This window comes from Malaya genurostris, chromosome 3 (assembly GCF_030247185.1).
Source record: "Malaya genurostris strain Urasoe2022 chromosome 3, Malgen_1.1, whole genome shotgun sequence".
Classification (NCBI taxonomy): Eukaryota; Metazoa; Arthropoda; class Insecta; order Diptera; family Culicidae; genus Malaya; species Malaya genurostris.
This window is the reverse complement of record NC_080572.1, coordinates 274,488,232-275,641,664: the sequence shown is the minus strand read 5'-3', so window position 1 is coordinate 275,641,664 and position 1,153,433 is coordinate 274,488,232. Positions and strand designations below refer to the sequence as shown.

At 37.5% G+C, this 1,153,433-nt stretch overlaps 33 protein-coding genes and 2 long non-coding RNA genes across 85 annotated transcripts; 14 read left to right on the top strand and 21 right to left on the bottom strand.

The window, feature by feature from the left end:
• Positions 1–171,539: 171,539 nt before the first annotated feature.
• On the bottom strand, positions 171,540–172,715 carry LOC131437472 (uncharacterized). The gene is made up of 2 exons (XM_058606844.1): positions 172,589–172,715; positions 171,540–172,528 (listed from the first exon to the last, which is right to left on the bottom strand). The coding sequence occupies exons 1-2, from the start codon at positions 172,605–172,607 to the stop codon at positions 171,621–171,623; spliced, it is 927 nt and encodes a 308-aa protein (XP_058462827.1). The 5' UTR covers positions 172,608–172,715; the 3' UTR covers positions 171,540–171,620.
• Positions 172,716–172,861: 146 nt separating this feature from the next.
• Positions 172,862–175,136, top strand: LOC131437470 (conserved oligomeric Golgi complex subunit 6). Its single transcript, XM_058606843.1, has 4 exons — positions 172,862–173,236; positions 173,294–174,187; positions 174,249–174,800; positions 174,861–175,136. The coding sequence occupies exons 1-4, from the start codon at positions 173,048–173,050 to the stop codon at positions 175,089–175,091; spliced, it is 1,866 nt and encodes a 621-aa protein (XP_058462826.1). The 5' UTR covers positions 172,862–173,047; the 3' UTR covers positions 175,092–175,136.
• Positions 175,137–183,755: 8,619 nt separating this feature from the next.
• Positions 183,756–441,913, top strand: LOC131435671 (serine/threonine-protein kinase N). 14 transcript variants are annotated; one of them, XM_058603806.1, is made up of 13 exons: positions 183,756–184,336; positions 184,543–184,782; positions 297,864–298,185; positions 317,296–317,735; positions 408,747–409,731; positions 409,806–410,026; positions 421,510–422,055; positions 438,908–439,495; positions 439,563–439,752; positions 439,820–440,001; positions 440,074–440,181; positions 440,259–440,399; positions 440,471–441,913. In XM_058603806.1, exons 2-13 carry the CDS (start codon positions 184,762–184,764, stop codon positions 440,612–440,614), a joined length of 3,888 nt encoding a protein of 1,295 aa, XP_058459789.1. In that variant the 5' UTR covers positions 183,756–184,336; positions 184,543–184,761; the 3' UTR covers positions 440,615–441,913. The 14 variants fall into 14 exon arrangements, with proteins under 14 accessions (XP_058459789.1, XP_058459788.1, XP_058459787.1 ...); XM_058603805.1 differs by having other exon boundaries at positions 184,473–184,782; XM_058603802.1 differs by lacking the exons at positions 183,756–184,336; positions 184,543–184,782 and adding exons at positions 250,175–250,524; positions 260,525–261,227.
• Positions 317,769–319,458, bottom strand: LOC131435676 (UDP-glucosyltransferase 2-like). Its single transcript, XM_058603819.1, has 2 exons — positions 319,285–319,458; positions 317,769–319,224 (listed from the first exon to the last, which is right to left on the bottom strand). The coding sequence occupies exons 1-2, from the start codon at positions 319,456–319,458 to the stop codon at positions 317,842–317,844; spliced, it is 1,557 nt and encodes a 518-aa protein (XP_058459802.1). The 3' UTR covers positions 317,769–317,841.
• LOC131435680 (UDP-glucosyltransferase 2-like) lies at positions 325,328–327,294 on the bottom strand. The gene is made up of 2 exons (XM_058603822.1): positions 327,034–327,294; positions 325,328–326,972 (listed from the first exon to the last, which is right to left on the bottom strand). Exons 1-2 carry the CDS (start codon positions 327,193–327,195, stop codon positions 325,587–325,589), a joined length of 1,548 nt encoding a protein of 515 aa, XP_058459805.1. The 5' UTR covers positions 327,196–327,294; the 3' UTR covers positions 325,328–325,586.
• Positions 328,332–335,546, bottom strand: LOC131435677 (UDP-glycosyltransferase UGT5-like). Its single transcript, XM_058603820.1, has 2 exons — positions 334,627–335,546; positions 328,332–334,569 (listed from the first exon to the last, which is right to left on the bottom strand). The coding sequence occupies exons 1-2, from the start codon at positions 334,792–334,794 to the stop codon at positions 333,184–333,186; spliced, it is 1,554 nt and encodes a 517-aa protein (XP_058459803.1). The 5' UTR covers positions 334,795–335,546; the 3' UTR covers positions 328,332–333,183.
• Positions 346,041–347,901, bottom strand: LOC131435679 (UDP-glucosyltransferase 2-like). Its single transcript, XM_058603821.1, has 2 exons — positions 347,588–347,901; positions 346,041–347,529 (listed from the first exon to the last, which is right to left on the bottom strand). The coding sequence occupies exons 1-2, from the start codon at positions 347,750–347,752 to the stop codon at positions 346,144–346,146; spliced, it is 1,551 nt and encodes a 516-aa protein (XP_058459804.1). The 5' UTR covers positions 347,753–347,901; the 3' UTR covers positions 346,041–346,143.
• LOC131435681 (UDP-glucosyltransferase 2-like) lies at positions 348,041–350,109 on the bottom strand. Its single transcript, XM_058603823.1, has 2 exons — positions 349,740–350,109; positions 348,041–349,674 (listed from the first exon to the last, which is right to left on the bottom strand). The coding sequence occupies exons 1-2, from the start codon at positions 349,893–349,895 to the stop codon at positions 348,289–348,291; spliced, it is 1,542 nt and encodes a 513-aa protein (XP_058459806.1). The 5' UTR covers positions 349,896–350,109; the 3' UTR covers positions 348,041–348,288.
• LOC131435674 (UDP-glucosyltransferase 2-like) lies at positions 357,375–359,605 on the bottom strand. The gene is made up of 2 exons (XM_058603817.1): positions 359,266–359,605; positions 357,375–359,203 (listed from the first exon to the last, which is right to left on the bottom strand). The coding sequence occupies exons 1-2, from the start codon at positions 359,446–359,448 to the stop codon at positions 357,815–357,817; spliced, it is 1,572 nt and encodes a 523-aa protein (XP_058459800.1). The 5' UTR covers positions 359,449–359,605; the 3' UTR covers positions 357,375–357,814.
• LOC131435675 (UDP-glucosyltransferase 2-like) lies at positions 366,033–367,931 on the bottom strand. The gene is made up of 3 exons (XM_058603818.1): positions 367,687–367,931; positions 367,132–367,625; positions 366,033–367,067 (listed from the first exon to the last, which is right to left on the bottom strand). Exons 1-3 carry the CDS (start codon positions 367,852–367,854, stop codon positions 366,164–366,166), a joined length of 1,566 nt encoding a protein of 521 aa, XP_058459801.1. The 5' UTR covers positions 367,855–367,931; the 3' UTR covers positions 366,033–366,163.
• On the top strand, positions 384,308–403,633 carry LOC131435673 (uncharacterized). Of its 5 annotated transcripts, none has more exons than XM_058603814.1 (6): positions 384,308–384,825; positions 392,330–392,836; positions 401,014–401,244; positions 401,304–401,471; positions 401,542–401,896; positions 401,963–403,633. In XM_058603814.1, the coding sequence occupies exons 2-6, from the start codon at positions 392,420–392,422 to the stop codon at positions 402,925–402,927; spliced, it is 2,136 nt and encodes a 711-aa protein (XP_058459797.1). In that variant the 5' UTR covers positions 384,308–384,825; positions 392,330–392,419; the 3' UTR covers positions 402,928–403,633. The 5 variants fall into 5 exon arrangements, with proteins under 5 accessions (XP_058459797.1, XP_058459799.1, XP_058459798.1 ...); XM_058603816.1 differs by having other exon boundaries at positions 392,208–392,836; XM_058603815.1 differs by having other exon boundaries at positions 384,308–385,622.
• On the bottom strand, positions 441,906–443,685 carry LOC131435682 (uncharacterized). The gene is made up of 2 exons (XR_009230525.1): positions 443,321–443,685; positions 441,906–442,136 (listed from the first exon to the last, which is right to left on the bottom strand). It is a non-coding gene; the product is annotated as an uncharacterized LOC131435682 (long non-coding RNA).
• A 2,859-nt stretch (positions 443,686–446,544) lies between these two features.
• Positions 446,545–447,769, top strand: LOC131438305 (uncharacterized). Its single transcript, XM_058608211.1, has 3 exons — positions 446,545–446,681; positions 446,852–446,933; positions 447,047–447,769. Exons 1-3 carry the CDS (start codon positions 446,652–446,654, stop codon positions 447,385–447,387), a joined length of 453 nt encoding a protein of 150 aa, XP_058464194.1. The 5' UTR covers positions 446,545–446,651; the 3' UTR covers positions 447,388–447,769.
• Positions 447,770–452,270: 4,501 nt separating this feature from the next.
• On the bottom strand, positions 452,271–538,098 carry LOC131439024 (kinesin-like protein KIF13B). Of its 4 annotated transcripts, none has more exons than XM_058609505.1 (15): positions 537,814–538,097; positions 537,225–537,359; positions 525,491–525,578; positions 498,451–498,883; positions 471,946–475,333; positions 464,717–464,862; positions 464,019–464,066; positions 463,557–463,644; positions 463,376–463,465; positions 462,945–463,007; positions 462,366–462,806; positions 461,873–462,304; positions 461,675–461,808; positions 461,429–461,609; positions 452,271–456,055 (listed from the first exon to the last, which is right to left on the bottom strand). In XM_058609505.1, the coding sequence occupies exons 2-15, from the start codon at positions 537,274–537,276 to the stop codon at positions 455,997–455,999; spliced, it is 5,643 nt and encodes a 1,880-aa protein (XP_058465488.1). In that variant the 5' UTR covers positions 537,277–537,359; positions 537,814–538,097; the 3' UTR covers positions 452,271–455,996. The 4 variants fall into 4 exon arrangements, with proteins under 4 accessions (XP_058465488.1, XP_058465487.1, XP_058465491.1 ...); XM_058609504.1 differs by having other exon boundaries at positions 537,827–538,097; XM_058609508.1 differs by lacking the exon at positions 462,945–463,007 and having other exon boundaries at positions 537,225–538,098.
• A 6,099-nt stretch (positions 538,099–544,197) lies between these two features.
• Positions 544,198–580,760, bottom strand: LOC131439397 (glycerol-3-phosphate dehydrogenase [NAD(+)], cytoplasmic). 2 transcript variants are annotated; one of them, XM_058610347.1, is made up of 6 exons: positions 580,328–580,760; positions 570,514–570,691; positions 551,795–552,374; positions 551,560–551,713; positions 551,400–551,492; positions 544,198–544,668 (listed from the first exon to the last, which is right to left on the bottom strand). In XM_058610347.1, exons 1-6 carry the CDS (start codon positions 580,369–580,371, stop codon positions 544,653–544,655), a joined length of 1,065 nt encoding a protein of 354 aa, XP_058466330.1. In that variant the 5' UTR covers positions 580,372–580,760; the 3' UTR covers positions 544,198–544,652. The 2 variants fall into 2 exon arrangements, with proteins under 2 accessions (XP_058466330.1, XP_058466329.1); XM_058610346.1 differs by lacking the exon at positions 544,198–544,668 and adding an exon at positions 545,053–545,538.
• Positions 580,761–584,223: 3,463 nt separating this feature from the next.
• On the top strand, positions 584,224–587,514 carry LOC131437729 (uncharacterized). 2 transcript variants are annotated; one of them, XM_058607259.1, is made up of 6 exons: positions 584,224–584,399; positions 585,778–585,943; positions 586,009–586,805; positions 586,869–586,970; positions 587,025–587,227; positions 587,295–587,514. In XM_058607259.1, the coding sequence occupies exons 2-6, from the start codon at positions 585,794–585,796 to the stop codon at positions 587,429–587,431; spliced, it is 1,389 nt and encodes a 462-aa protein (XP_058463242.1). In that variant the 5' UTR covers positions 584,224–584,399; positions 585,778–585,793; the 3' UTR covers positions 587,432–587,514. The 2 variants fall into 2 exon arrangements, with proteins under 2 accessions (XP_058463242.1, XP_058463241.1); XM_058607258.1 differs by lacking the exon at positions 584,224–584,399 and having other exon boundaries at positions 585,573–585,943.
• On the bottom strand, positions 584,455–585,479 carry LOC131437730 (uncharacterized). The gene is made up of 4 exons (XM_058607260.1): positions 585,198–585,479; positions 585,019–585,131; positions 584,875–584,968; positions 584,455–584,816 (listed from the first exon to the last, which is right to left on the bottom strand). Exons 1-4 carry the CDS (start codon positions 585,477–585,479, stop codon positions 584,697–584,699), a joined length of 609 nt encoding a protein of 202 aa, XP_058463243.1. The 3' UTR covers positions 584,455–584,696.
• On the bottom strand, positions 587,471–602,454 carry LOC131437732 (uncharacterized). 4 transcript variants are annotated; one of them, XM_058607262.1, is made up of 4 exons: positions 602,196–602,454; positions 601,999–602,047; positions 587,692–587,832; positions 587,471–587,633 (listed from the first exon to the last, which is right to left on the bottom strand). In XM_058607262.1, the coding sequence occupies exons 1-4, from the start codon at positions 602,256–602,258 to the stop codon at positions 587,560–587,562; spliced, it is 327 nt and encodes a 108-aa protein (XP_058463245.1). In that variant the 5' UTR covers positions 602,259–602,454; the 3' UTR covers positions 587,471–587,559. The 4 variants fall into 4 exon arrangements, with proteins under 4 accessions (XP_058463245.1, XP_058463244.1, XP_058463246.1 ...); XM_058607261.1 differs by lacking the exons at positions 601,999–602,047; positions 602,196–602,454 and adding exons at positions 594,466–594,514; positions 594,729–594,884; XM_058607263.1 differs by lacking the exons at positions 601,999–602,047; positions 602,196–602,454 and adding exons at positions 594,466–594,499; positions 594,729–594,884.
• Positions 602,455–602,550: 96 nt separating this feature from the next.
• On the bottom strand, positions 602,551–679,206 carry LOC131437728 (septin-7). Of its 5 annotated transcripts, XR_009230817.1 has the most exons (13): positions 679,045–679,205; positions 647,306–647,772; positions 637,822–637,932; positions 637,078–637,516; positions 636,797–637,007; positions 636,454–636,706; positions 629,047–629,239; positions 628,815–628,977; positions 628,544–628,591; positions 628,132–628,297; positions 627,934–628,067; positions 608,656–609,582; positions 602,551–608,560 (listed from the first exon to the last, which is right to left on the bottom strand). XR_009230817.1 is itself a non-coding variant. In XM_058607257.1 (12 exons), exons 2-12 carry the CDS (start codon positions 647,639–647,641, stop codon positions 609,534–609,536), a joined length of 2,103 nt encoding a protein of 700 aa, XP_058463240.1. In that variant the 5' UTR covers positions 647,642–647,772; positions 679,045–679,205; the 3' UTR covers positions 602,551–609,533. The 5 variants fall into 5 exon arrangements, 4 of the variants coding, with proteins under 4 accessions (XP_058463240.1, XP_058463237.1, XP_058463239.1 ...); XM_058607257.1 differs by having other exon boundaries at positions 602,551–609,582; XM_058607254.1 differs by lacking the exons at positions 602,551–608,560; positions 608,656–609,582 and adding an exon at positions 621,003–621,344 and having other exon boundaries at positions 679,045–679,206.
• A 55,832-nt stretch (positions 679,207–735,038) lies between these two features.
• On the top strand, positions 735,039–736,280 carry LOC131437866 (uncharacterized). The gene is made up of 3 exons (XM_058607498.1): positions 735,039–735,394; positions 735,464–735,817; positions 735,887–736,280. Exons 1-3 carry the CDS (start codon positions 735,336–735,338, stop codon positions 736,050–736,052), a joined length of 579 nt encoding a protein of 192 aa, XP_058463481.1. The 5' UTR covers positions 735,039–735,335; the 3' UTR covers positions 736,053–736,280.
• Positions 736,281–743,794: 7,514 nt separating this feature from the next.
• Positions 743,795–745,679, top strand: LOC131435335 (uncharacterized). Of its 2 annotated transcripts, none has more exons than XM_058603102.1 (4): positions 743,795–743,964; positions 744,043–744,194; positions 744,258–744,489; positions 744,554–745,679. In XM_058603102.1, coding segments are annotated over exons 1-4 (1,308 nt in total). In that variant the 5' UTR covers positions 743,795–743,962; the 3' UTR covers positions 745,476–745,679. The 2 variants fall into 2 exon arrangements, with proteins under 2 accessions (XP_058459085.1, XP_058459084.1); XM_058603101.1 differs by having other exon boundaries at positions 744,020–744,194.
• Positions 745,680–745,711: 32 nt separating this feature from the next.
• LOC131435337 (tafazzin) lies at positions 745,712–771,817 on the bottom strand. Of its 4 annotated transcripts, none has more exons than XR_009230478.1 (7): positions 771,068–771,361; positions 757,887–758,015; positions 757,784–757,798; positions 757,462–757,705; positions 757,142–757,394; positions 746,401–746,501; positions 745,712–745,977 (listed from the first exon to the last, which is right to left on the bottom strand). XR_009230478.1 is itself a non-coding variant. In XM_058603105.1 (7 exons), the coding sequence occupies exons 1-7, from the start codon at positions 771,388–771,390 to the stop codon at positions 746,451–746,453; spliced, it is 861 nt and encodes a 286-aa protein (XP_058459088.1). In that variant the 5' UTR covers positions 771,391–771,817; the 3' UTR covers positions 745,712–746,450. The 4 variants fall into 4 exon arrangements, 3 of the variants coding, with proteins under 3 accessions (XP_058459088.1, XP_058459086.1, XP_058459087.1); XM_058603105.1 differs by adding an exon at positions 771,379–771,817 and having other exon boundaries at positions 745,712–746,501; positions 771,068–771,224; XM_058603103.1 differs by having other exon boundaries at positions 745,712–746,501; positions 771,068–771,360.
• A 6,891-nt stretch (positions 771,818–778,708) lies between these two features.
• On the bottom strand, positions 778,709–792,712 carry LOC131435380 (ubiquitin carboxyl-terminal hydrolase 31). 2 transcript variants are annotated; one of them, XM_058603200.1, is made up of 6 exons: positions 792,032–792,712; positions 790,650–790,868; positions 790,438–790,572; positions 790,237–790,371; positions 779,783–782,182; positions 778,709–779,688 (listed from the first exon to the last, which is right to left on the bottom strand). In XM_058603200.1, exons 1-6 carry the CDS (start codon positions 792,710–792,712, stop codon positions 779,638–779,640), a joined length of 3,621 nt encoding a protein of 1,206 aa, XP_058459183.1. In that variant the 3' UTR covers positions 778,709–779,637. The 2 variants fall into 2 exon arrangements, with proteins under 2 accessions (XP_058459183.1, XP_058459184.1); XM_058603201.1 differs by having other exon boundaries at positions 790,650–790,835; positions 792,032–792,711.
• A 12,395-nt stretch (positions 792,713–805,107) lies between these two features.
• LOC131434338 (monocarboxylate transporter 12) lies at positions 805,108–806,725 on the top strand. Its single transcript, XM_058601005.1, has 5 exons — positions 805,108–805,258; positions 805,314–805,440; positions 805,500–805,846; positions 805,898–806,158; positions 806,222–806,725. The coding sequence occupies exons 1-5, from the start codon at positions 805,187–805,189 to the stop codon at positions 806,723–806,725; spliced, it is 1,311 nt and encodes a 436-aa protein (XP_058456988.1). The 5' UTR covers positions 805,108–805,186.
• A 3,605-nt stretch (positions 806,726–810,330) lies between these two features.
• Positions 810,331–811,894, top strand: LOC131438264 (otefin). The gene is made up of 2 exons (XM_058608142.1): positions 810,331–810,463; positions 810,527–811,894. The coding sequence occupies exon 2, from the start codon at positions 810,528–810,530 to the stop codon at positions 811,758–811,760; it is 1,233 nt and encodes a 410-aa protein (XP_058464125.1). The 5' UTR covers positions 810,331–810,463; position 810,527; the 3' UTR covers positions 811,761–811,894.
• Positions 811,895–812,916: 1,022 nt separating this feature from the next.
• Positions 812,917–813,836, bottom strand: LOC131438409 (uncharacterized). Its single transcript, XR_009230933.1, has 3 exons — positions 813,797–813,836; positions 813,343–813,741; positions 812,917–813,287 (listed from the first exon to the last, which is right to left on the bottom strand). It is a non-coding gene; the product is annotated as an uncharacterized LOC131438409 (long non-coding RNA).
• A 72-nt stretch (positions 813,837–813,908) lies between these two features.
• LOC131438408 (uncharacterized) lies at positions 813,909–816,552 on the top strand. The gene is made up of 6 exons (XM_058608422.1): positions 813,909–814,049; positions 814,185–814,249; positions 814,313–814,891; positions 814,950–815,195; positions 815,260–815,449; positions 815,592–816,552. Exons 2-6 carry the CDS (start codon positions 814,223–814,225, stop codon positions 815,717–815,719), a joined length of 1,170 nt encoding a protein of 389 aa, XP_058464405.1. The 5' UTR covers positions 813,909–814,049; positions 814,185–814,222; the 3' UTR covers positions 815,720–816,552.
• Positions 816,553–821,247: 4,695 nt separating this feature from the next.
• LOC131434441 (protein dopey-1 homolog) lies at positions 821,248–843,614 on the bottom strand. 3 transcript variants are annotated; one of them, XM_058601157.1, is made up of 11 exons: positions 842,604–842,745; positions 840,052–841,690; positions 828,315–833,070; positions 823,643–823,828; positions 823,407–823,554; positions 823,187–823,339; positions 822,925–823,120; positions 822,621–822,632; positions 822,335–822,502; positions 822,127–822,268; positions 821,248–822,066 (listed from the first exon to the last, which is right to left on the bottom strand). In XM_058601157.1, the coding sequence occupies exons 2-11, from the start codon at positions 841,620–841,622 to the stop codon at positions 821,851–821,853; spliced, it is 7,548 nt and encodes a 2,515-aa protein (XP_058457140.1). In that variant the 5' UTR covers positions 841,623–841,690; positions 842,604–842,745; the 3' UTR covers positions 821,248–821,850. The 3 variants fall into 3 exon arrangements, with proteins under 3 accessions (XP_058457140.1, XP_058457141.1, XP_058457139.1); XM_058601156.1 differs by lacking the exon at positions 842,604–842,745 and adding an exon at positions 843,063–843,614 and having other exon boundaries at positions 821,249–822,066; XM_058601158.1 differs by lacking the exons at positions 822,621–822,632; positions 842,604–842,745 and adding an exon at positions 843,063–843,614.
• A 3,079-nt stretch (positions 843,615–846,693) lies between these two features.
• On the top strand, positions 846,694–852,510 carry LOC131434337 (uncharacterized). Its single transcript, XM_058601004.1, has one exon. It carries the CDS (start codon positions 846,694–846,696, stop codon positions 852,508–852,510), a length of 5,817 nt encoding a protein of 1,938 aa, XP_058456987.1.
• A 5,763-nt stretch (positions 852,511–858,273) lies between these two features.
• Positions 858,274–861,545, top strand: LOC131436940 (xyloside xylosyltransferase 1). The gene is made up of 2 exons (XM_058605942.1): positions 858,274–859,703; positions 859,777–861,545. The coding sequence occupies exons 1-2, from the start codon at positions 859,133–859,135 to the stop codon at positions 860,433–860,435; spliced, it is 1,230 nt and encodes a 409-aa protein (XP_058461925.1). The 5' UTR covers positions 858,274–859,132; the 3' UTR covers positions 860,436–861,545.
• Positions 861,546–873,270: 11,725 nt separating this feature from the next.
• Positions 873,271–875,237, bottom strand: LOC131437665 (peptidyl-alpha-hydroxyglycine alpha-amidating lyase 1). 2 transcript variants are annotated; one of them, XM_058607160.1, is made up of 5 exons: positions 875,133–875,237; positions 874,900–875,020; positions 874,788–874,845; positions 874,471–874,711; positions 873,271–874,408 (listed from the first exon to the last, which is right to left on the bottom strand). In XM_058607160.1, exons 2-5 carry the CDS (start codon positions 874,981–874,983, stop codon positions 873,376–873,378), a joined length of 1,416 nt encoding a protein of 471 aa, XP_058463143.1. In that variant the 5' UTR covers positions 874,984–875,020; positions 875,133–875,237; the 3' UTR covers positions 873,271–873,375. The 2 variants fall into 2 exon arrangements, with proteins under 2 accessions (XP_058463143.1, XP_058463142.1); XM_058607159.1 differs by having other exon boundaries at positions 874,900–875,231.
• Positions 875,238–892,542: 17,305 nt separating this feature from the next.
• On the bottom strand, positions 892,543–894,213 carry LOC131438282 (methyltransferase-like protein 25B). Its single transcript, XM_058608170.1, is given in 3 exon segments — positions 892,543–892,729; positions 892,784–893,972; positions 894,029–894,213. Coding segments are annotated over 3 exon segments (1,368 nt in total). The 5' UTR covers positions 894,131–894,213; the 3' UTR covers positions 892,543–892,652.
• Positions 894,214–899,101: 4,888 nt separating this feature from the next.
• LOC131436757 (myocyte-specific enhancer factor 2) lies at positions 899,102–1,085,876 on the top strand. 13 transcript variants are annotated; one of them, XM_058605656.1, is made up of 10 exons: positions 899,102–900,145; positions 976,129–976,165; positions 1,062,828–1,063,410; positions 1,071,086–1,071,289; positions 1,071,742–1,072,057; positions 1,072,194–1,072,334; positions 1,073,086–1,073,210; positions 1,073,269–1,073,468; positions 1,073,563–1,073,930; positions 1,085,586–1,085,876. In XM_058605656.1, the coding sequence occupies exons 3-10, from the start codon at positions 1,063,357–1,063,359 to the stop codon at positions 1,085,726–1,085,728; spliced, it is 1,551 nt and encodes a 516-aa protein (XP_058461639.1). In that variant the 5' UTR covers positions 899,102–900,145; positions 976,129–976,165; positions 1,062,828–1,063,356; the 3' UTR covers positions 1,085,729–1,085,876. The 13 variants fall into 13 exon arrangements, with proteins under 13 accessions (XP_058461639.1, XP_058461640.1, XP_058461638.1 ...); XM_058605657.1 differs by having other exon boundaries at positions 899,103–900,145; positions 1,072,194–1,072,286; positions 1,073,074–1,073,210; positions 1,085,568–1,085,876; XM_058605655.1 differs by having other exon boundaries at positions 899,104–900,145; positions 1,071,760–1,072,057; positions 1,085,568–1,085,876.
• Positions 951,962–953,736, bottom strand: LOC131436759 (uncharacterized). The gene is made up of 2 exons (XM_058605661.1): positions 952,573–953,736; positions 951,962–952,501 (listed from the first exon to the last, which is right to left on the bottom strand). Exons 1-2 carry the CDS (start codon positions 953,351–953,353, stop codon positions 952,128–952,130), a joined length of 1,155 nt encoding a protein of 384 aa, XP_058461644.1. The 5' UTR covers positions 953,354–953,736; the 3' UTR covers positions 951,962–952,127.
• A 51,679-nt stretch (positions 1,085,877–1,137,555) lies between the features above and the next one.
• Positions 1,137,556–1,140,438, top strand: LOC131437084 (uncharacterized). 2 transcript variants are annotated; one of them, XR_009230699.1, is made up of 5 exons: positions 1,137,556–1,137,819; positions 1,138,259–1,138,454; positions 1,138,521–1,138,665; positions 1,138,867–1,139,499; positions 1,140,122–1,140,438. XR_009230699.1 is itself a non-coding variant. In XM_058606178.1 (4 exons), exons 2-4 carry the CDS (start codon positions 1,138,349–1,138,351, stop codon positions 1,139,099–1,139,101), a joined length of 486 nt encoding a protein of 161 aa, XP_058462161.1. In that variant the 5' UTR covers positions 1,137,556–1,137,819; positions 1,138,259–1,138,348; the 3' UTR covers positions 1,139,102–1,139,803. The 2 variants fall into 2 exon arrangements, 1 of the variants encoding a protein (XP_058462161.1); XM_058606178.1 differs by lacking the exon at positions 1,140,122–1,140,438 and having other exon boundaries at positions 1,138,867–1,139,803.
• Positions 1,140,439–1,153,433: the final 12,995 nt, after the last annotated feature.

The following is a 1,153,433-nucleotide window of genomic DNA, read 5'->3' as shown; positions in this document are numbered from 1 at the left end:
TTCCTTCCAAGACGGGGGGTGAAGCAAACACGCCATCCGAATTCCGTTTGCCCGGACGGCATCCGATGATCCCACATCATCAATCGTTCACTCGAAAAACTTGCCATCAATATCATTTTCAGTTATCCACTTTTTCACTTTTGCCACATCCCCTGGCTTCCCGGACGCTAAACCATTTCAGAGAGCATTCTTTTTTTTTCACTTTTCTCCACCAACCGACCCTCGGGGGTCTTCTTCCTCTTCGAAACGTGCCTCTTTATCCTTGAGGACTCTTCACAATCAACGAAAGGCCAAATAAAAGGCGTAATCCTATTTATTCTTTATTCTTCAATTTGCTATCGAATTCGATCACCGTCGATTTCCGTCACTGCGGCATTCCATGCTCGTATTCCAGGTCACCTTTTCCGAAGCAAACACACCATCAACTGGCGGCTCCACCTTTTCCATACGGACCGCGACGGGTTAGTTTCCTTCTTAGCATGTACGTCCGAAAGAAAATTTCCACTCGTTGCCGGAATTAATGGTCTCGCACAACTGCAGCTACTCGTCGGAACAAGACACAAGCAACCTTACGCATCACCGGAGAACCGAACGAACCGTACAATGGCAGACTAATGATCCCGGTTCTGGTGCTGGCTGCTCGTTGCAACCCAACTGCGTCAAGCTGGCCAAACACTCACCTTGCACTCCTTGCTTACTTCCGTTCTTCCCCGCTTCGGTGACAAACGAATGTCTTCGTGATGCCTGAAACAGCAGGATTTCCCGCAGTGATAAAACCACTGGAGAAGATGGCACTCATGCGTGGTCGCTCTTTCTCTCCTGTGAGATCCGCTGTGTTCACGGAGGATGCTGGCAATGAGTTTACGGTTGGTGTTTTCTTGACCTAGGGGAGATGGACCTAAAAGCAAACATTTTTGAATCCGTACAATATTAGTCTTAACGAACTTGTTAACTCATTTTCAGTAAGCGCCAAGTTAGGTGGATTTTTCAACAGGTTGAATTTGTGTCCATCTAGCCCCGGGGCTTTATTGTTACACGACAAAAGCGTAAGTCATACCCTGTCCCTCGCAATCGACAGAATAAACCGTTTACTACTGGGATGACAGAAACAAACTACAATATAGTTTGTGAACAATAAAGCGATCGGAATGAGTGAATCTAATGAACCAATAATACAGAAGCAAAATAATAATATAATTTAACACCGAACTGTTTCAATTCGTAGGTTATGTTGGTTACTGGCCAAACGAACCGATTTCGCCTATACTAATCCCCAGTAACCGATTCCGGAAGTACCGAAAAGAGTGGTCAAAAACTCCAAAACGGAACTCCCTTCATTTAAGGGTTAGCCAAATTTTGTGCTAGGACACATAACCGTTTTCAATATTTTTACGTTTCATCTTCAGTAGGCTAGCAGCACTAGATAATTCAATTTGAACTGCTCTGCACTGATGAGTCGAAGAGGAGACGTAAAAAATATTAAAAACGGGTATGAGCCCTAACACAAACTTTTACTAACCCCTACCTAAATGACCAAACTTGTATCGGCCACAAAAAAAAAGTTGAAAAAACGCGTTTTTGTTCGACACGTCAGTAAAGACATTCCTTTCCACTGCAGAATAAAAAGTGTTCTGAAAAAAGTTTAGCATTAGGCAGTTTAATTGGAACTGCTCTGCGCTGATAAGTTAAAGACGAAACGTGAAAAATATGGAACTTACTTGATTTTCTCAGAGATAACTGAAACGATATTCACCACAAACTTAGGTTGCAAATGATAGGTTTTTATTGCATGTTATCTGTATTCCACTTCCGGTTCCGGTACTATAGGTTGAAGTGTTTTAAAAATGTCAAACCATCATTTAGAACGAGAATGCACACGCTTCTGAATATGGCTCATAACTGTTTACAAATTGATAAATTAATGCTACTACATGCCCAAATGAACTTTAATGATTTTGTTCAATTTCAATGAAAATAATAAAACTTATAATTAAGTTGCATCATCGAACGTAGAATCCAAAAGTTGAATAAATTAAATGGTAAACGCATTTTGCAGTTTTTCAATTGTTTCCCTCTTCGAAATACTCGTAGCAGCAAGTGTAACTTTTAACTGATAAATGAATAATGGAAGAAAAGTATGCTATTTTTTAAGAAAAAATGTTCTTTCCAATGTAATACTAATGTGCCGTATTTCGAGATTTTAGTTTCTTGTTTTGATTTGTTCGAGATTGGATTATTTTTTTTAGTTTCCTAAGTTACTTTAGTTTTTTAGTTTCTAGGTTCTTCATTTTCTTTGTTTAAATTTTCTTCAGTTTTTTGAAGATCTGCAATTTATTTAGTTTCTTATAATTCTTCAGTTTCTTTGATTTCTTTAGATTCTTTAATTTCGTGAGTTTTTCCCAGCTTCAATAAATTCTTGAGATTCTTTAGTTACATTGGATTCTACAGTTTCTTAAATTTCTTTAGCCTTTTTTGCTTCTTATTTTTTTTGTTTGTTTTTTTGAGTTACTTTAGTTTCTTTAGTCTCTTTAGTTTTATAATTTTTTTGTTCAATTATGTAATATAATTTTAGGCACACTGCTTAAGCTCTAAGATGGCAAGGGTATTTTCTAATCTTAATTACCGACTAACTTGAAACTAGAATAGTATCATTAGACTATGTCATCTCGGGTTCTCGTAAATCCAGCTTTCAGCAGGCGATCGGCAGTGGTCGATGTATTGAGTGTTGCATGAGTCTTCCAGATGGCGTTGGTCCGTGTGGCTCCGCGGGAAACACCCCCAGGCTACGAAGGCCCGGCGGGTGGCCCGCATGCTGGTTTTCGACTGGAGCGGTCTTCCGTGGGCGGTGATGATGATATTGCCGAAGAGAATGAAAGAGAAGTAAATATTTTGGAAAACATGGTAAAAAGGGGATGTGGGAACAAAATGCCTGAAAACGATAGAGATCTAATTAGTTGCCATCGAGATGGTGAAGAGACAGGGAAAGGGGAACAAAAAGTTAGTGACAAAAAAAAAGATCTTGTTAGTTCCAATGAAGATGGTGGACAGGGACGAGAATCGAGAGTAGTTTTTTATTATCTTTAGTTTATTCAGTTGCTTGAATTTCTTTATTCTATGTAGTTTCTTTAGCTTCTTTAATATCGTCAGTTTATTTAGTATTTGTAGCTTCGTTACGTTTCTTAGTGTTTTTGATATCTTTTGAATTTATCATATGTTTAGTTTCTTAAGTTCTTTTCAGTTTCTCCTAGTTGCTTCCAGTTTCATTATTTTCGTTAGTTTATTTAATTGCTTTAGTCGCTTAGACTTCGTCAGTTTTTTTTTTTTGTTTCTTATGTATCTTTAGTTTCTTTTTTTCGGTTTCTTCAAATGCTTGAGATTCTTTAGTTACTTAAGCTTCTTCAGTTTCTTTAATGTATTTAGTTTCTTAGCCTATTTAGTTTGTTCGGATTTTTTTAGCTTTTTATTTAGTTTCTTTAGTCTCTTTAGTTTTTTATTATCTCTAGTTTATTCAGTTGCTTTTATTTCTTTATATTATTAAGTTTCTTCAGTTTCGTCAGTTTATTTAATATATAATAGTTTCAAAAGTTTTCTCAGTGTTTTTGATTTCTTCAGTTTATTTAGAAATGCTAAATAAACCAAAGTAACCAAAAACACTGAAAAAACTTACGAATCTAAAGATACTAAATAATAGGTTTAGTTCGTTAAGTTTCTTTACCTTCTTCAGTTTCTTCCAGTTTTTTTTCAGTTTCTGTATATTTGTTAGTTCATTTATTTGCTTTGGCTTCGTCAATTTTTCTAATTTCTTAAATTTCTTTAATATTCTATTTTAGTTTTTCAGTTTATTTAGTTTCCTAAATTTATTTAGATTCTTTAGTTTATTCAGTTTCTTGAATTTCTTTAATATATTTAGTTTCGTTTGTCTAGTTAATATCTTTAGATTTGATATTTACTTTAGTTTGATAAGTTTCTTAACATTCTTCAGTTTCATTAGTTTCTATAACTTTTCCAGTTTCTCTAGTTTAATTAGTTTCGTTAGTTTTTTTTTCTAGCTTCTTTAGTTTTCTTTCAGTTATTATTGTTAATGTTATTTTATTTCAACCCACCATTCACCATTAATGGTCAATCTCCGGAAAAATTCCTTCTTTACTTTATTTACTTTCTTTATTTTCTACAGAATATTTAGTTTTTCAGTATGTTCCATTGTTTCCTTTAGTATATTAACTTTTTTTAGCTTCTTTAATTTCTAGTTTATTTAGTTTTTTTTTTGTATTTACTTAGTTTCTTAATTTTCCGTATATTCTTTATAATCTATATTATCTTCTTCAACTTCTATAGTTTCCTTATTTTTTACAGTTTCCTTAGTTTCATTAGTTTGATTAGATTCTTTAGCTTGGTTGGTTTCTTAAGCTGTTTTGGTTTTAAGTTCTTCCATTGCTTTATATTTTAGTTTCCTCAATTGCTTTAATTTATTCACTTTTTTAAAATTATTTGTCTCTTCGGTTTTTTATATTTAGTTTCTAATTAAGTTTAGTTTTTCTAATTACTTTAGTTTCTTTCTATTCTTTAGTTAGTTTGGTTTCACTAGTCTGTTTCGTTTCTTTTTCGTTTCTTTAGTTTTCTAAGTTTCTTTATTTTCTTTATATTCTTTATTGACATTTGTTTTTTCAATATTAATAGTATCTTTATATTCTATAGTCTTAGAGACTCTTCAGTTTCTTTAAATTCTTTAGATCCTTAATTTCTTCAGGCTATTTCATTAGTCTTCTCAGTTTTACTAATTACCTTATTTTCTGTAGTTATTCTCATAATTTAAGTTTAGTTTAGTTTAGTTTTTTTAACTTCTTTAGTTTCTTCAGTTTCATGTTTTTTTTAGTTCCTTTAGTTTCTTTATTTTCTTTAGTTTCTTTAGTTTTTTTTTAGTTTCTTTAGTTTCTTTAGTTTCTTTAGTTTCTTTAGTTCTTTAGTTTCTTTAGTTTCTTTAGTTTCTTTAGTTTCTTTAGTTTCTTTAGTTTCTTTAGTTTCTTTAGTTTCTTTAGTTTCTTTGGTTTCTTTAGTTTTTTTTAGTTTCTTTAGTTTTTTTAGTTTCTTTAGTTTCTCTAGTTTCGTCAGTTTATTTAGTATCTTTAGCTACGTTAGTTTTTTTCAGTGATGTTGATTTCTTTTGTTTATTTAGTATCTTTAATATGTATAGTTCCTTAAGTTTCTTATGTTTCTTTAGCTTCTCTTAGTTCCTTCCAGTTTTTTTCAATTTTTTTCGTTAGTTTATTTAGTTGCTTTAGTCCGTTTCTCAAGTTTCATTATATTCTTTGGTCCCTAAGTATCTATAGTTTCTTTAGTTTCTTAAGTTTCTTTAGTTTCTTTAGTTTCTTTAGTTCCTTTAGTTTCTTTAGTTTTTCTAGTTTCTTTAGTTTCTTTAGTTTCTATAATTCCTTCAGTTTCTTTAGTTTCTATGTTTTCTTTAGTTGCTTAAGTTCTATTAGTTTTTGGTGTCTTTAGTTTCTTTAACTTCTTTAGCTTCTTTATTTTCTTTAGTTTCGTTAGTTTATTTAGTATTTATAGTTTAATTGGTATCTGTAGTTTCTTTGGTTCCTGCAGTTTCTTCAGTTTGGTTTCAGATTATTTAGTTTTCTTAGTTCCTTCCATTTATTTAGTTTCCAGATTTTTCAGTTTTTTTATATCTCTACTTTCATTAGTTTCAATAGATCCTTTGATATGATTAGTTTCTTTAGTCTCTTTAGTTTTTTTCGGTTTCTTTTGCACCTTTACTTGCCATAGCTTCTTCAGTTTCTTTGGTTCTATTTTGATTCTTAAGTACCATTTGCTTTGTTTATTGTCATTTCTCTTTTTAAGTTTCTTTACGTCCATCTGTTTTTTTGACTCCTCTAGTACCTTTAGTTTCTTTAAATTCCTTAGTTTCTTCAATTTCGTTGGATTTTCAGCTTCCTTTAATTTTTTAAAATTTTAGTACCTTTACTCACTCAAGTTTCTTTTGTTACTTTAGTTTTTTTTGGTTTCTTCAGTTTCTTCAATACCATTAAATTTCTTTAGTTTTTAGTTGGTTTGGTTTCTAAAGTTTTCGTGGTTTCTATAGATTATTTAGTTTATTTTATATATTTCGTTTCTAGTTTTTTAATTTCATTTGCTTCCTTAGTTCCAATAGATTATTTAGTATCATTTAGCCTCTTTAGTGTTTGGTTTTAGTTTCTAGTTTCTGGTGTCTAGTGTTTAGTTTCTAGTTTCTAATCTCATGATTTGAGATTTGAGTTTAGTGTTTCGAATTTCGAGTTTCAGATTTAGAGTAAAGAGCTTAGGGTTTGGAAATTGGAGTTTAAAGTTTAGAGTGTAAAATTTAGAGTATAGAGTTAACAGTTAAAAATTGAAAGTTTAGAGTTTGGAGATGAGAGTTTAGAGTTTGGAACTTGGAGTTCAGAGTTCAGAGTTTGGGGGTTTAGAGTTTAGAATTCAGAGTTTAGAGTTTAAAATTGAAAGTTTAGAGCTTAAAATTTTAAGTATAAAGTTAAGAATTAAAAGTTAAAAGTTTAGAGTTTCGAGTTTAGACATGAAAGTTTAGTGATTAATGTTAAGAGTTTGGAGTTTGGAAATTGGAGTTTGAAGTTTAGAGTTTAAAATTTAGAGTATAAAGTTAAGAGTTAAAAATTTAGAGTTTAGAGTTTGAAGATGAAAGTTTTGGGCTTAGAGTTTGGAACTTGGAGTTCAGAGTTTAAGATTTAGAGTTTGCAATTTGGAGTTGAGAGTAAGAGTTTAAAGTTAAGAGTTCAGAATTAAGTTTAGAGTTTTGTGTGCAAAAGATTTAGTTTTTATCAACCCATTCATAGTATGCAATGCATGGCTAATTCATTTATTTTATTATTTATTTATTTATTTTTAATCAATATGCTGCAATCCTATTGACACTTTCAGGTCGGAGTCAAACAAACGACAACACCTAATCTAAAACGATACAATGGATTGAAAAAAGGGGACAATCTTTCAATATTTTTCCATTAAAATTAGGACTTTCTAAGACAAAATTTCAAAAACAAAAAACGAAGCTGTTTTTCAATATACCCATTTTTGGGTTTCGACCAATATTTCCATGTTACTATTAGCCTATGTCTTCATTTGTATGATGATCTGTAACATGACCACACCAGTGGTTGATGCAAGGGAGCATGTACATATTGAAAAAACAAATGCAAGGTCGTTTCTTCAATCACTCCACCATCAACGAACACCGCCCTCCACAAGACGAAACACTGTGAAGAAAAGTACATTCTCCGAACCTCCATCTACGGTGCAATGTGAAAAGCAGTACGGAAATTGCTGTCTTCTGCACTTATCTCTCTGAGAAATTGGCTCAAGTGACACGTTCCCCTGGTTAGATGGAGATTGGTACCTTGACGGTATACACGAAAAAAAACACTTCCAGCGAAATAAACTCCCAACGACGTTATCTGATTTTATAAACTGATTCATTTAATAAATTTATGCATTTTAGTGCGAAACCGAAATTTTCGAGTTTTTTTAATTGTCAGCGATTGATTGATGTTGTTGAAGTTGTCAAGAGCAAACCATGTTATCTGAAAAAAAAAAGTCTGTCATAAACTACAAGAGGCATCATAGTATAAAAACACAAATATTGATCGAATGAGATGAAATTTTGTTTAGACTACTCAGTTTGAATATAATCGCATTTCCACTTCCAGCATATGAAGCACGTTGCATATTTATCAATATACAAATCATTTCGAAACTTCAATAACTGCAACATTAATCTAATTAGTATATTATTTCAAAATCGTATCGCTTAACGAATTTTCAGAGAGGTCTGTTACAAACTATTGTGCGTTGAACGGACCTGAGACGGACGGTCAATCGCTTTTCAACTAAATGCCAAAAAAAGAAATTCAAAAATCTAATTCAGCGTGAGCACTTGCCGAAACTTACCAGACCGAAGGGTGAGCTTGAATCATACCACCCACCCATGACCTACGAAGAACGTTCCGACTGGATCTCTTTCTCTCTCGTACTCTCGGTAGCACATTGTAAACAAAGAGGTTGTTGCTTTCGAGCCGTTTCCCCGTTTTTTCGCGTCCTTGATGAGTGACTGCAGTCACGTGCTTCTGATCAGTATCTCTGCTATCATCTGCTGTGCACGATAGGATGTGCCAAAAAGTCCCTGTTTTTTTGAGCATAAAATTATGCAGGTTTGCTTCAGGAGTTTGTTATTTTCTTCCATATTTTCAAAGCTAAATAAATCAATTTTAAATTATTAGAAAATTTTTATTCTTATCTAAAAAATATTCTACATATCCAAAAACAGATGTTAGTGTCTCGCCGTGAATAAATTATAAAGTTTCAAATCCGGATCTCGTTCATTCGTTTGGAGCTCACAAGTATCTATTGCCACCGGGTTCAAAGTGATAACAGCAGCCATAAAGCAGTCCATAAAAAAGCTCACGGGCCTTAGATAATGTCTCCTCACTGATGACTAGCAACGCTACCGCGTGGCGGGTAGCGAAGCTCAACTCGGTAGCATTCCCTTTCCACAGCCATTTGATGCATCGATGAAAACGAAAGTTGCACACGATTGTAGATTCACGACTTGTCACAATATCGTTCAGGTTGTTGTCTCGAACGGAACAAATTTTACTTCTGCCCGGTGGTTCAAGTTGAACTGCTAAGTGGCACTGGCAGTTCAAATTGAACTGCTATACGTTGATATTTCGATGACGAAAAAAAATTACCAGCCGCACCAGTGAAAATGACAGCTTGATAGTAATTTGTATACCCACAATAACACATATTTCAAAACAATTTTTTACTGTAACTTGAGTAAGCTCGAAAGGACAAAACCCGAAGTACTGGAGGCGGTATTTCGCTTCGCAATACCGCGATACCGGTGCTCAAGTGAATAGCAATTTTCAACACAGTTTTCGTAATTAACGAAGGGGTTCCTATTTTGTTTAGCTGTTTTGTGTTGTACCAGACCGACCCAATTATTACGCTATATGGGTCGCCACCATGGGGTCGAGGTTCAAGATCCCTCCCTCGTTACGGTAGTCAAAAGTGTACCGAGACGTCGCGTTCGAGGTAGAATTTTTTTTTTACTTCATTATACGATGGTTCCATTCCGCTGGAGACATAGGACCGGTAAGGTCAGTGAACAACGCGTCGTGATTTTCAAGTTCCTGAAATTTATCACACTTTAATGGGAAGTAGCACAATGTTTGACAACATTTCGTTCGTAACGCGTGCCACGTTTTATTGTTAGAAGTAATCAAAAGTTGAAGAAAACGGTTGGAATTTGAATACCATACGAAATAATCTTTTTTTACATACTCGTTAGTCCCTCTTTATTAACTATAAACGTGTAATGACGCAAATATTTAAAGGTAGTCATTTCATTCCTTCAAAAAGGTGTTGTATGAGTGGTTTTAACAGAATTAGTCAAGTTTTTGAATAAAAATATTGAAGAAAAAATCCTGATCAACTCCTACACTGAAAAAGAACAGCTCTGAAAATGTGCAGTCGATTTGCAAAAAACAAAACATTTTCGATTTGGATGAAATTTTGTTACACGATAGATGATTCTGTTCCCTAGAAACAGTCAAGTAGGGCACTTTCAAGAGAGAGCAGTTATTTGAAAAAAACTTTTTCTTATCCAAACTGATTTTATTGAAATCTGAACCAACGAAAAACATAATTATCTCAGAATTCAATAAATTTCAGTTTTAACTTTCAAAATCGATTTTTTTTAGTGTAGGAGTCGTTCAGGATTTTTTCCGTGCTTTCATTCTAAAACTTGACTAGTTTTGTAAAAATCACTCATGCAACAATTTTTGTAGGATTTGTCTACAGCCATTTGGAACAAAATTATGAAAAAATTGTGGCCCTTTTCAAAAGACAGTCTGGATCACTATTATTACTATTATTATTACTATTACTATTACTATTACTATTACTATTACTATTACTATTACTATTACTATTACTATTACTATTACTATTACTATTACTATTACTATTACTATTACTATTACTATTACTATTACTATTACTATTACTATTACTATTACTATTACTATTACTATTACTATTACTATTACTATTACTATTACTATCAATCACTATTACTATAGAAAACAATCACTTGAAATATTGATAAATCAGCCTGAACGGATGGGCACAATCCAACCCGTGGAAGTATGCCTCACCCCATCCATGCCTCATAGTATTGGATCCTGGATAGATAAAAATGTAAACAATAAAGTACTTCCTGAAAGATAGCACTCAAACTCAAGCTGTGAGATTTAATAAAATCTCTGCTGTGAGCTGTAGTGTGAGCTAATTTACACGGAAAGTAGACAACATGTACTTCTTTGTATAATATAATTAATTTGATTTTTTCTATCTCAAGTTTCTTTGTTTCTTGCCCCTGACAGCAGAAGAAAAAACGAAAAAACGTACAAAAGAACTTTTTCCTTTTTTTCAATGTACACTGGACTACTCTCAGTGTGCCATGTTTCTGAAAAAGTGATATAAATATATAATACGAAAAGTGACGCTTGAAGTACGCTTGCTTTGATCACGAAATTTTCTCAACTATCTACTGAACAATACCAATTCTATATAACAAATTTATACACCTTGAATTTCCAATCTGAATAATAACTAGACTTAGACCTTTCGAGAACAAAAATCATTTGCATTCGATCTTGTTAATGGTATATTAAAAATATCCTAAATTCACTGGTGACGTTAGTGCACATCTTACGTAATTCATAAAAAAGTAATTCGAAGATGGACTTAAGTCTGTGAAAAAGGTGCCTAGGATATTTTACTCATATACTAATGAATAATAAATAAAAAAAGCAGCTTAATTCTGTTTGAAAATAAAATTTTATCAGTCGTTTGATTCCCGCGCTTCTGTCTTGAAAAAAGAGCTACTAACTGTTTTTCAAGCCTGTTTAGTCTGGAAAGAATGCTAAGTCTGTGAAGTCGCAAGTCTGTACAATTTCTAAAGGGTGGCATTTTTCTGTAAATTGTGTTGAGTCTGTCTAGTCTAAAATTTGTGCAGTCTTTAAAGTTGGTCATGTCTATGAAGTCAGTAAAATATTTTAATTCTAACAAGTCGGTCCACTCGGTCTACTCGGTCTACTCGGTCTACTCGGTCTACTCGGTCTACTCGGTCTACTCGGTCTACTCGGTCTACTCGGTCTACTCGGTCTACTCGGTCTACTCGGTCTACTCGGTCTACTCGGTCTACTCGGCCTACTCGGTCTACTCGGTCTACTCGGTCTACTCGGTCTACTCGGTCTACTCGGTCTACTCGGTCTACTCGGTCTACTCGGTCTACTCGGTCTACTCGGTCTACTCGGTCTACTCGGTCTACTCGGTCTACTCGGTCTATTCGGTCTATTCGGTCTACTCGGTCTACTCGGTCTACTCGGTCTACTCGGTCTACTCGGTCTACTCGGTCTACTCGGTCTACTCGGTCTACTCGGTCTACTCGGTCTACTCGGTCTACTCGGTCTACTCGGTCTACTCGGTCTACTCGGTCTACTCGGTCTACTCGGTCTACTCGGTCTACTCGGTCTACTCGGTCTACTCGGTCTACTCGGTCTACTCGGTCTACTCGGTCTACTCGGTCTACTCGGTCTACTCGGTCTACTCGGTCTACTCGGTCTACTCGGTCTACTCGGTCTACTCGGTCTACTCGGTCTACTCGGTCTACTCGGTCTACTCGGTCTACTCGGTCTACTCGGTCTACTCGGTCTACTCGGTCTACTCGGTCTACTCGGTCTACTCGGTCTACTCGGTCTACTCGGTCTACTCGGTCTACTCGGTCTACTCGGTCTACTCGGTCTACTCGGTCTACTCGGTCTACTCGGTCTACTCGGTCTACTCGGTCTACTCGGTCTACTCGGTCTACTCGGTCTACTCGGTCTACTCGGTCTACTCGGTCTACTCGGTCTACTCGGTCTACTCGGTCTACTCGGTCTACTCGGTCTACTCGGTCTACTCGGTCTACTCGGTCTACTCGGTCTACTCGGTCTACTCGGTCTACTCGGTCTACTCGGTCTACTCGGTCTACTCGGTCTACTCGGTCTACTCGGTCTACTCGGTCTACTCGGTCTACTCGGTCTACTCGGTCTACTCGGTCTACTCGGTCTACTCGGTCTACTCGGTCTACTCGGTCTACTCGGTCTACTCGGTCTACTCGGTCTACTCGGTCTACTCGGTCTACTCGGTCTACTCGGTCTACTCGGTCTACTCGGTCTACTCGGTCTACTCGGTCTACTCGGTCTACTCGGTCTACTCGGTCTACTCGGTCTACTCGGTCTACTCGGTCTACTCGGTCTACTCGGTCTACTCGGTCTACTCGGTCTACTCGGTCTACTCGGTCTACTCGGTCTACTCGGTCTACTCGGTCTACTTTAAAAAAAATTGTTAAATTTGTCAATATTTGTTAAATTTGTCAAAATTTGTTAAATTTGTCAAAATTTGTCAAAATTTGTCAAAATTTGTCAAAATTTGTCAAAATTTGTCAAAATTTGTCAAAATTTGTCAAAATTTGTCAAAATTTGTCAAAATTTGTCAAAATTTGTCAAAATTTGTCAAAATTTGTCAAAATTTGTCAAAATTTGTCAAAATTTGTCAAAATTTGTCAAAATTTGTCAAAATTTGTCAAAATTTGTCAAAATTTGTCAAAATTTGTCAAAATTTATCAAAATTTGTCAAAATTTGATAAATTTGTCAAAATTTGATAAATTTGTCAAAATTTGATAAATTTGTCAAAATTTGATAAATTTGTCAAAATTTGTTAAATTTGTCAACATTTGTTAAATTTGTCAAGATTTGTTGAATTTGTTAAATTTGCCAAAATTTGTTAAATTCGTCAAAATTTGTTAAATTTGTTAAATTTGTTAAATTTGTTAAATTTGTTAAATTTGTTAAATTTGTTAAATTTGTTAAATTTGTTAAATTTGTTAAATTTGTTAAATTTGTTAAATTTGTTAAATTTGTTAAATTTGTTAAATTTGTTAAATTTGTTAAATTTGTTAAATTTGTTAAATTTGTTAAATTTGTTAAATTTGTTAAATTTGTTAAATTTGTTAAATTTGTTAAATTTGTTAAATTTGTTAAATTTGTTAAATTTGTTAAATTTGTTAAATTTGTTAAATTTGTTAAATTTGTTAAATTTGTTAAATTTGTTAAATTTGTTAAATTTGTTAAATTTGTTAAATTTGTTAAATTTGTTAAATTTGTTAAATTTGTTAAATTTGTTAAATTTGTTAAATTTGTTAAATTTGTTAAATTTGTTAAATTTGTTAAATTTGTTAAATTTGTTAAATTTGTTAAATTTGTTAAATTTGTTAAATTTGTTAAATTTGTTAAATTTGTTAAATTTGTTAAATTTGTTAAATTTGTTAAATTTGTTAAATTTGTTAAATTTGTTAAATTTGTTAAATTTGTTAAATTTGTTAAATTTGTTAAATTTGTTAAATTTGTTAAATTTGTTAAATTTGTTAAATTTGTTAAATTTGTTAAATTTGTTAAATTTGTTAAATTTGTTAAATTTGTTAAATTTGTTAAATTTGTTAAATTTGTTAAATTTGTCAAAATTTGTTAAATTTGTTAAATTTGTTAAATTTGTTAAATTTGTCAAAATTTGTCAAAGTTTGTTAAATTTGTCAAAATTTTAAGTAATGAAAATATACAACTCAGAAGGCAACCCTTTTGAACATAACTTCGCACATGTTTAGACTGTGCACGACCGAGTTTGTTAAAATTGTTACCTAGAATTGTTTCATCATTTTCATCTTTATTGCCGGTTCCTCATACTTGTTTTTTTTTATCAACTAAATAAACTTAGCTGAAGGGCTTTGACACCTGTGTGTCGGTACAATACGAAAGCAAAACAAAGCCTCATTATTTTCATTATTCACTCGGATTTCTTTGTTCAACGCGTGTATTTAGCAAATAACAATCCGAAGAAAATCGGACCAGACCTTGGCATCAAATCAGACGGAATATAAGATTGACATACACTCTCGATACACGACCGATCGACCCACTTTCCACCAGACCACCAACCGCCGAGAAGGTCAAGCGCACGGAACAGACTGTGCGCGACGCGTGCTAATTTCCATCGATACACTTTTCCAACGACTCGGAAATTTGGTCCATGTAACGAAATGGAATACGGAATTAGGGAGTCTCTCCGGGATCTGGACCAGACGAAGAATGCCCGGTTCGGTTGGTTTTAATTATGTTCGTGTTTGTAATTAATCGCTACTCATGGTTTTATCGCACCTGAAACACCGTGTTTGAAGATATCGCTCCAATGGAAACGAAAGACGACACGAATGCCGTCACGTTTCTTCAGTTGAGGAAAATTATATCGTTTTTAGCCGTGTCAAATCGTGTTCATTAGTTGAGACGAATTTTTGTTCGAATAACCAAACGAGAATTTTGTATTTTGATTTAAGTTGCTTTTTCTGTGGCAATTTATGACAATTTTGCAACAACTGTGACAGTTTGTGATAGTTTTGTAACAATTTTGTTACAAATTCGTAACACATGAATGACAATGTTCAGACAATCTCGTGATTATCTTGTAACTAGGCTGTGTCAACTTTGTTTGGTGACAATTTTGCGACCATTTTATTGGATAATTTCGTGATCATTCTGTGGCAATTCATGACTTTTCATGACCGTTTAATGACAGTTTTATAATAATTTTCGTATAATTATGCAACAATTTTGCGACAGCTTTTTAACAATTTTGTTGCAATTTAAAAATAATTTTGCGGCAATTAATTTTTTTTTGGGTCAGCTCTGTATCAGTTTTGTGTCAACTTTACCACAATTCTGTTGAAACGTTGTGACAATTATGAGACAATTTTTAAACACTGTTGAAGCAGTTTTGTAGCATGTTTCAGACAACTGGTGAAAAGTCTATGTTAAATTTGTTGCAATTTTGTGACAAATTAATAATAATTTTAAGACAAATTTACGACAGTTTAGTAACAATTTTTTGACCATTTTTGTTAAAAATTTTTGTCAATATTTTTGAAATCGGAAGACAAATAAAGGACCAATTCGTGACAGTTCAATCACAATTTAAATTTTTTTTGACATTTAATCGAAAATCCTAGTAACACTAACAATCTAGTAACAATTTTGTGACTATTTATGTGACAATTTTGTGTCAATATAGTTGAAATTTGGACCATTCAAGGACCATTTCGTGACAATTCTTTTACAATTTAATTACAATGTTGTGGCAATTTATGACAATTTTGTAACGGTTTTATCGAAATTGTAGGGTAATTCATGATATTTTGTGACATTTTTATTACAAATTTGTTACAACTTTAGCACAGCTGTGAGATTTTTGTGTCAGCTTTTCAACAATTTTTTATAAATTTTGCGACAAATTATGTGACAATTAGTGAAATTGTTTGCCTTTTTCGGGCAATTTTGTGACATTGATGATTATTTATGACAATTTTGCGATTATTTTAAAACCATTTCTTGTGACCGTGCCCACTGCAATTTGTGATACTTTTGAAACAATTTTAAGACAATTCTGTAACAACTTTGAGGCAGTTCTGTCACATTTTTGTAAGAATTTTGTGACAGTTTTGCAATATTTGACTAGCAATGACAATTTTCAGACAATTTTGTGATAACGTCGTGACTTCTATTAATTTGTTGCAATTATGCAACAATTTTGTGACAATTTTGCGGTAATGTTTGACAATTTTATGACAAAATTATGTGACTTTTGTGAAACAATTTTGAATAAATTTTCTGACAATTTGTAACCATTCCGTGATTGATTTGTTGCAATTTTGTGACCATTTTGTAACAACTTAAGGCCAATTTTGTGACAATTTTGTAACTTTCTTATGACCAATTTTGTGACAATTTGTTTAAAATTATTATTTATGACAATTTTGCGATTATTTTAAAACCCAATTTGTGAGAGTGCAGTTGCAATTCATGACAATTTTGCAACAACTTTAAGGCAGTTCTGTCACATTTTTATGACAATTTTGTGACAGTTTTGCAATAATTGTGTAGCAACTACTGACAATTTTTAGACAATTTTGTGATGTAAAAATTTAGTGACAATTTTGCGGTAATAAATTGCGGAAATTTAATGTGATATTTGTGAGACAATGTTGAAATAAATTTGAATAAATTTTCTGAAAATTTGTGACCATTCCGTGTGAAATTTGTTGCAATTTTGTGACCATTTTGTAACAACTTATGACCAATTTTGTGACAATTTTGTAACAACTTATGACCAATTATTGGACAATTTTATGACAATTTTGTGACAATTTTTTTACATTTTTTAGAGCGTTTTTGTGACAATTTCATGAAAGATTTGTAACAAATTGGCGACAATTATGTCACATTTGTTTGGCAATTTGGTTACAGTTGTATGGAAATTTGATGATTATTTATGACAATTTTGCGATTATTTTAAAACCAATCTTGTGACAGTGCAGTGGCAATTCATGACAATTTTGAGACAATTCTCTAACAACTTTGATTTTTATGAAAGATTTGTAACAAATTTGTGACAATTATGTCACATTTGTATGGCAATTTGGTCACAGTTTTATGTAAATTAGATGATTATTTATGACAATTTTGCGATTATTTTAAAATCATTTTTTGTGACCGTGCAGTGGCAATTCATGACAATTTTGAAACAATTTTGAGACAATTCTGTGACAACTTTGAGGCAGTTCTGTCACTTTTTTGTGACAGTTTTGCAATAATTGAGCAGCAATTTACTTACAATTTTTAGACAATTTTGTAATAATGTCGCGACTTCTATCAACTTTCTTGCAATTATGTAACAATTTTCTGACAATTTGTGACCATTCCGTGTTAAATTTGTTGCAATATTGTGACAATTTTGTAACCAGTTTTGTGATAATTTTATGATTATTTTGTGACAATTTGTTTACAATTTCGGGGCAGTTGTGTTACAAATTGGCTTTTTTAGGAAAATTTTGTGATAACTTTGTTGTCATTGTGTGCCTTTTTTGGACAATTTTATTACAAGTTTGTTACAATCCTTTGTCAATTTTGTAGCACTTTTATGACAACTTTTAAAAAAAGTTTTGTAACAAATTTGCGACAATTATGCAACAATTGTATGACACTTGAGCGATTATTTTAAAACCAATTTTGTGACAGTGTTGTGACATTTCATGACAATTGTGAAACAATTTTGAGACAACTCTGTTACAATTTTGAGGCAGTTCTGTCACGTTTTTTGGCCATTTTGTATGAATTTCGTGACAGTTTTGCAATGATTGAGTAGCATTTTACTGACAATTTTCAGACAATTTTGTAATAATGTCGTGACTTCTGTCAATTTTGTTACAATTATGTAACAATTTTGTGACAATTTTGCAAAAATTTTGTGACAAAATTATGTAACATTTGGGAAACAATGTTGAAATAATTTTGAATAAATTTTCTGACAATTTGTTACCATCTCGTGCTAAATTTGTTTCAATTTTGTGACAATTTTGTAACAACTTATGACCAATTTTGTGACAATGGTATGACAATTTTGTGAAAATTTGTTTACACTTTTTGTGGGAACTTATGACAATTTTGTAACGGTTTTATGGCAATTTTATGGTAATTTATTACAATTTTATGATATTTTTGTAACATTTTTATTATAAATTTTTTACAACCTTGGCACAATTCTGCATTAAGTTTCGTGAGATTTTTGTGTCAGTTTTCAACAATTTTATTTAAAAAATTGTTTCAAAAGTATCTGACAATTAGTGAAACTGTGTGCCTATTTTGGACAATTCTGTGACAATTTTATAACAAATTTGTCAATTTTGTTGAATTTTTGTGACAGTTTTATGAATGTTCTGTAACAATTTTGTGACAATTATGCCACAATTGTATGACAATTTGGTCACAGTTGTATGGAACTTTGATCATTATTTATGACAATTTATGACAATTTTGCGATTATTTTGAAACCATTTTTGTGACCTTGCAGTGGCAATTCATGACAATTTTGAAACAATTTCGTAACAACTTTGAGGCAGTTGTGTCACATTTTAGTGACAATTTTGTAAGATTTGTTGACAGTTTTGCAATAATTGAGTAGCAATTTACTGACAATTCTGTGATAGTATCGTGACTTCTATCAATTTTGTTGCAAATTTGTGACAATTTGTCGGTAATGTATGATAATTTTGCAAAAATGTTGTGAGAAAATAATGTTACATTTGTAAAACAATGTTGCAACAATTTTGATTAAATTATCTGACAATTTGTGATCAATCCGTGTTTGTTACAGTGCTGTCTCAATTCATGACAATTTTGAAACAATTTTGAGACAATTCTGTAACAACTTTGAAGCAGTTCTGTTACATTTTTGTGACAAGTTTGTAAAAATTTGTTGACAGTTTTGCAATAATCGAGTATCAATTTACTAACAATTTTGTGATAATGCCGTGTCAATTTTGTTGCAATTTTGTGACAATTTGTCGGTAATGTATGACAATTTTGCACAAATGTTGTGAGAAAATTATGTGACATTTGTGAAACAATTTTGAAATAATGTTGTATGAATTTCCTGACATTTTATGATCATTTCGTGTTTAATTTGTTGCAATTTTAAGACTATTTTGTAACAACTTATGACAATTTTTTTGACAATTTTGCAACAACTTATGACACACTTTGTTTACACTTTTTGTGGTAATAGTTTTATGGAAGTTATGTAACAAATTTGCGACCATTATGGCACAATTGTATGACAATTTAGTCACAGTTGTATGGAAATTTCATGGTTATATGACAGTATTGCGATTATTCTAAAACCATTTTTGTGACCGTATAGTGGCAATTCACGACAATTTTGAAACAATTTTATTGAGGAAGTTCTATCACAAATATGTAACAATTTTGTAAGTATTTTGTGACAGTTTTGCAATAATTGAGTAGCAAACAATTTCATGGTAATCTCGTGACACATTCTTATCAATGTTGTTGCAATTTTGTAACAATTGTGTGAAAATTTAAGAAACAATGTTGAAACAAATATGTAACGATTTTGTGACAATTTTGCGGTAATGTATGCCAAATTTGCAAAAAAAATTTGACATAATTATGTGACATTTGTGAAACAATGTTGAAATAATTTTGAATAAATTTTATAACAACTTATGACCAATTTGTGGCAGTTTTGTGACCAACAGTTTTATGAAAGTTTCGTGAGAAATTTGCGTCAATTTTGCCACAATTGTATGCCGATTTGGTAACTATTTTATGTCAGGAGTATTCCTGCCTCTTTCGAATCTAGTCGAACCAAAATAGCACACTTATAATTTAAGAGCAACCAAATGGAAATATTCCCCTTCCATTGGCGCATTGAGAGTGAATAGAAGAACAGCAAAACGGTGCAAAAGATTTTATCTGCCAACTCGAGTGGAAGACGTCGGATTATGTCGGAGTCGGAGAAAAGCCGACCTTCCTGTGTAATGAACAAATCCGAAATCAAGAACTTAACTCAAAGTTTCTTACCGAAATTGTTCAACTTGAAGTAGAAAAAAAAGAAAAACTGAAGAAGTTGGTTTGCCGGAGTAAATTTCCTCTTCTCGTAGGCCTTGAATGTTTGCCAGGTGCGCTACTTGTAAACACTCATTTTCTCTCGGTAAACCACTTTCTGATGCTGAGCACCCTCAGCCTATCGACAGAAGACCGGGAATTAAATTAATCACTAATCACTTAATGAGAAAATCTTTTGTTGAATTGTGTTTTGTTCTGACGCAGCTTTTATCCTTGATATTTCCGAGTCAAATTCCACGTTCGTGGAAAAGAAATATTCCAGACACGTTACGAAACGTAACTTGCCCAGCAAAACACAATGCCAAATTGACTTGTTACAAACCGCCACAACCCCCTTCCAGGTATCGTTCGATCTAAAGTAAACTCACGAACATATATTCCTGGCTCGTTTCACATGAGACGACATGAGCGTTCGTCCCTTTTTTTTTGTTTGTTTGCTGAGTAAAATGTGCTACTTTCATCTGATTTATAGCAAAAATTAACAAAACATTCACCGCACGCAAACAGCACAGCACTTTTGCCGTTCCAATTCTGCTTCGTTCGACGAAAATTCCAAGCACGTCCCGTCAATTTAACACCAAAATGAAGATAGAAATGCCTTCTGTCCTGGCATCAGCACCCAACCCCCTTAACGTTACCAGAAAAAAAACGAAGAAAACGAGTGGATTCTTCGGGTGCTCGGATTTGTAATCGCTTATTTTAACAACTCTTCTTCGCATTTTCACCTATTCGTCGCCCCATCCGAAAAGGTTCCGGAAGAACACATTTCCCTTGTCGTTCTACAATTAAGAATGATGACTTATACCGACAACAGCAACAACAAGTGGATTGGATTAGCCAACGCGTTGTGTGATAGTGAAAGTAGTCCAAACAAATGTCGGCGAGTTACGGGTCGAAAGTGGAAGCACGTGACTTCGTGCCAAACAGGGCACAGGCAAACAGACCGGGTAGAGGCAATCTTGACACGAACATTTCACCGACTAACCGGACTTGACATATGGTGAGCGATCAAACCCAGGACCGGTGGTTCCGGTGGGAAATAAAAGTACCGGAATTGGCGAACATTTCTGTTTTGACATAATGAATGAATGAATGAATGAGTGCGATTGTTGGGTTGCGGTGTTTGCCGGTGGAACCCTCACAACCCTCGTGAATCATTCCGGGGACGGGCTAAATCCGTCCAGACGATTCCGGATCAGACAGGATTTAATTTGGTCCGACGTTCCTCCACATTGCGTTGAAAAATTCACGTAAATTCAATTTTTGCTCAGGGCCGTCCTAAGACTATTCTGGGTCTGCGTTGGAATAAGCTTTGCAAAAGGACCGAGTCATGCACATAAACGTCTAACGAAGATGGATTCAGGGTACCGTTGTTGAGTCAGTGGATTTAACGTAGTTACGTGTAGGAAAATAAAGTGTTATTACATTGAAAAGTAAACGAAATCTAATCAAGAGTGAATTTTTGACATTCCATTTTTGACTACCATTCGAAGCAATTCGTCGGGATAACACATCTGTAACTTCGGAAAGTTCAAATGAAAGGTAGATACGTCTTACTTTGCTATTGGGCACCTTCTCAACATTTATCCTCTGGAAGAGTGATGAGTTTTTAATCGTGAATATCTCTAGTAGTATCAAGCGTATCAGCATAATTCTTGCTACCGACCATCGGAAATATCAACAGCAATTTATGACAACATTTTCAGTTGTATGACATAACTAGAAATAATTCGAAGTTGAAGTCTTCTTAAATGTATGGTGGTGTTTGCCTCACTCATATCCGTAACGATGGTAGTAACCTCCATTTACCAACTAAACGAGGGTTCGTAAAGAAACTTCACGTAGGACTTCATTTCAGATGTGTTTAGATATTAACTGAATTGATACCGTTTAACCGTTTAAGATTATGTAATACTGAAAAAGATCATTCGGTTTCGAAAAATTGCGTTTGTATTCTAGGAGTTTAAGACAGTTTTCTAAATAAGTTCTTTTGCGTTACTTTCAAGGTCCTGAAAAGAACTATTTTGTTGAGGAGTCTTACGTTTGTATTCCAGAAAGAAGGGTGCCAGTCAAAGTCATTTGTAAGTTTGACCTGGAAGAAATCATTACATCAATATGATCGTAACACAAGTCGTACAATCGCTCATGTATTTCAATATTTCATGCATATCAATATTTGAGTGAAAGAAATTATCAAAATGGTGCACGACATTCATTTCCGGTTTTCAGATAATCGATAAGATATGTCATCGTGGATTCGTTGTAGGATCGATTCTAATAATACCTTATTCTTTACATTTCCAGTAGATAAGTGCAAATAAGTGACTGTTAAATATGTTGAAATTGAGATGCCAAACACTTATAACGGTTTTGTAACACCTATAACTAACTAAAAGTAACACATATAACTCTTCGTAACACACCAAACTTACAAAAGAGTAACATCTCGTAACGTTTTCGCTTTCTAAAGATTACACACTTACAAAAAAAGTTACGCATGCAATGTCTATAACATTCAAAGGAGTAACACATGTAATGCTTCGTAACGCCAAAAACTTATAAAGCGTAACACATGTCACGTTCCGTAACGCCTGTAACATACAAAAGATAACATTTCGTAACTTCTAAAACTGACTATACAGTAACGCATCGTAACACGTCGTAACACTTATAACTTAAACAAAAAGTAAGGCATGTAATGCTTCGTAACGCATTTATCTTACAAAAAAGACACCCTTCTCAACGCTTATAATTTACTAAAAAGTAACACATACTTTACCGTTGTAATTTACAAAAAACAACGTATGTAACGCTTTGTAATGGCTTTAACTGACAAAAACTAACGCGTGTAGCACTTCGTAACGCTTTTAATAAACAAAAAAGTAACGCCTGTAACTTATTAAAAAGTAACGCATGTACCGCTTAGTAACGCCTATAGCTCACGCAAAAGTAACGTATGTAACGCTTTGTAGCGGCTTTTCCTTACAAAAAAATAACGCACATAGCGCTTCGTAACGTCTTTAACTAACACAAACTAACGCGTGTAGCACTTCGTAACGCTTTTAACCAACAAAAAAGTAACGCATGTAAGGCTTCGTAACGCCTGTAACTTAACAGATCGGCTGAAAAGTTCGTATCGTTTATATGAGAGGGCGCCACTAGAATTAAATCCATATCATTTTCAGTTAGTACCAACCTTCAAAAGATACGTGTATAAATTTGACAGCTGTCTGATTATTAGTATGTGAGGTATTGCATTTTGAGTGAAGCTACTTTTGTTATTGTAAAAAAAATGGAAAAAAAGGAATTTCATGTGTTGATGAAACACTACTTTTTGATGAAAAAAAGTGCCGCCGATACCAAAAAATGGCTTGATGAGTGTTATCCAGACTCTGCACCGGGCGAAGCAACAATTCGTAAGTGGTATGCAGAATTTCGTACTGGTCATATGAGCACCGAAGACGATGAACGCAGTGGACGTCGAAAAAAGGCTGTTACCGATGAAAACGTGAAAAAATCCACAAAATGATTTTCAATGACCGTAAAGTAAAGTTGACCGATATAGCTGACACCCTAAAGATATCAAAGAAACGTGTTGGACATATTATTCACGAATATTTGGATATGAGAAAGCTTTGTGCAAAATGGGTGCCGCGTGAGCTCACGATCGATCAAAAACAACTACGAAAAACCATGCTGAAATTGAACGAATTGGGCTTCGAATTGCTCCCTCATCCACCGTATTCTCCAGATTTGACCCCCAGTGACTTTTTCTTGTTCTCAGACCTCAAAAGAATGCTCGCTGGTAAAAAAATTAAAAGCAATGAAGAGGTAATCGCTGAAACTGAGGCCTATTTTGAGGCAAAGGACAAATCGTACTACAAAAATGGTATCGAAAAGTTGGAAGATCGCTATAATCGCTGTATCGCCTCTGATGGCAATTATGTTGAATAATAAAAACGAATTTTGGCAAAAAAATTTGTGTTTCTATTAAACGATACGAACATTTCAGCCGAACTGTTATAAAACAGTAACGCATGTACCGCTTAGTAACGCCTATAGCTCACGCAAAAGTAACGTATGTAACGCTTTGTAGCGGCTTTAACTTACAAAAAAATAACGCACTTAGCGCTTCGTAACGTCTTTAACTAACAAAAAAAATAATGCATGTAACGCATATAACCCTTCGCAACGTCTACAAATCACGAAATAGTAGCGTATGTAACGCTTCGTAACACCTATAACCTTACAAAAAATAACGCATGTGATGCTTCGTAACACATTTATCTTACAAAAATGTCACGCTTCGTAACGCTTTTAATTTACAAAATATAACACATGTAACGCTTCGTAACGCCTATAACTCACAGGAAAGTAACGTACGTTACGCCCCGTAACGCCTATAACTCACAAAAAAATAACACATGTAATGCTTAATACCGCCTGTAACTTATAAAAAAGTAACACATGTAACGCTTCGTAACACCTTTGATTTACTAAAAAGTAATGCACGTAAGGCTTCGTAACGCCTGTAACTTACTCAAAAGTAACGCATGTACCTCTTAATAACGGCTTCAATTTACAAAAAAGTAACGCATGTAGCGTTTCGTAACGCCTTTAACTAACAAAAAAGTAACCGCTTCGTAACACTTGCAACTTACTAAAAAGTAACGCATGTAACTCTTCGTAACACCTATAACTTCACAAAAAGTAACACATGTAACGCTTCATAACGCCTATGATTTACAAAATATAACGATTTTTTACAATCAATTTTCTTCGATTCGTTTGGTATTTACTATTGAGTCATTGATCAAATTCGAATATCAAATGGCTGATCCAAGTGGTAATAAAGACTGTTCCTGAAAGTATGGACGCACTTTGATTTCGGAAGTGTTAAATATTCAAATTTTATTCGATATACTGACAATATTAGACTACAACAAAAGAATATTATTCTCAACATTTGCTACTTATCCATTGTAGACTAGCTGGCGCACCTTCTTGCGAACGTTCCTCATTAAATTCCGTACAGACTTCTTGGCGATAAGTTTTGACACTTTTTTCCATTTTTTTTTCGAACTGTTGAATGGTTTCGGCTGCCTAGACATGCTTCCTAAGATGTGCCTTCGTAAATGCCCAACATTCCTCAATTGGTCGAAGTTGTGGGCAACTTGGTGGATTCATGTCTTTTGGGACGAAAGTGACATTTTTGGTAGTATATCATTCTACCGTTGATTTCGAGTAGTGGCAAGAAGCAAGATCTCGCCAGAAGACAACAGGATCCTTGTGGCTTCGAATCATGGGTAGAAGTCGTTTTTGTAAACATTCCTTGATGTATATTTCGCTGTTCATTGAAGCAGTGGTGATGGAGGGTTTCGAAATCTTACCGCAGCCACAAATTGCTTGCCAGACCATAGCTTTCTTACGAAGTTTTTCGACTTCGATCGATGTCTCGGACTGGTTTAACACTTGCCCTACTCGCACCGTATAATATTGTGGTTCCGACAAGAATTTGTAATCGAGTTTCACGTAGGTTTCGTCGTCCATGATTAAGCAGTTCAAATTTCCAGCAAGAATCGTATTGTACAGCTTTCGAACCCTCGGTCTGATCGATGCTTCTTGTTTCGGATTACGTTTTGGTTGTTCTGCTTCTTATAGGTTCGAAGATTCAAACATTCTTCAGCACGAAGAACATTTGACTTCGAAGTGCCCATTTTTTTGGCCACACCCCGAACTGAAACCTCCTTCTTTTGCTCGAACGCCTTCAGTATACGTTTATCCAACTGAGGGTTAGCAGGACCTTTTTTCGACCCGTTTTCGGTTTATCCTGATTGCATTTCGCACGGCTTTTTCACTTACTCCTTCCATTTTTGCTATCTTTCTCAGTGACAGTCCGCGTTCTGTTCACCATTTGTACACAATTTTTCGACGTTGTTCTGCTGAAAGTCCACGCATTTCGAAAAAAGCCCTAAAATTGACAGATTCTGAACCATTGCGAAATGGCAGCGGTTTTTGGTTGCGTCCATACTTTCTGGGACAGTCCTTACAGACATCACGTAAAATATTAAAAATGAATAATACATTGCAGTTACGTGAATAATTCCATAAAACTGAAGTGACTTACTTTTTTAGTGTAGCCCAGAATCGGGGCTACCACGTTTGGCATAAAGTGGTTTGGCATAATACCGTTTGGTATAACGCCGTTTGGCATAATAGTTATTTGGCATAACAGATCAACATGGTGCTTAATAGAATTTGTTCTAATTTACTGCGATTTTTAAAGGTCTAATGCGGCTACGCCTCATCGTTTTTAGTGACCTGCTGTCCGACCTCGCTGCCCCTAGCTTTGGGTAATCCGGGCGAACGCGCCCGGCGAAAAATTATAGCCAATTTAGAGATTATATTTGAATTTAAATAAAGGTAGCTGAATGATTTTATATCCGTTATCATGTTTGATTATTTTTTATTAAGCTCGTTATTCTCAGAACCCTCTTTTGTAGACTAATAAAGCTTGAAATAAGCATAATTGCCTGGAAAATTACAGTTAATAGGCATTTCCAACATTTTCTGGTAATTAGTTCGTTCTGGAACATTATTTTCGTGGGAATGGTTCATTCTAGTAGATGATTTTCTGGTAAGAGATCTGTTCCGGTTAACGTTAGTCTGGGGAATGTTATATATGGGAAATGAATTCTAGGAAATGATTTTCTGGAAAATAGTATACTACCGTTTTGAGTCCAATTTAGAAGATTTTTTTCCTACATTGGAACGTCGCTCTGTAGGACGGCTCCACATTTCAAACTCGCATCACACTGTAATTCCGCAACCCGAAGTTACATCGAGACAAAATTCAAGAATTTCGTAGAGGGGAGCGGGTCATTTCGCCGAAAGCCACTTCGCCGAAAGTCGTTTCGTCGAATGGGTCATGTCGCCGAAAGAGCCATTTCACCAAAAGGGCCATTTCACCTAAAGGGCCATTTCGCCAAAAGAATCATTTTTTACGAAAGGGTAATTTTGAATACTAACATAATTATTTAATTTAATTGAATTGATGTGGCACAGCCATATAACCGAGGCCAAAATGGTTCGGTGGCACAAAGCCGTCGAAGCAACGCCAGCTGAGTTGGCCGCCGACCCGCCGTCGGAAGCGGTGGCCTCTTGCATACAAACCTGCAACAGCCGCGTTTGCCCGGTCTGCTCAAAACTCGGTTTTTTTTGCTTCAGTTAGGTCCTAACAAGCGGTAGCAAGGTGGGATAGCATGCGAACAAAATGATGTGGCGAAGCCGCATTAGATATTTTTTATCTGCACTCAGTTATCGGAAAATACCGCAAACAATTGCCTGATAGGTACACTAATAAAGTCAACAAGTTTTTTTTTTGGGAATTCCGTTCTGAGGATCATGAATAAACCTACAAAAATTATTCAAGTGTTTGGATCATTTCAGAAGTACGATTGTAGGTCAACAAAACGGGAGCCAACATAATCATTTTTTGTTTGCCTTTTTTATCAAATCCAATCACGAAATTAAGACTAATGAAAAATTCGGCAAAATTACCCTATCGGAGAAATGACCCTTTCGGCGGAACGGCATTGAATCTAAATTCGAGATTATGTCAATGATAATATTTGGTCAATATATCGACCTCGACTGAGTGCTAACGCCTTCTGCGTTAGTAGCAAAATGAGAGGGTGCAAATTGGTTTGTTGTAATGTCATATCCTGATCATCGGAATCATAGCAAAATTATATCAAAAATTGTTTGCTTTTGTAAACTTGATATTGCGTGACGATCAGGATCCTGTCGAAAATGAAGGTATTAGGTTCTGTTCTCAGAAATAATGCAGAGGAATATTCATTATATCGTTATTATCTTGGTCTCCATCGCAAATGTAATGGATTTAGTATTAGTATTCCTTTGAAATTTGTTAAACCATTGACCTTGTAGTTGATTTTCTGCAAGAATTCTTGTTTGCATTATTCAAAGTTTCAGCAAATATTTTCCTTTTTACATCCTTGAAAAATATCACAAAGTACGTTATAAGAGTGAAACTACCTGAATGTCGTCAATCGAAATACTTTCCTGTTCAATAAACAAAATCACTTTAAATGACATGATTTCACTACCATCTCCCGTTCAGTGACAGTTGTTGACAAAATTACAATAATTCTTGATTTTCGTCTGCTTTGAGGTGAAACCTATCGGGGAAGTAAACTGTGGGAAAGGCTTACTCACGCTGATGATTTCCCATTTATCAATCGAATCACAGTAAGCTGTGCGGTTTCCCACCAGGTGCGCTATTCGTCCTGATGGTAAAGAGAGAGAGATTCAACTCCAGCTGTTGTGATTCAGCAACTGCCCCAGGCGATCGTTTCGTCGAAATTCCACCAGACCCCGAATGCCAAGTTTCACAACGGAAAGTAGTACGTACCAACTTGGCATAAACTTTTCCCATTTGTTATTCAAAACCGCAAAAGAAAATATGAAAACTTTCTAGAACTGCCGAAATCAAAGGCTAAAGTTCAGTTCACGTAGCGGGGACGCGATTTCTGCTGATTGATTCCGAGAGCGTGGGGTAAATCCACCAACACAATAAAAAAGAAACGTAATCCTACGTCAATGCTTCTGATGATTGCAAATGAAATCAATTATTGTTCCATTCAAAGCAAATTTTAAACCGAACAGACGGTCGGAGGTTTTTCGGAATAGGCTGATGAAGTTCACGAGCACGCACAAATTGACGACGGCTGTGCTGTGTTCGAGTGGGAGTGCTTTTCCTTGTTTCGACTGTGTCTATTTCGGGCAATAAGCGGCCCTTTTGCTGCCGCACGTAAATCTGGTGTTAACCGTTTGCCGCCAGCAGCAAGCGAACATCGCCGAAAACAGATGTCCGTATTTTACGTGAGATTCGGTACGGGAATCGGTTAGAATTCCGGCGCTTTTCGGTGAAGAACGGTACGGCAGGTGATTGGGGTTAAGCCGATTGGGGATGATGGTGGAATATTGCGGTTGGGTTGTTGTTATATAATTGTGACAGTCTTGATTAATTTCTACCTTAATTGGAAATAAAAGGTACAAAAGGTAGGCATCGTCTTTCACTACAGCTTTTCCGCTTAAAATGTACCGATTTGTATCGTTCAGACGGATCATTTTCTTTCAATAGTAAAACAGCAAAATTTCATACCTTAATCAGACGCAACATGATTCGAGTATCTTACCTGGAAATAGAAAATGGAAAATGAATCCATGATTAGAACAAAACGAGCAATGAATATTCGTTAACTGTTAAAAAAATATGATGTTCGCTTAGTGGTTTATGGTCAGTATAAACTGCTAATGCACTGATGAGTCGAAGACGAAACGAAACAATAACAAAATAGTTATCTCCACTTATTACAAAAAGGGGGAGCAAAAACTAAACAAACATTTGTAAAATTAGTTTTTGATCTATCATCTAAAAGTCAAATGAACGCCCAAATCCTACACCAAAAGATGAGAAATCAAAAAATGGTAATTCGTATTCAATCTACGTTTGAGTGAGCGAAACTCATCATCACAGTAAAAACTGGTAAGATTGCACCAGTTTACAAAATTTTATTATAACTTACAATTTTATACAATGTTGAAAAGCCGCGAGATTACCCGTTTAAGATTTTGTAGCCCTGAAAAGGACCATTCGGTTTCGAAAGATATCGTTTATATTCTAGGAATTAGAGCGGCAGTTTAAGACAGTTTTCTAAATTAGTTGTTTAAGTTACTTTTGAGCTTCGGAAAAGGACCATTAGTGGCTTTGGAGTTTTGGAAATTACTGTTTTTTAAGGATAATTACGTTTGTATTCTAGGAAGAAAGGTAAATTTAAAAAAAAATCTAAAAGAAATTATTGCATAAATATAATCGTAACACAAGTCGTACAATCACTCATGTATTTCAATATTTCATACATCTCAATATTTGAGTTGTAGAAACTTTCAAAATGCTGCACGGGATTCATTTCCGGCATACAGAAGGGCCAAATCCTGGAATTCTCTAACACTTTTCGAACATTGTTTCTCGAACATGAAGCAGCCAAATGCTAGCTTTATTTGCGCTTGTTTGGTGCGAATTTCGCACTATTCTAGATTTGCACTAAACTGATGATTTTTACCTTCGATTTGCAAAGAAAGTAATCTTAATAGGTCATTAGATAGCAGTCAGAGCCATTAAAAAGGCTGATTTTGTATAATGTTCCCCCAATCGTTGTCCACTTTTCGTTTTCTTTTTCTCCAATGCAAATGACCAGCAGCTGGATGGCGCAATCGCTCTTGTTTGAAGCGAAACTCACACTACGAACGTCCAACAGCAGATATGATCACAGAAGAACTAGTTGTTGTTTTTCTGAGCTTAGCGTTGAGAAACGGAACCACATATTCTCCATTGACTGAAGCACCAGTTGAATGATACAGGATATAGTTCCATTGTTTTGACGTAGATGACGATCTATGCACTCGAGGTGTCTACGTTCATGGATTGTCATAAACTGAACCTAGCAAACGTGACCCTATGTCTATTTAGAGATTCGGTTGATTTGGATGTTTCGTGTTTGGATCTATTTTTTCACTATTTAAAGAATGTTTACGTAATAAACATGATATTAACAACAATCTTACGCTTTCTTCAATTCGTTTCGTGAAAAAATAAGAGAAAATACTTAAACAGGTAAAAAGTTATTAGAAATTATATCGTATTGTGAAATTTGGAAAATACAGCCACGTGAGAATAGTAAAGAAAGACGTAGTCCTACGTTAAAACATTTGTCTGGCACTATTTGAATTTTCCAGCGACGTACCAGTATTCGTATTTTAAAATCAGTGTTTTATTAATTTTTTTTTTGAAATCACTCAACCGATTACCTTGATTTCTGAACAAATGAAAAATTGTTTTTGGTCTGTGCAGAGCTTTCAAAGTAATTACATTTATTGCCGATTTGTGTCCGTTTATCATCAATTCCCTTTTTTATCCTATCCTAAATAATCAATTGGCGTATGCAGTCCCTGCCCATGATCCTGTCCCTGTCTAGAGTGATGTAGTCTTCTGGTCCAGTCGTTTGGTCTAGTCTTCCAGGCTAGTTTTCTGAACAAGTTTTCTTGTCTAATTTTCTGGTCTAGTCTTCTGTTTCAATTTTATGGTCTAGGCTTCTGTTCTAGTTCGCTAGTCTAGTTCTCTGGTTTAGTTTTCTGGTCTAGTCTTTTGGTGTAATCTTCTGGCCTAGTCTTCTGATCTAGTCTTCCGATCTAGTCTTCTAATCTAGTCTTCCGTTCTCGTTTTCTGTTCTAGCCTTCCAGGTTAGTTTTCTGGTTTTAATCTTCTGGATCAGTCCTTTGATATAGTCTTATGGTCTAGTCTTCCGACCTAGTTCTGCAGTCTAGTCCTCTGGTCTGATCTTCTGGTCTAGTCTTCTAGTTCTGCTTTTCTTCTGGTGTAGTGTCTAGTGTTTAGTCTTTTGATCCTGTCTTTCAGTTAAATTTTCTGCTCTAGTTTTCTAGTCTAGGTTTATGGTCTAGTCTTCTGTTCTAGTTTTCTCTAGTCTTCTAGTTTAGTTTTCTGATCTAGTTTTCTGGTCTATTCTTCTGACCTAGTCTTCCGACATAGTTTTGTGGCCTAGTCTTCTGGTGTGGAATTGTGGTCGAGTCTTCCAGATAAGTTTTCTGCTCTAGTCATCTGTTCTAGTTTTCTCTAGTCTTCTGGTCTAGCCTTCTGATCTAGTCTTCTGGTCTAGTCTTCCCGGTTAGCATCTGGACTAGTCTTATGTTCTAGTCTTTTGGTCTAGTCTTCTAATCTAGTTTTCTGGTCTTTTTTCCGACATCCGACCTAGTTTTGTGGTCTGGTCTTCTGGTCCAGTCTTTCGGTTCAGTTTCCTGGTCTAAGTGTAGTCTTCTGGTGTAATCTCTCGGTTTAGTCTTCTGATCTAATCTTCTAGCCTAATCTTCTGGTTTAGTCTTCAGATTTAGTCTTCTAGTTTAGTCTTCTGGTCTAGGCTTTTGGTTTAGTTTTCTAGTCTAGTATTCTGGTTTAGTCTTCTGGTCTATTCTTCTGGTTTTGTCTTCTGGTCTAGTCTTCTGATATAGTCTTCTGATTCTGCTTTTCTTCTGGTCTAGTATCTAGTCAAGTCTTCTGGTTTAGTCTTTTGATCTTGTCTTTCGGTTAAATTTTCTGGTCTAGGTTTCTGGTCCAATCTTCTGTTCTAGTTTTCTCTAGTCTTCTGGTTTAGTTTTCTGATCTAGTTTTCTGGTCTAGTCTTCTTATCTAGTCTTCCGACATAGTTTTGTAGCCTAGTCTTCTGGTGTGGAATTCTGATCCAGACTTTCGGTTAAGTTTTATTTCTAATCTTCTGGTCTAATTTTCTGGTCTAGTCATCTACTCTAATCTTTTGGACTAGTTTTCTGATCTAGTCTTCTGGTCTAGTCTTCCGACCTAGTTTAGTGGTCTAGTCTTCTGGTCTGGACTTCTGGTCGAGTTTTCTGATCTAGTTTTCTGGTCTAGTCTTCTTATCTAGTCTTCCGACATAGTTTTGTAGCCTAGTCTTCTGGTGTGGAATTCTGATCCAGACTTTCGGTTAAGTTTTATTTCTAATCTTCTGGTCTAATTTTCTGGTCTAGTCATCTACTCTAATCTTTTGGACTAGTTTTCTGGTCTAGTCTTCTGTTCTAGTTTTATCTAGTCTTCTGGTCAAGTCTTCTGATCTAGTCTTATGGTCTAGTCTTTTGGTCTAGTTTTCTGGTCTAGTTTTCTGTTCTAGTTTCCAACCTAGTTTTGTGGTCTGGTCTTCTGGTCTAGTCTTCTGGTCTAGTTTTCTGACCTAGTCTAGTGCCTATAGGTTTTATAATTGGGAAGTCTTCTGATTTAGTTTCATGGTCTAGTTTTCTGTTCAATACGTCCGACCTTGTTTTGTGATCTGGTCTTCTGGTCCAGTCTTTCGGTTCCGTTTCCTGGACTAGTTTTCAGTGTAGTCTTCTGGTATAGGCTTCTGGTGTAATCTCTCGGTTTAGTCTTCTGATCTAATCTTATAGTCTAATCTTCTGGTTTAGTCTTCTTTTTCTAGTCTAATCTCGGTTTAGTCATCTGGTCTAGTTTTCAGTCTAATCTTCTGGTTTAGTCTTCTCGTCTAATCTTCTGGTTTAGTTTTCTATTCTGATCTTCTGATCTAGTCTTCTGGTCTAGTTTTCTGGTTTAGGCTTCCGGTCTAGTCTTATGGACTAGTCTTTTGGACTAGTCTTATGGTCTAGTCTTTGGTCTAGTATTCTGGTCTTAACTTCTAGTCCAGTCCTTTGATCCAGTCTTCTGGTCTAGTTTTCTGATCTAGTCATCTAGTTTAGTCTTCAAATTTAGTCTTCTTGTATAGTCTTCTGATCTAATCTTCTGGTCTATTCTTCTGGTCTATTCTGCTGGTCTATTCTTCTGGTTCAGTCTTCTGGTCTGGTCTTCTGATCGAGTCTTCCGGATAAGTTTTCTGGTCTAGCCTTCTGTTCTAGTTTTCACTTGTCTTCTGGTTTAGTCTGCTGATCTACTTTTCTGTTCTAGTCTTCTCATTTAGTTTTCTGGTCTAGTTCTCTGTTCTAGTGTTTTGGTCTAGTCTTCTGGTCTAGTTTTCAGTCTAGACTTCTGGTATATTCTTCTGATCTAATCTCTTGGTTTAGTCTTCTGGTCTAGTCTTCTGGTCTTCTGGTCCAGTCTTCCGAGTTAGCTTCTGGACTAGTCTTTTGGTCTAGTCGTGTGATCCAGTTTTTTTATCTAGTCTTCGGGTCTAGTTTTCTGGCCTAGTCTAGTGTCTATAGGTTTTATAATTGGGAAGTCTTCTGATCTAGTCTTCCGACCTAGTTTTGTGGTCTAGTCTTCTGGTCTGGACTTCTGGTCGAGTCTTACAGATAAGTTTTGTGGTCTAGTTTTCTGCACTAGTTTTCTGGTTTATTTTTCTGGTCTTGTTATCTGGTCTAAGGAGTGTATCGAAAATAAGCTATCCACAAATTTTTCTTTCAATGTATGATAAAAAAACGATATTTTATTCAAACTAAAAATTGATCCTTTATTGTACGAGGTTAATCTTGAGCATAAAGAAAACCGGATGAAATTTAAGTTATTCCTTCACGAGTTTTAGAACTTTTGATCGAACGCTCTTCATCAAGTTCCAGACAAGTGTTGCATCGCATTTTTTGGACGTTTGAGACCAAATTTTTTTGAACTCCTGCATGTTCTCAGCTGCCTAACCAGTCTTCTTGAAGACCCTCTTCACGATTGCCCAGTAACGTTCGATGGGTCGAAGCCGAGGGCAATTTGGTGGATTGATATTTTTCTCAACGAAATTTATACCCTTTTCCGCAAGCCAATTGAGAGTGGTTTTGGCATAGTGAGCCGACGCTAAATTCGACCAAAACAGTGGAGGTGTACTATGCTTCTTATATAAAGGCTGCAATCTCTTCTGGAGACACTCAGATTGATAGATTTCGGCATTTATAGTTCTGGTAGTGTAAAGAATGGTTGACTTCAAACCACAGGAACATATTGCTTGCCATACCAGTACCTTTCGACCGAGTTTCTCCACTTGAATCGACCTGTCCGCATCGCTCACATCCTCCCCAACGACGACAGTAAAGTATTGTGGACCTGGAAGGGTTTTTGAGTCCTCTTTTACATAAGTCTCATCGTCCATCAAAACGCATGTATCCGGACCCTGCAAAAGACGCGAATGCAATTTCCGGGCCCTTGTTGCTGTTTGCTTCTACTGTTTTACACTTTGTTCCAAGATTTTCTGCATCTTGTAGGTCTTTAGGTGATTTCGCCTCTTGATACGCTGGACCATTTCGACACCGATTCCTGCTATTTTGGCAAAATCACGTATTGACATTGATTCGTTCTTCATGATTAGAGATAAAACTTTCTGGTCCAGTTTCGGGTTGGAAGAACCGGGTGATCTGCCTCTTCCCGCTAGCTCATCCAAAGAGTAGTTTTTCCCAAACTTATTAATTATGGTTTTAACACTGGCATGATGAATTCCAAACCGCTTCGCCAATTTTCGCATAGTAATACCCTTCTCACTTAGCCATGTGTCCAGAACTTTAATTTCCACCTTACGTGACATTTTGAAAACGCAGAATTTCAACCGCACAAACAAATAAAGAATCGAAAGCTGACAGCCAAACGCAAAGCATGCTACGATCTTAGCATAAAAAACCATCACAAATACATGCTTACAATACAAATGTATGTGGATAGGTTATTTTCGATACACTTCTTAGTCTTCAGATTTAGTCTTATGGTTTAGTCTTCTGGTCTAGGTTTTGTTTTAGTTTTCTAGTTTAGTATTTTGGTTTAGTCTAGTCTAGTCGTGTCATAAGAGAAAATATAAAAAAAAACATATCATTTCCTTGCTGGATGGAATGTGTTTTATAATTTTGTCCAAAAAGTGCAGGCAATTTAAAACAGCAATTAAACAACGCTCTATCTTCCAGTATCGTTCTGAGATAAACTTTGGTTTTAGATGAATTGACTCAGTTTAAATTTTTTTTGCCCAATGTTTTCGAAATAGCTTCATACGGAGTAATGATTTGAGCATAATATTTCGAAGCATTCTTTTCTACTAGTTTGAAATCATTTCGCAATATTCTTCTAAAAAATCACTCTTCGGAATTGAGTATATTCCAAACACATTTGACGAGATATTGCCAGAAGATGAATTTTGTGTTTATTCTGAAATACAAGATGATGATTCCCGGGGTTTCAGAAAGAATTCATTCGATGAAATGACCTGTTTGATGAAACGATGCTCGATAGAATAACTCGTCGCTCTTGATATTAGAATGAATTGTGAAGACTCGAAACAAGTTTTCTTTGATATCTTTTTTCTTTCTACAGTATTTCGTAATTTAAGACCAAATTGGTGAAACTATCCGTTTGGCGGAATAACTTTTTTAGTGACATTGGCGAATCGACTAAATCTTTTTATTAGAACCAATTACAATGAAAACTTTTGACTAGAGAATGAAAAATTAACTAAATGGTCTCTACCGGCTTTTCATCAGTAATTTTCATTTCTGCTACGCATTCGTCAGTCTCAATTTGGACTGATAAATTTTCACTAATTGAATTGAGAGGATTGTTTTAGGTACCAATACTCTGAATGTAATTAAAACACAACTCAGAAAGCAATCCAACTCCATACATGTTCACACTTTGCACGGTCGGTGTATGGTTCTATTTTCAGTTTCGCTCCTGGGTCATCATCCCACGAAAGAACACTTCACACACGCAATGATCCATTTGATCTACCTATACTGACATTCACAATTTGTTTCAATTATAGAGGTTTTGATCTTAAAGTCATTTGCCTCTTTGGACCAGAAAAACTTTCTAACCCTCTGCGCGGGGTTCGGAATCGAACCCAGGTGGGATGCGTGAAAGGTATCGACTAACCCATCACTATATACCCATCCCCCAAGAGTACATCTTTATTTTCTTTTGATTATAAAAATTTTATCTTTGCGGGTATTTGCTTTTCAAAACAGAAAAATTGTCTGTGGAGTGATGACCTAATCCATCACGTTATGCTCTGTCTCATTACTCATGATGACATGAATACAGTCCTTACAACAAGGATGACTTCATTCCATCGGTGTCAGGCGTTTCGAGAGTTAGCCTAAAACCGCCCACTACTAAAGCTATTCCAGTTGCCGGAGCGTAGCTTGATTCTGCTATTGAAATTTTTTCAATGGAACTCAATCAGGTTGGAGCGAGTTGGAAAAAGAAAAAGCTGAATGAAATCGAAAAAAAAATCAGCATCGAAGCTAGATTCGGGAAATTGATTATGCACTTTATTTGCATTCGCAAATGAAATATTCTCTCTCGATAGGAAAAGATAAAAAACATGGGTTTACAACAAAGGACAATTTTTTTCGCAATAATACGTCATAATTCGAGACTGAACTTGTTAGTAAAATTTGAAACAGTCATGCTCGTGAATCATTGTTGCAACTATAAAAAGAGTGAGGATAGTTGTTCGTTTGAAAAAAAAAACTGTCTTTCGGTCAAAAATTATTGCCAACATTTTCAATTTGAATTTTTCCTCACATTATGGATGAGATGTCGTCACACTCCTTACAGTCACTGTATAGAAAAAAATAACTGACTTTTCTCAGCCCATTTTCTGATAGTCTCATCGCAATTACGTCCATGAAGCATCAAAGAGAGCCACAACCAACTCGTTTCGTAATCGTCACTAATATCATTCCTGTTCAAACACCCAATGCCTGACTGACTGGGACAAAATTAACCACGCTAACATGGGTAAGTACTCCCGCAAAGTACCTCTTTCAATTAAATTCTGCTGACACATTTCGCTGCCAATCGCCTAAGCCTTTACTTCAAAGTTCCTAGCCGCATCAGTTGGGGGAGGCTGTGTTGAATTTTTCATCACCATTCCTCCACCGGTTTTCACGGTAGTTGATTTTGGTAACACCCAGAAGAAAGTAGCAAACTCTTTGCAGCTTGGTGTGCGTAGCCGCGGAAAATTTTATATCTCAATTACTCTTCACTGCATAGCTGCCGAGTTCACAGTATTACACAGTTGTGAATAGTCCCTTTGCGGTGAAAATTCTCACACGAAACTGTTGGCAACTGGGTTGATGAAATGAGAAGAAAAAAGTGTTCTATATACATACCACAGTACACGAATGCTGTTACTTACTCGGAGCTACATGCACGATCTCAGTTAGTCGAGTCCAAACACTACAACATACATCACTGATACAATCAGGGTACAACCGCAGAACGGGTTTGAATTCTGCCAGATGGGAAGAACATAAAAATATATGGCATACCCCTTTGAAAGTGCTAAACAACTGCCCTGTTTCTAGTTTATTACGAACAACTATGGTCAAAAGATGAGGTAAACAAGTACGCCCAAGTTCCTATCTCTTGTCTCCCCGCGTGTGACATTTGATCAATAGAAAAGAAACCTGATCGGCTGGGTCTGTATAAGTAGCAGAATAAGAAGACGCCTATTGGTTTGTAAGATGCTATAACCCATTGCGAAAATAATTGTAACTGAAAAAGGTAAAGTACGGCTTGCCATCACATTACTAAATCACATAATTCAACCAATACCGTTCCGCAACCACCATATTCGCCTGATTTAGCTCCGTGTGACTTCTGGCTATTCAGGGAACTAAAACAACCGCTCCGGACAAAACCCGTTTTGAGTCAATTGAAGACATCAAACGAGATTCGCTAGACGCATTGAAGCGTTGGCACAGGTGTATTGGGGCCGATACTTTTGAGGGGGACTAAATAAATCAAACAAAGTATTACCATTTTTTGACCACAGGAGTAACGCTATATTTTACGCTCGGTACGCTTATGTACTCGGTTTTTTGTGCGAATTACCGAAGTTACGAAGTTTTACACTGGTATCCGAAGTTACGCAGTTTTTTCATGCGTATTTCAGAAGTAACGCGCTTTTATGGAACGCAGATTTCAAGTTACATTGTTTCTATATACGAATTTTTGAAGCTACACGAATTTGTCACGCGTATTTACGAAGTAACGCATATTTAATAGCATATATTTCTGAAATCACGCTGTTTTTATGTGGATTACCGAGATTTTCAAAGTTACGCAATTTTGCTTACGATTTTCCTAAGTTACGAAGATTTCCGAAATTTTTTTCTGTGGGAATTTCCGAGGATAAACGATTTTCCGAAGTTTCGTGGCTTTCATTGTATAATCTCGCAGTTACATTCTGTTTTCCGTGGATTTTCGAAGTGAAGCGCTTTTTTACACGGACTTCCACAGTTACGCGTATTTCTTTGCGAATTTCTGAAGTAATTTCGATATTTTTACACGGATTTCCGAAGCTAAGTGGTTTTTATTTTTTTCCTTGGATTTCCGTTGTTATCCGAATTTTTATCGTGAATACGACTTACTTTACTATGGGGTGCCTTTTCAAAATTTACCCTCTGAGAGAGTGATAAGTTTTTGATCGTGAATATCTCTTGTTGTATCTAACGAATAAACATAATTTTTGCTACACCCCATCGGAAATATGATCACAATTTTATGATAAAATTTTCAGTTGTGTGACATAATCTCAAATAATTCAAAATTAAACTTTTCTGAAATGTTTAGTATAAACGAGTATCAAAGGGGATAATCGATAAGGCGTGTTTGCCTTTCTCGTATTTTCAAAGCTCATAGCTCAGTGATCTGTGAAAGTGAGTGAAAGTGTAGTGAGTTCCTCAATTTGGTCCTTCTGAATGCTAGAAACGAATCCCTACAGCATAATAATAGTTTCTTTCAATGATATATGCAAATCCGAAACGAAATAATCGACATTAAAATTCTGTATGCGGCTATTTTTATAGCTGTTAGGACCGCCCAATAGTGAAAAAGCTACAAACGAAATCAGGTAAACACAAGCCTCTCAACAAAAATTGGATCAGTTTGGATTCTATCGCCACTGCGAGCAGATGTATTTTGTGTCGTTTGCAAAACTAGTTTCGCTTCCGACAAGAGCGATTACGTCACAGCTCATTTGCATTGATGAAAAAACAACAGTGGAGAGCATTATACAAAATCAGCCGTTCTAATGGCTCAAAAGTTTTCTAAAGAACTATTAGGATTTGTTGTTCGCAAATCAAAGGTAATTATCCCCAGCTTAGTGCAAATCTAGAACAGTTTGGTTAGATTTGTGCACTTTTCGCTGTGTGAAATTCACAGTAATCTAGATCAAGTGAAGCCTTCTTTGTTTTTGCGAAAAATGTTCCAGAGTTTAATGTCGTAGAGAATAACGCAATTTGACCCTCCTGAATGCTAGAAACGAATTTCTATTGCATATTGATAGTTTCGTTCAATAAATTAGGCCTATTGTATCATTGATCAACCCAGCGAATTGATGTTTTCTTTATTGGAAGATTATAATCGTCTGTAAACGCTACACCTACTACAGATGGTCGGGTATAGAAATTCCTATACCCGAACCCGACCCGTACCCGAGTGATGAGCAAAAAAATTTACCCGTACCCGATCCGTACCCGATTGAAAATTAAAAAAATTACCCGTACCCGACCCGTACCCGATCAATAATAAATAAAAATTACCCGTACCCGACCCGTACCCGAAAAAAAATAAAAAATTTTACCCGTACCCGATTAAAAATTACCTGTACCCGTACCCGACCCGACAATCCTTCCGGGTAATTGTGGAATATAATTTCATTCAAATGGCTGCCTCGGCTGGCCTTGCAGTACGTCATACGGTCGGTCCAGCTTTTTAATACATTTTCGATTGTATGCAGCTTTATTTCAGCTATGGATGCAGGAATGTTATCCTTCAAGGCTTGAATTGTCTCTGGCTTGTCCACATAACACTTATCTTTGACAGCCGCTCAAAGATAATAGTCTAACGGTGTCAAATCACAGCTCCGAGGCGGCCAAACGACATCCGAATTTCGACTGATAATTCGATCTTCGAAGACTGTGCACAGATGATCGATCGTAGCGTTGGCTGTGTGGCACGGAGCGCCGTCTTGTTGGAATCAAAAGGTGTCCAAGTCTTCCTCTTCAAGTAACGGGAAGAACCAATCGCTAATGATGACGCAGTACCGCTCGCCATTGACCGTGGCGGCGGCTCCTGCCTCATTCTCTAAGAAAAAAGGCCCAATGATGCCGCCAGACAAAAATCCGCACCAAACCGTCACTCTCTGAGATCGGCTTCTCCATGATGACGTGCGGGTTTTCCGTCCCCAGATGCGACAATTTTGCTTATTAACATACCCGCCGAGATGAAAATGTGCCTCATCCGAGAAGATGACTTTTTGCACACATTCCGCAACATTACCATGATTTTGAAAGTAAAACTGCACTATTTCCACGCGGTCCTCAAGCGTATACACAACCATTTTCGTTCAGCGGAAGGATACAACTAAGTTTCTGTCAAATCAGAAGTGACATTTAGGTTACCAATGTCGAAATAACCGCTAGTTCAAAAATAAATGTTAGATGGCGGACCCTGTAGATTTCCAATGTCTTTGGTACTTTATTTTCATTTACAAATGTCAACAAAAGCGAATAATATCTACTCAAATTTTTCGAGAAGCATATTTACCCAATATGTCGTAATACCCGTTGTACTCAATTTTGGGTAGGTATGGTTTTTACGAAACAGTGCGACTTTTGATCCAATTATTTAGAACTATAAGTAAGCGTGCTCATTATCTTGACACACAAATAAAAATTCACATTCGAATCACTTGAAAAATCACGTAAAATAGTTCCAAATGTCGAATTGAATATTATACGTGACGAAAATGAACGTTATGCGAACATCCCCTAAAATGAATAGTGTGTTATCAGTTCGTTTACGTGAATTGACCAAAGAATCAAACAATGTACGTGTATTCCCGGTGTGAAAAATTCAATGTTGAACATGGTGAACAGTGAGTCCTTCAAGTGTAAGTAGTTTGAACATTCGTAGGAAATTTTTTTGGTTACAATTTTTTACTACAAAGCAAAATTAATTATGATTTTGATTTAAATTAATCTGTCAACTATGCCCGTTTTGTAAGCCTCACAAACCCACACTCACGATGTTATCGGTATCTGGTGGTTTTTACAGCCATTGAACCGGTGAAACCCTCAACGAGTGAACACGGTGAAAATTTTAGTATTTCGCGAGAAAAGATTTTCACCCGCACTTTTGCAACTCCACGTTGTCACGCATCGAGATTTTCACTTGTAGTCCAGTGAAAAGAAACGAAAATTAACTAGCAATATAGTCCAACTTGCTGTGCCATCAATCGGTGTCATTTAAAGTGAGGTGACACCACCCAGAAGTGCAGAATAATAAGAACTTCTATGCAGACTTTCTGAAATAAATGTTCATGTTTTTATGGTAAAAATCCCAATGATTTTTATGAAAATTTTGAAAATCTCTAACCAATATTTAAAATAACAGTTTTCTGGTATCAGAATGTGATATGAGTACTACACTACATTTTATATACTGCCCATACTTGCATATCAGTCCCATATGGGAAATCAGCATGTTGAGAAAAAGACGATCAAAAGTTTATTTCCGAAATTTTTTTATTTATTGTGCTCCCTAATGCTGGTTCCGGGTTGGCGGTTCAATGCATAGGACGCTGGTCTTACAAGCCAGCTGTCGTATGTTCGAGCCCCGACCTGGAAGGATTCTTAGTGTCAGTAGGATTCATAGTACTAGCCAAGCAATGATTCTGTACGCTAAGAATCGGCTGCGAAGTCTGTTGAAACAGAAAGGCCAAATTCCACGAAAGGAATGTAATGCCAAGACTTTGCTTTGCTCCCTAATGCTAAATCTTGGTATTATTACATGAAATATCGGTAATACACCTTTGCTGTTCCAATATTGCAACAAATGAAATTATTGAAATTTTGCACTGAATGGGACTGATATGCGGGTACTTTAGCATATGGGACACAGAAATGAGTTGATATTTTTTTATATTTTACTGAACAAACCCTCAACTTTCATTGCAATTTCTGAGAGTATATTGAGGAAAGACTCCATTCCTCAAGCTAACTCAAAATTGGCGAAAATCGATATGAGACTGATATGCGAGTATGGGCAGTATATGAATCAAATAATTTTTACTGGATTGTGCATTAAACAGCTTTAAAATGACAGTCCATTAAAACCTACGTGAAAAGTAGATACCGACCGCAACATCATAGAGCTAAGGCAGTGTGTCTTATTAAATATGTTATAAACAAAGTAGGGCGGGAAATATTCACATAACTTTTCATGAAGAAACAAATGTTTTTTTCTGGAAAAAGATGCCAGTTGACAGGTCTGGTCCTAGGCGCGAATGTCAAAACCCCCAGAATCAAATTGATTATTTTTCGGAAGAACTGTTTTGCAATGAAAAAATCTCGTCAACGTGTAAACATATTTATGTGAAGTACAAATGGTCGGGTAATCGATCCGAAAAAAAAATTTACCCGTACCCGACCCGTACCCGAGTGAGCGGTAAATTTTTTTACCCGTACCCGACCCGTACCCGAGTGAGCAGTAAAATTTTTTACCCGTACCCGACCCGTACCCGATTGAAAATTAAAATTTTTACCCGTACCCGACCAAAAACCCGTCGGGTACGGGTACGGGTCGGGTTTCGGGTAAAATACCCGATACCCGACCATCTCTAACACCTACGCCAACCATATCAGTATCGCACCCACGTACAACAGTTCAGCCTGGAATTAGATGACGGAAGTCAGCGACATCCATCGGAATTCTAATTCAACTCATCACTCTCCATCACAAACGCTTTCATAAAAGGTTCTTTTCAGAGCCACCATTATTTTATTATAAAAAAACTATACTGGTTATTTCATAATATTTGTGTTTCAGAATGTTAAATGTAACTAATCTGTACTTTAGTTTAGGTGCATCGTTTCAAATTCTACATACAATTTCATACAATTGATCAACTAAATGATATTCGGAAGTGTTAAGGAACATGTCAGTTCTTTTCGTATTCACGACATCAAGTTATGTCTCTGACATTACCCAACCGCCTTTTTTATGCGAGTTTCCGAAGTAACGCGATTTTTTTCAACACCGATTTCGCAGTTTTTGAATTCGAATTTCGAAAATTACTCGATTCTTTTTACACGGATTTCCCAAGTAAAGTGGATTTACAAAATTATCCAGGATTTTTGTTGCTATTATTATATACGGATTTTCGAAGTCCTGGGGTTTTTTAACGCAGATTTCCGGAGTTACGCGTTTTTTTACACGAATATCTGAAACTACGCAGTTTTTTTCCATGGGTTGTCGAGGTCACGAGTTTTTTTTTCTACCGGGATCTCCGAAGTAATGCGATTCTTTCACGCGGATTTCAGAAATCACGCGATTTTCACGCAGATTTTTCTACCCGAATTCCCGAAGATACGTTTTCCGATGTTACGTGGTTTTCAATGCGAATTCTTTTTACGATGGATTTCTAGGTAGAACGATTTTTCTACGCGGATTTCCAAAGTAACACGATTTTGTTAACACTGATTTCTTAGTTACGCGGATCGAGGATTTCCAAATTTTACGCGGATTATAAATGCGAATATCCTAATATACTCGATTCTTTTCACACAGGTTTTCCAAGTAATCGGTTTTAATTTTTCACGTGAATTTACGAAGTTATCAAGGATTTTTTTTTTGGCGAAGTTACGCGATTATTTTACACGGATTTTCGAAGTAACGTGATTTTTTACGCACATTTTGTATGCCAATTTTCGAATTTACACGATTTATTACACGGATTTCCGAAACAACGCAAATTGTATTGTGCGGTTTTCTGAAGTTACGCGGTTGTTATGCGGATTACGGAGCCTTTTCTGTAACTTTCCGAAGTTACACGGATTTGCAATCCAGATTCTCAAAGTTTCACATTCTTTTTATGTGGATTTTCGAAGCAAAGCGGTTTTTACGCGGATTTCGGAAGTAACACAAATTTTTCACGCGGTTTTCAATGCGAATTTTTAAAGATACATTCTTTTAGGCGGATTTTCTAAGTAGAGCGATTTTTCTACGCAGATTACCGAATTAACGTGAATTTGTTTACACGGTTTTTAAAGTTAGGCGGTTTTTATGCCGATTACCAAAGTTATGCGTTTCTGTTCACCGATTTCTGAGATTTCCAAAATAACACCATTTTTTTACGCGAACTTCCGAAGTTATGTGGTTTTCAATGCGAATTCTCGATGTTACATTCGCTTTAGGTGAAATTGGGAAGTAAAGCGCTCTTTGCACGGATTTCCGATGTTCCGCGGAATTCGATGACAATTTTCGAACCAACATTATTTTTACGTGGATTTTCTAAGTAAAGCTATTTTCAAAATAACATGATTTTGTTTACGTGGATTGCCGAGGTTACGCGTTATTTATAGCGAATTTCTGCAATCATTCCGATTTTTTTACACGGATTTCCAAAGTTACGTGGTTTTTTATGCTGATTTTAATGCGAATTTCGGAATTGACTTGATTCTTTTTATTCTTATTTTTTATCGGTTTTTATTTTTTGGTACATTTTCGAAGTTATGCAGAATTTTTATGGCAATTTCCGAAGTTACACGATTTTTTACGCGGATTTCCGTGTTTTCTATGTGGATTATCGAAGTTACGCGTTTTTGTTCATGAATTTTCAAAACTACGCAATTCTGTTCTCGGATTTCCGAAGTTACGAGGATTTCCGAAATAACACAAATTCGTTTACACGAATTAAAAGTTAAGGTTACGCGGTTTTTCGAAGTTACGCGATTTTCAATGCGAGTTTCCGAAGTTATACTTATTTTACCTGTATTTTCTCAGTACAGCGATTCTTCTACGCAGATTTTCGAAGTGACATGGTTTTGTTTACACGGATTTCCGACGTTACGCGTAGTTTTTATTCGAAATTCCGAAGCAACACGATGTTTTACAAGGATTTCCGTTACTGATTTTTACGCGGATTATCGAGGTAACGCGGTTTTTCAACGCCGATTTCTAATTTTACGTGGTTTTGCGAATTTAAGAAATTACTCAATTTTTTCTACATTTCCAAAAATATCCCGAGTTTTTCGACAAAATTACGCGATTATTTTACACGGATTCCCGAAGTAACGATTTTACATGCGGATTTCGAAAGTTACGCGGTTTTCAATGTGGTATTCCGAAGTTCCATTATTTCTTTCAAGCGGATTTCCAAATTTACTAGGATTTGCAGTTTTTTATACAAATTTTAACCGATATTTTTCACGGATATTTTAATGCGGATTACCGAAGTTATGCGGATTACTGAAGATATGATGCTTTTTGTAGGGGGATTTTTGAAATTCAGCGGTTTTATGGGAATTGTCGAAGTTTTTAACGCGTATTGCCGTTTTAACACGTGTACTTCCGCAGTCACGGGATTTCTCAACACAGATTTTTAAAGTTACTTGGATTTCCGAAGTTAAGCGTTACACAACTTTTTCCACGCGGTTTTTTAAAGTTACGCGATGTTGTCACGCGAAATTGTCGATGCAACGCATTTTTTTACGCGAACTTCCAAAAATATTTTTTTTTTCTATGCGAGTGATCAAAGTAACGCAAGTTTTTTACGCGGATTTCTGAAACTATAAAGCTTTGTACGTGGATTTTCACAGTTACACATTTTTTTCCACGCGGATCTCCGAAGTAACGCATTTTTTTTCACAGATTTCCAAAGTTTTCCACGGTTTTCTAAGTAACGCGATTTTTTTACGCGGATTTCCAAAGTTACGCGATTTTTGCACACGGATTTTCGAAGTGACGCATTTTCTTAGGCGACATTATCAGTGTCACGCGAATGATAGAGGGGGAAAATAAAGGGGCATTATTCGTTCTAGGCACACACACACACACACACACACACACACACACACACACACACACACACACACACACACACACACACACACACACACACACACACACACACACACACACACACACACACACACACACACACACACAGAGAGAGAGAGAGAGAGAGAGAGAGAGAGAGAGAGAGAGAGAGAGAGAGAGAGAGAGAGAGAGGAGAGAGAGAGAGAGAGAGAGAGAGAGAGAGAGAGAGAGAGAGAGAGAGAGAGAGAGATGAGAGAGAGAGAGAGAGAGAGTAGAGAGAGAGAGAGAGAGAGAGAGAGAGAGAGAGAGAGAGAGAGAGAGAGAGAGAGAGAGAGAGAGAGAGAGAGAGAGAGAGAGAGAGAGAGAGAGAGAGAGAGAGAGAGAGAGAGAGAGAGAGAGAGAGGGAGAGAGAGAGAGAGAGAGAGAGAGAGAGAGAGAGAGAGAGAGAGAGAGAGAGAGAGAGAGAGAGAGAGAGAGAGATGAGAGAGAGAGAGAGAGAGAGAGAGAGAGAGAGAGAGAGAGAGAGAGAGAGGGAGAGACGAACATCCAAACAGAAATCTCGTCCTCATTAAATTCCGTACAGACTTCTTGGCGATAAGTTTTGACACTTTTCCAATCTTTTTCGAACTGTTGAATGGTTTCGGCTTGCCGAGACATGTTTCCTAAGATGTGCCTTCGTTAATGCCCAAAATTCCTCAATGGTCGAAGTTGTGGGCAATTGGGTGGATTCATGTCTTTTGGGACGAAAGTGACATTTTTGGTAGTATACCATTTTACCGTTGATTTCGAGTAGTGGCAAGAAGCAAGATCTGGCCAGAACAAACAACAGGATCCTTGCGGCTTCAAATCATGGGTAGAAGTCGTTTTTGTAAACATTCCTTGATGTATATTTCGCTGTTCATTGAAGCAGTGGTGATGGAGGGTTTCGAAATCTTACCGCAGCTACAAATTGCTTGCCAGACCATAGCTTTCTTACCAAATTTTTCGACTTTAATCGATGTCTCGGACTGGTTTAACACTTGCCCTTCTCGCACCGTATAATATTGTGGTCCCGGCAAGGATTTGTAATTGTTCATGATTATGCAGTTCAAATTTCCAGCAAGAATCGTATTGTACAGCTTTCGAACCATCGGCCTGATCGACGCTTCTTGTCTCGGACTACGTTTTGGTTGTTTCGAAGATTCAAACGCACTTTAACACGAAGAACATTTGACTTCGAAGTGCCCACTTTCTTGGCCACATCCCGAACTGAAACCTCCTTCTTTTGCTCGAACGCCTTCAGTATACGTTTATCCAACTGAGGGTTAGCAGGACCTTTTTTCCGACCCGTTTTCGGTTTATCCTCAAAGGTGTTATCCTCACCGAACTTCCTGATTGCATTTCGCACGGCTTTTCACTTACTCCTTCCATCTTTGCTATCTTTCTCAGTGACAGTCCGCGTTCTGTGCACCATTTGTACACAATTTTTCGACGTTGTTCTGGTGAAAGTCCACGCATTTCGAAACAAACTAATGCAAACGAATAAACAACTGCACAAGTGGTTAGAGAAAAGTGTAAACAACAGGACGCAGCCATAAAAATTGACAGATTATGAACCATTGCGAAATGGCAGCGGTTTTTGGTGGCGTCCATACTTTCTGGAACAGTCTTTACAACATGAATTCAGTCTCATAATATAATTCCTAAATTCATTTCAAGAATATATTTTCAGAATTCAGGTTCAAAATTCAGAACCAGCTTGCAGGAATTGAATCCGCAGTTTGGGTTCTGGGACTGCATTCAGCTGCTTAATTCAGGTTCGGAAATTTAACTTCAGAATTCAATACAATAATTAAATTCGGAATCTGATTTTTGAAAATGATATCTGTTCTGAGATTCTAGAATTAAATTCGTGAACTGAATTCTCGATCTGGATTCCGAACCTGAATTTCGCAACGGAATACGAAGCCTGTCCCAGGTTCTGAATTCAGTTGTTTTATTCGGGAACTGGAGAATGTCCAGAATTCATATTCTGGTGTAGATAAATAAATGGTGGCAGCTCAACACTTGCAAACAAAGGATTACTTTCTTCAAATCGGCTCTTTTTAGAACTATTGAAATGTTCCCAAAGGACTGTGTGAGTTTTATTTCCACTGAGTATGTAAATCTATAAAAAGAGCTGTAAAAAATGGTTGTTGTATTGCTTCACTCTCATTTGGTCAGTGTTATTCGTGTGCAATACTTTAGTATAACATGAACCGTAACAGTTCTGGAAGCAAAGCAGTAAAAGTTGCAAAATTCGCACAATCAATGTACAAATACGGAAGATTATTGATATTCGGAACTGTGAAAGAAGAATGTCAGTTTTATTCGTATTCACGACATCCAGTTATGTCCCTGATATTACCCACCCACATTTTTTTAGCTTCTTTTTTTTTGTCGTGAATACGACTTACTTTACTATGGGGCGCCTTTTCAAAATTAGCCATATGGAAGAATGGGCAGAACTTAATCGTGAATATCTCGACTTGTAATAATGGCAGCAACATAATTCTTTTTTTATTTCAACAAAAATATGATCAGGAATTTGAATAATATTTTGAACAGTGTGAGATGACCACAAACAACTCAAAAATTAAGTTTTATGAAAATTATAAAACAACGCGGAAAACTCTTTACTTTCGCTTGGGTTTTTCGCGCAAGGACGACGATTTTGAGGTAGTCAGACACATATCTTCAACTGAACGTTATAAAAGGGGAACCGTGGTCGAAAATCGATCATTTCTTCTTGTGCATTGGATGGAAGAAGAGGTCAGGGTGAGAAGACGTATTCAAACAGCGGCATCGAAGAGCGCACCTTATGCGTGGTTAATAACCTCAAACGCTCAGGTCGTAGTTCTCATTTGCCTTTCGGTCGTCAAGGTGAGAAGACACATTAAACCAGTTTCGCATCATTTGGCACTGCGAGTGGATGTGTCGGTTTGTTCGCAAAGCTAGTTTCAATTCAAGCAAGAACGATTGCATCAGCTGCTGGTCGTTTGCATTGGAAAGAAAACAAGAAACGAAAAGTGGACAATATTATATTAAATCAGCCGTTCTAATGGCTCTAAATGTTATCTAAAGAACTATTAAGATTACTTTTTTGCAAATCGAAGGTAGAAATCATCAGTTTAGTGAAAATCCAAAATAAGTTGATTTGCTTCGAGCACTTTTCGCTGTGCGAAAATCGTTCGAGATAAATGTTCCGAACTGTGCTAAATATTGTAGAGAATTCCATAATTTGGGCCTTCTAAAAGGCAGAAATGAATCCTGTACAGCATCTTGATAGTTTCTTTCAAAAAAAATATGCAAATCCGAAATGAGATAATCGACGTCAAAAATCTTTGAAAATGTTAGTAGTGAAAAGGGGGAAAGTTTCGCAATTCACACAATCGATCAACTATCAATTCGAATTCGAAAGTGTAAAGAAATCGTGTCAGTTTTATTCGTATTCACGACATCCAGTTGTGTCTCTGACATTACACACCCGTACTTTTTTACGTTTCGTCTTTGACTCATCAGTTGCAGAGCAGTTCAAATTGAACTGGTTAGTGCTAAACTCGGCAGTTCAATTTGAACCGCTAAGCAGACGTAAAGTTTCTGCTATTTACAGAACACTTTTTGTTTTGCAACAGAGTGCAATGTCTTTTCTGACGTGCCGAACGAAAACATGTTTTCGACTATTTCTGGCCAATGCAGGTTTGGTCATTTAGGGGTTAGCCAAAATATTTAACTGATTCTCAAAATGTTCAATATGAAAACATTAGTAAATTATTACAACGAGCAACATTTGAAAACCCTTAAACCGTCCGACCGTGAGGGCGTTGCTTGTTATCAACCTACCAAGTGTTTATAAGTTTTCAATAGACGTGACACGGTTCCATTCGTAAGCCGCTTTTCGCGGTCCCGCAATATTTCTTTTTTGTTTTCTTCTCTACTCGAAAAGAGTGACACCAGGTTCGCGAATGAGATCCGCTTTCACAACGCGCCTTTTTTTTCATAATCCGGTAAGACAGAGAACAAAAACCTCCTTCACTCGGTTGAATGCCACCATCATCTCATAAAGTAGGACTTTTTACTGCCATCCGTAATTTGTTTGGGTTTCACTCCGTTCTTTCCGTTCGTATGAACAAACCCGGGTCGGAATTTGACACCGAGGGGGGGCAGCAGCAGCAGCAGCAGCAAGCGGGCCCAAATGAAAGCAGCAAAAGCAAATATTGATCGTCCCGGAGGTTGCTGAAGGCTGCCATGGAATTTCATTTCATTGCTTGTCCTGTTTGTCCTCGTCGTCCTGCCACCACCAGAAATTCTTCTTCAGGGATGATGTAGTGCGGATTGTGCGGAAATTCCTTCCCAACAGGTGGCGGCAGTGGCACGGGTTTTCTTTTCGGAACTGTGTATCGATTTTTACCATGGAGAGCCAGGTAACACAATGAAGTAAAAAAAATCTGTTTACAATAGCGAGAGACAAATCTGTGCTTCAACTTTAATTCTAAAATTCTTTACTCGGTGCTTTACCGCGGCCTGTTCCATGGTTGTGATTAAATATCACCACACCGTCTGAGTTCTCGGCATTCGTCGTTTTTTTTGCTTTTGCTTTACTCGTAGTCGCAGCAGCCGCCCCGGAGAATGCAAATTGGGCTGCATAAAACTATGGAAACATGATGCCGTAGGACTTCACCACGTCGTCGCTGGGCCTGGTTTTTTTTTTGTTCTCATGATATTGCCACGAGCCTGGGTCCTACCGGCAGGAACATTACGAGTTACTAATACGACTTTTTCCGTCGTCTCGTGGACGGGTTCCTACGTTCGAACGGTGGCCACGCGCCGTCCTTGCAACGTTGCTAATCTGCCACGTTTGATCCGGACACGGTGTTTTTGTGCGGACTCGGGAAAGCGGGGAAGCAATAAATTTGTTGGTGCGTGTTCTACGACGGAGCAGTGTGATGAAATTTAGAAGGACAGAAAACCGAGACTCGCCCCGGGAAGGGGAGTGGGATTTTACAACTTAATTTGAAAGTCTATTGGCTACGGTTGATGGAGGCTTGTCGTTTCGAGTTCGCAAACTGTTGCTCTTTTGTGTTGCTGTGGTCATACACCTGATCTGATGAGGCCTTGTTCTATGTAAGTTCTTAGTAGTGCTTGGATCCGGAACAAACATTGTTCGACGCGAGGAACCAAGGTTATAAAATCAGTTGAGGCACAGTTTCGTAGTGAAATATTTTTTCTTGTTTAATAATACCGTACGGAATAACTAACCAAACCAAGCCGGTTCCGGAATGTTAGTCCAGAACAATTGATATCCCGAAAAAATAGCTATTCTTTTTACGATCACTTTCTAAGCAGTCAAGTCAAGTGAGGCAGCAAATTGCCAATGAATAAATAACCAGACAATTCTCGTACGAATCGATTCGTTTTGTGAAGTAGCAGAATTTTGTTTTCCCTGTCTCTTTTGCGTACATCGTGCGAATTTTGGGAGTCGCAGAAAATCAATACAACTAAATTATATATCACCGAAGGTGGTGGCATTTTCTGTGCTTGACATACATGGATTGATGAAACGAGAGAAAAGTTCCGTCACATAATTATGATAGCTACGTTGGCAATCGAGTGTTAATCGATCTCAAAACCAGATTGTTTTCAATCGATTGATCGATGTTGGACATTCCTACAGCGATTTTTATGGACAGTGTCGTGCCACCTTAAAAGAATCACAGTGCAACATTTGAGTCCATTTAGTTCAATCGGAATCGACTGCAGAATAGATATTGCTGGGGGCACATGAAACCGACACTCAGTCGTTAGGTGAATTCGAAAAGAATTTGGTTCTTTTTCGCTATATTCTGTTTCTGAAAGAATATCGTATCTGTTGTCAAATGTTTCTAACGGGATAAGTGTCTTTTCGTATTCCTTTTTGTTTTCACCCGTTTTTAAGGCCTATAAGCCATATAAATTAAGGGGTTGCATACAAGGTTGGGACTTGAAAAATAATTTAAAAAAAACGTATTATGCATTCTAAAAGTACATACTTTTCAAAATATCTCTGCAAAATTTCATCCTGGTTGGAGCACTAGATTTGAAATGAAAACCGTTCACAGTGCACTGGCGGTTATCTTGGAATAGACTTTTTGAAGAATAACGATTCTATAATATTTTACTTATCACATAAAGAAAAGCTCTGTGCAAACTGAGTGTGTGTGTGTGTGTGTGTGTGTGTGTGTGTGTGTGTGTGTGTGTGTGTGTGTGTGTGTGTTCGCTCTATTTCCTCGGTGTTGACTCAATCGATTTTCACAAATTTAGATTAAAACGAAAGGTCTTGTCATGTGAAATTTCTTAATTTTATCTCGATCCGACTTCCGGTTCCGCAGTTACAGGGTGATATAAGCCTTAAAAATGAAAAAAAATGCCTTCACCCTTTCCTTGGAGACGCCGGGACCGATTTTCACAAGCTTAGATTCTAATGAAACACAGAAAAAACTAATGAATTTTACAGGTGACAGAATTCTACAAACGATACAATTCACAACTACTTAATTACTACTTAGTTTTAGGAGACTTTAACTCACATGGTGTGGGATGGGGTTGTCTTCTTGATGACAATAGATCAACTATGATCCATGATATCTGCGACAACTTCAATATGACAATTTTGAATACGGGAGAAATGACACGGATTCCTGCACCACCAGCAAGGCCAAGTGCGCTGGATTTATCCCTTTGCTCGACTTCGCTACGATTAGATTGCAAGTGGAATGTGATCAATGATCCTCACGGTAGCGATCACCTGCCTATCGTAATTTCAATCAACAGCGGTTTAAGACCATCGGAGACAATCAATGTTTCGTATGACCTCATACGAAACATTGATTGGAAAAGCTACGCGTCCTCGATATCCGAGAAGATCGAATCTACTCAAGAGCTTCCTCCGAACGATGAATACACGTTTTTGGCTGGCTTAATGCTCGAAACCGCGATTCAAGCTCAGACGAAACGTGTACCTGGCGCAAAAACTAACATTCGTACTCCAAACCCATGGTGGGACAAAGAGTGCTCAGAACTTAACGCAGAAAAGTTTTCAGCGTATAAAAATTTTAGGAAATATGGAACACCGGATAATTATCGCGAATACGCGGCGCTAGAAATTAAAATGAAAAGTTTGATTAAAGCTAAAAAACGTGGTTACTGGCGTCGATTCGTGGATGGACTAACAAAAGAAACATCAATGAGCACTCTTTGGAACACCGCCCGACGAATGCGCAATCGAAATAATACGAATGAATGTAAGGAATATTCAAATCGCTGGATATTCGACTTCGCAAAAAAGGTATGCCCCGACTCTGTTCCGGAAGAGAAGATCACCCGCGTCGCGACATCGAACATAAACGAAACACCGTTTACGATGATGGAATTCTCACTTGCACTCTTGTCGTGTAACAATAAAGCCCCAGGGCTAGACAGAATTAAATTCAACTTGTTGAAAAATTTGCCTGACCCTGCCAAAAGGCGTTTATTGAATTTATTCAACAAGTTTCTAGAGGGTAATATTGTGCCACATGACTGGAGACAAGTGAGAGTTATCGCCATCCAAAAACCAGGGAAACCAGTCTCTAACCACAATTCGTATCGGCCCATTTGCTATGCTTTCCTGTATCCGGAAATTGTTCGAAAAAATGATTCTCTTTCGTTTAGATACTTGGGTCGAGACTAATGGCTTACTTTCAGATACACAATTTGGTTTCCGCAGGGGCAAAGGAACGAACGATTGTCTTGCGTTGCTCTCAACAGAAATTCAAATGGCATTTGCTCGTAAAGAACAAATGGCATCAGTTTTCCTTGACATCAAGGGGGCTTTCGATTCAGTTTCTATAAAAATTCTATCTGAGAAGTTGCATCAGCATGGTCTTTCACCAGTTTTGAATAACATTTTATATAATCTATTGTTCGAGAAACACATGCATTTTGAACAGGGTGATTTGTCGACAATACGATTCAGTTACATGGGTCTTCCTCAGGGCTCATGTTTAAGCCCCCTATTATACAATTTTTACGTAAACGACATCGACAAATGTATCAACACATCTTGCACGCTGAGAATACTTTCCGACGACAGCGTTGTGTCCATTATAGGACCCAAAGCTGGCGATCTGCAAGGGCCGTTACAAGATACTCTTGCCAACTTATCCGCATGGGCTATTCAAATGGGTATTGAATTCTCTACGGAGAAAACTGAGCTGGTTGTATTTTCGAGGAAGCAAGAGCCAGCCCAATTATAGCTTCAACTAAGGGGTGAAACCATAGCTCAGGTCTTCACATTTAAATATCTCGGGGTCTGGTTCGACTCCAAAGGCACCTGGGGATGTCATATTAGGTATCTGAAATAAAAATGCCAACAGAGAATCAATTTTCTTCGTACAATAACCGGAACTTGGTGGGGTGCCCACCCAGGAGCTTTGGCTTTACCAAACAACGATATTGTCCGGAATATGGATGCTTTTGCTTCCGATCCGCCGCGAACACCCATTTCATTAAACTGGAAAGAATACAGTATCGTTGTTTGCGTATTGCCTTGGGTTGCATGCAATCGACTCATACGATGAGCCTCTAGGTGCTCGCGGGCGTCTTACCTTAGCATTAGCATTAGCATTAGAGACCGCCCGTGTGTTGCTACTCCGTTATTGATCTGGACCAATTGAGATTGCAAAATGATTTTTTGAAGTAACATGTTTGGGAATAACACATTGCTTCACACTGTGCAAACTGTATTGAACCATGCATGCTGATCAATACCGACGCCGGCCACGTCCGAATGCAGATCTACTTGGGAGGGAAAGGATTGTTAGTTCGATGCATGTTGCTACTAAGAACCGAGGAATCCTCTGCATTCCCACATGCATCACAGGAGAGGATACTTTGTTAGTAAATGTTTTAATAATGTTATCATGTGTTTATTGCTCTGGGTAGCCGGCTACCAAGAATGTTTTTAAGTATTATCGTTTTATGTGTTACTTTGTGCTGGCAATATAATGCACGAGACAGTCAATCTCCGAAATTGACAAAACTCCGGACAGCCGGCTGTCGAGTATGCAGTCACTCGTTTATGCATCTACCTTTCGCGTTTTTTTTAGTCATGCAAAAAAACACATGCGGATTGATAAAAAAAAAAGGTATCATCTCACTGCTAGGTGGATTAAGTACGTTTTTATAAATGTAACTACGTGATACAAAATAAACGAGCGAATAGGATTTAAACAAAAAAGTTGATTCATTGCATTGAAATATTCTAAACAGTTATTATAAAATCATTTTAAATCACCAAACAAAGGTCAACAGATTTCACACGCGTCTTGATTCTTTATTATTTCCGCTTTATTTTAATTATTTATTAAAATTATTAATTGGTTATATTAGTTGATCTGGGCAGCCGGCTACCGAGAAAAATATTAATTTACTGTTTGAAATATTAATATCAAGTGTTTTTTACTATGTATTCAAAATACCGATATATGTTATCTCTGTTATTAACTTTGTAATATAAACGGATTTGCGCAATGGTTGATTTTTATCATTCATTTTATAATCCTGAATGACAATCGATAACATGGAAGAAGAAATCATTCCTAATAAAACTTTTCTCCGAAGCTAGACGGAAATTGATAGGTTGAATAAAGAGATGATTTAGTAAAATAGAGTAATCAGAAGTAAAACATTGAAAATATCTGATAACTGAAAGGAAAAAGAAACTCCTGCAATTGTCGCCTTTTACGACATGGAAGCAGGAACCCAGTGGATCTATTCTTGGTTCATTTTTTTCCGCCGGATTCCACACGGCATCTAGGCTGGTACAGTCCGGAGAGAGCTAATAGGTACTATCAATCTCCTAGTGGACCCCAGCCCCTCTAGGTGCTCGCGGGCGTCTTACCGTTGAAAAATCGATTCTGGGATCTATCATATCGATTGATAATCCGATGCGATATCTTGAATCCGATGGTGATTGAAAACTTCGAAAGACTTGTCGAGCTCAATTCTCAGACCCGTTTTATGTCCTTGTATTTTGATTACATGGCTCAGAATATTAATCCTTCTTCGTTTGTTTGTTCGTTGTTCTCTGCGCTTGTGGTAACGGTTATCAGGACATCGAGCATATCGTGTGGACGTGCGTGGAGTATACCCAAGTAACAATTTTAATATTAATAAATACTTGTAGCTATCTGCAATGCTACATAATAAATCTTGCGTTAAAACTTTAAACTCCACGAAAGCCTACTGAAAACCTCTATAAGAGCATGTTCCTGCCAAGTGGACCATTCTTCATAAGGTTTATAAAGCAAACTGAAGAATTAGCATAAAGCTGCGTTGAAACTTCAAATTCAAGAAAATTTTGAAACCAGCTTTACGATCAACATTAAATTTATTTGGATGGAATGAATTCCGCTCTAAATAAACTGTTGTTTTGGTAATATTTTTCTTGACTATATGTGTCATTTCTGCGTTAAATACAATCAGTAAGAATTCATTGAATTTTATTTACAAGTTTGAGGCTTTAACCGAACGTAAAAACTTCATGCGCTTTTATTTTTATCGTGAATGTATGGATAAAAATAAGAATTATAACCATTCGCCTTGAAATAAATATGGTTTTCGAAAAAGTCTCCATGATTTATGAAAATTATTTTCTGTGATTCATCGTCTTTTTTGTATAAAACTATTTCGTGGCGGTAAAACTTGTGCATACGTTCTGAACATGAATTATAAAAGTCCATCATACTTCCTCGTTTTTGCATTTCGAAGTTTATTTGATGTCAATAAAGGCTACGGCAAAGAACATCATAATGGCGGTCATGAAATTTTCTTTAATGCAAATTACACTTAATCTAAGAAACAATGAATCAAATAGCCCACAACAAGAGTGTCATAAATGTACTTTAGAACCCTCAAATTTGCTCTGAGTGGAACTGTCATTAAATGAACACGCACACACACAAAACTAGATTTATGAAAGAATTCAACTGACAATAATGTTTTAAAGAAAAATTTTTAAAGCAATATTAAGAGTGTTTGCATGGTTTCATTCTAGTACAAATTGATTTATTTTTAGTCCAGTTGTTAGTCTAGGTAAAAGGTTTTATAGAAGCTTTAAAAACTATGATATTACTTGTCAAAAGCGACACTTATTATAGTTGTTTTAAAACAAGTAGTGATTGAACAAGCAATTACAAAACTCCTATAAATTATAATCAAAACCATAAGGCATTCGAATTGTTACTTTGGTACTGACGCCAGGTCTTTATTGAAGGACTCCCTCAGGGCCCGAGGTAGACCACCTGATGTACCTGTTCGAGATGTGTTGGCAAATCGGGATATTTCATATATGATGCTCATATACAAGTACCTTAAACACATAAATATACAAGTATGATCCGTTGCATCTGGCATAGAAAGTTCTCCTTTCCTTGGCGAGGTTAAGAATAATCTTCACCTACAGGTTCGGCACTAACATCCGCCCGATTCTCCCGATCCCCTGCCTGTCTACCATCTCTATCGAAACTAACAAGATCTTCTTGCTGTCACTAACTTTTCGCTCCCCTTCCCCCAGTCTCTTCACCATCTCGATGTAAACTAATTAGATCTTTGTCGTTTTTAGTCATTCGTTCCCATATCCTTTTTTCCACTCCGTTTTCCACACCATTTACTTCTCCATGTTTTTTTTCCATTCTCTTCGGCAACATCATTATCATCGCCCACGGAAAGCTGCCCCAGTCAACATGCGGGCCACCCGCCGGGTTCTCGTAACCCGGGGGTGTTTCCCGCGGACCCACAAAAGAATGCGGCAACCTTTGAAATGTTTCCATGTCACGAGAATTATTCCCATGTTTTCATCACCACCGCCACGAAGAATCACTCCCATCGATGAGGGACACACGCCGGATCTTCAAAGACTCAAGAGTGTGTCCTGAGGACCCACAGGGACAAGCCCTTGGCATCATAAACTTTAACAGATTGTGCCTTAATAAAATATATCTTTGAAAAAAAAAATGACGCAATATTCCACTCGCACAGAAATTTACCAGCTCCGAATGTAATTTGCACTCGGCTACCAAGTGCCGCTGTATGGATTTATATTGATCAATTATTGAATGAACAGATATAAGCTCTGCAGTCCAGTCGAGTAACCGATGTGCTTGTGATCTAATGTTTCTCGGTTCAAGTCGCGCTGCTGCTTATGTTTATTATTTCATTCGAATTCAAGCCATGCAATTTTCGAATCAAACAATTTTACATATTCTTGAATATAAATTTGTATGAAATACGACGCACCATTTATGTGCATCTTATAAGATGTAAAATCACAAGATTTTTTCGAACTGTGAAGTGATAAGGATCCAAAATCAAAATATTCAAATTATCATTTTATCCGGATTTGACTGCCGGTTCCTGAATTATAGTGTGAAATGGATTCTGAGAACAACACAAAGAAGCTTTTGATCTCGTTCTCTTTTGTTTCATATACATGAATTACATTTTTTAATCTTTCCGTTTCTCCAGCATCCAATACATTGACGCCGTTTTCTACGCGTCGAATACTTACTACAATAAAATATGCGTAAAAACCCGCGTTATTTCAAAAATCCGCGTAAAAAACTTTGTAACTTTGGAAATCCACGGAAAAACATTGCGTTGCTTCGAAGATCCGCGTGAAAAAAAACACTCAAATTCGAAAATTTCCTTTGAAACATGCTAACCTGGGGTAATACGCGTAAAATGAATCGAGTAACATCTGAATTTTGCATTAAAAACTTCGTGAAATCGGGAATCCACGTAAAAAACCGTGTAACTTCGGACTTTGAGAATCCGCGTAAAAGTACGCTTTACATCGACAATTTCGCATAACAAATTGCGCAACTTTGGGGATCCGCGTGGAGCTTCGAAAAAAAACGCTCAACATCTAAGATCCGTGAAATTTTGGAAAGTCGCATCTTCGGAAATCCGCGTAGAAGTTCGCGTGACTTCGGTAATTCGCGCAAAACTCGAGTAAAATCAGAAATTTTCGTAAAAAACCGCGTAACTTCGATAATCTGTGTAAAATAAAACCGCGAAAATCCGTAACTTTGAAAATTCGCGTGAAAAAAAAACGCGTAACTTCGGAAATCCACGTATAAAATTACAAAGCTTCAGAAATCCGCGTGAAAATCTCGCGTTACTTCGATAATTCGCATAGAAAACTTGCGTAAATTCGGAAATCCACGTTTAAAAATCGTGTTACTTCAAAAATCCGTGTAAAAAATGCGTAACTTCTTGAAAGTGCATGAAAAAACGCTTAACTTCAAAAAGCCATACAAAGCAAACGCGTAGCTTCGGAAATTCACGTAAAAACTGCGTCACTTACGAAATCGGCTTGAAAACACCGCGTAACTTTTTAACTTTCCGCGTATGTAACTACGTGTTACTACGAGAATTCGCCTAAAAAACCGCACAACTTTGGAAATCTCCGTGAAAAAAGCAGCACATATTCAGTAATCCGCTTCGGTATGCCACGAAAAAAATCTGAAATCCGCGCAGAAACCTTGTAATTTCGGATTTCTGCTTACGGAAAACCGTGTAAACTTGAATTCATCCGATTTTCAGAATCCAGGTTCCGAATGTAATTTTAGCATTGAATTCTGAGCTAGAATTCGGAACCTGAAATAAGGAACTGAGTTCAGCCCCAAAATCTAGTTCAAGGGCTCAAGTTACGAATTCAATTCCTACTAGCAGGTCCCGAATTCTCAACCTGAATTCTGGAAATGAATTCTGAAAATGAATTTACGAACTGAATTGTGAGACTGAATTCAGAAATTGGAGTATGGATCGGAAGTCAGTTCCAAAATACTGGGTCGAAGTTCAGATATAAACTTTTATTCCAGAACCCAGATCTAGAATTCATATCTTGAATTTTGTTCCAGAACTCCGATTTTCCCAAACTCAGATTCAAATGACTTTATCCGACTTCCGGTTCCGGAGTTGCAAGACAATATGTTCAAAACTATGAGAAAATGCGTACTCAATTTGCTCGGAAATTCCTTAACCGATGTTTACAAACTAAGATAAAAGGTCTTGAAATTCTTTAAAAAATCCTCGATTTCCGGGTATTACAGTGCGATTAGTGAAAATTTTCAATTTCATGAGTTCACAACCGTTGGCGAGACGAGATGCACATTTTTTTTAAATTAGTTGGCAGATCTCGTTCGTTAGTGAATATATAAAACTACTTTGGGATTACTAGTCTCCGGTTTTCGCTTCCGAAAGCACCGATAATAAAGAAGAAAATTTCCAAAAACGGAACTCACTTCGATTTCTCAGCAACGGTTAAACCGATTTTCATGATTTTTGAAAATCGGTTTGATTCAAATTAAACCTCTTATTGTCTTCAAAGATGCGGTGCTTTTTTATGTTAGTCACTAGTCAATTTTTTTTTCAAGTGATTGCAGAAAATTTCTATATGAAAAAGGTAATAAGTGCACGTTATCATGGTTTTGTGATAATATTAATGAGTAGGTACCAGTTGAATAATAGATTCACCTGAAAAATATAGATTTAAATGTGGCAACCATTCACGCTTTACGAAATTGAATGTTAACATACGTTGCGAACGGATCAAATCCGGTGATGACTTCTTCTTCCGTACCAGCATATGCTGATGCGTACCAGTTTAGCATCGTAATTTTGAATGACGATTTGAATGTTCTGACACTCATCGCCTTATAACTTCGGAACTGGAAGTCGGATCTGGATAAAATTACACAGTGTATTTAAAGACAATGAGAGCTTTAATTCGAATCATAATTCGTGAAAATCGGCTTAACCGTTGCTGATAAATCGAAGTGAGTTCCGTTTCAGGATATTTTCTTCACTATTATCGGTGCATTGAGAAGCGGAAACCGAGGTCTAGTAGTCCCAAAGCAGTTTAAATATTCACTAACTAACAAGATCTACCAATTAGACAGTTCGGTTTCACATCTCATCCAAGTCAGTCGATGAAACAAAACCGCTTACGTTCGGGACAAAAGAAACCAAGTACAGTATTGTGTAGTGAACAATAGAACGACCTCGAAATGGGTGAACCAAACGAACAAAAGCTACCGCCGACACGAAAGAATACAATTGTTGTTGACTTCGGGCAGTGCAAAATTCGACCTTCGATACGAGAACTTGAAGGTTTGCTTAAGGAGCAAAGGCATCTTGACATTAAAGATGTGCATTTACTTCAATGTAATAAGTCGAATAATGTTTTTTACATCCAGTTTTATAAAGAGTTGGATGCAATTCAATTCGCAAAAGACAATAATAATGTGCACTATGTGGAACACGAGAACATTAAGTACAACATTCCAGTATATATGGAAGATAGTGCTATAGAAGTGCGTGTGCATGATCTTCTCTCAAGCGTCACCGATTCTTATATTCGCAAAACTATGTCCCAAAACGGAGAGATTCTCTCTATCGAAAAAGAAAAGTGGAAGAATTTTTCCACGGTATTCTAAATGGCGTACGTTTATCACAAATACACTTGAAGAGGCCTATACCTTCTTATGTGACTTTCGGTCAAGATACAAGAATTCCGTGCAAATCACTTGTTACCTATGACAATCAGATGGCCACATGTCAATATTGCCAAAAAGCTGTTCACTACGGTAAGCCATGTGATAAACTGGACAAGGAGACAACTACACCAAAGGACAACGGTGCTTCCTTCACACCAACCCCAAGCTACCTGTGACAGCAAAAAAAAATTCTTAACAGAATCTCCCAGTGAAAGTTTTAAAAATATAAGTAATATGAGAAAGGTATCATTACACCACTAGGTTGATTAAGACAGGTTTTTTTGTAAGTAATCACAGTGGCAGCAGTTCTAAATTTTCATCCATTATAAAAATCGCCACACGATAATTTTTCAACTTCTTTGTATAGACGCCAAACAAAAACTAATCGTACGATATGCGTCAAAATTTGACAGAATGTGTATAAAAGTGTTACCAACGTTGAGAGAATAAAAGTTTACCGAATGGACAAGCGCGGGAATTTCAAAATGAAAAATTCCAGTTCTTTTTTTATCATAAGGTATACTGTATATACTATTTCTATTCTAATAGATTCTAACTACTTCCATCTTCACTATTCGTCGATCGTTAGTCCTAAGCTGAAACGGTGGCCTTTAGTACCGTTCTTGCATTCTGTTTCATTCAAAATAAACTGGATGAACATCGTTTGGCAGCTATCAGTGGTTTGCCCCTCATGTTTAGCCTATACTATTTCATTGTTTTCCACCAATAAACGTCAAAGATGAGCTTGATTTACCGTTCATCTGTAGTCATCATGCGAAAACCCAATTGGGATACATTCACTTCACTTAATTTCAATAAAAAAGAACTTTGGGAATTTGAAACCGCGTAACTTCGGAAATTCGCGTAGAAAACAACCGCAAAGTTGAAGAAATTATTTTGATGCCAAATGTCTTAGAAACGCATGAAACGTCGAGATTGAGAAAAAAATCAATACCTCAGTGTACACCTCAAATCGCCGGTCCCAGATATACGTTTTCATAACACTTAACTTTCTTTTGACACAAAGTGGGGTTTGGTAAAATTTGAACATATGTTTGAACACCAGGGCCGGTGAAACATGTTAAGCCCAGGTGGGTAATTTTTCGTACGGGGGGAACGACCCATCATTTCGAAAAATTAATATATAAGTAGAAATGAGAAAGATCAATTTTTTAACAAAATTTTGTTTCTGGAATAACTTTGCATGAGACGCGTGAATTCGAAATCTAAAGTATTTTCGGTATGTTGTTTTGAAACAAAATTGCGCATTTAAACAGTGAATACAACATAAAACTATTAACAAGTTTTGAAATCACTGATAGAAGCTGCTGGACTCGTTCACCCAGTTCTCTATAATCGGAAACCAATGCCTTGGTATTGCATTCCGTTTGGAGAACTATTTGAGGTTCTTTTTCAAAAGACTTCATAAGCGTACAGAACCATTGCATGACTGGTGTGCTACGATCCTACTGACTCTAAGAATCCTTCCAGATCGGGACTCGAACATACGACAACTGGCTCATAAGACCAGCCCCCTGTGCATTGAACCGCCAACTCATGATCGAGGTCATTAAGAATCTTCTCGAATACGAAGAAACAGCTGATTTTCGATCCAAATGTGTATCGCACGGGTATCGAACGGCGCACGAAACCAATCCATAAACAATTCAGCCGCTGAAGTGCGTAACACATTGTTCAAAAAGTTCCGGGAATGACCCAAAGATGACGTTTGTGATGTCAAACAAACCTTATTTTTCGAAAGTACCAACCTTCAGATGAAATGTGTTAAATTTTCATCGTGTTTGTGGTACACACTAAAACTACCGACATATAAGTGATGTTACTTATTAATTTACGAAAAAAAAAATTCCTTGTATTAATGAAACACTGCTTCTTAAAAGGAACGCCGCGCTAGCCCAGCACTCAGCAATTGGTCGAGACATGTTACTCACAGTCGGATCCATTAAAAACAAAGATTTCTGGTATTTCGTCATCCAGACGGAAAAAAAACAGGCAAGTTTTTGGCACTGTTTAGTCGCAATAAAATGGATTTCTTGCGTTGTGTTGCGTTGGTATGAAACAATGGACGAAACATGGATCCAAAATTTTTCTCCAAGGTTATATCCGCATTCAGACGATGAAAGCCATCCAAGAACGCAACAGGTAGTCGGAACAATCATAGCGTCAGTTTTTAGATGGTCGAGGATAATTAACATCGACTATTTTAGAATGTAAAGTACCATAAAATGTGATCATTTAATTGAATTATTGATGCGTTCAAAGAGCGAAATCGAATAAACAGTCTCATACGAGGAAAAAACCATTATCTTTATCCAAGACAATGAACCGTACCACAAGTCACTGAAAGCAATGTCCAAATTGACCGAATTGGGCTCCGATTTGTTTCTTCATCCACCATATTCTCAATAACCTAGTCCCAGCGACTACTTGTCCTTTGCTGATCTCAAAAAGATACTCCAAAGAAAAATAATTGGCTCGAATGAGAGAGTCATCGTCGCAACTGAAGCCTATTTTGAGGCCTTAGATAATTAATTCAATAAGTAAGAAAAGTTGTTTTCCTTCTCTACATCGAACGAATGTAAGTCGACGGTTGAGTACTGTTTTATTTGCATTGATGAGATACTTAAGCTCAACTTCTCTACTAGAAGGCGAATGTTGAGTTACTAAAAGACTCCTGTTTGCTTATGTTTTCTTGCCTTACTGTTATATATCTTCACATCCTTACTCTACCTTGAGTACTCGTATTTTATAATTTTGATTTTATTTATTATTCCGTGTTACAATAAAAATATTCTTATTGGTATAAATAATACTCTTATTACCATTGCTTTTCGCTGGTAACTTCAGGTGGGTAATTACCCACCTTTGGAATTTTCGGGTGGGTAGCACTACCTCTTTCACCGGCTCTGTTGAACACCATACATCTTTTGGATCGAACATTCTCCAATCCATTTAGAAATGATGTACAATCAGAAAATAATTGTTGAGCAGCTAAAAATTTTACCCTGTACATCAGTCTACTATCGAAATGAAACACGTTTTTCATTGCACTGAAGAGAGATAGCAATCAAAAAGGAATGTAATGAAATCACTGTTCATTTCAAGCGATGGTGATTTCCGGTGAATAGCTTTACGTGGTTTTTGCTATGATTAAAAGTGATTAAAAGATTTATGACTATAGCGAATTTGGAGAAATGCAGAAAATGCAGACAAAAAAAATCTTTGATTGTCAGAGCATGCAAATCAATTCGAAAGCATGCTTCGAGATTGCACACTGCAACACACCAACAACAACAAAAAAGCACATCTTTCCAACTAAACGCAAAAGAAACAAGTGCAAGTGCAATCACTCTCAGCTTCATCAGTTCTGATTGCACCATTTAATATAGTTGATTGGTATCTTAGTGGAGGAATTTATTTTCTAGAAGTAATTTCATTGTTGGTATATGCTTGCGGCAGTAAAAAACCCACCTACCGCCTGACCGCCCGCCCGCCACCAGGACGCATCACAAAAGAGAAAAGAAAATTGAAAAGCACTTTACTCCGGCGGCGATGGCGGCAACCGGCGTGAGATAGTTCAGATGACGCTATGTTCTAGTGTCAGAAACGTTTCCTCCACGGGCGGCACGGCACATCCGTGGGAGAGTGGGCGTTGTAGGGGTTTTTTTTTGCATTTGTTGCAACCAGCAAAATTGTCGTCTGTAAAACTGCAGTTTGTTTAGTAGTATTTTGATCGTCGTTCTACGGGCTGAAGGAGAAAACTTTGTCCTTGGTCGGGCCCTTGATGCCGGGCCAGACGCTGTAATATTGTTGAACTTGTTAGGCACTTTGATTTGACGGGAAAGTGCTTTACCAAGTTTACACTAGTCGGAATACCCGGTCGGAACCGTCGCAGCATCGTCAGAAACAAGGTTTCAATTTCCGCATTGCCGCAAAACTAAATGAACAGAGATATCGAATACCGTCATGAAACCTGTAATTAAATTAATGCTTGCTTATTCATACTCCTACTGCTGGAAAAAGTTGTGATGTGAACGACATTTAAATGCTTTTTCGTTATGAATTGTTTCCGAGAGAACTCCTATCAATGACCGAGTTGAACCAGAACCCGACTTGTTTACGTGTAAATCCAAGTAAATATCTAAATGTACATTACATACCTGTCGCTATCGCAACAAACTGTTTCTCCTGTTGGGTGGGGTTTATTCCTAAAATTCCACACCGAAAGAAGCTTCATTGAATTGTTGTGAAACTTGTTGAACAAATTGAAAACAAAACACACACTTTGATTTTCGCGTTTGAACACCTCCGTAGTAGATTTGTATTGCTCTCAAAACAAAATGTCTTATCGCGTGAGAAATATGCGAGTCAGAAGACAGAAGAACCTCGACAACCAGTCAACTATCGAATGACGGCACTAGCGGTTGCATTTGTCCTCCTTACCAGTAGTAACCGTTTCGGAACTAGTTCAATGCTTATCACCAGTCAGGGCGGCTTTGATAACTCTAGTCATAGGCACTTTATTAATTTACGAGGTGACAAATTAGCGAGTCTATGCGAAAATCAGTGCAACGAATCTAACTGCAATACAATACAGTACTAAGTATGGAGTGATGTTCGAAGGGTTAAGGTGGCACCTGCGAATTAACAACTCAAGAGCAAGTCAAATTTTCACAAACATTTTCCTACTCGTGGCTTTAATCACCACAGATATCTAAAGCTGTTCGACCCCCCTTCGTTCAAAGCAGACACGATTCTACAGGACTCCCTCCTCAACGGTCAGCTATTCGAGCACTTAGCAGTGACATCACTCAAACAAAACAAACCCCATTCTAGTCGTCAAGCAGATAAACGCCAACTTCATCACCGTTCGATCGTTTAGAATTGCCGAAATTCGATTCAGCCACCGAACGAACGTGACACATTTCGGTGTATCTCCCCCGAAGGCAAACAATGCGAAACCGATTTAGCGTCTCTCTTTTCGTGACAAAACAGCAAATCCTAAAACCAACATGCCACACAAAGCGTGAGTGCGGTGGATATAGTACTAATAAAAAAAGGAGTTGAGATTGATGACACTGGTGGGATAAATCGCTCGGTTCATAACAAAGCAAGCGTCAAACACGGTGGGATGGGGCAACTTGATTCGAACACGAAATATGCCAGTTTACAGGCTTTGTGGGTGTGTGTATGACTCTAAAAATTCTAAAACTTCTGAAGCTTCTGAAACGTCTAAAAATTCTAAAAATTCTAAAAATTCTAAAAATTTTAAAAATTCTAAAAATTCTAAAAATTCTAAAAATTCTAAAAATTCTAAAAATTCTAAAAATTCTAAAAATTCTAAAAATTCTAAAAATTCTAAAAATTCTAAAAATTCTAAAAATTCTAAAAATTCTAAAAATTCTAAAAATTCTAAAAATTCTAAAAATTCTAAAAATTCTAAAAATTCTAAAAATTCTAAAAATTCTAAAAATTCTAAAAATTCTAAAAATTCTAAAAATTCTAAAAATTCTAAAAATTCTAAAAATTCTAAAAATTCTAAAGATTCTAAAAATTCTAAAAATTCTAAAAATTCTAAAAATTCTAAAAATTCTAAAAATTCTAAAAATTCTAAAAATTCTAAAAATTCTAAAAATTCTAAAAATTCTAAAAATTCTAAAAATTCTAAAAATTCTAAAAATTCTAAAAATTCTAAAAATTCTAAAAATTCTAAAAATTCTAAAAATTCTAAAAATTCTAAAAATTCTAAAAATTCTAAAAATTCTAAAAATTCTAAAAATTCTAAAAATTCTAAAAAATCTAAAAATTCTAAACATTCTAAAAATTCTAATAATTCTAAAAAATTTACAAATTTAATCATAAAATTCAATAAATTCATAAAATTCATAAAATTCATTAAATTCATTAAATTCATTAAATTCATTAAATTCATTAAATTCATTAAATTCATTAAATTCATTAAATTCATTAAATTCATTAAATTCATTAAATTCATTAAATTCATTAAATTCATTAAATTCATTAAATTCATTAAATTCATTAAATTCATTAAATTCATTAAATTCATTAAATTCATTAAATTCATTAAATTCATTAAATTCATTAAATTCATTAAATTCATTAAATTCATTAAATTATTTAAATTCATTAAATCCATTCAATTCATTAAATTCATTAAATTCATTAAATTCATTAAATTCATTAAATTCATTAAATTCATTAAATTCATTAAATTCATTAAATTCATTAAATTCATTAAATTCATTAAATTCATTAAATTCATTAAATTCATTAAATTCATTAAATTCATTAAATTCATTAAATTCATTAAATTCATTAAATTCATTAAATTCATTAAATTCATTAAATTCATTAAATTCATTAAATTCATTAAATTCATTAAATTCATTAAATTCATTAAATTCATTAAATTCATTAAATTCATTAAATTCATTAAATTCATTAAATTCATTAAATTCATTAAATTCATTAAATTCATTAAATTCATTAAATTCATTAAATTCATTAAATTCTATTTCAGTTGTACTTCCACAATTCTACACCTAGATTCCGGTAATCTAAAGTCTAAATCTGGATTATAGAATTAAATTCGTGAACTGGATAAGAATTTAGAAACTGAATGGTCAGATCGTGAGTTTCCGGTTCCAGAATTCAGATCCACAATCAAGTTCCAGAATTCAGATTTAGTTTAAGAATTCGTTCGGAATTCTTGACCTTGTAGGTCCGCTGCATGCGGAACTTGGAATCAGGCCTGAATCTGAATCTTATTTCCAGAATTTAGTGTCTAAATTTAACTCAAAAAATTAGCTCCACAATTTAAATCCAACATTCAGTTTCGGAATTTATTACTAGGAAATGGCTTCTAGAACATGGTTCTGAATTCTGGAACTGAATTCTGTAACTTGATGATGGAACTAAATTCGGGACCTGGAACTTCGTTTTGGTTGTGGAATCTGGAACTGAATTTGGCAACAGAAGCTTTAGGTCTAGATTAAGGAACTAGCTTTCTGGATCGGGGTTTCTAAAACTGGGTTCGGGAAATGAGTTCTACAACTGATTTCTGTGCGTCGATTCTGGACCTAAGTTCTAGACTTGGAACCTTGAATTTGAACCAGGATTCCAGAACTGAAACCTGAAACTAAATTCTGAACATGAATTCAGATTCTGTATTTCGGAACCGAGTTTGGGAAACTCGACTCTGAACGTGAATTCCGGAACTGATTTCTGTATATGGACTCTGGGAATGCACTCTGAAGCCGAATCCAAGATCTAGATTCTGAAATCTATAATTTCTATAATTAATGAAAAGTATCAAATTTTCACCTTTTATACCTACCTAGTAGGTAGAGAGCGTTACCTCAAAACCGTCGTCGCCGGTATGAGAAAGGCAAACACGCTTCACGAGTTTTCCTCTTTGACACTCGTTGGTACCAACAATTTTAGTGAACTCAAATTTTCACTTATTTTCGGTTATCTCAAACTACTGAAAATTTTACTCTAAGTTGCTGACCACATTTCCGATGGCATGCAGCAAGAAAATATGTTGTTACATTGAGTACAGCAATAGATATTTATGATTAAAATCTGATCACTCTCCTACAGCGCCTATTTTGAAAAGGCACCCCATAGTGAAGTAAGACATATTCACGTCAAAAATCGTATGCAAAAATTTCGATGCCATACTGAATTTTACTTGTCCAAGAAAAAAACACATTCCTTTGTAGGATTGTCCAGATTTGTGTTCTGGTAAAGTAAAAGTTCCCAATTGGGTTCCTACTACCGAAGGAACAAAGACTTTCGGTCGTTCAGCTCGATTACACTCGACTCACACACAAACACATACACAATAACTACACAACATCAATGAAGACGGGGCGTAAAGAAAAGACACAAACACACACATGGCTATCACTAGTATCAATCAGGACGACTCAGGAAGAAGAAGTCCTTTGTCGACTTTGAGGACTTTTGTTGCTTGAGGAAACGGATGATGACTCGTTTTTCTCACCAGAAAGGGTTGGTTGGTGATAGAACCCTGAACGGAACAAAGAAAGGAATGTGTGCATATTTTTACGGTTTTCTGTCCAAGTCCAATAAAACTCGTCCCCGGTCGAAGGACGTCCGACCAACAACCTGAAGGCACTTTCTCTATTTGATCGTATGTATATTGAAGTAAAATGGAAATATGAAATGTATAATAACTAACATGGGGGAGATTAGGCTCTTCTTGGAATTGAACTTGGATTGAGTAAAGCTAGAGATATATATTGATTGCAGTTCATTGGGATTATTAAAACTCGAAAAGCGTCCGGAAAAAAAGTTTTAATTCAAAGCTAAATTCGTTTGATTTTTACTGCAAAACAAAAATTAAAAGCGGTCATTGAATGCAACATTTTAATTAGTAACCCGGCATCGAATGTCGAATTAATTAATTTTAAACGTATTTATTTTGCAATATTTGATTGATTTCTGAACAATCCCATTCGGATACCTGCGGTATTAATTAAAATGTTCATCCGTGTTTTTTTTTTGTCAATTTATATTTACACACTTTGGTAAGTAACCATTATTCAATCAATCGACGGATTTTATTACCATTTTGAAGCAAATAAGAGTCGAAAAAAAGAGCAAAAAATCGACTCAATTTTAATGATTTTGACGACCAGCTGGGGTTTCGTACGAAAGAGTAAAAAATTTTCACTGGAGAACGAAAACTAATAGATTATTAAAATTGCTTTTCAACATGCACTCCACCAGAGCACAACGTTTCGCTGAATACTGAAAAAAGCTGATTATGGTTACCGTCGGAGACGTCGTAGAACCGCTTACCACTCGCTCTTGAAACCACGCCACTTTAATCCCTCAGAGCAATCCAATTAGTAGACTTCCGGTGCACTTCTCGGGAATCGACAATCAAAGCGAAGTCAACAAACGTCTAAACCAATCATTCAATCAGTCAATCAATCAATGAACATCATAGATCCATTCGGTAAATCTTACACATACTAATGAGCAGCGATGGAAATCGGTTTCACCGCAAAAAAAAAAAAACAAAAAACCGCCGAACCGGAACCTGAGTGCACTTTCACCGTGAATCGGATCGGCGGGCTTGTTGGATTGGAGCAAAACTAACCCGGTTTATTTTATTTCTTCACCGAAGCATTTGAACTGAAAATTTGAGGTTGATTTTGAGCCAATTGATTTGGATTGTAAAAAATACGACATACGGCAATCAATTCAGAGCATTTGAAAATTAATTCCTCAGGCGAAAATCTCAGCTTTGAAAAGGATAAGCCACTCATGAAAGACTCAAATGAATTCGAAAATATGAGGTATTGACTTCAATCATTAAAAAGTTCCGTCTTTTCAGTACCTTAAATCTTCAGTTTTTTTTTTGTCTTCTCAGTCCAATTCTTCTGTATCACGTCTTTTTTCTTTCTTTTCTTTTAGTCTTCTAACTACTTTCGGCCAATTTTGCCTTCCGTTTATCAGTTTTCTACAGCTTCTCTATCTGCTCTGGCTTCACTGACTTCTTCAGCTTCTATGGTTTCTTTGTCACGCAAATTATTTGGATTATCTCTGTCTTCTCTGTCACCGCTACCTTCTCAGACGTAACTGTTTTCTCTAGCTTCTCTGGTTTTTGCTGGATTTTCTGGCTTCTAAGACTTGTCTGGCTTCTCTGGCTCCACCGGTTTCTCTGGTTTATTTAACTATTCCAGCTTCACTGGATTATGACATCCCTTGCTTCTCTAGCATCTATGACTTCTTTATCTTCTCTGGCTTCTTAGGCTTCTCTGGCTGCTTCTTTGAATTCTCCGTCTTCTCTAATTTCTCTGGCTTCTCGGACTTTTCTAGTTTCTCTATCTTCTCTGGATTCTCTGGCTTCTTTGGCTTCTTCAGCTTCTGTGGTTTATTTGTCTTCACTGAGAACTAGGTCCTTTGGATTATCTCTGTTTTCTCTGGCATCACTATCTTTTCTGCCTTAACTGTTTTCTCTAGTTTCTCTGGCTTCTCTGGGTCCACTGGCTTTTTTGTTTTTTTTTTTTTTGGATTCTCTAGCTTCTCTGGATTATCAGACATCGCTGGCTTTTCTGAATTCTCTAGCACCTTGGTCTTCTTTGTCTTCTCCGGCTTCTCTTACTTTTCTGACTTGTATATCTTCTTTGGTTTCTCTGACTTCTTTGACTTCTTCAGCTCCTACGGTTTCTTGGTCTTCGCTGAAAACTTGGTCCTTTGAATTATCTCTGAATTCTGTGGCATCACTATCTTCTCTATCTTAACTGATTTCTCTGTCTCCTCTAAATTCACTGGCTTATCTGACTTCTCTGTCTTCACCGGCTTCTCTGGTTTATTTGGATTCTCAAGCTTCACTGGATTATCTGATATCACTCACTTCTCTGAATTCTCTAGCATCTTTCACTTCTTTGTCTTGTCTGGTTCCTCAGGCTTCTCTGGTTACTCTGACTTCTTCGGTTTCTCTTACTTCTCTGAATTCTCTGTCTTCTCTGACTTTTCTGGTTTCTCTGTCTTCTCTGGATTCTCTGTCTCCTCTGACTTTTCTGGTTTCCCTGTCTTCTCTGGATCCTATGGCTTCCCAGTCTCCTCTATCTACTTTGACTTCTTTGTTACATTTGAGTTCTCTAGCTTCTCTGATATCTCTGTTTTCGTCAATTAATTCACTTTCTCCTTTGACTTCTTCCGCTTCTCTGACATCTCTAACTTTGGTTTATCTGTCTACTCAGTCTTCTCTGGCTTCCCTGGATTCTCGGGATCCTCTTTCTACACTGACTTCCTTATCTTATCTAAGTTCTCTGATTTCTCTAGCTATTCTGGTTTATCTATCAGGTGTACAACTTTGCTTCCGCCGTTTTCCGATAGGTGGCTGTGTGTACAGTGCCTAACGAATTGTCATCGCCGTTTCAGTGACGGTTGTTCTTGTTTTCGTATTATTCACGCTCGAAAATGTCTGTTCATGTGCGGTGATGCTGCTCTGAGTAAAAGAACGTGTCGGGAGTGATTTCAACATTTTAAAAATGGTGATTTCGATGTCGAAGACAAACATGGTGGTGGAAGAGAAAAAAACCTTCATAGATGAACAACTAGAAGCAATGCTTGATGAAGATTAGTGCCAAACCCAAGAAGAGATTGCCGAATCGTTGGGAATGAATCAGCAAGCCATTTTAAAACGTCTCAAGGCCCTGGGCATGATTCAGAAAGTAGGAAACTGAGTGCCGTACGAGTTGAAACCGAGGGACATCGAGCGCCGTCTATTTGTATGTGAGCAACTGCTTTAAATACAAATCGTAAGGGGTTTTTACATCGAATCGTAACCAGTGATGAAAAGTGGGTTCGATACGATAATCCTGAACGCAGAAAATCATGGGGAAAGCCCCGGCATGCTACTTCGTCGAAGGCAAAACCGAATATTCACGGCGCCAAGGTTATGATTTGTATTTGGTGGGATCAGCTCGGTGTGATTTACTACGAGCTCTTAAAACCGGGTGAAACCATCACAGGAGATCGCTACCGAACGCAACTGATGCGCCTTAGTCGCGCGCTAAAAGAAAAACGGCCACAATATCAAGAGCGACGTGACAAAGGCATCCTCCAACACGACAATGCTCGGCCTCACGTCGCAAAAGTGGTCAAAAAGTACCTGGAAACGCTGAAATGGGAAGTCTTGCCCCACCCGCCGTATTCCCCAGATGTCGCCCCTTCTGACTTCCACCTATTCCGTTCGATGGCACACGGCCTGGCAGATCAACATTTTCAATCCTTCGAAGGGTTGGAAAAATGGATTGCTTCATGGATAGCGTCAAAAGTGGACTCCTTTTTTCGAGCCGGAATCCGAAAATTGCCGGAAAGATGGGAGAAAGTTGTCGCTAGCGACGGACAATATTTTGAATAACACATCTGTAAGCACTTTTTCGAAATAAAGCTTTTAATTTTGGAAAAAAAATCGGCGGAAGCAAAATAGTACACCTGATATTTTCGCCGATTACTCGATCTTTTAGATCTTCACTTTCCTCTTTGGATTCTCCGACTTCTCTGGTTCCTTAGTTATTTTTTGTCTTCTCTGACTTCCGTACTACCTCGTGTATCTCTGGATTCTTTGTCTTTGTTGGTTTCTATGGCATCACTAGCTTCACTACCTCCACCGTATTCTCTGGTTCCTCTAATTTCTTTGTTTTCTCTGGCTTTCCTGTCTCGTCTATCTACTTATTGGTCTTATTTGAATTCTCAGGCTTCTCTGTTTTCGATCTTCACTTTCTTCTTTGACTTTTCCGAGTTCTCTGGCATCTTTAACTTTTCAGGCGTGTCTCATTTTTCTGGATGCTCTGACTTCGCTGGCTTCTCTGGATTTTCGAGCATCTTTGGCTTCTATGACTATGGCCTCTCGCATACAAACTTGTAACCGCCTCGTTTGCCCGGTCTTCTCAAAGCTAGGTTTCATTGCTTTAGTTAGGTCCGAGCGAGGTTGGACAGCACACGAACCAAAACGATTAGACATTAGATTTTTTTTTCATTTTCACTCAGTAAACGGAAAATACCAAAAACATTTGCCTGGTAGATATACCAATAGGTAGGTTCATGAATCAATCTAGATTCAAGAAGAACAATTAGTCAACAATAAGTCAACAAAACGGGCGTTGACGCAATCATCTTGCAATTGTTTTTATTTTAAATCAATTCCAACTACGATATTAAAAAAATTCGGCGAAATAGCCCTTTCGGTGAAATGGCTTTCTGCAAAATGACATACGGCGAAGTGGCTCATTCGGTGAAATGTTATGCGGCGAAATGACCGTTTCGCCGAAAGGGTTATCGGCGAAATGACCCTGACTCGTTTTCTCTGGTTTCGCTGACTTTTCTAGCTTCTCTGGCTTTTCTGGCTAACGCCTTCTGATTCCTTTTTTGATTTCTTTTTACTGTTACTGCCCTTATTCTTATCTTTTTTGATATTTTTTTCCCGAGACCGACTTTCAATTCCAGTGTTTTGGATCGTTGAGTGAGGTCAGCTTAGGAAATTCCCAAGTCGGCACACAAAATCAACACATCCATATTCAGTCTTCTTTTTGTGGTCTTGTTCATTCTCTATCGTGTATATTTTGTCTTATCCATTTTGTTTGATTGCGCTTAAGTTTTCTGACGCTAGTCTTCTGTCTAATGGCCTTTTTTTCGTTTTGTGCCTTTTGCCTTCTGTCTAATGAACTTTTTTCGCTTTGTATCTTTTCTATAAAATCCACTGTTTTCCTTATTTGTACTTTATTTTCTATCTACTCTTTCTGTTTTTTATCTTTTCTCGTCCATTTTCTAATTGTTTCCTATTTGAACTTATCATATTCTGTCTTCTCTATCAGGTCTCCTCAGTTCTTTCTATCTTCTTTTGTCATCTCATTTTCGCATCATGTTTTCTCGTCTCTATTTCCAGTCTCCCCTATGATGTCTTTATTCCATGTTTATTTTACTTTTCATCTTCGACACAGTGTCAGTGTTACGTTCGGCACTTCATCAGAAAAGACACTGTACCTTGGTGCAACTTAAGTGAAGCAGATATAACTCCACTTTATACTATGCTTAGCGGTTTATGTTGAGCTGCTGAGTGGCGGGTTGAGTTCAATATGAACTGCCATGCACTGATGAGTCGAAGACGAAACGTAAAACAAATAACAAAAATAGTCATGTGCGCTTCAGCACAAACCGACTACTACTACTTTCTTCCATTTACTGTTTTCATTTTTCCATGTTTTGTGTCTTTAGTCATCTGTATTTTCTATTATAACTTTTAGTTTTAATAATTTGTCTTTTTTCTTCCGTACTCTCTTTTCTGGTTACTGTGCTCTCTTTTCACTACTTACGTCTTCTATCTTCATACTTCCATGTATTATCTTTTCTAATTGTCTTCCTTATCCAGTCTATAGTCATTTGAATTTTCTCTTATACCTTCTATATTACATCATTTGTCCTGTGCTATTTTTCTCCGTTCTCTGTTTTCCTTTTTCTGGTTATTATGGTCGTACATTCGACTTCTGTCTTCATACTTTCGTCTACTATTTTCTCTTAATTCCATCGTCTTCCTTATCCAGTGTATAGTCATCTGTATTCTTTCTTCTGCCTTATATTATTCATTATTCGTCTTCTGATTCATGTCTTCTCATTTTCATCTTCCCATTTTCTCTCTTTTAGTCTTCTCCCTCTCGTTTTTTGCCTTTGCTTTTCCTTTCCATCTTTTCATCTTACCCATTCGTTTCCATCTCATGTCCTCTCTCTATTTCGTTTTCTATCTTCCGTCATCTGATTCTGCCGTCTCATTCTCGTATTGTATCTTCCGTTTCAATCCCCTCTCTCTCTCTCTTGTTATCTGTTTTTGATCTTTCGTTTTTGTGTCTTTTTCTTTCCAGCTTCTGTCTTCTCTTTCTTTTCTTCACTCAGCCTTTTCAATCGTCTCTCTACCATTTTATCTCGTTCCCTTCTTCTGTTCTCAACCTCTGATCGAAGTCAAAAGTTTTTTCTATTGTGGAGATTTAGGTTGGGTGTTCAGTCACAAATGGTGACTTTTGAGAACTATTACATACAGGATTTGTTTATTACCATCATTAGTCATTTGGTTATTACCAGTTATTAGTCATCATTTGCTTCCACAATTTTTTTTTTGTAGGGAAAATTGTAAACCTAGTTGTAATATATAATGAAGGAAAGGAACCTGTATAGTAACTTACTAACTAATGAAAGAGCGAATCTATTCAATTCACGATTGCCTCGAATTATGACTGACGTCTTACTATTTTCTTCCGACTACTGTCTTCTGATTTGTAAAGTTTTCTTTCGTTTTCGTTCTCTTGCTTTCTTCACTTTTTTGTCTTCAGTCTTTACTTTAATTTTTTCGTTTTCATGTCATAATATTTCCTCTTCCTTTTCTGATTTTTTATTACCTTCTATTTTTACTCCCGATCTCCGTCTTTCAACTATTCGTTTTCGTCTAATGTTTCTTTCTGCTCCATCGTTTGTCTTATGTCCTCCACCTTTTCTTCTCCTTCGTCAGTCAACAGTTTCTTTGTTCTTTCACCTTCTGTCTTTTCTTTATCTGGTTTGTTTTCAAGTTGTCTTCCATCAGCTCTCATTTGTCCTTATAGTCTCCGCCGAGCAATGATTTCTCAAAGGCCGTAGCTAACTGCTGGAAAAGTGTCTCTCTATTATGCTGAAAAAGAGGCGTATTTTGTAACATATTTAAGTCTTTTTGAGGATTAGATGTTGTCTTGCGATTTGTTTGCTTTTGTTTTCCGTTCTATGCTGTTTTCCCATCCACCCATCAATTCGTTCACAAGAGAACGTTACAAATGAGCCAAATTATTCTGATTCCATTCGTCTTCTTTTTTATCTCATCCATTTTCGGTATTTTCTATTCTGTCTACTGTCTTTATTCTTTCGTCTTATATCTTCTGACTTCTCTCTTTAGTATATTCTTCTCAGCGTTCACTTTTCATACTTCTTTCATTCCTTTTCTATTTGGATTTTCAATCTAGTTTGTTTTTTTTATCTGAGAGACTTTCAGGCGAAAGCTGGTTTGCTTCTAGTACGTGTATTTTCTAGGCATTTTTTGATTCTCTTTTGTATTCTATCTATTTTTTTCCTTTTCGTTGTTTTTTTTTTTTCTAATTCTTATATTTTCTTTTCCATCTTCTATATTGGTTCTTCCATCTTTGCTGTCCGACTTTTATTTTTACCCTTTCACCATTGACGAATTAATCACATCCTTGGTTACATTTAAAAAAGGCATATATCTTGAATATTCTTTCTATTTCGATAAATACTTTTGTAATTTAGTAGTATTTTCGACTGCTACAAATACAGCTTCAAATTTTACATTGGTCCTTTCACAAGGTATATCCGTTCCCTTTAATAGAATAAATACGAGCCGTTGTCATCCCAGGATCGAAAGTTAATTAAAAAGTAAACACTCAACCGTAAGGATTGTAAATATTTTACCTACACTTTTGCCTCACCGGATGAACCGGTAGAAAAAGCGAACCAAAATCACCATTAGAAGAAAAGCTCGCAGCGCAATCTTGTCGTCCTGTAACGAGTGTCCCTTTTTTGAGCACAGACTGAATAGAAGTAGCACCTGACTGTGCGTTTACTACGGTGACATATTGGTACCGATTCCAGGGTCATTCCCTACTGATAGACTGGAGTCTCTTCAATCTGTGACGAATGACGGAAGAAAGTAATTTCGAAGAATTATCCAACCCATCAGGGATCATTTGAGCTCTATGAGATGTAGCTTGAACGAGTAAATCCGTTGGATCAAACGACAGCAGCAGCAGTAGTACGGTGAAACCATACTTTTAATATTGGAAAAGTGAAGAGGGTGCGTCTTCAATTCGAAACTGTCATTGAACGGACAGTGGGGTAAAAGTGGCATGTATTTTAACGAATTGGTTTCACGTGTAGAAATTTCAAAATCTGCAACGAATTACAAGAGCCTCTTCTTTAACGGTTCGTTCGGCAGCAGGAACACAGTCCAGCCGGAACCGTTTCACACCCTTTCACTCTGAAGCTTTCATAAAAAAAAGCTCCGACAAAGTATTTAATTGCTTTTGTCCGACCTGATAAAGGATAATGTTCAGCTGAATGCACACGTAATGCATTACTACGGCGGAATCCCGGCGGAACTTATTTTTACAGATGAAGGAGTTGTCAGAAACATTACTCAGTACGTCGAAAGCGATTTCGTATTAGAATTTTTTTACAGGATCAAACAAAACCAATAAAAATGAGATTGAATTTTCCATTACCAACCATGCTCAGTCTCGGAACATTATTTTCTTCAATTTCAACTTAAATAGAAAGTGTTTTTTTTTATTTCCGCAGCTCTTTTCACGATTGGTACGTCAGAAGATTGTTATTTATTATTTTTTTTTTTGCAAAGTAAGTAACGAACCTATTTCGTAAAAACATATTTTTCCATAATCGCTACCGCTCGTTCGGACTTAACTAAGAGATAGCTCCTAGCTTTGGGTAATCCGGGCAAACGCCCGCAACTAGACAGAGGTGATTTCTGAGGGGGCTCTGCCCCCCCCCGCAGTGGCCGGCGCTCCCGACGGCGGGTCGCCGGCGCTCCCGACGGCGGGTCGCCGGCGCACTCGCGGCCTTCGGCCGTCTCGACCTGAATCATCTATGACGAACAGAATATTGTGCTAGCACTAAGTGAGTTGCTTGTATAAAATGATAGTGTGCTATTTACTACAGAATTCTAAACATAAAAAATATGTAATTATGCTATTTCACCTAATATTATCGAAATATTTGGACCGAATATAAAATTCACATATTTCGTTCGAGTTTTCCTTGCACAACATTACTCGAACGAAACGCAAACGAAATTTTACAAATCCAATCATTATTATGACAAATGGCATTATGCCAAACGGGCCGCCCCCGCTCTTGTTTTGTATAAATAGTACTTTCACTAGTATAATAAAGTTAATTGCAGCTTCCAAGTTATTTAAGTTGACCGTTATGAATCATTCCATCATCACTTCTCCGTCTTTTGCTATTACCTCTGGCGTACCACAAGGGAATCGACTTGGACCTCTTCTGTTTCCAATTCACATGTATGTATGTATGTGTCCATTACCAAGGAGCTCCGTATGTGCAAGCTCTTTGGTGCAGAGGAGCGTGTAGAGGCCTTTAAACATTTGTTGCCGACAAGTTCGGTCACCAAATTTAAGATTGTCCAGATTCTCAATAACTAAACATTTTACCGAGACAATTACCGAGCAATCGGCTGTGCAGATCTCGGCAATTTTGTAGCTGAGATTCAGCAATAAAATAAAATACCATTTTGGATTTTGAAACGACCTCAAAACATCGTTTTAGGCCATCTACTTGTCAAACCCGCTCCAGAGTATATATAATCAAATGATTCACATAATTGGATATTTTCGAAACGGATTCATTAGACAAAACATTATTCTGCGAAACAAATTCAAAATAACCTAAACTTTTCAAAACACTTTAAAACTACCCCTTTCAGGAAATCGGAACGAGTCAACTACAAATTTCCCCTTACACCGTACAGAATTTCCTGGACCTCTATCAACTATAGCTCGGAAAGCGTGAAATTTATAAATAAACGAGTCAGTTTCAGAGTTGATAACATCTAACGTATGCCACTCATCAGCACGTTTCGTTTGATTCATGAAAGTAAATTTATTTTGTGCAAAGCAGCTTTCCAATTTTCCGTAAAACCGACGAAAGCAAAGTAAACCTGAATGCTGAATTGGCAATTGCAGAAAAAGGGCAGTGGAATAGTTACTCACTTCGGACTGCATTGGAATGCTCGTGGTTGTTCCCGAGAGCTCGCTTTATCTGTCGCCTTTGGCAAAGGCAAAGTGCCGTCACTCTACTGTTAATCAGATTACGAACTGGAAAAATGCAGCTTGACTACCGGACACAATCACAAATCTGTCTCTTTCACAAAGGATGCACTTCTCTCATCTTCCAAGTAAAGCCGGTAAATCAGACGTTCGTAGAATTGCCAGCCAGTCCGAATGGTCAATTTGAATTCACGGTGATTCCCGTCCAGAAGATCACGATCCGATGTTGAACCTGGCCCGGACCAGCTTTTCCATCCATCCAGTTTCACCGGAGCAGAAAAGGGGGGAAAATTGAAATTATGGTTCGATTTGGCTCGGTTCCAAACCAACGATTTCGCTTGCCGTTTATCGGTGGAAGGGAGGGGGGATACGGGGATGAGACAGTATTCAATTCGGACCAAACCGATTGTTATCGATTGACAGGGAGAATACTTCTTGTTTAGCATTTCCAATGCGGATACGGAAGAAGAAGAAGAAGAATCCGACTCCGGGACTTCACCTTCATGAATTTCAATCGATTTTGATGGGATTGACTGACGTGTTGCCACATTTGCATCCGCGTTTGGGGAATTTAAAGAGATTTTTCGTGTGCGTTTTTCTAGCGAAATCAAATAAATATCTCTTTTTCGATTCGATGACAACGGTTGAGTGCTGAAAATCGATGCGACGTCATGCACGAGGGTGGATTTAAGTTTTTATTTTGTTTGGGATATTTGTTGGGCAAAATTTATTGAATATTAATGTAACAGCGATTGCATAATTAAGGTAATCCCCGGAATAATACGCTTCGTAAAAGCAATTTCAATTAACACAATATACGATGCAGTTTCGAAGAGCACGCATGAAAATTTAATCAGATGTAACATGTTTTAAAAGCATATTTAGTTTCCTACCAATCAATTTCTCTCGTCCATTGATGGCACCAGATTCTAAACTCATCTGCATATAAGTTTACCACCAGTACCCGTCGTATTCAAGTACAATTGCATAGATCATAGTCATTGGTTTGCATACTGAGCCTTCGAGCTTCTCTCTTCGCCATGAACATGTACTTGTCTTTTTTTTCAGAACACAACACCATCACTCATTACAATAGCTCTAGAAAACTAGACACAACTCCATTACATCGCGAACTTCACAGCTGAAGAAAGCAACGAATGCCACGAACATTGTTTACTGTACGCACCGATAGGCAAATGATTACTGAATCGAAACAGCAGCAGACAGACACCAGCTATACGAGTAGTGTGCGAATTGATAAGCACCAGCATAAACGTGTTACGACTTATCGATTTAAAAAAAAAAGTAGCCGATTCTTACTTTTCGAACATGCCTCGTAATACTTTTGATCATGAGGCCTAAAACCCAAAATACTGCCGTTGATGAACGGATCTGTATAGAGGCACTCATGTAACCAATAGTAAGTTTCTAAAAGAACACTCGGATCTTCAACCGTACTTTCAAGTTGCCAAAAGTTCCACGCGTACTTTTAAGCTGTGAGAAACTTCACGCGGAACTTGTCCTGTACTTTTGGGCTTACGGAAACGTCCCACCACACTACAACTAAACTTTTCGTGAAATCAAAATTTATGTTTTACATTACTGTGAAATCTTTTTCCAAAAATTAAGACATAAATGAAAAACTCTCATTTAACTTCATTGATATTACTAAGGGATTCTTCAAAAAATATTTCTTTGAATCTTAAATAAAATAAAAAAAGTTAGTTTGGGCATACACTAGCATAACCATTTTAATTTTTTATCTGTTTTTACCCAAGTTTATAGGATTCCTTCGTGGGAAACGTAAAAAATAAGAAACTAGTCATATGAATGGTTAAAATCTGTTGGCATAATCCGCTAATGCACTGATGAGTTGAATTCGAAACGTAGAAAAAGTTTTTTTGCATTTTCGCTCTAAACGATGGGTATAAAATTTTAAACACATCTCACCCCTGTTGTTCCGGAATTGGAAATTAGATTAGAACAAAAGTCAAAAGAAGCTTAACCTTCTTATTTGAGTCTAAATTTGGGAAAAACGACTCAGCTGTTTCTGAGAAAATGTAAAGAGTTCTGTTTTTGACCACTATTTCCGGTACTTCCGGAACCGGGAGCTGGGAACCGGTACAGCTGAAATTGGTTCATTTGACTAGCAACTAGCATAACCTATAAATTGAAACAATTTTGGAGCAAATTTAGAAGAATTTTCAAGTTTTGCCTTTCTCATATAGAAAGGTTATGCAATCACTGTGAAAACCGACTTTTGAACCGAGACCCGGAGGGCCGAGTGTCATATATCATTCGACTCAGTTCGTCGAATACGCAAAATGTCTGTGAATGTGTGTGTGTGTGTGTGTATGTAACGTTTTTTGCACTAACTTTTCTCGGAGATGGCTGAACCGATTTTCACAAACTTAGATTCAAATGAAAGGCCTTGTAGTCCCATACAAAATTCCTGAATATTATTTGGATCCGACTTCAAGTTCCGGATTTATGGGGTAAAATGTGCAAAAAATTGTGAAAATAAGTGCACTAACTTTTCTCGGGGATGGCTGAATCGATTTTCACAAACTTAGATTCAAATGAAAGGTCTTGTGGTCCCATACAAAATTCCTGCATATTATTCGGATCCGACTTCCGGTTCGGGAGTTATGGGCTAAAATGTGCAAAAAAATGAAAATATGTGTTCTAACTTTTCTCATAGATGGCGCGACCGATTTTCACAAACTTAGGTTCAAATGAAAGGTCCTGTGGTCCCATACGTAATTCCTGAATTTCATCAAGATCCGACCTCCGGATCCGGAAATATAGGGTAAAGTGTGTTAAAAATTTTATACCATCACTGAAAAGAACGAAAAACCGTAAAAAGTTTTCTAAATCGACCTCAAATCTTTTCCAATTGATAGTGTTTATCAGTAGACGGTCAAACAAATCTATTTCGGTTATTCTTTTAAGAATCGAAGAAAATTATTTCGAAGAATGGCACAGTATTATATATGATAGTATGATTGATATGAGAAAGGCATCATTACACCACTAGGTGGATTAAAACAGGTTTTTTTGTATAATCGCTCTATATAACAGGTTGCTATTTAGTACACACTACCCTGTGTTTCCGGAACAGGAAACCGGATCTGAATAAAATTGTGCATCAATTTATAGGAACATAATACTTTCCATATAAATCTGAGTTCGCGAAGATCGGTCCAGCCGTTTCTGAGAAGTTGGAGTAATTTCCGATTCGGAGCACACGAGCACTTCTCCGGTACTTCCGGAACCAGAAATGATGATCCGGTATATCCAAAATCAACCCTGACCGATTTTTCAACAAGCTCTTGAAAATGAGATTTTGATAAGGAGTTATTTTTTTGCCGGTATCTTTTTGGCAACACTGTTTTTGACAGATCACACATGGATAATTTTTTTAAGTCATTGTCAAGCTTGTTCACATTGGTCTATAATTCAATCATGAATCGACATACAACGTCTAACATTTGGTGAATGGGCGCTGGCAAAGTTGGAGGAAGATCCACTTTTTCATCGAAAAATTGTGTTCTGCAATGAAGCTCATTTCTGATTGAATGGATACATCAACAAGCCAAACAGCCGCATCTGGAGTGAAGACCAGCCAGAAGCATTGCAAGAGCCACCAGTGCATCCAAAAAAATAGACACTGTTTGGTGTGGATTATGAGCCACGAAAGTGATGATAACGCGTAACGTTAGTGTGAATGGCGAGCGCTACCGATTTTTTGCCCAAAATGAAAGAATTAAGCGTGCCTTACGTGTGGTTTCAATAAGACGGTGCAACATCCCACACGGCACGCGAAACAATGACCAAATTGAGTGCCACATTGGGTGAACAGTTTATCCCACGATTTAGGCCCGTCAATTGGCAGCCTAGATCGTGTGATTTAACGCCTTTGGACTATTTCTTGTGGGGTCATGTTAACGCTCATGTCTACAAGGATGACGCAGTGGAAGCCAATATTGAAGCATTTATTCGTGAAATATGGGTCATCTTAAGCGGAGCTGCAGCCAACAGTTGCATCGAATCATCTTCAAACATTAAATTATATTGATCATTCTATCGATTCTAAAAAAGATTTTATCAATTTTCTCGAATTGTTTTATGTTATGCCTTTCTCTTTAGAAAGGTATAAGAATGAAAAAACTGAAAAAACGACTATCGAACGAAGCCTAGCAGACCCATAGTGTTATATACCATTCGACTAAGTTCGTATGTGTGTCTGTGTGTGTATGTGTGTGTGCACTCTTCACTCAATTTTCTCAGAGATGGCTTAACAAACTCAAGCTCGTTTGAAAGCTACTGTTGGCCCATAGATCAAATGGCTGTGACTTTTGGTTCCGGAGATATGATTGTATAAGTGACGTAACCGACAAAACGCGTTGTATTTTTACGCGATCAATTGTCTCAGAGATGGCAGAAACGATTTTTACAAACTTATGCTCGTTTGGAAGGTATTGATCAAGTTCGAAGACCTAATGGCTGTGACTTTTGGTTCCGGAGATATAATGGTATAAGTGACGTAACCGACAAAAAACATTGTTTTTTACCGCTCTTATGTATATAAGGGTGCCTATATTTCGGGATCACCTCTAATTTCGTAAAGCGCTATTGTTCAGAAGTTTAAGCATCTCGAAAAATTCCTCATGCAAAATTTGAGCTAAATCGGATATGGGTAAGGGATGCTGCCCAGCGGTTAAAGTTTGAAAATTTTCGATCTTGAAAAAGCAACATAGGGGGGAATACATGAAATTTCCGAAATCGAAATTTTTTTTTTGATTCCAAAAATTTTAAAATTGCATGAAACGTCGAGATTTAGTGTTATCTCAAAAAAAATTTTTTTTTAAAAAATGGACTTACTTGGGACTTTGATTGATTGACAAATTTTGATATTTTTGAAGTCCCAATAAAGTCGATATTTTCAAAAAAATTTTTTTCGAGATGACACTATATCTCGACGTTTCATGCAATTCTAAGACTTTTGGCATCAACATTTTTTCTTCTATTTCGAAAATTTCATGTCATACATCTATTGGATGATCTCAGCTAATATGTGATAGCAGCAGTGACGATTGTGATCTCAAACGCAATACCTTATGATCAAAAAAGAACCGGAATTTTCATATTAAAATTTCCGCGTTTGTCCAATCGGTAAACTTTTATTCTCTCAACATTGGTAACACTTTTATACACATTCTGTCAAATTTTGACGCATATCGTACGATTAGTTTTTGTTTGGCTGTCTATACAAAGAAGTTGAAAAATTTTCGTGTGGCGATTTTTATAATGGATGAAAATTATAAGTTGCCAACGTTACCGATTGGACAAGCGCGGGAGTTTTAAAATGAAAATTCCGGTTCTTTTTTTATCATAAGGTATATTGAAGATAAACCAAACCTTCGATTGACTTTCAACGATTTATGTTGTAGTCTTGTTAAGACCCGATCAGTATCTACTATTATATTACTGATAGCCCTTAGAACTGTCGATTGTACAGGGTGATTTTTTAAGAGCTTGAGAACTTTTTTAAACAATAAAACGCATAAAATTTGCAAAATCTCATCGGTTCTTTATTTTAAACGTTAGATTGGTACATGACATTTACTTTTTGAAGATAATTTCATTTAAATGTTGACCGCGGCTGCGTCTTAGGTGGTCCATTCGGAAAGTCCAATTTTGGGCAACTTTTTCGAGCATTTCGGCCGGAATAGCCCGAATTTCTTCGGAAATGTTGTCTTCCAAAGCTGGAATAGTTACTGGCTTATTTCTGTAGACTTTAGACTTGACGTAGCCCCACAAAAAATAGTCTAAAGGCGTCAAATCGCATGATCTTGGTGGCCAACTTACCGGTCCATTTCTTGAGATGAATTGTTCTCCGAAGTTTTCCCTCAAAATGGCCATAGAATCGCGAGCTGTGTGGCATGTAGCGCCATCTTATTGAAACCACATGTCAACCAAGTTCAGTTCTTCCATTTTTGGCAACAAAAAGTTTGTTAGCATCGAACGATAGCGATCGCCATTCACTGTAACGTTGCGTCCAACAGCATCTTTGAAAAAATACGGTCCAATGATTCCACCAGCGTACAAACCACACCAAACAGTGCATTTTTCGGGATGCATGGGCAGTTCTTGAACGGCTTCTGGTTGCTCTTCACTCCAAATGCGGCAATTTTGCTTATTTACGTAGCCATTCAACCAGAAATGAGCCTCATCGCTGAACAAAATTTGTCGATAAAAAAGCGGATTTTCTGCCAACTTTTCTAGGGCCCATTCACTGATTTGCAAGCGTTGCTCGTTAGTAAGTCTATTCATGATGAAATGTCAGAGCATACTGAGCAAATAATAATGCATGAAAATCATAACCTCAAAAAATCTGAGCAAATACTAATGCATGAAAATCCTAACCTCAAAAAAATCACCTTTTAGATCATAGTATAGGCTTCACTGTTTCCGTGCGTCCTGCAGCAGAACTGCACACAGTGCGGATCAATTCAATACTGAAGCAATTTTTGTGAAGAGTTTTCTTTTTACGTGATTTCTTTCGCACATTTTTCCAAAACAGCAATTCTAACGGCTACAAAAAAAAACAACATATAGAATTTTGAGGTCGATTACTTCACTTTGGATTTTTATTTATCATTTACATATAGAACTTTGATGTCGATTATTTCATTTCGGATTTGCATATTTCAGTGAAAGAAACGATCAATATGTTGTACGGGATTCTCTACGATATTAAACACTGTTCGGAACATTTTTCTCGAACACGATGCAGCCAAATGCTACTTTTATTTACACTTGTTTGGACGAATTTCATATTGCAAAAAGTGCACAATGCTAATCAAAGTGTTCTAGGTTTGCCCTAAACTGATGATTTTACCTTCGGTTATCGTATATTTGGTCTTATGCGTATTTCGTCTGACACTTCAGTGCCTACATGTAGCAGATGAAATACGTATCTGTCCAGCAAACGAAGACAAAATGGCAGAATTGACAAACAGACTTTCTCAGCTTTCTGCTTCATAAAGTATTCAACCGAAACGCTCAGCCGTAGGATTTATGAATGAAAAGTTTATCATTTCCAGAAGCCTCTAATACCAGAGTTCTTAACACAAATTCCGATCTCAAACGGTGAAACCTGACTTTTATTGCTTTTCAAAATTCGCTGATCAATGCCAGAACACTTTATTGAAATCTAGAGCATCGATTTCAATCTCCCACTCGAATTGGATTTGTGTAGAACCTTGGGTTGAAATTTGAAACTAAGCACCTACCGTCCAAAAGCACATTCGACATCATCTATTTTGACTAGACAAACACAATCCGGACGGCTGACGGAAGCGGGATGGAACACATGAAATCGGAAACTGACAGAAGCGGGAGATGTTCTTCTGATTCATCACCCCATCATCTGGTTCATTTTTCGACGGACGATCAGCTGAAGCGTTATGAAACTTGATGTAGTACCCGGGTTTGTGATCCAACCAGTCGGCAACAATGCGAATTTGAATAGAATGTGGTGCCTTCGGAGTTTGAATGAAACAGCGGAGCCTCCTCACTCCCCCTAGGATTTGTATAATATTGAAATGCGGCTGACTCTTGACTTGGTTGCGTTGTTGCAAAAAAAAACAGGATACAGTGGAAGGTGCATGAAACGGACGGACAAACAGACTAGACCGAGTAAACGAACATTATCATGGTGTTTTCAGTCGTTTGGCAAACATTAGCAGCTGCCAACCGGAGTGTTTTTTTTTTTTTGTATATCGAGCTGCAGAGTCCTTATTTGAAAGCGGGTCCAAAGGAGAAAAGTGGGGATATCTAACTGCTCCAAGCGGTGTACTACTTTTGTGCATCATGCTGGAAAATGCAACGTAAGCTGGAATGTGAGTGGTTTTTTCTCACTTTACTTGATAGTAAAAAACATGGCAGCTACAAGTGAGCAAAGCTGCGTGACAAGATGGGGCTCTGGTTTCTATTGTGGGCAGTGTATTCAACTATGTGGTCGGTCACGTCTAGAATTGGTACTTGTGCGAATCAAGCCTGACTTTTTCGCGACAAAATCTGGACAGATTGAATTTTGAATAAAATAAAAAAAAATAATATAAAATCACATACTTTTGTTGAAGGTTATACAACATTTAACTTTTTTTACCTAGGATAAAATCTTGCCCCGAAGCGAAATATGCAACTTAATGCTGCTGACTTTGGTAATACTCATTGGAACAGATATTCCTCAAAGTCGCACGATCAACATCTCGTCTTCAAAATCATGTTACTTCGCGATAACTCAACTGATTTACACGTTTAAACATGGAATCGCTTCGTAAAGGTATGTACTTTTACAATTGTTTTTTTTTTTTCATATATTGGTTCTTCTAGCTTATTTTTGTTCCAATTGTATAGGTTTTAACGTTCAGGTCACTCGCCTCTTCGGACCAGAATAACTTTCCAACCCTATGTGCGCGGTTTGGAATCGAGCCCAGGCGGGCTGCGTGAAAGGCATCGACTTACCCATCACGCTATACCCGTCCCCAGTTTTTTTGTACTGTTCATTGTCAAAAAGTAAATACAATGAAAGTCGCAACAATTTGCTGAGGTCGCGCGTTCAAGCATGAGCTTGTAATAAGTAAATTGTTATCAAAATAAAGTGAATATATCTCAAAAAACCTGTTTTAATCCACCTAGTGGTGTAATGATGCCTATCTCATATTACTCATAACATCATAAATATTACTGTGGAATTCACTAAAACAACTGTTCATTGAATAGAAATAGGAAAATTTGTTCGAACCTAATCTAACAAACTCTACAAATCCTGTTCACCCTGTAGTTCCGGAACTGGAAGTAGTATTTACAACAAATTTAGGAATTCCGTATGAAACTGTAAGACTTTTTCTTTGAACCTATAAGTTTGTGAAAATCGTTTGCCAGTAACATATATGACCTAAAAATTGAAACAGTTTTGAACGTAGTTAAACCTAGACTTACTATCTCATACCCTATTTCGAATAAACCGATTAAACGAAATTTAACAAACGAAACGAACCTGCGTTTCTGTTTCTTCTGAAAATGTAAGTCAAGCTAAACAACATGAATCAGCAGCATAAAACATATAGTGGGATTATTACTTTTATTATTATTATTGACATCACAACACCATTGGCACGGTATTACTGCACTATTGGCTGTGAAAATTGCATATTTTTTCAAATAAATTTGAATTCAATGACATTCGTTTATTCTTTCAATCGCACTTATCGTAGAATAGCTAAAATTTGTATCAACCGCAGCACCGTACTTTACCAATATCACACACCATTAGCAGACATCCGTAACCGTTTCGATTCCTTCATAGCGTGTATGGAGAGGAACAAAGCACGCATCGTTCGTTTTGGGTTTTCTTTTTCTTTCGGTGTTGTACATATTGTCAATCTACCTTATGATAAAAAAGAACCAGAATTTTCATTTTAAAATTCCCGCGCTCGTCCAATCGGTAAACTTTTATTCTCTCAACGTTGGCAACACTTTTATACACATTCTGTCAAATTTTGACGCATATCGTACGATTAGTTTTTGTTCGGCGTCTATACAAAGAAGTTGGAAAATTTTCGTGTGGCGATTTTTATAATGGATGGTTTCGGCTCGCCTTCGAAGCGCCATTCGGTCAATTGTTGTGCGGTTTCGACGTCATATTAATAGATCCACACTTCATCACCAGTTATGATGCATTCGATGAATGTGGGGTAACTATCTGCGTTGGAAATCATCTCTTTGGCCACATCAACACGACGCTGTTTTTGAATGAAATTCAGCTTTTTTGATACCAGCCGAGAAGCGACGCGTTTCAAACCCAAAACATCAGTCAAAATGTATATGGCGATTTGAAAACTTTGACACTCATCGCCCTGTAACTGCGGAACCGAAAGTCGGATCCGGATGAAATTTCGCAGTATTTTTAAAGATAATATGAGCTTCAACTCAAATCATGATTTGTGAAAATCGGGTAAAGCATCGCAGAGAAATCGAAGTGAGTTCTATTTTTGGAGTTTTTCTTCAACCACTTTCGGTGCTTCCGGAAACGGAAAAGGGGGGACCAGTAGTGCCGAATTGAGTTTTTATGCCTACAAACAAACAATCTCTGCAAACTAGAATAATTTAGAATCTTCACTTCACTATTTTATTGGGGAAGACTTTTTTCCCAACCTGTGGTCACTGAGTAAATCGTTTATTCGGCGGAAACAGAATTACACACAAAAACTAAACAAAATGGACGACACAGCTTGTATATAGAAAGACCGTACAATTTAAATTTTTTTTTACTCTATATATTTTTAGCGCACGACAAAAAAAACATAAAGACAAAATGGTTCACTTTTTACTTGCACTTTTTATTTTGTCGAAAAACTTAACTTCGACGCTCCGTTGCGGCCGTGATGATCGTTGGTCGACTTGGTGGACTCTGCTGACGACGACGGACGGGGTGGCACAGACTTCGGGGCGGTGGAACAGAACCTCGTCTCCAGATGAAGCAGCAACTCGGCCTGTGTGTAGCGTAGGCCTGTATTTCCCTACGAAGGAGAACCCGGGGAGTGGTACCGTGCACAAATCGCTATACGCGAGTGTCTAACTTTATATCGAGTAGGGCTTATAACTTTTTCGGTCACCTCGGCAAATATCTTCCGCCGGTTCAACACTGTGGCGTCCTCAACGCCCACAAAATGTCACACTATGCCGTTTGCAGACCGCGTCGTGCTAGCACTGTTTAGTTTGATATACCGGGGAAATTAAAAACCGATCATACCGCACTTGCCCCACTCGATTACCGTGATCGAAACAAACGTTCGTGCGGATCTTCGACACGGATTACCACAGAGATCCCTTTGGATCTTTTCTAAAACTTTATAACGAAAACGATTGAAACGCAATCACTTTGGGCGGGTGATACGCTGCTGCTGTCTTCACTCCTCCGGGTCAGAAAATTATTAGTCCCCCGCGAAGGTTTTCCCGCGGATTTTATCTGCTTGGGGTCCGTTTTCCATCTCATACCCACCGCCACCCTCAAAGCATGCCACCCCGCATATTATGTTGCGATGATGACGATGATGACGACGATGACAGTGTGCAGACAGATGACGGTTACAATTATGGTTGGTGTAATGAACTGTGTATTTGAATTTTAGTACTTTTATACGTGTATTTGCTATTTAGTTTCCTTTTGCCGAAATAATCATAATTTATTAAATAAATTTGTATGAAGAAATATATGAACTTACGAATGTAAATAAATGAATAATATAAATAAATAAATAGTGTAAATAAATGATTGTAAATACATAAATAAGCAATAAATAAATGTAAATAAATAAATAATAAATAGAATAAATAAATAATAAATAGGATAAATAACTAATAAATAAATAAATGGAAATAAATAAATAAATCAACAAAACCCTACTTTTGACACCAACCTTTGCTATTGAGCAGAACTTAAACGTGACTCAAACATGTAAACACGGAGTATGAACGCGATTGACGTTTGAATTCTACTCAGACATTTACTGAGAATGAAATAAACAAAAATATACAATATTTGAAAAATATATACAAGCTGGACTCAGTGACCAAAGGAACTACATTGTGACCAGAGAATAACAGGTCACAACCTTTCATTTGAATCTTAGTTTGTAAAAATCGGTTGAGCCGTTGAAGAGAAAAATGAGTGCACACTTTTTCTATAATTTTCACATATCACCAAGTAACTCCGGAACCGGAAGTCGGATCCAAAAAAAATTCAATAGCAGGCTATGGGGCTGTTAGTCCTTTTATTTGAATCTTAGTTTATGAAAATCGGTTCAGCCGTCTCCGAGAAAAGTGAGTGCATATTTTATTACACACACACACACACACATTTGCTCAGTTCGTCGAGCTGAGTCGAATGGTATATGGCATTCGGCCCTCCGGGTCGCGGTTAAAAAGTCGGTTTTCACAGTGATTGCATAGCCTTTCTATATGAGAAAGACAAAACATATTTTTTACATAATTTTTAAATCAGGAAAAAATACCTGAAATGTTTGTTTCTTCAAAACGAAATAGAGAAAAATATGTTTGTTAAACAACCAATTTTTATTTTCATTTCAAATTGGTTCTACCCCCTTAATAAAAATTAAGGTGCCACTTTCAATAGATGTGTATTATAGTCTTGTAAAACTTCTTCGAACACGTTAGCTCTTGAAAATCACTGTGGAAACCGACTTTTTACTGAAGCCCGTGTGTCATATACCATTCGAATCAGGTCGTTGAGATCACAAAATGTCTGTATGCATGTGTGTGTATGCGCGTGTATGTATGTATGTCTGTGTGTATGTGACAAATAATGTCATTCAATTTTCTCAGAGATGGCTGAACCGATTTTCACAAAAAAAATGAAATGTCTTATAGTCCCATAGGTTGTTATTAAATTTTATCTATATCCGACTTCCGATTCCGGAGCTATAGGGTAATATGTGATAATCTATTAGAAAACGCGCTTTCAACTCTCGCGGAAACATTTCAACTGATTTTCACAAACTAAGATACAAATTAAAGGTCTTGAAATTTTTTAAAAAGTCAACGAAAAATTTATCTAGATACGACTTTGGGTTCCGGTATTACAGCACAATAAGTGGATTTTTTTTTCTTTCCGAGAGTATTTTTTACAAGTGATGGCGAAGAGAGGTGCAAATTTTTAGAAAATTTACTGGTAAATTCATCTAGTTGGCTGATCTTGTTAGTTAGTGCAAATATAAACCTTCTTTGGGACTATTAGTCCCCTGTTTGCGCTTCCGAAAGCACCCATAAAAGCGAAAAAATGTTCCAAAAACGGAACTCACTCCGATTTGTCAGCCATGGGTAAACCGATTTTCTCAAATCTTTTTTTTTTATAACAATTTTTATTCAGGCCAATTTGCGTATAACACATGGATCAATGAGTCCCGAGACTAAAGCAGAGATGGCGCTCGTACTAAACCAGTAACCACGTTTTTCTGGAGTACTAACCTTTGCTTGAAACGGGTCAAAATTTCAAGTCGATCCGACCTGAAACAGCTGAGTTATCCAGGTTGGAGTAAAGTCGTTTTGTAGTTTGTTTATAAAATAAAAAAAAACCGAGTTTCGTGTTTCGATAAAACATTGTTTTTTAATGGGTAAAAACACCGTGCAAGCGAATCAATGGTTTGAAAAATGTTATCCGGACTCTTGTCCATCAAAAGCAACGATTTGTCGGTGGTTCGCCGAGTTTAAACGTGGTCGTACCGACACAAATGACGCGGAACGCTCGGGTAGACCTGTGGAAGCCGTTACACCGGAAAATGTGAGTGAAGTGACTGAGATGACACAGATATCATATGGAAGTGTATTTACTATCCTTCATGAAAAATTGAGCATGAAAAAGGTTTTTTCCAAGTGGGTGCCGCAATTGCTTTTTCATCAAGACAATGCACCCTGCCACAAGTCGATGAAAACAATGGCGAAATTGAACGAATTGGGCTTTGATCTGCTTCCCCACACCCCATACTCACCAGATTTAGCCCCCAGTGACTACTATCTCTTTGCTGATCTTAAAAAAATGTTCCAGGGAAAAAGATTTGGCTCAAATAAGAAGGTCATCGCTGAAACTGAAGCTTATTTTGAAGCGAAAGATAATTTTTTTTATAAACATGGTATTGAAAAATTGGAAAAACGTTGGAATCACCCCGCCCCCCCCCCCCTGTATCACCCTAAAAGGTGATTATGTTGATGAATAAAAAAATATTTTGCAAAAAAAATGTTGTTTCCATTGTTAGTCTCGGGACTTATTGATCCATGTGTTACATAAGCTTTACGTGGCCGATTTACCATGTTTCTGTTACACAATATTATTTTTTTATTGTTGGATCTCGTTGTCACCCTTCTTCTAGGGGGAGAGAAGCTTCCATTTCCTTCTAGCGAAGATTGGAGGTCATTTTGTCCGTCGCTCATATCATCCATTGCTACATCGTAGGAGTTGTGAGTGGTTTCCGTTTCCTTGCTTTCATTGTTGATCGCAGTCTTGGGTTCATTGGTAGTTGCTGTGGATGCGCTTTGTACATTGATTGCAATTGATAGTTGGTTAGATGGTGAAGGTGTTTTTGAAACAGGAGCACCGCATTCACTAGTTTCCGTTCTTGAGCGGTTGTCCTTGTTTTTGTTTGTGTTTGCAGTTTCACTGCAAGGTTTGCCGTAGTGTGCAGGTTGTTCACAAAACTGACATATAACCAATTGATTTTCATACGTAATCAACGTTTTACACGGATGTATCCCGTCTTGATCACAAATGATGTAAGATGGAATTGCTTTACGTAGTTGCATACGTACCACTCGCACGCCATTCCGGATACCCGGGAAAAAATTCCTCCATACTTTCCTTTCGATGGAAAGAACTTCACCGTACTGCGACATACTTTCCCGAACATACCCATCGCTGGTCTGCGGGGGAAGGTCATGCACGCGTACTTCTATGGCATTGTCCACCAAGTACACAGAGATTTTATATTTAACATTATCATGATCAACACTGTGCACCCCGTTGTTAACCGAAGCAAATGCAATTGCCTCTCTTTCACGTTTGAACATAATGTACACACAGTTAGACGCCTTGTTGAATTGAATCTCACTTACATCATTAACGTTTAGATGCTTTCGTTCCTTAAGCAAAATTTCAATTTCGGTTGCTGCTGGTCTAACTTTGCAGCGCTTGAAATCAATACAAATTGAATTTGGTCTTGTAGGCCAAGTTTCAGGCTTTGTTAAATCGTATTTGCTCATTTCGTACACTCTATTGTTCACTGCACTGTATTGTCTTTGTTTCTATCGTCTCGACCGTAAGAAATTTTTGACTGTGTCGGATGAGATGCGAGCACGAACTGATTTAGATATTAAATTCAAAGTAGTTAGAATTTTCCACCCTTTTTAAGAGTTAGTGTTGAGTCGCGTTGACCTCTTCGTTCGAGCAACATAATCATTGTTGTCATACTGAAAGTTTGTTGACTATTTCAACCAGCTCAAAGTATATGACGTTACTACATGGAATGAGAAGTCTCGGGCCTAACAAAGAAAAAAACGATTTTTATCGCGAAAACGTTTTTATTCTTCAGTATAATCTCCATCTAGAGCGATACACTTGACCCATCGGTACTCCTGTCACGGCTTCCATTTCTGCAATGACCTCAGCAATCGACGAAAATTTCTTTTCTTGGACAAATCTTTTCAGATTTGGAAATAGATAATAGTCACTGGGGGCCAAGTCTGGAGAATACGGGGGATGATTGACCAATCCGTAAAGCAAATGATTCAATTTTACCGTTGATTTTACGCATGAATGCGCTGTTGAGTCTATTTCAATAGCTTGATGAAAACTAGAATTCGTCTGACACGATCAGCTGTTATTCAACCACTAGTAGATAGATAGTCATGAAATTTGATATTGGGGTTCGAAACTATTCACGTCTTTTCTGTGAGAGATCCGGGACTTTTCATTCCGCGTAGCATGTTGTTTGCTATAGGAATTGCTTAACAACATAATTTTAGCCTAAACGCGTATTCAACTTAACGTATATGAAAAGAAAATTTCTCGAATTTCCGTCATTTACACCGGTTGCTATATAAACAATATTAGTTTTTCAAACACCCAAGCGGATTACCCCACACAACGGCTTAATTAAAAACTTTTCGTCTACTCTAGCTCTAGCATTAGCAACTCTGAAATGGTTAACCCTTGAATGATGGTATTGATAGAAATTATGTGCCAAATAATTGATTTAGATCTGAGTTTTTGTGCAAACTCCAAATGCATTCACCGATCGTGAAATGTAGGATTATCATTTTCTCGAAAACGAAACAAAAAACAATATTTTCTCTATCTTCCTCCGGAGCGGGTTAATCGAAATCAGTCGGTTCGCTAGTTTTCGAAACTTTAATAATTAGTTTATGCACCTGTGCACGTTCCGAGGTCCCATTCGCAGCATTCGGGGAATGGTTGTACGGGTTTGCTTTGTTTCCGCCGCTGCCGATAAAGTTGGATTATTCAATTTGGCAGCACTCCGTTTGTCGGCACCGGGAATTCCTTCCCATACCGGACCCCTTCGGGAGTTTTGCAGTGAGAGAAATTGCCTTGTCATTTTCCGATATTATCAGATAGACACGAACAGGCGAAGTCAAGTTCCCAAATAAACATTATTATATCATAACGAGGTGTTTGCTGATGCCACGGAAGATTGTTTGTATTTCGTTTGAGAACGAGCAAGTTTTCCCGGAGCAGAAAGTGGGTATTTTTTGCGGTAAGCCGGAATAATGTATACATTTTCTGCGACTATACGAACATGGAAATTTGGTTTTTGAACAGATGTGGGGAGATAGAGTGATAAGAAGATATTAGAAAAGTCGTCTTCAATTTCGAAAAACATAATCTGCGAAGTTCCGGTGCTTTCAATTTTGCCGGAAAATGCTCTTCCTGGAAACGTGCAATAATGAAGCTTCATTTCTAACATTTCTGTATAAAATGTTCAAAACGACGTATGTTACAATGAGAGATTCTCTTTGTTTTACGATTGGCTGTAATCGACAGTGATTTCAAGGCAGTTTCATTCAAGATTCGAGAAAACAAGTTCAATTTTTGGAGGACGGGTTTAGCGTAGTGGGTTAGTCGATGTCTTTCCTGCAACCTACCTGGGTTCGATTCCCAACTCCGCACATAGGGTCAGAAGATTTTTTTTGCACTTAGAAGCGAATAACCTTAAGTTCAAAGCTTCTATAATCGAAACAAAAAAAAATAGTTAATAGTGTCAAACCTATGACTCGTAGATTACGTAGATAATCACGGCTGTAAAGAAAATCGAAATTGATATTTATTAATTACTAGCTGCCCCGGAAAACTTTAACAATTTTTGATTTTTTTGAATTTTTTTTAAATAACACCAGATCACAACTTTTCATGCATTTCTAAGAAATTCGGCATAATTTTTTTTCAATTTTTCTACGCGGATTTCTGAAGTTACGCGGATTTCTGAAGTTACGCGGTTTTTCGGGCGGCCATTCCTATGCCATTGCACCGAACGGATCATTTCACCGAATGGGTCACTTCGCCAAATGGGTAATTTCGCCGAAAGAGTAATTTCACCGGAAAAAATTTTCAACTGGAAATATCATACAGAGCTTCAATATCGCCTAAATTGTATATGTGGTAGAACGACCGTAATTGCTATGTAGTATTGCATCTGACTCTAGCGGTTTTTAAAATACAAACGGCTTTTTTACTGCCAGACGACTGCTGATTTTGTTTTCAGCAGAATGTTAAACGTTAACTTTGTGTTTTAAATAGTATAGGGGAATCGATGTTATTAGTCAGTGAATCAAAAACAAATCCCCTGAAGAAATACTTGTCTATTTTGCAGAGTTTGTATTCCGGATACTGCGTACTAGTGCAATGTAAACAATATAGATACAATATACATAGTTAAAGTCGTCTGATGATTCCAAAAACTGCTTAGGCTTTTGCCTTAACAAAAACAAACTAGATTCCTTTTCGATCCTTTCCATTGTCCATTTGTAGAGCATTCCGCTCCATTTCGCCACCTTGGGTCGCTTAGGAATCATTCTGTTCTCTAGCGAATAATAATGAATCCAAATTTCTTTAACAGTAACCAACCGACACTAAAAGTCCAACCGTGCCTGCGTTAGCCTACTCAAACATGCTTCCGAAGTGTGCTCACGTTCGTCATTTTAGTCCTCAGTCCTGCATGTGCGGCACCCAGCAGCACGATAGCACTTTTTTGTGTTATTCATCGCGATAGGGGACCTCGCGATGAATAACACAAAAAAGGCGGGTGGGTAATGTCAGAGACATAACTGGATGTCGTGAATACGAAAAAAAACTGACACGCTCGTATCACTTTCCCGAATATCAGTTAGTTGATTGATTGTATGAATTGTGCAAGCTTTCCCCTTTTTCACTAATATAGTTTGAAGTGATGCACCTACATTAAAATACAGATTAGTTACACTAAACAGCTACTATTCTACAACCATATTTTCCAAACTTGAAACAATTCCTTCTTAATTTGCTAATATAGGAGGCTAGGCACGACAAATTTGTAGTTTATTTTTATTGAAGCTATGAAGTTCGAAGATATCTGATTCTTCTCGAAATTTCAGTACGAGACAATTGTAATGGCCTGCTATTTACTATCTGCCGGTTCGGATAGTAAATGGTAAAAGACACTACTTTCCGACATACCAGAGACTTGGGCGATTCGCATTGTTCAGATGCCTAAGCCCGACTCCTCTGGTAGAAGGTAAAAGTTAAGTTACTAAAAGATTTCTGCTTGCTTAAATGACCCTCTGTCACGTCTCTCCTTTTCCGTTATATATATTCACATCCTTGCTCTCTCTAGAGTACTACCATTCTATAATTTTCATTTTCTGTTTCTACAAAAATGGTCTCTGGTTAGGTGAATATCGCATAAAAAGGGTGTGTTCAACATCATCACTTCCACTTTCAACTAGTTCTTTCTTTCTTTTCTTCTGATCTTTAGCACTGAAAAGTGCTTTGAATGGGCCTTGCTGGACTTTTTGGTTGCCTTTCTACTGGTTTTCGGTGCCATCGTGCTGACGGTGTCTCGTGTGTTCAGAGTAGCTGCCTTAACTTAAATGCCGCTATTTCTCACATCACATTTCATTTTATACCTGCTACTGGCAGCGATGTACGGACAACCCCTTTGCAAAAATTCCTTTTCCTGTTCGCAGAACTAGAAACAGTGAGACTACAGGTCCTCGATGTTGCTCTCGTGTGTCTTGTTTCGGGAACAGTTGCTCAGCAAATGGTAGGAAAAATGAACCACTCAACTTTTATATGGATGCTCTTGTACAGAAGCAGACATCTCGCGTTCTGATTGGCTGGTGCTGTCATGGGTTAAATAAAACAGGTTTTTCTATAGTGTACTGAGCTATGAAGTTTCAAAATACGAGAAAGGCATACGCGCCTTATGAATTATCCTCTTGAATACTCGTTTATACCCAACATTTCAGAAAAGTTTAATTTTGAAATATTTAAGATTATGTCACACAACTGAAAATTTTTTCATAAAATTGTGATCCTATTTCCGATGGCATGTATCAAGAATTATGTTGATTCATTAGATACAACAGGAGATATTCACGATCAAAAATTTATCACTCTCTCAGAGGGTTAATTTTGAAAACGCGCCCCATAGTAAAGTATTCACGACAAAAAAGAATTGTGTAAATCCGTGCAGCCATTCTTGATTGATGCCCGTACATACATTTTTTAGTTTGGCAGGCATTTTGTAAGTGTGGAATGCTTTCAAATCCATGGTGTAACAACCGGTACCGATTCGGGCAAAAAGCTCTTCGTTTGCATAAAAAGTACGAGGGTTGTTACTTATGTATTTGGACTAAAAATGAAAACAGTATTATATTTGATCGGAAATGGTTTTTTTTTTTTCAAAATATTCCCCAAGATGATCAATTCACTTTTGCACACACTTGAACCAATTTTCATAACATTTTTTCCACTTTTCTTAAGGTACCCCCAAAACATGGTTTTTGAACGCTGCAATAGCTTCTTCAGAAGTATTGAGTAGCTCTTCACGCAGTTTATACTTCAAGAAAGGGAAGTAATAAAAATCTTTAGGTGTCAAGTCAGGACTATACGGCGGGTGGCTCAACAATTCGACGTTTTGGGTGCTCAAATATTCGATTGCTTTGGGTGCTCAAATATTGAGTTGTGAGAGCTCGTGATGAAGAAATATTTTACATCTTGCATTTGTTTTACTTATTCCATGCAAAAACTACTGGCAAATAAATGGTGGTATATTAATCAGAATTGATGGTCTTACGATCTTCTAAAGCAACGGTAGCGGTATGTCCATTTATATCGAAAAAAACAAGACACCATTGTCCTTGCAGTGCTTCGAGCGCGAAAAACTTTTGTTGGATTTGGTTCTTCTTGGATCACCCATACAGTCGACTGCTGTTTAGTTTTGGGCTCATATGAGTAAATCCTTGTTTCGTCACCTGTGTTGATGTTACACACCAAATTTGAATCACCAAGATTGATTTTTTTTCAACATTTCTTTGCATCAATTAATACGAGTCTTTTACCTTTTTTTATATTTTTTTGAGCGATTGTCAAACTATGAGGGGTCCAAGTTGAACAAATTATTTTCACGTCACATGGCGATCTACCATAATCAGATTTTTCACAGCATCGATCTTTTCTATCGAAAAAAAAACTGATTTTGGACGACCTTCTTCGAAATCATCTGCAAGCGAACTACGACCACGATTGAATTCGTTATACCAGTTTTTTACAGTCGCACAGAACGGTGCTACACTGCCAAAAGTCGAACTAAGTTGATTGAAGAACTCTTGTCTTGATAGTCCACGACAAAAATCGTAATAAATCATTGCACGAAAATGTTCACGATTCAATTCCATTTTTATTTTTGCAGTGGTCAAATTTTCAACTCACTGTAAATAAAACAAATAACACTCAAATGACAAATTGTTCTGAAAATGGTAATGGATAAAACTTTATGATGGAAAAAATGCCAAGTACTTTGTAACTAGATTGGTTTGATCTGCATTTTTTGTAACCTTCTGAAAAAAAAATGAATACGTAATGTGACCATTTTTATTATAAAACTTAACATAACTTTTTCCAAAAATAGCCAAGAAAGAGAGAGCATTCAAATGTTCTATAATTTTACTTATTTTCACTAAATCTAATTCTCTGTAGAATAAACCTTTTCTCAAGGATAAACGTGAAAAAGTTTGAATGGCAAAACTGATTTTTGGAACCCTTTTAGTAGGGTTGCTACCTGCGACACTGCCTCGCCCGGCAATGTCGGGCCCAGAAGATGCTGCCGGCCTGTCGAACTTTGAAAAAAATAAAGATGATTGGTTTTGAGTTAATTTATTAATATGAAGTCCAACATACTTGGTTCTTATTGGGGTTATTCCTTCTTTCTCGGATGGATTGGAATATTCGGTCCATGTTACTGTGAGTGACCGATACAAAACTACCGATCTGATGAGAAATCAGAACTCATAATTCGAGAACTAAATGTCTCCACTAACTGTCCAGACCTGTTACCCATCAGATGAAAAATTGTTACCGAGACCATAATGAGCCCACTCAGACAAAATCATGCGGATCTCCTAAGCATCGTCACATTCAAGTACGTCTCCAGCATCAGCTTATACATCACAACGATTTTATGATATTTGCGGAATAACAAGAAAAGTTGAGTAAAGGAACTATCTTCAACTGAAGAATCTTTTTTCTGCAAAATTACTAACCGGCCAAGGGATGCATTCCAGGTGGTAACCCTACCTTTTAGTAACACTACCGCATAATAAATAAAAGGCTATCGATGGCGAATTAATGTTTACAGCAAAATTACTAGAAATTTCATTGTCTACAATAAAGCTATGTCCATTTAGAATCCGACATAATAAAATCATTTGTAACTCGGTAACGAATTGACGTACAAATACGGGTAATACATCAAAACAAAAGTAATTCACTGTACATTAAGGAAAAATATCAATACAAATCATTTCGAAAATTTGCACTTTCCTTTTGATTCCTCCCATCAAACGCTGCACACCTCCGGAGTCAACTTCAAAACTTTGCAAATATCCCAAAACTATTCGAACAGAGCTGACGTTGAAGGAAATTTGAGTAAATCCAACAGAAACACTGAGAAATTCAATTGAAACGAAATTTGATGGGTGGTGTAAAAAGGCAGGAAAGACGAGTATTCGGGATGGGATAAAAAACAGAATAAAACAAGAATCATAAATCATAACTGCATTCCATGAAAATTTCAAGTTCGCTTCCAAACTAGTTGAAAATAACTCATAAAACCTAAACGAACCAGATTTTCAATTTGTAACTGCTACAAAGTTATTGGGACGAAACTTTCCAGCAAGGCCTGCTGCAATTGCAAAAATTATCTCAAAAATTTTTCCAACCACTGCAACGTCACCCCGCGTCAGCTTTTTGAGATTTAATTTTCTGCATCAACTCTTCGAAGAAAGTTTATCCACCGCCTCCTCTCTCTTTCTGTTTGAAAAGCTTCAGAGAAAACGGCAAAGTTTCCTCAGCGGTGATCAACTCGAAAACATCACAGTAATAAAGGATTTATGGTACATAAGAGGGTAAGAGCGACCGGGCGCGTGAGGGTAAATGACATTAGAGATGCGATATTTGCGAATGCTGTGATGCTACTGCGGCTACTATTTCTGTTCATGATGATGATGATGAAGATGGATTTACTTTTCAAACCGCAACAACGACAACTGACCTTGACAGCTGATGACAGCGGGGTCTCAGTCAAGAGTAAAGCTCGTAACGGAACGAAAATCCTGGTACATTGCAACATCGTTACGAGCACGAAGATTACACGACCTAATTATGGCTAATGACTAATTCAATTGACCTAAGCTGTGTCAGTCAGTCGTTCAGTTTCAGTTATGATCGATCGATTTCTCCCCTCACCTCGACGGGAGGTGGAAAAATAACGTCGAATGGTTTGGTTGTACAAATCAATGTCCGGTTGACAGGATGGTAGTTTAAAAAATAAATTGGCAAGGATATTTTCGGCTAATGGTTGATAGTTGACTGAGTGCCCTTTCCTCTCTTTTTTTCTGCTAATGTTAAGTGCAAAACTCTGATGAGAAACAGTAAAAGTAAGGAACCACTTTATGATGAAAACACTTCCAAAACAAGTACTTATGCAGTAGTTACAGCGAAGAGAGAGAGAAAGAGAGAGTTTTTATGCCTTGCTTGATGAGGCGCCAATTCCACACATATTCGTGAAAGACTCATCCCACGATACACATATTTTGGTTGCGGGGGATAATGAGGCCTATTTGGGTAACACCCAACCCACCCGAAGGGTGGTTCGGTATCCGTAATAGAGTGCTCTTAAGCTTTTTTCTCCGGGCATAAATATGAACCATTAAATTTGGCAATGGGATGGGGAAAGAGTAAAGCGTAAGTACTTCAGTTGAGTTCAAATTGTTACAGTGTTGTGAAACAGTAGACCAACCACCATATTCAGACGCAGATATTACTCCGAGGACATGTTTAATTCTACATTCTCGTTTTTGCTTTCAGGATGATGAGTGTTGCTTGAAAAAAAAATAACCAGTTCACGTTATCAAACTTGGCCCGAGTGGATTGGGTTGACACGGAAACTTTAACGGTCGTTTTGTTGATATCTTGGAAAGCATTTCGGTGTTACACTCGGGTTATTTTTTTTTTGCGGTGAGGTTAGGTTTTCCTTCGAGGAAATACTATCCTCAACGTTTTGATCATGACATTCGAAGGACATGAAGTGATTCCGGGTGCTATTCCGAGCACAGAACTAACGGAAGTATATTTCTATTGTTAATTCCGTGTGTTGTCCGAAACCGCAATCACGTGAAATGCCTCATACATGTACAGGGTGTGCCACGAAAAATGTTCCTAAAATTTAACTTTGTTAAATTAGGGTGATTCTGCTGATTTTCGTTTCATTTAAACTTTTCAAAATCCTGTTTAGCAAAAAAAAAATCAGGTATATTTCAGGCATTATGGAAACCTTGCTGATTTTTTTGCAAAATTTTTCCAAATGTATTTCCTGTAAAACAAAATGTTCAAAATTTTCGAACGGTTTTTATTCGCACTTACAATGTTGGTACCACTCTAAATTTTACATCAAAAATAAATCATTTATAGGTACATTACGCTGTATTTTTTCAGATTTTTGAAAAACTATGGACAGGTGTAATGTCTGACTTATAAAAAATAAATAAACCGAAATACCATGCGTCTCCATCAAATTATCATCAGATGGAGACGCATGGTATTTAGTTCTGAAATCATACACCACTCGCCTACAGAACTAAATACCATGCGTTTCCATCTACAACCTGAGTTCAGGACTTGAGTATTAACGTAATTAATAATGATAAAAGAATTTCATTCCTAATATTATATACAAACGCTCGTACGTCGTTCATTCCTAATATTATATACAAATGCTCGTACGTCAGTGTCGATTTAGCTAACAATAATTTGGGGAATGTACTAGTCAATATGTGCGACCAGTGAGGAAACATGGTTCAGAACTAATGAATTGACAAATATTTAGTTACATAATACGCGGTTTATAGATTTCATTTATGAACTGATAAGTAATTTTTCTTACATTTATTGTATTCAAATCAAAGTAAATGCACTGTAGTTATACTTTAATCACTTATTTCTGCAACATTTAGTAAAATCTCCAAAGCATATTGATAATATAGTTGTTTTGCAGAAAAATGTATTCATCAGACATTTTGAAAAATTACAAACGATGGAGAACAGAAAAGTTCGTGTGTTGATCAAACGCTGTTTTTCGATGAAAGACCCTGTTTTAATCAATCCAGTGATGTCTTTTTGCCTTTCTTATATTATTTATTATCCAGCTGGCAAGCTATTCCTAAAATATCGACTAAGGCATGTTCCAGAGGACTGGATACGAGTAGGGACTTCATTCGTGTGATGTCCAGAATTATGTCCAATCACTACACGTTAGATGCACATCTCCTTCGAATTGGACTTTCCGAAACTAATCATTGTGCTTGTGACGAAGGTTATCGCGATATTGATCATGTCGTTTGGACATGCGTGAAGTATCGTGATCTCAACTAATAAATTCCTTGCGTACCCAAGGTAGACTATGTCCCAGTTCGCGACGTTCTTGCTTGTCGTGACCTTACATACATGAAACTTCTTTATCATCTCATAAAGAAATTGAAGTTTCGATTTAATAATTGACCCTTTTGAGGGTTAGTTCTGACTCCTACTGCGTCCATTAGTTCATCCAATAGCAAAATTTCATTAAAAATGATGTGCTGATAAAAACAAACTCAAAATAGGTTACGAAACCAACAACAAAATGAATAAAAATTTCAGCTCATTTTATAATTTATAGCAGTTAATCGTTTGGTTCAATTAATGTTCTTAAGTATATTTAATAATAAATAACGAAATACCTAATATGATATTTAAAAAATAAGAGCAATATGTTTTGTTAAACTCAAATCGTTGTGACTATATGAGTATTATATTAGAATAAGAATTCTATGTAAAAGTGATGCTACGGCGAAGAAAAACTTATGTAAATTGCCTTAAGAAATAAACGTATTTATGGAAAAAAAAATGATGGCATAGCGAACCTAACACGATATCGTCATTGCCAGGGCTTCGGCCATGGTACAACAAATTTTCATATGGACATACGCTGTTTAAATTGTAGTAATTCGTTTGCAAGCACGTCTATTCAATGAGCGATACCCTTAAGATTAATTGTTATGCTCTGATGGTGATGGAAACTATAAAACCAATTAATAACAATGTCCTATCCGACAACAAAATTAAAATTCTTATTTAATAAAATTCAATTGTACTCTTCGCTGGTTTTTAACCAGTTTTATTTCCAAATAGCCCAGGTTAATTTATCTTCTATGAGAAATCCTTCTACAATTGACCTGATACTAGCAGATGATGAGGTCATCGCTGAGATTGCATTGCAGTAAAGACTGTCCCAGAAAGTATGGACGCAATCAAAAACCGCTGCCATTTCGCAATAGTTCAGAATCTGTCAATTTTTATGGCTGCGTCCTGTTGTTTACACTTTTCTTCAACCACTTGTGCAATTGTTTATTCGTTTTCATTAGTTTATTTCGAAATGTGTGGACTTTCAGCAGAACAACGTCGAAAAATTGTGTAGAAATGGTGCACAGAACGCGGACTGTCACTGAGAAAGATAGCAAAAATGGAAGTGGTAAGTGAAAAAGCCGTGCGAAATACAATCAGGAAGTGAGGATAACACCTTTGAGGATAAACCGAAAACGGGTCGAAAAAAAGGTCCTGCTAACCCTCGTAGGATGAACGTATACTGAAGGCGTTCGAGCAAAAGAAGGAGGTTTCTTGTTCGGGATGTGGCCAAAAAAGTGCCCACTTCGAAGTCAAATGTTCTTCGTGCTAAAGAACGTTTGAATCTTCGAATCTATAAGAAGCAGAAACAACCAAAACGTAGTCCGAAACAAGAAGCATCGATCAGGCCGAGGGTTCGAAAGCTGTACAATACGATTCTTGCTGAACTGCTTCATTGAACAGCGAAATATACATCAAGGAATGTTTACAAAAACGACTTCTACCCATGATTCGAAGCCACAAGGATCCTGTTGTCTTCTGGTCAGATCTTGCTTCTTGCCACTACTCAAAATCAACGGTAGAATGGTATACTACCAAATGCGACATGAATCCACCAAATTGCCCACAACTTCGACCAATTGAGGAATTTTGGGCATTAACGAAGGCACATCTTAGGAATAATGTCTCGGCGGCCGAAACCATTCAACAGTTCGAAAAAGATTGGAAAAAGTGTCAAAACTTGTTGCCAAGAAGTTTGTACGGAATTTAATGAGGAACATTCGCAAGAAGGTGCGCCAGCTAGTCTACAATGGCTAAGTAGCAAATGTTGAGAATATATTCTGTTGTTGTTGTCTAATATTATCAGTATATCGAAAAAAATTTGAATATCTTACACTTGTGAATTATTTACAGCGAAATCAAAGTGCGTCTATACTTTCTGGGACAGTCTTTAAGGAGAAATCGTGATAAGAAAGTGATGTAGAAATGTTTGAATTGATCTTAATTGCTAAATAAAATCGATATTCGTTGAAAAAGAATTGTTTTCTTTGTCAGAGATGGGACTCCATGACCAACGTGCTAGTTCTTGCATCGCGGAGGTTACTAGAGGAAGAAATTTATAGAAAGGATGGTGTGTTTAATAAATGACAAACATATATTGCAAGCCTGGAGGGGACCTACAAAAGTATTTTCATTATCCATGTAAAGGAAAGTGCACACATACTGTCTGTCTATCGGTGCCTTTAAAACTTCATTTCAATTGAATATTATTGGATGAAAACTAAATTTATGACCGTTGACTGTCAGCATATCCTCTCTCATCTATTTTACTTTTGTTATCGAAGCTCCCAGAATTCATCCTCATTTGAATAACCGTACCCAGTCACTTGAAGTTTTACTTGCTCAGTTTGTAGTGCCAAGTAGTCTACCTGTCACCTGTTCATTGTCTTACTTGTCTTCACTGTGGGTAGTGAGCAAGTGCGAATGAATAGGCATTAACATCAACTCGATAACACAAAACTCTGTCCGACCATAAAGATAAATTATCACAAGCAAGTTAAAATCGATAGTTTCGATTGTTTGAAATGAAAAAACTGAAAGAGTGAACAATTAATTCATGTTTATTTTGTAATTGCTATTTCAGCTGCCAAAACTGGTTTACCTTTCATCCATTATCATGAACCAATTCGAATGTTTACATGAACCTCACTTGAAGGCCGTTCTCTCATTCAATTGTGAAAGATATTTTGTTACTTGTGGTTAAACTGAGCTTCGGTAGAAAGAGAAACGAATGAAGGCCGGGATGTTGCCCATTCGGTGCGACAGCGAAAGTTATGTGTTAATCTGTGAAGTTTACTGCAGTAGAGTGAATTCAATTGAATTTAATGAAGTTTTACAGCACTGCTGTCTATGTTTGCATGTTTTCAATTTCCAGTCTTACCTGCACGGAACTTTTCCGAGCAAAGCCAAGTAATTCAGGTAGTGTTTTGATAAAACAGAATGTTCTTGTTTTCCGATAAAAAATATTTCCATTGTGTGGCAAAGAGCTATGATGAGGCTGAAGTTTTGGAGTGATCTAAAAATTGATGAATAGATTCAAGCTCAGCAGAAACACATTCACCGATTCTGATTTTACGAAAATGCATGTTAAGTTTGCGACCCACTTTAGCAAGGAAGGATCAACACCGACACGTGAGACAACACGTTATTAGCAAACATGTTGCCTCGAAAAAGCATCCTCGGTTCTGATCAATAACCGAGTAGTTGCAACACAGACCATAGTTTCCTTTTACGACCCCAGTGCACGTATGATTCCAGTGATGCATGATGAAAATGCACATAGTCTGACTAGTTGGAAGTTGTTATTAAGAGGATACAAACTTGTATATTACTATATCATCAAATCTAATCCGATAGACTCTGGTGTTTCTCTGAAGCGTTCGGTACTTGATTAGTGCCAGACGGTCGGTTTTCCGACTCACTAAGGTAACTGTCGCCGTATTAATCCCAGCTCGTATGGAATAGAAGTTTGCAGTAGCAAACCATCTGTCAAGGACAAATTACGTACTGAAACATCCGCGGAAAGCCGAGGAACAGAAACCATCTCCCTATCGAACAAAACCCCGACTGTTTCCGGAAACTCAACACAACACACCACTGCTGCTCTCATCATTCCGTTATATCAATCCCTGGCTTGAGTTTTGCAATCCGCGGAAACTCCGAAGATAACTGGTAGCTGACGGCTGATGATTTGAATATGACGGCTCCGGCAGTAACCCCGAGAACTGATTCGTTTCCGACCGTACGAGAAAACACAAAAGTCAACCACCGTCGACACTTCAACACTCCTCTAACAACACCGGGGGAAATCCGATACAGGGGGGTGGAATGTGCCGCCTCCATTTCAGGTGAAAACCGACCAAGGACGTGCGCTGGATAGAATCCGACAGTCTCTCTTATCGGAAGATTCTGCTTCGATTAATTTTTAATCGGAATTGAGACGCGTAAAACCATCGAGGAGGGAAGAAACGCAATTTCGGTTGGATCTGCTTCGATTTGACGTAAGCATTAGGAGCAGCGAACGATGAGGGAGCTAAACGAAATTGACGGAAATCGAGGGAATTTCAGCTGTGAATATTTTATGAAATTATTTTGAGAAGCGGTTGAAAAATTTGCTATGGAAAAAAACATTAACCAAATTGTTGAGGCTTTTCCGGCTACGGTGCAAATGGGAATCTTCGAGAAAATCTTGCTTGTTACTGCCATTATTTAGCTTCGAATGGTTTTATTAAACTCGTTTATAAGGAATAACATTCAATCTTTTTTAAATTGTTTTACCTTTTGTGATTATAAACAACTTTTTCAAAGTATTGGATTTATAACCTGTTGTATTACCCCTTTCTAAAGTTCCTATTATTAGTGTTAAATTTCTTTCATTCACTTTTATTTTGTTCTTAATTTTATGATCGACCAATTATCGATTTTATAATTCTTACAATTCTACAGTTATTTCGTTGTAGCTATTCTAAGTTTAGAGCTATTTTCAGTATGTATTGTTTTAAGGTTGATTTATGAAGTGTTTTTATTTTATTCAACTCTTTTAGTTTCGTTTAGTGTTGAGTCTCGTTTTATTTCTCTAAACTGTTACAATCACTTAGAAGTTTGGTTTCAAATACCATTTCAGTATTTTTAGTTTAATTGTATGTCAAAACTCTTCTCTTATCAAACTAAAAACTTTTTAGTTTCTATTTTTTAAGTCTTCTTTATCGTATTTGTCCCTTCTGTTGCTTAAATAGTCTTAAAGTTTTTCATCTATTCCTATATCTTTAATTTTAATCAATTACACTTTCCAATCTTTTCATACATCTTGACTGTTTATTCCATTGGACATTGACATTCGGAGTTCTGATAGTATTAAAGTAGGTTATCAAAAGATAATATAACTAAGTGTTCATAACATTCTATTTAAAGTCTTTTCATCACCTTATGCGTTAGTAGCCGAATAAGAAAGTGCAAAAAGGGTTTGTGTATTATATCCCTTCTGAAATTGCGAAGTTATTTGTAAATCCTTCAAACAGCTCTAATAGTTCGGTTTATCGTCGAGACACTGAAGTAAATTTGATAGCTGAGACTATTGTTCTAAATTTACCTAGTCTATTTGCCAAATTTTTCGATTTGTTTTCACCAACTTGTTCGGTAAATTTTTAGAATCTTTCCCTGTTGACGACTGTTTACCTTTTCAATTTTGTCATTATTTCAAATCTGTAGAGATTTCTTAATACATCCAGTTTTTTCTTATCATTTTAGTGTTTCCACACTATATTGTTACTTTTATTTCTACTAATTCTCTTAAAAGCATTCTATATTTAAATCTATTAAGTCTTCTGATTCGTTAAAATTGTTAAAGTATTCGAGCACATTTAGCCACTTCAATATTTCAGTTCTCTTCAGTTTTTCAGTAGAACACTAAAACTTCTCAGTCACCAGAACTTCTTAGTGCGTTCAGTCTAGTTTATAGCTTTTTTAGTCTTTTGAGTCTTTCCATTAATTCCTTTCAGTCTGTTAGTTCTCGTCTCTTTTCCGTGATTAGTATTTCAGTCTTCCTAAGCTATTTTGAAATGCTAATAAATTTAGTTAATTGGTATAGACTGAAAAACTAAAAATATCATACAGTGAAAATAGACAAAGACAAAAGAGAGTGAAAGGAGAGGAGTAAAAAGATTTAAAATGAGGAGTGAAAAGACTAAAAACACTATAAAGACTATAAAGACTATAAAGACTATAAAGACTATAAAGACTATAAAGACTATAAAGACTATAAAGACTATAAAGACTATAAAGACTATAAAGACTATAAAGACTATAAAGACTATAAAGACTATAAAGACTATAAAAACTATAAAGACTATAAAGACTATAAAGACTATAAAGACTATAAAGACTATAAAGACTATAAAGACTATAAAGACTATAAAGACTATAAAGACTATAAAGACTATAAAGACTATAAAGACTATAAAGACTATAAAGACTATAAAGACTATAAAGACTATAAAGACTATAAAGACTAAAAAGACTATGAAGACTATAAAGACTATAAAGACTATAAAGACTAACTATAAAAACTATAAAGACTATAAAGACTATAAAGACTATAAAGACTAACTATAAAAACTATAAAGACTATAAAGACTATAAAGACTATAAAGACTATAAAGACTATAAAGACTATAAAGACTATAAAGACTATAAAGACTACAAAGACTATAAAGACTATAAAGACTATAAAGACTATAAAGACTATAAAGACTATAAAGACTATAAAGACTATAAAGACTATAAAGACTATAAAGACTATAAAGACTATAAAGACTATAAAGACTATAAAGACTATAAAGACTATAAAGACTATAAAAACTATAAAGACTATAAAGACTTTAAAGACTATGAAGACTATAAAGACTATAAAGACTATAAAGACTATAAAGACTATAAAGACTATAAAGACTATAAAGACTATAAAGACTATAAAGACTATAAAGACTATAAAGACTATAAAGACTATAAAGACTATAAAGACTATAAAGACTATAAAGACTATAAAGACTATAAAGACTATAAAGACTATAAAGACTATAAAGACTATAAAGACTATAAAGACTATAAAGACTATAAAGACTATAAAGACTATAATGACTATAAAGACTATAAAGACTATAAAGACTATAAAGACTATAAAGACTAACTATAAAAACTATAAAGACTATAAAGACTATAAAGACTATAAAGACTAACTATAAAAACTATAAAGACTATAAAGACTATAAAGACTATAAAGACTATAAAGACTATAAAGACTATAAAGACTATAAAGACTATAAAGACTATAAAGACTATAAAGACTATAAAGACTATAAAGACTATAAAGACTATAAAGACTATAAAGACTATAAAGACTATAAAGACTATAAAGACTATAAAGACTATAAAGACTATAAAGACTATAAAGACTATAAAGACTTTAAAGACTATGAAGACTATAAAGACTATAAAGACTATAAAGACTATAAAGACTATAAAGACTATAAAGACTATAAAGACTATAAAGACTATAAAGACTATAAAGACTATAAAGACTATAAAGACTATAAAGACTATAAAGACTATAAAGACTATAAAGACTATAAAGACTATAAAGACTATAAAGACTATAAAGACTATAAAGACTATAAAGACTATAAAGACTATAAAGACTATAAAGACTTTAAAGACTATGAAGACTATAAAGACTATAAAGACTATAAAGACTATAAAGACTATAAAGACTATAAAGACTATAAAGACTATAAAGACTATAAAGACTATAAAGACTATAAAGACTATAAAGACTATAAAGACTATAAAGACTATAAAGACTATAAAGACTATAAAGACTATAAAGACTATAAAGACTATAAAGACTATAAAGACTATAAAGACTATAAAGACTATAAAGACTATAAAGACTATAAAGACTATAAAGACTATAAAGACTATAAAGACTATAAAGACTATAAAGACTATAATGACTATAAAGACTATAAAGACTATAAAGACTATAAAGACTATAAAGACAATAAAGACTATAAAGACTATAAAGACTATAAAGACTATAAAGACTATAAAGACTATAAAGACTATAAAGACTATAAAGACTATAAAGACTATAAAGACTATAAAGACTATAAAGACTATAAAGACTATAAAGACTATAAAGACTATAAAGACTATAAAGACTATAAAGACTATAAAGACTATAAAGACTATAAAGACTATAAAGACTATAAAGACTATAAAGACTATAAAGACTATAAAGACTATAAAGACTATAAAGACTATAAAGACTATAAAGACTATAAAGACTATAAAGACTAACTATAAAAACTATAGACAATAAAGACTATAAAGACTATAAAGACTATAAAGACTATAAAGACTATAAAGACTATAAAGACTATAAAGACTATAAAGACTATAAAGACTATAAAGACTATAAAGACTATAAAGACTATAAAGACTATAAAGACTATAAAGACTATAAAGACTATAAAGACTATAAAGACTATAAAGACTATAAAGACTATAAAGACTATAAAGACTATAAAGATTATAAAGACTATAAAGACTATAAAGACTATAAAGACTATAAAGACTATAAAGACTATAAAGACTATAAAGACTATAAAGACTATAAAGACTATAAAGACTATAAAGACTATAAAGACTATAAAGACTATAAAGACTATAAAGACTATAAAGACTATAAAGACTTAAACGACTGAAAAGACATATGGTTCAAAAGACTGAAAGGATGATAAAGACTAAAAGGACTAAAATACTAAAAAGACCAATATGTCCAACTAAACAGACAAAAAGACTAACATTTCAATTTGTATAGTTTTTTTAGGTCTCTAAATCTTTTCAGTAGTTTAAGATTCTCCAGTCTTTGCACATTTTTTATTCTTTCCAGTTTAGTCGTTTAATCTTTTCAATCATTTCTTCGGTTTCAGTCTGCTTACTGTTTTCTGACTTTTCAATATGTTTTTTCAACTGAATAGTTAAGGTTATCCAAAACTTAGAGTAATTTCACGATTGTCCAATTTTAAATTAATTTAGTTACCTTTATCTATTTTTGTTCTTTTTGTTTCGTCTTCAATTCATCTACGTAGTAACAGAAAAAAAGACTAGCTCCTGTTTAAATTCATTAAGTTTTCTAGTGAGAGGCTAAGAATTCGTAGTCATTTCAGTATATTTAGTTTTTATGATCTTAGTCCACTTTTCAGGTTAATACGTTCAGACAAATTTCGCTTCTCATAAAGCTTTTTCCAGATACTTCAGTTTATTCAATATTGTTGGTCTTTTAAAGATTTTTTTATTCTTTTTGTTTAAATTGTGCAAAAATTTTCGTTTTTCTCAGTTACTTTTCCGATATTTCAATCTTCTTCGTCTTTTTTATTGTTTTTTAAGTCTGAATAAACCTTTCAATTTAGTTTTTCTAGGAGTTGTTGCATTTCAGAAATGTTTATCTTTTCGGCGGTTATGGGTAATTCATTAGTTGAAATGTATACTGTATACATTTGGAATTATGATGTACTTAAGCTGTTTAAACTTTTTGATAATTTTATTACATCCAGTCTATTTATTTTTTCAGTACTACTAGGTATGAGAGATGTTTTGTTATTTCCATACGTTGATGCTTTTAGTCTTTTTAGATTTTTCAGTTTTCAGTTTTGTCTATTTAGTCTTTTAATTTTTTATTCAATTTTTTTCAATCGCTTTTGTCTTTTTAGTCATTTTAGTATTTAGTCTTTTCAATATTTTTAGTCGTTCTAGTCTATTCAGTCGATTTAGTCTATTTATGATAGTCTATTTAGTCAACTTATTATTTTCAGTCTATGTTGTCTTTTTAGCTTTTTTAGTCTTTTAGGCATTTTAGTCGTTTTAATCTGCCTGATCTTCTCAGACCTTTGAAACGTTTTAGTAGTTTTAATCTTTCTAGTTGTTTTGGTCTCTAAAGCGTTTTTAGATTGACAAACTCATTTTTGTGGTTTTAATATATTTATGGTAGTTTATTTAGTCTATTAGGCTTCTTAGTCATTATAGTCTTTTCAGTCATTTTTGTCATTTGTTAGTCATTTAAGTCTTTTTAGTCCTTTTAGTCTTCTTGGTCATCTTAGCCCCTTTAGTTTTTTCATTATTTTAATCTTCTCAGTCTTTTTAACCGTTTTAATCGTTTTAGCCTTTTTTATAGTTTTATTCTTCTTGGTCTATTTTGTTATATAGTCTTTCGAGTCTTTTTACTATGTTTAAATTTATTTATTCATTTTGATCTTTCTAATCATCTATTTTGTCTGTTCAGTCTTTTCAGTTCTCGTAGTCCCTTTAGACTATTTATTATATTCAATCTATTTAGTCTATTTAGTCTATTTAGTTTATTTAGCCTATTTAGTCTATTTAGTCTATTTAGTTTATTTAGTTTATTTAGTCTATTTAGTCTATTTAGTCTATTTAGTCTATTTAGTCTATTTAGTGTATTTAGTCTATTTAGTCTATTTAGTCTATTTAGTCTATTTAGTCTATTTAGTGTATTTAGTCTATTTAGTCTATTTAGTCTATTTAGTCTATTTAGTCTATTTAGTCTATTTAGTCTATTTAGTCTATTTAGTCTATTTAGTCTATTTAGTCTATTTAGTCTATTTAGTCTATTTAGTCTATTTAGTCTATTTAGTCTATTTAGTCTATTTAGTCTATTTAGTCTATTTAGTCTATTTAGTCTATTTAGTCTATTTAGTCTATTTAGTCTATTTAGTCTATTTAGTCTATTTAGTCTATTTAGTCTATTTAGTCTATTTAGTCTATTTAGTCTATTTAGTCTATTTAGTCTATTTAGTCTATTTAGTCTATTTAGTCTATTTAGTCTATTTAGTCTATTTAGTCTATTTAGTCTATTTAGTCTATTTAGTCTATTTAGTCTATTTAGTCTATTTAGTCTATTTAGTCTATTTAGTCTATTTAGTCTATTTAGTCTATTTAGTCTATTTAGTCTATTTAGTCTATTTAGTCTATTTAGTCTATTTAGTCTATTTAGTCTATTTAGTCTATTTAGTCTATTTAGTCTATTTAGTCTATTTAGTCTATTTAGTCTATTTAGTCTATTTAGTCTATTTAGTCTATTTAGTCTATTTAGTCTATTTAGTCTATTTAGTCTATTTAGTCTATTTAGTCTATTTAGTCTATTTAGTCTATTTAGTCTATTTAGTCTATTTAGTCTATTTAGTCTATTTAGTCTATTTAGTCTATTTAGTCTATTTAGTCTATTTAGTCTATTTAGTCTATTTAGTCTATTTAGTCTATTTAGCCTATTTAGTCTATTTAGTCTATTTAGTCTATTTAGTCTATTTATGGACTTCAAAGGGTCAATTTAATCTTTTTAAATTTGTTAGTCTTTCTAGTCTTTCTAATCGTTTCAGGTTTTTCAGAGTATCTGATCTATTTAGTAAATTTAGTCATTTGGTTATATTTAGTAAATTTAGTATATTTCGCCTATTTAACGTATTTATTGATTCTATTTGGTCATTTGAGTCCTCCGGGTTGTTTTAGTCTTGTTTAGTTTTTTTCAGTATTTTTTTACTTTTAGTCGATTCAGTTAAGTTTATTTATGGTCTAGTAGGTTTATTTAGTCTACATAATCTTTTTAATCTGTGTAGGTATTTTAACTTTTTTACCCTTTTTAATCGTTTTCCGTCGCTTTAGTCTTCATAGCCATTGAGGTCTACAATTTATTCAGTCATCTTAATATTTTTAGTATTTTTATTCCTTTTAGTGTTTTTTGCATTTTAAGTCTTTGAAGTCTTGTTGGTCTTTTAAGTATTTTTAGTCGTTTTAGTATTTTCAGTCTTTTTAGTTTTTTAGTCTATTTAGTCTTACAATTTTCTTTTCTCTTTTCAGCCTTCTAAGTCTTTTTGAAACTTTAGTCTCTGTAGTTTTTCTTTTTTCTATATCATTTATTTTATCCCTGCTTTTGTCGTTCACCTGGGACATGTAGTTTTTCTAGTTTTTTTTAATCTTTTTGTTTCTTTTAGTCTGTTCAGTCAATTTAGTCGATTTAATCTGTTCAGTCATTTAGGTTTTTTTAGCCTTAATTATAAACTTTTTTAAATTTTAGGCTGTTTGGACATTTAAGTCATTTAAGACATTTATCTTTTTTAATTTCTTAGCCTTTTCAGTTACTTCAGTCTGTTTGGTTTTTGAATGATTTAGTGTTTTCAGTCCTTTCAATAACGTCAGTTTCCCAGTCGTTTTTAATTATTTAGTACATTTAGTCTTTTATAGCCGGTATAGTCTTTTTAGTTCTTCAACTTCTTTTAGTCTTTTTCGTATTTTTGTCTTTTGGAAGATAGGCTAGTGATTATTTGCTGTCATAAACCCGACATTAATATGTGCTTACTGGTTACCTGGGATGGTCTAATGATTCTATACAAAACTTCTGAATGTCATCTGGATCCGACTTCCAGTTTCGGAATCATAGGGTAAAGTGTGTTAAAAATTTTATGCCATCACTTTTAAAGGGGCGAAATAAAACATAAATTCTAAATCGACTTCAAAACTGCTCCTATCGGTAGCCAGTGTTCCCTCAAGAATCGAAAAAAATTATTTTGAAGAATACCACAGTATTATTTATGATAGTATGATTGACATGAGAAAGGCATCATTACACCACTAAGTTTTTTTTTCATTGATTTTTACATGTTCAACTTGTTCAATCTTCTTGCTAAATTGTTTCTTCTGGATCCGATTCGCATGGAACTCCTGGTCTACATTTTGTTAGTTTATTTAATTATTTCAGTTAATTACATTCTAAATTCGTTCGACATGTTAGTAAGGACATTGCAATTCGTTTCAAATTAAACAGGTGTTCTGTAAATTGCGTAAATTTACGTCTGCTTGGCTTTTTTTATTGAACTGCTAGGTGGTATAACAGTTCAAAATAAACTGTTGTGCACTGGCTAGTCTAAGACGAAACGTGACGAATATTGACTTCTTATTGCTTCTTCGTATATTATTGAAATGCCTTGTCACATCACCCATTGTTGCCTACCCAATCCAAAATGACACATGTGTATTTTTATAAGGCCGAAAAGGAATTAAAAAAATACTTTTGAGAGATATTTCTTCCAGCAAAAGACAGTCACCTATCAATGGCTTAAATTTCAAAACATCACACTGGCATTTTACATTTTCGACTCCATCGCTAATATCGTATAAAAATATACAAATATAACATGAAAGCTACACTATTGCATATCGCTTGCCAAATCACAAATTTTTTTTTCGTTTTTTTATGAAACCTCTACTCCTTAATTATCCGGTGTTAAGAAAAAACTAAAGGAACCTACGACACCACCAAAGGGACGTGACGACATGTTTCGGGTTCATGATTTGAAATTCGATGGGGAAAGATAAATTTAACTGGAAACTGAATATCATCACACATTGAGGCATTCGTTTAGGCATGATGCACGACTGCATCCAACACTCACTAGAAAATATGCAAATGCAAATGTAAATGTTGAAGAGGGTGAAACATACGCCCTACTATCAAACACATTAACATTCATTTACATTAGACATAATCCACCGGTGAATAGCAAACAGAACCATCCCAAACCATCTGGGTCTGCAGGAATGGGATCCGCTTAGCATAGCGAAATGGAATTCAACGGAGATATCGCTATGGTATAGATATATGTGCAGCATCAAATGGTCAGATTGGATTCCCGCCAAACAACGCCAAGGCCAACCTCCTGTCAGCCGAGGAGTCTACTACTAGTAGCGGGGTGGAAATTGAATTTAGTCGGTGTAAAGGAATGTAAATCCGTACGTTGTACGTTTTCCATCCCTTCGTAGAATGGTTGTCCGTAAGAAGGGCCGGGTTGGGATGGTTTGTAGTGAGATATTATTATTTTATGCTATAAAACATGGCTTTTGATGAGATCCATCAGAGTTGGAAAAAAAGAACTGAATTTCTGTTATTTGTAAGCGTAACATTCGTCTGAACTCACCTTTCGCCATCGTCGTTGAACGCGAAATCTCCCAGCAGCAAATCCCGGAAGCGGTACCGTGGCGGAAGAGCCATTCTCGCCTGCAAACTGTTCCGATCCACCACTTCGATGACGGTAGCGTCATCCATAATAGAACAACTACGGGACGACTCGTACCCGCCGCCAGCCGTTTCCTCCTCGCCGGATGCTTCCTCGGAGGCAGCGACGGCGTCACCGTCGCCGGTAGCGGTTGTGAAAATCGGTTCCGTCGAGATCACGTATCCACCCGCGGCCCTCCTCGGCCGGGGGGATCGAATCCGTTGCCACACTTTGACGCCCCCGGGTAACCGGGCACTACGGGCACTAGATTCCGAACAACCCGCAAAATAGGCTTACCCTTCGTTAATAACCCCAATCTACACAATTATTTTACTCGGCCGTTTTGTTCTGATATCGATTGACAACTTCCGCTAGCCGCTTCCACAAATGCAACACTTCTGAATAAACCACTCATTAACACATTCTGCGGAGTCCATCTGTTGGACTGTTGGGCCCAATTATCGACCTGCCCATCAGCTATTAATTTTCATTTCGTCGTTTTGTCATCACCATCCGACCGTGAACTGGTGGTCCAATTAGTAAACTTTTGTTTCCCTAAATAGGTTCAGTAAGCACCAGGAACACTCATCAAACCTAACCTTAAAACTACTTTTTTTCTTCCTCTACTGCTATTACTCCCACTATTATTAACCGGACACCGGACACCGTAATTGAAAATCAATTTTTCCACCTTTAACTCTTCGTTTATTCACAACGAACAATCGGCCGCCGTTGTGAAATGAAAAAAGAAGTTGCCTGCTGTCCGACATCCGTTTATGAATATTACACAAACAGTCACGATTCGGTTGATGTCCTTTTTTTTCACGTCGATTGTCGCGATCCAAAGCACAGGTCCACGGAGACTACGAGCTGTCACTTTTGCAAAGTGGTTAGGCAGGCCGGGAGGAAAGGGCTATAAATAAACAGGAAAAGAGAAAAAAAAAACGAGAATATAAATTGTAACTGACTACTGTGTGTTTGCACGAGGTACGATTCGTTACTGAATGAGCTGGAAATGGATAGGATCAATAATTTAAAAAAAACGTGTAGAGCCTTACATTTTAACGGAAACTTCACTAATGAAAACGCATTCAACTTAAATACTAATATTTTTTCGGAGACATTTCCTGCACAGTTTGCACTTCAAAACTATACGTTCGACTACGAAAACGGAAAGCCAAAATGTATGCATCAGAGGCTGAACTCGAACAAGCACATTTTGAGACGTGACCAGACACTAGAGTGCAAACAAAATTATACCATCTCTAGTTCTCTTGAGCAATAGAGCAACAAAGATTTAACAACTCGAAACTGCCTCGGCCAAGCAGCGGTCCGAAGTTTGTTGAAAAACTCCGGAATCGTTCCGTGTTTATGCCAAATAACACGAACCCCGGTCGGGTAGAGAGAACAGCACTTTATTTCTCCAAATTTTAAATTTTATGATTCAATGTTTCAAGATGGTTTCATGCAAATGTTGGCCGCGGCTCCGCTTTAGATGACACAAGATCCAATTTTGGCACACTTTCTCCAATATATCGGTCGGTATTACACGAATCAATTCTTCAATATTGGCGTTCCAGTGCGTCAATCGTCGCTGGTTTACCCTCGTAGACATGACCCTTAACATGGCTTTACAAGAAATAGTCTAGAGGCATTAAATCACACGATCTAGACGGCCAATCGACGGGCCAAAACGTGAGATAAACTGTTTACCAAAGTGGCTCTCAATTTGGTCATTGTTTCGCGTGCCGTGTGGGATGTGGCACCGTAACTTTTTTAGGATGCATTGGAAGCTCTTGCTGGTCTTCACTCCAAAGCAGACAATTTCGATTGTTGACGTAAATAAAAATGTTCAGTGACTAAGAACACAATTTTTCGATAGAAAAGTGAATCTCTTAATCTCTTAACCGAACATTTTGATAGTTTGCAAGCGTTGTTCGTTCGTAAGTCGACTCATGATTGAATTATAGACCAAACCGAACAAGTTTGACCATGACACATGGCGCGATTCACGCGAGATCTGTCAAAAACAGTGTTGCCAAAATGATATTAGCAACAAAATCACCCTTCATATACTACAAGGAATGAGAAGTCCCGGGCCTAACAAAGCAAAAGTCGATTTTTTATCATGTACAGCTTTTTATTCTTCAGTTTAATCTCCATCTCGAAGGATATACTTGACCCATCGGTCCTCCAACATTTTGAAGCTCTTTGAAAAAAAAGATTTGTCAATACCTTCAAAATAGGCTTCCGCTTCTGCAATGACCTCAGCATTCGACGAAAATTTCTTTTCCTGGAAAAACTTCAGGTTTGGAAATAGATAATAGTGGCAGAGGGCCAGCTATCCACAAATTTTTCTTTCAAATTACAATAAAAAACGATATTTTATTCAAACTAAAAATTGATCCTTTATTGTACGAGGTTAAACTTGAGCATAATGAGAACCAGATGAAATTTAAGTTATTCCTTCACGAATTTTCGAACTTTTGATCGAACACTCTTCATCAAGTTCCGGATAAGAGTTGCAGCGCATTTTTTGGACGTTTGAGCCCAAATTTTTTGAACTCCTGCATGTTCTCAGCTGCCTTAACAGTCTTCTTGAAGACCCTCTTCACAATTGCCCAGTAACGTTCAATGGGTCGAAGCTGAAGGCAATTTGGTGGTTTGATATTTTTCTCGACGAATTTTATACCCTTTTCCGCAAGCCAATTGAGAGTGGTTTTGGCATAGTGAGCCGACGCTAAATCCGGCCAAAAAAGTGGAGGTGTACTATGCTTCTAATATAAAGGCAGCAATCTCTTCTGGAGACACTCAGATCAATAGATTTCTGCATTTTTAGTTTCGGTAGTGTGTAGTGACAGTTGACCATAGGAACATATTGCTTGCCATACCAGTACCTTTCGACCGAATTTCTCCATCTGAATCAACCTGTCCGCATCGCTCACATCCTCCCCAACGACGACAGTAAAGTATTGTGGACCTGGAAGGGTTTTTTAGTTCTCCTTTACATAAGTTTCATCATCCATTAAAACGCATGCAAAAGACGCGAATACAATTTCCGGGCCCTTGTTGCTGCTAGATTTATCTGTTCTACACTTTGTTTCGAGATTTTCTGTTTCTTGTAGGTCTTCAGGTGATTTCGCCTCTTGATACGCTGGATCATTCCGACACTCGGTCCTGTTTTTTTTTGGCCAAATCACGTAGTGACATTGATTTGTTCTTCATGATTAGGGATACCACGTTCTGGTCCAGTTTTGGGTTGGAAGAACCGGGTTTTCTGTCTCTTCCTGGTAGCTCATCCAAAGAATAGTGTTCCCCAAACTTATTAATGATGGTTTTAACACTGGAATGATGAATTACAAAACGCTTCGCCAATTTTCGCATAGTAATACCCTTCTCACTTAGCGATGTGTCCAGAACCTTAATTTTCACTTCCTTTTCAATACGCGACATTTTTAAAACGCAGAATTTCAACTGCACAAACAAGTAAACAAACGAAAGCTGACAGCCAAACGCACAGCATGCTGTGCTGTGAGCATAAAAAACCATCACAAATACATGCGTACAACACAAATGTATGTGGATAGCTTATTTTCGATACACTCCTAAGAAGCTGCAGTTAACAACTTACCCTCCAACCAACCAGCAATTGCACCCAATGTACAACAAGGTGCATCTACAGCAACTAACAACGAAAAGAAGGCGGAAATCGACAACTTAACCATCGATGCGGCAATGGATGACGAGACGAACCACAAACGATGTGCCCCTCAATCCTCGCAGGAGGGAAATGGAAGCTCCTCTCCCCCTAGAAAAAGGGTGACATTAAATTTTTTTTTTTAAATCGGCTCAATCGGCCACGTAAAGTTTGTACGCAAATAGGCCTGAATAAAAATATCTTTTAAATAAAAAAAAAGTATCGCTGATACAAAAAATCACTCGTGATCTTCGAGGTTTAGAGTTTTGTGGACGCTTGTTTCATGCGATGAAAATTTCGGAATTCATTTTTTCAGTCACTAAGTTTTTTTTAGAAAATTTCCTATAACGCATTTTTCCAAGAGTGGAGATTGTTTTCACTCAAGACTTATTTTGGAAAAAAGGCGTATGTGTTATTGGCCACATTATTTTCAAACAATTATAACTAGAAATCTAGAGCTTCTACAAAAAATATGTCGAAGAAGAAGTTGTAGGGAATCAATTGAACTCAAAATATACACTAAAAAAATGTTCCGATTTTTCGTTAAATCGAAAAAAAAATTTGCGCAAATTTTTTAAATTTTATATCACAAAAAACGTCAAGTTACTAGGAAACTAATGAATGTTTTAGAAAGTTGAAGAGATGATAAATAATAAAGTTTCCTGAGGAATAACTTTTTAACAATTTTCGAAAAACGATGTTTTTACAGGAATAAATATAACTGAGCAATGAAACATTATTCTCCAAGCTACGTTCAATGAAAGAGCTTAAACGAAGCTACTTCCTAAAATTTTCGAGATATAAGGAGTGTATCGAAACAACAACATTGATTATTGAATAAAAAAGTGAAAAAAAAACATATTTTGACATCAGTTTTCCATATATTGTAGAAAATTTACATTTTTATGCATTCCACTGATTATATTGAAGAAAATCCTAGTTTCTGTGAAACGCTCGCACTTTGGACTTGACATTCTTCATAAAATTCTGCACAGTAACTTTTGTGACTTTCCTGGTGGCAGCTGTCCAGTTTTTTTGAACTCCTGCATGTTTTGGGACACTTTCCCTTCCGAAAGTGCCGCTTGACAATTGCCCAATACCTTTCAATTGGCCGAAGATCCGGGCAGTACGGTGGGTTGATGTCCTTTTCCACGAATTGTACATTATTTTTTGACAACCACTGTAGAACGGAGTTGGTGTAGTGGGCTGAAGCCAAATCCGGCCAGAAGAGAGGAGGAGCCTTATGCTTTCTGTACAGTGGCAGCATTCTCTTCTTCAAACATTCTTCCTCGTACACCTTGGCGTTAATTGTGCCCTTCGAGAACAAAATCGACGACCGCAAACCACAGATACAAATTGCTTGCCAGACCAACACCTTCTGCCTAAACTTTTCCATCGCCACCGTGGTGTCAGCGTCGTCCAGGTCCTGGTACACCGATTTCGTATAATTTTGCGGTCCGGGCAGCGCTCGAGAGTCTTCCTTGACGTAGGTTTCGTCGTCGATCAGGATGCATCCGTCTTTACTCTGTAGAATCCGGTTATACAGTTTTCGCGCTCTCGTTTTGGCCTGAACTTGCTGTACCAGGAACTTTTTCGGCACCTTCTGTTTCTTGTACGTTTTCAGGGAGTTCCGAACTTTGATCCGTTGAATCATCCCGATATTGGTGTTGAGCTGCTTGGCCAAATCCCGCGTCGACGCCGATGGGTTTGTCCTTATATACTCAACCACTTTTAAGTCCCGGCCGGGCTGGCTGGGACCCGATTTCCTACCGGATCGGGGCAAATCCTTCATGGAAAGGGTCTTCCCGAACTCGATAATCTTTTGACACTGGTGTGGTGAACTTTCACCCGTTTTGCAATTTCTGAGCACCAAGTGTGCAGAATTTTCTTTCGCGTTTCCGGATCAATTCGACTCATCATTGAAACGATAAACCATATCGAAACCAATCGATAGCGCAGCTGTTATTGACATGTAAACAAACATGTCACCGCAAAACACGCTGCAAAAAATTAGGCCATTTCAGAGTAATAACTGTTTGAATGTTGCTAACTACTTATCGATACACTCTTTATGAGGAACTAAATCAAGAAAATGGATATTTCATGAGAATGCGCCCGTTTTTTTTATTAGTCTGGGTTTTCCAACTTCAATTTATTATTTTTGCAATCCTCATGAAATTTTGAATAAATTTTTCTTTGACATAAAGTTTCGAGATATTTTGAAAACAAAATCGAAGATAAATCACTGGTTTATAAAAATCACAAGGGAGTAACCGCCACATTGTACAAAATACCTACTTTTAGGTATAAAAGTTTACTTATGATATAAAGGATCACCTACACCCAACTATAAATACACTTTTTAGAAATACAAAGCGTCAGTGTGCAAACTAGCATCAGCAAACTATAGTATTCCGTCATCTTAACACAGTGATCTAGTGGATGATTTGAGGAATCAAAATATTGAAGCTTTAATAAAAGTATTTCTGGAATTAATGTATCTCCTATAGCAGTTAGAAAGCTCAGGTCTGACAACTATCTTCAAGAGAAGTGTTCCAAAATCGTTGAAGGCATCAGGAAACAACTATTTGACCATCCACCACAAAATGAATCCGAAGAAGTTCAAAAAGTGATAGCTAAGGCTGCAACATTCGACGAAATCATTAATAAATTGAAGGCGAAATTTACCGAACCAGATTGCTCAAGAAATGAAAAAATACGGATACTCTCTCATTGCAAACTTCCAAAACTTCAAAAAGTGTACAATTCATGAAAATGTTGACTTTAATGCTTCACAGCCTCAAAAAATATTCCTTTCTAATTAATTGTAAAGCACCTTTGGAAAAATTACTGTGTAATTCACCGGTAAGAACAAAGGATTGTTATCTCCGCGAATGCCCCACTTCTTCAATTCTTAAGGAAAGCTTGTTAGAGGAACTTGAGCAGACGATTGTAGATGAGATCGCTTTTGAATAATGGATAACTACTGGATAGATGCAATCTAGAAATTCTAACAAAACCAGTTGATGATTTTGAAACATATTTAACAGAAAAACTTGTAACTGATGACTATATAAAATAAAACATAATAAAAGTAAATAAAAAAATAAAAATAACACATTAGTCAAGAACATTCCAAACTTTATATAGTTTCGTCTTTCAGAAAATCCTAAAAAATAAAATTTACTCCTAGCACGAATAAACTTGAATAATAAATTACTTTTAAAACTAATACTACTTTCTGAGAGTTTGGCTACAAGTGGTAACAACAAACAAATTAGAGAGAGGCTAATGTCTGCGATATGCTTGGGAGATATAAATCCGAATTGAACGCTCACATTTCCATCATACTTCTGAAAATCGATAAGTTGTTTGATTAAGCGAATTGTTCAGGCTTGCCTTCATTCGCTTTCAGAATTTGAAAGCAAGTACCTACACTAAAGAAAATTTTTATTTTATTCCAACATATTCTAACACACAGTGAAATAATAGGAAAGAATAAAGATAACTTTTCATGATAATGAGTATTGGAGAATGACGAGTTAAACGCGCTTTTCGGCGGAAGACACTGACTTTTGTCATATATTTCCGCCGAATACAATATTCAGTATCACCATGTTGTCCGTGGATGCGGCACAGATTGTGGATATTGAAAGGCAAAGTTTTACCAAAAAAAAACGCCGCACAAAGCAAAATTTTCAAACTTATTCCCACATTGGTATCTGACGCACGCAAGACAAAAAAATGTCCGAACCCGGAACTGTACACGGTTAAATTTAACTGAATAAAACAGTTCTTCTTAAATATGTGTGTTATTCATTACACGTCAACAGACAATAAAGCGGGACTAACGAATCCAATAATACTGCTAACTAAATCGCATACAGTGTTGGAAATTCCGCTCAAATCTGTTCAACATCGATTGGGGCTTATTTACCGTTTGAGTTTTGAGCTCCATTCGCTCCGAGAGATTTACCACACTCTCAAAACTCAAACGGTAAATAAGCCCCAACCGATGTTGAACAGATTTGAGCGCATTTTACTCTCATGATGGAAAGAACCAGTCGAATAATGCTGGATATAGTTTTTATTCATTCAACATGGATGGTTTCTTCTATCTATTGAGTTGGCGCTTCAATGCATGGGGCACTGGTCTTTTGTCGTATGTTCGTATGTATGTCTTGACCTGAAACTTTCATGATAGAAAATCTTGAAACCAAAAATTTACATAATCGCCGCAAAAATAAGATTATAATTTTTTTTTTAGTAATCAAACATGAAATTTGGATGGAGATCACAAAAAAATAATCACGTTACTTACAATAAAAAATTCAAATAAATCTCTTCAATACTTTTCTACAGAACACCAGTAACCCAAGGCTGCCGACTCAGTCAAATTTAAACTAAAATTAAAACAACTAGTTGGAATAGCGAAATTAAAACTAAGATATGTATCAGCGGAATTTCTCATTCCGAACCGTTTGTAAGTAATTGAAAAAACTTTTGTGAAGCTAGAAAAAAACGAACCTCGCCAGATGTCTGAAATGCAACACACATTTGATTGCGGTTTCAAATTTGTATACTCAGCTAACGATGAAATCGTATCCGGCTTTGATGATGGTGGTCATTCCTTGCGAAAACTATGACCGCTTCGGTTATCATCCCATAAAGCTGAATATAATTTCACAGTTTTCCTCCAACGCACGCGGCGACTGGTCGTTATTTGCTGTTGCATTTGTGGTGGAATGCCAGCATGTCGGGTATTGCTTAAGTTTGGATGCCGTAATCATCAGCATCATCATCATCATCATCATCGTCATTCGTTTTCATCAAACCAAACGCAAAAGTTTATTCGCTGTGCGGTAGAATTTTCACATTAAAATATTTACCGAAAGACGTCATCAACGAGCGGTTCGCAAAATGGGGAAGTAAACCTTACCATTGTGGGGCACTTTTCAGGTTGAGTGGCAATGTCATTTTCAATAAAAAAAAATTACCTTGAGAATTGGTTAGTAGCAATTTTCAAGTGTCCAAGTGCCATCTTATCAAACCCACCTTCAGTGAAGACTGAAAATGAGGTTAAAACATGAAACTAAACTCAAATCCATAATTTTTCATCATGACAACGCTCGGCCACATGCTTCCGCATCATGCGCTAAATAACTCTTTTCTTGAGAAGTCTGATGCAATTCAACTACGATTGACCTCAACGGTTAAGTTGAATAGTTGAACGCAAAAAAACGTAGACCCAATAAATTATAAAATAATAAATTTTTTTCCATAAATACGTTTATTTCTTAAGGCAGTTTACATAAGTTTTTCTTCGCCGTAGCATCACTTTTACATAATATTCTTATCCTAATTTAATTCTAACATAGTCACAACGTTTTGAATTTATTAAAACATATTCTCTTATAGCTTAAATATCATCTAAGGTAACTCGTCATTAATTATGAAATCTACTCGGAAATATTATTTGAACCAAACGATTAACTTCTATAAATTATAAAATAAGCTGTTATTTTCAGACATTTTGTTGATAATTTCATAAACTGTTTCGAGTTTGTTTGTATCATTACATAATTTTTATTCTAATTTAGCTATTGGTTGAACTCATGGACGCAGCTGGGATCAGAACTAAGTCTTAAAAGGGGCCTTTATTAAATTGAAACTCCAATTTTCTTTATGAAATGATAAATAAGTTTCATGTATGAAAGGTCACGACAAGCAAGAATGTCTCGAACTGGGATATTGGATAGTCTACCTTGGGTACGCAAAGAATTTATTAGTTGAAATCTGACATCACGATACTCCACGCATGTCCAAACGACATGATCAATATCCCGATAACCTTCTCCGCAAGCACAATGATTAGTCTCGGAGAGCCCAATTCGAAGGAGATGTGCATCTAACGTGTAGTGATTGGACATGAGTCTGGACATCACACGAATGAAATCCCTACTCACATCCAGTCCCCTGAACCATGCCTTTGTCGATATTTTCGGAATAATTGAGTGCATCCACCGACCCAGATCATCTCTATCCCAAGATGCTTGCCAGCTGGCAAGTGTTCTTTGGCGAGACGAGCTATAGAATTCGTTGAAAGCAATCGGTCGCTCATAAATTTCACCCTCAATAGCACCACGTTTGGCTAAAATATCGGCTCTTTCATTGCCAGGAATGGAGCAATGAGCCGGGACCCAGACTATAGTGATTAGATAATTATTATTCAATATGTCGTTCAGACACTGTTTTATTTTACCCAAGAAAAACGGTTCATTTTTGCCAGCAGCGATTGAGCGAATGGCTTCAATTGCACACAGACTATCTGTGAAGAGGAAATAATGGTTTGGAGATAATGTGACGATTACACTCAAACTATAATGAACTGCTGCTAGCTCTGCTATATAAACAGATGCAGGTACTTGAAGCCTAAATGAGGCCGAAACATTATTGTTGAACATACCAAACCCTGTCGCTTCTTCAATTCGCGATCCGTCCGTATAAAACATTTTCTCAGAGTCAATATGCCTGAACTTACTTGAAAATATTTTTGGGATTTCCGTCGAGCGTAGATGATCCGAGATTCCACGCACTTCACGCTGCATGGATGTATCGAAAAATAAAGTTGAGTCAGGGGCACTTAGGATGCTGACACGGATAGGAATATATCTTGAAGGGTTGATTTCCTGTGACATATGGTTAAAATATACTGTCATAAATTTTGTTTGAGATCGAAGCTCGACTAGTCGTTCGAAATTATTAATTACCATGGGATTCAGCACCTCACATCTTATTAGCAGGCGTGATGAAAGCTCCCAAAATCGATCTTTTAATGGAAGAACTCCCGCCAGAACTTCAAGACTCATTGTATGTGTCGAATGCATGCAGCCTAAGGCAATTCGCAAACAACGGTACTGAATTCGCTCAAGTTTGATAATATGAGAGTTTGCAGCGGAACGAAAACAAACGCATCCATATTCCATCACTGAAAGTATCGTTGTTTGATACAATTTTATTAGATCTTGCGGATGAGCACCCCACCAAGATCCTGTTATTGTTCGAAGAAAATTTACTCTTTGTTGGCATTTCGTTATCAGATACCTAATGTGTCCTCCCCACGTGCATTTGGAATCGAACCACACCCCGAGGTATTTAAAAGTTAAAACCTGTTGGATCATTCTTCCCATCATATGGAGCTGAAGCTGCGCGGGATCATGCTTTCTTGAAAAGACGACTAACTCTGTTTTCTCCGCAGAGAATTCGATACCAAGATGAACAGCCCAAACGGACAAGTTATCTAAGGTATCTTGCAATGGTTTATGCAGATCAATAGCTTTGGGTCCAGTAATTGAAACCACGCCATCATCTGCCAATTGTCTTAGTGTACATGGGGTTACTAGACAGCTGTCAATGTCATTTACGTAAAAATTATAGAGGAGCGGACTGAGGCATGAGCCTTGCGGGAGACCCATGTAGCTAATTCTGAATGTTGCCAAATCGCCATGTGAAAAATACATGCCCTTCTCTGACAAAAGGTTGTGCAAATAATTTATTATAACCGCTGGAAGTCCATGTTGGTGGAGCTTGTCTGAAAGAACATCAATGGAAACTGAATCAAATGCTCCTTTAATGTCTAAAAATACAGATGCCATTTGTTGCTTTTGAGCGAAGGCAATTTGGATGTCAGACGAAAGTAATGCAAGGCAATCATTCGTCCCTTTATTTCTACGGAAGCCAAACTGAGTATCTGACAACAAACCGTTCGTCTCGACCCAAGTGTCGAGACGTCGTAGAATAATTTTTTCGAACAATTTTCTGATGCAGGACAACATCGCAATGGGACTATATGAGTTGTGATTGGAAGCTGGTTTCCCCGGCTTTTGAATGGCGATAACTTTCACTTGTCTCCAGTCAGGTGGAACAATATTTTGCTCAAGAAACTTGTTGAACAATTCCAACAAACGTCTTTTTGCGAGGTCGGGCAGATTCTTCACCAAGTTGAATTTAATTCTGTCCAACCCAGGGGCGTTATTGTTACAAGACAAGAGTGCTATAGAAAATTCCATCATTGAAAATGGGTTATTAATAAAACCATTATTTGGAGGAGATTCCCGTATAATGCTCTGCGTAGGAACAGAATCTGGGCAAACTTTCCTAGCAAAGTCAAATATCCATCGGTTCGAGTATTCATCACTCTCATTGCCCACGTTACGATTCCTCATTCGTCTGGCCGTATTCCAAAGAGTGCTCATTGAGGTTTCTCTTGACAAACCTTCGACAAAATGTCTCCAATATCTACATTTTTTGGCTCGAAGTATGCTCTTGTACTTGGTTTCTAAAACCATAAGTTTTTCAAAATTCTGAGGAGTTCCTCCTCCCCGTTTTAGAAACGTCTTGCAAGCATTTTGTTTTGCGAGTTTAGCCTCTGAGCACTCTTTGTCCCACCAGGGGTTGGGAGGCCTTCTGTTAGTCGTTGGCCCAGGAAAGCGTTTAGTTTGGGATTGCTCTGCGGCCTCCAGAATCGAACAAACGAGGAAGTCATATTCTTCAAGTGGAGGGAGCTCTTCCATTGAATTCAAAATACTAGAGATTCTACTTTGGTATTTAATCCAGTCGATATTTTTTGTCAAATCATATGGAATACTAGCTGAATTAGCAATACATTTGTTACAGCTAATTGAGATGATGATTGGTAAATGATCGCTACCGTGTAAATCAGGCAATATTTTCCAGGTGCAATCTAGTCGAATTGATGTTGAGCAAAGAGATAGATCTAATGCACTTGGGCGTGCAGGAGGTCTTGGGATCCGTGTCATGCTACCCATATTTAATACCGTCATGCTAAAATTGTCACAAATGTTTTGTATTAAAGATGATCTGCTATCATTGTAAACGGAACCCCACATCATTCCGTGCGAATTTAAATCCCCCAGAATCAATCGTGGAGCAGGAAGGGCTTCAACCATTTCATTAAGCTGTCGCTGTCCAACTTGTGCTTTTGGAGGAATATAAACCGAAGCTATGCAAATATCTTTGCCTTTAATGTTTATTTGGCAAGCAACAACTTCTATACTAGAAGTTGAAGGAATGTTTAATCTATAAAAGGAACAGCATTTCTTAATTCCCAAAAGCACTCCACCATACGGAGAGTCTCTATCGAGACGTATAATGTTAAAATCATTAAAATTTAAAGCTATGTTTGAAGTAAGCCATGTTTCGCATAAAGCAAATACATCACATTTTTGACTATGCAATAATATTTTAAATGAATCAAGTTTTGGCATGATGCTTCGACAATTCCACTGCAGGACAGTGATTGTATCATTTGCGGCGGGTGATAAATTATCCATCAAAAGATACAAAACCTGAGACAATTGGCCATTGAGCTGATAACTGCTTCAAAAAATTTCTAGCTATTGGAAGGAATGCCATTATGAGGGTCTTTAAGGGTTCAGATATATTGAATGCTGAGAAAATCCATTCAACAATTTCCGAAAACTTCAGTAATCCTGTTGGTGGCTGTGAAATGGAGCCCACAGGATTATTACCTTTTTCTGTGCTAGATCCTGGATTGGTTTGTGATTTTGACAAACCAGGAGGCACAGTCTTTGGTTTTGACTTTTTTTGTTCAACACGGGGATCTTTTTTTGAAGATGAAACTTTAGGTGTCTTTTTTGGTAATTTGGAAGAAGACTTCTTTCTTTTAACTGACCCTTGGGTAGTGATAAACGAATTACCTTCACTATTTTCGTCAGAGTCAGAGTCCTCTGTTTCCTCTAGATTTGAAAACCCGTTTTCGGTTTCCAAAGGGGGGACATCAATGACCGTTTTAAGCATTTCTGCATATGTGCGCTTAGACCGTGCTTTTAAAGAAAGCTTAATTTTGTCTTTGTGCACTTTAAATGCAGTGCATACTGAAATATCCTCATGAGGACTTTCCCCACAATAAATACATTGTTCAATTTCCTTGTTGCAATCATTATCTTTATGAGGTCCTTCACACTTAATACATTTTGGTTTATTGCTACAGTAAGTAGCTGTGTGTCCGAATTTTTTGCAGTTCGTACAATTCATTACATTTGGAACAAAAAGCCGAACAGGGAGGCGAATTTTATCGACATAGACGTGGGACGGCAACGCAGATCCGGCAAATGTCCCTCGAAACGAGTCTGATGGGCGATAAACTTTTTTTCCCTCTTCATAAACTACTGAGTACAGTTGTTTGCACTCCAGTATTTTCACACCCTCAAGCATAGAGTTCTTGAAACGACCAACACCATGCTTGAGTAAATCATCTACCGAAAGACTCGCTTCGGTAACAACACCGTCAATTTCGACATCTTTGGAGGGTATGTAAACTTTATACTCTTTATTGAAATGTTCCGAAGAGACAATATCATTCGCGTGTTTCAAATTATTTACCACAACACGAATTTTATCGTTATTTACTTTTATGATCTCTTTGATTGAAGAGAATCGTGATGTCAAACCTTTAGAAATTTGGTAAATGTTTAATGGCTTTGATATACGTCTAAAAAAGACTATCCAAGGCCCAGAAGAGCTCTCCTGATATTTTTTCGTTCGTGGGGGTATCGGATTCATGCTAGGATTTACGTCCATGGATTCATCCATCACATTAAAATTTTTAATCAAACTTTAAAGTAAAAAATGAAACCAACACTACACAGTACTCAATCAAAAGGAAAAGAAAAAACTTCTACCTTGAAATTGTTGTCTATCTCCGTTGCACTGCCGTGTAGATCCTCGTTGCTCTAGATGTTCTTGTTGGATGCTGATTGTTGGATGTGATGCTACTGCTACCTGACATCCAGCACCACTCGATTTCCGATTTACTTTTGTCTTCGCCAGCTGCAACCAGCGCAGGTCACCGGTGTATACCTGCGTGTTGTATGGCAGTGGAAAGACCGAGTTGTCTTGTCTCCTTCTTCCTTGTGCTCCGCACCGATATGCTTCTGCACCGAAGTGCCTTCGCACCGGTGTGCTTTTGCACTCTCCTGCTTCTGTGTGCCTTTGCACTCTTCTTCTTCAATGTGCCTTTGCACTCTCCTGCTCAGCACTTGTGGCTGTATATTGTGGCCTGGGTAGAGCTTGGGAAACGCCCTTTGTTGTTTCCTTCACCAGCTTGGCCCAGCACTAGGGCTCTCTTATGCAGCACGATTTTACGTTTTAACGGCTACTGCCAACAGGTCTCTACCTGTAGTTCAACCGTTGTCGTATTTAACGCGTGTAAACTAACCAGCGTTATTAAACTGTACGCTTCTATACACAACCTTCTCGGTTGAACGGCTATTACTGAATGAAAAAAAATAATAAATGTTCAATACGTTTAATATTCTTTCAGGCCGATTCATTATCGCAGCAAAGCGTTTTTTTTTTTTCATTTCGCTCTGCACAAACAAGCTATGTACGATAATCATTTGTTTACAGTAGCTTGTTTTCATTACGTTCGTCCTAATCAATTGTCAAGGAAACATCCACTTATTTGGAGAAACTGATCAGAAAACAAAAACTGTCAATTTTCAACATTGTTTTTTTTTGGCTAGCACCGAATCTGGCATCAGAATGTACCTAATTTGTTGTACATACTTGACTAATCAAAGCAAGAAGAACAAGACTCGTCCTCTTGGAACCGATTCGGTCTACTGAATCGATGAAGGTCAATCGGGGAATCGGGCGCCTACAGGATTTTCGTTTTCGAATGGTGTGGGTGGAAGCTTCTGAAAATTAGTCCACCCGGCAAAACCGTCCGTATCTTATTCGGTGTCTAAAATTAAACAATAAGCTAATTACGCGGAGCTTTCATTGTACCACCACCATCTATCTAACCGTTCAATTGTGTCTTCGTTGGCCGGAAATGAAATCAGCTTTGGGTAGGTGAAAAATTTCCCACCCAATAAAACCTTTCTGCGCCTGCTGCGTTTTGTTTAATCAGTCCAAGGAACCGCGGTTTGCGAATTGCAGGGAACCGAAATTGTGTGGCTAATTATCGATTTTCGTTTGGTTTGGTTTCACTTTATCGGTCGAATCCGACGGGACAGGTTATTTGCATAAGAAATAGAAACATAGGAAATATTAGATGACCACTCGCAGATTGTACAAACCGTCGATCGTGGTGATGTTGTCTTTGTTGAATTCACCAATCAAACACGAATTATTATTTAGAAGCTTATTAAAACAAGAAAAAAAAATGTTGCAAAATTTATAGTTGAGTGCGGTACATGCTGACTTCGAACCAAAAATACGGACGCGAGTGCACTTCGAAAGCGTGTTTGGCCACGCTGATGTGGAATCCTGCAGCCTAGGATTGTGGCCCAAAATCACATGCGAAGCGGCCTTGCGGAAGACGAGGAAAAATTGTATTACACCACAATGCGTCGGCGTTTAAGGGTACGATACTCATGGCTAAAATTGACAATTTAGAGATCAAATGGTTTCCGGATCCACCTTACCTAACGCATCAAATTTATTTGCCGGTATTAATCGAAAGAAAAAAGATTATTTCTATTGTTATGGGTGCCATTTCGATCGAATCGAATATTCAGATCGAAATCAGAATCGAATTCTGATACACTTTTCTATGCACATTTTACCCGATTTTTTCGGAACCGGAAGTCGGAGTTCGAGATAAAATTTCACAGCAGGCTATGAATGGCTTATGAAAATTGGCCCAGGGGCCAGCGTTTGTGGGCACCTTTATTTATTTTTCATTACACATTTCACTACATTACTCTGGAAACGAAAATCGGATCTGATCATATTTAAATACACCGAAGCTTTCATTTACGAACTAAACGGGAGTTCGTAAATCGAGGTAGTTCGTGAAAAATTACGTTATTTGGGATTTACATCGTAAAAATGGTTTTTTGTAATGAATGTGTAAATCCCTAATCATACGACTAGTTTCGGAACGTATGTTATAAGTAGAAGCTAGAAAATGATGTTTTGGGTCGTTCCAAAATTCAAGATGGCGACTTCCGGCTTATTGATATTCCTTAAAAACCCTTAAGATTTGGGTATTTCCGAAACGGATTTGATGAAAAGATGCCGGAAAACAATGTCTGAAGTGGCTCTGAATTCCAAGATGGCGACTTCCGGCTTATTGATATTCCTTAAAAACCCTTATGGTTTGGGTATTTTCGGAACGGATTTGATGAGAAGATGTCGGAAAACGATGTCTGATGTGGTTCTGAATTCCAAAATGGCGACTTCCGGCTTATTGATATTTCTTAAAAACCCTTACGATTTGGGTATTTTCGGAATGGATTTGATGAGAAGATGTCGGAAAACGATGTATGAAGTGGCTCTGAATTCCAAGATGGCGACTTCCGGTTTATTGATATTTTTTTAAAACCCTTACGATTTGGGTTTTTTTCAGAACAAGTTTGATGGGATGTCGCAAAAAGGGATTTTGAAATAGTTTTGAAATCCAAGATGGCGACTTCAGGTTTATTTATAATCCTTGAATTCCATTACAATATTGGTATTTTTTGAACGGATTTGATGAGAAGATATCGGAAAACAAAGTCTGAAGTGGCTCTGAATTCCAAGATAGCGACTTCCGGCTTATTGATATTTCTTAAAAACCCTTACAATATGCGAATTTTCAGAACGGGTTTAATGAGGAGATGTCGGAAAACGATGTCTGATGTGAATTCCTGATGTGTGTTCTGAATTCCAAAATGGCGACTTCCGGCTTATTGATATTTCTTAAAAACCCTTACGATTTGGGTATTTTCGGAATGGATTTGATGAGAAGATGTCGGAAAACGATGTATGAAGTGGCTCTGAATTCCAAGATGGCGACTTCCGGTTTATTGATATTTTTTAAAAACCCTTACGATTTGGATTTTTTTTTCAGAACAAGTTTGATGGGATGTCGCAAAAAGGGATTTTGAATTAGTTTTGAAATCCAAGATGGCGACTTCAGGTTTATTTATAATCCTTGAATTCCATTACAATATTGGTATTTTTTGAACGGATTTGATGAATACATGCCGAAAAACAATTTTGTTGAAATCCAAGATGGATATTATGGGAACAGATTTTATGTGTCGCTAGGTAACAAACACCGATGTGTGACGTTGCTCCAAAATCCGAAAGGGTAACTTCCGGTTTATTGATTTTTCTAGAAATCCCCTACAATTTGGGTATTTTTAAAACGGATTACGTACCGGAAAACAATGTTAAGAGTTGTTCCAAAAAATATCCATATTGTAAATGTTTTCAACAAATATCAATAAACCGGAAGTCGCCATCATGGATTTCTCAAACATCCTTTTTTTTCGTACCTACACATCAATTCCGTTCCGAAAATACTCATATAGTAGGGGTTTTCAAGGAATATCAATAAACCGGAAGCCGCCATCTTGGATTTTCAAAATACCTCAAACATCATTTTCCGGAATGGGTAAGTCAATGCCTTTCACGCAGCCCACCTGGGTTCGATTCCAAACCCCGCACATAGAGTCAGAAAGTTTTTCTGACCCGAACATGGCGAACGATCTTAAGGTTAAAGCCTCTATAATCGAAACAAAGAAAAAAATCCGGAATCTACTCTTTAAATTCGTTCCAAAAAAAACTGCCAACATTGTAGTAGTTTCCATGGAATATGAATGAAACCGTTTTCATTGTATTTAAAAACCCCTGTTAACGTTATTTAGGATTTGATTCGTAAAAAAGAGTTTACGTAAAAAAAGTGTTTGTAAACGGAGGTTTGGCTGTAGTAGGCAGTGAGACTCTGAAAAATTTCATTAATAGCTAATAGATTATTTGTAATCTGCTAAGCGAACTTTGAAAAAATCGAATCATTTATTTTCATAGCTTTGCACATTTTACCCCGCAACTCCGGAACCGGAAGTCAAATTCGGATAAGATTTGTGGATTCACAATTTAGGGGTACAACAATGTTTGCGACCTAGCCTAATGCTTTAGAGTTGCGGTGCCTTCAGGCCGAATGATCAGTGTCAAAATAGCCTTCTGGGACAATATTAGGGTGGCTAAACTGAACCGAAAACTATTTTCCGAACGTGTTGAGATAGAGGTTTGCTCTCTTCGGCTAAAACTGAAGAACAACTTATACCAAACAGCTTTGCTGGAGATGCCACTGTGGTATCTCTAGCGATTTTAAAAGTACAGCTATTTTAATCAAGCAACTTAGGGTGGTCCTAGAAAAATCAACTTTTTTTTGTTGTAATTTCCACTTCTCGTATTTGATGTTTTTAAACATTTTTAGGAGTTAAATAAAACATTTTTATTAGTTACAGGTGCATTCAGATAGTACTTTTGGAGTTGAAGTTATTGGCAAAAGTAATTCAAAAACAGGTCATTTTTAAAATGTTATATTTAAGTTTGAGACAAACGAAAAAATCTTTTTTTCTTGCATTTTATAGAAAAAATGTATTCATGAATGCTTAATTAAAAAACTGGCAGAGGATAAATTTTTTTAAACTTTTTAAGCTGGGTTCTAACATTGTGTTTCTTTCTATTCTATTTTGTTATACAAATAATTTTCACAAAACTAGGCGAATTTCGAAAATTTAGAAAAAATTCTAATTGAGTCCTACACTGAAAAAAAAAAGATTTTAAAAATTCAAAGTTAATTCACGAGAAAATACCATTTTTTGATTCAAATGAAATTTTGTCCCAAAGTAGGTAATCAGGCGCGTACCCACAACATTTTGTCGGGGGGGTGTTTCATAACATGTTGGTCAGGTTGCATTCAAATGAAAATATTTATCTAATTACTTGAAATTTTTTTATCGTTCAAAGTCGTTTCTTCAGAATTATTCATTTTATAATTGACTTAAATATTTAAATAGAAGTTGTAATATAAAAAAAATGTGAGATTCGGAGGAGGTTTGGGCCTCTAAAACACCCCACTGTAAACGCGCCTGTAGGTAAATATGTTTCGTACCGAACCATCCATACATTGCAAGAGGGCAAAAGTTTTTCTTGCAAAAACATTTTCAGTATAGAACTTAACTGGGATTTATTTTTCAATACTTTTATTTGAAAATTCGACTAGTTTTGTGAAAACTATACATACAACACTTTTTTGAAAGATGCCATTTTTTGACTACAGCCATTAAAAAAAAACACAATGTTAGAACACAATTCAAAAAGTTGAAAAATATCTCCTCTGTCTCTGATTTTTTTAGGAACACCCTAAGTAGCTTGATTGAAGCAGTTGTACTTTGGAACCACTTGGCATATTCAACAAAGCTGTTTGATATAAGTTATTGTTCAATTTTAGCGAAAAAAGTAAACCTCTATATAAACAGACACGGAAAATAATGTTCGGGTCACCCCAATGATAACAGCCGCCCTAATACCGTCCACCTACCGTTTTTGAGTGAGAATTCATTTTTGCTTCATATTATCCTCCGATACTAGACTACTACCGAAGCACCTGCTTCTTGATCGCCCAGCACTTCTCTAGTGGCCTTAGTTCGGGTGATTGAACTCCTCCTTGATATAAAAAAAACCTTGTACCACTCCGAAACATCTTTCGAGTGATGGCACCAAGCTAAATCCGGCCAGAAAAGTGACCAGTATGGTTGTTACATTAAAAATGGAAGTAGACGCTTTCGGAGGCATTCCTTTATGTATAGCCGCCCGTTTATCGTTCCGATTGTCACAAATGTAGTGCTCCGCTTTCCACAGGAACATATTGCTTGCCAAATCATGTATTTTTTGACATCTTGTGCATTGTAACGTTTTCTGGGACACAATATTTATGATGAGCAGCTAAAAAACAGGAGTACGGAAGTAGGCTTTCATTCATGTCTCGTCATGCATAATGTGGTTTTGTCATCATCTGGGTGTGGAACTTTCGTGCACGTGAAGATGGTAATATTCGGCCGTTCATTACGATTCGGTGCCTTTTGAACTTTGAACGTTTTTTTTTCGTGTTCTGCACAAAAGTTTTACTCAAATGCAGTGTTTTCTCCACATTTCTTCAAGAACTGTTCAGATTCCTTTTGAAACCTTGAACTAACCGTTTGTGATTCTCCTCACTATACGGAAATCCATTCAGGCCACTTTTTTCCTTCCGATAAACAGTTAAAGGTTCGTTGTACCACGATTATAAACACGCGATAGCGTAGATCGTGAAACTCCCAGTTTCCGGATAATGACACGATGAGAGATATCCGGACTTTCAAGGTGCGTGTGCAAAATTATTTCACCCCGCTGCTGTTACACATTGAATTAGTTCCACCCAAAATTGAGTAAAAAGTTACAGCCATATGACAGTTATGCCTTTTTGAGTCCGTACACCCTTTATTAGTGATATTTTCATAAACATTACTAAGTTATTCTTAAAAAAACTTCCTCGAACTTTGAATAAAAACAAAAATGTTAATTTGAGTATAAACTAGCCTGTTATTTTCAAATTGTGAATAGTTTTAAGCGAAATTTAAATGGAATTTTCCGTTTTCTGAATCGTCGCTTTAAATAATGGTTTAAAGTTTTAAACACTTTGCACCCCCTAGTTCCAGAACCGGAAGTCGGATTTTAGCAAAATTCAATGGCAGTTTACGGGACCATAACCACCTTTCATTTGATTCTAAGTTTCGGAATATGTCGGATTTTCCATCTCTGAACAAATGAAGTAAGTTCCGGGTTTAGGGTTTTTAACCACTGTTTCCGCTACTTTCGGAACCGGTATAGCCGAAATCGGTTCGTTTGGCCAGCAACTAAAATAACAACTTAAAACTGGTTGGACCCAAATTTAGTGAATTTTTTTCCGTTTTTTTTATCATTGCTCTGAATGACAGTTTGCAATTTTGAAAAGTTTTTTCTAGTAATTTTTTTCGAAAATTCGATCGATTTGTTGAAAATTACTTGCATACAACTTTTTTATGGGATTTGTCACTTTTCGAATACGCGTTAAAAACCCACACAAAAAAACGCGTAACTTCAGAAATTCGCGTAAAAAAATCGAACTAAAGATTTTTTTTATGCCAAATATCTCAGAAATGCATGAAATGTTTTTGCCTTTCTCATATAGAAAGGTTATGCAATCACTGTGAAAACCGACTCTTGAACCGTGGCCCGGAGGGCCGAGTGTCATATACCATTCGACTCGGTTCGTCGAGTACGCAAATGTCTATGTGTGTGTATGTGTGTGTGTATGTGCGTATGTGTGTATGTAAGGTTTTTTTGCACTAACTTTTCTCGGGGATGGCTGAACCGATTTTAACAAACTTAGATTCAAATGAAAGGTCTTGAGGTCCCATAGAAAAATCCTGAATATTATTTGGATCTGACTTCCGGTTCAGGAGTTATGGGGTAAAATGTGCAAAAAAAAAGAAAATATGTGTTCTAACTTTTCTCATAGATGGCGCGACCGATTTTCACAAACTTAGGTTCAAATGAAAGGTCCTGTGGTCCCATGCGTAATTCCTGAATTTCATGCGGATGCGACTTCCGGTTCCGGAAATATAGGGTAAAGTGGGTTAAAAATTGTATACCATCACTGAAAATGGGGAAAAACCTTAAAAAAATTTCTAAATCGACCTCAAATCTTTTCCAATTTGAAAGTTTTTATCAGTAGACGGTCAAACAAACCGATTTCGGTTATTCTTTTAAGAATCGAAGAAAAAAAATTTTTTTCGGTATTATATATGATAGTATGATTGATATGAGAAAGGCATCATTTCACCACTAGGTGGATTAAAACAGGTTTTTTTTTAAATCGAGAATTGTTTTTTGATGCCAAATGTCTTAGAAACCCTAGAAACGTTGAAACATGATGTAATCTAAAAATTGTTTTAAAAAAATCGGCTTTGGGACTTTAGGAATTTGAGACCGCGTAACTTCGGAATCCGCAAAATTGAAGAAAATTCTTGTTTGATGTCAAATGTCTTAGAAATTTATGAAACGTCGAGATCTGGTGTAATCTGATTTTTTATTTTTTTATTTTGAAAGAAATCGAAATTTTTCTAAGTATCGAAAAGTTGACTTAAATAAAATTTAGGGATAAAACCTTAGTGTACAGCTATTTAAAAAAAAAAATAGCTGAAAACCCTTTCCAAAAAACAATCTGGTTCAATTTTGGGGAAAACCAAACATGAAAGTTTTTTGTGACAAATTCTACATGTGCAGAAAGTGGTCGTCAAATGGTGAGATAACTAAGTCCTCACAAGTCCCTATCTCATGCCTCCCCGAGCGTCTATGATGACATTTGGTCAATAGAACGGCGTCGACTGGGTGCTATCGCCTTCTGCATTAGTAGCAGAATGAGAGGGTGCGAAATGGCTTGTAGGTTGAAGCCCATCCTAAAGTGCAATGTTTATCATAGTATATTACAACATATAATTCTGTTTTTTATTACATTACATTACATTACATACATGTATTATTATTATTATTATTATTAGAAGAGCGTAACTTACACTGCGACATTAACTGTTATATTGTATCATAGCATATTATTTCATATATTATCGTCTTACATTATTTTATGTTATTATATAATATGTTGCATGGTATTATACTGCATTGCATTAACAGAACGGCTGAAAAGTTCGTATCGTTTCTATGAGAGGGCGCCCCTAGAATTAAATCCATACCATTTTCAGTTAGTACCAACCTTCAAAAGATACGTGTATAAATTTGACAGCTGTCTGATTATTAGTTTGTGAGATATTGCATTTTGAGTGAAGCTACTTTTGTTATTGTGAAAAAAAAATGGAAAAAAAGGAATTTCGTGTGTTGATGAAACACTACTTTTTGATGAAAAAAAGTGTCGCCGATACCAGAAAATGGCTTGATGAGTGTTATCCAGACTCTGCACCGGGCGAAGCAACAATTCGCAAGTGGTTTGCAAAATTTCGTACTGGTCATATGAGCACCGAAGACGGTGAACGCAGTGGACGTCCAAAAGAGGCTGTTACCGATGAAAACGTGAAAAAAATCCACAAAATGATTTTCAATTACCGTAAAGTGAAGTTGATCGAAATAGCTGACACCCTAAAGATATCAGAGGAACGTGTTGGACATATTATTCACGAATATTTGGATATGAGAAAGCTTTGTGCAAAATGGGTGCCGCGTGAGCTCACAATCGATCAAAAACAACAACGAATTGATGATTCTGAGCAGTGTTTGGAGCTGTTATATCGAAATAAAACCGATTTTTTTCGTCGATATATAACAATGGACGAAAGATGGCTCCATCACTTCACTCCGGAGTCCAATCGACAGTCAGCTGAGTGGACTGCACGCGATGAACCGAACCCAAAGTGTGGAAAGACTCAACAATCGGCCGGTAAGGTTATGGCGTCTGTATTTTGGGATTCGCATGGTATAATTTTCATCGACTACCTTGAAAAGGGAAAAACCATCAACAGTGACTATTATATAGCGTTATTAGAGCGTTTGAAGGACGAAATTTCGAAAAAACGGCCTCATTTGAAGAAGAAAAAAGTTTTGTTTTTTTTTTTTTTTTTTAAATAACTATTCATTGGAATATGAGTTAAAATTAAATTATTAAGATTTGAATTGGGTGTTCAGCCACAAGTGGTGACTTTTCAGCCCTGTTATATATATATATATATGATTTGGTTATTACCATGAAGACATTATTTGCTTCCGCAATTCTGAGATTTTTGTGTAGGGAAAATTCTAAACCTACTTGTATTGTGTAATGGGGAAAAGGAACTTATATACTAACTTACTAACTAATACAGAGAGCGAATCGATTCAATTGAAGATTGCATCGATTTTTGTCGGAATTTGCTTATAATATTATGTGACATTACATCTAATGGTTCTATATTTGTGAGTCTGTGTAACTCATTTGTGCTAAACCAGGGAGGACGCTTCAAAATCATTTTCAGAATTTTATTCTGAATCCTTTGAAGCGTTTTCTTCCTGGTGGAACAACAACTTGACCAAATTGGTACCGCATAAAGCATGGCTGGTCTGAAAATTTGTTTATAAATTAACAGTTTGTTTTTTAGACAGAGCTTAGAATTTCTGTTTATAAGAGGATATAAACATTTAATATATTTATTACACTTTGCCTGGATTCCTTCAATGTGATCCTTGAAAGTGCTTGATCAGACCATGTCAATTCCAAGCCATTCAATTTAAGAATGTGATTATTGTTTGGTTTAAGAAAAGAAGCTCTTGGCTTGTGAGGAAAGATAATTAATTGCGTTTTTGCTGCATTTGGTTTAATTTTCCATTTTGACAGATAATCACTGAAAATATTTAAACTTCTTTGTAGGCGACTGCAGATCACTCTTAGATTTCTACCTGTGGCTAACAGACTTGTGTCGTCACAGAATAGTGATTTCTGACAACCAACGGGTAGATTTGGAAGATCAGAAGTGAAAATAAAAAAAAAAAAAGTTTTGTTTCATCAAGACAATGCACCGTGTCACAAGTCGATGAAAACTGCTGAAATTGAACGAATTGGGCTTCGAATTGCTCCCTCATCCACCGTATTCTCCAGATTTGGCCCCCAGTGACTTTTTCCTGTTCTCAGACCTCAAGAGAATGCTCGCTGGTAAAAAAAATTCAGAAGCAATGAAGAGGTAATCGCTGAAACTGAGGCCTATTTTGAGGCAAAGGACAAATCGTACTACAAAAATGGTATCGAAAAGTTGGAAGATCGCTATAATCGCTGTATCGCCTCTGATGGCAATTATGTTGAATAATGAAAACGAATTTCGGCAAAAAAAATGAGTGTTTCTATTAAACGATACGAACTTTTCAGCCGAACTGTTATATCATATTATATTGTATTATATGATATTGTATTATATTATATTATATTTTATTATATCATATTATATTATATTATAGGGTTTATTATGAGTAGTACTACGTACCGCTGCGCAAAATATAAATTTGTTTTCCTTATAAGTTATCATTTTTTAAGTAATCTTTTAACTAAATATCAAGGTCGTCACAAGGTGAGCTTGGTCCTCACTGGTTCCTGTTTCATGCTTACACGTGTGTCTGTGGTGACAATTGGTCGATGGAATGCGTTGATGGCAGAATGAGAGGATGAGAAATGACATATAAATTCAAGTAATATAATATCATAGCATATCGCAACATATAATTTTATTCATTCTATATTCATTCTATATTATTATTTTCATTATTATATTTATTGTTATTATTATTAATTTGTCATCAATAATAATAACATATATTATTTTTATATATGTGGATATTATTATTGTTATTAGAAGAAAAATATTTTACTTCCTTCAATATTGCGAAGATAGAAGAGCATAACTGACACTCTACATTAACTGTTATTTTATATATTGTTTTATAATATATTATATTATATTTGTTGACATTGTATTATATTATATTAAATTATATTATATTATATTATATTATGTTATATTATATTATTTTATGTTATATTAATTTCATTACACTATGTTTCATAGTATTTATCAATATAAAACATTTTGCACGGGGGCGTAAAGGGGAGAGAGCATCAGGGCATCGGACGAATTGATGACTGGACGAGGGATTGTGGATAGCCAGCCCAAGTCACTTGAAGGAAACTTGTTTCTTTCTGAAGGTTTGATATGAGTCTGACGCGCCCTTCTCAAACAAACCATCAGGCGGGTTCAAGCATGTATAGCGATATGCTTCATCCATGCACTGGATATTATGGTTGGAAGAGCATCTTTTATTCCCGCGGAATACGAGTAAGTGACTCCACTTACATATCCGCCCAACCCTTTTTGTTCGCTTTTCGGTAACAGCTATAGTAAGAAGGTGAATGGATGAGTAATATCGGGGCTACTGTGAGTCTACCCGCATCCACTGGCAAGTCTTTGAACTGATGGTGACTTCACTACATGGGCAGAAAGTTCAAATCTATGATAATAACTAGTGAAGAAACGAAAAATTCCTTTAAATTCTTCTAAAATGTTTCATGTCGTTAATAGTTTTCCTCTAAAGCTCACCAAATTCCCTGAAACTACTTTCTATGGTACGGCAAATAACACTCAACAAACGGTTTCTTAGTATAATGTCAGAAGCGTTCGTTCAAGAAAAGGTTTTTTCGACTTGAAACTAAGAGTCCGTTCAAGTGAGACTTTCCTTGGCAAAAGTAATTATTCAGTAATACGAGAACAAAAGAAATTAGCAAAACTAAAATTTGGGATACAAAGACGCAATCTCAAATCAGTGTCGGACGGCAAAGCATTGAGAGTGAAGATATACTTGCGATACGAGGTGTACTGATCGCTGGGTTGCCATAGAGATATGACTGGCGCCCGAACACAGCGAAGCATGCTCGGTTCGTCCAGGTTTTTCATAAGTTTTCACAGGCAGGGTAGTTTAATTGGTAAAACAATTTCCCCGGATAGGAACTAGCTACGAGTTCGAGCCCCGTATTTGCGCTATCTCATTGGACTTTAGAGCGCAAAGATTGTAGTCCAACGGTTAAAAAATCGGAATAATACTATTCAAATATTGAACAATTTTTAAACACTTTTGTTGGATTTGATATGACATATGATACAAAGTCTACCGGCTTACGGTAAACAGAAACAAAACATACCCCCACCAGCAGCCGGCCCGCCCCCCGGTTGTGAAGCTAACGAAACATTGAATATTCAGCACTGGACCAATTTGTTCAGCACGGACGGGAAATTCGTGACTGGGATAAGCCAGTTTAGTCCGGTTTATGGTTTAAATGCATATTCAAATCGTGTTCGAGTACAAAACAGATTCCGTGTTTTCCCGTGTGGAATAATAGGTTTATACTTTTTGTTACGATTTCCGCAGCCATTAATCCGGCTGCCCGGAGCGATGATGAGCGACCTCATCGAAGGTTTTTCCCTGTTGTGATTTAATGAACACAAATAGTTTGAGAATGACGGAAAACTTGAAAACAGTGCTACAAGAGAAGACGGACCATGTTCGGGTATAGAAAATACACCCCAACCCAACCCGGTCAGGAAAAAAAATATGTCGGTTTCCGGTCGAGTATGGTAATACAAAATTTTTCACTAACAGCTTCACAGTATTTAGCGAAGCCACCGGCATTAATTTAAAATGTTTTTTAAACTCACGAATAGTTGTAACATATGGCTGATTCTTCATAAACGAGTTATAAATAGAATCGCGGTGAGCGACACTCCAGTGCTCCATGATGGAAAACTACTAGACGAAAATAAACTTTCAGTCTCCTACTTTCCGTTGCCGTGTTCGGTTTCTTCATCCCTTGGTTCCAGTTAGAGATGGTCGAATAAGCATTTCTTCAAGAACCCGACCCATACCCGATCGAAAATTTAAAAACCCTTCTTAATCCACCTGTGATAATGCCTTTCTCATCTTTTATAACAGTCTCATGAAAATATATTTCATACTTTTATAATATAATTTCAGATACTAGTTTTGACACCAATTGATTCAGATTGATTCAAGTAGTTCACAAAAGCATGCTTCAGTGTTTATGTTACACAGTCAGCATCAGTTTTACAAACTATTGCTTGACATTTGCGTTGCCTGTTTGTATGAGAAGAGTGATGCTAATCTAAAAACCCCTTCTCAATCCACCTAGTGGTGTGATAATACCTTTCTTTTCTTTCATAACAGTCTCATGAAAATATGTTTCATACTTTTATTAAATAATTTTGGATACTAATTTTGTCACCAATTGATTCAGATTGATTCGAATAGTTCACAAAAGCATGCTTCAGTGTTTATGTCACACAGTCAGCATCATTTTTACAAACTATTGCATGACAAACTATTGCAAGTCCAATTTTTTAACTTTAATTAATTCGACGCCCGTACCCGGCCCGAACAAACCCATATTACCTACTCGTCAGGTTCGGATTTGGTTTCGGATACAAATACCCAAAACGCGACCATATCTAGGTCCAGTGTAACCGGAGAATCAAATGTGTCAGGTTCCTTTGCGCAACCCTGTATAATCGGTGACTATGCCCGTAAGAAGATTATCAAAGCACGTTTTTTAGCCGTTTCTGTCACATCAATCTAAGACACGGTGATCAATGGCACGAAGTTTTGAGATTATCTGCCTACATTACTTCTAATTTGACAGCAATTAACTGTAAAGATCTTTCACAAATAACACGACAAGAAGTGGGCTGAGATGGCTTCCTTGGGATACGCCTGATGTAACTTTGAAAGAGCCTGGACTCGTACAAAGGCATTTCGATCCGGCAGGTACGACAGAATCCATTGGTTAACCAATCAGGGAATCCATTTCGCCTCAACTTTTCCACAGTAAGACAATAAGGAAAAGATTTTCTAGAATTCTAGACCGGGAATCTAGGCCTTGATTTTGGACACGGATTCTGGATCAGGATTTTGAACTTAGACCTTGATACGGAAACTACCTGGACCTGGACCAAGATTGCAGGCCTGCAATCTTAACCTGAATTCTAGGTCAGGTTTTTGGAACTGGACTCTACATTTGAACCTTGAATTTTGACCTGAATTAAATTTTCTGCCTTCATTTTCGATTCAGCCCTTTTCTTGGAACTAAATTGGAACATGAAAAAGTATTGAAGACTTGAATTCTGGACCAGGTTTTTGGAGCTTGATTCTGAGCGTAAACATTGATTTTGAACCTAGACTTGGATACTGCACTCCAATTTTTAACCTGGGCCTGGATTCGGGACCCGGGCCTGCAAGATTGGAGCTCTGAATTTTGAGTCTAAGTTCCGGACCTGGAATCTAGATCTGACATTAGGACCAGGATTTTGAATTTAGGCCTTGAACCAAACCTGGACCTTGATTTTAATCCTGGACTAGAGCTAAAGATGTGGAACAGAATTGAAGACCAGAATTCTGACCCTAGGTTTTGGAGTTGGATTCTATACCTGGGCCTGAATTCTAGACCAGGATCTGAAACCATAATCTAAACTTGTATTTCTGACCTAGATTCTGGACCAGGATTTTGGATTTAGACTTTGATTTTGAATCTAACTTTTCGATTTTAATCCAGGACTTGAGTTTCAAACCTGGAACAAGATTAAGATCAGGATTTTGGATTCGGACTTTGATTTTGAATCTAAACTTGGATCTTGATTTAAAAAATCTGAATTGTGGGCCTGAATTTTGGACCTGAATTCTGCACCAGGATTTTGGATTCAGACCTCGATTTTGGACTAAAGTCTGGACCTTAATTTTGAATTTTGAGCCTGCGCCTGAACTCGTGACCTGAACCAGGATCGAATACTTGAGTTCTGGACCAGGATTCTAAACCTGGATATTGGAGTCTGATTTTGTATCTGGGTCTGAATTCTGGATCTGCACCAGGATCGGAGTCCTGAATTTTGAATCTGAATTCTGAATCTGGAATTTAAACTTGGACAAGGATTTTGAACTTAGGCCTAAATTTGGAGCTCGCTTTTAACCCTGGACTTTGAACCAGAAATTTTAGCACTAGAATAGAATTGAAGGCCAGAATTCTAATGCCGGATTCTGGAGTAGGATTTTGGAAGATATTTTAGATTTTAGATGTGAACTGTTAGACTAGCGGATTTTGAATTTTTGATTTATACTTTGAATATTGATCTAAACTTAGGCCTTAATTTCAAACCTGGACCTGAGTTCTGGATTTTTTTTTGAGCTGGACATGAACTTTGAACTTGGAACTGGACTTGAATGCTGAACTCCGATTTTGAACCGGGTTTGGATTTTGGATTTAGACCTAGATTTTGGAACAAAATTTGGATCTTGATTTTAATCATGGACTTGAGTTCTAGATTGTTAATAAATTTGAAATCTGAATCTGGATTTTGTATCTAAACTTGGATCTGAACTTAAAATTTGGAGTTGAATTTTGGACCGGAACTTTGAATTTTGAACTGAACCCTTGGGTCTGAACCAGGATCAAAAACCTAAATTGTTTGGAATTTAGGCCTAGTTTTGAACTGTGATTCTGGACCAGGATTTGGGACTCAGACCTTAATTTCGAAACTAAATCTTAACCTTGATTTAAATCCTGGATTTGAATTCTAGACCTGAAACAGGAGCGTAAATCTGAATTTTGAATCTGAATTCTTGACCCGGATTTTGAAGCCGGATTCTGGACCAGAATTTTGGATTCAGGCCTTGAATTTGGAGCTGAACCTGGACCAAGATTTTAAACCTGAATGTCGGACCTGAAATCTGAGCCTTAGTTTTGGACCAGAATGTTGGACCTTGGTTTTGGATTTGAACCTGGATTTTAAGCTTTAGCCTGAATTCCGGAGCTGGATCTGATTTGCGGACCTGCACAATGAACCTATAACGAAGGCTTCAATTCTGGAACAAGACTCAGGATCCGGACAAAGGCACAAATCTCCAAATATCAAGGGGCCATTTGAGCCAATTTGTTCTGTTCTGATACAGGATCCGGACATTGAATTTGTACCTCAACCTACACTCTAGACCCTAATTTTGAACGTGGACTTCGGACCGGAATTGCGAGATGGCATTCTGAACCTGAACCAGAAATTTGGACCGACTCAAAGCTCGTATCAGAACTAATTGGCTCAAGTGGCACGTACTGGGTTACATGATTAGCAAAGCCTTGGTATTACATTCCTGTAGTGGAATTTGACCTTCTTTTTCAACAGACTTCGCAGCCGATTCAGAGTATACAGAACCATTGCATGGCTAGTGCTACGGTTCTACTGACACTACGAATCCTTCCAGGTCGGGTTACATGTTTAGAAGTTGCAAAATGCCCCAAGCAGAATTGTACAGCACTATATCACTGCAAAAACCCCCGCCTGTATAGTTTCCACGAGGTTTCGGAGGATGTGCAAAGAAGTTCGTTATCTAGCAGGCAATTTGCGCATTAGGTGAAATAAAAGTTCACTTTTTTATTTTCGAAACGATCAATGGGACAATTTACACGGAAGAGTAAACCTCAGGAAGCTTCTCTAGCCTTTCATAAGAAAGCACACAGGAACAACTCTGTGTTGACCTGATCTAGCATCCTGCCTCTACGCTGGAGTGATACCCGATCAGATGTGATTATAAAAATTGTATCAAATTTTGATATAAACAACACATAACCTATCTCAATTTGATCTAAATTAACTATGGATAGTTGTTAAAATATCAAACATTTGTATCGGTAGTATTTAATTATACCTAAGATTTTTTCTATGCAAAATATTTTTTTTGTATCATAATTAGTTTAAAATTTTGTATCGTAAATTGTAGGTCAGAATCAGAATCAGAACAAATTGGCTCAAATGGCACGTTCCCCTTGATATTTGGAGATTTGTGCCTTGCCATCAATTTGTTTTTAGCATCATTTTCCCGATATATAAGAGGGAAGGATTGAAAGGAAATGGTAAGGGTTGGACTAGGAGGATGGGAAAAATTGACGACACAAAAACACATAAAAGCAGAAGTAAGGGAACATTTTCAGGGAACATTTTTTTGACATTTTCAGATTTAAATCTGGTAGAAATGCTTTTGTCTGAGCGCAAGTTTGCAAGCTGCGCCAGTAGCTGGCATGTTTGGATGCAGCCCAAGAACGAATCTTGTGCTTTATCCAACTAGTTGAAAGTGGTAAAGCTGGTTCAGGACCAACGAAATCATTCGTTGCACCAGCTCTAGCCAACTCATCAGCCCATTCATTTCCAGTAATACCAGAATGGCCGGGTACCCATAAGAAGTAAACAGCATTTGAAATGCTGAGGTCTTCAATTTGAGTTCGACATGCGATCACTAGATTCGACCGTGAGTCATTCGAACTGAGTGCTTTTAAGGCTGCCTGACTGTCGGAACAAAAATAAATTCGTTTACCACAGATCCTCTGCCGAAGTGCCGATTGTACTCCACACAGAATCGCGTAGATTTCTGCTTGGAACACAGTACAGTATCTTCCAAGTGAATGAGACTGCTCCAAGAATTGATTTGGAACTAAATCGGGATTAGGTACAGAATTGAAGACCAGATATTTGGAGCTGAATTCTGGGCGTGAGCTTCGAATTTGGACCTAAACTTAGATACAGGACTTGACGAATCTGAACCAGGATTTTAGATTTTGGCCTTGGAAATAAATCTGGACCTTGATTTTAATGCTGGACTTGAGTTCTAGACCTGTGAAAAAGCCTGGGTTTTGGAACTGGATTTTATACCGGGACTTAGAATTTGGACCAGGACCTGAATATCGGACTCTGATTTTAAACCTGGACCAGAGAACATAATCAGGGATCTAAACTAGGATTTCTGACCTAGATTCTGGATCATGATTTTAGATTTAGACCTTGATTTTCAAACTAAATCTAGACCACGATTTTAATCCAGGACTTGAATTTCAACTTGAATTCTGGACCTGGATTCCGGACCAAGATTTCGGACACGGATTCTGCATCAGGGTTTTGAACTTAGACCTTGATTTGGAAGCTAAATTTGGACCTTGATTTTAAGCCTGGACTTGGACAAAGATTGCAGACCTGAATTCTTAACCTTAGTTCTGGGCTAGGTTTTTGGAGCTGGATTCTGTGTCTGAATTTTTAATTTTGACCTGAATTCTGGATCAGGTTTTTGGAGCTGAATTCTGGGCGTAAGATTCCAATTTGGACCTAGACTTGGATACTGGACTCCAATTTTGAACCTAAGCCTGAATTCGGGACCTGGGCCAGCATTGGAGTTCTGAATTCCGGAGCTGGAATCTAGGCCTATACTCTGGAGCAGAATGCCGATTTTTGGCTTTGGAACTAAAACTGGATTTTGATTTTAAACCTGGACTTGAGTTCTAGACCTATGCAAGAATTGAAGAACTGTATTCTGGCCCTAGGTTTTGGAGCTGCATTCTATACCTGGACTTCGAATTCGGACCTGCACTTGAATACCGGACTCTGATTTTGAACCTGGGCCTGAATTCTGGACCAGGATCAGAGCCCTGGCTTTTTTTGTTTTTTGACTCTTTGCCTTTTTAACTGTTTTGACTTTTTGATTTCTTGACTTCTTGACTTTTTGACTTTTTTATTTTTTGTCTTTTTGACTTTTTTACTTTTTGACTTTTTGTCTTTTTGACTGTTTTGACTTTTTAACTGTTCTGACTTTTCGAATTTATAACTGTTTTGACTTGTTGACTTCTTGACTTTTAGACTTTTAGACTTTTCAGACTTTTCAGACTTTTCAGACTTTTCAAACTTTTCAGACTTTTCAGACTTTTCAGACTTTTCAGACTTTTCAGACTTTTCAGACTTTTCAAACTTTTCAGACTTTTCAGACTTTCCAGACTTTTCAGACTTTTCAGACTTTTCAGACTTTTCAGACTTTTCAGACTTTTCAGCCTTTTTTCAGACTTTTTGACTTTTTGACTTTTTGACTTTTTGACTTTTTGACTTTTTGACTTTTTGACTTTTTGACTATTTTGACTACTTTGACTGTTTTGACTTTTCGACTGTTTTGACTGTTTTGACTGTTTTGACTGTTTTGACTTTTTGACTGCTTTGACTATTTTGGCTGTTTTGACTGTTTTGACTATTTTGGCTGTTTTGATTGTTTTGATTGTTTTAGTTGTTTTGGCTGTTTTGACTGTTTTTACTATTTTGACTGTTTTGACTCTTCGACTTTTCGACTTTTTGACTGTTTTGAATTTTCGACTTTTTGACTGTTTGGATTGTTTTGATTGTTTTGACTTTTCGACTTTTCGACTTTTCGGCTTTTCGACTTTTTGACTGTTTTGACTTTCCGACTTTTCGACTTTTTATTTTGACTGTTTTGACATTTCGACTTTTCGACTTTTTGACTGTTTTGACTGTTTTGACTGTTTTGACTTTTTGACTTTTTTGACTGTTTTGACTTTTCGAGTTTTCGAGTAAACTCTAGAGCTGGAATTTAAACTTGGACAAGGATTTTGAATTTAGACCTCAATCTGCACTTGATGCTGGACTTTAGACCAGAAATTTTAGACGTTGAACAGGATTAAAGACCAGGATTTTGGATTCTGGACCAGGATTTTTGTAGTTGACTTCGATTTTGCATCTATGATTCTGGATTAGTAATCTAAACGTTGATTTAGGAGCTGGATTTTGGATCACTGTTTTTGATTTAGACTTTGAATCTGGGTCGCATTTGATTTTAAACCTGGACCTGTTTTTCTCGGAGATGGATACTACATTTGAATTATGGATTCTAGACCTGGAGTCAAGACCTGGATTTTGTACCGGGATTCTGGATCAGGTTTTTGGATTTAAACCTTGATTTTAGATCTAAACTTCGATCTTGATTTTAAATTCTATCAATTGAATTCTGAACCTAGATTTTAGATCTACATTCTGAGCCTAAATTCAGTGTCAGGTACTTGGAGCCGGATTTGAACTTTGAATTTGAACCTGCGCCTAAATTCTGGATCTGAACCAGGATCGAAGATCTGAATTCTAAAACCGCATTTTGGACTTAGAATCTGGGACCTGGATTTTGAACCTGAATTCTGGACCAAGACTTTGGGCCTAGACTTCGATTTTCAAACTAAGTGAATTCTAGACCTGGAACAGAATTGTAATCCTAGTTTCTGAGCTTGAATTCTGGACCAGGATTCTAAACCTGGAAAAATTCTAGACCAGGATTTTGGATTTAGACATCGATTTTGGACCCGAACTTGGACCTAGATTTTAAACTTGAACATGAATTCTAGACCTGGACCTGGCCAGAAGACCTGAATCCTCAACTTGAATTCAGGAGCAGCTTTCTGAAGTTGGAATCTGGACCACAGCTTTAAATTTATACCTTGATTTTGAACCTGCGATTAAATTCTGAACTTGAACCAGGATCGAAGACCTGAATCCTGGGCCTGGTGTCTATACCTGGAATCTAGCCTTGAAATCTAGACATGGATTTTGAACATAGATTCTGGAATGGAATTTTGGATTCAGAGCTTGCCTTTGGGCCAGGATTTTGAACCTATGCCTAGACCTTGGTTTTGAACCTTGATTTTGAGCTCGAATCCTGAACCAGGATTCTTAACTTGGATTTTGAACATAGATTTTGGACCATAATTTTGAACTTAGACCTTGATTTTGAAGCGAAATTGGACTTTGATTTTGAAACTGGGCTTCAATTTTATAGCTGTATCTGGATTTCGGACCTAAACTCTGCAATCTGAACCTAAAATGTAGATCTTTGTAGTTCTGGACCAAGATTCAGGGTCTGGACTTTGAATTTGTACCTTAACCGGGATTCCGGACCTTGATTTCGAACGTGGATGGATAACGAAACTTACGTCAAGGCTAACTTCCATTAGCCTCCTGGGATAGTATGTTTCGTTTTCAAATCTAAGCTCGATGTTCCGGAGCATGTTCGAAAGAAATAAATATCGAGACAGAGAAGCTCATTATATTTGTGGATTAGGTGAATAGAGAGCTTTCTTCATCACTTCTGGAACGATCAAAGGTGCAATTTACACGAAAGGCCAATTCCATTTCTTGAAATTATGTTGTCGTTGAAATGTTCTTTCAATAAGTAGATTGTTCCGGCCGCAGTATGACAAGTGGAACCATCCAACCAAATTTCGTCCACATCTATATCTTGAAGATTAGGCAACTAAATTTCATTTATCATGGCTCTGTATCGATTTTCATTCACGGTAACGCGTCGTTCTTCCTCATTTTTAAAAGGAATAAGGACCGATGATTCCACCAGCCCATCGACCGCACCAAATAGGTTATTTATCGGGATGCATCGGTAATGGATTATCTTTACTCCGAATACGCGAAATTTTGCTTGTTGACGTCGCCATTCAATCAAAAATGCGCCTCATCACTGAAGAGTATGTTGCACTATAAACAGTTTTAATTGAACACTGATTTTGAAAATAAATTTCCACGATTTGGAAGCGTTGTTAACCTATTCATGACGATTTGCCAAACAATACTGAGTAGAGACGTCACTTTACACTGTCAAAACAACTTTCAGTCAGTAGAGTAATCCCTATTGAAAAAATAAACCTCCTAAAAACACCCGTTATATTCACGTGAGCGTGACCGTAAACTACTAATGTCGTTTTCGTTTTTAAATTGCACTACACCGGTGTAGCGAAAGCTGCACCTAAACCGTTCGTTTTTACCAATTGCACTACACCAGTGCTACACTTTTTCTGCACCGATACCACTGGTGTAGCACTCATCAAAAGTTTGGTGTAGCTCTGTGTAATGGAATCGTTTATTGTAGTCAATGGTTACTGTTTATGTTTTCGTCATTTTTGTTCGTTTATTCATGCCTCAGTGTAGCACTGCACCGGTGTAGTGCAGATTAAAAACGAAAACGCCATAAGATATTCGCCCTTATTCTGAATAACGACGTATTGATTTTTCGATCGAATGTGGTTCGATCGAATCATAGCTACCTTTGATTTTGCTAGCGTTATGGGGAATACTAGAGTGACTATAATCAGAGTGGCGACAGCTGTTCGTTTGGAATGACAGCTCCCAGTTCCAAACGAGCAAACGACCTGTCAATTCAATGCAATGTTGCTCGAATATCAAAAATACAACGAATGTCAATGATCATCGCTCGCTTTCCTTCGCCTTTGTTCGATAATCGTTCTGGTATTCGGACTTGTCCGTATATTCGGGCGCGAACGAAGCCGACGCTGCTTCGTTACTCGCACGAATATCTATTCCTTGCAGTTGTTTTTCGCATTCGACATACCCCCAAATGACTTAACGCGAATATGGAACGAATATTTATACACGCTCGTTCAATGTTACTCTAAAGTGAGTACAATTTCACTCACTTTCGTTAAAAGTGGAACTACTCTATAGTGAGCAAAGCTTGTTTACTCACTTTTGAGTAAATATGGTATTTGTCAAATTCTGAGTAACATTTACTCAGTGCTACAAATGGTAAAATTAGCTCGAGTGAGTAAATATTACTCAATATCAAGCGAATTGAATAAGGGATTCGAATAAGGAATGCTTTGCTGACTTACTTCCAACGAATGAAGGAAGCCGTTACCTGTTCATCGCTCATTGGAAAGGATCCGTCTGCCTTCCTCCGTTCCACCTCCGACAGAGGGAAAAGTTCCGCCTTCCGACAAAGGGAAAAGTTCAGTGCACGTAAATTTTCACACAACGTTTTCAAAGCTCTGTGAGTAAAACTTGTTGTCAATTTAGAAACTGAGTCGAAGTTACTCATTCTTATAAATCAATATTACTCACTTTTTGACATTTGAACCAAATAAGCAAAAGTGAGTACAAATGACTCACTTGAGAGTAACATTGAATGAGCGTGTACAGCGATCATCGCCAAACCTAATTCGCGATGATCGTTCGTGCTGTCTTTGAAACAAGCAAATTAAGATGTTTCCCCCCGCACTATTACCATAGTCTTATGTGTATGTGATGAATTATATTCCAGCACTCTCCCATTGCTGCTACCCAACGAGATATGATGAATTTATTAGATGGAGAATGCTTCGCGAAGAATGGAAACCAACGGTCTTCGCCGTGACGCTATTCGATCCAACTCGAAGAATAAAATAAATGAACGAATGACGAACGAATGCATAAAACGAACATGCACGATGTATACCAGCAGCGAAGAATGTATTAGTATATTCGGGTTCTCTACGATTATTGCTTATTCCTTTTGCACCCTTCTCTCTTTCGTGCAGTGAATAGTTCAACGTTGTTCGAGACTGGCATATTCGAAGGCAGTAAATCACAGCGAGGATGCGTGAATGAATTAGTTACACGAAGAATATTTGCAACATTGATTCAATGTAAAGCTAATGGAATGTTTTGAATTGTTGCCAAAATTACGGATGAGATGTCGTCACTCTGGTTATAGGCACTCTAGGGAATACAAATGAAATACGAGGGAAAAAACGATGCGACGTTATTAAGAATAAGGGTGATTGATTGCAAGTAGATAGTGAATAGTGGATAAATACAGATTTTTTGACAGGGTAATACAGATTTTCTATGAAAGTATCCAGTACCTCTGCTGTTTACATCATATTATAAAGCGAATTGGTGCAACATTGGGCAAAAATGAAGAAAAATCCGTGTGAACAGTCCTACTGAACTGTCAACAACGAACATAAGATTAATTGCAGGGATGCCAGTTCGGCAGATATGTCTGTAAATCTGTAGATTTCTAAAAATATTCTGCAGACTTTTGAAAATCAAGTTTTTCACTGACATTTGTCAAAATCTTTGCTCGTCAAACTGGAGAAGAGAACTTAAAGCTCGTCGACTTTTTTTCGAATTTACAAACTTTTTCAACGCTGCCTGAATATGTTTGAAGTTCTCCTCTAGCATCTGTGTTTATTTTGTGTCATCGCGATAAAAACGCGATAAAAATTCTTTGCAACCTGCACACCGAACAATCCTCAATCGAACTATGGACGGAAAGAGGATTAAATTTTTCATTCAACTAACTCGTGAAGCAAAGGATTAAAATTAGAATTATTACTATGGCGGAAGCGAAACAAACAACAACCTGACCTTCGCAACTCCTCCACAATGGGGGTAACTGACTGACGCTCAAACCGACTGATTGTGACCTGACTACGGCACCAGACAAGCATCCTGGTGGGCATCTGCTCTAAGCCGTTAAAACAGAACCGAAATTAAACAAAACAAGAATAAAAACACAAACGTCGGTGGTTTATGTTTCTCCCCCTCGAGGGTCGTAAAACAATCGGGATCAATATTATTTCGCCGAAAAGTTTGCCAGATAAATCACACAATCAGAACTAACATCTGTTCTTCGACGACGATGATGATGATGATGCCGGAATCGATGCCGATGATTGTGATGACAACCGGCGAACTGCGATTACAAAGAATGTCAGCCAGTCTCTGTGTGTGTATCAATCAAAAACAAACATTTCGAGCAAATCGATTTGCTTGCCTTTTGATTTCCATCGTAGGGAAAAAAGTCATGAAACGGCACTCGCACTTTGTTCCTGCAGCTCGTCCGTACTCCGCTTTCGGTGGCAGCAACATTTTTCACACTAAATGGATTCGATTTTTCACACTAATAAATTACATCGGCTTTAATTAGAGTCGCCCTCCGATCCGGCGGTGCACTTCGATGGTGCGGCGAAACGAACACGGTGAGTAAATTTTTACTTCCATTCTTCTTTTCTCTATGCGTGATCGACGCGCGGCGGGACACTGGCCGCTTGGCAGCACTTGTTCCCCAGCATTGCAGCTCTGGGAGACACTTGATCCAGGAAGAAAACTCCACAATTGCCAACGAACACTAGCGACACTTCAACAAAACCACCTCTTCCTGCAGTGGTTGTTCCACTCGTAGCGCCATCGCCTCTAGATGTGTCCTTCAGAAAGCGACACTTGTTTTAGCATTTTTTTTCTTCTGGTTTTGTTTTAATTTTACCCTTCCTGCTAGCTACAGTAAACGACCGTCGCCAGACAAACAATGGAACACAAAAGTTATTATCATTAGTGGTGTTAGGCAAACCCGACGACAATCGAAAACAATGCTGCAATCAGTGACAGAACGGAATCCTGGGCCCCCCTGAAGTCTACACAGCCTACTCAGCACAAATGAATGTAGCGCGCGCCAAACGGGAAGATCGACTTCGTTGTAGAAAAAACCGCGAACCGCGCGCGAATAAAGACCGGGAAGCTTCCCGTACTAACCTGACAACTTCTAATTTACGGCAACAAACGCCACAACTACGTCAAAGCTCGCGAACGTCCATCACAAAACTAAAGCACATTTATTTCGGGAACGCGCTTTCCCGAATTCACCGAGATCTCCAGCCAGATACCGTTTCGCACACACAAACAGCTGATTCCCGCGTTCGGATGTAGTCTGCTCTGTTTTGCTCACCATCTCAGTACAAAGTGTATGTATGCAATTTGACTAACGTGTGTACTGACGGAGCACAGTTTCCCCGAAAGCTTCCACTCAGAACCCGGCTACAGGCTCTCTCTCACTCTCTCTTTCTCACTGAATTCTATTTAACGATTACACGAAAGCTCGCTCTTTCGTAGGTCAGTTTGCAGGAGGTTGCATCTTGATAAGCTCTTCCCACGGAGCCCCGGGCTTTTCTCACGATCTTGGACCGGATGCACGCGGTTTCAATGTGCAACAGGTTTACGAATCTAACATTTCGTTTTTCGAAACATCCTTCAATATAAAAATCGCTCTATTTTTAGTAACAGTCTGATGATTATGAGAAAATATACACTCAAAAAAAGCAAAATAAACTGAATTAGGGTGACGGCTCCCTATTTCATCTGAGCTCCTATTTCCATCTCATCCCTTCATCTCATTACTTTGAGTATGAATAATATCTTACAACGTACCTGAACCAAACTGTAGAATGTTTTTAAATGATTATTCAAGCTATTGTCACACTTTCTCATTGGAAGAAATGGTTTCAAATTCTTCGGTGATCGTTTTTTTCTTTCATTTAAAACAAACTCACTTTTCATTTTAGGACACATTTTCATCTCAAGGTTTACAGTTCGTCATGTTTCTGAATATCCACCAATCGATTCGTCTCAAAACATGATCACTATTTCGCACAATTACACTACTATTGAATGCTGGATGACTTCATAATTAGTCTTGTTCACTTGCCACTTGTTTAATTAACGATTAAGAACTACAAAAATTACCCGAATAGCAATAAAAGTCTTCAAGAATATGAGATGAAAGTTTTTGACTTAGTTCACTTGATTGCGCTTTAGTTTCATCTCATTTGGTTTCGCAAAGTTGCCAAGTTTTCTCATTATGTTTTAAAAAAAATTGTTGTCCTTCTTCAAATTATCATCAACAAGTTTTTTTTGGTATCCGTGATATTAGTTTAATCACAAACGAATTTCCAGATACGACAGTCACGAACTTTTTTGGCGCACATCTACGGTCCTCCATGAAACTGGCAACAATGGTGATAAACTGATTGCACTGTTGAGTTCCCATCATCACATTTATAACACAAATGTCAAACCGTTAGAACCTTTCGATTCGTTAGCTCATTTGTTTATATTGAGATTTTATGGTACACTTAATATTTTGTTTGTTTTGATGTAATCAGCTAACACCATGATCTCTCGTATATTTAAATTAATAGCGAGAGGACAGTTTACAGCAGATATGAATCATAGCAGTTAAATGGGAGTTACATTGTATACTTTTCGCGTTGGAAGTGAGGTAGCTCGGAATTCCAAGTGCTAACACAGTAGATTTCCGACGTTTCATTATGTACTACGAAAAAGTCAGAGTAGATGGCAGAAATGTTGAAAAATCAAAATCTATGGTTCACGAGTATATGGAAAAAATGAGCATGATGACCTGGTAAACCCTACGGACTTCCTGGAGTAACTTGTTTCCTTGAATTTTATAGACAAAAACCTTTAAACGCATTTTTCTCGAAAGCAGGTTTTGAAAGTCCGTGTCCATCGTCATTCAAAAACTACTGCACCAATTTTTTTCAAATTTTGCACACACTTTCTACATATAAAAAACCAGACCCCAACGTTTTTCTTTTCGTTGTTTGTTACTTCGGGGAGGTTTAACCGCTACAAAATGGCGGATTTTTTCGTAAAAAATCGTAGTTTTCACTTTGAACAACCACCAAAAATTTAGAAAAAAATTAAAAAATCAAACAGAAACGTTGGGGTCTAGAAAAACTTCTTCTCTAACTATGCTGCGTTCATTTGTTCACTTCAGATTAGTCTGCGCTGAGATACAGTGGACACCGCAAATCATGATTTTTAAGAGGCTTCCTCAAAAATATCTCTTCACCGACTTATTTCTCAATACTTTTCCATGTTACAAAATGTTGTTCGAATGATGCTTTTTATCATGCAAAACATTTGAATTTATTTTATTGAACGATAATTCTGGAAAAAATTCGCAAAAATGATGATTTTTTCATCGTTTAGACCCTACTCTCCCTTAAATGTGTGTGTTTCTTCGGCTGTGCACAGAGATGCCAAATATTTTCATAGAAAATATGTATCTGCTCTATCTGTTTACACTAATAAAATGAATCAGTTCAAATTGGTTTAAAATTTTAATTTAATTGTTTATCAGTGTTCATCATCAAATATTTGCACATATTTCCATTTTAACATGTGATTTGACCGTTGATCAATAAACTTTTAAAGAAATACTGCAATCAAATACTAACAGATACTCAGAGAGAAAAGTCTAACTTTTTACTTCACACTTTTTATGAACCTTTACAAATCTGTATTAAATTTAGAAAATCTGTATAAAATCTGTAATTCGGATTTATCGGATCAGTATGCGAACTCAAAAATCTATACAATACAGATGTAATGTATAAATGGCATCTCTGGTTCTGCATTTTGTTTTTAGAAGGGCTAATGCCTAAATAGTAACAATTCTTTTGTTTTGTTTTTTTTTTTTCAAGTTTTCAAATTAACTGCACAGCAAAATTTTAAATTTAAAACGAAAGGTAATTAAAAACGATCCAAAAAATTTTAAACGTCGAAATGATTCCAAACTGTTTTTAAAAATATCGTGTGTTGTCTCATAGTTTTTTTTTAATAAAATTTTTATTCTGGCCTTTTTGCGTGAAAGCTTTACGTGGCCGATTGGCTTACATTTTTATCACTTGAAATTTTTTTTTTACTATTAGATCTCGTTGTCACCCTTTTTCTAGGGGGAGATGAGTTTCCATTTCCATCCAACGAAGATCGGGGGTCACTTCGTCCGCGGCTTATCTCATCATCCATTGCTTCATCGTCGGTGTTGTGTGTGATTTCCGTTTTTTTTTTCGTTTTCCTGGTTGATCGTAGTCTTGGGCTCGTTGATAGTTGCTGTAGATGCGCCTTGTTGTACATTGGTTGCTGTTGCTGGTTGGTTGGAGGGTAAGTTATTAACTGCAGCTGGAAATGCTGATGGTTTCGTTGAAGGTGATACTTCACTGTTGTTGGTGACTGTCACAGGAGTACTGGGGTTGCTTGGGGTTGGTGTGAAGGAAGCACCGTTGTCCTTTGGTGTAGTTGTCTCCTTGTCCAGTTTAGCACATGGATTACCGTAGTGAACAGCTTTTTGGCTGTTGGATTTATGAAAACATACAATACTATTATCAAACTTAATCTAAATTGAATAATTTTCCCAGAAGAATTCGCAGGAAATTATTTTTTTTAATAAGCTAATCGCGCAAAAAAATTTCACCGATTCCATCATGTTTAGTGCGCCCCTGGATGGTGGCGCCCGAGGCGATCTCCTCATTCGTCTCACCCTCACTACGCCACTGCGGTTTGACGTCGCCAGAATGGCCTACATTAGCAGCAGATTCTATACTAATGGACGAGTTTGGTTAGGGTTTGGGTCAATCTGCTACAAATCCTGTCAGAAACTCTAAATGCTAAACGTTTTGATTGTATTTAATTCATAACGTATTGGTCCATCCCAATGAATGTTTTCGAGAACAATCGCGATTAACAAAAAATAAATGCAAGGTTATATTGGAAACCGATATGCTATTTTGTAATGTTTTGAATACCCTTTCCAATGGTACCACATTTTTGAAAATCGGAAATTACGGCGCATTTTAGCCACACACCAAATTTTATTTACGGATGTCGGTAAAATTTTACTGACTTTCAAACATCTGAACATTCAGTAATCAGTTCAGTAAAAGTTCTACTTGTTGACCGATCGATGGGGTTGCCCTGAACATATTCCTGTCACAATTATAATGACTTGTTCATCATTCATCATTCAAATAAAGAAACGTCGTGATTTTTACTGTTTTTCGGTAAATTTTACTGAAACCCGTGAAATTTAGGGAACACATAAATTAAAAAAAATGTTTATGCAATATTCTTGGTACAACAAGTTGACTGATTCATGATTACTGGATTAAATACTTACACACTAAAAACTGATTCTCGAGCTCGGCATTTTGTAATGCCAAAGTAGATCGGCAACACAACATTTTGTCTGATTGTTCAGTAATCCACATGCTCTTTTCTGAAATTCGTTAAAGTAATATGCTGATTTATCAGTAAAGCGCGTAATTTTGCCGATGTTTGGCAAAATATTATGCTGAACTTGTCAGTAAATAACAAATATACCGAAATCAGCAAATCTGTTTGCCGAGATTTCGAACTGTCGAGTTAGCTTTTACTGAAACTCGGCTAGGCACTTTCCACCTAAAGCCATTGCTCGTGGAATTGGAAAACATATGAATTGGAAGATGGAAAACAGATTATTTAATTTTTCGTGACAAGATAAGTGAAATAAGAAAACGTTCTGCTTCGCAAATATAATTATTTATATCTGCTTATTTCCAGGTAGAGGCGTCGGGGAGCACTAGAGAATATTGACTTTAGGCGTGATGTTTTCTTTTTTGTAGGCTACACACTTAAATTTTTTAGCTGAGTCTCGGCAAAAAAATGCCGAGATTCGCACAACCGAGTAATCAGCAATCATCTCGGCAAAAATGAAATAACTGAGCGTCTCGGCACCCTCAAATTTGACAAACGTCAAATATTGCCGAAATCGCCAGCATAAGATTTACTGTTTGCTCAGTGAAACGTTCGCTGAATATACGGCAATCCAATAAAACGAAAAAATGAAAAAAAAAAAAACAAATTACCGAATCATCAGTAATTAAAAATCTAGTCAATTAATTTTGTTTGTAATTTCTAAATATTATAAACACACCATTCAGGATCAAAAATTCATTTTATTAACACTTAAAGGAGGCTTACAAATTTGTTGCCAGTAGTGCTTAAAGCCTCTACCTTAAAACATGTAGTATAATAAAAAGCGGCGTTTCCGGATGCGGCCACCTTGAGTCGAGCTGGAAATATGAAAATAAAAATAAATATACAAAAATTTTCAATATTTAATGATGCATATACGGTATTGTTCAAAAAATAAACTTACTTTGATCTATTGAATTTGTCCATGCATTGGGTTATTTTTTCGCATATCCTGCAAAGTTTTGTCTCGAGGACTATTTGAGCCCCGTGTTGGGTGTTTTCCCTTATAATGTGATCTGATAAAGTCGCTTTTTATAAAGCGAAACATGTCACTATATTTATTCAATATTTTTACTTGCAAGTGGTTCCACGTTTCTTCGAAGATTATCCATTTTTTCACTCGAGAATTTCATCAGAAAATAATCGCGCAATGCGAAGCGAAAATGTAACGCGGCAATAAATGACAGCTGTCGTGCTGAATCTCGGTAACAGCTAGCGCATATTCCGAAATCTCGGCAAACGTCTCTACTGATGTCGGTATATCTGTTGTTTACTGATAAATTCAGCAAGCAATTATGCCAAATTTCGGCAAAGTGAAGCATTTTACCGAAATATCAGTGAATGCATTTAACGAAGTTCAGAAACATGCGTATTGATTACTGAGCAATCAGCAAATTTAGGTGTTGCTGATCAGTTTCGGCATTTTATTATGCCGAGCTCAAGAAATGGTTTTAAGTGTGTAGATTCAAATGAATATAATAAAACACCCTCTTTCTCCAGGCTTTGCTTTTGTGACTTCTTTTTTCATACAATAATAAAGAAAAATCCATTTCACGTTCGGTTGCTGATGACGCGGCAAATCATGATTTAATCCTGATCGCTTTTGCCGAACTAACAGTAAAATTTCTGCTGACAATTTCGGCAATAATTGACAGTTGATAAATTTAAGATTGTCGAGATTCTTCTTAAAAATACATTTTGTCGAAACGATTATCGAGCACTCGGCTGTGCAAATCTCGGCATTTTTTGCCGAGATTCAGCAATAAAATTTAAGTGTGTACTCTTCAATAATGATTTCAGCTGTTTTTCAAAGATGGATGAATCTTACAAAAGTAAACTAATCGAGTGTCTCTCTCCTACCAATAAATGCTTCTAAACCCTACAATTTTGCCCAATACAGTAATACAAAGAACTATAAAGGGCGAAACTGTCATTTGTTTCACCCTCCGTGTTCCATGCCAACAAACAGGGCGATACTTCAATTGCTAGTAAGGAAAGGCGAAACTAATTTTTATCTTTATTTTAGATGGTTTCCGAACCTTTTACCACAGACTAACAGACATGACAGTATGAGTAAATTCTTATAAAAATAATTTTTCGTGATGCACTAGTTCCACCTATATTGTACTGCGCGAACTATTTACTATCGGTACACCCCTTGTGTTACGTAAAAGTTTTTTTACTAGTTGGTTTCCCCTCGTTTGTCAACACCGATCAGCTGCTTACAGGGATGCCTGATTTCATCAAAATTTTTGAAAATGAATCGTCACAATAAATTATTGGATTAGGTTGATAATATATTTAACTTTTTCGCGATGTTGGAAGGTAACCATTTATTTGACTCAACGTTGTTCATCTAGACTATTTTTTATTGTGTTGGTAGTTTTCACCCGAAATTAAGTGGCGGCAGACCAGAAGCAAGTAAATATTGTAACAAAACGGGTTCGATTTTGTATTGGGTTGGAGGATGAGAAGTAGGCATAATTCTGTATATAGTTTTGGCAATATGTATTAAATCTGTATCCTGCATGAAATTCGCATGGACGTATACAAATCAATACATTACAGGTAATTCTGCATGAATGGCAACTCTGTTGGTAAATGAAAAAAATAAACACAGTATAGATGACAGACAGGCTGTTTTTGATAGGGTAACGTGGCGCCATCATGACACATGTGAGTACTGTCCCAAATAAAGGAATATTCGAAATGACCGTTAAAATGATTGAAGAATCTAATTTGAGTGTCCTGTCTGTTAGTCTGTGCTTTTACTACTAGAAAGAGTAAAGGAGAAAATAAAATTACTCGCAGATTTGTCTTAGTCGCGAAAACCAGCCAATTTCATGAAAGATGCACAAGAGAGTATCTTTATAATTCACACAGGAAGCATAAAAGTAAACAAATCGAAAAAGGGCGAAACTCCTTTTATGTTTATTTATTCAGTGGATATAGAAGGAAAGTGGTGAAATTTTCATGCTTTTTGAAGATAAACTAACAATTCATCGACTAATCATAATTGATTCGAGAATATACGATAATTTCTAAATACGATTTGAAACCAAAGTCGAAACATTCATCGATGTTTTTCTCCATTTGCTGTTAATGTTAGATTCACCTTTCCTTGAAAAACAGCTGATTTATGCTAAATAATTACAATACAATATAATGTATGTGATCGCTGGCCATTTTGATAAAAAAAATAAAAATATTAACTTTAGGCAGCCGTAAAAAAAGATACACTGAAAAACTTGCTAAGGAAATTACAACGAATTTAGCATTTCATGAACAATTTCCTCAATGTAAGACTAAGTTTTTCTTTTAAAGTTTTTTAAAATTTGACAGATATGTTTCACACCGAAAGAATCAGTAATGTTTACTGAAGTTATTTATTATTAACATTTTTTTACGTTTCGTCTTTGACTCATCAGTGTAAAGCAGTTCAAATTGAACTACTGAATGCTAAACTCGACCGTTCAATTTGAAACACTGAGAGCAAATTCAGCAGCTGGAAGTTCTATATGGAAGATCTAAAATAGAACAGAAACTGGAACAAACGTATCCCCAGCAAGCCGTTCTAGTTTTAATTATTCGACCAGTTCTTCTGTCAAATTTAAAACTGGTCTACGATGCCGTTCTATTTTTTGTGTATTTGAAACACGAGTAAAACACTGCTGGGGCTGCCAGTTTTTCTTGTTATAAATTCCAGATTTAAATTTTGTAACTGGCATAAATTATGCATCTAGAACTAAAACACTACTGAATATGCCCTAAGCAGACGTAAAGTTTCTGCTATTTGCAGAACACATTTTATTTTGCAACGGAGTGAAATGTGCCAAATTTATTATTATAAATTAATTCACTGAAAATTGGCAAATTTTGTACTGAATTGGGTAAAAGCAATGACACTTCAATGTTAACAGACCATTTCAGTACAACAAAGGTTAATGTTCCGTAATATTGCTAAAGGATTTACAGAAATTCGTTTTTTTACAGATGACTGTGAATTAGATTGATTTTACAGATCATCTAGTAAAAATAATGTTTTACAATACATAATCGTTAAATAGGTCTACTGAACATCGAAAAAGAAATTTTATGTGTGCAAGGAAGAGATGCCAGATATTTTCATAGACAATCTGTATTGCTCTGTATAAAATATCTGTACTTATCCCACTTGTACGCGGCGGGCAGATTCCCCCCAGGCGGCTGGCTATGTCTGCCAGCCATTTTTGCCGGAATTCTACCAGAAATCCGGCCAAAGTCTGGCAACAATGCCACAACCGTTTCCGACAGAGAATTTCGCCTAGCGGTTATTAACGGTTCTTTTCTGTCGGATTCTTGCCATACAAGATTAGCAGAACCGCTTTGAATCGGTTCTACATTTTAAGCGTCTTGGTTTTATTTTTTAACTAAAAGTACTAATCATGGAAAATGTTATTAGAAATAACATTGCTTTCTCACTACCAAACATACCCATATTTCAATCTCATTTACCTCGTATCAAGATTTGTTTTTTACAAAAAAAGAAAGAGGAGGGAAATAAACAAGACACGTACGGCGAGATAATGACGCAATTTCGCCTGGACAATTTTGACAGCAGCCGGAATGCAGCCAGCCTTCTGACGGTTGCCAGAATTCCTCACAAGCGGGATTGTGCATGCAGAAACAAATCTGAAGCGAAGTCTCTCGTTCACTGTGCACCAATGGTATGTAGACTGTCATGCGATGTATTGATCACTCATAATTGTACGAAAATTCACTCCCTTATAATGTTCAGTGTCAAACCCATTGATTCCTAATCATACATTATCAACTTAAAGCGCATACAGAAAGTGATATTCCATCGTTATGTGGAGGCAAGACAATGTATACATTTCTCGGTTGATTTTTCATTAGGGCGTATAAGCAAGTGACAGTTTCTTTTTGTTTACTTTCTCGTTTATTAATTACCCAGCGGTTTTCACGTTTATCACTCAACTCTTTGCATAAAATGATACCCGAAACTTTCGACTTTCAAACGGAGAAGTGAAATCAAAGAAAATCTTTTTGATCACATCACAATAATCGAAAAAGGGAGTGATTAAAGAGAAACTGTCACTTGCTTATACGCCCTAATGAAAAATCAAAGGAGATTTATGTTGAAGCACGTGGTTCATAAGCAAGACAACAAAATATATGTAAAGTAACATGATTCTATCAGTTGATGTATAGGAAATGGCAGTTCAACTGACGTCGCTCGGCAACGTCGCTGCGCTGGACTGTCCAGCGAATTGCAAATTAGTGCTGCAGCGACAATATCTATTGGCTTTCAAACGCAAAACTCAAATAAACTCCGCGCCTTCTATGTTTTACTTTTTGGACCAAGAAAACGATGATTTTAGCAAAATATCACATAGAGTAATATAAGAATCAAGTATAGTAATTTTTCCTCAAACAAACCTACGGCACAGACTAACAGACAGGACACTCAAATTAGATTCTTCAATCATTTTAACGGTCATTTCGAATATTCCTTTGTTTGGGACAGTACTCACATGTGTCATGATGGCGCCACGTTACCCTATCAAAAACATCTTGTCTGTCATCTAGACTGTTTATTTTTTTCATTTACCAACAGAGTTGCCATTCATACAGAATTACCTGTAATGTATTGATTTGTATACGTCCATGCGAATTTCATGCAGGATACAGATTTAATACATATTGCCAAAACTATATATACAATATTTACTTGCTTCTGGTCTGCCGCCACTTAATTTCGGGTGATATATACCAACACAATAAAAAATAGTCTAGATGAACAACGTTGAGTCAAATAGATGGTTACCTTCCAACATCGCGAAAAAGTTAAATATATTATCAACGTAATCCAATAATTTATTGTGACGATTCATTTTCAAATATTGTGATGAAATCAGGCATCCCTGCAAGCAGCTGATCGGTGTTGACAAACGAGGGGAAACCAACTAGTAAAAAAACTTTTACATAACACAAGGGGTGTACAGATAGTAAATAGTTCGCGCAGTACAATATAGGTGGAACTAGTGTATCACGAAAAATTATTTTTATAAGAATTTACTCATACTGTCATGTCTGTTAGTCTGTGATAAACGGTCAGACCAATTATTTCAGAGCGGTGTCAACAAGTAAAGTCTATATTATCAATCTGTAGGTCATTCTGAAGGCAAAAACCTTAGATTTATTCTCTAGCCGAATATTACAAATATTGGTTGAAAATCTAATTGATAGAAATTAATGTTTTATCCCTATTCACAACAGAATATTCTTTGATTATTCGAATTTCAGCTACAAATAAATAAAAATTCCTATGTATTTTGACAGCTTCATTCGAAAACATCATCGTTTGTACAAAAGCTCCATCTACATGTCGTTAGAAGACCAATATGTATGTATATGAAATTTCTGCAGTGAAATTATGTTAGAAAATATCCCAACAGATTATAATTATAGAAATTATAGGATGATTCAATGAGCATTCATTTCTCATATCTTCGTAGATCAAAACAATATACAAAGACGAAATTTAATATAAATTTTTTGAACAATAATTAAATTTCAATTCCATATACTTATCTAGGTCCAATTGATCTTCTGTTTCAACAGACTTCGCAACCGATTCATAGCAGTCAGAACCCTTGCATGGCTAAGAATCCTCTTGATTTACTGTAAGCGCATTACTAACTTTGGCCAAGCTCGGCTCAGTTCCCTCCAATCTCACTCTGTCTGCGGCCGAAGCACAGACTAACAGACATGACAGTATGAGTAAATTCTTATAAAAAATAATTTTTCGTGATGCACTAGCTCCACCTATATTGTACTGCGCGAACTATTTACTATCTGTACACCCCTTGTGTTATGTAAAAGTTTTTTTACTAGTTGGTTTCCCCTCGTTTGTCAACACTGATCAGCTGCTTGCAGGGATGCCTGATTTCATCAAAATATTTGAAAATGAATCGTCACAATAAATTATTGGATTACGTTGATAATATATTTAACTTTTTCGCGATGTTGGAAGGTAACCATTTATTTGACTCAACGTTGTTCATCTAGACTATTTTTTATTGTGTCGGTAGTTTTCACCAAAAATTAAGTGGCGGCAGACCAGAAGCAAGTAAATATTGTAACAAAACGGGTTCGATTTTGTCTTGCGTTGGAGGATGAGAAATAGGCACAATTATGTATATAGTTTTGGCCATATGTATTAAATCTGTATCCTGCATGAAATTCGCATGGACGTAAACAAATCAATACATTACAGGTAATTCTGTATGAATGGCAACTCTGTTGGTAAATGAAAAAAATAAACACAGTCTAGATGACAGACAGGATGTTTTCGATAGGGTAACGTGGCGCCATCATGACACACGTGAGTACTGTCCCAAATAAAGGAATATTCGAAAAGACCGTTAAAATGATTGAAGAATCTAATTTGAGTGTCCTGTCTGTTAGTCTGTGGCCGAAGTCTGACAATAAAATTTCGTGATGCTATGACTTGCTTGAATATTTGAAATGATAGCTTCATATTTTAATATAAATGAATTCCAGTGTTGATCATCAAATATCGGCACAAAGATTTCCATTTTAATTTGTGAGCTGTCTGTTGATGAATAAACTTTTATCTCATCACTGCAATCAAATATTTCTTGGTTTTCCAAACAAAAAAAATGACAACCGAAAAATCTCGCCACCTGTCCATTTGCCATCGTGACCATACCTCACATCGAACATGTTTCCTTTCCTGTCGTTTACCGGGTAAGGAAATTTAAAATTTATCGCGTCTCTTAACCTGCTGGGAAAAAACTAGAGCAGATTACAATATTGGGACATTTTCATAACATAAAACAGATAACACGATATTAATTTAAAGAGGAACCAAAGTACATCGGCTTGTTTCTCAAATGTTTTAGAAATTTGAAGTTTTTCAAATTACTTTTACCATGCAGAAATATTTTATCGCACTGTCTTGAATATCGAAGTACGTATATTCAAATTAATATTTGGAAACAGTGGATTTTGGATTGCTAACGTGCCTGTGGATTTTAGCTCCCAATGCGTCAGTAGAAATAGATGTTTAATGTAAACACTATGGAAGGATCGTAGACTGGAAATTAAACAGCGCAAAGTCCTGGACTATTGGGCTTTGGCGTGGTTGATCTGTTATAACAACCGAGCGCAAATAAAACATGGTCAGAAGGTGACGATGAACAACCGACACAATTTCGGGATAATTAAAGGCCTCGGACTTCTATAATATACTCACTTCATTTAAACAATAAAATACACTTTATTTAAAGGGAACAGAACAAAACGTATAAAACAAGTTCTCACTGCGTGTAATATGTAATCAAATGAATTCAAAGTAGAGAATAAAATAACTTTTCCGGAACAAATTAAAAGTTTTTCGATATTTAAAGCTTACGAATCCGCCGGTGCTGACACCAACCGCCGCAGAAGTTGGTGCTGCTTTCGAGGTCTAGTGCTCGCGATAGCGGGAGTCATCAGCAGGGACCGCTTACTGGGCGAAAGACCCAATCCCGAATCATCGAAAGATCTCCACCGTTTCGTTGCACTTTTCTTGCCGGAAGACACGGGCACCACTTGATCAACGTCGGTCGGTTTCTCGGTTTCGAATTGTCGACTCTGTAGCGTGTGTGCCTGCATTCCCGGTTTCAGAAGATGCTTCAAAGATATTCCAGCTTTGGTAAGAACCATTGTGCGCTCACGAAGCTCCGTAAGCCCCAGGACCGGTTTCTCAATAGCTTCTTCTTTAGTCCATACGATTTCACTTAGCAACCGAGCAAATTGCTTGGCCAGCTCATCCTCTCTGGATGATGGTCGCGGTCGGCTCGAAGCAGAAACCAACTCCAAATTTAGCGGAACCATCGGCAGCTGATGACTGGTGACGATCGGTGCCGAAACGTAATTGACCATTTCTTCAAAAGCAAGTCCACCACCGGCGACGCTCTGTGGAACGTTCAACAGGAAATCTTCGCCTTCTGCTAAATCACCGAATTCCAGCACGCCCCGTTGATACTGGTTGAAGATCGGATTAAGATACTGTACCACCTCGTAGGCCAGATCGTCGTAGTGTTCCAAGTCATTGAGCACTTCCTCGAAAAACATTGCCCGTAGTTCACGAGCTTGCATTTCGACGTCCGGATTGCTGGAGCGAAAATCTTCCCAAAAGTTTAACTGACGGGCAGCGACTATTCCGGCAGTGCTGTAGACGTGCAGTAGCATTCGCTGAGCTAGACTGCGTTCGATGTCGGAGATCGTTTCAGTTCCATGGAAATCCTCCGGTTCGGTTCCGGAAGTCACTGATTCTGAATGGAAAATTGAAAATTTAAATTACCTAAAACGGTTGAAAGCGGTTGAATTCTTACCCAAATCGGATGTGTTCATTTTTTAAATGGATTGATGATGGAGAAGGTTTCGACGTACCAGCTGTCCCTGACCAAAGATAAAACCTAAATGACTTGGCTATCGACACCAACTGCCAAGTGCTGCTGCTCCATTTTTTTCCAGAGAGAACAAAAAATTTTCTCATATTTTCACAATTCCGGCGCCAAAAAGCAGCCCTACAATTTCACTGCACGTGGACCCCTTGGTTTTGTTTTTCCTGTGGTGTGACGTTCGTACTATGCAGAATCCATCTCCACAGCTGATCAGATTTTGAAAGGAAAATAAATATTGATGAGCTGGATATTAATGGCATATATCTATTCAATAGATACTAGCCTTTTCCGTATTGCAGCAGCGTTGCAAACAGATAAAAATATTATAATATTGTAGGATATTGGTTTATAATTTGTAATTGCTTCGAGTGCGAAAAAATATAGACAATGGAAGAATCGGACAAAGATGACTACATCCAAAAACGACTAAACAAGATTTTGGAAACGCGAATCGAATCGGACCGGGAGACACTGGATGCCCTGACGGATTTGTCAGAGTTTTATACGGAAAATACGTTGCAATCACGCCGCAACCTTCGCAGTCAAATCGAACGGCGCAGTTTGGCCATCAATGAGGTAAGTATTCACAAATTCATTGTGTTGTAGATACTGACTTTATGTATTTTTCATTAGAATTTTCTGGAGCAATTTCGTCAGGTCAAGGAAGCTCTGGACAGCATTTGTTCGGATATCGATAGCATCAGTGCGTCAGTCGAAAGTATGAAAACCCAACTAAACAATACCGAGGAGCACCAGAAGGATCTTATCCGGGAGGCCAATTCTTTGCAAGCCGAAAATAGCAAACTGTTACTGCAGCAACGGATTGCCACTGGGTTTCTGGCTCGCTTTCAGTTGTCGGTAAGCGAACATCAGACCCTGTACGGTGTTAATCGAGACGATCCGATTACTGCCGACTTTTTCCAAGTGCTCGATCATGTGCACCAGATTCATACGGACTGCAAGACCTTGCTGCAGAGTGGCTATCAGACGGCGGCTTTGGATATCATGGAGGAAATGACCCTACACCAGGAGGCCGCCCTCGAGCGTCTCTACCGGTGGACCCAAAGTCACTGTAGAAATTTGGATACCAATGAGATTGGCCAGCTGGTAACGCAGGCGATGGCCCGATTGCAGGATAGACCGGTTCTATTTAAATACGTCATCGATGAGTATTCCACCGCCCGGAGATCGTTCGTGGTTAGAAGTTTCATCGATGCTTTGACGGTGGGAGGACCGAGTGTAAAACCGATTGAGATGTTGGCTCACGATGCGAAGCGTTACATTGGCGATATGTTTGCGTATATTCATCAAATTTTACCCGTCGAAAAGGAAAACCTTATGATGCTAGTGAAAATGTGCGACAAAGACATTACCGAACAGATTCAGCTAGCTATGACCAATATTTCCGATGGAGTTTGCCACACACTGCGAGTTCGAGTGGAAATGATTCTTAACGGCGAGAAAGACACGATTGTTTTGTATTCTATTTCCAATTTGATTCGTTTCTATCAAAATATTATTAACAGTGTAAGTTTCCGTAAATTTAGGAGTCTCAATCAAACGAATTCATTTTCCTTGTCATCAACAGGTCGTGAAAGGAGGTCAGCTTGAACAATGTATTGCAGATCTGCAGGCGCATTCGGAAACCTGTTACTTAAGTTCTTTGACCTACCAAGTAAAACAGTTTCTCCACGGTCCCAGTGAACACAAACTTGGCCTCGAGCCTCCGCAAACCGATTTGGTACCCTCGCGAAGTGTTGGAAAACTTTTGAATCTACTGAAAGAAATCCTATCCGTTGCCAGCATGGTCGAAGGAAGCAAATCGGACATCATTAAGATCGTATCCTGCGTGATTGATCCTTTGCTGCAATCCATTCAGGAGTCCGCATCGCATCTCCCGACCACGGACATGGCAGTCTATCTGTTGAATTCACTGTATCAAATTGAAAGTGCGCTCACAAGCTACGAGTACATGGAAGAACGGTTGGAACGGTTGCACGCCCAATCCGATGCCCAGCTTGACACCCTGACTTCGGAGCAAGCTTCCTCGTTGGTGGCGAACCTTAACTTGGGTCCGATCTATACGGTTTTGCAGAGCAGTAACTCGCAAATCGAACAACGCCATATGCAGATTTTTATGGTAAATCAAAATTTCGTTCAGAAAACAAAACTTTAATACTAAACATTGATTCCCTTTCAGTCGAAATTGGATAGCTTCCTGGAAATGCCGGATATTTTGCTTCTTCCGCAGGTCAATCTCCTACTGAGCGGCAATCATCGGACAACGGTGCAGAAGCGTTCCTTCAACGTGATTGTCGCCATCTACAAGCAAATCTACGAACGTATTCACGATCCGGCCAGCGGATACGGAGAACCGGAAGGGGTCTTTTCCAAGAGTCCAGAACAGGTGGCCGAAATGCTGTGTGGCTGAAAAGACGCGTTGATTCTAGAAATACATTATTCATTACACACACAATTGTCCATTGTTTTCTTGACTTTCCGTCTCCGACTTGTCAGTGCACGTGGCAGTCAATATTGAAACGCCATGCCACTTAACAGTTCAACATAAACCTCTAAGCAATCGTAGAGCAAGACTTTTCTTTGACCTATGTGGTATCATTGTAATCATTGTTACCATTGCAACGTTAACAATTTTGCTGGATTTTGATTCTATCCGACTCCCTATCCGTTCTCACCGCTCTTAATACTGGAAAATCTCGTCATCCATTTATCCAGGCCATCGAAAACCAGTGTGATAATGATACTACTCTCTGTTGGATCCCCGGACACAGCGGGATTAGTGGTAATGAAGATGCCGATCGTTTAGCCAATTTGGGTCGGATTTCTCATAGTACCCTATATAAGAAAATTCCCTCTGTAGATCTAGTCCGCCATCTTTCATCAAGAATTAACGACCACTTCACGCATACATGGAGGAACCAAATAGGCCACACACAAAAAATAAAAGGATCCCTTGCGAAATGGACTGATCGTGACAAACGTGTAGAACAGCGCGTACTATCTCGCTTGCGCACCGGACATACACGAGTATCGCACTCTCACCTTTTTTCAAAATCTCCGCCATTATACTGTTCAACATGCAAAGTCAGGTACACGGTTGAACACCTTCTTATCGATTGCATCGAACTTCAAGATTTACGTCAATACTACCAACTTCCGTCATCCATCAGGGACGTACTGTCCAACGATCCAGTTGCAGAGAATACTCTATTCAGTTTTCTTAAAGACGCCAACAAGTTTCACGAAATTTAATATCGACCGTTTCCTTTGCTTCAAGTCCACGGCTCAACTGACGGGGATATTTTCCACGTCCTATTGTCAACAAGTACTGCTACAAGAATCACCAGCTCAGTAACATCAAAATCTAATGGGAATTTCATAAATCATAAATAATTGAATATCGACCAATATGAAATGTAATTTCAATTACCCCCCGGTGAATGACCGATAGGTTAAAACCGGGCTAAAATAAACAACTAACTAACTAACTAATTTTGCTGGTGGCCTAAACTGACATAGTAATAATATAAACACTAGAATATTGATAACGCTAACGCTCGTTTTTTTGCCGAAAAATAGCGCGTAAAAATGAAAAACAATATAACACATCGACTTTGAAAAAACAGTACGCATCAAAGCTACTTTATTTCCCTTTCTTAAGGCGTTTTTAGGTCAAAAACAAACTAAAACAAATGGACGAATTTGCTCATTTTGTTTTTTTTTTTGAGAATTGGATATTTTTGACGATGATTTTGGTTTAGTGTAGTCTTTATTTTTGATGGAGACAATTTTCTTTTGTTTTAAATCAACAACATTTATCAAAATTGTTTTGAAGCGCATGATTAAAAAAAACCATGATGAAAATTAGGGAAAAAGGCAAATCTATTTCTTTTTTCCATAAGTACGTTTATTTCTTAAGGCAGCATACATAAGTTTTTCTTCGCCGTAGCTTCACTTTTACGTAAAATTCTTATCCTAATATAATTCTAATATAGTCACAACGATTCGAACTTAGTAAAACAAGCTGTTGTTTTTATACATTTTGTTGATAATTTCATGAACTATTTCGATTTTTTCGTATCAGTACATCATTTCTACACATTTAAAACAGATTCTTGAGCTCGGCATAATGAAATACCGAATTAGATCGGCAACACGACATTTTACTGATTGTTCAGTAATCCATATTCTCTTTCCGAAATTCGTTATTGTAATATTCTGATATCTCGGTAAAGCGCATTCTTTTGCCGAAGTTTGGAAAAACATTATGCTGAGCTTGTCAGTAAACAACCAATATACCGAAATCAGCCAATCCGTTTGCCGAGAACAGTGTGTTATCTTTCACTGAAACTCGATGAAACACTTGTCATTCAATGTCTCTTGTCGAATGTGCAAAACATCACGTAGCCATTGCTGGTGGAGCGGGAAAATATATATTGGATGAAGGTGAGAGACTCTTATATTTCTTGAAAAGATAAATGAAACAATAAACTCTGCTGTTCATATATTCTTACACAAGTCTTCTTATTTCCAGATGTTGAGATGTTGAGGACCCCTGGAAATAATTGTTTTTATCCGTTTTCTTTTCAGGGTTGTTTTGCTTTTTTGTATACTGCATTAAAATAGACATCAATGAAACACCATTTTTCCCCAATCTTAGCTTTTGTGACATTTATTTCATATAATAATAAAAAAAATCCTTTCTACGTTCGATTACTGATGACTCGGCAATTCATTATTCGATCATAATTTGGTATTGCCGAGATTCTCAGAAATTATCATTTTGCCGAGTTGATTACCGATCTCTCGACTGTGCAAATCTCGGCATTTTTTTACCGAGATTCAGCAATAAAATTTAAGTGTGTATTCAAATTTAGCTGTTATACCCACTTGTAAGGAATTCTGACAACCGTCAGAAGGCTGGCTGCATTATGTCTGCTGGCAAAATTGTCCAGGCGAAATTGCGTCATTATCTCGCTGTACGTGTCTTGTTTATTTCCCTCCTCTTTCTTTTTTCAATTTTTTATTCGACTTCATTTGATATTCGTCAATCCCGCATGTACGTACAAATTGAAATAAGATATGTTTGGTAGTGAGAAAGCAATGTTATTGGCAATAACATTTAGTATATATGAAGGGCAATAACAAATTGCCTTTCATATGTACTTTTTAATGAACAAATAAAAAAAAGACGCTAAAAATGTAGAACCGATTCAAAACGGTTCTGCCAATCTTGTATGGCAAGAATCCGACAGAAACAGAACCGATAATAACCGCTAGGCGAAATTCTCTGCCGGAAACGGTTGTTGCATTGTTGCCAGACTTTTGCCGGAATTCTGGCAGAATTCCGGCAAAAATTGCTGGCAGACATAGTCAGCCGTCTTCGGGGGAATCTGCCCGCCGCGTACAAGTGGATAATTGAACTAATGGACCCCACATTATCGAAATGACGGAATGAGCAATGAAATCTTACTCGACTGCATGATTTTTTAGTGCTCGATCGGTTCAGTGCTAGAATTTTCGCCTGAGTTGACTGCTCGATCAACCTGATTGACAGTGACATTTTAAATGTCATTTAATATTCGCTCATTTTATGAATGTGTTAGTGTGAAATTTATGCGACTTGAGCCATTTCACTACACTCCAGCTAGAGGAATGGATGATGCTGACTAAGGTAGGCCGTTTTGTTAATTTCCAGCGAATTTCAATAGTTTTTGTTGGGATTCTAAGAAGAACTGGTTATTTACTAGTTCTGTATATCCGAAAAACATGAAGATTTAAACTTGTATATTCAGTTATATAATGTTTTCGTTTAAAAATAAACTGAAAATCAGCACGAAAACGTGCAAAATCAGGAAAGAAGAAGAAGAAGACGAATTGACAATTCAGTCCGCATCTTCTCACTCAATTCCGAATGATTTCCGAATCAACCGGTTGTAGGCGAACCGGTTCATTCGGAATCGGTTGTTGCGCTGGAGTTGGAATTGATTCGGAATCCATTATGATTTCCACATGAAATTCCGAATGAAAATTTCTCGCCGATTCGGAATTGATTCAGAATCCATTCGGATCTGATAACGTGGGACGCAGTTGGAGTCAGAACTATGTCTTAAAAGGGTCAATTATTAAATTGAAACTCCAATTGTCTTTATGAAATGATAAAGAAGTTTCATGTAAGGAAGATCACGACAAGCAAGAATGTCATGAAAAAAATATATTTCTTGTTTTCATATATTTATATCCGCTAAGTTTTGTCAGTGTTTTAGATTCTTTATTTATTTTCTGATATGAAAAATACAATACATTTCTATTGGAAAAACAGTACAAATTAACTGAGGATATTTTTTGAGGATGAAAAACAGTACACATTTAGGCCGACGACACGACCAGACACTCCGAAGAAAAATCGGAATGAAAAGTGTTCGTGAGCGATTTACCAGCAGTTACCATAAATATAGCGACCCCTTGAAAATGACAAAAACTAACTATTCGAGCAACACTGTTTAGGTTGCTATGAACTAGTTACCAAGGAGCACCAGAATAAATAAACAAACCGTTTGAAATAGTTATGGAATAATTCCACATTTCATTATTAAAACATTTTACAAAAAATTGCTGATGACGTGTCTGGATCGATAGCTTCCGTTCGAAAAGTTGTTTCTACACTAGAACGAGCAACGACACAGATCCGCGACGTCGTTTGATAAAGCAATCAAAAAAGATTATTTGACATCGGTAGAACGAATCTTCAAAATTTCTCCTTTACTTGGTATGCACGATCAGGGAACACATCTGGTGGTGGATCGGTTGATAAACTGAATGCGAAAGACATTGATGCCCTCATTGCTGGAATAACAATCTGGTTACCGGTTACATAGATCTAGCCCAATCGGCACTTGAACAGGCACGTTCAAAATTTTTGACAACATTAAACAATGCTGATATGTCCACCAAGTTTATAGAAACACTGTGGTCGCCTGAAGCGAGTTATCAAAAAGTCTACATTCAATCGGCTTGGTTGACTAGTTTTAAACCAGGAAGCTCGAGCAAAACTTTAAACGAGGAATGTAATTCTGGGAACATTATGAAAGTGATAAATGCTTAGTTAGATGAATATATTCCCTCTGAAGATAAAACACGATAAAACAAGTTTTTTATTGCCTTAAACAACCGAAATCAAATTTTTGGTAGTGAATAATTTGCGTTGCCGGTACGGTACGAATTACATATTCGTTATGAGCCAAGTAATCCAGAAGTGACGAGAATACAACGCGCCATTGACTTCAAAGCGGCATACGACACAATCGCTATGGCAGATTATGCACGAATGCGGATTTCCGTATAATTTGACGTGATTGGTCGAAGCAACGATGGATAGAGTAATGTGCTACGTCCAAGTATCTGAGACGCTCTCCAGTCGTTTCAAGTCTCAGAGAGGGCTACGGCAAGGTTTTGGATTCTTTTGTCTCTTGTTAAATATTGCTTCGAAGAGCGCGGATCAACACGATCTTCCGAAAATACGTACAGCAATTTGGCTTCGCTGACGATGTTGATATTGTGACACGTAACTTTGAGAAGATTATGGAAAGGAACATCGAGCTGATAGCCGAAGCTAGAGGTATCTGACTGGCTATAAAAAGATACAAATTTAAAAAAAAATGAGCAAAAATGACTCAAAACTCTCTGAAAGAATAAATTTAATACCTGCCAGCGGACCAACTACACTCAGTGGTTTCGTTTCAAGTGAGAATATCTTGTTTTTGTTTACATTCCATATGTAGTTACCAAGGCTACTGTTAACTGTTTTTCAAAATCAATAACTTACCAACTTGTGTTGCCAGTTCCAACATTTTTTAAAGCAAATCCGTTTTGACATTACGAGTTACTGAGGGGCCTCGCCCACTTGTACGCGGCTGGCAGATTTCCCCGCAGACGGCTGGCTATGTCTGCCAGACATTTTTGCCGGAATTCTGCCAGAATTCTGGCAAAAGTCTGGCAACTATGCAACAACCGTTTCTGGCAGAAAATTTCGCCTAGCGGTTATTAACGGTTCTGTCGGATTTTTGCCATACTAGATTGGCAGAACCGGTTTGAATCGGTTTTACATTTTTAGCGTCTTGGTTTTATTTTTTCAATAAAAAGTACAAATGAAGGCAATAAGTTATTGCTTTTCATATATACTAATTATGGAAAATGTTAACATTACTTTCTCACTACCAAATATATTTCAATCTCATTTACCTCGTCTCAAGATTTGTTTTTTTTTTTGTATGTACATGCGGGATTGTCGAATATCAAATGAAGTCGAATAAACAAATAAATAAAGAAGGAAGAGAGAAATAAACAAGACACATACGGCGAGATAATGACGCAATTTCGCCTGGACAATTTTACCAGCCTTCTGACGGTTGCCAGAATTCCTCACAAGCCTGCGAGTAGGGTTAAAATTAACCGCGAAATGGTTCATAGCCCTAAACCCATTTTTCGGGCTCGGTAAAGTAAAATGCCGACACAGAAAATCATTTCTACCTATTTTTTAGGAGAAATTACTCATTGTCGAGCTCTTCTCTAAGCTACCCAAAATTAGGTCGTTATCTACTCAAACTTTGAGTTGATCGGTAAAAATGGGTAGCGTTCTTTGTTATGGCATAACCACAGACTAACAGACATGACAGCATGAGTAAATTCTTATAAATATAATTTTTCGTGATGCACTAGTTCCACCTATATTGTACTGCGCGAACTATTTACTATCTGAACACCCCTTGTGTTATGTAAAAGTTTTTTTACTAGTTGGTTTCCCCTTGTTTGTCAACACCGATCAGCTGCTTGCAGGGATGCCTGATTTCATCAAAATATTCGAAAATGAATCGTCACAATAAATTATTGGATTACGTTGATAATATATATTTAACTTTTTCGCGATGTTGGAAGGTAACCATTTATTTGACTCAACGTTGTTCATCTACACTATTTTTTATTGTGTTGGTAGTTTTCACCCGAAATTAAGTGGCGGCAGACCAGAAGCAAGTAAATATTGTAACAAATCGGGTTCAATTTTGTATTGCGTTGGAGGATGAGAAGTAGGCACAATTATGTATATAGTTTTGGCAATATGTATTAAATCTGTATCCTGCATGAAATTCGCATGGACGTATACAAATCAATACGTTACAGGTAATTCTGTAGGAATGGCAACTCTGTTGGTGAATAAAAAAAAAACACAGTCTAGATGACAGACAGGATGTTTTTGATAGGGTAACGTGGCGCCATCATGACACATGTGAGTACTGTCCCAAATAAAGAAATATTCGAAATGACCGTTAAAATGATTGAAAAATGTAATTTGAGTGTCCTGTCTGTTAGTCTGTGGCATAACACTTGTCCTAAACTTAAATTTACCTAAATTTTGAGGTCATAACACGTTACCCAAAATTGGGGGAGATGCACACTAGTTAATTTTGGGTAGGTTTTGACCCAAAATTAGGTTGCGACTGGTAAGCGTGAAGACAGATAGGCAGCACACAATTTTGACGATTGCTGAAGAATCAATATTATGTTTTCCGAGATTTGTTGACTATGTTTACTGATTTTTCTGCAAAGGGCATCTTTTTGCCGAGGTTTGGCAAAATCTTGTGGTGAACTTTTCGGCAATTAACCCGAATTATCCCGAAATCAGCCATTGTGTTTGTACAAATTTCGAAATATGTGTTAGTTTTCGCCGTACTTCGGCTAGACAACTGCCATTTACGTTATATATTTTTGCTTGGAACTACGCAGTTTTTGTGTGACGAAATAATTCGGAGAAAATTTCCGGAATTTATCCACAAGGAATACGTGTGAATCTACGATCTATCCAACCAGTATGATAACTACAAAATTTTTTTGATCATTTATAGAAACTTCCAACTTTTGATCCTAATCGAAGAACTTCAATGACATGTCAATCAATATATTCGACAACAGCCTGAATTGCATATTTTACAATTGTACGTCCTCGAAACATAATCAATAATGTCTATATTTTTTTGTATGTTTATAAGGAAATAAAATGAAATCCTAATACCCAACTGAGTGTTTACAATTAAAAACACGAATTCTGATTTCACCAAAATATTTGAAAATGAATCGTCACAATAAATTATTGGATTACGTTGATAATATATTTAACTTTTTCGCGATGTTGGATGGTAACCATTTATTTAACTCAACGTTGTTCATCTAGACTATTTTTATTGTGTTGGTAGTTTTCACCCGCAATTAAGTGGCGGCAGACCAGAAGCAAGTAAATATTGTAACAAAACGGGTTCGATTTTGTATTGCGTTGGAGGATGAGAAGTAGGAAAAATTATGTATATAGTTTTGGGAATATGTATTAAATCTGTATCCTGCATGAAATTCGCATGGACGTATACAAATCGATACATTACCGGTAATTCATTCTGAACTATCTGTAATGTACTAATTTTTATACGTCCCTGCGGATTTTATGCAGGATACAGATTTATTACATATTACCAAAACTAAATACAGATTTCTGCCTATTTTATGTTTATAAGATTTCTGCCTATTTCTCATCCTCCAACGCAATACAAAATCGAACCCATGTTCATCACATCACATCCAAATGAAAAACACATCAAAGCTAAGTGAAAAATAATCTAACCTTGCATCTTAGTTTATTTGCGCATGAAATCAGAAAACAAATCACTTCGGTTATGTATTTAAATAAAAAAAGCACTTTAAATTGAAGTGCTGTTTACATGTGAATCGATCGTGCAAATTTTTATCAGTGTAAAGAAATACACAATGTGTATGTTCACGTCATGATTTTTTTCCCAAAAACCGTAAGGTTTTCACTCCAAGAACTATTGTGTGCAATCCCCTCGAACAAGTACTGAAATCCATCTCCAGAATCCAATTGGTACTGTGTGACGTTCGCATATAATATGTCACCCGATGACAGCTCCATTTCGACAGCACTCAGTGTCAAAATCGTCAAAATGCTCGGCATCATAGTTTTGTTTTTGTTTATTTACAACGGTGTATGCGTTGCAACACGATACGCACGGTAGCTATCGAACGCACACTACATACCTATACGGATAGGATTCCGACAGTTTTAGTTAGTTCTTTATTGTACAACCAACCAACGAACGAACGGAATGTGAGTCAAACAACTTGCCCCGGAGAATCAGTTTTTCTACTCATCATCGGTGGTGTGGAAGCGAATGAACGGTGCGCTTTGGTGTGGCTACATTAATTCACGGTGTGATAGCAGAAACGATTCCAGAAGTTAGAAATCCGGTTTTCGTTGATAGTTCCGTTTCCGGTGTGACAATAATTGGGCGATATTTCGGGGATCAAAGTTTGTTTCGCGAGTGAAATTGAATAATAAAAAAAAAGAACGGGTAACGACGATCAGGTTTCTCTTTGGGCTGCGCTACGGATGCTGCTAGTGTGTGTGTTTTGTGGTGCCAATTTGCGGAGGCTGGTGGTAGTGAATAGTTGCTGACACGTTTACTAGATCGAAAGGGGTGTGAGCCGAGCGGGTGTGGAAGCAGGCAAAACGAAGGAAGTTCAAGAAATTCCGTTCCATGTCCGCGATCTTCAACAGTTCGACACGAAGCAAACAGAAATTGGACCAAGGAAAAGGTCGGTAGATTTACTGCGTGAACAGGACGGATTGTGAGTTGTTTTTTTTTTGCGGCGGCGACGAAGGACTCGTAAAACTGCGTGCGCGTAGGCGATCATGTCCAAACAATTTTCAGCAGGTTTTTCGTTTTTTTAGTGCCGACGTTGTGTTGTGTGTATTATTTTTTTCCTTTGGTGTGGTCTGCTAAGATTGTGTGATTTTCTAGGCAAAAACAGCCAGCTGCAGTAGTGACAACATCGGTGATCTTGAATAGAAAAGTGTTGATCCTTTCTTCCGGCGGCAGTTCGAAGAGTGCGAAGAAATCTACTGTTCCTTCAGTGTGTTCCACTGTGAGTAAGTGATAGAGGAATTTGCAAGTCCAAGCAACAACAGCGCTCGATCCAGTGCGGTGCCGAGAGGAACGGAGCGGAACTACAAACTCAAAATGGCGGACTCGTATTATCAGGTACGATCGCACGGTTGTTTACGTAGATATACGCGACACCTAATCGGGGTGCCCCGCGGGACCGGACTGTGTAATTGTAATTGCGCAGGGACCCCGTTGATTAGAATCAAGTAGCTGTCTCAAATCGTGACGCAGATCGTTTGTCCTTCACGAATTCATAATCGAAGCATTGCCAGTCAGCGGCTTGCCTTGGTTCTTGGTTGTGGGTCTCGAGGTTAGGAAAAATGATGATGATTCTCAAGCGCAATAGGGTATTTTGCATTGCAATGAATAAGCACCAACAGGCAATGAAAAAAAAAACAGCACGACCTTTGTTCGTCGAGCAATTGGACCTCACACAAGCGAAGGGAAGGGAACTTGAGATTGATTTTTTTTTCGTCGTCGTCACGGTTGTGTGACGATCGTCTCCGGTTGGTTGCTAAATTGCTCCGGAAGATAGGGTGCCCGTTGAGGCGAGAAGATTTTTTTTGTTCGTGGAACAGGTGTTCGTTTCCATTCCGGAACAGGGTGCACCGCGGGAACGTCGGTGTCTTGAAAATAGCTTTGCGAGTGCTTGCGAAGGAAATTCATTACAAAAAGAAGTCATTTTACCCTTGGATTTGGGACTGGCGATGAAAAGTGAATTGTTTTTGAGAATTCTAAACGCCAACAACCTAATCGATTCGGCAGGAAGACAGTACTTTGGGTGACGTTTGGTGAAACCATCCATGAACTGCTGAAACCGTCAATATTCGACGCTACAAACAACACATGATTGATTTGAACCGAGCAATTCAGCAAAAACAACCAAAATATGTCATACTAGACAGAGAAAAGTGGTACTGCTTCTTTTTATACTTCGAAATTGATTCGGTAGCAAATAAAGATGTCCGAAATGGGAAGAGCTATCACATGCAGCCTACTCACCAGATCTAGCCCTTTGCGATTACCACCAAGGTGCCAAAACTCTGAATGAAAATGTTTACTTTCCTTTTCTCAAATAAGCGTTTGTTAATTTATATTTTCATGTTTACACATCTGACGTTATACGGCAAATGGAAAAGAAGTGGGTGGTAGAGATTTTTTTAACACAGGCTGTCCCAAATTCGCAATAGAAAAAGTATCTGATCTGGCAGGCCATCAGTTTCGGTGGCTTGCAGAGTGACATATACACGGCGACCGGCGACCATCTAACAACAAAATTTAGAGTGCAGTAGAGCTTGGCAAAATGATAAAATGAGATTTTTTTTACCTTTTTGTTGTTTTCAGACAACACAATTGTTCCGTTCTGTTTTGGCTGGATTTGGCATTTTGCCATCACGGAAAAGTGATCATTAATTGGTACATCGCCATCAACAATCGTCTAAAAAATAGAAAAGATGAACAGCTAATTAGTTATGGTTGTTTTGAATGTGTTGCTCAGTTAATTATTTTATGAATTATGTTGCAACTAATTTTCATTATGTTTTATGCTATTTTGCAACAAACTATTCACTGGAGATCGATTCATTTCCAAGCTTATTTAGATGGGGTGCTTCGTTGAGTTCATATGAAATTAGCGAAGCACTCGAAAAAATGAAAAAAAAATTGAGCGACGAGTTAAAAACTATTGTAACCAAACAGCAACTAATACGAAACATTTTTTTACAGGGTTTCGACTGATTTTCAAGCTTATTTAGGAAGAGTGCTTTGATAACTTCATATGAACTTAACGAACTTGAGCAACAAATTCAAAACCGCTGTAACTAATTAGTAACTAATTAGCAACAAATTATTCACTTAGTTTCGAGTTTTTTTTCAATCTTATTAAGGAGTGCTGCTCGTTAACTTCATATGAACTGAGTAAAGCACTCGAAAAAATGAAAAATAAATTGAGCAACCAACTCAAAACCACTTTAACTATTTAGCAACTAATAAGCAACAAATTATTCTCTTAGTTTCGAATTCTTTTCAAGCTTATTTAGGTGGGGTGATTCGTTAACTTTATCTAAACTTGACGAAATACCCAGAAAAAATAGCAAAATTTTCAAAACTACCGTAACTAATTAGCAACTAATTGGCAACTAATTGTGCACTGAATTTCAATTTATGTTCAAGTTTATTTAGAAGGAATATCTCGTTAACTTCATATGAACTTAGTGAATCGAAAAAATAAAAAAAAATATTGAGCAACAAATTCAGTGTAACTAATTAGCAACTAATAAGCAATAAATTATTCACTGGATTTCAACTTTTTTTTCAATCTTATTTACGAGGGGTGCTTCTTCAACATTATATAAACTTAGCGAAGTACTCGAAAAAACAAAAAATAAATTGAGCAACATTTTCAAAACTATTGTAACTAATTAGTAACTCATAAGCAACAAATTATTCTCTAGATTTCAACTTGGTTTCAAGCTTTTTTAGAAGGGTTGCTTTCTTAGCTTCATATGAATTTAGTGAATCGAAAAAATAAAAAAAAAAACAAATTGAGCAACGAATGCAAAACCACTGTTACTAATTAGCAACTAATTAGTAAAAAATTATGCACAAAGCTTTGACTTGTTTACAAATTGATTTAGGAAGGGTACATCGTTAACTTCATATAAACTTGGTGAAACACTCGAAAAAATAAAAAAAAGCCTTGAACCAGCAAATTCAAAATTACGGCAACTAATTAGCAACAAATTATTCACTGGATTTCAGTTGTTTTCAAGCTTATTTAGGAGAAGAGCTTTGTAACTTTATATGAACTTAGCGAAGTACGCGAATAAATAGAAAATAAATTGAGCAACAAATTCAAAACCACGTTAACTATTTAGCAACAAATTATTCACTGAGTTTTGTATTCTTCTCAAGCTTATTTAGAAGAGGTGTGTCGTTAACTTCATATGAACTTAGCGAATCGGAAAAATAAACAAAAAACAAATTGAGCAACAAATTCAAAACCACTTTAACTATTTAGCAACTAATTAGAAACAAATTAATCACCGGGTTTCGACTTGTTTTTTAGCTTATTTAGGAGAAGTACATCGTTAACTTCATATGAACTTAGCGAAGCACTCGTCGAAATAAAAAATAAATCGAGCAACAAATTCAAAACCACTGTTACTAATTAGCAACAAATTATTCACTGAGTTTTGAGTTCTCCTCGAGCTTATTTAGGAGAGGTATTTCGTTGACTTCATATGAACTTAGCGAATTGGTAAAATAGAAAAAAACAAATTGAGCAATAAATTCAAAACCACTGTAACTAATAAGCAACTAATTAGTAAAAAATTCTACACAAGGTTTTGACTTATTTACAAGCTTATTTAGGAAAGATGCATCGTTAACTTCATATAAACTTTGCAAAGCACTCGTAAAAATAGAAAATAAATTGAACAGCAAATTCCAAACCACTGTTACTAATTAACAACTAATAAGCAACAAATTATTCACAAGGTTTTTACTTGTTTGCAAGCTTATTTAGAAAAGATACTTCGTCAACTTCATATAAACTTAGCGAAGCACTTGAAAAAATAAAAAAAGCATCAAGCAACAATTTCTAAGTTATTGTAACTAATTAGCAACTAATTAAGAACAAATTATTCACTGGATTTAAACTTGTTTTGTAGCTTATTTTAAAGAGTTGCTTCATTGACTTGATATGAATTTAGCGAAGTACTGGTATAAACAAAAAATAAATTGAATAACAAATTCAAAACCACTGTTACTAATTAGCAACTAATAAGCAACAATTTATTCATTGGGTTTCGACCTGTTTTGAAGTGTATTTAGGAGGGGTGCTTCGTTTATTTCATACAAACTTAGCGAAGCATTCGTAAAAATAGAAAATAAATTGAGCAACAAATTCAAAACCACTGTAACTAATCAACAACAATTTATTCACAGGACTGCAACTTGTTTTCAAGTTTATATTTAGGAAGGATGCTTCGTTAACTTCATATAAACTTAGCGAAGCAGTCGTCAAAATAGAAAATAAATTAAGAAAAAAATTCAAAACCACTGTTACTAATTAGCTACTAATTAGTAACAATTTACTCACTGGGATTTGATTTGTTTTGAAACCTATTCATAAAAGGTACATCGTTAACTTCACATGAATTTAGCGAAGCACTCGAAAAATCTGAAAAATAAATTGAGCAACAAACCCAAAACCACGTTAACTATTTAGCAACAAATTATTCACAGAGTTCTTTTGAAGCTTATTTAGAAGAGGTGTGTCGTTATCTTCATACGAACAGCGAATCGTAAAAATAAAAAAAAAAAGAATTGAGCAATAAATTCAAAACCACTGTTACTAATTAGCAACAAATTAGTCACTAAGTTTCGAGATCTTTTCTAGCTTATTTGGGAGAGGTGCTTCGTTAATTTCGTATAAACTTAGCGAAGCACTCGAAAAAGTAAAAAAGCATTGAGCAACAAATTCAAAATTAGCAACTAATTAGGAACAAATTATTCACTGAATTTAATCTTTTTTCAAGCTTATTTTAAAGAGGTGCTTCATTAACTTGATATTAACTTAGCGAAGTGCTGGTAAAAAACAAAAAATAAATTGAGCAACAAATTCTAAACCACTTTAACTATCTAGCAACTAATAAGCAACAAATTATTCATTGGATTTCGATTTGTTTGGAAGTTTATTTAGCAGGGGTGCTTCGTTAACCTCATATAAACTTAGCGAATCACTCGTAAAAATAGAAAATAAATTGAGCTACAAATGGTGGTGGTGGTTTAGCACTGTTACTAGTTAGCAACTATTTAGCTTGTTTAGGAAAGGTACTTCATTTACTTTATATGAACTTAGAGAAGTACTCGACAAAATAGAAAATGAAATTGAGCAACTAATTCAAAACCGCTGTAACTAATTAGCAACAAATTATTCGCTAAGTTTCGAGTTCTTTTCAAGCTGCTTCGTTGACTTCGTATTAACTAAGTGAATCGAAAAAGAAATTTAATAAAAAAACCAAGGTTGCTAAAACCATTTCTAAACTACTTCAACTATTTAGCAACTAATAAGCAACAAATTATTCACTCGGTTTTGACTTTTTTTCAAGTTTATGAAGCACTCGAAAAAAAAACAAAAATAAATTGAGCAACAAATTCAAAACCACTGTAACTAATTAGCAACAAATTATTCACTGGACTGCAACTTAATTTCAAGTTTATATTTAGGAAGGGTGTTTCGTTAACTTCATATGAACTTAGAGAAGTACTCGATAAAAAATAAAATAAAATTAGCAACAAATTCAAAACCACTGTTACTAATTAGGAACAAAATATTCACTGAGTTATAGCTTATTTTCAAGCTTGTTTAGAAGGAATGCGTCCTCAACTTGATTTTGGCTTGTTTTCTAGCTGATTTAGCAAAGGTGCTTCGTTTATTTCGTATAAATTTGGCAACAAATTATTCACTGGATTTCAACTAGTTCTCAAGTTTATTTAGGAGGGGTGCCTCTTTGACTTCATATAAAAATCTAATTGAGCAACAAATTCAAAACCACTTTAACTATTGAGCAACTAAATAGCAATAAATTATTTTCTGATTTTTTAACAATTCTCAAGCTTATTTAGAAGAGGTTCTTCGTTAACTTCATATAAATTTAGCGAAGCACTCGTTAAAATAAGAATAAAATTGAGCAACAAATTCTAAATCACTTTAACTATTTAGCAATTAATAAGCAACAAATTATTCATTTGGTTTCGACTTGTTTTGAAGTTCATTTAGGAGGAATGCATCCTCAACTTCATATAAATTTAGAGAAGTACTCGATAAAATAGAAAATAAAATTAGCAACAAACTCAAAACCACTGTAACTAATTAATAACTAATTAGTAACAAATAATTCACTTGGGATTTGGGTGTTTTGCTAAGTTCATGTGCATGTTCAGAAAGGATATAGAATTGATCAAAATTATCGACTTTCGAACGGAGGCATGTAGCCTAGCCTATTGTTTCTATATACCATTCGACTCAGTTCGACGAAATTGGAAAATGAGATTTCTTCTACAGTTCAATTTTCTCGTAGATGGCAGAACCGGTTTCAACAAGCTTAGGCTCATTTGAAAGCTCCTATTGAGTCAATACTCAAGTTCGAAATGTATGTCACTGATGGTTCCGGAGATATGATGATATAAGTGACGTAACCGACCAATCGCAATGTTCCTTCTCCGCTCCACAAAAATGGCTGATCCGATTTTCGAACATTCCTAGGCTCGTTTGAAAGCTACTATCGGGGTATTGATCAAGTTTGAACATCGAATTACATATACTTCCAGTTTCGGAAATATAATCGTATAAATGACGTAACCGACAAATCGCTTTTTTCCAGAAAGTGACCAATGATCAAGGTCAAATGTATTATTACTGTTATTTTTGGTTTCGAGAATGTTGTCGGATATGCGGATATGCGTAGGCGTTGTAGTCCGCCTTTGTAAACTAACCTAATCTTTTTGGATGAGTAAAAATCAACTCAAATTTGTGTCAGAAATTGTTCGAATGAAAATATGTCTTTTCAAATGTTTGTCATTTCTGATATGATGGTATAAGTGACGTAACCGACTAATAGCACTTTTTTCTTCGACTCAAACTTGAAGTTGACTTAACGAATTTCAACAAACTCGACTACAATGTGGTTATTGCTCAAAATTGGAAAGGTTATGGTGAACATACCCGGTTTTCGGCAGATGTAATCGTATATGTGACGTAACCGACAAATCCCAGTATTTTCAAAGCATCAAAATTTCTCGGAGATGAAAGAATCGATTTCGAGAGTTTTAGACGCATTTGAAAGCTACTATTAGATTATTTGATACTAATGGCTGAGGATAGAATCTTACAATTGTTTTATTGAGACTACATCAATGACAAGAGAAAGAAAATTGTTACACCACTAGGTGGATTAAGAAGGGCTTTTATTTCTCATTTCAGTTGAAGTTTGTATAGAACTTGCTCTGAAATAATATCTAGTTTTCTATACATATATAAATAATCAGATCAGCTTAGTCTGGTGTCCTCGAGCCTTGAGTGTCAATGAAAAAACAAAACAACTGCCAAATCGAGAACCAAAAACCATTTTCTTCTTCCGAGATCCTCCTACCATTGAAAAATTGTACTAAACTCTACCGAAACGTACTCCAACCATCGTTATCATCGGCCGTTTCGGAACACCCGCCGCCGTTCTTTCATTAAATGAGTCTAACTTTGTTCCACCCGCGGCAACGTCCAAAAAAAAAAAGACATAATCTCCGATGACCGACAAGAAGGCCGTCCCGAAAAGTACTACCCCCACGAAACGAAATGATGATTATTTGATGATGATAATGACGCTGTTGGAAGTTTGGAACAACGGTTATTGTGCACGAGTAGAGGTTATTGGTGCACGAGTAGAGGTAGAAAAAAACTAGCCGGCAAAACGGTTTTGTCTCTGTTTAATAACTTTTCCGGAGCCACGGTCCAGTTCGGCGCCGTGTCGCTTCATGCTGTCCAGCTTGATTATTTTTGGTGTTTTTTTTTAAGCTTGAACATTGCTAAGCAAACCGACAATCCAATTCAAAACGTAACATTTTTAATTTTATTTGCGATGGATTTCACAATCAATTCTCACAGTCATTGCACAGGACTATTTTCGATGTAACATTTGGAAAGGTTCCAAGGGCAAATGACAGTTTTCTGACAGTCCTTCCAATACACTAATTCTGGTTGCGTGGAATGGTTTTATTTAAATATCAACATCACTGTGTGCATTCACGCAAAAAAGGCGGGGCTAATGTGTACACAATTGTAGCGATCACAAAACCGAACTCTTTCTTATTGTTTTGGTGGTTTTGTGATTTCAATGAAAGACCATATCTAAGTAGTAAACTTTTTTGGAATAAATTTACTGGTGCTTAGTAGAACCAATCAATTAAAGTTCTTTGATGTTTAACCATGTTGAAGTTATTTTTCTCGATATTCTCAGCTATTTTGCTTTGCACAATAGTATTTTTAATGTGTTTTTCTTACGCAGACGCTTCTGAGTGCAAGTAAAAGCGTTTTACAGAAACAAAGTTCTCGGGATGATCTATTTTCGATTCGAAGTCAGTAGTTCAAAGCAATATCATATTTAAGATACAAACCTGACAAGGCATCTGAACCTCGGCAAAAGAGTTTTTCCGCTTAAGCATCAGACGATTGGGCTTCGGAGCTCGGTCTTCCGCATGCCACCATCATAATGAACACGCGCTACTAAACAATTTAATCTAAGCTTCCTCCATAATTTCGTACTTAATATTCCATCAAACCACGATCTGGGAAACCGAGCGAGCGAAAAAAAAATGCACACATTTTCACAACACGCCTAACCTCTTCGGCTCTCTTCTGGCTGACCGGAGATGATTAAAAAGTCAGTGGATAGCGAAAGTTTTTTTCCTTCTCGTGTGCTATTTCCTCAACTGTTTTAATGTTTTAGTTAACATCCACTTGTTTCCAAGCTTACACTTTACGTGCCTCCTGCTGCTGTCCCCGACGTCGTCGTCGTCGTCGTTGGCTTCTTCGATGTCCATTTCCACACGGTACCGCCAATATTAACTAGGACGGACAGCCGGACCCAGTGGCAATAACATAACCTGATTGATAACAGCCGGCATCGATAAACACACTAACATACGCCCGTCCTGTAACCACGAAGCGTCCGAGGTTCCGAGAGATGACGGAATCGATGATTTCATCAAATTAAATTTAAAATGACTATTATCTCTCTGTTGATTTCAGTATCTTTCCGTTTCTGTCTGGCTTGATGAGCGCACACAAACAGCTTCCGCCGGCGAATGTTGCCGCAATGGCGCGAAAGATAGTGCGAATCCGTCGATTTCCTACGGAAGGGTCTATGACCCATAGCATAGTTGGTAGTTGGTTCAGTGTGGGTTGGATAATCCTGGATATAAGACCGACCAAAAAGCCGTAAATTTCTCCCGTAAACCCTGCTCTCAAACCCACCTTGTGGTGTGATGATGCCCTTGGATCCGACTTCCGGTTCCGGAATTGCAGGATGATATGTAACAAAAACAGAGAATGTAATGTCAGTACACCGAGGTCTCTTTTTACGCGGGGGATACGTACCGCACAGAAACAAAACCGCGTAACCTCGGAAATTCACGTAAAAAAACCTCAAAACTAATGAAAAAAAAATTGTGATACCAAATATCTTAGAAATGCATGGAACGCCCAGATCTGGTGTAATCTTGAATTTTTTTTTGTTATAATCGACTTTAGGACTTATAAAAGAGACATATTTTTCATCACATCTCAAGTCTGTACCAGAACTGATGGTTTAAAGTTGGATTGGCGTTGATCTTATGCATATACGATGTTTGAAAGTGTGATTTATTTCGAACGTAAACGGTAAAACGAATTTGACATATTTTCGAACGTACCAAAGATTTTGTTGAAACGAACCCGGGCAAAATCCGGTTTTTCCAAATATAAACGTTCAAACGCTACGTATTCTGGATTTGCTAGCTAAATCCTGCGCTCCTGTTACTCACATGTCAGCGACATGACAAAGTCATCCTCCAACACGACAATGCTCGGCCTCACGTCGCAAAAGTGATCAAAAAGTACCTGGAAACGCTGTAATGGGAAGTCTTGCCCCACCCGCCATATTCCCCAGATGTCGCCCCCTCTGACTTCCACCTATTCCGTTCGATGGCACACGGCCTGGCAGATCAACATTTTCAATCCTTAGAAGAGTTGGAAAAATGGATTGCTTCATGGATAGCTTCAAAAAAGGACTCCTGTTTTCGTGCCGGGTTCCGAAATTTTCCGGAAAGATGGGAGAAAATTGTCGTTAGCGACGGACAATACTTTGAATAATACATCTGTAAGCACTTTTTCGCAATGAAGCTTTTAACTTTGGAAAAAATGTACACCTTGTACACCTGATAAAATAAAGCCTTGCAAAGTCGCGGTGTTCTTCAAGTGTTTGTATATTGATGAAATGCTATCCAGTTTAATTTACGAAGTGCTTATAAAAGAAACTGTTTTTGGATTGTAGAATAGAATAAAATAATACAGACTGTACAAATGAGCAAACCACTGATAGCTGTCAAACGATGTTCATCCAATTCAATTTGTGAGGTTGTGTCGTTTTCATGTGAGATCTGATCGGTGCGATGATAACACATGGATCAATAAGTCCCGAGACTAAAGCAGAGATGGCGCTCGAAGTAAACCAGTAACCACGTCTTTCTAGAGTACTAACCTTTGCTTGAAACGAGTCAAAATTTCAAGTCGATCCGACCAGAAACAGCTGAGTTATCGAGGTTGGAGTAAAGTCGTTTTATAGTTTGTTTAAAAAATGGAAAAAACCGAGTTTCGTGTTTTGATAAAACATTGTTTTTTAATGGATAAAAACACCGTGCAAGCGAAACAATGGATTGAAAAATGTTATCCGGACTCTTGTCCATCAAAAGCAACGATTTGTCGGTGGTTCGCCGAGTTTAAACGTGGTCGTAAAGACACAAATGACGCGGAACGCTCGGGTAGACCTGTGGAAGCCGTTACACTGGAAAATGTGAGTGAAGTGATAAAAATTATAATGAAAGATCGTAAAGTGAAGCTCGAGTCGATGATTCAGAAAGCATTTTATCGCTATTTACTCGCAACAAAAAAGATTTCTTGCGTCGTTACGTGACCATGGACGAAACATGGATACATCACTACACTCCAGAGTCGAAGCGGCAGTCATCTGAGTGGCGCACAGCTGGCGAAAGCCGTCCGAAGCGTCCGAAAACGCAGCAGTCAGCTGGCAAAGTCATGGCGTCAGTTTTTTGGGATACGCATGGCGTGATTTTCATTGACTACCTCGGAAAAGGTAAATTGATCAACAGTGATTATTATATTGACTTACTGGTGCGTTTGAAGGAGAAAATCCCAAAAAAAAACAACCGCACATGCAGAGAAAAAAATCTTTTTTCATCAAGACAATGCACCCTGCCACAAGTCGATGAAAACAATGGCGAAATTGAACGAATTGGGCTTTGATCTGCTTCCCCACCCCCCACTCGCCAGATTTAGCCCCCAGTGACTACTGGCTCTTTGCTGATCTTAAAAAAATGCTCCAGGGAAAAAGATTTGGCTCAAATGAGGAGGTCATCGCTGAAACTGAAGCTTATTTTGAAGCGAAAGATATTTTTTTTTATAAACATGGTATTGAAAAATTGGAAAAACGTTGGAACCATTGTATCATCCTAAAAGGTGATTATGTTGATGAATAAAAAAAATTTTTGCAAAAAAAATGTTGTTTCCATTGTTAGTCTCGGGACTTATTGATCCATGTGTTATGTGTGTGAGTATGTTTGCGTGCATATGTAGATGTATATGTATGTGTAAATTGCATGTGTAAATAATTACTAACTCAACATTTCTATTTCATATGAAATTTATTCACACTGAGAAAAGTGGAAAATCGAACTAAGAGAAGCTCTTAAACTTGGATAAGAAGGAAAAAAGAAGAAAGAATAAAAGAAAAAGAATGTTACAGAATACCAGAAATATAAAAAAAAGTAACGAACAAATAACGCAAGAGTATACATGAGTATGTAGAAAAAAACATCAGGTACCCAACAGCTAAACCCATTTAGAAGATTATTATTATTGTTATTCTATTACCATTATTACATTATTACATTACAAAAACAACAACTAAACTATAAAACACAACCACACATTATAAAGACAATTTTATACAATCTATTTGAATCAGCACAAAAAAAAAACAGTGACCAAGTGGGCACCATAGCCTAGGAACATCTGTGTGTTGATTTAAAATAGAAGCTCATAGAAGCAAATCTTATCAAGGGTCCAGTGTAGAACCGAAGCAAGGGACTGCTGCCACTGTGACTACTTACAAAAAAAGAGAATACTATGTTTAACAGATCGGCTGAAAAGTTCGTATCGTTTCTATGACAGGGCGCCACTAGAATTAAATCCATACCATTTTCAGTTAGTACCAACCTTCAAAAGATACGTGTATAAATTTGACAGCTGTCTGATTATTAGTTTGTGAGATATTGCATTTTGAGTGAAGCTACTTTTGTTATTGTGAAAAAAATGGAAAAAAAGGAATTTCGTGTGTTGATGAAACACTACTTTTTGATGAAAAAAAGTGCCGCCAATACCAAAAAATGGCTGATGAGTGTTATGCAGACTCTGCACCGGGCGAAGCAACAATTCGTAAGTGGTTTGCAAAATTTCGTACTGGTCATATGAGCACCGAAGACGATGAACGCAGTGGACGTCCAAAAGAGGCTGTTACCGATGAAAACGTGAAAAAATCCACAAAATGATTTTCAATGACCGTAAAGTAAAGTTGATCGAGATAGCTGACACCCTAAAGATATCAAAGGAACGTGTTGGACATGTTATTCACGAATATTTGGATATGAGAAAGCTTTGTGCAAAATGGGTGCCGCGTGAGCTCACAATCGATCAAAAACAACAACGAATTGATGATTCTGAACAGTGTTTGGAGCTGTTATATCGAGATAAAACCGATTTTTTTCGTCGATATATAACAATGGACGAAACATGGCTCCATCACTTCTCTCCGGAGTCCAATCGACAGTCATCTGAGTGGACTGCACGCCATGAACCGAACCCAAAGCGTGGAAAGACTCAACAATCGGCCGGTAAGGTTATGGCGTCTGTATTTTGGGATTCGCATGGTATAATTTTCATCGACTACCTTGAAAAGGAAAAAACCATCAACAGTGACTATTATATAGCGTTATTAGAGCGTTTGAAAGACGAAATTTCAAAAAAACGGCCTCATTTGAAGAAGAAAAAAGTTTTGTTTCATCAAGACAATGCAACGTGTCACAAGTCGATGAAAACCATGCTGAAATTGAACGAATTGCTTCGAATTGCTCCCTCATCCACCGTATTCTCCAGATTTGGCCTCCATTGACTTTTTCCTGTTCTCAGACCTCAAGAGAATGCTCGCTGGTAAAAAATTTAGAAGCAATGAAGAGGTAATCGCTGAAACTGAGGCCTATTTTGAGGCAAAGGACAAATCGTACTACAAAAATGGTATCGAAAAGTTGGAAGATCGCTATAATCGCTGTATCGCCTCTGATGGCAATTATGTTGAATAATAAAAACGAATTTTGGCAAAAAAAGTGTGTTTCTATTAAACGATACGAACTTTTCAGCCGAACTGTTAAGTGTAATGCAACATTTGGATGATTGTAATCTGTTAATGCAAAAGACGAGGAGGTTTTATGCCTGTTGGAGAGCAAGTTTGACAGAAACTAACTCCACCGGGCTTTTCCCTACTTCAAATAAACAAATTATGCTTTGGTATATATTAGTTCATCCGTAAATGAATATATTACTATAATTTAGTAAATAGTACGATGTATTTTTACTTTTACTCACACTCACTCGAAAAGTGTGGCTATTCCTTACTGACCACTTTTCTCGTTCTATCTTTTTACGGCAGATATTCTAGTGGTAGTCGACTGTTGAATTGACATTACTTGTGCACTGAGAAAACAGTATAAGCGCAGCAAATTGTTCGTTTCCACGATAAAATTGGCGACAATTATTTTTCGGCAATTCATGATCGATAAGGAAAAAATGAAACTTTCCTTATTTTTCCTGCACGACTTGCTTACGATAAATTCTCGTAAAGTTGGCATTACCAGGGCAATTAAAAAACAGTAAAAGTGTGACAAATTTGCGAGTAATTTTCGACAATTTTTGCAAATATTACAAGTCGTCAGACGGGCATCAAGAAAGGGTGCGATCGCTACATTTGTGCACACGTTAGCCGCACCTTTTGTTGTGAATGTGCACAGTGATGCTGATATTTAAATCAAGTTCAACATACCAATGCAACAAGGGGGAGCTTACTGTTCCGAGAGTCAATTCAGCGAACATGAAAATGAAATCCCAGACAATATCTCCGTTCCTTCACACTTCAAACCGTTCACGAAACCCGACCCCCCCTCCCCTTCCGCGCAAATGGTAGCGCATGCAAATTTACTAATTGATTTTAATTGCGGCGTCGTCGTCGTCGTCGTTCAGTGACATTTCGGTCCTCGATGAAAACTGCTTACGTTTGTTTTTTTTTTTCATCTGCTGCCTGTACTCTGGACGCGCATTCCGTCCCTACAGACGCTGGGCTGGCTGATGGGGTGGGGGGCGCATTAGCAAGTGTTCTCATTTTGGCGCCGGTGACCATCGGAATTGTGACGACAATTGAGTCTTATTGAGTGAGGCGTGAGCTGTGTCATAAAATTCACACAATTTTCTGCGAATGATTTCAATACCTTACAAATCTGGCGGCGGCAATCGACCGATATACGGTTTGGGGGTATGTTTGCATTCCACAGATTTAGAAAGGTAATTTGATTCGAGACGAATTTTACGCGTGCCGCCGCCACCCGAATCCAACCGCTTCGAAGCAAGGGGAATTTTAATGTTGTTTACTGTGAAGTGAAGGCACGGTTTAGCAACTTTCCGACGGATGTTCGCTGGATTCGGCGGCAAATTTCGCATATGGAAATGTTGTGTGACACGAGTGAGTCTGTGGGAATTCCAATAATTATTTGCTAGTTTTTTTTTGTTTGTTCGCGGAATATGCCTTCCATACCGGCTACTTGTATTTCTTCTGTGGTGTAGTCAAATCAACGCTGGTCAGATTCCACTTTCTCATCCATTTATCTATTCACTGTCTTGGCTCGCTTTCGACAGCCAAGGACCGACCTGGTAAACAAACAAGTAGTAGCGGCCCCGATAGAACAGGCCGTTTGAATTTTGCAAACAAGAAACAGTTGCCCGGCCATGTTTCGAAAAACCCACGCCCTGGCGTGGACTGCTTGCTGGTGAACAGCGAAGATGGAAACTCGTAACACTTGTTCGCCGGGCCTAGCTTATTTAGTTCCAATCAGTTGGACAAATTTATTCGTCTCGATCGGTGTAAAAATAGACCCGCTCGAATTGCGCGATTCACCTACGCGAATTTTTACCCTTTTCGTGTTTGTTCGGTCGATCGGCTGGAGTTCGTTCCCTCAAGGTTCTTATCTCGAAGCGACAAACCGCTCGCCGGTTGATAAGAACAACACAGGGATTAATGATAAGGCGGTGCCAATGTCAAAACAGGCAACAGGCTGCCGGCCGCACCAAATATTACCTACCAAATTCAAACCCTAGCTAGTCGTTAGTGGTGGCGAATTTCTTCAGTTCTAGTGAAAATTTAGTTACTTCGGATTCATGACATCATCATCATCGCCATCGAGTCGGACGGGTTTTTTTTCTGTGTCCACTTCCAAGAAGAATGTTGATTAAACAAATTTTTGGAGTCTGTCCTCAGTTCGGATTAGTAATCGGATGATTTCTGAAAAAAAATAAAGGAAAAATATCCTAAAAGTCCCCAGCGGAAGAGTCTGTGCTTGGGTCAAACAAAATTTCCCCAGGCGACTCAGCAAAAGCCGCAAAAGTATCTTCCTTATCTGTCATCTGTTGCGGGTTTTATTCATCTTATTTTCCTGTGCAAACATTGGACGTAATTTTTTGGCAACGGAACCCTGAATGAATTGGTTGGCGGCGCACAAAAAAGAGTCTAGTTTCTCAGGATCTGCAGAAATGCGGTATTATTTAGATTGCGCGATTAAACGTCTGAAGCAGATTCATATAATTAGCTAAACCTTTATAATCAGGAATCATGTTCATTCGTTTATTTGTTTGAAGATCTAAGCAGATTTTAAACATACACTGAAGTCTTTTTTATGCGAGTTTACGTACCGCATAAAAAAAAACGCATAACTCTGAAAATTCGCATAAAAAAATCGCATAACTCTGAAAATTCACATAAAAGAAAACCGCATAACTCTGAAAATTCGCATAAAAAAACCGCATAACTCTGGAAATTCGCATAAAAAAACCGCATAACTCTGAAAATTCGCATAAAAACCGCATAACTCTGAAACTTCTCATAAAAATAACTGTATAACTCTGAAACTTTGCATTAAAAAGTCACATAAAAAAACGCATAACTCTGAAACTTCGCATTAAAAAAACCGCATAACTCTGAAAATTCGCATAAAAAACCGAATATTTCTGAAACTTCGCATTAAAAAAACCGCATAACTCTGAAAATTCGCATAACTCTGAAACTTCGCATAAAAAACCTCATAAAAGAAAATCGCATAACTGTGAAAATTCGCATAAAAAACCGCATAACTCAGAAACTTCGCATTAAAAAAACCGCATAACTCTGAAAATTCGCATAAAAATCGCATAACTCTGAAACTTCGCATAAAAATAACTGTATAACTCTGAAACTTTGCATTAAAAAGTCACATAAAAAATCGCATAACTCTGAAAATTCGCATAAAAAACCGCCTTACTCTGAAAATTCGCATAAAAAACCGCATAAAAAAAGACCTTTGTGTACATATCAATCATTTTCTATGCACCTTTTCTCATTCGGTTTTTATGCGAATTTTCGAAGTTAGAAAAAAGACTTCAGTACAAAATCAATTACAACCTCACCAAACCTTCAAAAAAGCAACTAAACTTTCACAGAAGTAAAACTAACATTACGATACTTAAAATTTCAAGCATCTCTTGTCGCTGTGTTAGTGTCTTTCTCGCATGAGTTACTGCACAGATTCAAGAAGAGCCGTAATAACTAAACTAAGCGCTGAGATTTGAGATGTTCTCTCTGTCAGAACTCGTATGCACACTTTCAGTAGAGGCTTCAGTGGCTTATGCTTATAGCAGTTGAAAATAAATTGCTGTCTCAGTTGCAACGTCGAAGCGGTTTCGTTGATGAAATTATTGACAAATTTGTTCTACGTGCAGATTCTTCTATTGTATCGATGATACGAAAGAAGTTTAGTAAAAAAAATCCCATCCAAAAGTATATCGTTATTTCATTGTACACTGAAGTCTATGCGAGTTTACGTAACGCATAAAAAACCGCAAATCTGGTGAATACGGTGTATGTGGCAGCAATTCGAAGTTCAATTCATGTAGTTTTGCTGTTGTTTAGATTGACTTGTGCGCTGTCTTGATAAAATAATTTTTTTTTCTTTGCCATATGCAGTCGTTTTTTTTGCAATTTCTGCCTTCAAACGCTTTAATAACGCTATATAATATTCACTGTTAATGGTGTTTCCTTTCTCAAGATATCGCCAAATATTACATCACGCACAACCCAAAATACCGAGGCCATAACCTTTCTGGTCGATTGTTGTGCTTTCGGGCGCTTTGGACGAGGTTCTTTAGTTACTCAGTCCATTCAGATGACGATCGGAATGAAGTAATGAATCCATGTTTTATCCATTGTTACATATCAACGCAAAAAATCCGGTTTGTTACGTTTAAACATGGCCAAACACTGCTCAGAATCATCACCCACTTTGAACAGAGCTTTCTCATAGTCAAATACTCATGCAATATAAAGCCAACAAGTTCTTTCGATATCTTCACGATGTTAGCTAACTTACGCAACTTCACTTTTCGGTCATTTAAAACGATTTTGTGATTTTTTTTATGTTTTCTGGTGTTATAGCCTCATTTGGACGTCCACTGCGTTCTGCATCATCGATGTCTCAACGACCACGTTTGAGGTCAGAAAACTAAAATATTGTTTTCGATGGAGCGGAGTCTCCATAACACTTTTGAAGCCATTACTTCGCTTGAACGGTATTTTCCCTTCAAGAAACAGTGTAAAATTAAAACACGATATTGGTTTTGATCCATTGTTCTGAAAATAAGCATCACTCTTAGCACAATAATTCACAAAATAATGTATAGTAATTGATGAAATTTTAACAGATGTCTTTTGAAAGTTAGTATTAACTGAAAAAAGGTGACTACAATAAAACTAGCGACATCTATATGTCAGGACCGGAACTTTTTCGCCCATATGTTATAAGTCTGAGACCAAAAGTGATGGCTATTTGATCTTTGAACTTGACTCACTACCAAATAGTAGTATTCAAATGAGCCTTAGATTGTAGAAATAGGTTCAGTCATATTCGAGAAAATAGAGCGGAAAGAAAAAATACGTTTTGTCAGTTACGTCACTTATACCAGTATATCCCCGGAACCGGAAGGGACAGCCACTTGATCTTCGAACTTGATACATGGCCTTGTTGAAATCGGATCATTTATCTCCGAGAAAATTTAGCGGTAATCTTTGAAAGGTGCAGTGGGATTTACAAGTTGTTTGAAGAGACATTCAAAAGTGACTTCAAGACGATTTGGTCACAATGTCCCATTCCGGTGAATCCGGATTATGGTCCCGGAGAACTATCTCCAAATAAGTTTTGAATGACTTAAAACAATTTGTGAAGCCCAGTAGATGTTTTTCGACGCGATCTGTAATAACTCCGGTGTTTTGCCTTTCTCATATATGTTTTCGGATACAACAAACATTTAAATCGTAATTTAGATTGCGTACTAGAAGAGTTTGTGTGTCATGTTAGTTGGTGGTCGGTTCTTTGGTTTGTGGAAATGTGGATGACTCACGCAATCAAAGCATTGTTTTATTCTGTATGTTATACTAGTTAATGCACAAGCAATCTCTTGGTTTGTTTCAAAAATCGAAGAGATAAATTTTGAATGGAATACCACAATATTATATGTAAACTGAGGTCTTTTTTATGCGATCTTTTTTTATGCGGTTTTTTTACGCGACTTTTTTTATGCGAATTTTCAGAGTTATGCGGTTTTTTTATGCGAAGTTTCAGAGTTATGCGGTTTTTTTTAATGCAAATTTTCAGAGTTATGCGGTTTACCCTTCTGCGGTCTTTTTTTATGCGAAGTTTCAGAGTTATGCGGTTTTTTTATGCGAAGTTTCAGAGTTATGCGGTTTTTTTATGCAAATTTTCAGAGTTATGCGTTTTTTTTTATGCGGTACGTAAATTCGCATAAAAAAGACTTCAGTGTACATGAGAAAGGCATCATTACACCACTAGGTGGATTAAAACAGGTTTTTGAACCATATCAACACCAATAAATACAGAATAAAATTCATTAAAAATCTCAACCCGAGCGTTTGAGTGTCAAAGAAGGCTATACTTTCTTATGTGACTCACGGTCAGGATACAATAATCCCATGTAAACCACTTGTCATCTACGATTATCAGTTTGTCAATATTGTCAGAAAGCGTCTCACTACGGTAAACCTTGCTGTAAACCAGACAAGATATCATCTAAACTCAAGGTTAACAGTGCTTCCTCTAGACTGGTCCCAAACAACCCCTGTATTCTTTAAATAGACATCAACAATGACATAAAATACTTCCATCAACGAAACCATCAACTACAACCAATGCACAGTGGTCTGAAACGGGAAATTAGCGAGACAAAAATATTGCCACCAATAAATATTAGTTAGTGTATTCACAAAAGTTGTTTATAATCAAATGCATCTTTTGATGGCCAAATTGATAAGGGTGCTCCATGTTTGAATTGAAATCTGAATCTAACTTTCTTATTTGAACTCAAAGGGTATTACACTTCACTGCAAAGTTGAAGAAAATTTTATTTTAGGTAACTGTCGAAAAAACCACCTTCCTAGCTCTTCATTTGATCGAGTTACATGCAGATAGGGTTTTTTGGTTTCACCTAATGACTGCCAAAGTGAGACTTGTGAACTCTGAAGAGTTCACAATTCACGTAGACCACATTATCCAACAACCACACCTAGTAACTTCTATGCATGATCCATGTAATTCTTGTTTCAGACTGCACTGTAAAATTACGGATTGTAGAATATTTTGTACTTTCTCATTCATCAATAACATCGAAGTCTCCGATATGCTCATAACGGGTGTTTTAAAGAGGTTTGTTTATTCAATAGATATAACTCTATTGTCTGAAAGTTGTTTCGACAGTGTACAGATTCCTACAGAGTTACTAGTGTTCATTTGGGCACCATAGCCTAGTCCGTCTGGTATGGCACGTGTGTAGAACCTGCAAACCCTCACCCTCGGCCAGAGTTTCCTATGAAGGGGAGAAAAATATTCAGAGAACGAATACATTCAGGTTGAAAATCGGAAAATTCATTGCTTGTAATATGTAGAATCACATTCTAGTTTTTAAATCTCTTTTTTTTTCATCAGAAACTTTGTATTCTCTCGCTGAGCAAACATACACACAGAAACTTTATCATCTCGCAGTTAGAATATTCATGCAAAGAAGATTTTACTGTGCTTTTGGTGGGTTCAACTGGGCGTCATTTATTATAAGCCGGAACCGGGTAAAACCATCATTTGTAACGTATAAAAGATGTACGGAATCAAGCTGCATCACTTTCAAATGGTTGTAATTATTTACCCGATAGTTATTTTCAATCAAAATTTTTGGTGAAACTGGATAGTCCATGTGTAATATTTTCATTGTGTAAGTGACAGTAGTAGTTTTGCAATCGAATCTCATGCTTTCAAGACAAATCCAAACAGTTCCGTAAGAGATGTGTCAAAAAAAAAACTCCTGTTAGGTGAAACTTTTGCAAACTCTTGCAACGTAAAAAATCGTGGAAAACTACACACGTACCGAATGGCAGAATACGGTAGGAAAGTCCCGGGCACAGAAGCTCTACACCTAGACTTTGGCAATTGTCTCATTATGGATGACAAGACAGTTTTCCACTGGTCATCATAAGTTTGATGTTCCAGACGACGTTAGAATACAGAAAGTGTTAGTTTTTCGTGAAAAAAACATGATTTGGCAAGCGATTTACTCATGTAGTATGCGGAGTAATCCATTTGTGACAACCGAGACGATCAACGGGCTGATATCGCGGGCAAAACTCCGATACTAGAAATGAGCAAAACGAGTCATGATTTGGGGAAAATAATATATTTTCATGTTATGATAATACACCATGATTAAAAGTTCTCGGATCATGATCCAGGCGTGTTTCTGCAACGATGGTAATTTTTGCACCATAAATGCAGGAGTCATGTTTTAAAACATGAAGATTTCAAATATGAATTAAATGGAATGGTGTGATGAACGTATTTTTTACACGATTTCAACTTATGTCTCAAATGATGTACATTTGAATAGTAAAAACAGTGAAAAGCACGATGAACTTCTTCTAATCAGAATCATTAACGATTATAATATTATCTTTTTTGAATAACGACGACGCCTAAAATAACGTATTTACTTGCGTTCATTGCTCCAGTTTTGATTTTGTGTTTAGAATTTAAACACTTAAGCGAATTGCATGAAAAAACACGTGTGAATCAAACCTCTTAAAAAGAAAATCGGATCAAAACATCGTTTGCAGAACCGTCTTATATAAAATATTTATGTGAATCAATACAGCTTGTGTTGTAATTACTATGAAACAAATTATTCAAAGTGGTTGAACAAATTTTGTTTCTTATTTTCGCTAGATGGTGTTCCAAACTCACTCTCGGCTCTCGAAATATTAATCTAGCAACAACGGTCACATCAAATATGTAAGAATACATTCAAACAAAATGTAACATAGATGTTTGTCAAATGAAAAGCGTAGCCGTGCTTAGTATCTTATGATGTCAATTTTCGGTTCATTATCTTCATGTTGTCGATTCTCTTTCAGCCGGTGCGTAAAACAAAATGATTATTAAAAAAATATGCTTCAATATCAAGTGAACATTTTCAGAAGTTCTTGCTTTTCAATGTCTGCTTTTTGCCTTACCATAAATTTATTAAGCAATCTATCACATCACTTGAGGCAGAGGGTTCAAAGTGATATACGGGTAGAAAATTGAAGTTACGAGCTTTGAACGAAATACATTCCTCAAGTAACGCATTTTCGAACCATGATTCATGAGAAGTTGAAATGATTGGTTTCGTGATTTTCTAATCATGACAGCAGTAACGGATTTCTTTCCGTGTTACATAAAAGAAATGTCCCCGACAGCGTCTACTTCCACTTTGATGGTCATAAAGTGGTCATTCGCTTTTCCGGTTGGATTTAGCCTCGTACCATCACTCGGAAGGTGTTTTTGGAGTGGTACACGGATAATGAGATCAACTTCGCGCAGAAGAACCGAATGCCCCGAAAATACGGCTAATTGAGAAATACTGAGCAGGCGCTTCGGGAACATCCTATGGAAGTCAAATCGAAGAAAGATATGAAGAAACAATGTTGGTCCGAAACGTTATACAAGACCGAATGAGTAGTTGTAAAGGAAAGGTTCGTGTATTTGGATATGGTATTTGAAATTGAATAATTAGAACATGAAAAAAGACAACAATATCTTTGACTTAATTTGATTCCCATAGGACAATTTGGGAATGTTTTTTTTTCAAATAGACGAATTCCTCAAAACTGTTTCCTTGTGATGCAGCCTGATTGTGTACACCCTTTACAGACGACAATTGTGGCACCCTTTACAGACAACATATATTGCAGGAAAGACGGCCGTTAGTTAAACATCGTCACGACAAAATATATATTTTTTTACTTTTTAATTTTATTCTATGACTTCTGGTCAGTCAGTATTTTAATGTTTTGGTTTTTGTCGTGAATACGACTTACTTTACTATGGGGCGCCTTTTCAAAATTAGCCATATGGAAGAATGGGCAGAACTTAATCGTGAATATCTCGACTTGTATTAATGGTAGCAACATAATTCTTTCACCATTTCATCAAAAATATGATCAGGAATTCAGGATAATATTTTGAACAGTGTGCGATAACCACAAACAACTCAAAAATTAAGTTTTCTTAAAATTTGAAAACAACGCGGAAAACTCTTTACTTTCGCTTGGGTTTTTCGCGCAAGGACGACGATTTTGAGGCAGTCAGGCACATATCTTCAACTTAATGCGTATAAAAGGGGAACCGTGGTCGAAAATCGATCATTTCTTTTCGTGCGTTCGATGGAAGCAGACGTCGTGGGAGTGGAATCATCAACCAGCAGCGACGGAGAATGCACCTTCTGCGTGGTCGCAGGTCGCATCTCTCATTCGCTTGCTGGCCATCGAGGCGAGAGGACCTTAACCAGCAGCAGCAGCGGGAGTTAACTAGCGGCGACGGAGAATGCACCTTCTGCGTGGTTAAAAACCTCAAACGCTCAGGTCGCATCTCTCATTCGCTTGCTGGCCATCAAGGCGAGTACCAGCAGCGACTGAAACTGGATTCTGAGTCTGTTATTGGATCTAAATTTAGGTCTTGAACTCAGGGTCCAGTTCTCTATGCCAGACTTCTATTCGGTTCTTCTTAAAACCATAATAATACTCCTAAAGAATTATGCGGAATTTACTTTACTGTACCTCTACACAACCCATTTTTGTCGTGAATACGACTTACTTTACTATGGGGTGCCTTTTCAAAATTTACCCTCTGAGAGAGTGATAAGTTTCTGATCGTGAATATTGTTGTATCTAATGAATCAACATAATACTTGCGACATGCCGACATGGAAATATGATCACAATTTTAAGATAAAATTTTCAGTTTTGTGACATAGTCTCAAATAATTCAAAATTAAACTTTTCTGAAATGTTTGGTATAAACGAGTATCAAAGAGGATAATTCATAAGGCGCGTTTGCCTTTCTCGTATTTTTAAAGCTCATAGCTCAGTGATCTGTGAAAGGATTTATATAATCTAACTACCAATAGAATCGAAATTTTTCAATTTAAACGTGTATAGCAAAAGCATTGAAGTATTTCAATAGTACACTATTGAAAAACCTGTCTCATTTGCTCCATGTCAACACCAGCCAATCAGAACGCGTTCTAAGGAAGAGAACAAAATATCTGCTGCTGTACAACAAATCGTCCGGGAAAAATGTTCCGAAAAGTGGTGAATATCGCAGTGAGTTCCTCAATTTGGTCCTTGTGAATGCTAGAAACGAATCCCTACAGCATATTGATAGTTTCTTTCAATAAATTATGCAAATCCGAAATGAAATAATCGACAATAAAATTCTGTATGCGGCTATTTTTATAGCCGTTCGGACCGCCCATTAGTGAAAAAGCTACAAACGAAATCACATAAAAGGAAATCTCTTAACAAAAATTCAATCAGTTTGGATTCAATCGCCACTGCGAGCAGATGTGTTTTGTGTCGTCTGCACGCTTTCGACAAGAGCGATTACGTCACAGCTGCCAGTCATTAGCATTGGGAAAAAACAACGGTGGAGAGCATTGCACAATATCAGCCGTTCTAATGGCTCTAAAAGTTTTCTAAAGAACTATTAGGATTTGTTGTTCGAAAATCGTAGGGAAATATCCTCAGTTTACGGCAAATCAAGAACAGTTTGCTTAGATTTGTGCACTTTTCGCTGTGTGAAACTCACAGTAATCGAGATCAAGTGAAGCCTTCTTTGTTTTTGCGAAAAATGTTCCAGAGTTCAATGTCGTAGAGAATTACGCAATTTGACCTTTCTGAATGCTAGAAACGAGTCCCTCCAGCATATTGATAGTTTCTTTCAATAAATTATGCAAATCCGAAATGAAATAATCGACATTAAAATTCTATATGCGGCTATTTTTATAGCCGTTAGGACCGCCCATTAGTGAGAAAGCTACAAAAGAAATCACATAAAAGGAAATCTCTTAACAAAAATTCAATCAGTTTGGATTCTATCGCCACTGCGAGCAGATGTGTTTTGTGTCGTCTGCACGCTTTCGACAAGAGCGATTACGTCACAGCTGCCAGTCATTAGCATTAGGAAAAAAACAACGGTGGAGAGCATTGCACAATATCAGCCGTTCTAATGGCTCTAAAAGTTTTCTAAAGAACTATTAGGATTTGTTGTTCGAAAATCGTAGGGAAATATCCTCAGTTTACGGCAAATCAAGAACAGTTTGCTTAGATTTGTGCACTTTTCGCTGTGTGAAATTCACAGTAATCGAGATCAAGTGAAGCCTTTTTTGCAAAAAATGTTTTAGAGTTTAATGTCGTAGAGAATTACGCAATTTGACTCTTCTGAATGCTGGAAACGAATCCCTACAGTATATTGATAGTTTCTTTCAATAAATTATGCAAATCCGAAATGAAATAATCGACAATAAAATTCTGTATGCGGCTATTTTTATAGCCGTTAGGACCGCCCATTAGTGAAAAAGCTACAAACGAAATCACATAAAAGGAAATCTCTTAACAAAAATTCAATCAGTTTGGATTCCATCGCCCCTGCGAGCAGATGTGTTTTGTGTCGTCTGCACAGCTAGTTTCGCTTTCGACAAGAGCGATTACGTCACAGCTGTCAGTCATTAGCATTGGGAAAAAAACAACGGTGGAGAGCATTGTACAATATCAGCCGTTCTAATGGCTCTAAAAGTTTTCTAAAGAACTATTAGGATTTGTTGTTCGAAAATCGTAGGGAAATATCCTCAGTTTACGGCAAATCAAGAACAGTTTGCTTAGATTTGTGCACTTTTCGCTGTGTGAAACTCACAGTAATCGAGATCAAGTGAAGCCTTCTTTGTTTTTGCGAAAAATGTTCCAGAGTTCAATGTCGTAGAGAATTACGCAATTTGACCTTTCTGAATGCTAGAAACGAGTCCCTCCAGCATATTGATAGTTTCTTTCAATAAATTATGCAAATCCGAAATGAAATAATCGACATTAAAATTCTATATGCGGCTATTTTTATAGCCGTTAGGACCGCCCATTAGTGAGAAAGCTACAAAAGAAATCACATAAAAGGAAATCTCTTAACAAAAATTCAATCAGTTTGGATTCTATCGCCACTGCGAGCAGATGTGTTTTGTGTCGTCTGCACGCTTTCGACAAGAGCGATTACGTCACAGCTGCCAGTCATTAGCATTAGGAAAAAAACAACGGTGGAGAGCATTGCACAATATCAGCCGTTCTAATGGCTCTAAAAGTTTTCTAAAGAACTATTAGGATTTGTTGTTCGAAAATCGTAGGGAAATATCCTCAGTTTACGGCAAATCAAGAACAGTTTGCTTAGATTTGTGCACTTTTCGCTGTGTGAAATTCACAGTAATCGAGATCAAGTGAAGCCTTTTTTGCAAAAAATGTTTTAGAGTTTAATGTCGTAGAGAATTACGCAATTTGACTCTTCTGAATGCTGGAAACGAATCCCTACAGTATATTGATAGTTTCTTTCAATAAATTATGCAAATCCGAAATGAAATAATCGACAATAAAATTCTGTATGCGGCTATTTTTATAGCCGTTAGGACCGCCCATTAGTGAAAAAGCTACAAACGAAATCACATAAAAGGAAATCTCTTAACAAAAATTCAATCAGTTTGGATTCTATCGCCCCTGCGAGCAGATGTGTTTTGTGTCGTCTGCACAGCTAGTTTCGCTTTCGACAAGAGCGATTACGTCACAGCTGCCAGTCATTAGCATTGGGAAAAAAACAACGGTGGAGAGCATTGCACAATATCAGCTGTTCTAATGGCTCTAAAAGTTTTCTAAAGAACTATTAGGATTTGTTGTTTGCAAATCGTAGGGAAATATCCTCAGTTTACTGCAAATCAAGAACAGTTTGCTTAGATTTGTGCACTTTTCGCTGTGTGAAATTCACAGTAATCGAGATCAAGTGAAGCGTTCTTTGTTTTTGCGAAAAATGTGAAAAAGGGGAATGCGTACATAATTCATACAATTGATATTCGGAAGTGTTAAGGAACACGTCAGTTGTTTCCGTATTCACGACATCCAGTTATGTCTCTGACATTACCCACCCGCCTTTTTTTAACGATTTCATACTAACTTCTCGTAACTTTACTTTTACCGGTTCGGATAGTAGATGGTAAACGATCTTTACCTTTACTTTCCGAGACTCGGATGATTCGCATCGCTGTTGCCTAAGTTCGACTCCTCTGGTAGAAGGTAAAAGTTCAGATGCGCAGATAAGCCTTCTGCTTACTTAAATGACTCTTGTCACGTCTCACTTTTCCGCACTTTATGTTCACATCCTTGCTCTCCCTTGAGTACTATGGCTCTACAGTTTTCATATTCTTTCTCCTCTCACAATCTCTAATTAGTTTGATATCGTTATAAAAATAAACCGCTATATAAAATTTTTTTTCTTGACGATGCAAAACGCCGTGTTCCAAAAGTCGTTAAAATTTATTTGGTAGAGCTGAAATGGCCAGTTCTGTCCCATCCGCTACATACACCGGACATCGCTCCGTCCGATTAATTCGGATTCATGGCACATAGCTTGTCAGAGCAACGTGCTTCGAAAATTACGAATGGACCAAAAACGAGACTTTCGAGCTTTATCAACAAAATGACAAAAAGTAGTGCATAACGAAGGGTAACAATTTAAATTACTGATACTGTAAGAATAAATCACGAAACTTTACTAAAAAATCGCTATAAATAAATTCCAATTCCAGAACCTCTTGAAAACTCAGCTCCCATTGACGAACGAGAAAGTCTTGACACTTCACCACTAGGTGAACCACACCAGAGGAGCAGGAGGAGCAATCCGAAGAGTCAAAAGTAAATATTTTGTTTTGCTAATCCGTGGTGCGGTGACCACAACACGCACAAAACAACAAATCCGGTCCGGTGCCGAAGCGGAGAGGAAGCCGAAACTGCACACGGACTGAAAATTCCCAAGCCACCGTCGTCTCCTCAGGTGCGGGACCGGAGTAGCTAAGGCGGCCGTGATTGACGACGACGACGACGAAAAAACATGACCGCAAATAATGGGCGCCGATTGGTGGTGGCAGCTCCGGGTCTAATTTGCTCATATTTATACGGCCATTAACCGCGGGCAGATTCGGCAGTCAAGACCGGATTTACATAAGTCAACATCGTTTATGGTATGGCGAAAGCGTGGCGCAGTTTGCAGACTCCACGGAAGATCTTTGGATGAATCTTTGCAGAGCTGCTTGAGCTACTACCGCGGTGGTTTAGTTTGTTTTTGTCTTAAATTTAAACTTTTGTTTGCGGAAAGCATTATTGATACACGTCTGGTTCACTGGTTGTTGCACAAGCAGATAATCTGTCGGAAGATTAGACGATCAAACATCCACAGCTGAGTTCCACACTTCCTGGAACTGCGACTGTGCTTACTTCGGCTGCTGCAAAGTGTGCCGGAAGTATATCAACTTGATGCGAGCAGATCTTTTCGTTTATAATTTTTCTCCTCATAATTGCATTCAGCCCGCTGGAGGGCGGGCGGGCCCACGGAAGATGCTCACCGAATCCCATGTACTATCGAAGGCAGGGCTGCTGCCTCCGCTGATGATTTTTGCTATCAAAAGAGAAGGGCAAAAAAAAAACCGACGCGATCGCGCGGATCACGAAATGTTTGAATGCAATCAAACGGCGTGGAATGAACCGGCTGTATGAAGTTCCTCATTCACCGCACCGGAGTTACAGAACTAGTCGCCGGATTGCGAAGATGAACCGATCAAAGTGATGAAGGAAATGAAAGTGCATTTCAAATGATGATGGCAGTCGCTTTGATGTCCTGCTGAAAGCTGGATTAATTTATTAATTTCAGAATGCTGATTGGTCCTTCTATTGCTTATTTGCCTAGCAGACTTCACCGTTGACGACATTCGATCCGCACTGCGACAGTCGGTGTCGGTGTTGTGGGTGGCATGTCGAGTCATGTTTACATAAATTGATACATGATACCTGATAGACTGACTGACTGACTGACTGACCCTCTGGCGATGTGACGTTCGTGTTTACCTCATCGTGGTGGTTTCTCAGAGCGGGTCTGCAACAAAGTTGTTGTGTCTGTCGGAGAAAGAAACTCACGTCGCCAGCGATAGGGCGCCTTGGGCTATTTGTTTTATTCGAAATATGAAGTCGTCAGAGACTGAAGCGCTACCAGTGAGTGACATAGTGACTATCGGAAGGGCAACTTTGAATTTAATAGGGTGGCTTATTTCAGTGGCATAACCGGACTGGCGTGACGTGACGATTTCAGTTGATAAATAAAGTATTTGAATACTAACTCTTGTCAATAGATGTTATAAGTAATCTCATGATATTGACATTTTTTGCCTTTTTAATTAAGATTATTTATGACGCGAATTTGGGCTCATTTCTTCAGTGCTTACGCCACACATTCGGCAACATTGAACACTTTGGCAGTGTATTCAGTAACGATAACCTTGACTACGAAGCAATCGAAAACGCTGCTAATAACGTACCTTATTATCCATCGGTGAGTTTTCCAGCCAGAGTTTCATTTGACGATGTTATTGAAGCGTGTAAAAATCTCAAATACTCTTCGAATCCAGGCCCTGACGGTATTCCATCAATAGTGCTAGAAAATGTGTTTATAGCATTGCAGCTCCACTAGCCTATGTGTTTAATTGTTCGCCGTTCTCTGGCGAATTCCCTGACATTTGGAAAAAGTCAATATTATTTCCTGTGCACAAGAAAGGCAACAAACTTACTCACTTACTCCTTCCATTTTTGCTATCTTTCTCAGTGACCGTCCGCGTTCTGTGCACCATTTGTACACAATTTTTCGACGTTGTTCTGCTGAAAGTCTACGCATTTCGAAACAAACTAATGAAAACGAATAAACAACTGCACAAGTGGTTGGAGAAAAGTGTAAAAAACAGGACGCAGCCATAAAAATTGACAGATTCTGAACCATTGAGAAATGGCAGCGGTTTTGGTTGCGTCCATACTTTCTGGGACAGTCTTTACATCTCTGCCGATCAACATGGATTTTTTCCTGAGCGCTCATCGAATACAAATTTAGTACGTTATACATCATTTATCATTCGTGAAATGGAAAAAGGGCATCAAATAGATGCTATTTACACTGATTTATCAGCTGCATTTGACAAGATTAATCATGGCATTGCACTAGCAAAACTTGAGCGTTTCGGTTTCAAGGGAAGGTTCCTTGACTGGATAAAGTCGTACCTTATTGGCCGCGAAATGTCGGTAAAAATCGGAGACATCACTTCTCAATCCTTTGCTATTACTTCCGGCGTACCACAAGGAAGTCACCTAGGACCTCTTCTGTTTCTAATTTACATTAATGACGTCAATCTCTCGTTGAAGTGCTCTAAGCTCTCATACGCAGACGACTTCAAATCATTCTTCAACGTGTGCTGCCAAAACGATGCTAAGTTCCTTCAGGAACAACTTGATATTTTCGGAAACTGGTGTCAGGTCAACAGAATGGTACTGAACGCATCAAAATGTTCCATAATAAGCTTCAATCGTAAACGAAATTCAATAATGTTTAACTATTCGCTTCTCCGTGTCGAGATACAGTAGAGTAAGCTGCATCAAAGATCTTGGTGTCATACTTGATAGCGAATTAACTTTTTGTGAGCACATATCGCACATCTTCTCAAAGGCAACCAAGCAACTCGGTTTCATCTTCCGAATGACGAAGTCATTCGAAAACATCCACTGCTTAAAAGCATTATATATTGCCCTTGTTCGCTCTGTACTCGAGTTCTCGGGACCTTATTACCGTAATGAAGTACAACGCATCGAAGCTGTGCAGCATAAACTTGTCCGATTTGCTCTACGTCAGCTGCCTTGGAGAGGCCCTTATAATCTTTCTAGATATGAACACAGATGTAACCTAATTAGACTTGAGCTACTTAGCGATCGACGCAACGTCTCTAACGCAATGTGTATTTCCGATTTGATACTTCGTCATATAGACTGTCCAGTTTTCTAGAACAAATTACGCGAAGAATGAACCCCTGTCTAGTATGGCTCGCATATTTAATCGGTGTTATACAATATTCGATTTTAATCTATCTCGTGTCACTCACAAACGTTTATTTATTGCTTTTTTATTAAACTTGACCTATTATTGAATGTATTTTAGAACCTTCGTATGTAATTTAATGTTGCTTAAGTGTAATGTAGTTAATATTTGTATGTAAAGTATAGCTCGTATTAGTTTTAAGTAAAAGTTTATCGTTTGTATTTTGTATTATCTGTTGGTACTAAAAGATGAGGAGGTTTTGCGCCCTTATGAGTAAGTACTTATAGTTGGTCAACTCAAGAGGGTTTTTCCCTGCTCCAATAAACAATAAACATTCCTCTAGCCACATGTATCAGCAATGACACATTTGTACTTGATCATGGGTAACGTTTTAAAATAATAAATTTACGGGTAACAAAAATGATTTGTCGGTTACGTCACTTGTACAATTATTTCGCCGAAATTTGAATTGTCTGCCATATGATCTTCGAACTCGATCTCAATCAATTGGTTCCGAACGAGCCCAAAATTATTGAAATCGGTTTATCCATATCCGAGAGAATTGGGCAGTAATGAATTTTGTCGTTTAGGTCACTTATACCATTATATCACCGGAACCGTAAGTGACAGCGATTTGAACTTCAAACCTATTTAATGAACCAATCGCAGCTTCTAAACGAGCCTAAGCTTGTTGAAATCGGTTAGCCATCTCTGACAAAGTTATGCCACTTATACCATTATTACATGGAATGAAAAGTCCCGGGCCTTCTACAGCAAAGACGTGAAAAGTTTCGAACCGTGTATAGTTTTGTTGAGCACATGCCTCTAGATGGCTTAATATCGAATATCATGACAATCTATCCACTACTGTTTGAATAACAGCTGATCGTGTCAGACGAGTTCTAGTTTTCATCAAGCTGTTGGAAAAAGACGAGTTTTGCATTAATGCATACAAGAAACGGTAAAATTGCATCCCCCGTATTCTCTAGATCTGGCCCCAGTGACTATTATGTATTTCCAAACCTGAAAAGGTTTCTCCAGGGAAAGAAATTTTCGTCTAATGCTGAAGTCATTGCAGAAACGGAAGCCTATTTTGAAGTCCTTAACAAATCTTTTTTTCTTGTCAAAGAGCATCAAAATGTTGGAGAACCGATGGGTCAAGTGTATCGCTCTAGATGGAGATTATACTGAAGAATGAAAAAATTTTCACGGTAAAAATCGACTTTTTCTTTGTTAGGCCCGGGACTTCCATGTAGTATATTGCCGGAACCAAACTCTAACTTATAATCCATCGGGTAAAATTAATTGAAATTTTGCACAGACATCAGTCAATAAAGACTGTCCCAGAAAGTATGGACGCACTTTGAATTCGCTGTAAATAATTCACAAGTGTTAGATATTCAAATTTTATTCGATATACTGATAATATTAGACTACAACATCAGAAAATTATTCTCAACATTTGCTACTTAGCCATTGTAGACTAGCTGGCGCACCTTCTTGCGAACGTTCCTCATTAAATTCCGTACAGACTTCTTGGGGTCAAGTTTTGACAGCAAGATCTGGCCAGAAGACAACGGGATCCTTGTGGCTTCGAATCATAGGTAGAAGTCATTTTTGTAAACATTCCTTCCTGTATATTTCGCTGTTCATTGAAGCAGTGGTGATGAAGGGTTTCGAAATCTTACCGCAGCTACAAATTGCTTGCCAGACCATAGCTTTCTTACCAAATTTTTCGACTTCAATCGATGTCCCGAACTGGTTTAACACTTGCCCTTCTCGCACCGTATAATATTGTGTTCCCGGCAAGGATTTGTAATCGAGTTTCACGTAGGTTTCGTCGTCCATGATTATGCAGTTCAAATTTCCAGCAAGAATCGTATTGAACAGCTTTCGAACTTTCGGTCTGATCGATGCTTCTGGTTTCGGACTACGTTTTGGTTGTTTCTGCTTCTTATAGGTTCGAAGATTCAAACGGTCTTTAGCACGAAGAACATTTGACTTCGAAGTGCCCACTTTTTTGAGCACATCCCGAACTGAAACCTCCTTCTTTTGCTCGAACGCCTACAGTATACGTTTATCCAACTGAGGGTTAGCAGGACCTTTTTTTCGATTTATCCTCAAAGGTGTTATCCTCACCGAACTTCCTGATTGCATTTCGCACGGCTTTTTCACTTACTCCTTCCATTTTTGCTATCTTTCCCAGTGACGGCCCGCGTTCTGTGCACCATTTGTACACAATTTTTCGACGTTGTTCTGCTGAAAGTCCACGCATTTCGAAACAATCTAATGAAAACGAATAAACAACTGCACAAGTGGTTAGAGAAGAGTGTAAACAATAGGATGCCGCCATAAAAATTGACAGACTCTGAACCATTGCGAAATGGCAGCGGTTTTTGGTTGCGTCCATATATTCTGGAACAGTTTTTATGTAGTGTAGTGGCGACGAAAGAACAGAGTACTTTGATAATAAGGATCTGTCGTATCGTGCCACCGGAAAAAAAATGTTTGGAAATTCGGCGGAAGATCGTAACTTAGTTGAAGCCGGGTATAAATAAATCAAAATTAAGAATAATAAAAAATGTTTGGAATCGCGAGTTCCACGAAAACGATCACAAATGCGTAGTTCTTTAAACAGAAACCAAGCACCTCAACTGCGAGCAAGACTTTCGTGCGGAATATCAAAACTCAAGCTAGAATACGTAAGTTTAGAATTAGAAGTTCCCAAACCGTGACGGAAATCTGAATACGGTCACTAAAACCATGCCCAGAAGTTGTATGACCGAAAGGTAACGAAATCTCACTAGTTTGGCAAGCGATCTGTACTTACAAAACTTTCACTACCCCAAGCAACAGGTATATTAAAGAAAGTGCCTCCAAATGCCGATTCTTCCTCTCATGAAGGCTCAGGCTCAGACGGCTGGATTTGGTATCATGCCACCGTACGAAACACGTGATAGAGCGGTATAAGGCGAATGATGTTGATTTCGCGCCTTCGCGCCGAAAAATCTAAACTCCGTAAAAATGTATAGTGATAATAGTAAACAATCTAGACGCGCGTGAAGTCTGTTGACTTTTTTTGTGATTTCAAATATTTTTTATATAATTTACAGAATAATTAATTCATTGGTTAATTCACTCGTTCGATTACCGGTACCGATCAATGAATTCTGTGGTGCCCAGAAGATGTACATTAAATGATAATTTACCAGTCCCAGGTCTGATCATCTAGAAATTCTCTGTACAATTTTAGTTATTCCCGATCAGTAACGGAGTAGCAACCTGTAGGAAAAATTGTAAACCTACTTGTGTTCGGGAAAATAAAACAAACTTATTAATTTTATAAATAGTGAATCGATTCAATCGAAGATTGCATACATTTTTATCGAATTTTGCTTATAATACTATCAAAGGTAAATAAAGGATAGTTTTCACTATCAAAGATAAATAAAAAGAAGATAGTGTTTTAGCAACATTTAATTAAAAATAAGTGTCTATGATTATCTTCATAGCTTTGAACAGAATCGATTTGCAAGCCACCGTTTCGCTGAGTAAATTGAGATTCCAGTTCGGACATGATGATCACGTCGACAAATCAATGCATTTTAAGCGTACAATATTGAAGTACACTGGGGTCTCTTTTTACGCAGTTTGTTTTTAATACTGTTTCTTTTTACGCGGCTTTTTCTTACGTGGATTTCCGAAGTTGTGCGGTTTTTTTATGCGGATTTCCGAAGTTACGCGGTTTTCTTTACGCGGATTTCCGAAGTTACGCGGTTTTTTTACGCGGATTTCCAAAGTTACGCGGTTTTTTTCGGCATCAAGAAAAAAATGTTTCGATTGTTTTCGATCTCGAAATGTTCGAGATTCTGAAAACTTTTCTATGTCCTAAAGTCGATTTTCACAGAAAAATTTTTTTTTTGAGATTACACCAGATCTGGACGTTTCCTACATTTCTAAGATTTTTGGAATCAAAAAATTTTTTTTTCTTCAGTTTGAAGGTTTTCTTTTACGCGCATTTCAGAAATTACGTGTTTTTTTTACGCGAATTTCCGAAGTTTCGCGATTTTTTCACGCGGTTCTTATCCCCCGCGTAAAAAGGGACCTCTGTGTAATGCTTTCGAATGAAGGTTAAATGTTAAAAACGCTTAAAATTCGCTCCGAAAGATCTATCGCCAACAGTTCCAAATTGGCCTGCTAGTTACCGGAAATCAACATCAAACAGATAATTGGCATTCAATATACTCAAGCGAACACAGCGGTGAGCAGCAGACGGAAAATGTCATCCAGTGCAAAAGTGACCATCCACCGAACCAATGGATGTAACTTTTAGTTCTGTCATCCACTCGCTCCACATTTAAGTGTTCACTGAGCTAAGTATGTGTCGGCGCATATATTTATCGATTCTGTTTTGTGCGATAGTTCCTTCTGTCCAGAACGGTCGGGGATGACATCATTATGGCAAGCTGTGATTGGCTGGTGAAAACAATTCAAACCGATTTCTCAACGGTATACTATTGAAATACTTAAACGACGTTACCTCATATGTTTAAGTTAAATGTTTCTGAATCGATTGTTTGTTGCGTCGGTGTTGTATGAATCCATCAACAAATGACTGAGTTAGAAACGTTCAAAATTCTGACAAAAAAATGTTACGCGGTTAGTTTTGCATTTTTTTTTCTTCTAATTAACACCCAGCAATGTGAATAAGGAATGTATCGAAAATAAGCTATCCACAAATTTTTCTTTCAAATTATGATAAAAAACGATATTTTATTCAAACTAAAAATTGATCCTTTATTGTACGAGTTTAAACATGAGCATAATGGAAACCGGATGAAATTTAAGTTATACCTTCACGAATTTTCGAACTTTTGATCGAACGCTCTTCATTAAGTTCCGGACAAGTGTTGCATCGCATTTTTTGGAAGCTTGAGCCCAAATTTTTTTGAACTCCTGCATGTTCCCAGCTGCCTTACCAGCCTTCTTGAAGACCCTCTTCACGATTGCCCAGTAACGTTCGATCGGTCGAAGCCGAGGGCAATTTGGTGGATTGATATTTTTCTCAACGAAATTTATACCTTTTTCCGAAAGCCAATTAAGAGTGGTTTTGGCATAGTGAGCCGACGCTAAATCCGGCCAAAACAGCGGAGGTGTACTATGCTTCTTATGTAAAGGCAGCAATCTCTTCTGGAGACACTCAGATCGATAGATTTCTCCCTTTATAGTTCCGGTAGTGAAAAAATGGTTGACTTCAAACCACAGGAACATATTGCTTGCCATACCAGTACCTTTCGACCGAATTTCTCCACTTGAATCGACCTGCCCGCACAGCTTACATCCTCCCCAACGACGACAGTAAAGTATGGTTGACCTGGAATGGGTTTTTGAGTCCTTCTTTACATAAGTCTCATTGTCCATCAAATTGCACGCATCCGGATACTGCAAATGACGGGAATACAATTTCCGGGCTCTTATTGCTTCTCGCTTCTTCTGTTCGACACTTTATTTCTTGATTTTCTGTTTCTTGTAGGTCTCCAGGTGATTTCGCCTCTTGATACGCTAGATCATTGCGACACTCGTTCCTGCTTTTTTGGCCAAATCATGTATTGACATTGATTTGTTCTTCATGATTAGAGATAGCACTTTCTGGTTCAGTTTCGGGTTGGAGAAATCGGGGTTTCTGCCTCTTCCTGGTAGCTAATCAAAAGAATAGTGTTCCCCAAACTTATTAATGATGGTTTTAACACTGGCATGATGAATTCCAAATCGCTTCGTCAATTTTCGCATAGTAATACCCTTCTCACTTTGCCTTGTGTCCAGAACTTTAAGTTTCACTTTCTTTTCAATACGCGACATTATGAAAACGCAGAATTTAAACCGCACAAACAAGTAAAAAAACGAAAGCTGACAGCCAAACGCACAGCATGCTGTGATCTGATCATAAAAAACCATCACAAATACATGCGTACAACACAAATGTATGTGGATAGCTTATTTTCGATACACTCCTTAGTAAGGCATTTTAATGCCAAATAAGTTTTCGTAACCTTACAAGCTACTGTTTAATTGTAGGCCTCGCTTCCGGAATTATAGAATTGTATGGAAGTTTGGCTCAAAACTGTATCGTTTTTTTTTTAGATATCACCCTGTAATTCAAGAACCGGAAGTCCGATTCAAATAAAATTCAGGATTTTTTGCATGCAACCAAAAAAAACTTTTTTTCTGAATCTAAGTTCGGAAAATTGGTCCAGCCATCTCCGAGAAATTTTAATGCACAGACATAGTACGCACACAAACATTTTTCAATTTTGACGAACTGATTCGAATGGTATATGACACTCGGCCGCCCGGGTCCCCGTTCAAAAGTCGGTTTCACAGTGAAAATAAACCCTAAAACGAATAATCCTAGCCAAATGTGATTTCTCTTGGGTTATTCTTTGAGCACCTGGTGAATTTTTAAATTTTCAGTTAACTAAACATTTTTTTTTTTGCTTTTTTTAAACCCAGTCGTCAGATTTCGTCTGATTTATCGTTAAAGTTGATCTATTTCCAAAAAGGGGGTTTTTAATACGTTGCTAGGCATCTGCCTTACAGCTACTACTGTCCGAGGTGTGTCATTTTTCTAAACCCCAGGAGAGGTGCTGTTTGAGCAAGACATCAAACGGGCAAACAAGCCCGAAAGTCAACCACACGGACCCATGCCACAATGAGAGGTAGGAAATCAGTATCAGTAGCTAAAAAAACAGCACGCAATAGTAGAAAGGGGGTTGTCTCACGTTCTCGTTTCGTCAGCTCTCTTCTCTGAGGCACTGAGTCAGTCAGGTGGCTTTGGGGTCTTGTTGTTTTCGGTTTCGACTGAGCATCAGATGAAGCCTCCATTTTTTCCCTCGACCTGTCCCGTCTACTCTTGGGTGTAATAACCGAGGGAAAACATTCGAAGCGCGCCATTATATAGGTAATATACAGTGCATAAAAGTGCAATAACATGTTCAAACGCTTCTCTTCTCGAACAGCCCATCGCCGCAGCACAATTAGAGTGTTTGTTCAGGATCGGTGAGGTGGTTTGCGGCGACGATGAGGAAATCCGTGGCGTGGCGCGATTGAAGAAATAAAAAAAAATACTACGCAGCAATTCGAGTGCAGTTCACAACAGAGCCGTGTTTCCTAAGTAGACTGGAAGACGCGACGCTTTGGATAGCCGTAGTAAATTGTTGTTGATTATGTAAGCCGGACGGCTTAGTTTAGTTGGTTGGCATAAATTATCGTGTGCCTCACCCCCCAAACGACGATTGTTAATTAACCTGCGCAGTTGACCCCCCCCCTCCCCATTTTGAAAGCTTCATTATTTTCAAATGGTCAGCCTGACCCGTTTTCGACCCGTTCCAGTTGACCGGTTTTCCAAGTCCCCCCAAGTTCGAGAGTTTTCTCCCTCCCTCGGTTGGTTAGTTAGAGCTATGTATTATATCCGATTCGACGTCCGGAACTGCTTCGGGCTCCATGATAATAATGATTCCACTTATCTACTAACAACACACGGACTGCTGGCTGTCAATTAGACAAGATAAAACTGGGGTAAACGTCGGGCTGTGGGTTCCCGATTAACGACGACAGCAGCGAAGACAGCTCGCGCCATAATGGCAGGCTTGTAGAACGAGCTGATAATGACACAGAAGTATCGATTAGAACACGCTTCCCCGCCAATCGTAACCGGATTCCACTGGTCGAAAGGGACCCAGCTGACAGGCAAATGTCGGTTTTTTGCAGAGGAGATTTTTTTTATTATTATTTTTATTCCTGCACCGATAGCCGCATTGCGTAACACGCAGCCTGGACAAAAGGGGTGGGGACAAGCTGCTAAGGAGCAGGGAAATATCGGCTTAACGGTCTAATAAATGTTCACGCCTGGACGCGTGATACAAAAGAAAGATTTACGGGTGGGATATTTCGCTCTTGCTGACTTCCATCGATGCGATGCGTTCCGTGGATCTTCGGATCGAAACTGCGACTGTCGGCAAAACACTTTATTCCCATTCAATTAATTTTTTAATTGAATTAGAGAAATAAAACGTTGTTTTCAACCAACATAAATGATTGATTTGGTTTCTGCAATTTGCAGCTATATGGCGCTCTGTCACCGAAAAAACGTTAACACGGTAATTACTAGTAGCCACTAGATGGCACACTACTACCGAAAAAAATTTCAGTCACGGTTGTCTTTTCTATATTGGCAGGTATAAATACGATGTTGTATTGGAGAAAAAGAAATTTTTTCTTCTAAATTTTGAAATTTTTTCTTCTAAATCGCTGTTTTCTTCTTCGCGAAATCGACTCTCTCACTGAAAACTTTGAGCACTCGGAAAACAAAAACCGAATATAATTAGTACACCGGTCGGCGTAGCCCGGAAGGTTGGAAGATACAAAAAAAAACATCATTTGACATTTACAATTAGAGTGCAACATTCGAAACTCACTTCACTGTTCCGCGTAAAAACATTATTACAATCGCTTCAAATGCGCACAAATTCTGAATAAATACATTTTCCACTAAGAGTTTACGTCTTTTTTACGGATCAGGGTCATTTCGCCGAAAGGGTCATTACGCCGAATCCTGAAACCGCTTAAAAATCGTAATCAGAATTGATTTAAAATAAAGACAAATGAAAGATGATAGCGTTAACGCTCGCTTTGTTGATCTACAATCGTACTTCTTGAATAAAGATTGATTCTTGTACTCTTGAATAAAGATTGATTCATGAACCTCAGAACGGACCATTTGTTGATTATTAGCTACTAAGCATCAAAGCAATTGCATAGGTGTATCTACCAGGCAAATGTATGTGGTATTTTCCGTTTATTAAGTGATAATGAAAAAAAAATCTAATGCGGCCACGCCACATCGTTTTGGTTCATCTGCTGTCCGACCTCGCTACCGCTCGTTCGGACCTAACTAAAGCAAAGAAACCGGGCAAACGAGGCGGTTACAGGTTTGTTTGCAAGAGCCCGCCGCTTCCGACTTGTGCCGCCGAGCCATCTTGGTTTTGGTTATGTGGCTGCGCCACATCAGTTATACAGGAGACATGACCCTTTCGGCGAAATAACTCTTTCGGTGAAATGATCTTTTCGACGAAATGACCATTTCGGCGAAACGACTTTCGGCGAAATGGCATGGCATTCGGCGAAACGACTTTCGGCGAAATGGCATTCGGCGAAATGACCCGCTCCCCTGTTTTACATATCGGTTTAGAAATTTAGATTCTGAACACATGCGAAAAACATCAAATCAATTTGCAATCAGTTTCAACAAGACTGTCCTTTTTAGCTTTTTAATGGATTGTTTTTGTTTTGACTTTTCTCATGAGTTTTTTTTTTGCTAATAAACTTTTTAATAAAACCAATTTCATTTTTGTTTTCTTTGTGCTGTCCTTCAGCAATGATGGTGATAGATAAATAGAAATAAATTTTCTGATTCTCATAACAAAATAAGTTGTCAATGAGAATTTCGTGTTGGATTGAAATATTGCTGGTTTGTGTTCAAGACATTCTAAAAATAAGGAATTTTTTTCAGCAAAGTAAATTCTCAATTTTAACTAATTTCAAAGTTATTTTGGAAATTTTGTTGTTAAAATAAACTAATTCAAAAACAGTAATACGAATTAGGCGCAGAGCTAATTTCGGTCGTTCCGTACTGATGTGTCAGAAAGTAAAGGTAAAGGTTGGTTAACATTTTCTATCCGAACCGGCAAAAATAAAGTTGCGAGAAATTGTCACATTCGTGCTCCTCACACAATCTCTAGTTAGTTTGATGTCGTTGGAAAAACCGAATAATGTCTAAATACTTAATACCATATTATGTCATTCTGTCCGGAATAGCAAACCAGTTTCATTTGGTATTGGTGAGGTTGAAACACGAGCCAAACACACAAAATGTTCCTTTTACGCACTGAGTTTTAACTATTTTCATCTGTCGTTCGTTCAGTTTGCGAGGAACCCATTTACCAACCTTTTGAATTTTTCCCATGGCCGGCATGTTTAAATTTCTTCGATAGATTTCAGCGTTTTCACTTTGTTTCATATACATATCTAAAAATAGATATAGAATTCGCTCAAACTTTGGAAAATCTTTCCAAGGCCCTGAGGTGTCATGTACCAATCAATGATGAACTCGATGAACTAAGCAAATGTCTGTTTGTGTGTATGGCTGTGTGTGTTCAGAACAAAGAGGTGTAAATCTCAGAGATGGCTGAACCGATTTTGATTGGACTAGTTGCAAACGAAAGGTCAGATCGTTTTTGTTCTTTGATACTTTGTATACTTTTCGAAGTTTCATGTCCAAGTTTTTTGACAATTTCTGTCATAATTGACCTTGTAAACAAAATATGTTTTGAGACTTAGATTCCACTCGGTAATAGCAATACAGCAAGCCATAGATTGTTAAAATTCGTTAATTTTTATCGGAGATATCGATATTTTTGTGTAAACGATTTTCTCCCCTATTTCAGTAGGAGTTTTAAGCACTGTATGGTAAAGCGATGTTTGGGAGTAAAGTGAAACACGATTTTTAATACTGTTGTATGCAGTGGCGTCTCGTGACAAAATTTACGGGTTGTGCACTGAACATGTTGTATGATATCAGATGTAATAGTTCGTTGTAAGTGAAGACTAAATATTGGCGAATGAATATTCACTTGTGTTTTTCACTTCACACTACTTTTGGATGGGATTTTTTTATTAAACTTATTTTGTATCATCAGTACAATAGAAGAATTTAATGCTTAGCACGTCAAGTAAATCTGTCAATAAAACCGCTTTGACGTTGCAACTAAGATAGCAATTTGTTTTCAACTACCATAAGCATAAGCCACAGAAGCCTCTCTAGAAGGTCCGGTATCATCGGTACCATCCGACCCGATTTCATCGAATAATAAATAGAGAATCTGAAAAAATTGAATTGGATTTGGATGCAGTTGATTCCTTCAATTTGACTGGTTGTGCAGTGCACGAGGTGCACATATGGATGAGACGCCACTGGTTGTATGCAATTGTTTCCAAGCACCTAAGAGACTATGAATAGTTTTTTTTCATGACGTTTCGATTTTAGCATTGTTCTTTTTTGGCAACATAATCGTTTGAATATGACATATGCATTGCAAAGATGGCAGTATTTTCGAATTCCAAACAATTTCACAATTACACTGAAATCTTTTTTATGCTAGTTTACGTACCGCATAAAAAAAACCGCATAACTCTGAAATTTCGCATAAAAAAGACCGCATCACTCTGAAACTTCGCATTAAAAAAAACCGCATCACTCTGAAAATTCATAAGTCGTATAAACATAAAAAAGTCGCATAAAAAAAATCGCATAAAAAACCGCATAAAAAAGACCTTAGTGTATGTTGACCTAAACTACTAACGGCAATAATTGCTGGAAGAACGTAACTTCTTACACCTATATACCATTCGAATCAGTTCGTCGAGTTCAGCAAATGTGTGTGATAAATAATGATACTCAACTTTCTCGGAAATGGTTCAACCGATTTTTACAAACTTAGACTCATATGAAAAATTATATTCTCCCATACAAGGTTTCTGAATTTCATTTGGATCCGACTTCTGGTTCCGGAACTACAGGATGATGTACATAACGAAATTGAAATAATGTCACTCATTAAATGATTAATGTCACATTAAATGATATTAACCGATTTCGTTCATCTAAGATTAAAATGAAACGTCTTAGGGTCCCATAAAAACTTCTTGTTTTTTAATCAGATCCGACTTCCGGTTCAGGAGATACAGGGTGATTATAGTAAAAACTTCACATAAATTAATAGGATTTAGCGGGTTTGCAGATTTTAATAGTCGATGACCAAAGATAACCAAAAATTTTACTTGGAACGCACTACGATTTCCGTGAGTAACAACGAAAAACTCTGAAGTGGAACTCACTTCGACATCTCATGGAATGCTTAATCGATTGTCACACGTTTAGTTTCACAGGAATAGTTCTATGGTTTCAAATAATTTCTCTCTTCGATTCAAAATTACAAGGTGATAAATGATTGAAATTTCAAACTGTCATTCAAAAAAATTTAAAAAATTACAAGAAAACTAAAAACACTGAAGAATATGCATGCAAAAAACACATGCCTATTGATAAAAAAAAAGGTATCACTCAATGCTACGTAAATCAAGCAAATTTTTGTTAATAGCATTGAAATCTCCTATTTTGAAATGTTGGAATTAGTGTTCACAAGTTACGACAATTGGAGAACGATCGTCATAAATCGCAACAAGAGTGGGATAACTTAGTATTCTTATCCTTACACTTCCTTTTCGACTCATCACTGCGTTAGCTAGCAGTTTGTGTTGAACTGCTCATGCCACATAACGATTCAGCATAAACTGCTAAGCAGGGGTAAAGTTAACGTATCTCATATAGTCACAACAATTTCGTAATTTTTTTTTTGTTTTATTGATTCTTTTCGGTTAAAAGATTCAATAGAACAACAAAATTTATTGCTATTTACATTTACACTTTCTGCACTACGGTCCCATACCTTTGCTGGAAGGCCGTAAGAAAAGAAAGACAAGTGAACATGTAAATTGCATTAACTCGACGGCTGCTTAGCGGTTTATGTTGAACCGTTAAGTGGCGCTAACAGTTCAACATAAACTGCGAACACACATGTCACCAATGATTTTTATTAGGATCGAAATTCGGCGTTTTTTGTCACAAAATGAGAGTTTGTTTCTAGCTCAAAACCAAGTAAACAAATACGTCGTACATATGATCAGTATCTAGTGGAGTAAACAGATTGGAAAATTGACATACCAATGCAATTATGTAATAAAAACCACGAAAATGTTACCGCAGAGATGGGAATCGAACTCGTAGTTAAGTCCTAACCGGGGAAATTGTTTTACCAATTAAACTACCCTGCAGATGAAAACACATGAAGAGATAGCCCAATTGATTAGAAGAACCACGGCATCCACTTTATAGTCCTATATCTACGGAAACAAATTCAACAGAACACATACACTGATTACAAGTTTATTTTTTCTACTTTACCGCCGACACTGATTCGAGATTTTATTTTGGTCGGTTTTACTAACTGTCGGGGTCTACGCCAGCATAATATATCTACGTGACGATCTCAACCAATATGTGTAGCAATCCAGTAGCAATCCAGTAGGGACCAAGTAAAGCGAAGCACACTTGGTTCATCTAATCGCATCTGATAAAGATCAAAAATTTCTTTTCGTTCCCTACCTGAAAAAAATTCTTACCCCAAACCCGACCGGAGCTCGCCGAGTTCGGACTGAAATATCCACAAACCCGATCATCGACTATGAACATAAAAAGATGTTTAACAATTTAAATTAAACGTACATTTCAATTAACTATCTGTCAATTTTAACTTACGTCTAGTATGAAATCCATCTTTATGGTTATTACAGATGGTCGGGTAAGCAATTTTTTAAACCCAAGTCCGACCAGTACCCGAACGAAAATTAAAAATAAAACCTTTTCTCGTACTCAATCCGAACCTGAGAATATTTTTTCCCAAAAGCCCGAACCCGACCCGTATCCGATAAAAAATAAAAATCATAGCCCATACTCGAAAAAAAAAATTTACGCTTTTTTTACGCGAACCTATCAGGTTTATTTTTATCGAGCTGGGTATCGGGTTTGAATACCCGAAATCCGACCAAATTTTTTATTCAGAAACCGACCCGTAACCGATTTGAATGAAAATGTCGTCACCCGTCGGATTCCCGACCATCGATTTCGATTTTTTACTTTACCGTTACTATTGATTATATCTCTGTTCAGAGGAGACTTGGCATCACTGGGAGTGCGATGCGGTGTCCTGGTGCTGCTCTCAAAAAAAGTATAATTTCAATGTGTTGTTTGATACGTATAGTTAAAAATTAGGTGTGTGTTTAGCAGTGAGAGTGCTATTTATTGAATAATATTGATCCGCGAAACTAAAGATGCTCAAGTGGCGGATACTGTGAATTTGCCGCCCCAAAATTCAACGATGTTAACCTGTTAACAGATCGAAGCGCCGTCTGCATGTCATTGTCGGTGTTGTCGGATTTCTATGGAATGTGTGAAAGTTTACAAGTCGATCGTGTCATTCAGACTGAAGGTCCATGGTTGGTCTGCAGTGAACCAATTCGCGCGTTTTTTTTATATTTTATTCTTTTAGTGGTCGTGTTTCATCTTGCGTTGCTGACAGCAGAGCGAGCAGGAGAAAAGGGATACTGGTGAGATTGTTCCTTGGAGATATTTTATATTTTTCTTACTTATAATATTTCTCCTGAGTATCGAAAATCAGGTTTTGTTGAGATCATGTTGTTTACCAAAACATATCCGGATCTCTTTCCCTCCCTACTAACAAATCTCTTATCCCGTGATGCTCGTGGATATACAGTGGTACCCGCGGTCTCTAGAAACAACGAGTATCGGACTAACACTCCTTCCTTTCCCTCAGTAGCACAGCCTTTGGTCATATCCAGCGTCGTTATTGATCATGTAATAAAAAGTTAGGAGTGAGTGGGTATGTACAGAGAAAATGATTTGCTTCTCCCAAGCTTCATTTTCTTGGTTCATTGTACATTTCCACTCATTCGGTCAATCACGAAGTGCATCTACGGGCGATCTACTTCAGCTCAGCTATTGATTATATCTCTTCAGTTCAGTAATTCAAGTATTTATTCGCTATTCAACAGAAAGTGTGGTATTTGAGGTATTTGTACTCGAAACACGGCCCGAACCCGATTGGTATTGGTCGGGTTCAGGTTCAGAATATAATATGTTTATCGGGTTCGGGTCGGGTACGGGTAACGACTTTTTCATTTTTAACAGGTTTTGGTTCAAAAATTTGATCGGTTTTCGGGTATTCCAATCCGAATACTAGATTTTTTTCGGGTTCGGGTTCGGGTCGGGTAAGGGTAAAGATTTTTATTTATCATCGGGTACGGGTCGGGTTCGGGTTTGAAGAAAAATTAATGACGGTTTCGGGTCGGATACGGGTAAAACTATTTTTCTCACTTCCGATCGGGCGCGGGTCGGGTTCGGGTAGAAGAAATTGCTTACCCGACCATCTCTAGTGTGTAGTAAAGATGGTCGGGTATTCAAATTCTTAAAGCCAAATCTGATCAAAATTGAAAATTATCACCCGTATCCAAACCACCGTTCGAATCGTTTTTTTTTTGCTTGAATACGAGCCCGACCCGTCGGGTTCGTTTTCGAGTAGGGTTTTTGGTAACTGAAGACGAATCTCTGTAAGCAAATTCTTAAACTCGATCCCGATCTGTATTCGTATGAAAATTGAAAATTATTACCCGCAAACGAATTATTTTCCTTTCCACACTAACGCGAACCGGTTAAAATATCTGAAACCCGACCATCTCTAGAGTGTAACTGTAAATTCATTAATTTATAAAACTATTTAAACTCAATAGAATTAACGCAATAATTCAACAGCCTAACACGTCTGGCTTTCAGTGGCAACCGTACGATTTGTTTTAGTACTCGATCACTGTTTAAATAAGGTAACAAAACTTTCAACTAAGAAAACTAATTTTACTTCTATTCTAGAGTAAATTATAATGATATTCTTGTTGATTTCTAAGTTTACAGACATGACTTTCCTTTTTTTTGTTCAATCTTCTTCATGCATTGCATCTTCTGTTCAAACTCCTGTCAACCATCAAACTATGGCGGTTAACCCAAAACTAGATTTTTTATAATTTAAAAATTGTTTTAAACAATACATCAGAAACACGACATTTTTCAGGAGGTCTGATTCAGTTATTTGTAAATTATGTAAAATAGTCTCAAATTTTACGTTATTAGCTCTACTACATGAAAAGCTATCATGTCTATTTTAGACCAAGGTTATTTTTATACTAAATTGTACCACAAAACCAGATCAAAAGCAGATGACTGGACACAGTTCTCCTTAGTTTAGAAACTCCAAACAATGGCGAAAGCCAATTTTTAACTATTCCATTGAACTCAAATATTAACTACAAATCGGAAACAACATGAATCTAACAAAAAATAAATGGGTTTGAAAAATAAAACCAGCAAACATTTCCTGTCTCGTCTGAGCAATTCCAAAACCGGCAGCTCCCGCCGATTCTCGAATCAAGATGTTAGAACCAGCAATTATCGGTATGCAGTCAAGTCACAGCCCGTGGTAAAAATCCCGAATTGCTACAGGCGCAACGTGTAATGAGAATGATGAAGATAAAGACACCAAATCATTTCCAGCAGTCCCCAGCTGGATTTAAGTCAATTAAGTAACAGCAGTAACCGTGTGTGTATTATCCAGCCAGCGAGGGGAAAAGCTGAATCTTGCTGCATGGCCCAAGGGGCGAGTAGTCAGCCTTCACAGCATTCGATTCCACCATCATCATCACCACCAGTTTCCCGCTAATTAACGTGCCATTGCGTGTTAATGCTACGGTTCCCGGGACCCGTTCCACTCGATTGATTGCCGATCTTACCGCACCGAAAATTCCCGCGCTCTGACATATTCTGTTCCATCATCATCTGCTGGAAACACGCAAACAATGGTTCTGATGATGAAACTTCCGTGTCTTCGCGTTTGTTCTTACCACATGGCTGATAATTACCCGGCAAAGAGTCGCAGATGCGACCTATTTGAGGTAAAGCGTTATTTCACCTTTACTTAAAACTAATTAAAAATTCCTCATGTAATAAAGTGATTGTCATAAGATTACTCATAACATATTTGTATACCAATTATATACAAACTAGAACAGCAGTCTTGGAAACAATACATGAAAATCCTGGAATAAGCTCCGAAATCACTCGATTAGTTGAAAAACAATCGACGAGAGTGCTTAGAACGGACAATTAGTCATTAGGTGTTTTCTAGTTCGCATATTTTCCAAGAAGTAGCTCTTACCAGGGATAGGAATGAACTGCCTTTTTGAAATTTTTCGATGTGGTTCGGATGAGTTCAAACCAATTCTATTCGATTCCGTTGAACGAAAGAAAGAGTAAAATATGTTCTCCAAAAAAAAAATCGCTAATCTGCCTAGTGATGTCTTTGTCTTGTTATTAAAACAGTTCGATTAGAACTCTTTCCTATTGGGCTTATTTTCGAACACAAATTTCCCTAGATGTAATAGTTTATTTCCGAAATCGAAGTATTCGCGAAAATTCATTAGAACTTGATCATTGAACTCAGATCGATTAAGCCATCTCTGGCAAATAATAGAAAGAAAATAGAAAAAAATGCGGTTTGTCGGTTATGTCACTTAAACGATTATATCTCAGGAACCGGAAGTGTTCGCCAAGAGCCAAACCAAACCAAAATCAATGCCCTGTTAATGACTTTCGAACTAGGATTGTCCGAGTCGGTTAAATGATTTTCGTCAAAATTAAGCGGAAAGTGCGATTTGGCGGATACGACACTTATACGTTTAATCAATCGCCAATCGTAATATTGAAGCGAACCTAAAATTGTCGAAAATCGGTTCGGGCCTCTCCGATAAAATTAAGCGAAAAGAAAAAAAAACTGACTCTTTTTGTTCGGTTACGCCACTTCTACGATCTCTGGAACCAGACGTATTTGCCATTTAATTACACTACGAACTTGATGAATGACCCAAGATTATCGTAAGTGGGCCAATCATCTTCGAGAAAATTCAACGGATAGAAACAGCGTAGAAAAAGCATATATATACATACTAACACACATTCCCGACCACTTCCAGCTGATTTGAATGGAACTGGCTGCGATTTCTTTTTTCGTAATCGTCGTCTTTCGTTATTAACCCGGGTTGGCGGTTCAATGCACAGGGTGCTGGTCTTAGAAACCAGCGGTCATAGGTTCGAGCCTAGACCTGAAAGGACTTTTAGTGTCAGTAGGATCTTATCAACAGTCAAGCAATGGATCTGTATGCTATGAATTTACTCCGAAGTCTTTTGAAACAGAAGGTCAAATTCTACAAAAGGATTGCCTAGGATTTCATTTCGTCTTTTGTTAACCTGGCTTCTAGTTGAGAGTTCTCCAAATATACAAGAATATGTTTAATCGTTTATTTAATTCACAATCGGTGACGATATCGAAAGAGTAGGAAACGACTAATGAATGCTGGTAGATATTGTTCCACACCTCTTATTGTCAATATCAACAAAGTGAACGGCCATTTTCAGGGCCACCATCATTCTCAAAGAACTGTTATCAAAGCTGTATTCCGGACATGGAAACATGCTACTTAAAACATGGAAATATGCTACTTAAAGATTTGAATTAAATCGATTTTCATTGTTACTCAAACGATAAGAAGTACACTCAGGTCTCTTGACGCGGTATTTTACGCAGATTTCCGAAGTTACGTGATTTTTTCTCGCAGATCTTCGAAGTTACGCGATTTTTTAAGTGGATCTCCGAAGTCACGTGAAATTTCTGGAGAAACGAACTTTCGAAAGGAGCCTCGATGACACATAGTGTTATATACAATTCAACTCAGCTCGATGAAATCGGAAAATGTCTGTGTGCACTTTTCAAAGATTTTTTTACCGCTCAATTTCCTATGAGATATCGGAACCGATGTCAACAAGCTTAGGCTCTTATGAAAGCTAGTTTAATAAAGTTTGAAGATCAAATGGCTGTCACTGCCGGTTCGGGAGATGTAATAATAAAAGTGACGTAACCAACAAAACGCGTAGTTCTTTTTTACTGTTAAGTTTTCTCAGAGATATCTGTCGATTTTAACACGCTTGTGCACATTTGAAAGCTACTATTGAATTGTGACTTTAGTTTGAAAGTCAAATAGCTGTCGTTTCCGATGCCGAAGACATAATGGTATAAGTGACGTAAGTGACCAAACGCGTTGTTTTATGACCGTTCAATTTTCTCAAAGGTGACTGAGACGGTTTCAACAAATTCAGGCTTGTTTGAAAGCTGCTATTGAATTGTGATTCAAATTCAAAAATCGAATGGTTGTCATATCCTGTTCCGGTGGTATAATAGTATAAGTGACGTTACCGACTAATCGCACATTTTGCATCAGTTGAATTCTCTCGAAGATGACTCAACGAACTTCGATGCACTTAAGCTTATTGGAAAGCTAACAAAGTCAATTAAGTTCGGAAAGGTTATGGAGAAAACTATCGGTTCGATAGATGTAATCTTATATGTGACGTAACCGACAAATCCCTGTGATTTGAATGCACCAACATTTCTCGGAGATGAATTAGGTTATTTGATAAACTCACAATACTAATGACCAAGGATAGAATCGTATAAATATGTTAGTTATTTCGACTATTTAAATGGCACGAAAAAGGCATTATCACACCACTAGATCGACTAAAAAAAGTATATTTGCGAGTTTTCATAGTTACGTCGTGTTCGTGTTTCGTCTTAGAAATGCACGGAACGTTGCGATCTAGTGTAATCTCGAAAAAAAAAAGGAATTTTAAGTCGACTCTCTGGAACTTAAAAATATTTTTTCCTGAAACTTTTTTTTTCGACCTCTCAACGTTAATTTCTGAAACATTTGGCTTAAAAAAATCGATAATGGAAATCTCTAAATTTTTATAAGCCTCGAAGTCGATATTTTTCAATTTCTTTTTGCTAGATCACACCAGATCTTCATGTTTCATTATTTTGTAAGATATCTGTCAACAAAAAATTTTTCTTCTTAGTCAGTGTTGAGATTTTTTTGAATAGCTCGTCTTATATTTTGAGTTAATCATCCTTCGCATTTATAATTGCGTAGTGTATATAGCGTTAAAGATTTGTTTGAAAAGAAAAATACGCATTGGAAATAATCTGGACAAAAACTTGTGTTTTCTTTTCAAATTAGTATGAAGGTGCAGCTGTACTAGAGAGTGTTCCTGTGAAAAAGACCCATTCGATCATTTAATCAAAAAGGCGGGGCTGACGCAACGAAAATCGCCCGACCACAGAACTGTGTATTAGAGTTCCAAATATGGTCTCCAATAATTAAGAAATTCCAGAAACAGCAGACAATATCGACTAATTTAACATTGATTACTCGACTGAACCTCCTAACCATCATAACTGAGCTCATATCTGTTCAATGAATAAATTCTGTGTGAGTGAAATATTGCGTAATTTAAAAAATTAAGTAGTTGTGAATTGTATCGTTTGTATCGTAATTTTGTCACCTTTAAAATTCATAAATTTTGTCTGTGTAGTATTGACTCAATTGAGATGACCGATTTCGTATACAGAGCAAATCGTGCTCCGAGGTCACCGTTCCATCGACCGGCCCCGCCTAAATGAAATATTTGCATCGAATGGACTAAAACATTACAGAAAGACTATCGATCCCTTGCAATTATTGGCAAGCAATCAACTCGTATTTAGTTTGCGTTCTTCGGTTTTGTATGAATAATTAACATTTTCTAATCTTACCAATACTCGAGTTTGCATTCAATGTTTCATTTATTACCGTATCGAAACATTCCAAACCTTCAGTCTTGGAACATAGCATGATGGAACACTAATAATAAGAATAGAAATAATATTTAAACACAAAAAGTTATTCTTACTTTTAAAACGTATTTTGCTTAATGCGTTCAATTATATAAGGGTGATATGCGAAATGTTAATTTATGAATTGCAAGGAATGCTACAGACGGTTTTCATGAAAACAAGTAGACAATTTAAAGTCACATTAAGGATATCAAGGGCTGAGGCCAGTAGATCGCGTATAAGTTTTGAATCAACCACGTGTCTCGCTCTGCGTATTACATTCCTCTCCATGCTCTCTCGCATATGTGCAAAATGACCCTCGATGGGCCGGGTGGCCAGAAAAGTTTCGATAGTTTCGGTTACAAGTTTGACTACATCAATCGGTCAAATGCGATTGACATATATAAGCATAAAATGTGTCTTCATCCAGTAAAGCTACCGATTGTTTGGCAGCCTTGCTAAGCCTATTTTTCACAACTGGAGCAGAAAAAATGGCGTGTGCATAGAAATCGACTTACCTTCACAAAAATAACATTCACTTCATTTTTATCCCGACAACACCTATGTTTTTATGCACTAATCGAATCTAAATTTAATTATCCAGACACTGTAAGAATAGATTCTTGATGCATGCCTTTGAAGGCGAGATATTCAATGAGAATAAGTTAAAAGACAACGTTTTCAGCTATGCAATTCTTCCTTCAGAAAAAAAGACTTTCCCGACCGCTTAAGTCAATGGATCATTCTGAATAATCTAAACTAATTTTCAAAGAGATTGTCAGTTGGGTTTTTATATATTCGTCACCGTTGCTAAGAAAATTTCTGAAATCTTGTAAAAGTAAAGATATTACACGGAAAAATGGGAATAATAAGACCAATAATGTTTTTGAGCGTTTTTTAAATTTTATTCTATAGAAACGTATATTGAAATTACAAAAAGATTTTGTGATTTTGTCATTGTAGTATTTATGCAAACAAAGCATATGTATTGAATCAGTTCGTGCTCGCATCTCACCCAACACAGTCGAAAATCGTTTGCGGTCGAAGCAAAAGAAACAAAGACAATACAGTGCAGTGAACAATAGAGTGTACGGAATGGTCAAATACGATTTAACAAAGCCAGAAACTTGGCCTGCAAGACCGAATTCAATTTGTATAGATTTCAAGCGTTGCGAAGTTAGACCAGCAGCAAATGAAATTGAAATCTTACTCAAAGAACGAATGCATCTAGACGCTAATAATGTAAGTGAGATTCAATTCAAAAAGGCGTCTAACTGTGTGTACATTATGTTTAAACGTGAAAGCGATGCAATTGCATTTGCTTCGGTTAACAACGAGGTGCACAGCGTTGAGTGTGACAACATTAAATACAAAATTCCTGTGCACATGGTGGACAATGCCATACAAGTACGCGTGCATGACCTACCCCCGCAGGCCAACGATCAGTCCGTTTGGGAAACCATGCCGCAGTACGGTGAAGTTCTTTCCATCGAAAGAGAAGTATGGCGGAATTTTTCTCCGGCATCCGGAATGGCGTGCGAGTGGTACGTATGCAACTACGTAAGGCAATTCCATCTTACATCATTTGTGGTCAAGGTGGGACACATCCGTGTAATACGCTGATTACCTATGAAAATCAGCTGGTTACATGTCAGTTTTGTGAACAACCTGCACACTACGGTAAACCTTGCACTGAAACTGGTGAAAAGAACATCTTCAACCAGAGACAAGGTCAACCGTTCAACAACGAAAACTAGTAAGCGTAGTGTTTTACCATCAAACCAACCAACAACTGCAACCAATGTACAACAAGGCGCTTCTACAGCAACTAGCAACGAGCTCAAGACTGCGAACAACAAGGAAAACAAAAAGAAGACGGAAATCAACAACAAAACCACCGATTCGGCAATGGATGACGAGACGAGCCACGAACAAAGTGCCCCTTAACCCTCGTAGGAGGGAAATGGAAGCTTATCTCCTACTAGAAAAAGAGTGACAACGAGATCCACTTAAAAAAATTCTTTATTTAAAAATTCGGGTAATTCGGCCACGTAAAGCTTGTTCGCAAATAGGCCTGAATAAAAAATATCTTTTAAATAATATGTATTGAATCTTTGAATGCTGTTGGCAAACTATATATGAACAATTTGAAGCAATGAAAACGAGTTTTTCGATGAATTTTTTCTGCTTCATGTAAACATATCTTGCAGTCTCTCTTGCATATAAGTGTTTCGGTACCAATACTTGTACGATTAGCCACAACAGTCAATAGAATGTTGATCGGTTTACCGAAAAAAGTTTTAATAGACGAATGAACGACAAAATGTTTGATTATATGAACATTATTCATTCGGTTTTCAAAGTTCGGCAAAATTAGAGTTCTAGACAAAGAATGGAGAAAAGTGCGTCTTGCATTATTTTTGTTACAAAGTCGAGCAATACAATAAGCCGCCAGAGCCATCACATCCAACATGTGTTGTGTACGAGATTCGACCGATCATGATGACATGTTATGTTTGATATCTGTTATTAAGTAACGTTGAATAATGGCTCGTGACCGTGTATTGTATAAAAACTGGACTTCATCACTGATTCATTTATATGAAAAAGTATCAATGTGAACAATCAAAAAAATAGGAGCATAAATAATATGTTTACTGGTACTTGTTTCCTATGCGTTCTACTTTCATTCGTAAACTGAGACGCAGATATGATGAATCTAGCAGCCAATACTAACAGAACACTCACAAAATATATATACAGACCTATATGTGTTTCCGTACCATTTCCTCAGGTCAAGTGTTCGTTTACACACTATGTTCAAACAATAAAGACAAACTTATGCTTGTATGTTTATGAATGAACACTTTTATATGTACAATGTGAACTTAAATGAAGGTTAGAATGGAGAAATACAACAAAAACAATGAAAAAAATCATAAACATATATTATATCATATGTCTTTCTATACCAATTGTATGGGGTCCAGCGAGGGTAATGTTTCAAACCAGCCGTTTTTCGTCCTTTTCGAGGACACTGACTATAATGCAAATTGCATAGATCGATAACCAATAAAATTTTAGGAAGCTACCTGAAACCTCAAGTCGATAGATAAATTCTAAATATGTAAAATTGATTGTACAAAACGAAAAAGGTCTGGCTGGACCCATTAGTCATACGGAGGGTTAATACAGATTTTTTTTGTATGCGCGCACTTTTTTCAGAGATGGCATATTGTTTTTTAACAAACTCAGGCTACTATTACATTATTGATCAAGTTCGATGATCACACGACTAACTCTTTCGGTTCTGTAGATATAATCGTATAAGTGACGCAATCGACAAACCCCACTTTTTTCTATCTGTTCAATTGTATAAGATTCCACCAGGGATCAAGTAAAAATGTATATCAATAGGTTTTTTTGAGGCGAAATTTGATGGTAACCAATTTTACATTTATAACTTTTTGGCACCCCAACGTACACGAATTGAATCAGTGCACAGTCAAAAAGGCGGGGCTCACGAAACGAAGCGATTTAGTGAACAATGTCGTTGAAGTTTTTCAGATGCAGAAATCAATTTACTTATTTAGATGTTTTGAATTAGTTAATGTTGCTTCCAAAAATGTTTATTCAAAAACTAATAATTCTTAACACTGTCGCGAACCTACGTGAAAGCTCTGTTTCGAAGCTGCAAACAAACACCGACAATAACTTCGTGATATTTGCATCAAACATACAGCAGTTCATTACAAACCATTAGAGTGCATTCGCCACAACAAACCCCGATAAAGTTAATCTGATGACATACATCCGACACATCCCGGACCATGTGCGCTGATCAAGTCTACAGTAGCTGCTCTGTCCGCACGAATCTGCACCGTCGAGTGTGCCGGAGTAGACTCTGATTAGCGCCGCTGTCGGTCATTGGCATTGCAAGGGATTCCGCCCCGCAACTACGATCATCAGTACCTTTTGAGGGAGAGGAAGGAATGTGATTAACCTGATTCTGCATTTCCTTTCTTTCTCTCTCTGGGACTATGTATTCATCCGTTCGGTCGTTCTTTTCCTTCGATACAAAGTCTCATCAAGTGCTGCTACATTATGAACTATTATTTTTTTCCCTATCTATCTAAAAGTTTGTAATTTGCTCTTCTCTTTTCAGGTTAGTATCGGTTTCGTCATATCCAATCAACGTAGGAAGAACCACGAAGCCGGAGCCGGAGTGAAGTGATCGGTTCTATTTCAACATAATTTCCATCAGAATCAGAAGCACAGAAACGCTTAACTTTCCGTGCCGAGAGTGGCTACTTGTACATGTTTTGCCACTTTACCGGCAGACAGACAATTGGTTCTCGTCCGTAACCGTTGCCCCGATGGGAATGGCGATCGCAGTTCGATGATGGATGTTTTTTTGGTAAGTTTTGGGAAGAGTGGCGTCAAATTCCCAGGCCACTAATCGGTGTGAAATGGTCTTGCCCGTGGCTTTGATGACTCCATAACGTGTCAGGTCCGGAGTTTTTTTTTCGTCTGACCATTCATCATCGATGAACCGGCTAGATGTTGTTGGTTAGCATCGTCATGCCACACAGGCCATGGACTGGCTGCCACCGCCGCCGCCACAGAGCGCAAAATATTTTATTGTTCCTGTTGTAATAACAAGAAAATCCGTTTCTTTTTACGAGCAACGAGTTTTGTTTACTCGCGGACATAAATTTTCGTTGAGCAGCATCATCATTTTGCCGCTTCGGCTACTGCTACCATTGGAAATATGCAAACACCACCCCCGGAATCCATCCTCCGTTTCCGCCGACGGACTGACCTCCTATTGTTTTGGACAGAAGAACTGAACTTGACTTTTGTGATCGTTTTCGGAGACGGGGATGGAGGGGGGGTCAAAATATGTATGCCGTTTCTCTTCACTGAACTGCTCCAGATTCGTGGGGCTGCCGCCGTTTTGCTGGAATTCATTCGTTCTGCAGCAGCTGTGGGGCAGGTTGTCTAAACACATTGCCTGCCGCCCTTGCCTCTCGCTTCATCTCATTACAAAGAGCAACAGAGCAATAACAACAATGAAAAAAAAACAGCACACATACTCGAGTAATAAGAATGTGGCTCACGAAGCTGTGTGTGCTGCTGCAACTGTTGTTTGTTCGAGACCGTTTCTCATTTCACTTAAAAGCATTGTATTTATATTTCATTCCCATTTCTTTGGCGCGCTGTTTTGCTGCGATGACCAACCGCCGCCGCCGCCAGCAACCAGCCAGCCAACCAACCAACTTAGCCTGCCTCTCTTTCTCTCTCTGCTGCTGCTGCACAGAACTCGAGTCGTGTAATGGGTCTATCAGCAGGAATTAAACAAGTTGTGTGCGCTTTTACGTTTATTACTTTTTGATTACACCAGCTCTCGTGGTGCAGCTGTACTTTTAGCTAGCGCTCGTGTGTTTCAGTGTTGTCAGTCCAGAGCACACTATTTCATCGAAGTTTATGAAGTTTAGTCCAATTGCGTCAACATTGCGGGGAAATAGTTATCGATAAACCATACCGGGTTTGCAAACTTTGCCAACTGGCTTTGTGTGCTGGCGCTTAGTTTCCTGAATCATTCGAAACTTCAGAGTCTAACACGCTTTGAATTGGCAAATGAAATTTCGATTTAAAACGAAAAATTAACGGAAATTACGCCCCGTCTTTGATTTTACAAAGCACAGCATCCGGAACCGTATGTGAACGACGGAGAATTTAACTCAACTTAAGTGACGCTATTCATATCTTAAACCTGCGATTACTGTGATACTTCGATGTATGTGTATACTGTAAATGTCGTTTGCGATGTGAAATTACACAGCAGACTAAGGCTTCCCAACCGTACACAGTGTACCTGTACGGTGCGCTGTATGTCAGTTAACGATGTTTGAGGCCGTTCCTCACTTCCGGTGAAACTCTCAACGGGTGAGCACGTTGTATCGTGTTAGTCCGGAGGAAATTCGAGTGTTTCGCAAGAAAGAAAGGATTTTTATCCGTACTTTGACGACTCGACGTAGTCACACCGCGAGATTTTCGCTTGTAGTCCAGTGAAAAGAAAGTCCATTGGACTATAAACGAAAATTAACTGGAAATATAGCCAAAGTTGATGTGCCATCAAATTGGCGTCATCTCAAGTGAGGTGACACCAAACAGAAGAAAGAAGAAGAAGAACAAAAAGAAGAGATCGTTCCTAAATCCAAGATGGCAACTTCTGGTGTAATAATATTACTCAAAAACCCTTACAATATGGGTATTTTCGGAACGGAGTTGACGGTTATATGTCAGGAAACGATGTTTGAGGTCGTTGCGTAATCCAAGAAGGCGACTTCTGGTTCATTGTTATTGCTTAAATCACTACAAATTTGGTATTTTCGGAACATATTTGATGATTAGATACCGAAAAACAAAGCCGTCAGTCGGTGTTGAAAAGTCGTTCGCACCGCACGCGTATAACTCTTGGCTCCCGGAAATTTTTTCTGGCTACCTAGAGTTTCCTTGATTCAAGGCTACCTGAATCACTAACAGTCTTTTTAAAGACTAACAATTAGTCAGCCTTTCTCAAGGCTATACAAAGAGTGATATTCTAATATAATCAGTCTTTTTCAAGACTAAGAAATTAATCAGCCTTTTTTAAGGCTAGCTATTCAAAGAACTATTCTTCGAACTAATCAGTTTTGTAGTATTAAGACTACCACAAAATCAGTCTTTATCAAGACTTTTCCAAATTAGGAGTCTAATCGAAGACTAATTTAGCCTAGTTAATTTAATTTCAAATTTCATCCATTTCAATACAATCGATGCCACCAGTGACGGTGATGATATCCGACTTTAAAGCATTCCGTACTGAGCTTTCTACATTTCCCCCGGAAGTAAAAGTCTCATTGGACGAAGCGGAGAATGTCGAGGTTGATGGATTTGAAGATTATGAACGTCTTATCCGATATTTGTCCGAGAAACTTCATAAATTTTATTCATGTGATATAAAATCAGACAGACCCTTCAAGGCTGTCTTGAAAGGCTTATCAAATGATCAAAGTACTTATTAAAATTAAAATGAACTAAAAGAATTGCTTGGTTTTGCCCCTTCCCAAGTAATAATTATGAAAAAAAGAGCGAATGGTACTTCTAAATCACGCTCTGGAATTTCCCATGAACTTTACCTAATACACTTCAATCGAAGTGATGTAAACAATTTGAAAACTTAAGAAAAAGTACGTTTCATTTCCCACATTAAAATTCATTGGAAACATTATAAACGGCATAATCGTATTGCAAACTTAACTCAATGTCGTCGTTGCCAAGGCTTCGGTCATGGAACCAAAAATTGTCATATGGATATACGGTGTTTGAATTGTGGTAAATCGCATTCGAAAGACGTTTGTCCAATGAATGAAACCACTGATAAATTTTCATGTTCAAATTGCGATGGAAATCATAAATCCAATTATTTGAAATGTCCTGTCAGGGAAAAATTTTAAACGCTCGTTCGTTTAGACAACAAGTCAAATCAACGACCTCAAATTTACAGCACATTCCTGAAAATAAAAAAACCGTTACAAATGCCACGCCTAATTCTTCTAAGGCACTTATTTCTTCGAATTTAAAACAAAAAACAGGTACGACTTCCAATTTGTTTTCTAACAAAAACAATTTATAGATAGGTAGACGACCTCGTCATCATCTTCTTCTAATGTCAGTTACGCTAGTGTAACAGGTAGAAATCTACCACTTAATTCTTCTAATGTAAATAATCTAAACACAGGAACGCCTTGCAGTTCATCTTCTAATTAACACAATTTATTAATAGGTAGATCGGCCAAATCATCTTCTTCTAATGGCAGTTACACTAATCTACCTTCCAATATTCCTTCAATGCCATTCGCTTCTTTAAATGAAGTCGATTTAGGCGATATAACTGTTATAGTGATGTTAAATAATTATTTGAATGTTTTAAATTGGAATGCTCGATATTTAAAATCGAGTGAAGATGAATTTTATAATTGTCTCAAAGTTCACAAAATTCATATTGCCATTGTGACAGAAATTTTTCTTAAACCAAATGTCAAATTGAAAAGTAATCCACATTATGTGGTTCATCGATTTGACAGGTTTACTGGAATGGGTGGTGGAGTTGCCATTTTTGTCCAACGACAAATTAAACATCGAATTTTACCTTCTTTCAATACCAAAGTTATTGAAAGCTTGGGAATCAAAGTTGAAACCATTCATGGAATTTATTTCATCGCTGGAGCATATTTGCCATTCTAATGCACCGGTGAACAATTAATTTCTTTAAAGGCGATTTGCAAAAACTCACAAGATATCGATCGAAATTTTTCGTAATAGGGGACTTAAATGCTAAGCATGTCCAGTGGAATTGTAGGCAAAATAACAATAATGATACTTCATAACCAACTCTTTGTTGGTTACTTCACAGTTCTTCATCCCATTAATCCAACTTGTTTCTCTTCCGTGAAAAACCCGGCTACAATTGATCTGGCTCTAACAGATCAAAGTCACATTTGTAGTGAACCGATTATACATGCTGACTTTGACTCAGATCATCTTCCTGTAACATTCAGACTTTCCAACGAAGCTTTAATTAATCCAATTAGTTCTATATTCAACTATCATAGAGCTAATTGGTTGGATTACAGATCTCACATTGAAAATCATGTGGATCATGAAACTATTTTAGAAAATTCTGCGGACATCGACACAGCAATTGATAATTTGAATCATTACATTATCGAAGCTAGAAATCTTTCAGTTCCCAAAGCTCAAACTAAATTAAATTCTTCTATCATCGATGACAATCTTCAACTGCTCATTCGGTTGTAGAATGTTCGTCGACGACAATATCAACGTTCTCGTGATCCTGCTATGAAAAACATAGTTCAGGATGAACAAAACAGAAATTAAACATAGATTTACTCTTTTGCGAAATGAAAATTTCGCTAAAGAAGTTGAACAAATTAAACCATATTCTCTAAACCTTTCTGGAAACTTTCTAAGGTCCTTGGGAAACCTCAGAAACCAATTCCTACGCTCAAGGAAGGAAATCAAATACTTCTTACTAATGGTGAAATAGCTCAAAAACTTGCTCATCAGTTCGAGAGTGTCCACAATTATGATTTGAACGTTGTGAGTCCTATTGAAAATGAAGTCTCACTGAAATATGAGCATATTTCAACTCAAGTGTTATCACACGATGACATTATTGAAACGAATTTTGATGAAATTAAATCAATTATTAGGAAACTTAAAAACATGAAGGCTCCTGGTAATGATGGAACCATTAATATTCGTATTAAAAATCTTCCCGATGTTGCTTGAGACTCCTGGTTAAAAATTTCAACAAGTGTTTTTCATTAGCTTACTTCTCAAAAAGATGGAAAAACGCTAAAGTAATTCCTATCCTCAAACCTGATAAAAACCCGCTATGGGACACTTTTCTCAGAGATGGCTGAACCGATTTTCACAATCTCGGATTCAAATGAAAGGGCTTATTGTCCCATAGCCTTCTATTGAATTTGATTCCGATTCGATTTCGGGTGCCGGAGATATAGGATGAAATGTTGCAAAAAAATGGAAAAAATATGCACTCACTTTTTTCAGAGAAGGCTAAACGATTTTCACAAACTAAGATTCAAATGCAAAGGTCTCATGGTCCCATAGCTTGCTAGTGAATTTCATTTGAATCCAACTTCCAGTTCCGGAGTTACATGGTAAAATGTGAAAATTAGAAAAAAAAAGTGTACACTCAATTTTCTCTGAAAAGGCTCAACCGATTTTCACAAACTAAGAATCAAATGAAAGGCCTTACAGTTTCCTAAAAATTTGTTGAACATTTTATTAGGATCCGACTTCCGGCTCTGGAACTAAAGCGTGATAAGTGGAAAAGTACCAATTTCAATTTAGAATTCACTTCGATTTCTCCACGATGCTAGAACCGATTTTCACAAATCTTGATTTGAATTAAAGCTCATATTATCTTTAAAGCTACTGTGAAATTTCATCCGGATCCGACCACTGGTTCCGCAGTTACATACATTGTCAAAGTTTTCAAATCGCCATATACAATGACAATATGTACAACACCGGCACGTGGGTGTACGGTGGAAGAAGAAGACACAAAAACGAACGATGCGTGCTTTGTTCTATTTCGTACACGCTATAATGAAAACGAAAGGGTTACGGATGTCTGCTACTAGTGTGTGATATTGGTTAATGACGGTGCAGCGGTTGATAAGATTTTTAGTTATTTTATGATAAGTGCGACCGCAATTTAGTGCAATTTACACAGCCGGTAGTGCAGTAATACCGTGACGGTGGTGTAGTGATGTCAATAGCAATAATAACAATAGTTCTACTACATGTTTTATGCTGCTGATTCATGCTGTTTAGCTTGACTTACATATGCAGAAGTAACAGAAACGCAGGCTGGCTTCGTTTGTTAGATTTTGTTTAAGTAGTTCAATCGAAATAGAGCATGAGATAGTAAGTCTAGGTTTAACTAGACTCAAAACTGATCCAATTTGGAGGTCATTTTTGTTATTGGCAAATGAACCAACTTCGGCTTTTCCGGTCATCTGAATCCGGTTTCGGAAGAAGAGGAATGGTGATTAAAAACTGCAAAAAGGATCTCATTCACTTTTCTTCAAGATAGCCAAATCGATATTCACAAACTTATAGGTTCAAAGGAAAAGTTTTACAGTTTCATACGGAATTCCTAAATTTGTTGTGGATACTACTTCCGATTCCGAAACTACAGGCTCAATTCAATGAACAGTTGTTTTTGCGAATTCCACAGTAATATTTATGATGTTATGAGTAATATAAGAAAGGCATCATTACACCACTAAGTGGATTAAAACAGGTTTTAAATAGTCAATAAGGTATGCGCACAGCAAAAGTTAGTTATGGTGTTTTTATGTGTTGTTGTGAGTGTGTGAGCCACACGGTTTGCGAACACAAAAATAGCATTGCCTAGAAAATGTAATAAAAATTTTTTTTTTTGAAAAACTTCTGCACAATTCTGTTTAATATCGAACGTGCTTAACCCACTTAGCTGTGAGATAATACCATATTTTATCAATCCGCATGTGTTTTTTGCATGAATATTCTTCGGTGTCTTAGCTCTCATGACATTATTTTAATGACCGTCGTTTTAAGCGGCAATTTGAGGTTTTAATTACTCATTATTCTGTAATGTCGAAACTGCAAATCGGAACTCATCACCTTGGAATTCCAGAATCGGAAGTCAGAATCGGATAAAATTCATCATTTTGTATGGAACCATTTGAATTTTTCTTTCTGGAATTCGATTCGATCTTGGAACCGAAATTCGAAAATCGGAGTAGCCGAAGTCAGTCAGACTTTTCATATAAATCTGAGTTTGTAGAAAACAGTTGAGTAATCTCCGAGAAAAATGAGTGAAATTATTTCTCACGCACGCATTTGCTGATCTCGACGAACTGATTCGAATGGTATATGGGTGTTTTGTTCTTCCAGCATTTATTGCTGTGAGTAGTATAAATCAATATAATTATGAAATTGCTTTCAACTGGAAAATGTTGTCATCATCATATTCGAACGATTATGTTGCCAAAAACGAACCATGCTAAAATCGGTCCGAGGCAAAACAGTATAAATAATCGTATCTCACGATGCTCCCAAGCATTGCTTTTTCATACAGCGCTCAAAACTCCTACTACTGGAATAAGGCGAAAAGTTGCTTACACAAAAATATCGATATCTCTGTTAAAAATGGACGGTTTTTAACAATCTATGGCTTGTTAGATAGCTATTACATATTTTGTTTTCAAGGTCAAGGTTTTTTTGACAGATATTGTCAAAAAACTGGAAATTTTGACATAAAACTTCGTGTAACTCAAAAAGTAAACATACTATCTCAAAACCATTCAATAGCGTTCCGGGTGACGGGAAGACCTTCCATTTGCGACTAGTTTGATCAAAATCGGTCCAGCCATCTCTGAGATCTCGACCTCTCTGTTGACAACACACACACGGACATTTGCTCAGTTCGTCGAGCTGAATCGATTGGTATATGACACTCGGCCCGGGTTAATTTCATCCTGGTCTGACTTCCGGTTCCAGATCTATAGGGTAAACTGTGTTTAATAATTTAGTGTGACGATGTAAAATAAAGAAAAATTCTTATATTATTTTTTTAATGACAAAGTGGAAACATAACACATGGATCAATAAGTCCCGAGACTAAAGCAGAGATGGCGCTCGTAGTAAACCAGTAACCACGTCTTTCTAGAGTACTAACCTTTGCTTGAAACGGGTCAAAATTTTAAGTCGATCCGACCAGAAACAGCTGAGTTATCGAGGTTGGAGTAAAGTCGTTTTGTAGTTTGTTTAAAAAATGGAAAAAACCGAGTTTCGTGTTTTGATAAAACATTGTTTTTTAATGGGTAAAAACACCGTGCAAGCGAAACAATGCATTGAAAAATGTTATCCGGACTCTTGTCCATCAAAAGCAACGATTTGTCGGTGGTTCGCCGAGTTTAAACGTGGTCGTACCGACACAAATGACGCGGAACGCTCGGGTAGACCTGTGGAAGCCGTTACACCGGAAAATGTGAGTGAAGTGACAAAAATTATAATGAAAGATCGTAAAGTGAAGCTCCGCGAGATTGCTGAGATGACACAGATATCATATTGAAGTGTATTTACTATCCTTCATGAAAAATTGAGCATGAAAAAGGTTTTTTCCAAGTGGGTACCGCGATCGCTTTTTCATCAAGACAATGCACCCTGCCACAAGTCGATGAAAACAATGGCGAAATTGAACGAATTGGGCTTTGATCTGCTTCCCCACCCCCCATACTCGCCAGATTTCGCCCCCAGTGACTACTGGCTCTTTGCTGATTTTAAAAATTGCTCCAGGGAAAAAAATTTGGCTCAAATGAGGAGGTCATCGCTGAAACTAAAGCTAATTTTGAAGCGAAAGATAAATTTTTTTATAAACATGGTATTGAAAAATTGGAAAAACGTTGGAATCATCGATCACCCTAAAAGGTGATTATGTTGATGAATAAAAAAAAATTTGCAAAGAAAATGTTGTTTCCATTGTTAGTCTCGGGACTTGTTGATCCATGTGTTATATGGGAAAAGCCAAATGAATAAAAAACTTAACAGAAAAGATGATTTTTTGGAAAAAGATACGCTCAGAGACAGCGACTCGAACCTGCATTCTTATGCATTCCGTGCATACGCGCTATCGCTTCGCCACCCCAAGCATTGTGATAGACACAGCTCTAAAACACGGTTAGACATGATAGAACGAACATTGAACATGGTCCATATCCTGGCCGTCTCCGACCGGTACCATACATCCAAACATCTTCTTTGTTCATCAAACACTAGTCTTCTCGCTCTATAGCTATTTTCCGCTCAAGCACTGAGTAGGAGAGTGTATTTATAATCGTTTGTCACCTTCTCTACTGGTGCCAGTCGCTGTCTGGACATCCTCAGCGACAGACCCTATGAAGGTTGTATTGATAGTATGTGATTGAAAAAAAATTCTTTGCAGAATCTTCTAGTGATATTTTTGAAAATATAAGTAATATTAGAAAGGCATCATTACACCACTAGGTGAATTAAAAAAGGTTTTGTTTTCTTCGTTAGTACTACCAACAAATTGACTTTCGCTTTTTGAAACAAAATTTGTAGAAAACTCTAGAAAAATTTAGCAAACTTAACTCACTTTTTCCTCTAAATTTTGCATGCAAATCCCTTAAAATTGCTTAGTGTTTTACAGCAATGTTGCTTTAACTCTTTTAAAAACTTGCGCGATTCAGTATTAGTTTATAAACCAATAAACTTTGTTAGTATACATTCTATTATTTCTAATCATACCAATACAAAAAAAAATAAATAAACTTGATCTACAATCATCACACGTTACTCGACCAAATTATTTTTAAAAAAAACCGTACATCTTAAGTGGAGAATGGTGGATCCCTCGCCTTCGGTTCTTCCCCCGTGAACTACGACGATTCGAACTGTCTGCCGATCGTCGATCGTCGTCTTGAGCTCGAGCTTAGCTTGATTTGGAGAAGTGAGTGAACCGAGTGGGATGCCCGAATGCGAACAACAGCAACCCAGCCACAACAGCAACCGAACGCGTCCCGAAGCCTGCACTGCAGCGAGCTCTCTATGATTCGCGAACCACTTGTTTGCCGTTTGGCTGATGTGATGTTGAATTGTAGAGTAGGAGCATAACCAAAGTGAAGGAACGCGAACGCGAGAGTAGGCTCGAACACGACGACGACGACGACTACGACCGGCGGTGGCTTGGCTGCTTGGCTGGAATCGACGACCGACCCGGGCCGAAGCCAAACAGTGCCAAACTGAAAAAAATAACAACGGCTGGTCTGTTAGTAGCAAATTGGCTTTTGCATCGAGCGTTTCGTCGTCGTCGTCGTCGTAGTTGCGCTTTTCGGGTGGAATTTCCATCGTGCTGCTGCCTGGGTATCGAACGGTGCACCGATCGATCAGTCGCTGGTCGAGATCGTCTTCGAAGGTTCTCGCGTCCGTCTTTCGGGGTTCATTGTTCGGAAAAGGCGTTTGAGTGCGTGTTATTCTTTTTTGTTTTTTTTGTCTGTCAGGGAGTTACCGAGTGTTCAGTCAGACAAAGGTGATGACCTGCAAGAGGCTGTGGATGGTGATTTTGGGTAGTGTTTTGGAAAGATCGATCGCTTACGTTTAGGACTCCAGGAAACCGGAAGCCGGTGAACGTGACAAGAAGAGAAAAAAATCGATAATTTTGCTGTTGCGTTCGTGATTTACCGATCTGGATCGATCGTTCGATCGGTCATTGATTGATAGATTTTTGCCTCGTTTTACGAGTATTACCTCATGTCCGTTTGTGTGAGGATATGTGGAACACGCGAAAAACTTGGCAATTTCAAACGAAACTCTACCGGCTTTCGGAGGAACTATCGGTGGAAAATAATGTGTTATGTCAGTCAACCGATGGAAACACATTAGCAGCGATAAAAGGAAAACATGCCGACAGAAGAAGAAAAAGAAGAAAACAGAAACGCGATGCAAACACAATCATTCAACCTTCACTTTCGTAGATTGCCAACGTGGTGGTGGAAATGGCGAAAAATAAAATAATAAAAAAAAACACTAAAGTGTAATGTGAGTGTTCGGAGTGATTTTGTTTTACTACGAGCTGTCGTCTCCTAGGGAATACCTTGAATGATTGGTGGTTGCCAGGCAGCAGATAGTGGAATCCTTGTTGGTATTCGGTTTTTGTTTTCTTGCCGTTCAAGGATATTCGGAAGAGAACGTCTACCTTGGCCATGGAATTTATAGATCCGGAATTTTCACCGATAAGTGTTCAAACGTCCACACCGAACATGGAGTAGACAGGGGTCACCGAGGGGGGAAACGAAGATGGACAGATTTAGTACAGTGAGCTGTCCGAACAATAGCGGAATTGTTTAGTGAATGGAGTAATAAATAAGAGTGTTTCCACTGGCGGCGAGTGTGTGTGCAGTGGCCGGCATGCGAGAGGGGTGGCGCCGAAGTAAATTATGAATTGGAAGAAGAAGGCAGGAGGAAATATCACATGTCATCCATGTCGCGACAAGTGGCTCCGATAGGCAGACCCGGCAACTGGATCTGCTGGACGAACGACAAATGAGAAACGCGCAATTTTTGTCGACCGGGATCGAGTAACAGGCTAGATTTCAGAACGACTCAAATTGATGTAAATTGCAGTGAATTATGTCGCTTTGTCTAAAATGAATAGCAAACAACCAACAACCTGTCCCTCCGTGAAATGATTTCTCAATCAATCTTGTCCGCGATCGTCAGACTGCCGTTGCGTAAATAACCATTCCCGTTTTGACTTTTTGATGTTTTTTTTCGTTCATGAATTTTTTTCAAAAGGTTGCCAAAAACAGGATGGGATGATATTTGAAAGGGAACTTCCTCGCTTCAGAATAGATTGTTTCGAATAATATAGAACGGGAACTCTGGGATGACGGTTTCATACTTCACTTTTGGGTGCCTTTTAAAAATTCGCCCTGTGAAGAATTTGGGTAGAACTTAATCGTGAATATATCGAGTTGTACTAAATGCAACAGGACAATTCATTCACCATGCCATCGGAAATATAATCAACAATTTGTGATTAAATGTTTACTCCCGAGGTGCCAAAAGGCAACTCCCGAGAGGATTTAGAGATTTCACAAACGCGACACCATTCTACATTCCCGGAAGAATGCAGAACGATTCGCAACATGTGCGAACAGAAGTAAACTCGGCACCCCATAAGGGATACCAAACAATCTGCTAAAATCTATTTAAGGTCAATGCAGAAAGGATTCATTCAATCCAGGGAGAACGATAAACCCTTTCTGACTATAGCTCCTCACCACATTGGGTGAGAAACGATAGAAGTTCCTTTGATTTTAGCTCCGCATATACAGACTCAACCATGTATGGAGAACCAAAAACCCGGATACGTAGTTGCGTCAATGTGGGACAGTTACATATCAGATGATATGAACTATCGTAATCGCATTGACACAAATCATACGAATAATACTCAGCACACTGAATAGTAGCCAAGTGATAATTAAGTTTTCAATGTCTAGTCAGAGCTCTGACCAGAATACTGCAATTATGAATACAGATTTAACAGCTAAAACTAAGACATTATTCTAGATTCTGGAACTAGATTTTTGAAACTGATTTCTGGACAAGATTTTGAAACTGAACCTAGTGTCTTGATTTATGTTCGGAACTCGTATCCAGAATTCTGATTCAGTAATTCAACTTCAGAATTCGAGAACGATATTCAAAAAATGAATTCTAGCTCCTGATACTGGAACAAAGTTTTAGAACTCTCAATCATAATTTTGAAACTGAATTCTGAATTCATTAGTTTAATTCCAGAATTCAATTTGAACTTTTTTCTTAAATTCAGTTTCAGAATTGTTTTCCTACAGGGTCCGCCATGCAACTTTTTTTTTTTTAATGCAATAAAACACAAACGGTTCATCCGATTTCAAAATTTATTTTTTCATATTAAAGTACAATTCTTCCGGTTAATTGTGGAATATAATTTCATTCAAATGGCTGCCTCGGCTGGCCTTGCAGTACCCCATACGGTCGGTCCAGTTTTTTTTAGTACATTTTCGATTGTATGCAGCTTTTTGTCAGCTATGGCTGCACGAATGTTGTCCTTCAAGGCTTGAATTGTCTCTGGCTTGTCCACATAACACTTATCTTTGACAGCCCCCCAAAGATAATAGTCAAACGGCGTCAAATCACAGCTCCGAGGCTGCCAAACGACATCCGAATTTCGACTGATAATTCGATCTTCGAAGACTGTGCGCAGAAGATCGATCGTAGCGTTGGCTGTGTGGCACGAAGCGCCGTCTTGTTGGAACCAAATGGTGTCCAAGTCTTCCTCTTCAAGTAACGGAAAGAACTAATCGCTAATCATGGCGCGGTAGCGCTCGCCATTGACCGTGGCGGCGGCTCCTGCCTCATTTTCGAAGAAAAATGGCCCAATGATGCCGCCAAAATCCGCACCAAACCGTCACTCTCTGAGGATGCATCGGCTTCTCCATGATAACGTGCGGGTTTTCCGTCCCCCAGATGCTACATTTTTACTTATGCTGCCAAAATGAAAATGTGCCTCATCCGAGAAGATGATTTTTTGGCAAAAATCGGCGGTCTCTTCAAGATAGATGGCGGACCCTGTATAATCGGAACCTGCATGTTGGAATTGATTTCTGATCTTGGGTTCTGCAACTAGATTTCGAAAGTGAACTCAATTCCTTTATCGAGCTTCGGAATTCAAGTTCAGAATTCAGCTCTAGAACTAAACTCGGAACCTGGATCCTGAAATTCAGTTCAGTACCAGAATGTTAGAATTGAATTCTTGATCTGGATTCCGAACCTGAATTTTGCGACTGAATTCGGAACCAGTGTCAGGGTTCGAATTTACTTCTGTAGGTCAGCTCCAGTTTCTGAATGCCCAGAATTAAGGTTCTGATGTAGAAAACTAAACGGTGGCAAAAAGTAAACATCGGATAAATTTCACAAAACGGTTCTTTTAGACCCATTCGAACATTAAAAAAAACTTCTTGTTTTCCTCCACTGAGTATGTAAATCTACAAAACTTTAACAACTGATACATCGTTTCTTGTATCGTTTTACTCTCATTTATTCAAGGTTAATTGTGTTGTAGAATATGTTTTGTCTTAAATAAGTAAAACTTTAGTATAGATACACCGTCACAATTCTAGAAACGACGTAGTAAAAGTTGCAGAACTCACAAAATCAATTGAAATAATATGAACGATTATAACAAATCGGAAGTGTGGAAGAAGCATTTCAATTGTCTTCGTATTCACGTTCTACAGTTATGTCTCAGACATTACCCACCCTCCTTTTTTGTAGAAGGGTTGAATAATTGGTAATCTTACTAACTTGGTCAAGTTTCCACAATCGTTCGAATGTACAAAATTACGGAACCTTACTGCTAACTTAATTTGGAAACATCTGAAAACTGCAAAACTTTGATATATTATATTACCTGAAAATACACTTGAGATTAAGAAAAGTTTTGTTCTTTAGTGTCTGACATTTATTCATTAGTTTCATATTCTATTTCTGATCAAACACATTTTTTTTTTTAATTTTGTGAACAACTCGCCGACAGTTTGTACTACATAGAATGAGAAGTCCCGGGCCTAACAATGAAAAAGTCGATATTTTACGGTGAAAACTTTTTTATTCTTCAGTACAATCACTACACTTGATCCATCGGTCCTTCAACATTTTGATGTTGCCCTTTGAAAAAAAAAAAGATTTGTCAAGTCCTTCAAAATAGGCATCCGTTTCTGCAATGACCTCAGCGTTCGATGAAAATTTCCTTCCCTAGAGAAACTTTTTCAGGTTTGGAAATAGGTAATAGTCGCTGGGGGCCAGATCTGGAGAATACGGGGGATAGGTGACCAATCCGTACCGAAAATCATTCAACTTCACTTCACATAATTTTATCAGGGCACGAAACTCGTCTTTTTCCATGGCATGATGAAAACTAGAACTCGTCTGACACGATCAGCTGTTATTCAAATACTAGTGGATAGATTCTAATGAAATTTTGTATTGGGCCATCTAGAGGCTTGTTTTCAACAAAAATATACACGTTTCGAAACTATTCACGTATTTTCTGTGAGAGGCCGGGGACTTTTTATTCCATGTAATATGAGTACTATGAGAAATGTATCATCTTTCCACTAGGAGGATTAAAATAGGATTTTTGGGATGAGTTATTTGAGTCTCAATGTTGCAAGTATTACTTAAATTTTCTTCACGTTTCGCCTTCGGCTCATCAGTGCTTAAAGCTTTTCGGATATCACACCGAGGTGTGGGAGTGTTACATAAATAGTGTAAACTTTAAATCTGCTTAGCGGTTTGAATTGTACTGCTAGGCGGAGATGACAGTTTAATTTGAACCGGCTTAAGCAATGATGATCCGAAAGCGAAACGTGAAGAAAATTAAAATAAAACTCTGAATCTGCTTACTTAACCCAATCGCATAATTTGAACATGAATTGTACCTTTTTCACTGTATAAGGCTGTAAGTCATTCAAAAATTCAGTTTGAAGTAGTACCACATTTATTTATGTTCGATAAATTTATGGTTCAAGATAACATAGGATGATAATGAGAGTGGGTTTTTTCCGAAAAAACCGTTTCACCGACTGGGTCATTTCAGCGAAAACCAATACATCGATTTTTGTTAATGTGTTGAAAACATCTTACATAGAATACATTTTATTCTATCTGTGATCTGAACCCACAAACTAGAGCTTTCTGAATTCACATAGTTCATTTACGGTTCCTTGTAGACGACCGAATACAACGTGAGTCGCTTACGAGAGAGGTGGGATGACTTGCACCGTTGAAATCACATCTGTTTTGGTTTCCTCGTTTTCGGCTTAAAACAAGGTTAAACGAGCAAAAGAGAGTTTTTGAGGTGCAACAATTCAGTCGGTTGATACATAAAAAAAAGTTAGAAAAAAATAATTTTTCAGAATGCTTTTCGGCAAAATGACAAAATAGCCTTCGGCAAAATTACCTTCGACAATAACTATAACTATACAGTATATTCTTCTGGACGGAGAAGTATTAGAATCGCGAACGGTCGAAACCGATTTCCACGGATGAAGCAACTTCATTATCGTGGGTTCGAATAAAGCGTATCTGGTTAGGAAACAAAACTGATTTCGTTCGGCGTACTGTCAAGTATCCGTTAAGGGGAGTTTCTACTCTGAACGGAATTTTTCTATCCTTCATTTAGAGAGTGGATAAAAAATCAACTATGGGTATCCTACGGTTTTTATGCGAATTTTTAAAGTTATGCGGTTTTTTATGCGAATTTTAGCGTTTTTATTGTTTTTGCATTTTTAAAACCGACTTTTTTTGCACTAGCTTTTCTCGGAGAAAACTGGACCGATTTTTACAAACTTAGATTCAAATGAAAATTGTTGTGGTCCCATACCAAATCCCTGAATATTGTTTGGATCCGACTTCCGGTTCCGGAATTATGGGATAAAATGTACATTGTTCTTCAAAAACATTTTCTTCGATTCTTGAAGGCATAACCAGATCCGGATTGTTAGACCGTCTACTGATAATGACTCTACCGATTGGAGTAATTTTGAGGCCGATTTTTAAACATTTTTTTGTTTTTTAAGAGATGGTATATAATTTTCAACACATACTTATTATAGAGTAATAATTCAGGAACCGAATGTTGAATCCAGATGAAATTCCAAAATTTTGTAAAGGACCGTAAGACCATTCATTTAAATCTAAGTTTATAGAAATGGGTCACGCCATCTCTGTGAAAAATTAGTACACATATTTTTCTTTTTTGCACAATAGTGCCCCTGTGTTAACTCAGGAACCGGAAGTTATATCCAAATAATATTCTGGTATTTGGTATGGGACTATAAGAGCTTTCACTTGAATCTAAGTTTGTGAAAATCGGTTTTGTCATCTTCGAGAAAAGTTAGTGCAAAAAAAACGTAATACACGTATGTGTGTATATTATTATTATTACATACTCGCACAGAAAGGCATAACATTAAGTCGACTATCTGGAACAAAAAAATTGTTCTCAAAAACAATTTTTTCGAGGTAATACTAGGTAGATAATCATGACATTTCATGCATTTCTGAAGCGTTTGGAATATATGAAATTGTTTTTAGAGTGTACACCAAATCTCGAATGATAAATTTTCATGAATTTTAAGAGACGTCTGGCCATTTTTTCTTTAGTTTTGCTGTTTTTTTCTGTGAATTATCAATGTTATGCGTTTTATTTGTTATGAAAAAAATAGACGAATATTTGCATTTGTATTTTTGTTTTTTGTTTTTTTTTTGTTCTTTTTTTAAATTAATAAAAAAAACTACAAAAATAGGCATTTTTGCCTTTCTTATATAGAAAGGCTATGCAATCGCTATGAACACCGACTTTACAACCGAGGCCCGGAGAGTCGAGTGTCATATATGTGACAAATAATGTCACTCAATTTTCTCAGAGATGGCTGAACCAATTTACACAAACGATTTCCGGTTCCGGAATTACAAGGAAATATGTTCAAATTTATTAAAAAATGCGCAATCAATTTTCTCGTAAATTTCTTAACCGATTCTCACAAACTAAGATGCAAATGAGTCTTACAATTCTTTAAAAAGTAACCGAAATGTTGATCCAGATCCGACTTCCGGTTCCGGTATTACAGTGCGATTAGTGAAAATTTTCAATTTCATTAATATTTTTTCACAAACGATGGCGAAACGAGGTGCACATTTTTATAAAAAATATTTTCTTCACGATTTTCTCAACGGTGTTCAATTCAAAATTTAATACGTTTCAATCCGACATACAATTTTTCTCAACTCGTTCAAGCTGTTCTTTAGTTATCGTGCAAACCAGTTTGACAGTTTTGTCCCACTTTGAGTAATCATATCTCAGCAACAATTCGATGTTTTTACATAAAATTTTGCGCTGTTGTAGTCTCTAATAAAGAATAATAACTATATAAAATTGAAGATGAGGCAACCCATAGTTTTATTTAATACACGCTTGAAGTGAAGGAACAAAAAATCCCGTTTACAAGAGGAGCTTCCCATTAAAAGTGAACTCAGCAAATGTCTGTATGTCTGTATGTGTGCTGTCAACAAAGAGGTCGAGATCTCAGAGATGGCTGGACATTTTGATCAAACTAGTCGCAAATGAAAGGTCTTCCCGTCACATTGAACGCTATTGAATGACTTTGCGATCTGTTAACTACCCTGTTTGAGTCATATCAAGTTTTATGTCAAAATGTTCAGTTTTTTTACAATATCACAATTGACCTTGAAAACATATTTTTGCGTTAGCGACTTTTCGCCTTATTCTAGTAGTAGGAGTTTTTAGCGCTTGATGATAAAGCGATGTTTCGGAGCAATGTGAAACACGATTTTCAATACTGTTTTATGTCTTAGCACCCTTTTTCATGACGTTTCGATTTTAGCACGGTTCGTTTTTGGCAACATAATCGTTCGGATATGACATATGTATTAGAAATGTAACGGTACATATAACCATACCAATTCCATTCTTATATTGATTTATACTGCTTGCAACAATAATCGTTTGAGGAACACAACTTTTTACTGTCTTATACCATTCGAAGAAATTCGTCGAGTTAAGCAAATTTGTGTGTGAAAAATAATTTCAATTTTTTTTCCGGGGATGGCTTAACTGATTTCTACAAACTTAGAGTCTAGGTATCTGAATTTCATTTGGATCCGACTTCCGGTTCCGGAACAACAGGATAATGTATGTAATGGAATTAAAATAATGCCACTTATTTTGCTAGTAGAAGGCTGACCCGATTTCGTCCATCTAACATTCAAATAAAAGGTATTAAGGTCCTATAAAAACTGTTTACGATATCGGAAGACATCTATAATTTTTATGAGGAACGCACTACTCGTGGAAGCTAAGCACAACGAAGAATATTCACGCCAGAAAAACACATGCTAATTGATAAAAAAAGGTATCATCTCACTGCTAGGTGGATTTCAAGTTAAGTTGAAATGCACAAAATTTACTGATTATCGAAATATTGATGCATCAAATGTACAGACTTTTTTTAAGATCGATTCTTGCGATTGTATCAACACACAACTGAAATGAAGCAATGCACTGTCACGTACATTTTCCAGCATACACACTAAAAAAAAGTTCAATCATTTTTTAGTAATATCATGTCAAAAGTTTTCGATACACTCCTCACCTAATTCAGCTGTAAAAATTCCTAAATGAACGTTCACGGATGATCAGCAATATTAGGCCACTTAGCACCGTCAAATGCAAAAGTAGTTATGTAACAAAATATTGGAAACACGTTTGATTCTACTCATTGAACTGCTTTGGTGGGCTCGAGCTGCCATTCGAAAATTTAAGATTTTGAATAGTATTCTAATCGAATAACCAAACATTTTCTTTGCTAGTTCAATGATGTAAAGTTATCAAAAAATATTCAAGTAGAAGATATTTCAGAAATAACTAACACGAGTAGTTTTAGATTGCATATTAACACCCAAACCCCAACAGTGGATGTCGGACATTTTAGATGCCAAAACGATTGATTTCTGATGTTGAAATAACTGCTTGGTCCATTGCATAATCCTACTGGCACTAAACAAAAAATAGTGTTTGATTTTTAATGACAAAATCAAGCCCATAGAAAATTAAACGTTGCCATATTGGCCCCCCAGTCCTACAGTCGCCAAGACAATTAATAGTGCCTTTGTGTTTTCCAGAAAAATTACACAACCGACCGCCAATTAAAAGCGGGTTTCGCCTCCAAGCCAGTGGCGAATCAACCGGCAACTTCGTTGAGTCCTCTCCGCTAATTGAACGATTTTGATGTTACTGTTCAACAACTCATTGTGTCTCATTGTGTAATCGTTGTGATAGTGTTTTGTTTTTTTTTTTGTGTTTTTGGCACGCAAACCCCATTCATTATCAGTTTGTGGATGCGTGTGTCGCACTGAAAACGCGCTTACGACGAAGGTGTAAGCGAAGGCAACAACCACATTTCGCATTCGGGTTCTCCTCCATTAGCGAAACCTCCATTTAATGGCATCTTATAACTCTGCCTGTGAAATACCGTCCGGTCGGTTCGGATGAATCGGGGAGTCCTCCTAATGGAACTTTGTGCCAAATTTGTCATCTTCGTTGTATTCTCCGCCGTCTTCTTCTTCTTCTTCTTCTACTTCGATTGATCGTCATCGCGATGATCGCGGTACACAATTGCAATACTAGGCCAGGTCAAACTGTTACAGTCCGTTTGTGTGATTCGTTTCCTCGGCGAGCCTGCGATCTATCGTGAGCGATCAATCGACCGATTAACCACCATCAGTGACACAAACGAGTAAAAAATCAAACTGTAATTACGTAGCATTTTACTGCATCGAAAACACTACTCCATCCGACAGGTTCGATAATTATACACATTTTTTTTCTTCTGAAGCCTCTCCCGAGATATACCGCGTAGATTGGCTGGCGTAGCGAAAAAAAAAACAAGTTGCAGTGCAGTTGATTGTTTTTATCCCCCTTCTTCCGCGCAATCGATTCCGGTGGAAGGAAAAGGAGGGCGGAACAGTGCGGAAGTGCCTCGTGTCGACTTCGGTGCAGTGCCGAGAGTTAAAGCCAATCGAGTGCCACAGAGAAGTCAGGCGGATTCCATTTGCCAGAAATATTCCTTAAGTGAAACATAAAAAAAACGAAAAGTAGAAGGAAATAAATGGTGCTTACGGTTGGTGATGTGTGAATAATTGCCCGTTCCGCTCGACCAGGCCGGTAAAATCGTGGCCGCGAAAGAGTTCTTAATGTGGTGAAAATAAGCATAATTGTATGAAGATGTTACATACTGTGGTTTAATAGTGTGGGCGAAAAAATTTCCAGCCACCGACCGGCGGGTGGAATGTGATGAGGTTTTCTCGTTACCGAGAAGGTGCCGTGCGGAAATTCTGTACAAGACACAGTTCAAGGTAGATGATCGGGTTAATTGGTTGAATTGTTTCGGTGGCCGACATCTGCTGGCGACGATCGACGCGCGTCCTATCTGTGTGTACACCATGAGCGTCAATGAGCCTCACGATTGCAGTTACAAGTCAAGCAAAATGGTGCTGCTGAAGGATTTGACGGCCAAACTGAAAGGATATCTGTTCACTGTAAGTGTTTGCTTCTGGGGGCGAGCGGGGTTCGTGCTTAATGTACACAAGTTTATCGAACACATCCGGCCCGTTTGGCAGACGAAACGTTGCTTTCCGGTGCTTTTTTCGTTTGTTTCTAAATTAATCAAAAACACCTAAATGTCATTGCCAAAATTAATCATAAAACACAAGTTTCACTTACGAAAATACAGTACTCGAAGGATAAACACATCGGCGTGTTCAGTTTCGAATCTATGAGAATGATGAGGCTGTAGTTGAAGAAATACATTAGTACATAACATTGTTGTAATTACCGAAACTTAAACAGGTAGAAAAAGTGTGAGTTGTATAGTAAAAATGAAATTAACTTTCTCATAGGCATAGGATTTTCGTTTTGAACCGTAAAAAAGTTTTGAGTTCGTGAAAATTTATCGATACCAATTCCATTTTGGATTTATTTAACATAACAAAATTTTCTTAACATGAAAGAAACATTCATTAATAATGCTTTTTATCAAAAAATTTCTGTGTGCGATACAGTTTGAAACATAGCAAATTTCAAAAAGGGATTGAGCGTTATATGAACGGATGATAAGTGCAATCTATTGTTGAAAACCCTTTTAAGTCATTTTTAATACGAAAACCGAAATAATATTCTATGTATGCCAAAACCGGACTTGAACTTTCCTGAATAGAAATCGTTTAAAGTCATTTTGTGTGCCGAATCTGGGCAACAAATTTTGAATGAGATAATTCAAGGTCGTTTGCCGTATTAGCTTGCAACTCACAATTCAACCTACAACTTTATTAAGACCTAAAAAAAATTGGAAAACTGGATATTTATGACGAATTAAGCTCGATAATCAAAGTGTAAAAAATTACTGCAATTATCTTTATTATTTGAAAGCATTTTAATAACATTAAAACTACTAACGGGATTACTATATTTAATTGTATATCATATTTGAATGGTTTTTATGTATGACCATGCAAACAAATTCAAATGAATTTTAAGGTGGTGTTGATTTCCCCATTTTTGGAAAGTAATTAAACAAGTCTCAGAAAACAGAACTGCCAAGCATGTAGTGTTCAATATTCTTACAAAATTGTATAAATGTTATATTGTTATCGGGGACTTATCGGAGAGTTAAGTCACTTGAACCTCGTTCTTGGCTAAATGCGCTGAGACCGTACGAAACATTGTACATTCATGTCTGCCGTGGTACGCAAATGCGCGAACGAGTTTTTGAGAGAGCAGCTAAAGTTCTTCGCTTGCACTTGGTTATCTTCTTAGAAGGAGAACAAATTTGTCTAAGCGCCGCTTCTACTCCGTGTAATATACAGTTTCCATAATTTAGAAAATAATTTCAATTTTAGTTCTTTCGCCCAATTTCTTAATTCACGGTGTTCGGTTTTTTGATTCACAATCGGAAATCTTGATTCACATTTTCGTGCGCAAAATGGACTTATATCCACCTCTGCTTCAAACCTGTTTAATGAACCAATAGTAGTTTCCAAACTCATCTAAGTTTGTCGAGATCGATTCAGCCATTTTCGAGAAATAAACATCGCGTTTCGTCGGTTACGTCACTTATACCATTATATCTCCTGAACCAAAACGTACGTTTTTCTTAACGTTTCGTCTTAGACTCGTCAGTACAGTGCTCAGCGCAGGATCAAGTTGAGCTGTTGAAGTTTGCACTAAGCAGTTGAATTTGAACTGCTCTGCACTGACCCACAGTCCAAGACGAAACGTAAAGAAAAGTAAAAACGGTTATGTGCCATAAGCACAAATTTACACGGAAAGACCGAAATCAGCATTTTGGCGAAAAAATTAGTTAATTTTCTGATTTTAGTTAATTATTTTTTGAGACAACTAAAAAATCTTACTTTTGCTAATTTAGATTTTTTAATTTTCATTTGATAATAATAAAATATATGTTGAAATGGCTATTTTTTTAATAAATATCACCAATTAAACGTGCTGTCATTTCTTAGCTAAGGCACACTTCATTTCCATTCAACTAATTTAATTCAACACCGTAATGGCTACTAGCCACTAGATGGCACACTACTACCGAAAAAAATTTCAGTCGCGGTTGTCTTTTCTATATTAGCAGGTATAAATACGATGTTGTATTGGAGAAAAAGACATAAACGAAACAGAAACTTCTTTTTGGAAATTGATCTTCTAAATCGCTGTTTTCAGTAAAAATGGTGATAGATAAATAGAGGCAAATTTTCTGATTTTATTAACAAAATTAATTGTCAATAAGAATTTCGTTTTGGATTGAAATATTGATGGTTTGTGTCCAGGATATTCACCAACTAAACATATTCTCTATAAATTAGAGTTTTTTTCAGCAAAGTGAATTCTCAACTAATTTCATAGTTATTTTGAAAATTTTGTTGTTAAAATCAACTAATTCAAAAACAGTAATACGTATTAGGCAGAGCTGATTTCGGTCGTTCCGTGTAGGATGAAATGACAAAAGTCACAGCCATTTGATCTTCGAACTTGATAAATGACCCAAAGCTTTCAAACGAGCATAAGTTTTTTGGAATCGGTTCAGTTATCTTCGAGAAAATTGAGCTCGTAAAAACATTCGTTGAAAGGTGAAACATTTTCCGATCTCGTCGATCTAAGTCGAATGGTATGTAACACTATGGGTCTCCGAGGCTCCGTTTGAAAGTCCGTTTTCTATTACCTTTCTATAGAGAAAGACAAAAAGGGTATTCGTAGATTGTCAGAAAGATGGGGGAAAGCAGTGGTTAGTTACAAATTCAAAGAAATTGGACGAACTTATTTACACCTGTAATATTTGCAAAGCGATTACTATCTGAATCGAAATTTTAATGAAATGAGTTTGACAGTTTTTACGTTCGCAACCGAATGGTATGCAAAAGTGTTCACTCATCTAAGTATAGAATGTAGTTTTTAGTAACCCGGGGAAAATCAGGAAACCTAGACAGATGTGGTTGTTGCGGCATGAATTTATTTCTTAACAAATTCGATCTTGTTTTAAAGAAACACAATTATTCTAAATATATTCGATTCTTCTTTACCACATGAAAAAAAAAATGATTTTAGTTTCATAAACGACTGATCATGAAACTGGAAACAACCACATTGTAGCACTAATTCACTCTCCACAATGAATGTATCAAATCAACATAGCTCTAGTGATTGTTCGCAAACTCTCACTTTCGGTCACGTCAGTTTTTCTAATCTATAGCAGCATACACACACATACGTACTGACAATGCAAGCCAAACCAATCATAATAAAAAATATTACCTGCCGTTCGTTGTGCTGCTGTTCCCGTGCAAAAGTAGAGTGCTTCTATAGCCTCACCCATAAGAAACCGAGCTCGCAATCGATACTTTAATAATATGTAGACAGCCAGCGAAACCAGCAAGCGACTGCTCTCTAGCTAAATATAAATATATGTGGAGCGACTGTGGACAATCGATAGTAATAACAATAATTGATACCTAGTCGCATATGAAAATTACCTCTAGATCATATGTCGGGAAGAAACGACTTTCACCTCGGGAAAATTTCCGCTCCCAATGCGCTGTGTGTGTGCGGTGTTTTGTTCGGGCGGCTGCGTGAACTAATTTTTTTTTTCGTTTTAACGAATTTACTTCCTGACTCTTTCATTTCTGTTTTTTTTCTTGCACTGCAAAGAAGTTTAACTTTTCCACTCCGGGACGCTTCATCAACGCCCCAGGTCACGTACTTCGTCGTCGTCGGCTGGATAGCTGACTGTGTGTGGGGGAACGTGCTGGAATGAATAAAATAACTTTTGATCGAAAGAAAGCGAAATTCTATGCCAGCTGAGGATAACCCAACGAATGGGACCCACCCAGCACCCAGAGTCGTACGACGGTACGGTTATTATCTACTTCTGGGCGGCGTCGACCACGACGACGACGACGTGCTTCCTGAAAATTTCATCCAATTCTTGTTGGAACTTGGTATTCTGATTAAAAGGGGAAAAAGTCGAATCGAATTATGAGTTTTCCCAGAGACGGAGACTCAAAGTGCCTGTTGATAGATAGATTATCCCCAAAGGAAGCGAAATAAATCCCTTGTGTTAACGATCCGTTCGGTGGCCGTGAGTGGCATAACAACTTTCCCACAACCCCGTATCTGCATTATAGCATTCGGTTCTTATATAAATTGCATAAACAGTAGTCGTTGCTGCTGCTGCTACTGTCGCTGTAATTGTTTTGCATTGCAATTTTTCTTATGGTTTTCCCGCATGCCAATTGCACGCTACCACCACCGTTTGGCACCATGCGTCATACATAATTTTATATTTTGAATTGCCACCACTCGGCACTTTTCGGTCGGCACAGTCGATTTCATTCATCAGTCCCCGGTGATGGCAGGTAGGTGGGCAGGTAGGTGCAGGAAGCTCCCGCAGTTACGTGGACATACCATCGGCTTACACTTTTCCACGATGCCACCACCCAACTCCCCCAGTTTCTGCTGTAAAGCTGTTGCCCTTCCATGTTTCAAGTTTGCAAGTGCTACTTTGTTATGCAGTTCATGACCACCGTATTTTGCACTTTCACATACACTCAAACACACACACAGCCGAAGTCAGTATGCTGATATAAATTATAAAGCCATTAGTCATAATCGATTACCACTTAATACTAGCGTAGCCCGTTTCGATTATGATTAGTCGCTTGTGGCAAACAACGACCCCGATATTGGCACCACATCCTCCCAACTTACGGGGGAACGCGGCGGGGGGGTGGTGCACTACGATACAAAACATACGACACGAGTCCATACCCTGACCCAATGAAGGTTTCGCCTGAAATTTGAACAAAACAAACATAGCAAAACAGCCAACTGCTACGAGGAAAAGCAATTTCGTCGAATGTTTTATCGATTATCAGTCCGGCGATCAGTTTCGGTGTGGCCACCTCAGCAAATAGGAAGAAAAGGGGGGGAAGGAAAACTGTTACAAGTTGCAACCTGTGCACCCGGGGGTTTCGGGCCCGTTCGTTCAATCGACCGATTAGATATGCCCTCCCCCCCCTCCTTCATTTCCCCGTGGTGGTCTTCTTCGTGCGGGCCGAGTAGGCCAGGTTTGCAATCGCAGCTTCTAACGGGTTCAAGCCGTTGAAGAGTCCGTCAGCAACATTCAACAGTCGGCCCCGTCAGTGGGCAAGCAGGCAGACAGAGCAGACGGTCGAAGAATGATACCAAAAAAAAAACAATAACCGAACCGTGGTCGATTGAATTCGGTTGTTGCTTCAATTTTTTTATACTATTTGAAAAAAAAATGTTCCCAGCAGTTAAGCATCAATACAGCCCGGTTGAACATAAGTAAAACTACAGTTATTCCTCGTTTGTGCGATTTTAAATGCTTTCAAAATGGATTAATTTGGGGAGAAATTGAACAGAGCGATTAAGCGGATCGCAGATGCCGTCGTTATTTAGACTGACAAAGACAAAATGCTAAACCTAAAGCAAGTGGTGCACTTTTCTTGTGCCAGTTTCTAAATGTTCGAAAAATGCTCCAATTTTTACTATTTCATGTTTGATTAAATGTGCTCTAAAATGAGAAAGTCTCAAGATATATTTTGACGTAGGACTACGTCTTTGTTTTCTAAGTCGTACCGTATAAACAATTGTCAGGATTTTACGGCGACCAATTTTAAACAGAATTGACGAATTTTGCGTCAAATTGTGCGGATATTAAAAGTTTTTTTTTTCATAAATACGTTTATCTCTTAAGGCAGTTTACATAGGTTTTTCTTCACCGTAGCATCACTTTTACATAAAATTCTTATCCTAATATAATTCTAAAATAGTCACAACTTTTAAATTTATTAAAACATATTCCTCTTATTACTTAAATATCATCTTAGGTAACTCGTCTTTAATTATGAAATCTACTCGGAAATATTATTTGAACCAAACGATTAACTTCTATAAATTATAAAATAAGCTGTTATTTTCAGACATTTTGTTGATAATTTCATAAACTATTTCGAGTTTGTTTGTATCGTTACATAATTTCTATTCTAATTTAGCTGTTGGTTGAACTCATGGACGCAGCTGGAATCAGAACTAAGTCTTAAAAGGGGCCTTTACTAAATTGAAACTCCAATTTTCTTTATGAAATGATAAAGAAGTTTCATGTATAGAAGGTCACGACAAGCAAGAATGTCTCGAACTGGGACATTGGATAGTCTACGTTTGGTACGCAAAAAAAATATTAGTTGAGATCTGACATCACGATACTCCACACATGTCCAAACGACATGATCAATGATGATTAGTCTCGGAGAGTCCAATTCGAAGGAGATGTGCGTCTAACGTGTAGTGATTGGAAATGGGTCTGGACATCACACGAATGAAATCCCTACTCACATCCAGTCCCCTGAACCATGCCTTTGTCGATATTTTCGGAATAATTGAGTGCATCTACCGACCCAGATCATCTTTATCCCAAGAAGCTTGCCAGCTGGAGGATATTAAAAGTTGTCAGCACCCTCTAAGATTTTAGTGAAACATGCAGACTTTGTCATGAAAAGCCACTTTCCATTTTGTTCTCCAAAATTTATCTAGACTGTCTCTTGAAAAGTGCCAAATTTGTTTTATCATTTTGCTTTTTCAAACGGCTATAGTCGAAAAATGACAACTCCTACAAAAATGTGTTGTACTGGCGATTTTCTCAAAATCAGTCAGATTACTGAATAACAATATTGAATGGAAAAATTTTCATAATTTCTTATATAACCTTATCCGACCCTAATAATCATATGTCTTTCTGCGTTTGTTAAAGTCACAATGTGTGGCCGATCGTTGTCGTGCTGAATAATGACGGTCTCGCGTGGTCCTTGTGGACATGACATGTAATTGAAATATATGCGACAAGACTAGTTCAGAACTATGACAGTAGGTGAAATAGTTTTTGCTCACCGCTTTCTAAAATCGAAATATTATTTGTTGTTATTGTTTGCTTGCTACATTGGAAACTTGGTCCCATACCATGATCCATTGTCCCATTAGCTCAGTTTTGAACTTTCTAGAAGCATAGGAAAACTGAGAACAAAATATTTGAACAATTTTGAAAAATTTAGTCGTATTTATGAGACTGTAACTTTTTGATTCATTTTATCATGGTGACATCTTGAGCTATAGTGCGCAAAATTTCATCAGTTGTCAACTAAAAACTGTCCCAGAAAGTATGGACGCACTTTGATTTCGCTGTAAATAATTCACAAATGTTAGATATTCAAATTTTATTCGATATACTGATAATATTAGACTACAACAACAGAATATTATTCTCAACATTTGCTACTTAGCCATTGTAGACTAGCTGGCGCACCTTCTTGCGAACGTTCCTCATTAAATTCCGTACAGACTTCTTGGCGACGAGTTATGACACTTTTTTCCAATCTTTTTCGAACCGTTGAATGGTTTCGGCTGCCGAGACATGTTTCCTAAGATGTGCCTTCGTTAATGCCCAAAATTCCTCAATTAGTCGAAGTTGTGGGCAATTTGGTGGATTAATGTCTTTTAGGACGAAATTGACATTTTTGGTAGTATACCATTCTACCGTTGATTTCGAGTAGTGGCAAGAAGCAAAATCTGACCAGAAGACAACAGGATCCTTGTGGTTTCTTTTTTTTTTTTTTTTTTTTGTTTCAATTATAGAGGTTTTAACATTAATGTCATTCGCCTCTTCGGGCCAGAAAAACTTTCTGACCCTATGTGCGGGGTTGGGAATCGAACCCAGGCGGGCTGCGTGAAAGGCATCGACTTACCCATCACGCTATACCCGTCCCCCCCTTGTGGTTTCTAATCATGGGTCGTTTTTGTAAAAATTCCTTGATGTATATTTCGCTGTTCATTAGGTAGTGGTGATGAAAAGTTGCGAAATCTTACCGCAGCTACAAATTGCTTGCCAGACCATAGCTTTCTTACAAAATTTTTCGACTTCAATCGATATCTCGGACTGGTTTAACACTTGCCCTTCTCGCACCGTATAATGTTGTGGTCCCGTCAAGGATTTGTAATCGAGTTTCGCGTAGGTTCCGTCGTCCATGATTATGCGGTTCAAATTTCCAGCAGGAATCGTATTGTACAGCTTTCGAACCCTCGGCCTGATCGATGCTTCTTGTTTCGGACTACGTTTTGGTTGTTTCTGCTTCTTATGGGTTCGAAGATTCAAACGTTCTTTAGCACGAAGAACATTTGACTTCGAAGTGCCCACTTTTTTGGCCACTACCGGAACTGAAACCTCCTTCTTTTGCTCGAACGCCTTCAGTATACGTTTATCCATCTGAGGCTTAGCAGGAACTTTTTTCAACCCGTTTTCGTTTTATCTTTGAAGGCGTTATCCTCACCGAACTTCCTGATTGCATTTCGCACGGCTTTTTCACTTACTCCCTCCAATTTTGCTATCTTTCTCAGTGACAGTTCGCGTTCTGTGCACCATTTGTAAACAATTTTTCGACGTTGTTCTGCTGAAAGTCCACGGATTTCGAAACAAACTAATGAAAACGAATAAACAACTGCACAAGTGGTTAGAGAAGAGTGTAAACAACAGGACGCAGCCATGAAAATTGACAGATTCTGAACCATTGCGAAATGGCAGCGGTTTTTGGTTGCGTCCATACTTTCTAGGACAGTCTTTACAAAATGTCAAACACTTTAAAAAAAATGAAAAATACAAGATTTTTTTCACATTGTGAATTTTCTCCATATAGTTTCAATAGTTACCTAAATCGTTGTCCAAAACACCAAATCAATCTAATAATAATATAAGATATAGGTTTCTGAAAAATTTGAAGAAAATTTTGCTTAGGCCCTTTTCGAAAGTAACTAAAGGTGCGAATTGTCCTTTTTGATCATGAAGAATACTAATGAAAAATTTGGTGAACATGAACTTAGCGAAGTAGCTATCACCGATGCTAACGCAAATTGGTTAATTAGTTTCTACTTAGTTACGGTAATTTTGAATTTGTTGCTCAATTGTTTTTTTTTAGTACTTCGCTAAGTTCATATGAAATTAACAAAGCACCCTTCCCAAATAAGCTTGAAAACAAATCGAAACTCAGTGGATAATTTGTTGCTAATAAGTTGCGGTAATTTTGAATTTCTCGTTCAAATTGTTTTTCGAATACTACGCTAAGTTCATATTAAGCTAACGATGCGCCTCTCCTAAATAAGTTTTAAAACAAATCGAAATCCAGTGGATAATATGTTGCATTTTAGTTGCTAATAAGTTACCGGAGTTTTCAATTTGTTGCTCAATTTATTTTATATTTGTTTGAGTACTTCGCTAAGTTCATATAAAGTTAATGAAACACTCCTTCTTTAAAAGCTTGAAAACAAATCGGAACGCAGTGCGAACTTTGGTGAAGTATTCGAAAAAACTTAAAAAATTGAGCAACAAATTCAAAGTAACCGTAACTAATTAGCAACTGATTGGTAACAAACTATCCACTAGGTTTCGATTTGTTTTCAAGCTTATTTGGGAGGGGTGCTTCGTTAACGTCGTATGAACTTAGCAAAGTACTCAAAAAAATTGAGCAACAAACTCACAATTACCGTAACCAATTAGCAACTAACTAGCAACAAATTATTAACCTATTTGCGTTATCAAAAGGCGAAAGGTGCTTCGCTAAGTTCATCTTCATAAATATTTATCAATAAATACCAAGCAGTAAAAATTTAAAAAAACTATTTGAAACGAAATTGATTTCTACATTTGACGCAATACATTTACTTAGCGTTTTCATGAGCAGTGACCTAAGGGTGCCTTTTGCCCTGTGGCCTAGTCCCGAGACTAAAGCAGAGATGGCGCTCGTAGTAAACCAGCAACCACGTCTTTCTAGAGTACTAACCTTTGCTTGAAACGGGTCAAAATTTTAAGTCGATCCGACCAGAAACAGCTGAGTTATCGAGGTTGGAGTAAAGTCGTTTTGTAGTTTGTTTAAAAAATGGAAAAAACCGAGTTGTTGATAAAACATTGTTTTTTTAATGGGTAAAAACACCGTGCAAGCGAAACAATGGATTGACAAAATGTTATCCGGACTCTTGTCCTTCAAAAGCAACGATTTGTCGGTGGTTCGCCGAGTTTAAACGTGATCGTACCGACACAAATGACGCGGAACGCTCGGGTAGACCTGTGGAAGCCGTTACACCGGAAAATGTGAGTGAAGTGACAAAAATTATAATGTAAGATCGTAGAGTGAAGCTCCGTGAGATTGCTGAGATGACACAGATATCATATGGAAGTGTATTTACTATCCTTCATGAAAAATTGAGCATGAAAAAGGTTTTTTCCAAGTGGTTGCCGCGACTGCTTTCGATAGAACAAAATGCACCCTGCCACAAGTCGATGAAAACAATGGCGAAATTGAACGAATTGGGCTTTGATATGCTTCCTTACCCCCCATACTCGCCAGATTTAGCCCCCAGTGACTACTTCCTCTTTGCTGATCTTAAAAAAAATGCTCCAGGGAAAAAGATTTGGCTCAAATGAGGAGGTCATCGCTGAAACTGAAGCTTATTTTGAAGCGAAAGATAAATTTTTTTATGAACATGGTTTTGAAAAATTGGAAAAACGTTGGAACCATTGTATCACCCTAAAAGGTGATTATGTTGATGAATAAAAAAAAAATTTGCAAACAAAAAGTTGTTTCCAATGATAGTCTCGGAACTTATTGATCCATGTGTTATAATCTCCATCTAGAGCGATACCATTGACCCATGGTCCTCCAACATTTTAATGCCCTTTGAAGAAAAAGATTTGTCAAGACCTTCAAAATAGGCTTCCGTTTCTGCAATGACCTCAGCATTCGACGAAATTTTCTTTCCCTGGAGAAACCGTTTTCAGGTTTGGAAATAGATAATAGTCGCTGGGGGCCAGGTCTGGAGAATACGGTGCGTCGCTGACACGATCAACTGTTATTCAAATAACAGTGGATAGATTGTCATGAAATTTGGTATTGGCCCTCTAGAGGCTTGTTTTAAACAAAAATATACAAGGCTCGAAACTATTCACGTCTTTCCTGTGATAGACTCAGTACTTTTCATTCCATGTAGTAAATAGTTAACACGCGCATTTATACGTTTCACGATTGTTCATATACTGTAGCTATAATTCCAGGTTTAAAGATAGTCAATAGTTTCCCGTCGCATCCTGATGTATTTCACCCATGACCCCCATCGACAGTACAACAACGTTTTCAAGACTAGCAACCGTAAACTGATTAGCAGTTTTGAACTTGACGGGGAACTCACAGGAGGTAACAACACTGTGTTAGTTGTAAGTAAAGCAGTGCTCAAGACCACTAAGTGCACCTGGATTCGATTTCCGATTACAAAGGATCAACTCAGTGTTATTGATACAACAGTAAAGTTTTATCACTGCTAATAAAAACCCCTTATTCAGCGTGGAGCATCGTCTCGACTCGACTGCACCGGGAGGGGATCGCAACCAAATGAAGGGTTCAGTTTGAGTAAAAAATAACAATAATAAAAAAGCGTCTCCATATTGTTTCCACCCATCGATGGAGACGCCTAACTTGCCACCACCATTCGGTTCCGAACAGGATAATTTTATGTTTCATTCCAAGGGTACACACTTACACTGCGTAGTAAAAACTGCGTAATTTTTGAACATCACCTTCGCTGATCCCGCTGATCGCTCCCCCTTGCCTCTGGCCCGATGGACACCTCTGTCTGTCAGTGCCAGTGTGACGTCGGTACAATATGCGAGACCAGTGCTGTTTGCCTATCGATAAAATATACCCGGCCATAATTGGATTTTGCGTTCCATGTTGTGTAGAGCACTGTCTCTGTATCTCTCTCTCTCTCTCTCTCTCTCTTTCTCTATAAGCTGTCTCCGCGTCTCGTGGGTGATACATTGGTATGTGCAGCAGTAGCAGTTCTAATGCCTGGGTGCACACCAACACACACAGACACACTGTTCCGCAATCAGTCCACGCGGGACAACGCCGTAAGCTGAGGATTTCAGTGCCCCTTGGTGACCCGGTTGAATCGGATAGGTTACCGTTACCTAGGGCTAGACGGACGCAGGATTGCGCATATCGCGTTGCGGCTGATTCCTTTCGGACGTCGTCACCACACATCGCCATCCGACGACGGACAGAATCGTGCGCGTAGTTGTGGCGTCGTTTCGTTTATTTTTCGCGCTTAAATTTCGAACCCAGTGCTTCTGGTTTCCACTGGACTGGACGTTTGTTGACGTATTTCTTTCAAGTGTGTTCTCGTCGTGTTTAGTTTAATTTGAACAAGCAGTGAACAGTGGTTTTTTCTTTGATACAACGGGGATAATCGTTGCGGCACGTAGTTGTGATTACTGAACGACTGGACTAGCAATGCACTTGGCAGTTCAAAATTTGAAGAATTTCGTGACAATCGTGTGGCCGAGCTGTTTTGTTGCTGTCGTCTTATGGCTAATTTTGAAAAATGTAGTTTTTTTGTTCTATAACATTGGAAGTTATTATCAATAAATTTTTGTTCTGAACGGAACCGATGCAAATCGTGAGTCACCTACGAAAACCAGTTTGCCCGATGTCGTATTGTTAGACTCTCGCCAAATTGCAATCAAATTTTTTTTTGTTTGAGCTTTCGAAACACATACTCAAATTAAACTTATTCCAAATCAAAAAAAACGTTTATCTGGCAAACATTTAGCCTACACACTAATCACAATCTAAAGACGTGCCAAAGTTAGCCTTTGAACTTAACTACCGATGCTACAAAAACCATTGACCGGCAGTGAGTAACGAATAGAATAACGATTGGTTGATTCCTGAACCTGACAGCAAAATGTATACGTGCTAGCAGGTGCTTGTTCGTAAACAAATTCTATCATGAATACTACTCCAGACTAAACACCACACCGGGATCTATTGAGACATGGTAATTACTATTTTTTCGATTTAGCCAAATTCTGGTCGGTCGTCAGATCCCTATACTGCACGCGAACCAGTTATGAGAATTGGAACAACTTGTAGGATATCTTGTTTGCCTTTCCAATCTAGATAAGATAAAACTTGGCTCGGCTCGCGAAGGTTACTTTCGATCGAAACTCAGTGGACGATCTGCTTCGGAGCAAACTGCACCTGTTTGACGACGACGACGACGACGACGACGACGGAATTGCACGTCGTATGGCCGCCATCCTTAATGAGCCGAGGTCAGTGTGACCTCAAACTCATTGACTAAAGTTGGCGTTGGAAACCCCCGTTTAGAACGCCGAACGGACACACGGTGGTTGGTGGTGTTCATGAAAAGTAGAAACAGAAGAAGAGTAGCAATGACGAAACGAAAAAAAAAAACAAAACAAAACACGAGCAATTATCAGCCGGTATTGATGACACGTTGCTCCACTCTCTTTCTATTTCCACCGTACGTGTAGGCATGCGAAACACGCGACTCCCACGCCTGTGGGGTGGGTGATCCGTTGTCCGCTGGTGGTCACGCCGTTGTGGTCGTCGCATTTTGAGCTGGAGGGGAAATTTATGATTAAATTGGACAAATATTTTGTTGGGTACTAATGAGATTTATCTTGCTACTGATATTTCGAAACCTCACCTGAAATCACGATTTTTTTTTCGTAAATTTTATTTTCGTATTTTTTTATTTAGCTCAAAGTTGAGTTAACGAACTCAATCGCTTGTCACTTATTTGTGGTACTGAATGTATACAACATTAACAGTTTCATTCAGTTGAAGTTAATTGCACTTGTTTGATTAAATTGGACAAATATTTTGTTGATTACTAATGAGATTTGTTTTGTTTCTGATATTTCGAAGCCTCACCGGAAATCATGTTTTTTTTCGTAAACTTCATTTTCGTAATTTTTTATTTAGCTCAAAGTTTAGTTAACGAACTCAATCGCTTGTCACTTATTTGTGGTACTGAATGTATACAACATTAACAGTTTCGTTCAGTTGAAGCAAATGCACTTGTATGAGATCTAAATTCATTTGCTCCCAAAGCAATACATCAAATTCGTGTATCGAAGGTCGATTTTTATACTGCTTGAATTCAACAGTGATATATTCCATTCGACTCAGTTCGTCGAGTACGTGAAATGTCTGTACTCGATTTTCTCGAAGATAGCTAGACCGACTTTCACAAACTTAGATTCAAATAAAACTTCTCTTGACCCCACAGCCTGTATAATTGAATTTTATCCGGATCGAATTTCCGGTTCCAGAGTAACAGGGTAAAATGTACAAAAAAATGCGCTCGATTTTCTCATAGACCGCTGGATCTATTTTCACAAGCGTGGGTTTAAATGAAAAGTATTGTAATTAAAAAAAAAAACCTTTTGAATTTGATCCGGATACGATTCCTGGTTCCGGTATTTTAGATTATTGAGCAAAAAAATTAAATATCGTGTTTACAATTCTTCAAACAGGTCTACCTATTTGATGACCAAATACTTTGTTTTTGGCTTAAGCAAAAATTCCTTGAAAACTTTATTTCAGATCTGAAATTCAGTTCTTTATTTAAATTTGATTTAGGAACATTTTGTAAATTAATTGCTATAATTCGTGTTTTTATTATCTTTTAAACTCATAATATCAGGTGTACAACTTTGCTTCCGCCGTTTTCCGATAGGTGGCTGTACCGGCTGAGGCTGGTTAAAATACATAGATGATAATGCCTTTAAAGTGAGTGTTTACAGTGCCTAACGAATTGTCATCGCCGTTTCAGTGACAGTTGTTCTTGTTTTGTATTATTCACGCTCGAAAATGTCTGTTTATGTGCCCGATTCTCGCCATTTGCGGGAAGTTTTACTTTTCTGTTAGAAATCGAAAAAAAAAAATGCAGCTGAAGCGCATCGAATGCTCTCAGAAACTTACGGTGATGCTGCTCTGAGTAAAAGAACGTGTCGGGAGTGGTTTCAACGTTTTAAAAATGGTGATTTCGATGTCGAAGACAAACATGGTGTTGGAAGAGAAAAAACCTTCAAAGATGAACAACTAGAAGCATTGCTTGATGAAGATTCGTGCCAAACCCAAGAAGAGCTTGCCGAATCGTTGGAAGTGAGTCAGCAAGCCATTTCAAAACGTCTCAAGGCCCTGGGCATGATTCAGAAAGAAGGAAACTGGGTGCCGTACGAGTTGAAACCGAGGGACATCGAGCGCCGTCTATTTGTACGTGAGCAACTGCTTCAAAGACAAAATCCTAAGGGGTTTTTACATCGAATCGTAACTGGTGATAAAAAGTGGATTCGATACGATAATCTTAAACGCAGAAAATCATGGGGAAAGCCCGGGCATGCTACTTCGTCGAAGGCAAAACCGAATATTCACGGCGCCAAGGTTATGATTTGTATTTGGTGGAATCAGCTCGGTGTGATTTACTACGAGCTCTTAAAACCAGGTGAAACCATCACAGGAGATCGCTACCGAACGCAACTGATGCGCCTTAGTCGCGCGCGCTTAAAAAAAGCGGCCACAATATCAAGAGTGACATGACAAAGTCGACATCCTCCAACACGACAATGCTCGGCCTCGCGTCGCAAAAGTGGTCAAAAAGTACCTGGAAACGCTGAAATGGGAAGTCTTGCCCCACACGCCGTATTCTCCAGATGTCGGCCCTTCTGACTTCCACCTATTCTGTTCGATGTCATACGGCCTGGCAGATCAACATTTTCAATCCTTTGAAAAGTTAGAAAAATGGATTGCTTCATGGATAGCGTCAAAAGAGGACTCCGTTTTTCGAACCGGGATCCGAAAATTGCTGGAAAGATGGGAGAAAGTTGTCGCTAGCGACGGACCATACTTTGAATAATACATCTGTAAGCACTTTTTCGCAATAAAGCTTTTAATTTTGGAAAAAACGGTGGAAGCAAAGTTGTACATCTGATAATATTCACGTTTGATGGTATTTCCTTTCTTAAGATAGTCGATAAATATTAAACCACGCACATCCCAAAATACCGAAGCCATAACATTTCCGGTCGATTCTTGTGCTTTCGGGTGCTTTGGACGAGGTTCACCCGTTGCTGTCCACTCAGATGACGATCGTTTTGATTCCGGAGTGAAGTGATGGATCCATGGTTCATCCATTGTCACATACCGATGCGCAATTTCCGGTTTGCTACGTTCAAACATGGCCAAACACTCAAAATAACACACGCACCTTCACTTTCAGATTATTCAAAACGATTTCGTGATTTTTTTAATGTTTTACTGGTGTCTCATTTGGACGTCCACTGTGTTCTGCATCATCGGTGTCACTAGGACCAGGTTTGAAGTCAGCAACGTTTTACTGTCGTTTCTGATGGAACGGAGTCAGTCTCCATAACACTTTCCAAGCCATTGCTTCGCTTGAACGGTATTTTTTCCCCATCAAGAAGCAGTGTAAAATTAAACCACGAAATTGTTTTTGATCCATTGTTCTGAAAATAACAAAAGTAGCGTCACTCTTAGCACAGCAACTCACAAACTAATGAATAGAATACCATGAAATTTCAACAGCTGTCTTTTAAAGGTTGCAAAAAAGTTGACTGAAATAAAACTGACGTCTATGTGTTGGGCCCGGGACTTTTCATTCGGAATTAGAGAATGATGTGTGTTCAAAATTTTCAAACCGTTATTTAAAGCGAAGATGAAAAAACCGAAAAATTGTCTTAAATTGTTATGTTAGTTTATTCTAGAGACGGGCAAAAAGTTCTTTTCAGAAAACAGGTTTTTTTAGAGACAGCTTTGCGTGATGAGCATGAACTTAGCGAGGCACCTCTCGACGATGCTAACATAAACAGGTGAATAATTTGTTGCTAATTAGTTACGGTAATTTTGAATTTGTTGCTCAATTTTTTTAATTTTTTTTTGAGTATTTCGCTAAGTTCATATGAAGTTAGCGAAGTACTCAAAAAAATTTAAAGAAAATTGAGCAACAAATTCAAATTTACCGTAACTAATTAGCAACAAATTATTCACTAGGCTTCGATTTGTTTTGAAGCATATTTGAAAAGGAGGCTTCGCTAACTTTATATGAACTTAGCGAAATACTCAAAAAAATTTAAAGAAAATTGAGCAACAAATTCAAAGTTACCGTAACTAATTAGCAACAAATTAGCAACAAATTATTCACTAGGCTTCGATTTGTTTTGAAGCACATTTGGAAGGGAGGCTTCGCTAACTTCATATGAACTTAGCGAAGTACTCAAAAAAATAAAAAAAAAACTGAGCAACAAATTCAAAATTACCGTAACTAATTAGCAACAAATTATTTACTAGGCTTCGATTTGTTTTGAAGCATATTTGGAAGGGAGGCTTCGCTAACTTCATATGAACTTAGCGAAGTACTCAAAAAAATTTAGAAAAAATTGAGCAACAAATTCAAAGTTACCGTAACTAATTAGCAACAAATTAATCACCTATTTGCGTTATCATCGGTGAGGGGTGCCTCGCTAAGTTCATGCTCATCTTTGCGTGAAGCTGTCTCATCGATAATGTTTTCGCAAATTTTCATTTCTGCTATTGCTTTCGTTAGTTCTTTTCCAGTCTGTGCTTTTTTTCGTAAGGTTCTGTTAAAGTAGCGTAGAACTTAGTTCTACTAAGCCCTAACATACAAAATGAGAATTGGAAAACGGCGGTAACTCTGATTAGAATTTATGAATAGATTTAGTTTTTTTCAAAAATCACCAATAAATCTAAAATCATTCAATCATGAAGCAATGATATGCAGCATTCCCCTATGTGGTAAACCGAATTCACCTTCCGAGACAGTTACTCGATTCCAATACGGAGAAAATTGCCCATTGATAATGGAACGGAAATAATCTGCGCGTACACGCCGGACGCTGGCACGAGATAACACTCATTTGCTAGTGTTGATGATTAATGTGCGATCGTTATCGATTCGGTTCGGTGCCTATCGAGTATTGTTTGAGGGGGAGGGGGGGTAAAAAAGCAGGCCGAAGCGCCGAGCGGTTTAGTGTTTGTATAGAAGCATGACCGCAACGCAACCAGCCAGCCGCCCATCTTAGCCAAAGACCGGGGGGTTGTCGACACGTCAAATTAGCACTGCCGGCAAACCGTACCGTACGCTCTTCTGTCAGTGATTCATTGCCGTGAATCAATCTCTTTGACAGTGGTGATTCTAACCGGTGTGTGTGTGTGTGTGTGGTTCGTTTGCCGTAGTTTTACCCCGGTGGAAGTTCGGAAAAATGTCCTGAAGAAGTTTGAAGTGAAAGTGAAAAAAAAGAACTGTGTTTATCTACTTGAAATATGAAATATGAAAGACTGGACCTACCTACGCCCTAGTCCATTTCGTGATAGATCTCTCGCAGCAGGTTGCCAACAACCACCGCCGGTTCCACCGAGCACCCAACGTCAACGAATTCCTTCCCTTTCCTCCTAACACAAATTCATTCATCAATCGAAATGTTGCGCTCGAATCCAGCTGTCACCGGGAAATGTCCGGCCGAGATGGAATGGAATCTTCCGTGGAATTTGCCATACTCAGACACGTCTCCCTTAGCGTCCGCGCAGCCACTAACCCGTCGTCGGATAGGGAGGGACTTTGAAAGCCTGTCTGTCTGCCTTATGAGAACATGAAACATTTACCGGCCCGGGGTTTGTCTCGACCACGATCTTGCTGTAGCCCCCAACGCGCGATGTCTGCCGAGTCAGGCTTTGACTTATGGGATCTGACTGCACGTAACCGTGTGTGTGTGTGTGTGTTCAGAAATTATCCGGTGGGTGGGTTTTCGGTTGGTGTCGAAGCAGGACGAGAAGCAGCAGATGACTGATGCCGGATGGTTGATTGGGTCGTGTGTTATTTGCTTCCCCCTCGCAAAACCTGAGTCCCTAATGGTTTTGCGACCGGGGCGAGAAGCGACTTAAAAGCTTCTCCGAAAACTTTCACTTCATTCCTTCCTTCGAAGTTGCAATTTTACCACGGTGCTGCTGCTGATCGGTGTTATTTCTGCACTCCGTTGAACATTTAGCAGATTTTTTTTTTGGTCCAGCCATCCACGTGAATCCACGTCGGTTGCTGTCACGGACTACCTGTGTACGTGATAAGCGGCGGACAGCGATTAGCGATTTCTTTAATGAGCTGCTCTATTAGTTAATTAGCAGGCCCGGGAAGGGTGCAATCAATTAACGATTTTTATGAGACCATGAATTCTGGTGAAACTTGGTGAATGGTTGAGAAAGAGAGAGAGAAAAAAAAACAAACTGTGGTTGTTATCCAGGTGTACGACCTCAAATGGCAATGAACGGATTTTGCAGATGTTTTTTTTTCGCTGATTGCAAAAGACACCGTAGCTAGAATAATTAGAATCAACTCTATTCCTGTTGATCACTTTTAATATACTTTAAGAGACATTTCAGATGCCCAGAAATGTCCAGGGTTTCAACTTCAATAAACCGTATGTTTCACCGCTACGGTGAACGATGTGAATTCCACAGAATATATTTGAGAAGCATTCGTTTCACTCTGAGTGATAGCCAAACCTGAAAGCTTCCATTAGAGTTTGTGAAAATCGATCGAATCATCTCAGGGAAAATTGAGTGAGTTTCGTTTTAGAGTTTTTAACGAGGTTAGAGAAAATCGGTTTTATGTTCTCTGAAAAAAAGAATAGACCTTCGTTTTGGAGCTTTGGACATCTATTTCCGGTACTTTTGGAACCGGGAACTAGGAACCGGTATACCTAACGTTCGTATCCGTACTGTATTTTACAGTATTGTATTGTATTTTCGAGCCAAATACTGCGTACTGTTTTTTCCCTCAAATGTACTGTATTTTAATTTGTACTGTATTTTTACACTGAAATGTACTGTATTTTCCACACTAAAAATTAATACAAAATTTTAAATCTTTGACGCATCGAATTTCAATATGTAGCAGCACGAAACGTCAGAAAGAACAGTGACAACACGTAGCGAACGTGAATGAGAACACAACAACACGCACAACAATTTTTGCATTAATAATTCTTGTTCAGAGCGCGTCACAACAATTTAGCGAAATTTTGATGATTAAAGATAAGAAAAAAAAAATATACTCTAAACCAAAATCATTATCAAAAATATTCGCTTCTCAAAAAATGGATGATGAATAATTTGTGCATTTTTTTTAGTTTTTGCCAAACTTCAAAATGCCCTTAAAAGAAAAAAATTGAAATTATGAAAATAAATCATTTGATAATTACTTGCTTTGAACGATTCGTTTAGTCTTGTTAAGACGTTGAGCCGTATTGAGTAAGTTTTACATATGATCAGTATCTAACGAGGAAAACAGAGTTAAAAAATGATATGCGAATACAACTGTGTTATGGAAACCGCAAAAAACGCTATCGCAGAGACGAGACTCGAACCCGTAGCTAGCTGCTATCTGGGGAAATCGTTTTGCCAATTGAGCTACCCTGTATATGAAACACACGCAAAAACCCGATCAACACCATCGTATCTAAATTATTTCTCTTTTTGATACTTGTTAGAAAATTTTGATACTTCAACTACTAACGAGACCAGACTTGTATCATCACTTGCTTTTTGTTATAAACTTGTTACGGCTTGTTGATCGGGAACAGACTAATTGAGGGGCGAAACAACTGGCGGAGAGGTTGATATAGAGAAATGACTACAAATGAACGCCGTGGTACCCGAGCACAGCTAAACATGCTCGGTTCTTTTGTTCAGTTAGACTGTTTCTTCGTGTGTTTCACATACAGGATAGTTTAATTGGCAAAACGATTTACCCGGATAGCAGCTAGCTACGTGTTCGAGTCCCAACTCTGCGGTGGCTTTTTCGCGATTTCCATTACATAGTTGTATTCGCATGTCATTGTTCAATCTGTTTTCCTCGTAAAATACTGACAAAATTTATTTGTTTTTGTTTTTTATTCACTATTTTTAGAAAAATGCGTACTGTAAAATGTACTGTATTTTTAAAGTCGATGTACTGTATTTTCTTGATTTTAATGACAAATGTACTGTTTTTCGTAAAAAGAAATATACGAGCGTTAGGTATACCCGAAATCATTTCGTGTGGCCAGCATCTCACTTAACCTACAAATTAACACAGTCTTAAGCCAAACTTAGATAACTTTCACCTTTTTACTTTTCTATATAGAACAGTAATAGAATTGCTGGAACAAGCGACTTTTTATGTAAACCCCGGAGACTCTTATATCAATTGACTCAGTTCGACGAGATCGCAGTTTTTATATGTGTATGTGCGTGTACTTCATTCAAAGATTTTTCGCTACGTTCAATTGCATCGGAAGTGACTGAACCGGATTTCGCTAGATTAATCTGATTTAAAAGTTATTTTTGAACTATGAATCAAGCGTAAATATACAATTAGCTTTTACTTCCGATTCTGAAGATATAATGGTATAAGTGACATAAACGCAAAACGCTAAATTTTCTTAGAGATAACTGAACCGATTTCTACAAATTCAGGCTTGTTTGGAAGCTTACCACACACACACACACACACACACACAGAGAGAGAGAGAGAGAGAGAGAGAGAGAGATTTTGTGAATTAAATTCGAATACTTAACTATTTCCGGTACTTCCGGAACCGGAAACTGGGGATCGGTATAGCCGAAGCCGGTTCGTTTAGTAAGTAGCTAACGTAGCCCACAAATTAAGTCAGTTTTGAGCCAAATCTAGAAGATCTAGAATCAGTTTTAAGCCAAATCTTTACCCTAGAATTCCGAAACCAGAAGTCGGATCCCCATGAAATTCAACAGCAATCTATGGGACTATGAGACCTTTTATTTGAGTTTGTGAAAATCGGCCAAGCCTCTCTGAGAAAAATGAGTGACATTATTTGACACATACATACATGCACACACATTGACATAGACATTGTTCAGCTCGATGAACTGTGTCGAATGATAATATAAGATAGTGAAAAGAAATGATTGCTAATTACATTACAATAAACGCTACCCCTAAACAAAAAAGTGGCTGTCATTTTCAGATTCGATTTATTAACTTTGCCATTTCGTTGCGATTCCATTTCTTATCATTTTCGTACACAGATTTTCAATACAGAATTTCGATTCTCCGATACAGATTTAAAGATTTTCCTCCTGAACAGTAAAGATTTAAATGTGGTAACGCTGCACGCTACATGAAATCGAGCAAAGCACGCTGCGAACGTAGCAAAGGCGGTGATGTTTTCTTCTTCCGTGCCAGCACGTACCGATGCGTACCGGTTTTGCATCGTCATATTGTATGACGGTTGGAATGTTTTGACACTCTTCGTCATACAATTTCGGAACCGAAAGTCGGATTTGGATGCAATTTCAAAACAATTAGAAAGGCTTTGAAATCACTGTGAAACCTATTTTTTAACGTAGGTCCGAAGGTCCCATTGTCTCACAAGATACTGTGCAATTTCATCCAGATCTGACTTCCGGTTCCGGACTTAACCAAACCGTTATACAAAATAACGATTCAAAACCGGTACGCGTCGATATGTGCTCGTACAGGAGAAGAAAAAACCACCGCTTTTGCTCCGTTCGTAGCGAGCTTTGTTCTATTTCGAATAGCGTGCGCTGTTTCCACAATTGCATGTATATTTTTCAAGGGAAAATTTTTTAAATCTGTATCGGGGGATTAAAATTTTGTATATGAAAATGATAAGAAATTAAAACGCAACAGTATAAATTTTTTTTAAATTGAATCCGAAAATGACAGTATTGTAATGGAATTGGCAACTATTTCTTCTTACTATTTTACATTATGACCACTCAAAATATTCAAAATACTCAAAACACTCGAAATACTCGAAATATTCTAAATATTGTAAATACTCTAAATACTCTAAATACTCCAATACTCCAAATATTCAAAATACTTAAAATATTCGAAATACTCAAAATACTCAAAATATTCAAAATACCTAAAATACTCAAAGTACTCAAAGTACTCAAAATACTCAAAATACTCGAAATACTCAAAATACTCCAAATACTCAAAAACACTAAAAATACTCAAAATATTCAAAATACTCACAATACTTAAAGTACTCAAAATACTCGAAATAATCAAACTACTCAAAATATTTAAAATACTCTAAATACTCTAGATACTCTGAATACTTTGAATACTCCAAATACTCAAAATACTCCAAGTCTTCAAAATATTCTAAATATTCAAAATACTCAAAGTACTCAAAATATTCCAAATACTCAAAATATTCAAAATACTCAAAGTACTCAAAATACTCAAAGTACTCAAAAATATTCAAAATACTCAAAATACTCAAAGTACTCAAAATACTCGAAATACTCAAAATATTCAAAATACTCCAAATATTCAAAATACTCTAAATATTCAAAATACTCAAAGTACTCAAAATATTCAAAATACTCAAAATACTCAGAACACTCGAAATACTCGAAATGTTCTAAATACTCTAAATACACTAAAAACTCTAAATACTCTGAATATTCTAAATACTCCAAATACTCAAAATACTCAAAATATTCAAAATACTCAAAATACTCAAAATACTCAAAATACTCAAAGTACTCAAAGTACTCAAAGTATTCAAAGTACTCAAAGTACTTCAAGTACTCCAAGTACTTCAAATACTCCAAGTACTCGAAATACTCAAAATACTCAAAATTCTCAAAATACTCGAAATACTCAAAATACTCAAAATACTCAAAATGCTCAAAATACTCAAAATACTCAAAATACTCAAAATACTCAAAATACTCAAAATGCTCAAAATACTCAAAGTACTCAAAAATATTCAAAATACTCAAAATACTCGAAATACTCAAAATATTCAAAATACTCTCAATACTCTAAATATTCTGAATACTTGAAATACTCTAAATACTCAAAATACTCTAAATATTCAAAATACTCTAAATATTCAAAATACTCAAAGTACTCAAAATACTCAAAATACTCAAAATACTCAAAATACTCAAAATACTCAAAGTACTCAAAAATATTCAAAATACTCGAAATACTCAAAATATTCAAAATACTCTCAATACTCTAAATATTCTGAATACTTTAAATACTCTAAATACTCAAAATACTCTAAATATTCAAAATACTCTAAATATTCAAAATACTCGAAGTACTCAAAATACTCAACATACTCAAAATACTCAAAATTCTCAAAGTACTCAAAAATATTCAAAATACTCGAAATACTCAAAATATTCAAAATACTCTCAATACTCTAAATATTCTGAATACTTTAAATACTCTAAATACTCAAAATACTCTAAATATTCAAAATACTCTAAATATTCAAAATACTCAAAGTACTCAAAATACTCAAAATACTCAAAATACTTAAAGTACTCAAAATACTCAAAATACTCGAAATACTCAAAATATTCAAAATACTCTCAATACTCTAAATATTCTGAATATTTTAAATACTCTAAATACTCAAAATACTCTAAATATTCAAAATACTCTAAATATTCAAAATACTCAAAGTACTCAAAATACTCATAATACTCAAAATACTTAAAGTACTCAAAATACTCGATATGTTCAAAATACTCAAAATATTGAAAATACTCAAAATACTCAAAATATTCAAAATACTCAAAATACTCAAAATACTCAAAATACTCAGAACACTCGAAATACTCGAAATATTCTAAATACTCTAAATACACTAAAAACTCTAAATACTCTGAATATTCTAAATACTCCAAATACTCAAAATACTCAAAGGACTCAAAATACTCAAAATACTCAAAATACTCAAAATATTCAAAATATTCAAAATACTCAAAATACTCAAAATACTCAAAATACTCAAAATACTCAAAATGCTCAAAGTACTCACAATACTCGAAATGCTAAAAATACTCAAAATAATCGAAATATTCAAAATACTCAAAATACTCAAAATACTCAAAATGCTCAAAATACTCAAAGTACTCAAAAACATTCAAAATACTCAAAATACTCGAAATACTCAAAATATTCAAAATACTCTCAATACTCTAAATATTCTGAATACTTTAAATACTCTAAATACTCAAAATACTCTAAATATTCAAAATACTCTAAATATTCAAAATACTCAAAGTACTCAAAATACTCATAATACTCAAAATACTTAAAGTACTCAAAATACTCGATATGTTCAAAATACTCAAAATATTCAAAATACTCAAAATACTCAAAATATTCAAAATACTCAAAATACTCAAAATACTCAAAATACTCAAAATACTCAAAATACTCAAAATACTCAAAATACTCAAAATACTCAAAGTATTCAAAGTACTCAAAGTACTTCAAGTACTCCAAGTACTTCAAATACTCCAAGTACTCGAAATACTCGAAATACTCAAAATACTCAAAATTCTCAAAATACTTGAAATACTCAAAATACTCAAAATACTCAAAATGCTCAAAATACTCAAAATACTCAAAATACTCAAAATACTCAAAATACTCAAAATGCTCAAAATACTCAAAGTACTCAAAAATATTCAAAATACTCAAAATACTCGAAATACTCAAAATATTCAAAATACTCTCAATACTCTAAATATTCTGAATACTTGAAATACTCTAAATACTCAAAATACTCTAAATATTCAAAATACTCTAAATATTCAAAATACTCAAAGTACTCAAAATACTCAACATACTCAAAGTACTCAAAATTCTCAAAGTACGCAAAAATATTCAAAATACTCGAAATACTCAAAGTATTCAAAATACTCTCAATACTCAAAGTATTCAAAATACTCTCAATACTCTAAATATTCTGAATACTTTAAATACTCTAAATACTCAAAATACTCTAAATATTCAAAATACTCTAAATATTCAAAATACTCGAAGTACTCAAAATACTCAAAATACTCAAAATAGTCAAAATGCTCAAAATACTCAAAGTACTCAAAAATATTCAAAATACTCGAAATACTCAAAATATTCAAAATACTCTCAATACTCTAAATATTCTGAATACTTTAAATACTCTAAATACTCAAAATACTCTAAATATTCAAAATACTCTAAATATTCAAAATACTCAAAGTACTCAAAATACTCAACATACTCAAAATACTCAAAATTCTCAAAGTACTCAAAAATATTCCAAATACTCGAAATACTCAAAATATTCAAAATACTCTCAATACTCTAAATATTCTGAATACTTTAAATACTCTAAATACTCAAAATACTCTAAATATTCAAAATACTCAAAGTACTCAAAATACTCAAAATACTCAAAATACTCAAAATACTCAAAATACTTAAAGTACTCAAAATACTCGAAATGTTCAAAATACTCAAAATACTCAAAATATTCAAAATACTCAAAATACTCAATATACTCAAAATACTCAAAATGCTCAAAATACTCAAAATACTCAAAATACTCGAAATACTCGAAATACTCAAAATACTCCAAATACTGAAAATATTCGAAATACTCAAAATATTCAAACTACCTAAAATACTCAAAGTACTCAAAGTACTCAAAATGCTCAAAATACTCGAAATACTCAAATTACTCAAAATACTCAAGTACTCAAAGTATTCAAAGTACTCAAAGTACTTCAAATACTCCAAGTACTCGAAATACTCGAAATACTCAAAATACTCAAAATACTCAAAATATTCAAAATACTTAAAATACTCAATAAACTCAAAATACTCAAAATACTCAAAGTATTCAAAGTACTCAAAATACTCCAAGTACTTCAAATACTCCAAGTATTCGAAATACTCGAAATACTCAAAATATTCAAAATTCTCAAAATATTCAAAGTACTCAAAATATTCAAAATACTCAAAATACTCAAACTACTCGAAATACCTAAAATACTTAAAATACTCAAAATACTTGATACTCTTTTGTACGAAAATTAACTCCGATTATTGACCTCCGAGCACTCTAAATACACTGAGGTTTTTTTTAGTTAGTTTAGTGTATTTTGAGTTCTTCTGATTTTGTTTTCTAAAATTTAAATTGAATTCCTTGGAACTACGAGATTGTTTTTTTAAGATTTGTTTTTTTTACGAGTTTTTTTTAAGATTCACTCAAACGAAGATTAATTATGTGGGTTTTTTTAATACCCTCCTTACCATTGTTCATCGGTTTGAATATGCTTCGATCCGAAATCGACCCTGGATCGGAACATTATATCAATGTTAAACATTTTAATGTGACTATTAATCTTCTACTAATTTTCAATTTCTGACTAATTCATCTACAAAATAACACTCACCTATTTTCAAATCCTCACTCGAACCCCAATCGGGTGCGCAAAAGATCGGCTGGCATAAACTTCGGTCACGCGAAAATTTTTTCTCTATCAACACAACCGATTGTCACGAAAGTTCCTACTCCGAACCACCGAGTGTTCGAACACTAGGGAGACCACCAATGAATCTTAATTTTAATTTGATTGGCCTGTAATTAGCTTCCGTCGTTTCGTGCAACGAGAGCGGTGCGCACTCCCCGGAGGGATGATTAAGAGCATGACACCAATCGAAAAGCCGGAGATAAATTCAGGCCATTTACAGTTTGCGTAGCGTAGTGTATAGGTTAGGCAGTGATATAGTGTAGTCTAGACCTTTGCAATATTATCATTACCACTACCACGACAGTCATTACTACCTGGGCCAATCTCAAAGTTAACATGGCAGTCCAGAACACAACACGACAACGTGCGCTGGTGGTGGCGTGCGTGGTACGAAAGTGAAAACCGAGAGAGCTGGAATCGATAAATTACCTTTCGCGAGTTTTTTTTATCCCCTTTTCTTCCTTTCGTACGGACTCGTGCGTAGGTTTGCACGTGTGTGCAACTGGCTGATGCAAACGCAGAGAAGATTTGTGTCCCTGCAGCTAAAAAGTAAAGTGCGGTAGCTGATTGAACGAAACCGGGAAGCGCCGCAGATAGCTTTTTTTAGTGAGTGCACAGCAGAAGCCCGAACCGAGACGGTGGCAAAAACAATCCTTGATGATGATGATGATGATGATGGTGGTGCTGCCGGTATTTTGTTAAATTGACGCTTCCAGCGCAATTCCAATTCCCGTGCTTAACTAACTAACTAACTGGTTTGGTCTGCCAGGAGGAAGAAATCAGCGCAAAACATTTAACCACGGCATGGAGCTGCAGATTGCCGAGTACCGATCCCGTAAGAGACGCAGCCGAGTGTTCAGCACTTGCATCAGCAGCGGCACCGGAGATAAGGTATTCGGGTTGACTCGTCACGGTAACGGAATCGTGCGTAAGATTAGCTGTTTGTGTGTCTTTGTGTCGTTTTGCTTGCTTTTGGTTGCTTGCACGGAACCACCCGCGATCCCATTTCAACCAAAATATTAGTTGATTTTTTGAATTCGATTGGTTAAAATTTGGTACAACTAATCGATTGTTGTTTTAACTAAACTGTCATTTTTGTTTTTCGATTAGCAGAAACGATGGTTGAAACAACTAATTTAACTGTTTGAAAAAAATGCTGTAAATAAGTGAGAACACATACCTTTCAATTTCAACAAATATTTTAGTTGAAATAACTCGTGTTGTTATTGAAACAAAATTCTGTTAGTTGAAAAGTAAATCGGTTTTATTTGTCTTAGACATTGCAAATTAGCAAAATTGTTAAATTTACCTAAAATGAGTATTGAAGGATGATGCCTTCAAACGGTTGAACGTCGTCGATTGAACTAAAGTTATGCACTGATAATTTTAGTCAATTTATATGAGCTTGGGTGCATCAACCGCTGGGAATTGGAATTTTGCGATGGCAATTCAAACGCGCCATTCAATCGCAGCGCGTTCTGTGTGTTTGAAATCCTTCGCTCCTGTTACTTTTATAAATTGAATTCATGTCAAAAAGCGTTTTATTGCTAATGCATGAACATCATCATCGGTATCAAACAGCTGGAAGTAAAACAGTCTGCTGGAAGTAAATCAATGATCGAATTTGAAGCATAAAATTTTTGCGCATACCTGAAACATTACGAGATGATCATTTTCTAATTTGTCACCAAATCTTTTTCATCTTAAACAAGGTTAACTTTATCACAACACCGCTGTTAGATAAACACTTGTTATGGAATCATAAATTTCTCAAATCGAATGGACACAATTTCACCAAACGCTTTAATCATCGATGTTGTTTTCATTGACATTTTGAAGCGACGCGAACAGATTTCAACTAAAAAAGTTGTTGATTTGGCATTGCGATTATTGTTTTGCTTTCAACTGTCTCCGGCATTTGACAGCATTCAAAACAACATATTTTTCAACTACTTGAATATATACAAATCAAAAACCATATTGGTTGAATCAAAAAGAAATTAGTTAAATCAACTATCGCAAAAATCAAAAACTGCGATATCGCAATTTTATGATCGAAGGGTTCTCCGTGTGGTATTTGGAATGTATGATAGATCCCATATGATTCATTCGCAGTATTTGTTTCATCCTTAAATTCCGTAATTCGGATTTCAAAAAATTTTATATTTACTCGTCAAGTCAAATAACCGGCTTCTGAGTTCTCTTTATCACGCACCTAATGGAAAAGCCAAGTAAAATTTGATTCTAGATTTTGGTGATTTCAGATTGTCGCCAAGAAATACCTATGTTGTATGATCTTGTGTCTTACTGTCAAGATCGGATTCGATAGCTGTTTTTAACTGATAAAGTAGGCGTACATTTATTTTATTATTTTATAACGAATCATTTTAAATCACCAAACAAAGATCAACTGATTTCATGCGGCGTCTTTATTGTTTATTATTTCCACTATATTATTTATCAAGAAAAATTAGGTTATATTGGTTGCTCTGGGCAGCCGGCTACCGAGAAAAGATTATTAGTTTATTTACTTTAAATCTATCTAGTATTTTCCTACTTGTAATATTAAAGGATCTTCGAGAGAGTTGATTTTTACCATTCAATTAATAATCTTGAAAAACAAACAATGGAAGAAGAATGAACTTGTTTTAATCCACCTAGTTGTGTTATGATGCCTTTCTCATATCAATCATACTATCATATATAATACTGTGATATTCTTCAAAATAATTTTCATCGATTCTTAAAAGAATAACCGAAATCGGTTCGTTTGACCGTCTACTGATACAGACTATCAATTGGAGAAGGTTTGAGGTCGATTTAGAAATTATTTTTACGTATTTTGTTTCTCCATTTTAAGTGATGGTATAAAATTTTAAACACACTTTACCCTAACAGGACCTTCCATCTGAGTCCAAGTTTGTGGAAATCGGTCAAACCATCGCTGAGAAAAGTGTGTGAGATCCATTTGGGAAAATATGAGCTCTATTTCCGGAGCCTCCGAAATCGGAAACCGAGATAGCCGGAATCAGTTTTTTTTGCTGTCTACAGACAATGACTATCAAATAGAATAGTTTTGAAGCCAGTTTTGAAAATTTTTCAAGTGTTCTTTTCGCTCATTTAATAAGTGATGGTATAAAATTTTTAACACACTTTACCCTATAATGCCGAAACCGGAAGTGGGGTCCTGATAAAATTCAGAAATTCTATATATAATCATAAGACCTTTAATTTGAATCTAGGTTTGTAAAAATCGGTCACGCCATCTTTGAGAAAAAATAGTACACATATTTTCATTTCTCGTACTTTTCGCCCCATAACTCCGAAACCGGAAGTCCTATCCATTTCATCCATTTCAGTTCAAACATTTTGTATGGGATCATAAGACCTTTCGTTTATGAAAACCGGTTCAGCCGTTTCTAAGAAATTGGAGTGATTTTCGGTTCGGGGTACATGCTCACTTTTTTTTCGATACTTCCAGAATCAGGAACGAAGATCCGGTATACCCAAAATCAATGTATTTGGTCATCAACTACCCAAATCTGTCCAATTCAAGAATTATACGGCTATTTGAATGTATTTGATTAAATTTTCGGTGTCACGTATAAAAACACGTCGTTGAAAATGCAATTTTTATACCTATTATTCTGTAATTTCAGAACCGGAAGTCGTACCAAGATGAAATTTGATAGGATTATATGGGGCTATAAGACCGTTCATTTGAACCTATGCTTGTAAAAATTGGATGAGCGGTCTTTGAGAAAATCGATTGCTCGTTTTTAGTTCATTTTGCACATTTTACCCCGTAACTCCCGAACCGGAAGTCGGATCCAGATGAAATTCAATAGCAACCTATGAGACTACAAGACCTTTAATTTAAATTTTTAGTTGAAGAAAATCGGTTGAGTAGCCTCTGAGAACATCGAGTGCACTTTTTATTCATTTTTTTTATAATTTACCCCGTTACTCCCGAACTGGAAGTCCGATCCGGGTAAAATTCAATAGCACCATATGGGACGAAGAGGCCTTTCATTTGAGTCCAAGCTTGTGAAAATCGGTACCCGAGAAAATCGAGTGCACCTTTTTAGTTACACACACACACACACACACATACACACACGGACATTTGTTCAGTTCGTCGAGCTGAATCGATTGGTATATGACACTCGGCCCTCCGGGCCTCGGAAAATTTATCTAAAGTTTGAACGAATTCTACACCTATATTTTATATTTATAAAAGAAGGTAAAACCGGGAAAAAACGGAAAATTGAAATCGGCTATTCACTTACCACCCTGTAATTACTTACTAAACGATAAGGGTTCCAAGTTCCCGGTTCCAGAAGTACCGGAAATAGTGGTCAAAAAGTTTAAAACGAAACTCACTCAATTTTCTCAGAGATGGTTTAATCGATTTCCACAAACAGGCTCAAATAAAAGTTCCTATAGTCTCATAGGTTGCTGTTTAATTTCGTCCGAATCCGACTTCCGGTTCCAGAACTATAGGGTAAAGTGCGTTTAATCATTTAGTGCGACGATGCAAAATTAAGGAAAAATTTCTATTAACTTGACATAACGGTTTACAAATTGAAAAGTTTATGTTAATTATTACCCAAAAAAAGTTTCTTATTTTATTCATGATTGAAAAAAAATTCTTGACAGAATCTTCTAGTGATATTTTTGAAAATTTAAGTAATATGAGAAAGGCATCATTACACCACTAGGTGCATTAAAAAAAAGGTTTTTAGCGATTCAAATTTACTACTGGTCGTTAAATCAATTTTTAGCCACCATAATACACCATACTTTTTGGCAACCTTTTTGATGACGTTGTTAAAGTTAAAGTGAGATTTACCATCAATGCACAGTGGGAAAAACCTATGAAAACCCGCAAAGAATTCTGTAACTCATGAACTAATTGAGATAGGTCAACAAACTAAAGCGTTTCTTATGTAAAAATGTCCAATAAATTCAATGTAATGGTTTACAATGGCCGCAATTCTTCGCGATCTTGCTCGTTTTACCCCAAATGTACAGCAGTTTTGGGGTTTCCTATAACATTCGCTCTGTCACTTGAAAAGAAGTCGAGTGCGGTATTCTGGAGTAGCCTATTTTCATGTAAAAAGTCTGTAGAATCGATTAGAAGAACCCACACTGGCCGTACGAAACGTTTTGGTGGCTATTTTACCCCAATTCCTCCATTTCATGACATCCATACTGTGAATCGTCCCTAAATCTTGGTAAAACTTCTTGCAAGTTTGCTAAATCTAGCTTATATTATGTAAAAAAAATCTGGAGAATCGAATGGAAGAACCTACACTGGCCGCACGAAATGTTCTGGTGACTATTTTACCCCATTTATCCATTTCATGATATCTTATTATAAATCGTCCTTAAATCTCGGTAAAACTTTTTGGAAGTATACTAAATCTAGCTCATCTTAACAGATCGGCTGAAAATTTCGTATCGTTTTTATGAGAGGGCGCCACTAGAATTAAATCCATACAATTTTCAGTTAGTACCAACCTTCAAAAGATACGTGTATAATTTGACAGCTGTCTGATTATTAGTTTGTGAGATATTGCATTTTGAGTGAAGCTACTTTTGTTATTGGGAAAAAAATGGAAAAAAAGGAATTTCGTGTGTTGATGAAACACTACTTTTTGATGAAAAAAAGTGCCGCCGATACCAAAAAATGGCTTGATGAGTGTTATCCAGACTCTGCACCGGGCGAAGCAACAATTCGTAAGTGGTTTGCAAAATTTCGTACTGGTCATATGAGCACCGAAGACGATGAACGCAGTGGACGTCCAAAAGAGGCTGTTACCGATGAAAATGTGAAAAAAATCCACAAAATGATTTTCAATGACCGTAAAGTGAAGTTGATCGAGATAGCTGACACCCTAAAGATATCAAAGGAACGTGTTGGACATATTATTCATGAATATTTGGATATGAGAAAGCTTTGTGCAAAATGGGTGCCGCGTGAGCTCACAATCGATCAAAAACAACAACGAATTGATGATTCTGAGCAGTGTTTGGAGCTGTTATATCGAAATAAAACCGATTTTTTTCGTCGATATATAACAATGGACGAAACATGGCTCCATCACTTCACTCCGGAGTCCAGTCAAAAGTCAGCTGAGTGGACTGCACGCGATGAACCGTACCCAAAGCGTGGAAAGACTCAACAATCGGCCGGTAAGGTTATGGCGTCTGTATTTTGGGATTCGCATGGTATAATTTTCATCGACTACCTTGAAAAGGGAAAAACCATCAACAGTGACTATTATATAGCGTTATTAGAGCGTTTGAAGGACGAAATTTCAAAAAAACGGCCTCATTTGAAGAAGAAAAAAGTTTTGTTTCATCAAGACAATGCACCGTGTCACAAGTCGATGAAAACCATGCTGAACCATTGAACGAATTGGGCTTCGAATTGCTCCCTCACCCACCGTATTCTCCAGATTTGGCCCCCAGTGACTTTTTCCTGTTCTCAGACCTCAAGAGAATGCTCGCTGGTAAAAAATTTAGAAGCAATGAAGAGGTAATTGCTGAAACTGAGGCCTATTTTGAGGCAAAGGACAAATCGTACTACAAAAATGGTATAAAAAGGTTGGAAGATCGCTATAATCGCTGTCAGGCCTCTGATGGCAATTATGTTGAATAATAAAAACGAATTTTGGCAAAAAAATGTGTGTTTCTATTAAACGATACCAACTTTTCAGCCGAACTATTATATAAAAAGCTGTAGAACCGAATGGAAGAACCTACACTGGCCGCACGAAACGTTTTGATGACTATTTTACCGAGATTCAAGGACGATTTACAATAAGATATCATGAAATGGAGAAATGGGGTAAAATAGTCATCAAAACGTTTCTTGCGGCCAGTGTAGGTTCTTCCATTCGATTCTCCAGACTTTTTTACATGATATAAGATAGTTTTCGTATGATTTCAACGTGGTTAGCTTAAGACATAAGGGTGATTTAGATGAAAATTTCACATATTGGAGGAATTGGGGTAAAGTAATCACCAAAACGTTTCGTGCGGCCAGTATAAGTTCTGGCATTCGATTCTACAGACATTTTTACATAAGATGAGCTAGATTTAGTAAACTTTCAATATGTTTTACAGAGATTTAAGGACGATTTACAATAAGATATCATGAAATGGAGAAATGGGGTTAAATAGTCACCAGAACGTTTCGTGCGGTCAGTGTACACTCTTCCTTTCGATTCTCCTGATATTTTGACATAAAATAAAGCTATTTCAGTAGACCGCACCCGATTTCTTTTCAAGATACAGAGCAAATACTACAGAAAACCCTATAACTGTTGGGCATTTGGGGTCAAACGAGCAGGATGGCGATTCGTGCGGCCATTAGAAATCATTCCATTGAATTTCTTGGATTTTTTACATAAGAAACACTCTTGTTTCATTTGGGGGTTAGCCAAATTTTGTGCTAGGGCACATAGCCGTTTTTATTATTTTTACGTTTTGTCTTTGACTCATCAGTGCAGAGCGGTTCAAATTGAACTGCCGAGTTTAGCACTAAGCAGTTCAATTTGAACTGTTCTGCACTGATGAGTCAAAGACGAAACGTAAAAACACTCTTGTTTGTTTCCTTTTTCCATGGTTCCTGATTTCTTTGCGGGTTTCCTGATCTTATTTTCCCACTGTGCAATGCTTCCCAAAAAAGACACTGTTTGCTGTGGATTATGGACCGGTGGTATCATCGGGCCGTACATCTTCAAAAGCGACAATAGGCAGAACGTTACTGTGGCTGGCGAGAGCTACCGTGCGATGATTGCCCAAAAAGGGAAGAATTGGACATGCCAGACATGTGGTTTCAACAAAACGGTACCACATGCCACACGGCACGCGAAACAATGACCGAATTAAGAGCCGACTTTCACGTTTTGGGCCCGTGCCAAAATTGGACCTTGTGCATAAGCCGCGGTCTACATTTGCATGTGAAATCATATTAATCGTTCCATAGATTTCAGCAATATTTTTGATTTTTTTGAAGATCAAATTCTATACCTGTTAAAAAATCACCCTTTATTTTGAAACGTTTATTCAAATAGAACCCAAAAAAAGAATAAGTATCTGAACTGAAGTTTCGAAAGTACATCCTAAATTTCATTTCCCAAACAGAAATAGTAAAAGTTTTTAACTGTTGAAGCCAGTTCATCCAACCGTCTCTGGAGAACTGGCGAACCACTTGTCGACACCCTCTTTTGACGAACTTCCAACCGATGTCGAGAAGCGAAAATAAAATAAAAGCGTGCAGATGCTGAAGCAGTATGGTAATTTTATGCAAATTGTGTTTTTCCCATGGACATCGAGAGCATCCTCCAGAGAGCCCAATGTTGCTGCTGCTGCTGCTGTAGAGTTTCAATACATCAAAAATGCAAACCAACGACGACGAGGACCGCGACGGACGAGAACCGACAGATCATCAGACTCATTGAAATTCAACGTGTTTGCTTCGGCAGGCGGTCCCGGCAGCAAACAGTCAGTGAAGTGTTGTTCGGGAAAGTATGTGTATGCATTCTCGATGTAAGTAACGGTTACACCATGTTCCTGCTTACCCACCAACCTGGTTTCCATCGGGTTGGGCCGGTCCTTCTCACCGCGCGCGCCTTCAGACAGATTACATCAGTTTGCAGTGGTGTGAGATTTATTTACATCTGATTTGTAATTCAATTGGGGGCTTGGGCGAGCGTTGTAGCTAAATTGAAGCAACAGCGCGGACAATGACCTAGAAATATGCAGGATTTTTTTTTGTTTTTTGTTTTTAATCGGTAAACGTGGGTGACGGATGTTCGTTCCTCTTCTTGAGGTAATACCTTCAGCAGCAATTATCGTTTTCTCTTTCGTGAGTTTCATCAGCCTGCTTCGTGTGCCACCGGTGCTAACCGGTGTGCTTTGCGAAAGGGAAGTCATTTGTCTGCCGGTAGAAGACCGCGACCCCACAGTGCCATATAATTTGCATATGGGTTCGTCCCGAAAAAAAAAAGAAATGCTTTCTACCCAAGTACTTTCTTCGTTTCGATCGCAAAACGTCTGTCGCAGGTGACCGACTTTCGCATTTCGCTCATCACTCACATATTCGACTAGAAAATGGCTACTTACGGTGCGCGTTCCACTCATCAATCGCGAAAAAAAATTGGTACCGCACCGCACACCGTTTTGGAAAGTTTCGATCTTAACAGAAGTTCAAGTTCAAGTAATTGGTGTCAGGCCCCCCCCATCCCCTTTCACACAACCAAATAAAGCATTGATCTTACATTACCGTTTTTTTCTCTCTCTCTTTCTTCGCTACAGGGCGATTACATCAAACACCCGGTGCTGTACGAGCTCAGCCACAAGTATGGACTGGCGGACAACCTGCCGGAGAGCCTGCTGCCGAACCGGCTGGAGGAAATCAAAGAGGCCATCAGGCGCGAAATTAGGAAAGAACTGAAAATCAAGGAAGGCGCCGAGAAACTTCGCGAGGTGGCCACCGATCGGCGTTCGCTGTCCGACGTAGCCTCGATAGTCAAGAAGAGCAACAACAAACTGGCGGAACTGAAATCGGAACTGCACGAACTGGAGAGCCAAATAATTCTGACACAGGGCAACAGTGTCAGTAGCAGTAATGGACAAGGTAAGCGAAAAGCAATGGACAATGGCTTGTTGTTAGAGTTTCAACAGCAGCAAATACAACAATAAAATCGTTTGCCACACTCTCGTCGTCGCCGTCGTGTTGATTATTATTGGATTACGAGCAGAACTTCGACTTCGAGACTGTGTGGTGTGTTGTTGACCTGCTTCACACCGTTCGCTTCGGTCGCAGAACACATGCTCAACAGCTCAACAGCTCGCAGTGCGCGGCAGCGGGAACGACGAGAAACACGAGATAATCTAATCTAATTAGTGTTTATTTCACAGCTATTTTGTTTCTCTCTGTTGTAATAGTACAGAGTGATTCAATGAAAGCGAGGCAACAATTAACAGTAATAATTTGGTAATTTTTGCACTGCGGTGTGTGTACATGTGTGTGTATGTTTTCCGCAAGTCTCAAGTTGAAGTTGCAAGGAGCGATTATATACCGAAAAAGTGGGCACCTTTCAACGTTGTTATACATTTCAAAAAAAGAAAATTAAACCGTACGGAAAAGTGGCCCCAGATTCCATGCTGATTGCCAGTTTTTTTTCTTTGTTTGGATTACCTATTTTTCCATCAACATGACCGATGGTTTTGATTTTATTCATCCTCGATTTTGACCTCCCTATTAGTAATCCTTTTTGTTGCTACAGTTTATTTGCTATGGCAAAATTACAAATTTGCCAATGGCAAAATTCTGGCAGAACCCCCTTTCGAATCGCAAGAAATGTGTGATCGGTATTTCAGATAAAGTATTTTCACTGGTTTCGAGTTTTTTAACACTCCAAATACCAATCCTGAAAAAAAGTTGGAACGGTAACTTCGAGCTGTCGTAGCTCAGCTGTTTTTCAACGAATCTCAATAAATTTTACACCATCGAATTTTGTGAAGTTCGTAGATTGATACAAAAACTTTGTAGCAGACGATTGGTAAAGAGAAACCCATGAAAATTAGTTTTTTCTCGTTCCAGTTTCTTTCCTTTGGCATCAACGTCGCATATAACAGATCGACTGAAAAGTTCGTATCGTTTCTATGAGAGGGCGCCACTAGAATTTAATCCATACCATTTTCAGTTAGTACCAACCTTCAAAAGATACGTGTATAAATTTGACAGCTGTCTGATTATTAGTTTGTGAGATATTGCATTTTGAGTGAAGCTACTTTTGTTATTGTGAAAAAAATGGAAAAAACAGGAATTTCGTGTGTTGATGAAACACTACTTTTTGATGAAAAAAAGTGCCGCCGATACCAAAAAATGGCTTTATGATGACTCTGCACCGGGCGAAGCAACAATTCGTAAGTGGTTTGCAAAATTTCGTACTGGTCATATGAGCACCGAAGACGATGAACGCAGTAGACGTCTAAAAGAGGCTGTTACAGATGAAAACGTGAAAAAAATCCACAAAATGATTTTCAATGACCGTAAAGTGAAGTTGATCGAGATAGCTAACACCCTAAAGATATCAAAAGAACGTGTTGGACATATTATTCACGAATATTTGGATATGAGAAAGCTTTGTGCAAAATGGGTGCCGCGAGAAGTCACAATCGATCAAAAACAACAACGAATTGATGATTCTGAGCAGTGTTTGGAGCTGTTATATCGAAATAAAACCGATTTTTTTCGTCGATATATAACAATGGACGAAACATGGCTCCATCACTTCACTCCGGAGTCCAATCGACAGTCAGCTGAGTGGACTGCACGCGATGAACCGAACCCAAAGTGTTGAAAGACTCAACAATCGGCCGGTAAGGTTATGGCGTCTGTATTTTGGGACTCGCATGGTATAATTTTCATCGACTACCTTGAAAAGGGAATAACTATCAACAGTGACTATTATATAGCGTTATTAGAGCGTTTGAAGGACGAAATTTAAAAAAAAACGGCCTCATTTGAAGAAGAAAAAAGTTTTGTTTCATCAAGACAATGCACCGTGTCACAAGTCGATGAAAACCATGCTGAAATTGAACGAATTGGGCTTCGAATTGCTCCCTCATCCACCGTATTCTCCAGATTTGGCCCCCAGTGACTTTTTCCTGTTCTCAGACCTCAAGAGAATGCTCGCTGGTAAAAAATTTAGAAGCAATGAAGAGGTAATCGCTGAAACTGAGGCCTATTTTGAGGCAAAGGACAAATCGTACTACAAAAATGGTATCGAAAAGTTGGAAGGTATCGCCTCTGATGGCAATTATGTTGAATAATAAAAACGAATTTTGGCAAAAAAATGTGTGTTTCTATTAAACGATACGAACTTTTCAGCCAAAGTTAAAATACTGAAAATTTCAACTTTACCGAGTCATAACTTTGTTGTTATTCAATCGATTTACAAAATTTTCAGGAATAAAATGCACTGAAACAAACGAAAAATAGGGTTGTCTACCCAACGTTATAATGAAAACTGTAGAAAAGATGTCCTCAGAAAAGGTGAGACTTTCTACAATGATCGTAAATATCTCGAAATTCAACTACCATTCTTGCACTATCAAAAGAAAACCTTTAAAAAATCGATGAATTTATAAATATACACGGAACGACCGCAATTAACTCTGCACCTAATTCGTTTTACTGTTTTTGAATTTGTTGATTTTAACAACAAAATTTCCAAAATAACTATGAAATTAGTTAAAATTGAGAATTTACTTTTCTGAAAAAAAAACTCTTAAGGAGTGTATCGAAAAGTAGTTAGCAACATTGATTATTGAATAAAAAAGCGAAAAAAAAACATGTTTTGACATCAGTTTTCGATATATTGTAGAAATATTACATTTTTATGCATTTCACTGATTATATTGAAGAAAATCTCAGTTTCTGTGGAACGCTCGCATTTTTGACTTGACATTCTTCATTAAATTCTGCACAGTTACAGTTGTGTTTTGGGACAGTGTACCTTCCTTCCGAAAGTGCCGCTTGACAGTTGCCCAAAATGGGTTGATGTCCTTTTCCACGAATTGTACATTATTTTTTGACAACCACTGTAGAACGGAGTTGGCGTAGTGGGCTGAAGCAAAATCCGGCCAGAAGAGAGGAGGAGCCTTATGCTTTCTGTACAGTGGCAGCATTCTCTTCTTCAAACGTTCTTCCTCGTACACCTTGGCGTTAATTGTGCCCTTCGTGAAGAAAATCGACAACCGCAAACCACAGGTACAAATTGCTTACCAGACCAACACCTTCTGCCCAAACTTTTCCATCGCCACTGTGGTGTCAGCGTCGTCCAGGTCCTGGTACACCGATTTCGTATAATATTGCGGGTGGGTAGCGCTCGAGAGTCTTCCTTGGCGTAGGTTTCGTCGTCGATCAGGATGCATTCGTCTTTATTCTGTAGAATCCGGTTATACAGTTTTCGCGCTCTTGTTTTGGCCTGAACTTGCTGTACCAGGGACTTTTTCGGCACCTTCTGTTTCTTGTAAGTTTTCAGGGAGTTCCGAACTTTGATCCGTTGAATCATCCCGATGCTGGTGTTGAACTGCTTGGCCAAATCCCGCGTCGACGCCGATGGGTTTTTCCTGATGTACTCAACCACTTTTAAGTCCTGGCCGGGCTGGCTGGGACCCGTTTTTCTACCGGATCGGGGCAAATCCTTCATGGAAAGGGTCTTACCGAACTTCTCGATAGTATTTTTGACACTGGTGTTGTGCACTTCCACCCGTTTTGCAATTTCGTTGTACTTGGCACCACTTTCTGAGCACCAAGTGTGCAGAATTTCCTTTCGCGTTTCCGGATCAATTCGACTCATCATTGAAACGATAAACCATACCGAAACCAATCAATTGCGCAGCTGTTATTGACATGTAAACAAACATGTCATCGCAAAACACGCGGCAAAAAATTAGGCCATTTCAGAGTAATAACTGTTTGAATGTTGCTAACTACTGATCGATACACTCCTTATTTTTAAAGAATGTGTTTAGTTGGCGAATATCTTGGACACAAACCCGCAATATTTCAATCCAACACGAAATTCTCATTGACTACAAACGTTGTTATTAAAATCAGAAAATTTGTTTCTATTTATCTATCACCATCATTGCTGGAGGACAGCACAAAGAAAACAAAAATGAAATTGGTTTTATTAACAAGTTTATTAGCCAAAAACTCATCAGAAGCGTCAAAGCAAAACAATCCATTAAAGAGCTAGAAAGGAGAGTCTTGTTGAAACTGCTTGCAAATTGTTTTGCTGTTTCTCGCATATGTTACGATTAATCCATATATAAATGTCTAAACTGATATGTAAAAATAACATAAACTCTTAGTGGAAAGTATATTTATTCAGAATTTGTGCGCATTGGAAGCGATTTCGGGCTACGCCGTCCGGTGTACTACCTGTATTCGGTTTTTGTTTTCCGAGTGCTCACAGTTTTCAGTGAGAGAGTCGATTTCGAAAACAGCGGTTCTGAAGAAAAATTTTCAAAACAAAGTTTATGTTTCGTTTATGTCTTTTTCTCCAATACAACATCGTATTTATACCTGCCAATATAGAAAAGGCAACCGCGACAGAAATTTTGTTCGGTAGTAGTGTGCCATCTAGTGGCTAGTAGTCATTACGGTGTTAACGTTATGCTGTCAATCGCTGTCAATCGCAGAAGCCAATCCAACCATTTATGTTGGTTGTGAATAACGATTTATTTCTCTAATTCAACTAAAAAATTTGTTAAATGGAAATGAAGTGTGCCTTAACTAAGAAATGACAGCACGTTCAATTGGTGAATTCAACTAAAAAAATAGCCATTTCAACAAATATTTTATTATTACTAAGGGAATGAGAATTAAAAAAAATAAATTAGCAAAAGTAAGATTTTTTTAGTTGTCTCAAAAAAGAACTAACTAAAATCAGAAAATCAACTAATTTTTTCGCCAAAATGCTGATTTCGGTCTTTCCGTGAATATGAACTTTTCATTTTTTTTTCACATGTTTGTATATAACTCAAAAATTAAAGCGATGCCATGTACATTTTTCTACTCCAAAATATTGGAATCATTACCAGAAACAATGCATTCATGAACAAAATTATATATCCGTTCAAAGAATCTCAAGAAATTTGGTACAAATTTAGAGAATTTCTATTATTGGGAAAGTTTTGCCAAACAAAATCTTTAAATTATATGACATATGTTTTTTTATTATTTTAGTTGGAAATATATGTTATGAACAAAATTTACAAAAAAAAACTGAAACTTGAATTTCACTGGCAATCTTAAAAATTCTGGTAGATATACCTAAACTCTAAAAATAATTATATTTTTGTATTGCACAAAAGATGCACAACCCAAACGCAATTGATAACTACTAAAATTCTGATTTTGTTTTAGGTTTTCCGTAGAATCAAAAAAACAAAATCGGTAGAAGATTGGAAATTTCAAAATTTTAAAATTGCCATCCGTGTTGATTTAATCTATTTCATAGAGACGTAGAATTTTAATTCTTCTAATAAAATAAGTTTTGTGATAATACAAAAACTTTAAACAATTTCAATGGTTTTATACAATAAGGAATAGAACGTAAAAATATAAGAATTATATACACTAACCCATGGCAAAAAAAAACAACTACAATTTAAAATTTAAACATTTCTTGATTTTTGTTTTAGAAGCAATTAAGAACAAAATCATATTTCTTAAATTTTTCGCTATCCTAAACGACATCAATTATAATAGACAAAATATTAAAAATTTATATCTCACAAACTTAGAATTATTTCGGAATGTACAGAATGCGAAAATTATTTGAATTTTCTATTAGTACATTAGTAAATTTCGCCTTTATTTTTTTAATGATTTCGTCGAATGCTACAGCCTTAGCTTTCACAGTCTAAACTTCTTCAGATTCATTTTGTGGTGGATGCTCGAATAGTTATTTCCTGAAGCTCGCTAACTGATATAGGAGATACATTAATTCCAGAAAAACCTTTATTAAATAAATGCCTCAATATTTTGATTCCTCAAATCATCCGCAAGATCCCTGTGCTGGGAGGAAGCTGAGACGAGTGCAGCCGCTGACGGTATTTCTTCTAAATCATATCTCGATGTAGCCAGCGGTATTACTTCTAAATTATTTCCTGTTGTTGCTGGTGAAGCTGTCATATAATCTGGCATCTCGTTGTCGCTGGGAGCTAGTTGCTAGATGATATTTTCCCATCATTAAATCACACTCACTGAATACAATAGTTTTTTTTCTTATGGTAGTGTTCACACTGACACTTTGTATTTCAAAAATGCCCTTTTATATTTGAGTGTAAGTAATCTTTTATACCGTATAAAATCTTTTATACCAGTGGGAAACCAGAAAACTGCGGTAACCTAATTTTTGATACTTGTACCGGTTACCTAAAAGCTGGTATTTTTTCAATACGGCGGTTGCTTCCTTGTTGAACCTGTGATTTTTAAAAAACAGTGATTTTTCTTCGATTTTTTTTTCAAAATATCTTGAAAACAATTGCTCGCGTCGTCTTTATGTCAAAGAAGAATTTATTCAAAATGTCATAAGGATTCCAAAAAATAACAAATATTTTCGGATGGAGAACCCTGACTAATTTATAAAAAAGGCGTATTCTTATAAAATATCGATTTCTTTTCAATTTTGGTTCCCATATATCTCGAAAATGACTGCATTTAGAAAGTAGCACTGTAAAGATTTTGTCATTGAGTGTAGCTTGAAGAATAATATTTCACTGCTCAAACACATTCACCTCTACTAAAACATCGTTTTTCGAAAATCGTGAAAAAGTTTGTCTTCGGGAAATTTTTCTAATCGATCATCTTTCCAGCTTTTTTAAACAGTCGTTAGTTTTCTTGTAACATGACGATTTTTGTGGTATAAAATAAGAAACATTGTGCGGTGGAATAACTGAGAATTGCAAAAAATGTACTTTATTTTTGTTTTTATAAAAAACTAGCTGAATGACCCGGCTTTGCTCGGAAATGTTTTGGGAAGAAAAGGCCGAACAAAATTCCCGAAGTTGTCCTAAGCAAATTCCTGGCATTACATTCCTTTTGTGGAATTTGGCCTTTCTGTTTCAACAGACTTCGCAGCCGATTCATAGTGTACAGAATCATTGCATGGCTAGTACTATGGATCCTACTGACACTAAAAATCCTTCCAGGTCGGGGCTCGAACATACGACAACTGGCTTGTAAGACCAGCGCCCTATGCATTGAACCACCAACCCGGGCCAAAGTTGTCCTACTTAGTGTAATACTCTGAGCAGTTTTATGTTGCTATTCAATAAATTTTACCTTACACTTCCCACCTTTGGGGCACTTGCTGCACTCTCTCTCCCTTAAAATAACCTTTTAATCTACATTGATTTAAAAGTAGTATCTGTATTTGTCAAGATGCATCGTGTCTCGTAGAATAAACTTTATATTGAACTCCCCTTTTATTAGTGAACTTACTACAGCTCTCCTCCATAATAACCCTTATGACCACCTCTTCAGGAATCAGAACAAATTGGCTCAAATGGCGCGTTCCCCTTGATATTTGGAGATTTGTGCCTTCACCTCTTAGTATTGCTTTCACCTCTTATGACCACCTCTTATGACCACCTCTTAGTAGTTAGAAGTATCTGTGCTCTTCAAAAAGTCTCGATTAATTCATTAAAATTAACAATAGCAGTACTACTTAATTCAAATTAACGATAGAAATACTATCTAGCACAATCTTGACATTCTTGCTACTCTCTTATTTATAAAAAATTCAAGATGAAAATTGATTTTCAAGATCCCCTTCTCCTAGTCTGAATCCGCCCCCCCTATCTTGTTTGACGACGAATAAGAAAATGTTACAATAAACCTTTGTCATGAATATCTAAGCTTGTCGTGACCATCTCTGAATAGTAAAAAGTACCTGTGTCAAGTTTGGCGATAATTTACTGAGTTATTATGGAACTCTATGGTTTTAAAAAGTATCAATTCTCTTTAAACAAGATAAATTGCGACATGGCCTCGTCAAATTAAGAACGCTTGCTACACACTCTCTCCCCTGAGAATGTCCTAATGATCATCTTTGAAGAGCAAAAAGTACCTATGCCAAGTTTGATTGCAATACGTTCAGTAGTTAGTTATGCCGTTAAAACATTACACCCCCCTTTTTAAAGGTACATCCAACGCCCATATACCTACGGAATGCAAAATGTTTCTATGGTTTTCAAAAAGTATCGATTCTCGTCAAATTAGACACATTTTTTCATGACCGCCTGCCCCCCCCCCCCCCCCCCTCCCCTGTTGAGGACACTTGCTACGCTCCCTCTCCCACAAAAATACCCTTATGACCATCTCTTAAGAGCAATAAGTATCTGTACCAAGTTTGATAGCAATCCGTTAATTAGTTCCGGAGTTATTACATTACAAACATTACACCCCCCTTTTTAAAGGCATTTGCTACATCCACCACCCATATAATCATATCAAATATATGCAAACTGTTTCTATGGTCTACAAAAAGTATCGATTCTCGTCAAATTAGACAATTTTTTTCATAACCCCCCCTGTTAAGGACACTTACTACGGTCCCTCCCCCATCAAAATACCCTAATGATCTTCTCAGAAGAGCAAAAAGTAACTGTGCAAAGTTTGGTGGCAATCCGTTCAATAGTTTCGGAATTGTGCCGTTTCAAACATTACACCCCCATTTTTAAAGCCACTTGCTACATCCACCCCCCGTAAAGTCATTTCTAATGTATGCAAAATGTTTCTATGGTCTTCAAAACGTATCGATTCTCGTCAAGTTATATGGATTTTTTCATGACCCCCTCCTGTTAATTACACTTGATACGCTCCCTCCCCTAGAAAAATGCTTCCTAAACCATCTCTGAAATGCGAGTAGTACCTGTGCCAAGTTTGGTGGTAATCCGTTTAGTAGTTCCGAAGTTATGGCGTTACAAACATACAAACTTACATCCATTTATATATATATATATATATATATATATATATATATATATATATATATATATATATATATATATATATATATATATATATATATATATATATATATATATATATATATATATATATATATATATATATATTGTATATATATATATATATATATATATATATATATATATATATATATATATATATATATATATATATATATATATATATATATATATATATATATATATATATATATATATATATATATATATATATATATATATATATATATATATATATATATATATATATATATATATATATATATATAGATTTGAAGATTTGTTTTTTCAGTGTATTTTTTTATATTACCCGCAACTTGTTAGAAGTAATTTCCATAGAAGCTATAGATTTCGAGTTGTAATTGTTTAAAAAAATGTGGCAAATACTCTTTTTGCTATACCGAACACACATGCAAAGTTTTATGCTAATTAAAGGGGTCGTGCCGCATGACGCAAATACTACAGTATTATGTATAAGAATATGAGTGATATGAAAAAGGCATCATTACATCACTGGGCGGATTAAAACAGGGCCCATTTAATAATCAATTAGCACTAATATTGGCAGTAAAGTAGACTCTTTTGCCCTAAATCAGCAATATGAAAGCTTATCGGCAGTAAATCGATCAGTATTACGAATTCTAAGACTGTGAACCATTTCGCAGTAAATTTTAACTTTTGGTTGAAATCTGACGCTCGAGCGGTTGTTTTGATGTTGTCAAAAATGACCCTGCTCGAAAACATGGTTCTTTTGACAGATCGATGGTTATTTTCCGTCACTGAAAAAAATCTTGCAAAAAAATTCTAATATCAATTCTCTAGTTAAAATTATTTCCAGTGCAAAATAAACCCAAATAACTTTCCATCCTTCAAACTTTGAAATGGGCCGCAGCTTTAGTTTAATTTAACTACTTGACACAAAATAACCGTTAAATGCACACTAGCCATAAATAAGCATAATCAATAACTAGTCGTTTGTTTTTCCAAAGTTGGCATTTAGGCAGTCTTAAGAGTGAATATAATGCCAATTAACGATTTGTGACGATAATGTGACATTAGTCCCTATCAATTGGTTACCAGGGTATGAATCTTTAACTCTTAAATGCGCAATGTTATTTTGAAACAACAAACCGGAAACGCCTTAAGCTTCGTATTTACGCGTTTCATGCAAAGTTATATCGAAACAAGAAATAAAACAAATCGATATTACGCATCTGAGAGCTAAGCTGCCAACTAGCTTTCAGCCGATAACTAACAATAGTTCTCTGTAGCATTTAAACCATACAACAATACCATTTGAGAAACAGACCGCATACATTCGAGTACAGATTTATGTTTCCACATTCACTTACATTTTCGCTATAATAAAATAATTAAAACAATGACGCCACTGCCTGTAGAAATTCCCAGCTTCGCAAGTGGCAAAGGCACTGGCACTGGCAATTCGAACATTCTCTGGATTGTCTGTAAAACAATGGTACCAGCGATTGCATAACACTTTTCACACTCGGGGGAGCTATGCAGAAAGTTTGCCTGCCAGTTTGCGAATAGGAACAGCATAGAATAAATGCTGCAAGGACTGGACGGTGGTGGTGTGCGGCGGGTGTGTGTAGGTAATGTAGTGAATCTACCATCATGCTACCTTCAATGTACAAATGAAACATTCCACCTCCGCACTAGTCACTACTGACCCGGTAGCAACAAAAGCACCATTTTGGTACTAGTAACTTCCATTCATGTATCTGGTAAAACTTTATGAATGTAGATTGCGCCTCCCCCGGGGCCGGGGGTTTGTAACAAGACAACGAAAGAAATATAGAAGAATATCTTTCCCGGTAATCTTGCACTGTGAGTAGTATGGCGTGTATTTCTGTGTGTGATGTGTTAAATATGTCACATCAAGTGGTACAATTGTTGTTCATATTCACTACAGTTGAATGAAGGCTGCTTCCTTTACATGAATACCGATGGACCGAGTTTCAATCCGTGTGAGCTAGGGAAATGAACGCTTCTCGAGTCCTGAGTGATAAACGGTGGAAAAATGTAGAACAGATTCGAATGTATGTGATGATTGATGGTTGAAGTACGCATATTTTAGTAGTATCACAATCCATAGCAGTGCTTACATAAGAACTCGGGCATCATCCCTCCACCCAAATCAATATTTTATGAAACGATAAAGTAGTGTGTGGTAACAGCATTTTATTTTATTATTACCAATATATAGAAAAATCCTTTCGAAAAATCAACAAAACATTTAAAAATAGTACACTTTCAGTTCTACTCTCCCCATCCAAATCGGTGTAGTTCAAAGCTGTAAAGGTCTTCTCCAAAGCTCAAAATTTCAAAAATATGTTCCTCTAATCCAACGCTTATGTTATTCTATTTTAAATAACATTTTGTATCCCCGTATATCCAGATAGGAGATAACTGTAACGTAACTGGTTACACTTGTTCTAAAGAATCGCCTGAATTTATTGTAATTCATGCGGCGTTCGAATTATAAAACAGCATCCTTGTTAAATATTTTTCTCTTTAGAATTATCAATTTCCCAATGGACCTAAAGCCAAACAGACCCTAATTTCGAAGTAGAAAAACTTAACTAAAGAGATGATAGGAGCAGTGGCGTCTCGTGACAAAATTGACTAGTTGTGCACTGCTTATGTGGTATGATAGCAGATGTAACAGTTCGTTGTAAGTGAAAACTAAAGATTGAGGAATGGAAATTCGCTTGTGTTCTCAGAGCTGAGCTGAGTAATTCTTTCTCTTCTTGAATCTGTGCAGTAACTCATGTGCACGGAAGAGACACTAATACAGCGACAACAGATACTTGAAATTTTATGTCTGATGTATATGAGATGCGTGTAAATACACGCAATTTCGATGCGATCCAACCTTCTTCCATCGAACAAATAAAGATTCCAAAAAAATAGTTGAATTTGGATGGGGTTTGGGGTAATTCCTTGAATTTGACCGGTTGTGCAGTGCACGAGGTGCACATGAGGACGAGACGCCACTGGATAGGAACGAACTGGATTGAAATAGGTTCCAAAAAAATGTTCTTTATAAAAATTCATGCATTCTCTTTTACGGTTCCAGTCACTTTAGGAAATTATTCCGCGTTTGCGTATTACTATACTTCGTAAAAATATCTCAATAAATTCGATCGCTCATAATAATATAACTTGTGTATATTAAAAAAAACGATCTAAAATTCACAGTGAACATTTTTTTTATTTAAAAGACATTGCTTTACGTGGCCGATTGAGCCGATTTTTTAAACAAAAAAATTTTGTATTCGATCTCGTTGTCACCCTTTTTCTAGGGGGAGAGAAGCTTCCATTTCCCTCCTGCGAGGATTGAGGGGCACTTTGTTCGTGTCTCGTCTCGTCATCCATTGACGCATCGGTGGTATTGTTGATTCCCGTCTTCTTTTCGTTTTCCTTGTTATTCGCAGTCTTGATCTCGTTGCTAAGGAGTGTATCGATAAGTAGTTAGCAACATTCCAACAGTTATTACTCTTAAATTGGTTAATTTTTTGCAGCGTGTTTTGCGGTGACATGTTTGTTTACATGTCAATAACAGCTGCGCAATTGATTGATTTCGGTACGGTTTATCGTTTCAATGATGAGTCGAATTGATCCGGAAACGCGAAAGAAAATTCTGCACACTTGGTGCTCAGAAAGTGGTGTCACGTACAACGAAATTGCAAAACGGGTGAAAGTGCACCACACCAGTGTCAAAAATATTATCGAGAAGTTCGGTAAGACCCTTTCCATTAAGGATTTGCCCCGGTCCGGCAGGAAAACGGGTCCCAGCCTGCCCGACCGGGACTTAAAAGTGGTTGAGTACATCAGGAAAAAACCATCAGCGTCGACGCGAGATTTGGCCAAACAGTTCAACACCAGCATCGGGATGATTCAACGGATCAAAGTTCGAAACTCCCTGAAAACGTGCAAGAAACAGAAGGTGCCGAAAAAATCCATGGTACAGTAAGTTCAGGCCAAAACAAGAGCGCGAAAACTGTATAACCGGATTCTACAGAATAAAGACGGATGCATCCTGATCGACGACGAAACCTACGCCAAGGAAGACTCTCGAGCGCTGCCCGGACCGCAATATTATACGAAATCGGTGTACCAGGACCTGGACGGCGCTGACACCACGGTGGCGATGGAAAAGTTTGGGCAGAAGGTGTTGGTCTGGCAAGCAATTTGTACCTGTGGTTTGCGGTCGTCGATTTTCTTCACGAAGGGCACAATTAACGCCAAGGGGTACGAGGAAGAATGTTTGAAGAAGAGAATGCTGCCACTGTACAGAAAGCATAAGGCTCCTCCTCTCTTCTGGCCGGATTTGGCTTCAGCCCACTACACCAACTCCGTTCTACAGTGGTTGTCAAAAAATAATGTACGATTCGTGGAAAAAGAACATCAACCCACCGAACTGCCCGGATCGTCGGCCAATTGAAAGGTATTGGGCAATTGTCAAGTGGCACTTTCGGAAGGAAGGCACAGTGTCCCAAAACATGCAGGAATTAAAAAAAACTGGACAGCTGCCACCAGGAAAGTCACAAAAGTAACTATGAAGAATTTAATGAAGAATGTCAAGTCCAAAGTGCGAGCGTCTCACAGAAACTAGGATTTTCTTCAATATAATCAGTGAAATGCATAAAAATGTAATTTTTCTACAATATATCGAAAACTGATGTCAAAATATGTTTTTTTTTTCGCTTTTTTATTCAATAATCAATGTTGCTAACTACTTTTCGATACACTCCTTAGTTACCTTGTTGTACATTGGTTGCAATTGATAGTTGGTTAGATGGTGAAGGTGTTTTTGAAACAGGAGCACCGCATTCACTAGTTTCCGTTCTTGAGCGGTTGTCCTTGTTTTTGTTTGTGTTTGCAGTTTCACTGCAAGGTTTGCCGTAGTGTGCAGGTTGTTCACAAAACTGACATATAACCAATTGATTTTCATACGTAATCAACGTTTTACACGGATGTATCCCGTCTTGATCACAAATGATGTAAGATGGAATTGCTTTACGTAGTTGCATACGTACCACTCGCACGCCATTCCGGATACCCGGGAAAAAATTCCTCCATACTTTCCTTTCGATGGAAAGAACTTCACCGTACTGCGACATACTTTCCCGAACATACCCATCGCTGGTCTGCGGGGGAAGGTCATGCACGCGTACTTCTATGGCATTGTCCACCAAGTACACAGAGATTTTATATTTAACATTATCATGATCAACACTGTGCACCCCGTTGTTAACCGAAGCAAATGCAATTGCCTCTCTTTCACGTTTGAACATAATGTACACACAGTTAGACGCCTTGTAGAATTGAATCTCACTTACATCATTAACGTTTAGATGCATTCGTTCCTTAAGTAAGATTTCAATTTCGGTTGCTGCTGGTCTAACTTTGCAGCGCTTGAAATCAATACAAACTGAATTTGGCCTTGTAGGCCAAGTTTCTGGCTTTGTTAAATTGTATTTGGCATTTCGTGCACTCTATTGTTCACTACACTGTATTGTCTTTGTTTCTGATGTCTCGACCGTAAACGATTTGTGACTGTGTCGGATGAGATGCGAGTACGAACTGCAGTGAACATATTTGTTTATATTGTACCAATAATCCGATTTCAAACGCTTGATTTTCATAATTAAGCGCTCAGCGATTTGAAACGCTCACCAACACTTATTTTGAATGAGAGAACAAAAAAAAGTTGTTCAAAGTGTTGACCTTTCTACACATTTTGACCACCTGTCAATTTATGGATACCACGCCAATAGAAATGTTCGTGTTTTGAACTTCGACTTCTTCGTAGGAATCGAAATGCTAATCAGCTAATGCGTGGTCCATCGATGAAAACATATGATAGTCGTGAGGGGTCAAGTCTGGTGAATACGGCGGGTGGGGTAGCAGCTCCCAGCCAGGCGCTTTGATTGTATTCTGATCCAGATTTGCTTTGTGTGCAGGAGCATTGTTGTGTAAGCAAATTACTTTTCCATGTTTTCTGGTCGTTTTTCGATTCAAATTTTATTTGACAAAAATTTATTTTATTCATCAATGTAATCTGCTTCAAAAGTAATACTATCATTTCAACGCTTCTCTAACATCTCGATGCCGTGCTTGTAGAAGAATTTGTCCTTTTCCTTAAAATAGGCTTCACATTCAGCAATTGCTTTATCATCATTTCCAGAGCCATGCACTGGTTCTGTACACTCTGAATCGGCTGCGAAGTCTGTTGAAACAGAAGGTCAAATTCCACTACAGGAATTTAATACCAAGGCTTAGCATTTTATCATCATTTCTTACCGGCGGGCATTCTTTCTAGATCACCGATTAACTAGTAGTCACTGGGGGCCAGATTCATTCAATGTAACCATCGTTGTTATCGATCACTGTTAATCGGTACACTGTCTTGGTGAAACAGTGGTTCAAATGTTTGGGGTTTGAGCGGTTAGTGGAATGAAACTAAACCATTTTGCCTTTCTCTATATTTTTATCTATTTTTTCAAAAAAAAATTTTTTTGATTACACCAAATCTCGACATGTGTGTGTGTGTGCACTTTTCGAAGATTTTTCTACACGCTCAATTTTATCAGAGATGGCTGAACCGATTTTAACAAACTTATACTCGTTTGAAAGCTACTGTCGGGTCATTGATCAAGTTCGAAGATAAAATAGCTTTGGTTCCGGAGATATAATGGTATAAGTGACGTCTAATGTATACCTATAAGGGTGTCAATATTATGGGATCACCTCTAATTACGTTAATCGCTACTGTTCAAAAGTTTAAGCACCTCGAAAAAAGTCTCCATGCAAAATTTGAGCTAAATCGGACATTGGTAAGAGGTGCTACCCGGCGGTTAAGGTTTGAAAATTTTTGATCTTGAAAAATTACCATAGGGGAGTACATGAGATTTCCGAAATTAAATTTTTTTTTTGATGTCAAACGTCTTGAATTTGCATGAAACGTCGAGATTTAGTGTCATCTAAAATAAATTGTTTTTGAAAAAATAGACAGAAAATATTTTTTTTGAACAAATCAAAGTCCCAGAAAGTCGATTTTTTGAAAAAATTGGTGATTTTTCAACATCTATGGAAATTCTAAAAACGCAAATGCCTAAAGCTTGATTGGAAAAACGATGCCGAGTATGTGACAAGAAACACTGAAGCATGCTTTTGTGAACTACTCGAATCAATCTGAATTAGTTGGTGTCAAAAATGAGCCAAAATTAGTGTCTGAAATTATTTTATAAAATGATAAAAAAAAATCATGAGACTGTTTTGAAGAAAGGGAAAGGCATTATCACACCACTAGGTGGATTAAAAAGGGTTTCGAAAAAAGTTTTAGGTTCCCTCAAATTCCACTATGAAGAATTTTGACTATTTTGTTATAATACTAACGTAATAGTGGCAGACAGATACTAGTATTTCGAATGCTATTTGCACTAATCATCAGTGTATCAGTTTAGAAGTCTGTCCAAAAACGGACTCAGTAGTTTTTTCTTCTGATTTTTTGCATTCAAACGATCTAACAACGCTATGTAGTATTTGCTATCGATTGTTTTTCCTTTCTCACGAAAATCGATAAAGACTATAGCTTGTGCATCACAGAATACTGAATCTATTATCATCCCAGCTGACTGTGCTTTTGGACGCTTCGGACGTGGTTCACCGAATTCAGTACACTCGGATAATGATTGTTTTAATTACAAAGTGAAGTGATAGATCCATGTTTCATCCATTGTCACATATCGACTGGCCAAGCTCTGCTCTGTTCCATCAACACGTTGATGTTTCGACTGTGAGTAAACGCGGTACCTACTTCGAAAAGAGTTTTCTCATTCTCAAATGTTCATGCATAACTGTAAACACACTGCCTTCTGATATCTTAACGGATTCAGCTGTCTCACGCAATTTAACGATTAGATATAAACAATTTCTGGATCTTAACGTGAATACGTTTTACTTTACTATGGGATACCTATACAAAATTAACTTAATTGTGAATATCTCGAGATGTACTGAACGCAACAACACAATTCCTTTTCCATGCCATCAGTGTGAGAGTTAGATAACCATAAATAGCTCAACAATTATTTTAGCATCCAGAGCTCTGGTTCAGGAATACAACTTAAGAATTCTTTAACAAAATTCAAGATTTGAATTTTAAATCTGAACTACGAACAAGAAGTTTGGAACTAATTTCTAACCTAAAATTTAATTTAGTTTTAGGATTTACTTCCTGTTTTTAGCTTAGGAACTTAAGTTCAGAATTCATTTCCAGAATTGTACTGGCTGAGGCTGTTAAAATACATAGATGATAATGCCTTTAAAGTGAGTGTGTACAGTGCCTAACGAATTGTCATCGCCGTTTCAGTGACAGTTGTTCTTGTTTTCGTATTATTCACGCTCGAAAATGTCTGTTTATGTGCCCAATTCTCGCCATTTGCGGGAAGTTTTAATTTTCTGTTACAATTCGAAAAAAATGCAACTGTAGCGCATCGAATGCTTTCAGAAACTTACAGTGATGCTGCTCTGAGGAAAAGAACGTGTCGGGAGTGGTTTCAACGTTTTAAAAATGGTGATTTCGATGTCGAAGACAAACATGATGGTGGAAGAGAAAAATCCTTCAAAGATGAATAACAATTTACTACGAGCTCTTAAAACCGGGTGAAACCATCACAGGAGATCGCTACCGAAAGGAACTGATGCGCCATAGTCGCGCGCTAAAAGAAAAGCGGCCACAGTATCAAGAGCGACATGGCAAAGTCATCCTCCAACACGACAATGCTCGGCCTCACGTCGCAAAAGTGGTCAAAAAGTACCTGGAAACGCTGAAATGGGAAGTCTTGCCCCACCCGCCATATTCCCCAGATGTCGCCCCTTCTGACTTCCACCTATTCCGTTCGATGGCACACGGCCTGGCAGATCAACATTTTCAATCCTTCGAAGAGTTTGAAAAATGGATTGCTTCATGGATAGCGTCAAAAAGGTCTCCTTTTTTCGAGCCGGGATCCGAAAATTTCCGGAAAGACGGGAGAAAGTTGTCGCTAGCGACGGACAATACTTTGAATAATACATCTGTAAGCACTTTTTCGCAATAAAGCTTTAAATTTTGAAAAAAAAACGGCGGAAGCAAAGTTGTACACCTAATAGATTTTGAAACTGAATTCAGTTCCTCAATTCAAGTTTAGAATTCAAGTTTAGAATTCAAGTTCAGCATTCAGTTCTAGAACAAAATTCGGAACCGGGACTCTGAAAATGAGTTCAGTTCCAGAATTCTAGAACTAAATTCATGAAGCTGAATTCCTAACCTGAATTTTGCAACTGGTGTTCCAAATTTAGTTCTTCAGTTTAGTTTCAGTTCCTGAATATCCAGAAATTCAGGTTCTGATGTAGATGAATGATGGCAAAAAGTACTCAACAGTTGTAAACGTAGAATAAATTTCGCAATAACTAGTATTTTAATGGTTCTTTTTGGAACCATTAAAATATCCCCAAAGACCTATGCGAAGTATTCCTCCACTGAGTATGTAAATCTCCAAATTAGAAACAACTATAAAATTGTTGTATTGTTTTATTCACATTCGGGACTATATCAGTGAAGACTTCGGTACAAATGAAGTGGCTCAAGTAGAGTTTACTTCACGGCTGCTTAGCGATTTGTGTTGAACTTCTGAGTGATGTGACAGTTCAACATGAACTGATATGCACTGGTGATTCGAAGACGAAACGTAAAATAAACAAATAAAAACAATCATATGCGCTAAATACAAACCGGTTATTTGTAACCAAATGCCTAGATGATTACTCTCGATGAATTTCATTAGCTGAAGATAATTTGGGACACACATTGTGTACTGTACGCACAGATAGGCAAATGACTACTGCATCAAAAGATTACCTGAAACAGGTGCACGAGTCGTGGCGAACGGCTCTGATTTTTCGAAAATGTCAACGTATTATTGTGACAAAATGCGAGTGTAATACATTTATCCGAGTCTTAAATCCATTACTCATCCAATATATGAAGTGTTTAATCGAAAATCGTTTGAACTGTCACCAATCTAAGTACAGGATTCTAAGTTTACATCCAATCCAACGTATAGCTACGTCATTCACTCTTTTCATTTCCCTTTTGCAGACATGATCCCCTCGCCGGTGACTCCGAGCGGCCCGGAACTGACACCAAACGACAAGTTGCTCATCTCGCTGGAAAAGCAGCTGAGCATAGAGACCAAGGTGAAGAATGGAGCCGAAAATATGATCCAATCCATTTCCAGTGGTCACCACGGGCGGGACAAAAAGTTACTGGCCGAAGCCCATCAGATGCTGGCCGATTCCAAGGCCAAAATCGAGTTCCTTCGGTTGCGGATACTGAAGGTGCGCCAGAACAAGCTCAACAACAAAGTGTCCGAGGAGAATGGCGAAAACAAGCAACGCGAACTCGAAAACTCACTGGAAGATCGGATCGACGAGCTGCGGCACCGGCTTCGGATCGAGGCCGCGGTGGTGGACGGTGCGAAAAACGTGATCCGGACGCTGCAGAGTACAAAGACTATCGACAAAAAAGCATTGCAGGAGGTGAGTGAAAAACTTTTTTTTTTTAAATCCAGTTTTTTGTCTCATTTTATTGTGGAACATTTTCGTTAATGATTATCGGATGAATTATCTCATCAGTTGCTGAAGGCTAGTATAACTTTTGTTTCGTTGATTTTCTACCCGACAGTTTGATGATTGTTTTTATCGAAATTTTGATTACGTGAAATACTAGAAAGCCGGCGAGTAACAATACCACCGCCACATCTAGCATGTATAATTGGAAAAAGTTAAGATCCGCTCCCTGGTAATGCATGTGAGGTGCTCCCTTGTGGCGAATCACGTACTCGATCCAATAGCAGGCCGTTTCCATGGCAGTCTGAGGACGATCCCGATAAAGAGCAGATAATTTCTGGGCCCTCTGACGATACGACAAATTCGTCAGAACCTCATTCAGTAGGGCACTGAATGTCACTTCGTTGAGAGTTTCGTAATTCACTTCCAAACCCCATCCTTCCCGGACTACGGTAGCTACGTTTCCGGATTGTTCGGCGAAAATCGGAATACCCAATATCGGCACTCCATGATAGCGAGCTTCGGCTAATCCACCTAAGCCTCCATGGGCAACAAAGAGTACAACATTTTTATGAGCCAAAATATCATCCTGCGGAAGCCATTTCTTTGTCAACACGTTGCCCGGCTGATTCGGGAAACTATCCGTTTCCCACTTCCACACAATCCGTTGCTTCAGACTACCTAAGCTTTTCACGAAAGCTTCCATTTTGTGTGATGGGAGATCGGTGGATTTTAGATTAGACCCCAGGCAAAAATAGATCGCTCCATGTTCAGCACCATCCAACCAATCCTGGATGTCCTTCGGTAGTGGATCCGGCTGGGGTTTAATCTGTAATCCTCCTACCTCGACTGCGTTCTGAAGATAAGGTCGGGGGCCACCATGCGTGAAGTGACTGTTTAGCAAAAGCAAAGAGACATTTCGCCGTACGTCTTCGTAGCTTGGATAGCGATCCGATGGAAAGTTCCAATCGTAGTACGGCTTTTGATTATATAACGCATATGTTACCATAAGACTCTCCACACAAGCGAAAAGAAAGTTTTTCAATCGTGCCGTAAACTGCGTAACATCTTGCTTTCCCAGAACCATGTTTTGGCTGGCAGCAATCTCTCTAGGATTTCCGACCAAATCAGCCGTGAGCTTAGAAATGCCACCTGCCCAAAGCACAATCGTCGGAGCGTCGAAATGGGGACCGAAACCGAGAACAAAATCCGCTATGAAATATCCCACAATCACCAAATCAAACTTTTCCTGTTTGAGTGGGAGAAATTCGGCATAATTAATGGTATCATTAGCGACGGACAGCATTTTCTTGATCAGCTTCGGAAACTCGATCAACATGTTGGGCCGGTTTTCGAGGAACTTTTTCATCTGCCTGTGGACGTAATCATCAGACGGAACAACGATCTCCCGGATGTTTGCCACGGGTCGCGACAGCTTGAATGGACTAACCATTGTAATCTGCAATTCGAGTAAATGATAAGCCATTCAAGCGAGATTTTTGCGATAATGATTTCTCACCTCATGTCCACGATCAGCCAATCCTTTCATCAGATTTTGAGCAATGAGTACATGTGACTTTCCGGGAATCGGATCGATGCATAGTATGCGACTGGACTCCACCGACTGAACCGCAGCAAACAGCACTAGAGAACAGAAAGTGCTCGTCACCTTGATGAATACTGATAGCTGCATCCCAACGCCGATGACTGTCTCGGTTTGCAATCTGTGCGAAACTGATTAGATTACACAATGACCAAGGTATTTTATTCAACGCAGGACATTCAAAGCGGTGCTCCAAGTAGATGATGTTTCAATATGTTGTTGGACGCTTTTAATCTTGTCGAATTATAAATTGTTATTTGAAAAATGATTTTCAGGCTGCTCCGTGTTCAGAACACCATTTCGATAAGCTTTCCTTGAATTGAAATACTAAAATTATCCTGGCCTCAAAAAAAGAAAAGATTTTCATTATTTGGATACACAAATACTGATTCATCTCGAAACCACGTTATTGAAATAATGTTGAATACTCCAGAAGAAAAACATTTATTGCACTTTGAAAACAAATCACGGAAAAAAGACGGGTTGGTAATGTCAGAGTCATAACCGGTCTGACATCAATAAGAATAATTTCCTCTAATTCAATGCAGATGTAATGACACCACTTGCGTATCCTGAAGTCACCAAAAAACGCATACAAATAAATGCTGTTACACATCATCCGGCGCTGCATATCGTGTTTAAATTAAAAAATATAACGTACTGCGACGTTTCGGACACCCAGCCGGGACTTAAAAGTGGTTGAGTACATCAGGAAAAACCCATCGGCGTCGACGCGGGATTTTGCCAAGCAGTTCAACACCAGCATCGGGATGATTCAACGGATCAAAGTTCGGAACTCCCTGAAAACGTACAAGAAACAGAAGGTGCCGAAAAAGTTCCTGGTACAGCAAGTTCAGGTCAAAACAAGAGCGCGAAAACTGTATGGCCGGATTCTACAGAATAAAGACGGATGCATCCTGATCGACGACGAAACCTACGTCAATGAAGACTCTCGAGCGCTGCCCGGACCGCAATATTATACGAAATCGGTGTACCAGGACCTGGACGACGCTGACACCACAGTGGCGATGGAAAAGTTTGGGCAGAAGGTGTTGGTCTGGCAAGCAATTTGTACCTGTGGTTTGCGGTCGTCGATTTTCTTCACGAAGGGCACAATTAACGCCAAGGTGTACGAGGAAGAATGTTTGAAGAAGAGAATGCAGCCACTGTACAGAAAGCATAAGGCTCCTCCTCTGTTCTGGCCGGGTTTGGCTTCAGCCCACTACGCAAACTCCGTTCTACAGTGGTTGTCAAAAAATAATGTACAATTCGTGGAAAAGGACATCAACCCACCGAACTGCCCGGATCTTCGGCCAATTGAAAGGTATTGGGCAATTGTCAAGCGGCACTTTCGGAAGGAAGGTACAGTGTCCCAAAACATGCAGGAGTTAAAAAAACTGGACGGCTGCCACCAGGAAAGTCACAAAAGTAACTGTGCAGAATTTAATGAAGAATGTCAAGTCCAACGTGCGAGCGTCTCACAGAAACTAGGATTTTCTTCAATATAATCAGTGAAATGCATAAAAATGTAATTTTTCTACAATATATCGAAAACTGATGTCAAAATATGTTTTTTTTTTCGCTTTTTATTCAATAATCAATGTTGCTAACTACTTTTCGATACACTCCTTAGTGGATTAAAACGAATATTTTTTGTTTTAACACCCAACGTTTCAACGCTTCTGATACGCGTCTTCTTCAGGAGAACTGTATTTAAAAGTTAGATGTTACAACATAAACATAAATTTCTAGTTACAAAGGACTTACAAAAACAGATTATCTTTCCTCGTCAAAAACACTCATATATGTGTAGATAATCAAGCGGTGGAGATTAAGTTTCTGACACAAAAACTACGAAAAATAATACAATTATAGAAAAACTATTTTGTAACGAAAATTAAATGCAGATTACCAAACCGTACAAGAGGACCGTGAAGAGTTGCCATGGTAATTACTTACGGAACGTACAACGTAAACTAAAATCGGATCCAATAAAAATCTGGAGCTATCTCAACGAACAAAGGAAAGAATCTGAGCTACCAGAGCCAAATCATCAGAAATTTCCATCGTTTTTCGCACTTCGGAGTATTTTACTCCAATGCAAACGACCAGAAGCTGAACGCTGATGTAATTGCCCTTGTTCGAAGCGAAACTTACACTGCAAAATAAATCCTATCAGCAGAATGTCGATTTGCTAATACCAAAGTAAGAAAATATTGTAGTATTTATTTGCAAAAAATGGTGCAGGGCTCTGAAAAGAGCCGATTAATTAAGGCACTTAGATGCTCCACAATTTTGAAGTTGTTTCCCTTGAATGTCCTACGCAGGAAGAGCGGAATAATCTTGCCCCATCAAACTAGATTCCTTATCTGGATCTGAATTCTTATTTTTTTCTTATAGTAAAACATTTCAAGAATATTTTGTGAAATTTTCAAGCCTATTGGAACGAAATTCTGGAAATTATGGTTCTTTATCTATGCTTATCTCATTCAGTGAAGAAGCAAGAGTGATATTTTTCATTCGTTTTCATGTTAGACATTTTTCATGTTTATAAGTAATTAATCAGATTTTTTACATTGATATGTGACAATGGATGAAGCATGGATCCATTACTTTACTCCGAAGCCAAAATGCTCATCAGTGAACATAAGCCGGAGAACCACGTCCGAAGCGTCCAAAGGTACAACAGTCAGCTCTGGGAAGGTGGCTTCTGTACTTTGTGATGCACGTGGGATAATCTTTGTCGATTATCGTTAGAAAAGAAGGGGGGGGGGGGGGGGTGCGAATTTTGTTACAGCTGTCATTCAAAAAATTTAATGATTGTAGTTAAAAAAATCAGATGTTTTGCAAAATACAAAGCATCATTCGATCAACATTTTGTAATTTTTTGATAAGTCGGAGAAAAAGCATTTTCGAGGACGTTTTTTAGAAATCATATTTTATAATGTCCACTGCTATATCAGCACAAAATTATCAGAAATAAAAAAAAGATGGTGGCTAATGTCAGAGACATAACGGGATGTCGTGAATACGAATAAAAATAAAGCGCTTCCTTCACACTTCCGAATATCTGTTAGTTGATCGACTGTGTGAACTCTTCAAGCATTCCCCTTCTTCACTACCAGAATTTGAAACGATGCACCTACAGTTAAGTACGGATAAGTTAAATCAAACATTCTGACACACAAATAAATATTACGAAACCAACCAGAATAGCTCTCTATAATAAAGTAATGGTGGTTCTTAACCCTTTCACGACCATAAGATGTGTTGGACGAAACATGTCAGTACAAGACAATATTTTAGCTATTGGTGGTGTAAATTAAGAGAATATCACCAGAAAAACATAGCACGGTACATAAGTTTCCTATAATTTCATGGAAAATATTTTTCCCTATGATTCTTAGAAATAAATAAAAGAAGAGCTGGGTTTATTATATCGTAATTTAATTTATTGCTTTAATTGCTTTGATTATCAAAATAGTAAAATAAATAGTTAGTTATGGCATTCTACGAAACGATCTGATGTACTTGTGAACGTGGCACATAACACATTTATTATGTGTTCTATTTTCTATACGTCATTTTGCACAATCTTTTTTAGTGCAATAAAGATTGATAGTTTTTTTTTATAATATTTTTTTTTATTCTGGCCTTTTTGCGTGAAAGCTTTACGAGGCCGATTGGCTTACATTTTTGTTACTTAAATTTTTTTTTTGCTTTTGGACTCGTTGAGAGTTGCTGTAGATGCGCCTTGTTGTACATTGGTTGCAGTTGCTGGTTGGTTGGAGGGTAAGTTGTTAACTGCAACTGGTGTACTTTGTTCTATAGGGGATACTGATGGTTTCGTTAAAGGGGATGCTTCATTGTTGTTGGTGGCTGTCACAGATGTACTGGTGTTGCTTGGGGTTGGTGTGAAGGTTGTCTCCTTGTCCAGTTTATCACATGGCTTACCGTAGTGAACAGCTTTTTGGAAATATTAACATGTGGCCATCTGATTGTCATAGGTAACAAGTGATTTGCACGGAATTCTTGTATCTTGATCGAAAATCATATAAGAATGTATAGGCCTCTGCAAGTGCGCATGCGTGATAAACGTACGCCATTTAGAATACCGGGGAAAAATTCTTCCACTTTTCTTTTTCGATAGAGAGAATCTCTCCGCATTGGGACATAGTTTTGCGAATATATAAATCGGTGACGCTTGAGGGAAGATCATGCACACGCACTTCTATAGCACTATCTTGCATGTATACTGGAACTATCTTCCATGTATTCTCGTATCGAAGGTCGAATTTTGCACTACCTGAAGTCAACAACAATTGTATTCTTTCGTGTCGGCGGTAGCTTTTGTTCGTATGTTTCACTCATTTTGATGTCGTCCTATTATTCACTACACAATACTGTACTTGGTTTCTTCTGTCCCGAACGTAAACGGTTTTGTTTTATCGACTGACTTGGATGGGATGTGAAAGCGAACTGAAAGATTGATAGTTCTTTTTATTTATTCGTTCTGAAACACATTTGTCGCCTTGGAAATCAGTTTTCTTTAACATTCAGTAAAAACATCTATTTAATAGTAATTGAAGAATCTATAACGATTTGTATAGAAGGGAAACATATTTCCCTTGAGCGTTAAGGGGTTATTTCCGGAACCGGAAATCGCATCCAGATTTAATGTTCTAAAAAATCAAGAAACTTTAGGACCTTTTATTTGAATCTTAGTTTGTGAAAATCGGTTAACCCGTTACAGAGAAAATTGAGTGTACACTTTTACTCTAATTTTCACATATTACCTTGTAACTCCGGAACCCGAAGTCGGATCCAAATGAAATTCAATTTTAATCTTAGTTTGCATATTTTTCAATTTTTTTTGTTCATATCAGTACCCTGTATCTCCGGAACCGAAAGTCCGGTCGAGATGAAATTCAATAGTAGGCTATGGGACCATGAGACCTTTTAATTGAATCTAAGTTTGTTAAAATCGGTTCAGCCATCTCTGAGAAAAGTACACACACGCACGGACACACAGACACTTACTCAGTTCGTCGAGCTGAGTCGAATGGTACATAACATTCGGTGCTCCGATAACATTTCTATATAAGAAAGGCAAAAAGTGGATCTTCCTTCAACTTTGCCAGCGCCCATTCAACAAATTTTAGACGTTGTGTGTCGATTCATGATTAAATTATAGACCAAACTGAACAACAAAGTTTGACAATGACTCAAGACACGATTCACATACTGATTTTTTTTTCACTTATCAATTAAGGAACTATATATTATAGTACCACAATCGGTTTAGCCATATCATAGAAAATTGAGTGCACAATAATGTTACACACATACATGCACACATACAAACACGCAGACATTTGCTGATTTCGACGAACTGATTCAAATGGTGTATGACAATCGGCCCCCCGGGTTAAATAATTAGTTTTCGCAATGCTTGCGCAATCTTTCTACTGGGACTATAGACAATTAAAAATACGGAACAAATGAGAGTAAAAAACTCATATGATTGGGCCATCCTCGTTTTTTAGGAACAATGATGTCGTGGATTCTGCCGTGAATTCAAAAGTGGTATTGAAATGTTAGAGCGGCGTTGCTCTTGATGGAGATTACGTTGATGAATAAAGTTTAAATTTTGAACCAAAAAAAATCGTGTTCTCTTGGTTAGGCCCGGGACTTTTCATCCCATGCGTTAGTTTAGGCATGAGACGATAGCTTAAGATCCAGAAAAGTGTAATCCAACCGAAACTTATCCATCACTCGGCGAATGGTACGTTCAGTCCACGAACGTCAGAAACATCGCACAATTTTCTGTTTTTTTAGCATTGTCCTGATGAATTGTCAAAGATTACTGAACAAAACATCAGAAGTGGCTTTGACAGTTGAATGATCAGAGTGACAGTTACCTCTATCGAAAGATGTGACACACAGAAACAAAACACACTTTATAGTGGAATTAAATGGAATTTATTTTCTTTTAAAGCGATATCTGGTAGTACATTTGAGAAAATGATTGTAGTGGAAAATGTTTTTGACAGCTTTATTGTAAACAAAAAAAAAAACAAATAGCTTTCGGAAAAATTAGCATACGGCGAAATAACCCACTTTCAAAAGTCAGATTTAAGTCGAATATTTCATCTACTAACTCATAGGCACAAGTGTTCGTAGTTAGAATTTGATCAATTAATCCTAATGATTGGAGGTTACTGAAGCTTCTGTTTTTTAATTTTTCCACAGCAAAGATTCACAATACTGCTGAAAGTGATTTTAATTATCTTAATCACTAGATAGACCGCAACCAAAACCACTGCTAGCACATCCAACAGGTACAGTTGGAAAAAGTTTAAATCCGCTCCCTGGTAGTGCATGTGAGCGGCTCCCTTGTGACGAATCACGTACTCGATCCAGTAGCAGGCCGTTTCCATTGCAGTCCGGGGACGATCCCGATAAAGAGCGGATATTTGTTTTGCATTCTGACGATACGACGAATTCGTCAGAACCTCATTCAGCAGGGCACTAAATGTCGCTTCTTCGAGGGTCTCGTAGTTCACCTCCAAACCCCATGCTTCTCGGACTACGGCTGCCACGTTTCCGGATTGCTCGGCAAAAATCGGAATACCCAGAATCGGTACTCCGTGATAGCGAGCCTCAGCTATTCCTCCCAAGCCTCCATGGGCAATGAACAAAACTACATTCGTATGTCCCAAAACATCATCCTGCGGGAGCCATTTCTTTACCATCACATTGGCCGGTTGATTCGGGAAGCTATCCGCTTCCCATTTCCACAGAACCCGTTGCTTTAGTTTTCCTAAACTTTTCACGAAAGCTTCCATTTTGTGTGCCGGCAAGTCGGCCGACTTTAGGTTGGATCCTAAGCAAAAATAAATCGCTCCATGTTCCGCACCATCCAACCAATCTTGGATGTCCTTCGGCAGGGGAGCCGGTTTTGTTTTGATTTGTAGCCCTCCAACTTCAACGGCATTCTGCAGGTAAGGCCGAGGACCTCCGTGTGTAAAATGACTGTTTAGCAAGAGCAGGGACACATTTTTCCTTACATCACCGTAGCTCGGGTAGCGATCGGATGGAAAATTCCAATCGTAATACGGTTTTTGACTGTAAAATATGTACAACCCCAGCACATTCTCCGCGCAAGCAAACAGGAAATTTTTTAATCTTGACGAAAATTTCGTGAAATCCTGTTGTCCTACAATGACATTTTGGCTCGCCGCGATCTCCCTTGGATTTCCCACCAAATCAGCCGTCAGTTTGGATATTCCACCGGTCCAAAGCACGACCGTCGGAGCCTGGAAGTGGGGTCCATAGCCAAGAACAAAATCCGCCACAAACAGACCCACAAGCACCAGATCGAATTTCTCATTTTTCAGTGCTAAAAATTCCGGATAGTTTATGGTGTCATTCGCTATCGCCACCATCTTCCGTACCATCTCCGGGAAGGTTCTAAGCATATTTTTCGGTGGTTCGTTGAGATACGATTTCATCTGCCGAATCAAAAAATCATCAACCGGCACCACAATCTCCCGGAAGTTTTTCACGGGTTTCGACAGCTTGAAAGGGCTCACCATTGTAATCTAAAATGCAGTGAGCAAGTTAATCAAGCACTTGACAACCGACTGACGTGAACACACTTACCTCATGGCCACGCTCGGCCAGCCCTTTGAGCAGCACCTGGGCCACAATTACGTGTGATTTGCCTGGACTGGGATCGATGCAAAGTATTCGACTGGATTCCACGGCGCCAAAAAGCACCATCAGAGGGCAAAACACTGCCAAAATGATAAATGATGCCTTCATGCCTGCTTCGCCGACGACGACCGTCCTTGTATAGAATCTACGCAAAACTGGTTCGGTAGTGGAACCACTTGTTACTTTTATTCTACACTAGCAATTCCCGCTACGGTGGAGCCAAGTCGAGGATGCTATGCGATGGAACGATTTTATTATTCTGTGTATTTGTGAGCGATCCGCTGTGGTGATATCATGGCAAGGTGTTTATCGGAGGAATCCATCGTCCAGTATTTGCGAGATATGACAAAACAAATGGTCGTAATAACAGTCAACAGGCGCTAGAGTTTCGATTATTTACAGAAGTGTGTGTGTGCGATCGCTTAAACCAATACCAATAGTATCGAACGATAAGAGGGGTATGTTATGACCATTTTGAGAAACAATGACTTTGCGTAGACTTCACGTAGTACTTTAGATGACTCGACGATTTTCTTTTTGCCAATCTTGATGTAATAATCGTTATTTCAAAGAAATTCTCTGAAGATACTTCGCAGTGTATGCGGAAGAATTCAAGGTTGCCATGTTACAACGCAGAGTTCAGATAGCGTCTTCATTTTTTGTTGGGATTATCTATCTTCTACTCAAAAACAGATCAAAACTACAATATGAAAGGTTTTGCATTGAAAAATAATATGAATAAAACGCTGGTCAGATTCCATTTGAATGGAGGATTTTTTAAATTTTAATTAAAGAAAGTTTAACCTCATAGTTATTCGCCTCGAACCGGATTGGATATCGACCCTATTCTAGCTATATGCCGCCCGGCCCATCATCAATGGCGGTCAACGCGGGCAAAGTTTGGTCCTCCCAGTAAGTGAATCGCATTCATGGTTAAGGGAGGGGTAGAGTCTAACGGATTAACATTTAACAAAATCATATTTTTTCTTTTGTATTTTGTAAAATAAAACATTTCAAGAATTTTTTGTCAAGTAAAGTCAATCGAAGTAAAAATCTTGGGCATGTGCGCCGAGCTCTTGTTTCTTCGCAGAATATGATAGGCCCGTAACTTCCAGAGTTTCGTTCCAATATGCTTGAAAATTGGACAGAATATTCTTGAAATGTTCTACTATAAGAAAATGTCTGGGGACGGGTGTAGCGTAATGGATAATTCGATGCCTTTCACGCAGCCAACCTGGGTTCGATTCCCAACCCCGCACATAAAGTCAGAAAGTTCTTCTGGCCCGAAGAGGCGAATGACCTTAAGGTTAAAACTTCTATAATCGAAACAAAAAAAAAAGAAAATGTAAAGAAAATAATAAAGGTTTTTTTTTCAAAAATGTTAGACCCTACCCGCCCCTTAACAATTATTTTTCATGAACAACAGACGCAAGATTAAAGGGCAAAAATAAGATTTTCTGAAAGCCCTTTCTCCCTGAAACGGATTACCATTACCGAAAATTGGCTAATGGGAGATCCGAATTTATTCAAATGTGCAAGTGTGTAGATATCTGTACTACTATTCACTGCACTGATATTGCACGTTTTGACATAGGACTACTCTTTAAATGTGGTCAGATCGCATCGATTCCAATAGATAAAACAATATATTTGAGATAGTTGGTGGTGTGAGAAATGCACGGGTGGACTCGGTGGCATTATATCGTGAGCAAAAATTACATATAAAATAATGACGCGAATTTATACAGCATTGGATTTTGTGTTAAAATGAAAACGAGTTGAATACTATAAAATGGGCATTGTAAGAAATCGTTTATTTTCTAAGTAACTGTCATTTATATCGCTAATAATGTCCAATTCTGTTGAGTTCAATGCATTGATGTTGCTGAAGCAATAAAGCTTGGCTGTGTAATATCGTATAACAGGTATTATTTTAGATTGTACCGTATTGGGAGAATACTGAATCCTCACCAGGAAAATGTCTGGGTATGGAAGGCTTCGAATTACATTCCTTTTGAGAAATTTGGCCTTTCTGTTTCAGCAGACTTCGCAGCCGACTCATAGCATAGCTTCGATTACATGGCTAGTGCTACGATTCTATTGACACAACAGAAATAATACTTTCTACTTATTCGAAGATGATAATAAAAGTTAATTAGAATGGAATATATTGGCATTGAATGTATTCGATAAGTAAATTCGACCGCGCTCTATCATGCGAGTCAAGTAAATACTTCTACGTAAATTCTATCTCATCGGCGGGAAGGGCCTGATGAACGACTGGCAAAGATATCGAAAATACTTGAATGTTATCTCGTCTTCAATCGTTCTTTTGAAGGTGAATCCATGCTTGCTACAAAACTCAGGCATATACATGGTTAGCAAGTTAGTCAATACATATACATATAGCCTCATGTTAGTCATTCATAATTACTCATGATTTATAGCTCTAGTGTAAGAGTGATCACTAACAATAACGATTGAATTAGCATATGTTCAAAGTGTGAAGGATTCAAAAATCCATTTCGTCCAGTCTTTTTTACAAGCCAATGTAACGAGAGGTAAACCCACTGCGCTCAATCATTGAAAAAAGTTCTTGTTTCGATGTGTCCGTTTTTCTTGGTATGCTTTGTGCGACGGTTCGTTTAACTGAAGCGGATAAAATTTTGCGCGTATTATATGACGCTACATTTCACCTTAAATGTCGAGATAACACCGGCAGTGTTGGTGATTGCCGATAATTTGACAGAAGCTGTTCGATAGTTTTCTATATTGTATACAACATTTTCAATCCGGTAGAAGATGCTACAAGAACTCGTGTCTCTCAATGCATGAACCGTGAGAGAATTTTTCTACATTTCTTCGCTCCACTTCATACTCTGAGTATTTCACTTCCCTTATACACAGTCTGGTAATGATCGGTGCTGCGTGAAATTTACCAAGAGAGAATCGCAAGTTGACATTTATCGCAGAAAATCGAATCGATGATTCGACTCGATGATTCTCATACTAGGTTGCAATATTTCAGAATCCTCGTGTGGAGCATTCACATACATTTTCATAGACACAACTTATACGAAGTAAAACGGTTCTATCGAAATTATCAACTGCCCATACAGCATCTGATCGAAACGAGAATAAGCGACCATTTGTTGCTTCAGAGAGAGCGCCACAGTAGCGTGCTAGCCCGTGATGCTCAGACAGGCCATCGAGAGAAATTCGTTCTCGCACTGGTGTCCATTCGATGTTAAATGAACCATGTCGGTTTTTTGTTGCTGCGATGATATTCGTCTTTCTTTGATGGCACTGATTGAATCGTGTGAAGAGCTGCGTTCTTCGATACAAGAAAAGCCATCCTTGAACACCGGATCTTGGTCATTCTGAGACATTTGGCATCAAAACAATTTTTTTATTCCATATTATAAGTTTAAAGGCACATTGCTTAAGTAGTAAGATGCCGAGGAAAAAAAACCTTTTTCAATTTTTTTTTCTTAGATGACACCAGATCTCATGCAATTCTAAAACATTTGCCATAGAAAAATATTTCGATTTTGGAAATCTCGAAAATTTTCCAAGCCCCATTGTCAATTAGTTTTAATTATTCTCGTGATGACACTAGATCTCGATGTTTCATGCATTTCTATTACATTTGACATCAATGTATATTTTTCGATTTCGGGAATCTCAAAATTTTCTAAGTTTTACAGTCAAGTGAATTTTTTTTTTGAAATTTTAGATCTCGAATAAGAAATTTTTTTTTTATTTTGGATTTATTTAAACTCTAAGATATTTGGCATCGAAAAAAAATCTTCGATTTCGAAAATTTCATGCACCCACTCCTACAGTTTCATGACAGCTATAATCAACTCTTTTTTGCCTTTCTCATGTAGAAAGGTTATGCAATCACTGTGAAAACCGACTTTTGAACCGACTTCCGGTTCCGGAATTATGGGGTGAAATGTGCAAAAATAAGTGCACTAACTTTTTTCGGAGATGGCTGAACCGATTTTCACAAACTTTGATTCAAATTAGACGAATTCCTGAATTCCATCCAGATCCGAAAATATAGGGTAAAGTGTTTGTTGAAAATATAATACCATCACTGAAAAAGGCATAAAACCGTAAAAAACGCCATTTTCGTCTTTTATTTTTGAGTTCGCCTCGGGCGCCAGAAATACTCATTACGGCTCTGAGGTAGGCAATTGGGTACCGTATGAATTAAAGTCAAAGGACGTGAAAACTCTGTTTTAACTTTAGATGCGAACAACTTTTTTTTAGAATGAATTTGAAATGAACAAAAAAAATGATCACCTTAACGACAAAATGCAAAAATGTGAGTCCGATATATTTAGGCAGGAAACAATTGTACGATGAGCATCATCTTGATTTTTGACCGAATTTGACGTTTTTTTTTCTACGATCTCGCGACCCTCACTGAATGCTTTAATCAGAGATGGCATTTCACTAGAGTGATACACCAGGGCGTTGGTTTCAATTGAACACAGCGGATACATTTGTCCCGCTTCACACAAAGAGGAAAGCGCACTTCTTTTCAGTGTCCAGACAGACAGTCTTTGAGTGCGTGCTTGTGTTGAAAGAAGCTGGTGCGAGAGAATAGCATTCTCTTCGCACGAATAACTCTCACGTGCTCTCGCCTAAATACACCCAAGTGATCACTGGCGCGTGATGGTGAGCGAACACTTCTGTGAACTTTAATTAATAGAGAGCAGATCTGGTCTTGCTATGAAAAATTTGCAATGAAAACTGAAAATTTAACGATAAATTGTTTTATTTTGCTGATTTTGCTTGCCCCACGCTTCTTCTACGCAAACCATACACCAGAGTGCTCACCGGCGTGTACACCTTTGTGAAAGTATCTGCATCCACCTCAGAGAATTTAATGCTCTAGTACTTTGGTGCGAATCAGTGGAAGAGGTACACTTTATACAACAATGGTGTATATATGTGAAAGAGAAGAGCTCTCGTTGAAGTTGTCAGTGCGTGGAGAGAAATTTTGCTTGCTCTTCGTCACACAGAGGAGATGGACATCTCTGGCTTTAATGCCACTCAAATACTTGCGTTCTCAATAGAGTAGACTCCCCAAAACACTTCTGCAATATTTTCAATCATTCCGTAGCCGAAATTTCATTTGAAATACAAAGTTTCAAGCAAACTCGTTGTTCAATATTTTTCCATAGTAAAAATAGCCAGACCAATTTTTCGTGTCGTAAACAAACAGCTGCCAAACACACACTAATTGACATATCCCGCTCAAACTTAACAGGAATATCGAAAAAGTTTGTACCAACCTAAAAAAACAATCCGATCGGTTTCACGCGCGCGGTTTAAATAGACCAGTTCGGGTGAATTTTGATCAGAAGGTATACTACGTTGATCAAAAAGTTCCCGGAATCACCACCGTGTGATGCTCTCAGTCATTCGATTGGATTTTTTTAAGTTGACACATCTGTCATTGATATTCTATCAAATTTCCAGCTCGATACCTGGACGTTTGTAAAAGTTACGCTGCATTGAGTACATCTGCGATTGTGCGTGTGTGATTGTGTTAAAAACGGTTTCAATAGTGCGACGAAATTGCAAATGTTAGAAGAGTGTTTGGGCAACGATACTCTGTAGAAAACAGTCGTTTATCAGTGGCACGAATATTCCAGAAGTGGCCGTGAGTCTGTGAGTCGTTTTCTGTCGAAAAAGAATGCCACCGTTATCCGTTAACATTTGGCTAAAAACGAAATGAATAACATTCAGCAACCACCGAATTCACCTGATTGGACTCCATGCAACTTTTTCCTATTCGGTCGACTCAAGATCGACATGAACTTAATAGGTAAATTTTCATCAGATCGCAACCGAACACATTCTGTGAAAAAAAAAACTGGTAACAAATTTCTGAAAAATTGCAGACGAGAATTACTCCATCCAGTTTGTTGTTGGGAACTGATAAAAAAGGTACAGCTTATTACTGAATATTACCGTAAAACTATAACTATTTGTTGGAATGTTCTAGACTGATGCTTTTTTAGCTGAACACGAGACCATTTTACAAATACTGTTCGTAATCAACATACCGATTAAAATCTAGTGAAGTTTTCGTTTTGTCTGCTTTTTACCAACTAGTTTCACGATTCCGGCGTAAACTATCTTAAAAATTTTAATTGCTAAATAAAAAACACATAAAATCACGGCTATGACATCCAACATATACAACTGGAAAAAGTTAAGATCCGCTCCCTGGTAGTGCATGTGGGGAGCTCCCTTGTGGCGAATCACGTACTCGACCCAATAGCAAGCCGTTTCCATTGCAGTCTTAGGTCGATCCCGATAAAGGGTGGAAATTTCTTTAGCTTTCTGACGATACGACGAATTGGTCAGGACCTCGTTTACCAATTTACTTAATGTCGCCTCACTAAGCGTTTCGTATTTCACCTCCAGTCCCCATCCTTCTCGGATCACGGTTGCTACGTTTCCGGATTGCTCAGCGAAAATCGGAATACCCAATATTGGGACTCCATGAAACCGGGCTTCTGCTATACCACCTAGACCTCCGTGAGTTATGAAGAGCACTACATTTTTATGTGCTAAAACATCATCCTGTGGAAGCCAACTTTTCGTCATAACATTAGTCGGTTGGTTCGGCAAACTTCCCGCTTCCCACTTCCACAGAATCCGTTGCTTCAGTTTGCCCAAACTTTTGACAAAAATCTCCATTTTGTGTGCAGGCAGATCAGTCGATTTGAGATTGGATCCCAAGCAAAAATAAATAGCCCCATGCTCTGCACCGTCCAACCAATCCTGGATGTCCTTCGGTAGTGGATCCGGCTTTTGCTTAATCTGTAATCCTCCTACCTCGACGGCATTTTGAAGATACGGCCTTGGTCCGCTATGCGTAAAATGACTATTCAGTAAGAGCAGAGATACATTTTTCCTCACGTCTTCGTAGCTCGGATAGCGATCCGAAGGGAAATTCCAATCGTAGTAGAATCTTTGGTTGTGCATCGCAAAGGTTATCAACACATTTTCCACGCCGGCAAGTAGAAATTTTTTGAATCGTGTCGAAAACTTCGTAGAATCTTGGTGACCAAGAAACGGATTTTGGCTAGCAGCGATCTCCATTGGATTTCCTACCAAATCGGCCATCATTTTGGATAATCCACCGGTCCAGAGGACTACCGTCGGAGCGCCAAAGTGCGGACCGAACCCGAGAACAAAGTCCGCTATAAAATATCCTACGATGACGAGATCGAATTTTTCCTTTTTCAGTGCCACAACTTCCGGATTGTTCACAGTTTCGTTGACCACAACAAGAATTCGTGTAATAAAACTAGGAAATTCTAGCAACATGTTCGGTGGTTTTTCGAGAAAACCTTTCATCTGTTTGCTAGTGAAATCGTTTTTCAGAGGGATCAATATTTCTCTGAAATTTGCCACCGGTTTCGACATTTTAAATGAACTAACCATCGTAATCTGGAAAATTGACTTAGTTTAAGCAATTCACATTTAGTTCCACTTACAACACTTTACCTCATGACCGCGTTCGGCTAACCCTCGCAGTAAGGTTTGTGAAACAAGTGCGTGTGATTTTCCGAGACTGGGATCGATGCAAAGTATCCGACTGGATTCGGCGACGCCAATGAACAGAACAGGACAAACAAGACCAACAATCACCGTAGAAATTGTTAACGCCATCATTGCGCCCAGTATTGAACGTCTTCGTCCGAGTACTACCGAGAAACTGACTGGAAGTGTTTCACCATCGAATCTTTTATGTCACGCATCACCTTCGGATTACCATCTGTTATCTTCAGAGCGAGACGTCCAGCAAACAGAACAAAGTAGTTCAAGAGACAAGTTCTCCTGATTATTTGAAGACTTGGCCATTGATTTGATGTTTCTACGATTGTCGTTGTTTAACGGTGGAAATTGTCTACTCTAGGACAATTTAAACTGAAATATTCTTCGTCGACACGCCCAAATGATAGCGCAAATGCTCGGGAATTTCCTACTCTGCACCTGCGAGAAGTCTAGGTTAGACGATACAGAAAGAAAATTCATGCCAGCCGGAGAAGCACAAGGATCACGATTGGTCAAAAGAGATTTTCTGCGATGAATAAACTTATAGCGCAGGTGAAACGTGCCTGGTTGAGAAACAGTACCCATTTCTTTCAGTGCACTGAAAGAAAAAGGGTACTGTTTCTCAACTAGGAACGCAAAACTTACGCTATAACTTCTATCGTAGGAAATCGCTTTTGACCAATCGTGATTCTTTTGCTTGTCCATCCAGCCTAGACGTTTTCTCATATGCGTTCCGCTAAGCAGAGATTTCGAACAAAACTGACAGTATACTGTCAAACATCCAGTAAAGGTGAATATTTAGAAGTGCTACCCAGTGTAGGAATTTTATTGGTTCGAAAATTTGTAGGCAATATAAATAAACGATTACATAATGCCCTTCAAAAGCACAGTGATCCTAAGTAGTGAAGTCACGACTTTTCCGCATGGGTGAAGAAAAATGATAACGCCACCTTGGACTGACCTTTCCAATTTCCCGACGCAAACCCAACTACTGAAAATATCTAGGCCAACATGAAAACGCAAACTTGCAGGAAAGTCTGTTCACAATTTGAAGGAGCCTTTTCGAAAAATTCAAACGATTTGGTATCTTGAAGAAATCTCTTTAAATAATCGTAGACCAAGGTGACACAGAAAGCACCACATTCTACTTCTACTTCAGACGAAGATATGAATAGTAACAGCTCTGATTATGGTATGCTACCTAACACCATCAGTCCCGTCGTAATCAAACTACCATTAAATCCTTTCCTTATCAGTTCGACGGTAAAATTTTACGAGTCACAGAAAAAAATGCCATAGAAACGCGTTTCCTTGGATAAAATTGGATGAATGATCTCGTCACAATCGAAACACTGATTGATGGCATTCCGATTGAAGTAATTCCCTGTTCCTCCTTCATTTTTTTTTTTCTTTCAAGGAATGGCATACGATGTTACTATGAAAAATATTGATAGTGAAACAATGCATGCCAGCTTTTAAAACCAGATAAAGATTGAAGCGCAGAGAATCACGAGACGATCTGGCGATGTAGTAAGCAATACTTATGACAGATATGTGTCACTGGAATCACGGAATCAGACTCGTATCGTTGTGGATTGCTAGCTGGTCTTGAAACCCAGCAAGAAGTAGGACGAGAACGGTCGCGTGTTTCATTGGAAGCAAATGTATTTAACGATAAAATCGGCAGTTCCACTTTGCCACATGAGGTTAATATTAATATTCCGTCTCGTCCCAGGACCTGACAAAGAAAAAGTCACTTTTTCATTCTCCATCTCCATCTAAAGCGATACACTCGACCCATCGCTCCTCTAAAATGTTGATGTCCTTTGTAAAAAAAACAGATTTGCCTTCAAAATAGGCTTCCGTTTCTGCCATGGTCTCAGCATTCAACGAAAATTTCTTTCCCTGGAGAAACCTTTTTCAGGTTTGGAAATAGATAAAAATCGCTGGGGGCCAGGTCTGGAGAATGCGGGGGATGGTGAACCAATCCGTAACGTAAATAAATTGATTTCACCGTTGCATTAGCATGTACTGTTGCGTCTTTTTCCATAACTTGGAACTCGTCTGACACTATCAGCTGTTATTCAAACACTAGTGTCATGAAATTTGGTATTGGGCCATCTAGACGCTTGTTCTCCACAAAAATATACTCAGTTCGAAACTATTCACGTCTTTTTTGTGAGATGCCCGAAACTTTTCCTTCCATGCAGTATTCGTGACAACGCCTTTCTTCGACTACGACCTCTATGCTGCATGAACCATGGGTTCGTACCCAATTTCCAAGTAGTACAATAGAAGTCAATTTTTTACTTAGTATTGCGAAAAGAAAACCGTTGTCGTTTTTTTTTTGGTTAACAAATCATGAAATCATTTTACCTTCTCGTGAAATCATGACAATTGATCATGATTTTATTATCAAAACGGTTCCAATCATGAGCAATAACTCTTCTCCCAAGAGATTTCATCATGATCGAAATATGCACTACTTACCGAAAGTATTTCATTCGAAACTCGTCTAACTTCAATTTCCTTCGCGGAATTTGATTTTTTTTTATTTATTTATTTATTTATTTATTTGTCGTCAAACTATAGTAGACCATTACATTGTATTGATTACATTTTAACACGTGTGATATTTTCTAAAATAAACATTAATGTGCATTATGTTCTAGGACCTAGGTCGTATTGAATTAAAATATTGTTTGAGCTGGGCTGTCGTCATTGTAAAGTCAATTGCTCCGCAATGCTTATTATAAGTTGACATCATTTGATTTAATGGGCCAAATTTAGCATAGTTGGTACGATAATGACTTATATAGAATATAGCTCGGTTTCGTAATTGTCGGGAAGGTATATAAAAATTAAGTTTAGACAGAAGTACAGATGAATCAACCCGATGTGTAACGATGTTATGTATGAATGAAACCATTAATTGTTCTCGACGCTCTTCTAGTGTGTGGATGTCAATGAGCATGCAACGAGCTTTGTATGATGGTAGAGGAAATCTTGCCCAACCTAACTTACGGAGTGCAAATAATAGGAATTGCTTTTGAACTGATTCTATACGTTCCTTGTGAGTGATTGAGAATGGGGACCAAACAATGCTACAATATTCAAGTATAGACCTTACGTAGGCAATATATAATGTTTTAATCGTGTAAGGATCGCAAAAATTATAGCTGAAGCGTTTTATAAATGCAAGCATGTTATTAGCTTTGCCTATTATCGTATTATAGTGATCGATGAAAGTCAACTTTTTATCTAAAATTACTCCTAGATCTCTAATTCTAATATATCTTTCTACTGTTTGATCGCCTAGTTTAATTGTGATATCTGGTGTGTTTTGTTTCCTACTGAAAGCTATTACTTTACATTTATTGACATTTAGTTTCAAAAGGCTTTTGTTACACCAGACATGGAACGTTTGCACTTCATCTTGAAATACCACCTTGTCTACATCACTTTTTATTTCTAGGAAGAGTTTCATGTCATCGGCATAAATCAACACTTTTATGTGTTTTAAAATAAGAGATATATCGTTTACAAATAAAATGAATAAGAGAGGGCCTAGATGAGAACCTTGTGGAACTCCTGACGTTACTAGGACATGGTTGGATATCCTCCCTTTAAATCGAACCATTTGCTGACGATCAGTCAGATACGACTCAAGCCATTTGAGTAGTTCAGGACCAGTTCCTATTTTTTGTAGTTTGAATAATAACATAGGTATATCAATGCGATCAAATGCTTTGCTGAAGTCAGTATAGAGAGCTTCTATGTAATTACCCTTATCCATAGCAGCCAGTGAGTAATTGACAAATTCGAGTAAATTTGTATTAGTTGAGCGACCCTTAAAAAATCCATGCTGCATATTAGTGATTCTATTTTTAACTTGATAAAACATCTTTTCATTGATTATCGCTTCAAAAAGTTTAGGAATGCAGGAGATAATTGCAATTCCTCGATAATTACACACATCTGATTTTTTTCCACTTTTGTAAATCGGTACCAAATAGGAGTCCTTCCATATTTTAGGTACTCCGCACGACTTTACCGGCGAGTATTTTTTTTTATTGTTGCTGGGGGCAGATCTGTACTATACGGTGGATGAGGACGCAATTCGAAGTGTTATTCGTTCAATTTAACCATCGTTGCCCAATAGACTTTGTGAAATAGTGTTTTTTTTTTCTTCGACATGTCAGGTCGTTTTTCTTTGATTTTTGCTATCAAACTGCTGAACAACGCTATGCATTATACGATTTTGATTGTTTTTCCTTTCTCAAAATAGTCGAAATACGGATGCCATAACCTTCCCAGCTGATTGCCTTTGCCTTTGGACGCTTCGGACGCTGTTCACTCAGATGATGATCGTTTTGATTCCGGAGTGAAGTGATGGATCAATTTTTCATCCATTGTCACATATCGACGCAAAAAAAAACTGATTTATTACTTGTAGACATCGTCTGAGAGTGAACGCGGCACCCACTTTGAAAAGAGTCAAATATGGATACATCTTTGTAAACACACTGCCTTCTGATATCTTTTCGGCCTATCAGCTATCTCACGCAATTTCAACTAACGATTGAGTAAAACCATTTTTTCTGTTGTTTTCTGGAGTAATCGCTTCAATTAGATGCTCACCGGTTTCTGTACGACCCGTTCAAATTCAGTAAACTAATAACAAAAGTTTGTTTTCGATGAAGCAAAGTCCTGATAATACTTTTGAAGCCATTGCTGAGTTTTCACAGTTTTTTTTTGTTTTTTTTTTATCAAGAAGCAATGATAAATTAACACACGAAATTGTTTTAAAAATGACAAAAGTAGCATCACCTAAATGGCTGTCACTTTTTTCTGACTAATCGAAATGTAGTGAAATTTCACAAGTAGTCTTGACAATTGGTACTCCGCACGACTTGTTGAGTGATGTGTTGAGGGGGAGATTTTGTGTTTTTTTTCAGAACTAAACAAAATTAACTCAAACGTTTTGCATAATACAAATCATCATTTAAACAACATTTTGTAATTTTTTCGTGGCAAATAAGTCGGTGAAGAGGTATTTCTGGGAATGCTTCTTAAAAATCATGATTTGCGGTGTCCACTGTATCTCCGCACAGAACGATCAGAAGTCAACAAATCAACCAGCATAGATAGAGTAGATGTTTTCTAGATTCCAACATTTCTGCTTGATTTTTTATTATTTTTTTTAAATTTTTGATGATTTTTAAAGTCAAAACTACGATTTTTTACGAAAAAATCCGGTATTTTGTAGCTGTAAAACCTCCCCAAAGTAACGAACAACGAAAAGATAAATGTTGGGGTCCGGTATTTTACATGTAGAAAATGTGTGCAAAGTTTGAAAAAATGGAACAGTAGTTTTTGAATGATAATGAACACGGACTTTCAAAAACCTGCTTTCGCGAAAAAAAACGCGAAGGAAACAATGTATTACTCTACGGAGCCCTAGGGTCTAACATTTTCAAAAAATCATATTTTTTCCTTTGTATTTTGTAATAATGAAACATTTCAAGAATGTTTTGTCAAGTTTTTAAGTCAATCGAAGCAGAAATCGTAGGCCTGTGCGTCGAGCTTTTACTTCTTCGCAATATGAGATAAGCAAAGATAAAAGCCCATAACTTGCTGAGTTTTGTTCCGATAGGCTTGAAAATTTGACAGAATATTCTTGAAAAGTTTTACTATAAGAAAATACAAAGAAAAAAAGTAATGATTTTTCAAAAGTGTTTGATCCTACCCTAAGGGGTGAATAATAAATTGCTAATTAATTAGAGTGGTTGTGCTTTTGAATTTCGAAAAAAAAAAATTAAAATTGAGCAACAAATTTTGAATTACCGTAACTAATAAGCGACTTATTAGAAACAAATTATCTACTGGGCTTCGATCTGTTTTCAAGCTCGCTTAGAAGGGGTGTTCTTCGTTAACTTCATATCAACTTAGCGAAGCACTCGAAAAAAATAAAATAAAAATTTCACAACAAATTGTAAATCATTGTAACTAAGAAGCAACTAATCAGCAACAAATTATTCACTGGGTTTGGATTTGTTCTCAAGTTCACTTAGAAGGGGTGCTTCGTTAAATTCATATGAACTTAACGAAGCAGTCTTTAAAATAATGAATGGATTTAGCAACAAATTCAAAACCACTGTAACTAAGAAGCAACTAATTTGCAACAAATTTATCACTGGCTTTACGCGATTTGTTTTCAGGTTTATTTGGAAGTGGTGCTTCGTTAACTTCATATGAACTTAACGAAACACTCGTTAAAGTAATAAATGAATTGCGCAACAAATTCAACACCACTGTTACAAATAAATAACTAATTAGCAACAAATTATTCACCTAATTATCATCGAAGATAGGTGCTTCGCTAAGTTCGTATTTTATCTGAATACTTCGTCGTCAAAGTAATATTTTGTATAAATACTTCTGATATAAATATAAATATTCAGTGTAAAATCGTCCAAATCGAGTCCTACACTGAAAAAAATTGATTTTAAAAATTTAAAATCGATTTACAAAAGAAAAGCACTATTGATTTTCATAAAATTTCGTCCCAAAATAGGTGATTAAGTTCCCTACCAACCGATCATACATTGCTAGATGGATACATTCAAGGAGAAAATTGTTTTTTTAAACAAACCTCTTTCTTGTTCAATCTGAATTTTTTTCAGTGTCTTTTATTTAAAACTAAACTGAAAGTAATAATCATCCAAGATTCCAATGAATCTAGCTTTGTGAGAAAATTTCACTCAATACCCTGTTGCTAGTTGCCCAATATTTTCAGAAAGTACCAGTGCTTGATAAGAAAAAGTTTTTGTTAGAAAATCTTTTTGCCTTTCTCTATAGAAAGGTATTAGAATTGCTGGAAAAACTGACTTTTGAACGGAGCCTCGGAGACCCATAGTGTTATATACCATTCGACTCAGTTCGACGAGATCGGAAAATGTCTGTGTGTATGTGTGTGCACTTTTCGAAGATATTTATACACGCTCAATTTTCTCAGAGATGGCTGAACCGATTTGAACAAACTTATGCTCGTTTGAAAGCTACTGTCGGGCCATCGATCAAGTTCAAAGATCAAATGGCTGTGACTTTTGGTTCCGGAGATATGACGGTATAAATGACGTAACCGACAAAACACGTTGATTTTTACGGCTCTTATCTATATAAGGGTGCCAATATTTTGGGATCACTTCTAATTTCGTAAAGCGCTAGCGCTCAAAAGTTTAAGCACCTCGAAAAATGTCCTCATGCAAAATTTGAGCTAAATCGGACATGCGTAAGAAGTGCTGCCCGGCGGTTAAGGTTTGAAAATTTTCGATCTTGAAAAAGCATTATAGGGGGGAGTACATGAAATTTCCAAATTCAATTTTTTTTGATGCCGAAACTTTTTTTTTTTTAAATATCCACTTTCTGGGATTTTTTTTATGCCGAAACTTTTTTTTTGAAAATATCTGGGAAGTCCCAAAAATCCGATTTTTTCAAAAACAAATTTTTTCGAGATGACACTAAATCTCGACGTTTTCTTGCAATTCTAAGCCTTTTGACATCAAAATTATTTTTTCGATTTCGAAAATTTCATGAAATTTTCTTGTAGGATTTGTCATTTTTCTACTTTAATTATTTGCAAAAAAATTGTTTAAAATGTCTAGTCCTTTTCAAAAGATAGTCTAGATCAATTTTGGACAAATAAAGTGAGCAAAGTGGCTTTTTGTGATAAAGTCTGCTGCCAACTCCGAATACGATTTTGTGCGAAATTAAAGTTAATTTTTCAAAAGAAACACCATTTTCGAATTCAACGAAATTGTGTCTCAAGGTAGGTTATTATGTTCCCTTCCATCCCCCATTCTCCTATCCCTGTATTGTAAGGCGGGCAATTTTAGGAAAAAAAAGTCTTTCTAACTAGAACTATTTCTTGTCCATTACTAATACTTTTTGCAAATATCGGGTAGCTGATATTCTGTGAAATCTCCTCTCGAATTGAGATTCATTAAATTCTTGGATGATGATGACTTTCAGTTTGGTTTAGTTTTCGATAAAAAGACACTGTAAAATATTTTTTGTAAGTTGATTTTAAATTTTTAAAGTCAATTTGTTTCAGTGTTGGACTCAAAATATGGAAGTTTGTCAGTATTTTTGTTGGAAAATTTGACTGATTTTGTAAAAATCAATGGTAAACTATTTTTTGTAGGTTTGTTTTTTCAGTTTTCGTCAACTATTTGTAAAAAAGTTATTCACAAAGTTTAACCCTTTCTAAACTGGCAGAATACTAGTCTAGATCAATTTTGGAAAAACAAAGTATGCGATGTGAAATTTTAGGACAAAGTCTAAACATTCAGAGAGTTTCATTCAAATCTGTGAAAATTCTGCCAACTGAGAAATTGATTTAACGCGAAATTCGTCATATTTATGTCAATTAAAAATTGAATAATTTTCAACGAACGACTTTACCAAAAAAATCCAAAAAATTTCCATGCGTATAGAAATTAATCATCATATTCTGACCCCCCCCCCCCCTCTTCGAAAAAAATTCTGCATACGCGCCTGCTCTGCTGCTTCACACTCTAACACACACAACGTTCGCTGACGTACCGAAAGAGCTACATTCAGTTCTTCATTCGTTTCTCGTTCAATCGAAGCTCAGTTTAACCATCGTCAGTTGATCTCTTGAAATTAAAAAAAAAATCTCTTTCGATTGAATGCGAGAGCGCCCTTCAAATGAGGTTCATGTAAATATTCAAATTGGTTCAAGGTGATAGATGGAAGGTAAATCTGTTAGGATAGCCTAAATACCGTAAATTAATTGTTTCCTCCTTCGGTTTTCATATTTAATACTTTGAAACACATCTCTACGCATTTCAATCAATTGATTTAAACTGGCTGGTGATAAACCAAAACTCAAATGAGGACCACCTCCCTCTGTTTATTATGCTGGCCGGAGAGAATTTCTGACATTGAGTTGATGCTCTTGCTTATTCGTTCGAACTTGCTCACTACCAACAGCAAAGACAATGAAGCGGGTAGCATCTATTTTTTTATGTCGTTTATTTATACCCGGCTTTAGCCAAGTTGCGGTCGTTCGCCGGAGGTAGCATCTACTTGGCACTTGAAACTGAACAAGCAAAACTTCAAAGGACAAGAGGTACGACTATTCAACTGACGACGACAACTTTTGGCTGCTTCATTAACGTGCATTAACTTCATGTTAACGATCATAAATTTCATTTTCATAAAATAATTTTCGCTTGAAGTTTAAATTTTATCGCACTATTACAAATACCCCAAAAAAAATTCTAACCTTTTATAATTGTTTTACGTTTTGTCTTCGACTCATCAGTGCATTAACCGTTTATGTTGAACTGCTGACGCCGCCTTACAGTGAACAGATAAACCGCTAAGCAGACGTAAAGTTAATGCTTTTTGCAAAACACTTTTTGCACCGAAATGCCATGTCTTTAGTGAAGTGCCGAAAGAACGAAACTTAGTAGAAGTGATTTCTGTTCGTTAAACAATAGTAGTTATTTAGGGGGTTTTGCTACCGGTTTGTACTGAGAGCACATAGCTATTTGTTAGTTTTTACATTTCGTTTTCGACTCTTCAGTGCATTAGCAAGTTTAGGTGGTATCACCAGTTCAACATAAACTGCTAATGCACTTATGAGTCGAATACGTAACGTAAAAATAACAAATAGTTACGTGCACCTAGAACAAATCGCCTAAATAACAACTTTTGAAGACGAAACGTGACGAAATTAAACCTTTTTCTGTTTCTGAACAATAAAAAAAGTGACGCTTTTTAATTCTTTTTGTTTTTCTCATATAGAAAGTTTATGTCACTGTGAAAACTGATCTTTGGATTCAGTTCGTCGAGTATGCAAAATGGATTCAGTTTGTCGAGTATGCAAAATGCCTCTGTGTGCGTATGCGTGTGTGTAGATTTCCACAAATCTAGATTCAAATGAGAAAAGGGGACGATCACTTTTGTTGATTTAATTGAAAGAGCTGACTTTTTTTGGTCACTTGTTGCTTTTGAAATGTTTATTTCGCGTTAACGGCCAACGTTCGAAGGTTCATTACTTCATCTTCAAGGCAACTATAAATTTACATACAAAAATGAGTCACAAATTATTTTCTCTAGTTACAATAAACAGAATTTTACACTCGACTACTAATATTTCTCGTTAAATATATTGCAAAATTGAAAAAAATAAACGCTGAAACGACTAATCTGCACTGAAATGCACAAAACTAGATATACGAACACAGTTTTTAATGTTATTTTAATTTTAATTTAACAATTAAGTCAAAACTTACACTTTCGTACACTTCACGCGCACATCGACTCAGATTGGGCATTGAAATATTGCAAGTTGTATGGCAGACAGTAGAGCAAAAATTAGAGGGAGACAGATGAAAAGCAACAAGTGACGAAAAAAAGTTTCCAAAGTTAGGGGGATGATGGCTAAATCGATGTTCACAAAATCAAATTCAAATGAAAGTTCTAATGGTTATGAATTCATCTTTATCAGACTTCCGGCTCCGGGTTTACAAGGTGATTACTGTAAAAATTTCAAATTACTCACTTTTCTCAGAGATGGCGTGACTGATTTTTACAAACTTTGATCAAATGAATGGTCCTATGGTCTTTTGCATTTCACGTGAATCCGAAATTTCGGTTCCGGAATTACAGGGTCAAGTGTGTTAAAAATTTTATACCATCACTCAAAGGGGTGAAACAAAAAATGTAAAATTTTTTTCTAAACTGGCCTGAAAACTATTCCAATGGTTAATCATTGTCAGTCAGACGGCGAAATAAACCAATTCCGGTTATTTTTTCAAAAATCGAAGAAAATATTTCTGAATTATTTCCTAGGTTGATTAAAACATGTTTTTTTATCATTTTCTTACTCTCGAAAAAAAAGTATTCAACTTTTTTTTCGATTTCCTACAACTTCTTCTTGGACATCACTTCTGTACAGTTACCAATTTCCGAGTAGAAATGAATTGAATTACATGTCATCAAAATACATCCTTCCGTTTTAAAAACCAGATAAGCACAGATTTTTTTTAATTGAGTACACTGAAGTTTTTTTTTATGCGAGTTTACGTACCGCATAACTCTGAAAATTCGCATAAAAAACCGCATAATTCTGAAACTTTGCATAAAAAAACCGCATAATAGAAAACCGCATAACTCTGAAAATTCGCTTAAAATACGCATAATAACTTGTTTAAAGTAAATAGGATTGTTTATTGTTTATTATTATTGAATTTATTTCCTAATTGGTAAATATATCTGATACATTTAATTGCATTTAATTTAAGTACAATTTATTATTATTTATCATCATTGAATAAAATAATAGATGCGAATGATCCTGTTGGATTCTTTTTAAGGGAACACGATTACATGTTATCAATACTGTTCACCCTGAAGAATATCAAATAAAATCTAGTGAAGTTTTCGTTTTGTCTGCTTTTTACCAACTAGTTTCACGATTCCGGCGTAAACTATCTTAAAAATTTTAATTGCTGAATAAAAAGCACATAAAATCACGGCTATGACATCCAACATATACAACTGGAAAAAGTTAAGATCCGCTCCCTGGTAGTGCATGTGGGGAGCTCCCTTGTGGCGAATCACGTACTCGACCCAATAGCAAGCCGTTTCCATTGCAGTCTGAGGTCGATCCCGATAAAGGGTGGAAATTTCTTTAGCTTTCTGACGATACGACGAATTGGTCAGGACCTCGTTTACCAATTTACTCAATGTCGCCTCACTAAGCGTTTCGTATTTCACCTCCAGTCCCCACCCTTCACGGACCACGGTTGCTACGTTTCCGGATTGCTCGGCGAAAATCGGAATACCCAATATTGGGACTCCATGAAACCGGGCTTCTGCTATACCACCTAGACCTCCGTGAGTTATGAAGAGCACTACATTTTTATGTGCTAAAACATCATCCTGTGGAAGCCAACTTTTCGTCATAACATTAGTCGGTTGGTTCGGCAAACTTTCCGCTTCCCACTTCCACAGAATCCGTTGCTTCAGTTTGCCCAAACTTTTGACGAAAATCTCCATTTTGTGTGCAGGCAGATCAGTCGATTTGAGATTGGATCCCAAGCAAAAATAAATAGCTCCATGGTCTGCGCCGTCCAACCAATCCTGGATGTCCTTCGGTAGTGGATCCGGCTTTTGTTTAATCTGTAATCCTCCCACTTCAACAGCGTTCTGAAGATACGGCCTTGGACCGGCATGTGTGAAATGACTATTCAGTAAGAGCAGAGACACATTTTTCCTCACATCTTCGTAGCTCGGATAGCGATCCGAAGGGAAATTCCAATCGTAATACGGTTTTTGTTTGTACATCGCAAAGGTTACCATAACATTCTCCACACCGGCAATCAGGAAATTTTTGAATCGTGACGAAAATTTCGTACTATCCAACTGACCTAGGAACGGGGTTTGGCCGGCAGCAATCTCCCTCGGATTTCCTACCAAATCGGCCGACATTTTGGATATTGCACCGGTCCAGAGGACTACCGTCGGAGCGCCAAAGTGCGGACCGAAACCGAGAACGAAGTCCGCTATAAACAATCCCACGATGACGAGATCAAATTTCTCCTCCTTCAGTGCTACAACTTCCGGGTAGTTTACGGTTTCGTTGGCTAAAACAAGAACTCGTTTCATAAAGTTAGGAAATTCCACCAGCATGTTCGGTGGTTTCTCGAGAAATTTCTTCATCTGCTTGCTGGAAAAATCATCCTTCATAGGGACCACTATTTCTCGGAAATTTGCCACCGGCTTCGACATTTTAAAAGAACTGACCAACGTAATCTGTAATATTAATTAAATAACAAAAATTTCAATTGTTCCACCCAAAACACTTTTTTACCTCATGGCCACGTTCGGCTAACCCTCGCAGCAGGGTTTGTGTGACAAGTACGTGCGATTTACCGATACTGGGATCGATGCAAAGTATTCGACTGGACTCGGCTACTCCAGCGAGAATCACGGGACAAACAAGGCCAACAACAACCGTAAAAAATGATAACGCCATTATTGCGCAGCAATGACGAACGTTTTGGTCCGAATTCAAAGAGCAACTGGTTGAGAGAATTCTGCCATCGAATCTTCTGTTTCATCCAGCAGAGCTTTGTGGACGGTGAAATACGAAAAACCTGTGCAACATATACAAAGTTTCATCGAAAGATATGCGGCTTTCTCAGTCAAATTTGAACAAGCGAAATTATTTGTTTGTAAAATTGGCCAGTTTCATGAACAAGTCGTTTTTTTTCAATTTGACTGATCCTATTAATTAACTAGCTAATTTTGCAATACAACAAAATTTAAATTGAAGAAGTGGGGTGTAGGATATATACATAAAATACATATTTGTACATTCGTTATTGTATCTTTTAGCTGCTTTCGTCTTATCACCATATATGTGTTGATGTGCTATCTGTCGTTGATAGGTTTGAGAATGTGTTCGTTCACTTCTTTACATGCTTAACCTACAGAATCCTATCACCTTATCTGTCACCATATGAACTTTATGATAACGGATTAATTGTTTTGTACCTCTTCAATTTTGACTCAGTGAAGCTTTTGCTTTTTTTTTCTGCCACAGCAAAGTCCCACCATTCCCATGATAAAAACTTTTAGTATTTTAACAGTCAAATAAACTCCCAAAATTATTACCCCCAGCACATCCAACATGTTCGACTGGAAAAAATTCAAATCCGCTCCCTGATAGTGCATGTGGGGGGCTCCTTTGTGACGAATCACGTACTCGATCCAGTAGCAGGCAGTTTCCAATGCCGTCTGAGGTCGATCCCGATAGACAACGGATAGTTCCCGAGCCTTCTGGCGGTAGGCCGGATTCGTCAGTATCTCGTTCAGCAGTCCACTGAATGTCGCCTCGTTCAGTGTCTCATAGTTCACCTCCAAACCCCATCCTTCTCGGGCTACCGTTGCTACATTTCCGGACTGTTCGGCAAACATCGGTATGCCCAATACCGGAATCCCGTGATAGCGAGCCTCGGCTATTCCTCCCAAACCGCCATGGGCAATGAACAACACTACATTGCTATGGGCCAGAACATCATCCTGTGGAAGCCACTCTTTCGTCATTACATTTGCCGGTTGATTAGGAAAGCTATCCGTTTCCCATTTCCACAGAATTCGTTGTTTCAGTTTGCCCAAACTTTTCACCAGAACATCCATTTTGTGCGCTGGCAAATAAGCCGATTTCATGTTGGATCCCAAACAGAAGTAAATGGCCCCATGTTCCGCTCCGTCCAACCAATCCTGAATATCTTTTGGCAAAGGATTTGGTTTGGTTTTGATCTGTAGCCCTCCCACCTCGACTATATTCTGCAGATAGGGTCTGGCACCTCCTTGCGAAAAGTGACTGTTCAATAAAACCAGTGAGACATTTTTCCGCACGGCTTCGTAACTTGGATAGCGATCTGCGGGAAAGTTCCAATCGTAGTATGGTTTTTGCTTGTAAAAATTATAGACTCCAATAGCGTTCTCAATACAAGCAACCAGAAAATTTTTCAGTCTTGACGAAAATTTCGTAAAATCTTGCGGGCCAAGAATCATGTTTTGCGTCGTAACGATCTCTCTGGGATTTCCGACATAATCTGCCGTGTGTTTGGTTGCACCGGCCGTCCACAGTATTACCGTTGGGGCCTCGAAGTGCGGACCGTAGCCTAAAATGAAGTCGGCCAAAAACATTCCCACAATCACCAGATCGAATTTCTCCTCTCGAAGCTTCAGAAATTCCGGATAATTTATTGTATTATTCGCCCATATCAGCATCTCTTGCATCATTTCCGGATAGTAGCTCAACAGGCTCTTCGGTGGTTTGTTAACAAAATCTCTCATCTTCTTGGCAACGAAATCATTCATCGGAACAACGATCTCCCGGATGTTCTGCACAGGTTTCGATAGCTTAAACGGACTGATCATGGTGACCTGGAACGAGAACGATGCTTCAACAATCTAATGCAGAGCCAATCAAGCAAATCTTATCTTCTTACCTCGTGACCGCGCTCGGCTAAACCTTTCAGTAACACTTGGGCAACTAATACTTGTGACTTTCCGGGACACGGATTGATGCAAAGTATTCGGCTGGACTCCGCGGTACCGAATAGCACCAACCAGCCAATCAACGAAATCAGTCCGGTCATCTGCATCTCGTTCAGCGGTCGACCGTCTCCGTTCGATTCCTAGGGACAACTGGTTTTGGAAGACACAACACCTGAAGCTCTGTGTGCGTCACCACTTGTGTTCGACGGTGCGCTAGATGAAAGATGTTTAACTGAAAAAACGTGTATTTGTTTTTGTTTCCGGGGGAAATTTTGAAGGGAAATCTGGTTACAAACTAAACACGGTTTTTGCTTTTTTTTGTGCATGGTGATTTCAGTCTTTTTCCCCGAACAACATTTAGAAGATTTCACGAAAAGTGAAAATAGTTAATCTTGATTTGACAATACAAATGCGCAAGTCGCCACAGCAACATGATTTATTTACGTTTTATTTTTACGTTTCGCGTTCGACTCATCAACTGCTAAGTTCAATGCGTAGTAGTTAGCATTGAACTTAGCAGTTTAACATAAACCTCTACAATAAGAACAGCTTTACGCCGATGAGTCGATGAGGGAAACGTAAGAATATATGCCAAACATGTCCTGTACACCTAGCTCCAACTGGTTATCTGTAAGCAAATCCTCAGTCCAAAAAAAACAAAAGATGGTGCGGCAACTGCTAAGTTTCAATTGTAGTTCAGCGTTCATAGCTGTGCGCTGATGAGTAGAAGACGTGACGTGAAAGCCAGTTAGAAACAGTCAGTCAGTCAGCACGAACCGGCTATATGTAAACCAAACTTAAAACTTTTGTTTGAATTGATGATAACTAAAATTTTTAGCGTTTTCTTTTGGCAGTAGGCCTTATTAGTAGATTATAGTCTTTTAAATCAACGGAACAGTCGTTACACCGTTAGCCAACTTTACTTCAACAAACAATAGTATTCAAAACAATCTGTTTCTGAAAAAAATAAAAAATAAACCTTTATCCATTTTCATTTCGATTATAATTTATTTGAGTTCAATGAGATATATTACAGCTATTTGTTGATAAGGCGTAAATGGTCACACGGAAAGAAATTCGTTACTGCTGTCATGTTTAGAAAATCATGAAACCAATCATTTTAACTTCTCATAAAACCATGAGCAAAAAGTCAAAATGCGTTACTTGAGGAATGTATTTCTTTTAAAGCTCGTAACTCCAATTTTCTATCCTGATTTCACTTTGAACCCTCTGCCTCAAGTGATGTGATGGATTGTTTCATAGATTAATGATAAGACAAAAAGCAGACACTGAAAAGCATGAACTATTGAAAATTTTTACTTGATCCTGAGGCATATTCATTTTATAATTGTGTTGGTTTACCCACCGGCTGACAGAGAATTGACAACATAAAGATAATGAACCGAAAATTGACATTATAAGTTTTACATTTTATATGAATATATTTGAATGTATTCTTGCATATTCGATGTGACTGTTGTTGTTAAGAAAATATTCCGAGAGATAACGTAAACCAAAAATAATTTCGACTGTAAATTAGGAGCACCATCTAACGAAAATTAGATTTTTTTTTATTCAACCAGTTTGATTAATTTGTTTCATAGACATAAGAACACAAGCTGTATTGATTCACCTAAATATTTCAAATAAGACGATTTTGCAAACGATGTTTTGAAAACAAAAAAGGAAAAATCGATCCGCGTTATTTGCAAGAATTCAACATAGAGATTTAATTCACACGTGTATTTTCATGCAGTTCGTTTATGTTTTCCAAATTCTGAAACAAAAAATCAAATCTGGAGCAATGAACGCAAGTAAAGACTTTATTTTAGGTGTCGTGGTTGTTCAAAAACATTTTTAAATTGTTGATGCTTCAGATTAAAAGAAATTCGTTGTGCTTTTCACTGTTTTGCTATTCAAATGTACGTTGTTTGAGACATTAGTTGAAATCGTATAAACAATACGCCACACACTTTCACACCATTCCATTTAATTCATATTCAAAATCCTCATATTTTAAAACATAACGCCTGAACTTATGTTGCAAAGATTACCATCGTAGCAGAAACACGCCTGAAGTTATACCTAACAACGTCAAATGCGTTACGCTAAATTTAAACGAAATCAGTCCCAATGGATCATGATCCGAGAACTTTTAATCATGGTGTATTATCATAACATGAAAATGTACTATTTTTCCCAAATCATGACTTGTTTTGCTCATTTCTTGAATCGGAATTTTGCCCGTGCACCTTTGACCTTGTATCGGTCGATATGGCGGCGATTTCATGTCGTATGTTTTCTTTGAGTTAAGCAAGGTTCTTGGCGGCTTATAAACGTATACTTTGGATTTCAAATAGTCCCACAAAAAATCCAGTTGCGTTAAATTGGTTAATCTCGGAAGGGGGAGAGGAGCTTCCATTTTCCTCCTGCGAGGATTGAGGGGCAGTTTGTTCGTGGTTCGTCTCGTCATCCATTGCCGTGGTATTGTTGTTGATTTCGGTGCTAGTTGATGTAGATGCGCCTTTTTGTACATTGTTTGCAGTTGCTGGTTGGTTAGATGGTAAGCTGTTAACTGCAGCTGGTGTACTTTGTTCTATAGGGGTTACGTTGGATGGTTTCGTTGAAGGGGATACTTCCCTGTTGTTGGTGACTGTCACAGGTGTACTGGGGTTGCTTGGGGTTGATGTGAGGGAAGCACCGTTGTCCTTTGGTATAGTTGTCTCCTTGTCCGGTTTATCACATGGCTTACCGTAGTGAACAGCTTTTTGGCAATATTGACATGTGGCCATCTGATTGTCATAGGTAACAAGTGATTTACACGGTATTCTTGTATCCTGACCGAATGTCACATAAGAAGGTATAGCCCTCCTCAAGCGCATCCGTAACAAACGTACGCCATTTAGAATACCGGGGAAAAAATTCTTCCACTTTTCTTTTTCGATAGAGAGAATCTCTCCGTATTGGGACATAGTTGCACGAATATAAGAATCGTTGACGCTTGAGGGAAGATCATGCACACGCACTTCTATAGCACTATCTTCCATATATACTGGAATGTTGTACTTAATGTTCTCGTGCTCCACATAGTGCACATTGTTATTGTCTTTTGCGTATTGAATTACATCCAACTCTTTGTAAAACTGGATGTAAATAACACTATTAGTCTTATTGCATTGAAGTAAATGGACACGTTTAATGTCAAGATGCATGTCGAAGGTCGAATTTTGCACTGTCTGAAGTCAACAATAATTGTATTCTTTCGTACCGGCGGTAGCTTTTGTTCGTTTGGTTCACTCATTTTTGAGGTCTATTGTTCACTACTTGGTTTCTTCTGTCCCCAACGTAAGCGGTTTTGTTTTATCGACTGACTGTAAACCCGAACTGGGGGGAAATTGTCTTGGTATGACGCTTCCAAAGCGGTATATCATCAGTCGATCTGACATTTCGGCCAAAAGTTATTGTATGACCCACCCTGTATATAGTAGATAGCTACAAATTATAGTTTCTAATTAGACTACAAAAATTTAAATTTGTTTTTCGTTATTTTTGCCAAAAATGATACCGTGCATTTCGTGTGGTTGCAGAATTTACAACCAAATCCGATGATCTGGCAAGGAATTAGCAACTGCGTATTCAAGAGTCAGTCTAGTCAAAATAAAAAAAATAAATGATGTGCTCGATGAAAGAAAAGTCCTGAGAAAAATAGAGTATTCGGTGAAATCTCCTCACAATTTGAGTTTCATCGGTTTTTTGGATGAGTATGACTTTCACCTGCACTCTAATCTATTTTTATGCGGATGTTATGTGACTTTTTGAATTTTATGCTTTTTTGCCTTTCTCATATAGAAAGGTTAAGCAATCACTGTGAAAACCGACTTTTGAACCAAAGCCCGGAGGGCCGAGTGTCATATACCATTCGACTCAGTTCGTCGAGTACGCAAAATGTATGTGTGTGCCTATGTGTGTATGTTACGCTTTTTTTGCACTAACTTTTCTCGGAGATGGCTCGATCGACTTTCACAAACTTAGATACAAATGAAAGGTCTTGTTGTCACTGAATTTTGTTTGGATCTGACTTATGGTTTCGGAGTTATGGGGTAAAATGTGCATAAAAATCAAAACATGTCTAGGCGAGACCGGGGCTAGTTGGCCAAGTTTCGCATTCGGACATTTTGATAAACGCTTTGCTCTGTCATGAAGATACACCTTTTGAGCACATGTGTGAATTTTTTTAATTTCTGTATGAAAATCAGGAAAATAGTTATTAACAATCAAATGCAGAGAAAATAATCGGCCAACTAACCCAAGCGCCGGGGTAGGTTGGTGAGGTTTTAAAAAATATGTGAAACATATCAATTGTATCGATAAACGTTTTCATTAGTCAAAAAAAAGTCTGTATGCATCATTTATTATGTAAGTACGTGAAAAAACTTCCCTTCTCGGTTTTTAGTCTTTTTAACTTTTCTGGAATTAATTTCGGCAGCATTAGTGAACTTTTTCAGTTTCCCTTCTACCTTTTCCTCCACCAGCGTTCGCGCTTACGCTTGGTTTCATTTTTTACTCCTTCAATGCTGATTTTCTTAGATACTTGTTAACATTAATTTTCATTACTTATTTCTCATGTATATTAATTACAACTCGGCCAACCTGCCCCAAGGAATGTTTTCTAGAACAATCACGATTAACAAAAATAAAAGTAAGGTTAAATAAGGTTAACAAATATGGCATTTTGCAAAGTTTTTGAATAATTTTCCAATGGCACCCCGTTTTTGGAAGTCAAATATAAATTGATCCACGTTACACGTAAAGCTTGCTTCAGATAGAACTGGAACAAAGTCAATTGCCTGTATTTCAGTTATTTATTATTGAATTCAAGATCTTTTTTTATACAAATGTAGCGTTTTCTTTATACTTTTAAGAAAAAATACGGATAAAATTATTCGTCACGGTTTCGACGGAATTCTCGAATTTTTCCTGTAACACGGCTCATTACGCGGCGCACACCTTCTTCGTCCATCGTTTTAGCTATCTTATTCAACCAGGTCGTCATCTGATTGATGTCTTTGACAACCTTTTCCTTTGCCTTGAGTCTCCTCTTCATGATTGCCCAGTATTTCCTAATAGGACGGAACTGGGGGCAGTTGGGTGGGTTAAGGTTTTTCGGAACAAACTGGACCCCATACCATTCTTGAGCGACTTTGCTGTAATGACAGCTTGCCAAATCTGGCCAAAACATTACGGGATGGTCGTGGGATCGAATGAACGGCAAAATTCGTTTTTGGAGACCCTCTTTTTGGTATAGCTCCGATGTCATTGTCTTATTTGTAACGAAAACTTTCGTTTTTTGCCACAGCTGCAAAATGCCAAATCATAAATATTCTTGCAAATTTGTCGCCAAAAACAAATTTAAATTTAGCTGGAACATCCCCCCGAGCCGTTGCCAAGTAAAATTTTTGACCTGGGATTTGCCCGAAGTCAGCCTTGACATAGGTTTCATCGTCCATCATAAGACACCGGTGGAACTTGGGCAGCACCTGGTCATATAGTTTCCGAGCACGAATTTTGACCACACTATTCTGTTTTATGGTCCGATTTGGCTGTTTGCCAGCTCGATACGACTTGATTCTTTCCCGGAGTCGAGTTCTCCTCACGGTATTATGGGCCACCGAAATTTCTAGCCAAATCACGGTCCGATAGATAAGAATTCCTCATAATCGTCTTCAAAATCTTACCACGCTGTTTCCGGTCGACAGTTCCACTCCGACGATTGGCTTGAGGCTTCCGAATCGTCGACAATGTTTCCTTATACCGTTAGATAACACGTCATACGGTATTTCTGGGCAATTTCAGCTGTTTAGCTAGCCTAGATGCAGACCACAATGGATTTTCCAAATAACTGTGCACAATTTTTTCCCTTCTTTCGGCTTCCATGTTGATTGTTTACAAGCAAAGCAAAGTCCTGGCATTACGTTCCTTTTGTGGATTTTGGCCTTTCTGTTTCAACAGACTTCGCAGCCGATTCTTAGCGTACAGAATCATTGCATGGCTAGTACTATGGATCCTACTGACACTAAGAATCCTTCCAGGTCGGGGCTCGAACATACGACAACTGGCTTGTAAGATCAGCGTCTTATGCATTGAACCGCCAACCCGGGACGCTGATTGTTTACAAAGTACAGTCGATTTGCGGAATGTCAAAAATCATACGTGAAACTGACAAAATTCCTGACACGTGGGCGCCAAGAACTTCCAAATCCGTCCACCAGGAGCGCCACAATATGAGCAAAAGTTTATTCCAATTCTAAATGATGCAAGCTTTACTACTTTACAAAAACAGAAATTTACGCCAATGCGCATAATAGCCTTTTCAGAAAAGCTACTCAGCCAACTAGCCCTGGTCTCCCATACTAATTTTTCTCAGTGATAGCGTGACCGATTTTCACAAACTAAGATTCAAATAAATGGTCTCATGATCCTCACGAAACTTCTGAATTTCATCTGTATCCGATTTCCGGTTGCAGAATTATAAGGTGATTAGTATAAATGTTCCGATTTAAAATTACTTACTCGCTTTTCTCAGAGATGGCGTGACCGATTTAAACAAACAATTTCCGGAATTATAGGGTAAAGCGTGTAACACTATCCATGCGATCACTTAGAGGGGCGAAACAATAAACGAAAAAAAGTTCTAAACTGACCCCAAAACTACTCCATTCGATAATCATTATCAGTAGACGGCCAAGCAAACTCATTGGTATTTGAGCCAAATAAAAAAATTCAAATTCAGTAGTTCCAAATCGACAACGATTGACGTTAGTCGTGTTCTGATGCACTACTTTTTACTGTTCTTTATTTCCGTACGATCTGGTACGTGGTTTATAACTATATCGAACAACGTACAAAAAGGAACTGAAATATGGTTTTGACGTAATGGTGTCAAATTATCGTTTTGCGAGATAACCTCCGACAAAATGACTTCGGACGAGATTTCACAAAGTCTCAAAACCCGGTAATTATTTCAAATTAATGTACACAGCAAAAATTTTTGAATTTTACAGGTGACATACAGTTTTCGTTTATTGATCAAAGCAGCCCGAGAGCTGACCCAGAGTCGCCAAAACAACTTTTGATGAGTTTGTTTTAGCAACCTGGGGTCCCTCTAGATCGGACTTCAATCGCGTAGTTTCGCTCTGAAAATTTTCTCGGGTCGCACCTCGCATCCATGCGAGTTTGTTTATTTTTTCTTTTTTATATGAGCTGTTGTTTAGGGTGCGTACCACCCAGCGGATCTAATTCATAAAGACCTAATTTGTCGAAGGACGGGAAATGTAATTTGTAAATTTGTAATGACTTAATGTTGTGTTAGCATAAATTTTACTGCTTTCGACTGTAAGCTGCATTTGGTCAGCGGGTGAAAACTGTAAAAATTTCAATGCACCTTTTACCAGCCAAGCAGATGTGCGCTTTTGTGGCTCAGTCGATTAACGGACGTGCTTTGTTAGCCAATGATTCTCGGTTCAAGTCACTGCGGTCGCTATCATTACTTTTTTTTTTGTTTTTTATTTCAATGAATTTCATATCATGGAATTTTAGACACAATATTGAATGTTCTTGCACGTAAATTTGCGCGAACTGAGATGCTTCATTCATGTGCATCTGCAGATGTAAAATCACAGGATTTTTTCGAAATGTGTTTATTATTTAGAGGAAATTCTACAATATTTTTTATTCTCATTTAGTTCACGATTTGCTACACCGCACGGCTCACACGCATACACTGTCATTCGAATACCGATCAATTTCTCACTTTTTCTCGTGAAACGGAATGAGCCGGTCTCGATTGATGATAAGAAGAATACTAAAACAAACGACGCGCAGCACACCATCATTAACGGTTGGTGGTAGTTACGAGAACGCCTCTAAACATGAGTGTGTGGATGGTGTTTCATTTTTCTCATTTCGTAAACGCCTCTGGACTGTTCTCATTGAATAGATTGAGTTTTATTATTTCTGCGTTTTTAATTCAATTTGTTTTCTGCTTCTCAACCCGACGACCAAAAAGCATCCGTTTAAGTTGTCCCGTTGTCCAGGAAATAATTTTCACCACTAAATATGTCACCGCCGCGATAAAAACAATCACATCGACGGAATTTTTCTGCCAAATGTTCAAATCAGCCGCCGGATAGTGCAGCTGGGGCGCTCCCCTGTACCGGATCACGTACTCCACCCAGTAGCAGGCCAGCTCCAGTGCCGTCTGGGGTCGATCTCGGTACACTTGCGAGATTTGCCGGATCTTCGTTCGGAACTGCGGTTCGTTCAGTAGTCGATCGACGGTTTGGGTAAACATCGCCCGGGTCATCGTGTGGTAGTCCACTTCCAGAGCCCATCCTTCGACGACGGCAGCACGAACATTGCCGGCCTGTTCGGCATAAATGGGAATCCCCAGAACGGGTACTCCATTGTACCTGGCTTCGGCCATTCCACCTAAGCCACCGTGTGAAATAAACAACACTACGTTCCTATGGCCCAACACATCGCTCTGCGGCAGCCAATTTTTCGTCATCACATTCGCCGGCTGATCCGGAAGTCCACTTCCCTCCCACTTCCACAGAACTCGTTGCTTCAGTTGGGCTAACGTTTTAACGAAAATCTTCAACTTTTCCATCGGTATGTCGGTGGATTTCAAACTGCTTCCCAAGCAAAAATAAATCACCCCGTGTTCCGCCCCATCCAACCACTGCCGAATGTCCTCGGGAAGTGGATCCGGTTCTGGTTTAATCTGAAGGCCTCCCACTTCAATCACATTCTGAAGGTAAGGGCGCGGTGTATGAGCCGAGAAGTGCGTATTCAGTAAAACCAATGAAACATTTTTCCTCACATCATCGTAGCTGGGATACCGACCGGAGGGAAAGTTCCACTCGTAATACTTTCGCTGATAATACGACGCAACCGGACCACTCAGCTTCTCCATTAAATAGATCAAAAAATTTCGTAACCGATTGCGGAAGTCCATTTGCGACACCTTGCCCATTATCATGTGCGGTACAACGGCCACGCCCAGCGGATTTCCCACCAAGTCGGCGGTTATCGACGAAAGTCCGGCTGAAAAAAGTGCCACCGTCGGAGCTCCGAAGTGGGCTCCCAAACCGAGCATAAAATCCGGCATAAACAGTCCCACGATCACCACATCGAACTGTTCCGATTTGAGTGCCAAAAACTGCGGATCGTTCAGGGTACTGTTGGCGGCACTCATCGTTCCGAAGAACAGTTCTGGCATCAGTTTCCACTGATTGGTTGGTTTCACCAGGAAACCCTTCACCAGTTTGCTGATTCGGTCTTCGGCTGGAATTACCACTTCCCGGTACTTCGCCGGTAACGGTGAACTCACTTTGTAAGAACTGACCATGGTGACCTAGGTGGTGATTTGTTTGGAGGATTAGTATAGGAAATTTGGGGCAACAAAAGTAACATTACCTCATGACCCCGTTCGGCTAATCCTCTCATGAGAGCCTGACCGATCATGACATGCGACCGAACGGGACTCGCATGAAAACACAGAATTTTGGAACCCGCGACATAAATCGGCAACGCGAGTGCGCAGAGCACTGCGAATATAATCGGAACGAACTGCATAACTGACTGACTGCAAGGTTTCATTCGCTACCGCAGGGAAGTGTGATCCACGGACACCGGCTTCAAGCAGTGCACTAACACCAATAGTCGCCACATCTGTAGTTTCCACAAGTTATCGGGACTGTGTGGGCGTGTGTGCGTGTGATGTCGCCTATGATCAATTATCTTGCAGTTTCAGTACTTTGTCATTCAGGCTTGTTTGTATAATTGCTATTGCAGGCGATTATATAATTGAGGAAAAAACAAAATACTTTACAGATAAAACTTTGTTCAGTTATTTTTGCAATTCAGAAAGTGGTTGCGAAATTTGAAGGTTCATTCGGTTTGACATGACTTGATCGAATCATCAGTATACACTTTTGAAAAATCATTTACATGTTTCTTTATATTTTCTTACAGTAAAACATTTCAAGAATCTTTTGTCAAATTTTCAAGCCTATCGTAACGAAACTCTGGAAGTAATGGGCCTTTATCTATGCTTATCTCATTCTGCGAGAAGAAGCAGAAGCTCGGTGCACAGGCCCAAGAGTTGTACTTCGATTGACTTAGAAACTTGACGAAACATTCCTGAAATGTTTTATTATAACAAAATACAAAAGAGAAAATATGATTTTTTGAAAAGGTTTTTCTCGAAAGCAGGTTTTGAAAGTCCGTGTCCATCGTCATTCGAAAACTACTTCACCAATTATTTTCATATTTTGCACACACTTTCTACATGTAAAGTACTAGACCCCAACGTTTTTCTTCTCGTTTTTTCGTTACTTTGGGATAACTTTACAGCTACACAATGACGAATTTTTATGTGAAAAATGGTAAAAAAATTAAAAAAAAAACTGTTTTAATCCACCTAGCCTTTCTCATATCAAACATACTATCATATATAGTACTGTGGCATTCTTCAAAATAAAATTCTTCGATTCTTGAAAGATTAACCGGAATCGGTTTAGTTGACCGTTTACCGATAATGACTACCAATTGGAGTAGTTTTTTCGCCGATTCAGAATTTTTTCACGTTTTCCGTTTCGCCTGCGTGAAGTATAAAATTTTAACACACTTTACCCTATACTTCCGGAACCAGATTTCGGATCCGGATAAAATTCAGGAAGAATTCCGTACCTGTGGTCTCTTCCATTAAAACCTAAGTTTGTGAAGATTAGTCAAACCATTACTGAGAAAAGTAAGTTAGATCCATTTGAGAAAATATGACCACTATTTTCTGAGCCTCCAAAATCGGAAACTGGGAACCAGGATAGCCGAAATCAGTTTGTTTGACCGTCTACTGATAATGACTATCGAATGGAGTAGTTTTTTTTCTTCGTTTTTTTTTTTCGATGGTTTAAAAATTTTTACAAACTTTACTCTATAATTCCGGTTCGGGAAGTCGGATCCAAATGAAATTCAGAATTTTTGCGTGGGATCATAAGACCATTCATTCGAATCAAATTTTGTTGAAATCGGTCACGCCATCTCTGGGAAAAGCGAGTAAGTAATTTTAAATTGAAATTTTTACACTAATCACCTTATAATTCCCGAACCGGAAGTCGGATACAAATGAAATTCGGAAGTTTTGTGAAGAACCATGAGACCATTTATTTGAATCTAAGTTTTTGAAAATCGGCCACGCCAACTCTGAGAAAAATTAGTACACATATTTGAATGATGCTTTTTACTATGCAAAATTGATTTTTTGGAACGATAGCTCTAAAAAAAATTCACAAAAAAAGTGTTATTTTTTGTCTGTTTAATTTTACCTGTCTGGAAATAGAAACTAAGATACAGCTCGACAAAACAAATAGTTCAAAAGTAGCATTACCTCATGACCCCGTTCATGAGGTAATGTTACTTTTGTACTAAGGAGTGTATCGATAAGTAGTTAGCAACATTCAAACAGTTATTACTCTGAAATGGCTTAATTTTTTGCAGCGTGTTTTGCGGTGACATGTCTGTTTACATGTCACTAACAGCTGCGCAATCGATTGGTTTCGGTACGGTTTATCGTTTCAATGAACTGGTCGAATTGATCCGGAAACGCGAAAGAAAATTCTGCACACTTGGTGCTCAGAAAGTGGTGTCACGTACAACGAAATTGCAAAACGGGTGAAAGTGCACCACACCAGTGTCAAAAATATTATCGAGAAGTGGCGATGGAAAAGTTTGGGCTATTTGTACCTGTGGTTTGCGATCGTCGATTTTCTTCACGTAGGGCACAATTAACCCATTGATTTGTACCTGTGGTTTGGGCTATTTGTACCGCTCACTCTCGTTTGAAGAAGAGAATGCAGAATGTACAGAAAGCATAAGGCTCCTCTTCTCTTCTGGCCGGATTTGGCTTCAGCCCACTACGCAAACTCCGTTCTACAGTGGTTGTCAAAAAATAATGTACAATTCGTGGAAAAGGACATCAACCCACCGTACTACCCGGATCTTCGGCCAATTGAAAGGTATTGGGCAATTGTCAAGCGGTACTTTCGGAAGGAAGGTACAGTGTCCCAAAACATGCAGGAGTTAAAAAATAACTGGACAGCTGCCACCAGGAAAGTCACAAAAGTAACTGTGCAGAATTTAATGAAGAATGTCAAGTCCAAAGTGCGAGCGTTTCACAGAAACTAGGATTTTCTTCAATATAATCAGTGAAATGCATAAAAATGTAATTTTTCTACAATATATCGAAAACTGATGTCAAAATATGTTTTTTTCGCTTTTTTATTCAATAATCAATGTTGCTAACTACTTTTCGATACACTCCTTATTTGCGTTGCAAATATAGATTCAATTAGTCTTTCAGAGCGATGCGAATTCTCTCTCTCTCTCTCTCTCTCGATGCATCAACTCTCTCTCTCTCTCTCCCTCCAGAATCTAGAAAGACATTTATTGAAAAATGTTTGTCTCAATTAGAAGAGATTCTTCCCATCGAGAGTGAGCGGCGAAAATTTTCTTCTCGGTTTTCTAAATGGTGTGCATGACGTACTCATGCGTTTTAGAAAATCAATCTCCTCTTTTGTGACTTTCGTTCAAGAAAGAAAGTGATCATGTTTAGATCTCCGGTTACCTACGCAAATCAGCAAGCAAGCTGACCGTTTATATTGTCAGCAAACAATTCACTATGGGACCGTTTAAAAATCACTGCGCCCTACAATGAGAAAATACGTAGTTTAACTTTTTGAGCAATATTCAAAAGGTAGATCGCAAAAAAACACCCAGCAGCCTGTCCACAACGCCCAAATGAAATGTTTCGGTTAGTATTTTGACGATCGATATAATTGAATTTAGGAGCACTACGTGTTACCGGTAATACTTGAGAAGTGGGTGCATAAAATTTGGTATCCCAACAAAATCAGTCTGCACACCATTTGTGTTGTAGTTTTGTCGAAACGGTATTGTTGAACAGGAGATTTTTCTATTTATTGAGAATTCAGAATAAGTTTTAAATCCATTGATTCAATTCAGACCATTATTATGTCGTGTCTAGTCTCAAGGTGAAAAAATATGTTTATTATCATTTCAGAACTGTTTTTTAACTCTTGATTTAATCTAATTAAGGTTGTTCAACGAGAGTTTATGAAAATCCCTTTATTTTGTAAATGTCCCATAGATTCTTATTTATTCAAGATTCACATTGGAGATGGTCGAGAAGCATTTTTTCAAACCCAAACCCAACTCGTAATCGATGGAAAACAAAAAAACTTTTACTGGTATCCGACCCGAACCCGACATAAATTTTTCTTCCAAACTCGAACCCGACCCGTACCCGATTAAAAAATAAAAATCTTTACCCGTAGCCGAACCGAACCTGAAACTCGAGACCCGACCAAATTTATTAACCCATACCCATTGAAAATTAAAACATCGGCACCCGTACCCGACCCGACTCGACCAAACATATATTTTTCTGTACCCGAACCCGACCAATACTTGTCGGTATTCCGGATCGGGTCTCTAATACACATGCCGAAAAGGGATACAAAATTTCTCCAATGTCTTTACCGAATGCACAAATGGTTCATTTAAGCTAAGCCGATGGTGGTTTCACGTTGGAGATGGTCGGGTAAGTAATTTTTCAAAAATCGAAATCGATCGAAAATATAAAAAACTTACCTTTGCCCGACCCGAACCCGGGATAAATTTTTCTTCCACCAGGGACTCGTATCGATAAAAAAATTAAATTCTTCACCCGGGTCAACCGAAAAAAGTTCACAAACTCGAAAAAACCCCGAAACCCGACAAAATTTTTCAACCCGAACACGACCCGTGCTCGAACCCGACTAACATAACTTTTTTTCTGCCTCCGAACCCGACAAATACCCGGCGGGTACGGGTTCGGGTCGGGTTTTCGAGTACGAATACCAGAAACCCAATTAAACCATAACAAAAAAAACGCTCGAGATTCGTCTAATAGAGTCGTACACTGAACAAAAAATCGACTTTCAAAATTTAAACTCGATTTACAAATAAACACTAATCAATTTGAATGAATCCAAAGTAACACATGGGCTGAAAACTCCCGGGCCTAATAAAAAGAGAACACGATTTTGCTGGTTCAAAATAACTTTGTTCATCAACGTAATCTCCATCAAGAGCAACGCAATCATTCCAGTGCTGCATTTCAATACCACTTTTGTAGAACGTTTTATCTTTTGCCTCAAAATAGGTCTCAGTTTCAGCGATAACCTCTTCCATCGTGCGAAAGTTCTTATCGGCGAGCATTTTATTCTGATCTGCGAACAGTTGGTAGTCACTTGGAGCCAAATCAGGCGAATACGGTGGATATGGGAGCACTTCGAGGTTCAATTCTTGTAGTTTTGTTATTGTTTTGATTGACTTGTGATACGGTGCGTTGTCTTGATGAAACAATTTTTTTCTTTGCCATATGCGGTCGTTTCATTGCAATTTCAGCATTCAAACGCTTCAGTATATAATATTCACTGTTGATGATATTTCCTTTCTCAAGATACTCGATAAATATTACTCCACGCACATCCCAAAATACCGAGACCATAACCTTTCCAGCCGATTGTTGTGCTTTCGGGCGCTTTGAACGAGGTTCACCAGTTGCTCAGTCTACTCAAATGACGATCGTTTTGATTCCAGAGTGAAGTGATGAATTCATGTTTCATCCATTGTCATATGTCATATGTGATGCAAAAAATCCGGTTTGGTTCATTTAAACATGGCCAAACTTTACTCAGAATCATCGACACGTTCTTGTTTTTGGTCAACAGTGAGCAAACGCGGCACCCACTTTGAGCAGAGCTTTCTCATAGTCAAATGCTCACGCAATATAAGGCCAACAGGTTCTCTTGATATCTTGACGATGTCAGCTAACTCACGCAACTTCACTTTTCAATCATTCAATTATTCGATTTTGTAGATTTTTTTTGTTTTCTGATGCTACCGCCTCATTTGGACGTCCACTGCGTTCTTTATCATCGGTATCTCTACGACCACGTTTGAAGTCAGCAGACCAACGTTTTATTGTTGTTTTTGATAGAGCGGAGTCTCCATAACACTTTTCAAGCCATTGCTTCGCTTGAAGGATATTTTTCCCATCAAAAAGCAATGTACAATTAAAACACGAAATTATGTTTGATCCATTGTTCTGAAAATAACAAAAGTAGTGTCACTTTTAGCACAATAACTCACAAACTAATAAAATTTCAGCAGCTGTCTTCTAAAGGTTAGTATTAAATGAAAAAAGGTGACTGCAATAAAACTAGCGCCATCTATGTGTTAGCCCCGGGACTTTTCGGCCCATGTGTTATTTAACATGAAGATTGAAACATGGAACAATAAGTTGAAGCAGAGATGTCTATCTCCTCTGTGTGACGAAGAGCAAGCAAAATTTCTCCCCTCGCACTGACAATTTCAACGAGAGCTCTTCTCTTTCACATTTATACACCACTGTTGTGTAAGTGTGCACGCATCATGAGTGCGTTTGTTTATTTCCTTTTACCTCTTCCACTGAATCGCACCAAAGTGCTAGAGCATTAGCTAATAAATTCTCTGAGGTGGATGCAGATACTTTCACAGAGGTGTACACGCCGGTGAGCACTCTGCTGTATGGTTTTCGTAGATGAAGCGTGGACACGCAAAATCAGCAAAATAAAACAATTTATCGTAAAATTTTCGGTTTTCCTTGCAAATTTTTCATAGCAAGGCCAGATCTACTCTCTATTAATAGAAATTCACAGAAGTGTTCGCTCACCATCACGCGCCAGTGGTCACTTGGGTGTATTTAGACGAGAGCGCGTGTGAGCGATTCATGCGAAGAGAATGTGTTTCACTCGCGCCAGCTGCTTTAACCACAAGCACACACTCAAATGCTGTCTATTCGACACTGAGAAGAAGTGCGCTTTCCTCTTTGTGCGGTGCTTCGTTTTTTTCATCCTCGGTGTGGCAAAAATCTGACTCTAGCGAGCATCACTCTGGTGAAATGCCATCTCTGAGTGTGAGTGTGTAATTTATTTCAATTGAATGGTATGCCAATTTCCTGCACTGCATGCGTAATTCCATTGGTTATCTTCCCGTGGATTCCCGAATCCTAAAGTTATCATCAATCCGAGCCAATAATTAAACGTAGGCTTTTCAGGAAAGTGATTAAAATCACTCTATTAATACTAGGTGATAATTTCATTTTATTATCGTATCGTCTTCGACTTATCAATTGAGAACAGATTCAATTGAAAAATGGACTAGCTAAAATTAAATTTCGACTATATTACATCTAATATAAGTAATACTTCTACGCCTTTTTACTCTTTGGCTGCTCCTTTTTACCGCATATAAGTACTAAAATGCCGCGCAGAAAAAAACCTATCAGTTTGAAGACTGCATACAAAATCACTCCCAAAAACGCCAGCACATCGAGCAGGTTTTTCTGCAGAAAATTCAGATCCGCCCCCTGATAGTGAAGATGTGCGGCTCCCTTATGCCGCAGCACATACTCCACCCAGAAGGTGGCCAGTTCCAGTGCACTCTGAGGTCGATCCTTGAAGCGAGCGGAAATATCGCGAATTTTGTTGGCATATTCCGGATTGCTCAGAACCCGATTGATGGCAGCGGTAAGGCTAGCCTCTCCTAACTCCTCGAACGAAACCGACACACCCCAACCCTCAGCGATCACATCGGCCACGTTTCGGTCCTGATCGCCGAACATGGGAATCCCAACTATCGGAACGCCGTGATACATCGCTTCGGTGATACTACCCAAACCACCGTGCGTGATGAACAGCTTCACATTCCGATGGGCCAGGATGTCGTCCTGGGGAAACCACTGGCCAATCATCACATTCGCCGGTTTACCGGGCATGTGCACTGTGTCCCACTTCCACAGTACCCGTTGCTTCAGTCGGCCGAGGGTTCGAATGATCGCTTCCAGTTTGTCACGTCGAAGGTTGGAACTTTTCAGATTCGAACCGAAACTTAGATAAATGGCACCGAACTGGTCGGCACCGTCCAGCCATGTCTGCACATCCGTCGGCAGTGGATCCGGTTGAGATTTGATCTGTAGTCCACCAACTTCCACTGTGTTCGGTAGTAAAGGACGCGGTGCCGTTTGGGTGAAGTACCAATTGAACATCTGCAAAGGAATTCTCCGTTTGGCCTCCTCGTACGATGGATATCCCTTTTCCGAGGGGAAATTGTAGCTGGGGAAGGGAAACAATCTCGATTAGAATATACCAGATTTGATGGTGCCCCTAATTCACTCACTAGTAGTAAGGTTTCGTTTTGCTGTGAACATAACCCAGTACTCCGACTTCCACCAGACTGACCAACGTGTTTTTTACTCGATCGAAAAAAGTCATCGGATTTCTGTTCCCCAAAAGGATATGCGAAACGGAAGCGATCTCCTGGGGATTTCCAACTACGTTATTGATTTGACTCATGCCGGCCGAGAAGTACACTACGGTTGGACACTTGAGCAAGGCACCCAATCCAAAGATGAAATCATTCAAAAAATAGCCCAAAATGGCCACATCGAAACGCTCCTTTGCAATCAGCTGCTGAAATTCCGGTGAGTTTAGTGTAAAGTTGGTATAGTCCAAAGATGCCGACAGAACTTTCGGCATGATTGTCGCGATACTTCGACTACCGCCCTGCATGAAGTCAGCCATCATTGCACTGAAGGAATCCTCAATCGGTATGTAGATATCTCGATAATTTGGCACTGGTTTTGACAGGGGAAACGCGCTGACCATGGTGACCTTGAATCCAATGTGACACAATTTAGTAACACTTCGTCTAGCTACTGATGAATCCGCTTACCTCATGATTGCGACGCGCCAAATTTTTCAACAGCTGCTGGGCGCCCAAAACGTGCGACTTACTGGCAGTAGGAAAAAAACACAGAATTTTCGCCGTATCAGTTCCTTCCGGTAGCGCGAGTACGAACAATGCAATGACTATTAACGAACCAATGTTCGTTCGATTCATATTGACGAAGAATTTTCACTCGTTGATTTCGTTCCTACTGCCAAGGCGAACATCCACTTGATGAATGTTGTTCGAATGTGACACGTACTTAGGTTTTGTACAGTGACGCCTGTGACGTATGCCGTGTTGTGATGCCGACGGCGGATCGTTGCAGTATATTCGTTGTAGGTTGTAGTTATGCAAGGAACCAATGTCAGTAACGACAATTACTCTAATATGCTGATGCCGCATGACAATCACAATTTCCAACTATAGAATTGATGATATTATTAATATGGACGGTTGTAACTACTAACTACTATTGTGAGATGAAACTGTAAACGGTTTCTTATCGAGCAAACAGTGTAACATGGTCAGTGAAGCACTTTTAGCCGAAGCCATTCTAGACCACTAGCGGCTGAGGTTCGATTTAACTGAACAGGTTTTTCTGAATATCAGGTCTGAATGCTTATCTGGTGAAGTAAACACCAACCAACAATATCACTACCACTCTTCAATAATTCTGTGCATGATAATAGTATTTGTATCACAAGAACACTACATAATCTGCATTTTGTGTATGATTTTGTTTATACCTACACGAAACCAAAAAAGCAATCAATTATGTCTTACTTTCAACTTACTTGTAGGTGAAAGTATTCTAACATCTTTTCATTGTTGTCAATAAACAAAGAGCTCAACCAACACAACAGCTGAAGTTTAATGCTACACGATAAAATTAGACAAGCCGTCTTAAGTTTAGTGAATTACACTTAACCGGTGAATAAATATAACTTGCCACTCAGTAGCAGAGTACAGAGTGAATACTTCCCTGTGCACTATCGAACTGTTTGACAGAACATTAATACAGTTCTGATATGGAAAAATCTTGATGTTTTCTTGAACTTTGTTTTGAAGATTTATGCCCAAGAAAATAGAATGTGTTTACCACGGTGAACTGTTTTCTAGAGTCATGCCGTTGTAAGTATACAGCACTAGATGTAAGGCTAAAGTCTGCCCCAGAAAACATGGACGCCTATCCCGTACCCAAGATTTCGTTTCGGTTGGGGGTCTCACAGATAACAAATCTAACTGATGATTCTTTATGTATCTAATTCTAGGTGTGCCTTCAATACATTGTTGTTGTTTCTTGGAAGCATGAGTGCAGGTTCTAAATTACAAATCAATTAAAATTAATTGCCGGTTTTAAAATTTCTCTCATCATACTGCCCCACAGTCCGGATTCAATTTCCTGTTCTGGAATTACGGAGTGACGTGTATTAAATTCTTAAATTTCAATAGAGTTTATCATCTGTTTGATTTTACTATGAACAAAGACACATTTAAATCGAAAATATTGTTAAGTTAATGTTTTTAGACTAGATAGATAATAATAAGTCTGTGCGATAGTTTTTACTCTAATCGAAGACAAATAAATAAATAAAATAAATAAAATGACGATGCAAAACACGTTTAAACTATTCAATAAGCTCTTCCGGGTTTGGAAATACAGGGTGACAAGTATCGTAAAATTCAATTCGTCACCAGAAGTGACCGTATTCAAGAACCCAAGAAAACTGTGCGCAAACATGGACTGAAAAGTCCTGAGCCTCATAAAGAGAACACAATTGTTTTTGGTTCAAAACTAACTCCAGTCATCAACGTAATCTCCATCAAGAGCAACGCAATCATTCCCTAGCCGGTCTAACATTTCAATACCACTTTTGTAGAACGATTTATCTTTAGCCTCAAAATAGGCCTCAGTTTCAGCGATAACCTCTCAATTTCTTACCGGCGAGCATTTTTTCCAGGTCAGCGTACAGCCAGTAGTCGTTGGGAGCCGAATCTGGCGAATACAGTGAATATGGGAGCAATTCAAAATTTAATTCATGTAGTTTTGCATTGTTTTAATTGACTTGTGACATGGTGCGTTGTCTTGATAAAACAAATTTTTTTTCTTCCATATACGGTCGTTAATGGTATTTTCTTTCTCAAGATAGTTGATAAATATTACACCACGCGCATCCCAAAATACCGAGGCCATAACATTTCCTGTCGATTGTTGTGCTTTCGGGTGCTTTGGACGAGGTTCACCAGTTTGCTGTGCACTCAGATGACGGTCGTTTTGATTCCGGAGTGAAGTGATGAATCCATGTTTCATCCATTGTCACATATCGACGCAAAAGTTCCGATTTGTTACGTCTAAACATGGCCGAAGAATCATCAACACGTTCTCGTTTTTGGTCAACAGTGAGCAAACGCGTTACTCGCTTTGAACAGAGCATTCGCATAAGGAGTTTATCGAAAAGTAGTTAGCAACATTGATTATTGAATAAAAAAGCGAAAAAAAACATATTTTGACATCAGTTTTCGATATATTGTAGAAAAATTACATTTTTATGCATTTCACTGATTATATTGAAGAAAATCCTAGTTTCTGTGAAACGCTCGCACTTTGGACTTGACATTCTTCATTAAATTCTGCGTAGTTACTTTTGTGACTTTCCTGGTGGCAGCTGTCCAGTTATTTTTTAACTCCTGCATGTTTCGGGACACTGCACCTTCCTTCCGAAAGTGCCGCTTGACAATTGCCCAATATCTTTCAATTGGGCGAAGATCCATGCAGTTCGGTGGGTTGAAGTCCTTTTCCACGAATTGTACATTATTTTTTGACAACCACTGTAGAACGGAATTGGCGTAGTGGGCTGAAGCCAAATCCGGCCAGAACAGAGGAGGAGCCTTATGCTTTCTGTACAGTGGCAGTATTCTCTTCTTCAAACATTCTTCCTCGTACACTTTGGCGTTAATTGTGCCCTTCGTGAAGAAAATCGACGACCGCAAACCACAGGTACAAATTGCTTGCCAGACCAACACCTTCTGCCCAAACTTTTCCATCGCCACCGTGGTGTCAGCGTCGTCCAGGTCCTGGTACACCGATTTCGTATAATATTGCGGGCCGGGCAGCGCTCGATAGTCTTTCTTGGTGTAGGTTTCGTCGTCGATTAGGATGCATCCGTCTTTATTCTGTAGAATCTGGTTATACAGTTTTCGCGCTCTTGTTTTGGCCTGATATTGCTGTACCGGGGACTTTTTCGGCACCTTCTGTTTCTTGTACGTTTTCAGGGAGTTCCGAACTTTGATCCGTTGAATCATCCCGATGCAGGTGTTGAACTGTTTGGACAAATCCCGCGTCAACGCCGATGGGTTTTTCCTGATGTACTCAACCACTTTTAAGTCCCGGCTGGGCTGGCTGGGACCCGTTTTCCTACCGGATCGGGGCAAATCCTTCATGGAAAGGGTCTTACCGAACTTCTCGATAATATTTTTGACACTGGTGTGGTGCACTTTCATCCGTTTTGCAATTTCGTTGTACGTGACTTTCTGAGCACCAAGTGTGCAGAATTTTCTTTCGCGTTTCCGGATCAATTCGACTCATCATTGAAACGATAAACCGTACCGAAACCAATCGATTGCGCAGCGGTTATTAACATGTGAACAAACCTGTCACCGCAAAACACGCTGCAAAAAATTAAGCCATTCTAGAGTAATAACTGTTTGAACGTTGCTAACTACTTATCGATACACTCCTTAGTCAACTGATCATGCAATATACAGCCAACACGTTCTTTTGATAACTTGACGAGCTAACTCACGCAACTTCACTTTTCGATCACTCAAAACGATTTTATGAATGGTTTTATGTTTTGTAGTGTTACCGCCTCATTTGGACGTCCATTGCGTTCTGCATCATCGTTGTTGTGTCTGATGGAGCGGAGTCTTTTTTCTGCCATCAAGAAGCAGTGTAAAATTACACGAAATTGGTTTTGATTCATTGGTCTGGAAATAACAAAAGTTGCGTCACTCTTAGCACAATAACTCACAAACTAATGAACAGAATATTATGAATTTCTAACAACTATCTGTTGAAGGTTAGTATTAACTGAAAAAAGGTGACTGCCATAAAACTAGCGCCATCTATGTGTTAGGCCCGGGACTTTTCAGTTCATGTGTTAAGCATTCTAGAGACGATACAAATCCTAGAAGTTTTGAGTGCTTCGTTGGATTAGTCCTTAAACTACATTGGCTTTCGCAGTAAAAAAAACAAAGTGGGTGCCGTTGTGATCACATATAAGTATAATACCCTTTCATTTTTCATTTATAATACACCATCATCCACAAGGCTTGCGATATATTTTTGATATTCTTTGCATACGACAATTCGAATGACGACAATTCAAATGACGACAATTCATTGAATAGATCATTAACGAATAGCATGAGAAGCAGTGGTCCGAGGTGGTTCCCTTGTTTTTTATTCATGAAGAACAGTAAAAGTCTTCTCAAATCGTAATCGCATCAAAACTATTCCAATTTATAGGTCATCTAAGTTGATGATCATACATACTTACTTTGGTGGTTTACGGTTTCCGGTTCCGGAAGTAGTGGTCAGAACTCTAAAATGTAACTCCTCTTATGCATTGGTCATCGTTTCGAAAACACGATTTTTTCGGTTTTCAATCGCTTTCAATACTTGCTGTACATGGTGTTGGAATGAGCACTATTCCTAAAATACGCATCAGACTTTTGCCTACAAAAATGTTTTTTGAAGAACGAAAATCTGTTTGTTTGTCTAATATAGGATAGGTTATTAAATCACTACAAAAACTGACTCTAGAACCGTGGTTAGAAGGGCCGAGTGTCATATAAATTTCAAACTATCATAAGAGGTGACGATGCAAACTATGTGAAAACTCTGTGGAACTGTGCTAAAGATTGTTCTAAACTTGTTAGTTTAAGATCTTAATCATTCACTGTGCTATTCCGATATCGGCAATAGTAGTCAAAATTTCTGAAACCAAACTTGCATAAATTGCTTATATTAGTAGAAAAACAGGATAGTTTCAGACACAAATTTGGGCTGATTTTTAAAACAAATTTATTCAGATTTTTCTGGGCGTAATTTAACGCGTTGTTTCAGCAATAATAAATTTGAACTTGTTCATTGGTTACTTTCTGAAAAAGGGCGGATAGAAAAACAAAACGTGTTTTCTCGTATACGTCACTTTTACCATTATATCTACGGAACAGGAAGTGACAGGCAATTGAGCTTCGAGCTTGGTTCATAACCCAATAGTAGCTTTCAAGCGAGCCTAACCTTGTAGAAATCGGTTTAACCATATCCGATAAAGTTGAGCGTACAGATGAAAAATGCGGCTTGTCGTTTACGTCACTTCTTCAATCATATCACCGGAACCGGAAGTGTTAGCCATATGAAAACCCCCACAACCCTAATCTTGAATAAATATTTCTAATTATTGCTTGATCTAGGTATTGTGAGAAGCAAACAGAGAAACGTGTCAACATTTTGCTCGTGCATCGCGATTTTCCGAACAACTCGCACAGCAATTTGGCGAAATTGTTGAGTGTGGTCAAAGCCACTGTCTCCAGCGTATGAAAGGTTTGTCGATGCCCTATAAGTAACGCTCGTATCCGTACTGTATTTTACAGTGTTGTACTGTATTTTACAATTAAAATGTACTGAAATGTTCACATTGAAACATAATTACAGAATTTTAAATCCTTGACGCGTCAAATATCGATTCAACCCAATATAAAATGTCAGAAAGAACTGTGAAAATAGGTATCGAATGATGCTTAATTGATCCGTGCATTTTGCTAGTTTTTATTGAACTAAAAAATGCCTAGAAAAGGGAAAGAATGTTTTTGTTTTTGTTTTTGTTTTTGTTTTTGTTTTTGTTTTTGTTTTTGTTTTTGTTTTTGTTTTTGTTTTTGTTTTTGTTTTTGTTTTTGTTTTTGTTTTTGTTTTTGTTTTTGTTTTTGTTTTTGTTTTTGTTTTTGTTTTTGTTTTTGTTTTTGTTTTTGTTTTTGTTTTTGTTTTTGTTTTTGTTTTTGTTTTTGTTTTTGTTTTTGTTTTTGTTTTTGTTTTTGTTTTTGTTTTTGTTTTTGTTTTTGTTTTTGTTTTTGTTTTTGTTTTTGTTTTTGTTTTTGTTTTTGTTTTTGTTTTTGTTTTTGTTTTTGTTTTTGTTTTTGTTTTTGTTTTTGTTTTTGTTTTTGTTTTTGTTTTTGTTTTTGTTTTTGTTTTTGTTTTTGTTTTTGTTTTTGTTTTTGGTTTTGGTTTTGGTTTTGGTTTTGGTTTTGGTTTTGGTTTTGTTTTTGTTTTTGTTTTTGTTTTTGTTTTTGTTTTTGTTTTTGTTTTTATCGATCTTGAAACCATGACCTTCACATCGGTGGACATCCAAGAATTCTCTGGAAAAAATCAGTATTTAAACGCGTGTCTTGCTTTTGAGTACGCTATGTTCTCGTGGTACTCTATTACGCAAATTGAAATACTGTGGTAATGTCTGTGGAAGTTCTTGTCCATCCAAAACCTCCTTGGAATATGGGCTTTGAGGTCTACCAACGAAACCGTTGACAGTAGTGAGTTTCTATTTTGCGGTCCACACTCGTGGTATCACATTCAATTTATTGGATAATTGTGTTGAGTTATCTGGAAATGCTTGTTCATCCAAAAACTACTTGGAGTATAGGCCTTAAGATCTACCAGCGTAACCAAGTGAACTATCAAGATCCTTGTACACGGTTCATGTTCGTGATACCACATGCAAATGAATATTCAAGGTTATCCAAAAATTATCTGCAGTTCAGACCTTAAGATCTAGCAGCATAACAAGCTGCATTAACGAACTTATTGACTGCGGGCTATTCTCGTGATTCCACTTACAATGAAGAGGTTTATTTTAGATGCTCGGAGCCACCCAAAAACTACCTGGACGTCAGACTTTGAGACATTTTTGCACAAGAAGACGACTACGAACAGCGTTGAAAATTTATTCATTTATTTTATTTTTATTTACAAGAAATTTTATTTACGCACCCCGGACTTTGCGTACTCCAATGTATCATCATATTTTATGAACGTATATTTCAAGTAATTACAGACTCATAGAAACTGGCTCCAAATTATCTTTTTTGCCTATTAGTTTGTGTTCATAGATGAAGCGGCTTTGACCAACTAATTAGTACGCATCATTTCAGTGAAATATGCGCAAGGAATGAACGTCAAGTTCAGTTGGGTTGCGCTGGATTGTGGGTTTTTTGACTTTTTGTTTTTCACTGCTTTTAGATGTTCGGGGTTTCATTGATTTAAAATATTTTTTCGAAGCTTAACAATAATTTAAAGATGTAAATAAAATGCTATATGAAAACTACTAACATTGGCTAGTGCTTGTGTTTTACAATAAACCTACAGTTTTGGCCAGAATATTTCCCAGTGTTCACGATTCCACTTCTATTCACAACCGTCTCTGCCAAATGCCACCCTTCAAAACAATTTGCCTTGAATTGACGTCTTTGATTTTGTGATTTTGTCCAAACCGCCTCAGGTCTAGTGAGGAAGTTAGCTCACCCGTTGCTGTCCCCGGCCTTTCTTTCTTTTTTTTTGTTTATCATCTGATTTTCAAAATTTATTTTTGGTTTTTGTTCAGGCGAAGATAAAACGCGAGAAATGACGATTCTCATTACCGTGAAACAGTTTGCAAGTTCATCCTCCCGTTCTAAGTAAAGCATTTGCGCGCGCAAAAAAACATACTCAATCTCATCAAAACTGTCTTTTCGCTCAAGTTTCGCCCTCGAGTTCTCACCGTGTAAGGATCGATCTCTCGTGATGTGTACGCGTCGTGTGTACTTCCAAAATTCGCAAGTGACATTCGCGATCGGTCGATAAAGTCGTTAAATTCGGCAGCGTCCTGAGCGGATCAGTGACGGGCCGAGTGCGTTCGGTTGAGACAAAGAACCGAAGGTGTTTCTGATATCCCCAGCCTTTTTCGAAACCGACAGCCAGCATGAATTGGTTTCGCAACCGTTCCAAGAAGACTTCCGCTAAACGCCACCACCACCAGCAAGAAGAGGTTAGTGATCGGGTTCCGAAATTGTTTAGTTGGTTGACATCTAAGAGCACAATTCACAGGGTGTGTTGTTTATTATTTTTCCTTTCATTTTCCACCCAATCTTTCCACCGTGGTTCGGCCGGATTTTCAAAAATAACCACCATCGGTTGATGTACTACTCACAGTAGAAATGAAAGAAAAAAAATACTGACCAGTTGTGGGAGACGTTGGAATGTGTGTTGTGCAGAGTGTGATGATTACATGATTTTTCGCTGTATGTTTTACTTTGAGAACCAAATTATCTAACACTTGTCATTTGACTTCATCATTTTACAAGGAAACTCACGGTCATCCGGATCCGGTGATAATCGAATCGTTTGAAGATAGAATTTTTTTTTTGGTGCAGTATGGACTCGCTTCGATGGAATTAGACAGTTTTTTCCAGTGTGCTCATAACATCTGCCGAAAGAAAGCAACCAAATCGTTACATATGAAAATTGGTATTTTCCTGTCACACGTGCGGCTTCTACCGTCTGCCATAGATGCTTTTTCCGCTAGAATAATATTTACTCTTTTAACATTCAAAATGCTAACCGGGGCGCTTTTTCTGTTTGGTCTCAATTATTATTTCTATTTAGTTTGAAAAGTGGTCTCACTTTCACATTAGCTAAAATGATCGGAAATGTATTTCTGTGTTTTTTTTTCATTTTGATGAATGTAGGAATTGAAATACTCCAAGAGTAACGAAAATTTAGTCATTAACAAATTCATTCTTTGTTAAAATGAATAGCGAGGAATGCTTTATTCTGAATCATATCTAATAATTGGCCAAATCTCACCAGGTTGAACTGATAATTTATTGAAAAATTTGCCCAAATCATACAATTCTTTATGAGCTGATTTAAAGCTACAGAATAAGGCAATTTATCGTAGGTATAGTAAGATTCATAAATTGTTATATTTCAAATAAATGATACCTCTTACCTAAACCCGTAATGAACATCAAGTTCCGGAAGTACCGGAAATAGTGATTAAAACTCAAAAAATTGAACTTATGTCAGATTTGCAGAAACGACTTAGCCTATTTTTTCACAAATAATGGTTCAAATGGAAAGTTCTAAGGTCACATATAGTTGGGTATATTTGAAATATTGTTGGATATATTTCCGGTCTACATCAACCGATATAAATATTTTCGAAATAGAAGTAGATTGCCTTAGGTACAATTGAACAAAGAGAGAAAAAAAGTAATTTATTATTTTAGCTCAGATCTCATGATTTTTTCTCAATTCGATCTGGAGAACCAAAGAATTCTGCTTTCAGACATCAATCGATACCCTGGTTAAACCCATTTAAGAAGGGTTTAATTTCTACATTAGCTCATTCGATGAGTCTGTAGAAGACAGAAACAAGAAAATTAAGCAATATTTTCAAAATCATAAACAGATTATCCACACCCACCCTTGTAGGGTCGTTGCATGCCCCCTATCAATCATATCGTTTGTGAAGGTATTGAGTCAAAACATTGAGTCATTGGTGTTCGACTTCAGATCTTCTATTGTTCGAAAAGTTCCTAATGCAGTGTATAAATATACGCTGTAAAAACAACTTTTTTGATTTATTTCAACAGATGCAATGATCAAAAAATTATAACACTTTCACACTGATTTGAAAGATTTTTCTTGTAGCAACTTTATGGTCACTATCGTCGGTGCCTCCAGAACTGGAAATTGAGGAACAAAGCAACTGGAAGAAATGTGTTTCGCATTCAACTAAAATCATCTATAAAATTGATTAGTTTTGCGACAAACTTTAATGATTTTGTGCGTTCATGTTATTGTCACTTATGTAGTTCGACGGTTTTTCGTTTGAATTTATGTTTGTAAAAATCGATTTAACCATTTCTGAGAAACCGATGTTAGTTTTATTTCTGAACAATTCCAGAAATAGGTAGCAAGTCTTTCGATTTCGCATACTCTAGTTCGGAACAAAATTTGACACATGTCTCCGGTATGGAGAACTGTTGATTTAAAACCAAGTTTACTTGAATCCGATTCTTGAAAAGAAGCTTTAGTAAAAATTCTTCGTAAAATTTCCAGCACAAGTATCGCAAAATCACAAATTCCCGAAATATCATGGGGAGCGTACCATTCGAGCCAATTTATTCTGATACTTGATCCCAAAAATAGTTGACCCGATTTATTCCGTGTCTTCGGCAATGTTTATTACAGTGGTTATGTGGAGAAGATATACACTTAAAAAGCTGTTGAATTTTTATTTTATTTCGAAAATAAAACTAAAATTTCGATTATCTAAAAAAAATTAAAATTTTTAATTTGATATGCTGTAGCTGACAATTGAAGAAGATGATGAAATAATGGCCTAAAAGTTATAGTCTTTAAAAACAGATGCAATTTTGGAAATTGATTGGTTATGAGCAATTTCAGATAATAACCGCAGAAAAGGTGGTAAAATCAGGATCGACTTTCTTGGCACACGATTTCAGAATAGCAAACCATTTGTTTCGCACGGATGCAGAGACCAATTCGACTAGATATTGATTTTTGAAAAGGGCGTATATATTTCTGCATGCACTCTATTCAAACCGTGGTAACTCGGAAACTGTAAATTGTGCACAAATGATGTCGAGCAACAGTAGTAGGAAATCAAATGGACAATGTAAACAAATGTACAATAAAAAAAAAGTTCAATCTTTTTTCAACAACTCGAAAATCAGCCTAAAAAAACAACGATTCAATAATATTTTTATATAATTTTTCTTTAAAACCTAACTTAAAGTCAACGTTCGATGCAAATATGATAAGTGTGAATTAAAATATGAAGAAGTTACAGCTAAAACAATTACCCAATATTTACAGAACTTCTAGTTGATGGAAAATAGTGAAAAATAATAACTTAATTACATAATGCTACAGAGAAAATTTTGCTTATAACGACCTTTCTCCTAGAAGTAGCCGTTCTTAAGATATTTAGACATGAAGGTTCAAGATCTCTTTACTTCTGTATTCCAGGATGCTGTCCAAAGCTACTTTTGTAGCAATGATCAGACAACAATTCGTCCGTTTGAGATTAATTATAGAGATTATATTTATTTATCATCAAAAGAGCTAAAACATTTTTAAAAGACAAAATTCAAAACCAGAGGAAGCAGTCTTCGGCTTTGGCGGTCTGTTAAATAAGAACAGCTGTTTTATACTGCCCGACGTTTCGACCACTGGTTATGGTGTTTTTCAAGGGAAATATCTTATCTTCAGACAAGGAAGGATAAGATATTTCCTTTTGCGATTTTGACGAACTGAGTCGATTTGTATATGACACTCTGTTTGAAAGTCTGTTTTCACAGTGGCAAAAAGCAAAGTTAGGATACTACATTATCAACCTATGAGCTCTAAAAATCAGTGCATGTGTTATTTTCGTAGGAAATTTAACGAGGAAGAAAACTTTCAAATACCGCAAAACAATCCGACGTTTGTAGAAAAAGTTATTAAAGGAAAACCGGCACAAGGTCCGAACAAAGGCTCATTGCTTAATATATCTAGCATCACTGCTGCTAGTTAAAGTAATATGATCTGACGTCCTTTTAATGTGCTATAACGGTTAATCTGAGTTACTTGAAGTCTTCATGCTAGTTACTCAGCAGAGTATAAAGATTATTTTTAAGTGACAAACCATGCTCCAAACCTTACTGTAAAGACACAAAAAGTCGTGTAAATTGTGTTTTGGTTGCATGAAATAGTACCATCTATATCTTCTAAACTATGAGAGATAGAGAGTTTATATATTCGGCAAAGTTATTGGATTTGAGTTCATCTAAAATATTGTAGAAGATTCTTAACACCTATTTCTTCAAATTAAAAAGTTAGACTTTTTTGTGTCTTTACAGTGAGTTTTGGAACATGGCTTGTCACTTAAAAATAATCCTCATACTCAGCTGAGAAACTTTTGCTAAGAAATCGAACAACTCAAATCAACCGTTTTAGCATAAAATAAGAAAGCACAATCATATTACCACCACTAGCAGCAGTGGTGCTAGATATATTAAGGAATGAGCCATTGTTCGGACCTTGAGTCGGTTTTCCTTTAATAACTTTTTCTACAAATGTCGGATTGTTTTGCTGTCTTCTAAAGTTTTCCTCCTCGATAAATTTCATATGCACTGATTTTTAGAGTTCATAGGATCTCCAGCCGATTTTTCTGTTAAAAGTGAATTCCTCCATACTAAATCCCATACAAACATTAAAGCGTGGGCGCGAAAACATAGTTTTTCCGATCGAGCTAAAATTCTGCATGATGTTTCTGGGACCCAAAAGGAACACGAAAAGTGTGGTGGAGCTGATATCAATATTTTGTCGCACCCTAGTGTTCAACCATTCCAAAGGAGAAAAACACAGTTGAGTGTTAAAAATTTTTAAATTGCGATGATTCGACCAGGTGATAATTTTTTGACCACGGGACTCGAAAAATAATCGATAGTCAAAAACCTAAAACAGAATTAGTTTTGACTGACAAATTAGTTGAATACCAAAACAAGACTTTGCTGACAGCTTGTAAACCTGTAAAATTACTCGTCGCTGGTATACTTCCAATTTAAAATATCAATTGTAAAACGGTTTCAATCATAGAAATAAGTTTCCGGTGCTCTACAAAAGATGGCGCCACTACTAGATTGTCATATGGTCTATACTGTGTTCAGGGTGACAAGTGGATTATCGACATTAGTTTCCTGTTTTTCCGATTTTTTTCTGATTTTAGAGATGAAAATTAACAGTTTCTAGAATAGGCCCAAATCGCCTCTGTTTAAATTGTGGTAATTCGTTTTCAAACACGTTTGTTCAACGAACGAAACCCTCAGGTTTATTTCAATTATTGATAATGCAATGTCCGTAAAAAAATTTAAATCACCTCCAATAAAATCCAATTTTAAATCATCATTTATTTATTTATTTACATGTAATCAACAGCCAATGTGTAATTCCAATGGTTAAAAATTATATTCCTATTTCTAAGTATTTTTTAAAAAAGTTCGAACTGTTTGGAATAACTTGAGATCATCAGCGAAAGATAAACGTGGATATTCCAAAGAAAGATTCACGTCATTGAAGTACAGAGAGAAGAACAGAGGTAGAAGATGACTGCCTTATGGAAGCCCAGATAAAGATGATAGTCGTAGAACATTTGAGTATAAACTCATGTTGTATTTCTGCAATAAATCACTTGCATTGGGGTTCCCAATATTTTTTATCCGGATAGTCATCGAACTCACGGAAGAAAATTGTTTGTGACCAGATTGATGGGTCCAAAGCGATATTTTTTTTAAAAGCTGGATCCAAACCGACTTTGAAGGAGATGGAAGTCATGTTGATGAAAACAGTTCCTTCAGCCAACAATTTAACCACCTCGGGGTTATATGACAATTCAAGATTTTTACGAACCATTTCAGATATATCGTCATTAGTCACATTAGGTCTTAGAATTTGCATGCCGGTCACAAACAATTTTCCTTCCTGATTGTTTCTATCCCAATAAGCATTCTGAATTACCAAAAAAATGATTAGAAAGTACAGGTTCTTTATAATAAAACCTTTCGCTAATTTCTAACCAGTTTATTTTCAAATAGCCCCACTAGTTTATCTTCCGCGATAAATTTTTCTACAATTGATCTGGTCATTTGGACTTGCAAAAAGCAATGCTTATTTAAATTAGTTCTATATTCTATCACCTTACAACTATTCGTCCGAAACAATATGAGCCCTGAAATTGTTTTGGGAAATCCGACTGACATCGATACAGTAATAGATTGTTTAAATGTGTGTGTGAGTGAAGTTACGAGTCTATCAGTTCCAAAAGATCAAACTAAATCTAATTCGCCTATCGTCAACTGCCTCTTTATCGTCGACATCAATATCAACATTCTTGTGATCCTACTAAGGAAACCATAGTTGAGGACCTTCAAAAGATTTTTTTTTGTTAAAAGTGAATTTTTCTATACTAAATCCCATACAAAGTTTGAACCGTGGGCGCGAAAATATAGTTTCTCCGATCAAGCTAAAATTTTGCATGATGCTTATGGGACCCAAAAGAAACACGAAAAGTTTGGTGGAGCTGATATCAATATTTTGTCCCACCCTAGTGTACACCTCTGTGAAAGTATCTGCATCCACCTCAGAGAATTTGATAACTCTGCTCTGCGCACTTTGGTTCGATTCAGTGCTAGAGGTGTAAGAAAATAAACACGCGCACTCATAATGCGTGCACACTTTATACAACAGTGGTGTATATTTGTAAAAGAGAAGAGCTCTCGTTGGATTTGGCAGTGCGAAATAGAAATTTCGCTTGCTTTCCGTCACACAGAGGAGACGGACATCTCTGTTATTCGTTGTTACTGCAATGTCTTAAATACACTATTAACAGAGCGATTTTTTATACGAAAGCACAATGTATTTTATTGGTGATCAATCCTTCAAACTGGGTTCTCGACCACTGTACGATTTTTTTTTTCGCTTAGGCAGCCAGACCAATTTGATGAATTTCAAATGAGTTTTGATTTCGTATTTGAAAACTAGAATTGGAAGCTAGAAATTTAATTGAGAACGTGATTTACATATTGCTTCTGTTCGCAGCAAGCGAAGCGTCAACTTCTCATTCGTAACAGCGAAGCGTCAACCTTTCATTCAATTCACTCACACACCAACACATCAATGAGGAACGTTCGAGAATGATCCATTCAGTGGAGGGAAATGCCGCGTCTCTCGCCCGTCAACTACGCAAAGCAACAAATAGCAATACCATCACTCCCGCTCATTCTCCCACTGCAGCCAATGGGAAGCCAGGATACATCAGACAATACAGCCGATTCAGCTATAAATACACATTTTCAATAGATGTAAAATCAGTATTTTTTGAACCTTCGAATAGAAAACATTAAAAGCAAAAGCAAGTGAACTAATCATTTATCCGAACAATTCTTCTGGTGCTTTCGAATGGTCTACAGCCAGGACACAAGTGACTGCCGGTGGAAACGCTCTCGGCCAGAGCGGGTTTGTCTTCCGCTTGCTTTCGATTTCTTCCAGTGACCTTTCTCCGATTGATATTGTTTTAATGCGTCAGTACAGTCGTTGCATCCCCTGCAAAGAGTTATTCGATATTCAGATGCACCTTACTGAAAGTCATTAAACAAACCGTTCGCCGTCCTCCCTGTGGTGCTCCAAGAGATGAAAGTATTCAAGTAGGTATCAGTTGAGCACTTGCTTTCATCAAACGTTGGCACAAGCCAACAGCTTCCGAAGGCGGAAAAGCAATGTTGGTTCGAAGAGCTATTCCGGCTTACGAGTCTGTTCCTAATATGAGCTTTACTGATGCCGTTGTTCATTGAGAAACACTGGTGGCGTGGATTGCTCTGGTTTTGCACTTTCGAGCAGAAATGGCAATGAAACACCGTCAAAATATTGCATTTCTGCTCGAAAGTGCAAAATCAGAGCAATCCACGCCACCAGTGTTTTTCGATGAAAAACGCCATGAAAATAACAACGAAAATTTACTGCGAAGATCCATTTACTGCTAAGATCACATTTTGTTCACTTGTAATGCAGGTGTATTTTGGCCACAGAAGATATTTATGACGGTAAGTTCTAGTTGGTTTCATCTTTCGGATAAAATGTTTTTGGCATATGTCAAGCAATATGAATTTTATGATAATCAAAAATTACTTATAATGATTTTGATCTATATTGAACACAATCATTTCTTTCACATTTCTTTCGTTGAATTAAATGTTTTGGTTAATTTTGTTTGCTCGTGTGGTTCAACGTTTGACGGTTCGTTTTTTTTTTCTTCGCGCGCCTCTCAGTATAATAATGACTCTAGATAAATATAACAAAAAAAATCTAAAAGTGGCATCACTGGCAACAACCTACGTTAACTGTCTGTTTGGTTAGGTGCGATCTGGTGATGATTGAAATTGGAAAGATATTCTTTTTTACCAAGTCCATATGTCATCTGTCCAGTGCTTTGCCAAAACACCCTGTTTGCCATACATACTTCCGATGTCTGTGACGACCAAAATTCGTTGCTGTCGAACCTGTCCGTTGACTGCGTTGTTGTTTATAATGCCGATCGGAGTTTATGGCACCGTTGTTTTTTATGATGTCCGATGATTGAAACACGTCCGTGGCGTTGCGTGATTTCGCTAACTGAGCGTATTCACTGCGGGATATTAATGCATTCACCTTTACCGTTTCGTTTCTCAGCTGGGATTTATTTAGAGGTTAGTAAAACTGAACGATTTTGCCGATTTGTTTATTTGCTGGAATCGGTCAGGACGTTTTCGAGTAACTAACGGGGAACAGTTTGTCATGTGAAAATGTGTGTTTTCATTAGCGACACGTGTTTTTCGTAATGTTGATACATGCACTCGGAAGAATTATCAGAAGTTCGGAACATGTGGAGTATGCGACATATGCGAGAATAAAAAGATGCTTCTAAGTTTGTTTGCACTGTGATAGTTTAGTTGATATATTTTCAATAGAGTGACTCTCTTACATTGTGTCCCAGACATTCCTTAACCATCGTTCTGTCGTAAGCGTCGGGGGCGTCGTCATCTCTGCGAGGAATCTCAATGTTTTGCTCTGATTTATGACACCCACGCACACATTCTTAATCCCATCTCGTGCTCGCTCTTCCACCCGTATGGAAACGGAACACGCTAAGTCGATGAATATTTTAATGAACATCACAAGAAGAACTCTTGTCTGTCTGTCTGTCCGTCATTGAGAAGCTGCCAAAATCCACTTCAATTCGGATGGATTTATTCAACGGACGAAGGACAACGGGGAAAGGATTTCGGTTGGCGGTGGCGTCCGCAGCTTTCATCATCGGTTTCGGCTGCTACTACGACGTCAACAATTTTCATTTTGCCGCCCCTTGACACACCCTTGACGGTGACGTGGACCCGGTACCTGACGGACGTGGTGATTTGTTGGTTCAGAAAATTCAGTACAAAACGGATTACCGACCCGAACGAACGATCCAAACCGATCGACTGTGATTGATGCTCCTTTCATCGAATGTAGGCAAAACAAGCTTCTCGAATGCTTCTAAACGCCACAAAATTAACTACATTGGTTGAACGATGGCAGCAAATCAATCGAACCCGAAAGCGCCAGTCAGCTACCTACGATGGAAAACCGTGCCGAACTCGGGATAAACACTTCGAACTCGAGACAATGTGAATTCGTTCACGAAACTGGTACCGACGCCAACCGTGCGTGATCATCTGCCTCTCTTCGAACTTACACAAACCAACAATCGTTTCCATAGAGAACAAAAATCGAGTGTTTTGTCTGTCGTTGGTGCGCCCGATCTCTCGCATTTTCGCGTGTTGAGCCACGATCAGTTGAACTGTTCCGTCCACCATCGACGCATCCGATCCGATCCGATGTCGACGAACAAAAAAGTCTGACCGCCGTACGTGAGCCGCCTTCTGTCGGGGATCGTGACCCCGTTCACCTCCCTCACCTCTTAGAATCGCGAATCGGTTCGATCCAGACGGGATCGATGCAAGTGGCCGCAAAATGTGCAATTCTATTTTAGTGTCAGTGAAAGTGTGAAAGTCCTTCGTTTCCCGCCGATTCCCAGCAGTTGTGCGTCAGGCGACGCAGCGTCGCCCGAACGTTACGTTACGTTGCCCTGTGTTGTAAAAAGGAAAAACGAAAAAAATGAAATTACTGATTGTTACCACATCCTTTGTCGGGAGCAGTTATAAATGGTGCCACCCGTTCGACATCGAACGGGATGTCACCAGTGAAAATCAGTGCTACGCGTCCGAATCGTCGCTGTCGGTTACACCATGGTGATGAACATATGGTTGGCAGATTTTGGGGATCGATTTATAGTCGGTACAAATGGTTGACAAGAGCTATGAGCCGATGGTTCGTTCTACTGAAGAAAAAAAAAACGGAAAAGTGCTTCAAAACTTGACTCAAAACTAGTTACAAATTCTATTTTATTTATTTGCTGGTCTATCGAAATATATCGGATATATCGGTTCCTAATCCTTCTTCCCGGAAATATGGCAAATAGTGGGTTAAAACTTCGAAAACTCAACTAATAGAATACAGAACTAATTGAATTAAGCATTGCTTTATTTGAAATGCTGAATATTATTGGTCGATGATCTGAATCAAAGTCTGTTTGAATAATCAATTCACTACAAATGTTACACTAATCTGCTAGAATTCAATTGTAGAATGATTTCTCATAGAAGGTAAACTAGTTGGGCTATTTGGAAATAAAACTGGTTAGAAATCAGTGAAGAGTTCATTATAAAGAACTCGTACTTTTTGTTCATTTTTTTACTATTCCACGAGAGATGCTAAGCATTTAGAACCCCATTAAGAAAAAACAAGATCGATATATTATGCGTTTCGCGAACAAGCGACTACCACGACGTATACTTGTGACGTATGCGGTTTACAAACTGACGTTATCTACACAGACCTTTCCACTGCCTTTGACAAAAGGAACCTCGCCATTACAGTCGCTAGTTTGGTCAGATTGGGCTTTGGTTCTAACATGCTGTTTAGGATTCGTTCATACCTCAATAATTATATTCAAAAAGTTTATCGCTCCATCTGGGATTCCTACAAGGCAACGGCTTGGACCTCTGATCTTCCTCCTGTACTTCAACGATGTGAATCTTTATTTGTAATGTCCAAACTTATTTTCCACTGATGATCTCAAGGTATTTCAAATAGTTCGAAGCAACGAGGATGCCGTTTTTTTAACACTAATTTTCAATTTTTTTCAAAGTGGTGTAAGATAAATCGAATGACTTTGGCATTGTAAAAAAGAGCCATTTTTGGATACTCGAATATGTCGGTCTAAAAAGACGTAAATTCACATAATTTTTCCAAATGTGATAAATTGGTATAAAATGAACTGCTAGGTGGAGATGGCACTTTGAGCACTGGAAAGCCGAAGGTGAAACGTGAAGAAATCATATAGTGTTCGAAGAACTATTGTTCATCAAGATCTATTCATATTATAGTAAAAACCCCTGTTTTAATCCACATAGTGGGGTAATGATGCCTTTATTTGGTCATATTATTTATTATCTATTACATCAAGAATAATTGGGGTATTCTCATGATATATGAAGACCTATCAGTTGAATGTAAGATGGTAAAAATCGGTTGAGCCATCTTCGAAAGAATTTGTCATTCCTGGAACTGCAAGTCGGATCCTAGTGAAATCTAGAAACTCTATGTGATACCGTAAAACCTTTCATTCGAATCTAAGTTTATGCAAGTCGGTTCAGCCAGCTCTGAGAAAATTGAGTGACAATATTTGTCACACACACAAATAGTTGCTCAGTTCGTCGAGCTGAATCGAATGGTATAACATTCGGCCCTCCGGGCTACGGTTGAAAAGTCGGGTTTCATTTCTATATGATAAGGACAAAAACTAGTGATGCTCTTTTCTCACGTGCAGTGCTACTCAGACTAAATAATGCATACACTGAAGTCTTTTTTTATGCGAATTTACGTACCGCATAAAAAAAACGCATAACTCCGAAAATTTGCATAAAAAACCGCATAACTCTGAAAATTCGCATAAAAAAGTCGTGTAAAAAAACCGCATAAAAAACGACCGCATAAAAAAGACCTCAGTGTATTTTCCCGCATAATCAAATACTTTTGATTTTCTCATATCGATACACAGCAAAAAATTATGAAATTTACAGGTGACGCAAATCTACATATGATACAATAAAACGTATTCTGTTAAACGACTTCATTTTACAAGAATGTTTTGATGCTCATAAATGTTGGTCTCAGAAGACGTAAACTTACACGATTTTTTTCTAGGTGTGTACGATATACAACCGTTGTGAAAACCGACCGAGTGTCACATACCACTCGAATCAGTTAATCGAGAACGTAAAATGTCGCCTTGTGTGTATGTAAAATCTCTGTTTTCACTTCCTTTTTTCGGAGATGGATTGGCTGATTTCATTGAACATATAGTCCAATGGAAAGTTTTGTGGCTCCATACAAAGTTAGTCAATTTTATCCGGATCCGACTTGCGGTTCCGGAATTACACAGTAAAGTGTATTTAAAATTTCAAATGTTCCTTTGGTTGAAGAAAATAATTGTTTTTAGTCAATGAAAACTATATTTAAGAGTCTCACAGTAATATTGAGCAATTCTATAAAAAACGATATATAATCTTTCAGAATTTCATAATATTTGGTAGAATCGTTCTCCATCCAAAAATTTACCCATTTATTTTGTCACTCATTATACCGTGGATCAAAAATCGTCTTTTTTCGATTTTCTTCAAAAAATACTTTTTTTTTATAACTTTTGAACCATTTTGATGATTTCATTGATTTTTGGATATGTTATCAAGAAATGTCAATAGTATTAAGGAAAAATATGTGAATGTATTTCACAGGTAGCAAAAGAGAGAGAAAATAAAATTTCAAATCAGTGTCTGACGGCAAAGCAGAAAGTGAAGATATACTTGCGATGTGGTGAGTGTGTGTTGGTTTCTGTTAGATAGGTTTCCATAGAGATAGAACTATAATTGAATGCTGTGGCAACCATATAAAGTGAATCATGCTTGGTTCCTCTAGTCAATTAAGCTGTCTTTTCATGTGTGCAGGGTAGTTCAATTGGCAAAACAATTTCTCCGGCTAGAAGCCAGCTACGGGTTCGAGTCCCATATCCGTGGTAGAATTTACCCGGTTTTCATTACATAGTCGCATTCGCATGTCATTTTTCCAGTCTGTTTTCCTCGTTAGACACTGATCATATGTGCAAAAAGATGATAAAATTTGAGTTTTTGTATTCGAAAACGTCAATAGAATATCTTTTGTGATTTTACTTCTTTTTTTTCTAAAAACTGAAACATTTTTACAAACATATAAAAAATAAGCGTTATTTTTCGTTTTCGAGTTATGTTTTTTTGAAAATTTCAAGATAAATGCACTTTGACAACCATGTCCAGTTTTGAAAAAGTATAGCTTTCGAAGCACTGGAAAGAACTTTTACATTGCGAGTGTCATTGACATTTTACATGTTATTTTTTTCATCGGCACCTTTGTATCATTTTAGAAAATAAAAAAAATCCGAAATAATCAGCAATGCGGTATTACATACAAACCAACTCGCACCCTCTCATTCTGCTACTAACGCAGAAGGTGATTGCACCCCGTCGACGTCGTTGACCAAGTGTCGTCATAGACACGCTGGGTGGCATGAGATAGGAACTTGTGAGCACTTAGCTATCTCACATTTTGAATGACGATGACAAGATGAAAAAAAAAAACGGGACTAAAATTTTTGGATAGAGAACGATTCTAGTGAATATTACGAAATTCTGAAAGATCATATATCGTTTTGTCATAAAATTTCTGTATTAATTATATGAGAAAAGCGTTATTACACCACTAGGTGGATGAAAACAGTTTTTTTGTATCATTATGATGATGTTATTGCAAGCTCTTATTGCGTTTGCCGGATTTTATCTTATGCAGCAGAGCCTCCACATCGTTGTATTTAATAAATTTCGACTTTGCATAGGACTCCTTTGTCTTTAGCATCAAAACTGTCACTGAGTAATGACTAAATGTCAAATGTTTAAAATAGAATTTCATACCAATACCTTTCGAACGTAATCGTGAGAACGGCTCAGTATTCAAACAAAAAGCAAACCTGGGAAAAATATTACTAGTTCTAATATGAGTAACAATTTTCAGCGTCATGATTTTTCATTTATATTCAGATATCATATTAAATTTTTAGGAGCCCTCATTTTGTCCATGATTGCCCTAATTTTTTCACAATTTGTCGCAGTAACATCATCTGAGGACTGAGTAGAAAGTAAAATTTATCGCGGAAGATAAACTAGTGGGGCTATTTGGAAATAAAACTAGTTAGAAATCAGCGAAAGATTTCATTATAAAGAACCTGTACTTTCTAATCATTTTTCTGGTAATTCAGAATGTTTGTTGGGATAGAAACAATCAGGTAGAAAAATTGTTTGTGACCGGCATCAAATTCTAAGACCTGATGTGACTATTGACTATATATCTAAAATGTTTCGTGAAAATCTTGATTTATCATATGACCCCGAGGTGGTTGAGTTGTTGGCTAAAGAAACTGATGTCAGCAACATGATTTTAATCTCCTTCAAAGTCGGTTTGGACCCAGCTTGAAAAAAAAATATCGCTTTGGACCCATCAATCTGGTCACAAAGAATTTGCTTCCTTGAGTTCGAGGACTATCCGGATAAAAAAATTTGGGAACCGTATATTCAACCATTGCAAGTGGCTTATGTTGAAACAGTCTACGATCTCTTGTCTCATTCACGACGTTTGTGACGGATGCTATGTACTGCGGCTTATAAACTAACGTTATCTAGACGGAACTTTCTGCTGCCAGTGACCAAATTAACCACACCATTACAATCGCTAAGTTCGACATATTGGGCTTTGGTTCTAACAAGCTACGTTAGTTTCACTTATTCCTCAATAATCACCGACTAGTAATCAAGATAAATGGATCACTCCAAAGATTTTATCGCTTCATCTGGGATTCCATAAGGCAGTCATCTTGTACCTCTGATCTTCGCCCTGTACTTCAACGACGTGAATCTTTCTTTGCAATGTCCACGCTCATCTCGCTGCCGCTCGTTCGGACTTAACTAAGGGATAGCTCCTAGTCTTGGGTAACGCCCGCAACTAGACAGAGGTGATTTCTGCGGGGGCGCTGCCCCCGCAGTTGTCGGCGCTTCCGACGGCGGGTGGCCGGCGCACTCGCGGCCTTCGGCCGTCTCGGCCTGAATCATCTATGACGAACAGAATATTGTGCTAGCACTAAGTGAGTTGCTTGTATAAAATTATAGTGTGCTATTTACTACAGAATTTTAAATATAAAAAATACATAATAATGCTATTTCACCTAATATTATCGAAATATTTGGACCGAATATAAAATTCACATATTTCGTTCGAGTTTTCCTTGCACAACATAACTCGATCGAAACGCAAACGAAAATTTACAAATCCAATTATTATTATGACAAATGGCATTATGCCAAATGACCATTATGCCAAAAGACCATTATGCCAAATAACCGTTATGCCAAATAGCGTTATGCCAAATGACCTTATGCCAAACTGGCCGCCCCCCTAATTGTGGATACAACGGTGCTATTGTTGGTCTATAACGAACTTTCAATAGAACATCTGTCGGGCTCGACTTTCACATTACGCGTAGCATAATCCAAACGATTTTTTTAAAGAATATTTAGGAATATGAATAATTGGGATTACACATTGGATGTTGATTACATGTAAATAAATAGATAAACAGATAAATGATGATTTTAAATTGAATTTTATTGGATGAGATTTAAAAATTTGTTGTCGGAAATGACATTATCAATCATTGAAATCAATCTGAGGGTTTCGTACATTGAACAAACGTGTTCGAAAACGAATTACCACAATTACAAACAGAGGCGATTTGGGCCAATTCTAAAAACCGGGAAACTTTTATCTCTCAAACCGAAAAAAGCAGGAAACTAAAACTTGTCCACAATCTATCAGTGGCGCCATCTTTTGTGGAACACCGGAAACTCATTTCTCTGATTGAAACCGTTTTACATTTATTATTGGAAATTTCAAACATATCAGCGACGAGTAATTCCTTGGTTTGGATTCAACAAATTTGTCAGTGAAAAAAAATTATCAAATCAAATCTAATTCTGTTTTAGGTTTTTGACTATCGATTATTTTTCGAGTCCCGTGGTCAAAGGTTATGATCGAATCATCGTATTTGTTTCAAGGCTTACCAGCTAAAATTATTTTTTATTTATGCTATTAGGCTATCATTTTTAACACTCAATTGTGCTTCTCCTTTAAAATGGTTGAACACTCCGTTGAAAGGAAACGCATGGTCAACTGTCGGCTCAAAGCTCTGTCGCAGCCGTTGAAGCAGCAACATTCAATTGATTCTTGGCTATACTCCCCCCCCCCCCCTATGTATATATAGAACCGAGCGCGATGATCTTTACCGTCTCTATTTTAAAAGCATAACAACGAGAAGAATCGCAGAATTGAATAGCAAACAAAAAAAAAGCACCTGCGTTGTGTGCGTCCCGAGTGCCGAGATTCGGCACGGTCGAAAGGAAAAAGGCCATTAGCCTGTTTTGTCTCGTCACGAATGAGTGATTTTTCGGTGCCGACGGCGGCTTTAATTACTTTGACGACAACATCAGGAAGTGGCCGCTCGGGGAGACGAACATCATTAATCCGAAGGTCCTGACCCATCCGAGCTGAACATGAATCCCACCAGTGACCTGAACTGTGATGTCATCCATCGGTGGGTGGTGTAGTGCACTTTTCATTCATCTTCGCTCTTTTTGGATGGGCGATGCAGTCGGTGTGTGACCTATTTCGTGGGGAACCTTGAGAAGTATTCTATTTGTGTGTGTGTGTATGAAATATGTAAACGACCGTTTATTCTCTCATCATCTCGTACCAAATCTACGTACCATTCAGTGATGAAAATTCGTATGATGATGTTTCACAGTGAAGTGCATTTATAAGCAAAACCGCTGAAATTGTAGTGAAAGTGTTGAAGAAGCAAACATGGCGAGCTGCTCTGCTGGGGCAGGATCGAAACCGGTGGGCCCGGAAATCACCGCCGAGTGGACAGTGCATGCGCAGCTGACCCTTTCGCATCAAGGCGCCAGTGGTGCATCTGCTGAACTTTGCTCCCCCAAGGATCCGAGCTCGAAGCTAGTCGAAAGTGCAGGAAAAGTGGATGACTCAGTGCCTGCATCCAGCAACAACAGTCAACAGAAGCAGCAGCAGCCGCCACCGCCAGTGAAGGTGGTATATAAATTTAGCACCGCAGATTCATCTCTCGGCAACCTCGGCGGAATCGTTACAACCGGTAGTAATAATTTAGCCACCCCTGCTGGTGTTCCAATCGGCGGCCGCAGCGTGGAATTCAAACAGAAGGGTGATACTATTTTTAACAGCAACGATTCAACATCTGGCCAGGTAGGGGCGGTTTCGTTTTTTTTTATTATTGGAGTCTGTTTCGTTATGGAACACAGAGGATCGTTGCCACCAGGATCGTGGGCAGTGTCTAGTGAAATGACAGACGCAGACATTTCTCGCCTTTCATTTGAATTGTAGTGGGTGAACGACGGTTTGCGATAAATGCCACGAAAACGATTGGTGTTGTGGTACTCGGGTTTTGACATGGTATTTCTGATACTTATTTAAGAAAAATATCCATACAGGCAAATTATCCTGATTTAGTACATTAGAATCATAAAACTTTGACATACTTATGTCGTTTTCGCTTGAGAAAACTGCGACTGACCCAGGGAAATTCAGATTCACTTTCTTTGATTGCTAATAATTCATCCTGAATTGAAACGTAGTACGGATAATAATTCGCCTAAAAAAATCAATATTTTTATTTTTTGTTCGAGTGTTGATAATTTGGTTCTATTTGATTATTAAAATGGCTTTCTGAAAAAAAAGTTGAAACAAAATTCATTGCAGTGATATATTCTATAAATTACATCAAATTTTTTCAAATCACTAAACAAAAGTCGACAGGCTTCCCGCGCCTCTTGATTGTTTATTATTTCCACTTTATTATTTATCGCGAAAAATAATTATCTTGTTATATTGTTTTATCTGGGCAGCCGGCTGCCGAGAAAAAATTATTAATTTATCAAACAAATAAGCATGTTCCTACTATTTACTCAATACACCGATCTGTGTTATCTCCGTTATAAACATTGTAATATTAATCGATCTTCGCAATAGTTGATTTCTATCATTCAATTTATAATCTTGAAAGACAAACAATAACATGGAAGAAGAAAGCATACCAAGCTCCTCAGAAGCTAACCGGAAATTGATAAGTTGAATAAAGAGATAGTTTAATAAAATAAAGTAATCAGGTGTAAAACGTTGAAAAAATCCGACAACTGAAGGGAAGAAGATTACTCCTGCGATTGTCGCCCTTTTACGACATGGAAGCAGGGACCCAGTGGATCTATTCTTGGTTCATTTTTTTCCGCCGGATTCCACACGGCATCTAGGTACTATCAATCTCCTAGTGGACCACAGCCCCTAATACAAAAAACTTATACTTATTGTATAAAAATTGCAAAAACAAAATTTGATTTTTTGAATTTTTTGGACTAAAAAAATCGAGAAAAATATATCAATCGAAAAATCTAAATCAGTTGGAAAATTTGAGAGCCAGCAATCAATCAATTGTTTTCAAAAATTGTAAAGAAAAGATATGAAAAAATGAGTATAGGTAAATGATATAATAATAATCAAATATGAAAAAAAAAATGTATTTTCATACAATAAGTATAAGTTTATTATATTTTAATATCTACGATCCGTGGAAGTATTATTCAAACATATTTATTTTCAAAAGAATGACATGATTTTATTAAAAAATTTACAAAAAAAAATCATTTTACTATCATTTTCAGAAAAAAAAACAGCTTTTCTTCAGAAAGTCATTTTAATTATCAAATAGAACAAAATTATCAACACTTGAACAAAAAATAAAAAATATTTTTTTTTTTTGGCGATTTTACGAATTCTGACTCTGGTTTTACAATGATAGTCACGAAAATTCGACGGTTTAAGTTATTTTTTGGCAAGGGACACTACAAAATAAGTAGTACCCACCTAAAAAAAACCGAAAATGATTTTGCATTCACATCGAAATCGATTGGAAGAAGCTTTTAACAGTTTGGTGGATTCACCAACTTCAAACAAACTTAACGGTCCTTTTCAGGGCATTTTTAATTTTTCAATAATTGTTTTTGAAAGTATATTTAGCATAGATTCACGAATGTGTATTGACAAATTTCGCACCAACTCAAACAGATGTTGGCAGGTGTCTCTCACATTTTCATGAATCTTTCCGGACATGTAGATTTTGTTAAAAAAAAAACTTGGAGTAGGAAAATTTTGTAGTGCTGAAAAGGACCATTAGGTTTCAAAAGATTGCATTTGTATACTAGGAAGTAGGGCGATGATTTAAGAGGGTTTTCTAAATAAGTTCTTTACGTTACTTTTGACAGTCTTCAGTGGTTTTGGAGTCTTGGAAATGACTACTTGGATACGGATAGTTACGTTTGTATTCCAGGAAGTAGGGCGCCATTCCAAGTCATTTCTAAGTTTGAACCTTGACTTAGAAGAAATCGCTACACAAATACAATCGTAACACAAGTCGTACAATCGCTCATATATTTCAATATTTCATATATCTCAATATTTGAGTGAAAGAAACAACTATCAAAATACCGTACGGAAATCATTTCCGTCTTTCAGAAGGGCAAAATTGTGGAATTCTCTACGATATTGAATACTGTTCGGAAAATATTTCTCGAATGCGATGCAGCCAAATGCTAGCTTTATTTGCGCTCGTTTGGTACGGATTATGTATAGCGAAAAGAGCACAAAGCTAATCAAATTATTCTAGATTTGCTATAAACTGATGATGTTTACGTTCGATTTGTAAAGAAGTAATCTTAATAGCCATTCGAAAGGTTAATTTTGTGTAAAGTCCCCCATCGTTGCCTGGTTTTCGTTTTCTTTTTCTCCAATGCAAACGACCAGCAGCGGGACGACGCAATCGCTCTTGTTTGTAGCGAAACTCACACCGCAAACGCCCAACAGCAGATATGCTCACAGAAGAATTTTGTTAATGGTTTTCTGTGTTTGGGCTTGAGAAACGGAACCTCAAATTCGCCATTGACTGAAGCATCAGCTGAATATTGCTGGGTGTAGTTCCATTGTCTTGACGTAGATGGAGGCCTGTGCACTCGACGTGTATCCGTTCCTGGATTATCTTAGACTGAAGCTAGCAAACAGGGTCTATTTGGAGATTCGGTTGATTTTGATGCCTCGTGTTTCGACCTATTTTGTTCACTATTTGAACAATGTTTTCGTAATAAACCGGGTATTAACAACAATCTTACACCTTCTTCCATTCGTTTCGTGAATTAATTAGAGAAAATACTCAAACTGGGTAAAAGTTATTAGGAAATCAAATCTGGAGTAATTCGTGCTGTGATATTTTGGATATGCACCCAGGTTAGCATAGTAAAGAAAGGCGTTGCATAACTTGGTTTTCCAAAATTAATCTTGACTGCCTTTTATGAAGTGTCAAACCTTTTTAGCCATTTTTATCAAATAGTTTTGCACGCTAAAAAAAATTGAATAATACAGGTGACTTAATTCCTCATACGATGTAATTCATAAAGACCTAATCTGTCAAATGACGGAAAATTTCATTTGTAATGACTTAATGTTAGATTGGCTTGAATTTTACTGGTTTCGACTGTAACTTGCATTCTGGTAGCAGGTGTGACTGTATGCATTTGAATGCTCCTTTTAACAACCATGCAGATGTGTGCTTCTGTGGCTCAGTCGATTAACAGACGTACTTGCGATCCAATGATTCTCGGTTCAAGTCGCGGCGATTGCTATCAGTGTTCTTTTTATATTTCAACGAATTTCATGTCATGGAGTTTTAGAAACAATAATAGATGTTCTTCCACGTGAATTTGCGTCAACTGCGACGCTCCATTTATGTGCATCTAATGAATGTAAAATCACAGGGATTTTTTTAAGTGTGTAGTCTAAAAATGACAAATCCTGTAAAAATGTGTTTTACTAGTGATTTTCCAAAAATCACTCAAATTTTTGAAGAAAAATATCCAGTTGGAGTCCTATACAAAAAAGTCGATGATATAAATTTAAAATCGATTTATTAAAAAAAAACGTCATTTTATGTAATCTTGTCCCACGACAGTGTCTCAAAATACGTTTTAGCGTCATTTTTGATGATTTGTTTTAGTCTTTAGTTAAGACGTAAATTTGATCAGTAGCGAATGCAACTATGTGATGAAAACCACGAAAATGTTACCGCAGAGACGGAACTCGAACCCTTGGCCGAGGAAATTGGTTTACCAATTAAACTACCCTGCATATGAAAACACATAAAGAGGTGGCCCAATTGATTAGAAGAACCAAACATGCTTCGCTTTACTTGGCCGCCACAGCATTCAATGATAGTCCTATTCCTATGGAAATATATCGAATAGTAAATCAAATTTTTTGTCGTGAATACGATTTACTTTACTATGGGGCGCCTTTTCAAAATTAGCCATATCGAAGAAAGGGCAGAACTTAATCGTGAATATCTCGACTTGTAATAATGGCAGCAACATAATTCTTTCACTATTTCATCAAAAATATGATCAGGAATTTAGGATAATATTTTGAACAGTGTAAGATAAAAACAAACAACTCAAAAATTAAGTTTTCTCAAAATTTGACAACAACGCGGAAAACTCTTTACTTTCGCTTGGGTTTTTCGCGCAAGGACGACGATTTTGAGGTAGTCAGGCACATATCTTCAATTGAACGTTATAAAAGGGGAACCGTGATCGAAAATCGATCATTTCTTCTTGTGCGTTGGATGGAAGCAGACGTCGGGGCGAGAAGGCGCATTCAAACAGCGGCATCGGAGAACGCACCTTCTGCGTGGTTAAAAACCTCAAACGCTCAGGTCGTATTTCTCATTTGCCTTCCGGTCGTCAAGGCAAGAAGACGCATTAAACCAGCATCATTTGGCACTGCGAGCGGATGTATTGCGATTTGTACGCAAAGCTAGTTTCAACTCAAACAAGAGCGATTGAATCATGCAACAGAGCTGCTGGTCGTTTGCATTGGAGAGAAAGAAAACGAAAAGTGGACAACATTGTATAAAATCAGCCGTCCTAATAGCTCTAAATGTTATCTAATGCAAATCGAAGGTGAAAATCATCAGTTTAGTGCAAATCCAAAATAATTTAATTTGCTTCGTGCACTTTTCGCTTCGAGAAATATGTTCCGAACTGTGCTAAATATCGTAGAGAATTCCACAATTTGGTCCTTCTAAAAGGCAGAAATGAATCTTGATAGTTTCTTTCAATGACATATGCAAATCCGAAATAAGATAATCAACGTCAAAAATCGTTTAAAATTCTAGTAGTGGAAAGGGGGAAAGTTTCACAATTCATACAATCGATCAACTATCAATTCGAATTCGAATGTATAAAGGAATCGTGTCAGTTTTATTCGTATTCACGATATCCAGTTATGTCTCTGACATTACACACCCTCGTTTTTTTGTCAATGCGGTTTTGTTGTGCGTTTTTTGCGCGGATTTTTTTTTGTACGCGTATTTCCGAAGTTACGCAGTTTTTTCCAATGCGGTTTTGTTGTGCAAAGTACACGGATTTCTGAAGTTACGCGGTTTTTTACCCGGATTTCAAAAGTTGAGTGAATTTTTTTTCACGCGGATATTCGGAGTTACGCGTTATTCACGCGGATTTTTTGCGGAGTTCTGAAGTTACGGTTTTTTTTGTCGAGGATTTCCGAAGTTAAGCGATTTTTTATACGGATTATCGAAGTTACACGGTGGAAGTTACGCGAAGTTCTGAAAACACGCGTTTTTTTTTCAAACGGATTTCCGAAGTTACGCGGATTTTCAAAATTACGCGTTTTTACGCGGATTATTTTTCACGCAGATTTCCGAAGTTACGAGGTTTTTGTGCGAAGTTACGGAAATTTTTTCTTTCGCGGATTTTTTTTCTGTTCGGATGTCCGAAGTTATTCGTTTTTTTTTTCGCGGTTTTGTTGTGCGAAGTTACGTTTATTTCCGAAGTTTCCCCTTTTTTATCAATGCTGTTTTTACGCGGACTTCCGAAGTTTCCTCTTTTTTATCAATGCTGTTTTGTTGTGTGAAGTTCAGAAATTAAGGAGTGTATGGAAAATAAGTTATCCACAAATTTTTCTTTCAATTTATGATAAAAAACGATATTTTATTCAAACTAAAATTGATCCTCTGTTGTACGAGGTTAAACTTGAGCATAATGAAAACCGGATGAAATTTAAGTTATTCCTTCAAGAATTTTAGAACTTTTGATCGAACGATCTTCATCGAGTTCCGGACAAGTGTTGCATCGCATTTTTTGGACGCTTGAGCCCAGATTTTTTTTAACTCCTGCATGTTCCCAGCTGCCTTACCAGTTTACTTGAAAACCCTCTTCACGATTGCCCAGTAACGTTCGATGGGTCGAAGCTGAGGGCAATTTTGTGGATTGATATATTTCTTAACGAAATTCATACCCTTTTCCGCAAGCCAATTGAGAGTGGTTCTGCCATAGTGAACCGACGCCAAATCCGGCCAAAACAGTGGAGGTGTACTATGCTTCTTATATAAATGTAGCAATATCTTCTGTAGACACTCAGATTGATAGATTTCTGCGTTTATAGTTACGGTTGTGTAAAAAAATGGTTGACTTCAAACCTCAGGAACATATTGCTTACCATACCAGTACCTTTCGACCGAATTTCTCCACTTGAATCGACCTGTCCAAATCGCTCACATCCTCCCCAACGACGACAGTAAAGTATTGTGGACCTGGAAGGGTTTTCTGAGTCCTCCTTTACATAAGTATCATCGTCCATCAAAACACATGCTGCTGCTAGCTTCTTCTGTTTTATACTTTGTTTCGAAATTTTCTGCTTCTTGTAGGTCTTCAGGTGATTTCGCCTCTTAATACGCTGGATCATTCCGACAATCGTTCCTGATTTTTTGGCAAAATCACGTATTGACATTGATTTGTTCTTCATGATTAGAGATACCACTTTCTGGTCCAGTTTCGGGTGATAAAGAACCGGGGTTTCTGCCTCTTCCCGGTAGCTACATTTTTAAAACGCATAATTTCAACCGCACAAAGAAGTAAACAAACGAAAGCAGAGAGCCAAACGCACAGCATGCTGTGATCTGATCATAAAAAAAACCATCACAAATACATGAGTACAACGCAAATGTATGTGGATAGCTTATTTTCGATACACTCCTTAGTTTCAATGCGGGTTGGTTTTGCGAAGTTACGCGGATTGCCAAAGTTACGCGGTGCGAAGTTAAGTGAACTTTTTTTCTCGCGGATATTCGGAGTTACGCGGTTTTTGTGCGAAGTCACACATTTTCTCACAGGGATTTCCGATGTTATAGTATGTTCACATTAGCGCTGATATCAAGTGATATACGGATATACTTGATATCCGATGATATCATGTGCGATATCACTTGATATCCCATACAATTTGATGTCAACGCGTATCACCATTTTGGCATGATATACGGGATATCATGTACGATATCATCTCGAGTTGTCAAAAATCGCAACTAGCAACACGGATAATGGCATTGAACGCACTTATTTATGATCGTCACTTTGAGAGTGACAATAAACAATCATTATAATTTCCAATTTTCAACGAATACTGGCGTTCGGAGACCATTAAATGCATAACTTAAATTATTGATTGAATTGTAGGAGAGAAAAGCAATATTATTGATCTTACTCCTAATGGGAACATTCAATATGACAACTTCATTGTCAAACGATATCATTTCGATCATATGTGAACACTTCCACGTGATATGCGAATCATCTCGGTATATTAAGTAATATAAGCGCTAATGTGAACATGGTATTACACGATGTTTTTTACGCGGATTTCTTAATCGGATTCCCGAAGCAACGCAGCTTTTACCCCAGCTTTTTTTTTTGGTGCAAAGTTGTGTGGATTTCCGAAGTTACGCGTTTTTCTTTGAATACGATTTGAAACCGATCAAGTCTTCAAAAATGGAATTAACGTGCTACTTACAACGAGGGTCGTCTAAATTGCATTGCACAAGCAAACAAAATATAGAATTTTTATATATTGAAACATATTTTGCCTTTCAATCTCTAGACAGTCGAAATATGAAGTTATTTTAAATGGCGACCATTTAACAATAAGCTACCGTTCGTTTGATTATCGACAATAAGAGAATTGGACGAATTTTTATGCCTGTTTAAATTCGTGTTTGTGCGAAATTTTTCGTACAAACAACTATCGGTCTAGTTAAGTGGTCTTCGAATTCAACAAGATTCAAGACAAGTTTGTTCTGCCCAAACATTCTACTAAATAAACGCCCAAACATTTCAACTGGACCAAGAACTCTTCTACAGACTTCGTCATTCAAATGGGATCAAATGTGTCATTGCCTATCCGCACACCCACGATCCTACCTGGTGTCTGTGGACATGATGCTATATCTAACCTTAACCCCCTCTCATCAGCCGATCAATTCAAGCTGCGAGGAAAAACCTGATTCGAAACCTGGCTTCGAAGATTCCAATCTGTCGGCGATCATCGCGGCCCAAGCATTTCCCAAATGCACCAGTACCTGTAGCATAGTACTAACGGCGGATCTTCTACCGGTTTTGTCTGGTGGAGGAGAAGCTCTCGTAAGTGTAGGCAAATGTAGCGGCCTTAGTACAGTCGATAAGTATACTTGTTTCCCGGAAAAGGTAAGTGGCCTCCGGTCGCATCCCGGCCGGACTCATACCAAACGTTTTGTCACTTCCAGTCGATGCCTACCGATGCCAGGGACGTCAGCTGCCAGACGAGTGACATCGAGATGTCCCTGCAGAAAGCGGTACAAACCAGTCAACAAGATCTACGGAGTCAGCAGAAAAAGGCAGCGGAAGCTCTGCTGTCGCCGATAATGTCCCGCCGAGATGATAAATACGGTTCAGTTAGTATTCCCCTCCAGCATCAGTCCCAAGCAAGCATTGATCCATAATCTATCCAACAAAAAAAAACAGATACGCCCAAAATCTCCGATTTCACCGACGGCCGTGTCCCCGACCAACACACTTCAATCGCAGCATTCGAGTGTAAAAGACGACAAAAAGAAGAAACCTCGGACGGTACACATCGACGTGTACTGCACCGGATCCGACGCGGAATCGTCCAGTTCGGATGAATCATCGGTTCGGTCAGGGTCCGGGTCTAGTTCGTCAAGTGGCAGCCGATTCGATACCAGCCATCGGACGGAACTGAAGTCTTCGGCAAACGTAACTCACCCGACGATTTACGAATCGGAGGAAATGAAACTTCGTCACAAAAGAGCTGCCAAACATGAAGTTCCCCGAAGACTAATGCAACACAACACCGTGGGTTCGTAGCTAGTCGGTTGGTTTTTGTTGTCGGAATCTGTTAATAAACTAGTTACGGGTTTTACAGATCAGAGTACACTGTCTACCGTAGGAAGCTTGAAGCGAGCTGAATCTCATAGCCGTAAGCCTGTCAAAAGAAGTAACACAAAGGAGGAAATTCACGAATCCAAGCAGATGTTGTTGAACAAAATTCTCGGCGATCAGAACGAAACTGATCGTTTTCCCAGTCTCGAGTACCTCCGGCGTGCAACCAGCGACGATAACATAAGTTCAAATTATGCATTTTCAATGCTTTCCACTAGACGAGATATTACCGGCAGTAGTCTGTCCAGCGCCCTGGCAGAGCTTGACGAATCGGCTATCAAACCCACGACAAGTGGAACGATCGTAGCTCATTCGGATAGCTTCGAGTACGAAAACAGCGAGGATCGCTACCGAATTCATCAGATGGAACGTTTGTGGGGTAAAAAAACGTGGAAGTCACCTTCGGCTGAACGCAAATTGCTTGAGATTCACAACCCGAAACGCCGCCAGATCAGTGAATCCGATAACAACCTGTCCGAATCGGATCACAGCTTCGTGTTCGACGGTTCCGGACCGCGGCCCGTTGAATCCATCCACTCGCTGAACGAGTTCAGCGATTCCAGTCCATCGACGGTGAAGAGTTGCTCCAATCGGGCTCCATCCAATGCGGCGGACAGTTCGAAGCGAATTCTACATAAAGCCCTGCTAAATGTCAGCAATTCGGCTACGTTCCCACTGCGGTCGTGGTCTCCGATCGATGGCTACAGTAGCGAGTATCAGGCGCTGGCCAGACGGTTCGGTAGCTTGATAACCGGGAAGCGAAAACCGGGTGTCCACATGGGCCCAGTTAGGAATCCCGAGTGTCAGTGCGAACACTGCCGCCGGTGGATGCTCGAACGGGATGGCGGAGGTCCGCGGGATAGGGCCCTCTCGGTTGCCGTCGAGTTTCCGGCCAACATTATCGACATGCGGAAACAGTATCATCTGAGGAATCGGAAGATTTCCTGATTTTCCGGACTACGTTGTATATAAATGCTTTTAGCGTTGCATTTTTATCTTTCGATGTTCATTCGTTCATTTTTTTTTGCATTTTCTTTTTTATTTCGTGTAATTGTCAATAATTTAAGCGATATAAGATAGATTTGCAGATGACACAATGTTTCTAGCTGGTAAATATCACAGCCTTGCTTGTAAAGATCCCTTCTTCATGTAATATGAAAAAATCCATTTTTAGCGAATTGAAGGTCTCTAAAATAAAAAGGTAATGTATTTTTGGTATAGAATAATTTGAAAATGTTCCACAAATTAATAATTATTTATAGAAACCATGTGCAAAATATATATTTTACAGTCACCAATGGGCCAATGTCATCTCACCGAATGTCATTTCGTCCGAATCATACAAATGTCTTAATATCATATTGGAATTTATACAAAATAAAGAAATATGACAGATGGTATGTGTTTTATGGGCCAAAAATCAAACATATGAAATATTATCTATTTAAAATGACGGACCAGGCAAACGAGCTGGTTTCAGGTTTGTTTGCGAGAGGCCACCACTTTCGAAGGTTTAAATTAATACGTTTGGGGCTGCCCTAAAACTTTGTGCTCTAACAGAGTTATAACCCCTACTAACACACAAACTACTAATGCTAAACTTCCAACTAAGTTCAAATAACGAGCAAAAAACAAACATTACTAATTATCATATTATATTGTATTCCAAATTTAAAATATACTGCACTTATCTGCCAAAAAGTGTAATATAAAATTGAAATAAATAATAATATTTCAAATCAATATATTTTTTCGTGTAATATTTTAAAAATCGAACCGTCTTAAACATTAAACTGTTACATCTTACAATTAACTCTAAATTCAATTATCGAGATTGCAATTTTTTTCGAGAAGAACTCTACAAAATATTAAACTGAAGTATTTTTTATGCCGGGAATAGAAGTATAGGGGAATAATAATGCATAGCCTCGGAAATCCACGTGAAAAAAAAGCAAGAACTTCGAAGATTTGCAATAAAAAACCGTAAAACTTCTGAAATCAGCTCTGAAAAAAAACCTCACCACTTCGAGAATCCACATGAAAAAGCATAACTTTGGAAATTCGCTGTAAACCACATAACTTCGGAAATCCTAAAAAAAACGCATAACCTCGGACATCCGTTTAAAAAAAAACATAAAACTCTGGAGATCCACTTTGAAATAAAACTCGCATCTTCGAAAATCCTCATTTCAAAAACGCATAACTTCGGAAACTTGTACAAAAAGATTCGCATAACTTCGGAAATTCGCTTAAAAATCGCATAACTTCGGAAATCCGCTTAAAAAACCACAAGAACTTCGGAGATCCGCTTAAAAAAACGGATAACTTCGGAAATCCACACCAAAAACACATAAACTTCGGAAATAAAAAAACGCATAACTTCGGAAATCCGTATTGAAAACCTGTAAAACTTTGAAATCTGCTTTGAAACAAACCTCTCAACTTCGGCAATACGCATTTAAAAAACGCATAATTCCGAAATTCCGCATAAAAAACACGTAACTCCTAAAATCCGCTTAAAAACCACATAACTTCGGAAATCTACATTGAAAAAAACCTCACAATTTCGGAGATCCGCACTAAAAAAATGCATAGCTTCGGGAACCCGCATAAAAACGGATAACTTCGGGAATGTGTTTTACAAGATTCACATAACGTCGAAAATCCGCTTAAAAATCACATAACTTCGGAAACCTGCATTGAAAAAACCGTAAAACTTCGGAAATACGCTTAAAAACCTTCGAAAATTTGTACTAAAAGATTCGCATAACTTCGCGCATAGAAACAGATAACTTCGGAAATTTGTACTAAAAGATTCGCATAACTTCGGAAATCCGTTTAAAAAACCACATAACTTCGGAAATCCACACTAAAAAAACGCATAACTTCGGAAATCCGCATAAATTCCATATAACTTCGGAAACCCGCATGAAACGCGGAAATCAGCATTGAAAAAACCGTAAAACTTCGGAAATCCACTTTGAGAAAAACCTCACAACTTCGGAGATCCGCACTAAAAAAACGCATAGCTTCGGGAACCCGCATAAAAACGGATAACTTCGGGAATGTGTTTTAAAGGATTCACATAACGTCGAAAACCCGCTTAAAATCACATAACTTCGGATATCTGCATTGAAAAAACAGTAAAACTTCGGAAATACGCTTAAAAACCGCATACCTTCGAAAATTTGTACTAAAAGATTCGCATAACTTCGCGCATAGAAACGGATAACTAAAAGATTCGCATAACTTCGGAAATTCACACTAAAAAGCCTCAGAACTTCGGAAATCCGCATAAAATCCATATAACTTTGGAAACCCGCATAAAACGCATAACTTCGGAAATGTGTACTAAAAGTTTCGCATAACTTCGGAAATCTGCCTAATAAATTAAATCCGGATAATAAATAAATGAACTCCTAAAATCCGCTTAAAAAACCACATCTCTTCGGAAATCTGCATTTAAAAAAAAACCTCCTAACTTCGGAAATCCACACTAATGTTTGTTGATGTTTTTCATTGATTCCACTCGCTCGGTGCCAGTGTTTTGCCCTGACAGTCGATCAATGAAACGGTTTTGTAAAGTTTGGCTTGCACGCATGCTGCTCGGAAAAGAAAACGGGTGCAAAACAGTGTTTTGATTGCCCGACTGCACGAAAAGTACACGAATCGAGCAAAACACTCCATGAGTGTTCTCAATGAAAAACGACATAAAAAACGCATAACTTCGGGAATCCGCATAAATTCCATATAACTTCGGAAACCCGCATGAAACGCATAAATTCGGAAATTTGTGCTAAAAGATCCGTATAACTTCGGAAATTAGCTTTAAAAACCGCATAACTTCGAAAATTCACACTAAAAAGCCGTATAACTTCGGAAACCCGCATAAAACGCATAACTTCGGAAATGTGTACTAAAAGTTTCGCAAAACTTCGGAAATTCGCAAAAAACATGCATAACTTCGGAAATTTGTGCTAAAAGATTCGCATAACTTCGGAAATTCATGTAACTTCGGAAACCCGCATAAAACGCATAACTTTGGAAATGTGTACTAAAAGTTTTGCATAACTTCGGAAATCCGCATAAAAAACGGAAATCCGCATTGAAAAAATGTAAAACTTCGGAAATCCGCAAAAAACACGCATAACTTTGGGAATTTGTACTAAAAGATCCGCATAACTTCGGATATTCAGACTAAAAAGGCGCAGGATTTCGGAAATCCGCATAAAATCCATATAACTTCGGAAACCCGCATAAAACGCATAACTTCGGAAATGCGTACTAAAAGTTTCGCAAAACTTCGGAAATCCGCATTGAAAAAACCATAAAACTTCAGAAACCCTAAAAAAACACGAATAACTTCAGGAATTTGTACTAAAAGATCCGCATAACTTCGAAAATTCACTTTAAAAACCGCATAACTTCGGAAATTCACACTGAAAAGCCGCATAACTTCGGAAATCCGAATAAAACAGACCTCAGTGTACACTATTATCTCTAAGGTAACGCAAATTTTTGATCAATAAAATTGGATCGATGGTTCATATATTGATGATTAATAATTAAATTTTAATACCACCTCAGTAAAACTATATTTTATGAAACCATAAAATTTAAAATTCTTCTTATTTATGAACTTTGAAAATAGAAGGGTCTCTCAGTAAAAGTCTAGGGTCTTACAGTATAACTTTTCAATGAAACAAAATTGTATTAAATTATTAAAAAGGCATAAATATATATATATATATTATTCAACCATTCATACAAGCCTTCAATTAAAAGACTATTGATTATGCTACCTTTGCTCAGTCAAAATACTGCGGCCTTTTGAAATTTATTCAGTGGGCAGGTTGTACTTAAATTTGAATTCAAAAAGACATGGAACAGGTTAAAACTATAATTTACCGAGTTGTTTATTTGAACCTTTTAGTATATTATTTTAATTTTATGTGCTGATTGTATCCTTAAGAAATAAATAATAAATAATTTGATTTATAATAAATAATATTTAAAAAAATATATAAATTTATATATGGTAGCTACTTTTTAACTTATATTTTTATAAATTAAAAAATATGATATTTTCTTATAAATTTACATAAACCATTTTAAGGCTAAAATCTTGAAATATAATTTAATAAAATTTAAAAAAAGAAAATTAAAATATTATTTTATATATTACTTTTTAAGAACAAGATCTATTATAAAACGATTAATATTATATTTCTATTTGTATATTTGAAATATTTATGCTACAAAAACTTTTATATACAATCAATCTTTTTTTTTTAATTCTAGAAAAAATGATAATAATAATTATAAATAATTATTGTAATAATCAATTACACTCTCGTCTTTTTTATGCGAGAGGTACGTATCGCATAAAAAACGCATAGCTTCGAAAATTTGCATAAAAAACCGCATGTTTTTTTTGTCCGATGTCTTAAAAATTCAAGTAACATGGTGTTATCTACAAAAATCGAATGGAGAATCGTCTTCTTTTTATTACCGAATAAAAAAGATTTGAGTGTAATTAATAATCCCTGATAACCAAGATACAACGAATTAAATCCTCTTCTACAATTATAATTAAAACCCTAATTAGAATTATTTTTTATTTAATCAAAGGTTAAAATACTTTAACTTAAAACTTTGGAATTATTTATCGTTTTTTTTAACAAAATAAAAATTTTAATACACTTACAATTAAATAAATTTCATTAAATATTTCTAATTTAAAATGAATTACACACCATATTTTTCAAGGTAAATAAAATAGTTTATTTTTTAAGCTTGAAATTGTCATTCTAGATACTACTTATTTTGAAACGATGGGCGATATTTTAGAGCTAAAAACATATAAATAAACTTTTCCATAATACAACCCTCCTTCATTTTTTTTTCTTTCAAAGAATTATCAATTTAAATATATTTATTGTAATCCATTTCTACTTAAATAGAAACTGCACCCTGATCTGAAGTTTTATTTTTAAATTTAATACTACCAAAAATTTTCTTATAATATATTCTGATGACGACGATATACAAATTTAACAAATTTAAGTAAGGTGCAATATGTATTATCATTATTTATTATTATTTCATTTTTTTTACTAGGATGTCTAATCCTATTTTATAATAATTTTTTAGTTTCTATTAAAATTATTAAATTTGAATTTTAAAATAAAATATTTTTACAATTTAACTGTTACTTAAAAACTTTTACTTGTATTATTTGTATAATTGTGGTAGCTGGCATAAATTTTACCAACATTTTATTTATTATACCTAAAATAATTTTTTTATTTAGTTTAACATTAATTATTGCGATAAATTACATTCAAAAAATTTATGTAAAAGTAATTATATTAAAAAAAATTAACATAAAATAACATTTGAATAAAAATATTACCAATAATAATATAATATAATAATAATTTATAATAAATAATTTATTATTCGGTAATAAATAATTATTACATCAAATTTTTAAATATTTCATTCATGATTTGTCATATTCAAAATTTAAACGATATTTATACTCTGTACGATATTTCTAATTGAAAAATTCTTTTGATGAAATTACTCTTTTGGCGAAATGACCCATTCGGCGAAACGACTTTCGGTCAAATGACTCGCTTCCATTTTGCTATAAAATAAATCGAAAATGTTCCACAAATCACAAGTTAAAAAGATAAAATGACGTGTTTAAACATCAAAATTTCTAATCCTCAATCTGTTTCTTCTTCCATTCCTCATCACAGGCACAAACCCGTCTCTCGGAATCGTCCCGTAAGTTGGATCTACTGCGGAAGGCACTGGAGTTGCGACGGCTGGAGTTACCACAGGATTCGCAAGCGGCAATACAGCTCAAAGCCGAACTGCAGAATGTGCAGGCATCCAGTCCGGTTCCGGTGCAGTACACTTCACTGCATCCGTTCCGCGGTACAACCCAGGGCAAACCGGCGCACAGTTTGTCGTTTAGCCGATGTGCTGCCGTAACCGGTAAACTGGAAGTCCGGTTGATGGGCTGTCAGGATTTGCTGGAAGATGTACCCGGACGATCACGGCGCGACAAGGACTCCAGCTCCAGTCCCGGAGATTTGAAGAGTTTTGTCAAAGGCGTCACCAGTCGAAGTTCGTCGAAGAGTTATAGCGTTAAGGATGAAACGTCGTCGGAGATTATGGCTGTTATTAAGTTAGACAACATTACGGTTGGTCAGACCTCGTGGAGGCCCTGCTCGCAGCAGGCATGGGATCAGCGCTTCTCGATAGACCTAGACCGATCGCGGGAGCTCGAGATCGGCATCTACTGGCGCGACTGGCGATCACTGTGCGCTGTCAAGTTTCTTCGGCTCGAGGAATTCATCGATGATATTCGGCACGGAATGGCACTGCAGCTGGAACCGCAGGGTCTACTTTTCGCCGAGATCAAATTCCTCAACCCGATGATATCACGTAAGCCAAAGTTGCAACGGCAGAGGATGATATTCAACAAGCAACAGGTGAAGAACATCCCACGTGCCAAACAGATGAACATCAACGTAGCAACGTGGGGTCGTTTGCTGAAACGTAACACCCATACGCCGACGGCTGGAACCGTCGGTGCACAGCCTATGATCACTACACCTTCCACACCCAGCACGGCGTCGGTTACCTTTGATCCGGTGGCCGAACATGACCCAGTTGAAACGTTGGGAGAATCGGCTGATTTTAATACCGTCGGTCTGGGTGGTGGACGGCCACTTGGTATGTATTCTATGTTTTATAAAGACTAAAATCCCATTCTAAGCGGAAAAAAATTCATGTCGCTTCTTTTTTAGGTATTCATGGTGTCGCCGTACTTCCGGAAAGTCCTTCATCACATTCACTGCATAACCAGCTGATTACTTCGGGGACCCCGGCCGGAATGCGACCGCCACCGCAACCGCAATCAATCAGCACACCGTCGAGCTTCCGCCAAAAGAAACCTCCAATGCCATCACCTCCATCACAACCCGTCACGTCCCCGGTAGCAGTCGGATCCAGCAAAATCGATCAGGAGGTATGTAGTGCATTGATTTCTATTTCCATCTCAGTTTCCCCATCAGTTCCGGGTTTCGACATAAACCCCACTCCGTCCAACGGTAACCAAACCGGGAATCATCATAATCATCATCATCATCACCTACGTAATCATCGCCAGCTAAATCCTTTAATCGACTTGCGACTCGCTTATCTTTCACGTTAGCTGTTAGCTGGAATCGTTTTTTTTTTGTTTTTGTAATTTTATCTTCCGCCATTGCCCGTTGGTCGTGGGAGACTCGTATCAGTTTTTTACATTTTAGTTCGGAATTTTCTTGGCGTGGTGCAAGCCAGGTTCCAAATCGGGGAAAGCTTTTCACGCAGTAGTTATTTTTGTCGTGTTCGGTTTCATTTGTTTTCTTTTGTTTCTTGTTTTTCACCGTTGGAAAACTAACCGTTTTGGTCACTTACCTGGTTACTTCCGTTTATTTCATAGGTAATTGGTGGATGGTACAAAATTACTGCAGCAGATAGAATTCGTATGCTTTTGGTTGTGTTGTTTTTTTTCCTGCTTATCGACATGAATTCAAACAGAATTGACAAAATCTGGCGTGGAGAATGTGTGTTTTTGTCAATAGAGATTTTGTAAATTTATCGGATTATTATAATTGAACGAAAATTATACTTTTCGTTCTAGAAAGTTTTTGACGTCTTTGTTTTCTACATAGGGGTGCGAATTCGAAATACGGAAACTAAAATCATTTTCATTGACTCATCAAGGACGAAACACAAATGTCACTCTCAGATCCTTTTGTAAATTTTAAGAAATCCATGTCCAGTCAACAGCAAAAACGAAATAGTCAGTTTCAAAATTGTGTTCTTTTTTTCTTTAGTTTTTCAGTCCTTTTCGGTTCTCAGTGAAAATTGTATATTGTGCAGTGTCGATATTCAACCGAGAAACGATAATGACGGGAAACGATACACAATGATTTACCTGTTGGTGCTCGTATCCACAGCAGTTTTGGTTTCCAAAGAGGTTCCAAAGTATAATAACATAGATTTATCATGTTACAGACTCGCTTGATAGTTAAGCTTCACAGATTTTCAATATATTGAAGATGGAATGAGAATTTAAATTAGACTGAATTTTCATACCAATGATATTTTAGTTTGGTCTTGTCATAGGGAAACGAGTGGCATTGGCATTGATACTCTCTTTTGTTGAAGTGAGAGACGAAAATGCTTTCCCTCCCTTTGTTTGTTTTGAATGTTTGATCATTTACGTTCGACGTTTGACGAATGAAACAGTAAAAACGTAACGTCAACCTTGAACAATAATTGTGTTGAAATTGTATTATACCACTGTGAGATGTCGTTTTCAATAGGAGTCACAACCATCAAACTAAATATGTGGACACTCACAAACTTCTATCGCGATAACCTACGGCTTCGTTATTTTAAAATTATTCCTAATGTCACTAGTGATGATTTAAAATAAAAAAACCGTAGGTTATCGCGACAGATTTTAAGTTTCTCAATAATGCATTACGATGCATATGACTTTTTACAGTACTTGTTTCGTCCTACTTGTCCAAATCGGTTCAGTATCAACGAAGATACAGCCATTTGAAAATGTCTCTCAAATTCCAGAAAGATTAAGAATATGGCTTAGTTTGTTCTGCTCTGCTTCTTTAGCCGTCAGTGGCATCTGGGATTTTTATAAGGTTTATTTCATTTGAATCGAAGATTGTGAAAATCGGCGAATCCAATCACAATTCTGCGTTCCCGGAAGAATGCAGAACGATTCGCAATATGTATGAGCAGAAGTAAATTCGGCACCCCATAAGGGATTACAAACAATCTGCTAAAACTTTTAAGGATGCATTCACTCCAGGAGGAACGATGAACCTTTTGACTATAGCTCTTTACCACATTGGGTGAGAAAAGATAGAATATCTTTCAATTTAAGCTCCCCATACACAGATTCAACCATGTATGGTGAACCAAAAACCCGGATACGTAGTTGCGCCAATGCGGGACAGTTACATATCAGATGATATGAAGTACCGTAATCGCATTTACACAAATCACACGAATTGAGTTTGCAATGTCCAGTCGGAGCTCTGACCAGAATACTGCAAATTATGCTTGGAAAAAGGCAGTAGACACTCTGACATTTTCATGACATGACAAGTAACCGGGAAAATAAGGAAAATGTCGAGTATTTCAGTGCAAATTCGGGAAAAAATTACTAACCCTAATCTAATGGAGTTTTTCATTGAAAACACTGGTGGCGTGGATTGCTCTGGAATTTTTTGGCGGTATTTTATTATCGCTTTTCAGCAATCATGATTTGCCTGATACAACAAATGAAAAGTTGGAGGCCATACACAATTTTGTGTTTGAACGAGAAGTTCAGTACATGTTTTGAAACATCTTATTGTCCCACAAAATTCTTAGGATCCTTCATATTTTTAAGTACTAGCCAATGATGCCCCTTATTTCATCCAAATTTGTCTCAGCAAAATCAAATTGTGACAATACTTGTGTTTCATTTCAATTTCAATAGGATTCACAAAGTCTACAAAGCTGTCGACTTTCACCTTTATCCACCGTTTGCAATGAGTATTGGATTTCCTTCTTTGAGAGCTGAAATTGGTTTCTGAGAGTTTGTGAAAAAGGTTTAGAAGATGGTTTGATGTGTTCAGTGAATGTTTAATTTTTAATTCATATTACCTATGGATTTCATAGTAGAATCACAAGAATGCGGGTGTTGATTTCAACGAAGAATCAAACTTGGATCGTCTCAGTCACTAGAGGCATAGAGTTGTTGTTTTTCCAGAGCAACAAGAGTCGATTTTAAGAATTTTAGAAGGATTTTGTTCTGTTCCCGTTCACGAACAGTTCAACGAAATATTTCTCCTCGAAGAGTGAGTGAATTTGAATTATTTATTTAAGAATGATAGTTCTCTATACAGAAATGAAAAAAAAAACGAATTCTTTGAGGATGTATACAAGTTAGTTGCGTTTTTCGGAATGTTTGCTGGTTTGAGGAATCTGGTAGAAGTTACACACATTCGTTACCTTTGATAACGTATAAAAAGAGAATGATTGTAGAAATGCATGCAAAAACAACTCACTATTATTGAATCTGTAATCTGTCCCTTTCATATAATTTTCGAAGAAACGTACAAAGTTTCGGAACTACGAAACCAAAAAGGTTATAACCGGGATAAAATAAATGATATAACGAAAGAACGGTTGAATAGAACTAATTCTTTCGGTAGAACTATTAAGTTTTGAGCGATTCTTTGTAATGAACGGTTTTGCCCATCTCTAGAATACACTCCTAGTTTGAATCCTAAGAGCAAAGATGGCTTTTATTGTATCAAAAAAACACTCACTAGCAACTCTTCACACGATTCAATCAGTGCCATTAAAGAGAGACGGATATCATCGCAGCAACAAAAAACCGACGTGGTTCATTTAACATAGAATAGACACCAGTGCGAGAGTGAATTTCTCGCAATGACCTGTCTGAGAATCAAATGTTAGCTCGCTGCTTTGGGGATTCCCTCTGAAGCAACAAACGGTCGCTTATTCTCGTTTCGCGATCCGATTCTGTATGGGCAGTGGATAATTGCGATAGAATCATTTTACTATTGCCGCTTATTCCAACTATGTGCATATAACCTTTGTATAAGTTGTGTCTATGAAAATGTATGTGAATGCTCCACACAAGGGTTTTGAAATATTGCAATCTAGTATGAGAATCATCAAGTCGAATCATCGATTCGATTTTCTGCGATAATTGTCCATTTGCGATTCTCTCTTGATAAATTCCACACAGCACCAATCATTATCGAACTGTAATTTTTTTTTAAGAAAAACCGTAGAATACTTAGAGTATGCGGTGGAGCGAAGAAATGTAGAAAAATTCTCTCGCGGTTCATGCATTGAGGGACTCGAGTTCTTGTAGCCAATGTTGGAAATATTCTTCGTGTAACTAATTCATTCACGTATCCTCGCTGTGATTATACTGCCTTCGAATATGCCAATCTCGAACAACGTTGAACTATTCACTGCACGAAAGAGAGAAGGGTGAAAAAGAATAGGCAATAATCGTAGAGAACCCGAATATACTAATACATTCTTCGCTGCTGGTATACATCGTGCATGTTCGTTTTATACATTCGTTTGTCATTCGTTCATTTATTTTATTCTTCGAGTTGAATCGAATAGCGTCACGGCGAAAATCGTTGGTTTCTATTCTTCGTGAAGCATTCTTCATCTAATAAATTCATCATATCTCGTTGGGTAGCAGCAATGGGAGAATGCTGGAATATGGTTCATCACATACACATAAGACTATGGTAATAGTGCGGGGGGAAACATCTTAATTTGCATGTTTCAAAGACAGCACGAACGATCATCGCGAATTAGGTTTGGCGATGATCGCTGTATGAATATTCGTTCCATATTCGCGTTAAGTCATTCGGGGGTATGTCCAATGCGAATAACAACTGCAAGGAATAAATAATCGTGCGAGTAACGAAGCAGCGTCGGCTTCGTTCGCGCTCGAAGTCCGAATACCAGAACGATTATCGAACAAAGGCGAAGGGAAGCGAGCGATGATCATTGACATTCGTTGTATTTTTGATTTTCGAGCAACATTGCTTATAGCATCTTCTACCGGATTGAAAATGTTGTATACAATATTGATAAATATCGAGCAGCTTCTGTCAAATTTTCGGCAATCACCAACACTGCAAAAGGGTATGATTATTGGTAAAACACTTGAAAAACGCAACCACTATTATTGGATAAGTTTACTACCAAATATAATTTGTAGCTTTCATATTATTTTCGAAGAAACATACAAAGTTTCAGAAAAACGACAGGATGGGTCAATTGAACTAATTTTTCGGTACAACTACTCAGTTTTCAACGGTTTTTTTAAATTAACGGTTTTGCCCATCTCTAGAATACACTCCTAATTTGAATAAGTTCAAAAAAGGACTGATTTTCCAGATAGCTTTAAAAAGGCTGATTCAGTGGTCTCAAAAGAATAGCTCGAAAAATAATTATTTTAATTTTAATTGTAAGGCTTAAAATTTAATTTTTCATTATTAGGCTTTAAAATGCCTAATGATATTTCTGGCAACCTACAAAACACCACCAATAATCGATTTGATGTGAAAGCTGCGCTTAAGAGCATTATTGGACACAGCATGAAGTCCTAATAAAATGTGTTGATGCTTCATTCCTTCGTTCCTTAATCCTATTGTTACATCGAAGTAACAGACAAAATAGAGATGGATTACATTGAGCTGGTTGGTAATGTCAGTTCAGAACATGAACGTTTGGACAAAATGTGAATGAGATTTTTAAACGTCGTTTCAAGGAGATACCCAGAAAATACTTCAATTCTCAACTTTCGATGTTCTTTTGGACATGGGATTTCTACTTAAAGCTCGAATGAGAGAAATATTTTAGGAAAAACTGAACATAGGCTATTTTGTGACAGTTCTAAAAATCGGGAATTTTTATCTCGCGCACCGGGAAAACCTGAAAAAACGGGAAATTGAAATCGCTAATTTTTACTTGCCATCCTTGAAGTTTGCAAGCTGCGCCAGTAGCTGGCATGTTTGGATGCAGCCCAAGAACGAATCTTGTGCTTTATCCAACTAGTTGAAAGTGGTCAAGCTGGTTCAGGACCAACGAAATCATTCGTTGCACCAGCTCTAGCCAACTCATCAGCACATTCATTTCCAGTAATACCAGAATGGTCGGGTACCCATAAGAAGTAAACAGCATTTGAAATGCTGACCCACACGCTTAAAAATAGTTACTCAAAAATGAGTAAGATCCCACTCATCTACAGAAAAAGTGGAACAACTCTAATTTAGAGTTAATCCCTCATTACTCAAATTTGAGTTCTTCCACTGAAAACGATGTTTGGGTAAAATCTACTCATTTACTGAGTAATGCTTTATTTGTACATGTGCCAAAAATAGAGTAATTAGTACTCAAATTTTGAGTATAATTTTATTTCAAATTGATTAAATTTAATTTAATTAATTGGAGCATTTACGCTAAATGTAAGTTCAGTATGAATAACTCAAGACGAATCGCAAATTGTGTTATTGCTACTAATAATTTACTTTTTTATCTTTGTGAGCTTTTATTACTTCTACCTCTGGAAGTGAGACATCCCTCCGTAAATTTGCGGGAATTCACTTATTTTTTTATTGATTCCTGCCAAGGATAGTTCTTATTTAAAAAACATTGGATTTGTTATTCTCGATAAGTAATGATCTTCATGAATGTTTTCCGGAATTGGTTCTTCATTATAATCAACCATCAACCAACCAATTGGTTCGTGACTTGTATCATTCACGAATAATCGATGGGCATTTCCTATATGAAGTTTCAGGCTTTTAAATCTTTAGTATCGTGAACCACACTCGGAGAACATGAAAGGTTGGTCTGATTTCCAGCTGGTATTCAAATTATGGCTCTTTGAATTCTTTCGCGTATCCATGAATTATCATGCCATAACCTTTTTAATATGGCTCGAATACCCTAAAAACGTACTTCTTATTCTAGATTTCAAAATTATTTCTAAATCTTTACCTCGCATTTTCCCCGCCGTTTTAGCGTCAATTTCATTAAAGATTTTCTGCATTGTATTATTGCAGCCATAGAAATTTCCACAAAATTGCCAACGAAATTAACCACAGATAAGTAATTTGAGCAATAGAAAATAGAAAATGATATGCAATTTTCTCTCATGCACGTATGTATTAAATGCTCAAATTGCTTATGATTATCTCTCTTCATAAATTTACACGTTACAACGTTATGGACAGTTATTGTGAGAAAATCAAGCTTATTTACTAGTTTTCTTACTGACACATTCGGATTTTGATTGCGATCACAATTGCTTTTCGCACTTGCTCTTCTTTCGTCACCATTTTCGATCTAAAAGCTTGTAGAGTTACAGAGGTATTTTGGCCCACCTAACAAACTTTATGGATTTAACCGATGTTAAATAACCCTTGTTGCATTAATTTGAAGCTAATCACATTAAGTCGTCGATTGCGGATGGGTTTTTCGAAGATATTACAACATTTGGTGGATAATTTTACAAAGTGTGTCAAATTAAAATAAATCCTAAAGTAGGCTAAAATACCTCTGTTACCCTAGTATCACCGAAAAATTGATTATGCACAATGAACAGACATGCCTACGTTCATCAGTCTGCGAAACATTTCACTCGTTGCTCAAGTATTTACAGAGATATACGCATTTAGATTGCCCTGATTCAAATCTTCCTGTGGCTTTTACATACAGGGTGGGCCATTTAAAGTGGAAGCATCGGGCAACGCAATAACTTTTGACAGAATTGTCAGATTGACTAATGACATACCGCGTTGGAAGCGTCATTCTATGACAATTTTTCCCTGGAACAGTACACAGCAAAACAATGAACTGAAATTGTTTAGCTTATGCCACTGAAAAACCCTCAACTAATTGGGGAACAGCCTATATACAACCAACAAGTTACAGTTTGGTGTGGTGTTTGTGCGGATATGGTAATGGGTCCCTATTTTTTCGAAGATGGTGGAGCAATTAAACCTGTTAATGGCGATCGTAATCGAGCCATGATAAATGATTTTTTGATACCCATTGTTCATGAAAATGGTTTGAATGGCTACTGGCTTCAACAGGACGGTGCAACATGCCGTACAACTCGACTAACAATCGATTTGTTGCGACTTTTGTTCCCCGGACGAGTTATATCGAAAAACGGTGATTTTTGACTGGCCTCCGATTTGACACTATTAGACTTCTTTTGTGGGGCAATTTGAAATTTGAAATCGCCGCCATACCGACCGATTACCCAAAACGATGGAAAATGCAAAAAAAAAACATTTTGTTCTCAAGGCCAAAGATGAAAAATAGCAAAAAAATAATAGCTGTAAAATATCTCCTTCAGCCAAAATAAATTATAATCGAATTGAAAATAAATAAAAAGGTTTATTTTACATATATTTGGTTCAGGAACAAATGCCTCCACTTTAAATGGCCCACTCTGTACTATTGAATCTCAATGATTATTATTTTTAAAATATATTTATTAAGGCACAATGCGTTAGCTCTATGATGCCAAAGGCATTTTGTAATAATAAGAATTGTGTAGGTGCTGGCCTCTCATGTTTTACTGGTGACGTTGCTACTCAATGGTAGTGGCCGTATGCTTGTCCGTATGGGTCCACGGAAGACACCCCCGAGTCAAAGACCCGGCCAGTGGCCCGCGTGCTAGTTATCGACAGGAGTGGTCCTCCGTTCTTGGAATCAGCCAGGTGACGTGAAAATGTATCAAAAATTACTGCATCCTTCAATGGGTCCGCGGAAAACACCCCCAGACTGCAAAGACCTGGCGGGTGGCCCGCATGTGAATCATCGACTGGAGCGGCTTTCCGTGGCAATGATGGTGATGTTGCCGAATGGTATGAAGAAGAAAAAATAGAGAAGTAATTGTTGTGGAAAACGGATTGTTAAAGGGGGGTATGGGAACGAAATAACTAATAACTACAAATATTTAGTTAGTTGACATCGAGATGGTGAAGAGACTGGGGAAAGGGGAGCGAAAAGTTAGTAACAGCAAAAAGATCTTGTTAGTATTGATAAAGATGGTAGACAGAGGGGGGATTGGGAGAATCGGGCGGATGTTAGTGTCGAACCTATAGGTGAAGAGTATTCTTAGTTTTGAAAAGAGTAAGGAAAACTTTCTATGCCAAATACAAGGGATCACACTTGTATATTAATGTGTTTAAGGTATTGGTAAATGAGAAGCATATAGGAACTATCCCGACACGCCAACACATCCCGAACCGGAACCTCAGGCGGTCTACCTCGGGCCCTAAGGGATTCCAGAAGCTCCGACCTGGCGTCAAGATACTCTACGCACGACCACACGACATGCTCGATGTCCTGATAACCGTCGCCACAGGTGCAGAGACTGCTCTCCACGAGCCCAATACGCCGGAGATGTGAGTTGAATGTATAATGATTTGACATGAGCCGTGACATAACGCGAATGAAATCACGACTCACGTTCATCCCCTTGAACCAAGGTTTCGTCGATACCTTAGGGATAATGGAGTCCCAGTTCGTCCCAGTTCGTCATTCGTCCATGAAGTTTGCCAACTTTCGAAAGTTTTCTGACGAGAAATACTGAAAAATTCATTGAAGCAGATTGGTCTTTCATAAATATCACCTTTCAATGCGCCCACTTTAGCCAATGAGTCTGCCTTTTCATTGCCCGGAATGGAACAATGCGAAGGGACCTAGACTAACGATATTAAATAAGACCGTTCAGATAAAGTTCTCAAATGTTCCCGTATTTTCCCCAAGAAATATGGGGGATACTTTCCTGGCTTCATTGCTCGGAGAGCTTCTATTGAGCTTAGACTGTCCGTGACAATGAAGTAATGGTCTTTGGGCAAGGTTTCAATGATCTCGAGGGTGTACTGAATAGCAGCTAATTCTGCGACGTAAACTGAAGCCGGATCACTGAGTTTGTAAGAAGCGGTGATGTTCTGATTGAAGATGCCGAAGCCTGTGGACTCGTTGATGTTTGATCCGTCAGTGTAAAACAGCTTAATGATTATTTATGTACGAAGTAAACTGATGTAACAGTGATCTTACACTAAAAATAATAGAAATCATGAAATTGTTTCAATGAATTCAATTGATACTCTACACAGCGAAAAATCATAAAATTTAGCTGTGACGCATGACACAATTTATAAAACCGTAATTCGTCAAATGACTGAATTTTACAAGAATAACCTAAATCTAAGTTAAACATACTAAGCCTTTCCCACAGGTCCGTTAAATTACATGTTTCAATACAATAATAGGTCATAGTACATGAATCTCGTATTAACTGTACATATGGCATTCATTCTTTATACTCGAATTTGTCGGTATCAGAAGCAGTAACTTAACATTTTTTTTTCTAAGTGGGAATTGATGAAACATTTAAATCATCTGGTGTAATCCTTATAGGGGAACACAGATATATTATTTCTTATGCTTAGGAATAATATTTCCTTAGTGTAGCATACAGGGCTGAGAAAATAAAGATCAAAACCTCATGAAATCGAGATCACTGCCGAAGAAGATCGTTTGTAATCTTTCCCAATAAAGATCACTTCTGATCTAATCTTTTCAAGATCAGTTGATCAGTGATCTTTAAATCACATCGATCAAAATCGGTAGTGATCTTTCGTCACACAAAATCGGTAATCGGTAATTATTGATAATCACAGCATATATGTTAATGTTATTTGCTGTTTTTTTTATATTACTCTGCCAACATGGTATTGCTGAAAGAATTTTAAATACATCGAGAAGCATTAAAAACAAACTTTTTGAAATTCTTTCATTCTTCGTGTGGTTTATATTCGACATCTGCTTACTACCTATCATTAGATTTTCGAAAGATAAAAAATCAATAATTCAAAGTGATTGGTGCACCCAAACTCATAGACATTGATTAAAATTGTCAGTGCATAACTTATGTTAAACCGTTTCAAGGCATCTTTTTTTTTACTCATATTAGGAAAATTTTTATTAATTTCGCTAATTTACTCGTCTCTCCGTGCACTTTTGCTGATCACAACAGAAATGATCTCCTGCTTCATTCATTTCCGAATTTACAAGGAGAAGCTTTTACATCAACAAAGACACGTTTTCCTATAGAATGTAAACGTTTATTGTGGAGATTTTTCAGGAAATAGAGCAAAGCAGTAATATAATTAGGTATTTCAAAAATGCGCTCATTGAAAATATTGGACGTCACATTCCAACAACCCTCTCCCCTTCCCCTGTCACAAAAGGTCACGTTTTGTAAAACACCCCCCTCTCCCTTGCGGCGTGACGTCTTTTATGGACAGCCCCTTAACTGCACGAATACATTCGATGCTAAGTCAATCAAGTTCGAATGGTTGATTTCGATTCATCGAGCGTCGCTCGAATCAGTCTAATCAGGTTTTTCGAAAGGTTATATTCGTAGCAGTCCAATATGCAAACAGATGACATTCCCCTATTTTGTGTTAAGATTAATCCTGAACTCATTTCGTTTATGGTTTTTGCATTTTTCGTAGACGTTTTTGTTATTTTCACAATAGATATTGCGCACTCAATCAAGAGCTATGAATTCTATCTGCACTTAAAACATTAACCTTTGAATCTGTACATCTGATCTTCAAATTGGCTGATGGAATTGACGGTTATAGAAGACTAATAAGAACAATATCACACACACGCACACACACAAACACATACTGCAGAGTCTTTCCCAAAGTACTTCCCAGAGCACTTCTGCACCAAACGCATGTTGTCGAACCTTTTAATACCCTGATATCCCTCACTAAATTTTACTGCTACTCTATTTGTACTATAATATCCTATGTCACACTCCAACACGTAAAATGCCGCCCGGTACAGTTACAGAATGCCTTAAAGGAGTTCGATTTCCTGCACCAGCACGAAAGTACAAACGAGAGCCTTCTGCTTGCTAGCCGCCAACAGCCGATCGTGACGGGAGAATACCACGAGATGGCTCCCCAGTTCGCTAGTCAGCTTTCGCACCGTCTGGCACAGCCAACAGACGAGCACGAGGGAGGAGAGGAGAAACGGGAGAACCAAGAGGACGATTACGACGTACCACCGCCGCCACTTCCGGAGTCGCCTCCGCCGGCACTACAGAAAAGCCTCTCGGGAGACCTGCTGCGACCGGTTCTCTCGATGCCTCCGGTTGTGCTCATGGGAGGTGATGGTAGAGGTGGTGTTGGTTTGAGCAATCGGGACAGTTACATCTCCTACACGGGCACGCCGATCATCGAAGAACCTCCGTCGCCGGCACCGATCGTGGACTGTCCCTTCGAAGACTATGCGGCGTACTCCGTCACCACTGGATGCTGTATCGTCGATGGTGGTAGTGGTGGAGGCGACGGCGCCGACGGTGGTGGGTCGTACGACGAAATTATCGAGGTCAGAACCATGCGCATTCACAGATCCTAAATGCGACTTACTACTATAATGCATCCTTACTTGCTAAATATTGCGTTGTTTGATCTAGTATTCGTTTTTAGTTTGCTTTGTTTTATAACACACCCTCCATGGTTCATTTAGTATGAATCAGAACTTCTGTTCTCGTAGATTTTAGTTTAGTTTTTCTTTAGTTCGGAAGCTACCGCCAAAAGGATGTAACTAATCAGTCGAAAAATCCTTACTAATTCGCACTAGAACGATATCACAATAAATCATTTCTATACAGACTCGTATTAAAATTTAATTGTATTTCACCTATGCATGATTATACCTAACAATACTAACTGCATGTTCAACAGTAACTTTGAATAAGTTTTCATTAAAAAAATGTCAATTTAGTAGTTCACTGAACTGCCGTGCTACGCACAACTGTCCCATATCCTATGGGATTTCCTGTATAAGTATATGGGACAATTATACTTGGAATGGCAGTGAATCCATTTGTACACAGCATCTGATCCAATGTGGATCATAATTTTGAAAATTTCTCTCACATTTGTCATAACCATCGCAAAGAATACCTACTGAAGAAGTATTTCTCTAGAGAGCACAACTCGAACTTGAAAACTTTTTTCGAATCCGTGACACCGTTCTGCCACCAAACTACTTTAAATATGAAGGAACTGCTAAAAAGGATTTCTGGCTTGTGGGATCGAAATCGTGTAATTTCTTGTAACATTTTGGGCCCGTCAGCTCTATTTGCTATCTATCACGTTGGGTCGACATATTTCTCAAAAAATGCACATTGATTGTCAATTCAGTTCAATGTTACCTCCCTTTGCTAAGAATATTTATTCCTCCTCCCTCTTGTTAATATATTTGTAACCCTCACTCAGTTGCTAGAAATATGCTGTACTCGTAAAGAAGTACCATTTTTTCGTGAAATCCGATCAATTTTTCCTTACATTTTCCATGTTCAGGGCACTTGCTACACTCCCTCACCGTCAAAATAACCATATAATCTATTTTTAAGGGTGAAAGTAGTATCAGTATTAGTCAAGAAGTATCGTTTCTTATCGGGTTCAATTTTACATTGAACTTCCCTTACTGAGTAAACTTACTACAGCTCTCCTCCATGATTACCCTCGGAGTAGTGTAGAAAGTATTTGTGCTCATCAAAAAGTATCGATCCACAGCTTCGGTACATATGCCAAACTTGGTGGCGATTCGTTTAGTTGTTTCGTTGTTATGCTGGAACTTACATTCACTCTCGTTTATGGGCAGTCAAAGAATATTTCCCCTTAGTTCTTTGAATTCCTCGCAAAATATAACCGGATCTTTTAAAATTGTTCAAAAAATTTTGCCTTGCATTCATATTAACAATAGCAATACTGTTTAACACGATCTGGAAATTCTTGTCTCTCTTTTGTTTAACAAAAAATAGGAGATGAAAAATTAATATCTCTTCGACCATCTTTTAGTTGGTAAGTTAGTAAAAAATTCTGTGCCTGCCGAAAAACGTTATTTTGCCCAAATAATTCTACCCAAATTAGCAAACACTTACTACACCCCCCCCCCCTCATATTCGATCATATAAATTATTTGATCTTTGCACTCTCCCTCGTTGAGACAAAACTCCCCTTCCTCCTTCCACCAAGAATACCATTATAATCATATCTTATTTGTGCAAAAATATGTATGGTTTACGAAAAGTATTAACGTAAAGTCAAATTAGATAAATTTTTGGACACTTGCAACGCCCACTCCCCTATAAAAATGCAAAAAGCACATGTGCAAAGTTTGGCAATTCGTTTAGTAGCTCCGAATTTATGGCGTTACAAACATCACACCCCTTTTTTATTAGCCCCTTACTACATGCACTCCCCACAAATACCCTCAAGACCATATATCAGTTTTGCAAAAGTATGACTATCTCTGAAGAGCAGAAGACTTGCTACACAGTCTCCTCCCTCAAATGTTTTCATGGCCAACTCTGAAGATCAAACACCCTTAAGACCATATTTGAGTTTGTCATGACCCCCTCTGTTAAGGACACTTGTTACATACTATCCCCCTGAAAATGTCCTTATGACCTTCTCTGAAGAGTAAGTTTGATAGTACACTGGGGTCTCTTTTTTATGCAGTTTTTTACGCGGCTGTTTTTACGCGGATTTCCGAAGTTACGCGAATTTTTCGGCATCAAAAAAAATTTTTCGTTTTTGCAAAATTTTTCTATGTCCCAAAGTCGACCATATCTGGACGGTTTTTTTTTTCTTTAGTTTTGAGGGTTTTTTACGCGGATTCACAAAGTTGCGGGTTTTTTTCACGCAGTACGTATCCCCCGCGTAAAAAGAGACCTCAGTTTAATCCGCTCTGTAGATTCGGAGTTATGCCGTTACAAACATTACTTTTTAGAGGCACCTATTAAACCTACCCCCCACGAATACCCTAATAATCATATCTAAGTTGTACAAAAAGAGTCTATGGATGACTCCCCCCCCCCCCCCCCCAGTTTTTTCAACAGTTCGTGGCATATTTAAGCCAAAAACGAGATCTTACGCCAAATTTTCCGCCAATTTTGAGGTGAAAAACTACCATAATATGAAATTGAAAAATTTTCAAAAACGTTGGAGGAGGGAGGCATTTTATACCAAGAAAATATGTTCCAAGTATGAAAACAATCGGTTCAGTAGATTTTGCAGGATCGACTTTCACAGACTTCGAAAAATTGGTTTTCAGAAAAACGCACACACAAAACCATCATACCCGACCGGGCCCGATGCGAGTTCATGTCCAAGTCCATGTTAAACTACAAGAAAATGTAAAAAAACGATTTTCCGAAACTGTTTATACCTTAAGTTCTCCCCCCCCCCCCCCCCTTTTTGTACCCAACTACAGAAAAAATATGTTTGTCGGGTACGGGTGAATTTTTTTATTTATGTGTTTAGTCGGGTTTCGGGTATTTGAACCCGAATTGTTTCGGTTTCCGATCGGGTACTAGTAAAGGTTTTTATTTTCTATCGGGTACGGGTCGGGTTCGAGTTTAAAGAAAAGCTTTCTCGATCATCTCTTATGTATACAAAAAAAACTTCAGCCCAATCTAAATGAGCTGATTTACCGAATCGATACACTTTGGCGAGTTGCTCGGTTCGGATCTGCTTACCAATATGAGCAGTTTCGCACACCAGGGCTTGCAAATTGAAGCAACGAATATGAACGAAAGGGTTTCACCATCTGTGCTATTCACACACATTCGTATGTCAGGTAGAATTCACAGCGCAACCCAAGCCAGGAGAGCTGCTTCGTTCGTTCATTAGTTCATGAATATGCCCGCTTGCTGAGACCTATGCTTAATGAGGTTAGCATTTGATGAATGGTTCTCATATTGTAGATGCCTATGAGGAAACTAGTTTCATAACTTTTGGTTCCGATGAATATTAATTTAAAGAACATTGCTTTTAGTGTTTCTAGGATATATACACAGTGTAAACTGCCAAGAAACAAATTGATCGTTTTGGAAATGGGCTCAAATGTAAAACTTCTGCTATAAAATGTTTAAAGTATGTTCGAAATGTGATCAAATTTGGTCTTGGAATGCGAACATTATGTTAAAAATAATTTCTGTAAACCTACTTTTTAAAAATAAACCGTAAACATTGCCTATATGACTTTGCTTCGCATCTTGTAGCACACCGTGAGGCAAAGTCTTCTTTCTCGTACAATACTAACCAGAGCGAACCCTTCATTTCATTACATTGTCATGGATTGCTTAGTTCATGTGTTAACTGAGACTGAGAGCACAGACAATTTACTTGGCAAGGGGAATTAATCTGCTTAGTAGCATATACTCTCACGCATCCAGTTTCTCTCTAATATAGGTCTCTCATTCAGCTATGTCAAGCAAAGTGTTCACAGCAGATATTTTTTGTTGCTTCGTTCGTTTGAGGATTCACAATACAAGCCCTGTCGCACACCTCTACATTGCTATCATCTTTCTTTTATGTTACAGAGCTAATGTTATAGAAGATTCAAATGGTACTCAACGATTTGTTTTAGTCTTGTTAAGACGTAAAGCCGTCTTGAGCTAGTTTTAAATTTGATCAGAGTCTAACGGGGAAAACAGATTGCCAAAAATGACATGAAGCTATGTGATGAAAGCCGCGAAAATGTTTCCGCAGAGACGGGATTCGAACCCGTCCCGAGACCCAACTGACTAGAACATTCAAGCATGCTTTACCATTACTTGGCCGCCACAGCATTCAACTATAGACATCCAATAGAAAAACAACACACGGGGTAGGGTCTTACACTTTTGAAAAATCATTTATTATTTTCTTTATATTTTCTTATAGTAAAACATTTGAAGAATTTTCGGCGAAATTTTCAAGCCTATTGGAACGAAACTCTGGAAGTTATCTATGGCTATCTCATTCTACGAAGAAGCAAGAGCTCGGTGCACAGGCCCAAGATTTCTACTTCAATTCACTTCAAAACTTGACAAAACATTCTTGAAATGTTTCGTTATGATAAATTATAAAAGAAAAAATATGATTTTTTTGAAAATGTTAGACCCTACGGGCTCCCTGGAGCAATTAATTGTTTCCATTGATTTTATAGACAAAAACCTTTAAACGCGTTTTCCTCGAAAGCAGGTTTTGAAAGTCCGTGTCCATCGTCATTCAAAAACTACTGCACCATTTTTTTTTTTCAAATTTTGCACACGATTTCTACATATAAAAAACTAGACCCCAACGTTTTCCTTTTCGTTGTTTGTTACTTTGGGGAGGTTTAACAGCTTTAAATGGCGGATTTTTTCGTGACAAATCGTAGTTTTCACTTTGAACAACCACAAAAAAATAAAAAATAAATTAAACATAAACGTTGGGGTCTAGAAAAACTTCTACTCTAACTATGCTGCGATCGGTTGTTCACTTCTGATTAGTCTGCGCTGACATATAGTTTTATCATGATTTTTAAGAAGGGTTCTCGAAAATACCTCTTCACCGACTTATTTCTCAATGTTTTTCCACGAAAAAATTACAAAATGTTGTTCGAATGATGCTTTTTATCATGCAAAACATTTGAATTTATTTTGTTGAATTCGGTAGAGTCGAAAAAAATAGTACTGAAACGATCAGCAGTTTATCAGTTTTTACCGGATCGTTCGGTAAATATTAACGAATCCACTGGCGTACTGACAGCCATATTGGTTTTTAGTTGAATTTGAAGTTAGTAAAATGGAGTCAATTTCAAACAAAATTCAATGTCTAGATGTTTTGTTAAAAAATTTAAATTTGGCTGTTGTCCAGCCAAATTTAATTTTGTTTTTGCCGACCAATTTGCAAGAAAATTTATGAATTGGCAGGGCATTTGCAGCTGTGGCAAAAATCGAGTTTTCGTTACAAATAAGACAATGACATCGGAACTATACCAAAAAAGAGTGTCTCCAAAAGCGAATTTTGCCGTTCATTCGATCCCACGACCATCCTGTAATGTTTTGGCCAGATTTGGCAAGCTGTCATTACAGCAAAGTCGTTCAAGAATGGTATGCAGAGAAATAGGTCCAGTTTGTTCCGAAAAACCTTAACCCACCCAACTGCCCCCAGTTCCGCCCTATTGAGAAATACTGGACAATCATGAAGAGGAGACTCGAGGCAAAGGGAAAGGTCGTCAAAGACATCATTCAGATGACGACCTGGTGGAAAAAGATAGCTAAAACGATGGACGAAGAAGGTGTGCGCCGCCTAATATAAATAACTGAAATACAGGCAATTGTCTTTGTTCCAGTTCTATCTTAAGCAAACTTTAAATAGTAAAATGCATTCGAAGGTCAATTATTTTGTTTTTGATTTTCTGAAATTTCAAACAATAAACTAAATTAAATTCAAAATTTATATCATATTGTACTGCACTGTAGAAATTACTGAACTAGTCGGTTGTTTTAGAATCTTCCCGTGCTGGCCAAACAGTATAATATTTACCCAATCCTCATCACGAATAACTGATCAGTCGTCAATACATAAATTACTGAACTAATGGCGGGACGTTCATCTGTGTTAAAGTCGGTAAAAATATTACTGAGTTCGGTAAAGGAAATTAGGTGTGTACAAATTAATTCGGTAAGCATATTTTTACCGAAATCATTACCGAACGTTCGGCTGTTGAAATTTCGGTAAAAAAAAAGTACCGAGTTCTTTAACCCGGTCCCAACGTGACCATATGGTAACGCAAAAGGCAGGTCGACTTTTTAATGTTTATCTACTCACGAACGCAACCAAATGTGACAAATAAGGTATTTTAAGGTTGGCAACACTTGTATCTTTTCATTGATATATAACAAACGTCATTGTGTGTTCAACTGTAAGCCAGACAAGACGTTGATTTTTTTTTATTTTTTTTGAAAGTGAAAAAAATCGATTTTTTCCAACATGTCCAAGTAAGTTATGATATTTTTTGTATATTTATGATCAGAATTTGATAAATTATATACCAAACGATAGATATTGAAATATACTTTAAGTATAAAACATGTTTGGTGTAAATCTAAAATACTTTCGAAACGATATATTCTGTTAAAGTAATGCGTTACCATATGGTAACGTTGGGGCCTCTAGGGTCCGTGTTGAAGCGAACAAAAAAAAAAACATTTTACGTGCACTTTTTCGTACAAATGCTTGTATGTTCTTGTATTTGTTTACATTTCAAACAGAAAATTGTCATTGAAGAATGCTGTCGACTATTTAGAACAACTAATCGAAGAAGACGAAGATGAAGATTTTATGCGAGATATTGATTGTATTTACATTGAACCTCCCGAAAATGACGGCAATATTAGTGGTGAAGACGAAGCCAATGAAAATGAAGGAGGTACAATCGATGCATTGTCACACAATCAGTTGAATGCCTGTTGTGAGTTAGTTTTACGAAACGGTGTACACACTAAAACACTCAATATTGAAGAGCCACTAGAAAACGAAAGTGAAATTGTTGAATATGTTCTCGTTGATGTTATGAATGAATCAGCATACAATTTATCAAATGATCAACCATGTCAAATGATTGAGCATGTAATAATGGACGTTTCAAGTGAAGAAGATGAGCAAGAAATAGTAGTGGAAACTGTCCAATTGCCTGACATTGAGCCCTGGGTCAAACGATTGAGAAAAACTTCTTCCATTCCATCGAACGTTCCGTTGCCCCCCTCAAACAAAGACACAACTTTCACGTGGCGAAAACAAGGCGAAAGCGCTGCCATTCCAGTGTTTTCCTGAACCGAACTTCGACGATTGCCGTGATGTACAATCTCATGAGCTATTTGAACGATTTTTTGACGATGATTTGCTACAACATATTTGTGATTGCTCAGAACGATATTCCGTGCTGCATTTTCAGAAACCAGTCTCCATTACGGTTCCAGAGTTGCGTGCTTTCATCGGCATTCTATTGGTGACAGGATATAATACAGTTTCGAACATCAAAGCATACTGGAATAGCTCAGCTGATCTCCGCAATGAAATAATATTTCAGACGATGCGACGCAACAGATTCCAAGAAATACTTCGTGTGCTACATTTTGAGCCGGATTTGAATGCACCAAGAAATAACAAGGATAAATTTTGGAAGCTGCGTCCGATTATGGATCATTTAAAAGCGAACTTTCTGAAGAATTTGACGAAAGCATGATCGCTTATTACGGTAAACATGGCTGCAAACAATTCATAAAGGGCAAACCCATTCGTTTCGGTTATAAAGTTTGGTCTCTGTGCACACCGTCTGGTTATTTGGTAAATTTCGAAATTTATCAAGGATCAAACCCACGATCAAATCCGAAGTATGAAGAGAGATTTGGCAAAGCAACGGCACCACTTTTGTCCATGATTGACGATTCTTCGATAATTTGTTTACTGGTTTTCCATTGCTTGCTTATCTGAAAGCCAATGGCTACAATGCACAGTGGTTTGAATCGACAAAAACGTGAACTTAATTCTCTAGCTGCTAAACCGTTGATCCGATATACATAGTTTCTTTGGAGAACTCATTCACAAAAATATACCTCGTGATTTGATCACAATAAAAGATGTGCAAAGCCTACTACGATAAAAGTTCATTTCAACAACTTTATTCCCCTAAGAGATAGAAAAATTATGTCTTCTACAAAGTTTTAGAACTTCTAACGAGAAAAAACTTTGCCGAAGAAGCTAAAGGTCTAACGCATATAGTTTCGGATATATGAAGCATTTTCTTTTGAAACCACTTAAAATCAATTTTTTGTACATAACTTTTTTCGCAATTACTTTCAGTATCTACTATGTTCGAGACAATTGCTAAAAACGTAAAATTACACATTTTTGTTGAAGACTGTGCACGGTTTGGCTTTTTCCCTAAAAAGTTATTTAACATTTAAACTTTTATATACACTAACTTTAATTACTAATAGGAAGCAGGGTCGCAGACCAAAAGGCACATACATATACTTTTTGGAAAGCTTAAATCAAGTAAAATATAGTTACGAAGTGTGTAGCGTGGCCTTTTTAAATTGTGTGAATGAGACAACAAAATATAGAATGCTTTTTTGACCATTTTCTTAGGAAAAACGTACATTAAAAAAATTGTTTATCTTCATATCACGCGTTATTTGTGATATCGACCGAGTTACCTTTAGGCAAAAACTTTTGCAAGAAATTGCAGTCCAGGTATAAAAAATAGAGCCTTCGTTTTAACACTTTTTTTTACTAAAACGACTATTTTTGGTTTATTAAAAAGAGCTTTGCATGAAATGTTAAAACATTGGAATATAACGTATGTAACGTTGAACCACTCACGCATTTTATTGTAATATTATCATCGACCAAATGCTCCAGCATTTGTATTATCAACCAACTCTTTTGTGTTCTTAAAAATAATATGCAGCGTTGCTCTCACCAACACCAACAGTGCATATTTGGAGCAGAAATTTAATATAAAGTTACTTCACTGTGCTTCATTTTTCAATATACATTAAAAGTAATACTAAACGTCAATATAAATAAACGGTCACATTAATTGAAATTAATGTATTCCAATTTAGTTTTACATCGAGGATGGTTTTGAATCGAATTTTTTATTCAACTGATGTCCATTTCGTAGTACTAATTTAAACTATAGAAATCGTGTGAATTTCATTATTTTTTTCAGTGTATGGTTTAATTAATAAGAACGTATGTTTTTAGGCGTACTGGTAATGGTGTAAGATATCATCCATGAAATGAATTGGATTGGAATTAAAAGAACGGATAAGGAATATTCTATTAAAAGAATAAGTAAAACTTGTCGAAATTTAATGAGCACGTTAACATGCTTCTTTAGTTTGATCAATTGCACACAAGAATGCATCATGAAATTATATTCAATCATTACACCATTGCACCAAAGCTACAATAACGACCGATTCCAATGTTTTAACATTTCCTGCAGAGCTATTTTTAAATAACTAAAAATAGTCGTTTTCGTAAAAAAAAAAAGTGTTAAAACGAATGCTCTATTTTTTATACCTGGACTGCAATTTCTTGCAAAAGTTTTTGCCTAAAGGTAACTCGGTCGATATCACAAATAACGCGTGATATGAAGATAAACAATTTTTTTAATGTACGTTTTTCCTAAGAAAATGGTCAAAAAAGCACTCTATATTTTGTTCTCTCATTCACTCAATTTAAAAAGGCCACGCTACACACTTCGTATCTTTAGATTACTTCACTAAATTTTTGTTTGAGCTGTTAGTAGAATGTTGTCACTAATAGTACTGTTGTTGTACCGTTGAATTCCACTATGTTGTTTAACATAGTGGAATTCAACGGTACAACAACAGTACTATTAGTTTAGATTACTTGATTTAAACTTTCCAAAAAGTATATGTATGTGCCATTTGGTCTGCGACCCTGCTTCGTATTAGTAATTAAAGTTAGTGTATATAAAAGTTTAAATGTTAAATAACTTTTTAGGGAAAAAGCCAAACCGTGCACAGTCTTCAACAAAAATGTGTAATTTTACGTTTTTAGTAATTGTCTCGAACATAGTAGACACTGAAAGTAATTGCGAAAAAAGCTATGTACAAAAAATTGATTTTAAGTGGTTTCAAAAGAAAATGCTTCATATATCCGAAACTATATGCGTTAGACCTTTAGCTTCTTCGGCAAAGTTTTTTCTCGTTAGAAGTTCTAAAACTTTGTAGAAGACATCATTTTTCTATCTCTTAGGGGAACAAAGTTGTTGAAATGAACTTTTATCGTAGTAGGCTTTGCACATCTTTTATTGTGATCAAATCACGAGGTATATTTTTGTGAATGAGTTCTCCAAAGGAACTATGTATATCGGATCAACGGTTTAGCAGCTAGAGAATTAAGTTCACTTTTTTGTCGATTCAAACCACTGTGCAATGGCACAGGAACAATGCGAGGAAATCGGATCGTCGCAAGTTGCCCAGTCACAAGGAAAAAGGTATTAAAAAAACAACAACGTGGCACCATTGAAGCTGTCAGAATGCAGGAAACTGGCATTAAAGTGACACAATGGGTCGACAATTCCGTTGTCTCCGTTGGTTCGACGTGTTATGGATCTTTGCCTTCATCAAGCGCAATACGATATTCCAAACAAGTTGGAAGCAAAGTAAATATTATTCGACCATGCTCCGTAACGGAATATAACAAATACATGGCTGGTGTTGATCGTATGGTTAAAAATGTGAACAGCCATCGCATTGGTTATCATGGAAAAAAGTGGTGGGCTTCAATTTTCACTTGGTTAATCGATGTAGCTGTGAACAACGCTTGGCAATTGCAACGCGGCACTAAAAATTTAACACAGCTCGAATTCAAACGTGAAATCGCAATATTCTATTGCAAACATTATGGTTCACCTCCGATTCAAACTGGTCCACGAAAACAGCGACGTGAGGAAGACATCACCCGGAACCTTCGATTCGATGAGAAAAATCATTTCATCGGCCCAATCCTGACAAGACGACGATGCGCTGAAGACTTTTGCAAATCTTCTGTTCGCACAATTTGCAAGAAATGCAATGTTGGCCTTTGTGTGCCATGTTTCGCAGAATACCATACTCGTAGCACAGCGTTTGATCGGTCCCGTAGTGCCACACCACACGCTGGATAATTTGTTCCTTATTTTTTTTGTTTTTTTCCTATAAATACTTTAAAAATCATTTTTATGTAATTATGGCGGCGTCATATACATTCACAACATTGTATTGTACGCACCTCGAGGATAAAACACCTTGACGTCAGTCAAGTAGAAAACGTTACGCTCGCCGGATAGCAAGAAATCGCTCGAATAAAATTATTGATTTTATTGACTGTGAATATATTCGTTTTATTCTCTCCGTATCCGTGGCTCCCACATTGGTGACCCCAACGCGATTTTTTTTAATTCGTGAACCGGAATTACGTTTTTTGCAAAAAAACTGGTATTCCGTATAGAAAAATTCACGGTACGCCATTTTGTAAAAAATAAACATGGCTCAAGTTTCGGGATCCGGAGATCCCTTGGACGGATTGGACGTACCTTTTCCATCGTCACGAGATGCACACATTACCGCAGCAGTTTCCGTCAAATTACCGGAGTTCTGGAAAACGGATCCGCTCATGTGGTTTGCCCAGGTTGAGGCTCAATTTTCGCTTGCTGGGATTCAGAGCAACCTAACCAAATTTCACCACATAATAGCTAAGGTGGATCAGACAGTCTTGCGGCATATTTCCGATATAGTCGCAAATCCTCCTGCACAGGATAAGTATGTAACTGTAAAAAACCGTCTAATCTCCCGATTCGAGTTGTCGGCACAGGAAAAATTCGAAAAGCTACTTAATTCCTGTGATCTTGGTGATATGCGTCCGACTCACCTGCTAGCTAAAATGCAGGAGCTGGCTACAAATCTAAACGTAAACGACGAGTTAATGAAAATGTTGTTTATGCAACGGATGCCAACGAGCATACGTGCAGTTTTAGCGATTTGTGAGAATAAACTTGATCAGCTAGCGGAAATGGCTGATAAGATGGTCGACTCCTCTGGTCATCAGATAGCCATCGCATCTCTTCCTGCTGCTACTACGAATATACAAGATCTGGAAATCCAAATTGCTGCACTGTCCAGCGAAGTGCGACGATTGAGAACGGTGGAAAATGGAAATCGGTCCCGTTCTTCATCACGTCGCCGTAACGACCCACAGTCTTCGCAGGACATTTGTTGGTATCATCGTAAATTTCGAGAGGCCGCACAACAATGTCGATCTCCGTGCCGGTATTCGAAACCAAAAAACTAAAATCCTTCTCATCCCAAACGGCGGGGGTGGGAGCTAAAACGAACAGCAGCCGTCTAACTATTTTCGATCGGACAGCAAACAAACGATTTTTAATAGATACCGGATCAGATCTCTCAATAATTCCAGCTACAATGAAGGATAAAAAGGGAAATCGAAGTCAATGGGAACTGCACGCTGCAAACGGAACAATTATAAAAACGTTCGGACAGCGTTTCGTTACAACAGATATGGGTCTACGTCGTAGATTCTCATGGAATTTCATAGTCGCTGATGTAATTACACCTATAATAGGCGCGGATTTCCTGGCCCATTTTGGGATTGTTGTGGATCTGAAACGTCGCCGGCTCATCGACTCAATTACGAAATTGCACTCAATCGGCGGATTAGCAACTCCTACACTGTGCAATATAACAACCGTGGTAGGAAATCACCCATATAGAAATTTGTTGGAAGAGTTCCGTGAGGTTACACTACCGTCTACCCTGCGTTCCGAAGTTCAACATGACGTAACCCATCATATCCTTACAAAAGGGCCACCGTTGTCTTGTAAAAGTCGTCGACTTCCTCCAGATAAATTGAAAGCCGCTAAACAAGAATTCGAGACGATGTTAGAGCTTGGGATATGTCGTCATTCCAGCAGTTCCTGGGCAAGCGCACTGCACTGTGTGCCCAAAAAGAATGGTTGTTGGAGATTCGTTGGCGATTACAGACGTCTAAATGCTGTTACCGTACCGGACCGATACCCGGTACCGCATATCCATGACCTTCTTAACGCACTTCATGGTAAGTCTATTTTCACAACACTCGATTTGGAACGGGCCTACCATCAGATTCCTGTGGAGGAAATCGATATACCAAAAACCGCCGTGATTACACCATTCGGACTTTTCGAATTTACAAGAATGCAGTTCGGACTATGTAATGCATCGCAGACTTTCCAACGCTTCATGCATAAGATCCTCGGCGATCTCGATTTCGTCATTATTTTTGTGGACGACATTTGTATCGCCTCCGCTAACGAAGAACAGCACCGTTATCACATTCGGTGCGTGCTAGAGCGCCTTCACAAGCATGGATTGGTTATAAACCTCTCGAAGAGTCGATTTGCACAGCGCGAAGTGGAATTTCTCGGCTATCTCGTGAATCACGACGGAATTCGACCACTACCGGATAGAATACAAGCGCTCCAAAACTATAAGTTACCAACTACAGTCAAGGAGCTTCGCCGGTTTTTAGCTCTAATAAATGGTTATAAACGTTTTCTCCCGCACGCTACGGACCAACAAGCCCCCCTTCGCAATCTTATACAAGGAAACCGAAAAAATGACTCAAGAAAATTAGACTGGTGCGACAACGCTGAAAAGGCTTTCGTAAACTGCAAGCAAAGCATTGCGAATGCAACTCTTTTGCATTATCCTGATCCAACCAAACGTTTAAGTTTGATGGTAGATGCGTCGAATACTTCGGCCGGAGCAGTACTTCAGCAGTATAACGGCAGTCACTGGCATCCGCTGGGTTTTTTCTCACAGAAATTCTCCGAGGCTCAAACAAAATACTCAACGTTCGGGAGAGAATTAACCGCCATAAAATTAGCAGTACAATACTTTCGACACTTGCTGGAAGCTAGGAAATTCACAATTTTTACTGATCATCGACCACTGACCTACGCTTTGAGATCAGCAAAAAACGATTATTTACCGCACGAGGAGCGGTACCTCGGTTATATTTCTCAATTCACATCAGATATCCAGCATATTAGTGGTAGTAAAAACGAGATAGCAGACGCTCTATCTCGCGTAGCGACGATTTCCTTTCCGCAATCGCTGAATTTTGAGGAGTTAGCGACTGAACAAATCCATGATGCGGAATTAAAAAGATTATTGGCCTCTGACAGACCAACATCGATTAAGCTGGTTTTGAAAGCATTGCCAAGCACACAGACAGGGATTTATTGTGATGTATCGCTTAATGATCGGATTCGTCCGTACGTACCAGAAAAACTTCGCTTCAAGATCATGGAGATTTTACACACAGTCTCACATCCAGGCATTCGGGCTACCAGAAAGTTGATAAAAGAACGATTCGTCTGGCCATCTATTAACAAAGACATCAAGACGTATGTTCAGTCATGCGATAGGTGTCAACGATCAAAAATCAATCGACATACTTCATCACCTCTACAAGCCTTCAATATTCCTAAGACCAGATTTCAACATGTACATCTCGACCTTGTTGGTCCATTGACCTCATCGAACGGTAGGCGTTACGTCCTAACAATGATTGACAGATTTACCAGATGGCCTGAAGCGGTGCCATTGTGCGACATGACAGCGGAATCAGTTGCTCAAGCCCTTCTTAGCAGTTGGATTTCTCGGTTCGGCATTCCTGAAACTATTACGACGGATCAAGGACGACAGTTCGAGTCAGAGCTTTTTCGGGAGCTCAGCAATTTGCTAGGCATTAAACGAATCCGTACGACAGCTTATCATCCTCAAGCAAATGGAATGGTCGAGCGGTTCCATAGAACAATGAAAACAGCAATTATTTGTGTAGATTCAAAGCACTGGAGCACTAAACTTCCGTTGATTTTACTAGGACTCCGAACAGCGATCCGAGAGGATATGCAGTGTTCGTCTGCTGAAATGGTCTACGGTCAACCGCTGAAATTACCAGGAGAGTTCTTCGAAACGCAATCTGGAGAAGGAGTGGACCGCTCCGACTTCATTCGCTCTCTTAGGGAATCGATTCAACAACTAACACCGGTTGCCGGTAGCAACCATTCCAAGCCAAGAGTATTCATTCCGAAAGATCTAGCTACTTGTGAACATGTTTTTGTTCGCGTGGACTATGTCAAACGACCGCTCCAACCACCATACGATGGACCGTACCAGGTGGTAAATCGACACGGTAAATACTTCGACATTCTTGTTGGTGGAAAGGAGAAACGAATTTCGATCGACAGAATAAAGCCTGCATTCACATCAAGGGAGCATTCAGGAAGCCAGGTGAACGACGAGGCTCACACTAAAGTTACACCTTCGGGTCATCGGGTCCGATTTCTCGTGTAACTGAAGGGGACTATATGGCGGCGTCATATACATTCACAACATTGTATTGTACGCACCTCGAGGATAAAACACCTTGACGTCAGTCAAGTAGAAAACGTTACGCTCGCCGGATAGCAAGAAATCGCTCGAATAAAATTATTGATTTTATTGACTGTGAATATATTCGTTTTATTCTCTCCGTATCCGTGGCTCCCACATAATTAAAAAAATGCATTTTGATACTTTTCCCTTGATATACTTTATGATTTTTAATTGAGAAAAAAAAATTTGTTTACCTTGACACGGTCCCTAGAGGTCCCAACGTTACCGTATGGTAACGGTCGGAAAATTGCAGTAACTAGTTTTCCCGGACCGAAAAATTTGAACCAAACATTTTTTCGGAATCTACATCCTAAAATCTACAATCCCTGAAATTTTCATCGAAAAATTCGAAAAAAATAGTTCTGGGACCTACCGGGTTAATATATTTTAAGTGTGATGTCTATAAGTAAAAGATAGCTTTGAGGAGTTCTAATGTTTTGAAAACATGTGCACCTCAAACCATTCGATGAACCCCTCAAGATTTTTTTTTTCATTCGGTTAATCAAAATACACTTACTGAAAATTTTATTAATTGTTTGACTGATAGTTTTCACGACAATCAGTATTTACAGAAGTTCGGTAAATGAAAGACAATTTTACTATACGGACAGTATTATTTTTACTATAATCGGCGGCGATTATTCAGATTTATTTATTATTTGTTATTATTTGCATAATTTTTGTAAAACGAAATTCATGTACCGAAACATCGGTTATTTCTAACGATTACCGTAAGTTCTAGTTCTTTCGGTAGAACTATCCAGTTCTGAATGGTTCTTTGAAACGAACTGTTTTATCCCATCTCAAATCATTTGTTTATGAAGTAGGCTGGTAAGGTTTGAATTATTCCCACCTCATGCCTTCACTGTTTCAAATTGAATTGTCAATTTCGATTGGAGGACTGGTTTGATTCTGCATTTGTGAAATGACATTGAAATTTTGTTCTGATGTTCGAAAGTCTTCTTCACGCACGGCTCTGCTGTTATTTGAAAATAGAAAAACGTGTTCTGGTTAAGTTTTGGGGAAACTAATCAATTCGAGTAGAACTACATTCGCTTTAGTTCGAGTAGAAATAGGTAATTATAAACTTTCCACGGAAATCTAATTTGGATCGAACGTTTCATCCCAGAATTCGTTCCAAATATTTGTATTCTGCACGAAGTGCACGTATTTTTCTTTTGTTTATTTAAACTCAGACAAATTATTTGAGTATTCGTTTTATTGCTGCCTGAATCATTTGCTTGCATCAAAATCTATCGTTTTTAATTTTTCGTCCAGCTTCATTACGGTGTAACGCTCAATTATATGTGCCTAGGTAACATTACAACTGCCATTCCAAATCACCGAAACCACAGTCCACCAGAGTGCTAAAATTCTCCGATCATAAAATTCCAGATCATCCAACCGTTCGAACAACTGGCGGTATCGGGCAATGTCGTACCACTGCAACCACATCACCTCTCGCAAGGCCAACCGTCGGCGGCGATCGCCGCAGCAGCCCTTCAACAACAACAGCAGTACTACCAACAACAACTTTTACTGCAGCAGCAACACCAACAGCAACAGCAACAACAACAACAATCACATCACCATCCAACTCCTCCGCTGCCGCCGCCCCATCCGCATGATATGGCCGTTGCCGGACCAGCCGTGGTACCGAGCCGGCGGCAAGGACCGGCCCGGGCACTCCAGTATCGGGACAGTGCGTACGAAAGCCGCCGGCAATCACAGACCGGAACCCCGGGAATGCACATCGAAAGCTTCCAGCTGCTCAGTGTGCTTGGCCGGGGTCACTTCGGTAAGGTCATCCTGGCGCAGTACAAAAACACCGGCGAATACTTTGCTATCAAGGCCCTGAAGAAGGGTGACATCATCGCCCGGGACGAGGTGGAATCGTTGCTCAGCGAGAAGCGCATCTTCGAGGTGGCCAACACGATGCGGCACCCGTTCCTGGTGAATCTGTTCGCCTGCTTCCAGACTGAGGTGAGTGTTTTTTTTGCTAGTTTGTTTGTTTGTTTGTCAGCCGACTTACTTATTTTTTTTCCTGCAGCAACATGTCTGCTTCGTCATGGAATATGCCGCCGGTGGAGACCTGATGATGCACATCCATACGGACGTATTTTCCGAACCTCGGGCAGTGTTCTACGCCGCTTGTGTGGTGTTGGGTTTGCAGTATCTGCACGAGAGCAAGATCATCTATCGCGATCTGAAGCTCGACAATCTGCTGCTGGACACGGAAGGTAACGGATTTGTGCTTTTTGTTTTAGTTTTTTGCACCACTGTCAAGAATGTTTCTTCTTCATTTAGGCTACGTGAAAATTGCTGATTTTGGCTTGTGTAAGGAAGGTATGGGTTTCGGTGATCGAACCGGTACCTTCTGCGGTACGCCCGAGTTCTTAGCTCCCGAGGTGCTCACCGAGACTTCCTACACCCGCGCCGTCGATTGGTGGGGCTTAGGGGTGCTGATATTCGAGATGCTTGTAGGAGAAGTAAGTTCGACCGGAAACTGTTAGCTTCCGTTTAACGATAATATTTTTTTTTTCGTTTTCTACTAATTCCAGTCACCATTCCCCGGTGATGACGAGGAAGAAGTGTTCGACTCGATCGTCAATGATGAGGTCCGGTATCCGAGGTTCCTATCGCTGGAAGCGATAGCCATCATGAGAAGGGTAAGCAAGCTAACAAAACTATAGTATACTGAACTGCGGGCCATTTCTGATTCTCGACCGAAACCTTTTTCGAACAGCTACTTCGCAAGAATCCAGAACGACGCCTGGGATCTTCGGAACGGGACGCCGAGGACGTCAAACGACAAGCATTCTTCCGGAACATTGTCTGGGACGATCTATTGCTCAGGAAAGTGAAACCTCCGTTTGTGCCAACGATTGTGAGTCAATTGAACTAATAATAATGAATGGTGGTTCTCCTAATCATTAATTTCGTTCCATACATTCGTAGCGCTCACCGGAGGACGTGTCCAATTTTGACGAGGAATTCACGTCGGAGAAGCCACAGTTGACGCCACCAAAAGACCCCCGGGTCCTGACCGAGAACGAACAGACTTACTTCAAGGATTTTACCTACACGGCCGACTGGTGTTGACAGTGAATAGTGCTGTAGAAATGGTCTTCTTCCCTTCGTTCTTGGAGCGTTCTTTCCACATCCTCTCTAAACCAACCAATCGCTGTTTAAATTATTCACATTTTGGAACCGTGCGTATTTTGGGTAGAATTGCTTTATAAGGTTTTCCTTAGTTTTGACTAGTAGAGAAAAGAAAAAAAAGAAGCATGCAAGTATGCAACTGTTATAAAATTGTTAATATTACCTAGTTATCGAGGCAGGTTTGCTACAAAAAATTTTACAATTCTGTGTGATCTTTTCTTACATACGAAGAGAGAATTGATAAAAGCGCGTACGGTAATCGAAAAGTCTTCCGAGAGTTAATAAAGTTAAGACAAAAACACCTGAAAAATCACCGAAATCATGCATCATCATTCATAGTGTTGTAAATGTGCATTTTTTTTCATTATCTTTTTTTTTGTTGTAAGCGAATTCAATCTTAGCGATTATTATCACTAAAAAAACACACACATACGCATGCGGCCCAGCAAAAATGCTTACTAGCAACCGAAAAGTAATAATAAGGTGCCTTTTTTTTAAAAAACAAAAACTTGTTGACAATGTGCAGGAAACCGAGGCGAGAATAGGAACCACTGTAGCGACACGTAGTAGTACATTAGACATACTGAAATTAGTTGATAATGTTTTTCCCTTCCTACCGGATACTTTTTTTTGTGTATTATAGTTAAAACATGTTGACTTAATCAAACACACAAATACATTTTACGTTAGCCTTCCAGCAGGAATTAAAAAATATATCAATCACTCAGAGACAGCTATCGAAACGAAAGGAGTATCCCTGGAGAGTTCGTTTTACGCATTTTAGTTCTATCTTTATTTATACGAATAGGCAAACCAACCTTCCTCTGCTGGTACCATTCATCAGGTAAAACATGTTTTGTTCTCCAATCAATTTTTAGTAGACACTTACCGCTGTTTAGATTAATCGTCTTAGTTAAACACGTATATATTATAATTATTCCTAGCTTAGAAATCGCTACAGAATTTAGCGTTGTTAATTTCCAATGTTATATTTTACACCAACTACACACACACAAACAAACACATGCACCCACACAACCACGTGATTTTAACATATATGATCGGTTGAATGAAAAAAGAAAGGAAAAATATGGAGTATTAAAGATTGATGCGCAAGAAAAGCAACAACACCTGAATGCAAGTAGTAAATGTACTAATGATTGTTTATTGATTTAAAAAAACCAATTTATGCATTTTCGAGAATAACAAACAAATACACCAGAATCAGTACTAAAGTTACATTTTGTGTTTTATTTAAATCTATTCGCTCTTGTTAACACATAATATTATTGATGAACGCTGATGACACGATTAAATTCTATCCCTCCGGTGCGACGCCATTCCTTTTTCTTATCCCTCGGCTATGGATTTTCGAAAAACGGATGAAACAGAAAGGACTGCATTAGGGCAAAAAAAGACATACGAATTGCCACCTGCTAACCGAAAGCGATCGACGATTGTCCTGTGAAATAAAGAGAAAATAATACTTCTTTAATAGTTTCTGAATAATCAATCTTCACGAAGAATTACTGACAGTGACAAAAAAAAAAGGATTTTGGAGCAATGCCACTTAATGGCAAACTCAACTTTCCCTCGTAAGTTTGAAGCCATTTTGGAGCCTCAGAAGAAAACGACAGTAGACAATGTAACCTTTGGTGAAATTCATTCCGAATCGCCATTCGCTTTCTTTCTCAGAGTTAATTTTTTTTCACCAAGCGTGTTTGTCCGTATTCTAACGTTATTTAGAACGCGTCTTTCCTCAAGTACGAAATAATTTAGGTTTGCTTTCAATCGAAAATGTCATAGAATTTACTGTCGTCATTGAAACGTACTAAACAAGCACATGCATAAGATATGCTAATTAAATTTGAAAACATAACTGAATCAGTTCGTTACGTGATTGAATTCATTTTTTCCTAACAAATTGATCTGAACTAATGATATTATTTTATGAAATGGGATATTTGAAACTGACTATACTGCCCATAGTCGCATATGAGTTATGTGGATTTTCGTCATTTTTAAGTTAGCATGACTAATAAAGTCTATTCGTGCTATACTTCCAGGAATTGCAATAGTTGTGGGTTTGAGTAGTATGTGAAAAAAAAAAATCAACGCTTGTTTGTCCCAATATGCAAAGTACATGCGGAAAACAATATTGTAAAATTCCGGATAATTCTAATGAGTTTGCTCTCGATATAGTAATAATTCTGGTTTTATTCCACGGATTTTTTTTAAATAACCAACGTTTGTTTGGAAATTTCCTGCAAGGATTCGTAGTGTCAGTAGAATCATAGCACCAGCCATGCACTGGTACTGTACATTCTGAATCGGCTGCGAAGTCTGTTGAAACAGAAGGTCAAATTCCACTACAGGAATGTAATACCAGCTTTGCTTTGCTTTTTGTTTGGAGCAACCATATTCTAGTTTAAAACAAGAATATTTTGTTTGAATCTTCGATATCTCGGCTCGGAAGCAATGGGCAACAAAAATCGTTTTGTAAAATTGATATATACTACACTTTTTAAATGAGTTTTAAGTGAAGCTTTGTTCCATCGAAAATGGTCTTGAAAAAATACGATTTTCCATTTCACACCTCTCGAGCAAAATCAATTAACGCGAAAAAAAAACTTTGAAGAAACTTACCTCGGAATAACGCTGTGGTTTATTCACTATTTTACCGGAAAGACAACTCAGGCTCAACCATCAGCAATGGCGTCGTGAAGAAAAGTAAATGACGTTTTCTTACTTTCTGCTGTAACGTACAGAGATGCCAGGTAGAAATTTCAAATATCTTCAGACATGGTTGCAGAAGTCTTTGAATCTAAAAAATGTCTGCGGATTTTCGTTCCTTTATAAAATATGATACAGAGAACTGCAACAAAAATGTCTTCAGCACTCCAACACTCATATATCTGTCATCATTGATGACCAAATTATGGATGATGACAAATGGTATATTGATTGTCATATAAAAACGCGATATATTTTTGTGAGTTCTGCTTTTTCAAATCCAGTCCAAATCGCTATATCTGGCATCCATACCATTGAATGTATACTTGCGTTACAAGCGTTACCTACACGAAACCAGAAAATCACAGCCCGGTAGCAAGGATACGGCACTCAAGCAAAAGCTATCGTAGCCAGAGATGCCATTTATACAGATTTATCTGTATTACACAGATTTTTAAATACGCATACAGATTTAATACAGAGTACAGATATTATACAGATTTTCTAAATTTTATACAGATTTCACAAAAAGAGAGAAAGAAAAAATTAACCTGAGCTATCTATTAGTTTCTATTTATTCGCGTTTCGTCTTCGGCTTGTCAGTGCTTAAAGCAGTTCAAACTGAACTGCCATCTCGCGCCTGGCAGATCAATCTATACTTAGCTAAGCATACGTAAAGTTGGCACTATTTATGCAATCCTCAAATGATATTGTACAAAGGCTATATTATTTCTGACGTCTCAGGCGTAAACGAGTGACGGCTTAATACTGGCCGTCGCAAAATGTTAACATTTAGGGATTTTGTTGGTTTGTGCAAAAAGCACATATTTTGTTTCTATTTTCTCGCGTCAGTGCTTAAGGCAGTTCACAGTTTCTGCACAAACCAACAAAAACTCCTAAATGTATCTATTAGTATTTGATTGCAGTGATGAGATAAAAATTTATCAATCAACGGACTACATGTATAATTTGAAATCAATTTGAACTGATATTAAAGGAAGTCATGGCATCATGAAACTTTGTCAGACTGAGAGTTGTATGACCTGAACTTATGAAATCAACATTTTCAAATTATTAAATTTCGTCGATGAATTGTAAGCTCGGCAATGACTTACGAAGACGTGAAGAATGAATGCTCTTTAAATCTTTTATTCTTCAATTATAGCCTATTGGAATAACATCTTCTAGCATTATTTTATTGTAGAAAATTCATTTTATTAGTGAATACAGATAAATACAGATTATTCCGCAAAGCAATACAGATTTTTTAAGAAAATATCTGGCATCTCTGATCATAGCCAACATCTGCGGCATTTGGTGGGCAATCAGAGCGCTCAGAGTATGGTAAACAAACATTCGAGCATTTCAAATAGAGTAAAATCTTAGTTTCCTTACCGTAGGAATGATATTCTGATCGATAATTTGATGGGGAAGTGCGATAAAGGGTACTGAATAAACAAGTAGTTTCTAATATCCAATTTTTTAGCCATTCTTCTTCATTGTTTTGGTTTTTGCAGAATGGTCCTGGCCACAGTTACATGACGTCATAGCAGGAGGCTGGAAAATCATCAAACCCCAGTCGAGCCGCATTGGCTCGATCATCAGCCCGATTATCGGACCGACTGAGCATGATATAGGCCCGATTGTAGCGCTGCCAACCTGAAAAAGCATTACGCTTACATTATGTATTGCTAGCGCAAAAGAATTAAGAAATACCAAACAAGGCATTATCGAGCCGACGTCACCCCGATAATGTGACGTAAGGTCATGCGCCTCTCCGGGCCAGAAAACCCCGAAGCTGGGAATTAAACCCCGTGCAATACCCGTTCCCGTCGTCGTGCTTTTCGCTTTGATATCTAGTAACTCATTTGCACTACACACGTAAAAAAAACCCTGTGATTTTACATCTTATTAGATGCACATAAATGGAGTGTCACAGTTCACGCAAATTTACGTGGAAAAACATTTAATATGGGGCCGCATGAATAAAATGTAGTAAAGTCTGTATCTTCTCAAAAACAAAGTCCACAGAGTATAACGCAGTTTGGTATGAATAAAAAAAAAACAAGTGCGAACATGTAGTTAATGCTACTTTCGGATTTGAACATTTACTGCATGTCAGCGAATCACAATGTAATCGTAATTCTTGTTCGAAACGCAATCAAAAGCTTCCGTGCATGATCCGTCCGATATTCAAATTTACTGGAACAGTATGTACTCCCCTCTAAGAAATCAACGTCAAACGGAAGTCCTCCATACCACTATTGAACTATTTTCAATATGAGGAGCTGAAGACGCGTTGGACTAGTTTTACTGAAGAATTTTGGAAGTTTCTATCTATTATGCTAAATAAACACTATTTAGCAGTAATATAATACTGCTTCGAGTAGAAAAACAACTCATTTTTTTAGAAGAAGAAAACACTAAATTGTCACGTTACGTCGTTATTCAGTATGCCATTGAAAAAACGCGTAACCTCCAACAAAATCTAATCGCTTTCTCATCAAGCATTTTTCCAGTACACTGAATACAAAGCAATTAGGAGCACAGAGAACAGATATCCAAGTAGAGATTTCAATGCGTGTTAAAAATTGAACGTTGTTTGGCAAAGTGATTATCAACTAACAATTCGCCTCTGTGTTAAGAGTTTCATAAGACTAAGGCATATCAATCAATTAAAATCAATTCCATTAAAAGGTAGAGAATTCCAGAAACAGTCTTTTGATCTTCTTAATTGCTATCTATGAATGGTTTAATTATTCGCTTTCGCACCGAAGCCCAATGTCTTTTCTGAAGTCCCGTAGGAAACGAATAGCCGAATGAATTGGTTCAAATTGAACTGTATAAATTTTTGCATTAGGCAGTTAAATTTGAACTCCTCTGCACTGACGAGTCGAAGGCGAAACGAAAAGGATTAAGGAATTTGTCAAGAAAAATCACGTGAATTGATAAAATAAAAGGTATCATCACACTACTTTGTGGATAGAGCTTCTTTTCATATAAAACCATAATGTTGTTCCTCCATTTTTTGGTTTGATAAATAACCAATGATTTTGTTTTTGAGAAACTGATTTTTTCACGTGTTGAGTAGTTAAAAGTTGTATACAACCTATTATGCAATATATGTTGTAACGCATGTAACACCACGTGGATGTCAAAATATCTAAACTAGAGCTCTTAATGCTACATAAAACCAACTACACATGTTTTATACAATCAAATTGTTTTGGATACGGCACAAATAATGGATTCCTCTGTAGCAACCTTCCAAATCGTAAGTGATCACTAAATTTGAATAAAATTGAAAAATAAACAAACCCGTCGCCACCGAAACCCAGGGCATGTAACGGCTTGTGATAGTAGATTTGTAAGGTCGTGGTATTGAGAACTCGTGTTGCAACGGAAAGATTCGAAATGCAATTTTGCTATAATCTTTATTTGCAGTTAGCCGATATACGTCAACTCGGATGCAACAACGAAAGCCTGTGTGCAGCGGCCTATCGGCTTTATCTATACTTATGTGAAGGTATTCGATTCATTTATCAATTTTAATAATAAAATTCAGAACGTGGATTTACGAAGGCATCCAAGATTCATTTTTAATAACGTCGAATGATAATCGCTTTCTCTATTCCTCAGAACGCTATCTGTGGGACGTTCAGTACCATTACTCAAAACAGCTGGACGTAATCTATCTGACAGCACGTAGACACAAGGACTACCCTAAAACGGATGTCTACATTCCGGTGCCTTCTTTTTCGGCCCTTTCTATGATTGACATAGAGAGATATCAAGCGGAGTTGGCAATTCCAGGTACGGACAACCACCGATGCATTGTACTGGCCTTCTGCGATCCCAGTTCATCGGTGTTACTGTATCGGATGACCGATACCATGATGTCCCTAGCCGATAAACCAATGTCCAAGAATAAGTTGATCAAACAAAAAGAAGAGGCACAATGTAGTAGTAAACCTGATTGAAAATGAACAAAAAGCTTTTCATTTCGTTGTAAATTATCACCTCGATGCTGTATTTCGACCGAAGCGAAATATTTCGATCGAATGTGGAATTTCCATTCTTTATGTCGATCGAGTGAGGTTTTTGTATACAAATTTAGATTGAAATATAGAATACAAGTTTATTATCCGATCGAACCTCAAAATATCGGTATTAAGATAAATGAAGATAAGTTAAATGTACTGAAAGATTATCAAATTATTTTTATTAGGTTTTGCACAGTAACTGGTTTCGTTATTACATTTTCTGGTCGACTGAAATATTATTCACGAAAGCATGAGCAAAATCAGAAAGGCATTCATTTGAGGGAACTAATGGCAGAACGCAAAAAAATTCGATACTCTTCCCAACCGATCTCCATATTTAAAACTTGAAATTGTACGAGATAGCTTGCCATTGAGAAGAATCTTCTAAAAGAAAAAAAACCTTTGTGTATCTTGTAAAATAGAAATTCTAGTTATTTTGAACAAACTAAACCTTAAAAAAGATGTTTTCGAACATTTACTTGAAGATAGTTACAAAGTTTCTCACTTGATTAGAAAATTTCATATGCTTATCCTGTGCTATTAGAGATGATAATATCATTTCTGCAGACAACAGAATTCGAAGAAACTTCTGAGGTGAGTCGAGAGCGTTATATAAAATTAATAATTATATGAATATAGCAATCATACGAATCTACCCTTATCGTCCTCTTGGATTTGTTTGTGAAATAATTATTTATGAACAAGACAGAAACATTAGTAGATAAAAAACAGTTTACGTAGCCGTACAATTTTTGAATTGTACAAAATAAATTTACTGCTTCAAAAGGGGATTTTACGAAATAATAATAAGATTTGTGTGGCGTATTCCATGTTCAACTGGTTCAGTAATCCACGAAATTCAGGGTTTTCGAAATCAGTGATGCTTTTATTTTTTCGAGTATATAAATTCGAAGGGCATTTCAGGAAAAAAGCGCAAAATAGTAGTAAACTTCTGCAAATAATTTCCTCTTTCAACCCGATTTAGTACACCGAATGATCAAATAATGAAATTCGGTGGCATCGAAAGCATTTGAAATAACGAGTGTTTTTAGGAGGTTTGTTTTTTCAATAGAATTGTCTGAAAGTTGTTTTGACAGTGTAATGTGATGTCACTACTCAGTATTGTTTTGAAAATCATCATGAATAGGTTAACTCCAGAACAATGCATTCAAATCGTGAAAATTCATTTTCAAAAACAGTGTTCAATTAAAACTGTTTATAGCGCAAAATTCTCTTCAGTGTTGAGGCGCATTTTTGGTTGAATGGATACGTCGTCAAGCAAAATTGCCGTATTTGGAACAAAGATAATCAACACGCCGTTTAAAACATCTTTTCAAATGAGGAAGAACGACGCGTGAATGGAAACCGATACAGAACCATGATCAATGAATTTTTGTTGTCACATATTCAAGATATATATGTGTACACACTTAAATTTTATTGCTGAATCTTGGAAAAAATGCCGAAAATCGCAAAGAGTGCTCGGGAATCATCTCGGCAAAATGTATAATTACTGAGAATCTCCGCAATCCTAAATTTGTTAACTGTCAATTATTGCCGAGTTTGTCAGCAACATTTTTGCTGTAAGCGCGGAAAAGGCGATCAGGGCTGAATCATGAATTGCCGAGTCATCAGTAATAGAACATACATAGGATTTTTCTTTATTGTTAAATGAAATGAATATCAGAAAAGCTTAAGATGGGGAGAGCGGATGAATTATTAATGTTTATCTTAATTCAGCATACACAAAACATGACGGCTAAAGACCATTATTTCTAATGCTTTACCGAGATATCAGAATTTCGGGAAAGAACATGTGTGCTTCTGAAAAATCAGTAAAATGTCATATTGCCGATGTATTTCGGCATTTCAATATGCCGAGCTCGAGAATCTGTTTTAAGCACAGACTAACAGACAGGACACTCAAATTAGATTCTTTAACCATATAAACGGTCATTTAGAATATTCCTTTATTTGGGACAGTACTCACATGTGTCATGATGGCACCACGTTACCCTATCAAAAACATTCTGTCTGTCATCTAGGCTGTGTTTATTTTTTTCATTTATCAACCGAGTTGCCACTCATACAGAATTACTTGTAATGTATTGATTTGTATACCTCCATGCGAATTTCATGCAGGATACAGATTAATTACATATTGCCAAAACTATATACAGAATTGTGCCTACTTCTCATCCTACAACGCAATACAAAATCGAACCCGTTTTGTTACAATATTTACTTGCTTCTGGTCTGCCGTCACTTAATTTCGGGTGAAAATTACCAACACAATCAAAAATAGTCTAGATGAACAACGTTGAGTAAAATAAATGTTTACCTTCCAACATCGCTGAAAAAGTTAAATATATTATCAACGTAATCCAAAAATTTATTGTGACGATTCATTTTCAAACCGCAACCCTGCAAGCAGCTGATCGGTGTTGACAAACGAGGGGAAACCAACTAGAAAAAAAAACTTTTACGTAACACAAGGGGTGTACAGATAGTAAATAGTTCGCGCAGTACAATATAGGTGGAACTAGTGCATAACGAAAAATTATTTTTATAAGAATTTACTCATACTGTAATGTCTGTTAGTCTGTGTTTTAAGTGTGTATGAAATGAGGTTTCAACAGGACGATGGCACTTGTCATACTGCGTCCGATTCGATCGACTCAGATTGAAATTAAACGACAAAGAAAAGCTGAGATGTACTACTGTGGGCAAAAAAAAATAGTAAGACTTTGTTAATAATTCCAAAGTAATCCCACCTGGCCCCAATATACTTGTGTCAACGTTTTTTCCCAATCCTCGAAACAATTTTTACGATCAATTTCCGGAATCCAAGCGCGTAGCGATTCACATTTGATGTCTTCAATTGACTCAAAACGGTTTCTTCGGAACGGTCGTTTGACTTTGCTGAATAACTAGAACTCACGCGGAGCTAAATCAGGCGAATACGGTGGTTGCAAAACGATAATGGTTGAATTTTTTGCGAAAAAATGACGAAGATTCGTCAGTCCATAATTTCGAACTTTTTTTACGAATAGCTTCGGGCAAATGACGCCCAACACTCCAATAGTATTTCTTGTTGACAGTTTGGCCGGTCGGAAGGAATTCGGAGTGCATCACATCTCGATAATCAAAGAAAACTGTCAGCATTACCGTTCTGGACGTGGTTCGTCTTCAACGCGTTCTCGACCTTCTTTGCAAATCTTGTCCCATTAAAAAACACTTGCGCGCGACATACAATTATCATCGAATATCTTTTTCAACATTCTGAACGTTTCGGTATAAGGAATTTGATCCCGCACACAAAATTTCATGGAACTTCTTTGTTAAATAATTTCAATCATTGTAAAAATCGCCGATTGCACTTTTAAAACTTCAGAAAGACTGACGTACACTAATATATATTTTGACGTGATACTTGGCACTGGTGTCACTGACAGTCATACCAATCTAGAAAAAAAATTTCGACGAATAAGGTTTCCGCGCAAAATATAATTCAAAAGTCTTACCTTTTGTCGTGAATACGACTTACTTTACTATGGGGCGTCTTTTCAAAATTTACCCTTTGAGAGAGTGATAAGTTTTTGATCGTGAATATCTCTTGTTGTATCTAACGAATCAACATAATTTTTGCTACATGCCATCGGAAATATGATCACAATTCTATGATCAAATTTTCAGTTGTGTGACATAATCTCAAATAATTCAAAATTAAACTTTTCTTAAATGTTTGGTATAAACGAGTATCAAAGAGGACAATTCATAAGGCGCATTTGCCTTTCTCGTATTTTGAAAGCTCATAGCTCAGTGATCTGTGAAAAGATTTATTTAATCTAACTACCAATAGAATCGAAATTTTTCAACTTAAACGTGTATAGCAACAGCATTGAAGCCAATCAGAACGCGATCTGAGGAAGAGAAAAAAATATCTGCTGCTGTACAACAAATCGTACGAGGAAAATGTTCCGAACAGTGCTTAATATCGTAGTGAGTTCCACAATTCGGTCCTTCTGAAAGGCAGGAATGAATCCCGTGCAGCATCCGGACAGTTTCTTTCAATGAAATGCAAATTCAAAATGAAATAATCGACATTAAAATTCTATATGCTGCTATTTTTATAGCCGTTATAACCGCCAATTAGTGGAGAAGCTACAAACGAAATCACGTAAAAAGAAACATCTTAACAAAAATTGGATCAGTTTGGATTCTATCGCCACTGCGAGCAGATGTATTGTGTGTCGTTTGCAAAGCTAGTTACGCTTCCGACAAGAGCGATTACATCACAGCTGCCAGTTGTTTGCATTGGTGAAAAAACAACGAAAAGAGAACGTTCTAATGGCTCTAAAAGTTTTCTAAAGAACTATTAGGATTTCTTGCTCGAAAATCTAAGGTAAATATTCTCAGTTTAGTGCAAGTCCAGAACAGTTTGATTCGATTTGTGCACTTTTCGCTGTGTGAAATTCATAGTAATCGAGATAAAGTGAAGCCTTATTCGTTTTTGCGAAAAATGTGAAAAAGGGGAATGCTTGCATAATTCATACAATTGATCAACTAATTGATATTCGGAAGTGTTAAGGAACATGTCAGTTGTTTTCGTATTCACGACATCTAGTTATGTCTCTTTCTTGGATTTAAATTTTAGAAAGGCCTTTAACCCCTGTTGCGTATGGCTTTATCGCTGTCAAAAAGCCTTTGAGATCACTGGACAGTATCCAATGAGCCTAACCGCGCACGACTACACTGGAAAAGGACAGCCCGTGGTTTTCGGTGTCTGTTTTAGTACGAACGTATGGGATCCGTTATGATTTTGTTTAATTACAGAATAAGCAGTATTAATATATTTTATCTTTCTCTGATTCTGTATAATGATTTATAGCGCTCCATCATGTTGTTAATATGCCTGCGGTTGACTTCAAGTTCTATAGCGTTTGTTTTTTTTTTATTATTCCGCTCTCGATCCTTCTTCAGTAACAGGTTCAACTTTCTTGCTTCCGTTTTTTTTGACTAGAATTTTTTTAACCTCTTTTGATATCCTGTTGTTTTTTTTTTCTAGCGTGCGTACCATTTGCTTGTGTTCTTTCTTTTGCATATTATCTAGACTCAACTAAGGTAGCGTTTTGCCAATAGATGATACAATACATTTGCATGTTTCTCCGTTTTTTTGCATACGTTTATAAAGTGTGGATAATTTACATAATGCGCAGAATAATGACACTTGCTAGAAGTGCTACTGGGCTGTATTTTTTTACATGTTTTTTTAATGGTAGTGTGAAGCAATCGCGCAGTTCTGTTTGGTTTAAATTTTAGAGTAAAAGAACAATAATCTTGTCGTTTGTGTTTTATACGATAGCGAAACGAAGCACCAAAACGTATAAAGAAAGATGATTGGTGATTGATGAATCTTCAACTTGTTTTTTTTTGTTGTTGTTGCTTTCTCTAGATTAATATTGTGCTATTGATTGGCCGGAGCGGCCAAATCTTTAATTTTTTTTGTTCGAAACAGCTTATTCACTTTCGAAAAAGCTGATAATGCTGAAAGCTCTTTAATTTGCTTGCTACTATGCATGATAATGAACAATGATATACATAAAACTAAATCACATATTTCACACGCAGACAAACGAATAAAAACGAATGATATTACTTCAACAAAGTCTTTTTTCGTCGTTTTAATTTTTTTTGCAACTTAAACCTATTTTTGATTTACAATGATATCACGTGTTGCGGGGATATGAAACAAGATGGATCAACTGAAACAACCCATCGATTAAAGAGACAAAAAAATCTAAACTGAGGCTCGCTATACAGTGCAAAACTAAACAGTTGCGAAAAAACAAAAACCACAGTCGCTGTTCTATTGCACTTTCCCCTTCGCACACCTCACGGATGTTCTGCTCGGTCCAGATGGACTGACTGACCTTGGAGAAAGGGTAAATGAAGGCCTATTTAACTCACCGACAGGGCACAGATATCGAGCAAAATGTTGCTTTCTACACTAAGTTGGATATCGCAGTTTCCTTTTTTTTGCAATGAAATCCTTTTCCACCTAACGATTATTTATTTCTCCGTTGCCGGAACTAGCCTCTTCCTCTATTAACATCCAATGAGACTCAACTCTACACAAAAAACACGGCTCAAAATCTGCTTTGTTTGTTCTCTGTACCGAGCTAGCTTAGTCATAGTCACATACCTACAAGCATTTAGAGATCATTTAGTACTAGAGTCCATTGTGGGAATTATTACAAATGCTATTGCTCGAAATTACGTTTTCGTTTACGGTGTTGAAGCGCAGTGTGACGCGAAAATGTGACGCCGGACGTCGGATGGACCAGGCAGCACATCTCTCAGGCGGCGACGATTGCAAAACCTTGGAGCTACTCTACTTGTGGCAACGCGCCTCTCGTGAAGCGTATCCAAGTAGGCTTTTTTCGTGATGTTCGAGCGGTACGCGAATGTGCAATTTTTTTTTCGATTCGATTCGCGCTAACAATGACTACGCAGCGGGGCGTAGCCATCAAAGCATGCTTTGATACATATGTCAGGAGGTGCGACGATGTGCACCAGAGGTACAATCCAACATCACATTTTCGCTTCGGGAATGCCGCTATTTTATTTAAACCAAAAACAAAAACAGGCAACATTTGCCGATCCGATTAATCAATCATATCTCTAGTCAAAATGTGGAATGAATTTAGCCCAATACTTTTTTTTTGTTTTGTTTGGAGTAGAGTCTTTTTCTTCGTCTATTCTACACAACCATCGTCAGTATCTGAAACTCTACTGCCAACACTATCTTATTTACTATACTACACACATCGTGTTTTGCTCTATTCGATGCTCAACAGTTTTTAGCTCAGCCCAAACGGGCGGCTCTAGCACACTTTCTCTCTTTCTAAATAGTTTCCATTTGGTTTTGATATTTTATTGCCTATAACACACTGAGAAAATTTGAAGAATATTTACTGATTTTTTTTGTTTTTTGTTGTTGTTGCTTTATTCTCTCGATCTTTCGGATGATTCCAAAGGGGAAAAAATGGACGTGCTTGTTTTTTTTATGCTGTTACGTAAATTTTTCATTTTTCGTAGGCTGCTGCTTATCATATGGTTGCTTGTTTTGTCTCACTCGAATCTCTACTAGATGATCACCATTCCTTTTGTCAGGAGTAATAAAAAAACAACACCTCGAAAACTTGAGAACATTGACTACCGAAAAATGGAGGGGACAACGAATTTACAGTTCCTACCAACTAATGATATTTTCCGTGTAACGCACTAGGTTAGACGTGTTTAAACACTAATTTTGCTCGCGTACAAAACAATAATTTTGGTGTCGAGAACAACTGGAGGGAAACAGTGAACTTCCGTCTTTATTTATTTTTTTTTTGCTTAGCCTTGATAGTGCGTGTGGACGCAACGTACTACAGTTTTGGGGGCTGTGGGCGGGTGGCATACAATCTCCGACATTCCGATGAGCTTACCTATAATTTCTTGGTTTTTTTAAACTTTTAACTAGCTTTTATTACTCTAGGATTTGGATTCTTATCGGCGTAGCGTAGCGCCTACTGTCACACTACAGCTTCCGGTTTCACATCATCTGAGGGGCTCTTCTATTTGGACTACTGTTTAGCCAAGTTATCCTAGATGTACAGAAGATAAAGATTGAAAATTGTTGGTAGCAAAGGATTAGAATAAAAGTCTCCTATAACATACTTGTTTTGTTTTTTTTTTTAAATATGAGTGTATAAATATAAATACGCATAATGCTTATCTCAACTGTCTTTAGCTTTCGTTTTCTTAACTTCTGCCTTTCCGTCTAGTTTTGGCTACAAATGTTGTTGGTTGCTTGATTCTCCTAGCAGTTATATACGTTTAATAAATTTCCCCGTTGAAAATCCTTGACTGTGGTATTCCATGTATACAGTAGATGTTGGTAGTTATTATATTCAAGAGTTTTGTATTTTGTTCACATTGTTTTTTTTTCTGGACAGAACTGGTTGATTTGTTTAATTTTATTTTTCATTTGCATTTTAACATTTGCTGTCGCGACTGTCTATCTAGAATGCACTTGCAAACGCTTGCTCGATTGTTGTTGTTTCCACTACAATATTTGCTTTGCGTTGAGAAATAAAGCCAGTGTTTTTTTTTCTTTTTCAATAACTTTTGACACACAGTAAAAAAGGTATAAGTAATACAAATTATCTGATACATAATTATTATCGTTTCCATTGCTCAGAAATAGGGTAGGTAAGATAACTTACCGCGTTGAGTGTGTTTCGTTTTCCCATTCCTATGTAAGTTAGTTAGTTATCACTTTGTAAACATAATCACAACATAAAACAAGGTACTGTCGAGAATGATGGATCGAATCTCCTCCGTGGTTTGACCGTGTCAAATCACTTGCTGCGCCCGAACGCTGCTACCGAGGCTGACTTTGGAACGAACCGTTTTCTTTGAGCAGGTCTCGCCACAGCAGCAGCCGAACAGGAACCACTGGACGTCATTGCCGTGCTGAGACCCCGGTTAAATCCGTATCATTTGCGTGGCCCATTCTGACTGATCGGCTTTGCTGTCTTTTGGCCGGCTAGTTCCGCTGTGGATTGAAGGGAGATTTTAATTATCTGGAGATTAATATTTGAATATCAAAAAATATTGCAATATATGTATAACAGAACCTAATGAGGAGAATGTCTATTGAATTTAACATTCGGAAGACTTTTTACTCTTAACTAATCCTCGATTAACGTAATATTTTGACTAAAAAAATCAGTTCTATCTCTAGATTTGTATGATGAAGTAAAATAGTTGTGCAGTCACAGTAAAGGTCTTTTCTTGCTGCATTATCTTGGAATTAGGTTTTTTACCGTCACTTCTAACCTCAATCGGATGAACACATTTTGACAGTTCAGCGGTACTATTTGTAAACAGACTTTTTTTATGTTTGTCTATTGACAAACAGATGAGATCGTTTACGATCCGTATCGCCTAAATAGAGTTGCAAAACATTTGTTAACTATTCGATACGGTCCGTTTCAGATTTATTTAAAAAAAAAGTGGCTAGTTGTGAAGTGTTAAGATGATTGTTTGAGATGTGTTCCTCGATTTTTTTAAGGTTGTTTGTAAACAGTACCGCTGAACTGTCAAAGATGAATGCTTGTTCATTTGTGACGTCACGATAAAAAATCTAATATCTCACTTAATTTGTTGAACACACTTTTCGTCAACTGAGGCTTTCCGAGTCATGGGGAAGGTTACCAGATATACGGATATTCAGTATTCTACTGATTTTCAAGTACATAGGAAAATATTTTGAATTTCAAACGGATTTGGTAAAAAATACTGATTTTATATAGAAATCTGTATGAAAATTGAATTATCAGTATTCCGAGAGAGCATATCTGTATTCCTGTATCGAGTCCAAAAATCGGTTTAAATACCGATAAATCGGTATAGTTGGCAGCGCTGCATGGAGAAACAAATAATTTTCACTGTGCATGCCCACTCACTAAAAACTTTTCATTACATGTTTAATAACGACAGTCACGTACCCAGAGGGGGGCCCGAATCATAAACATATAATTATTTAGAATGTCTCAGACATGTGTTACAGAAATTACAAGACAGTAAACGTAATGTAATGTAATACAATATCAGTTCCAGTGGAAAAGTTTAAAGTGTATGTTAAAAACAGCAGTAAAAAGCACACCGAGAATTAGGTACATAAGCAATCTTCAGTAACATTATTTTTTAATTTTTGGGCCCCTCCCGCAATGAAATCCTGGGTACGGGCCTGAATAACGATGCTTTTGGGAACGGGTATAGCGTGATGCCTTTCACGAAGCCTACCTGATTTCGGTTCACCACGCACATAGGGTCAGAAGGTTTTTCTAGCCCGAAGAGGTGAATGACTTTAAGGTTAAACCCTCTATAATCGAAACAAAAAAAAACATGACAAAAGGGAAGGAATGTTTGTCAGATACTCGAAGTTTCTAGAGAGCGCGAGTACCACTGCATCTCCACGAGTATTACAGCATAGCATATGTATTAGTAGGGATGGAAGAAGATCTTGGATATGTCTTGATAAATAAAACGAACTTCTAGAACTCGTAAATCTACAGACAGCCGGCTGTCAGGAGATCTGGCACATCATTCATTTGTTAAATTTTTCACTTTTGCCTTTACGATGACTAAGTTCAAGAGATTCATAATATATCGATCGAATGAATTATTATAGAACAAAAAATGAACGAGATGAAAAATTATTTTGAAACCTGCTCTCAAACCAATATATTCAAGTAAGTTCATCAGGGAAGCTGGTTGCCGCCAAAAATCATTGGTTTTTCTCGTAGTAGTTTGTAGTGTGACGTGTAATCCAACTAAAGATCTACTGTTGGTTATCAAGGAAGATGATTAATCATATCAAATATTTACCTTTTATTCATTCAACATATCACAAAAGTACTGAGGGAAATTTATTTACTTTATTAATAGTAATTTTAATGTATTTTCGCATGAGATGATTTTTATCAATCAAGTTGTAGTCCTAAAGATTAGAAATAATATTAAAAAATAAAACGATCTTAGTCCGATAGAAAGTCAAAAGTCAAAGTCAAAGTCTTGGCATTACATCACTTTTGTGGAATTTGGCCTTTCTGTTTCAACAGACTTCGCAGTCGATTCTTAGCGTACAGAATCATTGCATGGCTAGTACTATGAATCATACTGACACTAAGAATCCTTCCAGGGGGCTCGAACAGACGACAACTGGCTTGTAAGACCAGCGTCCTATGCTGGTTCGATAGAACAATTCTTAAGTACTAAAAAAAATATAAGAAAGAGTTAAAAAAATTAAGAAAAAATATTTTTTAATACCTATGTTGAACGAAGCGATAGTTTAGTAAAAAAAAACAATAAAAGATAAAACACCAAATAACTCCGGTAATCGAAATTGTGAATCTCGTGCAATTGTGACAATACGAAGTACGAAGCTGCGTTAAATTTTTTCACCTATTTCTTTAAATCTCAAGTTCATTCAAGCGAAATCCCTTTTTAATAATTGAAATATGAATGTCATTTATTTCAGTTACAAACCAGAGAATCCATATCCTGCTCAAACTAACTAATTCGTTCTCCCTTTTCACATTGGCACCACCAGTGAAAGAATCACTGGTTGGTCACCTGTTGGTCATAAAAACACTAAGCCGGGTTCCAAAACAGCCTGTTAAGGAAGAAAAAGTGTGGGCTCGATTGGTGTCAGCCGGTGGATGGGTATTTGCAATAAGATATGAACTTATGGAAAACGATAGCATTGCTGACGTATCGCTACTTGAAAAAAAACAAGGGACACGGACAAAATGAGTTCATCATCTTTGCGCAAGTTGAAATTATTAACTGTTGAACTTTCTGAACGTACCAATGCCGCTTTTACGTATTAAAGGGCCTGGGGGCAAGATTTTTTGGTCCTGTCCGGGCCCCCTAAGGTCGTGCCAGTGCCCCCACTGCCCCTATGTGAAAGCGGCCCTGGAACGCATCTAAAGTTTGCAGTACATGTAAAATTCTTCATTCTTCTTATTCAATACACTCATGCGACTTACTTGCCATCAGTTGTTCTCTTCTCTCTTGTAGATTCTATATATTGAACATATAATGCACACTGAAAACTGTGTAAGACTTTTCTACGAACAATGAGGAAAATTACACAAAAATTTAATTCATAATTCATCATTAAAATTGATGATACTTTATTTTTCGACCGGGATGTTTTCTCCTGCATGTATTAGGTACTTCAATGAGTGCAATGAAGATAGGACAGAGGCAACTCTTTATGACGATTTTGCGACATCCTGCTTTGAATTTCCTTGCGATCTGGATTTTACTTTTATTCATTAGTAACAATTAATTTGGTTGCATTCATCAATTCCGACAACTTTGCAAGCGAGTAGTATGGATTTTCGCGATACACAAGCAAAATTTTGACGGGTCATTACTCTTGCTAAAATGCCATTTCTACAATCAATCAAAAATATCAAAATCAAACAGTAGCCTTGATGCATTGCGAAGTCGAATGTATTGGGGCATAGCGTATTAAACAAATTTGTGCTCTAATTTCACTAAAGTCAGCCTGCAATTGAGCTGCTGAAGTTTGAATGCAATACGAGACGCCGGAGGTTTACACATTCTACGTATCTCGTCCAAAGACAGGCTAAAGATGGTGATTTGCAGGAATACTGCCCTCATTTGGAATTTCCTCCGATGGACTTTATTTTGATATTTTAAATTAGACTAAGGTAATCAATCCCAATCTTTATGCTGTCCTATGAAATAGTGTTGGTTATAAAACTGAGAAATCGCCTCATTGAGTCTCAAAGTCTACTGTCTTCTTCCAAGCATCATTGCAGTATTCTGATCAGAGTGTATTGAATATTATTCGTGTGACTTGCATGAATGCGATTACGGTACTTCAAAACATCGAATATAAAACTGTACCACATTGACGCAACTACGTATCCGGGTTTTTGGTTCTCCATAGATGGTTCAAACTATGTATGGAGATCTTAAAATGAAGGATCATATTGTATCGTTTCTCGCACAATGACGCAAATCCACATATGACACAATTCATAAGAACGTAATCCGTGGAACGACTAAATTTTACAACAATGATATAAACATACATTAAACATACCCCACTTTTCAAACAAACGTGTAAATTTACATGTTTTATCACTTAAATATATGTCAAAATGCATCAAATATAATTTAGAATTACTGTAAAATTGAGTCATTTTTGACGCTCATATATGTCGGTATAGCCACGGCAAGATATGAATATCCAAATAACAAGGGGAACGTGCCACTTGAGCCAATTAATTTTGATTCTTGATTTGGAAAACATGATGGAATTGGTGAAAATTTGTTACACAATTAGATTTCAGCCATTTAGAATACAGAACTCTTAAATTCTTAGAGAGCTAACCTGCGAACCACTTAAAGAGCATTCAGTGGCGTATCTAGAGGGGGCGAAGGGGGCGCTCGTCCCGGGAGCAACGTTTCTAGGGGGGCGGCAAACCAATCCTTGGGACCTTTTTTTTTGCTCGTCCAAATCATCTCTCCGGAGGTAGACATCAGTTTGTTTTTGCTCACTAAACCAAACGATGGGGACAGCAATTCTTATTTTGACGCCCGCATATTCCCTCGATACGCCACTGAGAGCATTTACCAATTGAATTTTCTAAAATTAAAAAAAATTGTGATTGAAAGGCTTATTGAGAAGGCTTCCCTTTCCGAAAAAAAATGCTCTGTGAGAGGGATTCCCGAAATTCCAAATTTATTAAAATGTGCTCAGCTGCAAATGGACCTTCTGTGGATTTTTATGCGCCGTTCGAGAGGCAATATTTTTTTCTGATTTTTCGCATTCGAGGTGCTAAGCGACCTCGATCATCAAGCGCAGGAAATTTTGATAAAGGGTCACATTTTATGTTTCATTTTCAGAACGCCCGCACAATTTTTGACGCAACGAAGCTGAAATAGAAATGATTGCGCTACTTGCAAAAGTGTGCATGATTTATTAAAAAACATTTTTTTTTCCTTTTATACCAAAATAACGATGAACCACAAAACATTTTTTTTCATAAATCATGCAAAGTTGTTGTAAACAGGACTGACACGATGGCCTGCTGGCGAGACAGGAGGTTGGTGCAGGCCTAACAAACCGCCCGCAAACCAACAATTACAAACGATCAAGATAGAGGAGACGCATGATTGATACAGCAAAAGACACCTCAGGACTATAGCTGCTAGGTAAGGTAAGTAACCGTACATCGACATTTTGTCAGTCTGTTTTTCAGCGAGTACTGATAAAAGTTGAAGCGATAAACTATTCAAAATACAACTAAAGAATTAACCATCATCATAACCCGAATTGATTATTTATGAGTAGCCGAATCAACTAACTAACGGCAATTACCTTTCATTTTCTCTGCTTTTTTCAACTCGCGTATCGCCCGGCCCCGCTTGTCAAGAATCAGTTTATCCACCCGGACGAAGATTCCGTGCTTTGGTTTACAGCTGAAATATTGTATTCCCTGCACCGTGCCATCGTTCTTGCCAGTGGGAGTGTCCAGCTCCACTCCGATCCAGGTTCCACCCTGTGAGAAATAAAACAAATTATGTCCAGTATTACACTTCTGAGAAGGGGAGGATCATATCTTACCTGAAAATGTGTTCCCCCGATGAAAGCAATCACACCACATGTATTGTATGGTCGAATTTGCACTGACTCGCCAACAACAACCCAATCGGGAATGTTTTCATGTTTGTTTGACGTGGAAAAACTATTCTCCATAACTGCAAAGAAAATAATTGGCGCGATTAGGTCAACATTTTCATCAGAAAAAAAATCTCAACATACTATCCGAATCCTGAAGCATCGTTGAAGCATTGTTTTCTTCATCCACTGCATCGTCTTGATTAACATCATCTACTGCACTAACCATCTGATCCGATGGTCCTACGTCCTGATCACCGAACTCCCGCTGGCGTTCATCGTCCATCTTGTTATCCAGACCTTCATCTTCTTCATCGATCATGGCCGTACTGTGGGAGAGGATGGCAGGTTCGCTTGCTCGCTTCTGATTGTTATTGAACATCAGCTCCTCGTGATCCAACAAGCCTCGATTGCCATTCATCTCATCGAAGCTTTCCATATCCTTCAGGAAGGGATTCACCCGTTTCGGGAACTCGGTACTGATTCCGCTGGTGTTGAAACTTTCCATCGGTGTGTAATATTCGGACGATTTGACAGCATTGTGCTCATGACGCATGTTGGACGGTGACATGGTTTCTGCATGGATCGAGAATGGAATTAGTACTTAGAACGAATGGTATTAGCATTTTTTTCTCACCAGGAGTCTCTCCGACGCTCAGCGAACGGATGGAATATGTGTCGTCATTGGTAAGATTGCTACAGGACACCGCTTGGGAACCGTAACCACTGGAAGTAGACGAGCTCATGCTCGGTGTTCCGGCGGCAGCACTGTGACCTTTTCCGATACCACCACCACTGCCCGAGGACACCGGTTTTCCCGTTTTGGCCATCGGTACACTGTATTTAACACCGAGATCCGCCGGCGGGCGCTTGTCGATGTCCATGAAAGAACCCACCGTGTGGGAGGACTTCAGTTTGGGCAGAGTAGTGTTTTTGGATGGTTCGTAGAACTCGTCATCGGAATACTCCGGCTCACTGAACCGGTCCTCGCCTTCCTCTTCGTAACAGATTTGTCTGATCAGTGGTTCCTCGTGCAGTGTGGTCATTCTTGGGGCCAGTTTGCTAGCCGCTGGCGATGCTGTTTAGGGGTGAAGAATGAAAAACGCTACACTACGCTGTGGGCTACGATTTGACATAAGAACGAAACTACTAACTAAACATGGCATCAATCTAGGAACCGAGGACAAAAAAGATGAAACACAGTGTTGCTACGTACGCTTGGTTGGCTGTAATCGCAGGGAGTTCAAATTTATGTTAAGATTTAGGAATGTGGGACGAGCTGCATTCCATGAAAGTGTGAGTGGTTTTGGAAGAGAGAGAGAGAGAGAAAAAAGAAAGAATACAAGACAATGGACGTAATTAGTCACAAGGGTTCATGTTTCTTTGTTTTATCCGTTATGATCTTCCTGACTCGTGATGGATTGACAGGTGTTGTTTATGAGTGCACGAGTATTACGTATCAGACAAAGTAGACGAGGTACTCTCATTTCATTTCACTGACTGACTGTGACTGTTGCGGGAGGACACATTTGACTTTTTTTTTTGTTGTGGTTAGGACTGGTAGTTGTTTTCGAAAGCATCTAGACACAGAGACACAGCTACCTTTTGTAGAAAAAAAAACATTCCCAGGGATGGAAAAATACTCACTTAAACCATAGGATGCACTGGTTGAGTCCTCGCTGCTATTCTGACTCTTCTGTTTTTGTCGAGTCGTTGTGGTTTCTTTGCTGGTTTGAACTGAAAACAAAAAACGATCAGTAATTTGACAAGGAATCAGGCGATTCCATCACTATAAAGGTGCAGTGGAAACGCACGGTCCTTCACTTACCACCACTCAGTCCGACTTTCAAATCAGCATATGATTCCGACCGACCGATTCCCAGCAAAGATTCCAGTGAAGCATCGAAGAATCTCATCTGAAAATGTACGATTAGCGGAAAAGCGTTTCGGTGATTAGATTTGCGTTACTCGCATGATGCCAACAGATTAAATGTATCAATGAACGAACTTATCGAACAAATGTTTTTTTTTTTCATTTCCTAAAGCTAAGCAACGAATCGACAAATGTATACACAATATTCGGGTCTGTTCCGCAGATAATGAGAAGACAAAAACAGGGAAAGAAAAAGAAAACAGAAACGAACAAGAGTCGCAGAACACGAGTCCAGTTTGAAGAAGGATCGTAAAACCTACAAATTAACGCAAGAGAAACACAAGTTGAAGTACAGAATCGAAGTAAGAGGAACAACAATACATCAGTGAATGTTAAAGCAACATCTACTATACTTACTGTCATCGAGGTGGTGAGGCCACTGTGCTCCCGGGTATCTTTTACGACCTATTTGGTTTTCGTGATTGAACGTGATTGGTTTGATAGTATCGACAGGGTGGTTTTGAATTGTTGTTTGTTTTGTTTTTTTTTATTATTTGGTTTTTGGCAATGGTTTTTAGCAGCGTGCAGATAATTCATAAATAGAAAGATAAATGTCCAAAGAGTTAAAGCATATGCACAAAACAATCGAGAAAGAGGGCGGCATCGATTGGGCTGTTGACAGATAGGTTGGTTGGGTGGGTTGGGTCGAAAACCGGAAATTTTTGGTGAATGGGAAAAGTTTCATTTATTATCGAGAAAGAAAAAACACAGCGGTGCTGTTGTTCGGAAAAAAAAAACTAACTGTTGATATTGCAGAAAATCAGAATGTGCCGAAGGCAGAAACGGAAAAATTCAGTGTTTAAAGCATGATAAAAAAAGTACAGTCAGAAGTAATACATAATAGAAGGTGTATATAAAAATGGAAAGAACAAAACAAGTTGGTGATAACACAAAAAAAAACTTTGACAATTCGAAGCACATTTTGTTTCTGTCGACGATGACGACGACGACGACGACGATGACGGCGAGGATGAGAACGCTGACGGCGATTTAAGCGAACAGAAGACAGTAACGGGATGCGATGTGGGTGTGGGCTCGGGTTCATTATACTGTACCTGGGAGAAGTTCGGCACACTGGCTGTTTTCCGCATCGATAGCGTTGGACCTCGCACCTGTTCCAGCTCCTTTATAGCTACGCTTTGCCGCAAACGGTCCAGTGTCAAAATGCTTTCCACGGCTGAAACACCTTTGGTATATTTTTCTAGAAAAAAAATGAGACTTGTTAGAATAATCGGATGTAAGGAAGAGCCCAAGGGCCATTACTCGAAACAAAGCAGTACTGAGTGAGCATTAATAATTTGAATGCATCTCGACAAAACCATTCTTAATTGCGTCACGACTAAATTTGCAATAGGAAATTTTTGAAGCACCTTTGGTGGCTAAGAGTACATACGTGTCAGTTCATAATAATTGATTTTATTCACAATAGAATTAAAGTGTTTGATTTCCCTTTATTACTTCTGGATGGAATAGTACAACTATTCGAGAGCTCTATCACCTCAAATTCAACGAGTAACACTGAAGAATTCACACGTCTAGTATACAAAACGGAAGGAAATCAAATAAATACAAAACGCATATGATTGTATGGTTAAATAAAATTGTCAAGTGGGTAATGTCAGAGACTTAAATACGAATACGAATAAAACTGATTAAGTACGGCTTATGCACGTCAAACATATTTTAACAGACAAATAAGACTTGATCACGACAAAATCTGGACATCCCTAATTACGTATATTTCTGGAAATACTTCATCAACGCTTGAAATATTTCGTAAACTGATGAAAGTATGTCTGTTCATTGTGTAAAATCAATTTTAGATTTCTAGATCGACGGTGGCGTCGAAAGAAGCGCAAGTGCGAAAAGCAATGAAAATTTGTATCTGTTGGTCAGAAATCTTGTGAAAAAGCTTCAAACACTGTAGCGTTCTTAAATCTTTCGGTACACGTTTGACAACGGCCAGGAAGGCTGGGAGCAGAACAAAAACGAATCTCTGGAACCACCAGAACGACGCGAAGGTGTAGTAAATATTGCAAAGATTTTGCGGTACGTACTAGAAAAATAAAAATGTCTACAACTTTCGCATACTTCCAAGTACCGGCAAAACTGTATCGAACCGTAAGAAGAAACAGAATGTGATGGCTGAAACACGGGCTCGCAAGTTGTATCGCGTATATTTGACGAAGTTTTCCTGCTTGATAATGAACGATGAAACTTATGTGCTGGAAGATTTCAGGACGAAGAAAAAGGCCAAGTTTTCCGAAAAATATTTTGTTTGGCAGGCAATATGCAGCTGTGGTCAGCAAGCCTAGATTATAAAAATTACCGGAACGGTAAACAAGGAAATATATGCCTAAAAAGCGATTTTTACCATTCATACGCTCACTATTTGGGCCTGATTTGCACTTCCACTTTCACTTCACTCACATATCACTTCACTTGATTTTACCTGTTACCAGTATCACGCATAGTGAAGTGATCACTGTAGTGGAGAAACTATTTTTTTCAACAAAATATTGGTGGCGTTCATAATGACATCAAGTTCATCCAAGTAATTTCTTTTTTCATTGAAGCGACTACCGTAATAAGAACCTACATTCGCTTCACTCGATTTTCACCGTGAATTGATTTCGATAATAAGGATCACAATCACATCACTTGGTTTTCACCGTGTAGTGATACTAGTAATAAGGGCCACCTTGTCACTACTACAAAGATATTTTGGAATGGTGTAAAGTGAATGGAGTACATGTTGTGACCTATCGAGCGGTATTGAGCTCTCGTAAAGTTAGAACTCTCTCAAAATTATCAACAAGCCAGAATTTGTCGCGAACGATCCTAAAATAAGACGGGGAAAAACGATGTCGTGAATACGAAAACAACTGACATGTTCCTTAACACTTCCGAATATCAATTAGTTGATCAACTGTATGAATTATGCAAGCATTCCCCTTTTTCACATTTTTCGCAAAAACAAAGAAGGCTTCACTTGATCTCGATTACTGTGAATTTCACACAGCGAAAAGTGCACAAATCTAACCAAACTGTTCTAGAGTAACTGAGGATATTTCCCTTCGATTTGCGAACAAGTTCTTTAGAAAACTTTTAGAGCCATTAGAACGGCTGATTTTGTGTAATGCTCTCCACCGTTGCTTTTTCACCAATTGAAATGACTGACAGCTGTGACGTAATCGCTCTTGTCGGAAGCGAAACTAGCTTTGCAAACGACACAAAATACATCTGCTCGCAGTGGCGATAGAATCCAAACTGATCCAATTTTTGTTCATAGGTTTGTTTTTACCGGATTCCGTTTGAAGCTTTTTCACTAATGGGCGGTCCTAACGCCTATAAAAATAGCAGCATATAAAATTTTAACTTCGATTATTTCATTTCGGATTTGCATTTCATTGAAAGAAACTATCCGGATGCTGTACGGGATTCATTCCTACCTTTCAGAAGGACCAAATTGTGGAACTCACTACGATATTGAACACTGTTCGGAAAATTTTCACGAACGATTTGTTGTACAGCAGCAGATATTTTGTTCTCTTCCTCAGAACGCGTTCTGATTGGCTGGTGTTGACATGGGCCAAATGAGACAGGTTTTTCAATAGTGTACTATTGAAATACTTCAATGCTTTTTCTATACACGTTTAAGTTGAAAAATTTCGATTCGATTGGTAGTTAGATTATATGAATCCTTTCACAGATCACTGAGCTATGAGCTTTCAAAATACGAGAAAGGTAAACGCGCCTTATGAATTATCCTCTTTGATACTCGTTTATACCAAACATTTCAGAAAAGTTTAATTTGAACTTATCACTCTCTCAGAGGGTAAATTTTGAAAAGGCACCCCATAGTAAAGTAAGTCGTATTCACGACAAAATTCACGGACGCAGAACTGCATACGGTGCGAATTAAAAAAATACTGACAAATTTTAATGGACATAATATAAAACATTTTTTTTAATCAATTTTTACTTCCTCAAAAAAAAAATCAAAATAAAAGCTTCTAAATATTGCTAAAAATAGCTTGCACTTTTTTACGAACTGGTATCTGGTCTAAGTAGTAATCAGTAACTTGTTCTAATACGACTAACTCCAAACTTTGTTGCAACAATAGTGCGAACATGTTTTGTATGTTTACACTGATAAAAATCTGCACGATCGATTCATGTGTAAATATCAATTCAATTTAATATGCTTTTTCATTTCAATCCAAAACCAAAGCGATTTGTTTTAAGATTTCATTTGCAAATTTACTAAGATGCAAGATTAGTTTCTTTTTCACTTAGCTTTGATCAGTTTTTCCTTTGAATGTTATATGTTTTGCTATTGAATCGAACTACATGTGTTAAACACTTCATTTTCTAGTGGAAATAAGTACAGCACAAAAGTATGTGCAAAACACTTGATTCGGTCAACCGTGTTTCAATTGAAATTTCTATGGAAAACAATGTGACATTCATATGAAATTCATATAGAATCTAAAGGTAACGATATATCTTATTATTTTCATGTGCATTTCAGATAAACGTAACATAATTTCCACTGAATATAAACAGATTTTACACTCATTTTATGAGTTAAGTGTATGTTTTTATGAATTTCATGTGTTCTATAAGTAGTGATAGTTGAAATGCTTTGCGCATGATGCATGAAAATTATGTTCAGTGTAGTTACCGTACATAGTTATTATGATAGGGTCACCATTTAGCTCGCAGGGTCGTCGAGAGAAAATTCGGGCCCGGGGGAATGCAATGTTATGAGAGGTTTCCTAAAATGTTATGGGCATGGGAATATTTTCGAATAAAGAAAACAAAATTTAAATCTTCAATTTCTTTTCCCTCTGTAAAAATACGGGCCCGGAGAAATTTCGCCTTTCCCCCTCTCTATCGGCGGCCCTAATTCCTCGCTCGGCAGCAATTTTACACACTGAGGTATTTTATTACGCGGTTTTTTTAAGGGAATTTCCGAAGTTACGCGCTTTATTTAACGCAGATTTCCGAAATTACGCGGTACGTATCCCCCCGTGAAAAGAGACCTCAGTGTATAAGGAAAAAGATCCGGCATTTATAGCGAGTTGTTCGATTAAAGATATAACACAAAAAGGAGAAAATCTGAAATTTGGTAAAGATCAAACCGAAATGACATTGATTACTTTCAAGCTATACGTACGTCAATCGAGAATAATCAACTCTTTTGTAGATGTAGAACCAAAAATAACTTTTGTGTAAGGAATATTGAAGCCACCTTCTCCTAGGTGAAAACCTTCAGTTTCTGTGGCATTTTAAGGCACTGTGCATTAACGGGCACTCGAAACCAGGGTTGACAATATGCATCCCGAATCGAATTTCTCGAAACGATCATTCTTGAAGTCTATTCAACTAAACAGTGACATTACGTATCGTTTTTGACCACGTGATTGAGATACCAACAATGAAGTACTAGATTTCGATTTGCGCGGTTCGTAATGTCAAATAAAAATAACATGATCACGTTTCTGTTATGCAAATCAACTAAGGGTGTTCGCAACGCTGATATCTAGTTCTATTTTTATTTTTCATTTGAAACAGATTCATAACTAACGAATTTGTTCCAAATTAGTGAAAATTTGAAACACGAATAGAACACTGTTTTTAAATTTCTCGCGTGAGTGTGTGTCACGAGATATGACAGACGAAATGTCAAAGTGTCGAATGACATATGAGAAATTGTCAATATAAGCAGGGAATGTTTTGCACTAAATAATACAGTATCATTTAAAAGCGAATAGCCTGAGAAGCAGATCCATTTCCACAACACGTGCCAACAAACCAATCAAATCATGATTCATCAATCTCTAAATCAATCCTCAAAAACTAAGCATTTTACAGACTTGTAAACTTTATCCAATTTCACTCTTTCGAATTTGATATTTCATTTCACGATTTCTCCATTATTATAAGTTAAATTAAAGTTATACAGCGAAAAATCACTAATATATTAATGATTGAGTTTTTATCCAATTTTTATATGTGTTGGTATTTGGTGTTTGATTCATGAAAAACTAGCAATGAGAAAAAATATGAAATAATTCTAAGCTTGGCGCTTTGGCTGCGCAGAAATCACAGAAGAGATGACTGGATTTGTCAATTGCTTGATAAAGATTATCAAACACTTCAGTGCCACAATACTTAAGCACAAGTAAGTAGTTGAAAGGTAGTAGTGAAAACCGATGTCAAATAAACGAATAATAATAATTCGTTTGTTTAATCTTTTACATTATCCACAGTGTTCTTCTAAATTTGAATTTAATTAAATTAAGTCTAAATTAAATAAATGCACTAACATTGAACCAATAAACTTTTTTTACAATCTTCAACTCTCCGGATAAGTGAATCGTTTTTGATATCTCATACGTTACGTCGCATATTCTCACGAGTCGTTCGAGTAACGATTTTTGTGTGTTGGTTTTAAAAATTTACTACGACCTACAGTTACTGGATATTTATTTCCTTATTTAGTTTCGGCCCACCATTGTTATATTACAATAATACCATACTGGTTTCAACAAATATGATTTTACACACCCCGACTCTAACATAATATGCCAAACGCATGAAATATACAGTGATATATAAAATAATGCATTAAAATAAATATACTAAATATATGTTAACCATAATCAGTGATTCTATTCATAACGACCATTAAATAAAGGGTGATTTTTTTGCTGGTATCTTTTTGGCAACATTGGTTTTGACAGATCACACGTAAATTGTGTCTTGTGTCATTGTCAAACTTGTTCAGATTGGTCTATAATTGAATCACGAAACGACTTACGAATGAATAACGCTTGCAAATTATTGAATTTTACTATCAAAATTCATGCGCGATTAAGAGAGCGTTTATCGAGAAATTATGTTCAGCGACCAATCTCATTTCTGTTTGAGTGGATACGTCAACCAGCAAAATTGCCGCATCTGAAGTGAAGACCAGCCAAAAGCATAGCAATAGCTAGCAAAGCATCCCAAAAAAAGTCACTGCTTGGTGTGGATTATAGGCCGCTGGCATCATCGGGCCGTAGCAGAACGTTACTGTGAATGGCGAGCGCTACCGTGTGATGATTCACGATTTTTCTATTGCCCAAAATGATAAACTGAACATACCATGTACCAGTGTGGTTTCAACAAGACGGTGCCACATCCCACACGGCACGCGAAACAATGATCAAATTGAGAGCCGACTTCGGTGAACAGTTTATTTCACGTTCTGGGCCCGTAAACTGGCCGATTTAACTCCTTTAGACTATTGCTTGTGGAGCCTTGTTAATAGCTCATGTCTTCAAGGATAAACCAGCAACGATTGACGCACTGGAAGCTAATATTGAAGCATTTATTCGTGAAATACCGGCCGATATGTTGATGAGAGTGTGCCAAAATTGGACCTTTTATTTGAAAATCAAATCCTTTACCTCTTAGAAAATCAGAAAATCTTGAAATAAAAACGCTTTCGAAAATTTAAAATCGATAGCTACGTAGCATCGGACCATTTCTAATCGAGATTAGCCGTTTACGAGCACGATTGTTTTGGTTTCATAATGTCACAACTTCTCGATAATCTAACAATCTCTTTCGAGTGAAGTTCGACTTCAAGCTCGATGATAGAGTTCGAATCAAGATTCATAATACGAAACACGGTCGTATCGATAAGATTTTAGTCGAACCGAGATACATAATGTCACCACAGAGGCTTCCGTTCGACACCCTCACCTTTCTCCAGAAAGGAGATGATAAACCTGTCGGAATGACTCTATTGGACAGACTCAAAGTGGCTCACTATGTTCAACCTGGTTATAATAATTTCTTATTTTACAAATGATTTGCAGCTGCGGATAAGAATCGTTTTTTTTTTGTAACGAACGAGTCAGTGAATTCGAAGCTAGCTCAGTAAGGTCGAGTTCCATAAAAAAGCGTTTTACCGTTTATCAAGGCACACAAAAGCTCTGTAAATTTTCTGGTGAGATTTGGCTAGCTTCCACTATAGTCAAGAAATATTTTAGTCTACAGAAATAATTAGTGCCCGGGTCAAGGAATGATTCATTGGGTCAATAAGTTCAATATTAATGATAACCCAACTATGATTTGATTGATCGGGTTTTATAAAAGTCCTTTTGGGAAGTGAATCGTAACTCAATATTATGTTAATTTCATCGAGTAATGATTTTCAAAAAAGCTGTGTGGAGTATCAGACGAATTGAAAATAACAAAATTGAAACATTAACTCCCGAAAACTTACCGATATAGGTCTCGCCATCGCTCGCCGAGACATCCTCGCCGGTGGCAGCGATCTGAGCCAGTGATTCGCGATCCTCCAGTTCCTCCGAAGCTTTAGGAATGTTTGACACGACTTCATACGTGACACCGGATTGCAGCGAGCCGGCTTCCATCCGACCGAGCCGCAGTTTCTTCAACCGATCGGTGAAACTCTGCCGTTTGTAAATGTTCAGTGCTAACCGTTTCCGCAGCACCAGATCCATCGGAGCCGGATGCGATAGCCGTACGGTTGTCTTCAGAATCAGGTATACTCTTTCGTTGGCCTCCGTCATACGGTTCAGTGACGGACTGTCGTGGATTGACGAGTCCCAGCTGCAAATGGCGCATATGTCCTTATCCAGATGTTGAATCATTTGGAGATTGTAGAACTTATTTCCGTGTTCCTTTGGCAAAATAGAATTGAGACCGGCAATCGGAACTTCGTCGTTCACACTTTGCGTTGTCAGATCGTCGGCATTCAAATCCAGAAAGAGTACAGGTACATGCGGTTCCATTCCGAGAGGAGGTTCCCAGGACGCCGGAGCACCAGGTATGCCAGAACCAGGAGCAGGCACGAGCACAGCGTTCCGTTCCTCGGTCAGCGAAACCCACTGGTTGACGAGACTTTGTTCTCGTTCTTTCTCCTGTTCGGTTTTGTCATCTTTGTTGATTAGTTTTTGAATTTGCTGATCCAGGTACTGACGACGACGACCAAGTGCTTCACTCCACTTATCTCGCAGCACGGTAAGATCTTCTTCCTGGTAGGAATCCATTTGTTTTTGCAACTTTGAGCGAACAGTGACGCAACCCACTGAGACATTGATGATCGATTGACAGATGATGGGCAGAGTTCCGGAGTTCTGGACTGGTTTAACACGAACCATTATACGACGTTGGAAACCCTGTCGTAGCTGATACAATCCACCGGTCAGCATGTCCTTCGAACACTGAACATCAACCGGGGCCCAGTCACCATTATCGTTCAGCTCGTGAATTTCAACCCACAGTTCAATTTTACGGGACAACTCAGCCCATCGATCGGCTAACGAGCGTGCCTTTGCTTGCTGTTGTTCCACTTCCCAATCTTTGGCTCGAGAAAAACCAACCGAACGGTGACCCCAAACCTCTATCGAAAGAGCTCCGTCGGTACAGTGTTCCAGAAATTCTTCATTCACAGTCACCACATAATCGGCCTCATGATCAAATTTGAACGTGCTGTTCTGATTGTGCGCTGCTACCTCCTGATTGGTTGCCGGGACCACCGACACGTCATGGTTCCAGAATGAATATTGACAAAACACAAAGTTAGACAAGTACAGTGGCAATCCGGAAGCTTGCTTGATGCTGATGCGGCAGGTGACTTGATTGCTGGATGAGTCACACAAATCTTCATCTTCGTGACTGTCGTGCGAGCTCTCCGAGGCCGATTCGTTGATGCGATCCTGTGGAAATTGACCAGCAACACGGCTAATTTCCAGTTGCAGTCGGCCGGCAACCTCTCCCTGTTGACTAATGATCGGAGTGTGGTAGTCGAGCTTTACATCGTGCAGCAGCACCTCCAGAAAGATGTTGGCCACACCGATCAGATTGTGATTCTCTTGCGACTCGTAGAACGGATCCGATTTGTTCTTGTTTTCATCCATGACAGTGAAATTGTTATCCTTGTATTCCTGGTACATATCGCGCATATCGATCAGTTTGTTTTCCAACTTTTCCATGCTCCAAATTTGGCTGCCGGAGTTCATTCGACGTACCAGAATAGCTGGCTCACTGACGAATGCCCCACGTTTTCTGTTGGGACTCAGGTTGGCCGGAGGAATTTGCAAAGTGACACTGAATTTGGTTTGTTTGTTCATTTCCTCGGCGAGCACATTCGCCTCCTGTACCAGAGCGTTAGCTCGGACAATATCAGTTTTCAACTGACCCAATGACCGTTTAAACATTTCATCCCGTTCCTGTGCCCACTTTTCAACACGAAGCTGAGCATTTGGCGTATTTGGAGGAAGTTTTCCAAGACGGAAGGGATCATACGGAGCGTAGGGGGCGTACGGGGTCGTCGGTGACAGTATATTCCGCAGCTGCTGGAACTGTTTTTCGTACTCCATGCGTTGCTTTTCCAGTGCAACCTGTTTGTCTTCTTCGTGTTGTTTTTCTAACCGGGAAATAGCTGCCTGAATGGGATTATTGCTGAATTCATTCTGCATCAGTTCCTCTTGAGCGTAGTAGTAGTCCATATGTTGAGCAGGAGTTTGAGGTTCTGAGGGCATATTGTTGTTGCTATTGCTGGACTTTGGACAGTTCACTCGAAAGAAGTGATGATTTCCCCACAGGATGCGATCGCCGTGGTTCAGCGAGGTCTTCTCGGTTACCACCGAACCGTTCACGCAGCAACGAGCATTCTCGATCGGTTCCATAAACAACTCACCGTCTTCAATTGTGATCGAACAGTGTTCCGGTTGAATGCCCAAGCCGAGCAGTTGGATATCCGGTTGCTTGTTACTATCATTGCTTCGACCACCGATCAAGGTAAGATCCTTCAAATAATACACCAGAAGCTCATTCAATGATGGATCAGCGTTCAAATTAACAAGATAGTACTTGTTCTTCTCCACCTTGATACCACTGTCCTGTACGCTGATGCCCATTTTTTCCAGTGCCTGCTGCCGTTCACTTTGAATCTGTTCCGTCTTCTCCAATTTCTCCTCCCATGTTTGCGAAATCTGCTTCATTAGGTTCTCACTTTCTGCCAACTTATCGTGAATATCGACTCTTTTCATGTCCCCAATACTGGCACCGGTAGCATGCTTCAACATTTCCCTCAACGTCTCCACTTCCTTTCTCAGCTCACGAATTATCCTGGCATTCGGATCCTCATTGACAACTGCATGATTAACGATTCGCTTGGCACGATCGGCGTACCTCAGCGTGGACAGTGTCTCCTCGTAGTTATCAGCCGCCGGCGAAAGCGTCGCCAACATCACCGTCTTTGAGTTACCACCCAGGTTATCCTTCAACAGCCACGTCAGCACCGAATCTCGATACGGAACGAACTTGTCTTTGTTCTTACTGCCGCTGGTTTGGTCGGCTAGTTTCGATATTACCAAACCGAGCGTCGTCAAGCTCTTGTTGATGTTCGAACCTTCCTTGAGACGTTCCCCGACGGCACCGGTTTTCACGGCACGCTCACTACCGGCCAAATCTACCAGCGAAACGCGGGACACCTTTTCGCCGGTCACCCCGGACAGCGTGTCGATGAGGGTCTGCGTGAGCACCACAGTGAAGACCGCATGCGAACGGGATGATTCCGAGTTCATGTTGGTGGCGGCCACCGTTCGGGATTTGTTTCCTTCCGCCATCAGGTTGTCGATGTCCTGTGAGAAAGAGAGGGAACATAAATAAACAGATGTGAGTAGTGGTGAAACTTATTGGTACTGTTGGCTGAAAAAATAGGGTGACATACGTCCCCCTTAAAAAAATTTTGAGACATTTCAAAATGTATTAATATTTTTTTTTCGAGAATCACGTTGTTCTCGATAAAATCTGGACACCCCTAAATTACGTAAACTGATGAAGGTATGTCTGTTCATTGTGTAAAATCAATATTTAGTGATACTACAAGCTTCTAGATCGAAGATGGCGTCGGAAAAAGAGCAAGTGCGAACAGCAATTGTGTGCGGTTAACAATGAAAATCCGGATGTGTCAATAATCAAACTTGCAAAAAAAATTAGTTAGATTTTATTTCGATACACGCTTGACAACAGCATGGATGGCTGGGAGTGGAGCAAAAATGGAGCCACCAGAAGTACGTATAGTATGGTATAAGTGTCGTAACCGACACAACGCACTTTATTTCTTACCACTGAATTTTCTCGGCGAAGGCTGAACCGATTTCAACAAACTTTGGCTTTTGGAAGCTACTTTTGGGGAATTCGTGAAATTGAAAAATTAAATCACTGTCACTTCTGGCTACGGAGATATAATGGTATAAGTGACGTAACCGACAAAACGTGTTGTTTTTGAACTGCTAAATTTTCTCGGGTGTGGCTGAACCGATTTTAATAAATTTAAGCTTTCTTGAAAATTACGACCACTTTTGATTCCCGGGATAATAATGATATAGTGGTATAAGTGACGTAAACGACAAAACGCTTGTTTTCGACCTTTGTTTCTCCGCTCATTTTTTTTGTAGATGCCTGAACCGATTCAATTAGTTAACTTAAGGAAACTTTTGTTGGTTCATTAAACTTAAATTTGAAGTTCAGATGACTGTCACTGGCAGTACCGGTGATATAATGCTAGAAGTGACGTAAACGACCAATCGAAATTCATATGGTTGACAGTTCAAATTTCGTATATATAATTGTACAGGTGACGTTATCGACAAATCAATTTCGTATTCCCATGATTATTGTTTACTTTTTGAGTTGTTGTTTTATATCAAAATTTTCAGTTTTTTGACCATATTAACAATTGACCTTGAGAATAAAATATGTGTTTAGACTTAGATTCCGCACGGTAATAGTTATCCAACAAGCTTTAGATTCATTTTTAACAGAGATAAGGGTAGATGGGGTAAAACGCACCCCCTAAGGAAATGTAGGTATATCTTAACTATAGAGAATAACACGGAAGAGTTTTACTAGTCTATGTCTCTTTCATTCTCTACCGTAACATAACCATGAACCCCAATGGAAGACCGCTCCAATCGATGACCAGCATGCGGGCCACCCGCCGGGTCTTCGTAGCCTGGGGGTGTTTCTTGCGGACCCATACGGACCAAAGGATGCGGCCAGCATAAATATTTACCAACGTCATCTGGAAGACTCACTCTATATTCAGTTCATCGACCGCTGCGGATTGTGTAGGCTGAATTCTCGAGAATCGACAATTTTAACACCAATACAATATTACAGTTTTATGTTAGTCGTTAACTAAAATTAGAAAAAGCCAGCATCTTAGAGCTTAAGCAGTGTGCCTGAACAATTATATTATATTATTGAATAAAAAAAACACGGAAGAGTTTCATGCATGACTATCTTCTGTAATCATTATTTCTCAAATTTACGTACAAATACTCGCTGGATGCATTGAAAAATACATGAAATATCTTATTTTCCGAAACCCATTAGATATTGTCTATTGAAATATATGCGGGGTATGACGCCCGATCGTAGAAAACATGAAAAATATACAATTTAAATTACGCGAAGTGCGATTATCTGAACATAGAGGCAGGATGATCTTAAACAACGGGTAAACATCCATCAAAACAACGGATTAAAGCCACAACCACGGGGCAACATGCACCCTCATAAAGCATCTTCTTCTTATTTAAAGAAAGCTTTAGATTTCTCGTTGACGAAATATTTGCCAGGTGGAAGATTGTTCACTATTATTCATTAAATTGATAACTTATGGATAATTTTGGTAAGCGAATTCTTGAGCATTTTGCCTCACACAATTCGGGTCGTTTTGCCCCCAAAAATATGAGACGATATATTTGACGATTTTTCTATAAAATTGCAAATACATCTTCTGTATTAGAAATAATTTTAAAAACCCGAATGATTGGCAAAGAAGTTCACTGGTTACATTATTAAAATCGTCTTCCTCACCCTAGAAAATTACTATGGAACGAACATAAAAACTTACCTATAACAGAGACATAATTGGTTTTTTGAAATTTTTCCAGATATGATTGAACCATCGCTACCAAAAATTTATAGTAAACTGTTGTTGTGGCGGACTTTCAGTTTCTTTAAAATTTCAGTGAAAAAAATTGGTAACTTGTGAGAAAAGCAAAAGGTGCATTATGCTTTGGGGGTCCCCTATTTCAGTGTATAGTGGTCCCAATTAGTCCAAAATGCGTTTTCTGTTCGCGCTTTTGAAGTTGAGTTTGGAGCGCAAAATGCTTTCAAATATTGACATTTTGTGGAAACCCGCAAAACGAAACACGATTTTTCATACGCACTTGAAGAACTGTGTACAGTACTTAAAGACTATATACAGCATTCTTTTTCATGGCATTTTGTGCAGTGAGATCGAACCTGTTGCCTTCTAATATAAAAAAAATTATGCAATCACTGAGAAAATTAACTTTCGAATCGATCGTCATATACCATTCGAAACAGTTCTTCAAGATTACCATATGTCAGTTTGTAGGTGTGTGTGTATGTGTGCATGCAACATGAAGTCACTTTTCTCGTAGTTGGCTGGACGAGTTTTCACAAACTTAGATTTAAGTGAAAGATCTCTTTGTCCTACGATTTCTTAAAGATGGCTAGACTGATTTTCAAAAATTTCGAAACAAAAGAGAGCACTGACGAGCCGAAGGCGAAACGCGAAGAAATGGAAACAAAATATGCGCTTTTTGCACAAACCAACAAAACCCCTAAATGTTCACAAAAGAGATGGTTTACAATCCCTTAGGTGAATTAAACTGTCTTCGGCTAATGGCGGAAATAGAGGAGCTCAATCGTTTTCTCGAAGGCCAAAACCTAATTTCATAAACAAAAATTCAAATTAAAAGACTCGTGGTCCCATACAAAATTGGTGGATTTTATCCGCTTCCAACTTCCAATTCTGGAGTTTTTGAAATTCAAACCATCGTTGAAGATGACAATATCAAATAAAAAGTTGGGCTCAAAACTATTCCAATTTATTCGTCTTACTATTTCTTGGACAAACGAATCATTTTGGGTAATGCTGGTTCCCGAATATCGGTTTTAATCGATTGTCGTTTCATACAATTTCTTTTTTCAATCCAACTTGCTGTTTCGAAATTACAGTGCAATGAGTGATCGAAATTTCAAACTGGCGATTTAAATTACGGTCAGCAAAATAATTTCATAAAAATTAAAAACATGCGGACTGATAAAAAAGGTATCATTTCACTGCTAGGTAGATTAAGCACGTTTTTCAACTTACTATTTACTCATACATTTTTTACCTATTCTTTTTTACATATTATTACCGGCGAAACGACAAAAACAAATCAGAGAAGAGTTAGATAAATATCGCAAGCAATGCTGGCAATCATCATTTTTGTACTTCATCATCACTGATTTCAGTTCACCTGCTGTTCGTTTTCAGTGGCATCCATCACTGAGCGAGTTGAGATAGAGAGCGTCAAGCAATCAGCAGATGAGCGCTGAGCGCACGTCAAATATTAGAACCCACTGAGAGACGATTTGTGAGTTGTGATTTGATGTGTTCGTACATCAACACATTGCATCAGATTCGTATGACACTGCTCGTATTCCCATCCACAATACATGCCATGGGCGGCCAATGTTCGAATAGATGTCATTTCAATCCAACTCTCAGCACATGTACTCGTATGCTGCATACCGTGTTCGGTTCAGTAGCCAGTTGTGTCTAGCTCGAGACATGATATTCAATCGTGTACCGTATACATTTCGCTACGGTTCAGATTTTATTTTTGTACATCAAAGTTCGTGCTCGTTCCGAGCAGCAGCAAAGAAAACCGAAAATATTCGTTGTGTTGGCACCTCTGTAGTGTAAACATACATTCACCAGAGTAGCTCAGTACGGTGAATGGTAGCAATCGCTTCTTTAGACGTTCTTCACGGTATATTTCCTTGTGTACCGTCTCCGGTAGTGTTGCAGCTTTGGCTTGCTCGACCACAGCTGCATATTGCCTGCCAAACCAAATATTTTTTTCTGAAAATTTCTCAGAGATGGCTGAACCGATTTTAACAAACTTAGGCTCGTTTGAAAGCTACTGTTGGGCCATTGATTAAGTTCGAAGATCAAATGGCTGTGACATTTAGTTCCGGAGATATGATGGTATAAATGACGTAACCGACAAAACGTGTTGTTTTTTTACCGCGCAAATTTCTCGGAGATTTTCTAACGTCCCAAGAAAATTGACGAAAAATAGGATTAATTTCTCGGAGATGGCTGAACCGATTTCAACAAGCCTAGGCCCGTTTGAAAGCTATTGTTAGGCCATAGATCAAATTCGAAGATCAAATGGCTGTGACTTTTGGTTTCGGAGATATGATGGTATATGTGACGTAACCGATAAAACGCACTGTTTTTTTTTTTTAATTTCTTGGAGATGGCTGAACCGATTTCAACAAGCTTAGGCTCGTTTGAAAGCTACTATTAGGCCATTGATCAAGTTCGAAGATCAAATGATTGGACTTTGGGTTCCGAAGATATGATGGTATAAGTGACGTAACCGACAAAGCGCGTTGATTTTTTACCGCGCAAGTTTCTCGGAGGTGGCTTAACCGATTTTAACAAGCTTAGACTCGTTTAAAAGCTACAATTGGGCCATTGATCAAGTTCTACTATGAAATGGCTGTGACTTTTGGTTCCGGAGATATAATGGAACAAATGACGTAACCGACAAAACACGTTGTTTTGTATCGCTCTGATGTATATAAGGGTGCCAATATTTTGGTATCACCTCTAATTTTGTTAAGCGCTATTTTTCAAAAGTTTAAGCACCTCGAAAAAAGTCCCCATACAAAATTTGAGGTGAATCGGACATAGGTAAGGGGTGCTAACCAGCGGTTAAGGTTTGAAAATTTTCGATCTTGAAAAATTACCATAGGGGAAAGTACATGAGATTTCCGAAATATAATTTTTTTTTGGTTCAAACGTCTTGAAATTGCATGAAACGTCGTGATTTAGTGTCATCTAAAAAAAAAAATTTTTTAAATCAACTTTCTGGGACCAACTTTTCCAAAAATTGATGATTTTTCAAGATCTATGAAAATTCCACTAAGTGGACTAAGAGGGTTTTTTAGATTAGCATCACTTTTCTCAAAGTGAAATATCAAAATCAAAAATGAGCACAAATTAGTGTCAGAAATTATTTTATAAAAAGATTAAAAAAAACATGAGACTGTTTTGAAGAAAGAGAAAGGCATCATCACTAGGTGGATTAAGAAGGGTTTTTAAAATAAAAGTTGAGATTACACCACACCTCAACTTTTCATGCATTCCTGCATGGCTGTTTTCAAACGTGTATTGAAAAATTTGAGGACGTTATGGGCAGTGCTTGCAGAAAAATCAAGCTGTTTTGCAAGTTTGTTTACTGACAGATCCGGATTTTTATTGCGACCGCATACATTTGCTTCTCGCACTTCGAAGCCATCTTCGATCTAAAAGCGTGTAGTATCGCAAAAAATTAATTTTACTCAATGTACAGACATACGTTCATCAGTCTGTGAAATATTTCACTAGTATTAGTAGGCATAGTTCTGATAGATATCTTGCTGTTGGCTGCAAGAAGAGATTTTGCAGCACATAAAAGACAAACGCGAGCACACTTCGGAAGCATGAGAAAATTTGCATAGTAGAAATATCCTACGAAAATATAGTGTTAGTGATAATAATTTTGTTCAAAAAAATATTGAATACTTAAAAAAGAAGAGGAGCGTACTACTTTCGCCTAGATTTCACTAAATCTGCTCGGATTTTCCCGAGGGAAACCAATCACAAGCCGTCGCATAATAGCTGGTCAAAGTATGAGTTGAACTAACCAGTAACCAAGAATTTCTGTTTGGTGCGAGTTTTCCGGTACACGTGTCGCGGCAAGCTGAACAAACAACGAGGTCTAGAACAATGAATGAAGTGACAATCTCCTGAGGGTCGTTGGTTTTTGTTGTTGTTTTTTTTATTGCCACTACTGACAGAAATAGGCAACGTTTGCGGTTTTAGTGCTTTTATATACCTACCTATCTACCTACCTAGCTACTGGTACTGGTAGCAATTCGCACACACGCAAGCTCCATCATTACTATAGTGAACAGTAGTGGAACATCATCATCCCTGAATGAAGGGGAAATAATATGCGGAAGACTAGCTTCACCCAGTCACAGTGTTGTTATGTTTGATTGATGAAGAGTTATTTCCGAGCGACCGTTATTCGTTGGTACCTCTTCTACTTGCCGCGTCGGCCATGGTCCATTGTGTGTGTGTGTGTGTGTGTGTGTTTTTTTTTTGGTACAGTAAAGACAATAAATTACATTATCGAGATTCACGACTTGGCACCAGGACTAACTAGGTCGGCTTTACCCAAAAGAAACTTGGCAAGAAACTGTCGTTTGGGGTTCTCCTATTCAGTCCTGGACAGTGAATTGTTATGCAGAAGAAAACTTGTTTGCCATCCAGGATGGATTTTTGATAGTAATTGATTGCGATAGATGCTGGCTCGGAAAAAGGCGTCTCTGTAGTAGTTCTGGGAGTCGGATGAATATTCTGAAGTTTTAAGTTATTCCTTCTACTGGAGGAAAAACAGGCTTCAACTTTAACTTTTCAACTAAGTTGTCACAGGATTCTTTTTAGATACACTTTGGTGTGATTTTATCAAAGTTACTAAGCCTAAAAAAATTGCATTTCCATAACACGAGTTGTGTATCTTAGCGGTGGATCAATATAATAATTTATTTCAACGTTGATGACGAAAGCACCTAGAGCAAAAGTTGCTCTCTCTCTCAGAGTATTCATAGTACGTGCAGCACTTCATCCCTTTAGTAGGCACAAATATACATAAAATACAGCACAGGCACGACGACGTCGGTAACCGCCGGTAAAACGATACGATGGGGACCACTGCATCCACCTACATATTCCGCAACCTCCATTTGCTTCATTATGTATGCATTATGCTCTAAACTACCTTCACCGGGAGCGAACGCCAACGAAAGCCAAAGTACTAACATCGTTTTCTTACGACCGCTTCGTTTCTGATACCACAAGGAACAGATGCTTGTACAAATAGCAACTCTAACGATCTAATCCTTCGAGAAAGTTCAAGGCTCTTTCCATTGATTTACTCCTTTACTGCGGCATACTTCAACACTGCGAAACTAAAATTCCAAAGAAACGCTCGAGGCATGAAACTTTGCATGAAAGTTAAGAAAGGCTTTGATGCTATAATTAAACGATGGAATTTTACCCTTTTTTTGAGCGGACACATTTCACAGCCGGCTCAGGAACAGTGCAAAATAATTCGAGGGAGAATGAGACAATTTTTTTGGATGTGGACTCGAATATACCTTAGGGGAAGGAGGGCAAAGTGGGGACTTTTTGGTTTAATGATTTTTTTTTCACTTTTTAAATGAGATATTTATTGCGTATAAACATTTGCATTGTCTTTAGTAACTAATAAACCGACCAAAAACTATTTTTATCTTGAACATTCGTTACGTTAAGTAATTGTTTAGGACGATCTAAAAAATTTGTTCAGCTCCGATGGGCTCCACGTAAAGGCAATTGATTCAATTGATGGTTAGAAAATTTTATTGCTTTATGGTGCCAGAAGAGATATCAAGAAAACCTCGCTTTGCCCTTCTTTCCCCTATATATAATTTTAAGATATATTTTTTCGTTGGACAAATTCCTCCCACGAAAAAATGTTGTACTAGTGATTTTCATTCAATCATAAATTTTTGAATTAAAATAATTCTAATCGAGTTCAACACTGAGAACAATCGATTTTAACAAATTAGAGAACAATTTGCAAAAAAACACCATTTTGAATTCTGATGTTTTGTCCCGAGATAGGTGATTATGTTTCCTACCAACCGTACTTAGATTGCAAGATGGGCACCATTAAGTAGGAAAAGGTTTTCAAACAAAAAAGTTTTTCTTTCTCTTGATAAAAAAAATTTAGCCCTTTTTCTAGATCAAAATAAAGTATGCAAAATGGGTTTTAGTGACCAATTCTACATGCCCAGAAAATTTTATTCCGATTCGAGAAGGTGTTTCCAACTCGTTTTGTCACGAAATCCGCCTAATAGAATTCTGCACTGAAAAATATAAAATTTAAAGTCGATTTGAATGAAATTTTTATGTATGTACCGTTTCAACCGGCAAAAGATAAGCATTTTTAGGAAAAAGAAACGAATAAACAAATAAACAAATAAACAAATAAACAAATAAACAAATAAACAAATAAACAAATAAACAAATAAACAAATAAACAAATAAACAAATAAACAAATAAACAAATAAACAAATAAACAAATAAACAAATAAACAAATAAACAAATAAACAAATAAACAAATAAACAAATAAACAAATAAACAAATAAACAAATAAACAAATAAACAAATAAACAAATAAACAAATAAACAAATAAACAAATAAACAAATAAACAAATAAACAAATAAACAAACAAACAAATAAATAAATAAACAAATAAACAAATAAACAAATAAACAAATAAACAAATAAACAAATAAACAAATAAACAAATAAACAAATAAACAAATAAACAAATAAACAAATAAACAAATAAACAAATAAACAAATAAACAAATAAACAAATAAACAAATAAACAAATAAACAAATAAACAAATAAACAAATAAACAAATAAACAAATAAACAAATAAACAAATAAACAAATAAACAAATAAACAAATAAACAAATAAACAAATAAACAAATAAACAAATAAACAAATAAACAAATAAACAAATAAACAAATAAACAAATAAACAAATAAACAAATAAACAAATAAACAAATAAACAAATAAACAAATAAACAAATAAACAAATAAACAAATAAACAAATAAACAAATAAACAAATAAACAAATAAACAAATAAACAAATAAACAAATAAACAAATAAATAAATAAACAAATAAACAAATAAACAAATAAACAAATAAACAAATAAACAAATAAACAAATAAACAAATAAACAAATAAACAAATAAACAAATAAATAAATAAATAAATAAACAAATAAACAAATAAATAAATGAATAAATAAAATAAAACAAATAAAAAACTAACGTTGCAAAATATTGTGTGCTTCATTTAGTACTTCCAAATCGTCCAAATACAACGAAATCGATTATATGAAATTCGGTGATTTTCCATGGAAAGCGTGAAAAGCTATTCCAAAAATTCATTTTTCAGAGTTATTCATTTTTCAGAGCTATTTTTGACAACACTCGGAGAATCCTTGGAATTTCCCAGCCATTTTTACCCTGCAGATAGATAAAAGTTTTTCAAATGTCTGAATGTTTTTGGTTTTGGCAAATTTTTCAAATTTCCCATCGAAAATTTCCTAAAACCACTTGCGCGCCTGGTCCTTGAACCATGGCCTTAAGGGCTGAGGCCAGTAGGTCGCGTATAACCACGTGGCTCGCTCTGCGTATTACATTTCTCTCCATGCTCTCTCTCGCATATGTGCAAAATGACTCTCGATGGACCAGGTAGTCAAGAAAGTTTTTATATTTTCGGTTACAAGTTTAACTACATCACATAAAATCCAATAAAGCTACCGCTTGTTTGGCAGCCTTTCTGAGCCGATTTTATTTCTCTCTCGTGTTTCGTTACGGTACCAGGAAACTGGAGCAGAAAAAATGGCTCCACCATAGAAATGGACTTACCTTCACAAAAATAACATTCACTTAATTTTTATCGCGACAACATATATGTTTTTATGCACTAATCGCATCGAAATTTAATTATCTAGACATTGTTAGGATAGATTTTTGATCCATGCTTTTGAAGGCGAGATATTCAATGAGAACAAGTTAAAAGACAGCGTTTTCAGCTATGCAACGCTAAAGTCAATGAATCATTCTGAAATTTTCACAGAATAATCTAAACCAATTTGTAAGAGATTGTCAGTTTGGTTTTTCGATATTCGAAAAAATCAGATTTGAGGCGTGAAAATAACCCTCTAAAACGCCCTAAAACATACTGGCCTTCTCCCTTGAATGAAAATTGTTCAATTTCATGAGTATTTTTTCAAAACTGGTAGCGAAACGAGATGTAAATTTTTATAAAACTTCATGGTGAATTCATATGGCCGGCCTTGTTAGTTAGGGAATATACAAATCTACTTTTGGACTACTAGTCCTCGGTTTCCACTCCCGAACGCACCGGTAATAGTGAAGAAAAGCCTAAAAAAACGGAACTCACTTCGATTTCTCAGCAACGGTTAAAACGATTTTCACAAATCATGATTCAACATAAAACACCTATTTTCTTAAAAAATACTGTGCAATTTCATTCAGATCCGACTTCTGGTTCCGAAATGATAGGACGATAAGTATCAAACTGTCATACAAAATGATGCAAAACCGGTACGCATCGGTACGTGTTGGTACGGAAGAGGAAAACACCACCGCCTAGCACACAGCGTGCTCAGAACTGCAAATTGTCAGTCATGTCAAATGACCTTGACAGACTGACTACAATCATCGTCAACTGTAATCGGTACGGTCAAAGTGTCTGTCAAATGAGATACTCGATAGTTCAATGACCAAGTAGAAGTATACTCAGTCAAATACAGGTGACGCATTTTGTTCTCTCTCTCATTCTCCTATTCCCTGTTGAAGTAAAAAAATCCATGAGAGTACTTACATAAACATAAATTGATAAAGTTAATTGTTCTTTGTAAAAAGTCATCGGATTTCGGAGTTTATTGGTGTACATGAGTTTAATTCAATGTTTATGCCGCTTGATTAATATTTAGTCACATTGTAATCAAGCAGTGACAGGAGAAATGAAGATAATACCAATCGCATCGGCAATCAATGAGCGTCCTGGTGAGTATAATATCAAGAGAATTTAAGTTATGACAGATCGACTCTCAGACACTCAATATATGACGATTGGTAGAGCCTGGTTGGCAGCAGTCCAGTGACATAAACTTTCCAATCTTCGTCGTGCAAAGTTGCTCGTTGATAGTGACATCTAGCAGCTCTGAGCGTGCTTTGTTCAATTTTGTATAGCGTGCAAGGTTACCACATTTGAATCTATATTAACTTGACATAACTGTTTACAAATTGAAAAGGTGATGGTTGTTTAAACATAAAGAAAGTTTTTGATTTTATTCAAGTTTGAAAGAAAATATAGTAATATGAAAAAGGCATAATTACACCACTAAAGCTTGCTTCAGATAGAATTGGAGCAAAGACAATTGCCTGTATTTCAGTTATTTATTACTGAATTCAAGAATGTAGCGTTTTCTTCATACTTTTAAGAATAAATGCGGATAAAATTATTCATTACGGTTTCGAAGGAATTCTCGATTTTTTCCTGTAACACGGCTCATTAGGCGGCGCACACCTTCTTCGTCCATCGTTTTAGCTATCTTATTCCACCAGGTAGTCATCTGATTGATGTCTTTGACAACCTTTCCCTTTGCCTTGAGTCTCCTCTTCAACCTTTCTCTGCATACCATTCTTGAACGACTTTGCTCTAATGACAGCTTGCCAAATCTCGCCAAAACATAACGGGATGGTCGCGGGATCCAAGAAAGGCAAAATTCGTTTTTGGAGACACTCTTTTTGGTATAGTTTCGATGTCATTGTCCTATTTAATACGAAAACTTTCGTTTTTTTGCCACAGCTCCAAATTCCCTTCCAAATCATAAATTTTCTTGCAAATTTGTCGATTTGCGGAATGTCAAAAATCATACGTGAAACTGACAAAATTCCTGATACGTGGGCGCCAAGAACTTCCAAATCCGTCCACCAGGAGCATTACAATATGAGCAAAAGTTTGTTCCAATTCTAAATGAAGCAAGCTTTATGTGGATTAAAAAGGGTTTTTTCATCGTTTTCTGTATCAATATTCGTAAAACTATCTAACAATTTCATTAAAATATACAGGAAACTTTCAATAAATATACGAATTTTCTTGAATATATTTGGGTAATATGAAAATTTCTTTTTTTCGGTGATTGTTGTTGAAGACAGTTACAATCGATTTAGTAATGAAAATGTTTTATAGAAATGGTTATAAATTTGAATTCGAAGATAATGCATAATTTCCAATATAAGGTTTAACACGTCACAGTCGAACAATTGTGTTGCCAAAATGGAACCGTGCTAAAAACAAGTCGAGCCAAAATACTACGCTAAAGAGTAGTGCATTCAATTTTTCAATCACTTAGAAGCGATTGTATTGAAGATTGGGTCTAATTTTGATCCCAAGCGTCATTTCATCGTGCTTCGTTCAAATCCTCTTCTATTGGGATATGACGAAAAAGTCGATATCTCCGTGAATAGCTGACGGATTCTTGCAATATATGCCTTGTTTGATTGGTATTACGAAAAGGTATATAAATTTGAAATTATATTTTATTTTCAAGGTCAATTGTGGCAATCGTATTGTCAAAAAACAAATTTTGACACAAAAGTTTGTATAACTGGGAAAGTAACCATCAGATCCAAGAAGAAAAACAATAGCGGACAAACTTCTAGGAAGATCTTATATTTGCACTACTAGTTTGGTCAAAATCGGTCCCACCATCTCTGAGATTCACGCTTTTTCAATATTTTCGTCGATTTGAATTTGAAAGTTTGAGCGAATTCTGTACCTTTATTTTATATTGATAAAAAAGGTAAAATGAAGCACGTCAGTTTTATTCGTATTCACGTCAGTCCAGTTTTACCACTGACATCACCCAGCCGCTTTAATTTTTGTCCTGAGAGAAAGACCCAAATTTTAAAATATCCCCAATTGACTTAATTTCTTCAAGATTGCCGAATTGATTTTCATTTAGGTAGGTCCATCATGAAATTTCTTTCGATATAGAGTATCGATTCAATGATACAGGGTTCGGTTTTAACACCCGGAATCTATACTGAAACTTTTGAACGAACATGTAAGCAAACTACAACAGAATAATAAACCACAAGCAACGCGATGTTGCTTCTTGGTGGAATTTAAATTATTAGACAGGTCGAACAAGCTAACGAATCACCTTTGGCACGTGTTATCATTCCGTCGATATTAAACCTATTTTAGAAGACGCCCATTCCCATTTCGTAGAAAAACTCTTAACTCTTACAGAAAAGAAGCGCGACCGCATGATTAGGGGGGCGGCAATTTAGGTAAGAGTTTTTTCCCGGTCCCGCTTATAGTAAACCGCCCTCATCATATCGTGTCAGTAAGCAAGCCACACCACACCACATTATTAGGTTGTTGTAAACTTGGAGAAGACTGCCTCTACTACTCATCACCAAGCTCGTTTCAGAGAAGAGTCATCCACCCACTCACCTCGAGGGCTGCTTTCTTTTGCGCCCATCGACATCACACCACAAGCCTTCAACCACCACAAAAGTGTGTGTGTGTGCAAGAGACAAATGTTGAAAACGGTTCGTTGGTGAGCTTTCGGTTCTCCCAGCAGCAACATGTGCATTTGTTCCTAATGATGAAAGTGATGTGTGTGTGTGTGGAAATTACCATCTGGAGTCAACTAAACTGCTGAACTGGCGCATGGTGTGGGCGGTGAATTTAGCAGTGCGGTCAATAAATCAAAAACAATAATGCATTTCACTTGGTACTACGAAACTAGCGTTGCAAAAAATGTAGGCCAGCCGTCGCTTCAAGTGTGGTAGGCGCTTTATGACGATATATCATAGAGGTAACAGTAGGTTCGAACAAGTGATGCGAAATTCAAATTTTCAGGATTAAAAATAGTCAATTCAGGGGTCTGCTTATTGGACTGACGAAGTTGGAATTGAAAATGACGTCGCATTGGAAACAAATCACAAATAAATATACCCATCCATGAAGAGTAAAGATATCGAGACATAGCGAATTAACAACAAGGTGTTACATTTTATTTTGTTTTTTGCTAGCTCAAAATACTAGAGTGAGCATTAGGTGTTCGATGACATTGATCATTGAAGGTCTAGTTGGTCTTATTTCATGTTAAGTAACTCAAATTGATTAATACAAAAAAAAAACATATAAATTCCTGAAACTTGCATTTGTTTGTTCTGCAAAATATATCATTTCCTAAAGAATTGCATTCAAAACTTCGTGTCTATAAAATAATACCTGGCGAAAAAGCTACTATCTGTTGACGGCCAGAAAGTCGTCACTGAATTTCGTTCTTAAGGCACTTCGGTGCAAAAAGTGATTTGCAAATAGCAGTCTTTCCATCCGCTTAGCGGTTTAAGATGAACCGTAAGGTGACGATAGCAATTCAACATAAACTGCTAATGCACTGATGAGTTAAAGACGAAACGTTAAAATAAACTGATAATAGTGAAAGAAATCATTTTATTTTCGGAATAGTGTAGGAGAAAGTGGAGGATTTCGAGCCATGGGGTATTTCGAACCACTAGTCTTATCTGTCATTCTGCGACATGGATCTATACTAAACTTCTGTCATCGTAGGAAAACAGATTGAAAAAATGACAAGCGAACGCAGCTATGTAATGCAAAACGTTAAAATCGTTAAATCGCAGAAACGGGAATCGAACCCGTAACTTTCTGTACGATGTTAGGTGGTTAGATTCAAGGTTTTTAAAAATGCGTTACACTGCAAACTTCGACTTCGTCTCTTTATTTCTACAATTTTAAAAAATTACGTATTTCGCATGAGTCAGAATAAAAATGTGGTTCGAAATATCCCACTTTATCCTATTTTAACACAATTCACTATTCTGATTCATTGAAATCTCTGTTCTAGCTTTTCATATTTCACTTCACACTATTTCTATGAGTGAAATTTTTCAGCTTGTTACGAGTGTTTTTTTCTAGAAGGTTTGTTTTTCATGTGGATTACTCTATTGTCTGGAAGATTTTTTGACAGTGTAAAGTCATGTTTCTACTCAGTATTGTTTGTCAAATCATAATGAATAGAATAATTCCAGCACAACGATTCCATATCGTGGAAATTTATTTATTTTCAAAATCAGTGTTTATAGAACTGTGCATAGCCGTCCGTCTGAGGCTACCAAAAAACTTAATTACCAAACATTCACTCTTTTGAATGCCATGCCATCGACAAGAATGAGAAGAGTGCGGTCTATGGGCTGATGGAATCATCGGTCCTTACTTCTTTAAAAATGAAGAAGGACCACGTTTTTACAGTTGCCAAATCTTCAAGATGATGAATGTGGACGAAATGTGGTTTCAACAGGATGGTGCCACTTGTCATACTGCGGCCGAAGCAATCGACTTATTGAAACAACATTTCAAAGACAATGTTATTTCGAGAAATGAACCGGTGATTTGACGTCACTCGATTATTTTTTTGTGCGGATACGTGAAGTTATTGGTTCATGTGGATAAACCAGCAACGATTGCTGCCTTGGAAACCAATATTCAACGTGTCATTGCTGAAATATACCCCCTATAATTCTTGAAAAAATAATCGAAGATTTGACCTCCAGAATGACTTTTGTGAAAAATAGTCGTGGCGACCATATGCCGGATCTCATATTTAAATGTAAAATGACATCTTCCAATAATTATCTACCAATTTTAAAAAAATTGGCTATTTCATAATTTGTCATGTGTGTAGAGCTTAAAATTGAAACACACTCTCCATGAAAGAATCCAATCCATCAGCCTCATAATCCTCTTCTTTACCGTCTCATTCTCAATGATCGCCTCCAAAACAAACGACAAAAGAGAGTATCAATGCCAACGTCACTTGTTCCCCTATGACAAGACGAAACCAAAATAACGTCAGGAATATTAGCAGAATTTCAATTCTCATCATTTCATCGATATAATGAAAATCTGTGACGTTTGGCTATAAAAAGTGTCTAAAATATGATAAATGGAAGTAATTTTCTCGAATTCTCGATTCTCGAAACTTCGGTTGAATATCGATACTGTACTAGAGACGAGCAAAACAGTTCATCTCAAAGAATCGTTCAGTACTTCAGAGTTCTATTGGTAGAACTAGTTCTCCAGAGCCGTTCGTTCGTTAGTATTAATTAGGAAAAAAGACCTGTCCCGGCAGTTGCTTTTAATATGCTTTGATGTATTGATTAAACGTCTATGATGCAGCACCAGTATTTCGTCAGGTTTTATTTTTGGTTTTGACATGATGATGGAAACATACATCGGACTGAAAGACTGAACATTTTGCTTGATCAGACCATGTCAATTCCAAGCCATTCAATTTTATAACGTGAGTATTTTTTAGTTTAAGAAAAGAAACTTTAGACTAATGAGGGGGGGGGGGGGCATACACTAGATATTTGGAATCTAAGAGAACGAGGAATTAACACTCCTAATATCAAGCCTCAAAAAGTTACGCGAAGCACCAAGCCTAAAAAAAGTTGGAACGGTAACTTTGAGCTGTCATAGCTCAGCTGTTTTTCAACGGATCTCAATAAATTTTACACGCTGAATTTTGTACAGTTCGTAGATTATTTAAAGTATGTCATTATTGACAATCGGTTAGGAAAAATCAATAAAAATGTGTTTTTTTTTCACGCACAAAATATGCCCTATCTGCATTTATGCGGCACCAGCATGGTGAATAGAATTTTGAGAACTTCAACTTTCTCGCGTCATAACTTTGTTGTTAGTCAACCGATCTTTGAAATTTGTTTAACCATTGGAATGGTACTAGTTTCAGAAATAAAATGCACTAAAACATACGTAAAATAGAGTTGTCTACCTAAAGTTATAGAGAAAACTGTAAACAGAAGATCACAAAAAAGATGGGATTTTTTACAATGGTCGTAAATATCTCTGAATTCAAAGCGATGACCTATATGTTTTTATACATTATTCGATTGCTAGTCAACCCAGCTACAATTTATGCTAAGCTGACGTTTTTGTACCATCAAAAACAACCTGAAAATATACAGTGTAAATGTAAATATTGACAAATATTACAAAAAAATTATTTTTAACATATAAATAAAAAATGAAAGCGATGAATTGTACATTTTTTGCTCTAAATTGTTAGAATCATTATCATCAAGATTGTTTTGATGAATAAAATTATATATTCTCTCAAAACAACTAAAAAAATCGGTAGAAATACATTCAGTTTCTATCAGCGGAAATATATTGCCTAAAAATTTCAAGCCAGAACAGTTACGTTATTGACTAATATAATTTATAATTTTCTATATTTTGAAATCAATTTATTTACAATTTACTCACAAATGGAGGCTTCGATTTTTTTTCGATTTTTGTGCTGTACTAAAGAATGAACACATAGATCCAAATAATTTTTATGTACATATAAAACAACCTCAATTGATATCTACTACAATTGTGAATTTGTTCAACATGTCCGTAGAATCTAAAAAATCGGTGCAGGATCGGAAATTTTAAAATTTCTGTTATGCCTACAACGTTTCAGTATACACTCTAACCTCAATTTACGCACAAAGTCGTTGGTGCGTAAATTAAATTTCGCGTAAATTGAGATTTTAGAACCTGGAACGGGAAAAATCACATTTTCATTGATTTTTCCTAACCGATTGTCAATAATGATATACTTGAAATAATCTACGAACTGTACAAAATTCGAGGGTGTAAAATTTATTGAGATCCGTTGAAAAAGAGCTGAACTATGAGAGCTCAAAGTTACCGTTCCAACTTTTTTTCGGGCTTGGTATTTGGAGTGTTAAGAGAGATAGAGTGTCTAAGACAGAGCATCCTGTAATTCTACGAAGATTATCCACAAGTTTCGTGTGGGACACTAGGTAGCGCGATCGCCACAAACAAAGTTTTAAATTTAGTATTTTTTAGTTTTTAGTGACGCGGATTTCCGAAGTTATTTGTTTTGTCTTAGAAAGTTTTCTTGTTTTGTCTTAGAAATTCATGAAACGTTGAGATCTGGTGTTATCTCGAAATTGTTTTTTTAATTACTCTCTGACACTCAGAAAATTTTCGATCTGAAATTTTTTTTTTTGAACGTTTCATACAGTTCTAAAACATTTGTCATAAAACAAATCAATTTTTGATATCTCAACTTCCAAAGTCGACTTTTTTCAAAAACAAAAATTTTTTTTTTCAGATTACACCAGATCTGGACGTTTCTTAATATCTAAGACAGATTTGCAAAGTTACGCGATTTTTCGAAAGTTTTCGGTTTTCTTGTTTTGTCTTAGAAATGCATGAAACGTTAAGAACTGAATTTCGGAGCTGAGTTGTGGATCTGAAATTGAAAATTGAATCCTGGACCGGAATTCTGTAACTAAAGTTTCAGTTGCAGATTATAATTCGGGTCCAGAGGTCAGTGCCATGATTCAAGTACAAAATGCAGTGCCGAACTAGAACCCTGGTCTCGAATTCAGTTTCAAAATTCAAATTCTATAATATCAAAAAAACTGAACCATCCATTTTATTCGATATTATATATTTTTTTCCATTCACGTCGTCCGATTATGTTTCTTACATTACTTTTTCTTAATAGGGTTCTAAATGCTAAGCATATCCCGTATTTCTGGACATTTCAGAAAGTGCGAGCTCTTCATAATAAACTCTCCGCTGGTTTCTAGCCAGTTTTATTTCCAAATAGCCCAACTAGTTTATCTTCCAAGGAAATCCTTCTAGAATTGGTCTGGTTCTAGCAAATCAATTTGACATTTGAAGTGCTTATATTCAGACTAATCATGTTTGTTCCGGATTTTTCACTGAAATTCCCAACCTTTCCCGGTTTTCCCAGTGAAACCAAATTCCCGACTTTTTCCCGGATTTACCGATTTTTCTGGTCACTATAGAAAGGTATTGTAATTGCTGGAAAACAGACTTTCGAACAGTGCCTCGGAGACCCATAGTGTTATATACCATTCGACTCAGTTTGACGAGATCGGAAAATGTCTGTGTGTGTGTGCCCTTTTCGCAAGTTTCTCGGAAATGGCTGAACCGATTTTAACAAGCTTAGGCTAGTTTGTGAGCTACTAAGGAATGTATCGAAAATAAGATATCCACATACATTTGTGTTGTACGCATGTATTTGTGGTGGTTTTTTATGCTCAGATCACAGAATGCTGTGCGTTGGGCTGTCAGCTTTCGTTTGTTTAGTTGTTTGTGCGGTTGAAATTCTGCGTTTTCAAAATGACACATGGCTAAGTGAGAAGGGCATTACTATGCGAAAATTGGCGAAGCGGTTTGGAATTCATCATGCCAGTGTAAAAACCATCATTAATAAGTTTGGGCAACACTATTCAGAATCCGCAGAAATCCGGTTCTTCCAACCCGAAACTGGACCAGAAAGTGGTATCTCTAATCATGAAAAACAAATCAATGTCCAATACGTGGTTTGGCCAAAAAAACATGAACGAGTGTCGGAATGATCCAGCGTATCAAGAGGCGAAATCATCTGAAGACCTACAAGAAGCAGAAAATCTCGGAACAAAGTGTAGAACAGAAGAAGCGAGCAGCAACAAGGGCCCGGAAATTGTACTCGTGTCTTTTGCAGTGTCCGGATGTATGCGTTTAAATGGACAATGAGACTTATGTAAAGGAGGACTCCCCAATACTTTACCGTCGTCGTTAAGGAGGGTTTGAGCAATGCGGACAGGTCGATTCAAGTGAAGAAATTCGGTTGAAAGGTACTGGTATGGCAAGCAATATGTTCCTGTGGTTTGAAGTCAACCATTTTTTACACTACCGGAACTATAAATGCAGAATTCTATCGATCCGAGTGTCTCCAGAAGAGATTGCTGCCATTATGTAAGAAGCATAGTACACCTTCACTGTTTTGGCCGGATTTAGCGTCGGCTCTCTATGCCAAAACCACTCTCAGTTGGCCATTGCGGAAAAGGGTATAAATTTCATTGAGAAAAATGTCAATCCACCAAATTGCCCTCAGCTTCGACCCATCGAACGTTACTGGGCAATCGTGAAGAGGGTCTTCAAGAGAACTGGTAAGGCAGCGGAAACATGCAGGAGTTCAAAAAAATTCGTGAAAAATCATGAAGGAATAACTTAAATTTCATCCGGTTTCCATTATGCTCAAGTACAATAAAGGATCAATTTATGGTTTAAATATAAAATCGTTTTTACCTTTTTATATAAAAATAGGAATAGAATTCGCTCAAACTTTAGAAAAAAATTCCGAAGCCCGGAGGGCCGAATGTCATAACAGATCGGCTGAAAAGTTCGTATCGTTTCTATGAGAGGGCGCCACTAGAATTAAATCCATACCATTTTCAGTTAGTACCAACCTTCAAAAGATACGTGTATAAATTTGACAGCTGTCTGATTATTAGTTTGTGAGATATTGCATTTTGAAAGAAGCTACTTTTGTTATTGTGAAAAAAAAAATGGAAAAAAAGGAATTTCGTGTGTTGATGAAACACTACTTTTTGATGAAAAAAGTGCCGCCGATACCAAAAAATGGCTTGATGAGTGTTATCCAGACTCTGCACCGGGCGAAGCAACAATTCGTAAGTGGTTTGCATAATTTCGTACTGGTCATATGAGCACCGAAGACGATGAACGCAGTGGACGTCCAAAAGAGGCTTTTATCGATGAAAACGTGAAAAAAATCCACAAAATGATTTCCAATGACCGTAAAGTGAAGTTGATCGAGATAGCTGACACCCTAAAGATATCAAAGGAACGTGTTGGACATATTATTCACGAATATTTGGATATGAGAAAGCTTTGTGCAAAATGGGTGCCGCGTGAGCTCACAATCGATCGAAAACAACAACGAATTGATGATTCTGAGCAGTGTTTGGAGCTGTTATATCGAAATAAAATCGATTTTTTCGTCGATATATAACAATGGACGAAACATGGCTCCATCACTTCACTCCGGAGTCCAATCGACAGTCAGCTGAGTGGACTGCACGCGATGAACCGAACCCAAAGCGTGGAAAGACTCAACAATCGGCCGGTAAGGTTATGGCGTCTGTATTTTGGGATTCGCATGGTATAATTTTCATCGACTACCTTGAAAAGGGAAAAACCATCAACAGTGACTATTATATAGCGTTATTAGAGCGTTTGAAGAACGAAATTTCAAAAAAACGGCCTCATTTGAAGAAGAAAAAAGTTTTGTTTCATCAAGACAATGCACCGTGTCACAAGTCGATGAAAACCATGCTGAAATTGAACGAATTGGGCTTCGAATTGCTCCCTCATCCACCGTATTCTCCAGATTTGGCCCCCAGTGACTTTTTCCTGTTCTCAGACCTCAAGAGAATGCTCGCTGGTAAAAAATGAAGCAATGAAGAGGTAATCGCTGAAACTGAGGCCTATTTTGAGGCAAAGGACAAATCGTACTACAAAAATGGTATCGAAAAGTTGGAAGATCGCTATAATCGCTGTTTCGCCTCTGATGGCAATTATGTTGAACAATGGTCTCCCCGTCACCCAGAACGCTAATGAATGGTTTTAAGATCGGATGTTTACTTTTTGAGTTATACGAAGTTTTATGTCAAATTTTTTTTTAACAGTATCTGTCACACGTGACCTTGAAAACAGGATATATTTTTAGACTTAGATTCCGCATAGTAATACCTATCCAACAAGCCATAGATTGTTAAAATCCGTCCATTTTCAACGGAGATATCGATATTTTCGTATAAGCGACTTTTCCCTCTATTCCAGCAGTAAGAGTTTTGAGCGCTGTATGATAAAGCAATGCTTGGGATCAACGTGAAACATGATTTTTATACTGTTACATACAATTGTTTCTAAGTACCAAAAAGACAAAGTGAACTGAACTTTTTTAGATTATCATCACTCTTCTTATATAAATAGGCAACGCAATTGCCAAGCGCTTGATTGGAAAAACGATACCGACAAGAAATCTGAATTAGTTGCTGTCAAAAATGAGCCAAAATTAGTGTCAGAAATTATTTTAAAGAATGATAAAAAAAGTCATAAGACATAGTGAAATTAAACGATACAACAACAGTACTATTAGTCATGAGACTGTTTTGAAGAAAGAGAAAGGCATTAGGTGGATTAAGAAGGGTTTTTTTTATTTAATAAAATAAGTTCAAAGGCACACTGCTTGAAGTGCAGAGAATTACCTTTGTTTTGATGTGTCAACCATATTCGTACGTCAATTCGTTACCGAGATATAGATTAGATGACTAAATGGACATCGGCTTTAGATTGACTCTAAGGGTAAGATGAAATTAGATGCATTCGCTTTGGGGTTTCACGTCGTTATAACATCAGTATTGCACAATTTTCGAACTATTTTGTGGGGTACTTTTTCTAAGAGCCGAAACCAAGATACAAAATTCAATTTTATTACAACTCGTTGTTTAAAAGTCGAGTAATCGGCAAAATAATATTGCGATTCTACTAATGAGGTGACTATTTATTACAATAACTCACAATACTTCTCTGTTTAGATTCTTGTACCAGAATTTTATCATTTGGCACTCGTTTCAGAAAAAAACTATTGGATTCTATGTGTGGGGTTGGGAATTGAACCCAGGTAGACTGCGTGAAATATTAGTTTTAGAAGATTTACAATAGCAAAGACATAAATTTGTCTATACCCATACAGACCCACCCTTCAACCAGTGAAAAGCTATGTTCGTCGGATAAGTCAATTTGAAAATGGGTTCCGTTTCTATCACTCGCCGGTCGGTAGCATTTTGGTTAACTCATTCAGTTGTTTCCACGAAAAACACACGAAAGTAGATAAGTAGGGGATTACAATGTGTTTCGTTGTTTTGCATCGCCCCAGTCACACTAGAAACTCTGTATCATTTCATTTTTATTACTTAAAAAAAACAACAACAATCCCACATGACCATATTTCAGCGGTGAAGCCGTTACTCACCATAAACGAGGTTACCGCCAGCTGGGACAATCCGTCCACGTACGGTCCCAGTACGTTATGCTCCCGCACCTTCAGCGACTGTTTGCTGGTTTTCGGGTCTAGCAGGTCATGCACTTTCTCGTTGTAGATCTCCATGTAGGACACCTCGACCTTGTAGGTCAGTTCGTCGGTCTGTTTGGCCGCAATGGAGGCAAACAGTTCGTCACACAGCCGCGGGATGATTCCCTTGCTCTCCTGGCTGCCCATCATCGTGTAGGACTTGCCGGATCCGGTCTGACCGTAGGCGAAGATGCATGCGTTGTAGCCCTGGAATGCATTGTCCAGGATGTCCCGGCCCATGTTGTCGAAGACCACCTGCTGGGAGGCGAAATGTTCGGCCTCCGGATCGGTCGAGTAGAAGCAGTGATCGAATGCGAACAGTTTTGGCGGTTTTCTGAAAAAAAAACATACAAGAGAAAAATGTGTTAAAAAATGGATAAATCAACTGAGCCGTATGCATTTTCGAAAGGGAACGAAAGTAGAAAGAAGGTGAAATGTTCGCAGCTCGAAAAGTTGGGCAACATTCGTAAATATTTCTGCGTTTGTTACGGTACTTGCATCAATTGCAGAAACGTAGTTATTATAAATGGGCCGGCCAGGTGGTGCAGCAGCGATTTTTTTTCTGTTTCATGCAGTTTCACTTGTTACTGAATTTTTAAATATAGCTATTAAATGCATTAGCCTTCGTATTGGAAATCGTCTCTGCTCTGACTTTGGGTTGTTCAGAGCTTTGCGGTTTCGTCGTGAGCCACACACTACTGGGCAGGACCGTTGATGGTTCTCTTGATGAACAATGATTTCATAACGCACACTTTGCAGTCGAACGACTGAAGCGGTGTTCAGAAGAAGAACGAACGAACGAACGAACACAAAACTAATAACTTGGAGTCGGCTTGTATTTGGAGGTCACTACAAACAACTACTACTACCGCAATAGAATGATGATTTTAACCTGTTGATTGTTCGAAGCCGCTTCTTGCTACGAGAAAACATAGGAGAGCATAGAGTTGTTTGTTTGTTTACTTGCACTTGTTTAGCACAGTACAGAGTTGCAGTTTTATTTGCTAAATTACGGCCACTTGCACAATTGATGGGCGTTTGCGAAAATTACACCCACCGGAAGTTGGTTTCCCATTGAGTTCTGTGTTGTTGGCCCGAGTGACACTCGGTTAGAAAACCAAAACGGTAGGCCAAACCGCGTCAGCTGTTTTTGAACCGTTCGAAGGGAAACTTACACTTTCGGGTTAACCGAATGGCACATGATTAATGCTGCAGTTTTCAAGGTTTACCGTACTAGGAGGGTTGTAGCTGACAGAATTGACATGCAACCAACGAAAAGCAGATTATGAAAGAATGGCAGTGGCAGAATTTGCTCTGAAACGAAAATTATTAAGCAAATTTTCATTTCTACTTGTGGTAAGTGACTTTTACTCAGAGACGGATTTTTTTCGCATATTTTCATTTCTGCTATTTCATTCTCAGTCTTTGTTTAGACTACTTTTCGTTTGATATCTAAATCTTTTTGAAAAAACGTATCGCGAGCGATTTAAACAATTCGGGAGTTGTGATTCAGACATCGAAGATCACACTTTCGGTGAAAACGAAAGAGTTTCCAAAAACGTCGAATTAGAACCTCGACCAAACCCTCTAAACCATTGTAAATGACTCAGTACGACGCCGTGTCAAAGTCATGGTAATGATTCAGAAGTAAAAAGATTGGACTCCGTTCGACTTGAGACTCGTTTCTTTACTTGTAAACAGCAGTTCCATAGACAAAAAATGAAATCCCATTACAATCATCTTGAACGCAGAAAGCCATAAAGTCTGGATAGTGGGCAAGCCTTCCGTCAACAGCAAAACTATTTACACCACAATTATGCTCCATAGTTGGTGATACATAAGGAGAAGACAAGTGAGACCCTTACAGGGTTTCCATGTCGAACGTAAATGATGCGTAAAAACTGTCACAATACTAGGAAATACACGAAAGAATCCTCCACCTTCATGAAAATTCTCGACACACAGTGAACAATCTGGAATTAGAAAAAAATTTGGATCGAATGACACGTTCCCCTAATTCCCCTAGGTTACCACTGAATTTCTAAATTGGTTGAGGGCGTGAAAAAATCGAAATTGATTTTTGCGGTTCTCTATAGAAAGGTAATAGAATTTCTGGGAAAATCAACTTTTGATCGAGGCTCCGGGGACCCCTAATGTTATATACAGGGTCCGGCACTCGAAGTGTAACCAATTAAAAAGGCCATAAATTCAGTTTGGAAAATTACTTTTACTTAATTCAAAGTACAAAATGTGTAAAAATAATACAAAATTCAGAATCAATTCACTTTTGCTCGATATGACCACCTTTTGCCTTGACTTGATGACTTGAGAGAGCGAAGGAGTTGCTTCGTTTGGCCGAATGTGACTTGCAGGTATTTTGGCCCACTCGCGGACAATAACTTTTTTCAGCGCCTCGAGACTGGTGTATCTTTTAGTTCAAACTTTGCTCTCCAAAATGGCCCAAAGAGAATAATCCATTGGATTCGCATCTGGTGAATTCGAGAGCCATTGTGTGGATGTGATGAAGTTCGGAACGTTGTTTTTCAGCCATTCTTGGTTCACTCGAGCTTTGTGAGACGGTGCCGAGTCCTGCTGAAACGTCCATGGTCTGCCACCGAAATGTTTGTCTGCCCACGGCTTCAAAGCAACCTCCAGAATACTTTCCCGATAATATGTCGCATTTACCTTGACGCCAGGCTCGATGAAAACGATTGGAGAGCGCCCATCGGCGGTTACAGCGACCCAAACCATTATCTGTTGCGGGTGCTGCCTCCTGGTGGCCAATCGATGACTCAAATTCTCGTATGAACTATCGGTCAAGTAAACCCTATCGTTTTGAGAGTTTACGAATTGCTCAATTGGAAAAATTTTCTCGTCAGAAAATACAATGTTCGGAAATTGACCGCTTTCGGCCAAACGAAGCAACTCCTTCGCTCTCTCAAGTCATCAAGTCCAGGCAAAAGGTGGTCATATCGAGCAAAAGTGAATTGATTCTGAATTTTGTATTATTTTTACACATTTTGTACTTTGAATTAAGTAAAAGTAATTTTCCAAACTGAATTTATGGCCTTTTTAATTGGTTACACTTCGAGTGCCGGACCCTGTAGTATTCGACTCAGCTCAGCGAGATCGGAAAATGTCTGTGTTTGTATTCGAGAGGGTCGGTTTTTGTACCCGGAACCCGACTTAAATCACAATCAGAAAAAAATATATTTTTCACGGGTTCGGGTCGGGTACGGGTGCCGATTTTTTCAGCTTCAACGGGTACGGGTCTGGTTCGGATGAAAAATTTGAGTTTTGTTTTCGGGTTTCGGAACTTATTTTGGGTTCGGGTAATGATTTTTGTTTTTTTATCGGGTACGGGTCGGGTTCGGGTTTAGAAGAAAAAATAATCTTAAGTTCCGGTCGGGTACAGGTCGGGTTCGGGTTTGAAAAAAAGCTTACCCGATCATCCCGAGTGCACACACGTCTTTCTAGGATTTTTTCTCCGCTCATTTTTCTCGGTGATCACCAAACTCATGCTCGATTGAAAGCTACTTTTAGGTTGTGGATTGAGCTCGAAGATCACTCTTGGGTTGTGAATCAAGTTCAAAGACCATTTCGCTGTCATTTTCGATTTCGTAAATATAATGACATAAGTGACGTAACCGACATTTTCATCTCCCCGCTCAATTTTCTTGAAAAAGGCCCAACCGCAGGCTTATGCTTGTTTAAAAGCAACACTTGTACTGTGAATCAAGTTCGAAGATCAAATGACTGTCACTTTTGGTTTCGGAGATATAATGATATAAGTGACGTAACCGACAGAACGCATTCTTTTCTCGTTCGTTCATTCAATTCTCGTTTGGAAGCTAGTATTGAATTTCCACGATTTCAGATACTCCCGGTTCCAAAGATATAATCGTTAAAGTGACGTAACCCACAAATCGCGTTTTTCTTGATATTCGCACATTTTTTCAAACTGATATTTTTTATTTCTTTCGCGTTTCGTCTTCGACTCATCAGTGCTGTTCACTTCATTTAAGTGACAACTTTTAGACTATTGCGCCAAATGTCTTGAACGTAAACGTGAACTGCTACAGCACTGATGAGTCGAAGACGAATCACTAACGAAATCGAAACTAAATATGTGCATTTCGCACAAACCAGTTACGTAACTAAAACAACAAAATGTGATATTTTTGGTTTCGAGAATGTTGTGGGATATGCGGCGTGAGTGCTGTAGCCCGCTCTTGCAAACGACCCAAATCAATCTGATTGAATCTGTGTCAAAAATCGGTCCAAATTCGTGTCCGTGATTATCCTAATTAAACAATTTCAATGATACTATTCGAGTGACGAGGAACGATCGCAGTGGGTATGTGCGTAGGACGTGAAAAATTTCCGCTCCCGTCAATTTTTTTTCCATCGACAAAAAAAATTCAAAGAAACAAATCTCTTAGAATAGGGATATTTCTAAGTTCTAAGTGTGGAATAAAAAAACATCAAATACCACGGGTCGAGATCATCCAAGAGGGAATACAAAACTCACTCAACGATAGCCTAACCGATTTTTACAAACTTAGGTTCGAATGAATGATTTCATACAATGTGATGAGTGTCAAAAAAAATTTCAAACAGTTTATAAAGCGCACCGATATGTATATGCACATGGTACGGAAGATAAAAAAAACAACACCGCCTCTACGAACGAAGAACGCTGTGTGGCATATACGCGACAAAGAAACCGAAAACCAACACCGAAGCTCGATTCATTAGATTGAAAACACAAGCGATTGTCAACCGTTTGAAGAATTCCGAATCACGGTATAGGCACGAATGTCTGTTACCGGTTTGTGATATTTGTTAAATACGGTACTGAGGTAGAGACAAATCATGGCCACCTTACGAGATGTGTGCCCGAAAGAAAGAAAAAAAAATTTTGAAAGATTTATTTTTACCGGTAGCACAGTAATATAGTACTGATAGTGATCGTAGTGATGTCAATAAAAACTGCAAATAATATTTACATACATGCTGTGACCAAAGATGATTAAAAATCCAATCACAAAACATGTTTTCTACAGCTGATTCGAAAATAATACCTTGTTTAGCTACAATTTTATGTACAAAAGCGACAGAAGTGCAGGATTTCGCTTGGATCGTTTGTTTTGGAATAATTGAAATAGAATATGAGAGGCAATCCAAACAACTGGAATTTAAAACAAAGACTTTATTAAAGACAATTCAGAATGCCATTCCTTTTTTTTTAATTTATTGTTGATGGGTATTGAGAATGGAACAAATTCCTTGAAAATAACCAGTAAATTCTCAGGACTAACAGCCAAGTCTTATTAGCTTATAGTCAAACAAACTACTCCTGACTAAACCGGTCGACCGTTGATTCAAATAAATGTCTTATTATTCTATTGAATGAAGGGTGAATTTTATCCGGAGATAATGAAAGATGAAAATGACTATCTTTTATATAATTGATGAAACAAAGAAGTGTTTAAATTTCGAAGCAGATGGTGCAATTTTTAAAATTTGTAGACCTAGCTATTTAATGGTCCCAAAAACTTACTGCAACTGCTATAAGCTTCCGATTTCGAAAATGTTAATGAGAAAGGCACCATTATTAAAAAAAAAGCATTCAAACGGAAAGGTTATGTTTCGTTATTACTGGCTCCTGAGTTAACAGCTGCTACCGAGACGAACACAACTGTAAGCTGCAGGTAGATAACCTGTGCTATTCGCAAAGGCTGCTGCAAAGCCAACATTCGGGGTGTTTCCTGTCTGAAAAGCAGGCAACGCCATCCCGTTCATACGCACAGAGGTGCAGAGACACAAAGTTGAAGGGCCCCATAAGGATAATCTTTGCGATAAAGATCATTAATTCAATATTACTGAACACCTTAAAACCCTCATAACGGCAATCCTTCCAATAACTAAAACCTCAGCTCATTTGATGGATAATTTATTATCCGCCGCAAATGATGCAATCACTGTCCTACAGTGGAATTATCGGAGCATCATGCCACAACTTGATTCATTTAAAGTTCTATTGCATAGTCCAAAATGTGAAACAAAATGCTTGCAAGACTTTAAAACTTTTGCAAGTTTTTAAAACGAGGAAGAGAACTACCCAGAATTTTGAAAATTTTTTGGTTTTAGAATCCAAGCATAAAAGTATACTTCGGGCTAAGAAATGTAGCTATTGGAGACATTGGGCCGTATGAATAAAACGTAGCATGCTTGAATTTCGGTAGTAACAGCTACATGTGGATCACGTTCCTGTCAAAAGCAGAGACTTTACTACACAACAACGTTCGAACATGTCGTATTTACTACAATTCTTCGGTAGGTAGCTTCAGAGGTTGCTACTCGTGTGTTTGCTGATAAAGTGAAGTAGAAAAATTAAAACCAAACCAAACATGTTTTACTCTGTGGACTATGTTCTTGAGAAGATACTACAAGCAAGAGACTTTACTACATTTAATTCATACGGCCCATTTTGTCGACGGTTTGTCAAGAGAACCCTCAATAAGCACTCTTTGGGACACGGCCTGACGAATGTGGGATCGTAACGTGGGCAATGAGAGTGAGGAATACTGGAACCGATAGATATTTGACTTTGCTAGGAAAGTTTGCCCAGATTCTGTTCCTACGCAGAGCATTATTTGGGAGTCTCCTCCAAATTATGGTTCCATTGATAGTCCCTGTTCAATGATGAAATGTTCTTTAGCACTCTTGTCTTGTAACAATAATGCTCCTGGGCTGGACAGAATTAAATTCTACTTGGTGGAGAATCTGCCCGACCTCGCAAAAAAAAACGTTTGTTGGAATTGTTCAACAAGTTTCTTGAGCAAAATATTATTTCACCTGACTAAAGGCAAGTGAAAGTTATCGCCATTCAAAAGTTGGCAAAACCAGCTTTCAATTATAACTCATATAGACCCATTGCAATGGAAATTGCTCAAAAAAATTATTCCTCGACGTCTCGGCACTTGGGTCGAGACGAACGGTTTGTTATCAGATACTCAGTTTGGCTTTGCTCGCTTTGTTTGACATAACTCTCGCTCCCAAGAGTGTCAGTTTTATAATGATTGCTTAGCTTCCAAAAACAAATAGTTCTCCATTAAATGACCGGACCTTAAATACATCTCAGTAAAAATTAAAATTCTGATCATTAAACACCCGAAGAAGAACTGACTCTGACTGACTGACCGAGTAAAAACAAGTTAAACAAAATTTCCAGCACAGTCAAGTCAGCGCCAGACCTGTCACTCTCATCTGTTGTTGAATGGCTCCGAGCGTTAATCGAAAGGAACAACTGCTGTCACTATCATACTATTACCGGACTCCGACAAGTCTTCTGCCCCCTAACTTAGTACAGTCACAAACAGGCCATAAACTGTAACAAATATTTATTGCGTAGCCGTAAGTTCGGTCCACTGCACTTTTTCGATTGCATAACCGTTGAATTATGTATTCTAATTTTAAACGAATTATGAATTATCAACAGACTGTGCAGTGCAGGCCATCGGTGGTGCTGCTTCAAATTGCCAAATTTCGCTGAGTATTCAAATATTTGCAATATCAATTAGCCACCGCCCGCTAGACGTGGTATGCTAATTCATAGCAGCGCTTCCTTCTGTTACCAATTTATGAACGTAATATGGAGCTCGATTCACTTAACCCGCAATCTGTTCTTCAATATTTGTAACGAAAACATTCTTAAGTATTTAATTTGATTCATGCCATCAGAATTAACTGAATGCATAGTAAAGCTCCGAGTAGAAAGATTTACGGGTTCTAATCCCGTCCCTCTGGTAATTTTTCCGCAAATTTTCCCTTCTACGAATGCATTTAACTCACTATATTCTTTCTGTCTGTTTTTTTTCTTGTTAGGTACAGATGATAGTTAGCATGAGGATAAATAAACCGCATGAAAAAACAGTTCAACTTCTATTGCCAATTTAAGGAAAAAACACTCGAGAGAAATGACCCAAGATATAGAATGAGTATAAAAATTGGCATTAAAAAATTCCCATGAGCACAAAAAATTATTCTAGCTCCATAACAGTACTCTGAAAGCTTATCTGTTGCGAATTGATCAGCATTTCGATTTTTAACTGCACTCAAGCCACAAATAAACATGATCATTGAAAGGCCGCATATTTTGCGTATAATCTGGATTTAAGTGGTCTCACGAGCGTTCCAAATGTCAATTAGAGATCATGCATCCTGTCATAATGTAGCATTAGCACAGACTAACAGACAGGACACTCAAATTAGATTCTTCAATCATTTTAACGGTCATTTCGAATATTCCTTTATTTGGGACAGTACTCACATGTGTCATGATGGCGCCACGTTACCCTATCAAAAACATCCTGTCTGTCATCTATACTGTGTTTATTTTTTCATTTACCAACAGAGTTGCCATTCATGCAGAATTACCTGTAATGTATTGATTTGTATACCTCCATGCGAATTTCATGCAGGATACAAATTTAATACATATTGCCAAAACTATATACAGAATTATGCCTACTTCTCATCCTCCAACGCAATACGCAAATCGAACCCGTTTTGTTACAATATTTACTTGCTTCTGGTCTGCCGCCTCTTCATTTCGGGTAAAAACTACCAACACAATAAAAAATAGTCTAGATGAACAACGTTGAGTCAAATAAATGGTTACCTTCCAACATCGCGGAAAAGTTAAATATAAACGTGATCCAAAAATTTATTGTGACGATTCATTTTCAAAAATTTTGATGAAATCAGGCAACCCTGCAATCAGCTGATCGGTGTTGACAAACGAGAGGAAACCAACTAGTAAAAAGACTTTTACGTAACACAAGGGGTGTACCGATAGTAAATAGTTCGCGCAGTACAATATAGGTGGAACTAGTGCATCACGGAAAATTATTTTTATAAGAATTTACTCATACTGTCATGTCTGTTAGTCTGTGGCATTAGTCCGTGTGGATCCTACTAAAAAATTGAATTGGCAATACGTTTAACATTAATCGGTGTGCCACGAACGCTTCAGGTAGGCAAGGATCAACCATCGAACAATCGGACAGGGTCGAAATGTTGAACGGTAAAACATTAATACGTTTTTCGTGCTCACGTACTCAGACAGCGGGACGTGATGCACTCCGGGAGCTGCAATTCGTTACGGGACGGTTGATCCGGTTGGTGTCGAATGATCGATACGGTAGAAGTGAGAAAATGAATGAAAACTCAGGCACGTCAGGCTGCAGTTTTCAACGCATGCCCGGCGGCCTGGTGGTGATATTTCTGTCGTGACATGGGATTCTAGGCGATAAAAATGGGTACAACTTTCAACGCTTCCCTCAACCGCAAGCGACTCCCGTGGCTGCTGGCCTTGACCAAAATAACAATTATTTAGTAGAATTGGCAAGTCAATCACTTTCATGTGAAAATAGAAACCGGAAGGTACAGCGAATAGGGTCAGACCCGGTACCACCGGCCTGACAATATGATCGGTCTATTTCCCTTATCTATGCTAGAGTGCCCGGAAACGTGGTAACGTTACTGTTTGAAATAGTCCTGCTTAGGAGAGAGAGAGAGAGAGAAAAGCCCCCATGCAATTGTTAGGTAATAGAAGTACAATCGGACAGAAAACCGATAAAACGGTGGCACCGAACCAACGGATAGCACGGATTTCCGATGCCATCCAGTCTGGCCGAGGCTGCCAATTCGCCTGGGCTGACTAGACTACTGCAGCAGCACTGGTTTTGCTTCGATAGGCTCATAAAGTCACTCATGTAACTCTACTTCTGAGAGGTTATATCGATTCGATCCGTTTTTTTTTTGCGTTCGCTTTCAGTTAGTCTATCGTCATCATCATTATCATTTCTGATGAACGACACTACTAAGCTGAGGTTATTTTTTTCTCATTGTAGGATTGCTCAACCTAACCAACCTAACTAACCTTTTGTGTAACGGAATTGGGATGTTGATAGTAAAACGTGATCGAAATGAAATGTTTTCCAAACCGGACAGTATTTATAAAAGGATCATATTTCTACGCATTTATTGGTCATACGTAAGACGGCGAAAAAATCGTACCAAATCGTACCGACCGGTGATTCCAAAAAAAATGAATGTTCGGTTCAATGAATTCGTTTTAACGATTGAAAGCAGTGCAAGCCGCGAAAACAGAAATAAATCCGTGTGTATGTGTGTGTGTTTGTAAGTTTTGTTTTACTTTCTGCTATTCCAAACTGATAGCAGCAGGTCAACCGTCAGCCTGAATTTCACCGGAATGGAAACATCATACCGTCCATCCAGTCGGTTATGTGTACCATCCGGACGGACGGTGGTGGCCACAAGGTGGTGTTACGGAACCGGAGGAGGGATCCGGATCGCACATGCGGAACGGGGTTAGTTCGGATGAGAAACGTAAACATATATATATGTACATATCTAGGTTCCACGTTGAAGCTCCGTTAGAGTTTCGGCGAATGGTCGAAAGGGGGAGATTTCGGGGAAGAAATCGGTCTACAAACAAAGTGTAAGGTGTGCCGAACTGTTATCAGTCACATAGCGCGACCCACATATAGCCACGCCGCTGGGAATCATTATTGTACGACGGCCAAACGGTGCACCGAGATAGATATGCTGCAATGGATATTTTCGTGTTTTCGTTTTCGTTTTTGTTTTTTTCGAACGAGGAACAAAACGACCAGCACCTCGCTCTGCAAACGAGGTGGAGAAATATATAATAGCTGGAAACAGTGGAACGACTCCGGAATCCGAACTACGATTTTTATCGCTGTCACTAAATTCTGAAGTGAAGACTATTATTCATGGACTCTGGAATCGTACGAGCAGCATGATTCACTCCTTGTCTTCCAATGCATCGGTCGTAAGGTAGGAAACGACAACAAAATCGGTTGGGCATTTTGGTCTTCTCATATAGAAAGGCTATGCAATCACTGTGAAAACCATTTCCACTCAGTTCATCGAGTACGCAAAATGACTGAGTGTTTATGTATGTACGATTTTTTCGGAGGTGATCGAACCTATTTTTTTCGGGAGTAATATGGCAAAATGAGCAAAAAAATGGAAAAACTACATTCAATTTTCTCAGAGACCGCTCGACCGATTTTCACAAGCTTAGGATCAAATGAAAGGTCTTACAATCCCACAGGACCTAATCGAATTTTATCCAGATACGACTTCCGCTTGATGATAACCAAATCATGGTCCGGAAATGCGTTACTCGAGGAACGTATTTCTTTTAAAACTCGTAACTCCAGTTTTCTGCCCGGATATCACTTTGAACCCCATGCCTCAAGTGATGTGATGGATTCTATTAAGCAATACCATTAGATAAAGCAAAAAGCAGACATTGAGAAGTAAGAACTACTGAAAATGTTTACTTGGTCCTGAGGTATATTTATTTCATAATTTTGTTGTTTTACCCAACGGCCGACAGAGAATTGACAACATAAGAGACTAACCACGGCTACATTTTTTATGAATATTTCTGAATGTATTTCCACATATTTGATGTAACTAACGAAAGTCAGAACCACTTTGATTAATTTGGTGCATAGATATCAGGTGTACAACTTTGCTTCCGCCGTTTTTTCCAAAATTAAAAGCTTTATTGCGAAAAAGTGCTTACAGATATATTATTCAAAGTATTGTCCGTCGCTAGTGACAACTTTCTCCCTTCTTTCCGGCAATTTTCTGATCCCGCTCGAAAAAGGAGTCTTCTTTTGACGCTATCCATGAAGCAATCCATTTTTCCAACTCTTCGAAGAATTGAAAATGTTGATCTGCCAGGCCGTGTGCCATCGAACGGAATAGGTGGAAGTCAGAAGGGGCGACATCTGGGGAATACGGCGGGTGGGGCAAGACTTCCCATTTCAGCGTTTCCAGGTACTATTTGATCACTTTTGCGAAGTGAGGCCGAGCATTGTCGTGTTGGAGGATGACTTTGTCATGTCGCTCTTGATATTGTAGCCGCATTTTTTTAGCGCTCGACTAAGGCACATCAGTTGCGTTCGGTAGCGATCTCCGGTGATGGTTTCACCCGGTTTTAAGAGCTCGTAGTAAATCACACCGAGCTGATCACACCAAATACAAATCATAACCTTGGCGCCGTGAATATTCCTTTTTGCCTTCGACGAAGTAGCATGGCCGTGATTTCCCATGATTTTCTGCGTTTAGGATTATCGTATCGAACCCACTTTTTATCATCGGTTACGATTCGATGTAAAAACCCATTACGATTTTGTCTTTGAAGCAGTTGCTCACATACAAATAGACAGCGCTAGATGTCCCTCGGTTTCAACTCGTACGGCATTCAGTTTCCTTCTTTCTGAATCATGCCCAGGGCCTTTAGACGTTTTGAAATGGCTTGCTGACTCACTCCCAACGATTCGGCAAGCTCTTCTTGGGTTTGGCACATCAAGCATTGCTTCTAGTTGTTCATCTTTGAAGTTTTTTTCTCTTCCACCACCATGTTTGTCTTCGACATCGAAATCACCATTTTTCGAACGTTGAAACCACTCCCGACACGTTCTTTTACTCAGAGCAGCATCACCGTAAGTTTCTGAAAGCATTCGATGCGCTTCTGTTGCATTTTTTTTCGAATTGTAACAGAAAAGTAAAACTTCTCGCAAATGGCGAGAATTGGGCACATAAACAGACATTTTCGAGCGTGAATAATACAACTGTCACTGAAACGACGATGACAATTCGTTAGGCACTGTACACACTCACTTTAAGGGCATTATCATCTATGTATTTTGACCAGCCTCAGCCGGTACAGCCACCTATCGGAAAACGGCGGAAGCAAAGTTGTACACCTGATATAACAACACAAGCTGTATTAATCCACCTAAATATTTTATATAAGACGGTTTTGCAAACGACGTTTAGAAAATATAAAAGGAAAAATCAATCCGCGGTATTTGCAAGAATTCGATATAGAGTTTTTTTAAGAGATTTGGTTCACACGTGTTATTTTATGCAATTCAACACACAAAATCAAAACTGGAACAATGAACGCAAGTAAACAAGTTATTCCAGGCGTCGTCATTAGTAAAAAAAAACATAATATTTTAATTGTTATTGATTCATATTAGAAGAAATCGTCATGCTTTTCAACGTTTTGCTTTTCAAATTATGAGACATTTGGTAAAATCGCACGTTTATGACACCATTCCATTTAATTCACATTTGAAAACATAACGCTTGAATTTTGTTGCATAGATTAGCATCGTAGCAGACATACACCTGAAGTTATACCCAAAAACGTCAAGTACGTCACGCTTCAATTTCAGCGAAATCAGTCTAAATGGATTATGATCTTTTAACCATGGTGTATTATCATAACATTTCCCCCAAATCATGACACGTTTTTCTCATTTCTAGAATCGAAATTTTGCCCATTGATTTTGATTATACCGGATCTCAGCTCCCGGTTCCGGAAGTACTGGAAAAATTGATAGCGTAATCCATCCGGACATACCTTCGATTTCGACACATGAAGTTTTGTATAAGTCAGATTTTTTTCAATTTAACAGTAGGATCTTTAGTAGATCCTAGTAAAATTTTCAATAGGTCTACTTTTTTTCCCTTTATGGGCTACTCTGGCCGAAGGTGTAGGTCATAAGGATCCACACTTTCCATACCGGACTAACTAGGCTATGGTGCCCAAATGAACACTAGTAACGAAGGAGGAAATGCGTCAGCATGTAACCCAAGCGACAGATTCCTTTACGGTAACCATACGAGTATCTTCTATTGCAAATTCGCCAGAGAATTTGTCACTGGAGCAGAAAATGTGCTTCACCCGATAACCAGTCACTTCTGTATGTTTAATGTCTTCGTTGATGAGACTTCGGAGAATTTCGTATTGTATCCGCTTCGGTCTTGGCCCTGCTTTCCTATATGGACTTTTATGTCTAAAGTAGGACATACGATTATTTCTTCAATTATTTAGAAATTATATGATTGGTCTACTAACACTAAACTTTCTAATCTGCCCTGATTGTTTCTATTTTTATCGATTTTTTTTAAATTTTTTTGCAAGCCCATAGTGGGATATGAATGATGATTGATGAGTGAGTGTAGCATTAGTGAAGAACTGAGTAAAAGTAACGAATGTCAGAGAAAGTAGCAAGCATTCTGCGATGCAATCTAAGAGAGAGCTACATTTAACATGCATTCAAACTACTAGGTGTGCAGATTTTGGACGACGTTGTCCACGCTGTTTGCCGAGCCAGAGGTAACAAAGAGGACCTGATTCCATTTCCTTTTCTGAACCAAAGGACAGAAATTTTGAGTTAATACAGATTGCAATCTATGCACACACAATACAACGATACAGACAGACGCGGAACAGACAGAACTCGGTTTTTCGGAGGAAACATCGCGACCAGGAAGACCAAGATCGCAAAGCGATGGAACAGCTGTTCCGCGCAAATGACACACGGAAATTCTATGAGAAGGTGAGCCGCTTACGTAGAGGCCACACGCCGAAGGCCGAAAAGTGCTGAGACACCAGTGATATCCTTCTCACGAAAGAATTTGCAGTGATCAACAGGTGGAAGCAGTACTACGACTAGCATCTGAATGGCGAAGTGCAAGATACAGAGAACGACACAGGAATGCTCAGGGGTGCACACTCAGCAAACACAATTTGCCAGCACATGATCTGTTGGAACTAAAGTGAGGAGATCGGTAAGCTGAGGAACAACAAAGTCCCCGGACAACGACCAATTTTTAGGCGATCTGGTCAAACATGGAGGAGAGGCACTGGCTAGAGCGCTGCACTGAATCATTTCTTAGATTTGGGAGTTGAAGTCTCCTACAACACAGGGAACGTGAATTAGGAATCCGGCGAAAAGGTATCCCAGATCATTTGTTTTTTCGACTATTTGGGACAATGAACGATTATCTCGCTTCTGACCACAGATAGAACCAGAATGTTTTCAGTAAATTTTTAGTTCTTGTGTAGACTTATAATTTACGATCATTTGATGCAGAATTAGTCCTGTGACTAAAAATTATGAAGATTTAGTTAGACGGTTTCTTTAGAAAAGTGTATTAAAGTTCCAAGATCTATTAGATGATTGATAAAATACTTATCTAGCGTTAGTGAGCATATGCAGTTCTAAGCATTTATAACTAGGAATGAGAATTGTTTTGAAGAGTGTTTTCGACACAGTTTGATGACTACTTAGGAATATACGAATTAAATATATATTTTCTTGGTGGCTCCTCTAAGCCACTATTATTAAGAATTAGCTCTAGGTTCTGAAATCTGAGACATTCAATGTTCGAACTTCGTAAACAATGAATTTTTCCATACTGTTGGATATAAAGTTATGGATATTCTTAGAACGGGTTTGGCGAGTATATTATTCTCGCCATCCAGGTCCCCGATTTCAGGATGCACTGAAAATAATGGTCTAAAAATTTTGGAGTGAACTTCGCGACGTCGTATGATTACAAATATCGAAACTTTTTTTTTAAACTAAACGCAAAAATTGTTACAGGATCGGATACTTAACGTATCTAGAAGGAAATAAATGACGTCAAATATATTTCTCATATCAAATTCTGAAATAAGCTCCTTCTACGGCAGACGATCAGCCAGATGGGAATGCCAAAGCCACTATTCAGATTGATCTGCTTCAGACAAACGTGGTACCGATGATCGCCAATTTATATAATGCCTCCCAGACGTGTGGTTTGATACGAATATTCTCGTGGTTAAAAAGAAGGAGCATTATTTGCGTAAAAGTTTAAAAAATGTTGAAAAAAATCGTTTCTTCGCGGTTATGGTTGCGGTCAACTGCAGGATGTCAAAGCATTTTTGTAAAAGGCAACATTGAAGGAATATTTTTTCCATTGAAACTTAACTTTGTATTTTTGTGTTGCCATTTGAAATTTGCTCAATTTCAATGGATTCACTAAGTTGTTGATTTTTTTGAGTTTCACAAAACTTTTGCCTTTAAACAGCAAAATGATAACATAATGTGATATTAATTGCAAATTTGATGAGTCGATATCATATTAGGATTTAAATCTGATGTTGCTATCATAATCAGATTTAAATTTGTTCTCATTTTGATGTTAGACTTTACTCGGGTACTCTCCCAAATCCTTTGCCGTCGTCTATCACCAAAAGTTGAGGAATTCGTAGAGTGAGTGATGTGCTACGTCCGAGTGCCTGGGAGATCTTCCGAAGGTCCGTACATTTTTTTGGCTTCGCTGATGATGTTGATATTATAAAACGTAACCTTGGGAAGATGATTGAAACATACATCGGACTGAATGCTCAAGCTAGGCGTATCGGACTGGCTATAATTGCGTCGGCTACCTGCTGATGGGAATCTACCTACTTTCGTTTCATATAAAAGTAACAGCATTCTTTCAATATCCTTAAAACCTGATACACTGATAAAGACGTTTATTATACATGTTTAAAGTGTTGTGAGCAGAGCTTAAAATTGTCACGCATTCTCAATGAAAGAAACCATTCCAGCAGTCTCATTTTCAATGTTTTACTGTCTCATTCCTAAATAACCGACACCAGAACAAACGAAGAGAGACGAAGCCTTTTCGTTTCTCATTGAAAAAATGAGAGAGCATAATTGCCAACGTCTTCAGGTAGAAACAGCAGGATTTCAATTCTCATTCTTTCATCGATGTATTAAAAATCTGGGACGCTTGGCTATAAAAAGTGAGTAAAATATGGCAAATCGAAGTAAGTACATCCCAGAATTTCTTTGGAAACCAAAACTACTACAACTACTACTGGTAAGTGCTAATATAAAATGTCCAAGCTTAAGTGATTTTATGCTGTGAACGTATAACATCAGATCAGAGACAAAACAAGATAATCGCGTAACGTTGAAAATTCGCATAAAAAAACGCGTAACTTTGGAAATCTAACTTCTCCAAACCTAGAATCCAGTATACTGTTATTATAGTACCGATATATTGTTTAGGTTCTATTTTGGAAAATTGAAGTTCAGCTTGCCTGACGAAAACATCACATGAACGTGAGAAACAAACATTTCAAAATGGGAATAATTTCTTCACAGTGTAGCTTTTAGGGGGAGTGAGTCGTTTCGCCGAAAGCCACCTCTTGCATACAAACCTGTAACCGCCTCGTTTGCCCGGTCTACTCAAAGCTAGGTTTTCGAACGAGCGGTAGCGAGGTCGGACAACACATGTACCATAACGATGTGGCATAGCCGCATTAGATATTTCATTTGTCTTTATTTTAAATCAATTCGAATTACGATTTCAGGATTCGGCGAAATGATTCTTTCGGCGAAATGACTCTTTCGGCGAAATGACTCTTTCGGCGAAATGACCCATTCGGCGAAATGTCATTCGGCGAAATAACCCTTTCGGCCAAATGGCTTTCGGTGAAATGGCTTTCGGCGAAATGACCCTGATCCCTTTTAGTTATTAAGCATCGAGGAAGAAATTGCTCTCATTGTACCTTAGAATATAATGGATTGGAGAAAAGTAATCACTTTATGAAACAAAACTCAACCGAATTTCTGAAATGAAAGTTTGACAACGATGTTTTTATTTCTCGTGTTAATCCAGCTAATTCTACTCCAAGAACAGCTCATTGCAAATTTTCTCAACAAAATCATTATGAGATTTAAATTGAAAATTAAGTTAGTTATTTATCACAATACAGACGGTTATATTTCTCACTTTTTAGTCTTTATTTTGCTGTTTTGTTGATGATAAAGAAAATAAAATAGCGAATGTTTTATTTTGATAACAAACCTCTTATGTTCAACAGCATAAGCAAAGCTATTTTCGGTTTTTCTGTTTTCACATTTGCATATTGTGTTCTATAGTAACTATCCCTGCATTATTACAGCTGAAATTTTCGCCTTTTGTGGTTTTATATCAGCTCTACAGTAGCATGCAAAACTTATTAGTTTTTAGGGGGCGAGTAGGGTCTAACACTTTTGAACAATCATATTTTGCCTTTCTCATATAGAAAGGTTATGCAATCATTTGAAAAACCGACTAGTGAAAATTGGCCCGGAGGGCCAAGTGTCATATACCATTCGACTCAGTTCATCGAGCTGAGCAATGTCTGTGTGTGTGTGTGTGTGTGTGTGTGTGTGTGTGTGTGTGTGTGTGTGTGTGTGTGTGTGTGTGTGTGTGTGTGTGTGTGTGTGTGTATGTATGTATGTGTGTGTGTGTGTGTATGTGTCAAATAATCTCACTAGGTTTTCTCGGAGATGGCTGAACCGATTTTGACAAACTAGGATTTTTCATATCTTATAGTAAACCATATCAAGACTATTGTGTCAAATTTTTCAAGCCTATCGGAACAAAACTATGGAAGTTATGGGCCTTTATCTTTTCTTATCTCATACTGCGAAGAGGCAAGAGCTCGGCGCACAGCCCCAAGAGTTCTGTTTCGATTGACTTGTAAATTTGACAAAACATTCTTAAAATGACGTAACACACATGTGCACACAATCTAGCCTGAAATTTTCAGCATACCTTGGCGTTAGTTTCTTTGCCGTGCACGTGACTTACTGCACCAGTTCAAAATAAGAGGGAATTACTCAGCTCTGGTCGTCGGCTCAGCTCTGTGATTTGTTATTCTCTCTGGCACGTTTGGCTCTCTGAGAACTTATAGGCATACTTGCATACAATCCAAGGATGTCACGCTTAAATCTATATTTTTCAGGGGAAAATGGGAAATCTGTATCGAAGGATTAAAAATCGGAATTGAAAATTTATACATGAAAATAATAAGAAATTGAGGCACAACGATATGAAAATGTAATTGGAACCCGAATCCTTGTTTGTCTTTGTTTTAATGCAATATCGTTATTGCATTGTATAAAAAAATACAAACGAATATCCACTCCTCAATCTCGTTTCTACTTGCAATGAACTGTTACATCAGGTATCATGCGACACATGAAAATGTTCATGATATAAATCATTTAGCTCATGAAATCATGAATAATAGGCTTGATTTTATGAGAGGACATGTTTCGTGATTTCATGATTTCATGTCTAGTGTAATAACACCTTGATCATAAACGGATATACACTGAGATCTTTTTTTATGCGGTTTTCTATGCGACTTTTTTATGCGAATTTTCAGAGTTTTGCGATTTTTTTTTATGCGAAGTTTCAGAGTTATGCGGTTTTTTATGCGAATTTTCAGAGTTATGCGTTTTTTTTAATGCGGTACGTAAACTCGCATAAAAAAAGACTTCAGTGTATTACTTTCGGATTCATCAGCTCGCATTGTATGAAACACAAATAATCTATACACTATTGAAACATTGAATTTAACGGTAGGTTGGTATCATCGACTCATTAAATTCCTAGAAATCGGTCTGAGTTCTATTTCGTTACTTTTTGGCTGGAGCTTTCAAAACCGATTCCCCGGTAAACCATCAGCAAGAGACCAATGTGATGAATTTAATCACACTCGATTACACTCTTTAATTAATAGTTCCGGAATTGAATATCCAGATCCGCATAGACTTCCATAGCGACTACAGGACTGAAAAATTCCAGATGTATGAGAATTTGACGTAAATGTTAATTTCGTCACCAAATTATCATAATCTGAAAATCATCATCATCATCATAATCATTTTACATATTTTCCAATGTTTTCTAATCTAAGGCATTTAAAAATCTGTACTTCCGACTGCCGAAGATGGAACCGGACGAGTAGTGTGAAAAGGCGGCATCCAATAAAGTCTGAAGTTTGTGGACCTAAGTTTCGAACCCGTACAAATTGGAATACGCTGAACTAATTTCTATAAGGTTTATTTTTTATCTATACTGTTGTTTATGCGGATTATCGAAATTGTTTTCGTTAGATGTTTTAGAAATGCGTGAATCGTTACGTTATGCGTTAGAGAATTAAAAACAAATGAGCTCAAAAGTTGAATACAGACTGCTGGGGATAAGTTTTATATGGATACAGCTCAAAATGATATCCCGAAACGGATTCACTGTTCGATATGAGAGTGTTGATTTGGCAAGCGATTTCCAAAAAAATACGCTTTCGTTACAAAGTAGTCTATAAACTCGAAACACACGGAAGAAGTTGAAACAAGTTAACAAGTCATAAAAACGCATTTTGCCTTTTATCAGAGCCCCTTTAGTAAAATTAAAGTTCTGCTTAGATAATACCACTAATCGGCCGTCGAGAGGCTTTTCAATATCGTGATACTGCGACAGTTGAGAGGAGTTTATCCAATAGAACCACAACCCACGCAATTGACCCTAGTTTCGCCAGGTCGATAAATGTAAGGCATTTGTTAAGCAAAACCTGACTCCATTCTGCCAACAGCAGATGCATTAGAATGAAGGTTTACTTAACTATTAATAAAATTTTAAATGCTAATCATTCACTTTTATAACTGACCATGAACCATATATCAGTGGAACATAAAATTTTATTTGTCGTTCTGGTTATCGGATAACAATTCCCAGCAGTACGAAAACCAACGAATTGCCTGGTACCTGTGTGTTCAGAATACAAACAGCTATTTTTAGACAAAGCCACGCACATCCATTCGGAACGGTAACAAACAACAATGATTGGGTTTATTCGTACGTCTTGTCCAACCATAAGCAAACCAAACCAAACCCACCCTTCGGAGGCTTCGCGGTGCGTCGTTACGTACTAGTAAATTCGTGACGCAACCCGGAACGCGCAGCGCCAGTCATGGCAAGAATAATCGAAGGTCGAACACTAAACACCGGAAGGCAAGTTAACAAGTTACGGTTTGCTGCTCCTTTGTAACATAAATATTCTTCTAGATATCGAATGTATATAAGTCATAAAAGCTCCTAACACAATTCATTGCTCAGAACAGTCTTTACCATGGACTAATCGTAGTAGAGAGAGACAGAGGTTTTGTCAGTAGTATTTTGCATTTGTTATATATTTCAAACATTCACGTAGAACTACTACGTGAATGTTATATATTTCAAACATTAAACAATTGTTTACGGAGCTTTTGAAAATAAATAAAAAAAATTAATTCATACTCAATTCTGACCATACCACCTTGAGGCTTGTTAAGTCGACAAAAGATCTATTATTGCTTCTTTTCCTATAAGGACTTCGTTTGTAGTGCCTCAAACAAAATAGAATCCCACGATAATTTTTGCTTTGATCTAGTTTCGATTCCTTTTCCGTCACTTTTCAAGTCAATCGATAAAACAGAGGCGCGTAGCCACGTTCGGGACGGCAGAAACAAGGTACAATATTGCGTAGTGAACAATAGAACGATTACGAAATGAGCCTACTAAACAAACAAATACTACCGGCACTGCAAACATCACGACAGAGCACAATTCGACGTGAACATTTCATAAGGTCATATAAACCAATGAGAGTTTCTCTTTGTTTACTTTGTTAACTATGTCTCAGTGCGGAAAGATTCTTTTCAAAGAAAAAGAAATGTTGAACACCTTTTTCTCAGGTATTCAGAATGGCGTACGTTTGTTATGCAAGCGTTTAACAAAGGTTTTACCCTCATATTTGACTCCCGGTCAGGACACAAACACTCAGAGAAGATCACTTGTTACCTACGACAATCAGATGACGGTTTCGAGCTACGGTTACTGTAGATAAATCTTTAGTTTGCTTTATTTAGCTTTGATGTAGTGGTATTTTTGTAATTGGAAAATAGCACAAAACAAAAAGAAATAATTCGTTCTGCATCCACGAAAGGATGCTGAACAATCTGCAGGTGCCAAAATGCATAGTTAATAAAACCTCCAACCCCCCAGAGGATTTAAAGATGTTACAAGAGCGACATCTAACAGCGAGAGTTCTTGTACCGCGAACGAAATTCCCCGTCGAGACAACCACGGAAGTTAAACACACCATTCGACCTACTCTCCTATGAACTGGCAGCCGAGATGAGTAAACAGAAATAAGAGAAAAGAAGATAAACATATAAGAAAAAGTACACGTTCTTAAGTCTGGAAAAAATGCTTAAAAATTTATTGATTATTCTAACTAAAGCTACATAGATTCGCTATTTAGAATAACTTTATATTGGTAAGAATTAATTATACAACTGTGCAGTGAATTATATCTAAAATTAATACTATTTAGGATTCGCAACTAAAAATAGCCTTATTCTAATCGCGTGAATTAAAACTTAAAGGTTAAGGTAAAATTTGTAAAGTTGATCAATCTAATGCTAAAAAAGTAAAATAGTTCTTTCTGAAGGTTCAAGTATCGAGTTCCAGACAGTTTCTTTGATAAATTGTTGGTCGGTAGCGAAAAGACACTGCAATAAGTCACCTTTATTATAAAAAATGAACCCACTTTAAATTATTCTCACTCTTTTAGAAATTTGTAAATCTACCATTAAAGTTTTCACAAAGCAGAAACACCATTTTTTCTTTATCGCCAACAGACACCATTCTGCTTTTCTGGAAGAATGCAGAACGATTCGCAATATGTATGAACAGAAGTAAATTCGGCACCCCATTAGGGATGCCAAACAATCTGCTGAAACCTTTTAGTATAGAAAGAATGAATAGATAGAAGGGATTCATTCACTCCAGGAAGAACGATGAATTCCTCTGACTTTGACTCTTTACCATATTGGGTGAGAAACGATAGAATATCCTTAAATTTTAGCTCACCATAGACAGATTCAACCATGTATGGATAACCAAAAACCCGGATACGCAGTTGCGTCAATGTGAAACATTTACATCGGATGCTATGAAATACGCAATCGCACTTACACAAATCACAAAAAATACGCAGCACTCTGAATAATAGCCATGTGATAGTTGAGTTTGCAATGTCCAGTCAAAGCTCTGACCAGAATACTGCAATAATGCTTGGAAAATGCAGTAGACACTGACATTTTCAGATTTAAATCAGGAGACAATGCTTTTGTCTGATCGCAAGTTTGCAAGCTGCACCAGTAGCTGGCTTGTTTGAATGCAGCCCAAGAACGAATCTTGTGCTTTATTCAATTAATTGACAGTGCCCCGGTAACCAATAAGCACATACTAATGCCGCATTATGACAGCAATGGCATTTCAATCACACTTGAGACTGAATTAAGGCCGCCTTCTGCAAAATATACGGCTATTCATAGATAATGCTTGTTTTTGGTTGATGTGCATTCTGAAAGCTGAATTCTGATTAATTTACAACAGATTAGCTTCCAGATTGCAGATATTGAGCTAGAAGAATTTGTGATGCCCATAAAAGGCTATTTTAATGCCATTATTAGTGCATACTGGTTACCTGGGTGATAGGGCTACATATTTTATGGGTGATTCCAGCTCTAACCAGCTCGTCTAGGTCTGAGTTGATGACTGACAATTTCCAGCATCCGAATTTTCAACGGCTGGTAAAATCCCAACTGCATCATCCATCTTATGAGGTCCTGTCTCGTTGGATGAAGATGCAGTAGTTGCAACATCCCGCATTTGAAACTTGAGTGAATTACGTAGCAATCTCAACAAGCCTAACCAAAAGTTTTATTGCTTTGCAGAACCAACAAACGACCCAGAATCGTCAGTGTTCAAGAGAGATAAGAAAGATTATTTAGGATATCATATTTCGTTTGGCAGCGTCCACTGTAATTGTTATAATATGAAATACATAATGTCATTGGTAGGCGAAGACTGGTTATACGGCAAATATGCCGATAAAAAGACAGCTTTTCTGTCTATGCCTTCAATTAGTCAGTCTAACTGTGACACGGAGTTTTGAGCTGCGCAAGGGCAAAGCCCACAAGTGTTCCGTTTACATTTTTTAGACTTCTGCAGTCATTCAGTTATCGGCACGGAAATACACCTTGACTTGCGAGCTCCCGTTTTAGTGGCCTTTTACGACATGGAACAGGAAACCAATGGATCTATTCTTGGTTGAAATAATTCTGCCGGATATAACACGGCTTACCTGTTTGATGGACTTATACCATCGGGACAGGTGGACCGTAGTGTTATTCTTAGCCAGTAAAAAATCGATTTTCGAATACACCCTAACATGAAAATGGTTTCCTTAATGACAAAATGAAAAAAATACGGGTCTAATATTTTTCGACGGCGAATGATTGTACCAAATATAACGGCCAATGGGCACTTCAGCTTTCAGGAAAATATATAAAATGACATTTTTTTTTTTCTGAAAGCTGAAACATTTTTACATAACATATCCAAAAATTGGTGATGTATGATGTTATTTTGTTTTTTAATAATATTTTTTTGAAAATTGCAAGTTTTCGTAGTTTCCGTGTTTTTTTCGATTTTTTAATTTAAATTTTGGTTTTCAGAAAAAAAAATTAAAGATGACATCTTGAAAACCGTTGAAAAGTTATACAATTGAATTTTTTAAACACAAAATTTCAACTTTACATTATCCCCATATTATGATTTTTGAAAAGATGTATTTTTTTAACAAAATCGAAAATAATCGATTTTTTAATCCACCCTAACAAGGAAATTGTCACCCTTATGACAAAATAAAAAAAACCTGTTTCAATCCACCTAGTGGTTTAATGATGCCTTTCTCATATCATACATACTATCATATATAAAACTGTGGTATTCTTCAAAATAGAATTCGTCGATTCTCGAAAGATTAACCGGAATTGATTTAGTTACCCGTTTACTGATAATGACTATCGATTGAAGCAGTTTTTTGGCCGATTTAGAATTTTTTCACGATTTTCGGTTTCGCCCTTTTAAGTGATGGTATAAAATTTTGTAACACACTTCGTCCTTTAATTCCGGAACAAGATGTCGGATCCGGATGAAATTCAGGAATTCGGTACAAGATCACAGAAACTTTCATTAAAACCTAAGTTTGAGAAAATTGGTCAAACAATCGCTGAGAAAATTTAGTGAGATCCATTTGAGAAAATATGACAACTATTTCCTGTGCCTCCGGAATCGAAAAATGGGAACCAGGATAGCCAAAAGCAGTCTACTGATAATGATTATCGAATGGAGTAGTTTTGGGGTCAGTTTAGATCTTTTTTCGTTTTTTGTTTCGCCCCTCTAAGTGATGGTATGAAAATTTGTACACACTTTACCCTATAAGTTTTGTATGGGACCGTAAATCCATTCATTTGAATCAAAGTTTGTTAAAATCGGTCACGCCATTTCTGAGAAAATAAAAGTAATTTTAAATTTGAATTTTTACACTAATCACCTTATAATTCCGGAACCGGAAATCGGATACAGATGAAATTCAGAAGTTATGTGAAGGATCATGAGACCATTTATTTGAATCTGAATTTGTGAAAATCGGTCACGCCATCTCTGATAAAAATTAGTACACATACATTGAATGTTATGCACATTTTACCCCATAACTCCGAAACCGGAAGTCAGATCCAAACAAAATTCAGGAACTTTGTATTAGACTATAAGAGTTTTCAGATGAATTTAAGTTTAAGAAAATCGGTTCAGCCATCTTCGATTAAAGTTGGTGCATTTATTTTGAGAATTTTTTGCACATTTTACCCCATAATACCGGATGCGGAAGTCGTATCCAAATAATATTCAGGATCTTTCATTTGAATCTAATTAGTCTCGGCTAATTGTGGTCATTCGTCGGGGTGCGATGAGGGTAAGTTGATTCCTTTCATGCAGCCTACCTGGATTTGATTCCCAACTCCGCACATAGAGTCAGACAGTTTTTCTGACCCAAAAGGTGAATGACCTTAAAGTCAAAACCTCTTCAATTGAAACAAAAAACAATATTCCAGAAGTACTTTTCTGAGTCAATTTTATTTGAAGAAATGTTTATTGAATACCCTTACGACATATTAGCTGGGAAGCTAGAAAATTTAGTTGGAAATAAACTAACATAACCTTTTTAACTTGTGAACAATTAAGAAGAATTTTACCGTTTTATGCATCTTTGCCCTAAGTAGTGGTTTGAAATTTAAAATACAGATCGCTGTCTAGTTCCGTAACCGGAAGTCGAATTTGGAAAAAATATCAATATAACCGGCCAGCAAACTAACATAACCTACAAATGGAAATAATTTCGAACCAAATTTGGAAGAATGTTTCCCCATTTTTGCATCGTCGCTTTAAAAAACGGTTTTCAATTTTGAAAACACCTCACCCTGTAGCTCTGGAATCGTAAGTTGGATCCGGATAAAATTCAGTAGCAGACCATGCTACCTTTTCATTTGAATCGCAGTTTGTGGAAATCAATGCGATATGAGAAAAAATAGTAATATAGTCTTAAACATACAACACTCAGTAATTGCACTACTCGACGAACTGAGCCAAATGGTATGTGACACTTGGCTCTCCGGTCCAATTTTAACTAGACGCTTTTTCAAGTAAAACCTTTTAGTTGAGAAAGGTAAAAAAGGAGAGGGCAGATTTGCAGTAAAGTTTGCTAACAAAATGAATTCATAGTTTTTTTTTTCACTTGGGTTGTAAAAACTTATAATAAAACAATTCGAAACACGCTAAACTAATATTTCAGTACAAGTTTCAACTGGGAATTAACCCATCCGTGGAGAGAGAGAAAATACAACGCCACTCCATTCGTACGTTTCGATGACGGTCATAAAATGAAGTACTGAATAGAAATGGAAATTTCCTTCTCGGTATTCTTTCGCACGCCCCAACCACCATTCGGCACACTAGGCACTAGCAGGCGAATTGTTGCGGCATACGTTGAATAAGTAGAGTGAGGTGAGTGCCGAGTGCTTGAAAAGGACGAGGGTCCTTCAGAGAGGATGGAATTTTGGCGTGAGGAACCGACTCTCACCATCTCCACCTACTCATCCACTTCGAAACAACCTCGGGACGACGGGAGGGGGATCACCGTCTTGCTTCTTTCTCTGCCAATTGCCCCCCGTGGCCTCTCTATTTTTCTCTCTTTCTCTAGTGTTGTTTGCGAACAGGTGACACTTACCTTTCCATCTTATCTAATGTGGCAGGGTATTTCAAAATCGTCTGTGAGCCATTCATTTCTATCACATTCTCGGTGGCAAGCTCGAGCTCTGAAAGTAGAGAGAAAAAAAAAAGAACGAACGGGAAAAGCGTTTTAGTGGAAATCATAGTTGGGGAACTGTTTATTAACGTAAGAGAAAAGGATGTATGTCATGCACTTGACTACGGACCGACCGGCTATCTTTGTTTGAGCACAGACTTCATAAGTCAAGTCGCACGAGCAAGGCAACGGAAGAGTTGGCAAATATGTTGAATTTATACGAAACGAACAGAAATGGACATTTTTTTGTTAAACAATTGTGCACGGAGCCTAAATGATTGTTTTGAATACTCAAAATCGTACATTATCTTGACTGTAACTGACTTTCAAGTGTTGCGATTCAGAACTCACATTCCGCAAACAAAAAACACAGAAGCATCACATTGCGTTGAACAATCTAATTAGGAAATATAGTGAACGTTACAACTGAACGGCACGAATGGGGTCTAATCTAGCATGAGACACTTGAAAAGTTGTACATTGATGCTTTAAAAACTCGCAGACAGATAAATGTGGCTGCCACGAAAATGTTTAAATGTATCGCATCGAATGATAAATTCAATATATTACATAAGTAACAATGAGGCAAAGCATATGTAGTAGGTTATCGAACGTCACCTACTTCGATCAAAATTAAAATGAAAGCACACGTCATCAATATGACAAATCATTTATTTTTCACGAATGAAGCATAAGTCGGGGGGAATGACAGTAATTCATTTTGTTATAACTGACAAAATATTTATTCCACTTTGCAATACTTGAAACGCATACGTCTAATTTATCTATATATACCAAAACTATGAGAAGTAAGCTTCGCTTTTCCAATCACTTTGGGATTATTATTCATTTATCTAGAATTTTCATCAATAGTTTGTCAATTTATCGCTTGGTTTCCATGATTACTGCTATGACAACTCATATAACAATATCGTTGTTGTGACGGACAAGGTAATTCCATGTTCATGTTCGAAAATATCTTGAAGCTGCTTGCTGGTTGGATTAATTTATAGTGAGAAAAATGATTAATTAATCAACTTATACTTGATTTTTCTCATATATTTTGTAGGAGTTGATTTATTGATTCAACTGTACAGTTACCAAAGTCATAAGTTCGGCTAATGCGACCATATATTAATATATTAGTAATTCCTGAAGTTTTTGGTGTGCAGTAACTGCATGAGCATTTGGAATTTTATGAAGAACAAACATGGACGCTCACTCTCTGATTAGAATACGTTTGATATAATGAAATTTAGTCCCATTCTGCTAAAAGGACTGTCGTTAATTTGGACAAAATTAAATTAGATCACATTATGATCGCTTTCATGCATCAGCATACCTCTCAAAGAACATTTGCTCAAAACTTGGTAAACTGTTAATACAATATAACAATGCAATTTTTTTATTTGAAAACACTTCCTTTGTAGGATTGTTAGTTGAAACATGTAAAATTTTATTGTTACCATGTTTGACAATACAGGACACAGTGTTGCAACTGTTATTACAATATACAATAAAAAAAATGCGCATGTGATCATCATACACGTCTTGAATTACCATAATTGTAATATTCCGTTATAAATTAATTATCTGGTTAAATAAAATGAATACATTAACGGAAATGCCTGCTGTCTGATAATTTCGAATAACTTGTTCTTGAAAACATGAAGACTACAAGGTCCCGTATTTACCAAATTGTACAGAAATTTAGAAACATTACATTAAACTACGATTTCATTCATTGTAGTCAAAATCATATGCTTCTGCAAAATGGTCTCTCTACACTTTGAAGTGCCAATCCGAATTTGTTCCTACTATGTAACTATGCAATATAAATATTTTAAAACTTATAAATCTGTCATTTTTGTTTTGATTAAAATTTCTAGAAATCTCAAGACGCACCCGATCAAGATTAAAAGAGTCACGTATCATCTGTAAAAATTATTCGGCGTTTAAATCATTCCATCATAAACGAGCAATCGACTTAATCACATATTTATAAACATCCTCATTAGTTAGAATTTTAATTGCGAATTATGAAACAGAGAAAAAAATCTCTTATGAAAACTTCACAGATACCAATTTGTTGCTAAGCTGTCAAACATTTCTCTTGATAAAGATGTGTGCCGTAAATATAGAGATGCGTGTGGATGTACCATCTTTCGTTTGCATTAACGAAGAATAATATGCATTTTCAAGAATTATTACTTGTTTCAATTCATTGAAGTGAATTTTGCGTCTCAAAATTAGCTTCTTACTCGAAACCAGAATTATTTCAATACTGTCATCCCCCTTGGCATAAGTATAATATTTTTTTGTTTTTTGGAGATACTTTTTATTAAAACACTGTAATTATTAATGGTGTCGAAAGTGAAAAAGTACTAGGAAATCGATAGAGCACTATAAAAAATGTACACTGAAGAAAAAGTTTCGAAAATTAAAAAACTAACCGAAAAAATCATTAACAATGTTAAAATTTTTAAAATATTTTTCTTATGATTTTTCTATAAGTCTATATATTAAGGCGGGTCAAATTGTAGGGAGCCGAAAAAAGTATGAGCATGAACTTAGCGAGGCACATCTCGCCGATGATAACGCAAATAGGTGAAAAATTTGTTGCTAATTAGTTACGGTAATTTTGAATTTATTGCTCAATCTTTTATTTATTTTTTGAACACTTCGCTAAGTTTATATGAAGTTAGCGAAGCCCCCTTCCAAATATGCTTCAAAACAAATCGAAGCCCAGTGAGTAATTTGTTGCTAATTAGTTACGGTAATTTTGAATTTGTTTTGCTCAATATATTTTTATCATATGAAGTACTTAGCGAAGTACTCAAACAAATAGAAAAAAATTTAGCAAAACAAATTCAAAATTACCGTAACTAATTAGCAACAAATTATTCATCTATTTGCGTTATCATCGGCGAGAGGTGCCTCGCTAGGAATCAGAATCAAATTTTACATTATTTTTGATGAGTTTCGGTTAGTTTTTTAATTCTTGGCACATCACGATTCTGGTTCTTTAGGTCCTTTCAAGAAACTTCGCCAAATAGAACCATATAGCGACATTCTGAATATTTGGAGGGGTATTTGGAGTCGAGAAATCCATTTCTGACAATATATTTTACAAACTATTACCACCCCGTGAATACGACTTAGTTTACAATGAGGCACCTTTTTAAAATTTACCATCTGAGAGAGTTTTTGATCGTGAATATCTCTTGTTGTGTCAAACGTATCAACACAATTTTTGCTACATGCCATCGGAAATATGATCATCAATATATGATAATATTTGCAGTTGTATGACATAATCACAAATAATTTAAAAACAAAGTTTTCTGAAATGTTGAGTATCAACGAGCATCGTGCCTGGAGGGATGAAAGGTTATCACTTGATATATTTCGTTCATTCTAGCCTGCGCAGTTGATTGAGCAGGAAGTAAAGCAAGTCCACCATTCCGGTTGGTTCAGTTCTAGAGCTCAATCCTAGTTCCAGTATCAAGAATTCAGTGCAGTATTGAATTAATTGCGGGACCTTCGCAGAGCCAGTCTCTCTTCAAAGAAGATCGATTGGTTCGTCCTGCTGCTGGTCGTTTGCATTGGAGCAAAATACAACGAAAAGCGCACAACGGTGGGGAATATTATGCACAATCAGTCCTTCTAATAGACAACGATGGGAACATTGTGCAGAATCTGCTCTTCTAATGGCTTCTAATTCTAGTCTAAAGAACTATAAAAATTGATATCAGTTTAGTGCAAACCTAGAATAATTTGATTCCATTTTCGCAAAAATTCGCACCAAACGAGTTCGAATAAAGCCAGCATTTGACTGCTTTGCGTTCGAGAAAAATGCTCCGATCAGTGTTTAAAATAGTGAAGAATTTTCCAATTCGGCCCTTCTGAAAGCCAGAAGTGAGTCCCGCACAGCATTTTGATAGTTTCTTCCGCTGAAATATGCAAATCCGAAAGGAAATAAACTGCATTAAAATTCTGTATGTTGCTATTTTTTTGCACTCTCGTTTGTTCCGCGTTATTTAAGTGTGTGGTAGAAAATATTTGTCGCCAACTAGTCAATCTTTAGTATTCTCATTTTTATTCGTACTTACGTCCTTCAGTTATGTCTGTGACAGCAACTACTCCCCTCAAATTTTCATTAAGCCAAATTTTCGTCGATTTTAGCAAAAATTTCACATTCATTTTACTCAAAAGGAGACGGAAAAAATCTAATAAATGGAGAAATGCTGGCATTAATTTGTTAAAATAATTGACAGAAATGGATTTTTCGAATCCAAAGTCCTCAGAAGTCTAGACAAAAAATAATATTTTTTGTTTTGAATACAATATTTAAGTTGATATTTTAATATTAAAAAAACAATATTGAAAATGTCGCTGGCACGAAACTCATTTTTGAGCTATGGTTTCTTTGGCAAAGGTTCTTGAGAAGACCCAAAGAACCAGAATCGTGATACACCCTAATGCAAAAAAAACTTGACCGCCCTGCTATACATACTAGAACTTATCGTAAGTAAATTTATCGCTTTTTATTGTTTAAATCACTATTTTTCACCCGAAATTTTAAGCTGGAAAAATGCATTAAACTTACTTCAGCTGTAACAACTTTTCAATTCATACTAATTAAATGAACATCAAATGTGGATTGTCTAAAAAAATTAAAAAGATCTTATTTTTCTAATGGTGGTGGATAGCTCTTGTAGTTCAAACAAGCGTTGTTATCGCATATCCGACAACATTATCGAAACCAAAAGTATCAGTAGTAATACGTTTGAGCTTGATCATTGGTCACTTTCTGAAAAATGGTGCGGATTGAAAGAGAGAAAACGCGATTTGTCTGTTACGTCACTAATAAGAGTATATCTTCAGAGCTGAAATATTTCCGATTTGATCATCGAAGATGATCGATGATCAGTTAGTACATTTCAAACAAACCTAGGATTGTTAAAATCGGTTCAGTTATCGCTGAGAAAATTGAGCGGAGGCAAAAATAGCGGTTTGTTGGATACGTCACTTATGTCATTACATCCCCGGAACCAAAGGTGGCAGCCATTGGATCTTGAAACTAAATTGATACCTCAAGATTAGCTTTCAAACGGGCCTAAGCTTGTGAAATTCAGTGAATTCATCTCGATCAAATTGATCGGAGAAAAAACAAAGTTTTGTCGGTTACGCCCCTTACATCGTTACATCTCTGGAACCGGAAATGAGAGTTGTTTGATCTTCGAATTTGATTCACACCCCAAAAACTTTTTCTCCTTAGACACCATTTTTATACAAATGACATAAACTGCTGACGCACTGATGAGCCGGAGGCGAAACGTAAAAAGTAAAAATAGTTATGTGCACTTAGCACAAAGCCGGTACCCATGCGGGACTAAATCCGGTACCAAAACCTAAATAACAAATGACAGTTTTAGAGTTACAACACTAAAAAGCAAAGGATTTATTTCTTGTCTGAGTATTTTAAAAACGGATACTTCTATTTGTTGCTTTAACAGGTGATCATTTCCTAGTGATTTTTTGCCATCTTTTACCAAACACTTTAATTCTTAAATGAAATTAATTATTCGGATAAACACGAATTGAAACTAAATCCAGATATTAAATGACTCAAACTTACTTCATTAGTTTGCAATAATTTTATAAAAGAAAAAGTCTTAAATCAAACCTGCTTAAATTACCATAAAATATCTTAATTCTCTTCTTTTCCTCAACACTTCCTCGAAAACAGCACCTATTGTGCGGAGCCAAGTGTTGTTAGGCTCTACTTAATGTGACATAATTTTTCATATCACGCCTGTCTTTATGTGCGGTAATTGCTCTCTTCATTCCATCATGAGTGCTTCTGTCCACTGGGGGAAAAATATCTTTCTCCGGACAGAAATGGGACTGAGGATTCCAATGTGGCATCTGACAAAAAAACAAAAGCCAGGAAAAAATCATTGGATTCTTGCTTCGAAATTGCAGAAGGCGACAGCAATGAAGAAGCCTCGTTCGTTACTTCCATGTGTTAAATTATTTCAATAACCTGCATAGTTTTGCCTTATTTCCATCATATGTTTGTTTGTCGATAAGTATTCTTGAAAATTAGTTTTTCGTGATTTTATAACTTCAAATATTTTAACAATTTGTTTCACTATGTGAAATTTTTTACACATCAAATGATGCCTGAGCGTGCGAAAAGTATTTAAACTGGACATAGACTTAGCTACAAGGTTTGTTAAATTGCATCTCTAGTACAACCTTGACGTTGGGGTTCGATTGTTCCTTCAGTAAGATTTCAATTTAATTTTCTGTGGGTCCATTTTTACAGTGTTTGAAATCAGATGTAGATTGAATTTGGTAGCACAGACAAGTACTACAGCTTTTGCTTATCAGATTTGCTCACCTTCGGTAGTGCCCATTAACCCCTTAACACTCAAGGGAATTATTTTGCCCTTCTATAAAAATCGTTATCGATTCATCAATTAACATTAAATAAATGTTTTCTACTTAATGTTAAAAAAACTTATTTCCAAGGCGACAAATGTGTTTCTGAACGAATGAAAAAAAAAAAGAACTGTCAATCTTTATTGCACTAAAAAAGTTTGTGCAAAACAACGCAAAGAAAACAGAACACATAATAAATGTGTTATGTGCAACGTCCACTTGTGCTAAACAAGAACCAGAATCGTTTGGCAGAATACCAAAACTAACTGTTTATTCTACTATTCTGAAAATTAAAGCATAAATTAAATTACGATACAATAAACCCAACTCTTCGTTTATTTATTTATGAGGATCATAGGGAAAATAGGGAATACCTGTTCCTGTCCAGTAAAAGGCCACATTTGCAGGTCTAGGAACTTTCAGTTGCCAGAATTCTTTTTGACTAAACTGTTAAAAATGTTTTTATTTATTCTTAATTTTTCCTCGAGCTTTCAAGAGTAGTCCAATCTGGTAAAATTATTTTACTTCTTTCATGTTATTTCTCGTACTCGAACACTACAGGTTGCGATAAGATCAAATCATACGCGTTTCTCATCGCTTATTCTTATGTGATGATTCGTTAGCAGTAATTTTCTTAAAAGTGCTCCGCTCAGTTATTGTTCGTAGTTTTCATTATTTTATACGTTTCTTTTACTTATTTAAATTATATTATGAATTTAGTTTCCGAATGCATATTCTAATGCCGCATGCCCGCATCGCTGGTCTCTATTTCGATTATGGGTTTTCGCCAGTATTAAAATTTTTATACTAGAATTATGTGCATATCTTCTTACTGAATAAGCTGTTTTAATGGTTTGTTTAGTGTTTGTATAACCAACTAGGAATCTGTTCCGGAAGAAAAACTCGGAGCCTTCGGATGCCCAAGATATTTTCAGTTAAAACAGTTTAAATGTCTGGGTTTCACAAGTAGGAAAATGGAACATGTAGTGATTCTTTTTTAGTTATACATAAAATATATAAGATAAATCGACTCTGCTTGGCCTTAAGGATCTTCAGCCATGTCAACTAGATGAATGAATACAAAAAGGAATGTCAACTCCTTACAATATGTGTATTAGGGTGCCAAAAGCGTTAGTGCTCAGAAGTTTGAACACCTCTAAGAAAGTCCCTATGCAAAAGTTGAGCTGAATCGGATATGGATTAGGGGTGCCACCCGGCGGGTAAAGGCTGAAAATTTTCGATCTTCAAAAATGACCATAAGGGATTTAATTTTAATTCATATCGGGTTATTATATCCGACCATAATTCATCAAATTTCCGAAAACGAAACTATTTTGTACTGCTAAATGTCATGATATGAAACATCTAGTGTCATCTCGAAAAAAAATTTTTAATGGACTCTCTGGGATTTTCCAAATCAAAATTTTGTATGCCAAATGTCTTAAAACTGCATGAAACGTCGAGATCTGGTGTTATCTCGACGTTCCAGGCAATTTTAAGATATTTGGCATCCAACATATTTTTTCGATTTAGGAAATCTCGAAATTCCTGAGTCGATTTTTTCAAAAAATTTGTTTTCGAGTCAACACTAATTCTTGACGTTCCAGACAATTCTAAGACATTTGGCATAAAAAAATCATTCACTCTAGTTTTTAATCTTGAGGTTGTTAAATGTTACACCGGTCTCTAAAAGCTTTTAAGTAACTATAAAATCCTACATTTTGTATTTCAATAGGAGAATTTTCAACTCTTCAAAAACCTTAAAATATATTCTATAAAAAATATTTTTCACTTTAGCCATTAGGGTCTGTGCAGACTTTTCTGCAACCGATTTTGCAGCTTTTGTCCAAGATTTCGATTTTTTCTATTATTGTATCTTGTTGTTTATATAGAGAGAGTTCTCTCTTCCCATGAGCCCAATACCGCTCGATAGGTCACAACTCCGTACCTCTTTCGGTACAACATGGATTCCATTCACTTTATACCATTCCGAAACATCTTAGGTGTAGTGACAAGATGCCAAATCTAGCCAGAATAGCGAGCGAGCTTCATGGTTACGTATGAATGGTGAAGATCGATTCTTTAGGTATATTTCCATGTTTATCGTTCCAGTAGCGATGAAGCTTTGGTTTGCTCGACCACTACTTCATATTGCCTGCCATATGACGACTTTTCAAAACATTTTTTTAATTGCGTGAAAAATAATTCCAATGTTTATTACAAAAGTATTTGCAATGTTTCGATATACAGGGTTCCCCACAAAAAAAAATGAATTTAAAAATGCAATAACAGAAAAACGATTTGATAGATTTCAATGAATATACATTTATTTGAAAGGTTAATTTTTAATGAAAATTATTTTCGTTCGAATGACCCCCACGGCTGGTTTGGCAGTAGCCAATCTGATCCACCCAATTTTTGGGTACATTTTCAATTATTTCTGGTCTTATGTCATCAATAGCAACTTGAATTTCATGCTTGAGATCTTAAATTGATTCTAGATGGCTGGCGTAACATTTATCTTTAATCGATCCCCAAAGAAAATAATCCAGCGGCGTCAAATTGCAGCTTCTCGCAGGCTAATTTGCATCACCATTTCTGCTGATTATTTGATTTTCAAAGATTGTTCGACGAACATCGATTGTTTCATTGGCTGTGTGGCACGTAGCGCCGTCCTGTAAATAAATGTATAATCATTGAAATCTTTCGAACCGTTTTTTTCTATTATTGCATTTTTAAATACGAATTTTTTGTGGAAAACCCTTCAATAAGGAACAATGTTTAACTGGAAGAATTTTGGATTGGATTCTGGAACTGAGTTCTCAAACCGGAATTCGGAACTAAATTCAGAACTGGGATTATGATCCGTCTGAATTCAGAACTTTTTTTTTGCTTTAGAATTTAGTTTCAGAATTCAAAACCATGAATCTGGAACTGAATCCTATTTCTGGATTTGGAAACAGTTACATAAGTTCAATTCTATAATTCTAGAACTAAATTTATGAATTGAATTCTAAGCTTGTCCCGGATATCAAATTTGGTTTTTGATTTCAGGTTTAGTTCCTGAATCCTGATCGATTATTAATATTCGGAAGTGAAAAAGAAGCATGTCAGTTTTATTCGTATTCACGTCATGTATTCACTCTAACAAAGAGAAAGAATACACTAAATCACATCATGAAAAATATCCGTATCTAAAAAAAACAATGTGGACTTTAGTGCAAAAAAATGTTTGATGATTAATTTATGATTTTTTTAGTTTTAATTGACCTAAAAAAGAATATAATCGATTGAGATTATGAAAATGAATCATCTTATAATTTTTTGCTTTTGTTTTCTATTCACTATTGTTAAATAAAATGCGTACTGCAATATGTACTATTTTTTCAAAGTCGATGTAATTTCTTGATTTTCACGAGATATGTACTGTTTTTTTTTTCAAAACAAAAACTATACGATCATAATGTATCACGTTAACATGAACATATACTCTTACCCTAAAATCATGATTCGTTTTGCTCATTTCTAGCACAGAAATCAGATATACTGGCTCCATGTGAACTGTGTGTAAAATAGTACTCGTATGGAAATCGTGTGAGAAGTGTTCAAATTGTTCTAGTTGGAATATTTCTATAATAGGCAGGAGAACTTTGTTATCGTTCTGGAACGTAGTGGAACGTTTTGAAAGATCGTGGCGAATAGGACTGGGCTTCTTGTTTTTAACGTATAGCAAATTTCAAATTTATACAGATCTTTGAAGAATTTTGTTCTAGCCTGTACATATACTATCTGTATTCCTAGTATCGGAATTCTTCCGGTGTATGATTTCTGAGGGAACCTAAAAATTTGCTTCGTATTGATATCGTTACGATCAATCGTATCTAGTATAGAAATCTGTATTTTTTATGCTAGTTATTTATAGATCAAACCTCTAAAACAATTGAAGAATTATTGAGCCTAATTGAAGAACTATACGGCTTTTTAAATGTATTTGATATGATTTTTCCATGTGATGTATAAAAACACGCTCTATAAAATGAAACTTTTATACTTATCAGCCGCTAATTCCGGAACCGGAAGTCGGATCCAGATGAAATTTAATAGCACGCAATGGAACTACAAGGCCTTCAATCTGAATCTGAGTTGAAGAAAATCGGTTTAGCGATCTCTGAGAAAATCAAGTGCCCTTCTTTTCATTTGTTTGCACATTTTACTTCGTTACTCCCGAACCGAAAGTTCGATCCGGGTAAAATTCAATAACAACCTATGGGACCAAGAGACCGAGACAGTGATTGCATAGTATTTCTATATGAGAAAAGCAAAACGCTTCAAAACCGTGTAATTTCGGAAATTAGCGCAAAAAAAATCGGAAGTCAGCGTAGACAAAAAAAATTAACTTCGGAAATCCGCGTAAATTCCGAATAGCATCGAAAATCCGCGTGAAAAAAAAACGCTTACAGAAGAGGGTAGTGGGATAATTTTTATGTTTTCATTTCGAACTTATCACTACATGAAAGACCCCGTCATCTACTGATTCAAAGTCGGAAAACCATCGAAGACATCAATCCAAAAAAAGGCTCAGCCCATGCATCAATTTACAATCCTTTCAGCAGTTTTCAATAATGCACAGATTTCAACGTATTTTCCGGACCGTTTGTCACAAGCGTATATCGATACACTAGTTCCAATACTACAACCGAGTTGCTATCTGCGAACAAGCACGGACTCTTTTTTCGTCCACAAACTAGACGAAGCACATAAGCAGGCGTTTCGTTTTCTCGTTCGATACATCGTCGAATTTCATTGTTTCGGTCGTTGTTTGCCATTGCATTTGGGTGAATTTATAATTGCGCTCCATGGGCTAAAATGGATGCCCTAAAATGGATTCAAAGCATAAAGATGAGCCCATTGAATTGATGAATACCACAAAAGAAGTAGCAGTTTCGAGTTTCTGTCCGACTACTGCTTAAACGCTCGGAAGCTTTGAAGGTCAAAGTCTGATTTCGAAAAATCTCTCTTTCCTTTATGGCACATGAAGGCTTCGGGAATCGATCGGAAAAAGGGGTCAAAATATTGAACGATCATGACAAAGCAACGATGACTAATCTTTCCGTAGCTGACGACAGTACTCACTAGACTGTACGGGATCGAAAACTCCATATGAATGAATGAATGAATGGGGAAATAAATGAATGAGGAAACTTACCTCGACGATTGAAAGGTCGAACTCGCACCGCGACTTTTATTTTATCAGACATTTTCGATGACTCGTTGTTTTATCCTTGTTCTCGAACAATCACACGTAAATTGATTGGAACATTAAACTAATTATTATAGATAACTAAATAAGGAATAAAGAGTAAAACACACACTGAAATCTAGGCATTGAATGAAGGTTGAAACTTTTTCCAATCAAAAATCCTTCACGGGCAGCAAAGTTAACACTTTTGAAGGGGTTTACACCTTCATGCACTTGTTTTTCTTCTCACTGACTCACACCACAATGTGTTACGGAATAACAACAATAAAAAGCCCTCGCTCACTACGTAGTAAAAACACAGCCCAACTCGATTTTGCTGCCCATATCGAGTGGTGGTTCAGCCGTTCAGCTAAATTAAATGACACAACACTCCACGGAGCACACAGCAAAAAAAAAATAGGAGGCGAAAAGAGGATCTCTTTTCCCTTCTCTCACTCTAGCGAGGGCTGCTCGCCATCTTGATTTTTGGGGCTGATTTTTTCCTTCCTGCGCCACTGAACACACTCGGTCGAACCCCAAGGACCAAGGATTTTACCTTTTGCACTCACCACCAAACGCCAGGAACTGTACACTAATTTGCAAGTTTCACGTGATTACCGAAGCGTTTCGTTCCGGAAAACGTTCGCCAAATTCCGATACACAACCGAACAGAAGGTGGGCTACAGAAAATTTTGCTGATTCGATCGTTCTTGCTTCATATCGTTAAAACTTGTTCTGTATCTCCAGCACTAATCGTTGTCAATCGACAAGGAAAAAAAACACTTTCGAAGCACCACCTCCTATCGTCGCGAGAGCAGAATTAACACAAAATCCCTTTCTGTGCTTGTGCGCTGCTGGTGCACTGCTACGCGAGCAAAACGTCAAAGTCGCATGAATGACAGCTCCAGCCACGATAAAATGGTAACATTCACATTCAGGTACTATGAATGAAGATGCCAGGGGCTATGTATTGGTGAGCATGAATGATTTTGCGGTTTGGATCGTTTCGATAGACGGCCTATCGGAGAATAACGGCAGTGCGAGTGAGAACGGGGCTCTTTGTTTACGATAATCCTGTTGGTGTGTATGTGTGTATTTCTATGAGCAGAGCATAAATGTTAACGGACCTTACCAACGACGTGGGTGACGGCAAGATTATTTTCAGTGGGTGGTGAACCCTTTGGAAATGTATCCGCAATAGAAAACACGAATCCGCACAGTGAAAAAATCTAGGCAGAACCAGGCAAGTAGCGGAATTTCGTCTAGGTTCCACTTTTTGAATTTGACCTGTATCTTTTGTTATATTGGAATATTCTCAATTTTTATGTCTTATTTAAAAGTTTGGACCGTCATAAGAAACTTCTAATTAGGGTGAGTTTCTGCGCATTTTATATATTTTATAATTTCAAATGATCAAATATGGAAATATTTATTGTAATTTTAATGGAACATCGATCAGTTTTAATAGACTATAAATAAGAATTTAAAGCTCACTGAAGAATAAGGAAACTGCGATTGTGTGTGTCCTCGATTTTCTACAATTTTCGAAATGGAACTGAATTTATAACAACGAGTTTGCATTAAATTCTGCGATAAAAACGTCGTTTATCAGTGGCACGAACGTTTCAGAATTGGCCAAGAGTCAGTGAACGATGATGAGAAAAGCGGTAGGCCATCGACTTCGAAAACCGATGATAACATCAATAAAATCAAAGAATGGATGATCGTAAACCGCAAATTGGCTATTAGGAGTATTATTTGGGCGTTATGAGACGTTTGCGCGAAGTAGTTTGCCAAAAAAGACCAGATTTGTGGGCAAACGACTCGCTCCATTAGAGCGGATTCGTTTTCCAACACTACAGACTTCATAGCCCAAGAAACATCGTTCACATGAAATTTACCCTTTTCAGATGAACCGTTATTCTAAAAACAATTGAAAAACGGTCTCAAGACAAACGAAAACGATCTCAAGGAACTAAGCGAAAAAAATTATGTGACTCAGCCCTGACTACATGAGCGGCCCAACCTAAACAACAAAATTATTTTTATAATCGCGAAACACAACATGCGAACAGGTTAAAGAAATAATCACCCCGATTCTGCAATCCGACGGATTTGTGATACAAACGAATCTACACTTTCGTTCGAGTTCGAATTTTGCATTATTTATTCCGTTCGACTTGTATGATTCGATCGACTCTCGTTCGGGAACACTTGAAATTTCGAACACTAACCATCAAATCTGTCAACACTACTTACACGTTCTATATTATTTATATTATTCATTCCTTAGTAAAGGAAACCGTCACATTTGTATAAACAAATTAGAACGATTCTAATCCGAACAGAAGTAATACGTACGAAAGTCGATCGAGTAATGTTCGAAAATTTAACAACTGGAACGAATGATATTCGAGTTCATACCCAACTGGTATGAAGTGCACAATGGGAATTGCGCATTCGATCGGCGTATTTCAAATCGATCGACGTACAGAATAGGGGTGAATATTTTCTCTTGAAAAACTTGTTAATGATTAACCACATAATGTCATCATTTTTGTCCAAGCTAGGAGCTGTTTTTTGTGTTGTCCTGGGGACGGCTAAGACCGATCACGATCCATCTTGCCTATGAGCTGTTTTTCACGGTTATTCCGAAACTTTTAGGACTACCAAAAACAAGACAAATGCACAAAACTTTCACAAAACATTCTTCGTAACAAACAATGCACTGAAAAGTTTGCTATCATTGAGAATAATACTTCCATGATATAACACCGATGGCACCACGTGTCATATAAAAGAAAAAGCAATGGCCCAACCCTGACGACATTCCCCTATTTATCAATTAGCTACTGGTAAATTGAAGAGAAAAAAAAATTGTCCGAGACGTCAGTTTAGACATTACACAAGTACACTAAGGTCTTTTTTATGCGGTTTTTTATGCGAAGTTTCAGAGTTAAGAGGTTTTTTATGCGAATTTTCAGAGTTATGCGGTTTTTTATGCGGTTTTTTATGCGACTTTTTTATGCGAAGTTTCAGAGTTATGCGGTTTTTTTATGCGATACATAAACTCGCATAAAAAAGACTTCAGTGTTTTTTGCAAGCAGCATTAACTTTACGTCTGCCTAGCGGTTCATGTTGAGCCATCAGGTCGCGCTACTAGTTCAATATAAACTGTTACGCACTGATGAGTCAAAGACGATACGTAAAATCAAAGTCAATGAGCTACTGTTTTACCTAATTTTGAATTAATTAATAATTTCATTCATTCGTTATTTCCGTTGTTTTCAGAGAACAAGTGTCGCAACAGCGAGAGATTTTTTGAAAAAGTTGATATTAATAACATTTTCGTTTGATGCCGAATCTAACCCCAGCTTACGCCCTAACCGCTGTTCAAAAACAATTGAGCTCCAGTTCGGCCACGATATGAACTTAATTCTTATACTTTGCTTGACCGATTACCCCTGTTTGCCACTCCGTTACTGATTGGCATATTGTCGCAAAACTGAAATGTAGAGGCGCTGCTTGTTTAGAGATGATACTTCCAGCAAGAGCTGTCAAATCGGTAGGAACATTTCTAATCACTCCACCTTTTCAACGATTTCTTATAAAAACGAGAAAATACATTTGAAAAATCATAGTAGAAGTTGAAGAAAAAGTGTTTACTCTGAGGTGGTAATGTTGATCTTAGTTCATTGTGCGAAATCTACCGTTTATTCAGAATAGAGCATTAAACTTGGTTTGATACCATTTTTCAAATGCCTGGAAATAACAAATGAAGTATCCAAAATAAATGGTACTCGATCGCAATGCATTCTAGTACTCGAGAAATCAACATTACACTGGTTTCTGTTTAAAAATGTCGATCCGAAAGATCCTAACCTTACCCAATCTCACACATTTCTGAAGATTTTCAATGTTTAATCGTAGTTTACACAAAAAAAGTAATAGTAATCACTTTGAAATCGATTTTCTTCTACTCCGAGTGTACTTTTATTGCTGATATCTATTTGTACTATTGAATAAACGATAAGAATGTTGCAAATCACTACTGCCGATATGAAATTTTTCGAAAGAATCCTCCTTTTCTTGGTTCCATTTTTCAGTGGCAGGTGTCACTACCGATAATTCTGTTCCGTGTCAATGTGCCAATCGAAATCAGCTGAAATTGTACAGTGAATTTCTAGATGATCAGTCCTGATATAGACGTCCCAAGAATAGGATAATCAATACTGGCACCAGCCACCGGCGGCTAGGGCCAGAATGAAGATCGGGTACACTGCTAAAAATCAACACTTCTTTAATATGTGTTTCTATAGATACGTTTCATGTATCTAGGTGCACTAAGAAATTAATTACGCTTCATTTGTGTTATGAAATTTAACGCATAAATTTAAAGTGTGTCGTCATATGACAAGAGCCAGTGTCATTAGATTTCAATCTTATGTGTGAACATGTTGATATCGAATGATTCGAACATAAGACTAAAGTGTGTAACGTTTTTATTCTAATTTGCATGATTCAAATAATGTTTGTGTTTTCAGGTAATGGAATTGTGGAAGACCATACAAAATCAGGAGATTTATGTCGGACAACGGTGGTAAAAGTCTACTTTTTACAATATATAGAATATAAAATTCAATACAATAAACTATGTTTAGCATATTATTTTAACCTTAATATTCAAATGATGACATTTTATTACCAAGTTCTCATTCAGGTAAAATTTATTTATTTCAGTCAGTTTGTTTGCACTTGTCTGACAATTCAACTGTAATTGTCAAGCCAACTGAATGTTAAGTGTTTTACAATTAGAATCAATCTGCTGATTTGTAGATGGAATGGAAGTGTATTATCTATATGCTTCAATGTGATTGAATTGAACATTTGAATAAGATTTGAAGTGATTTTTATTTTCAATTTAAGTGTAAAACACTTTCGCCCAGCGTGTCGATTTTTATCAGTGTAGGGAATAGGAAGGGTATTCAGCAGTGCAGTAAAACTTCATTCAATTCAATTGAAACTGAATGTGGGACACATTGACGATCTCTCCACTGCAGTAAATTTCACTCTCTGACACACACAATGTTTGCTGACGGCCCGAACGGGCAGCATTCAGTTCATCACTCGTTTTCTTCAATCGAGGCTCAGTTTAACCACCGTCAGTTGATCTCTTGAAGTAACAAAATATCTCTTTCAATAGTGTGAGAGCGGCCTTCAAATGAGGTTTATGTAAACATTCGAATTGGTTTAAGATAATAGATGAAAGACTAATCAGATAGCTGAAATATCAATCGCAGAATACACATAAATTAATTGTTTCCTCCTTCAGTTTTCATTTTTAATACTTTACTTCATTTATAATTCTATTCTTTCGAATCTGCTTACTACCAAGAGCGAAGACAATGAAGCAGCTAGACTACTTGCCACTTGAAACTGAGCAAGCAAAACTTCAAATGACTAGGTACGATTATTCAACTGACGATGGATTCTGGGAGCTTCACTTGAAAATGGCAGCAAAAGTCAAATGAATTAGTAGGGATACGCTGACGGACAGCGGCCATAAATTTCATTTTCATCTCATATTATTCGATTGAAAATTAAATTTTACCGCACTGGTATTCAGTCCAACACCGAATCATCAGTAACCGAGAGTAGAAAGATTTTTACTGTATTATTCAATTGAATAATGATCACAAAAGCTAAGATTAGGTAAATGGAGTGTTTTATTTCAATACTCAGTTTTATTTTGTGCACAAAAAAGAAAAGCAAACCTCAAAAGTAAACATTACGACTAAAAGCATTTCTTTCTAATGCTCATAAATGCTGCTACCTGGAGATAAGCTGATAAAACGTGTTGTTTTTTACGCTCAAATTTCACAGATTTCTGCACCGACTGGATTGGATTGGATTATCAAAGTCACTCTACTTACGGGACCCCTAGCACAGACTATCAGACGTGACACTATAAGCAAATTTTTCTAAAAAAAATTTGTTTGTGGGGCTATAGTTCCATCTACATTGAACTGCGCGAATTATTTACTATCGGCACACCCCCTATGTTATGTAACAGTTGTAACTATCGGTACACCCCCTATGTTATGTAACAGTTTTTCACTAGTTGGTTCTCCCCCCGTTTGTCAACACAGATCAGCTGTTTACAGGGATGCCTGATTTCATCAGGATTTGTATATTTGAAAATGACTCGTCGCAATAAATTATGGAATGACGTGAATAATATGATTTTAAGCGACTGTTTGACTTCAACAATTTATTTTCCCCAACGTTGTTCAGAAAAATGACTTATCAGCTACGTGAAACCGATTATTGATTTGTGGTATATACATACCTGTAATATTTATTATTTTTAGTTAGTTTCTCGCACGGAATGTTTGAAAAGTTCATTATCGGGCCCGATGTAAAATGAGCTTGTAGTCATCTAGACGAATTTCGATTGTGTTGGTAATTTTCACTTGAAATTCAGTGGCGGCAGGCCAGAAGCAAGTAAATATCTTAACAAAACATGGTTTCGAATTTGTATTGCGTTGGATGATGAAAAGTACACACAATTCTGTATTTAGTGTTGGCAATATGTATTAAATCTGTATCCTGCATGAAATCCACTTGGACGGTACATTACAGGCAATTCTGTATAAATGACAACTCGGTTGGTAAATGAAAAAATAATCACAGTCTAGATGACAGACTGGATGTTTTTGAAACGTGGCGCCATCATGACATATGCGAGTACTATCCCAACTAAAGGAATATTCGAAATGACCTTTAAAATGATTACAGTAGGTTGAACATCTACCAATAAATGCTGGAATGATAGTGGAACAGTTGAGAATTAAAATCCTTTCCCACTACTCATAGTATCTAAATTCAGTGATCAGGATTTTCGGATAGTTATGTACGAAATTGTGAACACCTAAAAAAGTTCGATATTCCATCACCGTTTAATATACTCTGTATCCAGTATCCTAAAACAACAACAAAAATATTCGCTCTCTTGGTCTTCGAATCGCGTCCGCGTGGTCGCTATGTACAACTTAAGTAATGCTCGCTCTAAATAAATTCCACTACCTATTTCAACACGGGGAGGGGTTAGTTAAAAATTATCACCTCGTTCATTTGTACACCGTATTCGGGAAGATATTTCAATTCAGTCAAGTGACTTGTTGGTGGTAGGTAAACATCCGAGAGTTAGACTTTTTTTTCAAATATAGTTTCTCTGAGGCTAGGTACATCGTATTGTTGGGTAGGCAAAGGTTCTCAACTGTTTTTTTTTCGCTATGGAAAGCTTTATAACCACTTTAAAGTTACTAACGTTCGACGTTCACGTACAAAACACCCATATTCTACACGACATGATAGTGTAACAGTGTTCTAAGCTTAGGGGAAAGATTGCCTGTAAAAAAATAAAAGAAGCAGAAAAATCAAAATTTAAATTGTTGGAATCATAATGACGTGAAACAAGGATATTTACGAAATTGAACTACTAGTGACTATTTACTGTACTTACCTTGAAAAAAAATCAACAAAAAAACAAATACTTCACAACTAACATGATCACATATAACGAAAACCCGTGTTTATGCTAAATAGAACAGTGTAGTGCAACTTAATTTAAACTGAGCAAATAAGGACAAAACGCACTACATCTACCAGAATCTATGAAATATCGGAACATATGATAAACAAACCAAAATCGTGTGGAACCGTTGACAGAGTAGTGTTAGTCGAATAATAGTAAAACCAAATTTCGAACTTTTCTCTGTAGAAAGAAAACCAATTATAGTCCAATTAATTTTTATTTTCATCTTATACCATAATTTCCATCCGCTTTTTTTCTGTTGTTGTAGTTGTTGGTTTTCACTAGTTAAAGCACAATATGTCGGAACACAACAAATGGAACGAATGTTAATAAATGCAACGGTTTCTTCACTCAGTACATTCGGTTAAATGTAAGTCCTATAACGTTCAAAGAGAAGAGAAAGGAACGAATTGACCTAAAGCTGCTATAGGATTTCTTAGTTCGCTAGTTTCTTTTTTTGATTACGGTAGATACCGAACAGAATCGGGAACCAGTCTGCATGGTGCACTTTCTGCAAGTCTTCTACATGCGATCTTACGTTTTGCTATGTTCGAGGAGAATAAGTGCATGGGACAATATATAGGTCATGAAAAGCGCACACACGCGTAGTACGTCTAGTGGTGTCTGTGATTTTTGTGTGGTACTAGAATGTGTTTTGGAATTTAAAGTTTTGCTCGTTGGTTCCTAAAAATGTATGAAAAAAGAAACATATGAAACAAAGAATCTTTGATGGAATGCTTTTCCTTTGGTTGGGATTTATTTTAGATACAAAAAAAAATAAAAGAAATTCGGAATGCAGCTAGAATAACATGCACTTGATGACAAGCTAGAAGCGGAAGCAATCGAAATGTCATGCGAGTTAGCTTCAAATCAGGAGCAAATTTTTGGCTTCAAGACTGGAAAACGGTGAAAAACATTAATTAGTAAACCAATTATCGTTCAGAATGTAGTGTTAGTGGTAGTACAGATAGAACGTTTCGTGCTTTATATCGAACCAAATTGTCAAGGAATCACGAGCAAAATCGCTTTCTTTTCAGACCATCAATTAGCATGTCATGATTTGGTCACATGCTTGAAAATCGTATTCAGAGTTGGCAGACCCCATACAGATTTTAGTTAAACTATTTTGACGTGTAGGCTTTGGCACCATAAGCCACTTGGCATACTTTGTTTTTTTTTCTAAAACTGATCTATACTTGTACCACCCATACCCTAAATTATCTAAAATGCTTCTCCGCCTTTTTTGGTTACGAGTGATGACCTCAATAGTTAGGTAAATGTAATTTGATTCCATGTTTTAAGCGATATAACACGTTTTACTTTTGCGTTATTTCATATTCAGAAACGTCACATTAAAACATGTTTTCCCTAAATAACATGATATAATTGTCAATAAAGCACAACCCTGCTAGCATTTTCCGTCACTTTTCGTCTATGTCATGCCCCGTTTACACTTCTGCTGGCTGCCAGCATGCTGGTGTCAGTGTACTGCCCTCTTAGGAAAAAACGTTCAACTGTGGTCCAATGATCCGAAGTATTAGACCAACGAAGGACCACCGTTGAACGTTTTTTTCCTAAGAGGGCAGTACACTGACACCAGCATGTTGGCAGCCAGCAGAAGTGTAAACGGTGCATCAAGCTGTTCAACAATAGCAGTTTTCCATCAAAGTAGCCATGCAATCATAATAATAATGCAAAACTGGAAACTGGTACAACCATTTTTGTTTTTTTTTGTATTACGAGATGATTTTTTTGGTTATTTGCAGCTCAAAAATATTTATTTCTCTTAAATGGCCAACGTTTTGAAGCAATAAACCATCGAAACGTAGGCAATAAGCGTGAAATCGTAACTTATTTCTTATTTTCAGGATGTTATCAACGTACTTTTTTCTTTCCTACCTGCGACGTAGGCATGTTTGGAGTTTGTTTCTAAACAAACTCAATAACAAGTATGTATGTCATGCGTATAACATAATCCTAGTGTGAACAGTGCGGTTTTAACTTCATTATACTATCGTTAAAACATGTTATTTTCTGTAGGTGTGAACATAGTATAGGGTGATTTTTTAAGAGCTTGAGAACTTTTTTAAACAATAAAACGCATAAAATTTGCAAAATCTCATCGGTTCTTTATTTTAAACGTTAGATTGGTACATGACATTTACTTTTTGAAGATAATTTCATTTAAATGTTGACCGCGGCTGCGTCTTAGGTGGTCCATTCGGAAAGTCCAATTTTGGGCAACTTTTTCGAGCATTTCGGCCGGAATAGCCCGAATTTCTTCGGAAATGTTGTCTTCCAAAGCTGGAATAGTTACTGGCTTATTTCTGTAGACTTTAGACTTGACGTAGCCCCACAAAAAATAGTCTAAAGGCGTCAAATCGCATGATCTTGGTGGCCAACTTACCGGTCCATTTCTTGAGATGAATTGTTCTCCGAAGTTTTCCCTCAAAATGGCCATAGAATCGCGAGCTGTGTGGCATGTAGCGCCATCTTGTTGAAACCACATGTCAACCAAGTTCAGTTCTTCCATTTTTGGCAACAAAAAGTTTGTTAGCATCGAACGATAGCGATCGCCATTCACTGTAACGTTGCGTCCAACAGCATCTTTGAAAAAATACGGTCCAATGATTCCACCAGCGTACAAACCACACCAAACAGTGCATTTTTCGGGATGCATGGGCAGTTCTTGAACGGCTTCTGGTTGCTCTTCACTCCAAATGCGGCAATTTTGCTTATTTACGTAGCCATTCAACCAGAAATGAGCCTCATCGCTGAACAAAATTTGTCGATAAAAAAGCGGATTTTCCGAATGGATCACCTAAGACGCAGCCGCGGTCAACATTTAAATGAAATTATCTTCAAAAAGTAAATGTCATGTACCAATCTAACGTTTAAAATAAAGAACCGATGAGATTTTGCAAATTTTATGCGTTTTATTGTTTAAAAAAGTTCTCAAGCTCTTAAAAAATCACCCTGTATAATGTCGTTTTCGCTTGAGAAAACTGAAACTGACCAAGGGTAGTTTCATCAAACAAACACTTCTTACGAAACTGTGTTGATTTCGCACTTAGCAACGGGGGTTTGAGCAAACCTGATATAAAAACCGAAAAAACTCGAAACTGACTCGATTTTCAGTTCAACAACGTTGAAACTAGGAAACTTCAAACAAACGGTTTGACAGAAGTTAGAGTGGAAACTGGGTTAGGTTTGGCATCAAGCGAATACGACATAAGATTGCCCAAAGTGTTGTCATGACAACTTTGACATATGTTCTCTACCTTAGATTTACGATCAGCTTTAGGTTTGAGTAGATAACGACCTAATTTTTAGTAGTTCATAGAAGAGATTGACAATGAGCGATTTTTTCTGAAAAACTAAGTAAACGCGATTTTTAGTGTAGAACTTAATCGTGATTATCTCGAATTGAACTAAACGCAACACTATAATTCTATTTCCATGCCATCAGAAATATGATCAGAAATTTATGATAGAATTTCTAACTTAATTTACTTAAAAATGAGGTTTCGTCAAACTTTTGAAAACAATGAGGAAAACAAACTCATAACTGTGCCTCACCTTTTCTTGCTCTCGGACGAATTAAGAATTTAGTTTTAGAATTGGGTTTTAGCATTTCGTTCCAGATTACAGGTTTGGAAACTAAACCTTGGATTTTGGAACATGAATCAATTCCAGATTCTGAAACCGGTTTCTTGACAAGATTTTGAAGTTGAATTTAGTTCCTTAAATTTATGTCCAGAATTTTGAATTAGGATTCCAACTTCAGAATTCAGGAACAAAATTCAGTATAAAAATATTTAATCTGGGAACTGGATCTAAACTTCCTGAATTTTGAAACTGACTTCTGAACAAAAATCTAATTCCTGAATCCAGTTTCATAATTTAATTCCTGAATTCAGTTCCAGAATTTAATTTTTAAATTCACTTTGGGAACTCATTTTCAAAACCTGCTTGCTTGAACTACATTGGGAACTTGGATTCCGTTCTTTTACTGGATCAGGGTCATTTCGCCGAAAGCCGTTTCACCAAAAGCCATTTCGCCGAAAGCCATTTCGTCGAAAGGATCATTTCGCCGAATGTCATTTCGCCGGAACGGTAATTTCGCTAATATCTTTAATTGTCTTTATATCGTAATTGAAAGATGACGCCCTTTTTGTTAATCTAAAATCGCACTTCTGAAATATATCATAATGAAAATAACGAATAAATTCATTTCCCTGTGTTTAGCCGGTTCAATGCATACGGTGCTGATCTTACAAGCCAGTTGTCATATGTTCGAGCCCCGACCTGGAAGGATTCATAGTGTCAGTAGGACCGTAGTACTAACCATGCAATGATTCTGTACGCTAAGAATCGGCTGCGAAGTCTGTTGAAACAAAAAGGCCAGGCTGAGTTCTGAACTTGAATTCCGAATCTGACTTCAATTACAAAATCTAGTACCAAATTCAAGTTCCGAATTTCATTCCAGTATATAGGTTTTGAATTCTGAACCTGGAATCTGGAGGTAAATTCAGAAACTGAATTGAGAGATTAATTTATGATTTAGAAGCCACATTCAAAATACTGGTATGGGAATCAGATTTTAAATTTTGTTCCAGAACACAGATCTAGAATTCACATCTTGAATGTTGCTTTAGAGTTCTGAAGTTGAATTCTTGAATCAGAAATCTGGATACTAATTTATTCAGTTCCAAAATCTAGTCAAGAAACTAGTTTCAAAACTCTAGTTCAAGAATCTAGAATTTAGGATTTAGTTCCAACTATTGAACCAATATTCTGGAACTAAATTCTGAATTTTAAAACTAGATTCCAAACTTTAAATTATGTTCAGAATTCAAATAGATCAGGATCTGATTTCAGATTCCAAATGCGGCTTCAAACTACGAGGAATATCAGTGTTTGCTGCCGCTAGTTGAGGCGACTGCTCGCCACGACGTCCGAAAAGAGAATGCGAGCAGGTTTTATACCAGGTCTGCATGTGGTCTGTTGTTACTGTTTGTGGAAGGTCCTAACCAAGACGTCCAGTTCCGTCCAGATGACCTAGAAGATATGATCGATTTTCGATCACGGTTTACCATTTTTACTCGTCCAGTTGATCATTGGGACTCAAAACCGTCGTCGCGGGAACGAGAAAGGCAAACCAGCGTAATGAATTTTCCTCATTGTTTTCAAAAGTTTGAGAAAACCTAATTTTTGAGTTAAACTGTTGAAAATTCAAGCATAAACTGCTGATCATATTCCCGATGGCATGGAGAAATAATTATGCTGTTGGGTTTAGTTCAACTCTAGATATTCACGATTAAGTTCTACCCATTCTTCCACATGGCGAATTTTTAAAAGGCTCCCCATAGTAAAGTAAGACATCAAAAAGTTTGGTCCTTTTGAAAAATAAAACAAGTATGCAAAGTTGTTTTTTGTAACAAAAAGTTTCAGCGAAATCTGACAGGGTGCTGCCAACATTTGTTCGAGTTACTTCGAAGCTCTTCTTGTGAACTTGCGCGATTTTTTTTTTCACTTAAAAATGGTTTTGTTATGAAAACAGAAAATCTTGCGTACTATTTGAGATATGAATCAAACTGGTCGAACATTTTGATCAAGACAAGATTACTCATCCCAGAAAGTGATGTTAATGTGTAATGAAAAACAGAGTGCAATGAGAATGAAACTTGTTATGAATAGAAGGACATGACTATGATCTGCCAGGAATTACCGGTATAAAATCTAAACGCAGAAAGCTAGATGTGGAAAGAACCCGGCTTGGTTTTCAAAAAAAAAAACACAACAGAAAACTATCCATGGTTTGAAGTGATCGTATCTACAAGCGTAATCGTTTTAGGTCGAATGGCTGGAACTGGAACAATGGACTTGCATCAATGTTTGAACACTTGGGTGATATTAAAACACTTATTCTGAACGTTGTAACACTTTCCGGTTTTTTTATAATCAACAGTATGTATTATGCCTAACTTTATACGGACAAAAAAAACGAATAACATTTCATTAATAAGAGATACACATAAATAAAAAAAACTGATATTTTAGTAACTATTACAATCTAAGGGCTCCCTCCTACTGAAATTAGCAAATGACGCAACAAGAAAACATAATGTACAAGTGTAAAATATTGCACGTCAAGCACTATAATCTAGGTGACGAGTGAAATGTGTTTTAGGTGAGTGTTTTGAACTGTTGCCGAGGTATGCTCAATTTGATTTGACTTGCTAAACTTTAAAAACAAATTTACGATTTACCGATATCCGATTCACGATATAACGAGCCTCTTTCTGTTTTTTTTTTGTTTTTGGTTTTTGGCACACAGCTATAAACAATTCGATATGCTTGTCTCCATGAAACAGCTATTTGTTTGAGTTTGACTTTTAGTTTCGATTTGTACTCGTGTGTTGGGTGAAGCGTCGTGGAATTTGCCGACAAGTTATTATAATTTTGGAAAAAAAAAAACAAAAATTAAGGAGCCAAAATGAAGGAAAATGTTGTTTCCGATTAAATTCTTGCTAGCGACTTACATGTGCTCCGGGTGGCTACGCAGACAGTCCAGGAAACCTTGCGGCTTGACCTGCCCGGTGCAGATCTTGTGGATTGCCGTGAACAATGGAAATCTGAAAAGAGGTATAGGTTTTTTCAGTGTCGAAGTTTCAACAAACTTTACCATTCTTTCGAACTAACTTATCCTCCATTTTTTTGCTCTTAAGCATGAAGTTTACTTCTTCAGCAGTGATCGGTCCCTGCAGTTTCTGTCCGTTTAGCATTTCGTCTTCAAGCTGCTTTATTGTCTTGCCAGTTTTAACGAAGGCTTCCGAAACTTTACGGTTTCTGCCACCTGAAAACGAAAGAAAAAAAAACTTGTTGACATAAGTATACTTCTCAGTCATCCATTATTTCGATGAAAAAAAAACAGTACCATAGCAAGTAGTAATTAAATCCGCCACACCACAACTCTCGAAGAACGTCGACAGCTTGCTGCCCGGGTAGAACACATCGACAAACTTAATCATCTCCATCAGCCCTAACCGGATGACGGCTGCCTTGGTGTTATCGCCCAGTCCCATACCGTCCACGAAGCCCGCACCGCAGGCCACGATGTTCTTCAGGGCACCGCAAATTTCCACCGCATCCACATCGTCCACCACAACCACCCGGAAGTTTGGCGTCTGGAACAGATCCCGCAGTGTTTGAGCGATTTTCATGTCCCGGCAGCCGATGGTGGTTTCGCAGAATTTCTCCTCCGCAACCTCACCGGCCAAGTTGGCGCCCATCAGCACCGAGCAGGGAATGTTCAGGTGCTTCGTGATGACGTGCGAAATTAGCTCCATGCCGCCACCTTCGGCCACATCGAAGCCCTTGATCAGCGACAGACCGACGGCCGTCGGTTTGATCTTGCCCAACAGCTGACCACCGAGTCCACGGATGAACTGATGCGGTACGACGAAGATCAGTATGTCCGCATCCTTGGCCGCGTCGACAACATTCGGGACGGCTACCTGAACAAAATAAACAAAGAAAAAACTTAGAGAAAAAGCAAATTAACGTGTCGTGATTGGCTAAAACGAGTGATTTTGACGTAGAAGATTAGCTGCACTGCGAAAGGTCGGAAATGCTTCAATGAGCAATCTGCATCCGAAAATATTGGTGTTTTTTTAATCCGAAATTAATCAAATCGAAAATCAAATGGTTGTCATGTCATGTCTGATTGCGGAAATTTAATGATATAAGTGACGTAAACGACAAACGAACTTTTTCCTCTGCGTTCAATTTTCTCAAAGATGGTTGAGTCGATTTCACCGCACTTAGGTTCGTTTTGAAGTTACTGTTAGTTCATCGATCTCATTCGAAGATCAAATGGCAGTCATTTTCGGTGTCGGCTTTGAAGATTTGATGGTAATCGACAAAATGCATTTTTCCTTCTCCGCTCGAATTTCTCGGAGAAGGTTAAACCGATTAAAGCTCGTTTGAAAGCTACTGTTGGGTCAATAATCAAGTTCTAAGATCGAATGGCTGTCACTTTCGGTTCCGGAAATTTGATAGTAAAAGTGGCGTAACTGACAAGTCGCACTTGTTTCTATCGTCTCAATTTTCTCGTAGAAGCATCCACGATTCTCGATAAACTTTGAGTTATTTAAAAGCTGCTCTATCAAGTTCGAAAGTGTTTTGGCAAGCATCTGTGGCTAGGGAGATATAAAGTTATAGATGACGTAACCGACAAATCACAGTGTTTTCCAAACGCGCTAAAAATTTGCGAAGTTGCCTGAACCGGCTTCGGAAACCTTAGTTACTGCAAAGATACAACCGTATAAATATTTTAATAAGACTATTTACATGACACAATCGAATGGTATTTTCGCACCACTAGGTGGATTATTAAGAGATTTATTTTAATAAGTTGTCCGCTGGTGACGAAGAGTGATTTTACATGATGATTCTGAACGCAAAAATACCCGACTAATTTGTTTAAAGAGGATATTGAATCAAAAAATTATCCAAATTCGAAAGCATACCCGAGTCCGTCGAATTTCATCACGTCAACGTGTGGCCATGTGGCTGCTTCAGTCACAAACTATCAGGTAAGGCTCGTTTGCGACAAAATCTGGACACCGCTAAATACGTATATCTCTGGAAATACTTCATCAACGCGTGAAATATTTCACAGTCTGTTCATAGAGTAAAGTCAATTTTTGGGGATACTACAAGCTTTTAGATCGAAGATGGCGTCGAAAAAAGAGCAAATGTGAAAAGCAAGTGTGTGCTGTCGCAATGAAAATCCGGATCTGTCAGAAAGAAACTTGCAAAAAAGCTTGTTTTCGGTAAGCACTGTCCATATCGTTCTAAAGACATTCGATACACGTTTGACAACAGCCAGGAAAGCTGGGAGCGGGACAACAACGGATCTCGGGAACCACCAGAAGACCGCTAAGGTAAAACTATTATTGCAGAAGCGACCAGATCTTTAGGTACATACTGTGGCTTGAAAATCAAAAATTTCAAGCATCGGCAAGGTATGAAGTTGTTGAAACTGTACCGAACGGTAATGATAAACAGAATAAGACGGCAAAAGCCCAGGCTCGCAAATTTTGTCGCGAATATTTGACAAAGTTTACCTGTGTAATAATGGACGATGAAACTTATGTACTGGAAGACTTTAATCTGCTTCCTAGAATTTCTTTTTATACTACCATGCAACGGAACGGCATAGAGAAGCATTTCAAGACGAAGAAAAAGACCAAGTTTCAGAAAAAAAATTTGGTTTGGCAGCCAATATGCAGCTGTGGACGAGCAAGCCAAAGGTTTATAACTACCGAAACGGTAAGCAAGGAAATATACCTTGCAGAATGACTAAAAAAGCGATTGTTACGATTCATAGGCAGCCTCGAAGCTTACTGGCTATTCTGGCCCAATGTGGCTTCTTGTCACTACACCAAAGATACTTTGGAAAGCGAATGAGATCCATGTTGTACCGAAAGAAGCGAATCCACCGAACTGCTTCGAGTTGTAATCTTTCGAGCGATGTTGGGCTTTCGCGAAGAGAGAACTCTCTAAATATAAACAAAAAGTTGTCACCACGGTTACAGTCTGTACAGACCCTAATGGCTGGAGTAAACTTAAAAGCTCGTTGTTTCTTCATGCAGCCTAGTTGAGTAACTGTAACTAGTTTCAAGATGACTAATAATGGACAATTAAGGGGGGTAGGGTCTAAATGATGAAAATAATCATCATTTTTGCGATTTTTTTTTCAATATTATCGTTCAACAAAATAAATTCAAATGTTTTGCACCATTCGAACAACATTTTGTGATTTTTTCGTGGAAAAATATTGAGAAATAAGTCGGTGAAGAGGTATTTTTGAGGACACTTATTAAAAATCATGATTTGCGGTGTCCACTCCACTGTATCTCAGCCCAGACTAATCAGAAATGAACAAATAAATGCAGCAAAGTTAGAGTAGAAGTTTTTCTAGACCCCAACGTTTCTGTTTGATATTTTTCAATTTTTTTTTGATGTTCTGTGGTTGTTCAAAGTGAAAACTACGTTTTTTCACGAAAAATTCCGCCCTGGCCCCTCCCGAAATCAGAAACAGAAACAAAACAAAAATTTTGATACGAAGTGAACAGTGCAGTGTCAAAACTAAATAAAATTAAAATTAAACACCTGGAAAAATAAATGACAATAATGGCCCTTATTACCGTTCTCACTTCCACTTTCACATTCACTTCACTTACATGTCACTTCACTTGATTTTCCCTATTACCAGTATCACGCATAGTAAAGTGATCACTGTAGTGGAAAAAACTAATTTTTTCAACGAAATGGCGTGATGTTCAGAATAACATCAAGTGCATCCAAATAATTACTTTTGTCTTTGAAGCGACTTCCATAGTAAGGACCTAAATTCACTTCACTCGATTTTCACCGTGAAGTGATACCGGTAATAAGGGTCACAATCACTTCACTTGGTTCACTTGGTAATAAGGGCCAATAATAAGACACTTAATTGTTCTGGATGACTGGAAAGAGAAAGTGCGCGAGCTTACCATAGTTGAGCAAGATTCTGCAAATTAGAAAGATATCCTGCAGCTGGATCTCGCACATACTTATTTAGGACGTAAAATACGAGCGCAAGTGCATTTCGAGTACATGTTTGGCTGGATCAATTATTATACGCCAGAGATATAAATGATTACCCGACAATGGACTGAAGTCGTTGTGAGTACCTGAAAGAGAGACTCAATGGGTCGGAAAGATCATGATGCCAGTTTTCTGGGATTGTCATAGTATAGTTTTGATGTACTAAATTGATTAAAGACCGAAATCGATGTGAAAGGGTCTTACATGAAGCACATGAGCATCGCTACCATAGTTAAAATTACGGGTTAATGCTCCAATTACTTGCCCATCCACCTTGTTCAACTGATTTGGCCTCCTCGAACTGTCATTTATTCCCAAACCTTAAGTCATCTCTGAGAAATCGATGTGAGCTTTGTCTTGGAATTTTAGACCGCTACTTTCGGAACCTGTTACCGAAACCTGTATAGCTAAAGAAAGTTTGTGAGGCCATCAACTAATATGACCTACAAATTAAGAAGATGCTTTCCGTTCTCCATGAATCGAAGTAAGGGATATATCTCGGACCACTTCTCAAAATCCATCACAAGTCTTGTGGATTTTTGTGCTCTAGAAATGGACATTTAGAAGGTGTGGGATTGAAAAGGCATGACAGTAAACGTTAGAAATGTAATACAATAACCTTCTCTCGGTCATAGTCACACATTTTGCATAAATATCTAATAATGATAGTTCCAGTGTAAAAGTTTAAGGTTGTCTGTTAACAACGCCGGTTAATGGCGCACCGGAAATTATCTAGTTAAGCAATCTTCAGTAACATTATTTTTTCATTCTGGGCCCCTCCCGAAACCAAATCCTGGGTACGGGCCTGTGTTTTACTATAAGTAAATACAAAGAAAAAAATAAGTGTTTTTTTTTTTCAAAAGTGTTTAGCCCTGCCCGCCCCTTTAATGAATTAAAATTGCATCTTGGATTGAACTAACAACAAATTTATTTAATTCCAACTTTAATATGTTCAGTTTTTGCTTTTCTCATATAGAAAGGCTATGCAATCACTGTGAAAATCGACTTTTCAATCGAGGCCCGAAGGGCCGAGCGTCATATTCCATTCTACTTAGCTCGACGAACTGAGCAAATGACTGTGTCTGTATCTATGTGTGTAAGTAACAAAAATGTACAGTCGATTTTTTCCGAGATGGCTGGACAAATATTCACAAACTTAGATTAAAATGAAAGGTGTCTTGGTCCCATATGTTGCTATTGAATTTTACCCGGATCGGACTTCCGGTTCGGGAGTAAATAAAGAAAAATTGCTCTCGATTTCCTTTAACTTAAAGTTTCTTCAACTAATATTCCAATTAAAGACCTTCTAGTACCATAGCGTGCCATTGCATTTCATCTAGACCCGACTCCCGATTCGGGAGTTACGGAGTAAAATGTGCAAAATGAACTAAAAACGTGCAATCGAATTTTTCAGAGACCGCTCATCCAATTTTCACACGCGAAGGTTCAAATGAAAGGTCTTACAAACCCATTAGCCTACTAAAATTCATCCGGGTACATCTTCTGGTTTCGGAATTACAAGCTGATAAGTATAAAAATTCCATTTTCAGAAGGGTATTTTCTTAAATGACAAATAAATCAAGCCAAATACATTCAAATAGCAGAATAATTCTTCAATTAGGCAGGTATGGTTGGTATGATACCAATGTTAATTTAATCTCGAAGCGATTGGTGCATAAAAACATAGGTGTTGTCGCGATAAAAATGAAGAGAATGTTATTTTTGTGAAGGTAAGTCGATTTCTATGCACGCGTCATTTTTTTTGCTCTAGTTTCCTGGTAACGTCACGAAACATGAAAAAGAAATAAAATCGGCTCAGCAAGACTGTCAAACAAGCGGTAGCTTTATTTGATTTCATGTGATGTAGTCAAACTTGTAACCGAAAATATCAAAACTTTCTTTGCCACTCGGCCACATCGTGTCATTTTGCACATTTACGAGAGAGCATGGAGAAAAATATAATACGCAGAGCGAGCCACGTGGTTATATGCAACCTACTGGCCTCAGCCCTTAATAAACTAGCTATCAAACGGGTCTAAGACCAGAACTCTAAGACTCAGAACTCTTTGATAAATTTGAAAAATTGAGCCGAATACTTTCAATTAGCCGTATCCTTCTTCAATTGAACTGGTCCGGTTAGTAAATGACCAAATACATTGATTTTGGGTATATCGGATCTTCGTTCCCCGTTCCGGAAGTATCGAAAAAATGATCATGTGCTCCAAACCGGAAATCGCTACAAATTCTTAGACCGTTTTCCACAAACTTAGATCCAAATGAAAAGCATTATGTTCGCATAAGTTGGTGTAGAATTTTGTTCAGATCCGGCTTAAGCGTTTTTTTTTAATTTCGCCGAAAATAGTTCAAATTTATTGGTTATGCTATTTGTTATCCAAACGAACCAAGCTCAGGCTATGCCGGTTCACAGTTCTCGGTTCCGGAAGTACCGGAAATAGTGCTAAAAAACAGAACTCTCTCTTTATTTTCTCAAAAACGACTGATCAGGTTTTCACCGACTAAGACTCAAATGAAAGGTTTTACGTTTTACCTGAACGCTATTGACTCCGACGGATCCGACTTCCGGTTCCGGAACAACAGGGTGAAGCGGGCTTAAATTTTTAAACGGTCATGTAGAGCAAAGATGCAAAATAAACGAAAAATTCTTAGAAACTTGTCTGTTTATAAATTAAAAAAGTTATGCTAGTGAATAATTTTTTTTTATGAATTCCACATTTATATTTATGATGGTATAAGTATTATAAAAAAGGCATCATGGGTGAACACCCTAGGTGAATTAAAACAGGTTTTTATAAAAAGTTAAACATCAACGAGAAAACGAGTCATGTACGACATGAGAAAAAACACAAGATAAATCGTTCCCCCTTTCTTCACATTTGCTTTAGTAGTTCAAATTGAACTGCCATGTCCACTTAGGAGTTCAATTAATATCTTAAAAGTTGACACTTTCAGGATATTACATTGAGGACGTAAAATAAATCAGATTCGTAGATGTTTTTTTGCGATATACGGCCACCTTTGTGAGACTAAAAATAACGTCACACCGACCATTCGAAGTCTCCTTCTCCATTTCCAAAGTAGTTCAATTGCTAGAGCAGTTTCATACATTGAAGAAAGTTAGCTGATTAAAACTTGCCTTTGGAATATACAAGGTCTTATTTCCCAATTTATTTATCTACCTTTTCCCAATCTGCCGTTTATGAGGTACCGATAAAATCTATTCGTTGTTCGCCATAACTAATCACTACATTAAACACTCAAGCGTCAAACTTAAACCAGATAATATCATCACGACAAAGAACAGTGGTGAACGATTGATGATACAAATTAGTCGTTGGAAACTCCGAATCGAAATAATTATTAAGCTCCTTCATAAATTCCAGTGACTCGTAAAACATATCGGCGTACACAGATATTAACGTACGTCAATCGAGTACTGATACCGGATCCAAATATAAAAGCGTTCCGCGTGTCGAATCTCAACTTGAAACTTTTTGAACAAGAAGGGTAAACTGGCAAGCAACAAAAAAAACCAACCGACGGAAGCAGCTATGTGCTATTATAAAATGAACCAATTAGGATGACTTGATTAATTCACCGGATTTTATTTACTTCTCGTTCAACCGTAAATAACTGATCGGTTGCTTTTAGAAGGACTTATTATGCAAGCAGCGACGTATTGAAGTCGACGGTAATCAAAAGAGCCAATGTCAAGGTGTTTGGCATGTTGTCAGCCGGTACAATAAATATCAGATAAAATTTTGCAATCGAAAGAAAAAAGAAAAACGTTTCCCGTGCTGTTTCTCACTGGCATGGAAACAGAGCGAAAATGTTCAAGAATTGATACCACTCCAGACAGATTTTGTAGGTTATTTTAGGTGCAAGGAAGAAAATCGCTGCATGTGAGGATGGAAAAATGCAAATGTCTAAATTTATTAACAGTGACTCTCTAGTATAGTTAATTTAATGTGACATTAATGAATCTGTATTATTTCTTTATATGTGACAACAGTTGTGACTAGAGTCTTTGTCAACAGTGCGAATATTTACGAATCGGGGTGCTGGATCAGATAGGCAAATTACAGTAAAGCTAGAACTTTCACAATAAAAACATAATTCCATCCATGCGCCGCGACAAAAGCAGTTGCAAGTTGGTGCTGTTGTTGGACAACATTCTTTATTTGCAAAACTGTATTTGCACATTACACAGTCGAGTGGCACGTGCTAATCTTCGATCGATCGGCTATCATCAATCTACATTCTTTGTCCAATGAATTTGCTGAGCAGAGTCACAATCTGACATCAGACTGCTTCAATTCATAAGTTGTATTTCATCAAAATGATTACGAACCTGTTGTTGTTGTTACATAGTAGTTGAGGGTACACGTTTGAATGAAAGCACGTGTAAAAAAAAATTCTGATGGAAAAGCAAATGTATTTGAATGAGTTTTAATTCTCAAACAAATCTTTGCAAATTCGTTAATTAGTTCCGATAATTAGATATATGAGGATAATTTGAGTCACTACAATCAAGACGAAAGCGGATTCCTTCTATGAAATAAGTGACGATAGATAGTGAACAGTAAAGGTTTTTTTTCGCTTTACTTCAGAGACAACAGGAAAAAGTAATCTAAAAGTGATAATTATGTATAGCACACTTTTAATCTGCTTAGAATTTAAAGCTGTACTATTAGGTGGCGCAGTTGCAGTTAAAGTTGAACTGCAAACGCAATGATGAATCGAAGACGAAACGTGACGAAATTTCAATAGAGTGATTGTACCAGTAGTCATATTGTAAGCCGCGCCATGGGCGTTTTTTAATAGCTTACTTATTTGAAATTAAAATTATTTTTTTGGCATTTCACATTTAAACATGATTTCGGGCAAATTCGTGGCAACCATATTTTTAGCAAAGGTCATTCTGGAGGCCCAATTTTGAACTACTTTTTCAAGCATTTGAGGGCGTAATTCAGCAATGACACGTTGAATATTGATTTCCAAAGCATCAATCGTTGTTGATAACTTCACGTATCCCCACAAAATAGCGTCAAATTACACGAACGCGGATGTCAATTCACCGATCCATTTCTCGAAATAATGGTTGCCGTTGAAATGTACTTTCAATAGGTCGATTGTTCCGAATGCAGTATGACAAGTGGCACCTTCCTGTTCAGATCACATTTCGTCCACATCCATATAAGGAAGATTTAACAAAAAAAAAATTCATTGATCATGGTTCCGACAAAGATAAACTCAAGATGGAGTGATCTGAGATTTCTTATGTATCATTTGAATAAAACCCCTCGATGAAATCAGTTCACCATCAGTTTAAGTTCAATTATTATTTGAAACAAAACAACAAGCATCGTAACTATGACAATGTTTGTTTATGTAGAATTAAGCTCAAGTTATAATATGAAGAAAATTGTGATATTTTGCTGCATATCCAGTGATACCGGAAGCGAAAATCAATTGGGATTATTACTAACAATCTAATTTATTCTATTTAAATCATTCTTATTACAGCGAATAGAAGTAACAAAATATTTTGTACAGTATGTTTACATATATTTAGTTCCTTGAAAACTTATACTGTTGTCAAGGTATTTCACCGTCGTTTATCGACGCTTATTAACAAAGGGTCAATAAAATTACACTATTACTAAGTTCACTGGTTCACGAATACTGGCCCAACATATTTCTCTGAATCGTATGGAACATTGTAATCTTGAGTTTATCTTTGGTTCTGTTTCGATTTTCATTCCTCATTTTCAAAGAAATCCCAATTTAGCTTGATCATTATATGCCGAAGTAACAGGAGTGCAGGTTACGCCAATTGAAATGCAGCGCCTGCTGTTTGTTCGAGACATGCAAAATCTTGCGCTCCTGTTATTTCTTAAGGGTGTTTTTTTAAAAATCCGCTGATAGTCAATGATTGTTAACAAAAGTAATTCTGGAGGTCCAATTTGCGACCACTTTTTCAAGCATTTTGGGGCGTATTTTAGCAATTACACGTTTAATATTGGTTTCCAAAACATCAAACGTTGCTGGCTTATCCAAATAAACCAATGACTTCATGTATCTCCACAAAAAATAATCGAGTGGCGTCAAATCATACGCACGCGGAGGCAAACTCTTTCAATAAGTCGATTGTTTCGGCCGCAGTATGACAAGTGGTCCATCCTGTTGAAACCACATTTCGTCCACATCCATATCTTGAAGACTTTGCTACAAACATTCATTGATAAAAAAATGAAAAACAACTTTCGGACAATAGAGTAATCCGTATTTAAAAAACAAATCACCTAAAAAAAACATCCGTTAGCTGAGGTGGTTTACGGTGCTTTCACATTAAATTATATGCGTTTTGCACAAAACGGTTACTTTTTAACCGAAAACCTCAAAATGTTCAGTCTTCAAGACTACCTATGAGAAAAAATAACTTTTTGTATCAGTTATGCAACCCTACAATTAAATCAGTTTTTACTTAAGCTAACTAAAAATATGTTCTTATTTGTGTAAGGAGTTTTTTTCCAAGACGAATTCATTTTGATTAAGAGTAAAACTAAAAGAATACAGAAGGATTCTCCTTCCGGAAACCAAATTCCTTATATTTACTGAGAATCAAATTGTAGCGAGAACATTTCTTCTAAAATCATTAGTTTGAACGTTAGTGCCCCTAGGCTTTGGATAATGAACCTACAAACAAAAAAGTTTAGTAAACAAGTCATGCTTTCTGGATCTTTCGCGGATTTCACTCGACTTGAAGTAGACAGTTAGTCATTAGGTGGTTTCAAGCTAACCAATTTATGCCTGGAATTGATTACCAGTTCGAATTAAGACTAGTTCGCGACAAAATCATGCAAAAATACATACGACCTTCTGAAAAATCAGTCTTGAGACGAATCGGTATCTCTATCCGTGCAAAACTAATGGTTTACCATTATAAAACCGTGTGCCAAAATTCGATCTGATTGAAAAAAGTCGATTCTGGTGTTCATTTGGGTGACGTAGCCTAGTTCGTTATGCAATGTTGGAGCTTGGTAGCCCCCACCCTTGATCAGAGTAGCCTAGAACGGAAAAATGACATTTGTGGAGAAATTCAATTGTGTGTCCTAATTTTTGGTTTTCCATACTTGTATGTCCAACACGCAGAAAAATTCGGGTTGTTTAAAACAACAAAACGATTAGTTGTTCATCAAACCAAAGAAAAGTTTTTTTTTTCAAACCAAGATAGCGCAGATTTAAATAAAATATGCTTGGTTTAAATCAGAATATGGTTGTTTAAAAGAAATTTTGGTTGTTTAAACAAAACATTACTTGTCTTCAAGCAATGAGCTCGAAGCCGTAGCGGAGGGATTTTTGAGTTCTTCGGAAAGTCAGAATCATCCCTTCGAAGTCGTAGCGGAGGGATTTTTGAGTTCTTCGGAAATTCAGAATCATCCCTGTTATCTGATTGCGCTGTGCAGTAGTCAAAATTTCTAAGCTAGCGACTGAAATTTTTCGCAAGTGACTTTCAGCCAAAATAATCATCATCGATCAAAAAAATTCACTGATCAAAATATAAAAAATCACTGATAACTGAAACTGACAAGGTAAAGAAAACAAGTTGTGAAAAGTTCACTAGCGAACACCTCCTCGATGACATTTAAGAAAAAAGTTCGAACTTTTTTTTTATCAAACAGAAGATTTTTAGGAAATGAATTTTCATAGCTTTGTCTCACCGTTTTGCAGAATACATGATGAATAAATTCGCTGATGACCAAAAACTGAACTTTCCTGAAAATGTTCAGTACGCGTAGAGTTGTTTTTAGCTCTTGTGAATTGATACTCTGTTGATAAGTGGATTAATAGTGGTGATGTATTCGAAATTTTCTTCAGCAATATCGTGATAGTGGAGTAATATTATCTATGAAAGCTGCAAGTGTTGTGATTAATAATAGTCATGATGATAATAAATCACTAATAGAACGTCAATCACAAAGCATGTTATGCAGCTGATTTAAAAATATTACCAAATTTAGCTTAGTAACAGGTGCGCAGGTTATCGCAACGCTAATTCAACCGCTGTGCCTGCTGTGTGATCGGGACATGCAAAATGCTGCGCTCTTGTTGCTTCTATAAATCCGATTTCATGTTAAATAGCGTTTTATTGGATTTAAACTAAACAGTGCACGAGTGGAAATCAACCAGCTGGACTAAAAACAGCCTCTTGTCACCATTATCACGATTTGGAATATGGAAAAAATATTTCTGTTCATATTGATTACCCTACGTACATCGAAAATAATGACTTAGCGATTCAGTTGCGAATTTCTTCAGTAGATATTTTTATTGATGATCGAACTGATGAATCGTAGTGGAAATTCAGCTTCGAAATATCATCGAGACTCTTCTCGTTTTCGATTATCTCTTTAGCGATATTTCGGTGGGTGAAAATTCGTTATCAAATTGCGCTGACACAAAAAATCACATGTGAACTTCGAGGTTCAGAGTTTTGTGGATGCTTATTTTATGAATGCAAATTTCAGAAGTGATTTTTTTCTAAACATTGAGGTATTTAAGATAATCTATTCAACTGAGTTTAGTTACCAAACATCCTGCTGTTCGAAACATCACTCTTAATTATCTGATAAAGGTTTACTATTTAATGCATTCCTTTGCTTTTTGAAACTAGCAGATTTATTAGAAATTTATCCTTTAATTCATTTTTGAACATTTTTTTTGAAAAAGTTGCAAAGTCCACTTTATAGGTTTCATTACCCACCTATTGACCATTTGAATTCCTCTTCCTATCAAAAACGAGCTAACGCCCAGTGGTGTTTGAAAATCACTGCAATAGAGCTGTATTTTACTGATATTATCAATTCAGATATCTATGAAACCAAGATTCCGATCCAAATGAGATCCAATAACAGACTTTGAAAGACATTGTTCAACCATTTCAACAAAAACCTAAAAGGATCAGCCCCATGGGGTTTGTTCGAGCTATTGATGTGGAACAAGGCAACCAAAATTTCTAATAATCGATATTTTCAACCAAACAGCTCAATCAATCGTCACACTTTTGAATGCGCAGTTGTACGAGAGTCTACTTAGATTGATCTATACTGGGAAGCAACATCGAACACGCGAATCCAAAACATAGACTCTGTTTGCCTTGATTTGTATTTGTCTTGTATCCGACGAAATTATATCAATAGCCCAAATATATGCAATGATCACACCAATTCTGCAATCCGACGGATTTGTGATACGAACGAATCTACACTTTCGTTCGAGTTCGAATTTTGTATTCTTTATTCCGTCCGACTTGTGTGATTCGATCGACTCTCGTTCGGGAACACTTGAAATTTCGAACACTAACCATCAAAGCTGTCAACACTACTTACACGTTCTTTTTATTTTTATATTATTCATTTCTTAGTAAACGAAACCGTCACACTTGTATAAACACATTAGAACGATTTTAAACCGAACAGAAGTAATACGTACGGAAGTCGATCAAGCAATGTTAAAAAATTTAACAACTCGAACGAATGATATTAGTGTTCATACCCAACTCGAACGGAATTGCACATTCGATCGGAATATTTCGAATCGATCGACGTACGGAATAGGGGTGTATATTTATGTGCTTCCTATAGCTTGCTTTATTTAGAATTGGAACAAACTTTTGCTTATATTGTGGCGCTCCTGGTGGACGGATTCGAAAGTTCTTGGCGCCCACGTGTCGAAAATTTTGTCAGCTTCACGTATGATTTTTGACATTCCGCAAATCGACTGTACTTTGTAAACAATCAACATGAAAGCCGAAAGAAGGGAAAAAATTGTGCACAGTTATTTGGAATATCCATTGTGGTCTGCATCTAGTCTAGCTAAACAGCTGAAATTGCCCAGAAATACCGTATGGTGCGTTATCAAACGGTATAAGGAAATATTGACGACGATTCGGAAGCCTCAAGCCAATCGTCGGAGTGGAACTGTCGACCGGAAACTGCGTGGTAATATTTTGAAGACGATTAAGGAAGGAATCAAGTCGTATCGAGCTAGCAAACAGCCAAATCGGACCATAAAACAGAATAGTGTGGTCAAAATTCGTGCTCGGAAACTATATGACCAGGTGCTGACCAAGTTCGACGGATGTCTTCTGATGGATGATGAAACCTATGTCAAGGCTGACTTCGGGCAAATCCCAGGTCAAAAATTTTTCTTGGCAACGGCTCGTGGGGATGTTCCAGCCAAATTTAAATTTGTTTTTGCCGACAAATTTGCAAAATTTATGATTTGGCAGGACATTTGCAGCTGTGGCAAAAAAACGAAAGTTTTCGTTACAAATAAGACAATGACATCGGAACTATACCAAAAAGAGTTTCTCCAAAAACGAATCTTTCCATTCATTCGATCCCACGACCATCCCGTAATGTTTTGGCCAGATTTGGCAAGCTGTCATTACAGCAAAGTGGTTCAAGAATGGTATGCAGAGAAAGGGGCCCAGTTTGTTCCGAAAAACCTTAACCCACCCAACTGCCTCCAGTTCCGCCCTATTGAGAAATACTAGGCAATCATGAAGAGGAGACTCAAGGCAAAAGGAGAGGTTGCCAAAGACATCAATCAGATGGCGACCTGGTGGAATAAGATAGCTAAAACGATGGACGAAGAAGGTGTACGCCGCCTAATGAGTCGTGTTACAGGAAAAAATCGAGAATTCCTTCGAAACCGTGACGAATAATTTTATCCGTATTTTTTTCTTAAAAGTATGAAGAAAACGCTACATTTGTATAAAAAATATCTTGAATTCAATAATAAATAACTGAAATACAGGCAATTGTCTTCGTTCCAATTTTATCTGAAGCAAGCTTTAGTGCCACGGCTTTCGATATTTAAGGCCTGAGGACAGTGGGTCGCGTATAGATTTCGAATTTTCCTCCCTGACTTCCTAAATTCCCTTTGCGTCTGTGTGTTTAGGAACCTTGTTGGGTAGATTTGATTTCTCTCCTCTCCTCTTCTTTTCCCGAACACCACCAGAAAACTAATAAAATGGCGGATGCATTGAAACTGACTTTGTTTTATAGAAAAATACAAGACTTTATTCATATCGCGATAACATATATGTTTTGATGCACTAATCGCATCTAAACTAAATTATCTAGACTTTGTCATGGTGGATTGATGTCTTTAAAGCCGAGATATTGAAAGAACAATTAGAGGTATGCAATTCCGAGTGTTCCAATTTTCAGCAGTTCTTCAGTCAGAAAAAAATACAACACGAGCGGTAAACTCATTGAATCATTCTGAGATTGTCAGGTGGGTTTTTAATTTGAAACGGGAAAGTAGCAAAAAACAAATTACGTCTTTAGCGTACTGTCCTTAGTAGCCCTTAAGATTTTCTTCATCAAGCTTATGTTGAATTCTTACATACATGCAGTTAATTGTATAGCGTTAAGTTTCTCTTGTGAATGTGTAGCATAGCGATTTGTGGTCGCTATTTGGTACTTCCATTCTGCGATTTCGGTTGAAGCGATCAAATTTTTCTCATTATTAATCGAGTTCATCTTGTTTAAATTAACAATTACTTTTAATCACGCAAGATAGCTGCAGATTAATTTTAATCACGCAGGGGTAGCTGCCGATTTCTCAGACGAAAACGACATAACAGCATTTCATCTAAACTCGCATGACACTTAAGATCGAAGCAAACCAGTTAAAGCTTCAAATCGTTTTATAGCACTTTCTGTGACACTTGATGTCTAGCAGCAACCTTTCTCTGACATATTTTATATGAGACTGAAGCTAGAGATTCAGTTCCTGAACTGTTCCAATGAATCGAATCATAAAAGTGAACTGACAGCTCACAGCTCTTTTTGAAAGAACCGCAGCTCATCAGTTCACTCATTTGCTACCCAGTTCGCCGCATTGTGAAGAGGGGAATAAGCTACAAGCTGAACGAATGTTCTGCTCTTGATGAGCGAGTTCTAACCGAGAAAAAATGTTTGCACCAAGTTCCGTTATTTCTAACATGCATGCATCTATCCTTTTTTAACGGTTTGGACGAGACATTATCAGTAAGAAATCTTACCTCTCACGGCGCAAGAAAAGCGGGTCACAAAATTAACTATCAGTTCAATCTAAATGAGCTGATGAGCTGATACATCGAATCGATTCATTTTGGTGAGCTGCTCACCAACATAAGCTGTTTCGCACACCTCTAACTGAAGCTATAAAAATAATTTCGATTATATTTATAGATTCGCGTGCTTCCACAGTTTCGGCTTTGCATTGACTGACCAATCAAAGCGATGCTTCCCAGCTGATACATCGCTTACTCCTTCAAAACCATTGTCTCCGTTAGGGAAATCAAGTAGGCCAGTATTGTGTCTAAGATTTTTAGCAGACAAAATAGGACACAGCTCGCCATTAATCAAAATTACCATCATATAGAATTGAAAATACATGGCTTGATACAGTCGAATCGAAACTTAGAAATATTTGCAATGGGCAGATATTAATAATTGATAAAAAATTGAATGAGGTGTAAGTGTTCAAAACCTGACCACATTTAAATATTTGTATATTTTTGGATTTCTAATTTATATAGAAAACAAAGATGTATTCCACATCAAAATATTTGGTCATTGATACTACACGAGACAATATTATGGTCATTCTTCATTACACCATCAATATTAATGTCAAAAATTCAAGCACCAACAAAAAATGGACTCGTACAGAAGCCGCTAATGACATTTCATGAGACAGCTGGTGTCATTTCAAACCACAGATCCTTGTGTGAAACAAAAAAAAACGTGTTGCATAGTGAACTGACAATACCAACTAAATATGTTCAGATAAAAAAAAAGACAACGATCCGATTATATCAGGCGGGCGACTTTCATCGTTGCATTAGAAATATGACTAATATAAGCTGTCGATTATTTCAATATGATTGCTGCCGGATATCTTTTGTTCAAATTTTAAACTACGTCAGACTGTAGAGTGCCGTTAAAATATACAACCGAGTGCAAGAAATGCGAGACAATAAAACTTTGCTAACAACCAGTGCAAAATAAACGAACTCGTAAAAGCAACATTTAGCATGCATTGCAAAGCTGTCTGGATACATAAATTAGAATAACTTATCGACGACAATTGTTGTGAGTCCACAACGTTGGACTCTGTCGACAGGAGGAGGTCGACGAACAAAACGATTCGATTTTTGCTTTGATGCAACATTTGTTTTGTGGCTAATAGTTTAATCGGGTTAGAAAATAAATGATTTTATCGCTTGTATCTGGCAATCGAATGAAGCCATTCCAGAAGGCGAGTAAACAAATGATACGAGATATCTGCCATTCTCTTACTCATTGTCGCTCGTAGGACGGCGATAACAACGCAATTACGCAGTGCTCAAGGATGAGTGGGTGCAACAGCAAATTAGTTCGTAATCAATGAGTTAATTATACTGCTTCATTTACCATCGCAACCAACGAATGCAAGTGGCACTGTGCTGTTCCGTCGGATTTTCTTTTTCACGGTAAGGAATCAGGGCAGCGGAAGTAGTTTCCCCGTTACAAAGCAACACCACCATCAAATCGATTGTTAGGCATGAATCGCATTGGAAATAAATTAAATTTAATATTTCATTTATCACATTTTGATTCGACATGAGCTGCAATACCAAGTACCCAGGTAACGCGATTGGCAATGCTTTTCCGTCCATTATCAGATAAGAACTTGTGTTTACCTTCCCTTCTGATGGACGCCGTTTCCCGCACCGACCGACCACCACTTTAACGGGGTACTATCTGGACATCGATTGCTCGCATCGATGCACCGTGTGATGTAACTGATGCAAGTCGAGTGCAGCCAACACATCCATAAGTCAACACTACCCGCGTCAATTATTCACTATCGCTGTCTTGCTCGACAGCCGTTCCGGCCTGGTCTTGTTAGACACAACTTGAGTCGTTTGCCGCTTAGCTACTTACATATGTACGTACTATATGCAACGGAGCGCAAGCTGGTGGCATTCATAAGCTATTCTCGGCCTCGATCAATGTCAATGTCTGTTGATGCACTCGGTATGTATTTATATGATATTGAAAATGTTCGCTGCACGGAAAGATTCCACCGGAAAACCGGTTGGAAAGCGAATTGTTCGAGCAGTCAAAAAATTAACACTGTTATCACTGTCTTATTTTGGAACTTGGACCAGGTCCAAAGGTCGGCAAATTTTCAAATGAAGCAAATGTCGTTTGCTCAATCAACGGGCGGTGACGGGGCCAAAGTTTACCAATTCCTAAACCTCGCGCTATCATGAATTATACAATCAACAAACAAGCTGAGACCGAAAAGATTGTTCGCTCGTGTCTAAGAGTCTGTCTCCGCTGACAGCTTATTGATAAGATAATTTAGTAATCAGCGTCCCGTAGGTGTTTTGGCAACTATGGACTGCCGTACAAAGATTTACTAATCATGAAACTGCATAATCGAGGCCCACACTGATGGTCTATCATCGAAGACGAACATGTTCCGCCAATTGCCGAGCTTATCTCAGCTCACAATTCGTTTTGATATCGGGAAATAACCCATTGCAATGTGTTTGTGAAACCATTATCTCGTTTTTGTTTTTCGCTTCTCGAGCAAACATTTTTTTTACGAGCTTCTCGACCGATTAAATAAAACAAAAACAAAATTGCGAACAGTGATTTACTTCGGCACGCATCGCCAGCTGATCTCTCGCAGTTTTCCGCAGTGGGCGGAAAGGACGTGCCCTCACCGGTTTGGCCGTTTTCCTTCAAGGTCTAACCGACCGCATTATTTGATGCGGCATTGATCTTGGCCACCGATCAAAACGTTTTGTGACCGGTAAAAATAGCACTAGAAAACGCGGTTGGCACCCATGGAAACCCCACGGACGGTCTACGATCGGATGCAGTTTCGATGGTGGCCGGTGTCATCGCGGCGGCCGATTGTACTTACGACATTCTCTGGCAGCTTATGTCCAGGTAGGTATTTGACGTTCTCGTGTGTGGTGTTGATGATTTCCGTCAGCTTCTTGCCGTTGATGTCCTCCTCGTACACGTACATTGTGACACGGTCCTCGAAGTTCGGTAACCGCTTGGCATTTACACCGACGATCTTGGCGATCGCCGAACCCCTAGAGAGAAGAAAGATAGAGAAGAATCTGTGAGAAATTCGGTGGAAAAAAGTAGTTTTCTATGTATTTAATTACGAAAAAATGAGGTGAACACTGTAGTTCTATGCATAATTGTCTCAAATCCTATGGGATTTTCTAGAGGTATAGGACAATTATAATTGGAACGGCAGGAACACAGGATCTAACAGATTCAATCTTGAAAATAAAGAATTTTTTTTAACTAACTTCCCATTTCAAAGCTAATAAAGAATAATTCTAATTGTGATTTAGACCAGGGTTCTATTCAGCGAGTATAAGTTTATTTAGGAAACACACCTTAGAATGAAATTTCATAGCCATACAGTAGGTTGCATGACAATCTTATTTATGCTTTGTACGTGCATAACCTTTGCATTTTAAATACTGAACAAAAGTCACCGATTTTTCATGGCATCAATCATAGTAAGGCGCCGTTTTTTTTTCTAACCGGATTTGGCGTCGGCTCACTACTCGAAGCGATTGTTGGAGGAGATGGAGCGGCTGAATATCGATTTGGTACCCAAGTCGGCAAACTCGCTAAACGTCCCTCAGTTGCGTTTCACCAAGAATTTCTGGCCCACTCTGAACTCCACCAATTTTGTCGCAAAAACTAAGGAGGAATTAATGAATAAAACTCAAGAAGGAACTTAAAAGCGTGTCTTCGCGCTTTTTTTCGTTCCGGTTACACGGAAAACCCTCCAATAAAATAATTACGATCTCGCAATTTTTGATTTTTGCTGTCGTTGTTTTAACTAATAATTAGTTGATTCAACCAATTTGCTATTTGATTTGCACATATTGAAGTAGTTGAAAAATATGTTATTTTTAGTACTATCTAATGTCAAAAACAGCACAAAGCAAAACAAAAATCGCAATGGAAAATCAACCATTACTTTAGTTGAAATTCAAGCGCGTTTCTTAAACATTTTCATGCAAACGAAATTCGGTTATTATACGTTTGTAAAACTCGTGAAGAGTAACTTTTGAATGATAGTAAATTAATGTTTATCATAACACTAGTTGTCAGAATATTAATGTGATGATAAATTATCTACATCTTTACTGCTCTGGTGTTACAAGAAGAAACGATTGATATATAGTAGTGCTATGCACAGAACTGATAGCCGTTAGAGATATTGCAATTAACAAAACGTGTTTAACCAAAACTAGAACCCAGTGAATTGTATGCGCTTGAATTTTGGTCTTAAAATCAACTTGTTTCTCCATCGTGAAATGCATGTTAATGAATGAGCATCATGTTATCTTCAAGTCATGTACAAAGATTGTATGAACAAAGTGATTAAATTGAAAATGTTTAATATTCATTCATATCATCTGTTGAAACTGTAAGTTGCAATGACTCAAAAAATAAAAATCAGTTCATTCGGTTCGACTTTTTGTTCGTACACACTTAAATTTTTTAGCTGAGTCTCGGCAAAAAAAAATGCCGAGATTCGCACAGCTGAGGAATCAGTAATCATCTTGGCAAAAATTAAAATTACTGAACTTCTCGGCACCCTCAAATTTGACAAACGTCAAATATTGCCGAAATCGTCAGCAGAAGTTTTACTGTTTGTTCAGTTAAACTTTCGCTGAGTATTCAGTAACGCAATGAAAAAAAAAGAAAAACGATAAAATAAATTACTGAATCATCAGTAATTAAAAAGTTAACCGATTAATTTAATTCGTGATTTGTCAACATTATAAACAGGCCGTTTGGGATCAAAAATTTATTTTATTTACACTTAAAGGAGACTTACAATTTTTTTGCCGGTAGTGCAAAGAGGCCTTTTATTCTACCTGAAAACAAATGGCAAAAAATAATTTAAAAAAAATTGTCGGAAGGCTCGCATTCAATACCGAATACTGTATAAGCCATGCAAAGATCATTGAATGTTGACAGTATTCCCGGTCCCGCGGGAATTACTACATCTTTCCAAATTAGAGAGCAGTCTCCTTCGCCTAATTCCTCAGACATCACTACTAATAGCGACGCTTCCGGACGCGGCCACTTTGAGTCGAGCTGGAAATATGAAAATAAAAATAGGTTTTTATATATTGAGTTAACTTCCAAAAATTCCATGATAACTTTACGACAATAGAAATAAGCAATAGAAGTTGCTTTCTATATTAAAAAGAATGTGTTGCAATCGTACTTACTGAATAGATCGTAGATTCTTACGTCTTCCTTACTAACAGTTTCTCAAATATTCATTTTTTCACTAGAAAATTTCACCAGAAAATAACCGCGCAATGCGAAGCAAAAATGTAACGCGGCAAGAAATGACAGCTGGCGTTCTGAATTTCGGAAAAAGCTAGCGCATATTCCGAAATCTCGGCAAACGTAACTGCTGATGTCGGCATATCTGTTGTTTTTTGATAAATTCAGCAAACAATTATGCCAAATTTCGGCAAAATGAAGAATTTTACCGAAGTATCAGTGAATGCATTTAACGAAGCTCAGAAACATGCGTACTGATTACTGAGTAATCAGCAAAGTTAGGTGTTGCTGATCAGTTTCGGCATTTTATTATGCCGAGCTCTAGAAATGGTTTTAAGTGTGTTAGTAATATAGTGGTCACAATAAGAAAGTTTCGTTGAGACCATCACTTCTAGAAGACAGTATATTAAAAACAAAAATAAAAATGGTTTCAATGAATAATTCCTTTCATATAAAGCAAGGGCAGAGAAAGGTTTTATCATACCGATAGATGGAAGGTAATATCTTAACACACCGAATTTTCTTTTAAAAAATCACAACGTATATTAATAAGTAATATTTTATTGTCATTCAAAATCAATAATTTCGCTTAAGTTGAAATAACTAATCATAATATCTAAAACAACTAAAACCGAGTTGTTCTTCAACTCACATAACTGTTAAATCAAAAACAAGGTCGGTTGTTGTAACTAAAATCCTTATTGAAATTTAAAGGTGTGTGTCTTAACTAACTGACAGCATCTTTTTTAACCAAAATTTTTGTTATTTCAACCATCGTTTCTGTTGATCGAAAAACAAAAATGACAGTTTAGAAAAAACAACAATCGATTAGTTGTACCAAATTTTAACCAATTAAATTCAAAAAAACAACTAATATTTTGGTTGCTTCACGATCGCATAGCTGCCGGAAGGCCGCTCGCAAGAGGGTAGAATTTTTTGCAAGTAAGCTTGAATAATTACCTTTCATTGGGAATTTATCAAATTTGTCTTATATTTGTCTTAGCTTTTTTATCGCCATCCCAAACAAGCTAATTCAGAGCAAAATTAAATCTAGATCATATAGGCATGTAAAGCGAATGACCCATTAACTAGTGAAACCATCATTTTCAAATCTGTTAAATATGAGAATGGAAGCTACGTTGTTGATAAAAATTCTAAATGAATTAACTTATTTATTAGCTAACTAATGTAGAATTTTAGAGGCGTTGAAAATATTTTTAATAAAGAAAAAAAACCTTTTTTAATCCACCTAGTGGTGTAATGATGCTTTTCTCATATTACTTATGTTCCCAAAAACATTACTAGAAGAATCTGTCAAGTTTTTTTTTTCAAACTTGAATAAAATCAAATACTTTCTTTGGTATAAATTACCACCACCTTTTCAATTTGTAAAGAATTATGTCAAGTTAACATAGATTTAAATGTGGCAACCCTGCACGCTGTACAAAATTGAACAGAGCACGCTGTGTGTTGGGCGGTGGTGTTTTCAGATTCTGAACCTGCACGTATTGATGCGTACCGGTTTTGCATCATTTTGTTCGACAGTTTGAAAGTTTTTATACTCATTGCCCTATAATTTCAGAGCCGGAAGTCGGATCTGGATGAAATTGCACAGTATCTTTAAAGACACTGAGAGTTTTAATTTGAATCATGATTTGTGGATATCGGTTTAACCGTTGCTGAGAAATCGAAGTGAGTGTCGTTTTTGGAGCTTTCCTTCACTATTACCGGTGCGACAGGAAGCGGAAACCTGGCACTAGTAGTCCCAAAGTAGATTTATATATCCACCAGCCAACAAGGTTTGCAACTTGTTTCGCCAAATTCACATGAAATTGAAAATTTTCACTAATCGCACTGTAATTCCAGAACAGGAAGTCGGATTTGGATCAACTTTTCGGGGATTTTTTAAAGAATTCTAAGACATCTTAGTTTGTGAAAATCGAGTCATAAATTTCCGAGAAAATTGATTGCGCATTTTCTCATAGATTTACACATATTGCCTCTTAATTCCGGAACAGGAAGTCGGATACAGATAAAATTCAATAGCAATCTATGGGACAGTAAGACTTTTCATTTGAAACTGAATGTGAAAATCGGTTCAGTCATCTCCGAGAAAATCGAGTGACATTATTTGTCACATACACACATACATACATACATACATACACATACACACGCAGACATTTGCTCAGTTCGTCAAGCTGAGTCGAATGGTATATGATATTCGGCCTCGGTTTAAAAGTCGGTTTTTACTGCGATTGCATAACCTTTCTATATGAAAAAGGCAAAAATACAGTGTTGTGTACGAGACACGACCGATCATAATAACATTAAAAATGCAATTTTGAAACTCTTTCATCAACAGATTTAAATTTTAAATAATTGTGAAACACTAACTTTACTCATTATTTTTACGTTTCGTCTTTGACTCATCAGTGCAGAGCAGTTCAAATTGAACTGCTTAGTGCTAAACTCGGCAGAAAGCGAACTGCTCTGCACTGATTTGAACTGCTCTGCACTGATGAGTCAAAGACGAAACGTAAAAATAATGAAAACGGTTATGTGCCCTAGCACAAAATTTGGCTAACCCCTAAATGACCATACCTGCATCGGCCAGAAATAGTCGAAAACACGTTTTCGTTCGGCACGTCAGAAAAGACATTGCACTCCGTTGCAAAACAAAAAGTGTTCTGTAAGTAGCAGAAACTTTACGTCTGCTTAGCGGTTCAAATTGAACTGCCGAGTTTAGCACTAAGCAGTTCAATTTGAACTGCTCTGCACTGATGAGTCCAAGACGAAACGTAAAAATAATGAAAACGGTTATGTGCCCTAGTACAAAATTTGGCTAACCCCTAAATGACTAACTTTACTCATATATCATCGTCAACTGCGTTCAAGAGCGTTTTCTGCAACCCATAGCTGCCGGATCACACGCATATTTTTAAAACAATAATTTTACTATTGGCAATCCAAAAAATATATTGTAATTCAATTCGATTTTCTGTGTTAAGCATTAAGACGTTTCTATTGACAATCCACCCCCATAATTTTTTGCTGGCCGGGCGAGAGAAGCTAACATTGTGGTAACCCTAGCAACCCAATCGCTCACCGGTGAAGCGAATTGCAATGCAGTGAACACTCACACAAACGAACACATATTTGGCATACAGCGCCACACTGTACACATGTTGAATGTGGCAAATCCATCAACAAATTACCGAGATACAAGCGTTTCAAATTAGGTTCCGAAAATCTATCGCCAAAAGTTCTGAACTGACTGGCTAGTTCCCGTAGAATCAACAGATTCAATATACTTAAGCGAACACGGTGTGCACACCACAAAAAGCAAGCATCTAGCGAGCAACAAGCTACCTGTTTCATAAGCGGCTGGCGACCGATTGAAGTTAAAATTTGAAGATGGCATATATTTATAGATTCCCTTTTGTGCGAACGTTCATGCGATGCAGAAGGGAACGATACTTTTTCTTGCATGACGTGAATACTTCCTATACCGAACGAAACAGATCTGCTACTATATGAAATTCTAGGTGCAGACCAATGATCGAAACCGTCGGCTGCGCACGAAAAATCAATAGGATGACATCATATGCCCTGCTGTGATTGGTCAGTGAAAACATAGGTCGATTCTAACCAATTTTTCAATAGTATGCAATTGAAATACTGAAACGATGTTGCGAATCACTTGGTTGTTTAAAATAATATCAAGCCATCAATAAATGACTGTGTTATTAACGTTCAAAATTATGACAGAAGAAGGTTGCGCGGCTACTTTTCTAATTTTTAATTTCCGGCTCCGTATAGTGAAGAGTAAGGCATTTTTAATGCCTAAAACAGGTTTTCGTACTTGTATTTGCTCGTAAGCCTCACAGTTAGCTCCATCATATCAATTAATTGGATTCTCATTGAATTTTGAGATCTAATAAAATTTTTATTCTGGAAACTCTTTGTTTTATGAGTTTCCAGAAAACGCGGTAAAATTTCCAAACAGGTCAGCAAGTTGTATTTTACATGCGTTCGGGCGTTGATTTAAATGCGCACGATAAAAGCCAAACACAAGATGAGGCGAACAGTGCAGGGCTTAAAAATTGAAGCAACAAATGTTAACAAAAGAGTTTCATCCTCTGTGCCATTCACACATATTCGTATGTCGGGTAAAATTCACATCACAACCCAAGCCAGGAGAACTGCTTCGTTCGTTCATTAGTTCATGAATATGTTCGCCAGGTGATGACTTGGCTTCATGAGGTTAACATTTGATGAATGGTTTTCATATTGAAGATGCTTATGAGAAAACTAGATTCAACACTTTTAGTTCCGATGAATATTAATTTGAAGAAGATTGCTTGTGTTTCTAGGATATATACACAGTGTAAACTCCAAAGAAACAATCTGATCATTTTTGAAATGGGCTCGAATGCAAAATTTATGCTAAACAATGTTTAAAATATTTTTGAAATGTGATCAGAATTGGTTTAGGAGTGCAAACATTATGTTCAAAAATGATTTCGGTAAACCTACACTGAAAAAACACCATAAAAATTGCCTATATGACCTTGCTTCGCGTCTTGGAGCACACCGTGAAGCAAACGTCTTCATTCTCGTACAGTTTAAAGGGAGCGAGCCCTTCATTCCACTGCATTGCCATGGATTGCTTAGTGCATGTGTTAACTGAGAATGAGAGCACAAGCTATTTACCAAGCAAGGGAACAGGTCTGCTCAGTTGCATATACTCAATCTCACGTATCCAGTTTCTCTCTAATATAGATTCGTTCGTTTGAGGATTCACAATACAAGCCCTTGAACAGTGTTTATGGTCGTGATTCGCGTGTATGATGTTCTTAAAAATATTTACACATGAGCTAAGGGCATTGTACTGTGAATAAGGATTATCAAAAGTTGTACTCGTACAGTTGCTCAGTAATGATGTATGTATTGTAATATTTAATAGAGAAAATTTATTGAACTGTCAATAGCTCGAGTAGCATTTTTGAATCTAAACTAATCAGTGTTGCAAAACAAAATGAGGCTTTAGAATATATTACATTTTTCTACCAAGTATTTGTCTTCCGTACGTTCCGGGTGAATGAGGCTTCTAATTGTCTATATAAGAATGGGATCGTTTCATTTCGTCGGAAGCCATTTAGCCAAAGGACATTACGCCGAAATCTGTTGTGCAGGAAGAGTAGTTTCACCGAATTACTACATTGTATTGAAAATTTCTACAAAAAATAAATATCATCTAATTTTTAAATATGACAAAACGGCCGTAAAAGTAATGTAGTATCGAATCCGAGTCTAGCGGTCTGTCAAATAAGAACGGCTATTTATTGTCCGACGTTTCGATTATGATGATTTTGTTTTCATGATTTTCGGAGTTGTTATTACGTGTTATTATTATTACGTATTTGAACTGTTTTTGTTCTTATTTATGAGACCGCTTGAGCCGAATACATCACATTATTAATAAAAATAAACCATTCCTAATCCAGTTGGTGGTGTGACGATGCCTTTCTCTTGCTATTTAAATAGTCTCAATAAAATATTTGCAATATTTTAACCTCGGTCATTAGTATTGTGAGCTTATCAAATAACCTAAAAGCAGGTTTCAAACGAGTCTAAGTCTTTCGAAATTGATTCTTTCATCTCCGAGAAAGTTTGTTTCGAGATTCGTTGAGTCATTTGTAAGTAAATTCAGCCGAAGAACAATGTGCGGCTAGTCGGTTACGTCACTTATACTATTATATCTTCAGAACCAGTAGTCACAACCATTTGATTTTCGAACTTTATACACAATTCAATAGAAGCTTTCAAACGAACCTAAGCTTGATAAAATTGGTTGAGCCATCTCTGAGAAAATTCTAATACCTTTCTATAGAGAAACGCAAAAATCAATTTCTGGCTCTTCATAAAAAAAAATAATTTTGTCTCCTAGATAAATGATGTGGCGCAAGCTGGCTGGGCGTGACTTAGTTAGGTCTCTGAACAAGCGATAGCAAGATCGGACGGCAAAACTAAAAAGCAAAGGAAAAATACTGCAAATATTTGTCTGGAAGATACACCGCAGTAAATAATAACCAGGGGAACGTTCCACTTGAGCCAATTTTTTCTGTTCCCCGATAATAAAGTAAACTAGCTTGCCTGTAAAATTCATTCCTAGGATCATGAGTCACCTTGAAAATCCAATCAAATAAGTATTCTTTCTAAATTACACACGGGGAAAATAATTTTTCCGTTATTTTTGAAATAGAAAATATTTCAGATGAACGTTTTTAGGTCAATAAAACCGGCGTGAGATCATAATTTTTAATTTTGCTCCGTTACAAAAGAAATCGACGTAATGACCCTTTTTGATGAAATGCCCTTTTCGGCGAGACGGTTCTCAGTGAAATGTCACGCACCTATAAAATAGAAACGATATTTGTAAAATTGAACCTTTTTTCACACAGAGCTCATAAATTTGAAGGAAATTAATCCGACAATTGATTGTCCTGCGTTAAAAATCCTATCCGAATGCTTTGCGAGAAGTAAACGACAATTCTATTCATTTTTCTGTTCACTTTCTCTGATAGTTTTCAGCTAACTCTTTTTAACTTGATGAAACTTGAACTACTCTAGACACCGTTTATTGGAAGTATATAAAAATATTCAAAGACGTAATAACACTGTCACTTTATTATAGAGGAAGGTCAAAATATCTTCCAAGCTTACGTTCTTGACTACTATTTCATTTCATCCAAAAAATCAAAATATTTCAAAGGAGAAACTCAGTATAGTGTAAAAATTCATTTCTATCCTGGCTACTTCCTTCGATAACATGTGTATGAATTCTTCTATACGATGATTTTAACAGACTCAACGTAAAGCGAAGTCACTGTATCCATCAAGGACAAAAAAGGGGTATCTGGCGACTGAAACCATCTTATTTTGTGAAAGACATACATTGGATAGGACACCTTCATATTCATGAGTGATGAACAAGGACGTGAAAAACAAATTCTTTTCGCTACACATTTTACTGCACTTCCCACTCTTTCGTTCTGGCAGCGTAAACAACTTTTTCGAGCAAATCACTTTTGGTTTCTTCTTCTGCTGTCAGGATAAAAACGTAGTAAGAAAATTAAACCAAAATCTATTGTAATCCTCAACAAACGAACAAAAAATCCAACACAATCAAGTATTGTGTGTTCAACAATAGAATATTACACATGGTTATTTCTATAGCCCTCTTATCAGCCCTTTACTATTCTGTGACCAAGTTTACGTAACCTTGCCCTGCAAGACAGTGCCTCATTACCAGTTTGGTTCGGTGGCAAGCTGTCCACCTCCGTTAGCAGCTGTAGCAAATGATTAAGTAATGAAAGACCACCACTACTTACCAGTTTCCGGATCCGACAATACAGACGCGAACCTTATCTGCCATGATTATTGCTAGTGAACGAAACAATCTCGGGAACGCGATAATCTAGTAGACTGTAGCCAAACAACTCCCGATGGCAACTGTCGCGGTTATGGCAACTGTAGCAAAACAAAAAGCACCTTAACTATTGAAAATCGCGAAATGATCAAGGCTACGAAAACCGAAACGAAATCCCTTATATAACGTCAACGAGACACGATTATTTTGCTCTCCTAGCGCGCGAGATGTTACTTTTTTTTTGTTTTTGTGCAACTTTAACACATCACACCACCATCGATGAAGGTGAGGCCAGGAAGGATTTTGATGACAAACAATATCGACCACTTGAGAAAAACCTTAATTTTGTACTGGCACAGATGAAGAACCACAGCCGACTGATGAAAACAGCGAACGGTGAAGTGCTATAGTTCACAACACCATTCAACTCAACAACATTCGCGTCATCATAAACAAGCACTGGTGAGAGAGTGTCGTGAGAGTGATAACAACAGATGAGCGAGCAAATCTGACAACGTAAATATAGCTGAATTTTAGAGATGTGAAGCGTTTCCAGCAATAGGGAAGGAAGCCTAATTTTTTTCATTCTAATCGCACTTATTTTTATCCTCTAATATTCTTAGAGATAACACAAGCGGTTCAGACTTGTTATTGTGACTCAAGGCACTGAATTAAGGGAGTACAATAATAACGTTGGAAAATTCTTATACTGAGTGCCAATATGTTTATTCTATATTGGACTAAAAAAACAGAAGCTTTTATGTTCCATAGGAGAAAGAGAAACCTTGAAATTTCTACTAATCTCGGAAGTCAATCCTTTGTAACCTCAAGCCGTCTGTTTTGTAACCTTGATAACTGACCAAAGTTCTCCGAATTGGCGAAATTTCGGGTGGTTGGTTGAGTGTTTTTTTTTCGATGTAATCCACCTTGTTACCATGATACGACTGTCGTCAGTACTACTTTAAAACTTTCCGATTGGTAGCTGTGGTCAGAACTCCACAGTTCATTAATAAAAATCGTATTATTTCAAACATTTGCTCTTTTTAATCATAAAACTCTTATTTCGGCTGAATCGCCGATGGCACAATAGACAATACAGTATATCATTTCGATTTGAGCAAATATGAAACCGTTTGTTAGCAGTAAATTATTCATCAACATTGATTTTGAAGCGGAATCGCAGACGAACGAACCTATCGAACGGTAATTTTAACACCAACAGAAAGAGAAAGTTTTTCGTTTTGCTTTTCTTCAGAGCTAGGCATTAGAATTGCTGGAAAAACCGACTATCGACTCAGCTCGACGAGATCGGAAAATGTCTTAGGCTCGTTTGAAAACTAGTATTGTGGCATTGATTAAGTTCGAAGTTTTTAACAAGCCTAGGCTCGTTTGAAAGCTATTGTTAGGTCATTGATCAAGTTCGAGGATTTGCTATGTTTGATGCATGTTATTGGGTAACATTGAATAATTGTCAGAAAAGTTCTTAGAACTTAGAAAACTCTTAGAAAAGTTCTTAGAACTTAATAACAGTTATTGGCAGCATTGTAATTGAAATAAAGGAATGTGATTTAAAACCTCAGTTTTAATTCCTGACAACACAGAAAGTTACCATTTTGGATTTGAAAATAACCCAAAACGTTACTTTCGGACATCAATTCAACGGGCATGAACCGTTCCACAAATGAAAATATTGTAACAATTTGCTTTGATAAATTGGAAATCTCAAGTGACTTCCACTAGTGACGTGAAAAATCAATGTTTGAAACCTTCTCGTTGAACCCACTCCAAAATACCCATATGTAGAGATTTGAAATAGTATCGACAACAATGATCATTCGCATCCGCTTATCAAGCTGGTTGACGTGCTCTCATTGAATTATTAGGAAATATACCTGTATTTTTCGATAATTTTTTCAGAGCTGATAAAAAGATCAACTAGCACTTAGCACCTAATGTAATGTTCATCCAAAAAAATATAAAACATCTCCTAGTTATAAGTGTTAAAAATTAAGCTTATTCTGAGCCTACTTTGTTAATACAGCGTTGTCTGCGCTAGTAATCTAAATTAATAGCGAATTGCAGTGCAGTTAACATCCACACACCGCACTGTCGCAGTCTATCGACTATCCAGTAAACGAACTTTTAGTTTTGTCTTCAACTCGCTACTACCAGCATACAGCGCAGCCAAAGGTTCAATGAGGAAAAATTCATAGATTCCTCTTTGTGCGAAAGTTCATGCTTCCTAGAACGATGCTTTATTTTCTTCTGCATAACGTGAAGGCTCCCTATACCTATCGAAGCAGATTTGCACCTTAATACAATTCGAGGTGTAAGCAACGATCGAAACCATCGGCTATGCGAGAGAAATCAAACGCATGACATCATGATGGCATGCAGTGATTGGTTCGTGAAAACGTAGATTAAATCATAATGAAAATGAGTCACCAGAATAGTACTCAAGATATTCTCATTGGAAAATAAATTGGATTAGGAATATATTTTCCTACAAGTATTGTAAAAGTTAGCTGCATTAAGTTGCATATTTCGCTCCGGCACAAGGTTTCCCAGGTAAAAAAAGGCAAAATGATGTATAACTAATTATTCCAAATAAATATGCATAAAAAAATAACTCGAAACAAGTTATGATTAGAAAACTAGTAGCCATACAAGGTTGCCATAATTCAATAACTAAAACCAACTTTGAAAAGGCCTAAAAAGGTTCCATCGAGTTCCACTTAGATTATTTTATAGCATTAGGCATATCTTTTCCTATATATTTTGAAAAAATCAGCTGCATAAAGTTGCATATTTCGCTTCGATGCAAGGTTTTATTTTAGGTAAAAAAGGGTAAAATGTATATCTTTGCCAGGAAAGAACAAACATTCAAAATCGCATGACACAAGATCAGAGCATACCAATTAAGCTTCAAATCGCTATCGCTTACTCCTGCAAAACCGTCGTCTACGTTGGGGAAATCCGGTAAACCGGAGATTTTTAGCAGGCAAAATAGGACACTGCTAGCTATTAATAAACATGTCAATGATATACAATTGAAAACACTTGGTTTTGAACATTCAAATCAATACGTCGAAATAGGGTGACAGAGGTATTTTGGCCACTTCATATATTTTGGTCCACTTAACAAATTTTTTGGATTTGATCGATGTTAAGTAACCCATGTTGCATCATAATCACATTAAATTAGCTATTGCGGAACGATTTTTTTCAAATATATCACAACATTATGGTGGATATTTTTACAAAGTGGGCCAAAATAAAATTAATCCTAAAGTGGGCCGAAATACCTCTGTTACCCTATTTCCAATCAACTGGTGAAATAATATTTCTGATTGAAATTAAACTGACTGAGCTGTAAGTGTTTCAAAGCTGACCAAATTTGTACGCGTATTTACCCTTGAATTTCTAATTTGCACTCCTATATCTCGGTTGATTTTCCAGAAGGCCGTAACAGCAAGTGACAGTTTCTCTTTGTACTCTCTCTCTCTCGATTATTGTGATGTGATCTAAAAAGATTTTCTTGGATTTCACAGTTCTGTTTGGAAGTCGAACGTTTCGAGCATCATTCTATGCAAAGAGTTAAGAGATAAACGTGTAAACCGCTTGGTAATTAATAGAAGAGAAAGTAAACAAAGTGAAACTGTCACTTGCTGTTACGGCTTTCTGGAAAATCAACCGAGATATAGAAAACAAAGATTTGTGGAGATGCACTTTGATTTTGGGTAGGTTTCAACCCAAAATTAGATAAAGGCTGGTAGGGGTGTATATACGGGATGCGAGCCGATTATTAGCAGAAACGAATAAAAATTAAAAAATAGTGTCAAGTTGACAATCCATTGTTTCAATAATCAGCTATTGCGCCATCCGAGATTTTGCTACCTTCTTGTTATTTTAAGTGAAACGCAAGTTACTGTTTGTGATATTCCATACAAAATAAGTTTTATCACATTGTAGACTTCAATATACATATATGTTGTTATATGTGCACGAGTTTACTGGAAATCCAATTTTCAAAGGTTAGTGCAGACTGCTTCGTATTGTATAAAAAAATAGCCAAAAAAGCAGGCGATGTGCACACATTACTGTTTATTGAAGCTAAATATAACTATTTCTGCCAACAGATAGAAACTATGTAACTCAAATCTAGGATACATTGACAAAAGAAAGTAATTGCAGTTCGTATCTTTTCGTTCCTTTGTTGACATCCAAAACCACCCACCACTTGCTCGGAAATGGACAATCCAGACAGGAAGCAATTATTGAAGAGTTCTGCAGTTATGTTCTTTTGCACTTGTGGTTGACACTTCTTAAAATTACAAGTTTTCCAATTCCTTGATTTCACTCTCAATATTCGCTCGGGCAGTTGATTCATATTTTTCACTAAACTCCTTACTGGCATAAATGAATGGAATTCGATTGAAAGATCGTAGTATCTGTAAGATAATTGATTAAAGTACTTTTTCAGTTGTATTTATGTTTATGGTGATGTACTTTTAATCTCATTTTGTTGTATGATTGCTCGTCCATCGTCGAATACTCCTGTCGCAGCTGTACGGTGTATTGTTTATAGTTTTCTGGGGAATACCTTTTGGAAAACTATTAGTTACCTATTAACTAACGATTTATTTAGCTTACCCTAGCATCAGCAAATCCAAGTCTTGAAAGTATAGTAACTCATCTTCCGGTAGATCAAAGCTGTCCACATTAACATCTCCCAAAAGTTGTAGAATGTTGTTTTCCAGTGGTTTCTGTTGATAAGCATATGAATAATCTCACGGTTGGGCATTTAGTCACGATCATTTCGATCCACTTACGTTGTCCAATTTGGCATCGATTAAAAATTCCTTCAGAACGTCACAGTTCTCGCTCACGCAGTCCTTTTCCGGGTCGAAATGATAGTACTGAAACAAGGACGCTAGCTGGATGCAAACACTCGCCCCGGAAAGGTACTCTGCTTTTCTGTGAATCATCTGACTCTCACTGTGGTAGTGTCTGCCTGGCAGTGAATATTGGCCCTTCAACTTGGCCAACCACTTGTCGGCCACTTCCGGGGGAACTTCCAGTGCTGTGGTAATATTTTGCCAAATCGGGTCCATTTTGTGTGGGGGATAATTTTTGTTTTAACTTAACACCAATTGAATCACTCACTACGGACTGCTTGCAACAGAGGGAGCAGTCGAGGGAATGATATGACTTCAACAAAAGAAATTATATGATTACAATAGAAAATGGGCATTTGAAGGGTGTCAAGGACACATGCGCAGAACAGCTGAACACGTGCGGTTGGGCACGGGATGCTTCCATTCATATGGTTGAAAACACATTTTGACGTTTCATAGGGATTCTCCAGAAACCATGATTCCGGAACAACATACTGAAATGGTTTGTTTACAGATAAATACCGAAGAAGATGGCACGTAATAAGAAAATTCGGCGGAGCGTTGGATTACGCAAGACACCCAGAAAATCAGTTGGGCGAGTCTCCAAGGGCAAAAAACCTAGACTACCGGAGTACAAAAAAGTTAACCGTCATAAGGACACATCACGCGAGCAGTTTATGGTGAGTCCGTTTCCTACATTTTCCCTTGATAGTTGTTTTCAAGTTAGGTGCGATTTATTTTCTAGGTCAAACGACAAAAACGGTTACGCAGAGCTCTCATGAACGAGCAGCGAGAAAAGGAAAACAATCATCGGTCACCGCAACGGCCAAAGATTCTGCATCCTCCGAATCCCCCGCCATCCGGTGGACCATCAGGCTCTTCGTTGTCTGCGCGGAGATCTGCACGCCATAAACGAGCTGGAAGCTTGAAGAAACAAACAATTACCGATACCGATACTATAGTGATCGATTCGGAAGATGACAGCCGTACACAATCGCCCGTGCCGCTATTCTACGTTGATACCAAGGGAGGATTCAACGATAGGGAAGTTCCTAAGTATTGTGTGAATGAGGAAGATGATGGTCAGAGTGTTTCACTGCTTGAAAGTGTGCTGGAAGACGGTGAGATCAGGGATGATTCCTGTGTGCTCAGTCTTCTGAATGAAAGAATCAATGAAGAAGAAATACCCATCTCCGACGACGACGACGACGATGACGACGACGACGACGATGATGATGACGATGATGACCTCATCCACGGTAACAAGGTTCAGAAGCCCAAACAGATTGATCCCGGAGATAGTTCGGTTATTTTCTGTTCCGAGGTGATTGATCTGGATCGAGAAGATGACCGAAAGGAACCGGCGTTGGATTTTATTCCGATTGGGTTTGATGTTGGAGGCTGGGAACGTCAGAGACGACCGCAGAAGAAAGAAGGTCAAAAACCAGCCAAAGAGAATAAACCGAGTTCGAAGTCAACCGGAACAAACAAAGCTGGCGTCAAACGAATGGTTATCATCGATGGAAACAATGTAGCGTTTGCGTAAGTTGGAAATTTCGGTCGACTTGAAGAACACGTTCGGTAATTATTTCATTAACTTATTAGGCATACTTGTGGGCAGGCGTTCTCTGTTAAGGGTTTGGAAATTTGCATCCGATATTTCAAGAAACTGGGCCACGAAGTGAGCGCAGTTGTGCCACAGTTCAGGTAATTGTTATTCAGCTAATTTTACAGTCATTTTTAACGGAAGTGCAATTTCAGACTGAAAAAAGATAAAAGCACCGATCAGAAGTTGCTGGAGGAGTTGTACAAAAACGGGGATGTCCTGCTAGCACCGAGCAAGAATCTTCCCGGTCAACGGTCCTCGTCGTATGACGACCGACTAATTATTTCGGTGGCGGAGAAATTCGATGGCGTTATCATTTCCAACGATAACTTCCGGGACCTGCTGACTGAGAATGATTGTACGTATCGACCTTCTGACGGTTGTTTTGATGGTTGTTCATATCGATTTTTCAAACCCATTTACAGCCTGGAAAAAGATTATCGAGACACGGGTAGTCGGGTACACGTGGGCGAAGGATGCCTTTTTCTTACCGGATGACCCGTACGGCCGTCACGGTCCTAAACTGAAGGATTTATTGGAGCAAGCAGCCACGACAAAATGATTTTGAGTTGTTTTTTTTTCTTCTAAAAATTACGTTTTATTTACAACAAAAATACAAAAAATAAAATGAAATCGAAAAGCTTACTTCTAATAAGAGTTGATCATTGCGATTATCACAGCTTTCTGCAGTTACGCTGTCGAAGTAGTCGTTGTTGTTGGTGTGGTTGCCGTTTTGGTAACATCTTCATACGACGGGGGTAGATCTGTGAAAAGGTGAATTAGAATTAGTTTGCCAATCGAAATCAATCCTTTATCAATTACCAATGATAGTTGGCCGCAAATTGTAGGTAGATGTCCGATTGGGAAATAGAATAGCACTGCCAGCTTCCGAACGCTGCGCTGGATGTCCTTGCTGGTTCGTCGGGATCGTGTATATTATTGTTGAACTGTCCGTGTTGGGTGCTAAATTATTAATAAAATTAATGAATTTAATGTTTATATCTGCATATCTATATATCTATCACAACAAGAATCGATGATAAAATGAAATCTGAGTTCGAAACTCGACTTTTGACTGTAGTCAAGACATTCAGGGCCATTAATGCAAGACTTACTGTAGGTGAAACCCTGGAAAATATCTTCCTCTTCAAGCGTTGAACAAACCTTACGCCTCGGAGCGCGCCTCAAAATATAAATATTCGCCTTTTATACATGATTAGGGTCTATTCACACCTTTTCGTTCCGGTTCAATGAAAGTGCCTTTAGTGCGGCGTTTTTTTTTCGGAACCCTTCCGTGCCGTTTCCGTTTCGGCACAACAAAGGCGCTGACAAACCGGCTTCAGTGAAAATAAAAAAAATATCGGTGACGATGAATTCGCTGGACGAACGCTACACTGACAGGTCTGCCGATTTCTTATAAAGTGCTGCAGAGTTTTGAAATTCGAGTTTTTCGCAAACCTACGTGAAAATTTACAGAGTTTTGAAATGGCCGCACTGTTTTTTTTGCCGTTAAAGCAGTTTTGTGTATCATATACTTTATAGAGAAATGAAGACCCTGTCTGAAGATATTTGAAATTTTTACCTGGCATCTATGAGCTACACTGAAACGACACTGTGCCGGATAGGTGTGAACAAATGAAATAATATCGGTGTCCGTGCACGGTGCCATGCCGACACTGAACCGGATTGGAAGGGTGTGAATAGTCCTTTACAGTTGTCCGACTCAGTACCGACACGAAACGGTACACTGCTTCACTGAGGACACTACACGTTCAAAAATCGTACGAATGTACTTTGATTTTTCGTCACAAGTTTTTCTATTGAATATTATAGTTTTGAACTATGAATGGAAACGTTTCCATCAATGAGCAAAGTATGAATACCAACCTGCAAACCTACGAATTTCATAAAGATTCACGTATGGGAATTTCCAATGACATATAATAATCATACTCTCTTAAAACAAAATCTCGGGCTAGGTAAAGTAAAATACAGATCGGCCACACACAGTTTTGCTTATTGTTCAGTAAGCAATATTATGTTTTCCGAGATTCGTTTAGTAGATTTACTGATTTTTCGGCAAAGTGCATCTTTTCGCTGAGATTTGCAAAATCTTTTGCTAAACTTATCGGTGACTAACAATTATCCCGATATCAGCAAATGCGTTTGCCGAAATTTCGAAACATGTGTTAGCTTTTGCCGAAATGCGGCAAGACAAATGTCATTTGCCTTTTGTCTGTCATTTTCGGACAAAATATTTCGAAGATAATTCTCGGATTATTCCAAAAGGAAGGCGTGAGAGCCTACGATCTATCCAGTGAGTATAATAACTACAAATTATTGTTGATTATTTATAGAACGCACTTTCCAGATCCTGCTTTCACTGTCGGAAAGTCGTTGAAGAATGTATCGAAGAACTTCAACGAATTATTTACCAAAAACAGTCTGAATTGCATATTTTACAGTTGTACGTCCCCGAAACATAAATGTAATGTTTTTCTTTGTACGTTTATATGGAAATAAAATGAAATTTTGATCTCCAATTGAATGTTATCAATCAAAGAAACAAATTCCTTGTTTCATTTTAATTGCTGAAGGCTCAGTAGTTCCAGACCCTGTCAGCTTGGAGCCCACATAAATCTTCAGTTCAGCAACGCCATCGCACGACATTACATTCAACATATCATGTCAATTGAATGGCGTGGCGCACATAATTTTGACATTTCTACTCCTCTATGTACGAGATTCGATGCGGACTCACCTGAGGGCGCCATGTTCGCAAAAAAAAGGAAATTCGGGAAATGTGATAGCTGGATAATTTGTTAATATGATGTCTTTGCATAACTTAACTTATTCGCGGATTGCTTCACAGCCTAAACACTATTGGAATTCGTTGGTCCTGTTGTAGTCGATGACAAAATACAGGGTCCGCCATGTAACACGAACGGTTCATCCGATTTCAAAAATTTCAATTTGTGGTTAATTGTGGAATATAATTTCATTCAAATGGCTGCCTCGGCTGGCCTTGCAGTACGCCATACGGTCGGTCCAGCTTTTTAGTACATTTTCGATTGTATGCAGCTCTATTTCAGCTATGGCTGCACGCATGTTGTCCTTCAAGGCTTGAATTGTCTCTGGCTTGTCCACATAACACTTATCTTTGACAGCCCCCTAAAGATAATAGTCTAACGGCGTCAAATCACAGCTCCGAGGCGGCCAAACGACATCCGAATTTCGACTGATAATTCGATCTTCGAAGACTGTGCGCAGAAGATCGATCGTAGCGTTGGCTGTGTGGCATAGAGATGGGCAATTCGCTCCTGAGCTGTTCCAGTGAATCGAATCATTGAAGTGAGCTGACAGCTCACAGCTCTTTTCAAAAGAACCGCAGCTCACCAGCTCACTCTTTTGCTACCCAGTTCACTGCATTATGACGCAGGGAACACGCTACGAGCTGATCGGATCTTCGGCTCTCTAAGAGATTCAATTTAGTCGACATCAATTAAAGATAAATTATTTCGCATGGCATTCATTGCATCATTGCAAATCAATGATTCAATTTCGATCATGCATTTGAAAAAAATCGGTGCATAAGAAAAACGGCGCACAAAATGAACCTTTAGTTCAAAATAAAAGAGCTGATGAGCTGATACATCGAATCGATTCACTTTGGTGAGCTGATCGGTTCGGAGCTGTTCACCAAAATGAGCTGTTTTGCACGCCTCTAGTGTGGCATGGAGCGCCGTCTTGTTGGAACCAAATGGTGTCCAAGTCTTCCTCTTCAAGTAACGGGAAGAACCAATCGCTAATCATGGCGCGGTAGCGCTCGCCATTGACCGTGGCGGCGGCTCCTGCCTCATTTTCGAAGAAAAATGGCCCAATGATGCCACAAAACCGTAACTCCATGAGGAATGCATAGGCTTCTCCATGATAACGTGCGGGTTTTCCGTCCCCCATATGCGATAATTTTGCTTATTAAAATACCCGCCGAGATGAAAATGTGCCTCATCAGAGAAGATGTTTTTTTTTGCAAAAATCGGCGTCTTCTTCATCTGATTTTCAAAGTAAAACTGCACTATTTTCACGCGTTCCTCAAGCGTATACACAACCATTTTCGTTCAGCAGAAGGATAAAACTAAGTTTCTGTCAAATCAGAAATGACATTTAGGTTACCAATGTCGAAATAACCGATAGTTAAAAAAAAGTTAGATGACGGACCCTGATTAATCCTCACACACCGGGAGAAATATCCTCGCAACACTAATCTACCGCATGAAATTAATTGGACTCCGGTATGATATATTTCTTGAAATATTCAATGTTTTATTAGGCCATTACTTTCGTTGTAGCCGGAATCTGATTTTCTGCGGAAAATCGATTTGTTTCCCCTACTGTAAATACCATGGAAGTGCATTCATTCTAGGGTGTATGTGTTTGACAGTATTTTCTTCATGTGATATATTGTTTCTTGTCTTATATTTCCGAGCCTATTAGTTCCACACCGAACATAATGTTGAAATGAACAAATTTTTGATAACGAATTTCAACTGGAATGTTTATTTTATATTTAAAATTTTACTTTAACTGATTGATTAAAATCTCGGCATTAACTCAAATGCATGAATACCAATAATTTCGGTAATTTGTTTCCAAAAGCGACGAAGATCTCGGTAATTTAAAGTCTTCTCTAAACCGAAAATCTCGGTAATCTGAAATGATTGCCGAGCACTTGGCTGTTCAAATCTCGGCAAAGTTTTGCCGAGATTCGAGAAAAAAATTATGGATGGCAACGACTGACAGAGAACTTCTCTCACGAAGGAAGTGAGATCCGAGGTGAAGTTCATTTCACAAACCAAGTTCCCCAAGAAGGTATTGCTGTGGCTGACAAACAGCGAGAATGAAATGTCAAAGACGATCTTCTTCAGCTCCGGATTGGTCGTGAACGGAGAAATTTATAGTACAAAATCCGTGCAGGAAGTTTCGTCATTCATCAAGCAATACCACAAGGGCGAAGACGCGGTGTTCTGGTCGGATCTGGCGTCGGCCCACTACTCGAAGTCGCTGGAGGGGATGGAGCGACTGAACTGTGGTACCCAAGTCGGTGAATACGTCCAACGTCCCCCAACTGCGTCCCATCGAGAATTTCTGAGCTAACCTGAAGAGTATGATCTTCTTCAACATTTTTTTCGCTAAAACTGAGAAGGAATTGATAAATAAAACGAAGAAAGAACTCAAAAACATGCCTTCGCGCATGTTTTCGTCCGCCATAGCAATTGTTCCGGTTAACTGTCGGAAGGCCGCTTGCAAGTGTATAGAATTCTTTTGCAAAAAAAAGTTCAGGCATTACATTCATTTTGTGGAATTTGGCCTTTCTGTTTTAACAGACTTCGCTGCCGATTCTTAACGTACAGAATCATTGCATGGCTAGTACTACAATCCTATTGACAATAAGAATCCTGCCAGGTCGGGACTCGAACATACGACATATGGCTTGTAAGACCGGCGCCCTATGCAATGAACCGCCAACCCGGGTCCAAAATTCTTTTGTAAGTAAGCTTAAATAATTCCCTTCCATGGGACAAGACAACTGGCTTCTTTTTCCAGAAAAATATGGCATCCCTCGCGAGCACTGTTGCCAAAAGAGATTGTTTATTGTTCTGAAAATCTTCTCCCCTTTTAACATGCGGTTATATATCAATTCAAATATTTAGACAATTGTTATATCAGCCGAACGTATAGCGCTGAATCCATTTTGATCAGATGTTTGTTTTAAAAAAATCGTTCAGTTCAAAAAGTTTATTACCATTAAAAAATACTAACAAAGAGAAGTATCTAAAGATTTTATGGTGTTATTGAGTACAACCAACATAATCCATATCCATATCGCACTTTGTGATTTCAAGCTTTCTCTTTGTATCATCCAGTAGTTCATTTAGGGGTTAGCCAAATTTTGTGCTCGGGCACATAACCGTTTTTATTATTTTTACGTTTCGTCTTTGACTCATCAGTGCAGAGCAGTTCAAATTGAACTGCTTAGTGCTAAACTCGGCAGTTCAATTTGAACCGCTAAGCAGACGTAAAGTTTCTGCTACTTACAGAACACTTTTTGTTTTGCAACGGAGTGCAATGTCTTTTCTGACGTGCCGAACGAAAACGTGTTTTCGACTATTTCTGGCCGATGCAGGTATGGTCATTTAGGGGTTAGCCAAATTTTGCACTCCGTTGCAAAACAAAAAGTGTTCTGTAAGTAGCAGAAACTTTACGTCTGCTTAGCGGTTCAAATTGAACTGCCGAGTTTAGCACTAAGCAGTTCAATTTGAACTGCTCTGCACTGATGAGTCAAAGACGAAACGTAAAAATAATAAATCCAGTAGTTGTTAAAGCAGATTAAACTCAAATCCAATTGAAATTAATAATTTGAAAAAGATTATGTATCAGAAAAGCAAAATATTCAATATCAAACTACATTATTACCGACGATACTGACAACACTGTTTATGTAAGTAGCAGAAACGTTATGCCTGCCTAGCGGTTTATGTTGAACTGCTAGGTTACATAACAGTTCAACATAGAAACATAAAGAAGACGAGTAGAAGACGAAACAAAAAGTGTAGAAATTGGTTTTGTGTCCTATGCACAGAATAGGATAACCCCTGAATGACCAACATATTGTATATTGTTTTGAATATACGTTTTCGTTTCAGGCTAAACTTAACCCAGCTTCTATCTCAACTAGTATTGGAACGCTAGCAAGCCGAAACTCGTTTACGTCTGAGACGTCAGTTTTGTTATTACATTTAGGTGTAATACCAAAAAAGTGTTTTGCTAATAACATTGACTTTCCGTCTGCCTAGCGGTTTATGGTGAACTGTCATGTCGGAGGTAGTAACATAGTTCAACATAAACTGCTACGCACTGATAAGTCTAAGACGAACGTAAATTTAAGTAGTATTGGAACGTTTGAACTTATATATATATTTTTATATCATTTATTTATACCCGGATTTAACCTAGTTGCGGTCGTTCACCGGTTTGAACTTATAGATTCATCTCCATTGCACGAAAAAACATGTTCGTTTCGAACTTCGTTTATGTACCAGGGTTGTTCACATCAACACTGTTCAGAGCGAACTGAACTCAGATCCACCCAAATTTAAGAAGTTCTTTCAAACTAGTCTGTCAAATGTATTGATATGAATGAGAGAAATAGAAAATTGATAGTATACAAAATTTTTTATTAATAGTAAGTAAACTCATTGAAAGAGTTGCCATGTTATTTTGTGGAATGCTCGACTTTCAATCATCGAATTGTGATAAAATCGAATACGATATCTTCGCTTTGACTCAAAGAAACAATACAGCAGAATGAATAATTCGACAATTGTGCAATACTGCCGCGATAGCAACTCGAAGCGAATGCATCTATTTTCACCTTACCCTCAATTAGATCGAACAGAGACAGCTGATCTCACTCTAACTTATGGTTTTAGTATATGAGATGAATAGTGGAGCTGCTAATGACCCATGAAAGTGCAGCTCCGTAATTCCTTTGATTGTTTAATCAAAAACTTCATGTGTATGTTGAACTTTACTTACCTCGCGTTTGCAGTTTCAATAATCTCCTATAGCGCTTGATTAAAGAATACTAGAAATGAGTTTTCAATTTTAGGAAAGTTACGATTGAACAAATTTAAATTGTTGGAACAGTATCATGTCTTGAACGTTTTCACTCTCGGCGATTTCATGGTTAAATTTTTCTGCTTCAGTCAAATGAAAATTATGATAAGAAAAACTCTTGCACTTTAGTGTTCGAAGCTACTATGGTCGTAGACATGAGCCTGTTCCTGTCTCGCACCCACCGACGAGGCTAATGTCAACGATAGTATTAACATTATAAGCAAAATGAGAAATAATTCTCCCATTTCGAAAGTAGCTACTAAGTTTTCAGATACTCGGAAAACTATACCACACCTAGTAATGTATGAACTGTTCTGTGGTCGTAGAATAACTGCGAAATCAGTCGATATCGATGGTTGTTAACATATTTATCAGTGATTGAGATTAGTGGCTAGGTTTCCGATAACAATATGCTTGGCATATTGTTGACTCAATGCTCGAATGGTATGGAGTATTAAATCGGAACTGATGATTAAATATGAGCAATTTTGACCTACTTGTAAAGGAAAGCTAAGTCTTGGTATTCCTAGTGTGGTATCAGAAATCAGACTTTGCAACCGATTCAGAATTTTATTGACATTAAGGACCCTTCTACGTGATAATTTAGTTTATTTTTTATAATCAATTAACATCAACTAAACAATTTACTGATCGTATTCAGATTTGGCAACACACACTAAGGCTTGAATGTAGCTTTCTGAACTTTGTGCTGGTTAACGGTAACCCCATTCAACTCAGCTCCAGCATTCATCCTATAAACTGTAATCATAAGATAGAGTGAGATCTTCTGTCTCTGATCGATTCATTGACTGTAAGAGTAAGATGAAAAATGGTTGCAGTCGCTTCGAGTGTTCGCGTTACTTTAACAGCAATATTGTACAATACAACCAAACCTTCGTTTACGAACACTTTTCTTATGTTACCTCTTTTTACGAACCAATTCATAAATAACGTAATCTTTTTTAACGAAACAAATCCCAAATGGACATTTTTGAAACGGGTTTAAGGTTCTACTTACAATCTCAGGAAAACAACCATTGTTGAAAAACGTAAAAGAAGTTTCCTCCATTACTGCTTGATGAATCTTCAAGAAAAAAATCATCAGTTTGTTTAGAAAACTGTATGATATTTGTCTTTTGGATTTCCGTTTAACCACAGCGAAGAAAACTGCTATTGCATTTTGCTACAATGCACAGTGGTTCAAAAGCGCAATTTCACGCTCTTAATTGATAACTCATAGGATCGTGGTTTTTGAGGTACAGTATCTTCAGCAAAGTTGCTCAGAATGATAGACGCCATCTTTTGGCAAATTTTATTTATGTGATTAATCCCCCTAAAAGTGAGATAAACATTTTATTTTAGCTCAGGGCCAACATAGGGGCTAAGTTACTTCGACAAAGTTGTGCAAAAAGTTATTTCAAACAAATTTGCTGAAGGTACTATTCCCGTAACTTGAGTGTAATTCAAAATATAATGTATTTTCTGAAAAGGGTGTCCAAAAACCAGTTTTTGTAAGAAAACATATATATTTTCAATATATATGAGTTTTTCATGTTATACAAAGTTTTTCATCTTTAAAAACTACACAACTTTCTCAAACATACTATGCTGCTATCATTTCAGTTTAATGAAATAGAGCAATTTTTCATGTTTTTTAAAATAAAATTTCAACTTGTTTATTATCCAAAGGCGCAGGAAGGTGCAGATGAGACTACTTACATATTAAAGTACTTCAAAAGAGCTTTCATACCGTGGTTGAATTACTCGTCTGCGATCGTCTGCAGGCTAGATATGTTCTTTTCAAATATCATTGTCCTTGACATTTTCAATGATAAGGTTCATTGTATTTCAGATCAGATTTCAGTATATATTCGTTACCATGGAAACTCTTACAATAAAAGGTTTTGTGGACATCGAAGTTCACAAATAGAAAAGTTTAGTAATAATTACAGACGGTTTTTTGAAAGTAACTGTCCGACGTTATGAGGCATCATTACACCACTAGGTGGATTAAAACAGGTTTTTTATATAGAAAAGCTTTGTGGATAAATATCTTCTATTCATCAATTAAAGTGGAAATCGATAAACGCTTGCTGTATTGTACTGTTCATAATGATTAAGAAGTTTCTTTTATACAGATGTCGGGAGTATTATACACACGAGCAATCCAGATGACTTACGAATCGGGATCCCATGAATTGGTAATTAGTTTCATTGGATCCTTTGGTTACAAATATTCGTGAATGGCCAAAACAGTCCAAGAAGAATATGTCGAACGATGCTAAGGGTCTTTTAGCTGGTTAAGAACATTGCCAGCTATCATAAAATAAATACAAATAACTAAAAAATGAGTTTTGATCATACTTTTCTCTACCAGAAGATGACATTACTTAATTCGATTTGATGATGACTTTTTTGAAAGTCGTGACAAAACAGTTACTAAACTATTCAATTTATAGACTTCAATGTGCACAAAAAAAATAATATTTTGTGGCAAGTACCATAGTAATGAATATACACTGAAATCTGCTCTGAAATACAATGAACCTTATCATTGAAAATGTCAAGGACAATGATATTTGAAAAGAACATATTTCGCCTGCAGACGATCGCAGACGAGTAATTCAACCACGGTATGAAAGCTCTTTTGAAGTACTTTAATATGTAAGTAGTCTCATCTGCACCTTCCTGCGCCTTTGGATAATAAACAAGTTGAAATTTTATTTTAAAAAACATGAAAAATTGCTCTATTTCATTAAACTGAAATGATAGCAGCATAGTATGTTTGAGAAAGTTGTGTAGTTTTTAAAGATGAAAAACTTTGTATAACATGAAAAACTCATATATATTGAAAATATATATGTTTTCTTACAAAAACTGGTTTTTGGACACCCTTTTCAGAAAATACATTATATTTTGAATTACACTCAAGTTACGGGAATAGTACCTTCAGCAAATTTGTTTGAAATAACTTTCTGCACAACTTTGTCGAAGTAACTTAGCCCCTATGTTGGCCCTGAGCTAAAATAAAATGTTTATCTCACTTTTAGGGGGATTAATCACATGAATAAAATTTGCCAAAAGATGGCGTCTATCATTCTGAGCAACTTTTCTGAAGATACTGTACCTCAAAAACCACGATCCTATGAGTTATCAATTAAGAGCGTGAAATTGCGCATTTGAACCACTGTGCAATGGCCGTTTTCGTAAGATTGTAAATTACCCCTTAAGGAGTAGACTGCGGAGGTATTTTGTAAATCCAAGATGGCGACTTCCGGTTTATTGATATTCCTTGAATATGGGTATTTCCGGAACAGACATGATGAATGGACATCAGAAAAAGATATATTAGTTCCTTCCGAAATCCAATATGCTGACCTTCGATTTATAGAAATTCCTTGAAAACCCTTACTATATGGGTATTCTCGGAACTGATTTATAAATATAAACCGGAAGCCGCCATCTTGGATTTTGAAACGACTTCAAGCATCATTTTCTTGCATCTACTCTTCACATCCGTTTCGAAAATAGTCATATGACTGGGGTTTCCACTCTCATTGCACCAATCTTTTTTTACGAAGTAAATGCAAAATGACGTTAACTTTTTGAAACGAACTACCTCGATTTACGAACTCCCGTTTAGTTCGTAAATGGAAGCTTCGGTGTAGTCGAACTATTTTATCTGCTGAATTGCTGTTTTGGTGCCGAAGTCAGGATAATGTACTCTATTTCATCACAATTCATCACATCATCATCATCACAAGTAATCCGCAAAATAATATGACGAATCGACTACACTGAAAATAATTGGCACGCTAGTATCACGTGCAACGCATTTGAACTATCACTACATGTAGAACACATGAAATTCATAAAAATATACACTTAAATCATAAAATGAGTGTAAAAACTGTTGATATTCAGTGGAAACCATGCTACATCTGAAATCCCGATTAACCTGCAGACCTCTAGATTCTATATGAATTTAATATGAATGCGACATTGTTTTCCGTATAGATTTCAATTGAATCACGGTTGACCGAATCAAGTGTTTTGCACATACATTTGTGCTGTACTTATTCCCACTAGAAAATGAAGTGTTTAACACATGTAGTTCGATTCAATAGAAAAACACATCACATCCGAAGAAAAAACACATCGAAGCTAAGTGAAAAATAATCCAATCTCGCATCTTAGTGAATTTGCACATTAAATCTTGAAACAAAACGCTTTAGTTATGTATTGAAATAAAAAAAAAAAAAAGCATATTAAATTGAAGTGGTGTTAACATATTTTAGCTGTCCGTTCGATAGGTGGTTCTCCTAGCAGCTGTTGCAATTCGTGATTCATACGCCGTCTCCACGTTCCGTCTTTCATCTGCACTCCGCCATAGATGGTCCTCAGTACCTTTCTTTCGAAAACACTGAGGGCGCGTTGGTCCTCTGCCAACATAGTCCAGGGGTGGAATCATGTAAGGTGATAAGTGACTATCACCTCCTGGTGATAAAGAGGTGATCACCAGAATGTCACGGCCATCTAATTCTACTGAAAATGTTAGCATAGATTTTTTATGTTGTTACGTTATGTGCAACAGGAGATGTCTACATTCATAACCTGATATTCCTTCAAATAGTAATTACAACAAACATGAATTGCTTTAATTGATAAATACTACCGTTCATTCTATGAATTCTTTAAACTATATAAACAAAGTTACTTTTCATTTTTGGTATTTAATTTTAACACAATATCTGTACGAATTTTATTAAAAAATTATCCTCTCCGACCAACATTGGTAGGTTATGTTTATATCAGAGGCCTAAAATTCACCTAACGGACAATAATTTATAAAGCCACTTCTCAAAAAATCAAAGCACTACTGGAAATGATAACTAAATTGCTATCACCTCCATTTTGACATGAAGGTGATTTAATCGTGGTGACTATCACCTTACGTAATGCCAACGTTTGATAGTGATGTTAGCCTTTCAGCAGTGGTGACAGAACTTGGTGTTTATCACTTTACATGATTCCAAATTTTCAAAAGTGATAATCACCTTACATGATTCCACCCCAGGTCTCGTGGCCATAGAAAAAACAACCGGTCTAATAAGCGTTTTGTAGATGGTCAATTTCGTGCGGTGGAATCGGACGTCTACGATGGGCTGGGCATGTCATAAGGATGTCGGACGACAGCCCAGTGAAAATGGTTCTTGAAGTTCTTAAGTCATGTTACCTTCTGTGATAATTTGTAGAAGTTCGCATGGAAGCTTGTCTCCAACCACCTATAGGAGTAATAGAGATGTTCTCACGTTTTCGTATAAATAAAAAAAATATTTCAGAAAACCCAAACTTGTCACATATAAGTGCTATGGCGTGTTTATGATCAAGTAATAGGGAATTCAAACAGTAGTTTACAGTTTACAGTAGTTTAGTTTACGAAAATTTTCTAAGTGCCAGAAAGTTGACTTGAAAAAAAATTCAGGATAACACCAGATCTCGACGTTTCATACATTTCTAAGACAGAATTCGCGTAAAAAAAACGCGTAACGTCGGGAATCCGCGTAAAAAACGGTAACTATATGGGTGATGCACTTTTGGTTGGAGTTCCGGTGATCCCTAGTGTTAGATATCATTCGACTCAGTTCGACGAGTTCGGAACATGTATGTGCATAGCAAAAAATAATTAAATTTACCGGTGACGAAAATCCGCATATGACTCAAATCATAAGAACGTAATTCGTAGAATGATTGAATTTTACAAGAATGATTTACATAAGTGTCGAACATACACTACTTTTACAGCAGACGAGTAAATTTACATCATTCAACATTTTGAAATATGCCAGAATGCACTAAATATGTGTTGGATCTACTGTGAAAATGAATCATTTTTGACGCTCATATATGTCGGTCTTAGAAGATGTAAATTTACACGATATTTTCTAGGTGTGTGTGTATTTGTATGTTTGTCTGTAGGTGATCTTTCTACGCTAAATGGTGGTTGTGAGCTCACTTCGTCCGCGTCGTAAACTTTAATGCAAATGAGTATGTGCACCTTGCATAAATTTGCCGGTAGAAATATTTTTTCCTCTTTAAAATTACCAAAATCCAGTTTAATTGCAAATTAAATCACCCCGATTCTGTATTTCGTTCGAATCGGATTGTTTCGATCGAATGTGAATTTGGCATTTCCATACAAAAGCATCACTCGATCGAATAAGAGAATGCAAATTTTTACATTCGTTCGACAACAGAATGGGGGTGAATATCTTATTTCATCCAACCATCGATTAGGGTATGTTATAAAGACAGTCTTCACTAATTTGCGAGTTACATTAATATTTTAAAATTTACAAAAAAAAAATTTAAAATTTGTATATTTTGTTAAAAGATAAGTAAAATCGAAAACTATCTAATTTGCATATATATTTATATCCGCTTATTTACAGATAAAGGTGTGAGGGGCACTAGAAACAATTCTCTTTAGCCGTGATGTTTTTTTTTGTGTTTGCGCTTTTTTGGGTTTGCTGAATTGAAATTAACATCAATCAAAAATTTCCTTTCACCAACATCAGCTTTTGTGATATTAATTTCATACAAAAATAAAAAAAAATATCTTTTCGATTACTGATGACGCGGCAATTCATGATTCTATCCTGATAATTTTTGCCGAGCTGACAGCAAAATTTCTGCTGACAAGTTCGGCAATAATTGACAGTTGACAAATTTTGGATTGCCGAGATTCTCAGTAATTATACATTTTGCCGAGACGATTACCGAGCACTCGACTGTGCAAATCTCGGCATTTTTTGCCGAAATTCAGCAAGAAATTTTAAGTGTGTATATCATATAAATATAACTAGACCCGAATTAAAAATATTGTAGAAAAACAATACGATTTGCTGTTACAAAACCTTGCACAATTTTGCTTTGACCATTGAAAAATATTTTAATGTATTGTTATACACTATTCAATTAATTGTGAACATGCCTTTTACAATAAAATGTATAGGTTGTTAACTATCGTAACAATTCAAATCATAAAATTTTCTCATAATGTTTCCTTGGAAAACAATCAAATGTACAGTTTGCATATTGTTTGAAACACCACGTGTGCAATAAATTCAATTGTAGAATCGTAGAAACAATATATTGAATCGTTGGAAATGAAATAAATCTTGTCAAGATACAATAAAATGTATTGTAACCCATAGAACTAATTGTGAATCAATTGCTCATGCTGTAAAATCAATGGTTTATTTTTTTTACGGGAAAATGCTTACCCTCTATCAACATGGCACAAATTGAATAAGTGACTGTTTTCTTGCTCTTAAGTCAATTTCGACCCGGTTTGTTTTATATTGTTAAGAAGTCAATTACAGATTTCTCAAGCGAGAACGACATAAAAATAAACCTGCATTCTGGAAATGCTATCTTGTAAAAACTTACCCCTTGTCTCTAGGATCCTGTTCCGATTATACCGCTTGTCAATTGCGTACTGGAAAAAAATAAATCACTGTCAATTCGGAAGCCTCGTTGCATTCGAGCACATTGCACAAGTCAAGAGTAGAATGACATCACGAGTAGAATGACATCACGTGGAACATCACAGTTCGCGCATCTATACGTGTGTTGCTCATACTTACTACGACCGCCCAGACGATGATTAAAAGGAAAAGTATCACCGGTATCACGATATAAAAACTCATTTCTTCACGACAAGATCAACCATTGAGCAGACACTTTCGAGCATTGGGACTAGAAAGAGACCGGAAGTCACCAGACATACTACTGAGACTGTGACCTGTAAATAGTCCGTTTCTTCACGTTCTACCATTGGGACAGTTTCGGATATCGTTATCTATCGGATTTGTCGTGCAGTTGATCGATAAGATAAAACTACGATTCTGATCGGTGACGAATGGAGTTCACGTTTGATGTGAGAAGAGCGACTCCCTCTCGCGGGATTTTCGGAAAAAAACATTTCGCATCAACCGAAGCTTCAAGCATTTCAAGTTTATTTGAACTTTTTTTTTTGGTTTTATTTTAAATATTTTTCTTGATTCCATAGTTCTTTGAAAGGTTATCTCGTCCCATTTGATCCGTGTATGCAATCTCTATCGTCAAACGGTGAATGTATGTAATTAGTGTTGGTTTGTTGGTGATTCGGTTTTATGTTTATTTAAATCTTCCTATTCACGATCATAATGTCATTGCCTTACAAACTACAGACTGATACCTATCTCGTTTTAGTAATGTTTATTTTTTTTTATAATTATTACTTTAGTTGATTGCGTCTCTCGACGAGAAATGTTTAAGAGACCCGCTGTGAGTTTCGGTGTGTCTCACTTTTACTGACCTGCCTTAGCCTAGCCCACCGTCTGTCGAAAGCAACTGAATCCAGGCAAAATCTGTCAACGTGAATGAATTTGGCTTTAGGTTTCCGTTTGTTTGTTCCGAGTTGGAACCGTTTTGCTCAAAAAAATGTACAATGAAAAGACTGCACCGTAGTGATTCGATAACTATCCCGCAATATCTGGACGTGATGGGTCAGAACTGTAAACTATTCTAGTTTTCAGAAGGTTACTTAACCCGAAAGGACAAACAAAATGGTGGAAAGTCGGAGCAATTGCGTAATTTTGAGCAATATAGTGTATCAGTCTCACGTTATATTCGTTTTTATTTATGTCTGCCAATCTCTAAATATGCAAACGAGTTTCTGTTGTTGTTTGTTTGTTTGTTTGTTGTGTCTACGGGCGGGAAATATTTCCTTTCGCGCTGTCTTACCATAAGTGGTTCGATACTAAATATATATAATCTGTCATTTTTTTTCCTTCTTCTATTAAATATATTTTAAAGTTACTATTGAATGTTTGAAAGTTTCTCATTTTAATATAGTGATCTTTGTACAGGTGAAGTCTTTCCCGAAGACGGGGTGTCGTTGTTTCATCGAACATCAGAAGAAACCTTGTCGAATAAAAGATCTTCCCCGAATTGAAATACCGCATTCGGACTGGTCAATCACGTATTCGTAAAATCGATTAGAAATCGGTCATTTTTTTAGAACTGTTCGATATGAATATCAGTAGTCAGTTCAATATTTTTTGAGAACTCAAATAGATAAATTTCGCTTGGCATCTGAAATCCTCTGAAGTGACCGCACTTTATGATAAAAGTTAAATAGCTCGAATTTTCACTACCGATCATAGCAACCTGAGCTAAGAGAACCCACATTATCGAAATGACGGAATGAGCAATGAATTCTTACTCGACTGCATGATTTTTTAGTGCTCGATCGGCTCAGTGCTAGAATTTTCGCCTGAGTCGGCTGCTCGATCAACCTGATTGACAGTGACATTATAAATGTCATTGAATATTCGCTCATTTTATGAATGTGTTAGTGTGAAATTTAAGCGACTTAAGCCATTTCACTACACTCCAGCTAGAGGAATGGATGATGCTGACTAAGGTAGGCCGTTTTGTTAATTTCCAGCGAATTTCAATAGTTTATGTTGGGATTCTAAGAAGAACTGGTTATTTACTAGTTCTGTATATCCGAAAAACATGAAGATTTAAATTTGTACATTCAGTTATATAATGTTTTCGTTTAAAAATAAACTGAAAATCAGCACCAAAACGTGCAAAATCAGGAAAGAAGAAGAAGAAGACGAATTGACAATTCAGTCCGCATCTTCTCACTCAATTCCGAATCCACCGGTTGTAGGCGAACCGGTTCATTCGGAATCGGTTGTTGCACTGGAGTTGGAATTGATTCGGAATCCATTATGATTTCCACATGAAATTCCGAATGAAAATTTCTCGCCGATTCGGAATCCATTCGGATCTGATAATGTGGGAAGTCTTGTCCTGCCCAGTAAATTTTGCTGGGCTGCATCGGTCCGATTGAGCATTTTTACGCGATTTTGACTGCTCTATCAACCCGAAAGTGACATAGGAAACCGTCATTGAAATGTCAAGTGACTCACGTCCTTTTATTTGACACGTCAGCTAGAGAAATGGATGCAAAACAAGATAGGTCTTTTTGTTGGTTATCAGCATATTTATCGGTGATGGGTGACTGTGTAGAGACAACACCCTCATTGAACATAACTCAAAATAAAGAAATTCTTCTTCGTTAATGTTTGCATACACGGATTTCTAGTTAAAATCATTCTTCTTTCTTTAAATGGGAAGCGCAAAAAGTGATTCAAGTCAGTTTCCTTTTGACCGGTTTGGAAACAAAATGGAATGATTTGGATATCCTTAGAGCAAATTCAGCTGATGAAAGTTATATATAGGACATCTATTAGAGCAAATTCAGCAGCTGCCAGATTCATATGGGTGGTCTATAATGTAAATGAAACTGAAACAAACGTATCCCCAGCAATCCGTTTCAGTTTTATTTATTCGACCAGTTCTACTGTCAAATTTAAAACTGGTATACATTGCCGTTCTATTTTTTCTATATTTGAAACACAGATAAAACGCTGTTGGGGCTGCCAGTTTATTTTGTTATAGTTATGTTATGTTATAGATTTAAATTTTAAAACTGACATAAATTATGCACCTAGAACTAAAACACTCCTGAATATGCCCTTATAATAGAACAGAAACTGGAACAAATGTATCCTCAAGCCGTTTTAGTTTTATTTATTCGAACAGTTCTTCTGTCAAATTTAAAACTGGAATACGCTGCCGTTTATTTTTTTTATATTTGAAACACGAGTAAAACACTGCTGGGGCTGCCAGTATATCTTGTTATAATAACCAGATTTAAACTTTAAAACTGACATAAATTATGCATCTAGAACTGGAATATTCCTGAATACTTTGCATAATTGAAACATCAAAATGTCTATGATTGATGATTACTGGTTTCAAAAACCGGATCTAAAAACGGCAATGAAAAATGACGTATTCTTGTATTCTTAAATTCGTTCAGAATATTCCAATAATGAAGTATTTTTTTCACTGCAAGAAGTATTTTTTTCACTGAAATGTAAACACTGAGTAAATTTTACTCAAATCCATACCCAAATTTTGACATATTGTTTCTGTAATCGCAACTCAGACCATAAGTTATGTTCAAAGAGCGTGTAGAGTGCCAGTAAGCAGAATAACGACAGCTGCGCGGTTGGAAGCCACATTTTGACAGTATCGTTCGGAAATGCCAACAGTTGATTTTTATTCTAGCGATTTATCTTTCCGACTATGCGTTGGAAAGCCACTGGCTTACAGTTTCTTTAATATGAAAAAAATCGAATTTTGTGAAGAATCTAGTGTTTTTGCAGGGAGTTCTTCGTTGTTTCTATATGAAGAAAACAGTCACCGCAAATCATAGTTTTTGGTTAAAAGGTAAGTGGCAATTTTAAATTGAAAGAACGAGGCGGAGCACAACTATACTTTGAAGACGAAGATTTGGAGTGATTGCTCGATTAGGACTCGTCGCCAACACAAAAAAAGAACTTGTAAAATCACTCGAAGTTGCTCAGCCACCCATTTGTCAACGTTAAAAAGTAATGGGAATGATCCGAAAGGTAGGCCATTGGATGCCGTATCAATTGAAGCCAAAGGACGAAGAACACGGTTTTTTTTTCGTCGTTTCTATGTGAACAACTGCTTCAACAACACAAAAGAGAAGGTTTTTCAATTATTACTGGCGATGACAAGTGGGTCAATTACGATAATCCAAAAGATCGGGTAACGTATGGATATACCGAGATATATATATGTATCATCATCGACGGTCTTTCAGAATATTACTGGTCTGAAGGTTATGACGCTCTGTATATGGTGGTTGTTGCATCTGGTTTAGAATCCATTGAGAATTTCTACCGAAATCAAATTCCAGGCGATTCAGCAGGGTATGAGTTGCTGCAACCGAGTGAAAAGATCACGGAGGAGATCTTCCGACGACAAATGATGCGTTTGAGCCGAGTTTTTCAAGAAAAACCACAATACACCGATAGACACGACAAAGTGATTCTGCTGGTAAAAATATACTTAAAAACGGTCAACTGGAATGTCATATACCACCTACCGTATAGCCCAGCCATTGCTCCTTCCGATTACTATTTGTTCCGGTCGATGCCGCATGGTCTGGCTGACCAGCACATTTGGTTAAGTAAAAAAAACAGATCGATTCGAAGATTGTGTCGAAAGCGATCGAACTTTTCATAAAGGGTATCAAGGAATTTCCAGAATAAGCAAAAACAGTAGTGGTTTGCGATCGACAATACTTAAAATATATCAAATTTCGACAAAAAAACCACTCGAAATTATTTATATTCCTAATAGTTCCATAGATTGATTTCTCAAAACATATTTCTGAAAATTGGTACCAAACTTTGGACAGAATGTAAAATCGGAAAATATTTTAAAAGTAAGAGCCGTTGGCTTTGAGCAAGCGTCTAGTCATTAGGAAAGAATTGCTACTGAGATGACAGAAAGCTGGTTGGATTTTGGTAGTTGTCAACTTAGTGTTAAATTAAATGTGTCATTTTCTTGCCGGTCATGCATGTCTTGCGGTCTCACCTTTGTTACATTTAGACAGATTGATGCGTTAAATAGATCGAAAACTATTCAATGCTGTTCTAGTGAGGCGAAAACACGAAACGAATGCATCATTATCAAACTCAACTTAGTTATGATCTCTACAAAAACCCAATCATTTCCAATAGGTCCGTGACCAGTCCGTTGTATTGCTCTGCGAATTGGATGAAACAACTGAACACCGCCGGATCGGGACAGACTCGAGCAGATTATATTACGTGGGAGCTTCGCCTAACACTCTTATTTACCACTACTCAGTTGGATAAAGTGACGTTTTACACAAATGTAGACAGCACCCTACTAAATTGATTGATATGATGTTGGATTAGAGCAGCGTCAATTTTCATCGATATTCGTAGTACATTGGAAAACTTTGCTCCATACACGAAGTGTTTACTTTAAATTGTGTTTTATTACCCAAATCTTGAGTTGATTTCAGTTCCGATCCTAATCGAACCTACCGATGAGATAGGTGGAAATTTCGTTCACTGTAATCAAACATCATGTCAACAAGGTTTGACAGGTGTACCAATTTATTTTTTGTTGTGAAAAACTTCATTCAAACTGAGTATCAACAAATAAGAGTATATCTGAATGTGATAGGATGATTTTTCACGATGAAGTTGAGTACTGGTAGGAAGCAGGACGCTTTACCAACATTTCGACAGTGAACAACAGAGTTCGAGAAAGTTTTGGAGAACCAACAGTGTGCCATACACACTGGAAAAATACTACCTTCGTTGTATTCGTTCCTATTTGGAATAGGACAACTGGAAACTCTCGGTTTGGTTTAAGTATTCTATAGCAAAATTATCTGTTTTTCTTTTTTTTCTCTGTTGCCTACAGTAAATGAATGCACAAAAAGCGAATTAGGCGAATCGAACCGGTCTGCCGGTTCATATTACAAAAGTCATTCAAGCTGATACAAGCCACTACCGAAAAAAAATGTGCTTCTGTAAAATCGTGTCTATTATAAAACTAACAACAGTGGCTTCGCTGTTGCTGTAACGAATGATATCCGCGATCTGCACACGACTTTTTCTTTAACCTGTGTGATTAATGCTGTCTCGATTAAAAGTTGAGTATCCAAACTACCACTACGTTGAAATCGATGATAAAATTGCATTATTGACCTGTCTTAAAACATGCGAAACTCTCTCTCTTTTTTTTTCAGTGTATATTCATCACTCTGTCTGTGTCATCTGTGTCAGCGGTTCATCTGAATTACAAATCACTATCAATGCTGTGAAATCGCGCGTACCTGATCCATTTGTTTAGCTCTTATATACTTTTTACAAAAGAAACTAACAAAGCAAGCCTTGAACTTTGTCACTTTTTCCTGCATCTATCATTCGCTGGTTGGTTGCCTGGGAGTGTATCAATATACTGCACTTGGATCAAATAAGATTTTGGTGTGTCTGTTTTGTTATTCTGTCTGTTCGTTGGCCCAAAACTTTTGCTGTGTGTTTTTTTGTTTTGCGGTGAATGTATAAAATAGTTTCAAAAAACTTTATAAAAATAAACTTTAAAAAATAATTTAATAAATATACATACTCTAAATATATATATGGCATATCCGTTGAACGATTACACAATGGTGGATGCTGTTGTGTCATCGTTTTCGTCGTATCGTTTGCCTGCTTGGTTGTTTACCTAAAATGTTCGATCGCACACGAATCTTCGAATTGCTTGTATGTGAGGGTGAATGAGTGAGTTAGCTTTTTTTTCTTCTTCTCTTTAATGTGTGCGTTTTAATTGATTTCACTTGTAGTGGTAATGCCATTTTTTTTTGTTTGTTTGTTTGTTTTAGCCGGATAAATAAAAAAAAACTTTGCATTACACTTTTCATCGTCTATATACGAATATCATAATTTTTCACATCTTTGTCTTAGCTTAACACATAGGTACGAAACAAAAGAAGAACGAAGATGTACGCTTAATTTCACCTACAAGCAAACACCTTTTTAGTGTGTGCTATACGATTATTATTATTATTATTATGTATGTACTAGTATTACATATCTATTCTGTTTTGTCTGTGGCTTGGTGTAGCATTTGGGGCACGACTTTCAAAAGTCGCTTGATACAATGTTCTTTTGTTTTGTGTTGATCACGGTATCGCACATCGGACGTGTGCGGTCGGATTTTACTCTTTTCATGCTTCCGTAAAACCAGTATCGGTAGTAACTAATAACTGTGGTAGTAGATCTAACAGTACTAGCAGAGGTTAAAGAGGAATAGTGGTACTAGTCGAAGAACGTTTATTTGGGATGCGAATGTGCATGTGGATGTGATTGTGTTTGTTTGTCTGTTCACTTCGGAAGAAGGAGTCGTCTGCTATGCTTACATTTGCTGATTTTTTTTTCATTTTCTCAACGAGCTCGAGACGCAAAGTAGAATCGAGTAGAACACAACACATTCGTCTCGGCCATTTAAAACAGACCCTTCTTCTTCTTACCTTTATCTTTACTGTCCATTGTTCTGAAAAGTGGGTTAAACAAATTATAAAGAAAATAGAAATTAAACTGATGTTCGGTTACCTTCTAGACAACTACTTGGTTTACTATTTTAGGCAGGGAGTGGACTGGCGATTGGTATTATTAGTGTGAGAACGCTAGTGGTAATTTGGGAGGATGCAGTACGGGAACCGAGAGGTTGCGTGTTACAAAGCTTTATAGTGGAATGTTTTTTTTAGAGAATGGGGCATGCAACTAGGTGACACTAGATTACGATTATCATTACGATGATTTCGGAATGTTGAATGTGTGGGCTTATAGACGAGGATCAGAAGAAAATACCGTCATAAAGATGTCGGTTGGTTGATTGGTCAACAATTCTTTGACCTACTATGGTTCCAATTTCTGGTCATAGTGAACACTTGACAAAGTTGCAATCGTTATAAAGACGAAACTCGGAAATAAATTCGTGTATAGTTTTTTTTTAATACAGAACTTTCCTTCTTTTGTTTATAAAATTTTACTGCATGGGTAAAAATGTATGAAATTTTGGGCACAACTAGTTTAGAGTGTAATATTTACATCATTTCGTCATAATCTGTGTGGTTATTGGGGGCAAAATTAAGTAATTATCGAGATGGTTTCTAAGCAATAAGTACTTCGACAAAAAAAATATGAGACCATGTCCCGCGTGTGGTAAAATCGTTCAAGAAGACGACAGCATGAGAGAAGCGAAAAAAAGCAGCCCCGTGATTAATTCAAACGCCATCCGAACGTTTCGGTTCGAAATGTGTCAAATCTTCCATTTGGTTCGTCCAACAGAACCCATGTCTTCAATATAAGGAAGGAGAATGTTTAAATCTATACTGCAACGAGACGTACATTGAAGCGAACGCCAGATGGATCCCCGGTCTGAATGTTCCGGAAGAAGAAAATCGACAAATTAGGCAACGGCCAAATACATAAAGAATGCATGCCTCTAGAAGCACCTGTTCCCTTTCCTTCGGTCCCACGAAAGGTTTTGCCACTCTGTTTTTGCCGGATCTGGTATCGTGCCATTACGCGAAACTACCGGTGATGGAGTGGTACGAAGTGAACGATGCTATTTAAGTGTCGTAGGAGATAAATTCGCCAAGCTCGCTAGAACTTCGCCCAATAGGAAAATTCTGAGCGACTATAAAAGGAAAGCTTCAGGAAAGGTCTTCAAAAACGACAAGGATTTGAAGAAAGATTGAATAAAAGTGTGTAAGAAAAATGGCGCAATTGTAGCACAGAATTTGATGGCGGGCATTTGCCCTAGAAGAGGAGGTTGAATAAATTAACTTTGCAAAGGCTGAAAACACCAGAAATTTTTTTTTAAAAATCCACAAAATAGTTTTTTTATGATCGAAAAGTAAAGTTGCGTGAGTTGGCTGCCATCGTAAAGATATCAAAAGAACGTGTTGGCTTTATATTGCATGAGCATTTGACTATGAGAAAGCTCAGTTCAAAGCTCACTGTTGACCAAAAACCGAGAACGTGTTGAAGATTCTGAGCAGTGTTTGGTCATGTTCAAACGTAACAAACCGGAATTTATGCGTCGATATGTGACAATGGATGAAATATGGATTCATCACTTCACTGGTGAACCTCGTCCAAGGCGCCCGAAAGCACAACAATCGACTTGAAAGGTTATGGCCTCGGTATTTTGGGATGTGCGTGGTATAATATTTATCGACCATCTTGAGAAAGGAAATACCATTAACAGTGAATATTAAATAGCGTTATTGGAGCGTTTGAAGGCTGAAATTGCAAAGAAACGACCACATATGGCAAAGAAAAAAAATTGTTCCATCAAGACAACGCACCGTGACACAAGTTAATCAAAACAATGGCAAAACTACTAGAATTGACCTTCGAATTGCTCCCACATCCACCGTATTCGCCAGATTTGGCTCCCAACGACTACTGGCTCTTCGCAACCTTGAAAAAAATGCTTACCGATTAGAAATTTCGCACGAATGAAGAGGTTATCGTTCTACAAAAGTGGTACTGAAATGATAGAGTGGCCCTGGAATGATTGCGTTGCTCTTGATGGAGATTACGTTGATGAATGAAGTTAATTCTGAACCACGAAATCGTGTTCTCTTTGTTAGGCCCGGGACTTTTCAGCTCATGTGTTATGTGTTTATTTATTCCCTGATGGTTTCAAATCCGAATTCCATCGGAAAGAACAATATGTTATTGGGTTGCTAATTTCAAACATGATAGTACAGCCAATAGTTTCAAAGTGGGTGCCGCGTTTAGTCACAGTCGATCAAAAACAACAACGTGTTGATGATTCAGGGCGTTAAAAACGGCCATGATGACAAGTAACGAATCATATTTTTGCGAACATATGTAACAATGGATGAAAATTGGATCCATCACTTCATATGAGTAGACTGCAGCCGGTGAATCACGTCCGAAGGTCTTACACGAACGTGACATTCATCGCGAGTTTATTTGTTATGTAATCTTGCAAAACCTACCTGATACACTGATGAAGGTTGCAAATAGCTCACCAAAATACTAGTCTGTTACATTTAAAGTGATTTGTAGGACCTAATTATATGCACTCATTACTGGTATCACTGACGGTGAAAACCAAGTGGAATGATTGTGACCGATCCGATTATTATCGGATTAAAAGAGTGTGTTTTATATTTTAAATGATTACTTTCATCTTGCATATACCCACATTCCCCTACATTTAAATGACAATGATAGAGGTCGTCAAAAGATGAGTGTCTACAAGTTCCTATCTCATGCCTTCCTGTGTGTCTATCGTCTTCTACGTTAGTAGAGAATGAGAGGGTGCGAATTTGTTTGCATGTAATAATTCATTTGAAACGCAAAAAATATTAAAAATCTTTCAAATAGGTCAAGTGTATTTAAACCCCGGAGCACGATTTGCTCTGTATACGAAATGAGCCATTGGAATTTGCTTGAAACAAAACTGTGAACTCTGTAAACCACTGCCAGGCAGTAGGTCTTAGGATAGGTTGAACTTTATTGTAGTTGTGAGTAAACAATTTGTATGCAATTGTGACTAATCATGTTTGTTAGTCTTATATTTGCCCTGAAGATGAATCCCTTCTTTCTTTCGAAACGTCGGCTTTTAACGCAAAATAAATATTTCGTAAAGCAACACTTGATCAAAAAGCCATCTTTCAATAAATTACAACAAAGTGGTCGTACCGTCTTCACAATGTAAACAAAATTACTTTATTTAGTTTTTGCAATGACTGAGCGGAAATATATATTGGAGAAGCCAAGTGAAAGAAAAACTAACAGAAAAGATGAATTTTTGGAAAAAGATACGCTCAGAGACAGGACGGAATGCATAAGAACGCAGGTTCGTGTCCTGTCTCTGAGCGTATCTTTTTCCAAAAATTCATTTTTTCTGTTAGTTTTTCTTTCACTTGGCTTCTCCAATATATATTTCCGCTCAGTCATTGCAAAAACTGAACTTAGTCATGGCGGCTTTACGTCAAACTAAAAATTAATAAATCGTACTTTATTTAGTCACTTTGTATAGTTTGTTTTACACTGAGGTCTCTTTTTACGCGGGGGATACGTACCGCGTAAAAAAACCGCGCAACTTCGGAAATCCGCGTAAAAAAAAATCGCGTAACTTCGGAAATCTGCGTATAAAAAAACCGCATACTGGAAGAAAATTTTTGTTGATGCCAAATGTCTTAGAAATGCATGAAACGTCAAGATCTGGTGTAAACTTAAAAAAATTTTCTTTGTAAAATCGACTTTGGAACATCGCAATGTTCCAAAAAATGTGTTTTTGATTTCAAATGTCTTAGAATTCATGCATTTCATCTGGTGTAATCTGAACAAAGTGTCAAAGAGTTGACTTCAAACAAAATTTCGAGATAACACCAGATCTCGAAGTTTCATGCATTTCTAAGATGAAACAAGAAAACCGCGTAACTTGGGAAATCCGTGTAAAAAAAACCGCATAAAAAAACACGTAGAAAAGTCCCCAGTGTATAAAGACTGTCCCAGAAAGTATGGACGCAATCAAAAACCGCTGCCATTTTGCAATGGTTCAGAATCTGTCAATTGTTATGGCTGCGTCCTTTTGTTTACACTCTTCTCTATCCATTTGTGCAGTTGTTTATTCGTTTTCATTAGTTTGTTTCGAAATGCGTGGACTTTCAGCAGAACAACGTCAAAAAATTGTGTACAAATGGTGCACAGAACGCGGACTGTCACTGAGAAAGATAGCAAAAATGGAAGGAGTAAGTGAAAAAGCCGTGCGAAATGCAATCAGGAAGTTCGGTGAGGATGATACCTTTGAGAATAAACCCAAAACGGGTCGAAAAAAAGCTCCTGCTAACCCTCAATTGGATAAACGTATACTGAAGGCGTTCGAGCAAAAGAAGGAGGTTTCAGCTCGGGATGTGGGCACTTCGAAGTCAAATGTTCTTCGAGCTAAAGAACGTTTGAATCTTCGAATCTATAAGAAGCAGAAACAACCAAAACGTAGTCCGAAATAAGAAGCATCGATCAGGCCGAGGGTTCGAAAGCTGTATAATACGATTCTTGCTGAAAATTATAACTGCATAATCATGGACGACGATACCTACGTGAAACTCGATTACAAATCCTTGCCGGAACCACAATATTATACGGTTCGAGAAGGGCAAGTGTTAAACCAGTCCGAGACATCGATTGAAGTCGAAAAATTTGGTAAGAAAACTATGGTCTGGCAAGCAATTTGTAGCTGCGGTAAGATTTCGAAACCCTTCATCACCACTGCTTCAATGAACAGCGAAATATACATCAAGGAATGTTTACAAATACGACTTCTACCCATGATTCGAAGCCACAAGGATCCTGTTGTCTTCTGGCCAGATATTGCTTCTTGCCACTACTCGAAATCAACGGTAGAATGGTATACTACCAAAAATGTCACTTTTGTCCCAAAAGACATGATTTTAATGAGGAATGTTCGCAAGAAGGTGCGCCAGCTAGTCTACAATGGCTAAGTAGCTAATGTTGAGAATAATATTCTGTTGTTGTAGTCTAATATTATCAGTATATCGAATAAAATTTGAATATCTAACACTTGTGAATTATTTACAGCGAAATCAAAGTTCGTCCATACTTTCTGGGACAGTCTTTATGAATATGAAAACACAAACTGTATTAATTCACCGAAATATATTGGAAAAAATTCTTTTTCAGAAAAAAAAATTGAAAAATACCATTCTGCGGCTTATCACAAAAATATTTGCAACATTTCCTTATGAAGTCTGTTTTTATGAGCAATTGCCGTAGCAATGGCCTGCTTCGATAGCACGCTATTTTCAGCAAAAACTCAATACACCGAGGTCTAAAAAAATTGCGTTATTTCGGAAATCCGCGTAAAAAGAACCGCAGAACTAAGAAATTATTTTTTTGATACCGGATATCTTAGAAATGCATGAAACGTCCAGATCTGGTGCAATCTCAAGAATTGATAAAAAATCGACTTTGAGACTTGGAAAAATATTGAGATTTCCGAAATTGAAAAAAAAGTGTATGTCAAATGTCTTAGAAATGCATGAAACGTTGAGAAATGCTGTAATCTACAATTTTTTTTTGAAAAAAAACCTGACTTTTGGACGTAGTGAATTTTAGAACTTTGCGTAACTCCGCGTAGAAAAAAAACGCAAAATTAAAAAAAAATATTTTTGTTGAAGCCTAATGTCTTAGAAATGCATGAAACGTCGAGATTACATCAAAAATCGAAATTTATTCAAGTGTCAGAAAGTTGACTTAAAAAAATTGTGATAATACCAGATCTCGGCGTTTCATATAGTTCTAAAACAAAGCAAGAGGTCCGGCTAATTTTTGAACATTGATATTTGAAAAAAAAATCGCGTAACTTTGAAAATTGTAATTTCGGAAATCGGCGTAAAAAATCGCATAAAAAACCGCGTAAAAAAGACCTCAGTGACTTTTATTATGAATTGATAGGATTCAGATTAATAGAATTGAAATCATTCTTCAAATAGGCCCGTACCCAGGATTTTCCGGTTGACTTTAACAATTCTGGAAAACCCGAAAAAGTGGTCAAAAACGTCGGAATGGAGCTCACACCAATTTCTCAGATATTGCTTGGTCTATTTCACGAACTTATATTCAAATGAAAGGTGTTATTACCGCGTATGACATTCAATCTCATCCAGATCCAGCTTACGCTTACTGTCATGTCATTTCTGCCATGTCCATGTATAGAGCTCAACAATCCACTAGACTTGTGATGATGTGATAGATTTTGAGAGATGACACCCCGATTCGAGAAGCACGGGAAATATCTTTTAAATTTGCAGGTCATATTAGTTGTTGATGACCAAATAACTAACTTTGACTATACTGGTTTCGGTTTCTGGTTCCGGAAGTAGTGGTTTAAAATTCCAAAACATCGATTTCTAAGTGATGGTTTGAGGTTTGGGAACATATAGTAGTTCGAGGGAAGCAAATCAGGTGAACAAGGTGGGCGGGCAAGTAATTGGAACCCTACACCGTTTACTTCAACCATGGCAGCGATGCTCATATGTTTCAGATAAGATGTAATATCACAAGAATTTGTTCCTCAATCGCTCCAATATTGCACGTTAATATTTGCAGCTCTGTTTCGAAGTAGTCCTCCAAAAGTATACCATGACAATGCCAGAAAACCGACATCATGATTTTTCCGACTAATTGAGTCTCTTTTGAGGCACTCATGCCGTTTCGAAAAGCTAATTTCAACTTCAGTCTATTGTCGGGTACTCATTTTGGCGTATAATAATGGATCCAGTCAAACATGTGTTCGAAGTGCGATTGCGGTCATATTTTTAGTCCTAAACAGGTATGTGCGATATTCAGCGACAGGATATCTTTCTAATTCGCAGAATCTTACCCAACTATGGCATGCTCGCGCACTTTCTTTTTCCGACCATCCCACAGTGGTCCAAAATGGCAATTTCATGCCTTTAATTATTTTTCAGCAAAACCGTAGACTTTTCATCATTGGTGTCTTATGAAAAGTTGCACGGGTTGTTACTGCGGTTTTATGTACATGGACGGTCATGTTCCAGTACACTTGTAAAGACAGATAAAAAAATTAACTTTTTACTGGAAGCAGCTAGAGAATTTTCGTCTTCGACAATATTGTAGAAAATTAAATTTCGAGTAACTTTACTTAAGAATTTTTTTTTTCTAACTCTAGCCGTTAATTAATTTTAGGTGGTTTAAATAATAAAGTTTTAAAAATCAGTTTTTTTGTTCTAACAAGTTTTATATTCTTCTGAGAGTAATGAATTTTTCAACAAAGCTAGATTTTGTGCAAATACTTAACAGTCTATAACATTTCAAAGTGCTATGATAAATTTCAAAAGAGTTATGAATATTTTTATGTAAAATACAGTCGAAATTCAAACTTATATATCGCAGAAGAGTGCAAAAAGTAGCAGATCAAACAGTTTAGGTTGGATAATAGTTTCGATTTAGAACAAAACCTCGAAGGAATGGTTTGTATCCGATTGTATCCAAGGATTTCATCAATAAATATAACTGGCAAATTGGAAGCCGCTGTAATATAAAACGAATATAATAATAGTAATAATAATAAAAATAATAACAATAAGAATAATAATTACGATAATAATAATGATAAAAATAATAATATGTAACTGTGAATATCTTCAATATATTTTAGAAATATTTTGTTTTTTATTATAAATAAATAAATTTTTCTTAGCTAATTATCGATAGGTGACAGTGCGTGATTAGAATTTCTAATCCAGTACTGAAATTTCTTTTTGTTTTCAATGTCGTCTACCGTTTTCGTTTTATCACTTTTACAAAAAAAAAAAAGAATAATTACTGTGCATTAAGAATGAGCTCACGTATTCTACTAATTGAGGTTAGTTGGGACAATAAAAAGAATGATTTCACGACCGGTTGCTTTGATTTTTGCCCCGTTTACACTTCTGCTGGCTGCCAGCATAATGTAATCGCTTGCCAGCTGCTGGTTGTTGCCAGCATGAAAATTTTTGATCGTTCTAAATTTCATGCTGGCAAGCGATGCTGGTGGAGAAATTCAAGATGGCGACAGAATAAAATTGATGTATATCTCGCACGTATTTCATGTTTTTCTTAGTTAAAAGCATTTGTTCGTGCAAAGTGGATCAATATCATTAATGAGCATGATGATTTAAGTATTTTAAAGATGTTTTTTATAGTTTTTACAAATTTTGCCAGCAAGAAATTTCCAGCAATAGTGTAAACATTGCCAGCTGCTGGCGTGTCAGTATACTGGCACCAGCATGCTAGCTACCAGCAATAGTGTAAACGCCACATTTGTCTTTGTTATACAGCACATCCACCAATGTTCACAGGTTGGAGCTCGAGAATCGCCGGTTGCTTTGATGTTGTGTTATTTTCAAATTGGATTACATCTACAACAATGTGTTAGCTAAGAAAAATTTATTTAATTATAATAAAAAACAAAATATTTCTAAAATATATTGAAGATATTCACAGTTACATATTATTATTTTCATCATTATTATTATCGTTATTATTATTCTTATTGTTATTATTCGTATTATTATTTTTATCATTTTTATTATTATTATTCTTATTGTTATTATTTTTATTTTTATTATTACTATTATTATATTCGTTTTATATTACAGCGGCTTCCAATTTGCCAGTTATATTTATTGATGAAATCCTTGGATACAATCGGATACAAACCATTCCTTCGAGGTTTTGTTCTAAATCGAAATTATTATCCAACCAACACTGTTTGATCTGCTACTTTTTGCACTCTTCTGCGATATATAAGTTTGAATTTCGACTGTATTTTACATAAAAATATTCATAACTCTTTTGAAATTTATCATAGCACTTTGAAATGTTATAGACTGTTAAGTATTTGCACAAAATCTAGTTTTGTAGAAAAATTCATTACTCTCAGGAGAATATAAAACTTGTTAGAACAAAAAAACTGATTTTTAAAACTTTATTATTTAAACCACCTAAAATTAATTAACGGCTAGAGTTAGAAAAAAAAAATTCTTAAGTAAAGTTACTCGAAATTTAATTTTCTACAATATTGTCGAAGACGAAAATTCTCTAGCTGCTTCCAGTAAAAAGTTAATTTTTTTAACTGTCTTTACAAGCGTACTGGAACATGACCGTCCACGTACATAAAACCGCAGTAACAACCCGTGCAACTTTTCATAAGACATCAATGATGAAAAGTCTACGGTTTTGCTGAAAAATAATTAAAGGCATGAAATTGCCGTTTTGGACCACTGTGCATCCAGTTAATTATATTTATTATGGTTTATTTTACCCTCCATTTCATACAGTTTGGACAATGTCAGTGGCAGTGGAGTTTCGGCCATTACGAAACTCTTACAACCACTGTTTCGCGGTGTAATCTGCCCCATAATATTCTTGACTTTTTTTGTTTCGGTTTCTGATTTCGGGAGGAGCCAGGGCCCCTAGTGCCCCCCTTCGAGTACGTGCCTGTCTTCAAAGGAAATTTGTAAAATGCTTTTCACTATTTTGCTATTCAAAGGCATAGCTTTTGAAACATGAATTTGAGTAAAAAATCCAAAAATGAACAAATCGTGTAAAAACATTCATTCATCATGCCATTTAATTTCAGTTGAATTTGAAATTCTGTTTTTAAACATTACGCCTGAGATTATGCTGCAAAGATCACCATCGTAGCGGAAACGTGCCTGTAGTTATTAAGGTACGTTTCGCTTAAGTTTCAGTAAAACTAGTCCAAATGGTTCAAGATCCGAGAAATTTTAACCATGCTGTATTATCAAAACATAAAAATACACTTTTTTCGCCCAAGTCATGACTCATTTAGCTTATTTGTAGAATCGAAACAGCGCTCCAAGCATGGATTCGCCAACCCGGGACATCACTAGGAACGAATGACAATCTAATGAAGACGCAAGTTTCTAGTTAGGAAAGGTAGCGAATTTTTTACAGCATGGTTTAGGTAGGTACTATACAAGAATAGAAAGCGAAACGATATTTTGGATAAATAAAAAAAAACGGGAATCACTCGTTCAAGTATTCAAAACATTACAACATTCGTAAAAACGTACTGGGATAAAATAGATTTCAATTGCACCGACGGAAGGAAAACCAATGACTAAAGAAGCGATACGAAGAGGTAGTGGACAAAAGAGGGATAGTTCGTAAAGTTGACATTCTCTTCTTCGGACTTGTTAACACTCATGCTTTCGTCGAGTAAGTGAGTGTTGATTGTGGTAATTACAAACAAGCGCACATTCATTATCAAGCAGAATAAAAAAAAATGTTACTTTGACTAAATTGGAAGGCGCAGTTACGGGGGGGATGGTGGCTGGCTAGGGTTGGAAAGAATGTATCAACAGCTCAGAGAAAAATTTGGCTTCAGATGATCCGTAATAGGAAATATTTTTGTGATGATACATTCTCTTCCAGAAATCTGGACAAGTGATACGATGATATCCAATAAAGAACATTTGCTGAATACATGCGATAAGGAACAATGTTATACACAACAATTATGTTAGGTAGTTAAAAAACGAAAACAACAAAAAAAATCTGTTACGCAAAAACGATTAGGAACACAGACACAGACTGGTCAGTACACTAAGCGAGGTTGATGTTACGCATTACGGCAGGTAACTTTTAACATCAGATAACAAACTACTCTAGCTAAACTGATTTTAATGAAAATAAGAAGGAAAAACATGGTGATGAGATCGTAGAATGGCGAATGCAAATCGGGAAACAATGTATATATTCAAAATGGAATGGAGGGAGAACGATGAGAATGAGCATAACGATTTGTTTTTTTTTGCAGTTGGTTTCATACATTAGAAAGTTTATTTCGTCCAAAAGAAACACATGATTTATGGATTTATGATAGTTTTACGAATGATGTACAAATATTCCTACGCCTATGAGTCCTCCTCACTAATTTTACATATGATAATATCAGTAACATTTATGCAGTTTCAATGCTAATACGAGATTACAATGTTTCGTGGCTTCTGGTGTTGAGGCAAATGAATATGAATACAATTGAAACGAGCTTAAAATATCTAGGTTAAAATCTTTGAAAAAAAAAATAATGCAAGCAATTGAGTTGAAAACCAAAATAAAACGAAAATAGTGATAAAAATTAGCAAACAATAGTTACGTTGTTTATCCAGGTATAGCGATAAGGGTAAGTTTTGAGTATCATTTGATTTTTTTTTTCGTACAGTTCTGGTAGATTATAATGCGCGAATTGGTTGGTTGATTACGTGTGTATGTGTGAGTGAGAGAGTTGAAATGTGCATGTGTTTTTTTTTCGCGCGTGTGCTGATGGTTGTTGTTGTTATTTTGGCAGCAGCAATAGAACACATCACTTGCTTTTGTTTTTTTTTGCAATCTCTTCCAAAAAGTTGTGGTCACTAGCACAGATTCAACCTGCCTAATTGGTGTCGATTGATGGTTTTTGCTCATTCGCTAATAATCTAGGACTCATTGCTTTCTTGCAGACTAGGTGATACCGTGCAGTTATTGTTATTGATATTAGTGGTGATGATGTTGTTGGTAGTGGTAGTACTAGTAGTAGTAGTAGTAGTAGAAGATGCCGCCGCCCCGCCACGGACCGTATCGGGGCCACCGAAGCTGGTGTGTCTACGCAGCAGGGATCCAAACACGCGTCTGCCCTTAGACTCATCGGAATTTCTTGATGCAAGTGACGCGGTCCTGTAAAGACGGGGTCCAATCCGAACGGACACGGAAGGTTGGAGATTGGGGGGTGATTGGGAAGGGTGGTTGATTTTTCAACATCAGTATTGGTTTGATACGCTTGGTTGCAAGAGCCTTCCAGCTAGTAGGATAGGCTTTTGTATGTCACTCGTACGGGGTAATTTCGTTTTCTATTTTTTTTTCTTGATTTTACTAAGCGAAGTCAAAGTTGATGAGGCTCCATGAAACCCCATCTATTGTATAATACAGCATGTACAAAACTTTATCTACAATTTTTACGGTAACTCACTAGTGTGTCTGCTAAGGTTCGTTCGAACTTGATTGGTGCAAGTGAATCTATCCGGCCCGATTGATTGACTCCCACAAGTTACAATAATTCTATGTACATATTACAGAGGCACTGCTGTTCACACAAACTGGAGAACGTGCCAGTTGAGCCAATTTGTTCTGATATATGAATTTTTATAACCCCTAATTAGCAATTGATCCCTTTGAGATGGGACATTTAAAAACGGTCAGTGATAAGTTTCAATGTATTATTTTTACATCTACTATAAATATTGGGTACCGAAAACCTTGCCGAATCGTATTGGATAGGGAGAGTGGAATTGCCAATGTACTACTGTTAACGTGGACAAAAGGTGAGCTCTTCCACCCACTTATTGCGTCAAGTCTCCCATTGCGACTGATTCTAGTCAGATCTAATCGTATGAACGAAGTGCTTATTATTAGAAGATACATTTTGCGACAACTCCAGCAAATGTTTGCAGCACTCTTTCAAAATGTAATGTAACTTTCTCAACGTGTAAAATTTGTCTCAAAGTTGAAGTCGAAATAAAATAAAACGACATTAATAATATCAATAAATGTTGTTCTAGTGATTTTTCACAAAACCAGTTAAATTGTGGAATAAAAATACACTAGTCTTTTTTATAAAAAACTACAAGGATCAGCCCTATGGGATTGTTCGAGCCATTGATGTGGAACAATGCAACCAAAATTTCTAATGATCTAGAATCAAAAAGTTCAATCAATCGTCACACTCTTGAATCCGCAATTGCACGAGAGTCTGCTTAGATTGATCTTGATTAGAAACCAACACCGAAATCCGACGAAATTACACCAATATCCCAAATGTATGCAATTATATCTTTGCACATACTTGCGAATTAGATATTTAAGCTTTCCTTCGCTAAGCTTGTGTTCAAGTTTTGTATGAAAGCAGTTATTTTTATAGCGGTTAGTTTCTCTACCATTGTGCGATTTCGGTTGAAGTGATAAACTTTTTCTCATTATCAATCGAGTTCATCCTATATAAAATAGAAATTAATCTTAAGCACTCAAAATGTATCCTGGGCAGTTGTCAATTTCTCAAGCGAAACGACATAACATGGAATTTCATCCGAGCTTGCATGACACAAGATCCGAGCATACCAATTAAAGCTTCAAATCGTTTTATGGCACTTTTTATCTTGCTGTCTAGCAACAACCTACCTCTAGCATGCTACGCGTAGGACTGCAACGTTAGCTATAATTTCGCTTCTATTTATAGATTCGCGTGCTTCCAACAGCTTCGCTTTTGCATCGATTGACCAATAAAGCGATGCTTTCTCATTGTATACCGGAGATTTCTAACAGACAAAATAGGACACTGCTCGCTACTAATCAAAATTTCAATCAAATATAATTGAAAATACGTGGCTTGATACATTCAAATTGAAACTTAGAAATATTTCCAATCAGATGATGAAATAATATTAATAATTGATGCAAAATAGACTGAGCTATAAGTGTTTAAAACCTGACCACATTTCTACGTGTATTTTTCCTTGAGTTTCTGATTTGCACCCCTATATAGAAAATAATGATGTGTTCCATATAAAAACATTGAAATAAAAAAACTGCATAGCTTTGAAAAACAAAACGGCATAATAGAACGGCATAACTAAGGGACATTTTTTTATTCGCCAGATGGCTTGAACATTCCTGAAATATTGAGGTTATATCTCGAAAAAAATGTTTTTTTGGACAATATCGACTTTGGGACTTTTCGACATCCGAAAACGAAGTTTTTATTTTGATGCTAAATGTTTTAGAAATGCATATCGAGAAAAAAAAACCTGAAAAAAGTCACAGAATCGACTTAATTTTGATCCAAGATTACACTAGGTCTCGACGCTTCGTGCAATCCTTAGACAAAACAAGAAACCGGATCATTTTGAAAATTTGCATAGAAAAATACGCATAACTTTGAAAATTCGCGCCAAAAAAAAATCGCATAACTTTGATAATTCGCAAAAAACAGCATAATTTGAAAAATTCGCATAAAAACCGCATTACTGGAAAAAATTTCATTAGCTAGAGTCGCATAAGAACCGTATTAAAAAAAACCTGTTTTTATCCACCTAATGGTGCAATAGAATGAAAAGTCCCACGCCTAACATAAAAAGAGTAAATTTTTTACCGTGAAAACTTTTTTATTGTTCAGTATAATCTCCATCTAGAGCGATACACTTGACCCATCGGTCCTCCAACATTCTGATGTCTTTTGAAAAAAAAAAAAAGATTTGTCAACACCTTCAAAATAGACTTCCGTTTCTGCAATGACCTCTGCATTCGACACAAATTTCTTTCCCTGGAGAAACCTTTTCAGGTTTGGAAATAGTCGCTGGGGGTCAGGTCTGGAGAAAACAAGGGAATGGTGGACCAATCCGTACTGCAAATCATTCTGTGCGTCTTTTTCCATAACTTGATGAAAACTAGAACTCGTCTGACACGATCAGCTGTTGTTCAAACATTAGTGAATAGATTGTCATGAAAAAATATACACAGTTCGAAACTATTCACATCTTTTCTGTGAGAGGCCCGGGACTGTTCTTTCCATGTAGTATATAATAATGTGGTAGTCTTCAAAATAATTTTCTGTGATTCTTGGAAGAATAACCGGAATCGCTTAGTTTGGCCGTCTACTGATAATGACGACCGATTGACGTAGTTTTAAGACCGACTTAGAAATTTTTTTACGTGTTTTGTTTGGCCCTCTAAGTGATGGTATGAAATTTTTAACACACTTTACTCTATAATTCCATCTGAGTTTGTAAAAATCGGTCACACCATCTCTAAGAAAAATGAGTAATTCATTTGAAATTGGAATTTTTACACTAAACACCCTGTAATTCCGGAATCGGTCGGATTCAAGTAAAATTCAAATTTGTAAAAATCGGTTACACAATCTCTAAGAAAAATTAGTAGGCATATTTTCATTTTTTTGAACATTTTACCCAATAACTCCGGAAGCGGAAGTGAGATATTCAGGAATTTTGTTAGTGCAAAAACACACACACTGACATTTTGCGTACTCGATGAACTGAGTAGAATCGTATATGAGGTCCCCCAAAATTAAAAACTGGATATTTAAAGAAAACAATGTGAAAATGTCGAAATTTTAATATTGAACTGAAAATGTCTTATGTTATTCGTGAAAATGCTGTTCTCTTGCCGTTTACATAGTCTAATTAAAACTTTTGTAATATTCTATCCTCGGTTATCAGAACGGTGAACAGTGGCGTACCGAGGAAATTAGGCACCCGGGGCAAAGTAAGAAATTTGCCGCCCCCATCGTGGTTTAGCGAGCAAAACAAAACTGAACTCCATCTTCGGAAAGCTGACTTGGACGAGCAGAGATACGCCATTCCAGATTTCGGGGGCGGCCCGTTTAACATAAGGCCATTTGGCATAATACCATTGGACATAACGCCATTTGCCATAATAATCATTTGGCATTGTATTAAGTAGTATGTTGATATTGTATTAAGTAGCATGTTGATATTTCATGCCAAACGACCATCGAAGTACAAAAGATTTGTAAATTTTATACCAAATGACTGTTATGTCAAGTAACCATTATGCAAAACAGCCATTTGAAAAATAACCCATTATACCAAATGGATTTATGCCAAACGGTATTATACCTTGTGTACGACCTTATGCCAAACGGGGTAGCTCCCAGATTTCAATCCAAATTTGAACCACCCTAATGACTTTTTACATCAAAAGATGCGCCAGTTGATAGCAAACAGCTTTTGTGAAGACACCAACTACAAAAAAAGCAAATACATTATTTTTGTGGCTCTCTTTCAAAATATTGAATCAAACCGATTCAAACCATCATCGGTGAAGTTTGTCGCAATAATTGCATGAAAAAGTTTGTTATTCTGAACCAGGGTAATTTCGCCGAATGGGCCACTTCGCCGAAAAGGTCATTTCGCCAAATCCTGAAATCGTCTTAATGTCGTAATTCGAATTTATTTAAAATAAAGACAAATGAAATATGATAGCGTTAACGCCCGTTTTGTTGACCTACAATTGTACTTATCGAATAAAGATTGAATAAAGATTCATGAATCTCAGAACAGAGTTCCCAAGAAAACTTGTTGACTATTACCTACTCAGCATCAAAGCAATTGCGTAAGTATATCTACCAGACAAATTTATGTTTTCTATTTTCCGATTACAAAGTGAAAATGGAAAAATATCCAATGCGGCTTCGCCACATCGTTTTGGTTCGTGTGCTGTCGGACCTCGCTACCGCTCGTTCGGACCTAACTAAAGCAAAGAAATCAAAAGCAAAATGACCCCTTCGGTGAAATGACTTATTCGGCGAAACGACTTTCGGAGAAATAGCTTTCGGCGAAATGACCCACTCTAGTTCTTCTACAGTCGTCAGTGCGACGAACCATCACTGTTTTTGAGCTGACCTTGCCTCCGCCCATTACGATTCATCAACCTTGGAACTGATGAAAAAATCCGGCATCAATTTCGGGCGATTCTAGGCAATTGAATTCGATTATTAAAAAATATATAATCAACAAAATTGTCGTTTTTATAGATCTTTACTTAGATCTTCTACCGAAATATGTTTCATCACATTTCCAACGTTAATTGGCAGAGTAGTTCTACAGATCGGTTAAGGTTTCAATCCTACCTCCTGGGTATCGATGGTGCAGAAAACAAAATCGTGAACGTTTACAAAGTACCTAATCTAGCTATTTGATTCGAAATATTCTGAATATACTGCGATTGTAAGAATTTGGAAATCACTGATTCATATATCTTTTTTTTTTTGGGTTAAAAATTGGATAAATATTTGCTTAAGCAACCTTAAGCTGGAATCATCGAACCTTTATCACAATATGGATCACATTGTAGTTTTATCATTTAAGTTTTGGTAACAAATCATTGTGCCCAGAGTTCTTAGACATTCGCGAAATCTGAAGGCACTGGAAGGAATACACTTGCACCGTGACAAAGCTATGTCGAACCTAGCAGACCAACGCTCAATTACTTATACTTATCAACAAAACCCACGACAAAATGTACAGAAATCTAAACACCGAGAAAACTCAAACGAAACAGATTCACCAAAAACAGAACGGTATTGTCTAACAAGATACGTGAAAGAGTTCAGTAAGGCAGTAATAGTAGTAGTAGTTGGTATGTGTACAAAGAAAAAAGAGAATCAAAGAAAAGAAAACAAAGAACGCATATTGATATGTGACTTAGCGCTAGGTTAGTAGAGAAAGGAAATAAAACAACAGCGTAGTTGGATTACTCACACAAAAATTTCTTTTCCTTTTTTTGTCAAATCATTATGAATCAATGACATTGAAACAACAACATTGATACAACGGATTGATATTTGCGCATAATTACAAAAAGAGGGGAAGTGTAAATCAATATAAAGAAAGGAAGAGAAACAATGTTTATTTTAACACAATGCGACACTGGTCAAATCAGAGTGATAGCAGGTGGAATTTCTATTGCAGGTTGTTTTATGGTACAAAAATTAAAAAAAAAAAACAGAAGGACTTCTGTGGTGCAAAGTGACGTTTGCATGAAAACCATGGAAGGCAGCAAGCACGGAAACATTTTTCCATCGAAACCGGTGGGTGTGAATGTAGTGTTCAGGTTGCATAAAAAATAAGGTAAAAGCGAACGGAACGATGAGATCACCAAGAGTGTTCGAGAAAAACTAAACAGAAAAAAAAAACATCACACACAGAATGAGGAACATTTCCACTTATGATTAGATCAAATCTCCGCCGAATGTGCTCCAGTTAAACGCAAAACAAACAAAAAAAAAAAGAAAGTAAACATGTTCGATTCGAAGTTACAAAACAATATTATATCCCAGTAGTTTACTGACACAGTTCGCGGACCGCTCGAAGCATTCGTCACAGTTAGTGCAGCTTCAATGTGGAATAATAATAACAATAAAACCGTATCGAGTTCGAGCGGAGCAGGATGAAAGCCTTGAAACCAAACCACGCTTCGAGAAGCGAAATAAAAGTGAAACAGAAAAGTTTGATGCCGAAATGAAGAACTTTCGCACGAGAGCTTTAGAATGAGTGAGTGTGGGTGTGTGTTTAAACTGGGAAACTCAGTGGGTGGTTAGAGGGTTGAATTAAGAAACTGATGAGTTATAAGAGGGTAACTGAAAGCCTTCTGCTTTTCGAGTGAGCAAAAAAAAAAGCGTTCGATATTGGATATTCAAGTGGAAACGATTGGGGATGAAATATTGACTTACTCTTTGCTGTTGGCCTCGAGACTCTTACGTCGGAGTTCTTCCAGCGTGACACCGTTCTGTTGCTCCCATTCGGCCTTCTCGATATCGAATGCTTTTCGGCGATCCTCCAACTCACGGATTTGCAACTCCAGAGCCTGAATAGTAGAATGTTAAAAAATAAATTTGACTGCTCGTTACCATGCGCACGTGGAAAATTACCTTTTTCCTCTCCTCGTGTCTTCTGGTTAGCTCTGCTTCGGAATCCTTCAGCTTCTGTTTCTTTTCCTTGACCTTCATCTCAAACACCTGTTCCATCTCAGCTTCCATTTTCTTCATCTTGGATTCATGCTCGCGTTTCTCCTCCTCCATTTGAGCCAGTGGGTTCCTATCGGTGGTCGAGTGGGAAAAATTCAATGTGATTAGAAGGTCTATTTACAGCTCGTTCAACATTTAACGGACGGTGGATGAACATCGTTGAAATGAGTTTATTGTGCAATTGAGATTACATGATTCGAAACAGCATGCGATGTCGAATGGTTCGATGATTGGTTATTTTTTTTAATAAAAAAAAGCATTAACTAAAAAGTATGTTAGCCGGTTTCTAGCAACCAAACGAAAACGAAAAACTTACCATCCAGTACCAAATGAGTTTGCGTTAATTGTTCCAATATTGCATATGCTGAATGATAGTGAGAGGGTGATAAATGAAAATGTTGTTTTGTTTAGTGAGTGCGGTTATCGAAATAAACAAATGTTTGCAAGACACAATGCACGGGTGAGTTTTTAGTTCTACGCTTTTGTAATGGAGTACAAGGCCCAGTTTAGAAAAGCGTTTGCAGATTTTATATTTACAACGAATGCCGTAATTTGGCCAATGCACAGCCATTGGCCGAAGGACTTACTTATTACTCAGCTTGGACTTTCCGTCATTACCCAAACCGGCCAGCTTCCGACAGCGGTAGTTTTCGTAATGTACATTGTTGGTTACATCTTTCAGATCCTGTAGATGCGTTCGAATGACCATGTTTTGCAGTGCCACAAAATCACAGTGATCCAGGTTGTCAACTGAAATAGAGAATCGGAAATATTAGATTCCTAGACCGGAATACCCAGCCCATCATTTCCGGGTCGAACCTTCAACGACGCCCCACGGATGTCGACGGCCACGAACTTTACGTCCATCGATTTCCACGATAGCATTAGCACCGACCACGGCGAACGGAACGCGGCTCCTCAGCTGTCGCAGTGTTTTGGCATCCTCCTCCTCGTCCGAGGGATCCGGAAAGTCGTAAATCTTGATCTTGTGCTGAGCAATTTCATTGAGAATCTGTGGAATGATAATCGATAATGAGTCTGTTGTTGTATGAATGTTTTTTAGGTTTCCAATAAAATATTTCCTAAAACGTTGTTCTTCAGAGAACCTAAACTTTAATTTTTTTAAGGGAATTGATCTTCAGAATGCTCCCTTAATCATCTCAGCTCCACCATTCATCTCATATAAGTAACCATTAGTTAGAGTGAGATCTGCCATCTCAGTTTAACACATAACTAACACATGGATCAATAAGTCCCGAGACTAAAGCAGAGATGGCGCTCGTAGTAAACCAGTAACCACGTCTTTCTAGAGTACTAACCGTTGCTTGAAACGGGTCAAAATTTTAAGTCGATCCGTCGATGAGTTATCGAGGTTGGAGTAAAGTCGTTTTGTAGTTTGTTTAAAAAATGGAAAAAACCGAGTTTCGTGTTTTGATAAAACATTGTAACAAACACAATGGGTAAAAACACCGTGCAAGCGAAACAATGGATTGAAAAATGTTCTCCGGACTCTCGTCCATCAAAAGCAACGATTTGTCGGTGGTTCGCTGAGTTTAAACGTGGTCGTACCGACACAAATGACGCGGAACGCTCGGGTAGACCTGTGGAAGCCGTTACACCGGAAAATGTGAGTGAAGTGACAAAAATTATAATGAAAGATCGTAAAGTGAAGCTCCGTGAGATTGCTGAGATGACACAGATATCATATGGAAGTGTATTTACTATCCTTCATGAAAAATTGAGCATGAAAAAGGTTTTTTCCAAGTGGGTGCCGCGATTGCTTTCGATGGAACAAAATGCACCCTGCCACAAGTCGATGAAAACAATGGCGAAATTGAACGAATTGGGCTTTGATCTGCTTCCGCCCCCCTACTCGCCAGATTTAGCCCACAGTGACTACAGGCTCTTTGCTGATCTTAAAAAAATGTTCTAGGGAAAAAGATTTGGCTCAAATGAGGAGGTCATCGCTGAAACCAGACCCTGTCAGCTTGGAACGAAAACAATCTTCAGTTCAACAACGCCATCGCACGGCATCACATTCAACATATCATGTCAATTGTATGGGTGCGCAGCCCTGCTATTTTGGCGCGCACGAATTTGACATTTCTCTCCCCTACTTCTATGTACGAGATTCGATGCGGACTCGCCTGAGGGCACCACGCTCGCAAAAAAGGATGTTGCCAATGATTTGTTCGGGAAATGTGAGAGCTGAATATCTTGTTAATATGATGTCTTTGCTGAAACTGAAGCTTATTTTGAAGCGAAAGATAAATTTTTTTATAAACGTGGTATTGAAAAATTGGAAAAACGTTGGAACCATTGTATCACCCTAAAAGGTGATTATGTTGATGAATAAAAAAAAATTGCGAAAAAAATGTTGTTTCCATTGTTAGTCTCGGGACTTATTGATCCATGTGTTACGCTGCGTCTTACGACCGAAGCGAATATACATCAACCGATTACAACGCAACCCGTTGATTGTAGACCGAGTAATATGTAAAATAATATACTGGCTCGACTATTAGTACAATTCCCACACTTTAAAGAAAAGGCCATCTAAATACAAAGCTCATTTTCATTTTCTCTATGAAGTCAGCTCAATTGAGACGATGACACAATTCTTTTATGCTGAATTGCCAACTGATTTTAGTTAATTAGTCCAATCGACTTTACTGTAACTGACTAACCCCGCGGTGTCACTACATCGAACAGTGGCATGTTTTCTCACAAAAACTAGGTTTGAAAGACCCTTTTTTGAAAATACCAAAAATTCTGCTTAAGTTACGGGAGTAGTACCTTTAGCAAATTTATTTAAAATGACTTTCTGCACTACAGTGTCGAAGTTACTTAGCTCTTATGTTTCTCTTGAGCTTAAATAATATTTTTATCTCACTTTTAGGGGGATTAATCGCATAAATAATAATTTCAGAAGCAGGCACCTATCATTCTGAGCTGTGTTGCTGAAGATATTTTACCTTATAAACCACGTTTTTATCACACTATACTCCAGAGGAGCTTTAACTAGTTTGCCGGTTTGACTGTTATTTGTCGCTAGAAATATGTGTACGTGTCATACTTGACAGTAAAAATGCCTTACTTTTCACTGAACGGGGCCGGGTATCAATTTAAAAAAAAACTAGCCGCGTAACCTTTTTCTGCCATAATTCTGAACGCATATAACACAGTCAATTGTTGATCGATTTGTATAATTTAACTACCAATTGATTCGGAAACATTTAAAGTAACGTCGTTTAAGTATTCCAATAATATACCATTGAAAAATCGGATTGAATGGACCTGTTTTTCCACGAGCCAATCACTGTTTGCCATAATGATGTCATCCACTCGACCATACGGACTATCGTACAAAACGGAATCTATAAATATATATAACCGACATATTTTTTTATCAGTCTGGCGCCTGACTGTGATTGAGGTCGGTAGTTTGGTTAGCGAGTGGATAATGATGAAGATGAAGCAGTAAACCAAAAAATAAACCCTAAATGTTCACACTCTGCGGCGACCAGTAGTCAGTCGTAACTCGTTTTCGTTCTAGCCATCAGAAAGGATATTGCATCTCGGTGCATTTGCTGAATATGAATTCTTTTTTATTAAATGTAGTAAAAATACAATATACTATATTTCAGCATAAGCACATAGCTACTATTATCAAACTAATCCATCATTATGTAACTTAATTGTCATGGTCTGATCAAGCAAAATATATAGTTTGGTCTAATGTTTAATCAAAATCTTGCTTTCAAGGATCACATAGAAGGAATTTAAACTACTAGGAATAAAACGCATCAAAATATGTAGAATAAAATAGTTAAAGTTATCTTGAAGCGGCCTCCCAGGTTTATAAATGAGTAGCGCAGACTCGCGTATACAGAATCATTAGATTTAATACCACATAGTACTATAAGTAATATCCGACCAAAATATACGCAATCTTGTATAGAATCGATTCATAATGTTGATAAATTTATTTAATTTGTACGTACCGTAATTCTCGACTAAAAGACAAATAAATTTACAATTTTCCTACAAATTCCAAATCAGGATGGGTAAGTAACCGTTGATTTTACCCACGATAGCGATGCACGTGTGCTTTATTTAAGCCCATTTTACAACGATTTCGTTCTTCAATCGCTCCATTATCGAACGCTAATACTTGCAATTTTTTCTACTTTGAGGTAGCCCTCCAAAAGTATACTATGACAATCCCAGAAAACCGAACTATCCAACCCATTGATACTCCCTTCGAGGCACTCGTACCGCTTGGAAGTACTCATACCGGCTTCAGCCAATTGCCGGGTAATCATTCTGTTCTCTAACGTACAATAATTGATCCAGCCGAACATGTATTCGAAGTGCGCTTGCGTTCGTCTTTTTAGTTCTAAATACGTATAAGTGGGATCCATCGACAAGATCTCTTTCTCATCTCGCTCAATATCTTTTTCCGGTCATTCAGCAAAGTATTGTATATTATTATTATGATTATTATTATTAATATTATTATTATTAAATCCCGGTTTTAATCTTTATTTTATATCACGGTTTTAATCTTCATTTATGAGAAAGATATCATTGCAGCCAGAAAGTTTTTTCGCATGAAGTTTCAGAACGTGATGATTAATTTACATACACATAGGAATATGTATGAGATTACTTGAATTTTTTTTTTGAATAAATCATTTGAGAATTTTTCATTTTATTATTGACCTAAATATGTAAATATGACGAATACTTTATTTTTCCATTGCGTACTTTGCTTTTCCAAAATGATCTAGATTGTCTTTTAAGCAGGGCTAAAATTGTTTGAACATTTGTATTCAAATAGTTGACGAAAAATGACAAAGCCTGCAGAAAAGTATTATACTATTGATTTTTACAAAATCAGTCAAATATAAATATTTTTTTTTAAATATTTACAGTGTCTTTTTACTTTATAAACTAAACTAACTATAATGACCTTAATTTAAAGTACACAGTCCAAAAATTTAATGAATCTCAATTTGAGAGGAGATTTCACAGGATACTGGTTGCCCGACATTTGCAAAAAATATCAGTACTTAAGACGAAAAAAAGCTTTAATTGGAAACACTTTTTTCCTAAGACTGCCTTATCTTACAATACATGAACGGTTGAAAGAGAACATAATAACCAACCTTGGGACAAAGTTTCACTGAATTAGAAAGTGGTGTTCTTTTTTTTTGCAAATGGACTTTAAATTTTGAAAACCGATTTTTTTCAGTGTAGGATTCTAATAGCCGGATTTCGCGTAAAATCGTATTCGGAGCTGGCAGCATAAAGACTTTATTACAAAAAGTCACTTTGCTCACTTTATTTTCCAAAATTGATCTAGACTATCTTTTAACTAGACATTTTTACAAAAATTTCTGCCATTAATTAGAGTAGAAAAGTCTAATTTTCGAATAAACATACTGAACAAATTACTAATCGAATTTTACACTGAAAAAAAAATTGATCCTAAAATTTGAAGTCAAATTACAAAAAAAAAAACGCCATTCTATATTTAAATGAAATTTTGTTCCAGCAAAGATAGTTATGTTCCCTGCCAATCTTCCATATACTGTAAGAAAAGGAAAAAGTGTTTCTAACAAAAGCTCTTTCAATATCCAATATATTTCGATTTAGTTTAGTTTTTAGTAAAAGGACACTGAATAAAAAAAAACTCAGTTTGGACAGGATTAAAAACTCAATTTGTGAGAAAATTTCACAGAATACCCTGTTGCTATATATTGCCCGATATTTGCGGAAAGTATCAGTGCTGGATAAGAAAAAGTTTTTGTTTAAAAAACTTTTTTCCCTTCAAAACGCCAATCTTACAATATATGGAAGATTGGCAGGGATCATAATTATTTATGTTGGGATAAAAGTTCATTCAAATAAAGAATGGCGCTTTTTTGTAATTTGACCTTAAATTTTTAAGATCGATTTTTTCAGTGTATAATTTGATTAGTATTTTTGTCAGTATATTAATTCAGAAATTAGACGTTTCTACTCTAACTTTTAGGGAAACTAATCATCAACCTGGGGACAAAATTTTCTCAAAATCGAAAAATAGATTTTTTTTGTAAATCGATTTTAAATTATTTAAATCATTTTTTTCCTCAGTGTAGGACTCGACAAGAATTTCATTCAGTATGTTTTACTAAAAAGATTGGACTGATTTTGTGAAAGTCACTAGTATAACACTTTTTTGTAGGATTGATCATTTTCGGCAACAGCTCTTTGAAAGAAAAATGATTAAAATTGTTTAGCCCTTTTCAAAAGACAGTCTGGATAAATTTTGGAAAGACAAAGTATCAACGATTTGTTTTAGTCTTTGTTAAGACGTAGAGCCGTCTTGAGCTAGTTTTTAATATGATCAGTATCTAACGGGAAAACAGATTGGAAAACTGACATATGAACACAATGATGTGATGAAAACCGCGAAAATGTTACCGCAGAGACGGGACTCGAACCCGTAGCTAACTCCTAACCGGGGAAATTGTTTTACCAATTAAACTACCCTGCATATGAAAACACATGAAGAGAAAGTCCAATTTTTTCCGTCGATACGGGACTGTAAGTGAATACCGTGGTGACTAAATACAGCGAAGCATGCTTAGTTTTCGTCCAATCAATTGGACTTTCTTTTCATGTGTTTTCATATGCAGGGTAGTTTAATTGGTAAAACAATTTCCCCGGTTAGGAGTTAGCTACGGGTTCGAGTCCCGTCTCTGCGGTAACATTTTCGCGGTTTTCATCACATCATTGTGTTCATATGTCAGTTTTCCAATCTGTTTCCCCGTTAGATACTGATCATATTAAAAACAAAGTATGCCAAGTGACTTTTAGACACAAAGTCTACAAAGCTAGAAAGTTTCTTTCAAATCAGAGAGGGTGCTGCCAACATTTGTTCGAGTTCGTGCGAAACTCGTTATATTTATAGTGAAGATTTTTTGGGTTGGGAAGGGTAATAAATTAGTCTCATCAACAGTTATGAAGTTAGGCTTTCTAATATAAGTACCTAGCAGAAAAGTATAGTTTATAAGTAAATGTACCAAATGTTATAGAGTTCACTAAATGGCTCGACAAAAACCAACCCTCAATAACTCATTTGCATTCCCAATCGGTATTACGCGAATTCTGTGTACCAAAAATACGAAACTGAAACACAATTCAATGTTTGCTTCAGTTAAGCTGCTCTTGATATTTTTCACCAGAGATTCAATAAAAACGAAATTTTATGTAATTTCAAAATAAAATTTTCAGAACATCTGCATTCGAACGAACTTTTATCGCAATGTTATGTCCAACAAAGACTATGTAATTTATAAGTTTTTAATACCCATATGCAATTATGGCTTTTATCGTATCAAATAACGCTCTCTAGCAACTCTTCAAACGATTCAATCAGTGCCATCAAAGAGAGACGGATATCATCGCAGCAACAAAAAACCGGCATGGTTAATTTAACATAGAATGGATACCAGTGCGAGAGCGAAATTCTCTCGATGACCTGTCTGAGAATCAAAGGTTAGCACGCTGCTTTGGGGATTCTCTCTGAAGCGACAAACGGTCGCTTATTCTCGTTTCTTGATCCGATTCTATATAGGCAATTGATAATTGCGATAGAATCATTTTGCTATTGCCGCTTATTCTAACTATGTGCATATAACCTTTGTATAAGTTGTGTTTTTGAATGCTCTACACAAGGGTTTTGAAATATTGCAACCTAGTATGAGAATCATCAAGTCGAATCATCGATTCGATTTTCTACGATAATTGTCAACTTGCGATTCTCTCTTGGTGAATTCCACACAGCACCAATCATTATCAGACTGTCATTTTTTTCAAGGACCGTGAAATACTTAGAGTATGAAGTGGAGCGAAGAAATGTAGAGAAATTCTCTCATGGTTCATGCATTGAGAGACACGAGTTCTTGTAGCATCTTCTACCGGATTGAAAATGTTGTATACAATATTGATAAATATCGAGCAGCTTCTATCAAATTATCGGCAATCACCAACACTGCCCATATGCATTATTAAGATTCAGTATAGAACTTAGTAACAGTTACATGAATATAATGTGACTTTAACGTAAAATTCTGGTAAAAAGTAAGCTCAGATGAAAGTAATTTTACAGAACAATTTAAATTAATTTCGTGTGATACAAATGTGGACTCCACCGAATCAATTTTCTGCGCTCACCTGTTTTTTGAACAGCGTAATTTCCTCGGGCGTCAGCGTATCCGCCCGGGCTATAACTGGAATGATGTTGACTTTATCGCATAGCCGCTGCATGAACTCGATATCGAGCGGTTTCAGCCCGTGGCCGGATGGGGCGATAAAGTAGAGACACACATGCACACGTGTGTCGGGAATTGCCATCCGCTGGACACGCGATTCCGCCGTCAGATACTCCTCGTATTTGTTCTCGACAAAGTCCACGATTGGTTTCCAGCTGTTTTGTTTTTTTTTTGTTTGTTCCGAATGACAAATGGAAGACAATTTCAGTTTCTTTTCGTTTGGTTAGGTCAGTGAACAAACATACCAATTACTGTTATCAACTGCATCTCCGAAACCGGGAGTGTCCACGACGGTCAGCGTCAGGTTAACGCCGTTCTCTTTGAGTAATACTTTAGTGCTTTCCACGGCAACAGTCTTCTTGATTCGCTTTGACGGTCCTGGGTGCTGCTCCGGGTGGTACACATCCGACAAAAACATCGAGTTGATCAGGGTGGACTTTCCGAGACCAGTTTCACCTGGAACAGACGACGGGAATATTAGAATTACACCTTCGTTAACGGGGGAAACATGATAACGACAACTTACCCACAACCATCAATGTGAATTCGAATCCTTTCTTGACCGCCTTCCGGTAGACCTGGTTCGGAAGATTCGCAAACCCGACGTATCCGTCCAGTTCCTTGGGTTTCGATTTGACGATCGGTTTTTCCTTCTCGTGGCGTTCGTTGAGAATCTTGTTGGAATCGTGATGCCCATTGTTCTGCAGCAATCCGTCGTGGTGGTTGTTGGCGTTCAGAATTGCGTCACGTTTCTCTTTTAAGGAAATATTGGTTAAACTATTGGACAGTCCGTTGACACTCGTACCGTTGCTTGTGGCGCTGTTGTGATTGTTATTGTTGTTGTTGTTGTTGATGTTCATGTTAGTGACGTTAGACGATAGGCCGATGGAGCTATTAGTATGCGAGTTAATTGAATGCCTATCGGCCACAGAGTTGGCATTGTTTAGATGCGGTGCGCTGTTATTCTGCGACGGAGAGGAACAAAAGAAAGAACATAATCGTGAGAAAACGGTTCAACGTACGATTACAGGTAACTGATATCGACCGAATGCTAGCGAAATGATTGAATGTGATGACTTTGCAACTGGTATCTGGTATTGAATAAATTCTGCAATTGTGTGCTAGCTCTACTCAGCATATTTTAATGACGGATAGCCGATGTGTCTACTTTGCTTCTACTTCTCCGGCGGGGATCCGGGCTATTTTTCCCTCGCAGTTTTACTGTGTTTTGAGTAGTAAACTAAGCTGAACAGAACAAAACAAAACCTACCACTACGTTATTGTTTGCCAGGTTGAGATTGCTTAGCACCGGTGGATTCGGAGGTGGCCCCGATGGACTGTTACTCTCCGATTTGAAGAACATTTCACGCTTTGACTGGAGCTGTAAATATAAATATAACACGGCAATGTGAGATGGGGCGCTTTTAGACAGGCTGCTTGCGATGGGGAGGGCAGTGTGCGGATGGCCAAAGCCAATTTAAAGCGGGTTGTGATGTTTTCGATTGTGAGCATAAGAGCAACAAAGAATAGCAACTGGATAGGAAGGGAGGGAAATGGGGGGGAAACGCAACAGTGGAATAGATTGCACACCTCGGTTGTGCCGGGCAACTCCTTTGCGCCGCCACGGAACATCGATTCGAAAGGGGGGGACGCAGCTGTGCTGTATGAAATCGCACAACGAGAACACGGATTGGGCTGGACGGACATGCAACTGATGTCGGAGTGATGCAGAAAGCTTTCAACCTGGAGGGGGGTTTACCAACAAACTGACCAATATAATTCATTTGGCGGTGAAACATTGTGATTCGTTTAGGCAAAAATCAAAGGGGGAAAAACGAAACACAATCGATATTACAGCAAGTAAATCTTTCGTGGTAGAAGACAACCCTGGGCTGGCGCGACTTGACATGACACATTTGAATAAATTTGAATACACCGAAAGGAGGTGTGCAGGAGAGGGTGATTATGGTGAGGTGAGCTAACAAAATAAATGGAATCCCGCAGTGGGTTTAGCCTGGAAATAGGATCAGTACGGGAAAGTGAGACACTGTCAACCGGCGGAAATACAAATTTTGCATTTCCGGCTGGGAATTGATGGAAGTTTGACGGTGCAATTGCATTATGCTGAGGAGCTTTACTGCAGCCAGGGCGGCAACGTGGACAAGTTTTATTGGTTTTTCTTTTCGAAGCTTTCTGAATAACTATTTGGTGATTCCAGCAACGACACTTCAAAGTATTTCAAAAAGAAATTATGGGCTCGTAAAAAACATATCGTGAAAAGTTTTGAACTATTAAAAAAACCTTTTCAAATAGAATTCCAGTTCAAGTGGTTAGTGACCTCATCATAATATAGCAATAGCTCCATACTCAGAAATATTTTTGTATGATTCATAAGCAGTTTATCCTAGACTTACCATATTACTGGTCCAAGTCCAGATCGAGACCCAGGAACTGTTCTTACCATATAGCTAGATCTGGATCCGTAATAAGGCTTGTTCAAGTACAGGTCCGGTTCCTGTTCTCGGATTAGGACCGGTAATATGGTAAGCTCATATTTGCAACTTAGACTTCCAGGTCCTGAATCTGAATTAGTAATATGGTAAGCCCAAGTCCAGGGCCTGGAACTGAACCAGTACTATGATAAGTTTAGGTCAAAGTTCAGACCTAGAATCAGGATTGGAACCAGAAAATGAACTAACTATATGATTACACGAGGGATTTGAATTCTGAACTAGAATTCTTCAACTGAAGTCTGAACCTGAGTTCTGGAACTGAAATCTGGACTGACTTCGAGAACTAGAGCTCAGCTCCAGATTCTGGAACTGATTTTTCGACCTCAATTATTATACTGAATTTTAGAACTGAATTCTGATTTGAACCTGAACAGTAGTTTTAGAATCAAGGTTTAAAATTCAGCTTCAGAATTCGGTTCCAGAATTTGGATTCTGCATCTGAGCTCTAGAACTGCATTTAGCAACTGGATTCAAGAACTAAATCCTGGAACTGGATTCTGATCCGAACTAGGATTTCAGTTTTTAAATTCCGGGTCAGAATTTAGTTCCAGTTCCCGAATTCTGGAACTCAGTTCTAAAGTTGAAATCGAATTTTGAATCTGAATTCTAGTTTTTGATTCTGTTCTGATATACTAGAACTGAACCCTGGATCTGGATTTTGGAACTGGTTTCTGAACCTGAATTCGGGAGCTGGATTGTGGAACTGAATTTATGAAATGAAACCGAATTTTGAAATCCCAGAATCCAGTCCAGAATTCAGCTGTCGTTTGACAAACTATTTTTTTGGGACGATATAATGCATACATTGGATAAAAAAATATCTAGAAGGGTATAGAAAAATAAATTAGAATATGCCTTGAAATATTTAAACTAAACATTACTTTGATGTTTACTAAGGAGTGTATCGAAAATAAGCTATTCACATACATTTGTGTTGTACGCATGTATTTGTGATGGTTATTTATGCTCACGTACGTTTGGCTGTCAGCTTTCGTTTGTTTACTTGTTTGTGCGGTTGAATATCTGCGTTTTGTCGTGTATTGAAAAGGAAGTGAAAATTAAGGTTCTGGACACATTGCACTATGGTCCGAAACGGGAAATTAGCGTGACAAAAATAGTTTCACTATTAAACATTAGTTTTTTGTAGTTGGTGTCTTCACAAAAGTTGTTTGTAATCAAATAGTTACTAGGGTGGCCCTAGTTATCAAATGTTACTAGGGTGGCCCCATTTAGATTGAAATCAGAAATCTAACTTTCCTTATCGAACTCAAAAATGATTTTGTTGTACAATAAAGTTGTAGGCAATTTTATTTTGAGCAACTTTGCTGAAAAAAGCATCTCTCTAGCTTTTCATTTGATCGAGTTACATCAATTATCCCGAGTAAAAGTAGGGTGGCTTCTGAAAAATCACTTTTTTTATTCTAACTTTTTTGTGAAACGTTCTACGGTAAAGTTTTCTTCAGAAGAGTTGTTGTACTAATTATTGCGCATAATTTTGCTTAACCAAGCTTTTTCATATGGGCTACCAATAAAAAGTTATGATTATTTTTTCATCAAAAACTAGTTAAGCTTCAAATATCAATATTCATTAGATGCCAGATCGATGAAAATGTATCCTATGTGGTTCCTGAAAGGTCATAATATAAATAAAAATTTAAGAGAAAATTGGAAGGGCGTTATTTCTTTAAATGATTCAAATTAGTCTTAAAAATACCTTCAAAAATCTCAAGAACATTGCATAACTCTTAAACGGTTTGACGTATCAATATACTTCCTTCAGCAAAATAATAGTATCAAATTAGTTCTACAAGTGTTCCATACATTGTCCTTTCGAGAAATGACACACACAAAAACTACAGCCGAAAATAGATCTTCTGTAAGTCAAAGCACTTCCTGAAACTCAAGAAAATCATTAGTTTGTTAAAATGAGTAGAATGTATTTATTCGAACCAAAACGCATTGTTTTCCGGTTTTTACAGGCTATTCGGTACACAAGTGGGTGAGAAAGAAGGGCCAGTGTCATAGGCGTCTCGGCACGACGTGGATAAAAATATTCGCATTTTACTAACTTGCACCAGCTTGTTGGAATGGTTGTCGAGATCATGAAAATTTCTGTTCATTGATTTATCATGGCCAACTAGTTCGGAATAACCATATTACACAGTATCTCTAATCCTCAGTTGCTCAAACTCAATTGAAGTAGTTTTTTTTGTAATAAATTATTTAAAAATGTTCTCCAATGTATTTTCGGCTGTAGTTTCTGTGTGTTTCATTTCTCGAAAGGACAATGTGTGGAACACTTGTAGAACTAATTTGATACAATGATTTTGCTGAAGAAAGTATGTTGATACGTTAAGGCGTTTAAGAGTTATACAATGTTTTTAAGAGCCACCCTACTTTTACTCGGGAAAATTGATGTAACTCGATCAAATGAAAAGCTAGAGAGATGCTTTTTTCAGCAAAGTTGCTCAAAATAAAATTTCCTATAACTTTATTGTACAACAAAATCATTTTTGATTTCAATAAGGAAAGTTAGATTTCAGATTTCAATCTAAATAAGGACCACCCTAGTAACATTTTTCATCAAAAGGAGCGCTAATTGATTACAAACAACTTTTGTGAAGACACCAACTACAAAAAACTAATATTTAATAGTGAAAATATTTTTGTCACGCTAATTTCTTGTTTCGGACAACTGTGAAGAAGAAGCTAGCAGCATCATGTGTTTTGATGGACGATGAGACTTATGAAAAGGAGGACTCAAAAACCCTTCCAGGTCCACAATACTTTACTGTCGTCGTTGGGGAGGATGTGAGCGATTTGGACAGGTCGATTCAAGTGGATAAATTCAGCCGAAAGGTACTGGTATGGCAAGCTATATGTTCATGTGGTTTGAAGTCAACCATTTTTTACACTACCGGAACTATAAATGCATCGTAAATTTCGTTGAGAAAAATATCAATCCGCCAAATTGCCCTCAGCTTCGACCCATCGAACGTTACTGGACAATCGTGAAGAGGGTCTTCAAGAAGACAGGTAAGGCAGCTGGGAACATGCAGGAGCTCAAAAAAATTTGGCCTCGAGCATCCAAAACATGCGATGCAAAACTTGTTCGGAACTTGATGAAGAGCGTTCGATCAAAAGTTCAAAAATTCGCGGAGGAATAACTTAAATTTCCGGTTTTCATTATGCTCAAGCTTAACCTCGTACAATAAAGGATCAATTTTTAGTTTGAATAAAATATCGTTTTTTATCATAATTCGAAAAAAAAATTTGTGGATAGTTTATTTTCGATACACTCCTTAATTGCAAGGCGTTACCAGGTTTAGACAGTTCGTGATCTTTTCTTATGACAATTCTTTGTACGTCGGTGAATAAAAACTTAATTTCTATTTATAATTCCACAAAATCAAGTAAACATTTCAACTAGTGCCTGAATTACTATGTTTTCTTTTCACCTATCGATTAATTTACAACACAATTCATCGCATAATAACTTGATTCAGAAAGTTCAACGTGATATTCAGGAAGAGAATTAGAAATATGAATTTCGGATGAAATACATTCCGTAAGTAACGTATTTTCATGGGAGAAGAGATATTGATCATGGAATCATAAATAATTGTAATGAATGTGAAAAGATAAAATGAATGGCTTCATGATTTTGAGATAAAGACAACGGTAATGAATTTCTTTCTGTGTAGAACTGGATTTTGGAACTGAATTCTGGAAGTGAATTCCAAACCCGGACTTTGTTCTCAAACAGAATTTCAATCCCAGAATTCAGTTTCAGAATCCAAGTTTTGCCTTCTAGAAGTGAATGCTAGTACGAAGCTACAAACATGAATCCTGGAACTATGTTTCGGATCTGAACTTCGTTCTACCTGAATTTCAATTCCAGAATCTCTGTTCAGAGTTATGGTTCATAATTCAATACCATTTCTATTAGTTAGTTCCAACTCCAGAATGTTGGTATTGCATTGGTATTCTGGAACTTGTTCCTGAATCAGAACTCTAGAGCTGGATCTTAATTCTGAAACTGAATTTGGGAACTGGAACTTTTTAGAACTAAATTTGATATTGAATTCTGAACCATAGTTTCCCGAATCTGAATTCTGGAATTGAAAGCAAATATCGAGCCTGTATTCTGGAACTGAATTTGGGATCTGGATTTCGAATCCTAATTCTGGAACTGAAACTGAATATTGGATTCTGAACCAGGAGTTTGAACCCGGACCGACATGGTTATGGTGCACTGGCTAATGCTTCACAGTCAAGAAATATATACATTTTGTACTGATCCAGGAAGATGAGTTGTTCAAAGCATAATAATCATATTGTCATATATATTGGCCGATCTCTAGAACTAAAGCTTATCGAAAAATACAAAAAAAATTGACTTTTCTAATAGCAAATTTTATAATTCATAGTAGTCGAGTGACATTTACCCAAACTAATCGTTTGATCGCAAAACAACATTCTAGTATTACTACGCAGAAACATAGTAAACGTTTGGAATGTCTCGCCAACATACAGGAAATAAATGATTGAAGCCGAATTTCACACGAGAAGTACTTGTACTCACATCACGATAAATGCGTGATCGTGCAAATTACTCAAAATCTCTTATCAATTGGCCAGTTGAAAAATGTTGAGAGCAAAGAGGTATTATTTGACTCAGCTGACGAGCATCAGTTTGTCAGACAGTTACCAGAATATTACGTTGTCTTTTTCAGACTAGGACATGCCCTAGACATGCATCAACATGACATTGATCCAAAATATTTCAATGGACGAGCGAAAGCTTGGTTTCAAGAAAATAACTTTCGTGTGATTAATTGACACACACAGCCGCCCGATCTTAATCCGATCGAAAATCAAAATATTATTAGAGAAATGGTAAGAAATATTTAGAGCTATGCCGACCAATACGAGGCAACTATAGAAGGGCACAAAACCGTTTTTTATGTGACCCCTAAATGACCAAACCTGCAAAGACCAGAAAAAATTCGAAAATGCTATTTGGTTCGGCACGTCAGTAACGACATTGAACTCCGTTTGCAAAATAAAAAGTGTTCTGCAAATTGGAGAAACTTTACGTCTGCTTAGCGGTTCAAATTGAACTACCGAGTTTAGCATTAAGCAGTTCAATTTGAACTGCTCTGCAATGATGAGTCCAAGATGAAACGCATTGTCTCATTATGGAAGACAAGGCGTACACGAAAGTAGATTTTCGGCAGATTCCGGGACTCCTGTTTTTCACTGCCTATCATAAGTTTGATATACCAAAAAAACCTTAGAAAGCAGAAGATGTCAAAGTTTGCCGAAGAATTCATGAATTGGCAGGCAAGTGAGTTGCTCATTTGGAAAGTGGAGCACTAACGTTTGTGACAACCAGAACGATCAGCGGGAATGCCTCTAAAAGCGTCTGCTTCCACTTCCAAGGCCACACAATGGCCCTACATGTTTGGCCGAATTTAGCCTCGTGCCATTTTCGAAGCTGTTTTGAAGAGGTACAAGACTAATAAAGTTAATTTCGTGCCGAAGGACTTCAATCCCCCAAAGGCACCGGAACTGTGACCAATTGAAAATTACTGGGTCAGCATGGAACAGGCTACTAGGAAACCTAAGGAAGTAGATTTGGAGGAAGATGTGAGTAGATTTGGAGGGAGATATGGTCCAAATGTTAAGTAATGTTCAGAGGAAGGTTCGTTCATTTCGTTTATGGTATTGAAATTGAATAAAACGAACATGGAATAAGTGAAATAAAATCTTTGATTGTATTCCCTGAAAGTTTGAAGATGTTCGGTTAAATGCGTGAATTTTGCCGTCAATTTTCGAATAATGCAATTTGAGTCCGTACACTACCTTCAAAATCAAAATTGGCCCGGACTGGTCCATTTCAACCACGCGCGAAAACCCAATCGGTAAACTTTTTTTCCTAGGTTGGTAAAACCAAGGAAATTGTGTTTGAAAATCGTCATGTTAGCATTGGTGAGCTAGCAGAGAATCTTGGCATCTCAGTATGGATCGGCTTAGCACATTTTGGTTAATGTTTTGGGTATGAAATGCGCACGGGCAAAATTCCGATACTAGAAATGAGCAAAACGAGTCATGATTTGAGGAAAATAATATATTTTCATGTTATGATAACACACCATGATTAAAACTTCTCGGATCATGACCATTTGGATTGATTTCGCTGAAATTTAGATGTAACGCACTGACGTTTTTGGGTATAACTTCAGGCGTGTTTCTGCTACGATGCAACATAAATTCAGGCGTAATGTCTTGAAATATGAGGATTTCAAATATGAATTAAATGGAATGGTGTGATAAACGTATTTTGTACGCGATTTTACCTAATGTCTCAAATGATGTACATTTGAATAGCAAAACCTAAAATAATGTGTTTACTTGCGTTCAATGCACCCGTTTTGATTTTGTGTTTCAGAATTTGAACACTTAAGCGAATTGCATGAAAAACACACGTCTGAATCAAACCTCTTAAAAAGAAACTACATGTCTTATATGTTTTCATAACATCGTTTGCAAAATCGCCTTATTCAAAATTATTAGGTGAATCAATACAAAGCAAAGTCTTGGCATTACATTCCTTTTGTGGAATTTGACCTTTCTGTTTCAACAGACTTCGCAGCCGATTCTTAGTGTACAGAATCATTGCATGGCTAGTACTATGGATCCTACTGACACTAAGAATCCTTCCAGGTCGGGGCTCGAACATACGACAACTGGCTTGTAAGACCAGCGTCCTATGCATTGAACCGCCAACCCGGGACAGCTTATGCTATTATATCTATGAAACAAATTAATCAAAGTGGTTGAACAAAAGTTTTTGTTCTGATTTTCGCGTTAGATGGTGTTCCAAATTCACAATCGAATTTATCGTTTGGTTTACGCTAGCTCTCGGAATATTAATTTAGCAGCAACGGTCACATCAAGTGTGTAATAATTGCTTTTCAATGTCTGCTTTTTACCTTACCATTTATCTATTAAGCAGTCTATCACATCACTTGAGGAATAGAGTTGAAAGTGATATCCGGGAAGAAATTTGGAGTTACGAGCTGTGAAAGAAATACATTCCTAAAGAAACGCATTTTCGAACCATGATTAATTTTCATGGGAGAAGAGTTATTGCTCATGGTTTCATGGGAAGCTAGAATGATTGGTTTCATGATTTTCTAATCATGACAGCAGTAACGGATTTCTATTCCGTGCGTCGATGCAAAGCTCGTACCGAAAGAACTGAATTATTTTTCATGATTGTGACTGAACTTTTGTACAAAACACGAAACTAAAATCACCATGCTCTGGCACCGTAAGCGCCAGATTTGGCCCCCGGTGACTTTTTCCTATTTCCAAAAGTAAAATATCATGGCTCGAGGAACGCATCGACAACATAAAAAGTAATTCGCTGAAAGAACGGAAGACCATCACGGCCGAGGGCCTATGGCAAGTGTATGGTAAATTAGATTGTACTAAAATGTATTAAAATATAAAAAATGTTTTTTTGTTCAGTCCGGGTCAATTCTGATTAGAAGGTTTTTATGGCCTAGAAATCGATATCTTATATCAAGATCCGATACTTTTCCGTCGATATCAAGGGGAAAACTGTATTATTTGTAAAAATGTCCCATTCAAATACATTTTTTAACGGACTTCATGCAGAGTTTTTACTTCTAAAAATGATGTTTTCCTTATCTCTCCATTTTTGCTTTGACATGCAGACAGAATTGATACCAACAGTTTGGATGGACTGTTGACTATACGAATGAAAAGGAAACTAATAAGTGTGGTGTATTTCTCGCTCTTGTGAATTACCACACACCACGTAATTGGTATCTCAGGTGGACGGCCTCGGTTTCGAAACTAAACCTCGAGTAACACCGTATAATTTAACCCAAGTTGACTAAGGGTCACAATCGAAGGAGAAATGATCGGGGTTGATTATTAAAAAAAATGATTGAGGATATTGAGTTCATCCTCAGTCTATTCTAAAAGTACATAAAAATTGACGAACTAAAATATTTTGAGTAAATTTAAAAGTGTATTATGAGTGAAATTTGTTGTTGTTTTTCGCTTTAATTTTGCTCAAGCAACTGAAAGAGTGCTGCCATAGCTCACGCACATCAGAACGATCTTTTCAACCCAGCAAAGCAATACGCAAACAAACAAACAAACAAAAATATGAACAACTAGATTAAATGTTTGCTATCAAACCTTCTCCCGTTCCGCCTTGTCGATCTTGGTGAACTCGTTCCGATCGCGGTCGATCTTGTTGAACGAGGACGAATATTTTGGCAACGTTGGAGGTGGAATCGGCCGGGCCGCTATCGTTGGCTTCTCGTGCGTTTTGTTGCTACTGTGGATCCCGGCGGTGATGGGCGCTGCCGGGCTGGTACCGACCGATCCCGGTGTCAACGGGGTCCCGTTTCCCGACGACGAATTGAGCGGGCTCGACTGAAAGTTGGCCATGTAGGCACCGGGTGACGATAGAATTGGCTTCACCGGAGGAACTGGCGGCCCGGACGGCTGTGTCGGCGTCGATGCACTCATATTTTCATAATCCTGTTTCCTGGCGAACACTTTGTTTTTCACAAGCACACTCACTTTTATTTTACGTAATTCTCTATCTATTGCTTGCTATCACACGAGGGAAATCTATCCGGCTAGCTATGCGCCTGCAGCTGGAAATATGATAATTGCACACTAATTATTGGCATTAATCACACACACACGCAGAAGCTTCTCTGCCGACGATCTTCACAACGAAAGTGCAGTGCAACGAACAAAACGACGCAAATAATGTTCGGTACGTGTATCGATTTCCCACTGATCTCGTTCCATGAAAAATCGTCTAATGGTCGTCCTCATGGGAATGCAAATCAGTCGCACACACACACACACACACTCATAAACCATTCGCAGCTTCCGCTCGTCGCTTATCAAATCGAGTGGAATTGACCCGATTGGAATTCCAGCACAACAAGACAATGATTGATCTCGGCTCAATCGGCGGCGATGCTACACGCGTTCCGTCAATCACTTCTACTCTCGATTAGTTGCGTTAGAAATTCGTGGCACACACACTCTCAAGGCACGCACGCACGCACGCACGCACGCCAACAAGCCAAGCCGAGCCAATGATGAGCTCATATAAGCACAACTGCACTGGCGGCAGGCGTACCGATGATTATAATTGAAACAAATTATTCTGTTCCAACACTTGACTGCGGAATGCATTCGGAAGGCCCTCTCCCCGTAGTGGGGTGGTAGCGAAGCTGTAGCAAAAAAAAACACACTCTGAAATGAAGTCGTTATGGGGTATTGCGAAGCAGATTCAATTGAGCCTGACCAATCCTTTGAAATGCGCGCGCGTGTTGACCGACCGACCGACCGACCGTTTGCTAGAACCAATACAGGTGGAAAGAATGTATACTAAAGTAACAAGTAGGTTAGAGTTTCGTAGCATTTTTGGACAACCTATGATGATAAGAAAGTCAGCCTGCTTCGGTGGTTTAAAGCATAAGGTCCTGCTTTCATAAGTTAGCAGTCGTATATTCAAGCTTCGACCTGGAATGATTCTCTTAGGGTCAGTAAGATCATAGAACTAGTCATGCAAATGTTCTGTACACTTACGAATTGGCTGTAAAATCTGTAGGTAAAACAGAAGGTCAAGATCCGCATCGAAAATTAGTACCTTGACTTTTTTTCTAATGCTGATAAGAAACTCAATATTAAGATTTGTACAAACCACAGTTTGTATTTGATAATAAACAGCCTCGGGTCTGATATCACCAATAAGGTAATTCTCTTAATAGCCGAGTGATGTTTTATTGATTACGCGGGTTACTAATGATGGAATGCACTGTAATTCATGTCAATATCTTAGCTGCTCATGAGCAAAAAATAACAGCAAAGTTCGTGTAGAAACAGGTGGAATGTGTGAGTTTCAGTGAAGCGAAAACTCAAAAAACAAGCGTATCTCACATTTTGATCCAATGCACAGAAGGCATAAAAGTTCCAGCGGTATGACTTTACCTATTGATACGATTGAAATCTACGGAGATATTTTCAAGTCAAATGTTTCGAGTCGATTCGTGATAACATGGCCGAAAAATGAAATACCAATTAAGGGGCGGGTAGGGTCTAACACTATTGAGAAATCATTGTTTTTTTTATATTCACTTATAGTAAAACATTCTAAGAATATTCTGTAAGATTTTCATGCCTATTGGAACGGAACTCTGGAAGTTATAGTCCTTTATCTATGGCTATCTCATTCTGCGAAGGCCCAAGATTCCTACTTCGATTGACTTCAAAACTCGACAAAACATTCTTGAAAATTATAAAAGAAAAAAATATGATTTTTTGAAAATGTTAGACCCTACGGGTTCCCTTGAGTAATAAATTGTTTCCATTGATTTCGTAGACAAAAAACTTTAAATTCGTTTTTCTCGAAAGCTGGTTTTGAAAGTCCGTGGCCATCGTCATTCAAAAACTACTGCACAATTTTTTTTTCAAATTTTGCACACACTTTCTACATATAAAAAAACCAGACCCCAACGTTTTCCTTTTTGTTGTTTGTTACTTTGGGGTGGTCTTACAGCTTCAAAATGGCGGTTTTTTTCGTGAAAAATCGTAGTTTTCACTTCGAACAACCATCGAAAATTTTAAACAAATCAAACAGAAACGTTAGGGTTTAGAAAAACTTCTACTATATCTATACTGCTTTGATTTGTTCACTTCTGATTAGTCTGCGCTGAGATACAGTGGACACCGCAAATCATGATTTTTAGGAAGCATTCTCTAAAATACCTCTTCACCGACTCATTTCTCAATTATTTTCCACAAAAAATTACAAAATGTTGTTCGAATGATGCTTTTTATCATGCAAAACATTTGAATTTATTTTGTTGCACGATTATTCTGAAAAAATTCTCAAAAATAATGATTTTTTTCATCATTTAGACCCTACCCCAAGCAACAAAATTTTTTTACAGAAAAAACCAACAAATTAAGCAACAAATTATTCACTGGGTTTCGATTTGTTTTGAAGCAATTTGGAAGGGGGGCTTCGCTAACTTCATTTGAACGAAGCAAAATACTCAAAAAAAATGAGCAACAAATTCAAAGTAACCGTAACTAATTAGCAACAAATCAGCATCAAATTATTCACTGGACTTCGATTTGTTTTGAAGCATATTTGAAAGGAGGGCTTCGCAGACTTCATATAAACTTAACAAAGTACTCAGAAAAATAAAAACAAATTGAGCAACAAACTCAAAACAACCGTAACTAATTAGCAACAAATTATTTACTGGGCTTCGATTTGTTTCGAAGCATATTTGGAAGGGGGGCTTCGCTAACTTAAGTTTATATGATTTAAAGTATAAAAAAAATTGAGCAACAAATTCAAAATAACCGTAACTAATTAGCAACAAATCAGCATCAAATTATTCACTGGACTTCGATTTGTTTAGAAGCATATTTGGAAGGAGGGCTTCGCTAACCTCATATAAACTTTACAAAGTACTCAAAAAGATAAAAAAAAATGAGCAACAAACTCAAAATAACCGTAACTAATTAGCAACAAATTATCCACTGGGCTTCGATTTGTTTTGAAGCATATTTGGAAGGGGCACTTCGCTAACTTAAGTTTATATGATTTAACACAAATTCAAAATTACCGTAACTAATTAGCAACAAATCAGTATCAAATTATTCACTGAACTTCGATTTGTTTTGAAGCATATTTGGAAGGAGGGCTTTGCTAACTTCATATGAACTAAGCAAAGTACTCAAAAAAAAATAAAATAATGAGCAACAAACTCAAAATAACCGTAACTAATTAGCAACAAATTATTCACTGGGCTTCGATTTGTTTTGAGGCATATTTGGAAGGGGGGCTTCGCTAACTTAAGTTTATATGATTTAAAGTATTTAAAAAAAAATTGAGCAACAAATTCAAAGTTACCGTAACTAATTAGCAACAAATCTGCAACAAATTATACACTGGGCTTCGATTTGTTTTGAAGCATATTTGGAAGGGGGGCTTTGTTAACTTCATATGAACTTAGCAAAGTTATCAAAAAAAAAAAAAATTGAGCAACAAATTCAAAATTACCGTAACTAATTAGCAACAAATTATTCACCTATTTGTGTTATCATCGGCAAAAGGTGCCTCGCTAAGTTCATGCCCATAAAGAATTCTATTCAATAATTTGCTGACTTTTTTATTTCAGTTAAGCGGTTCGCCTTGGAAAGTGTTTACCGCAAAACTCTTCAAAAAGACGCTTCCTAGAAATAGACATAACTAAGCGAGTTTAGAACTTTTTTTTTAATTTTTCAACCCATTTAGGCTTTTCTCATATAGGAAAGGTTATGTTATCACTGTGTGAAAACCGACTTTGGAACCGAGGCTCCGATTTTTTATAGAGTACCTCCCCTCTTTAAAAAAAGGTGGGTGGGTAATGTCACAGACATAGCCGGAGGTCGTGAATATGAATAAAGCTGACATGTTTCTTTCACACTTTCGAATATCAATAATCGTTCGTTTTAGTTGATTAATTTGCAACTTCTACTGTTTCGTTTCCTGAATTGTAGCTGTGCCTCTATACTAAAGTACGAATTATTGACGATGAATATATTCTACCACACAAATAACACTGAACAAATGTTATAGTTTTTTTGTATGTTCACATACTCAGCGGAGGTAAACTTCAATTTCAATAGGGATTACTTTACTGTTTTGACAGTGTAAAGTGATGTCTCTACTCAGTATTGTTTGGCAAACAATCATGGTTAACTCCAGAACAACGCTTCCATATCGTGGAAATATTCAAAATCAAGCGCAATTTTGGTTGAATGGGTACGTCAACAAGCAAAATTACCGTATTTGGAGCAAAGATAATCCACACGCCGTTCAAGAATTACCGATGCATCCCAGTTTCAGAACCCAAGCTCAAAATTTAATTCCGGCATGCAGATTTTGATTTCTGAACCTGAAATCTGAAACTGAATTTAGGAATTCAATTGTAAAACTGAATTCAGAAATTCAATTCTGCTTCAGAAGTCTGTTCCAAAATTCAGCTTCGGAGATTAGATATAACATTTAGTTCCAGAATCCAAGCCTAAAATTCATATCTTAAAATTTGTTCAAAATTCTGAATTTGAGTTTCGTAATCAGAATTCTGGATACAAATTCTGAATATGAATTAAGAAACTTTATTCAGTTCCAAAATCTGGCCAAGAAATCACCTTGAAATTAACTTACCTTGAACCTGAAATTAAGTTCAGAATTCAGCTGAACAAGAATCCAGCATCTGAATTCAGTTACGAAATTCAATTTTAGAATGTTGTTCCAGAACCCAATTCAAAATTCAGTTCCCGAGTCCAGATCCAGTATTGCGAAACTGAATATGATTACTAATAATAAAATTCTGGATAAAACTAGCTTAGAGTATGATGTTTACAGGTGCCAAATTTCGTTACAATCTGACAGGTTATTATCAAAATAGCTTCCACAGATCCAAAGGAGGATCGTGAAAAAGTTGGGAATCGACTGAATGCTCCGGAGAAATTTCGGAACAATACAGTCGAATAATTTGCTAAAAAATACGTGTTGTGGCAGGCGATATGAGGGTGCGGTAAATTCAGCAAGTCGTTCATAGCAAAGCCTTGGTATTACATTCCTGTAGCGGAATTTGACCTTTTGTTTCAATAGACTTCGCCGCCGGTTCTTAGTGTACAGAATCATTGCATGGCTAGTGCAACGATTCTACTGACACTACGAATCCTTCCAGGTCGGGGCTCGAACATACGACGACTGATTTGTAAGATCAGCGCCCTATGTATTGAACCGCCAACCCGGGAGTCGTTCATAACGACCGGCATTATCAACGGCCAAATATATGAAGAAGAATGCCCACAGAAGCCTTCCTTCCTCTGTTCCCACGAAATAAGAACACTGCTTTGGCAGGAAGTGGCATCGTGCCATTAGGTGAAACCGGTATAATAAAAATAAAAAACGGTTATGTGCCAAGTGCTAAAAAATAAAATCCGGCTATTTCGTAAGAAAAATTCTGGCAAAATCTGGCATCATCTATGTTAACAATAATAAGTTCCATTTGTTTCAAAACATCTCGTCTTTCACTCGTTAGTAAATTATGAACTCGTGCATAGCAACTGGAAGCCTCACACAGACGTAAAGTTTGACTCTACTTGAACGAATCTTTGTAATTCATACTGTAGCGCCATGTCTTTACAAATACTTATTTTCGTTGTTTTCTATTTTTTTAACGATTTTGAACCATTTGTTCCGAGTTTATACAAATAAAACTGAGAAATTTGGCATTTCATAAGCAAAAAAATTGAAAATGTGGTGAAATCTACTAAATCTGGCAAAAGATTTGGTTTGGAAAATGCCAGATCAACCTGGAACATTGGCAACTCTGTTTCAATAGCAGGAACTGATGTTTCAATAGCAGGAACTTATTATCTCAAAATAAAATGCAGCCTAACGAGGGATGCATCCGAGGTTGTAACCCAACGCCGAAATCAAAATTAACGAAAATAATATATCTTATTGTTTTCACGTTTTGATCAGTTTTCTCCACTGCCTTTGTGCAGGAAATAAAATCAGAAGCATCATTCAATTTAGAACATTTTTCTCATGAAATTGTTTTTATTTCCCGCAAATAATCTAGCGGTAGCGGAGAAAACTGTTTCTGCGTTTTTTTTTTAATTATTGGCTGTATTCCTAACTTGTATAATATTTCGTTTTCGACTCTTCAGTGCATTAGCAGTTTATATTGAACCCCTTACTACAATTCTTAAGTTTGTGTTAAGTGAACATAATCATTTTAACTTCTTTTACGTTTAATATTCGACACATCAGTTCAATCCTAAGATATATTGAACATTTGGGGTTTTTTGGTTTGTACAAAAAACATATATCCAATTTCGATTCCTTAACGTTTCGGCACAGCAGCACTTGAAGCAGCTCAATTTGAACTACCATGTCCACCTTGCAGTTCAATTTAAACCACTAAGCAGACGCAAGGTTTGCATTATTTTTGTAATACTTTTCGGATTTTGCTCCGAACTGCAATTACCATTCTGACATCTCAGGCGTAAACGAGTGACGGCTGACTATTGGTCGACGCAGAATGTGACAATTTAGGGGTTTGAAGGTTTGCGCAAAAAGCACATATTTAATTTCGATTATCAGTGCTTAAAGCAATTTAATTGAAACCGCTTGGCAGACGCAAAGCTTTCACTATTTGCGTCTACTTAGCGGCTTAAAGTAAACTGCTAAGTGGATATGGCAGTTCAATTTGAACTGATTTAAGCAATGATAACTCGAAACGTAAAGGATTCGAAATTGAATATATGTTTTTTGTACAAACCAAAAACCCAAAATGTTCAATATGTCTTAAAATTTAAATAAATTGACAAAACGTAAAAGGGAGTTCAATATGAACTGCTAACGCACTGATGAGTCGCAGACGAAATGTAAAACTAGCTAGGGAAACAGACAATATTAAAAGAACGCAGAAGCAGTTTTCTCCGCTACGACTAGATTAATTTGTGCGATAAAAATACTTTTTATGAGAAAAGTGTACTAAATTAAATGATGTTTCTGATTTATTTTTCGCTCAACGGCAGTTGAGAAAACTGATCCTAGAAGTTCGTTTATCACCATCAAAAACTGCTCTCAAAACACTGTGAGTTCATTTACCTCTTCAAAATATGGATATCTCTTTAGTGCACCCAGCCTGCCGACAAGCATTACAAACTTTCTTAGTTGTATTCTACGTTTCCCAACATTACGAATCTTTCGTCCAAATTTCATTTTGGCAAAACCGAAAACCGCTACGATAAAACTGTGCTCTCCACTTTTCCCGTATCATTCAAAGCCCGATATCGATAGCTCAGGGCGTTGTCGGATCAAACACGCTACGAAGAAATAATTGATCCCCTCAAATCAGTTACGATCTCTCTAATGCAGCACATAGTTCTCTTATACATAAACAGGTGTTGCGTATCAGAGAGAGATAAAGAAAAAAACCCCGATGCGTTTGAAACGAACGGGGCACTCGGCTTCGATTTCAGATTGTAGTTTGCTAAACTTTTTATATGGATCGTTTCCGTTGGATCTTGAAAGAAAAACTTAAAACTAACATTTTCGAACAACAATTTTTAGTAGTAGTTTATTTCGTTATCATATTTAGGATTTGTAGCATAACTATTTGCAGTAAGGGGCTTTGTCACTGAAAGTGAACCGACGGATGCATTCAATCATGACCCAAATCCTCGTGCCACCCAACACAAATCGTTATGAATACCGCCTAATGCGTACATTTCGTTGTTTACTCACAAACTCATTACGAGTTTCCATCGAAAATTGATATCGGCTGTGTTCTTTCCTTCATCGGTTGATTTTCTTCACGCGAGTTGGTATTATTTTTATTGTTGCTATTGTTTTAACACGCTCTGGCCGGTTCGGTTCGGTTCGGTTACCATTACCACATGGTCCATGGTGATGTTTCGAAATAGGATGGCCAACGAGAACTTACAATTTCTCGCATGGTTTCGAAACCAGCTGGAGCTTGCCGTTACCCGAAATGAAGCGGTACGGACAAAAGCCAAGAAATCAATCAAACTCGGATGCACTCTGCGGGATTGTGTGTTCCGGAAAAGAGAAAAAAACTCATTTAAAACTCCCTCCGGCTGAAGGTCAACGATTCTAAAGGAGGTCCCACACATCAAGCGCCACCATTCATTCTAAATGCTCATTCCAAGAAAGATTCGAGACGAAGCAAAGTCGGAACGATCGGAAAGAGTGAACCAAAGGCAAAACGGATGATAATGAATGCAAGATGCATTCGGAGCACTGTGTGCACTATGAGATGCATACATAAAACATTGCTCGTGGCTGGTGCGCACTTACTTGATACTACATGCTTGATAGGAGTCTCGCTACTCTTGATCAAAGAGCTAAACAAGTCCCCAGGAGAAAGCCCTAAAAGAGGCACGGCTGGGAGGATGGAAGTGAGCTTGGCTGGACGAGAAAATGTAACGTAATTCAAACAATAGAACGATTTGTTCACACTGAAGCATCGAGATAATGACGATGATGACAGAGATTCTGCTGCTGATGCTGCTTCTGAGCTTGTTTCGTTGGAGCCCGATCAGAAATGTATAACATAGCTATAATTTAAAAAAATGTGAAAAACTTTATGAAAACGTCTTTCCAACTGAAAAATTAAAGACGGATCGAAAATTGTTAAAAGGTAGATCAAAACTATATCTTATTTGGCCTTTTCAATTATTTCATTGTAAAACAATTTTTAGCTTCGGTAAAAAAGAGTTTTAGTTAAAAAAAAAAAACCTTGGAGAAGGTAATGTCAGAGACATAACAGCAAGATTGACGCATTCGAGATGTGTATAAATATTAACTGATTTGATACCGTTATCGATTTTGTAGTCCTGAAAAGAACCATTCGGTTTCGGAAGATTGCTTTGCTATATTCTACGAATTAGAAGGGCAGTTTAAGACAGTTTTCTAAATAAGTTCTTTACACTACTTTTGGGGGCCTTTCGTGGCTATCGAAATGCTGTACGGGATTAATTTCCGGCTTTCAGAAGGGACAAATTGTGGAATTCTCTACGATATCAAACATTTTTCTAACATTTGCTCGAACGCTGAGCAGCCAAATGCTAGCCTAATTTGCACTCGTTTGGTGCGAATTCACATAGCAAAAATAGTACAATGCTAATCAAATTATTCTATATTTGCCCTAAACTGATGATTTTTATCTTTGATTTGCAAAGCAGTAATCTCTAGATAACATTTAGAGACATTAGAACGGCTGATTTTGTATAATGTTCCCCATCATTGTCCACTTTTCGTTTTCATTTTCTCCAATGCAAACGACCAGAAGCTGATTTTTCTGCGTTTAGGCTTGAGGAATGGAACCTCATATTCGCCATTGACTGAAGCACCAGTTGAATAATGCCTGGTGTAGTTCCATTGTCTTGACGTAGATAGAGGCCTGCGCACTCGATGCGTCTTCGTTTATGGATTATCATAGTCTATTTATAGATTCGGTTACTTTTGATGTTTTGAGTTTGTATCTATTTTTTCACTATTTGAACAATGTTTACGTCATAAACGTGGTATTAATAACAATCTTACACCGTTCGTTTCGTGAAAGAATTAGAAAAAATATCAGGTGTACAACTTTGCTTCCGCCGTTTTTTTCCAAAGTTAAAAGCTTCATTGCGAAAAAGTGCTTACAGATGTATTATTCAAAGTATTGTCCGTCGATAGCGACAACTTTCTCCCATCTTTCCGGAAATTTTTGGATCGCGACTCGAAAAAAGGAGTCCTTTTTGACGCTATCCATGAAGCAATCCATTTTTCCAACTCTTCGAAGAATTGAAAATGATGATCTGCCAGGCCGTGTGCCATCGAACTGAATAGGTGGAAGTCAGAAGGGGCGATATCTGGGGAATACGGCGGGTGGGGCAACACTTCCTATTTCATCGTTTCCGGGTACTTTTCGACCACTTTTGCGACGTAAGGCCGAGCATTGTCGTGTTGAAGGATGACTTTGTCATGTCGCTCTTGATATTGTGGCCGCTTTTCTTTTAGCGCGCGACTAAGGCGCATCAGTTGCGTTCGGTAGCGATCTCCTGTGATGGTTTCACCCGGTTTTAAGAGCACGTAGTTAATCACACCGAGCTGATCCCACCAAAATACAAATCAACACCATAGCGCCGTGAATATTCGGTTTTGCCTTCAACGAAGTAGCATGCCCGGGCTTTCCCCATGATTTTCTGCGTTTAGGATTATCGTATCGAACCATCGGTTACGATTCGATGTAAAAACCCCTTACGATTTTGTCTTTGAAGCAGTTGCTCACATACAAATAGACGGCGCTCAATGTCCCTCGGTTTCAACTCGTACGGCACCCAGTTTTCTTCTTTCTGAATCATACCCAGGGCCTTGAGACGTTTTGAAATGGCTTTCTGACTCACTCCCAACGATTCGGCAAGCTCTTCTTGGGTTTGGCACGAATCTTCATCAAGCAAAGCTTCTAGTTGTTCATCTTTGAAGGTTTTTTCTCTTCCACCACCATGTTTGTCTTCTACATCGAAATCACCATTTTTCAAACGTTGAAACCACTCCCGACACGTTCTTTTACTCAGAGCAGCATCACCGAAAGTTTCTGAGAACATTCGATGCGCTTCAGCTGCATTTTTTTTAAATTGTAACAGAAAAGTAAAACTTCCCGCAAATGGCGAGAATTGGGCACATAAACAGACATTTTCGAGCGTGAATAATACGAAAACAAGAACAACTGTCACTGAAACGGCGATGACAATTCGTTAGGCACTGTACACACTCACTTTAAAGGCATTATCATCTATGTATTTTGACCAGCCTCAGCCGGTACAGAGCCACCTATCGGAAAACGGCGGAAGCAAAGTTGCACACCTGATACTCAAACAGGGAAAAAGTTATTAAGAAATCAGATCTGGAATAATTTCGTTACACTTTCGTGTTGTGAAATTTTGAAAATGCACCCAAGTGAGCATAGTAAAACAGACGTAGTCCACCGTCAAAAAATTATTTTCCCTTCCGTTTTTTTTGCATCATCACTTTGAATGACTGGTTCAAATTCATGAATCGGACGTTAGATCCGGATAGAATGAAAATGGAACCTGTGAGACTATGAGATCATCATCATGTGGATTATGTGTGAAATTTTATGACATCTTGATTAGTCAAAAAAAAAGGGGATAGTCATTTAAGTCTAGCTACTTTTGTTTTTAAAACAATTTCGCGTGTTGATTTATTGTTGCTTTTTAATGAAAAAAATATTGTAGAAGCTCAGCAGTGGCTTTATGAGTGTTATCCATACTCTGCTCCATTGAAAAGAATCATTTCTTCTTTGTTTTTTCTTTGTTTCGATTATAGAGGTCTTAACCTTAAGGTCATTCGCCTCTTCGGGCCAGAAAAATTTTCTGACCCTATGTGCGGGGTTGGGAATCGAACCCAGGTGGGCTGCGTGAAAGGGCATCGACTTACCCATCACGCTATACCCGTCCCCTAAAAGAATCATTTGTTATTGTTGTGCTGCATTTAAACGAGATCGTACAGACACCGATGATGGTTAATGTCCTCCAATTGATGTGGTTAGTTCAGAAAACAAAAAAAAAATCACAAATTAGGTATATCTAATCGTGAACAAAAATTGTGTGAGATAACTAAAACCGGAAAGATTTTCAGAAGGCAGTGTGTTTACAATTATGCATGAACATTTGACCATGAGAAAGCTCTTTTCAAAATTAGTGCAGTGTTTATTCACATCCGATCGGAAACAACATCATGTTGATGATTTAGAGCAGTGTTTGGTCATGTTTACAAGTAATAAATCAGATTTTTTATTCCGATATCTGACAATGGATGAATCACGGATCCATCGCTTCATTATCTGAGTGGATTGCAACCGGTAAGTCACGTCCGAAGCGCCCAAAGGTACAACAGTTAGCTGGATGGATGGTTATGGTTTCAGTATTTTGGGATGAACATGGTCTTCATCGATTATTTTGAGACAGGAGAAACAATCAATAGTGAATACTACATAGCGTTGTTAGATCGTTTGAACGTCTTATATGCCGAAGAAAAAACAGTGCAACAGCGAACCAATCATAATTCGAATTGCGTCCTCATCCACCGGTATAGTCCAGATCTTACCCCCAGTGACTACTGGTTTTCTTGGCTGATCTAAAAGATGTTCGCCGTTAATAAATTCAACCTAAATGCTATTTTGAGGCAAAATACAAATTTTTGTTAACATGACAAGTGTTACCATTTTAATTATGACATGTAAATAACATGCATTAATATATAAAACAAATTGGCTACACTGCCAGTGTCGCTAGTCACATACAGTCAACTATCAATAATAATTCAGCAGGGCCCATGGAAAGCAAAAAAAAATAAGAGTAAGAAGCCAGCTGTCTCGTCTTGTTTCAGGATCAAACCATCGAATGACCATCGTATCAAACCCAACCAATTCGATTGCAGTCGCCATTGAAAGAAAAATACGAAATCACAATACGAGACAAGGAACGAGATCTCATTTGTTGGTTTCAACAATGTTGATAGTGAACGGAAAATTTGGTCTCATCCGCCTTATAAACCAGGCTTGATACCATCCAGTTTATACTAGTTTCGAACGATACTTAGCACTCTCACCGGAATGTGCTGTTCGGGCGAGAAAATAAAAAATAGTCTTTTTCGTTCTTGGGCTTGAAGGCGAAAAATGTAAGGCATTCATATCAGAACAAATTGGCTCAGGTGCCACTCTTTAAACACATAAATAATATGTTTCAAAAAAAAGACACCATTATTTAAAACACGCATATTGGTTAAGACATGATTTCGAAGGTAAAAACCAAACAAGGTTGAAAACAAACGTCTTTAATATTTCGAAATTCCGCATAATTTTTACCTAACCTTTCACATTAATATTTGACCCAAAGAATCCAACTTTGGTAAACGCGGATTGATCCATAATTACTCTATACCAAGAATGTTTCTGTCTTAGGCTGACATGAGTATCTGCGATTTCACAAGAAGCAAGTTGAAATGAATTTATCCATGAAACGACAATACAGTTTAAGTGAAGCTCCTGCCTTTTGGGGTCGTAATCATATCATTTCTAGTTGATTATTTTTTAACGGCTGTATGAAAGGTACGCAGTTGAAATTTGGCACGATCATTAAAATAATTTCAGATTGTTCGGGAAATTCTCCTATTTCAGAGGGAATAGCTTTGTTAGGATGTAACCTCAGCTGGAGGCGATACTCTCACAAGATACAAATCCGTTTTTTGTTCATAAGTGTAAGTATCGTTAGAAAATTTCTAACTTGACAGGCGATTTGCAGTGACGGTCAAAAACTCAGGTTTTTTGTTACAAATAAGTCTATGGACTTGAAATTTCACTGGAAAAAGTTCCTGATAGAAAAAAACGAACTCTACAGTTTATCATTCAAGTTTTGGCCAGTTGCCACTACAGTTGAGACACCGAAATGGTATCGTGATAATAGAAAAGCATTCTTCCGGAAAAAAACCGCCACCCATAAAATTGTCCTCGATTTCGCTTGATCGAGTAATATTGGAAAAACGGGAAAAGTGACTCGGGATGGTAGATGATGAAATGGTGAAATAAAACGGTCGCTGAAGTTGACGAACCAAGAGTACCCGAGATGATGCAGAATGTTTCAAGAAAGTTTTTATTTCGTTAAAACCGAAAAAATTTTTGATATTTTTTTCCGATAGTCAAAAAATATGCAGAAGTGAAATTATATAAAAAATCATTTTCAATCCACCTAGTAGTGTAGTGATGCCTTTCTGATATTATTTATATTTTCAAAATCATCACTAGAAGATTGTCAATTTTTTTTCAAACTTGAATAAAATCAAAAACTTTCTTTGGGTATAAACTACCATAACCTTCTCAATTTGAAACAGTTATGTCAAGTTAATATATATTTAAATGTGGCAACCTAAACACGCTATACAAATTTGAACAAAGCACGCTGTGTGCTAGGCAGTGGTGTTTTCTTCTTGCGTACCAGCACGTACCAGTTTTGCATTATTTTGCATGACAGTTTGAAAGTTTTGACACTCACGCCCTATAATTTCGGAACCGGTAGGATTTGGATGAAATTGCACAGTGCCTTTTAAGATAATGAGAGCTTTAATTTGAATCATGATTTGTGAAAATCGGATTAGCCGTTGCTGAGAAATTGAAGTGAGTTCCCATTTTGGTGCTTTTTTCAGTATTACCATTGCTTTCGGAAGCGGAAACCGGGGACTAGTAGTCCCAAAGTAGATTTATATATCCACTAACTAACAAGGTCTGCCAACTAGATGAGTTTAGCAGTAAGTTTTATAACAATGTGCACCTCGTTTCGCCATCGCTTGTGAAAAAATACTCTAGATCTGGATCAACTTTTTGGGGACTTTTAAAGGCCTTTTATTTGCATCTTAGTTTGTAAAAATCGAATGTGAAATTTAAAAAATCGTGTTGTGAAATTTAAAAAAAGCTCCTAAGTGAGCATAGTAAAAAAAGGTCTACGACAAAAAATTATTTTTCAATATCAAATCAAAATTTTTGATATTTTAACGTTTCGTGATAAAAACACATTGTGCTCTTATTTTGTTACAGAATTCCGTTCGGGAGTCGTTTATTTTTCGAGCACCAGAGCACCGATCGACTTTCCGGAAAAGCAAGCAACGACAGAGGGAAAATATAATTGAAACATATCTTGGAATAGTCGGGCACTGTCTGTCTAAACATCAACAGAAATGCAACAATGTGGCGAACATCATTAAAGGCACATTCATGTCAGTATTATTATTTTATGATTTGTGGTAAATATATTGAAACTGAATTAAAGAGGTCTGTTTAGATGGTAACTTTCTGGGAATATAGAAGTTTTGTTCATCTCATAACTCAATCAAAACATGGGTGAATAGTATTTGCTTTGTTGACGAAATTTTCAATGACAACTAACGAAAAAGGGCGTGTCCCTTTCTTAAATTTCTTTTGAGAAACACTGAAACCACCCAAGTGAGATGCTTCAATAATCGTTATCATAAGATAAAAAAAACCCCAAACAAACAACCTGGAACACTATTCCGAGTGTTCCACATATTTACCCAGTTGGGCTAGGGTGGAATAGAACCAAAAACCAAAAACTAACAAGAGCACACACAATAACAGTTCACATTGTTTTTATTACAGTTTTCGAGAACGAAAGCGCGCTCGGCAGATCAGTTCCGATTCCATATGAAACCCTTCCTTCTGACCGGGAATTAAACATTCATGCACCGCGAGCATTGTAAGCCGGGGCGGAAATTTCTCCAGTTTGGGCCACATACAGAACCGTTCGTATCCTGCTCGAAGTACCAGCCCGGCAAGACCGAGACGGGCGTTCGGGGAGCCGATGGCTTATGAATGAAAGAAATTGCCGCTCTCGACACAAAAGAGAAACATTCGATGCCGTGGGTGGAACGTGAAGCGGTAAGATTGGGGAAAAGGTGTAACATAAACGAAACGAAACTTTAAAAAAAAGATTATGGTTCCCCGGGTTCCATAGGAGCAGCTTGACACACACAGGAGAAATTGTACCATTGACCGTTGCTTGCAGGAAATCTAAGCCGAACGAGACGGTCTGGCTTTGTTCGGAGCTATTTGAATATGCCAAACATGGACAGCCCAGTTGACGAAGTGACATTACAGAACCTTGCGCTTTTGACCGGCAGTTTCTACTTTTCCCTCGGGCTATAGTCGAAAGCTGAGCCGTGTTTGCTTTTTGGCCTTCTTCCGGTTTACTCAACATTCCAAACTGATTGACAATCTAAAGATTGCATTCTCGGAACGGGTGTCGCTTTACCCGAAGGTACTCATTTTTTTTATTTAGCCTTCAAATAGGTGGGAAGACGAACACCAGAAACACTTTTCAGTTAAGCGTTGACCGAACAGGTTTCACCTCTCATATGCGCTTTCCGTCATCGTTCCGACATATTGGGTTGGGTTGGGTTGAGTTAGGTGGCCTTTTCGAGTTTCACTGATAAGAAGGTTACAAGTCGTCACAGCGAATGTCATATCGCCCAGACTTACGGGGTTTAAGAGGAGTGAACAGAAGTAGCACTTGTCACCACTGGATTGCTTCATGTAGACATTTGTCCGATACAGGCGATGTTGAAATATGGAAGGTTTGCTTGAAATGGCGCAAACAAAACACTTGTAGACAAATGTAGTCGATCTTAAGTTGTATAAAATTTCGAAAAGAGTGAACAATAGATCTTGAAATAGGTGCACCATAGAAAAGATTAACCTTTCCCATGTAAATAGTAGATTTGCCGAACGCAAAACTTTGTATTTCCGAGCAGGTACAAAACTTCCCATTTTATTGTATTCTGATTCCTATGATTGAGAGAATTTCTAGAGTCTATAACATCATGAAAACCCAATTTTTTCACTAAATTTTTAACAATACAAGATGTGCCGGTTAATAATGCAAGATTTTTTGAATGTAATAGGTTCAATATACTTTATTTCCATCTTTCCACCAACTCACGAATGCCACGTCGTAAGAATTTTTCATCTATGAAAATAACAGATAGTCGGAAGGGGGTCAAATCTGGGAACTATGGCCGGTGGGGCAAAGGTTTCCACTTAAGTTCAGAAATCATGTTTTTGATCGCTTCCCGTCTTGTAAAATATTTTGGACGTTTTTTTCGAGCAATTAGGTTTAATTATTTGCTGTCGGTTGCGATTAGTTTATACGGCTTCCTCTGGTTCAATAAGCTCGTAGTAAGAGACTTCATTTTGATCGCTATCGAAGTGATAAGGTTTGGCAGTTGATGTCGATTGTTGGCCATGGTGGATCTATCATTTTCTGCGCTTGGGATTCTTAAAATATCTTCTGATCAAAATTGACCCGGGCTCTTTGACATTTCTGTTAAGTTTGAGCGGGATATGTCAATCAGTAGGTGCTTGAAATTTTATGTTTCTAATGGAATTTCGGCTATGGAATCATTAAAAATGTTGCCGAAATGTTTTTTCAGTGAGTTTACTCTATTGAGAACGCAAGTATTTGAGTGGTGTAAAGCATTCAATGAGGGCCGTGAGATCGTAGAAAATTTACCTCATGCTGCTTACCCGTCCACCTCTGTTAACGACAATAACAACGAAAAGGTGAAGCAAATTGTGCTTGACAATCGTCGTTAGCATTAGAGAGCTAGCAGAGGATCTTGGCATCTCGGCATGGGTCAACTTAGCACATTTTGGTTAATATTTTGGGTATGAAACGCATCGATGCCAAGCTCGTACCGAAAGCGCTGAATTGTATGCATGATTGTGACTGAATTTTTGGCCAAACACGAAACGAAAGTCATCGCTCAGCCACCGAAATTCGCCAGATTTGGCCCCCTGTAACTTTTTCCCATTTCCAAAACCAAAATATCCATTCCAGGGAACGCGCCATGGCTCGGTCGAGGACATAAAAAGTAATTCGTTGAATGAACTGAGGCCTATTCCAAGTGTTTGGAAAATTGGATTGACCGCTGGAATGCCTATTTTGGTACAACAGAATTTTATTTTGAAGAAATGTACTAAAATCCTAAAAAAAATCTGTTTTCGCAATGACTGAGTGGAAACATATATTGGACAATGATACTTTTTGGAAAAAGATACGCTCAGAGACAGGACTAGAACCTGCGTTCTTATGCATTCCGTGAATACCTGTTACCATTTCGCCACCCAAAACTAGTTGTAACAGAATTGGTGGAAGCCCTATTGGGAGTATACTGCACTTCCCACCTGGGAAATGGTCTGCGTGTGGGATTCCACACCTAGATATGCGGGTTTTTTTATCGCTTTCCTTCACCTTCACCTTCAACCTGTTTAATGTTTAATAAATCGGTTCTTTCTAGAAATAATGATATATTCCCAAAGAACTATGTGAAGTTTTCCTACTAATAAAATCTACAAAAAACAACTATACCATTGTTGTATTTTTACAACCCTTTTTTCTTACTTTACTATGGGGCGCTTTTTCAAAACTTAATTCTTTTTTCATGCCATCAGCAATATGATCAGCAATTTATGAGTAAATTTTCAACAGTGTGAGGTAATCAGAAATAAACAAATGAAAACAATGAGGAAAAATCAACACACTTGCTTGTCCTTTTCGCACTCGGACGACGTAATCAGGCTCATATCAGTCCCCATGTTCAACTGGGCGAATATTAAATGTGGTTTTAAAGTCGATAATTTCTTCTTGTGAGTTAGACGGAACTGGACTTCGTGGTGAGGACCTTCCTCCAACAACAGCAAAAACAGACCTTCTGGGTGGTGTAATGCCTCTTTTGGATTGAATGCTGGAACTGCATTCTTAAACTGAATTTTGAAACAGAAAACGACTGAATTATTTGCCAAGAAGTACTTGGTATGGCAGGCAATCTGTGTGTGCAGTAAATTTTGCAAGCCGTACATAAAGACCGGCACTATCAACGGCCAAATATAACGTTGAGAATGCTTCCAAAAGCGCCTATATCCGTTTCTCTGGTTCCACGATGGTGAATCTTTCAACAACGTTGTTGTTTTTGTACTGAAACAGACAAATCCGCCAAACTCGCCTGAACTTCACCAACTAGAAAAACTCTGGGTGATTACTTGGCGCGATAAACACGGCTCTGGCACACGACCGGGTTCGGTTTGCGTACATCGAACATGATCTAAATCCGAGGCCGCCTCACGACCGGTATCCCATATCCAAACGTCTTCTCTGTTCATCAAACACCAAACACTAGTCTTCTCGTTTTATACCTATTCTTCCGCTCAAGCACTGGGTTGAAGAATATATTTATAATCACTTGCTGCTATAGCCCGGCAGCGACTGGAACAATACATCTTTTCTTTGATATTCTCATTCATTTGGCTTCTCCAATATATGTTTAAACTCAGTCATTGCAAAAACTGAACTTAGTTATGGCGACTTTACGTCAAACCAACCAAAAATTCATAAATCGGTTAAAAAATTATTTTCCTAATTTAGTCCGGGTCAATTCTGATCAGAAGGTAAAATTATTTCCCGTCACAATCCGGTGCATTTCTACACCGGATCGCTTTGTTTCATGTCGAGAAAGTAAAGTTCAACGTTTTTCGCTTTCTCGACGAGAAATCATTCAGCTCATGAGAAACTCATTTTCCCACCTTTTGACTTTTTCCCATGATATGCTAACGATCGACGAATTGGCTGGGCGGCTAACGTTTGTCCTCTCCGCCATTTGTTTTTGGGTTTGTCTTCATTCAACAATGAACGTCTTACTTTTTAAAAGCCGCCCTGTGGAAGAATGGGTAGAATTCAATCGTGAATATCTCGAGTTGTACTAAACACAACACCACAATTTTTTCTCCTTGTCATCAGAAATATGATATTCTCAACAGTGAGATAACAGTGAGAATCATTTAAGATTCAAAAATTAGATTTTCTCAAACTTTTGGAAACACGGTTTAGAGATAGTCTCAGTCCCGATGTTCAACTGGACGAGTATGAAGGTAACCATGGTCGAAAAACGACCATTTCTTTTCTTGTTTCGATTACAGAGGTTCAATCTTAAGGTAACTCGCCTCTTCGGGCCAAAAAAACTTTCTGACACTAAGTGCGGGCTTGGGAATCGAACCCAGGTGAGATGCATGAAAGGCATCGACTAACCCATCATGCTATACTACATGAAATGAAAAGTACCGGGCTTTTCACAGAAAAGAAGTGAATAGTTTCGAACAGTATATATTTTTGTTGAGAACAAGCCTCTAGATGGCCCAATACCAAATTTCATGACAATATTTTCACTAGAGTTTGAATAACAGCTGATCGTGCCACACGAGTTCTGGTTTTCATCAAGCTATGAAAGCGCATTCATGCTTAATAGCAAAGGTGAAATTGAATGATTTGCGGTACGGATTGGTTCACCTTTCCCCGTATTCTCCAGACCTGGCCCCCAGCGACTATTATTTATTTCCAAACCTGAAAACGTTTCTCCAGAGAAATTTTTGTCGAATGCTGCGGTCGTTGCAGAAATGGAAGCCTATTATCTTTTTTCAAAGGGCATCAAAATGGAATTTTAGATTAAGATTATATTGAGGAATAAAAAAGTTTTCACGGTAAAAAATCGACTTTTTCTTTATTAAGTTCTAATGCTATGTAGTACCCGTCCCCCTGATCATTTCTCATTGTGCTTTGCACGGAACTGTACGTCTTGGTGAAAACTTTCTACAGACAGCACCAAAAATAGACTAACTGGGTGGTATAATGCCTCAAATACTCCTCTCATCCACATTACGGATGTCGTGGCGAACAGTCGCCTTCAACCAGCTGCAGGAATAAGAATTTTGTATTGAATTATAGAATAGAATTCTAAAACTGAATTCAGAACATGGATTCTGAATTGCAGGTGTAGAATTTAGCTTCAGACTTCAGTTCCAGATTGCAGGTTCAGAACTAAAAACTATAACTTGAATCTTTTTTTCTCGATTCTGAAACTAATCTCTTGGGAGATTATGAAACTAGTCTCTTTGGAGATTTTGGAACTTTTCTTGACCATATTCTGGAATTTATGTTCGGCATTCGAGTCTAGAATGCTGATTTAGAATTCATGAATTTAGGATATGAGTTTTAGATTCTGGGATTCTGGAACTTAATGTTAGATCTGAACTCCGAATATGAATTTAGAATTTGTTTCTGAACCAGAATTCAATTTCTGAGTTCAGTGTCGGAATTTAGTTTGTAAATTCAGTTTCAGAATTCATTTCCAGAATTCAGAGCTTTGGTACATCAGATCTGGATTCTGAAACTTAATGTTAGATCGGAGCTCAAAATATGAATTTTAAAGTTCACTTCTGAGCCAGAATTTAATTTCTGAATTCAGTAAAGGGATTTAATTTCTAAATTCAGTTTCAAAATTCTGAACCTGCATCCGGGAACTAAATTTAGAACATGAATTCTGTAGTTCCTTTATAAAGGTTCGATTTCCAAGTTCAGAATTCAGTTCTAAAACTGAACTTTGAGCTGAGTTCTGGAAACTGAACTTGGTTCATAATTCTAGAACTGAAACTTTTATGATTTCTTGTTCTGGATTCCGAACCAGAATTTTGAATAAATAATCCTAAGCCTGTCCCAGATTTCGAATTTAGTTCTTGAATTCAGTCCTGGCCCAGAATTGTAGTTCTTGTGTAGATGGTATAAAAGACTTGACATTTGTAAACATTGGATAAATTCGGCCAATCGGTTCTTTTTAGAACCATTAACATATTCCCGAAGGATTGAGCAAAGTTCACCTCTACAAAAAAAAGCTGTACTTGTTCAGTATTATTTAATTGTATGGAAGCATATGTTTGTCGCCAATTTTTTTTAGTATTTGGCACATATTTTCATCAATATTCAACACCATTCGAAGAAAATTCACTCATTCAACATTATCAAATGAGTTCCATAACTTGGTCATCTCAAAACCAAAAAATCTATACCAAAAACGGCTTATGACAATCTGGGAGCAAGGCATTTCGACGAACTTCGTTTCGTCAAGTGCCATTCCGCCGAAAGTCGTTTCGCCGAATAGGTAATTTCGCCGGAAGTCGTTTCGCCGAATAGGTAATTTCGCCGAGAGTCGTTTCGCCGAATAGTCATTTCGCTGAAAGGGGCAATTCGCCAAATGGGTCATTTTGCCGAAAGGGACATTTCGCCGAAAGAGTAATTTCGAAAAATGAGTGTTTTTGTGATCTTTCACAATTATCTGGAAAAATAATGCGATGACATAATTTTTTTTTTCAAATAAATCTTATGATGGCTACAAATATTACATTCGGACACATTTTTGGAAAACTTTTTCACGCTTTTCATAGAAAATCCACTAATTTCAAAAATTTTAACGAAATCGGTTATATGAAATTCTTTGATTTTCCATGAAAAGCGTGAAAAGGTTTTCCAAAAATGTGTCCGAATGTAATATTTGTAGCCATCATAAGATTTATTTGAAAAAAAAATTATGTCATCGTATTATTTTGCAGATAATTGTGAAAGATCACAAAAACACTCATTTTTCAGAGCTATTTTTGATAAGACTCGGAAAATCTTCCGAATTTTCCAGCCATTTTCACCCTGTAGATAGATAAAAGTATTTCAAAGGTCTGTATGTTTTTGGTTTTGGCAAATTTTTCAAAATTTCCATCGAAAATTTCCTAAAACCACCCGCGCGCATGGTACTTGGACGATGGCCTTAAAGTAAGAAAGAAACTGTGTAAATTAGACTCATTGGGTTTTGGCGAAATAATCTATTAGGTGAAACGGCTGAATATCACAAGTGCTGGTCGAGCTACGACAACAAGTAGTGATTGTGAAATAATGCAGAAAATTAGAAAAAAAGCTCAAATTTTCGTTACAAAAAAATCTATGAACTTGAAGCTTGTAAGAGCACCTAAGTAATTTCTTTTATTAATCCGCCCAAAGGTCCAGTTTTGGTTCGTAGCGCGAGATAAAGAGAGAGAACTACGAAGGCAACAGGGTAAATTTCATCGAAAAGTCCGCATCCAATTGCCTTCAATTTTGCCCCATTGAGAAATAGCCGGGAATTATTGAAAATGAAAAAGCGACTCGCGATTCTGCATAAATTATGGAAAAAAAAGTTTGTTGATATTGATGTTGATAAATAATGAGATTTTATTTTTATCAATATTAATATTTCAAAAAAAGTTCATTTCATTTCATCGAAGCCAAAACGGAATGCAAATGCATTTAGAAACATTGATTTTTACGAAATTTGGCAATAAACGGAATCTATAAATATATGCTATGTCACATTTTTCTGCCCAGTCAAAGCCTACCTTCATGCAGAGCGGATGGATGAAATATTTGCTTTGTCATCCCCGCTACAGTATGCAAACCAAAGCAAAGTCTTGGCATTACATTCCTTTGGTGGAATTTATCCTTTTTGTTTCAACAAACTTCGCAGTTGATTTATAGCGTACAGAATCATTCCTTGGCTAGTACTATGGTAGTCCAAGCTCATTATTCTATAACATAATTACAACTAGCGTTTTCGATTTTCTAATCTACAACCACTTCCGTAGTACAGACGATGCTATGACAATCAAGCATGTTTTCATAACTGAATCCCAATATGTTCCTGAATGTTAGAAATCAGGTTCCTTGCGGTTTCTATGCTCACTTACGGCACATACCCAGGCATACTGAAAACAACCCCCCGTACGGTAATATTCCAATACCACAATCTGTCCTCACAAATTCCTATCAACTATCGAATCGTGCCTCAGCAGACGAAGAATCAAAACTGTTATTCACTCCACAAACCGTAATATCCAGAGCCAGACCGCACACTTCTACTCGAAAGGGGGTACCTGATTTTCCTGCGGTTTTCCACCGTCGTCTCCGTGCTGTGTGTGTGTACACAACCGGAGAAAGGTGTATGCACTAGATTTAACCAATTAAAAACCGAACCCACTTTTGCTCGCTATGTCGGTAGGTTTCGCTTTTCACGCTTTTCCAAACTCGCAAAATAATTCATGCTATTCACAGTCACTAGCAGGTCAGCATTACAAAATGCCGAGATGTGTTTGGTTGTGCCATAAACGATTGTTATCCATTGGTGGTGGCGCGCAGTGGCTGAATTTTGATTTTAGCCATGTGAAAGTTTCAGTTTCGAACTTCACCGAGATCGGCCAATTTCAATCACGTAATTTTCGAAAAACGAAACATCTCACACCCTGATGGATCACGTCACATATGATGCAACTGTGAAATGACCACTTGAATGATGCTATCTCGATGGTAACCAACAACAATAAAAAAACACCTCCTTCAACGGTACCGATTACTTTTTGAAGGCGTTTGCTATCGCGGCACCTAGAGGCTCGGAATGATTGATTAATTAAAAACAAGATTTCGGTTCCTCTTCTTCGCCGAAAAGCGTCACAAGCGGTTTTCCTCTGGTTTTGTTATTATTATAATGTCAAATTGGTACTCAGGTGCCAAAAAATACACCTCCGTGTGCTATCTCTGTCGTGTGTCGACAAGTTTCGTAACAACTGTCATAGATCGTTTCCGAGAAAGCACAGGGGGGATGAGGTCTGCCTTCAAAAGTCACCCCTCTCAATTCCAGAAGTGTGGCGAAGAAGTGGTTTTCGTTAATGCAATAATACACCGTCACTCGACCGGGAAGGGAAAAGGAGGAAAAAAAAATTCGCGTGCCGTTCAGGTCTGCGCCTGGTAGCCCTCCTTTCCTTCCTTGCACATGGATCGGCCCGAAAGTTGAGGCACAACTCTCTGCATAAGCACCGTCCTGTTTAATTCCATTTGTAGTATTGATTATACAACAATGAAGAGTGAACCCGAAATACAAAAAAAAAAAACAGCCGCTTCGCCTGGGGATTGCAATTCCTGAGGCAGTTTTGCACAGCACACTTCTCGTTTCGAACAGTGCTTTTCGGGGTGCAATTATTATGAGCGCTCCATTTTTACCAAACCGATGCCTCCTTCATCCATCCATCTATCCATTCTCTTGCCGTTTCGAAATGTTTTGGTTCGAGCTGCTGGTAGTGGTAGTGATCGCAAGCAGTAGGTAATAATCTACCGCGAGAGGAACTTTTGCGAGGCCTAGGCACTAGGCACTTCAATTCAAGGTCAACCGTTGTGAGCAGCGCAGGAATATCGGGCATCAGGGATCGAACGACGGAGACGGAGCAATAAAACGATTACTCGATTATCATTCGTACGAGTTCAACCGTTTGAGTTGATTCGGCTCATTAATTTTGTCGATAGCTTTTTGTTAAAGATAAATTTGAGTTGCGGGTCAAATACCAAAAAGAAACAAACACTGAAAAAGTTTTAAGCCAAGTTTAGAAGAATTTTCACAATGAGTCGAAGACAAATCGGGAAAAATCAGAATTCTCACGTTTTTGTATCTTCTCTCTGAAGGGTTTAAAATACCAAAAAAACCAGTGCTGTGAAAAAAATCCGAATTTTGAAAAGTGATTTTCAGACAAAAACAGATCATCGATCAGAAAACTCACTGAATAAAAGTTCATTACTGATTTGTTTGCAAACGCGATTCTCATTGCAGGTATCAACAGGGGCGGCAAGTTCCATGAAATAACACATTTTGTCGTGAATACGACTTACTTTACTATGGGGCGCCTTTTCGAAATTAGCTATATGGAAGAATGGGCTTAATCGTGAATATCTCGTATTAAAGGCAGTAACATAATTCTTTCGCCATTTCATCGAAAATATGATCAGGAATTTAGGATATTATTTTGAACAGTGTGAGATAACCACAAACAACTCAAAAATGAAGTTTTCTAAAACTTTGAAAACAACGCGGAAAACTCTTTACTTTTGCTTGGCTTTTCGCGCAAGGACGACGATTTTGCGGTAGTCAGGCACATATCTTCAGCTGAATGCGTATAAAACAGGAATCGTGGTCGAAAATCGATCATTTCTTCTTGTGTGTTGGATGGAACCAGACGTCGTGAGAATGATTTATCATTTGCTTTCCGGTCGTCGAGGGAGCGATATCATCAACAAACAGCGACGGAGAGTGCACCTTCTGCGTGGTTAAAACCTCAAACGCTCAGGTAGCAACTTTCATTTGCTTTCCGATCATCAAGCCGAAACTCTGAGTCTGCTCTTAGTTCTAAGTTTAGTTCATGAACTCAGGTCCAGTTCCTTATTCCAGAATTCTTCTTTTCGGTTCTTTTTAGAATCATAATAATACTCCCAAAGAATTATGCGACGTTTTACTGTACTCTATGCAACCCATTTTGGTAGTCGTGGCGAGAAATCGTTTTCAAGTTTCCGAGCTTAGTTCCGGAATATGGGTTTAGAATTCAGAGCCTGCGTGCTGAACTGGATTCTGGAAAAAGATTCCGGAATTGATTTTAATTTCGAAATTGTAGTCTACTAAAATCCAACTGAACTCTAAGTCTGTTCTAAGTTCTGAATCTAGTTCTTGAGCTCAGGTCCAGTTCCTAAAAATAATTGAAAAACAAAGTTTTCTAAAACTTTTAGAATGATGAGGAAAATTCATCACGCTTGCTTGCCTTTTTCGCATCCGGACGACGGTTTTGAGGTTGTCAGGCACATATCAGAATCTACTGAACAAATAGAAAAGGAAATCTTTGAATAAAAACTGTTCATTTCTTTTACTGCTACAGACGAAACTGGATGTCGAGGTGAGGTTCTCCCACCAACATCAGTAAGAACAAACCAAGTATAAAGCGTGAAACGCTCAGGTCGTCCTCTCATTTGGACTTCGGTCGCCAGGAGGAGCAGTCGGCAACGAAAGTAGACCTCTTGCGTGGTGTAAAGTCTGAAACGCTCAGGTCACAGAGCCAGTTTTTAGCATAATTGGATAAGCTTTGTGCAATTTTCGCAGTGCAAAATTCGCAACAGTGTTTAATATCTTAGAGAATTGCACAATTTGGCCCTTCTGAATGCCAGAAATTTATCTCGTACAGCATTTTGATAACTTTTTTCACTGAAATATTTAAATCCGAAACGAAATGATTGACATCAAAATTCTGTATAGTTCTATTTAGAACAATAATTGTATACCCAAAGAATTATGCGAAATTTTCGTCACTATACTGTATACGGCCCATTTTTCAACCACTTGTAGTTTGTAGTAGAACTTTCTGCTGATTTGCTATATAAAATGCATAACACCGACTTAGAAGCCATTAATGAAAGGTTCCTTTCAGAACCACCATTATTTTATCATAAAGAACTATACTGGTTATTTCGTAATATTTAATTGTGTGTCAGAATGTTTAATGTAACTAATCTGTACTTAAGTTTAGGAGTATCGATTCAAATTCTAGTAGTGAAAATGAGGAAAGCTTGCACAATGCACACAATCGATCAACTTATTGATATTCGAAAGTATAAGTGTTGTAGAATATTTCTAGCAAATTGCAGTTGCCCAAATATTGGGAGACTACCGGCCTCTCCAACCCCGGATGTTGGAGCGTAATGCAATCAACATCTTATTCAAGTCGTTCCATATCTTATTCATTTAATTCAATAACGAAGCTAAAAACTGTAATACATATATTTATCAAATTGTAACGCAAATTGATTGTATCTGATGATGTTTGCAATACCGTCAAGCCAATCAACCACGGGAGGTAATATACCTTTTTTTATTCCAATGTTGCAACAAATGAAATTATTTAAATTTGCACTGAATGGGACTGATATGCGGGTACTTTGCATATGGGACAGACAGGAGTTGATGTTTGTTTCACATTTTACTGAACAAACCCTCAACTTTTATTGCAATTTCTGAGAGTATATTGAGGATAGATTTCATTCCTCAAGCTAACTCAAAATTGCCGAAAATCGATATAGGACTGATATGCGAGTATGGGCAGTATATAAGGGTGCCAATATTTTGGGATCACCTCTAATTTGTAAAGCGTTAGAGCTCAAAAGTTTAAGCACCTCGAAAAAAGTCCCCATGCAAAATTTGAGCTAAATCGAATATGGGTAAGGGGTGCTACCCGGCGGTTAAGGTTTTCGAACTTGAAAAATCACCATGAAATTTCCGAAATAGAAAAAAAATTGATGCCAATAGTCTTAATTGCATGAAACGTCGAGATTTATCCGGAAAAAAATATTTTTTCGAAATCGGCTTTCTGGGACTTTTGAGACATGCAAAGCTCTGCGCTCCTGTTACTTCTAAAGGTTGTTTCTTTAAGAGCTTGCTGATTTGAAATTTAACAAAAAAAATCAAAGTCTTGGCATTACATTCCTTTTGTGGAATTTAGCCTTTCTGTGTCAACAAACTTTGCAGCCGATTCTTAGCGTAAAGAATCATTGAATGGCTAGTACTACGATTCTACTGACACTATCAATTCTTCCAGGTCGGGGCTCGAACATATGACAACTGGCTTGTAAGACCAGCGCCGTAAGCATTGAACCGCCAACCCGGGTCACACATTAACAGAACACATGCCAAATTATGAAATTTTTTTGTGGTAGATAATTTCTTGACACCCAAATAACCAAGTAGTAAAAAGGTCCTTAATAAACAAACAATTTCTGGACTTTTAATTGGTAAATAATTTCATGCCATTAAACATTTATTTCAGACATATGGCTGCCACGACTTTTTTTTTAATGTCATTCCGGAGGATCAATTTTCGTCCTCTTTTTTAAGCACTTGAGAGCGTATTTGAACGACACGTTGAATATTGGTTTCCACACCATCAATCGTTGCTAATTTATCTACATAATGATGTTCATTATGATTTCCCAAACAATACTGAGAAAGAGACGTCACTTTACACTGTCAAAACAACTTTCAGACAATAGAATAATCCCTATTAAAATAAACCAAACCTCCCAAAGAAACGCCCGTTATTAATAAATTCTACTGTTTAATTTTCTAGGCAAATTTCTAAGACTTTCATTGTGAAATAATATGATGGAGATCGTATTGTTTACATACGAGTGTAGTCTTATATATCGAGTTTAATTGTCCACCATTGGTATCGTATAGACTGCTCTGATATTGCACTTCCGAGCGGAATATTGAATTTCTGATGCATAATGCGTATCATAATAGCAATCGTTGCGAACAGCGTTTATCAAATGAGGTATTATCAATATTCAATAGTTTGATTGTAATTTTCAAAAGCAAAATTAAATATGTTTTGAATATTTAAAATGCAACAGTTTTTTTTTCACCGAGTTAATGTTCCTCATCAACAGTTTGAACAGTTTCATAGAGCTCTCCTTAGATTTTCCATTAAACAACCCAGTATCTCCTAACAAAAATCTTCGAACTTCTGGGATTTTTATGTGAAAGAATAAAAAAAGGAAAGTCTGAGAGCTACATTCGGATGTGGAAGTTGACCTGAACGGAACAAAACAAAATCTCAAATCAGCGTCTGACGGCAAAGCAGAAAGTGAAGTAAAGACATGCGAGGCGGGGTGTGTGTGTTTTTTGATGGATGGGTTTGCATAGAGATAGGACTATAATTGAATGCTGTGGCGACCGAGTAAAGCGAAGCATGTTCGGTTCATCTAGCCAATTAGGCTGTCTCTTCATGTGTTTCCAATTGCAGAGTAGTTTGATTGGCAAAACAATTTCCTCGGTTAGGAGCTAGCTACGGCTTCGAGTCCCATCTCTGCGGTAACTTTTTTTCGGTTTTCATATGTCATTTTCCTAATCTGTTTTCCTTGTTAGATACTGATCAAATTTAAAACTAGCTTAAGACGGCTCTACGTCTTAACAAGATTTTATATAAATTATTTAAAATAGTTTTTCCTAATTTAACTCAGTTCTTATTATAAACGACAGACGGATATTTAATTTGGAGTAGAATTTAACGAGTAATCGTCAGCATCTCAAAAGACGTGGGACGTTTCTCAATGTTAAACGCGCATTTTGAAAGTCATAACAGAAAATAAAAAAATGTTCGTATGTGCAAAATTATTCAGTTTCGCCATATCCAACTTTGGTTATAGCAACTGTTAATGCATGTTGTTACATCTCAATACTATGGCCGCAAGTCAAGTCCCAAGACAAGTGCAAACAGATTTCGCTTCTTGTTGCCTTATAGTACCAGTTCCATCGGTACGCAGCAAAATGGAATGTTGAAGAGACCAGACCATCAAGTGCTTCGTGAAGTTAAACAAAAGTGCAATGAAAACATGGTGACTAAATGAAAAACAAAGTATGTCAAAGGGACACAACAAAGTGTACGGAAGCCGTTATGTGAACGATACTCTCACTTAATAGTTACGTTCTATTTCGAATGAGGGCTGGAACTTGCAATTTTCCTAATTGGAATTAGATGGAACCCAACGTCGAAAAAATGACTGAGAAGAAATACGGTTGGAGTTCAAAGTGTGGAAACAAAGACGAACAATTTATATTAATTGAAATTATCCAAGATCAACCGTTCAGTAGTGAACATATAAAAATGACTTTGTAGTCCAAAAATCTATAAAAATTTAAAGCTATTAACGCCCACAAGCCAATATTTTGCACTTGAATAATCTATAATTCTAGCAAACATAATTCCATTTGACTGGATTCCCATTCCGGATACCAAACATACATTCAAAATTACCCTGGCAGAGATTCCTGGCAGCAGATGTTTGTTAGACAAACCGGATATTGCTATTTCCATCCACTTCGGATCCAATTCAACTGCATTCAGTTAAACTAAAAAACACGATGATAATATTTTTATTCGTAGATCCGAGTGTAGTTTTCCGCATAAATCCGAAACAAAAGAGCAAAGAGCCTTGTAACCTTGATTTTTTCCTTCCCAAACAATTCAAGCCTGTCACTAGAATGGAGCAACATGCAACTTAAGGGTGTTGGCCGTGCTACGTATGTGCTCCAATGCTAGTGCTCGTACTAGCCATCGCATTGTCGTGAACAAACGACTCGCGAACTTAATTGAGGTATTCTTCAATTCTGAAAGTAATCCCATAATGGACCTGGTGACTAGTGGCTGACTGGTATAGTTGTGAAATATGCTCTACATGCCAGATGCTTTGTCCTACTCGGTACCCAGCTTTTCCGAGCACCCTGACCCGTCATCGTACGTTTAGTTCTACTGGCGATAACTGAGTCACACATCTCGCACCAACACACAGCACAACAAGAAAGCAACCCTCGTCCCTTCCTTCCTTTAACCTTTGCTCGTACTGTTTTGTCGCATCATTCGTATGTTTACGGTACCTTACCCTATCCCGGAATGATCTCCTTTGTGAATGTGAATAGAGCATAAAGAGTATACCCAAAAATACGAGTCGTCTGGTTCCTGCTGAAATGGCTTCGCATCACGTATCCTTGACATTTTACGTGGCTACTACTATCCTTGGTATCTGCGCATCGCAGGGCATTCATGCACAGACTAATCAGCGGTGCGGGGTGCTTTTTTATCACCAAATTTTTTTTTCGTTAATAAAATGATCAATCAAATTATTTGCGTCTACAACGGCTCAAGGAACCGCCGATGTTTGTATGTCAACTGCTGCTGAATGGCACGAATACAGTCGCAAAATTAACTCGAGAAGCATAGAAATAAAGCAGGCACGACAGCATAGTCACCGCCGCCGTTGATCGACATGAACTGGATACTGGAAGGAAGACTCCTGCACATACAACCAAGAGGAAAAAGAGTCCTCCTTTCGGCGACAGAAAAAGGAAAACCCATCTGCACTTATGAACATCCTTTCACGAATCGAAATCAAACTCTTCCACAAGCAATTTACACACAACACATTACTGCATCGTTGCACTGCACTTTGTTTGACTTTTCACCCACCGAAATGCACCAAATAAGCTGGAAAAACTCAAAACAAGTCACTTTTCCACCAACGACCGACGATTCCTTCTTCTTCGGCTGTACTTAAATGTATAAGAGAAAACCAGAAACGAGTCAAACACACTACCGCTCGTAATGTAATTCACGACCAGACTGGAGCGCGGCACTGGAGACACCCCGATTTGCTGTAGACGTGTAGTTGTGTTGTATGGCATGTATGTATATGCTGCACTGTGGCTGGAGCGGCAGTGATGCTGGTTTGGTTCAAATGCCGTAGTAATATCGTTCGAAATGCAAAAACTCATATCCTCGTGAGAACCATGATTCGCAATTGTACGCCAAGTGTCAGAAATTCTTTTCAAGAGGAGTTCCATGCAAAATAAGTCCATCTGTAGACATTACGGGACAACTTCCAATCTTAGGAAAACAGCCATTGTTGCTAAACGCAAAAACAGTTTTCTTCGCTGTCTGTGAGCGGCAATTTATGAGAGAAATATCAGTTTATTGAGTTCATTTTTCTAAATAAACTGATGCTTCTTTCTTCATCTATCATTAGCAGAGAAAACTGCTTTTGTGTATTTCAACAGTAGCTGTTTGCCTAAGATTGTAAGTTAGATTGTATATAAGAGTGCTCTGCTTTTCATGCATGACAATTTGTCTTAACCCAGGAACGCTCTCGTGACTAATTCTATACGTAAATGCTTCCGTGATGTACATTTGTGTCCCAGGTCTTTCAAGTTAAAACCACAAGCTTTCCATTTATACTGGACACTTTCAAGAAATTGCAGTAATGACTCCGTAATAATCAAAAGGAAAATAAATAAAGAGAGACTCTCATTCGCAGTTAGCCCCTTTTGTCGTGGGACTATCGATTTGGTTTCAAATTTCGTAATCTAGTTAAAGTTTAGTTTAACATACGAAATATTAATGGTCTTATGGTATGAATTTAGTTATTGATGCAACTGCTTGCAATTCTTGCCATGCATTTTTGGAATGTCACCATGTTCCACAAACATATTCCTAAACATTCTTTCGAAATTCGTAACTTTTGTATTTCTAGTTACATAAACATTTACACAACTTTTTGCGAATTGATAAACAACTTTTTTAAACACAACAAAGTGCATTATTTTTTTATATTAAATTTTACCTAATTTTCACAAATTTACAATTTTTACTCACTATTGGCATTCACTTCGACTGTGGATGGATAGATGCCGGAACATACATCTTTATCAAAACCATAACTCGATGTAAACATTTCAGATGGGGCTAAAATCAAAAACATTCCAAATAGGCAAATGACAGATTCTCTCCGTTTACTTCCTCTTCTGTTAATAACTCATCAATCTTTGCGTTTAATTCGTATTCATTTGTGTTGAATGACACTAAAAATTTTCATTATAGTTGTCGTATTTTTGTATGATAATGGAGAATTGTTGTGGAATTTAGTCATTCTATTTCAAATGACTCCTAGATTCATTATTGATGTAAATAGCCATTGAATTGCCGGTGCTACGTACCTAAGATTATAACGCCATTCTGCGATTGACACAAAAAATTCGTCAAGGTTGGGTCTCGAACATATGACAACTGGTTTGTAAGAATTGCGATGTATCGCTAACTTAGTTTTCGAAGACAAATATTAAAAATTGACAATGTAAACAGAAGGAAACTGTCACTAACAGATTGAAATATTTGTAAATGATACACAAGATTATCATACGAGTTAGTTCTTTCAAACGTTCTGAAATTGTTTTCATTTAAAGAGGCTAACTTTCCGAACACAGTTTCTCAATCCCTTATAGATCCATTAAGAAATCTGTCAACACATTTGACGTATGTCGAAATCAATGTAAAATAATCATCAATGCTTCTTTCGCATTTGGCAATGTTTTGACCAATATACCAAAGCATAAACAAAAGTGTTTGCGCGGACCTACGACAAAATAGTTTTTCCCAAAAAAAGCAATTTAGTGGTATTTTGAAAGTGAGACGAGCTGCAGAATTGTAGATGTTCAATGGGCTCGAGCTGCTCTCAGGCTTGTTCAAAAACGCTGATTAATTTGAAAAGAAACTTTTTTCTCAATCGCAGAAATCGTTATGTATTCTTCGTCAAACGAAATCAAGTTTTCAAAACCCACTAGAAGTGAATCGACTATCAAGTTTTGCTACTTGAAATGTAAAACATGCTATCAATAATGTTTCCTATCAAAACTGGCTTTCAAACAAAAGCGAGTACCAAAACGACTGAGACTTTCGCACGACCTGACAAACAGAAGAAAAATGACTTATGTATCAAGTAAACCAGAAAAAAATTATCTATCACACTGTCCAATGTAGACGATCGAACTTCAAATTGACATAAGTGTCGTTTTTTCCTAATGTTATCTTTGTAACTAAAAATAGTAAAGTAGTCACTATGATACATTGCGCACATAGAAATAGAAAGATTTAGTGAAGAGAATAAGTTTTCTCAATTACTCATTTCTAAATAGGACATTTAAATTCATTTCTTCACATTGTTTTTCTTGGTCCAGCCGAAATGTTACTTTCGTCGTTTTGAAAATTTCATACAGAACTGAAAGATTTAAATAGATTTTTGAATTTCACAAAAACAGCACAAATTTTCAATTCACAAAACAAGAAAAAATTAGTTCCTGTAGTGGCTACGGTTTCATCGCCAATATAGATCCAAGAGCAATATAATTATCAGTTGCGTACGGTAAGAACTGAAACGCATGTATCGAAACATCGGTTATTTCCAATGATTACCTTAAATTTTCGTTCAAAACGAACAGCGGAATCAAATTTGAGGCGGGCCTTACACGAGACAATATTATTGTCAATACAATATCAGATTAATGAAATTAGATGAATCAGATTAACGAAATATATTGCCAAAAAATCAAAATTGCTTATCAATCCATCAATCCAGAGAAATTAATACGTAAATACGTGCAATGAACTCTTCTCTCAACAGTGGCCCTTACACGTTCATTTAAAGTGTCTTTATAAAAAGGCAGGTCATTTTTAATCAACGTGTAAGGGCAGTAATTATGAATTCTCCATACAAATTTGGAATGTCATTACATTAGTAGTAATTAAAAATGGCAGTGATAATTTTCGTGTAAGGGCCGTTAATCCCGAATAAAAAATATTGTTGAAAAACAATATGATTTGCTGTTACATAACCTGCCACAATTTTGCTTTGACCATTGAAAAATATTTTAATGTATTGTTATACACTATTCAATCAATTGTGGAAATGCTTTTTACAATAGAATGTATAGGTTGTTAAGTATCGTAACAATTCAAATCATGAAGTTTTCTCATACATGTTTTCTTGGAAAACAATAAAATGTACAGTTTCCATATTGTTTAAAACATCACGTGTACAATAAATTCAATTGTAGAATCGTAGGAACAATACATTGAATCGTTGGAAATGAAAATAATCTTTTCAAGATACAATAAAATGTATTGTAACCCATATATCTAATTGCGAATCAATTGTTTATGCTGTAAAATCAATGGTTTTTTTTTTACGGGATGTTTCACTATTTAGTTGCAATATTAAAAGTTCCAAAAGCTGTTTTTTTTCGAAAAATTCAGATACAAGTTACCAATCCAATTGGGTTGACGGTATTGACAATGCTGTGGATTGACAATAATATTGTCACGAATAGGGTCGCTTTAGTGTAACAATAATTTTAAATTCAAATATATACTTTTTATGGATAAACAGAAATATTGATAAACTAATCAATCAGGCTACACGGTTCCGGTTCAAAACTACTACATAACTGCCGGTGCTTTCTGCGAGAGCTTGATCTCAAGCGACAAATCACTCTCGCTCGCTCCTCTCTTTTTTTTACGACATCAATGTGTGCATGCGGCAGACTATAAGCACTATAAGGTCTAAAAAGTGACAGCTCTCGATGATGGTTTGGTACAAACTGAATAGAGCTGTGATCCGCAGGGTTTGGCGTTTGTCGGCTTTTAGTACAAGCACGTGTTAAATGGGCGGTTATTTTTCTGTAAAACGCTCTTAACGTTCGGAAGATGAACATTGTTATTGAAGTTATCTACGTGTAAACGTGAATATTTTTCTTTTTCGTCGTATAACTCATGCGCGATAAAAGTGGTTTTCAATTGCGATAGACATAGTTAAAGCGAAGAAGTGAAAGAAGTTAGTTAAGGAGCGTTAGTATTAATTGGTATCGAAACAATATTAAATTTTAATGTTAATTAAGCGATGATAATGACAAAAATAACTGAAATGCATAACGGTTGCATAAATCAATCAGTAAAATTGCATTTGGCCAAAGATTTTTCATTCGTGCTTGGCCGCCAATAGAAAATTCGGGCTCGGGGGACTGCAATATTACGGGTCTCTAAATATGAAAATTAAAAAACAATTTGAGCAACAGAATATCATAGAATCAAGAGATTTTTAAATACATTATTCAAACAAATTTATTCGCAAACCAAATTTGTTTCGATTTTTGATATTTTGTTTATTATGAAGAATTAAAAAACAATTTTGAATCTTCGAATTTCCGGGCCCTGAAAACGTCCGAGCCCGGGAGGATTCCTCCCTTTCCTTCTCCTCACTCGGCGGCCCTGTACCCACCTAATTAACCAAAAGTTCGGATAAAAGGGAAAAAGAGAATTCAAGCAACTTACGAAGTTCATGAATAGCATTCTAAGGCCGTGGACCATCTCGCGAATTATTTTGACTTTTAGTTAAGAAACGCTCCTCGAAATCATGTTATTTTTACAGTTCTAAGGTTATTTTCCAACACCGAAAAAAAACAGATATTCAGTGAAAATTACTTACGTGTAATTTCTTTTTATACTTTCAGTAAAAGAAAATATCCCAATAAAAATTTTCAATACATTATCAAACGAAGTAAGTTCTTCTTACGTTCTCTGTATTACAATTATTATATTACTTGATATCATTTATTTTCAGTGCAAAATAAACCTAAATAACGAAAAATTAGGTTCATTTGACAATGTATAGAAACTATTTACTTTGACTGAAAGTATAAAAAAACTACACAGAAGAGATTTTTATTAACGATCTGAAATTAGATTTTTTTTGCAAGAATTTTTTTTCAGTGTCGAAAATCGAACTATCCCTCTTAGAAAAACAAACGTTCAACGGTCCTTCGTTGGTCCAATACGTTGGATCATTGGTCCAATGAACGTCCAATCAATCGTTCAACGGGAGGCCAACACGGGACCTTCGCTTGCCGATTTTCAAAGAGACCGTTGAACCAAATGTCATTTTTTTCGTTCAAAAACCAGGTAGACAGAGGTCCATTGTTGAGCCATCTTTAATATGAGGAGTTGGAGCCCCGTTTGACTAGTTTTATTGGAGAATTTCTGAAGTTTTTTCCACTTATTTTTTTTTTTTGACTAACACTACATACCTGTACAATTCTTCTACTTCACGTAGAATAACAACAAATTTTCTTTCTATATGAAGGTAACACCTAATTTTGACACTATTTTTGCAAGAGAAAAAACAACAAACCGACCCAGCAAACTGAACGAATATTTCGTGCAGTGTGTCGTTCACCAAGCGCTCAACGACCAACAAAATAGAACCTCTTGCAGAGAGGGATCGAACTGTCAAAACTAACCATGCCTTCGAAAAAGGGTTTTTGTTTTTGACAACGACAAAAAAACTGCTCGAATGCCGACTGCCACGATTCAAGCAGCTTCCAGAATACAATGCTCAGTTTCTATGCAGCGCATTTTAAAGTTTGAAAAAAACACGTGGTTTTTCTAAGCAGCACGAAGGTTCACGCGGTACTTTTTCTGCTAGCAGGTGCGACTGTATGAATTTAAATGCACCGTTTACCAGCCAACCAGATGTATGCTTCTGTGACTCAGTCGATTAACAGACGTAGTTGCGATCCAATGATTCTCGGTTCAAGTCGCGGCGGTTGATATCAGTATTATACTTTTTTAAATTTCAATCAATTTCATGTCATGGAGTTTTACAATTTACAATATTCAATGTTCTGCCACGTAAATCAGCGTGAACTGTGACGCTCCCTTTAGAGCAAATTCAGCAGCTGCAAGATTCATATGGGTGGTCTATAATGTAAATGAAACTGAAACAAACGTATCCCCAGCAATCCGTTTTAGTTTTATTTATTCGACCAGTTCTACTGTCAAATTTAAAACTGGTATACATTGCCGCTCTATTTTTTCTATATTTAAAACACAGATAAAACGCTGTTGGGGCTGCCAGTTTTTTTTGTTATAATTTCTAGATTAAAATTTTAAAACAGACATAAATTATGCATCTAGTACTAGAACACTCCTGAATATGCCCTTATGTGCATCTGATAAGATGTAAAATAACAGGGTTTTTCAAAGTGTGTACCTTTGAGCAGCAAGAAGGTGGATTTCCGGAGTCAGAGTCGAGCTGAATCGATCTGAAGTTTAAACGAATTCTATCTTGTGATAGTCCCATGACAAGTGAAAGTTTCTTTTTGTTCACTTTTTCTTTCACGATTTACCGAATTGATTTTATATTTGACGCCCTACTCTGCGCAAAACTTTCAAGTTAAAACCACAAGCGCTCGATTTATATTGAAAACTTTCAAGGAATTGCAACAATGGCTTCGTAACAATCAAAAGAGAAATTAAACAAAGAGAGGCTCTCATTTGCAGTTAGGCCGTGGGTCTGTCGATTTTTTCATACAACTGTGAAAAAGATAAAATATTTGACTCAAGAATAAAAAATTGAAGTGAAAGAAAAATATTTTTATAAATAATTAATTCTCCTTCATTATTTAAGATCTGCAGCAGGTTCATTAAATGATCTTGATCTAGTTCTCCCCAAACACACTCCAAGGTTTCAAAATACCTTTGCAGTTTTGATGTTCAGTACAAAAACTGTGTTGGATTCGAGTTTTTTTTGCCGATGAAAAAATCAAACGGATCTCCGGAGTACGACCAAAAGGTTCAAGCCGGGTAAATAAATAAAATAATCAAGCGAATCAAGGTTTATGTATCAAGTTTTAGTATCAGCACATAAATTCGCAACCAATAACTGCATTCACATGAAGACAGTCGTAAAATGCAATTGAATTCACTCAACTTCACGGCAATTACCGCTCAATGAAACGCGAATATTGTGCTCATAATGGGCCATTAATTAATTCTGGTGGTAATCATCGGTACCACGACAAACCGTAAGCGGTGTATTTCTACAATAAATCAAAGTTTCTCAACCCCATTACGGGGAGAAATGAAACATCTTGACTTAGTGTCTCCAGTCAGTGGAACCACATACAATCCGTACACGCAGTGGTTTTGAACAGTTGACCCTTTTTTCTACTTCGTTTGTAGTCAGAACATCACGACGGTATCGAGGTCATTAATAACACTTTACCGAACTGGACAAATGGAGAATCATTGTTTTCTATCACCGGGCAAATCGACGCGCGTAAATGGCAATGTGTCATCAATATGCGAGCATGAGGCAACCACAAACCACAAATGCAAGTATCGGGCTTTAGGGTGGTTTTCATGGAGGTGTGTACAGTTTATATTTTAACCGAAACTCCGATTACATACAAGTATGCGGACAAATGATTTTAAAAAGCAACGTATTCAACCACAAGCACAGTTTTCTTGCCAAATCATTTTTTTCTACTGCAAAACGAACCAGCGTTTGAATAACCATCTTTGATTTGCAAACCACCCTATTACCCGTTGACATTTCATTACTTCACTCACTAACAATGTGTTTAATTGAAAATTGGTGTCCCTGCAAAGTGGTCTGGGAATAAATTCCCCGTTCCACAAAACAATCGGCGCTGGTGTTCTGCACTACCGAGAGCACTAAAAAATTTTAGTGCGGCTAGCCAGCACTCAATAATGATGCATAGTTATTGGGCGATCGGTGCCCTCCTTGTTTTTTTTCTCTTTCTTTTCTTTTGTTGAAAACAACGCAGGAATGCAGTTAAAGTATAGTAAACAATACAGTCTAATTACCTCTTTTCCTAAAATGTGCACGACTGTCAGATATGAGGATGGAATGAGCACTACCGATGGATGAACGGAAAACTTAACGGCCACAACCAGCGAGTATAGGCGTGGAAAGTTGTTTTTCTTCCATTATACCCCTTTCCCTTTCCGAAGGTGCTCAATTGAATGATAATATGCTTTTATTATTAGAGTAGTATTGCGTACAGGAATTCATCACCATCGAACATCGGTCGATAAGTCGTTCTGTTGTGATCTATGAAATACTTTTGAAAATCGGACTTAGTGACTTGCGACATTCGCTAACTGTTTTTTGCTTATTTGGGTTTAATGTGACTATCTGTATTCAGTAGTTGTTTTTTTTATGGTTCTGTCCCCTGCCTATCATAGCAGAACCAAAGCAAGACTAAATTGTGCCATGTACCGTGTGCTCTGTGAAATACTATCATACGGTTTATATTTCCTATGACTTTGCCAGGAAACATTCCAACGAATGTGTCTTCGATAGAAAGGTTAACGAATTTGTTCACTCAAGCAGACAGTTTTAAGCTCTAGGTATTTTAATCGTACCTTCTAATTCCACAAACCGACGCATCCGGTTTCAAGCGTGACAGTTATTGAATGATAATTAAATGCTGATCAAAATCAAAATAACCTGATTGCCTCAATAAATTTAATCGAATCAATTAAAATTCAGAAATTGTTAGTATAGCGTAGATGTAAAACGACTGCTGTCCAGTGTTCAGTGTTATTTCACACCAGCTGACGACCCGTACTACCAGCAGTAAATTTGTTTTTGTCGTTAATTTCAATACATCATGTAAAAAGTCAATAGAACCATTAAAAGGCTAAAGATTCTCTGTAGAAATCATTATGAAAACTGTACTCGATAGCCACTCTCATTTGATTGTAACTTTCCAGTGTGTAGATAATATCTACAGAAATGTTTCCGGAATTTAGTTAACAGTGTAGGGGAAGATGGAGTAAAACGTACCCCCGAGGCATAATGCACCGTTACCAATTTTTTTTACTGAAATTTTGATGAAACTGAAAGTCCGCCATAACAACAGATAACTATAAAATTTTAGTAGTGATGGTTCAATCATATCTGGAAAACTTAAAAAAACTATTATATCTCTGTTATAAGTAATTTTTTATGTTCATTCCTAGGGGTGAGGAACACGATTTTAATTGTGTAACCAGTGAACTTCTTTGCCAATCATTCGGGTTTCTAAAATTAGTTCTAATACAGACGATGTATTTGCCATTTTATAGAAAAATCGTCCAATTCATCGTCTCATATTTTTGGGGGCAAAACGACCCGAATTGTGTGAGGCAAAATGCTCAAGAATTCGCTTAGAACAATTATCCATAAGTTATCAATTTAATGAAGAATAGTGAACAATCTTCCACCTGGCAAATGTTTCGTCAACGAGAAAAGTCTAAAGCTTTTTTTAAATAAGAAAAAGAAGCTTTATGAGGGTGCATGTTGCCCCGTGGTTGTCATGAGCTTTAATCCGTTGTTTTGATGGATGTTTACCCGTTGTTTAAGATCATCCTGCCGTCATCGTCACTTCGCGTAATTTAGAATGTATATTTTTCATGTTTTCCACGATCGGGCGTCAGTTTTCTTGCAAAACTTGCATATATTTCAATAGACCATTTCTAAGGGTTTTAGAAAATAAGATATTTCATGTATTTTTCATTGTATTCAGCGAGTATTTGTACGTAATTTTGAGAAATAATGATTACGGAAGATAGTCATGCATGAAACTCTTCCGTGTTATTCTCTATAGTTAAGATATAGCTACAGTTCCTTAGGAGGTGCATTCTACCCCATCTACCCCTAAATAACTACAGAGGGGTTGGGTTAAACCTGAAATCAGCTCATACTCTCGGTCTGACAATAACGTTTCATAATTCGATTACTTTGATGAATATCATTTAAAATTTGTCTAAGTTTTAAAAATGAATAAAAATTTAATTAATTGCTGGTCAACAAATATCTGAACCACCAAACTCGTCACTGCTACCAAATTTTATGACAATTCAGCCGAAAAAATATTTCTTTTTATCTACTTTAAAAAAAACTATATATACATGTTTCTTTGGTTCTGACCAGCTCATGATTGGTTAAAAATGACATAAGCAAGTACAAGATACTAAAGTTAATAATACGGCAGGGTGGTAAAGGGTAATTTTTAAAGAGGTATAGGATTTGATTCGTCTTATTCGCGATAAGACAAGTACTCCAGAAGTGTCGTGAATACAACGTACCCACGCATCACCTATTTATTGACTTCAAACGGCATACGACACAATCGATCGAGCACAGCTATGGCAGATAATGCACGAATACGGTTTCCCGGATAAACTGACGCGATTGGTCAAAGCAACGATGGATAGAGTGATGTGCTACGTCCGAGTATCTGGGACGCTCTCGAGTCCCTTCGAATCTCGGAGAGAGCTACGTCAAGGTGATGGACTTTCTTGTATCTTGTTCGATATTGCCCTGGAAGGTGTGATTCGAAGAGCGATGATCGACACGAGTGGCACGATCTTTCGAAAGTCCGTACAACTTTTTGGTTTCGCTGACGATATTGATATTGTGACACGTAACCTTGAGAAGATGACGGAAACCTACATCGGACTGAAAGCTGAAGTTAGGCGTATCGGACTGGCCATAAATGCGTTGAAAACCAAATAAATGAGAGGAAGAGGCTCTAGAGAAGAAACACTACGCCACGATTATTGACAGACGGTGATGATTTCGAGGTGGTTGACGAGTTCGTGTATTTGGGCTCACTGGTGACCGCCGATAATGACACCAGCAGAGAAATTCATAGACGTATTTTGGCAGGGAATCGTGCGTACTTTGGACTCAGAAAAACCCTCCGTTCGAGAAAAGTACGCCACCGCACGAAATTGACCATCTACAAAACGCTCATTAAACCGGTTGTTCTCAATGGCCAGGAGACCTGGACTATGTTGGCAGAGGACCAACGCGCCCTCAGTGTTTTCGAAAGAAAGATACTGAGGACCATCTATGGCAAAGTGCAGATGGAAGACGGAACGTGGAGACGGCGTATGAATCACGAATTGCAACAGGTGCTAGGAGAACTACCCATCGTACGGACAGCTTAAATCGGACGTCTACGATGGGCTGGGCATGTCATAAGGATGTCGGACGACAGCCCAGTGAAGAGGAGCGCAGCGAGCAAGGTGGATCGATCAAGTGGAGGGTGATCTCAGAAGCATCCGTGCCTTGAGTGGCTGGCGACGAGCAGCCATGGACCGAGTTATGTGGAGACGTATGCTTGATACAGCAAATGACACCCCAGGCCTATAGCTGTTAGATAAGGTAAGTAAGGATTTGATTTTTATCTAAAAAAATACAAAAAATTGAGAAAATTGATGAAATTTTTATTGGAATCGATAGAACGATCAATATAATTTATCGTTTGAAGACGATTTCATGCAAATGATGGCCGCGGCTCTGGCCGGTATTTTCACCCCGGTGGCACGATTGTCATCTGCATACAATCGGGTTGAAGCCGAAATGTTTGGTTCTTTGGTTCTAGTTCGCTGTCAAATGCTGTGTTTTTAGCAGTGTTCACACGATTACATTTTTCTTCATGCGGTTGCACCATCATAAGGAAACGATTTTGATGGAACATAATCAAACTATAATAAACCACAATTTCTTTTTCTTAGTCAAAAAGAGGTCAAATTACTTGTTTTATAGAGAATACTAGACTAGACTTATATTTATATTGGGTTTGAAGAAATTAACTTTTGACACCAGTGTGATTTGATTGTATGGTATGAATGTAGCTTAACATATTGTTGACAACAACGCCAACAAAACAAAATGTGTCGGTTTCAGGCACCAGCTTTCATACCAGGGAGGTGGGTATTTCACGAATATTGCCACTGGCCCATAATCCACACCAAACAGTGTCGTTTTTGGAATGCATTGGTACTTCTTGCAATGCTTCCGGGTGGTCTTCACTAAAGTTGCGGAAATTTTGCTTGTTGACATATCCATTCAACCAGAACTGAGCTTCGTCGCTGAACACAATTTGCCGATAAAAAGGTTGATCTTCCTCCGACTTTGCCAGCGCCCATTCGTGATTAAATTATACATCGCACGACGATTCATGATTAAATTATAGACCAAACTGAACAAGTTTGACAATGACACAAAACACGATTCACGCATGATCTGTCAAAAATACTGTTGCCTAAAAGATACCAACAAAAAAAATCACCCTTTATAAAAAGTGATCGTCGAATATTGAATAGTTTTCATTTCTGATACATAATCTTTAAAAAAATATTAGTTTCAATTAGATTAAAGTTCAATATGTTTTAAATTCACATCAATGTGTAAAGAGTATGAGTAGATTTAACAATCTCTGGATGATACATATAGGGAACGGCTCCCTATTACATCTTATTTGTAAGGATGCTACCTCAAAAACCTGATTTAGCCACATAATTCACTAGAATTAATTCATATTTCTGCTTAATTCGCCCTGTTCCACATTGAGAACTGATTCGCATTTCTAGTAAATTAAACTTATATTCAGAAAACACTTCTGATATGTTCACTATTCTGTTCCTAATTTTATCTCAATGTATTTATATTCATCCTATCGTTGGGACTATGTTCATCCTATTAATTAGCGATTGCGATAGAAAATCAAAAACAAAATATTTGACTATTTCACTCTCAGGTTAAAAATGTCAGAATTCTTCTTAAAAAGGCCGAATGACAATTGTGAGATAACACACGATATTTTTGGAACCAGTTTGGAATCAATTTGAGTTTAAAAATGATTGGGTCGTTTTCGTTGCCTTTCGTTTTACATTTAAAATTTTACTGTTAGGTTAATCTGGATTGGCTATTTTGAAAATATGAAAATATCAGATCTCGGTTGATTTTTCAGTGGCAGTTTATCTTTGTTTACTTTCTCTTCTATTAATTACCGAGCGGTTTCCATGTTTATCACTCAACTCTTTACATAAAATTATACCCGAAACATTCGACTTTCAAACAGAATTGTGAAACCCAAAAAAAATGTATAATCACTCTTACGGCCTTCTGAAAAATCAACTGAGAGGTGCATAGCAAATAAAACACACACATGCATACAAATAAAACACACACATGCATACATCGTTATGATGACATATATTGGAATGAAACCAGTGCTACTAGATTTGCCATAATGGTTGTTTCATTAGTGATTTAACAAGCACTTTCTAATAACATTCGAAGCCGAAACAGTTTTATTAAAATAATAATTAGTTTTATTATAAATATAATTAAACTAATGTTACGGATACTCAAAAATTACTTGTTGATGATAATTTAGAGAAAAAAGATTTTTTTCTTTACATTATGAGAAAATTTGGCATCCTTGAGATACGAAATGAGATGAAAACAAAGCGCAATCAAGTGAATTAAGTGAAAATTTTAATCTCATATTTTTGAAGATTTTGATTGCTTACCGGGTAGTTTTATAATGTTTCAATTGTTGATTAAAATTGAAAAGTGAATATTACTAATTATAAAGTTATCCAACACTGAATGTGAATTAGTGATCATGTTTCATGTTTTGAGACGAATCAATAAGTGAATATTCAGAAACGTTAAAACTTTAGACGAAAATGTTTCTTAAATTGGAAAGTGAGTTAAGTTTTGATGGAAAAAAGATCGCTGAAGGAATTTAAGTGTAAAAGTGTGACAAAAACTAAAATAAACATTTAAGATGGAAATAGTAGCTCAGATTAAATAGGGAGCCATTACCCTAGAAACATTGAAATCAAAAAGCGTGATATTGATCATGGGGTTTGTATTTGAGACAAGTACCAGATCTTTGGATAATTCTCAAAGTTATTTTTTTTTGAATTGTATGTTGAACAGCTTAATTAACAACAAGGCAAAAATTAATTGAAATTCATCAAAATACTACAATATAAAAAAGTTTAGAAAAGAGTTCTAAAGATTTTTGCTGCATAATACTACTACTAGCGGAGAGACTAGCAGTAAAACATATCTATTGCAATAGGCAGTTCAAGCAACTGAATAATTGGTTGAAACAACTGAAACATTTTTTATTTTCATGCATAAAGGTAACTTTGCTGGGAGTGCGTCATTGTTCAATTGCACGAGTGACACCACATTGAAACGTTTTATTTTCTGGTTATGGTGTATGTCATTGCTCAATTGTAACGTTTCATTACTCGTTTGTGGTGCGTGGCTTAGCTGGGTGTAATTGCTAAACTGCCAGCACGATAAATAAAAAATGACAGTTTAGTTAAAACAAGAATCGATTAGTCGTACCAAATTTAAACCAATCATATTCAGGAAAACAACTAATATAATGGTTGTTTTGCGATCGCTGGCTTTCCCGTGAGTGAGAAAAGTGAGTAACGATATTTGTCACATATACACACAGACATTTGCTTAGTTCGTCGAGCAGCTCGACTCGTCGACTCGAGCTGGATCAAATGGTTTATGACATTCGGCCTTCCGGGCCTCGGATCGAAAGACGGTTCTTAAAGTGATTGCATAACCTTTCTACATATATGAGAGAGGCCAAAACGTAAGAATTTTTCTAAATTTAGCTCAAAATTGTTTCAATTTTTTCGAACCGATTTCAGCTATACCGAATCCCAGCTCTTGGTTCCGGAAGTACCGGAAATAGTGGTCAAAAACACAACTCTCTTCATTTTCTCAGAAACAGCTGAGTTGATTTTCACAAATTTAGACTCAAACAAAAGGGTCTACGTTCATAAAAATAGACTACTTTTGACTCTGAACAACAGGGTGAGATGAGTTTTAAATTTTGAGCCGCCATTTAGAGCAGTGTAGAATTCCTATTAACTTGAGTCAAAGCTGTTGAAAAAGGGAAAATGTTATGCTAGTGTATGCCCAAACAAATTTTTTCATTCTTATTCAATATGCAAAGCAAAGCAACATTAGTTTAGCCCTCGGCTGACCCCATCATTAAAACGCATGTTTTTCGAAGAAAACGGGAGCGGGTCATTTCGCCGAAAGCCATTTCGCCGAAAGTCGTTTCGCCAAATGCCATTTCACCGAATGGATCATTTCGCCGAAAAAGCCATCTCGCCGAAAAAGCCATTTCGCCGAAAGGGTCATTTTTTAGGGTCAGAAATATCTTTTTACTTTTATATCTCCGCATGTAGCGCGGCCACATAACCGAAGCCAAGATGGTTCGGCGGCACAAAGCTCTTTCGGCAAAATGGCATTCGGCGAAATGACCCTGATCCAAGCAACATTAGTTTAGCTCTCAGCGTACAATGAGGTTAGACTGACCCCATCATGAAAACACATGTTTTTCGAAGAAAACATGTCAATGTGCGTTCAGTTTTTGAACACACAGTTAAAACCTATTCTCGAGTTGGGTAAAGTAAAATGCCGAGAAAGATCGACAACAAACAATTTTGCTGATTTCATTAATCAATATTATGTTTTCCGAGATTTGTATAGTAAACTCAGTAAATGTGTGCCGAAATTCGGCTAGACAACTGTCATTTACGTTTTACATTTTTGCTTGGCACTACGCAGTTATTTCCTGAACAAATATTTCGAAGAAAATCTCCGGTGGTCATTAGAAAAAATGAAATTAGTCCAAAAGGAAACCGTAAGAATCTATGACCTATCCAATAAGTATAATAACTACAAATTATTGTTGAATATTTATAGATATCTCCTTTCAGATCCTGCTTTTACTGTCGGGATGTTATTATAGGATAACATTGACAACTTCAAGGACAACGTAGAACTTCAAGGGTATGTCAACCAACATATTCGACAATCGGCGTTGAGTTCAAATTGCATATTCTATAATTGTACCTCCCCAAAGCATAAGTAATGTTATGTATACTTTTTGTGTTTATATGGAAATAAAATGAAATCTTGATCCCCAATTGAATGTTTACAATTAAAACAAAAACGAATTCTTTGTAGACTTTTCATTGCTGCAGGCTTAGTAATTTGCCGAACATTCAGTAAAGGTTACGCCGAACAGACAGCAAACTTGTCAAGTTTAAGATTGCCGAAACTCTGCAATTTTATCTTTTGCCGAGATGATTACCGAGTACTTGGCGGTGTACATCTCGGCAATTATTTTGTGTTTGATTTAGCCTCGTGCCATTACTCGAGAGATGTTCTGAAGTGGTACAAGGCTAATAACGTCAACTGAAGCACTTCAATGGCCCAACGCACCGGAACTACGAACAATTCAGCAGTCCTGAGCCATTATGTAGTGTGCGCATCGGAAACATCCTAAAAAAGCAAAATCGGAGGTAGATATGAAGAAAAAATGGATTTCCACGCAAAAAAACTGTTCTTTCAAACTTCGAACAAGACCTTACGAGTAGCATTAAGAGGACGGTTCGTGCATTTGGGTATGGCATTGAAATTGAACAAAACGAACATGACAAAAGTTCAATAATATCTTTGATATGAATTCATTAAAGTTTGCCGTTTGTTTTCTTGTGATGCATTTTGATTCCGTACACCCTATATCTTGTACCATGGCTTCTGGTTACGGCTCTTCAACTCTAGACAGGTCATCCTCCTGTGAGCAGACAACTATCCCGATCAGCGCCTGCTAGGATCGGACTTTACACAACATAGAAAACGTTGCAGGTTTCACGCAGTACACTATACGGTTGTTGCCACTTTCTCGGAAAAGTTGCTTACACTTTCCGTGCAACGAAAGCGAAACTGATGGCAAGCCGCATAGTTTTCCGGAAAGTATGTAGTAACTGACGACCGATCATATGCATATGGATTAGGTGCACTATGCAAACATGCTGTCCGCCGTGCCGCCACTTTTGGGTGCAAAAGTGCAGCCATTTCTAGAGTGTGCGGGCAGAGCCATATACAACAAACGCGGTTTCATTTAGTCGTGCTGAAATTCTTACGTGATGGAAATCATTACCCTTTTTTTTACTCTTTGGTCAGTGATGCAATTGCAGTGTTCCCCAGTCAGCAGCTGCATGCGGTGTGTTTGGCAATAGTGCACTAAATATAGTGTGTACCACACTCGTAACTACTGGTACTTAGTGCGGCGCGTATCAGTTTTCACCCCGCAATCCGACGGAGAGGTGGAGACCGTAGAACAAGGATGGATAGATGCATGGATGGATGGAAGGATGTATAGATGGATGGATGGATGGATGTTTCTAAGAACCAGTTACCTAGAGGGTAGTCCGTGTTTGCTGAAAATTTGATACTTACAGCTTTAGTACACCGACGAATGATTGTTTGTCCGATGTAGAAGGCAATGCGATACGAACGGATGAGGTTACGGCAGACGGTGTCCGATCGGTGGATGAATGTCGAATGCCAGAATTGAGGCGGGTTCCGGAAAAAGAAATAACAATAATAACGTTAGTGCGAGGAAAATAAATAAATCTAAATAATAATAACAAATTGTACATATTAGGGCCCGGAGTATGGGTAATTGAAATTTCTCGTCTCGCGGCGAAACAAGCAGTCGGTGTTTTGTTTGCAACTGGGTTGAGTTGAACTGTACGTTTCTTAACAGATGGTACGGATTATTATGAAATCGTCGGAAAAATCTGAGCATCCCATAGGGACAGCAGATATATCACGGATTACCCAACTGAAAGACATGCAAGCTTACTTAGTTAAGAAACGGTCGTGATTTCATTTCTTCGTGAGCCGGTTCAAGCAAAACACGAACGGTAAGCTCACGTTTCATACCTCCCACCTAAACTAGATTCCGAGCGCAGATAAAATCAGTAAAAAAGAACGCGAGAGACTTTTAAAGTGTCCTATTTTGGATAACACTATATACTTGTTATTTTTGTTGATTCATAACATTTCTGTTGATCATCTTATTTGGAATACAACCTTGATCAAAAAGTTCCCGGAATTTAGCAGAAAACTAAAAACACAAGATTATTCATCAAAATCTATAATGTGCCCTTCAAAGTACTCCCCATCGACTGCAACACACTTATGCCAGTGCTTGATCCAATCATCGAGACATTTTTTTAATATTCAGTTTTCGGTATGGCCATCAGAATCGTTTGCGATTTTTCCATAATCTCATCTAGGGTGCTGAAACGCGTTTCGTCACACAGTGCCATCGGTATTCGAAAACATTTGTCTAAAATACGAAACGAATACTAATCAGCATCAACCAAACTCACCTTATTTGGCTCCTTGCGACTTTTTCCTATTCGGTCGACTCAAGAAACCGCTTTGTGGAACACGTTTCAACACCCGAGATAAAAGTATGGAAAAAATTCAGATGACTCTGATGGCCATGCCGAATACTAAATATAAAAAATGTTTCAAGGATTGGATCGAGCACTGGCATAAGTGTATCTCAGTCGATGGGGAGTACTTAGAAGGGGACAATATCGTTTTTGATTAATAATCTTGTATTTTTAAGTTTCTGAATGAATTCTGGACACTGTTTGATCAAGGAAGTAAATACATCCAGAAAAGTTAACGTAATAGAATTTCTAGAAATTCTGTATAATTTCTAAGAACATTTTCTAGCAATTAACGGAACATTTTTTTTATATTTTTCGCCTTAAATAGAATTGGATCTCTGATTCTGATTTCGATTCTGCTCCACTTTTCCATACAAAAGTATCACTCGAAAATATTCAAAACAAAGAATCGGTATGATTATGAGTTTAATACGAAATAACAAAACTTCTTAAGAATGAATGTTCGCGTCAAGTAGCAGAACTTCGACCTAGAATTTTTAGTCTGCAAGTTCCGCCTAGAAGCCTATAAAATGTACTAAGCAGTAATTGGTATAGCAAGCGATCTGTAAGTGCGGCTAATTGAGCAAGCCGTATATAACGACCAGCACCATTAACGACCAAATATCTCAAGAAGCACCTGCTGCCCTTCCTACGGTTACATGAAGATAACACTTTGTTTTTAATGTCGGATCTGGTATCGTACCATTACGCGAAACCTCCAAACTCGTCAGAATTTTGTCCAATAGAGGGGATTATGAAGAGCAAACTTTGAAAAAGAGGGAAGATCTTCAAAACCGATAAATGTTTGAAGAAAAAGTGTGTAAGAAAGTAAAACAGGTACCAGAATTGAACACAAACCCGTAAATGATTACAAAGTCTTCATTCCATGCCCGTACCCAGGATTTCGTTTCGGGAGGAACCCTCAGATAAAATAAAAATAATGCCTTTTACCGGCGTTTTCAACAGATACTAGACGTCATTATAGAGTATTCAAAAAAAATTTCTGAGTGTGCACGAGAGAAGGTTACTGTATTACATTTTTTTACGTTTATTGTCATGATTTTTTTCTGTAACACATGTCTAAGACCTTCTTAATCCTCCACAAGACACGTAAAACGAGTACGTTTCGTAACGTCATAACTCACAGAAAGTAACGCTTCGTAACGCCTACAACTTACAAAAAAGTAACACATGTAACGCTTCGTAACATTTATAATTTACAAAAAAAATAACGCATGTAACACTTCATAACGCCTATAACTTACAAAAAGTAACACATGTAACGCCTATGACTTACAAAAAAGTAACGCATGTAATGTTTCGTAACGCCTATAACATACAAAAAAGTAACGCATGTAACGCTTCGTTACATCTATAATTTACAAAAAAACAACGCATGTAACACTTCGTAACGCCTATAACTTACAAAAAGTAACGCATGTAACGCATATGACTCACAAAAAAGTGAAGCATGTAACGCTTAGTAACGCCTATAACCTACAAAAAAGTAACGCATGTAACGCTTCGTAACATCTATAATTTACAAAAAAGTAACGCTTCGAAACATTTATAACTTACAAAAAGTAACGCTTCGTATACTCTGTAACGCCCTTAATTTACTTAAAGGTAACGAATGTAACGCTTCGTAACGCCTACCACTTACAAAAAAGTAAAACAAAAAACTAACGCAGGTAACACTTCATAACGTCTATAACTTACAAAAAGTAGCGCTTCGTTACGCTCTGTAACGCCTATAACTTACTTAAAAGTAGCGAATGTATCGCTTCGTAAAGTCTATTACTTACAAATAAAAGTAACGTAAGTAACGCTTGGTAACGTCTATAACTTACAAAAAAGTATCGCCAAAAAGTAACGCACGTAACGCTTCGTAACGTCTAAAACTTAACAATAGAAGTAACGCATGTAACGCTTCGTAACGTCTATAACTTACAAAAAAGTAACGCATGTAACGCTTCGTAACGTCAATAACTTACAAAAAAGTAACGCTTCGAAACATCTATACCTTGCAAAAAGCATAACGCTTCGTAACGCCTATAACTTACAAAAAAGTAACGCATGTAACGCTTCGTAACGTCTATAACATACAAAAAAGTAACGCTTCGAAACATCTATACCTTGCAAAAAGTAACACTTCGTTACGCTCTGTAACGCCCATAACTTACTTAAAAGTAACGAATGTATCGCTTCGTAACGTCTATTACTTACAAATAAAAGTAACGTATGTAACACTTCGTTACACCTATAACTTGCTTATAAGTAACGCATCGTAATTCGTTTACCGCAAGAATCTAACCCTTATAACGGTTTTTATCATTCAAAATTTCCACAAAATAACTCATTTGATTGGTAACCCTGAATTTAAGAAAATTATCGTATGCAAGCTTTCTAGCTTCTTTAATGTAACATTTGGAACATTTTTCTATATTGGTGACGGCTATAGCGTGATGGGTTAAGTCGATGACTTTCACGCAACCCGCCTGGGTTCGATTCCCAACCCCGCACATTGGGTCAGAAAGTTTTTCTAGTCCGAAGAGGCGATTGACCTTAAGGCCAAAACCTCTATAAACGGAACAAAAAAAATTCTGTAGTACCTTTACTCAGAAGTTGACTCAGATAGGCCTAAAAAACTTCGTAATTTTTAAAGCATCAAAATCTAAACTACTATTTTATGTATTTTTGTTATTGCCATTTATTGCTTGGCGATTTATATTGAACCGAGAGGGTGGTATTAGCAGTTCAACATAAACTGCTAATGGACTAATAGTAGAAATGGTAGTAGCTTTTAAACCAGTCTAAGTTTGTCGAAATCGATTCTTTTATATTCGAGAAATTCAGTTGCATTGAAAAACACTGGGATTTGTCGGTTACGTCACATATAACATTGCATCTCTCGAAACGGAAATATTCGTATTTACCCTTCCAAACTTAATTGACATTGTTCGCCTTCGAATAAGCGTATGTTTATCGAAATATGTTCGGAACCGGAACCGGAAGTGATAAAAGTTTAATTTTATAACTTGGCAAATCCATCTCTGAGAAAATTGAGCGTTTAAAACCTGTTTAAATCCACCTAGTGGTGTAATGATGCTTTTCTCATGTTGCTTATATTTCCAAAAATATCACTAGAAGATTCTGTCAAGAAATTTTTTTTTCAACGTTGAATAAAATAAGAAACTTTCTTTAGGTATAAACTAACATAACCTTTTCAATTTGTAAACAGTTATATAAAGTCAATAAGATTTTTTCTTTATTTTAAATCGTCGCACTAAATGATTACACACTTTACCCTATAGTACTGGAACCGGAAGTCGGATTCGGATGAAACTAAACAGCAGCCTATGAGACTATTGGAAGTTTTATTTGAGCCTGTTTGTGGAAATCGATCAAATCATCTCTGAGAAAATTGAGTGAGTCTCGTTTTAAACTTTTTGACCAGTATTTCTGATACTTCTGGAACCGGAAACTTGGAGCCAGTATAGCCGAAGTCGGTTCGTTTAGTAACTAACTAATATAACTAAGCCTACAAATTGAATCAGTTTAAGCCAAATCTTGAATAATTTCACCCTTTTTTGCATCGTCGCTCTAAATGACGGTGTGAAATTCAATAGCAACCCGTGGGACTACGAGACATTTTATTTAATGAGTGACAATATTTGACACATACTCACACACATACACACACAGACACATACATTGTTCAGCTTGATGAACTGTGTCGAATGATATAGAACACTTAGCCCTCTGGACCAATTTTCATTAGTCAATTTTTCAAGTGATTGAATAAACTTTCTATATAAGAAAGGCAATAAGTGTACTTTTATAGAAAAGCATCGTTATCATGATGTTTTAATAAAACTAGCAAGTAGATACAAATTGAATAAAAGAATTAAAAATTACATACACACTATACGAAATTGAATAAAGCACGCTGCGAACGGAGCAAAGCCGCACCTACCGATGCGTACTAGTTTTGCATCGTTATTTCAAATGACGGTTTAAATGTTTTGACCCTCATCGCCCTATAACTTCGGAACCGGAAGTCGGGTCTTGATGAAATTGCACAGTATACTTAAAGACAATGAGAGCTTTAATTTGAATCATGATTCGTGAAAATCGGCTTAACCGTTACTGAGAAATCGAAGTGAGTTCCGTTTTTGAAGATTTTCTCACTATTATCGGCGCTTTCGGAAGCGGAAACCGAGGACTAGTAGTCTCAAAGTAGTTTTATATATCATATTCACTAACTAACAAGATCTGCCAACTAGATGAATTTAGCACTAAGTTTTATAAAAATGTGCACCTCGTTTCGCTATCGCTTGTGAAAATATACTCATAGAAATTGTAAATTTTCACTAATCGCACTGTAATACCGGAACCGAAAGTTGGATCTGGATCAACTTTTCGGGGACTTTTCAAAGAATTTTAAAAACTTTGATTTGCTTTTTAGTTTGTGAAAGTCGATTAAGAAATTTCCGAGAAAATTGAGTACGCATTGTTTCATAAATTTGCACATATTTCCTTGAATTTCCGGAACCGGAAGTGAGATCAAATGAAATTTAAGAAAATTGTATGAGGCCATAAGGGGCTGTCCGTAAAAGACGTCACACTTTTTTTTGACGATTTTTGACTCCCCATCCCCCCTATGTCACAAATTGTCACAGAAGCAAAGACACCCCACCCCCCCTATGTCACATGTCACGAATTCAAAATAAATAAAATTCATCTTAATACATTCTTAATATGTATGACAAACCATACAAATATGAGGGAAAAATCGATTTATTAAATGCTGTCATTAGATTAAAAAATATTCCTAAAACTACAAAATCATCGGAATTATTTTATTAATATCAATTATATAAATTAACAAAAGTATTTGGTTGGAATTGATGAAACATTTAAATCATTTTTTTTTATTCCTCCTAGAGGTACACAGATATATTATTGTTTTATGTAAAGAATAATATTTCCTTAGTGTAGCATACAGGGCTGAGAAAATAAAGACCAAAACCTCATCAAAACGAGATCACTGCCGGAGAATCTTTTCATGATCAGTTGATCAGTGAATTTTAAATCACATCGATCAATGTCGGTACTGATCTTCCGTCACACAATGGGTAGTGATTTTGAGCTAAAATGATTCTTGATTTATGTAAGTTCAATCATTGGATGATTCGATAATCTTTTATGTTGGTGGAGGAAAATCACATATGATCAAGATAAGACATGACATGATCTACGTCTGAAATCGTTGATCTCCCGCCCTTTGTCAAATGGAGTACAATTGAATAAACTTCATCAGAATCAGATAAGAGAAATTCTTATGGTATACTATTATCAATGCTAGAAAATCAACTTACTGAAAGAATTGTCATAATTGCATAACTTAATTAAACCGTTTGAAGGCATCTTTTTCTTTTTTACTCATATTAGGCAAAATTTATCAATTTCGCTAATTTACTCGCTCCTCCGTGCACTTTTGCTGATCACAACAGAAATGATTTCCTGCATCATTCATTTCCGAATTAACAAGAAGAAGCTTTTACATCAACAAATACACGTTTTCCTATAGGATGTAAACGTTTATTGTGGAGTTTTTTTCAGGAAATAGGGCAAAGCAGTAATATAATTAGGTATTTCAAAATTGCGCTCATTGAAAATATTGGACGTCACATTCCAAAAACCTCCCCCCCTTCCCCCTGTCACAAAAGGTCACGTTTTATGAAACAAACCCCCCCCCCTCCCCCTTGCGACGTGACGTCTTTTATGGACAGCCCCTAAGACCTTTCATTTGAATCTAAATTTGTGAGAATCGGCTCAGCCATCTCTGCGAAAATTGAATGACATTATAGAGAAAGGTAAAAAGTAAAATAGTCGTTTGCTTTTTTAATCGTAGGTCTTGTTATTTGATGGTAGTTCATACTTAATTCGGCTAGATGACGGATTGACGGTTCAATGCATAGGGTCTAGCAAACCAGTTGTCGTATGATCGAGGCTCGACCTACAAGGATTCTTAGAGTCAATTTGGTTGAAACAGAATGGTAAAATTTCCCAGAAAGAATGTAATATCAAAACGTTGTTCCACTTATCAGTTGTACCAAAAGTTTGATAAAATTTACCACTTTCAAAAAACAGTGAGAAAAGGCCCCGCTTTGCTGCTAGGTTAACGCGAGAGGGTGTTTTGATTTGCTATTTGCTCCTACAACGGGGGTCCGGCTCGAATAGGCAGTTGAAGCAGTGATAAAACATAATTTTAAATCTTCGTGATAGTGTGGCCAGTCGAACACGAGCGAGAGCAACGAAAGTTTCACTCGATATGTTTTATTTATTTTATTACGGCTCAGTAGGGCAAGACGGGTCGTTTTAATAATTAACTGCTTTCACTTGTTGATTAAATGATACAATTTAATATGCTCCAACTAAATTCACCGGGCAGGAGCAGTTTGTAATGTGTTAATCAAAAAAGGTAAAAACGTACGCATTACGTACGCAGTGTTATAATCAGTTCGAAAAAAAAAATCAAACAACTTCACTAAAATGCTTCCATCTTGCCCCAGCTGACCCCACGCACCTGATGCAGTTGAATTATTTTCATTGTTCGAATCAGATGGAAAAAGATGAATGACTCACGGCTGGGGGGAGAAGAGAAATTAGTTCGAACGGTTTTTCTGTTTTTAATTGAAAATTAGCTTCTTTTCATTGTGGCATATTTTTTTTGTTTGGCAGAATCGAAACGGGAAGCGCCAGCTGCTCGCTATAAATTAGGTGCTGAGAGAGCGTGGAAATCTCAGTTCTTCGCCCCTGGCCAAAAACCGATGCAACCCACTCATAGATCGAGTTCTTCTTGTTGGGTTAAACTGAAATTTCAATTATCCAGCTTCCTGCATTTTGGAGCTACGGTTTGGGTTGTGTACATAAATCTCACAAGACCTGCGCCCGGACTACCAGCGGAGTAATACGCAAACTGATTGTTGATCCGACCACTAAACAAAACTGAACTATTCGTTTGATGGTTGAATTGATTGCATTAGTGGAGCATGTGAAAATGCGACCGAGATAAACACATTCCCGCCGTTTGCTTTACCCCATCGAGTTCCGTAATAGACGGGAGATTGGTTCACTTTCGTATATAGTAGCTAGCAGTCAATCTGGACTTGGATGGACTTATTTCACTCGTAAACAATCTTCTCGACTGTATAAACTAGTGTGTGCGATACACATTCTTTGTCGCGTCGTGTCGAGTCGTTCCGACTGCGTTGCTGAGTTAGAATCTTGATATGAAGCGCAATGCCAAGCGGGGCGATTTAAGCCCCCCGGTACTCGTCTGTAGTCTAGCAGACGTGTGCAATTACCGCTTACGGAGGGAAACAAACTTGATTTCACTTAGCCTGACCATTCCAACTTGAGAGCTTTTCCAGCTAAGTACAATAAACAATGACATCTACTGTCGAAGTGAACGTTAAGCGGTAATGGAAACAACAACGCCGCCAGACGTGCCACTGGAAATATCAAACAATTTCATTTGGGTTTACGGTTCAACGAGGTCTCCAACAGCGGAAGAATTTTTGCTTCATGCCAGTCCGATCAGGTTCAATCGCTAATCAAGTCATCGGACGAACGTTTTGATTTATGAGTTATTCTGAAAAATAGGCGTGGCATAATGAAATTCTACTGTTTACATGACCAGTCGTTGTCCTTATTTCCTTTCACTTATAAGTACTTAGCTGTCCCGGAGAATTTTGTCCCTTCCAAAATTCACAACTGGATCAGTGTTGGGTAAATTATGACCAGAAAAGTTCATTTCATAATCACTCGTAAAAAAATCAGTTCTAGAGATTTTCTCAAAAAATTAAGCGACTGAAAAAACCACTTCCGAGATTTTCATTCATGAAACAAGCATCCACAAAACTCTGAAACTCGAAGTTCACAAGTGCTGGACGGAACTGAATGACGAATATTTCAACCACATAAATATATCAAAAAAGATAATTGAAAGGAAGAAGAGTTTCCAATGATATCTCGATTCTGAATTTCCACTACGCTTCAGTTCGACACCGAAGTGATTCGTGCATGGTTTAAATTATTATATGTTTATCAATAAAAAAATCTCTACTAAATAAATTCACAAATGAGAAACGATGACTGCGATATTGTCGATGCACGCAGGGTGTTCAATATGAACAGCAATATTTTTATTTATAGCGACGAAAGACTGTTTCAATTCCAGCTGGTGAATTACACAAAACTATTCAGATAAAAATAATCAAAACGCTATTTAGCATGAATTTGATTCATAGAAGTAACAAGAGCGCAACATTTTGCATGCCTCGAACACACAGCAGGCGCTGCGCTTGAATGGCGCGTTTAAATTGGCGTAGCGATAGCCTGCGCTCCTATTACTTCTGCGTATGATATTCAAGAAAAATCGGTTAATATTTCGTAGTCAGCTGCATAACATGCTTTGTAATTTTTTTTCATGATTAGTTTTATTCTCAATATAACTATTATTAATCACAGCACTTGCTACTTCTATTGATGATATTACTACACCATCACGGAATTGTCGAATAAATTTCATCAACACTATTGATCCACTTACCAACTACCCTACGCGCACTGAACATTTTCAGAAAGGTTCAGTTTTTGTTCATCGATGAATTTATTCATCATGTATTCTGTAAAGGGTCGAGATACATCGTCTATACAAATTCATTTTCTAAAAATCTTCTGGTCGCGAATCATATCAGATATATTGATTTGACATCTTTGTGATCCCGAACGACTTTTTAGCGCATTGTAGTAATAAATACTTACAAAAACGTAACAATGTAATTCACAGTTCAATAACTATATGTTCTTCTATTCCGTATTAAGTTGTTGCTGAAAAAATTAGTGAAACTTGTACTTAAAGCTAAGCACCAGCTTCAGGGCATTTATCACGAATCATTGCTTAATTTTCTGATCGGTGCAATATTGTCTTTCGGATATCACGCAAAAAAAACTTCTAAACATTACTAACAGTCTACATTCATAATCCACCAGGCTATTTTTGTGGTCTCTTTTAAACAATCGTTAAAAATTGTAAAATAGGCCCCAAAGCGAATCGGCTGCGAAGTCTGTTGAAACAGAAGGTCAAATTCCACTACAGGAATGTAATACCAAGGCTTTTTATAGGGAAGAAAATTATCACTACTGATTTCATCACAAGTGATCTTAGCTACACGGAGAAAAATCCATTGCCGGTACCATGATTAAAAAATCATGAAATCATGGAACATGTATCTTCATGAAATCATGCCTCTTATTCATGATTTCCTGAGCAAAATGATTCATATCATGAACAATAACTCATTTCACATGGAAATTTTCATGATATAAATCCTTTTGCTCATGAAATCATGAATAATAGGCATGATTTCATGAGATGAATTGTTTCATGATTTCATGCTTTTTTAATCATGGTACCGGGAATGGATTTTTATTTGTGTAAGTATAAAATCAAAGTTGTGAACAGGCTTCCCAGCAGTACTGCTTTTCAATGACATCCGCCACGAGATAGCTTGAACTGTCGGAGCGCAAAGTCGAAAGCCCAGTCTACAATATGTGTGCAAGCATATGCCGAACTGTAATGGCAACAGCGCTCGCATGCCTAAATGAATGCTGTCACTGAGACAGTTTCTACTCACCAGATTGATGAGAGTATTCTATCCGGAGAGTAGTCAAACCGAACGGGCTGTTTGTATCCTGTTTCTTTATGTTCGCTCATTCGCATAAAATGTTACGGGGACAGCCTTAGAAAATCGAAGACATCCTTTGATTTTTAGGGAATTACTGTTACGAAGGGCTGTCGCAAGCCGGCTGTCTCATCAATGTCTCTTGAAGCAATAAACCGGCTGTTTCTGGAGACGAGCTGTGGTTCATAGTGCGCTCGCACTATTTCGGCTGCCTCAATGAAATGGTACTAGTACATACGATTGCGTTGTTGGGATTACCTTTGCAGGAAACTTTAGTAACGTTTCATTACAATACCATTGTGAAATAAAGAAATTGTTTTAGATTTATATTCTGTCGGCGAAGGCAATGAATTTTAATAACTAACGAAAATTAAAAGATAAACACAGAGTTTTGTGTAACGGCTCATATATCTGAATTACTGAAGTATTCATCCTTAGTGCTTCCTTCTTATTCCTAAAGAAACAGATACACTAGCATTCATTGATAATACTCCGAAAATATCTTATGCACCCTTATTCTGTATAACGACGTTTTGATTTTTCTGTTTCTCCTAGGATAACTAAACCAATGATTTTTTTAGGGTCGGAAATGACAGCCACAATATAATTATTATTATTATTATTTGATGAGTTGGCTAGAGCTGGTGAAACGAATGATTTCGTTGGTCCTGAACCAGCTTTACCACTTTCAACTAGTTGGACAAAGCACAAGATTCGTTCTTGGGCTGCATCCAAACATGTCAGCTACTGGCGCAGCTCGCAAACTTGCGCTCAGACAAAAGCATTTCTACCAGATTTAAATCTGAAATGTCAAAGTGTCTACTGTATTTTTCCAAGCATCATTGCAGTATTCTGGTCAGAGCTCTGACTGGACATAGCAAACTCAATGATCACATGGCTACTATTCAACGTGCTGAGTATTATTATTATTATTATTATTATTATTATTATTATTATTATTATTATTATTATTATTATTATTATTATTATTATTATTATTATTATTATTATTATTATTATTATTATTATTATTATTATTATTATTATTATTATATTTATTTATTCCCGCTTTCAAACTTAATTGTGGTCGTTCACCGGGGAATCACACCTACATTCTTCAATATATCATTTTTCATTTTTTTAACATAATTTCTTTTCAGAAAGAAAACTGTTAAATATATGCAATGAATTTGGCTCTCAGAATGTTTCACTATTCATTTACAATATTTAAAGTTCCAAACGTTTGAAAAACGTTTTAAATGCGGACACAAGCTACTTAGCCAATTAGAGTAGAAAATTTTCGACATTCTTAGATTTATAACTGAGGAAGTCGGATCCGAATTAAATTCAATAGTAACCTATGCAGCCTTTTCATTTCAGCCTGATTTGGGAAAATAGGTGCAGTCATGCCTGAGAAATTGAGTGACGTTGTTTGACACATACAATACACATACATACACACGGAGGAATTGCTTAACTTATCTTAGTCGAATGTCAACTTTCACTAGTCGAATTTTCAAGTAATTTCAAAACCTTTTTTTATGACAAAATCAAAATCTATGTATAGACACTATGAAAATTTTATAATTCCAATGGCAGATATAAGATTCTTCAAAACTAAATTGAGCTTGAATTCATGTTTAGGTAGTTTTTGTTACTTACCATTTTTGGAAATATAAGTGTACTTTATAGGTAATCGTACTTATCCCCAAATTTCCCAACCAGAACCGGCAATGAAATTCAATACGATGAATCTATAGTGCATCGAAATGTGAGGGCGTGAGAGCCGACTGAAACAGAGAAACAAAAATGTGTACGAGAATTGTAGCAAGCGCATAGAAACTGGATGTGCTGTTTGAAATTTCAAGGCACCGCATCTTCTTCTGCGTGCGGCTGGTGATTGCAACATCTACATTTCCAAATTTGGATTGAGCGTAAAAGCACATAGAGGAAATGATTAAGATACTTTCCAAAGTTTACATGAAATTGTCCTTTTAACTGCAGCTATAAATTTGGGCCTCAGTTACTTTTATATCAAGTTTTGTGGTAAACAACGACATTAAGCTAAAGAATTCAAAATATACTGAACACAAGCTTCTACTTGCTGAAAGATGCGCTTTAACCGAGTTTTAAATTTTACAATGTAAAGTGACAGTTTTAACGTGTGTAAAATTCGCGAACTTCTGGTAGCTATGACCAAAATAATATAATAGTTAATATGCCGTTTCTAGAGATAAGATAATTCAATGTATAACAGGAAGAAAATGAATTCCAGATTATCAGCACATATGTATTTTGGAATATATTCCAGGTTAATAGAAACACTATACTATTGATATATAGAAGATAACTTGATATGTCTGGAAAGCTTGAGACCATATTACTCAAGAAAGACATTATTAAATAACTTGGTGAACTAAAACTTTTTTCTAAATAAAACGAAATAAACATTCGAATCTGTTACGGGCAACCATGCTGCATTCCACGCTTGGAAACATGTTTTTTGGAAGAACCGGAATTTTTCATTAAGTTTTTGCATTCAAAGCTTTGTTGTACGATACCTGCAAATAAGTTTCTAAATGATTTTTGTATTGCTAATTCCGACTCCCAATTTTGCACTCAAGGTTTTTATTCGATTGGTGGTTCAATGTACATATAACGAACTTAACGAGCCAGATTTTGTATGTTTCAGTTCTGACTTGGAAAGATTCTTAGTGTCCGTAGTATTGCAACACTGACCATGCAATAGTCCCGCGAAGACTTACAAGTCGACCGCAAAGTTGAATGCTATTCAGAATCACGCTAACTAGTATCGAATACAGAATCTTTAATTTGAATATATCTTTTGCTACAAACATTCATTCACCGTTTACATCTAAAATCTGATTCAATTGACTTATACACTCTTGTATAAGAAACGATCGTGCCTTTGATATTCTGAAGAAAGAGATAAAGAGGATGGAAATAATGCTCCACGCACATCAGTACGCGCCTACACTATGAATGTTACAGCCCACAAACCGAACGTAAACTGCCTGAAACGAGCACGCCGAACTGTCTCAGCTCTTTAATTATGAATATAATTTCTTGAAAACAAACTTTTCTTTCTATAGAATTTCATTGATCGATCGATTCCTAGAAGATCGACCAAAATATAAAAATTAACTATTCATTTAAACCAAAGTCCGTTCTTCAATCCATTTCGTATTAGTAGTTTCGTATATTATTAATTATCAATTATATTGTTATCAATGCCCTACCAACGGTGATTGCTATGCGCAATGAACAACCGCTGCGCAAAGCAATCACCAAAGGCAAAACTAAAACCCACATGCTTGCCTCGAATCTTCATAGCAAACCAAGAGCAACGAATTTGAACCGCACCGGCTACTGTCGCAGACCTGGACAAGGGAGAGTAATATTATGCTCTCGACAGAAACAACGCAGTGACTGATACCCGAAGTTTACTGTCGCAACAGCGAGAACTTCATGCTTCTTCGGCTGTCGTGGACCATGACAAAATGTCTTGTGATGGAATGAACTGTCGAACGAAGTGAATGACGGCAACGTTGGCTGTACAGAACTATTTGTCTAAGGGCTGTCGTGATGAAACCTATCACAAGGCTGTCATGGAAAGAGTAGCAAGACAGCCTCAATAATAATGTCGCGCGGCGGTACATTTGGGAAGCCTGGTTGTGAAATCACAACTGATCCGATCTCAAAGTGATTTTTATTTTTAGATGATTTTGATCATGTCAAGTCAAAGTCAGCAACGATCTAAATTCTAAAAAAATACTACTGATTCGATTGGAAATAATTGATGTAGAAAATTGTTTCTAATGCGATCGGCAAAAGTGCACAGAGGGGCGAGTAAATTATCGAAATTATTAAATTCGCCAAGTATGAAAGATGGTGTATTCAAAAGTTCGAACTAAAGTTATGCATGGATAGTTTCGATAAATTCATATGAGCTTGAATGCACAAATCGCTGGAAATTGTCATTATTTTAACATTCGAGAATGTAATGAAAGGTGATAAGTAGAGGTAAGCAAGCACAACACCGCGATTTCGTACGCGTGGTGAAGAAAACGATACCAGACACCGAAAATTTGTTTAGAAAACATCACCGAGCACACAGACATGTGCACGAATTTTGAACCGTGTTGAAAAAATACAGAATCACGGTGCCGGTACGAAGGTCTGTTATTAGTGTTTAGTTTTGATTGCACTCGATACAGCGATTGAGAAAAGTCATAGCGACTTTACTAGAAGTATGACAGAAAGAATAGAAGCATTTCAGTGAGTTTATTTGGTCGGTTGCATCGGATTCCGTGCTTCGTGATGTATTTGAAATTTATTCAGCAATACCGTGTTGGCGGAGTACTATCAATAAACCAGCAAATAATATAATAATTATAATAATAAGAAAAACATGTTCAATCATAAAGCATGTTATGCAGCTAGCTGATTAATTTACCCTACTTAGCTTGAATATCATACACATAAGTAACAGAAGTGCTTGATTTTTCTACGCCAACTCAAACGTGGTATTCAAACACTGCGTCTGCTGCGTGTTCGAAATTACCAAACCCTGGGCTCCTGTTACTTCTTTCAATCAAATTCATGTTAAACAGCGCTTTATTGGGTTTGATCAAAATAGATCATGAACATCATCATCAGTATTAACCATCACTAAGTGGTGTAAAAAATTTTTTTAACTAATTTTACATTGCGTATTGCCATTGCGCATTGAATGCTGTCAAATTAACAATATCAATGTGATTACGATCCGAACTTACTATTATTTTAATAAAACCTTCTTCTAGCATTTATTAATCTAGTATTCATTTTAATGCGAATCAAACAAACAGTTGCGAAATCGAACACAGGGTGCATCAAACAAGAACGTATGTAAAAAGCTATGTAAACCGTGTCGAAACGAAACCGGTATTTTTCCCCAACTCTGGTGATAAGGAAATCATCTTGAAAAGATGATGGAAACATACATCGGACTCAAAACTGGAGCTAGACTTATCGGACTGGCTGAAAATGCATAGAAAACAGAATATATAGGAAGAAGATGCTCTTAAGAAGAAACACTACGCCTCCCACTACGATTATTGATAGACGATGACAATATCGAGGTGGTTGACGAGTTCGTGTATTTAGGTGACCGGTGATAATGATACCGCCGATAAAGATACCAACAGAGAAATTCGGAGGTGTATTTTGGCAGGCTCGTGCGTATTTTAGACTCAGAAAAACCCTTCGATCGAGTAAAGTACGCCACCGCACGAATTTGATAGTCTACCAAACGCTGTTCTCTATGCAGAGCTGCTAAATGTCACTATCAACTAGCAACTTTGCACGACGAATATTGGAAAGTTTATGTCACTGGACTGCTGCCAACCAGGCTCTACCAATCATCATATATTGAGTGTCTGAGAGCCGATCTGTCATAACTTAAATTCCCTTGATATTATACTCACCAGGACGCTCATTGATTGCCGATGCGATTGATATTATCTTCATTTCTCCTGTCACTGCTTGATTACGATGTGACTAAATATTAATCAAGCAGCATAAACATTGAATTAAACTCATGTACACCAATAAACTCCGAAATCCGATGACTTTTTACAAAGAACAATTAACTTTATTAATTTATGTTTATGTTAGTACTCTCATGGATTTTTTTACTTCAACAGGGAATATGATAATGAGAGAGAGAACAAAATGCGTCACCTGTCTTTGACTGAGTATACTTCTACTTGGTCATTGAACTATCGAGTATCTCATTTGACAGACACTTTGATCGTACCGATTACAGTTGACGATGATTTTAGTCAGTCTGTCATGGTCATTTGACATGACTGACAATTTGCAGCTCTGTCTCTATGACCATAAGACATGGAATATGTTGGTAGAGGACCAACGCGCCCTTAGTGATAAACAAAGTGAAGTTGATTAAAAAATCAACTAAAAGGTCAACGCAAATAGATTAAGTAATTTTTCGATTCAACGTGAGTTTCTGTTACGGCAGGTAGATTTTACGTTTGAGATTATGTTAATAATTTGCCTTTGTCACACATATTGTACCTCAATCCGGTTGTTTCTAAATGTCATTTTAACGAATTACGACAGTGACAGTCGCACCCATGAATCAAGTCCGGAAATATTATTTGGAACTTTTAGAAAACTATGAATTGTTGAAGATCTACGTAATAACCCTTCTAATGTATATTAATGTGTCTGTAAAATTCCGTATATTGTTTTTGTGGTCTATACAGGACTATTCAATGCTTATACCTGACGACTTTCAGCACAATTTATATAACGGAAAATGACTTATGAAATAGGTACGCTCAATTAAGCATGTGGTTCAAAAAAAAGAGAAGCACATGACTCAAGTAGGCTCAGTAAAATTTCAATCGTAGTTCAACTACCGGACTCTGTAAACAATCCACAGGAATTGAAATCAAAATGTTCCACTTCACCATCGCAAGAAGCTAAATGTATGTTGAGCCAATTTTTGAAAGCTTCAAAATTTTTCCACTTTAAAAATATATTTTCTGAAACCTTACCTTGTTTGATACAAGCATCGATTCTGAAATTTAGATCCGAAGTTGAATAGCGAGTATACAAATATTGTGCTCGTGCACCGCAAAATTCCAAGCTACTTGCACACGAGTCGGTGTTGAACAGTCGTTCGCACCGCACGCGTATAGCTCTTGGCTCCTGGAATTTTTTCTGGCTACCTAGAGTTTCATTGATTCAAGGCTTCAGTCTTTTTCAAGGCTACCTGAATCACTAACTAAGTGACTAAGTGATACAAAGAGTGATATTAGAGTGACTAAGTGATACAAAGAGTGATATTAGAGTGACTAAGAAATTAATCAGTCTTTTTTAAGGCTAGCTAGGAGTCTAATCGAAGACTAATTTAGCCTAGTTAATTTAATTTAAAATTTCATTAATTTCAAAAATGCCTGCGTCCAACCGGAAAGGCAACAAGCCTAAGGCTAAAAATAATTCAATACGGAATAAATCACAATCCGTTATTCAACATTTTTCTAATAACATTCACGATCTTATAGAATCTGAATGTAAAAATAAAAGACAACGGACGGATTTCCCTTCCGCTGATCCTATGCCGTCTAACAATATTTACGAGATTCTTCCTGAATCCGATTGTAGCGACATAGAAGAAAATTCTTCAAAAATTCCCAAAATGGACGCTTGTCGTTCTGGGAAGAAACATCAATCTATGCCACCAGTGACGGTGATGATTTCCGACTTCAAAGCATTCCGTACTGAGCTTTCTACTTTTCTCCCGGAAGTAAAAGTCTCATTTCAAATCGGACGAAGAGGAGAATGTCGAGTCTTGGTGGATGGATTGGAAGATTACGAACGTCTTATTCGATATTTGTCCGAAAAACTTCATAAATTTTATTCATATGATATAAAATCAGACAGACCCTTCAAGGCTGTCTTGAAAGGATTATCAAATGATCAAAGTATTGATGAAATTAAAAATGAACTAAAAGAATTGCTTGGTTTTGCCCCTTCCCAAGTAATACTTATGAAAAAAAGAGCGAATGGTACTTCTAAACCACGCTCTGGAATTTCCCATGAACTTTACCTAATACACTTCAATCGAAGTGATGTAAACAATTTGAAAACTTTAGAAAAAGTACGTTTCATTTCCCACATTAAAATTCATTGGGAACATTATAAACGGCATAATCGTATTGCTAACTTAACGCAATGTCGTCGTTGCCAAGGCTTCGGTCATGGAACCAAAAATTGTCATATGGATATACGGTGTTTGAATTGTGGTAAATCGCATTCGAAAGACGTTTGTCCAATGAATGAAACCACTGATAAATTTTCATGTTCAAATTGCAATGGAAATCATAAATCCAATTATTTGAAATGTCCTGTCAGGGAAAAAATTTTAAACGCTCGTTCGCTTAGACAACAAGTCAAATCAACGACCTTAAATTTACAGAACATACCTGAAAGTTCTTCTAAGGCACCTGCCAATTCGTCTTCTAACGAAAACAATTTATTGACAGGTAGATCGACCTCGTCATCATCTTCTTCTAATGTCAGTTATGCTGGTATATTAGGTAGAAATCTATCTCCTATTTCTTCTAATGTAAATAATCAAAACACAGGACCGCCTTGCAGTTCTTCTTCTAACGAAAACAATTTATTAATAGGTAGACCGGCCTAATCATCTTCTTCTAATGGCAGTCTACCTACAAATATTCCTTCAATGCCATTCGCTTCTTTAAATGAAGTCGATTTAGGCGATATAACTGAAAATAAAATGATCTACCTACAAGATCAACTTTTTCAAATGATCATCCAAATGAATTCGACTTCATCACTTTTTGAAGCATTTCAAATCGGATGGAAATTTGCAAATAATATTATAATGAATTTAAAATTTAACAGTGATGTTAAATAATTATTTGAATATTTTAAATTGGAATGCTCGATCTTTGAAATCGAGCGAAGATGAATTTTTTAATTTTCTCAAAGTTCACAAAATTCATATTGCCATTGTGACAGAAACTTTTCTTAAACCAAATGTAAAATTGAAAAGTAATCCACATTATGTGGTTCATCGATTTGACAGGTTTACTGGAATTGGTGGTGGAGTTGCCATTTTTGTCCAACGGCAAATTAAACATCGAATTTTACCTTCTTTCAATACTAAAGTTATTGAAAGCTTGGGAATCGAAGTTGAAACCATTCATGGAATTTATTTCATCGCTGGAGCATATTTGCCATTCCAATGCACCGGCGAACAATTAAATTTCTTTAAAGGCGATTTGCAAAAACTTACAAGATATCGATCGAAATTTTTCGTAATAGGGGACTTAAATGCTAAGCATGTCCAGTGGAATTGTAGGCAAAATAACAGTAATGGTAAAATACTTCATAATCAACTCTCAGCTGGTTACTTTTCAGTTCTTCATCCCAGTAATCCTACTTGTTTCTCTTCCGTGAGAAACTCGTCTACAATTGATCTGGTTCTAACAGATCAAAGTCACATTTGTAGTGAACCGATTACTCATGCTGATTTTGACTCAGATCATCTTCCTGTAACATTCAGACTTTCCAACGAAGCTATAATTAATCCAATTAGTTCTATTTTCAACTATCATAGAGCTAATTGGTTGGATTACAGATCCCACATTGAAAATCATGTGGATCATGAAACTATTTTAGAAAATTCTGCGGATATCGACACAGCAATTGATAATTTGAATCATTATATTATCGAAGCTAGAAATCTATCAGTTCCCAAAGCTCAAACTAAATTAAATTCTCCTATCATCGATGACAATCTTCAACTGCTCATTCGGTTGAAGAATGTTCGTCGACGACAATATCAACGTTCTCGTGATCCTGCTATGAAAAACATAGTTAAGGATTTACAAAAAGAAATTAAACATAGATTTACTCTTTTGCGAAATGAAAATTTCGCTAAAGAAGTTGAACAAATTAAACCATATTCTAAACCTTTCTGGAAACTTTCTAAGGTTCTTAAGAAACCTCAGAAACCAATTCCTGCTCTCAAGGAAGGAAATCAAATACTTCTTACAAATGGTGAAAAAGCTCAAAAACTTGCTCAGCAGTTCGAGAGTGTCCACAATTTTAATTTAAACGTTGTGAGTCCTATTGAAAATGAAGTCTCACTGAAATATGAGCATATTTCAACCCAAGTGTTATCACACGATGACATTATTGAGACGAATTTTGATGAAATTAAATCAATTATTAGGAAACTCAAAAACATGAAGGCTCCTGGTAATGATGGAATTTTTAATATTCTTATTAAAAATCTTCCCGATGTTGCCTTGAGACTCCTGGTTAAAATTTTCAACAAGTGTTTTTCATTAGCTTACTTCCCAAAAAGATGGAAAAACGCTAAAGTAATTCCTATCCTAAAACCTGATAAAAACCCAGCAGAAACATCAAGTTATCGCCCAATTAGCTTACTTTCTTCTATCAGTAAACTTTTTGAAAAAATTATCTTGTTGAGAATGATGACTCATATAAATGAGAATTCAATTTTTTTACCAGAGCAGTTTGGATTTCGTCATGAACATTCAACTACTCATCAACTTGTCAGAGTAACGAACATGATAAAATCAAATAAATCTTCTGGGTTATCCACTGGAGTTGCTCTTCTAGACATAGAAAAAGCATTCGACAGTGTTTGGCACAAAGGTTTAATAGCAAAAATGTCTGATTTCCAGTTTCCTATTTATTTGATCAAAATGATTCAAAATTATTTAACTGATCGTACTCTTCAGGTTAGCTATCAGAATTGTAAATCTGAATTGCTACCCGTACGAGCCGGTGTTCCGCAGGGTTCGAGTGTAGCTCCAATCTTGTATAATATTTTCACTTCTGATCTTCCAAATCTACCCGTTGGTTGTCAGAAATCGCTATTCTGTGACGACACAAGTCTGTTAGCCACAGGTAGAAATCTAAGAGTGATCTGCAGTCGCCTACAAAGAAGTTTAAATATTTTCAGTGATTATCTGTCAAAATGGAAAATTAAACCAAATGCAGCAAAAACGCAATTAATTATCTTTCCTCACAAGCCAAGAGCTTCTTTTCTTAAACCAAACAATAATCACATTCTCAAATTGAATGGCTTGGAATTGACATGGTCTGATCAAGCTAAATACTTAGGTTTAACGTATGACAAAAAACTCACTTTCAAGGATCACATTGAAGGAATCCAGGCAAAGTGTAATAAATATATTAAATGTTTATATCCTCTTATAAACAGAAATTCTAAGCTCTGTCTAAAAAACAAATTGTTAATTTATAAACAAATTTTCAGACCAGCCATGCTTTATGCGGTACCAATTTGGTCAAGCTGTTGTTCCACCAGGAAGAAAACGCTTCAAAGGATTCAGAATAAAATTCTGAAAATGATTCTGAAGCGTCCTCCCTGGTTTAGTACAAATGAGTTACACAGACTCACAAATATAGAACCATTAGATGTAATGTCACATAATATTATAAGCAAATTCCGACAAAAATCGATGCAATCTTCAATTGAATCGATTCGCTCTCTGTATTAGTTAGTAAGTTAGTATATAAGTTCCTTTTCCCCATTACACAATACAAGTAGGTTTAGAATTTTCCCTACACAAAAATCTCAGAATTGCGGAAGCAAATGATGTCTTCATGGTAATAACCAAATCATATATATATATATATATATATATATATATATATATATATATATATATATATATATATATATATATATATATATATATATATATATATATATATATATATATATATATATATATATATATAACAGGGCTGAAAAGTCACCACTTGTGGCTGAACACCCAATTTAAATCTTAATAATTTAATTTTAACTCATATTCCAATAAATAGTTATTTAAAAAAAAAAAAAAAAAGCTACTTGCACACCAAGTTGGCGAAATTGTTATTGGGTTTTGATTTGCTGAATACTTCAGATCTTATTGTAGAATAAGTGTGATGAAAGAACTTCGAGTTCACCTTTTATGTTTTGTGAATGGATTGATATAATACAAACGCTTAGTTCAACCATGTGATTCTGAATGCAATTTTTATCATGTAACAAAAGCGACAGTAAGTAAGTGCTAAATCTAGTTAACTCAAGGATGTACTTGAGACAGCCCAAGTGCCTGCTACATTACCCCTTAAAACACAGTAGCTTTCCAATTGAGCCAAATGAAGTGATATAATTCCATCATTTTTTTTTATTCGAAGGTGGGAGATAGCGCTAAATTAATGAAATGTTTGTTTCAGAAAAAGTGAAAATTGAATCCAGTTCGGATGCGTTAGAGGTCTGCCCCCTAAAAAGAATACTGTGTACTAGAGAAGGGCAAAACAGTTCATTTCTAAGAACCGTTCAGTGATGCAGAGTTCTATCAAAAGAACTAGTTCTCGAGAGCCGTTCGTTCGTTCTTTTCATAGTTAGTTTGCTTGTTGTATGACTAACAGAGATCCCAATTAGAACTGATGTTTTGTAGTTAATTCAAAACAAGGTCCACGACTTTGAATTTGATTCGAACGAATTGCCCATTTCTACTGTGCACTTTTTAAATTCCTTGCAAATTCGTCATCAAAAATTTATTCCACTGAGCCGGGATATTTACTTTTGATAACAACTACAAATTGAGTACCATGGACAGCATATGCAATGAATACACAACACACACTGAGAAGATACACAAGGAAAAATTTGTAGAAGCAAATAAAACACAGTTGAAGTACTCTCATTTAGCTATAGAAAATGATATAAAAATGACGTTTTACGTTCATCTTGTAAGATGTCTTTTTGCTATGCATACTACTAGTTGATACTCGAAAAATCATGTTTTTTCTACTGTCACATATTATTCCACTGTCAACAGACACAGTCAACATTCACTTTGCATAGATAAATATTTTTACCGTTTTTGTCAAAGCACACCTAATTTTCTTTCTGACTGTGCATTTAAATATAGATCACCAATTAGCAATCGAATTAGATACCCATTCCAGTATACATTGACAGAATCTGCATCATTCATTTTTGTGTATCACCCGTCTCCATCGCACACAGTAAACACATTCTACCAAAACAGAACACCACAGACTTGACATCCGTCATTTACCGTATCTAGCCCACTGTGAGTGTGACATGGTTGCTTTGTTGTTGTTCTTGTTTTTGCCAGGAACTCGCATTCAGAGTAGTACGGCTACTCCACTTGTCCGTGTGTGTGTGTGTCTATAGTAGATTCAGCCGAGTAAGGTCCAAATAAATTCGCGCACAGAACCGCACGGCCGACGATAGGATACTTAACAAATAAGAACACAAACGCGGAGTCAAAGTGTGGCTGACGTCGTGCAAAAAATGTGCATTTCTGTGCAAGATTTGCTATGGACAAAAACAATAAATATAGCAGATTTTGTTGTTGTCTTTGTCGCCCGTTACGGCGTGCAGAGCGCACTTCGATCGAAGGTACCGTACGGACAATGAAAACTTCCAGCTCTGGCACCAAAAAAACTTTGATTTCGAGTCTCTTTCTGGCGTTCGTCACCGTGAACGAACCGCGCGCGGGTGAAATTACCTACTGCCTTGAATAAAGGCCATCGGTTCGGTTTTGTACTTACTTGGAGATCTGATCATGTTATTTTTAGATGACTCGATCTTCAGTGAGATCTTGTTTTCCGTCTTGATACTCATGTTTTTTTTTCCTTTTATTTTGTTGGTTGATTTCTGTTATATCTTCCGGAGCATTAATTATAATTGCAAACGAATAATTTTTCGGTAAGCTTATGTTTCCACTTTTCACTTTATCTGTGTGGCTGCACAGTGAACTGATAGTGCGCTAGGGGTCATTAAATTCACTACACAAAGAGGCTTGCTTTAGTTGGTTGCACACTGGACTAATATTTTGCCTTCAATAGCCACGAACACCGTCGATCAAACTGCGTGGGGATCAGAGGTTTTGTTAGTTTTGAAACTGTCACTTCACATTTGGAGGTTATCCGTGACCGGTTCAAACGAATTTTCTGATGGTCCTACCGAAACGAAGATCTCGCATCATTCGCGACGATCAACTGGAAACTGCGGAGATGTTCTACCCGAGTTCTCGGTGGGATCGCACTCTTGTTCGGTCTTCAAATTTTGGATTACTCTTTCTCACCGCATAAGCAAAGGTAATTATTACACATTTGCAGGCTGCCTCACGATCGGTCGTGTATGTATGGTACAGGTTTGTATACGCAAAAGTTAGAACCCGGCAGTTTCTCGAAAGCGAGAAACAAACCACAACAAGATCGGTCTTAGCCGTGCGAGAAGTCACTTGAAACTGAACAGCGCGCGTACTTTTAGCGTGTACTTTGGCAAAGTTACTCACGCACACACGCCACTTTCCTGTATAACCGCAGCACAATTACGTCGGTTTGGGCTCGAGGTCTGCGCGGCTCAAGTAGGTACTGATTCCCACCACATGTCCGTGGTTAGAGTAATTTTAACGGAGCGAGTGTCGGCACCAACACCAGTTAGGGGAAACCCAAATTTCAGCTGAGCCATTTTCGAGTACATTTTTGATAGTCCGCGAAATTACCGTACACAGCGAAAGAACAGCATAAATGGAAATAGGGATGCTGTTGAGCGGAGAACGCGGCAGGCGGATTAGTCATCATCGTCACGTTTTAGTTTGCTGAGCACTAGCAGTTAGAGTTAGAGTAAAACTGTTTATCTCTTGAGAACATGTCCGGTGTGCGGTGACCCTCCCCGGCAAACCAGTGTCAAGTCACTTGAAGACGCAATAACACATCCGGGGCGTTTCTCCGACGATGACTGATCAATCATACGTGTGAGATGCTGGATCGTATATCAATCGATTCGATTCAATGAATGAGCGAGAATCGAGTTCCCACTACTATGTCATTCTTGTGACACATGATCGCACAGTATGAACACCTTGAAGCGATTTATTTGTTTATTGTTGATTTTTAATTTAATAATCGACTTTATGCGATTCAATCAGTAATATTGAAAAATACATCAATATTATAACGCATTGCTTCCAACGGGCCTATTTGAATTGATTAGAACTATAATAATTGTATAATGTTAATAATAATAATAATAATAATAATAATAACAAGCGCGTATATAGGTAGGAAAGGAGGAGGGGGTAACGTGAACTCAAACAATTTTTAGGGAAAACCGGGGCTGGACCGGAAGCCGGACAGCTTAAATGTATTATAAACCGGCAATTATATCGATCCATGGATTGACTTTGTAAACAATTCCATAATTATATTGATTTAAACTACTTGAAGAACTTATCTTTTCATAACTTGAAAATAACTTGTTATAATCTTATAATATCTATGTTATTGCTATATCAATTCACAGTAACGATTCACATATACGCTAACGTATTTATAATGGTTTCGCAACGGAAAATAAACCTTTTTTCAACTAGTAGCTAAAAGCATAGCTGTGATTAAAGATATGTTAAAATCAAGTAACGATAACTTACAAATGATAGTTAGTTCAATGTTTACGTTATAAAGAAACACTGCTGTCACCTTGTTTTAACCAGTATAACATAAAAAAACATGTTCGTGCTTTTGTTGCAACACAGTTGGGTTAAGTGGTATCAAAACTAGTTACGGGTTGCTACTATTGAAATCAAATAAACTTATTTTCAACTAGTAGCTAGAAGCATTGTTGTGATTAAAGATATGTTTGGATTAAGTAACGATAGCTTATAAATTATATTTAATTCAATATGACACAAAGATGTTATTTTTGGAAACCTAAATAACTATTTCGTAACTAGTTATGTTATGATGAAACATTGATATCACCATGTTTTAACCAGTATAACATAAAAAACATATTCGTGCTCTTGTTGCAACATAGTTTGGACTTTGTCGTATCAGAACTAGTTACGGATTGCTACTTGGGTTAGTATAAAAATGTCTATTTCACATAAATTAATCAGGTTTATCGGGTTTGCAGATTTAGATTGTCGAAAAACCGAATAAACTTAGTTCAGTTTTAGCGATATTCAGTTTTCGTTTCAGAAGGTATTCAAAATTTTATTTCGCACTACGATTTCTCAAAGATGTCTACACTGATTTTCAAACATTTTGAATCAAATGTAAACTATACAGCTCCTCAAAGCTCAATCATTTTCCCAAGAAAGGCCACATCGAATTTCAAAAACAAATTTTCGAATTAGATAACTTATGGTCCCATACGAAATAATGAATTTTATCCAATAATCCAAATCCAAAAAATCCTTAAAGTTGGACTCGAAACAGTTGTAATTTATTCGTCATATTAATTTATGGCTATACGAATCCTTTTGGGTTATGCTCGTTCCTGAATACTGACTCTAGAAGGACTGTAAATAACCGTAAATTTTAAAGTGGAACTTACTTCGACATCTCATGGAAAGTTTAAGCGATCGTCACACGTTGCAGTTTTGATATTACAGGGTAATATCGGAATTACTGAAATCTCAAGCTGCCGCTTAAAACGACGGTCACTAAAATAATGTCATGAGAACTAAAACACCGAAGAATATTTATGCAAAAAACACATGCGAGTTGATAAAAAAAAGTATCATCTCACTAAAAAGCAAAGTCTTGGCATTACATTCCTTTTGTGGAATTTGGCCTTTCTGTTTCAACAGACATCGCAGCCGATTCTTGGTGTACAGAATCATTGTATGGCTAGTACTATGGATCCTACTGACACCAAGAATCCTTCCAGGTCGAGGCTCGAACATACGACAACTGGCTTGTAAGACCAGCGTCCTATGCATTGAACCGCCAACCCCGGACATATCATCTCACTGCTAGGTTGATTAAGCACGTTTTTGCTGTATATTTTTCTTCTAAAGTTTGAAATTTTTTTGAGTATATTTAATTACTGTGTATCGTAAAGACAGTCCGGTTTGTGCTTTTGAAATTTTATCCCCAAATCACGACTCGTTTTGCTCATTTCTTGAATCGGAATTTTACCTGTGTACGATTCACAACTATTCTTTCGTAAAAACAAACTCCGTTATATATCTAAGTTAAACAATTATTTCTTGTTATTTTCTTCAGCTTAAGAAAACAGTGTCTCGTTTTCTTCCTTGTTGCAGATTTGTTGTACGTTTCCAATGAAAATTATAAGTTTTCACATGACTTTTATTAAACATAATCGCATGCGATTAATAGAAAAATGTAATGAATATTAAAATTATATTGGCTTAAGTTTTATCGACTTTTCGCATAACTTGTATATGGTATTTTCATCAATATCATAAATATTATGAAGTTATAAAATTTATTGAACATTATTTAGATTGTATGTAGAGTTCCATTGAAGGTCATAAGTTGTCATATGTCTTTTGTGAAATACCATCTGCGTACGATTCATAAGACATATCCAATGAATATAAATTATGTAACGAGTTAGGTTTCATCGGATTTCCATATACATTATATGGGATATTCTTATAAATTTCATTATGGTAATGTCTATTTAGATTTAACGTACACTTTAAATAAAGATTATACGTTTCCATATAAATTCTATAAATTATATTCTGCATATGTTTCATATGACAAATCTAATGATTATAAATAAGATTTTCATTTCAGTGTACGATGAGCTGGGCATGTCATAAGGATGTCGGACGACAGCCCAGTGAAAATGGTTCTTGAATCCAATCCGACTGGTACAAGAGGAAGAGGAGCGCAGCGAGCAAGGTGGATCGATCAAGCGGAGGGTGATCTTCGAAGCATCCGTGTCTCAAGAGGCTGGCGACGAGCAGCCATGGACCGAGTTATGTGGAGACGTATTCTTGATACAGCAATGGACACCCCAGGACTATAGCTGCTAGGTAAGGTAAGTAAGCTGAAGCTTGAAGCTACACAACAGTAAACAAAATCTTAGTTGTAATCAGTGTTGGTGATTGTCGAAAATTTGACAGAAGCTGCTATATTGCTATCTATATTGTACCTATACAACATTTTTAATCCGGTAGAATCAATCGGCAATTATCAACTGCATGTATAGAATCGGATCGCGAAACAAGATTAAGCGACCGTTTGTTGCTTCAGAGATGATCCCCACAGCAGCGTGCTAACGCCGGGTTTTTGTTTTCGCGAAGATATCCGTCTCTCTTTGATGGCACTGATTCAATCGTGTGAAGAGTTGCCAGTGAGCGTTCATTGATACCATAAAAGCCATCGTTGGTTGTAATGGATGTTTTTTTTTTATTTCCAAATTGTGTCGCTTTCAGCCCCGGTCTTCCCTATATAATGAAAACTGTTTTCTTAAAATATTTAAGTCAACTATGAAATGGATACTTTTCAACAAATGCTTTAATAAAAAATGTTCAAGTTATATACATATTCCCATACGTATGGAAATTGATCAACATGATCTGAAAGCCCCTGAGTTTAAGTAAGAAATGAAATGATTCCTCGAAATTGCTTTTTCTTTCAGTGTATAGTTCTAAATCGATTTCATAAAAGTTGATACCGGGAATTGTGCTACTCTATATTTTTGTTTATATGTTATTTAATATTTAACATTCAAATAGTATCTAGAACTCGCATAATTGAGACAAGTGTCCTGATCAATTCAATGAATCATTTGAATGTTTCTGCGATCATCTTCCGCGATAATGTGTGAACAGGAAGTCGAGCTATTTAAAACCTAGATTTCCGTCATTTTTTTTTTAATTTGAAAATACCATTCAATTCAGTTGAATAGATGTGTGTGTGACAAATATTACCACTTCATTTTTGCGAAGATGGTTTTACCGATTTTTTAAATGGAAAGTCTTTTGGGACTATAAGGGACAAAGTTTCAAAATTTCATTTGGATCCGACTTCTTATTCCGGAATTACAGCGTGATATCCAGCAAAATATGAATGTAATGTGACTAACTGTTCTCAAATGATACTGTACTGATTTTTACAAACTTAGATTCAAATCGATTGGTGGTTAACCCTTTCACGACCATAAGATGTCCAGGACGAAATATGTCAGTACAACACAATAGTTTAGCTATTGTGGGTGTAAAGTAAGAGAATATCACCAGAAGGGTAATATCGGAATTACTGAAATCAGAAGGGTAATATCGGAATAATCACATAGCAGTGTGCATAAGTTTCCTATAATTTCATGGGAAATATTTTTCCCTATGATCCCAAGAAATAAATAAACGAAGAGTTGGGTTTATAATATCGTAATTTAATTTATTGATTTAATTGCTTTAATTATCAGAATAGTAAAATAAATAGTTAGATATGGTATTCTACGAAACGATTTCCTGTAATTGTTTAGCACAAGTGGACGTTGCACATAACAAATTTAATATGTGTTTGTTTTTCTATGCGTCGTTTTGCACAAATCTTTTTAGTGCAATGAAGATTGACAGTTCTTTTTTTTTACTTGTTCAGAAACACATTCGTCGCCTTGGAAATAAGTTTTTTAACATTGAGCGTTTTGATATTCTCCTTTCCGCGGATATCCACTTATATTCCAGACACTCGTTCGCGGCCTCTGACTCAACGCAAGCCACCGTTCTTCCGCACTGTCACCCCCTGCTACACGCTATCCCAATCATACTAAATGTGGATATCACATAATTCAGGATACCACAAGCGTTAAGGGGTTAAATGGACCGATGAGCGTTAAGGGGTTGAATGAACCGAATTCAAATCAAAATCCGGAACCTGGAATTCTAGGCCAGCATCTGACATAACTTTAAAATAGAAACAGTTTTGAGACAAAATTAGAAGAAATTTTCTCCTCTTTACTACCCTGCTCTGAATGACCCAGGTTTTCGACTACTGTTTCCGGTATTTCCGGATCCGGAAACCAATAATCGATATCTCCAAAATCAATGTTTGTGGCCAATAATCAACAAGACATACATAACATAAACTTTATATGTTTAGTTCAGAGGGTTTTTTTCGTTTTTACCTCGTTATGTATAGAAACATGCCATGTACTTTCGGAACTGGAAGTAATAATGAATAATAATGTTTCTAAAAGTTAATATTGTTAAACGAGTATGTGAGACCTTTCATTTGCATCTTAGTTTGTAAAATCGATTCAGTCATCTACAAGAACATGAAATGCTTATTTATTGAATTTTTTGTAACTCTGGAACCAGAATTCGGATCAGGATAAAACTTAAAAGCGTTCTACAGAAAAGCATAGCTTTTTATATGCATCTAAAATTTTGAAAATTGGTTCAGACATCTTTGAAAAAATTAAGTACATATTTCATTGTCATTTTCCGGAACTGGTAACATGTGACCCGCATGTCACCCTTTAATTCCGCGACTTCCGGGCCTCGGTTAAGAAGTCGGTTTTCACAGTGATTAAATAGCCTTTCTTTCAATCAATATTATTTTTATTGTTACTGTAATCTCACCTACTGATACAGTAGCTGCGGTGGCTTTCATTTTTTTAAGCCTTTAAGGTAACAAATGCATCGATTCCAGAGAATCACTTGACTGCTAATAATCCTTAATTATCGGAATACAATTGGGACAACTGAAGTATTAGAAAACAATATTGGATCGTTAAGTAGTTCTCGCTACCAAAAGTATCAATACCAAAAAAAACAGACTTTCTTCAACTATTCGGTTATGAATAAACTATGCGAGGTGGGCGTCGGGTGCTAGACATTGTGTGTTTTGATTTCACTATAACTGTTATTTTATCAAATCGGCGGACCCGACTCCCTCGCACCCATTTCACGACTGACGTGTAACGAAGTGCATTTGTTTATGGCGATCATCAAACTAACGCACGTACCTTGGTCCACCTACAAAATCGAAGTTATATCAGACCAGTGACCAGATACAAATCAGTGTAACTTTTCATAACTCAAAAGGGTGTTGTGTACATATCAGTTACTGTAGCTGTACATTCTATTGGTTGGTGTACCTTTTTTGATGTCGGTCGGCAGATTGGGAACATGTTTCATGCATTGCATTACGATTGGCATACATGACGACGCGGTGCGGACGTGAAATAATGTTTTACGTCGCACTGGGTTGCTCGCCTTTTTTCGGAACAATTGAACATCCCGGAATAGTTTCCTTTGACCTTGGCTAGCTTAACGTTCACCTCGAGACTGAATCGATTTGAGTAAACTTATATAAATTTGTATCTAGTTTTTGTGTTTTTGACAATGTCTAATATTCAATCTTTTTGAAACGGCACTGGCAAAAATCATTTCAAGCTGTTGGTAGAAAAAGGAAGGTCTTATATTTTGTTTCCTACACGGAGACCACGTCGATCATAAATCATTTACTTACAAAAATAATGTAAAGATTAGGTGTTTTGTTCATATAAGAAGATAACGTGGTGCTATTCCAAAATCCAAAACTCTTCAGTAAAACTAGTCCAACAGAACTCCAACTCCTCATATTGGAAATGGCTCAACAATGTACCTGTGTCTGCTGAGTTTGTTGAACGAAAAAATGGCACGCGGTTCGATGATCTCCCTCTTAGAAAAAAACGTTCAACAGTGGTCCTTTATTGGTCCAATACGTTGGATCATTGGTCCAATGAAAGTCCAATCAATCGTTCAACGGGAGGCCAACACGGGACCTTCGTTTGCCGATTTTGAAACAGACCGTTGAACCGGGTGCCGTTTTTTTCGTTCAACAAACCCGGTAGACAGAGGCCCACTGTTGAGCCATTTTTAACATGAGGAGTTGGAGCCCCGTTGGACTAGTTCTACTGCAGAATTTCTGAAGTTTTTTTCCACTTATTTGTTTAAACTAACACTACATACCTGCACAATACTTCTACTTCACGTAGAATAACAACAAATTTTCTTTCTATGTAAAGGTAACACTTAATTTTCACACTATTTTAGCAAGAGAAAAAACAACAACAAACAGTTCCAGCAAATTGAACGAATATTTCGTGCAATATGTCGTTCAACAAGCACTCAAAGACCAACAAAATAGAACGGCCTGCTGAGAGGGCTGTTTCAAAATCGATAAACGAAGCTCCCGAATCGCCCTCTTGTATGGACATTCATCGGTTCAACGTATTGGACCAACGGAGGACTTCCGTTAGATGTTTGTTTTTTTTTTTCTTACAGGCTAGTAAAAGTGTGGTTTTATCAACCTTCGTTAAAAAACGTCGATAAATATTCGATAAAACGACGGCAAAACATCATGGCAGAAATAAACGTCCAACGAAGTCCGGTCCGATGAATGTCGAAACAATCGTCCGACAAGAGGTCGATTCGGAACTTTCATTTCCAAGCCGCAAATTGCTTGTAATAATAATCGAATTTCAGAATAGGTAAAGTAAAAATCAAATAGTTTCATGTATAGAATATGCGTGACTTGTGTATATTTTGAAGATTCTAAGCCAATCATCACAATCCACAACTGAAAAAGCACAAACATTAAAAATGTCATTCTGATTTTTATGCATACTGTTTCGTTTCGTAACTCACGACACACTTCTAACTGAAATTCAATCAAAGCAATCAATCTTATGCGCTGCGAAGTGGTGAGTGCGGTCATTATAGAAGGTACCGGATACACTCAACAATGATTCAGAATTTTTTCAAAACTTTTCTCGTCACATTCAGGTCTTTATTATTTGTCTTTGGTTGAACCGCGCGCCTGTCTTTGGTTGAACATTGAAAACGTCTCAACAAACGAACTTGGCAGACAGAGGTCCGTTGTTGAGACGTTTTCAATGTCAGAAGCAGAACTTGAATTCGTCACGCATTCTCGATGAAAGAAACCATTCCAACTGCCTTATTTTCAATATTTGACTGTCTCATACGTAAATGATCAAAATGAAGATTTTCGTTTTTCATCGAAAAAATCAGAGAGTATAATTGCCAACGTCACTCCGACGACACGACCAGACACTCCGAAGAAAAATCGGAATAAAAAGTGTTCGTGAGCGATTTACCACCAGTTACCATAAATATAGCGACCCCTTGAAAATGACAAAAACTAACTATTCGAGCAACACTGTTTAAGTTGCTATGAACTAGTTACCAAGGAGCATCAGAATAAATAAACAAACAGTTTGAAATAGTTATGGAATAATTCCTCATTTCATTATTAAGAATATTTTACAATTTTTCATTATTTGTATTTTTCATTATTCGGAAGTGCATTCGACGTTCGAATGGAACGTAATCACTAGACGGAGTGTATGCTATTGTTAATAACGCTGCTAGTTGCTTGGTACAAGACTTCATATATGCTTTGAAATCACCTCTGAAATCTGGTTACCGGTTACATAGATCTAGCCCAATCGGCACTTCAAAGTTCAGTCCAACAAGGGCAATTACAAACTAGTGACGTTGAACAGGCACATTCAAATTTTTTGACAACCTTAAACAATGCTGATATGTCCACCAAGTTTATAGAAACGCTGTGGTCACCTGGAGTTATCAAAAAGTCTACATTCAATCGGCTTGGTGGACTAGTTTTAAACCAGGAAGCTCGAGCAAAACTTTAAACGAGAAATGTAATTCTGGGAACATTATGAAAGTGATAAATGCTTAGTTAGATGAATACATTCCCTCTGAAGATAACACACGAGAAGTTTTTATTGCCTTAAACAACCGAAATCAAATTTTTGTTAGTCAATAATATTCGTTGCCGGTACGGTACGCCACTACGAATTACATATTCGTTATAAGACAAGTACTCCAGAAGTGTCGAGAATACAACGCGCCATTGACTTCAAAGCGACATACGACACAATCGCTATGGCAGATCACAGCTATGGCAGATTATGCACGAATGCGGATTTCCGTATAATTTGACGTAATTGGTCGAAGCAACGATGAATAGAGTAATGTGATACGTCCAAGTATCTGGGACGCTCTCGAGTCGTTTCAAGTCTCAGAGAGGGCTACGGCAAGGTTTTGGATTTTTTTGTCTCTTGTTCAATATTGCTTCGAAGAGCGCGGATCAACACGATCTTCCGAAAGTACGTACAGCTCTTTGGCTTCGCTGACGATGTTGATATTGTCACACGTAACTTTGAGAAGATTATGGAAAGAAACATCGAGCTGATAGCCGAAGCTAGAGGTATCTGACTGGCTATAAAAAGATACAAATTTTAAAAAATGACTCAAAACTCTCTGAAAGAATAAATTTAATACCTGCCAGCGGCCAACTACACTCAGTGGTTTCGTTTCAAGTGAGAATCTCTTGTTTTTGTTTACATTCCATATGTAGTTACCAAGGCTACTGGTAACTGTTTTTCAAAATCAATAACTTACCAACTTGTGTTGCCAGTTCCAACATTTTTTCAAGCAAATCCGTTTTGACATTACCAGTTACTGAGGGGTAGTTAAATTTGCGATACAGTTTTGATAGTCGAGTTGCAGGTCGTGTCGTCGGTCACTCTTTCCTCTGTGACAAGACGAAACCAAATTAACGTCTTCAGGAAGCATCAGCAGAATTTCAATTCTCATTCTTTCATCGATGTATTGAAAATCTGTGACGCTTGGCTATAAAGAGAGACTAAAATATGACAAATCGAAGTAACTACATCCCAGAACCTCTTTGGAAACCAAAACTACTACAAATTCGAGCACTAACAGGTAAAAGTCATTGTGAAACCTTTTTCTGTCATTTTCGATTCTCAAAACTTCGGTTGAATGCCAACACTGCATAGTATGGGATATTCACTGAAAACTGCAAATGACTGGAAGGGCTAATGAAAGAGAGAACACAATTTTGAAACTACTGTTCCGCTTATGTCATTGACTGGACATGGATTTGGTTCTCATAGTTTGCAAGCGAAACTAAAGACTGTCCCAGAAAGTATGGACGCAACCAAAAACCGCTGCCATTTCGCAATGGTTCAGAATCTGTCAATTTTCATGGCTGCGTCCTGTTGTTTACACTCTTCTCTAACCACCTGTGCAGTTGTTTATTCATTTTCATTAGTTTGTTTCGAAATGCGTGGACTGTCAGTAGAACAACGTCGAAAAATTGTGTACAAATGGTGCACAGAACGCGGACTGTCACTGAGAAAGATAGCAAAAATGGAAGGAGTAAGTGAAAAAGCTGTGCGAAATGCAATCAGGAAGTTCGGTGAGGATAACACCTTTGAGGATAAACCGAAAACGGGTCGAAAAAAATAAATCCTGCTAATCCTCAGTTGGATAAACGTATACTGAAGGCGTTCGAGCAAAAGAAGGAGGTTTCAGCTCGGGATGTGGCCAAAAAAGTGGGCACTTTGAAGTCAAATGTTCTTCGTGCTAAAGAACGTTTGAATCTTCGAACATATAAGAAGCAGAAACAATTAAAACGTAGTCCGAATCAAGAAGCATCGATCAGGTCGAGGATTCGAAAGCAATACAATACGATTCTTGCTGGAAATTTGAACTGCATAATTATGGACGAGGAAACCTACGTGAAACTCGATTATAAATCCTTACCGGGACCACAATATTATACGGTGCGAGAAGGGCAAGTGTTAAACCAGTCCGAGACATCGATTAAAGTCGAAAAATTTGGTAAGAAAGCTATGGTCTGGCAAACAATTTGTAGCTGCGGTAAGATTTCGAAACCCTTCAACACCACTGCTTCAATGAACATCGAAATATACATCAAGGAATGTTTACAAAAACGACTTCTACCCATGATTCGAAACCACAAGGATCCTGTTGTCTTCTGGCCAGATCTTTCTCGCGAAATACTCGAAATTTCACCGCACTAACACAATTTCACCGCACTGATCACCCGTTGAGAGATTCACCGGAAGTGATATATTGGGCCTTGAGATTGATTCTACATAAATAATCGTTGCCATAGTTACGAGCTAAGCAGCGATCAGTAGCTTGTTGTTTTGTTTCAAATAACAAATATAGAAGCATTAGATGTAATGACACATAATATTATAAGCAAATTCCGATAAAAATTGATGCAATCTTCAATTGAATCGATCCGTTCTTTGTGTTAGTTAGTAAGTTAGTATATAAGTTCCTTTTCCCCATTACACAATACAAGTAGGTTTACAATTTTCCCTACACAAAAATCACAGAATTGAGGAAGCAAATGATGTCTTCATGGTAATAACATAATAGGGCTGAAAAATCACCACATGTCGCTGAACACCCAATTTAAATCTTGATAATTTAATTTCAACTCATATTCCAATGAATATTTATGTTAAAAAAACATGTTTATAGGTCAACCTAATGATCATGTAGCCGTTTTTCCAACATTTTCTTCTTTTCTTAAACGCGGAGGTCCACGGTCAGGAACCACCGCAGGATGCATTACCGGTACGAGTAAAATTGATAGTTGGGAATTTCATTTAATGTGACTATCAGATATTACGTTTGTAACGGGAAAATGAACCGAATATGAGACCTGCGTATTAGTTGATAACTCAACCTCTATCACTATATAGTCCTGATTTGGCACCATCCGATTACCACGTGTTACGATCGATACGGTTTTACCGACTATTTATCATTGGGCCTAAAGACGATTAATTTTTTTCACGATGAAGAAAGACTAGAAACTTTATCTTTACCACAGTATAACTATCACAACTATTAAGTCAAGTCACAACGGAGCATATTTTTTATAAATAATATCTAGAAGCTATTTTCGTACACTATCAAGGTAACAAGTATGCATTTATGATATGAATGCACACATATTGCAAGTAAATATTTTAAATTACTCAAAGCAATGTTTGCAGTGCGCTATCCTCAATTTTCTAGTACCGTAACGACTCCATATCCGAAGTTATTTTACGTTATTTGGAGAGTACGCATAAGTAATCGAATAAAATTGTGAATCTATCTTCTATCTGTATATATATAAAAATGCAGAGATCATTCTTTGTAATCGTATCACGAAAGAACGGATGGACGGATTTACATGATTCTTTTTTTTGTTTGATCAGTTTTTACTCCCACCGGGTTCGTACATAAAAAAAATTAGGAAAACTGGCCGGAAAAGTGGGAAAAATCCATAAAGTTGTTTTGTATGGACAATGGAATTTTCCGTTGAAAAAGTCGTCAATGATTGCTAGATTAATGATTGATGCTTGGCGCGCAACGAGTTGCATAAGTGTTTGGTCGTCGAAGAAAAGAATACTAGATCGTTGAAAAAATCGTTCGGCGCGCAACGAATAGTTTTGTGTGGAGATTGCACATGCATGCTTGATTCATTTCGAGTCACGTGCTTAATTGGATATCACAATTATTGCTTGCCAAATGACTCAATAACGGAATGCATATGACTGTTCTAGAAAACTGCTGTAGGCAGGAGAAAAAGTTCTGATATCGTTGACCAGTTGATGGATTGTGTGTAATGGAGTTAGATAAATAATATTGGTCATCGTGAGCGCGAGTTTAACAGATCAGAAAATTTTTGAATGAATCAATGAAAAGATTGTTCTGTAGAAGCGCTAATTTCAAACTAACATATTTTCTTTGATTTCTAATGATTTAGCGCACATAATAAGTGGCCATTAAGTATCAATGTTCAATATTATTATCATAATGGATTTATTTATGCCTGGTACCTGAACAATATCCACTTTATTAAAGCCCTAAAGTACGCGTGGCACTTTTTGGCAACTTGAACATATAGAACAAGTTCTGAGAAAACTTCCTTTTTTGAGCTAAATGATATTTCTTTTTTAAGCTAAATGAATGTGTGTAAAATTTCGTTGATTGTAGGATAAGTAATCAGAAAAATAATGGAGATATACGTTAACTACTTAGCCGTTTGACAATTCTGCGAAACGTAAAATAATCAAAACAGTCATGTGCACTTCTGCCCAAATCGGTACCCACGAGGTACCAAAACCAAAATGACTAAAATATGTTTGCGGCCATAAAGTCGTAAATTCGTTTTCGCCTGGGACGTCAGGATAGACATAGCACTTCGGTGTAAATAAGTGCGTTGTAAATAGCAATGACTTTACGTGTGCTTAGCGGATTATGTTGATCCGCGAGGTGGCATTAGCAGTCAACATAATCTGCTAATGCACTGATGAGCTGAATGCGAAACGTAAAATAATCAATTCTGCTGTCCGAAAACATACATTCGAACAAATATTTTTTTGGAGAGACGAAGTTCGACGGGTCAGCTAGTATTTAATAAAAAAGGACATTTAGTCATTGGCATGCATTATTAAAAGTTTCACTTTAGCATTTGTTTTGTAAGTTTATACACACGAATACAGTGATAAATTATTCCTTCTTACGTTGCCTATAGCAGAAATTGCATGGTTAAATGACAGGTTGATGGTTTGTGCACGGTAAGACTTCAATCATTTTCAAGCAACGGTAGCCGTCGATTGCAACAAATGAAACACCACCATTGCCACCAGTGCCGCCCTCTGCCATGGCGGGAAATTAAGGGGATGGTGAAAGTTTTTGTTTTTATTTTTTTTACTGTTTGGAACTTCGCTCCTGTCGGAAACGGTGTTAGTTAAAGTGTTGCAAATGGAAAAATTCCACAACTCACTCACTTCTAAGGCGAACAGGTTTGACCAACATTCCCAGTTCCCTACAAGGGTAGTCGAGTTATTGATTCCTGCTGGAACGGTTATGACTGAAGAAGGTGGTTTGCAATTAATGATATTAGGAAGTTGGTGAAACCTACTTCTACGGTTACAACCCCAAAAATATGTTGGCGAATGTAGCACAAACGGCTGCTTTGGCCACACAGAAAAATGGTAGCGCGGCGTAAGTTTTAGCAAATCAATTAATTTACCTTCGTAATGAGGTGGTGTTTCTCGTTACATAATAATTCAGTCCCGCCAACCCAGGCAAGACGTGCCTGACGCGTACTCCAAGCAAGGCCGCCGTTAATGGGCTGATCAGTGAAACGCTGACGACGGCCTTCGGTAACAAGCGAAAAAATCGATTAAAAGAGATAACCGAAGAACTGAATCAGCGCATCAATGCGGAGGAAATTGAGGAACCTTACCAGAAGCCATTGTTCAATACGGAAAAAATTCTACGCATGATGGAGAGAATCATCGGACGACAGTTCGACGTGGATGAAGAAGAGCAACGGTACATCTACGACCCGGCCAAGAACTTGAAAATGTGCCAGAATATTTCCAAACAGATCAAGGACCGCGTCAAGCATATGAACTATAAAAGGTGAATATAGGTTAAAGGGGGGTGGAAAACGTACGTCGAAAAGTTCTAAAGTTTCCGTTTCCTTTGCAGACACAGAATCATAAGCCTGGCTACGATAGTGGAGAAACATCAGCAGGGTGTGTACTACAAAATGAAGTATATCTTGGATCCAAAGATGGACGATTACATTCGCTATTATCACGAAACGCCGCACTTTTATGTGATTGCTACTGTTATTTTAGTACACAAAGATTAACAAAATATGCGATGTGTATGAAACTTGTTATTTTCTTGAAAACAAAAATTGCGTAGTAATTCTAAATAACAATGAACGTACAACGTTTGTTGAAAATCTCATAGATTTTGATCTTTTTTTTCTCGAGTTATTGATAGCAGCATGTTATTAGTTTGATATTAGAACTGATTACTAAAAATTCGACCTTACAGTTTTTGATTAAAAGTCATAACCGTTTAGTAACTCCAATCCGATTAATTTATTTTTACCATGAACTTAATTTAGCGTTAATCAGGACCCAGTAAAAAGCTTTTTCATAAGGAAGATAAAACTCTATCTCCGTTCCGAATAAATCGTTCTGTCAACTTTTGGATGTGGTGAAACACAACTCCAGGAGGTATTAAATTTACAGAACTCGACACATTTTTGCCTTTCTCATATAGAAAGGATATGTCATAGCTGTGAAACCCGATCTTTGAACCAAGACCGGGTCGAGTGTTATATACCATTCCAATCAGTTCATCTAGATGAGCAAATGTATGTATCTAACAAACATTTTCGGGCGCTCAATTTTCACAGATGCGGTTGAACTGATTTTCACAAATTTAGTTTCAAATGAAAGGTCTAGTTGTCCAATGCAAACTTTCTAAATTCTATTCGAATCCGACTTCCGGTTGCGAAATTTAGGTGCAAATAATGCATTAGCTTTCCTCATAGAACCGATGTTCACAAACTTAGATTCAAATGAAAGATCATTTAGGGATTAACCTTGTTTGTGCTAGGACACATCATCACAAAGTTCACAAGTTATTTTTTATGTCAGCGAAACGTGATGATGAATATTCACCCACATAAATATCGCTGAAGAGATCATCGAAACGCAGAAGAATCTCCGATGATATTTCGAAGCTGAATTTTCACCACGCTTCAGTTCGACGCCGAAGTGATTCAAAGTGAATCACAACTGAGAAATAATGACTGCGAGATTTTCGATGCACGTAGGGTGGTCAATATAAACAACAATATTTTTCCTTTATTATTTTTACGTTTCGTCTTTGACTCATCAGTGCAGAGTAGTTCAAATTGAAATGCTTAATGCTAAGCTCGGCAGTTCAATATTTTTCCGCATTTCAAATAGTGATTACCCGATCAACAAGGGATAACAAAATTGTATCTGGGATTGTTTAGTTTTTTCTATCTAAATTAGTCATAATCTTGGCCTCGTTATTAGTTAAAATAACAAAAATTATAACTCAATTTAACCTAGGTGATAACAAAATTGTTACAAACCTTGATATGTAAATATCAATATTATATCTAAATTTGTTACAAATCTAGTACGACTTTTCAGCTGTTATTACCCATTTTTTGGGGGGATAGACCTTATCGTGCAAATCTAAAAATAGATTTCGCGAAGTAAGATGAAATTGCATACCTTTAGGCAGTGCGGTACAATTTCATTTTCAATCGAATAATATAAGATGAAAATGAAATTTATGGCCGCTGACCGTCAGCGTATCCCTACTAATTCATTTGACTTTTGCTGCCATTTTCAAGTGAAGCTCCCAGAATTCATCGTCAGTTGAATAGTCGTACCTAGTCATTTGAAGTTTTGCTTGCTCAGTTTCAAGTGCCAAGTAGTATAGCTGCTTCAGTGTCTTCGCTCTTGGTAGTAAGCAGATTCGAACGATTAGAATTATAAATGGAGTAAAGTATTAAAAATGAAAACTAAAAGAGGAAACCATTAATTTAGGTGTGTTCTGTGATTGACATTTCAGCTATCTGATTAGTCTTTCATCTATTATCCTGAACCAATTCGAATGTTTACATGAACCTTATTTGAAGGCCGCTCTTACACTATTGAAAGAGATATTTTGTTACTTTAAGAGATCAACTGACGGTGGTTAAACTGAGCCTCGATTGAAGAGAAACGAGTGATGAACTGAATGCTGCCCGTTCGAGCCGTCAGCAAACATTGTGTGTGTCAGAGAGTGAAGTTTACTGCAGTGGAGAGATCGTCAATGTGTTCCACAATCAGTTTCAATTGAATTGAATGAAGTTTTACTGCACTGCCTTTAGGCGATTTGATTTGCGATAAAAAAAAGAACAGTTAAGCGACTGGTTTCGAACCGGGAAGTTTTGAGTTGCCAACATACGCTACGATTGCATCGGGCATGAGAACCAACTGAGGTTGGGAGGATATATTGGCATCATATAATAACTAGTGTAAGTCCATATTGCTACAAAAATAATCTATCGCTCTCCACCTCTTTCGTCGTTTCCTTCCAACCGGCATGTGAGTGACAAAGGGGCTATTTTAGTACTATGAGCAAGCTTTTTTTGGTACTGAAGAATAGTATGAACGGAAATGATTAAATTCAGTGAAACAAAACTTATAGCATCTGAGGAAATTAACTAATGAATGATAGTTGTTCAGTTTTTTCTTCTTTGTACCAAGAGGGCCGACTTTCAATTCGAATCAGTTCGCTCGTTCAATTGAAGTAGTGAATTGTCTGTACGTGTTTGTATGTCGATTGGCGGGTATATTTGATTAAAATGTGCACTTAATTTTCTCGGAGATGGTTGAATCGATTTTCGTAAATTTAGATTAGAATAAAAATTCGTTTGAAAGTCATTGAAAAATCAGAAGTGTATATAACATCGATTCGAATAGCAAGTTTTTATGATTGATGATCAACCCATTGCCTATTAGTCACATTAGTTTGCGATATCTGCAGCCAGAAGACCCGACAGTAATGTCAAAATTGAACTTTTATTACAGTTTTATTGTTTGATATCTACCTAGATTGACTCACAGAAAAATGATTCAAATGGCTAGTCTCATAATGCGGGTCGGTTGCTTTAAACTCTACATTGCAAATTTCGAATCCCAGTTGATGGTTCCGGATTGTAAGTAATCAAAATACTACGAAATGCGACTATCATAAATTTATCAGATATAGATAGATTGAACTATTCAAATCGAAGGTAGTATGGTGCAATAAATCGTTTTTGTCTGATTCATGAATGTAAAAGTGTTCATGCAATGATATAGATGACAACGGTCAAAATTCGATATCTGCAATTCGTAGATCTTATTAATTGATGACCTAACCTAACTCATTTCGATTTTACTGATTTTTGATCCAAAAATTGCTTTATTACTTTTTATTACTTTAGTTTGCGTTAGGCCATGATGATATCATCAGCGCCACTAGTGAACATTTTTCAATGTAATATTAACAAAGTTTTTTATTTAGAACTACGAAAAAAATCATCAGATCAACAGAGTATAAAGTACAGCAAGAACTAAACATAAATCGATACGATTTTTTTTTTTAGATTTTTTTCTCTATTTTCAGTACATCCGGGGTCCGTTAAACTAAAGTCGCTATTTTCAATCTGCAACTGAAAGACCTATAAATCGAGAAAATATTGAGCTGAGTTTAGATTTTGTTTTTGAGCCCAGTTTAGATTTTGATTTCCGTTTATTGCAGCGTCACTTTTGAAGACGTTTTGAAATTTTTTTACACTTATCACTCTGTGTTTTCGGAATCAAAAATCGGCCACCGAAGGCTTGTGAAAATCATCTCTTAGGAAACATTGCGGATTCAATTAACTGAGTTGAATGCTATATCACTATTTCCAATATTTATCAGTCGAGTTTCAAAGCTTTTGCCTTACCTTTTTTTGTTCATGAGAGAAAAAGCGCAAAATCATATTGAAAAATATTTATTTTCAATTTAAAATTAATATTTGAATAAAAACTTTGCACAATTTAAGTAGGAATTATTTTGGAACGTTCTCAAATTTTAAATTTAGGCTGTCATTTCAAAATCAAATATCAAATTATTGTTTTCAAAAGCATCTTCAGATATGTGAAATTGGAAAAAATGCTCTTTATTGAAGTATAGCATTTTTCGGGTTGAAAGTCAAAAACATGATCGACAAAAGTGTTTGAACTCTTTTTTTTTCAATTCTCTGGTATAGATTTACCTGAAATGTAACGGGCCTTAATATAATATCTGGACTTGCTATAATCTTAATAAAATCTGAATGTTTGCTTCTGATTTGTAAACATATTTATCGAGATATAAATATTAAGATCACATATAATTTTTATAGAATCCTGTTATGCTCCGTTGATCGGTTATAGCGACGAAATGCTCTTTTTGAATTCCAACAGGTTGATTTCCATTTATGCACTATTGAGTTTAAACCCAAATAAACGCTATTTAGCATGAATTTGATTTATAGATTTATAGAAGTAACAAGAGCACAGCATTTTGTATGTCCTGAACACAAAGCAGGCACCGCGTTTGATAACCTGCGCTCCTGTTACTTCTGAGTATGATATTCGGTAATATTTTCCAATAAGCTGCATAGCATGCTTTGTGACTTTTATCATTATCATTATAACTATTATCAATCACAGTACTTGCTGCTTTTATTGATGATTTTACTCCACCACCACAGTATTGCTGAGAAAATTTCGAATACATCATCCACTTATCAACAGAGCATCAAATTGCAAGAGCTACAAAATTAACAAACAGCGTACTGAACTTTTTCAGAACAGTTCAGTTTTTGTTCATCGGCAAATTTATTCATCATGTATTCTACGGGAGCGGGTCATTGTGCCGAAAGTAGTTTCGCCGAATGGGTCATTGTGCCGAAAGTAGTTTCGCCGAAAGCGTTATTTCGCCGAAATGGTCATTTTTTGGGGGAAAAATATCTTCTTGCTTTTATATCTCCGCATGTGGCGCACCCACATAACCGAAGCCAAGATGGCTCGGCGGCACAAAGCCGCCGAGGCGATGGCAACTGAGTCGAAAGCGGTGGCCTCTTGCATACAAACCTGCAGCCGCCTCGTTTACCCGTTCTACTCAAAACTGTTTTCTTTTTTGTTTCAGTTAGGTCCTAACGAGCGATAGCGAGGTCGGATAGCATACGAACCAAACGATGTGGCGAAGCCGCATTAGATATTTTTTCATCTGCACTCAGTTATCGGAAAATTCCGCAAACAATTGCCTGATAGCTACACTAGTAAAGTCAACAAGTTATTTTGGGAATTCCGTTCTGAGGATCATGAATAAACTTACAAAAATTATACAAGTCTCTGAATCATATCAGAAGTACGATTGTAGTTCAAAAAAAACGGGAGTAAAAATAATCATTTTTTATTTGTCTTTTTTATCAATTCCAATTACGATATTAAGACTAATGACGGATTCGGCAAAATTACCCTTTCGGCTGAATGACCCTGATCCGTATTCTACGTAGGGTTGAGATATGGGTGTCTTGGAAAAAACTCTTTACACAAGTAAGTTTGACAAGGACATATTTTTAGTTAGCTTAAGTAAAAACTGAGTCAATAGTAGGCTTGCATAACTAATGAAACAGATTTTTTGATAAATAGACCTTAAGACTGATAATTTTGAGGTTTTGGGTTAAAAGTAACTGTTTTGCGCAAAACGCATATAATTTAGTGTGACCGCACCTTAAACCATCTCAAATAACGGATGTTTGTTTTTTTCAGTACGGATTACTCTATTGTCTGAAAGTTGTTTTGACAGTGTACACCTGAATTTAAATGAATAAAATTCTTCAATCATGTGTGAGAAAGTAACCATACCTTAGCGTCACTTTTACGTTTTAATGAGCCCTGGGTAAGATTTATTTGTGTGTCCCCTTTATTAGCTAAATGACCTTTAATTTTGCTCGACGAGTCCCGTCAAGGGCCCCTAAGAATGTACTGGTAGTCGGACTTGAATAAAACTCAGCAAATCATTCATGGGACTATCAATGGTTTGTTTGGTTACAGACTCTCATGATCTGCAAACTGGAGAAAATCACTAACCAATATAAAGAGGTAGCTTATGAAAAAAAATATTCTTGAAATCGACATTTTTAATCTTATGGCATCTCAAAACCTTTCAGATGAACAGCCATTTTCTTAGAATGGAATATGACTTTTGGCCCATTGTGTCATATAACAGTTCGGCTGAAAAGTTCGTATCGTTTAATAGAAACACACATTTTTTTGCCAAAATTCGTTTTTATTATTCAACATAATTGCCATCAGAGGCGATACAGCGATTATAGCGATCTTCCTACTTTTCGATACCATTTTTGTAGTACGATTTGTCCTTTGCCTCAAAATAGGCCACAGTTTCAGCGATTACCTCTTCATTGCTTCTAAATTTTTTACCAGCGAGCATTCTCTTGAGGTCTGATAACAGGAAAAAGTCACTGGGGGCCAAATCTGGAGAATACGGTGGATGAGGGAGCAATTCGAAGCCCAATTCGTTCAGTTTCAGCATGGTTTTTCGTTGTTGTTTTTTAACGATTGTGAGCTCACGCGGCACCCATTTTGCACAAAGCTTTCTCATATCCAAATATTCGTGAATAATATGTCCAACACGTTCCTTTGATATCTTTAGGGTGTCAGCTATCTCGATCAACTTCACTTTACGGTCATTGAAAATCATTTTGTGGATTTTTTTCACGTTTTCATCGGTAACAGCCTCTTTTGGACGTCCACTGCGTTCATCGTCTTCGGTGCTCATATGACCAGTACGAAATTTTGCAAACCACTTACGAATTGTTGCTTCGCCCGGTGCAGAGTCTGGATAACACTCATCAAGCCATTTTTTGGTATCGGCGGCACTTTTTTTCATCAAAAAGTAGTGTTTCATCAACACACGAAATTCCTGTTTTTTCCATTTTTTTCACAATAACAAAAGTAGCTTCACTCAAAATGCAATATCTCACAAACTAATAATCAGACAGCTGTCAAATTTATACACGTATCTTTTGAAGGTTGGTACTAACTGAAAATGGTATGGATTTAATTCTAGTGGCGCCCTCTCATAGACACGATACGAACTTTTCAGCCGATCTGTTACCATTCGACTCAGTTTGTCGAGCTGAGCAATGTTTGTATGTGTGTGTAGGTGTCAAATAATCTCACTAGGTTTTCTTGGAGATGGTTGAACAGAGTTTGACAAACTTGGAATCAAATAAAAGGTGTCGTGCGCCAACATGGAATTCCTGAAATTCATCCGGATCCGTTATAGGAATCCGTCAATATTGTATACCATTACTTAAAGCGGCGAAACAAAACCCGTAAAAAATGTTCTAAACTGGATTTAAAAACTACACAAATCGATAGGCTATTCAAACCGACTCCGGCTATTCTGGTTCCGATACTCCGAATCTTAGTGTCAAATGATGGATCTTATGTTCCTACCAAAAATTACTTCATATTTTCAGACACAACCAAAATTTATACCGAAGTTTAGAGTACGATGTAAAAATCGCATGAAATCTTCAAAATTCGAATGAAAACTAGTAGAGTTTGTACGTCATGTTAGTTGATGGCCATACGAACGGACATCGATTATACCAGTTCTCGGGTTCCGGTGCCGGAAGTCCCTACAGTAGTGGAACTCACTTCTCTTTCTGAAGGTTATACCAGTTAATGCAAAAACAATCCCTTGGTTTTTTTCAAGAATCGACGAGCAAAATTTTGAATAGAATACCACCGTATTATATATGAGAATATGATTGATGAAGTTCGACAATGAATTACTAAAAATTGTTTCCTTTAAACATGTTCGTTCTGTTATCATAGTTTGCGTTTTGGAAGGGTTACAAAAAATATTTTCTCTCCATGGTGTATACGTCCCGACTACAAACGCCTAACATTATGCACCAGCGAAACACGTGATCTATGATTCGATGCCGTTTAGGGATGGAAGCCATCGTTATATCCTATTGTTAGTGTACCGTGTTAGTATCCCTTGTTTAGTTACCGCATTGCCTTCTATCATCGAACGTACTAAAAAACAGTTAAACAATCTTATGCGTGCCAAAACCGTCCATCCATCGATCTTCAATGAATCGATCGTTCGCAAATTGCGTTCATCATGTGAGTATTACACTCGATATGAAGCACACTCACACGTTCTGGAATCGAATATCAGATTGTGGTTATATCACTGAACAGGTTCCCCACGACGCTCGCCGTTCCAAGGATCGAGATCAATTTTGACACACCGAACCGGGATCGTTTCCTGCGTGATGAGTTCCCGCATCGCAATCGCTATACGGTTCTTGGCCGGGGTAGCTACGGGGTGGTAATCAAGGCTCAGTATAAAGGTCGGTAGCTCGTTAGGTTCTATTTGGTTCCATAACACCCACACTCTTTCGACTATTTGGCAGGTAAATCAGTTGCGGTGAAAATTGTAGAGAAACAAAAGAAGTACCGTTGCCGGTATGACTCGTTGCGGAATGAGTCTAATGTGATGAATTTGAAACATGAGAACATAGTTCGTGTGCTGAAAATTATTTCTGGTGCTCAGTATGGATTGGTCATCATGGAACGGTTCGACGGGCATTGCTTACAAAATATCTTGAATGAAAACTACATGATCACAATCTACCATCGATTGATGTGAGAAATCTCCTCATCAGAAGAGCTGGTGACTATCAAATTAATTCATTTTTTTTTGTTCTAGGATTTTGTGCGACATTATAAACGGCCTTTGCTTCTGCCACCGCAACCACATAGTTCATCTCGATGTAAAACCCCAGAATGTGATCGTTTGTCTGCTGAAACTGGGCTGTCAATCCAACGGTCAATGCAGTCACGTGCGAAAGTACACCTGTAAGCTGTGCGATTTTGGTTCCTCAATTTTGTTGAATAATTTAAATCTGAATGAAAAATCCAGTAATCGTGGAACGATTCGATACATGGCCCCAGAACTGCTCCGAGGAATGGGCAATATATCGGAGATGGCAGATATCTACTCGTTCGGTATAACCATGTGGCAGCTCAGCGAGGGTAGAGACCCGTACGATTCAATCAGTTCCAATGATGCGGTTGCCTACAACGTGGTTAAGAAGAAACTGCGACCCGATAGTGTGACAACAGCGGACATCCTGCGAACGGAACCGGTAACTATTCCGTCTCGTAAAAGCAATCTGCTCCAGGCTCCACAGTTTCGTTCCCGCAAAAACAGTGACAACTCGTTGGATGTTTGGCATGGAAATCTGAAACCGAACGGAAATTCCCATATGAGTCTTCGCAGCAGTATTCTCATTTCTTCCAACAGCCCGGCGGACTGCCAGCAGCCAAACGTCGAGTGTGCAGCCGCCGCCATGAGTGATATGCTGAAACAACAGGGTATCGACCTAGTAGGACCGTCCCACGTCACGAGCGATGCCCTCGGCGAAGGGTTCGATTTTTCCGATTTGAATGCTACGTCATTGGATAAGCTATTCGTGCCGACGGTGGCTGTCGATCAGAATTACATTCGACAGGAGTATCGTGCCTTGTACAGTAAATGTTGGCAGCACGAAGCTGCCGTACGTCCCACGGCCAGCATTGCTCGTTCCACCCTCCACGGTATGCTGGAGCGGATTGTCTGTTGTAAATAGTAAAGTGCAAAATATTTGTGTTAATGCTAGGTTTTTTTTAAGTGTTTGTTCAAGCAGATAGCTAATCTGCAATATATTTTAGCTTGTTTTCATGTGTCGTCAAGTCACTTTTGTATTATTGTTTCCTATTTAAGGAATAATATTTTAATTGATAAAATAATCGAAATTATTTTATATTCAAACCACATCCAGCTGGTAGAATAAAATATTGTCATCGAAAATTAATCACATCAGGATTCTTTTCTGCCATTATTTATTTATAAATTTGTTCATTATTGCAACTATCGCTACGAAAACCTTGGAACATGTAATGTAAAATCAGGTTGGGTGGTAACGGTTAAAATCATTATATTTAGTTTAGAGCCTCTTCTTAATGTACACACTTTTCGCTTTCGCATGGTCTATCTATCTGGAATCTCGCATCCAAACAACGTTGTGTTATGATTAGTATCAAATCTTCGTTTACCGTTCGAATCCTACGCTGACTAGAAACGACCGATGTCTATAAAACAAATTAAAAGTCAACGCTCAATGTGAACTTACAGCATTTGTCGAATGGAGCTACTTAAGAGGGAAAATGCACCGATCATTCGCTAGCGTTATTAGTAATGTTATGGCAAAATTTCCAGACGGCCAGAGTCTGGGTTGGATGAAGCGATGAAAGGACATACGAATGACAGAGTGTAGCTATAAGTCTTCTGATGGAATTACAATAGTTAATCAATAGTTTCACTAACAACTATCAGCTATGTTGTGATATACTGTCGCTCCTAGCTTCGGCATGCTACCAGCACGAAGAGCAGAATGTAAATTTAGAGATAATCAATTCAACTATTCTACAATACTCGGACCGGACTGATTAACTCTAGATGAACTAGCGAACTGCGACTTCGAAGCGACAGTGTATGTGTGGTTTTCTTCCTACAGTTTAGGTCTGTTCCGGGCGAACCACCAGGGAAACCATTTTAGCCTGGCTCAGCTTTTCTCGTGGTCGAAGTGTAATCTTTCCGTTTCCTCTTTCAGTACCTGGGGGAAGAAATGAGGAGTCGAATTTAATAACTAAGTGTTAAGATGTTTCGATATTTGTACTAATAATAATCGTTATATCAGGTATCTCACATTTACACGTTCACATTCAATAATTAATCGTAGTCCCGTCATTTTTAAAATCAATTCCCATCGCTTTGGTATTGCATTTTCGAGATTTTCAAAATGTTTTGCACTGATCTTGTCCCATGCATCGCGGATCATTATACCCTAAACGTTTTCAATGGGGTCGTTTGGAAGCTATACTATTAGATTGTGAATCAAGTTCGAACATCAAGTGGCTGTCACTTTCGTTACCGGAGATATACTGGTAGAAATGACGTAACCGACAAAACGACAAACACTTCTTTTCAGAAACTATTTAATGATCCAGTTCAAATGTGTTATTTTTGATACTTTTGGTTTCAAAAATGTTGTCGAATATACGACGTAAGCGTTGAGTCACACATTTCTGAAATAACCGAATCATTCCGAATGATGTGTTTAAAATCAGCCCAAATTTATGTCAGAAATTATCCTAACGAAAAAATATGTTTTAATGAGACTGTTTGAATGACAAGAGAAAGGCATTATCACACCACAAGGTGGATTTAGAAGAGGTTCTCACGTATCGATTAGCCGCATCGATAGAACGGGAGATTGTTTTAGCTACATCACGATTAGATTTTCCAACTATTTTGTACTCATCACTCGTCGCCTTTTCAACTTCCGATAGCGCTTTTCCTCTGCCCATGCTTGCTTTGATTTTTTAAATGATGTACACTCTTACCAGCCGCTATCTAATTTTGGGTCGAAACCTACCCAAAGTCAACTAAAGTGCATCTCCGCAATTTTTAGATAACTAGCGTACTACATAAACCAGACTAACGAGCGACGACCTTAATGTTTAGGTAAATGTAAGATTGTCCGAAGTATTATCATGAAAACTTTGGCAATTCTCGCTACCTGATTTTTTACGATCAAGTCAAAGTTTGAGAAGATAACGATTCAGTTACTGACCACAATGAACTCAAAAAGAGTAATCGGTTATCTACCCAAAACTTGGGTGGTAACCAAATTTTTTTCCTGCCCGATTTTAGGTAGCTCATGGAAGAACTTGACAATGAGCGATTTCTCTTCAAAAAAAAAAATGAACTCGATTTTCAATGTACGATTCATCGAAAAATGTTGGGTCAATAATCGTGAACCAGTAATATTGTAATTTGATTAACCCTTCGTTAATAAGCGTCGACTAGCACCGACAAAATGCCATGGAAACAATACAAGTAAGGAAGAAAGCAAACATATGTTTACATTCAGCATTTTTTGCTTCAGTTGACTTTAATGCTTCGTGGGTTGAGACAATTACAAACTAAATGAATTCTAAGTACTGTTTACTTTCGTATTTTGCGAATCAAAAATGTTACGACGCATGTAGCGATCAGACGCTTGTTGTTTTACCCCAAAAGACTGAAACTGACAGTGAACCGACTTCCGATGAAACCCTCTATAAAGGTCGGAGAAATAGAAAAAAGTAGCTGTTCACAGTTAGGCAGCTCAAATACAAGAGAGCCAGCTCTCAAGCTTCCCACTTAGAAAAAAACGTTCAACGGTGGTCCTTCATTGGTCCAATACGTTGGATCATTGGTCCGATGAAAGTCCAATCATTCGTTCAACGAGAGGCCAACACGGGACCTTCGTTTGCCGATTTTGAAACAGACCGTTGAACCGAATGTCATTTTTTTCGTTCAACAAACCCGGCAGACAGAGGTCCATTGTTGAGCCCTTTTTAACATGAGGTGTTGCAGCCCTAGTTTTACTGCAGAATTTCTGAAGTTTTTTCCAATTATTTGTTTAAACTAACAATACATATCTGCACAATACTTCTACTTCACGTAGAATAGCAACAAATTTTCTTTCTATGTAAAGGTAACACTTAATTTTCAAACTATTTTTGCAAGACAAAAAACAACAACAAACCGTTCCAGCAAATTGAACGAATATTTCCTGCAATATGTCGTTCAACAAGCGCTCAAAAACCAACAAAATTGAACGGCCTGCTGAGAGGGTTTATTTAATGTCTGACCTGAATTGGTCAAAAACATATTCTCTTCGATAAACGAGATACAACAGTTCTTCTCTTTTTAGAAAATACAAGATATCGTTATACAGAATCAACATGAATTGATAATTGATCTGATAATTTATTATAAATTATCGAGTAAGTAATTGAAATTTAACTTTAAAACGTGCTTTTTCCACTTAACAGTGAGACGATACCTTTTTTTTATTAGCATGTATTTTTCGCGTGAATATTCTTCGCTGTGTTTAGTTTTAATAAATTATTTTATTGATAAAATTATCAACACTTTGGAATTGCAACACGAATGGAACATAAAAATTTTATGAACCTTGAAATTATTCCTTTCAATCTAAACGTGTGACAATCAGAGCTGCAAATTGTCAGTCATGTCAAATGACCTTGACAGACATATTAAGGTCTGAGGACAGAGGGTCGCGTTTTGAGTTTTAAATCGGCCACGTGGCTCGCTCAATTCCCTTTGCGCATCGTATTTCTCTTGTACTCTCTCGTAACCGGGTTGGCGGTTCAATGCATAAGGCACTGGTCTTACAAACCAGCTGTCGTATATTCGACCTGGAAGGATCAGTAGAATCGTAGCACTAGCCATGCAATGGTTCTGTATACACTGAATCGGCTGCGAGGTCTGTTGAAACAGAAGGTCAAACTCCATTACAGGAATGTAATATCAAGGCTTTGCTTTTCTATATATGTTTTTATGTACTAATCGCATCTAAACTAAATTATCTAGACTTTGTCACAGTAGATTTATGATACAAGCATTCAAAGCCGAGATATTCGATAAACAAATAGAAGTATGCATTTCCGAGCGTTCCAATTTTCAGCAGTTCATCAGTTAGAAAAAAATACAACACGACCACTAAACTCAATGAATCATTCTGAAAATTTCACAGAATATTCTCAACTAAATTTCGAAGACATTGTCAGGTGGGTTTTTCTATATTCTGCACCGTTTCCAAGAAAATTTAATTTGACACGGGAAAATAGCAAAAAACCTACCACTTTACGGTACTGTCCTCAGCCCTCAAAATCATCGTTAACTGTAATCGGTACGGTCAAAATGTCTGTCAAATGAGATACTCGATAGTTCTATGACCAAGTAGAAGTATACGCAGTCAAAGACAGACTTTTTTGTTTTATCTCATTCTCCTATTGAAGTTGAAGTTGAAGTAAAAAAAATCCATGAGAGTACTAACATAAACATAAATTGATGAAGTTCATTGTTCTTTGCAAAAAGTCATCGGACTTCGGAGTTTATTGGTTTAAATTGATATAATTCAATATTTATGCTGTTTGATTAATATTTAGTCACATCGTAATCAAGCAGTGACAGGAGAAATGAAGATAATATCAATTGTATCGGCAATAAATGAGCGTCCTGGTGAGTGTAATGTCAAGAGAATTTATGTTATGACAAATCGGCACTCAGACACTCAATATATGATGATTGGTAGAGCCTGGTTGGCAGCAGTTCAGTGACATAAGCTTTCCAATCTTCGTCGTGCAAAGTTGCTAGTTGATAGTGACATTTAGCATCAGCTCTGGTGACAATCGATTAAGCATTCCATGAGTTGTAGAAGTGGGTTCCTCTTTAACGTTTTTGTCATTATTTATGGTAGTTCCAGATTCGGTGTTCAGAGACCAGCATAACCAAAAATAGTTCGTATGTCCATAAATTAGTATGACGAATAAATTGAAATAGTTTTGAGTCCAGCTTTGAAGATTTTTTGGTATCGTCATCTTTGATGGCATTGTGAATTTTCGTTTATTAAATTCGTTTTGGTCTTCTTTTAGCTTCTCTATTCCCGATACATTCGGATATGGAATTCGGAAATCGGTGTAGCCGAAGTCAGTTAAATTCACCTAATGGATTGTTAACCATTTCCTTAGATTCGAAATTTTGAAAATTACCTTCCGGGATCGAAAACCGAATACCGGTAAAACTGAAATAAGCTTATTTGGTCGTGGACTCCCAAATATAAACCCTGTATCCCAGAAATGCAAGTCAGATCTGATTGAAAAACAAGCAGTTTATGGAATCTTACGACCTTTTATTTGAAAGTTAGATGGACGGAATCGGTTCAGACATCTACTAGCAAAATGAGCAATGTGACATTATTTTAATTTCATTACAGGATGACCCTGTAGTTCCGAATCCAGAAATCGGATCCAAGTGAAATTCAGATATCATATATGGGAGCACAGGACTCATCGCGCATCTCTGAGAAAAATAACTAAATTATTTTTTACACACAAATTTGCTTAACTGGACGAAATTAACTCGATGGTCTACGATGCCGTTCTATTTTTTGTATATTTGAAACACGAGTAAAACCAGCCCGGTGGCAACAATAAGACGCTCCAGCTATTGCTATCGTAACCAACATCTCAGTCCTTCGGGGCCATCAAAGCTAGCAAGTCAGTGAGAGCAAAATAAACAAAATGAAGTAAAATACAACACTTCATTGATTGTGAAAGTCAGTATTACAATTTGGCAGCGCACGTTTCATAACGATATCACATTTATAATCAAACATAAAAAAATCAACTTTCACAGCTAAACATCACAGATATTTAGCAACAACGAACTTATATACTTCTTCGTTGTTTTCGTCTTTGCGGAAAAGATGATGGTCACGAAAACATGGCGGCCTAGCAGGGACTTGAGTAAAACACTGCTATGGCTGCCAGTTTTTCTTGTTATAAAATCCAGATTTAAATTTTGTTACTGGCATAAATTATGCATCTAGAACTAAAACACTGCTGAATATGCCCTTAACGAGTGAACACGTTGTATCGTGTTATGGCATATTCAGGAGTGTTCTAGTTTATGTCAGTTTTAAAATTTAAATCTAGAAATTATAACAAAATGGCAGCCCCAGCACCGTTTTATCAGTGTTTCAAATATAGAAAAAATAGAACGTCAACGGCAGCGTATACCAGTTTTAAATTTGACAGTAGAACTGTTTGAAGAAATAAAACTAAAACAGCTTGCTGGGGATACGTTTGTTTCAGTTTCAGTTATATTATAGACCACCCATATGAATCTTGCAGCTGCTGAATTTGAGAAAAAAAAGGATTTTCATCCGTACTTTGGCGATTCCACATTGTCACGCAGCGAGGTTTTCACTTGTAGTCCAGTCCGGTGGAAAGAAAGTCGATGTCTGCTCAAGTGCGGTGACGCCACCCAGAAGTGAAGAAGAAGAAGAAAAAGACGCAGTCGGTGTTGAACAGTCGTTCGCACCGCACGCGTATAGCTCTTGGCTCCTGGAATTTTTTTTCTGGCTACCTAGAGTTTCATTGATTCAAGGCTTCAGTCTTTTTCAAGGCTACCTGAATCACTAACTAAGTGACTAAGTGATACAAAGAGTGATATTAGAGTGACTAAGTGATACAAAGAGTGATATTAGAGTGACTAAGAAATTAATCAGCCTTTTTTAAGGCTAGCTAGGAGTCTAATCGAAGACTAATTTAGCCTAGTTAATTTAATTTAAAATTTCATTAATTTCAAAAATGCCTGCGTCCAACCGGAAAGGCAACAAGCCTAAGGCTAAAAATAATTCAATACGGAATAAATCACAATCCGTTATTCAACATTTTTCTAATAACATTCACGATCTTATAGAATCTGAATGTAAAAATAAAAGACAACGGACGGATTTCCCTTCCGCTGATCCTATGCCGTCTAACAATATTTACGAGATTCTTCCTGAATCCGATTGTAGCGACATAGAAGAAAATTCTTCAAAAATTTCCAAAATGGACGCTTGTCGTTCTGGGAAGAAACATCAATCTATGCCACCAGTGACGGTGATGATTTCCGACTTCAAAGCATTCCGTACTGAGCTTTCTACTTTTCTCCCGGAAGTAAAAGTCTCATTTCAAATCGGACGAAGAGGAGAATGTCGAGTCTTGGTGGATGGATTGGAAGATTACGAACGTCTTATTCGATATTTGTCCGAAAAACTTCATAAATTTTATTCATATGATATAAAATCAGACAGACCCTTCAAGGCTGTCTTGAAAGGATTATCAAATGATCAAAGTATTGATGAAATTAAAAATGAACTAAAAGAATTGCTTGGTTTTGCCCCTTCCCAAGTAATACTTATGAAAAAAAGAGCGAATGGTACTTCTAAACCACGCTCTGGAATTTCCCATGAACTTTACCTAATACACTTCAATCGAAGTGATGTAAACAATTTGAAAACTTTAGAAAAAGTACGTTTCATTTCCCACATTAAAATTCATTGGGAACATTATAAACGGCATAATCGTATTGCTAACTTAACGCAATGTCGTCGTTGCCAAGGCTTCGGTCATGGAACCAAAAATTGTCATATGGATATACGGTGTTTGAATTGTGGTAAATCGCATTCGAAAGACGTTTGTCCAATGAATGAAACCACTGATAAATTTTCATGTTCAAATTGCAATGGAAATCATAAATCCAATTATTTGAAATGTCCTGTCAGGGAAAAAATTTTAAACGCTCGTTCGCTTAGACAACAAGTCAAATCAACGACCTTAAATTTACAGAATATACCTGAAAATTTTTCTAAGGCACCTGCCAATTCGTCTTCTAACGAAAACAATTTATTGACAGGTAGATCGACCTCGTCATCATCTTCTTCTAATGTCAGTTATGCTGGTATATTAGGTAGAAATCTATCTCCTATTTCTTCTAATGTAAATAATCAAAACACAGGACCGCCTTGCAGTTCTTCTTCTAACGAAAACAATTTATTAATAGGTAGACCGGCCAAATCATCTTCTTCTAATGGCAGTCTACCTACAAATATTCCTTCAATGCCATTCGCTTCTTTAAATGAAGTCGATTTAGGCGATATAACTGAAAATAAAATGATCTACCTACAAGATCAACTTTTTCAAATGATCATCCAAATGAATTCGACTTCATCACTTTTTGAAGCATTTCAAATCGGATGGAAATTTGCAAATAATATTATAATGAATTTAAAATTTAACAGTGATGTTAAATAATTATTTGAATATTTTAAATTGGAATGCTCGATCTTTGAAATCGAGTGAAGATGAATTTTATAATTTTCTCAAAGTTCACAAAATTCATATTGCCATTGTGACAGAAACTTTTCTTAAACCAAATGTAAAATTGAAAAGTAATCCACATTATGTGGTTCATCGATTTGACAGGTTTACTGGAATTGGTGGTGGAGTTGCCATTTTTGTCCAACGGCAAATTAAACATCGAATTTTACCTTCTTTCAATACTAAAGTTATTGAAAGCTTGGGAATCGAAGTTGAAACCATTCATGGAATTTATTTCATCGCTGGAGCATATTTGCCATTCCAATGCACCGGCGAACAATTAAATTTCTTTAAAGGCGATTTGCAAAAACTTACAAGATATCGATCGAAATTTTTCGTAATAGGGGACTTAAATGCTAAGCATGTCCAGTGGAATTGTAGGCAAAATAATAGTAATGGTAAAATACTTCATAATCAACTCTCAGCTGGTTACTTTACAGTTCTTCATCCCAGTAATCCTACTTGTTTCTCTTCCGTGAAAAACCCGTCTACAATTGATCTGGTTCTAACAGATCAAAGTCACATTTGTAGTGAACCGATTACTCATGCTGATTTTGACTCAGATCATCTTCCTGTAACATTCAGACTTTCCAACGAAGCTATAATTAATCCAATTAGTTCTATTTTCAACTATCATAGAGCTAATTGGTTGGATTACAGATCTCACATTGAAAATCATGTGGATCATGAAACTATTTTAGAAAATTCTGCGGACATCGACACAGCAATTGATAATTTGAATCATTATATTATCGAAGCTAGAAATCTTTCAGTTCCCAAAGCTCAAACTAAATTAAATTCTCCTATCATCGATGACAATCTTCAACTGCTCATTCGGTTGAAGAATGTTCGTCGACGACAATATCAACGTTCTCGTGATCCTGCTATGAAAAACATAGTTAAGGATTTACAAAAAGAAATTAAACATAGATTTACGCTTTTGCGAAATGAAAATTTCGCTAAAGAAGTTGAACAAATTAAACCATATTCTAAACCTTTCTGGAAACTTTCTAAGGTTCTTAAGAAACCTCAGAAACCAATTCCTGCTCTCAAGGAAGGAAATCAAATACTTCTTACAAATGGTGAAAAAGCTCAAAAGCTAGCTCAGCAGTTCGAGAGTGTCCACAATTTTAATTTAAACGTTGTGAGTCCTATTGAAAATGAAGTCTCACTGAAGTATGATCATATTTCAACCCAAGTGTTATCACACGATGACATTTTTGAGACGAATTTTGATGAAATTAAATCAATTATTAGGAAACTCAAAAACATGAAGGCTCCTGGTAATGATGGAATTTTTAATATTCTTATTAAAAATCTTCCCGATGTTGCCTTGAGACTCCTGGTTAAAATTTTCAACAAGTGTTTTTCATTAGCTTACTTCCCAAAAAGATGGAAAAACGCTAAAGTAATTCCTATCCTAAAACCTGATAAAAACCCAGCAGAAACATCAAGCTATCGACCAATTAGCTTACTTTCTTCTATCAGTAAACTTTTTGAAAAAATTATCTTGTTGAGAATGATGACTCATATAAATGAGAATTCAATTTTTTTACCAGAGCAGTTTGGATTTCGTCATGAACATTCAACTACTCATCAACTTGTAAGAGTTACGAACATGATAAAAACAAATAAATCTTCTGGGTTATCCACTGGAGTTGCTCTTCTAGACATAGAAAAAGCATTCGACAGTGTTTGGCACAAAGGTTTAATAGCAAAAATGTCTGATTTCCAGTTTCCTATTTATTTGATCAAAATGATTCAAAATTATTTAACTGATCGTACTCTTCAGGTTAGCTATCAGAATTGTAAATCTGAATTGCTACCCGTACGAGCCGGTGTTCCGCAGGGTTCGAGTGTAGCTCCAATCTTGTATAATATTTTCACTTCTAATCTTCCAAATCTACCCGTTGGTTGTCAGAAATCGCTATTCTGTGACGACACAAGTCTGTTAGCCACAGGTAGAAATCTAAGAGTGATCTGCAGTCGCCTACAAAGAAGTTTAAATATTTTCAGTGATTATCTGTCAAAATGGAAAATTAAACCAAATGCAGCAAAAACGCAATTAATTATCTTTCCTCACAAGCCAAGAGCTTCTTTTCTAAAACCAAACAATAATCACATTCTCAAATTGAATGGCTTGGAATTGACATGGTCTGATCAAGCTAAATACTTAGGTTTAACGTATGACAAAAAACTTACTTTCAAGGATCACATTGAAGGAATCCAGGCAAAGTGTAATAAATATATTAAATGTTTATATCCTCTTATAAACAGAAATTCTAAGCTCTGTCTAAAAAACAAATTGTTAATTTATAAACAAATTTTCAGACCAGCCATGCTTTATGCGGTACCAATTTGGTCAAGCTGTTGTTCCACCAGGAAGAAAACGCTTCAAAGGATTCAGAATAAAATTCTGAAAATGATTCTGAAGCGTCCTCCCTGGTTTAGTACAAATGAGTTACACAGACTCACAAATATAGAACCATTAGATGTAATGTCACATAATATTATAAGCAAATTCCGACAAAAATCGATGCAATCTTCAATTGAATCGATTCGCTCTCTGTATTAGTTAGTAAGTTAGTATATAAGTTCCTTTTCCCCATTACACAATACAAGTAGGTTTAGAATTTTCCCTACACAAAAATCTCAGAATTGCGGAAGCAAATGATGTCTTCATGGTAATAACCAAATCATATATATATATATATATATATATATATATATATATATATATATATATATATATATATATATATATATATATATATATATATATATATATATATAACAGGGCTGAAAAGTCACCACTTGTGGCTGAACACCCAATTTAAATCTTAATAATTTAATTTTAACTCATATTCCAATAAATAGTTATTTAAAAAAAAAAAAATAAAAAAAAAAATAAAAAAAAAAAAAAGAAGAAAAAGACAGTGAACCGAGGTTCATCGAGGGGTCCCATACAAATGAGGCATGAGAAATGGCAGACCACTTTATCCTGAGTTTATCTTTGTTTTTAGTATCGTCAATGATTTTCTAACCTTTTCTCTCAAAAACTCCGAAGCAGTACCATAACACTCTTCATTTGACTATCGGCTTGTTCAATCGTTCAAACTGTCCCCGAGAAATCGAAGTTAGTTTTTAGCCGCTATTTTCACCACTTCCTATAACTTAGAAACATGAAGTCGGATCTGAATAAAATTTAGAATTTATTTATGGAATTCTACGCCCTTTCATTTAAAACTGAACACTAACTGAAGTTAGTGCACACATCATCCTGTAACTCCAGAACCGGAAGTCATATTCAGATAAAATTCAGGATTTTTGATTGGAATCAGGAGACTTTTCATTTGAATTGTTAAAAAATCCAACGAAATTGTCTATGTTCAATTAGCTCCCGCATAGCAAGTGCAACCTCGAACAACTCGATATCAACTTGAGCCGAAATTCCTCCCCCGAAACTCACCATCATCTCCTCCTGTATTCTGTCGGTGATGATTTTCCTAGCATACTCCTCCGTGACCGGGGCCTCCTTCAGATGTGCCATCACATCGTTCAAATCGATTGGTTTACCGAAGTTGTACGTCAGTTTCTTTCCCATTCGCAGATAGTAGGGCGGTTCATTTGGCAGCACTTCATCCATTCCTATGTGCCAAATGGGAACGATAATTGGCAGCACTGGGGACTCATAGATGATTCGTCCAACGCCCCACTTGAATCTAAAATGAAAGAAACCTAATGATTCCTGGGGGTTCGGAACGGAACTGGCAAGTACGATCCGCTGACCTGAGATCTTCCTTGGTCATGTTTACTTTACCCTCGGGAAAGACGTGCACCCAGTGGCCCAGCTTCAGCTTCTCTATGCACAAATCCACGGCAGGCTGATACACACCGGCGCCCCTGACGACCGGAATGCACTTGCCGTACATGAAGAAAAGCGAATGATATTTGTTGGTGAAACAGATATCATGAGCTGCCATCGACCACCGGATCACGTTTTTGTTGCACACATGTCTCAACTTCAGCAGACCTAAAATGAAGAGCAGAGAAATCAAAAGCATTCAACTGATGTCCACTTTCTAGCTGGACATTGAAAACACAGATTTACGAAATTTCAGCAGTCCTGTTTCGGCACATAGAACGGAATGCACAACAATAAGTAAAGCTTATGTACGATACATCAAGATTGCGTTAGAGTTTACTAAACTCACCCCACATGCCGGGATCATCGAAGCACGAGTGATGATTGGACACCGTCAGCAGCGGGATCCCCTTCGGACGATTTTCCAGTGCATTCTCCAGTACCTCAATGTTGTGGACGCGTGCCTTGTTCAGCCACACTGAAAGAGGGTTTAGGTGCAGCGAGAAAGAAAGAGAGAGAGCGAGAAAAAAAAACATAGTAAGTGAAGAAAATCGTTACCGGTTTCGCTTGGCATTTATGTAATGATAAACCGCGATTGATCAGAATATGGTGTGCGAAAGAGCGACAAACCAATTACTGCTGTCACTTTAGAGGAAGTTGGACTGGGTTGCGCTTCGAGGCCGTGTTTGGCTTCAGTTCCTGTCTTTTGCGAGGATTTTTCTTGTCTCTTTTTTTTAGTAAAACTTGATAGTGCTGGACACATTGTAAGAAAGCAACAGTCCGAATTACATGATGGAGCTTCGTCATTTCAAAATTGCACCGTTCGTGGTAAATAGATAAGATTTCCGCACTTGTTTCGAACCGACAATCGGAATCAGCTACGCAAGAGTATAAAGTAAATTCCAACAGAACACTGCCTCCAACATGCTTTATTTCGAAGATTAAGACCTTTTCAATTGGCCGTTGCTTCTCGTGTTTCACTACCTGTTCGATACATTTTACAGTTTCCTTTAACAGACCGTTTCAAAAATGTACGAGCACCGTCGATACTAAAAACTCTTTCATGCGAAACCGAACTAAAAATCTGCTTTAATCCATCTAGTGGTGTGCATCTGATTTTTTTTAAAAGGGCCAATACAGATTGAGATTTAATTAGGAACCGAGTAGTGAACATTTCCGAAGTGTTTTTTGCTGTTATTCGAATATAAGTTCGATTTTTAAGAAATGTGAATCGATTCTTAATGTGGAGCAAGTCGAATTGAGCGGAAATTTCGCGCGGTTTTGATTCAGAGTTCGGTGCGATGGCACGGGTTTCGCGCGAATTTCAATAAACATTATTTCACATTTGTGAAATATTTGTTCGAAAAAACTACAAGGATCAGCCCCATGGGGTTGTTCGAGCCATTGATGTGGAACAAGGCAACCAAAATTTCTAATGATCGCCATTTTCAACTAATCGTCACACTTTTGAATCCGCAAATGCACGAGAGTCTGCTTAGTCGTTATTATGAACCAACATAGAACACGCGAACCCAGAATATAGACTATATTTGTCATGATTTGTATATGTTTTATAGCCAACGAAATTACATCAATAGCCCAAATGTATGCAATTATATGTTTATACAAGCTTGCGATACAGATATCGATATTTAAGCTTCTTTCGCCAAGTTTGTGTTCTAGATTTGTATGCAAGTAAGTATTTTTATAGCGTTTTTTTTTTCCATTACTACCGTTCTGTGATTTCGGTTGAAGCGATAAACTTTTTCTCATTATCAATCGAGTTCATCTTATATAAATAAGAAATTAATCTTATGCACTCAAAATTTACCCTGGGGTAGTTGTCAATTTCTCAGGTGAAACGACATAACATGGGATTTCATCCAATCTTTCCTGACACAAGATCAGAGCATAGCAATTAAAGCTTCAAATCGTTTTATGGCACTTTTTGTCTTGCTGTTTAGCAACAACCTACCTCTAGTAAGCTACGTGTAGGACTGGAACGTTAGCTATTTTTTTTTTTTTTTTTGCATAAATATCTGTTTATTAATCTTATTTTTGTGTATTACATCAACATTTTACAGTACAAGTGTTTTGACCCTTTGGCCTTTCATCTTTGTTGTTCATACGATTCGTTATTAATATTAGGTGTTTTAGTTACTCTTGTTTTACATACTAATGTTTAATCATAATATTTATTTTAATTATTTATAAAATGTCTACCTACTTATAACTATCCCTAACCTAATACGTACAAATTTTGAATTATTTGTATTTCAGAGATTGAGCACCTCTCTTCAAATTTCGTGCAGTATTGTTCGAATTTTTGTTCTAGTATATCCAGTGAGGCCATCTCATGTACTTCACTAGTCCTTGTCCAAGGGGGTAGATTTAGAATCATCTTTAGGATCTTACTTTGAATGCGCTGAAGCCTAAGTTTGTGTGTTCGTGCACAACCCCGCCAAACAGGGACTGCGTATTCAATTGCGGGGTAGATGATTTGTTTATAGACAGCCATCTGATTCTTCAGGCATAGTTTAGATGTTCTACAAATCAGCGGATACAGAGACCTAATGAGTATGCTGCATTTTTTAACGATTTTGTCAACATGTGACCTGAATATCAGATGTCTGTCAAAGGTGAGTCCTAGATAGATAACTTCATCGGACCATTGAATGACCTCATCACCGAATCGTATTCTGCATTCGTCTGATGGAACAAGTTTTGGAGATCTTGAATGTGGAAACAAGATGACCTGAGTTTTTGCTGCATTGATCACAATTTTCCAGCTTGTAAAATATTCCGTTAAAGCGTCCAGACCTGTCTGTAGTTTATTCTTCAGAGCATTAATGACACGACCTTTGTAAAGAATGGCAGTATCATCAGCAAATTGTGACAGAACACCACCACCCGGAAGAGGTGGGATGTCTGATGTAAAAATGTTGTATAGGATGGGACCTAGGATACTTCCCTGGGGTACACCAGCAGGAATAGTAAATCTTTCTGAAAGTGCATTATTCAGAGAAACCTGGAATGCTCTATCTGCAAGATAATTTTTGATAATTTTAATAAGATACATGGGAAAATTATACCTATGCAGTTTAAACACCAGGCCATCGTGCCACACATTATCGAATGCCTTTTCAATATCCAATATTGCCATGGCAGTCGTTTTGGACACTGATTTGTTTTGCTGGATGACGTTGTTAACCCTTGTGAGTTGGTGGATGGTGGATCTTCCTTTCCGGAACCCAAACTGTTCTTCCAGAAATATATCCTGTTCATCTGCGAAAGCAAGAATTCGCCTTTGTATTGACTTTTCAAACAGCTTGGATAGGGCAGAGAGTAAGCTGATGGGCCGATAGCTCTTGGAAAAAGAAGGATCTTTCCCCGGTTTCAAAACTGGGATAACTTTAGCTAACTTCCACATTGAAGGGAAGTAACCAAGCTCCCAGCACCTGTTAAAAATTTTAGCTAAGAAGACAAATGAGCGAATACTCAAATGTTTCAGCTCAATGTTGAATGTGTTGTCGAAACCGGGGGCCTTCATATTTTTGGATTTTTTCACAATAACCATCAGCTCATTCGCAGTGACTCTACTTTCCTCAGGAACCAAGCTGTCTGATTGGTCAACCTCAGCTACGCTATCTGTAACGGCTCTTTCATGTGGACTAACAATGTTAAATCCTAAATTGTGAGAACACACAAACTGCTGGCCTAGCGCATTTGCCTTCTCTACTGGTGTGATTAAAGGTATTCCTTCAGCTGCGTCCTGGGCTGACATCAGAGGAGGAATAGGCTTCGGTTTTTTCTTAAGCACCTTCGTTAAGGACCAGAAGGGCTTTGAATGTGGGAGAATTTCTCGAAGCTTTTGCTGGAAGTTCCTGTTGCGAAGCTCAGATATCCTTTCCTGGATTATCCTAGTTAAGTTGTTATAAGTAGTCTTCCTATCTAGGATGCCAGTTCGTTGATACTGCCTCCGGTAGATATTCCGAAGTCGGATGAGTTTTTTGGTGACACTGTCGATTTGAAGAGAGGAACTCGGCATATGTTGTACTGGAACCGTCCTATCACGAGCGACTGTGGTTGAATGCTGGAAGGAAGATAGGGCTGCATCGATTTCCATCGGGGAATCAAGTGGCAAATCGATATTAATAAGTTGGTCGGCGATATGTTGAAATTGAACCCAATCGGTGCGATAATAGTTCCTCCGAGGTTGAATAGGCACTGTTTCTGGTGAAGATCCCAACGTCAATATTACTGGAAAGTGGTCAGAAGAGAGCTCGTAGAAGACAACCGGAGAGCTGTCTATGGCGATGTTGCTGATGAATATATCCAAAATGGAATGAACTCCCGATCTGGAAAGTCGCGTTGGTTGATCCGGAGCGAAGATGTTGTATTGTCCAGCTTCGTAATCTTCGGCAAGTACGAATCCGTTTCGATTCTGTATTCTGTTTTCCCACAGCTCATGCCGTGCGTTCAGGTCCCCAGCAATGATGAATTTGTTCTGTCGTCGAGTGAGCATAGCCAGATCTCGCTTCAATGATGCACACGTACCATCTCGAAGATTTGTTTGTTTGGGGCAGTACGCTGCAATGATGATGATGGGTCCCATCGTCGTTGTAATCTCAATTCCGATGGCTTCTATGAGTTGCAATTTAAAGGCTGACAGAAGCCTGTGCTGAATGGATCGTTTAACGGCAATGGCAACTCCCCCTCCTCTGGTAGTTGTCCTGTCGAGCCTATGAATCCTGTAATTGGAAATAAAAATAGAAATTTCAGGTTTAAGATGAGTTTCAGTTAAAATAGCAATATCGGCATTCTTCTCTTGAAGAAAGTCGGACAATTCAGCAGTTTTGCTCCTGAGTGAGCAAGCATTCCAATTTACTATAACCAACTCATTATATTGCATATTCGATGATGAATTTGCCTAAGGCGTTGATTTGATCTAACCGCGTTCTGCAGTTTCGTAGTTTTGTTGTCATTGTTTCAAAAATGACGATCAGTTGTTCAGCAGAAAATAAATCAACAGAGTCATCCTTTGCTTGTGGTTGATTATTGCCCCATCCAGGAGGGATTTTTGAGGAAGATTCTTTTTGTGATCCAGCGGCTGAATCTTTTGGATTGCTGCGAGGAAGTGGCGGCAAATTCGGAATATCCCTCTTCGGTGGGAGCCGTGGGAAATTAACTTCATCCTTCTGTGGAACATTCTTGCGCGTTGATTGTTTGCGGGACGCCTGTTGTCGAATTTTTGTGAACTCAGCACGTTTGGGACACGATTTGCTAGTAGATGGATGGTCGCCATCACAGTTCACACATTTTACAGCGATGTCATCTAGTAGGCAATCGTTGGTATTGTGTGGTTCGGCACATTTCCCGCACCGACTTTTCATGTGGCAATTCCTCGCTCCATGGCCGTAGTTCAAACAGTTCGTACACTGTGTGACATCCCGATGTACCGGTTTATACTTTTGCCATTCGATGATTATGTGAAATAACGATTTAATCGTTTTCAGTTGACTCATGGTGATGGAGCCCTTCTCCAGATGAATCAGGTACAGTTGATCTCTAAACTTTTTGTCCGTATTATGTCGCTTCATTTTAAACACCATCAAAGGCTTTAGTCCAGCCTCCGACAGTGCCTGCTTTAGTTCGGCTTCCATCATGTCGGGTAGTCCTCGAAGTACAACCTTCATAGGTTTGTTGGCGGCAATATCGTGTGTGAAGTATTCCGCTTTTGTCTGCTTCAGATAACATTCCACTCCTTTGTAGTGGTTCAAAGCCGGAACAGTTATTTTGTAGCCTTCAGTACATAAACGGATTGTTGCCTGTAGTCCTTTGCTGATCAGTGTGTTGAAATCCGAGCGTAGAGTTGGTGGGAAGCCCTTCAGGTAGAAAGGCGGCATTTTTTCCTTCTTCTGCAGTTCCTCTTCGACATCTACTGGCAGATCAGCATATTGGTTTTTACTCAGCAAACGGTCGTTTACCTGTACATCACTTGGCTTCAGACGCTTAGCATCCTTTGGATCCTTCTCGGATCTATGGCGGTTTTTACCCATAGCTTGGGTAGGTAGACAACTGCGAATAAAAAATAAAACAAAATCGAAATTAGTCGTAGTAGGTTATTCGTCTATCCACATCGAGTGTTAGATGACGAATGAGCGTTAGCTATAATTTTGCTTATATTTATAGCTTCGCGTGCTTCCAACAGCTTCGCTTTTGCATCGTTTGACCAATCAGAGCGCTGCTTTCCCTTTGATATATCGCTTACTCCTTCAAAACCGTCGACTATGGCAGGGAAATCCGGTATGCCGGAAATTTTTTTGCAGACAATTGCGTGAGGACACTGCTAGCTAATAATCAACATTTTAATGATATACAATTAAAAATACATGGCTATGAACATTCAAATCAATACGTAGAAATATTTCCAATCAAATGGTGACATGATATTAATAATTGATACAAAATTGACTGAGCTGTAATTGTTCAAAACCTGACCACATTTCTACGTGTATTTTTCTTGAGTTTCTAGTTTGCACCACTATATAGAAAACAAAAATGTGTTCCACATTAAAAAAAATTAGAGGGTTGTATTCAAGACACGACCGAGCACAATAACATTAAAAATGGAATGGAGGGTTTTGTTCGTATGGGAATGGAGATTTAAGGTGAAATGTAGTGGAATGCGAAAATCGCGTTTTTGATCAATTATTCAAAAACTAGACCGATTTTCGAAAAACCAAAAACACTTAAGTTTTTGAAATCAAATTTATCATAACTAAGTATTCTTAGAATTTTGAAATTTTGCTTTGCCGAGCCGTAATTGGTTTTTGAAATGTATAAACGGTTACTGCTCCGTTCCACGGGGATGATTTTGAAACTGAAAAGTAGTGTTTGTAGCAGAATATCCCAAAGAATCTGAAAATGCAACTCAAAATTATAAAATATTAGCTAAAACAACCGAAATTTTAAAAAGTTTACATAAACTTTTCCGCATTTTTTTTATTGCTTGCGCGCTGCTGTTTCGTATTGAGGTGGTGTGAGAAATGCACGGTGGGCACGGTGGCATTATATCGTGAGCAAAAATTACATATAAAATAATGACGCGAATTTATGCAGTATTGGGTTTTGTGCTGAAATAAAAACGAGTTGAATACAATAAAATGGGTATTGTAAGAAATCATTTATTTTCTAAGTAACTGTCATTTATAATGCTAATAATGTCCAATTCTGTTGAGTTCAATGCATTGATGTTGCTGAAGCTATAAAGCTTGGCTGTGTAATATCGTATAACAGGTATTATTTTAGATTGTACCAATTTTTATAGCAAAACTATAACTTCATCATTGACAAGCTACTGAATAAAATGAATATAAGCCAAGTATTATCGTTCATTAACCTGTGATACAAACAATAATAATAAACAACTCGAATAAACGTCATCAAGCAAAGCAAAGTCTTAGTATTATATTTATTGTTGAATATGACCATTTGTTTCAACAGACTTCGCAGCCAAGGAGTGGCGGAACCGTATTGGGAGAATACTGAATCCACACCAGAAAAATGTCTGGGTGTGGAAGTCTTGGAATTACTTTCCTTTTGAGAATTTTTTACAAGTCAATATAACGAGAGGTAAACCCACTGCGCTCAATCATTGAAAAAAGTTCTTGTTTCTATGTGTCCGTTTTTCTTGGTATGCTTTGTGCGACGGTTCGTTCAACTGAAGCGGATAAAATTTTGCGCGTATTTTATGACGCTACATTTCACCTTAAGTATGCAAATTGATCCGTTGACAAATTAAAACATTTTTAAGCTTACAATATTGAAGCTTTGGAATCATTTAAATGAGGAAAATCCATTAACAAATCATCGAGGAACAAGCGGTGCAAATTAGATCCGAAAAATCTATAGCCGATAATTCTAAATTGGCCTGATATTTACCAGAGAACCAAAATAAAATACTCGATTCAAACCAATTTTTCAATGGTATGCAATTGAAATTTTCAAATGACGTTATCTCATAAGTTTAAGTTAAATGTTTCCGAATCGATTAGTTGTTGAATTAAATAAATCCATCAACATATGACTGAGTTATAAGCGTTTAAAATTATGACAGAAAAATGTTACGCGATTAGTTTTGCATGTTTTAAATTGACACCCAGTCTCGGGAAGCGAAGTGTGAGGCTAATGGCAAAATCGACCAAAAATTTGCTAAATTCATGGGATATTTCAAAAGAATCGGTAACCACGCTGATTCGGTTCTTCAATAGCTAGATGATATATAAGATACTCAGACGAAAACGGTGTTGCGCAGACAACAGGAAATTTCACCAACACATAATGCAAAAGCGACAATCCAGCGAGCGAACGCATATACAATCCAGTCATCAGCTCACTGGACGAGCTACTTGTTTCATTCACAGTCAAACATCAACTAGGCAAAGAAATATTGCGCAGCCTATATTTATAGATTTCTCTTCATACTACGCATAACGATGCGGTGTTTTTTATGCATGACGCAAAGCCTCCTATGCCAAACAAAAAGTTGACGTCATTTTGTACAACTGGGGTTGGTGGATGAAAACATAGGTCGATTCCAACCATTTTTTCAATAGTATGCTATTGAAATACTGAATAGACGTCGTCATACATGTTGAAGTTAAAAGTTTCCGAATCGATTGGTTGTTAAATTATATCAATCCATCAACAAATGACCGAGTTATTAACGTTCAAAATTATGACACAAAAAAGTTACGCGACTATTTTTGAAACTTTTAATTGACACCCGTTCCCATATAGTGAATAGTAAGGCATTTTTAATGCCAAAAGTTCTTTGCTAGTTTTATGGAAGCCCAAAAAATTGAAGATGGGCAATCGTTTCAGCAATTGGTCGAACTGGCCGAATTGGGGATTTTTCACCTGAAAAAAACCCTAAAACCAAAAATTACGAGGAGACGGCGAAAGCAAATGTTTTCTTCAGTGAACAAAACTTCGATTGTGTGCTCTCCTATCTCGAGTTATACAAATTACTATTTCAGCAGAACTGTTACCAGGAATTACGAAAACTATTCGATACATGTGCTTGCGTTTCTCATCCTAATATGAAAATCTAAAGAAGATTTTCGCACTCAAAGATAATCGCCCTTATTCTGAATAACGTCGTATCGTTTTTTCGCTCGTATTTCATTCGTATTCCCAATAACGCTAGCAAAATCAAAGGTAGCTATGATTCGATCGAACCACATTCGATCTAAAAATCAATACGTCGTTATTCAGAATAAGGGCGAACAAATGGAATGCTACTCCTCGATAATATGGTTATAAATTTTGTTTGTGATAAAAAATCTCACTTTTCAAAATTTATGCCTGTCGTACAAAGTCGAAGCAAAGTTGGACAAGGAATGAAACGAAAAAAAAAATGCTCAAAGGAAACAAGATTAAGAATAGAAAAACACTCAGAGCAAAATCAGACAAGAGAAGGCGCTGTCTCAGAAAACAAAAGCTAAACAAGAGGCAATACATTTAATTGAAACTGATATTAAAAAGATTAAAACGGATCATCCTGATGATGATCCTTAAAATTCTTCTTACCGAGAATAAAAAGCTTGCCGAGTAAGAAGATGTTGAAGCAAAAAAATTATCTTCGCTGAAATCTGAAATCGCTGAAAGAAGTTAACTTCTTTTAAAAACACAAAATTGTAAGCAATTTTATTTTCACTGTTACATTTTCTGTACATCATTAACTACATTAACTAAAAACATCGAAAAAGATGGAGAATGAAATTAATGAAATAAATGAAATCGTTCTAATGGGGTTTTTAAAAGTGACGTGTTGTATGCAGAGTTATTTATTGTGTTTATATGACAAACTTATGCACATTTTTAAATTATATGGATTTTGGATTGGATTTTCAAGTTCTGCGGAAGTATCACCTGCATAAAAAAATAGCAATGTCAAAAACATAACTGAATAACGTGAATACGATATGCTTCTTCAACATTTCTGAAAATCAATAATCGTTTATATTAGTTGATTGATTGTGTGATTTTTTTTACTGCTTTGCTTTCAGAATTGTACTAAAGTATGACATATTGATGACCCCTATTCTATCGCAGTTTTTTTTTGTACATTTACATACTAAGTGGAGAAACATAGTCCTTTGGGAATTTTTAATGATTCTAACAAAAATCGATTTGCGATATTCATCCGATGTTTACAACTGTTGAATATCTTTTTCCACCATTTATTCATCTACAATAGAACCTGAATTCTGGACATTTAGAAACTGAAACTAAATTCGAAATGCGGTTCCGAATTCAGTTGCAAAATTCCGTTTTGGAATCCAGATCAATAAATCATTTGGTGAAATTAGCTCTAGAATTCACAACAGCAGACACCACAAAAATTTCGAAGCTGAATTACAGTTCCAAAACCTAATTCCAGAACCCGAGATCCGAATTCAGTTCTAGCATGCAGCTTCTGAATTCTGGAAATGAATTCTGAAATTGAATTTAGAAATTAATTTTTAAAACTGAATTCAGGAACTAAATTCTGGTTCAGAAGACAGTTAAAAAATTCTTGTTCGGAGCTCAGATCTAAAAGTTGGTCCAGAATCCAGATCTAGAATTCAAATTTTTAATATTGTTCCAAAATTGTTGCTGAATCAGAATTTTGGATGCGTACCCCGAACAAAAATAAAGGTACTAAAATTAGTACCAAAATCTCGTCAAGAAACGAATTCCAGAATCTAGAATTAGGATTTAGTTCTAGAATCTTAATTTTACCTCTTAAAACTGTATTCTGAAACTAAATTTTTGGAACAAAACTCAAAACCTAAAACTAAGTTCAGAATTCAAATGGATCAGAATTCAGTTCCAAAATTACCTGTTGGAAGGTACTCACCCAGACGTCCAGTCCCGTCTAAAGCACAAAAAAAAGTTCGGTTTTCGATCATGTTTTCCCTTTTTATACTCGTAAACTTGGAAATCTGGACTGATATGTGCCGCAGCTCAAAACCATCGCCCGAGTGCGAAAAAACGAGCAAACAAGCCGGATGAGTTTTCCTCATTGTTGCCAAAAATTTGAGAAAACTAATTTTTTGGTTTATTTATGCACTCTTAGAAAAATAAAAATTACGTTTGGCATATTACATCAATTGAAATGTACAAATAATTTTTGTGTCTGTATTAATATGTAAACTTCAGCTAAATTAACTGTGAAGATAAAGATATGACTTATCTTCGTATGCTTTGAATTGTAAATTTAAGTGAATTACAACGCTCCTTTTATGCGCATCTATAAAGACGTAATTTTACACGATTTTTTTCTAAATGTGTGGTTATCTCACAATATTGAACATTTAATCACAAATTGCCGACCATATTTCTGATGGCATGGAGAAAAAAATTTCATCGTTGCGTTTTGTACAACTAGAGATATTCACGATTATTTTGACCCCTTCTTCTAAAGGGTGAATTTTGAAAAGGCGGCCCTTAGTAAAGTAAGACGTATTCACGTCAATAGTTTTGTAAACGTCCTAGTTTTTAACTTTGCGCGGATTCCGCGCGTTTCAGTTTTCAACATCGCACGGATTTCGCGCGTTTTGATTTTAAAATTTTTCGTAACAACTCTGGCAGTGGTTTTCACTCATCACCCTGTAATCCCGGAGCCGGACGTCAGATCTATATGAAATTCAAAAATTTTTTATGGGCCAAGAGAGGCTTTCATTTAAGTCTAAGTTTCTTAAAATCAGTTCAACCATCTCGGAGAAAAGTGAGCAATTTTTTGCACATTTTTCATTATAATTCCACACCGGAACCAGAATTTCTGGGGTATTAGTACATTTCATTTGAGTCTAAGTTAGTAAAAATCGGTGCAGTCATCTCGGAGAAAAGTGCATATTTTTCTCACATACACACACATACATGTTCCGATCTCGTCGAGCAGAGTCGAATGGTATATAACACTATGAGTCTTCAAAGCTCCGATCGAAAGCCAATTCTATTACGTTTCTATGGAGAACGAGAGAAAAAAGTAAATAAATTCTGGTTGGATTAGCTGCATATCGAAGCCTCATTTCTCCTAAAATTTGAAAACTAATTATGAGAACAATTTCCTTTCCTACAATGACAATGACTTTTCTATAAGTTTGTCAAATCAAGTCATAGAAATGTTATCAATGAATTGAGTGGGAAAAGATACACATTCTTCGAAAATCATTACACGAGCTGAAATTGATAGTATCAACCCATGTCTCAGAATAGTTTACAGAGTCGACTAATTTACTTTTAGGACCGTGCACTGGACTTTCCCAAGCCAAGTTTAAGTTCATTTGTACCGCAAACAACCAGCAGTTGACATTTTAATTAGCCTTTTCGAGTTTCTTCCACCTTCTGCTGCGCGGTGATATCAACTACTACAACAATGTTTATTTACTACCGCACTACGGCTATTCCCAGTGCTCTCGAATAACGTGTTCCGCCAACGCGTCACTTACATCGTTACGATTAGTTCTGATCACCTCTGACGTATGGCGAAAATATAAAGAAATCAGTCGACAAAAATATAACAACATACCGTTGAATGGAATCGCTTAAAGCGAGCTACTAAGCGATCGGCCAAGCTGCCGCGAGGAATTGCGCACAAAATGCACAAACCGCTAAGCCACGCGTATTCGCGCTCGAACAGGGTACACTTTGTGTATGTAGGTGAAGATGTAGAGGCCTATTAAATTGAATTTTCTACGTCTTCCCATGGCGTTGGCTGAGTGGATCGTACGGTTGACCGTGAAAAAAAAACTGCCTATGCATTGGTCAATCTTTGTGTCTGCTTTGGTATGCTTCAGTTGCAAATTTACAGCACAAAGCCGTTGCGATCGACTCTAGCGTTAATAGGTTATAATACATACTCTTTGGACTGTAGCCTATATGATTCATTGGTTTCTCGGAACGTCAGGAATATTGAATCTTAAATTGAAAGACTTACAAATAGTATAGGAAACACAACAAGTACGAACATCAAGGCCTACCAGCCGTGGCGTTAAGATAATTGAATACGCGTACTTCAAAGTTGCGTATCAATATTCCACCACGCAGGTTGTTAACACTTATCATTCTAGCGTTTGAATAGTCGCCATACTCTGAACGCGCCACCGCGAGGCGTGTACTTCACCGTACGTAAAGCGACAAGCATAAGCCGCCAAAGCCAGATAGGTGATGCAAAGAGAAAGAGAGAATCAAGAGTAAGCTCGAAAAAAAAACTTTTCAATGCCAAATATCAGTGAATTTTGCTTGCAGCGGATCTTGAAAGCGTTACGCAAAATTTCACCTTCCTACCCCGAGGTCTTCGATCTGTCCTCATTCAACTATAGCACAGAAGCGGAGGCGCTTTTGGTCGGCTGGAAACAAGTTTTGTCTGTAGACCGTACATCCACTGATTACTAACTGAAGCTTACATAATTACTTTACGGGCGACATTGACCGATTTCACTGCATGGTACTGTTTTTGTGCTTAATCACTTCACTTACCAATTACGATTTTGGAAACGAATCCGACCAATCCAATAACTCCTGTGCTCGCAATCCGCCATAGCCGTGAAGGTTTCCTCAACTGTGGGAATATCCAATCGATATCGTACGGAACGAACGGTTGTCCACTTCCCGCTCCATTCGTCGGCGACGGTGGCTTCAGTAATAGATTAAATATAAATGACAACATTATATTCGGTCAATTCGACTAAGAGGACGATTTTGCAAAATTATTTTCCCTTTATTCTCCCAGACAACCACCACAATCCGAAATCAAAATATCAACTGTGCATGCCAGGACGCAAAATTACCTTCGAGTTCATGTTTTCTTTCGTGTGAATATGCGCGAAAATCCTGGTCGTGAAATCTAATTAGGAAAACTGCTTCGTTTCGGAGGATTATTTGTTCGTGTACCAGGGAACAAACGAAGCAGGGTGCCGAAGTGTGTTTTGATCCTCCCAATTGCTTGCTCGACTGGCACCCGGAAGCAAAATCACTCTCTCAGAGTAATCGGTCTCAGCGATGGAAGAATCGGATGCAGCTCATGATGGACCGCATGAATCACAGCACAGTAATCGATATCACACCTGGACCCATTGATCCAGCACTACTTTGGAAACTTTCACGCAATTTTCACGATCGTTTAATATTCCTCGCAACGAAAAAAATTCCGTCCGCATCGGTAGAATAATAGGCACACACAGTACAGTTTCTTCTTGTCTGCCACCGAAACAGTGCAGTTATGAAATGGTAAACAGCAGTTTTTGACAGCTTCAGTTAGCGCTGCTCTCGGTTTCTCACAGCTGATAACTGTTTCTCTCTCACAGTGTTTGATAAATAGTAAAAATGAGAGCGGACTCAGTCACCATTCATGGTTAACGACGAATGAGCAGTGAGTTGTATGAATGGGTTTTCACGCGGCACAGGAATTTCGGGTAAAACACAAACTTTAGTTTAAATTAAAGATTTTATGGTCCCATACAAAACTCCTGAATTTTGTTCTGTTTCGCTAATAAGTTCGTTAGAAAATGTCATTTTTGAGCATCCAATTTGACTGCTTTCTGGACACGTTAAGAATGATAGGTTTCGTTTGAATTAATCTATCGTGCGGTGCTTCTTCGAAGATTCTATTATGAAATAAATGTCGCAATCCGAGAGCCTTCGGCTTGCTCTTATTGTCCTTAATATTTTCTTGTCCTCAATATCTTGTCCTTCATATCCTTAATGTCTTGTCCTTAATATGAATAAATATTTTTCGCATAAAACTAATATTATGGGTATCATCATTTTATTACAACTTTTCTCAATGTCCACGTGTCTAATCATAGATGACGAACATTACGTGAACCTAAGACACATCTTATGTCGTTTTCGCTTGATACCTAACCTAACCTAGTTTCCACTCTAACTGCTGTCAAACCGTGTGCTTGAAGCTAGTTTCGAACCTAGTTTCAACATTGTTGAACTGAAAATCGAGTCAGTTTCGAACCAGGTTTTTATATCAGGTTTGCTCAGTTCCCCGTGGATAAGTGGCAAAATCAACACAGTTTCGTTAAAAGTGTTTGTATGATGAAACTATCCTGGGCCAGTTTCAGTTTCCTCAAGCGAATACAACCGTAGTAAACATGTATCAGTAGCCTACACCATTCAAAAGATAGATAGCATGTTGAGAATACTAATCTGTTGTGCTAGTCTAATATTGTAATATTCTCGTGAACAGTATAGGCTTACGGATCGAGTTCTGAACAAGTATAGAGGTTGCCTTCTCATGACGACAATGTATAACACAGTATTCAGTCGTGTGACTAAGAAAAACCCTTTTTCTTGGCAAAATCGATTTTATTTATCAATGCAATCTTTTTCAAGAGCATTACAATCATTCCAACGCTTCTCTCACTTCTAACTTTTGGTATTTTGGTTTTTGCAATGACTGACCGGAAACATATATTGAAGAAGCCAAATGAATGAAAAACTAACAGAAAAGATGAATTTTTTTTGGAAAAAGATACGCTCAGAAACAGGACTCGAACCTGCGTTCTTATGCATTCCGTGCATACGCGCTACCATTTCGCCACTCTGAATCTTGTTTTAATCACTCTAAAACGCAAGTCAGACACAATAGCGCGTACATCGAACATGGTCTACATCCTGGCCGTCACCCGACCGATACCTTATATCCAAACATCTTCTCTGTCCTTCAAACACAGCATTGAGTAGGAGAGTTTATTTATCGATTGTCACCTTCTTTAATGGTGCCAGTCGCTGGCTGGACATCGATATATATATATATATATATATATATATATATATATATATATATATATATATATATATATATATATATATATATATATATATATATATATTTATATATATATATATATATATATTTATATTAATTCCTCTCTTGTGGCTAACACAGATTATAGCATGTGCATCCCAATATATTGAAAGCCATAATCCTCTTAGCTGGCTGTTGTTGTGTCTTTGGACGCTTCGGTCGGGGATCATCTGCTGCAATCCTCTCGGATGATTATCGTTTTTATTCCGCAGTGGAGTGATAGATCCATGTTTCATCCATTGTCACACGTCGAGGCGAAAGATATGATTTATTACTTGTAAACATGACCAAACACTACTCTGAATCATTAACACCTTATTGTTTTTGATCGGCTGTGAGTAAGCGCGGACACACATTGAAAAGAGCTTTCTCATGGTCAAATGTTCGTGCACACTGCCTGCTGATAGCTTTACGACCTCAGATATCTCACGCAATTTCAATTTACGAATTCAGCAAACCAATAACAAATGGTTCGTTTTGATGGAGTTGAATTTAGAGTGCAACATTCGAAACTCACTTCACTGTTTTACTTCAAAACATTTTTACGCACAATCGCTTCAAATTCTGAATAAATACACTTTCCACTAAGAGTTTACGGCGCTTTTGACCATCGGTTTAGAAATTTAAATATGGATACATCGTAACAAATGCGAAAAACATCAAAACAATTTGCAAGTAATTTCAACAAGACTATCCTTTTTAGCTTTTGAATGGATTGTTTAGCTTTGACACTTCTCATGAGCTTTTAGCTGATAAACTTGTTATTTTTATTTTTGTTTTCTTTGTGCTGTCTTTCAGCAATGATGGTAATGGATAAATAAAGTCAAATTTTCTGATTTTAATCACAAAATTAGTTGTCAATGAGAATCTCGTGTGATGTCCAGACTCATGTCCAATCACTACACGTTAGATGCACATCTCCTTCGAATTGGACTTTCCGAGACTAATCATTGTGCTTGCGGCGAAGGTTACCGCGATATTGACCATGTTGTTTGGACATGCGTGGAGTTTCGTGATGTCAGATCTCAACTAATAAATTCCTTGCGTACCCAAGGTAGACTATCCAATGTCCCAGTTCGCGACATTCTTGCTTGTCGTGACCTTCCATACATGAAACTTCTTTATCATTTCATTAAATCCATTGGAGTTCCAATTTAAATTTTATTTTATGTTAAACTGTTTTCTCTTCCATGAGTTCAACCAATAGCCAACTATAGGATATTGAATATAAGTGGTGAACTGATACAAACAATCCTGAAATAGTTATAAGATCATGTACAAAATAAATGTATTTTATTTAATGTAATTAAAATAGCAACTCGCTTGATAAAAACAGTGTTTAGATTAACTAATGAGTACCAACATACTAATATGATATTCGAAATGTATTAGGTTTAAACTACTATGTATTGTGGATGCCACGGCGAAGAAAAACTTATGTATATTGCCTATGAAATAAACGTATTTATGAAAAAAAAAAAATGAGAATCTCGTGTTTAATTAAAATATTGCTGGTTTGTGTCCAGGATATTCGCCAACTAAACACATTCTCTGAAAAACAAGAGTTTTTTTTAGCAAAGTTGATTCTAAATTTCAACTAATTTAATAGTTATTTTGGAAATTTTGTTGTTAACATAAACTAATTCAAAAACAGTAATACGAATTAAAAACCAACAAACGATAAATTGAGTAATATTCAAGGACTATTCACACATATCCGGTCCGGTTCAGTGCCGGCACGACACCGTGCACGGATACTGATATTATTTCATTCGTTTTCTATGCGCGCATTCAAACCTATCCGGCACCATACCGTTTTAAGGACTATTCACACATTTCAGTTCCGTGACGCCGTCAGTGTTGCGTCCGTCCGGCAAACTCAAATTCGTCGTCACCGATATTTTTTTATTTTCGCTGAAGTCGGTATGTCATTGCATTGGCTGTGCCGGAACGGAAACAGCACGTAAACGGAACGGAAGGGTTCCAATAAAAAAAGAACACTGACGGTGCACTGAAGGCACTTTCACTGAACCGTCACGGAACTGAAGTGTGTGAATAGTCCTTCACTCTTGCTTGAATACAAATTTTTTTAACCGTTTCACACAGGTCCTGTGAAGACCATATTTGACATACTGGCACTACACTCAGAAGATGCTATCGTGATACCTCAAAAATAATGTGGCTTGCGTTCTTTTGCAAGAAAATACACTCAAACGAAAAGTATGCGTTGATTTCTATGGAAAATCATACATTCATGGTACGGTATGGTAAAACTATCTTCCAATAACCGTACTTCTGTAAATACTGATTGTCGTGAAAACTGTCGAACAGTTGATAAAATTTTCAGTATTTTTTTTTAAATTAAACTTAAAAAATTTTCAAGGGTTCGTCGAATGAGTTAAGGTACGCTCATAGTTCTGGTCAACCGGGACATGAGATAGTGTAATATGGTTCGAATTGTCTTCATTCGTTTCAGTGAAATATATTCAAATCCGAAAAACCTAATCGTAATTTGTGTTTGTTTGATGAAATCCGGAAATCCATTTAAATCCAGAATTTTAGCAAAAAGAAAACAAACACAAAAAAAATTACCGAACCATTTCATTTGATTTACAGTTTACGGTAGTTGTCGAATTCAGCAAATTTTTTTTACTGAAAGATCGGTAATCAATTCAATTACCGAACGTTCAGCTGTTGAAAATCCGGTAAAAAATGACCGAATTCTGCGAAAGTTTCTAAGTGTGTACATTACTAATGTTGTGAACATTGCTTTTTGTTTAGGGGCTGTCCATAAAAGACGTCACGCCTCAAGGGGGAGGGGGGTGTTCCATAAAACGTGACCTTTTGTGACAGGGGGAAGGAGGGGGAGTTTTTTGGAATGTGACGTCCAATATTTTCAATGAGCGTATTTTTGAAATACCTAATTATATTACTGCTTTGTCCTATTTCCTGAAAAATCTCCACAATAAACGTTTACATTCTACAGGAAAACGTGTATTTGTTGATGTAAAAGCTTCTTCTTGTAAATTCGGAAATGAATAATGCAGGAAATCATTTCTATTGAGATCAGCAAAAGTGCGCGGAGGAGCGAGTAAATTAGCGAAATTAATATATTTTGCCTAATATGAGTAAAAAGGAAAAGGATGCCTTCAAACGGTTTAACTTAAGTTATGCACTGACAATTTTTTCAGTAATTTGATTTTCTAGCATTGATAATAGTATATCATAAGAATTTCTCTTATCTGATTCTGATGCAGTTTATTTAATTGTACTCCATTTGAAAAAGGACGGGAGATCAACGATTTCAGACGTAGATCATGTCATGTCTTATCTTGATCATATGTGATTTTCCTCCACCAACATCAAAGCTTATCGAATCATCCAATGATTGAACTTACATAAATCAAGAATCATTTTAGCTCAAAATCACTACCCATTGTGTGGCGGAAGATCAGTACCGATATTGATCGATGTGATTTAAAATTCACTGATCAACTGATCATGAAAAGATTCTCCGGCAGTGATCTCGTTTTGATGAGGTTTTGGTCTTTATTTTCTCAGCACTGTATGCTACACTAAGGAAATATTATTCTTTACCTAAAACAATAATATATTTGTGTATCCCTAGGAGGAATAAAACAGATGATTTGAATGTTTCATCGATTCCAACCAAATACTTTTGTTAATTTATATAATTGATATTAATAAAATAATTCCGATGATTTAGTAGATTTAAGGATATTTTTTAATCTAATGACAGCATGTAATAAATCGATTTTTCTCTCATATTTGTATGGTTTGTCATACATATTGAGAATGTATTGAGATGAATTTTATTTATTTTGAATTCGTGACATGTGACATAGGGGCGGTGGGGGGTCTTTGCTTCTGTGACAATTTGTGACAAAGGGGGGATGGGGAGTCAAAAATCTTCAAAAAATGCGTGACGTCTTTTATGGACAGCCCCTTAATCGTGAAAATGTATGAAAATACTGCATGATAAGTATAACATTATTCTGAAACTCTCTTCCGAATTTATTTTAGTTTCAATTATAGAGGTTTTAACCATAAGGTCATTCGCCTCTTCAAGCCAGAAAAACGTTCTGACCCTATGTGCGTGGTTGGGGAATCGAACCCAGGTGGGCTGGGTGAAAGGCATCAACTTACCCATCACGCTACACCCGTCGCCTCCTTCGAATTTTGTTCGCTCTTGCGTTAAAAAGCTGAGTGTTAATTTTTGTTTTGCTTTCAATTCAGAATAAGCATTTTATTCAAAACATCTGTGTAAATGAAATTGATCGGTATAGATAATAATCTGTGCTTTTATGTTCAATTTTCATTTTTAATAATCGAAGCTTTAGTGTTTTCATGACTTTTATAACACGAGGAAATGTGTTCACATAGTATAGAGTAGATTATTGATTTTCTTGAAAAATACATCCTTACGGAGTTTCAACACGAAGCTCATTTCGTTCCGAATTGAATAAATTTAGAGAATGTTTTCGAACACATAAAATATCATTTTTTTTACGTTTCGCCTTCGGCTCATCAGTGCAATTAGCAGATTATGTTGATCTGCTAATGCCACGTCACGGATCAACATAATCCGCTAAGCAGACGTAAAGTACTTGCTATTTACAAGTCACTTTGTTTACACCGAGGTGTAAGGTCTTTCCTGACGTCCCGAAAGAACGAAACAAACTGACGGTATTCTGACCGCCAACAAGTGGTAGTCATTTAGGGGTTTTGGGACGTCAGGAAAGACCTTACACCTCGGTGTAAACAAAGTGACTTGTAAATAGCAAGTACTTGACGTCTGCTTAGCGGATTATGTTGATCTGTGACGTGGCATTAGCAGATCAACATAATCTGCTAATTGCACTGATGAGCCGAAGGCGAAACGTAAAAAATTGAAATTAGTCATGTGTACTTTTGCACAAACCGGTACCCATGAGGTACCAAAACCCCTAAATGACTACATAAAAATTTTCATTCAAATCATAATGCCTTTTTTAAAATGTAATAAAACGTTTTCAACCAGAGAACCAAAATTTTTGTTACACTCGAGAACACTGGAAGTTGTTAAGCCTTCTTCAAGTAGAGAAAACTTTACGTCTGCTCAGTGGTTTATCTTGAACTGCTGAGTAGCGTGGTAGTTGAACTGCTATGCACTAATGAGTCGAAGGCGAAACGTTAAAAAAAGTACTAACGGGTTATTTGTAACCAAACCTCTGAATGAATAAGAAAGACAGAAAACTTTCGAAGGAATTTTCGGATACTGAAACTGAAACAAGACGCCATAGTATAATCTAATAATAATTTATAATTTTAATCTTCTTTTTACAATCAAATAACTAACATTAAATTGTACTTGTTTCTGCATGCCTAATGTTGTATCATTTTTTTTTCTCTTCTGCTTTCTGTATTATTTCTTCAATATCTACGCTTAAATCTCATATCCGATTTTATCACTCACTAAACTTTAAACTCTAGCTGAATTTTTATCATTTTTCCTGGTTTTCATGTCTTTCCTTAGCTCCTACTAGGTAATCAGTTTCAAACGTTTACCATCTAAGTTCGCTTTCAGCAGAAAGATACACTATATAATAAATCTTTCAATATAATTGCCCTCGGAAATGTTTCATTTTTATTTCGAATGTTACTGATTTTGATTCGTTGAAGGGAAATGGAAAGTTTTCTGTTTTCGAACACGAAGTAGTTAGTTACTCAAATTTTCGGCCATGTGGGTTACATTACAAGAGGAACAGGAATTTTCTAGATACATTAAACTATCCTTTATAGCATACCGGTTTTGTGCCGAGCTTACAGCACCAAACCAATATGCTCCAATGGACAGCATAAATCGTCGACGACTGATACTGCATTCTACGGGAGAAAAAATACACACGGGAATACATACTTACCTGCCGGGTTTCAGAGTCCCACTATACTGAACTCAAATAATTCTTCGGTTGGTTTTTTTGCTTTACATAATAAATAATAGTAATAATTAGTTGGTGGTTTTCGTACAGACAAACAAAATATCAACATAAAAACGATTAATAATAAAATAAACTTTCAACAAAACTGTTCGACACAAACAAATGAAAAACAAATAGGACACACCCGCACTCGGGTGTTTTTGCTGTGGTACACAATAGATGCGTGGATACACGGGTTGGCCTCAGATTTTTGAAATCTAGTTATCATCCAGGTATTAAAACAACCGTTAGTTTTTCGGGGAAACCGTTATGAGCTTGTGGGGTGTAACCGGGGATATCTGTAACGAGAGAAGAAACGTTGTTTGTCTTGAATGAACCATACAAATAAAGAGATGCTGATCGCCAATGGGGGAAACGATGATGAACACTTACCCAAAGTGCTCGGGTACTGCTCATCAGGTCGTCCACATCGTCATCATCATCATCCAGTGCAATCCGATCCAATCCGGCGGCGTGCGACTGTTGATCGATGAAAAGTAGCGTGTCTTTGCTGCAGGTGTTGGCCCCGCGAATCATCGAGACAGCATCCGATTCGTACGATTTGTAGGTGTAGGACGACGGCCGATGGTGACTGTGGTGATGATGGTGATTGTGGTGGTGATGGTGACTGTTGATGAAGTCCGAGACGGTTGTATTCTCTCGCCATAAAATGTCCTGAAAATGCGAATGGGTTGTTGGCAACGAAAATCGACTGCTGGTGTCGGATGATTTGACGCTACTACTAGAATAGTGCTTCTCATCTATCGACGGAGGATCAATTATTAAAGATTTTCGCAGCTCGGGAGTGGAAGGTTCTTCTGAAGCGGCTTCCGATGTCGTCGGATCTCCCGAAAACTCTTCATCTTTGATGATATCTTTATCGAGTGGTTTGACAGCTGCTTCCTTCTCACTTGGTAACGTTTCTGTCGGCTTCGTTTCTTCCGACGGTTCCACAATGGCTTGAACTTCCACATCCACCTGAACAACAGTTTGTGTTTTAATTTCGGTTTTCTGATTCTTTTCACTGACGATTTCGGTCGCTTCCTCATCTGGACAGTTAGTCGTTCGCTCATCACTTTCGTCACTTTCGCTTTCGGAATGTATAATTTGAACTTCTTCAATGTCAGCCTTTTTGGGAACTGGTGTGGGATCAGAAGCGGCTGTACTAGGAACAGGAGTAGTCGATTTCGGTGGGTCTTCTCTTGGTTTTGTCTCGACTGACGGTACGACTAACGGAGCGGCGGCAATACGTGAAACCCAGTGATCTGCTCCAGAACTGGAACTCGTCCCTGAGCACTCCGATCCGTCAATCCTGCGTCTTTGGTAGAATAAAATGTATGCCTCGTTGTTGACTATTTCTTCTTGGACACGATCGTTCGGAACCTGCGTTACCCGCTGATCGTCGAACTTGTACCAATGATGATCGTAGGGATTTTTACAGGCCGCCGTGTAATGGCCAGTTTCCAAGGTATCCCCCTGGTGATAGCAAACCGCATACAGATCGTACTGATTGTCCATCACCTGAAGGGGAAAACTTTGCTGATGAGAGGAATGTGTTGTGTGGCGTTTCGACGTTCTTCGCCAAGGGCTCCAGTTATCCTCGAAACTGGGAGCAGATGCTTCCACATTGGGATCCCGTGCCAAATGTGGAGACATATCGAACCCGTTCAGAGGGAATTTCACCAGAGTGGTAAGTTTGGCTGACTGCGGTCCACGCAGCTGTTGTTGTCGGAAACGTTTGAAATGAATCACCATTATGTCCGGAAGTGACCACAAACCGAGAGTTTTTACCACTGGGAGATATTTCTGACAGTGAGGACACCTCCAAGCATCTTCCGCACTGAGCGTTTCTGCTTTGGTATAATGTTCGAGACACTGCTCCAGCGTTAGTGCAGAGCTTGCTGGCATTTTTTCCTTCATTTGACTGACACTTTCGTGCTCAACGAACGGATCCGTCATATCACTGAAGAATCGTTCAGGATTGACCCACTCAATCAGCAACTTTACGTGGGCTGGCCCTGCATCCGTTGGTAGCACCGATAGAGCCAAATCGATCATCTCAGTGAAGAGTGGATGTTCCACGGTTGCCTCCAGGAAAGCATCGGCATCGCATGAAGGATCCTGTAGTCGCATTTTGAACATCTCCAGCAACGGTGTACTATAGGTAAACACCTCCGATTTCAGAATGCCGGACATCTCTTTCAGGAGCATTTTTTGCAGTTCGACATACGAAACATCCCGATTCACTACTATGCAGAAAGGAGTGCCGAACCGTCGAACTTCCCCACTGACAGCATCCCTTCTGGCATTACTAATACAAAGCACAATTTGTGTCATCCCTTCGCCGACCAGCGGACTTTCGACGCAGTACACCGACCCTTCATCTCCCATCGACGAGGCCAAATGTGAATCACAGTACACCCGGGTAAATCCACTGTCGCACATCTCGGTCAGGATCATTCTGTCCACGGCGATCCCGGTATCGGCATGCAACTGTTCTCTCAGCACCACCACGGACGATCCGTGTGGTACGCCCAAACCCAGCAGCACCTGTTTCGGCTGTTGCAAAGCGTAGATCACTCGCACAAATACGGGCTGTTGGGTAAGTTGGGGCAACTGCACCGAAATGCAGTGAAACGGATCAAAGGTATTGCTCTGCTTATGGCACCGGGGGCACGTCAGCGACGAACGGAACTGCGCCTGAAAGACGGCCTGTACGAACGAATTGTTGCAGCGAATGTGGTTGGCGAGTGTTTCGGCTGCGATCGCTTCGTCCGAGCGGCCGTAGTTATTCTGAAAAATCCAAAAAGAAGTAAAATGATTAGAATAAACGTAACGTAGCAATGAGCCCTTATAGAATATCTTCGGATGAAAAACTACAGAAGTTGAAATTATAATAAACTAATAGAATGTCCCATCAAACCGGCGAATTTTTAAAATTGATAACTAAACATACAATGTTCGCTAAATGTCGGTTGAGAAAACACTGTACTTCATCGAAACAAACTTTAGCCTCGTCTAGTTTTCATACTTGTATTTCTACAATGAGAAGTTAGCAGATGAGCGATAAAGCCAATGTTCACCATGAATCCCATTTCAATTCATTATTCCATATCAGCGTACGATTGAGTGAAACTATGATACTTTAGTAAATTATGAAACTAGAATCGAACCGTTTTGCCTAAGATGGTATAAGAATTGCTGGAAAAACCGACTTTTGAACGTAACCGAAAAAACACGTTGTTTTTTTACCGCTTCAATGTACAGGGTCCGCCATGTAACTTTTTTTTAAAGATGCAATAAAACACAAACGTTTCATCCGATTTCGATCTTCGAAGACTGTGCGCAGAAGATCGATCGTAGCGTTGGCTGTGTGGCACGGAGCGCCGTCTTGTTGGAACCAAATGGTGTCCAAGTTTAACAGTTTATGAAATTATCAACAAAATGTCTGAAAATAGCAGCTTATTTTATAAATTATAGAAGTTAATCGTTTGGTTCAAATAATATTTCCGAGTAGATTTCATAATTAATGACGAGTTACCTAAGATGATATTTAAGCTATAAGAGAATATGTTTTAATAAATTCAAAACGTTGTGACTATGTTAGAATTAAATTAGGATAAGAATATTTTGTAAAAGTGATGCTACGGCGAAGAAAAACTTATGTAAACTGCCTTAAGAAATAAACGTATTTATGAAAAAAAAAAAATGGTGTCCAAGTCTTCCTCTTCAAATAACGGAAAGAACCAATCGCTAATCATGGCGCGGTAGCGCTCGCCATTAACCGTGGTGGCGGCTCCTGCCTCATTTTCAAAGAAAAATGGCCCAATGATGCCGCCAGACAAAAATCTGAACCAAACCGCCACTCTCTGAGGATGCATCGGCTTCTCCATGATAACGTGCGGGTATCCCGTCTCCCAGATGCGACAATTTTGCTTATTAACATACCCGCCGAGATGAAAATGTGCCTCATCCGAGAAGATGATTTTTTGCACACATTCCGCAACATTACCATGATTTTCAAAGTAAAACTGCACTATTTTCACGCGTTCCTCAAGCATTCAGCGGAAAGATAAAACTAAGTTTCTGTCAAATCAGAAATGACATTAAGGTTACCAATGTCGAAATAACCGCTTATTAAAAAAAAGCTAGATGGCGGACCCTGTATATAAGGATGCCAATATTTTGGGATCACCTCTAATTTCGAAAAGCGCTATTGTTCAAAAGTTCCAGCACCTCGAAAAAAGTCCTCATGCAAAATTTGGGCTAAATCGTACATGGGTAAGGGGTGCTACCCAGCATTAATGTTTGAAAATTTTCGATCTTGAAAAAGCACCATAAACCACCACCGAAAACATTTTTATACTAATCACCCTGTACCTCCTAAACCGGAAGTCGGATCTGACTAAAAAGTAAGATGCTGAAATGTGTTACATTATGTCAATTCCGTTTCACATATCATCCTGTAGCTCCGGAACCAGATGTCGGATCCAAATGTAATTCAGGAACCTTGTTTGGGAGTATACGACTTTTCATGTGAATTTGATTTTGTAGAAAACGGTAGAGCCAAATTCGAGAAAATTGAGTGGAATTATTTGTCACACACGCATTTGCTGATCTCGACGAACTGATTCGAATGGTGTATGGGTGTTATGTTCTTCCAGAGTTTATTGCTGTTACTAGTTTAAGGTGACCGTGAGAAAATAAATGTAAAAGTGTTGGTGAAACAATACTTTTTCATATCGTAAAAATATTTGTGATATGTGATAAAGCAATAATTTTTGTGTGCTGAAAGGAATACAGTTGCAAGAACAAAATGTAAACATTGAAGCTATTAAAATCACCTATCAGAACAGAGTAAACTTATATCATCTTCTTGCTCATTCTGCAATTAACAAATTGCAATCATGCGACCAAAAGAATATAATGATTGTGCCAAAGTAGATACATACAAACTAACAAATTCTACATTCTCTATTTTGTCGACAAACTCATCGTTTTCGAGTAGGAAAGCAAAATCATCCAGAAAACAGTCAACCGGCACTTCCGGTTGCCCAAAGGGGTTGATGAATAATTGACTATTTGCTCTAAAAAGATTTATCAGGCAATTTTGAAGCAATAATTTCATATATTGACGAGAATATTTTGGAACTTTATCTATTGATACCAAAATATTGGATCCAGCACAGTTTCTATATTCCGTAGTATTGTTTTGAACTGGCACTTCTGGCAGTTCTTTCACTGTTAGAACTGAAACACACTCCATCAACGTATTCCATTTATTTTTCTTTTGATTCTCGCGAATGAGTGCTGCATTTCTTTTCTTAGATGGACGAGACATTTTGAAAAGATTGCAATACTTGAACTGTTCGTTTATTTTTTGCATTCCATTGCGACGGTAAATAAGACAACAGAGTTGCAGATAACTTGAAGGGGAAGCAATGTTTGAAATGAAAATAAGGGAAATGTTATCGTTATTTAAAAAAGTATTGAAGCTTCAGATGGTGATGCACGGAAGTGATTTTGATCCGTAATTTTAACTATATCAATGTGCGACTAATAGAAAATAAAAACCTTTTTTAGTGCATTGCAAGTTTTTTTTTCTGATTATGTATGGCACCACTGCCAATATAAAAGGGTAGTATTACCACAAACGAATTTCCAGATATGACAGTCACGATCTTTTTTTGGTGCACATCTACGGTCCTCCGTGAAACTGGCACCAATGGTGATAAATTGGTTGCACTGCTGAGTTCCCATCGTACATTCCTAATGCAAATGTCAAACCGTGAGAACCCTTCCGATTCGGTAGCTCATTTGTATATATTGAGATTTTATGGCACACTTTGGTTGAAATGATAACAATGCCATTAATCTCGCGCTCCACCAAGCGGTGAGTGCGATCATTTCAGAAGGTACCGGGAACGAACCACATGTCCGGCAAACTTTTTATCGTGAATTTTTGGAAAATTTCAAAGGCAGAACTATGAGTTATTCAACGGTTTTAAAATAAAATGTTTAGATCAGAGGATAAGTTTACCGGTGAAGAACGACCTAAAAGTTTTTCATAAAGCTTTTTTATGCCACGGAGCTGTAAAAAGCAGTTGAAATTTTGAGTTGAGTGAAAAACAACAACATTCTAAGAAGAAACTTCCAGTGAAAATCCGAAAAATTTTTGCGCAAATCATGCTTCAGAGTTGATAGTTTATCGTAAACATGTATCAATACGACAAATGATTATGTCACCATGTTGCAGTAGCAATTCCACGCAACATATTTACACCTACGCGTAGAAAAAATGTGTTTAATGGTTTGTTTACATCAAATGCAGGGCAAAAAACGGAAGGTGGAGTGGGTTGCCATTTGTGGCTCGCTTCCATGGTCACCTTAAATCAATATAATTATGAGATTGTTTTCAATTCGAAAATGCTGCCATCTTTACCATCATCTGGTTAACATTCGTCATATTCGAACAATTATGTTGCCAAAAACGAACCGTGCTAAAATAGATCCGAGGCAAAATACCATAAAAAAAGATGCTGTACGCAGTCTTTTTGGTGTATAGAAACAATTGCATGTAACAGTAATCAAAATCGTGTTTCACGTTGCTCCCAAGCATTGCTTTATCATATTAAAAATGAACGGATTACAACAAACTATGCCTTGTTGAAAAGCTATTACAGTGTGAAATCTTAGTCTCAAAACATATTTTGTTTACAAGGACAATTGTGACAGATATTGTCAAATACGCATCTTAGGTGATTTTCGATTTCAAGGGAAGGTGGTCAAGTAGATCACATATGAAAGCCAGCAAGCCACACGTCAAGCCCCGTAAGAAAATAACTTAAGGACAGTGGGACTTCTACAGAAACCACAAATAACCCCAGTACTCCAGAGACAGAAACAATAAACAGCCAAAAACACTCACCAGATGAACAATCAACTGCTACCAAAGTACAACGAAACGAAAACACGCAGAGAAATAGAACATATTAGATTCGAATATATTGGGTCTTCAAGTCAACTTCGAAGATTTGTTTGAATTAAATAAAACTATCTTTGAATTATAATTTGAATCAAATAAAATGATCTTTGAAATAAATTTGGTGCATAATAGCTTCAAATATATTGAGATTTGGATTCAAATTTAATAATTTTGTTGATCCAATTATTAATTTAATTTAACAATTTTGTTGATCCAATTATTATTATTACGTGAAAACGATTTACTTTACTATGGGGTGCCTTTTCAAATTTTCCCTCTGAGAGAGTGATAAGTTTTTGATCTCGAATATCTATTGTTGTATGTAACGAATCAACATAATTTTTGCTACACGCCATCGGAAATATGATCACAATTTTATGATAAAATTATCAGTTGTGTGACATAATCTCAAATAGTTCAAAATTAAACTTTTCTGAAATGTTTGGTATAAACGAGTATCAAAGGGGATAATCCAAAAGGCGCGTTTGCCTTGCTCGTATTTTTAGAGCTCATAACTCAGTGATCTGTGAAAGGATTTATATAATCTAACTACCAATAGAATCGAAATTTTTCAACTTAAACGTGTATAGCAAAAGTATTGAAGTATTTCAATGGTAAACTATTGAAAAACCTGTCTCATTTGGCCCATGTCAACACCAGCCAATCAGAACGCGTTCTGAGGAAGAGAACAAAATATCTGCTGCTGTACAACAAATCGTTCGAGAAAATGTTCCGAACAGAGTTTAATATCGTAGTAAGTTTCTCACTTTGGTCCTTCTGAATGTTAAAAACGAATCCCTACAGCATATTGATATTTTCTTTCAATAAATTATGCAAATCCGAAATGAAATAAGCGACATTAAAATTCTGTATGCGGCTATTTTTATAGCCGTTAGGACCGCCCATTAGTGAAAAAGCTACAAACGGAATCCGGTAAAAACAAACCTCTGAACAAAAATTGGATCAGTTTGGATTCTATCGCCACTGCGAGCAGATGTATTTTGTGTCGTTTGCAAAGCTAGTTTCGCTTTCGACAAGAGCGATTAGGTCACAGCTGTCAGTCATTTGAATTGGTGAAAAAACAACGGTGGAGAGCATTACACAAAATCAGCCGTTCTAATGCCTCTAAAAGTTTTCTAAAGAACTATAAGGTGATTTTTTTGAGGTTAGGATTTTCATGCATTAGTATTTGCTCAGATTTTTTGAGGTTATGATTTTCATGCATTATTATTTGCTCAGTATGCTCTGACATTTCATCATGAATAGACTTACTAACGAGCAACGCTTGCAAATCAGTGAATGGGCCCTAGAAAAGTTGGCAGAAAATCCGCTTTTTTATCGACAAATTTTGTTCAGCGATGAGGCTCATTTCTGGTTGAATGGCTACGTAAATAAGCAAAATTGCCGCATTTGGAGTGAAGAGCAACCAGAAGCCGTTCAAGAACTGCCCATGCATCCCGAAAAATGCACTGTTTGGTGTGGTTTGTACGCTGGTGGAATCATTGGACCGTATTTTTTCAAAGATGCTGTTGGACGCAACGTTACAGTGAATGGCGATCGCTATCGTTCGATGCTAACAAACTTTTTGTTGCCAAAAATGGAAGAACTGAACTTGGTTGACATGTGGTTTCAACAAGATGGCGCTACATGCCACACAGCTCGCGATTCTATGGCCATTTTGAGGGAAAACTTTGGAGAACAATTCATCTCAAGAAATGGACCGGTAAGTTGGCCACCAAGATCATGCGATTTGACGCCTTTAGACTATTTTTTGTGGGGCTACGTCAAGTCTAAAGTCTACAGAAATAAGCCAGTAACTATTCCAGCTTTGGAAGACAACATTTCCGAAGAAATTCGGGCTATTCCGGCCGAAATGCTCGAAAAAGTTGCCCAAAATTGGACTTTCCGAATGGACCACCTAAGACGCAGCCGCGGTCAACATTTAAATGAAATTATCTTCAAAAAGTAAATGTCATGTACCAATCTAACGTTTAAAATAAAGAACCGATGAGATTTTGCAAATTTTATGCGTTTTATTGTTTAAAAAAGTTCTCAAGCTCTTAAAAAATCACCCTGTATTAGGATTTGTTGTTCGCAAATCAAAGGTAAATATCCTCAGTTTAGTGTAAATCTAGAACAGTTTGTTTAGATTCGTGCACTTTTCGCTGTGTGAAATTCGCAGTAATCGAGATCAAGTGAAGCCTTCTTTGTTTTTTCGAAAAATGTGAAAAAGGGGAATGCTTGCATAATTCATACAACTGATCAACTAATTGATATTCGGAAGTGTTAAGGAACATGTCAGTTGTTTTCGTATTCACGACATCCAGTTATGTCTCTGACATTACCCACCAGCCTTTTTTTTCTTTTCAAATTTCGATTTCAGTACACTAGATATAGTATTTGAATTAGAGATGGGTAGAAATAAGAAGAAAGTTTTTCTGACGCGAAATGGCGAATGACCTAGAGATAGAGCTTACCTTTATAATCGAAACAAGAAAAACATATACGAAGTAATATGATATTTGGCTCTTGAATTCAACTGACTCAAATATACTGACTTTTAGTTTCAAATTCTTGGATGTTGTTTTAAATTCCGTCTTGGTAAATATGAAATAAAACTTTGTTCTCGGTTATACCAATTGGACGTGATTTGAAGGATGATCCTAGAAAACGATTTTTTGAAAAAAAAAAATCGACTGATATTTCTCAAATAACTAATGCATTTCTAAGACGATTAGAAAATAAAAAAAAATATATCAGAAATTCCAGAATTGGAAACGGAAAACTGTTGACCTTCGAATTTCACAAATCGATATTGCCTAAAAACTTCAGCATCTCAAAATAAATCCCTATGCAAAATTTGAGCCAAATCGGACCATGGAAAGGAGACCTGTCCCTTCCGCCTTTAGTACGTTGTGCACATCCTTCACTATCTCTGGATTCCGCGCGACTATGTCGATGTCAACGGCATAAGCAAGTAATTAAAATGACTAGCTGAAAAGCGTGCCACTCGCGGCCTGTTGAATGCGGATGCAATCCGAAGGGCACCAACATTTTCCCTCGAATACACGCACATGACATATCACATGATCCAGGGTAGCCTAGAATAGCCGAGTCATTTTTTCGGGAAACTGTTATCGTCTTGAAATTGACGAAAATGAATAAGAAAATTTTATTTCATGCCGGTTTTTCCAGTTAACTAGGGAAATGTGGTCGGCCGGCTATGGAGACTATGTTGGTTTCAGAAAAATCAATCTTTAATATTTAAAGGCTTGATTCGAAATAATTTTGCACGAGACGCGCAAATACGAAGTTTGAGACGTTTCCAGTATAATGTTTTGAAACAATATTTTGCTTTTAGGAGTTAAAAAGCGCATTTTCAATTTGCCATGCTCCGAAAGCTTCTACGTCCAAAATACCTCACGATTAAGCTGCGAAATCTGCTGAAGGTTCTGCAAAAAATTTTGTAACTACAAATTTCAAGCTTTAATGGCACATATCGGGAAATTGATCTCCGCTTATAATGCTTAGTATCCAAAATCAACATAAAATTTCAATTAGCTCAAATGCAATGCAATGATGTAGAGAAACTTTCGCGTCGTTTAGCTCAAAGCAGAAATCGTTAGTCTGGATAGAAACAATCTTTTTTTCTTCTTCAACTCGATCGACCACGAAACCACACGTCACAAAGTCATGGCCGTGGTGTGACAAACATACTAATTAAATCATTTTTAACGTCGCATCGTTAACTGTAAAGCATACAACACTTGCTTGGCCGTTCAGGTCAGTGATTAATTGACTGTAGTGTTCCTAAGGAAACATTACTGACGAATCCACCGAACGAAAATCTGTATCAACTTACCTTGATCGCTTTATATTTCCGCTTGCTAGCCGTATTGAGGTCTTCGTGCACCTTGTCCAACAACCAGAATAGGAACTCCTGTGCATCGTGCTGCGTGGAGCTCCGGAATTGACTACCGTATCGATCTACTGCGGCCTACAAACCGGCGAAAATGAATCAACTGACAATGAATCCCAACGTGTTCGAGTGAAACTAGCTTACCTTAAAACTTGAGCTATGCTCGGGAGCATCTTTGCACGTCCACAGTGCTTTCAGTACCAACGCCAGCTGTTCGGTTAGCTCCCCTTTCGTGCCGAACTTTTTGGCATTGATCTTGTTTCGTCGCTTCAAATCCGCCTGGGGGATAAAACCAAAAAAAAAAAAACAGTGCATCAGTCGGTGTCGGTGTCGGAATAGAAATGCGGAACACCAACCTTGTATTGATCTAAAACGAAATACTCGGCCAATATGTCGGTGTGACTGAGACACTGCAGAACGGCATTCATGAAGCAGGTGTTACCGTGATTCCGTAGCCCGATCACACCGGGAACCGTATCCGGAGGCCAAACGAACCCATTCTCTTGCGGCGTGGTTGGAATGATATCCGCTTTCTGGTTGCCCTGGAAAAGTGACCCGAAATCCGTTAGGTTTGCCTGTAAACATGTGCATTTATTGATATGGTAACTAGATCGTACGCGAGTTTTGAACAACACATTCCTAAGGGGTTCGCGGATTGTACGGCTACTAGTGAATAATTATTTCTTCCGATTTTTATCAGGTGACTAAACCGAGCAAAAAACAGTCAATTTTTTCTCTGTTTCCAAATCCACCCAATAAAAAACGAAACTTAATTTTTCAGCGCACCCGGTGCCCTTCTCAACATTACAACAAGGCTCCTGAATGGCTCATTAAACCAATGCTTCAAGTAATTACATGATTACATCAGAAAACCACTGCAGTGATTCACGAGGATGCACTTACACATGTACCATTTTCGGTGTCTCTCGAGAATAATTTACGCAATTTGCCGACTCTTGTTCTATCTACCTTTTTTTGCATGCTAGCTATCGAAAAACAACGGAAGAGATTCATCATATTGATCGTCACACCCCTCGTCGAGCACCCCGATCGTATATGATTGGGAGCAATCAACGAAGAAGGTCAATTATATTTCAGCAAAGCGGCGTAATCATCCGTGCAGTATATTCACTCTCTCCACTCGACGGATGGACGCATTCCTCTTCATTGCTTTCTGAGAGCAAGGGGTTTAAAAACACTACCCGTGCACCGCTCTTCAGACAAACTATCCTCTAGGGTCGTGCCGTCCATCATCGGTCGCAGAGACTCTTCGAATGAAATTCACGGGATATAGCGCATTTTTTGTTTATTTGCTTACAAACGATTTTTCGAGAGCTACAGCATGCCATCCCAGGAACCACAATCGCTAAAACAATTTCACAGGGCAATATTTACCGCCGCTACCCTACAGTAGTGAAGTGTCTCTGTCCCACTCGACTCGTTTGTTACAGTTTCCACAATCTACCTACTTCACTACAAATATCATTGTGATATATGAACAAATTTCAGCAGCAGCAGCAACAGCAGTAATTTACGGCACCCACCAAATCCACTGTTTTTTAAGCTATTAAAATATTTTATTATCTACCCTTACACTGTCAGGCGTCTAACCTCAAGCTGTGCGAACGGGAACCATTTTCAGGGCTAACCCAACGATTGTGTGAGATTATTCGGTTCGGGTTTCGTCACCCTATCGCGCACTGAACTTAACAATAATAATAATGAAGAAATCACTTACAGCAAGATTGACATATGTCATTTGTTGTGCAATGCGATTGATGAACTTTTTCACCGATAAACGTCTGAAGATCTTCTTCTCCGAACCGTTCCGCGAGTCGGAAGTGACTTGAACTTTTGTCTCAGTGCCACTTCCACCTTTCCCACCCGTTGATCCGCCGCCACTGTTGATGGAATTTTGTTCCGAGGTCACAACGTTCGCATTCGCATTCGTCATCGTTGCTACTGCTGCCGCCGATGTGACAGTTCCGGATTTTTCCACTGCTTTCCTAGAATGAACACTCTGGAATGGATTGCGGGACAAGGAGAAAGCTCGTTTCAGTTTGTTTCCTCCGGTAACAAATTTCGACCGTGATTCCGGATTGGCCGAACTGCTGGTAGGCTTCTCGCTTCGCACCGTCCCTGCGCTGGAATTGTTTTTCGCATTCTCCATTTTCCTTGGTGCTTCAGGTTTTGGTTCCCCCTTGTTTCCGATTGTTACCTTTTTACTTTTCCGAATAACACAACGTCTGACCGAAAAAACTATCCAAATTACACTCAACACCGTCTCACCAAGGTAATTTTGCACAATTACTAAGCTTTCGAAAGTAATTACTGCAACCCATTCTACCATACAGTTCCATTCGAATGCAAAGGCAAATACTCGACGATTTGTTGGGCTGTGCTGTGAGATACTAATCATTTCGGTACGTGTATGCGTGTCGTCAATCGTTGACGAGTTATAAAAATGGAGGGGGTCAATACACACACAAGCGTGCGACTCATCGTCACGCACTGGTGTGACAAGAATGATGCATGACGTCAGCGGCAGGGTTGTGTTCGAAGTGCTCGAATTTCAATTCATGTTGCCAAGCCGAACCGTTTCGGGCGTTTCGGGACCTATTCTGGTACCCACCTAAGACAAGACCTTCCTGTGGGGGGGGGGGGGGGCTGTTTTTGTTCCAAACCTGTTCCAAACATTTTTTGACCTAATCTGGGGGGGCTGTTTTTGTTCCAAAATGGACCAGTTTCTGATTGGCTGATTTTGATATTGCTACCTTCACATTGTGAAAAGAAAAAACTTTTGCAGGGTACGCGAGCAATGATGCCAAGTATAAAGAAAATCAGAAAACAAATTTATTAAAATGTATAATTTTAGCTCACCAATGAAAATGAAAATTTTCGGAGAATGTTTCACTTTTTTTCAATCTCATTGGTAATAAATGTTTATAGTGGCAGGACTGTGTAATTAAAATAGGCATCAAGCCGTTTTTCTTTTTAGTGAATTAAAGTGTAACCAAAAAAGATTTGTTGAATTAGTGTAAACTCGAAAGTGTGTTTAGTTTTACGAGAAGAATGAACTGTTGTATTCCACACTGTGGTCGCATTAGGCATTTCTATCCAAACCTGACTTTTTCCGGTTTCCAAAAGATCCGGTAATACGTCAACAATGGATTCGACTTTGCGTTCAACATGAGATATTTCGTGTTTTGTCATCAAAGCTCAATTAATTGTTTTTAAGCATTAATATATAATGAAGAAATGCATTCACCAAAACATTTTTCATGTTTATTTAAAATCAAAAACCTAAAGTCTAAAAATTTAAATGTAATATATTTTCCTAGCATAGTTATTAAAAAATCTGTAAATATGGCTACACTGTAGCCGATACGTTGGTATTTATTCCACAGGGCGAAAATGACGAGAAGGATGATTCGGAAGGAAGAATAAGAAGCCCGGGTTGGCGATTCATTGCATAGGACGCTGGTCTTACAAGCCAGTTGTCGTATGTTCGAGCCCCGACCTGGAAGGATTCTTAGTGTCAGTAGGATCCATAGTACTAGCCATGCAATGATTCTGTACACTAAGAATCGGCTGCGAAGTCTGTTGAAACAGAAAGGCCAAATTCCACCAAAGGAATGTAATGCCAAGACTTAGGTACCCACTATTTATTCTGATGCTCAAATTTGATCCAATACAGATTATGTATTGAGCCGCAACGAACAAACGACTTGTGGTTTACATGTGCGAAAAATTTTAACACGAAACACAGTTCTATTTCAATTTGATAAAAAGGCGGGTGGGTAATGTCAGAGACATAACTGGATGTCGTGAATACGAAAACAACTGACATGTTCCTTAACACTTCCGAATATCAATTAGTTGATCAATTGTATGAATTATGCAAGCATTCCCCTTTTCCACATTTTTCGCAAAAACAAAGAAGGCTTCACTTGATCTCGATTATTGTGAATTTCACACAGCGAAAAGTGCACAAATCTAACCAAACTGTTCTAGATTTGCACTAAACTGAGGATATTTCCCTTCGATTTGCGAACAACAAATCCTAATAGTTCTTCAGAAAATTTTTAGACCCATTAGAACGGCTGGTTTTGTGTAATGCTCTCCACCGTTGCTTTTTCACCAATGCACATGACTGGCAGCTGTGACGTAATCGCTCTTATCGAAAGCGAAACTAGCTTTGCAAACGACACAAAATACATCTGCTCGCAGTGGCGATAGAATCCAAACTGATCCAATTTTTGTTGAGAGGTTTGTTTTTACCTGATTTCGTTAGTAACTTTTTCACTAATGGGCGGTTCTAACGGCTATAAAATAGCCGCATATAGAATTTTAATTTCGATTATTTCATTTCGGATTTGCATTTCATTGAAAGAAACTATCCGGATGCTGTACGGGATTCATTCCTGCCTTTCAGAAGGACCAAATTGTGGAACTCACTACAATATTAAACACTGTTCGGAACATTTTCTCGGACGATTTGTTGTACAGCAGCAGATATTTTATTCTCTTTCTCAGAACGCGATGTGATTGGCTGGTGTTGACATAAGAAATTTAACGGATGCAATTCGTCTACAGAGGCGCTTCGAACAGCCCGCAAATGCTTGTGGGCTCTTGTGTCCGAGCTTGCATACAAGGGTAATAATTTTCACTAGTAAAAATCTAGGACAGGACCTGACAACTGGCTTCTTTTCCCAGAAAAATTTACCTCTTCTTATTCCGATTTCTCCCTGTTATAAATAATACATCTCTCGTGACCACTGTCAGTCGAGATAGTTAGCAAAGTCTTGGCATTACATTTATTTTGTGGAATTTGGCCTTTCTGATTCAATAGACTTCGCCACCGATTCTTAGCGTACATAATCATTACATGGCTAGTACTACGATCCTACTGACACTATGAATCCTTCCAGATCGAGGCTCGAACATACAACTTGCTCGAGTGAATTATTCAGTCTAAAAACTACAAAGATCAACCTCATGGGGTTGTTCGAGCCATTGATGTGGAATTAGGTAACCAAAATTTCTAATGATCGACATAAAACAGTTCACCAATTGTCACACTTTTGAACCCGCAATTATACCAGAATCTGCTTAGATTGATCTTATTTGTTTTGTAGCCGACGAAATCACATCAAAAGCCCAAATATATGCAATTATATCTTTGTACATACTAGCGATACGTATTTCGATATTTAAGCTTCTTCGCCAAGCTTGTGTTCAAGTTTTTTATGCACGCAGTTATGTTTATAGCATTAAGTTTCTCTACCATTCTGCGATTTCGGTTGAAGCAATAAACTTTTTCTCATTAATAATCGAGTTCATCTTAAGTAAATTAGAAATTAATCTTAAGCACTCAAAATTTACCCTAGGGTAGTGCCAATTTCTCAGGCGAAAACGGCATAACATAGAATTTTATCCGAACTCGCATGGCACAAGATCAGAGCATACCAATTAAAGCTTCAAATCGTTTTATGACACTTTTTGTCTTGCTGTCTAGCAACAACCTACCTCTAGCATGCTACACGTAGGACTGAACGTTAGCTATAACTTCGCCTATACTTATAGATTCGTGTGCTTCCAACAGCTTCGCTTTCGCATCGATTGACCAATCAGAGCGATGCTTTCCCTTTGATATATCGCTCACTCCTTCAAAACCGTCGTCTATGGCAGGAACATCTGGTATGTCGGAGATTTTAAACAGACAAAATAGGACACTACCAGCTATTAATCAACATTTCAATGATATATAATTGAAAATACATGTCCATGAACATTCAAATCAATATGTAGAAATATTTCCAATCAACTGGTGAAATAATATTACTAATTGAAACTAAACTGACTGAGCTGTAAGTGTTCAAAAGCTGACCATATTTCTACTAGTATTTACCCTTGAATTTATAATTTTCACCTCTATATAGAAAATAAGGATGTGTGCACATCAAAACCTTCTCCCCTTGTGACATGCAGTTATTTATCATTCTAAAGCATTTAGACAAATATTATATCGGCCAAAAAAATTGCTCTGAATTCATTTTGATCAGATGTTTGTTTTGAAGAAACCTTTTAATTGAAAAAGTTTACTAATATTTTTCAAACGCACTTTTTGGCCATGATTTTTGCCGCTTCATAAACTAAAGCATTCATTACATACAATTTAAAAGGAAATACTAACAAAGAGAAATATTGAAAGATCTGGATTACTATTAAAATACAACCAATATAATCCACATCCTCGTCCATAACACATTTCATGTTTTCAAGCCTTCTCTTTGTATCATCCAGTGATTGTTAAACGTATTCATATACTTTCCACTTTGACAGGAATTAAAAAACAAATTGAACATAAATTCAATTGAAATTGATAATTTGAAAAAGATGATGTAACAGAAAGGCTGAATATTTAATATCAAAAGATTATTACATTAATACCGACGATACTGACAACACTTTTTATACCACCCTGCAGTAATAATAATTTCAATAACTTGTACTTGCTTATGTCATTTCCAACCAATCTGAAGCTGGCTCGGAAAGTAGATTAACGGTTCAGGTCCTGTCCTAGGTAAAAATAAACAGTTTGCACTAGCTTAGATATCTGTTTTCTTTGCCTATAGCTTGTATCCAGTCACAACTCGTATGGAATTTGATTCGGAATTCAGTATGATTTTCAAATCAGTTGTTGCCTCTGATTCGGAATCCTTGATAGTTTGAAAGCTAAAATTAATCGGTAAAAAAACGCAACACAAAAAAAGAAAAGGAAGGATTTGCTTGACGACCTCTGTGAAGAATGGAGGTTTTTCTTCCTGAATTTTTTTTAAATTTAACAGATATCAGAAAACTCAACATAAAACACAACAATGGCGGAGTGCCATAAGTGAGGAATTGGAAACATTAGAGTCCCAATAACCAGAGTGACGACAGCTGTTCGTTTGGAGTTCCAAACGTGCAGACGACCAGTCAATTACAATGTAAAGCTAGTGACACTGCCAAAATTTCGGATTAAATGTTTTGAATTGATGTCATCATTACGGATGAAAAGTCGTCACTATGGTTATAGGCTAGGAAATATAAATTCAAAAAATCTGACGTAATAAACGGATGAAATATTATGCTTAAGTAGTGTTTCAAGTGCGTCAAAATACGTGAAAATTAAGCTGATGTAAGATTTCCGACAGATAAAAAAGAAATCTATTGGCGACAAACACATTCTACCATACAGTTAAAAAATATAAAATAATTTTTATTTTTAGATGAGAATGCGTCTTACTTCACTAGGGGGCGTCTTCTCAACATTCGTCCTGTGGAAGAATGGGTAGAACTTAATCGTGATTATCTTGAGTTGTACTAAACGCAACAACGTAATTCTTTCTTTATGCCATCAGAGATATGATCAAAAAATTGTGGTGAATATTTTTTATTCGAGACTTGTATTATTTTTTTTCTGCGTGTACAATAACATTAAACTTGAAAGGATCATATTTGAAGCATGATCATGGTCCGATCTCAAATCATATAAAAACACTGAGTTGCATAAAATAGACATTTTAAGCTGTTTGCCAACAACCGAATGATGACGATCCAGAAAGTTATTTAACGAACCCAATTGAAACATGTTATACTGGATAATTCATTTCAGAAGAATCGAATACAGTTGTAATATTAGTCAGTTCTCGTGCGAAAGTATCCATCAAAAATTGAACATCTGAATGAACAGCAAGTAGTCATTTTTGTTATGTCTCTGACATTACCCTCTAGATTTTGTCGTGAATACGACTTACTTTACATTTTTTTTACATTAAATTTTTATTGTTTCTCTTTGGTTACATTTCTGTATGATGTTACATGTCAAGTGATGTAGTAATGTTACTTTTCATCTTTGAATTTACGGTAATTTACTAGTTAATAATTTTGATTAAATTTCTTTTTAACAGTTTAACTGAGAGACAGTTTGATTTATATAACAAAACTAAAACTACTAACAAATACTAAAATAGCGAACTAATTAAAGGATATTCTGAGATTGCACATTTTTCTTGGAATTTTCTATTGGCTGCAATTAGTTTCTCGTTGACGGTAGTGACGTCTGCTATTTGGTGAACTGTTGAAGTCCTGGTGAACCACGGAAGATCCAGAATCATTTTCAGGGCTCTGTTCTGCAGCACTTGGATTTTGTTCCGATGTGTAACGGCACACCTCCCCCACACAGGCAACGTGTACTGAAACACTGGAGCGATGATCTGGGTGTAAACAGCTAGCTTATTCTTGCGAATAAGAGATGACCTTCTCTTGATTAGCGGGTAGAGACATTTGATGAGCAAGGAGCATTTAGATTTTATCTTATCGACATGCGAGCGGAAAAGTAGTTTACGATCAAAAGTGAGCCCCAGATAGACCACCTCATTGGACCAGTCGATTGGAAGCCCATCAACCACGATCTTGCAATCAGCTGGAGGAGTGAGTCGCTGAGATAGACTGTATGGAAACAGGATCGCCTGAGTTTTGGAAGCGTTAATTTTTATCTTCCAGGTGTTCATGTAGCTGACAACGGAATCAAGGCAGTTTTGCAGCTTTTTGGTGAGATGTTTTGTGACCCTTCCTTTGCAAAGGATAGCTGTATCATCCGCGAAGAAGCAGAACTGGCAACCATCAGGAAGTCGAGGGAAATCCGAGGTGTAGACGTTGTACAATACTGGTCCGAGAATGCTACCCTGAGGCACTCCGGCGGGTACAACAAACCCGTTCGATAGGGTTCCGTTCACGCTGACTTTGAAGCTTCTGCCACTGAGATAGTTTTGCACTATCTTGATGAGGTATACTGGGAAGTTGTAGCGATACATCTTGTAGATGAGACCTTCGTGCCAGACGTTGTCGAATGCCTTCTCGACGTCCAGTAGAGCCATGGCTGTAGACTTTGCGACGTGCTTGTTACGGTCGATGATGTTCACTACTCTTTGCAACTGATGAGTTGTGGAATGGCCCGTTCTGAATCCGAACTGTTCGGGCAGGAAAATGTTGTTGTTTTCGATGTGCAATAGAACACGATCTAAGATGAGTCTTTCGAAGAGCTTGCTTAGCGACGACAGAAGGCTAATGGGACGATAGCTAGAGGGATTCGTTGGATCTTTAGATGGTTTCAGTAACGGTACAACCTTGGCGATTTTCCACTCCGAGGGGAAGTAGTTTAAAACGAGACATCTGTTGAAAACATTGGCAATAAAGGTGTAGGTCTGATGGCTGAGTTTCTTCAATGTAAGGTTAAAAATCGAGTCAAAGCCCGGCGCCTTCATGTTTTTGAATGCTTTTACTGTTGCGGCAACTTGTTCGGGTTTAACCTTAACATTTTCCGGAACGTAGCAGCGGGTGTTACGCAAAGTGGACATCGTTTCTCGAACTGCGTCTTCCATGGGACTGACAACGGAATTACCCAGGTTGTGAGAGCGCAAAATGTGTTCGCCGATTGCGGTCGCTTTTTCAAACGGTGTGACCAGAATGTCGTTGTTCTGTGCCAACGGAGGGATTTGTTTCGGTTTGGACTTCAATACCTTTGACACCTTCCAGAAAGGCCGCGAGAACGGGTCTAGCCTTCGGATCATTGACGAAAAGTTTTCGTTTTTCAGATCATCCACTCGAGAACTGATCAGCTCTGACAATTTCGATGCAACGTATTTTTTCGATAAATCGCCTGACCGTTGAAATTGGCGCCTTACTTTGTTACGTTGACGGATAATTGCTTTGGTCATCGAGTCGATTTTAAGCAATACTCCGTGGATCGGAACCTGTCTAACGCAGTGGTTCTCAGCTACAGAGATAGCGGCCTTTAGCTCGGATAAAGCTTCATCTATATCGTCAGTGGAATTCAACGCTTTGGTTGCATCGATATGCCGATCAACAATCCGGGCGAATTCCACCCAGTTGACGTCGTGGTAGTTTTTCCTGGTTTGTGGTTCACCGCGCTGAATATCACCACCGATTTGAAATGAAACCGGAAAATGATCAGAGCTGAGATCGTTTATTGTAACTGGTTGGCTCAGCAAGTCGAAATTCGACAGAACTATGTCCAAGGTAGACGAGATGCCGGCAGGCGAAAGATATGTCGGCTGATACGGAGCGTGGATAGTGTAATAACCCAGCTGTAGATCCTCGAAGAGAAGACACCCATTTTTATTCCTACGGATATTTCGCCATGTCTCGTGTTTCGCGTTTAAATCGCAAGCCAAGATAAACTTCTTGTCGGTTCTTGTTAGCTTCCCAAGATCGTTTTTAAACTTTCTTGCCATCCCATTGCCGTCATAGCACTGTGTCGGACAATAAGCGGCAATAATAATAATTTTTCCAGTATCGGAAGATACCTCGATACCGACGGCTTCGATAACAGATGTTCGATAGTGTGGTTGAATGGTATATTTAATAGTTTTCCTGATGGCTAGAGCGACACCCCCTCCGCCCGAGTGGGTTCGATCCAGCCTAACTATGTTAAACCCAGGAAGGGACAGATTATTTCCGGGTTTTAAATGCGTTTCCGTGATAGCTACGATATCTGTTGATTGTTGCTCCAAGAGATCACACAACTCAACGCGTTTCCGCGACAATCCGCGGGCGTTCCATAGAACAATATTTAACGGGTTAACAGGCATATTGTATAATGAATTGCCCTAACACAGAAATCTGGTCAAATCTTGTTTGACATTTTTGCATTTTGTTGCACATCTCTGCGAAGATCGGCAAGAGTTGTTCGGTGGTAAATTTGGGCGGAAGATTTTGGTCCAAATGAGGGGTATTTAAATGGGGACTCACCTGAGCTGGTTGACCGTTCACTCCAGCAAGTGGCATTCCGGATCCTGCCAACAACGATGACCAGAGAACCGTAGGATTTGGCTGCGGCGGCAGTTGCTGTGTGGAGGAAGTTCCAGCGCCGTTCTCCCGATTTGACGACAGCAAAGGAAAGTCGCCGTTATTGAAAACCGGACCCTTGTTGGATTTTCTTCCAGGCTGATGATTCTGCGATGCACGTTTTCGTATTTGTTTATACTCCTCCCTCTTGCGACACTGCTTGTCGGTAGACCGATGACCTTCACCGCAATGAATACATTTCAATACGGCGTCTCCTTCTGCAGGGCAGCTAGACGTTAAATGCACCTGACCGCAGTTGTTGCATCTCGGTTGAAGATGGCAGTTGCGTGTACCGTGTCCGAAGTTCAGGCAGCGCATACACTGGGTGACGTCACGGTTTGTACCACGGTACGGTTCCCAGCTCACGATCATACTGCTGATGGATCTAACTGCTTTCAAAGCGTTCAGTGTCACTGTACCTTTTTTTAAATGCACAAGGTACAAACAATCGCGATACTTGTTGGTGACATCCTTCCTAGTCATCGGGAAAACAGCAACCGGTTGGAGCTTGTATCGTTCGGCCAGCTCCGATGCGATGTCATTACCGCTCATCAGCGGTAAACCACGTACCACTGCTTTGAATGGCTTTTCCGTTGCCAAATTCTTAGCCTTTACGTACTCGGATTTGGTATGCAACATCACCTTGATGCCGATACCACACAGCTTGAATTCGGCTTGAATTCCATTTCGAATCAGTTCACGCTGTAACGTTGCGAGCGGGACTGATTTCACCATCAGCGGTGGAAGTTTCACTTTAGCTTCTTCTTCTTCTTCGGGCAGTTCATCGAGAGGGCCACCGAATCCGTTGACATCGCTTACGTTGGTTGCGGTACGATTGCTTCTTATTTCCGAACGAGCGGAGTGCACTGACATCATATCACCAATTGTGGATTGATTCTGGTTCTGGTTTTGAATAACCACACGCGGACTGGGTGTGTTATTTTTGTTACGCTTAGGATTCGCCTTGGGACTAGCTTTTGAGCCTCCCGAGCGGCGTCTACGTTTCGCCATAAAAACTCAACAACGAACGAACAAACGCGAGAGAACGGAAACACGTCTGAACACGTTCAACTATCGACAAAGAATCATCTGACTCAATCACGACTTACTTTACTATGGGGCGCCTTTTCAAAATTAGCCATATGGAAGAATGGGCAGAACTTAATCGCGAATATCTCGACTTGTATTAATGGTAGCAACATAATTCTTTCACCATTTCATCAAAAATATGATCAGGAATTCAGGATAATATTTTGAACAGTGTGCGATAACCACAAACAACTCAAAAATTAAGTTTTCTTAAAATTTGAAAACAACGCGGAAAACTTTTTACTTTCGCTTGGGTTTTTCGCGCAAGGACGACGATTTTGAGATAGTCAGGCACATATCTTCAACTGAATGCGTATAAAAGGGGAACCGTGGTCGAAAATCGATCATTTCTTTTCGTGCGTTCGATGGAAGCAGACGTCGTGGGAGTGGAATCATCAACCAGCAGCGACAGAGAATGCACCTTCTGCGTGGTTAATAAAAACCTCAAACGCTCAGGTCGCATCTCTCATTCGCTTGCTGGCCATCGAAGCGCGTGGACCAGCCAGCAGCAGCAGCGGGAGTTAACCAGCAGCGAGAGAGAATGCACCTTCTGCGTGGTTAATAAAAACCTCAAACGCTCAGGTCGCATCTCTCATTCGCTTGCTGGCCACCAAGGCGAGAACCAGCAGCGACTGAAACTGGATTCTGAGTCTGTTATTGGATCTAAATTTAGGTCTTGAACTCAGGGTCCAGTTCTCTATTCCAGACTTCTATTCGGTTGTTCTTTAAACCATAATAATACTCCTAAAGAATTATGCGGAATTTACTTTACTGAACCTCTATACAACCCATTTTTTATTCATGGCGAAAAATCGTCTTCAAATTTCAGAGCTTAGTTCCGGAATATGAGTTTAGAATTCAGAGTCTGCGGGCTGAACTGGATTCTGGAAAATGATTGTAGTTCTAGAACTAAAATCCAACTGAGTTCTGAGTCTGTTCTATGTTCTAAATTTAATTCTTGAACTCAGATCCAGTTATTAATTTCAGAATTCTTCAAATCGGTTCTTTTGTCGTGAATACGACTTACTTTACTATGGGGTGCCTTTTCAAAATTTACCCTCTGAGAGAGTGATAAGTTTTTGATCGTGAATATCTATTGTTGTATCTAATGAATCAACATAATTCTTGCGACATGCCATCGGAAATATGATCACAATTTTATGATAAAATTTTCAGTTTTGTGACATAGTCTCAAATAATTCAAAATTTAACTTTTCTGAAATGTTTGGTATAAACGAGTATCGAAGAGGATAATTCATATGGCGCGTTTGCCTTTCTCGTATTTTTAAAGCTCATAGCTCAGTGATCTGTGAAAGGATTTATATAATCTAACTACCAATAGAATCGAAATTTTTCAATTTAAACGTGTATAGCAAAAGCATTGAAGTATTTCAATAGTACACTATTGAAAAACTTGTCTCATTTGATCCATGTCAACACCAGCCAATCAGAACGCGTTCTAAGGAAGAGAACGAAATATCTGCTGCTGTACAACAAATCGTCCGGGAAAAATGTTCCGAGAAGTGGTGAATATCGCAGTGAGTTCCTCAATTTGGTCCTTGTGAATGCTAGAAACGAATCCCTACAACATATTCATAGTTTCTTTCAATAAATTATTCAAATCCGAAATGAAATAATCGACATTAAAATTCTATATGCGGCTATTTTTATAGCCGTTAGGACCGCCCATTAGTGAAAAAGCTACAAACGAAATCACATAAAAGGAAATCTCTTAACAAAAATCCAATCAGTTTGGATTCTATCGCCACTGCGAGCAGATGTGTTTTGTGTCGTCTGCACAGCTAGTTTCGCTTTCGACAAGAGCGATTACGTCACAGCTGCCAGTCATTAGCATTGGTGAAAAAACAACGGTGGAGAGCATTGCACAAAATCAGCCGTTCTAATGGCTCTAAAAGTTTTCTAAAGAACTATTAGGATTTGTTGTTCGCAAATCGTAGGGAAATATCCTCAGTTTATTGCAAATCTAGAACAGTTTGGTTAGATTTGTGCACATTTCGCTGTGTGAAACTCACAGTAAACGAGATCAAGTGAAGCCTTCTTTGTTTTTGCGAAAAATGTTCCAGAGTTTAATGTCGTAGAGAATTACGCAATTTGACCTTTCTGAATGCTAGAAACGAGTCCCTTCAGCATATTGATAGTTTCTTTCAATAAATTATGCAAATCCGAAATGAAATAATCAACATTAAAATTCTGAATGCGGATATTTTTATAGCCGTTAGGACCGCCCATTAGTGAAAAAGCTACAAACGAAATCAGGTAGAAACAAGCCTCTCAATAAAAAGTGAAGCCTTCTTTGTTTTTGCGGAAAATGTGCAAAGGGGAATGCTTGCATAATTCATACAATTGATCAACTAATTGATATTCGGAAGTGTTAAGGAACATGTCAGTTGTTTTCGTATTCACGACATCCAGTTATGTCTCTGACATTACCCACCCGCCTTTTTTGTTTTGATAATGATAATCGTTTTGTTTTGTGACTCAACGAATAATTTTAAAGTTCAACGATCTGCACGTACATATGAGAAGATAACATCTTATTAGTAAATCCTTAGGACGTAGTTGACGCGTGCTCAACGGTTTGCCCACGCCACGACGCATAGGTATGATTTTCACTGACCGCATCGCGCGATAGCATGCATGCATTAAACCATGAAATGGACAAGAATGCACGCCGGATGCTATCTCATTTATCTAGCTTATCTAGTATTTGTCTATCAGGAATTTGAAATTATCTACAAGACGAAGTAAGCTCAACTTTCAGTAGTGATTCATTTGTGATCAAAAGACTGGTGGATGCTGAGTAAATCGGTACGGTTTCAGTATCTGATGTCTGGATCGCTTGGAAGAGACTGTAGAGTTAGTTTTAGTTATGTCTTCAAACAAAGTTCCTCCAGATGGTGGCTTCGGGTGGATTATCGTTGCTGGATGTGCACTCATTAACGTACTCAAAAACAATAGAAATCTTGGCGAAAGCTTAGCCATTGTCTATTTTGCAGATATTTAATCAATCTCTTATATCAGTTTTCGGTTTGATGTTTGGTGATTATCTAAGTTTTTTGGGAGAGAATGCCTTTGGCGCTGCTTTAGTTATGAATGTTTGTAACATATCTCTCAACTTTTCCGGTATGGTGATTATATACTTGCGAAAAAAACAAATAAAAACAAATGTACTCGTTCGACAGGTTTATTCAGTGGACCAATTATCAAAAAATTTGAAACAAGGAAAGCCACCATTATAGGAAGCTTACTAACAGGAGGAGCCCTAACCGCTTGTGCTTTTGCAACACAGATATGGCAGATTATACTCGCGTACGGTATCGCGTTTGGATTCGGACTTGGTTTGATCCAGTCGGCAACATTCGTGGCGATCAATTCATATTTCCGAAACAATAAAGGCAAAGCAGTTGGACTAGCCTTGGCTGGTACTGGACTGGGTCAAATATTAATGCCATTGCTAGTACAGTACTTACTAGACAATTTTGATTTTCGAGGAGCTACCCTGATCATTGGTGGATTGGCTTTCAATGGAGTACGACTTGTAAAGCCTGTGCGAATTTAGAACTAAAGTTCTTCTTTTCAGGTTGTTGGTGCCACTCTTTTGCAGCCGATTTCTTGGCACATGAAAAGCATTGATAAGAATTTTCAGGGAGAGAAAAGTCCACTGTTAAGGAATGGAACTTCTGAACGTCCCAAACAATCCGGCAGTGGTTGGTCTAAACTAGCTGCTCTTATGGATGTAGCAATTTTGAAAAAGGTGTCCTTTCTCAATTTGATAATTGGACTGGGACTCGCTTATACCGCTACTAGTAGTTTTTCGTTGTTTTTTCCGTATTTCTTGCAAGTTAGTGATCTGCTTTGCCTTTCGATGATATTTTCTGTTTAACGCCAATCTTCTTTGCTCTAGAAATCAGCAAATCTGGATATGCTACAGGCAGCTAACTGCATGGCAATTCTATCGACTACCGACTTACTGACAAGGATTACTGTACCGGGAATTGTGGATAAAATGAAATTCACACATCGCAACACTTTCCTGATGGCTGGTTTATGTTTAGTCATCGCACGATCGGTAATGGCAGAGATGCGGAGCATCATAGCCCTAATGGTGACTTCGGCACTGTACGGCATCTTTCGGTCGATTACAATCGTCAATCAAAACCTAACGATATCGGAATACTGTAGCGAAATGGGACTGGAAAGTATGCTCCCAAATGCATTAGGGTTCAACATGATTGCCAAAGGTGTTCTAGTATTAAGTTTAGGCCAGCTACTGGGGTGGTTCGTAGATTTTAGTGGTAGTTATTCACTGATATTGCATGCACAAAATCTGTTGCTTATTTCCACTTGTATTTTGTGGCTGTGTGAAATGTATTTTAAGCGTGAAGAAGTTAGTGTAATAAAAGTATGACTTATAAGTTTATTCGATTTTTTTATTATTAGCTTTGGATTAATTACAAATACTAGTCAAATTACTGGGTAACTCCTGGTTGTTTAAAACAACAAACCGATTAATTGCCCATCAAACCAAAAAATAGTTGTTTCAAACAGAGATATCGCTGATTCCAACCAAATATATACTTGTTACTAGAATATGGTTGTTCAAAACAAATGTTGGTTGTTTTAAAAACACATTGGTTGAATCAAACCAGAACAAATATTATCACTATATTAACTGAACAAAATCGTTTCAATTACTAGGAATTTATAAAATTTTTCAATATTTTTTCTGATTGCATAACAAATATAACAAAAATAATCATTCTGTTACAGTTATGAAACATTTCTAATTATTCAAACATTCATTTATAAACGATACTTACGTATCCAATAAGAAACAGATTGAAAATGACAAAGGAACGAAATAACCAAATTGAAATTTTTTCAACAATTAGTTGCTTAGCTTATAATTATCGTTTCTAAAATTAATATAATTTATGTCCTTTTAATGTTCTATTTAGGTTCATTTTCGTGAAGTTCACATGATCGATTGCAAATTTCTTCAAACTAAAATAAAGCCTCCGACTATTGGACTTGCGACGCTGATATTATTGGAAAAATCATCATGGTGTTTTCATATTTTATTTGCAAAAATATGAGCTTATGTTTTTATCATTTTTTGTCTTCAAGCTGTAGCCGATGTAGAATAGTTTCTGTTGAACCTAGATTATTTCTTTTGCAGTTTCTCGCAAGGTTTATCGTAGTTAACAGCTTTCTGAAAATATTGACAAGTAACCAGCTGATTGTCGTAGGTGACCAGCGATTTAGGAGAATTATACTCTATGAAATTCTAAAAAATGATCAGTTTTCTTTATTTTGCTGTGCATAAACAGAAAAAGGCAATTATATTTGGAGTATCTAGAACTTTCAGCCATACAAATAATATATCAAATTGACCTGAAGCCGAAGGAAAATACTTTAACACTTTCTTTCCTATCGCTAGAATATGTCCGAACTACGGCTTTGTTTTTTTAATATAATTGTCGGTAGCGGCTGAAGACAAATTGACTGTTTTGGACGATGTATGAAAGCAAACTGTGGAACTGAATTTTTAAATTGAACATTTAATTGAAAGCCAATTTGCAAAAACTACAATAACCTTTGGATTTCACATTAATTTTCATAACGAAAAAAGTAAATGTGCAGTTAATTTAAAGCAAAGACATCATATTAACAAGATATCCAGCTCTCACATTTCCCGAACAAATCATTGGCAACATGCTTTTTTGCGAGCATGGCGAGTCCGCATCGAATCTCGTACATAGAAGTAGGGGAGAGAAATGTCAAATTCGTGCCCGCTAAAACAGCAGCACTGCGCACCCATACAATTGCCATGATATGCTGAATGTGATGCCGCTGGATGGCGTTGCTGAACTAAAGATTGAGATCGCTCCAAGCTGACAGGGTCTGTTTAAAGTCAATGCGATACACGCAATAAAAAAGTGAATTTAACGTGGCACGCGCAGCTAGCAAATAGCTAAAAGAAAGATAACGTGGTATCGATTTTTAAAGATATCCTTGTGTTTCGAACCACTTTTTTACAATATTGCGGTTTATTAATTATATCCATCACAATCAAAACTATCAATGATTAATTGATTTGACAATAGAGTTCGAATCTCGTCTCAATGATGATTTTACGTAATATTTCATTTCTACTATTGCATATATGTATCAGTCATTTTACACATAGATACTTCGTTGGATATTGATAAAAGTTAATGTGAGTTAAGAGCGGCTAATGAATCTTAAGAATGAATAAATAAATCACCTGAATAAAAAAAAATAAATGTGACTTCATTTCATATTTCAGAACTTCTGAGAAACTCAGTACATTTTTCTAAATTGTACAGTCGAATACCTAAAAAATTAGTTCTCAATTTAAGTAAGTTTTTTGAAAGGTTTTTACTTATGGTTTTTGTAATACAACTTAGAATAGAACTTCGTTTACTTTCTCTTTTGATTATTACAGAGCTATTACTGTAATTTCTTGAAAGTTTCTAATATAAATAAAAAACTTGTAGTTTTAACTTGAAAGTTTTGCGAACAGTAAGGCGTCAGACATAAAATCAATCCGGTAAATCGTGAAAGAAAAAGTGAACAAAGAGTTTTTGTCGTGGGACTAAAGAAATTCAGTCACTTCCTATCTGTAAATTCGATAGAAAATATCTATAAAAATGAACAATATTGAACAAAACTGAAAATCATCAGCGAAATGCTTCCGTGCATTAATCAAATTCAACTATTTGAAAGAAACAACTATCGAAATACCGAATTTGAACCGATAACTTCTCGGTATGGCTTATGGCATTAGATGGCAATTTGGCCACCATCATAAATAAAATAAACCTAGAGTCCCCTGTGTAATAGTAATGTAGTTGAGCAACCCGTGACACTAAAAGCGTCCTCTGGTGTAAAATGGGTACGTAAATGTTCCTAAAATGCATGTACAAAGTTGCCTGCGCATTTAACACAACCACAGTAACATAAATCAAATAAACTATCTCCACCAGACGGGGCGTTTGGTGTCACGGGTTGCTCACCAACATTACTATTACACTGGGAAATCTATGTTTATTTGATTTATGACAGTAGCTGATAGAAAAAAGTACACTCATTTCTCACTAGAAGCGCTGTTAGCACAGACTAACAGACATGACAGTATGAGTAAATTCTTATAAAAATAATTTTTTGTGATGCGCTAGCTCCACCTATATTGTACTGCGCGAACTATTTACTATCTGTACACCCCTTGTGTTATGTACAAGTTTTTTTACTAGTCGGTTTCCCCTCTTTTGTCAACACCGATCAGCTGCTTGCAGGGATGCCTGATTTCATCAAAATATTTGAAAATGAATCGCCACAATAAATTATTGGATTACGTTGTTAATATATTTAACTTTTTCGCGATGTTGGAAGGTAACCATTTATTTGACTCAACGTTGTTCATCTAGACTATTTTTTATTGTGTTGGTAGTTTTCACCCGAAATTAAGTGGCGGCAGACCAGAAGCAAGTAAATGTTGTAACAAAACGGGTTCGATTTTGTATTGCGTTGGATGATGAGAAGTAGGCACAATTATGTATATAGTTTTGGCAATATGTATTAAATTTGTATCCTGCATGAAATTCGCATGGACGTATACAAATCAATACATTACAGGTAATTCTGTATGAATGGCAACTCTGTTGGTAAATGAAAAAAATAAACACAGTCTAGATGACAGACAGGATGTTTTTGATAGGGTAACGTGGCGCCATCATGACACATGTGAGTACTGTCCCAAATAAAGGAATATTCGAAATGACCGTTAAAATGATTGAAGAATCTAATTTGAGTGTCCTGTCTGTTAGTCTGTGCTGTTAGTGTCTTCATACAATGGGACCTATGTCTATGTTTATTTGATTTATACTACCGTCTAGTACACCAATTGTTCTAGTATTCAATCCGTCCATTAGCACAACCCTGACTGCTCGAATTGTTTCTTCATGGTAAAACAAGACTTTTCAAAAAAAATAACAAACCTGTACCGCGTAACGTCATTTCAAGCAGTGAGCAATAAAGTGCAACAGCTTTTTTTTCGTATTCAGAGCCGTTTTTGTTCCTACGTTCCATGTATTTCTGGTTTTAACTCGAAGCGTTTTATAATGTAAGTTATTTATATTAACGAGATCACGAATAAATGGTGTTAATTATGGTAAATGTTTTCCAGAATGGATAGTTTGGATGAGCTTACGAACGATCAGCTTCGGCTGAAGCTACTGGAATATGGGTTGGCAAATATGCCGGTCACGCAAACTACACGTAAAGTTTTGATCAAAAAACTTAAAAATCATATGGAAACAGCAAACAGTAAGGTTCGGCGTGAAACAGTTCACATCGTTAAATATTCTTCCGACGAAGACAGTGAAATGACGGAAGAAACTAATAAAAAACCTCAAAAGAAAGAATCCAGCAGACGGGCTACGATTGGAGGGTCAGCGGCAAAACTGTCCAAGACACTTCCAGTGATGCCGCAGCTTCCCCCACCAAAAGTGGCTGCAGCTGCAAAACCGGAAAAATTAGACCCATCTCAAAAGCGCAGATCCGGAAGGGTAACGCCAGTCCAAAACAAAGAAGAACTTACTCCAATAGTTGCTATTCCGAAAGAACCGATGATTGTAGAAAACTCCGATGATGATGAGGATATTCCACTTACCCAACTGGACAGACGTGACCGAAGTTCGAAAAGTCCTTCGCTCACCAGAGCGGAAATGGTTACCACCTCGTACATTCATCAGATGGATATCCCACCGAAGCCCACCATCACAGAAAACATGGAAATTGATCTAACCGAATCAACAGATGACGTAGAGGTGCAGTTACCTGAACCAGAACGTCCCATACGTCCTCCGGTTACTCCTACACGTGAATCACGGTATAATAGCAATGCCATATCTACGAGTACTAACAACAGAGCCACTATCGGCGGAACATCCGGATCCTCTCAAAACCGCCAGTCGGAGTTTTCTTCTTCTTTTGGACGACCATCTACTACTACTACTTCGTTCAATTATAAACCTTTTCAACCGATGCCACGTGAAGAAGTTAAACTGCAACCGACCGACTCACCGTACTTGAGCGAGTTCACAAAACGTCTTTCTCGGCTGAAAGCAGAAAATGCTCAGCTAAATGCTGTTCGAGATCATCCAATACGGCGCACGATCGCTTCCAGTTACGCATCTTCGCCACGAACAGACCGCGACTACGCGTACTCTCGGCTTTCAACTGTTTCCGGTATTGACCGTTTGGGCGAAATGAAACGAACAGGTGGCAAAGGCGAAATTAGAGCATCACTACGTCAGGTCATTCTTTCTCTGGACCAGAAATATCCGATCAAAAAGATGTTCTATCTGTTGATCGTCTCATTGTTAGTAATATTTCTGTTTGTGTTTTTCTTCTTGTAAGGAACAAGTTAGCCAGTGATTACCAGCTCGAAAGTAATAACAAGCCAAAAAAATCTGGCATTTCGGGCTGTTGTGTTGATATTGCTTTTATATTACTGTAACTCGAATGTATGGTTAATAAAAATCTTTTTAATCCTGAGCACAAAACATTTTCACATTTATTTAGTTGATAAAGTAAACGGAGCAAACCATCTCATCAATGAACATTTGAAGGGATACGTACTTACACTTGAGAAATCCATTATCGATTCCGTTGTTCGGTAATTTTTTTGACGAAAACTTTCGGTAATTAATAGAAATTACCGATATTATATGTAATGAAATTAAAATAATGTCGCTTATTTTGCTAGCAGTTAGTAGAAGATCTTAAGATCCCATGAAAACTGCTTGTTTTTTTAATCAGATCCGACTTCTGGTTTAGGAGATACAGGGTGATTACTGAAATGTGAAATTTCACATAAATTTAGCGGGTTTGTCGGGCTCACAGATTTCGATAGTCAATGACCAAATAAATTTATCAGTTTCACCGGTATTCGGTTTTCGAACCCGGAAGATACCGATTCTGACTTAAAATTTTGAAATTACATGGTGATGAGTTTTTTAAAAATTTAAATCGTCATAAAAGATGATGATACCAAAAAATCTTCAAAGTTGGACTCAAAACTATTTCAATTTATTCGTCATACTGATTCATGGACATACGAACTATTTTGGGTTATGCTGGTCACTAAATACCGTTTCTGAAAGTACCATAAGTAAGTTCCCCCTCGTTTGTCACTACGGATGCCTGATTTCATCATAATTTTTGAAAATGAATCGTCACAATAAATTATTGGGGGACGGGTATATTGTGATGGGCAACCTTTCACACAGCCTGCCTGGGTTTGATTCCCAACCCCGCACATAGGGTCAGAAAGTTTTGCTGGACCGAAGAGGTTAAAACCTCTATAATCGAAGCAAAAAAAAAACAAATTATTGGATTACGTTGATAATATATTTAACTTTTTTAGTGATGTTGGAAGGTAACCATTAATTTTTCTCAACGTTGTTCATCTAGACTATTTTTGATTGTGTTGGTAGTTTTCACCCGAAATTAAGTGGCGGCAGACCAAAAGCAATAACAAAATGGGCTCGATTTTGTATTGCGTTGGAGGATGAGAAGTAAACACAATTCTGTATTTAGTTTTGGCAATATGTATTAAATCTGAAATTCGGATGGACGTATACAAATCAATACATTACAAGTAATTCTGTATGAATGGCAACTCTATTGGTAAATGAAAAAATAAACACAGTCTAGATGACAGACAGGATGTTTTTGATAGGGTAACGTGCGATATATGCGAGTACTGTCTCAAAAAAGCATTACATTCCTTTTGTGGAGTTTGGCCTTTCCGTGTCAACAGACTTCGCTGCCGATTCTTAGTGTACAGAATCATTCACTCAACTGAAAACGAATGTTCATTCCACATGATAAATCATTCGACTGACATTGGTCTTCAAACATATTAGTTTTATCTGACGCATCTAAAAATAACGTGAAAATAAAGTGAAATTAATCTTATATCAACGTGCTTCTTACGTGATTCTCGCGAAGTCATTTTTGTTTTGAGTTTTGACAATCATGTTTGTGTTACGTGATTTTCCAGTATGCAGAAAAACGAAACAAGATGACTGGAACTAGTCGAGTTACTAACGATTTGTTAAGTGATTTGGAATTCACGAGTGATTTACTAGAAGTTTTTAGGATCTAGCTACGATAAATAAACTAACTGCCTACTTGAATAATCTTAAACAAAAATGTTAATTTTCACGTTAATTTCACGTTTTTTCACGTAAGTATATCGTCTTACAAGCATCGAATGAGCTCTTAACATTTTGATGTATTTCTATACACTCAACTGAAAACGAATGTTCATTCCACATGATAAATCATTCGACTGACATTGGTCTTCAAACATATTAGTTTTATCTGACGCATCTAAAAATAACGTGAAAATAAAGTGAAATTAATCTTATATCAACGTGCTTCTTACGTGATTCTCGCGAAGTCATTTTTGTTTTGTGTTTTGACAATCATGTTTGTGTTACGTGATTTTCCAGTATGCAGAAAAACGAAACAAGATGACTGGAACTAGTCGAGTTACTAACGATTTGTTAAGTGATTTGGAATTCACGAGTGATTTACTAGAAGTTTTTAGGATCTAGCTACGATAAATAAACTAACTGCCTACTTGAATAATCTTAAACAAAAATGTTAATTTTCACGTTAATTTCACGTTTTTTCACGTAAGTATATCGTCTTACAAGCATCGAATGAGCTCTTAACATTTTGATGTATTTCTATAGAGTGTGATCTTGATCTACATACATTGTGCACGGTTTCATTCGATGAACTAAAAGAACATTTGAATTTTTTTGCAGCAGGAGGAACCAATTGGAAATACGGTGCTATTTATGATATGATAGATGCTTGGAGGGAGCGAAATGTATATGATTTTTACTTTAATCCCGTCTTTGCAACTATTGTTTAATTTATTTTTTGTTTTCAGCAATCAGCTATCGCGGAGGAAGTTAGACTGAGTGTATGCAAGGAAAAACTGATTATTGCAAATTCGAAGGAAAGTGAAAGTTCACCTCCACAATCTTCTCTGTTCAATCAAGGGGAAACTCAAGAGTCAATCGGCTTGGACGCCGAGGAAAATCAAGTTGTGTCAACGGAAGTTGAATATCAATCTGCCGAATTGAGCCTCCGAATCACCCAGGAGAATTGTCCCAATTTCGCAGATATCATAAACAATCCGGTGCAAACAGTTCAATGTACTTCTACTGCCGAGAAAGCCGAATCGCGTTTGTGTTTGGAAAATCGTAATACATCAAATTATTCATTCGCTACGGGAGACGCAGCAGTTCCGCTATCACCCAGTGTTTTATTAGCGCTTCTGACCCAAACCAAGGAGGGGAAAGAAATAACAATATGTGCTAAGGACGGAGAACTTTCAGAGGCTAAGCAGTTTCAACTAGCTGGTGTGATCGCTCGTTATCATTTAGGTCAGTGTAAGATCACTAAAAAAGAGCTCTTGGAGAATTACGTTCGTGTTATAACCACTCTTTTTCCACACGAAAAGGCTGTAAATATAATTTATTTCTCTATATGATACGCGAATAGTTAAACTTTATATCTTGCAGGTAAATTATTACATTCCTAGAAATGGGGACCGAAAAAACTTCGGTGGCAAAGTTGCAAATAAGATAGGAAATTTGAAGCAAAAAAAGCGGAAATCTGATGCAAAAGAGGAAGAACACAGGAAAAAAATTAAGTGCAAAAAACCGATTGATACGTTGACAGATCCAGAAGTGCAAGTAGCAACTGAATGGTCAAAATTTAATTCAGAGCCATGGAGTACGGTACTGGAAATGTGGCCCAAAGCGTTTGTATGTCGTAAACAATACCTCCGATACAAAAAGCAGATAATGCAACTTTTTTTTATCGTTCGAGCACTACAAATTGCGACCGGGATATCAATTATTCGATATTGATTTTCATCTTACTAACATCGGTACACTAAGTGGATTGGAAAGGCTGGCAAGTTTTAGAGCGGGATTGATTACCTATGTAACGAAACATGCTCAGGATCCATCGGCAGACAGTTTGATTTCCGTTTCGATTGATAGTTCCTCATCTGAAGGTAATGTATAACAGTACAATTGATATCATAACACTAGCGTTATACTACGTGGTGTAAACATATGACAGATATGCTTTATGTTGTTAGTGTTAAGGTCAAAGAAAATTAAACTGGATTATTGATATTAACCTATGTTTTACAGATACCAAACTCTGCACGCTTTTGCTTGGACTTAATACAATATTACTATCGATATCTGCAGGATTGCATTTCAAACCAACTATTCTTGTAGCACAAGAGGATACAATTTTGTTCGTGCCGACAGAATAACAAATTCGTTCAAAAATCCAATCAGTTTATGCAGTCTTATGCTGAGCGTAATCTACCGATTGTACCGAAGCTCGTATTTTTAGGATCTAGCTACGATCAACTTGATGGGAGATTCTTCGTATGTTATGACACTGTGTTATATGAACTACCTTCAGCGACAAGATCTCTAGATGTACTCATAAAACTAACAGCAGCATTGGATCTACCATATTCAAAACTCTCCAAACTAGTTTGGCATTTTTTGAGTTCGTACGTGTATGAAATAGAAAAACGAGAAACCTATACCAGCATAAATAAACTAACTGCCTACTTGAATAATCTTAAACAAAAATGTTAATAAAGTGCATGCTATTCGATTGCAGTGAAAGCTTCATCAGCTGCGTCTCATATTTAGATAATCCAAAGAACTTTCACCGAACACCGGCATCTTACAGATATAGATGCACAATCCAACGATACATTTAAATCTTTTCCAAATTATATCCTTTTAAGAAGCACATATCGAATCACCAAGAATTGCGAGTAAATGCTGTCAATGATGATGGCAGTTCCTATAATTTTTCGAATATACCAGTAATAGGCCAAGCACACCAAGTAGTTTCGAATTTGTTACAAAGTACAAACTTAAAGATAGGTGATGTTCCAGAAAATCATTGTACAACAGACTATAGTAAAGCCTTATCTAATACTCATACATTTTTATCATCAGCAGCAGCTTTTACTTTGAAATTACATGCAAGAAATAATAACTGATAACACTTCATTCTTTTAATAGACCATTTTCTTCCGTGTTGAGAATAGTTTTAATATGGATATGTAAAATAGTACGTAGTTCTGGTTTGTAATAAAAGTTTAACAAAAAACTGTGTTTTTATTATGTGAAAACCATTTATTCTAAAATAAGAAATGTTTGAAAATTCAAATAAAACTCACGTAATACTAGGTTAAAATTTATATGAACATCATTTAAAATATCACGTCGTATTTATTAGGTATTTCACTTGACTATTATTATGATACGATTCACGAGTTACTTGAAAATAACTTTAAGTTTAAATGATAAACTGTATAGAAAAATATTATATAGCGTATCACATAGATAATATGTGTCGATTCCGTTGAGTGTTGCATGGCTAGTACTATGGATTCTACTGATACTAAGAGTCCTTCCAAGTCGGGGCTGTCCCAACTAAAGGGATAATCGAAATGACCGTTAAAATGATTAAAGAATTGAATTTGAGTGTCCTGTCTGTTAGTCTGTGCTAAAACATCAAAGAATATTCATGCAAAAAACATATGCGGGTTGATATAAAAGAGATATCATTTCACAGCTAGGTGTATTAAGCACGTTTTAAAAATTTCAAAGCAGAGGAGTTAGCTTGTGAAGATGATGTCCGTCCGTGGAGCCGTTCGTTGATGGAATGGATCGCATGTGCGTATGAATGTGCTATTTGAGCAGCCCGTCAATCGCTTATGAGCTCTTGCGTTCGAGCTTACATACACTGATAATTCATGCGTGCAAAATCGTACGCAATGATAAATTCAAACGAATTTTCACCTGTATGCTTTACACAGGCTTTTTAGTTTTGTATGAGCCTGAACTTATGTTCTCACATATATGCTTTAGATACATATTTAAAGCAGATATGAAACACTATTGTCTTATACAGGGTGATTTTTTGCTGGTATCTTTTTGGCAACACTGTTTTTGACAGATCACGCGTGAGTCGTGTCTTGTGTCGTTGTCAAACTTGTTCAGTTTGGTCTATAATATAATCATGAATTTAGCTTGTAAAATTGGAATCTAATTAATTAATTGTGTTCAGCGACGAAGCTCATTTCTGGTTAAATGGATACGTCAACTAGCAAAATTGCCGCGTCTGCAGTGAAGACCAGCCAGAAGTATTACAATGCATTCCAACAAAGTCACTATGTGGGTTATGGGCCGATGGCACTATTCGTGAAATGCCGGCCAAAATGTTGAAGCGAGTGTGCCAAAATCGGACCTTTCGCATTGGCCATCTGAAGTGGAGCCGCGGCCAACATTTGCATGAAATCATCTTAAAACAGTAAATTGTATTGATCGTTCTATCGATTCCAATAAAGATTCAATCACCCTTTATCTGATTTAAATGACCCTGCCGTTCCAAGACTAATTGTTCCTTATGTCAGACCCTGTCAGCTTGGAGCGATCTCAATCTTCAGTTCAGCAACGCCATCGCACGGCGTCTCATTCAACATGTCATGTCAATTGCATGGGTGCGCAGTGCTGCTATTTTGGCGCGTACGAATTTGACATTTCTCTCCCCTACTTCTATGTACGTGATTCGATGCGGACTCGCCTGAGGGCGCCATGGTCGCAAAAAAGGATGTTGCCAAAGATTTGGTCGAGAAATGTGAGAGCTGGATATCTTGTTAATATGATGTCTTTGCTTATGTATAAGGTATACCATGAGATATGGGTATCAGGAATCAGAACAAATTGGCTCAAATGGCACGTTCCCCTTGATATTTGGAGAATTGTGCCTAGCCATCAATTTATTTTAGCATCATTTTTCCGATATATAGGAGGGAAGGATTGAAGGGAAATGGTAAGGTTTGGACTAGGAGGATGGGGAAAATTGACGACATAAAAACACAAAAAAGCAGAAGTAAATTCTGCACCCCTAAGGAACTGCTGAACAATCTGCTGGGGATTACATTTAGTGGAAGCAGAAGTAAATTCTGAACCTCTACGAGGTCCCGAACAGTCTACTGTAAACCCTATTTAGGTTTGTTACGTGCGTTCTTTCTGATGAACGATGCACAGTTAATAAAACATCCAACCCCCGAGAGGATTTAGAGACTTTACAAAAGCTATACCACTCTGCACTCCCGGAAGAATGCAGAACGATTCGCAGTATGTATGAGCAGAAGTAAATTCGGTACCCCATAAGAGATGCCAAACAATCTGTTAAACCCTATTTAAGGTGAATACAGAAAGGATTCATTCACTCCAGGAAGAACGATGAACCCTTCTGACTATAGCTCCTTATCACATTGGGTAAGAAACGAGAGAATATATTTTTGCTGGCATGTTCGGATGCTGCCCAAGAACAAATCCTGTGCCTTATCCAACCAGTTGAAAGTGGTAAAGCTGGTTTCGGACCAACGAAATCATTCGTTGCACCAACTCTAGCCAACTCATCAGCCCATTCACCCCCAGTAATACCAGAACGGCCGGGTACCCATAAGAAGTAAACAGCATTTGAGATGCTAAGGTCTTCAATTCGAGTTCGACATGCGATCACTAGAGTCGACCGTGAATCATTCGAACTGAGAGCTTTAAAGCTGCCTGACTGTCGGAAAAAAAATTAACTCGTCTACCACAGATCCTCTGCCGAAGCGCTGATTGCATTCAACACAGAATCGCGTAGACTTCTGCTTCGAACACAGTACAGCATCTACCAAGTGAACGAGACCGCTTCAGCCTCACTTTACGACAGTAGACACCAGCACCAGCACGACCATTCAACAGAGAACCGTCCGTACTACAAACCATGTGTTCATCAAGCTGTCGTTCCAAACAACCAGTCAACCATTCCTCACGAAGAGGACAGCTCACATTGAATGTTCTGAAAGGAAAACCGCATGTGAGAGTCAGGTCACTAGGAGCGAGTAAATACTCATCCCTGGCAATCACCAGAGACCACAAGCGAATGTGGCCAGTAGCATAATCCAAAAGGGTCACTGTTCCAAAGCCCTGAAACCCTAAGACTGTATGCACAAGACAATGCTTCTTGTTCCAGGAACACATGTAGTGGTTCAATGCACAGCAGCGCCTCTAGAGCAGCAGCAGGAGTTGTCGCGAATGCTCACGTCATCGCCACCAGGACCATCCCTTGGAGACGACTCAGCTTCTACCGAACTGCCGCAACCTCTCCCTTCTGCCACCATACAAGACATCTGCATGCTAAAATTGGTCCAACGACAGTTGTGTAGATCCAATGAATGTATCTGGGTTTAAGTCCCCATGACCCTCCAAAAGCTCGTCTGCATTGGCCGAAAGCCATGCAAGCTTTCTCAATCCTGAAGTCAATTTGACCAGAACAATTCAGTTTGGAATCAAGAAAAACCCCGACGTATTTAACTTGATCAACCACAGCGACCTTCGAACCGAAGAACTGCAACGGACGAGCTCCTGTGATTATCCCACGATGAGTGAAAAGCACCATTGATGTTTGCCCGGATTTACAGATAATCCAGCCTGACAACATTAACTGCATTAAATCAAAGAGAGTGGTAATGCTTATACCGGTCATCAATGTATAATAATCGTCGGTAAAACCATAAGTCGGAAATCCAAGGTTATCAAGTTTCCTTCACAAACCATCAGCGACTAGAATCCATAAAAGTGAGGATAGTACACCACCTTGAGGACACATACAGACACTTAGCTTTGTAATCTCTGCTTGCCGAAGCAACGAACAAAGAAGTCGATTGCCAAGCATTGCGTGTATCCAGTAAGGGAAAAATCCAAGATATTCCGTTCACGACTGCATTGTTTAACCTCCTGCAGCCATTCAGTCCTCGGCACGGAAATACACCTTAACTTAGGAGTATAACTATAATTTTTTTTTCGAGATTACACCAGATCTGGACGTTAATGCATTCTAAGATATTTGCATCTAAAAAAATTTTCCTTAAGTTTTGCGGTTTTTCTACGCGGATTTCCCAAGTTACGCGTTTTTTTTTTGCTGTACGTATCCCCAGCGTAAAAAGGAACCTCAGTGTAAAATTGGTGACTGTGTTCGAGATAAGGCTACTATATTAGATTTCATTACATTACAATACTTCATAATTATGCGATAGATTTTGCAAGGTGATCGGAAATAGCTTCCTAACTCCGATTAGTGGAGAACGGAAAACATCTTCTAAATTTGTAGTTTACTTTGGTTATACTGATTTTGGTTTCAGGTTCCGGAAGTAGCGGTGAAAAATTCCAAAACGAAGCTCACATCAATTTCTCAGAGATGATTTGAGGTTTGGGAACAGATAATAGTTCTAGGAAGTCAAATCTGGTGAACAAGGTGGATTTTTCCGACCCATTGAGTCTCCCTTAATGCACTCGTGCCGATGTCAGTTAAAACATGTATTCGAAGTGGCCTGCGTTCGTATTTTCAGTTATAAATAGGTGCGGAATATCTTCTTCATTTGGAGAATCTTCCCGATCATCCAGTCCAATTTTATGTATTATTATCGCTGTCGTTTTGATTTCGGGAGGGACCAGGCGTCCTCGCCTCTCCCCCACCCCCATCTAGGTACGTACCTGAATGCACATATTCTAATAAAAGTCTTGAAAGAAAGAAATATTGAATCACACAAATCACATACATTTCGAAATGAGATTGATTCCAAATTCCTAAAATACAAAGGAAGTGAGTAATTGTTACTAAATATTTTCCAGCTTAATGAAGTAGAGGTACTGGAAGTGATATATCACAGGGAACTAGTAGAAATGATAGTTCAGGATTTTTTAAAACAATTATGTAACTTTTTTATTAGGTAATTAAAAATTTAAACTTAGTTCACATTCACTAGATTCTTCGTTTAGTTTTAAATAATAAACATGTACTATTGCTGTTTTTTTTTTGTTTTATATCGTATAACGCGTTCGATTAGACTCGAAAAAAGCACCTGTAACGGTAAAATAAGCAGCAGACGCGAACCAAGCGCTCCGCCGTTGTTCATGTTCATGTGTTGTTGTTGTCTGTGTACGCTGTGTGCTTCATTCCGATTTGAATCCTATCACTTTTTGTCGTTTCACTTTGGAAGAGAACTGTTTGTTTTTTTTTTTCATGTCACAATAAATTTTATTATGATCACCATCATCTAACACTGCTGCCCTAATCTAATTTCGAATAAATAGTTATTACATTGTATTCTTTCTGTACACAATTGAAGCGGCATCGAAAAAAGCCAGATAAACAGATACTAACAGTAATCACAAGCCGAATGAATTAAATATCCGATTACTAAAAACAAAAAATGAGTACATCTAATATTTACACGTAGGTTAGTTAGAGTTGCACTACGGCCTGGCCTTCTGCAGCCCGTTGCTACTGTTCCGCGAAAGGTCATAAAAATGACCCCTACTTGGTCGAGGGCATCTTCTCGAGAAAATCCAACGCCAACACTTTTTCGATTTCCTCCAGACAGGTCTTGGTGTCCTTCTCGGTGTCGGCCGTGTAGGAAATGTGCGAAGGCCACCGCATCGACAGGGTCGAGAAGAAACTGTACAAATCCTGCAGGGTGTTGATAGACTGACAGGTCAGCATGATGTGACTTCCCTTGGTCGTCTGAGGTTTCTGTGAAACATACTCTTTATGAAACGATCGTCTACCATGTACGGTTTCTGGACACCCTACCGGTGAGTGAGATGTATACCGGAAGTCCATCAGCTGCGATATCCGGGTGACATGGGGAATGAAAGCAACGTTCTTCGAATCATCCAAACCTCCCGGTTTCAGAAAGATTTCACTTTGACTGCTCACAAATGCCCAACGGTACCTGGCGAGGTGAAGATTTACCTTCTGTTTAGAACCATAATAAGTGTCAAAACCAAGCTATAATTACATCTGAAAGTGCGGTAGAACGGTTGCCGGCAGTACACAGCCCAGCTCCAACAGTTTTGCCGTTTCGAGCTGAACCATTCGCCAGTGGGGATGTCCGTACGAGTACAGGCCATTGTTTGTGTTGGTCACCCAAGCAGTGTCCAGTCCCGATAGCATCCGGATGTGTTGGCTGTAAAAGAAATTGTGACCAAATGGTGTTTCAAATTACTGGCGGTTATGTGCTGAATTATCACACTGGAAATGGTCGGGTAACGACGATGATTCAGAAGGTTTGACATTATCCTTACCTCGATTGCGATCTGACACAAATACAAAAGTACGGAATGCAATGGAACAAAACGAGAAAAAGAGAGAATGGTTGGTCAAATTTTGAAGTTGAAGTTTACGCTTGCGATAATGATAAATATACTAGACACGGAAGAATGTGTATGCGCTATAGAACAGCGGATAGAAGTAGAGTTGCTCCATGGCCAATGCTCACACAAAAAGCCAACTACAAATGTTAACAGGGTTTTCTTTTCCGAAAGGCATTAATCTTATTTACAAAGCAGTGAGAAAGGTCGACTATATGACGTAGCACAATTGTCCCACCTGAATTCTTCGGTGTCGGTCATCAGTTCCTGTTCGATGGACAGGAACACTTGCACCATTTCGGCAATAATAATTGGCCACAAGCTGGTCACGTTATCCGCGGACATACGAAGCAACAACACGCGGAAGCATAGAAACACAGCCGACTGGATCAACGGCACAACCTGGGGCAGTCGAAGGCTGTTGGCAAGTTGTTCTAAATACAGAATAAACGGATTTCAATTTGGTTATTGCTTTACTATTAAAATAAGATCACACGAACCTTGAATTTCTGGCATATATTTATGATACTGATCAGACTCGCTGCAAAAAATGACGAAGGCTAATCGTTTCAGCAGCAGCGCTCGCTGTTCGTACTCTTGTTCCTTGGAGGTGAATATGTTTAAAGTTCCAGTTTGTGCTAGTGGCAAGCGATCTGCAGGGGAACGAAACGAGAGCGTCAATTTTATGAAAAATGAGTCAAATGAAATGAACGGACTTACTCATAAGATCCCTAAAAGTGGTATTATCACAGGTCATCAAACTATCGAGGATAGTTTTCCAGTACGGCAAACAACGGCTGTCGAATTGAAAGAAGGTCCCATCTAGCAGCAAATCGAGAGCGTCCTTTCGCCACGCTTTCCGAGTGTACTGTAAATAAGACAGGAATGAAACAACGTGCACAGGACAGGACATTTCTCTCTTCGTTTTTTTTATTGTTTAGCATATATGACCTAACCTGATAAGTACTCAAACTCGCCAGCAAGTTGGAGCACGCATGGAACGTCGGAATGTTCTTCGCGGTGTGGGTCTTCAGATAAGGCACAATGTTGTACATGACCCCGGTTACGATCGTGTTCACTTTGTCCTTCTCCTGCGAACTGAAAGCAACGTCCAGCAGTGGGGCAAGAATAACTGCAAGAATCTGAAATGGGGAAGAAATATTATACTATTTTGAAGCGTGGAATAATTGCAAAAAAAACATTATTTTAGAACAAATGAATAATAGATTCTTTTCGTCTTTGACTCATCAGTGCAGAATCTTTAGTTGATCCAAAGCTCTTTTCCAATACAATATTTTGTCTGTTTATTTTCAGCAGCATGTCGTCGACATTTTCAAATTGTGCTTCAAAAACGTTATTATTGTTTTAAAACTCTCTACGACTAGGAAATGTAGGACTGTTCTAGAATTCTCAAACACCCGACTAACGAAATTCTATTTAAAAGTATTCTAAGACAAGAAATGAAATGCGAAGAAAAACATTTCGGAATGTAATTCGGTTGAGCAGAATGCCGTACTGTTATTTTTAGTCGCTGGTTAGTGACAGTGGAAGTGTGCATCAACCAGCGAACATCCGTTTTTTTTTCGTTTGTTCGTCCGATAAAGACAAAAAGTAATGTACGTAAAAGCAACGCAGAAAGAGTTTATAGTTCTTTATATCCCAATTAATATTTAGACCGACATCAAGGAAGGGGAATGATCATTTCTATTTTCTCTCGACTCTTCTTTCAATTAGTTTCAATGGTTATTGAAAAAACAGTGGTTCATAACCTTTTAATATCACGGCCCACAGGTTTGGAACGCCTGCTCTATGATAGACAACATTTTCTTGTTTCTCCATTTTCGGTAAAAATATATAAAACCGAACTAATAAAGAAAGGAGATATTCTGTTACTTCAAGAGAACTGACGGTGGTAAAACTGAGCTTCGATTGGAAGAGAAACGAGTGAAGAACTGAATGCTGCCCATTCGGTACGTCAGCGAACGTTGTGTGTGTCAGAGTGTGAAGATTACTGCAGTAGGGTGATCGTCAATGTGTTCCACATTCAGTTTCAATTGAATTGAATGAAGTTTTACTGCACTGGTGGATATAGTATTGTTTATTATTGTAAAATCAACAGACACATTGTAGTCCAATCCGCGACTTTCATAGCTCGGCAGTTCATGTGGATTATTCCAAGGTAATCGTCGAAGAACAAAACGTACGAATCTACGTTGTATAGATTCTATTCTATGAGCTCCATTGAGTTAAAGAGGATTCCAGACTACTGAGCAATATTCGAAAGTAGAACGAACGAGTAGTCTTCAGGCAATAAATATCATTGAAGTGCTTAGCCATTCTAAATATGAATCCCAAACAGCGTGAAGCTTTCGCAACAATGTAGTTAATGTGCTATTTGAATGATAACTGCTAATCGAGAAAGACATCAAGATCTTTGACGCATGTCGATCTACTAATCATGAATCCTTCAAGATAATATTCGAATTTGAACGGTAACTTTTTCCTTGTGAACGTAATGATTGAGCACTTTTCGGGATTCACTAACATATGATTGGTTTTGCACCAATTCGCAAAGAGTTCCAATTGCCGTTGAAGGAATGCCGCATCTCCTGAGCAGCGGATGATATTATAGATCTTGAGGTCATCAGCGAAAGAAACTCGTCCATCCAGACAAAGATTTACATCATTGAAGTACAGTAAGAAAATCAAAGGGGCCAAGATGACTCCCCTGTGGAATTCCAGACGTTGCAACAAATTCTTCGGAAACACAATCATCAATTTTGATAGAAGGACACCAAGGTTTTTAGCACACGTCGTCCTGACTATCGGGGATTCTTCCAGAAAGTATTCAAAATGAAATGGCTCTTTTTTCTTCGAGAGCGTAATGGTCGAGCATTTGTCAGGATTCAATTTCACATGGTTAACTTTACACCACTCAGCGAAGCTCAACAACTGTCGTTGTAGAAAACCTGTATCTTCTGGGGTTCGAATGTAAGAGTAGATCTTAACGTCATTGGCAAACGATAGACGAGGACCCTCTAGAGTAAAGTTGACGTCGTTGAAGTACAGTAAAAATATCAAAGGCCCGAGATGGCTACCATGCGGAACTCCGGAAGAAACGAAAAACTCATTGGAAACGTGTTCGCCGATGTTCATACTAGATTAATAATAATGAGTACTAAATTAATGAGCATTATATTATGTAACATTCGCAAGGGCCTATCGTGCGATATGCCCTAATCACATGTTACTACCGAAATGCGAATCTCTATCTTCACGATAAATGTCATTATTGATGTCACAACCCTCTCAGCAGGCCGTTCAATTTTGTTGATTTTTGAGCGCTTGTTGAACGATATATTGCACGAAATATTCGTTCAATTTGCAGGAACGGTTTGTTGTTTTTTCTCTTGCAAAAATAGTGTGAAAATTAAGTGTTACCTTTCCATAGAAAGAAAATTTGTTGTTATTCTACGTGAAGTAGAAGTATTGTGCAGGTATGTATTGTTAGTTTAAACAAATAAGTGGAATAAACTTCAGAAATTCTGCAGTAAAACTAGTCCAACGGGGCTCCAACTCCTCATGTTAAAAATGGCTCAACAATGGACCTCTGTCCGCCGGGTTTGTTGAACGAAAAAAATGGCATTCGGTTCAACGGTCTGTTTCAAAATCGGCAAACGAGAGTCCCGTGTTGGCCTCCCGTTGAACGATTGATTGGACTTTCATTGGACCAATGATCCAACGTATTGGACCAATGAAGGACCACCGTTGAACGTTTTTTTCTAAGTGGGAATGCGCTGAACTTTCATTCAGACATCCGCCGTGGCTAACCGCTGAATTGAAACATCTAAAAACATCCAAAAGAGCTGCTCTGACACGATACTCCAAGTATGGAGGTTACGTTTTGCGCAATAATTATATTCAGATAAATAAGTTATACAAGAAAACCGTGAAGCGCTGCCATGCCAATTATTTAAAGAAGGTACAGCATAGGATAAAGTCTAACCCAAAAGCTTTCTGGCAGTACGTTAATGAGCAAAGGAAGGAATTTGGATTACCATCGTTAATGCGATTCGGTGAGCGTACCGGTTCGAGTACTCAAGAAATTTGTCAGCTCTTTTCGGAACAATTCGCTAGTGTTTTCTCTACTGAAGCATTATCCCCACAGCAAATCGAACGAGCGGCAATCAACGTTTCGGTATCTAATTGCTTTTTGCACTCCATTGACATACACGTGAATTCGGTACAGATGGCTATCGCTGGATTGAAGTCTTCGAGTTCTGCAGGACCAGATGGCATACCGGCAGTTATTTGCTTCGCTTTACGGCAACAGTCCTCACCAACTACCAAGCTACGAAAGTCGCGGGTTACTAATCGGTCTCGATACACTACAAGTTCGACGAGATGTTGCACGAGCTTCATTAAGGGCTGAGGCCAGTGTGTTTTAGGGCGTTTTAGAGGGCTGTTTTCGGCTATTCAAATCTGATTTTCTCAGAAACGGTGACGAATTTAAAAAAAAACCAGCTGACAATTTCTTAGAAAATTAGTTTAGATTATTCTGTGAAAATTTCAGAATGATTCATTGACTTTAGCGTTCGAAAAAGTCTTTTTTCTGAAGGAAGAATTGCATAGCTGAAAACGCCGTCTTTCAACTTGTTCATTGTATATCTCGCCCTCAAAAGCATGGATCAAAAATCTAACCTGACAATGTCTAGATAATTTAATTTAGATGCGATTAGTGCATAAAAACATATATGTTGTCGCGATAAAAATGAAATGAGTGTTATTTTTGTGAAGGTAATTCGATTTCTATGGCGGCACCATTTTTTCTGCTCTTGTATCCTAGTAACGTAACGAAACATGAGAGAGAAATAAAATCGGCTCAGTGATTTTATGTGATGTAGTCAAACTTGTAACCGAAAATATAAAAACTTTCTTGGCCACTCGGCCACATCGAGAATCATTTTGCACATTTGCGAGAGAGCATGGAGGGAAATGTAATACGCAGCGCGAGCCACGTGGTTATACGCGACCTACTGGCCTCAGCCCTTAATAGCAGATGAATGATAATATCCAAGTTTTTTTTATGTAACACAAAATCTCGACGTTTCATATAAGTAATAGACTTTTATTATAAAAAAAATCTATTCCGGAAATCTCATGTGTGCAATTTTAGCGCAACTTTGAGAAGTCTATAAACTGAAGCCAGGAGTTGTCAATTCATGCGGTACCCGTTTTCTGATCTTCAAAATCTTGCCCACGGCTCTCAAACGAAAAGAAATGGTGTGCTGGGTTACATTTAATTGTTCTATGAGTTATTGTTGCGTTTGACCTTCAAACTGTTCGTTTAACAATGCTTGCAATTCGGCTTTTTTCGGTGGACTAAATTTTCGATACCACTTTTCACTATGTTCCGCCAAGAGCATGCGCGTCGTAAGCTCCCACAAGTATTCTTTGTGATCAAAAAACAAAATTCAACATTTTCAGTACGGAAAAAATCGGTTGTTGTGTAAACTTGGCGGAATTGGACAGTCTACACATTAGTATTTTTAACTATTTGAACTTAGAGAAGGGTTTTTATGAACTGATTAGTAGTAGATTGTCTTTCTAGTAGGCAATAACACTTACCGATTGCGCCTGTATGGAGTAGTGCTGATTGGATGGCATCAGCAGTCCGTCCTTGGTGCTCTCGATCGAACTGAACTCCTCCTTGACCGAGAGGTTTCGCCGTAGCCAGGTCGTCTGCTCCAGACACGACCCGGCCACATTGGAAATGGCTTCCACCAGTCGCGAGGTAACGTCGTGCAGATCGCGTAGGTCCTTCTTATCGCTGAATGGGATATTCGGGCATCGTTGGACGAATTCGTTCAAAATCGATAGTGCCACGAACTGTGCCGGAATTTGCAGATTCAGACAGTCTTTCAGCAGCGCATACAGAGAACTCCAGCAGTCGTTGAACTGCGTTTGGGCCACAGATTTCAGATAGAAAAAGAGCAACTCCAGTGCGCTGACGGCAAGATTTAACCCGACCGGGGGTTGGTAGATTTGCGGTGGTGATTTGATCACCTGATGCATGGTTTGAATGAATGAATCAACCGACATTATCCGAATTCCGGAGATGAGTTTCACCAGTAGCAGTTGATTGTCGCAAGCTTGCGGAAGAGCCTTGGCCATAATGTGGAAGAAATCACCTTCACTATTTACGTCAGCAGTGGCAGTGCCTTCCGAGTTCGCAGGAACGCTGCTAGATGCGGTGATGGTGTCGCTACATCTTTCATACCATGCAACCGAAATTGCGGTAAGGAAATTGGTACCGTAGTGCAGCGAGATTGGACTGAGAAATTCCAGCAGCTGGTGTTTGACGTGACGGAATTCACTAATGCTGGTTTCCCAGAGTGTTGCAATGGTGATGATTATCCGGGGCAGGTGACTGAGAATCGCTGTTTTCGCTACTTCCTGGTGACTGTTTTTGACTTGATTTCCGCTTAGAAGCGACGAGGACAGCAGCACATTTACAATGCTGTTAATTATCTGTCCGGAGTTCGTCACCGACGACGTGGTGCTGCTCGAAGCACAAAACACGTTTGCTAAGGAAATTTGCTGCGAGCTGTCCAGCAGACAGTAGTGCGATAATACTGTGATGGCCTCCAGCTGGGCAACGATGTAATCCGTGCACTGGTTGTAGATTCGGTCTCGTTTCGTTATTCGATCCAGATTGTCGCACAGTTGGTGAATGATGCTGATAACGATGTTGGTCAGATTGTTCAGCGGCAGACAGGTCAGACAGGACGTTACCATATCGGTCCAGTTTTTGTGTATGTATTTTAGTTTCTCCGATTGCAACGCGGACAGTACCGCCGATAGGAACATTGGCTGCTGACTAACCAGTTGATTTGGAATGTACTTGTAGACGCGTTTGTTTTCCGGAGCCGGTCGAGTCGGAGAATTGCTGGACAGTACATACTTGATGCCTTCGATGAACCGTTCGTCGTTCCGTTGCACCATGATTTCGTGTTCCAGTTTTATGACGGCAAGCAACAGATTCAACAGTTCGATTTGGTATGCTTCCGCATTGAGGCGAGTATTTTCCGGATCATTGTTGGCCAGAATCTCGTCCGTGTAGGTGTAGGACTGCGGAGTCGTGAAGTAGTTGACCGATGAGGTCATACAGTACAGTAGGATTTTCTGAACCTTACATTTCTCCATCAGATCGGCGATGTAGTTGGCCAGGTTTTTACCGACATCTTTCACAGTGAACAGCAGCTCGGTGAAGATTTTTCTCATCAGTTTTATACATTCGAGCTGAATTTTGGCATTGCCGTTGATGTCATCGTTCGATGGTCGCACCTTCTGTTCCTCGTCTTTCTGATAGAAACTTCGAGTGTAGTAAAGCAGAATCGTCACGATCACCTCCAGATACATACAGCCTCTGTACAGACTTTGGTATTCCGCTTCATCGTGACCATCGCTAAAACCCTTACCGAAAATGTTTCTTCGATGCCGAATCAGCAACGATCGCATTTGGCTACTGGAAACCGAAGTGGTCACCGAGAGGCACAGGAAAAATCGACTGTCGTTGGCCAATATGTTCTTTAACGTTTCCAACGTGTACAGAATTTGTTTGGTGTTGAATATTGACTCGTAGATAAGAAAATGAGACTGAAATGGGTGTAGCTTCGATGACTGTCGCCAACTTTTACGCCGTCCCAAACTGGCCGGATCATTTTCTTTGCTTTTACCACTGTCTTTGCTGGTACTGCTACTTCGCTGAGATCCACCGCCGAACGCACTTCCACTGGCCGTCGTTTCCGACGTACCTCCGGCTTCATCCGAACCTAATTCGAACACGATTCCGGTGTCATTTCCGCCGGTCACCGTGGCAGACGATGAGTTCGATATGAAGGAATAGTTTAGATTTCGATCCGAAACAGACGACACGAAACCGTCATCATCCGCCGCCAAGCCGGCCGCACTAGACGATATCAGATAGGTTTTACGATTTTTAAATCGATCACCCGATTTACTCACAAAGTCAACGATCGGACCATCTTCGATGTACCGTTTGATGGTTTCCGTATCGTAGAACCCGGTAGCCGTCGTTGACCTACTGTAGCTTCCGCCACTCAGCCGTCCCTTCTTCCTTTCGAAATCACCATCACTGGCTTCGTCGATGTCCGAGGTAGAACGGTGAAACTCTTTCCTCTCCACTCCGTTCGGCAGTGAACCGGATTCCAGTCCAACGCTTTGCTCACAACACTCAATCAGTCCCGTCGAATTGGACCGGTTGCGCATTTCTTTACCGGGAGATGTTTTCCCATTCAACTCGGACGACTCCAACGGATTGATTATTACTGACATTTTCAAATATTCATCAATAGCAGCGGCCGAACCCGCCGTCGCCATCTCCTTCGAACTTTCGCTGGTAATATAATTGGACACCTGCGAACTGTTCGATTTCGATCCGATCGAGACACCGAAAATTTTCTTCTGAATCGTTCGAATCGGACTACGCTTTTTACTCAGCACATTGTCCATGTGGTACCGGATGTAACCGTCTTCGGAGCTGACAGCAAAACATTCCTTATCCAAAAACGAATCTCCGTCCGCCACGAGATCTTTTTCCCACTCACTGCCGGTGTCGTTATCCTTCCGGTAGCGTTTAGTGTAAACAATGCTCATCCGTTTGGTGCTTTCGTTTAGCAAAATTTTTAGCAGTGGTTTCAGTATTCGTCCCATATCGCCCCGTACCAGCGCTTCCTGAAGCCATTTCGATACGAATATTTTAATCGATAGGTTATCCGGCAACGACAGGGTGTCAAGAACCAAAAACAAAAGTTTCTCGAATTCCTTGCCGTGATGAGTATCGCGACCGAGTTTCCACAGCAACTGAAACCGTCGGAAACCGGTTGGATCGATTTTAAGTTCCGTGATCGACAGTGTCGGAATTGACCAGTAGACGTGCAAACTCCGGTGATCGGGTTGGTTATGACTGCGCGACGGTGTAAGCATTTTACCGATTATCACATTCTCCGTAAATTTCGTATCCAAACAGCTATGAATTCGGTACAGCAGAACGCTGATGTTTCGGGCCTCCATCCGTCCCGCATTCAGATGATTCCACAGCATAGTCGTAAGAACCTGAAATACCTTTGTCTTCCTCTCGAGATACGTCACATGCGAAAGCTTCAGCAGTGGCATCATCATCACGAATGTGGTACCGGAGCTACTCGATTTCGGCTTACGACCATTTGTTCTAATCAAACTAACCATGTCAATCAATGTCTGAGCTGCCGACAGCTGAGTATCCAGATCGCCGATGAACGAAGTCAGAATGGTGAGTGCTTTCAACCAGCCCGGAATGTCTTTACACTTCTCACTCAAACCACAATCGCTTCCGTAGCTTGGAAATGAAGACATCTCAGTCAGAACGTTACAGGCAAGTTTCAACGCACTCCGCAACGATTCCGATACCCGTACGGACAGTAGTCGCTTTATGACGTCATTACCTTCCATCAGTTGTTCCAATTCAAAGTGATTTCTCTCCGACGACACGTCCATACCGTTCCACTGTTCACAATCCCGCTGGACATCCATGGATTTTGCCAATATGGCTTTCAGTTTCCTACTGTCCGACATTCCATCGATCTGTAGCACCCGGAATGTTTCCTCCAACTCCGACAGCAAAGTGTTAATTACAAACACATCGTCATTCAGCAAGCTCTTGGTATCGCCGGAAGTGATGAACAAATTATCCTGCAAACTAACCTGCTCCGAGGAGGACCCCGAGCTGGTGGATGACGAAGTTCCACCGAAAATTTGTCTACAAACGTACAGTTCATAGAACAACACGTACTGCTTGATGCACTTCTCGAGAATTGGACAGTCCGGCAGTTGTGCTGGAGTTACCGGAGCCGACGGTTTCGACGACATCTGCTGCGCCACAGGAACCTTCACCATCACATCCAGTTGACCATCTTCACCAATACTGCTCATGCTGTGTCGTTCCTCCTGGCTCGATTCTCCGCTTGCGGTAGCACCGTCCTCATTTTTCAGATTCGGTGTTGAACTGGCCGTGGCAATCGTCGCTGGCGAACCGTTCGTCATCGCCACACTCACGTTCGAACCCCTTACCGACGGATCCAGTTCGCTCAGTTTGGTGTAGGATTTCGATTTTTTCGACTTTTTACTGTATTTACCCTTCTTGTTTAAACCCTGGCTGGAGTTGGATCGCGCGAAAGAGCTATCCGTTACCTGCAGGGAACTTTCGTGGATTTTCGAGTCCGAGTTGCTCTTCTCCAGCGATACCGTTTCTTTGGCTTCCTGACCTTCCGGTGTTACGCTGTTGCTGCGGGTGCTGATCGAGAGATCCAGCACTTTTTCCGACCTGCGGAAACCAGAGGGATTCGAGTTAGTTTCGATAGCGAAATGTAAACTTCTAAAGTTATTATTTTTAAGATATTCGAGAAAATCAGACCATAGAAAATAAATTCATGATAGCACACTTCACAGCAGAAGTTAATTAGAATTATGAAACTTCCCAGGGATATAATTTGGGATTTAGACTATTGGGACCATTTCATAAAACATAAATCCGGAATCACTTTTTGTGTTGCAGCGGCACGGAAAGTGACCTTTTTTTTCAGCGGTTTGTTTGCCTAGGCGCGCTCTTTTCGGTGGTATAAATTTCACGATGTTTCGTGCAGTGAGTCAAAAGTTATTCCAGATGAAAACCGAGAAGAGAGTAAGCAATCTGAACTCCCACTTTGATAATCTAACGTGGTCCGCAATAAAAATCACAATAACAATGAAAATCACCAATTATTACGACGGTACGAGAAGATGTTTCTGTAAAATTTGAGTTTACTTTTGTGGACAAATGTGTCAAAAAAACTGATGATTTGGCAAGGGATATGCAGCTGCGGAGCAAAGACCAAACGATGGACTCGAAGCTGTACGAGGAAGAATGCTTCAAAAACCGCGTACTAATTTCCATTAAAGCCCATTAAGTTTTGGCAAGATTTGGCGAGTTGCCACTACAACCGGGAAGTCATCCAGTGGTACCACGATAATAACGTAGATTTCATCGATAAAAACATAAATCCACCCAACTGCTGACAGTTCCGGTTCATCAAGAAATTTTGGACAATAATGAAGCGTTGAGGAAGGTTGAGAAAAGTAGAAAAAACGGCTCGGGATGCGACTCAGATGACTAAAATGTGGAACAAATTTGTCAAAAGAGTTGACTCCGGAGGTTGTTCAGCGTTTAATGGGAGGAGTCAAGAAGAAAGTGCGAATTTTCACTAGAAACGAAGAAAAATGATTTGTGTTGATATTTTTTTCCTTAAAGTACAGTGAATTACCGTTGTTCTGATATATTAATTATACTTGTACGTCAATTCGTTACCAAGACACAGATGATTTTATTATTCCGGATTCTAAATGGACATAGCTTTAAACCGAAATTAAATGTTATTTGGTAAGAATTTGATTTATAGAAGTAACAGGAGTTAGTTTCTCTCTAGCAGCAAGTAGACGAAGAGCTTGTTTGTTCGCAGTATTTGTTTAGATCGTCAGATCACTCAGATCACTAATTCTGCGCTCCTGCTATTTCTGTTCATAATATTCAAGAATAACTAATTACCCTCTATTATTAACTTGGCCTGAATTAAATAAATGATATGCAACAAACATTCGACAGTTAAGAGCCATTGGCGAAAACTGTATATTTAATGTTCAGCACTATCCAGCCTCGTGAAGATAACATAGTTGATAGTTGTTATGAATTATTTTATTGAGGATTACGACGTTCAGACCTCGAGAAAGAAAATTACATTCACGGCTTCTGTGCTTCACGAAGACTCTAACACCAGCACACTGTACCATCTGTGTATATGTGGGATATAATTGCTTCCACTAGCGTTTCGATTATGTAGGTCTTTTTGGCTGGCAATTTTACTTTTGTGAGCGGTAAAAATGTCCGCTTATAATGCAATGAAAACTATATGTTCATTCACCGGTGAATTAATATTTCAAACCCTGACGAGAGAAGGGGGAGGAATGTTTTATCAAAGTCCACGTAGTCTCATATATATTTTTTTCGACAATCAAACTACCCAGTCAGAATTTTTTACCTCTTTTCATAAATATAGAATTTTCAGTTTTTTTGACCATATCTGATCACAACTGACCTTGAAAACAGAATATGTTTTTAGACTTAGATTCCCCACGGTAACCGCTATCCAACAAGCTTTGCATTGTTAAATTAAATTCCATTCATCTTTAACCGAGATATCGATATTTTTGTGTAAGCGACTTTTCCCATTATTCCAGTAGTAAGAGTTTTGCGCGCTTGATGATAAAGCGACGATTTCCAATACTGCTTGTAACGTTTGGTTTATGAAAACCGAATCATAAACAATCTAAGTAAATTTAAACATTACGTGCATGTAGGTAGATTAAGTTAAGAGTGCAGATAAACTGTAAATCTGGAAAATTGGGCGCACTGCTTCACTCTGACACGAGGCTAACTTGACAGCCAGAGTGAGTTTTTAGTAGTCAGTTTCCGCCAGCGAGTGCGAACGTGTACCGGTTGGACCGGGCGGCCATCGGATTTGGCACGTCGGGAGATACCTGCGAGAAGTGGGAGTCTTTTCCGGCGTGAAGGTGACAAGCTTGTCTTTCGGCGCAAGGACGGATCCGCGATTAATAACGGCTGGTCGCGCGGTTAGCGACACCAGAGCAGAGGACGAGAATGGCCGCCAAGACGGGTGAGTCTGCACAAGTCTATTCATTGCATGCACGTTGCCTCGTTGTCTTTAGCTCATATGATGAGAATTAGCAACATGCTTTATGCAATTGTGGTGCAGATGCAATTCAAACGTTCCAGGACACAGCGCGACTCCTAGTTTCGCCATTTTTTGAATTTTTTGTCCATCAATTGTGTATCCTCCAGTGTTTTCGTATAAAATTTTATTAAAGTTTTATTTTAAACTTGGTTTCGGGCTCATATTCGAAGCACCATGCGGAACAAATCGAGCACAAACTTTTCTGAGACCCAAATTTTCTGTCAAAATACGATAAATCGCCGCTGCGGATATCGATATTCCATATATTTAAGCGATGATTACGACTCTTTTTTAATAAATTCACGCACAATTTCCGTCCCATCCCTCTTGAAAACGTTTGAGCCACTCGTGAATACGAACTCTTGAAATTACAGGGTGATGAGCAGTGTTGGTGATTGCCGATAATTTGACAGAAGCTGCTCGATATTTCTCTATATTGTTCACAACATTTTCAATCCGGTAGAAGATGATACAGGAACTCGTGTCTCTCAATGCATGAACCGCTCCACTTCATACTCTGAGTATTTCAAGGCCTTTAAAAAATATTACAGTCTGGCAATGATAGGTGCTGTGTGGAATTTACCCAAAGATTATCGCAAGTTGACAATTATCGCAGAAAATCGAAAATGATTCGACTTGATGATTCTCATACTAGGTTGCAATATTTCAAAACCCTTGTGTGGAACATTCACAGACATTTTCATAGACACAACTTATACAAAGGTTATATGCCACTTTCCAGTAATATTGACGTTGGGATCTTCACCAGAAACAGTGCCTATTCGACCTCGGAGGGATTATTATCGATTATTGGGCCCTATTTCAACAAATCGCCGACCAACTTATTAATATCGATTTGCCACTAGATTCCCCGATGGAAATCGATGCAGCCCTAACTTCCTTCCAGCATTCAATCACAGTCGCTCGTGATAGGACGGTTCCAGTACAACATATGCCGAGTTCCTCTCTTCAAATCGACAATGTCACCAAGAAACTCATCCGACTTCGAAATATCTACCGGAGGCAGTATCAACGAACTGGCATCCCAGATAGGAAGACTTCTTATAACAACTTACCTAGGATAATCCAGGAAAGGATATCTGAGCTTCGCAACAGGAACTTCCAGCAAAAGCTTCGAGAAATTCTCCCACATTCAAAGCCCTTCTGGTCCTTAACGAAGGTGCTTAAGAAAAAACCGAAGCCTATTCCTCCTCTGATGTCACCCCAGGACGCAGCTGAAGGAATACCTTTAATCACACCAGTAGAGAAGGCAAATGCGCTAGGCCAGCAGTTTGTGTGTTCTCACAATTTAGGACTCAACATTGTTAGTCCACATGAAAGAGCCGTTGCTGATAGCGTAGCTGAGGTTGACCAATCAGACAGCTTGGTTCCGGAGGAAAGTAGAGTCACTGCGAATGAGCTGATGGCTATTGTGAAAAAATCCAAAAATATGAAGGCCCCCGGTTTCGACAACAGATTTAACATTGAGCTGAAACATTTGATTATTCGCTCATTTGTCTTCTTAGCTAAAATTTTTAACAGGTGTTGGGAGCTTGGTTACTTCCCTTCAAAGTGGAAGTTAGCTAAAGTTATCCCAGTTTTGAAACCGGGGAAAGATCCTTCCCTTTCCAAGAGCTATCGGCACATCATCTTACTCTCTGCCCTATCCAAGATGTTTGAAAAGTCAATACAAAGGCGAATTCTTGCTTTCGCAGATGAACAGAATATATTTCTGGAAGAACAGTTTGGGTTCCGGAAAGGAAGATCCACCATCCACCAACTCACAAGGGTTAACAACGTCATCCAGCAAAACAAATCAGTGCCCAAAACGACTGCAATGGCAATATTGGATATTGAAAAGGCATTCGATAATGTGTGGCACGATGGCCTGGTGTTTAAACTGCATCGGTATAATTTTCCCATGTATCTTATTAAAATTATCAAAAATTATCTTGCAGATAGAGCATTCCAGGTTTCTCTGAATAATGCACTTTCAGAAAGATTTAGTATTCCTGCTGGTGTACCCCAAGGAAGTATCCTAGGTCCCATCCTATACAACATTTTTACATCAGACATTCCACCTCTTCCGGGTGGTGGTGTTCTGTCACAATTTTCTGATACTGCCATTCTTTACAAAGGTCGTGTCATTAATTCTCTGAAGAATAAACTACAGACAGGTCTGGACGCTCTAACTGAATATTTTACAAGCTGGAAAATTGTGATCAATGCAGCAAAAACTCAGGTCATCTTGTTTCCACATTCAAGATCTCCAAAACTTGTTACATCAGACGAATGCCGAATACGATTCGGTGATGAGGTCATTCAATGGTCCGACGAAGTTATCTATCTAGGACTCACCTTTGATAGACATCTGATATTCAGGTCACATGTTGACAAAATAGTTCAAAAATGCAGCATACTCATTAGGTCTCTGTATCCGCTGATTTGTAGAACATCTAAACCGTACCTGAAGAATCAGATGGCTGTATATAAACAAATCATCTACCCCGCAATTGAATACGCAGTCCCTGTTTGGCGGGGCTGTGCACGGACACACAAACTTAGGCTTCAGCGCATTAAAAGTAAAATCTTAAAGATGATTCTAAATCTACCCCCTTGGACAAGGACTAGTGAAGTACATGAGATCCCTAGATATACTAGAACAAAAATTCGAACAATACTGAACGAAATTTGAAGAGAGGTGCTCAATCTCTGAAATACAAAAAATTAAATAAAGTTATAAGTAGGTAGATATTTTATAAATAATTAAAATTAATATTATGATTAAACATTAGTATGTAAAACAAGAGTAACTAAAACACCTATTATTAATAACGAATCGTATGAACAACAAAGATGAAAGGCCAAAGGGTCAAAACACTTGTACTGTAAAATGTTGATGTAATACACAAAAATAAGATTAATAAACAGATAAAAAAAATGCAAAAATCGCTCATTGTTTCTAGTGTCTTAGATGGAACTGGATGTCGTGGTGAGGTTCTTCCACCAACATCAGTAACAACAAATCTGGTATAAAGCGTGAATCGTTCAGGTCGGGGACATCGGACGTTGGGAGGAACAGTCACCCGCCAGCAATGAAAGCAGACTTTTTGCATGTTACATCTTACTTGGACGCGTATCGCATTCAGCTGCTAAATACTGGATATGGATTAAGGAATTGAATTTTGGATTGAGTTCTGTTAATGAATTCTAAAATTGAATTCCAAATCTATTCTGGTCCACCTGAATTCTGAACTTAATTTAAGGTTTAGAATTTGCTTCAAAAATTAGTTTTAAATTTCTGTTTCAGAAATAATATCCACAATTCAGATCCAGCATGCTGGTACTCAATTCTGGAACATGATTTCAAAGCTAAATTTAGTTTCGGAATTCAAATTCAGAATTCAGTTCTAGCACCAAATTGCACGTATTTAGTTCTTCAACTCAGGTTCAGTTCCTGAATTCGATAAATAGGTTTTTTTAGAACTAATAATACATTCCTAAACAACTATGCGAAGTTTTCCTTCTAAGTAAATAAACAACTATAACATTGTTGTATTAACGTGAATAAGTACATCTTACTTTACCATGGGCGATTTTTAAAAATTCGCCCTGTGGAAGAATAGGTAGAACTTAATCGTAAATGCCATCAGAATATGTTCAGCAATTTACGTTTAAATTTTTAATTGTGTGAGATAACCACAAGTAACTGAAAAATTTGGTGTACTTAAAATTTTGGAAACAATGAGGAAAACTGATTTCGCTTGGTTGCCTGCTTGGAACTGGACGTCGTGGTAAACACCTTCCACCAACGGTAGCAACAACAGACCTACGTGGTGTAAAATCTCATTTGGATTGGATCCCGGAACTGAATTCTAAAACTGAATTCAGAACATGGATTCTGGTTCACCTGAATTCTGAATTAAATTTTAGGTTTAGACCTTAGTTCTAGAATTTAGTTCCGGAGTAGAGATTCAGAATTTGGAACTAAGACTCTGGAACCAAATCCTAAATCGGTTTTGGCAAGATCTTTGGAACTGAGTTCTCGACTAGATTATGAAACTAAATTGAGTGAAACTTCGCTAAAGAAAGTATGTACCATAACGTGCAAAAGGCTGCAGTTGAACCTAATGCTCCTTTTCAAATGTACCTATGTCGATATGGTTGATGTCGCCAAAATTCTCGGCGAACATGAGCAAAGCCTACTGCGTTGAGCATAACAATTTCTTGCTCGTATATGTGGGGGACGATATCACAGATGTGCCCGTGCATGACCTTCTTAAGAATGCTAAAGATGATCTCAAATGTTTCTAAACAGACCGCAAGCAATCCTCAACAGCTCCCCAAACCACACTGAATGATAAAGAGATCATGGGAAAGGTTGTCGAAGAGACTCAGTACAAAGAAGCATTTATACATGTGCCATGTCAAAAAAAAAGAATAAAAAATAAAAGGAACGTACAAACAACTAAAGTAAGAAGAAATAATTCAGGATCAGAATCAGAAACCGTTATACTCACATAATCATCGGTTGCACCTTAGCGACAATCTTGACGCATAGCTTCAGAGACGCTGCCACCTCGTTGGAGTTCATGTTTTCCGAGTACACCGTAAGCATTCGTATTAGCGACAGTAGAAATTTCGGCAGATAAACCCGGGTCGTTTCGTTGTACATTTCGAGTGATAGTGTTTCCAGCAGAAACTCGGTCAGGAAGCAAACTTCGATTGATCCCGGTGGTCCGGAATCGATCCTGATGTGTTCCCGAATATTGGCACTGCTGAGACTATCGCCGCTGGGATGGCGTTTCTCGGCGGTACGTTTTTTTACCGCACTGTCTCGGTACAGGAGCGTCATATAGTTCCAGATGTAGGACGGATCGAACGTAGAGAACAGAAGGTTGGCAGATTTTTGAACTTCCAAGTTCCCGTTGCAGAGCGAAATCGTTCGGATTATGTCGCACAGGACGTCATCCAGAATTCGCTGCCCAATTTCCGCCTTATCTAGCAGGGAAATCAGTATCCTGTACGGGCTCAGATCGACCGGATTGGACGCAACGCTGGACTTTAGGATGAGTTTGTACGCACTGATGAGAACCTCTTTCGAGTGGGATTCAAAGTAACTATTTGGGTCGGAGGTTTCTCCGTCGTGGCCGATATCTTCCAGGTGTTTACCCAGGCTTGTATCGGCCCCCAAAAGCCACGAATAGAGCCGCCGATTGAGGGACATGTCTCTCCTGAGAATTGTGTTTAGAGCGGTTTTCACCTGTTTAATGACGTCTCTTTTGGACAGAATTTTTGCGTGAAGTGGAAATGCCAATAGCAAAAATTCCAGTGTGTTACGTTGCACCAGAATTACTGAATCATTCAGGCAGCTGCACAATCCGGTGGCCAGCAGCTCGACACTGCTGCCCATCAGTTCTTTCTGTTCAACACAGGACCGTTTTTTGTCGAAATGTTCCAACACGTAGGTGATCGCAGGTAGCCGAACGGAAGCGTTCGTCACGATACATTCCCACAGGCACGTGTAGAAGCATTCCGGTTTGACTGCTTGACATACCTTATCCAGTAAGGAACTAGTTCGCTCGAAATGATCCTGACCCGATTCCAAACCGGGAAACACTCCGCTGAGGAATCCACTCAGTGCCGGTCGCAACTTTTCGCCTAAAGGAACAAAATATTGCTCGTAGATTGAGAGCAGCGGAGGCCGCACGTTCATCGCCGAATAGCCCAACAGTGGAAACAGCCCGGCACTGTAGATAAACAGTTCCGATGCCAGCCGGTCGACTCCGATATTGCTGAATATGACATCGTACGATTCGAGGGCCTTCAGGTGCACCCCGGACGGTAACGCCGGATGCATGCACTGGGCAAGCCGTTTCGAGATTTTGATCCGTCTCGGAATGATCTGGTACTGCGAGTTGGACGAGATGACTTTGTTTAGTTTGCCGAGCGCCGAAATCAGATCCGCCCATTCGCTCGAGTATTCAAAGTTCTTCAGCGTCTTGTCAATGTTGGACATGTAAACCCGATATTTGGATTGCTTCATTAGATCGTACTCCTCCATCAGCCCGGATCCGGTGGCCGTGTCCATGATTGAACTGACAGCCGATGCCGGTTTGCGATCGCGATGATTCAGTAATGCCGACGAATTTCACGGTCCTGCGGAAAGCGGAAACAGAAAAAAACAACAGATTAATTTACAAGTTCTTTGGTCAATCAGCAAGTTCGGTTACGAATGGATTGATTCACGCCGTAGTACAAATTATCGGTGTGGGGTAGGACAGAACGCTATCAACGTAAGCAAGCTAATAAGTGATAATAACTGACTGATTCTAATATTTTCTTCTTTGCTTTCCATCAGCTGAATCCAAACAGAGGAGTTGAGAATCGATAAGAATATACGCTAGCAAAACTGTCTCTTGTAGAAATAGAAAATATCGTCACCATTTCTTAGGTATTTGATAACAATGACGAAATGAGTACTTGAACCATTCACAGCAAAGTAAATTCCTACTATCAGCTGAATTCTAATTACTTAAGATAAAGAAAGAGAGAGAGCGAGGACTAAGAAAGTGGAAGTATTTGCGCTTATGAATCATTCGTTGGAAACATTTTGTTTTGGGCGAGGTTTTCACACGAATCTGTGGGTCGAAAAATGTTATCTGCTGCTACTTTTGAAACAGCTGTTCTAACTGGAATTATTTGGATAGCTTGTGAATGTGCTTCCACTTCTATTCATTGATAATTTTCCCATGAGATGAAACTGAACACAGCCCGTTATGGTCATTCCACTGGTACTGGGTGCCGGACTGACAGCTGCAAACTATTAGCAAAATTGTCTTCAGGTGGATTGTAGGAGAAAGCAAACGTATTCCACAAAAAAAGCATTAGAAGTCACACGAGCGCGTGATAACGATTTTAATTAAATCATTCATGACCTCAATACGGGTGTCGGTCACTATTATTTTTCCCTTTTTTTTCTTCTTGCTTCCTCCGTGTTCCCATGCTAGGCTACATATTGTTGCCACAACACAACAGTTACGGTGCAGACTGATTTGTACATCATACACACATTGCGATACAGTTATTCCTTTCTCCCTCGCGGTTGCTGCAGCTGAGCTTCAGCCCATCATCATCATCATCATCGGTAGCAAGTCGTCGGAACATACTGCACCAAAACGGTACCATACCGAGATTATCACGATTCGTTTATCCTACCGTAAAAAAGCCATAAATGCATTTTGAAAATGATTATTATCATGTGTTTCAATTCACCAGCAAATCAATCCATCGTTGTGCAAAAATAAAAACATGATCGAAAAATAATAGCAACTAGTCATGGAAAATTTATCACTTCTACTGCGTTGTAGCGAGCACATACCCTAACACTTTTCTAGGCACTAGCTACCACCTAGGTATCTCTATCCTAATGCATAACATTACAGGCCCCATGCAATAACACACAAACCCATCTGAAATCCCCTTTCATTCAGCAGTTTTTTTTCCCTTCAATCGGACTGACGGTACTTACGTGTCTCTGATGAGAGAACACTGATCGCTCGGTTTGTTTGTTGTATCAAAACACAATGCACACACTTCAGCCTCAGCAACGCCAGCACTAACGTTATATCCCCCTCCCAACCCCGTGAAACCTGCTGTTCGATTGCTTCTGCTGTATACACTAACCACTGCTCTGCTGCAACAACAATAATATCGAACGGTGACCAAAAGCACCAACAGGAGGCCAATACCGTTCTTTATAAGAAAAAAAATCCGATATTTCTTCTTCTTCTTCTTTGTGTTTGCTCACTGGCCTTGTCTGTATGGATGCAAGAAAAAAAAACTGATCCGAAATTTTCACTACTTCATCGTTTTAATTGTGCACTATTCGTACCAGTATCGTAATCGATTTGATATTTTTTGTGATCTCTCGAATTTCGAACACAATTCAATGATAAACTTCGATCGAAATTTGCAACTTTGCTCTGCTGGAACACACCGAATTTCGTCTTCTCTCGTTTGAACGGTGCGAAAGTTCGGATGACTTTGTGGACGTTTTTTTTCTTCTCCGCTCCGACACGACTATCAGTTTGTTAGAAGCTGTCAGTGACGGAGCTGTCATTGTTGGTGACCCTATTCAAACGTAAATAAAAAAGAATAAGTATCACTTTCCCGCAGGGAGACAAAAGTAATTTACACCGTTGCACCGACCAAACACTCTGAAGAAAAATTAGCATTAAAATTGTCCGTTGATGATTTACCACCAGTTATCAAAAATTTAATGACCCCTTGATAATGTTAAAAATAATCCTATTGAGCAAAACTGTTTATGTTGCTACGAGCTATACCCTAGAATAAATAAACAAACAATTTGAAAATAGAGATCCCGGAATATCGGAAAGAGCTTGTATCAGGTACGTTAAGTCTGGTTGGACAGAGATTGAATATAAAATTCAACTAATTTTTAATCGATAGAATCCACGTAGTGGATCTGAAAGATGCAACTAGACGGAAGATGTACATCGACCTACCACAAGCCCATTTTCACGAATGCTACATCAGTTGCACCAGTGCCTTGTATTCAAGGTTTTCAATTCTACAGATCAGTACAACCGGTGGGATATTTTCTTCGTTACTACTGATTTTTTGCCGATGGAAGAGTAGTAATGATGACCGGTTCAGAGTTCTGTTACTAAGCTGAAAGATCGATCACCTGCCTAAAATGAAATACTTAAAGGTCACTACAGATACAAAGTAAAGTCTTCAGTACATTTCTCTATACAAATCAATTTTGTTTCTCAATCTGCACTCTGTACAACGACGATTAGTTTAATTAAAAAGATGTACTCAACAAACTAATAGTTCTTTTTAAATTTTCACTCAACGACAGCGAAAAAAAATAATTTTGCGTTGTGCAAAATGTCCATTTTCATAAGATTGTTAATTACCCTTTCAGGGCTGGCAATAATCAACTCAGTACTTCATCATCACCGAGTTCAGCTCACCTGCAAATCGGTTTCAAAAGCATCACTAAACGAGTTGAGTAACTGGGTAACCATTCGTATAGAGAAAACATCGTCTCAACATCGTAGTGTCAAGCAATCAGCAGATGAGCGCTGACTGCTCATCAAATATTAGAACCCACTGAGAGACGATTTGTGAGTTGTGATTTGATGTGTTTGTACATCAACACATTGAATCAGATTCTTATGAAACTGTCTCGCTTGTATTCCCCACCCACCAGAGTTGCCATGGGCGGCCAATGTTCGAATCGATGCCATTTCAATCCATTTCTCAAGACATGTTCTCGCATGCTGGAGAACGCATTCGTTTCAGTAGCCAGTTGTGTTTAGCTCGAAACATGAAATTCAATCGTTTATGGTATACATCACACTACGGTTCGACATTTTTTTCGCACATTAACGCTTGTGTTCGTTTTGAGTACCAGCAAAAACAAAACCGAAAATCTGGGTTGTGTTGGCAGCTCTGTGGTTTAAGAATACACTCACCGGTGTAGCTCGGTACAGTGATGCCAAACTCAGTACTCACCTTTTAAAACTAGGAATGAGAGTTAAATGCTATGAAATCAAAACTGAGAACCATCAATACCATCATAATTTGATGTCAGCGGTGCTCTGTATAGGTGAGTGTGTTTGTTTAAATCAGCGATGATTTTCATCTTTACCATCATTTTTCGGATTGCATCGTAAATCATGTGGTGAGCTGATGAATAGAAAAAATCAAATCTTATGAGCGAGTTTTTGCCACCCTTGTACCCTTTACATGTAATAAAATGTATTCGTTTGTTTCAATATATAACATGAAATAACTAGTTTTCTTTTGGTATCATTATACCAGAACGATTCAAAATTTTTGGAAAACTACAATTATATATTAAATTGGGAATGTATATTTACTCAACATGAGTCATGTTAGTTACAACATAAAGTTTATACCAATATTTACACCCATGTTCTAATTTAGTGTAACTCTAATAATCTGACCATACTATTCAAGTAATGTTGTTCAGAATATTTTTTATTTTTTACATGATCTTCGCTCCAATCAAGCACTGGGATATTTCTGCGTCAGTATCATATTCATATTCATATTTCATCATATTCGCTACCAGTTCCAGGAATGCCACCAAAGTTTGGCCTTGCTGGTGTCCCCAAATAGAAAACTAACTTCGGTCGGACGGAGTACTTCGGATTAATCCCTGTAATATTAACCACATCACTTCCACGTTTGTTCACATTATACAATTCTTTATCAATAGTAACCATGGTAGCCGTTATTGAAAATCAATAATTTAATAACTTGTGTTGCCAATTTAAACAGTGATTTCATTTTGACATTACGAGTTACTGAGGGGTACTTAAATTTGCGATACAGTTTTGATATACAAGTGGCAGGTAGTGTCGTCGATTGCACAGTGGTTCTGTTGCGACAAAGCCCCTCGTCCACATAGATCCACTACGACACATAAAATAGAACGTCATTGCATAGACGGTGACATTTGAGAAAGCAGTGATAAAGCGATATTCAATAGAACAGAACAGAACTATAACAGTGAAGCAACTTTCCGTTTTATTCTGATAATTAATTTTGGAATGCACTATCGTCAAATTAATCTTGAATTTATATCTAAATTATAACCTAACAATTGTTATTTCGTACCCTAAATTGTCGTGCTTGTAAAGCTCCCTATATTTCTAAATACTGAGGTAAAAGTGAAAAACATGAACTTAACATTAAAATATTAATTATATAAAAATTACTGTAGGATTGAAATTTATATACTCTAGTGATTCTAATATAACAATACTCTCTACGTCGTATATTGTTCGTTAAGCGGACTAGAGGTAATATTTGATCGATAGTATGAATGATAATAATTTCGCTATAAAACTAACCTAACTTACAGCTAGTGGAAAAAACGTGGAACAAAACCAAGAAAAGTTGAAAGGTTAAAAAAAAGCACTAAACGTAAGAAATGTGATTGAAATCTGTATTGTATTCTAACGTAAAATACATTTCAGAAATTTTATAATCCGTTGCAATAAAGATTATAAAATTGGAATAGCTGCAGCTTTTCTTCACAAAATTATAAAATTTGTTTATCACACACTCGGCATATAAAAAATAGCTACCGGCGTAAGATGCCACCAAAGAAGATGCGAGAGGTAGTGCCGCCGGTGAACACAAGTTGTAAAAAATGCAGTTTCCCGGACAATAGCAGGATGGTACAATGCGACGACTGTAACGATTGGTACCACTACGACTGCGTACAGGTGGATGACGAAGTTTCCGATTACGATTGGAGCTGTGACGATTGCGTGACTAAAAAAGCCCAGCCGGCAGGAACTTCGACACCTGTTTCTCCTAGCAAACAGGAGCCAATTGTAGATAAAGCGATACTTACTGGTCGCAGAGCCAATGTAGCAGAAACCGGAGATAATGCAAGTAACTTTGTTACCAGAGATACGGAAATTACACCACCATCCGCTGACAATGTAGAAAACGTTAAACTTCGACGAGATATCGAAGAGCTGCGTCACTTGTTCGAAGCACAACGTATTAAATTCGCGCAACATATCGGTATGCTAGAAGATCAAAAAAACACTATAATCCACAACGAACTCTCAAGGCTTCAAGTACAATGGAACGAACGTGAGAGCCAACTCCAGAAAGAGATAGATAATCTTAAAGGTCAGGGCCTGCCTGCTAATACGCAACAGAATGAGACAGTAAAATCAAATGCGAGTGCATCATCGAAACGCACAATCAAAGACCGAAAACGACGTTTGGCGGCTCTGAAAGAGCGGCAAGCACTGGAAAGAAAGCATCTCGAAGAGCAACTCAAGCTGAGTGACGAATTAAACAGTTACAGCGAAAATGAAAATACCGATGAAGATGAACATGATTCTGGCAGCAAGCAGAAAATAGATGAGTGGCTGAGAGATCAAAGTTGTTCATATACATCCGGAGCTAGTAATGATACTCTATCCGTGACTTTAAACGAAACAACGGAAAACGACCACCGCACGACAAGAGATTCATCTCAAGTCAATCGAATCCCTACAAAGTATCAGCTAGCAGCTCGTCAAGCTGTGCCCAAGGAACTGCCTACCTTTTCTGGTGAACCTGAGGACTGGCCTTTATTCCATGCAACGTTCGAAAGTAGTACAACCATGTGTGGATACAGCAACGAAGAAAATATGTTTCGTCTAAGACGCTGTTTAAAGGACAAAGCTCTCGATGCAACGAGAAGCCTACTTTTGTATCCAGGCAATGTAGGTACGGTAATGAGCACTCTTCGAACTTTATTTGGGCGACCGAATCTTATAATTGGGGCGATGATTCAGAAGATACGGAATCAACCGACACTAAAAATCGAGAAATTAAATACAATGATTGATTTCGGTATTTCAGTACAGAACTTATGCGCAACCATACAAGCCTGCGAGCTTGATGAATACTACTACAACGTGACGCTGCTCCAGGAGCTCGAAGACAAGCTTCCACCAACAATCAAGCTTAGTTGGGCGTTAACGCGCAAACCTCTTCAGAAAGTAAAAATTACGGATTTCAATGAATGGCTTAAAACCATTGTTGAAGCTGCCTGTGAAATTACAACCCCAGATCTATCTGCCGTATGCGTCGGGAAAACTGATAAAAAGAAAATCCAAGGATTCCTAAACGTCCACTCCGAGTACTCGTCCGAGGAAACGTTCAAAACAGCTAATCCAGTCTGTGTGGTCTGCCACGAAGACTGTGAGTCGGTTGCGAACTGCAAACGATTTCGCGCTATGACCGTGGACGCGCGATGGAAAACTTTGAGAGCTAATAAACTTTGCCGTAGATGTCTTAAAAGGCATTTCTCGTCATGTCATGTCAGAGATCCATGTGGACAAAACGGATGCCTGTTTCTACATCATAGACTCCTTCACAACGAAAATAAGCATAAAGATTCAGGACCTTCGCCACCGTCACCACCTACAGACAATCATTGTTGCAATGTTCATCGTAGTGGTGTAGGACTTGTTTTCTTTCGTTACGTGCCGGTAATTATACACGGAAAAGGTATATCGATTGAGACGTTCGCGTTCTTAGACGATGGATCATCATCAACCCTGATAGAACAAGAACTTTATAATGAGCTAGGACTGGAAGGTTCCCCTCAACCACTTTGTTTAAACTGGACAGGTGGAACAAGTAGATGGGAAAGGAACTCGGTTAAGCTAACTGCCGAAATATCCAGTGTGCACAACCCTGACAAACGTTTTTGCCTGCGCGATATTCATACAGTTGGAGAGCTTAATCTTCCAGAGCAGTCACTGTCGATTGAAAATTTGGCTAAGAAATATAAGCACCTGATAGGACTTCCGATCCGCTCATATGCAAGAATCACACCAAAAATACTGATAGGCATGAACAACTGTCGGCTCGGCCACGTACTGGACAGTAGAGAAGGCAATGAAATTGAGCCATCGGCTGCTAAAACTAGGCTGGGTTGGATTGTGTACGGCCCATGTTCTAGCTCAAGTGATTCCAGTTTAATTAAACCTGTATCCCATAGTTCATATCATATTTGCGAATGTAATAAAAATAATGATGACGCTTTACACTCAGCGGTCAAAGAGTATTTTGCCTTAGACAGTATGGGAGTTATTTCACCTCGAAAAATCCTGCAATCAAAAGAGGACGAACGCGCCCTATACCTTCTTCAACAGTGCACTAGGCTTAAGAATGGCAAAAATGAGAGCGGTTTACTTTGGAAATACGACGACATTCGTTTGCCAAACTCAAGAGAAATGGCACTATCAAGAACGAAATGTCTCGAAAAACGTATGACTCGCGAACCAGAACTCGCGCATTTGCTCAGGTCCAAAATTATTGATTACGAAAATAGCGGCTATATAAGAGAATTAACCCCTCAAGAGCTAACGATACCGCGACCGAGAGTATGGTATCTCCCAATATTTCCCGTCATCAATCCAAACAAGCCAGGCAAGATTCGCATTGTTTGGGATGCGGCAGCTAAAGTTCGAGGAGTATCTCTCAACTCTCAACTTTTAAAAGGTCCTGACTTACTGAACTCCTTAGTTTCAGTACTATTCAAGTTTCGAGAGTATAAAATTGCTATTACGGGGGACATAAGAGAGATGTTTCATCAAGTGAAGATGAGTGAAAATGATCAACATTGTCAGAGATTTTTTTGGCCCACTGAAAAGGGAGAGTTTCGCGAATACATTATGACGGTGCTAAGCTTTGGGGCTACATGTTCTCCGTCAACGACTGAATACTGCATGAACCTCAATGCCGAAAGATTCGCAAATAAATTTCCAGATGCTTTCGAGGCTATTACGAAGCAACACTATGTTGATGATATGCTAGCGAGTGTGGAACGAGTCGAGGAAGCAATTGATTTAGCGAGAAACGTCCACTACATCCATTCGCAGGCGGGGTTCGAGATAAGAAATTGGCACTCGAATTCCGATTACGTTTTAAAAAAACTGGGAACGGTCTATTCCGAAGAGAAAAGTCTTAACATAAACGCAGACACCTCTTTTGAAAAGATACTTGGCATGTGGTGGAATACGAAAACAGACTGTTTTACTTTCAAAGTGTCACCGCGACACGATAGCGATTTACTTTCGGGACGGAAAGCTCCCACTAAGCGCGAGACTCTTCGAACTCTAATGACTATTTTCGACCCTTTAGGGTTAATTGCCAATTTTTTGATGTATTTGAAAGTGCTAATTCAGGAAGTGTGGCGGTCTGGTCTGGGATGGGACGACGAAATAAGCGGCATACTTCTACACAAGTGGAGACTATGGCTTCGAGTGCTCCCAGAAGTACCACAAGTCTCTGTTCCTAGGTGCTACCGCAAATGCACTTCCGCGTCTGATGATACTAACATGATTGAGCTTCACACCTTTGTGGATGCGAGCGAAAACGGCTACGCCGCAGTATCGTATTTCAGGTTTCATGAAGGCGATAATGTAGAATGCGCAATCGCTGGAGCAAAAACTCGTGTAGCACCTTTAAAGTTCGTTACTATACCTCGTCTTGAACTGCAGGCAGCAGTATTAGGAGCACGTCTGGCTAAAACCATCGCAGAGCAACACAAACGAACGATTGTAAGGCGCTACTTTTATACAGACTCGAAGGATGTCATGCATTGGTTAAACTCGGACCATCGACGTTACAGCCAGTTTGTGGCCGCACGAGTTAGCGAAATACTCGAATCCACCATTACATGCGAATGGTATTGGCTTTCGACGAAATTGAATGTGGCAGACGAAGGTACAAAATGGCAAAAGTTGCCCGACCTTTCACCGAACAGTCGCTGGTTTAAAGGCCCCGATTTCATGTGGACAAAAACCGTTAATTGGTCAATACATAACAACGGTTTTGGATCAACAACTGAAGAGTTACGTCCTAGTATTTTCCACCACACAGTGAGCGCTCCAGTAATCTCGTGGGAACGTTACTCGAGTTGGAATCGATTGCTGCGCGCGGTTGCGTGGGCAAAACGATACGTAGTAAATCTTCATAGCAAAGTGAGACACAAGCAACTACAATATGAGCCTCTATCGAGTGAAGAACTACAGGGTGCTGAAGCTTGCATCTATCAATTAGCCCAGAAGGAAATATATCCCGAAGATTATTTGTTTGCCTCCCCTTCTTTCAAGTTAAATGCGTACGAACGTCACGTCGCAAAAGGTCAACTGTACAAGTTACGTCCAATAATGGACGAAAGACAAGTCTTGCGTATCCCAGGACGAATAGATGAGTGCAAGTTCGTTAGCGAAACGGTGAAGAACCCTATATTGTTGCCCAGACAGCATTACATTACAACGCTTATAGTAGACGAATTTCATAAGCGTTATCACCATCAAAACCATCAAACAGTGTTGAACGAGCTGAAACAAAAGTTCTACATTCCTAGAGTACGCACTCTGTATACTCGTATAAGACGGAACTGTCAGCTATGCAAAATACGAAACGCGATGCCGCAACCTCCAATGATGAGTAACCTTCCAGCGGCTAGATTGGCTGTTTACGCGAGACCCTTCTCATTCATAGGTATAGACTATTTTGGACCGCAACAAGTAGTATTAGGACGACGAGTAGAAAAACGCTGGGGAGTACTAATAACGTGTCTCACTGTTCGAGCCATCCATATCGAAATAGCCCACTCTCTTACGACAGACTCCTGCATCATGGCAATTCGTAATTTTATGTCAAGAAGAGGAATACCACTGGAAATTTACAGCGATCGAGGAACGAATTTCATCGGTGCTAAACGAGAACTCAAGGAAGCCTTAAAAACAGTAGACCAGGATCGAATGGTGAAAGTCTTCACAACGTGTTCAACGCGTTGGGTATTCAACCCCCCCGCCTCGCCGCATATGGGAGGCAGTTGGGAACGGCTGATACAATCCGTTAAAAAAGGACTCGAACAGATCAAACCTCAAAGGTTACCAACGGATGAAATATTTCGGAATCTGTTAATGGAAGTTGAAATGGTCGTAAATTCTAGACCATTAACTTATGTTCCTCTCGATAATGAGTATTCATCAGCCTTGACGCCAAACCATTTCCTTTTTGGGACATCGAACGGTGTGAAGCCCTTTGTGTTATTCGACGATAGTGTAAACACATTACGAAAAAATTGGAAAATGTCTCAAGTATACGCAAACATTTTTTGGAAACGCTGGCTCAGCGAATATCTTCCTAGTATTACACGTAGAACGAAATGGTTTCTGCCAGTAAAACCTATTCAGGAAGGCGATATTGTAATAATCGTGGATCCCGTATTACCACGAAGCTGCTGGCCAAAAGGTCGAGTGCTATCCGTTTCACAATCTAAGGATGGCCAAGTACGCAGCGCAGTAGTTCAAACATCAGTGGGTGTAATGGAGCGACCCGCGGTTAAGATTGCAGTACTGGACATCGTGGCAACTTAGAGTAGACTGATTTCGTGACTACAGTATACTGGGGGGCAGTGTTGCGACAAAGCCCCTCGTCCACATAGATCCACTACGACACATAAAATAGAACGTCATTGCATAGACGGTGACATTTGAGAAAGCAGTGATAAAGCGATATTCAATAGAACAGAACAGAACTATAACAGTGAAGCAACTTTCCGTTTTATTCTGATAATTAATTTTGGAATGCACTATCGTCAAATTAATCTTGAATTTATATCTAAATTATAACCTAACAATTGTTATTTCGTACCCTAAATTGTCGTGCTTGTAAAGCTCCCTATATTTCTAAATACTGAGGTAAAAGTGAAAAACATGAACTTAACATTAAAATATTAATTATATAAAAATTACTGTAGGATTGAAATTTATATACTCTAGTGATTCTAATATAACAATACTCTCTACGTCGTATATTGTTCGTTAAGCGGACTAGAGGTAATATTTGATCGATAGTATGAATGATAATAATTTCGCTATAAAACTAACCTAACTTACAGCTAGTGGAAAAAACGTGGAACAAAACCAAGAAAAGTTGAAAGGTTAAAAAAAAGCACTAAACGTAAGAAATGTGATTGAAATCTGTATTGTATTCTAACGTAAAATATATTTCAGAAATTTTATAATCCGTTGCAATAAAGATTATAAAATTGGAATAGCTGCAGCTTTTCTTCACAGGTTCAAAAGCGCAATTTCTTGATTCGCTCTTGATTGATAACTCATAGAAACGTGGTTTTTGAGGTACAGTATCTTCAGCAAAATTGCTCAGAATGATTGACACCATTTTTGGCAAAATTGATTTATGTGATTAATCCCCCTAAAAGTGAGATAATAATATTATTTTAGTTCAAAGCCAACATGCCTAACTAACCAAAAGTTCGGATAAAAGGGACTTATTTGGCTCAGGCAGCTGTCAAAGTTAATCAATAGCATTCTAAGCAGCCCATTTTTTAAGTAATTATCAACATTTGAAAGTTCGCGCGACGCAGCGGAACGAACTTCTAAGCTGCTTCTAGAATACATTGTTCAGCTTCTATGCAGCGAAAAAGTTCACGCGGAACTTGTTCTGTACTTTTAAGTTGCTAAAAGTACCACGTGCACTCTTAAGCAGCGAGAAAGTTCACGCGGAACTTGTTCTGTACTTCGAACTGTCAAAAATTGCCACGTGTTTTCTTAAGCAGCTAGAAAGTTCACGCGGAACTTGATCTGTACTTTCAAGTTCTCAAAAGTTCCGCGTGTCCTTTTAAGCAGCAAGAAAGTGGACTTTTTAAGTAATTGTGGAACTTCTGGTTGCTTGGGTAGGGGTTAAGTTACTTCGACAAAGTTGTTCAGAAAGTTATTTCAAACAAATTTGCTGAAGGTACTATTCCCGTAACTTGAGTGTAATTCATGATATAATGTATTTTCTAAAAAGGGTGTCCTAAAACCAGTTCCTGAAGAAAACACATATATTTTCAATTTATATGAGTTTTTCATCTTATACAAAGTTTTTCATCATTAAAAACAACACAACTTTCTCAAACATACTATGCAGTTATCATTTCAGTTTAATGAAATAGAACCATTTTTCATGTTTTTTTTAACAAAATTTCAACTTGTCATTCACATACACACACACACATCCAGACACATACTCGAGGAACTGAGTCGAATGGTATATGACACTCGGCCCTCCGGATCTCGGTTCAAAAAACGGTTTTCACAGTGATTGCATAACCTTTCTATATGAGAAAGGCAAAAATACATCTTGCAGTTCAGTGCGTTTTCATTCTCGGAATATTCTTATTGAATTTAATGCCGTTTTTAATTGAAAAACACAAAAAACTGGCATACGCTGCCGTTCTATTTTTTTTTTCTATATTTGAAACACGAGTAAAACACTGCTGGGACTACCAGTTTTTCTTGTTATAATACCCAGATTTAAATTTTAAAACTGACATAAATTATGCATCTAGAACTTCATTGCCATTTTTAGATCCGGTTTTTGAAACCAGGAATCATCAATGTTTTCAGATGTTTTCAATAGAAATTTTGTGGTTTCAATCCAACATACACACTTACATTTGCAGAATTCGGTAAGTTTTTACCAAATTTTCAACAGCAGTACATTCGGTAATCAGTTAGGTAATTGAATTGATTGTCGATCGTTCGGTAATTGATAAATTGTTAAACAACTTCCGTTAACTGTAAACCAAATGGATCGAACGGTAATTTTGTTGTTTGTTTTCTTTTGGTTGAAATTATGGATTTGAATTGATTTTAGTATCTCAAAAAAACAACAAAAATTTTCAACTAACGATTAGGTTGAGGTTTGTCGTATGAATTTAATATCTATTTGAAGAATTCTGTAATGAAAACTTGCGTAAAACTGAACGTCCGGTAAAAATTTGCATATTTTTTGCAAAATAAAATTCACGTACCGAAATATCGATTATTTTTCTTGATTACCGAGAGTTTTCGTCAAAAAAATCTTAGTGTGGTGTTCACTGAAAATGTTTACGGTAACGATCTATAAAATATTATCTTCTCTAAACTCTGTAAAATATTCTCCACTTTACAGACATCTGTCAACGAACAACTGGATTGCAGTGAATCATGTTAAAATATTACAGAACACTCGTTTTTATTTCACTGACAGTTTATAAAGTTTAAAATATTATTACTTTTACCCGGTTCAGTAAAAGTTTTACCAATTTTCAGCGAATTATTTGAAAATGGTGAAGTATTTCAGCAAAAGATTACTGACAGCTCCGATAAAAAGCTTAGTTGCCAAATAGACAAATTTACGGTAGCTGAATAGAGAAAATTTAAGCATGCAACGAGAATACTCGGTAACTTAATTCCTAACTGATTCCTGAAAATCCCTTTTATGATAAAAATATTCAATAAAAGACTTTCTATGTTATTTATAGATGTTTCTAATTTCAGCACTCTAATAAAAAAAACAAGTTGTAACAAAATTGCATGGAACCGAAACGCTGACAATGATCGCAGAAAGTATATAATACCCAGCTACATTTTTTTAAAATAATCATTCATTACTGAATGTATGTTCAAATCATCTTCCAGCACTCAATAAATAATTAAAGGGGGGTGGTGGGGGGGGGGGGGGAGGTAGGGTAGGGTCTAACCGACGACACGACCTGCCACTCGTCTGTTAAAACTGTATCGCAAATCTGACTACCCCTCAGTAACTCGAAATGTCAAAACGAAATTGCTCGAAAATTTGTTAAAACTGGCAACTCGATTTGATAAATTATTGATTTCGAATAACCGATACCTTGGATACTGTTGTTCAAAGGCATGTTTATGTAGATAAACAAAACTAACTCCGAATCGATATACCAGTCGCGCATTTTACCACTGTACCTAAGAACAAGAGTCGGCCCTTAAAAGTTAAGTGAAGCGCTATGTTTTTGCGATACCGATATATATCATTTTATTTGCACTACCAGTAATTGTATGCACCGGAAATTTGATAGCATAGCAGTTACCAATCAACTACATCGGCATCTCACACCATCTTCATTAGAAACATTCAATAATGTATTGTAACTATTACATAGTTTTCATAATATATTCAAATTATGCGACTAAGACTTTCCTATAAGTAGATCGTATCGTCAGTATTACTATTTTTTCACGCCATTGAGACAAACTTTTGTTTTATGACTTTTGCTAACCCTAGAATAGTTTTAGTATGACATCTGGATAATTCTTGTAAAATTCTCTTGAGAAGACTTGAAACGCCTCTTCAATAAAAATCTTCATGAATAACAATTAAGTTTTTTAGCATGATTTAGCAGAGAAATAACATAAATAAATGCATTTTTTCGTTACTGACTCAATGTATAAAGGATCTTTGAAAATAGCTTAAATTTAATAATGGTGTTTCAAATCGACATCACAGAACGCAGGAATTTCATTATCGTTCTTTTTCCATTGATTTAAACTTCTGTGAGGGTTCTTCTAGTGTTACGATATAATATTTTTGGTCTTAATTGAATGCATAATAGACGAAATAAACATCCTGCTCCACCTTTTTTTCGAGTTCTAGAAACAGTAATTTTACTTGATTATTAGCAAATATACATGATTGAAAATTTAGTTTCGTTTTGTGTTGCAACAGATTTGGAAATACATGACTGCATTTTCGTGGATACTGACAATGGATCGGGATACTTTTCCTATTTGTTTGTTTATTTCTATAATTGCGGTTTCTTGACAAATAACGCATAGCAACCAGAACAGTGTTGCCTAAAAATATTAATTTTATCATTATCAAGGGGTCGCTATATTTGTGGTAACTGACGGAAAATCACTCACAGACACATTTTATTCCAATTTTTCTTCGGAGTGCCTGGTCGTGTCGTCGGTCTAACACTGTTGAGAAATCATTTATCAGCTCATTTAGGAGCTAGCCAAATTTTGTGCTAGGGCACATAACCGTTTTTATTATTTTTACATTTCGTCTTTGACTCATCAGTGCAGAGCAGTTCAAATTGAACTACTTAGTGCTAAACTCGGCAGTTCAATTTAAACCGCTAAGCAGACGAAAGTTTCTGCTATTTACAGAACACTTTTTGTTTTGCAACGGAGTGCAATGTCTTTTCTGACGTGCCGAACGAAAACGTGTTTGCGACTATTTCTGGTCGATGCAGGTTTGGTCATTAAGGGGTTAGCCAAATTTTGTGCAAGGGCACATAATCGTTTGTATTATTTTTACGTTTCGTCTTTGACTTATCAGTGCAGAGCAGTTCAAATTGAACTACTTAGTGCTAAACTCGGCAGTTCAATTTGAACCGCTAAGCAGACGTAAATTTTCTGCTATTTACAGAACACTTTTTGTTTCGCAATAGAACGCAATGTCTTGTTTGACGTGCCGAACGAAAACGTGTTTTCGACTATTTCTGGCCGTGTATATTTACTTCGGCTTTAAGAAGCTATACCGCATAAAAATTGCTCGACAATTCTGTAATATTTCTGTTATAGTGACGCAAAACCTCTAAGCGAATGATCCTATTTTCACCTTACCCTTAATGTCAATCTATCGAGCAGAGCAGAGATGCCAGATCTGCAGATTTGTCTGTAAATCTGCAGAATTCGTGCATAGTGCTGCAGACATTTTTTGTTGTGCAGACTTCTGGAAATCGAGTTCTTCGCAGACGTTCTTGAATATTTACAGACTTTTTTTGCTAGCCAAGTCAGTTTAGCGTATCATACTTTATAGAGAAATTACTGCCAGGCAAGACATATTTGTTAATTGCAAATTTTTTTTCGGATATACAGACTTTTGCAACCCTGTCTGAAGATATTTGACATTTTTGCCTGGCATCTCTGGAGCAGAGACAGCAAGATCTCACTCTCTCGGTTGATTTTTCATTAGGGCGTATAAACAAGTGACAGTTTCTCTTTAATCTCTCTCTCTCTCTCTCTCTCTTTCGATTATTGTGATGTAATTAAAAAGATTTTCTTTGATATCACTATTCTGTTTGAAAGTCGAAAGTTTCGGGTATCATTTCATGCAAAGAGTGGAGTGATAAACGTGGAAATCGCTTGGTAATTAATAGAAGAGAAAGTAAACAAAGAGAAACTGTCACTTGCTTATACGCCCTTTTGAAAAATTAACCTAGGCTCTTAATTACTTCTCTTTTTTTACTTTCTCTTTCGATTATTGTGATGTGATTTTAAAGATTTTCTTGAATTTCACAGTTCTGTTTGAAAGTCGAAAGCTTCGGGTATCATTTTATGCAAACATTTGTGTGATAAAAGTGGAAACCTCTTGGTAATTGTTCGAAGAGCCCTAAAGAGAAACTGTCACTTGCTCTTACGGCCTTCTGAAAAATCAACCGAGGTATGAGATGGCTATTCCGGCCGAGATGAACGGGGGTACCATTACCCTAAATCTATATATTGTGGACAATATTTAGGTCGGTCGACAAAAAAACAAATACGCCTGTATATATTTTAATGGTGTAGTTGAAGTCGATATACAATGGATTTACCATCTTACCCAGGGGTCTACAAATATTGTATTTGCTTTTTATGAATCTAATATTGAATTGAAATTCAGTTTTTCCTGCATAATGTATAGCAAAAACAGTTCCAATATTACAGTATATTATCAGAAAAAGTTCCCAAACACTTAAAAAAAAATAAGATGTAATATGAACAGTGCACTTATTAACAAGGTTGCTGATTATTTGCTTTTAATTTCCTATGTGAGCATTTGCCTTCCCCTCACTGGCGAATGTTTGTGTAATCTGTGAGTAAGAAAACCGTTCATAGTAACCGAAAATGCAGTGAAACTGATAGCGGTCGTAAAGGAATTTTTGTTTACTATGGCCTAAAATTTCTACATCAATCGAAATTTGTGCAATTGTCTGCAGATCGATGCAATAGAAAATGTGAACGTTCTGGTGTATAGATCGCGTAAATAAGCTAATAAATCTAAATAGTAATTAAATTAAGGCATCGAACGTCATCTGTGGCTTGTTTTTCCTTTTCCTGCTGTTTTCTTTCGGACTTTGAGAAGGAAGTCCTCTGCTTCAAAATAGGCACCATTAGCGTAAGGCGAAGATTTGAGCATCCCATCGGCATGAACAAGATCTTGCTGGTGCTGATCATTGCCAGTGGGTTTCTTCTAATTATCTACGCCAACAGCAGTATCTTCAACCGGCGGAACATTTTGATGATATTCCAGCAAAAGACTGATTCGGTAGGGAGAGGGGAAGGAACAGGAGGAGTACATCCGGATGTGTTAGATAATAGCCATCAGGGTTTGATGGAATCAGCGGGAAAATCGGTTTCGTCACCGTTTTTCAGCGCCGCTCGGTTCAACGAACTGAAACGAGTCAAGTACATTCCGAAGGAAAACAATGCCACCGAATACAACATTTTTATTATCTACACGAAGGAAAGTCAGAATGTGATCCTGAAAAGCAAGTTTGAGCTGTTTCTGAAGAGTTTGCTGAAATACACGACTATTCCGATGCACCTGCATGTGATAACCGACGAGCAGAGCGAAACGTCGGCGGAGGAGTTGATCCGGGAGCAGATCAATCACTACCGGAAGGTGGTGTTTTATACGCTGTACGATGTGAAAGATTGCGCCGAGAAGATAAGCGATATCGTGAAAAACATGCTGCCACTGTTCAACTATAAAACGGGTTTGCATCCATCGAAGATTAAGTGCCTTAGCAGTAGATGTTTAATGCTATTTTTTTTTCTCTTCACTAACAGGAAGTTATTACAGTGATGCCCTGTTCTTGATATCGCTCGGTTTGCATCGTATTGTGGACGTCAATATGAAACGTGCCATTCTGATCGACTGCGACGTTGTGTTTCGGTCCTCGGTGAAGGAACTGTTCGATCAGTTCGACCGCTTCGGTCCGGAACACCTGTTCGGGTTGGCTCCGGAGCTGACTCCGGTTTATCTGCACATTTTGTTCAAGTATCGAGCACAGAACCCGCACACGCTCTTCGGGACACCGTACTACTTGAACAAAACGGCAGTGATCGGAAATTCACTGGGTGGATTTTTCAGCCGAAACGCCAAGAAAACGAAACACGGCTATCCGGGATTGAACTCCGGTGTGGTGATGTTACGGCTGGATCGAATTCGCCAGTCCCGACTGTACGAGGAAGTGATCAAGGCGGAATCGGTGAAGAACATGGTGGAGAAGTACGCATTCAAGGGCCATCTGGGGGATCAGGATTTTTACACTTTGATGGGGTTCGAGTTTCCCGGGTTGATCTACCGATTGGACTGCGTTTGGAACCGACAGCTGTGCACCTGGTGGAGGGAAAATGGTTACGGTAATGTATTCGATAGCTATTTCCACTGCGAGGGCGCGGTCAAGGTATACCACGGGAACTGCAATACCCGTATTCCGGAGTAGGCGACGGGTGCGGGACGGAGAGGGTTTGTTTTTTATTATCTGCGAAAAAAGAAATTGAAGGTCGATCTCGGTTTAATTGTTTACCGTTCGGGAATCATTTTAATGTTGAATTTTAATTTTCGTTAACTGCATTTCGTTCCCGGTTCCAACTAATCCTATGACCTATGACTATTGATATCTCTCATTTCTATCGCACAATTGTAAAGCCATAGGAACTGCATTTACTGCTACTAACTACTAGTTTAATACCTGATCTAATAAGCTTCCAGTGCTATGTAGCATACGTTATTTTAGTTCGACGTAAACTCTCTCGTAGTGGAACTTTCGATGAGACGACGACGGTCCATTACGTTTTACAAATTCAAATATTCTCATTAACAAAAACATTCCTTGTTTAATATCTTTGTGATCTCATTTTAAGAAAATGATTTATTTTTATTTAGTGATAATTCTACTAACTACAACACATATCTTATAGAACATTGTTTAATCTTACTATCGTACTACATACAAAACATAGCTGAAGACTATGGCGTCGCTGCAATACGCTAGAAAATCTCGACGTTTGTTCGAAACATTTGCAATGATTTCTTTTAAGCTTGTTTTTTGTTAACAAATATGAAACATTTTATCTATCGACCTAATAAAACTCCGAGGCGCACGAACAGCGCGGGAGTGAGTGTTACTTATTTTGAATGATTTTATTATACGTACTACATTCGTTTTAGTCTTCTAGAACTTCCGTTTTAAAAGTGATAGGTTAAGTTTATAATTTTAAAATTTTCTCAATTCGACAGTGAAAATCCTACAAAAGACGTTTGTAGCAGCCTGGTGGGCATAGCAAAGCTCTAGATAAGTGTTTATGAAACCGATAATAAAGTAGGACTTGTTCGTGTTGAGTAGGAAACTGAGGTACAATAAGAAAAGAAGGTAGGAACTAAATTACGGTTGTTAGTAGTAACAGAAAAAAAGTAGTAACAAAATGATGATCAATAGCTAAACGAAGGTGTGCAGTAGTATTCAAAGGAATCATCAAAAGTCGACTGCAATAAAATCGCGTTATTGCGCAAATGCTTTGTTTGATGCCGGAGCTAAACGGAGGACAGAATATTTTCGTGTTGTGGTGGAGTTGTATTCTTGGATGACATCCTTCAAGTGTCAGTTAAAAAACATTCGTCTTTATTTAGCGTTTACAACAAATCCCCGATGACGACAACTGTCTTGACACGCGAGCTTAGATGACTTATTGTCCTTTTTTCCGCAAGGCTTGCCCACAGTGGAACGGAGTTTGCTGATAGTATTGACACGTAGTTTGTAGGTTTTTGTAGGTGACCAGCGATCTACATACGCACTCTCCATCATAATCGTTAGTTACATATAAAGAGATTGTTTTCTTTAGGCGCATGCGCACGACTCGCACACTATTCAGGGAACTTGGGAAAAATTCTACGGAGAGAATATTTCCCTGTTTAAAGAAACCTTTTTCAATAAATTTGTTTCTCGCCTCTTGAAGGGAAATAATGCACGCGTACTTCTGTTGTACGTGCATCGATGACTAGAAGTGGATTGGTACCTCTTCGCAAGCCGCTAGCACGCATCTAGTGTTGGGAATCAAAATCTTTGACAGTGATTTGGTTACACATCTATAGAGAACAACTGGTGCAAGTCATTTGGGGGTTTGGAATCTCTTGGGTTCCAGTTTGTGCTAAAGCGCACATGACTAAATTGAATTATTTACGTTTCGCATTCAGCTCATCAGTGCATTAGCGGATTATGTTGATCCGCGAGGTGGCATTAGTAGATCAACATAATCTGCTAATGCACTGATGAGCTGAATGCGAAACGTAAATAATTCAACTGGTGCAAGTTTGATCGCCAAATAATACTAAATGTTAAATGTTAAAAAGGCTTGTTTGTTGAACGGAGTAGCGAATAGGAATGAACAAATTATTCTTAAAACATTCTTCAACTATGGACGACGTTAGGTCGGTCGGTTGACTTTTGAACACCTCCACTCTACAGAGTAATCCTAACTTGTTCCGTAATTGTTCGAAAAGACTCCTCGCCAATCCTTTGGTGAGGATATCATCAATTTGTTCTGATGTTGGCTTGTAAATTATTTTGAACACACCATCTTGAAGCTTTTCTTGAATGAAATTGTATTGAATGTCAATATGCTTCATTGGTTTGGGATTTCTTGGATTCTCAGCAATGTGAATGCAAGATATTTTCGAATAACGGTATGGGATGATGAAAAACATTTACAAGCTCTTCGAGAAGATATTGAAGCCAAATCGCTTCACAAGAAGCTTGACTCAAAGAAACATACTTGGTCTCTGTTGATGAAAGTGAAAGTGGTTGCTTGCTTCCTTGTCATTCAGGAAACTGCAGTTCCATAAACTTGACAAACATTACCGAAAACCGATCGACGATCATTCTCGTCATTTCCCCAGTCAGCATCAACAAACCCAGCTAAAGACTGTCCCAGAAAGTATGGACGCACTTTGATTTCGCTGTAAATAATTCACAAGTGTTAGATATTCAAATTTTATTTGATATACTGATAATATTAGACTACAACAACAGAATATTATTCTCAACATTTGCTACTTAGCCATTGTAGACTAGCTGGCGCACCTTCTTGCGAACGTTCCTCATTAAATTCCGTACAGACTTCTTGGCAACAAGTTTTGACACTTTTTTCCAATCTTTTTCGAACTGTTGAATGGTTTCGGCTGCCTGTTTCCTAAGATGTGCCTTAATGCCCAAAATTCCTCAATTGGTCGAAGTTGTGGGCAATTTGGTGTATTCATGTCCATTGGGACGAAAGTGACATTTTTGATAGTATGCCATTCTACCGTTGATTTCGAGTAGTGGCAAGAAGCAAGATCTGGCCAGAAGAAAACAGGATCCTTGTGGCTTCGAATCATGGGTAGAAGTCGTTTTTGTAAACATTCCTTGATGTATATTTCGCTGTTCATTGAAGCAGTGGTGATGAAGGGTTTCGAAATCTTACCGCAGCTACAAATTGCTTACCAGACCATAGCCTTCTTACCAAATTTTTCGGCTTCAATCGATGTCTCGGACTGGTTTAACACTTGCCCTTCTCGCACCGTATAATATTGTGGTCCCGGCAAGGATTTGTAGTCGAGTTTCACGTAGGTTTCGTCGCCCATGATTATGCAGTTCAAATTTCCAGCAAGAATCGTATTGTACAGCTTTCGAACCCTCGGCCTGATCGATGCTTCTTGTTTCGGACTACGTTTTGGTTGTTTCTGCTTCTTATAGGTTCGAACATTCAAACGTTCTTTAGCACGAAGAACATTTGACTTCGAAGTTCTCACTTTTTGGCCACATCCCGAACTGAAACCCTCTTCTTTTGCTCGAACGCCTACAGTATACGTTTATCCAACTAAGGGTTAGCAGGACCTTTTTTTTACCCGTTTTCGGTTTATCCTCAAAGGTGTTATCCTCACCGAACTTCCTGATTGCATTTCGCACAGCTTTTTCACTTACTCCTTCCATTTTTGCTATCTTTCTCGTAGATCGTCTAAGGAATGGGAAGGAAAACAAAACAAAACAATATCCTATATTGAAGTCCCGGGAAGTCTTGATTAACGGCTCTTTTTTGAGGAAACTGAAGAAAAATTTGCAATGCTATCGCGTAAAGAATAAAAATTTCCCTATTTTTTTTATAAATGAAATTACGTGATAGAAAATAAACGAGTGAATAGGATTTAGACAAAATAGTTGATTCATTGCATTGACATATTCCAAACAGTTGTGATAAAATCATTTTAATTCACCAAATAAAGGTCAACAGATCTCACGCGCGTCTTGATTTTTTTTTTCGCTTTATTATTTTAATTATTTATTAAAATTGTTAATTTATTATATTGGTTGATCTGGGCAGCCGGCTACCGAGAAAAATATTAATTTGTTGTTTGAAATAATAATATCAAGTGTTTTTCCTTTTTCTATAGAAAGGTATTAGAATTGCTGGGAAAACCGACTTTCGAACGGAGCCTCGGAGACCCATAGTGTTATATACCATCCGACTCAGTTCGACGAGATCGGAAAATGTCTGTGTGGGTGTGTGCACTTTTCGAAGATATTTTTACCGCTCAATTTTCTCAGAGATGGCTGAACTGATTTTAACAAACTTAGGCTCGTTTGAAAGCTACTGTCGGGCCATTGATCAAGTTCTTCTGGTTCCGGAGATATGATGGTATAAATGACGTAACCGACAAAACACGTTGATTTTTACCGCTCTTATATATGTATAAGGGTGCCTCGAAGCTATTAGGATTTATTTTTCGCGTTACTCAAGAGTACTCTGATGGACATTGCTCTGTATTGCGCTTTAGTTCGCTCAACTCTCGAATATACTGTTGTTATCTGGTCATCTTATTACCAAAACGAAATGCAACGCATTGAAGCGATTCAACGGCAATTTGTCCGATTCGCTCTCCGACGTCGTCCATGGAGATATCTTTCAAACTTGCCGAGTTACAATTACCGCTGCAAACTGATTGGTCTCGATTTATTCACTCCGATTCTGCAATCCGACGGATTTGTGATACAAACGAATCTACACTTTCGTTCGAGTTCGAATTTTGCATTCTTTATTCCGTTCGACTTGTATGATTCGATCGACTCTCGTTCAGGAACACTTGAAATTTCGAACACTAACCATCAAAGCTGTCAACGCTACTTACACGTTTTTTTCTTTTTATATTATTCATTTCTTAGCAAACGAAATCGTCACACTTTTATAAACAAATTAGAACGATTCTAAACCGACCAGAAGCAATACGTACGCAAGTCGATCGAGTAATGTTCGAAAATTGAACAACTCGCACGAATGATATTCGAGTTCATACCCAACTCGAACGGAATGCAGAATGGAAATTGCACATTCGATCGGAATATTTTGAATCGATGGACGAACAGAATAGGGGTGATTATCTATCCGTCGCAATGTTCGTAAGGCTAGTTTTGTGGCAGACCTACATCAGTCGCGAATCGATTGCTCCGAGCTAATGCAATTGTTACAATTAGACATTCGACGTCGTAATGTTCGATGCTATTTTTTATTCGGATTCCCTATTATAGAGCTAATTATGGATATAACGAGCCCATAGCCCTTTATCTCATTAGATTTAGTTAAAGATTGTCCCAGAAAGTATGGACGCAACCAAAAACCGCTGCCAAACCAAAAACGGGTCGAAAAAAAGGTCCTGCTAACCCTTAGTTGGATAAACGTATACTGTAGGCGTTCGAGCAAAAGAAGAGGGTTTCAGTTCGGGATGTGGCCAAAAAGTGAGAACTTCGAAGTCAAATGTTCTTCGTGCTAAAGAACGTTTGAATGTTCGAACCTATAAGAAGCAGAAACAACCAAAACGTAGTCCGAAACAAGAAGCATCGATCAGGCCGAGGGTTCGAAAGCTGCACAATACGATTCTTGCTAGAAATTTGAACTGCATAATCATGGACGACGAAACCTACGTGAAACTCGACTACAAATCCTTGCCGGGACCACAATATTATACGGTGCGAGAAGTGCAAGTGTTAAACCAGTCCGAGACATCGATTAAAGTCAAAAAAATTGGTAAGAAAGCTATGGTCTGGCAAGCAATTTGTAGCTGCGGTAAGATTTCGAAACCCTTCATCACCACTGCTTCAATGAACAGCGAAATATACATCAAGGAATGTTTACAAAAACGACTTCTACCCATGGTTCGAAGTCTTCTGGCCAGATCTTGCTTTTTGCCACTACTCGAAATCAACGGTAGAATGGCATACTACCAAAAATGTCACTTTCGTCCCAAAAGACATGAATCCACCAAATTGCCCACAACTTCGACCAATTGAGGAATTTTGGGCATCAACGAAGGCACATCTTAGGGGCAGCCGAAACCATTCAACAGTTCGAAAAAGTTTGGAAAAAAGTGTCAAAACTTGTCGCCAAGAAGTCTGTTACTTACCTTACCTAACAGCTATAGGTTTGGGGTGTCCTTTGCTGTATCAAGAATACGTCTTCACATAACTCGGTCCATGGCTGCTCGTCGCCAGCCACTCAAGGCACGGATGCTTCTGAGATCACCCTCCACTTGATCGATCCACCTTGCTCGCTGCGCTACTCTACTTCTTGTACCAGTCGGATTAGATTCAAGAACCATTTTCACTGGGCTGTCGTTCGACATCCTTATGACATGTCCAGCCCATCGTAGACGTCCGATTTTAGCTGTCCGTACGATAGGTGGTTCTCCTAGCAGCTGTTGCAATTCGTCATTCATACGCCGTCTCCACGTTCCATCTTCCATCTGCACTCCGCCATAGATGGTCCTCGGTACCTTTCTTTCGAAAACACTGAGGGCGCGTTGGTCCTCTGCCAACATAGTCCAGGTCTCGTGGCCATAGAGAACAACCGGTCTGAAGAGCGTTTTGTACACGGAAAGACCGAAATCGGCATTTTGGCGAAAAATTTAGTTGATTTTCTGATTTTAGTCAGTTATTTTTTGAGACAACTAAAAAAATCTTACTTTAGCTAATTTGTATTTTTTAACTCTCATTCCCTTAATAATAATAATAATAATAATAAAATATTAGTTGAAATGGTTATTTTTTTAGTTGAATTCACCAATTAAACGTGCTGTCATTTCTTAGCTAAGGCAAACTTCATATCCATTCAACTATTTTTTTAGGTGAATTAGAGAAATAAAACGTTGTTTTCAACCAACATAAATGATTGCATTGTCTTCTGCAATTTGCAGCTATATGGCGCACAGTCACCGAAAAAACGCTAACACCGTAATGACTGCTAGCCACTAGATGGCACACTACTACCGAAATAAATGTCAGACGTGGTTGTCTTTTCTATATTGGCAGGTATAAATACGATGTTGTATTGGAGAAAAAGACATAAACGAAACATAAACTTCTTTTTGAAAATTGTTCTTCTAAATCGCTGTTTTCTTCATTCGACTTCGCGAAATCGAATCACTCACTGAAAACTTTGAGCACTCGGAAAACGAAAACCGAATACAAGTAATACACCGGACGGCGTAGCCCAGAAGGTTGGAAGATAAAAAAAAACATCATTTGACACATACAATTAGAGTGCAACATTCGAAACTCACTTCACTGTTCCGCGTAAAAACATTTTTACGCACAATCGCTTCAAATGCGCACAAATTCTGAATAAATACACTTTCCACTAAGAGTTTACGTCATTTTTGCATATCGGTTTAGAAATTCGTAACACATGCGAAAAACATCAAAACAATTTGCAATCGGTTTCAACAAGACTGTCCTTTTTAGCTTTTTAATGGATTGTTTTGCTTTGACTTTTCTCATGAGTTTTTGGCTAATAAACTTGTTAATAAAACCAATTTCATTTTTGTTTTCTTTGTGCTGTCCTTCAGTAATGATGGTGATCGATAAATAGAAACAAATTTTATGATTTTAATAACAAAATTAGTTGTCAATGAGAATTTCGTGTTGGATTGAAATATTGCTGGTTTGTGTCCAGATATTCGCCAACTAAACACATTCTCTAAAAAAAAGAGTTTTTTTCAACAAAGTAAATTCTCAATTTTAACTAATTTCATAGTTATTTTGAAATTTTTGTTGTTAAAATTAACTAATTCAAAAACAGTAATACGAATTAGGCGCAGAGCTAATTTCGGTCGTTCCGTGTAGATGGTCAATTTCGTGCGGTGGCGTACTTTTCTCGATCGAAGGGTTTTTCTGAGTAAAAAGTACGCACGATTCCCTGCCAAAATACATCTATGAATTTCTCTGCTGGTGTCATTGTCGGCGGTCACCAGTGAGCCCAAATACACGAACTCGTCAACCACCTCGAAATCATCACCGTCTGTCAATAATCGTGGTGGGAGGCGTAGTGTTTCTTCTCTAGAGCCTCTTCCTCTCATTTATTTGGTTTTCAACGCATTTATGGCCAGTCCGATACGCCTAACTTCAGCTTTCAGTCCGATGTAGGTTTCCGTCATCTTCTCAAGGTTACGTGTCACAATATCAATATCGTCAGCGAAACCAAAAAGTTGTACGGACTTTCGGAAGATCGTGCCACTCGTGTCGATCCTCGCTCTTCGAATCACACCTTCCGGGGCAATATTGAACAAGATACAAGAGAGTCCATCACCTAGCCGTAGCCCTCTCCGAGATTCGAAGGGAGTCGAGAGCGTCCCAGATACTCGGACGTAGCACATCACTCTATCCATCGTTGCTTTGACCAATCGCGTCAGTTTATCCGGGAAACCGTATTCGTGCATGATATGCCATAGCTGTTCTCGTATGCCGCTTTGAAGTCAATGAATAGGTGATGCGTGGGTACGTTGTATTCACGACACTTCTGGAGTACTTATCTTATCGCGAATATGTGATCCGTAGTGAAGTCTGTACGGAATTTAATAAGGAACGTTCGCAAGAAGGTGCGCCAGCTAGTCTACAATGGCTAAGTAGCAAATGTTGAGAATAATATTCTGTTGTTGTAGTCTAATAATATCAGTATATCGAATAAAATTTGAATATGTAACAATTGTGAATTATTTACATCGAAATCAAAGTGCGTCCATACTTTCTGGGACAGTCTTTACTCAGAAGCACTATATTTAAGGTAATGTATCATTTGGATGATTGTAACGACGACACGACCAGGCACTTCGAAGAAAAATCAGCATTAAAACTGTTCGCTAACGATTCACCGCCAGTTACCACAAATCTAGCGACCCCTTGTAAATGATAAAAATAATCTTCTCGAGCAACACTGTTTAAGTTGCTCTGGACTAGTTACCAAGGAACCCCAAAACAAATAAACATGTTTTGAAAGCGGTGGAATAGTTCTAACAGATCGGCTGAAAAGTTCGTATCGTTTCTATGAGAGGACGCCACTAGAATTAAATCCATACCATTTTCAGTTAGTACCAACCTTCAAAAGATACGTGTATAAATTTGACAGCTGTCTGATTATTAGTTTGTGAGATATTGCATTTTGAGTGAAGCTACTTTTGTTATTGTGAAAAAAATGGAAAAAAAGGAATTTCGTGTGTTGATGAAACACTACTTTTTGATAAAAAAAAGTGCCGCCGATACCAAAAAATGGCTTGATGAGTATTATCCAGACTCTGCACCGGGCGAAGCAACAATTCGTAAGTGGTTTGCAAAATTTCGTACTGGTCATATGAGCACCGAAGACGATGAACGCAGTGGACGTCCAAAAGAGGCTGTTACCGATGAAAACGTGAAAAAAATCCACAAAATGATTTTCAATGACCGTAAAGTGAAGTTGATCGAGATAGCTGACACCCTAAAGATATCAAAGGAACGTGTTGGACATATTATTCACGAATATTTGGATATGAGAAAGCTTTGTGCAAAATGGGTGCCGCGTGAGCTCACAATCGATCAAAAACAACAACGAAAAACCATGCTGAAATTGAACGAATTGGGCTTCGAATTGCTCCCTCATCCACCGTATTCTCCAGATTTGGCCCCCAGTGACTTTTTTCTGTTTTCAGACCTCAAGAGAATGCTCGCTGGTAAAAAATTTAGAAGCAATGAAGAGGTAATCGCTGAAACTGAAGCCTATTTTGAGGCAAAGGACAAATCGTACTACAAAAATGATATCGAAAAGTTGGAAGATCGCTATAATCGCTGTATCGCCTCTGATGGCAATTATGTTGAATAATAAAAATGTGTGTTTCTATTAAACGATACGAACTTTTCAGCCGAACTGTTATTAGTGTTAAACTTTGTTCAAATTAAGCAGAAATGCATTTAAATGAACTCGATTTTCGGAATTTAATCGAAACTAAGGATGAAACCAACGAACGAGGACAATGATCTGCTTCCAGCGATTCATCCGTACACTTCAACTGCTAGCTTTTCTGGGCAGTAGGATTCGTTGTAATATACCGGTGTCAAAATTGTTTTGTGTCGGTTGATTGCGCAGAAGTGGAAACAGTATTTCACCTTGTTGGCCACTATTCGAGGATTACTAGTGGAATTCCACAAAGAAATCATTTTACCGTACGTTATGCAGGTACCGCAGAGCACTAGCCTCGCTCAGCTCGTTGTCGGTCATTTCCATGTCTTCCTTCTCACACAACGGTTTCAAGTCAAGACCTGAATTTTGAACTTGGCTTTATAAAAGACATAACTCATACTCCTCATTTTTTACATTCCGCTCGAGTCAGGTAAATCCATTAAAATATTCCGTAATGTAATAACCGATCTGAAATTTATTTTGTTTACATTCATCTTGCCTTCGATATGCAGTAACCAAGGTTATAGTGACTGTTATTCAAAATCAATAAATATATCAACTTGTGCTGCCAGTTTAAAAAAAATTCACTAGCGTTTTCGATTTGACATTTCCAGTTACTGAGGGGTAGTTAAATTTACGATACAGTTTTGATAGACGAGTGGCAGGTCGTGTCGTCGATTGTAATCTGTTGATGCAAAAGATGAGGATGTTTTATGCCTGCTGGAGAGTAATTTGGCCAAAAACAAACTCCAGTGGACTTTTCCCTGCTTCTAATTAAAGAATAAAAGATGATGAGGGAAATAAAGACATTCAGAGTAAAATCCGACAGCAAGAGAAGGCGCTGTCTCAGAAAACAAAAGCTAAACAGGAGGCGCTGAATAATTGAAATTAAAGAGATTAAATCAGATCATTCTGATGTGGTGTTCAATAAAGTTCTTCTTACCGAGAAGGAAAAGCTTGCCGAGCAAGAAGATCTTGAAGCAAAAAAATTGTCTTCGCTGAAATCTGTTTAACTTCTTTCAAAATCACAAAATGGTAAGCAATTTTATTTTCACTGTTACATTTGCCGTACATCAGAGAGTGGATATACACATTCTTGTTTACGTCCGTATCGGCAGTACGACGAACGGGTACTTTCGAACGAATACGAATAAGCCATTCTTGCTTTCACTCGAATGAATTTGTATGCGACTCGTTTCCCACAAAATATTCAAATATCAGTTAACTTCTTCAAATAAATGCTAAACCTGGATGAAATCAGTCCAATTCTTGTGATTAACCATATGCGAAACGCTAGAATGTATGGCAGTTTAACTTCAAACGATACGTGTATTCGAACATCATTCGTACGAACGGAAAGTCCCATTCTCGTTTCCGGACGAATAGACGAAATAACGTGGTTTCGATTCGTCAGTTTTATGTTGCGAATCAATCGTTCGAAAACATTGAAAAAAGATTAAGCGATTTCCAACAAATTTATTTTCGAATCTAAAGGTGATTTGTAATCAAATCATAAATTTGTGTATTGCAGAAAACATTTAGAAAGCATAGCAGTATAGTAAAATGCTGTTTTTTTTTTTCTGGCGAGCCTCCGAATATATGCGCGGTTCCAAGTTTTTACGCATCAAATTTTACATCCATTAGGTACTGGAAAATACGCCATAGGCAAATATGCTTTATTTTATATTAAATGCATGATTTTACCAATGTAATAAATATGAAGACTATCGAAAACATGACAAAATTGCAAGAAAAATGCAACATATTTTTCGCAGATAATACTGATCGGACAGCTTTTTTTTACTTTGCACGAAGTTTAATTTGAAAATTTCATTTACCGAGTTGAATAAAATTGGTCCTGAGTACGATATTTATTTATTGTGTACCATTCGTCACTTCCTTGATGCTTGGAATTTTTCTAAAAACAATTACCTGCGCTGCCGATCCTTCTTTTGCACAGGAGTCGCGTAGGTACACGTTCGAGTGAAAACAAAAATGGCTTGTTCGCATTCGTTCGAAAGCATGTGTTCGTCGTATGGTCGATACGGACGTAAGCAAGCATGATGATACAAAGTCAGCGAAAAAAAAATAAGTCAAATAACAAATGATAGCAAAGATTTTTAATTACAACTAAAATCTGTACCAGAACTGATAGTTTAAAGTTGGATGGGCGTTGTTTTTATGCATGTGCGATGTTTAAAATAGGGATTGATTCGAACGTAAACGGGAATACGAATTTGATATACTTTCGAACGTATCGCATACTGCCGTAAACAAGAATTAGGGTGATAAACTAAGGACATAAAAATGGATGGACAATTAAAATGAAATCGTTTTCATAGGGTTTCTTAAAGTGACGTGTTGTAAGCGGACTTAATTATTGTGTTTATATGAGAAACTTTTGCAAATTTTTACATTATATTCAAGTGTATTTTCAAGTTCTGCGATTTTTACATATTACAATGTAAGCTTGAATAGTTTCCAAAGCTGTGGTCAAGGCTTCGTACGACTTTGGTAGCGATATTAACAACCGACAAACAACATCTTCCTCCTCGATGTAAACTCTGGCATGCTTCATTTTTTTCAATACTTTTCCAAATTGTAATAAGTAGGCTTTCACGTTTCCGGCCTCTTTTAGTCGTAACTCCTGAAATTACTTCTCCAAGAACAGCTTACCGGCGATTCCGACATGTTCTAATGCATGTTTCAACGCGTCCCAAGTTTCTTTTGCCGTTCGTTTGTCCTTGACATAGTCCAACTGGATCAGATACGATGCATGATGAAATGTTTTCACTTCCGGTCTCTGACCAGAAAGAAAGCGCGCAAAGTTTTTCTACGACCGTGTTTTGACAAACACAGGGGCTGAATCGAATCAGTTTTGTCCGAAAGCCATCTGCGAATTAACTGGAATTTTCTGGAACTGGAGCAAGATGAGATGTTCCGATTACACCCGAACCAAGCGAACATGCGTGGATAAACGGAAAAAATAACGAAAGAAACAACGTAATAATTTTCCGAAAACGACCCATAACAAAGTGTAAACAGTTTACTTTCGGCAGCATAATTTATTCAAGACATTATCAATCACAGTAAAGGTTATCATTGGGCGGCTTTTCACGTTGCAAGTTTATACACGAACAGCACATATTTTTACACGGTTTCTCTCAGTTCCTGTTCTGAGTGATTCAAATTTCGGAGTGAAATATTTTCGACGGCTGTTGAAAACCGTGGCCTCCTGCCGGAAACAGTCGAGCTGGGACAGATCGTGCGCCAAACGCAAAATAATAGACAGCTGGTGGTCAGTAAGCTACCGACAATGGATACGATCATCAGCGTGCTGGTGTAGGGGTTTTCCTCCATTGTCTTCGAATCGGTTGCAACGGGAAACATTTCACTGGACAAAGGCGACTGTGACTGTTGCGAAAACCGTTGGACGACGTTTTTCCGTTTGAATTTGTGAACTACCGTCGGCGATAGCTCGGCAACGTAGATTTGGTTTCCATTTTCACTGACGGCAAGTTCGTGAGGGTTACTGAATGCCAGTTGTGGATTGTTCGGGAAGAATCGAGCGATGATTTGATTGCTCTGCATCGATAGGATAAACCCTTGGATTGGTCGCGTTCCGTTAGTGAATTGTGGACCATTAATAATATAGAGTACTCCACCATTCATAGGAGAATACTTGACACTGAATATACGGCTCCCGATTTGTGGATGACTGTACATCGAATGGAATGTTCCGTCCTTGGCGTTGAAGCATTGCACTCGGCCTTGCTCTCGATCAGCTACACACAGAATGTCCTTATCGGCAGCGTATGTCAATGCATGAGGGATGGCAAAGAAGTTCTCCGGTATGGGTCCCTTCGGTAGCTTATAGCTTATTGTTAAAACGAACGAATTTTTCCCCCAACTCAGTACCAAGCGCCCATCCGATGAATATTTCATTATTCTCCCATTGCAGTAACCGTCGGCTACGAAGAAATCTCCATTGTCCAGAACGGCAACCGAAGTAGGTTTGCAAAAACTGTGAATGTCACTTCCCGGTTGAAAAGCACGACCGAGGGCTAGTGCCGGCTCCGTGGTAGAAACTGTGGGATTGAATTTGAATACCTGATGCATGGCTACGTCTGTGATCCAGTAGCTGTCGTTCCGATCGATGGTAAGTCCATGTGGCATGTAGAAACTAAAACACACAAACGTTATTCATTTCAGTGATTCTGCCATCGGATGTCTACTCGAACTCACAAATTAGAACCCCATTCATTGATGACTGTTCCAGTTTGATTATTGACAACCAACAGCGTCGATTCAACAATCGGGCCCCTACTGATGGGAAGATATCGATTCTGTTGATCGAACGAATTTATATCCCAGACGTGTGATCCACGGTGGAATACCACTATATTTCCGGATGCATCGAATGCCACTGCGGACACTGAGCCCAGGGTTCGATTCGACGGGAACCACTCGGGAACATATTCATAGTCTTCAGATGAAAAAAAAGATTAACATCTATGAATGAATGACGTCTAGGATACAACAAAAAATAACGGAGCAATTACCATGGTCACTGTTCCAGAGATGAGCTTCGGTCGTGTTGCTGTCGGCTACCGTTTCGAACTAAAGAGTGAAATATGTTTATAGGTGAATTTCAATTGAAAGGATATACCCTACCTGTTGCTCACCAATTATCACGCATGTCAGCAGTAGCCATATAAGCATCTTCCTAGAGTACGCAGGTCCCCATTGTGTAAACATTTCTCCATTAGCATATTACGCCACGTTCAAATTTGCTCTGATTTAGATACATTCGAAAAATTTACGTCAATATCGGTATCGATGTATGGGATATCAATTTTAGTATTCAGTAAAAAAAACCAAAACCAGCTGAGGTAACGAAGCAGTACCAAACAACACAAAGAACCGTTAGCTTATCATCGCGGTTGAAGCGAGTTGTAACTTGACGTGATTTCGTTTGTCGCAAACCGGCCCGTACGATCGGGCTCTTCGAGGTAGACTGACTGTGCCACAGCACAACCTGCGTACGATGAATGTATGAATGAATGAAGAATGAATACCAGAATGGGAAATGATGCATCGTTCTATACATGCATAGAGAATTTACTGTGACTCAGAACTACCTGTTTAGCGACGTGTACCAGTAGGGTGGGACAAAATTTTAATTTCAGCTCCACCATATTTTTTGCGGTCGTTACACGAGAATTATTTTTGTCATTTTTAGTGATGACTAAGTAATGATATTTCAAATGTGCAGACACTGAAAGAATTTACCGGCCACAAGCTGAATGGTTTTTGCTTCATCCGATCCCCATAACGATTTTCAGATGGTTTTAATAAGTCGGCCATTCAATTTCCCCTCTGTCAAAAACAAATTGATATGTATGAATATCATTGAAAATTTGTTTGAAGCACATACACTTATAAATTGAACGAATCCAAAATGTAGATGATTTTCGTTTCAAAATTAATCAGCACAGCAGCCATGTAGAAAATACTATTCATTTTTAGTGCGTATGATGTTCGTACATATAATCGCATACCATAAACCGAGTGAATTTAATCTACACCAATCATCGGATGATATTAAGGATTAGGGAGTCCTTATAATGTGGATGATATTAAGAAGAAATAATATTGAAATTGTACAGCTGGAAATGAAAATAAATTAAAATGCAAATGACCTACAATTGAAAAAAGTTTTAATTATTCTCCACTTCCATTTTAAAACATTTCTATGACAGTTGAATTTTTTTACAATTGCACTGGAGTTCAATGAGTATGAATAAGAACTGGTCAAAGTGTCAAAAAGGTGTCACAGTATATGGATATTTTTCAAAATCGAGGAACTGATATGTAAGTGCTCCTAACAAAGGTGGAAATGATCAGATTTGATAAGCAAAATATAACGAAGAATGTACCACACACTTTCGTCAACTAAGATGTTGGAACGGATTTTGGCGTATACTATAGTTTACAAAAATTGATAAGATTATTCGCAAGAGGCTGGAACCACAGGATGCCTAATAAAACTATGAAATATTGTACGAATAATTAAGTTTGGGCAATTTCAATTTGTTTTATTGAAATAAAGGGTGATTTTTTAAGAGCTTGAGAACTTTTTTAAACAATAAAACGCATAAAATTTGCAAAATCTCATCGGTTCTTTATTTTAAACGTTAGATTGGTACATGACATTTACTTTTTGAAGATAATTTCATTTAAATGTTGACCGCGGCTGCGTCTTAGGTGGTCCATTCGGAAAATCCGCTTTTTTATCGACAAATTTTGTTCAGCGATGAGGCTCATTTCTGGTTGAATGGCTACGTAAATAAGCAAAATTGCCGCATTTGGAGTGAAGAGCAACCAGAAGCCGTTCAAGAACTGCCCATGCATCCCGAAAAATGCACTGTTTGGTGTGGTTTGTACGCTGGTGGAATCATTGGACCGTATTTTTTCAAAGATGCTGTTGGACGCAACGTTACAGTGAATGGCGATCGCTATCGTTCGATGCTAACAAACTTTTTGTTGCCAAAAATGGAAGAACTGAACTTGGTAGACATGTGGTTTCAACAAGATGGCGCTACATGCCACACAGCTCGCGATTCTATGGCCATTTTGAGGGAAAACTTCGGAGAACAATTCATCTCAAGAAATGGACCGGTAAGTTGGCCACCAAGATCATGCGATTTGACGCCTTTAGACTATTTTTTGTGGGGCTACGTCAAGTCTAAAGTCTACAGAAATAAGCCAGTAACTATTCCAGCTTTGGAAGACAACATTTCCGAAGAAATTCGGGCTATTCCGGCCGAAATGCTCGAAAAAGTTGCCCAAAATTGGACTTTCCGAATGGACCACCTAAGACGCAGCCGCGGTCAACATTTAAATGAAATTATCTTCAAAAAGTAAATGTCATGTACCAATCTAACGTTTAAAATAAAGAACCGATGAGATTTTGCAAATTTTATGCGTTTTATTGTTTAAAAAAGTTCTCAAGCTCTTAAAAAATCACCCTTTAGAAGTAAGGAACTGAAGTTAATTTTAGAATTTTCCAAATTGCGTTATAGAACTAAATTCTGAACTCGAATTCCAAGTCTTAATATAGGAACTGAATTCGGTTCCAGTATTTAATTCCAGAAATCATGTCCACAATTTAGTTCCAACATATAGGTTCTGAATTCTGGAAATGAATGCTGAGACTGAATTGATGAACTGAATTCTGAAATTCAATTAAGGAATTAAAGATTTGAATTCAGTTTTTAAATGAAGGTTCAGTGTTCAGACCCAATATCTAGTTTCAAAATCCAGATCTGGAATTCATATCCTGAATTTTTTTCATGAATTCTGAAAAATCCTAAATCATATCTCTGGATTCGAATCCATGAACAAGCAACTGAATTTGAAACCATTTTCAAAAACCTGAAATAGGATTCAGTTATAGAGTCATAGTTTTAAATTCTGAATCTGTGATCTGGAACGAAATTTTGAAATAGAAGTATGAAACTAAATCCGGAACTTAAAACTACAAGGATCAGCCCGATGGGGTTGTTCGAGCCATTGATGTAAAACAAGGAAACCAAAATTTCTAATGATCGACATTTTCAATTAATCGTCACACTTTTGAATCCGCAAATGCACGAGAGTCTGCGAACCCAGAATGTAGACTCTATTTGTCGCGATTTGAATTCGTTTTGTAGCCGACGAAATTACATCAATAGCCCAAATGTATGCAATTATATGTTTGTACATGATTGCGATACGAATATCGATATTTAAGCTTCTCTTCGCCAAGCTTGTATTCAAGTTTTGTATGCAAGCAGTTATTTTTATAGTGGTTCTCTACCTTTCTGCTATTTCGATTGAAGTGATAAACTTTTTCTCATTATCAATCGAACTCATCTTATATAAATTAGAAATTAATCTTATGCACTCAAAAGCGATGCTTTCCCTTTGATATATCGCTTACTTCTTCAAAACCGTCGACTATGGCAGGGAAATCCGGTATGCCGGGGATTTTTTGCAGACAAAATAGGACACTGCTAGCTATTAATCATAATTTCAATGATATACATTTAAAAATACATGGCTATGAACATTCAAATCAATACGTAGAAATATTTCCAATCAAATGGTGACATATTAATAATTGATACAAAATTGACTGAGCTGTAATTGTTCAAAAACAAAAATGTGTTCCACATAAAAATTAACTTCAGAATTCAGGTGGACCAGAATCTAGGTTCTGAGGTTAGTTCTTGAATTTAACTAAAAATTCAGTTCTTTACTACTGCTTTCCATGCATGTATTATTTATTGCTAGCCACGACGTCTGAATGCGAAGAAGAGCACCACCTGAGCAAGTTTTTACAAACTCATTATTACTGATGGTGGTGAAGAACATCAGCACGATATCCAGTTCCGTCTAACGTACTAGAAAAAATGAATAATTCTCGGTCAAGTTTTAACTACTACACTCGGCCAGTAGAACACCGCAACTGATATGTGCCTGACCACCTCAAAACCGTCGTCCTGGTGCGAAAAAGACAAGCAAACGAGATGAGTTTTCCTTTAATCACAAATTCCTGATTATATTGCTGATAGCATGGAGAAAAAATTATGTTGTTGCGTTAAGTATAACAAGAGACATTCACGATCAAAAACTTATCACTCTCCCAGAGGGTAAATTTTGAAAACGCGCCCCATAGTAAAGTAAGTCGTATTCACGACGAAATAATATCATTTTATTGAACGTGTGTGGTGTAGTAATGACGAGTTTTCTACACTGAAAGAAAACGCCAGCCGCATTTTGAATAAAATTTCATTCAATGCGATAAATAACTGAGAATTCCGACTATTGAATGATAGAACAATCTGCATGATCATATGATCAATATTCAGTGAGTTTTACTTCTTATATGTGTGATTACCATTCATATATTATATGACTGTCAGTTACGTTTGAAATGTTAGTGAACTGTGTGTTAATCATCATGAATCAGACTGAATGTATGTTACCCATTGTCATTTAATCCCTGAGAAGAGTTTATTCCTAATAATGAATTATAGAACAGTTCGAATAATTTTATGATGAGCGAAAATCGAGTTTCATACTCATTTCTTTTGATTTTCTTCCATCATTTATATGATTGGCATAAATATATGGAATTGTATTACAATTGTATGTAAAATTGATAAAATCGAAATGAATTTGTTATATGATATTCCCGTAACAAAAATCTTTCCATGCATGTATTATTTTCATTTTGCAGTGTTTTACAATCGAACACAGAAGAATTTCTTCTTTCGAAATTTGAATGAAACTTTGATGAATGTTGAAGGAAAAATGACATAGCATGATTTTATTATTAATTATCAGTGCGTTTCCTCCAATGGTTAAAATATTTGTGGATAACTTGTCAGAAAAGTCAATGACATAATGTAAACAAAACGCGTTTTTTAACCGAAGTTATACGATTGAGGTTTTTATTTAATACGTACTGTGGTGGTAATACGAAATCAGTAATTAAGAATGGTGCTCGATGGAAATATTGGAAAACCAGGTGTCAGAGTACTTTGGTGAGTATTCAGTGAAATAAGAGTCTGTAGTAGATTTAGAATTCACGTAATGTAAGGGCAATTTCTGCTTTAGACAAACAATTATTGTGGCCAATTCTATTTTTCTAGGATTGTATATTGCCCCCTTAATTTAATAAATTCAAAACCTTTTTGAATCCGTATATCGGATCAATTATATTTAATTGTATATACTATCCTAAACAATCAGTTTGATAAGAGGAGACTTGCTCCGACCTCCGACCCTTATGTTTAATAGAAAATCGAGCCAAACAACTGAATCAAAATGAATGACGACGCTTTTTAAAGAAAAAAAACTCAGATTTAATCAGTAGAATTAAACATGCTCAAAATTTAACAAGAAAGTTTTCATTCTACCATGGATCTACTGCATACTCTTGGAATGGATCAAATCTGAGTTTTTTTCTTTTTACAAGCGTCTTTTTCCAGGATTGCTATGGAGATGGAAACCAACAAATCTCTGTAACTATATTGCAATGCAGAACTTGATCATCTGCATACTTTGCTGCAGATTTTTAGTGTACAAGTCAATCATGTTCTTACTATCAATCAATTTTATTGTAAATAAAAATATTATTTTGAATAATCTGGGAATTTTTTTTTTAAATCATTACTTTCACAGACAACAAATAACAAAAAAAATAGAAGCTTTTACTTTATCCAAACTTAACTTTTCTGGCTGCTTAAATGAATTTAGTGTGAAATCGTTTGAAAAGGTTATAACGGTTTTCAACAGTAATATAATTTGCATTTGAATGGAAACGGAAAAGTCGTATATCTCACAGCAAACGATATTTTATATGAAATTGATACTTTCAACTTTAAAGTTTTCTTACATTTTCTTATATTAATAAATAAACCATTATATTTTTCATTTGACCAACCAATTCCACAGCGGAAATAAGTGATTCTCGATCGGAACTATTCGGTTAGATACAATTTATTGTATTTTGATGACAAAATATATTTTTCACAGAGCAATATGTTTTTCTTATGTTGGTTTCTGCTGCTAAATGGTGAATATATTCAAACTTTACACTTGATTCTTTTCCGAAAAATTGTTGAGGGGGAAAATTAAGCCTTTAATTGTTACGATACTTAACAACCTACACACTTCATTGTAAAAAGTTTGTGTACAATCCATTGAATACCCTGACGGAAATTAGTACGATAACTCAACCGACTCCAGCATAGTTTATACGGAATATTGAAATGTCTACTTATGTTCAATGGAAAAGTTTAAATGAATATGTTACAATAAATCTTATGGTTTCTCTGCAACATTGTCTCAGGTGTCTAAGTGGTATATGTGAAAACCTTGCTCTCGGCATCTTAAAACTAAACCAGAGTGCCTCATTAAATATATTATTTTTACTACCATGGAGTGGGAAGGCAAGTTTCTTGAAACATTATCAACTATTCAACCAATTTTCTTTCAGTTATTTTAGTCAAGGGCAAGAAGCCAGAAGAAACTATCTTTGATCCGCATACATACGACCAATGTTGCGACATGTTTTGCAGTTCGGAATATATTTCAAAGAAAAATAGCACGCTCGGTTATTTCTGGTGTAATCAGTGTAAGTGGATTTACATAAATTCGGCAACAAATCATTCGATTATTATGAACCGTTTTTTTTTTTTTTTTTTTTTTTTTTTCAAATAAGATTTTTATTAGGCTCATTTGCTTTAGCTTAACGTGGCCGATTGTCTTGTTGTTAGGGGGAGAGAAAGGGATGCCGTATTACGGGGCGGCATACTCCCCAGTTAGTAAGGGGACATAGGGAGGGTGGGACCTACACAGTATTGAATTGAAATTTGAATACATCATTGGTTTGTGGCATACATCTTTTAGACACATTTTGCGTTCGATGAATCTTCATGTTTTTCAGCTTGTAGCAATGAAGAGATTATTCTGGATTGGGATGCTTCGTTGGTGTGTTCTGACGTTGATGTGACGTTTTTGGGTAGCTTCCAGCAACTCAGTCAGTTCAAGGCAGGTGCATGCTCCGAAGCATCGTTTACACAGGCCATACTTCCAGCAACGTAAAGAAGAGTGCGGTAGAGCTGTAGACGAGAAAGAGATAGGGAGAGCACTAAATTTGAGCATTGATAGTTTTCAAGAAGTTATAGATGAGAGTCATATAAGGAAGATTTCGAGTTGCCAAGACGTCGCGGACTGGTACGAAGGGTGGTATACATCGGGCCCGAAGGGAACCTATGAGTTGGGACCTGGCATCACAATACTCGACACATGTCCAAACAACATGTTCGATGTCATGATAACCCTCACCGCAAACGCAGACACCACTCTCAGCGAGCCCCACACGACGGAGATGCGCGCTGAACATATAATGATTAGACATGAGCCTTGACATTACACGAATAAAGTCTCGGCTCACGTCTAACCCCCGGAACCAAGCTTTCGTCGATACCTGTGGGACTATTGAGTGTAACCATCGTCCCAGAGTTCCACTATTCCATGTATTCTGCCAGCTGGCTAGAGTTTTCTGACGACAGCAACTGAAAAATTCATTGAAGCAGATTGGTCTTTCATAGATATCACCTTCTAGTGCGCCCACCTTGGCTAACGAGTCCGCCCTCTCATTGCCCCGTATGGAACAATGTGAGGGGACCCAAACCAAGGTAATCTGGTATGATTTTGCAGATAAAGCACTCAATTGTTCCCGTATTTTCCCCAGGAAATACGGTGAGTGCTTTCCAGGCTTCACTGAACGGAGAGCCTCAATGGAACTGAGACTGTCCGATACAATGAAGTAGTGATCTGTGGGCAGAGTGTCAATGATCTCAAGGGTATACTGAATTGCAGCTAGTTCTGCGACGTAAACTGAAGCTGGATCACTGAGTTTATAGGAAGCGGTGAAATTTACATTGAATATACCGAAGCCAGTGGACCCGTCTAGATATGATCCGTCAGTGTAAAACATTTTATTACAGTCGACTTCTTTAAATTTATTATTAAAAATTTTTGGGATCTCTTGAGGGCGTACAGGATCCGGGATTCCACGAATTTCCTCTTTCATGGATGTGTCGAAAAACACAGTAGAATTAGAAGTATCCACAAAATGAACACGATTGGGAACAAACGAAGAAGGATTTATATTCTGAGCCATGTAGTCAAAATACAAGGACATAAAACGGGTTTGTGAATTAAGCTCGACGAGCTTTTCAAAGTTTTCTATCACCATCGGATTCAAAATGTCGCATCGGATTAGCAGTCGATATGAGAGATCCCAGAACCTGTTTTTCAACGGTAAGACGCCCGCCAGCACTTCAAGACTCATCGTATGGGTTGATTGCATGCAACCCAAGGCAATACGTAAACAACGATACTGAATTCTTTCCAGTTTAATGAAATGAATATTCGTAGCGGAGCGGAAACAGAAACATCCATATTCCATTACTGACAATATCGTCGTTTTGTACAACCTGATCAGGTCTCCTGGGTGAGAGCCCCACCAAGTTCCGGTTATTGTACGAAGGAAATTGATTCTCTGTAGGCATTTTCGTTTCAAATACCTAATGTGACATCCCCAGGTACCTTTGGAATCGAACCAGACCCCGAGATATTTAAATGTGAAAACCTGAGCTATGGTTTCACCCCCTAGTTGAAGCTGTAATTGCGCAGGTTCTCGCTTCCTTGAAAATACAACCAGCTCAGTTTTCTCCGTAGAGAACTCGATACCCATTTGAAAAGCCCATGTCGACAAGTTGTCGAGGGTATCTTGCAATGGTCCTTGGAGATCGGCAGCTTTGGGTCCTATAATAGACACAACACTGTCGTCGGCAAGTTGTCTTAGCGTGCAAGATGTGTTGATACATTCATCAATGTTATTTACGTAAAAGTTGTATAAAAGGGGGCTTAAGCATGAGCCCTGAGGAAGACCCATGTAACTGAATCGCTTTGTCGTCAAATCACCATGCTCAAAATGCATGTGTTTCTCGGACAATAGATTATATAAAAAGTTGTTCAAAACTGGTGAAAGACCATGCTGATGCAACTTCTCAGATAGAACGTTAATGGAAACTGAATCGAATGCCCCCTTGATGTCGAGGAAAACTGATGCCATTTGTTCTTTACGAGCAAATGCCATTTGAATTTCTGTTGAGAGCAACGCTAGACAATCGTTCGTTCCTTTGCCCCTGCGGAACCCAAATTGTGTACCTGAAAGCAATCCATTTGTTTCGACCCAATTGTCTAGACGGAAGAGAATCATTTTCTCCAACAATTTCCGGATACAGGAAAGCATAGCAATCGGCCGATACGAATTGTGATCGGAGGCTGGTTTTCCAGGTTTTTGAATAGTAATAACTCTCACTTCTCTCCATTCGTATGGGACAATATTACCCTCGAGGAACTTGTTGAATAAATTCAGCAAGCGCCTTTTGGCAGAGTCGGGCAGATTTTTCAACAAGTTGAATTTAATTCTGTCTAACCCCGGGGCTCTATTGTTACACGACAAGAGCGCAAGTGAGAACTCTACCATCGAAAACGGTGTTTCGTTTGTATTCAATGTCGCGACGCGGGATATCTTCTGTTCCGGAACAGAATCAGGACATACTTTCTTAGCGAAATCAAATATCCAGCGGTTAGAATATTCCTCGCTTTCGTTCGCGTGATTTCGATTGCGCATGCGACGGGCCGTATTCCAAAGAGTGCTCATTGCTGTTTCTCTCGTTAATCCGTCAACAAACCTTCGCCAGTAACCGCGTTTCTTAGCTTTAATAAGACTTTTCATTTGAAATTCTAACGCCGCGTATTTCCGATAATTATCTGGAGTTCCGTTCTTTCTAAACGAGATGAAGGCTGAAGCTTTTTTCGTTTTCAGCTCTGAGCACTCTTTGTCCCACCATGGGTTGGGAGAACGCATACTAGTTTGCGCGCTAGGTACTCGTTTCGTCTGAGCTTGAATTGCGGTGTCAAGAATCAAGCCAGCCAAAAATGTATACTCTTCCTCCGGAGGAAGCTCCTGTGATGTTTCTAGTTTCTCAGACATCGAGCTCGCGTAACGTTTCCAATCAATGTTTCGTGTGAAATCGTACGAAACATTGATTGTTTCCGATGGTCTTCCACGGTTGGTGATAGAAACTATGATCGGCAAGTGATCGCTACCGTGAGGATCACAGATTACCTTCCACTTGCAATCTAACTGTAGCGAAGTCGAGCAAAGGGATAAATCCAGCGCACTTGGTTGTGCTGGCGGTCTAGGGTTCCGTGTCATTTCTCCCGTGTTTAGAATTGTCAAATTGAAGTTGTCACACAGATCTTGGATTAACGAAGAACGATTATCATCATATAAGCAGCCCCATCCTGTACCATGCGAGTTAAAGTCCCCTAAAACCAGCCGCGGTGAAGGAAGAAGTTCTATGATGTCTGCAAGCCGACGATGCCCTATCGAGACTCTGGGAGGAATGTAGATAGAAGCTATACATAGATCTTTGCCTTTAATATTAATTTGGCAAGCAACAACTTCAATTCCCGGTGTCGAGGGGAGGTTAATACGATAAAATGAATAGCACTTTTTAATCCCTAAAAGTACCCCTCCATAAGAGTCTTCTCGGTCCAGGCGGATTATGTTAAAATTATGGAAGTCGAGGTTGATGTTAGAAGTAAGCCAAGTTTCACTCAAGGAGAATACATCGCAATTATGAGTATGTATTAAGTGTTTGAAAGAATCAAGTTTTGGGATGATACTTCTGCAATTCCACTGAAGCACAATGATCATATCTTCGATTCTCAGTGGTAAATTATCCATCAAAAGATACGATCGCTGCAAGGAGGGGCCATTGTTCAGTCAACTGTTTTAAAAATGTCCTTACTGTTGGCAGTAGAGCAGTTAGGAAGCTTTTCAGAGGGTCAGTAATATTGAAGGCTGTTAATATCCAGTCCACGATATCAGAAAATTTCAATAATCCAGCGTTTGTTGGATTTTCTGGTTGTGCTTTGGGGTCATTCGGGTTTTTTGATGCCCCAGGAAGTGCTGGGTACTCCTTATCATCCCTAAGTTTTTTGAACCCAGGAGGTGTTTGCTTCGGTTTTGAGTCAGCACTTTTTGTTTCCGTTTGGTTCTTTTGTGACGAAGAGGACAGTCTGAGGCCTTTACGAGGAAGCTTGGGAGAAGCCAGATTTTGTCTTTTCCTGCTTCCTTCAACCTGTGTGTAGGAAGGTCCTTCGCCTGGGTCGTCAGAGGTATCCTCTTCAACTGGCAAGATTGCAAACGGGTTCTCAGGGGTCGATGGAGTGGTTCTTTTTAAGATTTCCGCATAAGAACGTTTGGAACGTTCTTTCACGGATCGCTTCAATTTCTCCGCACGCTGTATGTACGTAGGGCACACCGAAAGATCATGAGGATTCTCCCCGCAGTAGCAACACTTTTCCACTGCTCTTCTGCAGAGATCGTCCTCATGGGCCTCTCCGCATTTGCCGCATCGCAGTTTGTTGCAACAATAGGTTGCCGTATGACCTAACTGTTTGCAGCTTGTACAATGCATTACCCGCGGTACATACAGCCGAACAGGTAGACGAACTCCACTCACTACCAAGTAATTTGGAAGTGCAGATCCGGCAAAAGTCACGCGAAATGAGTCCGATTGGTAAAATTTACCATCTATCGATTTGGAGTGCAATTGCTTGCACTCCAAAATTTTCACTGGATGAAGGTCGGGGTTTTTGAAACGGCCTACCCCGTCCTTCATCAGATCTTCGATTGTCAGACTTTCGTCACGGACCACACCGTCGATCTCCACCACATGAGACGGGACGTACACGCGGTACTCCTTCGTGAATAACTCGCTGGTAGCAATCGCGTTTGCTTGCTTCAGGTCGGACACAACAACGCGTAACTTGTTTGGCGAAACCTTATCTATTGTTTTTATTGCCGAGTAATGTTTTTCCAGGTCCCGAGCAATATTTAAAACTCTGAGAGACTTTAATTTGGGCCGGAAGTATACCACCCACGGACCCCCCGAGCCATCGTCTTGGTAAACTTTTTGGCGGGCAGGCAATATCTTAGAGGGAGATGGAGGCATCGGAGAGGGAGATGGCATCGGAGAGGGAGATGGTATCGGAGGGGGAGATGGTATAGGAGGGGTAGATGGCATCTCGGAAGCAAACTCAGCCTCTAAATGTTCTTCGTTCATTCGTTCAGCTTCGCCCTCCTCCGAGACACCCCCACTGTCATCAATATTCATATTTAAAGTGCGGGAGTAAAGAAGTCTCCCGCACTTGAAATGAGAAAGAAAGAAATAAAATGAAAAGAAAATATATGAATAGTAAAAGTTGAAAGAAAAAGTTTGAGAAAATACTTAACAGTATGTCACGGTAAGCTGTTAGGTGAGTTGCTCCTTCACTCCTTCGTTGTGCTTCAGCGTGACCTTGACTCAGGATTTGGCTGCTGCGATGCGGGTAGCAAACAATAGAAATAACTGCTGCCCGAGGATAGCACAATAGCGTCTACTGTCGATACCGATACAAAACCGGTGCACAGACAGAACTCACTTGCGGGGATGCTACTTTTTATCACTTTTATTTAATGCCTATACTACAGCCTCTGCTGTGATAGGCACCTTCGTCTTACCGATGTCGATTGTTAAAAAAACGCGTGTGCTCACTTCGAACATTCGGTTACGAATGATGAACCGTTTTATCAACAACAAAAAAACGACCAACTTCAAAAAGCAGATCAAAACATGAAAAAACTGTCGTCGTAATGGTTAGAAGCAAAGCCTTCCAGATGAATCGGGTGATAGTGCTGATCGATTTGAAATATATTAATTATAATTATAATAACACGTATGCGAAAATAAACCAAATTTAAATTTGAACCAATATATATTTATTTTTGTTAAATAAATGATTTTTATCTTCAGTGTTATTTGTATCTTCTTCTTCTTTCAATGTTATTGTTTTTATTAATTCAGAGAAAATGTTTTTAAAAAAATCTGAATCCATTAAAGGAAAACAAATTGCAGCTTCAACCAATTCTATCCATTAAATTAACTTTTTTATGACTTTGTTACTAAAGGGTGATTTTTTAAGAGCTTGAGAACTTTTTTAAACAATAAAACGCATAAAATTTGCAAAATCTCATCGGTTCTTTATTTTAAACGTTAGATTGGTACATGACATTTACTTTTTGAAGATAATTTCATTTAAATGTTGACCGCGGCTGCGTCTTAGGTGGTCCATTCGGAAAGTCCAATTTTGGGCAACTTTTTCGAGCATTTCGGCCGGAATAGCCCGAATTTCTTCGGAAATGTTGTCTTCCAAAGCTGGAATAGTTACTGGCTTATTTCTGTAGACTTTAGACTTGACGTAGCCCCACAAAAAATAGTCTAAAGGCGTCAAATCGCATGATCTTGGTGGCCAACTTACCGGTCCATTTCTTGAGATGAATTGTTCTCCGAAGTTTTCCCTCAAAATGGCCATAGAATCGCGAGCTGTGTGGCATGTAGCGCCATCTTGTTGAAACCACATGTCTACCAAGTTCAGTTCTTCCATTTTTGGCAACAAAAAGTTTGTTAGCATCGAACGATAGCGATCGCCATTCACTGTAACGTTGCGTCCAACAGCATCTTTGAAAAAATACGGTCCAATGATTCCACCAGCGTACAAACCACACCAAACAGTGCATTTTTCGGGATGCATGGGCAGTTCTTGAACGGCTTCTGGTTGCTCTTCACTCCAAATGCGGCAATTTTGCTTATTTACGTAGCCATTCAACCAGAAATGAGCCTCATCGCTGAACAAAATTTGTCGATAAAAAAGCGGATTTTCCGAATGGACCACCTAAGACGCAGCCGCGGTCAACATTTAAATGAAATTATCTTCAAAAAGTAAATGTCATGTACCAATCTAACGTTTAAAATAAAGAACCGATGAGATTTTGCAAATTTTATGCGTTTTATTGTTTAAAAAAGTTCTCAAGCTCTTAAAAAATCACCCTTTAGAACTAAATTTATGTCCTGGGTTTTTGATCTAGATTCCGAAAATTTGCAGCTGAATTCGAAGCGTGGCCCAGATTTATATATTAGTTCTTAAATTTTAACAATTATAAACATTGGACAAATTACGCAAAGTGGTTTTTTAGAACCACTCAAATATTTCCAAAGGATTTTGAGTATTTCTACTAGTATCTAAATCTACAAAACTGTATTTGTTCCGTGTTATTTAATTGTATGGTAGAATATGTTTGCCGAAAATTAGTCGTACTGTAGTATAGATGCATCGTAAAAATTCTGGAAACGAAGCAATGAAAGTTGCAAAATATACACAATCTAATACGAATGATTATCTCTATCCGGAAGTGAGAAACAAATATGCCAATTTTATTCGTATTCACGTCATCCAGTTATGTCTGTGACATTATCCACCCGCCTTTTTTAGTAATGACACTTTTAATGATCGTGTAAGGTATGCAAAATTTTAGCTCGATCGATGAAACTACATCTTCGCGTCCGAGGTTCTAAGTTTGTATGGGATTTGTATGGGGAAACTATTTTTTCAAACAAAAGAACTTTTTATTGACTCTAAAAATCATTACATGTGTTATTTTTGTAGGAAATTTAACGCGGATGAAAACCTTCGGAAATCGCAAAACAATCTGACATTTGTAGAAAAAGTGATTGAAGGAAAACCGACAGAAGGTCGCTCCACTGCTTTTAATGTGCTATAACGGTTGATCTGAGTTGTTCGAAGTCTTCACGATAATTTGATATAGACAAATCGACATTTTTCACTTTCAAAGCAAGATAATACTAAATCCATTGATTTCATGCGAAAATGTAAAGACTGTACTAGAAAAAAATGCAACACTTTCTTTTATATATAACTTTTTTATTGCAAGAGTAAACTAGAGCGGTTCTCTTTGGACATTTGTCGATTGTAGACGCACTGTATCCGAAATTCCAAAGAGCGGCCCTTAAATTTGAACCATAACATATTGAAGAGTGTAATATTTACATGTGCAAAATTGCAATCTGTCAAGTGGCTATCGAGATGGCTTCCAAGCAAAAAATGTTTCGGCTGAAATTATGGACGTGATCGGGGAAAATTCGGCCAGTCCCACAGGCGTCGAACAGTGGAACGGGCCTGAAATGTTGGAAATTGTCGTGCTTCGTGTGGTAAAAACGCTCAAGCCTTCTTCAGAAGACTTAACGCAAGAAAATTGAACACATTTTACATGAAAAAATCATATAAACTTACGTCTCGATAGCTGAACATAAAAGGAGCGTAACAATTCACTTAAATATATATCCCAAAGCATTTAAAAATTGATCGACTATTATATCGAAACTGATGCAAAATTCAATTTCAGTCTTTGTTAAGACGTAGAGCCGTATTGAGCTAGTTTTAAATATGATCAGTAAATAATGGGGAAAATAGATTGGAAAATTCACATGCGAATGCAATTATGTTATGAAAATGGCGAAAATGTTACCACAGAGGAGCATTTTTTCAGGTCTGCGAAAAGCCAGTAGTCGTTGGGAGCCAAATCTGGCGAATACAGTGGATGTGGGATCCAGCTTCTTACGTTTAAAAATGGCCAAACACAGCTTAGTGGAAAAAACTCTGTTTTTCAACGAAATGTTGGTGGCGTGATGTTTATAATGACATCAAGTTCATCCAAATAATTACTTTTGTCTTTGAAGCGACTTCTGTGCTAAGGACCTAAATTCACTTCACTCGACTTTCACCGTGAAGTGATACCGATAATAAGGGTCATAATCACTTCATTTGGTTTTCACCGTATAGTGATACCGGTAATAAGGGCCAACGTTTTATTGTATAGACAAAAACAAAATCTCCAATCAGTGTCGGCGACAAAGTAGAAGGGAAAAAATAGACTCGTGATCGATGTATATGTTTCTGCTGAAGTACAGTTAATACCGTGGTAACCAAGTACAGTGGAGCATGCTTGATTCTTCTTATCAATTGGGCTATCTCTTCATGTGTATTCATATGCAGGGTAGTTTAATTGGTAAAACCATTTCCCCGGTTAGCAGTTAGCTACGGGTTTGAGTCCAGTCTCTGCGGTAACATTTTTGCGGTTTTCATTATATAGTTGGATTCGCATGTCAATTTTCCAACCTGTCTTCCCCGTTAGATACTGATCATAATTTTACAGGTTAAAAGATGTGTTGATCTGTCACCTCTTGAGCGGACCTCACACGATCTGGAGTTTTTCGCCGGAAAGTCCGGACTAGATTTTCCGGAGAAATTCCGAAAGAAAAAGGTTGACAAATTTCTCAAGAAACACTTGGTCTGGCAGGCGATCTGTGGGTGAAAATTTTGCAAATTCGTTCCAAATTCTGGAAGTGGTAGGGTAAAGGCTAATATAATCAATAAAATAGTATGGTTATTAATATTCAGAATTGTGATAAACGTGTGCCAATTTCTATTCTCATTCTCTGACATTATATAGCCGTCATTTGTTACTCTCGTTAGTCCCGCTTTATTGACAGCAAACTTGTGATGACGCAGTATTTGGCGAGCGTTTCCATCCAGTTAGTGTCAAAATTGTATTAATTCTAATCGTGTGAAGTTCGGAAGCCGAGCTATTTGGATTAGATTGGTAGATTGGTTTTCTACGCTTGCCGTCTGGTTCACAATAACTTAATACACTGAAGTCTTTTTTTATGCGAATTTACGTACCGCATAAAAAAAACCGCATAACTCTGAAAATTCGCATAAAAAAAAACCGCATAACTCTGAAAATTCGCATAAAAAAAACCGCATAACTCTGAAACTTCGCATAAAAAAAGACCGCAGAAGGGCAAACCGCATAACTCTGAAAATTCGCATAAAAAAAAACCGCATAACTCTGAAACTTCGCGTAAAAAAAACCGCATAACTCTGAAAATTCGCATAAAAAAAGTCGCGTAAAAAAAACCGCATAAAAAAAGACCGCATAAAAAAAGACCTCAGTGTACTTCAAACGTGTCTTTGGAGGAGACAACTTTCATTTTCAATTCGTTGTCTCCGCGTGACTCAACATAGTGATTGTGTTGCTTGAAAGTATTAAGCTTCGAAAATATTAATCTTTTCACTCTAAAATTTTACCAGAATTGAATCAAACCCTTAAGGTAACTTTTTTCAACTTTTCATATACAAATCGATTCAGCTCGACGAACTGAGCAAATATCTGTGTGTGCAAAATTAAGAAGCGTGATTCTCGGAGATGGCTGGACCAATTTTGACCAAACAAATTGCAAATGAAATATCTTCCAGGAAATATATAGTCTATATAGTCTCTTGTTGTTTTTTGGATCTGATGATTACTTAAAATCATAAAAATAATAAAAATTAAATTGCAACTATAATGGACTTAATGAAATGATAACGAAGTTGTATGTATGGAAGGTCACGACAAGCAAGAATGTCACGAACTGGGACATTCAATAGTCTCCTGTGGGTTCATCACATCTTTAACTATGTAATAAAACTTTCAATGAATCAAGTTTGGGCATAATGCTTCAACAATTCCACTGCAGGACAGTAATTGAGTAATTTGCGGTGGATGATAAATTATCCATCAAATGATACAAACCCTAAAAGAACTGGTCATTGAGTTGATAACTTCTTAATAAAGACAAAAATAATTATAACGATGCTTCCAGCAACAAAAAATTTTGTACACATGGTAAAGAAAACCATGAGCAACGAATTTTATTAAAAGAAACTTCGACATAAAATAATGGCTTTCTATTTATTTCGAATGAATCCTGAAAAATATAAATTCATGGTATATACCTATATTTTCTATACTGGCAGTGATAAACTGTAGTGTTCATAGTGAGTCATTTCCATCCGGTCATCGCATGATTCCTAGGGGAACAAATCGGATCAAAGATCACATCAATCCTGCTGCTAATTCCTATGGAACAGAAAATCAAATATTCATTGCATTCCTTCTAATCAAAATCAGTACCTTGTTCCAGAAGAAAAAGCATTCGGTCGTAGAGTATAACTGACTCGATCAGTGGTGCAAACATAAGCCGTAGTGTGTAGAATTTCACCACTCGTTCCCAGCTGCTCAGTAGCGAATGGATTTCGGGAGATTCTACTTCCCACTGAGGTAGTTTGATTTCTAATCCGCTGGTTGCTCTATCACAGTACTGTTGGAAGCTCATATCGGTAACTTTAGTACTTTTAAGTCCAGAATGTTTCAGCGTCGGGTGCAACTTAACAATAATCTTTTCAATTGCTGCTCGGAAGGCATGCACTTTTAGTTCGTCGTAGTTTTCCTCTAATTTTTTGCTGTACTGTTCGATTGCATGACAGGCAATTTCCAACGCCTCGTAACTTAGTTTTAGTCCAACATGCCGGCTAAAATCACTTAAAGGAAATCCATAGTCTTGTGCTTTACCGTTCTGCGTTGACAATTTCATATAGCAGCAGCAGACTAATTTTATAAATTTTGCTTCCGTGCAGGATAGAAACAGCCTTATGAGATAGACAGCCAAATCTCCGCATGGGTGAAGACCAACTAAACCAAAGCGAAAGGGAGATTCTTTTTCTACATTAAACGAATCCCGGATCATCTGTACGAACTGTTCCGAATCGATGGCTGTAAAATCAACCTTCCTGCTCAAATGAATTGGATGATATGAGGGTTCTGTTTTGAACTGTCTCTTTAATTTGGAACATAATTCTTCATCTTTGATTTTTGCAGCCTTTATCAAAGTTTCATCCTGCTATATACAGCAAACCTTAAATCCATACCGGTAGGTTAAGGTTCGAGCTAGATTCCCCTGTCCAGAGCCAACATCTACCAAGTACTGCACATTTTCAGCTTCGCCTGTTCGTTGACAGACATCGCTGAATTTTTCAATCTCATGTCGCTTTTTCAACTTGACCGATTTGTCAAACAGTTTTCGCTGAGCCTCGTTTTGTACACCTTGTGTTTTAGATTCCTTTCGACATAGCTCCAATTTTCGTGATAAGCAAAATTTCCGGAACAATGTCCGAAGAGCGTAAATTGATAGAGGCCACACAGTTCGTTTCTGCACTTCTGATTCTTCCGACAGTAAATGCTTCAGTTGATACACTTCCAGATGATCAAAGCATGACCTCCACGATGGCGGAAGACGGTCCCAGTGATTATCAACGTAGAAATCCTGAATTGAAGAAATCGATTAAGCTAATTTGAATAATTTGACTTGGTGATATCTACTAGAACGTATGAGTTAATCAACCAATCATAACATTGAATTATCTTGAAGGACTCATTAATTTTATGCTTCAAATCCACAATAAGAGTTTCGTTGCAATTCATTGATCACTAGGTGAAATTAAATTTAGAATGGAAAATATATGAATTCGATGTTGAGAAACGTAGTAAAGAAACATGTATGTAAACAAACTCCACATGAATGAAAAAAGAAGGAATGAATACTCACGGTCACACACGCTTCCGACAAATTACTTAATATTAAGCACTTTCACTCAATTAGGTTTTTTATCATCACTGCTAACCTCAATCGAATGAACACATTTTGACAGTCCAGCAGTACTGTTGGTAAACAGAGATTTTTTTGTTTGTCTTTTAACAATTTGGATGAGACCATTTACTGTCCATATCGCCTCAATAGAGTTTTAAAACATTTGTTCACAACTGGATACGGCTTGTTTTTAATATTTCTTAAATAAAAGTTACTAGTTGCAAAGTGTAAAGATGATTGTTTAATATGTGTTCTTCGATTTTTGTTTAAGCTTGTTTGTAAACAGTACCGCTGAACTGTCAAGGATGAATGCTTGTTCATTCGTGACGTCACGATAAAAAAATCTAACAGTGGGGTGCTTACAATTAGGGTTTGCACGAACATAACATAACCTAACCATAACCATAAGTTCAAAACCTAATTTTAGATTGTCCCAGGCAGTCATTTTGATTGCTTTTTTTCAATTAGAAAAACCACAGATAACCGACATACAGGCTCGCATATGTACTGTGTGTAAAATTTTAAATGAGCAGTGCGGCAAATACACGCAGATGACACCGCGGTCGACACTATTTTTGCGGCACCCAACACTAAGTTCGGCTTAGCGGTTCAAATTGAACTGTTAGGCGGCGATAGCGGTTCAACCAATTTAAGCACAGATGAGTCGAAGGCGAAATGCGAAAAAAATGGTAACGAAATTAGACTGTTTGTACAAATCAATAACCCCTAAATGTTCAGGAGAACTTTCTTATCGTTTCGGAACATAGTGGAACGTTTTGAAAGATCGCGACGAATGGTCAAGTAGGTGACAGTTGTGAGCTCCTTGTTTCTAAAGTATAGATAATTTAAAATTTATCTAAGTTTTTGAAAATGTTTGTTCGAGCTGTTGTAGTAGAGAATAGGACTACACACCTATTGTTAAAGGCATTTGTTATCAGAGGATAAACATTGTATTGTGGATAAACGGGACTTACCTAATCAGAAATAATTTCACTTTTAAATCCATATTAATCTATTCTCGATTAAGCTCGATAATCCCACGTAATCCTTTTTTTTCTCGCGCATTTTTTTCAAAACTTTTCTAAACTCACTAAATGCTGTTTAGTTTCAGTTCAGTTTAGTTTAGTTTCACACGGAACTTGTTCTGTATTTTCAAGTTGCCAAAAGAATCACGCGTACTCTTAAGCAGCGAGAAAGTTCACGCGGAACTTGTTCGGTACTTCGAACTTTAAAAAATTGCACGTTTTTTTCTTAAGCAGCTAGAAAGTTCACGCGGAACTTGTTCTGTACTTTCAAGTTCTCAAATGTTCCGCGTGTACTTTTAAGCAGCAAGAAAGTGGATTTTTAAGTAATTGTGAAACTTCTGGTTGCTTGGTTATAGCAAAGCATCAATGGATTGGATTTTGTTTTAAATTGAATCTAGTGAGTTGAATGAGCTGAACACCAATATGGCATGCTACGTGTTTGGTTATTACAGTTTTACTCAGAGAACTTTCTGATTTTTGGCACGATTTCTTTCACATTTACCGAATTATTCCAAATTTTTAGATTATTTGTTTTAGGCACTCTCTCGCATCTCATGAGAGACAATCCTTACAGTGGTTGTGTGAATTGTGTAAATAATTGTACATATATTTTGAAAGCATTTAAACAAGCAATTCAGCTCTAATAATAGTACTATATTACTATTACACTCGGATCCCTAGGCTTATTGCTTGATGATGATAAAAAATGCTTTTCAGCGACATTCTGCACATTCAAGAATATTACTAGATTATCTAGATCATCGAATGCTCGATGATTTGGATCTGCATCACTTTTCATCAACACCACCAAACCGACGACACGACCTGCCACTCGCTTTTAAAACTGTATCGTAAATTTAACTACCCCTCAGTAACTCGTAATGTCAAAATGAGATCTTGGTAAATATGTTTGGAACTGGCAACCCAGGTTGATAAACTATTGATTCTAGAATAACAATATCCTTGGTTACGTTTGTTGTTCAATTGAAAAAATTGAATAGAACAAAACAAATCAATAAGTATTTCACCATGGTTATATTGTATGTTGCAAAGGAAGATGACGAAATTGCAATTATAAATGTATTATGGGTTTAATTGAAATGGTTACCCAACTAACCAAAAGTTCGGATAAAAGGTACTGATTTGGCTTAAGCAGCTCTCAAAGTTAATTAATAGCATTCTAAGCAGCCTATTTTTTTAAGTAATTATCCACACTTGAAAGTTCGCGCGACGCAGCGGAACGAACTTCTAAGCTGCTTCTAGAATACATTGTTCAGCTTCTATGCAGCGAAAAAGTTCACGCGGAACTTGTTCTGTACTTTCAAGTTGCTAAAAGTATCACGTGCACTTTTAAGCAGCGAGAAAGTTCACGCGGAACTTGTTCTGTACTTCGAACTGTCAAAAATTGCCACGTGTTTTCTTAAGCAGCTAGAAAGTTCACGCGGAACTTGATCTGTACTTTCAAGTTCTCAAAAGTTCCGCGTGTACTTTTAAGCACTAAGAAAGTGGACTTTTTAAGTAATTGTGGAACTTCTGGTTGCTTGGGTAGGTTATATTCCATCTAACGATTTTGTAAAAACGGCTGCGAAATCGTTTGCTTATGCGTCTATGCTTAGAAATCCAAGTTTGTGGATAGCCGTCAAGATAGAAAAAGGATCAAAAGGAGAGGAAATATAATGCCGTTTTTTTGTTTTTAGTGCTGCACCGGTGTAGTGTAGCTGTGACTATGATCGCTCCAATTTGGGTGCAATCAAAGCATCTTTTCCTTCTCTACACTCGTAATTGATACTATCGAATATGGTTACCAATTCGACAAAATATCAATAAAAACTCATACAGGGAAAATATGACGAAAAATTAAAACGTTTAAGACGACTTAGATTAATTTCACCAAGTTTCTTAGTGAAGAAGTATTTTTGATATGACAGAATTAAAAGTTTTGCGAGTCATTCTTAAGATAATCCACCCGTATGCAAACACTCGGTACTTGTACAAACAGAACATTAATGAACGAGATGTAAAGTAAAATACCTTTGCAACAACTATTTTTAGTTTTTCATTGAAAAATAAATGATTAGGCATTTTACTGCGGTCGGTCGTGCCATAGTAGAATCGATATTTATTCTATGGACAGATAGCAATTTGAGTGAATAACCGGCCGTATTCTTAGGGTGTTTTATACCCGTTCTCTTGATTTCTTATCAGGAAACAATTTAATGGTAACTTCGTCAAATTATCGAATATATTGATAGCGAAGTTCGCAGTCGAAGTTTATGTTGAGCTCCACAGCGGTATATACACAGCTAGATTTCGTATATTTTCTGGGGATTCATATTTGAAAGCTTACTAAATTGAAAAGCTTGTAGGCTCTTCCAAAACACCACCATCTGGTCAAACTGAAATTGTAAATCTGTTATGAGAAATATTTTATATAATCTTCAAAACTTCCCAGAAGCAATCTTGCGATATTCGAATTCAGACGAACTTTCTCGATTTATTTGTTTATTTTTATTTCTAGGGTACCTTGGTAACTATGTCGTAGCAACCAGAACAGTGTTGCTTAAGAATTTCATTTTTATCATTAACAAGGGGTCGATATATTTGCGGTAACTGTCGGTAAATCGCTCACGAACACATTTTATTCCGATTTTCCTTCGGAGTGCCTGGTCGTGTCGTCGACCAAACTAAACGATCGTTTTCAGGGTATCCAAAAATTTTCAATAAATTATTTTTTAAAGTATTTTTCTCATAGATATAAAAAAGTACATGTGGAACACTTAAACATACGAAATGAAAATTAACCCGTGAGTTTTTGTATCGGCCAAATATCTGATAAATCGGTTATGTTAATCAAAATGATGATTTTCTAATGCCGTTTTCGCTTGATGCCAAACCTAACCCAGTTTCCACCCTAACTGCTGTCAAACCGTTTGTTTGATGCTAGATTCGAAGCTAGTTTCAACCTTGTTGAATGGAAAATCGAACGCGGTTTTTATATCAGGTTTGCTCAAACCCCCGTTGCTAAGTGCGAACCTAACACAGTTTCGCAAAAAGCGTTTGTTTGATGAAAAAACGTTGGGTCAGTTTCAGTTTTCTCAAGCAAAAACGACATAAATTAAGAAATTTCCGAATTTTAAAAAAACGAAAATATGAATGGCTATCATGGTAATGTGTTTGATTTTCGTTAATTGTATTATTTCAATTAAAACAATTCAGCTGTTTTGTCGTGAATACGACTTACTCTACTATAAAGCGCCTTTTCAAAAATATCTCGACTTATATTAAGGGTAGCAAAATAATTCTTTCTCTATTTCATCAAAAATATGATCAGGAATCTAGTATAATATTTTGAACAGTGTGAGATAACCACAAACAACTCCAAAATAAAGTTTTCTCAAAACTCTTTACGTTGGAAGCAGACGTCAGGCCGAGAAGACGCATTGCATTGAAAAACAGCTGAATTGTAAGTTAACCGTTCGAACGACTCAGTAATCGAATGAAAAGATGTAAGCAATGAGAAATTCTTAATGTAGCTGGTGCATGGATAAACACAGACTACACCATATTGAGTTTATTTTTGGCTGGTGCGGCATTTCGAAAAAATGCTCATTTTGATTGCACTTTCGTTGGGACCCCTCGACGAGTCAGCATAGCTGTCAGAAAACGCGCATAACGCAACATAAACGTCAGCCACTCGTTGTTGACTCCGTTCGATTCGATTGCACATTCTGATACATCGATTCATCATGCAACCACTACATATGTGTTCGATTGGAACGGTCATCACAGCAGCGCAGAGAAGATAGCATGAAGGCAGGCTCGACCAGGCCAACAGAAACAGCACCAACATACGCATATTTTATTCATCGTTTCGATCTTGCCATCAGCGGAGGTAGATACCAGCGCTAATATCTCGCAATTTCTTTTTTTCTCTATCAGAAGAAAAGTTCCACTAGCATCGTCGAGTGAAGAGTATACGGAAAATCCTAATATTGATTGCCGTCAGTGTCGCAGGACGAATGAAAAGCAAGAAAGTGCAGAAAGATTGTTGGTTTGACACGGATTTACGTACTCTGCCAGAACGGAGAAAGGTCATCAATCGCAAGGAAAAAAACAAGAAGTGAACCTGGTGTGATTGATTGTGAAGGGAATCCGGGAAGGCTTGTAAGTGTTGTGACGCGGCCGAGTTGGTCTTGAAAGTAAGACTTGCAGCCCCAGAGAATTATCGTACGTGTACGTGTACGGGGTAAAGACATCAGAAGGAATTTTGACGTCCCACACGAAGGTACAACTTGATCTGTTAATCGCAGTGGGAGAGAACGAGACGGGTATCATCGTAACAGAACTAGCTTGAACTGTCTCCGTAGGGTCAGGTCCAAGTTGGTGGGAGATCTTTAACTTGCCAGAGTATCCGAAGGGGGTCCCAGCGGATCACCGAATAGGAAGTGTGTGGAAGTAGTGTTCAGCCAAAACTGAGAGACACCGATCCGGGGTGGACAAAACAAGGCATCGCTAGGTGAGGGAACGGGCGGCACCACAAGGTAGCCGTTCACTACAAGAAGTTCTCTGGTCGGTGTAGTATTGGTTATGCAAAAAAAGAAAAATAAATAAACGCGAGCGAAAATTGATAGCAGTGGAGAGTGATAATAGCAGCAGCAGAAATCAGTGACAAGAGAACCAAGGCGACTAAGCGAGCGAAAAAAAAGGCAAACCAATCGACTAAGAAGACGGCAGAATATGATAATGTGATGATATAAGACGAGTTTTTTTTACTGGTTCGTTCACAAAACTCTGCTGTGTTTGTACGATTCCGGCTGATAAGAGGTAAGTCGACGATCTTTGTATGTATGCTACTTTTTTTTAATCAAAATATCGATTTGTTAGTATACATTAGCAAACGATTTGCAGTCACTCGTAGACATGGTTCTGAAGTCCAAATCCGGGTAGAGGGAATGGGAGGAACTGGTATTCGAAGAAGTGAACGCAAATCATCCTAGGATCGTAAGAGATCAAGTTTTGTTCCTATATAAAATAGCTATGTTACTTTTATGTTTTGTTTCTAAAGCTCTTACTAAATTTGAGCGTTGCTAGAAGTGTCCAGATGCTATTCAAGTTATTGAAAAACTTGTATTTATTTGTATTATATTGATATTGTATCCTACATCCCTGCAAAAAATTTTTTTTTGTATATTTTGGTGACATTGTAAGAGATCACTAACGGAGCGAGTTTGTCTATTATGACACTGAGATAAACAAACCGCTCTGTTTTGTTCTGTGTATATGTAAACAAGCAGTTAATAAACTTGTGTGTCTTCCATGTAATTATAACACGCATTACGGAATCCAAGCCTGACTGAGCTGGCACCCATTGAATCATTTGAAATAATTTAATGTGACATCGTTAGTATCGAGAACACTTGCAAACGACAATACAGTGAAGATTTGTACTCGTCGTCGTTGCCTACTTCGTTTAGAGCCATCTACTGCTGTGACGGTTTTCGCTTGAACTGCTGTCAAGTGTATGGATTTGACAGCATTAGAGGGACGAGGCTGGGTTAGTTTTGGCTTTAAGCGAACAACAACTCTTTTCCGGGCTAAAGGACATTTGGTATAATTGATATATCTGTTTGTGGTAGACAGGTACTAAAATACGAACTATTCACATCAATCATATTCAAACACACTGCGAAATCTTATCCGGCTCTAATTTGCTAATTTAAAAATAATTAGAAATATCAGAAAGCGTTTTTTTTGGGTCGATTTATTTGTCTCAACAAGGACCGAATTGTTCACTTTCCTCTGGAATTGATGATGAACATGAGTGCCAATTGGTTGATGCAAACGATGCCCAAAGAAAATCCACTGAACTGTGCTCTAGCTGGCCTCTTGTAAAAGCGTATTCGCTTTGCAATCCTCGACAGCGGAAAAATACCCTAACATTTCTCTGAAGCGTAAACCACTTCAAGTGTTTGGAAGCATTTTGTGAGCATTTTGTAGCTGAGCAAATGCGCCGGAAGTGGAGTTTAGACGGTTTAGAAGTGGTAATTTTGATTTGTAAGACGAAAAACGAGTCGTAGTGCGATGTTGAAGTTGTGGTGTGGTGTCTTATGAGCTACTGCAACGAGGGATGTCTACCGATGACAGACGATACGTTTGAGTCGAGCATTGCAAGAATAAACAGCCACAATACACCGACAGACACGGCAAACTAATTTAGCAATTTGACAATGCTTGCCCACATGTTGCACAGCCGGTAAAACATACTTAGAAACGTTCAAATGAAAAGTCCTACCCCACCCGCTGTATAGCCCAAACATTGCTCTATTCGATTACTGTTTGCTCAGGTCGATGAGATCTGACCTGGTTGACCAGCACTTCGGCCTTTAGATGGCGGCCAAACAGATAATTTTTTTTCAAAAAGGGTTAGTTGCCAGGAAAATGGAAAAAAGTAATGGCTAGTGGTGGGCAATACTTTGAATATTGAACGGTGCTTCCTTCACACCAACTCCAAGCAAACCCAAACCACCAACAACAATGAACGCAAACCCCTCAACGAAACCATCAGTATCCCCTATAGAACAAAGTACACCAGCTGCAGTTAACAATATACCCAAACCTTTTAAAATAAGTAACGATTGTTCTGCCAATAACAGTAATGCCGAACCAATGGACGGGAGCGTGAATAGCGAACCACTGCTCCCCCTTCATTCGCTAGATAACAGCGAAAGCGCCTCTCCTCCAAGGAAAAAAATACAAGAATAAGCAAAAAAAAAATTTTTTAATTGTAAAACGGCCGCGTTAAGCTTAAGTGCAAAAGAGCCAAATAAAAACAACTTTATGAAAAAAAGGCGGGTGGGTAATTTCAGAGACATAACTGGATGTCGTGAATACGAAAACAACTGACATGTTCCTTAATACTTCCGAATATCAATTAGTTGAAACGATGCACCTAAACTAAAGTACAGATTTGTTACATTTAAAATTCTGAAACACAAATATTATGAAATAACCAGTATAGTTCTTTATAATAAAATAATGGTGGCTCTGAAAAGAACCTTTTATGAAAGCGTTTGTGATGGAGAGTGATGAGTTGAATTCGAATTCCGATGGATGCCGCTGACTTCCGTCATCTAATTCCAGGCTGAACTATTGTACGTGGGTGCGGTACTGATATGGTTGGCTTCACAACCGATTATAATCTTCCAATAAAGAAAACATTAATTCGCTGGGTTGATCAATGATACAATAGGCCTAATTTATTGAACGAAACTATCAATATGCTGTAGGGATTCGTTTCTAGCATTCAGAAGGGTCAAATTGCGTAATTCTCTACGACATTAAACTCTGGAACATTTTTCGCAAAAACAAAGAAGGCTTAACTTGATCTAGATTACTGTGAATTTCACACAGCGAAAAGTGAACAAATCTAACCAAGCTGTTCTAGATTTGTACTGAGGATATTTACCTTCGATTTGCAAACAACAAATCCTCATAGTTCTTTAGAAAACTTTTGAGCCATTAGAATGGCTGATTTTGTGTAATGCTCTCCACCGTTGTTTTTTCATCAATGCAAATGACTGGCAGCTGTGACGTAATCGCTCTTGTCGGAAGCGAAACTAGCTTTGCAAACGACACAAAATACATCTGCTCGCAGTGGCGAAAGAATCCAAACTGATCCAATTTTTGTTAGGAGCTTTCTTTTTATGTGATTTCGTTTGTAGCTTTTTCACTAATGGGCGGTCCTAACGACTATAAAATTAGCCGCATACAGAATTTTAAAGTCGATTATTTCATTTCGGATTTGCATAATTTATTGAAAGAAACTATCAATATGCTGTAGGAATTCATTTCTAGCATTCAGAAGGACCAAATTGAGGAACTCACTACGATATTCATCACTTTTCGAAACATTTTTCTCGAACGATTTGTTGTACAGCAGCAGATATTTTGTTCTCTTCCTCAGAACGCCTTCTGATTGGCTGGTGTTGACATGGGTCAAATGAGACAGGTTTTTCAATAGTGTACTATTGAAATACTTCAATGCTTTTGCTATACACGATTAAGTTGAAAAATTTGGGGGTGTTTCCCGCGGACCCACACGAAGAATGTAACCACCATCGATGCATACCATCGTCACCAGGCACCAACGTCACCAACCGACCAGTCTCCACCGATGACTAGTTGGAAAATAAGATCATGAAAGTGAAGATACTAATTTACTCTAATTTTAAGTAGTATAAAAATGCCCTCGGCATCTTATAGCTTAACGCAGTGTGCCTTAATATATGTTATTGAATAAAAAAAAAAAAGTTGAAAAATTTCGATTCTATTGGTAGTTAGATTATATAAATTCTTTCACAGATACGAGAAAGGTAACTGCGCCTTATGATATATCATCTTTGATACTTGTTTATACCAAACATTTCAGAAAAGTTTAATTTTGAATTAGTTGAGATAATGTCACACAACTGAAAATTTTATCATAAAATTGTGATCATATTTCCGACGGCGTGTAGCAAAAATTATGTTGATTCGTTAGAGATATTCATTCAGAGGGTAAATTTTGAAAAGGCACCCCATAGTAAAGTAAGTCGTATTCACGACAAAATTGTCACTCACTATTCTTAAAGATGGCTAAACCGATTTTTACCGATTCAGAAATCATATTTTAATGTTAAATGCCAAGAAGTTATCTACCAAGAACCTTTTAAAAGACTAGTCTAATGAAAAAATGCTGAGTTTAATCCGATTCCAACTTCCGATTCTGGGAATGCAGGGTGATGAGCTTTCGAAATTTAAACCGTCATAGGAAATGACTATGTAAAAAATTGTTCCGAATCCGAAAAGTTGGATTCAAAACTAGTCCAATTTGTTCGTCATGTTATTTCATGACCATACGAGCCTTTTTTGGGTTATTAGGGTTCCGGAAGTACCGTAAATAATCATTCAAACCACTAATGCAGAGTTTTTCACAGGCTTAGATTCAAAGGAATGGTTTTATGGTTTCATGGAAAGATTCAATTTTTCTTTTCGATCCAACTTGCAGATCCAAAATTACAGGGTAATGAGTGATTTAAATTTCAAACAATCACCCAAAAACGACGGTGTAAAAAAACTTAATAACTAAGACGTAACGGGAATCTCACTAGTATGGTATTATGCAAAATAAACCTTCAAAACTGGTTCCCAATTTGTTTTAGTTTATAGTGTTTTGATTATTTTCGATGTGATATGAAAGATAATGAATAATTATCTGTTATATCACAGCGGAAATATTCAAATGGGAAATATGAAATAAAAATAACGTATAGAATTTGCTCAAACTTTGTAAAAATACTCCCACACTCGGAGGACTGAGTATCGTATGCCAATCGATTCAGCTCGACGAATTGAGCAAACGACTGCAAAAATTCTACTGTTTCATCGCATTAGAGGAAAATGCATGATGAGTGCTGGATGAACGTATTCGGCATCTTTCATCATGAATCCCAGTGGCGTCTCGCACTGCACAACCGGTCAAATTGAAGGAATTAACTGCATCCCCATTCGCATTCTATTATTTCTTAGATTCTCGATTTAATCGATAGAATCAGGTCGGATTGTACCGAATAGTAAATAATGAGCGTTTTTGTCCACAGCACAATATGCACAGATTCATTATAAGCTTTTCATATCTCATTGCCATAGCCAATACGTGGCGTTCTGAACTCGAGCATTTTTCCGTTTGCACCGAAATTGCGTGTATTTACACACATCTCATATACATCCAATCTAAAATTTCAAGTATCTCTTGTCTCAGTATTAGTGTTTGTTCCGTGCACATGAGTTACTGCACTTATTCAAGCCGAGAGGGAGCTCAGCTTTGAGATTTGTTGTTCCCTCTGTAACGTTTGGCTCAGTGAGAACTTGTATCCACACTCTCAGGAGAGGTTTCAGTAGCTTATGCTTATGGCAGTTGAAAACAAACTGCTGTCTCCAGAGATGCAAGGCTCACAGATTAATCTGAGTTTTTTTTTAACAAAAAGCACAAATTTTAAAAAAAGACACAGATTATCACAGATTTCTGAAATAAATCACATACTGATAATGAGCCCCGAAAAGTCTTCAAATTGCTAAGGAAAACAAAGTTTCCTGGCTGTCGCAGTTGCAACGTTGAAGTGGGTTTGTTAATGATATTATTGACAGATTGGCTCGACGTTCAGCTGGCGGATTTCTTCTAATGTATCAATGATACCAAATGAGTCCATTAACAAAATAATCCCATCCATTTCATTGTATTGAAAAACACAAGCGAATATCAATTTCTCTATCTTTAGTTTTCACTTACTACGAACTGTTACATCTGATATAATCAGTGCACAACCCGTAGAAATTCCCACGAGACGCCACTGATGAATCCCAAACGGTCCTACTAAAGGATCTTTTTTCAGAGCATTCAAAATTCTCAGTTGTTTTCAAACTAATATTGCGCATGGGCACAAATAAGTTTACATGGAACAAAAAAGGCGGATGAGTAATTTCACAGACATAACTGGAGGACGTGAATACGAATAAATCTGCTTCCAGAATTGAAATTTTGCATTTCTACTAAAGGTTGACTTATTGGCGACAAATTTTTTCTACCACACACTTAATACTTTTAGAACATTTCAGTGAAAGAAATTATCAAAATACTGTACGGGATAATTTTCCGGCATTCAGAAAAGCCCAAATGTGTAATTCTCCACGATATTAAATACACTGTTCGGATATAAACGAAATTAAACACTGTGCGTAGTTTGCTCCAATGCAAACGACCAGCATCAGTATGACGTAATCGATCTTCTGTGAAGCGAAACTGGCTGTGCGAACGTCCCGCAATTGATTCAATACTGTACTGAACTATTGTACATAGATTCAAGTTCCACGCGAATTTTCTTAAGAGTGCGCGTGTTACTTCTGGCGACTTGAAAGTACAGAGCAAGTTATGTGTGAACTTTCTCGCTGTATTGGAGCTGAACAATGTATTCTAGAAGCAGCTTAGAAGTTCGTTCGATTACGTCGTGCGAACTTTCAAGTGTGGAAAATTACTTAATATAGTGATTGCTCGTAAGCTGATTGATAAAACCTGTCGCTTTTATCAGAACTTTTGGTTATTTGCTGACGCTCCTCATAAATCACTAATAATGAGAATAGAAAAATTATTTATATCCAAACAGTTACTCTTACTCATAAAACTTAGTTTGTGTTATACGTAATAATTCGTATTTAAGGATGAGATGAAAAATGCAAGGAATGTTACAGACAGTTTTTATCAAAACAAGTGGACTAAAAGTCTGGATAAATTAAAAGCAATTCGAGACCACATTAACGGGGCTTAAATACACTTCAGCAATAGGACGTCAAGTCGAAATGTTTGACCTATTCGAATGATTTCAAATTTTTTTTGCGTTTCAAATGAGTGATTACATATGAACCGATTCGCACCCTCTCATTCTGCTATCTTTTCAAACATAATTTTCTTTTTCCAGATTTTAGTCTTGTTCTTGATTCTGTAATTAAATTGTAACTATTCAAAAATAGAATAAATCATGCTTCCATAAAGCACTGCCCACAATCTCAAAGTCGTTCTCGAAACATCTTCATTAAAACCATGTGGTAGTTAAAGCCTTTTATAGGACTGTTCATTTTTCTTTTTTTTTTTGCTGGTTAGATTTATATTTCAACATGGATTAAAGTGAACTCTTGGAGAAAAACGAAAAACTACAAGTGGCAGCCCTGCGGCGATGTTCGAACAGTTGACGTAGGACTAAACAACTGTTGTCAAAATCACTGCTAACATTAGGAATGAATATGAGGGCAGAAGTTTTTTGAGTTCCATATAAACTAATTTGTGTCTATGCGAAACTTTTTTTTTCTCGAAAATACTTGTTTGAGAATTCGAGGTCATCCTGTGTTTTTCGCGAATGCTAATTTCGATGAAAACATATCTCGTTCGAAACGAACAGTGCACATACAAATCCACAAATGGATCGAACAGAGTCGACATAGATTCTGTGCAATTTTCTTAAATGCAAACGCACACATTGAAGGGCGTTCAGCCAGCGACTGGCACCAGTGAAGAAGTTGACAAGCGATTATAAATACGTAAGGTATCGGTCGGGTGACGGCCAGGATGTAGACCATGTTCGATGTACGTTCTACTATGTCTGACTGGCGTTTTAGAGTGACTAAAACAAGATTCAGAGTGGCGAAATGGTAGCGCGTATGCACGGAATGCATAAGAACGCAGGTTCGAGTCCTGTCTCTGAGCGTATCTTTTTTCTAATAAATCTCTTTTCTGTTAGTATTTCATTCATTTGGATTCTCCAATATATGTTTCCATTTAGTCATTGCAAAAAACTGAATATTCAATGTTTAATGTAACAAAGTTGATTTCGACGTCAACATTTCAAAAGGACCTAAAACAATTGACAGATTCTCTCTGTTTACTTTCTCTTTCGACTATATCTGCGTTATTATACAAACGTTCGTTACATATTTGGTACTGTTGGGAACATGGGGATATTGTCTTTCATTCTACACGAATACTTTGTAGGTACACGTGAAAAATTAAGGAGATATTCACAAAAGAGAAAGTAAACAAAGAGAAATTCTCATTGGTTTATGCGCCCTTATGAAATGTTGGCGATTAATTATTGCCATTAATTTTTAGAATTATTGTTGATTTTCCACCGCTGAATTCTCTTGGGAATGACTAGCCTATTTTAACCAGTCTAGGTTCGTTTTGAGGCTTCTATTAAATCTTGAATGAAATTCGAAAATCAAATGGCTGTCACTTCTGGTTCCGGAGATATAGTAGTATAAGTGACGTACCCGACTAATCGGCTAAATTTTCTCGAAAATGACTCAATGAATTTCGATAAACTTAGGTTAATTTTAAAGGTAACAATGTGTTCATTAATCAAGTTTGGAAAGGTTATGGCGAACATTTTCGGTTCGGCAGATGCAATCTTAAATGTGACGTAACCGACAAATCCCAGTATTTTCTAATGCATCGAAATGTTTAGCCTTATAAATTTTTAAATAGCGAGAGAAAGGTCAGGGGTTTTTTCTGGCTGTGACACCCTGTGTTAGAATATTTCTACTCAACCAGTTTCAACTCAATGGTTTGTATTTTTTTACTCTTGTTAAGACGTAGAGCCGTCGTGAACTAGTAGTTACCGGGTAGTTTAATTGGCAAGACAATGTCTCCGGTTAGGAGCTAGCTATGGGTTCGAGACCCGTTTCTGTGGTAACATTTTCGCGATTTTCATAACATAATTGCATTCGCATGTCATTTTTCCAATCTGTTCTTCCATTTTAGATAATGATCAAATTCAAAACTAGCTCAAGACAGTTTCTATATCTTAACAAGACTAAAACAAATCATTGAAAGTCAATCGGTTTGTGATTTATCCTTAAATATATTGTGTTCGAGATTACAATCGTCACTGCTGCTACCACATATCATCAGAGATGAGCTCATCACATAGATGATGACGTTGATGTATTCCAAAGGGAAGCAAAAGAGACAAAAACTAAATTTCAACTCAGTGTCCGACGGTAAAGTAGAAAAGCGAGAATAGATTTTGGATAGGTTTCCATAGAGATAAAATACTGTGGCGGCCAACTAAAGTGACGCAAGCTTGGTTCTTCTAGTCTTCATGTGTTTTCATACACAGGGTAGTCGAATTGGCAAAACATTTTCCCCGGTTAGGAGCTACCTACGGGTTCGAGTTCTGTCTCTGCGAAACATTTTCGCGGTTTTCATTACATAGTTGCATTCGCATGTCATTTTTTCAATCTGTTTTCCCCGTTAGATACTTGTCGGTTTCAATTGTTTGCTCGCCAATCTCTGACAATATTCAGTCGATTTTTTCAAAGTAATAACCTCAAGTGTTTTTTTTAATTAAGTGTCTAACAGAACAGTTCTTGGGTACCGTTTTTTTTCTACGCTTCACTTTTAAATAGAGATGTTTCGAAAATCCGAAACCAGATCCGATCAATGATAATTTTTAAAGCGTCAGGACAATACCCATTATCTATTTGGTCAACAATACGGCCAGCAATCCCAACGCGGAGGATATCTTTTCAATGCAACGAGTTCTCGTGCTCACTGCTCTCGTTTTTTTTCGGAGATGCGAGATCGGAACCTGCAAACCAACTAGAACGGATCCACTCGCACACACCAACAAGAACCACGAGGGTAGGTGCGCGCGCGAGAGAAAGAGATATCGAGGGAGATTGTGCCGGAGAATGGAGTTATCGATTTTGGGGGAAAACATTTGCATACTTGTTGCTTCTTGGGCTCGAATTTGCTGATACTTTTTTTTCCTTTCTTACCAACACACATTCAAAGCGGTCGCGCTGTTGGCTACAGGACCAAGCGGCTGACGATGGCATCGTGGGTGGTGGAAGGGAGGGAGGTTGGACTTTGCCTTCAAGAAGGAGCCAGGCGCGAGTTTCAAGGACGTTTCTGGTATTTGTCTTGTTTCTATCCTTCCCCCAGACTTCGTTCGTTGCGTGTGTGCCAGCGGTCGGCGTAGCTACGCTGCTAAACAGGCTTCACTAGCAGGAGGAGAAGGTGGGAATTGTTGTTGGGGGTGGTGGTGGTGGCGGTGGCCAGTCCTTCCAACCCGTCACTTGTTTATCCAGAAGCTACGCTCTACGCTGCTTGGGGCTTTTATCTGGTAGGTTTCGCGACCCATTCCGATGAAACGCAACACCGGATAACAAATTCAAAGACCTCTGACTCGACGACAACACGGTGATAAGAGTGCTGTAGGGTCGGTCGTTTGTCGAACGTGGCAACGACTTTCAACTGCGTGCTCGTTCTGTCCTCAGAATCCATAGGATGCTAGTAGTAGCATAATAAAGAATCAGTGACCTGTGAAAGCAATGCCGTGGAATGCCGTGCGAAGAGAGCGGACAAAACCGATCAATAATAAAATTACATGCGTTCGTAACTCGTAGTCGATCGACCGGTGTTTTCCAGGGGTGCCAGATTTAACAGACACTTGGAATTGTCATGTGATAGATTTGTTGGGCCAACGAGAAAATTTTTTGATCAAATTTCTCTAGATTTAATTTTATATTCGCCTTAAAGTATTGATATCATTTTTAGTGCTCAAACGTCGGATATTTACTGTCTCAAATTGATATTTTTGTATAAGAACGTATGAATCCACCTAGTGGTATGATGATGGCTTTCTCATAAAATGTGTACGGACAATTCAACTCTCAGGAAAGCAAATCAAATATATTATTTTACTTTTTCCATGTTCGTTTCATTCAATTTCACTACCGTACCTAAATGAACGAACCTTCCTCTCAACACTACTCATAAGCTGCTTCATGATGACCCAGTGCTTCTCAAGTGGCCTTAGTTCCGGTTTTGTCGGGTGATTGAAGTCCTTCGGCACGAAATTTAGCCATGTGCCACTCCAAAACATCTTTCGAGTAATGGCACGAGGCTAAATCCGGCCAGAAAAGCGACCGTTTTGTGACCTTCAAATGAAAGTAGACCTTTTCGGAGGCATTTCTTCATTTATACCTGCCCGTCAATCGTTTCGGTTGTCACAAATGTAGTGCTCCGCGTTCCACATGAGCATATTGCTTGCCAAATCATGTATTTTTGGGCATCTTGTGCTATCTAGCTTCTTTCGGGATTTCAAATTTGTGATGATCAGTTGAAAATAGAAATTTATCCTAAAAAACTACAAGGATCAGCCCCATGGGGTTGTTCGAGTCATTTTTTTTTTTTCAAATAAAATTTTTATTAGGCTCATTTGCTTTAGCTTAACGTGGCCGATTGTCTTGTTGTTAGGGGGAGAGAAAGGGATGCCGTATTACGGGGCGGCATACTCCCCAGTTAGTAAGGGGACATAGGGAGGGTGGGACCTACACAGTATTGAATTGAAATTTGAATACATCATTGGTTTGTGGCATACATCTTTTAGACACATTTTGCGTTCGATGAATCTTCATGTTTTTCAGCTTGTAGCAATGAAGAGATTATTCTGGATTGGGATGCTTCGTTGGTGTGTTCTGACGTTGATGTGACGTTTTTGGGTAGCTTCCAGCAACTCAGTCAGTTCAAGGCAGGTGCATGCTCCGAAGCATCGTTTACACAGGCCATACTTCCAGCAACGTAAAGAAGAGTGCGGTAGAGCTGTAGACGAGAAAGAGATAGGGAGAGCACTAAATTTGAGCATTGATAGTTTTCAAGAAGTTATAGATGAGAGTCATATAAGGAAGATTTCGAGTTGCCAAGACGTCGCGGACTGGTACGAAGGGTGGTATACCTCGGGCCCGAAGGGAACCTATGAGTTGGGACCTGGCATCACAATACTCGACACATGTCCAAACAACATGTTCAATGTCATGATAACCCTCACCGCAAACGCAGACACCACTCTCAGCGAGCCCCACACGACGGAGATGCGCGCTGAACATATAATGATTAGACATGAGCCTTGACATTACACGAATAAAGTCTCGGCTCACGTCCAACCCCCGGAACCAAGCTTTCGTCGATACCTGTGGGATTATTGAGTGTAACCATCGTCCCAGAGTTCCACTATTCCATGTATTCTGCCAGCTAGCTAGAGTTTTCTGACGACAGCAACTGAAAAATTCATTGAAGCAGATTGGTCTTTCATAGATATCACCTTCTAGTGCGCCCACCTTGGCTAACGAGTCCGCCCTCTCATTGCCCCGTATGGAACAATGTGAGGGGACCCAAACCAAGGTAATCTGGTATGATTTTGCAGATAAAGCACTCAATTGTTCCCGTATTTTCCCCAGGAAATACGGTGAGTGCTTTCCAGGCTTCACTGAACGGAGAGCCTCAATGGAACTGAGACTGTCCGATACAATGAAGTAGTGATCTGTGGGCAGAGTGTCAATGATCTCAAGGGTATACTGAATTGCAGCTAGTTCTGCGACGTAAACTGAAGCTGGATCACTGAGTTTATAGGAAGCGGTGAAATTTACATTGAATATACCGAAGCCAGTGGACCCGTCTAGATATGATCCGTCAGTGTAAAACATTTTATTACAGTCGACTTCTTTAAATTTATTATTAAAAATTTTTGGGATCTCTTGAGGGCGTACAGGATCCGGGATTCCACGAATTTCCTCTTTCATGGATGTGTCGAAAAACACAGTAGAATTAGAAGTATCCACAAAATGAACACGATTGGGAACAAACGAAGAAGGATTTATATTCTGAGCCATGTAGTCAAAATACAAGGACATAAAACGGGTTTGTGAATTAAGCTCGACGAGCTTTTCAAAGTTTTCTATCACCATCGGATTCAAAATGTCGCATCGGATTAGCAGTCGATATGAGAGATCCCAGAACCTGTTTTTCAACGGTAAGACGCCCGCCAGCACTTCAAGACTCATCGTATGGGTTGATTGCATGCAACCCAAGGCAATACGTAAACAACGATACTGAATTCTTTCCAGTTTAATGAAATGAATATTCGTAGCGGAGCGGAAACAGAAACATCCATATTCCATTACTGACAATATCGTCGTTTTGTACAACCTGATCAGGTCTCCTGGGTGAGAGCCCCACCAAGTTCCGGTTATTGTACGAAGGAAATTGATTCTCTGTAGGCATTTTCGTTTCAAATACCTAATGTGACATCCCCAGATACCTTTGGAATCGAACCAGACCCCGAGATATTTAAATGTGAAAACCTGAGCTATGGTTTCACCCCCTAGTTGAAGCTGTAATTGCGCAGGTTCTCGCTTCCTTGAAAATACAACCAGCTCAGTTTTCTCCGTAGAGAACTCGATACCCATTTGAAAAGCCCATGTCGACAAGTTGTCGAGGGTATCTTGCAATGGTCCTTGGAGATCGGCAGCTTTGGGTCCTATAATAGACACAACACTGTCGTCGGCAAGTTGTCTTAGCGTGCAAGATGTGTTGATACATTCATCAATGTTATTTACGTAAAAGTTGTATAAAAGGGGGCTTAAGCATGAGCCCTGAGGAAGACCCATGTAACTGAATCGCTTTGTCGTCAAATCACCATGCTCAAAATGCATGTGTTTCTCGGACAATAGATTATATAAAAAGTTGTTCAAAACTGGTGAAAGACCATGCTGATGCAACTTCTCAGATAGAACGTTAATGGAAACTGAATCGAATGCCCCCTTGATGTCGAGGAAAACTGATGCCATTTGTTCTTTACGAGCAAATGCCATTTGAATTTCTGTTGAGAGCAACGCTAGACAATCGTTCGTTCCTTTGCCCCTGCGGAACCCAAATTGTGTACCTGAAAGCAATCCATTTGTTTCGACCCAATTGTCTAGACGGAAGAGAATCATTTTCTCCAACAATTTCCGAATACAGGAAAGCATAGCAATCGGCCGATACGAATTGTGATCGGAGGCTGGTTTTCCAGGTTTTTGAATAGTAATAACTCTCACTTCTCTCCATTCGTGTGGGACAATATTACCCTCGAGGAACTTGTTGAATAAATTCAGCAAGCGCCTTTTGGCAGAGTCGGGCAGATTTTTCAACAAGTTGAATTTAATTCTGTCTAACCCCGGGGCTCTATTGTTACACGACAAGAGCGCAAGTGAGAACTCTACCATCGAAAACGGTGTTTCGTTTGTATTCAATGTCGCGACGCGGGATATCTTCTGTTCCGGAACAGAATCAGGACATACTTTCTTAGCGAAATCAAATATCCAGCGGTTAGAATATTCCTCGCTTTCGTTCGCGTGATTTCGATTGCGCATGCGACGGGCCGTATTCCAAAGAGTGCTCATTGCTGTTTCTCTCGTTAATCCGTCAACAAACCTTCGCCAGTAACCGCGTTTCTTAGCTTTAATCAGACTTTTCATTTGAAATTCTAACGCCGCGTATTTCCGATAATTATCTGGAGTTCCGTTCCTTCTAAACGAGATGAAGGCTGAAGCTTTTTTCGTTTTCAGCTCTGAGCACTCTTTGTCCCACCATGGGTTGGGAGAACGCATACTAGCTTGCGCGCTAGGTACTCGTTTCGTCTGAGCTTGAATTGCGGTGTCAAGAATCAAGCCAGCCAAAAATGTATACTCTTCCTCCGGAGGAAGCTCCTGTGATGTTTCCAGTTTCTCAGACATCGAGCTCGCGTAACGTTTCCAATCAATGTTTCGTGTGAAATCGTACGAAACATTGATTGTTTCCGATGGTCTTCCACGGTTGGTGATAGAAACTATGATCGGCAAGTGATCGCTACCGTGAGGATCACAGATTACCTTCCACTTGCAATCTAACTGTAGCGAAGTCGAGCAAAGGGATAAATCCAGCGCACTTGGTTGTGCTGGTGGTCTAGGGTTCCGTGTCATTTCTCCCGTGTTTAGAATTGTCAAATTGAAGTTGTCACACAGATCTTGAATTAACGAAGAACGATTATCATCATATAAGCAGCCCCATCCTGTACCATGCGAGTTAAAGTCCCCTAAAACCAGCCGCGGTGAAGGAAGAAGTTCTATGATGTCTGCAAGCCGACGATGCCCTATCGAGACTCTGGGAGGAATGTAGATAGAAGCTATACATAGATCTTTGCCTTTAATATTAATTTGGCAAGCAACAACTTCAATTCCCGGTGTCGAGGGGAGGTTAATACGATAAAATGAATAGCACTTTTTAATCCCTAAAAGTACCCCTCCATAAGAGTCTTCTCGGTCCAGGCGGATTATGTTAAAATTATGGAAGTCGAGGTTGATGTTAGAAGTAAGCCAAGTTTCACTCAAGGAGAATACATCGCAATTATGAGTATGTATTAAGTGTTTGAAAGAATCAAGTTTTGGGATGATACTTCTGCAATTCCACTGAAGCACAATGATCATATCTTCGATTCTCAGTGGTAAATTATCCATCAAAAGATACGATCGCTGCAAGGAGGGGCCATTGTTCAGTCAACTGTTTTAAAAATGTCCTTACTGTTGGCAGTAGAGCAGTTAGGAAGCTTTTCAGAGGATCAGTAATATTGAAGGCTGTTAATATCCAGTCCACGATATCAGAAAATTTCAATAATCCAGCGTTTGTTGGATTTTCTGGTTGTGCTTTGGGGTCATTCGGGTTTTTTGATGCCCCAGGAAGTGCTGGGTACTCCTTATCATCCCTAAGTTTTTTGAACCCAGGAGGTGTTTGCTTCGGTTTTGAGTCAGCACTTTTTGTTTCCGTTTGGTTCTTTTGTGACGAAGAGGACAGTCTGAGGCCTTTACGAGGAAGCTTGGGAGAAGCCAGATTTTGTCTTTTCCTGCTTCCTTCAACCTGTGTGTAGGAAGGTCCTTCGCCTGGGTCGTCAGAGGTATCCTCTTCAACTGGCAAGATTGCAAACGGGTTCTCAGGGGTCGATGGAGTGGTTCTTTTTAAGATTTCCGCATAAGAACGTTTGGAACGTTCTTTCACGGATCGCTTCAATTTCTCCGCACGCTGTATGTACGTAGGGCACACCGAAAGATCATGAGGATTCTCCCCGCAGTAGCAACACTTTTCCACTGCTCTTCTGCAGAGATCGTCCTCATGGGCCTCTCCGCATTTGCCGCATCGCAGTTTGTTGCAACAATAGGTTGCCGTATGACCTAACTGTTTGCAGCTTGTACAATGCATTACCCGCGGTACATACAGCCGAACAGGTAGACGAACTCCACTCACTACCAAGTAATTTGGAAGTGCAGATCCGGCAAAAGTCACGCGAAATGAGTCCGATTGGTAAAATTTACCATCTATCGATTTGGAGTGCAATTGCTTGCACTCCAAAATTTTCACTGGATGAAGGTCGGGGTTTTTGAAACGGCCTACCCCGTCCTTCATCAGATCTTCGATTGTCAGACTTTCGTCACGGACCACACCGTCGATCTCCACCACATGAGACGGGACGTACACGCGGTACTCCCTCGTGAACAACTCGCTGGTAGCAATCGCGTTTGCTTGCTTCAGGTCGGACACAACAACGCGTAACTTGTTTGGCGAAACCTTATCTATTGTTTTTATTGCCGAGTAATGTTTTTCCAGGTCCCGAGCAATATTTAAAACTCTGAGAGACTTTAATTTGGGCCGGAAGTATACCACCCACGGACCCCCCGAGCCATCGTCTTGGTAAACTTTTTGGCGGGCAGGCAATATCTTAGAGGGAGATGGAGGCATCGGAGAGGGAGATGGCATCGGAGAGGGAGATGGTATCGGAGGGGGAGATGGTATAGGAGGGGTAGATGGCATCTCGGAAGCAAACTCAGCCTCTAAATGTTCTTCGTTCATTCGTTCAGCTTCGCCCTCCTCCGAGACACCCCCACTGTCATCAATATTCATATTTAAAGTGCGGGAGTAAAGACGTCTCCCGCACTTGAAATGAGAAAGAAAGAAATAAAATGAAAAGAAAATATATGAATAGTAAAAGTTGAAAGAAAAAGTTTGAGAAAATACTTAACAGTATGTCACGGTAAGCTGTTAGGTGAGTTGCTCCTTCACTCCTTCGTTGTGCTTCAGCGTGACCTTAACTCAGGATTTGGCTGCTGCGATGCGGGTAGCAAACAATAGAAATAACTGCTGCCCGAGGATAGCACAATAGCGTCTACTGTTGATACCGATACAAAACCGGTGCACAGACAGAACTCACTTGCGGGGATGCTACTTTTTATCACTTTTATTTAATGCCTATACTACAGCCTCTGCTGTGATAGGCACCTTCGTCTTACCGATGTCGATTGTTAAAAAAACGCGTGTGCTCACTTCGAACATTCGGTTACGAATGTTCGAGTCATTGATGTGGAACAAGACAACCAAAATTTCTAATGATCTACAATAAAAAAATTCAATCAATCCGAACCAACACCGAACATCATTTGTCTTGATTTGCATTTGTTTTACAGCCGACGAAATTACACCAATATCCCAAATATATGCAATTATATCTTTGCGATTTCGATAATTGAGGTTTTCTTCGCCAAGCTTGTGTTCAAGTTTTGTATGCAAGCAGTTTTTTAGCGTAAAGTTTCTCTACCATTCTGCGATTTCGGTTGAAGCGATAAACTTTTTCTCATTATCAATCGAGTTCATCTAATATAAATTAGAAATTAATCTTAAGCACTCAAAATTCATCCAGGAGTAGTTGCGTAGGACTGAAACGTTAGCTATAATTTCGCTTCTATTTATAGATTCGCGTGCTTCCAACAGCTTCGCTTCTGCATCGATTAACCAATCAGAGCGATGCTCTCTCTTTGATACATCGCTTACTCGTCTATGGCAGGAAAATTCGGTATGCCAAAGATTTTCAGCAACCAAATAGGACACTGCTCGCTACTAATCAAAATTTCAATAATAAAATATTGAAAATACGTGGCTTGATACATTCAAATCGAAACTTAGAAATATTTCCTATGATGAAATAATATTAACAATTGATACAAAATAGACTAAGCTGTAAGTGTTTAAAACCTTACCACATTTCTACGTGTATTTTTCCTTGAGTTTCTAATTTGCACCCCTGTATAGAAAATAAAGATGTGTTCCACATCAAAAACCTAGTACCACTCAAAAACATCTCTTGAGTAATGACACGAGGTTAAATCCGGCCTGAAAAGCCACCGTTTTATGACATTCAAATTGAGGTAGACGCTTTCGGAGGCATTTCTTTATTTATACCTACTCATTAATCGTTCCGGTTGTCACATATGTAGTGCTACGCTGTATGCTTGTGTTTTTGGACATCTTGTGCTCTCTAGCTTCTTTCGGGACACATAATCCTTGTACCACTCCAAAACATCTTTCGAGTTAATTGTCTTGGTGGTTACAAATGTAGTGCTCCGCGTTCCACATGAGCATATTGCTTGCCAACTCGTGTATTTTTGGCATACTCCAACATCTTGTGCTTTCAAACGTCTTCTGGGGCACCAAATTGATGATGAGCAGTTAAAAACAGAAATTGATCTCATAAACCTTGTACCACTCCAAAACATCTTTCGAATAATGGCAAGAGGCTAAATCTAGCCAGAAAAGCGACCATTAGGTGACCTTAAAAATGGAAGTAGGCGCTTTTTGAAACATTCCTTTATGTATACCTGCCCGTTTATCGTTCCGTTTGTCACAAATGTACTGCTCCGTTTTACACATGAGCATATTGCTTGCCAAATGACATTTGACATTTGTGCTTTCTAACGTTTTCTTGGACACCAAATTTATGATAGGAGTCCATAAATCGGCTTTCGCCGACGTCTCATCATCCATAATAAGATAATGAGGTTTTGTCAACATCTGGGTGTAAAATTTCCGAGCAAGTGATTTTCCGTGCTTTTTTTAGTCCTTAACTTTTTTTTCGCATCTTGCACAAAAATTTTACTTAAATGCAGTTTTTCGCCACATCTCTTACCGAACTGTTCGGGTTCCTCTTGAAACATCGGAACTACCAGGTTGTGATTCTTTCCACTCATTTTCCTTCCGATCAACAATTAAACGTTCGTTATACCTCTTATAAACACGAGATAGCGAAGATTGTGCAATTCCAAGCTTCCTGTCGAGGACACAATAAGAGAGATCCGGAGTTTTAAGGTTCGTGTACAAAATTATTTTACACCGCTGCTTTTTTCCTACCCCCTCTTTGCAACGATTGTAAAATTACTAAACAATGAAAACAATACACGTTGAATTACTTTCACTCAAAATTGAGTAAAAATTTACAGCCATATGACCAGTAGCGTAAAGAGGAAATTTGGCACCCGGGGCAAAATGAGAGTTTTGCCGCCCTCATCGTTGGATTAGTGAGCAAAACACAAAAATCCGGAGATCCGCAAAGATCTTCGACGAGTAAAAAAAAAGGTCCCAAAGATGACTTTGTCTTCAAATGTTGCGCTCGGGGCGAATGCCTTTCATTTGATCCTAAGTTTGTGAAAATCGGATTTTTCATATCTGAGAAAATTAAATGAGTTAAGTTTTTGACCACTATTTGTTACTTAATTTTTTCAAAGTTTCTTGAGTACTTCGCTAAGTTCTTATGAAGTTAACGAAGCATCCCTCCCAAATAAGCTTGAAAACAAATCTAAATCCAGTTGATAGTTTATTGCCAATTAGTTATGGTAATTTTGAATTTGTAGGTCATTCTTTTGATTTTTTTTCTGTGTACTTCGCTAAGTTCATATGAAGTTAATGAAGCTCCCCTCCCAGATAAACTTGAAAAACAAATCGAAACCCAGTGGACAGTTTGCTGCTAATCAGTTACTAATTAATTACGGAAATTTTAAAATTTGTTGCTCGATCTTTTTATTTTTTTTTTTGAGTACTTCGCTAAGTTCATAAGAACTTAAAGTACCAACCCTTACAAATAAGCTTGAAAACAAATCGAAATCCAGTGAATAGTTTGTTGTTAATTGGTTACGGTAGTTTTGAATTTGCTGCTCATTTTTTTTAGTACTTCGCTAAACTTATATGAAGTTAATGAAGCAACTCTCACAGATGAATTTGAAAACAAATCGGAACCCAGTGTATAATTTGTTGCTAATTAGTTAAGTTGCAACTTAGTTACGATAATGTTGAATGTATTGCTCAATTGTTTTTTTTTTGAGTACTTCGCTAAGTTCATATAAAGTTATCGAAGCACCCCTTACAAATGAGCTTGAAAACAAATCGAAACCTTGTGAATAGTTGGTTGCTAGTAAGTTGCTACAAATTCGGGATAACACCAGATCTCGATGTTTCATGCATTTCTAAAACAAAACAAGAAAAAAGCGTAACTTCGGAAATTCGTGTAAAAGACGCATAAAAACCGAGTGAAAAACCTCAGTGTTATTTTATTCTCAAATAAACTTTTTTGCTTTTATTCAAGATTCAATGAAATGTTTTTTTGAAGAATCCATTGGATATATGGAAACACTTTTGTTGACAAAAAATAGAAAAAAATGAATGAAAAGGTTTATGCCTTTTGGAGAATGAGAATGGTAGAATCTTAGGTGCAGTGGGTTTTTCCCTTACTACTAAGTAAATGAAAGAATTTCTAGAATCCATTAGAGACATAATTCTTGGTTAGATAAGGATAAATATTTTACATACATTTGATTGGTAAGACCTCTGCCTACCTCGTGTATAGATCGGGATTGTTATTTTTCTGCCCTGATAGGCGAATGCAATTGAATAATTATATGGACAATCATCATTATTGGGCCTTATACAGAAGACCTTGTTTTGTCCGTGAAGGATAGCTCACAATCATCATCCAGAAGGTTGGAAATTGGATGCCGTACGAGTTGAAACCAAGTGATATGGCAATTTTGCAAAATGTCATCAGTTATCCAGTGCGTCGCTTGATTGCTGCCAAAGCGAATCATTTACGTAGATATGGATGACAAGGGTTTCGTATACTAAGAGTCAAACTTTAACACCGTGTATTAAGCTCGGCTAATTCGTTCAAAACTTACAATGAAGAAAAACCGTATTTTTTCATTTTGACTATACTCGGACCCATGTTTTGGTCTTGATCAAAAACTTTATGGGTAAAAGTGGATTGAAAATTCTGCAGCAGGCTCTATTTATTTTACATTTGAGACCATTTCTACACTTGAAGTAGAAATGCTAAAAAAATTTCTTTTGTTTCCATTCTTTTGAGCATTCAAAAACTATTCTATTTTTTCAATCGCAGAAAGCCTAAATGCCAAAATCGTGTTCGAAACGGATGATCCTCGTTTATGCGTTTCTTATATCGTTGAAGAAAAGCTGTCCGTTTTTTTTTATATTAAGGTAGCGCTTCGCCGTGGTCACGGGAGTTCGCTGCCTATCCCGGGGTTTCACGCAATTCACCCAAAATTGTGAGAAAACGGAAATTCCAAGAACATACGATTCTAGATAATTAATTTTTCTATCGATTCGTATATAAATTGTGCCTGATAAACGTTTTTATCGAAAGATTTCGTGCGAGTTAAAAAAAAAAAGAGTTTTTCCTTATTCTTTCGCACGCACACAATGTCACCGCTTGCATTGGGGTGTGCAAAATGCCACATGCGGTAGACGCTAACAACATTTCTTTTGTTTTCGTTGTCCGTTCTCTCTGCGTAAACGTTGAATATAAATGAATAGAAAATGTAAGTAAGTGTTACTACTTTGTAAAATAATTTCTATTCATGTTTCAGTAGAACCAGAAATCAGTAATGATTTTCATCGCTACTAGCTTTGACGTTTTGTTGAAAACGTAGCACATCTCTACTTATGCGAGTTGTTTATAGCGAGAAAAGAAAAAAAGAAAACAAAACGTTTTACAAAACTCGCACGAAATCTCGCGAAAGAAAAGCTTTCTAACTGATATTTTTCGCCAAATGCATAGTAAAATTGTTTACCTACAATCGTATGTTTTTGATTTTTCGTGAATCGGGTTAGTATTGGAGAAATTCGCAATTTAGGGTGAAATTTCGGCGACAAAGCAAGAGAAAGCAGTGAGTTGTCTCGCTTCGACCTGACCACGGCGAAGCGCTACCTTAATATTCTCACTTTATTTTGAATATTTGTAAATTCAAACTTACACCAGTACTTTCAACATCTTTCGCCGAACTGGCATCCCTGACCGCGTCATGATCGTGCTTCTTTTCAGTGAAGAATCTTCACCGCCTAGGGGAGGATTTCCGTCTGAATGAGCGGCTATCCCGGGGGTTGGTTATTAATTTTCTTTTGCACATCATTGCACTTCGTCGGTCACGTCGGTGATCGGGCTTGGTCATTTTTTCTTGTTGTTTTTTACTACCAGTCTACCTTTCCGTTCGCAAGTCATCCAAGCAAGCCTGCTTGGATCGCGTCGTCGTCTGTCAACGGTGCAGAAGTTTCTAGCGGGAGTGCGAGGGGTGCGCATGATCAAAGGCAACTAGTTGAAGTACAAAAGTGTTGCTCTTGAATCGAAAAGATATGAACAGCTAAGCATTAATAATCATAGTGGTAGTGGACCGGTGCGGTGAAGAGGAATTTAGAGAATGAGGAATAATAAATCGCCACCGGAATTTACCAGTCAGTCAGGCGATGATCGCTAACCCGGGCGCTTACTTTCAGGTGGCACTCTTGACGGTCACCGAAGTGCCGTTTATTTTTGCAAACCTTTTACCCGAGCACAATTTTTCAAAAGTCTAATGTAAAAATTATTCGCGAGATTTGAGTCCCGGTTTGATGGTTTGATGTTATGAGTGATAATATCGCGTCTTGCTTCGTACGCTTGGCTACCTTTTTAGAAGGTATTGTGAAAGTATCATCGTCGTCGTTGTCGTCATCGTCAAATTTGCGATATTAGAGAGACCATCAGGGGCTACAACATAGCCTAGGCCTACCGCAAAACCAGTCCGCAGGTTAATCAGGAAAGTGAGATCGCGTCATAATTATACAATTCCTACGACCTGAGTGTGTTCGTTGTACTAATTAATTCGGAGTAGTTTATGTGCAACATTACTTAGACTCATTTGAGAATTTTGCTTTGGTTTCGGGGAAGGAGTCATTAGTTTTAGCATAAATACAAATTATCACTGATAAATAGTTTTGATAAATTTGACGAATCCATACACAACTAATTAACGCTGTATTTCCTATTCCATTTTTCAAACGTGAACCGAGCTTCCCATGCTACTTGTGTTGTAGCCGTATGTCATGTGGCGTAAAGATTCGTAATCGCACAAAATGGTTTAATTTATCCCATCTCTTAACATTTGAACGGGAGTTGGCAACGTTCTCGGTTGAACAATTGCAAACCCGTAGTCTAGCTATTCGACTGTTGCTTCCGGTGGATTACAATTCTCTGCCTTCCGACTCATCCACTTGATGTATTCTATGGAAAATTGACCGTATTTTGACGATATCAGAATAGGGATTGGTACAGAAGAAAATTTAGAATTTCGTGTTCCATTCAGTTAGTATAATTTGTTTCCGACAACACCGACGTACCCTGCCGATTCGCTCATGTGGTGCATTTTGCATAAAGCGCGCGTGCATAAAAAAATCAAATATTTCAAAAACCCTATTTGAGCACAAATTTTTTTTTGTTGATTAAGAAAACCAATATTATATGCAACATTTTAACATTTAACAGAAACAAAAATCACATGAAGAATGTATTTTTATCAATCTTGTATCAATTTCTTTGAAAAATCTAAGTAAAAAGTTTAGTAAAATTGAACATTTTGAGACATTTTTTTCTTCATTCTATGACAAAAATATTTGTAAAGTTCGTGTAATTCGATAAAGAACTTAAGTTTCATGAATCATTACAATGAAAAGGTATATAAATATTTATGTAAAGTATAAAAAATTCGAATATTGACGAAATATTTCACGAACATGTTCGTAGATACTAATACTACAAAACAATAACACTTATTGAAAACTTCAGAAATTTTTACTCATATATAAGATTGATTGAAAATAATCATTTGTGCTTAGTTCGCATAGCCAATGATATTTACTTTATACTTCGTCTACAATTTAGCAGTTCCCTGCAGCTTGTGTCTAGCTTCACTAGCAGTTTACAAGTAGGTTTAGAATTTAACTGTTTTGCCTTTCTCTATAGAAGGTATTAGAATCGCCGAAAAACCCGACTATCGAACGAAGCTTCGGAGACCCATAGTATTATGATTGGTATATAACATTATGGGTTTCCGAAGCTCAGCTCGACGAGATCGGAAAATGTCTGTGTGTATGTGCACCTTTGAACGAATTTTTTCAACGCGCAATTTTCTCAGAGATGGCTTAACCGATTTCAACAAGCTTAGGCTCGTTTGAAAGCTAGTATTGGGCCATTGATCAAGTTCGACGATTAAATGGCTACGACTTCTGGTTCCGAAGATATGATGGTATAAGTGACGTAACCGACAAAACGCGTTGCTTTTTTACCGCGCAAGTTTCTCGGAGATGGCTAAACCGATTTTAATACACTTAGGCTCGTTTGAAAGCTACTATTGGTTCATTGATCAAGATCGATAATTTTCTGGTTTGGAAATAGATAATAGTCGCTTGGGGCCAGGTCTGGAGAATACGGAGGATGGTGGACCAATCCGTACCGCAAATCATTCAATTCAACAGTTCAGGACACGAAACTCGTCTTTTTCCGAAAACTAGACTCAGTTCGACTCAGTTCGTCGAGATCACAAAATGTCTGTGTGAGTATGTGTGTATGTGACAAATAATGTCACTCAATTTTCTCAGAGATGGCAGAACCGATTTTTCCAATGAAAGGTTCCGGAATTACAAGGGAATAAAAGCAAATTTTTGAAAAAATGTGCAGTCAATTTTCTCGGAAATTTCTTAACCGATTTTCACAAACTAAGAAACAAATATAAGGTCTTGAAATTTTTTAAAAAGTCCCCGAAAAACTGATCCAAATCCGACTTCCGGTTCCGGTATTACTATGCGATTAGTGAAAATTTTCAATTTCATGAGCATTTTTTCACAAGCGATGGCAAAACGAGGTGCACACTTTTATAAAACTTTCTGCTAAATTCATTCAATTGGCAGATATTGTTAGTTAGTGAATATATAAAACTGCTTTGGTTCTCCTAGTCCCTGGATTCCGAAAGCATCGATAATACTGAAGAAAAGTTTCAAAAACGGAACTCACGTGGATTTCTCAGCATCGGTTGAACCGATTTTCACAAATCATGATACAAATTAAAGCTCCCATTGTCGTAAAATGTACTGTGCAATTTCAGCCAGATCCGACTTCCGGTTCCGAAATTATAGGGCGAAAAAATGTTTGAATCGTCATTCAAAATAACGATGCAAACTGGTACGCGTCGGTACGTGCGGCTTTGCTCCGTTCGTAGCGTGCAGGGTTGCCACATTTAAATCTATATTTTTCAGGTGAAAAATATGTAAATTTGTAAATCGTTTATTCAATTTGTACCTACTTGTTAGTATTATCACAAAATCATGATAACGATAAAAAGTTTATGCAATCACTTGAAAAATTGATTAGATAAAATTGGCCCGGAGGACTAAGTGTGTATGTATGTGTGTCCCATAGGTTACTATTGAATTTCATCATAGGGTAAAGTGTCTTTAAAATTGCACACCGTCATTCAGAGCGACGATGCAAAAGAGTGTGACATTCTTCTAAATTTGGCTCAAAGCTGATTTAATTTGTAGGCTATATTAGTTACTTACTAGCCGAACCGACTTCGGCGACAATTCTTAAATGTCACTTACTCATTTGACTTATTTTACTTTTTAGATGATTAGATCGATTTCCACAAACTTAGGCTCAAATAAAAGTTCCTATAGTCTCATAGGTTCCTGTTTAATTTCATCCGGGTCTGACTTTCACTTCCAGATCTATAGGGTAAAGTATTAACTTGACATAACTGTTTACAAATTGGAAAGGTTATGTTAGTTCATACCCAAAGAAAGTTTATGTTATTCAAGATAAGAAAAAAAATTTTTTCGGCAGAATCTTCTATTGATATTTTTGAAAACATAAGTAATATGAGCACGGCATCATTACATCACTAACTGGATTAGAAAAGGTTTTTCAGGAATGATAGCAGCCGCTTTTTCAGGCGCTCCTGGACATAAATCTCTTGGTTGATAGCTCTCGTTGTGATGAGAATGCCGCTTTTTAGACCGCACGTGTACATGGCCTGCCAGACGAGGTATTTTTTTTTGGGAACTTCGATAGTTTGATGGTTTTGAAACTTTCGGATACCTTTCCTCTTCCCGATTTGGTATAAAACTCTTGTCCCGGAGGCTGCTTGAAATCCGCCTTCACATAAGTTTCGTCGACACAGTCGAACTTTTTTTGAGCATATTTGTATACAACTTTCGAGACCGCTGCTTTGCTGACGTGTTTTGTTTATAATCTCAGTTTGCCACCTTCACCTTCTTACAAGTCAATAACCCGGCTCTTTTTAACCCGCTGCACAGTAGTATGGAAGACTTTGAGCTTGCCGGCGACGTCCCGGATGGAGAGGTTAGGATTCCGCTTGTATTTCACCGCTACCTTCTTCGTCGTCACTGCCACGTCCGGATTACGATTACCGCAGCTACGAAGCTTGCTGGCGGTCGATAGACGCTCCCCAAACACTTTTAAAACATTAGTGACCGTCGATTTGGCCACATCCAGGAATTTTACCAACTTGGCGTGCGAGAACGTCGGATTCTCTTGCTGCGCGAGCAAAATTTTGACACGCTGCTCCTCTTGCTTGGACGTCATTTTTAACACTGTAGAACAAATGGCGAAAACTTATCATAGCTACCACTATACCAATTTTTGCGCGTTTCAATCACACGGCTTATTGAGTGATGTGTTGTCTTGAAAATTAGTCTTCAATCTCGAATTGTGAATCGAGTAAAAATCACACTTTTCAAAAATCATTTATTATTTTCTTTGTATTTTCTCATAGTAAAAAATTTCAAGAATATTCTGTGAGCCTATCGAAGAAAACTCGGCAAGTTATGGGCCTTTATCTTTGCTTATCTCATACTGCGAAGAAGTAAGAGCTCGGCACACAGGTCCAAGATTTCTGCTTCGATCGACCTGAAAATTTAACAAAACATTCATTATAAAAGAATACAAAAGAAAAAATATGTTTTTGTGAAATTGTTAGACCCTACGGGCTCCCTTGAGTAATAAATTGTTTCCCTTGATTTTATAGACAAAAAACTTTGAACGCGTTTTTCTCGAAAGCAGGTTTCGAAAGTCCGTGTCCATCGTCATTCAAAAACTAATGAACCATTTTTTTTCAAACTTTGCACACACTTTCTACATATAAAAAACCAGACCCCAACGTTTTCCTTTTCCTTGTTTGTTATTTTGGGGAGGTTTTACAGCTACAAAATGGCAGACTTTTTCGTAAAAAATCGTAGTTTTCACTTTGAACAACCACCGAAAATTCAAAAAATTAAAAAAAAAAACAGAAACGTTGGAGTGTAGAGAAACATCTACTCTATCTATGCTGCTTTGATTTGTTGACTTCTTATCAGTCAGCGCTGAGATACAGTGGACTCCGCAAATCATGATTTTTAAGAAACGTTCTCAAAAATACCTCTTCACCGACTTATTTCTCAATATTTTTCCACGAAAAAATTACAAAATGTTGTTCGAATGATGCTTTTTATCATGCAAAAAATTTGAATATATTTTGTAGCGCGATAACTTTAATTCTCAAAAATGATGATATTTTTCATCATTTAGACCCAGCAATCCGTTCTAGTTTTATTTATTCTATCAGTTCTTCTGTCAAATTTTTTGTATATTGGAAACACGAGTAAAACACTACTGGGACTGCCAGTTTTTCTTGTTATAAAATCCAGATTGAAATTTTAAAACTGACCTAAATTATGGATCTAGAACTAGTACACTACTGAATATGCCCTTACATGTAGTCTATATTTGCTTGACGAAATGAATAAATAAATAAATAGATGATTAAATTGAACGAACTACATCCTCATCCATTTTAGCCCCCGGTGACTATAATGACTATTTTGAGGCAAAAGACAAATCATTCTACAAGCACTAAAATGATTGTGTTTCTCTTGATGAAAAAAAAATAAATTTGGCAGAGAAATTTGTTTTTCTTAGTTAGTTACACGACTTATTGAGGAATGTGTTGTCTTGAAAAATAGTCTTCAATCTCGAATCGTGAATCGTGATTTCGGAGTGTGGAAGTTTGCATTTTAATTTGCAGCAAAGAATTCTAGAATTTTCGATCGCGTACGGGAACAGATTGAACACATGCATATATCACAAGTGCGTATGCTAATCAACCAAGCCGAAAATCAATTTGATTATAACAAAAACCTGTTTTACTTGATCCAGCTTTGCTAATCAGACTTCCCGGCGTTGCTTTCCGATGCGACAGGTACCTACCTCTCATTTGTGTGCAGACGGCGTAAAGGAACCAGTTGAGCCAAGTCGAAATAATAATGTTTAAATTATTTATGGTAAGGTTCGCAGATTATCAGCACAAGTTATATAACTTTTGGCATTTTCAGACAAATCAAAACAAGTCCCTCGATCGATAGCGCAGGGTTGCTGCGATCGGTTCACAACGGGTGTGCCGGTATTCGTGTGACAAATATTCGATTGTCGAACCAATTTCGGTTGGAGTTGTTGCTCATGACGGAGGGGAGAGAGGGAAGCCTTTCATCGACATCGGAATCATTCGGCAGCAATAAACTTTCTGATAGCGCGACTGTTACCGCCGTACCCGCTGATAAACAACAACAGCAACCGCCTGCTGAGACTACGCTGTTGACATTGGCCGGACGAAAGTTCAGTGCTTAGACAAATTTTTGATATTGGCTTGCAAATGTTCGCCGCTGTGTAGCGCGGTCTTCTTCGTTTGCGCCGCGAAACTGCTATCGTGTTGCGCTTCACACTTCGAAACATTAGTGCCGAGAGTCTATAGAACTGATTATAGTATCATCGTTATTATTATTGCTTCTTATTTTCGTCTCGTTCCGTCGGTGGACTTTTGCCGCACGCTTCTCGCTTCTTCTACCGCACGCACTCTTCCTGGTTGTGTGCAGTCGTGGTCGCCTGCTCGAATGATAATCAAAACAAGAATAACAAACATGTGTGTATAGCAAATTATGGCAATCGAAACACTAAAAGCAACAACAAAAAATACACCCCGCTGGGTGAGAGAGCAGTGGAGTAGGCAGTCGGTAGCGGTCCGGGGTGGTCCTCAGAAGAACGTGTTAACCAAGACAACGGCGGCGGTACATATACGGGGGCAGTGATGATGGTGAGGGGGGCTAGTGCCGGTACTACAACAGACGATATTCGCGACACACAACCGCAACCGCTGCCTCCGCACGCACATCTAGAGACAAAATGATTTTGTTTAGAGGGAAGGGGGGGGGGGGGGGGTGAGACAATCAGAGTTCGGTTGACATTAGGTTCTTTATTAGTTCAAATTCTACCACGTTATTATTTTATAGTTTCTCGACCATATCATTCTCTCACTCTCGCGTTTTCCACTGACGGCTAACCGATGTTGCATTCAATGAATGAGCGTTTCATCAACTGATTGAGTTCAATTGTGTCCGCGTAGAGGAGATTTTTTGTTCGCTATGCTGGACGGCTGACGACGACAACACGGTGACAATGTAACCGGCGGTAAATGAAGACTAGTTCCTTAACACATGAGAGAACAGCAGCGAGTAGACAAACGACATCATCTCATCGGGCCATCATCAGCAGCAGCCACAGGTTTTTCACTATCTGCTGCCATCATTGCAGTGGCAGTCGCAGCAGCAGCAGTAAAGTAGCGTTTCGGGGCAGAACTGGATCTGACAGCTTTGTCATGATGGGGCATCGTCATCTCGGTTCTCTTTTCATTTCACCTTCTCGGTGGCCCCAGTCTATTATCTATGATGCACAAACCCCCCCGGCCCTCCTCAGTTCATCTTGATTTTGAAGAAGCTTTGAAGGAACTCGCAAGGATTCCACCGAACACGAACGGAAGAAACTCAACACCAAGATTGAGGATTGAAGAGCAGCAGTGAACACAGGACATCGTTATGCGGTGGATTTCCTCTCAACCCGTGCACACAATCTTGCGATGCGAGCAGCTCGTCGTCGTCATGCCACCAACATCTTGACACGGAATCAAAGGCTTATGACATCATCGATTGGAGTAGTAGCACTCGATTTTTTTCTCCTCTCTCTCTCCATCTCGTTATCTCGGTGTGCTGTAGGTTCACTGGTCGGTCAGCAAGTGCATCGGAAGCGTTGGTAATTTGATGAATTAGTAAAATAATCGATTCATTTTGCCATCGATTCGGGTTGAAGATATTGGGAAAACAAAACTTCACAACAACTCATCTCAATTTGCATAGTCGCTTCCAAAGATTCCTGTCGTTCGTTCCGGTCATTGAATTAAATTGATTACTTTGTATGCAGAAAGCTGTTTTTTGTTTACTACATAATAACGAATAACCACTTACTGCTCTTTTTTTGTGCAGGCATTGGTTGCTTGATTCGTGTTTTTTTTTCTTCATTCAATGTGAATCCAATGTTGAAATATTTCAACACGATGTCAACTTCCCTTTTCCGGGTAGATCTAGTTAGCCGTGTGGGGAAATCTATCGCAGCAGCAGTTCGAAAGTTGAATTAGTTGAACACAATCATTCCAGCACCGCTCTAACATTTCAATACCACTTTTGAAAAACGATTTATTTTTTGCCTCAAAATAGGCCTCAGTTTCAACGATACCCGGCCTCAGTTTCGTGCGAAATTTCTTACCGGCGAGCATTTTTTCTGGTCTGCAAACAGTCAGTAGTCGCTGGGAATTAAATCTGGCGAATACGGTGGATGTGGGAGCAATTCGAAGGTCAATTCATGTAGTTTTGCCATTGTTTTGATTGACTTGTGATACGGTTCCCGATCAGATGGTATTAACAGAATTATAACAACAGGAGTAATTTATTTCAGAAATATTTTGTATCAAATTTTGAAATGTTTTTGGCTGGTAAGTTGTTAAAATAACAAAAATCATAACAAAAAAGACTCTATGCGGGAACAAAATCGTAACAGATTTTGAAACGTTCGTATCACAATTGTTATTGAATTTGATATAACTACAAAAGTCCGAAAGCAGACATTCATAGCAATAGTTGCTATAAATTAGATAGAAAATTTAACACAGAAAAACTATATCACTGCCAACTGTTAGCATCGTTTCAATCCAAAATATTTGAATGATTTCTTTTATTAAATGAATAATTTATTGAGTGATCTGATTTCTTGTTTTAGTTTTTTGAAATTCTGATCATTATATTTCGATATAAATCAACGGAAGAACTCATTTTTCCTATTAATGAACGTTATCATGAGTCTTGCAAACGAAAATAAGACATCATAACTGATTTTTTTATTATATTGTTATCATAAGTTTTAACTTTCAACTGTTTTCATTTGTTAAATATCTCAAAATAACACAAATTGTTATAGATATCAACTGTTGATATACTTGTGTTATGATTTTGTTATGTGCATCTGATCGGGTTTGTTGGCAACAGTGAGCAAACGCGGAACCCACTTTGAAAAGAGCTTTCTCTTAGTCAAATGCTCATGCAATATAAAGCCAACACGTTCTTTTGATATCAAGTTTGTATAAAGACTGTCCCAGAAAGTATGGACGCAACCAAAAACCGCTGCCATTTCGCAATGGTTCAAAATCTGTCAATTTTTATGGCTGCGTCCTGTTGTTTACACTCTTCTCTAACCACTTGTGCAGTTGTTTATTCGTTTTCATTAGTTTGTTTCGAAATGCGTGGACAACGTCAAAAAATGGTGTACAAATGGTGCACAGAACGGAAAAATGGAAGGAGTAAGTGAAAAAGCCGTGCGAAATGCAATCAGGAAATTCGGTGAGGATAACACCTTTGAGGATAAACCGAAAACAAGTCGCAAAAAAGGTCCTGCTAACCCTCAGTTGGATAAACGTATACTGAAGGCGTTCGAGCAAAAGAATGAGGTTTCAGTTCGGGTTGTGGCCAAAAATGTGGGCACTTCGAAGTCAAATGTTCTTCGTGCTAAAGAACGTTTGAACCTTCGAACCTATAAGAAGCAGAAACAACCAAAACGTAGTCCGAAACAAGAAGCATCGATCAGAAATTTGAACTGCATAGTCATGGACGACGAAACCTACGTGAAACTCGATTACAAATCCTTGCCGGGACCACAATATTATACGGTGCGAGAAGGGCAAGTGTTAAACAAGTCCTGGACATCGATTGAAGTCGAAAAATTTCGTAAGAAAGCTATGGTCTGGCAAGCAATTTGTAGCTGCGGTAAGCTTTCGAAACCCTTCATCATCACTGCTTCAATGAACAGCGAAATATACATCAAGGAATGTTTACAAAAACGACTTCTACCCATGATTCGAAGCCACAAGGATCCTGTTGTTCTGGCCAGATCTTGCTTCTTACCACTACTCGAAATCAACGGTAGAATGGTATACTACCAAAAATATCACTTTCGTCCCAAAAGACATCAATCCACCAAATTGCCCACAACTTCGACCAATTGAGGAATTTTGGGCATTAACGAAGGCACATCTTAGGAAACATGTCTCGGCAGCCGAAACCATTCAACAGTTCGAAAAAGATTGGAAAAAAATGTCAAAACTTGTCGCCAAGAAGTCTGTACGGAATTTAATGAGGAACGTTCGCAAGAAGGTGTGTGAAGCTTTTTTATGTATTCTGGTGTTACCGCCTCATTTGGACGTTCACTGCGTTCTGCATCATCGGTTTGAAGTCAGCAAACCAACTTTTCTGATGGAGCAAAGTCGTCACTATCACACTGTTCAAGTCATTGCTTCGTTTGAAGGGTATTTTCTCCCTGCTTCTTGATCAGTGAAAAATCAAAACAAGAAATTGTTTTTGATCCATTGTTCTTAAAATAACAAAAGTAACGTTACTCTTAGCACAATAACTCACAAGCTAATGAAAAGAATATCATTATATTTCAACAGCTTTCTTTGAAAGGTTAGTTTCAACTGAACAAAAATGTGACTGCAATAGAACTAGCGCCATCTATGTGTTAGGCCCGGGACTTTTCAGCTCATGTGTTACCGAGAGTAGCACCGATTCAAGGCTTCAGTCTTTTCTTAAGGCTACCTGAATCACTAACAGTCTTTTGAAGTCAGATTTTTAAAGGTTAGTTATACAAAGAGTGATAACCCGAGCTAATTAGTCTTCTTCAAGATTAATAAATTAATCAGCCTTTTTCAAGGCTAACTATCCAAAAAAATATTCTATTCCAAGATTGATTTAGTCTAGTTAATTTATATACTACAAAAAATACCTCAACCCTCATTAAGCATAACTCGGAATATAAATCGCTATTGAGTTTTATACCGATCCGATTTCCGGCTCAGGAATTACAGTGTGATATGCACAAAAAAAATGAAAAAAAATGTCACTCACTTTTCTCAGAGATGGCTGAACTGATTTTCACAAAATTTAGATTAGAAGGAAAGATTTCATACTCCCATAGATTACTCTTGAATTCTATCCGGATCCGACTTCCGGAATTCCGGAATTACAGGGTGATATGTGCAAATCTATGAAAAAATGCGCACTCACTTTTGTCGGAAACTTCTTAACCGATTTTTACAAACTAAGATGCAAATAAAAGGTCTTGAAATTCTTTAGAAAGTCCCCGGAAAGTTGATCCAAATCCGACTTCCGGCTCCGGTATTACAGCGCGATAAATGAAAAATTTTCATTTTCATGAGGATTTTTTCACAAGTGATGGCGAAACGAGGTGCGAATTTTACAAAAACTTACTGGTAATTTCATCTAGTTGGTAGACCTTGTTAGTTAATCGTTATTTAAATCTACTTTGGGACTATTAGTCCTCGGTTTCCGTTTCTGAAAGCTTCGGTAATAGTGAAGAAAAGCTACAAAAACAAGAACTCACTTCGATTTCTCAGCAACGGTTGAATCGATTTTTTCAAATCATGATTCAAATTAAAGCTTCCATTGTCTTAAAAGATACTGTGCAATTTCATCCAGACTCCGACTTTTGGTTCCGAAATTAGATGGCGATGGGTGTCAAAACTTTCAAATTGTCATTCAAAATTATGCAAAACCGGTACGGATCGGTGCGTGCTGGTACGGAGGAAGAAAACACCACCGCCTAAGCAGGGTGCGTGCAGGGTTGCCATCTTTATTAAAGAAAGTTTTTGATTTGATTGAAGTTTGAAATAAAAAATCTTGAGAGAATCTTCTAGTGATCTGTAAATATAAGTAATATGAGAAAGGTAGTTTTACACCACTAGGTGGATTAAGAAAGGTTTTTCTACAAGAACATCTTTTTCAAATGATCATCCAAATGAATTCGTCTTTTTCTTCTCTCTGGAGCATTTCAAGTTAGATGGCGATTTGCAAATAATATTATTATAAATTTAAAATTCAACAATGATGGTAAGTAATTATTCGAATATTTTAAATTTTATTCGATCTTTAAAATCAAGTAAAGATGAATTTTATATTTTTTTTCACAGTTCACAATCAAATGTCAAGTTGAGAAGCGAACCAAAATATTAATTATGTTTACGTTTCGTCTTTGATTCATCAGTGCATAGCAGTTCAAATTTGAACTGCATAATGCAAAACTCGGCAGTTCAATTTGAACCGCTAAAAAGAAGTGAAGTTTCTGCTTTTTGCAGAACACTTTTGTTTTGCATCGAAGTGCAATGTCAATACTGACGTGCCGAACGAAAACATGGTTTCGACAGTGTCTGGCCGATGCAGGTTTGGTCATTCAGGGGTTAGCCAAATTTTGTAATAGGGTACGTCTGCTTAGCGGTTCAAATTGAATTGCAGAGTTTTGCATTGAGCAGTTCAAATTGAACTGCTATACACTGATGGTCGAAGACGAAACGTAAACATAATTAAAATCGGTTGTGTCCTAGCACCAAAATATGTTACCCCAAATACTGGAATGGGTGGAGGAGTTGCTATTTTTTTCTCCAACGGCAGATCAAACATCGAATTTTACCTTCTTTCAATACTAAAGTTGTTGGAAGCTTGGGAATCGAAATAGAAACCATTCATGGAATTTATTTTATCACTGGAACATATTTGCCTTTCCAATGCGCTGGTGGACAAATAATTTTTTTTTAAAGATATCAATCTAAATTTTTTGTAAAAGGAGACCGAAATGCAAAGCATATTTAGCAGAATTGTGAGCAAACTAACCGGAACGGAATAATAATTCATAATACACTCTCTGCTGGTTAGTTTTCAGTTCTATCTCCAAATAGTCCAACGTATTCTTCTTCCATGAGAAACCCCTTCTTCAGTTGACCTGGTTTTAACTGATCATAGTCACATTCATAGTGAACTGATTGGTCATGCAAACTTCAACTGAAATGAAGCAATTGATTTGATTAGTTCTTTATTCAACTATCATAGAGTTGATTGGTTAGAATACAAATCTCACATTGAAAATAATGAGAATCATAAAACTTTTTCGGGAAACTCTGTTGTCATCGATATAGTAATAGGTGCTTCAAATGTAGCTAGGAATCTATCAGTTCTCGAAACTCAACGCTATCTTCAGATGCTCAAGAATGCTCATCGTCGATTCTACAATATCAACGTTCTCGTGACCTTGCTATAAAATCCATAGTTCAGGATTTACAAAAGGAAAGTTTACTCTTTACAAATTAAACCATATTCTAAACCTTTCTGGAAACTTTCTAAGGTTCCTAAGAAACCAATTCCAGCTCTGAAGAAAGAAAATCGTATACTAGTTGTAGCAGCTCATTGAACCCAACACCCTTTTGACCCCACCAGATGCACAAAATGACCTTCGAACCATGAATATTCGGTTGAGTCCCGTCTCTGCGGTTACATTTTCGCGGTTTTCAATACATAAGTGCATTCACATGTCAATTTTTCAGTCTGTTTTCCCCGTTAGATACTAGTCATATCGAAAACTAGCTCAAGACGGCTCTACGTCTTAACAGAGATTAAAACACAAATAATTTATTCGTTTTATTGATGTTACAATAATTTGCCTGGATGCTCTGAAACAACCGACCTACCTAGCAATTAGAATAGCAGCGAGGAAATGATAGATGTTGAAGGTATTCTGGTAACCCCTTCGTTTCTCTGGTAATGTTCTTATTCCACTCAAAAGATAATCCAGTAGGAGGCTCTATTGTGTTTTGCAATGGGTTGTTCGAAAGTTTGTTTTTAACTTTTCCATTAAACTTGTGCTAAACAGATGCAAGCGGAGGGAATCAGTTTTTCTCTGTAGCTGACTGAACAGCTGAAGGGTCCTGAGCAAGGAAAATTATACTACTACTGGCATCCTATTTGACGTAATTTCTAAGTTTCAAACCAGGACAACAAGGGAACGGTTTTTGCTTAATGCCGTTCGTGAGTGTAGAAGATTCTTGCAGCGTTGGAAATTGAGTTATGGTGTTGATTGAATTTTAACATTGAATATCACTTAATGCCATTTTGCTGTATCTATTTCGCGCTCTGTCCAAATAGCAAACATTGATCTTCCATCGATTGTTTCTTAACTCTTCTCGCAACGATTGTGTGCTATGGGAAAAGCGCACTTTGCTTGCATGATGTTTAACGAGTTTCTTGTTTATTGTTTCGCAGTAGTAATAATACGAGATCAAATTGCATGGAAAATCGAATAGAACACACAAAAAAGGCCCAAAAACCGAATCAATTTGAAAATTCGCATAAAAAACTGCTAAACTAAGGAGAGTTTTTCATTGCCAGATATAAGAAAATTTATGAAACATCAAAATCTGGTGTTTTAACCCGAAAATTAAAAAAAAACGAATAAGATTTTTTTTAAGCTTTTGTTCATTTCTAAGACGATACAAAAAAATGGCAGCAGTTTACCGGAAATGATTTTTCCATGTGTTTCGTTTATACAAGCAAATAACTTTAGTCCAGCACTCAGGGAGGTGTTGACTCGATCGTATTCCGATGACCCATTTCGTATAGCCCCGCCTAAATGAAATGTTTGCATCAAATGGATTCAAACATTACAGAAAGACTTTCGATCCCTTGCAATTGGCACGTAATCGAGGTGTTTTTAATCATTGAGTATGGATTCAATGTTTGTTTTCTTACCGTATCGAAACCTTTCAAACGTTCAGTCTTCTGAGCAGCCAATTACACCCTTGGAACATAAACTAAATTCCACAAATGACGCATTTTCCGACCTTGATTGCTCGTGATTTGGATCATTTTGATCGTGAAATAATGAATATTTGACATGACTTTATTAGAATAGAAAATGATAGGTTTCAAAAGTTTTAAATCATGCAAACGATAACAATTTTCTTTTCGAGTGTGTATGCTTTTCTACGTTACAACTATTCGCTCAATATTCTCAGAAATGGCTGAATCGATTGCAACAAACATAACTTCTGACACCGACAAATCGTACTTTTTTCCTGTCGCCTCATTATTCTCGAAGACTACTTGATCGATTTCAAAATTCATAGGAGCCATTGCACAGTGGTGTCCCAATCATGTCAAAACACGCGTTTTTTTATTTATGCTTTAGGGGTTAATTTTGGAACTTTCATGTCTTCAGAAGAATTTCTGTTTGAAATATTCCGCTTCTTTCAATATAATCAAAGTTAACATTATTCCACCTACAAGATCCACCTACAAAATTATTTTGCATACAATACGAGCATTTATGTTTTAGAAAAATTGTAGATCAGTTTTAAACAAGAAAACATGCCGAAGACATGAACAGATTAAAATGCATGGGTGTCGAGATATGATGCACTGTTTATTAAGAACCCCCAAAATCAAGTATTTCCATCATAACTTTTTTCAATGAATTTTTAGAATTTTCGGATGTTCTACAATTATATTTCAATTATCAAAGTACTTTTTTTGTCAAAGACTGCATATTTTTAAGTTCACAAACTAAAAAGTGGGATGTGGAGTACTTGAAATATCCTAAATCGAAAATTTATTTTGATATCAAAAGTTTTAAAATTTCATGAAACGTCGAGATCTAGTCCTAGAAAGTCGATTCTACCAAAAAAAAATTTTTTCGAATTTACACTAAATATCGACGTTTCATGCAATTCTAAGACTTTTGGCATCAGATTGAAAAACATATTTAAGAAAAAAGACGGGTGGGTGATGTCAGATACACAACCGGATGACGTGAATACGAATGAAACTGATAGGTATGCTTTTCTACACTTCGGAAAATATTTCTTTAGTTTGAGCGAATTCTATACACATTTATTAAAAAAAAGTTAAACAAACATAATGCATTTATGTCGAATATTACCAAACATTTGAAATCAATGCATTTTTACATGATTCTGTTAGAAAAATAAAAGCGACAACCGATGTATAACATGTAAAAAATCAAATGAAACCACATATTTTCAATATTTTACAACGCAAAATATTCGTAATTATGTATTTTCGAGACTACCTTTTGAGAAGCGTCAAAACATATTTGGTAAATGGTTGTATCTGTAATATAATAGCGACGTATGAATCAAAAAACCTTTTTTAATCGTCCTAGTGGTGTAATGATGCCTTTCTCATATTAAAGCTTGCTTTAGATAGAATTGGAACAATGACAATTGCCTGTATTTCAGTTATTTATTATTGAATTCAAGATCTTTTTTTATACAATAGTAGCGTTTTCTTCATACTTTTAAGAAAAAATACGGTCACGGTTCGAAGAAATTCTCGAATTTTTTCTGTAACACGGCTCATTAGGCGGCGCACACCTTCTTCGTCCATCGTTTTAGCTATCTTATTCCACCAGGTCGTTATCTGATTGATGTCTTTGACAACCTTTCCCTTTGCCTTGAGTCTCCTCCTCATGATTGCCCAGTGTTTCTCAATAGGGCGGAACTGGGGGTAGTCGGGTGGGTTAAAGTTTTTCGGAACAAACTGGACCCCTTTCTCTGCATACCATTCTTGAACGACTTTGCAGTAATGACAGCTTGCCAAACCTGGCCAAAACATTACGGGATGGTCGTGGGATCGAATGAACGGCAAAATTCGTTTTTGGAAACACTCTTTTTAAAATAGTTCCGATGTCATTGGCCTATTTGTAACGAAAACTTTCGTTTTTTTGCCACAGCTGCAAATGCCCTGCCAAATCATAAATTTTATTGCAAATTTGTCGGCAAGAACTAATTTAAATTTGGCTGGAACATCCCTCCGAGCCGTTGCCAAATAAAATTTTTGACCTGGGATTTGCCCGAAGTTAGCCTTGACATAGGTTTCATCGTCTATCAGAAGACACCCGTCGAACTTAATCAGCACCTGGTCATATAGTTTCCGAGCACGAATTTTGAATACACTATTCTGTTTTATGGTCCGATTTGGCTGTTTGCTAGCTCGATACGACTTGATTCCTTCCCGGAGTCGAGTTCTCCTCACGGTACTATGGGCAGCACCGAATTTTCTGGCCAATTCACGGTCCGACAGATTAGGATTCCTCTTAATCGTCTTCAAAATTTTACCACGCAGTCTCCGGTCGACAGTTCCACTCGGACGATTGGCTTGAGGCTTCCAAATCGTCTTCAAAGTTTCCTTATTCCGTTTGATAACGCGCCATACGGTATTTCTGGGCAATTTCAGCTGTTTAGCTAGCCTAGATGCAGACCACAATGGATTTTCCAAACAACCGTGCACAATTTTTTCGCTCTTCTTTCGACTTCCATGTTGATTGTTTACAAAGTACAATCGATTTGCGGAATGTCAAAAATCATACGTGAAGCTGACAAAATTCCCGACACGTGGGGGCCAAGTACTTCCAAATCCGTCCACCAGGAGCGCCACAATATGAGCAAAAGTTTGTTCCAATTCTAAATGAAGCAAGCTTTACTTATATTTTCAAAAACATAACTGGAAGATTTTTTTTTCAAACTTAAATAAAATCAAAAACTTTCATTGGTATAAACTACCATCATCTTTTCAATTTGTAAACAGCTATGTCAAGTTAATATATATTGGAATGTGGCAACCCTGCATGCTGTACAAAATTAAGAAAAGTGCGCTGTGTTCTAGGCGGTGTTGTTTTCTTCTTCCGTGCCAGCACGTACCTATGCGTACCGATTTTGTATACTTTTATATGATAGTTTGGAAGTTTTGATACTCATCGCCCTATAGTTTCGGAACCGGAAGTCGGATCTGGATGAAATTGCACAGTATCTTTTTAGATAATGAGAGCTTTAGTTTGGATCATGATTTGTGAAAATCGGTTCAACCGGTGCTGAGAAATCGAAGTGAGTTCCGGTTTTTAAGCTTTCATTCACTATTACCGGTTCGTTCGGAAGCGGAAACCGGGGACAAGTAGTCCCAAAGTAGATTTACATTTCCACTTACTAACAAGGTCTGCCAACCAGATGAATTTACCAGTAAATTGTATAAAAATTTGCATCTCATTTCGCCATCACTTTTGAAAAAATCCTAATGAAAATGAAAATTTTTCCCTTATCGCGCTGTAATACTGGAACCTATAGTCAGATCTGGATCAACTTTTCGGGGACTTTAGTTTGTAAAAATCGGTTAAGAAATTTCCGAGAAAATTGAGTTCGCATTTTCTCGTAGATTTGCTCATATTGCCTTGTAATTCCGAAACCGGAAGTCAGATCGATATAAAATTCAATAGCGAAATATGGGAACATAAGACCTTTCATTTGATTGTAAGTTTGTGAAAATCGGTCTTGCCATTTCTGAGAAAATCGATTGACATTATTTGTCACATACACACATACACACAGACATTTGCGGATCAGAGTCATTTCGCCGTTTCGCCGAACGCCGTTTCGCCGAACGCCGTTTCGCCGAAAGGGTTATTTCGCTGAATCACATTTCGCCGAATGGGTCACTTCGTCGAATGCCACTTCACCGGAAGCCATTTCGCCGAATCTTGAAATCGTCCTTAAATCGTAATTGGAATTGATTTAAAATAAAGACAAATGAAAGATGATTGCGTTAACGCTCGTTTTGTTGACCTACAATTGTACTTCTTTACTAAAGATTGATTCTTGTACTCTTGAATAAAGATTGATTCATGAACCTCAGAACGGAGTTTCCAAGAAAACTTATTGACTATTAGCTACTGAGCATCAAAGCAATTGCATAGGTGCTACCAGGCAAATGTTTGTGGTTATTTCCGTTCCGTAAAGTATCTAATACGGCTACGCCGGCGAAATGGCATTCGGCGAAAAGACCCGCCCCGACATTTGCTGAGTCCGTCGAGCTGAGTCGAATGGTATATGACATTACTGTCCTAAATACAATAAGAGATATTCACGATTACGTTCTATTCATTCTTCTACAGGGCAAATTTTGAAAAGGCGTCCCATAGTAAAGTTCACGACCAAACGTTAGCGGAAATGACCGATTGTAGGTGGCAATGACAAGTAGGTGTGGAAAAAAAATCTTTCACTTTACCGAATTTCGCTACCAAGTGCCAAACTTTGTAATCTTTGCTTCGCTTTTCATATATAAGTGCCGATACGGCACACTGATTAGATAATTGATTTAGTCGAAGCATGCCGAGCCGAGAGAATGTTTGCCCCGCACTCGTCATTTCGCTATCTTCGAGTTTGTTTTTCGACAAGGTGTTTGTTAATGTTAAAGGTTGTGTGTCGGTGGCGTGAGGCGAGATTTGTTATGGCATCTTCGGAAGGAACCTGATAATTCTAGATTAGTAGAACTGGAGGCATGACAATTTAGCTTCGTATAATGAGAGATTATTACCAAGTGAAAATTTGCTAGTGATTGGTGACCACCTCTAGAATGTAAACATCTTGGACTGTACGATCTCAAAGTGTGATGCTCTGACATCACTTCCTTGACGTGGTATGGTGAATTCAGCACACCACCACAACACGCCGAAAATTCCATGTATCTTGCCGTGGCCGTACGCCGCGTGGTGATACTTACTTTTTTTTCTCACCACTCGGAGGGGGAGCTCGATGCTCACGGCTTAGCGCGCGTGGCGATCCCGGTCCAACTTTCGACTCTCTTGTGATATCACTCACGCGAGGTTGCCAGAGATTATCATTAAACGCAGCGGTGTGGGTAAACTTGTTTGTGACCAAGTAGTCTCCGTCGTCGTCGTTGTCGGTTTTCGACGGAGCGAAGCGAGTCGCGAGAGTCCGCATCGCACACGCATGGATAAACGCGAGATTCGAAAAACGGTGCTTCGACGTCAGAATCAAAAAAACTTTTCCCTCCTTGAGTTGTTTTGACCTCGCGATGACTAGCGATGAATGTCCCCTGCCGGGTGCCTCCACGGACCCGGGCCGATTCGATCTTACACTCCTGTTCTGGTATCGTGCACCTATCGGGGATCGGTTTGTTTGTGATACATCTCTCTTGCTCTCTCTCTCTCCTGAGCCCCTGCCATGTGAGTTAGTACATTCAGGCCATACCCGGGCGAGGTAGCGGGTGAACGGACGGACGGACGGTCGGCGTTGGGCTGCCTCGCCGGGTGACCTGGGTTGACTTGAGTTTTGTTCTTTTGCTGTTCGGCCTCATAGCGGCCGGTAAAGTGGCAAGTAAGGCTTGTACTACCGCCTAACGATGACTGTGCTATTGCTGCTGTTGTTGTTTTCCTGCTGCATCACAAGTCTCTGAGGTTGCCACAGTCTCTCACAGTCACACTACATAAGGCGATATAGTTTTGAGTTTTTTGGCAAAAGAACAGCCGAATATCTTGATCTCGTGTGTACGAAACAGAACAGGAGGTGGGTGCCGGTAGTGGAAGCGGTCTTCGGTTGGATGAAACTCAGCGGTGGTGGTGTGCGGCAAGATGTGCTGCTTGGCGCTGTGTTCGTGTGAGATCAATTTCAGCTCGGGCGCTGGCGAAGAATCAAAACACATTAGGGCTTTGAGTGAGGTGCGTTTAGTGAATCTGTATTATACTGGATTCCGATTAGTACGCGACGTTTGTTTTGATTCGTTTGTTGTTTCTTTTTATTAGGCCTAGATTTGTCATGCGAAATCTAGTCATGATCGAACTGGACCAAAATATTACGTAACAGTGATGACAAAATAAGAAAAACACCACCGGAGTTAAGTTTTCTATTAGATTCCACGAAGAGATTAGATTTGAACTTGAATACAAATACTTCTTAGCGAAGGTTTTGGTTGTCAAGTTGTAAACATTTTTTGCATGGGTTGCAGCGCTGGTTGATGCCAAACCTAATCCAGCTTTCAACCATAACTGCTTGTCAATCCGTTCGTTTGGACGTCATTGAACTGAAATTCCGGTCAGATTCGAACCTGAATGACTAACAAAGTCATCTCTTAATACAAAAAACAAAATTGGTTGTTCCAATTTTGTTTTACTATGAATACATGGCTACTATGATGGAAAACTGCTGTTGTTGAACAGCTTGTCAATTGACATAGTCCAAATGTGACGGAAAATGCTGACAGGGTTGTGCTTCACTGACAATTATATCATGTTATTTAGGGAAAACATGTTTTAATGTGACGTTTCTGAATATGAAATAACCCAAAAGTAAAACATGTTATTTCGCTTAAAACATGAAATCAGAGTTAAAACTTGTTTTAACTCATAATATAATTTCATGTCTAGATTGGTGATACAAAATTGCTTCGTTTTTGTTAATACTATGTTCACACCGGCCGAAAGTAACATGTTTTAACGATAGTAATATAATGTTAAAACCGCACTGTTCACACTAAGAAAAATGGTTATACCCGTCTGCGTTGCCAGGTCATTTTTCCAAAAATCTGTATTCGGTGCAAAAATCTATCTGTATTATATCGGTATCTGAATCTCTTCTACATAAATAGTAGAAAATGTCACCAAGAGGTGAGAAAAAAAGGTCCCACGACAACTTTTTCTCATGTCTATTCAAGTTAAAAACCAAAATCGGTACTTATCTGTGTGATCCGTGAATTATCGGTGTTTTGGGAGTACGTATCTGTATTGTGGTATAGAGGTAAAAAATCTGTATAAATACCGAGAATCCGGTATAGCTGGCAACGTTGGTACCAGTTTTCAGTTTTGTTTTATTATGATTACATGGCTACTTTGGTGGAAAACTGCCGTTGTTGAACAGCTTGTCAATTGACATAGTCGAAAAGTGACGGAAAATGCTAGCAGGGTTGTGCTTTACTGACAATTATATCATGTTATTTCGGGAAAACATGTTTTAATGTGACGTTTCTGAATATGAAATAACGCAAAAGTAAAACATGTTATTTCGCTTAAAACATGAAATCAGAGTTAAAACTTGTTTTAATTCATAGTGTGATCATAGTATAACTTGAATGTGTTAAAATGAATTTTGGTGAATCAGCTTTTGGCGAAATGATTTTCAGCGCAGTGACTTTGGTTCATTAACTTTGCGTAACTTTGGATATCGAGCTCTGTTAAATCCTTAAAATTGTAAAAGCATGGGAAATTTATTGAGGTCGGAATTTTCAATTTTATTAAAATTGGATTCCATGTTGAAAGTTTGTATCATCTGGTTGCGATGCATCTGGAACCGGGAAACTGCAAACAAAAAGAGTCACAAAGAACGTATGTAAGCGAAAACAGCGATATTAAATGGGAAGACAAAAAAGGTAAAAGATTAGCTGTTCAACAAATAAACAAATAGAAACGTAGAATAGTAGGATTGTTAGAAGTAGAGAATAAAAAAAAGAAGGAGAGTAAAAAAGTAAAGCAAGAGAAAAGCAAAATGGAAGTAAGGTAGGTAATTGGAAATGCAGAGAAGTACACAACTCGAAAAAATCTTGTAGTTTTACATCTTGAAAGATGCACATAAATGGAGCGTCATATTTCACACACACATTTATATTCAAGAACATGTAAAATTGTGTGATTTGAAAACTACAAAAAAATGGAATAAAAAAACAAAAGATCGATAGCAACAACGCGACTTGAACAGAGAAGCATTAGATCACAAAGCACGCCATTTAACCGACTGAGCCACAGAAGCACATATTTGCTTAATTAATAATTGATACATATAAATCCATACAGCGGCTTCTGGTAGCCGAGTGCAAATTACACTGTATGAATGAAATATTGTGTCATTAGACAAGTTAGGTACACACTTCGAAAAAACCCTGTGATTTTACATCTTATTAGATGCACATTTGACATATTAGGTCTTTATGAATTAAATCGTATGAGGGTCTAAGTCACCAGTAAAATTTGTTTTGTGTGTAGAAAAGTTTAAAATGTTGAAGAGTATAAAAGTCACGAAATGAGAACGTAAAAAATGTAAAAATAACAAGGTAAGTAATATGATGTATTAAAAATTGAAGCAGTAAAAATGTTAAAAAAGGAAAATCTCCAAATGTTCTGAATGGTACACGATCTTTAGCTTTACTTTCTAACATATCAGAGACTCGGATGGTTCGCATCGCTGATGCCTAAGTTCGACTCTGGTAGAAGGTAAAAGTTTAGATGCGAGAAGTCTTCTGCTTACTTAAATGACTCTTGTCACGTCTCACATTTCCGCACTTTATCTTCCCATCCTTGCTCTTACTTGAGTACTATGGCTCTACACTTTTCATATTCTTTCTCCTCTCACAATTTCTCGTTAGTTTGGTATCGTCGAAAAGTCGATAAATTGAAAAGTAATTTTGTAATAATGAAAAAGTTGAAATGTGAAAACGTAAAAAAAAAATAATAAAGAGTAGTATTCAGTAAAACGGTAGAAATGTAAATATTTTCAAAAGTGGAAAAAATACTAAAGTAAGAAAGCAAGAAAGTAACAAAGTAACAAAGTAAGAAAGTAAGAAAGTAAGAAAGTAAGAAAGTAAGAAAGTAAGAAAGTAAGAAAGTAAGAAAGTAAGAAAGTAAGAAAGTAAGAAAGTAAGAAAGTAAGAAAGTAAGAAAGTAAGAAACTAAGAAAGTAAGAAAGTAAGAAAGTAAGAAAGTAAGAAAGTAAGAAAGTAAGAAAGTAAGAAAGTAAGAAAGTAAGAAAGTAAGAAAGTAAGAAAGTAAGAAAGTAAGAAAGTAAGAAAGTAAGAAAGTAAGAAAGTAAGAAAGTAAGAAAGTAAGAAAGTAAGAAAGTAAGAAAGTAAGAAAGTAAGAAAGTAAGAAAGTAAGAAAGTAAGAAAGTAAGAAAGTAAGAAAGTAAGAAAGTAAGAAAGTAAGAAAGTAAGAAAGTAAGAAAGTAAGAAAGTAAGAAAGTAAGAAAATAAGAAAGTAAGAAAGTAAGAAAGTAAGAAAGTAAGAAAGTAAGAAAGTAAGAAAGTAAGAAAGTAAGAAAGTAAGAAAGTAAGAAAGTAAGAAAGTAAGAAAGTAAGAAAGTAAGAAAGTAAGAAAGTAAGAAAGTAAGAAAGTAAGAAAGTAAGAAAGTAAGAAAGTAAGAAAGTAAGAAAGTAAGAAAGTAAGAAAGTAAGAAAGTAAGAAAGTAAGAAAGTAAGAAAGTAAGAAAGTAAGAAAGTAAGAAAGTAAGAAAGTAAGAAAGTAAGAAAGTAAGAAAGTAAGAAAGTAAGAAAGTAAGAAAGTAAGAAAGTAAGAAAGTAAGAAAGTAAGAAAGTAAGAAAGTAAGAAAGTAAGAAAGTAAGAAAGTAAGAAAGTAAGAAAGTAAGAAAGTAAGAAAGTAAGAAAGTAAGAAAGTAAGAAAGTAAGAAAGTAAGAAAGTAAGAAAGTAAGAAAGTAAGAAAGTAAGAAAGTAAGAAAGTAAGAAAGTAAGAAAGTAAGAAAGTAAGAAAGTAAGAAAGTAAGAAAGTAAGAAAGTAAGAAAGTAAGAAAGTAAGAAAGTAAGAAAGTAAGAAAGTAAGAAAGTAAGAAAGTAAGAAAGTAAGAAAGTAAGAAAGTAAGAAAGTAAGAAAGTAAGAAAGTAAGAAAGTAAGAAAGTAAGAAAGTAAGAAAGTAAGAAAGTAAGAAAGTAAGAAAGTAAGAAAGTAAGAAAGTAAGAAAGTAAGAAAGTAAGAAAGTAAGAAAGTAAGAAAGTAAGAAAGTAAGAAAGTAAGAAAGTAAGAAAGTAAGAAAGTAAGAAAGTAAGAAAGTAAGAAAGTAAGAAAGTAAGAAAGTAAGAAAGTAAGAAAGTAAGAAAGTAAGAAAGTAAGAAAGTAAGAAAGTAAGAAAGTAAGAAAGTAAGAAAGTAAGAAAGTAAGAAAGTAAGAAAGTAAGAAAGTAAGAAAGTAAGAAAGTAAGAAAGTAAGAAAGTAAGAAAGTAAGAAGGTAAGAAAGTAAGAAAGTAAGAAAGTAAGAAAGTAAGAAAGTAAGAAAGTAAGAAAGTAAGAGAGTAAGAAAATAAGAATGTAAGAATATAAGAGTGTAGGAATGTAAGAAAGTAACAAGGTAAGAAAGTAAGGTAGTAAGAAAGCAATACATTAAACAAGAAAGTAAGAAGTAGTGAACAAATGAAAAAGTAAAAAGTAAATTGCCGAAATCAAAAAAAAATTTGATACCAAAAGTCTTAGAATTGCTTGAAACGTTGAGATTTAGTGTCATCTCGAAGTTTTTTTTTAATCGACTTTTTGGGACTTCGAAAATAAAAAAAGTCCCAGAAAGTCGATTTCTTCAATAATTTTTTTTTTGAAATAACACTAAATCTCGACGTTTCATGCAATTTTAAGAATTTTAGCATCAAAATTTTTTTTTTGATTTCGACAATTTACTTTTTACTTTTTCATTTGTTTACTATTTCTTACGTTCTTGTTTAATGTATTGCTTTCCTACTACCTTACTTTCTTACCTTGTTACTTTCTTACATTCTTACACTCTTTTAAATTGGGCGGCCAGGGATCTCGTCATGATCCAAGCTTGTACGACCACCTTTGAAGCGTTTATACCATACGTATGCCTGTGTTTTTCCTAGATACGATTCATCAAAGGCCTTTTCTAACATTTTCAACGTTTCGGAACACTTAAATCTATTTGCAACACAAAATTTGATGCACGCACGTTGTTCTAAATTTTCATCCATTATAAAAATCGCCACACGAAAATTTTTCAACTTCTTTGTATAGACGCCAAACAAAAACTAATCGTACGATATGCGTCAAAATTTGACAGAATGTGTATAAAAGTGTTGCCAACGTTGAGAGAATAAAAGTTTACCGATTGGACAAGCGCGGGAATTTTAAAATGAAAATTCCGGTTCTATTTTGATCATAAGATATTAGAACTGTAAAAAACAACGTTTTTGTCGGTTACGTCACTTATACCTTCATATCTCCGGAACTAAAAGTCACAGCCATTTGATCTTTGAACTTGATAAATGGCCCGACAGTAGCTTGCAAACGAGCATAAGTTTGTTAAAATCGGTTCAGCCATCTCTGAGAAAATTGAGCGCGTTAAAATAACTTCGAAAGGGGGCACACACACAGACATTTTCCGATCTCGTCGAACTGAGTCGAATGGTATATAACACTATGTGTCTCTGAAGCTCCGTTCGAAAATCGGTTTTTCCAGCAATTCTAATACCTTTCTATAGAGAAAGACTATAAGTAAAACAGTGAGAAATATGTAAACAGTAAAAAACAAATTAGTAAAAACTTGTAACAATCAAAAAGTTAGAGTAGGGAAGTAAAGAAGTAAAAAAACTATAAAATTAGTAAACTAAAAATGGATAACTGACCACCTAACCAAATAATCGAATGAACAAGTGAACGAATGAAAGAATGAATTAGTGAGCGATTGAACGAGGGATACGAGTGAATGAACAAACGACGAAAAAAGTAAACCACTGAACCAATAATTATCGAACAAATGAATAAGTAAATGAGTGAACGAGTTGAAGAGAGCAAGAGTGAACTGAGTGAATAAGAAAACCAAAAAAAAATATAGTAGACGAGTTGTTCAAATGAATAATCGAGTAAATGATCGAACATGAGAACAAGTAAACGAGTGAGCAAATGGATGATAAATTGACTACTGGAAAACTAGTAACAAACAAACAATTGGATACATGGTCATATTGGTAAGTATAAAAATGAACAAATATGAATGTATGAATGCACAAATGGACAAATGAGCAAATACTCAAATGGCCTCAATGTACTGAAGGCCTAATAGTAATTGGACGAACGAATAAATCGATGAATGGATAAATGAACAAATAGAAAAACAAATAAATAAACAAATGAACATATGAAAAACCTGTTTTAATCCACCTAGTGGTGTAATGATACCTTTCTCATATCAATCATACTATCATATATAATACTGTGGTATTCTTCAAAATTATTTTCTTCGATTCTTAAAAGAATAACCGAAATCGGTTTGTTTGACCGTTTACTGATAAAAACTACCAATCGGAAAAGATTTGAGGTCGATTTAGAAATTTTTCTAAGGTTTTTATCCATTTTAAGTGATGGTATACAATTTTTAACACACTTTACCCTATATTTCCGGATCGGATCCACATGAAATTCAGGAATTACGCTTGGGACCTTTCATTTGAACCTAAGTTTGTGGAAATCGGTCGCGCCATCTATGAGAAAAGTTAGAACACATATTTTCTTTTTTTGTACATTTTACCCCATAACTCCCGAACCGGAAATCGGATCCAAATAATATTCAGGATTTTTTATGGGACCTCAAGACCTTTCATTTGAATATAAGTTTGTGAAAATCGGTTCAGCCATCCCCGAGAAAATTTAGTGCAAAAAAACGTTACATACACACATACGCACATACACACACACATATATATATATAAATATATATATATATATATATATATATATATATATATATATATATATATATATATATATATATATATATATATATATATATATATATATATATATATATATATATATATATATATATATATATATATATATATATATATATATATATATATATATATATATATATATACATATATATACACATACACACACAGACATTTTGCGTACTTGACGAACTGAGTCGAATGGTATATGACACTCGGCCCTTCGGGCCTCGGTTCAAAAGTCGGTTTTCACAGTGATTGCATAACCTTTCTATATTAGAAAGGCAAAAAATTAATTATAAAATAAATGAACAAATGAAGGAATTAAAAAACAAATACAATCGAACAGAAATCAAATGGAAAAATGGACTAGAATAAACTAAACAAATGGAAAAATGCAAGGAGACTAACTACAGCAGCTGACCTATGAAAATCAATACACTGAAGTGTTTTTATGCGGGGGATATGTACCGCATAATTTCGGTAATCCGCATAAAAATTAAAAAAAACCTGTTTTAATCCACCTAGTGGTGTAATGATGCCTTTCTGATATCATCAGTTATACTATCATATATAAAAAATAAAATAAATTTCTTCGATTCTTAAAAGAATAACCGAAATCGGTTTTTTTGACCGTTTACTGATAAAAACTATCAATCGGAAAAGATTTGAGGTCGAGTTAGAAAACTTTTTACGGTTTTTCGCCCTTTTCAGTGAAGGTATACAATTTTTAACACACTTTATCCTATATTTCCGGATCCGGGAGTCGGACCCGGATGAAATTCAGAAATTTCGTCTGGGACCACAAGACCTTTCATTTGAACCTAAGTTTGTTGAAAATCGGTAGCGCCATCAATGAGAAAAGTTAGAACGCATATTTTCATTCTTTTGCACATTTTACCCCATAACTCCGGAACCGGAAGTCGGATCCAAATAATATTCAGGAATTTTGTATGGGACCACAACCACACTTAATTTGAATCTAAGTGTGTGAAAATCGGTTCAGCCATCTCCGAGAAAAGTTAGTGCAAAAACACGTTACACACACACATTTTGCGTATTCGACGAACTGAGTCGAATGGTATACGACACTCGGCCCTCCGGGCCTCGGTTCAAAAGTCGGTTTCCACAGTGATTGCATAACCTTTCTATATGAGAAAGGCAAAAAATGGAAATCCTCATGCAAAAACCCCATGTCTCCGGAAATTCGCACAATAAGAATCGTAAAACTTATAAAACCGTATAATATTAGAAATCCGCGTAAAAAAACCACATAACTTTGGCAATCTGCTAGAAAACCGGTTAACTTCGGATATCCGCATTAAAACCGCCAAACTTAAGAAATTCGCATAAAAAACTTCAACTTCGAAAATTCGCCCAACTTTTGAAATCCGTATAAATAATCGTATAAATTTTTACTGCGAGAATCCGGACGGAAAAATCCCGTAACTTTAGAGATCCGCAAGAAAAAAAAGGAAAAAGTAAAATATTCAGCTATTGAAACAGTTAAAAAGTAGAAACGTTAAAAAGTAATGAAAAAAAAAAATAAAAAATAGGATTGATGTAGTAAAAAAGTAAAACAGAAAAAATGTAAAAAAGTGAAAGTGTGAAAAAGTATGTATGTAAAATAGTAAAACTGTTGAAAAGGTAATATTTAAAAAATAAAAAAATGATGTGAAAAAGTTGAAAAGTGAACCGGTAAAAATGTGAAACTATAAAGAAGTGAAAAAAGTAAACTAGGGAGTAAAATGGTAAAAATGTAAATATTTTCAAAAGTTGAACAGTAAAAAAGTAGTAATGAAAGGAAGTAAGAACAGAAAACATGAAAGTAAGGGAGTCAGAAAGAGTAATAAAGTAAGAAGTAAGATAGAGTAATAAAGTAAGGAATCAAGAAAGTGAAAGCATGTAAGTAAAAAAGAAAACAAGACAATAAGAAAGTAAAAAAAGTAGGGAAATAAGAACGGAAAAATGTAAAAAATGAGAAAATAAGAATGTAAGAGAAAAATAGTAAGAAAATATGAAGGAAGATAGTAAGATTTTGAAAATAAAAAAGCATTTACTGTAATAGTGAAATAGTTAAAAGATAAAAAAGTTGTATAAGGAAAAGTAGAAAAGTGCGAGAATTGAAAAAAAAACTCAGTATTGAAAAAGTATTGCAAAAAACACATAACTTTGAAAATTCACATTAAAAATCGCTAATTTTCGAAAATCTGCGTATAAAATCGCAAACCTTCGCCAATTCGCATAAAAACCGCATCGAAAGGATCTCGAACGTTCATATAAATTATTGGAATAGAAGGGAAATAGACGAGTAGACAAATAATAGAACAAATAGAACTGCATATCAGTAGAAAAATCAATCGATAGAGCAATAGACTGATCAACAGGATGGGGTCAAGTCCGACTAATAACGTAGGTTCTTTACTATGCAAATACTTTTGGTTGAATGGTTCGTAATTTACGACATCTCTCAACTTCAGTCACTTGGTAGTTGATATCAAAATATAAATTTCTTTCTACATTCTTTGGGATGAGACAAGGTCTAAGTAAGTAGAAACAGAAACGGCCAGTTCATAAAATAATTCATCTATTCTTAGTTATCTACAATTCAACATCTGAAATATTCATATTCACTTCATATTTACAATTGATTCAAAAGCTCGAAAGTTTCGCGAATTTCGGCACACAGCCGAAACTGTGTCTCATCCGACAGCGGTTCATGACAGGTACCGTCCGAACCGATCGGCAGAATAGGATCATCGTCATGATTGAGAAAACTCAAATCCGCCATCGATGAGAGCGGTGAAAATTCACCCGGATCTACTACGGGTTCAAAGTTTTCCTGCTCGACGGTTGGATCATTGATGTAATCGAACGTGTCCAATGTGTTGACCGGTGGGGGTTTTGGTGGTGCTTCCGGAGAACTAGACACCAATTCCGAACTCCGTGCCTCCGGCGATGATTGCTTCGCTGTCACAGTTGGCTTCTCGTCCGGTTCAGTCGAGCCCTGGGCCTCTAAGAAAGAAAATAAACAAAACAAAGCAGATAAGTGTTGTTTGCCTAGTTAGTTTGATTCAAATATGTACCCGGTGAGTCATCATAAACTGGCAAATAGTCCCCGAAGAAGCGTTTTAAATCATCCAAATTGACACGGCCATAGTTTCCGGCAATGACCCGTTGTTTCGTGTACTCGGGTACCTCGGTGGCCGGTTCGTCACAGTACGTAGCGGGAACCTCAATGATGGGAATCATTTCGTCGTCATTTGTGTGAAGATTTCCGTAGGCTTCTCGAACGGACAGTTCCAACGATTTAGTTTCCATCAGTAGGTTGAACTTTTCCGGGGCAAAGCTGCTAGAAGAAAGCTGTGATCGGGCGGTGGTTGCCGTTGCTTCTCCGGATCCTCCGATTTCGCACTGTTTTTGATTTTTCAAAATTTTACCTTGATGAACGGAACAGTTCCCGTGCTGCTTACTAATCACCTCCCGGACGTGGCGGCTGCGAAGCATTTGCTCGAAGTAGGTTCGATTTTCCCCGGTGAACGAAACGTGTTTGTACAGCAGAATGTGTTTATTGCCGCTCTGGTCGTCGTCGTCGATTTCATCAGAACTCTCCACTACGGATTCGAACCCGTTGAAATCCATCAGCCAAAAGAAAGTGGACAACTTTTTGCAGCGAAAGATTGACTCCTCCGATTCCAGATACTTTTCCAGTGCATCGCGATCCAGTCGCAGAATCGTCTTACTCTTGTCCCAACGGAGGAAGCGATTTTCACCGGTGGCATTGACTAGAATCCACACTTTCAGCGGAAAACGCAGATTGCGGTACTTTTCGAACGATTCGGTCACCATTTCCAGCTTGTACTCCATCGCGACACGCGCTAAACTCTACCGACGCGTGCGGTTGACTGCAAAATGGCGCGCACGCGATTCGCCGGTTCTGCTATCAGCGGACACGTGCAGCACTCAATCCACTCCACGCTGGCATAGCAAGGCTTCGCGTTTCCATGGAATCGCGGTGCGGTTTCCATGGATACGTGTGGGGTGGGGATTTTTGCGCGGTTTTTTCCTGCTTGCGGCGTCGGCTTGCTACGATGCAGTAGTTAGTGGTTTGTCGTTAATTTAAAAGTTCAAATGTTTTCGAACTTATTTCGAAAATTTTCCATGTTTTGAAAATCTTATTCGGCTCTCTAGTTGATTGGATCGTGTGCCTATTCAACCGTGCAAATGCGTTTACCTAAATGAGCAAAGTTTCCTCGGATGCAGCGGATAGTTCAGGTAAAATTATTCTACTACCTTGCGGAACGCAAATGACGAACATTTGAGCTGACGCTGTGTGAATGGTTTCTGCAGACCGGGCGTGGGAAATGACAAACTTTTTCCGTTTCCGTTTCTGGATGAAACATCGTCATCAACAGTATTGATGAGCTGCGTGTGCGAGGCAAATGTTCAAGGTCAATTTGCTAGCCACCAATAACACCACCACCGTCAGGTAGGTTGTGGGTACAGAATAGCCTTGGCTACCACCACCTGATGCAAATAATCGCGCACTGTTGGAACGGAAGCGGCACGTGTCATTTCGGTAATAATAACTCGGCTCCTCGAGTGTAGTCCTTCGAAGCAGCATCCATCTTGTTTCAATCCGATTTGGGAAAGTTTGACTAATCAATTAATGCTTGATTGCTAATCAAGGATGAAATCAATCGATAAAAACAAGAGTTATGGATGTGGTGTTAATTCTAACCGTAGTTCTGTAGCTTTCCAACCGGACTACCCACTAGCAGGAAAAATTATGTAAATGTTGAAATCTTCACCTGCGTCTGTCAGTGTTTTTCTACGGTTGTACGTTCGATCATCATTTATATCTCACTAAGATGAAGTTCCAAGAAAGACTAAGGTCGAAGCTGGCCTGAATCGGAACAAACATTCGAGGGTATCGTTCCTGACAGATCCGAGATAGATAGATAGATAGATTCTATTGTCAGAAGGCAGTGGAAAACATTTCAGCAGCCGTTGCCAAGCCGATGGACGAGATAATTTCAGCCGCATTCGCCGACGCACCACTGAAACAGGTGAGGCGTGTAAATTCACATGGCATTAATCTTTTCCTGAATGGGGCTAGCCAGCAATCGAAGAACCGAGAATGAAACATGTCTCATTGCTTTGACAGTGATCCATTGAAAGGAACTGTTTTTCGTGAGTGAACAGGAACTGATGGGAGGGTAAAACCCTGTCTTAATTCACCCAGTGGTGTAATGAGGCCTTTCTCATATTACTCATATTCCTTTATAAGCTACTGTAAGTTCCGTCAAAATCGTGTGCTTTTTTTCATAATCATATAGAACAAGCAAGATTGATTAATTCAATTTTTGTTCCTGGGACACATAACCGGTGTTGGAAAAATCATGATAAAAAACCCTTCTTAATCCACCTAGTGGTGTGTTAATGTCTTTCTCTTCTTTCATAACAGTCTCATGAAAATATATTTTATACTTTTAATGTGGAACACATTTTTGTTTTCTATATAGGGGTGCAAATTAGAAACTCAAGAAAAATACATGTCGAAATGTGGTCAGGTTTTGAACAATTACAGCTCAGGCATTTTTGTATCAATTATAATTATTATGTCACCATTTGATTGGAAATATTTTTACGTATTGATTTGTATATTCATAGCCACGTATTTTCAATTATAAATGAATGAAATTTTGATTAGTAGCGAACAGTGTCCTATTTTGTCTGCAAAAAATCTCCGGCATATCGGATTTCCCTGCCATAGACGACGGTTTTGAAGGGGTAAGCGATATATGAAAGGGAAAGTATCACTCTGATTGGTCAATAGATGCAAAAGCGAAGCTGTTGGAAGCACGTGAATCTATAAATAGAAGCAAAATTATAGCTAACGTTTCAGTTTTACGCGTAGCATGCTAGAGGTAGGTTGTCGCTAGACAGCAAGACAAAAAGTGCCATAAAACGATTTGAAGCTTTAATTGGTATGCTCTGATCTTGTGTCATGCAAGCTCGGAAGAAATTCCATGTTATGTTGTTTCGCCTGAGAAATTGGCAACTACCCCAGGATAAATTTTATAGTGCATAAGATTAATTTCCAATTTATATAAGATGAACTCGATTGATAATGATAAAAAGTTTATCGCTTCAACCGAAATCGCAGAATGGTAGTAATGGTAGAGAAACGTTATGAAAATAACTGCTTGCATACAAAACTTGAACACAAGCTTGGCTAAGAGAAGCTTAAATATCGATATCCGTATCGCAAGCGTGTACAAACATATAATTGCATACATTTGGGCTATTGATGTAATTTCGTCGGCTACAAAACAAATACAAATCACGACAAATAGAGTCTATATTCTGGGTTCGCATGTTTGGTTTTGGTTCCTAATAAAGATCGATCTAAGCAGACTTTCGTGCAATTGCGGATTCAAAAGAGTGACGATTGATTGAACTATTTGATCGTAGATCATTAGAAATTTTGGTTGCCTTGTTCCACATCAATGGCTCGAACAACCCCATGGGGCTGATCGTTGTAGTTTTATTAAATAATTTCGGATACTAATTTTGACACCAATTGATTCAGATTGATTCGAGTAGTTCACAAAAGCATGCTCCAGTGTTTATGTCACACAGTCAGCATCATTTTTACAAACTTGTTCTTGACATTTGCGTTGCCTATTTGTATGAGAACAGTGATTCTAATCTAAAATAACCCTTCTCAATCCACTTAGTGGAATTTTCATATATATCTTGAAAAATTACCATAGGGGGGAGTACATGAAATTTTCGAAATCGAAAAAAAAAATTTTGAGGCCAAAAGGCTTAGAATTACATGAAACGTCGAGATTTAGTGTCATCACGAAAAAATTTTTTTTTGAAGAAATCGACTTTTTGGGACTTAGAGAAAATATCAAAATATCAAATCAGTCCCAGAAAGTTGATTTTTTCAAAAAAAATTTTTTTGAGATGACACTAAATTTCGATGTTTCATGCAGTTTTAAGAGTTTCGGCATCAAAAAAAATTTTCGATTTTGGAAATTTCATGTACTCCCCCCTATGGTGCTTTTTCAAGATCGAAAATTGCCAAACCTTTACCACCGGGCAGCACCCCTTAAGCATGTCCGATTTAGGTCAAATTTTGCATGAAGGCTTTTTTCGAGGTGCTTAAAGTTTTGAGCACTAGAGCTTAACGAAAATAGAGGTGATCCAAAAATTTTGGCACCCTTATATATATAAGAGCGGTAAAAATCAACGTGTTTTGTCGGTTACGTCACATATACCATCATATATCTGGAACCAAAAGTCACAACCATTTGATCTTCGAACTTGATCAATGGCCCGGCAGTAGCTTTCAAACGAGCCCAAGTTTGTTAAAATCGGTTCAGTCATCTCTGAGAAAATTGAGCGCGTTCAAATACAACGCTTTTTGTCGGTTACGTCACTTATACAATCATATCTCCGGAACCAAAAGTCACAGCCATTTGATCTTCGAACTTGATCAATGGCACGACAGTAGCTTTCAAACGAGCCCAAGTTTGTCAAAATCGGTTAAGCCATCTCTGAGAAAATTGAGCGCGTTCAAATACAACGCTTTTTGTCGGTTACGTCACTTATACAATCATATCTCCGGAACCAAAAGTCACAGCCATTTGATCTTCGAACTTGATCAATGGTACGACAGTAGCTTTCAAACGAGCCCAAGTTTGTTAAAATCGGTTCAGTCATCTCTGAGAAAATTGAGCGCGTTCAAATATCTTCGAAAAGTTCACACACATACACACACACACACACACATTTTCCGATCTCGTCGAGCTGAGTCGAATGGTATATAACACTATGGGTCTCCGGTCGGTTTTTCCAGCAATTCTAATACCTTTCTATAGAGAAAGGCAAAAAGCCTTCTTAGTCCACTTAGTGAAATTTTCATATATCTTGAAAAATCACCATAGGGGGGAGTACATGAAATTTTCGAAATCGAAAAAAAATTTTTGATGCCAAAAGGCTTAGAATTGCATGAAACGTCGAGATTTAGTGTCATCTCTAGAAAAATTTTTTTTGAAAAAGTCGACTTTTTGGGACTTGAGGTTACGTCACTTATACCATCATATATCTGGAACCAAAAGTCACAACCATTTGATCTTCGAACCTGATCAACGGCCCGACAGTAGCTTTCAAACGAGCCCAAGTTTGTTAAAATCGGTTCAGCCATCTCTGAGAAAATTTAGCGCGTTCAAATATCTTCGAAAAGTTCACACACATACACACACACACAGACATTTTCCGATCTCGTCGAACTGAGTCGAATGGTTTATAACACTATGGGTCTCCGAGGCTCCGTTCGAAAGTCGGTTTTTTCAGCAATTCTAATACCCTTCTATAGAGAAAGGCAAAAACGTTCATTTCATTATAACTTCATCTCAGTAACTCACTTCCGAGATTTTCATTCACGAAGCAAGCATACACCAAACTCTCAACCTCGAAGTTCACAAGTGATTTTTTGTGTCAGCGAAGCTCGATAAAGATTGTTCACTCACAGAATAATACCTTCATAAATAATCGAAAAGAAAACGAGAGCCATCGATTTCACATCGCTTCAGTTTGACACCGAATAATTTAATTATTATATTCTCAGCAATAAAAAATCTCTACTGTATATATTATATATTTGCGATATTTTCTATGTACGTAGGATGGTCAATATGAAATATTTTTTTTTAATTTGATCAGTATGCAACGGGAAAAACAGTTTAAAAACGTGCTTAATCCACCTAGCAGTGAGTTTTTTTTATCAATCCGCAATTTGAGATTTTAATCACTCATTAGTGTGTAATGTCGAAATTGAAAATCGGATCGAATTTGAATCTAAAAGTGTAACAATCGATTAAACATTCCATGATATGTCGAAGTAAGTTTCACTTTAGAGTTTACGGTTTTTTAATGTACTTCCAAAGCCAGTATTCAGGAACCAGCATAACCCAAACCGATTCGTATGGCCATATGACGAATAAATTGCAATTGTTTCGATTCCAACTTTCAAGCTTTTCGGGATTGTCATCTTCTATATCGGTTTGAATTTAAAAAATCCATCATCCTGTAATTCCAGAATCGAAAGTCAGCATTGGATTAAATTAATAAATTTTTTATGGGATTATACGTTCATTTTAATTTTAATTTTTGTTTCTGAAGTTCGGTTTGACTTTTTTTTGAGAAAACGATTGAGCTTTTAAAAATGATTCGTTCTGGAACCGGGATTCGAAAATCGATATAGCTGAAGTCAGATAAATTCACCTGAGTAGCTCTATAGTTTACGTTTGTTTCAAAATGTTTGAAAATCAGTATAGGGAGCATTCCACGCAAAATCAGCCACCCAACATTTTTTTTTCATCTAACTATTTTTTTTCGGTAAAGAACTCGAAAATATTCGACACGTATTTTTTTTTTCAATATGGTACGTAAAATTTTCGAGATATGATTTTTTGAAATTTCGCGTTTTCTAAAAAGAGCCTTTTTTCAACAGCCAATACTGTAAAATCTAATAAAGATTCAAAAATTCGTCCAAGACATGAAATGTGCGTCTTTTCCTTAGCTTTCAAATAAGTGATTCCATAAAACAACCTTTAAAATGAATATAATGAAAACAGTTAAAAATTAATAAGCAAATAAAAATAATTCAAACTTGGGTATAATTTTTTTTGTTGAAAAAAGAAACCTTAGGGGTTTAACTCAATCTTGGCAAAGTTTCAGAGTGGAAAGCTGTAATGAACTGCTGCTGATTCTGCTATATAAACAGATGCAGGTTCTTCTAAATGACACCGAAACATTACCGTTAAACATACCAAATTCAGTGGCCAAAGCAAACTTATGTATATGAAATTGTCGTTTCTGATAGAGAGAAGCACAATATCAGTGAAAACTAAATGACAAAACTTACGAACTCAAGAACGACTTCCCTCAATTGTCTAGTCAATTATATGTCGTTGCCAAGTCTAAGTTAGATGTTTCGGAGGGTGTTCGTAAGAAACATTTATCAAAAATTGGAAAGAAATTTCTGATCTGGCAGGTGATATGTGGATGTGGTAAAATAAGCGCTCTCTCTTACTTTTTCGAAACAATCAACGATGCAATTTACTGACAAGAGTGTCGTGAGAAGCGTCTTAAGTACAAATGATAAAGAAGTACAAATGATCAACTCTGTTTTGGTCTGATCTAGCATCCTGCTTCTACTCTCGAAACGTGTTGGGGTGGAACCGAGCGAACGGTAGCCCTTTTAGTCCAAAACATGTGAACCCACTTAATTAACCGGAAATTCACCCATTTGAATTCTGACCAGTTATTAAGATTGAACTTTGCAAACAATTCAAAACTACTGAAACAGAGTTGAATTGGAAGAAAATTTGGGTAAAAATCCAAAAATACTGACGCAATCGGTTGTTCTATATTCGATGGATGTAACTAAGGAAAAATTACGGGTGTTGGGAATGGGAGATTTAAATAATTAAAATAATGGTATCATTAGCTTATCACAAAACAAGCACTACTTGGTTTCAATTTTCCGATACCGGTAGCGATTTCGTCAACTGAAATTTTTCGCTGATTATTTCGCATCGTTGTGCTCATTCGGAAAAGCAGGTCGAAGAAGCTCCCACGAATAAACAAACAAAAATCACCTTGCCAACGAGCAACGCGCATCAATTGAGCAAAATGACCCTTTGAAGATGGGTCTATGCTATTCACCTAGCAGTGATAATTATTGTTTGTTTGTAAAATCCTAACATGACACCTGAATCAGCTTCATTGGCGGCTATAAAATGCTTATACAATGACTTACTGATTCAGTTCATATCGAAAACCTTTAGGGAGATTAACGAGTCATTGTTGTTTTCTTGCGAATTTTATTGGCCTTCGCTGTATCGAACTGAACGCCACGGCGAAATTGATAATTGCTTGTGAATAAACAGAATTGAACCTTACCTTGTCTTGTGCTTTCACAGCAGCAACCGCGGAGGGCTGATGGATTTCGTCTCAATTTGCCAAAAAGGGCCCGGCGGAGTGTTGTAAGTTCACCAGGTAAAGTGCTATAATCAGAAAACCATGCGTTTGCTCGTGTAAGATGCAAAAAGGCTGTGTGATAATTATTCCAATTATGACAGACGTCATACCGTCATATCTTTGAACCGTTTTTTTGGGTACTATTTCGTACGGTTGGAATTGCATTTGATGGAAGACTTTGTGCAATGAAATAGTGCAAGTTGCAATCAACTGAATTCCACTGTAATTACCTGAGAAACTGGTACGAAATAAAAGCTTACGGTTGGTCTCATGTTCAACCCTGGGTTTCAATTTGTTTTGTTTTTTTTTCTTCTGAGAAGCCACCGATCGCGAACTTTATGATCCGTGTAATTTCGTTCGTTTAGTTGTCCCAACCCAGTTCGGTAGGCTCCAGCCGGCAACTTAGACGCTCGATTAAGCTTCGACTAGCTAAGCTACTACTACTACTACTACTACTACTAAAGACTTCCGCCCAGTGTTTTTTAGATCCCGACTTGGTTTGATACATTATGGAACTCGTTTTCAAATTTGCACCTTTTTTTCCTAGACAACCGACAGATTCTCTCATCCGTTTCTAATACCGTGGCTCTGACGAATTTCTAATGCACGAGTTAACGCGACTAATTCTTGGTTGTTTGATGTCGAATGTGCAGTAGTTTATCAAAGTGGTTCAAACAAGGAAAAACATCCCGTACTAGACTAGGTTTTTTGTTTGGTGCGCCAGTCACGCATTAGCCAAACGATAATTGTTTCTGTTTTTCTATTTACTTAAATGCTATTGCCATATCAATATCGGAATGCTTTGCTCAAACAATTATCAGCGAACATTTGGGTGCTCGTTGTGAGCATAGTGACGAGGGTTTCATGCGGGATAAATTTGGCTTGCAGAGAGATTGAGTTTAGACATATGTTCGAAAAGCACTTATCATTTCTTCAGACTGCCGCCTGTTTAAAGTTTGTCCACGCTAAATTTAGAACACTTTTTTTTCAGTGTAGATTTTGTATTATTTCACGGAAAACTGAAAGGTTTTGTTTTTAGTTTTTGCAAACCATTTCAACAGCGCTTTACTGTGGATCGGAGGATTGGAAATGGAACAAATCGAAAAATTATGCTCCCGACAAATGAACATAAAGGTTGTTGTCATTTTTTTTTTGAGATAAATTCCATTTCGTATTAAAACAAAACGTGGTTCACAAAGTTGGAAAGTCGTTCAAAAAGTTATGCAGAGACAGAACTGAAGGCGTACAAAGTTGAAAAGATACCCAACCGCGTTGACGAGCAAAATTTCACTGGAAAATGTCATGCTAAGTTTTACAACAATTTTTCGCAAATTTTAATATACGATGAAACATACATGTTCGAAGACTTTGCACAGCTTCCGGGTTTGGTTGTTCATGCTGCAATGCGAAGGAACGGCGTTGCCAAGTATTTCCGGACAAAAAAGGTGTCCAAATTCTCGAAGTACTCGATTTGGCAAGCCATATGTAGCTGCGGTCGATAATTTAAAATTTTCTTTTCGATCGACACTATCCATATGGAAGTGTATGAGAAAGAATGACTGCATCTGTCCAGTTCAGTTTTGCCCTCTTGTCACTATGCGAAATCCGTTCTGGAATGGTATAAGGCGCAAGAGGTTAACTAAAAATAGCCAATCCATCAAACTGTTGAGAATTCCGTCCAAGTAGAGAAGTACTTGGCTCTATTGATGCGTAAACTCACCTAAACAAAGAAGAAGGCAAATAGTACCGATGATTTCAGGGAGAATCGTCACTGCGGCCATATCTGAGGATACCGTACGGAACCTAATGGCGATTATACAATAGAATGACACAGAATTTTACAGAAAGAACAATCAACAATTAGCGTATAAGAGCATAAGACTAATTTTTCCCATTTTTTGCTCATTAAGTTCTTTTACAGATATTAAAAGCTGATTTGAATCTAATACTAATACGGAAATATCAAAATGACGAATTGTACTTTTTTTGGCAAGCGATTTGCACTTGCGAAAAGCGGAGTACACCTTTCGTTACTGCAAGCATGGAATGTAGATTCTCTTTCTGTTGTTTTTTGTTACTCGAATAATCATGTTATTATTCTTTGAAAAAACTTGAGCAGTCGGATGAGCGAGAATTTTTATCATTTTTGTGTATCTGAAAATTATTTTTTGATCTGCCGACTCTGAAATTTTGAATGCAGATTGTCGAGATTTATACAACATAAATTAAAATGACAGTTTCAGGTGGTGGTGAGCTCACTTCGTCCACGTCCCTTGTCGCAATTTTTTTTCAAATACCGATGCCAGCAATGCCATCGATTTTCGGTGCCATATAATTCTTGCATTGTGCCTGCTTTGTTGTGTGATGGCCAAACCATTTGAATTCCGATGAATCGCGGTTCCAGAAGTATCGAAAATAGTGATCAAAAACATTCAATACTTCACAGACTTAGGCTCAAATAAAAGATCTCACGGTCTCTTAGATTAATTGTTCCATCCGGAACCGACTTCCGGTTCCGGAATTATGAGGTAAAGTGTTTTCAGAACCGGTGCGCTGCAAAGTACGGAAATAATTCTTCTAAATTTGGCTCAAAATTGTTTCAAATTGCGTATATGATAGTTGCTGGCCAAACGAACTGATTTGGGCTATGTCGGTTGCCAGTTCGCGGTTCCGGAACTACCGGAAATAGGAGTCAAGAATTCGGGAATCGGAATTGAATTCATTATTGTTTTATCCGAGATTCATTTTTTTAAAAAGAATACGTTAGTAATAACTATTGAAATACGAGTAATATGAGAAAGGAATCATAACACCGCTAGGTTTGTGCGAAAAGTACATTTTTGATTTGTTTTTTTCTATTAGATTTGCTATGAAGTTTTTCATTGAAAAACACTGGTGGCGTGGATTGCTCTGGTTTTGCACTTTCGACCAGAAATGGCAATGAAACACCGTAAAAACATTGCACTTCTGCTCGAAAGTGCAAAACCAGAGCAATTCACGCCACCAGTGTTTTTCAATGAAAAACGGCATCAGATTGAATAAATTACTCATCCGGCCAAATGTACAGTAGAGCAGTTTTTGGAACAGTTTCCGAGAAATTTTGAGACAGTTTTCAGAGCAGTTGTTAGAGCAGTTGTCGAACAGTTTTTAAGCAGTTTTAGAACAGTTTTTTGAGCATATTTTTATGCAGTTTTCAATGCAAATTTAAAGCAGTTTATAAGCAGATCTTAAAGCAATTTTCAGAGAAGTTTTCAGAGCAGGTTTTTTTTTTACACTTTTCGAGCCATTTTTTTCAGTACTTTTTAGAGCAGTTTTTGGAGCAGTTTTCTAGCAGTTATTTAAGCAGTTTTTGGAAGAGTTTTTGAGCAGTTTGCAAGCAGTTCCAAAGCAATTTTGAAGCATTTCCGAGCAATTTCCAAGTAGTTTTTGAAGTGCATAACAGTTCATATTGAACTGTTATGCTACCAAGCAGTTCAACATAAACCGCTAAGCAGACAAAGTTTCTGCTACTTGCAGAACACTTCATTGGTTCACACCGAAGTGTAATGTCTTAGCTGATGTGCCAAACGTAAAGCGGAGAACTCATCATCCGATGCAAATCTCATTCCAGCAAGCATCATCTTTTAATTAGAGGCTCAAATGAAATAATTTTTTTTCAAATGAATGAATCTGATTTCCGGTTCCGGAATTTCAATGAAAAATTGCATAAAATCGCAATTTTTATTCACTTTTCTCCTAGACGGCTAAATCAATTTAAACAATCTTAGGCTCAAGTGAAAGCCAATTTAGCTCTATAGAAAGTGGTTTCATATGTCTTCCGGTTGCGGAATTTACAGTGAAAAAAAACTGCAAATTCAGTAGTTTGTTTGTGTAGAATGTGTAAAGATGAGCTGATTTCTAAAAAACAGTAAATAAATTGGTCTAGTTCTCAGGTCTGACAAATTGATAACCAAACAAACTCAAATCGGATATTCGGAGGTGCCGGAAATAGTGGTCTCCGAGATGGCTCAATTTAGAATCAAATCCCGATGAGAGATCTTACGGTTCTTCACGAAATTCCTGAGATTTGTTCGGATCTGACCATTGGTTCCGGAATTGCGGGGTGGTAAGTGTTTTGAACGTCAAGCTGTCGTATGGAGCGACAATGCGAAATAAGGAAAAATTCTTCTGAATTGGGCTCGAACATTGGCCCTAGGAACCGACTTAAGTTATACCGGTCCCGGAAAAAGGGTAATAAATATATTTTTAAAATATCCGAAATGGTACTGCTTCTCTTTTCCCCGGGATGGCTCAGCCGATTTTCACAAAAAGAAGGCCAAAAAAGGCATTCCGAGAACTAAAGGGGTGTATAAAATTCTAAACTGTCGTTACTTGAAATTGATATAATTTTCGAACCGCACAGATAAAAATATGAATTTTACAAGTGACATAATTCTAAATACGATACAATTCATAACTACTTAACTTGTCAAATTACGCAATATTCCATTCGTACAGAATTTTACAGGCTCCGAGTGTAATTTGCACCTTGGCTGCCAAGTGCCGCTGTATGGCTTTATATGTATCAATTATATGCTTCTGTGGCTCAGTTGATTAACTGGTGTGCTTTGTGATTTAATGATTCAAATCTCGCTGTCGATGTTTTTGCCTTTCTCTATAGAAAGGTATTAGAATTGCTGAAAAAACCGACTTTCGAACGGAGCCTCGGAGACCCATAGTGTTATATACCATTCGACTCAGTTCGACGAGATGGGAAAATGTCTGTGTGTATGTGTGTATGTGTGTGTGTGCACTTTTAGAACATATGGTTCCGGAGATATGATTGTATAAGTGACGTAACCGACAAAAAGCGTTGTATTTGAACGCGCTCAATTTTCTCAGAGATGACTGAACCGATTTTAACAAACTTGGGCTTGTTTGATAGCTGCTGTCGGGCCATTGATCAAGTTCGAAGATCAAATGGTTGTGACTTTTGGTACCAGATATATGATAGTATAAATGACGTAACCGACGAAACACGTTGATTTTTACCGGTCGTATATATATAAGGGTGCCAAAATTTTGGGATCACCTCTATTTTTGTTAAGCTCTAGTGCTCAAAAGTTTAAGCACCTCGAAAAAAGCCTTCATGCTAAATTTCAGCTAAATCGGACATGCGTAAGGGGTGCTGCCCGGTGGTAAAGGTTTGACAATTTTCGATCTTGAAAAAGCACCATAAGTACATGGGGAGTACATGAAATTTCCAAAATCGAAACTTTTTTTGATGCCAAAACTCTTAAAACTGTATAAAACATCGAAATTTAGTGTAATCTCAAAAAAAAAAAAAATTATTTTAAAATATCAACTTTTTGGGACTTTTTTTTGATATTTTTTCTAAGTCCCAAAAAGTCGATTTTCTCAAAAAAAAATTTTTTCGAGATGACACTAAATCTCTACGTTTCATGCAATTCTAAGCCTTTTGACATCAAAAATTTTTTTTCGATTTCGAAAATTTCATGTACTCCCATGGTGATTTTTCAAGATATATGAAAATTCCACTAAGTGGACTAAGAAGGCTTTTTTTAGATTAACATCACTGTTCTCATACAAATAGGCAACGCAAATGTCAAGCACTAGTTTGGAAAAATGATGCTGACTGTGTGACATAAACACTGAAGCATGCTTTTGTGAACTACTTGAAACAATCTGAATCAATTGGTGTCAAAATTAGTGTCCGAAATTATTTGATCAAAGTATGAAATATATTTTCATGAGACTGTTATGAAAGAAGAGAAAGGCATTATCACACCACTAGGTGGATTAAGAAGGGGTTTTGGTATTAAAAATGCCTTACTCTTCACTATATGGGGCTGGGTGTAAATTAAAAGTTTCAAAAATAGTCGCGTAACCTTTTTGTGTCATAACGTTCAGTTATAAACTCGGTCATTTGTTGATGGATTGTTATAATTTAACAACCAATCGATTCGGAAACTTTTAACTTAAACATGTATGACGACGTCGTTCCAATATTTCAATAGTATACTGTAATATGGTTGGAATAGACCTATGTTTTCATCCACCAGTCCCTGTTGTACAAAATGACGTCAACTTCTTGTTCGGCATAGGAGGCTTTGCGTCATGCATAAAAAACAACGCATCGTTCTGCGTAGTATGAAGAGAAATCTATAAATATAAGCTGCACAATATTTCTTTGCCTAGTTGATGTTTGACTGTGAATGAAACAAGTAGCTTGTCCAGTGAGCTGATGACTGGATTGTATATGCGTTCACTTGCTGGATTGTCGCTTTTCCATTATGTGTTGGTGAAATTTCCTGTTGTCTGCGCAACACCGTGTTCGCTTGAGTATCTTATATATCATCTAGCTATTGAAGAACCGAATCAGCGTGGTTACCGATTCTTTTGAAATATCACATGTATTTAGCAAATTTTTGGTCGATTTTGCCATTAAAAATGCCTTACACTCGCTTCCCGAGGCTGGGTGTCAATTTGAAACATGCAAAACTAATCGCGTAACATTTTTCTGTCATAATTTTGGACGCATATAACTCAGTCATTTGTTGATGGATTTAGGTATATCACTCAACAAACAATCGATTCGGAAATATTTAACTTAAACTTATGAGACAACGTCATTTGAATATTTCAATTGCATACCATTGAAAAATTGGTTTGAATTGAGTATTTTATTTTGGTTCTCTGGTAACTATCAGGCCAATTAAGGATTATCGGCGATAGATTTTTCGAAGCGCTTGTTCCTCGATGATTTGAATGGATTTTCCTAATTTAAATGATTCCAAAGCTTCAATATTGCAAGAATTAAAATGTTTTAATTTGTCAACGGATCGGTTTGCATACTTAAATCTCCATTCCCATACGAACAAAACGTGACAATGTGACTGAACAAGTTGTTGTCCCACCAGAAATTAAACGCTTCAAAAGATTCGAAATTAAATTCTGAAACTTATCTAAAAGCGGTCTCCTCGGTTTAGTAGTATAAATGAGTTCCACAGGCTCACATATACAGTACAATTAGATGCAATATCATATAGTATCAAAGATAAACTCAAGGTAAGTTTACCTGCGATTTTACATGTATCGTTCGAATAGGAACCATCGTAGAATTTGGTTAACCGCCAGTTTCAGTTTAAATATTATTTGCTTCAAAACAATAACAATAAGCGTCTGATGGCTACACGCGTTGTAACTATGACAATGTTCATTCATGTGTTAATAACATCAAATTACAATATGAACAACATTTCGGAATTTTGTTGTGTATCCATTCCGTATATTCCTAATATGCCAAAGCGAAAATCAATGTAAGTAACTACATATTTTATGCGGACTGTTTCACATGTTTTCTTCTTCGTATTGTTGCCATATTATTTACCGACACTTTCCGAAGATTGTCGACGATTTTGAAGAAGGATTAATAAAATTACACTTTTACTGAGCTTACTGGTACAACATTCTCTTGGATCGATTAACTGTTTATAAAATTAATAAGTCCACCCAGTGAACGACCATTATTAGGTTAAAACTGGGGTAAATAAACGATATAAATCAAATTAATAAGTTTGTACGTTTCTCGAAAATTATCATCAAAAAATTAAATAGTTTTATTTGTTCAGGTTCAAATCTTCAGGTTGTTTGTATCTAAAATTGATCTTTCAAGTAACTTTGAAGTCTTGAATACAACCCTCTAATTTTTTATTTTGTATTCGATTTCAAGCCATGTAATTTTAAAATCACACAATTTTACATGTGCGCAAAATTTTAACCACTTGAGTTGAACGACTCGTCGCACAAAGCGTAACAGGCAAAACCGACACATTGAAACCATGAATATTTTCAGTGATTGAGCGCAGTGGGCTTACCACACGTTTTGTTAGCTTTTTACAAGCTTTTGATAATCCGTAATGGATTTGTTAATGTTTCACAATTTGAATATATCCTAATTCAATTTTTATTGTTATTGATTACTGTTACACTATAACTTTGAAACATGATATGAATGTTATTTGTGCATATGAACGTTGGCACTTGGCTTGTATTAATTTTATTCAGTAGCCTGTCTAGGTTAAATTTTTAGTTTTGCAACAGTCTGAAGCAATATCTATTATATGATATTACCCAACAAAGCAGAGCTAAACAGAGTTTGACATTACTAGCATTATAAACGTCAGTTGCCTTAGAAAAGGAACGATTTCTTATAATACCCATTTTGTTGTATCCAAGTCGTTGTTATTTCAACACAAAATCCAATGCATAAATTCGAATTCACTGGGCACTTCTCACACCAAACAGCTGCGCGCAAATAATATAGAAAATGATGAAAAGTTTATGAAATTCATTTGAAACTTTTTCAAATTTCGATTATTTGGGCCATAGTTTTATAATTGCCTTTTCGGATTCTTTGTGAAGTTTTGCTTCAAACACTATTTTTCAGTTCTAACATCACCCTCGTGGAACGGAACCATAACCGTTTATTGATTTCGAAAACCAGTAATGGCTCGGCAAATTTCAAAATTCTAATAATACATAGTTGTGATAAATTTAATTGTGAAAACTTGAGAGTTTTGGATTTTTCGAAATTCTATCTAGTTTTTGAATAAATGGTCGAGAACGCGACGCCCGGACTTCCCTACATTTCACCTTAAGGGCTGAGGCCAGTGGGTCGCGTATAACCACGTGTTTCGCTCTGCGTAAAGCTTGCTTCATTTAGAATTGGAACACACTTTTGCTTATATTGTGGCGCTCCTGTTGGACGGATTTGGAAGTTGTTGGCGCCCACGTGTCGGAAATTTTGTCAGCTTCACGTATGATTTTTGACATTCCGCAAATCGGCTGTACTTTGTAAACAATCAACATGGAAGCCGAAGGAAGGAAACAAATTGTACACACTTATTTGAAAAATCCATTGTGGTCTGCATCTAGGCTAGTTAAACAGCTGAAATTGCCCAGAAATACCGTATGGCGCGTTATCAAACGGTATAAGGAAACATTGATGGCGATTCGGAAGCCTCAAGCCAATCGTCGGAGTGGAACTGTCGACCGGAAACTGCGTGGTAAGATTTTGAAGACGATTAAGAGGAATTCTAATCTGTCGGACCGTGATTTTTCCAGAAAATTTGGTGCTGCCCATAGTACCGTGAAGAGAACTCGACTCCTGGAAGGAATCAAGTCGTATCGAGCTAGCAAACATCCAAATCGTACCATAAAACAGAATAGTGTGGTCAAAAGTCGTGCTCGGAAACTATATGACCAGGTGCTGACCATGTTCGACGGGTGTCTTCTGATGGACGATGAAACCTATGTCAAGGCTGACTTCGGACAAATCCCAGGTCAAAAATTTTACTTGGCAACGGCTCGGGAGGATGTTCCAGCTAAATTTAAATTTATTTTTGCCGACAAATTTGCAAGAAAATTTATGATTTGGCAGGGCATTTGCAGCTGTGGCAAAAAAAAACGAAAGTTTTCGTTACAAATAAGACAATGACATCGGAAGTATACCAAAAAGAGTGTCTCCAAAAACGAATTTTGCCGTTCATTCGATCCCACAACCATCCCGTAATGTTTTGGCTAGATTTGGCAAGCTGTTATTACAGCAAAGTCGTTCAAGAATGGTATGCAGAGAAAGGGGTCCAGTTTGTTCCGAAAAACCTTAACCCACCCAACTGCCCCCAGTTCCGCCCTATTGAGAACTACTGGTCAATCATGAAGAGGAGACTCAAGGCAAATGGAAAGGTTGTCAAAAACATCAATCAGATGGTGGAATAAGATAGCTAAAACGATGGACGAAGAAGGTGTGCGCCTCCTAATGAGCCGTGTTACAGGAAAAATTCGAGAATTCTTTCGAAACCGTGACGAATAATTTTATCAGTATTTTTTCTTAAAAGTATGAAAAAAGACTCTACATTTGTATAAAAAAAGATCTTGAATTCAATAATAAATAACTGAAATACAGGCAATTGTATTTGTTCCAATTCTATCTGAATCAAGCTTTATTACATTTCTCTCCATGCTCTCTCGCATATGTACAAAATGACTCTCGATGGGCCTTGTGACCAGAAAAGTTTCGATATTTTCGGTTACGAGTTTGCATAAAATGTGTCTGCATCCAATAAAGCTATCACTTGTTTGGCAGCCTTGCTGAGCCGATTTTATTTCTCTTTCTTATTTCGTTACGTTACCAGGAAACTGGAGCAGAAAAAATGGCGCCACCATAGAAATCGACTTACCTTCACAAAAATAATATTCACTTCATTTTTATAGCGTCAACATATATGTTTTAAGCACTAATCACATCTAAATTAAATTATCTAGACATTATCAGGATAGATTTTTGATACATGCCTTTGAAGGCGAGATATTCAATGAACAAGTTGAAAGACGGCGTTTACAGCTATGCAATTCTTCGTTCAGAAAAAAAACTTTCCCGACCGCTAAAGTCAATGAATCATTCTGAAATTTTCACAGAATAATCTAATCTAATTTTCTAAGAGATTGTCAGTTGTTTTTTTTGTCGTGAATACGACTTACTTTACTATGGGGCGCCTTTTCAAAATTAGCCATATGGAAGAATGGGCAGAACTTAATCGTGAATATCTCGACTTGTATTAATGGTAGCAACATAATTCTTTCACCATTTCATCAAAAATATGATCAGGAATTCAGGATAATATTTTGAACAGTGTGCGATAACCACAAACAACTCAAAAATTAAGTTTTCTTAAAATTTGAAAACAACGCGGAAAACACCTTACTTTTGCTTGGGTTTTTCGCGCAAGGACGACGATTTTGAGGTAGTCAGGCACATATCTTCAACTGAATGCGTATAAAAGGGGAACCGTGGTCGAAAATCGATCATTTCTTTTCGTGCGTTCGATGGAAGCAGACGTCGTGGGAGTGGAATCATCAACCAGCAGCGACGGACCAAATTGAGTTCCTCAATTTGGTCCTTCTGAATGCTAGAAATGAATTCCTACAGCATATTGATAGTTTCTTTCAATAAATTATGCAAATCCGAAATGAAATAATCGACTTTAAAATTCTGTATGCGGCTAATTTTATAGTCGTTAGGACCGCCCATTAGTGAAAAAGCTACAAACGAAATCACATAAAAGGAAATCTCTTAACAAAAATTCAATCAGTTTGGATTGTATCGCCACTGCGAGCAGATGTGTTTTGTGTCGTCTGCACGCTTTCGACAAGAGCGATTACGTCACAGCTGCCAGTCATTAGCATTGGGAAAAAAACAACGGTGGAGAGCATTGCACAATATCACCCGTTCTAATGGCTCTAAAAGTTTTCGAAAGAACTATTAGGATTTGTTGTTCGCAAATCGTAGGGAAATATCCTCAGTTTACTGCAAATCAAGAATAGTTTGCTTAGATTTGTGCACTTTTCGCTGTGTGAAATTCACAGTAATCAAGATCAAGTGAAGCCTTTTTTTGCAAAAAATGTTTTAGAGTTTAATGTCGTAGAGAATTACGCAACTTGACTCTTCTGAATGCTGGAAACGAATCCCTACAGCATATTGATAGTTTCTTTCAATAAATTATGCAAATCCGAAATGAAATAATCGACAATAAAATTCTGTATGCGGCTAATTTTATAGCCGTTAGGACCGCCCATTAGTGAAAAAGCTACAAACGAAATCACATAAAAGGAAATCTCTTAACAAAAATTCAATCAGTTTGGATTGTATCGCCACTGCGAGCAGATGTGTTTTGTGTCGTCTGCACGCTTTCGACAAGAGCGATTACGTCACAGCTGCCAGTCATTAGCATTGGGAAAAAAACAACGGTGGAGAGCATTGCACAATATCAGCCGTTCTAATGGCTCTAAAAGTTTTCTAAAGAACTATTAGGATTTGTTGTTTGCAAATCGTAGGGAAATATCCTCAGTTTACTGCAAATCAAGAATAGTTTGCTTAGATTTGTGCACTTTTCGCTGTGTGAAATTCACAGTAATCGAGATCAAGTGAAGCTTTCTTTGTTTTTGCGAAAAATGTGAAAAAGGGGAATGCGTGCATAATTCATACAATTGATATTCGCAAGTGTTAAGGAACATGTCAGTTGTTTTCGTATTCACGACATCCAGTTATGTCTCTGACATTACCCACCCGCCTTTTTATATTAGTCACCGTTTCTGAGAAAATCAGATTTGAAGCGTGAAAATAGCCCTTTAAAACGCCCTAAAACACACTGGCCTCAGCCCTTAAATGGTGTTGGAGATGCGATTTCACACAGTAGGCAGATTAAAAGTAGTCTTTCATCGACTGCACACAGTGAAGGGCACTGTTCCGACAGGTTGCTTTGTGAAGTGTGGTTACCTCGAATTCCAGTCTAGCTTAAGAGCAAAGCAGGATTGAACAAAATTGAACAGTTCTATGTTCATTAGTTCAACCTCAAAGTCAAGTAATAATGTTTTTGATTCATGTCCAAGATTGAAATAGAGCATGGGTAGCAAACTTTTTCTCGGTTTATATTCTTAGATAAGCGCTTACCAAAGTTCAATGCGTGTCTTCCAACCTCACCTTAATTGTTGTGCATCTTCCGTCCAACTCATCCTGACTTAATTAGTTTGCGCGTTGGTTTGAGTATGAAATACGTGTTTTGTATCGCCAATTGCAATTACAAGTAAACGTGCCTTCAACTGAACGAACATTGCATTTTGGTTAGAATAAAGATTTGCAATTAAGTGTTGTGGCGTCCACTTCAAAATCAACATAGCGAGGTTGTGAAATCGTTCTGTTTAAAATTTAAGCAGCTTTCCGAAGTTTTTTTTGCCGTTTGCAAAAAGTGTTCCTCTTCCCAAAACGAATCCCCTTTCGAAGGCAACCATTCAATCGATTTGGCGCGACTGCAGAAGCGACCCAAGAACCGATAGTTTCGGTGCAACAAGTCTCACTCAAAGCAGAAAAATAAAAAAAATGTGACATTAGTCACACGCCATGTTCCATTGCTGTTCGAGGCCGACATTAACTACAGTAGCTAGCAGCAGCAGCAGCAACAGCAAAAACATAAAGAAGTGGCAAACCAATTTGATATTGTGCCAAATATTTTCCTTCTCCCTTCGCTGCGATTGACACGACCTCAGACTCACTCATCGTGTCACATGTGCTTACACACACGAAACTACACAGCGTCCATCTATCGCTGCGGATATCATCTATATTGCAATCAATCCGCCTGTCGGTGTATCCATTGGGAATGTTTTGTGCTCGGATTGGCCTGTACCTTGCCAATCGAACAGATCTCGGAACAGATTTCAAGCTCTGTTTTGCGCAGTTTGCGGTGAAGAAATGACATATTTGGCGATTGTTGAATCTTCGGAAAACTTGTTTCCCGGCTAATGGGTATCATTGGTTTGTCTGTTTCTTTTTTTTCTCTCTCTGATCATTGAAAACTTCTAGAAAGAGGAGAATAGCTGTTTGGGGGGAAAATGGATGAACTGACTGTGTTCTTACGTAATTGCTAATGTTTTACTAACGTGGACAACCTGAAGCGACTTTGCAGAGCTTCGTAAAAACAATTTTCCTTGAGTTTTGGAGGAAAAACGCGTAATGTTTTCTTTTTTTCTTTCACGGAGCTCAGAGACAGACAGTCAATTCGTGAGGGTGTCGCTGCTGGCGGGACGATCGTCACTGTCATCGCGTGATCATGCGCAGGTTGCGTAAAGTAAAGTTACTGCCTTGCCGTCGCCCGACATTCCTTCAGTTTTCACTATGCCGCGGGCCGGCTTGTCACGAATTGATCGGATTAACCGTTGATTGAAGAGCAGTCTTTACCGGTCACTTTGTCGATGAGAAGTCGCTGAATGGTACGGAATGACGACATTTAGCGTGTAATGTCCGGAAGTTCGGGTGGGGGTTCTGTTGAAGGGTTCGAGAAGTTGCTGATCGGAGCACAGTGAGTAAATTTGTCATAACATTTTGGGAATTAATTATGATTCATTTCTTTTTTATCGTTGTGACGTAAGATCATTACCAACTTATTTATTCTCTTCGTTGGAAAAAGAATACATTTGAACAAGATATCAACGTAAATTAGCAAATTAAATTATGCTATAATGTGTTTCTCATATCTCCAAAGTAGCTCAATGGTAGAGCGATTTCATCGCAAGTGTATTTCTTCAGCTGAAATAAACTTTCGATGAAATTGCTCTGCCATTGAGCTACTCTGGAGATACGGTAAACTCATTTTAGCATAATTTAATTTATTTTTTTTTATTCAATAATGTAATATAATTTTAGGCACACTGCTTTAGCTCTAAGATGCCGAGGGTATTTTCTAATCTTAAATAACGACTAACTTAAAACTAGAATAGTATTATTAGACTATGTCATCTCGGGTTCTCGTAAATCCAGCTTTCAGCAGGCGATCGACAGTGGTCGATGAATTGAGTGTTGCATGAGTCTTCCATATGGCGTTGGTCCGTGTGGGTCCGCGGGAAACACCCCCAGGCTACGAAGGCCCGCATGCTGGTTTTCGACTGGAGCGGTCTTCCGTGGGCTGTGATGATGATATTGCCGAAATAAATGAAAGAGAAGTAAATATGGTGAAAAACGTGGTAAAAAGGGAGATGTGGGAACAAAATGTCTGAAAACGACAGAGATCTAATTAGTTGCCATCGAGATGGTGAAGATTTATTTTAAAACTCATGACAAAAAGAATGACTCGTGGCATGCTGTTTCCACACGTCGTAACGTCTCGTGACATATGTGATATGATATCAGTAGAAACAATTCGTTAGAATAAAAACTTGTTCGCTTGTGTTTTTCAATATAAAGAAAAAACGATGTACTTTGGGATGGGAATTTTTTTTATTAAACTTATTTCGTATCATAGATTCAATAGAACAATTCGGTACTCTGCACGTCGAGCAATAAATCCGCGTCGATGTTGCAACTGAGATAGCAATTTGTTTTCAACTACCATAAGCATAACTTAAGGCACTGAAGCCTCTCCTAAAGATGTGCATACACATTCTCACAGAGCCAAACGTGACAAAAAGAACAACAAATATCAGAGCTGAGCTGAGTAATTGTTTCTCTTTTTGATTCTGTGCAGTAATTGCAGTTATTCATCGTATCTCTGGAACTGGAATTCAGATCGTACTAAAATTCAATTTCAATGAAGCTTGAAAAAAATGAACCATTCCTAGAAAACCTATGTAAGCTCCATTGTGAACTCTTTTGGCCGCTATTTTCGGAGCCAAGTATCGAGAAATTGGATGGTGGATTTTGTGTTCGTGTTTTTTTTCTAATGTCTTAGTCTTATTTTAATATTTTCAAGTGGATTTCAGTCCCTAACTAACCCGTAACTTCCAAATTGAAACTCTGATTCGAATATAATTAAAAAAAAAACAGCGCAAATTCATTGCTCTCTGAGAAAATTAACTAAACATTTTTGTCATACGCAGACAGTCTGGAACTCTTACTCACGCACACTTTCTCACAATTAGAGGGATACACTTTAGACAAATATTATGCAAATTAGAAATATCGAAATCGTATAATTGTCTGAATAAAGAAATTACTTAAATTTGTATTACTTTTTATGTTTATTTTTCAGATGGACGAAATTCGTGTAACAATTGGAGTCAATTAAGGTAAACAGTTTAAACTAATGGCGTTTTCGTTTTTAATTTGCACTACACCGGTGCAGTGCTACACTGAGGCACGAATAAACGAACAAAAATGACGAAAACATAAACAGTAACCATTAACTACAATAAACGATTCCATTGCACAGAGCTACACCAAACTTTTGATGAGTGCTACACCAGTGGTATCGGTGCAGAAAAAGTGTAGCACCGGTGTAGTGCAATTGGTAAAAACGAACGGTTTCAGTGCAGCTTTCGCTACACCAGTGTAGTGCAATTTAAAAACGAAAACGACATAAGTGATTGAGTATTCACAGTTGTTGGTTTGTTTGTTATTCATTCGTTCTCCATAAGATTTAATTTTCATCTAAATAAGCTTTTGGCCAAACAAAAAAATTAACAACATTTGCAAAAAAAAATCATATGTTGAAAGACATGACGAAAAAATGACATTTAAACTGTAGTCTCAATTTCTGTAAAAAAAATTCAAAAAACACGGTATTGTACTGGAAAATTCATTCTTAATAATATTATAATACAGCAATTTTATGAGAAAAAGATATTCGGTCTCTCAGAAATTCGAAATATTTTCATATATCTATCGGACTAAAACCAAATTTGCTATTAGTCTGATATCATTCCAGCTCTTATTTGGATAGTGGCATGAAGCTTAATCCTGCCAAAATAGTGGTTTTCATTGCGTTGCATTCAGTGTTGTAAAATTTACTATGATTGGTGCACTTCATGACGACGAGAAAACATTAAGATGATTACAGTCTTGATTACAGACAAGAAGCGTAAGATAGTTATTTTGATAAAAAGTAAAATCTATGATCGAATTATCGGGCTGTACAACAGCCATTCTCATTGAATAGACTGGTGGATCCATAGCTTTTACACATTGGGTATTTCAATTAGAATTTTGGTTGAAATTAGTTCAATAGAAGCCAAAACTTCTATAAAAAAGGGTAAGGATCACAAGCGGGTAGTTTAAATTTTCAAGAGGAATCCAATCAGCTCCGTAAGAAATGTGGCGAAAAAAAACTTCATTCGAGTAAAACTTCCGTGCAAGACGGGAAAAAACGTAAAGGACTACACACGTACAAAATTCAGAAGGCACCGAATCGCAATGAACGGCAGTATACGGAAGGAAAACCACATGAACGGAGACTCTACACACAAATGTTGACAAAATCGCATTGTGTCATTATAGACGATGAGGTGTATGTGAAAGCAGACTTCCAGCAGCAACCGGGAGTCGAATGCATTCGGTTTTTTCACTGTTCTTCATAAGTTTGATATACTAGAACACTTTAGAAAGCAGAATTGACATGTTCTCAAAAAAAAATTTGCATAAAATTCCTCCTGAGGAACATTCCAGAGGCGTCTACGTTCTCTCCTAAGATTACACAATGGTCCTACGCTTTTCTGGTTGGATTTAGTCTCGTACCATTACTCGAAAGACGTTTTGTAGTGGTACAAGGCTTATGAGGTCAACTTCGTACCGAAGGATTTCAATTCCCCGAAGAAACCGGAACTGCGGACAATTGAGAAGTACTGGGCCATCACAAAGCAGGCGCTTCGGAAAAGTCCTAAAGAAGTATATTCAGAGTAAGATATGTAGAAAACAAATCGATTTTCATACAAAAAAAAATGTTGTACTAGACGTTTTGATTAGTCTTAAGAGGAAGGCTCGTTCATTCGGGTATGCTATTGAAATTGAATTGAATGAAACAAAAGTAAAATAATATCTTTGATTTTATTCTTTGAAGGTTAGGAGATAATTGGTTAAATGGGTTAATTTTGCCGAATGTTCCCTTGTAATTCAAGTTGAGTCCGTAAACCTTTCATTTGCTTCAGTTAGGTCTGATCGGGTTTAGTTAGGTCAGCACATGGATAGGAGAATCCAAATTTTTTTTTACCTGTGCTTATTTAACGAAAAAATTGCTGGTATGTTCACCTGATTGGTGCACCAAAATAAATGCTTTGTAGTTGATAAAATCAATAAGCTTTCCTGGGGATTCCATTTGGAGATAACTCCTAAATTTATCTAAACAGTTCAGTTAAGAGAATACCTTTTCTGGAAACAACAATTGGTAAATGAATTTTTCATTAATTTAAAATGTGCAATCTTCCAGATGTACGAGTTTTGGTCATCCAAACTGGTGGCCAATAGTTGGCCGTTACACGTTTTTCCCCGAGACGTCAGATAGGATATGTCACCTAGTGGAATATCCTTGAAGTGTCACATAAGTTGTGGAATTTTGCGTTTGCTTAGCGGTTCAAATTGATCTGTTAGGTGAAGATGGCGGTTCACTTTGAACTACTTTAAGCACTGATGAGCCGAAGGCGAAACGCGAAGAAATCTAGGTGTAAATATGTTGTATATTTTTTGCCTTTACCATATAGAAAGGTTATGCAAATTGACCCGGAGGGCCAAGTCCCAATAATCTGACTAGGTTTTCTCAGAGATGGCTGATACGATTTTGACAAACTAGGATTCAAATAAAAGTTCTCGTGGTCCCATGCGGAATTTCTGAGTTTCATCCGGAATCGACTTCCGGTTCTAGAGTGATGGGGTAAAGTGTGTTAAATATTGTACACCGTCACTTAAAGCGGCAAATAAATAAAAAAAAAATAATTGGTGAAAAACTAATGCGGTAAATTGGTTCACGAGCATTCATTTTCACATGTCATGATTTTTTCGTGAATAAAAATCGAGGACATAAGAGACTTTAGTCATCCAACTTATTGAAAATTCCTAAATTTATCAAAAATAATTTTTATCATACCTTTCACAAAAATGATCCGCAAAATATACAAAAAGGGATCCCATAGACAATTGCAATGGATTTCATCATCGAGGCACCTTATTGGTGCTCCTTTTGCTCCAAAATGGGGAAAAATGATAAAAAGTACACGGGTTTTGTCGGTTACGTCACTTATATCTTTATACCGTTGAAACCGTAAGTGACAGCCATTTGATCTTCGAACTTGATCAATGGCTCAATCTTGCAAACGCTAGACTAGTTAAAATTAGCTCAGCCATCTCTAAGAGAATTGAGCGATAACAAACGACGAGTTTTGTCGTTTACGTCACTTATATCATTATATCTTTGAAACCAGTAGTGACAGTTATTTGATCTTCGAACTTGATCAATGGTTCAATAGCACCTTTAAAATGATCCTAGGCTGGTTAAAATTGCCTCACCCATCTCTGAGAAAATTGAGTGGCAAGAGAACAACATTTTTTGTCGGTTACGTCATTTATACCATTATATCTTTGAAACCGGAAGTGACAGCTATTTGATCTTCGAACTTGAGCAATGGCTCAAAAGTAGTTTTCAAACGAGCCTAGGGTTGTTAAAATTATCCCAGCCATCGGAATTTAGTGGTGAAAAAATGAGTTTTGTCGGTACGTCACTTATACCATTATAGTATAAGATTTCGATCCATTGGGAATTCAATCATCGGTTAGCCTACCACTTCGCTCTTCGTACTGAACATTTGCTCGGTCAGTACGTAAATCAAGAGTACTTGATTTCAGTAGGTCCATAAACCAGGCCCAACTCACGATAAATTTCAGCATTTTTTGTGGCGGAAGCAATGATTATCGCAGATAGTGTTTACTGTACGCATAGATAGGCAAACGACTACTGAATTAAAACAACGCTGCGAAATAACTGCACGACTAGTTCACGTACAGATATGCTCAAGTTCGAAAGTGTTATGACTTTTCGATTGTGAAATATAGACGATTGCTCCTTACTTTCGCATCTGAAGATCTGGAGTCGTCATTTTTTATGAAAAACTTCAGACAAACTGCAACAAACTAGTTAGATCGAAATGTTACCTGAAATGGCCTATCAGATTGACTCGCGGGGTGGTTTAGCTAAAGGTGATGGGAAAAATTTTCAAATCACTGTTTATTTTGACCGCTATAATTGGTCATCCGGTTCAGTGTGCCGATCCCCTTTCGGTAGCAAATCTGTTTTACTGAGACCGAAGATCGGAGTCCAAGTCGGCTCCTCTGGCTGTCTGCATGGTAACGATCGTGTGTTTTCCTCCGCTGCATGTCGGTGTATTTGGACGTGGAAAACCTGCGGTGCACCGAAGCCGAACCCGGGTCTGTCTAGGTGTGCGATTCGCGAAGAAGAAATGCTCGGAAAAGTGTGTTGTTTTCGTTCGGGGAAGTCTCACCGAGCGGAGAAAGTCATGATCGTAGCTTGGACGCCGTGTGTTCCGATCCGTAGAAGCTATTCTATTAATAGCGGATGAAAATCAGACGAAAAGTCAGTTTAAACTAGACCTCAAGTTGTGTTGTGTAGTGTGTGCTGCTTGTAAACGAGACGAACGAACGAACCATTTTTCACTGGCCTCTGACTGAAACGGAGACATTTCAGTGCCGAAACAGGGATCGACTGAATGCGGTAAGAGAACGCTGATAAAATGGCGCTTTAAATACGATAAGTAGCTTACATTACACTGCCTTCGCGAAAAGGTTGGCTCCGTGCTGCGCTGGGACGAGGAAAATCAAAATCCGATTAGATCGCTGGTGCTGGTTTCCTCCCAGGTGCTTCTATTCAACGAATGCACCCCTAATGTGGCCATATTTCATTTCACTCCAATCCGAACCCACCAATTTTCCGTCGGATCGTAAGGACAGTTTGCGTGGAGGATTTTGAGGAATGAGGCAAATGACAGTCGGCAACGGGTGCGCTCTGAATCATTGAGTAAAGCATTTTCTCTGCTCTGGGTGGCAGGCGGCTGCTGTTGCACATACATAAAAATGATCTTCTTTTGGGTGGTTGTGGTTGTTGTTTAATTTTTCCGTCTTCCGACAGTGTCGTCTTAAATTGCCCGTAGTGCAAACCTAGCCGGGGAAGAAGTAGAAGACTAGGTGTTTGTTCTGCGCTGCGATTAATCGGAGTCTGCGCGCTCAGCGTCGTCCTGAGGAAGTAGCAAATGGCAGCAGAAGCAGTAGTATTAGTAGTAGTAGTAGTAGTAGTAGTAGTAGTAGTAGTAGTAGTAGTAGTAGTGGTAAAAGTCGAAACCAAAACGTTTGTCTGCAGCTGCTCGAAGTCGTTAATTTCGACGCACGTAGGAAAACCCTCGTAGGTGCTCGTGTTACACTTTTCGGTCCTGGGGCCAGCAGCAGGCACATGGTTTGGAGCGACTTTACCCGCTCGTACAGTGAATAAATTGATGATGCATTCCCGGCCATTTGTAGATTTAAGTTGATTAGTCTGCTTGTTAGCATGAATGCTTCGGTAGACATGGATTCGGATGAAAACAATTTTTGAAATGGATTTCACCCGGTCGGTCAATTGTTTCAACTCGGATTGTCTTGAATGAGTGTTGCTTTTTTACGGATTCTCAACGCTTCAAAGGTCCATCAGTTATTTTACGACGGAACAGGATACAGGTCCGAAAATTTTACACCTCGATTGAATTCACCTGTTTCCTAAAACAAGCACACTTCGTTGTCAATTTCGATCGAAAACAAGAAAACATTAAACTACATATAGGCTCTTTCTGGCGGATCAATTTATTGCCTCAATAGTCAATTTTTCTAGATACTAGCAGAAACTTTACGTGTGCTTAGCGGTTCAAATTGAACTGCCGAGTTTAGCACTAAGCAGTTCAATTTGAACTGCTCTGCACTGATGAGTCAAAGACGAATCGTAAAAATAATAAATGCCCTAGCACAAAATTTGGCTAACCCCTAAATGATCTTCTACAATGTTTTAAGTAACTCTAATGACTATTTGATCTTCGAACTTCGATCTTCGAATCAATGGCTCAATATTAGCTTTTAAATGATCCTAGACTTGTTAAAAATACCTCAGCCATCTCTGAGAAAATTGAGCGGTAAGAGAACAACAATTTTGTGTCGTTTACGTCACTTATATCATTATATATTTGAAACCAGAAGTCTTCGAAGTTGATCAATGGCTCAAAATTTGCTCGCAAACGAGCGTAGGCTTGTTAAAATTGAGCGTTAAAAAAACGACGAGTTTTGTCGGTTACGTCACTTATACCATTATATCTTTGAAACCGGAAGTGACAGTTATTTGATCTTCGAACTTGACTAGTTAAAATTGTCTTAGCCTAAGAGAATTGAGCGGTAAAAAAAAACGTTTTAAGTAATTCTAAGGACTACGTGGAAAAATCTAGTACTTTTTTTACCCGGCGAACGCCCAAAATTAGGTCAAAGTCGGGTATAAATAAACGATACAAAAAATATATATATAGTTCTGTTGAAATAATTTGTTTTTGTAAATTTTTATTTTAAAAATAACACTTAAAATTCAAATATCTCAAAAAATATATGTTTGATTTTTTTATTTTTTGATATGTTGTAGCTGAAATCCAACTTAAAATACTGTCAAATTTTTAGAAAGGAGGAATAATGTTTGAAAAAGCTACATATTTTCAAAACAATGGAAATTTTTGAAAATAATGTAAACAAAAAATTTCTCTACATTTTCAACCAAATTTTATAAAAGAACGCAAAAATTCCCATAAAAAATTTTGCTAAATGCTACCGTTCTCGAGATACAGCGGTTTGAAAAATATATAAACGGATCAAATTGAACTGCTAGGCGGAGAACTACTTCAAGCACTGATGAGCCGATGGCGAAACATGAAGAAAATTGAAACAAAATATGTACTTTCGTCGAATCTTCAATAAAAACAAGAAAGTTTATTTAGCCATAAACAAGCATAGTCTATTAAAATTGCAAACTGTTTTCAGACAAATTTAGATAAACTTTTCCGTTTTCTGCATCGTCGCTTTAAATAACGGTTTGCAATTTTCAACACACTTCACCCGGTAGTCCTGGGACCGGTGGTCGGATTTAGACAAAATTCAATAGCAGCTTATTGGATCGCAAGGCCTTCAATTTGAGTCTGCAAAGTTTGCGAAAATCGGTTTAGCCATCTCCGAAAAAATGAAGTGAGTTCTTTTTTGCCTTCCTCTATAGAAAGGTTATGGAACTGCTGCGAAAACCGACTTTCGAACGGAACCTCGGAGACCCATAGTGCTATACACCATTCGACTCAGCTCGACGAGTTCGTAAAATTTGTATGTGTTTTATATGTACGTGTACTTTTCATTGATGTTTTTATCGCTCAATTTTGTTAGAGAATGCTGAGCTGATATCAACAAGTCTAGGTTGATTTGCAAACGACTATTAAATTGTGAATCAAGTTTGAAAATCAAATGGCTGTAATTTTCGGCTCTGAAGATATAGTAGTATAAGTAATGTAACCGGAAGATGAACCCGAAATTCGGATGCAGGAAATTTCAATAACAGATTTTGAGACCACAAGACTTTACATTTTAATATACGTTTGAGAAAATCGGATCACCCATCTACGAGAACAGTGAATGCAAATTTTTGTAACATAGACACATACACACATATACATGTTCTGATCTCGACGATGTGAGTAAAATCAATGTATGTCACTCGAAGAGAAATCAATTGTTCCAAAGGCATTCCAACATTTCTACATCACTTTTATATCACCTGCTACTGTCCATTCTGCTGACTGCCAATTTGACTCAGGTGTATAATCCATGTTTCATCCATTGTAACGTATCGACGCAGAGGTTTCGATTTATTACGCTTAAACAAGGAAAAATACTTTTGTGAACCAAAGTTTTTCTTATTCTAGTGCTAATGCAAAATTGTAAATATACTTTTTCTTGTCATTTTTACTATGGTCAGTTTCTCCTGCAACTTCACCTTTCATTTATGTTTTTTGCTTTCACAGTATTTTGTTCATTGAAAAAAAAAACAGTGTTTAATCAACACGCAAAATTATTTTTTCTCCATTGTTTGCACAAAGCCTCTTTCTGGTGGAATTGAGAATTCATAGACTCATTTGTAACGAAAATTTGTTTTTTTTAGTGCAGCTACAAGAAGCTTGCCAAATCAGAATTTGTTTAGTGAATACAACAAAAATGATGTTGCATTTGTTGGATCGGATCGGTTCTGGCCCAATGACTCGCTTGGTTGCTCGCTGGCGTGATAGGAATGAAAACCTTCGTTTAGATGGATTCTGATGCTGTCGGTAGGAATCGTAATTGTCAGGATATAATTCAAGAATTCTTTATGGGACCATAAAAGCGTTCATTTGAGTTCAGGTTTTTTGAGAATCGGCCATGCCATTTCCGAGGAAAGCTAGTGAAATTATTTGACATACACAGACATTATTCAATTCGACGAACTGAGTCGAGTGGTATATGCTATTCGGCATTCCGGGTTTCGGCTTTCACAGGAGAAAGTCAAAGCGTATTTTTTGCTGAATGGGATTCTACACTGATTTAAATTGTAGATAATGTTATTTGCTAACCAAAAAATGTCTTTTATTTTTATTCAAGAGTAAATAAAAAGTATGTTGATGGACCCCCCTATCCATATTTATGAGAACCTAAATTATATGACAAAGGAATAATTACACCACTGGGTGAATTAAAAAACAGGTTTTGGAGTGCATCTTACTGCCTCGAAAATTGGTACGCATTTCCACTTCCTTCATATGATTCACGTTGCACGCTTATCGATAAAAGGTAAAGAATGCGTCGAAAAGTGAGATTTGCTGTCTCTAAAGAATTGTACAAAAAAATGAAAAATGGTGCAAAATAAGCGAATAAATATTATTTATTGTCATTTGCCAAATAATGCTTGTGGTCCATTTCAATACCAAGAGCATCATCAAACATCTAACTCAAACGGTATGACGGTCGTGCAAGACGATAATTTGGGTCCTCATCCGAAACCTTTCGGTTGCTTTCAACATTGAATTGCGTGTTGTCGTCGGAAGACAAATGACCCAATTCGTGCAGTCGTTTTTACGCTATTTTCCTGTCAGTTGAACTTTTGCCTTCGGGGCCACACCATAGTTTTTCCACACCACTTTTCCTTGGCTTGTTTGACTCTGACATTGAAACAACGGAAGGTTTTTCTTTGAGCTACCGTTTCTGTACACCCCCCCCCCCCCTACTTCCCCCTCCATCTGAATTGCAGGTGAATAACTTGACATTCACGTAACTGGAAAATGAACCACGAACCGCTGGTCTTAAATTGCCTTTCTTTTCCACTGGAACAGGTAACTGGCAGGATTTCCTCCTTTTGATTCTTACATTTACTGTTCCAGCTTGCACTGGTGTGTGTGTGGGTGTGTGCGGTGCTTGAGTATTAATTGTTGATGAAGTGAATAAAATAAAAATTCTCCCGGCGCGTTCATGCAACGGTAAATGACGTCACATTTATCGATCAATCGAAAGTTGGAATGAAGTGCTAAGTCCGGATGAAGTATTTAGGGAAACACACCGTGAGTCTGTCGAAACTAATTGATTTCATTCATCACGGTCGAGCTGGTGTTGGTCAAAAAGATATGCTTGATGCAGTAAAACAGATTGATGCTGTTGGCATCTATCATCTGTAACTAGAGACCTGGACGAAGGTTTTTCCTCGGCGTCAAAATGAATATTTCCTTTCAAATTGCTCGAACTTGCCTGTTGGTGTTATGTCAGGCCCAACCAGTTCAAGTCAATTACACAGACAACCCATCAATCCTTTGCTTTGGTGGAGGCGCCGGGTGTACCATTTTCTGCTCACTGATAATGGCAAGACAAAACATACACAGATACACACACACATGTCTGTCGAAACATGTTCGTTCGAGCAGTAGTCGGCATACGAGATCGCTCCCGTCGACGGCAGATCTCTGGCTGGGTTCAGGCACTGATCGTTTCTGCTGTATGTGGGAGGTCAGATTGTGTGAGTGCTTTCGGAGGTAGAAACACTGATTTTTCTTCCCCGTGACTTTTCCTACCGAAACGAAATGAAACACAAACAAGTTTAATCGCTGTCACCCTACGGCAACGTGGTCAACAGCGAACCGCTTTCCCGCAGGGATGTTTGTCCCGTGCGTGATTCGAATTGTCGAATGATGGTATGATGTATTGAATGATTTATTTCGATGGGGAGTGTTTTAAAACACATTCAAGGCAGCGAAAGTGATATGGGGCTTGGAATAAGTAGTTATGACAGTTTTAAATAAAAAAAAAATCAGCTTTTAATTGTGCTCCAAACTATTTTTGGTCATGTTTCCATACCTTAAATCATTATTTATCATTGAAATCAGTTTCAATTTAGGTTCATCGATTTCGATCCATGTTGTAATAGATTTGATATTTGGTTTTAAAACCTAAGCCAATAATGGGAAGTTGAATAAACATAAAAATAATAATAAGACAAGACAAAACAAGACTAGACAAGACTAGACTAGACTAGACACAAGACTAGACACAAGACTAGACACAAAACTAGACACAAGACTAGTTACAAAACTAGATACAAGACTAGACACAAGATTAGACACAAGACTAGACAGAAGACTAGACACAAGACTAGACACAAGACTAGACACAAAATTAGACACAAAACTAGACACAAGACTAGAACAAGACTAGACACAAGATTAGACACAAGACTAGACAAAAAACTAGACACAAGACTAGACACAAGACTAGACACAAGACTAGACACAAGACTAGACACAAAACTAGACACAAGACTAGTTACAAAACTAGATACAAGACTAGACACAAGATTAGACACAAGACTAGACAGTAGACTAGACACAAGACTAGACACAAGACTAGACACAAAATTAGACACAAAACTAGACACAAGACTAGAACAAGACTAGACACAAGATTAGACACAAGACTAGACACAAAACTAGACACAAGACTAGACACAAGACTAGACACAAGACTAGACACAAAACTAGACACAAGACTAGTTACAAAACTAGATACAAGACTAGACACAAGATTAGACACAAGACTAGACAGAAGACTAGACACAAGACTAGACACAAGACTAGACACAAAATTAGACACAAAACTAGACACAAGACTAGAACAAGACTAGACACAAGATTAGACACAAGACTAGACACAAAACTAGACACAAGACTAGACACAAGATTAGACAAAAAACTAGACACAAGACTAGACACAAGACTAGACACAAGACTAGAGACAAGACTAAACTAGTCTGCTTGTTCATCACAACTACTTTTCATTAGATGCATTAAAAAACGGTTTTCGTAAAAGTAATTGCGAATTTAACAATATCATACCATGTTTGGCAATCAAACATCTTCTAATTAAACTTTCACAAATCACAGATAATACAATAAATTTAAACGTATAGTATAAAAAATAATGTTTAGATTTTTTTCTATGTTTCTTTTAGAAATTAGTCATTTTTTATGAATCAATGGAACCAAATTATCAACACTTAAAAAAAAGGCTCTGAAGAAGAAATCAAATGCTTTTTCAAGAATTATGAATTTAATTGAGAAAAAAAATAAGATTGATTTTTTCTTTAATTAAAAAAAAATTATTTTATAGTTTTACTTAGAATCACCTTTTTTTATTAAGCCGATCGGTCATTCGGGTCCGTGAATCATCATTTGATTTTATTATTTTTATGTTTCGTCTTTGACTCATCAGTGCAGAGCAGTTCAAATTGAACTGCTTAGTGCTAAACTCAGCAGTTCAATTTGAACCGCTAAGCAGACGTAAAGTTTCTGCTACTTACAGAACACTTTTTGTTTTGCAACGGAGTGCAATGTCTTTTCTGACGTGCCGAACGAAAACGTGTTTTCAACTATTCCTGGCCGATGCAGGTTTGGTCATTTAGGGGTTAGCCGAAATTGTAATAACTTTACGTCTGCTTGTAAAGTAAAATACAGTACGGATACGAGCGTTTGTTATACGGCAAATATGCCGAAATATCGACATATTTTCTGTTCATGCCTTCAAGTCTAACTGACACGGAGTTTTGAGCTCCGCAAGAGCAAAGCCCCCAAATGTTTTTTTTTTACGACTGCCTTTTCTAGGCTCCCGCAGTCATTCAGTCGTTGGCACGGAAATACACCTTGAGTAGTGAACTCTCGCTTTAGTGGCCTTTTACGGCATGGAACAGGAAACCGGTTCTTGGTTGAAATAATTCCGCCGGATACCATATTTGTTTGGTGAACTAAATACATGGAATGAAAAGTTCCGGTCCTCTCATAGAAAAAACATGAACATGTTCGAACCGTGTATATTTTTGTTGAGAACAAGCCACTAGATGGCCCAATATCAAATTTCATGACAATCTATCCACTAGTGTTTGAATAACAACTGATCGTGTCAGACGAGTTCTAGTTTTCAACAAGCTATGGAAAAAGACATCCATGCATAAGCTTATGCGGCGAAATTGAATAATTTGCGGTACGGATTGGTTCATACTCCCTCGTATTCTCCAAACCTCGCCCCCAGCGACTATTATCTATTTTTAAACCAGAAAAGGTTTCTCCAGGGAATGAATATTTCGTCGAATGCTGAGGTCATTCCAGGAACGGGAGTATATTTTGAAGGCCTTCACAAATCGTTTTTTTTAAAAGGGCATAAAAATGTTGGAGGACCGATGGTTTTATTACATAGTAAATTCAATGCAAAAATACATAATAATCTGTCTTGAGTCAAATTGCAAAACAAATGCAGGGTTGTTACGGTCGCGCAGATTTCGCGCGGTTTCTGCTCAGATTTTGATGCGATGGCGCGGATTTCGCGTGAATTTCAAGAAACATTTCTGATTTGTGAATCATTTGTTCGAAAAAAATATCTTTACAAATTTTTTGCTGAAGTGAGTTTTATGAAACCCCAAAAAATTGGAGATGGACGAGCGTTTCAGCAATTGGTCGAACTGAGCGAATTTGTGAATTTCCACTTCGATAAAATCAAAGTTTACGAGGACGTAGCTCTAGCTTATGTTTTCTTCAGTGGACAGTGGACAAAACTTTGATTTTTCTCCGATCTCGAGTTGTACAAATTGCTATTTCAGCAGAGCTTTTACCAGGAATTACAAAAACTTTCCGATATATGTGCAAGCGCTTTCCCATTCTAATGCGGAAATCGAAAGTAGATTTTCGCGCTCAAAGATATCAAGGTCTGATTGAAGATATAGTCTCAATGAAAATGCATACAATAGTGCAAAGAACGTAATAACTCTAATGCAATTCTTCGATAATATTATCACAAATTTTGTTTAGGATAAAAATCTCATTCTTAAAGCAAAATTTGCACGACAGGCTTACGAAGCGAAGTTGGACGAGAAAAGAAACGTCAAAACGTTCATCTAGTGCTAGACCCGACAGGATTCCATTGTGGTGAAAAGAAATTGCTCTAAAAGTTTGTTGGGCACTATCCAACATTTGAACTGTTCTTAGCGTTCTGAGATATTCATTTATTAACTTCCGGAATCACAAGAATTTCAATGGAAAAAAAATATCAAAAAGTTCTTTACTAATTAAATAATTAATGTATTGATACTAAAAATCAACGTTGCTGGTTAGAGTGAATGAAACGTGTAAATTTTTACATTTCATACCTACTCAGTAGGTAGCTCGAGAATGCAATGTCGTTCACTGCATCAAAACCGTCGTCCGAACACGAGAAAGACAAACAAGTGTCATGAGTTTTTCTCTTTGATACTCGTTGATACCAAACATTTTAGAAAACTATGATTTTTAGTTAATTGTGGTTATTTGATGCTACTGAAAATTTCATCACAAATTGCTGATCATGTTTTCATGTTCATTCATTTTTCAAGTGGCTTCGATCATATCTAACTGGTCGTGAACTAATAGTGAAAATAGGATACTGTTCAACCTCATAATTTGCTGTTACCTCTGGAATTCCTCAAGGATGTTACCTTGGACCGTTTATATTTTTTATTGTATCTCAACGATACAATAGTATTTCATATTATCAAGTCTGTAGCAGACTCAGAATTCCTACAAGAACAGTTGAATAATTTAACTAATTGGTGACACATCAACAAAATGGTTTTAAATGCCTCTAAATACTTCGTCATCTCTTTTAGTCGCAAAAAGTATGTGCTCAAGCTCGACTATAATATTTCCCAAACAAAGATTTATTTTCCGCGTTACTAAAGAGATCTCTGATGTACATTGCTTGAAAGTTCTGTGTTGCGTTCGCTTAATTCTCGAATATGCTGCTGCTATCTGGTCACCTTATCACCAAAACGATATCCTACGCATTGAAGCGATTCAACGCAAATTTGTGAGATTCGCTCAAAGCATATCTGTCCGTCGCGATATTTGTAAAGCTAGTTTTGTGGCAGACCTACTTTAGTCGCGAATCGATTGTTCCTAGCTACTGCAATTGTTACAATTAGACATTCGACGTCGTAATTTTCGATCCTATTTTTTTCTTCAGATTCCCTATGCTAGAACTAATTATGGATATAACGAGCCCATTGCACAATGGTCCGAAACGGGAAATTTGCGTGACAAAAACATTTTCACTATTAAATAATAGTTTTTTGTAGTTGGTGTCTTCATAAAAGTTGTTTGTAATCAAATGGCGATCCTTTTGATGAGAAATGTTACTAGGGTGGTCCTCATTTAGATTGAAATCTGAAATCTAACTTTCTTAATTGAACTCAAAAATGATTTTGTTGCACAATAAAGTTGTAGGAAATTTTATTTTGAGCAACTTTGCTGAAAATGCACCTCTCTAGCTTTTCATTTGATCGAGTTACATAAATTTTCTCGAACAAAAGTAGGGTGGCTCCTGAAAATTCACTTTTTTTGTTCTAACTTTTTTGTGAAACGTTCTACGGAAAAGTTGTCTTCAGAAGAGTTGTTGTACTAATCATTGCGCACAATTTTGTTCAACCAAACTGTTTCATATGAGCTACCAGTAAAAAGTTATGATTATTTTTTCATCAAAAACTAGTCAAGCTTCAAATATCAATACTCATTAGATGCCAGATCGACAAAAATGTATCCTATGCGGTTTCTGAAAGGTCATAATATAAGTAAAAATTTAAGAGAAAATTGGAAGGGTGTTATTTTTTTAACTTATTTAAATTAGTTTTAAAAATACCTTCAAAAAACTCAAAAACATTGCATAACTCTTAAACGTCTTAACGTATCAACATACTTCCTTCGGCAAAATGATAGTATCAAATTAGTTCTACAAGTGTTCCATACATTGTCCATTCGAGAAATGAGAAGCACAAAAACTACAGCCGAAAATAGATTTGTTGTAAGTCAAAGCACTTCCTGAAACCCAAAAAAATCATTAGTTTGTTAAAATGAGTAGAATGTATTTATTCGAACCAAAACTCAGTGTGCGTCGTTTTCCGGTTTTTTACAGGCTAGTCGGTACACAAATGGATGAAAAAGAAGGGCCAGTGTCACTATGATTTTTAGTTAATTGTGGTTATTTGATGCTACTGAAAATTTCATCACAAATTGCTGATCATGTTTTCATGTTCATTCATTTTTCAAGTGGCTTCGATCATATCTAACTGGTCGTGAACTAATAGTGAAAATAGGATACTGTTCAACCTCATAATTTGCTGTTACCTCTGGAATTCCTCAAGGATGTTACCTTGGACCGTTTATATTTTTTATTGTATCTCAACGATACAATAATATTTCATATTATCAAGTCTGTAGCAGACTCAGAATTCCTACAAGAACAGTTGAATAATTTAACTAATTGGTGACACATCAACAAAATGGTTTTAAATGCCTCTAAATACTTCGTCATCTCTTTTAGTCGCAAAAAGTATGTGCTCAAGCTCGACTATAATATTTCCCAAACAAAGATTTATTTTCCGCGTTACTAAAGAGATCTCTGATGTACATTGCTTGAAAGTTCTGTGTTGCGTTCGCTTAATTCTCGAATATGCTGCTGCTATCTGGTCACCTTATCACCAAAACGATATCCTACGCATTGAAGCGATTCAACGCAAATTTGTGAGATTCGCTCAAAGCATATCTGTCCGTCGCGATATTTGTAAAGCTAGTTTTGTGGCAGACCTACTTTAGTCGCGAATCGATTGTTCCTAGCTACTGCAATTGTTACAATTAGACATTCGACGTCGTAATTTTCGATCCTATTTTTTTCTTCAGATTCCCTATGCTAGAACTAATTATGGATATAACGAGCCCATTGCACAATGGTCCGAAACGGGAAATTTGCGTGACAAAAACATTTTCACTATTAAATAATAGTTTTTTGTAGTTGGTGTCTTCATAAAAGTTGTTTGTAATCAAATGGCGATCCTTTTGATGAGAAATGTTACTAGGGTGGTCCTCATTTAGATTGAAATCTGAAATCTAACTTTCTTAATTGAACTCAAAAATGATTTTGTTGCACAATAAAGTTGTAGGAAATTTTATTTTGAGCAACTTTGCTGAAAATGCACCTCTCTAGCTTTTCATTTGATCGAGTTACATAAATTTTCTCGAACAAAAGTAGGGTGGCTCCTGAAAATTCACTTTTTTTGTTCTAACTTTTTTGTGAAACGTTCTACGGAAAAGTTGTCTTCAGAAGAGTTGTTGTACTAATCATTGCGCACAATTTTGTTCAACCACCACCAGGAGCCACCCTACTTTTGTTCGGGAAAATTGATGTAACTCGAGCAAATGAAAAGCTAGAGAGGTTTATTTTTCAGCAAAGTTGCTGAAAATAAAATTTTCTACAACTTTATTGTGCAACAAAATCATTTTTGAGTTCAATTAAGAAAGTTTGATTTCAGATTTCAATCTAAATGAGGACCACCCTAGTAACATTTTTCATCAAAAGAAGCGCAATTTGATTACAAACAACTTTTGTGAAGACACCAACTACAAAATAAATGTCCCTTTTGAGGGTTAGTTCCGACTCCTACTAAATTTTTATAAAAATGATATGCTGATATAAACAACGAAATCAACAACAAAATGTATAAAAATTTAAGCTTATTTTATAATTTATAGCAGTTAATCAGTTGGTTCAAATAATGTTCTTAAGTAGATTTAATAATAAATAACGAAATACCTAATAAGATATTCAAAAAATAAGAAGAATATGTTCTATTAAACTCAAATCGTTGTGACTATATTAGTATCATATTAGGATAAGAATTCTATGTAAAAGTGATGCTACGGCGAAGGAAAACTTATGTAAATTGCCTTAAGAAATAAACGTATTTATGGAAAAAACTATTATTTAATAGTGAAAATATTTTTGTCACGCTAATTTCCCGTTTCGGATCATAGTGCATTGCTAGCATGTGCCGCATATTTAACAAATGTTTGAATTTTTTCGAGTTTTGTTATCAAGAAATCTTTCATCATGCTATAGTCTCATTAGATTTAAGGGAATGTATTATTTGGATGTTTGTAATAGGTTGATGCAAAAGATGAGGAGGTTTTACGCCTCCAGGAGAGCAAGTTTGACTGGAACTAACTCCAGTGGCCGTTTCCCTGCTTCAAATAAAAGAATAAAATATGAAAAGGAAAAGGAAGAAATTCAGAGTAAAATCCGACAACAGGAGAAGGCGCTGTCTCAGAAAACAAAAGCTAAACAGGAGACGATAAATAATTGAAACTGAAATTAAAAGGATTAAATCAGGTTATCATGATGTGGTCTACCTTAAAATTATTCTTACTGAGAAGGAAAAACTTTCCGAGCAAGAAGAAGTTAAAGCAAAAAAATTGTCTTGGCTGAAATCAGTGTTGGTGATTGCCGAAAATTTGACAGAAGCTGCTATATTGCTATCTATATTGTATACAACATTTTCAATCCGGTAGAAGATGCTACAAGAACTCGAGTCTCTCAATGCATGAACCGTGAGAGAATTTTGCTACATTTCTTCGCTCCACTTCATACTTTGAGTATTTCACGCCCTTAAAAAATATTTACAGTCTGATAATGATCGTTGCTGTGTGGAATTTCCCAAGAGAGAAACGCAAGTTGACAATTATCGGAAAAAAGCGAATCGATGATTCAACTTGATGATTCTCATACTAGGTTGCAATATTTCAAAACCCTTGTGTGGAGCATTTACAGCTATTTTCATAGATACAACTTATACAAAGATTATATGCACATAGTTAGAATAAGCGGCAATAGTAAACTGATTCTATCGCAATTATCAACTGCATGCATAGAATCGGATCGCGAAACGAGAATAAGCGACCGTTTGTTGCTTCAGAGAGGATCCCCACAGCAGCGTGCAACCTTTGATTCTCAGAAATGTCATCGAGAGATATTCGCTCTCGCACTGGTGTCGATTCTATGTTAAATGAGCCATGCCAGGTTTTTGTTCTTGCGATGATTTCCGTTTCTCTTCGATGGCACTGATTCAATCGTTGAAGAGTTGCCAGTGAACGTTCTTTGATACGATAATAGCCATCCTTGGCTGAAATCTGTTTAACTTCTTTCAAAATCGCAAAATTGTAAGCAATTTTATTTTCAGTTTCGTAATTTTCGTACATCATAGAGTACATATTAACTAACTAAGGACATCGAAAAAGATGGAGAATAAAAATGAAATCGTTGCTAATATTTATTGTGTTTATATGACAAACTAATTCAGATTTTTAAATTATATTTAAGTGAATTTTCAAGTTCTGCGTCAAGTATCACCTGCATATAAACAGTGGTGTAAACGCTTCACTCGAATATAGGGCGTTTTATTCTTCAACTTCGCGCGTTTCGATTTTGAAATTTTTCGTAACAACCCTGCAAATGGTTTGTTATCCTGACAATGTTCGCAAATTTTCGTAATTTTTGGAAACTGGAACTGCGTGGAACTCGTTACATAAGTTTTATGGATCATCGACGTGCAAACCTTTTTACCTATTTTCCCAAAAAAAAAAACAGCTGTTGTAAAATGTCAATGCCCAGCTAGATTTTTCTTTCCGTAACAAAACCTTTGATCAAGATTGACGAAGAAGGCACAACAACAACAACAGCTGCTGGTTTTCCTCTCTACGAATGCATCGACCTAACCAAGCTGTTTGGGTTTTTTTCTTTCGGGAAAGAAGATTAGCTTCCGGGAATCAAACTTTTCCCTTTAATTTTCTAATGCCGTGGTACGCCATCCGAAGGGAATAGGAAGAAAAAAAAACGGGAAAATCCCCTGTCAGCTCGGGTGTCCGCCGAACGAACGGGATAAACGCTTCTTGCTGCCGCCGTAGTCGCATTCTGATGATGATCCCCGAACGCACCCGATTATGACAGTTCTCTTCCTCTGAACGATGATTCCAAAGTGCCGTGCGAAGGGAAAGGAAAAGCCCGGCCGGCACTCGTCGTACTGTCGCATAATCCAGACGGCATGCACCGGAAGCCAGCAGGGCCGCACGTGTCTGTCGTCTTTTACGAGATGAGCGATGACTTACGATGGGACGCTGGGCTGCCTGCAGGCAAGACAGGACTGTGAAGTGAAGTGCCCAGCGCAGATGCACGGCTCTTAGCTAGGTAGCTGCGGCTAGCTAGGTAGTCTTTTCCTGCATGTGTGCTCGTCTACTGAAAAGAGCCGATAACGCATACAGCAAACACAACCGAAGTGCGCATGCTGGGCCGAGGGCGCGCACAGCTTCTCGAGTGGCACACGTGGTATCGAGTTCCTGTAGGAAGATGGTGTGGTAATGAACTTTTTCCTTCAAGACAGATGAGATGCGCAAGACGACGAACGGGGAATTGACTTTTAGAGTTAATGATTTTCCACTCTACTGCGACGGCACTCGGCGGATCTTGCCGATTGCCTGCGTGACGCAGACGACATCGGTCACATGAAGCCGCTCGCACCGTCGGTGATTGATGAGGAGGGATGTTTCAGCCGATTTTATTGCCGAGATGTCAATTACGAGAACTGAATACACACACTCACACACACACGCGCGTACTTCTTCATTTACTTTTTCTGAAAACACTACACAAAACAGAAGCTAACAGCTTCAGTTGAAAACTACCAACAGGGCGAAGAAAATTTGCATCAGTCTCCTTACTCGTGATCGTGCAGTCGGTTTTCCCACATTAAAAAAATATAAAAACCGAAACGACCATTCTCCGTACGACCCAAGAATGCCAGCCAAGCACAGGCAGTCAGGCAGGCGAATCTCACCACATAGAAGCTGAAATGTTGTCTTCAACAAGGAATACGCTCGATGCCGTGGAAATGCGACCTAGATGTCATAACTGCTGTTGTGGGTTGTGTTGAAGCACAGTACAGTAGTCACTAGCATTGATCGTCGTCAGGAGAGGAAACCAAAAAAAAAAAACCAAACCAAAAAAATGAAACACACCGGGGGAATCTCGGTTTATAAATTATCATGCTTGATCTCTGCGTGGGATACCATACCTACTCAATTTTGTCAAGATTGAAAAACATTGTCTGCAAAGGGGTTTCTTCGGCGGCCATCCGCTCGGCAATGAGGAAATTCGATGAAAATTTTTCTCTTTGTGTGACATTTATTTTTTTGAAATGATGAACATTAATGAAACAATTATGATACTAAACTATAGATACAAAATTCAGACAGCAAATGTAATTTTACGAATTGGAAACATGTCTACTTATTTAGTCTGCTCGTGTTTTTGAACTTTTGTAGAGTTAAATAATAATAATCTAATCTCCAAACAAATCTAATTGCTTGTTTTTCATGTTGTCTTTACAGGTAAGGTCAATTATCTATTCGACGAGCTGACGGAAAAATTTCTGAGTATAAAAAATACACAATCATCGTATTTTCCTGCTTGTTTAAGCAAAAGTTGAGTAGAACTGGTATATTTAATGTCCATCTGAAATTTCAACTTCTTCCCTTATTTAGGACTCCCTTATGCCTTTGGATAGTTTCATAAACTGTGTAGACTCTCTGTGGGAAGGAGTGGATAAGGGGGGGGGAGAGTAGGCGTTTCATAAAAGTCTACGTTTACCTACAAGGGGGGTTTTGTTCAAAGTCGACTTGGTTTTTTTAATTAACAAAATAAACTTTAAAACTCATCCAAAACCGTTTATCAACAGCTCTGCTTTATCCAAAGAAAACCAGAAGGTAAAAAGCAAAAAAAAGGTAAATGTCTGAAACTCGAGTTAAGCGAGTTTTTCAGATGTAGAGTACCCGTAAAATCTGTCATTTGAACCACTTTACGAAGAAAACACATTTTCTTCCCTATCGTTCATCGCGTAAAGACGTTTGAGAATCATTGAATCTCTTTGTCGATTGTATATTTTGAATAACTGAGATTTCAGGGCGAACATTTGAAATCAACGAGATTATCATGATTTTTGACAGGGTTCGGAAATTCTTTAGCACTGCTTTGAAAAATGTAAGTTCTTCGTTTTAAATCTATGCAACTTTTAGTTTACTTTACCATGAGCCTTGACCGTGTAATTATATTAGTGGCCCTGCCTAGAAGAAGTCACTAGTAAAATTACATAATCATTACTCAGTTCTCAAAAGAATAGAAAAATGTTAAATTTAAATTTCTGTTTTTCCCAAATTTCCAATATGAATTGTAAAAGAAAATAACACCAAGAGCTCTTTTTACGCGGGAGATACGAACGCGTAAAAACCGGGCAAAAAAAAAACGCGTATCAGGTGTGCAACTTTGCTTCCGCCGTTTTTTTTCCAAAATTAAAAGCTTTATTGCGAAAAAGTGCTTACAGATGTATTATTCAAAGTATTGTCCATTGTTAGCGCCAACTTTCTCCCATCTTTCCGGCAATTTTCGGATCCCGGCTCGAAAAAAGGAGTCATCTTTTGACGCTATCCATGAAGCAACCCATTTTTCCAACTCTTCGAAGGATTGAAAATGTTTATCTGCCAGGCCGTGTGCCACCGAACGGAATAGGTGGAAGTCAGAAAGGGGCGACATCTGAGGAATACGGGGTAAGACTTCCCATTTCAGCGTTTCCAGGTACTTTTTGACCACTTTTGCGACGTGAGGCCGAGCATTGTCGTGTTGGAGGATGACTTTGTCATGTCGCTCTTGATATTGTGGCCGCTTTTCTTTTAGCGCGCGACTAAGGCGCATCAGTTGCGTTCGGTAGCGATCTCCTGTGATGGTTTCACCCGGTTTTAAGAGCTCATGGTAAATCACACCGAGCTGATCTCACCAAATACAAATCATAACCTTGGGGCCGTGAATATTCGGATTTGACTTCGACGAAGTAGCATGCCCGGGCTTTCCCCATGATTTTCTGCGTTTAGGATTATCGTATCGAACCCACTTTTCATCACCGGTTACGATTCGATGTAAAAAACCCTTACGATTTTGTCTTTGAAGCAGTTGCTCACATGCACTCGATGTCCCTCGGTTTCAACTCGTACGGCACCCAGTTTCCTTCTCTCTGAATTATGCCCAGGGCCTTGAGACGTTTTGAAATAGCTTGCTGACTCACTACCAACGATTCGGCAAGCTCTTTTGGGTTTGGCACGAATCTTCATCAAGCAATGCTTCTAGTTGTTCATCTTTGAAGGTTTTTCTTCTCCACCACCATGTCTGTCTTCGACATCGAAATCACCATTTTTAAAACGATGAAACCACTCCCGACACGTTCTTTCACTCAGAGCAGCATCACCGTAACTTTCTGTTAGCATTCGATGCGCTTCAGTTGCATTTTTTTTCGAATTGTAACAGAAAAGTAAAACTTCCCGCAAATGGCGAGAATTGGGCACATAAAGAGACATTTTCGAGCGTGAATAATACGAAAACAAGAACAACTGTCACTGAAACGGCGATGACAATTCGTTAGGTACTGTACACACTCACTTCAAATGCATTATCATCTATGTGTTTTGACCAGCCTCAGCCGGTACAGCCATCTATCGGAAAACAGCGGAAGCAAAGTTGTACACCTGATAATATCGGAAATCCGCGTAACTTCTGAAATTCGCGTAAAAAAATCATAAAAAAAAATTATGCCAAATATTGATTCATGAAACGTCCAAATCCGGTGTAATCTCGAAAAAACTTTGAGCCTTAGAGAATAAGAGACCACGTAACTTCGGAAATCCACGTAGAAAAAACAGCAGAACAATTTTTTTAATGGCAAACGTGGTGTGGTCTAAAAAAAATTTAAAAAAAAAAACGACTTGGAACTTAGAAATGTTGGCCAAATATAAAAAAAAATCGGGTTGACACCAGATCTCGACGTTTCATGCATTTCTAAGACTAAACAAAAAAACCGCGTAACTTTGAAAATCCGCGTGATAAAAAGCCGCGTAAAAAAGACCTCAGTGAAATTCAATGAAAATGAAAAGTCTACGTCGCTATTCAAAGGAAGGGGGATCTAAAAATTCCTAATTCTGGTTTGTTAACGGTCCCTTTTTTATAGAAAAAGACTGCAATTACAGGGAAACCGAGTATCTTTTACGGATCAGGGTCATTTCGCCGAAAGCCATTTCGCCGAAAGCCGTTTCGCCGAAAGTCATTTCGCCGAAAGGGTTATTTCGCCGAATGACATTTCGCCGAATGGGTCACTTCGCCAAATGCCATTTCGCCGAAAGCCATTTCGCCGAATCCTGAAATCGTCTTGAAATCGTATCGTAATTAGAATTGATTTAAATTAAAGACAAACGAAAGATGATAGCGTTAACGCCCGTTTTGTTAACTTACCATTGTACTTCTTGAATAATGATTGATTGTTGTACTCTTGAATAAAGATTGATTCATGAATCTCAGAAAGTAGCTCCCAAAAAAACTTGTTGACTATTAGCCTATTAGACTATTATTGATGCTTACCAAAGCAATTGCATAGGTGTATCTACCAGGCAAATGTAGGTGGTATTTTCCGTTTATTAGGTGAAAATGAAAAAATACTAATGCGGCTACGCCATCTTGGCTTCGGTTATGTGGCTGCGCCACATCAGTTATGCAGGAGACATAACATGCAGGCATTTGCCCTTACGGCGAAATGACCGTTTCGGCGAAATGACCCTTTCGGCGAGATGACCCTTTCGGCGAAATGACCCTTTCGGCGAAACGACTTTCGGCAAAATGACCTATTCGGCGAAATGGCATTCGGCGAAATGGCATTCGGCGAAACGACTTTCGGCGAAATGGCTTTCGGCGATATGACCCGCTCCCATCTTTTACCATTCGACTCAGCTCGTCAACATCGGAAAATGTTTGTTTATATGTGCGAAAAATATGCACTTATCTCGGAGATTGCAGAACCGATTTTAGAGAACTTAGATTCATATGAAAGATCTTATGGTACCATGGAACGCTGTTAAATTTCATCCGGATACGACTTTCGATTTCGGAACTACAGGGTCATATGTGCGAAAAATTGCAAAAAAAATGCATTCAATTTTCTTACTGAATTGAACCGACATTAAAAAAAAACTTAGGTTCAAGTGAAAGACCTTACAATCGCATAGAAAGCTATTGAATTTAATCTTTGTTCAATTTCCGTTTCGAAAATTCATTTTTACAAGTATTTTTATATTCATGATGACGTAACAACGAATAAAATCCTTTGAACTAGTCATATAATTCTTAAATTGTGCGTATTTTATTGGTTGATGGGAAAAAAATTGATATTCGATATATCCGTTCCCAGTTCCCACTTTGGGAAATTTTGAAAATTCTAAAACGAATTTCACATTGTTTTCTAAGAGATGCCTAAGCCGATTTCGCAAACTTAGGCTCAAATACGATTAAAAAAAACGAAAAAAAAGATTTTGAATGCTCGAAGAAGTAGAGAAAAATTAATTCTTTAGAAAATATCGAAAAAAATATTTATGAAATAACTGTTTGCTGACCACGGAGACTGTTTAGTAAAATTGAGCAATCAGATTTGTGGTCTGGAGAATGATGAAAGGTACTAGCGAACTTCATGTGGGTTCTGGTTCCCTCAAAAAACATTTATATTTATAGTTGGCGAATAAATTCTGCCTTGCCCGCTTTCTTCTCCAGATATGGCGCCATTCAACTACTACTTGTTGGTTACCCATGGATACGTAAGACTTTTCATTTGAATATAAGTTTACGAAAATCAGTTAATGAAGCGCTTGATGTTTTTTACGTTCAACGATTCGTCAGTTAAACCGTAAAGTAAACATAAAGTGTCTGTTTTTTGTAGAACGTGCAATGTCTTTGCTGATGTGCCGAACGAAGACGGGTTTTGAACGATTCAGGTTTAGTCATCTAGCGATTAGCCTAATTTTGTGTTTAGAGCACATAATCGGTTTTATTTTTTTACGTTTGAATTCTGCTTGAACTGCTAGGTGATATAACAGTACAATATAAACTGTTATGCTATGACGAATCGAAGACGAATCGTAAAGAAAATTAAAACCGGTTCGTGCATGAAGTGCACATACACACAAACAGACATTTTAACAATTTCAAAATTTGCCCTGTGGAAGAAACTAAACTAACCTTGTACGAAACATAATTCGTTCTCCATGCCATCAGAAATATTGTCAGTAATTTACGATTGAATTTTCAACAGTATGAGATAACCATAAGTAACTCAATAATTTTGTTGAACAGAACTGAATTCAGAACCTGGATTCTTGGCCAACTGAATTGTGAACTTGTGTTTAGAACTTTATTTCAGAATTTAATATCAGAACTTGGTTCCAGAATACAAGACTCTGGAACTAAATCCTCACTCGAGATTCTGGAACTAGATTTTTAAAACTGGATTCTTGGCTAATTATTTGCACTGATTGATATTCTAAACCAGAATTATACTCCCAAATTCATTTCGAGAATGCAGGTTCAGAATTCGGAATTCGAAACTAGATTCTGGAACTAAATTCGGTTCCTTAATTCAGTTTCAGAGTTCAAGTTCAGAATTCAGTTCTAAAATCAAACCGAAACCGTTTCTACACGGAACGACCGAAATCAGCATTTTCGCGAAAAATTTAGTTGATTTGCTGATTTTAGTTAGTTATTTTTTGAGACAACTAAAAAAATCTTACTTTTGCTGATTTAGATTTTTTATTCTCATTCCCTTAATAATAATAAAATATTTGTTGAAATGACTATTTTTTTTAGTTGAATTCACAAATTAAACGTACTGTCATTTCTTAGCTAAGGCACACTTCATATCCATTCAACTAATTTTTTAGTTGAATTAAAGAAATATAATGTTGTTTTCAACCAATATGAATGGTTGAATTGGCTTCTGCAATCTGCAGCTATATGGCGCCCTGTCACCGAAACGGTAACACCTTAATGACTACTAGCCACTAGATGGCACACTACTGCCGAAAAAAATTCAGACGCGGTTGTCTTTTCTATATTGGCAGGTATAAATACGATGTTGTGTTGGAGAAAAAGACATAAACGAAACGTAAACATCTTTTTGAATTTTTTTTCTTCTAAATCACTGTTTCTTCATTCTCACTGAAAACTTTGAGCACTCGGAAAACAAAAACCGAATACAAATAGTACACCGGACGGCACAGCTCGGAAGGTTTGAAGATACAAAAAACCTTCATCACAATTAGAGTGAAACATTCGAAATTCACATCACTGTTCCGCGTAAAAACATTATTACGCACAATCGCTTCAAGTGCGCACAAATTCTGAATAAATACACTTTCCACTAACAGTTTACGTCATTTTTACATATCGGTTTAGAAAATTATATAGGGATATATCGTAACACATGCGAAAAACATCTAAACAATTTGCGAGCAGTTTCAACAAGACTGTCCCTTTTAGCTTTTTAATGGATTGTTTTGCTTTGACACTGCTGTCCTTCAGTAATGACGGTGATAGATAAATAGAATCAAAGTTTCTGATTTTAATAACGAAATTAGTTGTCAATGAGAATTTCGTGTTGGATTGAAATATTGCTGGTTTGTGTCCAGAATATTCGCCAACTAAACACATTCTCTAAAAATAAGAGTTTTTTTCAGCACAGTAAATTCTAAATTTTAACTAATTTTATAGTTATTTTGGAAATTTTGTTGTTAGAATCAACTAATTCAAAAACAGTAATACGAATTAGGCGCAGAGCTAATTTCGGTCGTTCCGTGTAGTGAATAATTCAGTTCCAGAATTCTAAAACTAAATTTATGAGCTGAATTTTTGGTCTGGATTCCGAACCTGGAATTTAGAACTGAATTCGGAGCTAGTCCAAGGTTTGAATTTAGTTTTTTAGTTTAGTTCCAGTTGTCCAGAATTATCATTTGTTGTTCATTTGTAAACAACGGAGACCGTGTGAGAAACCGTCGTGGGCAGAATGTGACAACTTCTCGTAGCTTTACTTTTGCCGGTTCGGACAGTTAATGGCAAACGACCTTTGCCTTTACTTTCTGACATATCAGAGACTCGGATGACTCGTATCGCTAAGATGCCTAAGTTCGACTCCTCTGGTAGAAGGTAAAAGTTTAGATACGAGAAGCCTTCTGCTTACTTAAATGACCCTTGTCACGTCTCACTTTTCCGCACTTTATTCTTCACATCCTTGCTCTTCCTTGAGTACTATGGCTCTATGATTTCATATTCTTTCTCCTCTTATAATCTCTAGTTAGTTTGATATCGTTAAAAAACCGAAAAAAAACAACGGATTAATTTCACAAATAGGTTCTTTTTAGAACTTTTAAATATTCCCAAAGAACTATGCGAAACTTTCCTTCACTGAACATGTAAATCTATAAAAACAAACCTGTTTTTGTTTGAACTACAAACTGAAATAGTTTTAAGTCCAATTTAAAAAAAAATCCAGCACCTTCGTTTTAAATAGCGGTTCGAAGTAAATAACGGGTCCAGTATAACCAAAAAACAGTACCATATACCAACATTTGAATAGCTAGCTTCGAGTACAAATTTCATGATTTAAATCATTTAGGGGTTTGCCAAATTTTGTGCTAGGGTACATAACCGTTTAGAATTTTTTTTTACGTTTAGTCTTTGACTCATCAGTGCAGAGCAGTTCAATTTGAACCGCTACGCAGACGTAAAAAAAGACGAAAACACGTTTTCGTTTGGCACGTCAGTAAAGACATTGCACTCCGTTGCAAAATAAAAAGTGTTCTGCAGATAGCCGAAACCTTACGTCTGCTTAGCGGTTCAAATTGAACTGCCGAGTTTAGAATTAGGCAGTTCAATTTGTAACTGCTCTGCGCAGATGAATTTAGAAGATATTTTACGATTTTGGGTGACGGTTTGAAATTTTGAAAGCTTATCACCTTGTAATGTTAGAACCGGAAGTCGGACTTGGATATTTTAATGGGACTATCTGACCTGTTAATTTGAGTTTGATTTTATAAAAATCTGATATGGTTTTTATTTGACCCTAGACTATCTCGATCTGCAAACTAGAGAAATTTATTAGCCAATTTAAAGAATTTACTACTAACGAAATAATATGAAATAAAAACTTGAATTTTATAGTTTTACTTTTAGCACCCTATCTCAGGAACCGGAAGTTGGATCTGAATAAAAATCGGGATATTCTTACGGCATTTGAATCGAAAAAAATCAGTTGAGTCATCTTCGAAAAAAGCTACTGACATTATTTTCATTCATTTTTGGTGCATATCACCCTATAATTCCGGAACCGAAGGTCGTATCCAAATGAAATTCAGGAACTTTGCATAGAACCATAAATCCTTACATTTGAATACAAACGGGCGTTTCGTTAACTTTAAATGACGATTCTATGTCACTGGTAACCCTCAATTAATTGAGGAACAGCCTCTATGCGACCAAAAAGTTACAGTTTGGTGTGGTGTTTGAGCGGATATGGGGGTTGGCCCCAATTGTTTTTTCCCAAGACGATGATAGAGCAACGAAAACTGGTTATGGTGATCGTTATCGTGCCATGATAAATGATTTCATGATTCATGATTGTTCGTGAAAATGGTTTGAATAGCTCCAATGGTTTGAGCAGGACGGTACAGCATGCCGTCGACTAATAATCGATTTGTTACGACCAAACGAGTCATATCGAAAAATGGCGATTTTGACTGGCCCCCCGAGATCACCCGATTTGACACCTACAGTTTTTTTTTGTGGGGATAAGGTATATGCTGATAAGCCATGAACCATAGCTCAACTCATACGTGAAATCGCCACCATACCGACCGATACATTGGCCAAGACGATGGAAAATGCCGAAAAATCAAATTTCCCTTTTAAATGGCCCACCCTGTTATATAGATGTACCGTTATAATTCTGAAAGCGCAATAGTGAAAGGTGCAAATAAATTCAAACACAATTACCTAATACGAACGGTTATTCATATTCAGAAGTGTGGCAGAAGTATGTCAGTTTTATTCGTATTCACGTCCTCCAACTATTTCTCTGAAATTACCCACCCACCTTTATCATTGCAATCGTATCACTCGTCATCATCGTCTACTGATTATCCCTCGTCATCATCGTCTACTTATTGATCCCGAAATCCGAGATGGTGACTTCCGGTTTATTGATATTTATTTATTTATTTGGGAGCAGGGAAAAGCCCGATGGAGATGAAATTTGACAATCTCTCTCTCTCCAGCAGGCATAAAACCTCCTCATCATTTGTATCAATAGATTACAATGATCCAACAGATACATTTGGATTTAACACTAACAATTAAAACTAACAATTAAATCTAAATCTACAACTCTATAACTAGTTGTTGACACTAAGTTGATGACACCAAGATATTACTTAAAAACTCTTAAAATATGAGTATTTTTGGCACTATTCATAAAATCCATTTTCAATGAATATCTTTGAACCAGAACCGCCATCTTGGATTCCAAAAAATACCTCAAACATCGTTTTTCGGAATCTACTCTTCAAACCCGTTTCACAAATACTCATACTGCTGTGGTTTCCATGGAATATCAATGATTCAGAAATCGTTTTCATTTTATGCAAAAAAAAAACTCTTTTTACGAAGTAGGTTCGTGAAATTTCCGAAATCGAAATTGTTTTTATGTCCAAAGTCTTAGAATTGCATTAAACGTCTAGATTTAGTGTCACCTCGAAAATAATTTTTTTTCAAAAAAATCGGAATTTCAAAAATTTCCCAAAATCTCCAAGATAGTCGATTTAAACAAAAAATTCATGGTGAATTTTCAAGGTAGAATATTTTCAAACCTTAATCGCCGGACAGCACCCTTTACCCATATCCGATTTAGCTCAAATTTTGCATGGGAACTTTTTTCGAGGTGCTTAAACTTTTGAGCACTGCCGCTTTATGGTGATCCAAAAATATTGGCACCTTTATATACATTAGAGTGGTAAAAAACAACGCGTTTTGTCGGTTACGTCACTTATACCATCATATCTCCGGAACCAGAAGTCGCAGTCATTTAATATTCGATCTTGCTCAATCGCCTAACAATAACTTTCAAACGGGCTTAGGCTTGTTAAAATTGATTCAGTTCACGTCGAACTGAGTCAATTGGTATATAATGGATTCCCGAGGCTCCGTTCAATAGTCGGTTTTTCCAACAATTCTAATACCGTTCTATAGAGAACGGCAAAAATGGCGCGCTTTTATTTTTATAGTTAATGTAGAAATTAAAATTAGAATCATAACCTAACATAAATCAGCTTCGTTACGTCAGAACTTGTGCAAGCGTTCTGACAATGTAGCCAATCGTACTTCCTCCGGTCAATGATGTCAACAAATGCAACGGAAGAACATCAAAATTTCAGACATGAAATTTTCTTTAATACAAATTACACCTAGAAACCATGATAGTTCCTAAACCTATAGCCCAAAACACATGTATCATAAATATTCTTTAAAACCGGTCCTCCCAATACAAAATTTTCGGGAACGACCATACTCTCAAAGAGTATATTTTTTGTGGAATTTTGTCATTTTTGTCCAAGCTAAAGTTTTAAAAATTTTAATTTTTTTGCTTTCAGAAATTCTAATTTTTGCTCTTTTTAAACGTTCGCAGTAGGCGTGCGCGTTGAACGTAAAAAAAAATTCATTGTATTCAGCATTACTTTTTTGAAAGTTTTAGACGTTACGAAGCGTTGCATGCGTTGCTTTTTTGTAAGTTATAGGCGTTACGAAACGTTAAATGCGTTACTCTTTTATCAGTTATAGATGTCACGAAGCGTTACATGCGTTACTTTTTTGTAAGTTATAGGCGTTATTTTTTTGTAAATTATAAGTGTTACGAAGCGTTACTTTTTTATAAGTTGCTGGCGTTACGAAGCGTTGCATGCGTTACTTTTTTATAAATTATGAACGTTACATACGTTACTTTTTTGTAAGATATCTGCGCTACGATGTGTGACATGCGTTACTTTTTTGTAAATGATAGGCGTTACGAATCGTTACATGCGTTACATTTTTATAAGTTGTAGGCGTTACGAAGCGTTATATTCGTTATTTTTTATAAGTTATAGACGTTACGAAGCGTTACATGCGTTACTTTTTTGTATTTGTTTGATGCGGGTGCGACCAGTTAATGTTGTTTTAAATAAAGAGATGGCTTTTTGGTCAATTGGTTTCTCGTCAAAACATTTATTTTTCGTTAAAGGCCAACGTTTCGAAGGTTATACCTTCATCTTCAGGGCAACTGTAATTTTATGTATTATTTAGTCACAAAAATTTCACTCTAATTTTTGCTCTACTGTCTTCCATATTCGCTGCTTGCAATATTTCAGTGCTCAATCGAAGTCGATGTGCGTGGGAAGTGCTTGTGTAAGTTCTTGGCAAAACAAATAATTCGAATCAAAATTTCTAAACAAATTGAATTCGTATGTCTCGTTTTTGTGTTTTAGTGTAGAGTAGCCGTTTTTCAATCAACTATTATAAATGTTACACCATACTTGACGAAAAATATTTGTAGTCGTTGTGAGTACATTTTGTAAAATTATTTTACTTTTTAGTGTGTTTTAGATGTTACGAATCGTTACATGCGGTACTTTTTTGTAAGTTATAGGCGTTACGGAGCGCTACGAAGCAATACTTTTTTGTTAGCTGTAGGCGTTACGAAGTATTGCATGGGTTACTTTTTTGTAAGTCATAAGCGTTATGAAGCGTTACATGCGTTACTTTTTTGAAAGTTTTACATGCGTTACTTTTAGCGAGTCCTAGGCGTTACGAAGCGTTACTTTTTTATAAGTTATAGGCGCTACGAAGCGTTACCTTTTTGTAAGTTATAGGCATTACGAAACGTTACATGCGTTATTTGTTTGTAAGTTATAGACGTTAAGAAGCGTTACATGCGTTACTTTTTTGTGAATCATACGATTTTGACAAACTTAGATTCAAATGAAAGATCTCGTGGTCCCATACGTAATTCCTGAATTTCATCCAAATCCGACTTCCGGTTCCGGAATTATAGGGTAAAGTGTGTTCAATATTGTACACCGTCACTTAAACCGGCGAAACAAAATACGTAAAAAAAATTCTAAACTGATCTCAAAACTACACAAATCGATAGTCATTACCAGTAGGCAACTAAACAAACCAATTCCGGCTATCCTGGTTTCCGGTATCCGGTTCCGGAAGTACCGGAAATAGTGGATATATATACCAAAATAGATCTCACTCACTTTTCGCAGCGATGGTTTGACCGATTTCCATTTTTCATCCGGTTCCGGTGCCGGAAGTGCATATAATAGTCAGCCCACTTCGTTTTCTTAAGGATGACTTACACAATCAAAGCACTGTTTTATTCTGTATTTTATGCACAAACAATCTCTTGGTTTCGTCCAAAAATCGATGAGAAAAATTTTGAATAGAATAACACAATATTATATGTACATGAGAAAGGCATTACACCACTAGGTTGATTAAAACAGGTTTTTATTGTAATTATGTGCAACGGAAAGTGAATTTTAGTTGTGTGTTGAAACGTGAGATTCGAAATGAAGACTCGATTACTGTGTGTTAGACCTTCTGGGTGTCTTGATTGGTAATTACATGGTAACACATGGATCAATAAGTCCCGAGACTAACAATGGAAACAACATTTTTTTTTGCAAAATTTTTTTTTATTCATCAACATAATCTTCTTTTAGGGTGATACAATGGTTCCAACGTTTTTCCAATTTTTCTATACCATGTTTATAAAAAAACTTATCTTTCGCTTCAAAATAAGCTTCAGTTTCAGCGATGACCTCCTCATTTGAGCCAAATCTTTTTCCCTGAAGCATTTTTTCAAGATCAGCAAAGAGCCAGTAGTCACTGGGGGCTAAATCTGGCGAGTATGGGGTGTGGGGAAGCAGATCAAAGCCCAATTCGTTCAATTTCGCCATTGTTTTCATCGACTTGTGGCAGGGTGCATTTTGTTCCATCGAAAGCAATCGCGGCACCCACTTGGAAAAAACCTTTTTCATGCTCAATTTTTCATGAAGGATAGTAAATATACTTCCATATGATATCTGTGTCATCTCAGCAATCTCACAGAGCTTCACTTTACGATCTTTCATTATAATTTTTGTCACTTCACTCACATTGTCCGGTGTAACGGCTTCCACAGGTCTACCCGAGCGTTCCGCGTCATTTGTGTCGGTACGACCAGGTTTAAACTCGGCGAACCACCGACAAATCGTTGCTTTTGATGGACAAGAGTCCGGATAACATTTTTCAATCCATTGTTTCGCTTGCACGGTGTTTTTACCCATTAAAAAACAATGTTTTATCAAAACACGAAACTCGGTTTTTCCATTTTTTAAACAAACTACAAAACGACTTTACTCCAACCTCGATAACTCAGCTGTTTCTGGTCGGATCGACTTTAAATTTTGACCCGTTTCAAGCAAAGGTTAGTACTCTAGAAAGACGTGGTTACTGGTCTCCTACGAGCGCCATCTCTGCTTTAGTCTCGGGACTTATTGATCCATGTGTTAATTACATGGAACTAGTGATCATAGAAATTGAACTTTGTTTTAAACGCAAACTTCTCATTTTTAGCACCATCTTATATTATAGTCGTAATTCTAGTCCTCATACCTAACCAAATCTCCAGCTGAGCGCAATCTGTGGAAGTGAATGATGAGTCGTTGTCTTTTCGGAAAGTGGGTAAAGCATTAACATTTCCTCTCTTCCTCCATGTGAACGATGGAGATGGAGGTGGTCGGCAATGATTGCTATCATCATCGTCTCTTACTCACGAAAAATAAATGTTACGGTCATCGTTGAATGGCGGTTCTGCGCTCTAAATTGTTGTTGAGTTTCACTTTCATGAAAATAAATGTGACAGTATAATGCTAATCTGAAAATTAACTGAAAATAAAACGCCATCATTTTTTGGCGCCCCCTGGATTTTGGCGCCCAAGATGGTCGCCTCACTCGCCTGACCCTCACTCACGGCTCGGCACTCAACCAACTTTCTGATTTCTACAGTTCAATCCAAATACGGATAAAATTTAATTGTTGCCATTGGATGCAAACCAAATCAATGCAGTCACCCATTGCAGCTCAAATATCAAACAGCTCGGGCAAGGATTATTTCAAAGCGCAACGGCAATTTGATTTGATTAATGTGTTCGATTGATTCAGTTAGTATCAAATTGAAAATTCATTTGCATTTGCAGTCGGTTCGTTTTCACAGTGCAAGAAAAGACGACATTCAACGGAACCGGAACAATCGTTGGTAGCACTTTTCGGGGCTGCAATTTTTCATTTGTTCTACGCCACAACCGATTTTGCATATGAATTCCAAAGTGGGCTCCCCATTCGGGAGGGAAACATCATTAACACACCCGGACGCGCTTGCTTGTTCATTAAAAAGTTGGGATTCATTTAATCAGGTCAATTCTGTCCGACCTCCCTTCCTATTGACAAGTTTGTCGTACCATGACGCAGCAGAAAGTTCTAACGTGTGCATTCCATCATGTTGACTGATCCTTGCGGTACTGCAGCACAATGCTGCAATGCTACTGATGTATGACCGCCGTTAGTGTCGTCGTGTCTCTCACTTGCATAAATAGCTGTGGCACGTAAAGGACCAATGTGACGACCATAAAAAAAATATATGTATATATGTTGTTCTCCGGTATCGCCCCGGGTACCAACCTACCATCCTGCCACACTCCCCTGCAAAGTCGTTCCTCGTTAGGCTCGAATCGGAAGGGACCAGTCAGCCAGCCAGTCAGCCACAACAGCGGCGGCTGCAACACAACCAACGCAAAGTCTATAACCAAAGGCCGCTTCACCGCAAACCCCGATGGGGAAAAAAACACTCGGTACACACATAGGTGGTAGCAGCTATAGACAACATTTCACGCAGAGTTTACTGCCAGCTGCGGTCGGTTGACGGGAGGAGGACGAGAGCATAAATTTAATGTAATTTGCGTTGCGTGCGGCTCTCTTCTTTTCCTCTTGAGTCACGCGGCTCTCGTAGCCAAACGACGACGACGACGACGGTGGCGGTTTAGTTCAGCCTTGTACGTACGAATGATCCGTTTGGGTATAGAATTTTCCATCACACAAGCGACCCGACGGAGCTAGTATCGTCAAAGGCATCGCTAGTACACCGTTGGGAACCATGTGGAGTGAGGTAGTAGTAGAGGTGGTGGTAGCGGTGGGTTACCCCTCGGAGAGGACCTTCGCAGAGGTTTTTCTTTTGTTGCCTGCTCTCAACAGATTTGTGTTTAGATTTTTTTTTCTGACGTAGGCAGAAGTGTTGTATACTGGCTTGAAAAGTGTGTCTCGGAGCGATTGAATTTTTTTTCTAAGTATCTATAGAGACAGCACCAGTAGGATTGATTTCCTTTTTCATAACCAATAAAATAAATTTCACTTCTCGGTACATTGTTCACGATTCCGAGATTCGATTCGTAAAATATAGCACGAGTATCGATTTCTTTTTGAATTATAATAAGCGTTCCGTATTTAACTTGAAGCGACATAGATTTTATCTTTTTTTTTGTCAAAATTTAAAACTGTGACAAAACAGTGACACATTCTTTATTCAAAATACTGTCCATCGGAATCTAACACTTGAATTTACGAGTTCTTGACCAACCAAAATTGCCAAAGAGAAAATGGTCGATTCAGTCCATTGTGTGTGTGTGTGTGTGTGTGTGTGTGTGTGTGTGTGTGTGTGTGTGTGTGTGTGTGTGTGTGTGTGTGTTTAACCTATCCCAAGCTCCACTGTCTGGCAGCGATTTACGACAAATATGCACTCACTTTTTTCTAAGATGGCTCAATCGATTTTCACAAACTTAGATTCAAATGAAAGGTCTTATGGTCCCATAGCTTGCTATTGAATTTTTTTAGTATCCGATTCCCTGTTCTGGAGTTATAGGGTAGTATGAAAAAATTAAGGAAAAGTGTGAACTCAATTTTCTCGGAATTAGCTTTAATGATTTTCACATACTAAGACTCAAACGAAAGGTATTGAAGTTATTCATAAAATTCTGGAACATTCATCCAGATCTGATTCCAGGTTTCAGAACTAGAGCGCGATAAGTGGAAAATCTTCAATTTTATGAGTATTTTTTCACAAACGATGGCGAAAACAGTTTTAAATACCATAAAACTGACTTATAAATTCTTCTAGTTTGCAAAATTTGTTATTTAGGGGTTTGGGTAAACGCCGTGTTGTGCTTTGGGCACATAACCGATTTCACTATTCTTTACGTTTCGTCTTCGATTCGTCAGTGCAGAGCAGTTCAAATTGAACTGCTTAGTGCAAAAACTTAGACGGTTCAATTTGAGCCGCTAAGCAGCTTTTTTGAACTGCTTCCGAGAAAATTGAGTTCACACTTTTTCTTAATTTCTTCATACTACCCTATAACTCCAGAACCGGGAATCGGATACTAAAAAAAAAATCAATAGCAGGCTATGAGACCATAAGACCTTTCATTTGAATCTAAGTTTGTGAAAATCGGTTGAGCCATCTTTGAAAAAAGTGAGTGCATATTTGTTGTAAATCGCTGCCAGACAGTGGAGCTTGCGATAGGTTAAACACACACACACACACACACACACACAATGGACTGAATCGACAATAGTAAAGAATAGTGAAAACTTGTTAGTTTGTGAGTATATAAACTGTTCCGGAAGCACCGAAAGTGGTGAAAACAACTCCAAAAGTGGAGCTCACTTCGATTTCTCAGCGATGTTTGAACTGATTTTCACAAATCTTGATTTAAATTGAAGCACATATTGTCTCAAAAGTTAGTGTACAATTTCATCCAGATTTGATTTCCGGTTCCGCGATTATAGGGCGATGAGTGTCAAAGCTTTCAAACCGCCATATAAAATAACGATACAAAACCGGTACGAGCAGACACGGGAAATGAAAACAAAACTCGCCTTTACAAACAATGCACACAGCGAGCATTGTTTAATTTCGTACACGCTATAAAGAATACGTAAACCAACACCTAAGCTGATTACTTACTCACTTTTCTCAGATAGAGCGTGACCGATTTTCACAAACTTAGGTTCAAATCAAAAGCCTTATAGTCCCATACGAAGCTTTAGAATTTCATCCGAATACAAATTTCGGTTCCAAAATTACAGGGTGGAGAGTGTTAAAAATGTATTGCGTCACTTTAAGCCGCAAAACCAAAAATATGAAAAAAATCTAAACTGGGTTTGAAACTATTTCAACCGTTAGCCATTGTTAGTAGAAGGCCTATCAAACTAACTCCGACTGTCCTGGTTCCCGTATTCCGATTCCGGATGTATCGAAAATAGTTTTTAAATGTTCCAAAATGAAACTTAAACTATTTTCTAAGAGATGGTTTGGTCGGTTTTCATCCCAAATAAAATTCCTGAATATCATCTGGATCCGACTTCCGGTTCCGGAACTACTGTGTTAATTTAGGGGTTCCGGAACTACTGTGTTAATTTGAAATTTATTTACGTTCTGTGTTAAGGTTTAAAAATTTCATAGTGCCACCTAAAACAACGAAATTAAAGAGGGAAAAGTTTTTAACTAGTTTCGAAACTGATCCAATTTGTAGGTCATGTTTGTTGCTGACCATACGAACCAACCTCGTCTGTTCCGGTAATTGAAAGTAGGTAAAAAACTAGTAGTGGTCAAAAACTGCAAAAAGAGTTTACCTTACTTTTCTTCAAGATAGCTAAATCGATTTTCACAAACTTATAAATTCAAAGGAAAAATCTCACGGTTTCATACAGAATCCCTGTATTCGTTGTGAAAACTACGTCCAGTTCCGGGTGTTTTGATTCGTAGATTTAGCTAGATTACGTTCGAACAAACTTTCCTGTTTCTATTCAATGAACAATTGTTTTTAAAACTCCATAGTTATATTTATGATGGTATGAGTAATACGAGAAAGGCATCATTGCAGCACTAGATGGATTAAAACAGGTGTTTTTAGTAATATAAACACAAGGTAAAGAATTTGCTCAAACTTTAGACAAACTTTCCGGAAGTTGAGTGTCATATGTGTTGATTCAGCTGGACTAACTGAGCAATGGCCGTGTGTTTGTGTCTGTATGAATGTTGTGTGTTAACAAAAAGGTTGCGATCTCAGAAATGACTGGACCGATTTTGATCAAACTAGTCGCAAATGGAATGTTTCCTGGCAGCCTGAGCGCTACTGAACGCTTTTAAGATAGGATGTTTACTTTTCGAGTTATACGAAATCTTACCGCAGCTACAAATTGCTAGCTTTCTTACCAAATTTTTCGACTTCAATCGATGTCTCGGACTGGTTTAACACTTGCCCTTCTCGCACCGTATAATATTGTAGTCCCGGCAAGGATTTGTAATCGAGTTTCACGTAGGTTTCGTCGTCCATGATTATGCAGTTCAAATTTCCAGCAAGAATCGTATTGTACAGCTTTCGAACCCTCGGCCTGATCGATGCTTCTTGTTTCGGACTACGTTTTGGTTGTTTCTGCTTCTTATAGGTTCGAAGATTCAAACGTTCTTTAGCACGAAGAACATTTGACTTCGAAGAAGTGCCCACTTTTTTGGCCACATCCCGAACTGAAACCTCCTTCTTTTGCTCGAACGCCTTCAGTATAAGTTTATCCAACTGCGGGTTAGCAGGACCTTTTTTTCGACCCGTTTTCGGTTTATCCTCAAAGGTGTTATTCTCACCGAACTTCCTGATTGCATTTCGCACGGCTTTTTCACTTACTCCTTCCATTTTTGCTATCTTTCTCAGTGACAGTCCGCGTTCTATGCACCATATGTACACAATTTTTCGACGTTGTTCTGCTGAAAGTCCACGCATTTCGAAACAAACTAATGAAAACGAATAAACAACTGCACAAGTGGTTAGAGAAAAGTGTGAACAACAGGATGCAGCCATAAAAATCGACAGATTCTGAACTATTGCGAAATGGCAGCGGTTTTGGGTTGCGTCCATACTTTCTGGGACAGTTTTTATTAGCTTAACGAATAGAAATAAAATAATATTTTAGCTTATTTTTTGTCTTTGTAAAATCGACAGCTTCTGAATGCTTGTTGTATACAGCCATCAATCGATTTACTGGTTAATTTATTCGCTGATGGTTTGTAATAAAGGTATTTCGATTTCCTAAAGGGCGAGATGGTATGTAAAAATTCGGTTTAGAGTTCGAGAAAATGTCATTTACAAATGAGCCCAGTGAAAATTCTCAGCGTTCTTTTAATGTTTGAACACTGTTGGGCATACAGCGGGCTTTATATGACGAAAGAGGAAATCTTGTCCAATCTAATTTACGAAGTACAAATAAAAATTGTTTTTGTACAGATTCTATACGATCTTCCCATGTGATTAAGTAAGGTGACCAGACTAAGCTACAGTATTCTAGTACTGATCGAGCACAGGCAACCATTTTTTAACGGTTTGTCTTTCCTAGACTGAGAGAGTCAAGGGGTTTCGTTTCTTACTAAATGTTATTCTACTACATTTTTTCACATTTAGTGGAAGAAGACTTTTGTTACACCAAGTATAAAAAGAAAGAATTTCTTTTTGGTAAACCTTGGCATCCTCACTTTTCTATATTACTAAAAATAGTTTTACATCGTCTGAGTATATTAGAACTTTAATTTTTTTAGAGCAAAGGAAATATCGTTAACAAATAAGATGAATAAAAGAAGGTCTAAATTAGATCCCTGTGGGACCCTGGAACAGTTGGGCTCGATTTTTTACCTTTGAATTTTACCATTTGTTGACGATTTGTTAAATAAGACTCCAACCATTTGAGCAAACCTGATGGCAACCTTTTTGTATCTTGAATATAAGCTTATATGATCGAATGCTTTGCTGAAATCTGTATAAAGAGTGGAACTCAATTTTCTCAGAGATGGCTAAACCGATTTAGACAACTCACATTTAAATGAATGATCTTATGGTCTCATAGACTGCTATTGAATTTTATCCCGATCCGACTTTCGGTTCCGGAATTACAAGTTGATATGCGCAAATCTATGATAAAATTCGCACTCAGTTTTCTCGGAAATTTTTTAACCGATCTTTACAAATTCAGATGCAAATAAAAGGTCTTGAAAAAAGTCCCCAAAAAGTTGATCCAGATCCGACTTTCGGTTCCGGTATTACAGAGCGAAAAGTGGAAAATTTTCAATTTATTGAGTAATTTTTCACAAGCGATGGCGAAACGAGATGCAAACTTTTATAAAACGTACTGGTAAATTCATCTAGTTGGCAGATCTTGTAAGTTAGTGGATATATAAATCTACTTTGGGACTATTAGGCCCCGGTTTCCGCTTCCGAATGCATCACTTCGATTTCTCAGCAACGGTTAAACCAATATTCACAATTTATGATTTAAATTAAAGCTCTCATTTTCTTTAACGATACAGTTCAATTTCATCCAGATCCGACTTCCGATTCCGAAATTATATGGCGATGAGTGTCAAAACTTTCAAACCGTCATACAAAATGACGATGCAAAACCGGTACGTATCGGTATGTGCACAGCGTGCTTTGTTCAAACTCGTGAAGAATGCGGGGTGCCATATTTAAATCTGTAAGTCTGTATCGCGGGATCATAATTCTATATTGAAAATTCGTATATGATGATATAATTAAAATAAAGCGCAACGAAATGAAAAAGTTTATAAATCGAATCTGAAAATAACAGCTACTTTTTTGTTTAGAGGTAGCGTATTATAATGTAATTGGCAATCATTTCTTTTTACCATCTTACATTATGATCATGGCCACCATCTTTCCATCGTATCAGAAGAAATTTCAAAAAACATAAAGAATTACGCTAAAATAAATGCAAGAAAAGTTAATAATTGTCCTATACCAGTCGAAACAGTTCATCGAGCTGAGCGATGTCTGTGTGTGTGTCTGTATGTGTCAAATAATTTAGCTCATTTTTCTCGACGATGGCTTGACCGATTTTCACAAATTTAGGCTCAAATAAAAGGTATCATAGTCCCATAGATTACTATTGAAATTCATCCGGCTCTGAAACTATAAAGTAAGTGTGCTTAAAATTTCAAACTGTCATTTGATGCGACGATGCAAAACAAAAAAAAAATACTTTTTAACCTCACATAACTGTTTACAAATTGAAAAAGTTATATTAGTTGTACAAACAGAAATTTTATAATTTTATTCAATTTAAAAAAAAAATTTTGACTGTTTCTTCAAGTGGTTTTTTTTTTAAATATAAGTAATATGAGAAAGGCATCATTACACCACTAGGTAGATTAAAAAAGGGGTTTTCTGTTACCGTCAATAAAGCTCAAGGGAAATTGTGAGGATCTTGTGGCTTGAGTTTTTTTTCACATGGACATTTGTATGCAAGGATGGCTTTTATCGTATCAAAGAACGCTCACTAGCAACTCTTCACACGATTCAATCAGTGCCATCAAAGAGAGACGGATATCATCGCAGCAACAAAAAACCGGCATGGTTCATTTAACATAGAATGGACACAATTGCGAATTTCTCTCGATGACCTGTTTGAGCATAACGAGTTAGCACGCTGCTCTGGGGATTCTCTCTGAAGCAACAAACGGTCGCTTATTCTTGTTTTGCGATTGAATCATTTTACTATTGCCGCTTATTCTAACTATGTGCATATAACCTTTGTATAAGTTGTGTCTATGAAAATGTCTGTGAATACTCCACACAAGGGTTTCGAAATATTGCAACCTAGTATGGGAATCATCAAGTTGAATCATCGATTCGATTTTCTGCGATAATTGTCAACTTGCGATTCTCTCTTGGGAAATTCCACACAGCAACGATCATTATCAGACTGTAATTTTTTTAAGGGCCGTGAAATACTCAGAGTATGAAGTGGAGCAAAGAAATGTGGAAAAATTCTCTCGAGTTCTTGTAGCATCTTCTACCGGATTGAAAATGTTGTATACAATATAGATAAATATCGAGCAGCTTCTGTCAAATTTTCGGCAATCACCAATATTGATTGTATGTTGCCTGTTCGCGTGTCGGTAAGCCATGGGTTGTGTATGATCAATTTTTTTTTGTCCAGTACTAAAACTTTTTTGCTAATATTTGGACACTACTAGCTATGAAGTATAAAGTTTGGCCCTCTTTAAAAGATAATCTAGATCAGTTTGGTAAAACAAAGTATGCGAAGTGGCTTTTTTGTGGTCAAGTCTACATGTCCAGAAAGTTTCAAAGTGAGAGGTTGCAGTCAACATTCGTTTGAGTTGGTACGAAATTCGTCATTTCTAAAGGGTGATTTTTAAGTATAAGATTTGATTAAAAAAAAACAACAAAATGAGAAAATTGATAAAATCTTTATTGGAATCGATAGAACGATCAATATAATTTTATGTTTGAAGATGATTTCATGAAAATGTTGGCCGCGACTTCGCTTTAGATGACCCATGTGCATAGGCCAATGCTTCATTATTGGCTTCCGGTGCGTCAATCGTTGCTGGTTTATCCTTGTAAACATGATATTGGGATCAAGTAAAAAACCAAAGGCGGGTAAATCACACGATCTAGGCGGGCCCAAAACGTGAGTAACTGTTCACCGAAGGCGGCTCTCAATTGGGTAATTGTTTCGCGTGCTGTGTGGCATGTGGTACCGTCTTATTTAAACCATATGTCAGGCATGTCTAATTCTTTCATTTAGTTCCGCCCATTGTCGCCTTTGAAGAAGTGCGGCCCGATGATTATTCTAGGGATGCATTGGTAGCAATGTTTCTGGCTAGTCTAGGCTCCAAATACGGTAATTTTGCTTGTTGACGATTCCATTCAACCGGAAGCTTCGTCGCTTATTTTATCGAAAAATTGTGTATCTTTGTTAGATGTTGTAGTCGATTCATGATTAAATTATAGACCAAACTGAACAAGTTTGACAATGACACAAGACACGATTCACGCGTGATCTGTCAAAAAACAGTGTTGCCAAAAAGATATTAGCAAAAAAAAACACCCTTTACTAATGTCACCCGAAAATCGAAGAAACAACTTATTGAGCATGGTCACCCTGTTGCTTTACACAGAGGATCTACGAATTTCACCTTCGAGTACAGTACAATGGCTTAGAGAGCACACTTTGCTTCAATCCGTTTGACATTTAAATTGATATGGGATGAGTGACGTGTAGAGACGACATTATTCGGTTAGTAGTTCCAACGATGGATTTCCGACCTCTTAAACATTCATCCCGCAGCCGTGGAACGGGAAAAATTAGTTCCGATTATGGGTTTACCATAGCGAAACAAGAAAGTGAATGATGGAAGTAATCTCAAGCCTCACTAGCCGACGACGAAAGGCCGGAGAAATTGTGATTCGCTACGACGAGTTTGTATACAAACCCCCGAGTCCCTGAGTACGGGTTCGGTTCTGACAGGAGGTCATGCGTGGATGAATGAAAAACAAAGGCTAACCTCTTCGTATCTCACACGTTCCACGGAATCCCGGAAACCCGGGGGTATGTTCTGTCGTCGAGCAGTATAGCTGTTTTGTGCTACTTCATGGGTTGTGTTGTCAATTGGGGAAGACCAGTCAAGTGGTTTGTGTTATCGAATATAATCAATATCAACGGACGGACGGACGAACGGAAGGAAGCGAAATTCATTAATTGGGTTTGTAAACACAGCCAATGGACGATAATTGACGGATCGATTGCAATTTGCGAATGTGAATCTGCAGTCAGTGGATCGTTGTTGGGATAGTCAATTAGACTGTGTCACTTTAGATACTGCAATCGAAGTGGTATTCGATTGAATATAAGCTGAATACATGTCTGTTACTGCTGATGGAAATTTTCAACTTGATCAAGTATTACGAAATCCCTTTCATCAGTTGATAAAATGTTCTAATTTTCATCACTCCAGAAGATATCCTTTTTGCTACATAGTTCCTCTCCCGCCACCAGCCGCCTCCGATTAACCGAATCAGTGCGACAAGGATTTTCATCCTCCCAGCTGATTCCACCCACCCCCGTAGGTTTAATGGATGAGTCAAAACACCGAGTTGTTTTCCGCTTGTTTTCCCTTTAAAGCACTTCCCTCATGCGTGAATCCCCCTTGGTAAAGTCCTCCCCCCCTTCCTCCACCGCTTCCATTCCGTCACACCATTTGCTTCCACTCGTTCCGGCCCCATTAGTGTCATTTCCCGAACAACAGTAAAAGGTAAATTGAGACGAGAGATGTCAATTTCCTACTTTCCCTGCTGCCTGCTGCGTACCTTCGCCACTTCTCTTTCCCTCGCCATTCCATCCATTTCCCATGTGGTTGGTTTCGCAATAGGAAGCTCGGTTCTTGGTTCTCGGTCGTCCACGCAGCTCCTGCTATCACCATCATCATCCACATATTCCGGTCGATCCCAGAGTGTCACATTTATCGACCAACTGAGAGATGTAAAATTTACCACCACCACATGTGACAAATTATTAAAACATATGTTGAAGCACAAATCATCTACCATTGTAGGATATCGAGTACGGCAGGATTTCGAGTTTAAAGGACAAAAAGAAAGCTAAACCAGACGTTGGATTGAAACAGGCAATTCTCTCACTCTCTCTTTCTCACTGTCTCTTCGTCGTCCGGCTCGGCTGTTCGTGTTGATACTGTTGTGTCCGTGCGCCGTTTGTGGCTTTGACGAGTGTGGTGACATTCCAAGAGCGATGGCAAAACCGAAGATGAATGATAGAGTGAGAGAGTGAGAGCGAGAGAGCACATAGTGACAAAAAAATACCTATACCTACACAGTTGCTAGGGCCCATTTGCCGTTGTGCTCTATGTACTTGATGGCATGTGGTGTTGCCGTTGTTGTTGTTGCTATTGGTGATTTTAAGGATGGCGAAGATGATGCTGATGATGATGACGGTGACGGTGACGGTGATGGTGATCGTGGTACGTCGGTGTATCCTCGGTCGGTCATAGACGGCGGTACACATGTTGCTGCGATTCGGCGAAGGCATTTCGTGAAGTGTTACGAGGTAAGGCGAACACTCGGTTTCGATGTGGGCTGAACAATTCAAACTAAATGAGTAATCCGATCAGGGATCTCATTCATCGAAAAGAAAATGTTTCTATTTTCTGGTTCTGTGGGTGTGCCCACTGGGAATCAAGCTCAGGTTGTGGGTTCAGTGAAAGTTGATCGTTTTATCTACCCCCAGAAGAAGATGTAGGATTGTCCCAAACTCTGTAAGTCTTAAAACCTCAACTCGAATGATTTTTTATCATTTTAGTTACTTGATAAACTTGTCCTACCCGTTCTCAAAAAATTAAATTATTTTCTAGCACTTTTCATCTTATTTTAAACTCTGCAAAATATTATTTCGAAAAAAAATTTTTGGATGCCCTGAAAAGGACCGTTCATTTAGTCTGGTCAGTTTGATTGATGATTAGAAGAGCTGATTACGTTCAACCAGCACTTCATGATTCGAGGTTATTCTGCTTTTTTTTTTCTAATGTGAAAAAAAATAACAGAAAAATCCGATGAAAAGCTCTCTCATGCGAGGCGATCGGCGCACAAAACCAATCCACAAATGGTCCACTTGCTGATGTGCACAGCAAACCTATCTACGGCATTAAGGGCTGAGGACAGTACCGTAAAGTGATAGGTTTTTTGCTATTTTCCCGTTTCAAATTAAATTTTCTTGGAAACGGTGCAGAATATAGAAAAACCCACCTGACAATGTCTTCGAAATTTAGTTGAGAATATTCTGTGAAATTTTCAGAATGATTCATTGAGTTTAGCGGTCGTGTTGTATTTTTTTCTGGCTGAAGAACTGCTGAAAATTGGAACGCTCGGAAATGCATACTTCTACTTGTTCATCGAATATCTCGGCTTTGAAGGCTTGTATCATAAATCTACCGTGACAAAGTCTAGATAACAGTTCGGCTGGCAAGTTCGTATCGTTTAATAGAAACACACATTTTGTTGCCAAAATTCGTTTTTATTATTCAACATAATTGCGATCAGAGGCGATACAGCGATTATAGCGATCTTTCAACTTTTCGATACCATTTTTGTAGTAGGATTTGTCCTTTGCCTCAAAATAGGCCTCAGTTTCAGCGATTACCTCTTTATTGCTTCTCAATTTTTTACCAGCGAGCATTCTCTTGAGGTCTGAGAACAGGAAAAAGTCACTGGGGGCCAAATCTGGAGAATACGGTGGATGAGGGAGCAATTCAACAGCTCCAAACACTGTTCAGAATCATCAATTCGTTGTTGTTTTTGATCGATTGTGAGCTCACGCGGCACCCATTTTGCACAAAGCTTTCTCATATTCAAATATTCGTGAATAATATGTTCAACACGTTCCTTTGATATCTTTAGGGTGTCAGCTATCTCTATAAACTTCACTTTACGGTAATTGAAAATCATTTTGTGGATATTTTTCACGTTTTCATCGGTAACAGCCTCTTTTGGACGTCCACTGCGTTCATCGTCTTCGGTGCTCATATGACCAGTACGAAATTTTGCAAACCACTTACGAATTGTTGCTTCGCCCGGTGCAGAGTCTGGATAACACTCATCAAGCCATTTTTTGGTATCGGCGGCACTTTTTTCATCAAAAAGTAGTGTTTCATCAACACACGAAATTCCTTTTTTTCCATTTTTTTCACAATAACAAAAGTAGCTTAACTCAAAATGCAATATCTCACAAACTAATAATCAGACAGCTGTCAAATTTATACACGTATCTTTTGAAGGTTGGTACTAACTGAAAATGGTATGGATTTAATTCTAGTGGCGCCCTCTCATAGAAACGATACGAACTTTTCAGCCGATCTGTTATAAGTGTGCATTATAGGAGCGATTATAAATCGATTTTTCGAGACAATGTACAGATACACAAGAGCATAATGTGAGCTTCATTTTGGAGTTCTGATCGCTACTGCAAATCGTCCTATTCATCTCTAAAAAAATTATTTGGGGTCCATTTTGGAGTTTTTGACCGCTACTAAGGAGATTTTTCTGTTGTTGAATCGTCACTCCAAATGACGAATTTAAATTTTTCTACTGTCCAGACCAGAGATGCAAAGTAAAATTTTTAAACATATTCTCTGATACAGGTACGAAAGTTGACTCGATGAAATTCAATAGGATCATATGGGATTATAAGTAACTTCATTTGAATATAAATTCACTAAAATCGGCTCTTGAAATTAAAGGTTTTAATACTCATCACTCAGTTTTTCCGGCCAGAAAGTCAGCCAGAAGGCGAACCCGAACTATGGGACTATATGACAAAATAAAAGTAAAAAATTTATCCCTTCCCTTTGACACATAGAACTTCTTGCTTCAATCCCTCATTGTCCAATCCAAAATATGTGAGTACATATTTACTTAAATTGATAATTGCTAACTAAAGACACAAGAATCATCAGTTATATGAGTTATTTCTTATTGTGGGCCCCTCCCGAAACGAAATCCTGGGTACGGGCCTGAACACCACGTTACACATAATGTATCTGTGTTTTCATTTAAGGGTCACATACAACTTCTTTTGTGATCTTCAATTATAAAATCATTTATTACCAGGACGCTGATTTTTCTTGGTACCAAGTTAAAACAACTTCTACAATTATAATTCAAAATATTGAATACAATCTAAATTTTTTGATAGATAGCAATTGTTCAAGTGCACGAGTTTTGGAATGCGAACAACTAAATAAACCTTGCCTAAAATTATATTACATTATTGAATAAAAAAAACATAATAAACCTGTTTTAATCCACCTAGCGGTGTAATGATGGAATTAATTTTGGAAATAAAACAAAAAAAAAGTTTGTTGGTGCATCAACTAGTATAATCTACTAAATGGAACAGTTCTCAGATTGGTTAACCCATCTATGAGAGAACGAATCTTAGAACTTCAGGTACCTCCGGAACCGGAATCCGAGAACTGGTACAATCGAGGTCGGTTTGAATGTTCATGAACTAAGATGACATACAAATTAGTTTTTTGTGAGATTTAGTAGCTTTTTTTACGGTTTTCGAACGAAAGTTAGAAATTTTAATACAATGGTATGGTGGTATCGTGTAATCCTGGAACCGGATTATTTTATTTATTTGGAGCAGGGAATAGCCCACTGGAGTTGATAATTATTAAGAATCTCTCTCCAGTAGGCATAAAACCTCCTCATCTTTTGTACCAACAGATAATCACATCCAAATGATACATTTCCGTAGTTATTACCTAATTAGGATCTAAGTTTGTGAAAATCGCTTGAGCCGTATCTGAAATATCGTAGTGAATTCCATATTGGCGGATTTTACCACCATTTCCGGTTCTTTTGGAAGCGGAATCCGGGGACCGGTATAGTCGAAGTCGGTTCGATTGGTGGTCAACTTGCATAGCTCACAAATTGGACTAGTTTTGAGCCCAATTTAGATTCGATTATAACGTTTCTCGCGTCGTCGTTCTAAACAAGGGTTCAAAATGTTGAGTACTTATCAATCTGTAATCTAGCATCCGGAAGTCGGATCCGTATATTATTCAGCAGATTTATATAGCACCATTAGACACCATAAGTTTGTAAAAATATGTTCAGCCATCTCTGAGAAAAGTGTGTGAGTTCCATTTTGGAGTATGTGCTCACTACTTCCGGTACTTTCGGAACCAGAATCTAGGAACCGGTATAAGCAAAACGAGTTCTAATGGTTAGCAACTAACATGATTCATAATTTGAATTAGTTTTAACGCAATTTAGCAAATTGAGTCCGTTTTTTGCATCGTCGCTCTGAACAACGGATGGAAAGTTTGAGCACTCATATAAATCCGGAACCGGAAGTACTACCTTGATAAAAGTTGGGATATGTTCATAGTATTGTGAGACCTTTTATTTGAATCTAAATTTGTGGAAATCGGCCTTCTCAAAAAACCGAAGTGTGTTCCATTTGAGTATATTTTTTTTAATTTCCGTGACCGAAAACTGAGAAATGGTAGGGTAACGACTCCACTAGTCATCACAGCTTCAGTAGTCATGTCATATACGTAAACCGTTAGATAAATTGAGATCTGCTGTCTCCGTTCGATAGATTGTTTTTAAGGTTAAGATGAAAATAGGTGCATTCGCTTCGGGCCTTAGCGCGGTTATAATAGCAGAATTGAACAATTTTCGAACTATTTTTCTGCGACATTGCAATCATGAATTTTTTTCTAATTTAGATTCAGAACAGCATCCTGGATTTAGGTTCTGAGGGTACCGGAAATTATAGTCATTAGTTTTTTTTAAGTTGTATTAGTTATTAACTGAAAAATGAAACAATCTATGTTTTCTCAGCGTAGGCTGAATCGATTCTCACAAACTTCAGATCATCCATAGCCAAGGAAATGGTCTTATGGTGATATAAGTTCCAGTTAGATTTTAGTCGGAGTCGTCATTTGGAGCGACGTTGCAACGGAAAGGAATTTGTAGTTTATTTTAGTTGTGTATGTGACAAATAAAGTCACTCGATTTTCTCAAAGATAGGTGAACCGATTTTCACAAATTCAAATGAAAGGTACTATGATCCCATAGCTTGATATTGAATTTTATGTATATCCGACTTTCGGTTCCGGAATTAGAAGGTAATATGTGCAAATCTATGAGAAAATGCGCACTCTATTTTCTCGGAAATTTGTCAACCGCTTGTCACAAACTAAGACGCAAATAAAAAGTCTTGAAATTCTTTTTAAAGTCCCCGAAAAGTTGATCCAGATCCGACTTCCGGTTCCGATATTACCGCGCAATAAGTGAAAAATTTGCATTTTCATGAGTATTTTTCCACAATTTATGGCGAAACGAGCTGCAAATTTTTATAAAACTTACTGGTAAAATCATCTAGTTGGTAAACCTTGTTAGTTGGTGGCTATATAAATCAACTTTGGGACTACTAGTCCACGGTTTCAGCTTCCTAAAGCTCCAAAAACTCCCTTCGATTTTTCAGCAACGGTTACACCGATTTTCACAAATCATAATTAAAATTACAGCTCTCATTGTCTTAAAAGATACTGTACAATTTTATCCAGATCCGACTTCCGGTTCCGAAATTATAGGATGATGAGTGTCAAAACTTTCAAACCGTCATACAAAATGATGCAAAACCAGTACGCATCGGTACGTGCTGGTACGGAGGAAAGAAACACCACCGCCTAGCGCACAGCGTGCCTTTTTCAATTATGTATAGAGTGCTGAGTTGCCACATTTAAATCTATATCATTTTGACATAACTGATTATAAATTGGAAAAATTATGGTAGTTTACACCCAAAGGAAATTTTTTTATTTTATTCAAGTTTGGAAAAAATTGGCAGATTCTTCTAGTGATGTTTTTGGAAAATATGAGTAATATGAGAAAGGCATCATCACACCACTAGGTGGATTAAAAAAGGTTTTTCTCAAATTTTCAAATAAAATATTTTGGAAGAATCCTCTAGTGATATTTATTTAAGTATGAGTAATATGAAAAAGGCATCATTACGCAACTAGGTTTTTTTACTTCGTTTTACCCTTGTGATCAAAAAATTTTCTTCTAACCCTAAGGTTAGCTCGCTAGCTTGGAAATCGAATCTGGATAGGTCGTTTAACTCATCACGCTATAGGTACCTGTTCCCCCATTCGAAAGTGAACAAATTTCTTGGTGTGGAATTTGGTCATTCAGTTTAAACAGACTTCTCTGTCAAGTTTTTGCGTACAGAATTATTCCATTGAACTTGCCCTATTGGAAACTTTTTAAATAATTCATACAATCAATTATAAATAAAATTTGGTTTTGTGACTACAAGTTGTGCAAAATTTCACGAAACGCTCGAACTACTAGACAATTGAAGACGTTTTGCGTGGCATTATATATCGAATAAAATGAAATCGTAAAAATCACCGGCAGAAGACGAGCGACATTTTTCGCACCAACAACGGTATTTGTTTTGCAAAGGCATTTCACAGTCTTCTTGTTCCATCAATTTGACCTACCACCGTCAAAGTTGTTGAAAAACATGTCTGTTTTCGTTCAATGCCGTTCAAAAAAATTCATCCCGTCTTACCCCAGTCTCCCAGCGTGCGTGCGTGCGTTTCAACACTCCTTGTAGATGACGGCAACACTGCGCTCAACAGTTTCCAGCTCTCCCGCTGTGACTTCTTTTCCGTACTCTCGGAATATCTTGTCGCCGCAAGACAGCCGCCATATGCCATGCTGACGTACGATCCTCGTTCTCAAATCCTCACCTCCCCACCCCAGCCGACGTCGACGACGGTCTTCTTGGGTGGAAAATGTCAGCACATTTTCTTCGTTCCGTTTCTATTACTCTTCTTCTACCTACTACTACTACTACTACTACTTTCCGCTCATTTCCCTGGTTCTACCTTACCACTTGTATGCTAGCTTGTATGTGTGAGTGTCATGGCCAGGGGGGTAGAAACCCGCCGGAAAATGCTTCGGTTTTTCCTCTCCTGTTTTGAAACCGCGCGCTCCGTTTTTGGTATAAGTGTCTATCTGATTGCACGCGCTCCGGACTATGTCTGTGTCTGTGTGTGTGTAAGTGCACGATTCGAGAGCAACCATTACAGTTTCGGGTGCCTTTTTCCGCTGCTCGGTGGCCCCGTCAATTCGTCGTTCTTCGGCACCCGATAGTGTAAGGTCAGAGTCAGCCGCCGTTCGTCAGTCGAGAACGAACGGGGATATCGACATCACATCGCACTGACACTCAGCAAACGGGGCACTACTCTCAGCCGTGGACGACCGTTCGAGATCCCATCAGCAAGCGAGCGCAGACAAGCAGAGGACTCCGGCAGTGGCGGACTGCTTTTTTTGCCTATTATAATTCAATGGTTTTATTTTTATGTTCGGATATTCCAATAATATCGCGACGCGTGGAGAATAAATAGCGGGCAACTTTAAAAATAAAGTGGAAGTACGGTAATAACAACAAACAAGCGGTGTGATATTAATAGTGCGAATGTTTTGAAACATAAGAAGGTGGATTTATTTGGGCGAAAAGGAGGTGTGTTCTCTGGGCCATATTTTTAACAACGGCAACCGGCGATTGATTTATTCGGTGCATCGGTGGTTTTTTTTGCATTTTGAATCGCAGTGGAAATTTAAGTGAGAGGAAGACAGTTTTTTTCCTTGGTGTATTCAAAAGGATACTAATTAACGAATGAATAAACGATCGAACGGACGAGAAGCAAAGTTCAAAGTCGAAACCAAAGAAAGTGAGAGCCTTTGCGTGTTGGAACCAGAACCGGAACCGAGGAAAGGAAGATTCGTGAAAAAAAAAGTTGCTGAGTGTAGATGGAAATTTTGATTCCCAGTAATCGAATACAAAACAACGGGAAAAGTGAGTCCTATTGAAATTCGATTTCCATATAAAAGTGAAGAGTGCTCAGCAGAAAAAAAACGTGGAAATATTGAATTATCCTTTAACCTTCCTGCCAGGAATGTTATGTACTCGATAGAGGTGCCCTCCATTTCCCCATTCACAACGTCGTCATCATCATCATCATCATCATCGTCGTCATCATCGCCACCGTCGTCGTCGTCGTCGTCGTCGTCGTCGATGTCGTCAGTGTCGTTGTTATTGTTAGTGTGCCCAATTTGAGTGGGTGGTGGAAAATACCCACGCTTTTCACCTTGACTTGTCGGTGCGGTGCCGACGGCACTTGTGTTGCTGTAGCTGTGTCTGTGTGTGTGTTTCCTTTTACTTGAGTTCGCAACTAGAGATTCCAGGAGCTCTCCTCCACGAAGCCTGTTTCTACGGTGGCGAAAAGATTTATCCCCACTGATGATACCGATCGTGGACATGGTGACACCGAGATTTGAAGGTCCTTTCCCATAATCTGTGCATAGGCTGACGATTTTATCCGGTGCGGAACAGGGGGATTAGGATTCAGGATAGTTGCATAACACCGAACAGCGCGCCGGACGGAGGCCTGCTGGCCGTCGGAATATCGGAAGGAAAACAAGGTAAAAAAAAATCGTTATTTTTCCGTTCGAAATTTACGGTTGTACATAATCTGCTGCTGTTGTGACCTTCGGGTTTCAGTGGGGGTGAGGTGAGAGACAAGTGGAACTTGAAAACGGACTCGACACGTTTTGCGTTTCTCAAACTCAACCTCGGCCGCCTGGTTCGGCCTGGTCTGGTCGTTCGTTAGCTGTTCGGAGCTGAAGCTTTTTTGGAACCGAGTGACCGTTTGTCCGTTGGTGCCATCGAATAGTTCGATTGCCGATGGGAAACGCCGATTCGCGCTGTTGTTTATTGACCCAATTTATTTCAATTCAGGGATGTAGTTATGACATGGTTGGTGCTAGTGCAATAGTGCATTTCTCGACAGAAATGAATTTGATTCAATGAACGGAACAATTGGAAATTCCATGTGCGTACTTTGAGCGGAAGCTGTCGTCACATGTTTTACAATCAGTTTCAGTTCATTTATACAACTTATCGAAACCGTTTTCATAGGTGAACCGGTTGAGGGTCGATTTGTTTACAGTTCACATCTTTGTCCATGTCTTCGATGCTGTTGTGTTGTTGCATGTGGAATCGAAATCATGTCGATTTCTCGAAGAATTTTTTTTTACAGTTTTGTGAAAGGTACACAGTTCAAATTGTGCATAGTTACGAGAGAAGGATTATCGATGGTGTATAATTTTTGATGAGAGTTGAATACAAGAAATGGTCAGCGGCAACTGGTCTTGCTGGCGGAAGTTCTGAAAACCGCATTTCTAACGGAAATCGAGATTTTTTCATATTATTTTTATTTTACTCAAAGTATTCTTTATGATCAAAAAAGGATAATTTTCCTCATTAGTTTCATATTTTGATTCATGCGTTACTTTTGAAAAGGGCCTAAGCAAAAATTCTTTGAATATTTTCGAAAAGGTTTATGAGTTTTGTTAGATTGATTTGGTGTTGTTCGCAATGTTTTGTGTGTTTTTATTTTGTTATGAGAACAAAACTTTAAAATCAATTTTCTCGAAAAATAAAATAAAAGTGTAGTTTCAATTTTTTCTATTTTTTTCATTAAAAAAAAAAAAGATTTCACTCGAGTCGATAATTTTTTACTTCTAAGCTTGAAGTTATTCTGCATTATAGTAATTTTAAGGATTTTGTAGATATTAGGTTGTATAAATTAATATACATTTACGGAGATCCCTTCGATAGTAAAATTACGAAATCGCAGTTTTTAATTTTTGCGATAGTTGATTCAATTAATATTTTTTTATTCAACCAATATGATTTTTGATTTGATTATATTCAGTAAGTTGAAAAATGTGTTATTTTGAGTGCTGTCAAATACCGGAGACTTCACTGTCCTGCAGTGGAATTGTCGAAGCATCATGCCAAAACTTGATTCATTTAAAGTTTTGTTGCATAGTCAAAAATGTGATGTATTTGCTTTGTGCGAAACATGGCTTACATCAAACATAGCCTTAAATTTTAATGACTTTAACATTATACGTCTCGATAGAGATTCTCCGTATGGTGGAGTGCTTTTAGGAATTAAGAAATGTTATTCCTTTTATAGATTAAACATTCCTTCGACTTCTAGTATAGAAGTTGTTGCTTGTCAAATAAACATTAAAGGAAAGGACATTTGCATTGCTTCGGTATATATTCCTCCAAGAGCTCAAGTTGGACAACGACAGCTTAATGAAATTGTCGAAGCCCTTCCTGCTCCACGTTTGATTTTAGGAGATTTCAATTCGCACGGAATGATGTGGGGTTCCGTTTACAATGATAGCAGATCATGACGGTACTAAATATGGGTAGCATGACACGGATCCCAAGACCTCCTGCACGTCCAAGTGCATTAGATTTATCTCTTTGTTCGACTTCAATTCGACTAGATTGCACCTGGAAAGTATTTCCTGATTTACATGGTAGCGATCATTTACCAATCATCATCTCAATTAGCAGTAACAAAGGCATTGCTAATTCAGTTAATATTCCATATGATTTGACAAAAAATATTGACTGGATTAAATACCAAAGTAATATTTCAAGTGTCTTAACTTCAATGGAAGAGCTTCCCCCACTTGAAGAATATGACTTCCTCGTTTGTTCGATTCTGGAGGCCGCAGAACAAGCCCAAACCAAACGATTTCTTGGTCCATCGTCTAACAGAAGACCTCCAAATCCTTGGTGGGACAAAGAGTGCTCAGATGCTAAACACGCGAAACAAAATGCTTTCAAGACGTTTTTAAAACGAGGAGGAGGAACTCCTCAGAATTTTGAAAAATTCTTGGTTTTAGAAACCAAGTACAAGAACATACTTCGGGTTAAGAAATGCAGCTATTGGAGACATTTTGTGGAAGGTTTGTCAAGAGAAACCTCAATGAGCACTCTTTGGAATACGGCCAGACGAATGAGGAATCGTAACGTAGGAAATGAGAGTGAGGAGTACTCGAATCGATGGATATTTGATTTTGCGAGGAAAGTTTGTCCAGATTCCGTTCCTACGCATAGCATTGTTAGGGAGTCTTCTTCAAATGATGATTCCATTGATAGCCCCTTTTCAATGATGGAATTTTCCATAGCACTCATGTCTTGTAACAATAACGCTCCTGGATTGGACAGAATTAAATTCAACTTGGTGAAGAATCTGCCCGACCTCGCAAAAAGACGTTTGTTGGAATTGTTCAACAAGTTTCTTGAGCAAAATATTGTTCCACCTGACTGGAGACAAGTGAAAGTTATCGCCATTCAAAAGCCGGGGAAACCAGCTTCCAATCACAACTCATATAGACCCATTGCGATGTTGTCCTGCATCAGAAAATTGTTCGAAAAAATTATTCTACGACGTCTCGACACTTGGGTCGAGACGAACGGTTTGTTGTCAGATACTCAGTTTGGCTTCCGTAGAAATAAAGGGACGAATGATTGCCTTGCATTACTTTCGTCTGACATCCAAATTGCCTTCGCTCAAAAGCAACAAATGGCATCTGTATTTTTAGACATTAAAGGAGCATTTGATTCAGTTTCCATTGATGTTCTTTCAGACAAGCTCCACCAACATGGACTCCCAGCGGTTATAAATAATTATTTGCACAACCTTTTGTCAGAGAAACGCATGCATTTTTCACATGGCGATTTGGCAACAATCAGAATTAGCTACATGGGTCTCCCGCAAGGCTCATGCCTCAGTCCGCTCCTCTATAATTTTTACGTGAATGACATTGACAGCTGTCTAGTAACCCCATGTACACTAAGACAATTGGCAGATGATGGCGTGGTTTCAGTTACTGGATCCAAAGCTATTGATCTGCAAAAACCATTGCAAGATACCTTAGATAAATTGTCCGTTTGGGCTGTTCATCTTGGTATCGAATTCTCTGCGGAGAAAACAGAGCTGGTCGTCTTTTCAAAAAAGCATGATCCCGCGCAACTTCAGCTTCATATGATGGGAAGAATAATCGAACAGGTTTTGACTTTCAAATACCTCGGGGTGTGGTTTGATTCCAAATGCACGTGGGGAGGACACATTAGGTATCTGATAACGAAATGCCAACAAAGAGTAAATTTTCTTCGAACAATAACAGGGTCTTGGTGGGGTGCTCATCCGCAAGATCTAATAAAATTGTATCAGACAACGATACTTTCAGTGATGGAATATGGATGCGTTTGTTTTCGTTCCGCTGCAAATTCTCATATTATCAAACTTGAGCGAATTCAGTACCGTTGTTTGCGAATTGCTTTAGGCTGCATGCATTCGACACATACAATGAGTCTTGAAGTTCTGGCGGGAGTTCTTCCATTAAAAGATCGATTTTGGGAGCTTTCATCACGCCTGCTAATAAGATGTGATGTGCTGAATCCCATGGTAATTAATAATTTCGAACGACTAGTCGAGCTTCGATCTCAAACAAAATTCATGACAGTATATTTTAACCATATGTCACAGGAAATCAACCCTTCAAGATATATTCCTATCCGTGTCAGCCTCCTAAATGTACCTGACTCAACTTTATTTTTCGACACATCCATGCAGCGCGAAGTGCGTGGAATCCCGGACCACCTACGCTCTATGGAAATCCCAAAAATATTTTCAAGTAAGTTCAGGCATATTAACTCTGAGAAAATGTTTTACACGGACGGATCGCGAATGGAAGAAGCGACAGGGTTTGGTATGTTCAACAATAATGTTTCGGCCTCATTCAAGCTTCAAGAACCTGCATCTGTTTATATAGCAGAGTTAGCAGCAGTTCATTATAGCTTGAATGTAATCGTCACATTATCTCCAAACCATTATTTCCTCTTCACAGATAGTCTGAGTGCAATTGAAGCCATTCGCTCAAACGCTGCTGGCAAAAATGAACCGTTTTTCTTGGGTAAAATAAAACAGTGTCTGAACGACATATTGAATAATAATTATCTAATCACAATAGTTTGGGTTCCGGCTCATTGCTCCATTCCAGGCAATGAAAGAGCCGATATTTTAGCCAAACGTGGTGCTATTGAGGGTGAAATTTATGAGAGACCGATTGCTTTCAACGAATTCTATAGCGCGTCTCGCCAAAGAACACTTGCCAGCTGGCAAGCTTCTTGGGATAAAGATGATCTGGGTCGGTGGATGCACTCAATTATTCCTAAAATATCGACAAAGGCATGGTTCAGGGGACTGGATGTGAGTAGAGATTTCATTCGTGTGATGTCCAGACTCATGTCCAATCACTACACGTTAGATGCACATCTCCTTCGAATTGGACTTTCCGAGACTAATCATTGTGCTTGCGGCGAAGGTTACCGCGATATTGACCATGTTGTTTGGACATGCGTGGAGTTTCGTGATGTCAGATCTCAACTAATAAATTCCTTGCGTACCCAAGGTAGACTATCCAATGTCCCAGTTCGCGACATTCTTGCTTGTCGTGACCTTCCATACATGAAACTTCTTTATCATTTCATTAAATCCATTGGAGTTCCAATTTAAATTTTATTTTATGTTAAACTGTTTTCTCTTCCATGAGTTCAACCAATAGCCAACTATAGGATATTGAATATAAGTGGTGAACTGATACAAACAATCCTGAAATAGTTATAAGATCATGTACAAAATAAATGTATTTTATTTAATGTAATTTAAAATAGCAACTCGCTTGATAAAAACAGTGTTTAGATTAACTAATGAGTACCAACATACTAATATGATATTCGAAATGTATTAGGTTTAAACTACTATGTATTGTGGATGCCACGGCGAAGAAAAACTTATGTATATTGCCTATGAAATAAACGTATTTATGAAAAAAAAAAAAATACCGGAGACTACCAGAAGCAAAACAAAAACAATTGCCAATATCAATTGTGGTGAAATTAATGATTCCTTAACAAGTGATGCATTTAACCCTGCTTATGTTGAAAAAAAAAAAATTGATAATAAATTGGGAAATAATAGTGGAATTAAAAGGAATATATTTTCTTTGAAAGCGATTTAGCTCATTCCACTGACCGCTCTCGAAAAGTAGTCTTGGTTTGATATTTATTTTATATATCTCATTCATACATTTTATATATCTCATACATTTTATACATACCAATATTTTATTGGACATCCTCGCAAATCAATATCATTGCTTGAGTAGACTCAACTAATCGCAATATCTAAAATCTTTACCCTATATCTGAAATATTTGTTGATATTAAAATGTATGCATTCTGATTAACTAACAGCATTTTTTTCAACTAAAAAATTTAGTTGCTTCAACCGCCGTTTTCGCGAATTGAAAAACAAAAATGACAGTTTATAAAAATTAACAATCGATTAGCTGTACCAAACTTAAACCAATCAAATTAAAAAAACCCTTCTTAATCCACCTAGTGGTGTGATAATGCCTTTCTCTTCTTTCATAACAGTCTCATAAAAATGTATTTCATAATTTTGTTAAATAATTTCGGATACTAATTTCGAAACTAATTGATTCAGATTGATTCGAGTATTTCACAAAAGCATGCTTCAGTGTTTATGTCACACAGTCAGCATCATTTTTCCAAATTAGTGCTTGACATTTGCGTTGCCTATTTGTAATCAGTGATGCTAATCTAAAAAAAGCCTTCTTAGTCCACTTAGTGGAATTTTCATATATCTTGAAAAATCACCATAGGGGGAGTACATGAAATTTTCGAAATCGAAAATAAATTGTTGATGCCAAAAGGCTTAGAATTGCATGAAACATCGAGATTTAGTGTCATCTCGAATAAATTTTTTTTTGAAAAAGTCGACTTTTTGGGACTTAGAAAAAATATGAAAATCCCAGTCCCAGAAAGTTGATTTTTTCAAAAAAATTTTTTGAAGATTTTTTGGTATCGTGATCTTCTATGACGGTTTGAATTTTAAAAACTCATCACCGTACAACTTCGAAATTGGAAGTCGTAATCGGATACAATTCATCAGTTTTGTATGGGACAATAAGTTTAATTTAATTTGAATTTTTGTTTATTAAATTTCGTTTTGGCCTTCTTTTAGCATCTCTTGATACTTTCGTAAACGGAATTCGTAAATCGGTGTAACCGAAGTCAGTAAAATTTGCCTAATGGATTGTTTACTATTTCATTAGATTCGAATTTTGTGAAAATCAGTGCAGCCATTTTGGAGAAATCGTAGTGAGTTCCACAGAAAATTTTTTGGTACCTTCCGGAATCGAAAACCGAATACCGATAAAACTAAGAAAAGTTTATTTGGTCATCGACTCTCGAAATCTGTGAACCCGATAAACCCGATAAATTTATGTGAAATTTTTACACTAATCACCCTGTATCTCCTGAACCGGAAGTCGGATCTGCTTAGAAAACAAGCAGTTTTAATGGGACCTTTTATTTGAATGTTAGATCGGTTCAGCCATCTACGAGAAAAATGAATGATATTGTTTTGATTTCGTTACATATGTCATCCTGTATTTCCGGAACCAAAAGTCGGATCCAGATGAAATTCAGAAACCTTATATGGGAGCATATGACTGTTCATATGAGTCAAAGTTTGTAGGAATCAGTTAAGCCATCTCCGAGAAAAATTATTAAAAATGAAATGAATGCTTACGATATTTTATCTATTCTGAATGCTAGAATATCAAATAACTGAAAAATTCATCTTCTTTGATATTACAATGACAGAATTTGATATTTTGTTAATATTTTCTTATGAAGACTTTGTTATGATTTTAAGTCTTATTTTAATCTGAATAATGTTAATTTCTACCATTGAGATGTTTGATTTTAATAATAAAGTTTGTTATTGGTTTGTAAATCACTTCTACCCGGGATACCATTCGAATCTGTTCGTCTACTTCAGTAAAAGTATGTGTGTTTGATAAATATTATAACTCCATTTTCACTTTTTCCTAAACCGATTTTCACAAACTTAGATTCAAATGAAAGATCTTATGGTTCCATTCAAAGCTCCTGATAATCATTTAGATCCGAGTTCCGGTTCCGGAATTACAGGGTGTACATCCATTCCAATACAGCGTAGTAATTAAATTGAGGATCTCTTAAAAGGAAGTCTTTTCAACTGGAACGTTATGTTAATTTTGTAATTTTGTATTTCTATCAGGTGTACAACTTTGCTTCCGCCGTTTTTTCCAAAGTTAAAAGCTTCATTGCGAAAAAGTGCTTACAGATGTATTATTCAAAGTATTGTCCGTCGACAACTTTCTCCCATCTTTCCGGCAATTATCGGATCCCGACTAGAAAAAAGGAGTCCTCTTTTGACGCTATCCATGAAGCAATCCATTTTTCCAACTCTTCGAAGGATTGAAAATGTTGATCTGCCAGGTCGTGTGCCATCGAACGGAATAGGTGGAAGTCAGAAAAGGGCGACATCTGGAGATTACGGCGGGTGGGGCAAGACTTCCCATTTCAGCGTTTCCAGGTACTTTTTGACCACTTTTGCGACGTGAGGCCGAGCATTGTCGTGTTGAAGGATGACTTTGTCATGTCGCTCTTGATATTGTGGCCGCTTTTCTTTCAGCGTGCGACTAAGGGGCATCAGTTGTGTTCGGTTGCGATCTCCTGTGACGGTTTCACCCGGTTTTAAGAGCTCGTAGTAAATTGTTATTCATCTTTGGAGGTTTTTTCTCGTCCACCATCATGTTTGTCTTCGACATCGAAATCACCATTTTTAAAACGTTGAAACCACTCCCGACACGTTCTTTTACTCAGAGCAGCATCACCGAAAGTTTCTGAAAGCATTCGATGCGCTTCAGTTGCATTTTTTTCGAATTATAACAGAAAAGTAAAACTTCCCGCAAATGGCGAGAATTGGGCACATAAACAGACATTTTCGAGCGTGAATAATACGAAAACAAGAACAACTGTCACTGAATCGGTGATGACAATTCGTTAGGCACTGTACACACTCACTTTAAAGGCATTATCATCTATGTATTTTGACCAGCCTCAGCCGGTACAGCCACCTATCGGAAAACGGCGGAAGCAAAGTTGTACATCTGATAGTATTATAATTGCCAGTGTATATTTGTTTCTTGTTTTCCGCTGAGACTAGTTGCGTCCACTTCCAGAGGGCTCCGAATCGAAGCTTTTTGGTGTGGTGGGCAAAACAAAAATAGAAGAATATCCCAATTTTCATTAGGATCAAATCCCTAGCTCCGTAGGTAGGGTAAAAGCAAAGTCTTGGTATTACATCCCTTTTTTGGAATTTGGCCTTTCTGTTTCAACAGACTTCGCAGCCGATTCTTTGCGTACAGAATCATTGTATGGCTAGTACTACGATTCTAGTGATACTAGGAACATACAACAACTGGCTTGTAAAACCAGCGCCCTATGCATTGAACCGCCAACCCGGGCTAAACGCATCTACGCCTATCTCAAAAAAATATTCAAGATATTTTGGATTTAAAGACAGGAAAATGAAATTCATTTTTCATTCAAATATGTTAGTATTTTTTCAAGGAACCTGCACTTAAAATCATAAAATTCAGAAATAGAAGGGTCGTATGTACCAAATTACGTTCATATAATATAGCCTAAGGTTGATGTCAGAGGGAACGCGTAACGCGGAGCGACACGGGCAAACAAAGATCAAAATAATAACAAATTTTACCATCATATCTTGTCTTGACGTTTCTGTGCTATCATAGCGATGTTTGATATTTTCTTGGTATTTCATCTAGAGAATCAAGAAATTGTACAATATCTGTTTAGCATCTAAATTAGTTATTATATCATATTTCGTTATTGATGAGTTATTCCAATTTTATTTAGTACAATTGATCCAGTAGTTCTATCTTCAAATAAAGTACAATTGAATAAACTGCATCAAAATCAGATAAGAGAAATTCTTATTTTATTATTTAATTCTGAATGCTAGAATATAAAATAAAAGTTCTTCTCTGAATATTTTGTTTTTGGTTTGATATTACAATGACAAAATTTTATATTTTATTGACATTTTCTCATGAAGACTTTGTTATGAATTTTGATATTTTAACAGTTATATGAAACAAAACAATGTTAGTTTCTACCATTGAGATGTTCGGTTTTAATAATAAAATTTGTTATTTGTTAGCAAATAACTTGTACCCGGGGAAGCGATACGATTCAATGCGATGTACTGTTTTCGCATCGCATTCACTCTGACAGGTTTGTTTTGATCGCACCTCGACGCTTCGCGTGACGCTTTCACTCTGACTCTAACCTAAGGTTGCTGTCAGAGTGAAAGCGTAACGCGAAGCGTCTAGGTACGCGTGCGAGCTAGTGACATTTGATCAAAGCAAACCTGTCACAGTGAACGCGATGCGATAACAGTACATTGCATTGAACCGCTTCGCTTCGCATCGCGTTCCGCGCTCACTTTGACATCAACCTAAGGGTGAAGCCAGAGTGGCAGTGACAAGTGACGCGATGCGAATATTGAAGGATCGCACGGCGAAGCACGATCGAATTTCGTCCACTAAAAAAAATTAAACATGAATGCTACTGTAAACACGATGCGTTGCGTAGCGACGAGCGCTTTTCAGCGCGACAAGCGACCAAGCACCACGTGCGCAGTTTTTCACGCGATTTACGAGTGAACAGAGGTCGAATTGATTTTTGTCATGACGGAACAAGATAATTCGATTGATGTTGAAGCGCTAATCGGTGCTATTTTTAAACGAAATGCGCTCTGGGATCAACAATTTCGTAATTACCGGAATCGGGTTCTCGTGAACAAGTGCTGGAGAGAAGTTTCGGAAATATTAGGAACTACTGATTAGTACAGTCAATGAAATTGCTTAAATTTTTTCCGGATACCTTGAGTTATATTGATGGAAAAAGTCGAAACAAAAATGTTCAGCATACATTTTTTTCCAATTTTCACGAAAATGTGAAGAGAAAAAGGAAAAATCTTCGTGATACTTTTGGTCGAGAGCAGCAAAAACTACCAGAATCTAGATCCAGGGAATGCAGGTGGCGATGATATTTCATGTTTTCCTACTTCATGAAATGAAACCTAGAAAATCGGCGAGCAATTTAAAACCTTTTGTACAGTACGACAACGATATGATTGATACCGTAGCTCTTACTATGGCTACTATGTCGCATTGGAAAATTTTCGCGTTACGCATCGCATCGCTTCGCTTCACTTGTCGCTCTCACTCTGGCTTCACCCTAAGCCGAAAATTCCAAATAATTGTCACTTTTTTTTGTCACGCATTTCAGAAGGCAACCTGATTAGGTAGCACGAAACACGCGTACGATACCTCGAACGCACCGTATGGACGCACTTCGATTTCGCTGTAAATAATTCACAAGTGTTAGATATTCAAATTTTATTCGATATACTGATAATATTAGACTACAACAACAGAATATTATTATTTTTACGTTTCGTCTTTGACTCATCAGTGCAGAGCAGTTCAAATTGAACTGCTTAGTGCTAAACTCAGCAGTTCAATTTGAACCACTAAGCAGACGTAAAGTTTCTGCTACTTACAGAACACTTTTTGTTTTGCAACGGAGTGCATCGGCCAGAAATAGTCGAAAACACGTTTTCGTTCGGCACGTCAGAAAAGATACTCCGTTGCAAAACAAAAAGTGTTCTGTAAGTAGCAGAAACTTTACGTCTGCTTAGTGGTTCAAATTGAACTGCTGAGTTTAACACTAAGCAGTTCAATTTGAACTGCTCTGCACTGATAAGTCAAAGACGAAACGTAAAAATAATAAAAACGGTTATGTGCCCTAGCACAAAATTTGGCTAACCCCTAAATGAACAGAATATTATTCTCAACATTTGCTAATTAGCCATTGTAGACTAGCTGGCGCACCTTCTTTCGAACGTTCCTCATTAAATTCCGTACAGACTTCTTGGCGACGAGTTATGACTCTTTTTTCCAATCTTTTTCGAACTGTTGAATGGTTTCGGCTGCCGAGACATGTTTCCTAAGATGTGCCTTCGTTAATGACCAAAATTCCTCAATTGGTCGAAGTTGTGGGCAATTTGGTGGATTCATGTCTTTTGGGACGAAAGTGATATTTTTGGTAGTATACCATTCTACCGTTGATTTCGAGTAGTGGCCAGAAGACAACAGGATCCTTATGGCTTCGAATCATGGGTAGAAGTCATTTTTGTGAACATTCCTTGATGTATATTTCGCTGTTCATTGAAGCAGTGGTGATGAAGGGTATCGAAATCTTACCGCAGCTACAAATTGCTTGCCAGACCATAGCTTTCTTACCAAATTTTTCGACTTCAATCGATGTCACGCACCGTATAATATTGTGGTCCCGGCAAGGATTTGTAATCGAGTTTCACGTAGGTTTCGTCGTCCATGATTATGCAGTTAAAATTTCCAGCAAGAATCGTATTGTACAGCTTTCGAACCCTCGGCCTGATCGATGCTTCTTGTTTCGGACTTGTTTCTGCTTCTTATAGGTTCGAAGATTTAAACGTTCTTTAGCACGAAGAACATTTGACTTCGAAGTGCCCAATTTTTTGACCACATCCCGAACTGAAACCTCCTTCTTTTGCTCGAACACCTTCATTTTTCGACCCATTTTCGGTTTATCCTCAAAGGTGTTATCCTCACCGAACTTCCTGATTGCATTTCGCACGGCTTTTTCACTTACTCCTTCCATTTTTGCTATCTTTCTCAGTGACAGTCCGCGTTCTGTGAACCATTTGTACACAATTTTTCGACGTTGTTCTGCTGAAAGTCCACGCATTTCGAAACAAACTAATGAAAACTAGAGCTGTGCGCCGATGAAAATTGTCAACATCGGCGGCTGAAACGTCTTTTTGACCAGCGGTGGCGGCGAATCGGCGTGACGCTATTTCCTGAAAACATCGGCGGTGGAGGCGGCGCGATTCGGCGTAATCAATTATAAACATATTAAAAATTTTAATATTGATTCACACAGGACAATTTCTCTATCTTATTGTTTTGTCGACCTACAATCAAAGATCCTAATGTTTATGTGATCCATTAAAGCCAACGTAGTGAATAGAGATGGTGTATGGTTTCGAATGCATCGAATTAGAAGAGAAATTGAGATGAGTATAAGTGCGATTATTTGGAGATGGTTGACTATTGTTTAAATAAATATTTCATTCATATACAAAGGGTTTTTTTATTATGAGCAAGAAATATGAAGTTTTATATGGAACTATTTATCAAATCGCTTTTTACATAGTTGATAATTATCATGTATAAAAATCGTTTTATCAACTCAAAAAATAAGTCTATCTTTTTCGTACGTATGTAATTAACATAAAATCGATTTGGCGCTCAAATTCATTCAGATATCAAAAATAATATCAAATTAACAAATTCAAATTTTAATTACTTCACATTTGTAACGATTTCTTATAAAAACGGGTAAATTCATTTGAACAGTCATAGTAGAAGTAGAAGAAAATGTCTTTACTTTGAGTTGGTAACGTTGATCTTAATTTATTGTGCGAAAACTAACGTTTATTTAGAATGGAGCATGAAACTTTGTTCAATACCATTTTTCAAATGCCCGGAAATAACAAATAAAGTATCCAAAATAAATGGTACTCGATCGCTAAACATTCTAGTACCCGAGAAATCAACACTACACTGGTTTCTAACAAAAATGTTAATCCGAAAAAAACTAACATTATTTATTTTTTTCGGAAGAACCCTCCTTTTCTTGGTTCCATTTTTCATTTTCAGATGTCGCGACCGATAATGTTGCGATAATGTGCCAATAGCTCAAAACCTTTTAAATAAAGACAGAAAATAGACTTTGAATCAAATGACACTGGCTTCGGTTGACAATGGTAGTACTGATTTTCAGTATAAGTAGGAGGAAAGTGACTGTACTGTAATTTTCAATGAATTTTCATGAAAACTGTAAACAATTTTCCACATTGATAAAATCATTTTTTCGGCTGATGTAATATTATCGGCGGCACGATTAAAATGGGATAACCGGCGCGCTGATCATCTTTTTCTTAAATTGGCGGCGTGTCGAAATTATCGGCGACGGCGGCGTGGCGCGGCGGCGCACAGCTCTAATGAAAACGAATAAACAACTGCACAAGTGGTTAGAGAAGAGTGCAAACAACAGGACGCAGCCATAAAAATTGACAGATTCTGAACCATTGCGAAATGGCAGCGATTTTTGGTTGCGTCCTTACTTTCTGGGACAGTCTTTAGTGCCTTATCCTACTGACCGGTTGTCATGAAACTCGCTTTGACGCTATTTCAAACACCTGTCTCCTTATTTCCCTTGTCTCGTTGAGGCCTGATGGTTTTTTTTTTAGTTCGAGACAGTTTCTTGTGTCTCAAAGCAAAGTTCGTAATAAATTGTGAATTTTTTGATTACTACCTATCGATTTAAATACTGAGTAAATCCAAATAACAAATTTCGCAATAGGTCATAATATTCTTTATATTTTAGAATTTCGAACGATTCAAACTGCACTCTAGTTCCCTTGCCGAATGGCTCTCGGAATTTCTGTAGCAAAATCACTCGAGAGAATCGAATCATGCTGCTCGGAATGAAGTGTATTCTTTTTATTGTGGACCCACGTTGAAATATTGACAAACATGTGTGCTACACCAAATGCACTTCGATGCGAGCGAACATTCCACTGACGTTTTTATGGTCTTGCAAAAAAAAAAAATACAGTTAAATCGTACAACGGAGAAAGTGAAATAGTAATGCATCGGCGAAGAAATGTCTCCTCGTTCGGGATTCGCCGATGGCAGAGCACATAATTGCGAGCAGCAGACTGAAAAGCATCCTGTTTGTTTGTTCCGTTCTTCGCCAGCTAACTCGACAAGATGGTTTCGGAAAGTGCAAGAAATGCAACTTATGTCAAGCAAGACATCCGCGAGTCTCTTAGGAAGAAACGGAAGAAAAGTAACAGCTAGCAAAAAATGAGAGGAACAAAAATTCGAAAAATTAAGAGTGACATTAGAGCTGGCTTCGTTTTGTTCTGCTGTTTTTTCCTGCTCACCTTCAACTCCGAGGAAGCCCCGACTGTAATCATCGGTTTTTCACCGGCAAGGCAAGACAAGATGACATCGTGTCGGTGGTGTTCTGTCGCCATCGCCTGCCAATGCCGGGGATGAGTTCGAGTACATTTCACATTCGAAGAAACATTCTCGAGACGGAGTCCACACCGTTCATCTTCTCGGTTGTTTTTTTTTTTCGTTCGTTCTGTACTCTCGAATCCGAGAGTAATTTAATACGACGGGGAAAAATAATCATGAAATTCGCCTATTTCATGGAATGTAGCAATTGGACTTTCGAAAGTAATATTGGATATCTTTCTCCGGCTAATGAGAGCAATATTACGTTGCTGATTAGCTTGAGCAAATTTATTCTTTTGGTCGATTGCGGCACCGTCGTGTAGATCAAGACCTTCGACAGCACACTTCAAACAGAAGCTTAAGTGCTTAAATAGCGCCACACGAGGCAGCAGTCTCGAAGATGCCGGATTCCTCGAGAGCTTTTAGGGCCCCGCAGCAGTCGGTTTTGTGGTGCTGCTCGGAACTATGTCTTCTTTATGTGTGCAACGAACAGCACCTAATGTAAATTTTCTTCTTCCCTCCCATCGAATCTTCGCTAACGACCCCTTTCCGATCACCCCCCTCCCCCCACGTGTCTTTCTCTCTAGTACATAATAAACACACGTACGTCAAGACGCGTATGTTATTTCTTCGGTTCGGTACATAACTCGTAACGTGGCGGCGGTAGCGGCAATAATGTATGGCAAATGAAAACATCGAGTTTTACTCCTCGCCTATACGCAGTGGAAACCACATCGAAAAAACCCCACTCATCCGACTAACCGCCCAGAACTCCTACGAGGAAAACCCATCATCAGTTCGGTCGTCGTCGGAAAAGTGAAACGTTCGGGTGGCGTTCGGGGGTTCGTTGGTTGGTTGGCACTGGCACGAAACGCAAGCAATCCATTTTCATTTGTTTCGAAAACATCATCGCGATCATCATCATCATCATCATCATCGGCGAGGTTGGCTGGCAGCAACAGTCATCCGATCTACGGGATCGGACGTGCTGCTGTTGTCGAGTGAGCGAACTAAGCGAAGAAAATTCCACCCATTTCCTTTTTCTGATTTCGCGCTTTTTCGCCTGGTTGGCTTCTCGTGCCGCGATCCGACGATGCTGGTTCGGATCGGTTGGTTATGTACTCGAAACGATACATACACGGTGTCTGGGGAGCACCGACACTCGCACACGCTCCTCGGTCAGATGTTTGTGTAATCCGGCGATGGTCTTACCTAACAGGATTCGGTTGCCAAATGATGCTGATGCTGCTGCTACTGACTTACGTACGTGCTGAATGTGCACAGTCATAGTCATTATTGCATTAGTGAGCCAGCAGTCAAAATCCGATTCCAACACACGACGATTGGTGGCGCGACACAAATTTCCTAAACTTTAATGAGACAAACAAATGAATTGTTCTCAGGCAGGCCATCCGCGGACGAACGAACGAACGAACCAACAACTGCGCGAACCGCGATTTACCGTGGCGACAATGTGCGTATTCGACCTTTCCGCGGAAAATGGTTGTTGGGTGATGAGTAAGGCCCCGGACTTGCTCGGCGGGATAACATTTCGATTCGTGGTTCGGGGGAGGGAAACAAGCGGAGTGGATTTTATAGCTAGTTTGCGGTATTGTTTTACTTACTGGCAGCAAATACCGGGCGTCTGCTTTCGATGTGTTTCACTGGATATCATGCAACTGCTTTGGAAAATTTATTCGCACTCTAGTTGTTGTTGAGTCTTCTTTTTTTTTGGTTTGTTTTAGCAACAGGAAGACTTGTTAGTATTTGTACTCGTAAATAATCATAACAACAATACAAAACCATTCTTCAATTGATAGTAAGTGGTTACAATAGTGCTTAGATACTTCCGGAAGTCCTACACGAAAAAAAATCATCCCTGAAACACTAACACAGTAATTTTTCTAGTATTTCCCGGTTTTCGCTTCTCAAGTAACACTATTTGTCACTGCAGCTTATTTGTGATCAGCTTTCAACGAACAATTCGAACGATTGTTACTTATAGAGGGTGATTTTTAAGAGATATATGATTTGATTTAATAAAAAAACACTTTTTTAGTCCACCTAGTGGTGTAATGATGCCTTTCTCATATAACTTATATTTTCAAAAATATCACTAGAAGATTATGTGAAGATTTTTTTTCAATCTTGAATAAAATAAGATTCTTTCTTTGGATATAAACTAACATAACCTTTTCAATTTGTAAACAGTTATATAAACAATTTGTAACCAGTTATATGAAGTTATATAAATATAAATTTTGATGTGGCAACCCTGCACGCTACACGAAATTGAACAAAGCACGCTGGGAACGGAGCAAAGCCGCACGTACCGACGCGTACCAGTTTTGCATCGTCATTTTGAATGTTTTGACACTCATCTCCCTATAATTTCGGAACCGGAAGTCGGATCAGGATGAAATTGCACAGTATATTTTAAGACAATGAGAGCTTTAATTTGAATCATGATTCGTGAGAATCGGTTTAACCGTTGCTGGGAAATCGAAGTGAGTTTCGTTTTTTGAGTTTTTCTTCACTATTATCGGTGCTTTCGGAAGTGGAAACCGGGGACTAGTAGTCCCGAAGTAGTTTTATATATTCACTAACTAACACGATTTACCAACTAACTAGATGAATGTAGCAGTAAATTCTACGAAAATATGCACCTCCTTTCGCCATCGCTTGTGAAAAAATACTCATAAAATATTTTCACTAATCGCACTGCACTATGGTCCGAAACAAGAAATTAGCGTGACAAAAATAATTTCAATATTAAATATTAGTTTTTTGTAGTTGGTGTCTTCACAAAAGTTGTTTGTAATCAAATGGCGCTCCTTGTGATGAAAAAAGTTACTGAGGTGGTCCTCATTTAGATTGAAATCTGAAATCTACCTTTCTTAATTGAACTCAAAAATGATTTTGTTGTACAATAAAGTTGTAGGAAATTTTATTTTGAGCAACTTTGCTGAAAAAAGTACCTCTCTAGCTTTCATTTGATCGAGTTACATCAATTTTCCCGAATAAAAGTGGCTCTTGAAAAATCACTTTTTTGTTCTAACTTTTTTGTGAAACGTTCTACGGAAAAGTTGTCTTCGGAAGAGTTGTTGAACTAATCATTGCGCATAGTTTTGCTCAACCAAGCGCTTCCATATGAGCTACCAGTAAAAAGTTATGATTGTTTTTTTCATCAAAAACTAGTCAAGCTTCAAATATCAATATTCATTAGATGCCAGATCGATAAAAATGTATCCTATGCGGTTCTTGAAAAGTCATAATATAAGTAAAAACTACAAGGATCAGCCCCATGGTGTTGTTCGAGCCATTGATATGGAACAAGGCAACAACAATTTCTAATGATCTACAATCAAACAGTTCAATCAATCGTCAAACTTTTGAATCCGCAATTGAACGAGAGCCTGCTTAGATTGATCTTGATTAAGAACCAACACCGAACATTGTTTATCATGATTTGTGTTTGTTTTATAGCCGACAAAATTACACCAATATCCCAAATGTATGCAATTATATCTTTGTACATACTTGCTATACGGGGCTGCCAGTTTTTCTTTTTATAAAATCCAGATTTAAATTTTGTAACTGACATAAATTATGCATCTAGAACTAGAACACCAGTGAATATGCCTTCATAGCGTTAAGTTTCTCTACCATTCTTCGATTTCTGTTGAAACGATTAACTTTTTCTCATTATCAATCGAGTTCATCTTATATAAATTCAAAATTAATCTTAAGCACTCTAAATTTACCCTGTAGTAGTTGTCAATTTCTCGGGTGAAACGACATAACATGGAATTTCATCCGAACTTGCATGACACAAGATCAGAGCATACCAATTGAAGCTTCAAATCGTTTTATGGCGTTTTTTGTCTTGCTGTCTAGCAACAACCTACCTCTAGCATGTTACGCATAGGACTGAAACATTAGCTACAATTTAGCTTCTATTTATAGATTCGCGTGCTTCCAACAGCTTCACTTTTGCATCGATTGACCAATCAGAGCGATGCTTTCCCTTTGATATATCGCTACTTCTTCAAAACCGTCGTCTATGGCAGGGAAATCCGATATGCCAAAGATTTTTAGCAGACAAAATAGGACACTGCTCGCTACTAATCAAAATTTCAATCATTTATAATTGAAAATACGTGGCTTGATACATTCAAAACGAATCTTAGAAATATTTCCAATCAAATAATGAAATAATATTATAATAATTGATACAAAATATACTGAGCTGTAAGTGTTTAAAACCTGACCACATTTCTACGTGTATTTTTCCTTGAGTTTCTGATTTGCACCCTATATAGAAAATAAAGATGTGTTCCACATCAAAATTTAAGAGAAAATTGGTAGAGTGTTATTTTATTAACTTATTTAAATTAGTCTTAAAAATACCTTCAAAACTCTCAAACACTTTGCATAACTCTTAAACGCCTTAACGTATCAACATACTTCCTTCAGCAAAATAATAGTATTAAATTAGTTCTACAAGTGTTTCATACATTGTCCTTTCGAGAAATTTGACACAAAAAAGTGATTTTTCAGGAGCCACCCTACTTTTACTCGGGAAAATTGATGTAACTCGATAAAATGAAAAGCTAGAAAGGTGCTTTTTCACGCAAAGTTGCTCAAAAAAAATTTCCTACAACTTTATTGTACAAAAAAATCATTTTTGAGTTCATTTAAGAAAGTTAGATTTCAAATTTCAATCTAAATGAGGATCACCCTAGTAACTTTTTTCATCAAAAGGAGCGCCATTTGACTATGAACAACTTTTGTGAAGACACCAACTACAAAAAACTAATATTTAATAATGAAAAAAATTTTGTCACGCTATTTTCCCATTTCGGACCACTGTGCACTGTAATACCGGAACCGGAAGTCAGACCTGGATCAACTTTTCGGAGACTTTTTAAAGAATTTCATGACCTTTTGTTTGCTTTTTAGTTTGTGAAAATCGCAGTTTTTAATAAGTTTGCACTTATTTACTTGTAATTCTGGAACCGGAAGTCGAATCCAAATAAAATTCAAACGAATTGTATGGGCCATAAGACCTTTCAATTTTATGATATCTTTATAGCAATCGATAGAACGATCAATATAATTTAATGTTTGAAGATGATTTCATGCAATAGTTGGCCCATGCGCAAGGTCCAATTTTGGAACACTTTCTCCAACATATCGGCCAGTATTTCACGAATAAATACTTCCATATTGGCTTCCAGTGCGTCAATCGTTGCTGGTTTACCCTTGTAGACATAAACCCTAACATGGCCCTACAAGAAATAGTCCCAAGGCGTTAAATCACACGATCTAGGCGGTGAATTGACGGGTCCAAAACGTGAGATAAACTGTTCACCGAAGGTGGCTCTCAATTTGCTATTTGTTTCGCGTGCCGTGTGGGATGTGGCTCCGTCTTGTTCAAATCACATGCCAGGCATGTCCAATTCTTCCATTTTAGGCAATTGAAAATTCATCAACCATCACAGTAACGTTCGGCCCATCGTCGCCTTTGAAGAAGTACGGCTAAACCACAAAGTCCACACTAAACAGTGACCTTTTGGGGTAGCTCTTGCAATGCTTCTGGTTGGTCTTCACTCCAGATGCGGCAATTTTGCTTGTTGACGTATCCATTCAACCAGAAATGCGTTTCGTCGATGAACACATTTTTTCGATGAAAAACAATGGATCTTCCTCCAACTTTGCCCAGTCACACAGGACACGATTCACGCGTGATCTATCAAAAATAGTGTTGCCAAAAACATTTTAGCCAAAAATCACCCTTTATCTAAACTCTTGCGTGACTCTTAGAGCCTACACTCTTAGAAAACCTGTTTTAATCCACATAGCGGTGCAATGATGCCTTTCTCATATAACTCATGCCATCATAAATATTACTATGGAGTTCTTATAACAACTGTTCATTGAATAGAAACAGGAAAGTTTGTTCGAACGTAGTCTAGAAAAATCTACGATTCAAAACACCCTATAGTTCCGGAACTGGAAGTATTGTCCACAACGAGTTTAGGAGTTCTGTATGAAACCGTACGCCTTTTCCTTTGAATGTATAAGTTGGTGAAAATCGATTTTGTCATCTACCATTCGTATCGCCTGCAACAAATATGACCTACAAATTGGACCAGCTTCGAAACTAGTTAACAACTTTTCCTTCTTTCACTTCGTCGCTTTAGGTGGCACTATGAAATTTTAAACGCCTACCACAGTAGTTCCGGAACCGGAAGTCGAATCCAGAAAATTCAAGATTTTTTTTTACTTAAACTTCAGTTCATGAAAATTTGCCAAACCATCTCTGAGAAAATAGTCTAAGATTCATTTTGGAGCATTAAAATGCTATTTTCGATGCTTCCGGAATCGAAAATCACATGAAATTGAAAAATTTCCACATATCGTCCTCTAGTTCCGCAACCGAAAGTCGGATTCGGATAAAATGTTCTAGAAAATTTCCAATAATTCCTTTTGTTTGAATCTCAGTTTGTGAAAATCGGTTAAGCAATTTCTGAGAAAATCTAGTCCATATTTTATAGTTTATTCCACATATTTTCCTATAACTCCGGGACCGGAAGTTGGATGCAAATGAAATTCAATAGCAGGCTATTGGACTATAAGACCTTTAATTGAATCTACGTTTGTGAAAATCGGTTCAGCCATCTTCAAGAAAAGTAAGTGGAATTCTTTTTTCTTGAATAATTTAACACATTGTAAAAATCGCCTTGCATTTTTAATACTTCAGAAAGACAGACATATACTAAACACTAATGAATATTTCGACGTGATACTTGGCACAGATGTCATACCAACCTAGAAAAGAAAAATTTCGACGAATAAGGTTTCCGTGCGAAATATAATTCAAAAGTCTTACTACTTTTTGCCCACATAAGTAGTGCTGTAAACCGCTTGCTAAATTAGCAATTTTCAGATACACTTGCCAGGAGTAACGAATCATTCTGGCCCATCGGGTGTGTATTAGCGACTTTCGGTTCCGGAATTGCAGGGTGATAAGTGAAAAATTTTCAATTTCGTAAGTATTTTTGTATACATGGTGACGTGAGAACGAATGAAGTGCTTTCAATTTGTCATATAATTCTTATATTGTGTGTGTTTTGTTAGGTAATGACCAAAAGATTTTATTTCCGATCCATCAATTCAAATAGTGGTCAAAAATATCAAAACAAAACTCACTTCATATTCTCCGAGATGTAATTTCTTGGTCCATTGCCTAACAGAAGGCCTTCAAACCCTTGGTGGGACAAAGAGTGCTCAGATGCTAGACACGCGAAACAAAATGCTTTCAAGCCGTTTTAAAACGAGGAGGAGGAGCTCCTCAGAATTTTGAAAAATTGGAATACGGCCAGACGAATGAGGAATCTTAACGTAGGAAACGAGAGTGAGGAATACTCGAACCGATGAATATTTGTTTTTGCGAGGAAAGTTTGTCCAGATTCTGTTCCTACGCAGAGCATTATTCGGTAGTCTACCCCAAATAATGGTTTCATTGATAGTCCTTCAATGATGAAATTTTCTATTCTTGTCCTAAATCTTGCATTCTTGTCTTGTAACAATAACGCTCCTGGGTTGGACAGAATTAAATTCAACTTGGTGAAGAATCTGCCCGACCTCGCAAAAAGACGTTTGTTGGAATTGTTCAACAAGTTTCTTGAGCAAAATATTATTTCACCTGACTGGAGGCAAGTGAAAGTTATCGCCATTCAAAAGCCGGGGAAACCAGCTTCAAATCACAACTCATATAGACCCATTGCAATGTTGTCCTGTGTCAAAAAAAAAACACCGTAACGATGATTCCACCAACAAATATGACACCGAATCAATGGACGAGTATGTGAACGGTGGACCATTGCTTCCTCTAAAACACCCTAGATATCAGTGCGACTGCCTCTTCCCAAGCGAAAAGGTAAAAATGAGATCTAGCATTTTTTTTCAAATTGTCATTTGGCCATGCACAACTAAAGCAAATGCCGTAATATGAAAATAATAATGAGAATCAATGTGAAATTTACTCCTATGCCGACGTAATTGAAGGCATCAGTTGATCGGGAAATGGATGTTGCTCTTTTTACTGTTAGTTTTTGTTTCAGAGAGCCTATTACCGTTCTTTGGACATAACTTCTCAGTCCAGAAAAATCCTTCAATTTCATGTATAATAATAAAACGATGATAAGATAATTATGACGACATTTCGGCATAACTAATAAAGATAGATCCAGATTAAAGTTTGAAATCTTACCTTTCTTTTTTTTGAAGTCTCACTATTGAAGTTAGGATGAGAAAAAGTTCAAAAGCTCCAAAAGTCAAACATAGTTTATTTTTAACTTTGTTGGGAGTATTGGTGTTTTTAATACTTTACGCAGTTTTGACATAGTGGCATGATGATAAATCCAACCAGAACAAAAGTTGATCTTCGTGGCCTTGGATAAATGGCAACGATAGCTTTTCCTGATAGTCCCTGTGGTAAATTGACTAGTTGATTGGGCCTAATGTTATAGCAAGGGACTCTTATTGCTGTGATTGAAAATTGCTTGTCAAACAATAAGATTTAGTATTTTTTGAAAATGATGAATTTAGAAGCAGTTCCAAGAAATGTTTTGTATGCTATAGGGCACCGTTTTTGTCATCGACGTCGTCGAGTAAAGTCACAGCCACCGAACCTGAAGTTTTGGAATTGGCAACGAAGTCTGTTGAAACAGAAGGTCAAATTCCTCAAAAGGAATGTGATTATATTTGGCAAGGCTTTTGCTTGGATGCAAATCTAGCGAAATTGTTCTCAGAATAAATGATTAAATTAAATTTCTTCAGCCAAACCCGTTGATTTGTAATTCATCATCGGAGGGCTCATGAAATCTTTTTTGTAGCTGCCAAATTCCCGAACAATGGACTATTCCGTGCGGACTCTGGTTCCACTGGCAAGTAGCACGTTTCAATCTAGCTGTAAACAAACGAGTGCAGCTGCTCATTAGGCATGGCCCCGAAGATGAGACGATTGCGAGAAGCCAAAACGACCTACCAGGCGCAGCGCAAAAATCGTGCGCAGTTCGTCTTTTCAAAAAGATTGACTCTGAGATTAAAAACTAATGTCGTTTTCGTTTTTAAATTGCACTACACCGGTGTAGCGAAAGCTGCACCTAAACCGTTCGTTTTTACCAATTGCACTACACCAGTGCTACACTTTTTCTGCACCGATACCACTGGTGTAGCACTCATCAAAAGTTTGGTGTAGCTCTGTGCAATGGAATCGTTAATTGTAGTCAATGGTTACTGTTTATGTTTTCGTCATTTTTGTTCGTTTATTCATGCCTCAGTGTAGCACTGCACCGGTGTAGTGCAAATTAAAAACGAAAACGCCATAATCCTCAGCAAGTAAAACTCACACGAACAACCGATTGGCTCTGACTATACGGTAGTACACTTGAACGCACGCACGCACGGACGGATGCAGCCGGCGCAAGCCGTAAATTTTCCAGGAACAGCAGTTGCGCTGTTCTAGCTGTGTTATACTTTGTCCGCTTCTGGCCGCAGGATGGGGGCCGGATGACTAAAAAACGTTGTGGGCTTGGGCGTAAGTTTTTTCTTTTTCACTCAACACCCCGCCGCAGTGATGTCGTAATCGTCGTTTGACGCGACGCTCGTAATTTTCTGTTCGGGGGTCATATTTTACGCCTAATAGTGTGGTCACTTTCATCATCAGCTGATTTATGTTACAGCCTGCTGGTCCCAACAGACAGTAGTAGTAGAATTGATTTACTCACTTTCCGGCGCACTATCTTCTCCCCTCCCTACTTACCGGTGCCAACGTTTTTATTGAGTTAATTAAAAATGTTGTCACCTCATATTATTTGTAACGGAAGAAACTCTGGTGGAGGAGATACAGAATAATTTGGAGCATGTTTTCAGGAAGGAATAAAATATTTTGTTCGTTAATTTGAATTCAGTGAGAATAGTCGGAACTTGTACTATGGAAACGCCTAAAATAAATCGCGGAACTGGTATCAATTTATTTTGGCATCCAAAGCCGTGATAAGAAGGCAATGCAATAAAAGGATCATTTTTTCCCAATCTGCTTGCAAGGGAGCTTACGAGTGTTGCAACCGACCCGACCGCCAAATAAAACGGTGAGAATCACCTCGAATGTGATAAGCAGGCTGAAGTTCGCTCATTTGCCTTTCTCTACAGAATGGTATTGGAATTGCTGGAAACCCCGACTTTTTTAGTATCATAGCGAAGTTTTTATCAGAACTTTTCGCTGAATCACTCAATGTTCTCATCCGATTTTTTACTATATTACTTGAATATGTCACCATGAGTTGAATTTCATCAACGCGTGGAATATTTCGCAGGATGTCTGTTCATTGTATAAAATCCCTTTTTTCGGTGATACTGCTAAATTTTAGATCGAAGATGGCGTCGAAAAAGAGCAAACGGGAAAAACAATTGTGCAATGAAAATCCGGATCTGTCAATAAGAAAACTTGCGAAATAGCTTGGTTCTCCTGTAGTTTCTATCCGTAATGTTGTTAAATTTTTCGATGCACGTTTGACAACGTCTGAGAGCGGAACAAAAAGCGAATCTCAGGAATCACCAGAAGGACGCGAAAGTGAAGCAAATATTGCAGAACAGACCAGATCTTTCGGTACGTACCGTGGCTTACAAAATAAAAATGTCTTCAACTTTAGTGCACACTTTCAAGCATCGGGAAAGTATGAAACTATACGAAACCGTTATAATAAGCAGAATGTGACGATTAAAATACGGGCTTGCAAGTTGTATCGCGAATATTTGACGGAGTTTTCCTGCGTGATAATGGACCATGAAACTTGTGTACTGGATGAATTTAAGCAGCATACATACAGCGAAACGGTGTTAAGAAGCATTTCAAGACGCAGAAAAAGATCAAGTATAAAAAAAATATTTGGTTTGGCATGCAATATGCAGCCCTGGTCGAGCAAGTCGAAAATTCATCACTACAGGAACGGCAAACAAGAAAATTTACCATGGAGAATGCCCCCTTAATCAAGATGTCGTATCTAAACTCTTTCTCTATCGGAGGAATTTCCGAGTCTTATCAAAAATAGCTCTGAAAAAAAAGAGTTTTTTTGTGATCTTTAACAATTATTTGAAAAAATAATTCGATGGTATGAATTTTTTTTTCAAATAAACCTTATGCTGGCTACAAGGATCACATTCGGACACATTTTTGGGAAACCTTTTCACGCTTTTCATGGAAAATCTACGATTTTCATATAACAGATTTCGTTGAAATTTTTGAAAGTCGTTGATATTCTGTGAAAAGCGTGAAAAGGTTTTCCAAAAATATGTCCGAATGTCATCCTTGTAGCCATCATAAGATTTATTATTTGCAAAAAAAAAATTATATCAACGCATTATTTTTTTAAATAATTGTGAAATTGTGATCTTTCACAACACACTCATTTTTCTGAGCTATTTTTGATAAGACTCGGAAAATCTTCCGAATTTTACAGCCATTTTTGCCCTGCATATAGATAGAAGCTTTTCAAAGGTCTGTATGTTTTTGGTTTTGGCAAATTTTTCAAAATTTCCATCGAAAATTTCCTAAAACCACCCGCGCGCATGGTACCTGGACGATGGCCTTAACTACTAACGAGACCATACTTATATCAGCTATTGCTACGAAAACCAGCTTTTTGTTATAAACTTGTTACATTTTGATGATCGTGGAAAGAAGCGTTTTTGAAGGAATGCTAACATTCCTATTCAGTCATAAGGCTCTCTCACTATTTTGGCTTGATTTGGCATCTTGTCACTGTCACTTGGAATGGTATAAAAAGAAAAGAGTCCATATTCTACCGGAAGAGACGAATCCATCTACCTACCCGAAGTTGTAACCTATCGGTATTGGGTGAAGAGAGAACTCTCTCAATATAAACAACAAGCTACAACTATAGAATTCTTTCAGAAATCTTGGACAAAAGCAGCTAAATCGGTTCCAGAGAAGTCTGCACAGACTCAAAAGTTAGTAGTTTCTTCATGCAGCCTATTTCAGTAATTGTAATCAATTTTAAGGTGACTACTAATGCACAATTAAATGAATAAGAATGCATCATAGATTGAACTAACAGCAAATTTGTCGATTTGGTCGCGAACGAGGAACCTTAGCCCATCTTACAAGGGACTCGAATGGATAATGAATATATGCACTGCCAGCTTAAATCGCATGGAGGAAGCTTTAAGATTATCTCAACTGAACAAGACACACCTTTCCAACGAACAAATCATAAAGCGGGTTTTTAATTAGTATAGCAAGATACCTTTCCGAATGTGTAATTCTATGTGCGTGAGAGACTCTGCTTACGGGTCCACGCAACCCATTTTGTCTTTTCGTAACGACAGTAATTTTTACCTTTTTTTAACTGCACTAAACTATCTTTCAAACAAATCTGGATCAACTTAAAGTCTTTCTGAATCTGTGGGTAATGCGTAGTTTCGATGGGGTCTTCATATTTTTAAATTTTGAGCCTTTATTTTATCATAATTTTTCTCAGTATTGTTATCTTGAAACAATACCTGTATTAGGTTAATATTTGTGTGAGATATTGATTTCTCACACATAACTGGAAAAGTTGTCGACTTTGATTTTATACACCGTTTGTAGGAAGTATTTGATTTTCCTTTTTGCCTTTCTCATATAGAAAGGTTATGCAATCACTGTGAAAACCGACTTTTGAACCGAGGTCCGGAGGGCCGAGCGTCATATACCATTCGACTCAGTTCGTCGAGTACGCAAAATGGCTGTGTGTGTATGTGCGTATGTAACGTTTTTTTGCACTAATTTTTCGGAGATGGCTGAACCGATTTTCACAAACTTAGATTCAAATGAAAGGTCCCATAAAAAATTGCTGAATATTATTTGGATCCGACTTCCGGTTCGGAAGTTATGGGGTAAAATGTGCAAAAAAAAAGGAAATTAAATGTTCTAACTTTTCTCATAGATGGCGCGACCGATTTTAACAAACTTAGGTTCAAATGACAGGTCCTATGGTCCCATGCGTAATTCCTGAATTTCATGCGGATCCGACTTCCGGATCTGGAAATATGGGGTAAAGTGTGTTAAAAATTGTATAACCATCACTTAAAATGGGGAAAAACCTAAAAAAAAATTCTAAATCGACCTCAAATCTTTTACAATTGATAGTTTTTATCAGTTGACGGTCAAACAAACCGATTTCGTTTATTCTTTCAAGAATCGAAGAAAATTATTTTGAAGTATACCACAATATTATATATTATAGTATGATTGATATGAGAAAGGCATCATTACACCATTAGGTGGATGCAAACAGGTTTATGAGAGCTGAAATCGATTTCTGGGAGTTTCTAAAGATCCTTAGAAATGTTTAGAAGATGGTTTGATTGATTCAGTGAATCAACAGGGTGGGCCATAACATTTGACAGAATTGTCAGATCACATACCGGATTGGAAGCGTCATTCCAAGATAACTTTACCATAGAATAGTACACATCAAAAGAACGCGCAGAAATTGTTCAAGTTTACATTTAAAATAACTCCTCAATTGTGGAAGCCAAACGTGCGTTTCGTTATTTAGCCATAATAAATGATTTTGTGATGCCCATTGTTCGTGAAAATGGTTTAAATGGTTACTGGTTTGAACAGGACGGTACAACATGCTATACAACTCGACCAACAATTGATTCGTTACGACCATTATTCCCCAGATCCGAGATCACCCGATTTAACGCAACCAGATTTTTTTGTGGAGCTATTTGAAATCCAAGGTATACGCTGATAAGCCATGAACCATAGCTCAACTCAAAGACAACAAACGTTCTCGGTGTTTCGTGCAGTGAGTCAAAAGTTATTCCGAATGGAAGTCGAGAGGAGAGAAAAAATTCTGCACTCCCACTGTGATACTCAATCGTGCTTCGCAATAAAAAAATCGCTAAAACGTTGAAAATCACCAAATGAACCGTGTATGATATGCTCAAACGTTTCAAGATAAGACCGCAAGCTGAACCAGAAGGTGTTGAGAATCGTCAGAGCAAACCCTGAACTATCAGATAATGAAATCGCACAAAAATACGCTGCTGGTCGCAGTACTGTTCGAAAAATTTATTTGCGTGCAGGATATCGTTCTTATGGAGCCAGCAAGTAATTAAACAGAACGTTGTAGCCAAGTTTCGTCACCAAAATTCAAGTTCGGAAATTGTACCAGCAGGTTTTGACAAAATACCAAGGATACTTGCTCATCGGCGATGAAACCTACGTCAAAAAGGATTTCGGACAGCTTTCTGGCCAAAAATTCTACATGGATATGTTCCTGCGAAGTTTAAGTTTGCTTTTATGCATAAATTTGCCAAAAACTGATGATCTGGCAAGGGATATGCAGCTGCGGAGCAAAGACCAAAGTGTACGTGACGAATAAGACGATGGATTCGAAGCTGTACAAGGAAGAATGCCCCAAAAACCGCGTATTACCTTTCATTAAAGCCCATAAAGATCCCGTGAAGTTTTAAGCAGATTTGACGAGTTGCCACACTACAACCGGAAAGTCATCCAGTGGTAACGAGATAATATATAATATATAATAGTATTGATATTTTTTACCTAAAGTACAGTGAATTACCTTTGTTTTGATGTATTACCCTTATTTGTACGTCAATTCATTACCGAGATACAGATGATTTTATTATTCCGGATTCTCGATGGACATAGCTTTAGAACTAATTGAAATAATCATTTCTCTCTTTGAAATCCTGAATGTTATTGGTAAAAGCAAAGTCCTGGCATTACATTCCTTTTGTGGAATTTGGCCTTTCTGTTTCAACAGACTTCGCAGCCGATTCTTAGTGTACAGAATCATTGCATGGCTAGTAGTATGGATCCTACTGACACTAATACCGTTTTCGTTTATTGATCAGAGCAGCCCGAAAGCTGACCCAGAGTCGCCCAAACAACGTTTGATATGTTTGTTTTAGCAACCTGAGGTCGCTCTAGATTGGACTCCAATCGCGTAGTTTCGCTCTGAAAACTTTCTCGGGTACCACGCATCCAGCCGAGTTTGTTTATTTTATCTTTTTTTCATGAGTTGTTGTTTAGGGCGCGTACCACGTGTTCGTTTTACTCGGAGTCAGAGTAGTCCGCGTCTAGGTTCAAAAACGAAAACGGTATAAGAATCCTTCCAGGTCGGGGCTCGAACATACAATAACTGGCTTGTAAGTCCAGCGTCCTATGCATTGAACCGCCAACCCGGGACAATGTTATTGGTAGATTATCTGAATCAAATACACTGAGGTCTTTTTTTATGCGGTCTTTTTTATGCGGTTTTTTACGCGACTTTTTTATGCGAATTTTCAGAGTTATGCGGTTTTTTTTTATGCGAAGTTTCAGAGTTATGCGGTTATTTTTTATGCGAATTTTCAGAGTTTTTTTTATGCGGTACGTAAATTCGCATAAAAAAAGACTTCAGTGTACACTACAAACGTTAGATTGATCTGCTAGAACCACATCAATTGTACAAGGGTTTCTTATAGAAACTAAACTAGTTGGCCGATTTGGAAATAAAACTGGCTAGAGACCAGCGCAGAGTTCATTGTGAAAAAACTCGTACTTTCTGATCATTTTTCCGGTTATTCCATCTTGTGCGTTTTAATGAATTTCATTTGAGTTTATTTGCTCTTGAACGCATTGAAATTGTAAACATTTTTCAAATGGGATTACATAACGGATGTTACTTTCTCCTATTAGAAAAAAAAAACTCGTTTTAATCCACTTAATGGTGTACGGTGTCCTTTCTCATATTATTCATTTTCTCCTTTACATTCTAGCAGAAATTCCCCGAAATACTACAATTTTTAAAAAGGTTAGAAAAGAGTTTTGAAGATTTCTATTGCACAATACTACTACATTGATATACTACATTTGAATTTAAGTTATTGAAAATCTTTTCAATCATATGTGAGAAAGTGAAGTGAGCTCCATTTTATTACATTTGATTGCTATTGTCGGTACTTCTGGAATCTAAAGCTGGATATCGGTATAGTCGGTTCATTCAACTATACAATAATAAAATCTACAAATTTTTTAAGATTCTCTATGGCAATTTTGGAAAAAAAGTGCCGGTAGTCGGGCTTGGATAAAATTCAGCAAATCATTGCAAACTAGAGAAATTCACTAGCCAATATAAAGAGGTAGCTCATGAAAAAAAAACTCTTGAAATTGACCTTTTTACACTCCGGAACCAGGGGTTCGATCCGAATAAAAATTGGAATACGTTTATGGAATCTTAAAACCTTTCAGTTGAATCTAAGATGGTGAAGATCGGTTTAGCTATCTCCGAGAAAAGTCAGTGATATTATTATCACATTTCTTGTGCATAATAACTCTCTAATTCCGGAACCGGAAGTCGAATCCGAGTGACATTCAGAAACTTTGTATGGGAGCATAAGAAAAAATTGAATCTAAGTTTGTGAAAATCGGTTCAGCCATCTCCCAGAAAATTGAGTGACGATAGTTATCGCACACACATACACATACATACACACATACATTTGTTTAGTTCGTCGAGCCTATTCAAATGGTACGTGACTTCGGCCCTCTGGGCCTCGGTTCAAATGTCGGTTTTTACAGTGGTTGCAAATCAGATACTCAAGGAAAAATACACGAAAAGTGGTCAGATTTTAAACACTTACAGCTCAGTATATTTTGTATCAATTATCAATAGTATATCATTATTTGATTGTAAATATTTCTAAGATTCGATTTGAATCATCAAGCCACGTATTATCAATTGTAAATGATTGAAATTTCGATTAGTAGCGAGCAGTGTCCTATTTTGTCTACTAAAAATCTTCGGCATGTCAGATTTCCCAGCCAAAGACGACGGTTTTGAAGGAGTAAGCGATATATCAGAGGGAAAGTATCGCTCTGATTGGTCAATCGATGCAAAAGCGAAGCTGTTGGAAGCACGCGGATTTATAAATAGAAGCAAAATTATAGCTAACGTTTCAGTCCTACGCGTAACATGCTAGAGGTAGGTTGTTGCTAGACAGTAAGGCAAAAAGTGCCATAAAACGATTTGAAGCTTTAATTGGTATGCTCTGATCTTGTGTCATGCGAGTTCAAATAAAATTCCATGTTATGTCTTTTTCGCCCGAGAAATTTTAAGTGCTTAAAATTAATATTCTAATTTATATAAGATGAACTCGATTGATAATGAGAAAAAGTGTATCGCTTCAACCGAAATCGCAGAATGGCAGAGAAACTTAACGCTATAAAAATAACTGCTTGCATACAAAACTTGAACACAAGCTTGGCGAAGAGAAGCTCAAATATCGAAATCCGTATAGCAAGTATGTACAAAGATATAATTGCATACATTTGGAATATTGGTGTGATTTCGTCGGCTATAAAACAAATACAAATCAAGACAAACAATGATCGGGGTTGGTTCCTAATCAAGACTAATCCAAGCAGACTTTCGTGCAATTGCGGATTCAAAAGTGTGACGATTGATTGAACTGTTTGATTGTAGAACATTAGAAACACAAACCTCAACGCTCAACACAAACCGGTAACTTGTAACCAAAACCCCTAGATTACTTAAAAAGCTTTTTTATTTTCTTATATGTACTAGTAATAATGAATATTTCCTATTTAAACATGTATCGAGATACCCGAAAAATACTTCAATAATAGCGTGCCTATTACGATGTTCTTTTTTGGACATGGGATATCTGTTTAAAGTTTGAATTAAAGGAATATTAGAAAAATTAAACAGAGGCGATTTGGGCCAATAAACCGGGAATGTTTGTCTCTCAAACCGGGAAACTGAGAAATTGAAATCGGAAATCGACTTGCCACCTTATCATTACAAATCTCAGACAACGAGAAGGATTTTCCACAATGTACGAAAAATGCTGCTTGTAATTCAGCTGTTCGTCAAAAAGAACGCCATGATAATAGTGGATCTTTCAGTGAAAGTTTCACGTCGTTGAAATACAAGATAACAATCAGCGGTTCGAGATAACTGCCTTGTGGAATTGATCTTGACCGGCTCCGATCGATTTTCCAGCGATTCCATGTACTTTCTATAGAGAAATGTTCAACTGTTTGGCATTTGGTAGATGTAAAATATTGGAGATAACAGTGTGAAATTTCCTTTTAGATAGGCCCCAACCGGTTCCGTTCACCGCCCGTTTTTTTTTTGCACCCGAACTCTAATTACAAGCCATTAAAACAATGTCACCCGTCGTCGTAACACGCAAACCCACGATTGCAAACTGCTAGGGGTTTGTTTGTTTTTTTGCGTCCCCAGTTGACAAGTGGAGCCGAGCGATAAATAGTAGCCTAACCCCCAGTCCGACGGTGGCCGTGACTTTTTCCAGCCAACTGACCCCCAGCCGTTAGCCGTTAGCCTTGGTGCCCTTGTGACCGTAGTTGGAATTCCAATGCATCCTTGAAGACGACATTAATATATCGATTAGTACTAGTTTCCGCCGTCGCCGACCTGACGACCCAACGGTGCGCCAACGGTGTTTTCCCCTGGCTGCTACTCTACTGTTGTCACAATTCGCTAGCTAATTGTGACTATGTAGCATGCATTAGCGGTAGTTCCTCCACGTGGATCGCTGGGTGAGGTTATGGCTGACCGGACGAAATGCAATGCGGCCTGTGTTCGGTTGTGAAATAGCGAAAACTCATGTCCGTCCGGTCGGTTCCCTGTTATGTATGTATGTATATGCGAGAACCAACGTTTGCATCAGCATTGGGTGAAAAGGGCGGAAGGCTCAGTTGGTCATCGGTTTAGCCTGGGGCTACCGGGGACTACCGGGATTTTATTGTATGCTGTTTCTTCCCACACGCATCCGACAACCTTCGGCAAGGGAGTAGGCAGCCAGCGAAGAAAGCATAAATGAATATTTATATTATTTATTTCTGTACTAACTGTGTGTTTTTATTCTCTATTTTTTTTCTAACTTGCAGACTATCGTGTTCTATTGTCGGTCGGTATAGCAGCAGGAAGCAGAGACGGAGGAACTTGACTTCTCTTTGAACGTAGGACGAGCTACGACGGAGCGGAGCTTTTTCTTTTCGAGCTCGCCAAAATAAAAAGGAATTAGTAGACAGGAAAGCGGTACCGTGTTGTAACATACTGAAACCGTGTGTGTGTGTGTGTGTCTGTGAGTTTAAGGGTGCGGAAGCACCTTTTTCTTCCAAAGAGCAAAGAGTGTCGTAAACAAGCCCGCAAAGGGCGAAGAAATCACAGAGGACTGCAAGAAAAAAAAAGTGCTATTTATTACCGGATATCTTCCGACCGTTTGGATTGCAAAACGGAGTGTGCAGTGTGTGACATTTTTGGCTTCATTTTTGCGCTTTATCCGCATTTGCTGGAGTGCCGGTGCGGTGGTGATCTACTGAAAACCCCAAAACAGTCAGCCCAAAACAAGCCGGTAAAACTGGAGGACGTAAATTAGCAAATTGGTTAACACGCGGCAGCAGTTAAGCGGAGAAAATGGGCAGAAAAAAGATACAGATCTCACGGATAACGGACGAGCGGAACCGACAGGTGAGTGAATCGTGTGTGTGTGTAAGGTTTTGATTATGGGAACTGATTCGATGGCGGTAAAATAAGAATATTCAAGGTTGTTATTTTCGGTCTTTCGATATAGGACATCCTTGAACATGTGTTTTTGTAACTTAGTAGAAAATGACTAAAATTTGTCATGAAATCATCTAACAATGAAACTTTCAAAATCAGTACAATAAAGTTTTACCAACATGGGTCACCGATCTAAGAAGCGCTATTATAGACAACGAAATATATTTCTAACTATTACAAGAAAACCAACTCCTAATTTACCAAGTGTGATAATGCCTTTCTCTTGTCATTCACACTGTCATTTTTTTGATATTTTTTATTAAGATAGTTTTTGACATAAATTTGGGGCTCACTTTTTATACAAATTCATTCAGATTGATTCAGTGCTGCCTTCACTTATTCTGCAACATTCCTCAAACCAGAGGTGGAAATAAGCCCATTTTATGCAGGAAAATGTGAATCAAGATTTTCGATTGTGAATAAGAAAACCGAAGACCGTCAATTACAAAATTGTACACAAAAAATCTTTTAGACAAATTGTACAAATCAAGCGCATACGTTTAATTAATACAACAAACTACTTTGAATCTGTTCGATAAAATACATACCATTCAATATGTGGAATGAATGCCGCAGCCGAGGGGAACACGTAGAAAGTTTCCGTGCAAAAATCAACACATTTGCTCTGAAAGTACCGGCTAAGATTTTATCCGGTTATCCCATTCGAAGTGGAAAAAGAGCAAACAATCATTAAATCGTAATCACTAGCAAAGATGATCGATTATGATCTCTCCAAATAAAGATCACTACTGATCTCATCTTTTTAAGATCAGTTGATCAGTCGATCAAAATCAATACCGATCGGTGGTGATTTTGAGCTACTGTTATCACTGATTCCTGTAAGATCAAATTACTGGACGATTCGATCAGCTTTGATCATTGTGGAAGAAAATCACCACATCAAATAGTGATTATAGCGACAAAAGACTTTGTTTTAAGGAATGTATCGATAAGTAGTTAGCAACATTCAAACAGTAATTACTCTGAAATGGCTTAATTTTTTGCACCGTGTTTTGCGGTGACATGTTTGTTTACATGTCAATAACAGCTGCGCAATCGATTGGTTTCGGTACGATTTATCGTTTCAATGATGAGTCGAATTGATCCGGAAACGCGAAAGAAAATTCTGCACACTTGGTGCTCAGAAAGTGGTGTCACGTACAACGGAATTGCAAAACGGGTGAAAGTGCACCACACCAGTGTCAAAAATATTATCGAGAAGTTCGAAAAGACCCTTTCCATGAAGGATTTGCCCCGATCCGGTAGGAGAACGGGTCCCAGCCAGCCCGGCCGTGGTTGAGTACATCAAGAAAAACCCATCGGCGTCGACGCGGGATTTGGCCAAGCAGTTCAACAACAGCATCGGGATGATTCAACGGATCAAAGTTCGGAACTCTCTGGAAACGTACAAGAAACAGAAGGTGCCGAAAAAGTCCCTGGTACAGCAAGTTCAGGCCATGACAAGAGCGCGATGCATCCTGATCGACGACGAAACCTACGCCAAGGAAGACTCTCGAGCGCTGCCCGGACCGCAATATTATACGAAATCGGTGTACCAGGACCTGGACGACACTGACACCATGGTGGCGATGGAAAAGTTTGGGTAGAAGGTGTCGGTCTGGCAAGCAATTTGTACCTGTGGTTTGCGGTTGTCTATTTTCTTCACGAAGGGCACAATTAACGCCAAGGTGCACGAGGAAGAATGTTTGAAGAAGAGAATGCTGCCACTGTACAGAAAGTATAAGGCTCCTCCTCTCTTCTGGCCGGATTTGGCTTCAGCCCACTACGCCAACTCCGTTCTACAGTGGTTGTCAAAAAATAATGTACAATTCGTGGAAAAGGACATCAACCTACCGAACTGCCCGGATCTTCGGCCAATTGAAAGGTATTGGGCAATCGTCAAGCGGCACTTTCGGAAGGAAGGTACAGTGTCCCAAAACATGCAGGAGTTAAAAAAAACAGCTGTGGACAGCTGCCACCAGGAAAGTCACAAAAGTAACTGTGCAGAATTTAATGAAGAATGTCAAGTCCAAAGTGCGAGCGTTTCACAGAAACTAGGATTTTCTTCAATATAATCAGTGAAATGCATAAAAATGTAGTTTTTCTACAATATATCGAAAACTGATGTCAAAATAGTTTTTTTTTCGCTTTTTTATTCAATAATCAATGTTGCTAACTACTTTTCGATACACTCCTTACTTCCAGCTGGTTGACGCTGATGATGATGTTTATGCACTATCTAGATTAAACCCAATGAAACGCGCTATTTGACAGCGTTTCAATGGTGCGCTTGAATTGGCGTAGTCAAATCCTGCACTCCTGTTACTTCTGAGTATGATATTCAAGCTAAATAGGGTAATATTAATCCACTCCATAGCACGCTTTGTGATTGAACATGTTTTTATTATCGTTATAATTGTTATTCATCGCAGCGTGTATGTTAATGTTGATGATTTTACTCCACCATGACGGTATTACTGAATAAATTTCAAATACATCACGAAACATAGAAATTCGATGCAACCGACGAAATAAACTCACTTAACGAGCCTAAAATTATTGATATCGGATAATCCATATCCGAGATAATAACAATTATTTTTATTTACTGTGAATCAAAAACTTTGCTTATTTCCACCCCTGCCTCAAACCATAAGTATCAGCAATAATACATTCGGACTTGATCATATGATCTTCGAGATCGATCCACTATTCAATATTACAATTAAACAAACGTAAAATTATTGAAATCGTATAAAAAATTCGTAAAATCGCTAAAAAAAAAAATATTTTTGTTTTTTATTCGAGTGTTGATAATTTGGTTCTATTTGATCATTAAAATGACTCTGAAAAAAAAAGAAAAAAAAAATGCTTTCTGAAAAAAAAATGAAATTTTTCGTCAAATGCTTAAAACAGTTATGCTATTCTTTAACAAATAAACATATTTTAATGAAACTTTCACAGATCGTAAATAATATAATAAACTTAAACTGATTGTACAAAAATTATACGAAAAATGTTTTCATATTTTTCTATACAATTTATGATAATAATTGATTTTTTTCAATGATCTGAACGTTTTAAAAATCGAGAGAAAAATATCATAACACAATGGAACATCGTAGAATCTACCTCCATTGAAAAAATTGTGGGCCAGCAATTGATTCAAGACTTGTGACGAAAAATATGACTTCCAGCATGGTGTTTTCATATGCGCCGGGTGTTGCGAAGCGCGCATTTGTCAACACTCATGTAATTTTCCAATACACGTTGACAAATTTGCTTCAACACTGCCTAAGTTTATTAAAATCGGTTCAGCCATCTTTGAGAAAATATAACGGAAAAAATCAACGCGCTCTGTCGGTTACGTCACTTATGCCATTATATCTCCGGAACCAGAAGCGACAGCCATTGGATCTTTGAGTTTGGCTCATCAGTAGTATTCAAACGAGCCTAAGTTTCATTCATTGAAAAAATTGAGTAGTAATAAAACAATGCGTTTTGTCGGTTACGTCACTTATACCATCATATCTCCGGAACCAGAAGTCACAGCCATTTGATCTTCGAACTAGATCATTAGCCCAACAGTAGCTTTCAAACGAGCAATTCGATTCAGCCATCGCCGAATTCGTTGGATGGTGCACGCACATACACACAGAGACACTTTCCGATCTCGTCGAGCCGCGTCGAATGATATATGACAATATGCGTCTCCGAGGATCCGTTCGAAAATTGGTACTATTACCTTTCTACGTACTATTACCTTTCTACGTACTATTACCTATCTACGTCACTTATATGATTATGCCTCCGGAACCAGAAGTGATATTTGAGCTTGACCAATGGCCCAATAGTAGATTCCAAACGAGCCTAAGCTTGTTGAAAACGATTCAGTCATCTTCGAGGAAATTGAGTGATAGAATCTTTGAAATGTGCATACACATACACACAGACATTTTCCGATCTCGCGTCAGAGTCGAGTGGTTTATAGCACTAGGGGTCTCTGAAGCTTCGATAAACATTCGGGTTTCTCAGCAATTCTATTACCTTTCTATAGAGAAAAGCAAAAACCCAAGAATTGTTTCTCGGTAACCGGTTGCCCTGATAATATTATTTGAATATATTGGTTTGAAAGCGAGTTACAAAATAGTTTCTCATCGTTATATACGTTCATTTTATTATTTTCTATAGTAGTTTAGTAGATAGTTTTCACCAAAAAATCATTTCGCCAAAAGTCGTTTCGCCGAATGCCATTTCGCCGAAAGTAGTTTCGCTAAAAGGGAATACATCGAATACGGATCAGAGTCATGTCGCCGAAAGCCGTTTCGCCGAAAGTCATTTCGCCGAAAGGGTCATTTCGCCGAATGTCATTTCACCGAAAGCCATTTCGCCGAACGGGTCATTTCGCCGATTCCTGCAATTGTCTTGATGTATTCGAAAATACCCTTTCGGCGAAACGACTTTTGGCGAAATGGCATTCGGCAAAACGACTTTCGGCGAAATGGCTTTCGGCAAAATGACCCGCTCCCATCGAATATATCACGCCTCAAATTTCATGAAATTTCCTAAATCGAATTTTTTTTTATGCCGAATGTCTCAGAATTACATTAAAAGTCGTGATTTAGTGTCATCTCGAATTTTTTTTTGAAATCGACATTCGGGGACAAAAATAATCTCAGAATTTTTCCTAGTAAGTCGATTTTTTACAAAAAATTGTATCGAGTCGAGTTTTTCAAAATAATATAACCATAAAATTTCATGACATCTTACAACCGCAGTATTAGAAACGTTTTTCTTCTTTTCTGTACTTGAATCGAATATATGTAATCGAAAATATTCAAACAATAACTCACAAATTCATTTTTTAATGATTGAAATGTATATGGATTTGTTCACTTTTATTTGACAATTCGAACCGAGCCAGTCAAAATCTAGTACCACATTGTTAGGATCTCGATCACGTTGTCGAAAGCGATTCGAATCGACTTCAAAACTAATCGTTTCAAGAAACTCGATTCGAGATGCATTATTAATTTCGTACTAGATCGAAGTAGTCCGATTCGAGCGAAATACAGAATAAAGACTGTCCCAGAAAGTGTGGACGCACTTTGATTTCGCTGTAAATAATTCACAAGTGTTAGATATTCAAATTTTATTCGATATACTGATAATATTAGACTACAACAACAGAATATTATTCTCAACATTTGCTACTTAGCCATGGTACACTAGCTGGCGCACCTTCTTGCGAACGTTCCTCATTGAATTCCGTACAGACTTCTTGGTGACAAGTTTTGACACTTTTTGCCTTTCTCATATAGAAAGGTTATGCAATCACTGTGAAAACCGACTTTTGAACCGATGCCCGGAGGGCCGAGTGTCGACTACCATTCGACTCAGTTCATCGAGTACGCAAAATGTCTGTGTGTGTGTGTGTGTGTGTGCGTATGTGTGTATGTAACGTTTTTTTGCACTAACTTTTCTCGGAGATGGCTGAACCGATTTTTACAAACTTAGATTCAAATGAAAGGTCTTGAGGTCCCATACAAAATTCCTGAATATTATTTGGATCCGACTTCCGGTTCGGGAGTTATGGGGTAAAATGTGCAGAAAAAAGAAAATATGTGTTCTAACTTTTCTCATATATGGTGCGACCGATTTTCACAAACTTAGGTTCAAATGAATGGTCCTGTGGTCCCATGCGTAATTCCTGAATTTCATGCGGATCCGACTTCCGGTTCCGGAAATATAGGGTAAAGTGCGTTAAAAATTGTACACCATCACTGAAAATGGGGAAAACCATAAAAAAAATTCTAAATCGACCTCAAATCTTTTCCAATTTGATAGTTTTTATCAGTAGAAGGTCAAATAAACCGATTTCGGTTATTCTTTTAAGAATCGAAGAAATTTTTTTTTTAGTATTATATATGATAGTATGATTGATATGAGAAAGGCATCATTACACCACTAGGTGGATTAAAACAGGTTTTTCCAATCTTTTTCGAACTGTTGAATGGTTTCGGCTGCCGAGACATGTTTCCTAAGATGTGCCTTCGTTAATGACCAAAATTCCTCAATTGGTCGAAGTTGTGGGCAAGTTGGTGGATTCGTGTCTTTTGGGGCGAAAGTCACATTTTTGGTTGTATACCATTCTACCGTTGAATTCGAGTAGTGGCAAGAAGCAAGATCTGGCCAGAAGACAACAGGATCCTTGTGGCTTCGAATCATGGGTAGAAGTCGTTTTTGTAAACATTCCTTGATGTATATTTCGCTGTTCATTGAAGCAGTGGTGATGAAGGGTTTCGAAATTATACCGCAGCTACAAATTGCTTACCAGACCATAGCTTTCTTGCCAAATTTTTCGACTTCGATCGATGTCTCGGACTGGTTTAACACTTGCCCTTCTCGCACCGTAGATTATTGTGGTCCCGGCAGGGATTTGTAATCGAGTTTCACGTAGGTTTCGTCGTGCATGATTGTGCAGTTCAAATTTCCAGCAAGAATCGTATTGTACAGCTTTCGAACCCTCGGCCTGATCGATGCTTCTTGTTTCGGACTACGTTTTGGTTGTTTCTGCTTCTTATAGGTTCGAAGATTCAAACGTTCTTTAGCACGAAGAACATTTGACTTCAAAGTGCCCACTTTTTTGGCCACATCCCGAGCTGAAACCTCCTTCTTTTGCTCGAACGCCTTCAGTATACGTTTATCCAACTGAGGATTAGCAGGATTTATTTTTTTCGACCCGTTTTCGGTTTATCCTCAGAGGTGTTATCCTCACCGAACTTCCTGATTGCATTTCGCGCGGCTTTTTCACTTACTCCTTCCATCTTTGCTATCTTTCTCAGTGAAAGTCCGCGTTCTGTGCACAATTTGTACACAATTTTTCGACGTTGTTCTGCTGAAAGTCCACGCATTTCGAAACAAACTAATGAAAACGAATAAACAACTGCACAAGTGGTTAGAGAAGAGGGTAAACAACAGGACGCAGCCATAAATATTGACAGATTCTGAACCATTGCGAAATGGCAGCGGTTTTTGGTTGCGTCCATACTTTCTGGGACAGTCTTTAGGGGTGGTAATTTATTCGTGTTGAGGTCGGTTATGAACATCGCGTGGAGGTTTTCAAATAACTACATCGTATTATCTGCCAAGATAAGTTCTGATCATTTCCTCGCTCCACTAACACCACTCCCTTCCTGTGAGACTTGTGGTGATCCAGAGAATTCCTCGGTCACTAGTAGCAAGAAGTGTTAAACTAACATTCCTTCCCTTCCCACAGAGACCTGCATTGGCGTGGTCATCTACGTTATTGATCATTTGATGCACTAAATCAGTTCAGATTGCACGTTGAGCATGATCTTCTACTCCCAAGTATCATGCATTTGGTTCAACATGTAATTTCAACTGGTTTTTGATCAATCGCGGGAAACTCACGGGCGGTCAACTAAGCTGAGTTTTCCACTAGCCTACCCCGATTCGATTCTTCACTTAGAACTGTTTGTCTGATGATGATAAAAATAGAATTGAGTTAATGACTAAGCATTGATTGTGTTTTTTTTCTTTCTTGGCTGCTTCATTCCAGGTGACGTTCAACAAGCGAAAGTTCGGTGTAATGAAGAAAGCGTACGAGCTGTCGGTGCTGTGTGACTGCGAAATCGCCTTAATTATCTTCAGCAGCAGTAACAAACTGTACCAGTATGCCAGCACCGACATGGACAAGGTCCTACTGAAGTACACCGAGTACAACGAGCCGCACGAGTCACTGACGAACAAGAACATAATCGAGGTACGCCGGCGGAGTGCTGGAAACGATTCATACAAAGTATTACCTGCACAGAGTGCTGAACGGCTCCCGCTACTGCTTGCATTTATGATCATGTTTTTTTTTCTTCTTTTGGTCTCCGACTTTTCGATTTCGTGATAACATTAAACATACATAGAATGCTTTTGCTTTCCGTTTCTTTCGTTGAACCTGAAGTGACTCATGGTTTGTGCCTAACCGACCTTCCGTTGAACCAAAACAACTTTTTCTTTGTATTTGTTATTGTTGTTACTAGTTTATTTACTGACTTACTTACTTCACATCCCTAGTTTTATCATTCAGTTCGGTTCCAATTTTTGCCTTCGTTCAACTGCAGTGGTGTTCTCGTGTGCGTGTGCGGTAATATTTTCAATGAGGCTAGCCTCCCCGTGACAGTGTCCGCAGTCGTAATTCCTGTAAGTCCTGTCTGCTTACAGTTACAGGTAAACGCGCAGAAGGAGAACAAAAATGGCACCATGTCACCGGACTCGCCGGAACCGGACGACAACTATACGCTGACGCCGCGCACCGAAGCCAAGTACAACAAAATCGACGAGGACTTTCAGATCATGATGCAGCGCAATCAGCAGCAGTCGGTCAGCGGACGGCTCAACATGGGCGGCAACAGTTACTCGTTGCCGGTGTCGGTGCCGGTGATCGGAACGTACAATGATTCCAGCATGCTGCAGAGCAGTCCCCAGATGCCACACAATAGTATTAGTCCGCGGCCTTCCAGTTCGGAGACGGATTCAGGTGGGTTATCTTCGTAAATCATAAATTTCCAATGGAAACGCATGGTTTATGGTGGATGGGAAGAAATATTGTGCGTTTCCATTAACAAACATGGCGGGGAAAACTCTGTGGTTGACATTTCCTTTCTCCGTTTCAGTGTACCCCTCCGGTGGACTGCTGGAAATGTCTAACGGATACCCACACTCGGCGTCGCCCCTCGGAGGATCTCCTAGTCCCGGGCCCAGTCCAGGTATTGGCACGCATCAGCATAACAATAGTAACCATAACCATAACAAAAGTAAGCATGCAAGGTTTTGCTCCCGCTAACAATTTCCTGCTCCGAGTAATCAGTAAATGTGTGCGTGTGTGTGTACGTTAACAACATAATACACCGTTCCGTTTCGATTTGTTTGCTGCTGCATGTCCCGATCGCAAGCTTTCCGGAGGGGGGGTTCCCGCTGAAAGTATGAATAAATAATAATAATTATTTAAAAGGTATTGAATACTTGAGCCGTACTTTACATTCCATTATCGACGCTCTCCGGTGGCGGGTGTTTGGTAGTAGTACGACATTCCGATAAATCCGTGGCATTGAAAGAAGAAAAACACCACGGTAACTTCCGTTGTGCCTGAGAGGGGCCAGCACTAGGGTAGGTGTGTAGAGTGCTATTGGGAATAAACGGAAGTCATGGCGACGGCGCTCGGAGCCGTTAACGACGGGGGCCATCGATAATATTTCTCGGAAAAAGCTTGATGCGCTTACCTGCCGCGGGTGTTTTTGTATGTTTGCTTGTTTAGCCTTTGAGCTTATTGACTAAATGAGTTTGCAAGTTTTAAACCTTCTAATGATCTAATTTTACTAATGGAAAAATTTGATTCCGCTGAGAATGCGACGGTTTTAATGCGTCGCTGTGCCGCCCGTATTTGTTTTTTTTTCTTCTTTCTTCTTCGCGCGGAACTGGATGATGTTGTTAACCGATACATGTACCCGGAAAAGGAAACCGACGGCTACTAGAGACATTCCAAATTTAATCCAGTTTTTATTTTAGTGCAACATCAATCGATGAAACAAGGTTCACCGGGAAGTTCCAGCGCGCGGTCATCCAATCTTCGGGTGGTAATACCGACGCCGATGAATCCGACCATCAACGCCGATGATATTTCTTACGTGGAGGTGAGCGTGCCTTCCAATGGAGTAATCATGCTTTCGGTAATTTTTCTTTTTTTTTCAGCAACATTCGCGGCAACAAAGCAACTTGAATACACCGGTGGTGGCACTGCAGACACCGATTCCCGGTCTGTCCAGCTACACGACAACGCTCGGTTCGTTCGGTGCCCAGGACTTCTCGATCAATTCCGACTTGAGCATGATCGCATCGTGGGGCGCCGCGGCAGCCAACAATGCTAACAATTCACTCGGGCAGCACTCCAGGTACTTAGTTCGTAGAATGCATTTCCTAATTTGCCTATCTTTCTTTTACTTTCGGTAGTTGGTGTCATAATTAAATTTGCTCAAACTTACTCAGAATCTTTTTCAGTAGTGGTCTGCCCCATCTAGCCGTGTCGAACAGTACTCCCCCGCCGTCCACTTCGCCGCTGTCGGTGAAAATTAAGGCGGAACCGATATCGCCTCCCCGGGAGCATCACTCGTCGTCCCACCATCATCACAGCAATCTGAGCGGTGCCGGTGGAGGTGGTGGTGGAGGGAACAGCGGCGGCGGAGGAAGCGGAACCAGCGGCATCCACGGACAGAACAGCAACCATCAGCTCACGGTAACGTCGATGGCCTCGGTGGGCCACAGTAACTCGTCGGCGTCGCTCGGTAGCAGTTTGAACCATTCGCACCTGATACATTCGAGGCCTTCGTCGACGGGGCACCTCACACCGACGCCAGGTGAGTCAGTGATCTACCCTTGCTGTGTTCGGCGAATCAATCATTGTACGTTCTTTGGGAGTTTCACGCAATTTTTTTTCTACGAAGCTGTTGTTAACTTCCAACCATCTATACTTTCTCAATGTTTCCTCCGAAAATTGTCCAGAACGACTCAAACGGATGCAGTTGTGGATTGTTTCATGTGTCTAACTAAGTCTGGCCGGAACAACGATTTAGTTCGAATTCTATTCACTTGTGAGCTTGAGCTTGAGTTTGAGCGAAATTGTACAAACATTTGCTAGATAATCTGACCAAGGACTGGCAAATCATACTCCAATGAATATCTTCTGGAAACTGGCCTGGCCCGATCGTATCTGGTATCTTTTTAGCAACACTGTTTTTGACAGCTCACGCGTGAATCGTGTCTTGTATCATTGACAAACTTGTTCAGTTTGGTTCAGTAATTTAATCATGAATCGACTTACGAACGAACACCGCTTGCAACTTATTGAAATTTACTATCAAAATTCATGCTCGGTTAAGAGACTATTTATCGAAAAATTGTTTTCAGCGACGAAGCTCATTTCTGGTTTCACGTCAATAGTGAAGACCAGTCAGAAGCATTCCAAAAAAGACACTATTTGGTGTAGATCATCGGTGGCATCATCGGGTCGTACTTCTATAAAGATGACGATGGCGGGAAGAACTTTACTGTGAATGGCAAGCGCTATCATGTGAAAATTGACGATTTTTTTTTGCCCAAAATTGAAGAACTGGACTTGTGGTTTCAACAAGACGGTGCCACATCCAACACGGCACGCAAAACAATGATCAAATTGAAAACCGCCTTCGGTGAACAGTTTAAAAGTTTTACAAGTTCTATGTTTAACAATCGATTGGAAATTGGGCAACACCCCATGTCTCTCATCCAACGATTTTTTAAGGTTTTAAACACTTTTTTTTATATTTTTTACGGAAAAACAGCTAAAGTAAATTTATTCAAACTTTATGAAGCATAATTTAAAAAATATTTAGGTAAATTTCCGTGTATCAATATTGAAAAATAAGGTGGTAACAGAGCATTCCCCAAAATCTCTTTTGCGAAACACGTTTGCGCGGTGAACACGGTTACTCGGCGTAGAATTATATGAAATCAAAAATGTTCTTAACTTTACTTAAAGTGCGAGTTATTTCTCCCTACTCCGTCGTTCTCATGTTATTATTTTGATGTTTAAACACAGTTCGTGGCATATTTAAACAAAAAACGTGATCTTACGCTACATTTTCCGCCAGTTTTGAGGTGAGACATTTTATACCAAGAAAGTATATTCCAAGTTTGAAAAGAATCGATTCAGTAGATTTTACAGGATCGTGTTCACGGTTTTCAGAGAAACGCGCCAAAAAATTTTTTCCACTAAAAGAACAAAAAAATATGTTTGGTAACTTACACTGAATCATTCAATTGATTTGAAATTTTGACACAACAATATTTTTGAAATGTTAAAAATGTTGTTGTTCTTGTTTGAAAACTACAAGAAAATGTAGAAAAAAGGATTTCTCGAAACTGTTTATCCGTTACCCCCCGTTAACTTTACTAATAATTGCCCTGGTTATGTTTCAGTAATGTCATCTTGAGACAACGCTTGTGTTTTGCTCATATTTGTGTGAGATACTGATCTCAACAGGACTCACAAAATTGAAAATTTTGTCGACTTTGACTTGATCTACCGTTTACAGGGAGTATTAAGGTCTGAGGACAGAGGGTCGCGTGTTGAGTTTTAAATCGACCACGTGGCTCGCTCAATTCGCTTTGCGCATCGTATTTCTCTTGTGTTCTCTCGTATATGAGCAAACTGTACCGGGTTGCCAGCATACATTTTATTATTTTGATGAGAAGTTTTATCACATTAATCTATCGTATGGGTTGGACATTACATGGATTCCAATGAACAATGAAAAAATATTCAACTTTCACAAAGATTGAATGTCTGTGTGTTTGGCAGCCTTGTCGAGCCAATTTTATTTCTCTCTCCTTTTTCAGAATGCTATCAGGAAACCAAAGCGAAAAAAAATGGCGGATGCATGGAAACTGACTTTGTTTCACAGAAAAATACAAGACTTTATTTTTATCGCGATAACATATATGTTTTTATGTACTAATCGCATCTAAACTAAATTATCTAGACTTTGTCACGGTAGATTTATGATACAAGCCTTCAAAGCCGAGATATTCGATGAACAAGTAGAGGTATGCATTTCCGAGCGTTCCATTTTTCTGCAGTTCTTCAGTCAGAAAAAAATACAACACGACCGCTGAACTCAATGAATCATTCTGAAAATTTCACAAAATACTCTCAACTAAATTTCGAAGACATTGTCAGGTGGGTTTTTCTATATTCTGCACCGTTTCCACGAAAATTTAATTTGAAACGGGAAAATAGCAAAAACCTACCATTTTACGGTACTGTCCTCAGCCCTCAAGGTTCCTTCTTTGAGAGCTGAGACTGGGTTCTGAGAACCGTAGAAATGTTCGAAATATAGTTCGATTTGCTCAGTGAATCTATTTGAAATTTTCTTTTGAAGGTGCTCAATTGTGGATTCCATAGTAGGATTTCGGAACTGATAGACTCCTAACTTCAATCATGTAATGATTCAAACAATTTATTACTGTATCGATATCAGCTGAATTCCCTAAAATAATTTCATGGTTCACTTTGCTTCCGGTGTGAGATCTGTATCCTAGACGATTAGTTGTAAGGTGATAGAACAGAAAATTAATTGAAATATTCATTGCTTTATTTGAAATCCCGAATGTTATTAGTAGAAGATCTGAACCTAAGCCTGTTTTAGTAATCAGTTCACTACAAATGTTACATTAATCTGCTAGATCCAAATGAATTGTAGCAGGATTTCTCATAGACGATGAACTAGTTGGGCTTTTTGGAAATAAAACTGGTTAGAAATCAGCGAAGAGTCGTTCTTTCTGGTCATTTTTATTACACGAGAGATGCTGAGTATTTAGAATCCCATTAAGAAGATCGATATTTTATGCGTTTTTGAAAAATTTATTTTGATTCATTTGCTCATCAACGCGAGCATGCGACTACTAATCTCTTATCTTTCATGACGTTTGCGACGTTTGACAAAATTAACCACGCCAGTACAGTCGCTAAAGTTGGACAGATTGGGCTTTGGTTCTAACATGCTGCGTTGATTTTGTTAATAGTTCACTAATCGCAATCAAGCAATCAAAATAAATGACTATTTTCAAAGAGTTTATCGCTCCATCTGGGATTCCTCAAGGTAAGGTCTTGGACTTCTGATCTTCCACCTGTACTTCAACGATGTGAAGCTTTTCACCTTTTTATATATATATATAAAAAAAATAGGTATAGAATTCGCTCAAACTATAGAAAACTTTTCCGAGGCCCTGAGGGCCGAATGACATATACCAATCGATTCAGCTCGACGAACTGAGCAAATGTCCGTGTGTGTGTATGTGTGTTGTCAACTAAGAGGTCGAGATCTCAGAGATGGCTGGACCGATTTTGATCAACTAGTCGCAAATGAAAGGTCTCCCCGTCACCCAGAACGCTATTGAATTGTTTTGAGATCGGATGTTTACTTTGTGAGTTATACGAAGTTTTATGTCAAAATTTTCAGTTTTTTGACAGTATCTGTCACAATTGACCTTGAAAACAAAATATATTTTCAGACTTAGATTCCACACGGTAATAAGTATCCAACAAGCCATAGATTGTTAAAATCCGTCCATTTTTAACGGAGATATCGAAATTTTTGTGTAAACAACTTTTCCCCTTATTCCAGCAGTAGAAGTTTTAAGCGCTGTCTGGCAGAGAAATGCTTGGGAGCAACATAAAACATGATTTTTCATACTGTTACATACATTTGTTTCTAAGTACCCAAAAGACTGTGTTCAGCATCCTTTTTCATGACAATTTGCCTTGGACCGATTTTAGCACGGTTCGTTTTTGGCAACATAATCGTTCGAATATGGCATATGTAAACCAGATGATACAGCATTTTCGAGTTGAAAGCAATTCCATAATTATATTGATTTAAACTACTTACAGCAATACAAGCTGGAAGAACATAACTTCCATATACCATACGACTCAGCTCGTCGAGATCAGCAAATGCGTGTGTGACAAATATTTTCACTCAATTTTCTCGGAGATGGCTAAACCGTTTTCTACAAATTCAGATTCATATGAAAAGTAGTATACTCCCAAACAAGGTTCCTGAATTACGTTTGGATCTGACTTCTGATTGAGGAACCACAGGATAATATATGAAACGAAATTAAAATAATGCAATTCATTTTTCTCGTAGATGGCTGAACCGATCTAAGATTCAAATGAAATCTAAGAATCATCTATGATTCAAATGAGAGGTCTTAAAATCCTGTAAAATTTAGTCAGATCCGATTTCTGGCTTAGGAGATACAGGGTGATTAGTAAAAAATGTCCATTTCACATAAATTAATCAGGTTGATCATGTTTGCTGATTTGGATAGTCGATTACGAAATAAATTTATTTCAGTTTAAGCGGTATTCAGTTTTCGATTCGGAATGTACCCCCAAATTTTAATTCGCACTACAATTTCTTAAAGATGTCTACACACTACTCAGGTGAATTTAACTGATTTCGGCTACACCGATTTTAGAAGTTCGGTTCCAGTATCGAATCGTTTCTCAAAGCTCAATCATTTTTTCAAAATGGCCAAATCGAACTTCAATAACAAAATTTCAAATTAAAGGACTTAAGGTCCAATCCAAAATTGGTGAATTTTATCCGATTCTGGAGTTACAGATGATGAGTTTTTAAAATGCATACCGATATAGAAGATGTAAATTGTTTGGCGTATTGGCCATTCGAATCATTTTGGGTTATGCTAGCTCCTGAATACCGGCTCTGGAAGTACCATAAATAATGACGAAAAACTCTAAAGTGGAACTTACTTCGACATCTCATGAAATATTCAATCGATTGTCGCACGTTAAGATTGAAATTCGATACGATTTGCAGTTTCGAAATTACAGGGTAATGAGTGATTAAAATCTCAATTTGCCGTTTAAAACGACGATAATTAAAATAATGTCATGAGAACTAAAACACCTGAGAATATCGATGCAAAAAAACACATGCGGATTGATAAAAAAAGGTATCATCTCACTGCTAGGTGGATTAATCACGTTTTTTTTGTAATGTTCACACTTATTTTTCGCTGATGATCTCAAGGTATTCCAAATAGTTTGAGCCAACGAGGGTACCGTTTTTCTTCAGCAACAAATAAATTTTTTTTTTCAAAGTGGTGTAAGATAAGACGAATGGATTACTGATTGGACTCGACACTTTTGGCACTCGAGGTGATTTATTTCGTGGTATGTTGGTTTCCATCATGTTGAACAACAAAATAGACTGTCCTGCACTTCTGAGTGGGATTTTTATTTTGAGACGAAACTTTAAATTGTTTTTTGTCAGGCATGACATTGTCAATAATTGAATTTATGGATTCTGTCACTACCAGAGTATGAAAATTCTTCTGTGGGTTTCATTCATTGAACAAATGTCTTTGCAAACGAATTAAGGAGTGTATCGAAAATAAGCTATCCACAAATTTTTCTTCCAAATTATAATAAAAAACGATATTTTATTCCAACTAAAAATTGATCCGTTATTGTACGAGGTCGCATTTTTTGGACGCTTAAGCCCAAATTTTTTTGAACTCCTGCATGTTCCCTTTTTGAAGACTCTTCACGATTGCCCAGTAACGTTCGATAGGTTGAAGCTGAGGGCAATTTGGTGGACTGATATTTTCCTCAACGAAATTGATACCCTTTTCCGCAAGCCAATTGAGAGTGGTTTTGGCATAGGGAGCCGACGCTAAATCCGGCCGAAACAGTGGAGGTGTACTATGTTTCTTATATAAAGGCAGCAATCTCTTCTGGAGATACTCAGATCGATAGATTTCTGCGTTTATTGCTCCGGTAGTGTAAAAAATGGTTAACTTTAAACCACAGGAACATATTGCTTGCCATACCAGTACCTTTCGACCGAGTTTCTCCACTTGAATCGACCTGTCCGCATCGCTCACATCCTCCCCAACGACGACAGTAAAGTATTGTGGACCTAGAAGGGTTTTTGAGTCCTCCTTTACATAAGTCTCATCGTCCATCAAAACACACTGCAACAGACGCGAATACAATTTCCGGGCCCTTGTTGCTGCTCACTTATTCTGTTCTACACTTTGTTTCGAGATTTTCTGCTTCTTGTAGGTCTTCAGGTGATTTCGCCTATTGATACACTGGAACATTCTGACACTCGTTCCAGCTTTTTTAGCCAAATTACGTATTGACATTAATTTATTCTTCATGATTAGAGTTACCACTTTCTGGTCCAGTTTCGGGTTGGAAGAACCAGGTTTTCTGCCTCTTCCTGGTAGCTCATCCAAAGAATAGTGTTCCCCAAACTTATTAATGATGGTTTTAACACTGGCATGATGAATTCCAAATCGCTTCGCCAATTTTCGCATAGTAATACTCTTCTCACTTAGCCATGTGTCCAGAACTTTAATTTCCACTTCCTTTTCAATACGCGACATTTTGAAAACGCAGAATTTCAACCGCACAAACAAGTAAACAAACGAAAGCTGACAGCCAAACGCACAGCATGCTGTGATCTGAGCAGAGAAAACCATCACAAATTCATGCGTACAACACAATTGTATTTGGATAGCTTATTTTCGATACATTCCTAATCACAACTTAAACAGAGAAGATTTTGGGCCTATTCTAAGAACCGAGAATTTTTTGTCTGACAAACCGGGAAATTTAAATCGGCAATACACTCGCCACCCTAAATAAACTCTACATAATGTTTCATTAAAATCGGCGAGGGTGCTGTTAACTCTGTATACGGCTTGGCCCGAATTTCGTCTATTTGATATGAAGACTTTTGAAATAATTTTACTGATAAAAATTTTTAGACAAAAAAATCATCGATCAGAATACTCACTGTGGAAAAGTTCAGCACGGATTTTTTTTTTAATTCTCATAACCGTTATATCTTGACCCGTTGCAGAATACATGATGAACAAATTCGCTGCTGAACAAAACCTGAACCTTTCTGAAAATGATGTATTCGAAATTTATTCAGCAATACCGCGGAGTAATATCATTAATAGATGTAGTAACAGGAGCGCAGGCTATCGCTATTCCAATTCAAACGCGCCATTCAAACGCTGCGCCTGCTGTGTGTTTGAGACATGCTGACAATGCTGCGATCCTATTAATTCTATGAATCATATTCATGCTTAATAGCGTTTTTTCTGGAATTTATTGAAATAGTGCCGTGTAATCAATCAGCTGGAATTGAAACAGCCTTTCGTTGCTATAATCACTGTTTGGAATGTAGAAAAATTTTTGTTGCTCATATTGACCACACTACGAAAATATCGCAGTTATTAGTTCTCAGTTGCAAGTTTATTAAGTAGAGATATTTTTATTAATGGAAATATAATTAAATCTTGCACGAATTATTTCGGTGTCGAGCTGAAGTGTAGTGGGAGTTCAGCATCGAAATATCATCGGAGATTCCCATACGATCATCTCTTTAGCGATATTTCGTGGGTGAGAATCCGTCTACAAGTTTCGCTGACGCAAAAATTCACTTGTGAATTTCGATGTTCAGAGTTTTGTGGATGCTTGTTTTATGAATGATAAGCTCGGAAGTGATTTTTTCACGAGTGATAGTTAAATTAACTTTTTTTTTATCATGATTTTCCCTATAGTGATTGTGAGTTTATTAAATTGCCTAATAGTAGTTTTCAACGGAGTCTAAGTCTATAAAAATATTCGCCTTAATTCTTCCAAATTTGATCAACATTGTTAGCTTTCAAATAAGCTAACAAGTTTGTCGTAATTCGTTGAGTCATTTTCGAGAAATTTCAGTCGATGCAAAATGTGCGATTAGTCGGTAATGTCACTTATACCTTCATATCTCGGAATCGGAAGTGACAGCCAAGCGTGTTGAAATCGGTTCAACCATCTGTGAGAAAATTGAGCGGTACAAAAAATCTTTGAAATGTGTTCACCCATACCCATATTTTCCAAACATTTTCCGATCTCACCGAGCTGAGTCGAATGGTATATAAAACATTGCACAGTGGAGAAAAATGGACCAAAAACGCGACGATTTTTTTGGAGGCATGATACAGCTGACAAAGCACTTTTTTGGTGTAAAATGGTCAGTAAAATCGATTCCATGTATTTAGAAGGACCGCACGAAACGCTATCATGTTCATTTTACCCCAAGTTCCCTTTTTATACTGCATTGTATTCAAGCTTAACTATATAACATGACACCGAAAAACTTGCAGAAGAGTGAATTGCAATAGTTTTATTGACAGCAGAAATTTCGTTGCACCGTTTTACCCCATTTCTTTTCTAGTTATAATATTCAGTTAAAATATGATCTACAATCCAAAAGCAGATCCAATGCGATCTATCAATATTGGTTCATAATACGTGCAAAACATTTGTGATCCAATTAAACACAATGGGAATGACAGTACTAGCCTGTTTAGCCCGTTTTACCCCAATTTATATCAAAAGTCGTATTTCTGGTTAAACTTTTTTTCGCGTACCGAAAGCTAGCTGATTGTGGTTGGTGAAAATCGATTGATATTACGAAGAAAGATCTGAAAATAGGATTACAAATAAATTCAATGACCGCACGAATCTTGTTATACCGTTTTCTCCCAATTTGTCCTTTAACTGAGTCTTGAGATTTTGCTCCACATTGAATTCATTCAAATTTTCAGGTCTTTCTTCGTAATATCAATCGATTTTCATCAACCGCAATCAGCCTGCTTTCGGTATGCGAAAGAAAGTTTAACCAGAAATACGACTTATGAAATAAATTGGGGTAAAACGGGTTAAACAGGCTAGTACTGTCATTCCTATTGTGTTTAATTGGATCACAGATGTTTTGCACGTATTATGAACCAATATTGGTAGGTCATATTGGATCTGCTTCGGGATTGTAAATCTGAATTCAGCATAAAATTATATTTGTGGGAAAATTGGGGTAAAACATGTAGCACGAAGCATGCAATCATGAACACCATCTGTAAATTATTATTTGAGGTTATATGCGAAACATAGAACTGTCTTGTTTAACCAAAATTGGTCCAAACACTGATCAGTAGAACTTTTTTTTTGTAAATTCACGGAAGAAGTTGACTGGGGGTAAAACAGAATACAGTTGTTTGCGGTCAATCTTGTTGAAAACAATCCATTTATCTAACTTATGAGCATGTCAGGAATACCTTCCGATTTGTGGAATTGAATTTTTTCCTGAGTTTCACAGTTAGTTTTCAAAGTAAAGTCTGAAAAAAGAGGAATTGGAGCAAAACGGGCATGATAGTGAATTTTGCGGATCTTCTAACTATCATAAATCGATTCTACAGAAAAATGTGCATTAGATATACTAATTTGGAAAATATTTGCTCATGTTTTTATAAAATTATTGAGCAAAGTCGCGTTTTTGATAGTTTTTCCCCACTGTGCATTGGGTCTCGAAGGCTCCGTTAGAAAGTCGGGGTTTCCAGCAATTCCATCACCTTCCTAAAGAGTGTTTTCTGAGAGCTTGCTGATTTGAAATTTAAATATGCCAAATTATGAAATAGCCGATTTATTTTTTTATTTGGTAGATAATTGTTTTAGCATTTAACATTCAAATATGATTTCGGACCTATGGCTGCCACGACTATTTTTCACAAAGATCATTCTGGAGGTCAAATTTCAATCACTTTTTCAAGCATTTTAGGGTGTGTTTTACCAGTGATACGTTAAATATGTTGAATATACCGGTCCATTTCTCGAAATAATGATGTCGTTGAAATTCTTTTTTAATAAATCGATCGTTTCGGCCGCAGTATGACAAGTGGCACCATCCTGTTGAAACCACATTTCGTTCACATCCATAACATGAACATTTAGCAACAAAAGTTTTCTTGATTATGGTTCTGCATCGATTTCCATTCACGGTAACACATCGTCCTTCCTTGCTTTCAAAGAAATAAGGACCGATGATTTCACCAGACAACAGATCGCACCAAACAGTACATTTATCGAGATGTATCGGTAATTTGTGTGGATTAACTTTGCTCCAAATACGGCAATTTTGCTTGTTGTCGTATCCATTCAACCAAAAATGGGCCTCATCGAAATTCACGCAGTGCTCTATAAACAGTTTAAATCTGAAAACTGATTTTGAAAATAAATTTCCACAATTTTGAAGCGTTGTTCTGGAGTTAACCTATTCATGATGATTTCCCAAACAATACTGAGTAGAGACATCACTTTACACTGTCAGAACAACTTTCAGATAAAAGAGTAATCCCTATTGAAAAAACAACACCCGTTATTAAGAAAGGCAAAAAGTGTGGATTTTTAGCGGTGTATGAATTGAGCCTGAAAGTTGGATTGAGAGGTCAGTACGACTCACGATTGATTTTTAAAAAGGGCGTATTTTTGCATTTCACAGAAATTGCCTTTTTCAAATCGTTGTAACTCGGAAACCGTTAATTATACAAAAATGGCGCTCAGGAAGAAGTTGTATGGAATCGATTGGACACTCTAAAAAAATTTACACTGACAAAAATTTTGATTTTTTTTCTCAATAATTTCAAAATGAACCAAAAAAATTTAATTTAAAAAAAATCAGGGTTTGGATTTTTTTAATAATTTTTTTTTAAAGCTCTTATTAAATCCTACAGATTGATGGCTATCCCATCCGTTCCTTTTGAAAAATGAAGAAGTTACAGCTAAAACAATTTACAGATATATTCGAAATTTCAAGTTCTCGTTAAAGGCAATAAATTCCTGAGATACTCCGATATTTAATTATAACACCATTTATTATATTTCCATGAATTGTTTATTTGCTTGTTATATCTACAATTATAATATAATATTCTACTGTTTAAATGATTATCTTTCAACGAGAACTTGAAATTTCGAATATATCTGTAAATTGTTTTAGCTGTAAATTCTTCATTTTTCAAAAGGCACGGATGGGATAGCCATCAATCTGTAGGTTTTAATAAGAGCTTTAAAATAAAAATTATCAAAAAAAAATTAAAACCATGCTTTTTTTATTTAGCTTTTTCGGATTATTTTGTAATTATAGAGAAAAAAATCAAAAGTGTTTTTCAGTGTTTATTTTTTTTAGAGTGCCCTATTGATTCCCTAAAACTACTTCCTGGACGCCATTTTTGTACAATTAACGGTTTCCGAGTTACAACGATTTGAAAAAGGCAATTTATGTGAAATGCAAAAATACATACGCCTTTTTTAAAAATCAGTCGTGAGTCGGATTGACCTCTCAATCGTCTCAAAACTTATGGTTTGCCATACTGAAGCCATTTGCAAAGTTTCATCCAAATCTGAGAAGGTCGAGTCTGATGATCTGATAAGCATTTCTGGAATTGCTCGTTTCAAAGCATTCATCTCTCTTTGTATTGATCAGAACAATTAAATTCCCTATCTATTCGCACACAAACCACACACCCAAATGTGGACAGCCCTGTCCGAAGTGTACCCAAGAACAGCTAAAGCAAAAGTAACGTAGGTTCCCCTCTGTTTGCAGGTTCCGTCACACCCACCAACGCACCGTCGCCGGTCGACATCCGGCACATCTCCGTCGGCGGTGGTCACCTGCCCGACTATGACTCGCCGGTGTCCTCGAACGCCCATAAAAGACCAAGAATATCGGAGGGATGGGCCACATAGCCCTCGAAGGGTGGTGGCAGTGTCCAGCAGCAACAACAACAACAACAACAGCAGCAGCAACAACAACAACAACAACAACAACAGCAGCAACAACAGCAACAGTGTTTCCTCGACGACAACTCGAACCCGATCCAGCTGACCAATGACATGAGCGGAAGTGGTGTTGGTGAAAATGATTTTACGCGAAAGTTGCAACAACATCAACAGCAACATCAACAGCAGCGTGCAGCATCCACGCAGCATCTTCATCCATTCTATCAGAGTGCGTGCGTGAACAGTAATAGCAACAGCAACAACAGCAGCATGGGTGGCTATCCCAGCCAGTCAACGTCCCCGTATGCCAACGGCGGTCAAATGGGCCATCATCACTCCCCGTCGCCAGTCGGAGGGATGGCGGGACACATGCACCATCAGCAGCAGCAGCAACAGCAACAACAGCAACACTACTGAGTTTAGTTTAGGATGAAGAATTGTGATTTAGTCACCACCAACAGGAAGAGATTTTTTTTTCGTTCGTTTTCCATAAAAAAAAACACAAACAAACATGAGGTTTAAGATACATGAATGATCGTACAGGAGTGGGTGTGTAAAAAAGAAAAAAAGGTAAGAAATAATAAGCGTGTTACAACTGCTCAAGTTGTATCGAATGACGTCATCTTAACTTATTGTGTTAACTGTACATAACCGGAAGGTGAACTAAGAAAGTAAGGTTTCTTTTCAAGTATGATTAGTTTATTTCTAGAAGAGTTTCGTTTCGTTAAGTGCAATAATATATTTTAAAACACATTACTAAAGAACCAGTTTTAAGTGAAACTTACAACGGTTAGTTTTTTTTCTTTCTTTCAAACTGTGCTGGACAGAGAGCAGACGTGTGTGTGTTTAACTCACTTGAAAATCACTAGATTAGTGTCAGACCGTAATGATAGACAAGCCATTAATTTAGTCAGAATGCTAATTGGTGTGGAGATACGTAGCAAATTTGTTTGATCTAACTATTAGTTGGTTAGCCTTATCACCGGGAGTGGAACCTCCGAACCGCGTGCAGATGAGAGACGCGTAATATAATTTCAACGGCGGAAGCGGAAACTTTGTGCCATCGAACTTCGATGCAGCTGGATGAGTGTCTTACTACTGTGTGTTGATGTGGTTTCCGCCCGTTGCAGTCGATCAATAATAAAACAAACAAAAAAAACAGACGAATCTTCGCTGTACCTACTGTAACTCTTAGCTGTTTACATGTGAGATGTGTGTTTTTGATGTGATGAAACCAGGTGCGAATGTTTATTACGACTGCTACGGTGAGCTTGATCGGCTTGTCGAAACCGATCAACCGATTTTGAATCTGAAAGCGGAATTTAAAGAAAATGTGAAGAACAAAAAAACTGATTCATAGAGGTTTCCAAATTCCTACCCAAAAAAAAAAACCCACGTGCACGTGTTACTTGTTGTAACTCTCAAAGACAGTCGTTTTAGGATACTGATTCTAGCAGCGCGCGCGTCTGTGCTGCGGACCAACCGCCAGAGATAGTCAATATTTACAGTCAATTTACCAAGCCTACCAAGTGGGCCACAACAGGTGCAACAATCAATAGTTCGTTTGATTAGGAAAAAACGGTCACTGTAACTTAGTGCAGAGATAGAAAGATAGATAGAGATAGAGAGAAAGAGAGAGAAAGAGCGAAAGAGAAAGGGATAGCAGGATAAGGATTTCGGCCGAGGAATGATGAGCTGAGTTTGACTCAGTCGAAGGATTTAGTTGTTGTTTTTGCGTTGATGAATTGAGTTTGAAACGTAAGCTGAAAAGTTTGAACAGCGAATGGTATTTTTTGGCGTCACGGTTCTAGGTGATTTGCAACGTAATAAAAGCAGAAAGATTAATGTTACTACAGTTTGAGGCCACGTTCACAAATGCCTTTTCTAAATTTTGTCTCTGAAAAATGGCGAAATAATTGTATCTTTACAACGGTTCGACAGCGATTCAAAATGAAGTGTCAGTAGGATCCATAGTACTAGCCATGCAATGATTCTGTACACTAAGAATCGGCTGCGAAGTCTGTTGAAACAGAAAGGCCAAATTCCACAAAATGAATGTAATGCCAGGACTTTGCTTTTGAATAAAATGAATATAAGAGAAGATACACGAAAACTTTGGCAAAGGTTTACCTCGATTGACAGGATATCTTTAAATATTTTGGGGTTAAGTTAAGACATAAAGCAGTCTTAGGGTGAAGTCAGAGAGAAAGCGACACGCGATGCGATGCGATCATTAAAGGATCTGAATTTCGTTCATTTCTTTCCAGAAAAAAAAATTAACGTGTATTTCAGAGTAAACAAGAAGCGTTGCGCAGTGACAAGCGAGTGTCGGGTCGACAAATAACGAAGCAGCCCGTGCTAAGTTTTTCATGCGATTAACGAACGAACAGAGGTTTCCTAAATTATTTTTCGTTATGCCGGAAGAAAATAGTTTGATTGACACCGAAGCTCTGATCGGACCAGTTTTTCAACGGAATGTGCTTTGGGATAACCAATATCGCCACTATCGGAACTGGGTTCTTGTGAACAAGTGTTGAAAGAGGTTTAGAAAACAGTAGAAATTCCTGCCAAGTACAGCCAATGAAAGTGCATTGAATGAGTTTTGAGAATATTTCGAGTAATCTGAATGAAAACAAGCCTATACATTTTTAAACAAATTTTTAGATGAAAATACTAAGAAAAAAAAATGGAAAAATGGTTTCAGGTGGTGAAGTAATCTCCTTGAGCTGGCTTTATCATTTTAACGGCATTTTAACGCCATCAAATAAATCCCCGAAAATCTTCAAGGAATATAAAGCATTCTGTACATTACAACGTAATACATTTAACGTGTACATTTAACGAGTGATGACCTCAATATGTAGGCAAATGTAAGATTGCCCAAAGTGTTGTCATGGCAAGTTTGGCAATGTTCGCTACCTATTTATCTACGATCAAGTCAAAGTTTGAGTAGACAACGACCTACACTGAAAATCGAGTTTACTTATTTGTTTAAGAAGAAATCGCTCATTGTCGAGCTCTTCTATGAGCGATTTCTTCTTAAACAAATAAGTAAACTCGATTTTCAGTGTATTCTATTCCGCCTCTCAGCAAGAAAGTGGCACTATTTCTGAAAGTATAGCTTCGAAAGTTTGAACTACTGGAGAATAAAAAAAACATCGCCTCGTGATTTTGATCAAAATTTTCTTTTCAATAAATATGAACACAAATGAATTATATTGCTTTGTTACTGCTGGAACATACATAAATAATTTGTTACTACTATCGCTTTGAATCTAGCTAGCTACTATCTCTCATTTCGAAACTTTCACGTAACGCACCGCGCCCACTCTGCCTTCACCTTTATACTCTTGAATTATGCATGAAATTTTGGAAAAATTTTATTTTTCACTATTTCATGCATTTTCATCTTTGTTCTCTGTCTGTTGCTTGTTAGTAGTGATGTGTATAAAAGGATTCCTTTGCCTTTTGTGGAAGTTTTCTTTTCGATAGTCAAATATAGAAAACAAACTACACAGAAGATTACCACATTTAAGTCTGTATTTTTCAGCAGAAAATCTGTAAATCTGTATCGGGGGATCAAAAATCTGTATATGAAAATGATAAGAAATCGTAGCACAACGAAAGACCAGACACCAGAACTTCGTCTTCGTCTGAATTTTATGATGTTGTAGATGAAAAAAGAACGTTGGAAGTGATTTTTGTGATTACGCGTCCCGAAATGATGACTGGATGGAAAACATTTGAAATTTCATCTGAAAATGAAAACTTATTCTGTTTATTTTCACTTGCGTTTATTGGATGTAATGTAATTGGCACTTTCACATTATGACCGAGGCCATCGTCTTTCCATCTTATCAGAAGAAATTTTCGGTAAGCATATCTGTATGAAATGTTCAAAACGACGAATGTAACAACGAGAGATTCTCTTTGTTTACTTTTTCTTTCGATTATTACGGTACTGTTAGCAATCCATCACTCCAATTATTTACCGATAATAATAACTAAAGCTATCATCTTTGAATCTGCACTGAAGAAATTACCGAAAAAAGCAGGAATGTTTCGCAATAATCGATAGAGAAAGTAAACAAAGAGAATCTCTCATTGTTACATTCGCCGTTTTGAACATTTTATACAGATATGTTTGTCCAATTGCAAGGAAAAAGTGAACATAGAAAAATCTTTATTAATAAATGTGACCATTTGTAGTTTTTACCGTCCTTGATACTCTCTTTTATGTAAGTTTCATCATCTGTTTTGGAATAAACACAAAATCAGGATAATGGTTTTACTTCGAGAAAAAATCAATTTTTGTTCACGCTATCAAAAATCTAAAATCTGGATCTTTGGCCAAAAATCTAATCATATACATATGCAGAATCTTGGTCATAAATTTATCTGTAATATACAGATTAATTTGTATAAGTGGCAACCCTGCTTGCTGGTACTAGTTTTTTTTTCTTGTGCCAGAAAGTAACACAGTGATGCCAAGTTAGCAGAAATACAATGAGAAATAAGCTATTCCGATTTTTTTTAAGTTGGGGTGCTGTGAGAACTATCTCATTTTTTCCATATACAATGTATGGCGTGAAGACGAAGTTTTGTAGTTTGTAGAATTCCAGAAGGGTAGGAAACTGATGTACTACCAACACTTGCATATCAGTCCCATATTGAAAATCGATGAGTTGAGAAGAAGATGAATACATATTCCGGTAATAATTCGCTTTTGGCCGTGAATACATCTTATTTAACTACAAATGACGCAAATCCACATATGTCACATTTCATAAGAACCTCATCCGTAAAATGACGTATATGTCAAACATATATTTCATTTTTCAAACAAGAGTGTAATGTTGCGGAACTTTTTAACATGTCAGAATGCGTTAAACTTGTGTAAAATGCTGTAAAATGAATCATTTCAGACGCTCGAATATGTCGGTCTCAGAACTCTTAAACGTTGTGGAGAGAACCTTCTGCGTAGTGTAAAGCCTCATCTGGATTTGATTCTGTAATTAAATTCTAAAACTGAATTTTAAAGATCCAGGATTCTGGTCTACACTGAACCTAATTCTAGAATATAGGTTCAAGAGTTAAAACTTAGACTCTGGAACTGAATCCTAGTTCTAGATTTGGATCTCGTGACCCAAATTCTGATTTAGGAATTCTGCAGCAAAATTCATGGTATGAATTTTAGATCTGGATTCTGTAACAAAATTTTAGATCTGAACTCCAAACCAGAAATTTATTAAGAAATGAATTCAGTTTCGAAATTTCCTAAAAATTCTTAAATTCAGTTTCAAAGATCATTTCCAGAATTTATGTGCAGAATTCAGAACCTGCATGCACCTTGGGTTTTTGAACTGAATTCATTTCCTTAATTTTGATTCGGGACTCAAGTTCAGAATTCAGGATTCTAAAAATGATTTTTATTCCACAGAACTAATTTCATGAACTAAGTTCTTGATATGGATTCCGAATTAGTTCGTTAATTCATTTCCAGTTGCTGAATGTAATGATTTCATTTTCATCTTTTTAGAATCATTAAAAATATCATTCTAAAGAACTTAGCGCAGTTCTCCTTCATTGAGTATTCAAAACAAAAACAAATATGACATTGTTTGTTGTTTTTTGTAGTCTCATTTGTTCATGGACAGTGTAACTGTTCGCAAGTAATTGATTATTTAGCATTTTCTCTCTACTTTTAGAAAATCTATGTGTCACCTTTAACATTTCAGCACCAGATTTGAAGCTAAGAAGATAAGTATCATACCAATATAGTCGGAACTTGGACATAGCGATTGTACTAGTAATTTAATTTTTTTATTTGTTTTTGATAATATAAAAATATAATATATTTTTATTTGTTTATTTGTTGTTATAATATATTTTTATTTGTTTTTGATAATATATTCATTTCATGTTTCCATAACAAACTGTATCAGTGTTGAAGGGATTCCAACAAATGGCTGGTATTTTCGGTCGTTCTACCCTGAAGATAATGACAAACACTTTTGAAACGTTATCCAGCAACGTCAAGTTAATATTCGATGAAAAAACAAATTGATAGAAAAGCCATATTTAAATTAGAATTTATTGGAAATGCATTATCTCACTCTATGTGAATTGAGTGTTATTTGATATAATATCCAAATATAAATTTTGCGATCTAAATATATTGATGGAAACGATTATCGAATATTTAGGGGTTTTCCAACTTTCATATGGGGGCAGAGATGCCAGGTCTGCAGATTTGTCTGCAAATCTGCAAATTTTCTAAGAAGCGCTGTAGACATTTTTTGTTGTAGACTTTTGAAAATCAAGTTTTTCGCAGACTTTCGTCAAAATTCGTCCGTATTTTACGGGATTACATCCAACGAATCGGAGCCAATGAAATCAGAAATACAGTAAAATGCATGGGGTACCGAATTGTTGGCTTACTTCGATGTCAAGAAAGGTCCAGAGAATTTCCATTTAATACGAAGCTTCTGCTGAATATCGATGAAAATAATTGCCGCTTGTTCAGTTCAAACGGCACGAAAATTGATTCGAGTAAAACTCATCCATTATCTACGAAGGGAACCGATGTCGTTTTTCAGAACTTAACGAAAATAGCCGAAGCCGAATCCTAATGGAATGAACGGCTGAATGCAGTTCGGAAATCCCGTTTAATTGGAATATATCCCGAAGTACAAATATCGGTATTGGATTTTTTAGTGTTGAAGGCATTGAAAAATATTTCCAACAGCTGTTGAAATGGAAGTGTAAAAAACCGGATTAAAATATTTGCTCCGGATTTATCCCGTTTTTCCAGACAAAGTTTTTATCAGACTTATGCATTCAAAAAAATATTTAAATGGGATTTTCTATAAAAGGTTGCTGTTTTGGGATTTTTTTGCTACAACAGCTGCCAAATCGTGTTCGTTATGCATCATGTATGTCGTCGTGCTCAAGCCTGCTTAGAATTCTCAAGATAGTGATCATTTTACTTTTCTATCGTTTATTAGGTGAAGATATTTGTTTTTTTTTCTATACCTGTTTACCTCCAGAGTAGCTTCTCAGTAAAATATGAACTTTTTCGTTTGTTATATCCTTACATCTTGCACCAGAAGCCGGTAATTCGTTTTATAAACAGGGCCATTGTTGCCGCTTCCGTATATAATTTGAAACAACGAAGTTCTTCAATAAATTTGCATTGAAATTGTTTTTTTTACAGACGAAACTTTGTTTAGGATCGGTGTTGCTAAAAAATTAAGCATTTTTTAGCACTAAGAATGATGGAATTATTTGTTTAGTGTTCATCTCTTTTCTGGAACAATCAAACTTGTTCGTTCACTCCAAACAAGTAGCATATCTTTCCATCGATGCTCAGCGGCAGATTATTCGCTTTCGAGGATAATCACCCTCATTCTTGTTTACGTCCGTATCGACCATACGACGAACGGGTACTTTCGAACGAATACGAATAAGCCATTCTTGTTTTCACTCGAATGAATTCGAACGCAACTCGTTTGTCACAAAATATTCAAATATCAGTAACTGCTTTAAATAAATGCTAAGCCTTGATGAAATCAGTCCAATTCTTGTGATTAATCATATGCGAAACACTAGAATGTGGCCCTTATTACCGGTATCACTACACGGGTGAACGTTTTCAATTTTGTTTACTATCGATTCTTTTTAGGATCAATGAATCGATTCCACACAAAAAAAACTCTTCATCTTTGGTCCAGTGTATGTAAAAGTAATTTACATTGACTGAAAACAAGCGAAAACGACGAAAAATAAATGTCACTGTCAAACTAGCTTACAAATTGTGAGAATGAGATTCTCTTTAAATCATCGACAATAGCGAAACAGTAACCCCAAAAGTCGCCAAAATATTTCGTGATGTCAACAAACGATATGTAAGAGCGATTCACACGTGGCGTCAGCCAACTATCACCGGCTTGGTACGGTTACGGAATGACAACATTAGTTGTAAGCAATTATTATGGAGACACACACCGTCAACGCCACGGAACATTTTGACGTCCGGCACGTGAATAATTTTCGGCTAAAGAAATTCTGAAATAAATTTTTTGGCGTCGATCGAAGTTGATCAATCGTCTGAATCGTATTTGATACTGGCATTTCTTGATGAAAACCAACTAGTCTTATTTGCAGTTGTTTGTAAATAAACTGTCATAAACCCTAATGTTTGAAAATCGACCCCCTGTCACGGCGCCATCTTGATGAAATCAAAATCGGAACTTCAAACTCAGATGATTGCAACGTAAATAAACAACCAGTAATGCTGGTTGTTTATTGCACAAAAATTAGATATTTTGGATTGATTCTCTCACAATAACTTGTCGGTTTACCTAAATTAAATACAGCGAATTGTGTTTTGGGATATCAAGTGGAAGTAATTTTCACAATTTTGGAGTCGCGATGAGTATCAAAACATCGCAGTGTTTGGTGCTCAAAACACAAGAGGTCCAACGTTACTTTCACAAATGGCTGGTACTAAAAAAAAGTATCAAATGGCTGCTGAAAATGATTCACAATGACCGCCAGGATTCAAATCGTGAAAATTATTTTCACTCGATTTTATAGCCAAATTTGACAGATTTTCATTATATTGAAGGGAGAACGAAAATCGAAATTCGACTGAATTCTCCTGCAGCCGATATTTTGATTTCGTCTTGCCGCAGGGAAACGAGTGACGTTGCTATTGATACTCTCTTTTACTGAAGTGAAAGACTAAAATGCTGACTATCGAAAATTTAAAGGTAATATTGTTATACCTCCCAATAAGAAAAATTTGCGCAGCTGTTTCCATGATTGAAGGTTTTCGCTGCCACATTCGTACAACCTTCGTTCCAGGATACGTGAGGGAGTTTAAAGATCATTTTCAACTTTCTATGGAAAAACTACAAAATGTAAATAAAAGAACTTTTGAGAAAATATTTAAAAAAAAGTTGCATTGTTTTCAATTTACACGCAGTTTCGTTTAAAGTATAGAATTTTTTGGATAATTCGAATTATATTGAGTAATATTTACTCACTCGAGCTAATTTTCCCATTTGTGGCACTGAGTAAATGTTACTCGGAATTTGACAACTACCATATTTACTCAAAAGTGAGTAAACAAGCTTTACTCACTGTAGAGTAGTTCCACTTTTAACGAAAGTGAGTGAAATTGTACTCACTTTAAAGTAAAATTGAACGAGCGTGTAACAATTTTTGCTTCCACTTGCCTCGATCGAATTGAACAGAAATTCAAAAACCGTTTGTTGTGTGACGCAACGTTCGACTGTTCGGAAGTATAGTTGTTCCGAGGAAAAAACTTTTCGTGCGATCCAATGTAATTAAAAGTGGTGATAAAACGTCAAACTCTCTGGTCATCATCAACGCAAAACAAACAGTCAAATCCAAAACCGGACTTCGGCAAATCGATAAACTAACGGAAGTTAAAATCATGATACTCATTACCTTAAAACACAGAATAAAAAGTACTGTAGATAAAAGAAAAAAAAACCGTCGTTACGATTAGGAAAGTAACCGATGGAGACGCCCGCCCATTGGTGCGTTGTTGGAAGATAAAGGCTATAATCGTAGCTCCATGTGGTGGAGCCGGGATAGAAAACTCTGCGAAACATATCACATCGGAAGCGTTGCCAGTGTTGTTTCTCAGACGGAAGTAGATGTTGTGAGCCACGAAGCAACCGGCAGGTCGAACTTCATTTACATTTTAAATCAGCAAATTCAATTTGGAACTAAATGAAACCCAAGCGAGAATGAACTAATCACAAAACAAATAGAAGAAGAAGAAAAAAAGAGAGAACAAAAAACTAAGTAAAACATAGTTTGTGTGCCATTAATAGGATAACCTACAGAAAAGAAATATGTATATTTTAAATTAAGAGAAATAGTGAACGTGACAGAAGATGCAAGCATTAATGTTAGAAAATTGAAGTCTTGTTTTTCTTATTTGAGATAAACTGCTGCTACGACTACGACTATTACAACTACTACTACTACAACTGCTAATTATCACACCCCATTATTGCAGTGAAGTGAAGTACTGCACTCTAGTACGTTGTTTGAGTAATTTGATCCTCCCCTTTTTTATGTCAGCTAGTAAGAGCATTATCGACATGATGATACAAAAGAAAAACACCTATACCTACATGAATATTGTTTTTTTTTGCTTTTGATTCGCCCTTCGTTTCGTTCTAGTTTGTTTAGTAGTATAGTAGATAAAGAAGAGCGTGAGCGTAAGCGGAAAGGGAAACCAAAACAGAATGATATTTATTTCTAGTAACACCGTTTCGTTTCCGTTTTGTTTAACGCTTTGGAACAGGATTTGGAGCAACTAAAGTCGGCACAGAGGAAATTTGGATAATACTAAAAGTGTAAATTATTTATAGAAGCAGGAAGTCTAGCAATTGACAGGCCAAATATAGAGTGTGTTGATGAGCGAAATTTATTGAATTATGTTGAAAACAAAACAAAAAAAGCAAAATGGCGAAGGTTGAATTATCACTTTCTGTTAGTTGATTAGAATTGTCTCTTAGCTTAAATTTCCTTTTTTCCAGTCATAGGATTAGCCACAATAATTTGAAATAAAAAAGAAATGACTTTTTACAATGAGATTGATTTAAGTTTGTTTTCTTTTGTTGTTACTTTCGTTGACAAATCTCCCGATCGGTGATTTTTTCTTCTGTTTTTTTCCGGACAGTAGCATGCAGTTCATCGTTTGAAAAAAAAAACGGTAAGAATGTAGTTGCAATTTCCAAAGCCAACTTTTGGTAAGACGAATAACATGTAATTTGTAGTAGAAATAGTGCATCCAGAGACGATCATAAACTGAGCGAAAAATGCTTTTTCATTAAAGAACTCGAGCAGAACATTTTCGATCACCCACTCACCTATTAATGTATTGTAATGTAAGTGTAGCATGATAACAAACAAAAAAAAAAAAACACTAACAACCATCGGCTCCTTGCTCCTTAGAAAAACTGACCGCAAGGCGGTTCTGAACCATCTTCCTAGAAGCATGCATTAGCAGTTACCAGTAACAAACCAATAAAATTACGAAAAAATACCACTCGGATGCCTATGAACCAGAACAAGAATGAACTAACTATTACCAACTAACCGATTGAAAGCTTGAAACACTAAACGAAAAAAAAATACTAACTTTTTTAACCATCATTGATAAAACAACGGCTGAACCAAATTGAAAGAATAAACCTTCTAGTGTCCATGTTTAATGTGCGTTCGGAAGACGATGCGAGCGTTTGGCCACCGACAAAGAACCACAATATCAAGTTTGTCGAAAGAAGAAGAAGAGAAAAAAAACAACAACCTAACAAGTAATTAAGCATGAATGTTAATTATTACCTCCACTTTGTAGATGCCTTAAACACAGTGCCTATGGAAGTAAACAAAATGAAGAAAACACAAGAAGGGCGAACAGTCGAAGAAACACAGTTAGAAAGGCGTACGTCGTTTCGGAACACCGCAGTCATATAGTCACTCACACATAAACACTTGCAAAAACAATAGACTTGGAATCAAAGCAACCTAAAAATTTAGTACGGTCAAGGGAAAACCCCGTCACAACGGATGGATGCAAAATGTTGAGGAATTTGATTTCGGCAATGGTTGGACACCGGAACTCAGTTCTGAGCAAGCACAGCCCTGCCCATACTCGCATATCAGTTCCATATTGGAAATTGTCAAGCTTAGAAAAAAGACGAATGTATGTTTTTTGAATGATTCGTTTTTTCCCGCTGCTATGATTTTCATCTTAGCATGCGTTGTTTTTCTGAAACGTGACATTTTCGTGCTCGGTTATAATAAATCGGATATAATAAAAGTAGCGAAACTATGTCAGCTTTGGATGCAATAAAATTGTATAGTGAAGATTCTTTCACTGACGATAGTTTGAATAGTGAGTAATCCTAGTAATTTCCCGTTCAGCAACACATTCTAAAATATTTGCAACATGTGGCTACACCTAGTTTTGGTCAAAGTTACGGTTAAAGAATGGATACTATTTCCTTAAGATATTGTTGCTCCGGTGTATGAAAAGGTAAGTGTAAATGGTAGCGAAACTATACATTCTAAAAGAAGTTATTTTGGCTAGGGACTAGGATCAAAACGCTAAATTTTCGAAAGAGAAAAAAAAACAATACGAATGTAGCGTACAATGCTTTGTAAATGTCAGCAAAAAGCAAAATTCAAACGGGATATTAGAAAACGATCGCATCAATGTGCATCGAATTTTCTAGAATTTTAATCATTTTTATCAAGCAGCTTTCATCCGCGTAAGAGTAAATTATGCACATACGAAAAAAATATTTATTAATGTGTTGTTAAATATTTCTTAATTTGTATTTTTTTATGCGAGTATTTTCCATATGGAACAGACCCATTATTTTTTCGCAGCTTATGAAAGCATAGTACAAACAGACCTTCATTATCATGCTAACTCAAAAACGGCAAAAACTTCGATGGAACTGATATGCCAGTATGAGCAGAACAGATTTGACGGACCAATCATTTAAAATTCTCATAAAGACATGATTTTTCTGATTTTTTTAAACCAAATCTTGAGCAATTATCTGAAAAAGGTGTTTCTTGAAGAATGTATTTCATTCAAAATTCGTAACTCCCTGATAACCCTCCACCTTATAAAAATTATTTGAAAAGAATAGTAACTACTATTACAGACCACCTCGATTCTCATAGCCTGGGGTGTCATTTGCTGAATCAAGCATATGTATCCACATAACTCGATCCATGGCTGCTCGTCGCACAGCTACGCAAGGCACGAATGCTTCGTAGATCACCATTCACTTACACTTTAGAGCCTCTTACTCTCATGTATTTTGTTTTTGACGGATTTATGGCCAGTCCGATACGCCTAGCTTCAGCTTTCAGTTCGATGTATGTTTCCATCATCTTCTCAAGGTTACGTGTCACAACATCTCTATCGTCAGCGAAGCCAAAATGCTGTACGGACTTTTGGAAGATCGTGTCATACATATAAGCATACAGAAAATGGAATAAAAGGAAATGTTGATACTTCACCACCCTAACGTAAGGACTACTTTCCATCCGACTCTTCCGTAGGTGTCGGTTTTAGTGTTTGAGATTCGTGCCTGAGCACGCTATACAATCATTGAATTGAATTTGATACTATCCGAACACGTAGCTATTCGAAGTATTAGTATGAAACAAATTTTCAGGTATTGAAAACATCAAACCGTGAACATCACATGCAACTTTGACAATAATTGGAATGAGCTCACAGACAAAAAACAGTCCAAACTGTCATCAAATGTATATACTTAAAAAAAACTCCTCGGTGTTCTTTTCTTTGATATCATGGCTATGAAATTCAAGATCAAAAAATCATCAATTCATAATCACTATCGAAGATGATTGCTTGTTTTCTTTCCCAAATAAAGATCAATACTGATCTGATCTTTTTTAAGATCAGTTGATCAAAGCACTACGAATCCTTCCAGGTCGGAGCTCGAACATACTACAACTGGTTTGTAAGACCAGCGCCATATACATTGAACCGCCATCCCGGGACAATCAGTTGATCAGTGAGGTTTGAATCCCATCGATCAAAATCAATACTGATCTTCCGTCATACAAAATCGAAAGTGATTTTGAGCTACTTCATGACTCCTGCAAGATCAAATCACTGGACGATTCGATCAACTTTGAGCATTGTGGAAGAAAATCATATATGAGCGAGATAACACACGATTTCTGATTAATTTATGTCTAAACTCGTTGATATTGTTTTAAAATCGGCGAGGGGTGGGAACATTAGTGAGATCCTACAGGACTTTATAAATAATGACAGCGTGTGTTTGTGAAACTTTTGAAATAGTGGAACATTTCCAATTTTGTATCTGTGCTCTTTTGATTGCTCATCATCGGAGACGATTTCTTACATCAATCATTTTCAATCGGAAAAGTAGTGATTTTTCCAGAATTTAGGTCATTACTGATCTTGACTTGACATGATCATCACAATCACTTGGAAACCAGATCAGTTGTGATGAGTTGAGTTGGCTTTTTCATACAGAAAGGCTATGCAATCATTGTGGAAACCGATTCATATACCATTCGAATCAGTTCATCGAGATCGTAAAGTGCTCTCACTTTTCTCAGAGATAGCTAAAACGATTCAAACAAACTTAGGCCTAAATGAAAGGTACTATTGTCCCATTGAAATGTTTTGAATTTGTTATGGATCTGACTTCCGGTTCCGGAATTACAGGATGATGAGTGAAAAAAATGCAAATTCAAAATTTTACCTTCATGGAAGAAGATGTAAAGATGATCTAATTTTTCAAAATTAGCAACATAATACCTTGTAAGTTGAATATCACACAAACGCACATCGGATGTACCGGTTCCTCGAATCCGGTTCCGAAAGTAACCGATTTTCTCAAAATTAGGAGCAAATGAAAGGGCTTACGATCCATTATAGAATTGGTCAATTTGATCTGGATCTGACTTCCGGTTCAGGAATTACAAGGTGACGAGCAGGAATGCCAGGTCATTTTTTCAAAAATCTGTGATCAAGCCAAAAACCTGTCTGTGAAAATCTGTGCAAACGTTTCCCGTACCATAATAGCTGATCGGAATCATTTTGGTTAGCAAAAATAAAAGGTCTCAGTATTACCAATCGGTCGGTACTTTTCTGTACTTTTTGGTGGTAAATTGTGATCGATTTAAAAAATCTGTGAATAATTTCAGAATCTGTGAAAATCTGTGATCATTTTCAGAAATCAGTGAAAATCTGTGCCATTTTTAAAATCTGTGCAGAAAGTTGAAAAACTGTGAAACACAGATTAATCTGTGAACCTGGCATCCCTGGTGACGAGTGGTGTGACGGTCAGAGCTTAAAATTGTCACGCTTTCTCAATGAAAGAAACCATTTCAGCAGTCTCATTTTCAATGTTTTACTGTCTCATTCGTAAATGACCGGCATCAGAACAAACGAAGAGAGACGAAGCATTTTCGTTTCTCATCGAAAAAATGAGAGAGCATAATTGCCAACGTCACTCTATCCTCTGTGACAAGACGAAACCAAACTAACATCTTCATGTAGCAACAGCAGAATTTCAATTCTCATTCTTTCATCGATGTATTGAAAATCTGTGACGCTTGGCTATAAAAATGACTAAAATATGGCAAATCGAAGTAATTACATCTGAGAACTTCTTTGGAAACCAAAACTACTACAAATTCGAGCACCAACAGTTAAAACTTATTGTGAAACCTTTTTCTGTCGTCTTCAATTCTCACAGCTTTGGTTGAATATCGACACTGCATACTATGGGATTTTCACTGAAAACTGCAAATGACTGAAAAGGCAAATGAAAGAAAGAACACAATTTTGAAACTACTGTCCCGCTTATGTCATTGACTGGACATGGATTTCGTTCTCATAGTTTGCAAGCGAAGCTGAGAGTGACAGTAATTTCTTGTCATTTTCGTCTATTTTTCAGTCAATGAAAATGACTTTTATTAGCTCTGGTGACGGTGCAAAAAAGGGAACAATCTTCTAACTTGGGCCCGGAAACTTTGTAGGCCATATTAGTTGCTGGTCATAAGAAACGATTTCGGATATAGTTGGTCCCTTAAAATTGTGGCCAAAAACTCCAAAACAGAACACACACTTTTGTCCGCGACGAATCAACCGATTTTCACAAACACAAAACCTAAATAGTAGGTAATTCAGAACTACAGGGAGAAGTGAGTTTAAAATTTCAAACCGTCACTAAGACCGATGTTGCACAGAACTGATAAAAAAATCACCTAATTTTGGCTCGCAAATATTTCGACTTTTTGGCATCTCTGTTTTCATTCAATGAGCAGTTTTATCAAGAATACCATAGTATTGTGCATGCAGATAAAAATCGGAAGCGACGCCTCTCTCGCCTGATTATGTTGCTCCAGCGAAGTTCACTGTGCACCAATGGTATGTAGACTGTCATGCGATATATTAATCATTCATAATTGTACGAAAATTCACTCCCTTGTAACGTTCATTGTCAAACCCATTGATTCCCTAACATACATTATCAACTTTAAGAGCATTCAGAAAGTAATATTACATCGTTATGTGCTTCGATAGTGGAGGCAAGACAATGTATTCATTTATGTTGAAGCACGTGGTTCATAAACAAGACAACAAAATATGTGTAAAGTAACATGACTCTATCAGTTGATGTATAGGAAATAGCAGTTCAACTGACGTCGCTCGGCAACGTCGCTGCGCTGGACTGTCCAGCGAATTGCAGATTAGTGCTGCAGCGACAATAATATTGCTGAAGTCATTTCCACACTTCTACACCCTCATTGAATATAACTCAAAATTGAGTGACACAGTTCTAATTCGTGGGACCTTTTTTTTGCTCGCCTAACCTAACAACACTAAGTTCTCATTTAGTCTGTGAACAAACAAACCAACTATGAAACGAACGAACGAACTAGTTCTTTCAATAGAACTTTGCATCACTGAACGGTTCTTTGAAATGAACTGTTTTGCCCATCTCTAATTGGTAGCTCTTGCAATGCTTCTGGCTGGTCTTCACCGCAGATGCGGAAATTTTGCTTATTGACCTATCCATTCAACCAGAAATGAGCTTCGTCGTTGAACACAATTTTTCAACAAAAAAGTGGATCTTCCTTCAACTTTGCTAGCATTCATGATTAAATTATAGACCAAGCGACGATTCATGATTAAATTATAGAGCAAACTGAATAAGTGCCAGGTAAAAATTTCAAATATTTTCTGACAGGGTTGCAAAAGTCGGTAAATCCGAAAAAATATCTGCGGGTTTATATTTCTTTATAGAGTATGATACACAAAACTCGTTTGGCGAGCAAAAAAAAACTATAACCACAATACATCTATCGACGAGCCGGTTGAGTCATCGTCCTTCCGTTAGGCATGATGACCGAAACTGTATCTACTAATCCGTTCAACCAATTGTGACTGTGACTTGTCCCATTGCGAAGTCAAGTTCCTGGTACATCGTTCGAACCCACACGATAAACACTAAAAAATACAAACATCATATTTAGATAGTACATATAAAAAGCGACAAAAAAAATCCGTTGAAACAGAATATCTACATAGAAAGCTAACCCGTTTCTTCCCCATCTTCCCTAAAATGCCCTTAAATAATTAAAAATAAGTACTAAGAAAAAATATAGTTTTGTATGATGTTGAAACGAAACAAAAAAACAGAACAAGAAGGGGAAAAGAAAGTAAACAAGTAACGAGATAAAAACCATTCGGGACCACAAAAAGATCACCGCTGCCCGGAGAAAATACGAGAGGAAATGTAAGCCGATGTAAAGAAACAGAAAGTTACCACACTCTTTACAGACAATGGGATGAGAAAAAAACCGGTATGAGGCATATTATATACAACTGCAGCACCCTTAGCCGCTCGTAGGTTCAAAGAGTTCTTGCCACAGCCATTTTTAGAACCCTGGGTATAAAATAGGGGGTATTCAACTAATCTTCAACTAGGTTTTGGACAACATGTGCCTGACAACCGGAATGTAGAGCCAGTGACCATTTAGTAGCCAAAATATGATAACAGATTAGATGAGAAGAAAAACCGTAAATTGTCGCTAGGATCGCTAGGACGCTTTCTGTTCCATGTTTTGTATCGATAAAATTTCAAATGCCACAGTGTTCCTTTCTTTCTGTTCCTTATGTAAAAAAATCCCTTTTTCCAAAATGTGCTAATTATGTGTAAAAAAAATTCTCACGACAAGAACTCAATCTCGCAAATCCGCGGATAGAACTGAGTCAACATATGTATTGTTAGTGATCATATTTCGTTGTTTTCGATAAATAGAAATGAACATGTGCTGTTTGTGATCCTTTAGAGATTTCTCTATTTTGTTACGTTTCCTTTCCGAATAGTTCAAGATGTACCTTTTCGTAGATGGTTAACTAGAGTAATTAGAGAGAATAGAGTTAGTTGGTATTTAGAGCGAAAGCCAAGCGAGCATGATAGAGCATGAAAAGAAGAAAAAAAACACAAATGAAGTATAACTTACAACAAAAAAACTGTACCTTGTAATTACTGCGACTATGATAGCCAAGCATAAAGAGGATTATAGTAAAAAATTATAGACAAAAGTCGTTATGTTTCTGTTTTCCTAATGTAAAGCAACACTGATGAGTCCTTATGATAAGCTAGAGCAAAACTGAAAACTGTAAGTGCAGCCACTGTTATGGTCAATATTTATTTTACTAAAAGATACTCGAAAGTATGATAACTGATAACAAAAAAGGATACTAGCGTAAGAACTAAAAACAAAAAACATTTAAACAAGGTATCAAGTCCGGAAACTGTAGTACTTAAGAGACGAACAAACTGAAACTGAACATTTGCAGATAAAAAAAAAAACAAATATAACAATACAAACCAATGATCGTGTTTGTGGAAATAAATTTGTCAATCTAACTAACTACCCTCTGGCCCAACTGTCCCCCATGTATATCCCCACATATACATGTGTCGTCGTACAGGCATGGAGTACAAGTGAGAGAAAATTATAAAAAAAATATTAGATGTATATACACGAAACATTATAAATCTGTGTTGGCCTCGTTATTTATTGAATATCACACCCCAATCAAGGGATTTCTTTTGTGTGTTCTTTGGCACGGAACTACGTCTTTCTTAAAGGTTGACTAAAAGGAAAATTTGGTACGCCCCTCGGATGCGACTAGCGTGCAGAGCTACCATATGAAAATCTGTGTTTCTGAATGAAAAATCTTATCTTTATCTGTGACGCTTGAACTACATAAAAAATCTTGTTAAATCTTTTAAACAATCTGTCGGGTTTTCGGAAAAATCATAAAAATGTGTGATTTTTTCTAAAATGTGAGAAATCTAGGTCTAGCTCTGTTGTGACATATAGAATCAGAATAGCAAAAGTGATTGAAAAATCTGTAGCTTTACAGAAAAATATCTTAATATGGCAACCCTGCATGTGTGCTGGTAATCGAAAATTTGACAGTAGTGCTAGTTTGATCAAAGTAGCCGATAGCGTTATTAATGTCGTTTTCGCTTGATGCCAAACCTAACCCAGTTTCCACTCTAACTGCTGTCAAACCGTTTGTTTAAAGCCAGTTTCGAACCTAGTTTTAACGTTGTGGAACTGGAAATCGAGTCAGTTTCGAACCTGGATTTTATATCAGGTTTGTTCAAACCCCCGTTGCTAAGTGCGAAAACAACACAGTTTCGTAAAAAATGTTTGTTTGATGAAACTACCCTGGGTCAGTTTCAGTTTTTTCAAGCGAAAACGACATAAATAACGAGAAATGGAACACAAAATATTGTACACAAACACGAGAAAAATCCGCTGCGATTCAGTTTCCTGCTGGTCAAATCGCTGAAGACGCCGAAAACAAACAAGTCTGTCAAGTGCTCGAAACCTACAACGAAATTCCGAGTGTACACATATTGTTCGGTAATTTTTTTACGAAAACTTTCGGTAATCAATAGAAATAACCAATATTTCGGTACATGAAATGTATTTTATTAGAACTGAAGACTGTCCCAGACAGTATGGACGCACTCTGGTTTCGCTGTAAAGAATTCACAAGTGTTAGATATTAAAATTTTATTCGATATACTGATAATATTAGACTACAACAACATAATATTATTCTCAACATTTGCTACTTAGCCATTGTAGACTAGCTGGCGCACTTTCTTGCGAACGTTCCTCATTAAATTCCGTACAGATTTCTTGGCGACAAGTTTTGACACTTTTTTCCATTTTTTTTTCGAACTGGTGAATGGTTTCGGCTGCCAAGACATGTTTCCTAAGATGTGCCTTCGTTAATGCCCAAAATTCCTCAATTGGTCAAATTTGTTTGCAATTTGGTGGATTCAAGTCTTTTGAGACGAAAGTGACATTTTTGGTAGTATACCATTCTACCGTTGATTTCGAGTAGTGGCATTTTCGAGCAAAATCTGGCCAGAAGACGACAGGACCCTTGTGGCTTCGAATCATGGGTAGAAGTCGTTTTTGTAAACATTCCTTGATGTATATTTCGCTGTTCATTGAAGCAGTGGTGATGAAGGGTTTCTTACCGCAGCTACAAATTGCTTGTCAGACCATAGCTTTCTTACCAAAGTTTTCGACTTCAATCGATGTCTCGGACGGGTTTAACACTTGCCCTTCTCGCACCGTATATTATTGTGGTCCCGGCAAGGATTTGTAATCGAGTTTCACGTAGGTTTCGTCGTCCATGATTATGCAGTTCAAATTTCCAGCAAGAATCGTATTGTACAGCTTTCGAACCCTCGGCCTGATCGATGCTTCTTGTTTCGGACTACGTTTTGGTTGTTTCTGCTTCTTATAGGTTCGAAGATTCAAACGTTCTTTAGCACGAAGAACATTTGACTTCGAAGTGCCCACTTTTTTGGCCACATCCCAAACTGAAACCTCCTTTTTTTGTTCGAACGCCTTCAGTATACGTTTATCCAACTGAGGGTTAGCAGCACTAGAGATGGGCAAAACAGTTTATTTCAAAGAACCGTTCAGTGATGCAGAGTTCTGTTGAAAGAACTAGTTCTCCAGAGCCGTTCGTTCGTTGTATTCATAGTTGGTTTGTTTGTTCAAAGACTAAACGTGAACTTAATTTTGTAAGCTTAAGCGAGAAAATAAAGGTCCCTCGAAGTAGAACTGAGGTTTCGTGATGAAACTTTCTTATTACTACCGTTCTTGAAAAAAGGTTTAGCGAGCTCAAAAAACAAAAAAAAGATCCCTCGACATTGATCTGAGGAACTACCATTCTCGAAAAAAGAACTATAGCTCGTTCATTCTTCCAAACGAACTAGTTCTTTTGAACTGTTCGCGAACGAATTGCCCATCTCTAGGCAGGAACTTTTTTTTTCGACCCGTTTTCGGTTTATCCTGAAAGGTGTTATCCTCACCGAAGTTCCTGATTGCATTTCGCACGGCGTTTTCACTTACTCCTTCCATTTTTGCTATCTTTCTCAGTGACAGTCCGCGTTCTGTGCACCATTTGTACACAATTTTTCGACGTTGTTCTGCTGAAAGTCCACGCACTTCGAAACAAACTAATGAAAACGAATAAACAACTGCACAAGTGGTTAGAGAAGAGTGGAAACAACAGGACGCAGCCATAAAAATTGACAGATTCTGGACCATTGCAAAATGACAGCGGTTTTAGGTTGCGTCCATACTTTCTGGGACAGTCTTTATGTAAATTTTTACCGGACGATTTGTTTTACGCAAGTTTTCATTGCAGAATTTTGTAAATAGATATAAAATTCATACGGTAAGTCGGAATAATAGGTATAAAGCGAGAAGACTAGTGTTTGATGGACAAAGAAGATGTTTGGATGTAAGATATCGGTCGGGTGACGGCCAGGATGTAGACCATGTTCGATGTACGTTCTACCATGTCTGTCTGGCGTTTTAGAGTGACTAAAACAAGATTCAGAGTAGCGAAATGATAGTGCGTATGCACGGAATGCATAAGAACGCAGATTTGAGTCCTGTCTCTGAGCGTATCTTTTTCCAAAAATTTATCTTTTCTGTTAGTTTTTCATTCATTTGGCTTCTCCAATATATGTTTCCGGTCAGTCATTGCAAGAACTGAACTTAATTATGGCGGCTTTACGTCATATAACTAAAATTAATAAATCGTCGGGAAAAAAATCTTGTCAATGTACATTACAATGTAATTAAAATATATTGTAACTCCTAGATCTAATTGTGAATCAATTGCTTTTGCTGTAAAATCAATGATTTATTTTTTACGGGTAGATCAGTCATTTACATTCTGCTGACATATCAGCCATATCAGTTGTGGTGAAATCTTATTTTAATTGAAAAAATTAGCTACCGCGGTTTGAACAGGCGAGATTGCAATCCAATTTAAGTGTGAGTACAACAAATTATCCAATTTAATCAAATGAATTTTTTCCGTGTCTTCAGTAGGACCCGCATAGCGTTTTAGCTACCTGGGCAGCCATGGCCACCAGACGGCTACCAAAATTGATTCAGTGACGGTTGTCAAATCCAATTTGACAAAACAAAGTCACCTGTATCCAAGTTAGCCGAACGTTTTCATCTTCTCACCTTCGCTGAAAATGTCAAAGATTTAAATGTGGAAAAATACTGGAGGAGTTGTACGTTTGAGTTGTATATCTGGCAGCGGTGAGGCAGTCGGTCACCAGAATGTCTGCCAGTCATATTTTTCCAGCTGGCAGCGTTTAGTCAGCCATCTGGCAGCCATGCGTATGCGGGGATGTTTAAATGCGTTGCTTGCAATTTTCTCGTCTTGCACGCAACCCACATTTGAATTGGCAGTTGATACTTCTGTGAAGTTACCGACTAAAAAGCTCACCGACCAAAACTCTCACCGACCAAAATTCTCATTTTTAAAAACTCTCTCTCAGAAAAAAGCTCAGTGAGAAAAAGCTCATCCGAAATGAATCCCTATAAGAAATATACCCAATGCAGCGCCTCGCACCCTAGTGGTGGGAATCGTAAAAACTGGAAATCAACGACCAAAACGAAAATTCTATTAAAACCATTATTTCTGAAAATAAAGTAATCTATTGCATGATACCAAGTATTTTTATTAAAACTAGAAAGAAATTTAGTTATGTTTTTATACCTGAATTATATTTTAAATTTCAAATATTTTAATCCAGTTGAAGATCATAGGTAGGCGTCACATATTTTAGAAACATACTATGTAAGACACCAAAAATACCCAAGCTGGCATACTGCTGAAAAGGTTTCTGATACATTCAGCTATCTTCAGGTGTAGTGGTTGCTCTGGGAAAAGGGTCAGAGTCGTGCAGTATGCTAAAGAGTATGGGTAAGTATAGACATACTAAATTATTTCGATGAAACGACATATGAGACACCAAAAATACCCAAGCTGGCATACTGCTGAAAAGGTTTCTGATACATTCAGCTATCTTCAGGTGTAGTGGTTGCTCTGGGAAAAGGGTCAGAGTCGTGCAGTATGCTAAAGAGTATGGGTAAGTATAGACATACTAAATTATTTCGATGAAACGACATATGAGACACCAAAAATACCCAAGCTGGCATACTGCTGAAAAGGTTTCTGATACATTCAGCTATCTTCAGGTGTAGTGGTTGCTCTGGGAAAAGGGTCAGAGTCGAGCAGTATGCTGGAGAGTATGGGTAAGTATAAACATACTAAATTATTTCGATGAAACGACATATGAGACACCAAAAATACCCAAGCTGGCATACTGCTGAAAAGGTTTCTGATACATTCAGCTATCTTCAGGTGTAGTGGTTGCTCTGGGAAAAGGGTCAGAGTCGTGCAGTATGCTAAAGAGTATGGGTAAGTATAGACATACTAAATTATTTCGATGAAACGACATATGAGACACCAAAAATACCCAAGCTGGCATACTGCTGAAAAGGTTTCTGATACATTCAGCTATCTTCAGGTGTAGTGGTTGCTCTGGGAAAAGGGTCAGAGTCGTGCAGTATGCTAAAGAGTATGGGTAAGTATAGACATACTAAATTATTTCGATGAAACGACATATGAGACACCAAAAATACCCAAGCTGGCATACTGCTGAAAAGGTTTCTGATACATTCAGCTATCTTCAGGTGTAGTGGTTGCTCTGGGAAAAGGGTCAGAGTCGAGCAGTATGCTGGAGAGTATGGGTAAGTATAAACATACTAAATTATTTCGATGAAACGACATATGAGACACCAAAAATACCCAAGCTGGCATACTGCTGAAAAGGTTTCTGATACATTCAGCTATCTTCAGGTGTAGTGGTTGCTCTGGGAAAAGGGTCAGAGTCGAGCAGTATGCTGGAGAGTATGGGTAAGTATAAACATACTAAATTATTTCGATGAAACGACATATGAGACACCAAAAATACCCAAGCTGGCATACTGCTGAAAAGGTTTCTGATACATTCAGCTATCTTCAGGTGTAGTGGTTGCTCTGGGAAAAGGGTCAGAGTCGTGCAGTATGCTAAAGAGTATGGGTAAGTATAGACATACTAAATTATTTCGATGAAACGACATATGAGACACCAAAAATACCCAAGCTGGCATACTGCTGAAAAGGTTTCTGATACATTCAGCTATCTTCAGGTGTAGTGGTTGCTCTGGGAAAAGGGTCAGAGTCGAGCAGTATGCTGGAGAGTATGGGTAAGTAAGTAAGTCAAAATTTTAAAACTAGGTAAGTATTGGGAATAGATTAAATTTAAAATTAATTTATTCATTGTAAGAGAAATAAATTAACATTTATCATTGTATGTGAAACAAAATAAAATTCATTAGATTCAGTACAAGTAATTTTTCCTCTTTACTCTTTGTCGTGATCAAGTGAAGCCTTCGAAAAATGTTCCAGAGTTTAATGTCGTATAGAATTATGCAATTTGACCCTTCTGAATACTGGACACGAATCTCTACAGCATATTGATAGTTGCTTTCAATAAATTATGCAAATCCGAAATGAAATAATAGATTTGTGCACTTTTCGCTGTGTGAAATTCACAGTAATCGAGATCAAGTGGAGCCTTCTTTGTTTTTGCGAAAAATGTGAAAAAGGGGAATGCTTGTATAATTCATACAATTGATGACCTAATTGATATTCGGAAGTTTTAAGGAACACGTCAGTTGTTTTCGTATTCACGACATCCAGTTATGTCTCTGACATTACCCACCCGTCTTTTGTCAATTTTCATTTTTATAGGTTATATTTCTATTGTGGTTTTAATTTCGATTCTTTTATTTATTTCGATTGTAATGACTTTTACAGTGACTCCCGATGATAGTTTCGCGGCGTCGCAACACTGATCCACTCTAGAACGCAAAAAATCGCGGAAAATACACAAAATTTCATCGCACTAGTGCGAAACAACATCCTCACACGTTGAGAGCTCCACCGGAAGTCCATAGTAACCCTTGACTACAATAAACGACTCCACTGCACAGAGCTACACTGAACTTTTGAAAAGTGCTACACTAGTGATATCGATGCAGAAAAGGTGTAGCACTGATGTAGAGCAATTGGTAAAAACGAACGGTTTCAGTGTAGCCCTCACTGCACCGGTGTAGTGCAATTTAAAAACAATAACGACATTACATTTACCTAAATTTTGAGGTCATCACTTGTTACCTTAAATTGGGGAAATGCACTTTAGTTGATTTTGGTAGGTTTTGACCTAAAATTAGGTAGCGGCTGGTAAGAGTGTACGAATAGCGGCACGCACAGAGCTTTTTGTCAGAGATTTTTTCACGTTTTCGTATCCGCGCTCTAGTGTCCGGTTTTGGAAAATCAATATCGAATATTAAGGCGTGTTAGTGATGCCAGAGCAAAGATGTTGTATCATTCTTTTTAATACCACAAATCAATAATATTACATTAATTGATATTACAATCAATGGTACAAAGAATTATATCTCGTCTCAAATCTGTATTTTATACTAAATCGTGCTCATTGAGTTAGCAATTACTTGACTATGTTTTACCGTGTTTAATATGACAAGAAATTTTCTGTAATTTCTGCTCCTGACCTGGCATCACTGCCCTTGGCTTAAAAATCTATAAGTGCAAACATATTGAAAATATTTTGTAAAGAAATTTTTAAATATTTCAAGTGCTTCAACGCGAATTATTGGAAGATTTTTGGCTAAAAGGGCTGGCAAACAGCATATTGATTATAGGTAAGTATTCAAAAACGAACTACAATTGAAGAGAATGTAAAGTTGATTTTTTGCATCTATTTAAGCATTAGATTTTAAAACTAATTGACAATAGTGACGTCATCAAATTTTAAGATATGCCAACGTTATCAAAACTAGATAACTTGATGCATGATGGTTTTCCGGAAAATCTTCAGATTGAGATGTTGATTTGACGGTTTTCTAAGATTCATTAAAAATCTTGTTACTGTCTTGAAGTAACCACAAATTTTGAGTTCAAAATTTTAGTTCGCTTTTGCGGCAATGCTGTATTTTCGAATTTATCGTAAATGTTTGAAGTATTATTTTTCTAAACCTTCCATTATGTAGGGTCAGTAGTCATCTAATTATTAACTTGTAATCTGTAACCTAGAAGCGGAATTGGATAAAATATATATGATAATCATAAGGAGAGAGCTAATCACTGGCATTCACGATAAGGGTTTACGATTGAATTGTTTATATGCTGCAACATAACTCGACGTGAATATTTTATAAGGGCACATAAACCAATGAGAGATTCTCTTTGTTTACTTTCTCTTCTGTTAATAGCACCTAAATTTTCACGTTCACTTACCAAATTTGCATATGGAATGAAAGAAAATATCTCCAGCTTTGTAATAATATCATACATGTAACGAACAATTGCGTAATAACGCAGATATAATCGAAAGAGAAAGTAAACAAAGAGAATCTGTCAATTGTTTTAAGGCCCTTTTGAAATGTTCACGTCGAACTACGGATCAATTCAAAAGAATACCACCAAGGTTCCTCAGAGGTTGTGAAAATTTAATGGGCGGTGTGTATCAATTTTCTTTATCTTAGTTATTTGATATTTCTTGCATTTAGATAAGAGTAATATTGGGAGGAAGATGTAGTAAGTGCCGTTTGATTAATATTAAACTAATGTCATTCCTTTTTGATAAGTACAGCCATTATTACAGTACATGCAGAAAAATTATGCAGAAGATTATTAAATTTGATTTATGTTAATTTCAAGCTACAATAAGATTGTTTCAAATTAATTTTTTTTTCAACATCAATAATCTCTGTTTGATGAGAATCAAAATGTTGGTCTAGCCACACGAAAAAAAATGTTAGTTTCAGTTCATTTTACTTCTGAATTATCTATTTTTTGCATGTGTTGAGTTGATGTAATCTATATATATATATATATATATATATATATATATATATATATATATATATATATATATATATATATATATATATATATATATATATATATATATATATATATATATATATATATATATATATATATATATATATATATATATATATATATATATATATATATATATATATATATATATATATATATGTATATAAATGGATGTAGATTTGTATGTTTGTAATGCCAACTTCGGAACTACTGAACGGTTTGCCACCAAACTCGGCACAGGTACTTCTACCATTTCAGAGATGGCTTAAGGTGTATTTCTATAGGGGAGGGAGCGTAGCAAGTGTCATTAAAAAGGGGGTAATGAAAAAGTTAATATAACTTGACGAAAATCGATACGTTTTAAAGATCATAGAAACATTTCACATACCTTAGATATAACTATACGGGGGTGTATGTAGCAAGTGCCTTTAGAAAGGGGGGTGTAATGTTTAAAGTGGCATAATTCCGAAACTACTGAATGGATTGCCACCAAACTTGGCACGGGGACTTCTTTTATTTAAAGATATATTTTTTATTCAGGCCTATTTGCGTACAAGCTTTACGTGGCCGATTGAGCCGATTTTTTAAAAAAGTTTTTTTTTGAGTTGGATCTCGTTGTCACCCTTTTTCTAGGGGGAGAGGAGCTTTCATTTTCCTCCTGCGAGGATTGAAGGGCACTTCGTTCGTGGTTCGTCTCGTCATCCATTGTCGCATCGATGGTATTGTTGTCGATTTCCGTTTTCTTTTCGTTGCTAGTTGCTGTAGATGCACCTTGTTGTATATTGGGTGCAATTGCTGGTTGGTTGGGGGGTAAGTTGTTAACTGCAGCCGGTGTACTTTGTTCTATAGAGGATACTGATGGTTTCGTTGAAGGGGATGCTTCATAGTTGTTGGTGGCTGTCACAGGTGTACTGGGGTTGCTTGGGGTTAGTGTGAAGGAAGTACCGTTGTCCTTTGGTGTAGCTGTCTCCTTGTCCAGTTTAGCACATGGCTTATCGTAGTGAACAGCTTTTTGGCAATATTGACATGTGGCCATCTGATTGTCATAGGTACACGGAATTCTTGTATCTTGACTGAAAATCACATAAGAAGGTATAGGCCTCCTCAAGTGTATGCGCAATAAACGTACGCCATTTAGAATACCGGGGAAAAAATTCTTCCACTTTTCTTTTTCGATAGGGAGAATCTCTCCGTATTGGGACATAGTTTTGCGAATATAAGAATCGGTGACGCTTGAGTGAAGATCATGCGCACGCACTTCTATAGCACTATCATCCATATATACTGGAATGTTGTACTTAATGTTTTCGTGCTCCACATAGTGCACATTGTTATTGTCTTTTGCGAATTGAATTGCATCCAACTCTATAAAACTGCAACATTATTCGTCTTATTACATTGAAGTAAATGCACACGTTTAATGTCAAGATGCATTTGCTCCTTGAGCAAACCTTCAAGTTCTCGTATCGAAGGTCGAATTTTGCACTGCCTGAAGTCAACAACAATTGTATTCTTTCGTGTCGGCGGTAACTTTTGTTCGTTTGGTTCACTCATGTCGAGGTCGTTCTATTGTTCACTACACAATACTGTGCTTCGTTTCTTCTGTCCCGAACCTAAGCGGTTTTGTTTTATCGACTGACTTGGATGAGATGTAAAACCAAACTGCACAGAGACTTCTTGCTCTTCTGAGATGGTCATAAGGGTATTTTAATGGGGGAGAGAGTGAGTGGTAAGTGTCCTTAAAAGGGGAGGAGGGGGGTGTCATGAACAAATTTGTCTAATTTGACGAGAATCGATACTTTTTGGAGCCCATAGCTAGTTTTTGCACAACTTAGGATATTCGTGGGGGGAGGGTGTAGTAAGTGCCTCCAAAGAAGGGAGTGTAATGTTTGTAACGGCATAACTCCGGAAGTACTGCACGAATTGCTATAAAATTTGGCATTTCTTGCTCTTCACAAATAGACACAAAGGTATTTTTATAGGGGAGGAAGCGTAGCAAGTGTCATTGAAAGGGGGGTAATTAAAAAATTCATAAAATTTGATAAAAATCGATAATTTTTGAAGACAATGTAACGGCATAACTCCGAAACTACTGAACGGATTGCTATCAAATTTGGCACAGATAATTCTTGCTCTTCAGAGATGATCATTAGAGAATTTTCAGGGGGGAGAGAGTGTAGCAAGTGTCCTTAACATGGGGGGAGAGAGTCAATGACGAAATTTATATAATTTGAAGAGAATCGACATTTAGACTAGAAGAAGGATTATTGAAAATAAATGCTCATCTCCAATTATTGTAAAACAAGAGAGTAACAAGAATTTCAAGGTCGTAGTGGATAGTATTGATGTTGTTAATTTGAATGCAACGCAATTTTCTTTAAATAATTTTCCACTTTGCCGGAGAATTCAAAGAACTAAGGGAAAATAAACTTTATCTGCCTATGAACGCGAGTGTATTTAAGTCTCAGCATAATTACGAAACAACTAAAGTAATCCCCACCAAGTTTGGCACATGTACCAAAGGTGGGAATCGATTTTTTTTAAACAGATACTTTCTACACTACTCACGGTAATCATGGTGGATATCTGTAGTAGTTCACTGACATAAAGCGATGAATATCAAAGTTTTCAGATTGCCATATAGAATGACAATATGTACCACACCGGAAGAATAAGAAAACACAAAACGAACGATGCGTGCTTTGTTCTATTTCGTACACTCTATGAAGAAAAGGTGCTGCGGTTGATAAAAATTCTAGCTATTCTATCATAAATACGACCGAAAGAATAAACGAATGTCATTGAATTCAAATTTATTTAAAAAAATATGCAATTTGCACAGCCGATAGTGTAGTAATACCGTTTCAGTTGTGTAGTGATGTCAATGATAATAATAATAATAAAAATATTATTAAAAAAAATAATAAAAAACCCTTCTTAATAATCATAAAAAAAAACCCTTCTTAATCCACCTAGTGGTGTGATAATGCCTTTCTCTTCTTTCATAACAGTCTCATGAAAATATGTTTCATACATTTATTAAATAATTTTAGACGCCAATTGATTCAGATTGATTCGAGTAGTTCACAAAAGCATGCTTCAGTGTTTATGTCACACAGTCAGCATCATTTTTCCAAACTAGTGCTTGACATTTGCGTTGCCTATTTGTATGAGAACAGTGATGCTAATCTAAAATATTTGTATGAGAACAGTGATGCTAATCTAAAATAAAAAAAGCCTTCTTAGTCCACTTAAAGATGTTTTCATATATCTTAAAAATCACCATAGGGGGGAGTACATGAAATTTTCGAAATCGAAAAAAAATTTTTAATGCCAAAAGGCTTAGAATTGCATGAAACGTCGAGATTTAGTGTCATCTCGAAAAAAATTTTTTTTGAAAAAATCGACTTTTTGGGACTTAGAAAAAATATGAAAATTTTTCTAAGTCCCAGAAAGTTGATTTTTTCAAAAAAAAATTTTTTTGAGATGACACTAAATTTCGATGTTTTATGCAGTTTTAAGAGTTTTGGCATCAAAAAAAATTTTCGATTTTGGAAATTTCATGTACTCCCCCCTATGGTGCTTTTTCAAGATCGATAATTGTCAAACCTTTACCACCGGGCAGCACCCCTTAAGCATGTCCGATTTAGGTCAAATTTTGCATGAAGGCTTTTTTCGAGGTGCTTAAACTTTTGAGCACTAGAACTTTACGAAAATAGAGTTGATCCCAAAATTTTGGCACCCTTATATATACAAGAGCGGTAAAAATCAACGTGTTTTGTCGGTTACGTCACTTATACAATCATATATCTGGAACCAAAAGTCACAACCATTTGATCTTCGAACTTGATCAATGGCCCAACAGTAGCTTTCAAACGAGCCCAAGTTTGTTAAAATCGGATCAGCCATCTCTGAGAAAATTGAGCGCGTTCAAATACAACGCTTTTTGTCGGTTACGTCACTTATACAATCATATCTCCGGAACCAAAAGTCACAGCCATTTGATCTTCGAACTTGATCAATGGCCCGCCAGTAGCTTTCAAACGAGTCCAAGTTTGTTCAAATCGGTTCAGCCATCTCTGAGAAAATTGAGCGCGTTCAAATACAACGCTTTTTGTCGGTTACGTCACTTATACAATCATATCTCCGGAACCAAAAGTCACAGCCATTTGATCTTCGAACTTGATCAATGGCCCGCCAGTAGCTTTCAAACGAGTCCAAGTTTGTTCAAATCGGTTCAGCCATCTCTGAGAAAATTGAGCGCGTTCAAATACAACGCTTTTTGTCGGTTACGTCACTTATACAATCATATCTCCGGAACCAAAAGTCACAGCCATTTTATCTTCGAACTTGATCAATGCCCCGATAGTAGCTTTCAAACGAGCCCAAGTTTGTTAAAATCGGTTGAGCCATCTCTGAGAAAATTGAGCGCGTTCAAATATCTTCGAAAAGTTCACACACACACACACACACACAGACATTTTCCGATCTCGTCGAGCTGAGTCGAATGGTATATAACACTATGGGTCTCCGAGGCTCCGTTCGAAAGTCGGTTTTTCCAGCAATTCTAATACCTTTCTATAGAGAAAGGCAAAAAGTCTCATGATTTTTTTATCTTTTTATAAAATAACTAGCTGAATTACCCGGCGTTGCTCGGAAATGTTTCGTGAAGGGAAAGCCGAAAAAATTCTCGAAGTTGTCCTGCTTAGTGAAATAATCTTGTAGTGAAACATAACTTAGACGGAAACCCGATCAATTCTCCCTTACACTTTCCATGTTCGGGGCACTTGCTACACTCCCTCTCCCTCAAAATAACTTTATAATCTATTTTGATTTAATTTCCTTTATGTCAGTGAACTACTACAGATATCCACCATGATTACCGTGAGTAGTGTAGAAAGGATCTGTTTTAAAAAAATCGATTCCCACCTTTGGTACATGTGCCAAACTTGGTGGGGATTCCTTTAGTGGGTGATTTTTTAAGAGCTTGAGAACTTTTTTAAACAATAAAACGCATAAAATTTGCAAAATCTCATCGGTTCTTTATTTTAAACGTTAGATTGGTACATGACATTTACTTTTTGAAGATAATTTCATTTAAATGTTGACCGCGGCTGCGTCTTAGGTGGTCCATTCGGAAAGTCCACTTTTTTATCGACAAATTTTGTTCAGCGATGAGGCTCATTTCTGGTTGAATGGCTACGTAAATAAGCAAAATTGCCGCATTTGGAGTGAAGAGCAACCAGAAGCCGTTCAAGAACTGCCCATGCATCCCGAAAAATGCACTGTTTGGTGTGGTTTGTACGCTGGTGGAATCATTGGACCGTATTTTTTCAAAGATGCTGTTGGACGCAACGTTACAGTGAATGGCGATCGCTATCGTTCGATGCTAACAAACTTTTTGTTGCCAAAAATGGAAGAACTGAACTTGGTTTCAACAAGATGGCGCTACATGCCACACAGCTCGCGATTCCATGGCCATTTTGAGGGAAAACTTCGGAGAACAATTCATCTCAAGAAATGGACCGGTAAGTTGGCCACCAAGATCATGCGATTTGACGCCTTTAGACTATTTTTTGTGGGGCTACGTCAAGTCTAAAGTCTACAGAAATAAGCCAGTAACTATTCCAGCTTTGGAAGACAACATTTCCGAAGAAATTCGGGCTATTCCGGCCGAAATGCTCGAAAAAGTTGCCCAAAATTGGACTTTCCGAATGGACCACCTAAGACGCAGCCGCGGTCAACATTTAAATGAAATTATCTTCAAAAAGTAAATGTCATGTACCAATCTAACGTTTAAAATAAAGAACCGATGAGATTTTGCAAATTTTATGCGTTTTATTGTTTAAAAAAGTTCTCAAGCTCTTAAAAAATCACCCTTTACTTTCCATGTTTGGGGCACTTGTCATACTCCCTCTTCCTCAGAATAATCTTTAAATCTATTTTGATGTGGAAGTAGTATCTGCATTCGTCCAGAAGTATCATTTCTCGTCGAATAAATTTTATATTGAAATCCTTTTGTTGGTGAACTTACTACAGCTCTCTGCCCTCTAAGTAGTGTAGAAATTATCTGTGCTCGTCAGAGAGTGCCGATCTGATCTCGCCATGAAAAATAAAAAGTATCACTCCCAATATCACCTCTGAATTGCAAAAAATACTTTACTTAAATTTATTGAGTTGTTATGGAATTAGTCCGATATATACGAACAATTAGACTGAGAGCTTCTTTAATAGAGACACTTGCTATCTTTTCACGCGTATAAACATCTTTACAATCATCTCTTAGTTTTATTAAATACCTGTGCCTGTCGAAAAATGCCGATTTCGCAAACTTCGAAACATTTTGCCTCTACAAATTGTCGCTAGAAATTAAAATAGGTGTTGATACTGAATTTAAGAAGTTAAGGGTATTCATGAAAATTCCCATATTTTCTTCGTCGATTATTGTTTATAATCTGTATCTGAGCTGCGGATTCGGAAATGGGGGACGATAGAAGAATTTCTAGACAAATTGTAAATACTAAGTAAATATAATATAAAATGTTTATCCGTTCATCCGAAAATTCTTCTTACCTCTACATTCTGTTGTTTTTCCCCGATTGTTATATTTTCTTAATTTTTCTTTTCTTTTTCAGGTTTCTAGAATCTACGTGCACTTATCAAGATGACTAGGTCACGTAAATTGAAAGAGGACCAAAATCAAAACTTTATAAACCATTTTTCCAAGAAATTTGGAAAACAATGGTTGAATATTGATTTTAGAAATAATATTGAAGCATACAACATTCTTGGCATTAAATTTAATCGTCAAAATCGTACCAAAGTGTTCAATTTGACGAATAAACTAAGAAAAAATGCTTCGCTTTTATCAAAAAACAATTATATTCAGAATTGTGATGATATCACCTCAGATAATAAAACTTTCGAAAATATCTCGACTGATAATGTCGACGAAAGTAATGAAAGTGAAACAAGCGACAAATTTGAAAATACTCTAAAATTACAAAACTCCACTTCAATCGTACCAAATATTCATATTTCTGATATGAACTGTAGTGGTCTGCTTAATGATAGGAATCATGATCATCATTCTGTAATTCTGTTGGAACAGGATTTCGATGATGAGTTCACACAAGAACGCAATTGCAACAAAAATACCACAGATCAATTAAAACATCATTTAGATAATGACCAGAAAGAACAGATTGACATATCGAATTTTTATACTCTTTTGAATGATGATTATGACATCGCACTTGCTTCTGTTCCCCTGGGTGATTTAGCCAAACCGAAAGATACAGCTTTACGTGATAATCGTCGGCAAAAGTTCTATTTAAAGGATTTTTACAATTCTGGTAAAAAATTTACTCTCAGAAGAGATCAATTCAATGCAATGATTGATCCAATTTCAAAGAAATTAATTGATTACAATTCAATTAACACTTCCAGAAAAAAAGCAAAATTGGAAGAGAAATCAGTCATAACCAGTTACCATGACATTATACGACATGTTTCTCCACCATGTCATATGTATGTTGTGTGTAAAAAAGATCGAGTACCTGCAACAAAACTCGAACGAACCATTTTTATCTACACTGTGTGTAAATTTATGCAGTGCAAAAGATTCATACTTAAAGCTACCTTTCTGACTAAAGGATATAGCGATATTACTTTTGAAATCTTTCATGATATGGAGAATATTAATCATCCACATCGTATGTGTAATGAACTACGAGGGAAAGATCGTGCCCGTATTAAACAACGAACACTCGTAGATCGCCCAAAAGATATAGTTCGTGCTGAAATAAACAATGTTGGAAAACGATCACACGAATTCTTAAAATATAAAGATCTTAAAACCTGCACATCTGAAGATGTTGTCAGAAAAGTTGGTTCAGAAATTCGGAACGAACTTAGGAGAGACACTGACCAATGGACTGCTCTAACTAAAATTTATGCAGATAACAAATGGTTGGGGTTCTTAGATTACGGCCCGTTCAATGCAGGCCTTATAAGTGAAACTCAAGTTCAAGTTATTTTGGATACCACAGATCGAAATAAGAAGGCTTTAGATTGTTATTTCGATGCCACAGGCGGAGCGTGGAAAAATCCTTTGAAGGATTTCAAGAACAAATCAGTGTTTTTGTACAGTTTAATTACCAGAATAAAGTGTCATGATAATGACAATAATTCGATGACGTTTCCAATAGCGGAAGTATTTACAACAGAACATACCACTGGGAATATTAATATATTTTTGCAAAAAATTGTAAATCGCATTAAAATGAAAACAAGCAGAAATATATATACAATAGTACGTACAGTAACGTCTGACTTCGCAATGGCTGGAATAAACGCACTTTGCTTGTCGTTTAACTCTATGAACATTGTTCAATATTTAAATGCTTGTTCTCAATACATTGAAAAGAATAATTCTGATAAAGGTGAAATAAAACTAGTTATAATTCGCCTTTGCACATCACATGTAGCTAAAATTATATATACACTTATTGATAATTATATAACCGATAAAACTAACCCAGATAGAACTAATCTAAGAAGTCTCTTATCTGCTATTCATGACATCAAAGATCATAATGAAGTTTTCGTTCTCCTTTCACCTTGTGTGGCGATATTTGATTGCAGATACTGTTGATGAAAAGAAAAAAATGTATTCTAGACTTGAGAGCTATTTTAAAACCTGTTGCGAGACTGAAGCTTCCGAAAACCTTAGTGGTTTAGTTCAAGCTGTAGAGAACACAGCAGCTGAAACTGATAATAATTCCAGCACAATATATTCTCAAAGTCCATTCTACAAGAGAGGTTACAAAGAATTCCAAAATATCATTGAAGAAAAATATGAGAGCGTGTTGGAATTCAGTCTCAAACAACAGAAAACGTATAGTTTTATAATTACGTTTCTTCGCCGTATTGTAACATATTTACCCATGCTTATTCCAACTCTCTGGCATGAAAAATATAGTGAGTTGAGTGATGTAGATAACAAAACAGCGAATAGGGCAAATAACGGTGTGATTGAAGCACACCACAAAAACCTGAAGGAAGACATTAAAATGTCGAAAGCAGTTGGGAAAGTGCCGATACGTATTGATGATTATATAGAGTTTATATATAAAAAGGAGATCGAACCAAAGATCATGTCAATAAAACTTCAAATTCCTAAGAATAGATCATCCCGTAATGTTCGGCAGTCAAAATTTAAACGTATTAGACACAATAACAAAAAAGGCGAGTCCCAAAACAATGCCAACGAATCCATGCTGAAAATTGAAACTCCGAACTCCCAACAGAGTAATATCACAGAAAATTGCTCTACCCGTTCGTCTTCTTCCGCTTGTTCATTATCCTCTTGGAGTAATGACAAAATAACGAATATGCGTGTTTCGCAAATAAAAAAAACACGGGAAACTTTTAGAAAACGTTCACTGAAAAGTGAATTAGATGGTCCAAAAAACAAAAGCACTAAATATAGGTGTGATCTGTTTGCAGCGAAAGATATGGAAAAATATCTAGAAGCAAAAGTAGCATCAGAAAATTTTACAAATAAATCTGACTATGGCATAACTGGAATAAGTCCGATTGCCGTGTCAACGCCAATCACTCTTATTCACAAACGGAACGAGCTATCTCCTTGTCAATTAAAGAGGTTGTCCGACGAAACGACAAGATCTAGACTGTCTACAATAGTTGAGGAGAGCAGTCAACAAATCTCAAAGAATGAATCTATCAAATCAATAGATAAATATGAGCAAAACAATGTCCATACAGAAAATACTCATACAGAATCCATTTACGACAAAAGCACAATTTCTTTCGATAATGAATTGAAAGGTTTCCATTCCACTGGATTCAAAGGATTTGAGAGCATTTTAGAAAATAATCTTATATCCGATCCATTATATTATACTAGAGAGCGGTCTAGTAACTGTGATGATCTGTGGATCTTGCTTAAAGGAAAATACAAACTCCAACACGGAGATTTCAAAACAATTTGGGAATCCAACTGGACCAGTTGGGTTTCAAATTATCTAATTGAGTTTGTTCTCAAATTTTTAAGCATCCACCATGGTACTGCAACTAAAGTTGTATCACACGTACAAACCAGTTTATTATTCACCATGGTTGATGTCAATATACAAAATCAATGTAAAAATATGTCTCTAATAGATATGAAAGATATAATTATTAAGAATTTAAACCATTCGTTGGTTTTATTACCTCTCCTATATCATAATCATTTCACTGTTGCAATAGTTGATTCAAAAAGCAAATATTTCCATTACTTTGATTCACAGTTCAACCATTCACCTCAATTTATGTACCATAAGTTACTTGATACAATAAAAAAAGTAAAAACTGGATTTAAAGATCAACAACTGATAAATATTTTTAATAATTTTAAAACTTTGAAAATTGGAGAGATGAAAATAAACCTTCAACGTGATGGAAATAATTGTGGTCCAAATGTGATAAACAACATTGAACGTTATCTTTTAGGCGAAGCCCTTTACGATAATAACTTTGATCCAGTTATATACAGGAAGTATATATTCAATACTCTCATCGAGCGATCTGATAACGTTGCCAACTTGTGCCCCAATTGTGGCGATAATAGGGTTGAAACCACAAACCCTCAAGACTGGGTCGCTTGTGACGCGTGCACCAGATGGTATCACACAGTATGTGTGAATAGAGATTCTAGAATAGATTGGAGAATCAAAAAATTTGTTTGCGAAATGTGTATAAATTAACATAGCACAAAATAGAAATGTTCACTGAACCTTTTTGAGAAAACAAATCATTCTGCAAAGTGTATCGTAGAAAAATGTTGGAATATTAATTGAAAATCTCATAGTATTAACCACATACAAAAATCTAAACAGTTAAATTACAAAAAATGAAAAAAAAATAACTACGTTCACTGAACTTTTCCAACGAAAATAAAACGTTCTGCATACTGTACATAGTAAAAAGAGGAAGTGGTTATCATGGCTGTGGAAGATTATCAGACGTAGAAAAATAAATTCTATTCTCGAAAAGCGTATTTTCTTTTTTCCTTTCCTTCGTGTTCAAGGTTCAACGTAACTGGTGAAAAAACTATTACTCAAAATAAGAGGTTTACGTTGTGTGTATTTTTTTCGCCAAGTTCTTTTCACATCATTCTCTATAAAAATACTTAAAATAGTTTTTCAACGTTTGATTCATATAGTGTATATGCATATGTTTATTTATTAGTTTAAAGAATATTTTAAAGAGTTCATGTTCAAAGTAACGTTAGTTTTGTATGCATTTTTTTTTGCTTTTGTGTAAAATCTGACTCCATGATACCAATCCAATCATATAAATAAACAATCAACAACAAAGATTTGTTGGATAACTCTTGAAGAGTAAATGTCTTCGGACACAATGCTATGTACGGAAATAAGCTTGTAGAAAAAAGTGGTTAAATTTAACTCTGCCAGAACTAACAGAAATTATGTAGAATAAAGCAATTCATTATTGGATTATTGGATTAATTATTGGAGATGAATTGAGGTTGGTGGTTTCAATTATTCCTTAAACGTTTTTGGCGATAATGAATGTGCTTTAATCTATCAATGTTTCAGTTACGTCTGATGGTCCCAAGCCCATAAAAAGAGGAGGGAATATAACCTGCGAAATAAAAATTTGAAGTATTATCGATTAAGTTACTGTAGTATATACAGGGTGATTTTTTAAGAGCTTGAGAACTTTTTTAAACAATAAAACGCATAAAATTTGCAAAATCTCATCGGTTCTTTATTTTAAACGTTAGATTGGTACATGACATTTACTTTTTGAAGATAATTTCATTTAAATGTTGACCGCGGCTGCGTCTTAGGTGGTCCATTCGGAAAGTCCAATTTTGGGCAACTTTTTCGAGCATTTCGGCCGGAATAGCCCGAATTTCTTCGGAAATGTTGTCTTCCAAAGCTGGAATAGTTACTGGCTTATTTCTGTAGACTTTAGACTTGACGTAGCCCCACAAAAATAGTCTAAAGGCGTCAAATCGCATGATCTTGGTGGCCAACTTACCGGTCCATTTCTTGAGATGAATTGTTCTCCGAAGTTTTCCCTCAAAATGGCCATAGAATCGCGAGCTGTGTGGCATGTAGCGCCATCTTGTTGAAACCACATGTCAACCAAGTTCAGTTCTTCCATTTTTGGCAACAAAAAGTTTGTTAGCATCGAACGATAGCGATCGCCATTCACTGTAACGTTGCGTCCAACAGCATCTTTGAAAAAATACGGTCCAATGATTCCACCAGCGTACAAACCACACCAAACAGTGCATTTTTCGGGATGCATGGGCAGTTCTTGAACGGCTTCTGGTTGCTCTTCACTCCAAATGCGGTAATTTTGCTTATTTACGTAGCCATTCAACCAGAAATGAGCCTCATCCCTGAACAAAATTTGTCGATAAAAAAGCGGATTTTCTGCCAACTTTTCTAGGGCCCATTCACTGAAAATTCGACGTTGTGGCAGATCGTTCGGCTTCATGATGAAATGTCAGAGCATACTGAGCAAATAATAATGCATGAAAATCATAACCTCAAAAAATCTGAGCAAATACTAATGCATGAAAATCCTAACCTCAAAAAAATCACCTTTTATAAGTTATAATTCGGGTGGTCCGAGTTTAAAAAAAATATAAACTTTATTTAACACAATAAAAAGATTTACAAATGCACAAGACGACTTCTTCACTAGAACTGACTAAACTGGCTCATTCCAAATGGTTTTGTTTGTCGATCCTGTTGTGTCAGCATTCCTCATCCGGTTGGTTACTGGTAGCTTGATTGGTTTGTTGGGTCATCGATTTGTCCGTGGTGTACGTGGTATCTTCTGTCCGCGTGTCGGTTATGAATATTGGCTGGTCAGCTGTTTTTGTGGTGTGGTCGCGATATCGAGTTAGGGTACTGGATGGATTTTCCGTAACGTATGTATATATATATATGTATATATATATATATATATATATATATATATATATATATATATATATATATATATATATATATATATATATATATATATATATATATATATATATATATATATATATATATATATATATATATATATATATATATATATATATATATATATATATATATTAGCTGAATTACCCTGCGTTGCTTGGAAATGAAGGGAAGGCCGAAAAAAATTCTTGAAGTTGTCCTGTTTAGTGAAATACTCTTGTAGTGAAACATAAATTAGACGGAAACCCGATCGAGCAATACTCCGTTAATGTTCAGATTGCGAATGATCAGTGTCCCATCTCAGATCTCACAATAATCATAATTTTCATGGTATTCTCGACAAATTGGGTCAGTTTTATATTTGAACCCTTTTGTTAGGAAGATTTAAAACACCGTTCTATAAATAACAGTTCGGCTGAAAAGTTCGTATCGTTTAATAGAAACACACATTTTTTTTGCCAAAATTCGTTTTTATTATTCAACATAATTGCCATCAGAAGCGATACAGCGAATATAGCGATCTTCCAACTTTTGGATGCCTTTGCCTCAAAATAGACCTCAGTTTCAGCGATTACCTCTTCATTTCTTCTAAACTTTTTACCAGCGAGCATTCTCTTGAGGTCTGAGAACAGGAAAATGTCACTGGGGGCCAAATCTGGAGAATACGGTGGATAAGTGAGCAATTCGAAGCCCAATTCGTTAAATTTCAGCATGGTTTTCATCGACTTGTGACACGGTGCATTGTCTTGATGAAACAAAACTTTTTGCTTCTTCAAATGAGGCCGTTTTTTTTAAATTTCATCCTTCAAACGCTCTAATAACGCTATATAATAGTCACTGTTGATGGTTTTTCCCTTTTCAAGGTAGTCGATGAAAATTATACCATGCGAATCCCAAAATACAGACGCCATAATCTTACCGGCCGATTGATGAGACTTTCCACGCTTTGGGTTCGGTTCATCGCGTGCAGTCCACTCAGCTGACTGTCGATTGGACTCCGGAGTGACGTGATGGAGCCATGTTTCGTCCATTGTTATATATCGACGAAAAAAATCGGTTTTATTTCTATATAACAGCTCCAAACACTGCTCAGAATCATCAATTCGTTGTTGTTTTTGATCGATTGTGAGCTCACGCGGCACCCATTTTGCACCAAGCTTTCTTATATCCAAACATTCGTGAATAATATGTCCAACACGTTCCTTTGATATCTTTAGGGTGTCAGCTATCTCGATCAACTTCACTTTACGGTCATTGAAAATCATTTTGTGGATTTTTTTCACGTTTTCATCGGTAACAGCCTCTTTTGGACGTCCACTGGGTTCATCGTCTTCGGTGCTCATATGACCAGTACGAAATTTTGCAAACCACTTACGAATTGTTGCTTCGCCCGGTGCAGAGTCAGGATAACACTCATCAAGCCATTTTTTGGTATCGGCGGCACTTTTTTTCATCAAAAAGTAGTGTTTCATCAACACACGAAATTCCTTTTTTTCCTTTTCACAATAACAAAAGTAGCTTCACTCAAAATGCAATATCTCACAAACTAATAATCAGACAACTGTCAAATTTATACACGTATCTTTTGAAGGTTGGTACTAACTGAAGATGGTATGGATTTAATTCTAGTGACGCCCTCTCATAGAAACGATACGAACTTTTCAGCCGATCTGTTACCTTCTTAGTAACCTCCGAGCTTCATATGTATATGTGTTTTTAATGTACTTCCGTACTTCCTCGTCACATTCGATCTACAATACCATTGGCTTCCATGGCTATAAACACTTGCTACTCTCTTCTTTTATAAAAATTTTTATGACATCATGAATTGCTCAAAATTTTCCATCTGATAATGATTGTTTTTTAACGAAAGGCTGTTTAACATCATAACTACATTCCTACTACAGAATAACGTTTTTATATAATTTATTTTACCAAGGCTTTAACCGTTTTGACCGTTCATCGAGGAGGAAAAATTATGGAATAACGATTCAGTTAATACAAATGTATTTCCATTACCCTGAGTCGACAGTTTTTTTTTTCAATTTACATGATAAAATGCACATTGATTGTATGATTTCGTCAATTCAGATCAATGTTGAGATTACTTATTCCCCTTCCCTCTTGTGAATATTTTTGTGAACCTCACTTAGTTGCTAGAAATATACAGTACTCGCGAAGAAGTATCAATCTGTCGTAAAACCGATCAATTTTCTCTTACACTTTCCATGTTCGGGGCACTTACTCCACTCTCTCACCCTCAAAATAACCTTATAATCTATTTTGATTTAACTTCCTTTTTGTCAGTGATTTTTTTTCAGATCGTTTATTTGATATGGCACATAGCTTTAGCTCAGAGGTGCCAAAGTCTGTATTGTATTTTTTTCGTACAATCGTGAACCAGTGAACTTAGTAATAGTGTACTTTGGTTGACCCTTCGTTAATGAGCGCCGATAAACATTTGAAAATGACGGTAAAATACCATAGTAACAATACAAGTTTGGAAGGAAGTAAACATTTGTAAACATATCATACAAAATATTTTGTTACTTCCATTCACTTTAATGCTTCGTAATATAGGATTATAACAAATTGAATATATTCTTAGTAATAATTTAATTGATTTTTCAAGTTCCAAGATTTACTCGTCATGCAGCAAAATACCGAGATTTCTTTCATATTGCAGCTTAGGATTGGTACTACATAAACAAACATTGTTATAGTAACGACGCATGTAGCGATTCGACGCTTGTTGTTTTGTTTCAAATAATAATTGAGCTACAACTGACGGTGAACCGAAATCATCGAGGGGTCGTATTTGAATAGTACATGAGAAATCATAGACTATTCCATCTTGAGTTTATCTTTGATATAAGGTTGGTGGGAGAGTTAAAGAATGGGGAATACAATTATGTTTAAACTATAGAAAATTTAAGGTTAGTGTTAAAACCCTTCTTAATCCACCTAGTGGTGTGATAATGCATTTCTCTTCTTTCATAACAGTCTCATGAAAATATGTTTCATACTTATATTAAATAATTTTAGACCCCAATTGATGCAGATTGATTCGAGTAGTTCACAAAAGCATGCTTTAGTGTTTATGTCACACAGTCAGCATTATATTTCCAAACTAGTGCTTGACATTTGCGTTGCCTATTTGTATGAGAACAGTGATGGTAATTTAAAAAAAGCCTTCTTAGTCCACTTAGTGGAATTTTCATATATCTTGAAAAATCACCATAGGGGGGAGTACATGAAATTTTCGAAATCGAAAGAAAAATTTTGATGCCAAAAGGCTTAGAATTGCATGAAACGTCGAGATTTCGTGTCATCTCGAAAAAAGATTTTGTTTTTAAAAAACGACTTTTCGGGACTTAGAAAAAATATCAAAATTCATACTCTCCAGCATACTGCACGACTCTGACCCTTTTCCCAGAGCAACCACTACACCTGAAGATAGCTGAATGTATCAGAAACCTTTTCAGCAGTATGCCAGCTTGGGTATTTTTGGTGTCTCATATGTCGTTTCATCGAAATAATTTAGTATGTCTATACTTACCCATACTCTTTAGCATACTGCACGACTCTGACCCTTTTCCCAGAGCAACCACTACACCTGAAGATAGCTGAATGTATCAGAAACCTTTTCAGCATAATGCCAGCTTGGGTATTTTTGGTGTCTCATATGTCGTTTCATCGAAATAATTTAGTATGTCTATACTTACCCATACTCTTTAGCATACTGCACGACTCTGACCCTTTTCCCAGAGCAACCACTACACCTGAAGATAGCTGAATGTATCAGAAACCTTTTCAGCAGTATGCCAGCTTGGGTATTTTTGGTGTCTCATATGTCGTTTCATCGAAATAATTTAGTATGTCTATACTTACCCATACTCTTTAGCATACTGCATGACTCTGACCCTTTTCCCAGAGCAACCACTACACCTGAAGATAGCTGAATGTATCAGAAACCTTTTCAGCAGTATGCCAGCTTGGGTATTTTTGGTGTCTCATATGTCGTTTCATCGAAATAATTTAGTATGTCTATACTTACCCATACTCTTTAGCATACTGCACGACTCTGACCCTTTTCCCAGAGCAACCACTACACCTGAAGATAGCTGAATGTATCAGAAACCTTTTCAGCAGTATGCCAGCTTGGGTATTTTTGGTGTCTCATATGTCGTTTCATCGAAATAATTTAGTATGTCTATACTTACCCATACTCTTTAGCATACTGCACGACTCTGACCCTTTTCCCAGAGCAACCACTACACCTGAAGATAGCTGAATGTATCAGAAACCTTTTCAGCATAATGCCAGCTTGGGTATTTTTGGTGTCTCATATGTCGTTTCATCGAAATAATTTAGTATGTCTATACTTACCCATACTCTTTAGCATACTGCACGACTCTGACCCTTTTCCCAGAGCAACCACTACACCTGAAGATAGCTGAATGTATCAGAAACCTTTTCAGCAGTATGCCAGCTTGGGTATTTTTGGTGTCTCATATGTCGTTTCATCGAAATAATTTAGTATGTCTATACTTACCCATACTCTTTAGCATACTGCATGACTCTGACCCTTTTCCCAGAGCAACCACTACACCTGAAGATAGCTGAATGTATCAGAAACCTTTTCAGCAGTATGCCAGCTTGGGTATTTTTGGTGTCTCATATGTCGTTTCATCGAAATAATTTAGTATGTCTATACTTACCCATACTCTTTAGCATACTGCACGACTCTGACCCTTTTCCCAGAGCAACCACTACACCTGAAGATAGCTGAATGTATCAGAAACCTTTTCAGCAGTATGCCAGCTTGGGTATTTTTGGTGTCTCATATGTCGTTTCATCGAAATAATTTAGTATGTCTATACTTACCCATACTCTTTAGCATACTGCACGACTCTGACCCTTTTCCCAGAACAACCACTACACCTGAAGATAGCTGAATGTATCAGAAACCTTTTCAGCAGTATGCCAGCTTGGGTATTTTTGGTGTCTCATATGTCGTTTCATCGAAATAATTTAGTATGTCTATACTTACCCATACTCTTTAGCATACTGCATGACTCTGACCCTTTTCCCAGAGCAACCACTACACCTGAAGATAGCTGAATGTATCAGAAACCTTTTCAGCAGTATGCCAGCTTGGGTATTTTTGGTGTCTCATATGTCGTTTCATCGAAATAATTTAGTATGTCTATACTTACCCATACTCTTTAGCATACTGCATGACTCTGACCCTTTTCCCAGAGCAACCACTACACCTGAAGATAGCTGAATGTATCAGAAACCTTTTCAGCAGTATGCCAGCTTGGGTATTTTTGGTGTCTCATATGTCGTTTCATCGAAATAATTTAGTATGTCTATACTTACCCATACTCTTTAGCATACTGCATGACTCTGACCCTTTTCCCAGAGCAACCACTACACCTGAAGATAGCTGAATGTATCAGAAACCTTTTCAGCAGTATGCCAGCTTGGGTATTTTTGGTGTCTCATATGTCGTTTCATCGAAATAATCTAGTATGTCTATACTTACCCATACTCTTTAGCATACTGCACGACTCTGACCCTTTTCCCAGAGCAACCACTACACCTGAAGATAGCTGAATGTATCAGAAACCTTTTCAGCAGTATGCCAGCTTGGGTATTTTTGGTGTCTCATATGTCGTTTCATCGAAATAATTTAGTATGTCTATACTTACCCATACTCTTTAGCATACTGCATGACTCTGACCCTTTTCCCAGAGCAACCACTACACCTGAAGATAGCTGAATGTATCAGAAACCTTTTCAGCAGTATGCCAGCTTGGGTATTTTTGGTGTCTCATATGTCGTTTCATCGAAATAATTTAGTATGTCTATACTTACCCATACTCTTTAGCATACTGCATGACTCTGACCCTTTTCCCAGAGCAACCACTACACCTGAAGATAGCTGAATGTATCAGAAACCTTTTCAGCAGTATGCCAGCTTGGGTATTTTTGGTGTCTCATATGTCGTTTCATCGAAATAATTTAGTATGTCTATACTTACCCATACTCTTTAGCATACTGCATGACTCTGACCCTTTTCCCAGAGCAACCACTACACCTGAAGATAGCTGAATGTATCAGAAACCTTTTCAGCAGTATGCCAGCTTGGGTATTTTTGGTGTCTCATATGTCGTTTCATCGAAATAATTTAGTATGTCTATACTTACCCATACTCTTTAGCATACTGCACGACTCTGACCCTTTTCCCAGAGCAACCACTACACCTGAAGATAGCTGAATGTATCAGAAACCTTTTCAGCAGTATGCCAGCTTGGGTATTTTTGGTGTCTCATATGTCGTTTCATCGAAATAATTTAGTATGTCTATACTTACCCATACTCTTTAGCATACTGCACGACTCTGACCCTTTTCCCAGAGCAACCACTACACCTGAAGATAGCTGAATGTATCAGAAACCTTTTCAGCAGTATGCCAGCTTGGGTATTTTTGGTGTCTCATATGTCGTTTCATCGAAATAATTTAGTATGTCTATACTTACCCATACTCTTTAGCATACTGCATGACTCTGACCCTTTTCCCAGAGCAACCACTACACCTGAAGATAGCTGAATGTATCAGAAACCTTTTCAGCAGTATGCCAGCTTGGGTATTTTTGGTGTCTCATATGTCGTTTCATCGAAATAATTTAGTATGTCTATACTTACCCATACTCTTTAGCATACTGCACGACTCTGACCCTTTTCCCAGAGCAACCACTACACCTGAAGATAGCTGAATGTATCAGAAACCTTTTCAGCAGTATGCCAGCTTGGGTATTTTTGGTGTCTCATATGTCGTTTCATCGAAATAATTTAGTATGTCTATACTTACCCATACTCTTTAGCATACTGCATGACTCTGACCCTTTTCCCAGAGCAACCACTACACCTGAAGATAGCTGAATGTATCAGAAACCTTTTCAGCAGTATGCCAGCTTGGGTATTTTTGGTGTCTCATATGTCGTTTCATCGAAATAATTTAGTATGTCTATACTTACCCATACTCTTTAGCATACTGCACGACTCTGACCCTTTTCCCAGAGCAACCACTACACCTGAAGATAGCTGAATGTATCAGAAACCTTTTCAGCAGTATGCCAGCTTGGGTATTTTTGGTGTCTCATATGTCGTTTCATCGAAATAATTTAGTATGTCTATACTTACCCATACTCTTTAGCATACTGCACGACTCTGACCCTTTTCCCAGAGCAACCACTACACCTGAAGATAGCTGAATGTATCAGAAACCTTTTCAGCAGTATGCCAGCTTGGGTATTTTTGGTGTCTCATATGTCGTTTCATCGAAATAATTTAGTATGTCTATACTTACCCATACTCTTTAGCATACTGCATGACTCTGACCCTTTTCCCAGAGCAACCACTACACCTGAAGATAGCTGAATGTATCAGAAACCTTTTCAGCAGTATGCCAGCTTGGGTATTTTTGGTGTCTCATATGTCGTTTCATCGAAATAATTTAGTATGTCTATACTTACCCATACTCTTTAGCATACTGCATGACTCTGACCCTTTTCCCAGAGCAACCACTACACCTGAAGATAGCTGAATGTATCAGAAACCTTTTCAGCAGTATGCCAGCTTGGGTATTTTTGGTGTCTCATATGTCGTTTCATCGAAATAATCTAGTATGTCTATACTTACCCATACTCTTTAGCATACTGCACGACTCTGACCCTTTTCCCAGAGCAACCACTACACCTGAAGATAGCTGAATGTATCAGAAACCTTTTCAGCAGTATGCCAGCTTGGGTATTTTTGGTGTCTCATATGTCGTTTCATCGAAATAATTTAGTATGTCTATACTTACCCATACTCTTTAGCATACTGCATGACTCTGACCCTTTTCCCAGAGCAACCACTACACCTGAAGATAGCTGAATGTATCAGAAACCTTTTCAGCAGTATGCCAGCTTGGGTATTTTTGGTGTCTCATATGTCGTTTCATCGAAATAATTTAGTATGTCTATACTTACCCATACTCTTTAGCATACTGCATGACTCTGACCCTTTTCCCAGAGCAACCACTACACCTGAAGATAGCTGAATGTATCAGAAACCTTTTCAGCAGTATGCCAGCTTGGGTATTTTTGGTGTCTCATATGTCGTTTCATCGAAATAATTTAGTATGTCTATACTTACCCATACTCTTTAGCATACTGCATGACTCTGACCCTTTTCCCAGAGCAACCACTACACCTGAAGATAGCTGAATGTATCAGAAACCTTTTCAGCAGTATGCCAGCTTGGGTATTTTTGGTGTCTCATATGTCGTTTCATCGAAATAATTTAGTATGTCTATACTTACCCATACTCTTTAGCATACTGCACGACTCTGACCCTTTTCCCAGAGCAACCACTACACCTGAAGATAGCTGAATGTATCAGAAACCTTTTCAGCAGTATGCCAGCTTGGGTATTTTTGGTGTCTCATATGTCGTTTCATCGAAATAATTTAGTATGTCTATACTTACCCATACTCTTTAGCATACTGCACGACTCTGACCCTTTTCCCAGAGCAACCACTACACCTGAAGATAGCTGAATGTATCAGAAACCTTTTCAGCAGTATGCCAGCTTGGGTATTTTTGGTGTCTCATATGTCGTTTCATCGAAATAATTTAGTATGTCTATACTTACCCATACTCTTTAGCATACTGCATGACTCTGACCCTTTTCCCAGAGCAACCACTACACCTGAAGATAGCTGAATGTATCAGAAACCTTTTCAGCAGTATGCCAGCTTGGGTATTTTTGGTGTCTCATATGTCGTTTCATCGAAATAATTTAGTATGTCTATACTTACCCATACTCTTTAGCATACTGCACGACTCTGACCCTTTTCCCAGAGCAACCACTACACCTGAAGATAGCTGAATGTATCAGAAACCTTTTCAGCAGTATGCCAGCTTGGGTATTTTTGGTGTCTCATATGTCGTTTCATCGAAATAATTTAGTATGTCTATACTTACCCATACTCTTTAGCATACTGCATGACTCTGACCCTTTTCCCAGAGCAACCACTACACCTGAAGATAGCTGAATGTATCAGAAACCTTTTCAGCAGTATGCCAGCTTGGGTATTTTTGGTGTCTCATATGTCGTTTCATCGAAATAATTTAGTATGTCTATACTTACCCATACTCTTTAGCATACTGCACGACTCTGACCCTTTTCCCAGAGCAACCACTACACCTGAAGATAGCTGAATGTATCAGAAACCTTTTCAGCAGTATGCCAGCTTGGGTATTTTTGGTGTCTCATATGTCGTTTCATCGAAATAATTTAGTATGTCTATACTTACCCATACTCTTTAGCATACTGCACGACTCTGACCCTTTTCCCAGAGCAACCACTACACCTGAAGATAGCTGAATGTATCAGAAACCTTTTCAGCAGTATGCCAGCTTGGGTATTTTTGGTGTCTCATATGTCGTTTCATCGAAATAATTTAGTATGTCTATACTTACCCATACTCTTTAGCATACTGCATGACTCTGACCCTTTTCCCAGAGCAACCACTACACCTGAAGATAGCTGAATGTATCAGAAACCTTTTCAGCAGTATGCCAGCTTGGGTATTTTTGGTGTCTCATATGTCGTTTCATCGAAATAATTTAGTATGTCTATACTTACCCATACTCTTTAGCATACTGCATGACTCTGACCCTTTTCCCAGAGCAACCACTACACCTGAAGATAGCTGAATGTATCAGAAACCTTTTCAGCAGTATGCCAGCTTGGGTATTTTTGGTGTCTCATATGTCGTTTCATCGAAATAATTTAGTATGTCTATACTTACCCATACTCTTTAGCATACTGCACGACTCTGACCCTTTTCCCAGAGCAACCACTACACCTGAAGATAGCTGAATGTATCAGAAACCTTTTCAGCAGTATGCCAGCTTGGGTATTTTTGGTGTCTCATATGTCGTTTCATCGAAATAATTTAGTATGTCTATACTTACCCATACTCTTTAGCATACTGCACGACTCTGACCCTTTTCCCAGAGCAACCACTACACCTGAAGATAGCTGAATGTATCAGAAACCTTTTCAGCAGTATGCCAGCTTGGGTATTTTTGGTGTCTCATATGTCGTTTCATCGAAATAATTTAGTATGTCTATACTTACCCATACTCTTTAGCATACTGCACGACTCTGACCCTTTTCCCAGAGCAACCACTACACCTGAAGATAGCTGAATGTATCAGAAACCTTTTCAGCAGTATGCCAGCTTGGGTATTTTTGGTGTCTCATATGTCGTTTCATCGAAATAATTTAGTATGTCTATACTTACCCATACTCTTTAGCATACTGCACGACTCTGACCCTTTTCCCAGAGCAACCACTACACCTGAAGATAGCTGAATGTATCAGAAACCTTTTCAGCAGTATGCCAGCTTGGGTATTTTTGGTGTCTCATATGTCGTTTCATCGAAATAATTTAGTATGTCTATACTTACCCATACTCTTTAGCATACTGCATGACTCTGACCCTTTTCCCAGAGCAACCACTACACCTGAAGATAGCTGAATGTATCAGAAACCTTTTCAGCAGTATGCCAGCTTGGGTATTTTTGGTGTCTCATATGTCGTTTCATCGAAATAATTTAGTATGTCTATACTTACCCATACTCTTTAGCATACTGCACGACTCTGACCCTTTTCCCAGAGCAACCACTACACCTGAAGATAGCTGAATGTATCAGAAACCTTTTCAGCAGTATGCCAGCTTGGGTATTTTTGGTGTCTCATATGTCGTTTCATCGAAATAATTTAGTATGTCTATACTTACCCATACTCTTTAGCATACTGCACGACTCTGACCCTTTTCCCAGAGCAACCACTACACCTGAAGATAGCTGAATGTATCAGAAACCTTTTCAGCAGTATGCCAGCTTGGGTATTTTTGGTGTCTCATATGTCGTTTCATCGAAATAATTTAGTATGTCTATACTTACCCATACTCTTTAGCATACTGCACGACTCTGACCCTTTTCCCAGAGCAACCACTACACCTGAAGATAGCTGAATGTATCAGAAACCTTTTCAGCAGTATGCCAGCTTGGGTATTTTTGGTGTCTCATATGTCGTTTCATCGAAATAATTTAGTATGTCTATACTTACCCATACTCTTTAGCATACTGCACGACTCTGACCCTTTTCCCAGAGCAACCACTACACCTGAAGATAGCTGAATGTATCAGAAACCTTTTCAGCAGTATGCCAGCTTGGGTATTTTTGGTGTCTTACATAGTATGTTTCTAAAATATGTGACGCCTACCTATGATCTTCAACTGGATTAAAATATTTGAAATTTAAAATATAATTCAGGTATAAAAACATAACTAAATTTCCTTCTAGTTTTAATAAAAATACTTGGTATCATGCAATAGATTACTTTATTTTCAGAAATAATGGTTTTAATAGAATTTTCGTTTTGGTCGTTGATTTCCAGTTTTTACGATTCCCACCACTAGGGTGCGAGGCGCTGCATTGGGTATATTTCTTATAGGGATTCATTTCGGATGAGCTTTTTCTCACTGAGCTTTTTTCTGAGAGAGAGTTTTTAAAAATGAGAATTTTGGTCGGTGAGAGTTTTGGTCGGTGAGCTTTTTAGTCGGTAACTTCACAGAAGTGCAGTTGATCTGTCAAAAAGAAAAGGTAAATAAAACATGCATCTTTCCTTGATAATTATAAAACCATCAAATATTATGCTAGCACTCGAGCAATACTGAAGTCCAATCAGTGTTAGTAGTGTTTGTTCCAGATGGCGAATAATCAACCGTGATTGATAGAGTACACAAGCACTTCGCGAAGAGAACTAGAGTTGTCCGGTTGTTGTTGGTAGGCAGCTGAAAAAGATTAGTCATCAGCTGAGAGTGTGATTTTCCGTTCATTCCGGAATAAAAGACGAAGAATTTTTTTCTCTGCTAGTGGTTAATTGCTTCGGAACCGGATTATAACAAAAGTTCTAGGAAACTAGTGGTGAGTGGTGAATTTTTCGAACTTTTCAGTTTTGCGCTAGTTCATTTGAGCAGAGATGCCAGGTCTGCAGATTTGTCTGTAAATCTGCAGATTTGGGGTATAGTGCTGCAGACATTTTTTGTTGTGCAGACATTTACAGACTTTCGTCTATATTTACAGACTTTTGAAATTTCCGCGACCTTTTTTTTTTTTTTTGCTCACCAAGTCAGTTTTGCGTGTCATACTTTATATAGAAATTGCTGCCAGCAAGACATACTTCTGACTGCAGATTTTTTTTCAGATTTACAGACCCTGTCTGCAGATATTTGAAATTTTTACCTGGCATCTCTGCATTTGAGTCTACTCAAATCGTTGAGCCGAAACGACCTTGAAGGCTTAAGTTTTTTCAACGTGGATTAATTTTTTTTCTGTTGTTTCGCTTCTATCATCTAATCCACAGCTGCTCAGTGTTCAGAGAGTTTATAAACTTGTTTGACTTGAAGCGTATCACCTCTACTGCCGTTAGTTTCGGCGATAACGAAAAGTGACGATGGATATTTTTATTCCGATTATTATCTGCTTCGTACTATTTGTGTTCTTTTCCCTATGTGGAATGTGCTGCAAAAGAAGACGTGACCAAGGAGCTGTGATTGCCAGTAGGTAGCATTCTGTTCGTGGTCGAATCTTTGTTACAAGCTGCGTTTTTATTTTTGTCACCCTAGCACCAGTTGTAATCACGGCCACCCAGCATCACGTAGGACCCTATCCGGTGACGCAAGTTGGCGGAACAACAATGTCACCTCCCGTTGGATCGGGGGTAGTCGTGCAACAGCACACTGGTGGAACTGGTGTTTATCCGATGCCGAGGTAAGTTTGTGTCGTCTGAGGAAACAAAGGAAAAATTATGACGAAAGATTGAATCGGAAGAGTAATCGGACTCAAACGATATTTTCAATTGCTATTTCATAATCAACGCCGAACTGATGTAATGTAGTTTGTTCGCTTTGACAAAACAGAGACTGCGATTCCGTTATCAATGATTTAATCGCTTCTCAATACCGCTTTCAGCTACAATGCTTCACAGCCTACTGCATACCAAAGCCAACCGTCGTATCCGGTGCAGCAGCAACCCATACATCAGATGCCGATGCCAGTGCCAATGCAGATGCAAATGCCGATGCCCATGCCTATGCCGGGTGGTACGGCAGCTCCACCCATGGTCAATCCTCCCAGTTACAACGAAGTAGTATCGGAACATTACGGCAAACAAGCAGCGTACAATCCGCACTTTACCGGTCAGTAGAGTAGTCAAGGAATAAGATAAATTTAGAACCAGTGATGGTCACGAACAGACTGCATCGAACTATAAACGAACAAAACAGCATACGAAACAAATGATTTATATATTTTGCTGTTACTAATAAGAGTATTATGGACAATGGAGCTCGGTGAAAGATTGTGAGTATGTTTCTAAGCAAAGATGATGTTTGGATGAATTTAGAAGATGGACCACATTTAGAAAACAGAAATTAGAGATTATTCCACTGATCTCTAAAAAAAAACATTCGTTCTGTATACAGGTTTTCCTTTTAAGAATCAACGCATCGCAAACAAAGTACGTGTAAGAAATATGTAATCATACTACGTGTAAAAAAAGTTCCCATTCATAGATCCTCGTTGTGGAAGCCAGAGCCTAGCAGGGTAGTGTAGTAAATATAACAAAAGAAAAACAAGAAGAGCATTATTGAAAACCGTCAAATAGGAGGATTATCCGGATAAGGATGTGAGTCGACATTGTTTAGTTTGCAAGATAACTAGGAAACCCTTGCAGAATAAATAAAAGTAAATACACTGTTATTATAGTGTATACAGTAATGGGTAGTATCTATTTAAGGTATGAGAAATAATTGCATTTTCAATAAAGTATATATCTGTATAAAATAAATAAAAAAAATATTATTCTGACGGGAAAAAATGAGAGGGTAGTTGGTAACGCAATGAAAACGCTGGTATTAAGTTTGCGTTTTCATTGCGTTACCAACTACCCTCTCATTTTTTCCCGTCAGAATAATATTTTTTTTATTTATTTTATACAGATATATACTTTATTGAAAATGCAATTATTTCTCATGCCTTAAATAGATACTACCCATTACTGTATACACTATAATAACAGTGTATTTACTTTTATTTATTCTGCAAGGGTTTCCTAGTTATCTTGCAAACTAAACAATGTCGACTCACATCCTTATCCGGATAATCCTCCTATTTGACGGTTTTCAATAATGCTCTTCTTGTTTTTCTTTTGTTATATTTACTACAGGTAGATACTTGTTATTATTTTCAAGAGAGTAAGAGAAATCGACTGAGAAATTACTTATTCACAGTAGGTGTTCGTTCATGTCGCCATTGATTTAACAATAAATATCCTATCGTTTATCATTATTACGGGCATAGCCGGTGACTTGACTGTTCAGATAAACAAAATGTAAGCTTAACCAGTACGTTGTTACGTTGAGTTTGAAAATGCCATGTCTGACCACTAGTAGCTAGTTTTAAGTTGATATGTACAACCTACCAATGAGGTCGGAAATTTCCGAGAATTTCCAATATGTAATAAAGTATACATTTTTCGAATAATCAACAAAAAATTTAATCGGATGACTATCAGTGTTCAGTTGCCACCAGACCCGTACCCAGAATTTCATTTCGGGAGGGTTTACAAATTAGCAATTACGCATCCAACTGATGATTTCAATTTTTTGTATTTTTTTTATCCGACTCAAATTTAGCATAAGCGTTATTTATGTTATCTTCACGTTTCGTCTTAGACTCGTCAGTGCATAACAGTTTATCACCCCTATTCCGTAAGTCGATTGATTCGAAATATTCCGATCGAATGTGCTATTTCCATTCTGCATTCCGTTCGAGTTAGGTATGAACTCGAATATCAACCCACTTAGAAAAAAACGTTCAACGGTGGTCCTTCATTGGTCCAATACGTTGGATCATTGGTCCAATGAAAGTCCAATCAATCGTTCAACGGGAGGCCAACACGGGACCTTCGTTTGCCGATTTTGAAACAGACCGTTGAACCGAATGCCATTTTTTTCGTTCAACAAACCCGGCAGACAGAGGTCCATTGTTGAGCAACATTCAAACAGTTATAACTCTGAAATGGCTTAATTTTTTGCAGTGTGTTTTCCGGTGACATGTTTGTTTACATGTCAATAACAGCTGCGCAATCGATTGGTTTCGGTACGGTTTATCGTTTCAATGATGAGTCGAATTGATCCGGAAACGCGAAAGAACATTCTGCACACTTGGTGCTCAGAAAGTGGTGTCACGTACAACGAAATTGCAAAACGGGTGAAAGTGCACCACACCAGTGTCAAAAATAGTATCGAGAAGTTCGGTAAGACTCTTTCCATGAAGGATTTGCCCCGATCCGGTAGGAAAACGGGTCCCAGCCAGCCCGGCCGGGACTTAAAAGTGGTTGAGTACATCAGGAAAAACCCATCGGCGTCGACGCGGGATTTGGCCAAGCAGTTCAACACCAGCATCGGGATGATTCAACGGATCAAAGTTCGGAATTCCCTGAAATCGTACAAGAAACAGAAGGTGCCGAAAAAGTTCCTGGTACAGCAAGTTCAGGCCAAAACAAGAGCGCGAAAACTGTATAACCGGATTCTACAAAATAAAGACGGATGCATCCTGATCGACGACGAAACCTACGCCAAGGAAGACTCTCGAGCGCTGCCCGAACCGCAATATTATTCGAAATCGGTGTACCAGGACCTGGACGACGCTGACACCACGGTGGCGATGGAAAAGTTTGGGCAGAAGGTGTTGGTCTGGCAAGCAATTTGTTCCTGTGGTTTGCGGTCGTCGATTTTCTTCACGAAGAGCACAATTAATACCAAGGTGTACGAGGAAAAATGTTTGAAAAAGAGAATGCTGCCACTGTACAGTAAGCATAAGGCTCCTCCTCTCTTCTGGCCGGATTTGGCTTCAGCCCACTACGCCAACTTCGTTATACAGTGGGTGTCAAAAAAAAAGTACAATTCGTGGAAAAGGACATCAACCCACCGAACTGCCCGAATCTTCGGCCGATAGTCAAATTTTAAATAAAAGTTCAAATAATTCGTAGGATGGTTCATATTCTGCGAATGGAGGAAGGAAATAAATTGCAATCGTAACAATGCTAGCAAACTCACGGGTAGCCAGTTCCGACGTATATTGAAAATACGAGTCACAAAATTAACAATGAATAATCACTTCATTGAAACACTGAACTGCTTTGCCTTTCTCATATAGAAAGGTTATACAATCACTTGAAAATCGACTAGTAAAAGTTGGACAAGTGTCATATGCCATTCCACTCAGTTCGTCGAACTGAGCAATGTCTGTGTGCGTGTTTCTCGAAAATGACTTAATCGATGTTGACCAACTTATGAAAGGTCTCGTGATTCTATACGGAATTCCTGAATTTCATCCGGATCCGACTTTCGGTTCCGGAATGATAGGGTAAAGTGTGTTAAAAATTGTATACCGTCACTTAATGAGTCGAAACGAAAAAAGTAAAAATTTTTCTAAATTGGTCTCGAAAGTATTCCAATCGGTAGCAATTATCAGTAGGCAGCCAAACAAACCGATTCCGACTATCCTGGTTCACGGTTTTCGAAAAACGACGACCGATAATAGTCATATATTCAAAAAAGGATCTCACTTACTTTTCTCAGAGATGGCAATCCGGTATTCCTGATCCTAGGTTCAAATGAAAGATCTTATGCTCCTACCGAAAGTTAAGCATATTTTTCAGATGTAATCAAACTCGTCGTCGTCGAGTTCGATGTCAAAATCGAATAAAATCTTCAAAATTTGAATAAAAAGCAGTAGAGTTTGTAGGTCATTGTTAGTTGATGGCCACAGTGTTGGTGATTGCCGAAAACTTCACAGAAGCTGCTATATTGCTATCTATATTGTATACAACATTTTCAATCCGGTAGAAGATGCTACAAGAACTCGAGTCTCTCAATGCATGAACCGCGAGAGAATTTTTCTACATTCCTTCGCTCCACTTCATACTCTGAGTATTTCTCGGCCATTAAAAAAAAATTACAGTCTGATAATGATCGTTGCTGTGTGGAATTTCCCAAGAGAGAATCGCAAGTTGACAATTATCGCAGAAAATCGAGTCGATGATTCAACTTGATGATTCTCGTACTAGGTTGCAATGTTTTAAAACCCTTGTGTGAAGCGTTCACAGACATTTTCATAGACACAACTTATACAAAGATTATATGCACATAGTTAGAATAAGCGGGAATAGTAAAATGATTCTATCGCAATTATCAACTGCCTGTATAGAATCGAATCGCGAAACGAGAATAAGCGACCGTTTGTTGCTTCAGAGAAGATCCCCACAGCGGCGTGCTAACCTTTGATTCTCTGAAATGTCATCGAGAGAAATTCGCTCTCGCACTGGTGTCGATTCTATGTTAAATGAGCCATGCCGTTTTTTTTTGTTGTTGCGATGATTTCCAACTCTCTTTGATGGCACTGATTCTATCGTTGAAGAGTTGCCAGTGAACGTTCTTTGATACGTTAAAAGCCATCCTTGGATGGCCATACGAACCAACTTCGATTATACCGGTTCTCGGGTTCCAGTGCCCGAAATAACTCACTTCGTTTGCTCATGGATGTCAGAGAACTGTTTCATTCTCTAGGTTATACTAGTTAATGCACAAACAATCTCTTTGATTTATTTTAAGAATAGAAGACGAATATGTTTAATAGGGGAGCGGGTCATTTCGCCGAAAGTCGTTTCGCCGAATGCCATTTCGTCGAAAGGGTCATTTCGCCGAAAGGGTCATTTCGCCGTCTCCTGTATAACTGTTGTGGCACAGCCGCATAACCGAAGCCAAGATGGCTTGGCGGCACAAAGCCGTGGCGTAACCGCATTCGATATTTTTTTCATTTTTACTTAATAAACGGAAAATACCACATACATTTGCCTGGTAGATACACCTATGCCATTGCTTTGAGGTTTAGTAGCTAATAGTCAACAAGTTTTCTTGGGAACTCCGTTCTGAGGTTCATGAATCAATTTTTATTCAAGAAGTACAATTGTAGGTCAACAAAACGGGTGTTAACGCTATCATCTTTCATTTGTCTTTATTTTCAATCAATTATAATTACGATTTTAAGACGATTTCAGGATTCGGCGAAATGGCTTCCGGCCAAATGTCATTCGGCGAAATAACCTCATGCAAAATTTGAGCTAAATCGGACATGGGTAAGATGTGCTGCCCAGCGGTTAAAGTTTGAAAATTTTCGTTCTTGAAAAAGCATCATAGGGGGAAGTACTTTATGATAAAAAAAGAACCGGAATTTTATTAAAAAACGTGTTTAATCCACCTAGCAGTGAGATGATACCTTTTTTTTTATCAATCCGCATGTGTTTTTTGCATGAATATTCTCGGTGTTTAAGTTTTCATGACATTATTTTAATGACCGTCGTTTTCAGCGACAATTTGAGATTTTAATCACTCATTACTGTCGAAACTCAAATCGGATCGAATTTGAATCTAGAAGTGTGATAACCGATTAAACATGCCATTATATGTAAGTTCCACTTTAGAGTTTAAGGTTCTTCCAGGGCCGGTATTCAGGAACCAGCATAACCCAAACCGATTCGTATGGCCATATGACGAATAAATTGCAATATTTTTGAGTCCAATTTTAAAGCTTTTCGGGATTGTCATTTTCTATATCGGTTTGAATTTTAAAAATTCATCATCATGTAATTCGAGAACCGGAAGTCATAATTGGATAAAATTAATTAATTTTGTATATAAGTTTATTTTAATTTGAATTTTTGTTTCTGAAATTTGATTAGGCTTTTTTTGAGAAAACTATTGAGCTTTGAGAAACGATATTATACTGGAACCGGCATTTTAAAATCGGTGTAGCCGAAGTCAGTTAAATCCACCTCAGAAGCTGTATAGTTTACATTTGTTTCAAAATGTTTGACAATCAGTGTAGACATCTTTGAGAAATAGTAGTGCGAATTGAATTCGCATCGAAAACTGAATACCGCTAAAACTGAAATAAGTTTATTTTGTTACTATCCAAATCTGCTAACCCGATAAATCTGATTAATTTATGTGGAATAGACATTTTTATACCAATCACCCTGTATCCCCGAAACCGGAAGTTGGATCTGACTGAAGAGCAAAATGTTTTATAGAATCTTGAAACTTTTCATTTGAATCTTAGTGGATTCTTAGATTTCATTTGAATCTTAGATCGGTTCAGCCATCTACGAGAAGAATGAGTTACACAATTTTGATTTCGTTTCACATATCATCCTGTAGTTCCGGAACCAGAGGTCGGAACCAAACATAATTCAGGAACTTTGTTTGGGAGCATACGACTTTTCGTATGAATCTGAATTTGTAGGAAAGAAATTTTCCCAGAACATTGAGTGAAATTATTTGTCACATACGCTTTTGCTGATCTCGACGAACTGATTCGAATGGTATATGGATGTTATGTTCTTCCAGCATTCATTGCTGTAAGTAGTTTAAAACAATATAATTAACAAAATTCTGCCATCATCTGGTTTACATATGTCATATTCGAACAATTATGTTGCCAAAAACGAACCATGCTGAACTCGGTCCGAGGCCAAATGTCATGAAAAAGGATACTGTACACAGTCTTTTTGGTACTTAGAAACAATTGTATGTAACAGTATAAAAAATCGTGTTTTCCGTTGCTCCCAAGCATTTCTTTGTCATACAGCGCTCAAAACTCCTACTCATGGAATAGGGGGAAAAGTCGTTTTCACAAAAATTCCGATATCTCCGTTAAAAATGGACGGATTTTAACAATCTATGGTTCGTTGCATCCGATCTCAAGACCATTCAATAGCGTTCAGGGTGACGGGGAGACTTTTCATTTGCGACTAGTTTGATCAAAATCGGTCCAGCCATCTCTGAGATCTCGACCTCTTAGTTGACAACACCCACACACACACACACACACACACACAAACACACACACACACGGACATTTGTTCAGTTCGTCGAGCTGAATCGATTGGTATATGTCATTCGGCCTCCCGGGCCTCGGAAATATTTTCTAAAGTTTGAGCGAATTCTATACCTATTTTTTATATATATAAAAAAAGGTAAAACGCAAAATTTCAATTTTTAATAATTCTCTTTGATGGTCTCTATGGTCTCAAAACGCGTTCCCCGCAATGGCAATTTAAGTCTGGGGAAGAGGAAAAAGTCACACGGGGCCATATCTGGAGAGTACGGTGCTTGGTTGATGATATGGGGTCATTATCTGCGTTGGAAATCATCTCTTTGGCCACATCAACACGACGCTGTTTTTGAATGAAATTCAGCTTTTTTGGCACCAGTCGAGAAGCGACGCATTTCAAACCCAAAACATCAGTTAAAATGTGTTCGGCTGATCCATAAGAGATGCCCAGCAACACAGCAATCTCTCTAATCGGTACAGAACGATTTTGCAACACGATTTGTTTCGCCGATTCAATGTTTTCTTCAGTAACAGTTGTTTGTTGGGCGGCCAGGGATCTCATCATGATCCAAGCTTGTACGACCACCTTTGAAGCGTTTATACCACTCGTATGCCTGTGTTTTTCCTAGACACGATTCACCAAAGGCCTTTTCTAACATTTTAAACGTTTCGGAACACTTAAATCCATTTGCAGCACAAAATTTGATGCACGCACGTTGTTCTAAATTTTCATCCATTATAAAAATCGCCACACGAAAATTTTTCAACTTCTTTGTATAGACGCCAAACAAAAACTAATCGTACGATATGCGTCAAAATTTGACAGAATGTGTATAAAAGTGTTGCCAACATTAAGAGAATAAAAGTTTACCGATTGGACTAGCGCGGGAATTTTAAAATGAATATTCCGGTTCTTTTTTTATCATAAGGTACATGAAATTTCCAAAATGGAAATTTTTTTTTGTTGCCAAAAATCTGAAAATTGCATGAAACGTCGAGATTTAGTTATCTCAACAAAATTTTTTTTTTGAAAAAATCGACATTCTGGGACTTTGATATTTTTTCAAGTCCCAAAAAATCGATTTTTTCAAAAACAAAAATATTTCGAGATGACGTTAAATCTCGACGTTTCATGCAATTCTAAGACTTTTTGCATCAAAATTTTTTTTTCGATTTCGAAAATTTCATGTGGTGATTTTTCAAGATCTATGAAAATTCCACTAAGTGGGCTAAGAAGGGTTTTTTTTAGATTAGCATCACTGTTCTCATACAAATAGGCAACGCAAATGTCAAGCGCTTGGTTGGAAAAATGATGCATACTATGTGATACAAAGATTGAAGAATGCTTTTGTGCACTACTCGGTTCAATCTGAATCAGTTGGTGTCAAAAATGAGCCCAAATTAGTGTCACAAATTATTTAATAAAAAGATAAAACATATTTTTATGAGACTATTTATTAGAATTTTTCTGAAGAAAGAACTACATACCTGAAAACGCCGTCTTCCAACTTGTTCATTGAATATCTCGCCTTCAAAAGCATGGACCAAAAATCTATCCTGACAATGTCTAGATAATTTAATTTGGATGCGATTAGTGCATAAAACCAAAGGTGTTGTCGCGATACAAAATGAAGTGAATGTTATTTTTGTGAAGATTAGTCGATTTCTTTGCACGCGCCATTTTTTCTGCTCCAGTTTCCTGGTAACGTGGGGTAAGGGTTTTCAAGGAAAATCAATAAACCGGAAGACGACAACTTGGAATTCAAAACCACCTCAAACATCGTTCTCCGACATCTACTCGTTAAATACGTTCCGAAAATATACAAATTTTGAATGTTTTCACGAACCAAACTCCTAGTAACGTAAACTTTTTCTACGAGCTACCTCGATTTGCGAATCTCAGTTTAGTTTTTTGCTGCAGAGAAGAATCTCTGTCATTGTTTTACAAATACGATTGGACGACTATACGAATTTCAAAGTACAATTGATTCTCTACGTCGAGATATTACATTAATCAAGCTTTAGAATAATACTCTGACTTTTCACAGCTTGATTATTCGACAAGCTCTTACTCTGTCCATCGGAAAACTTCAAACCTATTCAATTCCGATCACTGCATACCACCCTTGAAAGCTCTCGACTATACAATACCGTCCATACAATTGTAAACGCATCCAAGCAGTCGTGGCATAGCATACTGTCCAAGTGTTGGTCCCGCCTTCAACCACGTATCACGTGTGACCACAAAGACTTCAATGCGCATGCCGAACCATCAAGCGACGAACTCAACGAAGCACTCTTGTTTACAAATAATATTCGGTTGTATTAGCAAAAGTGGGTTCACAGAAATACATTCACCACTTACAATGGTGTTGGAATTTAAGAATTCCATGCCAACAACATAGTGTGAGGTTCTTCGCGAGGAGCGAAATCTGAACTTCAGGGCAATATACATAATGGGTAAGCGCTCGTGCATATGAGATCAGCGGTGTTCCTTCCTCGCTCACCCACGCCCCTATCCAACATTCAACACTCATTACAGATGCATCTCATCTCATGCCATCGCACAGCCGTCTCTTCCAAGGGCAATTACTGGGGGTTTTGTTATCGCTTCTTTCGGTTTTGTATTTAGGTGTTTTCAGTATTTTTTATTTTCGCTCCTTCTGCTTTCTTTGTTGCAGTCATTCCCCGATCGAAAAGTGGAATTTTTGCAATAATCGCCTTTGAAACATGGAAATGCATTTCAGCTAATGTTGAGCCGACGAAGCAACCAAGAAAAAGAGGAAGAAAAAAACAAAAAAAAACAAAACAACATGCCCATCACCCGTGGCAGCGCTTAAAGATCCTCTCATCGCAAAGTCATTTAATAATTAATTCCTCTGCGGCGCGGAGTCGACTTATAGCGCAGGCATGAGCCATTCCGACTCTAGTCAGGCTGCTGCACAGGCAGGAGAGAGGTCACATTCCAGCCGCAACCGTGTGTCGCAAGTCTAGCTGAGCTGGCAAAAAACCATTACTACTGTTACTTTATTAGAGATTCTATATACTTATGTACGATTTTTGAATTGCAAATTGGGTTTGATTCACAGTTCCCATAGGCAATGGGTTCCATTGGTTCGCAGCTAGTGGGAGTAACAGTAGGGGAATCGCTTGCAAATTGTACGTTGCAAATAATAATAATAGTAATAAAAACAATAATAATATTAATACTAAGTATGTAGTCCGCGAGAGTCAACAGGAAGGTCTCACTTGTCGACAGTTTTGCAATTGTTCTGAGACGCTAACGCTAACGGGAGCTAGTGTGGTAACTTAACCATTGTTCAATGATTCGTTAAAGCCACAACGTAATTTCCGTGGGACTGCGATTGAAGCCTTGGCAGTCTTGGATCTTGGAGTTATATCTGACCTTTGAAACGCGGTTCGACTCTGGTATGACCTTTTTTATAAATATAAAAATTAGGTATAGAAATATTCCAACTACAACAATTTGAACACTTATCACACGATCTCCTTAAGTGTTAATGATATCATTATTTCCATGTCGCAAAAATAATACCAGAATTCGATCGGAAAAATTAACTCCTAATTTTAACCAACAGCAAAACAGAAGTCTAGCGTGAAGTGAATATTGCGTCCAATATTGTGGTTTATGTGAAAGCGGCACCCAAATCGTGGTGTCACTCCGTGTCGATCGTGGTGATATCTGCAAGTGTTTGCCACGCTGAATGAGCAAATTTTACTCACAGTTCATATATGAGCCTGTATATCTGTTTTCTGTGTACGAAATTATATGTCGAAAGTTTCAATTTTTTGACAATATCTGTCACAATTGACCTTGAAACCCTATCCGACAAGTCATAGTGTGTTGAAATCCGTTCATTTTTAACAGAGATATCGATATTTGTGTGCAAGCGACTTTTCCCCCTATTCCAGCAGTAGGAGTTTTGAGCACTGTATGATAAAGCGAAGCTTGGGAGCAATGTGAAACACGATTTTTAATACTGCACAACAATCCACAAAACTTGTGATGATATCATGCACTCTGAGTTCATTTACATTCCTACATTAAATGACGACAATTCACTGCATAGAGTAGCTCAGCCGATTCGTGGAGAACGGAATACATCTTCTAAATTTATAGGTCTTATTAGTAGATGGTCATACAAATTTACTTTAGCTTTACTGGTATCGGATTCAATGTTCTGGACACAGAGGTTCCAGAACTCCGAAACGAAACTCACATAAATTTCTCAGAGATAAACACTAGCTTTTCTTCTAATTTGAGGTATTCCTCCTTCGATTTAGCCAAACATGTACTCGAAGTGCGCTTGCGTTTGTTTTTTTAGCCCTAAATAAGTATGTGCGGGATCCAGCAGCAGGATATCTTTCTCATCTGTAGAATCTTGCCTAACTAAGGCATACGTGAGCATTTTTCCTTCCCGGTCGTCCGGTACAATTTTATGGATTATTAATATTGTCATTTATTTTACCTCGGTTTCATCCTCCATTTTATGTAGTTTTGACAAATAAGTGACTCTTCAATATGTTAAAATTGAGATGCCAAAACTCTTGTAACAGCTATAGCATACAATAATTAACACATATAACAGATCGGCTGAAAAGTTCGTATCGTTTCTATGAGAGGGCGCCACTAGAATTAAATCCATACTATTTTCAGTTAGTACCAACCTTCAAAAGATACGTGTATAAATTTGACAGCTGTCTGATTATTAGTTTGTGAGATATTGCATTTTGAGTGAAGCTACTTTTGTTATTGTGAAAAAAAATGGAAAAAAAGGAATTTCGTGTGTTGATGAAACACTACTTTTTGATGAAAAAAAGTGCCGCCGATACCAAAAAATGGCTTGATGAGTGTTATCCAGACTCTGCACCGGGCGAAGCAACAATTCGTAAGTGGTTTGCAAAATTTCGTACTGGTCATATGAGCACCGAAGACGATGAACGCAGTGGACGTCCAAAAGAGGCTGTTACCGATGAAAACGTGAAAAAAATCCACAAAATGATTTTCAATGACCGTAAAGTGAAGTTGATCGAGATAGCTGACACCCTAAAGATATCAAAGGAACGTGTTGGACATATTATTCACGAATATTTGAATATGAGAAAGCTTTGTGCAAAATGGGTGCAGCGTGAGCTCACAATCGATCAAAAACAACAACGAATTGATGATTCTGAGCAGTGTTTGGAGCTGTTATATCGAAATAAAACCGATTTTTTTTCGTCGATATATAACAATGGACGAAACAAGGCTTCATCACTTCACTCCGGAGTCCAATCGACAATCAGCTGAGTGGACTGCACGCGATGAACCGAACCCAAAGCGTGGAAAGACTCAACAATCGGCCGGTAAGGTTATGGCGTCTGTATTTTGGGATTCGCATGGTATAATTTTCATCGACGACCTTAAAAAGGGAAAAACCATCAACAGTGACTATTATATAGCGTTTGAAGGACGAAATTTAAAAAAAAACGGCCTCATTTGAAGAAGAAAAAAGTTTTGTTTCATCAAGACAATGCACCGTGTCACAAGTCGATGAAAACCATGCTGAAATTGAACGAATTGGGCTTCGAATTGCTCCCTCATCCACCGTATTCTCCAGAGTTGGCCCCCAGTGACTTTTTCCTGTTCTCAGACCTCAAGAGAATGCTCGCTGGTGAAAAATTTAGAAGCAATGAAGAGGTAATCGTTGAAACTGAGACCTATTTTGAGGTGAAGGACAACTTTTCAGCCGAACTGTTAACGCTTCACAAAACACAAAATTAACTAAAAAGTAACGCATGTAATGCTCCATAACGCCAAAAACTTATTTAAAGTAACGAATGTAACACTTCGTAAGGCCTAAAACTTACGCTTTTAACGCTTCTTAACGTCATAACTCACGAAACGCTTTGTAACGTCTATAACTTACTAAAAAGAGATGCATGTAACGCTTCGTTTCGCCTATGATTCACAAAAAAGTAACGCATGTAACACTTCGTGACGTCCGTATCTTGCAAAAAAGTTACGCATGTAAAGCTTCGTAACACTTCTAACAAAAAAGTAATACATGTAACGCTTCGTAACGTCTACAATTTACAAAACAGTAATGTTTGTAACGCTTTGTAACGTTTGTAACTCACAAAAAATAACGCTACGCAACGCCTATATCTTACAAAAAGCAACGCATGTAACGTTTTGTAACGCTTATAACTTACAAAAAAGTAACGCACGTAACGCTTCGTAACGCCTATACCTTACAAAAAAGTAACGCATGTAATGCTTATAACTAACAAAAAAGTAACGCATGTAACGCTTCGTAACGTTTATAACTTACAAAGAAATAACGTATGTAATGCTCATAACTAATGAAAAGTAACGCATGTAACGTTTCGCTACGTCTATAACTTACAAAAAAAATAACGCATGTAACGCTTCGTAGCGCTTATAACTAACACAAAGATAACGCATGTAAGGTTTCGTAACGCCTATACCTTACAAAAAGTAACGCATGTGACGCTTCGTAACCCCTATACCTAACGAAAAAGTAACGCCTATAACTAACAAAAAAAAACGCACGTTTCGCTACGTCTATAACTTACAAAAAAGTAACGCATGCCACGTTTCGTAATCTTACAAAAAAGTAACGCATGTGACGCTTCGTAACCCCTATACCTAAAAAAAGTAACGCTTATAACTAACAGAAAATAAGACATGTAACGCTTCGTAACGCCTGTAAATTACAAAAAAGTAACCCTTATAACTTACAAAAAACGTAACGCACGTAACGCTTCGTAATCTTACAAAAAATAACGCATGTAACGCTTTGTAGCGCTTATAACTAACACAAAAGTAACGCATGTAATGTTTCGTAACGCCTATACCTTACAAAAAAGTAACGCACGTTTCGCTACGTCTATATATTACAAAAAAGTAACGCATGTAACGCTGCGTAATATTACAAAAATGTAACGCATGTAACGTTTCGTAATCTTACAAAAAAGTAACGCTTGTAACTTACAAAAAGGAACACATGTAACGCTTACAACTAACAAAAAAGTAACGCATGTTACTTTTCGTAACGCCTCTAACTTACAAAAAGTAACGCATGTGACGCTTCGTAACCCCTATACCTAACAAAAAAGTAACGCTTATAACTAACAAAAAATTAGACATGTAACGCTTCGTAACGCCTGTAACTTACACAAAAGTAACGCAAATAACGCTTATAGTTTACAAAAAAGTAACGCTTCGCAATCTTACAAAAAATTAACGCATGTAACGTTTATAACTAACAAAAAAGTAACGCTTATAACTAACAAAAAAGTAACGCATGTAACGTTTCGCTACGTCTATAACTTACAAAAAAATAACGCATGTAACGCTTCGTAGTCTTACACAAAAGTAACGCATGTAACGCTTCGTAATGTTTATGGCTTACGAAAAGTAACGCATGTAACAATTTGTAACGCTTATAACTAACAAAAAAGTAATGCATGTAAAATTTACCACTGGAATTAACCCTTTAACGGTCTTTAACATTTATAATTTCCATAAAATAAAATTATCGTATGCAACGTTT

Excerpts from the sequence above, each read along its gene's own strand:
- LOC131434441 (XM_058601156.1), bottom strand. The coding sequence starts at position 841,622 with ATGGACACGGCCACCGGATCCGGGCTGATGGAGGAGTACGATCTAATG. Across the intron at positions 823,121-823,186 it reads ATATATGCCAGAAATTCAAG|AACAACTTGCCAACAGCCTT; the intron begins GTTCGTGTGATC and ends TTCTGTATTTAG. Across the intron at positions 822,269-822,334 it reads GTTCTACCGCACTTTCAGAT|GTACCGTTGGGCATTTGTGA; the intron begins GTAATTATAGCT and ends TCACCTCGCCAG.
- LOC131437665 (XM_058607160.1), bottom strand. The coding sequence starts at position 874,983 with ATGTTTACACAATGGGGACCTGCGTACTCTAGGAAGATGCTTATATGG. Across the intron at positions 874,846-874,899 it reads TGATAATTGGTGAGCAACAG|TTCGAAACGGTAGCCGACAG; the intron begins GTAGGGTATATC and ends TTCACTCTTTAG. Across the intron at positions 874,712-874,787 it reads TCTCTGGAACAGTGACCATG|ACTATGAATATGTTCCCGAG; the intron begins GTAATTGCTCCG and ends TTTCATCTGAAG.
- LOC131439397 (XM_058610346.1), bottom strand. The coding sequence starts at position 580,371 with ATGGCAGATAAGGTTCGCGTCTGTATTGTCGGATCCGGAAACTG. Across the intron at positions 551,714-551,794 it reads TTTAATTACTACTTGCTATG|GTGGCAGAAACCGTAAAGTT; the intron begins GTACTGTTTTTT and ends TTTCGTTTTCAG. Across the intron at positions 545,539-551,399 it reads CGTAGCCACCCGGAGCACAT|GAACCAACGAGCAAAACTTT; the intron begins GTAAGTCGCTAG and ends ATACATTTTTAG.
- LOC131437470 (XM_058606843.1), top strand. The coding sequence starts at position 173,048 with ATGGAAGAATCGGACAAAGATGACTACATCCAAAAACGACTAAACAAG. Across the intron at positions 173,237-173,293 it reads GCAGTTTGGCCATCAATGAG|AATTTTCTGGAGCAATTTCG; the intron begins GTAAGTATTCAC and ends ATTTTTCATTAG. Across the intron at positions 174,801-174,860 it reads GCCATATGCAGATTTTTATG|TCGAAATTGGATAGCTTCCT; the intron begins GTAAATCAAAAT and ends ATTCCCTTTCAG.
- LOC131435675 (XM_058603818.1), bottom strand. The coding sequence starts at position 367,854 with ATGAATCGAACGAACATTGGTTCGTTAATAGTCATTGCATTGTTCGTA. Across the intron at positions 367,626-367,686 it reads TGGCGCGTCGCAATCATGAG|GTCACCATGGTCAGCGCGTT; the intron begins GTAAGCGGATTC and ends ATTGGATTCAAG. Across the intron at positions 367,068-367,131 it reads AAAACGAAACCTTACTACTA|CTACAATTTCCCCTCGGAAA; the intron begins GTGAGTGAATTA and ends TCCCTTCCCCAG.
- LOC131435677 (XM_058603820.1), bottom strand. The coding sequence starts at position 334,794 with ATGATGGCGTTAACAATTTCTACGGTGATTGTTGGTCTTGTTTGTCCT. Across the intron at positions 334,570-334,626 it reads TAGCCGAACGCGGTCATGAG|ATTACGATGGTTAGTTCATT; the intron begins GTAAAGTGTTGT and ends TCAATTTTCCAG.
- LOC131437084 (XM_058606178.1), top strand. The coding sequence starts at position 1,138,349 with ATGGATATTTTTATTCCGATTATTATCTGCTTCGTACTATTTGTGTTC. Across the intron at positions 1,138,455-1,138,520 it reads CCAAGGAGCTGTGATTGCCA|CACCAGTTGTAATCACGGCC; the intron begins GTAGGTAGCATT and ends TTGTCACCCTAG. Across the intron at positions 1,138,666-1,138,866 it reads GGTGTTTATCCGATGCCGAG|CTACAATGCTTCACAGCCTA; the intron begins GTAAGTTTGTGT and ends TACCGCTTTCAG.
- LOC131435680 (XM_058603822.1), bottom strand. The coding sequence starts at position 327,195 with ATGAAGGCATCATTTATCATTTTGGCAGTGTTTTGCCCTCTGATGGTG. Across the intron at positions 326,973-327,033 it reads TGGCCGAGCGTGGCCATGAG|ATTACAATGGTGAGCCCTTT; the intron begins GTAAGTGTGTTC and ends ACTGCATTTTAG.
- LOC131435337 (XM_058603103.1), bottom strand. The coding sequence starts at position 771,257 with ATGTTGTCATTTATATTTAATCTATTACTGAAGCCACCGTCGCCGACG. Across the intron at positions 757,395-757,461 it reads ATGACCAAGGAAGATCTCAG|ATTCAAGTGGGGCGTTGGAC; the intron begins GTCAGCGGATCG and ends CTTTCATTTTAG. Across the intron at positions 746,502-757,141 it reads GAATACAGGAGGAGATGATG|GTACTGAAAGAGGAAACGGA; the intron begins GTGAGTTTCGGG and ends TTCTTCCCCCAG.
- LOC131437866 (XM_058607498.1), top strand. The coding sequence starts at position 735,336 with ATGTTGGCGAATGTAGCACAAACGGCTGCTTTGGCCACACAGAAAAAT. Across the intron at positions 735,395-735,463 it reads CAGAAAAATGGTAGCGCGGC|TCCCGCCAACCCAGGCAAGA; the intron begins GTAAGTTTTAGC and ends ATAATAATTCAG. Across the intron at positions 735,818-735,886 it reads AAGCATATGAACTATAAAAG|ACACAGAATCATAAGCCTGG; the intron begins GTGAATATAGGT and ends TTTCCTTTGCAG.
- LOC131436759 (XM_058605661.1), bottom strand. The coding sequence starts at position 953,353 with ATGGAGTACAAGCTGGAAATGGTGACCGAATCGTTCGAAAAGTACCGC. Across the intron at positions 952,502-952,572 it reads AGTTTATGATGACTCACCGG|AGGCCCAGGGCTCGACTGAA; the intron begins GTACATATTTGA and ends TTTCTTTCTTAG.
- LOC131435674 (XM_058603817.1), bottom strand. The coding sequence starts at position 359,448 with ATGAAACCTTGCAGTCAGTCAGTTATGCAGTTCGTTCCGATTATATTC. Across the intron at positions 359,204-359,265 it reads TAGCCGAACGGGGTCATGAG|GTCACCATGGTCAGTTCTTA; the intron begins GTAATGTTACTT and ends ATCACCACCTAG.
- LOC131438264 (XM_058608142.1), top strand. The coding sequence starts at position 810,528 with ATGGATAGTTTGGATGAGCTTACGAACGATCAGCTTCGGCTGAAGCTA.
- LOC131435679 (XM_058603821.1), bottom strand. The coding sequence starts at position 347,752 with ATGGCGTTATCATTTTTTACGGTTGTTGTTGGCCTTGTTTGTCCCGTG. Across the intron at positions 347,530-347,587 it reads TAGCCGAACGTGGCCATGAG|ATTACGTTGGTCAGTTCTTT; the intron begins GTAAAAAAGTGT and ends TTAATATTACAG.
- LOC131436940 (XM_058605942.1), top strand. The coding sequence starts at position 859,133 with ATGAACAAGATCTTGCTGGTGCTGATCATTGCCAGTGGGTTTCTTCTA. Across the intron at positions 859,704-859,776 it reads ACTGTTCAACTATAAAACGG|GAAGTTATTACAGTGATGCC; the intron begins GTTTGCATCCAT and ends CTTCACTAACAG.
- LOC131437730 (XM_058607260.1), bottom strand. The coding sequence starts at position 585,479 with ATGGACCCGATTTGGCAAAATATTACCACAGCACTGGAAGTTCCCCCG. Across the intron at positions 584,969-585,018 it reads TTGGATTTGCTGATGCTAGG|GTATTCCCCAGAAAACTATA; the intron begins GTAAGCTAAATA and ends GTTTTCCAAAAG. Across the intron at positions 584,817-584,874 it reads ACAACAAAATGAGATTAAAA|ATACTACGATCTTTCAATCG; the intron begins GTACATCACCAT and ends ATTATCTTACAG.
- LOC131435673 (XM_058603814.1), top strand. The coding sequence starts at position 392,420 with ATGGCGAGCTGCTCTGCTGGGGCAGGATCGAAACCGGTGGGCCCGGAA. Across the intron at positions 401,472-401,541 it reads GAGATGATAAATACGGTTCA|ATACGCCCAAAATCTCCGAT; the intron begins GTTAGTATTCCC and ends AAAAAAAAACAG. Across the intron at positions 401,897-401,962 it reads AATGCAACACAACACCGTGG|ATCAGAGTACACTGTCTACC; the intron begins GTTCGTAGCTAG and ends CGGGTTTTACAG.
- LOC131434337 (XM_058601004.1), top strand. The coding sequence starts at position 846,694 with ATGCCACCAAAGAAGATGCGAGAGGTAGTGCCGCCGGTGAACACAAGT.
- LOC131435681 (XM_058603823.1), bottom strand. The coding sequence starts at position 349,895 with ATGCAGATGACCGGACTGATTTCGTTGATTGGCTGGTTGGTGCTATTC. Across the intron at positions 349,675-349,739 it reads TAGCCGAGCGCGGTCACGAG|GTCACCATGATCAGTCCGTT; the intron begins GTAAGAAGATAA and ends TTCTCGTTCCAG.
- LOC131439024 (XM_058609505.1), bottom strand. The coding sequence starts at position 537,276 with ATGTCTGATAAAATAAAAGTCGCGGTGCGAGTTCGACCTTTCAATCGT. Across the intron at positions 463,008-463,375 it reads CAGTGCATCCTATGGTTTAA|CTCGTCCCACATTCCTAAAT; the intron begins GTGAGTATTTTT and ends CATGGAATGCAG. Across the intron at positions 461,610-461,674 it reads TCGGGGGAACACATTTTCAG|GGTGGAACCTGGATCGGAGT; the intron begins GTAAGATATGAT and ends TATTTCTCACAG.
- LOC131435380 (XM_058603200.1), bottom strand. The coding sequence starts at position 792,712 with ATGATTAGTATCTCACAGCACAGCCCAACAAATCGTCGAGTATTTGCC. Across the intron at positions 790,573-790,649 it reads TCGTTTTAGATCAATACAAG|GCGGATTTGAAGCGACGAAA; the intron begins GTTGGTGTTCCG and ends TTTATCCCCCAG. Across the intron at positions 782,183-790,236 it reads GGAAATATAAAGCGATCAAG|AATAACTACGGCCGCTCGGA; the intron begins GTAAGTTGATAC and ends TGGATTTTTCAG.
- LOC131434338 (XM_058601005.1), top strand. The coding sequence starts at position 805,187 with ATGTCTTCAAACAAAGTTCCTCCAGATGGTGGCTTCGGGTGGATTATC. Across the intron at positions 805,441-805,499 it reads CATATCTCTCAACTTTTCCG|GTTTATTCAGTGGACCAATT; the intron begins GTATGGTGATTA and ends CTCGTTCGACAG. Across the intron at positions 805,847-805,897 it reads GTGGATTGGCTTTCAATGGA|GTTGTTGGTGCCACTCTTTT; the intron begins GTACGACTTGTA and ends TCTTCTTTTCAG.
- LOC131438305 (XM_058608211.1), top strand. The coding sequence starts at position 446,652 with ATGGATTCCTCTGTAGCAACCTTCCAAATC. Across the intron at positions 446,682-446,851 it reads CTGTAGCAACCTTCCAAATC|TTAGCCGATATACGTCAACT; the intron begins GTAAGTGATCAC and ends CTTTATTTGCAG. Across the intron at positions 446,934-447,046 it reads TTATCTATACTTATGTGAAG|AACGCTATCTGTGGGACGTT; the intron begins GTATTCGATTCA and ends TCTATTCCTCAG.
- LOC131437729 (XM_058607259.1), top strand. The coding sequence starts at position 585,794 with ATGGCACGTAATAAGAAAATTCGGCGGAGCGTTGGATTACGCAAGACA. Across the intron at positions 586,971-587,024 it reads GCAGTTGTGCCACAGTTCAG|ACTGAAAAAAGATAAAAGCA; the intron begins GTAATTGTTATT and ends GTGCAATTTCAG. Across the intron at positions 587,228-587,294 it reads CCTGCTGACTGAGAATGATT|CCTGGAAAAAGATTATCGAG; the intron begins GTACGTATCGAC and ends ACCCATTTACAG.
- LOC131437732 (XM_058607262.1), bottom strand. The coding sequence starts at position 602,258 with ATGAGTTTTTATATCGTGATACCGGTGATACTTTTCCTTTTAATCATC. Across the intron at positions 587,833-601,998 it reads CAGGATCCTAGAGACAAGGG|CACCCAACACGGACAGTTCA; the intron begins GTAAGTTTTTAC and ends TTAATAATTTAG. Across the intron at positions 587,634-587,691 it reads TTTGCGGCCAACTATCATTG|ATCTACCCCCGTCGTATGAA; the intron begins GTAATTGATAAA and ends ACCTTTTCACAG.
- LOC131435335 (XM_058603101.1), top strand. The coding sequence starts at position 743,932 with ATGAATCGATCGTTCGCAAATTGCGTTCATCAT. Across the intron at positions 744,195-744,257 it reads AATCAAGGCTCAGTATAAAG|GTAAATCAGTTGCGGTGAAA; the intron begins GTCGGTAGCTCG and ends ACTATTTGGCAG. Across the intron at positions 744,490-744,553 it reads ACAATCTACCATCGATTGAT|GATTTTGTGCGACATTATAA; the intron begins GTGAGAAATCTC and ends TTTTTGTTCTAG.
- LOC131438408 (XM_058608422.1), top strand. The coding sequence starts at position 814,223 with ATGATAGATGCTTGGAGGGAGCGAAAT. Across the intron at positions 814,892-814,949 it reads TTTTTCCACACGAAAAGGCT|GTAAATTATTACATTCCTAG; the intron begins GTAAATATAATT and ends TATATCTTGCAG. Across the intron at positions 815,196-815,259 it reads AAATGTGGCCCAAAGCGTTT|CACTACAAATTGCGACCGGG; the intron begins GTATGTCGTAAA and ends TTATCGTTCGAG.
- LOC131435676 (XM_058603819.1), bottom strand. The coding sequence starts at position 319,458 with ATGCAGCTATCAGTATTCATCAAGGTGACGAGCACTTTCTGTTCTCTA. Across the intron at positions 319,225-319,284 it reads TGGCTGATCGTGGACATGAG|ATTACAATGGTTAGTCCATT; the intron begins GTGAGAAATCAT and ends CTCGAATTGCAG.
- LOC131436757 (XM_058605647.1), top strand. The coding sequence starts at position 1,063,357 with ATGGGCAGAAAAAAGATACAGATCTCACGGATAACGGACGAGCGGAAC. Across the intron at positions 1,073,469-1,073,562 it reads TCACTCGGGCAGCACTCCAG|AATCTTTTTCAGTAGTGGTC; the intron begins GTACTTAGTTCG and ends AAACTTACTCAG. Across the intron at positions 1,073,931-1,085,567 it reads GCACCTCACACCGACGCCAG|GTTCCCCTCTGTTTGCAGGT; the intron begins GTGAGTCAGTGA and ends AAAGTAACGTAG.
- LOC131437728 (XM_058607254.1), bottom strand. The coding sequence starts at position 647,641 with ATGAGTGCATCGACGCCGACACAGCCGTCCGGGCCGCCAGTTCCTCCG. Across the intron at positions 637,933-647,305 it reads ACAAGGCGGAACGGGAGAAG|CTCCAGTCAAAGCGTGAAAT; the intron begins GTTTGATAGCAA and ends TTATATTTACAG. Across the intron at positions 637,517-637,821 it reads TGGCAAACAATAACGTAGTG|AATAACAGCGCACCGCATCT; the intron begins GTAGGTTTTGTT and ends TCTCCGTCGCAG.
- LOC131435671 (XM_058603797.1), top strand. The coding sequence starts at position 296,871 with ATGGACATCGAGAGCATCCTCCAGAGAGCCCAATGTTGCTGCTGCTGC. Across the intron at positions 297,096-297,863 it reads TATGTGTATGCATTCTCGAT|GGCGATTACATCAAACACCC; the intron begins GTAAGTAACGGT and ends TCTTCGCTACAG. Across the intron at positions 440,400-440,470 it reads CTCCGTTTGTGCCAACGATT|CGCTCACCGGAGGACGTGTC; the intron begins GTGAGTCAATTG and ends ATACATTCGTAG.